The sequence below is a fragment of the Harmonia axyridis genome, chromosome 3 (assembly GCF_914767665.1).
Source record: "Harmonia axyridis chromosome 3, icHarAxyr1.1, whole genome shotgun sequence".
NCBI lineage: Eukaryota > Metazoa > Arthropoda > Insecta > Coleoptera > Coccinellidae > Harmonia > Harmonia axyridis.
Genome location: NC_059503.1, coordinates 23,824,752 through 24,978,184, shown reverse-complemented (window position 1 = coordinate 24,978,184; position 1,153,433 = coordinate 23,824,752). Strand labels below are relative to the sequence as shown.

At 34.4% G+C, this 1,153,433-nt stretch overlaps 32 protein-coding genes, 5 long non-coding RNA genes and 11 other non-coding genes across 88 annotated transcripts; 33 read left to right on the top strand and 15 right to left on the bottom strand.

Moving 5' to 3' along the window:
* The first annotated feature begins 159,041 nt into the window (after positions 1-159,041).
* On the top strand, positions 159,042-159,115 carry Trnan-guu. The gene has a single exon. It is a non-coding gene; the product is annotated as a tRNA-Asn (tRNA).
* Positions 159,116-160,172: 1,057 nt separating this feature from the next.
* Trnaa-agc lies at positions 160,173-160,245 on the top strand. Its single transcript has one exon. It is a non-coding gene; the product is annotated as a tRNA-Ala (tRNA).
* Positions 160,246-192,745: 32,500 nt separating this feature from the next.
* Positions 192,746-194,543, top strand: LOC123676249. The gene is made up of 2 exons (XR_006746887.1): positions 192,746-192,897; positions 194,404-194,543. It is a non-coding gene; the product is annotated as an uncharacterized LOC123676249 (long non-coding RNA).
* Positions 194,544-217,640: 23,097 nt separating this feature from the next.
* Positions 217,641-796,166, bottom strand: LOC123675657 (lysine-specific histone demethylase 1A). The gene is made up of 10 exons (XM_045611100.1): positions 795,905-796,166; positions 795,610-795,847; positions 795,234-795,556; positions 795,026-795,152; positions 794,617-794,963; positions 793,511-793,743; positions 793,180-793,328; positions 229,020-229,172; positions 220,126-220,471; positions 217,641-218,411 (listed from the first exon to the last, which is right to left on the bottom strand). Exons 1-10 carry the CDS (start codon positions 795,926-795,928, stop codon positions 218,063-218,065), a joined length of 2,289 nt encoding a protein of 762 aa, XP_045467056.1. The 5' UTR covers positions 795,929-796,166; the 3' UTR covers positions 217,641-218,062.
* On the top strand, positions 565,986-570,363 carry LOC123675655 (toll-like receptor Tollo). The gene has a single exon (XM_045611099.1). The coding sequence runs from the start codon at positions 566,139-566,141 to the stop codon at positions 569,865-569,867; it is 3,729 nt and encodes a 1,242-aa protein (XP_045467055.1). The 5' UTR covers positions 565,986-566,138; the 3' UTR covers positions 569,868-570,363.
* On the top strand, positions 664,021-676,182 carry LOC123675661 (serine protease 33-like). Its single transcript, XM_045611108.1, has 6 exons — positions 664,021-664,179; positions 664,235-664,341; positions 670,354-670,607; positions 672,448-672,702; positions 672,757-672,955; positions 675,682-676,182. The coding sequence occupies exons 1-6, from the start codon at positions 664,137-664,139 to the stop codon at positions 675,862-675,864; spliced, it is 1,041 nt and encodes a 346-aa protein (XP_045467064.1). The 5' UTR covers positions 664,021-664,136; the 3' UTR covers positions 675,865-676,182.
* On the top strand, positions 680,554-688,973 carry LOC123675660 (trypsin-3-like). 3 transcript variants are annotated; one of them, XM_045611106.1, is made up of 7 exons: positions 680,554-680,700; positions 681,600-681,694; positions 683,977-684,051; positions 684,104-684,342; positions 685,331-685,585; positions 686,713-686,908; positions 688,705-688,973. In XM_045611106.1, exons 1-7 carry the CDS (start codon positions 680,640-680,642, stop codon positions 688,879-688,881), a joined length of 1,098 nt encoding a protein of 365 aa, XP_045467062.1. In that variant the 5' UTR covers positions 680,554-680,639; the 3' UTR covers positions 688,882-688,973. The 3 variants fall into 3 exon arrangements, with proteins under 3 accessions (XP_045467062.1, XP_045467061.1, XP_045467063.1); XM_045611105.1 differs by having other exon boundaries at positions 683,968-684,051; XM_045611107.1 differs by lacking the exon at positions 683,977-684,051.
* On the top strand, positions 690,566-694,893 carry LOC123675662 (trypsin-3-like). Its single transcript, XM_045611109.1, has 6 exons — positions 690,566-690,617; positions 690,701-690,801; positions 692,860-693,110; positions 693,630-693,881; positions 694,314-694,512; positions 694,565-694,893. Exons 1-6 carry the CDS (start codon positions 690,575-690,577, stop codon positions 694,739-694,741), a joined length of 1,023 nt encoding a protein of 340 aa, XP_045467065.1. The 5' UTR covers positions 690,566-690,574; the 3' UTR covers positions 694,742-694,893.
* Positions 723,590-726,723, top strand: LOC123675659. The gene is made up of 2 exons (XM_045611104.1): positions 723,590-724,486; positions 726,055-726,723. The coding sequence occupies exons 1-2, from the start codon at positions 723,710-723,712 to the stop codon at positions 726,493-726,495; spliced, it is 1,218 nt and encodes a 405-aa protein (XP_045467060.1). The 5' UTR covers positions 723,590-723,709; the 3' UTR covers positions 726,496-726,723.
* Positions 796,167-796,299: 133 nt separating the features above from the next.
* Positions 796,300-811,221, top strand: LOC123675658 (major facilitator superfamily domain-containing protein 8). Of its 2 annotated transcripts, none has more exons than XM_045611101.1 (5): positions 796,300-796,616; positions 798,394-798,595; positions 804,215-804,458; positions 806,503-807,503; positions 807,712-811,221. In XM_045611101.1, the coding sequence occupies exons 2-5, from the start codon at positions 798,401-798,403 to the stop codon at positions 807,973-807,975; spliced, it is 1,704 nt and encodes a 567-aa protein (XP_045467057.1). In that variant the 5' UTR covers positions 796,300-796,616; positions 798,394-798,400; the 3' UTR covers positions 807,976-811,221. The 2 variants fall into 2 exon arrangements, with proteins under 2 accessions (XP_045467057.1, XP_045467058.1); XM_045611102.1 differs by lacking the exon at positions 796,300-796,616 and adding an exon at positions 796,981-797,409.
* On the bottom strand, positions 810,294-821,898 carry LOC123674564 (exocyst complex component 1). Its single transcript, XM_045609474.1, is given in 18 exon segments — positions 810,294-810,327; positions 811,223-811,380; positions 811,435-811,616; positions 813,674-814,161; positions 814,686-814,800; positions 814,858-815,012; positions 815,063-815,169; positions 815,220-815,445; positions 817,115-817,343; positions 818,607-818,829; positions 818,878-819,000; positions 819,056-819,201; positions 819,333-819,688; positions 819,742-819,938; positions 819,994-820,166; positions 820,273-820,729; positions 820,854-821,166; positions 821,225-821,898. Coding segments are annotated over 18 exon segments (4,212 nt in total). The 5' UTR covers positions 821,755-821,898.
* Positions 821,899-824,315: 2,417 nt separating this feature from the next.
* On the top strand, positions 824,316-825,978 carry LOC123674784 (eukaryotic translation initiation factor 3 subunit M). The gene is made up of 6 exons (XM_045609866.1): positions 824,316-824,509; positions 824,563-824,742; positions 824,804-824,898; positions 824,954-825,172; positions 825,256-825,665; positions 825,753-825,978. The coding sequence occupies exons 1-6, from the start codon at positions 824,465-824,467 to the stop codon at positions 825,959-825,961; spliced, it is 1,158 nt and encodes a 385-aa protein (XP_045465822.1). The 5' UTR covers positions 824,316-824,464; the 3' UTR covers positions 825,962-825,978.
* Positions 825,979-826,445: 467 nt separating this feature from the next.
* Positions 826,446-829,791, bottom strand: LOC123674785 (ras-like protein 1). The gene is made up of 2 exons (XM_045609867.1): positions 829,068-829,791; positions 826,446-828,994 (listed from the first exon to the last, which is right to left on the bottom strand). Exons 1-2 carry the CDS (start codon positions 829,461-829,463, stop codon positions 828,809-828,811), a joined length of 582 nt encoding a protein of 193 aa, XP_045465823.1. The 5' UTR covers positions 829,464-829,791; the 3' UTR covers positions 826,446-828,808.
* A 6,354-nt stretch (positions 829,792-836,145) lies between these two features.
* LOC123676503 (proto-oncogene tyrosine-protein kinase ROS) lies at positions 836,146-888,613 on the top strand. Of its 5 annotated transcripts, none has more exons than XM_045612408.1 (24): positions 836,146-836,453; positions 851,795-851,854; positions 865,971-866,030; positions 866,293-866,613; positions 870,263-870,499; positions 871,873-872,014; positions 873,042-873,456; positions 874,664-874,873; positions 874,971-875,281; positions 875,759-876,255; positions 876,367-876,556; positions 876,669-876,992; positions 877,055-877,230; positions 877,290-877,673; positions 877,856-879,161; positions 880,002-880,607; positions 880,739-880,975; positions 881,036-881,260; positions 881,650-881,824; positions 881,875-882,172; positions 883,570-884,000; positions 884,347-884,501; positions 886,807-886,866; positions 887,881-888,613. In XM_045612408.1, exons 1-24 carry the CDS (start codon positions 836,334-836,336, stop codon positions 888,129-888,131), a joined length of 7,191 nt encoding a protein of 2,396 aa, XP_045468364.1. In that variant the 5' UTR covers positions 836,146-836,333; the 3' UTR covers positions 888,132-888,613. The 5 variants fall into 5 exon arrangements, with proteins under 5 accessions (XP_045468364.1, XP_045468368.1, XP_045468367.1 ...); XM_045612412.1 differs by having other exon boundaries at positions 836,156-836,453; positions 870,263-870,370; XM_045612411.1 differs by having other exon boundaries at positions 836,156-836,453; positions 870,263-870,385.
* A 4,847-nt stretch (positions 888,614-893,460) lies between these two features.
* LOC123676504 (smad nuclear-interacting protein 1-like) lies at positions 893,461-895,728 on the bottom strand. The gene is made up of 2 exons (XM_045612414.1): positions 894,735-895,728; positions 893,461-893,838 (listed from the first exon to the last, which is right to left on the bottom strand). The coding sequence occupies exons 1-2, from the start codon at positions 895,609-895,611 to the stop codon at positions 893,600-893,602; spliced, it is 1,116 nt and encodes a 371-aa protein (XP_045468370.1). The 5' UTR covers positions 895,612-895,728; the 3' UTR covers positions 893,461-893,599.
* A 740-nt stretch (positions 895,729-896,468) lies between these two features.
* On the top strand, positions 896,469-897,359 carry LOC123676505 (ubiquitin-fold modifier 1). Its single transcript, XM_045612416.1, has 2 exons — positions 896,469-896,798; positions 897,097-897,359. The coding sequence occupies exons 1-2, from the start codon at positions 896,606-896,608 to the stop codon at positions 897,168-897,170; spliced, it is 267 nt and encodes an 88-aa protein (XP_045468372.1). The 5' UTR covers positions 896,469-896,605; the 3' UTR covers positions 897,171-897,359.
* A 30,044-nt stretch (positions 897,360-927,403) lies between these two features.
* LOC123676147 lies at positions 927,404-929,037 on the top strand. The gene is made up of 4 exons (XR_006746854.1): positions 927,404-927,465; positions 927,523-928,106; positions 928,154-928,672; positions 928,736-929,037. It is a non-coding gene; the product is annotated as an uncharacterized LOC123676147 (long non-coding RNA).
* LOC123676149 lies at positions 928,942-929,436 on the bottom strand. The gene is made up of 2 exons (XR_006746855.1): positions 929,319-929,436; positions 928,942-929,225 (listed from the first exon to the last, which is right to left on the bottom strand). It is a non-coding gene; the product is annotated as an uncharacterized LOC123676149 (long non-coding RNA).
* LOC123676146 (calcyclin-binding protein-like) lies at positions 929,426-931,448 on the top strand. Of its 3 annotated transcripts, none has more exons than XM_045611868.1 (6): positions 929,426-929,542; positions 929,620-929,806; positions 929,859-930,063; positions 930,125-930,331; positions 930,934-931,084; positions 931,233-931,448. In XM_045611868.1, the coding sequence occupies exons 2-6, from the start codon at positions 929,786-929,788 to the stop codon at positions 931,315-931,317; spliced, it is 669 nt and encodes a 222-aa protein (XP_045467824.1). In that variant the 5' UTR covers positions 929,426-929,542; positions 929,620-929,785; the 3' UTR covers positions 931,318-931,448. The 3 variants fall into 3 exon arrangements, with proteins under 3 accessions (XP_045467824.1, XP_045467826.1, XP_045467825.1); XM_045611870.1 differs by lacking the exon at positions 929,426-929,542 and adding an exon at positions 929,551-929,566; XM_045611869.1 differs by lacking the exon at positions 929,426-929,542 and having other exon boundaries at positions 929,600-929,806.
* Positions 931,449-933,245: 1,797 nt separating this feature from the next.
* Positions 933,246-948,043, bottom strand: LOC123675236 (1-acyl-sn-glycerol-3-phosphate acyltransferase alpha-like). The gene is made up of 5 exons (XM_045610580.1): positions 947,724-948,043; positions 947,539-947,672; positions 942,774-942,955; positions 934,539-934,704; positions 933,246-933,991 (listed from the first exon to the last, which is right to left on the bottom strand). Exons 1-5 carry the CDS (start codon positions 947,906-947,908, stop codon positions 933,855-933,857), a joined length of 804 nt encoding a protein of 267 aa, XP_045466536.1. The 5' UTR covers positions 947,909-948,043; the 3' UTR covers positions 933,246-933,854.
* Trnal-uaa lies at positions 936,189-936,272 on the top strand. The gene has a single exon. It is a non-coding gene; the product is annotated as a tRNA-Leu (tRNA).
* Positions 948,044-948,646: 603 nt separating the features above from the next.
* LOC123675233 (E3 ubiquitin-protein ligase HERC2) lies at positions 948,647-984,820 on the top strand. The gene is made up of 59 exons (XM_045610570.1): positions 948,647-948,984; positions 949,039-949,213; positions 949,269-949,601; positions 949,664-949,820; positions 949,877-950,047; positions 950,204-950,450; positions 950,506-950,722; positions 950,772-950,888; positions 952,123-952,216; positions 952,277-952,681; positions 952,741-953,046; positions 953,104-953,203; positions 954,510-954,738; positions 954,800-955,007; positions 955,280-955,578; positions 965,055-965,376; positions 965,640-965,967; positions 966,055-966,237; positions 966,553-966,730; positions 967,556-968,355; positions 968,769-969,404; positions 970,175-970,364; positions 970,600-970,916; positions 971,060-971,726; positions 971,825-972,361; positions 972,442-972,608; positions 972,681-972,884; positions 972,935-973,124; positions 973,180-973,425; positions 973,535-973,713; positions 973,771-973,968; positions 974,025-974,208; positions 974,264-974,454; positions 974,530-974,691; positions 974,747-974,977; positions 975,080-975,322; positions 975,551-975,706; positions 975,757-976,188; positions 976,284-976,406; positions 976,878-977,033; positions 977,217-977,373; positions 977,431-977,589; positions 977,954-978,121; positions 978,185-978,433; positions 978,494-978,717; positions 978,789-979,057; positions 979,118-979,329; positions 980,157-980,358; positions 980,439-980,616; positions 981,041-981,164; positions 981,228-981,357; positions 982,235-982,469; positions 982,550-982,827; positions 982,914-983,125; positions 983,184-983,408; positions 983,463-983,736; positions 983,796-983,959; positions 984,242-984,486; positions 984,585-984,820. Exons 1-59 carry the CDS (start codon positions 948,754-948,756, stop codon positions 984,732-984,734), a joined length of 14,364 nt encoding a protein of 4,787 aa, XP_045466526.1. The 5' UTR covers positions 948,647-948,753; the 3' UTR covers positions 984,735-984,820.
* Positions 957,353-961,870, bottom strand: LOC123675238. 2 transcript variants are annotated; one of them, XR_006746771.1, is made up of 2 exons: positions 959,288-959,922; positions 957,353-957,881 (listed from the first exon to the last, which is right to left on the bottom strand). XR_006746771.1 is itself a non-coding variant. In XM_045610582.1 (2 exons), exons 1-2 carry the CDS (start codon positions 961,827-961,829, stop codon positions 957,551-957,553), a joined length of 375 nt encoding a protein of 124 aa, XP_045466538.1. In that variant the 5' UTR covers positions 961,830-961,870; the 3' UTR covers positions 957,353-957,550. The 2 variants fall into 2 exon arrangements, 1 of the variants encoding a protein (XP_045466538.1); XM_045610582.1 differs by lacking the exon at positions 959,288-959,922 and adding an exon at positions 961,786-961,870.
* Positions 984,821-985,321: 501 nt separating the features above from the next.
* On the bottom strand, positions 985,322-1,048,692 carry LOC123675235 (nuclear hormone receptor FTZ-F1 beta). Of its 6 annotated transcripts, XM_045610576.1 has the most exons (11): positions 1,048,430-1,048,692; positions 1,048,289-1,048,376; positions 1,026,152-1,026,191; positions 999,747-1,000,085; positions 998,270-998,704; positions 995,343-995,745; positions 988,730-988,956; positions 988,104-988,361; positions 987,783-988,035; positions 987,574-987,728; positions 985,322-987,030 (listed from the first exon to the last, which is right to left on the bottom strand). In XM_045610576.1, exons 4-11 carry the CDS (start codon positions 1,000,017-1,000,019, stop codon positions 986,941-986,943), a joined length of 2,094 nt encoding a protein of 697 aa, XP_045466532.1. In that variant the 5' UTR covers positions 1,000,020-1,000,085; positions 1,026,152-1,026,191; positions 1,048,289-1,048,376; positions 1,048,430-1,048,692; the 3' UTR covers positions 985,322-986,940. The 6 variants fall into 6 exon arrangements, with proteins under 6 accessions (XP_045466532.1, XP_045466531.1, XP_045466535.1 ...); XM_045610575.1 differs by having other exon boundaries at positions 1,048,289-1,048,692; XM_045610579.1 differs by lacking the exon at positions 1,026,152-1,026,191.
* On the top strand, positions 1,016,388-1,017,632 carry LOC123674560. Its single transcript, XM_045609464.1, has one exon. It carries the CDS (start codon positions 1,016,388-1,016,390, stop codon positions 1,017,630-1,017,632), a length of 1,245 nt encoding a protein of 414 aa, XP_045465420.1.
* On the top strand, positions 1,043,710-1,052,846 carry LOC123675240. The gene is made up of 3 exons (XR_006746772.1): positions 1,043,710-1,044,267; positions 1,044,550-1,044,673; positions 1,052,736-1,052,846. It is a non-coding gene; the product is annotated as an uncharacterized LOC123675240 (long non-coding RNA).
* On the bottom strand, positions 1,049,461-1,054,525 carry LOC123675237 (leukocyte surface antigen CD53-like). The gene is made up of 4 exons (XM_045610581.1): positions 1,054,343-1,054,525; positions 1,053,677-1,053,874; positions 1,052,748-1,052,921; positions 1,049,461-1,051,800 (listed from the first exon to the last, which is right to left on the bottom strand). The coding sequence occupies exons 1-4, from the start codon at positions 1,054,400-1,054,402 to the stop codon at positions 1,051,450-1,051,452; spliced, it is 783 nt and encodes a 260-aa protein (XP_045466537.1). The 5' UTR covers positions 1,054,403-1,054,525; the 3' UTR covers positions 1,049,461-1,051,449.
* A 259-nt stretch (positions 1,054,526-1,054,784) lies between these two features.
* Positions 1,054,785-1,063,796, top strand: LOC123675234. Of its 2 annotated transcripts, XM_045610572.1 has the most exons (6): positions 1,054,785-1,055,213; positions 1,055,267-1,055,451; positions 1,059,845-1,060,526; positions 1,060,650-1,060,991; positions 1,061,853-1,061,976; positions 1,062,086-1,063,796. In XM_045610572.1, the coding sequence occupies exons 1-6, from the start codon at positions 1,055,106-1,055,108 to the stop codon at positions 1,062,781-1,062,783; spliced, it is 2,139 nt and encodes a 712-aa protein (XP_045466528.1). In that variant the 5' UTR covers positions 1,054,785-1,055,105; the 3' UTR covers positions 1,062,784-1,063,796. The 2 variants fall into 2 exon arrangements, with proteins under 2 accessions (XP_045466528.1, XP_045466527.1); XM_045610571.1 differs by having other exon boundaries at positions 1,059,845-1,060,991.
* A 1,166-nt stretch (positions 1,063,797-1,064,962) lies between these two features.
* Positions 1,064,963-1,065,931, top strand: LOC123676273 (sorting nexin-12). Its single transcript, XM_045612076.1, has 3 exons — positions 1,064,963-1,065,343; positions 1,065,400-1,065,620; positions 1,065,701-1,065,931. Exons 1-3 carry the CDS (start codon positions 1,065,167-1,065,169, stop codon positions 1,065,804-1,065,806), a joined length of 504 nt encoding a protein of 167 aa, XP_045468032.1. The 5' UTR covers positions 1,064,963-1,065,166; the 3' UTR covers positions 1,065,807-1,065,931.
* Positions 1,065,932-1,066,330: 399 nt separating this feature from the next.
* LOC123676267 (cAMP and cAMP-inhibited cGMP 3',5'-cyclic phosphodiesterase 10A-like) lies at positions 1,066,331-1,081,304 on the bottom strand. 4 transcript variants are annotated; one of them, XM_045612064.1, is made up of 11 exons: positions 1,080,885-1,081,293; positions 1,080,426-1,080,629; positions 1,078,354-1,078,634; positions 1,074,171-1,074,486; positions 1,073,596-1,073,726; positions 1,073,372-1,073,484; positions 1,071,197-1,071,434; positions 1,070,959-1,071,114; positions 1,067,646-1,067,904; positions 1,066,859-1,067,045; positions 1,066,331-1,066,652 (listed from the first exon to the last, which is right to left on the bottom strand). In XM_045612064.1, exons 1-11 carry the CDS (start codon positions 1,081,141-1,081,143, stop codon positions 1,066,577-1,066,579), a joined length of 2,220 nt encoding a protein of 739 aa, XP_045468020.1. In that variant the 5' UTR covers positions 1,081,144-1,081,293; the 3' UTR covers positions 1,066,331-1,066,576. The 4 variants fall into 4 exon arrangements, 2 of the variants coding, with proteins under 2 accessions (XP_045468020.1, XP_045468021.1); XR_006746888.1 differs by lacking the exons at positions 1,066,331-1,066,652; positions 1,067,646-1,067,904 and adding an exon at positions 1,067,102-1,067,276 and having other exon boundaries at positions 1,066,904-1,067,045; positions 1,080,885-1,081,304; XM_045612065.1 differs by lacking the exons at positions 1,066,331-1,066,652; positions 1,067,646-1,067,904 and adding an exon at positions 1,067,160-1,067,276 and having other exon boundaries at positions 1,066,904-1,067,045; positions 1,080,885-1,081,304.
* Positions 1,081,305-1,081,629: 325 nt separating this feature from the next.
* On the top strand, positions 1,081,630-1,084,603 carry LOC123676274. 11 transcript variants are annotated; one of them, XR_006746890.1, is made up of 9 exons: positions 1,081,630-1,081,747; positions 1,082,001-1,082,094; positions 1,082,944-1,082,987; positions 1,083,171-1,083,219; positions 1,083,402-1,083,445; positions 1,083,628-1,083,671; positions 1,083,851-1,083,894; positions 1,084,078-1,084,121; positions 1,084,304-1,084,603. It is a non-coding gene; the product is annotated as an uncharacterized LOC123676274 (long non-coding RNA). The 11 variants fall into 11 exon arrangements; XR_006746891.1 differs by lacking the exon at positions 1,083,402-1,083,445; XR_006746893.1 differs by lacking the exon at positions 1,083,851-1,083,894.
* Positions 1,082,798-1,082,881, top strand: LOC123677219. The gene has a single exon (XR_006747087.1). It is a non-coding gene; the product is annotated as a small nucleolar RNA snR60/Z15/Z230/Z193/J17 (small nucleolar RNA).
* Positions 1,083,026-1,083,105, top strand: LOC123677217. The gene has a single exon (XR_006747085.1). It is a non-coding gene; the product is annotated as a small nucleolar RNA snR60/Z15/Z230/Z193/J17 (small nucleolar RNA).
* LOC123677218 lies at positions 1,083,254-1,083,339 on the top strand. Its single transcript, XR_006747086.1, has one exon. It is a non-coding gene; the product is annotated as a small nucleolar RNA snR60/Z15/Z230/Z193/J17 (small nucleolar RNA).
* Positions 1,083,481-1,083,565, top strand: LOC123677216. The gene has a single exon (XR_006747084.1). It is a non-coding gene; the product is annotated as a small nucleolar RNA snR60/Z15/Z230/Z193/J17 (small nucleolar RNA).
* Positions 1,083,705-1,083,788, top strand: LOC123677215. Its single transcript, XR_006747083.1, has one exon. It is a non-coding gene; the product is annotated as a small nucleolar RNA snR60/Z15/Z230/Z193/J17 (small nucleolar RNA).
* Positions 1,083,930-1,084,014, top strand: LOC123677214. Its single transcript, XR_006747082.1, has one exon. It is a non-coding gene; the product is annotated as a small nucleolar RNA snR60/Z15/Z230/Z193/J17 (small nucleolar RNA).
* LOC123677221 lies at positions 1,084,160-1,084,241 on the top strand. Its single transcript, XR_006747089.1, has one exon. It is a non-coding gene; the product is annotated as a small nucleolar RNA snR60/Z15/Z230/Z193/J17 (small nucleolar RNA).
* LOC123677220 lies at positions 1,084,390-1,084,468 on the top strand. The gene has a single exon (XR_006747088.1). It is a non-coding gene; the product is annotated as a small nucleolar RNA snR60/Z15/Z230/Z193/J17 (small nucleolar RNA).
* Positions 1,084,604-1,084,654: 51 nt separating the features above from the next.
* Positions 1,084,655-1,087,810, bottom strand: LOC123676271. 3 transcript variants are annotated; one of them, XM_045612071.1, is made up of 6 exons: positions 1,086,905-1,087,810; positions 1,085,854-1,086,029; positions 1,085,655-1,085,768; positions 1,085,471-1,085,579; positions 1,085,036-1,085,332; positions 1,084,655-1,084,982 (listed from the first exon to the last, which is right to left on the bottom strand). In XM_045612071.1, the coding sequence occupies exons 1-6, from the start codon at positions 1,086,990-1,086,992 to the stop codon at positions 1,084,882-1,084,884; spliced, it is 885 nt and encodes a 294-aa protein (XP_045468027.1). In that variant the 5' UTR covers positions 1,086,993-1,087,810; the 3' UTR covers positions 1,084,655-1,084,881. The 3 variants fall into 3 exon arrangements, with proteins under 3 accessions (XP_045468027.1, XP_045468028.1, XP_045468029.1); XM_045612072.1 differs by having other exon boundaries at positions 1,086,882-1,087,806; XM_045612073.1 differs by lacking the exon at positions 1,086,905-1,087,810 and adding an exon at positions 1,086,393-1,086,772.
* A 147-nt stretch (positions 1,087,811-1,087,957) lies between these two features.
* LOC123676272 (ubiquinol-cytochrome-c reductase complex assembly factor 1) lies at positions 1,087,958-1,089,815 on the top strand. Of its 2 annotated transcripts, none has more exons than XM_045612075.1 (5): positions 1,087,958-1,088,156; positions 1,088,210-1,088,383; positions 1,088,435-1,088,677; positions 1,088,732-1,088,929; positions 1,089,692-1,089,815. In XM_045612075.1, exons 1-5 carry the CDS (start codon positions 1,088,112-1,088,114, stop codon positions 1,089,767-1,089,769), a joined length of 738 nt encoding a protein of 245 aa, XP_045468031.1. In that variant the 5' UTR covers positions 1,087,958-1,088,111; the 3' UTR covers positions 1,089,770-1,089,815. The 2 variants fall into 2 exon arrangements, with proteins under 2 accessions (XP_045468031.1, XP_045468030.1); XM_045612074.1 differs by having other exon boundaries at positions 1,087,959-1,088,156; positions 1,088,204-1,088,383.
* Positions 1,089,813-1,093,117, bottom strand: LOC123676270 (arginine-hydroxylase NDUFAF5, mitochondrial). The gene is made up of 5 exons (XM_045612070.1): positions 1,091,994-1,093,117; positions 1,091,541-1,091,698; positions 1,091,150-1,091,489; positions 1,090,128-1,090,270; positions 1,089,813-1,090,063 (listed from the first exon to the last, which is right to left on the bottom strand). Exons 1-5 carry the CDS (start codon positions 1,092,262-1,092,264, stop codon positions 1,089,917-1,089,919), a joined length of 1,059 nt encoding a protein of 352 aa, XP_045468026.1. The 5' UTR covers positions 1,092,265-1,093,117; the 3' UTR covers positions 1,089,813-1,089,916.
* A 1,303-nt stretch (positions 1,093,118-1,094,420) lies between these two features.
* Positions 1,094,421-1,110,600, bottom strand: LOC123676266 (monocarboxylate transporter 3). Of its 3 annotated transcripts, none has more exons than XM_045612060.1 (6): positions 1,110,379-1,110,600; positions 1,096,757-1,098,058; positions 1,096,471-1,096,678; positions 1,095,732-1,095,910; positions 1,095,443-1,095,665; positions 1,094,421-1,095,123 (listed from the first exon to the last, which is right to left on the bottom strand). In XM_045612060.1, exons 1-6 carry the CDS (start codon positions 1,110,451-1,110,453, stop codon positions 1,094,690-1,094,692), a joined length of 2,421 nt encoding a protein of 806 aa, XP_045468016.1. In that variant the 5' UTR covers positions 1,110,454-1,110,600; the 3' UTR covers positions 1,094,421-1,094,689. The 3 variants fall into 3 exon arrangements, with proteins under 3 accessions (XP_045468016.1, XP_045468018.1, XP_045468019.1); XM_045612062.1 differs by lacking the exon at positions 1,110,379-1,110,600 and adding an exon at positions 1,108,721-1,109,180; XM_045612063.1 differs by lacking the exon at positions 1,110,379-1,110,600 and adding an exon at positions 1,100,474-1,100,657.
* A 4,398-nt stretch (positions 1,110,601-1,114,998) lies between these two features.
* Positions 1,114,999-1,120,378, bottom strand: LOC123676268 (fidgetin-like protein 1). The gene is made up of 5 exons (XM_045612066.1): positions 1,119,740-1,120,378; positions 1,118,245-1,118,525; positions 1,117,992-1,118,125; positions 1,116,227-1,116,454; positions 1,114,999-1,115,422 (listed from the first exon to the last, which is right to left on the bottom strand). The coding sequence occupies exons 1-5, from the start codon at positions 1,120,258-1,120,260 to the stop codon at positions 1,115,111-1,115,113; spliced, it is 1,476 nt and encodes a 491-aa protein (XP_045468022.1). The 5' UTR covers positions 1,120,261-1,120,378; the 3' UTR covers positions 1,114,999-1,115,110.
* LOC123676264 lies at positions 1,118,906-1,128,977 on the top strand. Of its 6 annotated transcripts, XM_045612055.1 has the most exons (7): positions 1,122,138-1,122,156; positions 1,122,263-1,122,304; positions 1,122,671-1,122,861; positions 1,123,186-1,123,341; positions 1,123,549-1,123,869; positions 1,125,760-1,126,164; positions 1,126,250-1,128,977. In XM_045612055.1, exons 3-7 carry the CDS (start codon positions 1,122,700-1,122,702, stop codon positions 1,128,551-1,128,553), a joined length of 3,348 nt encoding a protein of 1,115 aa, XP_045468011.1. In that variant the 5' UTR covers positions 1,122,138-1,122,156; positions 1,122,263-1,122,304; positions 1,122,671-1,122,699; the 3' UTR covers positions 1,128,554-1,128,977. The 6 variants fall into 6 exon arrangements, with proteins under 6 accessions (XP_045468014.1, XP_045468010.1, XP_045468011.1 ...); XM_045612058.1 differs by lacking the exons at positions 1,122,138-1,122,156; positions 1,122,263-1,122,304 and adding an exon at positions 1,118,906-1,119,043; XM_045612054.1 differs by having other exon boundaries at positions 1,122,123-1,122,304.
* Positions 1,128,978-1,130,566: 1,589 nt separating this feature from the next.
* LOC123676269 (cyclin-dependent kinase 8) lies at positions 1,130,567-1,134,467 on the bottom strand. Of its 2 annotated transcripts, none has more exons than XM_045612068.1 (6): positions 1,134,043-1,134,467; positions 1,133,547-1,133,988; positions 1,131,567-1,131,780; positions 1,131,229-1,131,410; positions 1,130,807-1,131,018; positions 1,130,567-1,130,734 (listed from the first exon to the last, which is right to left on the bottom strand). In XM_045612068.1, exons 1-6 carry the CDS (start codon positions 1,134,259-1,134,261, stop codon positions 1,130,642-1,130,644), a joined length of 1,362 nt encoding a protein of 453 aa, XP_045468024.1. In that variant the 5' UTR covers positions 1,134,262-1,134,467; the 3' UTR covers positions 1,130,567-1,130,641. The 2 variants fall into 2 exon arrangements, with proteins under 2 accessions (XP_045468024.1, XP_045468023.1); XM_045612067.1 differs by having other exon boundaries at positions 1,130,795-1,131,018; positions 1,134,043-1,134,465.
* Positions 1,134,468-1,136,182: 1,715 nt separating this feature from the next.
* LOC123674913 (clotting factor G beta subunit-like) lies at positions 1,136,183-1,143,233 on the top strand. Its single transcript, XM_045610069.1, has 5 exons — positions 1,136,183-1,136,621; positions 1,137,839-1,138,147; positions 1,139,807-1,139,961; positions 1,140,467-1,140,988; positions 1,142,922-1,143,233. Exons 1-5 carry the CDS (start codon positions 1,136,558-1,136,560, stop codon positions 1,143,084-1,143,086), a joined length of 1,215 nt encoding a protein of 404 aa, XP_045466025.1. The 5' UTR covers positions 1,136,183-1,136,557; the 3' UTR covers positions 1,143,087-1,143,233.
* A 1,407-nt stretch (positions 1,143,234-1,144,640) lies between these two features.
* Positions 1,144,641-1,152,468, top strand: LOC123674914 (clotting factor G beta subunit-like). Its single transcript, XM_045610071.1, has 5 exons — positions 1,144,641-1,144,957; positions 1,147,736-1,148,044; positions 1,149,672-1,149,826; positions 1,150,340-1,150,861; positions 1,152,134-1,152,468. Exons 1-5 carry the CDS (start codon positions 1,144,894-1,144,896, stop codon positions 1,152,296-1,152,298), a joined length of 1,215 nt encoding a protein of 404 aa, XP_045466027.1. The 5' UTR covers positions 1,144,641-1,144,893; the 3' UTR covers positions 1,152,299-1,152,468.
* Positions 1,152,469-1,153,433: the final 965 nt, after the last annotated feature.

Here is a 1,153,433-nt window from a genome sequence, read left to right as displayed (position 1 = left end):
ATGTAAAGTCATTGGTCTATGCGGATAAGCCACAAACCCTTGACCATTTGGAAGACAACATTCGCCGGGTTATTGCCGATATACGGCCACAAATGTTGGTAAAAGTAATCGAAAATTGGACGTCCAGATTGGATTACATCCGAGCCAGCCGTGGCGGTCATATGCCAGAAATCATATTTAAAATATAATGCCATAAGATTATCTTGCGGATAATAAAATTCACGTCAATCGAATAATCCATCGTTGTTTTATTGCAATTTAAAGTTCTATATCTCTAAAAAAAACACCCTTCACTAAACATCTTTCTATCCTCTTTTTGACTTATCCAAGTATTAATTGTGAATAGAAGACAATATGATTCTCAAAGCTCCTGATGAATCAAATATTGTTGATACAAACAAGAAATAACATTCATCCCAAAACTGTTCCCTGCAGTATTCCTGCTTTGACTTTCATTGCCTCAGTGAGATTAATGATTACATGAACTAAATGAAAATATATGGTTTATTCCTTTCTGATTTGCTTTCCAGAAGAGTAAGATTTGGAATCACTTTTCGGATGAACAAAATTAATTCTCTTTGATCATACGCAAATGTGAAATTCCTGGATTTCCAAATCACACCAACTACCAGTCCAATGCAAATGAAATTTCACCTTGTTCCTCAAAACGCATTCACAAGTCATCTCATACATTCATCTGATGCATAATTGAATCCAATTCTTGCACGAAAAATCTCAGATATAGAAAACTACAAGCGTTTCAAACAATTTATGAATAATTCGTGATTTGCCAGCAAACAATCTACGCTTCTGCTCGCTCGAAGTCCCAGCCAACCGCTAATAACTAATAACACAAGAGATGAGGATGAGGCTTGTCTGGGATGCTCTACTATATACCTGCAGATTAATCGCTTCAGTTGGATTACCTCGATTCAGGGGAAATGAAATATCAAATTCGTTTGTGACACATTTGCTGGAATCCTTAGTAGCGTGTTGCCGAAAGGGTGGCGGCAAAGAAAGTGGCAGGTTGGGATTATTCAAGGGTGTGAATGGGTGTCCCATTTCTTCGAAGAATTTCTGATGTCGTAATCTGATTCCAGGAATAGATGGAAATTAATTATCGCATACAGGGAAATATTGGCCTTCGCCTTAATGTCAATAATTTTCTAAATTTAAGATGATTGAGGTCTTAAATGATTTATTCCGAGTTCCTTATGAAAAATCGAAATCAGTTCAGTTCGTCCGGCCGACCACTGTGTACAGTGCATCCCATTTTGGGTGAGACTGCCAGGTTTCTCGCTTGTTATTTAAGATAGAGCCTTGCGGTTTTCACGTTCCTGTCCTACTTTTTTGTGAAACTCAAGTTGGTCTAATCAGATTTTGCATAACTGTTTCCGTTCAAGAGATACAGGGTGATTTTGGAAATTGATACTTTTCGGACCCCTAATTTATCTCCGAAGTTATTGGAAATAATGCTGAGGTAAAAACTACGTCTGAATCAGAATTTTGCGTAGAATCCAGTGGCGTACTCAATTTTTTTTTTCGGGGTATGGTTTTGAAGATTCAACACAAACCTATATTTTTTTCAATGGAACACCCTATATATTATTACTTCGTTGAATTCTTAATTTTTTTCCCTTCAAAATGATATATCATACTATATAGGTAGGATGGTCAAAAATGTCAAAAAAACACTAAAACATCAAATAATGATGATTTTTTGTTAATGAGCAATGGATTTTCCATATGAAAAGAAGGATTAATTGGATAATTTTCATTTGTGATTTTTATTTATAGTAGAGTAAGCAAACAAATATAATACACTCATCACTAATATGAAAAACAAAACGTAGGTACCTACCCAAAGCAACAAATGAATAATAAAAAAATTCATAAACATTGCATAATATCTTACAGATTAAACTGTTCAAAATGCTGTCCATTTTCCCTAAAACATATAATATACTACAATAAAAGACATAACAGTCTCGAAGAACTTCGTGCATCAAGAGAGGCAGTTTTCCAGGATTTACAAAACCGCCTTTTTATAATATTAAATGCACTCAGGCATATTGAAAAGTTTTGTCAATTATGTATTAGAGGAAAATGGACAGTAATTTGAACAGTTGAAGCTGTAAGATATCATGCAATGTTTATGAATTTTTGTATTATTTATTTGTTGCTATTATGTAGGTACCTACGTTTTGTTTTTCATGTTAGTGATGAGTGTATTATCTTTGTTTGCTTACTATACTATAAATAAAAATCACAAATGAAAATTATCCAATTAATCCTTCTTTTCATATGGGAAATCCATTGCTCATTAACAAAAAATCATCGTTATTTGATGTTTTAGTGTTTTTTTAACATTTCTGACCATTCTACCTATATAGTATCATACATCATTTTGAAGGGAAAAAAATAACGAATTCAACGAAGTAATGATATATAGGGTGTTCCATTGAAAAAAATATAGGTTTGTGTTGAATCTTCAGAACCATACCCCGAAAAAAAAAATTGAGTACGCCACTGGATTCTACGCAAAATTCTGATTCAGACGTAGATTTTACCTCAGCATTATTTTTAATAACCTCGGAGATAAAGGAGGGGTCCGAAAAGTATCAATTTCCAAAATCACCCTGTATCTCGGAAACGGAAACAGTTATGCAAAATCTGATTAGACCAACTTGAGTTTCACGAAAAAGTAGGACAGGAACGTGAAAACCGCAAGGCTCTATCTTAAATAACAAGCGAGAAACCTGGCAGTCTCACCCAAAATGGGATGCACTGTACATGATAACTCTCGAAAAGGATGTGCTAAAGCCTTGAAATTTTGACCAGTTGCAGGGTCCGACTATCTCATTTAAGGTCGTTATAGGCATAATCGGCTTGATGATACCAATATAAAATTCTATTTTCGCTCCAATTGAAAGTCTATCCCTTCCAGTCCAATAATTATATTTAGTTTTCAGTTCTTGAACCAGTAAAATATTTTATGAGTAAAATGTGAATCTTTTATGTCACGTTCAATTACCAAAACCGATATCTGACAAATTGTATTACAACTTCAATATCGGTATTCCTCAAGGAAGTGTGGCTGGACAATTTTTTTCATTCGATATATAAATGATATTATGTATGTAGATTTTCTGATCTAGATATTACTGACTGCTGACCTTATTCGTCAACATGATCACCTTGAAGAGCACATGTATTCCAACGCCCTTCTAACTTCTCATTATCTTTTCTGCAGAAGGATTCGTCTCAGATTTCGAAATAGGGTTTCACTTCGACAATTACGTCTTCATTAGAGACCAATTTATTTACCTAGAGCATCTATAGACCATTTTTATCGATAGAGCAGAGTTTAAACGCATCATATCATGCCATTGCTTGCACAATATGCTTCCCCACCAAAAAAAATGATTCATCAACACACCAAAACTTTTTTATCCATTTTTCAAACAACCCAGATGTAGCGTCACTTAACTTTCAATACATATTCCCATCCAGAATTATCCGAAATTTCAATACGCATCTTTTGAAGCTTGTTACTACAAAAACAAAAAGGGTATAGCCGTGGCGGTGTCACCTTTGAGTTATATTCCTATATTCAATTAAATGAAATTTTTTTGTTGTCATTATTATTATTATTATTAAATTGTCGAAGTTTCATCTCATGATTTATTTTTAGATTTTTCCATAGCGTCATCTCACTTTCAAATTTCATGGCTGGAGAAGAGTATTCATAACTTGCACTTAATCTATGTAGCTTTTAATGAACTCTGGATTGTATGATTCATCTGTCATTTATGATTGATCATATATATGATATAGATTGAATACAATTACATAGTTGCGTATAGAAATCGGGAAAATACCACCAACATGAAGAAATAATCATATCAAGCTACTCTTGATTATCGGAAATATACAGTCGCCGCCAAATAAGATGGCAAATCTAAGGCGCAGAGAGAGATAATGCTATCTCCTTCGCACTATTACGGCATTGGTTCTGGGGTGTTGCTTTTCGAGACTGCTTAACTCAGTGGCGTGGTAAATAAATCGAATCGGCAATGAATTATTCGAGATAACGACAAAAAATATCAGAGGATAATATTTGACATTGAGAGTAGAACCATTTATTATAAGAAAAGATAGAAAAAGTTTACATTTATAAGAGGTACTTTTATTCGAGAGAATAAGATATACAGGTAGTACGATAGTATGACATTAAATTCGTTATGCTTTACATGTACGCTACTGAATGGAACGCTTCAGTTCATTAGGTACCCTTAGTCAGTCATTAGCTCCTCCTTCAGTTTTGTGCGCAACCAAGTTCTTGCCAACATATTTGGCGGCGACTGTACCTATTAGTTCTGAATAATAATATCTCTTCACGTATCAATTTTTGAGGAGAAACTGATACTTTATAATGCCCTAAATCATCACAGAAATGTGATTACTCTTACAAGAAGTGGAATAATCATAATGCACCTAACATGACATCTTCTTAGTAATGTAAGCTTTCCAGTTCCATACTGCACATCTCATAGTTGTGGTTAGTTAGTTCTTAGAATCCAGAATCAAAGCACGTCTCGCATGCTGGGCGCGATCGCTTTACTACCTAATTCCCTATGCCCCCTATCGTGTTCAATGAGGGTAATTGAATTTTGGTCAATAATTATCTCAAATTAATTGCACAGGTGCGGTAACCCATACTGTATATTTCAAATCAGTATTTGAATAGGTGGTGCCATAATATGCTCTATTATTTGATTTATTGCTTCTGATTTTATACGATTGTATGTGATTAATCATCGATTATAACTTTCTTTTGTTTTGTGAAATCTGCCATTTTGCCTTTGATTGAATAAAATCGAACTCAAAGGTACGCCTGTGGAAAAAACACACAGTGTTTGTCTTTAAAACGCACTGCTTAAATAAATAATAGTATATTCTAAAATAAGTTGCAGAAATGGCTACTATTCCAACACGAATACAAAATTCGAAAACGAGCGACGAAGGAGCGAGTGTTGGAATTAGACGATATTTTCTCTATTTCAGTCAAATTTTGTGAAATATTGTCGAAAGTCAATGAAAAATTCAGATTATATATCCCAGTGACATTTGTATTGTATCTTGGCAGTTGGTGTGACTGTTAACAAAATTGACAGATTACAGAATTTGGATATGAATCGTACGTATCGAATTTTGAAATAATTTACAATTACGCATTAAATTCGTGAATTATGCCTGACAATATCGATTTAACACCACCAGAATTGAGAGAAATTGAGATTAATGTTGCAAATCATTTCACTATATCCAAATTATTATTATTAAATTGATATAATTATTGTCGGTTGTTGAAATTGTATAGGATTGGAGATCAGTATAGACAACCACAAAAAGAAAATATAACTGAAAACGATGCTGTAATGAGTTCATTACATCACTGTTTTTAGAACTGTAATGAACTCATTACGATACTGAAATAGAGAAAAATTTATACATTATAATTATGCTATATAAGATGAGTTTTTTTACAAATCTTTTTCAACATTAGATACCTTTCATCAAATAAAATACTTTTTTCTCGAATGAAGAGTTAACGGTTGATGAAGTTCTTAAAAAAATTGGTTTTCCTTTGAACTCTCACATGATTATTATTCAGAATGGAATGAATTTTTGTGAAATTTTCTTTAACTTAGAGACATATTATTCTTCAAATACTTTTTCTGTATTATTCCTAATAATTTTCCAGTTATATCGTCCCAATACAAAAACTGTACTCAATTAGCTCAAAGAAATAAGAGATACAGTTTTTTTTAATAGAATTCTCAATCGTTTTTGAAATTCAAATTATTCTTCATAGCTCTTCTGGAAACCAATCATTTTCCAAATATTAAAGGTCCAAATGATTAACATCAGTGAAAAATCCGACAAACCAAAACTCTATCCATCAGGAAAATATTGATCAGCGCTAAGGCAAATTTTCTGTAAAATCAAAGGTATAGATAAGTACTTATATAACACGGATTCAGATTAAACATGTTTAATCTTGAAAGTATGGAACACCCTGTATATATAGTTGTAACTTACTCATTTCCGGAATATCGTAGTTATGTTTCTTTCTGCTACAAATTGAGTGGTAAGCGGTAAATACTACCAATTAAAGAATCACATCCAAATGTTTGTTACCTTTAATGAGACTATGGTAATAAGAAATTCAGTCGAGCATCGAATCACGAATAAAACATGGCCTTTCCTACAATATCGTGTGCTTGGCTTCCGAATCAAAACTTCACTTCAAGAAGTAACGCCTACTTCCTGTAAAAACAACGTGTGATGTTCCTTCATTGCTTTTTAACGAGGTGATTACCATTATAATGCTGCTCTACACTTAATTAACATTCTTTACTTAGTTGGCAGAAGTTAATTGGTTCGAAATCATGTAGGTACAGGTGTCAACTAATGGTTTCACTTAGCTTTATAAAATGAAGGATAAGAGGAGTTTGGCGGAAAATTTTTAAGGAATTATTCGAATTGATTTTGAAATTTTATTTTTTTAAAAAAAACCTTCAACTCAGAATGATGCTATGTGATTCAATATGTTTTACCTACTGATTTTCAATTTGAAATAACTCAGTGGAGTAACATTTTTTTTTATTTGGGAGCAATGAATAAATAGTGGGTTCTCAAGGAAGCTCGGAAAACGAAGCTTTCGCTAACAAAAGTTATATGGCCAATTGTCAGAATCATACCTGTGAAGTTATTCACTCAGACCCTCTATATAGGTACGCGCAAAATATCAGGATCATCGAAATTGTTGTCGAGGAAATATTTGGTATTACCTTTCCAATATTTCTTATGGTTCTGTTTATGTATTAATCTAAAAATTGTCACAAATCTAAGAAATGTAATTTGATATATACATCAGCATTAGAGGTTCACGTCTTGACTTAATATTTAAGCTACTTGGCATGGCTTGACTTGAAGTCAAGTCAAGTAGGAGTTTTTCGATGTCAAGTCTAATCAAGTATTTATTTATCGAATACTTGAAAAATCAAGTACATTCTATTGAGCTACCTGATTTTCAGCAGTTTTATGGAGTAGTGTGCACATCAATAAAAAAATGATAAAATGAGAAGAAACCTCTTGAAACGCATTTTTATTTATGAAACTAATTGCATAAAATAGCCAAAAATCCAAAGTGTCAATTATTTTAAAATGGGAACACAAGTTAATTTACTATGAAACATTAACAAATATGAAAAATAGTTTTTCAATTTTGGGAACTATAAGTACTGTTTGATTACATCATTTTCTATCCAGGATCTGAGACATGTGAGGCATCTCATGAATTTGTCGCCTAATCTATTGCGGGTTTTGTAACAGAGATCGATGTCAGACTCACCGTTTTTATCATTTGAAAGATTTTTCTTTCTATGCGCGTACGAGCTCAGAAAAATACAACAGGGTGATTCAACGCGATGGCCTATTAGACGATTATGGAAAACTAATCATGATTTTGTGCTGAAAATTTGCATGTTGCAGTTTGAGACAATGATATTTCTTCCTTCCTAAAATATTTTCAGATTTCTGCGATTTCCGGTTAATCCGGAAACATACTTCTCCTAGTACCACTTCCTCATTTCAAATAGCACACCCAGTATATTATTGCATCATTAGATAGCTTTTTTGATGTCAATTTCAGCAATATGCCTTACTTTGGGTAAAATCTCAACACTTAATGAGTTAATGAGATCCCTATGAAAAAAATGGTGGCGACCGGGACATTATTTGAATATTTCTGCAGAAATGTTGTTTTTCGAAAAAACCTTTTTCATTTCCGATTCTGCAAATACGTAGTATTATAAGACTGTTTGCTGTTTGAATCGAAAATGTACAGAGTGTTTATAAGAAGATCATGAACTTGGACAACTCAAATTCATCAAAACTCAAGATTTTCAAATTGGAACCTTTATTTTTCATTATTTCAGTAGATTTTACGTATAAAAAGAGGGTGGGTTACTCGAACATACCTCATACCTAAAATGAATACTCTAAGAGTTATCGAGGAATAACTTTAAATGAGAAAAAAACGAGGGAAAACCCGCAATTCTTAACTTTATGGAGTAGTCTGTGACTTCCAGAAAACAAAGAAAGAAACTGAAATTCGATGTAAGGATAACTAAATTTTATATATCATGAATAATAAGTGATTTCACGTTGGGACTGTTGAGAAATCCATAAACCAATAGAATTTTCAATTACGAATAATTCATTACGATTCTTGAATTGTCAAAATAGGTCAGGGGAAACATTGAATTTAGGTTATTTCTGTGTTTTCTGGAAGTCACTGAAGAATAATTCATTACGATTCTTGAAATGTCAAAATTAGTCAGGGGATACATTGAATTTAGGTTATTTCTGTGTTTTCTGGAAGTCACAGACTACTTCAACACAGTTAGAAATTGTGTTTTTTTCTCATTTAAAATTCTTTCTCGATAACTCTCAAAGTATTCATTTTAGGAATAGGGTTTGCTTAAATAACTCCCAGTCTTTTTATACGTAGAATCGACTGAAATAATAAAAAATATAGGTTCTAATTTGAAAATCTTGAGTTTCGATGAATATGATTTGTCCAAGTTCATGATCTTCTTATAAACAGGTCAAGTAGCTGGTTATAATATCAAGCTTCTTGGATTGATGAATCCCCAATCAACGTTCATAATTTCATCCTTTGTGATAACGGAAAATATATAACTTTTTCTGTATTTCTTGAATTTTCCCTTATGGTTACTCGATCAACACGGATCATTTCAGACCCGAACTTACCCTGAAAATTTCAAGTTTATAGGTATTTCCGTTTGATAAAATCCAATTGTAGGACAGATTCGTTATCATCGAGTTGACCTTATCGTTTGAGACCACTCCCGGCTCAAAATTCGAAAATAACAGATATCGTAAATATATATCGCCTTATTCGGGTACGAGCGCTTAAAAAATCACCTCGAATACGCATGGCGAGCTCTTCGAACCGCGACCAGTTCTTAACGGAAGTGGCGTTCCCCTTCTTCCTCCGGGGCTTCATTAAAATCCTACCGAAATTCAAAAGGTGGTCGGATCGTTAGCGACACTGGAGGGGTACGCTCCTTAATGGTCTGGTAATTGGTAGGTGTTACCCAGTAGGCTGTATAAATTATTATATAAAATGTCTGGCCGGCCAATTTTTCCATGACACCTCGTTTCGTTTTCGGATAACTAGTTTTTGTCCGTTGAAAGTCCCGATGCGTTCGGTTGATTCCAATCTGATAAGTGATATTTATATGATGTTTTTGGGGGTTTTGATAAATTGCTTCATAACGTTCGGCTTCACGGTCTTCTGAATGCGGAGCATGAGATTCTCACAAGCTGGCGGTCTGGAACATTGATAACTAATGTCTTACCCCGATTTACCCATAAAATATTGTTGCATTTTCGTGGTTTCGATGCGAATCGGAAAACTGAAAATCCTCCATTGGCTCAGGAGTTGGGAGATAATTCATTCGGTGGAAATATCGGTGGGCTTTATTTTCTGAAAATGTCTGTATCGAAAAAGTGGACAACAAAAATTAAAAAGATTGAAAAATTATTTTCTTTGAATCGTCGTTTATCACTGGAACATTCGCAAAGCCTTTATCGGACGTTGTTTATGCTGTCATTTGAACCTTCACTTGATTGAGATTTCATTAGAGGCAGGGCCGCCGCCGGGACCGGCAAACCGGACATTTTGCCGGGGCGCCAAATTTTTGGGGCGTAGTCAGTTAATCAAACATATTTATACAGACATATTTTTTGGAAGAAAAATGTTTTATTAGTGAAAATACCACTCTTTGTAGTAAAATAATTACCAAGAGCTAATTTTTTTCAAATAGAACAGGCGCTCTCAACTAAAGTTATAAAATAGAAAAAGGTACTAAAATGCACTTTTGAGAACTACGTCGTCTTTTTACTATAGACTTGTAGAGTGTCGTAGTTTTAAACAATGCAGGACGTTTTTAGATGAAATCGACAAACCGTCTTTTGATGAATAAGACAAGGAGATTTCAAGATAAAAATTACGATTTCATAAGGAATTGAAACCATGCCTGGGGGGAATGACAGAGATTCCTTCAAAAAAAATACAGATAATTCAGATAAATTAGGCAAAGAAGGCGGCGAAATATTATTTTGCCGGGGCGCCAAAATATCTGGCGGCGACTCTGAGGGTTTTCAATAATGATTGTAAGTTTTTGACCAGACACATGTAACAAGGATGCGGTGTACCTACTCGGCAGTATATGAGAGAATTCCTTAAACTGGTGCAAAATCTCGAGTTTTTTCCACATATTTTGTATATTTCAAGAAAATCTTTTCTCAAATGCTGCCCTTCCATTCAATAATATTCTTTTTCCATTACTGTCATACTAAGTAGTTTGTTACGACATTGATACGATAGATGTTAGCACTACTTACTGAGATGACTTGGGTCATCTCAGGGCGCATTTGCTCCTTATTGAATTTCATCTTCTTTGGAATTCATTTTAGAGAAATTTATTTTTGCCAATTACCTTGTTTGACAGATGATAACCTTAGTAACCCATGGCAAACCGATATTTTATTGAGAGTAAATAAATCACAAACCAAATTAATCGAGAAAAAAGTAATTACTGATTACCACTGATGTGGTGGAATAAATATTAGGTATACCCAACTCAGGAGATATTTTCTTGGCCAGCCTCGAACTTAGGCGCAAACTACGTCCTTCTTTATTGTCACTTGCGTCCTTTATAGGTAATGTAAAAAAATATTATATAGAGACAGGAATCTTTGAATGTCAGTTCATTTATACGCCAATTGCGCACAAAGTAAAATAATTTAATAATAGTAAGTGACTAATCGAAACTGAAAATTACGTTTCCAACAATAATAAATTGAAAAATAAAATAAATGAATAAATGTAATATAAATTATTACTATCGATTCGGATAACAGTGTAGTAGGGATATTTTAGAAATATCGTTTCAGATCCATTGATGCAATGAAAAACAGGCGAAATGCATTCACAATGCCTTTACAATCATATTTGGAATTTCAAACGATTCATCACGTTTATTCCAGAATAATTCAATACTCAGTGTTTGATATTCTGAAACACACAGTCAAAATTCATTTGGAGGTTTTGTTTTGGCATAATCAAATAGCAGTATTATGCAAACATTAATAATTCTCAGACTAAAAAAAACTGTTGAAAATATTTCCAAAACTGGATCGATGTTATTTTATTCGATTTCATCTCATTCAAATTGACTTCGAGGTACATGATTAATTGACAATGATTTCTACCTGCTCGTTGGGTAGTAACAAAAGAAGGAGCAACAGAATTTTTGCGTCATCTTTCTAATGAGCGAAAAAAATGATAATTACCTACTTCTACTGAATCAATCGAAAACAGGGCATCAGCTCCCTCTTTTGATGAAACGTGAACATCGACAACTACGTTTCCTAACACTAGGAGGGCAGCACATGTTAGAGGAAGAACCTGAGCACGGCCAAGTTGACGGCGGTACCCCAACCCTGGGCTATAGTCTATAGAAAGAATAAAGACATAAACAAAACAACTAAGACCATTCCTCAAATTATCCGGAAAAAAATAGAAACAGAAAAAAACTGAAAAAATTTTTTATTTCGATAAAGAAAATGAGTAAAGCACGGACGTGAATTCAGTACATTCGAGATTTATGTTATTTATGAGCCAATTGTATTTTTGTAGACCACATAACAGTTAATATGCCAGCAATTGGCGAATGAATTGATAAACACTTAATAGTTCTTGATTTTCGATATTATTCGGATGACGCTTGAAATAATATTTTTTTTTACATGGTCCTGCAACAGTGGCACAGTGCTTCATTTGCCTAGTTGGAAAAGAGAAAGAAATAGAAGTCTCCTTATTTCATGAGCACCACATAATAATAATATTTCTGAGTCCCAACTTTGTTTTTCATGGGAATTTTTTTTTCCATTTTCAGGTTCCTACATTAAAAATAAATTATAGGTGCTGGATATTGATCCCCACTTTGAAAATATTGACAGTTTTCAAGATAGTTCATTCGGAATATTTGATATTCCTAATTTATGTTGAGTCACCGTGAGTCTTATTGAGATTTATTTATAGTCAAATATTAAACAGGAAATACTTCCTCTAACAGTATATCTGAACTGCACCAGTGATATTCGTGGTATGAAAAACAGCTAGCCAGGTTTTGTTAATGAAAATTTGTAGGATTTTCCTTATTTTAAACTGTACGGCTCGCATAATTCATTAATGAGCAGAAGAATTAATGAGGGGAATTGTCCATATAATTTTTCTTTGTTTTATTATCAAGGTTTTGTAACCAATCAGTATTTTGCTTTAAAATTTCAGTCAATAGCAATTCATACCTTTCAGGAATAAGGAATAATTATAACAGAAGCTTTCAGGTTTTTAGGGGGAATAATAACAATTCCATTATATTTTAAATTGATATATCTTCTACTGATATGAATCTTATATCATATCTTTCTTATGAAAAATTACTATAGAATATAGATCGACGAAGATTGTAGAATGCTCATAAAAATATGATTGAATATTTCCCTCCTGTCAAAAATTCTATGTATATGGAGAACAATTATCGAAAATAAGTATTGTGTACTATTCCGAGCAAGAAATATTACAATTCTGTTAAAATTCATACAAATAACTCATTCCAGAGTAAGCATTCGAAAATATTTACTGATAATGATATGCAATTATAAAATGATCCAAGTAATAGAGCGATCTGCGATCTTTTCAGAGACAAGCGTTCGAAAAATGAATCAATGTGAAAATTTTTGAGATATTTCTGGGCATTCGCATTGTTTCTTATAGTAGGATCATTGTTCACTTATTTATGACACTGATGAACTATGAAATTCAATACTGAGTGGAACCCAGACCTTCTCAAACACCAATCTTCTTCTTACCCGAGAACCACAAGACTTCTAACAATATATTCATTTTTATTCGGGAACAAAACGCGATGACGAAACGATGTCTAAACTGCATCCCAGATTCATTATTCTAAATCGAACGGTTACAAAGTGAGGCATTCTCCATGTCCGCCAATATAGAAAGATAGTCTGTCAAAGTCTGGAAAACGCTTTTCATTCAGTCTTGAGTGTTGATAGGGATATTTGTTTTGTCACTTCAAAAGATCGATCGACGTGGAGACGGTGATATTAATGATGCCATTCGCGCCCTGGCTTTATTTCTCAGATCTGTATTGATGATCTCGATAAGGATGATGAAGATAGATTCCTTACTGAGGATAATCATGTCTATTTTCAAGTCGCATTACCAGAATGTTCTGATTCGAACGGTGAAGGCACACGATGAGAAATGTTCAGTCAAATTGGTTACATGAGTTCTTCTTGTGCCGAATCTTCTTCGCACATGTTTTCACATTACATCAGTTTTCAATTTGTCGATAAGCTTCGACTCATAACACGTCTCTCTTGCCTGGCACACAGATGGCACAAGTCTGAATGAAGATATTGGATATTTAGTTATGCTACATTAGTTGTTGTTCGAAAAATGGATGAAACGAAAGGATTAAGAAATGATCAACCCAACCCAAATCAGCAAAATGCATAAAATTATGATATTAAAATCCTTGAAGTCATGGTAAGTAACTAAATTTATAAAGAGAATAATAACAGTCTATAAGGAAATATACTAACTGACAACGAAATTCCAACCCCCAAAAGGAGCTTTTCTAATTATTTTTTTTTAGTAAAATAGAGATAGAATAGCAAGAAATAAATGATTGAAATTTTGAGAGAAAAACGAAGGATTTACAATTTTTTGAATGAATTAGTTGATAATGTGTTTGTTTACCGCTATAATCTATATACCCCCCAACACGTCTCGGCATTGATGCAATAAGATCGCCAATTTCTTCTTGAGGGATACTATCCCAAGCTACCTATACTTCATGTCTCAGAGCCGCCAAAATCCGTGCTGGCTTGAGTAAATTTCCAAGCCTCCTTTCCATGATGTCCTATGGGCAAAATATCAGGGGATCTAGGCGGTCATGGGGCCATGACAAAAGATTTCATGGGTCACTTCGAAAAAATTTGAAATAACTCTGGCAACATGAAGTCGGGCATTATCTTGCTGAAATATTGGATTCGCGAGCCGGTTAAGGTAAGGGAGAACATATGTCTCCACTATTTCTTGAAGGTAATGCAGCGCTGTCATGTTACCTAGAATAAAGATTAAAGGTGACCTACTTGCATGTGCTATTGCACATCCAATAGCAACCCATATCATAAACCCTCCTGTCCGGTGTACATGGCGCTCAACATCAAACCGTCTTTCCCTCCGACGTCGTCTAACCCTTATTCGGTCATCATGTGCACCCAAAGAGATTCGAGATTCGTCAGAAAAGACGACCTGATGCCATTCCACATTTCAATGTTGACGTTCTCTGCACCATAAGATGGGGTCGATAATGCTGCAGTCCAAAAGCCATTATATGGTGGTAAACCGTCCGAATAGTTACAGGATGGCCTTGTTCTCCTAACCACACATCAGCCAAAGATGGAGTGGAGATGGCCAAAGATCGGTCTCCAATGTCTATAAGTCTTAGACGTCGATCTTGAACTTCATTGTCTGGTGCCTGCTCTTCTTCGATTTGGGCATTATCAAACCACACTTGACAACATCGCAAAACAGTAGTTGGATTTCTGTTCCTATGGTTAGCGATTTCTCGAAATGACAACCTAGCCTTCCGTAGATCAATGATTCTCTAGAAATTTTAACTGAAATTCAGCACCCAAAAATGTTATCACTTATTTGGTGGCATTGTGTATAACAGATTATCACAACTTCAAAATCATTTAATATCACTTTATGTTGTTTGAGTAGTTCTTGAAAATCCAGGCAGAATGTTGCGACTACAAAAAAAAATTATCCTCGAAACATTCCATTGAATTCCATCAATCTGAATTGAAGTTTCCATGAATCATGATTAGAAAAATTTTGAATTCGAACGATAATTTAAAAAATTTCCCAGTTGCAGATGAATCAATGGAATATTCATGAATTTATTCACTCCGGCTCTGCACTGTTAATTCTTTCAACTTCCTGGTGGAAACATTTCCGAGTCACGAAATCTGTGTATCATTTACGACATAGAATTTCATCTTTATCACGTTCCTTGCTTCAGTTTCTACTTACCAGAAATCTTTTTTGCCCCAATATACTCTGGTAAAATTTATTTCTTCCATTTTCCTTAGCATCCAGTCCGAATGAAAAAATATATTACATGAGTCGACAGGAATGAAATATCGTTATCAAATTGGAAATTCAGCACTGAAATAATGAAAATGAATTTTATAACTAAAATTAAATATATGTTTTTATAGAAGGCAACAAATCATCAAATATATACAACCTAACGGAGTTCTCTGATCAGATCCGATTTTGAGTTTGATAGGGTGAAATAATGAATTAGTTGGCACAACAGCTTTAATTTCTTTTGCTAGATAGGGCAGAATGTGTTGAACATCTTTCCTGAACTACAATACAGGAGAGTCCCCGGGTTAGTCGTCTAGTGTATGAAGTAAAAAAATTTCTGTAGTTTTTTGTATGAGAATTTATGGTGAGTTCATTTTTAATGTTTTGTATTTATATCAAGTGGGGGATTTCTTAGTTACATTTTATACCTGAATTAAAACGTAGAGTACATCTGAATCAGAGAGGGAAAACCATTATTTATGTGTTGGCCAAAGAATACCGAGGCATTTTGGCCATATGGCGAATTTATCCAGAAGCGTGAGATTAATTAATTTCATTAGTTTCTAAAAAACTCAAGTATGTGTAACTATAAATGAAAAATAGAAAGAGGCAAAACACTCAAAATGGTTATGTTGCAAGTACATAAATAACAATAACATCCCAGGAAAACCTCAGCCAGGTATATTGATAAATTCACAGGAAACAATTGTCGAAAAGAAACGTACAGGGAGAAGAAATTATTTATAATATTCTACAGTTAGCCAAAGACACTTTGCCATTAGCGTTAGCCTGAACTCCAAAAAACATTCGATCTACTTTGCTTACAAAATTATAAATTCTAATTTCTATCATGAGAAGATGTGTTCTTGAAAAGTATATGTTGTTTGAATTATTCATTGACTTTATGTCATATTATATTTATTTCGTGAGCCAGCTTACCCTGCTCATCGGGCTAGTTGAGCCAATCAACAAAACAAATAACAAATTATTAACTCGGAACTACGTAATTAAAATTCTTTCCAAAGTACTTCAGAGAAGCTAACTTAGCAATTTCAATTTATATAACTCAAAAAAAGGTTTGAAAAATGGATCAACCCCTTCTTCTGGTCATTACTTTTGTCGACTTCAGAACGACTGCCATGACGACTGAACGTAATTATGGTAGTGGTTCAACATTGAAATCAATGAACTGAAAATTCATGTGCATAGTTCGAGAAGAAATTATTCGTGAAGAATGAGATGAAGTGAAAGGTTTATTTTATACACATGATTCGAAAAACACAAATCTATTTCCTAGGTATTTTCATGCGAGAATTATGGTTTTGTATGTTCGTATACCCACGCTGATGAGCAGAATCGAATTTCAGTTGAAAATTTGCAGTACTGACATTTGGACAAATATCTCCCCGATCACAGCACTAATCACGATCTCATATCTATTAAAATCTAATTAATAATTTCGTCATAATTGATGCCCTAACATCGGGTTATTTCATTTTGTAGATTGATATAATTTTGATGAACATGTGGCGAGCTATGTATGTACAGAAATAGCTAATGAACATTTAATTCAATTTCTATATCAATGGCAATCTGTTTATTAAATAATTGAGCGTTACTGATGATAATTCAATTGAATAATATATTATTTGATATCGAAAACTGATCTTTCGCCCTCAACTGAGATAGGAATCTTCAAAGATTTGTAGATCGTTAATTGTAACTGGAACCTAGATCATTCCGAAAAAAAAAATATTGATGAGTTTGAGATAATCCGCCCTCTTCTGTAACTTCAAATCGAATAGAGATGGTATGATTGGATCGAATGAACTGCTCCGGAATCGTTTCGAATTAATATGCTGTAACTCAAGTCAAAATTACTATGGATAACTATTATGGATTGCATTTGGTTAAAAAAGAACTGGATACAGAATACCAAATTTGGACGCGCTAGAAGTGAAACATTCCGATTGCTTAGATTACGATTCGATTCGTTGATTTCTATTCCAGTTACAGAATAGACCTCATTGTATTGCATTTAGATATGGTTTCAGGAAATGACAACATCGCGGTTGGAACAAGAATATGGGGAATTCATATCTTCAATATGGGCGACGAAAGTGATGACGTATCTGAGACGAGCTCTCAAAAACAAAGTAATATCGATGTTAATATCGAATATAAAAATGAAAAAGGCTTTTCATGCTGCTCAAGAAAGTGCGGTGTAGTCATTTGTGCATTCTGTGAAAAAATTATGCATAAATCCTGTGCTAAAAAGATGGAACACATAAAATTTATTGATGGGTTTCATATAAACTGCTGCAACTCCGAAGAAACTACCGGGATATTGCTTCGAAAATCAGAGGAAGAAACAGTGAGTACTCTGGGATTACTCGAGATTAAATTATTGGAGACTAAAAATCAATTTCTCACTCAACTGTTAGAATCGGCGAATGAAAAAAATGAAATTCTAAAATTGAATAATGCCTTACTCCTTCAACGAATACAGGATATCGAACGGAAAACAAATGTACCGCAGAAAAACGCGAATAAACATCATGAATCTGTTGATAACAATTCCCATCATAAGGTTGTTATACCAGTCATTAAAATCGACAATTTTACAGATTGTTCACCGGCATCTGTAACTGATGATCTCAGAAATATGATGCTAACTGAGAATATTCCTTCAAGCAGCTCCGCAACAGGAAATCCTCCAAACAGAAACAGTAAAAGGAAGATATCCAATTTATCAAACCCAGTGTTATTGCATAAAAATGATCAGGGTATGAAATTGGATCAAACTAAGAATTTGCATACTGAAAAACCAATTGATCGAATTAAAGAACCAGAAAAATTATCCTGGACTCAGGTAGTCAAGAAAAAAACAGCGAAACAAAAACAAAGCACTATGGCTGACCTTCTGAAGGATGAAACAAACTCAAATTCAAACGTTCATCCGTTAGAAACGGCACAACGAGAAAAAATGCAAGAAATTATAAACCTTGATAAATATTCCGAATGGAAGAATGTTTCTTATAAGGCTAGGACACATCTTGTCAGTGAGAATAATCATAATAAGTCAAGCAATAGCACAAATCCTCAAAAGAAACGAAGAACTACGCAGATTGGTACAGCACCAACCGCTGAACCTAGTGGATCTGGTTTTCAAGGAATGGAGAAGAAAGTTTGGATTTTTATAAATCGCATAATGAAACATGTCACAATACAGGATATACATAAGTACATTGCAAGTAAACCTGGTTTTGAGGGCAACCAAATAGAAGTGAGGGAGATACCTGGGAATCCAGAGGGTTTAAAAAGATTTGTAGTGACAGCACCGTTAGTCCATAAAGAAGAGATGTATAAGTCAGAGTTCTGGCCAAATGGAGTCGGTATTAAGAGATTCAACTTCAATAAGTATAGAGAACAAAATTTTTCCGTGATGAGAGGAGAAGCAACAGTAAAATAACGTTCCAAACATGTCAAAGTTTCTCAGGATTTTCAGTCCTCCATCAAAATGTCAGATCTGTTGGTGGGGCGAAGCAAGGGAAATTTGAAAATTTGTTACAACAAGAGAAACCTGATTGTTTTGCATTGACAGAACACTGGAAAGATCCTGATGAACTCGAGCAGCATACCTTTGCTGATTACAAGCTTGTTAGTGCCTTCTGCAGAAGTAAGGGAAAGCATGGTGGCTGTGCTGTGTACTGTCTGAATCATATGGAAATCAAAGAGAGGCTAGATCTCAAAAACCTCAGTGTGTCCACTATAATCGAATGTTCAGCATGTAATGTTTCTGTTTATGGTAGTAAAAAAATTGTTGTAGTGTGCATTTATAGGCCTTCTTCATCTCATGATTTTGAAACGTTTTTTGAAAAATTAACTTTAATTCTAGAAATACTAAATAGTGAGAATGCAACATATGTTATCACAGGCGATTTCAACATAAATTTGTTGGACAGGGAATTGGAGGTTGCACATGACCTTGTTTCTCTCCTGGAGACCTTCGATGTGGAGATTACTGTTTGGGAGCCAACAAGGATTAGTAGTGGTAGATGCCTGGATAACGTATTCACAAATATTGGTCAAGGTAAGACCACTGTCATTGAAGCGCACTTATCTGATCATTCTGCACAGCTTTTTAGGAGCAACATTGAAGTTGTCAAAAAACAGTCACATAAGACAGTGAGCTATAGAAACTATAATGCAGAGGCTTTGAATGCTTTTCTGGAATCTTTGAAGGGCAAGACTTGCGGCCCCATTGGAAATGTTGCAGCCCAGGGTGTAAATGAAACATGGAATGAGTTTTCCGATTTCTTCATAACTACTTTCAATGACCATTTTCCATTGCTAACAAAAAAAGTTCCAATCAATTCTAAACGATACAAAGAATCCCCAGAGTTATTCAAACTAAAGCAACATCTTGACAGCCTTTTTGTGATATCTTGCATCAACACAGACTTCGTTGAAATGTATAAAAGAGCAAAGCGAGACTACGACATAGCCATTTGCAGGGATAAGCGGAACTATTATGGTAACTTGATAGAAAATTCTGCAAATAGACCTAAGACCACCTGGCAAATCATAAATGACTTGAAACCAAGTAAAAAAAGGCCCAAAACAAGTATCTTACCCGATGGTAATCTACAGGAAATTGCTGAAAAATTCAATATCCTTTTCCAAAGCAATGAAGCTGGGTACATCAATTTAGTTCAAGAGAATTCTTTTTCTGGAATTAAGAAGATTGAAAATTCTTTCTATGTATTTCCTGTAACTGAAGGAGAGGTACTCTCATGCATAAAAAGCCTAAAAAATAAGAATTCAACTGGCTATGATGGAATTCCTATGAGAATTATAAAGGACTCTGCTCACATTATAGCTGAGCCTCTTAGCCGAATTATCAACAAATCTTTCATAGAGGGGGTTTTCCCTGATAGATTGAAAATGGCAATTATCAAACCACTATTAAAAAAGGGGGACGCTGAGCACCTTGGTAACTACCGCCCGATCAGTATTCTGAATTCTTTCTCCAAGATCTTTGAGAAAATATTGGCGCAACGTTTGATCAAGTTTTTCGGAAAGTTCCATGCGTTCGACAAGTCACAACATGGTTTCCTTTCTGGTAGAAGCACTGAAACTGCAATTTTTCAATTTATTACCTCCATCATAAATTCAATAGAAGCTGGTGAAGTACCTCTTTGTTTGTTTCTCGACTTATCTAAAGCCTTTGATAATGTTGATCATTCCATACTTATACACAAACTCGAAAGATATGGCATCAGAGACAAACAACTTCATCTCATCCTAAACTATTTGCAGAATAGAACGCAACAGGTTGCTATATGTATGGATGGTAGGGAATACAACTCCACTGTGAAGAAGATAGCGAGAGGCGTACCTCAGGGAAGTATTCTTGGACCGCTTCTTTTCGTCCTTTACATAAATGACTTGCCAGAGGTCCTCAGGGAGCACTCTTGGGAATCAGTATTGTATGCTGACGACACAAACATAATGATTAGATCACATAAAATCAGTAACCTCATTTATGGAGCACAGAACGCTTTAACTCAGACGAAGAAGTGGTGTGAACAGAATAGTTTGCAGCTGAACATGACTAAGACGGAGTGTGTAGCCTTCCGTACAGATAGAAATAATTTACTTTTCCCAAACAGCTTTGAGTGCAGAGGGCAGACTGTAATGTTGGAGAATACCACAAGATTTCTGGGTATACATCTTGATGAGAACCTCAAATGGAAAGAACACAGTCGCATTTTAATTAAGAAGTTGAACTCCTCTATTTACAGCTTGAGGGTTCTGAAATTTCAAATTGATGCCAACATCCTGAGAATAATATACTGCTCCCAAATCGAATCGCTTCTCACGTATGGAATAATTTTCTGGGGAGGCTCATCACTGATCGATAGAATATTCATTGCTCAAAAGCAAGCACTACGGGTACTGCTGGGGCTTGGTTTTCGAGAATCCTGCAGAGGGCACTTTAAGGAGGCAGGGCTAATGACATTGCCTGGAATGTATGTGTACAAGTGCATATGTTTCATTCTGGATCATCCCAAATTCTTTGAGGAGTTTAAAAATCAAAATAACACCCGACGACTCTACCCTTATCATTATCCGCTTCACTCCCTTACATTATCACAAAAGGGTGCGCATTTCATGTGTATCAAGCTATTGAACTCACTTCCTTCAGATATGCTGAAATCCAGAAAACTTGAACGTTTCAAGAGAATATTGAAAAGATTCATTATAAACAGCGAACCCTATAATTTGACTGAATTTTATACATGGTGTAGAAATTATCAACCGGAGCTGTGAGACTCATGCTTTCTTCTTGACTTGTTGTACTTTGCTGTAGTATATATCAACTTGTTATATTTGTAGCATTTTTACAATTAATAAATTTCTATTCTATTCTATTCTATTCTATTAATTGACCCGAGATTACGGACGAGAACTTGGAATACAACGTATTCGTTGATTTTATTTTAATCTTCATTGAAATACCAAGGAACACTGCAAATTTCACACTTTGGTTCATTATTTTCTCCTATCTGATTTCACACTTCAAAGTGGGATTTAATGGGATCATTAATAGGGAATACCATCACGTGACATTCTCGTGATCAGACATTATTTTCTCGGAATCAGTAGAAGTTAGGAATATTACAATAATTCCAACTTTCGTCGAAAGGAAGTAGGTATTTACTTCAAAAGTATTTTTATAAATTTGCAGAAAATTAGAGTTTTGCCCCTTTTGTGATGATTTTTTGTTGGAATTTTTTCCAACGAATATTTCCAAAATACATCAGTACTTTGAAGGGATACCATATCATCAATTTTTTTGCAAAAATGGAAAATGAATAAAATAAAATAATTTTTTTCCATTCGTATATTGAAATACTACAATGCGGAAGTGGAAACTAATAACAAAATTAATTTTCTTGATTTTAAATAGCTCTAAACCATAACTATGATGTTAAATTGATTGATAAGTTGTTGATGAATAAAAACCACAAAACAGCTTAAAAAATGATATATTCACACGAAAATTTCAAATATATTTTCAAAAATTATACCAAAAGTATTTCTGCGAAAATTGGCACATATCTCAAAAATAAATTTAAGTTAAGAACTTCGTTTAGAACAAATTATAATCTCGGTAAATTTAACAAAAATAACAAAGACACTATATCAAAGGACGATATATCAGGAGTGTATAAGTTAACCTGTAATGAGTGCTAAAAAGTATATACAGGGTGTTTCATCATAAACTGGACAAACATATACATTCGTGTAGAGGACATCGAGAGAATCATTTTTGCCTTATACAATATATCCCGTTTTCGACGCATAAGCGAGATACAGGGTGTTAAACGTCAATTTTGAGCAATATTTTTATGGCTGTGGTCAGTTTTGTATAACACTCAAAGAAACGGTTTTTGGTGAAATCTCAGTATTTTTGGGTCCTCTATTCAGAAAAGTTGATGAAATCCGAAAAAAGAATTACAAAATGGCGGAAAACCTGCAACGTTCCAAATTTTTTTTTCCGGTGGTCAAATTGAATTTTAGTTTCTGGATGAACACAATTTTCTAAGAATTTCTGTGCAAAAATTTTTTCAAAAATCGAACACAAATTTTTTTTTACATGTCTACAGCGATAAAAAAATTTCACCCGAAATGGATGGAATTTTGTACAATTGTACTCCTTCAATTATCAATCACGAATATGAAAACAGAATTGTAAAATATTAAACGGTTTCGTTACTACAGCCATTCAAATGTTTCGTTCAAACCTCCAAATAAAATTTAGAATGGCTTCTTAGAGTCAAAATTATTAAATTATTGCTATTTCCAAAAATTCCGGATGCTAAAATGTATTTATACAAAAGAAATTCGGTGAAACTTAGTTGGGAGTCGAACCCTCGATTCCAACGTAAGTATTAATGAAGAAATTAAGACAGTTCTAAGGATATTAATATTCGTTGCTAAGCAACGGAAGTTCGTAGCTCATAGAATTCTACTGGTTATTTGAATTTCACTGAATATAATTTCGCAAGTATCGTGACACGAGTATTGGAAACGAAAATGAAATATTCTCTTTTGGAAAAAAATGATATTGTGAAGGCTTATTATGAAGCGAATTGCTCAGGCAGAAAAGCATGGGAAATTTACTCCCGCAGATTTCCAAGCAGAAATTTGCCAAACTTCAAAACTTTTTATGAAACAGTACGCAAATTACGTGAAGAAGGAAGTTTGCACCGGAAAAAGAAGGAAACAATAAGAACAAACGATGATCGCATCCTTAATTTAGTAGGAGATAACCCAATGATTTCAACAAGAACTCTTTCGAACCACCCTCCAGTGAATAAAAGTAAAACTACTGTTTGGAGAGTACTCAAAAGGAACAGCTTCCATCCGTTCCATTTCCAACTTTGCCAAACTTTAGAAGACGGTGATTTTCATAGAAGAAAAGAATTCTGTCAGTTTATTTGGAGAAGAGTACGTGGAAATAGGGATTTTCTCCATCAAATTTTATTTACGGATGAAGCTATGATACTTTTCATAGGGATGGTTTCTTCAACAGAAAAAAATAATATTTTATGGCATAGAGAAAATCCGCATGCTACGGTATCAAAAAATAGCCAGAAGAGGTTTTCATGTTTGGGCGGGAATAAAAAATAAATTCATTATCGGACCATACATTCTTCCTCAAACATTGACTGGAAACGGCTATTATCACTTCCTGACGGAGATTCTGCCAGATCTTCTTGAAGATTTTCCGCTGAGTCAGATTATATTCAGTGAAATTCAAATAACCAGTAGAATTCTATGAGCTACGAACTTCCGTTGCTTAGCAACGAATATCAGAACTGTCTTAATTTCTTCATTAATACTTACGTTGGAATCGAGGGTTCGACTCCCAACTAAGTTTCACCGAATTTTTTTTGTATAAATACATTTTAGCATCCGGAATTTTTGGAAATAGCAATAATTCAATAATTTTGACTCTAAGAAGCCATTCTAAATTTTTTTTGGAGGTTTGAACGAAACATTTGAATGGCTGTAGTAACGAAACCGTTTAATATTTTACAATTCTGTTTTCATATTCGTGATTGATAATTGAAGGAGTACAATTGTACAAAATTTCATCCATTTCGGGTGAAATTTTTTTATCGCTGTAGACATGTAAAAAAAAATTTGTGTTCGATTTTTGAAAAAATTTTTGCACAGAAATTCTTGGAAAATTGTGTTCATTCAGAAACTAAAATTCAATTTGACCACCGGAAAAAATAATTAGGAACGTTGCAGGTTTTCCGCCATTTTGTAATTCTTTTTTCGGATTTCATCAACTTTTCATAATAGAGGACCCAAAAATACTGAGATTTGACCAAAAACCGTTTCTTTGAGTGTTATACAAAACTGACAACAGCCATAAGAATATTGCTCAAAATTGACGTTTAACACCCTGTATCTCGCTTATGCGTCGAGAACGGGATATATTGTATAAGGCAAAAATGATTCTCCCGATGTCCTCTACACGAATATATATGTTTGTCCAGTTTATGATGAAACACCCTGTATATGACAAACAGGCAAATCTTTTGGAATTAGAATTAATGAACATCTGAAAAATTTCCTTTACAGTAAGAATAATTCTACATATTCCAATCATTTGTTAGAATTAGGACATACGTTTAACCATAATTTACATTTCGACATATTGAGAATAAAAATGATGGTTTGACCTACCTAGAAGCTTTAGAAATAAACCGATACAATAAAGTTGGAATATTGTTGAGTGATCAAGTGGACATTATCAACTCGCTGCTTCTCACTCTAACCATTTATTGCGGGAATACTCAAGATCCATTGTCAATACCTTGTACCTATCTAACTCATCCTATAGTTATCTATATAAGGTAAAAGTTCACTTAAAAATGTTAGTTATTCAAAAATATAGTATATCTGAAGAAGCTACAGTGTAGCGAAACAACTGTTATATTACCTATAAATAAGTAAAAGTGGAAATAGAATAACTGTTATTTAATATCTATTAAAATGAATTACTTTCAGTTGAAAATCGAATCGAACCAATATTTGAAATAAGTCTCTAGCTTATTCAGGGTGTATTCACGAGAGAGACAATCGAAGGCTTCAGATAAGTCCTTCAGTACCTTCAGTAATATTGCCATTCTTGAGGGCTTGGTATATATTTTGAAGAAAACTGTGTAAAACGGTTTTTGTTGAATTAACTTGCATGAAACCATGTTGAAAATCGGAAAATAGTCAGTCTCCTCGCCATCAACATCTCCAGAACCTTAGAAAAACTTGACAGAAATGAGATTGGTCTACAGTTTTCAATTGCAGCTCTGTCAACTTTATTGAAAAAGATTCTTGATGACGTGCATATTCCACAACTATAAAATGCTTTCTATATGATGACAGGTCGTAGGTCAGTCATGAAATTACAAAATATCGAAATTTTTATAACTAGTTAGAAGTTTCAAGTTCGACACTTTTGAATATTTAGTTTTTTTTTCTGTTGTAACTAGTGTTTTTCACTAAATAAAGAGTTATTATTATTATTATTATTCTCCAAGTGACTCAGATGACTTTTTTGTCAACGATCACAATCCAGAATAATCCATCAATTCCTACGTTTTTTCTTTTCCAGGCAAAGCATCCGAACGCCCCCCCTGGAGATACTTAGAACAGGCAAGCACAACCCCCACCTGTTCAACCACATCGCACCCTTCGAACATTCACTACACACCGTGCGAGGTCAAGAATACCTACTGAATTAATTCAAGGGAATAACAAGATGAACACTCGTGGATCCGGCAGATTATCATTCAGAGAGTAAGAGGAACGAATAGAATTCTGATCCGTGCCTAATCCTGTTTGAATACGACATTAGATTACCAAGTGGTGGAAACCATTAATCTGGTCTGCGTAACATTTAACAGGTGGAGGTAATGGCTTGAAATTGAGAAGGTGTCTCAATTATCCCAATTAGGCAGCAGGAGTTTTGTTGGTTAGCGGCCATTTTGTGATGGAGCGTGTCAGAGTGCCGCATGGATTAATGCATGAGGTGTGTGTAAAATTGAGGCGGCTGCGACATCAGATAATATGCTTTATCTGATCGGAAATGTGTGTATGACCTGAAAGGCATTCCTTTGGGGTGAGTTAATTCGTCGTGGAACTTGTAGCTTTTTGTCGAATCATGCAAATGAGCAAAGTGTGGGAGAAAATTCAGAGCAAAAGTCACAAGTAGATTTATTTGTGATATATTCTGAAGAAGATCCTTCTTATATTTTTATTGGTGGTACATTTCATTAATTAGTGTTTATGTTCAATTATGACTGAGTCATCCTGAAGAAAAATAAGATATTTATTTCTACTGCTAATGTTGTAATGCAGTTATAACAACTCTTCTTAGAGATAAGCTATCACTTTAACCGTAAAGGTAGAAAAAGTAAAATTTTAACAGCAAGGGTAGATAAAATGTTTTTCTCTATTTCAGTATTGTAATGAGTTCATTACATTTCTAAAAACAGTGCTGTAATGAACTCATTACAGCATTGTTTTCAGTTATATTTTTCGTTTTGTGGTTGTCTACACAGACGTCAGACTTCCAATCCAATCAAAATTCAAATGATTTGCGATATTATTCGCAATTTCTTTCAATTCTGTTGTTGTTGAATCGATTTCGTCAGACATAATTCACAAATTCAATGCGTAATTTTTTTCAAATTTCGAAACGTACGATTCAAATTGAAATTCCGTAATCTGTCAATTTTCGTAACACTCACTCCAACTGCCAAGATATAATACAAATGTCACTAGGATATATGATCTGAATTTTTCATTGAATTTCGATAATATTTCACGAAAGTTGACTGAAATAAAGGAAATATCGTCGAATACTCGTTGCAGAAGGCAATTCTAACACTCATGCGTTCCAAAACTCGCTCCTTCGTCGCTCGTTTTCGAATTTCGCATTCGTGTTGGAATAGGAGCCCATTCTGCAACTTGTTTTAGAATATACTATTTTTTTATTCCTTCTCATACATCATCCTAGACTTTTGCTTTCAACTCTGCTTTTCCTACTTTTGGAGGCAGGTATCCCTCTTCTTGTGCTAATTCTTTTCCATAAATTTCGTATTCGCTTCGTACACAAACACTCCGCAAAAACCATAATGTATAATTTGTTTTTCATTTGTTGACAGAGTAATTCATCTTCTTTGTACCGGAGCATCACAGTTGCGATTTTGTGCCAAAAATTATATTTTTCTTCGAAATCTTATTTTTCACCTGAGCTTGAAGTCTTGCTTCAGAAAAAAAAGTTGTAATGAACACAATGAAATCGCATTGTCGTCTCGATCATAAAGACACTCTCAAAGATAATGTACAAATTTATTATCTTGTACAATAAACGACTATTTAAATCATTTTTTATTCAATCTATACTCAGAAGACATCATGAAAAGACCACTTTCAGAGCAAGATATAGGTATCAAAATAAATGGCATCACAATAAACAATTTAAGATATGCCGATGACACGGTTGTAATAGCAGAAACTCCCGAAGATCTTCAAATACTAGTTAACAATATAGTAGAATTCAGTGAAGAATACGGATTATCACTTAAAATCAGCGAAACAAAAATAATGGTAGTATCTAAGTCACAACAAAACTTCTCTGGCATGGTCAAAAAACATTAACTAAAATGAAAAAGATATTATGTGGGCGAGTTCTAAGCCTTAAACTTAAAATTCGCCTTGTGAGATGTTACGTGCTGTCAATTCTCTTCTACGGAATGGAAGCGTGGACAATAAAGAAGATTGATATCTGAAGGATAGAAGCATTTGAGATGTGCACCGTAGGATACTAAGAGTATCGTGGACAGAGAGAGTAACGAACGTGGAGATCTTGCGGAGAATGCAGAAAGAGAAAGAATTTGTACTGACTATTAAAAAGCGCAAACTGCAATACCTGGGACATATTATGAGGGGAGATAGATACCAGTTGCTGCAGCTTATTGTCCAGAGAAAGATAATGGGCAAAAGATCAATAGAAAGAAGAAGAAACTCATGGTTGAAGAACTTGAGAGGATGTTACATTTGCAACAACTGCCAATTGTTTAGATCTGCAGTATCGAGAATAGCTTTGATGATAGCCAAACTTTGGAACAAAGACGGCACTTGAAGAAGAAGAATAGGTATAATAATAGATATAAGAAAAGGCTAAGCCCAGATATATGCGAACGTAATATGTTCCATTTAACCTTACCTATCTGATACAAATAAAATCGAAATGAATAAATTACATTTACTATCTTCTACTTACTTCGTTAGTTGTTTTACTTATTACTTTTTATTTACTTATTTAGACTAAAATTACTATGTATATATTTATTTTTTCAGATGAAAGGAATGAATGCAGTTGACAGATGATTCGACGCAAATGATTCAGTTTATACAAATATTAATAATGGAGGGAATTATTTAGTTTTCTGGTTTCTTTGTTGATTATGGGTTAGATTTTCGAAACGATGCCAGATAAAGCTCAAGATAAAACATAAATGATAGAAATGAACCTAATGTTTGACTGATACGCAAAAACACGTGGCGATAATCCCTTTTAAACCTTCTTATTCATGTCAATAACAAGATTTTCATATAAGATTCTACAATAAAGGTGGTATCCATCTTCTTGTTAATTTTATTCAATATGGAAATATAAAATTTACCTTTTTTCATCCTTCAATTTCTAAACCGTTTAGAATTCCTTCAAAATATATGTAAGGCTTTTATTTCATACAATTCAATTTAATATCACTATATACTGCTGTTGAATTGAAGTAACGCTTAAACTAGCGCATTCGTCAATTTGTAACGAGAGCATTCGCCAATTTGTAATATGTATACGCATTCTCCAATTTGTGACGAGAGACATGAACAAGCCCTTCATAAAGTTTTCTTTACTTTTATTCACTTCCAACACAAGAATTAGGTACTTTTGAAATATTAATTTCAACAACCAATCTATCGATACATTTAACTTTACCTCAAAATTAACACAATCACCAAATTTAGAAATGTGTAGCATTCAAAATAATAAATAAGGATATAACAAATATTATTGAAGAAATTATTGTTGACAAGTAAACTCACCTTACATTCTTTCATATGATAATTTCAGAATAAATTATTATTTTTAATTGGATCAATGGATAAAACATTGAGAGAACTTTTAGAGAACAAAACTAATTGCAATAAAGAACAAATAATTACACCGATGGTTCACTTTTTTCTAGCTCAAAGAGATTCTGATATTCCCTCATTAGACCACGAATTTGGGACACCTGATACATCCCCTAAACGAAATCCATATGCTCATAAATTCAGACAACCTTATACACAATATTGGTAGATCCCTCCTGCACACAATTTATACGAAATCCTCGTTTCACAAAATTACCAAAATTTGGAATGCAAGCCGTGAAATTAAGCTCCTGCATGCCACAAAGCGAAACGAGTAAGGCATGGTGCAACGATCCCCCGCCTCATTTCTACATCAGTCTCATCATCTCAGATATTTCTCGTCACAACCTAGACGACGGAATACAAACCCCGAAATTCTTCGAGGATATCTCCTTCCATGGCTTGCGTCAATAGAGAAATAATTGGATGGAACAAATACTTGTTAGTCTGCTCCGACGTTGTGATACGTGAGACTCAGCCGGAGCAATAGGAATAATGAAACGCTGGGTTATCACGGATGAACGTGGAAATCTTCCACATTCTCGCGAATATTGGAAATTCCGATTGGCCCTGCTCCTGATCCTGGGCCATTCACGACAGCAGATATCTGCAGCGGCGATGCACATGTAATCTTCCTGTCGAGATATCTACCTTCCGGGGGCTCCGGGATGCTGAACATCCGTTTTATGTCTTTAATTTAGGTGAAGTATGTCACTTCATTTACTACCTACATCCGGCTCGAGGTAGATCAGGTTCACTTAGTGTCTTCTTATCTTTCCAAATGGCTATAATCTACTTTTTCGCTGACTCTCGGATTCGGATAATTTTACTGGCAGATCTCGTGGATATGTTAGAAGTTGAATGAGTTATTATCATGGAAGATATTCAGTGAATCCTCCTCTTGTCTACATTGAAAGTTTCATACATTTAATTTCCTTTCCTTGAGAACTTTATGAATTGTCATAACTCGAATTTTGAATGTTTCCTATGAAATTAAGAAGATGTCTGATAGATAAGGTGTTATACATCAGATTGTAAAGGGTGGATTCTTCTACTGGAAATATCTTACCCTACCAGTTATAGGTACTTTTCCTCCATTGTTAGAAGAGAAGTACTCTTGAACATGCTTCTGGAGTGGGGTATTCTACATAAACCAAATATGCTGATATAATTGAATATATGCAGAGTAGATTTATTCGATTAGTGGCTTATATGTCACATATTCCTTCTACTGCTCTTGATTGAAAAATAATAAAAAACAGTATTGAAGAAATAGATCGACGCAATAGACAATGAGAACTAGGGGTATCTCGAAGCTCAGTTCTAGGATCTATACTGCTGAACAAATGTTTTATGTCATTAATTCAGGTGAAGTATGTCACTTCATTTACTACCTACATCCGGCTCGGGGTCGATCATGTTCACTTAGTGTCTTCTTATCTTCCCAAATGCCTATAATCTACTTTTTCGCTGACTGTCCGATTCGGATAATTTTACTGGCTGATCTCAAGGATATGTTAGAAGTTGAATGAGTTATCTTCACGGAAGATATTCAGTGAAGCATTTTTGTGGCCACATTGAAAATTTCATACATTCATTATCCCTTTTTTGAGAATTTATGAATTATCATAACGCGAAAACTTTTGCTATAAAATGAAAAAGATGAGTAGATTTCTGATGTTTCATAGGGTGTTAAACTTCAGATCGTCAAGGGTAGATTCTTTTACTGGAAATGTCCTCCCCTACCAAATGTAACTTACTGCTCCATTGTTAGAAGTATTCTTGAACATGCTTCTCTGGTGTGGTGTTCTACATATGCTAGTATGATTGAATATATGCAAAATAGAAAAAAACTGTTAGCCTCATGCAGATACGCAATCAGACATACATTATACAAAAGTATGCAAGAAGATATAGACAAGCGAATGGTTCATCTGATGGAAAATTCAAATCAACCGCAAAAAATGGTTTTCTACCTACAGAAAAAAAACAGATCATTTCAAATTCAATAATTGACGGAGAAAACATGAAATTGAAGTCAATTCTCTAGATGTAACACCAGATAATATTCTGTTATGTTTTTTAGAAGATTTCCATCGGAAGTTCCTAAAAGAAAATTATTATTATTATAATACCTGATCATCAGTCTGGTTTTAGAAAGTCATATAGCTGCGATAACTGCTCTATGGAAAAGGTAGGATGATATTGGACGATCGCTGATTCAAAATTAATCTCAGCCCTGGTATTGCTTGATTTCATGAGAGCTGTTGACAGTTTGGATCATAAATTACTTTGTGCTGAAAAAACACATCGGTTTCAATGAGGGGCCATTGAGATTCTTCAGGAGTTATCTTTTTGATAGAAGCCTTTGGAGGGGAGCTATCGTAATCGTTCGGGCGTACCACAAGGTTCAATTTTAGGACCTCTAGTATATTCAATACTTTCAATCTTTTCAAAGCTTAACTCATTTTCCAGCTTTGGATATGCTTATGATATTCAGCTTTCTACTGTTTTCAGCTCGAATGATATCCATCAAGTGAATAATAATAATAATAAATACTCTTTATTTCAGAATCGTCTCAAGTTTACAACATGAAATGAAATAATGTCAAAAAAAGTAGTACAATTTCTACTTATTTCCTAAATAATCTTGTAAGCAAGAGGGTTCCATATCCATCAACATCGAGAATATTCTCTGCTTAAATATATTGTAGTTTGTGATGTTCTTTGTTTCATTTGGTAGATGATTGTATAATATTAGACAGAATATTCTGCTTGTTGTTGAGTTGTTGATATCAAAAGCATCGAATACAATGCTTACAAACATATTCTTTTTTATAAAACTATAATTTAACTGAAAACAAATTCTCACCGTAGCATTCCTTCATTCAATAGTTTTTTAAAATGGTTATAATCAAAAAGGCCTACGTATATGGTATCGGCATCATAATTACTACATCTATTGTCACATATATCCTAAGCAACATAACAATAATCCATAGCTTCCCCATTCTCAATCTCCAGACTGGCAGCAAATTTATCCAGGTCTCTCCCTTCAAACCATTATTCTAACAAACATTGATATATACGATGGCTTTGTGTCGAATCATTCTGCCATATACTTGGTATGTATATATACAATTGTTTTAGCAGTGGAGGGGCAATAACTGATTTTGATGTGAGCGTGTTACAATGAAAGAGCTCCTTGTGGTGGTAATAAGACGAATTGTATGGAATACGAAACGAACAGTGGGAACTGTCAATTGATTTCAGAAATATTCAACCTTTGCTATTGATTTTTTTCAATAAACATCAACAACTAGAAATCGAATAAAGTTTTGATATAGGTATTGCATCGGTTGAGTTATTACAAAAAAATAATGAATAAAACATGTCGAACACTAAGACATATTTGAATTTTAGAAACTTTCAGTTAGTGATGAAAATGCTGTACGATCATTTTTTCAAATTCGATTTTACTTCGTGAGTATTCATAACTCCCTTCCCCATATGAGTGGTTATTAGACCAGACAGGTCCACGCATTTGCACACAATATGTTCGGCTGTTTCTACCTCTTTTCCACAAAGTCTGCAGATCTCATCTGCTGACTCACCCATGAGGTACAAAAGGTATTTGCACTGACAGTGTCCTGTCAACAGTCCCACCATTACCCGAAGATCAGCTCGTGGCTTCAGGAGCTTTCAGGTATGGGTCGGTGGAAGCACCACAAATTTCTTTGTCTGAGCTAGACCTCAAGAGGGTTTTCCTATTGTCCCTCTCCCATTGTTGGACTGCTGTCTTGTATTGGTATTTTCCAAGCCTACAGAAGTGCCCAGGACTAACAGGTGTTAACCATGATATCTTTTTTGCAAGTTCATCGGCTTTTTCGTTTTCTTCAATACCACAGTGCCCCGGTCCCCATAGCTTTTACGCGAAGCCAATATGACAATTTATAACCTCAGCGTGGCCTGGCTGTCCGTAGTGATATAAATACGCGCCCCTTTGAGATACTCTTGGTTACAAGTGTGAATAGCTAGTGTCTCGGTTTGCAGAAAAGAGGGCTCACTGAATATGTAACTTATTTAAATAGGTATAGATTGAAATATAGACTCCATGATTCATTTCCGTTCCACCTATTTTTCCAAGTAAATCCTAAAAAGGATGAAATGAAGAATAGTAATTTATCATGCAGAAGGCATTGATATTCTTCCAAGAGTTCCAAATTCGAAAAATGAGCCACGAAGTGACCAGTTTTTGAAAGAACGAGTGTTAGAATGTGCTTCTGTACGAGAATTATACTCTATTGACTACAATTCACTGAATTTTCATTGGAATTAATGAGATATTTCCATATATATCGTTTAGTGATATTTACATTGAAAAATATTCGTTGGCAGAACTCTTTTCTGTATCACAAAATTCGCAGATAAATGATCAAGCCGTGACATGAGAGGTATACAGGGTGTCCGGGGAATAACTGTACATACTCTTACCAGAGATAGAGTTGGACTAGCTGATTACTGATTGACTGTAAAAAATTAATTTCTGGATTGCCCTAGAAAGATACAGGGTGATTTTCCAACTTCATGGAAATACTTAGACCATCATAAAATCCAAACTTATTGACGAATAGTATTGAAACTTGGGAGATTATTGGTACATGCTAAGGTCGAGTCAGAACGATATCAATTATTTCATTATTCCAGGGCCGGACTCATTAATCTTCATTTAAAGTGTTCATGGTAAAAAAAACACTTTGTATTTCGAATTACAAATAATTGATTCGCTTTTTAGAAAGAAGCTAAATTAAGCTACAATTTGCGGTATCGCTTAAAGTTGTCACATCAACAATTATTTTTTTATGAATTTTTGAATTTGGATAAAGTTCGAAAAATTGAATTTTTCAACATGAAGAGAACTGAAAATCTCATGTTTGAATATAAAATGCGAAAGTATTAGTAGAAAATTTTCAAAAAAGTTCAGAGCTTTAATAAGCACATTCGATAACGAAACAATAACAAATGAAACAAACTAAAATACATTGAAGAGTACCTAATAAAAACGAAAATAGGAACGAATGAATTGCAGAGTCAACGTTATTTCAGAAGTGGTTCGAAATGAAAACCATTAGCTTGTATACATTTCTCTTGCCGAATGTTCAAATTGGATACAGCCTTGCGAATCATATCGCCATTATTTCTTAAAATATCGCAACAGTTGATAATTCTGTTCATCAGTTGTTCTCTTGACTGGATTTCTTCAGAATATACCATATCCTTCAATTTTCCCCATAAAAAATAATCTAGCGGGTTGAAATCTGGAGATCGAGGAGGCCATGGAATGGGTCCTCCTCGACCTATCCACCTATTTGGATAGGTATTGTCGAGGTAACTTCTCACTTCCAAACCAAAATGAGGTGCAGCTCCATCATGCTGGAAATAAATTCCTCTAATATTTATTCCTTGTAGCATGCCGGGTAAAATATTTTGTAAGAAATCTAGATAAATCGCACTTGTAAGGCGACCGTCAAAAAAATGAGGCCCAATCAAATGTTTGTTTATCACATTGGATAGCAAATCACAGAGTCACTACAGTACAGAACAATATTCAGTGATGAGGCTCAATTCACCAGAGACGGTGTTCAATATTCATAACTCGCATATTTGGGCCGAAAATAATCCACACAGTATAAGACTGAGGAATTCACAACATAAATTTTCAGTAAATGTTTGGTGTGCTGTGATAAACAAACATTTGATTGGGCCTCATTTTTTTGACGGTCGCCTTACAAGTGCGATTTATCTAGATTTCTTACAAAATATTTTACCCGGCATGCTACAAGGAATAAATATTAGAGGAATTTATTTCCAGCATGATGGAGCTGCACCTCATTTTGGTTTGGAAGTGAGAAGTTACCTCGACAATACCTATCCAAATAGGTGGATAGGTCGAGGAGGACCCATTCCATGGCCTCCTCGATCTCCAGATTTCAACCCGCTAGATTATTTTTTATGGGGAAAATTGAAGGATATGGTATATTCTGAAGAAATCCAGTCAAGAGAACAACTGATGAACAGAATTATCAACTGTTGCGATATTTTAAGAAATAATGGCGATATGATTCGCAAGGCTGTATCCAATTTGAACATTCGGCAAGAGAAATGTATACAAGCTAATGGTTTTCATTTCGAACCACTTCTGAAATAACGTTGACTCTGCAATTCATTCGTTCCTATTTTCGTTTTTATTAGGTACTCTTCAATGTATTTTAGTTTGTTTCATTTGTTATTGTTTCGTTATCGAATGTGCTTATTAAAGCTCTGAACTTTTTTGAAAATTTTCTACTAATACTTTCGCATTTTATATTCAAACATGAGATTTTCAGTTCTCTTCATGGTGAAAAATTCAATTTTTCGAACTTTATCCAAATTCAAAAATTCATAAAAAAATAATTGTTGATGTGACAACTTTAAGCGATACCGCAAATTGAAGCTTAATTTAGCTTCTTTCTGAAAAGCGAATCAATTATTTGTAATTCGAAATACAAAGTGTTTTTTTTACCCTGAACAATTTAAATGAAGATTAATGAGTCCGGCCCTGGAATAATGAAATAATTGATATCGTTCTGACTCGACCTTAGCATGTACCAATAATCTCCCAAGTTTCAATGCTATTCGTCAATAAGTTTGGATTTTATGATGGTCTAAGTATTTCCATGAAGTTGGAAAATCACCCTGTATCTTTCTAGGGCAATCCAGAAATTAATTTTTTACAGTCAATCAGTAATCAGCTAGTCCCACTCTATCTCTGGTAAGAGTATGTACAGTTATTCCCCGGACACCCTGTATAATGAAATATAATCATGGAATCTGTGCGAAACTAAGATATCTTCGTACGATTTTGGTGCACAAGTTATGGCAGAATGAACGGATTTGCCACAATGCGAAAGATATTTTTGGAATCGACATATTCTCTTGGCGAAGTTAAACATTCTCATTTTGTACCCAGTCGATTAATTTTGTTGCTTTCATGAATTCTCAAGGACATTCCAGGCACAAGGCCCTTTTGACCTTAAAATTATTACAGTTCATCTACAACAGGCGGTTGGGCAGTACCTCGTACTCCTAAGCGCAAAGTTGGGAAAACTATTTTTTCATCACTGGAACCGACAAACAAAAAATTGGAATTGCTATACCTGTAGTTAGTAGTAACAAAAAAAACAAAGCTCAAATAGAACGAAACTGGTTCTCCCAGCTCATACAAACTCTTAGCTTTAAAGAAGTACAACATAGGGATACTAGAGTCGAGATATATAGATTGATAACTTTGAAATACTCAACGTTAATTATATTCTACAATTTTCTTCGATGCTATTCTCATTCCTAGAAGTTGTTCCTTGTGTTCTGATGACTGTCAACACACAAAGTAATGATTAGTTCAACGTGTGAACAATGATCTACTGAAGGATGCTGAGGTGACACTGGCAGATGCATATTCGAACATAGTATTCAGATATAGACGAAAAATTTGTCTACATTAGCAGTCAACTCCTCGTCGTCCCTCTATGTTCTCTTTGATACTCACACAGTTCATTGACAGTTAGGTAATGTACATTCGTCTTTACCTGCTTACATTTGGACTCTGTCACACTTATCGGAATAACCCGAATATTTGTCTAAGACCACTAATGTATCCCCAGAATGACAAACGCTCCCTGCAAACTCATGAATTATCAAGATAGCATCTCGATTCGCAAGTGACTACGTGACTTTATGCCGCTACTGTTTATAAGACATCCCTCAGAAGGCGCGATTCTCTGGTTGGGTATCCCAACAAAATCGCGACCTTTATTGCTCTAATAAGCATATATATCTGAAATTTCTCGCATCAATCCTCGACAAAGTCGGGGGGATGCATGTGTCAACATGTTATATACATGGTAATTAGCGACGTCTGCGGGTCCATTCCCAATTACAAAGTCCGGATGATCCGGGCCTTTTCAATTTATCACATCCGGTCCGTGGTAATTGCGCCACTTGTTTAATTCGCAGCATCGGTCTACATCGGCGCAGTGGACGTCTACAATTAGGGGGATGAAACCATTTTTTTTTCTGTAAATTTTATGGAGATATGCAGAACAGTTCATCGTAGAGATGAGGTTGATATTTTCTGTGTTCGCGGCACTCCAAAGCCACAATATAATTTGGTGAAATGCGGACATCAAAGGAAGGCAATCATTGAGTGTAATCAAACACTGTTTTCTGAAATAAAAGTATCGCATTGAATTGAAATGAATATTTTTTTGAACAATACGATCGCGGTTTAAAAATATCATGAAAAACGATGAAGTAGGATAGATAAATTTTCAAAAATGAATTTAAAAGAATGAGAAAACCACTGGCATGCAATCAGAAGCTTTTCATTCAATTGCGCCCTTCGAGAGCATACGATTCTCTATAAGTACCTATATATGTAGTCCCCAAGGGTGGAAGTTGCGCATGGGGGGTCATCAAGCCAAGTAGCTTGATATTTCAACCAACTACTTGACTTGAAAATCAAGCTCGTGACAAATCACATACTTGAACTTCACCTGATTTGAGATAATTATTGATTGATTTTGTGGCGGCTTCTCATAAAGCTCCACATAGCAACAATAAACACAGCAATCGGTGGCCTAGAGGTTAAGAGTGTAGACTCACTCACCGAGATGCGACAAGGTGCCGGATTCGAGTCCCGGCGGCTCCCGATAATAATAAATTCCCCAAGCGTCTGTGACACGGCACCCACAAATATACCAAGGTCACACTGATGAGTCCGGTGTGTGTGCCAGGGACGAAACGCATAAGTAGGCATATGTGAAATCCTACATTGGTGACCCCGACGTGATGGGAATGACCGTGTTAACGATGTGTCCTGGAAAGCAGAAGGTTGATGCGTAGCTCCAATATATCTGCAATTTGCAACGAAACTCTAGACGCCCATTCCCATGACGTGCAATACGTGCTCCTTGGTCTGCCGCGGTATAGCGGACCTGAATAGGCGGCATTCACCGTCCGCACGATGCCGCGAGGTGCAGCTCTGATTAGGCGGCAATCACCCGGCTGCACCGATGACCTCGTAACACGCATAAGTTTCGTTCCTCCGTCACTGGGGAGGGAGTCATGTGGCGGCTTCTCATAAAGCTCCACATAGCAACAATAAAGACAGCACTCGGTGGCCTAGAGGTTAAGAGTGTCGACTCACTCACCGAGATGCGACAAGGTGCCGGGTTCGAGTCCCGGCGGCTCCCGATAATAATAAATTCCCCAAGCGTCTGTGACACGGCACACACAAATATACCAAAGTCACACTGATAAGTCCGGTGTGTGTGCCAGGGACGAAACGCATAAGTAGGCATATGTGAAATCCTACAATTTGATATCAAGATGCGTTATATTACTTGACCTTGATTCGGACTAGTCGCATATATTTCTGCAAGTTCGTGTGCGCATAGACTCAATAGTCATCTTCAAAGGAAGAATAGACTTATTTAACATTGATCTAAGTTTATTAAAGGAAATTTTTTTGTATAACGAGCAAATGAAATGGCTTTGCATTATGAAATAGTCAGATTCTTGACTGAAACACGCGCTGACAGTTCTGGATGTACTTTCGAATGATGTGAAGGGCACGAAAACGTTTTTCCAAACTTGACTGAGATAGCCAGGATCTCTGTTGACAGACAGTTTTCTAGAACTGCTCTCACAAAAATCCGCAATAGATTAGGCGAAAAATCCATAAGATGTCTCATATGTCATGATCCTGAATGAAAAATGATGTAATCAAATGGTGCTTGGAGATTTATCAATATTAAGAAACTATCTTATTATATATTTTGTTATGTTTTATATTTATTTTATTTGTGTTTCCATTTCAAAATCATTGATATTTTTTGTTCTTGTATACAATAAGTTTCATAAATAAAAGTGTTTTTTGCAAGATTTATTTACATTTCAAAATTTTTTTTATCGATGCGCACACTACACAATTGAAGAACTGGAAGCAAAGTAGCTTGATAGAATGTACTTGATGAATGGATTCTTGACTTAACTTGACTCGACATTGAAAAACTTCTACTTGAATATCAAGTCAAGCTAGAATCTGTTTTTGTTAAATTTCTTAAGATTCTGATGAGAGATTGAATAATTTGTTGAAATTGGTAGTGAATAAAATTGCATGAATAAAAACTACAATGAATAAATACTCAAATTGAAGATGATTACCATTCAGAATGACATATTCTAGCACTCAAACATACTACCAAGAGGTGTAGAGCCATGATTTGTCAATTTGTCGTGCTTTATATACCTGAAAAATCAGCAATACAATCTACTTCATTCTAGGTTTTGTAACTATTATCATTTACCAAGTGAGAACTTTCTGTTTACACATACGCAACACATAGATATCGTATATTTGTTAAAATTTTCATATTTGCCACTGATTGATCACTTTTAGCGTTGTTCAGTTTGAAAATATTATCAATAAGAGATAAAAATTGTATGGGTTGAAACAATTCATTGATTTCTGTTTGTAGGACTCTTCTATCAATTTTGAAATTCAGGAATTTGGGAATCCAATAAAAAAAATTCAGTCAGTTTTACTGAAGAGGTGCTCCCAAAATATTTTCATTAACAGAAAACTACCCCTAATGGACTAGTTTTCATTTTTCTGTTAAGGATTAATTCTAAAAATTTAAGTAAAATGAAACAAAAATGTGGAAGAATCATTGAAATATCTCTAGAAATGAAAAAGTTATGGAACTTGGAATTTGCGTTTGGAAGAATAATTTCTTAGTACGTGTAAGAGGCGTGACGTCACACACTAGACGACTGGTATTCGCAGAGTGCTTACGAATTCATTGGTGTACAATCACTTGTGCCGTTCGTGTCGTGTTTTGTTCGTTACACGATGGCTGAAACAACTTACTATCATATATACATACATATCAATTACTTTTTCTCTTTTTACTTTTTACTCCTCACTTAAATATGTTTTGCCATTGATAGACTTCAACAACCAGTACTCAACTACAAACTGTTTATGAAACGTTTTTTAAATAAATCATCGTTATAAGTTGAACCATGATGAAGCAAACTCAAAAGTAGATACTTACTTGAAAATTTTAACTCCTTTTATTTCAGCACTGACATAAGATGGATTTGAAGAGAAAAACTCCATCACTATTTTAGGCAAATTGTCACTTTGTCCTTTCACGAAGCCTTCTTCCATTATGGTGACATAAAAACAAAACTCGAGTTAAAACTATACTGTACAACTACAAACGGCGCGAAAGCCTTGACGCGGCTAAGTATTTAAACGTAATTTATGGTGTAGCGATCACAGGCAAGTGCCGTGACGTCACAGACCAAAGACGTTCCGCGCTAAAATACGTAAATTTAAAGAATATATTTCTTAGTCATTTATTGATGGATTTTCAAAATTTTTTCGCTGATTTATCAGTTTTGCTCTATATTTTAATTCTATCGTGTCAAATATAGTATTATAAACATCAATAAAATAGTCCATTATGTCAGTTTCAGATATTTTCAGCTTTGGACTGTTCAGTGATTTTCACATCGAACCATTTTTGGATGTGATTTTTTCTTCAACATCAAGGTGGCCATTAACTAAAGTCAATTTTAGTTTTTGATCACCATGAAGAAGAAAGACGTAATTCTTAAAGACTTAATTCGATGCTATGATGAAATTTCGATACACTATGCTGTTCAATCACGTTAATTGAATTGTGATAATAAACGTCGAGCTATCAATCAAACCGCTATAATCGCTTGAGGAAAATACCTTTCAGGCTGTTCTTATCTCACGACCCGTACGAAGCTTAGCAAAAGTTAACAGGACCAGTGGGAGCTCTCCTGTATCTCCTACAAGTTTGACATCGAAACCTTTCTCGAATGTAAATACGGGTCAAAACAAAGTTATACTAACAAGATATGGGTGATTATCTTGTTTGGGACCATTAATCATGAGGCTGAGGTTTAGATTGTTGGGAAACATGGCCTGGTTTTTCCGGGATAGTAGGCCATACACGAGCAGATTTCCATCATCATTTACTCGAGTAATGGAAAATGTTCTCGGTTCGAACGTTAAATGAACCGAACAGAAATTGGATATATTATATGAATATTCAATATACAGGGTGTCCCATAAGTGGCACGTCACAGTGACACCGAAGGTAGGTCAGCTAAAGAGGGACCTAACCAGCCTAACATGACCCCAGTAAAAGTTGCATGGTTTTCGAGTTATTACCAAATTACGTTTTTTAGTGAATTTTCACCTTTTTTAACATTGTCAGGGTCAGAATTCTGCTGGAAAGCTCTCGAAGCTTATTTTTTTGTTGTAATGGAATCTTAAATAGTTATTTAAGATGACATGAGTATGATTCTGTCAAAAAGTTATGTGGATTTCCGTAAATTAATGAATAAATCTTGATTTCAATTGCTAGCAAAACGAGAACTTCGACTTTGGACACCTGCTGTGAAAAAAAATCCTTGAAACAAAACGAGCAAGTAACATCAAAAAATTGGGCATTTTAGACAGATTTAGAAATGGTACAATACACGAATCTTATGCCCATAAAACTAGGTATTTTCATCATTTTACCGATGCCCTACTTAACTAAGTTGAAACTAGGAACCCCGCTATCAGGTAATTTTGCCGCTTGCTATGACATTACATTTGATACCGGGCTTTGTTATTATTTGTTAAAGTCACAATAGGGGAAAAGATGGATTAGGGGAAGCGAAAAAGGAATATTATTGAAAAAAAAGGTAAATTAATTAAAAACAGACTTAACTTTCGATTATTTATTTAATTCTTAAATTTTATAAAACGGTGTCATTTATGCATTAGAGTCCGAGGGAAACAGTTTGAACATTTACTGTAAGTTAGATTTAAGAATTAAATAAATGATCGAAAGTTAAGTCTGTTTTTAATTAATTTACCTTTTTTTTCAATAATATTCCTTTTTCGCTTCCCCTAATCTATCTTTTTCCCTATTGTGACTTTAACAAATAATAACAAAGCCCGGTATCAAATGTAATGTCATAGCAAGCGGCAAAATTACCTAATAGCGGGGTTCCTAGTTTCAACTTAGTTAAGTAGGGCATCGGTAAAATGATGAAAATACCTAGTTTTATGGGCATAAGATTCGTGTATTGTACCATTTCTAAATCTGTCTAAAATGCCCAATTTTTTGATGTTACTTGCTCGTTATTTTTTTTTCACAGCAGGTGTCCAAACTCGAAGTTCTCGTTTTGCTAGCAATTGAAATCAAGATTTATCCATTAATTTACGGAAATCCACATAACTTTTTGACAGAATCATACTCATGTCATCTTAAATAACTATTTAAGATTCCATTACAACAAAAAAATAAGCTTCGAGAGCTTTCCAGCAGAATTCTGACCCTGACAATGTTAAAAAAGGTGAAAATTCACTAAAAAACGTAATTTGGTAATAACTCGAAAACCATGCAACTTTTACTGGGGTCATGTTAGGCTGGTTAGGTCCCTCTTTAGCTGACCTACCTTCGGTGTCACTGTGACGTGCCACTTATGGGACACCCTGTATTCACTTATAATCTAACGAATTCATAGAATTGATGGGACAATGACTTTTCTTCGAATAAATCACGAGAAACCGATTAAAGTTTGATAAGTACAGGGTGGGCAAATTTCTATGTTTCAGCACTACAACTTTCAAAGTGAAAATAAAGCTTAAAAAACATAGCTTCGTAATCAAAAATCCTGCTAAGGAGACCAGTATGCCACTGGATTCTACTTGAAAAAGTGCCTCTATAATGTTTTAATTTCAGAGCTCTTTCATCAGCATTAGCGGAGATATAATTTTTTTTCGATATCAGCATTTTGCCAATTTCCGCTTATAACTCGAAAACAATAGAAGATGGCCAAAAATGACCATTACTCTTTTTAGAAGAGAACGTGAATGAGATATCAGATTTTGTCTCCTCTGATTCAAAAGTTGTAGTGCTGTAGGTACAGTTTCAATACATTATGTGCATTTTTTCGGTGAATTGGTAGCCTTGAAAAAGGAAAGAGTTAATTGAGGTAGACTATTCCTATCTTTCGAATTTTTCATTGAATTCGTACTTATATGGAATCCAATTCAAATTCAAAGTTCATTTCAGGTTTTCCAAAAAGTGAAAAATATATCATTATAATTAAGGTCAATAAATGAGTATGGATAAATTCAATATTCGATAAAAATAATATTTAGGCACATTTGTCAGGTAGAGAAATTCAAATAAAATATTCACCAAATTGGAGTAGATGAAAAATCCTATCATGAGATCAAACTGGTGACAATGAGATCACTCTTTATTTTTGAACCCGCGAAAGTTGAAATTATTTTGAAGACCACTACGATATTACAATCGTTTATCAAGATCCTATATTAATAGGTAAGTGTATCAAATCTCACAAAAAATGTGAATAAGGCTCTTGTTCCAGAAATAAACTTGATTTTATATTATATTATTCACCCAGTAGGTGGAAATATAACCTTCTCTTCTTCTTCATCAGCTAATATATTCAGTTTAATAATACTCATAATATTAATATGAATGTGTAAAAAATAATTCAATCTTAATTCTCAGAGTATCTCCTATCGTGGGTGGAATACCTTAAGATCAAGAAACCATTGCAGTTTCTTGTGGAGAGCGAAATCTGCCATACACTATCAGCCTAGGCGTATAGATTTATGAGATTTTCACCTTCATCAAAGTCAGTGCTAGAATTTGAACCAGAACGATAGTTTGAATCAAAATATGGTTTTGCTTTGAAATTCAATTAAATGGTTAGAAATCAGCGTAATACTGATTTATTTATTAACGACGATTTATATTAATTTGAATTTGTGTGAGAAGAAAATTCCTGTTTACATATATGAAATAAACTGAATGGTAATTGCGTAGAAGATTCCTCTGATGATATCCATTCGAACAAATATATTTACGAGAAGGGCTGTTGCAAGAAGAATGTAATAAGGAGTCTCCCATTTCATTCATACGAATTTTGAAATTGAAATTTGTGATCCATAATTGTAATGGACCTATTATTATCATTATGTATTAACATCATTACGTTACATTCATTCAATCTTTCGAATCATTATATTTCATATGTTTCGAACAAGAACAGAGTATTATTCCAAGAAGTATTTTGAGAAGAATAAATATAATTTCAATATTAAACGAACTACAGCCAGAGTATAAATCACATACGCAATTAACAAAAATGTAACAAGTACCCTTGAAAATAATAATATAGAACAAATATAACATCGAAGTTTTATAATAATATTACTATTGCTTTCAAACCTACAATGCCAAGAATTGACAAAATACATTACTAGCCCGAAAGAAGCTGCCGCACGCTGTACAATCTTTGGCCTAAAGACACTGTTCGGAATATAACCATTCTACGAGAAAGTCATCACACTTCATCAATAAGGTGGTTTCAAATTTCATCGAAATATACGAGTAGAAGGCTAGGAAGGAGAATTTCAGTAATAACATGTTTGCGAATGTTCTACGCGTATCTTATGTCGCAAAAAAGCTGAAATTCCTATGGAAGAATCTTAATCATAACATACTCAACGAATTTCAACCAAATCAAAAAGGCCGAACGCGATATATAAAATACCGGAACTTACACGCTTGCGCATGCTGAACCCTATCTTCAGAGAAGCAGAAATTTTTTCCATAAACGAATTGTACTGGTTTGGACTGTAGAGGGTCTAATGACAGTTGATGATCATCAGACTATCTTCAGCGGTATTCCCACACCAGAATCTATATAAATCGGATTGGAATCGTAGAAGTTAAAAGTTGCCACACACACAAAACCAAAGTTATTCAGAATAGTTTAAAATGCATTTTGGATGCGGATACCGAAAGCTTTTTCATCCTAAAAATGATTCACAAAGCTAACTTTTTTTTTTGTTGAAAACTAAGAAGTGATGTGAATCACTCACTCTCTATTATCGATTAACCTCTGGATTTGTTCAATGTACAAAACCTCGGATTACTCATGAGAATGAGGCTGTCAGCATTCAGTTAAACCTACATTACTCTGATATTAACCGCCTAAGCCTCTTGGGTAGGAGGGGAGTTGTTGTAATTAAACATATAATTGAAAAATACCACAATGCAGCTGGGACAAGAAAATTCCCATCAATTTATATGCCTCGTTTGATTTGTGATCGATTAGTGATCCAATTGAATACTATGTTGATAATGCATTCATTTATGTTAAGCGATTCCATAATTTAAGCAGCCCTTTCCAAAAGATTATGACTATGAATTTCGATGCTAATGTTAATGAAATTTGTTGTTCCAATCATTCCAAACATTCATTCGACAAGGCTCAACCAAAAATTGTAATGTTTCGAAGATGGATATTGCGCTCGATACAATCTAAAGATATAAAACTTTTCTGCTTTACGGTTATTCTATCTTAATCTCAGGAAATAAGACAGTTTCATTACCAGATAGGGTTCAAACTATGCAACAATGAAATACGAAAGTACGAGAAAGCAATTTTCCGCAAGATTGCTTTCCCAAGAAATAATAGGAATATAAAAAGAATGAATCTGCAAGCTAGCTATCCTAAAATGAAGGGCAATAGTTCGTTACATCCCTTGTCTCTTCGATCTTAGTTCAGCACATGCAGATCAGAGCTGAGATATTCTTGAAATACTATACCTTCGGGTGATATGTGGAGAAGAGATAATTTGAATTGAATCAGAATTATGTTAATTAAGGGTTGGTAACAGGACTTTGGGGCATTGATGCGCAGAACATAAGGAATAGATGTAAATTGAACTGACGTTCCATTGATCCAATTGAAATTTACATTAAATGTGATTTGGAAACCTTCGATTAGAAGAAGATAAATTAGAAAAAATTCCTTGATACAACAACAATTTGGTGAACTGTAAAATTGCACAATGTTTCAAATTGAAAAGACTTAACCATAATATAGATTTCGATAAAAAAAATTTTCTAAAATCATTGTTTGCTTTCAACAATAACAAATTTCAATTATAAATTCATGAAAATTGTTACAAAATTGTATTTGAAAAAAATAACAAATGAATTTCTGTGGAAAGTACCTATATGTATAACTGAATAATATTTCTCTTCATCTTTGATTGCAGATACTTTCAAAATAGAATCGAATGGTGGCAGAAAAGAACTCGTATTCATACCATTTCTATTCATAAGAAATTATTTTCACATACAACGAAAATAATTATGATGGGAACTGAGAATTTTCACAGCCTCTTTAAAACCTTTGGTCTGTTGTATCGAGTTAGGTACTCTGCTACTCTCCACTTTTCAATTCTCAAATAAAATATAAAAAACATCCAGAAGTGGAAAGTGCGAAGTAAAACATTTGACAAATTGCACAGTGAAACGTACAAAGTAGATTGGTACAAAAACAGGTCACGAGTTAAGTCAAAGGACTAGCGTACAAAAGACACCAGTGCCATACCAATTTTTTTTTCTCGTTGGTACCAAGCTTGAAAAGATGCGTGTCAAAATTTCGGAACATATAGATTTTGGAAGTTGATTGACGCTACATCTTGCAACGATTTCGCATAGTTCAATTCGTGATACGCTCCTGGAATTTACAAAGACGCGGTAATTTGACAATTCATCGTATGTGATTGGTCGCCGATGAATCCGCTATTGGTGCGTGTATCAAATTTAAAGTCATAGCAAAAGTGATCACATGTACCTACACACTACTGCTCGGAAGTAAAATTTTACCCATCAACAAATCCTATATAGGTAGTAATAGATAGATAATTGATAGGGGGACGAGAAGATCTGAACCACAATAAATATAAGACGCTTCGGGAATACCGATCTCACAATTGAGATTAGGGTGCAATTTGCACGTTTTGTAAACATTGTAACTTCTTCTGTAGGCTTAAGCATTAATTGTCCCCAGAAAGGAGGAGGTAACAATCTTCAGATTGTTTGATAACATCAAGGTAAAGCGGAAACGGAGGGTGAGTAAGACAAGGGTTGGAATCCACAACGATAAGGGATGACATGGCTGGAGAAAATTCGATTTGAATTCTCCCGGTTTTCGAATCCCCAAAATTGCTATAATGCTTACGTTATCAGAATGTCTATGATTTTATTAGGAGCTCTTCAGTAACATTAGGTAAATTGTTCATTTAATTCATTGTCGACCTGACAGCCTCAAGTATCAGGGGTGCTTTAACTCCTCGAGGGTCGTTTTTATGTAGATTTCGCCATTTGTTTTCCTTCAACTTAGTGCTGAATTTTGAAGATGCTTCACGGAATTTATTTGAATGGCTAGGTCTCAGATGGTTTTATAACTTTCCTGAATCAAGTTAGATGTCTTGAATAATAATGAGGAATGGGCATGAGTCCTTTGGAGACCTGAAAAATTTAAATGCAGAGAGACATGAGAATCGTTGTCAGACTAATTAGATAGCGTTTGAGCGCTCGTTCATTCATGCGCTGATTACGGCCTTTGCGAAATCTCCAGTCGACTTCGAGATCCGAACATATCCTGAAAATTTCAAGGTTCTCGGTAGTTCAATTCAAAAGTTATCATGTATTATCTTGGCGTAGAGCATGTTTTCTATTGAAATTCAAAATGTGATTTTCGAAATACATGGTAAAGATTTCTCAACGGATAACAAATGTGACAATTAAAGTTGTTGGAGTAGCAAAGAGTTCATAATATTATTTTCTCGGTAAGACAAATGAAGTTGTTAGTGTTCTCAGATACAAATTTATGCTGAAAAAGCAAATTATACAGAGGATCAATTTCAATGATTGTCATAAAGATTTAGTGACATTGGTATTTTGACAAAATTTAAACACTTTCTTGTGCCAATAGCCATAGCTGTCGAGACAAGTTAAGTGATACTCCAAATGAATGGAATGATGTTTGCAAGCCATATTTTGAGAAGGGGTTTACATCTTTTATCACTGTATCTATTTGCCAGATGCTAAAGAGAAATGTTTGGCGGATTTCGAACAATTCTTCCCTGAATATAACATTTGTCATTCTCCTTTTTGACGCTACTGTTCGATTCACTAATTAAAAATTTGATAACTATAGTTTCTGAATCTGAAAATGATTGCAATACTATAAGGCATTACTTATGTAGAAACAAATGGTAGCCAAATTTTCCTTTTTTTTTTTAAATCGACCAGTAGTCAAGCAAACAAATAGCTTCGGTAGTGTCAGATTGATTTTTGAACAGGATTCTGTCATGAAGATGGCTGCGTTAACTGCAAAAATCGTTGTAAGTAAATGATTCAGCACATCTCTCCAAGAACAACTTATTTCAGCGGTGGTAGGGTATATTCTTGCCTTTGTGGAACAATGAATAAGCAAAATTTTCGGTACTGAGCTTAGTCAATCCTCGTAATCTTCAAGAAAGACCACTCTACTCACCTAAAGCCACTATTTGGTGTCACATCAGTAATTTTTCAGAGTTACGTTTCGGATGTTGGAAATCTTCCTACCGCCTGAATTGAAAGAACTTGCTGAAGAACACTATCGGGTGACATCTGGTTCCAGCAGGATAGGGCTATAATCCACATAGTTCGAATTTCATTTACTGAGAGGGAGTATGTGCGACTTCTTACTTTGGGATCACCTTAAAAATAAAGTCTTCAAACATCATCCACAGACCCTGCCACAACTCAAGCAGCTCATAACCAAAGAAATCCGGTCCTTTAAAATTCGTCAATTGGCTCTGCCGCACTCTGTATGATAAGGGTTCAAATTATTTTCAACTGAATCAAAATAATATTTTCGAATAAAATGAGGTCAAAAAAATGAAATAATTCATTCAGTATCAGAAACAAAAAAGATATACAGGGTGGGCAAATAAGCGAGGTAAGCGGCTATATCTCAGGGTCCACTCATCGTAGAGACTTGCGGTAAAAAATTTTACCACTAAAATAAACAAGAGAAAACACTGGAAATTGTTTTGAAGCTCATACCTCCACCGCTAGGGGGCGTAATAGCTATCGTCGAGTAGAAAAATGCATTTTACTCGAAAAATTTTCATATTAAGTTGGAAAAAAAATAACATCACTGTAAACCTTGGAAAATTCTCTATCTGTTTGAATTGTCACTTTCGATTTTGCGACATCGAATAAGGGTGGGGGAAAGATAGAAATCTGACTGATTGAAATGTCTGTAACTTCAGTTTGGCTTAACATTTTTGAGCAAATTAGATCTTATTTGAGAGACAACATCTTGTTGATTAAGGAAAAAATATACTCATGATGAATTTGATTCAGCTGCTACCGATAGGGAGCGCTAAGTCAGAAGTTCATTGTTTTGTTCATTTTTCTCTGAATTTTCAAATGTAATGATAGGATTTTCTTAACAGAAACAAAAATTTCATTGAATTTGCATGAAAAACCTGAAGGTCGCAAAGCGATAATTTCAGGCGTTCTGAAGTTATGGCCGAAAGAAGATATTTTTCAACTGATGCACTGCGAAAAACCAAATTGAGTCTTCAAGTTCTAACAGAAACAGAAATCCCATCAAATTTGTATGAAAAAACCAACAGGTCGCAAAGCGATAGCTTCAGGCGTTCTGGAGTTATGGCCGAAAGAAGACACAATTTAGTTTTTCAGTGCATCAGTTGAAGAATATCTTTTTTCGTCCATAACTAGAGAACCCCTGAAGCTATCGCTTTGCGACCTTTTGGGTTTTTCATACAAATTTGATGGGATTTCTGTTTCTGTTAGAACTTGAAGACTCAATTTGGTTTTTCGCAGTGCATCAGTTGAAGAATATCTTCTTTCAGCCATAACTTCAGAACGCCTGAAATTATCGCTTTGCGACCTTCAGGATTTTTCATGCAAATTCAATGAAATTTTTGTTTCTGTTAAGAAAATCCTATCATTACATTTGAAATTTCAGAGAAAAATGAACAAAACAATGAACTTCTGACTTAGCGCCCCCTATCGAGAGCAACTAAAACAAATTCATCATGAATATGTTTTTTCCTTAATCAACAAGATGTTGTCTCTCAAATAAGATCTAATTTGCTCAAAAATGTTGAGCCAAACTGAAGTTACAGACATTTCAATCAGTCAGATTTCTCCCTTTCACCTACCCTTATTCGATGTCGCAAAATCGAAGGTGACAATTCAAACAGATAGAGAATTTTCCAAGGTTTACAGTGATGATATTTTTTTTCCAACTTAATATGAAAATTTTTCGAGTAAAATGCATTTTTCTACTCGACGATAGCTATTACGCCCCCTAGCGGTGGAGGTATGAGCTTCAAAACAATTTCCAGTGTTTTCTCTTGTTTATTTTAGTGGTAAAATTTTTTACCGCAAGTCTCTACGATGAGTGGACCCTGAGATATAGCCGCTTACCTCGCTTATTTGCCCACCCTGTACATATATTCGAAGAGATATTTTTAGGATCGAAGGAAATGAATCCAGAATTCGAGTCATAAAGTTCTATCTGTTCATTTATTAGTATGATCATAGAGACAGCAAATGTCGAATCATAAAACGAAAACATCTAATCATACTCTGAATATGACAACCGAAAAACTCAAAAATACACGACCGAAATATTCCCAAATGCTCAACCTATATACAAATCTCTCGTCGTGATTCTATTCCTACTACCCTCCGACCCAAAACGACTGTTTTACGATTCACATTCGAACGCCTCCGAAGAAATCGAATTCCGGCATCCGAAAAAAATCACATAACTTAGGTGTATTACTCCCACTTCTGATGCGGACAAAAAAAGAGCAAAATAAACCCATAATTCTCCCGAGAAGCCAATTTCAGAAATAATAAAAATTGATATGATATCACGAACATCAAGAATGCGGCATCTCCGACAACAATATCGGCATGTTTACCGAAGCAATGGAATATAAATAACCCAGTCTTCCATTATGTCAGTGTAGATGGTAAATTTAGCGCACAGATCCTTGCGAGCACGCGAAGATATGTCGAGGAAATATTCCGCTGAGTCGGAGGAATCCACTGATTTGCATGTGGTTTAGCCGAGATCCAAGTGAATTTCGTTGAATTCACGGAAGCGGCGCTCTAGCTTCTGCCTAATTCGAGTAATTGTCATTCTCGCTTTATGTACTCACGAAATTCATTATGTGAATTGAATATGTTAATTAACCGACTTGAAGGAAAGAAACAAAGACAGGTGGCATGCTCAGAAAATTCTGATCTATTCACATAAACAATAGGGTTAGTTTAGACAATTATTTAGCATTATAGAGTCCCTGTTGATAAGATTCAAACTTTTCAGTATATTAAGGAAATGTGTAGATATTAGAATGAGTTTATATTGAAATAATAATAGTTCACTGGCACTTTTCGATGAATTGAATTTGTATAAGATACATCAATAAGTGACTATACAGAAAGAAAAAACAATTATTCCCTAACAAAAAATTAAATCAGGCAATAACTGAACTTAAATACTCATTTCTGCTATAAAACCATCTCTTCGTTAGGAGTGATTCCACATTTTTTATACTTCTGTGTTCCAAAACCTTCAGCCATGATTGAAAAGTTTAGCTCCGCTCTATGCTGAAATTTAGTTGTATGATGACTTGGAAAACAAAGAATTTCTTAATATCTGACACGATATTCATGTCAATCAGAACATTTCAACATCTAATCAAAGTTTTTATGTATATGGAGCAGGGATTTATAAGCATGGTACAGTAATAATTCTATAATTGGTGAATACGGGTCTACAGGACTCCCTTGGTTTAAGATTGAAAATGAGACGAATGATTCTTTTTTGTGCCACAAGATTTGCACTAACATCTCGCACCTCATCATGAGCTCCGTTAGATTCAGTGCTGTGATGAGAAAGAGTTCAATCTTGATGGAGATGTAAATTGAAAGGTAATACTTATTCACATGATTGGGTAGATCTTTAACGAATTTAATGAATACTAAGGGTCCTAACACAGATCTCTGCTAGACACCCATCTTCGCGAGATATTTATTGGACATAAAGATATCGATTGGTTAGTATACTCTGTACCCACCCTTGAATCCAAGGCTATAAAATTTGTCAATAATGATTTCGAACTTTGGACAATCGAATGCCCGAGATAGGTCGAATAACAAACCTACAACACAGATTCAATCGTCCAAGCAGCCTTGCACGAAGTTGACCATCTCACAGTTGATCTGCCCATTCGAAATCCTTGCTGTGATTGCCGAAGTTTTACCATTCTATTATGTACGAGCTTTCTATGTTACTCTCTATCTCTCTATCATTTCTGTCAATAATTCTTTTTCACTTAGCTCTGCAGATGCCATCATATCAAAACAAAAATATAGACGAATACAACACGAGGTAAAAACAAGTGCCCAATCTGGATCTAGCTGTGGACTGAGTTACGACATTTGACGTCCCTTTCACGACTCTTCCTCACTAAATCGGTTGAAAATCTCCTCCGATCTCTCTGCCTGGTCGCATGACCAAAACGTGATCAGAAGCACAGGCCTGATTAAGGTTCCCTAAATTGGCCCTTATTAGCCAATTTAGATATTGGAATTAAACATGAATATTCTCATACTGGGTTAACAGACCCTGGTTCATTCCTTGCTCAGTTTCTGACAAGTGACAATATTGATATGGAATGGATGAAAATTCTCCGGAGATGGATGATACAAAATTCAGAGTAGAATCACAATATTTCAGACTTACCTATCTATACATATATCGAGCAATCATTGAAGTGCAAAACATGTAGAAGGATAATCAGAAATATTTGTATTTTATTCGGGTTTTGGAACCTATATCCTCAAACCTCATTGTATGATTTATTATTGAATTTGTTGTATCGCCTTCAAAGTAGGACCCCTCTAAAATAACACACTGACGCCGATGAATAATCCAATCATCAAAATATTCTAAAAGCGTTTTAAGAAATCCGCTCCAGTACTTGCCATAAATTCTCTAGCCCTATCCATTCAAAAAGGTTGCCTTGAAGTGTTAATTTGAGTTATGGGGATAGGGAAGGCTGAAACAGGAACGAGGGGGATATTGTATTGTAATGCCACATAACTCTCAAATAATATTTTTCATGTCTCAACTTCTGGCAAGAAATCCTAGTGAACTAAGTATTGCTACTTTTCGTTTCAATTGGTTTTGACGTACTTTTTTTTTGTTTCGGATCAAGAAGGCCTTATTCTGTTGATTATTGAGCTATTTGAAATGTTCAAAAACACATGTTTCTGTGAAATTTGTGAAATATTTTAAAATTATTGAAACTTTGTAGATTCAGAAGATTTTCGGAAATAGAAGCCAACATCCAAATGACGAGCTGAAAAGGCTGGTTGGCTACGATCCTGTTAAAGATGTGATAAGGATACCTACCTATTACGAAAGACTCATGGATAAACTTACAAAGAGAAACAGAAATTGCGTAAAAAAAAGTTTCAGTATCAGTATGACGTGTGACTTCCCCTAGCTTTAATTCATCAAAACGTATTCGCCTCAAGAAGCTCTTGTGAATTATTGGGCGATGGAACCACATTTCTAACTCGTCTTCCCAGTTGTTCCCATACATTTTCGATGGGATTGCAGTCAGGACTTCATGCTGGCCAACTATTCCTCCACGGAATGGAACTCACTCCGCTATACATGCATCGTCGGATCTTTCTCCTAGACGTCTTTAAACTCGTCTACGACCACCAGCTTTTGGAATGCTGAATCTGAATTCATCAGGAAAAAGGATTTGGGCCCACTGAGTTCCTAACCAGTTTATGATCTCGTGCAAATTGAAGAATCTCGATGCTCTCTGAGAAGTTAGGTACCTGTCGAAGGCCTGTATGGTCGTAAATTCGATTCTGAGAGATGTTCACTTATGTTTACCTGACGGATCTGCATTGATCGATTTCTAACTTCAACAGCAGTAAGATGGCGATTTCAAAGACTTGTAGGAACCACGAATCTGTCACCCCTCAACGATGTGCACCATCTTCTTTCAGATCCAGGTCTTCTGGTCAGCCTGTCTGCCTCCTGATGCCTTGTCCATATTTTATGGACTATAGAAAGACTAACATTAATTCGTCTAGCAACAAATCTCTCTGGCTCAGGTCATTTTCAATAAGTGTCACTATTCTCACACCATCTTCAAATGGTAAACTAATTTTTTGACATTGTGGAAAACAAACTTTACAATGTTAACCTAACTAATGAAAGATGAATTTATCGTGATGAGTTATTGAGAATGGTTTCTTTCATCAACTTTTTTAACACATCTGTCTGCATTTTGCGATTATCCAGTTAAGAGTCTAGTGCAAGATAGATGAAGTACAAAATATTATTGAATCAATTCAAAGAGGTGTATCTATTGAAAAAAATAGTGTAATCTCTTAGTGACCTTTTTTTCGCTCGGCCAGTGTATTTTGCTCAGAATGAAGTGAATTCCAACATTATTTGTCCTCTTATTGTTTCTGAACAGTTGGGAAACATTCATTTCTCGGGGGGTAGCTTGTAATAATAGATTTTGAAACTTACCAATTACAGTTGTCAATGAACTCAAAACAAAGTTTCAAACTCATGCAACCACGGACTCATTGTCTTTCCAGCCAACAACGTATTTTTCAAACATCGGACGTCATCCAACTTCGGAACTCCGGTCTCCTCACGATTCGACGTAAATAAAAATCATTTTAATTGTTGAACTTTGATGCTCGAAAAGTATTAGAGAGATTGCAGAGAAACAAAGTTCTAATATTCCCCGTGAGCCTAGTTTTCCAACAGTGGTTTGAGCTTTGGAACGTGAGCTGTTTCTTTTCGTCGTAATCCGGCCAGTTGGAGGCTTTTTCAAAGTTAGATTAATAGAAGGACGAAAATCCCAGGGTGTAGATCATAAAATGTGCCCTGGAACCTTGATTCGAATACGATCTGTCTTCAATTCTAAAAAGATAAAGTATATTGAATTGAAAGTCATAAATTGATTTGAAAGTATGTAATTTTTTTTATTGTATGAATTTCCATGTTGAATATATTATATTGATTATATACCTATAAATAAAATATACTAACTGAAAGAGAAACTGCAACACCCAAAAGAAGCTGTTTGAATTTTTTCATTTTTTTTTGGTGAATCATAGTAAAGCAAGGAGTGAAGGAACTTGGAACTTTTTTCTCTTTTGCAGTCAGACTATAAGCCTTTTAATCTCAATATCTCATCTCAATATAATTCACCCCTGGTGAGCTCTTTTGATTCTGCTCTAGCAGGTGGCAATATTCCACTCATGAATTTTGTGTAATCATTACACAATCTCTGTGCCAGTAAGAGTTTGGCTTTAACACACACTTCTTAGGGAAGTGCCATCTTCGGTCGTTTGAGTTTTCTAGGAGCTTTTTCGTCGTAGTCGCAAGCCTTCCTTATAAGAGGGTTTGCGTGATTTTCCATTTTAATGAAGGTCTTCACGCTCAGATCTTTTAGATGGTCGTCTAGGAATGTGCTGGAGTAGAGGATAGAATTTGTCTCGGAATTTATTGCCAGCTGAGTGAATTTGAAAGAGGTCGAATTATTTGATTACAAGAGGCGGAGTTGTCATTCCGAGAAATCGCTAACCGTGCGAACAGAAATCCTACTACTGTTATGAGATGTTGTCAAGCGTGATTTGATAATGCCCAAAGTCGAAGAAGAGTAGGCACCGGACGGCGAAGGTGCACAAAGGAAGTTCAATATCGACGTCTAAGTCTTAGGGCCATCAGAAACCGATTTACGACAACTCGATCTTCGACTGATGAGTGGTTAGGAGAACAAGTCCATCTTTTAATTGTCCGAACGGTTTACCGCCGGATAAGGTCTTTTGGACTGTAGCATTATTGACCCCATCTTGTGATACCTCTGACGGTTGAGCATCACCGGCAACGATCACAGTGGTGCAGAGAACGTCAACATTGGAATGTAGATTGGCATCAGTTCTTTTCTGATGAATCTCGATCCTTTTTGGGTGCACATGATGGCTGAAGAAGGGTTAGACGACGTCGGGGAAAAAGACGTGAACCTCAGTTTGATGTTGAGATTATGGTATGGGTTGCTATTTCACATGTAAGTAGGTCACCTTTAGTCTTCATTCAAGATAACATGACAGTGCTGCATCATCTTCAAGGAATAGTGGAGTTATATGTTCTCCCTTACCTTAACCGGCTCAAGAATCCAACATTTCAGCAAGATAATGCCCGACCTCATGTTGCCAGAGTTAGTTTGATCTTTTTCAAACATGTGAATTTTTTTCGATGACCGCCCAGATCCCCCGATCTTTCGCCCATAGAGCATGTTTGACACATAATGAGTAGAAGGCTTGGAAATTTACCCAAGCCACACGGACTTTGACAGCTCTGAGAGAGTACATACAGCTTGGGATAGTATCCCTCAAGAAGAAATAGACCAACTTATTACATCAATGCCGAGAAGTGTTGGGGAGTGTATAAATAATCGCAGTGAGCAAACACATTATTCAAAAATATATTGAAAAAAATTGTAAGCCCTTAGTTTTTTTCCAAAATTTCAATCATTTGCTCCTTGCTATACTATCTATATTTTACCAAAAAAAAATTTAAAATTCAAACAGCTCCTTCTTGGTGTTGCAGTTTCTTTGTCAGTTAGTATAATTCTTCTTGAATTTTCTATGGTTCTGGTTACGCGATCAACATGAAAATCTGCACGAAGCTTGAAAACTTTATTTACAAACGGAATATCTCAAATTAGATCTGCAGTTTCGGAATTCAAACATTTCGAGGGGCCCTTTTTACGGAACCCCTTGTAGGAATATACTCATTAACGAACTTTGCTGCGTCATTTGAGATCCGAACTTTCCCTCATCTAGCTCTTTTCATTAGTGAGTTATCGTATCAAATTCCAAAACGGATTCGTCATCGGTGAGTCAAACCTCATATTTTGAGAACATTTCCGGCAACGAATTCGAAATTTAGAGACATTCTAACGAATAAACAAGTTCTCAAAAACATTGCACATTTCCTTGTGAAGCTTACCTCTGCGCCTTTGCTCTTAATAGAGTAAAAAAGTAGAAAATGATTCATTCAGTATCATCAAAACAATAATTTAATGAATGGTATTTTTGTGCAAGGAGGATCAAGTATGTAGTAGTTAATTGTTGAACCAAATTCCAAGCAAAAAGCCATGAAGGGAGGACGGTGTTTTTTAATTTCATTTTTGAATTTCACACTTTCCAACACGTAAACTGTGAAAATTTCAGGTGAATCATTCGAGTTTTATTTAACGATTCCAAAAGTTTATCATTAAAATAATAAAGCATGGAAAAGCCGAATGAAAATTTGTTACAACTTTTCTCCGTTTTTAACCTCTCAATACTTCAATACTAGTTGCCCCTCCACAAAACTCCGTCTATGACACCCATCATTCCTTCGCTTTTTAGGAGTTTCACCTCATGTTAGTTCAAACAGCACGGAACGGTGACATGCAGCAGACAGATTTCTCTCGCATGCATCCATATTTCCAATATTGATGATGCGTGAAGTTCCGCATATAGTCGACATCGAAGACCCATTTTGGAGCCTATCATCTATCACGATAAGAAATGCGAACGTTGGAACGTCCGTGTCAACTGTCAGTATTATAACGATAGGTGCTCAATATCAAAAATTATTCCATGTGGAGGAAATGATTCCGTGTTGCAGATGATATGTTCTGCGCGAGTTGTTACAAGGCAGTGCATGAACGGTTATCTATTGGAATGTCACTTCAACATGACTTTGTAGTTTACGGTTTGTTGAATCGATTATATGGAGTCGCTATATGAGTTCTTATTGTTTGTGGCTATGTTACCCTTGTGGTAGCTGGCTTTCTCTCATTAATTAACATTTTTATCATTTTACAGGTTTGGTAAATATGCTTGGAAACAGAAGAAAGTCAACGTTATTCTAAAGAATACTCATGGTCCAGTGTGACATTGCAAGAATCAAATCTGCGTGATACGATATCGAATAAACGAGTATTCTCATTCAATAACGGAGTGGGGATGGTCATCGCTGCGACTTGAATATTAGTAAATAAAAGGAGTGAAATAAAAAAATGTTCGAAATTGAGCTTCAAGAAATTTGTTTGAAACAGGTGTCAATGTTATTATGTCTTAAATTAGTGGTTTGGCATTGCTTCTCATAGGAATGATCAGAATTGTTACTACTTCCGTTTTATGATGTTAGTTCTTGATGCTGCTATATGTATTACTATTGGTGAACAATCTGAGAATTTTATTTTGAATTATTTGTAGAGGCTCCAGAAAAGAGGTGGGAAAAAATTGAGGCAGCGTACGTTATGATCGATCCTATCATAGCGATGTATAAGAGTTTTTTGTTTTTATTATTTAGATTTCTGCTTCTTTCCTATGAAAGATATAAAGTATTTAGCGATGCATAGGCTTTGCAGACTGAGTTTTTGATGTGTTCGTGGAAGTTTAGTCTAGTTACTAATTGAACACCAATATATTTAACAGAATTTTTGGGTTGTTTTTAAATGTTTGCCTATTCATTACATGAATTTACGAGTAAACATGATTCGTTCTATTTTGCTTCCGTCCAAGATTATTTTCCATTTCTTCGAAATTTTTGAATTTGCAGTAAGTGGTTTCTTAATAGCGAGTTCGACGTTTACAATTTGAGTTAGTAAATAATGTAATTTGGGTATCAGGGTATTCTGGGAAATCATAAATGAAAATGTTAAAAAGTATGGAGCCAAAGACTGAGCCCTGTGGGACACATGTTTCTTGATTTGGAGAGTGTGTTCTGGACTTCGACCACAAATGTTCTGTTTGTTAAGTGTAATTGTAAAAGGTTGATTAAGGATGGTGAAGTTTCAAGTTTGATCAATTCGAATAAAAGACCCTCTAGCTAGACCTTATCAAATTCTAAGTCTGGAAGCAGCATAACGTGTTTTCCCTCTCTTCCGAATTCAGGCCATCAGCAAGCTGTCATCATCTCACTGTCCGTAATCGTGTGGTCGGTGGCACAGTCGAATTATCCTCTAGACCACACAAGCAAACGCAAATTAAAAATTAAAATTCAAGTTTTTGATAAGCACTCCGAACAGTTGCTATAACTATCGCATCAGGTTTTTCCAATTATAAATGATTACTCTTTTTTTGCTCAAAAAACTCACGGAGGAAAAAGAGAAATGTATTTCAATTTTATCTAAAATTGTTAAAGTTCATCAAGTGAGAATTCTAAAATCTAGCATTAATAGAGAGATATAGAAATTTTATTCAGTTCTACTGTTTATGAGAAATATGAGTGTCCTTATTGAGTGGTATTCAAGACCTATTAGGAAAGCTTCAATATCTATAGCTCAGGCTCATCCAATAAAACTTCAAACAAAGCCCATATACGTCGACTGGCTGAAATATCGCGAACTCCAGCCTTAATCAAGATCGCCATGAACGTCAACTGTCATTGTCAAGAGGTCAATGATGCAATCAATTCGAAATCGACCTCTCCACGCGTTTTCCGCATTCAGGGCGGATCGGAAGACCCCCTTCCGGTTTTTCCTTTTCTTCCAAATTCGGGTCATCAGCATCGCGTCGTCATGTCACCGGCCGTACTCGTGTGGTCGGGGCATAGCCGAATTATCGGCCAAACCGCACGGGCAGCACGGACAACACGTTCCCCAGCAAATCCGAGTGTAGTCGGGCGTTGCATGGCTCGCCTTGATTAATGAGGCCACAATATTGAAGGGTTAACCCTGTCAAAAAAGACGGATGGCGGGGTCCGGGCCAGTGTGCTTTTCGGATTTTTCAACCGGATATTCTATGCACCCTGTGAACGCGTCCAAATATAAATTTCTGCCGTCGGACAGAAATGGATGATGTCGTCGCGAAATTGGCCAAACTGGACGAGTCATCCATATTGACTGGCTGATTTATTCATTCCCACTTGTTCTTCCGAAATTATTTTTCACGTGAGGGCAGATGCTGCTGAATGGTAAACAAGTAGTAGAGGCAGTTGTTCATCTGGCTAACCTATTTTCCACAAAGTTAGCTTGCTTCATTATTAGTCGATTAAGAAAAAGCACTATTCAAGCAGGCATAAGGCATTTATTGCGTCATCAAATTGCTTCATTATTAGTCGATTAAGAAAAAGCACTATTCAAGAAGGCATCAGGCAATGTGCCGAGAGTGGTTTGAAAACGGTGATTTTGATGTCGAAGACCAGCATGGCTGTGAAAGAGAGACGGTTGTTGAAGATGCAGAACTGGATGCATAACTTGATCAAGACTCGTGTCAAAAGCAACAAGAATTGGCAGGATCATTGAGAATGACGCAACAAGCCATTTCAAACGCCTGAAAGTCATGGGAATAAATCAGAAACAAGGAAATTGGATGCCGTACTAGTTAAAGTCGAGAGATGTTGAACGGCGTTTGTTTGCCATTGTTTTTTGTGAACAGCGGCTCACAAGGCAAAGACAGAAGAGATTTCTGCATTGCATTGTAACTGGAGACGAGAATGGGTTCATTACGATAATCCCAAGCGCAGAAAATCATGGGGATATCCCGACCATGCTTACACGTCGACGGCCAAACCAATATTTACGGTACCAAAGTCATGCCTAGTATTTGGTGGGACCAGCTCGGCGTGTGTATTATGAGTTGTTCAAACCGACTGAAACTATCACAGGCGATCTTTATCGAACGCAATTATGGGAAGAAAGTAGTGGCCAGCGATGGACAATATAATCTTAAATGTAGAACCAGTTTTTTACAATTAAGCTTATGTATTGCATTGAAAATAATTAACGCTTTAGAGATTTAGAGCAATGTCTCTTAAATGGGACACCCTTTATTTTTCCACGCAGTTTTTGTCCGGAGATCCCATTATCGGTTTTCCAAAAATGTTACCCATTTCAAAGATATTGAGTTTTTTTATTTCATTGTTTTGATGGTGTGTCTTGAGTAATCATTATGGTTCTAATTTTATGCATAATAAATCATAGAAATTAATTACTGTTTTAGAAATATGTATAGTGGAGAGTTGGTGTTTTTCACACTCTACATAATGTAAGACTGGATAAAAAAAAAATCCTAACTCACCCTCTAAAAACACTTTTTATAACAATATTAGAAATATAGAAGTGTAATAAAAAAGTGTATTTTAACAACATTTATGCACGAAACTTCAATCTGGTGTCATTTACCGTTTAGAAATTATGCGGAGAATTTTTTAATTTTATCAACTTTGAAAGGATATATCTGCAAAATAGGAATTTTGGGCCATAAGTTTATTCATCAAACTATAGTTATTTTTTAACATACTATCCCCGCCAGAAAGCTCGGTACACATTTTTGTCAAAAACTCAATATTTTTAAAACGGATAACATTTTTGTTCATCGTATAACTTGTCCTTTCAAAAATTCGAATATGTTACGCCTCTGCGTCTAACATTTTCCGTCTGGAAAATTGCTAGAGACAGAAAAGCGAATAGTAACTAGGTAAGTGGTTGATGTACTCTGATGAATCCTGCTGAAGGAAGATGCACGCTTAAAGTATCAAGTTGAAACCTCGAAGGAGCGACTTTCTCTTGGAAGAGAGTGCACGCTAGTGCAGCTGTTTTCCCCAAGGGAGCCGCAGATGCAATCTAGATGCATTATGTGTGAGGACTGTAAGGTTATATGAAGGAAATGTCTGTGGCGTTGAAATTCGTTTTGGGGAAAGTCAGTGGAAGCTTGAGAAGTTTATTACTGCAGCACCAGCTTGTTTGAGCCAGCGTTTTCTTCCCCTTACACTACAACTTTATATTCGTTAGATTCGTCCGAATTGCTTGAGGAAATAATTATTCATAAATTTTTGCAGAAAATTCACAATTACTGATGATTCATTTGACTGAGGAATGTCATGAAATTACTTTTAATCAATTCTGATATAATTACACTTCTGTAACTTCAAATCGAATAGAGATGGTATTAATCGAATTGAAATGCACCCGTCGAATCGGAATCGTGTCAATTGGTATTCTGTAAGTAGAATTGATATGGTTTGTATGCATAATAAGGGTACTATATAGAATAATAATAATTCTACTGTCAGTAGAATTATTTTGGATATCAATTGGGAATTACATTTGGCGATAAAAGAAGAATAACAAAATACCATATTTAGACACGATAGAAGTGAAACATTCCGATTTTCTAGCTTACGATCTGATTTGATCGTTTCTATTCGATTTGAAAAATAGTGTTCCTGTTTTGTGCTTTATTTTCTTCTTAGTTCAATTCTCCCCCTAAATGAGAGCTTTTTGAGATGTTTTTTTTTTCAAACGAATTCGAAGTGGTTATGTATGAACATTTATGAATCTATATCTCCGGTTTCCAACTCCACAAAACAAGAATGTGAATACAAGGATCCCCAGTCCGCCAAACCTATATCTTTCATACGATAATTACCGCTTTGTGCTCCGTTATGACATGAAATGTACGTTCGATGTTGATTAAATTTGGTATGGGTAATTGGTTTGATTCATTAATGTTCCCAAGGTAATTCGGGCTTTTTCGGATATACCTGCATGCGTATTTCGAATTCCCGAACGAGAAACTCCTGGGACCTCAGTCATTCGTTCTTTTAATTATCTGACTTTGATCAAATATGGTATGGGGGTTAGGAATATCAGCTCTATTGAATATACAGGGTGAGTCTTTGACTTGCACATATATTTCAACCAAAAATTTCTGATGTCAAAGGAAATACTTTTTTCCTTTGCCATTTCTTCAGATTCAACTCGGTTGAAAAGTTACAGGCTGTTGAAAATCTATAAAAAATGTTATTTTCAGTTATATCTCGCAAATGGAATGGAATCGAGGGAAATGATTTTCCGAATATAGTTTTTTATTCATGTGATGAATCTTTTCCGAACATAAAATTTCATCAAAATCCTCTGAAGCTCCAAGTTTGTTCTGGATGGTTTTCTAATAACTGATTTAATTCTGATTAAAAACAAAACTTGTATTAAGATAAATCAATGTATGTATCACTGTAAAAGCTCATTTTCACGATAGTACTACCCTAACTATCGCAGGAATTATCATCATATAAACTTCTTCTGACTCGGCAGGATAACAACCGATGGACTAAAAGGATTGTACAATGGAGATCAAGAGAATATAAACGAGGTGTAGGAAAACCATCAAAGCTCTGGTTGGATGATGTCAAAGCAAGGGTCGGACGAGGTTGGCACAGGTTGACTCAAGATCGTATCAATTGGAGAATTCAAAGGAAGGCCTATACCCAGGTGGATGCAAACAGGCAGTTGAAGAAGAAAAAGAAACTACTTAGTAGTTACAATCTAATTATCATGACAGCACCTTGGCACTATCGCGATAATACTATCGTATGTAACGATTATCGTGAAAATTAGCCTGCATGAGGGAAGTATGCCTCTCTCTCTCTCTCAATCTAACCCTCGTAAGGGTGTAGTGACATCATGTCGCGACTCTTTGAACGAGCTGCTTCCAGGACTCCCTATCTTGGGCATGATAAACGGCTTCGTGCATGTTCTCCCCAGTTAGAGTTTTAAGTTGGTCTATCCATCGTGATGGTGAGCGTCCCCTAGGTCTTCTTCCCTCGATTTTTCCTTCGATGATTAATTTTTCCATTCCATCCGATCTCCTGGCAATGTGTCCAAAATATCTAAGGTACTGTTGACTAACCTTAGTGGACAATCTTGTTTGTATGCCCAGTTGTCTCAGAATCGACTCATTGGTGCGACGAGCAGTCCATGGTATTCTAAGGAGGCGTCTATAACACCACATTTCCAATGCATCGATTCTTCGTCGATCTGCCATTTTTAATGTCCAAGTCTCTGCTGCATATGTTGCGATAGGAAAAATGAGCGATTTGACTAGCCTAACCTTCTTCTTGCGGTTATTGCGGTTTCCCTCCAGATACGGGCAAATTTCGAATTTCGTGCTCACATTCGCCGGTGTTCGTCACAATAGATCCCAGATACTCGAAGCGGTTGACAACTTCGAGGTCAGCAATCCTTTTGATGTCTGGACTGTTATTGTTAAGGCGACCTACTATCATCACCTTGGTCTTAGATTTGTCGATTTCGAGACCATATACTGCGCTTTCGTTTTCTAATCTTTGCATTAAAATTCGCAGTTCATCCTCGTCTTGGACTATTATCAATGTGTCGTCAGCGTATCGTAGATTGCTAATCTTCTTACCACCAATTGCAATGCATCCATTCCAGTTCTCGAGGATCTATCTCATGATGTACTCGCTGTAAATGTTAAAGAGAAGAGGAGACAGAATGCATCCCTGTCTCACTCCAGAAGCTGTTGAAAACTCGTCTGAGTGGATATCATTGACTCTTACCGTCGCTGTGCCTGAAGAGTATAATTGCCGAATGAGGCGCACCAGATGTGTTGGCGTTCCCATTCCCAGCAGAATCCTCTACAGTTTCGGCCACCTTACCCTATCGAAAGCTTTTTTGAAATCCACAAAACACAATATCATTTTTACGTTGAATTCTCTTGCTTTCTCAATCAGTTGTCGTACATTCAAAATCTGCTCTTTCCCTGGAACAAATCCTGTCTGTTCATTGGGTATTTACGGTAAAAGGAAAGCTTTCAGTCTTTCGTTCAATATTGTGAGCATGACTTTGCTTGCGTGTGTGATGAGTGCGATGGTTCGGTAGTTTTCACATCTAGTGGTGAACCCTTTTTGTACAATGGTATGAATGTGGATTGACACCATTTCTTCGACCAGTATCCCGATTCCCAAATTTTCCGACACATAACGTGAAGAATGTCAACGCCCAGTTCTCCCATGCTTTTCAAAACCTCAGCAGTTATTCTATCGGATCCTGGTGACTTTTGATTTCGTAGCCTTCTCACTGCGCGTTCTACCTCTTCCCTTAGAATCTCAGGTTCAAGGTCTTTTAAATGGTCTTCCGGTACGGTATCTGGAGTATCTTGGAATAATTGGACGCAGTAATCCCTCCATACTTTGGCTATACCTTCCACATCTGTGATAATATTTCCTTGCTTGTCCTTGATGATGTGAGTTTTAGATTTGAATTCTCGAGATAAATATTTCACTCTGTTGTATAGTTCTTTAGAGTGATTCGCAGTCGCATGCATTTCTAGATCTCCGCATATTTTGTTTCTGTGCTCGTTTTTATCTCATCGGCAAGCTTGTTTTATTTCATTGTTTATTTCTTTAAGCATAAGTTTCTGCTCCTCTGCATCTGTAACTGTTTGTCGTATGGTCAGTCTTTTATCAATTAATTCCAAGGTTTTGTCTGACATCCAATGTTGGCGCTTCGTTGTTTTATCAGATTTTTGAACTCTACTTGCTGCTTCAACAAAAGTATGCCTAAAACGATGGAAAAAAATAACAACCATAAGGCAGACTCGGATAGGATTCCAGCACCTAATTTTTTTCATGAAATTTTCCATGACCAATTCGCACAGTTGAAGGTGTAAGTATGTCCTTGATAACTTCACGACTTTCATCTTTAAAGGGAATTTTTCATGCAAAATTGCGACTGTTTCGTTGCTTGTGTGGACTTTTTCTTCTTAAAAATGAACTTCCACATCAATTTATTCCAATTCCAACCATAAAATGTTATCAATCATATCTCGGTACTCGGTAGCGCCATCTCTTCACCGTAACAGTTCAACCAGCCTCATTTCGAATGATTTAGGTCCAATATAACATCATCAACCCAAAAATCACATGAACACAACAATTCGACAAAACTGCCTGCGAGATGAAAATGATGATTTTCCATGAGAATCCGGATCATTTTGATGCATTTCAAGGACCTTATCGGCGAAGAATTCTTATGTCACTTGAACTTTTGAAGCCTTTATTGAAAATACGGAGTATAATGTCGTTTGGGGAATGCCTAATTTCCAAGACAGAAGCCTAGGTTTTCGTCAACACAACAAGCTACTGCAGCAATATTCTCGATTGTTCTTTGATCGACGCACACGGTTCCGATTCTTCACATCTCTAACTTATCCCAACAGCTCAAATTTTTCCACCAGTTTCACTATTGTGGCCGAGAAGATGTTTCACGACGACCAAAATGTGCTTCAGTTGTGAATGCAAAATTTTCACCATTTTTGTAGTGTATTTTAACAATTAAATTGCATTTTTGAAACGTATATCTTCCCGTTCTTAGTAATGGCGTAGTTTTCTTTTGTCAATTGACAAAAGATGACAGCTTCAAAAGTGACAGCTGTCAAAACGAAATTTCCTATCTGCTTTCAGACTCCAGCTTTGCACCTTAGCAGACGTTGAGCCATAGACCAAACTGACATAAAATTATAAAATTGGTGTGGCCTCATATCAGTTAGGTCAAAAATCTTAATTTGAAATGTGAAAAAATTTCAAACTAATTTGGGGGTTTTTTCAAAGTCGACTACACGAATATCATTCATCATATCAATTTTTCTTCTGATAGGTACTTATCTAACAAAGATTGAATACCCACTTTGAATTCGCCAATTCCAGATGGATGCTCTCATGCAAATACGTAGTGATAAGATGTCAACTCCATGATGTTTAACGTTCACATTTCTGTAAAACCAACCCCCTTGTTGAAGAATTCTCCACCCAAATTCTCATCCCTCGCATTATTTATACGAGCTTGTTTGGGGTAATGTCCCATCAAAGCATGTAATATAAAGTCTCATATTGGACTCCTACACATGCTCGCTCATAAAAAAAATTCTGTATAATTCATGATGAGTTATTCCAACAGTCGAATAATAAAGCATCAGGAGGATGTAATCAACTCACTTCGTGGCAACATTTTTCTCGTTGGCGGAGAATTTTATATACAATTTTCGACCTCCTTTGGCTTGTTCTAGATTTAGTTTTCATTGATGAAATTTTGCAGTTGGCCAAGCGAAAGAATATCCCAACACTTCAGGTCATGAAATTTTTATCTGAGTTTTTGAATGTCCATCATTTAATTGTTTTTATCTACTCCTATTGAATTATATATCCATTATTAAACTGATTTTGAGCAATTAATAGTATCTATTAACAAACATCGTGAGTTATAATAACTCACTACTATAACTCACTATAATAAATCGGAAAATATGGATCTGTGCTTCTCTGTTTCTATTCGATTGGCCGAAAGGGAACATTCCATTATTGTTAATGAGGGGAGGAATGTCCGAGGAAATGTCACTTTAATAATTTTGACGTTTTCAAATTAATTTGATATCTAATTACTCTGAATGTTTTGCTGAAAACGATTAAATCAGATAGTGAAGATGAAATATTATATAGGTATACATTTTCAAAAGACAAACAGCTAATGTTACCATACAGAATTACTTGCCCGAAAAAAATATAAAGGAGTTTGTAGCAGTAAGGTCATTAAGTCGTCATTTACAGGGAATGTTTTTTGGTATATTTTAATGCATTTTTATAGGCAACTATTGAGGTTTTTCAATATAGCTCTATGTCTGTACTCTATACTGGATTCGAGCTAGCCGAAGCTAGTTCGATTGTGATTGGTGACACTATGTTTCCATCTCTCTTGTAGTCGGGATCGAGCACATATGTTTATTTCCCATTCCTTCTGTCTATATTCTAAGTCTTTTTTTTTTCTTAATATTTATTGATATAGTCGTAGATAAAGTATAGTCTTCAACTTTCGGTAATGGTCATAACTCACTTAATGAATTACAGCACTCGCCTGCGGCTCGTGCTGCAAACTTCATCTGCGTGAGTTATGACCTACATTACCGCTCGTTGAATAATATACTATTATAACGATAAGAGATATTTGAATGAAATTCGTTATTATTATTATTTTTTAGTATATTTTATAGAATATAGATTTTTCCCAAGGAGTTGATATGTTGATATTCTTATTTTTTTTTTCATGGACTTCCATCTCAACTATCGAACTGTTATAACAGAATACATTTTCTGAATTGACCTGCAAACTAGGTAGCAGCAATGAAACTTTTAGAACATTGTTATTGATGACTTTTCGGAAAAAATTTTCTTAAAGAATATTGAAAGGTCTTATTTTCATATTTTCGATATATGACATCTACAGGGTGTCCTAAGTTCAAGTTCATATTGAATGTTCTGGAGAAATGGCCGCATTTGTATTCTGAAAATTCGGATAGTTATATTATTCGATATTCTCCGCTACGCTAAAATATTTTAGCGACCTAAGTACTTCCGTTTGAAGAAAAGCTCAGCAGAACTGTTTCAAGCTGCTATCAATAAAATTATGATTGCAGATATGATGGCCAACATTCGAATCGGGTAGGTACTTGAGGAAGAAGAAAAAGTACTTCCAGTTATACAGAGGGTACCTATATTCGAGGTACAAAAAATAAGGACAGATTACTCGTTTTTCGGATCATTTTGAAAAAAAAATTCTAGAAGCTTGTACCCGCAAACGAAATACAGGGTGATAGATCAATTTCTTCCCGAGTTTTTTCTAACAGCACCTTCGCTTCACAGGACATAGGATGAAGTATCGAGTGTTTTTTTTCGAGGTATATAACTTTAAGTTCGCATTACTGTTCAAGATGGCGACCAATTTAACAGCTGTCAAGTGATTAATTCTCAGTTTGGTTTGGCAATTCATCTGATATTGACTCACGCCTGCACAACGCTTGCAAATAGTGCAATTTTATTTCGAAAATAATGCTTCTGTTTCTGTGCGTTGCCGTTGTTCCCGATTTTCATAAGCGAATTTTGTTTAGCGATGAAGCGCACTTCTGGTTGAATGGCTACGTCAACAAACAAAACTGGCGCATTCGGAGTGAAGCTAATCCTCAAGTTTATGTCGAAATACCGTTACATCCAGAAAAACTGACTGTTTGGTGCACTTCATGGGCTGGTGGAATCATTGGTCCGTACTTCTTCAAAAACGATGATGGCCAGAACGTTACAGTCAATGGTGATCGGTATAGAGCCATGATTACTAATTTTTTATTCCTGAATTGAACAATCGTGATGTCCAGGAGCTGTGGTTCCAACAAGACGGCGCAACATGTCACACAGCTCGTGCCACAATCGATTTATTGAAAGACACGTTTGATGACCGCCTAATTTCACGTTTTGGACCTGTGAATTGGCCTCCAAGATCTTGTGATTTAACACCGCTTGACTACTTTCTGTGAGGCTATGTAAAGTCATTGATCTATGCGGATAAGCCGAAACCCTTGACCATTTGGAAGACAACATTCGCCGTGTTATTGCCGATATACGGCCACAAATGTTGGAAAAAGTCATCGAAAATTGGACGTCCAGATTGGACTACATCCGAGCCAGCCGTGGCGGTAATATGCCAGAAATCATATTTCAAATGTAATGCCACAAGATTATTTTGCGGATAAATAAAATTCATGACAATCGAATAATCCATCGTTGTTTTGTTGCAATTTAAAGTTCTATAGCTCTAAAAAAACACCCTTTAGTATAATCATCACAAAAAGTAGAACTACTAATAACACCCTCTATTTCGAAATTAAAGCGTTTGCGGGCTCATGTTTATAGGACTTTTTTATACTTTTCATCCTAATGGCAATATTGAGATACATTTGCTTCAGATATCGATGAACTTGAGAATTATGATAATTTGACTATCGGCATTGCTTGTGATATATTTTTGAATTTATACATGAATGTTTAATTGATAGACGATTCAAGTTCCATAAGTTTTCATTGAAATAATGTAGAGTTAAATGAGGAATCTGATTATGAATAAAAAAACTTTCAGGTGGAATTGGACGCAATTTTCTTCCATGAATTCATCGCTTCCAATAAAAATTCAAGAGTTTATTACTATTCTATTTTGAAATATTTTAACCAACTGATGACTTCCGAAATGACCTTGTCTCTCGAGGAAACGTGCCCTTTTTTTTTTCAGTCAAAATGTATAATTAACCTGAAAAAGCCACCAAATAATTTTTGGTAGTATTAAAATTTATGTTTTCTGATTTTGTTTTATTTTATATATTGAATCAACTTTATAACTGAAGAAATTAAATCAACGGAACAGAATATTTTTCTTCAATCTAAGTGAATGGTTAGTTCGCTATGAATCACTACAGCGCTTTGATCTAAAATTCAACACCCAAAACATCCCATTCATGTATACTAACTATGACGTGAATTTCCGCTGACTTACCGGTAATACTGGGAGAAGGGTACCTTTCCGAGAGGGGTCAGAAGCATTACATTAGATGCATTCAAGCAAGAATCAAGGTACGCTAACAAGCCTCCCCGTCTTATCAAATATTATCACCTCTAAATCAATTAGAGCCCAGCTTCACATCAACCCAAGCAAGTGAACTATGGGTCCATTTTGGAGGGGCATTCTACATCACCACATCATTAGAATTCACGCTTGGTATACACCCATATCTTGCTATAATTAATTTACGGTTTAACAAGATAGTAAAGGTGTCTGTGATGGTAATTTCGGATATTCAGGTGTCGTAAACTTGTACGGGATCCAGCATCTTATATGAAGAAAATGAAAAGTTATTATCTGGTTGAACATGATGTTAATCAATTCCTCGCTGGGAAAACTAACTTCGTTGGGAGATTATCTATTTTCATCCTCCTGGTGGGTATTAGCAGTTTTGCAGGGAGTAAATTAATGATATTACTCAGTAGAAACAACGAGAAAAGTACATTTTCGTTTAATATTCTTGAGAATCCGTCTTAGGAATATTTAATCTTCTATGAATTTAAAGACTTTTATATTAGAGGTTTGATTTCATTACTACAAAAAAAATATGAGATAAGGCAGGAGATTTTCAGGGCTCGTTCAGGCATGTGTCAATTGCACCCTTAGAGACCACAGAAATATATTGTTATTATAAATCACTTGGTCGGATCTGCTATCACTTAAATATTTGTTTTTTTTTTTCAATAAATGTTTCGATGGAATTTTTTATGATTCTGATGACGCCATGAAAATGAAATTTCGCTTTAAAGAGTTTTCCAATATTTTTCTTGAACTTTTTATAGCCTTGATGAAGTGATCACCTTGAAATTACTACTTCAAATCAACGATCAAAATTTCAACTTCCTCTCTTCATTATTCAGAAAAATATTGGATCATTTTCTTTCGATATTCTTCTTGAATATGTTATGGTTCTGATTATGCAATAATAATCCATTTTTGCGAGGAGCTTAAAACTGATTTCATATCCAAATTCTCAGCTCGATCGATGTTTCAATTATAAACTTCTATTTGTGATAACATAGCGAACATTCAGTTCTGTGTTTTTGTTTTCAACAGAGTTGGATTCAGCCAAAGTACCCAATTTTAGTATTTCATTAATAATTTTTTTTTACGATCGAATTACTCAAAAACGGCGCATTGTACGAGAAAATATAAATACTTTCACTTCTCAAAATGGTCAAATATCCATCGGAGATCATTCGAATTATTTTTAAGAGTTGGTTTCATTGCATTCCTGGTATTTTTATGGAATATAAGGGTCATAATGAAAAAACTGAAAGATTTGATTGAATTTGGTGTTCGGAGAAGATGCATCATATTAATTGAAAACTATATTCCAAAAGTTGTTTCCTTCGATAGAATCTTTTGAGAGATATAACCGAAAAAATTTCTGTTTGTGGATTGGTTTAATTTCAATAAATATTCATTACTCAATTATGAAGATTGGAGGGTATTGCGGATCATTATGCAGAAATTTCTCAAAGACAAGCTCTCTTGAGCTTTTTGAGTTTCTCTATGTTTGTTTCTCCGGGTTCTCTGTATTGATGAATGTATTGAGATTTTGTATTTTAGAGATGAATAAACATTATTATTATTATTATTATGTAAACGGGCAGTATCTTTCCAACTGAGTCGAGTAGAAAAAAATGGTAAGGAAATCTCAGGATCTCAGGAATCTTCTGTTGAAATACATGTACAAGGCAAAGACTCACCCTAGCTGTATGGGTTCCTGAAATTTAAGCAAATGTAGTAGGAAGTTACTCGAATATTAACGTTTTCAAAAACAATAAAACCATTTTACTTCAATGAAATTGTTATGAAAGTAGAAATATTCGTCCTTTGATTGGATGTTTTTAGTTTTGGATAGAAATGACATCCATCTTTCGCCTTCAAAAGATGGCTGTTAGGGTTATGTTTGGCTTGGGGTACCGCCAATCCTGCCGTGGAGTGTTCAAGGAAAGGAACATGCTTATACTTAGTGGTCTCTACTTTTTTAAATGTCTGCAATTCCTGTTCCGAAATGAAAGTCACCAATTCTTTACGTATCTGCAACATTGTTTTTCTCTGACTGAAAGAAATTGTACATATATGTGCTTGAAACTATATAAAAAACTTGATGCTATGGCTAGAACCATACTCTGTTAACGAATTTCTGAGGAGTAACATTGAATATTGATTTCATACTATATTATACATGTGATTTTATGTTCTTTTGTGTGACTTTTCGCATTTTCATTACTCATACAATTATTATTAGTGAATAAATGTATAATTTATTCTGTATATCCTATTCTAAATATGTATATCGCAGATATTACATACATAAAACTATTCCCTAGAATATATATACTGATGTAAAACTTATTCGTGAATAACTGAAAGTAATTTTTTGGAATAACTGAACTCTCTCCGCTGAGAAGTCACGGAGGTGTACAGGGCAGGAGCCACTAGATACCCTGCTGATAATTCCACCAGCCTTCCCGTGATGAAATACTTCAATTCTCCATTAGCGAGCGTTTCAAATTTTAGTTTACTACGACCCGCCGAAATGAGAAAATCAACGTTGATTTATTATTATGTTAAAATAATAAGAATTTGAAATCCGCTCACTTTCCTTCTCAATAAAGGCTTATTCTTGCGTTATTCTGAAAGTTGTTCGCTTACAATAATTTCACCACCCTTCAAATTATTTCAATAGGGAAGATGGGGTGAGTTGCACTCCATTTAGAAGCTTTTAGAGATAGGCGTTAAGGAAAAAACTTTTTCGCAGTCAATACCGGGCTTGCTAAAAATATAGGGTGTCCAAATGAAAAAATATTTTTTTCGAGTATCGTTCTCGAAATCCAATCTCATTTGTGAGTGAAATTTTCTTACATCATCCTAATATATTCATGCATATTCTAGAAAAGGAAGCTATAAAAGTAAAGTTCACCAGTACAGGTCCTCTATGAAGTCAGTGAACTCAAAATTGCAGAATGGATCCCACCATCAAAAATTTTATGTAACAAACAAACCATATTCAAAATACACGAGGAAATGGTCCTTCTAAAAGAAAAAGTTTATGTATTCCGACCATAGGTGTTCATTTCTGCCTAGGTGCAGAGTTAGTATTCTCAATGCAAATAAAACATTCGACAGTTTCTGACAATCAATATTTTTTACCACCTTCCTTATTTCTGAAGTAGTAGTACTTCTTAGTCGCTATCACTAACCATAATATAAAGATATCCGATATTTTTCCGAAAACTGTACCATATTTCATAGGTTGTCGAACTATAATTATCATGCACATATAACAGGCCAATTGAAAAATCCCCGGATTTTTTATAACACATTTTTTTGGCCAAATTCGATTTTATTATTCAACATAGTTGCCTTCGAGAGCGATACAGCGATTATAGCGATCTTACAACTTTTCGATACCATTTTTGTAGTATAATTTGTCTTTCGCTTCGAAATAGGCTTCAGTTTCGGCGATTACTTCTTCATTGGCGCTAAATTTCTTTCCAGCAAGCATTCTGCCCAATTCATGCAATTTTGCCATTGTTTTCATTGATTTGTGAGACGGTGCATTGTCTTGATGTAACAGCACCTTTTTTTTTCTTCAACCTGGTCGGTTTTTAACTATTTCATCTTTTAAACGATCCAATAATGCTATATAATAATCCTGGTAGAAGAACATCCGTGAGTGGATGGGCATACACTGCGTCGAACAATTGTTTAGAGTGGCTGAAAGCAGAGATCAACTCGCCATCAGGGGGACCTGACAGGACACATTGAAGAAGAAGAATAATCGCTGTTGATGGTCTGGCCCTTTTGGAGGTAATCAATGAATACTATACCTTGCACATCCCAGAATACTGATGCCTCAACCTTGCCAGCAGACTGTTGTGTTTTTCCTCGCTTTGGATTAGGTTCATCGTGTGCAGTCCACTCAGCTGAATGTCGATTGGACTCCGGAGTGAAATAATGGAGCTATGTTTCATCCATTGTCACATATCGACGAAAAAATTCAAGTTTATTGCACTTAAACAGCTTCAAACACTGCTCAGAATCATTAGCACGTTGTTGCTTTTGCTCGATTGTAAGCTCGCGCGGCACCCAATTTGCACACAGCTTTCTCATGTACAAATATTCGTGAATGATATGATGTACACGTTCAGATGATATCTTCACAATGCCTGCTATCTCGATCAACGGTCATTCAAAATTAAAATTTTGGGCATCCACTGCGTTCACCGTCTTTGGTGCTCATTTCACCACGCTTTAACAAAACAAATATGTTTGGTTTTCTTGGCGCAGAACCCGGATTAAGATTCGGCTTCAACTGTTTTTTTTTCCCTTCAAGAAGCAATATTTATCAGAAACCCTTCAAGAAGCAATATTTATCAGAAAATTCTTTTTTCTTCCGTCTTTCTTCAAATAACAAAAGTAACTACACTCACAACGCAATGTCTCACAAACTTTATGGTCGTACTGCTGTCAAATTTTGACACGTATCGTTTGAAGTTTGGTACTAACTAAAAATCATATGGATTTAATACTAGCACGGCCATCAATGCATCAGACCGGAGACTTTTCAATTGGCCTAATATCATGGACATTTCCATAGGAACCAACCATTCCAACAATTGATATTTCTAACAAATTTCGTTCTAATTTATCAATACAGGAAAAATAAAAAAGGGGAATTGGGAATTGTAATAATTTTCAAATAAATACAATATTTAAACCATCCACAAAAAAATTATATGTGCAACTCGGCAACAAAGTATATTTATTTCATACTGATACATTACAAAGGAATAAATGCTTAGTTACCGTAACTATAAACATTGTCATAACTCCCTTGGGAGTTAAACAGGGCAGTTATAGATCTTCAACTCCCTCTAAAGTGTTCACAAAAACAAACCGACATTTGTCGAATTTACCACTAAAGTTGTTACCCGAATTGCAAGGATTTTCTATTAAACGGTTGTCACTGTTAATGACTGTATTCAAACATGAAGTTGTTTCCCTTCTTTCATCTGACATGCCAACTAACAGTCTTGCAGTTTTGTTTTTCAATTCCATGCTGTCGGCCAAATACCCTTCTGCCACCGTTGAACTTCGCCATCCATCATGTCTCTTCAATGTTGTCATATTTGCTCCTGCATTGACCAAGGCAGTCGCAGAAGTCCTTCGCAGACAATGTCCTGTGAATGTTTCTGGATTCGGCAATTCCAAAAAACTAGCAAAGAAATTTGTCATATTCCTTTTTGTACTTAAGTTCCGACTTTGTTGGTAGTAGTACGGAACGAGCTTTTTCAGCCTTTTCCAACAAATCTCTTGAAATCTCAATTCTCTCTGAGTTTGCATTCATTTTCACTAATTTGAATATGATGAGAAACACGATATGACAAATATCTACAATGTTGTCAGTGACATTTCCATGGCAACCATGCCTACTTAATTCTTAATAAAGATAATTCGTTTTGTTCTGAAAACCAAAACAATTTGGTTTTTATATTTCATGCAGTATGAAATAAAATTAATTATCTATCTTGTGAGTTATTGGATTTTAACCACCTCGGGCAACGCAACAATCCCTCGGGACTTACGTCCCTCGGGATTGAAATCTGTTGCCCTCTGTGGTTAAAACCCTCATAACTCCCTTGATACATAAATAACTATTACTTCCTTGGCTGAATTCCTATGAACTATCACAGCAGTCGAGGCAGTCAATCTACTACTTCACTAATAAAACAAATAACTACCATACAAATATCTGCAATTATTGAAAACTGAGAATAGAATAGTAAAAAATGATTGTGTTCGATTCGAAATCAAATTCTGCAGTCAGTCTGACTTCTCTTCAGTGTTTTATCATTTTTCGTACAATTCGGATAGTATCCATTCCTTGGAATCTAACTAAAGTTCAACTTCGATGTTAACTAACATATTTTTATGAATAAAACGAAAAACCAGTAAAAAAACTAATAAAAGTATCGATCATTTGAAAATAGTCAGCAGTAGCCCCAAAACGTCCAGTATCATCCGATACATCTCTAAAGTAGCATAAATTTCTTGTGCAAATTAGTCCTTTCCCCGAAAACGCGAAAATTGCCTTTCTCGTACCGTTACAGAATAATTCATTCCACCCTTCCAAAAATAATCGCGGTTCATTTCATGCCTAATCGTTGAACTTCGCGCTAAAATACGATGATCCAGGAGGATAATCTCTCATACTGATATCTCTCGATGCGGAGATCCTAGATATAGGCCTACCTGACTGTGAAAACCACCCTTGCGTTTTTCATCGCTAACAGTGAAGTGTTCTCTCATTTAGTGCGCCCGAGGGTGTTATATTAGGCTAATTAGTATTGCGCTTCATCTCCGGATGGGGCAGGAAGACTTTCCATTTAATTAGGTACGCAGTGTACGTGCAAATGAATGGGGGTTCGTACAGGTTAGGTTGCCGGATTTCTAGGGGTGACAGTTCAAAATCCAACGTGGATTTGCTGCGCTTTTCGTAAGGGGGTACCGGTTGCGCGGATGTTTAAATACGGGTGCGAAGTGAATTATTGAATTCGAAAAATTTATGTTTCCTTTTGCAGGTATGGGAGAGACTAACGGGCTTATCCTCTGGTTCCTGATTGCCTCAGAGAAATAAAACATATTTTTAGCCTTTACACGGTAGAAAATCATATAACAGGTTTGAGTAATTGTTGGAATGTACTGTATTTGCACTAGTTTTTTGACAATAGGAATAAAAACAGTGAAATCTTACTCAAACTACTCCATAAAAGCGCTTGTACAGATGTTCAATCGATCTAATGCCGCAACCATCTTAAACCATGCGCTCACGGTTTTTGAAGTCTAGAGCTCGGTCTAGAGTTTAAAATAATATTTACACAATTATATTGTGTTGAATTCTGATGTCGATTATTTCAGATAATGAATAGTTTTGTTGCTACATCATTAATGCAACTATGTTTTTCTGATGTTTTATAATTTTATTATCATATAAAACAGTATTATAAAGTGTAAACAGTATTATTATATAGTGTAATACACTAGCAAGAAAAATTATCAATATCAACTATGATGATTCCATAGTTGCATTAAATTATAATGAACTGGGAAAAATTATGTCTAAGATAAAGCAAACTAGTACTGACATCGATAAAATTTGTCAGAAAATGTAGAGAGAATTGCATTGCTTAATCTCACCAGGTCCTTTTCGTATTGCATCAAAAATATTTTCTCAGTAGTATGGCGGTCCTTAGGATTCGTAATCATTTTTTTTTAGAACTTGATTTATCTATACGAACTCTGAAAATAATTGGAGGAGAATATTTGATCACAGAACAATGATCTTCAAATGTTTTAACATGTGCCACAGAATTATGCCAAACGTCATGGTTGAAATAATTTTCAATTTCTCGATAACTGCGGAATCCTTAGTCGGTGTTTGATTAAATTTTTTTTGAACAGCTCAAACTAGTTCTATTAATGAGATATGGAGGGTGAGCATAACACCTACCGATAATAGAGATCAAATTGCCACGCCGCAGCAGGTGCACTATTTCGAGCAATGAAAGTGACCAAATCGATACATACTATTTCCAGACGATTAACTAGCATTCTGGGATTTATTCAAAACGACTGGTAGACAATAAATTGCCTCATCCCTAATAGAATTCGAGGAACTTGAAGAACCCTCGTAATTATAAATATTCTAGCCTACTTAAAGTGATTCTAAATATATTTTATCCAAATAAAAAGAGAAAAATCATTAACAAAACAAACTAAAACCAGTAAAAATGCTCATTTCGTTAATATCCTTACAGACCGTACTGGTATATGCGAATTATAAGAATGATAATTGAAAAGTGATAGATACAGCAATCGGCACCTGTCGGAACGTGAACTATTATAGCCAATGGAAACAACCAAATCAATAATTTCTATTTCCAGAAACAATCCGCTAAATGCCAAAGTTTATTTGAAAGTATGGTAAAAGTATGGTAAGGCAATGCATTCCCTGACCTCAAATCAATTTTATCATGTGTATTATTTTCAAGGCATTCTATTGTCATTGTTCTATATTGGGAAATTCGAAAAATTCATAATACGCAAACTAATTGAAATTGACTACGCAGAATCATGAAATTTTAAATATGTAATATTATCATTATATTAAATACCGTGCGACATATATATCAAGGGGGGACGAAAGAGTATAGAAGTATGCAAAGAACACCAGCTGGTCGATGAAATCTTACCACATAGCATGAATAAAGGTGCTACTGCTGCTGATCAATTTTTTTGAGGAGAGGGTATACTTGCCTCATACCATAAATGATTAGTATTTTGTTTGACTGTTGGAAGCTAGATATATCTAGCTGCCAACAGCTGATCGATGATCATCTTTTTGTATAAAGCTGATATAAAGGTTGACGATCGTCAATCATAAAAGCTAGTATGACTGTTGACTTCCTCGAAACTAAATACACCGTTGTCACTCGTTCATCACATCGAGCATGTAAAGAATATGAACTATACTATAATCACTATACTACTCAGAAGTATAATGTAATTTTGTTGTAGAAATTGTTCGATTATAGACACTTCTACCTCTCTTTATGTTATACTCATCAGAATGCAATGATTTATAATCAAGGTAGATAGGAATGAAATTCCACATACCAAACTATAGTTGGCCTCGATTACTCTGCAGCTAAAATGTTGCATATATCAATTCACCTACATCACACCCCTACGGTAAATAACAATTTTCCAGCATAATTGTCCATAAATTCCATGGCTTGGTTCACCAAAACGACTTTCGGGCTCCATTTAATATTTTCATGAAGTTCATTGCCAGTATATCAAGCAGGCTGCCCGGATAAAATAGACCACCCCTGGACCAGATCCAAATTGCGTCGTGAGAGTCACCAACAATAATTTTCCGTATAAATTTTCGAGTGCCCCTGGAGCCGAGGAAGTAAACATAAATATGATGAACAATCTCTCGTTATACGCCGAAAATACTGTGGCATTTTTTGGCGAATATGCAGAAATTGCATCCATCCTCCCCGCCATGGGCAAAGTTCGAATTGGCCGCTATCAAACAATGTGGGGTGCAGGGCCATTAGGAGAGAGTTATATCTAGTCGGCGTGGAATGGGGTTTGGAGATTCTCTTGGAAACCAATAGACGAATATCATCGAGAAATGAAAGCGACAATAATGGATTAGGAAGTTTTTTCTATGGTTGGCTAGGATAGAATCGATATCTATAGAACTGTGCTCGTTTGTCTACATTCTGTTATATTTTTTCGACATTTTGTAGCTTTAGAACCGAAAATTAATTTTTTTCCAAATGACAGCAGTAAAAGGAATTGATGAACAGTATTTGCAGTAAAATTTTTCGCTTCATGAAATTTGAATCTTTTGGGGTACACATGTTTAACATAAATGATCATAAACTATGAATTGCAGATGTAGCTTCTATCGTTCAGTGCCTGACAAAGTGAAGATGTGGAAACCGAGGTGGAAGCATAATCGATGGTATAGTATATCCAAAGTCACTTGGAGGAAGCCAGAATCTTTCGATTATACAAGGGTTGTCTAAGTTTCCAGAAATTCCTTTGGGGCCAGTGAAATTTACTACCTAACAGTACTTTCAAATGAATCCTGGTATTTAGAGGATCGCGGTAGCCACTTCAAAGGTACATCTGACCAGGCGTTTTTATGGACTAGTTAAAGTGTCTTTGGATATACTATACCATTATCAACATCGTATGCGGATTGGATAGGAACTCGTCATTCTGATAGCATATTTTTTTAACTTAATCACTCCATTATCAAAGAAAACCATAGCAAACTCCACCAGAAGTACAAATTTCTTGAATTAATCCAAAAAATGAAGGTAATAATGAGACGTTCAGCTTTAAAGTAGTTCGAACCACAATAAGTCAGAAGAGTACCGAGAATCGGTCAATGTCAATGAAGGTACCACACAAAATGTATTATTCATTCAAATTTATATTGTGTTCCTTCCAATAAACCAATCTCTCAAAAAAATTTTCCAGCATTTATAGCGATGAACATAAGTAGGCCCCTACTTCAATCGACGATTCTCCAAACCAGCGTTTGGTCACCATCACGTGATTGCTCAAGGATTTAGAATTATTTCTCCTCAGATTAGAGATCAGATTTAATTATGGAGGTTTCGTTTCACTGCAACCTAATGGTCTATTGTGACCCCCCATCAAAGCTATTCTCTCCAAAACGTGATTTACAGCTCGCCTACCAGTTCCAGAGTTCTAATGAACTCCAATATCTGGGATGGCTTCAAGGAGGCTAATTCCTCACTTCTATAAGTTTCGTGTCCAAATCAGGTTTTGCGTTTGCTAACGATGGCGAGGCATTCCGTCACCAGGTGATCCGGAGTTTCTTCCTTCTTCCCACAAATTCTGCTTTCGTCATTTTCTGTTAGACCGATTCTCATGAAGTGTTTTCTAAGGCGACAATGCCCTGTGAGGAATCCAGTGAGGAGGTGTAGCATATTTTTACTAAGATCCAGATACTTCTTGGATCTCGTAGAGTCAAAGTTGCAAAGAAACTTTTTGGAGTGATCCAAACCGGGAAGATTACGTCAGAGTATTTCACTTTCGATTACTTCCTTCTCCTGAAACTCTTTCTTATAGCTACATTTGTCTACATCCTAGCAGATGAAAGGAGTTTGTGCTCCTTTCTTGGAAAATGTGTTGGCCTCTACATTCCCTCTAATTCCCGACTAGTCGGTAACCCAGATTAAAAATACCTTGTTTTTCTTGCCTAATTCTTGCTTATTTCTTCTTACACATCACCGATTTTTGAGGAGCTTCTGGGACAAGTGTCCCAAAAGCTCGAATTTTTTCACCAGTTTCACTATTGCCTGCCGAGTAGGTGCTTCACTACGAACTGAAAGTACTTCAGTGACTACAAAAGTTACACCATTTTCGTAGTGAATAGTGAACAGTTTCAACGTGTTGATGAAGCTTGTATCATTCCACTTTTAGTCTTGACATAGTGTTTACTTGTCAAATATCAAAAGACTACAGATTTTGAATCAACAGCTGCCCAGATAGTGAATTATTCAAAATCAAACCTTTTATTAGAAAATCCTGTGGATTTAGAGATTGAAAATTTCAAAAATAAGGACCAAAATCTCTTAATCTTTATTATAATCGGAAGGAAAGTATAACAACTATGAAAAATCAAATGTCAGTTATTAATTATATTTCTACGTTTCAATTCTTTCAATTAAAATTTTTTCGTTTCACTGTTATTTTTAATAACTGTTATTTATATAACAGTTACTAAAACTGTGAAATCTGTAGGAGCTACTGTTTAGATTTGAATTGTAATTTCCACCGAGTCGATTTAATATTTATAACAACTCTATTATTTAAATGATAATTTCCTCTTGATATATTGTTAATAGGCTATAGAATGAACGTTTTCCGTCAACAAGTCCACCTTAATTCATTAGATCTGAATCTCTGAAACTTTCGACGCGACGTCTCAATGTTACGGAGATGGAACAATTATCATCACTTATTTGCACAGCCGGGTTTGTCAACAACTCGGTCTTGAGTTGGAGTCAGGAATCGTATCTCCGTTTCCTCCCGTACTGCCGAAAATTTAATTCTCAAAATAACAACAATATGCAATCTAATTTCACGGTTTCCTTCGCGCTTCATACTTCCGCCTTGTCTTCGTCTTGATATTGATTTTTATCCCTTACAAACCGCAACTACCGACCTTTCTGAAAACGTTGCCCCACTTTTTTGATCTATATGGGGGATATCCTGAGGAAAATTTTGACGGGTCCGGGAATCAGTGACAATTTTTTTCGTTTCCGGAAGAAATGGTCTAATCTTTTAGATGACGATTCATTTCTCATGCGGGTGAGTCATCTTCCATTAGAAAAGCGAACGCTGGGTAACAGATACTCTTTCGAAATTTCAGAATATATATTGTCAAAGTTCGAATTTGGACTGAGTAAGTTTCGTCTATATATTTGGAGTTTATCAAGTATACATTATATACTTACTGACAAAGAAACTGCAACACCCAAAAAAAGCTGTTTGAATTTTAATTTTTTTTTGGTAAAACATAGATATTATGATTGATGCAATAAGATGGCCTATTTCTTCTTAAGGGATACTATCCTAAGCTACCTGTACTTCATGTCTTAGAGCCGCCAAAGTTCGTGGGAGCTGGGGTAAATTTTCCAGCCTTCTACCCATAAAGACCCAAACACTCTACGGGTAAAAGATCGGGGGATCTGGGCGGCCATGACAAAAGATTCACATGGGACGCTTCGAAAAAGTTTAAACTAACTCTGGCAACGGAGAACATATGGCTCCACTATTTCTTGAAGGTAACGCTGACATGTTACCTCGAATAAAGACTTAAGGTGACCTATTTGCATGTGGAATAGCACCCCATACAATAAAGCCTACTGTCCGGTTCACATGACGCTCAACATTAAACTGAGGTTCACGTCTTTCTTCCTAACGTCGCCTAACCCTTCTTCGGTCATCATGTGCACCCAAGGAGAATCGAGATTCATAAAAAAAGGTGACCTGGTGCCATTCCAAATTCCAATATTGACGTTCTCTGCACCACTGTAATCGTTGCCTGCGATGCTCAACCGTCAAAGGTAACACAAAATGGGGTCTATAATGCTGCAGTCCAAAAGACCTCATCCGATGGTAAACCGTTCGGACAGTTACAGGATGGCCTTTTTCAGCCAAAGATCGAGTTGTCGCAAATCGGTCTTTAATGGCATAAGTCTTAGACGTCGATCTTGAACTTCATTTGTTCCCCTTCGACGAAAAGATAGGATCAGAGACTAAAAAAGTGAAGGTAACAAATCACTTCCAATCTCTCAACAACCAATCAATCAAATCTGGAGTTACTGAATTAGTTAGCAAAAAGCCATGAAAAGTAGCAAATAAGAATTGTAACGTATTAGGTTTAGTTGAGTATAAAAAATTAGATATAGTGAACAAACAAATGTTGAAATAAATTTATTATTATTAAATGTCTTCCACTGATTCTTTCGAATATGACCATTGTCCGATTCATCGCGGGTATCACAACAAATGGTCCAATGATCTCGGTCATATACATGCTCAATGAAATTTGCTGATTTCAAATTTTTCCCATGATTAACAGACTATCAGTCGGAGTCGGGTATCTGTATGGTTCACTATATATGATATTAAAAATCCACTTGTGAACTATCTCATATTTGTGTAGATAGAACCCCTTTACCGCTCCAGGAAGAAAACCATACTCTAGATGATGCTACACTACACCAATACCAAATAAAGGGTACTAAGTAGATTTTGGATCACAGAAACTCCATTTTTTTCATTTCGCAGTTCACCGTGTTGTCTATATTTAGATTCTCATAATGGATCTTAGAGATCGCTCGAAATCACACTCAAATAGTTCTGAGAATCTGTTGCCCACGCAGAATTTTGTGGATACAATTTAAGTGATGTGAACAAGGAAAAAGACATTACAGAATTAGGAAATGGAGCGAACACTCTTTTGCAATAGTTCACTATCAAATTTTCTGAGACGAAAGGAACCAATTTTGTACCCTGAAGCATCTTCAATTTGGAGTATTCGGACACATTGTGTCCAAGTCAAAAAAAACCTCAGCCAATCCATCGCAACGCGAAAAACCACGTCTTGTTCCAGTGTTGTCAACAACTCTTCGTGGTAGACCGAATCGAAAGCCTTGAACAAGACTTAGATTTGTCCAATGATCCATAAATGCAAGATGTCTAACTGAACCTAACCTAATTTAACTCTAAGAGAAAAACCATATTGCCGCGAATTCAATAAACCCTGGGTTTCTTAAAACTCATCAATCCTTGTAAACACTTTTGACAGGCTCGATGTCAATTATAGTGGGCGATAATTCTCAACACTCATTAATGTTGAGAATAAACTTCATCTAATTTTTACTTTCTCAATATTTTCTTCTTCATTTGGCACCACTTGTTCAATTCCTGATTCAGTTTTGTATTCGTGGTAGCAAAGTAGCTATTGGCAATCTCCGCCAACTTCTTTCCACCCTTGACCTCAGCAGAATATTCAGAAATCAAGGTCATCTTCGAGTTATTTCTTTTCTCATTTTGAAAAATCTTCTCATTTTCCTTGTATTGATCGCATTCTCTGTGATTTCTGGTTATAATATTCTTGCCTAAGCTATTCTTATTCATTTTTATAGTTTGTTCTTTTACTGTTTCATTCATTTCCGGGTATAGAGCTTTAGGAGTTTTGAGTTTCATTTATATAATTATTTTTTCGCTCAACTTTCATCAGAATTCCCATAGTAATCTATTCTTGTCTTTTGGTGCTTACTTTGATAATCATTGTGTCGTCCTTTATCAATATTTTCAATCTTTCTGAAGATGTGTTCGGCTATATTGTGGCAAGTTTCTCTCACCAATCACCAATTTAATGCCGAATAATTGACAAATTATTCCTTTCGATGTTCTGCAGCAGCGTGTCGAGCTTCAAGAGGACGACAGACTCAACACCAAAAATGAAATCGCTAGTTGTATCGGTATTGATAACCTCCAACATAGATTTAACTTTTTTGAAATATTAAATTGAATAGATATATTATGAAAGAGGAGATGAGGATAAATTAAATCTACAGCACACGGATATACTCCAAAATGTTGTTTCTATCATGAAAACCAAGAAAACGATACTACCATTGTTACTAACGGCCAACCAAATCGACAATTCTCGCAATAACCTTCGTTGAGCGTGGCACTCATATTCCTTCTACATGGATTTTCCTCCATAAATGAAAGGCAATAACCGTTTCCTCGTAGTGGAATAGATTCAATGAAGCATATGAATTTTAACGTAGTCGATTATGGGACAGAACCAATGGCATGCTTGAATTAATCCTACCAGCCACATCGAATGTTGAGACCTCGTTCCTCTCAATCGTTCAACCTTATTACCATGTGCGCTCTCTGAAGATAGAACCTCATATAAGGGATTCTGAGACGATATTATGCGATATGAAAGAAATTCGTAAGCCTTCAAGCACATGATGTTGAATTGTCAAATGGGAGAATTGCCATTAGTGGAGCTCATAGTCTGCTAGCATTTTCTATTATTACCGGAGTTTTTCCTGAATTCAGTGCCTCTCATGTATCGTAACATATGAATGAATTCAAACGGAGATTTTGTAATGAAATTTCCAAATATGCATAGCTTCGTCTTGTTGAGTGTTTGTTCTCTGAACAGATTGCTCTATCATTTCATCACAATTTTCGATGTTTGAGCCGAAAATGGTTTCAAACGATAAAGAGCGGTTCGTTCGACACAGCTGCATTAGAGCTATACAGTGTGTACCAAAAAAGTTTAAATGACCAAACATATGTTTTGTCTCATAGAACACTCTATTTTTCATTGAATTATTAGATTACTTGGATTAAATGAGGCGATGAAATTTGTTTGAACTTTTTATCCTCAGAAATAACCGTTTTTAAGATATTTCGATATAAATTGAGGGTCTTTGGAAAAACGTTATAACTTCGAACTGAATGGATATATTTGAATGAGATTTTGAAACTGACCACTAGAAGAACATACCGGGTGTTCCTAAATTGAACGTACAAACGAAAAAGGGAGATTCCTTAAGTGAGTTTAAGAAAAAAAAGTCCCATAAACATGGGGTCGCAAACGTTTCGTTTTCGAGATACAGAGTGTTTCTTGTTGTAATACATTTTTTGTGTTGATTATACGAGTTGATCGAATCTTTATGAATCATCGCTACAGATCAGGAAAATTTCCATAAAAACTGACACTGAATTAATTCACCACAGCTTACAAATTGGCCTTCCCATCATAATTTGGATTGTCACGAGGATTTCGACAGAATCGTTCAAAATTTTTTTTCTCGAAATCGTTGGTAGATACGACAAAACTACAAGAGACCGAAAAGTTTAGTGTAAGAACAAAGCTTCTTTTTACATTTTTTCAAATTAACAGTTGCTCACCAAAAAAAAGTTCTGCAGAAGAACAGGTGTCAGTGTTCCAGAAAAAATATCACCCTGTAGATCTTCTATCGAAATTGCCATGTCACGTGGTGAGAACTTTCAAATGTAATATCTATGCCAAATTTCAGTTGAATATCTTGTGAAGTGTAGATACTATGAGAAAAAAACTTGAAAAAAATTCAAACTTCAACACTCTGTATCTCGAAAACGAAACGTTTGCGACCCCATATTTATGGGACTTTTTTTTCTTAAACTCACTTGAGGAATCTCCCCTTTTCGTTTGTACGTTCAATTTAGGAACACCCTGTATGTAAGCATTGACTTTTCGATTATAAGATCCATAAGATCTCTTATGAATGTTCAAACTGAGGTGATTCATTGATAATTCATTCAATTGATATTATCGGGCTGATTCCAAGTGACACAGCCCTCATTTCATTTTTTATTAGTTTGCAAATTTCGAACAATTGGTACCGTCTTATTCCATTACTTCATTGTTCGATTTATTTTTTATTTGGATTAAGCCCAATATTAACGATGGAATGAGTCATCAATGAATCCTCCTATTTAGAACACCCAGTAGAGTTTTTATTGATTATCATAAAGCCAGTACTTACCTCCGTTCTTCTAGTATTCTTTTTCATGATCGCATTAAAATAAATTCGTTAATTTCGAAGAATTACGAAGTATAAAATATCGAGATATCTAAAAAATGGTAAGTTTTGAGCATATGAAACTTCCAACAAACTTTATTCATTCCATGTAATCTGAAAATTCAATAAAAAACAGGGCGTTCCATGAGACAAACATATGTTTGGTCATTTGAACTTTTTTGGTTCGCCCAGTGCATTTCCAAACGATTTTAGAATGTAGATATAATGAAGCCAAGTAATTATGTGTAGATAAAATTATAAAATTTCATCGCTCAACCGTAATAGAGCACCGCATCAATTGTGGAACACCAATAACTTTAGGAAGGAAACATCAAGAAAAACTTGAAACTTTGAAAGTAGGTTGGGATCAAGAATGTCGCGGTTGAGTTCGCTAATGAGCAAAATACAACCGCTATGGATAGTGTGTAGTGACTCTAATTGCCAGAGAGGTGATGTTATGGGTGTCGCGCCACACATCGCCGCGTTGCAGCAGAGTCACCTTTCCACGATGGAGTGAGAGGGTGTCTTGGGCAGAAATCGCTTGACAGCCCAACTAAAAAGTCCGCCAACGATCTCGGTCCAAAACACTGTAATCTTGGGGAGCGCACCTATGACATTTGGCTCGAGGCTCTGCTGCAACGCGGCGATCCTCATAGACCTACCGGGGACGCACTAGAGTGTGACGCGACACCCATAAGGCCACCTCTCGAGCAGACAGAGTTACTACAACATAATTATGGCCGTTCCAATATTGTTTTACTGTCGATTTCAGAAGTGCATTTAATAGAGATAAACATTGCATTTTTAAACCAAATATTTCCGTTATTACAAATCTGATCGGGTTGAGAATTTGCTTTTATTCCGCCCAAATCTCTTTTATTTCGAAATTTTAAACCGTGCCTGAATGAATGAGTTGGTTCAACTCACTTATGAAGAATTCGATGTAAAAATCGAATCTGTTTGTTTGTTCGCTGTGTACACGATAACTTCAGTGAGTTCAAATTTTGAATATTGGTTTAGAAAACGAATATTTCAGTAGTTTCGTTAGTGTGCAAAATCGATTAGTTCCGAATTTATACCAATATCAAATAATGTGGCTCAATAACTGAATATTGGAAATAATATGAATGTTCATGCAAACTGTCATGAGAATCGTTTATTTGGAAGTCGAAATAAATCGTTGTGAAATTTCGATATCCTGATATTCTTTGAGGTTTTTTTTTCATAAACAATATTCAATGATGTTATCATTCGTTTTAATATTGATTCGAGATATGAAATTATTACATTGTTATATTCTTCGTTTTATTATATTGTTGATGAGTGCTAAATTAATTTTAAAAAAAATCAATAAAATATTGCAGCATAGAAAATACAAAATCTAGAAAAAAGGATTGGCCAAGCGTGCTTCTCAGTGCCGAAAGAGGAAACCCCTTGTCAAAATCGGAGGATCGAGGGTTTTCTCCGAATTCGGTCGCTGTACAACGTTTTAGATTCTAGGAAAAAAGTTCTCGGAAATAACTAATTTCAGATTTGATGTACAAAAGCTCGTTCAAAATTCCGGATATATCCTTCGAAGCTTCGCGTTCTGTGGCCCGACCCCGTGCACGAAATCGATCTACGAAAACCCACTTACTGCCTAAACGACGTGAGAATCCTCAATTCTTTATCGTTTATTCAGGATTTGCCTCCAAAAAATTCGAGATCTCAAAGATCTCAATTTCAACTCATCTTTGTAATGAGCATAGAATTTCACCGCTGTGATGAACTTCAGACGTAAATTGAATTTCCATAATTTAAATAGTTAACTGAAATAATTAATGGCTAAGAAAAGTATCTTCCAAATGTTTGAAAGTACGTTTTTCATTATTTCTTTTTCTAATGCTGAAGCTTATCATGACCTGATTGTTGGGTTTTTTATCTGAAAAATGCTGTTGTTGATAAATAACATAATGAAGACCTTGTATTTTGAAATTTCAGTTATCAACTGCTATTATGAATTTTCAATCTTCAAACCAAAAAACCGGTGTGAGTCAAAACTTATCCCACATATTTTTAAAACCGTTGGTAGCGAGTTTTATGTGATGTTTTAGATTTGGTATTCGAAGTGGATAAAAATGAGCAATATTTATCTACAAAATCCCTGTAATATTGAAAATTCGAGGGAAGAACTGAAGTCTGGGACTTTTGAGAGATCTTTCATTCAATGCAAATTGCGCATTTGGATACCTCATATTTACCGTATTCAGTTATGTAGTATTCAATGAGGAAAATGGCTCATGAATGAACGAGTGCCCAAAAGCTCCTGAATTCATACTCTTCCCTTTTTTTATATTCTGCTTAAAATTTCTGTGATTCTGTGATCTGTGTGTTATTTCATATACACTGATCAACAATTGCTGGGGATCACTTATGAACTTCTCTTCATTTGTATTTTTTTCAAGTTATCTCGTGAATATCTGTACATTATATGTTCTTTAAGGAAAAAGTAAGATGTTTTGAGTTGATTATATCAAAGTCTTCCTCACTTCATCGGCTCTTGTTCACAAAATCGATTATTATCTGTAGGCTGTTACAGGTGGAGTGAAAAGCAATGTGGTATTTGTTATTAAATCTGTTTTTTTTCTCTCGTTCCAACACATAAGGTGACAATAATTGAAGAAATAAGAACAATATCAGCTTATCAGTCATGCCGAGAAGACGTTTGGCTTCTGTGCAACTGGACCAAATCATACGGTGGATACAGGAAGGTTTGTCCCAGCGAGAAGTGTCCCGTCGGTTGAATGTTTCGCAAAGTGTCGTGAGTCGGGCTTGGAATAGGTTCATCCAAAACGACTCAGTAGCTTATGTTCATGGGGAAGGTCGGCAGCGCAGTACAACGGCTGCCCAAGATCGTCTTTTGATCCTCAATGCTAGGAGAAATCCCACTTACCCGGCGTCGCGGCTCAATAGATCACTGAGAGTTGCAACAGAAGTTCTAATTTCGAACCAGATTGTAAGACGACGACTACATGTTCGTAGTTTGAGAGCACGTAGGAGGGTACAACATCCCCGTTTGAATAAGGAACACCGGGTTCATCAACGGCAATGAGCTGAGGAGCACCGCAATTGGACACTTGAAGATTGGAGCCGATGTTTATTTACGGATGAGTCTAGATTTCGTTTGGTCAACTCCGATGGACGTATTCTTGCTTGGAGGGAAAGAGTTCGAAGGTATGCAGAACAGTTTATGGTACCCACAACAGCTTTTGGCGGAGGTTTTATATGTGTATGTGGAGGCATTTGTTTGAACCAACGCACAGAGTTGGTTGTTCTGCAGAACACCACCATGACCAGCCAGAGATATCACGATATGATTATTGAACCCATAATTGTTCCGTTTGCGGCTGCCGTGGGCGAGAATTTCATTTTAATTGATGATAATGCCCGTCCACACCGTAGTCGTCTGGTTAATGAAGCGCTAGAAACTCATGCTATTGATAGGATGGACTGGTCAGCTCGCTCTCCAGACATGAATTGCATCGAACATGTCTGGTCTGAGATGTCTAGACAATTGTCAACCTTAAAACAACAGATCAATAACCTGGAGGACCTTTCTAACGCTTTACGAGATATTTGGACGAATTTGCCCCAAAATGTTATAAATAGTTTGATCAAAAGTATGCCTCGTAGGGTAGAATGCTTGAGACGAGCTCGTGGGGAACCAACTAGGTACTAGCTCAACCGAAACTTCAGCCTTCTTGTGGTTTCATCATAAAATTTTTATGTTATTCAAACACAGAATATGGAGTGTTCCTAATAAAGTCTTTTTTTTCTCTCCAACTTTCCATTTTTTCATTCTTTTCTCAAGTGAACCATATTATCAACTGAAAATACTCTGATATCTGACTAAATTTATAATCTTGGAGCGAATATTTCAGAAATAAATTTAGAACAAGTAAATGATCCCTATCAATTGTTGAGCAGTTTACTTGGAAAATCTTAACTCGGTCAGATCTGTTTCAACAGAATTATTGGTCAAGATTCTTTGATCTTTTTATGGTTCTCATGAAGCTGTTAATACGAAATTTAGCACGGTGTCATGGAATGATTATTATTAATATACTGTCGAAATCTCAACCCTAACAGGTCTGTGATCACGGAAATATTGGGTATTTCTTTTCCAATATTCTTCTTGAATTAGTCTTGGTGATGCAACCGTCATGGAATTTAGCAAGAAGCTTGTAGTTGGTATTCTATAATATACACACAAAGTCTCAACAGGAACAGGTTTATTGTCACTGAGATATTGGGATTGGTCTTCCAAATTTTTTTTCAATTCTCTATGGTTTCGATTATGTGATCAGCTTGAAATTTTGCACGAAGCTTGAAATACATACAACTAAAATTTCAATTCCGTCGGTTCTGTGGTCACTGAGTGAGCAATAAAATTCAAAGTCTGCATGAATCTTGGTATTGTTATTTTTCATCAACAAACACCAAAAATCTCACTTTTGTTGGTTTAGTGTTTATAGGAATATCGGGTAAGCTTTACAATAACCCTCTTGAATCTTCCATAGTTGACGTTCTCTGTACCAATGTGATCGTTGCCGGCGATGCTCAACCGTTAGAGGTAACATGGAGTAGATAATGCTGCAGTCCAAAAAAACTTATCCGGCGGTGAACCGTTCAGACAGTTACAGGATGGCCTTGTTCTCCTAACCACTCATCAGCCAAAGATCGAGTTATCGCAAATCGGTCTTTAATGACCATAAGTCTTAGACGTCGATATTGTTCTTTTGTGCACCTTCGATGTCCGGTGCCTACTCTTCTCCGATTTGAGCATTATCAAAGCACGCTTGACAACATCTCATAACAGTAGTTGGATTTCTGTTCGTAGGATTAGCGATTTCTCGAAATGACAACTCCGCCTTCCGTAGACTAATAATTCGACCTCTTTCAAATTCACCTAGCTGGCGAAAAATTCCGCGTACATATGCTCTAGGCATTTTAACAAAAACTAAACATCGACTTTCGACTTCCTCGAATAGCAGGTTTATTTTAAAATTTAAAAAACTTGCAAAAAACGACTACAATATTCAAGTATCATAACTAAAATTGTTTACATGAAAAATCTTTCAAGATTTTTTTCTCCAAATTCAATCATTTACTCCTTGCTATACTATCTAAATTTTATCAAAAAAAAATTAAATTTGAACAGCTCCTTCTAGGTGTTGCAGTTTCTTTGTCAGTATAAGTATATTTCATTTTGCCATCAAAACCACACAATATCCTTTCTGTTCAAGGAATAAGTTCACACCTCACCCAAATTTTTCGCATTATTCTTGATATATTGAAATCGAGCTACATCTCTTCCTATATTTCTGTCATCAGTTTTTCTTAGGCCTATTCATTTCTATTCAGATAGCAGTTTGGCACACAACAGTAAAATGGTTAGGCATCCAATCCATACAGAGTTGCCCTGTTTTTCCGATAAGAACTCCAGTTGTCGCGGTAGCCATATCTATAACGCCTCAATATCATAACAATCACTCTACTCTATATCGGCCAATAAACACTTCGGAAAATGGAGAGAAAGGTTCAACGTACGTGCTACAGTGGCTTTATCCTCAGCATCCTGTTCCAATTCCAACCGAACTCCATGTACGCGCCGCACGCATGAAAAAATATAGGGGTTGATAATGCAAATACTTCAATATATTTGTGCGGGCACGAGTTCCCTTTAATGGGAAAAGTTCTAGCCGACCCTATCAGTATTCTGCTAGAATGAGGGACAGGGATTACGATAATCAGGAAAGACTCTATTTGGCTCGGATTCGTCCTCACAATTATTCATGGCGAAGTCCAATGGAAAGAATGGAGACTGGAAACTTCTAATAGATGAGAATTGGATTTCAAGGATCGGAAATACAAGAAAGTTGTTAGTTGCAGATGCTCATTGGTATTCAATCATTCTTCTAGAAGGAACTCGTCCTGGTTGCCGTATCTATAACGAATGAGATATATACCCAGCATTCTTTTACTGAAGTTCCTACTGAATAGACATCAGAGTTCTTTATAGAGGGTTTTCCAATTGGAGATTTCATTACGAAAAGCCTTCTAGCTGTGCAGCTCTCAATTCGTCATCTTCTGAAATTAGACAAGTTGAAACAACGCCATTACGAAATGTGGGTAAATATACTCTTCTTCAACTCACTTCAATTGATAAAGTTTGCTACAAGCAAAGGTCACAGTTCGCGAAACTAAAGAACTTTTGGATCATCATGAAGGACCTTGCCGACCGACGGTAATGAAACTAATGAATTTGAGCTGTTGGGACAAGTTCTTAATCTTAGTCTCAATGAAGAAGCGAAACCGAATTGAAATCGAGGGTATTACACTGCTGTAGCTCGTGGTGTTGACGAATTGGACTACACTACCGAGTTATGATTAAGTCCGTAGGTACTACTACTGGTTTTCTATTTAATTACGGAGATGCCATTTCGCTGCGACCTTATGGTCTATTGTGCCCCCCATCAAAGCTATTCTCTCCATAACGTGATCTACAGCTCTTCTTCCAGTTCCAGAAATCTAACGAACTCCAGTATCTGGAATGGCTTCGAGGAGGCTTGTTAAAAGCAGATTTTCAATTGGCTAGCATGGCAGCGCATTTCGTCACCAGATGAAGAACCACCTGGTGATCTGGTTTCCTGGAAGAAACCTAGAGTAAACCCCGAAGCGTTTCTTCCTCCTCCCCAAAGAATCTGCACTCGTCATTTTCTGCTAGACCCATTCTCATTAGGTGTTTCCTGAGGCGACAATGTCCTGTCAGGAATCCAGTGAGGAGGTGTAGTGTATTTTCACTAAGATCCAGATACTTTTTAGATTTCGCAGTGACAGAGTTTCTAAGAAACTTTTTGGTATGATCCAATCCAGGAAGATTCCACCAGAGTGTTTCTCTTTCGGTTTTTTCCTTCTCCTGAAATTCTTTCTTGTTGGTACATTTGCCTATACCACAGAAAGGTTTCGGGCCGATAAAAGGAGTTTGTGCTCCTTTTCTGGCAAGTGTGTTCTCGCCTCTTCATTCACTCTAATTCCCAAATAGAATCGATAATATGTGAGCTCAGTGCATCGATTGCAACCAGGCTATCAGGATGTATCGCTATATCTCATCCCTGATAGTTTCTTGCTAGGTTAATTTCTACACATCTTTCTATTGCAAGTATCTCTGCCTGAAAGATACCCAGACAGCGGCCCAACAATATTAAAAATTTGGTAACAGTCCCGAATACTCCTGCGCCAGTCTCCTTAGTGGTTTTGAAACCATCTATATACCATTTGATGGTATTATTTTTGAGAACTGTGGTTATGGACTTCCTTTCCCCTCCTAATTGTATACGACAGGGAGATTCACTGAGCCTTCTGCTCTTCAATATAATAATAAACCAAATAATAGAACGGGTCAAGAATTTTGAAATCGGATACAAACTAATCACCAGAAATATAAAAATGGTCTGCTATGCTGATGATGCAATAATCATCACTGGAAACGAGGATGACCTGCAAAGACTCTTATACGCGTTCTTCTTGGGAGCTACAAATTCAACATAAAAAAAATAATCGACGAAAATGAAATCCCTCGTAACAGCCTAAACGCCTAATGCAAACTTTCTTCCAGACCAACCTTTAGAACAAGTCATGACTTCCAACTATGGATAGATAAGATAGAAAATCTAAATATACGCTGAGAGATAGGTATCTGAATATCAACGTCCACCGAGGATTGAAGCGGGTCTCAAAAGCCTGAGCCTCAAATTAAAATGATGTATCATTATTGTCATGAAATGAATGGTATACATTTCTAAAATTGTCGAACATTCTATTCGTTCCACTCCTAGAATGAATGTTTCAGTACCAACTGGAAATCCTAAATTCTCTTGGTACCTATTCATACAATGATATGATGATTTGTGTGTGTTAATTTCAACGTCATTCTTCATTTAATTAATCTTTTCATTCATTAGTTTTGATTCAATTCTTTCCATGATATCCATATATTCAGGCGAATCTTCCATATGTTTGTTATAATCTTAGTTGTACCTTCAGACCTATGGCTAGGAGAAATAATTGTGTATTGTATAGTGTCTGACGTGGCCGATAATATGGTTTGGCACAATTTCTGCTATGAAATTTCCGGGGAATACCCAATTGACAAAATTGAGATGTAGAAATGTGAAAGAAATTAGTTTTGCTTTGAGAGATGCTTTGAACGTAATTCGCGAATACGTCTGTTCACATAAAAATTAGTGAACCTAACGTAATGACACATTTAATTTGCTCATGGCCAGGCCCAACTATGACATTAAGGAATGCCTTAGCATTAAATCCGTTTCTTTTGATAACTTATTGCAAAGTTCATTTGAAAACAGTATCGAATTGAGAACCCTGGAATTAAAAGGAAAAATTCTGAAAGCCATGATAGCCAGAGAATGGCATAGATGTATATGAAATTATCAAATCTGAATATCTGGATTAATTTTCTTGCGTTGTATATGCTGCTTGAATAGTGTGCTTGATAGAAGCTTATGACATGCATCGGATGTGAAGTTTAACTAACTTGCAGTTGAATATTCATGATAAACTTGCTAATTCATCTGAGTTATGAAACCTCATCAGCTCCGAGAAACAAAGTACTTTCATTAAAATACTTCACACATCTAGTAAGACTAGCACAGGTCTGCGAATTATTCAAAACATGATCCGTTTCAACAATTGATATGAATCATCGATTTATTCTATCTATTCAATAATAGAAATATTTGTTGATTTTCATTTGAATATATTATATGTATCTATGTATATTTGAAAATTGTGTTGAACCCATCTTGCTGAGTAAACTCAACATAGTTATAACATAGAATTAACCTATTTATAACCGCTTTTGTATCATGAATCATCTAAAAGCTTTCAACCACCTTCACTCAAATACTATTTATGACTGATTTATTAGCTGGTCTTTTCAAAACAGATATCGAATTTCAGAATTTGGAAATTGTAATTCAGAATAGTAAGTTGTTATTTAAAAACGGGTTTATCCATTTCAGAATAGCAATATCTAATTCAGAAAACGAAAAATTGATTTCAGAGAATATAAATTGAGATTCTGATTTGATAATTTGAAATAGTGACTTATAATTCAGAATTGGTTACATGAATTTCAGAATGAATTAGTATCTATTATTATTATTATTACAGAATCGGAGTTGTTGCAGCTCTGTTAGCCTTCCGGGGACTACGTCCAAATTGATCTTTTGTTCTTAACCCAAGCTATTCATACAAGGAAGCCGTAGATAATGTTAACGAAGCCGACAACATCCTTAGGAGCCTTCTTGTTACTTCGTGAGCATCCAGGATATATTTTTCCATATGAGTGGTTCTTAGACCAGTCAACCCCGGGCATTTGCATACTACATTTTCGGCTGTTTCTACTTCCTTTCCACAGAGCCTGCAAATCTCATCTGCTAACTCACCAATGCGGTACAAAAGTTATTTGCACAGACAGTGTTCTGTCAGCAGTCAGCATTACTCAAAGCTCAGGTTGTGGTAGCTTCAAGAGTTTCCTGGTATAGATCGGTGAAAAGACCACAAATTCCTTTTCCTCAGCAAGTCAGGAGTGTTCCTCCAGTGAGTTATACTATTGTTGAACTTGTTGGCCGTCGCCTTATATTGGTCTTCTCCAGACCTACAGAATGGCCCAAGACAAAAAGGTGTAAACCTTGATGCTCTTTTCGCAATGTCATTGGCTTTTTCATTTCCTTCAAAACTACAGTACCCCGGTAGCCATATCTATGTGATACCTATCTTGCATATTGTACTGGTACCTCACATTCGCTACGCTACTGTTTTGAATAACAAATTATATGTATATTGTTTGATATTGAATTGATAACAATTTTTCTTTTCTGAATTACACTTTCCTATTCTGGAATACATGTTCCCTCTTTTTTGAAATTATACTGTGATTTCCTGAACTAAATTTGGAAAAGATGTAGTTATGAATTCAAACTAAATCCATGAATCTAATCTGAATGTGATTCTCTAAATAAATCAATAATTCAAATGCAGACATTCTGCAATAATAACGATGTCCTTTCATTACTAACATCGCACTAAAAACATTTCATTCAACGAGATCTCATTGGCAAAAATAGTTTTATCTGCTTGTCGCATGCCATACAAAATGAGGAAGCCACATCGATATCCCTTGGGTGCCACGACGTGGCGAGCTGATAGTATTTATGACACAATAAACCCAGTTATTTCTAAGGGTTTCTCTTTTAATTCGTTTCCTTCGGTTGTTTGGAAGAGTTGTTGTAGAAAGGGATGAACAATAGAGTGAGTAATAAGTTTATCACTGAAGTAAGTAGCATTATGTGATCAGTTTCTTTTCAAAAGTAAGAAAAAGAAAAAAGAAAGTAGAGTCTCGTTTTATTTGGAGCTCATCAGTAGGTGCAGTATACCGTATTCCCCAAACAACGATGAGAACCAAATAAACTAGTGAGTATTTTTGAAGATAAAAATCGCATCAATTAAAAGGTAAACATAGTGATGTCTGATGTGATAGCTGCTCGGATAGCTGACACCAATCACCCATGATTTCTTATGATCACTTTACGAGTAAATATGTGCCTATGATCTCTGTCAGTCGAGTATGTAGTTCCTTCGATTGAATTTCTTTTTTAGTTCATTGTGTTATCTAAGTGTTCCTGTCTCCAATTGGTAGAAACTATTACTTGTAGAAATAAAAGAATTTCAAGGAATTTTTTTATACTTACTCTCTCCACAATAAAACAGAACCATACCAAACTCCACCAAAAGGACAAATTGCTTGAATCAATCCAAAAAATGAAGGTATTAATGAGACGATAGGGTCTTACGCCTGTATTCTCTCAGTTCTCCTGAGATATTGGAAACCACGAATCTTTACATCATTCTAAAAATATGAAAGAAATACTACAAGAAATTATTCGAATTATTGAATTTCTAAAATTTTTTCTATTTTTTACATCACTTACTTGTCCCAACAGCTCAAGTATAACTACACTCTTATCCTCTGGATCTTCTCATTTGTTTCGATGATACCTTCGTTTTAAACGTATGTGAATATTCCGAAAGATAAAAATATAGTTATCTCAAGTGAACTCGTCAAATTCGATATTCAAAATTTCTAACAGAAAAGTTTTAAAATTATTGATGTCGTTATAAATTGGCCCAACCCAATAGCTCAACAACATGCGGAACCTGAAGGGATTTACTGTAGGTGATGTGAATAGTTTCCAGGAAAAACAGCTCGACGAAATCTCTTTCGAAATAGATTTACATCATTTCAGCATAATCCGTCCTTCCGGAAAAAACCATATGAAAAGCGAATTGTGAATAGAATAAATATTTCAATTCGTCGACTACGCCACTGCAGGCGATCACGGATTCCGTTCAGTGCATACACGTGAATAACAAATGGGTATTATGGTGAAACTGGATTGAAATTCTTTCCGAAAAATCCAGAACGTTAGGGAGGCGGATGTGTAGGCAACTGGCATCAACTGGTGTATGTATCTCAAAGACAGCGAAATATAAAGAGAATAATAAATTGGAAATTGTACATCACAGATACAAAACCGACCGTCGTGGAATAACAATCGACCTAGAGCTCTGGGGAGTGCTTGTCCCATTTTGGAAATGAAGAATCTACGGTTCGAGCGTTGAAAAGACTTACTTCATCTAAATAAATCATATTCTGCTATAAGATTCAGAAGTTACATCAGATCAGATCTTAGAATATAGATAGAAGGAATGGAAAGTAAACATTTGTGCTCTATCTCGAATACAAGAGAGATGGAAGTTTAATGTCGCCAATCACAATCGAGCTAGAAGTTTGTGTGTGCGAGCCATAGGCGTGGAGAATCCTGATTTGATTATTGAATGCTTTAACAGGAATCCTTTTTTCATTACTCCGCAATAGATTAATCATCAAAATAAGAAAAATGTTGACTCTTTTGAAACACGAAAGAATTTTTATGAATAAATCACATTGTAAGTCCGGAAAATAGGGTTTTTTTTGGACGAATAGACAAAATTCCAGGACGAGCGTAAGCGAGTCCTGGAAGTCTGTGAGTCCAAAAAAAAACATTTTCGAGCGTGTTGCGTACAATATTTTTTCGGCAACCGTGTAGAATAACACTATCGCTGCTACTTTCCATATTTAATTACGATTGCGATCAAAAAACATTCAAATTGTTGACAACTAATTTCATATGAACTGTCAGCCGTTGTCTCGGTTGCTATGGTAATGATCAACTGCATTTATTAAGAATATACCTACCAAGATTTTCATATTCACAATGACACAAACGACGTGATTCTTTTCCGGCCTAGTCCGGGAAGTACGTACTTTCCGGACTAGGCCGGGAAATGCTACTTTCTCAGAGACGGTTGCCGAAAAACTATTTTTGAGCATCAATTGATAATTCCGAAATTAATCAAATCATGTTACGCTACTACTATAGTGTCACGTCAGACTAGGAGTGACGAATGTTGGCATCAAAACAAATGCATCAGATACAAGGTGTTTTCCGTTCCTTTTATTAATGTTCTAAGAATCAGATACAGACAGGCCCGGTCTGGCCAGGTCGGCAGGTCGACGATCGCCGAGGGCCCCCGGCCAAGTAAGTCTACGCCTTACTTGATGATCGTTTGGCTGAATTTGTTCGTCGAATGGGCCCAAGAGGAGATTGCCATTGTTCCCGATTTTCATAAGCGAATTTTGTTTAGCGATGAAGCGCAATTCTGGTTGAATGGCTACCTCAACAAACAAAACTGCCGCATTTGGAGTGAAGCTAATCCTCAAGTGTATGTCGAAACACCGTTATATCCAGAAAAACTGACTGTTTGGTGCGCTTTATGGGCTGGTGGAATCATTGGTCCGTACTTCTTCAAAAACGATGATGGCCAGAACGTTACAGTCAATGGTGATCGGTATAGAGCCATGATTACTAACCATTATGTCCAGGAGCTGTGGTTCCAACAAGACTGCCCAACATGTCACACAGCTTGTGCCACAATCGATTTATTGAAAGACACGTTTGGTGACCGCCTAATTTCACGTTTTGGACCTGTGAATTGGCCTCCAAGATCTTGTGATTTAACACCGCTAGACTACTTTCTGTGGGGCTATGTAGGGTCATTGGTCTATGCGGATAAGCCACAAACCCTTGACCATTTGGAAGACAACATTCGCCGTGTTATTGCCGATATACGGCCACAAATGTTGGAAAAAGTCATCGAAAATTGGGCGTCCAGATTGGACTACATCCGAGCCAGCCTTGGCGGTCATATGCCAGAAATCATATTTAAAATGTAATGCCACAAGATTATCTTGCGGAAAAATAAAATTCATGTCAATCGAATAATCCATCGTTGTTTTATTGCAATTTAAAGTTCTATAGCTCTAAAAAAAATACCCTTTACAAGCGTGTAGCTTCAGAATTAAAAATTATTCAAGAGCACGTTTTCGCTGCCGGGGGAGGTTCTCGTCTTATTTCTTGAAGGGGGGCCTCAAATCAGCATCTAGGCGAGGGCCTCCAATGGAGCCAGACCGGGCCTGGATACAGATACGAACAAAAGATATTTTACTCAGTCAGATTGCCCTGAATCACAAGATGGAAAATGTGTTTAGAGCTAGCTTATGGATTCAAGTTCAGCTTTTTGTGCGTATGCCGTCAAGCCGAATCTTTTTCTTCCATTCCAGGAGGAATTGTTCTCTCCGAAATGTATCTTATTACTGTAATTGTTTAAGTTCAAGCTATTTTTTCAAATTAATATACGAGTTTTCATGTATAATTTCATTAGGTTTGTAGCACTGAAAAATTTACTGAACAGTTCCTTATTCTGATTAGACTTTCAACAGATCAATAGTTACGCACAAGTAATACTCTGTAACCTATCTAATTTCTCTCTATTTATGCTTTATTATGATTTTTTTTCGGCTTTTTCAGGATGCCATGCAATATTTAGTTCTATATATCGAAAGAGAAACCTTCAATGTTTTGAACGAGCAACTATCTTCTTTTTATTCATCATCAATAATAATTTGGCGATGCGTTCTCAGCCAATTTTGAAGGTGCAGAGGATTGCAGTGTTTGATCCCGGAAACACTGATGAAATCTTCAATATGGTACAGAGTCGTTTCAGATGAGATATAAATCATTATCATTTTTTCCAATAGACAAGTCATAAAAAATTACATGAAGAAGTCAGTATAATCAGTTCTGGTACGCCTATTATAATATTAAGTTAGTGAATAAATAAATGATAAATGTTGCTTTATTGACGTTCAAAAATATATATGTTTTTAATATAAGAGAGATACAATGCAGAATGCAACACAATACACTATTTTGATTGTTAGTTCTTCAATTTATTCAAATTGAAGTTTTTGATGAACCTTGGTAAATGAATATATTGGTAAGAAAGCACATGTTCATACCTAGAAACCCAACAAGTAACGATTAAATAACTCCTAGTATCCGAACTGATCTCAAACTATACCTAATTAGGTGTTGAAACATAAAAGTAGGTCGAAAAAATGATCGATCCGAGAAAAACCTTTGCAGAATAACAATTGCCAAAAGAAATCAGCGAATGGTCACTGCCGTCATAAAAATGATGGAAAACAAAATGTGTCGGGTGCAGGAAATATCTTTATCTCTTTTATTGGACGCGGAGAGGGAATACTGAATATTCTTCATCGATTTTGCCGAACTTGCGAACGACCAAAAGTTTTCTGGGTTGAATTCTTAAAAAACTATTTCCAGAAAGCGATAAAAATATATAAAAAGGTCCTGCCAGAAGAAGAAATTGAATCATGGTGTCCTTATGTTTCCATTCCTACGTCAGGAATTATGTCGAGGCGAATTGGCTCCCTCACAACTTTGGCTTTTCCATCGATTCAACTTCATTTCTCGTTGGGCCTTCCGTTTACTTCTTCCGGAAACTTTCATACCCCCGAATTTCATATTCTACATGGAGAACACGAATGATTCCATTCAATGAATATCTAATTATTACAAATTTTCAATACATCATCGTGCAGGTAAAGTTCAACTTGTTCAAATTCGTATTAAAAAATCTGAATTATGTATATGGATCTAGGCTTTTCTTCAACCTTTCTTGCAAATCACCAAAAAGAATGTATAAACAAATTAGTTCGATTTCCAAATGATATTCTGTGGTTTTAGTAGGGATTCATCAAGCCAAGTAGCTTGACATTTTAACCAACTACTTGACTTGAAAATCAAGCTCGTGAAAAATTACATACTTGAGCTTGATTTCAATATGCAATATTTATTGTTTGACTTGATATCAAGCTTCTTGATATTACTTGAGCTCGATATGCACGCTTCGCACGGCATATATTTCTGCAATCTCGTGAGCACTTAGACTAAATAAGGGGATTCCTCGAACGCCGAGAGACTGAAGTATTCGCCAATGTGACTTTATTAGTAGTGTATCCATCGGAGGCGATCCATAACATACAGTGGAGGTGATGATATTGGGTAAATGAAAAAACTTTCAGTCAAACTCCACCAAATTATTAGTAGTGTTCCCACATCTCTATGAAATTTATTGGTAGATTTTGGTAGTTTCAGAAAGTTCTGGCCAAACTTGGCCCAAATGGCCAAGGATTTTTTTTCAACGCCAGCATCTTCGGCTCCTGATGAAAGACAATTTTCCAGAGCTGCTTTTACAGTTACAAAAACCCCCAATAGGTTAGGCGATAAATCTATAAAATGCCTCATGTTTCTTGGATCCTGGATGGAAAATTATGAAATCAAACAAAGCCTGGAGGTTTTTCAATATTAAGAAACTCTATATTATTATTTTCGTTATAGTGATTCAATTAATTATTCTATTTCAAAAAAGTTAATATTTTCGGTTCTTTTATACAATAAGTTTAATGCATAAAAGTGTTTTTGCAAGGTTTCTTCTCATTTTTTTATTGATGTGACACTACACAATAAAACTGCAAAAATCAAGTGGCTTAATATGATTCAAGTACTCGAAAAATGAATACTTGGCTTGAGATTGAAAAACTACTACTTGACTTGAGCTTGATTCGAAATCAAGTCAAGCTCAAGTCAAGTAGCTTGAAAATCAAGCCAAGCCGTGAATCCCTAGGTTCAAATGAGTATCAGATCGATTATTAAATGAAACCAAGTAATTTCTAAAATCATTTCGCCAACAATGTGGCTTCTTCAGAATACATTTCAATTAATAAAACATAGAACTTGTATATATATATATATATATATATAATGAATTTTCATCAAGTAAGGACTGAATCCAATGAAGATCCATCGTATCATGTGGAAGCTTCATTTAGAAGAAAAAGCTTTCATTCATATTTTAATGAGTTAATCTTCACAAATTTTGTTGAATGTTTGTTTCACTATTATACAAATGATTTCTGCAGCTTTTTGTTTTGGATAGGTATTTTTCGAAATTGATTTGACCGATTAAAAATATTATCGAGTTATTAAGGACCTGGAAATTTCAAGTCTTTAGCACTTTGCGTTTGAGAGTAATCGTGTACACGGCAGACAGACGGACAGAATCGATTTCGGCCTTGAATTATTCAGCCGTGAATTGTTCGATGCCAACCTTGGAACAAAATTGAAAACTTACAGACATCAGGGCTCGCTTTTGGGGTAAAATGGTAACTTGTTTTTGCTCTCGAACAAGCATTTATGATGACAAATAATAGTCAAACCATTTTATCCTATCGAAGGATGCAGAATGAATATTCATACCAGTCCCTGTAAAGATTATATTGATGAAATTCAATCAATAAATGCATCAAAAGAACTGTAAAGAAACAATCAAAACAAATATTTTTTTATTTGATTCCGATGTTACTTTTTGTTGGATATATCAAAAATTACAGATAATTGGTCGAAATGATAGCTGATAGCTCAAAAAGTGACGTCAAAATATAACTTTCTATAGATTGTAGAACATTCATCTACTTCCATCTTATATTTCAAGAGAATCGATATTTCCAATGCAGAAACTACTGTTATTCTGCATTTAGTGTCAATTCAAATAATGCAATACCAATAGACTTCCGAAACTCATTCGAAGAATATACGCCGCAAGTTATGCAAAATTAGTTTTCCGCTAAGAGTTTATTCAAAAAGCAAAACAATATGAGGAAACAACTCGAACAGACTTTAATAGGCCTTCAGCCAACCAATCTCTTATGAAATTCAAAAAAGTTTCATTCGCATTTTTTGTTCTTCCACAATATGACGTTCTATTGTGTTTACCTTCCTGTTCATGTAGGAATGCTTCCAGGCTCAAGACTTACTATGAATTATTTTCAGAGATTTGCATCATAATGCCCGAGATATGAGATGAAACGAAATGGCCCGCAGCCTTGTAATCTGCAAGAGCTATGCATGCGGCACCGGCTTTTTCGTTTTAAAATTCATAACAACCTCATGAATCGACTTATTGCCAGTGAATTATACATCAAGGAAATTCTTTGGAGGAAAAAGGTATGAATGTATGAGTATGTTGTGGCAAAATTCCATCAAATTGAACAGGATGTAATGATTAGAAAGAACTTGAAAATTCGAACCAAGTGGGATATGAGGTAGAAGTATGCACATTATGAAATTGAATGAGATGAAGAAAATAATATAACTTTTTTCCTGTATAACTGAAAATACTGCAGTTTATACTCTGGCACTGAATTAAAAACAAGCAGTTTGATTATTCCCTCCCTACAAACCATCTTGAAATATTAAATGTTCACTTGTTCTACAATGTAACCAATGAATAAGGAATGATGAGTTCCTCTATTATATAATATAAAGATAAGAACATAAAAACAAAGTTGTCTCAATATCGAGTCACACTTAATGAACTGAAACCTTCCTAGTCTCATTCAAATGAGGATCTGTCAGTTCAAATTTCAGCGAAAAAATTGTTCAGAATCAACAAAGTACTTATTCCGGTGAAAAAAATTATCACAAAATTCTAATCCTACATAAGACAAATCAATATAAAAATTCCAACCCCATTGAAAAAGCATTTTAGAAATAAAAACACATAAATACCCATCACAAATCACGTTTGAAACTTCTTTCCGGGTTTTTCGGGAACTAAAACCTGAATAGTTGGTTCTTCAGATATTCAACAATATAAATAAATATACAGGGTGTTCCTGAATTTAATGTAAAAACGAAAATAATATCTTTCTCGGATCATTTGGAAAAAATAGGGAACACCCCCACGTGGCTGCTCAGTTCAAAACGAAATTAGAGATATTATTGCTCCTAACAAATCACCGATTTTTACCAGGTTTTCACATAATTTTTCTTTTTCGTTGGTCGCACTGATATATTTTTGAAATATTCGTGAAAAAAAAAGAAGCGTAGAAGAATATTGTAAGAAAAAGAAATGTCTGAAATAGAAGTCAAATCAATTTGCTGGAATACCGATATAATACCGTGCTTTAAAGAGCATTAACTTCGCAAACAACCAAGTCATCATTATGGTTGATAAAAAAACTTTACTCTGAGTTATTCCCATATTCAAGAAAACGATGGATAGCGGAACTGAAATCCATAATAAAATAATAATAAACTCTCTTATTATTATAATTATCAAGGTAACAGATTGACCCCAATACTCCTCAACATATTAATGAGCAAAATAATATAATACATTCATAGGGAGGGATAGGATATAGAATGGCTTACAAATCATTGAAGATATTGTGGTATGTAGACGAAGCCTCATTGTTAGTTAAAATTAAGGAAGACTTACAACGTCTTTTTTTCTGGTTCAAAATAATGGCTCAAAAATATAACATTTCCCCTGAAAAAACACACTCCCCAGTATTATCAGAGGAGCTCATCTGATAAGGAGCTAGGGATCCACGGCTCGGCTTGATATTATACCTACTTGGCCCAAGATCAAGTAGCTTGAGCAAGTTCAAGTCAAGTAGTAGTTCTTCAATGTCAAGTCAAGAATTTAAAAATTAATTGACCTAACATTGAAAATCTACTACTTGACTTGATCTTGAATTGATTTCAAGTCAAGCTCAAGATACTAGAGCTTGAATTTGAGCCAAGTGGCTTGAATATCAAGCCAAGCCGTGAATCTCTATAAGGAGCAGCCTAAAAGAGAGGAATTACAGGTCGATGATGTGGTCAGATGGAAAAAATCGAAAAAAAAAGAGAATGAAGGGATCACGTAGATAGAATGGAGGAAGTGGGCGAAAGATCAAGCACCACAAAGAAAGAGACCTCCAGCCGGCTGCCCAAGAGGTGGTATGAGAGCTGGACATCAGTTTCAACTGCGACCGATATCAGGAATGAAAAGACTAGTCCTTACTTCATTAGAAGAAGATGGATTTCAGATTGACGATAGCAAAATTGTCCAGACAATTGCAAATTTAGGCAAAAAGCCAAATTTGCTGATGATGTCTTAGTTTAGCTTTATATGGAGCAAAGTAAAGTAAAGTTGTGGATATTCAATGTTACTTTCGCAGCTGCTTAACGAAATTGGTAAACTCAAGTCAAAATGTTTTGACTTTATGCACGTGATAAATTGGTTGAATTCTCACGACATACCTTTTGTGGCGAAAAACGACAACCCTTCAATTTTACCGCAGATTAACCCAAACTGAGATTTATGGGCTATTTTATATGGAAAAGTATGTATTGGTGACAGGCAAGCGAGAACGAGCATCATTTAAATCATTTTAATAAAATTCGGGAGATAAATTTTCGAACGGTCCAAACTCCAAAGGCTTGATGCGAGTGGAACCCATAAAGAAATTTACGTATTGTTCAAGGCCACAGGCCGTCATCTTTGGTTTTGTTGCTTCTCAAACTCTTCATTCAACTTATTCCGAAGAATTTCCACGAAACTAGGTTTTTTTTTCTTTAAATTGTATGAAAACAGTTGTGCCAAAACTTTTGAGACATACCCACGTAAAGTTGCTGTTTACAGCACAGACTAGAAAAATACTAAATGAATCTTCCTATTTGAGATGACTGGAAGAGAATAGAAGGAAATAATCCCCGAGATCCTCGTTTCTGGTACATGATCGCCTCAAGTTGAATTCCTCCATTCCATCTCTGGCATGTGGGGTCCCACTGTCCTCAATGACGTTTACCTATCGTAGGGTAGGACACCAAATGGCAATTACCTGCATCGCGCACCGCCGTAATGGTGGCGTACATTCCGAGGCACGTTCGCAGTCGGTCATACATTATCTCGAATCCGGGAATTCCGGAACAATTTGGGACGTCACGTAATGTCCGAAGTTTGTTTGTATATATGAACCCCCTTGCGCAATACTGATGAACTTAAGCCGTGTGTAATACACAAGTAGGCATCCAGTTTATAAACAACAGTTATTTTGCCGTTAGTAAGCGGAGTTTAGTTGGAACTAGCGAGTTTCGTTCAGGGTTATTATTTTTGAGTTGTTACATTAATTTTCCTATTTGGTTTTGGGTGGGAATATAAGGTTCGAGAGTTTATTGTCGGAAATCGAGGGAACAATGTTAAGTGAAATTATTGGAGCGTAGTTCGACGGAGTAGAGGGAAATGTTGCAGTAAAATGGGGAATATATGAGAAGCTTATAGGAAGGAGTATTTTGAGCGGTGACTGTGCACTAAGTGATCCCCAACTCGATCCAGAAGAATAAACAGAGTTTTTTATGGTTGTCCTGTACTAGTTTTGAGGCATTGGCCTAGATCATTGGGATAATTATGAGCATAATGCAGGATCTTTAAAAATTTTTCACTGTACTTCAATTTGTTGATATTCCTCGTTATTTCTCCACAGTTGAATTTTTCAATACTTTTTATATTTCCCTTATTGGCCTCTACAAACTGTTGTGCTATAAAAAGATGTTTTATTTATCGTAAAAAAAGTACTCCTAGAAATTGTTAGAGAATATATACAGGTTGTCCCGGGAGTAACACTTCATACTCTTCTCAGATTTAGAGTAGAACTAGGGGGGTACAGATTGACTATGAAAAATTAATTTCTGCCTTTCCCCAGAGAGTAACAGGGTGAGTTTCATTAATCATGGAAATAATGAAACCATCATCACCACCAAACTGATCGGCGGAATTTATTTGAACTTGTTATTAACACATGCCGAGGTCGAGTCAGGATATATTGATTATTTCGATATTCCAAGACCAGATTTATTATTCCCCATTAAAAATTCTAAAATGTTCAAAAGATCATTTAGTATTTTGAATAGAAAATCACTGTTCAGATTTTCAAAAAGAGTATAAATTCAGCTTGCATACGCGGTTTCACTCAAAGTTGTCACATCTAACATTCTTGAAATTGGACAAAGTTCGAAGAATTAGATTTATTCAGGATTGAGGAGCTCGTGATAGTCGTGAATGAATATTAAGACTACAAATATTCTTGAAAACACAGTCAGCGTCTAGTAGATGATTTGGATATGCTAATACGTGGAATAATTCATTGGGGAAACAACGATAAAAAGTATAAAATCAAACTGCGGCAGTGTTCATCCCCACTCCACCATACTCATTTATTTTATATCGTATCAGACAAATGTTTTGATTGTTGAGTATTTTCTGGATGAACATTGAATATTCAATCTTCCTACATGCATTTCAACTGAAATAACCATTCAAACTTTCATCAAAATTAGACTTGTATAAGGCAAAATGATTAGATTTAGAGAATATCATGTTTGCAAATTGGCACGATACCTACCTACAGAACCACTTACAATAGTCCAAGTATTTATATACAAACTTTGATCAACTAAATTTTGTATTGCGCCATCTACGCCTCTAACTAAATTCCCAAGTTTGAACTGGATCTAGATAGTAATAATTTTTCATTATTTCCAGGATTCCTTATACGGCATTCTCGCTTTCATGCTGTTAATCATCACTTACATCGACAATGAGATGGTTCAATTTACTTCAAACATGAAATATATAGGTTCATCTACGATTGTGGCAGTATCCTTTATAGAATATTCCGTACTGCGGAGTATTTAACTGCTACCCACTACGAAGATCCAATTTGCCTACACACGCCATGATTTATGCTTATTGCTAAAATTTCGAACCGATGTCGTACAACATGTAGTAAGATAAATCTTTACGTGTGTAGGCTTGATAACTTTTGCTCACGCAATGCATGCACCAGATCTGATTATCTACAAATTTTAGGTTATAGTTGCTATTAACTTCGTGAAAATATACGTTATCATCTTCACTCGATAAAGAAAAGATTATTATCAGTAATACACAAAGGTGATTCTATTATATCTTCTTCCTTCTCTTTCATCTACTATGAGTCCCAAAAGCAATAACCACGAATGAATGCCCGTTTTGTTGATGCCACAATTTGGTCATGAACGGCAAATGTTCTGGAAACATTCCAATCCCCCCATGTTTACGCGTTCTTAGTACCCAATGTTTCAAGAACGAAATTTAACGAATCATCTACCAGCATACCTAATGCAAGGTTCACGTTTGTCCTATGACAGTGATGGATAAATGGTCCGAAGGTCTGGAGCTACCCCGATTAAAAAAGGGGAAATGAAACGAGATCAACAAAGTCGCAAACATTACAACCCAACATAATTTTTTTTTCCAAAACGGCATTCAAACGATTTTTCGAACATTTTCTTTTCATTTCAGAGGAAATAGATTACTGAGTGGTTTTCGTAGATCGATCTAGTGGGAGGTCAGAGGAACTATATCTGCGGCTGAGTTATCCGTAATGATGGATGGACCTCTCATCAAATTATAAATTCGTTATTTTTTTCGAAAATTTTTGCGGGATCTCTGAATCTTTCTTAGAATGCCTGGCGAAGGTTCAAAGTAATCCTCGATCTTCTCACTTTAACGTTGCTGTCTTGCTATGTTCCGGCGGCCTTAGTATGACCGTTGTGCGATGTGCGGACCCTTTTTACTCAATTGTTTCCATGAGTTAGCATAATATTTAATTAATTTATAAAATATAAAGTTCGAATGAGTCTACTTTGTTTTTTGTTGAATCGATCAACTGTAATTCTATCAAATTGGGATAATGAATCACCGGATTTCTTAACTAATATATTGAATTTGGCTGTACAAGTTAGGTAACAGCTACGAGCGTACTGAATATAGTACCCCAATTTCCTGGGGTTAAGCGTCACTTTGGATTTTGAATACCAAAGCGCAATCCAGGTCCCTGATTGGTCCACGTCTTCGTTCCTTGCCCTTAGATGTGACTTCAGGATGACCATATGTAGTGCCAAGGATGTTCTTGTTCTATTTTTAGCCCTCGCTGTAACTGCGGGGGTTGGTTTTTTCGACCTGAATGCATCTCTCTGAATATTCAACTGCTCGTAAAGTTTACGTGAAATTCACTTGACGCAACATACTTGATGAAGGCAATTCAATATCAATATCGAAATAATTACATTCTTCTGCCAAAGCTATTTGATATACCTTTTTGATATATTGTTCTAGCAATACAAATCATCAATATACAAAATATAAAAACCAATAAATAAAATCATTTATTCAAAACTATACGAATTAAGTGAACGGTTAATGAATTCATTAACTACATTTACTTACAGACAGACGAATGTTTTGTATTTTTCAATACAATTTTTCCTCAACTATCTTATGGTTCAAAAAACTCATTGAATTTTCAAACTTATTACTTGTATATTCATTTCAATTACTTGCATTTGAGGACACCGTAGGCTAACTGAAAGAAATTGTTTCTCTGGTACGGTTTACAGAGGTAGGAATTTCAATAAGTATTCTTCAGTGAAACGGGTATACAAATCAACATTCACTGTAAAAATAACACTCTTTATAATTTTTAATTTGATTCAATCATTTATTTTTTAGAGTCAACGTCAACCAAAAGATAAAATTACCTTACCTACCTTCAACTTTCCTTGCCTTTTTTTTCAAATTGTGGGAAATCCACCCAACAAATCTCGACAAGTGTAAAACACCTGTTGGGTAGTATGAGGTGTGTGAGGCTCTCCTGAAGGGCATACTCGCTAAAAACCTCCATTAGCACCTTACTGAACACGTAGAAAAAGGATTCAACGCCAACCTTCACCTGCGTGTTCAGCCTAAGGGTCGCCGGGTCACCAAGGGTTTGGTATTCTAAGGCGGAATGTCCTGATTTGTGGTAGGTTGTTCTGCTCTAATGTGGTATGGGATAGGGCAGAAGCAATCCGTTTCTGTTGGTAGAGCCATTCAGCAGGTAGCCTAAAATGTGTGAGGCAACAACCCATCAATGAGTTCCCTCGTTCCGTGGTTTCCCCTATAGCTTTTATTAGGGTACTCAAGCCTCAGGTAGTTCCTCGCAGTGACTCTGTCCGCAAGCCTCCTCCCCTAGAACTTAATCACAGTGAAAGGAGACGCCTCTTGATCCTGGTCTCGACACAAGGATCTTACTACCTTTGTGTACTAGCACGTCTAAATCAAATCCTAAGTCATCACAGCATAAGATTCACCTCAGTTCGTGCAAGGAAGTAATGAGAGGTGAGTTTTTTTCAAGGAAATTAGTGGTTTTGACCTTGAGCAGTGGCATTCAGCAGAGAGCTAACATTCTTTTTTGTTATCCTCGTTTTCTAAAATTCGAGGGCATAAGAGTAATTTTCCCAAATAGTGTACCCGAGAATTGCAGTTCAGGTCCTAAATTGGCACCCGCGAAAACATAACTAGTCCCTATTCCACCACGTATTAACACATCCATCTTCTTGCTTTCTTATTGATTAGAGTCAACCAGAAAAAAAAATATCCTTATCTTGCCTTGAATTACTTTACCACACTTACCTTACTTTACTCACCAATGAAAAAATTCATAAACAAATACTCAATCTAATCTATCATATTAAAAAGTATTAGCAATAATGAATGAAATATAATATTGCTTCAGTTGCTGCGGGGCTCATCCTGAAATACCAAGATTATTGCAACCACTAACAATTAGTCCCTAGAAAGGTCATTTTATGTCTTTGATTTTCGACTCATCACATGCACTCAACAACAATTTCAGACTTCGCCACAAGGGTATAATGAACCCTCTTACCCTCTCCCAAACCCGTTCGTACTACCCACAGAATCCGGCTGCGTGTTGGGTAAAACTGGATGTCACAGCAATAATCGAATCCTCCACAATAGCATCACCAACTAGGAGAGTGCAACGCGTTCACGGTTTGACACCACCAATGCGACGACATATTGCACGAAGGCCTGCGGAAGCGTTGTCATCTGCATACTTTACGGCGTTGAAGTAATTCAGGGCGTGCTGCGGACCATGCATTCGGTTGGAGATTTTTCGACGCGGGCAACAATGGGCGCCAGCTGCATTGAGTGCAAAAACTAAACGCAATTTCACATGAACTAGTTTCTAGGAAGTTACGTAGTATTGGAAAATAATGACAGGTATGGGGACTGAGAAGATAATAGTTGGGTGAAATATTCGATTAGGATTTGGGAATGAGAAAAAGCCGAAATTTTCGTAATACTGACCTAAATTAAACAAAAATTGATATTGAGAGGCGTAATTCTTATACTTTCAATACACCACAACTTTCTCTGCTGCCTTTTCTCATTTTTTTTCATTCACATTAAAATTAATAATTTCATGACATTCCAGCCCCACGTTGGGTGCCAATTGATATGGTGTCTATCAGTTATTTCGAAAATTTTAAGATTTGGGCTGGGTTCTTGTCACACAATATAAAATTATAGAATTCAAATCTTGAATAATATAATTTTTTATCGATCGACGATTGCGGAGAGACAATTCGAACTCGACGTCAATACAAAAAAAATTGAAAAAAGCAAAAGTAAAAAGTTGCGCTGAATTGAAAGCATAACAATTACGTCAATAAGAATTCTCAAAAAACCGCATAGTAGAAGTTAAAAGGTTGTGTAAAATTGAAGAAAATTGAAGAAGTTGAATAAATAATAATCTAATAAGAATCCGGAAGCAGAAGTATATTACAAGTTTGATTGAAGGGAAAAAAAAAATAAAACTTGGATAATCAATATATTGGAAAAATTCAAAAGGACATTGAATAACAAACAGTTTTAGATAAGTTTGGATAGATACTTAGTTAGGTAAGTTATGTTTATAGTTATTTATTCGAAAAAAAAAAATTATTCTCAATTTGAATTCTCAACATTTATATTGTGTGAATAGAACCCAGACCAAATTTTTAAATTCTCAAAATAACTGATAGAAATCAAATCCGTACCTAAACTTGAACTGTAATGCATTGTCATAATAAAAGAGATCCAATTAGAAGTACTAAGAATAAGAAAGACAAGATGAGTATGAGTAACATATCATTCATATACATATTTTGCTTGAGTTTGCAATGTGTCGAGAATAATTTTCCGATTTCCTTCTATTCGAGCTAGAGTAAGAGAATTTCAAGGAGACAACTGCTGGTCTTACACATCAGCTCCACAATTATTGTTATCCCTAATATCTACGAATCTGCTGAGAGAGCCATGAAAGATTTAATAAAGCGGAAATGCTCAATATGGCGGCCGTAACATATTTCAGGGCGAAAAAGGCGAAATTAAAATGTCAGTAGAATTTTATCCGATCCCAAATGAAATGTGGAAATGTGGTCACGAACCAGCTGCATTGCACTATAATTTTTCAGCATTCAGCACCTTATAGACAAAAAGTGTTCAACGATCTCGGAATTTCTCCCTAGCCGCTAATATTTTGCTAATATAGTAGTGTTTATTGATTTTCAGAATACCAGAAGGAAAAGCCAATGGGTAAAGACCCATTTATTATTAGAAACAAATTCAAGTCCAATTATTTGAGGTTTATATTGTTGATAAAAATCTCACCAATGAATTGTTTCTATGCCAACGAGAAAAAACAGTTATAGTGCTAACAACAGAACTGAATATTCATAAAATAACTCTGCTACAAACCGTTAAGATATGTGCCAGACATCCCTAAACTTTGATAAATTAAAATATTCTCCTGAATTAATGCGCTGTCTATGACAATTGTATATGGAATTCCACATTATCGTGCCATAGTAATACCTACTTCTTATTAATGCATTGAATAGGCACAAATAGGTTGATGTCCGATAACAAGTAGGTAATTATACTTGAATGAAATAGTCTTGTCAAATACCATTTGGGAATTTAATTTTTCCTGTGAAAAAAATCGAAAAAACAAAATCGGGGTAATATTTCCTCTTCTCCGACTCCGATTTTTGTTGCCACTAGTACACATGCTTCTTGTTAAAATTTAGTATCAATACCATAATTTACCTAAGGTAAATTATGGTATTGATACTAAATTTTTTTCGTTAACTTATGTTAATAATATTTCTGAAAAGATTGCTAAATACTTGAAAACAAAATTCAATTACACAATATCCTTCAAAACAAGTAACAACTTAGAGATGTTCATTAAAAACAATAAAGACAAAACAGATAAAGAAACTAAATCCGGTGTCTACAAGTTAACCTGTAATGATTGCCCTATGGTTTATATTGGACAAACAGGAAGATCTTTCAATAAAAGGATAAAGGAACACCAAAAGAGTTATACATCTGATAGTTCGTTTTCAACCTACGCGAATCACTTAAAAGAATGGGACCATACCTTCAATAATAACTTTAAAATTCTTCATTTAGAAAACAAGAGCTTAAGACTAACACTCTTAGAATCCCTAGAAATAAACAGGTATAATACCCAAAATATTCTGTTGAACGAACAAACGGATGTAAACTCATCCCCTTTATTGAATTTCTTCCGATAGTTTGGAAATCCCAGGCGATAAATGGTCCAATATAACTTTGTAATTTATACCCTTTCGAATATTTTTGTGTCAATTTTGTTCCTATATAAGATTCCGAAAACCTTTGTACTCTTATCAGTTCAGAAATGTAGCCTGATGAAGCCACAGTGTGGCGAAACAATTGTTGCTAACAATTAAATAACATAGTGGAAATTACTTACTTTTATTTTATTTCATTCTCATACCTCTATTTTGTACTTTTTGTAATTTATCTATGCTACCTTTATTTAAATTAAACATTACTGACGAGCAATAATCCACATGAGGAAGTACCAATGATCTTAACAACATCAGTGACGTATTCATATCAATTTTACCCCTTATTCTAGATATGAAAGATGCAACTAGATAATCATTGTGTTCTGAAAAACGAGACGAGCCGAGGTAAACACGCTACATACCAATGCCCTCCTGCAATCGACTAATTCCGAAATTGCAAGCCACCTGCTTGCACGCAAGACATTTCCGCAGGAATCGTTTCCTCAGATTTCGGGATTAGGGCGAGGCTATCCAGTTAATGCGATGGGGGCATTTCAGGAGGCTCTTCGGACATTAACTGCTCCAGCTATCCAATAAATTATTATGGGGGAATATTTCAGACGCGTCTATACCCAGTTACAGACCATGAGATTAGCTGCTCCTCCTCTTATGTGAGGGAAGAAGTCTTCTAATATTTATTTAGGAAAGCAATATTTGAACAGTGGTTTGATCGATTCGTTCTGAAAAGCACTATGTCGAATTGGATGGGATATATTCCATTACTGGATAATGGAACGGGAAACATATTTCGTTCGTAAATCTGGATAATTTGCGGAAAGATGGATCCTTATTGAATTGATTAAATGGGTCTCACATTCCTGCTTGTCGATACAATGGATAAATAAATATTCTTATTGCTGTGAATAACGAATCTATTACATTCTCGCAATAATATGTCGCTGCAGAAAACATTATTTTTCTATCTATTAGTTGATTGCAAACTGCCAAAATGCATTAAAACTAAAGGTCGAAATTCTCCATTAATAAAGAAGTACCTGAACGTGGATGACTTGAAATATTCAGAAACAATATGCTTCTTTTTTTCGATTTCCTATCCAAATGTTTTTTCGACTCATTTCAAGATAAATAATAAATAAATGAATATTTTCTACAAATTATGTATCTACAATTTTCTCAGCAAATAAAATAGTTTTGGAGTAGGAGCGCCGCAATGTAGGTATATAGCTACGGCAAAATACAAATCCAAATTTCTTAGAATAATAACCAATAGGGACAGATATACCCGCATTAAGGATCTGCACCACAAAGCCGAAATAGCTACCTAAATACATATTCAACTTCTTCTATGAGAACCAATGTCGAGCCATCAAAAACACAGAACAAATCACTAACCTGAGGTAGGTAGTAAGGATAGAAATATCGACTTAATTATAACTGATCAGAAGGAATTATATATTGGGCAGAAAATGGCTTAAGGATCTTATTTAAGTTCTCTACTAAATTTAATCAATATTTATAAGTGGTTTTAATTTGTTGTCGGTATCAATTGTCATAGTTTCCGAGTGTTTACGATCTTTTTAACATGTGTTTCACAAATATATATTTGGGTACTTTTATTCGGCGTATTGGATTTGATTAGCTTAATTTCGGAAATTTGTAATTTTGACCTGAAATGTTGACTAGATACTTTCAATTTTGAGACCTAGAAGTTTTATTTATAGGTGTGACTCTGGTTAGTATATTTCTGCCTTACTTTGCACTGTTAGGTTCAGATTAATTGAAAGTCCTAATTCAGATAACTAATGAGTTTTTTATAATGGTTTGTTATAAAATTGTTTTTAGTGCCCTAAAGATGGCAATTGAATGGTCGAAAACTTGGCTTGATTTAATAAAAATTTAAATAAGATCTTTAAGCGACTTTCTACTCGATATATACTTCCTTTTTTTTATTTCTTGAGTTGAGGTAGGTACTATGGACTCTGGATTCCAAACATTATCTACCCTACCACCATCTACTAATTTTTCGAAAAACGAAGAAATAGATGAACATACCTGCTAATAACTCTCACCCGAAAATAGTCTGAAATAAATTTTTCTTTCTTTTCTCCTATAGATCTTCCAATCGCAGCAGAACCTTTGAATACACCTCTCGACCTCTCTCTTCAAAAATCATCAAATAGTGAAATCATTGATCATATATTGAAAGGTTCAATCGATCCACATTCAACTGAAGCAACTGTGTAAGAACTCCTGAGGGAACTCTATATCCAACAACTAACAGCAACTGAAAAGGACGTTGTATTTTTGCTATTTTTGGGTTCGAATCTGCCATGAACCAATATTTTTTTTGTTCATTTTGTCATCTGCTCATTTGAATGATTTGAGATATTGCATTGAATAATAATCTATAGTTTGAAGTTGGCATTATTTTTTCATACGATGTTTGGATTTAAAAAATTAAACAGTGAACATTTCGGGAGATATGTATTAATTTCTTTGTCCTCGAATGATTTATAACTGAAAATAATGATCAAGAATACATTCGAAATAGGCAAGTTGACCGTGAAGGTGAACTCGAAATTGACATTTGACTACTAACTCAAAACGAGGTGAATCATATGCAAATTAAAATTTAATTGTAAAGCATTCGAGATTCACCATCCAACCCTTAAAATATTTGATGGAGGGATGTTGACTTCATCGTACGCACGGTATAAAACCTTACAGTGTCTTCATGTTGAAAAAGCACCAGTATAAGAGACCCTCATTTGTCGCCCAAAATCATCTCGAAAAAAAAAATCCTGTAATCCGAATTTCTCGACAAGATATTCCGGGAAATGGGATCCTGTGCCTGGGATGGTTCCGAAACGAGAATGAGAGATGCCAAGAAGTCAGGGTCGTCCCATGTAACATTACCATTCTAATGTGTGAAATATAGCGACAATTTCATCCTCTTCTGATGCACTGTTTTCATCATTTTTGCATGAGGCGGTAAATCAGGTAACCGGGTCTAGAAAAATTCCGAAGTATTCGAATTTCCCCCGGGGAAACGGTGGAAAATGGATTTTTTACAATACGGTTGCCACGCGTTTAGAAATACTTAGATCGCGAGAAACGGGCAGGAATTCGCTTTGATAATTTTCACAGTTGAGGAGATTCGGCTGCCGGATCCGCCGAGAATTCTTCAAGTTTATATTCATTCTGTTGGAACAGTGAGTTGTAGGAGGCAAGACTTTTTCTTTTGGGAAAATGACTTTTTAGTTTCGTCTGATGAAATCTCATTTTGCAAACACATACGCTTGCTTCACTGCCGGATGCTGTCGGTCCAACTCTGACAGCTTGCATTATAACATCAACTGAATTAATTGTAGGATGAACTTTGTTGCTGAGACCGGTCGCATCAATAAGATATGATGCTTGATAGAATATGGATTAGCAATAATATTTTGATAAGTCTTAGTGGATAGTGCATATAATTATTCACTGATGAATTATGTATGTTATATTGCTTGAGCGAATGAAAACATTTGTACAATATTCATAAACAAAAAAACTGATATACAAAATTATATAACTCATGTTCTGATGAACCAATAGAATCCGTAAAATTCCCAGAGTTACGTCGTATTGAAGTAGATATACCCTTGACCACGTGGTACAATAGTTTTAGTGTTGCAATGTCGCCTTTGTTCTCATTGATTTGTGACAAGGCGCATGTCTTGATGAAACATCACCTTTTTTCGTCTTCAATTGTGGCCGTTTTTTAATGATTTCCTCCTTTAAACGATCCAATAACGCTATATAATAATCGCTGTTGATGGTCTGGCCCTATTGGAGGTAGTCAATGAATATTATTCCTTGCGCATCCCAGAATAATGATGCCATAACCTTGCCAGCTGTCTGTTGTGTTATTCCTCGCTTTGGATTCGGTTTATCGTGTGCAGTCCACTCAGCTGACTGTCGATTGGACTCCGGAGTGAAATGATGGAGCCATGTTTCATACATTGTCACATATCGACGCAATCGGGCGTCCACTGCGTTAACCGTCTTTGGTCCTCATTTCACCACGTTCAAACTAAGCATACCAATCAATGGTGGTTGATTTTCTTGGTGCAGACCCCGAAAACTCTTCATCAAGCCAAGATTTTTCTTCAAGTTTATTTTTTCCCTACAAAACGCAATATTTTATCAGCACACGAATTTCTTTTTTTTTTTCAGTCTTTTTAAAAATAACAAAAGTGGCTATACTCACAACGCAATGAAATAATCACCCTGTACGCTTTGACACCATACATACAGATTGAATGCAGACTATCTTCACAAACAAAAAATAATGAAAAAGCTAAAATTCCAGCAAAAAACAAATCAGTATTATCTTATATATTTTCTTCAGAATTTTTCGGTCCAGTTTTCGAATATTATTATCGAAAATTGTCCTAGTTCACACCACTTTACGGTACGCTGAGTTACAATACCCAGGATCTCAATATTTCGTAGTACTTCTTCTCCAAAAATTTTTTTAAATCTTCTACACTGTTGATGCGATTAAAATTCAACACGAGGTTTGAAATGTTTATTCTACATAAAACGCAAATTTTCACCACAAACAAATTTTGAGTTTTTTAATTAACAGGAAAACAGAATTTCGAAAGTCATGTTTACGGAACCCCAAGTCAGATTTTGCTTAGGAATGAACTTTACCTCAGCATTCGAGATTCGAAACTTCCTTGCAATTTGAAATGTCCAAATCTTTCCGTTTGAAAAGAATCAAATTGGTCATCTGACATCTGCCAGTCGAACCTTATCGTTCGAGACCATCGAGGTATCCGAGAAAATGTGGGAAATTTATTGATTCAGATAAAACATCATTTTTTTTTCCTAGCGGCCATCCCTACGAAAATACGGCCTCTAAAATGACGTCACTGGAAATCCATTTTAGTGCAACAAATCTAAAACTACTTAAAATAATTCATAAAAAGTTTGATATGATGAAGAGTAGTAAAGACCTCTTAAAATACTGCCCTTAAATTTCAATTAGCTCTTTTAGTTTACCAGGAGCGGACTAGGTTGTACATTTTGATGCTTACATTTTAAACACCCCGTATAATAAGGAATAGAAAAAAACAAATTTCGATAGTTTGAACATTAAGCTGAAAAAAGGTACTCTTGTTTATCGTCGATAAAAAAGAAAGAAAATAACAAAGGAATTAATTTTTTTATTTCTATTGAACAGAACCCTTAATATCAATTTTCTTCGTCGGCAACAAAGTGTGAATCGAAAGTTTTTCAAAGGAACAAAAAAGTTTCAGTTTATGTAATTGAATCCGACAAAATTATAAAGATTCTTAACTGTGCTGTTTTGGCACAGAAAGGCACGTTAACAACCTAGTCCGCCCCTGGTAAATTAAAAGAGCTAATTCAAATTTAAGGGCAGTTTTTTAAGAAGTTCTTACTACTGTTCATCATATCAATTATTCTTTAAATTTTATTGAGTAGTTTGAAATTTATTCCACTATAATGGATTTCCAGTGACGTCATTTCCGTACAGAACGCCGCGAGGGAAAAAAAAGATGGAAACTTGCAATCTTATTTTTTATGTTTTATCTGAATCCGATAGATTTTCCACATTTTTCCCGGACACCCTGTATACAATATTATGACGAAATGATAGAGCCATCGGTTCGGAGAGGGAGGGAATGAGAAATACCTACTAACGAATAGTTAACGTCTTAAAAGTAGTTTGTCACCTCCAAGGACAAGTTTTATCTGCAGGCATTTAATTGAGCTGTACTCAACAATTCATATTTCCGTCGCCAATTCATACAGTAATTCCCCTAGAGTGCGGTTAAGCGGATATACCACTTTCATTTCTGGGGGGTCGTGAGAGCAATAATGATGACTCACCAAACTCGAACATTTTTCTTTCAAGAAATGTTATCGGTGGCGGTGGTGATATGCGAAACCCTCCAATCTTTTGATTTATTTTTCCCCAGGGAGGTCGACCTATTGCCCTTTTTCTTTCTTTCAGTAATCGAATTTTGTTATTGAACATTTTTATTTCAGATTATAAATTGAACGGTTCAAGTGAATAAAATTTGAATTGCCTCCAAAATTCAATAACGCACAATGTTCTCAATTCTGAAGGTTGGTAAAAGGTATTTTTTCGTTTCAAAATAATGTGTTTTCATTTGATGAAATATTCTATTAAAATTTTTCATGGATTATTCATTTGGGAAAAATATATTAGAAACTTTCTCAGAAATTTTTTTCAATCGAAAAATCGTTGCAAGGGATCAATAGCATTGATTATTGTTTTGTTGATCCAAATGATATACTTTTAATTTCGAATCACAGATATCAAAATAAATCCATCAATATGATACTTATTCAGTGTATCCGTTATTACGAACATGTTATTATTGCTGTATTCTCTTTTATTAATCCAACTAATCCAAGAAATATCTAAAATGATTGTATTCGACCTACTGATGAAAAAAATTGAAAATAAAAATCAATTATGTCCGTTCGTCAACTGACCAAAGTATTGTCGTCCATCGCTGGCCTCTACTTCCTCCCATCTTTCGGTTAGCTTACTAATCCCGCGTTGAAAAAACTTGTCATCTTTTGAAGTGATTCACGAAATGATCCAATTTTTTACTTCTTCATAAGACCCTCAGTGCTGGTCAGCCAGACGGTGTGCCATTGATCGAAACAAATGATAGTTCGAGGGAGCAACGTCTGGAGAATACAGCGGTTGAGGTAGGACTTTCCATCTCAACGTTTCCAAGTATGTCTTGACTACTTTCGCAACATGGAATCGAGTATTGTCATGTTGTAAAAGCACTTTATCATGTCTCTCGTTGTATTACGGCTCTTTGTCTATCAATGCTCGGCTTAAACGCATTAATTGCGTTAGCCTGTGTTTGTTTATACAGGTTTTAACAACTCATAATATACCGCGATGAGTTGGTCCCACCAAATACTGAGCATGACCTAGGACCCGAGAATATTCGGTTTGGCCGTCGACGTGGAAGCATGGCCGGGATATCCTCATGATTTTCTGCGCTTGGGATTATCGTAATGAAATTATTTTTTGTGTTCCGTCACAATGCGATGCAGAAATCCCTTCCGTCTTTGCCTTGCAAGCAGCTTTTCACAAACAAACAAGTGCCGTTGAACATATCTCAGCTTCAACTCGTACGGCACCCAATTTCCTTGTTTCTGAATAATTCCCATGACTTTCAGGCGTTTTTAAATGACTTGCTTTGTCACTCCCTAGGATCCAGCCAATTCTTGTTACGTTTGACACGAGTCTTGATCAAGTAGCCTCCAATTCTGCATCTTCGAAAACCTTCTCCCTTCCACCGCCATGCTGGTCTTTGACGTCAAAATCACCGTTCTTGAAGCATTGAAACCGCTCTCGGCACTTTCTTTCACTAATAGCGGCTTTACCATAATTAAAACCTCCCGCAAATAACGAAAATGTGGCTCGTAAACTGACATGTTTAATCGAGAATAACTTTATGATGCAGATCCAAATCGACTAATATTTCGATATCGTTATGTTTACCAATACTTATTGTATGACATCTACGATCTATTTATTTCGACTTCCACTTATCGCTACAGCCATCTATTGCAAAATGGCGGAAGAAAAGTTGGATACACCTATCTAATATTATCATAAGAAAATGAAAAGAGTTAATCACAAGGTGACACAGTATGTATTTCTTAAAAATTTCCTTGAAAAGATAGATACAGTTAGTCCAGCATAACCACTAGATATGGATTGTATTAAAACCACAAAATCCTTCGTTGACAAAATACATTTTCTCTTTGCCACCTTACAATCCGAATATAGAACTTTTGAACATTTTCGTGTTTCGCAACACTTATTTATCTTCCTGATATCAGGAAACCTCTCAACTCAACATTACACCATGCGTGAGTTACTTCAAAACCAAGTTTTCAATTTATGTATATTTATCCGCCCACAATTTCCTCCGTTGGTTCCTTCGAAGTTCTGTGTTCAGCCGACAGAACTTTCTTCATCTATATTCGCAGTTGAGAACTTCTGCCCGTTTATTGAACAACATAATCAGCTCACTTCACATCTCGACAATCCCCAAATTTTCAATGGAGGAATTTTCATAGTCGACGTATTCGATATGAGGAATGCCATAATTTGAATTATGAAATTCTGCAAGTCTCAAGAAAAACAATTTGGGAATGTTATAAGTCTAAATTACTTATTGGAATGTGGAGATAAGATTGCTCAGAATGTTTCTCATTGGTTTATATTCAGCTTACTTTTCGTAGGGAATTATTAATGAGGGATGTATCAACAAGATTGCAAGATAAAGAAATGCAATAAAATATGGTAGGTATTTGATAACAAGAAATAATATTTATTGGTTCTGTACTATTCACGTCCATGTTTAAAAATTAAGCAATTTATCACAGGAATTTGGACAGAAATAAATAATCAACTATGATTTTGCCAACGTTTCGGAAAGTCTTGTTCCTTTTTCAAGGCTGAAAATAAAGCATTTATTAATCATAAATAAAAACATCATGATCTACATCATTTTTTTGTGATATTTTCAGATTAAATAAAGGTCTATTATTATTATCCGACTTTTGCCTATACGCGTAGGATTTCTCCTCGCCGTCGGCTTCTCACTCCTCGCTAAGAGGAACATTCACTCAATCCCAGATATTTAAAATATCAGAAGGGCAGAGCTCGGTCGTGTCCGGTCGTTGTGGTCCCCCTGGTTCTCGTCGAACTTCTGGTTCTCGTCGAACTTCTGGTCCTCTCACACGTGATCCTTGGACCTGTCCTTCGCTTCCTAGGAATTTTCTCACCGTCCTTGCAGTACCTAAAAGAACAGCTTTTTGCATTATATTACATACATACTCACTAAGACCTAGTTGCTTGATATTTCTCTTGAGATTTTTGGGTACTATTCCTGTTGTTGAGATGATAATTGGAATAGTTCTCGTTGATATCATTCCCCACTGGCGCTTTATCTGAAATTCGAGGTCCCTATATTTTGAAATTTTTTCGACCTCTTTTTGACGCATGTTGTTGTTATTAGGTATTGCTACGTCGATGAGTATTGCTGCCTTTTGTTGTTTATCAACTAGCAATATATCTGGCCTGTTGTGAGGGACTGTTTTATCGGTCAAAACTGTACGATCCCAGTACAGTTTATAGCGTTCGTTTTCCAGGATGGTTTCCGGTCGGTACTTGTAGTATGGCACTTTTTCAGAATTAATAAGTGTTAATTTAGTTGCCATTTCTTGGTGTAGTATCTTTCCTACTGCATCGTGTCTCTCTTTATATTTATTTCCTGCAAACATTTGACATCCTCCCGTGATATGTTGGATTGTCTCGTTCGTTGGACAACCATAACGGCATCGATCGTCAGTAATAGTTCGATCCTTTATGATATGTTTGCAGTAATTTTTTGTTGAGATCACTTGATCTTGGATGGCTAAAAGAAATCCTTCCGTTTCTGGATACATCGCACCTGATGTGAGCCAATAGTTCGACGCTTCAATGTCGACATGATCCTGGTTCACCTCGTTGAAATGTCGTCCATGTAGGGGCTTTTCTCTCCATCTTTGCAGTTTTTCTTGGATTGTCTGGTGGTTGTATGACAATTGCTCCTTGTGCAGTTGCAAAGGTGTTGATTCGTCTGCTTCACACAGTACTTTGTAGATCTCTGACGTGCCTGATTTGTCTTTGAAGTATGTTCGTAGGCATTCAATTTGACCATGGGCAAGTTCCATGATGTCTAGCAGACCTCTGCCTCCTTTATTCCTCGGCAGTGTCGTCCTCTCAATGCTACTTTTCGGATGGTGCTTGTGTGCTTTCGTCAACAAGGTTCTCATTTTGCGTTGCAGGTTTTCCATATCTGTTTTGGTCCATGGAATGATACCGAAAGAGTATGTAAGAATTGAACATGCATATGTATTGATAGCTCTCGTCATGTTCTTGCTGTTGAGGTTTGTTTTCAAAATTTTGTTGATTCTCCTAATGAACTCAGTTGTTAAGTCTTCCTTCATTCTTTGATGGTTTATTCGTCGGTTTTGTTTCATTCCTAGGTATTTATAAAGATCGTCCGATTTCATTGCTTCTATCTCCTGTCCATTGGAGAGAGCTATCGGTTCATCTTGGATTTTTCCACGCACTACGCTAATAGTACGACACTTGTCCAATCCGAATTTCATCCCCACGTCTTCCGAAAAATTTTCCACCAGTTTGACCATAATTTGCAAGTGGTTTTTGTTGCCTGTTATAAGTTTGAGGTCATCCATGTATAGCAAATGATTGAGTGCAATATTATTTCTGTTTCCTTTCACATTGAAACCTTTTTCAGTAGCATTCAGTTGTTTAGAAAGGGGGTTCAGCGCCAAGCAGAACCATAAGGGACTCAACGAATCTCCTTGGAAAATTCCCCTTTTTATTGGAATATCTTTAGTAGTTATGTTCGCTGTAGAGAGTTCGATATTCGTTCTCCAGTTGCACATTGCATACTTCAGAAAGTTTATTGTAATTGGATCGATCTTGTATATTTCCAAAATTTTTGTCAGCCACCCATGTGGAATAGAGTCGAAGGCCTTCTTATAGTCAAAATATGTCATAAAAAGATTTCTGTGTTTTTTGAAGGCTTGGTTGCATATGATGGAATCTATTATCAGCAGTTCCTTCGATCCTAGTGCATTCTTGGAACATCCTTTCTGCTGTGCTGTCATTATATTATTTGTCTCGCAATGTTTGTAGATACGAGATGCTATACATGATGTGACGATTTTATATATTGTTGGTAGACATGTAATTGGTCTGTATTTTGATGGATCCGCTGTGTGTTGCATATCCTTCGGTAAGAGGTAAGTGGTCCCTGTTGTTAAAAATTTGGGCATTTCCGTTGGATTACTTATAACATCATTTATGGTTTCAACTAGCCTGCCGTGTATACACCAAAATTTTTTCAACCAAAAGTTGTGGATTCCATCTGGGCCGGGTGATTTCCAATTGTGTGTGTTTTTCAATATTTCATGGAATTCTTCTATAGAAACTGCGTTATGCGGCATTTGTTCCATTGTCTCACAGGATTTTTCTTCATTTCTTATCCAATCAGCCTGGGAGTTGTAGGGGGTTGGTGTAGCTAGTTGATCTGTCCAAAAATTCTCAATATCCTCGACAGTTGGATAACTTCCTGGTGTTGCTGACATATTATTGTTTAACATTCTATAGAATTTTCTTTCGGAATTTTCAAAAATCATATTATCCTGTTTTCTTCTATAGCTCTCATTGTATCTTCTGAGTCTTTCGGAGTACACACTAAGTTTTTGTTTCAGTGTGTCTAAAATTTGTTGAGCATTTTCATTGTTTGGATCATACGTTGTATGTTGCCGGTGACGATCCATTATTATATTCACCATTTTTTGTAATCTACTAGACGGCGAACCTTTTGCAAATTGGGTGAGCCTCCCAATTTCTTGGCGGATGCTATGAACTTTGTCTTCTAGCCTTTTTTGCCAATGTGGTTTATTTTGTTATTTTTCTCTGGCTGGTTGCTGACTTTTAGGTTTTGGCTTCACACCTAGCACTGTTGCTACTGAAAATGCTGCACAGTATATGATGAGGTGTAATGATTCGAGATCATGGTAGTCAGAAAGATACTTGGGTATAATCTCCTTGTTGGTCATGACCAGAAGATGAGATAGTTTCTTAGATGTCCTCAATCTTGGCAGAATCGGTCGTCTCAATGGATCTGTGCCCTCAAAATCTATAACGCATCTATTCATTGTGGCAAATAATCGCTCCAGTAGTTCTCTTTGGTCTTCTTCTGGATTTACGACGGGTGCAGCATATATATTCCGTCGTTGAGCATCACTTATTGCTAACACATCTGCGTTGTTTTGTTCCTCAGAGTTCATTTGTGCAATGATGTTGTGTTGGTTTTCAGCACAATCGTAGTTTTCTTCAATTGTCGTTTCGTTGTTAGTGAGGTTCCTATTCTGTAGCCTCAGTTGGACTTCATTTTTAATGGTGTTAAGTCTCTCATCGGGTACAAGTTTATTTCTCAATATGACCCGGTATTGGTCGGCTACTCTTTGCTCAGAAACTTGAAGTTCGGGATAGTTTCTGTGGAATTCTGCAAATAATTTTTGACGGTAGCCTATTTTATCCTCTTCCATATTAGTCACTTCATAATATATGCGCATGATCGTTTCATTTATCGAACTTGTCCATTTCATGCGTCTTCTTGGTAGACCTGCTTGGGTGAGTGCTGGTTGGGGATCCTGCGCAGCACCTTCAGCGGTCGGAGAAACTCGTGTTATTCTTCTCCTAGAATGTTGAGATTGTGGAGGCGTAGCATTTTGTTCGACAGACGCCCGTCTCCTTAGCACTCTGTCACCGACGTCCCGCATACTGTCATGTCCAGCGCCGGCTCCAGACACGCCCTGACGAACCTCAGGCAGCGGCTCTATATTCCTATTCCTTAAATTCACCATCATTCATGAGTTCCTCCGTGTCGTGGGGGAGACGGCCTTTGATCGCTTTTTACGATCCGCAGAGCTACGGTGGGAGAATTCTTGAGCTGCTTTCCACACGGCTTCGTCCGTTACCCTGGACAGGGACCCTTCGACAGGTTTCAGCTTCCCGGGTCAGAGAGCTCCTGGAATCTGCGGTGGGCAGGAGTCGATTCAACTCTCCTGATAGGTGAATCGCTAGAGATTCACCTACCGCTACCCTTATATTATTATTATTATTATTATTATTAAACATTGGATTTCATACCTCATCATAGAATTAATAAAATATATATTTGAAATATTATAGTTATTCAAAGTGAAGAATAAACAAACGGTTGGACGTATGTCAGTCAATAGATTAAAAACAAAAATCGGAACTACATATGTTCTGGTGCGATGTATCATTGACACATATTTTCAAATTTAGCCTCGGCTTATTCAACTATACGAACCAGCAAATACACAGCATAAAAATAAAAACAAACACAAACACAAGAGGCGAACATCTATCTGGCGACAAACACGAAATTGCTATCCATTAGGTACCGTTATCCTGGATATCATGTAGTCATAAACAGTACTCAAGTTATTTGTATCCTCTCTATAATTTACACTCTTGTTTCTTCTTATGTATATCATTTCACTTAAAAGACTTCTAAAGTAATGTTGTTCTCTATCTAGGATAGTTACATTTTCGAAGTTAAATCCGTGTCCCCTCTATAAAAGATAGGGTTAGACAACACAAGAAGGATGGAGAACATTTAGAAGCCGAGAACAAAACTGCTCTCACACAGCATACACATAGAGAGGGACACAGATTTAACTTCGAAAATGTAACTATCCTAGATAGAGAACAACATTACTTTAGACGTCTTTTAAGTGAAATGATATACATAAGAAGAAACAAGAGTGTAAATTATAGAGAGAATACAAATAACTTGAGTACTGTTTATGATTACATGATATCCAAGATAACGGTACCTAATGGATAGCAATTTCGTGTTTGTCGCCAGATTGATGTTCGCCTCTTGTGTTTGTGTTTGTTTTTATTTTTGTGCTGTGTATTTGCTGGTTCGAATAGTTGAATAAGCCGAGGCTAAATTTGAAAATATGTGTCAATGATATATCGCACCAGAACATATGTAGTTCCGATTTTTGTTTTTAATCTATTGACTGACATACGTCGAAACCGTTTGTTTATTCTTCACTTTGACTAACTATTTTAAATATATATTTTATTAATTGTATGATGAGGTTTGAAATCCAATGTTTAATGTTTCTATTTATGATTAATAAATTTTCAGCCTTGAAAAAGGAACAAGACGTTCCGAAACGTTGGCAAAATCATAGTTGATTATTTATTTCTGTCCAAATTCCTGTGATAAATTGCTTAATATTTATTGGATGATGGGTTTTATGTAAAGAATAACATATATTCAAATCCTTTACCGCAATACTGGTCATATACGGAAATTTCTTGTTAAGTAAGGAGGAGCTCGAGAACAATATGAGCTAGAAGAAAGCAAACGGCTTATTTCCTAACTTTTTTCTGACTAATCCCAAATCAAAAACAGTACTTGCATGTTGTTTTCACATATTGATTTTAAGTGATGATCAAAATTATGAAATTGTCATTTTTAATTATGCTCAATAACTCGCTGTTATTCAAAATTTATTGATACTTTCTACAAGCACATTTCATAAGTAATTATGAAATATTTCGAAAATAAGACTTATATTTCTGGTTTTTTATGTCAAATAACGATTGTTACGATAATCATAAAAATTCCACTAGGAGCAAGATATTTCACAGATATTTTATTCAAGATTCCATTTTACCGAGTAGAGGAATATTGCGAACATGTTTTTGGATTCATTTACTATTCTAAGCTTTTCAGATTTTTGTATGTTTATTATTCATATAGAATTTATTTTTGTTCCAATTGTGTTTTCATGTTAATGTCTGTTGAATTTTTTTCGCCCAAAGAATCTACTCAGAGAGATCCACCTATTGTTCAATATAATTTCATAGAATCGATCAGGATCTGAAATGCGATTCAGGGGAAATAACTGTCTAACATGTCTGAATATCAAATTCGTATTGCAATTTCCATGAAAAATTTCCATCGTTATAACATTATACAAACATCGACTTCGAATTCGTCAATACGGTGGAAATAAATCATGTTGAAATTGACTCCACTCATAGTGATGGAAATAGTTCAAGCGTTTTGTCTAGACCATTTACATCACAAAAGAAGATTTTTTTCTAAGATGAAGACGTATGAAAATGTATCGTCTTAGGAAAAATATAAATGCAGTATTATTTTCTTGGTAGTATATGGTCATGACAAGTTTAACTATAGAAAAAACGAACTACAATTTATAATGATTAACGATCACACAACGAACATTAGAAAAAAATAATAAACACATCAATTTAGTGTAAAGAGCTTTTGAGTAGTTGTTCATTCATGGCCCTATTGAAGACCTCTGAACTGTTGTACATATAAAATTTAAATTTACATCACATGTCAATGACGATTTCAACTCATGAGCAGATTATGATGGCACAATAACAATAACAATACAGGTTGAATGCGAAACAAGATACACATGTCCAAGTTACTCGAATGACTATGGAATTTGAAATAAGAAAGAATGAAGAAAGAAATATTGGATTGAATAGAGAAGAAAATCATTAGATAAGTGTTCTTCAATTTTTGTACAAATTTCATTCAAACAGTTAAGTTATTAGTTAGGTAATCAGATAGGATTGTTGTTTAAAAAAAAAAATAATAAAATTTTACTTTCACTGAATCAACCTGAGATAAAGAGTCATTTCAAGTAGAGATTTGATTTTTTTTTTGTTTGGATCTAGTATGGAAATTTTCAAAATTCAAATTGAAGAGATCCATAACAGTATATACCTTCTTTTTCCATGTATCTTAACATTTCGGGCGTAATCCAATCATATCCAGCATTTTCAACTACAAATAATGTGAAGCTCACACGAATACAATATTCTACTAAATTATTTTCAATGTAATATTTTCGTTCATGTTGATCCACAACTTTTATTCGATGACAAAAATATGAATTGAAAATATTTGTATTGAATTGGATTCAATTGAATGTCCTTCCTACCGTGAAAAATAACGAATCTGTTGTTTACAAAAAAAGCCCAATTAATTGAATATTCAACTACATCGCGATGCATCCTATGAACGTCAATTGTTGACATTACAAAAAATCTTCTACTTCTTTTGCATGCCCTATGCGTTAGCATTAAACATGGTAGATTTATATTTGATAACGGGTTTTCTGAAAAGTGTGAAAGCTTGGCCAACTCATTTTCTACGATTGTACAACTAGATATGAATGTTTAGCGAGACGTTCTCGAGCCAAGTTTGTGAAGGTGCTCCCTATCCCTAAAGATTATGCGTGTTTCGTCCCGAGATAGCTAGTGGACTAGTGGATAGCTAGGTGCCTATGGCACCTCCTCACACCATCGTGGAGAGGCGACTCTGCTGCAACGCGGCGGCTCCCTCAAAGTGTGACGCGACGCCCATAACGCCACCTCTCGGGCAGATAGAATCACCACAAATGTCTTCCTTCTCCTTCTGATCTACGGAAAGTAAAATTGGCTCGATATTCCTCAATAATTACCGCTACAAACACCAGCCAATTATATCGAAATAAATAATTTAATAGCTGGCATTACGAACCGATCCACCGAGGAATAAAGTGCATCCATTTTTAAATTGACGCCAATTTGAAATATTCAATTTCATCTATATTTTAACAACTTCGCTATTTTAAGCCCATTCGTTAAATAGGGCGTGAAATTGTCAATTAAGGCCTGTCGTTTCGGCCATTTCGGGTTCGTACGTTGCTGAATAACTAGGGGAATTACGTATAACTTTGGATGCATCTGTACAATTTGTATTGGTTCGCATTGTTACATCTGGCGGAGTGGTCATTTTGCGAGCTGAATTGATTATAATGAGATGTGACAATGTGGGTCACATCGTTCGACAGATATATTTTCGATGAGAATTGCGGAAGTGCAGTTGGATTGCTTCACAGATTGAATTTTGATGTTGTATTTCGATTTCAATGTATATTTCAGGAACTATAATTTGTGTTAAATAATTGATTATGGTGAATAAACGTACCTGTGGCAGCTGGTGATTATTTGACATAGGTATACTTTGTTGTACCGGGTTTTTCACCATAATTTGACCCCCCCTTTAACTTTGTTACTGAAAGAGGTACAAAAAGATATTTTCTACAAAAGTTTCACGAAATCGACTAGTGTTTTTTAAAATGATCTCACAAAACGAAATATATACAGATTGGTCAACATATTTATTGCAATTTCATTTTTTCAAATGGAACAGCCTGGAATATTAGTATATTTTGACAAAAATCAATAGATGTTTATTTCATTATATGTGAGGTATGCCATTTATGATGGAAAACGATATTATATGAATGGCCTCCATGGATATGCAGGTATCGCGTCACCATAGTCCATCATGACTAATTGGCACATTTGCGAATGTATGTCCACATTAACTCCACGAATTCCATTTTTGTGGTCTTGAATCCATTTTGGAACATTGTCAGAGACCCCCATCGTCCACGTGACCCCAAAGAAAGAAGTCTAAAGGTGATAAGCTCCAAGATCTCGGTGGCAAATTGTGATCCTCTCTTCGAGAAATAACACGGCTATAAAACTTTTATTGCAAAATTGCAATTGCTTCGTTGCTTGTGTGGCACGTAGTATCATTTTGTTGAAAATATACATACGCCGTCCACACCAATATCTCCAATTCACCTTGTTTAGTTTTTACAGCCTCATTTTCGAAAAAGTAACGTCCAATCACAACACTAGCCCAAACAGTGAGACGTCTAGGATGAAGAGGCTCTGCAACAATTAATCTTGAAGTTTCTGAGCCCCAAATGCGATAATTTTTATTATTAACGGCATTGAAGATGATTTTTGAGGAATATCCAAATCATTTTGAAGAATATCAAGGTCCCAATCAGTGAAAATGCGACGTTGCTTGTTGGCTTGAGCTCTTATGTTAACTGAACTTAACAGCTTTAATATCTAAGTCATTATGCAGAATGCAGTGTAATGTCGTTCGTGGAATATCGAATACCCAAGATCGATGAGGAATCGACAAACCTGAGTCAACATTACGAGCTAGAGCAGCAATATTCCCAGTTGTTCTTAGGCAACGCACACGGTTACATTTTTTCACATCGCTAACTTGCCCCAACAGCTCAAATTTTTCCAGCATTTTAAATACTGCCGACCGAGAATGTGCTCCACGACTACCCAAAAGTGAACTCTGACTGCATTTTTGGAGTCAATTTCAATTCGTTGTTGAGGTGTGTATTGTTTCATTTTTAGTAATGGCGTAGTTTTTACTTACACTGTACTAAAGTGTACAGTGTAAGTAAAAGCTACGCTATTACTGAAGATGGAGATCTCCCACAGTGGGGGTTCATTAAAGTATCAACCTCCCTCTGTGGGAGATCGCCATGGTTATCCTAACGTTAGGTGATTATGTGTTAACTCGATATATACAATAAAGAAATAAATACTCACAAAAATAAGGTAATATTTTGTTATCGCCATGCATTTTCCTCAAGCAATGTCAGCACTCTTCATCAGGAAAATATTTAATAATAATAAAACACCGAATACGAACACACGAATCACTAAGGAAAAATTGATGAGTGAATTCACCTCCCCAAAACTGCGAAGCTTTCTTCCAGGAACAAGGAAGCTATTAAAAATTCCCAAAGTCCCTCAAGGCTACTTGAACGGTATCAACAATGTTGAATATCTCTTGAATATTTCATCTCAAGGATATCCGATACCCTTTGGTAACATTACCCTGATTAAATAAATTATTGAGAGCACTCATAAAATTCAAGATCCTCTAATGGTACTTGTTCTTCGAGTGAGCCTGCGGCAAAGAACAGATAAAGTTTATAATGTTGAATCGATTAAAATCCTCATAAATATCAAGAAGTTTTCAGAACACTCCACTTTTTCCATGCTCCCATTCGAAATTGCCGCAAAACTTATGATGCGAATTTTCAACAGGATTATGAAATATGCGCCCCTTCTTATCGCAAGAGGGTTCTCCTGAAGAATTTCAGCTGGTAGAGAACTTATCAAACGTGATATTAGGACGATGTTTTAGAGTCTATGATGAAAAAATGAAGAATTTAGAGACGACATAGCGACATGGCAAAAATTTATAGTAGCGCAATATTGATTCAGAACTTCAAGACCATTTAGGAAATGAAATAGAAAAAAATCTATGAATATGTGTAAAGGAAAAAGGATCCTTGAATAATTTGAAATTACTGCGCTCAACAATGCACAAAAGCGTCTTAAGTGCCACCTCCAACTATACTTTCATGAATGTGAAACAAGGTTATGAGTGGGGGGTCTCACTGTTGCCTCTGTAATCACCTACCATAGTCCATAGTCCAAAAGCATTATTCATAGATTAAGATTCTATAGATCGAAAGATGTTCTCAACAAACATTGTTTTTCCCGCCACCTGCTAGCTGGGGTGGAATTTGAGTGGGTCTGACGGTAAGAATCTGTTTTTAATATCATGTATAGATAGACTCCCAAAGAATTCCGGCAATGTTTTGAATTTGATTATATACAACATCAATCATAAAATGATTTGTTTCCAGCACTTTCCTCATAAGTCTTCAAGACCACCAGAAACAAAATGATCCTTCCTGGCACTTCATTTTAATTATATATCAGCGAAATGTACCGTTTTAAAAGTATAAGCATCATACAGAGTCATCTATTGCAATACATTGAAAAAACCTCTTTAGTTCACCCCGATCCAGGAGAAGGCGCAGAAATAGTCTTTCAGCTGTGTATGGGACTTTCCTATCTATATGTATAGTATGAGGTGTAGTAAAAAGAAATTTATTATTTCTGCATGAAAAACAAGGCTTTAATCAATTACCACAGTTAAAATGATTCAGGTCGAATATGTGCCGTTTTATTCGAAAACTTGTTGTCATTTTGAAGGTAATATCATTATGCCTTTCTCGTCCCTATTAGTAAAAAATTGAGACAGTTGATTTTCACAAGGATCTGTTGAAGCGACTTTTTCTGGCCGTCAATTCTAGCCTGGCCACTGTTTCCTTCACCTCACAGTGTTTCGACCATGACCGTTTTTGCTAGACGTTGTCGTAAGTGATCCACTTTCCGTCATCCCAACCGCTTCAAAAATGGGTCGATTCTGTTGCGATTCGCAAATGGAAATTTGGTCCAGGAAATTTTTTGCATTAACTCGTATGGTTCCCATACATCGATCTCATTCTTGAGACCAGCCTTATGCAAATGATTTTTGTGCAATCTTTAGTTTTTAGGCAATCGACATAGTGCTTATATGACAATCGGACTCGATAATTTTCGTATACCGTATTTTCTCTTTGCTAACTCCTTGACGAGTGCTCGAACTAAACTGATTCAACTAATCACAGAACTGTCAGAAAAGATTTTGTAGTACGAAATCTCATCTCCTTAACGCCGTCTAGTAGAACCCGATCGGACTCATACAACGCAGGATACAGATAACTGAAGCTATTTATTGAAAAAATAATGGATTTATTTTTACTACACCTAATATTTATCCATGTCCCTATTATAAAGCTGGGTATCGACAGTCTACGGAAGCACTCCTCGAATGCTGCGGGACACATGCGTTTAGTGTCGATACCTGGATTTCTCGCTACGCATAGCTCACCTCAATCTGTTTGAGTCAAACAATGTGGCTGTAGGTAAAATGGTCATTCTCAAATGTGCTGCAGACCCACAGTCCAAACTATTCGCAGCGTATACATTGGTTTTTGTTTTCCCGTAACAAACAACCTCGAGTTTAAACGTCAATTATCAATTTGTGCTCGCCCCTGAAGGTTCACCTGCGTGTATCGAGGATTCGACTGATTCGAGGTGAACACCAATGACGCAATTTGTGCCCCGCAGCCTTCGAGGCGTGCTGCAGCGCACTGTACATATCAAAAGTTCTATAGGTACATGACTCTCATTAAAAAACCCAGTATTATTCCTAAGGGATGATTTTAGAAGCGAAGAATATGGGCAACTTTTTGCATGTAGAATAGGTTGTTTGAAAATCTGACGTGATTTTTTGAAGCGGTCACACTAGAGGTCATTTGCAACAAATTAAGTCCAGCCAACTAGAGGTTCAGTGTGGATGGTTATCTATCGCTCAATTGTTTCGGAAAAGAATTAATTCTGTAAAAACTATATTATTTCCTGAAATTTCAACTTTTGCTTTCTTTAAATTTCAAATATTCTTCAAAAAACAGAATGATCGCCAAAATCTTATTCAATCTCAGAAATAAATGGTGAACGCAGATTTTTTTGAACAGGTGTATATTACTCAATGAAAATTCAGTAAACTTGGCTTGTAAATTACATAGATACATTTATTTTTTGTTTCATCAGCTTCCTGGAAAGGTACAAATGTTATGAATTCTTCAGGGGGTCGAACGATGAAAATATTATGTAATTCAAGCTTTAATATTGAACTTGGAAATAAATAAAAAAAAAACAGAAAACATTCGAAGTTCCTTTCAGCTTGAACTACTTCTTATGCATGAACGATCCTCTTGAGTAGGTACTTCAGTGACTGTTACCCGCGCGATGAAAATCTGTATTTTATATGCTTGGGGACCGTCAATTCATCAGGTGCCTCTTCAGTGACTGGATTATTGTAAATTAAAATTTTCATGTGGCCCCAAATGTAGGCTGGGTCTGGAGATCTGGCCAGCTAGGGGAGGTCCTTCAATAGCATTGGACGCGACGTTTTCCAGAATGAAAACTGTCCCAACAATGCAATTATAAATGGCTCTTATCCACACATTGAATGAGAAAGTTCTCTGAGGTGCAGTATTTTTAGCATTTCGACAATTTTGCGAATTTTTGAGAAATTGGAAGAAATCCATTCTTCTGATCAAAACTGTTTCTTCAATGGCATGTTCTGGTGTATAATGGGGTATCCGTTGTGATTTTCATTGTTAACCATTCTCTACAATGCGTTAAAATGAGACTATCTGCTCTTGTGGAATCTGTAGGATCCGTTTCTTATGCTACTAAAATTTGTTCATCTATCAGCGTCACTTGGACTTCACTTAACCCATCCTGATTTTCGAACACGACTATATGTCATACCAAGCATGCCCAATAAGGCGCCTTCTTCTCGGAGATTGCGGTGTTTCATGCGGGACCACTGATGAAATCTTCAGTATGGCAACTCCGTGGTTCTGTATACACCTAGCATCTCTATAGTGGAGCGTGTTGACTTTGTGGTAGATCGGTTGGTCTTATGTACTAAGCGGTGCCATTATTCTGAAAATTCCACAACCTTGGATGCCATCTCTTCTCGGGTTAGCAAAAGAGCCAGCAAAAGCCATTTGACGCTATGTAGTAGCATAGTATAAGGATCCCTATACTATGGTACAACAGAAATGAAAGATTTACCTGGGGTTAAAAAATAATTTCTGAGCATATTCCTCAGTGCATATGGCCAATAGAGTCCACCTCTACTAACCGTAATAACTCTCACTAAAAGACTGACGGTCGGTTTCTAAAAGGGCAATCAACGTAAAATTCAACTTGACAGTTGTCAATTCTATGGTCAAGCGTCATTTGGGTTGTTGAGAAAGGTTCACTCCTTTTATTTGAACATTATGCCAGTTAACAGAGTGGTCAAATATTACACGTAAATTGAACGTCAAGCGTCATTTTGGGTTTCTGAAACGCATTTTAATTTTTCTCTTCAAGTTAAAAGCTCCAGATTGTAACCTCTTCGTTACAACTCAAAATGCCCGAGAACAGTCGTTTGTTTGAGTCGTGGTTCAGATCTCTGAATCTACCAAATGGAAGGGACAAAAACCCAGGTCGATCAAACACCTCTTATAATTACATAAGTATTTCACAATCCGAATCTTTAAAATATCTGGTACCAGAAAAATTTACATACAATATTTATAAAATGAAAATATATACAAGTGAATCCGAAATTTTTAATTGTATAAAAAAAGAATGAAATTTTCTAAGATCCTAAATTACTTTCCTGAAGAGGTAAAAGTCCTAGCTCTATACTGAGCCAATCTTCCTCCACCGAAGTTGATAAGAACTTAGGTCTGGCAGTTCTTCAATTGTAAGGAGAGTAAATAATTTGACTTGTAAGTTGACAATTGACAATGATGGGCTGTCTTTAGACGAAGAACTCTCAATGTAATTATCCAACTTTCAACGTTTATCAAGAACCAATCAGGAATTCAGCAAAGAAAATATACCAAAAAAAAAAACTGAAAATCAGAGAACAGAAATTAATAAGAAGCCAAATTAAGGTGATGGCTTTTCTGTTTCTGAAACAACCAAAGTTTATTAATACTCATGTACTTATTTTATCGCTTGAACAAAATGACTGCCAAATGAGATAAGAAACTAAAAGGATGATCTCAAGGCAATCATATGTAGATTGTTTCAGAAAAGATCTCTTTCAAAAATGTAACAAACGAAAAATGTAAAAAATAATAGATACGAAAAACATCCTCTACATAAAAGTTTTGTGAAAATACTCATAAACTGAGTTATAACTTATTATGCTTCATTTAAGATAAAAATTCACGATAGTTAAAACGAAGTTACATTTGAACATCAATAATAGGTATTAAAAAATATTTGATTATAATAAATTATATTTAAATAAAGAATAAAAATTTTTATTTCACGTAAAATGATGAAATGTTAAAATGGCGGATGCATTCCTTTATCAAATTAAATCTGAATATCAAAAATTTTCATATATATTACGTATACAACAATCAAATAATGACGATAAGAAAAATATACAACTTACCCCTTTTTTCAGGGTTTTATGAATGAACTAGAGAAAAACAATTATAACTATTTTGCAGCGATAATTATCGATATATGTACGTTCGAAGAAACTAGAAAAGAAAATGATATCATAATTTCGAAGTATCGAGTACATATGCACGAAGATACGCATTGGCGTACGCCCAGATTTCCATCAACTGTCTGACTCAGTTGAATATATAAAATTTGAAATGTAGCACGCTACACACTCCTCATTCCCCCCAAAAAAAAAGGTCTTTGCTCACAATGAGCTTTTTTTTTATCCACAAAGTTAACTGAACGAGAAAATGATGGGCGCCAGTGATCCAGGGATCACAAGGTATATCAAGGAAATTGACTTCATAGAGACATAGAACTGCATCTGAAAAGACACAAAAGACTTAGTTACTTCAAAACAACAAAACAGTTACACCAAAGATTTATGCAATGCACATTAGATACTGTATAACTGCACGTTGATTCGAACAGAGGTAGAAGCATATAATAAAGGCTGAAAAGTAATTATACTAGAGCAGAAAAGATAAAGATAATTGCAATGGCCAAGACTACTTTCCATTACAAGAAGATAATTGCTCGTAGTACCAAGAGAGATAAATAAGAGATAAAGATAAATGAGAGATAGAAATAAAGATAAGTGCCTTAAATGCTTCAATTTATAATTTTTGTCTCAATTCAATCGAATACTGAAAAGGAAAGGATAAGAGGAAAGGAGGAATGAAAAACGGCATTTGTTATTCCAGGCGATACAAACCAATACCTAATACTAACAAAACACAAAACATTCAGGTCATTCGGATTGAACATCTGAGAAATCAGTAGGATCATCTTCTCTACTTAAATCGGGCTTAATGTCCTTGATATGGAAATTTCCGAGGTCTCTACCAGACAAATCAACGAGATTGTAGACAAGCGAAGATATCACCCTATTCACAATACAGGGGACAAACCTTAGAGAATTTGAATTGAACTTAGCGCAAATCTCCTTCAAATCTGTTAAACTTTCTTTATTGCCTTCAACATTTTCTTTGAAAGAAAAAGGATCAGACAAGACAGTGAAACCATGATCCGAGGATTCTTGGGAAAGCAAGCCTCTCAAAATTTTACGTTTGTCATCCACTGATGACGGGATCTCAATACCTCGAATCGCAATCTCATAAGCGAGTTCATTTTGTTTTAGATAATTTGGGTTGAGAGACATTTTCCACGATAGAAAATTCAAAGGAATAAGATAAGGTAGAAGAGAAAAATTGAAAACTTATCAAAAAAAAACAAACAAAAAATAAATCCCGACTGAAAAATCAGATATAATTGCCGAGAGATGATCCCAAAAATAATAACCTGAACTATCCGGAACGAGGATAATGATCAACCCCGAATAAACAGTCACCCCCACCAGGCAAACTGAGAGATCTAGTGATCGAATGGCCAAAAAGACCTTAACGGCCCCACGTTGGGCGCCAAAATTATGTGTAACCTCTTCGTTACAACTCAAAATGCCCGAGAACAGTCGTTTGTTTGAGTCGTGGTTCAGATCTCTGAATCTACCAAATGGAAGGGACAAAAACCCAGGTCGATCAAACACCTCTTATAATTACATAAGTATTTCACAATCCGAATCTTTAAAATATCTGGTACCAGAAAAATTTACATACAATATTTATAAAATGAAAATATATACAAGTGAATCCGAAATTTTTAATTGTATAAAAAAAGAATGAAATTTTCTAAGATCCTAAATTACTTTCCTGAAGAGGTAAAAGTCCTAGCTCTATACTGAGCCAATCTTCCTCCACCGAAGTTGATAAGAACTTAGGTCTGGCAGTTCTTCAATTGTAAGGAGAGTAAATAATTTGACTTGTAAGTTGACAATTGACAATGATGGGCTGTCTTTAGACGAAGAACTCTCAATGTAATTATCCAACTTTCAACGTTTATCAAGAACCAATCAGGAATTCAGCAAAGAAAATATACCAAAAAAAAAAACTGAAAATCAGAGAACAGAAATTAATAAGAAGCCAAATTAAGGTGATGGCTTTTCTGTTTCTGAAACAACCAAAGTTTATTAATACTCATGTACTTATTTTATCGCTTGAACAAAATGACTGCCAAATGAGATAAGAAACTAAAAGGATGATCTCAAGGCAATCATATGTAGATTGTTTCAGAAAAGATCTCTTTCAAAAATGTAACAAACGAAAAATGTAAAAAATAATAGATACGAAAAACATCCTCTACATAAAAGTTTTGTGAAAATACTCATAAACTGAGTTATAACTTATTATGCTTCATTTAAGATAAAAATTCACGATAGTTAAAACGAAGTTACATTTGAACATCAATAATAGGTATTAAAAAATATTTGATTATAATAAATTATATTTAAATAAAGAATAAAAATTTTTATTTCACGTAAAATGATGAAATGTTAAAATGGCGGATGCATTCCTTTATCAAATTAAATCTGAATATCAAAAATTTTCATATATATTACGTATACAACAATCAAATAATGACGATAAGAAAAATATACAACTTACCCCTTTTTTCAGGGTTTTATGAATGAACTAGAGAAAAACAATTATAACTATTTTGCAGCGATAATTATCGATATATGTACGTTCGAAGAAACTAGAAAAGAAAATGATATCATAATTTCGAAGTATCGAGTACATATGCACGAAGATACGCATTGGCGTACGCCCAGATTTCCATCAACTGTCTGACTCAGTTGAATATATAAAATTTGAAATGTAGCACGCTACACACTCCTCATTCCCCCCAAAAAAAAAGGTCTTTGCTCACAATGAGCTTTTTTTTTATCCACAAAGTTAACTGAACGAGAAAATGATGGGCGCCAGTGATCCAGGGATCACAAGGTATATCAAGGAAATTGACTTCATAGAGGCATAGAACTGCATCTGAAAAGACACAAAAGACTTAGTTACTTCAAAACAACAAAACAGTTACACCAAAGATTTATGCAATGCACATTAGATACTGTATAACTGCACGTTGATTCGAACAGAGGTAGAAGCATATAATAAAGGCTGAAAAGTAATTATACTAGAGCAGAAAAGATAAAGATAATTGCAATGGCCAAGACTACTTTCCATTACAAGAAGATAATTGCTCGTAGTACCAAGAGAGATAAATAAGAGATAAAGATAAATGAGAGATAGAAATAAAGATAAGTGCCTTAAATGCTTCAATTTATAATTTTTGTCTCAATTCAATCGAATACTGAAAAGGAAAGGATAAGAGGAAAGGAGGAATGAAAAACGGCATTTGTTATTCCAGGCGATACAAACCAATACCTAATACTAACAAAACACAAAACATTCAGGTCATTCGGATTGAACATCTGAGAAATCAGTAGGATCATCTTCTCTACTTAAATCGGGCTTAATGTCCTTGATATGGAAATTTCCGAGGTCTCTACCAGACAAATCAACGAGATTGTAGACAAGCGAAGATATCACCCTATTCACAATACAGGGGACAAACCTTAGAGAATTTGAATTGAACTTAGCGCAAATCTCCTTCAAATCTGTTAAACTTTCTTTATTGCCTTCAACATTTTCTTTGAAAGAAAAAGGATCAGACAAGACAGTGAAACCATGATCCGAGGATTCTTGGGAAAGCAAGCCTCTCAAAATTTTACGTTTGTCATCCACTGATGACGGGATCTCAATACCTCGAATCGCAATCTCATAAGCGAGTTCATTTTGTTTTAGATAATTTGGGTTGAGAGACATTTTCCACGATAGAAAATTCAAAGGAATAAGATAAGGTAGAAGAGAAAAATTGAAAACTTATCAAAAAAAAACAAACAAAAAATAAATCCCGACTGAAAAATCAGATATAATTGCCGAGAGATGATCCCAAAAATAATAACCTGAACTATCCGGAACGAGGATAATGATCAACCCCGAATAAACAGTCACCCCCACCAGGCAAACTGAGAGATCTAGTGATCGAATGGCCAAAAAGACCTTAACGGCCCCACGTTGGGCGCCAAAATTATGTGTAACCTCTTCGTTACAACTCAAAATGCCCGAGAACAGTCGTTTGTTTGAGTCGTGGTTCAGATCTCTGAATCTACCAAATGGAAGGGACAAAAACCCAGGTCGATCAAACACCTCTTATAATTACATAAGTATTTCACAATCCGAATCTTTAAAATATCTGGTACCAGAAAAATTTACATACAATATTTATAAAATGAAAATATATACAAGTGAATCCGAAATTTTTAATTGTATAAAAAAAGAATGAAATTTTCTAAGATCCTAAATTACTTTCCTGAAGAGGTAAAAGTCCTAGCTCTATACTGAGCCAATCTTCCTCCACCGAAGTTGATAAGAACTTAGGTCTGGCAGTTCTTCAATTGTAAGGAGAGTAAATAATTTGACTTGTAAGTTGACAATTGACAATGATGGGCTGTCTTTAGACGAAGAACTCTCAATGTAATTATCCAACTTTCAACGTTTATCAAGAACCAATCAGGAATTCAGCAAAGAAAATATACCAAAAAAAAAAACTGAAAATCAGAGAACAGAAATTAATAAGAAGCCAAATTAAGGTGATGGCTTTTCTGTTTCTGAAACAACCAAAGTTTATTAATACTCATGTACTTATTTTATCGCTTGAACAAAATGACTGCCAAATGAGATAAGAAACTAAAAGGATGATCTCAAGGCAATCATATGTAGATTGTTTCAGAAAAGATCTCTTTCAAAAATGTAACAAACGAAAAATGTAAAAAATAATAGATACGAAAAACATCCTCTACATAAAAGTTTTGTGAAAATACTCATAAACTGAGTTATAACTTATTATGCTTCATTTAAGATAAAAATTCACGATAGTTAAAACGAAGTTACATTTGAACATCAATAATAGGTATTAAAAAATATTTGATTATAATAAATTATATTTAAATAAAGAATAAAAATTTTTATTTCACGTAAAATGATGAAATGTTAAAATGGCGGATGCATTCCTTTATCAAATTAAATCTGAATATCAAAAATTTTCATATATATTACGTATACAACAATCAAATAATGACGATAAGAAAAATATACAACTTACCCCTTTTTTCAGGGTTTTATGAATGAACTAGAGAAAAACAATTATAACTATTTTGCAGCGATAATTATCGATATATGTACGTTCGAAGAAACTAGAAAAGAAAATGATATCATAATTTCGAAGTATCGAGTACATATGCACGAAGATACGCATTGGCGTACGCCCAGATTTCCATCAACTGTCTGACTCAGTTGAATATATAAAATTTGAAATGTAGCACGCTACAAGATAACATAGATAAGTTAATTTTACACTGTATAACATTTCAGAAAACCAAATGGATTTGACATCGCTGTTAAGTTGAATGTTGTATTAGTTGAACAAAGATTTGACCAGTCCTTTAGAAACCGGGGGTAAGGCATGCTTTTTATTCAATTGTTCGATCCCTTATAGAACAACTGAGGTCAATCACTCCATAACCAGCAACTTCATACTATTCGCCATATCATTTTCCAAACTATAGCAAAACTCACGGCCTACTCTGTAGTTGAACTGTGCCCGACACCAAATCCGAAACTTCGTCGATGTTTACTCTGCCAACTCTGTCGCAGGTCGAGAATCGCTAAATCCTTTATGGGGAAACTTCCGAATGCATAATCAATAATTATAAAGAGCGCTTTACATTCGCGTTACATAAGCGCCAAAATTTATCGTTCATGAATACAGATTTTGTATACGCTAATGCTTCGGGCATGGCTAACACCGTTCGTTACTACCCCATTTATTCATTTATTCGGATGCAATGGCCCATCATTGTTATATAAATAAATTAATATAATTATTTCGAGTAAACATTTCGGTGTTAACTCAGCCCAGCTCAGGGACCCATCGCAATTCAGAGATTACACACACGCTGTTTGGCGTGATTCATGGTTCACTGTTTGTCCTGATCTCTCGCATGTGTATGTTCTTTCTCTATTTGCCGTCACATTTGGAGTTGAAAACATATGATATTGGAATTTCAGCTGCTTAATTTTCCACTGTGAATGTGAAAAGAGCTGAGAGACACAAGGTTTGTCAAAAATACATATGCGTTTTGTTCGAAATCATGGTTGAAAAAGTTCGGAACTGTATATGCTGCGAGGTTTGTTATTTTCTCTTTCAAAAAGACTGATCTGATCTACCTACTGTTTATAAAACGTGAGGCGCCATCTGATGCACGTTCACCGATTTAGACTGCCTCATATGCATCTGTTCCAAATTCAATTATTCGAAATGCCATTCAATCTGAAACAACCTTGTTATAACAATCATAAAATTTAAAATTAAATCTTGAATCAATAGTTTTTCAATTATTGATATTTGATCCGGATTTTGAAACAAACTACCTCGGGTTCAAATCCTGCCGCTACGTTTTAATTCTAATAATTCCATTTTGATATTCATCCACCTTTCCATTTGCGTTGAGATATTATTTGATAAAAGAGAAAATTTAGAGTAAACTTGCAGTGTTTCCATACAGAAAGTCTGAAAATTGTGAATTATAATTTTAGATAGCGGAGAATATTAACATGGAATTGTATTGAAAAACATATCTATAGAATGTGCAAAATGTATTTTTATCATCTCTTTGAATATTTTAGTGATTTGATACTTCATTTTTTGTATTAGAATTTGAAATTATCATAGATCATAGATCTTTTCATCAAATGAATTCAATTTGAATTCGAATAAATTCAAATTTGAAGTTAAAATCAATATTGGTCCAAGATGAACTACAGCTTCCTGTATTGTGCAATCAAATGCTTTTGCTTTTTTTGGATTTGAACGTATATGGACGAACAAAAAATAAAGAATTGTCTGTTTGTGTTCTATATATATTATATATTATCATATCATACCATTATATAATATAATATCAATCATATTATTATACCTAGTAAACTAATTACATATGATACATTTCAACCAGTGCACAATATTAAATCAGTAATAATTCTAAAAATTGATCTATGAGAGACATATTAAATAACTAAGGAAAGAGGAAGAAAAAAACGAAGTAAATCATGAGCGGGAATATGAATAATATGTGTATTATATGATATTATATTTATATCGCCCCAGCAATTTTTCACGTACAGACACAATGATTTCCACTTTTTCGTTATATTTTCTGAGGCCTTCTCGAGTTAATTTCGAAGGTGCGCCCTCTCTCTTAGAATTGCGAGATTTCTTTTCGAGATCGCGATGAAATCGTCAGTTTCACACTCAGTGATCTCTGCTAAATACACTTCACATTTCCGTAGCGGAACATTATGACTCTACGATAGCATTGTTGGGTTCATATCTAGGCGGAGCTGATTTAGCTAGAGATACGCAGCAATAAGGTAAGCAACGAGTCACTACACACTCCCTTGCCAGTACTGACGACGCGCAATGGAAGAGGTACGAGGAAGGTTCGCGCTGTCGCTGTGAAGCCAACGTGGTCGCAGCTTTCCGCTCCACGTTGGGATCCCCACTTAGGTGAGGCATTCTTGAACCAATTTCGAAGATGTCCCCTGTCACTGAGGATTGCAATGTTTCATCTCGAGAACACTGATGGAGTTGTCAGTTTGGCACTCAGTGATCTCTGCCAAATACACCTTCTATCTTGAATATGATGACTTTGCACGGTTACGTTTATATCCCTAGCGGTACTGTTTTAGTGACGAATGCGCAGAGCACTACGCCCTCTCTCAGGCAAGCAACGTGTCACCACAAGGTAACTGAAAAAGCTGCTGATCAGTTGTCATTAAGATATCATATTTTTTCATCAATGATTGGGTTCTATTATAAAGATAAAATAGTTGAACCAGATTGATTAATTGAATTGTAAATATTCCCCTACTTCTTTTCTGAAGTAAATAACATTGTATTTCTGTTGGGAAGCGTAATAAAGAATATAAAAAAAGTTTTATTTCGGTGATTCAATACGAAATAAATAAGTAATATAAGCAGATTTCATTCAACGGTGGAACGTGTGATGTTTTCAATGTATGTATAGTTGCGTGAGAACATGTCTATCTCATGTCACTTAATACACTGATTCAATTTGCATATGTTTTATTCCTGAACTGACAGAAATATCTTACTGCTAGCATGGCTCGCGATGCTTATCTTTCAAACTACGTTCCTGCAGTAAATCCTGATTGATACAGCGATAAAATCGCTATATATTTTGGAATGCCAGTTTTGTTAGCCAAACGGGGTATCCACAAAGTAGTTCGGAAAGCCAATAACGGTTTTATACTCTTGTAGTCCGCCGTACTCAAACTAAAACTTGATAGCGACAGTAGAATTGCATCTCTACGTTGAACTTTTTCTGGGTTTTCATGGAGCAATATATTTAATTGGTACATCCAATAGGATATTTGCAACACAGAAATAGGATTGAAAAATGTGGAAAAGATATAATGAACTCATTTATTATATTCACAAATGGTCGATACTGATGTATACCGAAATGTATTGGAGTTCGAGCAAAATATAATTACAATCTTAATTAACTCTCCCCAATGCCAACAACCATGGACAGACTCCTAGATAAACCATGCATTGACACTTCCATTCCTGGTAGGGATTCATCAATCCAAGTAGCTTGATATTTTAATCAACTACTTGACTTGAAAATCAAGCCCGTTAGAAGTTACATACTTGAGCTTGACTTGACTTGATTTCAAATATTTATTACTTGAACTTGATATGCACGCGTCGCACGGCATATATTTCTGCAATCTCTTACGCGCTTATAGACTAAATATGGGGATTCCTCGAGCGCCGAGAGACTGAAGCATTCGCCAGTGTGATTTATCATTAGCCTCTGCGATTGTTGTTTATGATTCAATAAACTATATTATTATTATTATTATTATTATATTAGTTTTATCACATTTCTATGAAATCTATTGGTAGATTTTGGTAGTTTCAGGAATATCTTTCCAAACTTGGCCAAAATGGCCAAGGATTTTTTATCAACTCCAGCATCTTCAGCTCCTATTGAAAAACAATTTACTAGAGCTGCTCTTACAGTTATAAAAACCCGTAATAGGTTAGGCGACAAATCTATAAGATGCCTCATGTATCTTAGATCCTGGATGGAAAATTATGAAATCAGACAAAGTCTCGAAGTTTCTCAATATTGAGAAACTTTATAATTTTATATTTTGTTATGATTTATAGTGACTTAGTTTATGTTTCTATTTCAAAAAAGTTGATATTTTCGGTTCTTTCACACAATAATTATAATAAATAAAAGTGTTTTATGCAAGGTTTTCTCTCATTTCGTCGTTTTTTTATTGATTATTTATTATTATTGACAAGGTTTTTCTTTATCAACGCCAGCATCTTCAGTTCCTGTTGAAAGACAGTTTTCCAGAGCTGCTCTTACAGTCACAAAAACCCGCAATAGGTCAGGCGATAAATATATAAGATGCTTCATGTGTCTTAGATCCTGGATGGAAGATTATGAAATCATACAAAGCCTGGAGGTTTCTCAATATAAAGAAAGTATATTTTCTTATTATTTTTTATTCTGTTATGATTTAATTCATGGTTCTATTTCGAAAAAGTTGATATTTTCGGTTTTTTATACAATGAGTTCAATAAATACAAATGTTCCTTCTCATTTAATCATTTTTTTAATGATGTGACACTACACAATGAAACTGCTAAAAATCAAGTAGCTTGATATGATTCAAGTACTAAATAAATAAATACTTGACTTGAATTGAGATTAAATAACTACTCCTTGACTTGAAATCAAGTCAAGCTCAAGCCAAGTTGCTTGAAAATGAAGTCAAGCCGTGAATCCCTTATTCCTGGTAAGAGTGGTACAATGGGAAAGTTCAGAAAACCTTTGTACTTTGATTAAATTAATTTCAAGAAGAATACTTTGACGAAAATGTGTCAAGTGACAATCATTCAAAAATTGTCATCTGTATCCTAAAATTTCGCTGATTATTCTTATTATGCCAAGTGAAATTCATCCAAAAAACTGACGGTAATACGATGTGGTTTCAAGCCTCTTGAAAATCCACTTCACTATCCAGAATATGGTTTTGGATTCCATATCGAAACAAGACTGCACCTTTCAGGATTGCATTCTCTCAAAGAATACGGAAGAAATCCTTTGCGGCAGCCGCAATTCCTCCCTCACTTTTTCCTTTTGCTTCACCATTGAATCTTCTGGAACTTTCAATTGGAATTCAAAGTATTGGGATCAACATTTTTTTTGTATAAATCGGATCACAAAGGAATGAAAGTTCTCTGCATACTATTAAGTCCGCCTCAGAACTGGTATACACTTATGTACGTGCTTTCAATATAGAACTGTCTGAATACCTATATCCTTTGGAGGCGCCTTCTTATTCTTCCACTCGACAATTGAATAAAACCTCTGGAAGTCTGTATCTTTTCTGCAAAAATTTGTTCCTTCCTGCCCTAGATCCTAAGTGACATTAATACTCTTTCTGAAAGAAATAAAATTCATTTTTTCACTTATCTTAATTGTAATCATCATCATTATCAGTTTTATGAATACAATCTCATTTTTTTTCAGTATCTACTTCTTACTTTTCTTATTTTTTCGACTACTTTTTACGATGTTGATGTTATGGATTGGCTGACGTGGCAAAGAACAAAGTTGAACTCGTCCAGGAATTAATGAACAATCTGTATTTGCTCTTCATAGTGCTAGAGCAATAAGGTTCCTCTATAGAAGGTTAGTTTTTTATAATTTTTCCGTCAAGACGCAAAATCTCAATTCGATGTGATCTGTTGCTACTGAAATAAAAGGTTTTTTTCGATATTTTGCTTGAGTGTTTTATGGTTATATTGATGTTATCGATATGAAATTTTGTACGAAGATTGATATGATTTGTCTTTATATACTCCCAAAATCTCAATTCGATTGGATTTGTGATCACGGAAATATTGAGTATATGATGAGCCTAAAATTCTACAGGAAACTTGAAATTATTAAGCTGCCTATGCACGCAAAATATCCTTCTCCCAATATTCTTCTTGAATATTGCAGCCGCCCCCCCTAGCGCGACACTGGCTGTATTATGTATTTTTTTTTCAACATTCCGCTTGAATCAAGAAAATATAGGGTATTTGTTCCACAATATTCGTATTTGGATTGTTTATGGTTTTGAAGAAGTGAAATAAAAAACCCAAAATCTCAATTCCGTCGGTGAAAATATTCTCTTGACTTTTATATGGTTCTAGTTGAGCTATGCATTCGGAATTTTGCAGCAAACTTGAGATAGTTGTGCCATATATACACGCAAAATATCATGATCGAATTTGTAATCATAGTATTTAGTATTGTAGGCTTGGTTGATCGATCGTCTAGAGGTTTGATTCGATTACCTGGCCTTTCGTCTTCTTCTTCGTGACTTTGTCGGATTTGTAATGATTAAACTCTTTTCAATTATTTAGATCTACACTTATACAGTACAAACTCAGTATTGAGAAGATCCTAAATACGTCTTAATTACAAGTTTCTCACTACGGTACAGAATTTCGTCTTTAACTCGTTTGTTGATTACTCGAAACGTCTTCGTTTATCTTCAAGTTTTCGGTCGTCTCGTCTTTGATTTGTTCGCGACTCGTCTTAATCTAGTCCGCGAACCGTCTTTACGTCGTACGTCTTAAGTTGACCGATCGAACTTGTTCTATCTCCCGTCTTAGACTTAACTTGAACTGTGTCTCTCTGCCGATTTCATGTGAACTTGCCCTGTCTCGAATATCGACCTCCCTTCTTTCGGCTTGACCACACCCTCAGGGAAAGTACCATCCCCTAGTCCAATAAGAATTTTGCGGTACCGCCCACAAAGGTCTTCGCGGATTCCTGGAAATCGAATATTCTCGAAGGAATAGTACCTGATACACAGATGTAACACATCTGACACAACCGTCTCGTTCTCGAACTTTCCCAACCCCAGTAAATCTCTTCAAGATTTACAACTCCATGACATATCTTCGACACCTCTAAGAATAACACATCCTTTTTACATTATATGTACAATAACAATTCGTTCCCTGTACATTCATTGAAACTGTCATGCCCTCGACAAATCAAAGAAACTAATAGGTCTCCAAGCATCCGGTTGACCATCCCAATTATTTACAGGGAACAATAACTGGATCCTACAGTATTTCTTTTTCAGTAGTCGTCTTGAATTTTCTATGGTTCTGGTGAAATGATCAACATGAAATTTCCCACGTTCATTTATATTATCATTCTTCATACAAATTCAACTTTTCATCTAGTTCGAATATGCAGTTTTAAAATTAATAGAAACAATAAACACCTCTTCTGATGAACGAACCCATTAACGAACTCAACTGTGGCATTCGATATCAAAACCCAACCTGAAAATTTCAATTTTTGAGGAATTCTCGATCAAAAATTATTGTGATTTTCGCGGGACAGACGGACAGAATGAAATTCGAAAATTACAGACATTGTGACGAAAAATAAAACAATCTAGTTGGAGAATGAGTCATCAATTACAAGATATATATGGTTGGATAATATTTAACTGTGATAAGAGGGTTTCAGTGGAAGCAAAATTTTAACAGAATATTTCATTTTATCACTGCTCGACACCTGAAAAACCAAGATTCATTTTATTTATCGCAAAATCATTTTGACATTTCTGAATCAGTAATATCAATATAACCAATTGAAAGGTATCTAAAACAAGAACAAATGTTGATTTGCATATTCATTTCACAGAACAGTAAGATAGAAGATCTAGATTACCTGTTAAGATTGTTAACTCCGTAAATCTAACAAGAGAAACTTTTCTTCTCAATTTTCTTTTGGTTGGTAGCAATATTTTTTCAATTGAAATTGTATTCCTAGACAAGAAAAAGTATATACCTCGAAGGTATACCAGATATACAGGAAAGGTTTTGCCACAATTATGTAATAATTTATATATTTATATTAGAATGCCTTCATCAAGTTGACCCATTTGCATTATTAAAAATCCCCTCTAGTCTGTAATCTTACCTTTCGGTAAGATTATTTTATTATACAATATGAATAATCTGAATTTCCTATATTTTCAACTTTTTTCTATTCTCCTTGGACTTACGATTAAGTTCCTTCTTCGACAGTTGGATTTTCGAATATAGTAGGATATTTCGAGATTGCTAGCTCCAAAGGTGTATCCACACGGTATCTGCAGTCGCGAGTCATGCGACTTAGCCTACGGCTCTGAAAATAGAGAAACCTCAATATCAGATCGACGAAGGGAAGAAAGACTGAAATGAAATGCGGAAGATAAATTCTCCAATAAGTCCAGTTCCACAAGGAGTCTCCTGCGAGCGCTCGTGTGAAAAATGAAAGTGAATTTATTTACCTTATATATTTGAATTGTTTTTCTTCCATCGGGACCAAACAGTTTATTGTATTTTGATATCGGTTCACCCCGAACCCCTTCGTTTGTCGATGATTCTGTGGTGAGGGCCGTACTCAGGAAATATACTGCCTCACATCGGAATAACAGCCAGTAATAATGAAGTTTAAAAATATGATTAATTTATTATTCATATTGATGGTAATTTTTTTTCCTGGTAAACCTTTGGCATCGTTCGAAGAAAAAAAGTATATCCTTCAAATATTCATAGTTTACTTTTTGGAATGTATAGACGATGATTCTTAAATAAACGTTTTTTCTTTGTGGGTGAATTCCTTAGCTGAAAATAAGGATAGTTTGCCATATGAATTTTTCTCGATTCCTCATCTTCTGTTAAGATAGACTGCTTCAAAAGATAGAACATTTGGTCAATTTGATTTTTTTTTCTCATAAATTGATTATAGCATCGAGTCACGAAATTTGATAGAAATGATGAACAGTAGTAACTGAATTTTCCCAACCCTCCAATGTCTTGAAATCTCCTACCTTTTGCTGTATTTGACTCAGAACTTTTCGATGGATATCGAAACAATATCCATCCAGCTCATTATTTTTGATTTTTATTGCTTTCTTCAATTTTTCTCCTAGTTTCTGAGTAAATCAAAGCTGAACAGAAACTCAATTCAAAAGTTATCCCTACCTATGTCATAGTTATTTAAAATAAATATCATTCCTTATTCAAAATTATTATATAAATTGCATTATTAGGTATGAGTTAATATTATAGATTTTCTATTGTTATGAATTATCAGTCCGCAATAACCATGTTCAAGTTGAAGTAAAACGGTTTTCCAATGAGAGGTTTCACTTCAAATTGCCAGGGATCTATAACTTTAGACATGTAAACACTACGTCATAATCAAATATGGAAGATACAATTCACTAAAGAAACGGTGACAATTTTGCAGTCACAATTCGTAAAACTAAAGCACTTCTGGTTCATTGTGAAACACCTTCTCTCCCGAAAAAGTGAAACTGGTGGAAAAATTTGAGTTGTTGGAACAAGTTAGCGATGTGAAAAAATGAAGCCGTGTGCGTCGCTCAAGAACAACTGAGTATTTTGCTGCTGTAGCCCATAGTGTTGACGAAAACTCGAAAATTAAGCTTTCCACAAATGCCATTAAACCTTATTTTTGCGTGAAGTCTAGTTTATTTTCAACAAAACAATGCTACGTGTCACAAAAGCAACGAAAGAGAAATTCTTCAAGAAAAGTTTCCTGATCGTGTTATTCATCAAAGAGGTGATCACAATTGGCCAACGACATCTTGTGATTCAATTCCTTTAGAATTTAGTCTTTGGGGCAAAATAGATAGGTCTATGCTATGCCAAAATTGATTCATTTCATGAAAAAGATATTATGGTGCTGCAACCGTAGCCGTGGCGGCAATTGATTTTCCATCATTGATAGCATACCTTCCTATTATCAATGGAATAAACATTCAAATCTCCTAAAACATACTCATTTTTTTCAGTATCAATATAAAACCTCTTTTTGGAAAATCCTGTACGAACTAATGCATTTTTCCAATGGGGGTTTTTATCACTTAGCTTAGATGTCAGAAAACAAAAAAAAAACACATTAAATAAACCACGTATTAATTTCAACTGAAATGATCAGAAACTCATTCAGTAAATTGGAAAAAAAATTGTGGCAGAAAAATACACAATTCGTTTCTTGTAGAATTCATAGCGAATGTTCGAAGTTGCTTTACTTAAGGTTATTGTTTGAATTTGTATTTGGTCCCTCCAAATAATTGATATCGAATTCCTCAAAAAATAAAAAAATTAGTGTTTTATCAAGGTTAGGTATAATTTCGAAGAAAAATTACCCAAAATCATTAACATTGTTCCCAAAACATATTTTTAATTGTATGACAAAACTCGTATAAGGATTATAGTTAATGATTATATATTTCATTGATGCTTCGACATATGGTTATAAGTTTCATCATATAAAAAATTCATGAATGCATTCAGAATTTTCCTACTTCGTCTCTGTGCCTTCCTGTTGGGAGCGGTGTAATATTGCGCAGAAAATGGTCCCCGACTGTCGATTTGGGTTCTTGCGTTTTCATTCTGTGAAGACAAAATATTACGTTTCGATCTAGGATGAATTGCAGCTCGACTTAAAATGACAATAGAATGCTATCGAATTGAAAAAATATTATGTTACATTACAGTTGGCTTTCTGAATGTATATTGTGCAGATTCAATGCAAATTCGTGAAATGATTGGGCTATCACAATACGTTCGAGTCGACAAAATTCGGGCTCGAATCATTGGGATAATTCAGGCATGTTCCAGCTAAAACAACATCGTCAGCTATTCGTTCAGTATTTCTGCAGTTTGCAATCACTGAAAAGTGGAGTAGGATCTAAATTTTGTGTGTACAAATGCAAGCTACTCTTGATTGAGAATTGTTCAAAAAATATCGGATATTATGATTTCTGGAAACTTGAAATAAATCATTCCATTTTGATGAGTAGGTATATTTCATATCGAATACTTCGAACATTAGAATTTTTTGGGATAATATTCCTTGAGAACTATTCAGTTTAGGTTGGTATTCTGAAAGCATTACATCAAATGCAAATTCAACATTCGTGCAGAACGTGACTTTAGATTTCGAGTGTTTACTGTTCAAATGAAAAAAGTTAAAAAATATCGTCACTGGATTGAATTACATAATAGACTAAAACTTATTATATAGGTACTAAAAATTGCATTCGATAACGATGTGGTCAGGAGAGGATTGTGAATGAGGTTTTAATGAAAATCCCTCTACAGGAAGAGTTTCAACCTAAGCGAAAATGAAGTGTTTTATTTTTTAATCATAATAAATATTCATATATATTTGTTGTGTTGAAACTTTATTGGAATATTCTGAAATATCTTTTGTTATAATTTTTCTGAGAGTGAATAAGGCAAACTCTGAATGTCAAAAAAAATCTTCAAATAATGTAAGTCAATATCAGCCTACTCTAGTACCTACATTGTTATTCTAGACTACAGATTTTACTGATAAATGATAATATAATATTCATCTCAGTTATATCGGTACTTTAGAAATCAACTATTGAGTTGAACGATCTGAAGGTAATCAACATGTAATGTTAAATTCGATATACTCCATAGCTGTATAGGGTATTCAAGAATAATTATTAATTAATTAAGATAATTTTAAGAAAAAACTATGAACATGGAGCCACAAACGCTTTGTTTTCGGAATGCAGGTTGTTTCTTGTAGTTCTCCTTTTTTGTGATGATATCATACCAGTTTATCGAATCTTATGGAGTTGAAAAGGATACCCAACTTCACCACTCCCCCAAATGCTTGGAATTCAAAAGAGTAAAAATTAATGAAAAATGGGTAGGAACTTTAAGAAGATTACAACTGTATAATCATCATGGCTTCTATCAAACGTGGATCAGGGGGAACGTCCCCCCCCCAAATGGCCTAGGCCCCCCCTTGAAATTTGATGGCCCCTCTAGAATTTGACATTGACATACTAAGGCTGACATAACTACAAGATCAGCAAAAATTGTATTTGAATCAATTCTTAAAATAACGATGTCTAAAAGTTCCCCCCTCAAAAAACGGGCCTAGATCCGCGCCTGGCTCTTATACTATTATTATTATTGAATGTTCCCTCGATGAAATACTAATTTCATCAGATTCACAATCTATCATTCCACCTACGCATAGGTTTATCATCAGCTGAAAACTTTTGTGTATTCAAAATTGAAATGGTAAATAAATATTAGTGTTACTTGCCTATAAATTGTGTTTGAACTATTGCGTCAGGTGGGATATATATATAATGAGATTTAGAAAATCATAATCAACTCAATTTTATTTTCATTCATATTAGTTTTATTTTGGATCGATATTTGATTGTGTCAATTTTTTCCAAATATATACTACTATATACTACTTGTAAGTAGTATTTTCGATACAAATAAACTAGATATAAATATTCGAAAGCGATAATATTTTTATCATATGATCAATTTTCCACTTTTGATATGATATGGATATTCTATGAAATGAAGGAGAAAATAACAAACCATAATGTAAAATATACAGTATTTTTCAGTTGAAAATTGGCACCCTTATTTTGTAGCATTGAAAACCGAATCTGAATCTTCAACGCCTAACAAAATAGATTCTGCACGGAGCGATTAGCGCCATCTGGAGGAAGGAGCGCAAATTATTTCCTGCCAAGTCTGACAGAAGCATAGAAAACGGCCCGAGGCATCTCCTTTATCCCCGTATTCTTACGTTATGTCTATGGCTCAAACCCTCTCTACCCTTTATCCCTTTATACGTATGGCGGCCGCGACTTTAAGGGAGAAATTACTTGGGAGAAACGTTTAACCTACGAGCTCGAGTTGATTCAGATGATAGCCTTTGGCCCTGCAGATAGAATTTATTAAGCTTTATTAAGCTTTATTAAGCGGAAGGTCTTTGTGAGTATCAGTGGAGTGGAGAAAGAATGGAAAATTCCTATTTTTCGCGGTGTGATCTCATTTTCCCCTTCCTCATCATTTCAAATCTCTTGTGCTCTGATGGTTGATGTTGGATCTATTCAGAAGCTTCGAATCGGCGCTTGATATAAAGAGTGTTGGTGCGACCATCTTCAGGGGGTGAATCTGCATGAAAAAAAATAATGAATTAAATCATTTTTGTTCGCAAATACTCCGAGATAGAGGATGTGATGATTTTTCTCAAAATCTTATGCTTTTATGCAAAATCCCCCCTCGAAGTTTTTCGCACTTATTCACTTACACCCTGTATATTATTGTTGTGATAGGGGAATAGCATTAGATACCGATTTTTGGGGAGGCGAACCTCAACCAAAACTAATCTTCAGCTTCTGAAACAACTTTTCATTTTTAGGACTGACTTACCTTTATTACGATCATTGCTAATTAGTTCATTCAAGGGCGTAGAAATGGGGGGTAGAGGGAGTAAATACCCCCTCAAGATTTTCGAAATATAAAATTCCACAAATATCGCAAAGACAAAGAACGAAAATTTGTCCATAAATAGAACCAATAATAATCATTTTATTACCCTTTGAGGTCAACACATCAGTAAAAAATCGGAACCCTTTACGGTTCCTTTATCTATTCGCTTTCTCGTTATCGCCTTTTATTTGCCATATGTCACTTTTGCATTCGTCATCGGTATACACTTACCCGTTGTTCTTGGTTTTTTCTATCATTCTCGTCACAAAATTTCAATATGTAGTTATCAAAGAACTGAACTGAGTAATTCGCATCGAAAAATTATCTGGGTTGTGTTGTACAATTTATTGTGTTTCATTCAAATTGCAATTTATTTGTGAAGACATCAGTTTTCAATAATGTATATATACAGTCCGCAAACGCTTTGTTTTTGAGATACAGGTGTTAAAGTTCAAGTTTTTCTCCCAAAGCGTCCTCCCCTCACCATATATTCAACTTGAATAGATCTTTCAATTTAAAGTTTTCAAGTGATATCCTAATTTTGAATGCAAATCTACAGGGGGAATTTTTTCTGGAGGGTTGTCCGCTTCTTTCCTCCAGAATTATTTTTTGTGAACCACTGGTTGTTCAGATAAATTTAAAAAAAAACTCTGGTCTAGTACTTCACTTTTTGGAATGTTGTAGTGTTGTATCTGCAATCGATTTAGAGGAAACAATCTTAGCTTTCTATAGGAAAATCCAAATTATTATAAAGATTAGGTAAAGAAGTTAGGTAGCTGTGATTGATAAATTAATTATAAGTTTTAGTACTCATTTACCAATTCTGTAGTGAAGATTAATAAAGATAAACTGGTTGAGCATCACAAAAAAGTAGGACTACAAGAAACAACCTGTATCTCGAAAACAAAACGTTTGCGTGCTCATGTTTATGGGCCATTTCATTTTTGAAATTATCCAAGGAATCTCTCATTTTCCTTCGTAACTCCAATTCAGGAACATCCATTATAAGAGATAAGAACAATCGAATTGGTAATAAAAAAAATTATTTCGAGTAAGTTGGTTCAAACTTCGTTATCAAACCTCTTTTTCTCACATTATAGATATGAGTATACAATGACCAATGTCGTCAACATTTTTTTTCGATTACTCCTCTCAAGAAAAAAAAGATCTACGCCCTTGAGTTCATTAAGTTTATTTCAATCAGTACCTATTTCTCTCTTCAATAGTTCATTACCTTTTTATCATTTCTTTAAAAATACACAGTTGATTTTATACTATATTTTTAGCGTAAAAGATCCATTCTTTCAATAATTGTACAAAAATTGTAGACCGGAGAATTCTACGGAAATATACCGGGATAAGGAGCTTGAATTTCATATGCCATCATCGAGCCTCCGTGGCGCAATTGGCTAGCGCGTTCGGCTGTTAACCGAAAGGTTGGTGGTTCGAGCCCACCCGGGGGCGATATTTTTTATATATCAATTCATACTTCATCAAATTAGAAATTGTGTTTTTTTCGATTCTATAATGATTTTGATTCAATAAATTTGAAAATAAATTGGTTTCTTTCAAATTATTTAAGATTGAAATAAAACCGATAGAAATCACAATATACCTAGTTCTTCACCAAAACGAACATTCATGAACTCGACCTCTTTAAACTCTTAACCAAACACTTCTAACGAATTTTCACAACGAAACAAAGGTCAAAAATTTTTAGAACACCACATATAAAATTCTAAGTACTTTTAATTTATTTGTCACTACCTCTTTCCCATAGGTACATTATTTATGAAGGGGTTCCAACCTCATGGAGAGGATCGTATACCAACAAATTTTTAATCACAATATATCCCCCTCTAAGCAAAACCCTCGTAAGTACATACTTACGAAAATATCAAGCTGGGTTGTTTCATGTGGACCACCCGATATACAAGGTAATTTTCAAAAAGTGGTCCTGTTGCTAAGATAGCAACGAGGGAGGAATTATTGGGGACATAACCCCTACCCATAATAAAAAAATTGTAATTAAAAATTCGAAATAATTTTTTTTTACAAACAATGGGAAGATTTTGCTTCTTGAAAAATGTGTAACCCCCTCTCCTTGAGTCAACTCTAGTTATTCCAATGGGATACTGCAAAGTGAGTTGAGTAAAAATTTTCGTAAGGGCATCCTTATTCTAGATACCTACCTATGGAACAAGAAAAATAATACCTAATTGATGACAACTTCAGAATGACCTATAAAAATATAATTGTTTTTGGTCAATAATATAAGACAAAAACATTTCATAGGATAGGACCATTCTTTCATAGGACATTCAGTTATTAAATCATTATTTCATATTCTCAAAGACAAGCCCTCTTGAGATTCTCTATGTTTATTTCTCCGGGTCTTCATGAATGTATTGAGATTTTGTATTTCAGAGATGAATAAACGTTGTTATTATTATTATACTCGGCAACTAAGTATTTAATACGGATCTCGACAATAGATTCTTAATACATACGTTACTTATCAGGGGGCGTAGCTCAGATGGTAGAGCGCTCGCTTAGCATGCGAGAGGTACCGGGATCGATGCCCGGCGCCTCCAATCCTTTTTTTTTCATTTATCAATTTTTTTTATCATTCAATCAATTATTCTCAAATTAAATCAATGATATTTTCAAAATTGAATATCTAGTTCTCATGAAATATTGAAAGTAAACAACAATTTTAAACTTTATGTAAAATATCGTGTTGACCGCACCAACAGAATTACATTTAAAAAAAAAATTCTGTGTTCAATTTTTTTCATTAGTCATCTTGAATTTGCTACAGTTCTGAGTGATTAGCTTGAAATTTCGCACTTTGCTTGAAATTGGTATTTCACCCAAAATCTCAACCCTGTCAATAGTTTAATTTCGATATTCTTCTTGTTTTGTGTTATCTGTAAGAAACATTATTGACATCAGCCAATATACAGAATTGATCGCATTCCTAAAACGCCAATCTGTAGGATACAAACCAAAAAAGTCAAAAATTTTCACCAAAAAAAAATCCCTCTGTGAAGCGGCACATGAAATATTTTCAAGGAAAAGGGTGAATAATATTATTCATTACTCCGAGAATAAAACATTTCATGAACAGTTTATATTTATTATGAGATTTTTCGGTGCATGTAGACCAGATGAACTTGTGGAAATGACCATAGTCGACATTGAAGGTAAATATTCGCTGTCAATTGTAAAAAGTCGTGTCTTTATTGTTACTATTACTAATAGTGAAGAACTTGATTCCTATCATTTATAGAAGGTATTTTGATTTGAGACCATCAGATGACGACACCCCAGATGAAGCGGCACAGAAAATCTTGGGTAAAGGTGAATCATCTAAAGTGCAAATTGTTGAATCAGTATCAATTTGCGGAACATAACTTAGAACTGATCTAGACTTCAGCGTCTAGAATTGTCATGAAAAATTGTGAAAACTGTACTTTCAATTTTCATTCATCAAATTCAAAGGACCCCGCACGTTTAGTATGGGAAATGGCTTTCCGTGAATTTGGCTGAATTTTTGTTATGTTGTAGTCCTTGATGAACTGATCAGAGAAGTCCTTAGCCACAAAGCTCAAAAATGGACAGTTTTCGAAATATGGAGCTTTGAAAATGGATTTTTTGCAATTTTCGGGGTTTCTGCTCATCAATCGGGGAGCTCTCATTTCTGGTTGGGATGGAATTTGTTATCCCTGAGGATATATGATCATGATTTTCCCATTTTCCCCCATTACAGCTCGCGATGCCTGGTTATGAACATTTCGGCTAACATATTTGATATTATTGGACATCAGATATATGAGGATTCAGTTATTATGGTACCTCTCTTAACAAAATCTCACAATATGTCGTTTTTCGGTCATGTGAATTATTCTGGCGTCATCTTGTGGCATGAAAAGATGTATGGAAGATCTTGGATTTTGTATCTCAATTCATAGCCAATGTGGAGCAGTGTATAAAAAAATATTGATGGCGGTGCCTAATATAACCAAGGATGATCATTTCTCAATCGGGTTATGGCCGCCGAACATCCAAATTCCATCCCAACCAGAAATGAGAGCTCCCCGATTGATGAGCAAAAACCCCGAAAATTGCAAAAAATTCATTTTCAAAGCTCCATATCTCGAAAACTGTCCATTTTTGAGCTTTGTGGCTAAGGACTTTTCTGATCAGTTCATCAAGAACTACAACATCAAAAATTCAGCCAAATTCACGGAAAGCTATTTTCCATACTAAACGTGCGGGGTCCTTTGTGAAAATATGTGAACTGCTCGAATGTATAAACAATCTTGTGTGTAATTCGAGATCAAATTTATTGTCGATTTACACAGATTGCCGTGCGTCGGAGGAGCCATCTCTTTCAATCGATAATAAATCGTTTTGCGCTCTTAATACACAAATAGCTATTTTCGGTATTTACATAAACATAGGAAAACATTGTATCCAAGTATTAATTGCATTCAGCATGTTCGCAAACCCTTATTTTCAGCAATCATCCTTTCCAAAATTTGATGTTTGATGTTTACAATTTCCAATACCGACAAAGAAGAAAAGGACCTCTTAAGTGTAATTTTATATCTATAGAATCACATTTTCGATTTGACTGAACCATGGCATTCCCCTAGGAATCCGATGGCAGTCGAAATGTCCCCTGCTTTGCTGACATAGATTCTGGTTTCTTTCATACACAAAACTCGCTTTGTTACCTCAGTAATTTAATTCCACTCCATTGAAGGACCAACATACAAAGATCCCAATTCCGTCTCTTCGAAACAAGGAACAAACGATAAACTGCATTTGTTTTTTCAGCGAACGGGTCCCAAGATGTCACCAGAGAGGATGTACCCGCCGTCTGTCGTTTGTCTGTGTGTACCCTCTTAAATAGCAGTGCATTGTTCGTTGCCATTGTTGGGCATAATGCGGAGTGGTGCTGATAATGGCTGCTCAATGATGTATACAACGTTGTGAACAATAATTATTGATTCAGGATGGGACACGGAGGGTACTATGATGTTTCTATGGTAATAGATAAATAACACGGTGACGTAGATTGCTATTTGGGTGATATGGAGGGTCGATGAGGCTTGTCAAAGCGATCTGTCATTGGAGATCTCATGCTTATCGCACACCTGCTGCATCTAGCGGTTGGCTTCTTGATCACAGTCTCGGGTGCAACTGGGATCTGATATCGGTTGGGTAATTATATGGACAATGGGGTCCTGCAGGAATCGATTAGATTTTGGTATCAATGTAACCATTTGCTCTACTGAATACAAATCAAAATGGGTCTTATGTGTTCCAAAACTTTAAAAATTGTTGATCTTAACTGGGGAATAATTATCCAACATTTCACTCATTAAGTTTCGTCTAATCTTTCAATACCTTTTACCCAGAAAGATTCATCTTTGCCTTGATTATAACCTAATTCATTTCTGTGCAGCTTCTTATCAGGTAGGTCTGCAAAAATCCAGATCTGAAGAATAACCTGGGTGGTCTAGCAGATAGCAGTGCAATTCGTTCAATTTGACCTTGGTTTTTATTGATTTGTGACAAAGAGATATGTTCTGTTAAGTTCTTTCGTCATTTGGCATTTGAGAATATTTGTGGCTGATGAAAAGGAATCGCATGATTTTAGATAGTCAAATATTAACTGTTGTAGTATCTACATTTATTTAGATGGCCAAAATGGGTCTAATGTATTGATTCTAGATCTAGAATAAAATTTGTTTTTGTTTCTCATTGTAGAAAACTAAACCGTATCTTATTTGGCCAATCGATTTTATTTGGATATTAAATGTGCTAGGTGATTGATATTGCGAGATAGTTGTAGCTTATATTATGTTGTCTAGCCGTAACGCAAAACGAACATCTATACAGTTTGGATAATACCAGTAATAACAGGTCTTTGGTTTTCATGCAATCTAATTTAATTTTGCTTTCTGAAGCTATTACTTTTTCTTTGATTTGTATGTTTTTCTACTTTATGGACACTGGTATATTTTGAACAAGTTCTTATGTTTTTTGTGATAGAACTTTTTCAAAAATGAATATTTCATAATGAAGCTATAGTTCTCTGAACTTATTAGCCCAAAGAACCAGGCAGCAGCCTAATGAAAAATTGTCACCGGTTAATTTTTCTGTTTTCGTATATTGTAGAACATGACCTTCTGAACAAGAAAGCCTATGGTTCCAACTCAATCATACTACTAGATTTCGAGATACAGGGTGTTGGAATTGGAAAATGCATTTTTCTTCAAAGTAAATGGTTAATATATTGAGATATTATTTGCCCTAAAGTTCTAAACTAGATAGTAAACTTTAATAGGGTTCTCGGTTCTCGGCCATATTATTATTATACGATAAAAATATTAAAAAAAAGTCTTAATTTCCCTCAAACATTGTATTATCGGTTTGGTATCATAAGAGTAGTTGATAACTAATGTCATTTTTTTCAATTAATGTTCAGAACATCAAACTGTCTTCATCAACAAAAAATGAGGAAAGCACTAACATGAAGTCGGGAACTTTTGAGCGCTAGCTTGACCTTTTTATGATTGTGATGGCGAAATCAGGATGAAATTTTACTGAAAGCTTGAAATTAGCATTTTATATAACATACATTCCTGTTGTCACAGAAATATCGTTTTTTCTTCAATATTTTACTCGAATATTCTACAGTGCTGATGATGTTATCAGCTTGATATTTTGAACGGAATATGGTTCTGGTGACGCAGTGAACATGAAATTGTTATTTTACATGTTAATGAACCATTTATAATTCCGTTAAAATTGATAGTTGTGAAATGATATAGAATACAAAATTTCGAACACTCATAATTACAGAACTCCTTGTTTGATTTTATCCATTAACGAAGGCATTCGATATTCGAAGCCTACCCTGAAAATTGCCGTTGGGAGAACTAAATTTAAGGACCGATTCGTGATAACCGAGTCGATTTAAAATTTGAAAATTATAGATATTGCGAGAAAAGGATAAAAGGAACATTAAAAAAAAGAATCAATACTTTCCTTCAATGAATGCAAAAGTTATATTATGTAGAAGTTTTTTCAGAATGGAATTCATATTGATATGGGAGTGTACCAAATTCCTTGACTAGAGAACTAATCAAAACTGGGATCATTTTATTAGAACGTTTTCAGTTCAGGCAGCTGCCAGACTCTATTCCTATTCGTTAAATCTAACTCTGTAATGGCGGAGCACGTTCTTCTTTTCAATGTTTTACCTTTTGTATTCAAGCATAAAGCCCACCACGCTTCTATCCACAATAATTTCAAGGATAAATGTCAGTGAGGTAGGTATGGTTATTATTTGTTATTAGTTGTTTATGAGATTACCCTTCCGTATCCTTTCAACACTATTTCAATGTTTGAAATATATATAAAACATATTTGGGAATAGAAGAGAGCTTGATAATAACGAATTCAAGGTGGCAACATGTATAAAGGGTCGAAGATGGTTGAGAATCCCTCGGCTTGTTTTGCCTCAATCCCTGTTCCATTCGATTCAACCATAGAGTAATAAACATAGATAGATGAAGTATACGAAATTTTTACATGTCCCCAACAGATTACGTTTTCGGATTGTAATATATTTTCAAATCCACAATTTTACTATATCGTTTTGAATGTATATTATATTGAATGTTTATTTGAATGATTCCCGATTAAAAATGCAAATTTGAATATTTAGAATCAGATATTTTCCTGATTGTCGAATTTATAATAAGCAAATATTTATTATTTTCTATACCTACCTGCTGAAATCCAAGGTTTGGCAACTCTTGCTCTCCTAGTGACATCGGTTGTTTCACGTCGTTTGGCGCGCTTGAAGTTTGTTTTCTTAATTTCTGATATATTTAGGTATTTATTCCAATGTATTTTGAGTTATTATGAAACGTTGATTCTCTATGGGTCACACTTGTGCATTTTTTGTGCAGAAACTCGCGAATGGACTTGTTTCCTTTTTTTTTGTTAAGGATTAATTCTAAAAACTCAAGTAAAATGAAACAAAAATGTGGAAGAATCATTGAAATATCTCTAGAAATGAAAAAGTTATGGGACTTTGAAGTTGCGCTTGGAAGAATAATTTCATAGTACGTGTAAGTGTCGTGACGTCACACACTAGACGACTGGTATTCGCAGAGTGCTTACGAATTCATTGGTGTACGATCACTTGTGCCGTTGGTGTCGTGTTTTGTTAGTTACACGATGGCTGAAATAACTTACTATATACATATCTACATATAAATTACTTTTTTCTCTTTTTACTTCTCACTCCTCACATAAATATGTTTTGCCATTGATAAACTTCAACAGCCAGTACTCAACTACAAACTGTTTATGTAATGTTTAAAAAAAAAATCATCGTTATAAGTTGAACCATGATGAAGCAAACTCAAAAGTAGAAACATACTTGAAAAGTTCAACTCCTTTTATTTCTGCTCTGACATAAGATGGATTTGAAAAAAAAAACTCCATCACTGCGAATATATCTATTTAAGGCAAATTGTCACTTTGTCCTTTCACGAAGCCTTCTTCCATTATGGTGACATAAAAACCAAATTCGAGTTAAAACTACACAGTACAACTACAAACGGCGCGAGAGCCTTGGCGCGGCTAAGTATTTAAACGTAATATATGGTGTAGCGATCACAGGCAAGAGCCGTGACGTCACAGACCAAAGACCGCTAAAATACGTAAATTTAAATAATCTATTTCTCAGTCATTTATTGATGGATTTTCAAAATTTTTTCACTGATTTATCAGTTTTGCTATATATTTTGATTCTATCGTGTCAAATATAGTATTATCAACATCACTAAACTAGTCCATTGAGTGAAATATCGTATCACTGATGTTCTTCATTTCCGCTCGCTTCATGTCAAATTTGATAGTTTATGTTAGGAACAAAATTTGCTTACTGAAAATGACATATGCTCCCTCTATCTATGTTTATTACTCTGAGGATTCAACTAATAATCTACCTGTTTTTCGTTACGGAAAACTTACTTCTTCTGAAGAATCTATTGATAAGGTTTGTTCACTGAAAGTTTAGTCACCCCGTATATTTTCGCTTTTTGTGGGGCAATCTTGAATTCAGTCGTTTATAGTATCGTCGAATGTTGTTTGTAAGCTTCAGAATAGGGGAAAAAATAACACTCCCAGGATTTTTCTTGGTAATACTCTTTTTATGAACTACCAGAAGGGTAAATGTGATACAACAAAGTGTCACAAAGTGTGCAGCCTACAACGAAATCGTTTTCTACGCAATCCAGGGTCCTTTTTATGTCCAATAAAAGTTTAATTGTTTTCAGACTCGCACTCAAGCTCAACATCTGTACGTGAAGATGAAACTTCGATTCTGTCACATATATGTGGAATCCCATAGATCTCTTTTAAGTGAAAGAACTTTAGATTCTTGATGAAAAAATTCTTTCTTTACCTCTTCTCGTTTACTATGTACCTTAGTAATTGAGGTATACACTCATATTAAATGGATTCGGTGTAAATTCATTATCGAATAAAATGAAACAGAGTAATTTGCATCAACATTATTTTATTATATTTATATCTGTATTTCGTATTTATATTTATTTTATAGTTACTCAACGATGGCCTTGAATGGGACAATCACATAAAATCAAAAAACATTTTCAATTTTCTCCAAACAATCCCTTTTTCTAATTCGAAAATAGTTTTCTGGGGACAAATAGGCCATAAGAGAAGAAACAATACGTAGTTGGTCCTTAGGAATTACTTGTGAATATTTTTAAACCTTCCTGAGCAAAACTTTTTTCACGATTTTCTGGGGAAATATGTATACTAATTTTTGCTAATGAAAGGATACAACTCAAAAAAAAAAGGAAATTCATGGGAAAATGCTTGGAAGTCCGAATTTTACTTCTGAAAGCAATACATTTTCTTGTATTTTTGAACATCCTTTGTTTTTTTTCTTATAGAGGCCTAATCACCTTCATTTCAAAAAAGGAGATGAGTCGACTTCTAATAGTAGGTATTGAAATAAAAGTTACTCACTTCGACCTCCGAGTTTTCCTGAATTGAAATGGCCTAAATAAGAGAAAGACAATTATATATTTGCATAATATTATGAAATTATATTCATGATTCAGCTCTCTAAAGAAAAATATTCTTTCACTATCCCATTTTATACAATCGTACGGAATTTTGGAAATAAGTCATAGAAAGAAAACTATAGAATTAAGCAATCTATACACCTACTGAATTACAAACGAAAAACATTGCAAACGTCATGTATTTATCTACTCGACAATAGTACAAATTAATAAAAAATATATCTAAATTAAATATAACTAAAAATATATATATGGGAAAAATTCAATTGAGATTTACTTCTGATGGCCTTTGTAGTACAGTAGATATTCACCTGGAAAAAATTCTGAACTCAATGAAACTTCTAGAGGTTGTTTGAAGGTGCTGTGCGATGACTGTCAAGTTATCCAACACGAAGACCCTATGCTAACTTAAGGAGGGGCGAAGAACCCAGCAGACTCCACTTTTTTGCTTTGTCTACTGGACAACTACTTATCGACTGTATCTCAATTGATATTGGGTTTATGAAAGAGTTTGTGACTACTAAATTGTAAAGAATTTACTGCTCCACAACTTTAAAAATGAAGGTTTTGGTGAAAAACTGATTAGGTTAAAAATTATGAGCAAACAACTGAAAAATTTCCGGAAATGTTGAGGTTCTTCGGTCCTCCTCAAGTTAGCACAGGGTCCTCGTGTTGGATAAATTCACAGTGTCATCCCACAACACCCCCGAACAACCTGTAGAAGTTTTATTAAGTTCGACATTTTTTCCAGCAGACCCACCTTTCTTGTATTTGCCTACTGGACTAATGGCAGAATATCAATACACTTTTATACAGAGATAGAATATGCTCCGCTATTCGAAAGCATTTGAATTGGAAAAAAATGAACTAGTGAGATTCCTATTCCGATAATGTTATGTAGTTCGTTCAGAAAGAAATTCTTAAAAAACTAAAAAAACAACACTAAAAGATGAAAGCAATTGAAAGTTCGCGAAATAAACGATTTTCTGTGATGCACTGAAATCAGTTTTAGTACTGATAGATACCACAGTTATTGTATTTTCGATGAGTCTTGGACTTGAAGATTGATGTTAGAATGATCTCGGGGTTCAAATTCAAGATGAGTAAAATTCAACCTCTCACTGAAGAAAGGACCCCGCACGTTTAGTATGGGAAATGGCTTTCCGTGAATTTGGCTGAATTTTTGATATGTTGTAGTTCTTGATGAACTGATCAGAAAAGTCAGATATATGAGGATTCAGTTATTATGGTCTCTCTTAAAAAATCTCACAATATGTCGTTTCTCGTTCATGTGAATTATACTGGCGTCATCTTGTGGCATGAAAAGATGTATGGAAGATCTTGGATTTTGTATCTCATTTCATAGCCAATGTGGAGCAGTGTATAAAAAATTATCGATGGCGGTGCCTAATATAACCAAGGAAGATCATTTCTCAGTCGGGTTCTGGCCGCCGAACATCCAAATTCCATCAAAACCAGAAATGAGAGCTCCCCGATTGATGAGCAAAAACCCCGAAAATTGCAAAAAATCCATTTTCAAAGCTCCATATCTCGAAAACTGTCCATTTTTGAGCTTTGTGGCTAAGGACTTTTCTGATCAGTTCATCAAGAACTACAACATATCAAAAATTCAGCCAAATTCACGAAAAGCCATTTCCCATACTAAACGTGCGGGGTCCTTTATTATTTTTCTTCAATTCAACAGAAATATAGGATGTAGTATCAATAAAGCTATCAGATCAGACTCATTTCCAATATGACTCCATAACATTAGTATAGCATGATTTCATTGCCTCCAATTTGAATAGTAATAACCTTGAATCTATAACACAGCAAACATGCATGAAATTACTGAAAGTTATATTATATGACAAGGAATACGATCAATTTCCCCGTTGAATGTTTTTTCTGGAATTGTCCATCAATCCGGAGCAGAAAATTTGATAATACTCTGCCAGACTGAATTCAACAACTTGATGAATAGAAGACATCACTTTTATCGGCCGAATTTAATTAAAGTCAAGAGAGACGTCACGAAAGCACGAAATTAAAAAGCGGAGATTGTTAATTAAAAAGAAAAACTGAATGAATTGCTGCCACCCTTGGATGGAGTCCTAGGGCGTTTCAGTTCGAGCAATTTCAAGTGAGAGACAAAAAGGGAAATTTATAGGACCGTTTCTTGCAAATTTACTGGACATTTCATATGGTCAGACGCTGTTATCATAATTGTGAGAAAGATAAAGAAATCTTGTCATTCACTGGAACACTAATTCTTGTATATCTTTGATTTGTACATAGGATATCTCATAAAAAATATACAAGGTATTTCTAATTGATATGCAATAATTTAAGGGAGCGATTTTTGGAACCATTTTGAGAGAAAAACTTTATATGAACGTATGTCGTAAGCGTGCTAACTTTTTAGATAGATACAGGGTAGTCCAGAGAAAAATATTTTTTTATTACCATAATGATAGATGTTTTTATGGAATTTGATACACGTTTTTTCTTTTTATTGAACACAATGATACGATACTGTATTTTCTCAAATTAAGAAATATTTTCGAAATTCTCATTAAATTTTGAACAAACTGGAACTCTTGATTTTACTGTCTCCGGTACATGGTTTTCGCTTAAACAAATGAAAATCGTTTTGCTTCAGGGACAAAATGCTAAAAATGCCATATAGGCTGACTTTTACTCGGAAATTGCTTGAGGATCGGCTTGAATGAAATAAAGACCTCAAATTGGTACAAAAACGGATGAGAATTTAAAAAATATATTTTCGTTATCAGATATCTCAATTAAAGGAAAATAAAACTGAATACCTTCCAAGAAACACGATTTTCATACAAAAATCACCCCTCACTATTAGCAATTTGTCTCCGGAATAAACCGATTTTTATTTTTTCAAGCCAAAATCATATGTAAAAGTAAAAGTAAAATCTGAGCGATTTCAAATTGATTCAAAAATGAATGAGAATTTTGAAAATAATTCTCAATTTGAGAAAAAGCAGTATCGTACCATTTTTTTCGCAAAAAAATTCAAAGCAAAACCCATACAGATGCCATACTACCCTGTTTCTCAAAAGTTATGACATTCACGACATACGTCCATAACATTTTTTTTAACATGACTTCAAGAATCGTCCCCTACAATATTATTATCTACAACCTACAACCAAAATTTCGAGAAAAACACTGACTCGATCCAAATGAAATATTATATTATTCTTGAAATTGATATTATACAACAACTTGCGAAATTTCAACTTAGTCCTATCTGTTTTCATTGCAGTATGAGGTTTTGTTCGATATTCTGTCTAATTTTTCTATGGTTCTGATGCAATCAACATGAAATTTCGCAAAAAGCTTCAAATTATTATTTGTTTTTTTGGTGGGATCTTTTGTCAGGAAATATTCATTATTTTCTGATACATATTCTGCATGAATTTTCTTGAGTTTGAGTAAAGTCAACATGAGATTTTATATAGAGTTTTGAATTAGTAGATATTGTACAGCTACAGGCAAAATTCAAATCAATCTGATCGGATGTCACGAGGATATAAGCTTTTTTTTATTGACTATTATGTTTGAAATTTCTATGGTTCTGATTACTCGATCATTGATATTGATATTTTTTTTTAGATGTTCTTTTATTTCTATGGTTTTAGTCATGCACTCGCAGGGCCGCCGTCAGGACCAGCAAACTGGACATTTTGCCGGGGCGCCAAATTTTAGGGACGCAGTCAGTTAATAAAACAAGAAATACATTTTTGAGACAAATATGTTTTCTTAGTGAAATAATAAAATTACCAGGAGTCAATTTTTTTAAATCGAATAGGTGCTCTCAACTTTTCATTTACTCAAAAATATTGTTCAAAGAAGTAATAAATGATACTTATTTTAAAATTATCATGTGATGATGTAATTCTATGACTATATGGAATCCATAGACCAGGAAATTTCGACTTATAATACAAATTCGAACAAGGGCGCAAAATCTCCTGACTTCAAGTGATGGCTTTTCTGAATTTTTTTTCATTCCACTTTCCAGCATGGAATTAGAGGTACATTCCCGACATAATGAAAAGTTTGGACTAAATTGAATGGAAGGTCGAACGACAAGTAACTTTAAAGAATGTTGCCAATGTATATTAAAAGAGCGCCTCTGTTCCTGATTAAAACCATCGAATTGGGGTTCTGATAATTAACTACATTTGCAAAAACGGCATTTCCATGTCTCCTCCCCGCCATTTTAATCCATCTTTCGTCACGATCGCTTTATATTCGGGCTTTTTGGCGCATTTTTTCGTCACCCAAAAGTTTTATGGGCTTCCAGCAATTTACTCTTTGTTCTCTTCTCTTGGGGACAATGTTCATTGCTGCTTTTTCGGATAGCTTTTTCCGACCTAAGAACAATATTTTCCGGAAGTTTCTGGGCGGATCTTCACAAAGGGTGATTGTTTCGCATATACTTATTTAGTACTTTTTCTGACCTTTGACAGAAAATATTTTTTTGTTGATTATTTGAAATTACCACGAATGGTTCTTGTCTAGAGATCTTCACAAGTATGTTCATCAATGAATTATTCAAATATTTATGTGGAATCATTTATAGTTAAGGAATAATGAAGGTTGAATAATATCTAAAAAACTATACCTATAACAGATTATTCTTAGTTTCTTCACGAAAATATTGTTTTAATGGAAGGTATATTAAAAGTTGTGTTCTACGCCCTTTTTTCTATGATGTGCTACTCAACGATACAAATGTGCAACGCTACGATCGAATTAAAAAGCTCTTTATGTTTGGATATGATAGGTACTGCTTCTTTAGGGATTACCTAAGTAAAATGTTTCATCCAGTATTCATCATCATGTTTTCATTGTGATATCCTTTTCTTGTATTTTATTAGAAGTTATTATGTTCTGATTAATTATTCACAAATAATAATTATCACGAATTACCAATAATTATAATCAGTTGGAACGTTTTCTTCAATCCCTCTAGGAACTGAGAGATAAAACAGTCATCAAAAAAGCATAAAAACTATCCACCATATTCACAACAAATTTTGAATTAATTCAATGTTACCTTCTATTTTCATCGTGATTAAATAATATAACCAAATGTTGATAATCATTATTCATGAATCTAGGAACCTTTATTGAGTGACAGAATGTTTTTACGTGTGTACAACAAGCAGTTGAAGATAAAAAAAAATGGAAAACTCATGATTTTATTCTGAATAAAAAAGAGTCTGCAGGACTAGGTTTCTAGTTGAAAATTAGTCGGATTATCTTCTTCTATATAATAGGCAATCAAAACTGAATTTCTGAATGAAGAATTACCACACAGAACTATGTAACAGTTCAGGTAAGTAAACACAAGCGAGTAATACGCGTTTAATATAGAATCTTGAGATAATACCAGCTTTTTGCTCCTCAAAGCAAAAAAACGCACTACTTAGTCTACTACAAACAGAATATCGGCATGATCCTTCTAGCTCAGGGTGGAAACCAGGAAACGTTATACAATTTGAAGTAGTCAAATCATAGGTTTGAAGATTTAAGATCAATTGATGAACTGAATCTCGCATTCGAAATTAGACCAGATATGTTATATTTAATAAAAGGGCATACCTGAAAAACAATAGAAAACGCACTGAACTAGTGATACACAATTTGTTTTAAGTTTGTTAAAACTTCAAGCAGAAATGATGAACAAAGTAACATCTTTATATTCAAAGAGATTAAAATATGGATCTTGCTATTGACAGGTAAGTTATTAATGAAAATAATAAATTGAAGAGGACCCAGGGCTGAGCTATAAGGCACACTAATTTTTACCTTGTACCTAGCTGAGTTATGTTTTCAAACCGATTGACCATAGATTGGTTATGAAACTGTTAGCCTATTCAGGGAAAATTCTCCTGAAATCTAAATTGAACAATTTTTCCACAATTAAAATGAACTTCAGGTAATCAAATGCACGAGATAGATCAAACAACAATTGAGCCACAAAAATTCCATCAAACTAATGTATGAATTGCAGATTACTATTGTAGATAAAATATTTGGAAGTCTGAAAAAAATAAAACTTTTGAGTACTGAGCACGATGAAGAAGAGAGAGGTTCGATATTAATTTTGTAAAATTGCTAACGAGAAATAATAGACTTATCTTGGGTTATGGAACAAGCAATTGGAGAAAAAATTGATGTTGAAAATGAACACATATCAAAAAATTAGCAGTATGCTATTCCTCGATAATTGTTAATCCCACTTACTTTCACCATATTGAGTTTATCATTCTTGCAAAATTCAATTATTACGACTAGGAGAGCAGATCAAGATATTTCACAGCGTTGAACTAGTGACCTCCATTTGAACCAATTATTATAATTGAATTTCACGTATGACTTGATGCAGTACACTGAACTTCATCAATGAATCTATTCGAGAATTATTCAAAGCTAGCAAAGTAGCAATAATTGAATCCAGTCTGGCGTGAGGTAGTTTCATTGCTTTGATTATTCGGTAGATATTCCAATTCTACCTTACTATCCAATATTATGGTGAATCGGAGCAAATATTTAATTTCATGTTCAGTTCATACCATCAGACCTTTCATTATGATGCACCTATACGTGTCTTTCATTTACACATTTGCTCATTTCACAAGAATATATGTAATTTGCGAATTTTGAAATACGGTTTTTTCAGAATAGAAAATGAAAAAGATTTCTCCAAAAATGATTTTTCTGCAGAAATATTCAAAATAATGAGAGTCCCCGTCGCCACCATTTTTTTTAATAAGAATCCTTTTAACTCATGAACCGCTGAGATTATATATGTACATTGCTGAAATTGTCATAAAAAATCTATCTAATGATGAAATAATTAACGGGGTGTGCCATTTGAAATAAGGAAGTAGCAGTTTGTTTCCGGTATAACTGAGAATTGTAGAGATCTGAAAAAAATTTAGGGAGCAATATCATTATCTCAAATAGGGATTCACGGCTCGGCTTGATTTTCGAACTACTTGGCTTCAGTCAAGCTGAAATAAAGTGGTAGTTTTTCAATCTCAAATCAAGTCAAGTATTTATTTCTCAAATACTTGAATCATATCAAGTACTTGCTTTTTAGCAGTTTAATTGTGTAGTGTCACATCATTAAAAAAAATGATTAAATGAGAAGGAACACATTTATTTATTGAACTCATTGTATTAAAAAACCGAAAATATCCACATTTTTGAAATAGAACCATGAATTAAATCACTAAAAATCATAACAGTATGCAAAATAATAAGAAAATATAGTTTCGTAATATTGAGAAACCTCCAGGCTTTGTTTGATTTCATAATTTTCCATCCAGGATCTAAAACACATGAGGCATCTTATAGATTTGTCGCCTAACCTATTGCGGGTTTTTGTGACTGTAAGAGCAGCTCTGGAAAATTGTTTTTCAACAGGAGCTGAAGATGCTGGCATTGATAAAAAAACCTTGGCCATTTTGGCCAAGTTTGGAAAGATATTTCTGAAACGACCAAAATCTACCAATAGATTTCATAGAAATGTGAGAAAACTACTAATAATGTTATACTGGCGAATGCTTCAGTCTCTCGGCGCTCGAGGAATTCCCTTATTTAGTCTAAGCGCACACGAAATTGCAGAAATATAAGCCGTGCGACGCGTGCATATCAAGCTCAAGTAATATCGAGTAGCTTGATATCAAATTAAGCAATAAATATGTAAAATCAAGTCAAGTCAAGCTCAAGTATGTAATTTTTCTCGAGCTTGATTTTCAAATCAATTAGTTCTTTAAAATGTCAAGCTACTTGGCTTGACATTGAATCCCGAATCTCAAACCCTAACATTGAAATTTTTAGCAAAAAAATATGACAACGTCTTATAGGCCATCGCAGTGATCACCATGTATATGTGTTCTCCAAATGTGCAATTGGCGCATGAATGACAAGAGTTCAAAAGCAAGAGTTCACGTCTGTGCGGTTTTTCATATTTTTTCGTGTCTCATTAAATTTTTCTGATGGAGTAATAAAATGTCATTATGGTATGTGAAATTGAGTATTATTTGTGTTCTGACCATGCTAATACAATAATTCAGAATGTATGTTTGTAAATTTGTTTGTTACCTTTTCACGCCTTATTTTTCGAAAAAATTGTTCCAAAAAGTGATAAAAAGATTCAATGGCAGACAGAATGGAATTTAAAGACGGATTAGCCATCAGTGAGTCAAACCTCATCATTAAAGACCATTTGCGGCTCAAAAGACAACAATTACAAACATTGTAACGAAATCATAGAGCGACCTGTTCAGAGCTCAAAAATGTATTTAATGGTTAGATTACATTATCTCCCTCTTCATTACACTCCAAAAATTCATCAATAATCCTCGCAATTCTCAATAAATACCTATTCATATTTAAAATTTTCTCCCCCGGTTTCATCCTTCCAATTCTCGAGGGAAAGAAGAAATGAATGCCATTGGCGTGCTCAATGATCTGAAAGGAACATTGCCGTGTTCTCCATTGGCTAAATGCGATGAAAAGGACCCCGTTTTAAGGTTCTGTATTTTCTATTCACCTATTCATTGGATTGCATAATGGATGAAACAAATGTGCCATCTTGATTTCCCGTCTGGTAGGTACCTACATTGTTTGCTGGTTTGAATGCAGAGTCTCCATGGGATAAAGCAAGGAAGTTGCACGACTATGGTCGATTGTGTCTTATATTAGAAGCTAACGGATACGGAGAAATGAATTCTTCTCACTAATTAATAATTTTTTCTTCATCCTACATAATACTCAAACCGATATTCAATTATTATTTGTTTCGAATTACCGATCGAACATTGAAACTTAATCCTATCACACTTTTTGATTTCATATTCATATTGCATATAAAAACGATGAGGAATGAAATTCTTATCGAAAATTTTTTTTCATTGTCGTGGAGTTCTACACTAGTACACTAGAAATTCTTGTCAAAATGCCAGTGTATTTGTATACAATGCAACATATGGAGTTGCATATAAAGACGATCAGAAATTAACCTCATAGTGACAATTTTTTTTTATTGTTATTACATTAATACGCTAAAAATTCTTGCCAAAATGCCAGTTAGGGAAGAATTTTATTTAAGCACTTGTGCCATTGAGAGAGCAAATTCCTCTAATGAGACCTGATAGGTGGCATTTGAATTTAAGTCTATCATGAATTTATGCAAGAAAAAAAGAAAAAGCATAAAATATACATTTTTCTCCTTCTTAACACAATTATTTCCTTATGAAAATAATGAGGCCGAAGCATTTTAGACTTTCCTTACACTCAACCCCATTGGGTTGTTTGTCCTGAAGTATTCACCTTTTCGATGCACAAGTTTTCAAATGATTGAAAATATTCAATGGATATTTTACCACAGAATACAGAAGTATGTAAATGGAGAACGAATAGGTACATAGTGCAAGATCATTTTTTCTGTCTTCAACAACACCTAAGGGAGTAAGGAAGCAGTCTCCTTGTTGGAAACAAACCCTCAAGTGATATTTAGGTTCAGCTTTTCCGTTAGATTACCGAAGAAGGTTGTCAACAGACGTACCAATCCATTCTGATAAATAGATTTTTTGGGGAGAGCATCTTCCAGGAGAAGCTCAAACTTACTAGGATTATCGAGTGTACAAGAAGGGTAACCAGTAACCAAATGAAAATTATATCTCTATCCTGCCAGATATCTCAGAGTTTTTGGAATCCCTGATTAAGTTTGGATTGCTTTGGATTGCCTGGAAAAAACCCTTTCCTGAGTTATCTTTAGCTTGGATTTAAGAGAAAAAAATCCACAATATCTGTCCTATTGCCCAACGTTGAGTTCATTGTGGAGGCATTAGATGATTCTTTGACCTGCATAGAATTGAATTTTGAGGCATTTGATTGTATCGATCAAGAGAAGCTCTTGTCCAATATGCAAGTATGTAGGCTTATGCCTACATCCACCTTATGATGTATAACGTTGCTGTGGATCATCAAATCGTATTTGCAAATGATATGATAGGCAGGCGTTTGGAATATTGTACTTGAGGAGAAATCACCGGAACAAAAAGGACTCAGTGGAATGATTAAAAGAAATGAAATAAAGGCTGTTATGCCCTCGAAATTTTACAGTACAGTGTGGAGAATATCTCGTTATTCCGAATAACGATTAGTGCTAATCTAACCTGTGAACATCGGATTGGCTAAAAGTGTTTCCACAGCATTGTTCGCAATAAGACAAATAAAAAACTATTACCAAAAATTAAACACTCAATGTACCAACGCATTTACCTAAAGCAAAAAAGCTGTTCGTTGACCGCTGGTACTGACAAAGTAACCTGTTGTCGACCATTGTTCAGAAAATATATACTTACTGCTGTGTCATGTTACATACTCGAGTGTTTTTTGTACCTACTGTTATGAAAACAAGGACAATTCTCATAAACCTTATTCGGGGTAGGTTCAAATTTCGACTGCATTCCGTTGTTTTGAAATACCAAACTACAAATTCGATTGAAATGAGCTTTAATAATAATAATTTAATCATAATGCAAACTGCGAAATTTTAATTACAAAGAAAACAAGCATCATCCGAAAAGCAGCATTGAAAGGACAACACTGCAAGGGAATAAATGAGGCAGAGGTCTGTTAGACATGTTAGCTTCGATTTCTTTTATTTTATATTTTTCACATGGAATGTATTTAGTTTAATAAGGTTTCATTTCTTGTAATTTTGTTGCCCATTCTGTAATTGGCTTAGGCTGTTGAATGGTGTAATAAATAAATGAATAAATTAAGCATTTAACTTGCTCATGGGCCTACGAACATATTTTAGAGACCAAGCAAATATATGTCCGTCAAAGGTTCACCAAACACTGTGGGAAACAAACGATTAAACATCTTTGGAACTGCACAAAGAGCATGTTTCATACAACGACTAGACACTCTTCAATGAAATAGGTCCTTACTTGGCATAAATTCATAATGAATAAAATAAAAGCAAAAAAATGTCTACAGGTTAGGAGCTTCTAGATGGAAAACAGAGGTAAGCCAGGATCATGTATTGAAACGTCGAACTATTGAGTCATATCAGGTGGAATGTTTCCAGAAACGGAAGCTTTTCTTCTAGCCCTTCAAGGTCAAGAGATCTCAAAGAAAAACTACTGCAAACATATATTTCACCAAGAATCGGCAATCACATTAGTAGTGTGAAAAAGTGTTTTACTACAAGTGAATACTATCCCGAAGTATGAACAGTTCCTCAAAACAGACCAAAATATATTATTAGTCGATAAATATCAGTAGACAACAATATTTAACTAAGTAGCAACACGAAATAATAACAACATGCGTCAAAAAGAGGTCGGAAAAATTTTGCCCTAGAAGGCGACAGACAGTCCTAAGGATCGGCAGAATCGCCTAGACGAGGATGAGAGGGTCAACGAAGAGCGGACATGATCGAGCTCTATCCGTCTGATATTCTAAATGTTTGAGGGAAATTTTCCCTCTAGTTTTAACACCTTCGACTACCCCTTTCCCTTTTTTGGAGACAAATATTAGGTATAAAAAAAGGATGAAGTTATAATAATTTATTGATGATATAGATGTTACTTCTACTAATTCCTTACTACATAATAGCCTATTAAATCTCTTCTTTCCTTATATATAATCCATATATTATCCGAATTAGGTGTTTGGAAAAGTTGGTATTTTAATTCAACCGATTAAGTATATTTTAGTAGCATATTTTATGGAAATCACCCAAATCACTTTCAGGGTGAAATTTTATTATTGTAATCTTCTAATGTTCTTCTACTCGTAGAAATTAAGACCAGGTTAAGCACCATCGATGAAAAGAAAAGAACATAAAACAAAAATTCGGGAAATATTTCGTAATTCTCGATCATCCATTAAGCTGGATTTTGTTCAATCATGATGAATGTATTATGATTGAGTTTAATCCTGTTGAAATGATTCTGAAAGGCACTGAAGTTAACTGAATTTGTTCTACAGACAGAAAAATTTAGATGAGAAGTAGTTTTTAATTTTATCGGGTGTATTATGCCCCTTGGTATAGGCAACTTACAAAATCACCATTTCGGTTAATGTGCTGCAGACGGCGCTCGACGACTAAGGAAGAATTCTTCTATATGACATTCTAATTGAGATGGAGCTTTAACGGCTCGGCTGCCAGATGGCGCTGCTATTGAAATCACTTTTAAAGAACCTCGGCCATATCAATAGAAGAAAAATTAAACTAATATAAATCTATGTATTATGTGCTTAATATAATTTCTGTATGCTAAGTATCAGAAACTAAATGCTTTAATTATAGTTACTCAAAATTTGATTATGCGAAGTTTTTTCCAATTTTTGGTCCACATACGAAAACTACATATTTTAATTTTATGGTTCCTCTAACGTGATAAAGTGGAAATTTCTCACACAGCTAGAAATGGTTTCTGACGCAAAATTTTAATTCCATCAGAATTCTAACCCATCAGATTGTTGACTCATCAGGTTTATCAGGTATCATTATGACTATTTCTTGAATAACTCTTTATGAATTTTTTAATGTTCAATGAATCAGTGATCAGTGATCAGCATGAAATTTCGCAAAGAGTTTGAAATTGTAATTCCATATCGACATCCAAAATATTAACTCCGTCGGTTTAGGCTCATAGAAATATCTCGAAGTGTCGAATTGTGTTAATAGCTGCAAGCATAACTAATGATAATGTCTACCTACATAACTATATTTTCAATAGGTATATATTATGTTGATTCATGGGCCAATGATATCAGATGAATTAACACCACAGCTTTCTAGAGTAATTTTACTTCAGCGCTCTTTTCAATTTACTCATTTCAAATTTATAAGTTTACTGCGCATTCCGTAATTCTGAAACGTAAACTATCAGGGTTGGTTGATTTTTTCTCTAATTCTGTGGTTATTCCGTTCATTCTTCCACATCTTGTAGAACAAAACCGTGCGAGAATATATCAGAAACGCACAGTTTTCATGGTTATATTTTATTATTATATGTTGGTACTCCGAACTTTCCGCCACGGCTTTATCTGTCAATTCATCAATTTGCCTTAAAGAAATCAGTTCTGCCAACCAACATTTTTCAATGCAAAAATCACTAAATGATATTTATGGAAATATTTCATTGATTTCAATAAAAATGCAATGAATTAGAGAAAATAATGTATAATACTCGTACAGAAGGCTCATTCTACCACTCGTTCATTTAAAAACTCGCCACTTCGTGGCTCGTTTTTGAATTTTGAACTCGTGGAAAAATATGAATGCCTTCTGCACTTGTATTATAAATAACTATTTCCGTGCAATATTTCAATCCATCCAATGACAACAATAAATATCCAAACAAATGATATGGTAATGAAGAAAATAATATATATTTTACCCTCTCGTTTGAGTCACTTTTCACATTTTAATGCAAATGTATTTTCATAGTCTTAAACGTGCTAAATTACGGTTTCGCAATTTATATTATACTATTACTTCTAGTAAAAAGCCTTTCAAGCTGAGTAAACAAGTCATGACCAACGAGTTGATGGAATGTGGGCGGTAGATTTGCGCCCAGACTGGCCTCAGGGGCACAAATCTCGCCTGAGATCTGAAAGCGGCCTTAAAAATTCATCTCGTGAATGCTGTTGAAATTGGTCTGAATATTTTATGAATATTATGGGAATAGCATAGATACATCTGCTGAAGGAAGCTAATTGAAATTAATGGAAAATGTCTCTACGAAAGACAGATTCAGATCAGTATATGTTCTAAGAAATTTAAGTATTCATTATTTGGAAAACGACCATCAATTTTGGTTATTCATATTCAATGGTTTTTCGAAAATCGAAATTAAAAAATTTCAGAGTCCTCTTTGAATGGTTATAGTTCACATTTTGGAACCCATTTGTGTTTTGAACTCATAGTTTTGGATGTGGCACTATGCCTCCTCATCCTATTCGTCATTTATGTCATTCCCATAGCAAATTAAATGTCTACTAGTCAAATTCAGATATTGTGAACCTGGGATATCACTTAAGCTTGTGCTTAATGTGTACCATACAGGGTGATGCCTAAATACTGTATGAAATTTCAGGAAAAAATTTTGAATCAATATATAAATGCCGTTTTTTCTCACTTCAATGTATCTTGGAAACGAAGGAACTTCGGATATATTTTCGTAAGAGAGATGTTTCGTACCTTAGTTCGAAATCAATGACCATACAGAATTTCATAAACATCGGACCAGTTGAACGCAAAAACTTGGGAGAATTTCAAGTTTGCACTTAAAAAGGGCATTCGGAAGAGTTTAAAATTCTGCGGAATCGTTGTCGACAAAATCCGAAGATATACAGGGCGGCCACTTTTTCAATGGGATTGTATTGGTAACTTTCAAACCATAAGAGTTATAAGGTCGGTCAAATGGAGAAAAAGTTGCATGCATAGAAGCATTATCAAGCAGTTCAAACAAATCGATATTATCAGGGCCGGTTTTCGAGATATCATAAGAAAATTAAATTATGTCATTTTGATTTTTCTTGATAGATCGTTGATAGACTTGTTTTTTTTACATACACACCATTAAATTTGGATGAGGACCAAAATCACCTGAAAATCAAATTTGAATGACATTGTATGATACATCGTTGAATTCGGCGTTAAAAGTTATTTCGAAAAATATCATAAAATATGCAGGTCCGTACTGAAAAAAAAAGAGGTTGAGGGTGGCCCAGAGAGTACGAAACGTTGGATACGAAATCTGATTACGTCAAATTGAGGATAATTTACTATCGAATAAAAAATTCTTGTAACATTTTTTGATAATATTTGAAATAAAGTGGAAAAAAAAGAAAAATCAAAATGACATAATTTAATTTTCTTATGATATCTCGAAAACCGGCCCTGATAATCTCGATTTGTTTGAACTGCTTGATAATGCTTCTATGCATGCAACTTTTTCTCCATTTGACCGACCTTATAACTCTTATGGTTTAAAAGTTACCAATACAGTCCCATCAAAAAAGTGGCCACCCTGTAAAGTGAATTTCATCAAAACACAATGAAATCTGAACATACTAAACGAAATTTTACTAAAAACGGATATTCAGGATGCAAGATATGGAAATATCAGGAATTCCATCCTCTATATCCGGAAAAGCTGAAATCCTTTTGACCCAAAATGAACATATTTCATCGAAAACAGACGCGCAGAAGTCGGGGTATGAAAATACCTAAAATTTCACATTGGCAAATAATCAATAAGTTACCTTCATCTGAAAAAGCTGAAATTCGTATTGATCCATCTACACCTACAGCTTGAACATGATACCCAGACGAAATATCTATGAAAATTGGTAATAATTGAAAAAGTTATGGTAATGATTTGAGGTGAGAAATAAGTTGAGAATAATCTGAAATGCATTTTGCGAATGGAAATTTTGATATACAAATACGTCAGATCTGGTGGCTAGTTCAAATCTTAATGAAAGAAGTACACACTGCCAAATTCAAACTCATATCGAACACATAAAATCAATTACAAATTCGTGATTGTTTTAAAAAATTTTAAAGGTATTTTCTATAGTCGTAAATATATTATGACACGATACATGCTGTATTTACTAGCTTTGGTTTCAACAAAATAATCCAATTGTATTACCTATATCATCAGGAAAATAACATCAAGTCAATGTCCCATGACCTATAAGAGATCGAAATTGGAAATAACTCGGAAGGAAAAGATTATATCAATTTTCAGGTTGTTACGTATGATAGAACAATCAATGGCAAATGCTCAATTTTTCCTATCGATAATATCCACTAGAATTTGTTTCATTGATTGCTATTGAAAATTAACAAAATATTAGGGATCCATTAAAATTTTACAAAAGAGTTGAATTGCCGGATTGGTCAACACAGTTGAGAAGTCCGAGATTTCTGACCGTGGTCAAGTAGGCTTCAGTCAACTTCCTGCTATCAACTGTGGTTGGTATATCTAGAGGATTCTTGGTCATAGATTGTAACACGGCACTGGATTTCCTCGAATGTTTGTTTTCATCCAGATGCGGTATTTGCCTTTTCTACATTAGATGGAGTTATTGACCTCAGTGGCGTACCCAAGGGGGGGGGATAAGGGGGATATTTCCCCCCCCCAGGAGGAATATCCATTATATGTAACAACCTTATATATCACAATCTTATTATGAGTAAGCAAAATTCTTTGAAAAACTTCTTCAAAAGAAGGAAAATTTGAATTTTTTTTTCTGTATTCCCCCCAAGGCTTATGTCTGGGTACGCCACTGATTGGCCTTCATACAAACTGTTTTGGCACTTTGCTTTCTCGGCCTTGACTTGAACCTAACATTCAGCACTGTATAGTACGTGTACACATTTATTTTCCAAGAGGTTCTAATTTACGTATGCTCAGCACACACCAAATTTTCAAAAAAGCTCAAATTTTTATAGAACCTTCCTACAAGTTCAAAATTTAATCAAAATCTAACAACCAGGATACGAAATATAAAGATTCCGGGTATTTTACGTTTGCGCATTAGCAAGACTGCCAAATGAGCTGAAATATTTTGAAACTACTTACTTCCTGATCTAAACTTCCGCACCAATTTTTATCAACATCGAACCATCAGTAGGATGCGTAATAGGGAAATACCAGGAATTTCACACTTGAGCATGTTCAACTCGCTTCCTTCTTCTGAATAAGCTGAATTTTGTATTAGACCATCTACGGCCTAGACAGAATACCGATACCAAATTTCATTAAGGATGTAAGGAAAGGATATAGACTTGACACAAAACTTAAGTTTTCAGATCTGTGTTGCTGTTATTCAAAAAACTTCAAGGTCTGAAATGCATTTTGCATGTAAAAATTTTGAAATCGGAAATCATAAGTTTTTCCAGAACTGTGTATAGGTAGGATAGGTATACATAAAATGTGATGTCATTATTTCATTGTTAACGACTAGTTTTTTAGGATGAAAGGATTTGATGATACTTATACTCGTACCATCCTCCTGCATGAACATTGACAACAATTGAGTTATTATTCTTAAACAAAATGAATTCGAACCTATCGGAAATATTGGGTACATTTTTCGATACTCTGAGAGAATTTTCTTTTTTTTCTATGGTTTTGTTGACACGATCAACATGAAATTTCACATGAAATTTGAAACTACTTGCACAGCAAAATTCTGAATTTCATCTCTATCGAATGAGTTGGTTTGAAATTGTCGGGAAAAATATAATTTCGAACCCATGATCGGATAGTGCCCATTAATGAACTTAACTGCGCCATTCAAGGTCTAAACTTGTAACGTTACAATTGCCCATGAGACTCTAAAGACTGATCTCTAGGGGTGGTTTGGATTATTTGGCAACAAAACTCCTACCCAGGTTTTTACAAATTCAATAAAATTGAAATATACAAAGTTCGATCCTTTTCACTCTAAACAAATAATATTGAAATAAAAACTTAACTTAACAGTCTTCTAAACACCAGATCTTTGCAGGAAGGTATAGTACTCCAATTTCCACTCAGTGAAGTTGATGTAATAACGCCAGAATTTACGCAGGTATTATCTCAGTTTTAGGAACTAAAGTGGTTTAACGTACGTACTATTCCAACTTCTATATCTGACGAAAGTACTTCTTGATATTTTTCAATCCCAAGAGAGACTTCTGTTCCAATCCCACCGGAGGTGCTTTGGGAAAATAAACAACGATTTTAGAATATGTTAACCTGAATTTACAACTCCTGAAGTTGTTGAATTTACATTTTACTGAAATCTCGATAATTGTTGAGAATCTTTCAGAAAATTCTCCCTGTTTCTTTCTCTAGATACGCGCATCCGCATCCCGACCAATCGCATACGATGAATTGACAAATTACCGCGTCTTTAAAAATTCCAGTAGCGTAACATGAATTGTATCTTGCAAAATCGTTGCAAACTAACCATGAAAATTTTAGTTTTCTGGGTCTAAAGGTTTTTTCCTAAGAGGGTTATAAATTCGGAAATTACATAATTTAACGAAACAGTGTCCTGTTCGGGGAACGAGCGTTCAAAAACATCCATTCTTGTATTTCGGGGAGTCTTGTCTCGTTGGTCTCGTGAATATACACACATGAATTTTTGGAAAGTGCAATAAGCTGCCTCCAAACAATAGAGTAGTAATCAGTGTTAATCATCCAAGATCGAAATCGTATACCTGTTGTTGTCTATTGGCGGGGACTGAAGGTTACAAACTGCAAAATCTGATCTTCAGTCGGCGGGTTCATTGACAGCGCATACCACATACCCTGCCTCCAATTATAGCTGCCTCGCACGCAATTTTGACAAGTCTACATTGCGGAGAAAAAAGCGAATTTATATCCGAATTAGCGAATGTTATTTCATCCAGAGATAATAATGTAGGTGACACGAAGCTGAGATTTGTTAATGGCCACCTTTATTAATGATAATTATACCCTGTTATATACGCAACTTCTTCTTATCGTGTTTTATGGACTTTTTAATGGTCCAGAGCGTGTATATTGGATAAATAAAATTAAATTCGTTTTTATAAGGGAATATTATTTTCGTTGATATGCATTCGTAGGATTTTATAACTCGCAAAAGTGAATCTTGTAGGCTGAGCATGCGAAAATTGGAACTGACGATTGTTTTTGAAAAAAAAAAAACAAATTTAATTGTTCAATCATAATCTTGATAACTTTGTGGATCGGCCATTTCTAAGATTCTTCGGCTCAAGTATCACCTTGATTCATTAGGAATGTTCTGCGAAAGATTCTCACGAATGATTAGAGTTGCTTCGGCATGTACAATATACTCTCAATTCCTCGATGAATGAAGGGAATTAAAAAACTGGATATACCAACTGTTTCATACATATCCTCTACAATGCTGGCCAGACGGTTACTTTGGAATAGTTATATCAATGTTGAAGAAAGAAATGCATAAAGAATGCCGCAAAAAACAGTGAAAGTCCTGTAGTGACTCTTTGCTTCTCCCAAAGATGGCCACGTCTGCTGCACATCTCTCACTAAATCAGAACCGTTTGCGATAGAAACTCAAGCGTGCCACGTAAGAGTCACCATGCTCCGCTATGGGGATGGAAGGTTTATTTGGCAGACGTCACTTAGTGCCAAACTGGCGATTTCATCAGTGATCTCCGGATGAAACACCTCAATAGAAAGAGGGAGCACCTTCAAAGTTGACACAAGAACGTCCAATTAGAAACAAGTATAGAGTCTACCCCCTTACTCCTAACTCTGCAATTCTTCAAGAAAACGTGTCAGTCTCATACTCGTAGTTTAATTCAACTCGGCTTTTTCTGAGGGTTTTTGCTGACTATCAATAGTCCTTCTGAAAAAAATGTATTCGCGTGAACAAAAAAGGAATATTACTTATAGGTGTGATCCGAAAGCTGACAGCACGAATGAACTGGTTCGGCGATTTTTTTTATTTATTTCAATCAACAACCTGTTTCGATGATTTTTCATCATTTTGAAACCTCCCAGTTCCATTAACGTATGCAATAAAACTAATGATTCTGTGGTTTTCAGGCTTAAGGCTAATGAAAATTCAAAATTTTCAAACCGATGTTGTTTTGTCGATTTCAACAAAATTCAGCAGTGATTAACATTGTCGAATTACGATCAAGATATTCCATGAAACTATTGCAAAATAAAAACATGAGAATATAATATATCTTTATACTAACTGAACGAAGAAAGTGCAACACCTAGAAGGAGCTCTTTATATTATAATTTTTCTTTTTTGAAAACATAGATAGTATATCAAGGAGTAAATTATTGATATTTGGAAAAAAAACGAAGGGTTTATCATTTTTTCTTTAATAAAATTGTTAATAATGTGTTTGTCCACCGCGATTATCTATATACCTACTCTCCAACACGTCTCAGCATTGATGCAATAAGATGGTCTATTTCTTCTTGAGAGATACTATCCCAAGCTACCTGTACTTCATGCCTCAGAGCCGCCAAAGTCCGTGGGGACTGGGGTAAATTTCCAAGCCTTCTACCCATGATGTCCCAAACATGCTCTATTGGATCGGGGGATCTGAACAGTTATGGTAAAAGATTCACATGGGTCGCTTCGAAAACATTTAAACTAACTCTGGCCACATTAGGTCGAGCATTATCTTGCTGAAATATTGGATTCTCGAGCCGGTTAAAGTGGGGAAGAACATTTGGCTCCACTATTTCTTGGAGGTAACGCAGCGCTCTCATAAAGACTAAAGGTGACGTACTTGCATGTCCAATAGGCCCCCATACCATAACGCCTACTGTCCGGTGTATATGACGCTCAACATTAAACTGAGGTTCACGTCTTTCCCACCGACGTTGTCCAACCCTTATTCGCCCATCATGTGCACCCAAGGAGATTCGAGATTCATCAGAAATTACGACCTGATGCCATTCCACATTCCAATGTTGACGTTCTCTGCACCACTGTAATCGTTGCCGGCGATGCTCAACAGCTCAACCATCAGAGTTAACACAAGATGGGGTCAATAATGCTGCAGTCCAAAAGATCTTACCCGGCTGTAAACCATTCGGATAGTTACAGGATGGCCTTGTTCTCCTAACAACTCATCAACCAAAGATCGAGTTGTCGCAAATCGGCCTCTAATGGCCATAAGTCTTAGACGTCGATCTTCAACTTCATTTGTACCCCTTCGACGTCCGGTGCCTACTCTTCTTCGATTTTGGGCATTATCAAACCACGCTTGACAACATCTCATAACATTAGTTGGATTTCTGTTCGTCTCCCGTAGACCAATAATTCGACCTCTTTCAAATTCACTTAGCTGGCGAAAAATTCCGCGTACACGAGCTCTAGGCATTTTAACAAAAACTAAATACTGACTTCGGATCTCCTCGAACAGCTGGTCCGTTGTAAAATTTAAGAAACTTGCAAAAAACGACTGCAATATTCAAGTGATAAAAAATGTTTACAGGAAAAAAGCTTCACGATTTTTTTGTTAAAATTCAATCATTTAATCCTTCCTTTACCATTATAATAATGTTAAAACCACCTCCTTATACCATCTCCAACTTCCATTTCATATTGTTTTATCGCAGATCCAGCAAATTATGAAGATCAATCGAAGATGACATAACATTTAACCTACTAGGCGATCAAGATGAGCATGACGTTGGCCTCTAAATATAAATCAAAGGCGTGCGTTGAGTAAAAAAAGTTAACATCATAATTTATATTATGGTTTCAGGCTAATTATATATAATACACATGAGCTCGTTTGTTGAAATATAAAATAACTCGAGTTATCTGTTCTCTAGACTGCTCTTTCCCGGTTTTCTTCTTTGTTATTAGCGGATCATGACGTTATTAAACTTTGAGAGGATGGGTCGGATTGGTGAATGCCTCCAGAGTGAATTCCAATCATTAGAGCTGATAGCGAAGAGTCATCCTTATTAATTTGTACGTTACTGAAATGCCAGAGCGAATGTGAAAAGCTGTTGAAGACACGATGGGAATCATCCTTTATTTCGGATGTCGGAATTGGTTTCGGCTCTCATTTGTTGAAAACATCGAATTCTGTCGTCTCGGGTTAATAAAAGTTGATTTCAAAGGATGTGGAATAAAGCAAAGTACGAGAATACCTTCAAGTAATAAAAGTTTTATATGCTAGTAGAAACTCTGCTGCATCCGAAATACATAAGGTGAAACTGTATAAGGTTTCAAAGTTTCAATAAACCACTTTGAAAGTTCGCAAGGGACCGGCCTCTATATATTCCAGGCAAATCATTTTTTCATATTCCTTTGAATATTTAACATATGATATTCATTTTGAAATTCTGTCGGATAGAGACAAATTCACAGGGAACAGTTGTTTTGGTGTCGAATTTTTTGAGCTGTTTCCATATCAATTTGATGTTCTGAATTCCAATAACGTAACCATTTTTACCTAAGAGTTCAAATTTTTTATACATACTATTTTAGAGAAATATAAGTTGCATTATTTTAACTCAAATTCCCGTGAGTGTAGTAAACAAAAGTAGATACGAAAATTTTTTTTTCAGTTATACTAAACACTATATTATGTCGTACTTACAAACAAAAAAAAAATTGAAGAATTCAAATCGTCATTCAACACATCGGAAGCTCCTTTTTCGCGACAATCTTGAATATTTTATAAACAGTTCCTTTTTAAACTCCAGCAGTAATCTGTCATCATGTGCTTGTTCCATCTTCCTTGGTAGCGGTCCTCCATAACTGTAATATCTTGGTAACATATTTTACCTTGTGCCACAGTCATGTATCTCAAATTTTCTGGAAAATGGTCTATGTGTATGTAAATAGTATATTTTTATAGTCATATTGCACCCTTAGGATTTGAAACTATTAAGCATCTTGTTTACCATTTCAACATAGTTTTGAGCTTTATGTTTGCTTAGAAAATTTTCCACAACAAATAATGTCCAAGCTTTTCGTTCACATTGATCCATTTAATTTATGAAGGTAGGATCCTTAATTGATTGTCTTATTTGTGGACCGTCAAATATCCCTGCTTTGAGTTTTTCTGTGCTCAACTGATGCATTTTCACCCCTATATATGCAAAACATGACCTATTCTTGTCAAGAGCTTTCACAAAATGCTTCATTAAGTCGAACTTTTTTTTTCTTTCAACCAAACGTCGTTAATGACATTTGTTCCCCAACGTCCTTGTTTTCTCTCTGAGGCCAATCTTTTCTAACCCAGTAGTGTGTTTTGTCCCTACTATCCCAGAAGCACAAGAAACACGGATATTTTGCTGCCCAAGAAGAAAGTTTACCATTTTTAAGTCTACAGAAATCATCCATTAAAGTTTATACTTTATCTTCTGCAAGACCATGGTATTATATTTTTCTTTCAGTTTCGTTGAATGAGCTAGTGATATTGAACCATATTTATTCACATGTTGTAGAAGGACAGATTTTAAACTTCACTTTGAACTGTCAGTAAATAGGCGCCAATCATCTGGGATCTATTCAGAAAGACCCATTTCTTTCACGAGTCCCCTAAATTCGTGAAAAAATACAAAATTGTCTTCTTGAGAAAAGAATGGTAGAAGATCTTTTCCTCTTGTATGGTAAAAGGTAATTTTGGTTCCTTGTTCCAAAAAATTTTTGTTGTTCCACCTAGAAGCCAGTAGTTCAGTTCAAGTTGATGTATCTAAAAAAGTAGAACTGATAGAGAAAAACGGATTGCATGTAGATAGAGATTTAGTATCCCAAATATAGTTAGCTCTGAAATCCCAGGCACAAAAAATTTTTTTTTGTTTCCCTGTGTTTTAAACATAAAATGATAAGTACTCCGATAATTCAGCAATCTTCGTTAAGACTATAATGTTTGATTAATCTATTTTCGATTCATTTCTATAATAATCGTAGTTACATAGTCATTTGACATCACAGATCACGAAAATGAGAACTTTAATGATTGTGCTCTGAAAATAAACATTGTTTCCTGATGAAAGTCATCTATTTATTGAAATCGGAAGTTATTCCTTTCTCACCAGAATCCAATTAATTCTCCATTTATTTTCAGAAGTATCATCCCATTCGTCCTGGTAAGATTACTAATCATTTAAATTATTGATCTGTGTTTTAGCAATGAACCATTTCATTTTTTTTTGTGTAGATAATTTCTTTTTGACTTAACAGAATTTACATAGTTCATTTAATATATCGTTCAGAGGAGTTGAGAAGGGATTTGTTAACACTTCCTTATTTCTTTTTGTTCATCTCCATCATAATTGATGCCTGAGGCTGGTAGTCCAGCTGCAATCTTCTCTGGACGTAGATACCCAGGAGTCTCTCCATCGTATTAGGGTCGTTTTGAGAAATTTATATCATGAAATTAGAAAGTTGTCATTTGATATAAATGGTTGAATAAATGTAAATGTGAATACGATATTCTTTAACCCAGAAATCTAGTTTCAATAGTTTCAGAGTTATGAATTTGTGTATAATAAAACACCACCGTGCAGAATTTGCAGTCTCTTTCGACCTCGAAATCTCCATGAAAGAGCACTTAAATGAGTAGTATCTAGTAGCTAGACCTTCGAAAAGTCTAGCTTTTCTAACAATATTTTTATTGAAGTATCAATGGAAATTTGATTGGAAGGATACACTTTGTCACTTCTTAATTCTATTCACAAGCCACCTAAAACTTCGAAATATTAGAAGTAAATCATTTTGAGGAAAAAATGGAGTACTATTTAGAAGTTCCTAATTTTATGATTTGGTTTTTTTTTATTTACTCGGCTTGAAAACTAACTGATTGTTTCTTCAAAGAATAGGGATCGATCATAGAAGTACCAAATATGATGTTGGTATCTAGCTAGTACAAATTCTGCTTCTTTATTAAAGAATTTTGCATGGTATATATTCGAAAAATACCTCTTCATATTGAAATGAATCGAGTAAAAATATAAACATATCGAGGAAAAATATTGTGAATTAGGTATTTATGTATAAAGGCATATTTCTGGGAATCCATTCAATTCAATACCCTCATGTAAAATATGGAATGAGTCAATTTTGAACAGAAGAAAAATATGGAAAAATTTAATTCACTTCAGAATTTATGTTAGTATTTTGAAATGTATAGTGTGTAAAGAGAAATATAATCACATTTCTGGCAGGGATATTCGTAAAGTGGTTTTCACGAATGATATCCATAATAATATCACTTATCTTTAGCCACCAGAAATGTTCTAAGAATAAGTTATATCGGAAAAAAATATTTGCCTGCTATAATTTTTTCCATAGAGGAAAACCCTAGGTTAGAATATCGAGGAAAATGTTTTAAAAGGACTAACTATAAAAGATCGATGGAATTAAAAAATCAGTAGAATCGTTAAGGTTGTTTGAAGATTGAACGATATGGATATTTCTAAAATTGCCTTTACTGCAGCAATGGCGTTGCTGGCTTTATTTGGAATGGTCAATGCTGCACCAGCAGTGAGTATTCGATTTCAATTAATTATTCTTCTGGATCTTTACCATTTGGGTAATTGCTATTGTCAATTAATATTCTTATGAAGGATGTTTCCTAATTGATTTTGATTTGGGCCCATTTCAAGACAAAAATTTTATATGAAAATATGTCCTAAACGTCTTAACTTTTGAGATACAGGGTCGTAAAATTTTCAGAAATAAATAATTTATTATCAATATCTACAATACCACTTCAGATATTTTAATGAAATTTGTCAGACATGTACTATGAATTAAGAGGCATTTTTTTAATCTATCACTTTTTTTAAATTTCCACCAGTGGCGTTCGTACGTAATTTGACTTGCCTTTTTTGGCAGACATTGATGGTATACGCCAACAGTTTTTTTTTAATAGGTAAATTATTCAAAGGATAGATAGTCATGCACATCTAAAGTTTTACAGATTTATACGCAGTGAATTGTTATTCTACTTCAATTCCTAATATATAAAATTATACATAGATTATGTAGCCTACAGTTCTCCAAAAGTACTTTTTTCATAATCAATTTGAGATTTTATTATTGAGACAATAAAATTTCCAAAGAATAAATTATTTAATGTTTCTTGTAGATAGTGTTTAAAAGGGAGACCAGTTCATTCATTTTAGAAGTGGAATTTTTAATATCTGTGGCAAATATAGTTATGAGATCCTCACTACCGAAAAAAAAAGACATGGTAAACTGAGAATCAGAAGAAATAACGGTTTTATTGAATTATATTATAGAAATATCATTTTTGGCATAGGGTGCGTTCTTTTTCACTCCAACTCCACTCCAGATGGGTGACAAAAAATCTTTTTCATTATAAATATATCGGTTGTGTTCGTTGGTATACTTTTTTATGATATAGCTATTTTGTTGGATATACCTATAACTAATAAGCTTTGCCATTTAGGATCATTGGGTCTGGCACATAGAAATATTATTGGCTCGCAGAAATCGGTCCCACCATTATTGATTATGGGCTACATAGATGTCATAGATAAATGGGCTTTATAGATCTGGAACAAGAAAGACCTGTTTGCACCTTTTCAGCTAATGACCCTAGTTGTCGATGCTGTATTGTTAAATAAACTAAACTAAGAAAGATGTGTTGGTTTATCAGTAGAAAAAGAATCTCTTCAGAAAGATATTTTTTTCGAAGACTATACAAGGTGCTCAGAAAAACGTCTTGATATTCTGTGATTGCATTTGTTTTTGTTGTTTTCCACTGTGTGTGGGAGTCCCTGAAGTGGCGCATTTTATTTCTTGAGTTGTCAATAAATTCGTTTATTTTAATTATTTTTCAAGAGCTTTCAGTGATGTAGTCCAATATCTAACCGATCTGTATCATTTCGAATATTCATGAGATAGATAAATATCTATTTGTTCGATATGGCCATTTATATATAAAAAATAATATTTTTCTTCGCACCTTCTGCATTCTTCCAACATTGGTTTTCATTCAGCTGATTTATAATTTCATTTCAGGAGGACAAATCATTCTGGGCAGTGCCACCTAAGGGATTGGATCATTGGAAAGAGGTGTTGGGAAGCTAAATGAATCTATTTTGACCAAAGAACGGCTACTATCACAATGTTTTAACAAGTAAATGCATGCAATTCATTCATTGATGTGTCTTAATTTTGTCCCCACAAAATCACCATATTGAAATTCAGATAACTATCTAAACTGAATATTTTAAAACATACAAAATATGAATATTTTCTGAAATTTTTTCACTTAGCATATAAAATATTATTTGTGAATTATTTGAAATCTGGTCTAATTTGGATATTCTGCTTCATGACTAAATACAATTTGTAATGACGCGGAAATCGATTAGTATTTCTTTTTCAATGAATGAAAGTGATATAGCATTAACGTGAAATCCCTTGGAGACCACAAAGCTGTATATAGGTATATATAAGATCACTCGGAATAAAAAGAAATGAAGAGGTCCACACACTTGACAGAAAAGGAGCACAATCTCCTTCATTAACCTAGAAGCATTCTTTGGTATAAATATGCAAAAGAAATACTTCATTCATTCAAATCATTCCAAAATGTTTTTTCGAAACTTTGGCACTGCAAGATCTTTGTAGTATCTGGGTCTCAATAGGTAAATACCAAAACAGCTTGAAACTGAAGAAGATCAATTGAAGGAAATAATACGTCGAATCTCCATGAAGTTCTAAACTTCATTCACGTGTCTGACCTTAGTTCTAAGTAGATATTAATTTAGGTAATATTTCATTTATTCATTCCTCGAAAAGCTCCAGCAGTAGATACTGATGGAATCTTGATTAACCTGGCTCAACTCCCCCTCCTGATGTTGCCAGTAAGTTCAGATGAATTTGAAGACAAAAAACTGCTAGCGAAAAAAGTTTCCGTTAAGATTATCTAGTCAATAAATTCAAATTCTGCCCAAGACATATATGTTTGTTTATAAGGTGGGTATATATAGGTACGAATGATGATTACAGAAGTTTTGGAGTATCTGGTTGAGATATCAGTTATGCCTATCTGAAAATGCCAGCTTATCCAGGTAGCATCTGAGTGTGCTATAGTAAATCATTACTCAAAAGTGTATTTTATTTGCATAACTAATGAACTCATACGTTCGTCCGGTAATTCCAGGACCGGAGTATGGAGGTACAATTTTTGGATATTTGGACACCTGCAGTACTGTGCAGTCAAATATTTATCATTTCAAAATATCCATTGAAATGGTGGATCAACAGTTAAGCTCAGACATAAAAATGACTAGTGTGTATAATATTTTTGTTCCATATTGCACCGTTTTGAATTAATTTGAATCCGCAACTGATTTATCTAGTTCTTACATAACAGAAAATGAAATATTATGCTCAATTTTTTTATAATCTATCTGTTTGGGGGTTAATCATGTACTTTAAAACTAATGTCGAACAACGCTAACCTAATTTCAACTTTTGCTCTCGTAGTCAAACATACAATAGTAAAACAAATGAAATAGTTTATTCATCAGGCAATGATGCAATGACTTGAAAATTTCAATTTTGTCTTGGGAGAAATCAAAATTCATTCTAGGTATATTCAGTTTCGGGGATTCAGATGGGAGACAAAAATGAACATGATAAAAACATTAGAAACCCAAAACTAATAAATAACAAAAATCTGGAACAATTTACAGTCGAAATCAAAACACACCGTTTATTTGCAAAAGTAAACCTAATAGAATAGAATAGATGAAACTGGATTCTTTATTGTATTGGGCCAATTGAAAAGTACCCAGTCTGATGCACAGATGGCGATGCTAGTATAATCCATATGATTGTTAGTTAGTACCAACCTTCAAACGATACGTGTCAAAATTTGACAGCAGTCCGACCATTAGTTTGTGAGATATGGCGTTGTGAGTGTAACTACTTTTGTTATTTGAAAAAAGATGAAAAAAAAGAATTTCGTGTGAAGATAAAAATTGCTCTTTTTGGGAAAAAATACATTTGAAGCAAACTCTTGGCTTGATGAAGAGTTTCTGGTGTCTGCACCAGGAAAATCAACCATCATTGATTGGTATGCTTAGTTTGAACGTGGTGAAATGAGCACCGAATACGGCGAACGCAGTGGACGACCAAAAGAGGCTGTCATTGGCGAAAAAATCAAAAAAGTTCACAAAATAATTTTGAACGACCGTAATGACAATGACAATGGATGAAACATTGCTCCATCATTTCACTCCGGAGTCCAATCGACAGTCAGCTGAGTGGACTGCACACGATGAACCGAATCCAAAGCGAGGAAAAACACAACAGTCAGCTGGCCAGGTTATGGCATCATTATTCTGGGATGCGCAAGGTATAATATTCATTGATTACCTCCGAAAGGACTAGACCATCAACGGCGATTATAATATAGCGTTAATGGACCGTTTAAAGGATACAATCGTTAAAAAACGGCACCCTTTACGAAAAAGAGACGCTGTTTCATCAAGACAATGCGCCGTGTCACAAATCAATGAAAACAATGGCAAAAATGCATAAATTGGGCTTCGAATTGCATCCACTGTATTCACCAGATCTGGCCCCAGCGACTTTTTCCTGTTCTCAGACCTCAAAGTAATGCTCGCTGGAAAGAAATGAATGAAGAAGTAATCGCCGAAACTGAGGCCTATATTGAAGCGAAAGACAAATCGTACCACAAAAATGGTATCGAAAAGTTGGAAGATCGCTATAATCGCTGTATCGCCCACGAAGGCAACTATGTTGAATAATAAAATCGAATTTTGCCAAAAAATTGTGTATGGTAGACCGGGGACTTTGGCCTGTTATATGCACTATATGAAAAAATAAAGCACTGGAGTGAAAGCAGAAGTTTTTGAGTGCCCAATCATTCACACGCCAATTGTAGCCTTAAAAACCATAGAACTGTATAAGAGTGCTGGCGCATGAATGAATGGGCGGAGAAATACTCCTGACTACACCTCAGTGCTTCATTCATTTTTTTTTATATTCCTCTCAAATTTTCTTTTCAAATCTCAAATCCATCAGTTTTGAGGTCACAGGAGTTTTGGGCGATCTTTTTTCAATATTCTTCTTATTGTTTTGGGTACATTTCCGGCTTTAAATTCGAAAATTGCCAAATGTTTGGGCAATGAGTGATCGACAATAAAATGATAGTAACAATTAGAGAGAATTTTTCAATTCCTTTCATTTCTAAGGAAATTTCACAAAGTAAAAAAAAAACATAAAAAATCATAAAAAGTAGAAATACGAAATTTCTTGTTGTATGACTATTCCAGTAGAAAAACTAGAAAACATAAAGCTCCAACTACACAAGTTCTTTTCAAATAAAAATCGAACGGAAATCCTCTCAGTTCTCTCACATAACCGTACCTCGGATTCAGTTCAGTTTCATTATAATTATCGTACCATCAACAATATCATCTTGCCATAAATCATTACACCATACCAATATCACCGAAGACGATGTAATCAAGCTGAATCGATCTGATTCATCAGGTGCGATTGACATGAACCACAGAGCTGGCCAGAGCTCGATTCATTTGGTTATCGATGTTGAAAAATGACAAACAATTACAGATAATTCCCTGACTGCTCCGTAGCTTCTTCGTATTACGAAAACGTAATTATAACAGAGGATGGATGACTTGACATGAAAACCCCTCATCTAATTGCTATTTCTGTTGGTTCGACGTGATGGCGATCCAAAATGTGAACATTCTTGTCGGTACATAGATTAGGATCTGCTATTAATTTAAATGTAATTTATGCATGTCAGGTAACATGCCTTGTTTGAGTCTTGTTAATAAAGTAAAGAGTGAAATTCTGTAGACCGTGATCAGCGATCTGTTTCCTCTATTCCAGAGATAATGCAGTACAAGGTTTTAGAATTAGATGGTCGTGTAAGAAAGTTTCGGAAATCGTGTAGGCCATGTACTTTGACGAAACATGGAGTTTGATATTTACTTTGAACTGTAAAATCTTCAATATATCGATTGGTTTCTAAAATTGTGGATTGTTGTTGAAAATATTCATTTCTAACAGCATAATTCGGCTTTTTGAGCGCTCGTTCCCTGAACAGATCGCTCTATTTCGTCACAATATCCATATTCTCTGTTTCTTGAGAATAGAAGGCTCTCAAACGACAAAGTTCGACTTACTGATGATAAATTGACGATGGTCAAAATCTCATTCAAATAACTGCATTCATTTCGAAGTTATTACGTTTTTGCAAAGACCATCCGATTTATGAAAAATCAAAATATCTCAAAAACGGTAAATTTTCATCACTAGAAACTTGGCACAAACTTGGGTTAATTCATTCCATGGAATCTGAATATTCAATAAAAAACAGACTGTCCCATAAGAAAACATACACTGTGTTCGTTAAGTATGGAACACATTCATTTTTAGCTAAACAGACCATTTTAAGAAATACACGTTAATTTTTGATTCTAATTTATTTTAAAATAATATAATATACAGGGTGAATAAGTTTAGAGTAATGGCGTCACCGTCATTTTTTTAAATGGAACACTTCTCTTTTGTCTCAATTTTCCGATTACTTTAGCTGAGCTGATTCCAAAATGTATCACATGTTGATTCCAATTGGTATAAAGTGGACAAAATACAATAGTTTTGTGTGTGCTCATAAAGTAACGCCCAACATTCTTGATTAGTTAAATAAACAATATTATCAAAAATACTTATTGTCTAGCGGAAATTGGTTTGAATGTAACACCCTGTAGTTTGTTACATTTTTAGATTAATAAAAATGTATAAAAATAAGAAATAATTTCTTTCATATTCTGTCTGCTAAATCACAAGTACCAAACATGTTTGGAACAGTTCATTTTCATTAATCTGAAAATGTAACAATATTTCTTGAAATGGTCTGTTTAGCAAAAAATGAATTTGTTCCATACTTTACGGACACAGTTTATATGTTTGATCGTTTACACGTTTTTGATACACACAATTTGTGAATGTCTAACAGCATAATAATATTGTGTCGAAAAAAAATTCGAAAATTTCAGCGATTACAACCGTAATAGAACGTTGCGTCAATGGTGGGACACCCTGTATATAGACCTATCATTTGAAGCTTTGGGCAAAATTTCTTTTGATAGAGTTATCAGAATCAGAGAAAACTTAATCAGAATAGCGAAAAAATTATATATCTATTAATTTATTTCGCAAACGTAGGTATTTCACGAAACAAATGCCTCTGTAATTTTTTTAAAGACTGATCATTTAGAGCTTTGTGTAAAATTTAGTGTGGATAGCATCATCAGAATCGAAGAAAACTCAATCAGAATAGCGAAAAAAAATTATATATCTACTAATTTACTTCGCCAACGTAGATATTTCGCGAAATAAATGCGTCTGTAATTTTTTTATAGACTCATCATTTGAAGCTTTATGCAAAATTTCGTGTTGATAGCGTCATCAGAATCAAAGAAAACTGAATCAGAATAGTGAAAAAAATTATATATTCACTAATTTATTTCTCAAATTTTTTTTTGAGTTTATTCTGGATGAATATCATTATTATTATTAATTTGGTACTGGTAATATTTGACCGAGTTGAGATTTTACCAGGCAGCATATAAAACAACGTTAGGCATTATATTGTGTTGACCGCAATCATAAAAAAAATTCAAGCATATTATCGGAAACAATTCAAGAGAAAAGCAATCTAATCGTCGATTTGGCGCATGAATGACGATCGCTCAAAAGCTACAGAACTCTGTCAGTGATTTGTTTTTTTTGTATCAAATTTTAAAGACAAAGGATATTTCAAAATATCTTTTAATCCAACGGGATATTATTTTTGAAGAACAAGATATTCCTGAATCCATCTGATAAATTGAAATTTTTTTTTCGGAATAAAGTCTTCCTCAATTCTAATACATTGTAATGCAATTGAGGACGACAATATTCCTTTAGTGAAAAGATATCATTCAGTATCCTGTATTACAATGTATATTATACTCATCATATTGATATGGAGAATTCTGAACTGATACCAACATTTATCAATTTCCTACCTTTTTTCTATATACAGAGTGATACTTTGGCAGTGGACTAATCCTGGAAGAGTCATGCGAAAAAATAATAAACAATAGACATTCGACAAATCGAACGTGTCTGAATATACAGAGTAATAGTTGAGCATATTTTTGACCTATTTAAATTTTTGAGATTTCTATAGCCATTTGAACAATAATATTTGATCAACGAATTCCTCCAGAGTTGGAGATTAAAGAATCCAGTAGGCATTCTACTTATACACATAAGAGAATAATGGAAAAACAGGTCCAATAAAAATTCCAATCTCAACAAATTCAAAATAACCGGATAATGAGATCTGAGGTGTGCAACTAAATCGAGAAAGAACCTTGTTACGTCAGTTGGAGCATTAGTGTCGTTAATCATCCCCGATTAAAAAAGGAATCGCACTGCAGAAAACATCAAGCCCAAATTGAGAAGAACAGTTACAAAACACTTTGCAATGAAAAACAAATAAAGAATTTAGCGTTTCGAAATTGCCGTGTACGTCAAGTTGACGTTACATCGTCGTAATTTTAAATTGGTTTCGGAACATGTTTCCTAAAAATGCAAAACGAGTTCAAGCAAACCAATTCGTCAAAGTGAAATAATGGAATGTCAGCAGTTCAAGCAGTTCGGCTATACTGAATAGGAAATGAGAAAAGGAGTTGGGGAAGACATGTCCAGGACTGGAGTAGGCTCAGGATTGATATTGGTATTATCAATTATCCCAAACACTTTGTAATCATATCCCGTCAATTGAAGGGAATCATTCTGAAAGTAATTTTTCTTGTCTAATTGACTTGACCTAGTATACTCAAAAAATTGTTTTTGCTTTAAGTAGGAATATTGCGCCTGAAAAAAAAATGTAGCACTCTGAATCTGAGTCCATAAGCTATACAGCTGTTTATCTTTTGTGTTATTTCTGATTCGCCAAAATCAACCAATGATGACAGCTCAATAATTCGTCGACTATAATATTTACGTTCACGCAATTTTTCGAAATCTTTACTTACCTAGGTATTACTTCGAAAACTTAGTTTTTCAGTTGCCTCAGCAAGATTTTCTTACCGAACTGATTAGCCTAAATTTATTATCCCCTATTGTTTTTATTGCGTCTCTATTCATGAGAACAAAGTGAATTTCTCATATTAATTCTGTTAAATGTCTGTTTTTCAATTCACATCCTGTCTGCGAGGAAATGTTCGATTATCTATCAATGATAGTCTTTATTGATCTTAGTAAGCAGTGTCGTACCCAGACATAAGCCTTGGGGGGCGGATAAAGAAAAACCAATTGATTAATCATATCCTATGTCCTATGTCGAGATTGATTTTCAATTCCAGTATTTCGGAGCTTTCATTTCAAGATCTTATCAAATTTTAGCCGATTGTCATTAATTTGACATTTATAGCCCGTAGGTAAATTTGAATAATGATTATAACGACGATAGTCAGATCAGATCAGATCAAGCCCTTTGATATAACCGCTGTTGATGAATTCGTTGATCAAATTTTACACAATTAAATATTTGAGCGTTGTGAGTTATAATGACTATGATCCTTCTGGGGGGGATATATCCCCTTGGGTACGCCACTGTTAGTAAGGTATTCACTAGCAACGGCTCTAATTGCGTAATATTCTAACTGATAAAGAATCTGCAACACCCAGAAGGAGCTGTTTGAAATGAAATGATTTAAATTCAAAGAAAAAAATAGGGAAGGTTTTTCATTTTTAACAATTATTTTAGTTAAATATTGTAGTCGTTTTTTGCAAGTTTTTTAAAATTTACAACAAACCAGCTGTTCGAGGAGATCCAAACTCGATGTTCAGTTGTTGTTAAAATGCCTAGAGCACGTGTACGCGCAATTCATCACCAAATGAGTGAATTTAAGTCGAATTGGTCTACGGGAGGCGGGGTTGTCATTTTGAGAAATCGCTAACCGTACGAACAGAAATCCAACTACCTATCTACTGTTATGAGATGATGTCAAGCGTGGTTTGATAATGCCCAAAATCGAAGAAGAGTTGGCACCGGACATCGAAGGAACACAAATGAAGTTCAAGATCGACGTCTAAGACTTATGACCATTAGAGACCGATTTGCGACAACTCGATCTTTGGCTGGATAAGTTATTTTGGACTGCAGCATTATCTACCCCATTTTATGTAACCTCTGACGGTTGAGCATTGCCGGCAATGATTACAGTGGTGCAGAGAACGTCAACATTGGAATGTGGAATGACATCAGATCGTCTTCTCTGATGAATCTCGATTCTCCTTGGGTACAGATGATAGCTTAAGAAGGGTTAGACGACGTCGGGGATAAAGACATGAACCTCAGTTTGATGTTGAGCGTCATGTACACCGGTAAGTAGAAGTTATGGTATGGGGTGCTATTGCTCATGCAAGTAGGTCACCTTTTGTCTTTATTCGAAGTAACATGACAACACTGCGTTACCTTCAAGAAATAGTGGGCCATATATTCTCCCTTACCTTAAACGGCTCGAGAATCCTATATTTCAGCAAGATAATGCCCGACCTCATGTTGCCAGAGTTAGTTTAAACTTGGCAAATATTCATACGAATATTTTGCCATGGCTGCCCAGATCCCCCGATCTTTCGCCCATAGAGCATGTTTGGACATCATGGATAGAAGACTTGGAAATTTACCCAAGCCCCTGCGGACTTTGGCGGCTCTGAGACATGAAGTACAGGTAGCTGAAGATAGTATCCCTATCCCTCAAGAAGAAATAGACCATCTTATTGCATCAATGCCGAGACGTGTTGAGGAGTGTATAGATAATCGCGGTGGACAAACACATTTTTAACAAATTCATTAAAAAATATTTGCAACTCTTAATTTCTTTCTCCAAATTTCAATCATTCACTCCTTGCTATACTATCTATGTTTACCAAAAAAATATTGAAATTATAACAGCTCCTTCTGGAGTTCTGGGTGTTGCAGTTTCTTTATCAGTTAGCATATTTTGTACGTATTGTTCTCTTAATGCCATGGAGTCATAAATTAATTTCTACTGGTTCGAATCTTGTCAAAATAGAAGTCAATTTTTTTGGTAAAAACAGTATTATTGGCTAAAACAGTAACTGTATCTAATCTGATGACACGATACAGGAAGAAGACTACATAGTGCATAGATCACAGACGGTTTCAACTATCACAAGCTCACAGAAGTCTTGGAGATCGAAGTTAAGCAGCATTAAGCTCGTGGGGTTCATGACCTCGTAAATTTTCAACAATTCCTTCGAAGAGAAATATTCCTTGGGTTAACATTGATGAATTGCAGCTGATACTCTATACAAACTTTCAATTTACGCAAAATACCACGACTGTTTATTTAATTGTCAATGAATTATTGGCTGCCTCGATTTCGGTAGATTTATTCACTTGTTCAAGTCCTGATTTTATCGCAACGAGAAACAATACAATATCTCTTCAGAGATTTAATGGTCTTCCGCCAAATCGTCTTCGTGCATTTTCATTATTGGATTTTTTCTGGTGAATCATGACTGCTTAAGTATTTGCAATTCCTGTGAAACGTCTTTCGGAAGGAACGAAAGAACAGTGAAGATGAGCTTGATAAAACAGGGAGGGGCTTTGTGTATTTCTCTCCTTTTTTCGGAACAACTTAAAATTTTAAATAGTTGCAGAACGGGCCCCTATTTGAACACAAATACAACGAATAAGACGATAATTTCTCTATTGCAGTCAAGTTTTGTGGAATATTCTCGAAATTCATTGAAAAATTCCGATTATACATCCTAGTGACTTTTGTATTGTATCTTTGTAGTTGGTGTGACTGTTGCGAAAATTACAGATTACAGATTACGGAATTTGAATTTGAATAGTACGTTTCGAATTCATAAAATAATTTATAATTACACATTAAATTCATGAATTATGTTTGACGAAATCGATTTAACACCATCATAATCAAGAGAAATTGTGAATAATGTTGCAAATCATTCCAATATCTCCAAATTATATTATATTGACAATTGACGTATGTTGAAATTTGACAGGATCGGAAGTCGCAGTATAGACTACCACAAAACGAAAAATATATCTGAAAACAATGCTGTAATGAGTTCATTACAGCACTATTTTTAGTACTGTAATAAACTCGTTACGATACTGAAATAAAAAAATATCAAAAGACTTGAACCATTATTAGTTGGATCTTATTTCATTTTGTATCTTCATACTTAGAGTGCAAATTCAATCATTTTTTATGTGTATCAGCAATTCACTTGAAACCACATCTTTTTTCGAAAATTCAACTTTATTCGTCAACAAAGTCACCTTAGAGCGAGATTTTTGTACACCCAAGTTTTTATAACTTTTCAATACCTTTTCTGTAGAAGGATTCATCTTTCCTTTTGAAATTGGCTTCAACCTCGGCAATCACTTTTTCATTAGAGCCAAATTTCATTCCCTTAAAGATCTGGAAAAAGCCAGTCACTGGCAGCCAAGTCTGGAAAATAAGTTGGATAGTTAAGCAGTTGGAAGTAAAATCTGTTCAATTTCACAAAGTTCTTATCGATTTGTGATAAAGATCATCGTCTTGGTGAAATTTGTTTTCACTTTTTATGGTTTCAACTTTATCAAGATAGCCAATGAACAATATACCAAGCATCTCCCAAATTCTGGATGCCATAACTTTGTCAGCTGATGTTTGAGATTTTGGTTGCTTTGAATGGCTTTCACTGACTGCTTTTCAATCAGCTGACGCTTCCTTCCGCGAAGTGTAGAGATTAATCCATGTATAAGTATCTTCAGAGGTTTCTATATTTCTCCTATATCCTCAACAGTTATTCAGAATGGCCTAAAATATTTTTTGCGAAAATTTTCAAATAAGCGACTAATTTTGTCAAAACACAAAAGTGATCACAATGCTTTTTCTACCTTTTGTCAACTGGAAGGTAAAATCAAATCAGAGTGACAAAAATACAATAAAACAGATATTTTTCGTTGTTGTGGTCTCGGTTATCGTCAAAGCTGAAGCAGTTCTGTTGAATATAGCTAGGAAAATCCTGATGAATCGTTTGTTAAATACATCTCAAGAAAATGAACAAACAGAATACCACTTAAGTGATAAGCAAATGTTTTAACATATTTTATATTGAATTTTTAGCTATTCTGATTCTGACGCGTATGCGATAATATGTGGAAGATATTAATTTCAATGCCTACCCGCCTACTTCGGATGACCGGTACGCTGAAACACAAATCCATTTGTCCCTTTCTAAGCCAGCCTTCTCCCAGGTTCTCTTCTTGGGGTGCTGGTCAACGAACAATTGGCTCGTAGTCTATAATTTGAACCTATTAAGATGTCATGCTGTGTATTAATGATGATACACATTACCTAAACCAATGTTGCTACCGATCTTTCAACAACTTCTCCGAAAATGTTGATTCAAATTTTAATCGAATCGTTTATCTCCAAGGAATTTGAGATTATCGAAGTATTCGGTACCAGTTTTCTTTGGCGTAAAAGTGTATCAACTCAGAAGAATTGATCAGGAACAAAATTTCTTGTTTTCTGAAATAATCGACAATAATTTGCATTAATATATATCAAATTTTTTTTTATACTTGAAAATTTTTTTGTGTCCTCAGTAACAGCATATTCAAATTTGATATATCATGCAATAACCAATTTCGAAAATCACATCATGAGATATGAACCAGTTTGTTTATCAATTGTCTATTTTGGCTTCTTCATTGAACCTGCTTCATTGAACCTGCTTCAGGTCTCTAAAACTAAAATCGATGTTAGTAGGTAAATAATATTGAATAAAAGGAATTAAACAATAATACTTTCCAATTACCGGAAATAAAAAGATATATAGCATGCAGACAAAATCTTACCGACTATAATTCTGGAAAATGCTCAGTTTCTTGAAAATAAGAAAAATGACCTGCTCTTTCACCTTATTAAATTATAATATACAGGGTGTTTCCTAAACATGCGGCAAAAATTCAGGGGGTTGTTCCTTGGACTATTCTAAGAATATTTTGTCCTTTGATGATTTTTGAAAAACCTATTTGTTTCGAAGATATAGGGGAAACAAAATTTCAGATAATAACATTTTATTATGAAAAATTACATGAAAATTCAACTCAACCTACAAAAACTGTTGAAAATGACCACCTCTAGCCAGCATACAAGCATCCAATAAAAAAAAAAAATAAATAAAAAATGTTAATTGCTAATACATCACAAAACGAATTCAAATGAAAACCGTGTTTAATCTGTATTCCTTTACCATCTGCACTTATCAATTTCTAGTCAAAAAACTGGCCGTTTTTAGTAATTGGAATGTTGTTAAACAAATTCAAAAATAAATTGTACCTACTTAGTAAACACAGTGCGGTACGCATTTTTATTTAAACTATTATTAATTTTAAAAATATGAAAAATGTTGTTCGCCCTGTATCTTCGAAACAAAGAGGTTTTTCGATATAAGATATAGAAATTTGCTATCATGTCCTCACTATAGAACATCAACATTTCAGAGAAGTTTCAGATATAACATATGAAGAATGTACAATTTAATCCCTGATGAATTGAAACAACTTAAAATTGATAAATTCAGAAAAAAAACAAGGATTACCTTTTCGGCTGCCTCTGACTGAATATACTGATTATCTCCATTATGTTCGTGCATGGGTTTTATGAAAATTCATACAGGAGTTAAAGAGTTATGGCGATTAAAAGTTTCTTAAAAAATACATAAAACAGGTTGTATCTCTTAGGAGATATTCGACCAGATTCTGAAATCTGTAAAAATCGTAAAAATCAACTTGACAGCTGTCAATTCTACGGTCAAGCGTCATTTGGGTTGCTGAAAGTAAGGTTAACTCCTTTTATTTGATCATTCTGTTATCACAGTGGTCAAATATTACACGTAAAATGTACGTCAAGCGTCTTTTGGCTTCTGGAACGCATTTTACATAACATAGATTAGTTACCTAATTAGTTAACTGTACCGGGTTTTTCACCATAATTTGACCCCCAGTTGCACTTTTTTACTGAATTAGGTACAAAAAAAATTTTTCCTCAAAAGTTCCACGTTTTTTAAAATGATTTCACAAAACGAAATATATACAGGGTGGGCAAAATATTGATAGCAACTTCATTTTTTCAAATGGAACACCCTGTATATTTCTTTATATTTCACTAGCTCTTTTTCCCCTGATTTCGAGTATATAACATATGTGTGGCCTATCTTTCTTATTCTGAGTACCACAGAGTTTCAAATTCTAAGAACCTCCTGGCAAGCTAAGTAATCAGTTTTCAAGTGGAAGGCTGCAATAATGCAAAATGCCCTTTTTTGAGTTATCTCGTGGGCAACGATTTATGACATACGTTTGTCATTGAATGAAACTATTCATCGAATATGCACTACACAGAAGCGGAAAAATTTGAAATATTTTCACTTTGTGTGAAGAGCAATAAAAATAAGAAAGCTACAAGGAGAGAATATATGGAGTTGCATTCAAATCATCCAATTCCAATTTATACTGAAAAATGTATGTCATATCGTTGCCAACGAGATAACTCAAAAAAGGGCATTTTGAGTTATCGCAGCCTACCACTAGAAAACTGATTACTTAGCTGCCAGGTTGGTTCTTAAAATTTGAAACTCTGTGGTACTCAGAATAAGAGAGATTTATCAAACATATGTTATATATTCGAAATCAGGGGGAAAAGAGCTAGTCAAATATAGAGAAATATGCAGGATGTTCCATTTGAAAAAATGAAGTTGCAATCAATATGTTGCCCACCCTGTTTATATTTCGTTTTGTGAAATCATTTTAAAAAATACTGTTTGATTTCGTGATACTTTTGTCAAAATTTTTTTTTTATACCTCTTTCAGTAAAAAAGTTAAACTGGGGGTCAAATTATGGTGAAAAACCCGGTACCTACAACATTTCAAAAAATGGATTTGACATTGCTTTTAAGTCAAATATTGTATAAGTTGAACAAATATAAGTTGAAATATTTGATCAGTCTTTCAGAGGCGGGGGATTATTTCGAACCCTGTTTCAGACTCCCCCAGAAAGTCCTGTATTTGTGAAAACCTGTACCGTGAAAACACTCTGTATACGCCTGCGTTTTACACATTTAAACCGAATTTTTTTTTTCATCAGATTATTTTTATGATCTCAGCCTTCGTTGAAAACCTGTCGTCAAAAACAATTTTCGAGGCGTAAGTCAGAATCTCTTTCGGAACCCGAAAAAGGTAAATATTTCGTTGCACCTCACGTACTGATAATCTAAACGTTCATGGTTCGGAAGCAGTACAAACAACCTCTTAAATATAAATTTGTAGTAACAGATTCGAAGATATTTCCTCAACATCTCACGACCCAAACAATGGCTGAAATATTTCAGGCTCTTCCAGTTCGGCATCTCCGCTCTGATACAAGAAGGATAGGATCGAAGGCTCTCAATATGCTAATGGTGATTCCATTCAACTCCATCAATCACTTAGACATTGACATGACAAATCACCCGATCTTCCGCGACCAAAAAGAGCTCCGAAATGGTGTTGACCGAAGAAAGAGTTGTCTGAATCGGAGGTCCTACGGCGACAATGTGTGAGGAAACAGCCCATTTACTGTTAAGCGGCTTATACAATCAAATGAGGCATGGTTTACGAGGAATAGATTTATGTATAGTGGAAGCTTTGCGATCGCTCATTTCATTCTAGATTTGTATTGACTTTGGAATCGATGGTAGATAGATGGCGCACTAAGCTTCTGTGGTCTACAGTGACTTAATAAAACACAGTGGTGACAATTCTTTCAAATTGAGCCTAAAAATGGCGAATCAAATGACTTCACCATAGAACTTAAGAATACAATTGACTGAACTGAACTCACACTTTGTTAAAATTAAAATTATTGGGCCTGATAGTATTTGATTGTATAACACTTTATTCAACTGAAGAATACTGCAGTTACTTAATAAAATGGGCCTTACATTTCGAATAAATCCCAAAAATCAGGTAAACGGAGAATTTTAACAAAAAGCCACCATATTTAGGCTCAGCCAATCAAAAACGAAATCACCCGTTTCGCCACTGTGGTTTATTAAGTCGCTGTACTGTGGTCTTTCAGTTATTTGTGAAGAAAAATGTTCGAATTAAGAACTTTGTACAGTGATATTAACACAGGCTACACAGACTCCAATCATAAATGTGTCCAAATGAGGCAGTCCATGAGGTTGGAATTCCATTGGTATTCAAACTTACAGAATTGATACACTTTCATGATATTCTTTATAATGCAATAATATTCACTAATATTTATATAAACCAGTCTCCCAACTTCACATCAGTGCTTCTCCACTTTTTTTATGTATCTGACGAATTCTGAAGGAAGTATTTAAAATTAAACACGAAGTTTGTATAATTGACAGAGTAGTCATTTTTTTATTGCTCAAATTCTGTTTTTGAATGAATTTTCATTGTTATATAAATATCAAAAAATTGACAACTATGTGTCTATTCATCCACAATAATATATCTTTATGATATATTTGCTTTATTTTTGTCTTGGAATATATCTACAATTCTAAAAATGACAAAATTAATAATAAACCAAAAAAAAATTCAAAACAACTAAAACTGTACAAATTGAGTAAACGGTTAACAAATTGAATAACTGAATTAACATAAAGGCAGACGTACGTTTCGGAATTCTTGTATTTGATAATACAACTACAATTTTTCCTCATCAGTGCCTAATAGTTCAACAAAATTACTGAATTTACCAACTCAGCACTTGTATATCTACTTTGCAAAAATTGCAATTGAGGAACTTCAAACTAACTAAATTGTTTCTTTAGTGAGGATTCTCATAGTAAGCAATTACTTCAGGTAGTCATAGATTTATTTCTTGTTATTCTCATGAAATTCATATATGCATCAATCGACATTTACAATTGAAAAAACAATTTTAGAAATTTCAAATTTATCGTTTGGTTGGTAATGACTCTTAATCAATAAATTTTATTGCACTATTGTTAACTGAAAAAAGATACAACTTTGGTTATGACCAGTTTCAGCAGTTATCCACCAAATACAATATCACAAAATATTTTTTGAGTGAAATGAAGTATATGGAATTGGATCATTTGATGACGATAACTAATGAAAAGATCATCGAGAGTTGGGAATAACCACCGATTACGAAGTTTCATATCTATAGCTCAAAAAATTATTAAAATAAACATATGATTTTAAAATTTGAATTGATATTTATAAGCCCGAATTTTAATTTTCTCAGATTTTGTACTCAAGTTTCCTCAGAAAATAACTACAATAATTATCAAATATTCAAGGTCAGTCGCAGTATAAACCACTTTAACTTTTTTGGGTGTCAAATAATATTTCCAAATCATCATTCCTATATTCAAGAAATGCACTGGACTTTCTTCCTCGGATCCTCTATCAATTATTTTTCATTTGAATTCTGACCGGACATGCATTCAACTGATAGCTTCAGAGAAATGCCAAATACAGCGATTCTTCTGGACAGTGACTAGACCCATTTCTAACAGCCGAAGATACACCGTCCACTAATTTGGTTTATTGAAAAATAGCAAAGTCATCGTAATGTAACTTGTATGAATTAACTTATCAATTATTGTGTTGAAGTCACTGTTTTATTCAGGTGAGAAAACCGTGAGCGCATGCATGATTAATGTTTGAATTATTTTTTTCATTAATAAAGTATTTAACGTTTTGTTACGCCTGTCAAATGAAATTGATTTTAATTAAAACTGGCTGTCAAATTTTTCAACTATATCCACCTACCTTAAACGAATTGGTTTGCTACAGGACCGGCTAAGGAGAGAAGACATTGATATCAGACACATATTTGATTCTATGAGTAGGCACCCATCAGAATAGAACGGAAAATACAATCTTAGTACCTACCTCTTACCTAATATTCACCTGTACAACCACTGGTTGCACAGGTTCAAATTTGTACCAAATTTCTAGTAAATTTAGTACTTGAAATTTGGACACAAAATAATTTTTTGATGAACATCACACAAATGACATGATAGTACGAGGTGTGGCAGAAAGGTAGTGAGACTGGCAACATTGAAAGTTATATTGCTACGCTGCGCTGTTGTTCTTCATAGACCTCATATATCAGTTCCCTCCAAAAGCTCATTGCAAGTTTCAACTCCTTCTATTACCTACTTAATTTTTGTGACTGCTATTATAGCGAAGTTATGTTTTGGTGACTTTTACTTTTCCTAAAAATGATATAAGGATGTAATTTCGGGATTTCAGAAAACATTCAAAAGAGTGTAACGTACATAATGAAGATCAAACCTGTTGAACTGATCCCCACGAAAACTATAATAGCAACCTCAAAGTAATAAACATAGATAGAGAGAGTATACGTAATTTTTAGTAAGCAAATATTGTCACCAATATGATAGATGAAGCGGAATCAAAATTATATCAGGTATCAAGTTGTGGTACGACTTGGCACACTTCTTACGTTCCATCCTTAATGAAAGATTTGTAATGCTACAAAAAAAATTAAATAAATGATTAAAAATATATAAAAACACTACAAACTCACAAGACAAAACAAGGTATACTTCATCTTCTCCTGATTCGTTCGTTTGTTACTGTTCGTTATTGATGCCTCATGCCTTTTAGTACTTAGATGTCCAGTATATTTACAAGTATGATTTCCGAAAATATATTGGAATAAATACCTGAATATATCAGAAATTCAAAAAACAAACCTTAAGCGCGCCAAATGACGTGAAACCCCCGATGACACTACTTATTATAAAATCGACAATTAGGAATAATATCGGATTCCAAATATTCAAATTTGCATATTTCATTGGGAATCACTCAAAAGAATATATTTTATTCAATATAATATACATTCATATATAATGATATAGTAAAATTGTGGAATTGAAAATATATCACAATCTGACAACGTTATCTAACCATGTTGGGGACATAAAAAAATTGCGTATAGGTACTTCCTCTAACTATGTTTATTACTCTATGATCTGAACCAATTATTTCAAATAGTTTCACTGTCAATATTATCAGAGGAAAAAATTTCGAATTCACTCATCGATGTCCAATTATACTGAAGTTATCCTAACAAAATAAATAAAAAATCTCAGATCAATCTAAAATTTTCCAGAAGAATTTCATCGAATATTTCTTTATCTCGATCAAACAATTATAAAAATAAAACAAATTCATTGGTTTTCATTCAATGAGTGAAATCATTGAAATTGAGATATAGCATCCCCCAAAAGATATAAATGTCCGGACCTGAGACATCAGAGCACAATCTCACATACTCGAGTGTTGAGACATAATGCTCCTTTAATTAATCATTTGTAGAGAGTGATCCGAAAAAACGATTTACCGTTTGACAACAATAATATTTAATCAAGATACGAGGTACAGTTATGCGTTACACAGTCTCTCCTCCAAGGAACACGCATTCCTGAATGAGAGTAATACGAGGTTCCGAACGTGCCGAGGACAGACATACTACGTACTGTCACTTTTTATGAAGGGATCATTACTTCTTTTTCGATGCGTAATATGTACAGGTTTTGGTGAGCATTAACATTGGAGACAAGCTCGGAAAATGCTCTTTAACAAGCAATTTTTTTATTTTCGAGACGGATGAGGGATTTGTAGTTCTAGAAATTCCCCTTGAATTGAGGTTTCGAGTTTTGATGTGATTGTTTACATAACATGTAAATCAGATCCATGAACTCAAACTCTCATTTTTCGAATTAATAAACTAACATAAAATTTTATGGACCAATATCTTGATAACGACTCAGTCTTTATCCAGATGGCAGAAAATACGTTATATTATGAATATTTTATTCCAATTATAATGATTATTTTATTGCATGCCAAATACCTAAACACATTCACCAATGAAAAATATAAAGAATTGAAATTAATAAAGGCCAGTCAATTACAAATAAGTAATAAAAAATACCACAAAATAATATATTTGAACGAACAAAAATTTCAGTGCAGTTACTCCTCCATGCTGAAAATTCTATCTTACGAGTCAAGATTTCACGGTCTTTGAATAATCTTTGATCGTTGAGCTCCTCAAGCTGACTGGCAATTTATTGATGAGCACAGTACAGAAATTATTCGAGTTGGACCTACTAGATTTGAGTCGTGAAAACTTGTCTTTCAGCTCGTTTTTCAGAGTATTTCATGACCCCATCAGGCACAAATAGACAAGGATACGTTGAAATATTTATGCTTTTGAACACCAGACGCACAAGCGAAGAGCAGCGATTAAAATAAATCAACGAATTCACGATCCTTCATAATTATAAAAAAGTGTAGGGTCTAAAACCAAACCCTGCGGAACTCCTCCTCCGTTAACACCTCAAAAAGGCTCCCATCCACCAACCACGGTATACTGTACACCATTTGTCAGAAATGATCTAATAAGGCTGCAATTAAACTGTAACACCCCAGCTTTGATATAAGAATATCCAAGGAGACGGTTTCGAAGCCCTTCATTAAACCATAAAAGCAGAAATCCCCAACCTTTTTCCATTCCGGCAACTATCAACTCGAAGAGCCGATTGTCTACATCACCAGTGAATCTTTATGTCTACACTATAATCCTGAAGACTCTAAAAAATCTGTAATCTGATCTCTCTAACAGCTCTCTTTAATACCTGAAAAAAGGAAGGAGCACAATAGGTCTAAAATTGTTAATGTAATGAGCTAAGTTAGAAAGACAAATTCTTAGCAGTAAATTGATCCCCATAAGAGAAAAATATGTAACTGATTCCATACCCACGAACTCTTTTGAAATTAAATCTACCTGTTGAGGCCCCAAAAAAATACTGTATTAAGAAATTCCTGGAGAAGGTATCTGTACGTAACCTAACCTGTCTGAAGTGAATAACAACCAAATATTTCAGCAGAATGGAGCTATGTCCATTAAGTCTCTATCAGAAATCATGAAATTTTTCCCAGTAAATTGATCCCCATAAGAGAATAATATGTCCTTATATCAACCTGTCGAGCCCTCATGGAGGATACTGGATTGAGAAATTACTAGAAAAAAAATCCCACTCAGGTATCTGTAGGTATTCTCAAATGTAATGCCCAGAAGAAATCAATGTTTTAACTATTTTGAGCTACCTTTACATTTTACAAAAAATCAGCATTAATGTAGTGTCACTTGGATTCATTCGATATTCTATATATTCCAATGTAAATACATAGAATCTTCAACAGGTAAATACATCGTCACCGATCTGTGAACCTCAGCGCAAAAAACCTTAACCAAGATATACTGTGCACTGGCAAACTTGGGGCGCAACAAATTGAGAAATACGGAGTGGAGGCAGAGATTTATAGGTAGAAGGGTATTCGTTATTAATAAAAGACTACCCTTTTGCTTTTTGTTTTTGTAATCGCGATCCCGGCATTTTGCTGGAATCTGAGGTTCATTTGTTTGTGTAAGGAAGAGGATTAAGTTATGTTTTTGTTGTGGATCTAATTTCAGGTGGAATAATTGAAAAGTTTTTGCTGCTTGTTCATCACGCTCTTGCGAGAAAACCCTATTATTTTTCTTTCAAATCTGGCAATGCTATTTCTATGGGATTATTCCAAAGATCAAGGTGAATGAGGATTTCATAGGTGTTAATAGGAAAAAGTTGAAAACTTCCTCAACGTTAATTATTGTCTGATGCATTATTCGTCCTCGATCAGGAAACTGATTTCTTATTCACGCTTATTATCATTTTTACCAGGTTATCAAGGAATTATGGCCTATAAAAGGAAATAGTTTCCTAAGCATGAAAAATTTCAGTTCATAAGCTAATGAATATTTCATCATTATTATTATTATGGAAAATTATTTTCTTGAGTGGCGCTCATGCCCTAATCCAAATAAAACAGAAGTATCCTGTTTCCATTTGAATAATCAACAAAAACACAGAAAATTGAGAGTAACTTTCAATAATTCCGTCTTGAATCATAATTTTGCCCCCAAATATCTTGGAGTTAAACTTGATTCTTCTTTGAATTTCAAGGAGGAATAATATCCTTCAAAAATTAGCAGGTTCTTCATGAGGTGCTGATGCCAACACTCTTGGTACAGCAGCCTTGGCCTTGGTTTTTTCTGCTGCTGAATACTGTTATTCTGTTTGGTTTAATAGTGCTCATGTTCATAAAATTGATGCACAGCTTAACGTTTCTATGAGAATTATTAGTGGGACTATTAGATCTACTCCTTTAGATTGGCTACCGGTGCTATCACATATAGTTCCGCCTCATATTCGTAGACAGGTTGCAGTCAAGAAATCTTGGGATAAATTTCATTTCTACCCGAACTCATTTCCAATTGTATCCTATTTCCCAGATTCTAGAACTGCTAGATTGAAATCACGCAAACCTTTATGGACTAATACCTTCCTTGAATCCAATGAAAGCGACAAGGTAATTTGGCGTTCGGGATGGACTTCTTCTAACGTCTTCAACAAAAGTCTTATCGTTGATCCCTCAGAAAAAGTTCTAGGTTTCAATCTTCCTAGGAAAATTTGGTTTATTTTAAATCGACTTAGAACTGGTCATAGTCGTTGTAATAGTACCCTCTTCAAATGGCATTCTATTGATAGCCCACTATGTGAGTGTGGTGTAGAAGAGACCATTGACCACTTGGTGAATGATTGTCCGATTTATAAATTTCATGATGGTTTCCAAGCTATCCATTCAGTTTCAGATTCTTTTTTAGAATGGGTAGTTAACTTCAAATCGATATAATGAAAAATAATATTTAGTACTCCTTCCTGCTTCTTTGTTTTTTTGTTTTAGGATCCAATTGGAAATTATAGAGTCGTCAACCGAAAAGAGAGGATGAAGAAAATTTTGTTTTAGTTGAAGAGGAAGTCCTTCAATATAAATTATGTCAGCTTATTCTGTAAACGTTTACACAAATCAGTCACTACACCGATACGGGGAGACAGAGTTTTTGCTGAGGTTTTTATCTGTTCTCTTGTATCATACGTTGAAATGTATGATGCCTTGTTACATTTCCTCGGCTAATACTGAGATTCATCGACACATATGCTTGATTGTTTGAAATTAATATTTCGTATTGCTCTTTCTCAAAAGAATATATATATATTTCATCATAAGAACAAAGTGAACTGATAAAAATCAATAAACAGGACCATTCTTGATTATTAGAATGCATTATGAAATTTGTCAGCAATTTGACAGAAAATATCGACTAATAGATTTTCAATCCTTCAATGACTATGTAGGTATGGTTATAATGGCAACAGTGTGATTGATCTTTTGAAAATTCTTATGTTATTTATGTTCAGTAGGTTAGGCCATTTGATTATGGAAAGATAACCGTTCCAATAATATTTTTGAATAGGTACATACTGAAATAAATTTGAAGTCATTGACGATTCAATTCAGTAAATGGAATCGCTATTTGTGATATTGTAGACAAATTTGAAAATGGTTAATGGTATCAGGTACGGCTCAATACTTGATACTTCTGGCACTCTTGTATCGTGTGAAGGAAATTCACTTTCAAATGTGTTAACAATATGAAGAATAGCGATTCGATTAGTTGAATAATGTCGTCCATTAATGCTTTTGAAAATACTCAATATCTCAGTGACTCAAAACTATTTTAAGCTTCGTGCAAAATTTCGTGTTTATTGCTCCATCAGAAAACATTGAAGCAGCATATAAATAAAACATTATATTTGACTGTTAACATATCCGATTTTTTTGAAATTTCTCTTGTAGGAATTATAATTTCAAGTTTTATGCAAAATTTGATGTAAATCCAATATTTCCGTAACAACAGATGGGACTAGGTTGAAATTTTGTTTTTATTATATTATATTATTATATTCATATTGAATTTTAGTAGTATCTTATCATCATTACTCTTCATCTAAATAAATAATCGATATAAGATTGTATTAAGTTATATCTCATATAAATACATAATACCGTGAACGCTCAGAAGTTCCTCACACTGTCAGTGTATTTCAAATTTTCTGCCATGTTCGATATAATTCTTATTGAATTAAACTATTAAAACACTAAATCAGGTCGAATATTTTATTAGAAAGTGCGAAAAGCATGAAACAACATATTTTATTTGATTCTAAGAAACGTTACAAAACTGGACAATCAAAATGATTAAAAACTACAATAATCCTAAGGAATACAAATCAAACAAATACTTAGAGAGAAAAAATCTACTGAGTATGTAAAAAAAAAGAATCTAAAACTAAACTAAGGTCAAATATTTTATTGGAAAGTGTGAAAAAGCATGAAACAACATTTTTATATGATTCCAAGAAACGTTACAAAAGTGGACAATCAAAATGATTAAAAACTACAATAATCCCATGGAATACAATACAAAGAAATACTCAAAATGAAAATAGCTACAAAGTATTTGAAAAAGAAAAGAATCTAATACTAAAGTGAAACGTTTGAGTCAATGCGATTAAAATTGACATCTTATTCAGCTGGTTGTGGGTGACAAGGATTACCAATAATCTGGTCTGCAATCCTGCTTGCTTCCCTGAGACCACTCAAGAAAGCACCATGAACGGTAGCTGGGTAATTTCTTATGGTGTGTTCTCCTGCAAAAAAGACCCTTGCTGGTCCTGAAGTGACTGAAACACCTTGGGCGTTCGGTGGAATAACAGGGGAAGCTAGTAGGTCATAGTCACTGCCAGAACTACCAACAGCAACGAAGCTATAGGAGCCTCTCGACCAAGGATCAGCCCGCCATCTAGTCACAATGGTTTCTTTCGGTTGCGGAACCCCAGACTGGCCAAAAATGCCTCTCAAAACGGCAATACATCTGCAAAGAAGAATAAATTTCATTTTACGATAAGACACCGGTAATGTAACAAATGTTTTATCTACAGCTAATATAAAGACGCTGTTGCCTATGGATGATGAACTAAATAATATCTCAATATTCATCAGTAAAATTGTTTAATGTTTTTTTTTCATTGTAAAACCCTAGTTACCAGAATAGGGCGCCGCTATACCATTTAAAAAATTTTTGGCATTTTTTGACTTCAAGACTATAAACTATTAGATTTGAATTACGTCTCAAACGATCAGATTCGAATCGTTACATTCATATGACCTGGCGCAGAAATGGCAGCGCTAGTGTCATCCCCCTTTTTTTTTCGTAAGTACATACAAGATGCGTGCTTAAGTAAGCGGTGAGTAGTAGTCGAAATAAACAGATCGTAGATGTCATACAACAATCTTAGGTATTTGTAAAAGTAACGTTATCGAAATATTTAGTCGATTTGCATCATAAAGTTATTCTCGATTAAACATGTAAACTTTCGAGCCAAATTCTCGTCATTTGCGGGAGGTTTTAATTTTCTGCTTCAATATGTAGAAATCTGCGGCTGAGGCTCATCGAATACCTATGGTACGGCCGCTATTAGTGAAAGAACGTGCCAGGAGTGGTTTCAACGCTTCAAGAACGGTGATTTTGACGTCGAAGACCAGCATGACGGTGGAAGAGAGAAGGTTTTTCAAAGTTTCAGAATTGGAGCCATTACTTGATCAAGATTCGTGTCAAATGCAACAAGAATTGGCAGGATCTTCGGTAGTGACGCAACAAGCCACTTCAAAACGCCTGAAAGTCATGGGAATTATTTAGAAACTAGGAAATTGGATGCCGTACGAATTGAAGCCGCGAGATGTTTAACGGTGCTTGTTTGCTTGTGAACAGCTGCTTGCAAGGCAAAGACGGAGGGGATTTCTGCATCGCATTGTGACTGGATGAGAAAACGGTTCATTTCGCCATTTCCAGCCATGCTTCCACGTCGATAGCCAAACCGAATATTCACGGTTCCAAGGTCATGCTCAGTATTTGGTGGGACCAGCTTGGCGTAGTGTATCATGAATTGTTGAAACCTACTGTAACAATCACAGGCAATATTATCGAACGCGTTAGAGCCGAGCATTGAAAGGCAAACGGCCGCAATACAACGAGAGACATGATAAAGTGATTTTACAGCATGACAATGCTGGACCCCATATTGTGAAAGTGGTCAAGATATACTTGGAAACATTGAAATGGGAAATCCTATCCCACCCGCCGTATTCTACAGACGTTGCTTCCTAGGACTATCACTTGTTTCGATCAGTGGCACACGGCCTGGCTGACCAGCACATCGGTCTTATGAAGAAGTGAAAAATTGGATCGATTCAAAAGATGACCACTTTTTTCAACGCGGAATTCATACGTTGTCCAAAAAATGGGAGAAAGTAGTGACCACCGATGGACAATTTTTTGAATCATAAATGTGTAACCAGTTTTTCACATTAAAACCTCGAATTCCGGAAAAAAAAACGGAAGAAGAATAGTTGTAACATTTTTAAGAAAAAATGTATTTTTACTGGTTATGCCCGAGATCTATTGAGTGAAGTATTACATTGTAGGTAGGTACCATTGAATTGAATCAATAGATCTCATCAATAATTTAAATATAAAATAAATACATAGGTACATTGAAAAACATAAAAGAATAATCGTGAATCATTACCTTCCAACAATAACATCATCGGTAACATTTTCCATTATGGCGGCTGCTTCACCGGCAACCAAAGCAAGAAGAACAGGAGCTTTGTAGAGGTTCCAGAACAGGAATAGTTCGCCGCGACTAGCAGTTGTGCTTCCAACATGACCGAAGAGATTGGCTTGAGGATTCCAGAAGATCCTTTCGAAGCATAAAACAACTTTGTTCAGGTTGCCAAAACCTAGGCGTTGGATGGCTGAAGTTTTCCAATCGGGCAGTGGGGGACTGAACTGAACGGAGTTCAACTGGCCGCTAGAGGGCGTTGCGCTTAGTTTTAGTACCCCAAGAGGTAAGGTGCACAGGACAACATCAGCTGAAAAAGATATATGAATTGATTGATTTGGAAAATAAATAAACACATTAATACATAGTTGTGTGATATTGAATCAATTAGATTCAAACATTTTGGCGAAACCCTCGGATGTCATGCCAACTATATTCGATTTTGAAGTACCTATTGATAATCGTTTCAGAGCAATGAACTTCATAAATCGCTTGGACAAATCCTCCATATGGTAAACCGATGGATCAAAATCAGAAAGAGGTACAGGTTTTGGGGTATATGTGCCTGAAAAAAGAATCTCCAAATCCCTGAAAAGTGAGCTCTCTATCTTGCAAAACCGAGACACTAGTTGTCTATACTTGTGTCCAAGAATGTTTAAAAAAAAAGCCTCAAAGGAGCGCGTATTTAAATCACTACGGACAGCATGGCGAAGTAACTCTACTATGGGTACCGGGGAATTGTGGTATTGAAGGAAACGAAAAAGCCGATGAACTATCAGAAAGGGCATCAAGGTTAACACCTTGATCTGTAGATCCTGTGCCTTTCTGTGTCTCGGAAAAGACCAATATGAGGCAGCGGTCCAGCAATAAGTGTGAGGCAATAGAAAAATTCTCTGGAGAAAAACTCCGGGTCTTGCTCAGGCAAAAAATTTTAGGTGCTTCCACCGACCTATACCAGGAAGTTGCTGAAGCTACCACAGACTGAGCTTCAGGTAATGGTGGGACTGCTGACAGGACACTGTCGGTGCAAATACCTTTTGTACTACATGGGTAAGTCAGCAGCAGATGGGATCTGCAGGCTCTGTGAAAAGTAGAAAGTAGAAACCGCCGAACCGCCGTCCGGGGATGACTAGCCTAAGAACCACTCACATGGGAAAGTCAGTTCTGAATAATCACGAAGTAATAGCTTAGGCTCCTAGGGTTGTCGTCAGTTTCATTAACCGTATCAACAGCCTTCCTGAGTTTGTATGAATAGGTAGGGTTAAGAACTAATTGATCGAACTGGTCGTAGTTCCCAGAATGCTAACAGTGCCGAACCCGTTATTCAGTGAGTAATAATAATAATAATACATAATTGTGTACCAAAAGGACCAGGTACCTGAATGTATGAAAGTGTTACAGGTTGATTGAAGAAAAAGTATTGTTCTTTGCAGACTTTTAAGCCCATAATAAGAAAAGCTGATCAGAAGACTCTGGTTAACGTTGGGTCCCAAATTATGAGGGGCGCAAAGTAGACATAGCGATCAAAGCTATAAATGTAATACCACCCTGTATTATTGAATAATTATCACTTCAAACTGGGGCAATCAGTTTCAACAGACAATTCTTGAAATTTGGAAACAAATTTGTTGATAAGATATTACAATTATTCAGACTAATATCAATTCATAATAAAACGAGTTGATTTATTAACAATATCACCTGGATGATAAGAAACTTCTGCTATCATTCTAACTGTTATCCTCTTCGTGAATTATTTCTTATCAATTTCCTGTGAAATGAACCAAGGTTCCAATTATCGATTCAAAATGAGGAAAAATTAATATCAAGATTGTATTGAAAAACCAATGCGGATTTCCTAGATAAAGTGTTTTTCATTCTAAATTGGAACAATTGGATCAGTTCGAGCGATCCTACATCTGCAGCAACAAGTGAAAATGAAGGGAATTTTGGCAGCCTTTGTTGTTATTAGTGTCTTGTGCGCAGTGTGCCATGCTGAAAATGAACAAGGACTATTTTCCCCACCCAGGATTTCGTCTAGTAAATCAGTTGAAAGCGATACTAAACCGGTAAATATTTTTCTGCGGTATATGTTGCTGTTGGGATTGAAAAAATTTATATTTCATCGGGGAGTAATTTATGTTTCTGAATATAATTTCTCTTTCAGCCCTCTGTTCTACAAAATTCTCCATCACCTGTAGATGATAAAGTTAATGCAGGAATACCAGAAGTGGTTGGCGGATCGCCTAGACCTAATAGTGCTAATTGGATTGCATTTTCACCAGCAGCAGTTCTTATTCCACTTCTTTTAGTCGGCCGAATTTGAACACTTAGGAATATAATATAGAAGATTCAAGGAATTTTTTTGCTGCCATGTGACGAGAGAGAATCCCAACTATACATACGACATAATAGCAATTTAATATTTACCATAAAACATAAAAATTCAGGAATTATCAGAAAAAACCGAAATTATATTTTATGTACCAGTCTAATGTTCATTACAGAAAGTGAAATAAATGGAACCATGTCAAGAATAAAATGAGAATAAACTTAGATTGTTCTTGTTCTTTTACAACACTGTTGTTTCATCAGGTCATTGTGAATGATTTGAACATAAGATTTTCAATAGGTTTTGAACAAGAGGTTGCATGGGGCGTAGGAAGTTTGCTGTTGAAATCAAAATTACCGACGTAGTTATGATTTCAGCAGCAAACATCATACGCTCCATATACCATCTTTGATACTGATGAAACTTATATTCAGTAATTATAATTTGTTCTCGGTTCGAAAAAATATTGCCATGTTTTATTTCATATTGTAATGCCAAATATCTAGACACGATAAAAAATATGTTATAAGATGAATATTATTCTGAAAAATATTGACGAATATCTAGCGGTGGGATTCGAACAAGGTGAAATCAAAATTTTGAAAATCCATAACTCCAAATTCGCTAGGATTTTGTGGTGAAAATTATATTAAAAATTGTGAAGACATATTTTTCATTATTATGTGATTTCAAATTTATGGAACGTTAATTTTTTTTTATTCAATTGCCCAATTTTGTCCCCTCAAAATTCGATGGATCGTGATCTCAAGCTTAATTACAAGAAAAAAAACCATTTACTTGCGAAAAATGAATTAAATCAATTTGTTAAAAAATAAGCGAAACCTTTTAATTCAGTGTAAAAGGTAATCCATAGAAATCCTAGAATTTGATTAAAACTGGATCAAATGATTATTGATAAAAGTCACCACTTCTTTTGAGTTTGAAGCAAATCCTTCAAAAATGATGCATCTCGTCAGTTATAGATTGATGTGTTGTAGTTTGGACCGCAATATGGCTGATGTAGTGAACGTGAAAGAACTTAGTTTTTATAAAGACCATAAAACGCCACAAACCAGAGACTTATAAATATAAATTTCACTTCGAAAAAAATAATGTCCAATGGTTATCAAACTATTTTTTAGGCCAAGTCGTAGATTCCCCAAGAGGTGCTCTCTCTTTGGTACAACAAATGAAGGTATGCTTGCGATATCCATCTGATGCAGGATATCAAAGAGAAATTGAGGAGGAACTAGGGGTATCGGCAAAGCAGGATATCGATAACCGTTGGCAGTGTACTGTTGCTAAAGAAATTATTGAGAAGGCAATACGAATTGAAGCCGAAATATGTTGAACGGCGTCGGTTTGCTTATCAACAGCTGCTTGCACGTCCAAAACGAAAGGGATTTTTGCATCGCATTGTGACTGGAGACGAAAAGTGGGTTCATTACGATAATCTCAAGAGCAGATATCCCGGCCATGCTTACACGTCGACGGCTATACCGAATAGGGGAGAGTGAGGCAAGTGAGCCATACGGGGCAAGTGCGTCTTTCGCAATATCTTCCTTGACCGGCAATATATCCGGCAAAAATGAATACAGTTCGAGCGTGAATCAATAACCTCGTGGTGTCAATGAAAAACTTCATGGAAAATAGGTTAAGTTGAGTAGATATCGAGATTTATTGAGATACAATATTTTTCTCACGATAAGGGGCAAGTGGGGCATTTGGAGTTTTTTTTTTTCAAGTCAGAAATTCTCACCTAAGAATTATTATTTGGTTAATTTTGTGTGTTTTGTGTATTGGATAATTATCTAAAGTTATATCTCAATCAACGAATATTGTTTTATTCGCATTTTGAGGAAGCTATACCTCGTTAAACCTTAAGGTGTCTCAGTTGCCCCACCCTCCCTATTCACGGTTCCAAAGTCATACTCAGTATTTGGTGGGACCGGCTTGGCGTAGGGTATTATGAGTTATTAAAACCCACTGAAAAAATCACAGGTAATCGATATCGAACCCAATCAATGCGTTTGAGCCGGGCATTGAAAGACAAACAGCCGCAATACAACTACTGATAAAGTGATTTTACAGCTCGACAATGCTCGACCTCATGTTGCGAAAGTGGTCAAGACAAAGTTGGGAACGTTGAAATAGGAAGTTCTACCTCACGCGTCGTATTCTCCAGATGTTGCTCTCTCGGGCTATCACTTGTTTCGATCAATGGCACACGGCCTGACTGACCAGCACTTCCGGTCTTATGAAGAAGTAACAAATTGGATCGCTTTAAAAGGTGACCAGTTGTTTCAGCGCGGGATTCGTACGCTGCCCGAAAGATTGGAGAAAGTAGGGGCCAGCGATGGACAATATTTTAACCAGTTTTTCACAATAAAGCCTCTAATTTCGGAAAAAACGGCGGAAGCAAAGTTGTACGCGTAAGTATCTAATGAGCATAGTCACATTCCGTATAAGACAAACATTTCAACCGTAGGGAAAAGTCAACAATACTATGCCCACGCCATCTTCTCACCTATAAAAAGCCACATTAATCGGACAAAACACTCCCGCGTTCTCCCAATTAGGACCAAACAATAGATAGTACCACCACTCCCGATGGTAGCGGATCCTGCGGGACTCATCAGCGGGGTGGCCCCGACCACCTTTATAAATCCTGTCGCTCTGACGACGTCGAAACGTTGTTCTGGCCCTGACGCGGCCAATTAAAGTCGGTAAACACCGGAATTACAATTCGAGCCATTAAAGATGGCGGTCATTAGTTGCGGAGAGCAGAAGATCAGTCGCTTCCGCCAGACTTACGGGCTATGGGGCCACCATTCGTCTGGACTACATCGGATGTGACAGGTCCTCCTTTCAACGCGCATTGTTCAAGCTCCTACGTACCTAATTGATGAGGAATTTATGCGAATGTTGCTACATTCGTCTTGGAGGGAGCTGAGCGGGATGTTTATGGAGATTTTTACATTACCGCATTGCGGTTTTGTTGTTGCGGTCCGGGAGTATGCCGATCGAATGATCTCTGTTACCTTCTAGTGTATGTCTACTCGAGAAGAGGACTTTTAATGAAATCAGCAAATTTTGACAAAAAAAAAGGAGGAAATATTGAGTTCTATGTAGGGAGTTCTACAAGCTCTATGACAAACTGTGATACATGATAGTTGCATTGATTCTGCACGATTTCTTCCTATGATCGTTTTAGCGCCAACGATTCGTTGGAAAAAAATATTTTCTTAATATAGTGCAGATCATAAATATCCCTAAGCCGAATACAAATAAACAACGAGTAGGAAGCTACAGGCCCATCACTCCAGTATCTGTGATAGGAAAATTATATGAGACAATAATAAAAACACTGTCGACTCCACATATAGAGCAACACATTTCAAGCTTTCAATTTGGTTTTAGCAATGATAGATCAACAGTCCAACCACTCACAATCCTCATATCAAATGCCCAAAATGCAACGCTCAAATCAAATAAAACTTCTACTATAAGCTTAGATATCGAAATGGTCTTTGACAAAATGTGACATAAAGCATTTTTGTATAAATTGTACAAGCTAGGAGTACCCAACAGACTGATCGTGTTGTATAAACAATTCTTAAAAAACATAAAATTAGAAGAAAAAGTCGGCAACAGCTCTTCTGACTAACGATTTTTACATCTTACATTTCGCAGATGACACAAAACTGATATCGCATGCAAAAATTGAAAAAATTGAAAAGTCACAATATTGTTATATTGGATCATGGAATTTCAAATCATCTACTTTACAACTCGATGATTAAACTATCCATCCAGCGTCTTCAATAAAATACTTGTTGATAAATTGAATTTAAATATGCACACTAAAAACATAAAAAAAAGCTATTTCTAAGACAAAGCATTTCAGCAATTTTGCCTACCGGAAGCAAAGAATCAACATTAACACCACAGTAAAATCTACAAGACAATTTGCCTTTGACTACTAAGAGTATGCACACCTAATATACAATAACTGTAAGAGACCAGCATTGAGAAATATAAAATAGCAGAAACAACAGCTCTTAGAACCATTACAAGAATGAGGCACCCGAATAATATATGTATTCCACAATCCACCAAACATCTTACTCTATGCAAGCACCAAGATTGAACCAATAAAATCCAGACTACATAAACCCAGATTTGTTGAAATACTCAAAAAAACAGACGAATTATTAGCCTTGAAAATTGCATTCAACCAAACAGCTACTTGTCTGGCTCTATGTGATATACCATCATCGTGTTGATTGCAGATATACATTGAACCAACAATGTTGAGCTCTATATCATTAATGGAGTCAAAAAGGTGCTCTAATAACTCTTCATACAAATCTGCATCTGAACTATCATTTCAACATCTACTGGCACCAAATCATTGTTGAAAATCTCAGTCGTGGAAGTACTCCAAAGCGACCAAAATCTCAAAAATCAGCAGGCAGGATTATGGCATCCATACTGAGAACGTGCTTGGTAAGTGGCTGATTCACTATATTGACAAAGATAGAATCATCGAAGGAATATTATATAACGTTATTGAATCGATTGAGTGCAGAATTAGAGAAAAAACGTTCACAAAAGCGAAAGGCTTATCCCTAGGATCTTGCCCCCAGTGACTACGGGATTTTTGCAGACATCAGAAAAATGCTCTGAGAAAAGAAATTTAGCTCTAATGATGAAGTGATCGCCGAGATTGAAGCATATTTCGGAACCAAAGACGAATTTTTCTATAAGAAAGGTATTGAAAAATTAGGACAGCATTGGTGTTAATGTATCATTCTTCAAGGTGTTGACAAAAAAGGAAAAATTTGAAAAAAATGAAATGTTTAAGTTCTTTGAGAATAAAATGTGTTGTGTCAAAAATTATTTGGGGATACTAAGTAGTGCTACAAAATCGGAAATACCTTAGAGTGAGGTGCTGGCTTTTCAGGAGCAGAAAACGAGGAAGTATAGTACCCTCGATAGTACCATTTCCACAGGCAGAAAATTTATTTTTGTTTTCTTTGTGTCAGGGAGGTCATACACGATCCTTATCCGGACTCTGCTAGACCTCTGAGAAGAAATTAAATTGGCTCTATCTCCCGTACACGACTGCCTTGGGAAAATTTACGGCCGTAATTGAAAACGAACAAAGTTGTATTTAGAATGTCCCTAATCTATCAGACAAGGAAAATAACGAGCAATATGATCGAAAGCCATCGATACATGAATTTTTCATTATTGAACATTCGTATTCACCTAACAAGGAAACAGATTCTGATGTTGGCTGAATACTGAGTTCAATTCATCAAATGATCGAGCATAAAGTATCCGCGTCGTTAGTTAAACAACATCCAATGAGACTGTTGAATAATGGCTTGGGAATACTCGATCAGGAAAAATTTTAGAATGCTCTTTCAGTGGGAGTTCCCATCCATAATTTTTTTTTGCTACGATGATTTTTTTTTAAATTACCAAGACATCCTAGGTATCTTTAAAGAAATTGATATTATTCAGTATGTTCGGTTCAGCCTCTGCAATTCATGTTTATGTCACAATAAACTATTCTATCTATCTACCCTGCAGATGTAATTCAAATAGAAGTTACATGTGAAAGGTTGACCATAAACACACAAAAGATAGGAAACTTATTTTAAGTGATTAATACATATACGAATATATGAATCTGTATGCTGGCTTTTGAAGCAGAATAACACGATGTTTGACAAAATGAACTATCCGATATGACGTGAGTCAATTAACCTGATATCACACTAGGCCTTTTTCGTGTCTATTTCTGAGTCTGACACTGCATGCTTAATTTGTGCATGCCTTCAGTCCCATTTTTGACGCCTATGCCAAGCATAAAATTCCACTTGTATGTCAAAATGCAGGTCGACCAACCCAAGTTTTATCTGTTTAACATAACATAACTCAAATTAGGAAGGTCAGTATATATATGAGTTATATGTTAAGCCTTTCGTTTTGTACTGTATGATACAGAATGTGATATTATCTGTTAAATATTTGGACAAACCAACCTTATTAAAGCAGAAGAAGAAATATTTATGAAAAAAATATAAACATAATCTCAAAAATAACTCCAAGGTTTGCAGCTCTGTAATAAGCCCTGAAACAAGCGTCTGAAAACCATAGTCTAAACCTGCCAGACATATATCAGAAATAATACAGAAAGAGACAGGAAAATAGGCGTCAAATAAAATACACACGAAAAAAGATTCGGAGGAGAATCTAGATAAAAGAAAATCGTTCACATATTACCGAAAGCATATACTGTAAATTGTGTGACATTTTTCGTTTCAAAACATTCTACCTGGTACCTTAGAATGGATTTCCAAATTTATGGATATCACTTAGTTCAATCTCATTTGAACTTGATATGATTATTAAAAAGACTGAAATATACTAATATACTAACTACGAAATATATCTACTATAACTTTTCATAAATATTACATTATTATCTATGAAGTAAAACAAGGGGACTCACCATGGTATGTATTTGTTATAGATGGATTACCAGGATTGTATACAGTGACTTCCACTCCGTTATTGTTGTACTCAACTTTTCTCACAGCAGCATTGAGCTTTATATCCAGGCCTTCCGCCAGTGCCACTGGTACACATGAATATCCATTACGAACTGGAAGAAAAATTAATATCAGTATAACAATTACCAATTATATTCAGGAGATATTGAATCATTATGAAATAATTAATATTGGAATCAAATATGATATTGGTGAACACCGAATTAAAAGGGAAATTTCACTATCGAGAAAATTAATCAAGTCAAAATGCTATACCTATTTCTATATTCCATCTAACGAATATGCGACTGAGGCGAATAGGCATTAATGAGGAGTTTTTCAGAACTTAACATAATTTACTCAGAATCTTATAATTTGGATGAAACCACAATATGTCATTTCTGATGCTTGTTTTGCTTTATGAGCAAAGTTGTAGGTGTCTTGCACTAGAAAACTTGAAAGTAGGAGAGATACTTTCTGAAGTGAATACCACTGGATTCCATGAACGCTGAAATAGCGGCATTGAGTTCTGGAAAAACGTGTAACAAATTCACCTGTTAATTGAATTCTTCACACTTTTTGAGAATTACTCCGCAATTCCCGTGAGAATGCCACTTAATGAGGTCAGTTTTTGTACTGTGCAAAATAAGATAATTATAATTGAACAATAACATTCAGTACGACGATTACTTCCTGTTGTATGTTACAAAGAGATGACAGTCGGATCTTCTGACAGTGGTAGATACGGTTCCACTTCACGGAGGATCAACGCATTATAGCAACTTATGTTTATATAAAATCTCATTCTTAGCATTCTATATTGCATTTCTTTATTAGATCTCGAGGTTTTATACAGGGTGAGTCTTTGACTTGTACATATATTTTAACCCAAGATTCCTGAGGTCAAAAGAAACACTTTTTTCCTTTACCATTTTTTCCGATTCGGCCCGGTTAAAAAGATACAGGCTGTTGAAAATCGTTAAAAAAATGTGATTTTCGGCTATATCTCGTAAATGGTTGTATCGAAGGAAATGATTTTTGAAATATAGCTTTTTTTTATGTGATACATCTTCTCCGAACACCAGATTCCATACACATTCTTCTGTTCCTTTGTTATGAACATAACATACCATAAAAATACCAGAAATTCGAAGAAACCAACTCTTAATAGTAATTTGAACGTTCATTGAAGAATATTTGGCTAATTTGAAAAATAAAAGTATTCTTCATATTTTCCCGTACAAAGCGCCGTTTTCGAATAACTTGATCTTAAAAAAAAAAATTATCTGTGAAATTCAAAAAATTGGGTACTTTGGCTGAATGCAACTCTGTTCTATTGTGGAAAAAAAACCACAGAAATGAATATTTACTATGAAGTCATGTCTCAGATTTAAGAATTGAAGTACTAGCCAACTTAGTTTGAAAATGAAGTTATTTGAATAAGCTCACCTCAACTCCTCGATTTGATTAAAAATCACTGACCTTTGGCACAGCTCTGATAATAAGAAGATACTTCACTAAAATCAACATTCTTTTTGAAAAGTCCAGATTATTCATAAAACCCATGTTTAAAAAAGTTTTCACAAAATAGTCCCATTATAATGACAACAATCAATATCCCACTAAAGACTGCTGCTATCGAACAATACTGTATTCTTCTTCGGCTCATTCAAACTCACATCGAAACATACCACTAGGACTAGGTACATACTAGACAAATTTTCATGTGATTGAGATTGAATACTTTTATTCTTTTGCTATTCCATAAATTCATCCTAAGAGCTTATGATTGACATACTTCCAAGAGGGCCATAATTGTTTTAATGTGAAAACAAATTAGGTGAGTTGAAAGAAACCAAATATTCTATTGTGGATATTTACATTGAATACTTCTCATTTATTTTCAATGCCAAAATCAAGATGAATTAAGTAGTAAAGTTGGCTATAATGTAGGTACACATTAACAACAAATTTGATTACAAGTGGAGTCTAACATTTTCCATTGATTACAGAGCCAGAATATTTTACATATTTCCATATTTTCATACTGATGGTTTCAAAAATATTGATGCATTTCAATATTTTTATGAGATAGTTGGAACAAATCAAATGCTTCATTTCATAACAAATATCTTATAACAATAACAGTGTAAACTGTAAATGAAAATTTTAGGTTAGAACATAGATTATTCGAACCGAACTGCTGTGTTTATATTTGGCATCACTCGAAATTTGAAATTCAAACTTAAAACCACAGATTACTATAGTCTGTGTTAGATCTTTCATAGATGAATATTATTTATTTGAGATTTTAAGGTTAATTCTTGCACGAAAAATAAACAACGATATCATATAAATGAAATATAATGAATGAATGGATATGAGTATCAGAGCTAATATGGGTGGTAGCGAGCTCAATTCGTTATAATTATCGAAAATGAAATAGAAATCAAGAGAAGAATATTTAATCTTTAGCGTCAACGAAATTGGAATAACTCATTTATTTGATTATAAACACTACTTTGTTCAACAAATGGAATGTTAAACGTGAGTTTATGATGGTTTTTCTAATTTAGTAGCTTATTTCCAAGGTTCAAAAGGTATATCTTATGCTTGAGAAAACTTCAGTGTTCCGGTTTTCAGGGGTGAATTAGCTCATTTTGAAAATTTAGAATGGCTATATCTTTTTAACAGGGCCGAATCGGAAAAAATGGTAAATGAAAAAAGTGTTTCTTTTGACCTCAAGAACCTTCGGTTAAAATATATGTACAAGTCAAAGACTCACCCTGTATATTTCAAAATGTAAATTTTTTCGTTCAATCTTACTTTTTAATTTATGAAATATCTTACCAAAATAGGAAGAGAATACATACAATTCAATATTAGATTTGTTAGGAAGAAAAGGATATTTTTTTCACTCAATAGTTTTTTCTTGTTATATTATCTTCTCGACTCAAAATTTGGGCAAATTGGTAGCCCACGCTATCCCTGGAGGAAGTGCGTAAAAATAGTGTTATACAATACAACATAATAATAATTTGATAGGCAGCAGTGAGGATAAGAATCCAGTATAATCTTTAAGAAACACCTCTTCATCCTTTTGAGATGCGCCCCATAAGATAATGCCTTGGATGATGCTATAGTTCATTCTGCTATGATATGAGCGTGATAAGTAGGTATCGCTTCTTTTTTACTGGGTATACTTTTGATTATTCTGATCTCGAAGATGCTCAATGTATGGGTACCACACGAATTAACACAAAAAACCTTATGGACCAATTTTCCATCTGCGAATCGCTGCTGAAACAAAATCGACCCATTTTTGAAGCTGTTGGTGACTGGTGATGAAAAAAGGATCACCTACGACAACGTCAAGTGAAAACGGTCGTGGTCGAACCGCGGTGAGCTGCCGGAAACGGTGGCCAAGCTAGGATTGACGGCCAGGAAGGTTTTGCTGTGTGTTTGGTAGTATTGGCATATAATTTTCCACTGTGATTTGCTCTCCGGCGGCACTACTATTTTCTTGGAACTGTACTGTCAACAATTGGACCGTTTGAAGGAAGCGATCGTCAAGCTTTGGCCAATATGAGAGGAATTGTGTTCCACCAGAATAACGCCAGGCCACACACATCGATTAGCCGGAAGATCCAAGAGCTTGGTTATGCATCCACCTTCTAGCCTGGACCTGGCACTAAGTTATTACCATCTGTTCCCGTCCATGGTGAACAATTTTTCTGGTGAAAAATTCGCTTCAACAGAGGCTTATGAGAATCGACTGTCTCCATTTTTTGCCAATGGCTTCTGGTGGTGAGAGAGGCATAATACTATTATCTTCATAATGGCAACAAAGTATCAAACAAAACGCGCATATTTGACCTAAATCGGATTATGATGACTATGGTAATTAAAATTTTTCATGCAAAAGTAATGTATTTCTTTTTACTACACCTTATAGTTTGTGGCATAACTCCCCTACGTAATTGATACCCCGAAGTCCTGTGTTTTGTTTAGGTTTAGTTTCATATAATTAGGTAAAACTGCACCATTTTGAAGCATCTTCCTCGATTTTTGAGGAGTGTATTCATGTTTTGGCTCTATTTAAGAATGTTGTATCATCAGTCTCATCATTCGCATCAACGTTACATATCAGGTCATCGATATATATCAAGAATAAATTGGTCCAAGCACTGATCCTTGGGGCACCCCTTTTGTGATTTTCATCGTGGGCGACTACCTTCCAAATCTACTATACACCGGCCAAAAGTGGAACAAATTTATGGTTCCAATCTTCACTAGAAGTGGCATTGAAAGAATAGTGGTAGATGGTAGATTACGGAACGCCAACAATGTACCCTAAGACTATAGGAATAAATTTTCATTTATTTGGCTCTACTGAGACACTCATATTTCCTCTTCCCCGCCAAGAACTCCGCGAAGGAAACATATTTCCTAACGAAAGCGTCTTCATGGTCCGCTTCCCCAACTATATAATCATCGATACCAACCCCGTGGTTCACGACTTTCCAGATGAAATTATCATTTCAAATCGAGGCGGGCAACCATGAGGGAATATAGATACACGAGTTGCGCATTTTTTACGAGTCCGTGGATGTCGGATAATATGCGGCCCTGCCGTATAATCCGGGACGCGGAGTTTTATGGCGTCCCGCTAACTCGTGACCGGCTGCACATGGTAGGATGAGCACCGCATGATGGAGAAGAAGAAGGCCCTACTTGGACGTATTCGATGGTTCGCGCGTTTACGAATGGTCTTCTGTGATTTGGTATACATTTATACCTCGGTTTTAATTGTCTTGGATGCTTTTGGATTTTCTGTTACACCTCAAAATGTATAGGTTCTCACTGCAGTTAGAAAAAGTACTTGAATTTTTCTATGGTAGGTCCAAAATATTAGTTATAGTATAGAAAAATCCATTATTTTTCCAATAGATGTCTTTAGTTATCTGTATCTAGCATTGTATAAGTCCCATTGGGTTCCAGTAGATCGCCTCAGAAAGATGAGATTTCGTACTACAAGAACTTTCATGACAGTTTTGTGACTAGTTGACACAGTTTAGTTTCAGCGCGTGCAAAGATGGTTAAGGGCAAAGAGAAAATACGCTATAACTCACAGTTTTTCTTCGATGAAGGCGAAAATGAAGGCTGAAAATGTAATAAGCATTATGGTCCTGATACTGTTACAGCTAATCGTAGATTCCGTTCCATTAATTTTGATGTCAAAGATAAACCACGCACTGGAAGCCCAATTGTCGAAGATGTCGATGAAATCACGAACATTATCGAGTCCGACCGTCATGTGAGCACTGTTTCGATTGCCCAAAAGCTAAATATTGCACAAAAAACCATTTGAAACTTTTTGCATAAGGTAAGTCTCGAGAAGGAGCTCGATCTATGGGTTTCACAAGAGTTAACACAAAAAACCTCATGGACCGAATTTCCATCTACGAATAATAGCTCAATCGCAACAAAATCGAGCTATTTTCGAAGAGGTTGGTGACTGGTGATAAAAAGGGGATCACTTACGACAACGTCAAGCGAAAACGGTCGTGGTCGAAACGCGGTGAGCCGACGGAAGCGGTGGCCAAGCTAGGATTGACGGCCAGGAAGGTTTAGATATGTGTTTTGTTGGATTTGCAGGGAATTATCTAGTATGAACTGCTTCCCTACGGCGCAACTGTTGACTCGGAACTTTACTGCCAACAATTGGACCATTTGAAGGAAGCAATAGGAGAGGAATTGTGTTCCATCAGGAGAATGACAGGCCACACACATCGATAGTGAATCGCCAGAAGCACCGGAAGCTTGGTTGGTAGGTTTTTTATGCACCCACCTTATAGTCTGTGTTTGGTACTGAGTAATTACCATCTGTTCCTGGCCATGGAAACAATTTTGCCAAATTCGCTTCAAGACAGGCTTGTGAAAATCGACTGTCTCAATTTTTTGCCAATAGGGTCAAGGGCTTCTATGAAATTCTTCAAAATTGCAATTTGAACAAAACGGCGCATATTCAACCTAAATCGGATAATTCTAACTATAGTAATTAAAGTCTCGATTCTCCTGCGAAAATTGTGGATTTCTCTTTAATACACCTTATATATATGATTTAACTCTGATATCAACTAGTGTTCTATGTTTTCTAATTTCACGGATAATTAATTTGTATCTGAGGATTGAGGATATTTTTTCCCTCATATACACTGCTCAACAATTGATAGGGATCACTTACTTGTTCTAAATTTATTTCTGAAATATTCGCTCCAAGATTATAAATTTAGTCAGATATCAGAGTATTTCCAGTTTATAATATGGTTCACTTGAGAAAAGAATGAAAAAATGGAAAGTTGGAGAGAAAAAAAGACTTTATTAGGAACACTCAAAATTCTGTGTTTGAATAACATAAAAATTTTATGATGAAACCACAAGAAGGCTGAAGTTTCGGTTAAGCTAGTACCTAGTTGGTCCCCTTCGAGCTCGTCTCAAGCATTCTACCCTACGAGGCATACTTTCGATCAAACGATTTATAAAATTTTGGGGCAAATTCGTCCAAATATCCCGTAAAGCGTTAGAAAGGTCCTCCAGGTTATTGATCGGTTGTTCTAAGGTTGACAATTGTCTAGACATCTCAGACCAGACATGTTCGATGCAATTCATGTCTGGAGAGCGAGCTGGCCAGTCCATCCTTTCAATAGCATGAGTTTCTAGCGCTTCATTAACCAGACGACTACGGTGTGGACGGGCATTATCGTCAATTAAAATGAAATTCTCGCCCACGGCAGCCGCCAACGGAACAATTATGGGTTCAATAATCATATCTTGATATCTCTGGCTGGTCATGGTGGTGTTCTGCAGAACAACCAACTCTGTGCGTTGGTTCAAACAAATGCCTCCCCATACACATATAGAACCTCCGCCAAAAGCTGTTGTGGGTACCATAAACTGTTCTGCATACCTTCGACCTCTTTCCCTCCAAGCAAGAATACGTCCATCGGAGTTGACCAAACGAAATCTAGACTCATCCGTAAATAAACATCGGCTCCAATCTTCAAGTGTCCAATTGCGGTGCTCCTCAGCCCATTTCCGTCGATGAACCCGGTGTTCCCTATTCAAACGGGGATGTTGTACCCTCCTACGTGCTCCCAAACCACGAACATGTAGTCGTCGTCTTACAGTCTGGTTCGAAATTAGAACTCCTGTTGCAACTCTCAGTGATCTATTGAGCCGCGACGCCAGGTAAGTGGGATTTCTCCTAGCATTGAGGATCAAAAGACGATCTTAGGCAGCTGTTGTACTGCGCTGCCGACCTCCCTGATGAACATAAGCTACTGAGTCGTTTTGGATGAACCTATTCCAAACCCGACTCACGACACTTTGCGAAACATTCAACCGCCGGGACAAACCTTCCTGTATCCACCGTATGATTTGGTCCAGTTGCACAGGAGCCAAACGTCTTCTCGGCATGACTGATAAGCTGATATTGTTCTCATTTCTTCAATTATTGTCACCTTATGTGTTTGAACAAGAGAAAAAAACCGATTTAATAACAAATACCACATTGCTTTTCACTCCACCTGTAACAGCCTACAGATAATAATCGATTTTGTGAACAAGAGCCGATGAAGTGAGGAAGACTTTGATATAATCAACTCAAAACATCTTACTTTGTCCTTAGAGAACATATAATGTACAGATATTCACGAGATAACTTGAAAAAAATACAAATGAAGAGAAGTTCATAAGTGAACCCTAGCAATTGTTGATCAGTGTAATTCGTTTATTACCTTTTATTAAATATAATCTCACTATAACATAACCCATTAACGGACTCAACTGCAACTTTCGAAATTCAATTTCCGTGTAGATTTCATAAATTCTTGTTCAAGAGTTATCGTGTTTACGGTCGGACAGAATGACATTCTTAAATTTGACAAAGAATTGATGGACTCAAACCTTCAAACTAAGGAATAATTTATATTTATATGAATTCCGAAACATCATAAAAACTCATGCATAAACGTAGTGGTCGAATTGTACGCAAGGTACCGATGGAAGTACGAACCGTGCTACTCGTTCTTCGGGTACCTACACGAAAAAATACCGTCATGATCATGACAACAAAGTAACCTGTCTTCCGCGGGTTATTTGCTGTACAAAACTATCTATTATGTCAATTATTGGGTGGTAAGAACATGAAACTACGTGGTGGTACAGCTGTTACGGTGATGTTGTTTCCAAAGCATTAATTACAAGGAACTGTCTCCGTATACTGAAGCGGATGAATTGCAAGAAGTCCAGTTCATATATTTTTGTCATTTCAATCGCGCTATCCACAACGGGATATCAGGTTAATTATACTTCAAAGTTTGCTATCAGCACTACCAGAGAGCATATTTAGAGTTAGTCCAATGATATCAACAGGAGAGAAGAGACTCCCATCGTTCATAGCACCTGGTTACTATCAGCGATACTTAGATCGTACTTGAAACGAATCAGCTTGAAGGCATAAACGAATGGATTAAGTGAAAAAACTACATCTGGGCGAGAAAAATCAACTCGAAGAAATCCTGTGTTATGTTACAATCTAGTGCCGACAAATTTTAGTTCAGTCAATATGTGTTTTTCACAGGAAAGTTTTGGGGTAGTTTTGATTTCTTCGATCAAAAATGTGTTTTGGGTTGCCAAATCTGAATCTGAGATTGACTACCAAAATTTAATGGAACTTTGGCAAAAATGCAGAAATAAAATATATAAAATTTCTTCTGGCTCAAACGATAGTTGAAAATTAGCGTATTTTATCTATCTCGCCAAAAACCCACTCTTTCGGGTAGTTTATTTGATTTTATATCTTTTTTGGGGTGCCGAATTTGAATCTGTGGGTGCTTGAATATGAAATTCGATTTTTCTTCGGTTTTTCGCATATAACTCGGAAAATGCCCTTTTTCATGAATGACATTTCCATACGAAAACAAATTGAATAAAATTTCCTACCAATTTCTTTCAATATGTTTTTTTGTTCGATAAACGGTTCTGGCTGAAACGATAGTTGGAAATTGACGTATTTTATCTGTCTCTCCAAATCTTTAGTTTAGTATTAACGGCATATATTCTATTTTCTTCTTCCAATACTATCCAGATTGGTTTGAACTCTAAAGCCATCATCAGTTTAGAAAAAAACATTTTTAAAATCATTTTTTGAAATTTAGTTTATTTCTTTATATCGATTTCAATGAATATATATTGAGGAAATAATGCCATCGTAGTATCTATAAAATAGATAACTCAAATTCGAATTCTTGTATCAGAAGATTCTGGTAGAGGTGGACTTTCCCCTCAAAACCATCAACCTTTTACTCGAAACATGTTTCCTTTTCGAAATTTTTGACTGATTCGAGTCAAAAAAATCACCCGGTACGAGTGAAATTTAAAAATTGATTCATGAATTCTATGATGCATTGTAGATCAAAATTTTCAACCCTTTCTTTAACTTATCTTCAAGATTTAAGCATATTCAACCCACTCTTCTCAAGAAAAAATACAAATTATACAACTAGCTAACTCCCCTAGAAGGTTGGCTTCAGCAAACATTGGGATGACCTCTTTTTCAAAGGCAACGGTGATGTCTCCGTCCGCTCGAATCTAATGACGGCTCCTATAAATGAACACCCCCAGTGATTTCAGGGCAAGAAAAAACCCGGTCAAAAACAAACTAATTCTGTTGAAACACAAAACGTTTATTGTCACGCATCTCTGAACAAGCTGGTAAATGGACGGTCATTTCTGTAATTGATACAAACATTTCTCATCCAGAACCATCTACATACACATGTCATTTTTTGGACCCTGCACCCATAATGACTATACCTCCTCGAAGACGGGCCTAATTCGACAGAAATGTATTTTTAATAGTTTGGGGGTAATCTTTCAGTTTTGATCGCCGGGCGCCTGGTTCTGGCGTTCTCAGAGTTTCTAGGAATTGCGGGTCATGTGACCGTTTACAAGCGGACTGCCAACGATTAGGTCAGTCTACTGGCGAAAAAAAATCATTGAAATTGAAGGTTGTCCCAAATGATGAATTAAAAACCGATGTGTCAACACGAGCAGATGTGATAGTGGGATCCGAAGGTTGATGGAAAAAATGGCTTATTTTCAGGGACAATAATATAGTATTGTTATCGAAAAAAAAGCAGATATGTTTTTGAACATCATTTTCCAGACAAAAAATTGTTTAATTCGCGTTAGCTCATTTTGAACACACCACTGCTAATTTTTTTCTATAAATCAACTCACAAATATTTAGTCGTCTATTGTGTTTGATTTCTGCGATATAAACATCAGTTCCATTCGTGAGTAACAAAAAGTGGCAAATATTTGTCACTTCTCAGATCAAAGTAACACAAAATACCAGAGTTTTTCATCTCGAAAAGACATTGTATATTTTTAAACCAGTTGTATTTAACTGCGAGTGAAAATACTTCAATGATTGTACATACATACCTATTATTCACTTGTAGAACATGGTGATTGGAGAATCAGGTCAAATTAAATCAAATTCATTTCAAAAATTATTATAAAACATGCGGTAACAATTAATTGTCATAAAAAAAGCTAAAATATCAATAATATTTCAATGAAATTTACTTGAACACATCTGACAAAAACTCGTGAATAGAGTAGTAACCTCGGTAGTAACATTAAGAAATAATTCGTGATTTTTTTTACTTGTGGCTTACTGATGGAATTCGCCACTTTCAATGCATTTGTGCCTGTTTTCATGTATACACGAAACAAACAAGCATAGATGAATTGGCCATAAAAGGTGAGCATATTGTATATTGTACTTTATGAAGTATTCTTAGTATGACACAGTAATGCCAAAGTTTTCTGCTGGAGAAAAACTGAGTTTGCTTCCGGTGCTTCACTCCAATGAGGATGCCGTAGGACATGGAACTGTGAAACAGATCATGGTAGAAATTTAAGAGAGTAGTCACTTTTTTCAGCCTTTCCTAAGACAAATATGATAGATGACAACTTTTTAGTGTGATTTTCCATATGAGTATTGCATTTGAGGTGCCCCTGGATTGGGACACCAAGAAATTTCGCACTCTCGATATAATTTGATCCAGTTTTCGCCTCGGTTTTCGCTGCTATCCTCAGAATATTTTTTTTCTTTGTTCAAAGATCGTTAGAATCGAACCAACTTTTAGCTTCTTCGAATAAACTTCATCAAGTTTGAGCCCGGCTAGAACCTTTTTTTAAATGTGAATAATAAGATTGAGAAAACTGAAAATAAATCATCCTTCAATTCCAAAACGGGGTTCAATAAAAATTGTGTACTCACTACACAATCAAACTGCTGAAAATCAAGTAGCACGATGAAATGTTCTAGATTTTTCGAGTATTTGACAAATAAATATTTACTTCCAATGATAGTAATAACGACCCAAATCAACCTAATACTCCCTACAAATTTCATCAAAATCGAATAGAAAGTTAATGCTATTATGGGGAATCGACAGACAAACAAAAAACTGAAGGTGTTAGTGGAAATTTTGAATTCGGAGACAAAAATTTTTCATCCAAAAAATGATGAAAAAGTTTCTCTTTCCTTAATTCTTATGTAGTGATTCATCAAGCCAGGTAGCTTGACATTTTTATTTTTTATTTTTTCAAATGGAGTACATGACAGGACAAACCCAAAAACAAACAATTTTACATACTACATAAGAGAAATGTTATCAATAAAGAAGAGCTTCAAAATTCCAGAAAAACCCCCAAATGATTGTGATAAAGGATCCACAAGAATGGATATCGAATTAATTGAATATTTTAGCCAACTACTTGACTTGAAAATTAAGCTCTTGAAATATTACATAGTTGAGCTTGACCTGACTTGATTTAAGGTATTTATTGCTTGACTCGATATCAAGCTACTTGATATTGCTTGAGCTTGATATGCAGGCGTCGCACGGCATATGTTTTTGCAATCTAAAGCGCGCTGAGACTAAGAGGATTTCTAGAGCGCCGAGAGACTGAAGCAATCGCCAGTGTCACTTTATTAGCAGTTTTCTCACATTTCTATGAAATATGATGGTAGATTTTGGTAGTTTCAGAAATATCTTTACAAACTTGAGCAAAATGGCCAAAGATTTTTTATTAACGCCAGCAACTTCAGCTTCTATTGAAAGACAATTTCCCAGAGCTGTTCTTATAGTTACAAAAACCCGCAATAGGTTAGGCAACAAATCTATACCAAAGATGCCTCATGTGTCTTAGACCCTGGATGGAAAATTGAGAAATCAAACAAAGCCTGGAGGTTTCTCGATATTGAGCAACTTTATTTTTTTATTATTTTTTATTTTGTCATGATGATTATAGTGATTTCATTTATGTTTCTATTTCAAATAAGTTAACATTTTCGGTTCTTTTATACAATAAGTTTATTAAATAAAAGTTTTTTTTTGCAAGATTCCTCTTCTCATTTCCTCATTTTTTTTAATTTTATTATTACACAATAAAACTGCTAAAAATCAAGAAGGTTCATATGATTGAAGTACTTGATAAATAAATACTTGACTTGACTTGACTTGAGATTAAAAAACTACTACTTGACTTGAGCTTGACTTGAAATCAAGTCAAGCTCAAGCCAAGTGGCTTGAAAATCAAGCCAAGCCGTGAATCCCTTCTCGTATATAATTGTAGATAAAATACCGATACAATAAATGACGGACCAGATGTTGAGATCCTCATTGCAATGGAATGCGAATGACTTATCGAATTAAACAAACAGTGGTCTAAACCAACATCTATACCGAATATTTCTTCCGACATAACAGTTCTCGAGCGCCAAAAGATCAATCATTTCTGGTACGAATTTCAGTCGACATGAAAGCTAGCAATTTTTGGACCCGCTCGGGCAGCTAGTCCGAAATTATTATACATCTTACGATTTATCAGACCTGTTCTGGGACGTTCAAACGAAATTTTAATAGTTCGTGGCATTTGCCCATTACTTTAATTGGATCTTCTCTTATATAATTGTAGCGTCTGAGTCTCGTAATTACGGATTAAACAAACAAATGTATGAGAAAACCATCGAACTGAAATCCGGAGGATCGTAGGGGGCGTTGTTAAGAGACGACTTGCTGTCGAAAAGGGGGTAATTGATAGGGATTCTGGATGAGGAGGAATTGTGTTCAGCAGACGTGACCAGTGGCGTGCAATTCGCGGTGGGGAATTGAATAAAATCATGGGAAAGTCTGAGCATTGCATATTTGCACTACTGCTAATCCCTTGAAATACTCCATACAAATAATTATGAGTTCTCTTATTGTATATACAAATGTTGTTTTTCTGCTTCTATTGTGATATTATCTTTCTGTTATTTATTGTAATATTGGCTACTCTATTGTTTACTTTGGCAAATTATGAGTTGCGTACAGGCTTACGCCCTTACCACTAATGTTTATTACTGTATTTTTTCTCTAAGAATAATGTGAATTTTTATTATCATTTTTGTCATCGATAACTTGGTTTCGAGTTAACCGAAGGTGGAAGAATCACTTATGGGATGAAAAAAATTTCTGGAATATGATTTTATAATATCCACTAGCAATTATGCATTTTACATTACCCCTTAGAATATTAATAAGAAGAACGGAAATCGCCTTGCTACTAATGCATTTGTTCTGATTCCAACATTCGTCACCCCTTGTCTGATGTGACACTATAGCAGTAGCGTAACATAATTTGATTTATTTCGAAATTACCAATTGATGTTTAAAAATAGTATACAATGTGATTTATTCATAAAAATTCTTTCGTGCTTAAAAGGGTCAATGTTTTTCTATGTTTAATGATTTAGATATTGTGAAGTTATGAAAAAAGGATTCCTGATAAAACATCCAACAATAGAATCAGGATTCCCCACGCCTATGGCTCGCACACACAATTGGCTAGCTCGATTTTGATTGACGACACTAAACTTCTATCTCTCTTTTATTCGGGATCGAGCACGAATGTTTACTTTCCGTTCATTCTATCTACATTCTAATGGAAAAATGATGATTCAAGAAGAGTTTTCCAAGAATATGATACAATGTTCGATTTCTTTTAAAACTCAATTTTCAGAGGAGCTCGTTTGTCTAGGAATTCAAAGCAGGCGCGGATCCAGGCCCCACTTTTGGGGGGGGAACTTTTAGATACTCAAAATACTCAAAATACTGAAAATGTGGACCCCAGACACTTTCGCCATTTTGGGACGTCATTTTTTTTGCCGTTCATAGATATGGATCTTCCCAAAATGTATTGAAGGTGAAATTTTTGCTGATATTGTAATTATTTGAGCCTAAGTATGTCAAATTCTAGGAGGGACGGCAAAATTTAAGAGGTGCCTGGGTCATTTGGGGGGGGAACGTTCCCCCAGTTCCCCCCCCGTGGATCCGCGCCTGATTCAAAGCTCAAAAAGCTAAAAACTTTACCAGAAATAAGATCATGTTGAAAATTTTTTGGACCAAAGTGTATTTACAATGGTCAACTGTTAAGATGAAGATAAGCCAGGTTGCAATTTTTTTCCATATATCCTCGAATTAACTTGGCGTGACAATGCGACAGCTAATAATAATAATAATAATGTTCATTCAAAATAAACATGAAAAAATTACAGAGGTATTTATTTCGTAATTGCTGAGTTTATTACTTCCAAAAGAATGTGATCATCATATGATATTCACTGGGCGGGTGGAATATGACCTGATATTTGCCAAAACTTCCCAAGGTGATTCGAAAAATTTATCGAATTGTGAATGGTCAGTGAAATATAAAGAAAGTAAAGATTCATATATCGTTCGTTTTAATTTTAAACTGACGGAAAAAAGATCGACAAATCCAAATGTAACAACTAACAGACTTTTTTCAACTGTACATCCAAATTGGATAAGAAGAATTCGGTATTTGAATAACATTTAAGCCTATTTTAATAATTTTCATGGTAAATATGGACTCTCCGCTGATACAAGTAATAATAGATATTACTTATTTCAAAAATCATCTCTTTGATTCGTTGGCCAATAAAATTTTAATTATAATGGTCTGAGGAATTGATGAATGTCATTCGATATAAATATAAAATTATTGCATTATTGATTTTTGAGTGAAATCATTCACTTCAAGAATATAACTAATTATTTATCTTTGTATTTATTTGCCTATACATATATAAATATGTACAACTTGAACTAACAAAAGATCGTATTAAGAAAAAAAAAAAAATTATCCAGAACTGTACCATTTAATAAAACAGCTTTTTTTACTAAAAAGTATAAAAATACATATACCTACTCATGACCTAGTCAGCAAAAGGCGAAGTTTAGCACTTTGATTTTCCAACTCAAACCACCACAGACTGTCAGTCTGTAATAAACAATAACTCAGCACTTAATTATATCAAAAATATTGAATACACCCAACGAACACCCGAAGCTCACAGCATGAAGCATCCATTATTATTCACATAATAAATATCTTTTGAGCTTATACCAGAGCTCAACAATTTGAATTCATTTCGAAGGTGAAGGTGTAGGAATTCAAAAATCCAATGAAAAACCTCAAACTGAAGGAGTTATGTATATATTCACATGGAATATCTGCTATCACATTGATCTTTTACCCGTTGTCCAAAACTATCAAATAATCAGAAAATTAGAATAATTTCTAATGTTTTTTAATTCAAATTTTCTGTGTGAGTGTGAAAAAACTAGTGATGAATTAAAAAAGTTTTATTATTTATAATTTAAAGTAATCATTCATTAAAATCAAACTCTCTTAAATTGTTATTTCAATTTCAATGTTAATTTGTATACTTATTTCACAGAAGAGTAAGATCTATGCCTTCCTGTTGACATTGCTTCCTGTAAATCCGTACCAAATCCATGTTTGCGAAACAAATATACATAATTCAAGTTGGTAAACATTCAATTTTTCAATTTGGAATTGTATTTCTATTCAAAAAGTATATATCATTTGTATAACAAATAGTGAAGGATTCGGAATAATGATATCAAAATTTAGATATTTACGAAAAGCTAATGAATAATACTGTGCGAAAATTAGAAGTATCTCAGATATTCCATATTGCCAAACGATCAATATGAAAATTTTCAAGGAAGTTTAAAATTTTTTACCGAAAATTTGAAAGGTTCATTATCGAAAAAAATGAACCGGAATTTTTTACGATAGCCATCCTTCCGATCTCCTTAAACTACTTCAACGGACGATCCTATCTACCCTACCTGAGAACATAAAATGATCAACTCCTGGGTCGATGATGAGGAGGAATTTCGAACAAATTATTCCGCCTTTTAAATATCCTATTTACTTCTCTCAAACACGATAACCCTATCAAGATCTTCATGGTGCGTTCACAAGTAATGGGGAGGAGAGGAAGACTGATTTATGGCGTTTTTTGTTTACACTGACGCCAATTAAAAGTAAAAAATCTCCTTAGAAGTGTACATCTTATACATTCATGAATGTTTAATTAGCAGCTCGTAAATCATGTGTCCTGTTAATCATATCACGTTCCTTGAATTTATTCAAATCTCCCAATGGTTAGTAGTACTTCGTTAGCAAACCTATCCGCCAAATGCTTGTTCTATAAAATTATGTTTGTTTTATGGACACCCAATTGTCAGAATGAAAAAAAATCCGAGTTAACACCATTTGTTTGGCTCGGTGGAGCTTGAAAAGTGAAGAAATTTAAATATAAGTTAGAATACTCAATTTTTTTATATTGCTCAATAATTTATAGACTACACTAAAAATTCCAGCAGATATGTCACAACAAAACAAAGATGGTAGAGATATAGAAGAATATAATATATAGAGTTCTTGAGTAGAAACCCTTCACTTGAATAACAGAAATTATATTTCATTATTGGGACCTTGAAATATACAAGGTGAAGCATTCAACTTGGGACAGTCAATTATCTCAAAAACTATGTACTTCAGATAAAATATTTCAATTTTATTAACCTTGACTTTGACAAGGTTATTTGAAGGCCAACTTGATTTTTTAAATGGAAATTTGAATTTTAGTGCAGATTCTCATTCCTCATAAAAAAATATAGTTACTTTTGTTTTGAACTTTTTTTGTTGGATTTTGAAAAATTGAACTGAATTCCATTCAAAAAATATTTTAATAATGATAATTTTTTAAATTTCATATCATATCAGTAACTGTTCAAAATGATTTCAGACTTTAATACATTTATCAATTCTTTTATTGAATAATTCGCGATTATATCGCTTCAAAGTTTCTGCATCGATATTCTTGCAACCGTTTAACGATCTATTAGATAATTAGATGATGCTCTTAAGACCATGACGTCATCAGATAAGCAAAACTCAATTTAGACTCTTTTTTTTTTAAGTTTTTTAAAATTTTTTATTCCATTGATCTTTTTTTTTCGTATTATTCATTTATTACTGACCCCTAAACAACAAGTATTTGCTCGCCTCTTCGTGCCTCGTTTTTGAATTTTGAACTCGTGGAAGAATATCAATGCCTTCTGCACTTGTATTATAAGGAACTATTTCCTCCTGTATATTCAGAAATGTGGAATATTTTCTCAAAGGTTGATGTTTTAAGGGCGCCTTTTCACTAGAATCAGAAGGTATGCATTTCAATGATTTGAATAGTCTTCTCTTCAATTTGGGATATAATTCCTTATATTATGGGAAAAAGAATGAAGAATCCACAAACGAAACAAATTTCACATGACAGTCTGTTATTTCCAAGTGACGCCCTTTCCTCTGTTCACTAAATATCATATTTCATTCAAAAAATGCATTCATTTCCGGTAGGCGTGAGTACGCTATACTCCAATCCTCCACTCCAGCAGGTTGTAACAGTTGAAAGTATTGTCTCATTTTTTAACATTCGGAATGTAATTATATACGGAGAGAAAATTAGAAGTGGGGTTGCGCAGTAAAATAATTCTTGGTTGAGTACTTCCATACCCCAAGTTATATTAATCTCGTCAATCACGAGATGAAATCGGAATTTTCAATCTTTGTGGTTTTCAAATATGTATTCGAAATGTATTTTTGTATGAAGTTGACTCCATACAAGAATTCTTGCGAAGCAACTGTTTTTTCAAATTAAGAATGATAAAAAAAGGTGTGAGACGTAACAATAAATTAATTGATTATTTTTATTGAATTCAAGAATGTCGAAGAACAAATATTTTGACAGAGAAAGTAAAAGTTCCAAAGTTGTGTGTGAAAAACCCAAATCTGCAAGTTTCACATGGACACAGAAGAAATAAAAAAACTGATTTATTCAATTTTCAAATTATATCTATAGTTGTTAGTCATTCGTCTGTTCAATTTTGGTTAATTTCGGCAGTATTCGAGAGTCCAAGATTATGAACCAATAAAACTTCGAAGAACGAAGATTGAAATTTTTGTGTTCGATCGATATATTCTACATCATTTCTTCGAATCAACAATTTAATAAATTTGTACTATATTATATACAGGGTGTTTTCAAATTAGACTTGAAGAGATGTTAATAACACTCATTTCGATTGATCCCTATTTATTTATAACCGAAAATCAACAGTTTCCGTGATATTTGACTTCTTGTGTTTTTTTGAAATATTTCTTACATTAATTACTTTTTCTTATATTTTTCTACGTCGACCAAGTTTGATTCAAATTTTGGATTATTTTCATTAGAAAAAGGGATGATGTGTATGAAAAAAGCAAAACTGTGCTGTATTAGATGTTGATTAAAATTTAGTATGATTCGAAATTTGGTAAATGAAGGAAAGAATAGTACATTTCTAATATAATGATAATAATATATGTATATATATTTTGATTGTACATAGCTGAAGGACCTCGGTCGATGGCCCATTGATTCTTATCAATAAAGAACTTGTTGTTGTGTTGTTGATAATAATAATTCAATACATTTGCCTGCAACTTTCGGATTCCACAATTTATGTATGGCCAAATTATTTTGAAATTTCCAAAAATTCACCAAAAAAAATCATACTTCCTCCTTTACATATAAAGTTGGGCTTAATGAATCAATTTGTGAAGGCTCTTGATAAGAATGGGTCATGTTTTGCATATATAGGGGTAAAAATACATCAGTTGAGCACAGAAAATCTCAAAGCAGGAATATTTGACAGCTTATATTCCTCTAAAATTGTATATCTCAAGAATTTGTGCTTCTAGATGAAAATGAATGCGTTATTTAAATTCAGGGCATCAAATTGATATAGAATCAGCTCAAAAAACCTCTACACCAAAACAGCTGTTCCTTTGTGATAATCATGTAGGTATTCACTAGAACATAGCAGATGAAGTATAGCTATGTCAAATTAAATGCTTAAACTATGTTATATAACCCAACATATGTATAGGAACCAATCATAGACATTTCACATCCAGATGATTTTTTTTCACTCTAATGAATTTCAGTTCACGCTACAAGCTCATTTATCCTGGAAAATTTGTCGTCCTTGCAGACATGGCGCGCCTAAACACCATGACGACATCGACTTCTGTCTGGGCCAGAACCATTGTTGTCAAAATTGAGGAATTGAAAAATAATAATGTCTTTATAATTTCTCGACAATTACCGTCCCTTTTTCAACTGGCCAGGGAACCGTCCAATTGAAAATTGAGTAGAGAATCGACCAATAGGGGCTGCGCAACCTTTCGATCTCACAGAAATATGGTGTAGAATATCCGTTATCTGAATTCGCCGTATGTTGCGTAGTCGCCGGATAATTATTATAATTTCAAGTATATAACGACACACTGCACATGGCTGCCGAGCAGGGCCGTCGTTAGCCAAACTGCAACCCTAGACAGAGAGACCCATTCTGCCGACCTAACAGAAGATAACTCTGCCGAATGCTAAAAGTTAATATTGGATAATCGGGGTCCAGCGCCTGCTCAAGCCTTTCTACCAGACCTGCAAAAATTTCAAATCGGAATCCTTTCAGATTTGGGATTTTGTACTAAGCAAAAGAAGGGGTGGATGTTGGTTTGGTGAATTTGTTTTCAAAGATTTAGTGTGGAAGTGTGAAAAACTCTACACTTTTTTATAAAAAGTATTTCAGGAAAGAAAAAATGTATTTTAAGTGTAATTAATTTTTTATGGACTAAATTTCCATCCAATAGATGATGTAGGATAAATGGCATGTTATAAACAATAAACGTTCTCAACTGAATTCTAATGAATAAATGATAAAATATATGAATTGAATTCAGGTTTCAGATCCTTCTGCTGAGTTATGACAACATATAACGCTCAAAAATTTCGTTTGTTTTTCTTTGATATGATTATATCAAACAACCGGGTGATGCGAATTAACAATTATTTTAAATTCGAATAGATGTTACAGATATTCACGAAGCAAAGATGTTTAAGATTAGTATATTTGATGAAAAAATCATTAGTGAAATTCGTTCAAATAGAAAAAAAATATTTAATTCGTTCCAGTAATCCAGATTCAATATAATAATAATAATAATATAAATAATTTCCCAGAAAAAGTAGATAATGCGCCCCTCCATTATTTGCCACCCTTCTAGAGTGGACCCTACAGTTTCAGGTTCCTAGCTAAGTTTCGATTTTAGATAAAGCTTGAAAATTTATTTTTTTTTTTTGTTGAAGTTTATAGAGTAAAACAATCGTATGCAGTGACGGCTCGTGCCCTCGAGATATGGGTCGGCCACACACACACACATATATATATATATATATTTTTTTTTTTAAATTCACACTAGCGTGGTTATATATATATATATATATATATATATATATATATATATATATATATATATATATATATATATATATATATATATAATTTTCCCACACCCCTCATCATACTTATAACTATATAAATAAATATATATAAACAAATAGATTTCCACGTCACCCAAGAGGACGGGTTGGTTTTTTGTTTTTAATGGGAAACCTCACCTGGAATAGCCCTATTATAACCCAATATAAAAATGTAGTTCTCAAATCAATGAAAACTGAAATAAAATGAAACTCTTGAAAAAACAGAAATAATAAAATATTCAATTATCAACATAAAATATATATTTGAATAAACATAGAGAAAACCTCTCACGAAAACATATAAATAAATGTATAAAATATAAAAAAATATTGTGGAAATGACCGCATGTATTCTGGTCGAAAATGTATGAGCTTGCTTACCCTTTATTCATTTTAATAGATCAAATCAATTCGACGATCTTTCTTTGTCTCGAAGTCATCAATTATTTTCTCGAAAAAAATGTTTCCTCTGGCTAGTTCTTTAACTAAACCTCTTTCGATTGATATCAGTGCCAGGTTATTTAAACGGTCTTGAGACATCATGTTCCTACTGAAAGATTTTATTCTTTTGAGCGCTGAAAAACTTCTTTCTACTGACGCGGATGTTGGTGGCAGGGACAAAATCATACAAAATAACTTATATAATTCAGGAACATCGGAAACAATATTATTTGAGAAAATGAATTCCGTAATACCATTCAGCATATTTGAATTGCCGAAGATAGCATTGTCCCAGTACATGATCAGAAAATCAATACCTAACTACTATCGAACGGCATAAATAAGTTTTTTTCTGATTAAGACGTTATATCCCATAATCAACCATTCATTTGAATATATTTATTATATTTTCATGATCTGAAAATCAATAGCTACTATCGAACGGCATAAATAAGTTCTTTTCTGATTAGGACATAATGTCTCATAATTAACCATTCATTTAATTATCAAATATTTGAAATAAACTGTAAAAAGTTGCTGCTTGACGCTCTGCAATAGGATAACCGGCCAGCCGACCCTGTGTATTGGGAAGCGACCTTACATCGAGTTGTTGTGCCGTTCTACTGAGTGGTCGTATTCTGGGCGTATGTCGTAGTATCTTTTCCTTTACGTAGCGCTCTCGGTAGCGCTGGTTCCGCCATCGGCTCTCGGCCGACCTAACGTGATGAGATGCTTTCAGTGATATTCCAGGAGTTGCAATTGTATAATTGTAACATTTGTGTTACATTTCAGACCTAATGTTACGGTGTTACGTACAATTCTGGAATAACTTGTTTGGGGTGATGTTACGAAAAGTAACCATTTACGATTGTGGTTTGTTACAATTTATGAAAGGGAATAACAACGCTGGATGCTTTGGAAATCGAATATTAGGTGGGTCCGAAAGAAAATATTGGCCGGTATAAGTTATATTTTCCTGTTCTGAGTGGAAATATTCATTACCGAGGGAATTTGGATCTCGAAATCGATAACTCCGATTGAGTTTGAATGAATTGAATATCTAGAACTATTTTCTATTTCCTGATAATTTTTGGGTCGGCCCTGCCGACCCTGACGAGCCGTCACTGATCGTATGATTCGGATGAACCATTATTTAATTCGAATGCGTCCACGCCCAACACTAGTTAAATTGATATAAAAAATGAAGAATATTATAAAATAATGGAATGTGGTATGAAATAACAGAACTTCTTATATTTCTCAAGAAGGCTCAGTTGAAAGTGATGAAATGGAATCTTTTTCTCATATTTTGCACTCCATTCTGAGGAACAACATATTAGGGAATTGAAAAGAAAATAATCCAGGGGTAGGATTCTGTAACTTTCGTTATCATAGCAAACGAAAGCGATAACGTTACGAAGCGAAGCTAAGCGAATCGAATGCGGTATTCTGTAAGCGTCTTTTTCGTTATCGTTTTGTTATCTTTACGCTTTTAGTTTCGTTGTCGGAGCTTACCGACTTTACACGAAGGAACATTGGCAACGTTGCAAATAAGTAGATATTTAAGCTACTGTAGGATTCTGCAGGTTTTGACATACGAGGTACCTGAGATAATCCCTAATAAGTGCAATGAGATAAGAGTCCCTTTTATGGACTCGACCTGTAATGTCCTTTGAATAATACACAGTATTTAACTTGAGTATTGTCAGAAGAGTTTCATACCATTTTAAACTGTTTAGTTTATCATTAAGAATGAATTAGCTAATTGAATACAGCACCTGAATGCAAATATTGAGTATTACAAAAAGTCTTATTTGAGCATTGGAAGAAATTCGAAATGGAACCTCGTTCAGTGGATTATAATTTAAAACCTTCATTCTTATTCCAGTTACAAAACCTACCCATACTACAAAATAAGTTCGGGGAGTCAACTAATAGTGTGTACTTATAGGTATAAAGAAATATGCATCATGTTTTCAATGATTCAGATCATCGACGAGGAAATTTCAAGAAGAGTTCGTCTAACTCTTACAAGAGAGGAGAATAGATTTCTTCGAGATAGAAGTGATCCATTTAACTTAACGGATGAGAGATTCATAGACGTTTTCCGTTTGTCGAAACATTTAGTTCACGTTCTATTCGATGAATTGAAACCATTTATGAATAATTATTGGAGGAACACGAGAACGCCATTTGAACAGCGAATATTGATAACTCTGAGATTTTTTGCCAGTGGAAATTACCAACGCGGTATTGGACAAGAATATTTGCTAGCAGTAAGTCAACCCATGGTCAGTCGTTGTGTTAGTGAAGTGACTAAATTGATTAACCATGTATTCCAAGGAAGAATTAAATTCCCTAATGATTCTGAGAAGACCCAAAATAAAGGGAATTTTTTTGAAAAATGTGGAATACCAGGAATAATTGGAGCAGTCGATTGTACACACATAAAAATCTTGAAGCCATCAGAAGAAGAGCATTCCTTTTTGAACAGAAAAGGATATCACTCAATTAATGTGTAGTTCAGAGCTTGATGCTATTCTTAATGATCACAAAAAACAAATGTTAAGCACTCGAAGAAAATCTGACTGGAACCTCGTTCAACAGAGAAAAGCACTTGAAGATATTTCGAAATTAAAAAGGAACCTTATCTGTCGAATCAATTGGGTACTCCACTTTCACGCATAAAAGTTGTCCTACTCCATCGTTCTTCTTTTTCTTCTTCTCTTCTTGAAGATAACTTTCATAACGCAATTTTTCAATAATTAATAGAATGAATTTCAAACTTAATATTGAGAATTGTGATATTGTGAAGCAAAACATTCAAAATTATAACCTCGAAATCGAAATCATTCAAATGTCATAATAAGACGCTTAAGACTTGGTCTCGTGGTAAAAGTAAACCAATCAAAAACGTCGTCGGACTTTTCGTAATGACAACGAAACCTAAAATGTTTCGTTATCGTCATGAGGTCGTTCTTTGCTTCGGCAAACACGACTATTGCCGAATCCCTTTACAGAATACCGAACCGAGCAAAACTGTCGTTTCGTCACGTTTTCGCTTCGCTTTGCCGTTACAGAATCCCACCACAGAACCCCAAGTGGCAATAAAATTCGGCAACGTTAAGCGAACGCCGACAAACCTGATGAGTGCATGTGTTTTTTTTTAGCGTCAATAACTCGTAAACAGCGCTATAAGGAGATCTCGCCACATCTGGATATTTATGAGTATAATGTATAATGCAGCACCTTTGATGGTTTTTGATGTTAATTAAATTTGTCAGTATTCCTTTCTGTTGTTGCTGACTGAATTAAATCTCATTTGGTACTTAGAATTTATACACATGTGATTTTTGTTGATCAAGCTTGAAATGCCGCCCTAGGCAACCGCCTACCCTGCCTACCCCCTAGCGACGGCCCTGCTACCGAGACAAGTCAAGCAGAATGGCCAAGTGCCGTCGTTCCGCCCTCGACGAAATGAACAAAGGCTTAGTGACAATCGGATTTCGCAAACGGTAGAAATTGCATGTGGGGCTTGGTCATGTCTTGAATCATCGCTTTGTTTGGGTACGGAAGTTGTAATTTGTCGGAATTACAAAACATGACCTGTTGAATATTTCGCTACGCTCACACTGTAGGTATTTCTTTGGAGATGTTCGCAGCTATGGATGTGGTCTATAATTAAGGTGTTACAATCGTTCAGATGCAACTGAATTTAATTTGCAAAAGGAAAAGCAATTGTTATTTTAACTCCTCAGAAATGTCTAAATTTTGAAGTGAAATGGTTTTGAAAGTTTATCTGTAGAAAAATGCAAAAAATTTCGAATAAAGTTTAAATCCTAAGGCTCACGTATAATTGAAACATTTCATCAATGTTTTTCAGGTGCCAATTGTACCCTTGGTGACAACAAAACCATATACAGAGTGTAGGTATCTGAATAACACCGAAAAATGTGAAGGGTGATTCTGTGGTGAAAATTAAGGTGGGTATTTGGTATAACATTTTTTGAAAAACCTCTCCCGGAAAAGTTAGACCCCTCCGAAGATTACCAAAATTTTCCTGAGGATTACTAGAGAGTTGTTTGAGATATGTTTCTCGAAATCCATAGCAGATACGATAAATCTATAACAAACCGAAAAGTGTACCTAGTATTGGACCAGAAATTTTGTTTGCATTTTTCAAACTACCAGCGGTTCACCAAAAAATAGTTCTGAAGGAAAGAATCTGGCACCCTACCAGAAAAAATATCACCCTGTGGATTTATATTCAAAATTAGCATATAACATGATGAAAACTTTGAATTAATATCCATGGTCAATCAAAATTAATTATCTTACGAAGAAAAATTCTATGAGAAAAAACTTAAACTTTAACACCTGTATCCAAAAACCAAGGTGTTTTGAGACTCATGCTATAGGACTTTTTTTATGGAATGAACCCCGATAGATTGTTCATGTGTTCCGCAGATAAACATCACCGAATTGTGCTCCGTAGTATTTCTCAAATTTCATAGTGAAAAGTGGGAATTAAAAATTTAAAAACTGTAGTACTGATTTCCTGTTGTGAAAGTTACTGTTTATCAAAAAGAAAAAGTTTCTTCTAGTCAAGAATTATTAATGAAATCTGAAAATTAGTTGAAAATTAACAAAGGTTAAATAGACAATAAACATAAAAACTGTAAAAACACCTGCAGAATCGAGATTGACCTAAAGAGGAACACACACGTTCGCACTCAATTTGTGATGTCGCTGGATGATACTACTTCAGATTCTACCAAGGACATCACCCTGAAACGGTTGTATGAGGAAATCATTAAGAGCAAGAACGAGGTGAAGAGCTCAATTTCTGCTACAGAAGCTAGGCTTTTGCTGGAAATCCATTCGCTGAAAACTAGAGTAGACCAGTTGGAGAGAGAAAACTCTACCCTAGAGCAGAAGTTTGAATATGCAGATCGAGTGAACAGAAAGAATAACATAATTCTTTTTGGATTTGATAAACTGAGAGACAACGCTACTCCAAAGTTAATTTGCGAGGAATTGAATCACTTATTGGAGGTTGAAATCAGTGAGAGTGACATCAGCGACTGCTACAAGTTGGGAAAAACAAAAAAATCTCCTATCAAGGTAGAACTAATTTCAAACCTGAAGAAAAAAGTTATATTTTCAAAGGTTAAAAAATTGAAGGGCACAAACCAGAGTATAGCTAACGATCTGACTTTGAAGCAGCGAAATGAATCCAAGATACTAAGAACTAATCTTATCCAGGCAAGAGCTAATACATCTTGCAAGTCATTCATTCGAGGTAATCGTCTTGTAATTGGCACCAAACAGTATACAGTGGAGGACTTGGTGAGCATTCAGCCAGAGAGAAAGCCTCACAGTGCACCCTCCACACCTTCAACCTCTTCTTGTCCGACCAAAGTACGAAAAAATCTACAGGACGAGGAAAGTCAAGATAGTAGTGAAGCGGGCTGGGAAACTACAGATGACCATGCTGAAGCGAGTAGGGCACTAATGAAAACACCACTCAACTCCAGCGAGTCACCTGGAATTCCGAGAATCCAGAAACCCTCGAAAAAAAAGTCACCACATAAAAAGGAATCCAAGTTGGGTATGAAGTTAAGAACGGGCTCAGCAAAATCTTAAGGCTCAAGGATGAATCAATTTATTGGGGAGTATCAGGAAGGTAAATATGAAACAGAAATTGTAGAAAATATCAAATCATTTAAACATCTTGAAAGGCAACATGCATTTAAAGTATTTCACATGAATGTTAGAAGCATTAATAAAAACTTCGATGAATTAGTAATATTTCTGGACTGTCTATCATTTAAGTTCGACATTATAGTATTAACGGAAACCTTCCAGATATCTAACCCGGAAGTTTTCAATATTGAAGGATATCAGGCAATTTATAATGAAGGTACCAAAAACAAAAATGATGGTGTCTTAGTTTACCTTAGAAAAAATATACAATTTACACATAAAGTAATAACTATAGGTGAGAGTAAATCTCTAGAAATAAATGTTATCGACAAAAATGGCCTTACCTTAACGGCTATATATAGATCTCCCCAAACCTGTGTGAATACCTTTAATAAAGATCTCTTCAGTTATTTGGAAACAATGCACCAGGCTGAAACACATGTGTTGGTCGGAGATATGAATATCAATTTATTATCAGATAACGATTTTGTTGAAGATTATAAGAATATTATGTATACATTCGGGTTCATGTCAATTATAAACGAATATACGAGACCAGCTGGAAAAAGTTGTATCGATCACATATTTTTGAAGAAATCAAACCTTGAAAATCAATTGGACAACATAAAAGGATACATATTGCATTATCTCATAACTGATCATTTTCCGGTCATACTTACTCTCAATATATTTGATGAATTGAAGGTAGATAAGAATAATGATAGGAAAGTGAAAAAATATATAAACTACACAAATTTAAGAATGGATTTGCGAAATGAATCATGGATGCGTATGTATGAACAGAATGGTGTTGACGCTATGGCCAATTCTTTTACTGAAATATTGACAAATCATATTGAAAATAACACACATTCTATTAAATTCAATAAAAAGGAAACTATTCGCAAAAAATGGATTACACCAGCCCTATTAAAAGCAATCAACAAAAAAAATAATCTCTATAAACAGTTGAGGGAAAATCCAAACAATAATACTCTTCACTCTGAATATACTCAGTTTAAAAATAAACTTCAAATATTAATAAATAATTCAAAAAAAATATATCTACAAAAAATAATAAATTCAAATCAATCTGAATCCAAAGCTATATGGAAATGTATGAAAGAAATATGCGGAAATACCAAAATATCGAAAGCAAAAATAAAACATATTGATTACAACGGCGTTGAAATTCACGATGAAAAGGAAGTAGCCAATATGTTCAATCAACATTATTCCAACATAGGAAAGGTGTTAGCAGACAAAATCGAGTGTCCCGAGGAATACAACGTAGCGGGTAGTAGGCAATCTAGCTCTTTCTTCTTGGCTCCTGTTGACCCCACAGAAATACAGGATATTATAGGACAACTCGAATCAGGCAAAGCTACAGGTCATGATTCAATTAAATCTGAAACGCTTAAAGAAATTAGGACAGAAATATCGACACCCTTGGCTTATGTGATAAACAGTTGTTTCGAAATGGGTTGCTTTCCCGATACCTTCAAACTAGGTATAATTAAACCAGTTTACAAAAGCGGCGATCGTTCACGAGTGAATAACTACAGGCCTATATCTTTAATATCTAATTTGGCAAAAATAATTGAAAAAGCTCTGAAAAAGCGGATGACCAGCTATCTTAAGAAATACGACATTATTGATGAAAAGCAATACGGATTTATGGAGGGCAAATCCACGGAGGATGCAATAAGAGTATTGACAGGGAGATTATACGAAAGTCTAGATGAAAAAATTCCTTCCTTGTGTATATTCATCGATTTGTGTAAAGCATTCGACACTGTCTGTCATACTCGCTTACTTGGAAAGCTAGAAAAATATGGATTTAGGGGACCTATTTGTGAATTACTAAAAAGTTATTTGTCCAACAGGAGACAAGTTGTAGAAATAGAACAGACCAGAAGTTCTTCGGAGACCGTGACATATGGAGTTCCACAAGGGACTGTATTGGGACCTATCCTTTTTCTCATATTCGTGAATGATCTTCTGAAAATGAAGGAGTCTGAGGACGCTATTTGTTTTGCCGACGATGCAGTCGTCCAGTATCGAGCGAATACATGGGAGGAATTGAAGGAAAAGGCACAAACAATGTTTTTAGAAATAAAAAAATGGTTCAGGAATAATAAACTCACCCTCAACGTCGATAAAACGAAATATATGGTCTTCAGTTCTTACACTACAAATCTGCCAGAGATGGGAAATCTAGAAATTGACTGTGACACATCGATTGAAAGGACAAAGAATATCAAATATTTAGGAATCACCATTGATCAACAGCTAAGATGGGATGAGCACATAAAAAACCTTGTCAATAAGATAAGGGGTCTACTCTTCAAGTTTAAGCGATTACGTAAAAACATTAGTGACACGAAGCATTTAAGAGTTTTTTACCAAGCCTTAGTTGAATCCCAAATTTGCTATGGTATAGTTGGATGGGGTGGTGCCTATCAGAACCAGATAAAACCTCTGGAAGTCATTCAAAAATGGATCTTGAAAATCATCTACAAGAAAAAGCGCACATTTCCTAGCCAACAGTTATTTGATATAGCAGGAGTCCAAGATGTAAGACAGCTGTATGCTCTTAAACTTCTTTCTAACATCATCTCAGGAAAGACAACCTTAAATACTTTACAGCATCAATATTCGACAAGAGGAAGAGATCATACTTACCAACCACCCAGATGCAATAAAAGTATAGGCCAGAGAAATCACACCTACCTAGGAACAAAAATTTACAATGTCCTTCCTGATCAACTCAAGAACTTGAAAAATCTAAGAACATTCAAAAAGCGTTTAAAAGCTTGGTTGGATGGTAAGAACACAAAGGTAATCAGTGACTTGATAAATAATAGTTGAGATCCCAAATACAAGACTGAAATATATACGACTGGCCAGAATTTTCGAAACCGAATAAAGAAATACACTCACCAATTTATGACAGATTATGCAACGATGACGACTTCAATAATAACCTGATTGAGACAGTATAATACAATTAATTATAAATATCGGATGTGAAATAACTTTTTACATTGTGCTTATGAATGGTTTTTGTTTTTCTCCTGGTATTGTAATTATTTTTTTTTTTTTTTTTTGAATTATCTCATGGAACATTTATTTCAGAAATCTTAATTAAGTTAATATCACATACAGGTCATACCTCATGTACCTCCGTGATGTAAAGTGTTTATTTATGAAATAAACTTTATTATTATTATTATTATTATTATTATTATCTATCATTTTCATTTGTACCTCCAATTTAGGAACACCGTGTAGATAAAGTTAATTCAAAATGGTTGTCTTCACAAATAAATTGCAATTTGAATGAAACACAAAATGCTACACACAATTTTTCTATGCGAATTACTCAGTTCAGTTCTTTAATAACTACACTTTTGAAATTTTGCGACGAGAATGATACAAAAACCGAAAACTACGGATGAGTGTATACCGATGACGAATGCAAAATCACAGATGACAAATAAGAGGCCGAGAAAGCGGATAGATGAAGGAAAATAAACCTCGAAGATAGACGTGCCCGTACTGCAATAAAAGTACTTATCTTGAAAGCGATAATAAACTCATAAATCGTAAAAGAGTTCGATTTTTTACTGCCGTGTGGATTTTGAAGAAAAGTGAAATGATTATTGATGCATTTTATGGAGAAATTTTCGTTTTTCGTTTTTACGAGAATTCGTGATTTGGTAATTTGGAAATCTTGGGGGGTAACTACCCCCAGTACCCCCCATTTCTACGCCCTTGTCATGAAGCTTCAATCACCCTGTATAATTACAACGTTTCAACGTTAAAATATTTCCCTCCACTTCGAATATCTAGGTAAAATCCACAAAAATAATATCGAACTCTCCAATTTGTCATATGGGAAGAGGAAACCATGATGCAACCAACGTTTTTCGGTATAATAATTAGGACCGGCCATGTCAGATGTGCTCATTAAGACGCGCATCAAGAGCTAAGTACATATGTCGTGACGTCACGTCTTCGGACCAATAGCCTTTTAACTTGCCGCTTCTAAACAATGTTGGTGGGCGGGAACATAATCTGTAGCCTCTGGTTACTCAACCATATCACTTGGTTCGTTTGCGTTTAAGCTGTTTATGTTCCTCGTTCAATGACGGAGTTGTCCACCGTATACATTCGAAGAACAGTAATTAGACTCTAATAAGTTCTTCGTCGTTCATCGATGGAAGTTGAGGTGCTACTGAGGTTGTGCAAATGAAAATGAAGAAAACATTGGCGTGAAGTCGGGAGCTTTTGAGCGCTCGTTAATTCATGCCCGATTGCATCCTTGAATACTGAATGATTGTAAACAGGTTGTTCCTAAATTGGAGATATAAAGGAAAATGGGAAATTCCTTGGATAATTTCAAGAATTAAAAATAGTTTGTTTTCGAGATGCAGGGTGTTTCTTGTAGTCCTACATTTTTGTGATGATTACACCAGTTCATTGAATCTTCATTAATCTTCGCTACAGATTGGGCGAATAAGTACCGAAATTCATTAATCACCGAATAATAATTCGAATTTTCCTATGGATTGCTGGAGAATTGTCCGAATTTCTTTTTTTCTAAATCGGTAGCAGATACGACAACACTACAAGAAATCAAAAAGTGTCGTACTTGACTGAAGTTTTTTTTTACATGTTCCTTGAACTACCAGTAGTCAATCAATTAAAGGACTTGATGCCATATTGCCTTCTTCTTGTCCTTGGATTTAATTGATTGAATAGTGGGTTTGTGGCTTGAGGACAGGAATCCTTATAGAATTGTCGACGTTTCTATTCCTCGTTTGGATCTTTTTCAAGACTGAAACATTTGTTAATTCATTGCAAACATTGGTCTTTTACATAAACATTACAAATAATACAAAACTGCACAAGAATTCAATTGAGTACAACAAACTATATGAGAACGCAAATTTCAGATAAAATAATATGTAATATATGTTAAAATATTTTATAGAAGCAGCCAGATATGTCAAGACAAGAACAATGAGATCTCATTGTTTAAATTCAGTTTGACAGAAGTGAAGATTGTTCTCTAGCTTGATTTATCCTTTATGTAAAGACCTATAGGTTTCATGTTCACATCGTACTACCTCACAAATCTAATTGAAATGGTAAATCTATTTGAAAAACTATATAAATGTATAATAATAGGAAAAAAATTGTTTTTTCGTCTTGACATATCTGGCTGCTTCTATAAAATATTTTAACATATATTACATATTATTTTATATGAAATTTTCGTTCTTACATAGTTCGTGTAACTGTATTGAATTCTTGTGCAATTTTGTATTATTTGTAATGTTTATGTCAAAGACCAATGTTTGCAATAAATTGACAAATGTTTCAGTCTTGAAAAAGATCTAAACGTGTGATCGAAACGTCGACAATTCTATAAGGATTTGGTTTAAATTGCCCTGTCCTCAAGCCACAAACCCACTATTCAATCAAAAAAGGATTTGAGGAAAGAAGTGGGCACTGTTCCAGAAAAAATATCACCCTACAGACTTGCATTCAAACAATGGAAAAGTCAAATTGGAATATCATTCAAAAATTTAAGTTCAATATCATGTTACTAAAACTATAACACCCTGTATTTCGAAAACAAATCGTTTGAGGTCCGATGATTATTAGACTTTTTTTCTTAAAATGATCCCAGGATCATTCGGTTGTACCTCCAAATACCCTGGAATATATATGATCTCCAGAGGTATGATTTGCGCATAAATGAACTCCTTATTTTTTTTCCATTATTCTGCTTTAATTTTCTATGTTCCTGATGACGTTCTAACGGCTTTTGAAAAGGGTACATTTTTTACGGAAAAAATTGGGAAAATCAGGAACTGGCTCTAAATATCCCCTATCCTCATTAAAGAAGAGGTTAAGGGCGACTGAAGACATGATACCCACAAAATAACGTCACTGGGGCGAAACGATGAAAATATTGTAAATTCTCTGAGTAAAAAATTCAAACGCTCATTATCCCAGCTCGTTTAGTATTCATGAAAATAAATGAAAAAATTAAGTTTAATAGCTTGTACCTATCCCTGAAGGAATTTGAGATAGGAAAAAATTTTACTTGAAAAAACTACCAACAAAATCTCAAACCAATCGAATTTGTAATTTCCGAAATATTGGATATTTGTTTTCAATGATTTTAATGAACTTCACATGGTTCTTTCTGATGATGTGATCATTCTGAAATATTGCACAGAACAGAGCTTGAAATTGTCAATCTCTATCTGAATACAACATGTCATTTCTAACTCTGAAATGTTAATCCTATATTATATTCAATATAAGTAGAGCGAAATACAATTTGTGTCATATTTCCATTTTAACATTAAAATTCCTAAAATATTATTTTATATAATTATTTATTTTCTGCAAACTTCATTAAAGGTACTCACTAAAGGAATATACTGAAATCGAAGAATTGAATTGCAATAATATTGATAATTTATGAAATTTTGAAGAAAATGGCAGAAAGCAAAACACACTTACTACGGTCGAAGAATTTTTGGAAACTCATACATCAATAGGTATTGGGAATACTAATAATTGAAATAAATAAACAAATAGAAACGAAAACAGACAAATGATTATTAGAAAAGTTTGGATATTAACATTGAATCAAAAATATATTATTAAGTATAATGCTAGTTTTTCGGACTTCGTACTAAATCTCAGTATCGTTGTTATTTACGAATAACCGTCCATCACCTCTTTATTATGCTTAAAGCGCAGGAATTTTTCCATTAGACCATTTCTCTAATTTCACACCGTTCCCAACCGCAATATAGTCAAATGAGAAAAATAAATAATAATATTTTTATAACTCAATTAAAGTAAATGCCGTGAGAGGGTACATTATAACGTGTCTGCAGTGGAAGAGTATTATTGCATCGGAAGGCAGAAGCAATAAAAATGTCCATTCCTGGTGCAGACGATAAAAATGCCCAGAAACGTTAAACTTAATTGAAAACCGTGTAGAATAGTCCTATCCACAATTTGCGGAATGGAAGTGGCAAATCGAAAAAGCCGATTGTTTTTCTAGCGGTGCTTTTTCCTTCGAACGGTTAATGTACATTGTCACATTTTTACAATCGGTCCGAAGTCGTAAACTGGAACGAATGATTCCAACGTTGTCACATTGATAACAAAATGTATGAAGGATACTTTGTAAACTTTACACAATACTTCACTGTTTCATCAATTATAACATAATATCTTTTTCATAAAATAACGAATAACTTAGCCAGAGGCATTCGAATAAATTTAATCAATATTTTCATATTAAAATACACCCTGGTTTCTTGAACTCTGAATTTATAAGTGGGTTTTTGAAATATTTAGATCAATAAAATATGACAACCGAATTTTTCTTGTAGATTGTCTAGATATCTCTACTCTATCGTAGTAAAACAGAAAGTTTCAAAAACATGATAATATAACTGAGAATAACTTCTATTTCTGATTCAATATGCTGGTCAAAGTTGTGAAAAATCGAATCCATCAAAATTTAGAAAAATACCAAATATTCAACACAAACGTCTAACAGCAATAAATAATAAAATTTCAAATTGATAGTAATGAAATTTATAACATTCTCTCCAATGAAACATATATCACTTATTTAATAGTCTCGAATCTAAACATTTATTGGAAATATTTATCGGTGCATTAAAATACATCATATTCTTTTATCACATCATAAAACAGCGTATCTATTATAAGGGCCCCCTATGAAGGTTTTGCATTACCTACATTTTATTGGATCCATGAAAGCATCGCTACTCAAATCAAGGATTATTGTGACAATGTGGCAATGCCGACATCGAACACAATGCGTTCTATGAAAAGAAAAAACAAATGAAACAATTAATGCCATAAGAATGTCCCAGGTAAAAACAGAACAAGTTGGAGTTCATTAAATTGTTAATTTATATTGACACCAATGATGATCAAATCCGGTTTTCAATTAGTTTTATGGCTCTTCATTCTTTCGAGTCTTTGGCGAAATGAGGAGATGGAATATTATAATCAACAATGACATTTTATTGCTGAAACCTTCGAGTATATAAATCTCTTGTCATATAAAGTTCGAAATCGCAGATATTAGATTATGAGATATTCTCAGAAAAAGAGTGAATATTTCAGATTTCGTACCAACTTTCATAATCAGAAGAGAGAGCATTCTAAAAAATATATTCTCTTATATTGTGGAATAATAATTAAGAATTGAAAAAAACAAATTCCATCAAAATAAAATTTAGAAATAAGCTGTATAATCATGAAATAAATGTTAAAGCGTAATTTCGTTAGAATTGTGTATAACAATCAGCTATGGATAAAAGAAGGATTTATGATTTCCCAAAGAAAATTGTTCTAAAAACTTATAAATTATGACCTTTTGATTGAATAACATATTGTTTTTATTTTTTTAATTACATTTCGCAAACCAGGAAAATTTTACTTCAGATTTGTGTTCAGAAGACTCAATAAAGTGGGTAAGTATAGGTATTAAAGCAAAAATGTGCAAACGTGCAAAAATCCTAGTTTTACGTCAGTGCATTTCTCAATTTTCATTATTATGATACTAACTCATTATAATTTCGATACTTACTCGGGTAACTACCATAAAAAAGTTTTTCGCGAAAAAAGATAAATGTTCTCGAAATTTTTTTACTATTGGCAATAAAGGAAAGACTAAATTGAGAATATTTTTCGAAAAACAAAACAAATTTTCCTACATATACAAGCTTTTACAAGCTTGGTGGAAACAGTCGAAAAGTAAAATTTCTAGAATCTCTCCCACTCGCATGTTGCTTGATATAAATGATGATTTTGGTTGATTGTGGAGAAGAAAGCTACTTTTGATAAGATTTTTTTTAGGATCATGAAAATCATAGAAGGAGCTTTCTTAAACAATATTTTTGGAAGAATATGGGAGGAATAGAATGAATGGTAATTCTCTTCCTAAAATACAAGATTAATAAATAACATAAATAGGAGCAATAAGGTATAGGTACTTCATTCAGAAAAAAATGTTCACGATGTCATTGTTTCATCATTTTTAACATATTAATACCATTAATACCAATCAAGCTTCTGAAGTGTTCAGTTGACAAATAAAATGTTATCTCTTTTCATTGTAGTTATAACGAGAAGATAATCCAGAAGAAAATCGAAGCTCATCTATTTCTGCTACTTTAAATATTCTCTATTATTTTTCTAGAAGAAAGAAGTGACTTACAACTCTGAAGCAATTAATTAAAAGCGCATATTGAAGAAAAATGTTGATATTGCTGAGAAGTCTTATAAGTATTGTTTTAAAAACAAATGGAATGGGTAGAACATTGAAAAAAATATTATTTATATGAAAAAAGAGAAAAGAAGATGTCTTTTCAGGTATTGTTATAAGTTATTTGCAAATTCAATCTGAAAATCTTTTGATACACCTGTCCATCGAGAAATGTTATTGATTATTGGAATTTCTCAAGGTACATATCTATATCTCGTTTGAATTAATTCGAGTTCGTACGACTTATTGGAATTGTTCCCTCCAACTCATATTAGGTACTTATAAAAACAATAAATTCGATGTTTGTAGTGATGGTTGCAGTGATAACAATTACTGATAATTTTCAATCTTGAATGCTTTCCTGAATGGGGTACATTCCACCATCGCTTATTGTAAAAACAGGAATACAACAAAATTGAGATCTCCATTTTTGAAGTAACATAAAAATACCGAGTCCCCTGGAATTTCTTTCAAAGGAATAGGTAATCTGCAATGATTATATTGAATTTACTGCAAAGGACACCGAGAACAGAGGTGCCATAAATAGAGGAAACCTTACATAAAAATACCCACTGATTGCTAATTCATAGCCACTCTTGCAAAAGCGAATTCCCCAAGTTCGAATACCGCCTATAGAATCCAAATGGGCACTAATTCGACAAGAAATTATCTAATCTCGCTTGAATATGGAAACGCTCTCAAATTGATAAGGACACGTGGGTTTAAAATGCGAATTTACGCACCCATTCAGAACGTTCCGGGACAATCAGCCAACTCCTAACCTCAGAGGTGCAGAAATAATAGTCTCATTGTGTTAGATGGCCTTAGCGTTTTGTGTCTAAGCCAGCTTAGTGTTGATCTCGCTTTATCGGATCTTCCTAGACATAAAATAGCCCACTCAGTATCTATTTAGTAAGGCGTGCGGATATACACACCTGATACAATTGTCTCCCATTTGCCCTGATCATCGATGCAGATAGTGAAACAAGTAGCATTATTCAAGATGGCGTTGAGATATCCAAAGCAGCCTATGCTAATGCACCTCGATCTTGTCACTTCTATTAGAAGATGAATTTATAACGAGCTTGGTGCTAATGGGACAACTGTGTTGGAAGCTGACGTGACTGACTTTATACTGAGTGTGATATGAACGTGAATGCCGCTATTTCGATTTGTAGAGTTTTCCTTATTGGTATCTCAATGATGAAAATTTTAGTTTCAATTTTTTCCGTGAAATCTATCTACTATCCATATTCATATATTGAACAGAATAAGATTTTGAAATGTGTTAAACAAACTTATAGTCACCAGTCTATTTAAATGGGTAGGTATAAAATTTCAATATGAATGATCGAGTGGATCACCTTTGAAAAGGTCTGGTCTAAAAATCTATTTTTCAGATATCTACCACATTTGGTGAAGCTATGAGAGTAAATTGGCGATTCAGGATATTTTATTGATCAGAACTCTATAAAAACTCAATAAGAAAGCATTCACTAAAAATTTCACATTCCAAACCACAATATTTGATTGAAGAAACTATTTCACACCGATTTCAGCAAGACCTCTAACTCAACCTTTAATTCATTACGAGTTAACTGAATCCTGTTTGAACTTAATTTAAAATTCAGAAGTTATTATCCGATTTTTTGTTATTGCAGTATCGTTCTGATTTCAAGTAACCTGATATCATAACCGAATCTGTTAGGTCTAAATCTTCATTAGATCCATTTTCCTCCGATGTTGCTCTGCGGAACCCTCTCTTATCGAAAAATACTTTCTCAAACTGAAAATCAAACTGATTACCATATTTTGATTCGACCTAGCACTTTTTATGTTTCAAGAAATTTTATGTGGCAGGAGCAAAGGAGTAAATAATGAAATATTTTGTAAGGCATAAAGGAGTTTTTTCTTCAAATTTAGGTTGACAAGGTGCCTCATAGACTAGGCCTTTAAAAATTGTCGATCTTGGAACAAGGGTCAAGCTGCTGACTTCTTATTCCTGAAGAACCGCAACTTTTATATAAGTAAGGGTTGGTGATTCTATTTCATCATCTAGATTCTGTTTACTCTAGATCCTCAGTGACAAAAGGGGTACTACATAATTCTGTCTTCGCCCCAATTTTATTATACCTTTACATACATCATCTTTATTTTTCTCATATGATAATAAGATTTATAAATTTTCTTCTTGAAAAGAGAAATATCTTACAACAAGATTAGAAAAATTTGTCCCGTTTCAGTTCCTTCTATCTACTTTTACTCAACATCAGTAAATGAACGATTAAAATAACCACAGAAAATAATACTTTCTGAATGGAGTCCAACAACAGCATATGGGTTTCTCGCACGACGAATATGGTCTTATCATATTCAGACTTCTAGTTTCAGATAGAGCGCAAATGGAGCGACACCAATTATCTTGGGCCTTGAAGGTAAAAACACAGTTTTGCTTGAAAATTCGACTTTTATCGTCAACACAGTCATCTTCGAGTTTGATGTATGTACTTCATCGTTCTTTGACTTTTAAACTTTTCTATAGAAAGATTCGTCTTTGCTTTCGAAATAGACTTCAACTTCGACAATCATTTCTTCATTAGAGTCAAGTTTATTTCATTAGAGCATCGTTTTGTAATTTGCCAAAAGCCGGTAGTGAGATGAGCTGTGTGGTCAAGTTGTTAGAACTGCAATTCGTTCAATTCGACTATGGATTTATGACAAGGAGTATTGTTTTGATGAAAAAGAATTTTTTCGTTTGCATTCGAGGATGTTTTTTCTAAATTTATACACTCAACCGATCAATAAAATTATGTCATATCCACTGTAGATGATTTTACCTTAACCAAGATAGTCAATGAACAATACACCATTCACGTGCCAAAATACGGTCGTCATAACCTCGGCAGTTGATGTTTGAGGTTTTGGTCTCTTTGGACGGCTTTCATCAACTGCTTTCCACTCAGCTGATGCTCTCTTTGATTCAGGAATATAGTGATAAAGTGTCATTCACTGTCATATGCAAAAAGGCCATTGTGATCTCATGAGAATTGGTCTAGCAGAAAACGACAAGTGAAGAAACTCTGGATCACCTAGTGACGGAATGCCTTGCCATCACTAGCCAACGCAAAATCTGTTTTGTACTCCTGTAGAAGTGAGGAAGTAGCCTCCTTGAAGCCATCCCAGCTACTGGAGTTCATCAGAACTCTGGAACTGAATGGTGAGCTGTAGATCACGTTATGGCGAGAATAGCTCTGATGGAAGGCATAGAAGACCATTAGATCCCACAGCAATCTAAATCTAATCTCTAAATACATAGCGAACAACTTTATTCCGCCGTTTTTTCTGAAATTCCAGGCATTATTGTAACAAATTGGTTATATATTTATGATTTACAGTATTCTCCATCGCTGGCCACTGCTTTCTCCCATCTTTTGAGCAGAATACGAATCCCGTGTTGGAAAAACTGGTCATATTTTGAAGCGATCCACGAATCACCAATTTTTTACTTCTTCATAAGACCGGAAGTGCTGATCAGCAAGGACGTGAGTCATTGATCGAAACGAGTGATAGTCCGAGAGAATACGGTGGGTGGGGTAGGACTTCCCATTTCAATGTTTCCAAGTATGTTTTGATCACTTTCGCAGCATGTGGTTGAGCATGCTGTAAAATCACTTCATCATGTCTCTCGTTGTATCAGGCAGTTTGTCTTTCAATGCTCGACTCAAACGCATTAATTGATATCGATAACGGTCGCCTGTGATTGTTTCAGTCGGTTTTAACAACTCACAATAAACTATGCCGAGCTGGTCCCACCAAATACTGAGCATTACCTTGGAACCGTGGATATTCGGTTTGACCGTCGACGGCATGGCTGGGATATCCCCATGATTTTCTGCGCTTGGGATTTCCTTTCATTTTTCGTCTTCAGTCACAATGCGATGCAGAAATCCCTTCAGTCTTTGCCTTGCAAGCAGCTGTTAACCAATAAACGAACGCCGTTCAGCATTTCTCGGCTTTTACTCTTACGGCACACAATTTCCTTGTTTCTGAATCATTCCCATGACTTTAAGGAGTTTTGAAATGGCTTGTTGCATCACTCCCAATGATCCTGCCAATTCTTGTTGCGTTTGACACGAGTCTTGATCAAGTAATATCTCCAATTCTGTATCTTCGAAAACCTTCTCTCTCCCACCGCTATGCTGGTTTTCGACGTCAAAATCACCGTTCTTGAAGCGTTGAAACCACTTTTGGCACGTTCTTTCACTATAAGTGGCCTCACCCTAGGTATTTGAAAGCATTCGATGTGCCTCAGCCGCAGATTTCTTCATAATAAAGCAGAAAATTAAAACCTCCCACAAATGACGAGAATTTGGCTCGTATGCTCACATGTTTAAACGAGAATAATTAAAATCAACGTTCTTGAAGCGTTGAAACCACGCAGAGCCACAGCCGCTGATTTCTTCATATTTTTATCATCGTTGAACAAGCGCGGCACCCATGACTATCAAAGCTTTCTGCACGAATGTTCATGCAAAATAATGAATACCCTGCCTCATGAAAGGACTTAGGGGATGATAAGAAAGCCGATTGCCATGTTAGTGTTCTCTCCTACACTGATAGGCGGAATTGGATTTTGACTGAATTCTGAATCAGATACAACATCCTTAAAATCAGTGGCGCTCTTAATTTTAACGACACCTGGCATACTTGTCAAAGATAAAGTTGTCAAACCATAAAGAAGCCACGTCGTGCAGTCGAAAACGTCAGTTCGCCCACAACCCAACGCCTTAGGAAGAGCGTGTGAAACACAGCATCAGAAGCCCCACAGTTTGATACCATAAACCGCTCTCGCATTACGCCAGTTATTTCCCCTCATTTTTCTAACGCCGCCGCCACCGCTCGCGAGTAAGAGAGGCGAACCAGCACATCGGGGGAGGTTCGATTGTCCGGGCAGATATCGTCAGCCGGATTTATGCGTTTCGGGAGCTGGCGTGTCTTCTGTCCGCGTGATTGTGTCAGCAGTTAATTAGAAGAGGGCCCTTATCCCTCGGTGTCCGCCGTCCGTTTCCACACTCGCGCGGTTGCGGGGTTGCCATGTTGCTTCATTAAAGTTTTTTTGCTGTTGTAGAAATTCAACGAAATTCAGTTAATTCGATATCATTAGATTGAACACAACAATCAGAACAACGTGTCTGTCATGCTAATATATATATTTCTTGAAATATTTTCAAATTCATTATTTCAAATTTATCTTTGACTTAATATTGTTTGGTTGTGGCATGTCTCTCGTTGTATTGCGGCCGTTCATCTTTCAATGCTCGGCTCAAAAGCATTAATTGCGTATGATCGCCTGTGATTGTTTCAGTCGTTTTTAACAACTCATAATACACATACCGAGCTGGTCCCACCTAATACTGAGCATGATCTTGGAACCGTAAATATTCGATTTGGCCGTCGACGTGGAAGCATGACCGGGATATCATCATGATTTTCTGCGCTTGAAATTATAATAATGAATCTATTTTTCGTCTCCAGTCAAGTAAAAAATCCAGTCCGTCTTTGCCTTGCAAACAGCTGTTCACAAGCAAACAAACGCCGTTCAACATCTTTCGGCTTCATCTCGTACGGCACCCAATTTCCTTGTTTCTGAATCATTCTCATCACTTTCAGGCGTTTTGAAATGTGTCACTCGAAATGATTCTGCCAATTCTTGTTGCCTTCGACATGAGTCTTGATCAAGTAATGCCTCCAATTCTGCATTTTCGGAAACCTTCTCCCTTCCTCGACCATGCTGGTCTTCGACGTCAAAATCACCGTTCTTGAAGCCTTGAAACCACTCTCGGCGCGTTCTTTCATTAATTTCGGCCTCTCCATAGATATTTGAGAGCATTCGATAAGCCCCAGTCGGAGATTTCTTCATATTAAAGCTGAAAATTAAAACATCCCGTATATGACGAGAAATTGGTTCGTAAGCTGACAGGTTTAATCGAGATTAACTTCATGATACAGACACAAATCGACTAATATTTTAATGGCGTTATGTTTACAAATTCCTTATCTTACTATATCCAAACCATGGCTCTTCTAGAGTGTTTTCATTTTGAGAAATTCCAATCCCATCGATGAAATGAAGAGCCACCCATTCACTTTCAAGGAAATCTCCTTGTGCGTTATGCGTGACCCCAAAAATAACCCCATGGAAAATTGCCCCCCACATATTCCCCATATTATCCGAAAAGCCTTCAAATTTGGGGGAAATACCCCAACATGGCAACCCTGCGCGCTTACCACTTACTCGTGCATGGCGAAGAAGAGAGGCCTCCGCCGATACCGGGACGTGGATATCTACCCGGATCACGCTATTTGTTTTGTTGTATACCACGGCGTAGGAAATATTATTCATGTTGTAGCTCATTATATTTTATCGGATTCCCCTTTTGCACACGGTATTCCCGATTTTTTCAGATTCCCGGATATGCGAGAGGCCGGATTGGAGTGAATATTGAGTTATGGGTATTCGGATAAATACCCGCCGTTCTCATTGGCGTGGCTCGTTTGTTGGGATTATGGTAACGAGCAAAAATGCCATTACGGCGTGTTTCGAAATTATTCGTCAATGAGGAATTTCAGTTTTATCATCAGATTTCAATCTCAAATTCCCTCTATGGTGGAGTAATTAGTCACTCTGTGAAATTTGAATATGTCTGAATAATCAACATGTAGGAAAGAGTGGAAAATTTTTTTTCATTGGAATCAATGAACTTTACATAATTTTGTCGCGATGTTTCAATTTTTCTGAATTTGATAACTCACTGAAAGTTGATATAACCATGACGAATCCATATTGAAACTTAAATCAGACAGTCCGTCCTGTCGTAATAACAGTTGCTCTATGCGCAAACCATGCAATTTATTCTGTTTATATTGCTCCGTCTTATATTTGAATTATATTGACACAGGTGGCGCGGTTGAGTTTCTTAATAGACAAAATCCGAATGAAGGTTTAGAAAGAGGGACTCTATCGAAACGCAATTTTTCATTCAGAAGTAAAAAAAGATTTTCGAAATTGTATACTGACCACGTCACCAGAACCAAAAAAAAAGATTGAAAAATATTGAAATATCTGTTGTTAATTTTGAAACTGCATATTCGATCTGAATGAAAATTTGCATTTTGATGTAGAATGACAATTTTAAGGCCTCGTGCAAAATTTCGTGTTGATCGAATAACTAGAACCATCGAAGACTCAAGAAGAATATAGAAAAAAATTATCCAATATTTTCGTGACCGCAAGTTGAGAGTTGAGATTTTGGTTGTTGATTTGGAATATTAATTGCAAGCTCCGTGCCATATTTCGAGCTTCATGGGAAATTTCATGTTGATCACATGATTAATTAGACCTATTGAAAATCCAGAAGCATATTTGGAGAAAAATAGACTCCCAATATTGCAAGACCTTCACTATGACGATGCAGGAAAGAATCGAATTGAAGTGATTACGTCGACTGAAGACGAATGAATTTCTTGATGATCATATCCTGGAATAATCTCTATTTACTGTACCAGAAAAATAGGTGAAAAGTTATTTGCTGCAGCAAGCTTCTTTGTGTCAAAAAATTCTCATCAAATCCTGCACATGCTTTGACCGACGGACACAATATTTTGTTCTCGAAGACATAAATTGTCTCAAATATTAAGGGTATTGGTATACTACCCAAAAATGGAAGCTTTCGAAATATACAAACAAGCATTCAAATGAAATCAACAGAAGAGACGAGACACCAATTTTTTGATAGTACCTGATTACCAGCAATACAAAAATCTACTGATTGATAGCGAATTGATAAAAATCAAATCAATAAGGTTAGGATTTATAAGTGGCCCAGTTTTTTAACGTTGGTTAGTCCAGGAGGATTTTACAATCCTTCTTCTTCTAACGAAAAAATCCTTTTTTTTAAATCTATTTAACCTCAGTCCTTCACATTGTGCTCGTGTTTTCTATTATTCACTGTTGGTCAGAAAACATGGTGTGAATAAGTATTTCTATTCATTCAAGCTCGAAATTATCAACAGACAAAAACCTCAACTGCTAGAAGGTGCTGGTGTCCAGTTATACCAATACTAGAAAAGCCATCACCTGCTTGGCACTTTAATGTATCCCGAATTAGTGTATCAAATTGTTATCTGTTTAACGGAGTTAAACGACCACCGCTTTCAAAATATCACCTGTGAGGTATAACCACCTTTTAATTTAAGATATACAGACCAATTTTCAGGTTTGATAAATTGAAACAAATATGACTTAATTATGTAGTTAAGTAAAGTTGATAACTAATCCCTTCACACATTTTTTTTATCTTAAATGGCCTCATTTGAATTACCCTGCTTCACAAGTTCTGACGTCTTGACGATTGTTTCCAGCAATAGGGTGAATCATTCTGTCTGAAAGTATGCTATTTTAAAATTTCTGAACGAAAATAATTACAACCCCTTAGGATACCAAAATATAATGTTACTTATTACTGTCGAATATCTAGAGACTTGAAATTCCTGAAATAGCTTATATCTTAATGGTTTTCAAGTTATAAAACATTATTTTTCTGTAATAATTGAAAAACTATTTCCTCCCTGAATAATATGAGACTCACTGATGCATCATAAAATAACTAACTAAGATTTCATGCATAATTTTATGTAGTTTGTATAGATATAAGCAAACTCCTTCTCTTTTTAATTTAATAATATAGTAAGTTTAGTATAGCTGAAATTCCCCGGTGAAAAAATGAAGTCGAAAGCTATTTTATTTTCAATGAAATTCCAGCAGAAAGCATAAAAGCTTTATCTAATATATTTTTCAAGATGAGCTGTCAATATCATCAGATCAGGACAAGAATTTTATTCCCTACGCCTCTACTTTAATTTCTCCGATATCCTACTTTTGCCTAAAAGTAGAGACTTTTTCTCCCTACTGCATGCAGTAGGGAGAAAAAAGTGACATGTCACTTCTTTCTTTTATTTGGTTCTTTGAAAGAGGTATTTCTTTTTAGCTGTGATTCTCATTTCAATTTGTTGTATATTTCTTAATTCCTGATTATCATGCTCTTTGAGAGTCTCTATTGTCTTCTTTCTTTGTCTGTTAACTATTTCCTCAATAGTTTCAATTTTCAATTCTTCTCTGATTTGTTGGTTGGTTATCTTCCATGAGGAGCCAACCGCTGTTCTGATTACTGTATTTAGTGTAGTTCGCAATTTGTCTTTATAATAGTCTTTCGTATTATACCAGGTTACTTCAGCATCTTCATCTTGTTTTCTAAGGAAAGTTTACTTTTTGGATTGAGCAGCGGGGATAGTCTCCCGTGCAATTGTTTTGCCTTTTTTTTCTGTTTTCCTCTATCTGTTTGTTAAAGTTCATTCTTTCATCTAGAATTACTCTAAAATATTTTGGTTCCTTTTTTCATTCTATCGTTTGATTTTCTATTTTGACGTTTCCTGCTTTCACTTTCTTTACTGTTGTTCCTCCGAAGTGGATTGCAACTATTTTTGATGTATTCACTTTGAATCTCAATATCTTGAAGTATATTTAATGGATTCGGTCCTTACTTGGCGGAAATTCATTATAAATAAAATAAAACGAAGTAATTTCCACTATATTATTTAATTGTTAGCAACATCTTGAAGTATTCCACCAGTTTGTCTAGATCTATCTGTAACTGCTTGGTAATTGTTTTCCTCATTCTACTATGATAGTGAATAGCGGTGGCATCTGCAAACTGGGCAATCTTGCATCTATTCAGTTTTGGTATGTCTGCAAAATATAAGTTGAACCAACAGTGGTCTTATCACCGATCCTTGGGGAAATTCGACTTCAATTTCTCTGGATTCAAATGCATCATACACAAAAATGTGAACAAAGAGCGCACACTCAGTGAAACTGTTTGCTTAAGTGTTTTTCAGTACTCCCTTGGAAATCAAAAATTAAGAGTCCGATTGTTGAAGATTCAAACTCACTTGTCATTCATTTTCACACAACATTTTCTTAGGTACTCAGTGAAAGATAAGGGCAACTCAAACCGACTCTTAAAGTGAAATTATACGTTAATATCAAACAAAGCAATACGTCATTGTTTACTTCAGTCTGGTCAGGGCAGAACTTCTAGTTTACCTGTAAATATGCATCAGTGTGATTATTTTCATCAAGAGAAAGTCGTAGTATATTGGGTTACTTATTGTTATTATCATAGAGGAGGGGTTTGTGGACAAAGAATATCAAGAAATCCTCTTCTTCTTTCATAGAATGCGTACAATAACGAATCATCCGAATCTACTATTCCTCCATACTGCGAGCAGATTGTAATCGGAGCGGCTTATTCCAATATCGCATGTGTTATCTGAAAACATCTATTGAGCCGAACAGGGTTGCATATCTACTGTCCACAGATACGTGGCGTTCTCGAGAACGATGTCGTTCTCAGATCGAGATATGATCGGTGAAAGGGCTACCGATAGCAAGTCGGATACCTGTTTCGGCAGATGTTATCCTTTATCGATCAAATGGGTCGAAAGTACAACATGTCTCACGTTCCAATGTAACGTTCAAATGATATGTTCATATAAAATTATTGTTTTATAAGTTGTAGGTTAGCGCAATACTATATCGAAATTGGAAATTAAATAAGATTTTTGGTTGATCTAAAGTGGTTCGGTTTTACAAAGTCTTGTAGAATTTACACTGCTCGATATAGGTACTGGTTTAATATTTTTTTAAGCTCTTCTAACTCGTCAAACGATAACAACTCAAAGATTCTATTTCATTTAATAGTGCCGCTCTCCTTCAAAGCGTCATTATTTTTGTTAAGTTATTGTGTTCATCTGTAGTGTTGAACTCGATATGATTTCTTGCACTTTCATCCTCATAAGGTTCTGTTGACATAAGAACTAAAGGCAGCTGACCATGGAATGGTCAACGTTTGGATAATTTTTCGCATAAAGGAAGCACATTTGACACTCGGTGGCTTATAAAAAAACAACGTTGTAGCATATGGGGCAGTGAAAATTCTTATGTAACTGCTGAGAGTCCATCACACTTATAAAAAGTCAATGTATTGTGTGCAATTTGGTCTGGTGGAGTACGTGTTCAAAAATGAAGAAACCGTCTATTGTCACCGCTATAGCCAAATGATTACCGATTTTTTTTGGCTGAAATTCTTTAATTTCCAATTCCATTTCTTTATATGAAATCGAGAGAGATATGATTCTAGCAAGATGGTCCAAAAAGTCATACAACACGATCCGTTTTGATTTTATTGCAAGGAATTTCCAAGCAGTGTATTTTTTATTTCGGCGATGTGAATTGGTCACCAAGATTTTGGCTTTTTATTTGTAGGGTTATGCGAAGGATCTTGTTTATGTCGATAATCCTCAGACTATAAACGATCTGAAAACCAACAACCATCCGTCAAGTTATTGGTGAGATATTGCTCGAGATGTGCCGTCGAGTCATCGAAAATTACCTCACAATGATCGAGTCCTGTAAAAGATCACGCGGAGTACATTTAAATGATGTTGTATTGCACACATAATGGATAAGTTCAAGAATTATATTGAAATGATTAAACAACTCATGTTTGGATGAACCAATAGAATCCGTGAATTTCCCATAGTTACGGCGTTTTGATAAGTGAATATACTCTTGATGACGTGGTATAATCGTTTTGGTGTTTCGCCACCTGCCATAGTGTGATCATTTCCATAGTAACATTCTTGGACGTTCGCCAAAAAAATAAAAGTCAAGATCAGTGAAATGTCATTGAATTATCAAAATGCAGCGCTTTGGTTATGGTTGTTGAAATTATTCGTGAGATGATCGTAACGAATACCATTCGAGCATAGGTAATATATTTCGATTATACGAACCTCTTCACTCGACGTAGTTCGCGAAACACCACTCGAGCTGTGCTCTCGTGAAGATTCGCGAATTAAGTCTCGTGACTCGGTGTATAATCGAATATTGTCTATGCTTTTGTGATATAACTGAATATTTGATCGATATTCTTAATGAAAGTGTGTTTTATTTACGTCTACCAGAAAATGAACAACTCTTTATTATACACCTCTAGACCAAAATCTGTCCCGAAAACTGCTCACTTATTTACATATTCAATAGTCATTCTTTCGTCTGTCGAAACCGAATCTTAAAACGCTAGCCCGCCATTTTGGCTCATTTCGTCTGCCCCAGGAAACATCTTCGCCACATGACGAATGCGTATCTCCCCCAAAGAACGCCCCCTGAGCCATGCCTCATTAAACAACCGAAACTACATTAAGCCCAATTTGAATTCAAATTATAACCCTTGCCCGGACAGAAAGCCTAACCACACACATTATCCATGCGAATTTGTCGTATACGCATCCAGTCGTCTGGTTGGTCGTCAGGTCTAGCTGTCTCACGTATGTGGGTCAGGTGCATGGCCCCCAGCCTGGTTTTTGTTACCAAAAAATGAATTATACTTCAACGAGAAGAGACGATCGTGGTCCTGGGACTGGGGAGTTATTTTAATGGATATCTTCACTGCCCAAAATGACAGTCAGGCTCTAATGGAAGTCCTCGAAGTAACAAGGACTATAATTTGGTTGTGGAGTCCAATCGCAGGCTCCTTGCAATACCACGTATTTTTTACCTCTGAAGATGATCGGAGACGTGTTTAACGAGGAATGATTATATTCGAATTATCATGCAGATTATTGAGGAGAATTTCGACTAATTAATGAGTTTGATTAATTTCATACTCATTACACTGAATATGTACTTTTCTAGATTTTAATCAGATTTTAATCAGATTTTAATGATAGATTTTTGGATATGTGTCAAAAAATGTGTAAATCTTAAAATAGAACAACAGAATTTATTCAGTTCGCGAATCAGAACTTTTGCGGAATACTATCAGATCTATTTGGAAAAAAGTTGACATCTACAAATATTGGTAAATACTTACACCACATTAATTTGTAGATTGAGAAAATACAGACCCAAATTTACTTTTGTTTTGCTTGGGATTTAGTGTTGAATATCAAAATTTGAATCCTATTATGCCAGTATTCTGGAATTATTCCGAATATTTCCCTCCTGTCAAAAATTCTATGTATATGGAGAACAATTATCGAAAATTACAGCGAATATTTCCCTCCTGTCAAAAATTCTATGTATATGGACAACAATTATCGAAAATTACAGCGAATATTTCTCTCCTGTCAAAAATTCTATGTATATGGAGAACAATTATCGAAAATTACAGCGAATATTTCCCTCCTGTCAAAAATTCTATGGATATGGGGAACAATTATCGAAAATTACAGCGATAATTGCATTGTAGGAAGCGAAACTGCACAGCGATAATTGTTCTGTTCATAGATGCATAGTTTCTATGCAGATGCAAGATGTGTAAGATTACACAGATCGAATCTATGGCAATTCCATTCTACATCAGTTTGACAAGTGATGTAACAGTTTATTCATGAAATATTCCCCCGAATTACACTCGTGCATCAAAATGACCGGATAATTTCGCATTCTAGCGTGTTTTCTTTGAAAAACTGCATGAGTTCATTTTCATTTTTGGAGAAAGAGCCCGACACCGAAGGTTTCTCCAAAAATGAAAATGAACTCATGCAGTTTTTACGACAACACGTCGTCATGCAAAATTATCGGTGATTTTGATGCACTTGTGCAATTACTTATGATAATTGCATTGTAGGAAGCGAAACAGCACCGCGATAATTGTTCTGTTCGAATCTATGGCAATTCCATTCTACATCAGTTTGACAAGTGATGTAACAGTTTATTCATGAAATATTCCCCCGAATTACACTCGTGCATCAAAATGACCGGATAATTTCGCATTCTAGCGTGTTTTCTTTGAAAAACTGCATGAGTTCATTTTCATTTTTGGAGAAAGAGCCCGACACCGAAGGTTTCTCCAAAAATGAAAATGAACTCATGCAGTTTTTACGACAACACGTCGTCATGCAAAATTATCGGTGATTTTGATGCACTTGTGCAATTACTTATGATAATTGCATTGTAGGAAGCGAAACAGCACCGCGATAATTGTTCTTTTCGAATCTATGGCAATTCCATTCTAAATCAGTTTGACAAGTAATGTTACAGTTTATTCGGGAAATATTCCCCCAAATTACACTCGTGCATCAAAATGACCGGATAATTTCGCATTCCAGCGTGTTTTCTATGAAAACTGCATTCGGTCATGAAAATGAACTCATGCAGTTTTTATGACAACACTGATCTCAAGCGCAGAAAATAATAATAATAATAATATTTCTTTATTGAAGTTGACAGAGAAAAGTCTTGGGGATATCCCGGCCATGCTTCCACGTCGACGGCCAAATCGGATATTCACGGTTCCAATGTCATGCTCAATATTTGGTGGGACCAGCTCGGCGTAGTGTATTATGAGTTGTTGAATCCGACTGAAAGAAACACAGGCAACCGTTATCGAACGCAACCAATGCTTTTGAGCCAAGTATTGAAAGACAAACGGCCGCATTACAACGAGAGACACGATAAAGTGATTTCACAGCATGACAATGTTCGACCCCATGTTGCGAAAGTGATCGAGACATACTTGGAAACGTTGAAATCGAAAGTCCTACCCAACCCACCGTATTTTCCAGTAGTTGCTCCCTCGGATTATCACTTGTTTCGATCAATGGCACACGGCCTGGCTGACGAGCACTTTCGGTCTTATGAAGAAGTAAAAAATTGGATCGATTCGTGGATAGCTTCGAAAGATGACCAGTTTTCTCAACGCTGGATTCGTACACTGCCCGAAAGATGGGAGAAAGTAGTGTCAAGCGATCAACAATACTTTGAATCATCAATGTATAACCAGTTTTTTGCAATAAAGCCTCGAATTTCGGAAAAAAACGGCGGAAGCTTTACTCACTTGTCAAATTAATAGAATAATACAAATTTCAACTTAGCTTTATTGATACGAACTGAATGCTTTTACTTCTTTCACTAAAAGCAGATGCTATCACTCTTATCATTTCGTCTTGAGCAAATGATATGGCGATGGATATTGAGAAGGAACACACAAACTGAACTACAACACAGCGATGCTGTTATAGGAGTAGAAGAACAGTGTTATCAACTGCATAGTTGATCGCAAGAACTATATAATCTGTAACAAACGTAATAACAATTCCAGCAACAAGGTGGTCTATTTTCTGAACCGTATGAGCCCGGTCGAGCATGTAAAAACTCATCGGAATTCGCATCTAGCAGTTTCTCCTTCGGACTATCACTTGTTTCGATCGATGTCACATGGTCTGGCTGAGCAGCACTTCTGGTCTTATGAAGAAGTAAACAAATTGGAGGGATTCGTGGATAGCTTCAAAAGATGACCAGTTTTTTTAACGCGGGGTTCGTACACTGTCCGAAATAATTGAGAAAGTAGTGGCCAGCGATGGACAATACTTTGAATCATAAATGTATAACCAGTTGTTCCTCATAATAAAGCCTCGAATTTCTGAAAAAAAAACCACAGAAGCAAAGTTGTACACCTATGTACTCACTCGTCAAATTGAAAGAATAAGTGAAATAATACACTGATCAACAATTGCTAGGGATCACTTATGAACTTCTCTTCATTTGTATTTTTTTCAAGTTATCTCGTGAATATCTGTACATTATATGTTCTCTAAGGAAAAAGTAATATGTTTTGAGTTGATTATATTAAAGTCTTCCTCACTTCATCGGCTCTTGTTCACAAAATCGATTATTATCTGTAGGCTGTTACAGGTGGAGTGAAAAGCAATGTGGTATTTGTTATTAAATCTGTTTTTTTCTCTCGTTCAAACATATAAGGTGACAATAATTGAAGAAATGAGAACAATATCAGCTTATCATTCATGCCGAGAAGAAGTTTGGCTCCTGTGCAACTGGGCCAAATCATACGGTGGATACAGGTACATACAGGTTTGTCCCAGCGAGAAGTGTCCCGGCGGTTGAATGTTTCGGAAAGTGTCGTGAGTCGGGCTTGGAATAGGTTCATCCAAAACGACTCAGTAGCTTATGTTCATGGGGAAGGTCGGCAGCGCAGTACAACAGCTGCCCAAGATCGTCTTTTGATCCTCAATGCTAGGAGAAATCCCACTTACCCGGCGTCGCGGCTCAATAGATCACTGAGAGTTGCAACAGGAGTTCTAATTTCGAACCAGACTGTAAGACGACGACTACATGTTCGTGGTTTGAGAGCACGTAGGAGGGTACAACATCCCCGTTTGAATAGGGAACACCGGGTTCATCGACGGCAATGGTCTGAGGAGCACCGCAATTGGACACTTGAAGATTGGAGCCGTTGTTTATTTACGGATGAGTCTAGATTTCGTTTGGTCAACTCCGATGGACGAATTCTTGCTTGGAGGGAAAGAGGCCGAAGGTATGCAGAACAGTTTATGGTACCCACAACAGCTTTTGGCGGAGGTTCTATATGTGTATGGGGAGGCATTTGTTTGAACCAACGCACAGAGTTGGTGGTTCTGCAGAACACCACCATGACCAGCCAGAGATATCACGATATGATTATTGAACCCATAATTGTTCCGTTTGCGGCTGCTGTGGGCGAGAATTTCATTTTAATTGACGATAATGCCCGCCCACACCGTAGTCGTCTGGTTAATGAAGCGCTAGAAATTCATGCTATTGATAGGATGGACTGGCCAGCTCGCTCTCCAGACATGAATTGCATCGAACATGTCTGGTCTGAGATGTCTAGACAATTGTCAACCTCAGAACAACTGATCAATAACCTGGAGGACCTTTCTAACGCTTTACGGGATATTTGGACGAATTTGCCCCAAAATTTTATAAATCGTTTGATCGAAAGTATGCCTCGTAGGGTAGAATGCTTGAGACGAGCTCGTGGGGGACCAACTAGGTACTAGCTTAACCCAAACTTCAGCCTTCTTGTGATTTTTTTATGTTATTCAAACACCGAATTTTGAGTGTTCCTAATAAAGTCTTTTTTTCTCTCCAACTTTCCATTTTTTCATTCTTTTCTCAAGTGAACCATATTATCAACTGAAAATACTCTGATATCTGACTAAATTTATAATCTTGGAGCGAATATTTCAGAAATAAATTCAGAACAACCAAGTGATCCCTATCAATTGTTGAGCAGTGTATATTATTTCACACAACTGAACTACAACACAGCGATGCTGTTATAGGAGTAGAAGAACAGTGTTATAAACTGCACAGTTAATCGCTAGAACTATATTCTGTAACAAACGTAATAACAATTCCAGCAACAAGGTGGTCTATTTTCTGAACCGTGTGAGCCCGGTCGAGCATGTAAAAACCCATCGGAATCCGCATCTAGAATCCTTCCATACCTCGGAGATACCTCGTACATGCATATTTTCCAATCTAGTTGACACGAAATATTAACCATGACGTCGTAACCAGCGGGGCCACCGCAATTCGAATCAACTGTTATATCGCAGCTTCCCATGCTCGCGCCAAACCGCGTCCTTTCATCGGTTAATTTCATCTGGCCGATCTGCACGAAAACGCATACCCATTTGCGGAATTTATCGCTTTTATTTCTCATTAACTTCCACCGGTGCCGTTTCGGGGAAAACGGAGATCCCGTTGCATTCGCCCAGTGCTCTTTATCAATCCCTCACAACGTGATTATTAAGTGAGGATCACCCTCTGGGCCCGTGGCGTCCCACTGATTCTGGGACTGGAAGTGCATCAATCAAGCGGCTAACGTGCCTTCGACCGTTTTCGTGACTCGAAAAACCATTGGCGGGGATCGTTTTTGGACATTCGTATTTTGTGTGCGTTTGCTATATCTACACTCTACAGATTGATCCTTCAGAGAAAGCTCTAGGTTTCAATCTTCCTGGGAAAACTTGGTGTATTTTAAATCGACTTAGGACTGGTCATGATTGTTGCAATAGTATGCTCTTCAAATGTTATTTTATTGAAAGCTCACTATGTGAGTGTGGTGAAGAAGAAACCATTGATCACTTGGCGAATACTTGTTCAATTTATGAATTTCCTCGTGGTTTCCAAGCTATTCGTTCAGTTTCAGATTCTTTTTTGGAATACGGCTAATGGCCCTGGTAGTCGAAGCCGTAGAACTTAAAAACTTAACTTAACTTAACTTAACTTTTTTGGAATGGGTCGCTATTTTCAAATGATTATGATGGAAACAAACATTTATTTTGCCTTTCTGGTTCCTTTCTTCTTCGTTTTCAGAATTTATTATAAAGTGGACAACCTTTGTTGGAGAGGAAGGATGGAGAAGATTTCGTTTGGATGAAGAGAAAGCCCTTCAATATGAATATAAATATGTCAGCATATTCTGTGAACAAATACACAAACCATTCACTGCACATATAGGGGGAGACAGAGAATTTGCTTAGGTTTTTATCTGTGCGCTTGTATCATAACAAGCCAATTAAAAAGTCCCAGATCTACCATAGTAAAACACTTTTTTTGGCAAAATTCGATTTTATTATTCAACATAGTTGCCTTCGAGTGCGATACAGCGATTGAAGCGATCTTTCCAACTTTTCAATACCATTTTTGTAATTTAAATTGTCTTTCGTTTCAGAATAGGCCTCAGTTTCGGCGATTACTTCTTCATTGGCACTAAATTTCTTTCCAGCGAGCATTCTTTTGAGGACTGAGAACAGAAAAAAGTCGCTGGGGGCAAATCTGGAGAATACGGTGGATGCAGAAGCAATTCGAAGTCAATTCATTGCCATTGTTTTCAATGATTTGTGACACGTCGCATTGTCTTGATGAAACAGCACCTTCTTTTCTTCAAATGGGTCCGATTTAATTCTTTAAACGATCAAATAACGCTATATAATAATCGCTGTTGATGGTCTGGCCCTTTTGGAGGTAATCAATGATTGCGCATACCAGAATATTGAAGCCATAACCTAGCCAGTTGACTGTTGTATTTTTCCTCGCTTTGGATTCGGTTCATCGTGTGCAGTCCACTCAGCTGACTGTCGGTTGGACTCTTGAGTGAAATGATGGAGACATGTTTCATCCATTGTCACAAATCGACGCAAAAATTCAGGTTAATTGCACTTAAACAGCTTCAAACACTCCTCAGAATCATTAATACGTTGTTGCTTTTGACCGATTGTGAGCTCGCACGACACGACTTTCTCGTGTACAAATTTTCATGCACAATATGATGTACACGTTCAGATGATATCTTCACAATGTCTGCTTCAAAATTATTTTGTAAACTTATTTGATTTTTTCGTCGGTGACAGCCTCTTTTGGGCGTCCACTGCGTTCGCCGTCTTCGGAGATCATTTCACCGCGTTTAAACTTATCATACCAATCAATGATGGTTGATTTTCCTAGTGCAGACCCCGGAAACTCTTCATCAAGCCAAGATTTTGCTTCAACTGTATTTTTCCCTTCAAAAAGCAATATTTTATCAGCACCCGAAATTCTTTTTTCCCATCTTTTTTCAAATAACAACAGTAGCTACACTCACAACGCCATATCTCACAAACTAATGGTCGGACTGCTGTCAAATTTTGACACGTATCATTTGAAGGTGGGTACTAACTAAAAATTGGATTTAACACAAGCATGTTTTCATGGAAATAAATGTCAACATAAATGTGAGAACGAATTACTGGTCAAAAAGTAAACAAGAATCATTCAACAATCACCGTATTTCTCTAGTATAGTCAGGTCGACCTTTTCTCTCTTAAAGTTATCTACAGAAAAGAGCATTTGGCGTAGATACTGGATGGATACATCCAAATTTGTTAAATTCATGCGGATTATTCCTAAGCGTGAATGTACTAACAGTACTCAGAGCGAGAATGTATGTTATCAGTTAATGTACATTTCCTACCTGAAACTCTATCCCCAAATGAAATATGGTTGAATAAATATGAGAAAAACATGAACATTCAATCTTCTGTCGATTGAAAATGTTGAACGACTGAATTTTCGAGCCCTGTGTGATGACGCGACCTACCCAAGTTTATTGAGCCGGAAAAACTGAACTCTCATCAGGAAGAAATACTAATAAATCAAGAGGATACCACCGTTCACGCACAGAACTAAAAACTCAACTTTTAACATTTCATGTTTGACAGCCGAACAGGTTTTTTGATTCATGACGCAGGTTCATGAAACGAGATCTTTTTCTCACATAAAACAGAAGTAGTAACGTAATAACATAGATTAGTTAACCGCGGTATTCTTGGACATGAGAAAACGCGAACCAGATGATGAACAAGAGCAGACTCTTGAAACATGACCAGCTTCTTCATCAAGAACAGATGTAATTACTGATATTGGGCGACCCCCTGAGAATTAGAATGTTAATGTACTATCCATTTGGCGTAAGAGGTATAATTGGTGTTTAGTTACGACTCTCAGAGCTCTCCTGATATGGCCAAAATGTGATATTACCATATCAGATGAAAAATTTCTACGTTAAAAAAATACAAGAGTAATGATCACAAAGCTTTTTTCTCGATTCGTATACTTAAATAATCATTCAAGGATCATTTTGAGGAACTTTTCTTTATTGAACTCTGATTTCCAAAGCGATCAGTCTATGATTTTGTCCCAATGTATATATTTTCCAATTTTGAGGAGGTAATGTTCCCAAACGATAAGGGTCGATATTTTTCTATTAATATAACCGAAACTTTAATCAAGAAGGAAGTTTTCATTCGGAAGCACAACGACCTTATATATATACAGGGTGCGGCACGGAGGATGGATGGTTTTAAAAAAATAATAAAAGCGTTAATTTTTACTCAAAAACACATTTATTGACGGAATCAGATTCTCAAGGAAATAGCATTTGAGACAGTCAAGTGTGGAAAATCACATCAGGCATGTGGTGGCCGAAATCGGTGATGCAGTGCTGGAGGCGCTCTTGGAAGTTCGCGTAGACTCTCTCCAACATCGCTCTCTCAACTTGGGCAACTTCCACGCGAATAGCCCTTTTCAATTCGTCCAGAGTTCGGGGCTTGGTCTCGTATACTCTAGCCTTGAGGTGTCCCCATAAGAAAAAATCGCATATGGATAAATCTGGGGACCGGGGAGGCCAACTTTTGGGCTGTGCAGCGGTCTTTCGTGTAAGTGTTGCGGATTTTCATTAGCCCAATAACGGCAATTCTGCCGGTTAACCATGCCGTTGAGGTGAAAGTGGGCTTCGTCACTCATGAACAAAATGAGGTTCTCATTTTGATCGATCAGTGCTTCCATCTCACGTGCGAAGTTCATTCGTTGTGCATAATCTCCGGGGTGTAACTGTTGCACAATGGCCAATTTGTAGGGGTGAAAGCGAAGATCCATATGCAAAATTCGCAACTGGTAAATAAATGCTAGGAACACACGAGTCTAACGGCACCTTCCCCACTTCTCTCGTCCTCAGTGGGGGAAAGTTATGCCCATCTGAAAAACGTCCGCCCTCCGTGCCGCACCTTGTATAAATATAATATGTAAGAATATAGGAAAATAATAGGGAAAGCACTGACGTGAATTCCGGAAAATTTGTGCGCTCGTTCATTCATTCATTTGAACCCTTGGCGATTACATATACACTATTATGTGGTCCCAAAGGCAAATGAATAAATCAGAGTAAAAGTACTCCTGATTTCACTTCAGGACTTCCTTAACCTCTACTTAGTTAATTTTGAATTAGTAACCACAAATTCGAATTCATAAATTGTCGCTTCTCTAATACAAATTTTTATACTCGAGCTAATTAGCATTTCCAACTACTACTGTGAAAATAAGTTGCGTCCGAAACTCAGAGTTTTGAGAATAAATTTCACAACAACTTTTTTTAATTCTGCATTTCCAACTTTCAGTTTTCTTATCCGTTTCCCGAAAAAAGTGCATCCAATCGAAAAAAGACCAGAGTTTTTTTTTCAGTACAAAAAATTGGGTTTTCAGGTTTAAAAAAATATGAGCGACAATAAGGTTGTATTCTGGGAGACCCTGTATATCTACTGAAAATTCTGAATTTATAGATATATGTCAGATTTTTTGAAGAAATTGCACGAACTGGTAAATGTACAAGAGAATTATTTCCCCTGAATGAATATAATATCATGCCTCTAGCAAAACGACTTCAATGAAAGTCGAATAACTTCGAATCGAATTGAATACCAATAGAATCACTGAACTTTTTCCTCGATTAAACTTCAGATTCCTTCCTTCGATAACGAGGATAGGCGCCGGTTCCACCCGTATAACCATCTAGAACTTCTTCACCGTCTGTTACGATCCTCCCAATGAGAATCATCTGACGTCTCCCGAATTAGTATCGTTTATCATTGTACAAACGATCGGAATTATAAATTTCCTCGAGTTCTTCCCCTTTCCGACAGTTACAGCTGGAGGAATACATCACCACCGTTCTTCGACACCAGATAGTGATCTCGATTGTTTTGTTCATGCGGCATATCAAATTAGAACACCTTTTCAGTTGCCTATCGTCTAGGCTGGACGATGGAGAACATCCTGTATCAGTTAGCACAATGGATACAAGATCGGCAGTTAGCGGACCTATCATTATTTGGTGAAGTAATTACACGGCTGTTACCAAAGATGACAAGACCCGTTCTTCGCGTTTGGCCGTCAGTTTAACGAGATGTGTAGGCTTCACAGAATTAGAACCAATACAGCGATCACCTTTTTTTTTCTTATCATTAATGACGAATTTATTGGAGGTGAAGAAGATATGAATTTTAAAATTCATGACTATGGATTTATGTAAATTTCGTGAATACTCAACGTCCGAAATTCATTATTTAAATTTTTAGAGATATTCTTGAAGAAGAAAATTGATACGCATAAGGAAGAAATCAATGAAGATTTTTTCGACAACAGAAAAATATGTTTTTTTATGCTTTGATGGTTTAAACTTACCTACATGTTAATTAGTTCAGAATTTATTGAATCATAAAAATAGTAGACAAATATCATGAAAATTTCAAACAAGTTTATTGATTTTTCCTTTCACATAAAATATATTGAATCATTAAATTTTGTATATTCTCAAGACACGATCAACAGGTAATTTTAAACGAAGCTTAAAATCATTATTCTTCATAAACACGCAAAATCTCAACTCGATCTTATCACTTGCAAAATCTTGATTCAGTAGGATCTCTTGTCATGGAGATAGATATAGACTATTTTTTTCTGGTTCTGGTGGAGCGATCGAAATGAAATTTGATGTGAACCTTGAAATTGTCATTGTTCATTCAAATATGCAGAATTTCAATCCTGTCTGAGTTGTTGATTTCTATATTCTGCTGAATTTTATTAGGTTTTTATAATGCGTTCAACATAACATTTTTTATGAAGCTTGAAATTGTTTTTTGCATCTATACGCGAAATTTCAACTGGGTTACTAGTGGTTACAGGCATACTATTCATTTTATTTTTCTTGAATTTTCTCTGGTTCTGATGAGACGACCGACATGAAATTTTACTTGATATTTTTATATATTTCATTTAAATGCTGAAAACTGCTACGCACCACCAATTGATATATCAGCTACGTCTCAGATTGCGCCCTCTCAAAAATTACGCATATGCCAGTAGAGCATTAACCAGATGTGTTTTTCCGTATATTATATCCAAATGTCAACTTTCTTGTCCAGAAAAATATTTTCTTTTCAATTTCAACAATGCATATTCGATTGAGAAGAAATGTCATATATATAGTATAAACAAACCATAACCATAGAAAACTCAAGATTAATATTAACCCATTATTTACGTGATCACAAAATCGACCTAGTTGAAATTTAGAAAGTTCATATGAAAAACACTTTCAAGCTTTATGCCGAATTTCAAGCTAATCATATCATCGGAACATCAGAAAAAAATACCCAATATTTCCGTGATTACAGATTCGATCAGGCTGAGATTTCGCATGTATCTACAGGGTGTTCTGATTTGTTTCCGACAAACTGAAATGGGTGATAGATCACATCATTTTAAGCAAAAAAGTTCCTATGAACATGGGTCCGGAAATGCTTCGTTTCCGAGATACAGGGTGTTAAAGTTGAAAAAATAATTCGCGTTTTATTTAATATATTTTGACTGCTTCGAAATCCTTCCATGAAATTATTCCTATTCAAATATTAAATTTAAATTCATTTTGAAAATTTCTAAGGCGAAATGCATGCGAATTTTCTATTGCCCACTAATAAGTAGAAGTGGTATGCTATGTAATTGTTGTTTTTAAGTGTTCTGAATATTCTGTTTCCTAAAATATTGCGTTGTTGGGATGCTTTACGAATACTGAGTTTTTATTTTCTTCGAAGGTCTGTAAAATCCTATTTCTCTGTAGATGGTCTCTTCTTTGTATGCTTCGTTCGGGCCTTTGGTAACCAATACCATTTTCCTGTATTTGTTGATAAGCTATTAACTTAGTTAACTATAATTAATGACATCTGAACCTAACACACTTTAAATCTGTCATTGTGTATAGCCATTTTAAATCTATTGCCGCAACAATTGTTGAATGTAAAACAATCAATCATTCGAAGATGTCATTTGTGCATTCAACAGAACGGTGGACATTTCGAACACGTTCTTTAAAAATTATTATGTTATTTTGTTTTGTTCTAAATTGTTACTTCTAAAAAATATTTAATTTAAAATTATTACAAATTTGTTTCTACATGTTTTAGAGATTACAAAAATATGGATTTGGCTTCAAATGCGTTTTTCTCTGAAACGGTTGCCCCTAGCAACTTAAATGAGTTATACCTTTTTTAACTAGAAAAGTCAGGGGAATCGATTTTTTTAGTCCAGAATGACGTACAGGGTAGCACATAAAAGTTGCTACGGTTTAAAGGGGACGAAATGATTGCCAGTGGCGCCCTCTAGAAAATACAACCAAATCGACCACAAATTTGAATTTCTCACCTCAAAAAACCCTATGTACCAACTTTCATGCAATTATTTGGAATCAGTCGAAAGATATTTGAGAAAATGCGAATTATTTTTTCAACTTTAACACCCTGTATCTCGGAAACGAAGCATTTCCGGACCCATGTTCATAGGAACTTTTTTGCTTAAAATGATGTGATCTATCACCCGTTTCAGTTTGTCGGAAACAAATCAGAACACCCTGTATATAAAGAATAATCATTTCATGCACAATTTTGTTAATTTTGTGTTAATCGGTCATAAGAATCATAGAAAATTAAACCAGAATATCGAATGATTAAATTGAAGAAATCACTGACGTGAAGTCACCTATGCTTATTTCATTGTGAAGAGGAAGATATGCCATTAACGATGGAAAAGATGCCAGCTGAATGGCCGCCACGGCTACGGTTGCAGCAACATATCCTTTACATGAAATTTTCCATGACCAATTTGCACATTAATATCCTTGGTAACTTCACAAATTTCTTCTTTTAGGTCTTAAATCGGTTGTGAAGCATTAGCATATAACTTATCTTTCACGTGGCCCCAAAAATAAAAGTCTAAGAGTGTTAAATCACAAGATCTCCGTGATCAGTATATATTACCTCTGTGATGAACTATGTTTATTTGTTGAAGTTCTCGAATAAACTTTATTATTATCAATTGTGATCACCTTCAAAAGTGACATCTGCTCAGATCGCGGGCTATTCAAAATGAAACCTCTTATTGAAAACACCCTATACCAGTGAAATAATGAAGTCAAAATTATAGCTTATTGACTTTTGAGAAAATCAACCAACATCTCAGTGACTTTTCAACGCATGATCAAGCGAAAAAAGTTTCCTTTTTTAAAGCATTTTCACCCTAATTTACCAAGTCTGTTCAAGTTTATGATGTAGGTAATTGTGTTTGAAAACAAGAATATATCCAGGTTAGCTCGCTCAAACGTAGCTAAGTGTTTCTGATTTCCAGAAGAGATATGCATTAAACGCCACGAATAAAAAAAAATATGTGTGTAGTATGTCGGTCACTACAGAAGAATTACTCAGAAAACATATATCGCTTCCTGCTAATTGATTGGTCCGGAGATTGTAGCAAATTATTCATCCATTACCTTCTACTCTCAAACGATTACCAGCCGGTAGTTAGTCCCCTAGTTTATTGATATCCTACGAGATTAAACTTGCAATTATCTTTTCGCTAGATGGTAACTGAGTGCTGATAAACGAAATATTCATAATTGATAATCACATTTTCTCATTATTCAGTCTGTTTTAAATCACTGCCTGTTAGTTACTTGCGACACGTAGTTGCGTGATAGGCAAGGGTAATTAAAATAATTCGCAATATTGGATAGGAAGGGCGCTGTATAGAACGTTTCGAATTGACGTAAAGAATATTCATTTTGCATAAATGTATATCATTAATATGCAGCACAGGCAATACTCAAAACTTCAACAGCACAAACTGATTACACAGGTACAGTGGATATTCAGTTATAAGTGGTGGAGTGGGAAACCAGCAAAGTGCAGAGTTTAAGGATAACGGGCATGGATTAGATACAATTAACGAATTTTTAATTGGACTGGAATCCTATCTCCTTGAAGGTAGTTGATTGCAGTTCAGATAGGATGAAATAATTTCATGGGGTATTAATAATATGAACCATCAACAAGACAACACAAGAAATAGATTGGATGAGGTAGAGATAGATGAAGAAAGTTAATTATATGGAATTGAACAGTGATAGAATTCTCGATTTGAAAGTTTTGATACGTGGTAAAGCAGAGAAATATATCGCGTTAGTTTTCAATTAATTATTGCAATAATGCTGAGCATTTATCACGAACAAATTAAATTTATATTTCCTTATAACAACGATTGGAATATCTTATGATATTCATAATCGATTTATACACAGCAAATATCATTTCTATGAGGAAACCGTAATAGAAACAGTGGAATAGAAATGAATTATAATAATAATGTCCTTCATGTCAGACATTATGCAGTAGCCAACAAAATGTTTTCCGTTTTTAACATTATTATATTGACAAATACAAAAATATGCAGATTTAGAGCCAATGTTATATTATCTGCGGAATACATGAACTCAATAACACCACTCAGTGACTCAGTGAGAAATCTTCCCCGATATAGTGCGTCCACCCTTATCAAAACTGTTACCAATTGGATTGCGAATTTCGATTTGCATCTTATTTCGGGAAAAGGGTATTAGTGTATGATTTTTTTCTCATAACACTTTTCCTTCACAAGATATTCAACTTGAATTTGGCATAGATATTCCAATTTAAAGTTTTCATCACGTGATATGTTAATTTTGAATTCCAATCTACCAGGTGATACTTTTTCTGGAACCAGTGCGTTTTTCTGTTCTCCAGAACTTTTTTTGGTGAACTACTGGTAGTTTGGTCCAGTATTACACTTCTCGTTTTCTTGTAATTTCGTCGTAACTGCTACCGATATCGAGTAAAATATTTTGTAAAATTCACTAGTGAAAACCTTACTCTCCTAGGAAAAATCGATTTATTATGAAGATCTAGTTGAAAGCTGTGGATGAATGAATATATTAATTAAAAGTTTTGATAAATATTTATTAGGTGCACAAATTTGCTTCCGCCGATTTGCAATAGATGGCTGTAACGGTAAGTACCAGTCGAAATGAATAGATCGTTAATGACATACAATAAGCTTAGGTATTTGTAAACATAAAGCCATCGAAATATTAGTCGATTTGTGTTAGCATCATAAAGTTCTTCCCGATTGAAGATGCCAGCTTACGAACCAAATTCTCGTCATTTGCAGGAAGTTTTAAGTTTTTTCAGCTTTGATATGAAAAAATCTATGACTGAGGCTTAATCGATTGTTCTCGAATACCTATGATGAGGCCTCTATTAGTGAAAGAACGTGCCGAGAGTGATTTCAAGGCTTCAAGAACTGTGATTTTGACGTCGAAGACTAGAGAGAAGGTTTTCGAAGATGCAGAATTGGAGGCATTACTTGATTAAGACTCGTGTCGAACGCAACAAGAATTGGGAGTTACGCAACTAGCCATTTCAAAACGCCTAAAAGTCGTGAGAATGATTCAGAAACAAGGAAATTGGGTGCCGAATGAGTTGAAGCCGAGAGGTGTTAAACGCCGTTTGTTTGCTTGTGAGCAGCTGCTTGCATTGTGACTAGAGAGGAAAAATGGGTTCATTACGATAATTGTAATTTTAGAAAATCATGGAGATATCCCGGCAATGCTTTCACTTCGACTGCCAAACCGAAGATTCACAGTTCCAAGGTCATGCTCAGTCTTTGGTGGGACCAGATCGGTGTTGTGTATTATAAGTTGTTAAAATCGACTGAAACAATCACAGGCGATCGTTATCGAACGCAATTAATGCGTTATCCAGAGTTGCTTCCTCGGACTATCACTTCTTTCGATCAACGACACACGACCTAGGTGATCAGCACTTCCGGTCCTATGAAAAAGTAAAAAATTCGATCGATTTGTGGATCGCTTCAAGAGATGGCCAGTTTTTTCAATGCGGAATTCGTACGGTGCTTGAAAGATGGGAGGAAGTAGTGGCCAGCGATGGACAATATCTTGAATAATGAATTTTAACCAGGTTTTTATAATAAAGTCAAAAAAACGGCGAAAGCAAAGTTATACGCCCATGTATTTACCCAATCTGAAGCGTTTGTGGGCCATGTGTATAGACCTTTTCTATTTCTTGAAATTATTCGAGGAATATCTCATTTTCCCCTCCAATTTAGAAACGCCATGATTAACTCTCAACGAGTTATTCGTCATTTCTCAAAAAAAATTATTTGAAACCAATCAGAACCTGTGTATTTCTTGAGAGTGCAATAATCACCGGAATTAACGGTGAACGGCAAGTTTTTGAGTTCAAGAAAGAAACTGGAAACATCAGATCATCTCTATGAAATCGGTTACCAAAACAGAATTTGACGTTTTTTTAGGTTATATGAGGTTCGTATGAACAGAGCGTTTGAATTAGACTTTGCACCATTTGGCTAAACATTGATTGAAAATTTAAACGTTGATTACTCTATGATTTCTCAAGAGAAATCAGAAATAAATCAATGGTTAAATTCCAATCAATGTTTAGTCAAATGGTGCAACTGGTCCTTAAAATTTCATTTCAGAAAATAGGGATAAGTCATTAATTTTAACAGTCTTGTTTGACTTGTAAAATTGACTAATCTATGTTATCTGGAGCTTTCAACTTGAAAAGAAAAATTAAAATGCGTTTCAGAAACCCAAAATGACGCTTGACCTACAATTAACTTCTAATATTTGACCACTGTGCTAGCTGGCAGAATGTTCAAATTGAAGGAGTTAACCTTACTTTCAGCAACCCAAATGACAATAGACCACAGAATTGACAGCTGCTAAGTTGAATTTTACGTTGATTGGCCTCTCAGAAACCGGCCATTTAATTTATAAAAAACACAGGATTTCTTTAAATTTTCAATTTCAACATCTCGACTACTTTCCACTTATGATACCGAGTGGTACCCAACCGAAACAGTGTAAATCACGTCCGACGAATGGGCGTTTACAATGGCAGTGGGCATATTCGCATACGTTGAGTTGGTGGTACGGACATGTTCAATCTACGTCAGGTAACTTACAGCTTCTATATGTTATAAACAAGCCGATTTTTCAACGCCCGTCCCAGTCAACACGCATGTCGAGTATATATTGGTGTAATATAAACAGAACGGAATAAACTGGCAAATTGATTCGAGTGCATAAATTCGTAGAAAGAGATGTTTCTCTAACGCCGCCGCGGAGGAATTTCCAGCGGAATTGCATGATATAAATCTGATGGATTTATGGCCGAGTGGTTCAGCGCGGGACGTTTCCTGGATTATGAGGGAAAGGCTCGCGAGTTATCTTGCGTTAACTATGGCCGGGATGGGAATTGAGTCGTCAAGATTTGCTATGATATGTTTATTCACTTGTAATTAACGGAACTGAAAGAGTTGTGTGAGCATTATATGTATATGCTGTGAAATGTGAGTTATGAAAATTCGACGACAAAGGTTTCTCGCTTGGTCGAACGTTGAAGTCTCCGGCTTTTTGAGCGCTTGTTTACCGAACAGATTGGTCTATCATTGTCTACAATGTCTGTACACTTCGAATTTGGAATTGCTTCAAACTGTTGACTGTCTGATGACGAATCCGTCCTCAAATTCTATTCTTTTCGGTCCGTCCGTAAAGATACACAGATACATTCTTTGAACATTTTTGAATTGCTTTATTCATATCAACATTCGAAAGTGAATTTTCTCTAAACGATATAGGAGTATCAGCAGTAGGTACTGGAACTGAGCCATATTTGGTACCACTTGCAAATTTATCCACAATACAACAAAAAAAGAGTCAAGAACTCTCAATAATATCGTTCATGAAATCTTCTTCAATTTTTCTCACTATTCAAAAATGAGCACTGATATTGATAAAACAATTCAACAGTTTCTAAACTTTGTTGAAACGTGTTTTATTTCATGATTAATTTCAATAACCTACTGAACATCTCATGATATGAAAAATGTAAAAAATGTCCAGTGTTGCCAATTATAATCATTTATATTGGAAAATCCTTTTCATCCATGTATTCACTGCTGAAAGTGACGTCTTTGAAATGAAACTACATAGACGTACAACTTTGCTTCCACCGTTTCTTTTTTCCGAAATTCGAGGCTTTATTGTAAAAAACTGGTTTAACATTTATGATTCAAAATATTGTCCATCGCTGACCACTAATTTCTCCCATCTTTCGGGCAGCGTACAAATCCCGCGTAGAAAAAACTGGTCATCTTTTGGAGCAATCCACGAATCGATCCAGTTAAAATAAAGACGTAAAAACGTACACCAGAGGTACGTTCGAGATTGCTTTACTCAACCTGAAAAGTGGTGAGTTCTCAAAAACGCTGAGGAGACAGGAACTTTAGCAGATCACGAGAAAGTCATGTGGTATAAACCCCACTTAATTGCGTTCGATAACGATCCTCCGTGGTTGTTTCAGTCGGTTCTAACAACTCATAATACACTTCGCCGTCCTGGTCCCACCAAATACTGAGCATGACTTTGGAACCGTGAATATTCGGTTTGACCGTCGACGTGGAAGCCTGACCGGGCTATCCCCATAATTCACTGCGCTTGGGATTATCGTAATAAACCCATTTTTCGTCTCCAGTCTCAATGCGATGCAGAAATTCCTTCCGTCCTTGCCTTGCAAGCAGCTGTTCCCAAGCAAACAAACGCCGTTCAACATCTCTCGGCTGCAACTCGTACGGCACCCAAGTTACTTGTTTCTGACTCATTCCCATGACTTTCAGGCGTTTTGAAATGGCTTGTTGCGTCACTCCCAATGATCTTGCCAATTCTTGTCGCGTTTGACACGAGTCTTGATCAAGTAATGCCTCCAATTCTGCATCTTCGAAAACCTTCTCTCTTCCATCTCCATGTTGGTCTTCGATGTTGAAACCACCGTTCTTAAAGCGTTGAAACTACTCCTGGCACGTTGTTATTTCACTAAAGGCGGCCTCACCTTAAGTATTTGAGAGCATTCGATGAGCCTCATCCGCAGATTTCTTCATATTGAAGCAGAAAATTGAAACCTCCCGAAAATGATGAGAATTTGGCTCGTAAACTAACATGTTTAATCGGCAATAACTTTATGATACAGACATAAATCGACTAATATTTCGATAGTGTTATGTTTACAAATACTTGAGCTTATAGTATGACATCTATGTTTCATTTATTCCGACTTCCACTATAGTGTCTCAATTGAACAACCGACAATTCGTTCAAATTGAGCCTAAAAATGTCGAAAAGAACCATAGAACATAAGAATGCAATTGACTGAACTGACACACGCCAAAATCAAAATTATTGGGCCTGATAGTATATAGAACAAACAAAAAAACTGAAGAATACTACAGTAACTAAATTAAATGGGCCTTACATTTTGAATAAATCCCAAAAATCAAGTAAAATCGTGTAAACTAAAAGCAGCCATATTTAGGCTCAGCCAATCAAAAACGAGACCACGCTTGTCGCCACTGTGGTTTATTAAGTAACTACCACTACCGCTACAGCCATCTATTACAAATCGGCGGAATCAAATGTACACCTAATACAATATTGTAAATCAACGTATTCAACTCTATTCGAAAAAACATCCAACCTTATTACCAAAGGCAATAAACCAAAAGCGAAACTTTTCACCGTTTGGAACCGTTCATCGAATCCAACCGGTGCTCCGCTAACCAGCATAATCAGCATGAATCAGTTCGCACGCAAAAAATCAGCGAATTACATCCTAGCGCAGCCTCTCGTTAATGAGCAGAAGCGTGGGCGCACCAATTTTTTTCCCCCGGGCGAACGGGTAGCTGTCTCTCAAAACGTTGAATGCAAACACTGGACCGTTCCTGTGTCGATAGAGCTACCTGTTTCGCGCTAACGATCCATCAGGCCGAGTGCCCAGACGGCCAATGAAGCAATTTAAAAACAGTCATAATCGTTTCTCGAAAAAATATCCATCGGAAAGGAGCTCCTTAATTGCGAATCCCGAGTATTCATTAACACTGAAGAAACCATAATCACCATAAAAGACTGAACTGAGAATAGAAAACTAAGACATTCCCCGATCTTTTATGGTAACTTAATAACTCCATAAAAATTGATTGGTGCATTGGCATGATTAAAAGAAGTGTATAAGGGAAGAGGAATTGCATATTGGGATGTCTGTGTTATCAGATGCATGAAAATGTAGTTGTTCAGTGAGGAGAATTGCGATGGAACTGTTGCATCAGTATATTTCATTCGGCCAATTGAAGTTACCAATGAGGAATATTTTCAAAGTTTTAAAGTTATTTTTATTCTATGGAATAGGGCAATGTTTTCCATCTAAATATTCAATGAGATGAGTTTGGAGCATTGAATTATTTTATTGTTTTTGTCCAAACACAAATATTTAGTTGTAGATTCATGAGGGATACCGATTAATACATATCAAAAGTATCGAATATTCGAAGATTTTTTTTCTTGTTATGTTTATGAATCCAGGAGATAATTATTAAATATTATTATCATTTCAACCAAAAATTTTGACAACAAGTAAATTCGTTAAAATTTCTTTGTAAGTGAAAATCAAGAATCAAAATCAAAATAAAAAAAAACATAAAGATGAAGATGGCAGATGGCATCAAGTTAATGCATAAAATTGATGTTTCAAGCTGTAAGATTCTATAAATGGATCTACCTATAAATCCAGGAGATAATTAATAAATATCATTGCAACCAAAAATCTCGTCAACAAGTATATTCGTTGAAATTTCTTCTTCTTCTTGAAAATCAAGAATCAAAATCAAAATAAAAGAAAACATAAAGATGAAGATGACAGCAAGTTAACGCATACAATTGACATTTCAAACTATGAGAAATTCAATAAAGCGATCTTCTTATAAATCCAGGAGATAATAAATAAATATTAACATCATTTCAACCAAAAATCTCGACAACAAGTACATTCGTTGATATTCCTTTGTAAGTCAAAATCAAGAATCAAAATCAAAATGAAAGAAAACATAAAGATGAAGATGAAATCAACATAAAATTGATGCTTTAAGCTATAAGAAATTCGATAAACCCATCTACATATCAAGAAATCCCGAGAGAAATCCTTGTACAAAAAATATCAATGTGAAAATGGCTTTTTATTATACTTTTCCATTATATTTCTTACTTTCGTAGATTGAATTATTCATTATTGAATCAGCGAAAAAGAACCTAAGTACTTATTTTCACACAGGGAATTATTTGTGTCAATTATTATCGCGAATAAATTTCCTGCATTCAATGGGTTAAAATTGTCTTCATCCCTCGGTTGGAGAGCGACTAATATCTAGTCATTTTGCTAGAGCAAACCGCAACTGTGACCATCACCACTTCGCCATTGAAAGAATATCGTTTATCACGTAGATGTTTTGATTGTTGCAGTGGGCCATGAGTATTCCGTGAAATATTTTCGAATAACCTATATTTCCGAATGTATTTACCAAACTTGTATATCAAGCACTACATGCCTATACGGTAGGTTTCATAATTAATTGTTCAATTCTCAACTCATCAGATCGCAATTTATTCAAATTCGAGAACTAATCTAAGCTAGCTGGCTTGAGATATCTCACTGATTTCTTATTTTAATAGTATATTTCAATGTCTGAATATAGCTACTATACTATACTAGAGTTATATGAGTCTGTGATGAAATTTGAATGAAAAATTATAAAGAAATTCAATCAATCAAAGAGCAACTATAGACTTATAAGATTATCGGACTGGCTCTTAATCTAGAGGGTAGAGTTAACCACAGGTAAACATGCTGTCATCGAAGTTGCGTGTGGATATGCCGTTTCACTGTTTTTAATGCTAAATGCATCTACTGGTTTTCAATCAAACACCTTCTGCTACAATTTGGTTCTCATCTTCAGCTCACAAAAAACGAAACTAGTGTATCGCTTCTCACCTTCGATGACAGCACGTTTCCTCGGAGTAAACTCTTAACCTAGATTTCTGTCAGCCCGATATCCTTATGAATTGTAGTGTATTTGAAATTCTAGGGAATTAGTTCAAGTAAGGAGAAACATCCAATCTAGAAAACAGGACAAAGCCCAAAAAATGTCCATTTCTTATGTTTTAGAGATCAACCGAATGTTCAAACCTTCAATCACCATTTGACCACTACCACTTTAAGGGAATTATACTGTATATCTAACCGAGAACAATTTTTTTTATTATGTTTTAACGTAGCAACTTAGCCAAAGGGTACACTATCATAATTTTCGAACTCTTAATTGGATATAATCAGTAACAGAACTTCGGACAACAGCCGGAACCAAATCAAAGTTCACCCCTGGGCAAAAAGCGCAAATCATCCAGATTTATAGACATAGATTTTCGCAGTATATGTCACGTTGCTTCCCCATCATTTCTGTCTAATCACAGCAAATTTATGCACGTTATTTACGACGCAAGAAAACCATCACGCCATCTATGATTTACATATCACGCTAGTCGTATTGCTCTTCGGTAGGTGGTGACTGCAAGGTTTTATATCGGTCGTAAGGATGTTTTTACGTAGAATGCGATCTATCTTCAAAACGTTGTACATGCCGTGCAGATGTTAGGGAATTATATAAACCATAAAATTAGATTACAAGCGAAAGTGTCCCCAGATAGCAACGATATAGATAGTGACATTCTACAACATTGTTTGCTGTTCTGTATCTTTTACAACATTGTTAGTGGAGCATCGTTTCGACGTACATGGTGGGAAACAAGAGATGGGTTATTTCAAACTATACGTGACATCGTTAATTCTTGCAGTGGAATTTCGTTCATGGGATTTCCAGGATATTATCAAAGCCTAAAAAACACATAATTTATAAGGAATATGACAAATAAGATTCATTATGAGAAAAAAAATAAGAAATCCTCAATGCAGAACAATTAAAGCCTAAGAAACACATAATTTATAAGAAATATGACAAATAAGATTTATTAAGAGAAAAAAATGAAGAAATTATTAATTTTCTTCTTCTTCATCAGCCACCTGAAATTCTTAATGCTGAGCGAATAACTATGACTAAACTAGAAAATTGTGTTATGGGCAATCAATTATCACGAAATCTTGACTACATCAATTTCATCTTTCTTTATGGAACTAACCTCTTGGACCACCTAAAATTTAATCAACTTCTTTTTTATTGGTTTTCAACGTATCCATTCAATTATGTGTAAATAAAAGAAGGTATAGTTGAATCTTCATTATTTCCAGTTTTCAGCATCAAGAAGTAAAAAGCTGAAACTCTTGTTACCGAAATGTTTTATCAACCTGACCATGTATAAGATATACAGAGTCTACCAAGTTCGAGTTCCCATTAGAAATTTCTAGAGAACTATGATTTATTCGATATTCTCTACAGAGCTAGAATACTTTTGCAACCTAAGAAGTAAGAACTTCCGGTAGGAACTGAAAATAATGTTCTTTTCTGATATGATTAAGTATTCAAATCTGAATGACTTCCCACTATTACGTTGATAGCATTGATTCAACTGGTTTTGAATTAAAGAAAAATCGTCACAGGATGTTTCAAATATTGTGTCTAGAATTGTGAACAAAATTCAACCATAACTTTTGTTTTTAAAATTAAAACGGGTTTCTTCATTGATATCTCGTGAACTTTTTGTACCAACGCAACAGTTAAACAGAAAGTTATTCAGGATTGAATACGTTATCATATCAGAAGTGATAAAAATTTCAAATAAAATAATTTTCAAAAAAAAACATTTTTCATTCGAATACATATAAATAGAAATACTTAGGTTGCACAAAAAAATTCAGCTCAATACGATTCTTGAGGCATATATAACAGCGGCGAAGATGTAGAACTGTCCTGTCTAGACCTAAGCAAAGCTTTTGATGCATCAAGTAACCCACCGAGATGAATTTTAATTGAAACCAATAATACGAATACTCTTTGCCTTCATAAATCGATGAAACAATAGGCAAATTGAGTATATTGCGCTCCAACTGGTTCAATAAACGGCTCATTCTCTAGGTCTGACTCCTTAGTCCAGGAAAAGAAATTTGGCTCTATAAAAAAGTGGTTGCGAGGTGAAGTCTATTTCGAAAGCAAAGACGAATGTTTCTAAAGAAAAGGTATTGAAAAGTTATATGTAGAAGTGTTGGGTACATGTTACAGTCTTGAAGATGACCATGTTGACGAATAAAGTCCAATTTTTAAGAAAAATTACATTTTCACTGGTTAGGCCGCGGACTTTATTGAGTACAGTGTTAGGTTATGAGTGGAGATTTACGGCTTGGTTTGATATTCAAGCTCCTTGGCTCAAGCTCAAGCTCAACTGGCTTAAGCTTGAGCCAAGTAGCTTAAATATCAAGCCCCTAGTTATGAGCCCGAGATGTCAACTGTGATCAATCAATGAAATTCAACTAGCACTCTTGAAGCGTTCGAAATATTCCGTTACACCATCTATTCTTCGTTTTAGCTATCAACAGTAGCGAAAACTACGCCATTCAGTGTCAGAAGTGATAACTCCTGAAACAATACAATTCGAAAATAAATCTCTTCTCATCCAGACAGTCAAACCCTCCAACTCCAACCGGCAACAGACCAGAAAGTAGATTGACCCTATCGGCGTTCCTAAACCAACAATAAAATCACAGACCAGATTCGAATCTTCAGATAAGAACAATCTCTCATTGTAACCTCATAAACTATCCAATTAAAGACTATCATTCATCTAGCATTTTATTTACATTAACCGTTCTTTAACGGCACAGAGATCTGGACGAAAATGATTTATCTCCGAAGCCAGGCGAAAAAAGCTCGGAACCTCAAGTAACCCACCGTGATGAATTTTAATTGAGCCGTTTCCTGATGAGGTGCGGTCTGAATCCCAGTAGGAGCAAACGCCAAATTGCGGGGATGTGCTAACGAATCGAATTTGTCTACGCGTTCTGATTAATTGAGCCATCCGGGATGAGTTGTGGCTAGTTTGCTGGAGAGCAATGCGCTAGGAGTACCCAATGCAGAGAAGGCGTGACGTAATTCTGGTATTAATTAAGTTAGAAGAGCGACTATCTGCCTCTTCGGCGTTTTTCTCCACGTACCGGTGGAAAAAACGCTAAAGACTTGATGGAGATGTACCTACGAGATGATTGAATTCAATAAATTCTGGGTGGTAGTTAGGATGTTATTAAAACGTTTTTGTTTGCTCGGATTCCGCACTGCGATGGAATGTTTGGATTACGTAAGTAAATATGAAGTCGTTTACGATCTATAATTATATTTACTTCCTGCCGTGTATCTTGTGCGGTGATTTAGTTCATCTCGTCCCACGATTAATTGGTTAACATTCAGGAGTATCGTAGAAAATGTTTTCATGATTGTTAGGAAGTATCTTATATTTCATTCTTCAAGAAACAGTTAACAAAAATAATTTTTGTATGAGACAATTGAAGAAGCTGAATTCTTTCCGGATGGTTTATTATGGTCAACGATAAGTTTGTTGATTCTCTCCGGAATTGGTTTGATTAACCAAAGGTGTAAAGAAACACAAAAAAAAATATTTCCTATAACTTCTTATTTGATTATGCATAAAACGTTATCCAAATTCAGGTTATCTGATGAAATATAGATGAGAAATATTGTAACATATGATAAATCATTAAATTTCTGGTATTGAGTTGAGATTTGTGAAAATGCTTGGTAAGTGTGTATGCCGCAAAATTTTTATTGGAATCTCGCCAAGGTAGTAAATTGATTTATAAGTTCATAATTCTTCTCATGTTTTTTAAAACTTTCTTGTTTGAATTATTTGCTTATATGTATTATTGAATATCTCCAACATATTTTCGCAGTTTTATTGTTTTGTTGATGTAGGTCATTCTTCATAAAATGCATGTAGAAACCCAAGAAGGAGTTGTAAATATCATTTCCCTATACATATTTGTTCAGTTCTATAAATCCGATTGGATTCCTTATTGCAAATGAAGGCATCAAACACGTTTGAACGATATAAGATACAAATTGTTATCAGGTGCGCAGGATTGTCCGTATTTTATTATATATTAAACATACTGCTTGAGTGAAAGAGAGAGATGAATGTATAGTCTCGTATCGGTTGTTCAACGGAGCTTATCGATTTGTTGCATGAATATGTTGCTGAAGAACCTGAACTGTCTATTAATCAATATTCCCTACGAGTGAATGTGTAAATTCACAATATGGCATATTTCATGATAATGTGGAGCTCTGAAGGCATGCCTTTCCACAAGATGGCCTCACTACATCAAACGTTCACTTTATAGCGTATCAAATTTCTGGGCGAACTCGATAAACGGTGGATATAAATTTGACGGCAATATCGCGTGATTTGACACCGTGCGACTATTTTATTTCAAATCTATAAAATATTTTTAAAACGAATCGTTCAATGAATGGAATCACGATTCGGCCTCAAAATCTCTGATGTTCATGAAAAAAGTGAAAATGGAAACGTTTCCATTTTCAATTGTGAAGTTTTGAAGTGCTATAAACGATATCATTTTTGAATGTCCGCTTTACTGTCAGTGAAACTGGCAAGTAACCATTCTATTGTGGACAGGATCGAAGGGAAGGTTTTATTAAAAAAAAAAACATTTTTTTAAAAAAGTTACGATTTCATTCAAAAATAATCTTTCTGGCAAATTTTAAAATGGTCTGACTCATATCATGGGAAGATGGAAATACAAGCGCTTTAACATCAAGAGAGAGCGATCGGGAAAAATTGAGTTATTTCCGATCGTTTCCTCTTCTACCAGTTTTTTTTCTCGTCCCTAGCATCAAAAATGAGTGTAAAACTTCTGAACATAGAGTAGGGTCTGAATGGAGATATTGAAGGTTTGGAGTCGCTATATAAGTTGTTGATTGAAAAATTAATGAAAAAAGTTTCGTGTAGTGATGAATACTGAGCAAGTAAATTAATAGCTCGATGAGTATTATTCAGACTCTGATCCATCGACAACAATGGTTAAAAGGTGATATGATGACTTCAAACATGATCGAACAAATGAAGAACCACCGACGATGCTGAACGCTCGACTGAATTCGGTAGATTTTTTTCAGAAAAAAACAGAAGTTGCGGGAGATAGCGGTGAAGTTGAAGATATTAGAAGGCAAAGTGTTTAATATTTTGCTCAAACATTTTTCGTTGAGTAAGCTTTGCTCGGAATGGTTTCCGCGTTTAGTCACCGTTAAATGTAACAACGCATGGTTGATTCTCAATGCTGTTTGGAGCTGTTTACGCGGTATAAACAGGATATTTGTACTTACAACTTCCTAGGTTCTTCTGGACTTCCAGTGATAACTGACTTTTAGTAGACCCCATCAGGGAAAGAAATTTGGCTCTAAAGAAAGTTTTTGCCAAGGTTGAAGCCAATTCCGAAGCTTGGACTAATCTCTATGAAAAAGAGGTAGCGACCAACAGTGTCTCGAAACAAACCTCAAAGGAGCGAGTATTTACATCAATACGGACAGCCAGGCCACGCTGGGTGCCATAATAAAATAAAGAAACTGAAAAAGCCGTCGAACTCGGAAAAAAGGCATCAGGGTTGACACCAGCTCTTGGTTCTAAGCTATTCTGTGAGCTTTGATGATACTAACATAAGGCAGCGGTACAACAAAGAAAATTGGACAATAGAAAAACTCTCTGGAGGAATATTTCGGGTCTTGTTCAGGCACAGAAATTTGTGGTGCTTTCACCGAACTAAACCAGGAAGCTCTTGAAGCTACCTTGAACTGAGCTTCGGTTAATGATGGGACTGCCGAGGGGACTGCTGACAGGAAACTGTCGTTGCAAATACCTGTTGTACGGCATGGGTAATTCACTAGATGAGATCTGCAGGCTCTATGGAAAGGAGGTAAAATAGTGTGCAAAGGCCTGGAGCTGACTGACCTAAGAACAACTCACATGTGAAACTCAGTTCTGGATACTCACGAAGTAATAACCAAGGCTCCTAAGGATGTAGTCGGTTTCGTTAACAGTATTGATGGCCTCCCTGGGTTTGTAGGAATAGGTAGGGTTAAGAACTAAAGATTAATTTGGTCTCAATTCCCGGAAGGCTAACAGAGCCGTTACGAGCCCGATTCAGTAGTAGATAATAATAATAATAATACTGCAGGCTTCAAATCGAATAATCTCTGTCTTTATTTGTTTGTCATCAATGTTGGGTTATGTCCACAACTGATGAGCTCCAAAAATAATTCAACCAGTCTATAGTTACTCACCTTCTATAGCAGTACGTTATCTTGTGGTTAACTTTTAACCTTGATTATGCAACTCCTAATGAAGTACCTTCTCTAAACTCGTCGATTTTCTCCCTCACACGGATTCGAACCTACAACGTTTTTTATCCGTTTCACCTAACCAACGACCATAAAACCACAAATCCCTGCCCGTCCTCCTCTGCAGCAATATCTCATTGCGGGCTAACCGATTACCATAACCGCCAAAGTCCGAGCACCAATCGACGCATCGGGCAATGCGCGTCACCCCGTGAGTAACGACGGCATGCCCGCAATTTACACTTGTCGGACACAAGATGCCCACCGTACCTCGCGATATATGTTTATCATTACATTGTTTCTGTCACATAAATTAATGTCCGGGACCGGTGGAGCATATACGAAGTAGGGTTATGATTTGTGCGCCGCCATTTACATTCGCGGATTGTGCCGCGTCCGGGCAGCCGTCGATATTTCATCGCGCTGCCCAGCGCTAGGTGCGATATTTCAATTCTTTTTCTTCGCCCGGTCGGCGGTCCTGGCGGTGGACGGGGTGATCGATTCGGCGGGTTGAAGGAGGCGAAGGACGGGTTGTAATGGATACGTTCGGTGGGAGAGGATAGCAAAGATTTCGAATCGAAGAACAACACTTAAAGAGGGATCACCACCACGTGACATTCTCGGATCTGTCAATATTTTTGCGGTGTTGCCAGAACGATTGAATGATCCGTAGAAATTAGGAGTATTAAAATAGTTCCAACTTTCGTCGAAAGAAGTACTTTACGAGCCTTTTTATAATTTTTTAAATTGTGTATAGGATTTTTAAAGAATATTTTCGAATACATCAATAATTTATATGGCTACCATATCATCAATTCTTTTGCAAAAAACGAAAAGTTATCGAAATATTTTTTTTTCTTCTGCAAATTAAAAATATTGAAATATCAGATCTTAGACAGTGGTTCTCCTTAACAATAACAGGATTCTTTCGTGCCGATAAAATGAAGATAGCCATGTTGGTCGCCAAAATTCGTCACGAATAGACACTTCAAGAAGATGAAGAAATATTAGATGTACAATTTTGCTTTCGCCGTTTTGTAATAAGCAGTTGTAGAGTTAAGTGGTACCCGAAATAAAAAATCGTAGATGTCATACAATAAGCTTAGGTATTTGTGAACATAACGCCATCAGAATATTATTCGATTTGTGTCTGCATCATAAAGTTATTATTTTTTTGATGTCGAAGACCAGCATGGCGGTGAAACAGAGAAGTTTTGGAAAATGCAGAATTGGAGGCATTACTTGATGAAGACTCCGGTCAAACGCAACAAGAATTGACAGGACCATTGAGAGTGACGCAACAAGCCATTTCAAAATTCCAGAAAGTCATGGGAATTATTCAGAAACAAGGAAATTGGGTGCCATAAGAGTTGAAGCCGAGAGATGTTGAACAGCGTTTGTTCACAACAGCTGCTTGCAGGGCGAAGGCAGAAGAGATTTCTACATCAGTTTGTGACTGGAAACGAAAAATGGGTTCATTACGATAATCATGGAGATATCCCGGCCATGCTTCCACGTCGACGGTCAAACCGAATATTCACGATTCCTAGGTCATGGTTAGTATTCGGAAAGGGTGAATTATGAGTTGTTAAAACCGACTGAAACAATCTCAGGTGATCGTTATCGAACGCGATCAATGCATTTGAGCTGAGCATTGAAAGGCAAACGGCCGCAAAACAACGAGAGACATGATAAAGTGATTTTACAGCCATAGTCCAGACGTTGCTACCTCGGACTATTACTTGTTTCGATCAATGGCACCCGCCCGGGGTGACCAGCCCATACGGTCTCATGAAGAAGTAGAATCTTGGTTCGATTCATGGATCGCTTCAAAAGGTGACCAGTTTTTTCAACGTGGGATTCGAATGCTACCCGATATATGGGAGAAAGAAGTGGCCAGCGTTGACAATACTTTGAATCAAAAATGTATAGCCTCGAATTTCGGAATCTCGAAAAGGAAACATCTTACAGTAAAATGTTTCGCATGAATGGCTTCATTTAATTCCCCCTTGTTGGGTGTAGGGGTTGTCAACTTTGGAATTTAAAATGGGATCGCCTGTTTTTTATTGAATTCTACGACAAAAAAGTCCAAAAGTTTTGTGCGAACAATTTTTCACGACTCGTCAGTAGTCACAGATGTATTCTAGTGTAATCATATAAAATTTCAGTCGTAAATTTTCTAACTATTCGTTGAAGCAAACATTGAAAAACGTTCTTCGCATAAAGACGCCTTGATAAGATTTCTACTAGATTCAAAATAATCTTCTTTCACTTGATACATCCTTATCAATAAACGGGTATTTTGAACCAAAGACTACCACATAAAAAAAACAGGGGTTCCCATTTTCATTCCTAAGTTGAACCTCACACCCTACACAAAGAGGACTCAAATGGTTCTAGCAAAAGTAGACTTCCTACTCAAAACCATCTACATGTTACTCAAAATATTCATCAGTAGGATGTTTGCTTTTCAAGATTTTTGACACATTTGACTTAAAAAATCACCGGGTAGATTTGAATATTATTAGCTTTTATTTTGATTGAGCGTCATGACAGGCGCTTTACCTACCCAAAATTCCAATTGAATATTTATCAGCCATCAAGCCATTCTAGGTAATCTAGACATGTGTGACTCATAATTGACTGGCATACTTAAACATATTCCATTCCCATTTAATTGTTTTATTACAAGCCTGTAAGTACCACTACTAGTTCGAGATTTCTGTCTGTAAATAAACTCTTCCTCATTATTTTATTTTCATCAAACGCCCCCTTGAACTCTGAATATCCCTCTGTGCTAACAGTTTATTTAATACGCTAATTCAATTAACGACTCTCCAAAACAACCACAAGTAACTGTTTCCCTTCCGAAACCATCCCAAGGATTTATTGGCATCGAATATTCTTCTATTCAAATGAACGAGCAATATGTGCATGTCTTTACTGTTTTCACATTCGCCGTTTCATAAAGTCATAAATGTTTATTTAGTAGGAACATGTACAAGTATTCTCTTTGGAGGATATTCAATTCCCACAGATGAACATTCATGCTCTCTCTCATAATTATACAACCAATAAACTTGGTCAATTCCATCCTCCAACATATTTTGCCATAAACACGTATTCATTAAAAACCTCATTTATTACGTCTGGTCGGTCGTTTCTGGAATATTCCACCTGTAATAGCAAAGTCTCATGTAAATGAGTTTAATTAAATGCCATTTTGGCCGCATTCTACACGTATTCGAAAAAAAAAATTTTTTGGTTTCATGGATTAATGATTTTTTTTAGTATCCATAACAAACAATTCTCTCTACTTGGAACATTCTAAATCTACCTATTATCAAAAATTCAGTTCATTGTTTAACACTTTTTTATGGACTTTTGAGGGTGGGCGTTTGGGCTAAATCCAACCGTTCTATGCCAAGCTCCGCTATAGAGATGGCAGGTGTATAATGCAAGGATCACTGAGTTGCTTTGCTGAAGATTTCATCAGTGTTTCAGGGATTAAAGACTGCAATTGTTCGAAAGAGGGCGCACCATAACAATTAGCTCAGAAAGCCTCGATATTTTATTAACATTATCTGGTGCAAAACTGCATCTCAGCAGCCTTTGATAGGCGACTGTCAGAAGATATTTAGATTGTACCTATACTGAGTAAGTTTTGAGCACAACTTACCTATAATAATAATAATTATTATTATTTCTCCTTCAAGACATCATACAAATATATAGGAATAGTCAACGAGAAAAAAATAACACAACACTATGAAAATATAAAGAGAACAATGCTGGTAAAAGTTAGTCGGCTCTCAGCTTGTTTCTTCTGCTCAATGCTTATTTTGTTAAAAAAAAAGTAGGACCGCGATTATCATTCAAGCTTAAGATCCATCCAACCTCTATCGAACAACAATAGGAATTCTCTTTCTTGTCCTGTATTGGCTATAGTTTTTTATGTTTTAAGAAGTGAAAAGAGTCGGCTGTTGTCTTATCAGCTTTGTGTTCGCTGAGATAAGTTGAGTTTCTGGCCAGATATCGTTATCATTGTGGAGAAGTGATGAGTTTTTCATCATAACTTTGGTCGCCTACCATGAAAATTTCAGGTTCCTAGGTATTTTCATTCAGGTGTTATTATGTTCACCCCGTTCGTATAAAAAAAATGGAATTTGAAGATAGATTATCGCTTTTCTTCTTCACAGACCCCACTGAGGCCACTGCCTAGCTCCGGAGAGATCTAAAAGGGCGCCACCGATTCAATAATGAAATCAGCGATTACCTCAGAGATTGAGCTGGGTGGACCGGAAACTGAAATGCTACAAGGGTGGAGAATGTTTTGAAATAAGGGTAAACCACAATCACCCAAACTCTCTCTCGCTGAAACAATAATTATCTAATAAATAAACCAAAAAATATATACAGCGGAATTCAACGAGCTGTGCAGATTAACAATAAATATAGCAGGGAAATATTAAAGTTCTTCACTGTGGTAAGCTCTACGAATAGTGAAATACCTAAATTATTAAAAAATAATAATAAATAACTCCTAAATAATCCGGTCAGATCTGATTGAATTGTAGGTTCGTAACGAAAATGAGTATGGGAAAATTTACAGTTAATACCTATTAGATTGAAAATTACTCACTTTCCGTTAACTTACTTATATTCGTTCTCGTTGTCTTTCTATTTGCGAATGCGATAAGGAAAATATCTACACAGGATTCTTCCAGATGTCGACTTGAAAAGTCTCCACTCAATCCGCCTAGGCGATCTATTATATTGGAATTAATTTTCGTCGATCATAAACACCGTCTTGATTAAGCTGTTTAACCTCTATCCTATACCAATTATCATCTTCTATGCAAACAAGGTCGACTGACAATCGACGCGATCAGAATATATTCCAGGGGTGTGCAAAATATCCATCGTAAACCACAATCACTCAAACTCTCTCTCTCTCTCTCTCGATTACCTTTAACCAATTATAACCGTGACAAGATTCATCAACTTTTCTTACAGACATTGTGACAAAATGATAAAGCGAACTGTTTATACATAGAACAATCAAAAAAGATAATCCAGGAAATTGCATAATGGTTTCTGTTGAATTGAAAATGTCAAATATTCATGATTTTCCATTTCACCGTAGACTCAGTACGTATATAACAGTACTATGTGAAACAATATCTGAGTAGGTATATTATACGGAATCGAAAATAATTTACATCTATCTTCGAGTTAATTCGTAAAGAACTTTCTTGGGATTGTTAAGTGTCAAATACTCCAATGTACAACTCTCGTTCTATAGATCATTATACGATTGCATCGTGTCATACATAAACCAATAAATACAGGTTGAAAATAACCACACATTCACTTGTTTGCTTCTAAGATTACCGGGATGGAATATCGGTATTCATGAACGATTCTTGTTGTAATGATCCACGTTGTAATCTCAGACTTGACGCATGTTCCAATGACGATTTGTGTTTGCAATTTATGATTCCTGACAGTTCTTCATTTCCCACCGATGTTCTTGATCGAGACCTTTTCCTCATGTCGAGAAGGGAATTTCATCTTGAATTCATTTGGTTTTCAAGGAGAAGTTTCCTCGTATGAATAATTTTATTTTAGATTGTTTCACTAATTTCAAAACAGCTGATAAAAAGGACTTTAATTTTTTTTTGTTTTTTTACATTTATCTCCTGAAGTGTTTTTTTTAATGAGATTTATAGGCCATATGGCCTCATCTCAGTATCTCTTTATAATGAATATTAATAATCATAATTGTTTTCACCTGATTTATTGAACACGTTGCTTATATTTCTACCAATATACCCTCTGAAGAAATACTTTGATTCGTTCAACTCACTTTTCATTTCAAATTAATTTGGTTGAAATAACGACAAGTTAATTATAATAAGATTGCCATATGATAATTCACAGGTTGTATCATTATAAACTGGAAACGCATATACAGGGTGCTTCGAAATAAACCGGACAAATATATATAATTGCGAAGATAACACCGGGAGAATCATTTTTGCCCCACGACATATATCTCGTCTTCGACACATAAGCGAGATACAGAGTGTGCGACGTCATTTCTGAACAATATTGAGTGTGGTCAGTTATAACCTTTGAAGTTACGATTTCTGGTTATCAGAGAATTTTTGAGTAATCGAATCAGAAAAGTTGAAAAACCCCGAAAAAAATTTCAAAATGGCGAAAACATTTTTAAACTCCCAGAGAACTTGGACGCCCCAAGTAAGCACATTAAAACTATCCACTAATTTTTTTTCTTGATCTCTGGGTACATGTCTTGTTCTGCTCTACTTCGGTCTGGCAATCTTGACGATGACGTCTAAGACGTCTTCGACTTTCGTTCTTCTCCGTATGTCGTTGAAATGGAGACCTAGAGAACAAAGACGGAATAGAGGTAGACCACAAAGACGTTGGGCGGATGATATAACCGACCAAGTTGGAAAGAAATGGATGAGAAAAGCCTAGGATAAAAAAATGTGGAAAACAGAAGGGGAGGCCTCTATCCAGAGTGTGCGACGTCATTTCTGAATAATATTGAGTGTGGTCAGTTATAACCTTTGAAGTTACGATTCCTGGTCATCAGAGAATTTTTGAGTGATCAAATCAGAAAAGTTGAAAAACCCCGAAAAAAATTTCAAAATGGCGAAAACATTTTTAAACTCCCAGAGAACTTGGACGCCCCTAGGCATTCACGGCTTGGCTTGATATTCAAGCTACTTGGCTCAAGCTCAAGCCAAGTAGCTTGAGCTTGACTTGAATTCAACTCAAGTTCAAATCGAGTAATAGTTTTTCAATGTTATGTTAAGTCAAGTGACATTGAAAAACTACTCCTTGACTTAAACTTTAGTTGATTTCAAACCAAGCTCAAGCGAAGTAGCTTGAATATCAAGCCAAGTAGCTTGAATATCAAGCCAAGTATCTTGAATATTAAGCCAAGCCGTGAATCCCTAGATACCCCACAAACTAATGTACTACAAAAATATGAAGGGTGATCCAACGAAAATTTAATACCTTGATTTTCAAAATGAAAATGTTGAAAATTGCTCTGACCCGTCAATTTCTTATTCAAGCGGGAACAAACTTCTCCGTTTTTTTCATTCCCGTAACTTCAACCCCCTAACAGGGGTGAGCACAACCCTTTGATTTTGAATAGGGATTAGAGTGTTGCGATAACTTATTTGGAAGATTGTATCGAGTACTATCTGACCCTAAAATTTCGCTATAAAATATCCATCGATAATGAAATAGCACCAAAAATAGTGAAAGAGGTCATGTGGAATTCATCTCTAGAATATTATTCGTATCCGACACATTTCAAAGGTATTTAGTAGTAATACTCTTTCACTATTTTACCTGTCATTTCGTCATCGATGGAAATTTTGAAGCGAAATTTCAGGATCAGATACTACTCGATAAGATCTTCAAAATTCATCCCTATTTAAAATCAAGGTATTCTACTCATCCCTGTTAGGGGGTTGCAGTTACGGGGATTCAAAGAGAGAAGAAGCTGTTCTCCCTCGAATCAGAAATTGAAGGGTCCACAATTTCATTTTGAAGCCGGAAAATCGAGGTTTTCGTTGGACCACAATGTATATCTTTTTACAATGTTTGTCTTCACATCATCAATACTCTTCGACATCTTTAAATATTTGTGCAAAATATCTGCTAACCTGATCATGTGAGATCATTTTTGGCTAAAAAAACAAACGGAAATTGTAGACGTTTTGAAACTTCGATATTATATTGTTCCCTTGAAAATGAGATATATTTTGTGACAAGTACAGCCCTGGCAACACCTCAAATTATGCAGTAGGCTTCCACACTTCATGCGGATTCTGTTCCAGTTATTGTGGCCCAAAATTAAAAAGAAATTAGCAACGAATCCGCCTGTATGAGTGAAGTAAAAAGTCATCATGTTCCGAATCAGACGGTTCTGCGATTATCTGCTACCATTATGTGGCATCAACATGATTTTTTCACCTGACATTTGTTCGAGGAATCATGCAATTCAATCGAGGAGCTGAAAACATGATTTCGTTCTCGTATCATCAACAATTCGTGGAAAAATTTCTCACAATGGGTTACGGACTCTACAACAAAGAATACTGATGATTGTTTTGACATCAATATTTGATAATTGGTGTGGGGCCAACAAAACAATAATGTAATTTGTTCCAACTTAGTTACGTCTCGTCGGATAGGTACTCAACTGAAATATCAAATTGGTTGTAACTAGTATTGTTATATGACAATTCATGTTAAGTCTACTATACAGTTTTTGTGGTTTTTTCACTTTGTTTTCCTTTTGAATTGCCTATTACTTTTCAATTGTATGGGGTAGATATTGCAATGAAATATTCCCGGAATATAATATGAACTATGATAACAATGTTACCTCTGCATTCTTTCATTATAATAAAAAACGCTGTTCATTTAGGGTTTGACCCAATCGTTCATCGAAATTTTGTCATATTCCCTAATGAGACGCATATAAAAAAAAGATCTCCAGTCTTAGTGAGAAACTGAAGAATTTCTATAAGGTGAATTTGCAGTTCAATTGAAACATGAACTTATTCAGAAACAAAAGATTATCCAAAACTGTTATTTCGTTCTGTATACAGACACAAAATGTTTTGTGCAGTAGTCCAATAAAGAATTTTTGAGTAAGAACATAAAATCTATCCACTTATTTGAATTTTTTATGTCGGGCTACATGTCCTGCCACCTCCACTTCAGTCTGGCAATTCTGACGGTGACGTATTCGACTTTCGTTCGTCTCCTTATGTCGTTGGAATGGAGACCAAAGAGATCAAAAACGGAATAGAGGTAGACCACAGAGACGTTGAGCAGATGATACAACCTATCAAGTTGGAGAAAAGTGGATGAGAGAAGCCCATGGCAAATGAATGTGGAAAACAAAAGGGAAGGCCTATGTCCAGGAATGAGCCACTGATAATGATGATGACATAAAACTATGACAGTATTGAATTTCTTTATAAGTTCTTTCTTTCGACTTGGGTTTTTTATTTCTGCATCATTATTTTATTGATTTTCATATTTGAGTGATATATTATTCGCATTTATTGTGCTCATATGAAACAGAGATGTTCAATCGTTCAAAACTGAAGAAAATTCTATAAGTTAAATTTCTAGAAGCAATTCAACTGAGACATGTACTTGTCTAGATCAAAAAGGATAACCCAAAACTGTTATTTCATTCTATATACAGATATTTTGGTTTCAATTTCGAAAACTACACCAATAGTAAAAATATACATACTACAGCATTATTATTTTCGTTATTGTTATTATTATTTTTCAGGGATGACGTCAGGTCAGATGCTCTCCGGCATGCAGGATAGTTATTCAAAACCTTTAAAACAAGAAATTCAATTGAATTCATATCATCAGTTATTAATGTTCTCAACATAATAACAGAATAATATCGTTATTAACATCACAACGTCGTTCTATTTTCGTTTCTATAAAGAATTCAGAAACCTTCGAGTTTATGAGCAACCTAATTCCAATTAATCATTTCCAAGGCTGCCACTGTTACTAAACTTATCATTTAATTATATACACCACGGATTTCCAATATATAGATACAGGGATAAGCTATTAACGACAATATATATTCAGTTGTTGTTGCTTTAGAAAACTGCGAAAAATCCTGGTTTATTGTCTTCCGCAGTAAAAGTCATGTAATAGCTGACTCTATGAGAATATCTCACAATCAACAGACTCACATATTATAATAACAGGTAGCTACACACCATGAATAATAACATTTTTACATCGTTCGGCCGCTTGCTGGGCAGAATTGCAGTTAAAAAAATTGCACGAGGTTATAAGGTTGAGCAAAGAAATAATAACCAATAACAAAGGTAGCAATTATTTTTAAAGTGGGGCGTATTTTATTGGAGTACAGATTGACATTTTATGCATCGTGCACTTATCTTGGGGAAGGTGTACCTACTTTTATGTCCCAACTCATGGCAATTCTATGGTTGTTCGTAATGAGGTACTCATAATGAGTTCGAGAAATGAGGATGTCATTTATATATGGTTCTTCAATACAAAAAACTTTTCGAATTTACTTCGATACTTCCTGTATGTTTGAGAAATGGGATAAGGTAAAAAAATGCTTATGTACAGTTGTTTCGGAATTCAGTTCATGAATGAAGAAACTTCCTACACTAAATCTAATGAAAAACTCCATCTTCCTCAATGTGGAATCGAAGGTATAATTATAATTGCTTCCATTTCAATGAAAAACTTATTTCAAAAAATGTTACTTTTGCAGCGGTGACCTGAAACGGTTAAGAAAATTACAGGGTGATTCAAAGTACTTTGACAAACTTCAGGAGGTAATTCTTCACAATATTCCTTTATGAATTGTCCAAATAAATATATGTCTCGAAACGCTTTGTTTCCAAGTAGGGATTCACGGCTTGGTTTGATTTTCAAGCTATTTGGCTCGAGCTTGACTTGATTTCAAGTCAAGATCAAGTCAAGTAGTAGTTTTTCAATCTCAAGTCAAGTCAAGTATTTATTTATCAAGTACTTGAATCATATCAAGCTACTTGATTTTTAGCAGTTTTATTGTGTAGTGTAATATCAATTATAAAATGATGAAATGAGAAGGAACCTTTCAAAAAACACTTATTTATTAAACTTATTGTATGAAAGAAGCGAAAATATCAACTTTTTTGAAATGGAAACATAAATTTAATCACTATAAATCATACAAAAATAATAAAACAATGAAGTTTTTTAGCATTGAGAAACCTCCAGCCTTTGTTCGATTTCAAAATTTGCCATCCAGGATCTAAGACACATGAGACATCCTATAGATTTGTTGCCAAACCTATTGCAGGTTTTTGTAACTGTAACAGCAGTGGAAAATTGTCTTTCAACAGAAACTGAAGATGCTGGCGTTGATAAAAAATCCTTGGTCATTTTGTCTAAGTTCGGAAAGATATTTCTGAAACTACCAAAATTTACCAATAGATTTCATAGAAATATGATAAAACTACTAATTAAGTCACACTGGCGAATGCTTCAGTCTCTCGGCGCTCGAGGAATCCCCTTTTTTAGTCTATGCGAGCACAAGATTGCAGAAATATATGCCTTGCGACGCGTGCATATCAAGCTCAAGTAATATCAAGTAGCTTGATATCAAGTCAAGCAATAAATATCTGAATCGAGTAAAGCCAAGCGCAAGTAGGTAATTTTTCACGAGCTCGATTTTCAAATCAAGTAGTTGGCTAAAATGTCAAACTTCTTGGCTTGATGAATCCCTATTCCAAGATACAAGGTGTTGAAGTTTTATTTTTATTCTCATTTTTTTTAATAATTCAAAAACGAGTAAACAGTAATAGAATAGGTGGCGTCTACTACAAAAACAAAACTACTTACTCAAACGTGAAAAATTCATATTCTAAGTATTCTTGTGAAAAATGCAAAATAATGGTGAAAACTTCAACATGCTTTGATTATCAGACTTGAAATTTTCAAGTCCAAATTTCTAGAAAACGGTTGTTTATAGGGACAAGGGTAGTTTTTTTATGTACATACGATAGCGGAATCGAATATTCTATTGAAAAATGTGCTAGATGCTCGGCTAGATGTACGCTCAAAAAAGTTTTGCATCTCCATAAAAGAAGAAGAGGTGTAGGTGCCGCCACTACGAATGAGAGCAATAATAACATCAGGTTCGAATTCGACACCTCTCAATACCAATTTTTGTTCAGTTGTGGTCAGTATTTCGAAAGTTAAAAAAAAAATTTTAACACCTTGTTTCTTAGAAGCGAAGCGTTTTCTGACATACATTTATTTGGACAATTCATTTTAGAATATTTTGAAGAATCACCTCCTGAAGTATGTCAAAGTACTTTTGAATCACCTTGTATAAGCTTTAATTATTACCTTTCTTTGAAAATTTTCAAAATAAAAGATGCGAAGCTCAAAATCACAATCATGAAAATATTTTTTTTTATCTTGTTGGAGTGGTTGACGTGTGAAAAGAGTCAAATATTCACAAAAAGCTCGAAGATTACCTTGCACGTACATGAATATTCCTACTTGATTGGGAAAACTTGATTATAAAATATCATCGATATCCTAATCCAATCATTTCAACTCCTATAATCTTACATGGAGGTTATTATTTTTCATCATACCATCGTCCCATCATATCCTACAATTTTTATGATTTCATAGTGTGAATTACTATTTCAAAATCAGGTTTTTGATATTTAGTCTTCCAATCTAGAATCTTCTATAAGCAATAGAAATGCCACACTTCGTTTCTTCATTCGGTTTCGTGTGAAATATGGCACCAAAGAAAGTAAGAACCATTTTCACACGCCTCTATAACGAAGCATAAGTACTTCTGACTCATGTGGGGGCACTTTCAACCGTTATGAGATAATTGTTTTCAGAATTAAACAATCCAAAGAACCAAGAAGAGCGGAGGCCACAAATAACATAAAGATAGGGTCTCGCTACTCTCGCTTCTTATGGCACATTCCTAGGGTGAGGGAAAATGTAAACCCGATGGTATACATCCATGTACTCAGTTCGCGTACAATGGGTACCGTGTTTCCATTATTCATGGGGAGGTCGTCCACAGCAGTCGTTGATATTTCTGCTCGAACAGCTTGTTGGATTCGTGTCAGATGAAGTCGTTAACTCTGGTACGGAAAGTGTCGATAGCACACGCAGCGGTGGTCCTGGCCATTTCTGACTAACATAGTTTTCTGCCATGGTGGATATGAATTATGTGCACGCAAGACCTGCGAGGGGGCAGCCTTGGACGAAGGGGAGGAGAGTCCCAAGATGGTGGCGAGGTAATTGAGACTGATCTCTGTCGGATAGTAGTTATTGTAACAGATGAACAAGATTGTTTGTGTGGGATTTCTTATACAATTTGTCATGATAATTTGGGTTATTCTCAGACAACATTTGGTTAGGTTAGTTTGCGCAAGCTTTGGGCTTCTAATGAAACTCAAAAGACTCTTTCTTAACCTGAAGCACCTTTTAACCGCTGTTGTCAATAGAGCAGAGTCTGAATAACACTTACCAAGCCATTGCTTTGGTTGCACAGAATTTTTTTAGGAAAAAACGGAATCTTATCAATTCACGAAACACATTTTTATCCAGTATTTGTTGTCTTTTTTCACTATTACCCAAATAGTTGGTTGTGAGTAGGTGGTTAGGACAGCAACTTTTCTTTAAAATATCATCAAAAAATTTTTAAGACTACTAATATTATGTTTTTCTAAAAACTTACTAAGACAGTATTAACATTAATTTTTTTTTTGACTTGAAGAACTGCTCAAAATTAACTTCAAAAACACAAAAAAATGTTCTCAAATTCAACAAGTTTTTCAAAAATATGTCAAATTTGATGACAATCAAGGAAAGGATAGGATTATGATGCATCCATCATCAATCTTGACATGCTGTCTCCATCATCATCTACATAGATGTTATTTTAAGACCAATTATATGAATAAAAAAAATACGCTCAAGCGTAACGATCGATCCAAACCAAAACCAAACTACTCAGCCTCCTACGCACCAGATTTGAATCCATTAGATTTTTTCATCATTCATTTTTCCTGAGCATACCATAGGCATCTTGGGAAAATCTTGTCATGTTGGGTAGGCTGATCCGATTGTAATTTACTATCGGAAGAAGAATACCAAAATACCAACATTTGTAGCTGAGGCACTCAGAACAAAACAAAGGTGTAGATTTTGACGATTTTCATGGAACTGTCGATATCTCGACAACTAAGACATTTTTACTAAATTCAAATTTGGATATTCTGATCGGGTATGACCTAAGCTATCAGCATACTCCGGGTTGACGTCGGTGAACTGGACACCCTGTATGTAGAATTATTGCATTTCAATGAAAATTCATATGTGCATCAACTTATTTATAAGTTCTATATTGTTTGAGACCAAGCATTGAAGTGTTTTCGAAGTGTCATTACCTTCGTAATTCTATTTTTACTCTTCTTCTTCTTCAGCCCTCTTTCATTCAGCTTCTTCCAGTTTTTACCATGCTTCTCTGTTTTTTGCTGTTCTCATCCATTGCTTGTCGGCTACATCGACTATGTCGTCTATCCATCTTTTTCTCGGTCTTTCTGTCTCTCGAGGTCTCCAATACGTCACTTTGTGTGACCATCTCTCCACACTCTGCCTTGTAACATGTGCCACCCACTGCAACTTAAGTTTCGCTAGTCTACGCATGATGTCAGTTATCCTGATGTTTTTTCGTATTTCGGTGTCCGGAATTCTGTCCCTCCTTTTTTTACTCATTATAATAAAATGATTCGATACTTTTATGACGATGTGTGTGTTGTAAGATGAAATGATAAACCAAAGTGTGAAATTTGCAGTATATCATTTCAGCCTGAGGAATATGCATAACGAAAATCATCATGTGCCTGGATGTTTTCATTGAAATATCTGTAGGTACGTATTTCCGAGAACGAACCTAAAGATACATATTTGACCAAGATATACTCACTACTCAGCACAGTGCCGAGAGATCAGGTCTCATTACCCGGGTAATGTGGCCGGTTCGGGAGCATAACCCGGGGGCCGAAACCGAAAAAAACGGATAATTTACACCCAATTAGAGACGAACGAAATTGAATAACCCGTACCGAATTTTTCCCCGCGCCCCTCGTACCGCAGCCCACTCGGACAGGCCGTTAACTAATCACGTTGGAATTTAATTTACTCGAGATCAATTTGGTCTCGAATTTCCGTATTATTATTGACGTTTAAATATTAGTCGCACAAGTGGCGTAAATGTTCCCCACTGGAACCGTTTAAGGTTAACAGATCGGTTATTTCGTAAAAATGTTATTTCTCGCAGCGAAATGATGGTGATTACGTGCTCGTTTTTCGTATTTTTCTCGACAAAACGGGCTACGGTTTCATTTGGAGTATTCTTCGAAGGAGAGATTCTGTAATTAACAAGCAGATCGAATTAACAATATTCAATTATGTCTCATATTATTTTTTCGTATTTTCCTGTATTATTCTGTGTGGACATAATTTTTTCTTATATCAAATTAAATTGAATATTTCAATTTGGATTCACGTCTTAACTTGAGATTCAAGCTACTTGACTTGATATTTAAGCTACTTGATTCGAGCTTTACTTGAAATCAATTCTAGTTCAAGTCAAGTAGTATTTTTTCAATGGCAAGTACAAATAAATACTTGACTCGATATTGAAAAACTACTACTCGACCATTCAAATTACTTGACTTTTCAAGTTACTCGACTTGAGCTTGACTTGAAATCAACTCAAGTTCAAGTCAAGTAGTAGTTTTTCAATGTCACTTAACATAAAAAAAACTACAACTTGACTTGAACTAGAATTGATTTCAAGTAAAGCTCAAATCAAGTAGCTTAAATATCAAGACAAGTAGCTTGAATCTGAAGTTAAATACTTGACTCGACATTGAAAAACTACTACTCGACCATTCAAATTACTTGACTTTTCAAGTTACTCGACTTGAGCTTCACTTGAAATCAACTCAAGTTCAAGTCAAGTAGTAGTTTTTCAATGTCACTTAACATAAAAAAAACTACTACCTACTTGACTTGAACTAGAGTTGATTTCAAGTCAGGCTCAAGTCAGGTAGCTTGAATATTAAGTCTAGCCGTGAATCCCTAATTTCAATCCAATTGAAGTATTACTTATTCATCGCAATTGATCTGAATATGTTTTCAATTCATCACAAAAATGCAATTCTTCGACAGTCAACATATCTGTAAAAAAATGCCAGAATAATACCGTTCAAAAAAAGAATCATCAAAATACGAAATGAATCGGAAATGCCGAAATTTAATTAATATTTTCTATCTGTCTCTGATTTGTTTTCCTCTACGATTTCGTGCCGAAATTCTGCATTTTATATGCTAATTTAATTGTAATTTTGATAACTGGATGACATAACTCACCATATTCCTATCCATTCATTCGAATTTTGAATATAGGCTCACGGCTCACCTGAAACAGAGAAAAAATAAGTAAGAATGAGATTGAGAAAACTTAGGTTATGGAATTCATTTGAACTCATCAGATATAAAAAGATTCAGTAAATTTTCCATATTAATTAATAAATTATTAAAAACGCTGATACTTCATACTCATAGAATCTATGGTTGTGTTAGAGACAAATGCGACCACCTGTTGTAGAGCTCCGGTTGTGGGGATTATACATATTAACGGGGATATTATGCTTTACTCATATATGTAGTTCGATATTTTGAATTATGGGAACGAGGGGAAGAATAATAATTTATAATCACAACACATACGTCTTTTCTTACTTTTAAAAGACTATCAGCCGATTATTGTGTCGTGTGTGATCCCATTAAGGAAAGGAACTATAAAAAATTGTATGGAGTTGGTCTTTGTTTCTCAGAAATCTGAAAGAAATGTAGATGAAATATTGGAAACAACGATCTCAACAAAAATTCCAGTTATAATGCTATGGTTACGTTGGTGATGTGGCACAGTGTTGACTAATCTTGGAATCAAGATTTTTCCATAGTTGCTTATCATCGACAAATGAAAGAATGGATGATTTTCTTAACATTGTCTCCGTTATGAATTTTTCAGGATACAACGGTATATCAGAGGATACTTTTCGTTTTAAATCTAGGAGAGCCGTTAACTAACACGTCACTCAATAAATCCCTGGCTTGGCCACCAGATGGCAGCGCTAGCGCCATACTATTTGTTTCTCTCAGTACTAAACATCAATAGATGCGTGTTAAAATTTCGAAACACGAGTTATGTCTGGATCAAGATATTGAAGGTTGATAGGCGGTTGTTAGAAAAAATGGATAAAAACGAGTTCAGTTTATTGACAAAGATTCTTGTCACAAATTGATCAAACCCATTATTAAATTGAACGAATTACTTTTCCAACTACTAGAACATCATCCAGCTTATTCTCCAAATCTGACTCCCACTGATTAGTGGCCAGAAAAAGAAATTCTTTCTACATCAAAGGTATTGAAGTGTTGGAAAATCATTGGAGGACATGAATCACTCTTGAAGTTAACTATGTTGACGAATAAAGTCGAATATTGAAAACAAATATTTTTTACTTGTTGGGCATGGAACTTATTGAATGCAGTGTTGTCATAAGTATTATTCTTATAGCCAAATATGACGGTTCTAGCAAATCAATTAAATTTTTTATGTGTAAATCTAGAAAATCCTCCTCCAAAATTTCTAAAGTTGACCTGTATGTTAAAATTAGGTGCTGACAACAAAGTATAAGGCACATTTTGAAGAATCTTATGCACATCTTCAATACTGTGTATTTCTCATACCTATCTCTATTAAAATTTTTGTTTGGATAATGCTACAGTGGTAATTCATTTTCAACTTCTTCGGTACATTAATAATTGTTTCCCCATTTGATGAATAGCATCTTTATAGAGCTTCGGTTCCTGTAGTACACCAACATGGTTGTATTGAATTTTCTATTTGGAACAAGTTGTGCGAATCTGAGAGGCATTTTGATTGTAGAAGTATTAGATAACAGGAAAAAGCCAAGACTAATACCCCAAAATGCAGGAACCAAAAGGCGTAATAGAAATATTGTTGTTTGTTTCGATGGAACAAGGAGAAACCCCATGAAAGAACTACCTTATAAAAGATTGAATAGTGTGGGACTTTGCGTTTGAAGAACATGACCTACCTCACTAAACCTAACCTGCTGTTTTTAAGGTTCCAAGCATCTATTTTTTTATTAACCTTTTGACTATTTTTGTTTGTACCTCTATCACGATTTCTGTATTGTGATTTTGGTGTATACCTATGTTTTTCATACGCGAGTCTCTTTTATTTGATATTTTAAATAGAGTTTTACTCAATTTCTGGCCCTTTACTCGGTCTTTTTCTTCAAGAAATCTGTGACAGTTTTCCATTCGAAATCAATGTGGATTTGTTGGGTTCTCATGAACTATAGCATTGCCATTCCAGCTATTAACACTTCATTTCATGTCACTTGTATTTTGGATATGGCGATTGGCTCTATAGCCCCATACTGCCGATCCATATGTTAGTTGAGCTCTTTCAATTTACTCATTTTTAGTTTCGTATTTTGGTTTATTTGGCTTTCTTCATATAATTGAGTGAATTCTGATCATTGCTGAGCTTGTTTTAACCCCTGCGTATTTCATATGGTTTTTCTATGTAAATCTTGATACTCGACTTCATTACCTATCAAATTTTATCACTTCTCCATATATCCTTTGATTTGAATTGATCTCTTTTCCCTCATTCTGTAGCTGAGTAGCCTGACTCTTTAATTTTTTTCTTTCAGAACAAACTTCTGAAGAAATCTTGTACGGTTGATAATCTCCGTATAATCCATAAGTCCATACAGACAGGTCTCCCTCCCAGTCCTTTGTTCTCTTCATCTCCACCAACGCCATATATGTGTACATAGTCCCGAAGCAGGGACCCCCCCTAGGGCGAGATCGATGTCAAACACGTCCGGACACGCTGTCCGGAATGTCGTGGGTCGTTGTGATCGAAAAGCGGCCTTCTCCACTCGCTGTCCGCTCCAGACGCCTGGCACTAGCCGGCGTTAATTTGTGCGACGTCTAACGACTCGGAAGTCGTTAGACGTCGACGACGGCGGTAACCGGAAGGGACGTCAGGTCGTTAGATCGGCTTCCGCGTTTGTTTCGACTTCCGTTCCGGACACTCGGTTTTTGCGCTGGTTCGGCGGGTCGATTTGGAATTGGAATTTTGATCCAGTTTTTTTGCGAACTTGTTTGAAAAAACAGTGCAAGTTATTTTTTTACTTGCATGTTTGTACATAGGCGTATAACTTTGCTTCCGCCGTTTTTGTTTTCGAAAGTCGAGGCTTTATAGTAAAAAAGTGGTTATACATTTATGGTTCAAAGTATTGTCCATCGCTGGCCACTACTTTCGGGTAACGAACGAATCACGCCTTGAAAAACTGGTCCTCTTTTGAAGCGATCCACGAATCGATCCAATTTTTTACTTCTTCATAAGACCGGAAGTACTAGTCAGCTAGGCCGTGTGCCAGTGATCGAAACAGGGGATACTCCGAGGAAGCAACGTGATGAGAATACGGCGTGTGGAGTAGGACTTTCCATTTCAACATTTCCAAGTTTGTTTTGACTACTTTCGCATCAAGGTGTCTTGCTGTCTCGCCTTGCTGGTCTTCGACGTCAAAATCACCGATCTTGAAGCGTTGAAGCCACTGTCGGCACGTTCTTTCACTAATAGCTGCCTCACCATAGGCATTTGAGAGCTTTCGAAGAGTCTCAGTCGCTGATTTCTTCATATTTAAGCATAAATTTAAAACCTCCTGCAAATGAGAATTCGGCTCGTAAGCTGACATGTTTAATCGAGAATAACTCAACATATGATGCAGACACAAATCGACTAACATTTCGATGGCATTATGTTTACAAATACCTATGCTTATTGTATGACATCTACAGCCATCTATTACAAAATGGCGGAAGCAAAGTTGTACAAGAATACTTTTTGAATTTTGAACCTATTTGTGGTCAGAATGAATCCTGTTCCTCTGTTCGTAAATTCAATGATTCATAAAATCCTTTGAGATTTGAGTCAGGGTTTTTGCTAGATCTATTATAGAGGGGTCCTACAGCCTCTGTCACATTTCCATCACCATTTTCTCTGTCCATTTTCGACATCTATAGCTCTGGTTGTCATGGTGTTTTCTATTGCCTACATCCATGTTATAGCTGTTCTTTCCTCCTTCTTCGGTTCGAGGGTGTATAATTGAAGGTTCTTCTTGGTCATCTAGTTCTTGCCATATTAATTAGATGCCCATACCGGCCATACCATATCAGTTGTCTCGTTTCTACTCAGAAATCGTGTATAATTTTTGTGTCCTTCTTCTAATTTTTTTCATTCGGTATATGTTCTAATGGGAGGTCTACTCATCATCATACTTGCCCAACATGAATCGCAATGATATACAATGTAAACAATAACCAAGAGAATAACCAAGAATGAGAAAGAAAGATGTTTCAGACATGAGCATTGCTGCCAATCCTTTCCAAAGATATAGAATGATCTCCCTGATATAAAATTTACAAAAGAGTAACAAAAACATTGACGTGGACTCGGGAGCTTTTGAGCGCTTATTCGTGCTCCTGATTTCATACCAGGGCGTTCCAAATTTGTTTCAACATTGTTGAATTTTCACTGGTACTGATAATGCCATCAACATCAAATTTACATGAAGCTTGAATTCCTCATTTCACAGCTTCATTTAAATCGAAATGATTTTCGAAATTATCAGGAAAACAAAATTTCGATTTAGAACACTCAAAATCTAACTTTACTCTGAAAATGTTGACTCTCATGTTTACTTACGTTTGAACAAAAATAAATTTGATTAATTATCATTGATTCGAACCTTATCGTTACTGACTCATAATAACAGAATTAAAAAAAAAAAACTGTAATTTCAAAATATCGGTAAAATCCCGAGTGTTCTATACATCAATATGTGCTCAATTGAAATAATTGTGATTTGAAAGAAATTTTCGTTTCCAAAATAATTAGCCCAGGTTGACAAACATCCACCGAATCCAAAACGGGCACCATCAACGTAACGAAGGGGCTAGGGAGCGCGGGGAATAAATCTTAATTAACACCATAAAAACCTCATTACCGAAAGCGACCAGCCATTAAAATTTCATCTTTCAGTGCCGCGATGACGCAGTGTCCGCTCTTCCGATATGATCTTCAGCGCCCCGAATTTCTTGGCGGCCCGAACGCAATTATCGTAAATTGATTTTTGAATGTCCAATTTTAATTTCGAAAGTCGTAGTATAAATTGCATCCAGCTAGATGCGATAAAATCGGGGTCCGCGATTTTGGGGTTTTTTGCGGCCCAAAATGTTCTTCGAGGATGCCGCGCGATGACGGCCACTTAATTATTGTGAGAGCAGAACTGCCGGACATTGCTGGAGGTTCCGTTCGTTAACTTCATTAAAAGAAGCTGGAGAAATGCGAACGAGGGGATGAAATGAGCTGTAGCGAGAGTTGAATTGCGCAGAAAAAGTTAACGAAGGAAATTTGAAACGCAAAAGTTTTTTAAGTTTTGGAGTTATTAGGCCAATTGAAAAGTCACTGGCCTGATACACAGATGGTGGTACTAGTATTAAATCCGTAGGATTTTCAGTTAGTGCCAACCTTCAAACGATACGTGTCAAAATTTGACAGCACATCGACCATTAGTTTGTGAGATATTACGTTGTGAAGATACTTTTGTCATTTGAAAAAAGATAAAACGAAGAATTTCGTGCGCTAATAAAATGATGCTTTTTGAAGGGAACAATACAGTTGAAGCAAAATCTTTGCTTGATAAAGAGTTCCCGGGGTCTGCACCAAGAAAATCAACCATCATTGATTGGTATGCTTTAAACATAGTGAAATGAGCATCGAAGACGGCGGACGCAGAGGACGCCCAAAAGAGAAAATCAAAAAAGTTGACAAAACAATTTTGAATGACCGTTAAGTGAAGTTAATCGAGATAGCAGACATTGTGAAGATATCATCTGAATGTGTACATCAAATCATTTACGAATATTTGTACATGAGAAAGCTATGTGCAAATGGTTACCGCGCGAGCTCACAATCGATCAAAAGCCACAAGGTGTTAATGATTCTGAGCAGTGTTTGGAGCTGTTCAAGTGTAATAAACCTGAATTTTTGCTTCGATATGTGACAATGTATGAAACATGGCTCCATCATTTCACTCCGGAGTCCAATTGACAGTCAGCTGAGTGGACTACACAAGATGAACCGAATCCAAATCGAGGAAAAACACAACAGTCAGCTGGCAAGGTTTTGACATTAGTATTCTGTGATGTGCAAGGTATAATATTCATTGATTACCTCCAAAAGGCCCGAACATCAACAACGATTATTATTATTTAGCGTTATATGATCGTTTAAAGGATGAAATCGTTAAAAACGGCCCCATTTGAAAAAAAAAGATGCTCTTTCATCAAGACAATGCGCCGTGTCACACATCAATGACAACAATGGCAAAATTGCATGAATTGGGCTTCGAATTTCCTCTGTATCCGCCGTATTCACCAGATCTGTCCCCTAGCGACTTTTTCCTGTTCTCAGACCTCAAAAAAATGCTCGCTGGAAAGAAATTGAGCACAAACGAAGAAGTAATCGCCGAAACTGAACTATTTTGATGCGAAAGACAAAACGTACTACAAAAATGGTATCGAAAAGTTGGATGATCGCTATAATCGCTGTATCGCCATCGAAGGCAACTATGTTGAATAATAAAATCGAATTTTACAAAAAAATGTATTTTACTATGGTAGACCGGGGACTTTTCAATTGGCCTGTTACAATTACAAAGTAAATTGATCAAACTATTTTTGATGTCCAATTATTTTTCTATGTTATTCAACTGAAATTTTAATAGAAGTCATTGTAATTTCTGAGTAGAAGTTTCTATTATCTCCTTCGAGTTTCTTCCTGATAGGATAAATGGAAACAACTTAATGCTTTTAATATTTGAGCATCAATATAAAAAATGAAGAGCAGTAGGTTGCCAAATTTTTTCGTTTCTCTAAAAGTGAGGAGAGGACCATATCTCGATAAGCAATGAATTTTAAATACCCTGTAGGTAAGATTTGGTTGTTTTATATTTGTCACAAAAAAATCTGGAAATACATTCAAGATTCATCATAAAAAGTTGTATTGTCATAAAGAACATTATAACGTCCATCGACGAAAAGAACTGTTATATTCAATAAGAAAGGTATAACCGTATTGCGGATAAAACTGCAACAACGATATCATACGGTTGACTCCCAAGAGTCCAAACTTGGTGGATGCGATTTCCGTCCTTAACATCGATCGAGTTTTTTCGACACCATGGATATTTGACGACAAGTTTTTGTTTTAGATGGAGAATCAACGTAACAAGAAGAACGCAGCTTGCGTGTCCGGCCATAACATACCACCGCATTGGCGTGCACTATTAACGTCGAAAAAGTACAAAGAAAAACTGAAGGCATCACATTTCTAAGAATTTCCCTCGCGGGAATGATCATAGAGAAACGAAAATTGATAAAATGAAATGTAAACCTCCAATCCATTCAAACAATTCTCCACTTCAACAGTCATAACCTAGTGACTATTTGAAGTTATCGTGATTTTTAGGTAAGAATTATTCATGTAGTTGAGATGCCAATTAACTTAGTTTTCTTAGAACATTTTTAGAACCTAGTCGGAACCTAGAGATGCCTATATTTTTCTCGGTTTCATTTTGTTATTGTTTAGGATTGCTTTTTGTCATGATATTCTCTAATAATAAAAATATATTTATCTATGGTTGCTATTCGTTGGAGTGTTATTTTTTATTTTTTTTAATATCTTTTAATTATTATAACTTCTCAACAAAATTCAAGTTTCTTTTTAATTGAAGGATTTGCTACCTTCTCACAAATGCTAATTTCATTATTTTCCTTTTCGGTATTTTGAGTTGATTTCGACAGAATTAAGAATAATATTGAAGAAATCCAGCTTTTGATTTGAGAACTGAGTCTGTTGTTCATTACAGACCTCATGATGTTCGTACTATTTTATTATTTCTTCTTTGAAATATTTGATAGCAATGTTCGTTGATTTTTTTTCAATTCTCACCTTCATTGCTTTCATTTTTGTTCAAATATCCTCGAACAATTAAAGTGGAACATAATTACAAGTTGCTGAAGGTTCTCACAAAGATCTAGGAAAGTCAAGATAAAAATTTTTGAAAAGGCTTTGACTAATATCGATAGTGTTTCAATTGGGAATTTTGATGAATATTTATTTTAAGAATGTCATTTGTGTTTTTTCTATAAATATCAAAAATTGACAACTTTGTATTCATTTCCCTCAAAATAATATATCTTTATGATATATTTGGATTTTTATTTAGTTCACGAGAATAACAAGGAAAGGAATGACTATCTGATGTAATTGCATTCTCTGTGAATCCTTAATAGAGAAAAAGTTACGTTTAGTTCGTTTGAAGTTCCTCAATTGCAATTTTTGGGAAGTAGATATACAGGTGGTGAGTTGGTAAATTAAGTAATTTTTAAACTATTAGACACTGATGAGGGAAAATTGTATTATTGAATGAAAAAATTCCGAAACGTGCGCCTGTTTCTATGTTAATTTAGTTATTCAATTTACTCAATCTGTACACTTTTAGTTATTTTGAAATTTCTTTTAGTTTGTTATTAATTTTGTCATTTTTAGAATTTGAATTGAATTCCAAGACAAAAATGAACCGAATATATCACAAGACTTATTATTGTGAAAGGAATTGACACAAAGTTGTCAATTTTTGATATATATATATATTGAATTACCTTCATCAGGTAGACTCAATAAACTTTTATAATTTGTGGTTTTTCATTGATCTGAATTTAATATTCGAACTAGTTCCTGATATTATTGTATTGTATTGCATGAAAATCATTATTAATGAAATATCAACACTGTATTGCCGACGATTAAAATGAAATAAAATAATCTGCCAATGGACTCAAGACTATGTTTCTCCTTCGTTCGCTTCTAAAAACCTAAATATTTTATAGCAGTCACTCATGTGCAACACGCAGTATATAGGTACTCGAAAGAACGAAATTTATTTAAGAGAATTAAGATAGAGATCATTACTAGGACAACATACCTTTCGACGAGAAATGGAACTAATAGGTTGATCTGTAAACTTTTTTTCTCTCAAAAATTTCAAAATTGGACACTGGAATTTTGAATTGAAGATTTGTGAAAAAATTATGTGTATTCCAGAAAATTAAGAACACTCATATAATGATTCAGAATATTTATATGGTGTGAATGCATTTTCTTCATTTCCCCGACTTCTCTCGAACTACCTATATTGATCATTCACTCGAACATTCAAATAAGTTGATTCTTGGGATGACGTATAGGATATTTTCAATGTATCTTCCCTGAAGAGACGCTAATGCCACATAAACAATGCGGTCATATAGCGTCGGCAGCCAGCAGCAACAGACAGCGGTCGTTCTTTCTTCATTCTTTAACGGCGATCGCTATCAGAAAATTGGTTAATTTAAAAAATTGATTCATGATAGAGGCGTTGCTAGTCGTTAGATTTTGGCCCACCTATTATTTGTTGAAGACGTGGGCATTTCCTCGCTTTCGTTAACCAGGGGAGTCGAGGATACTGTTGCAGGTTAAGAAAATAAGACAGGTGTTTTGTGTCAGTTTTAATAATTTGCATGGAAGAAGAGGATACTCAGATTTTTAGGAGTCAGGCTTCTTCTCCTCCTACCCAGCGCAGAAGAGGATTGTATATTATCTTTCATTACTTCATTGTTTCGAATTGAATAAAGTCTTTTTGTGTTATTTAATAATAGCAAATGCTCAAGCTCTTCTTAATATAAATCAACAGATATGTACCATTTAATCTTATGTGCTTTATATTATGTCTAAAAGAGTTCCATATGCAGATCCAAGGAGAATGATATAATATGCGGTATCTATCCGATCAAACCAATGGAAGTTTGTTTACAATTGATATGATATTTCTCACAATTATGCTTTACGTAAATTTATCAAATTGGTATAGACTCTACAACCTGAAAAGTGAAATACATTCGAGGATTGAATAAGCAAAGAAGACCTTCATGAGTATGAAGACATTTTTTACAAATTCAGACCTCAGTCTAACACTCAGAACTCGGATAGTCAGATGTTATGTCTTCTCAATTTTTATCTATGGATGCTAGAGCTGGATAATGGACACACGAACAGTAATGCGAATTTCATGGATGCAGAAGATTAATGATGAATAGTTACTCCAACGTATGAAAAAACAAAAATAAGTACTCAACATCATCAAAGAAAGAAAAATGCTATATTTAGGTCATGTATTGAGAGGTGAGAGGTATGAGTTGCTTCGCCTTATAATAAGGGGTAAAATACAAGGCAAAAGATCTCTGGGATGGCTCCAAAACTCGTGGCTGAGGGACCTCAGAAGATAGTTTGATCACTCATCGACAAAAATCTTTTGCGCTGCCGTTTCCACAGCTACTATTGCAATTTGGATCGCCAACTTTAGGAAGGAGATAGCGCAATAAGAAGAAGAATGGATTTCCATTCTTACTGAAGATAGCAGCACATTGGCGGATCATGAACAAATCTAGTGTCCGTATGTTCCTCGATCAAGCAAACAGATTCCAAATAGAGATAGAGAGATATAATCATTACCAAGTGCCACCAACTTGCTAAAGTGTGGTCGCTACATATTACAAGATGGATGATGATATGGCGACTAATGTTCATTTTTGAGTTGGTGGCATTTGGTGACGATTATAACTCTACTTACCAGGATATATATCAACATGTTATAACAGCAAAAATTTATATTCTTATTGAAGAACCGAGAAGACATTAGTATTAACCACAGTAGAAAATATGTTCGTTGACGTTCGAATATATGATACGTTACATAATGAATAAATAAAGAACCTGAATACCGAATAAAATTTTCTGTTTTCAATTACTTTCTGAATACAAGTTTATCATCAAAGGGAATACCAGGAGTGCTTCAAATTTTATCTATAAGTTCTTCTTTTCCACGAAAACTTCTGCATTTGGGAAATACATATATAAAAAAACCGATTGATAAAATCCCGAGTTTGTTAGGATTCGGATTAGATTGCTAGCTCTGCAAGATAGGTTCTCTAAGATCAGGGCAATTGAAAATTGGAATTGTTTATCATTGAATAAGAAAATTTGATCTGTTTTCATTCCGTCCTCACTTGGTGGTACCATCAACTTGAAAGTATCGAAATAATGGACTTGAGTAAAGTAGGGAAAGACTAGCGTTGTTTCAAAAATGGAACACGGGGGATTTAGCGATGAATCACAATTTAGCTATGCACAATAGTCCGTGATCCACAACTTTATGTTGAGAGGTATGTTAATATTACGATGGGGGAGCCATTGCTTATGGGACTAGATCACATGTAGTGTTCATTTTAGTATTACAGTGTTATAGTGTACCGGGTTTTTCACCATAATTTGACCCCCCCCTTTAACTTTGTTACTAGGAGAGGTACAAAAAAATGTTTTCTACAAAAGTTTCACGAAATCAACTAGTGTTTTTTAAAATGATTTCACAAAACGAAATATATACAGAGTGGGCAACATATTGATAGCAACTTCATTTTTTCAAATGGAACACCCTGTATATTTTTATATATTTGACTAGCTCTTTCTCCCCTGATTTCGAATAACGTTGGACTACTTTGGGCATACAGTAATTAATCGGCTGCCACGGCCACCATAGTCTACGGATTTGTTCCCAATATAGGATTGAGGAGGCCTGGAATGAGATATCCTAGGAGGATATTGATCACCTGAGCAGAAGTATGCCTAGACGCAATGAATGTTCGAGAACTTTGGTTCGAAATTTAATAATTTGCTCAAATTATTACAGAAATGAAATAATTTTTGATGGGTATTTGGGTTTCTATGACGCAGTATATGGAAACCCGCTATCGCGCTATACCTATTCATCAACAAAGTTGCCCCTGAAGCTCACAACGGAATATAATGGAACCCACTTCTCCTGATGAAAGAAATCAGATGACGAGAATTCCTAACCATCTTTGTTTGTGCCATATTTTGTCGTCGTATATTAACATTTCATCGTAATATGGAATCAGAAAATTATACCTCCAAATAAAACCGATAAGAACAGGATCGTGTGTTGCAAGGTTGAGATAAAATAGGTCGACCGTAAGAAGACGTGCCGGTTGTCGAGGTGTGATATGATTAGGGTAATTTCAAGAATCTTCTGGTACACGCCTCGAAAATATCTGATATCTCGATCGACAGCTCATCCAATGATGGATCACTTCTACAATTTGCAAGTCACTATTTGCAGAAGACGAACGGTTCTGTGAGAAGTAAAGAGAATCGAATTCAAATGGTTTGTAATAGTTTAATATGGGTCAAGTTTGAAGTTATGATAGGTAGAAATTTGTTTGATTCATTGTTGGAAATTCAGTGATTATCAATAAAACTATATTTTATTTTTCATAAGAAACACATTACTCTTGGGCCTTGGCCCCCCTCGGTTGCTCAAGAAAAAAACAATCTATGTTCTGGAAATAAATTTTCCTCTATTTAAACTGCAATATATTTGATACAGAATCTTTGTTTGTTACTCTTTGCTCTATATAGGTTGAGACAAAATGGGAAAAATGAGAAAAAATCAAAATTTGTCGATTATTCATTTTGAATTATAGTTATTCCACAACTGAAACCAAATTCAATAGTCCGTATTACCACCTCTAAATCAAGTCATCAATGAAATTGAGTAAGTAAGTAAGTAATATTTATTGATCCTGTGGATTGTAACATGACAATATAGGACAAGTCAATTACAAGGAAAAAAGGCTCAAAAAAATAAACAAAAAAAAATATCATAACAAAAACAGCCATCCTAGCTCTAATGTAACTCATTATCATTGAGAAACTCTTGAACACAATAGTAACACTTTTTTATTAATAAATTCCTTACAGTATGTTCAAAGGCAATTTTATTCTGCAGTTGCTTAATCGAATTAGGTAACTTATTATATAATACAATACCCATATAGGCAGGGTCATGTTCAAATATGCTCAATCTATGTCTAGGTATAGAAAGCTCCCCACTGTGTCTTGTAGAATAATCATGGTAGTCACAATTTTTCCTGAATTTTTCCAAGTTAGACTTCACAAATATCAATATTTCTATGATATATATACAAGGCACCGTGAGCAGCTCGATTTTAACAAAAAATTGCCGACAAGGAGCACATCTCTGTGCACCCAGCATTATTCGGATAGCTCTTTTTTGAACGCGGAATACTCTCAAGCTCAATGATGAACACCCCCAGATAATTATACCATACTTTATTCTGGAATATATATGCGAATAATAGTATGACTTCATTATTTCCAAACTGGTCAATCCTCTCAACCTATACAGGGCATAACAGGCTGACGACAAGCCACCACATACAGATTCAATATGACTTCCCCATCTCAAATCATTTTCTAGACATGAACCCAAAAATTTGGTTGAATGTGGGTTTTGGCGATTGGATATTGCTCTGCCTAAGTAAGCACCTAGTGCTCAATTGGATTATGTCTGGTGACACTGCTGGCCAGTTCATTATCTGAATATTGTTCTTTTGAAGAATGAGCGCTAAATTCGGTGCCAAGAGGAACAATGATCGATTCAATGATGTTTTCTACGTAGATGGCACCAGTCATTGTTCGTTCAACGATAATATACCCGAACATTATACACCTGAGAACATTATTGATCCGCCTTGAAAGGGCACAACTCGTCGTCTGCCTGGACCTCTCCAAACCCTGGCTCGTCGACTATCACTTTGTAAACCTTATCGTGATTCGTCCAAAAAAAGTGCGTTGCTCCATTACGGTGAAAGCCAGACTTGGTGGTGTTCTGCCCATTGCCGACTGGTAGCTCTATGTCAAGGTGATAACCAAGGTTCTCTTAAAGGTCTTCTTGTCCTTAAATTTGAGGAATGCAATCGTCTCCTTATGGTACTGGTTGAGGCTACCTGTCTATAGGTCCTCAAAAAATTACTTTGAAAGGAACCGAACTTCAGGCAACGCTGCCGATTTCCAGGAAATTAGCCACTATCCGCCTTATTGAAGTCCGTGAAATATTCAAATGCTGCGCAATCTGGTGGTTCGACAAAGCGTCTTGATGCAGGACTACTATTCTTGTCCGGTCAAACTGAGAAATTGGAAGTCCCGGCATTTTCCACCGAATATTCTCAATATTACAACTGTCGTTAATCGCTGTATTCTTTCAAATAAGAAACATTTGTTTCTGGTTTATTGTATTCATTTAAGTGAAAAAATTGTGAAGGTGTCACACACAAAAATTATCATGTTACATTCAACAAGTTTAGAGTTGATAGGGAGGACCAAGAGTTTTGACGATGTGTGTATATTATGTAAGTGTGTTGTTTTAGATGGGTTCTTCAGAGTCAAAGAGAGAAGAAGCTACAACCAACCGAGAAGGCATGTATTGAAGAATGATCACCGTGATAGAATATCTTTGGGTTGCTGTGTTCATATCAATGGTCAAGATGAAGCCAACAATTTGTTTGAGTATCAAGAACAATCATGATTTAAATTCAATTATTAATCACTGCAATTGAATTATATGATGTTATAAAGATTAGATCGGATATATTATCTTGCGAACTAATGTAAGACATGATGATTCTAACCTTATAACCAACCAGTATGTACGATGAGATTAGGACTTTGGTAGAACATCATAGGTTTGTCCATTTGCAAGGACAGGATAATTCACACTGTGGTACCTCAGAGGAATGAAGGGAACTAATATTTATATTAGTTCGTCTTTCTTATTTTCATCTTGATATAGGTAGCCATGACATCAGGAAATAAGTACAAACATGGTTCTAAAACATATGTTTTACCTACCACAAACTTCAAATGATAATATTACATCACGAAAAGAGTTTCTCAGCATGACAGCGCTAAATAGCAAATTGATATGACGCCAAGACTACTTTTATATTCCTTAACTGACCTTGAGAAAATGCAAAAATATGAGCTATCCCAAAACACGGACCATAACTCAAGCTGGGGATACAATTACAGTTTAAATTCGTTAGTTATGTTGTTGCTAGAGGTCCAACAAATTTCTTGTACGAAATATTCAACCGACACCAATATTCGAATATTCCAACTAATAAATTATTAAGCACCTAGTCCATTTGAAGGACTGAACATATTTCACTTCTTAAAATCTGAACTGATAGAATATAATATGGTTATTCGTGTTGGAAGCGTTCCATAACAAATATTCAAACATTATTCAACAGCGATGCCTGCATGTGATCGGAAAGAAATTCCGTTGAAGAAAAATAAGGCAAACCTGTACCGATGACGTGCGGTGTGAGATTTCCCTCCATCTGTCATTGTTAAACTTAAATTGTCGCGCATTTTTCACTTGTCGATGCCCAGCATCTCGACACTTATATTGTTGAGTTTGTTACGTGTGAATTATACGATATGGACCAGATAAAATTGAATAATGAATCTAAAACCCTGCTCAAATTAAGAACAGATCCGTCTCAGATCAATGATAAGACTATTATTGGAAATGAATCGAATATTTTCGAGAATACAGACGCAGAACAATAAACAGCAAACTTATGGAATTGAATGAAAAAAAGAGGAATTTGAAGAATTGAAGGAAGACATCAACCATTCGCGAGATAAAATTATTATAAGCAATTATAGTTTGTAGGAAAATTTGAAGAAAAAAATTCCCTATTCAGAAAAGAAGGAATTATTTTTTCCAACGAGCATACGCAAAATAGTATTTGTCACTTATCTACGCAAAGTTTTACTTTTTTGCCTGTTTTTTGGAAAATATACTTAATAATCTTACAGGAAAAGCAAAATATCAATTTCAGTAGCTGTACAAAAAATAGGACTTTACGCACATGTTTATACATCATTTCAAAAGTCAAAATTACAAATGAGTTAACCGGTCTAGCGGAATCAGTTCAGTTACTCTAAAATATATGTCGCAAATAAATGAATTTTTATTTTACAGAACGATATATTGAAGATGTAAGGATAGTTCAGGGTTGTTGTTTTAGACCAATTGAGAAGTCCAACAACGTGTTAATGATTCTGAGCAGTGCAATAAATCTGAATTTTGCATCGATATGTGACAATGGATGTAACATGGCACCATCATTTCACTCCGGAGTCCAATCAACAGTCAGCTGAGTGGACTGCACACGATGAACCGAATCCAAAGCGAGGAAAAACACAACAGTCAGTTGGCAAGGTTATGGCATAAGTATTCTGAATTTCGCAGGGTATAATATACATTGATTACCTCCAAAAGGGCCAGACCGTCAACAGCGATTATTATATAGCGTTATTAGATCGTTTGAAGAATGAAATAGTTAAAAAACGGCCTATTTGAAGAAAAAAGTGCTGTTTCATCAAGGCAATGCGCCGTGTCACAAATCAATGTAAACAATGGCGAAATTGCATGAATTGGGCTTCGAATTGCTTCTGCATCCAAAGTATTCGCCAGATCTGGCACCCAGCGACTTTTTCCTGTTCTCAGAACTCTAAAGAATGCTCGTTGGAAAGGAATTTAGCGCCAATGAAGAAGAAATTGCCTAAACTAATCCCTATTTTGAAGCGAAAGACAAATAGTACTACAAAAATTGGTATCGAAATGTTGGAAGATCGCTATAATCGCTGTATCGCCCTCGAAGGTAACTATGTTGAATAATAAAATCGAATTTTCAATTGGCCTGTTAAATATTGTGTCAAACAACTGAAACGCAAATGCAAACACAACATAATCGAATAGAGCAGTATATGTTTGAAATTTTTGAATCTATCTTCTATCTTCATGTGTTAATTTAGCTCTTTCATTTTGTGATTATGCTAAGAGCGTATGAAGGAAACAAAAAATAGTGTCAACTTATCAATTGAAACCGTCCATTATTTGATGAAATTAAAAAAGATACTGATTGCACAAATGTGAGATCTAGAAAATCGAAATTCAAACGAAAAATGAATAATTCTATTTTCATAAAACAACAGATAATTTCCCTCACTTGCATTATTCTTCGAAGTAAACGAAAAGAACTCAAAAATGCCACAAACTTTTCTGCTATCCAAGCATAAAATAGAGTAAAATGAACTCTGCTTGTAGATCGTCGATACATGTATTTAACACTCGGATTATATTTTAATTACTGATCCGGTCCTGGACTATCCCATCGATGCTTTATATGATAGGACTTACTAGGAACATCAGCCGATTCCTTAACAAATAACTACCCGATGAATTATGGGAAATGAAAATATGACCCATGTACCGTCCAATTTTCAACGTAGGTGGTCGTTAAGTGAAAAGTAGTAGACGTTTCACGAGGATTTGTACAAATTTTCAGTTATGTTTATTAATGGTCGTTCTTTAGGTCAATTTATTATGTTGAATCCGACGTCTAATACTCTTGTACGAATGGTAGCATGTGATGAAGAAATGTTGAAGGAGCGATAATAAAACAATTGTGGTAGCAGTGTTAGCTTAGCTGTTGAGATATGTTTTATTCTTTGGTGAAATTGATGCTTATAAATCTCTGCTCGACAACTTTAATTGGGCTGGATTGATCGATTCGAATGATGAAATGAGATATAGAGTCCGATTGTTATTTCGAAGATTATATTTTTATGCTCACCTAAGTAATAAAGCTAAGTTACTCGAGGGAAATAAGCAAGAAGAAAGGTTCATCCAAACCTAAGATAAATGTGAAAATTTCGAATATAATTATAAATAACACAGGGCAACAAAACATTTTTTTTTGGTTCCTGGGATTTTAGAGCTGCTTTCAACTATATTTGGAACGCTTAATCTGTACATGCAATCTGTTTTTCTCTATCAGCTCTTCTTTTTTAGATACATCATCTTATCCACCAATGTGGGTTTCATTCAGTATATTCATTATGAGAGTTCTAAAATTATTATATATTCATTAATGTAGGTAAAATGGTTTTATTATCCTTGTTTCTTGTGCCTCTGGGACATCATTTTTTGCAGTTGTAGAAAAATTTCTAGGCAAATATAAAGCTAAAAACTATGTTGAAATGGTTAACAAGATGCTTAATAGTTTCAAATCCTTAAGGTGCAATATGAGTATTAAAATACACTATTTACACAGCCACTTTGACCGTTTTCCAGATAATCAAGGAGATATGAGTGAGGAACAAGGTGAAAGATTTCATCAAGATATTAAAGTTATGGACGACCGCTACCAAGGAAAATGGGACATGCACATGATGGCAAATTAATGCTGGAGTTTAAAAAGGGACTTTCGAAAAAACATTCAAGAATGTCGCGGAAAAGAAGCTTTCGGAGTGTTGAGTGACTATTTGATTTCTTCAATGTTGTTTTTTGTTTGTTTGTACGACATAATATTGTATTTTGTATAACTAAAATGAAAATTTCGTATCTATATTTGTTTACTATACTTACGGATTTGAGTTAAAATAATGTAATTCATATTTCTCTAAAATTGTATATCTTAAAAATTTGAACTCCTAGGTAAAAATGAATACGTTATTTGAATTCAGGACATCAGATCGATAAAGATACAGCTCGAAAAACCTCGACGCCAAAACAGCTGTTCCCCAGTGAATCATTGAAAAATTATAGAACAGTATATACAGGGTGTCCCGGGAGTACGGATCAACAATAAAATATTAATTTCTGCCTTTCCTCAGAAAGCTGCAGGGTGAGTTTTCATATTCATGGAAATAATGAAACCATCATCAGCATCAAACTTATCGAAAGAATTAATTGAGACTTGGAATGTTATTGACAAATGCCGAGAGATATTAATTATTTCAATATTCCAGAACCGGACTCATCAGTTCTATTATGGCAAAAATACTAGAAAACGGAGATGAACTCCATTCTCACACTGAACATATTTTACATTTTTTATTAATAAAAAAGAGTTCATTTGTGTGTATTATTTAATCATAAACATTTCGTCTGAGTAAATCCAAAACTTAATCGTGAAATAAGCACATGAGTTCAGAACAATAGATCATTAGAGGTCCATTTCATAGAAACATTAGTTTCAGATGTGTTTTATATTTGACAGAAATTGACGAGGTGTGAGGTAAATGACATATTGTAACAGTGAATGAAACCTTAGTCCAGGAAGTTTAATGACGAATTATTGAAACATTCGTCATCGTTAAGTCCATGCAGCTCAACGCATGTGTAACAATATGTTTTGACCTCATCTATTACACTATTTTCTATCAGTTAGATAGATGGTTATGGTTTCGAAACTAGATTCTCTTCATCAGGAAATAAATCAAATAACCTCCATATTAGTAACAGTACCTCTTTGAATCCATATGTTCCAGAAGTTTTCAACAGCCATGACAAATTATTTAACTGTATCACTGTATTGCCGTTCGAGTCGTTACAAGAGAAAAATAATGGCCGTTTACGATGCGGGGCTTTTCAGGATAGGAAAAACGTTCTTGCTCTTGTCCAGACGTGTGTTATAATTAATTACCGAAGGATGAAAAATCGCCATTAGTAATAAACTTCGCCTACGTTCTGTGCATGCTACGTTTGTTATTTATGGACACAATAAAACCAGTCGAGGAGATAAGACGTTTCGTATTATTGCCGCATTTACATAACAATGAGTGCATATTCTACATATCTGAAATTGATGAAATCAATCGGGTCACATTCTCTAGGAATCTTGTTCGCATTCATGAATTTCTCGAATACTAAGGTGGATTTCGCATTATGTTATAATTCCTTCTTCGATCAATATGTTTATCCTACTCTAATTTCACTTCACTTCAGCAATCTTAATTATTTTTTTTCAGTATTTGAGAAAAACTTTTAAGGCAAACAATCTTGTTTATAATTTCGAAAGTCTGACTTGAAAAGAAATTGGTGTCATATTGTTCTACCATTGAATTATAAAGTTTGTTCATTATAAACCGGATGATTTTTGTGAGTTGAATCACTTGAAAATCTCGAAAAGGAAATGTATTACACAAAAATGTTTCGAATAAAAGGTTAATGATCTCTAGGGGGAAGTCCACTTATGTTACAACCTCGTCCACTTCTTTCGCCTTTGTAGTAGGAGGGGGGTCAATGTTATCCATAACACATCCGTAGTCTACGGCAAAATTCGAAAGCTTTGTTCGAACAATTGTAGAATTTTAATTAAAATTTCTCAATTTTGGTTCATGATGTCCTATGTTCAAATTGTTATTGCTCTAAAAATCCCAGATTGAAAGAGAATCCATTTAATAAAATGAAGAGATAGCAAGTCAAAATTGAATTCAATTAATCAGAAACTCAGAAAGAGAGTAAGGTTGCTTATGATCGATCAGATAACTGAAGATTTCCTCCTTCAATTTCTTTGTACTTGATATTTTTTGACATTCCTTAGTTTTATCGTTTCTTGACAATATAGAAGGCATCTCTTTCTTACATGGTTCCCAAAAATCTATGCTCACTGAAAGCATCTAACTAAAAAGTCTTCAATCTTCAAGAGTCCCCGATTTCTTCTTTTGAAATAATCCCCGATTTCTTCTTTTGAAATAATAAGACATCAGAAAGCAGATCGTAGATATCTTGATCAGGCGAAAAATATTGAGGCGAAGACTTTTTCAGTTGAAAATTTGAAGTTATTCCGGATTACCTAAGAGGATTCAGACTAAGTTTCTGTTTGTTCACGTGGGCTCCATTTCATTTTGTCAAAATGAATGTTTCCAAATATTTTGATGATTTATTTGATTTGGCTTATTTTCAATTGTATACAGAACTAAATACTATTAATATTTGCTGAACGCTTTGTAAAATATACTGTAATCCCCTGTTATCAACGTTCACAAAATGTATATTTTCTGTGTAAGTGTTATATGTAAGTATTGGAAAGTTTGACACATATACCTTACCTTACTACAAACGTGGTATATGATTGAGATATTCTTTGCTTAAAATAATGTTTTTTCATAATTATTTGCTGTCAAAATAATCAAGGATCTGACACGATACCTTAGTTCTAAATGATCCTAACCATCCGGCAAAAGTTGATACAACGAGGATGATGGAGCACAAATTATAAAGTTGGAATTAAAAAAATTTAATTGATATGATTGTGAACTAAGGTATCAACGAGAATATGAATATCGACATGACAGACAATTTTTTATTTTAGAAAAAGTACTTCCTCGAGCGGGACTCGAATCCGCAACCTCCGAATCACTAGTCCGGCATTCTCACCAATGAGGTACCGAGGAAGCTGAAAGTTCCAACCGCATACGATGATCCGCTTCTGCCAGAATCCAATGTTAGAAGAAAGTTGATGTGATCATCGAGATTCTATTCACCTTTCCTCCAAGTCTTGGTTTCGACATATAGCGACATCAGCAGGATTCAGGTATAAAAATCCAGAGGCGACAAAAGTTGCCTACAAACGATAAATCTGCTAATCCACCACTGGACACATATCTACTATTAACCTGATCAATGTAGAACAATGTAACGAACTGGATGCGATCGACATTCGACCTCTAGCTGACAATATTTTCTTCGACGAAACGAGGTCCAGAAGCGAAGCTTCGAGAAGACGTGATGAAGCCTGCACCCCGGCAATAAATTCGCGAGAAAATATGAAATATTAGGTGCAGTCAGTGCATCATCCGAGCCCGTTCTCGGCAATAAATATTGCGATATGGCTGATCGTTTATGGTCGATTTTGTGTCCCACCTTGACCGTGCCTGGAGCCATCTGGAAATGGAGTCGGAATTATTTGTCTAGACGTTTATGACTTGCGATTTTTTTAACGCTGATGGGTAGTACCATCCGATGACCGATCGAATTAGGCTGGGTAACTCCATCATGGTAATTGTATCTGGCAAATGAGATATTTGTTGTGAGATGGTATTACGTTAGTAGAGCTTATTTGTGTTTTATACAGAGAGGGCCATTGAAAACGAAACAGCGGCTCTGTAAGTCGGCAGAAGCGAGTTATATAAAAACGCTCGGACACGTCAACAACATTTTCGAGGGGGACATCGTTCGCGATGAAATTCACCCGAAATACATTCCATCCCTCGGAGCTGTGACCGCCACCCCTAAATTTTTAAATGGCACCATATGGCAAAGTGAAAGGTAGTTGAAAGGTAGTTTCCTTCTCAATATCAAACAACAGAAATAAATTAATTCTATCGATTCGTTTTCGAGATATAGAAACTTGAAGTTGGGAAATAACTTTTTATTCACTCAATCAATAAAAATAAGATCTAACATTGCAACTGTTTAAAGATAATTATCATTGTCAAGGAATTGAATGATCTAACTGTTTACCACCCATTTCCATACAATAGTACAAGTTCTGTTCAAAATGAGACCTCACATTTCGTAGCATTTCCGGCGTTATTCGACGGCATTCTTCAATAATTCTACGTCGTAAATCTTCCAGAGATTCTGGTTCGGTTGCATAGATTTTGTTTTTCAAGTGACCCCACAGGAAAAAGTCGAGTGGGGTTAAATCTGGAGATCTGGCTGGCCACCCTATAGCGCCTCTTCTTCCAATCCAATTTCCAGGAAACATTCTATCTAAAAACTTGTTGAAATTTCAAGTGCTCTTCATGGTAACGATTGAGTGATTAAAAAGTTATTTCCCAACTTCAAGTTCCTATATCTCGAAAACGAATCGATAGAATTAATTTATTTTTGTTGTTTGATATTAAGAAGGAAACTACCTTTCAAATGAGGTATCACTTGCCATATGGTGCCATTTAAAAATTTAGGGGTGGCGGTCACAGCTCAGAGGGATGAAATGTATTTCGGGTGAATTTCATCGCGAACGATGTCCCCCTCGAAAATGTTGTTGACGTGTCCGAGCGTTTTTATATAACTCGGTTCTGCCGACTTACAGAGCCGCTGTTTCGTTTTCAATGGCCCTCTCTGTATAGTTATCCTTTTACCATGGTGATATCCAACCTCCATTGATGGAGAGGCACGTTAAGAAGAAGAAGAAGAATGCTTTTGTACTACATCATTTAATAGCAATGCCTGCCATAACACTTTTATTTTCTCGCTAGTATCAAAATTTTCGAAACATAGTGATAAGTCTGAATCGAGATATTGAGGGTTGAGTAACACTACAATTGTTGTTGTTTGAAAATGGATAAAAACGAGTTTCGTGTATTTAGTGAATACGTTTTTTATAGGAAAAATAATAAAAATGAAATACAACTCATACAAGGATTAAAGCCAAATTACCATCGTTTACATCGCATTTTTGCTAATTGGGCTAATGAGTATTTCTAACGGTGTTATATTAAGTCATTGGTTAATGCCGACAAACGAGCCACTCTTGAAGCATTGGAAGCCAATATTCAAGCCTTCATTTGCGCCATTTTTGGAAAACGTAGGGTAAAATTAGGCTGATCGAATGGACTATGTAATTCGTAGTCGCGGTGGACATGTGCAAGAAACAATCCAAGGAAGCTATATGTTAGGATAAGTTGGATGCTTCACTATTTTCAATGATTGAACTTTCCAAACTCCACATAGACAGCTGATTCGTTAAAAGCATCCCAGACGAATTCAATTGAAAAGCGCCATTCTGAAGTCACCATCTTCTTCAGACGTGCTTCTTTTGCCGAAGGCAACATCGAAACCTAACGTTCTAAATCGAAAAGACCGTCTTAGCATACACCTTCCACGAAAAACAGAAAATCTGAAGAATGGCAACAATTAACTTGAATTTCACGGGATATGTTCGTTAAATACTGAATGTTGGTGCAATCGCAAAAATGTGCCTACATTAGGAAGTAGCCGTGAAGGTGAAAATGTTCATCTTCGGCCAGTTTGAAATCAGCCCAATCAGCAAGAATTCGACGTGAATGTGAACCTACTGAATAGAAAGTATCGGAAGAAGCTATAATATGTCCAGGAATTAATAAAATAAGAGTAGTAGAAAGAAAAAGAGGTGATTTAATGTTGGTGCTTCAGTATTCTCAATGATTGAGCTTTTCAAACACCATCTAGTCAGCTAATTCGTTATATATAAAGGAGAAAGAAAAAATCTCTATGTCGATTCCAAGTTTTTTATCAAAATGGCTACATATGTTTCAATAACTCAAGAGGTCATCTTCAGGTCCTACTAATTCAAAAAAAAAACAAACAGAGAAATGATTCGTTAAAACCGATCCAGAGACGAATTAAATTGAAGTTATCCTCCTCATCAGACGTGCTTTTTTTGCAGAAGGGAACATCGGAACCTATCGTTATAAATCGAAAAGACCGTCCTGGCATGCACCATCCACGAAAAGCAGAAAGTCTGAAGAATGGCAACAATTAACTTGAATTTCACGGGATATGTTCGTTAAATACTGAATGTTGGCGCAATCGCAAAAATGTGTCTACATTAGGAAGTGGCCGTGTCGCGCTATAATTACCGCGCGGACTCGACGCGAGTGTCTTCACGAAGAAGAAGAAGATTTATTCCCAGTCCTCCCGGTGGTTCCATTGTGTGCAAATATGGCCCCGCTTGTTACCTGCCATTGTTAAGCGGTCTCTTCCTTACTCTATGGCGTGTCACTGAAAAAATGTGACTTACTTAACGGTTCATTTCTTCATTTTATGGGGTATACTTTGGTTATAATAACTTCATATATATTTATTGAAGATGGCGACGTTCGTAACGTGCAGAAAATTATTTATAGTGGTATCTGGTCCGGCAACTTGCCGTCTACTTTTGGAAATCTTACATTTACTTCACCAATTACTAACGGACGGTTTCTGAAATGCCAATCAACGTAAAAATCAACTGACCAGCTGTCAAATCAAGTGTCATTTGAGTTGAGATATCATAGTGTCAATAACATCATGTTCTCTAAAAAGCCATTTATTCAAATTTTTATGTATGCCACATCATCACAATTATAGAAAATTCACCAAGAATTTCAGAAGATATAAATAGCGTACTGATATATCCGCGCGCTATTTCGCGGATCAGTTTATTCAACATAACCAAAAAGTAAAAACAACTCCGAAATTGGGTAATTACCAAAATATTCTGGTTATTACGTTGACGTTAAACATCTAATTAGTGACGTCATAGATATATAACCAATTTAATAACCAAAGTCGCTTGAATGCTCTGGTAATTACCAATTACGATTGGTAGATCGCTTGAAATTGGTTATTGTGAAGATATCATCTGAACGTGTACATCATATCATTCACGAATATTTGTACATGAGGAAGCTGTGTGCAAAATGGAAGTCGCGCGAGCTCACAATCGATCAAAAGCAACAACGTGTTGATGATTCTGAGCAGTGTTTGAAGCTGTTTACTACAATAAACCTGAGTTGTTGCGTCGATATGTAACAATGGATGAAACACGGCTCCATCACTTCATTCCGGAGTCCGATCGACGGTCAGATGATTGGACTGCACACGATGAACCGAATTCAAAGCGAGGAAAAACACAACAGTCAGCTGGCAAGGTTATGGCATAGTATTCTGGGATGCGCAAGGTATAATATTCATTGATTACCTCTAAAAGGGCCAGATCATTAATAGTGATTATAATATAGCGATATTGGATCGATTAAAGGATGAAATCGTTGAAAAACGACCCCATTTGAAGAAAAAAGGGATCTGCTTCATCAAGACAATGTGCCGTGTCACAAAACAATGAAAGCAATGGCCAAATTGCATGAATTGGGCTTCGAATTGCTTCTGCATCCACCATTTCCGCCAGATCTGGTCCCCAGCGACTTTTGCCTGTTCTCAGACCTCAAAAGAATGCTCGCTGGAAACAAATTTAGCGCCAATGAAGAAGTAATCGCTGAAACTGAGGCTTATTTTGAAGTGAAAGACAAATCGTACTACAAAAATGGTATCGAAAAGCTGGAAGATCGCTCTAATCGCTGTATCGTCTTCGAAGGCAACTATGTTGATAAATAAAATCGAATTTTGCCAAAAAAAATGTGTTTTACTATGGTAGACCGAGAACGTTTCAATTGGCCTGTTACATAATTATTGTTTATTTCTGAGGAATATCTCGTTTCCGATTGTATGTACTTCTACACCCTATAGATAACGAGATCTGAATAATAATAATATTTATTGATCCTTTAATACGAACAAGTATAGAACAGGTCATGAAAAGCAAAAGAAAGGAAATAAGTTTAAACTGAACAAAATTTGCGATTGACTGTTACTCGTATAGTTTCAAGTCATTGTCCTCTAAATATTCTCTTACAGAGTAGTAACCTTTATTCGGTTACAAATTCTTCACTATTTTTTTTTGAAATAGTATAATAATAATAATAATAATAATAATTTATTGATCCTTCAGGACACTCAACAATGTGTATAGGATAAGTCAAGGAAATATAATTTAATCTACTATTCTATTATTTACAACATATAGGTACTATTCTATTGAGTGATCAACGAATCGGAGAGAAATTCCCTAACAGAATAGAAACATTTTTGCAGCAACAACTCCTTAATTACATTTTTGAATGATTGTTCAAATATTTCAAATGGGAGGGCAAATGGTTGAACAATCTAATACCCTGATAAAGCGGAGAATGTTCGAAACTGTGAGTCCGATGTTTAGGAACCAAAAGCACCTGTGAATTGCGTGTTCCATGATCGTGCGAACTAGCTAATTTTTTCCAATTAGTCTCATTATCTTTAGCGTATATGAGACATTTGAATATTTATAGACATGGGAGTGATAGTAATCTATTGGCAACAAATATAGGCCGACAGGATGCGCGATGGTTCAAACTAAAAATTAGACGTATTACTCTTTTCTGTGCCACAAAAACTCTAGAGAAGGAACTACAGTCTCCCCTGAGCAAAATATTGTAAGATATATGATAGTAAACAAGGCTGTAATAAACATCAATAAGAGAACTAGGAGGTAAAGAAGTTTTGAGTCTACTTATTGCGTAATAAGCATTATTGATTTTTTTGCATAGGACATCAACGTGGGTTGACCAACTAAGACTTCGATCCATGTGGATCCCAAGGAATTTAGTACAGTCTGTTGGAATTATGGTAGTACCCAGACAATCTATTTTCAACAGACCTCTTTCATAGTTTCTTAATCCGACATACAAACAAGCTGTCTTACCTACCTACCTGTTATATATTTCTACTTCTTTCTCTCAATTGAGAATTGTTGAAAAATCTCATTATTTCAATCGTACTTTATCGTAATTATATTTCAGGATATAATCTGAGACCGTTAAGTATAACAATGGAATTTTAGAGGATGAAGTAGCAGTATTGGATATTTCAGCAAATATAACCAGTATTTTCCGCTTTTACCTGATTTTATAGAAACATTACTCAGGTATAACATAAAATTAAGTTGATTAAAATTTTCAACTGATTAAATAATTGAAAGAGGATCATTTTTTCCTCGATAGCGTTATCATTTTCCATCATGATCTGGTGTCCGTGAGGAAAACTCTAGCAAGATCATCAATAATAGTCGCATAGATTCCCGCACCATCAGAATCACAGGAATCTCATTATGCAGTCAGTTTTCGGAATGATAAATTTCCACGCGGAGCCGTGAAAGAGATGCGTGTCGGAAACCGATAAATCTCAAATCGCCATCTGATGCCAGCAGAGAGACATCCATTGATCATCTCTGTTTAAATAATTAGTTTGGAAATTTTATTTCTCCGTTTCGTAAAAATATAATAACTTATGTCCGGGAACATAACAGTCGATAACTGCCTATGCAGATATATTACATGGGCATTCCATACCTCCAGCTAACAATATGTTATTCTCTCACTCGCCCACGTTAGAACGGCAAAAGGAGAGAAATGAGTCGAAAACAATTTCAAGATAACGATAATGGCAGATTTGATTTTTCCACGGAGGAATCATTTTACTGTTTGAAGCCATCCAATATCATTGAAATATATCTCGACAACACAATTATTATCAACGAGTCCTTAGGCCTGTCGTACACTGATGAAGAGGAAACTGGCAGACACGGTCTTGCTAGATGGTGTAGCTGGGATAATGAGAATATCCAATGTGTTAGAGAGATGTTATGGAGGGCAGGATAGGATGAATGTTGAGGTTTATTCATTATCCATTTCGGAAAAATATTGAGAGCTAAGTTTTTGATTATGGGTAGATATTATTATTCATTTCCCGTTGGAATTGTTCAAATTTCTTAGATTTTACACAAAAATGTATCTATTAGTGAAATTTAAAAAAAAAAATTCATTGAGATATCATGAGTACTGATTCAGTTACGACAAAAAATTACATATTGCATATTGCAGGTGCATCTAGCTCCTACTTTCCTTAAGTATACTGACTGACATTACATGTAGTATACCCAAAAGAAATTATTTCTTTTTTGCGAGGCGTTCTCTGCCCCTCTCAGACGAATGCATTGCCTTGTCTTTTTTCTGTTTTCTTCTATCTGTTTGCTAAAGTTCATTCTTTCATCTAGCATTTCTCCCAGATAAGTTGCTTCCTTTTTCCATTCTATCGTCTGATTTTCTATTTTGACGTTTTATGATTTCTGTTTCTTTACTGTTATTCCTTGAAGTAGATTGCAACTGTTTTCGTCGTATTCACTTCGAATCTCGATTTCTTGAAGTATTCCATCAGTTTATCTGGGTCCATCTACAACTGCCTAATAATTGTTTTCCGCATTCTATAGTGTAAGTTAATAGCGGCATCATCTACAAACTGGACTTTCTTGCATTTATACATTATTGGTATGTCTGCCATGTATAAGTTGAACATTCCTATACCCGATCATTGGGGAACTCAATTTCTCAAATCGTCGACCTGGTAATATCGATATTCTCTGAAAATATTCTATTTGACAGTTAACCGAAGACCGGTAAGATTTCTGTATCAAGCGGTGCGCAACCATCAACTCCATCTCTCGGCATCACACTTCAATTGTATTCTCAATGGGTGTGGCACTATGCTTCCTCATTTTTCACATCTAATAAAAGCCCTTTTTGTATTTTAGATCTTGTAACACTATTATCTGCCTAAAACTCGTAATTTACGCATGCGCAATGATAATTTAATATTTGAAGTAGCTGAAATCCTTCTAGGGCAATTTATATCAATCCACGCTTACTAAATTCACTCGAAATCAGACGAGTGAAACGGAAATATTGTGAACCTGGGGTTTTCGAGTGCATTAGGCATACCACATATCGAATTTCTTAAACATCGGACTATAATTTGGTACTTATATCGAATTCATAAAATAATTATAAAACGGCAATATTAACTCACCAAATATTTTTCCTGAGAATCTTAAAATTTATTTCGATACCAACAAGCCGATTACAAAAGCATACCTGATACAAGGAGTCTGACGTAATCAATTCATTGAACAACTGTTGATTTAAAATGTTGTTTCATTGTTGACTAAAGTAATATTTTCCTTATTCGAAGCAATAGAACTTCTTGATATATTCGAAAGATTTCAGCATAATGCCAAGCAGTCACTATTGTAGACGGTTTGACTCGCAAATGTCTTCCCACCTTTAGTGGGTGTATAGGCCATACAAACATCCCTGATAAAAACCGGATTTCAACAAGTAGATACTATCAACCCCATCTCAGAGGATAGGTGAGGTGATTAACGAACAAGCCAGTGAAATGTTTTATAATGAACAGGACGACCATCAGTAAGTAAGTAGGTGATTTACCCGTTTCTATAAAGCAATTGTTTGTACCAACCTTTTCGTTAGCATCACATTCGATCAGAGGCAACTATTCATGAAAGAGCGGGTGATTTATTGGAATATAAACGTTACTGATGCTACTGTATGTGAATTAGCATTTTTGTTTTTGTTATTGCAAATATACGTGGGAAGATGTAACAACGAATAGTGTACGGCTAATGAGTGATTTATATTGAAAAGATCAGTCAGCTGAAATGAGATTAGAAAAATTTGAGAAATCCCAATTGTTCAATGTTTTCTAACCCGATTCTTTTAGGCTTATTTCGAAGACCTCTCACCATCACAGTAGGTTTGGAAGATAATAAGGTTTTGTCCATTCAAACCACCTGAAATGCCAATCAGTTCTCAACATGTTGGATGTAACATGACAATTTTTTGTGTGCAGAATCTTCACTATCTTATCACTCAAATGAAAACAATAGACTCGCAAAAAACGTATCTTGTTCGGGAGAATACAGGTGTGTTCGAAGTTGATCAGTTCAGCGAATAACGAGAGTAGTATTATTGATAATACTCCGTGGAAAATGTCGGGACATCCATTTTCTCAGTTTGATCGGGCGAGAATTGTAGCCCCACATCAAAACAAATTTGTCGAACCACCAGATTGTGCAGCGTTTGAGTATTTCATGGACTTCAGTAAGGCGCATAGTGGTCCTTTTCCTGGACACCGGCAGCGTTGCCCGGAGATCGGTGCCTGGTTGACTCAAAGTAACGGCTGCAAGGGAAGACCATTAAATCACGAATTTTACTCGGAGCAATCGAATGGTATCTGCAACAGCTCTTCGAAGACATTTTTTGAGGACCTATAGACTGGTAGTCTCAACCACTACCTTAAGGAGACGGTTGCATTCCTCAAATTTAAGGGCGAGAAGACCTTTAAGAGTACCTCAGCTATCACCTGGATATAAAGCTACCCGTCGGCCATGGCCAGAAAACCACCAAGATTGGGTTTTATATCAATGGCCCAACGTACAATTTTCGGACGAGCCACGATTCGGTTTACAAAGTGATTATCGATGAGAAAAGGTTCGATGAGGTCCAGGCAGACTAGAGCGACTCAATTTCGCCTGGGAAGTTGTGCTCTTTCAAGGCAGATCAATAATGTGCTTGAGGGGTCATATGTTTAGTCGCCTTACCCCTCTCATTATCGTTGAACGAACAATGACTGGTGCCATGCATCTACGTAGAAAACATCATTGAACCAATAATTGTTCCTCTGCGCAACGAATCTGAGGATAATTTCATTTATCAGAATAACGAACCGTCACACCGCATACGAAGGGTTGAATACTTTCTTCAATAGAACAATATTCAGAGAATGAACTGGCCAGCAAACTCACCAGACATGAATCCAATCGAGCACGTATGAGATGAATAGAGGAGAGCAATATCCAATCGCCAAAACCCACCTTCAACTTTTCAGGAATTTATTTTAGCCCTTCAGGAAGAATTGAACGATATGCCTGAAAATTTAATTGACTACTTGATTCATTGGATTCCTAGGCATACTGGGCAGTTCATTGAAAGAAGGAATACAGACTATTGAATTTGGATTCAGTTGTGGCAAAACTATAATTAATCAAAAATAAATAATCGATAAATTTAGATTTTTTCTCATTTTTCATATTTTATCTCATCCTGCATAAAGCAGAGAGTAACAAACAAAGATTTTCTATCAAATATATTGCAGTTGAAATAGGGGAAAATATTTATCTCATTTCCGGATCATACATTGTTTATTTCTTGAGAAACCTAGAGGGGCAAGACTTATGACGAAGCGTTGAATCCGATGATCCTGTATATCCTTCAAGTTCGAGAATATAAGCTGTAAAAAAATTCCAAGAAAAGCGAAACAAATTTTTTGCCGAACGATTTACACGACGACCCATCATTGAAAATAATGTACCGATAAACAAGCGGAAGTGTAGAAACGGGTGGCGTTTGAAAATCGGTCGTATATTTTCATGTTTTTGCAGTAGTCAGCACCTATTTATTTCACAGACCGCATCGAACGGGGCATTTCGAATTCATGCCACCCATCCTCAGCAACTTGTACGATCGAAACGTCTTGGCGGCTCCTTCACTGTCAATCGCACTTCGTATAAGGCCGCGATCACATGAAAAAGTCGATTTTAGATCCCCTGGGACAGTTATTTCGTCGTTCCAAATGCGCGGTTGCGACCTTATGGCACAAGATGGCGATCCTTAATTAATTCATTAGGCAATGCGTCCGATAAGGTTGTTAGGAGGCTCGTATGTGTCCACACAAAGCGCAAATAACGTGTTTTATATCGGTGTTTAATTGCCGGCCAAAGCTTGCAGAGCAGCAGTTAAAAGCCCATAAAGCAGCGGTGGTCTTCGGGCTATCGTTCGACAGTCTGTGCCCGACCTGCGGTTTGTATATTTTGTGTAGAGAATGTTTGGTTACCGGGATCAGTGTAAATTTTGCCCACATTGGATTCTGCGAATGCCGGTTGCGGTTGTTAAGTGAATTCTGGCTCCCGGTGTTAACCTTAGTGGATATTTTGTTCCGGAATGACCGCAATCGACTTCCTTCTTCGTGAGATATAGCCACATTTGGGGGTTAGGAATTTTATCTCTATTTGAAATGAGGATCATATATTTTGTTTTCTTTTGTGTTTTTTCGGGTAACTGGTGATTCAGCCGAAAAAATATATGATCAAGGAATAATAATAAAAACTAACAGTCCCTATAGGATGAAAGAGCTAAGGCCAATTTGAAAAGGCGAAAATTCCCAGCACCCGACAATATTCTCAATTAAATAATTAAATTTGGAGGAAAAGCACAGGTTAAGAAACTAACAAACCTTTCAATAGAATAATCAACTACCTTCATACAAAAAATGGATATAATTACTGTCTACTGTAGCATATCAAAGGAATAGCAAGTTTTTCGCAAAAATAGATCAACAGTTAATGCCATATTCATCATAGAGAAACAGTCCATTGAAGATGCTGATGATGAACTACACACAATGCAAATAGAAGGTATTTGAAACAACCTAATACATATAGTTGAAGATTTCAATTCCAACACAATTCTCTTAACCGGCAACCTACTAAGCTGTATCGATTTTGTCAAGTGTACGATAAAGACACTCTCTAAGTACCTACATTACTGTTCAATTTAGTTATAGATCAAATAAATGAATGCGTTAAAAGAGCTGCCTCAGGCTATAAAGTGAATATTGGTGAAATCCAAATAATATGTTATGCTGATGATGCCATTATTATATCAAAATATGCATTTCACGCCGTAATTAGGCCATTGAAAATGAGAATATCCACGCAAAAGACCAAACCGATAGTAATTAGCAAAGAGCCTTCAAGATACAAGCTAGTAGTGGTGGACAAACCCACAGATCAGCTTAGCGTCTTCAATTACCTTCTAAATGATGTAATATCACACGGAAATTCATAATTTGTAAATGAGAAGAAGTGCTTACAGATTAGCTTTGACTTTATAACACCACAACAAATAAAGAAAAAATTCTGAATTGACTATAATACCAACCTCCAAAAATTTCAAAATATTTAGTTATGGAATGTATAGAATCTGAAAATGAAATGAAAAAAACAGTTTGCCATTCATCGTACGAATTCATCAAATTTACACATGAGCAACGTACATTCGATAGAGTTGGATTTCCTATGAAATCCTTGCCCCACTCGAATACCCATGACTGAAAAATTTCATCAGAATTTGACAAGTACTTAGAATCTGGAATTCTGTAGTTGCGCTTGCGTCATGTGCATTGTATAACAGGAAGAGCTGGAATACCCATACCGAATTTTTTTAACGTCCGAGATGAAAAACGCGATAAAATTGGGATGTACCAGATTAAAGCGACATCGGATTTTTAGAATACTAGGTTCAGAGATTCTGGGAATTTTGCGTTTGCTCATACTCATAGCAATCCCTAGATATAGAAAGGCTGGAGTTATATGAATCCATGTAAATCCCACAAAGGATAACCATGATAAATTGAATGAGAATTGAAGAAGAGAGGGTTGTAACAAAGCTTTACGGATACACAAATCAGTAGGCAAACACGAAAGTAATTCAAGTTGTTCGGAATCGAATGAAATTTCAGATCAAAGTCTAAAACTTTTTATGCAAATATTACAACAATGAAACAAAATAACATCCTTTGATCAGTGGAAAGCCGCTCTCCTAGTGATCACAAGAGCTTGCTCATTACAAAAGTTCCAGATGGGTAAAGATCTTTAGAATTATCGTCACTAATAGTGAGATATATGGGTGATATTCTTCTTCGTGTGTCTTTAACTCTGCAGAAGTTGGTTGCGATGCACATGACCTTTTGAACTATTCTCGTAGGTTTCAAATCCAGGATTATGTAACCTCTCTTTTACACTGCAGTAGATAATTATGTCTTACCAACTAGTTTTTCTGCTCATTACTTCTTTGAATATTCTGCAATAAAACATTTTTGAATACAATCCAAAATATTGAAATGTATAAAATTAAAAAGAAGTAGCCGCTACTCGACCTCTGTCATAAACCATTTTTCACTTTTGCTACTAGCACAATAAAAATGTCAGTTAAGATACCTAAACGTTTGAGCAGATAGAGCATCTTAAGATCTTATGAATGTTGTTAGGTTTCTGAAAGGTTGTTCGATGCTCATCAGTTATCAAATCAGTTGACAACCATCTACTGAGCATGATTGATACACTTTTTTGCAATTCTCCTCATCTGATAATCCAAAATTTCCCTGAGAAATATCCTAAACCAACTAGTTTTACGACAGTCAGCGTATACAACTAAAACAAAACGTTTCGGAAGAAGATGCTCAGTCACAGGGCAGGGACTAAGTAACGGAACAGAGCTCTGCGTTACATCGGACAGGATTGGCGAATTCATTCTTTGTTACGGGCCTATTTGCCGAAACTTTAATTGTATTCGAATGAAGAAAAGGCTGGATGATGGACAATTCAATACGAGATGAGGCTGTTTTGCGGGAGGTATTGGAATGCGGCGTGGAGAATTGTGCCAGTTTTATGTCAACCGCCTCTAAATCTGGAAGGAACCGATCAGTTGGGCCAAATGATATTTCGAAAAGTCGCTTGAGAAAAATTGTGGAGCATTTCGACTTGAAAGATGTTTGTCAGAAGAGAAGGTAGAGGGTGTAAAAAAAAGTTATTTTTGGAATACAAATAGGAAAGTTCATTTGATGAATGTTTATATTAATTTTTTGTTTATTTTAGAGAATGACAAATCCTGATTCAGCAGTAAGTTTCTTCGAGTTCTCTAAATTTAAAAATGAAAAGATCCTATTAGACATTAGCATACTCTGACTATGTAATTAAGGAAAAGCGTTCATAATCATAAATCTTAGCAATTCATAATTTGATATTAAGCCCATGTAATATTGAGACCATAGAATATTAAGCACTTCATGCTGAGGTAGGCCATAACTGTCCGAATCAACCCCGAGCATGAGCTTCTATGATCGAACCCAATCTACAGAGTAGATACCAAGGTACTGTTGCTCTGACTCTCATCTTTCGATCCGGCCTTCACTGGTATCACTTCGACTTAGATCCTTTATAGTTAGTTAGTTCAACTGTTTTTGTTATAATCAACTATGTATCCTGGGTGATAGTATTATTTCTTACATTTAAATATCTTCAGATAATTCAACATAAATCAAAAAACAAAAACATAAAATTATACTATTCGCAAACTCACTTATATTCAAATTGATAGAATACTAGGAAACTTTTATTACATATGGCAATAGGATTATCATTCACCATACGTAGGAGTATTATTTCCAAAAATGTGTTGAAAAAGGGTTTTTGATAAGAGATTTCATTTTGATATTGAAAAGAAAAAAACGAATATACTTTAGGAGAAATCAATATATGTTAATTGCATTGTGAATAGGCAGGTAAACCATTACAATGGGAAACAATATCAGGCTTTTTATGAATTTTTTCATGACCAATTCGCATATTTGCAGTTGTATGTCATCGATAACTACCCGAATTCCATCTTAGAAGTTTTGAATCGATTGTGTAGCATTGGCATATACCTTATCTTCCAAGTGTCCCTAAAGAAAAATGTCTAAAGGTGTTAAGTTACAAGATCTCAGTGGCCAATTGTGATTAGCTCTTCGATGAATAACAAGTTAAGGAAACTATTTTGGAAAATTGCCATTGTTTCATTGCTTATGTGGTATGTAGCTCCGTATTGTTGAAAATAAACGTCGTCCATATTAATAACTTTCTAAGTCTATATGCAAAAAACGGCGTAATGTCGTTTGAGGAATGCCTTATTCCCAAGATCGATGAGGAGCAAACTTTTCGTTTTTCGTCAACACTACGGGCTACAGCACCAATATTCTCAAAAGTGACGCACACGGTTTCGATTCTTCAAATCGCTTACTTGTCCAGCAGCTCAAATTTTTCATCAGTTTCTGTTCTACCGGTCGAGATGGTACGAATATTTCATGACTCAGAAAAATAAGGAATAATATTTAGTGGTGAGGATCAACAAATTTCATTCAAAATCATCCTTTAATAACACGATTTCAACGTCTTTAATGTTTGTTATAATGTTTCGTATTTTAAGTACTTAATGCAAATTTTTTTTAATATAATTTCTTAATTAAATGTTGTTCCACCGATAAACTATGTCTACTTACTTACTGAGTAATGAGATTTTTTTCATTGCAAATAATAAACGTACAACATTAAATAAAATATTCATGCTTAATTTTGTATGCAAGTCACCAAGTTGTCCAGAACGAGAGGCCTAAACGGCTTACATCTTCGGATGGGAGCTTGATCTTCGACTATATTTCAACCGACCAGTCAATTAAAATTACTCTTATGTCGCCTCAGTTTTTCATCCTTAACAACTTACGGCAATTGCTCGTTTATCGACACCGATAATTAAAGCCTATTTTCATCTCAGAATGGTCACTTCTTTCTCGGTTCTCTGTATCATATTGAATAATGCGATGGAGTCATTCTGCCATGTCTGATGACGTCCTGTTGTTGAGGGAAAAGACCAATTCATTATACTTACGATTGGCAATAAGTCGAGTGGTTGCGTGTCTGATAAAATTGCAGAGAACATGGATTCAGTAAATGCCAAATTTATTTGGTTAGCGTCCTAATTGGAACGCACACCTGGAGAAAAGGGTCACGAAAATTAACGAGAAAATAACACTAGGTGTTCGAAAATTGTTCCACTGATAGTGAACAATCAATTTTTGTCGTATAGGTTATGTTTAAATAGGTTGCATTCGATGTCTAGTTAAAAGTGAGTTCTGTTTGAAAAATATCAATCCTTCAAAAGTTACAATTTTTTTTCAATAGTATCTGACTAGAATTTCCCACCAAAATAAATAATTTACACATTTATCTGTTACTTGGGTTGTAGGTTGAAGGTATGCTGTAGTACAGGGTGATCTCGAGAAAAATAAGACTTAGAAAAAAAATCTCCAAGAATCCCCGATCCCTTTTTTTGAAATAATAAGATCTCAGAAAGCAGATAATAGATATAAAGAAACTTCAACACCCAGAAGGAGCTGTTTAAATATTAATTTTTTTTGGTGGAACATAGATAGTATAGCAAGAAATAAATGATTGAATTTGGAGAAAAAAATCGTGGAGCATTTTTCGTGTACACTTTTGTAACTTAAATATTGTAGTCGTTTTTTGCAATTTTTTAAATTTGACAACTGTTCGAAGAGATCCAAAACCGATGTTCAGTTGTTGTTGAAATGCCTAGAGCACCTGTACGCGAAATTCATCACCAGCTAAGTGAATTTGAAAGAGGTCGAATTATTGGTCTACGGGAGGCGGGATTGTCATTTCGAGAAATCCCTCACCGTAAAAAAAAAATTCACTACTATTATGAGATGTTGTCAAGCGTGGTTTGATAATGCCCAAAATCGAAGAAAAGTAGGCACCGGACGTCGTAGGGGCACAAATGAAGTTCAAAATCGACGTCTAAGGCTTATGGCCATTAGAGACCGATTTGCGACAACTCGATCTTTGGCTGATGAGTGGTTAGGAGAAAAAGGCCATCTTGTAACTGTCCAAATAGTTCAACACCGGAAAAGGTCTTTTGGAATGCAGCATTATTGACTCCATCATATATATTATCTCTGACGGTTGACATCGCCGGCAACGATTACAGTGGTGCAGAGAACGTCAACATTGAAATGGCATCAGGTCATCTTTTCTGATGAATCTCGGTTCTCCTTGAATACACATGATGGACGAAGATGGGTTAGACAACGTCGGGGAGAAAGACGTGAACCTCAGTTTGATGTTGAGCGCCATGTACACCGGACAGTAGGCGTTATGGTATGGGATGCTATTGCACATGCAAGTAGGTCACCTTTGATCTTTATTCCATGACATGACAGCGCTGCGTTACCTTCAAGAAATAGTGGAGCCATATGTTCTCCCTTACCTCAACCGGCTCGAGAATCCAATATTTCAGCAAGATAATGCCCGACCTCATGTTGCCAGAGTTAGTTTTAACTTTTCGAAGCGACCCATGTGAATCTTTTGCCATGACCGTCCAGATCCGATCTTTCGACCATAGAGGATATTTGGGACATCATGGGTAGAAGACTTGAAAATTTACCCCAGCCTCGAAGGACTTTGACGGCTCTGAGACATGTAGTAAAGGTGGCTTGGGATAGTGTCCCTCAAGAAGAAATAGGCCGAAAAAATTAAAAAATCTAATAAATCAACATACTCAAATATCAAACATAAATGGGTCAAACAATCATTATTTTTGTCGCCAATAACTGAAAGAGAGATATTTAATAAAATTCAATCGCTTAGAGCCAATGCCGCCCCAGGCCCAGATGCCATTCAACCAAATACTCTTAAGCAAATAGCCTCTCAAATTTTGAAACCCCTAGAATATGTCTTGAATTTGTCTATGATGAAGGGCGAATTTCCGATAGTATTCAAGCAGAGCATTGTTTCTCCAATTTTTAAAAAGGGATCTAAGGTTGATGTCGGAAATTATCGACCCATATCTGTAATAGGTGTCATAGCTAAGGTTTTTGAAAAATGTCTCAAAACAAGGATTACTGAATTCTTTGATAAACATAAAATACTATCAGATAGACAATTCGGTTTCAGGACTGGAGTTAGTACCAGTGATGCCATCTTCGAAGTCACAAAAACTGTATACGAGTCTATCGATAGAAACAAGAAGGTAATCGCAATGTTTGTAGACTTGGAAAAGGCATTCGATACGGTCTCTCACGACATTTTACTTGAGAAACTTGAGCAGTACGGTGTTAGAGGTATAGCTGCTGACCTAATCAGAACATATTTGAAAGATCGAACTCAGATAGTAAAAGTCAATAATGTGAAGAGTAATGCAAAGATAATCAACTACGGTGTTCCTCAGGGTACAGTCCTGGGACCCTTGTTATTCAATATATATATTAATGAAATACTAACGTTAAAATTTGATTCGGATACCAAAGTTGTGGCCTATGCCGATGATACCTCATATATATTCGTGGATGATACGTGGGAATCAGTCACTAAAAAAGCTGAGGAGGGGTTGGCAGTTATTTGTAGGGAAATGGAAAATATTTTGTTAACTTTAAATATTCAGAAAACGAAATTTATCACTTTTACGTTGACGGAGTCTACTTATCCAAATATAAAAACCATTAAAATACATAAGAAAAAGAACTGTGACCATAATTGCGATTGTCGGAATTTTATCGAAGAAGCCAGTAAGATAAAATACTTGGGCGTGTACATAGACCGATTGCTACGATGGGATGAGCATATTAAACATATAGTAAAATTACTTAGGTGTACATTACCAAAATTCAAACTGTTAGTCAATATATTATCACAACGAACAATATTTACAATTTATTTTGCGTTAGCGCAGTCAATTTTGGAATATGGTATAGTTGGTTGGGGGGCAGCTTATAGAACTCATCTCGAAAGTTTGGAAACCACTCAGAAATTCATTCTGAGGATAATAATGAAAAAAGATCGTTTATACCCCTCTCACTCTCTATTCAATGAAGCTAAAGTGTACACAATTGGACAATTATTCCACAAAAATGCTCTGTTGATGATATATAAACACCGTGTAGATTATGTAAGGTATGAGCATACTTATAGCACAAGAAGTCAATCCCAAAATCAAATAAAAACGCCGAAGATACAGAAAACAATTTCTCAAAAACATGCCTCACACGTAGGTATACGATTATACAACGCCTTACCTCAGGAGATAAAGCGTGTAAGTGACCTCAGACATTTTGTCAGAAAAATAAAAAACACAATTCTTAATTCTTGAGTTGTACTGTGCTGCATTCATCTCTGTCGATAGGGGGAGGAACAAAAATAGGGGGGAATCAATAAAATGGGGAGAAAATAATAAAAAAAGGAAATAATAAATAGGAGAATATGTGTGTATAATTATAAGCTAGTGAAATGAAAATATATATATATATATGTATATTCATGTATATTTGTTGATTTTGAAACTGTTTAGATGTAATGATTGTTACTGTCAGGCACAAACCATTGGTTTAATTGACAGTATTTCTTGAAAATTATTGTACTGAATTTGGTAAAATAAATAACAAATAACATCTTATTGTATCAATGCCGAGACGTATTGGGAAGTGTATAGATAATCGCGGTGAAAAAACACATTTGACAAATTGACAAATTTATTAAAACAAAAATGTCAACTCTTCGTTGACTACCTCGGTAGTATGGTCGACTGGGAGGTTGACTGTGGTGCCGAGGGTGTCGGGTTCGAATCCCGGATAGGTCATGGATGTTGTACATGTCTGGTGGTGGACAATGCATTATCCTATATACTACGCGATATGGGTACATAGCATTACTGTTGAGCCCAAGAAAATATAAAAAAAAACTCTTCGTTTTTTCTCCAAATTTCACTCATTTACTCTTTGCTATATCTATGATCCACCAAAAATTTTTTTAAATATAAACAGCTCCTTCTGGGTGTTGCAGTTTCTTTGTCAGTAAGTATACAATGCATTTGTAATTTTACAGTAGTTCACGAATCTGAAATAAAAAACAGGAGTTTCCATTTGAAATTCCAAAGTTAACTTCCATCCTCCCCACAAGAGTGAACTGAATAGAAGAAATTTTAGCATGAGTGGACTTCCTCCTTGAAACCATCAATTTTTTTTGGTAGGATGTTTTCTTTTGGAGATTTTTAATTTATACAACTTGAAAAAATCACATACAGTATACATAGTAGGGCAAGAAACCTCTTTATTCCTGAACAAATCTACAGAAAGACTAATCGAAAGAACATTAATGAAATTCAAATCAAAGTGTAAAAAATACAATAAAGATTTTGAATGTCATTCCCTCGTTGTTTATCTGTTTCCCATCCTTTAGTTGATCTATAATCTATATTTTTTTAACTATGAATGAGAAATCGTAATATGCGTATCATTAAAAGTTACTAAATGAAAAATTAATAATAAAATAGCTATAACTACACCAAAAAAAAAACTACAATGATAAAATCTTCATTCAATAACAGTTGAAAAAAATGGGATACAACATCATAAAAACAAGAATAAAATATGTCCGGTATCCAGTGAACCGTTTATATTACGTGTTAATGAATCCTTAACACCATCACTTTCATACGTTCTCTCGGGCGTATCAGAAAAAAAATTAAGATTAGAGCTCTCTCTCTCTCTCTCAACCTCGTTGTTCCCAATTAGCGAGGCGATATAAGAAGACACGCGCATACCTAAGAAGACGCCACATGTTGAGCTTGAAGCGTTCGTCCAGAAATAAAATTTTCGTTTTATCGCCCGTACGAATTATGACGCCCGCGGCCGTCAAAGGAAGTGACAGCTGCTATCCTATGGGCGTCAAGCGGCGTCCGACTCGTTTTCCTAGGCGGAGCGCGTCGAAGCGCTTATTGGTACTCAATTTGAATGTTTGACCGTTCGATAAATATCTGGATATTGATTGTGCCGAGTCATGGAAGTGTAAAGGCGACGATCCGGGAGGGTAATTGAATTTTACGATAATGATTATGACTTGATATGTCGAAGTTATGATATACATTAGCTGGCAACGCTTTGAGAAATCGGGAAAGTACCGTCGGCGTGTTGCTGGACCATCGATGGGATCGTTTTCGATAAGGATTTAATGGTGCAAGTCGGAAAAACGATATTCCGATTCGTAAATAATTAAATTTCTTGTTTTTCTAATGATGAAGGGTTTTCTAATGATAGGTATCATTTTCATGAAAAACAAAAACGAGTATGTTCCAAGAGAAAAAGAAGAAGAAAAAAGGATGTTTTGAGGAAGGATGTTTAGAGAAAGGCATAACATTAACGATAAAAAGGAAATCAGCTAAATAGCCACCAAGGGTACGGTTACAACACCATAACAGGCCAATTGAAAAGTCCCCGGTCAACCATAGTAAAACACATTTTTTTAGCGAAATTCGGTTTTATTATTCAACTTACGGTTCCATTTTTTTTGTACGATTTGTCTTTCGCTTTAAAATAGGCGTCAGTTTCGGCGATTACTTCTTCATTGGTGCTAAATTTCTTTCCAGCGAGCATTCTTTTGAGGTCTGAGAACAGGAAAAAGTCGCTGGGGGCCAGATCTGGCGAATACGGTGGATGCAGAAGCAATTCGAAGCCCAATTCATGCAATTTTGCCATTGTTTTCATTGATTTGTGACACGGCGCATTGTCTTGATGAAACAGCACCTTTATTTCTTCAAATGGCGCCGTTTCAAACGATTTCATTCTTCAAACGATCCAATAACGCTATATGATGATCGCTGTTGATGATCTGGCCCTTTTGGAGGTAATCAATGAATAATATACCTTGCGCATCCCAAAATACTGATGTCATAACCTTGCCAGCTGACTATTGAGTTTTTCATAGCTTTGGATTCGGTTCATCGTGTGCAGTCCACTCAGCTGACTGTCGATTGGACTCCGGAGTGAAATGATGAAGCTATGTTTCATCCATTGTCACATATTGACGCAAAAATGTAGTTTTATTGCACTTAAACAGCTTCAAACACTGCTCAGCATCATTAACACGGTACGATTTACACGTTGGCAGCATTATCAGTCCTTGTTTCTTTCAAAATGAGGAAAGACCTGCGGTTACGGTAAATGGCGAACGCTATCGAGCCATTCTGACTCATTTTTTCTTCCCAAAAATTAATCAGCTAATCATTGACGATATTCAGTTCCGACAGGACGGCGCAACTTGCCATACAGCACGCTTAACCACCAATATATTGCAAAAATCAATTTGGTGACAACTTTATTTCCAGAAGTGACTCTGTTAGCTGGCCCCCTAGTTCGTGCGACTTAACGTCTCTTGTCATTGGGTTATGCCAAACCATCAACTCCTGCAGTATTGAAAGTCAATATTCAAGTCACCATTGACGCCATTCGGTCTCATTTACTGGAGAATGTTGGAAAAAATTGGACTGATCAAATGAACTTTGTAACTAGTTAGCTGCGGCGGACATAATATGGCGGAAATCATAATTTAAAAATAAATGCCTTGAAATTATCAGATTGCAATAACGAGAAATTGTATTGTCATTTCAAATCCACAAAAAAAAACACTGATTACAACATATTTGTTTTATGGAATCGGTTACTAAGTAAGTATTTAATGATTTTGTAATATTATCTATCCCACAAGGTACAATTCCATATTGGAAGGATTGCTCTCATGCAACCTCATCAGAGAAATCTCAAAAATTGCTCTTAATATAGGCAACTTTTAGAAAACTATATTCAGAACGTGAGCTGCGAAAAGTTCATGAGGTTACATTTTTTGTCGTACATATTATTGATAATAATGAACAAAAATACACTGTTTATTTTAAAAGTCAATAATAAGGACAATATTCATTTAAATATGAAAAAACCAAATCATTATATAAAATGCTGCATACAAATCAAATTATAAATAAAGCTTTTTATACTTACCGAGGTTTCATAACACGTGTACGACTCGTTAAAAAACTTTATGTACGTGCAAATAGAATTCTATTATAATCTTGTTGTATGAATAACTATTTCACCTTCATCAGGTAGTTATATCGAAATCACTTTCTTTTTCGATCTAAAAATTCCTTATTGTTAACAGATTTTATCAAGAATAAAAAATTAATAATTTTATCATAAGAATAGAAACCTACGGCTATTGCGTGTCAACTAGAATAATCAGATAGATATATCTGAGCGGCGATTGTTTAATGGCACTAAATCGTTGAATGTCCCATATACCCGTTGCTAATAGGATTATGCCCACTGATCATTTGAAGGGGATATATTTTTCTTCGAATTCGATAAGGTGGCAATCAAATGGAATTATGTCACATGCTTATTAAATAGCAGCTATTGATATGTTTATCCAATAACGATAATAGCGTCACATTGAGATAAATGAGTACTGTGATTCACCTAGTGTTGTAAACGCTTAAGTGAAATAGATGTTTAAATGTTTAAGCAGGGTCAATAAAAGGAATTCAGGCCTCAAACTAATGTTATCGATAGATGTCATTCTAGACGTCCTATAGGAGCTCTTAAATGATGTATCACAAGTAGGGTTTGTTATTAGAATTTCTTGCTTTAGGCTGGCTATAGCGCGTTGTTCGGGGTGAATGCCTGAAGTTGCCGTTACTTTTTTCCCTTATAGTATTTCTAACTGTTGTTTCATAACTTTTATAACTTCGGAAATATGCTAATGGCATATTTACTAAAACCCAATCTGAATATTTTTCTTATAATCATTCTAAGTTTACTTTATAGTTCTTGAATTAATGATTTCAACTACACACTTAAATGAAAATATAAACATTTTTTGTAACGTTAACAATGTCAACGTTCTATATTCATTCATCATTTCGTTACGAAAAAAGTTTTTCGCGCGAGATCATCTTTAACTCAAATATCATACCTTTTTGTGGTACCGCGTTTTCGTGGGACTTATTAAAACACTGATGGACGACAGACAAGAAATTTATTGTGGTACAGCACTTGGAAACATCCTTGAACTCTTTACTAACTCAACACTTTTTCTCAGTTTTATACCTGGGTTATAAATATAAAATCATATTGTACACCGTGAATTTCTTCTTCCTTTTCTTATTCTCTAAGTTGTATTCCTGCGCAACGGTATCATTGTGCGTGCACACCAATTAGGGTAGGGGAAAGATATTCTTTATTGTATCTTTTTAAGAACCCTATGAATGAGAAAGTTGTATGCACAAGTATCATGAAAGACCATTGTCACACTAATGTAGGTACAGTTATATGAAGTATTGATACTAAAAATTCAGCTAGACACAGACATTAAGTCTAATTGATTTCTGTCGCCACACCATTAATGCAAAGCAATTAACATTAACAAGTTATATTTTTTTCGATACAAATTCAAAGCAACTATTCTATACCACAAAGAGCAAATCCACCTGATGTGAAGATTAACGATCAGTCAAACAATTAGTGATAAATTCGTTTAATTCATGAATATTGAACAAGTTTTAAACAAGTTAATGTAATGTACAGATTGTAAAAATGGAGAGGTTCTTCCGAATATAGTTATTTCTGAGACAAAATCAAGTCCGTTAGCCTATGAAGAAACTTTTTTATTAACCTTCAATGAGTGAGTACTATGATTACAACAATAAATGATATAAAGATAGAAATTACTCATTATGTAATGTGCGAGCAGTGTCTCCTATTCTATATGCTAATGTATTGTTTTTTAGTCAAATGAATTTTTGATTATTGAATCCCATAAAATCTATCAGCGCGTCTCGGTCTGATAGAAATTTTCCAATAGAGACGAGATATTATCGAGAAAACTGTCCTCATTACGAGCAAACTGAGTGTCCCGCTGAGACTATCTGGTCCATTATAGGTGCAATTCAATTAAAATATGGATATCCGTTCCCTTAAAATGTTTGATCGCTCAATAAATATCTAGGATATCGATTGTTCGACACGGGGAACGTGTGAAATGTCCCATTCGAGCCCATAATTGAATTACATATTTATATTTTACTGTATACTTCTCACGACTTGGGTAATAAAATTGTTTTATTATGATTCGATGTATGGACGATAAAAATTAATCGACTCGTAAAGATGGGAGAATTATTTCTTTATCTCTTGCGCGTCCGCCGTGATCCCACACAAATTCTACTCGATTTCTATTCCTTTGGGCGCTAATTTGAAATTCAGAATCACACAGGTGGAAGAACAATAGAGATAACACGAATCGCTTTTTGATTAAAAGTGTTCCAATCTGGATGAAATATTGTTATTGGTTCCGTTGTCGCGATAATTTTATGTTGTTTTTTTGGTGCTGTGGACGACAAGTTGTCCAAATAAGACACGAGGTTAAACAACGAGGAAATTTATTCATGTTGTATCCAAGATGTTACAACGGAAATATCAGAGTTGATCGATGTTATAGAAATTCAAATTTGAACAGTCAGTTGGAAACAAGAAGATTCCAAGACTGGCTCGGAGAAGAAACCAAATTACTACACTTTATATTTATCTTTATTTATATTTAATCACATAAGTAAGTTTTACACATTTAAATTTGCAAAAATGTGGAATATATCTGAGGAAAAGATCTCATATCATTCAACAACCTCATTTCTCATTGCAAAACAATCTCTGAGAAACAACTTAATTTATCCTGTCCTAAAATTTTATTCATTCATTTTATTTGACTGGGAAAATTATTCAAGATACTGAAGAATGATTTATCCAGTATCGTTGAAATCCTACAAGATATCATTCCTAATTCAATGATATATACTGCTTCACAAAAGTTAAGGAAGTTCAGAAATTTTGTGACTGTTTCAAAAGTTGCCGATTCTTTTCTACCAAATATTCATTTATGAGAAATCAAATGTTTTTTCTCTTATATCTGAATGGTTATTCGTTCGATAAGTTTTTCAGTTTCGGGCAAGTTCTTGTAGTTTGCGTTCAACGTTGAATCAAACTCTGGATAGTTATTTATAATACAAGTGCAGAAGGTATTGATATTCTTCCACGAGTTCAAAATTCAAAAACGAGCCACGTAGTGGCGAGTTTTGGAATGAACGAGTGGTAGAATGAGCCTTCTGTACGAGTATTATACATTATTTTCTCTATTTCATTGCATTTCCATTGAAATTAATGAAATCTTTCCATAAATATATATTAGTGATTTTTGCATTGAAAAATGTTGGTTGGCAGAACTGATTTCTGTAAGGCAAATTGATGAATTGACAGATAAAGCCGTGGCGGAAAGTTCGGAGTACCAACATAGAATAATAAAATATAACCATGAAAACTGTGCGTTTCTGATATATTCTCGCACGGTTTTGTTCTACAAGATGTGGAAGAATGAACGGAATAACCACAGAATTAGAGAAAATTTATTTTGCAATAATGCCTAGACGTTAGTGCAGTTGAAGCTCAATAAGACTATTGGTAGCGGAAATTGTAAAAATTGCGATATCGAAAATCATTTATATCTCCGCTAATACTGATGATAAAGCTCTGAAATTAAAACATTATACAGGCACTTTTTTACGTAGAATACAGTGGCGTGCTCGTCTTTTAAAAAAGGTCTTTAATTACGAAACTTTGACCCAAAGTTATGGTTTTTCAAATGGGAACACTAGATTTCTGTGCCATTTTTTGAAAGCTCAATTTTTGCTGGAGAAAAATTGATCAAGGCTACTTCACGAATCTGATGTATTTATTTATTTATTTATTTATTATTTCTTACAGACAAGGAATACAACAGAATATTTAAAGTCCACTACTGCATGAAAGTATGCCAAGGCGTTGTTAGCCTATGTTTGATATTCTAGGAGGCCATAATCTTTACTGATGATTGTTCAATTTTTTGTGTTTACCCACTAACTTCACTGTACTTCAAATACGAAAAATCAATTTCCACCTGGAATTGTGATACATAGAAGGAAAAGGGCAAAAGAATGAGTTAGATAAGTAAGTAGACATTTCAATTTCTCATATTCGAATAATTGGTGAAAAAATGTTTTAAAACAGTTTCAAAATTTTCATCGATCAGTACATTCGTCCAATAAATAATATTTGAGAAATTAATTTTTTTCAGTTTTTTTTGGTTAATTATTTCCAAGGATAAACCTTTTTTGTTCCTTCGAGGAAAGAGCTGTTGCTTTGACACCTATAATAATTGTCAGTCGACATTTTTCAATATGCAAAGTTCTCAATAAAAAAATAATTAATGCAAAAGTGTTAACAATATCATACGAACAAATTTGCTCACCCCGCATTCTTTTTCAAAAAAAGTTCTGGATAAGATTACTCATCTATCTTATTCTAAAATCCAATTAATTATTCGGGGTCGAATAATTTTACCTTCGAGCATATACAAATACGTGTTTTAACTCTTTATAATCGATAATCACTGTCTTTATCTGTGACACTCTCACCTGTCATCCATAATTTGATTAATAAGCTACAAGATCACCAGTGATACATGTGTGAAATTGATGAAACGATCTAGAATCCGACCCCTCCAAAATAAGGAATCTTTCGTCTGGGGACCGGAATATTCTCGAATTTGAATATCGCGACTACTATCTTCATTTTTTTCGCTGCCAAACATATTTGTCTCGAGGTGTTTAATGTTTCCAGTCAGTGTCAGTTTTGTCGACTGAGATTAAAATAATAATGATCGCATATAATGGAGAAAAACATTGGTATGTTCAGCATTCGGGCCTAGTTGGGTTATTTATCATTTCTTGGTGTTACTTCGACTACGAAATGTGTTAGAAGTCGGAAAGGACTATAAGAATTTGAGTTAAGTTCTAACGCTATGTCCATTAATTTACTGGATAAGTTGGAAGTTGATTCAGTGTCAGGTTGTTTGATGAACTGAACATCTGATAAGACAAATTATTCGAAGGAATACTGTTTTTAGGTATCGTATGGATTGCTTGAATATTTCTGGTGAAAACGTTACAACAAGATGTTGAATACATTTTAATTTGAACGAATAATGAATGAAGATATTTCCCGAACTATTTTCATTGTGAACATTGTTTATTTAAATCAAGTGAAAAAAAGCTTTGATCAAGATTTTAGTAGACTTGATAATAGGACAACGAAGTATTATTAGTCAATAACCCAATCAAGAGCACTGAAGATTATAAAATAGGAAACGAAACAGAGAATTCAAATGAATAGAACTCTTAAGCCGATGGTGAATGAATTGACCACAAAATAGATATAATCAATATAGTTCAATTGAATAAATAGACCCATAGAGCTGATAAATTTTAAGTTGAATTCTTAGAGGTAAGAGATTGGGCAAAGCTTCCCTAATTCTTAGATGACGCTATGCAAAGACATGAAAACGAAATATGACGTGAATCAGTAAATATGTGAAAATCAATTGAATTCTGGTCTATCTCATTTGAATGAGGCGAAATCCAGAAGGATGATTACAACAAAAGTAACCGATAGGTCACTTCAATATCTGATAAGATATTGAACATTGTCAAGGGTCATTTGTGTATGAAATTGAAGTCGAGAATAAAATATTCTTTAGAAATTAGCTAGTTCTTAATGGGGTGCTGATACCAGCACTCTTCGTACGGCAGCTTTGGCCTTGGTTTTGTCTGCTGCTGAATACTGTTGTTCTGCTTGGTTTAATAGTGCTCATGTTCGAAACATTGATGCACAGCTTAATGTTTTTATAAGAATTGTTAGTGGAACTATTAGGTCCACATTTCCACATTGATTACCAGTACTATCACATACACTTCCTCACCACCTCATGTTTGTAGACAGGTTGTAGTCAAGAAATCTTGGGATAAATTTCATTTCTACACAAAATTATTTCATATAGTATCTTATCTCCCAGATACTAGACTGCCAGATCAAAGGCACGAGAACCTTCATAGATTAATACTTTCTTTCAACTTAATGAAAGTGAAATGATAATTTCGCGTTCCCAATGGAATTCTTGTAATGTCTTCAACGAAAATCTAATCTTTGATCCTTCAAAGACAGTTCTAGGTTTCAATCATCCCAGGAAAATTTGGTATAATTCAAATCGACTTAGGATAAGTTATGGACGTTGCAATAGTATACCCTTCAAATGGCATTCTATTGAATACCCACTTTGTGGGTGTGGTGTAGAAAAAACCATTTGCCATTGTTGAATAGTTGTTCAATCTATAAATTTCATTATGGTTTCCAAGCTATCCAATTTGAATCCATTTTATGGAAATTATTTATAACATTTCTTACTCCTTTCTAGTTCTTTTTTTTATTCTCAGATTCAATTATAAAATAAGCGTAGTCAACTTTTGGTGTGAAGAAAGGATGAAAAAAATTTTGTTTGGAATAAACCCTTAAATATATCGATACATATTTGCCATAGTATTGTAAGTTTTTCACGCGAACAACTTTTTTTTGGTATTGCATTTGTGTGAGGTAGTAGGGTTTGGCTTGATATTCAAGCTACTCGGCTTAAGCTTGACTGGAAATCAACTCAAGTTGAAGTCAAGTAGTTGTTTTTCATTATCAAGTCAAGTATTTATTTATTAAGTGCTTGACTTCACATTGAAAAACCACTGATTGACTTGAACTTGAGTTGATTTCAAATCAAGCTCAAGCCAAGTAGCTTGAATATCAAGCCAAGCCGTGAATCCCTATGAGGTAGTCTCAAATATTCTTCATTGTCCATTAGGGGGCATATTAAGCTCCATACAGGGTGAGGTAAAAATGTGTACCGAGCTTTCTGGGGGTGATAGTAAATTGAAAAATAAGTACAGTTTGATGAATTAACTTATAGCCCAAAATGCATTTAAACGGAGATATATCCTTCCAAAGTTAATAAAATTAAAAAATTTCTCCGCATAACTTCTAAAAGGTGAATGACATTAGATTGAAATTTCGTGTATGAATATAAGTTTTATTACACTTTTACATTTCTGATATTGTTATAAAGGCTATTTTTAGAGGGTGAGTCATGATTTTTTTGGAAGACGAGAAAAGATTCAAAAAAATAAATTATCGAAAACGATTAATTCTCACCTTCTATCCGTCTAATTTTCAAGTGTCCTCCCTAAGCGAAATCCTGGCTGCATCCTTATGGAAATCCCGTTAGGCAACTTCTAGACAATGGATCCGTACACTCAACGATCCTCAAACGAAGCTATAACGAAAACCGTAAAACACGTGGGCGAGAGCGAGGCGTAAACTCCAAACGCGCCCAGCACCTTAATATCTCGGATTATAAAGGACTTAATCAACAATCCGTCATATTGATGGACGAGAACAATCAAATCTGCCAAGGTGGGCGTCTCACAACGCGCCAGAGTCCGAATGAAGCCATCACGGCCAATAAGTGGTAAGATATTGCGGGTTCCGAAGTGCCAACAAGAGGATTTGTGCGAGTTCCGTAATCGCATCAATGTTTTCAGAGTTTATCGGCTGCCAACTATTATTCGCCTGACCAGTTTTCAATTATCTCAATTCGAAGATAGGCTCCGAAGCTTGCTTCGAGAGCATTAAGGAATAACGTTGAATAATGTCTTCCTGTTCATATATCAACCGATAGATAGTGAAGTTGATCAATAAAAGTCGGATTTGAGAACAAGAAATTCATATTTTTCTGATCGTGGTTAGTCAGGGATTTTCCCCACTGTTTTTGTTGTTTAGATTGCAAATTTACTTAGTGGTATCTGATAATGAATTATTATCCTGCTTTCTGTATCATGTTATTTTTTTTCCAGAACAGTTATATATTTTTGTGAATTATGTGATCAACTAGCCATAGAATGCAAAATTCGAACCTTTGTCCATTCTACCGCCAGGAAGAGAAGAACAGAAACGTATAGAAAACACTTCAGTCCTTGACAGACCTCTTTTCTCCAGAATAAGATTATTTCCAGGAATATTTACGTTTATTATTTTTATTTAAGTGATAAGATAGTGAAGATCCCACACACAAAAAATTGTTATGTTACATTCAACAAGTTGAGAGTTGATAAGGGGGGCCAAGACTTTTGACAATGTGTGTATTTCATCCAACACACAAGTGGGTATGTCCACTGTTGTAGTGCAATAGAAATAAACCAGACTGCTTCATCAAATGAAATTTTGATGGACCTTAATTGACTCTCTCTACCAGTTAAGAAATTGATAATTCACTATACCAGTACATACTTTATCACAACGAACATTATCTGCTAAAAATGTCAGTTTATTGCACTAGTGCGGTAAAACGATAACTTGCTATATTATTATCTTTATGTTCGCTATCAGATCATCATTATTTATCATTTTGACAGTTATTCTGTTATAGGTAATGCAAAAACGATTACATGGAAAACAATCTGGCACACTTCTACTTCCCCAATAATCTTGACTGTATCAAATCTTCATGGTTGAAGTATACTAATTCGTTATAGGAAAATTTAATGACAAGCAATATGTATAAGATTTCTCAATCGATAATGAATCAATGGAAATTTTGAAATCACCTCTTCGTAAATACGCACATAAAGAAGAAATTTAATTTCCAAGAACAAAACTATTCGTCACACATAACATATATTCATTGACTGCTACCTCAGAAACTAATAATCTAAAAAATGTACAGCGTGAAACAGTCATTTCACAGTTGATAATCACAAGGTTTAGCGCTCCCTTTTATGCGTCATAATTGCAATATACTGCAAAACAAATTCGTTTCACTGTAAGAATGGGCGATGCTAATGAGTTCGGTCAATTTTTTTCAGATACACATATGCGAAGTTAATAATGAGATAATATGTTATGGAAATTCAATCGAGCGAAAATAGTTCCCAAAAGTTTGCCTTAGGTTACGTTTCTATTATTCTCTAACCAATATATGATCATTAGAAAGCATTTTGGAATGTACGCAAACACGAGTTCACGATATCAATCACAAGCTCTAATACCTCAAGTACATTTTGTTGTAGCATATATATGAACTTATATAATGTCCTTCCTCGCTCATTCTATTGTTACTCAATATAACCAATCTTATATTAGCCAATTAACAATGAAATTCAAAATTTGAATGTGTCACGAATTCAATAGTGCATGAAATCTGATAATGACTATACTCTAGTCAACGAAATTGAAAACGTTGTGCAACTCAGTACAGGCAAGTTAGTAATTCGTTTTGGCTGATCTTTTAAAAAAAAAATATGAGTATGAAAAAAACTGTTGTTCACTCAAAATAATTGGGCAACCGAAAATTATTCATATTTCTCCACGGAATTGGCATATCAAATAAAAAAATTTTGAACAATTATCACTTCGGTACTTGGAATTCTAGAAAGCTGAATTGTCGGGTATGGATTACCAATATCTCATGTATAATTTAAGTGTAATAAAATACTTCCCTAATTATATAGGGTTGTACAATATCACAGGCTTCAACGAGACATACAGAAATGATAAAAAGTGCATTTTCTATATGGAATGACCTGCATATAATAAATTATATATTAAAAATAAATGAAAATTTTTTTGGGCGATATTACAATTGAGTAATTACTGCTTTGCATTCGAATTGCCTATCAATTAAATATTCGTTGATAAATTCAACAATACTGTTCAATCGCTGCTTATTGCCAAATTATCATCATTTAAAAGTTCTATGATTTCCCATGAATATCCTCGTGAATATCTAAAACAAATGTATCTTCATATTGTCATTACAGTGAAAATTCTTACAATTTAGGAAAAGCAGCTTGTGATATCAACTGAGGAAATTTCATTCTCTTTCAACACACCTTATGCTATACACGTCAATCCTTTTGAAAAAACCTACTTTTCATCATTTTAGTATGTCTCGTTGAAGCCTGGATTTAACGATCCTGGGTGATTAAGGATGTATGTATTTAATGACACGTACATAATACACAGGATATCAGTCATTCATATGCGAAATTTCAGCTTTCTAGGATTCCAATTACCGAAATGATGAATGTTTAATTGAAGATATATTTCGCACAGAAAAAGAACTGAATCAATCAGTTACTCGAAATACGCTAAGAGATAGTTATATAATATATGTATAAGGAAGTCATTACATAAATAATCAAGAGGCTACGGCAAACCGAAAAAAGTAAAATATACAAAGTGTTTCATTTGAAATATTGAAGTTCTTAGTACTTTTTGATATAAGCGGCTCACCGGAGTGCTGAAAATATTTAAGATCGTTAGAGCAGTGGTTCCTACCCGAAAAACCAATTTTATTATGTCAATATAACAAAAAAATTGCTCATATTTTACCATATAATAGCGAACATCATTCTTTTTTGATGATTATTATTATTGAATTGGCTATCAAAGAAGGGATAAGAGTTCCATGAGAATATTAAAGGAAACCCTAGATCAAAGTTAAAGTAATTCCACATATACGTCATTACATTCTTCTGCTTCCTGTATGTGTCTGTTTGTTCTTCGTGAATTATTTCACCATTAATTCGATCGCCATGGAATTTTAATAAGTTGTTGAGCATACTCCTACAAAGGTTTTTGGTCATTTAAATCCAAAAACAAGAACTAACACCGGCGCCTTCGCCATTTTGTTAAATTCAGTCCTTGAATTAGGTAATTTTGATGAGGTTTTCCAAATAATGAAAATTGAATTAGACATAATGTAAATACATTTTTTCTTTCGATAGGTAACCTCCGAATACAATTAAAAAATACCTGTTTATTAAACCGGTAAATAAGAGTTCCCTAAATGAATTGGAAGTAACAACAAATCCAGAAATAGAAACAGATGTATGTTACAAGACTTGAAATGCGGTTTTTGTTCAAGTAGGAACTTTCTTTCAAGAGGAGCTGAAAATGACTTTTATTCATAGGTATATACGACTAAAAAGGTTAAGAATAACTACTCCAAAACCCATCGTGATAGCTCACATTATTACAAATATATGGCTCAGTTATAACAATAAACCTCTCTATTGTTCGTAGGTTGATATGAACCGCTACCTTGAGCCATATTCTACATCCTCTGGAGTTATATTATTCAGTTGAACAACCAGAGGCCATTTAATAATTGTTTAGGTCTGACAACATAAACATATCCGAAGATTCTTTAACCAAACGGTGTTACATGGGCGTGCCTCGACCGTAACTTCCTGAAACGGCTTTTGTTTCATCTATTCGAAGATTGTTATTGAAATTAATGCTGAATATATCTAATGAAGTGTTATGATTAAATAGATTTATAATTACAGTAGGAGTATATTTGAAATTACATATTCAGCTGAAAGAGGTAAAAAGGAATAGGTAAATTCGTCTCAAGAAGCACCTAAAGAGAATATGGTTATTAGAATCTTTGGAGAAGGGAAAAAACTAAACAGTTAGGATATTACAGTTAATTGTGGTGAAAGGTTACCCTAGCTATATTAATAAAATAGAAAATATCTTGAAATAGAGTGGGACTATAAAAATTAATGATTTCCGGAGTATATCCTATTCCATTATTTGAATGGATCACTTACAATGAACGGTGAAATATTTGACATGTTATATTTTGCACCTGTTGCCAAAATATACATCACTTGTCAAAATAATAAACAGTGAAAATGCAAGAAGTAAATTCAGCTCTACTTTCTGTGGTTACAGAGAAATTAAAAGAAATTAAATAAAAACAAAAATTATTTCTTCTGTTTTTTTTTTAGAGGTACAAGGTATAATTCGTCTTGCCTATCCGCCCACCGTGTACACGATAACTCTCAAACGGAATGTGCTAAAGACTTGGGGTTCGAATATTTTGGTTGAGTTCTTTATTCGACAAAATACGTTCTATGGTTACCCATCTGACATTTTGTTTTCTCAAAAATTTGTGTGAAATTCATAAACTGTATTTATTGTATACCTATTTCACTGAAATTTTAAGATTATGAGAAGTTCATCCATGAATGAGTTATCCCAAAATTCAACTATGTAGCTGTTACATGAGCGAATAGGAACAAGTTTTTCAGATTTGACAACCCTCTGAATCAGAGATAAACAATTCGGTATTTTTCGAATTTTTACAAGCGAGTTCTCGAATTCACTTCAGTGTTTTTAATTTTTTTCCATTATTTAATTAATTCTCATATCAGGAATTGAAAAATATTAAAAAAAAAGAAATTATTGGTAGAAATTCTTAGTGTATCGGTACTTTCAACCTAAGCAGGATTTTCGGTAGAACATACAGAAATGGAAGTTGGTTGGAGTCATCTGCGACCACCTCAGTCTCAAAGATTTGTCTCAGGCCTCAATAGTTTTTTCTGATCTTTGAAATTGTCGTTAACTCTTTTTTATAGTTGAAGCGATAACCTACAACGAACCTCAATTTCAAAAAGACATGCCAACCATCAAGATCTGAATAAAAAAATATTTTACCAAAAAGTTCACTTCACGTCGCAATTGAAAAAAAAATAAACGTTGCCTTCCTAACCCATACAGCTTTGCTGTATTCCCTTTTTCAGATGGAGAGATTCCGTAATGCGTATTTATCTCTTCATTTCGTTTGATCTTTTTCAATTTATTTAAGAAATTATAACGGAAACCGAATTCGTATGCTCAGACGGTACGCCACTGAAATGCAAAAGCAATCTCGGCGAAGAACTGCTTCATCTCCGTAAGCTCAGTTGGGGTCATAAACTACATTGCGAGATTCTTTAGAAGTTTGAGTTGCCTTTTAATAAAATTCCACATAAATTTCGAATTTGTTTGGCATCAAGACAAATAGTTACGAGAAAGTTAATTTCCATCCGAAAGAGCAATTTCAGTACGTTGAGAATTTTATTTAATTCAACGTGTACTTTTCCAGAGTCGTTCATAAATAACCGAAACGTATTTTATGTACGGAGTGCATTTCGGAGTGATTCATTCAGGATGTCTAATCCAATAAATATTTGTAATGACCAACGAAATTCGAATAAAAACGCCGCGATGCATAAGAAAGTCATTTTGAGGCTCTACTACTCCTCTTTTTAGGATCGAAGAACGTGTGGTGACATTATTGTAATTTTCAGAGCGTTGGAGAGGTTGCTGGTTAGTGATTTGCCAAATACACATAGCACACTTACTTAATAACTATATAAGGAATATTTCAGAACAATATAATGTTGAATGTTGCACCAAGGTCTGATATACAAAATGAAGTTGATGAAATTTCCATTCAAACTTACGAGATTAATACAATCGTACCTGGCAAATAGAAAATTTAGAGTGAATATGGATAGTACCTACTAGATCAAAGAAATTGAAGCCGGAGTTCCCCATGGATCGGTGATAGGACCGCTGCTGTTCAATTTATACATGGCAGACATACCAAAAATTAATAGATGGAAGATAGCCCAGTTTGCAGATGACACTGCCACATACTATCACAGTAGAATGTGAAAAACAATTACTAGGCAGTAACAGATAGACCTAGATAGAATGATAGAATACTTCAAGGAATGGAGATTCAAAGTGAATATATCGAAAACAGTTGCAATCTACTCAGGAGGAACAACAGTAAAAAAAAGAGAAAGCAGGAAACGTCAAAAAAGAAAATCAGACGATAGATTGGAAAAAGGAAGCAAAATATCTGGGAGTAACACTAGATGAAAGTACATATAGAGAAAACAGAAAAAAGGCAAGGCAATTGCATGGGAGACGTACCCGCTGTTCAACCCTAAAAGTAAACTTTCCTCAGAAAACAAGCTGAAAATAATTAAAAAAAGTTCAAGCATTACGTATTGTGAACCGCCCTCTTTGATATTTTGGGATATTTCATGTTTGGAGCAGTTTAAAAGATATACTATATGAAAGGGAAAAATACACATGAACTTGTGGAGAGAATAGACGAAGCAGCGAGAAGAAAGAAAGTGAACTTCAGGCAGAAAGTAACTGAAGAAATTAGAAAGAGGGCACGTGCTTGCATAAGGAATGGTGGAGGTCATTTCCAATATAATTTATGAATATATTTTCAATTTTTAGTTTAATTGTAATAAATAGTAATTCACGTAACAAGTCCGGAAAATAAGGTTTTTTTGGACGAATAGACAAAATTCTGTTAGTCCAAAAAACCCATTTTCGGGCGTGTTGCGTAAAATATTTTTTCGGCAACCGTGTAGAATAACAAATCAATGAGACGACACATTTCATTTATATACATTTTAATTCTTATTTCAAAAAAACATGCAAATTGACAACTAATTTCATATGAATTGTCAGCCGTTTTCTCGGTTGCTATGGTTATGATCAACTGCATTTATTAAAAATATACCTACCAAGATTTTCATATTCACAACGACACAAATGACGTGATTCTTTTCAGGCCTAATCCGGGAAGTACGTACTTTCCGGACTAGGCCGGGAAATGCTACTTTCTCACAGAAAAAGCGTCCGGGAAGTAAGCACTTCCCGGACGGTTGCCGAAAAAAAATATTCAGTTCGTTAATTTCCTATCCCCTTGCTAAATAAAATCTTCTGAATGAACTAACATTATAACAAAAACTTTTTTTAGGAAATAAAGAAGGAATTTGAGAAGTTTTTGAAATGAATATGTCATATATAAATTGTGGAATTCGAAAGTTGCAGGCAAATTTATATTCGGAATTTACTATTCTTTTCTTCTTTCAAATCATACTGATTCTTATTCAACATTAAATACAGCATAGTTTTCCTTTTTTCATACATATCATACTTTTTTCTGATGAAAATAATCCAAAATTCAAATCAAACTTGGCCAACGTAGAAAAAATTGACGAAAAATGAAGAGGGGTAGGAAATCTTTTAATAATCACAAGAACTCAAATATATCGGAAACTGTTGATTTTCGGATATCAATAAAAATATCCCAAACGACAGCAAATGAGTTATACTAACAAGGTTCACATCTAATTTGGAAACATCCTGTATATTATTATCTAGTTACCTAACCTATTTATTATGCTAACGGAAAGTCATTGCCAAAATAAGCTAAAAGTAGAAAAAAGAAAACAAATGATTGCAGTTGAAGTTGGTGAAATAACAAATGAAAAAAAAATATTAAGACTCAAAGGAACAAATACAACCAAAATACGAAACAATCCTATATATTGGTGGTAATCTTTCCAGAATGGAAGTGTCCGAACCCCGTATCGAATTGAGAAAAGTATGGATTGAGCAACTCATTATCCTGGATGATTCGCTGATAAGCTCCTTTGCGAAAGCCTGTTGAACTTTTGCCGGAGTTCGGCACTATGAAAGCAAAAATAATCCAAAATAAATATAGCTATATAAGTTCGGCTTAACTTTCGGAAATGCCGCTTTTTCGACTCTAATCTCGATTTGTTACAACCTATGCCCTAAGAAAATAATCAGGAGGGCTTGCCACGTATTATGCAAATTATACATGTATGAGATCATCTCAGGCATGCGAATATTGCAAATGTTATGAGTAATACATACGCCAAGGAGCCCCAATAAAATTCAGTCGGTGTAAGCTCCGGCAAAGAGACTTTGTAGCTTGTTATTGCATCATATCTTGCTTAAATTGAAAACTCTTCCATATTTCAGATCGGAAGGCAGCAATAAATTCTTTCATTACAAATTGAATCTACATCGAATACATTTTTTATAACACAGTTCAATACTTTGAAAATCTCATTATTCAATATTCAATAATTGTTCAATAATTAGAATGAAATTAGTAATAGAGAATGATAATTCGAATAAATGAGATAAATTTATAAAAAACTTGAAGATAAGCAAATTAAGTTTCAGATAAGTTTTATACTTTTCATGTTTTTACTACCAATAAAATTGGACATTAACCTTTGAAGCATTACATTGTGTAACCCCGTAGTTTGAAACTTATTTCAAGCTCATCTACAAATGAAATCGAAATGTAATCATCAAATTGTTAATATCCAATTTTATTGGTAGTAAAAACATTGAAAGTATAAAACTTGTTTTAATCAACTATTAAATAGTAGCTACTGAAACACATCAATATTAGAAAATTAAGTGTATGAAATTGAAGGAATAATACTGAACTGAAAGTTTTGGAAATGGTAAGACAAGAAAAGTGAAAGAGGGATTTTAATGATTACATGATTTCATATTCCCTACTTATTTAGCCAGTACCGAGGAAAGTTAGTACACAAAGCTGCAAAACTTTTCTCGTTGAAAAAATCCACTGAATTCATTACATTTTTATACACTTTATGTTCCCTTCAAAATCAACTGTTTGGAAAAACTTTTATTCGTTGCCTTTATTAATACATTAATGTACCACGTGAGCCACAAACATTTGAAAATCTAAGCGCAGTAGAATTGCAAGAAAATTTATGTCGCTATATTGGCACCACTATCCCCTTTGTTGAAGCATAATTTGGGCGATTTCCATAATATTCCGCCTTTCTCACAATGTTTGTTTTCTGGTTATTTTCTCAAGCAAAGTTTTATCTTCTTTCATGTACAATTGCACAGACTGAATATTCTAAATAATGAAATTGCAGGAGAATCGTTCATTCCCCTCTCATAAGACACTAAGACAGATATGTATTCCGTTAATAGAATTTCTGAAAATGAGCATGGAAAAATTCTAGCTCGAGGGTTAAAGAGTAGGTGTCAAGCCATAAATTTCGATTCATCTGGCACGTCCCTCTCATTTTAACTGCCGATTTATGGCTTAGTTCTTTTGCTCTACAAGAACTACGCCTTTGTCTTCGGGTGATGTTGTGAAGGAACAATTTTTTGCATGTTCAGGATTATTCTTGTCATACTTATGAATCGACATGTTGGATTTCAGAAATTACAGATATAATGGTTTCAACGGGGTCAAGAAAATATCTTCATGCAGAAAATCAAATCAAGCGAAATTCATTTATTTGAAAATACATATAAGTGTTTGTAATTAGGTATATTAACAATTTTTCTTCACTAAGTGTTTGATTAAAGTTTCTCAATGTGAGTTTATTCTTCCTAAATTCTTGACTTAATTTTCACATTTTTTCACTTCTCTCACATAGATTTGTGTTGATCTGTTGTCTCCTTTTCTGTAGGAGAATATACTTTTTTCTTGGAATTTTCAATTAGTGAACCATTAGTCTATATCTTGTAGTGCTTCTTGCAGTCTTTTAAATATGACGTTTGTCGATGTCTAACTGCAATTCTCATGTGCACATAGGAAATTCTTGTTTTTTTTTTGTCGTATATATAGATGCTGTAAAGTATAGGACCTAGACATGCTTCTGCTTCTACTTGTCTATTGGTAGATACTGAGTCAACTATTTTCTGATTTTGACGTGGAGATTCCTGTCTTTCGGGACCTTTCAGGGGCTATAAGAGATTCTTAGATGCTTGAGTGCGTCTGACTAATATTTTTCGATTGGAAATGACCTAAAGAAACATCCTCAGAATTTTAGTGCTATCACTTGAACAAATAGATGAATTCATAGAAGTATTGATAAAATTACAAAATATTGTTCCCAATTTTAAAATGTTGTAACTTCACTTCACCAAGGTTGAGGCAACTGATGCTCATGTTAATAATAGTAACAAGATTGGAAACATATTGTCCTTCACAAACTTCTACGAAAAATGTAGCACCAACGATCCTACTTATAAGCATATAGGTATATATGATCTGCAAAGCATCAACAACTGAATGGAGGAAGGAATTGAGTGACGATTTGAAGATACTCAAAGACACCAGTGGAAAAAATTGATTGTCAATGGAATAAAAATAATACAACTACTCTTGAATTATTGCATAAGCTATGGATATGGTGTACGATTTTGCTTCCGCCGTTTCACAATAGATGGCTGTAGAGATAAGTGGTAGTCGAAATAAATAGATCGAAGATGTCATATTATAAGCTTAGCTTAGGTATTTGTAAACATAAAGCTATCGAAATATTAGTCGATTTGTGTCCTCATCATAAAGTTATTCAGCTTACGAGACAAATTCTCGTCATTTGCGGGGGGTTTTAATTTTCTGCTTTAATATGAAGAAAATTGCGGCTATGGCTCATCGAATGCTTTCAAATAACATTGGTGAAGCCGCTATTTGTGGAAGAACATGCCGAGAGTGGTTTCAACGCTTTTAGAACAGTGGTTTTGACGTCGAAAGCCAGTATGGCTTTAGAAGAAAGAAGGTTTTCGGAGATGCAGAGGCAATGCTTGATCAAGACTAGCGTCAAACGCAACAAGAATTGGCAGAATCATTGGGAGTGACGCAACAAGTCATTTCGAAACGCCTGAAAGTCAAAGGAATGATTCAGAAAAAAGGAAATTGGATGCCATACGAGTTGAAGCCGAGAAATGTTGAACGGCATTTGTTTGCTTGTAAGGCAAAAACGGAAGAGATTTCAGCATTGCACTGAGAATGGAGACGAAAAATGAGTTCATTACGATAATCTCAAGCGCAGAAAATCATGAAGAAGTAAAAAATTAGATAGATTCATTGATCGCTTCAAAAGATGATCAGTTTTTTCGTGTGCTGTCCGAATGATGGGAGGAAGTAGTGGCCAGCGATGAACAATACTTTGAATCATAAATGTTCAACCAGTTTCTTACAATAAAGCCTAGAATTACGGAAAAAAACGGCGGAAGCAAAGTTGTACGCCTGTGTAGGTTTGGATCTATAAATAAATATGTATAGGTAGGCCTACCTGTAAAGCAGAAGAATGAAAAGTGAGGATGGTACTAATTTTTCAAGAATGGGTAAAACCAGAAATAATTTAGTTTCCATTTAGCAGTTGTACGGAGATCAGGACAAATAACCTAGATATAGAAGCTCACCGCAAAATATAAATTATTTTTTTTTGAAAAAGTAGAACAATGGTCTATAGGTAGAGATTTCATAATTCTCAATAAACGGCCGGATGATCATCAATATTTCTCCTCGTCCATTCAATCCTTCGCCCATGTTGGGGCGGGGGTGGAGTGGAACAATTAACTTTGCGAATCTGCTCTTGGTGATCTCGGCAGCGCGTGAGCCGCTGGCATTGTTAATTTATTTTTGCCAGAGAGAGAGCCAGGGTGTTAATTGATGTGGCGCGCAGAAGAGCCACTATCGCGATATGCTAATGCACCTCCCGGATCCCAGTGCGCTTTGCATAGTAACCGACAATTAGAACCGTATATTTACTTTTGTATCTTTAATTGTATAATTGATAAATTGGTGGAGAATGTATCGTTCGGCCTGTTCGACCCTCCGCTGTTAATTTGAATTGAAATTGTTTCGGAGCTCCATACCGGTTAGGATTTATCGGCGGATTTGTATGTGGATCCTTCGCAAACATTTAGCAGTGAAGCATCGACCATTTGATGATGAGACCTATGTATATATATATATATATTTAGTGAATTCTCACAAGTTTCTAGGTCAAGGATTTTTCTCACAAAACCAGCTTTTGGAAAAAAGCCCAACTAGTTTCAACTTTATTTTAAATCTTCATCAGGACTCTGAAATGTTCAACATGAACTACAATAATAACTTAGATGTTTAAAAATTTCAGCATTACAGAATTGTTTTAAATTATTAAAAACTTTTTTAGATATCATAGATAAAACAATATACAAGAACCACAATAAAAATTCATACGTTTGAAACTTGAACATAACAACACTGTTTTGAAAATTATTAAAATTTTCATTTATTGATTTATTCATTTAATGAATTATTTTTACAAAAATCATCAGTTGGCCTTTTTTCCAGAAGCTGGTTTTGTGAGAAAAATCCGTGAACTAGAAACCTGTGAAAATTCACTCAACATTTGCTTATATGTAGTTCAGTCTTGTACACAGAATTGGACTATTCAATTAAATGTGTATGAGTAGATTGCTTCGCTACAGATACCATTCCAATCAAGATGGAAATAACGGTAGCAACTTACTGCTACCGACAAATGAAAACCACTACAGTGGCATTCTATATACGAGTACCTATCATAAATATATTTCTACTGGTACGAAAAAATCATTAATGAATGGGTTATTTATTGGAAATAACTTAGATTTTCCATTATTTTATTGTGAAATTATAAAGGATTTTGTAGTGGATATAAGTTTTCTGCAAGGATCGACTTTATTAATGTCAGACCATAATGTTGAGGTTTTATTGAGCGGGTAAAAAGAAAGTACGCTGACGGCCGAAAGTGAAAGTCTTTTTAACAAAGATAAAGTAAGAATTAGTTGAAATTTCGAACTTTATGAAAAGTAATTGTAAATGATGAAATTATATTAATTTAAGTTCCGGGGAATAAAAAGGATATCCATTTTGAGGGGCGTTTCTTTTTTCAGCTTAATTTTGGATCGGAAAATACGATAGTCTAGTATGTATACAGGGTGAATCTTTAGTTGAAATATATGTACAATGGATGTTTAAATGTGGAAGTTTGCCATGACCAATGTCCATTTCACACATTTGCGGCATTGTAACTTCACAAAATATAACTTCAAGGTCTTGAATCGATTGTGGGTCATTGGCATAGACTTATCTTTCATATGGCGCCAAAGAAAAAAGTCTGAAGGTGTTAGATTGCAAGATCGTGGCGGCCAATTCTGATTACCTCTTCGAGAAATAACAAGGCCAGGAAATTTTTCTTCCAAAATTCGATAGTTTATTATAAATCATCGGCAATCCATTCTCTGTAACAGTTGCCCCAGCCTCATTTTGGGATAAGTAAGGTCCAATCACACCTCCAGACCAAAAATCAGTTTTTCTTTAACGATTATTCACATCACTTACAAAAGCTCAAATATTTCCAACAGTTTCACTTTGGCCGACCGAGAAGGTGCTTTACGACAACTCAAAAATGCTTCAGTTTGGCGAAGTGTACAAAATTTTCAACATTGATTTAAACGATTTCAATGCGTTTTTGAAGCGTGTATCGCTTTCATTTTCAGTAATGGCGTAGTTTTTAATTGTCAAATGTCAAATGAGCTTCAGAAGTAAAAACTACCCAGATACCAGATACCAGTTTATATTCAAAATGAAACCTCTTTTTGGTAAACCCTATACATATTTTATGCAGAATTTATTAGAGCAAAATACAAGCAAAATGTTTTTTGAATTTATGGATTGTCGAAAATTATTATGTTATTCCATTCGAGCTTCCATCCTACATATAGATACATAACAGGATTCACAGGATATGATAATCCAAATTATAGTATTTTTCCATCCATTATTATAATCTCTAAATCAAAGACAAAAACTGTTGAACAATCCTTATGAGTTCGAAACAATTTTTCTTTTGATGGAACGGCCACGCAGTCAAATCGTAACGTTCGATTTTGAATATAAAACTCGCAAATAATCGAAATTTAGTCCCGAGTAACAACAATGAAATCCTTAATCTCAGTTCATTACTATAATTGATGCTGTTTTTGATTCTAGAAGTAAATACTGATAGGGAATTTTTCTGAACCACAAGTGAGACATTGGATTATATTCATTTCACGAAAAGATAAGCGGGGTGTTGACATGTGATCACCACGTTTAGATTAATTGGGATTCAAAAGAATAGTTAGGTAATCGAAATACTTGATTTCAAAATGCAATCTCTCAAAACTATAATATTCCAATTCTACGGAAAAGATTTTTGAAACAGAAGCACCAGTATGATTTCACACAAACACATTATCACCCAGGTTTTTTCACCCTTCCATCCGAGAGTCCAGGTTAGCTCCATTGGTTCCATTCATCAGTTGTGCCCTTCCATGAATTTGCTAAGTAGCTATAAGCTTTCAGTTGATACTGCATATATTTTTATCTTTTGTGCACTATATTACAAAGAAAGATTCAGAACTATTTGCATCATCTTTCCAATCTTGAAAGTTAAGAAAAAGAAGATGTTATTAATTAGGATCTTTTATTGTTTCTATAATTGTACGTTAAAATGAAAAAAATTGTGCTAGTCACAATATCTCATTTTGGATTCGAAGTCTTGAAAATTCTCCTCGTTATTTTACATTCGGAGCGACCCATAAGATGGCATTGCAAATTATGATGTTAGAATACAACATGGACCTTTAATAACGAGGCAAACGAAAAAACCCTCAGCTGGTTTGAACCGACCAAACAGACTGGATTCATCTCTCTATGTGTGGTCCCCATGGCCAGGACGTATTTCATTCATTTCTCTCTATAATTCCAACTGATTTACAGAAGCAGTTTGATAAATGAACTTTCTCAATGAAAACGTCCTAAGTACGTTGAGATAGGAAAAATCTTCGACATTATCTTCCACGCATTCGCCTATGAAAAATTTGGTCAGTTGACCAGCTAATGAAAATTGAACTAGAGCATTAATTAAGCGCATGATAACATCTTCGGAAGCGCGTCCAGTATATCAAATAATGGAGAAAACGCTACTCGTTTGTGTGTGGTCTCCACAAAACCACACTCTTTTATGTTAATCATTTTAAATTCGGTCATGTTGTTGTTAATCACAGAGCGTTGTGACAATCTTCCGTCACCCCTTGGCTCAGAGCGCTACCGAAATAAGAATCTCGGCCATTGTCCCCTTAAATGCCTCATTTGAACATTATATGGATTTTCGTGGATGCGATACGGGTCACAATGAGTGAAATATGGGTTACTATAGGACGAAATACCGTGCGTTTCTGATTTATGAGACCATGACTCTGATCTGGCCGTTGAGATGAGATAAACACTATGTGTAGTTTATCTGGACAACCACTGTGTTACGCTCTTTGATCTTGGAGAAAAATCGTCTGAGAGTCAGTTAAAGGACCAGATGAAATTAATTCTGATAAATGGAAATTATGAATGACTGCGATTCCTTTCATTCAAGGATACCATGGATAGAATGGTTGGGAAGTTATCTCGGTTCGTATTTTCAGTGTTGAAAAGTCATGAATTAGAATGAAATGGAGGAACATGAATTGAATTCCTAATACAGTAACCACCATATCAGTTACTTTCATATACGAGGTGTTTGCTAATTGTGGGTGAAACTTCAGGAGTTTTACTCATCAAAATGAACAATTCACTATTGAATCATTTAATTGGTAACAAAATATACATAAATAAAATATAATTTACACTTAAAAATAAGAAAGAAGTTCCTAGAAACATGATCGAAAATGCTTCCTCTTCGAATTAGAGCAATCCGAAATCTTCATCACAATTATACATTTTCTGAGATAAAGTTTGAAAGCTATTATTGATTTTGATCGAAATTTGTCATAGGCGCAACAATTCACGGCAAATCTTATGCTCTTCAGTATGCACATTTCTTTATTTTGTTGATGGATTTGAATGAAAAAAAAGTAAAATTAGTGCAAAACGATCAATAACTGAACGAAATGCTTGCTCAATAGGCCGATTAAATTGACCGTAAAATGGACAAAGTTCTGTATGAACTTCGCGAACAAATCAATTTTTTCAAATTATATTGCCGCAATTGGGCAGAGATGTTCTGGCGTTAAACGATTTATAGCCAAATCTTAATGAGCAGAAATGCCAATATAAGGTATATAACTTTAAATTGGCATTACTGTTCAAGATGGCGACCGATTTAACAGCTGTCAAGTGATTTATTCTCAGTTTGGTTTGGCAATTCATCGTGAATAGACTCACGCCTGAACAACGCTTGCAAATAGTGCAATTTTATTTCGAAAATAATGGTTCTGTGCGGAATACGTATCGCGCACTACTTCCATTTTATTTTGTTTAGCGATGAAGCGCACTTCTGGTTGAATGACTACGTCAACAAACAAAACTGCCGCATTTGGAGTGAAGCTAATCCTCAAGTGTATGTCGAAACATCGTTACATCCAGAAAAACTGACTATTTGGTGCGCTTTATGGGCTGGTGGAATCATTGGTCCGTACTTCTTCAAAAACGCTGATGGCCAGAACGTTACAGTCAATGGTGATCGGTATAGAGCCATGATTACTAACTTTTTCATTCCTGAATTGAACAACTATGATGTCCAGGAGCTGTGGTTCCAACAACACGGCGCAACATGTCACACAGCTCGTGCCACAATCGATTTATTGAAAGACACGTTTGGTGACCGCCTAATTTCACGTTTTGGACCTGTGAATTGGCTTGCAAGATCTTGTGATTTAACACCGCCAGACTACTTTCTGTGGGGCTATGTAAAGTCATTAGTCAATGCGGATAAGCCACAAACCCTTGACCATTTGGAAGACAACATTCGCCGTGTTATTGCCGATATACGGCCACAAATGTTGGAAAAAGTCATCGAAAATTAGACGACCAGATTGAACTACATCCGAGCCAGCCGTGGCGTTCATATGCCAGAAATCATATTTAAAATGTAATGCCACAAGATTATCTTGCAAATAAATAAAATTCATGTCAATCGAATAATCCATCGTTGTTTTATTGCAATTTAAAGTTCTATAGCTCTGAAAAAAACACCCTTTAGTTTGACATTCTCAACTGTTAAACCATAGACAACAATCATCGAAACTCATGGACCCTAGAATACCTTTTATAAGACCTAGTTTGAAACTTTAGAAGTCAATATACATACAACTTCTCTGAAGTTTCAACTTTCTTAGACCTTTCATTCAGCAGTTTTCATATAAAAGCAGACAAGCTGAGCCGATGTTGATCTGAAATTAATAATAATAATATTCATTTCGCCTAAAAATTATACAGGCATGCCAATAAAAAAATTCAACATTAACAATTCAAAAGGAACATCTTCAAAAATATCGATATAAATCTAAATTACACATATTTAATCGACTTGACAACATGGCTGAAGAACCTACATAAAGATTTCAAAGAATTCTTCGGTTGAATAACATATATTCTAGAGTAAAATGGACTTCAACTTCTTCTTGAAGATCTCTTTATTCCATTTCTTCATTTCTGTAGGTAGGACATTGTGCATTTATACTCCCAACTAGTTGTAGTTGTTTTGTGTCTTGCTGATTCTATGTTTAGGTGGAACTAGCTGATCGTTTCCACGTGTTGAGTACATATGTACAGTTGCGTGTTGCACAAACTTTGGTTTGCAAAAATTTTCTGTAACTTTCTCTTTGATTCACCCTGGATATCGATCTTAATGACTTCTTCTGTTATACAAGCACACAGTTTGCCCCCGAACAGAAACTCCACAGAAGAACTCCATACGTAGGTATGCTATGGAAGTGAGTAAGCTGCGTCCTCATTAACTATGTATTTTATTCTTCTGATTCAATAAACCTTTGCCGATAATCTCCTGCGCACATACTATCGATGTGCGATCCCCAACTTGACAGGGAAATACCAACTGTGAAACCAAGAAGCAACAGATCTTTCGAACATTCATTTGGATTTTTCGTCTTTTTTGTGGAGAGTAATGATGTTTGTGTTTTATCAACATTCAGCAACAGCTTATTCGATTTGAACCACTGCGGGGCCTCCCTTAGAGACACCGATGTCGATGTCGATGTCACCCAATCTTCCCAGAGGTGACACTTGTTTTCAGGTCATTTATGTAAAGCAAAAACGAAAGTGGACCCAGAATGGATACCTGTACACCTGCTCTATTTTGCTCCTGGTCGGACAGTGTGTCCATCCATGCCACCTTTTGAAATTTGTCGCTGAGATAGGACTTAATAATATCATGTGTGTTTCCTCGAATACCATAATATTCCAATTTGTTCAGCAACATTTGTCTGTCAACTTAATCGAACTCCTTGCTCAGATCACAGCAAGAAACTTCAGCCTTCTCTTGGTTGTCCAATGCCTAGCAAAAACACTATCACAGTAGATCGATTCTTTCCAAACTGAATTATTTATCCTTGGTAAAATGATAACCCACTGTGCCATGGAAAACCTCGAAATAAAAGAGAAATTGACAAACGTTGGGAAGGCATTTATCCAACTAAATCGAATAGTCATAACATCGAGTGTGGATGTGTCAGTATCCCGCAATATATTCCCAAGTCTGTCGACTCCGCAATCTAGCACACCATCTTGGAACTGCCATCTCGTCCCCAAAGCCACGGAAAGAACAAAGATCGCATAAGCGGGGCTTTATTTGCCGGCGATGCCAATTAGCAACGGCATATTTTCCCGATCGGCTCTCTCGAGCAAACTGGCCAGTTATAAATTATGCTAAGTGTTTTATCAGTCAGTCGCATGTTCGAGGCGAAAAGCGAGAAAACCGAGCCCGATCTACATGGGTTTCAACACGGATTCGCCGCTTAATCCATATACGATCATATCTGTTCATCCCGGCAGATTTTTAGCCGAATTAAAAAAAAAGAAGAGTGGAAATCGTGCGAAGCGGTCACGAACTGCTCTTGCCAGAGCGGGGAGCATATTAGAATATGCCATTAAATTGATCAGATATAATGAAAATGTGAACGGGTGCATTGTCGAAGGGTTTATTTTATGAAGGAATTATATCTTTCGTCGTTTCATCCTCGTTCTGCTCACGATGGAATTTCAATTATAAAATGAAAAGATTCCGTTTTCAAGGCATTTGCTCTTGTTTTACGAATTTTTAGTGCCCATATCGGTAATGTTAATGATAGCGCTGTCAAATGGAAATTACGCGATTGAACTTTGAACGATACAGCAGCTGAGACGGCACTCAGAATTTCCATAAAGAGGTGGAATAAGCAGGGAGGTTGTGTTTTAGACGTGGACGTGATCAATGCGAGAGGCATTTTACTATTTTTAATAGAGAGATCAAAAACGAAATGGTAACTAAACAAACAATCAATGAGAAGGGCACTGATGTTAAGTCAGGATAAGCATCCTGACATAACTGTTGGAGTATCAAAACTGTATATATATAGGTATGTTGAGGACCACATATACACTTTGCGTAAACGCCACATGAATGTACAAGCGTACATCGTATATGTGATCTTCAACATATATATTAACTGACAAAGAAAATGAAGGAGCTGTTTGAATTTCGAATTTTTTCGATAAAGCGTAGATAATATAGCAAGGAGTAAATGATTGAATTTGGAGAGTCGTGAAGGTTTTTTCATGTGAACAATTCTTGGGACTTAAATATTGTAGACGTTTTTTTGAATTTTTTTTTAAATTTTACAACAAACCAGCTGTTCGAAGAGATCCGAAGTCGATGTTAAGTTGTTGTTGAAATGCCTAGAGCACGAGTACGCGGAATTTATCGCCAGCCAAAAAAGAGGTCGAATTATTGGTCTACGGGAGGCGGGGTTGTCATGCATTTTGAGAAATCGCTCACCGTACAAACAGAAATCCAACTACTGTTTCGAAATGTTGTCAAGCGTGGTTTGATAATGCTCAAAAAGAAGAAAAGTAGACACCGGACGTCGAACAGGCACAAATGAATTTCAAGGTCGACGTCTAAGACTCATGGCTATTAGAGGACGATTTGCGACCACTCGATCTTTGGCTGATGAGTGGTAGGCGTTATTGTATGAGGTGCTATTGCACCCCATACTTGCAAGTAGATCACCTTCAGTCTTTATTCGAGGTAAAAGGACAGCACTGCTTTACCTTCAAGAAAAAGTGGAACCTCATGTTGCCAGAGTTAGTTCAAACTCTTTCGAAGCGACTATGTGAATCTTTTGCCATGGCCGCCCAGATCCCCCGATCTTATGCCCATAGAGCATGTTTGGGACATTGTGGGTAGAAGGCTTGGAAATTTACCCCAGCCCCCACGAACTTTGGCGACTCTGCGACACGAAGTAAAGGTAGCTTGGGAAAGTATCCCTCAAAAAGAAACAGACCATCTTATTGCATCAATGCCGAGACGTGTTGGGAAGTGTATAGATAAACGCGGTGGACAAACACTCATTTACTCCTTGCTATACTATATTTTACCAAAAACAAAATTTAAATTTAAAAAGCTCCTTCTGGGTGTTGCAGTTTCTTTGTCAGTTAGTATATGTACAGTCCTGAGACTCCAACAAGGTCATAATTGGAGTACGGCATACGATGCTGAGAATCGTTATTCTAGAGTCTAGTTTCTTTCCATTTCAGACTATTCTTGACTTAAAAGTCGAAAATTATAGACATATAATATATATAGAATATGTATTTTGTTGCAGAATAAAAGCCTTTATTATTATTATATTTGTTCAGGAAACTTAAAAGAATCTTAAGACTGAAGGAGTTCGGTCGATGGCCTTTGACAGTAGTCAATAACAAACGGTTAATTTATTATTTACATTTGTTCGAGTTGAATGAGAAACTGCTTTAATGGGTGCAATTATGAATAGTGCCAAGTTCTACCGTATCTTCTTATTCTACACAGTATGACAGCTGCGTTTTCTGTTGATTGTGCTACAAATCGCTTCACTGCCTTATTTAGATAGCCTTCACCCAATCACCCGTCATTTTCTATTTTCTTTATTCAAGAAGTAGGCATTAATGTTTAGTCGTGGTCACCTCGTTCTCCAGATTCAAATCCAATTGAATATGTGAAATATAATGGGGAGGGAACTATTCACTTTACCCACCTTCCGCTCTCCCAGAGTTCATTCAGGAAATTCGAGATGATTTCAACAAAGATCCACAAACACGCATCTAGTCCCATTTTTTTGTGATGTGAACAGCTGAGGATATCACCAAACTATAGCATTTTTGTCCAAAAATCAAGTTGACGAAATTATTCAGATAGTTACTTTACTCTTCTCATGTTGCTCAGTACCTATATCAATTATAATAGAAAAAATACCAAAAACCACGATAACTACATGAATGATGAAAATTCAATTGATCTTTTATTCTGTTATCGTAAATATCTTAATTCGAAACAACAAAACCTAAAAATCATCTGGTTCTCTGGTATTTTAATGCAATTAAGAAGTTCAGAATATCAAGATAATTGCATGAAGATTGATGAAAGGTTTTCTACTTTTACTCGTCCTAATGAGTTATAAAAATTCAATTATTTACACGATTGATGTAAGTTACTGAGCGATCTGTAAAATATGCTACGTCCTCTGTCTCGAGACATAGACAAAACCACTGAAATTGCACCTGTTCGTCAAGAACATCCGCTACATCCGTCCAGAAGTTCCTCCAATAAATTTTCATTAAAATTTGCTGTTCATCTGATTGGGCCGGATTCCCAAAATGCATCAGAGACATGTTCGCATTGGGACCGTCAGTATTTCAAGAATGCCTCACTAACCTTCCACCAGTCGAGTAGGTAATATATTCATATCGGAAGGTGAACTGACAATCTAATAAATAAGTTTGATATTAATCCTCGATATTCTTTTGTTCACATGCCTCTGAAATTTTAAACGGGGAAAAATAGTAGATTGTTATGTTTGAACCGAAATCGATTTTTGATTATGTCTTACTTATTGAATTACGTAGGAAAGGAAATGAGGATTGAATCTTTGAACAGACACTGTGTCATTTCGGAATAGAGATCTTCACAGTTAAAAAAATTAAGTTTTTTAGGAGTGCAACATTGAATCTGCCGTTTTGCAATAGATGGCCGTAGCGGTAAGTAGTAGTCGAAATAAATAGATAGTAGATGTCATACAATAATCTTAGGTTTTTGTAAACACAACGCCATCGAAATATTAGTCGATTTGTGTTTGCATCATAAAGTTATACTTGATTAAACATGTCAGCTTACGAGCCAAATTCTCGTCATTTTCGTTCTAATTTTCTGATTTAATATAAATAAATCTTCGGCTTAGGTTCATCGAATGCTCTCAAAAACGTATGGTGGTGCCGCTATTCGTGAAAGAACGTGCCTAGAGTGATTTCAACGCTTCTAGAACAGTGATTTTGACGTGGACGAGAGAAGGTTTATGAAAATGCAGAATTGAAGGCATTACTAGATCAAGACAACAAGAATTGGCAGGATTCTTGTTAGTGACGCAACAAGCCATTTCAAAAAGCCTGAAAGTCATGGAAATGATTCAGAAACATGGAAATTGGATGCCATACGAGTTGAAGCGGGGAGATGTTGAACGGCGTTTGTTTGTTTGTGAACAGCTGCTTGCAAGGCAGAGACGGAAGGGATTTCTGCAGCGCATTGGGACTGCCAAGCACAGAAAATCATGGGGATATCCCGGCAATGCTTCCACGTCGACGGCCAAACCGAATATTCACGGTTCTAAGACCAGCTCAGTAATTGGTAGGACCAGCTCGGCGTAGTGTATAATGAGTTGTTAAAACGGACTGAAACAATCACAGGCGGTCGTTATCGAACGCAATTAATGCATTTGAACCGAGCATTGAACAGCAAACGGCCGCAAACAACGAAAGACATGGTGAAGTGATTTTACAGCATGACAATGCTCGACCCCATGTTGCGAAAGTGGTCAAGACATACTTGGAAACGTTGAAATGGGAAGTGCTACCCCCCCTGCAGTATTCTCCAGACGTTGCTCCCTCGGACTATCACTTGTTTCTATCGATATCACACGGCTTGGCTGACCATCACTTCTGGTCTTAGGAAAAAGTAAAAGTTTCGCTTCAAAAGATGACCAGTTTTTTCAACGCGGGGTTCTTACGCTGCCCGAAAGATGGGAGAAAGTAGTGGCCAGCGATGGACAATAGTCTGAATCATAAATGTATAACCAGCTTTTTACAATAAAGCCTCGAATTTCGGAAAAAAAAACGGCTGAAGCAAAGTTGTACGCCTATGTATTTTCCACAGATAATTGCGTAATGTAACCTTTCAAATAAGAAAAAATGTATCTCACACTATATTTTTTCTTATTTGAAAGGTTACATAACGCAATTATCTGTGGAAAATACATAGGCGTACAAATTTTTCTCTTTGAAAGTAGCATTTCCTGGCCTAGTCCGGAAAGTACGTACTTGCCGGACTAGGCCGGAAAAGAATCACGTCGTTCGTGTCATTGTGAATATGAAAATCTTGGTAGGTATATTTTTAATAAATGCAGTTGATCATTACTATAGCAACCGAGATAACGGCTGACAGTTCAAATGAAATTAGTTGTCAAAAAACATGTTTTTTGATCGCAATCGCAATAAAATATGGAAAGCAGCGGCGTTAGTGTTATTCTACACGGTTGCTGAAAAAGCATTATAAGCAACACGCCTGAAAATGGTTTTTTTGGACTCACAGACTTCCATTTTTGTCTATTCGTCCAAAAAACCCTATTTTCCGGACTTGTTACGTAAATTATGATACTATTTACTTATCGCTATTGGAAAAAGTATACAAACATTCACAAAGAACATTGAATCAGTTCGTGAAATATTGATGAAAAACCAACAAAATCAAGTGGTTTGAAATCTCCCACCGAAGAATCTATATTACTTTAGTGTTGAATCGAAATTCCCATCCGCTAACAGATATTCGAATAACAATCTCGGAAAAATCATATAAATCGGAGAGAGCGACATACCCTCCGTACGATCAGGAATATTTGAGAGGTTTCAACTCCGTTTTGGATCTCCAGATCTTATCTGGCCTCGTCCAAAAGGACCCGCTGCATTCCTAGAAAGGGATAGACGAATGTTGGACGCTCCACAACGGATGCCGGGCATATCTTGGCAATCGAGGACGGTTCAGATGCTTATCCACCTGCCAGAGTGGCGATCGAAAGACGGAATGGCTCGTAAAAATTAAGGTTTTTTATTTTTGTTTAGACGAGGCACTAGTGGTGTCTAGATGGCCTTGATGACGTTGCGCGGTCGGAATTTATTAATATTCCGAGGGGGCTAGTGTTGACTATTCGGCTCAAAAAGTTGCGACTATTTGAGAAGAACGTTTGAGGAATGCGCTGATCTGAACATCGGTGATGCTTTAATGTATGGTTGAATCGTTTGAACTATTAAGTTCGATGTGGATAACATAATAACTTTGGTAACTTTTTACAGGCTTGATCAGATTTTTTTTGCAAAACCAAATTTTCTGAAAAAGAAATTGTATGTTGAAAATGATTGGTAACGTTTTGACAATCTCTCTTGCCAGTAGTTCTTATTTTTTCTAAAATTCGAATTCCCAACTACGAAATCAAACGAACTTCGAAGACTTCAAAATAAAATTGAAACACAAAATCATCTTCTTTGAAAGAAGACCAATTATTTCAAAGAAGATGATTTTGTGGAAAAAAACCTGACCCAGAAATCTGTGTTTTTAAATTTCCACACATACATCGTCATTCATACCTCTGAAATTTTTGCGAATTATTTTCAGATTTCTTTTTTATATCAGCACACATTTCAGTTTCAGCACCAAAGTGAAAATGTAAAAAAAAATTCTTCCTATTGCCTCCAACTTTTCAATATCTTTTCCGTATGAAGATTTGTCTTTGCTTTCGAAATAGGCAATGATTTCTTCATCAGAGTTATTTTTTTTTGTTGGAGCACCTTTCAACCATTGTTATCGATGAAGCATACTCTGTATAACATAAAACGTCTTAGAAATCAAAAGACAATTGATGTTGCAGTAAAAAAAAATTGAAAAAAGATATATTTCATATTCCTGCATACTCACAATTTGCATTTATGCCTTCGTCCGTCTGCACTTTGCAATTTACTGTAACTCTGAACATCTAGTTAGCTTCAACTGATTCCATTAGAACGGTTATCTTAACTCATTTGTAGAACGCAATGAATGTTGTTTCCAACATTAATATTCGTATTAATTAGTACATTTTGTGTTTAATACTTATATGATTTAGATTTGCATATGTTCCCAACTTATACGTGATAGATTGTTTGTCGATAGTCAGGCATGAAATTCAAACAAATTTTTCCCTTCAAATGTTGAAATGCTGTTCAACTAACACACTTTTCATCTGTTTGACTTGACAAAATTTAAATTCGGAAGGTCAGAGTCTATAACAGTTAAAAAGTGTTTTCCAATAAGTTGTTTCATTTTGAATAGCTCGCTATCTGGGCAGCTGTTGCTTTCAAAGCTGTTATCTTTCGATATTTGACAAGCAAAAACTACACGAATACCAAAAATGAACGATACATGCTGCAACCACGCACTGAAATTGAATAATTTCTTGCTAGGTCAATTTCTAAATATCTTTCTATTGCAAGTATCTCTTCTAGAAAGACACTTGGACAGAGGCCTAGCGATATTGAGCATTTGGTACCAGTCCCGAATACTCCAGCGCCAATCCTTTCATGGTTTTGGAACCATCTGTGTACCATTTGATGGTATTCTTTTCAAGAACTAGGATTGTGGACTCCTTCTCCCAATCTTCTTTTCTACTCAATACCGTAATGAAGATGTTTTGAATGCTAATTTTCTTTATCATCCCGACACTGGGAAGGTTCGCTGATAGAATGTAATTAGTAAAGGAGTACCAGGCTCTCTTATTCTTAATTCCCCTAGATAGTCTTAGAGTGGCCTCATAGGCCACTCTCTCTATCACTAGATGAAGAGGTGTGAGATCTGTAATGATCTCCAATGCTCTAATTGGGCACGTTCTCATAGCTTCAGTGATACAAACACAGGCTATCCTTTGTATTGTATCAATGGCTTGCCTCGTGTTGATCTGACTTGTTCTAGCATGCCAGACTATTGTCCCATAGGTTATTGTTATTGGGATGTGAAGAATCAAAACCGTGTGCGTGGCTCAAGAACAACTGAGAATTTTGCTGATGTAGCCCGTAGTATTGATGAAAACCTAGGTTTGTCGATCTTGGAAATTGCTAATGATTTTATGGCTAGAATTGGAAGATATTGAGGTGGACGAGGTTGAGAGGTGATCACAACCGATACCTTGTGATTTAACACCTTTACACTTTTTTGGGACCACGTAAAAGATAAAGGCTATGACAATGTTCCATAGTCGATTAAATGCATACAATTGCGAATGTCCGAATTGGTCATGGAAAATTTCATGAAAAGGTTATTGTGCTGCAACCGTAGCCGTGGCTGATCTCATTTTCCATAATTAATAATCGCCGATCTCCAACCCAAAAACAGCCTTGGCCGAACATTGCCTGAACGAAAGTCACAACTTCAATTTTGAGGACGTCAAAATATTAAATAGGGAGCCATACTTGAGCAATCGGCTAATTTTTGAGATGTTACAAATAAGTATCCATGACTCAGTAAATTCTAGAGCTGACATCCAACAACGATTTTATTATTCCTTATTAAAAACAAATATCCAACTACGGAATAATAATAAAATAAAATAAAGATTTCTAGCCCCTATCGACCTCATTACTTCAGCGCATCACATACATACGTCTAAGTTTTTTACCCTAATTTGTTTCCGCTGTTCCTTTGATTTCACCTCCGTCTGTCGGCGTACTATCTATGCATCGGTCGCATTGTTTGACCCCGCTTTTTTATATATTATGATTTCTTTATACGTGAAATATTGGAGAATTGATTCGAATTTTAATGAGATGATTTTGGGAGATACATTTGTCTAGCTTGTAAGTACTTTGTTTGTACCTATATGTGTGTATATTACTTTTTATCTTTACTCTTATTTTAAACTAAAAATGTTTTGAATTTTATAATGTTTCTTTGTATCTCTAAATTATACCAGACCATCTTTTCTGTGATATTTTCTAGTCAATAACTTTTAGTAATGCTCATCTTTCCTTTATTTTGTAAACACCTTCATCAATGTTGCAAATGATGTTTTCCGTAAATTTTGTAGAGCCCTGAGGATGGAAATAAATTTTTCCGAAACGTCGGCGAACTAACAGAGTATCATTTTCCTGTTTCTCTGATCCTACATCACCAATCTATAGTGAAATCCATTGATTCCTCCTGAGATATACTCGTTTCTTCAATATAAAAATTGAAAAACCCTTCATTTAAAAGTCCTAAGGCTTTTTGTAATTTCTGTTAATGTTATGTTGCTTATGTAAGGGTATTGAAACGCTATAATTTTAATTTAAGAAATTCAATGGTTCATATTTCTTGTTCGAAACTATGAATTATACTTTGCGTAAATTTTCGATGAGTATTGTACTAGCTGGATACTTTTCAGCGCATCATATGCAATAACATTTTTCTGTTCATGTCGAATTAAAAATAAGAAACATTATTAACTTATACTGTGGAAAATCACCTACATCTTGTACAACACAAAACATATGTTCACCGAAAAACTGATAGGTTTAAAGGGTAACGTTCTGGTATACCCGCTCCTTGAAAATACCACCCACTACAGCCCTGGCAATAAACATTATCAAATGTCCTCTCTTTCGTTCGTATCGCGCCATTATGAACCCCACGTCCCGGTCAGAATGAAATTCATGCTTCCCGGAACGATACTACATAAATATCGGCTACTTGATTCCATCCCTCCATTTCCATTCGAGTTTTATACGGCAATATGTAGGTTTCCCCTCATGTGAAATATAATATCCAATATTGTAACTCATTTTATATTGTTCGCGTGACACTTCAAATAATTCCACGGCCTATAAAAAATGAGTTATTCTCGCTTAAACTCACCTTCTTGGATGTAATGCGACTTCTGCCATAAAATTCGACTCACCTGGAACATAAAAGAATTAATTAATTCAACCGTAACGTAGAGAAAAAGTTTTGGAGATAAGTCAACCTCAAAGATATCCACCCACGCGGTTTCTTGTGAATTATTGATGATTTGAGTTGTGGTAGATTCTGTTCGTGCATAATTGAATATAATTAATCGGTGATAACTGTTGCCATCAATTGTTCAACATTAATTCGATATAGCAGTCAATTTTTTTTTTGCATTCTACGCCAAGCACATTCTACGATAAAGGGAAATGTATTCGTCAAATGATTACCGTAGTGATGGTTCTATCCGGTGCCAAAAACTGTTGATAGATTTTTGTGTTCGATGTACATTGAACTAACTTATGAACGTGTATGCATTTATTGAAAAAAAATCATTTCAAGTAAAAGATCGAATATGTTAAGGTAAATAACTCGAAAAATTTTTCAACGAGCGTATGCAAAAGAGTACTTTCCAGCAAACCTTGCGTATACTTCGCTTACTGAATTTCGAAATTATGTATTGCTCATACTGTGAGAAATATTATTCCTCACGACACTTTGTCCACACCTCGTTTGATAAACCAATGAAATTAGGCTTTTGAAAAGTTGTTTCTAGGAAAATGCATCGAAGGCCATTTTGAATTGAATGTACATTATACATTATTTATTATTAAATATTATTTAAATTTGTACAGTTGTAAAAAAAGTATAGTGTGCAACATGCAATAAATGAGGAAAGTCCAACTTTCTCACGAGTGGATAATTAACACACGAGTGAGAAACTTTATCCACACTATACTTTTCCTACAACTGCTATGGAAAGTAGAGTATTCGTCATAGCTTACTCAATTTCAAAACAATGTATTGCTCATACTTGAGAAATATTACTCCCCACGGCACTTTGCCCACACCTAGCTTGGTAAACCAATGGAATTGGGTTTTTGAGAACTCGTTTCTATGAAAACGCAATAAATGAACAGATACTGCCAACGGAGGCCATTTTGAATTGAATTAGGTACATTACTTGAATTATTTAAATTTGTGCAGTCGTAGGAAAAATATTTCCCCACTTCTTGCACAATATACTATTTCCTACACTTGTTGCACAATACATATACTATTTCCTACAACTGCACAAACTTAAATGATTCAAGTAATACACCTAATTCAATTCAAAATGGCCTTCGTTGACAGTATCTGTTCATTTCTTTCGTTTCCATAGAAACGGCTTCTCAAAAGTTCAATTTCATTGGTCTACCAAGCGAGGTGCGGGCAAAGTACTGTGAGGAATGATATTTCTCACAGTACGAGCAATACATAGGAAAAGTCATTTTCTCACTCGTTTTTTTGAAGCACTCGACTTTTAGGCTCGTGCCACAAACTTCCACACTCGTGAGAAAAGTTGGATTTTCTCCACTTGTTGCACAATATACTATTTCCTACAACTACACAAACTTAAATAATTCAACTAATTCAATTCAAAATGGCCTTCGTTGACAGTATCTGTTCATTACTTTCGTTTCCAAAGAAACGGCTTCTCAAAAGCTCAATTTCATTGGTCTACCAATGGAGGTGTGGGCAAAGTGCCGTGAGGAATGATATTTCTCACAGTACGAGCAATACATAGGAATATCTAGAGTAGAATATGATTAAATAAAGGTCAATGACTCATTCTGTTTACTTGATGCATATAAACCCCAGAGAAGATAGAGGGATCATATGTCATTTTCAGTACCCAAATTTTGACCCCAACATGAACTATCAAATTTGACATGAACCACGCGGAAATAGAGGGAGCATATGTCATTTTCAGTACCCAAATTTTGACCCCAAACATGAACTATCAAATTTGACATGAACCACGCGGAAATGAAAAGATATCATTGATAAGATATTTCCTTCAATTCGCTAGTTTCTCCAGAAAAAAGCACTTCTCATATCCATAGTGAATCAACTTAAAATATATTGATATAAATACCTAAATATCACAGAAATTCAGAAAACAAACTTCAAGCGCGCCAAACGACGGGAAACAACGGATGAGACTAGGTCCTAGGAGAGCAAGATATAATATACATTCATAACGATATAGAAAATTGTGTATTTGAAAATATATCACAATCCGACAACGTAACCTAACCATGTTGGGGAAAAATTGCGTATACTTCCATGTTCATTTCTCTATGATATGAACATATGGGCGTTATTCCTAAACGAAACTGCATAAAGTCGAAATTCCAGCTGCTCAAAAACTTCTGACGAATAAATCGAATAATCTCAACGTTTCTGAAAAAAAAATCTGAATAACTTATCCACATTAACATTTCCAAGATGCATCTGGACATGTGGAGTGTTGAAATGAAGTTGAACTTTCGTAACCATTATCGGCAATACGTTATTTTTACGATACAGCGGTTCTGACATAATCTCTCGGAAAATGTAGATTTTGACGGGGCCAACAACTGTCCGGCCACAATTAAAACATCAAACGCGTTTAAGTTGGACTGACAGGCTGACAGCCGAATTTCACTTTTTTCGTCTACGACGTCATTAGCATATTCATAGTCCGTCATATTTGAGCGGTAAGAATTTCGATTCGGTTTTAATCCAGCTTTGTTCGAAAAAAAAACCGACACACTCGAACCAAGACGGTGGTAAAGTGGGATTATCGCTCGAAACGGTTCCGCTGGACTTGAATTGAAGCCGTGTTTTTGTGGGATCTAGGAAATGGGTCACTGCTGACGACTAACAGATCGAACATGAAGATATCAATTTCTCGCCTCTGTTGAATATTAAAACGTGAGGACGTTAGTTCTTCTCCGCTGTTAGGGAAATTTTTCGGTGTTCTACACGCTTCGATTGTGTCTTGGCGAATTTATTACTGGAAGTAAGTTTTTGTTTGTGCTTTGGTCTAAGAACCTAACCAAGATGTCCATCAATTTCGACGGTTGTTGTCTATCGATATTCTATTATTTATGTAGTACTTATTTGACCGAAACAAATTTGGGCTTTGATAGGAACCAAGAAATTGTTCTGAATTCAACGTTTCAATTCGAGATCTGACGCCTTCTTCGATGGAGCAAATTCGGTCAAAGTTATCAATTAAGTTTTACACAGGACGATTGGAACAATTTATTTCGAACTGATGAGTTCTGAACCTATTTGTTCAAAAGGCTACCACATCCGTTCTATTCGGACTAATCTACTGTCTACAGAGTCTACTTAGAAACTTCTGAAGATGCCTGATGTACTTGTAGGCGTAACGTCAGGTGAAAATCCATCTAGACCGTGGACACAAAACCAAGCCCTCAGCATTATAATCCTAATTGTATTCTTGATAATAATCAATATTTTATATATTAAAGGTGTGTGGGTGTATTTAGAAGTTTCAATTTTCAATCGGTGACATTGTTTCTAAAGATTGCTAATTGAACAGCTTAGAGTGCATTTGTGCTCACTATGTGTACACTATGTTTTGCTATTTCACCATGAATAGACTGAGGCCCATACAACACTTGCAAATACAAATGAAAATTTATTCAATTCGATCGGATAATGTTGCCACTGAAATATTTTCAAGGTTCTGATGACTCCATAAAACGAATATGAAGTTCGAAATACTTATTTACATGCAAAATCCAAGCCCGACTATGGTTATAATGATGTGATCAGCTTGAAAATATCTTTTCAACTGTTCAGTAAATGAGCACTTAAAAAACATCTTACATGTCGAGGATAAACGGTAAAAAAAGTTACATTTCATTCCATTCTACTCGAAAAATGTAAGATTTCCTTTTCAACCTGAAATAATATAACATCCTATATGTTCAATAACTATACACAAAACAATAATCAATGTATCGGATGTCTCAAAATTCGTTTTCTAGTGAGAGGATCTCAGAATTCCTTTGAGCTAAAAAAAAAAGACATTTTCGGGCTCGAATTTTAATAGAATTAATTTCGTGAAAACCGCAACCTTATAAATACAACTGTTATAAGAGAAAATTTAAAAAATGGCGTGAAATGAAACATTCTCATATCTTCTTTTTTACTTGGGCTATAAACATGAAACAAAAATATTCTACAGGCACTTTTTCACGAGAATCCTTTGGTGCAATAATTTGTTTTTTATAACAATCAGTTACGAAGTTGAAATACAAAGAATACATCAAAAGTTTCAGTTTCACAAGGCAAATCAACCAAGTGGCTATCTATGATAATTTGTGAACTTCAGATAATCAAAATATTCTGTAGCCACCAAGGTCTCCAAATTCAACACCGTTGGATTTTTTCAACATTTTCAATGTTACCAAAGGAAAAAATCTAATGGCGTTGAATCCGGAGACCGTGGTGCCCACCGAATATTTTAATTATCATATATCTAATATACATTTGAATTGCACAGTGACGGAACTTCTGCCCAGTTGGCAATCAGGAAATCTAACAGAGTTCAAGATCTCGACTCTAAATCAATCTTTTCCTCAAATTATTGGCATTTGAGTTGCCCTATTCGTGAGCAATTTTTTCTAATAAGTTTACCTAGGAGTATTCTTGTTCTATATCGTTATTTATTTCTATAGCTTGTGCCTCTATCTGGTCCGTATGTGAATCAGTTTTTTCCGCATTTCCTCTAAAAATGACTTCGAAGAGTCCAATAAATGGCATCTTGCAAATCCAAATGAGAATATCAAAACGTTCTAGAATTGTTTCCCAAATAACTGTAAGCCCAGAGTAGGTATTGTAACTTGATTAGATTTTTGATATATATTTTTGGCTTCATTTCTACAATCTGTCTTTTCTGTTTCATCCAATTGAATATGCTTCAAAGCCTTCAAAATATGATTATACCAAAACTCAATGCTTATTTAGCTATATGATAAGCACATCATCTGGTTATTCTCAAAGATTTCAACATCCCTTCCTCCACACAATATCGACGGTGGATGTTGCCAGATTTCAAAGGGATGACGACAACTATGTTGCCACTGTTGCAGGAATTTATTGCAGTCAGATAAAAATAATTGGAGAGATCAGAGAACATGCACATGATTTGATATAATTTTTTTACTGGCAGCTGAATTTTTGCTCTGGGCGTTTCGTGTGATTGTGGCAAAATACACGTTATTCTTCCTTCTTTCATTATTTTTCATTTTCCATTGCAGGACAAATTTTCATGCTGAAGAAAAGTTGATTCTGTCGCGGGTCCCAATGGACCTACGTTCCAGCGTACTAAGCGTACCGGTTGATCCGCCACTGCCTGGCCTTAACCTAGCCGGAGTTATGAAGACGTCTTAAGAAATGAAAATTGGGCGTTCCACAAAAATTAAAAAAAAGACATATATGAATTTTTCAGCGTTCTTATCGATCCCTCATCCTCTTAACTTTTAACAGACAAATTCCCCTAGTTTGGTACCTACTACGAATCCATTGAGTTGAGGTGGACCCTCCAAAAATTTGCATAGCATCCAATCGGTCGAAAACCGAAACCCATAATCTGGTTTCGCTTTTTCGCGGAATAAACCTGGGCAATAAATCTCGACGGCCATATTTCTCCCATCCTCCGTTTGATCGCATTGTCAACGATGAATAAATTTAGATAAGTGAATAGATCGAGAAATTAATTGCCGCTGTAAGGGAGCCGGTCACGGTCGATTTCATATTGTCCGGAATTTGTATTCATCGGACCGGATAGACTGACTACCATTTACGGAATTTTATATGACGTATATAAAGTACGCAATTTATGAATAGCAACCGCGATAGCTGCGGAGAGGTGGCGATTGTTAGTTTATTATTCACAATAAGGAACTAGGATAACGTTAGAGAAGTTCAAGTGACCATATGGATTATTGGAATAAAAAAACAAGTGTTTCCTGGGAGGTAATAATAATAATAATGCCTTCATTGAAGAGAAAAAATATTACAATTGCAAAAAAAAATCAGAAAAAATCACAGGGCGGAGTTCAGATGGTGATGAAGCCATACACCCCTGCTCTTCCACTCAAACCCTAATCGGAATTATTCTTAATATGTATGAAGAATAACGAGGGGATTATTCAAAATACAAAGAAAATGATAACTGACATCCCTCAAGGAAAAGTGCTAACCGTAGACACATGTTTCGGGCATTCGTCCTCATCACTACGGTGCAAAAGTATAAGGATGAACAACAACAGGAAAACAAAAAAACAAACGGAGCCAACAACAGGAACCAGCCGCCCATTTGTGTTTACGTAGGCAATGGGTTTTCGGGCAACAACCACCTTCAACACGTAGACAGGTATAGCTATAAATAACAGGTCAATTGAAAAGTCCCCGATCTACCGTAGTAAACACATTTTGTTGGCAAAATTCGATTCTATTATTCAACATAGTTCCTTCTAGAGTAATACAGCGATTATAGCGATTTTCCAACTTTTCGATACTATTTTTGTAGTACGATTTTTCTTTCGCTTCAAAATAGGTCTCAGTTTCGGCGATTACTTCTTCATTGGCGTTAAATTTCTTTCGAGCGAGCATTCTTTTGAGGTCTCAGAACAGAAAAAAGTCGCTAGGGACCAGATCTGGCGAATACGGTGGATGCAGAAGCAATTCGAAGCCCAATTCATGCAATTTTGCCATTGTTTACATTGATTTGTGACACGACGCATTGTCTTGATGAAATAACACCTTTTTCTTCTTCAAATTTCATCCTTCAAACGATCTAATAACGCTGTTGATGGTCTCGCCCTTTCGGAGGTAATCAATGAATATTATACCTTGCGCATCCCAGAATACTGATGCCATAACCTTGCCACTTGACTGTTGTGTTTTTCCTCGCTTTGGATTAGGTTCATCGGGTGCAGTGCACTCAGCTGACTGTCGATTGGACTTCGGAGTGAAATGATGGAGCCATGTTTCATCCATTGTCACATATCGACGCAAAAATTCAGGTTTATTAAACTTAAACAGCTTCAAACACTGCTCCGAATCATTAACACGTTGTTGCTTTTGATCGACTGTGAGCTCGCGCGACACCTATTGTGCACACAGCTTTCTCATGTACAAATATTCGTGAATGATATGATGTATACATTCAGATGTTATCTTCACAATGTCTCGATCTATCTATGCTATCTCGATCAACTTCACTCAACGGTCATTCAAAATTATTTCGAACTTTTTTGATTTTTTCGTCGGTGACAGCCTCTTTAGAGCGTACACTGCGTTCGCCGTTTTCGGTATTCATTTCACCACGTTTAAATATAGCATACCAATCAATGATGGTTAATTTTCCTAGTGCAGACCCCGAAAACTCTTCATCAAGCCAAAATTTTGCTTCAACTGTATTTTTTTCCTTCAAAAAGCAATATTTTCTCAGCACACGAAATTCTTTTTTTTTATCTTTTTTCAAATAACAAAAGTAGCTACACTCACAACGCAACATCCCACAAACTAATAGTCGAACTGCTGTCAAATTTTGATACGTATCGTTTGAAGGTTGTTACTAACTAAAAATCATATGGATTTAATATTAACACCGCCATCAGTGCATCAGACCGGGGACTTCAATTTGCCGAATACAATAAATTGTGATAGAAAAGAAAGAACAAGTGACATCAATAATCAACTGAAATATATCTACGGCAATCTGTACAAGTAAAAACAGCACAGACTCCATTGCGTCTCATTTGGAACATACATCGACCAGAATTTGGAAGTATCAATTCAAAAACCTCATTTCACACCTGGCCGACATCTTCTCTCAGAACATAAGAAAAATATGGAGATGTACAAAATGCATCCAGTGCTGTACATGACATGTAGACGAGGTAGAGCGACAGCGGACAGCGCCGATACCATCGCCCGTCATTACAATAACAAATAAGAACACATAGTGCCATGTTCGGGTCTGTTGACGGCGACAGCAAAACATAAATATACCCCTTTGGGTGTTCACGATGAACAGCGTTGCCAATCGACGATAAGACGAAAAAGGAACGTTTAAAAAACGGAGTGAAGTGGATATTTTTTCGGATATGATAATTCGAAATCACGCCTCTTGTCAGATCTGTCTGCTATAAATGGATAAATGGGGTTCAGGTACTGGAATATTTTCATAGTGATGCTGATTGGAGATTGACTCTTCCGAGAAGCAAGTGCTTTTCAAACGCCCCAATAAACTTTTTGATTGTTCATTTTGTGGCGCTTATTTGATGAGAGCTCGATCTGCTACCTCTCATGAGGTAGCATGATATTGGATTTCGTACTAAGGATCCTACAGGCATACAAAACAATAGTGTCGAGTAATCTCCAATTTATCCATTTGGTAATTATGTAAGTATTACCAATTATGGAAGTCCAGCGAGAATAGCACAACAAAAACACTGCTGAATTATCTAAAGATACAGTGAGATATTAGAAAACTGAAGACACGAAAACCTTATGGACCTGATGGCATATATAATAAGTTTTTCAAGTATGGTGGAGAGTGTATGATTGAGCGCATCCATGACTTATTTTCCAGGGTGTTAGATACAAAAAACGAATACAGAACGAAAAGGGAGAAAAGAAAACACTTGAAAATTATCCAGGAATTCCTCTTCTGAATACTGTTCTTAAGCTTTCCACATCTACAATCAGAAGTCACACCATGTTCAACACAATCTAATCGAACTCATCTACAATACATATTCTAATACAACAACTAAAATTAAAACAAGGAAAAGAAGGGATACTGCTTGGGAAGTCACAATATAAACATTGTATGCCTTGCGAACGATGTGATTCTTTTGGCAGATTGTGAGGGTGATCTGCAGTGGCTTTCACACCTGTTTAATATTGTCAGCAAATAACACAACATAAATATATCAAGTGACAAAACTAAATGCATGGTGATAAGTAAAGAACTGGTTGGATTCAAACTAGAACTAGAAGACACCGTCATTCACCAGAGCTTCAAATATCTCAGAGTGGAAATCACCAGAAACAAGCTAGTAAGGCAGCACAAATAACTGGATATCTGAACACACTGATTTGGCAAAACAAATACATGCTCTAAGTAAGTAAGGTGAGAATTTATGAAGCGATGGTTTGCCCAATTTTGAACTACGCCATAGAAACCCGTGCGGAAACAGAGATAATGAAACAGAAACTTAGGAAGGTGGAAATGAAGATCTTGAAGAGAATTTCAGAGGTAACATTGAGAGATATACAGATCAGCAAGTCATTAAGAGAAAGGTTTGGTATACATAATGTTGTCAAGTGGAGTTGGCAGAGAAGGAAGGAGTGCAGAGACCGCGTTGATAGGATGGCGTCAGATAGAATTGCATATATCTGCAAACATGAACGACCCAATGGAAAAAGAAAACCTGGACGCCCACCGAAGAAATAGGGACAAAGTTGGTGTTCCTCTTCTACTGAATAGAAGCCAAGGCAGAGCAAACAGTGAGAACTCCCTAGCTAAAGGAAGAAGCAGAAGTACAAATTATAGAGCTCCAGAAATGTAGTACAGCTTTCCTTATATTGACATGTTGTCAACCTGGAGCATTAAGGTTTCGTTCGAACTTCATTATGTGCTGTGCCTACTTGTTCCACATCAATAGAATATAAAGGAAAAACTCTTTGGTGGACAAGAAACTCATAACATAATAGAGCTGACGATCAGACACAACATTTCCATAATATAGCATTGACTCTTACCAATGGGTAGTAATTCAGATCAGTAGTGTCATCTGCTGTTTGTAACATTATCAACGTGAAAACCAGGTCATAATACAGATGACCGTCAAAGGATGAGACAGTCTGATGATGAGAACGATATATCCTCATGGGACTCATTCTCAAGACCTTCAGATGTTTGCATAGCCTAAACACTCCTTTTGAGCCAGTAATTTCTATTTAGGTCATCGAAAATGAGTCATGAGGAAGTATTTGAAATTTCAATCCTCCAAATTATGTTCTGCAAGTCATTTTTTCGATTGATTTGACCACGAAAATCTTCAATCTCGAGCTGGACGAATATGCCTACGTAGCTACAGGACTATAATATTCTATTACACTCTCTCTTCAGAATATCAAGATAAAGATTTCTCCACATGAGCCATACCAACTGCCCTCAATCTTCCATACGCCTTGTGTCACATTGGGTGATTGGCAATGACGATGGTTTTTGCACGTCGTTGCGCAGATATAAAGTGATCCGATACGGCAACGAATATATCGCGACATGCGGAGGACAATGTAGCGTTCTCAGCGAGGCCTATTAGCGATACATTCAAATGCTATTCAATTGATGGAAATCTTCCCTCTTGATGTTGCCAGCACGGCGGAACGTGTTTGCATTATATCTCCGAATGATCGATATCGGTCCTTCTGCTGCGCGTGTCACTCACGATTCCGATACAATTCGAATGTGACTGGCAGTTTTTCATTATATGGCCTACTTTCTAGAAGGACGATCTTCTATGGCTCTTACTCGAAGACTGCTTCGGGTATTTTCTTGAATTTTCTTCCGAAGCTTGGTCGAGGAGGATAATCGATTTCAATGAAGAATCAGGTGGAATCCAAACCATTTCATAAGTTTCAAATCACAACAAGCTCTCAAGAATCGATCGAAATGAACATGTCATTCAAAAACTTTTTTCTTTAAATTTCGACCTAATTCATCAACATAGTCACCTTCAAGAGTGAAACATGTACTCCAACTCTCCTCTAACTTTTCAATACCATTTCTGTGGAAAGATTCGTATTTGCTTTTGAAGTAGATCTCAACATCAGCAATCATTTCTTCGTTAGAAATAGAACCAAATTTCTTTCCCTTGATGCAGAAATGTAGGTATGAATCCATGTATCACCCAGTGTTACATATCGACTCAAAAGAATCCTGTTTATTACATTTAAGAAGGAAACCAACTCGTGAGATTCTCGTGATCTGTCAATAAAAGGAGTTGTTGAAAGAAATTCATTATTTAGGTCAAACATGACCCGATTTGTTCGATAGCTCGTTGCCAATTTGAAGATATCATTATGCCCCTCTCATAGAAGGCTCGTCCCTATTGGTCAAAAATCGATTTTCACAAGCCTCTATTCAAGCCAATTTTTCACCAGCAAAATTGATCGCCATGAACAGGAACAGATATAATCACTTGGTGCCAGGTCCAGACTATAAGGTAGATGCATAGGAACCTCCCAACCAAGTTTTCGGAGCTTCTGGCTAGTCACTATCGATGTGTGTTGCTTGGCGTTGTCCTGATGGAACACAATTCCTATCCTAGTGGCTAAAGCTCGCCGCTTCTGGGCGATTGCCTCCTTCATATGGTCCAATTTTTGAGAGTACAGTTCAGAGTTAATAGTTGTGCCGTAGGGGAGCAGCTCATAGTAGACAATTCCCTGCCAATCCCACCAAACACACCAGCAAAACCTTCCTGGCCGTCAATCCTAGATTGGTCAACGTTTCCACATACTTTCGAACACGACCATTTTGCTTGACATTGTTGTAAGTGATCCACTTTCCATCACCAGTCACCAAGCTCTTAAAAAATGAGTCAATTTTGTTGCGATTCAGCAGCGGTTCGCAGATGGATATTCGGTCATTGGGTTTTTTTGCGTTAATTTGTCTGGTACCCATACATCGAGCTTCATCTTGAAACCAGCTTTATGAAAATGGTTCCAAAGTGCTTTTTGTGTAAATTTAGTTCTTGAGCAATCGAAACAGACACTTGTCGGTCGGATTCAACAATGTCCAAGATTTTATAGTTATTTTCGACAATTGGCCTTCCAGTTTGATATCGGAATTACCGGAACGGAATCGACGAAACCAAAATTGCGCGTGATTGGCTGTTACAGTATCAGGGCCATAAACACTATTTTCCTTTTCAGCTACTATTAGCATTTACGCCTTCATCGAAGAAATGTGGGATATAGCGTACTTTCTATTTGCTAGTTTCCATCTTTGACGCCCGCTCTAATTCAACTCAGTCAACTAATCACAAAATTGTCATAAAAGTTTTTGTAGTATGAAATACTCTTAAAATAGTATCGAGAATAATTCTCTGACGTTATTCTGTACGCATTCAAAATCTCAACTAAGTCGGATCTGTTGTCAGTTCAGTTGCGTGCAAAAAAATCCTAATTTTTCAATATAATGATTTTCGACTTTTCGGTTTGAGTTTGAAGTATTGTGTTTATTCCTCACATATATTTCGAATCTAAATATCTGAATATCTTCTATCATATATAAATGAGACGAGACAATACAAAATAGGGCAAACACTGTAAAATAAAATAGAAAATTCTATAAAACATAAGTCATGCCTCAAAATGTCGGTTCTATTGTACCAACAAAATTGATCGATGTGATATGTTCACGTGCATATTCTTCTGGCATCATCCGAAAAAGCGTCAATCTCGATGTTCTCATAAGTGCTAGATAGAGAGATACGGGTCAGACATGACAGGCATGTGTATATCCTAGTTACCCGGGTTTATTGGTATACAGGTCACTTACGTAATGGCAGAATGCTGTGTGGGTATCTAGAGGTAACAACTAACAAGAGTTCATGATACTTATAATTCGTATGAATTATTGTCTCAAATTTACGAGATACGAAACAGTCATGTACAGAATGATGGTGAAAATTGAAAGATAACATATAAATTGAGTTTTTATGTCACGGCTTGTTTTGTGAAATTATAGTCTTTGTTCAGATGTTGATAGGGAGCCAAGGTAAGGCTTAACTTTACGTCAATGTAGAATGCAATTATCAGCATAGCCCCCATGGGGAATGGATACTTGCAACACGACTTGAGAGTCATCAAACATAAGTTTTGTGGTTTAATAATTAGTTCTAGATTCAACTCCTTTTGATTATTGTGAACACTTTTAGGATGAAAAATATGTTTGGTCTGTTTGATAAACATCATCTGCGTATGCACACTTATGATGTCTTAGTTTACTCTATCAAATAAATTCATCTACCGACATATTCAAATTTCAATCTCAAAGCTCCTCCACTTGAATACAGGTGAAGAATATTATTTCCAACAGTTGTTGCACGCCAATCACTCTCGTGAATTTTATACCTCCCATTATTTACAAGCTTTTGTGGCCAGCTGGATACTGGTTGAAATTCTTCTGATTGAAATGCTGTAACTTTGTGTCAGAAAATATGATCGATCACATGAGGTGCTTCAATACTGCCGAGATATTTTTGCAGATATTTTTTCAACATTTTCTTTTGACATTCATCTCAAACTGTACGGACTTCCTGGTAATTCATTTTTGATGACGATTAAGCCATCATGGAAATTATTTCAACTGACAGCTTAAAATATTTTCATTTGAAAATTAATCAGTTTCAATTAATTTGTTAGAGTTTGTCATTTCTTATTTGGAAATAAGAGTAAATATAGTGGCGTAACAATTTAACTTATAAGTACACAGAATAGTGAAAAATGAATACTATTTGATTGAATCGTCATTCATACTTAAAATTGAAAAAAAATTATTCATTTTTCGGATATTTAGATCTACTACATTCTTATGTATGTACCAGGTTTTTCACTATAATTTGCCCCCCCCCCCTTAACTCTGTTACTAGAAGAGGTACAACAAAATATTTTCTACAAAATTTTCACGAAATTTACTACTGTTTTCTAAAATGATTTCACAAAACGAAATATATACAGAGTGGGCAACATATTGATTGCAACTTCATTTTTTCAAGAGGAACACCCTGTATATTTTTCTATATTTGACTAGATCTTTTTCCCCTGACTTCGAATATATAACATATGTTTGGTCTATCTCTCTTATTCTGAGTACCACAGGGTTTCAAATTTCAAGAACCACCTAGCATGCTCAGTAATCAGTTTTCAAGTGGTAGGCTGCGATAAGTCAAAATGCCCTTTTTTGAGTTATCACGTTGGCAACGATATGACATAAGTTTCTTACTAAAAATTGGAATTGGATGATTTGGATGCAACTCTATATATTCTCTCCTTGTAGCTTTCTTATTTTTATTGTTCTTCACATAAAGTGAAAATAATTCAAATTTTTCCACTTTTGTGTAGTGCATATTCGATGAATAGTTTCATCCAATGACTAACGTATGTCATATATGCCAACTCAAAAAAAGGGTATTTTGAATTATCGCAGCCCTCCACATAAAAACTGATTACTTAGCTTGCCAGGTGGTTCTTAAAATTTGAAACTCTGTGGTACTCAGAATGAGAGAGATGGCCCAAACATATGTTCTATATTCGAAGTCAGAGGAAAAAGAGCTAGTCAAATATAGAAAAATATACAGGGTGTTCCATTTGAAAAAATGAAGTTGCAATCAATATGTTGCCCATCCTGTATATATTTCATTCTGTGAAATCATTTTAAAAAACACTAGTCGATTCGGTGAAACTTTCGTAGGAAACATTTTTTTGTACCTCCTTTAGTACCAACGTTAAAGGGGGGGGGTCAAATTATGGTGAAAAACCCGGTACAAATGGTAGGATAACTGAATCCTAAATATTTTAAGCATTCAGTTTGACAATCCATTGGAGAATTCCTTTCAGAATGATTTCACTCAGAAGCGAACCGGATCACTAGGCATCAACAGCAATGGTTGCATTCATCCATCCATCCACAAAATATCATATAAAATACAATAATTCTTTAGAATGTCGATGAACCACGGCATCCTTATACATTTCATTGAATGAATAGGAGGTCCTCTACAGCCAACTAAGAATGAAATGGAATTGTATGAAAGTAATAATAAATTCGAAAGATTTATAATCCAAGACACTTGTCATTCCTGCTGGAGTCGAAAGACATTTAATGCTCATTGACTACCTAATAATATGTACGTTCACAATTGCTCTGTTATTATGTTAATACTAAGTACAATACAGTCCAGTCGACGCTTCTACAATAAGATGAATTTAATTATTATCGACTTAGCTTCGGGACAGGCGTTTTGAATAGATCGCTGTTGGTTGCGTACAGAGTGGTATTTCAATATCCGTTTATGAATTATTTAATAATTGTTTGTTTCCCAGATTGTTGTGGAGATAGGTTGGTGTATGGAAAATAACACCCACAGATACATGTCGTATTGCAATTTCTATTTGTAATGCATGCATTTGTAATTGTGACTAATCACGATACAGAAGCTAATGAAGGAACTATTTGCTAGATATGTTTTGTTTAGCTACAGTTAGAGAATGGAACCCTTGAGTACTTACAATCACGATCATCCATACCAATAAAAGTAGTTCGTAGAATGAAAATAAAAAATTAAATTTCAGTTATTGTTCGAAATCAATTTGGGTTTAATTGTGGTGATTCTCGACATAAGTTTTGAGCATATCAAAATTCGCTTTGGTTTTGTTTGTTTTTTTGTTTTTTATGCATTGCTCGAGAAATTATTGGCTTCGTTTTATATTGTTCAAGAAACTGTAGTTCCTTGTCCAGTTGTCCACGAAAAGCTCATAACTAGATTTTCGAAAATAGGACAGTTTTTAAAGAATATAATTACACGAAAATTCATTCACAAATAATTGTAACAATAGCATTATAAAATAATAGTAGGAGGAATCCTACTACGAACAGAATAGAAATACAAGATGAACAGGAAGGACCTTCCTCACAAAACCTAACCAACTGCTTTCAAGGTTCGGGGCATTTATTTGCCTATTAACCTTTTTACTTTTTTCAGTTTCCAACTCTTTCAATATTTCTGATGTCATATGGTTTTTGTGTATAACTATGTCTTTCATAGAAGAGTCTCTTCTTTTTGATATTTGAAATTGTATTTCACTCAATCTCTGTCCTTTCCTAGTCGATCCCTGGATCTTTTATGAAAGGTTGCCACCCTAATCACATCTTAGACAGAGTTGTGATCAACTAGTCATTTAACCTCATCATTTGGATCATTTGAATGTTCTTATAGGAAATCTGTGACAGATTACCATTGTAAGTGACTGTGGATTTGTAGATGTATTTTCTATTTTTTTTTCGTATCTTGTATCTTCTCGATATGGCTTTTGGCAGCTTAGCCTCATGATTCCTTACCATTTGTTAGTTGAGGTCTTGCAATTGACTTGATCAATCTCAATTTAGTATTTTGGTTAATTTGGTTATTTCTACTTATAAGTGGGTACTGGGTAAGGTCTGCTCATTGCTGAATTTGTTTTATCCGTTATGTGTTTGATGGTTTTTCCATGCAAGTCTCTCATATAGGGCTTCACCTAGATTTTTCACTTCATTTACCCCTTTCATCTCTCCTCCATATATTTTTAGATTTGAATTGAGTTCTAGTCCCCTTCTCTGTGGGTTAATAGCATAGCTCATTTTGTTATTTATTTGAATTTGCCATCTATTGAATCATTCATTCGTATCTCCTAGTGCTTCTTCTAGTCTTCTGCATATGACGACTGTTCATCTGATTGCTATTTCCATATTATCTGAATATAGGTGATAGTACTAACGATAGTGGTAACAGAGCTCCTCAGCCGAAGATACCGGATCTGAAAATAAATGTTATTGTTTTGGAGGACCGTCCAACATGGTGAAGAATTAACATTGTTGTACCCAAACTGGCGATGGGAAACAGTAACCAAGCCTTTTCTGAACATAACTGATTGTCTCAACTCGTAAAAGCTCTAATCATTCATGAGGTCTCACACAGGCCTACTAGAGTTAGAATAGAAAACATTGAACATAGAAAACTGTGCCTCATAAAGTACATCGAGGGAAGTATGAGGATAATGAAAAGATTATTTGTGCCATTATCCTGAGATAAGGGTGGTTATGTCTACTGAGTCAGTTTTAATGAAGAGACATTGTGGTCAGACATTTCTTCAGAAAGATCCAAATGTAGAGTCCAGAATGAAGCACTAGGTGGTCTAGTTTACACTTCACCACACCAAACCAACTGCTTGGAGTATATTTATCATCACAGAAAATTGGAATTAACATCTTCTCACGCTTGATCTACTATCATCCGAAAAATAATATCTAGATTCGTCGTTAAATAATTATTACTTTTGTACCTTGTCGGACGGACAATATTGGTGTTGAGAAAAAAGAAAAAATATGAAATGAGGATGTATAATAAATATTTTTTGAAGAATTATTGCTATGGTTCCTGTGGAAGTGTTGCGTTCCTTAAGAGCCCAATTTTAAGGCATCAATCTTCGAGTTTTTCGATTCTGCTGCGGTGTATTATGCATCTTGCCTTTATGTGCAAGCACCTGCCACAATACTCAGTTCTTATTATTCCATTAATAATTTCTCTGAAAAACAAACTGGTTTCACATAAATCATTTTCCAGCTCAATCATATTTCTTCAGTTGATGCATCTAGTCACTCAAGACATTATAAAGAATTTAATCATATACTTTACCAAAAAGTGGGTGAGATATAAGCCGATCTTTTATAGATATATGTAAGTTTCACTTACTGTGATCATTTATCTAATAGAGAGATACCAAGATAACCTTTTCCAGTTATCATTTGACACATATTAATCAAAAATAATAAAAATACCACACGGAATGTTCATTTCAATGTCGCTTAATACAACGAAAGACAATAACCAATACAAAAAAACCTTCTTCATTCAAATTTCATGATGCAGGTGAAAAACTCAAAACAATCTGATAATGATTTTCTCTTTAGTTGGTAACATAAAATGTACTCTCATCTAGCTGAGAACTTTTTCGAAATTTTTTTTTTCAAAACCGGTGAGGTCTCCTTTCTCTTTTTGCAACATCCGGAATTTTTGATCTTGAATTGGATTACAATTGCCATCTGTATAGTGCTCTCCTCAATGAATCAGAGTTTTCGTAACTTTCATGGTGTTTCACGCCGAAAGATAAATGCAAATGGAAACATTTATGGGAAGGTTAATAAATTATTTCCCGACATAATGTCACATGAATGCATCGGCTTTTGAGAACAAACATGATTCATGACTATTGCACGATATTGACATTATAAGGCGTGAACTGGAAGGAAAAGGCTATTTGTAGGATATTGCATTATGTATTTATGAATTCGAACATAACTGTGAAGCCATTCAGAGTTGATTGTGTTCCATACAACGATGGTCATGTAGAGCGTTTGTATTAACATGAAACTAATCGATTTTTTTGAGTTCTGTTATCGCTATAATTCGCACATTTTACGGCAAGTTACCTGATACTTGAGTCGACAGTTTATTGACTTTTCCGAGTGGATAATACAACAATAAGTCATTCCCAGTTGAAAAATATTTTCAAACAATAATAAGCTTAAGCTGATCATAGAGTGCATATAGTTTATTGAACATAATAGACATATAAGAATTCATAATTATTTTATTCCATTTAATATCTACAAAAGAAATTTTTTAAGTGTGACTTAATGATGCTTCCATTACATTAATTAGTGAATCAAGGAGAACCCTGATCAACAAATAATGCTGAATAAAAAATTAGTATAAGAAATAGCCTTAGAATAAGATTTTTGTTGACTATAGTTGGATTTTCCTCTTATATTTATAATGAGAATTAAATTTTACGTACGTAAAGCTTTATGTTAATTTTTGTGTTCGTTTCATTAGACGTTTTATCGAATTGTATATTTTCACTGAATTTTTTTCTGGTTGATATAATCTTTTGTCAGTTGAAATTGTATTATTGGGCAAATTTTGATGAAAACGAGAAGAATTTCAGAATGGAAGACAAAATATTTAAAAGAAATTAATCAAATTCGATTGAATATTATACCCATAGCACATTTAGAGGAGACCTGGTACTTGTACTCAGTGGAAACGTAAAAAAAACAAGAATTCACAAATAAATAATAATCGGAGTATGCAGCCTACGTAAAAATTACTGAATATGGTTGTGGGCGGACCAATTATTTTGGGATAGTTTTAAGACAGGCTCAATCAACTTATTAAAACGACAATGCTGTAAAAGGTCGTAACTACGGTATATCTTCGGGAAATCTATACCTATATCAAATGGATATACATATTCGAAAGTAAAGGTTCCACACAATGCTGTAATAGTTTGATATTTATATTGAATAACCTTTATCGAGTAGGTTGGACTTTTAAGAATAAAACGAAATCAAAAAACGTATAAAACCTCATGTACCCCAGCTGAAGGAATCGTATAAGACGATTGTAGAACATATATATAATAACGGCATGTCCACATCAAATCAGTATTACCAACAATTCGAATGTATACCTTATCGACGTCTTTCACAATGATATTTATATGCAAAACGAGAGTACGACCTGACATGTAACATCCTTATTTGGTGTTATTAGAGGTGAATAACTCTGACATTTCTTCGGAAATGCCATTGACTTAATGAGAACAGAAAGAATCAGTCGAGTAACGAGTTGTCTCCAAGCTGTAGGCACTTGTTAGAGCAGTTCTGGAGAAGACTAAACCAATAACAAACGATTAAAATTAACATTTCTACTCAAGAAGAACACCATATATCAAATTCATTTCTTATGTTTTTCAGCTTTACTGGAAACAACTCAATTGAATATGAAGGACATTTATAATAGATAAATTATTATTGTCATCATTATTATTAAGCGGGATTGATACTTTCCTGAAAGATTTCAGCAATGGTATTGTTGAACAACTTCTTGATCAAATTCCTCCGAATAATTGGGATAGCATTTATGTTCAGTAGATTATGCCAGTTAATCGTGAAAAGATCAAGCTTAGAAATGGTTAGATTATTTATCGAAATCAGTGCTTATTATCATACTGTTCTCCAGAAATTTCTTCTCCTGAAAATATTCCAGATTATACCCGATTCAATTTATATGTAAATCAAAACTGGAAAACAAGTACCATTCTTGGGTTTCCATTGAAGTCGTCCAATGGTCCACTTGAATTAAAAAGTTTAGTCATAAGCATTCAATTCGTTCAATGAACTATTTTCCAAAGTGTCGTGAACTTTTAGTAATTCCTATTAACTTCGCCGAGATTCAAGAGATCAAAATAAGTGATATGATGTTCGGTAGTCATGAAAACCTGTTCACAAAGAACACTCATAACTGAGGTTTATTATACCGCATTGTTGGTTTCATTGTCCTTGTTGTTCCATGTCTATTCATAATCTTGGTGTGTAAATTACGGGTTATCTTAATCTTCGTTGACAAACATACAAATGGAGTTGGATAAGAAGAAAAATATTTAACGACTTCCTCCGGGGATGATGCTGTATCAAAACACCATAGAGTCTTCTATGAAATTTATTTTCCGGATATTTATGGACCCAATTTCATAGCTTGAAGTTATTGTATGGTGCCTACAGTGATTAAAAAAGAGTTAAAACTCTCATACGATGATTCATTACTTTCGTACCACCTATTTTAATTTCTTGGGAGTGCATATATTTTTGATATTCTCGATTTTTTCGGTCTCTACTTGACGGAAATTGATCTTAATACGAATTAAAAGTAAACACTTCATTTCCGCGTATATAAGCAGAAATATAGTATATTGTGCAACAAGTGGGAAAGTCCAACTTTTCTCGCGGGTGTGGAAGTTTGTGGCACGAGCCTGAAAGACGAGTGCCGCAAACACACGAGCGAGAAAAGGACTTTTCCTACAACTGCTATGAAAAGTAGCGTATTCTTCATAGCTTACCCAATTTCAAAACTATGTATTGCTCATACTGTGGGAAATATTATTTCTCACGGCACTTTGCCCACACCTCGCTTGGTATATCAATGAAATTGAGTTTTTGAGTCGTTTCTATGGACACGCAATAAAGTAGCACATACTGTCAACGAAGCCCCTTTGGATTTGAATCAAGTCCTCTACTTGAAATATTGAAATTTGTACAGTTGTAGGGAAAGTATAGTGTGCAACATGTGGAGAAAGTCCTTTTCTCGCTCGTGTGTTTGCGGCCCTCCCCTTTCCGGCTCGTGCCACAATCTTCCACACTCGTGAGAAAAGTTGGACTTTCCCCACTTGTTGCACAATATACTAATACTCCACATGTTGCACACTATACTTTTCCTTACAACTGCATAAATTATAATAATTCAAGTAATGGACTTAATTCAAATCAAAATGGTCTTCGTTGACAGTATGTGCTAATTTATTGCGTTTCCATAGAAACGATTCAAAAGCCCAATTTCATTGGTCTACCAAGCGAGGTGTGGGCAAAGTGCCGTGTGGAATAATATTTCTCACAGTGTGAGCAATACATAGTTTTGAAGTTGAGTATACTATGAAGAATGAGCTACTTTCCATAGCAGTTGTAGGAAAAATTGTTTTTCTATTTAATCATATATTTTTCATATTTTTTTGTCGCAACTAACCGATCGAACTTTTGAGTTGAGCCAAAAAACCACATTTTTAGATTGAGAATTTGAAATCGAGGAGTCTATTTGAGAAAATTATTCATTGAAATCTATGTTATTTCACAATCGATTTGGATGAGATTTCCAGAAATGATCCTTCTCCCCCCTAAAATTTTCCAGCCAGATTTTGGGAGTTGTCACTGTTTGACTTATTTCCTGACTTATGATTGTTATTATTGAATCAAAATCACTACGAGTCTGTCATCCTTCCCGGAACTGGAACCTAATTGATTTTTTCTGAACCCTACCTATTCATACAAACATTACAAACCCAAGGAGGCAGTTGATAATCCTACTGTTAACGAAACCGACGACAACCAGTCCTGGATACTCACGAAGTAACAGCCAAGACTCCTAAGTCTTGGCTGTTACTTCGTGAGTATCCAGGACTGACTTTCCCATGAGTCGTTCTTAGGCTAGTCAACCCCGGACATCTGCGGTTTCTACCTCTTTTCCACAGAGCATGCAAATCTCATCTGCTGATTTACCTATGCCGTCAAAAGATATTTGCACCGACAGAGTCCTGTAAGCAGTCTCAACATTACCCGAAGCTCAGCTCGTTGCAGCTTCAAGAGATTCCTGATGTAGGTCTTTGAAAGCACTCCCATTATGGGACGCTGCCATTTCTTTTTCAAGCTTACAAAAAGGCCCAGGACCAACAGGTGTTAACCTTGATGCTATTTTTCCAAGTTCATCGGCTTTTTCGTTTTTTTCAATACCACAATGCCCCGGTATCCATAGTATAGTTACTTTATTGCATCTGGCCGGTTGCTTTATATTACGGTGACTTCGGTGGAAGCAAAGACTCCTGGCTATATGATTCCAAGAATCGCAACATGGCCTGGCTGTCCATAGTGATGAAAATATGCGGCCCATTGACGTTTCTTTCGAGATACTCTCATCTCAGAGTCAACTCATAATTTTCTCTAATTCACTGAAATTTTATTGAAATTGATGGACTATTTCCATAAATATCATTTATTGATTTTTGCATTGAAAAATGTCCACACGATTGTGGTCTACAAGGTATGCCAAAATGAACGGTTTTGCCACAGAATTGAAGAACACCATTTAACTGTGCAGCAATGCTTGTGATTCATTTCCACTTGAAATTATAAAGCTTTAATAAAATATCCTTTTATTAGCATGTTGTAAGGAAATGATGAAAGTGTCATTTTGAGTATGTGTGGGCAGAAACCTCCATCAGGGTACTTGAAACGTCTAGTATGAGAAAGAGCCATTACAAGCGGGAACGCAACATAGTATCATGCGACAATGCGAAAAAAACTTTTATTGACGATAACACGAAAGATTGTAAGTGATAGGTTAAAATGAAATACCGACCAGAATTATCATAAGAACAAGTTTCATGAAACGTCAACAAAAACCGCGAACGATACTTCCTGACAAATGCTGAAACCCGCATGTCCATATGTAATAGAGACACACTCATTAAATCTTAGGGAACACACACGTGTGGTCACGTCATCTCAACATGAACACTACATCATAGAAATCCTCCTTACAAGGAGTATAATTTTCGTCCATAAATCCATCCCGCGACGGGGGGAAAAAGTCCGGCCGTATTGATGGCCGCGCGTCTTTCAGCTCGTTTTTAATCGGCAATTATCCGTCAATCCGATCCGGTCCCTCGTGGCCCGTCGGAACAAGGAAACGGCGAAAACGATCGTTTAATGGGAACACTTCATCATTGTGTGTTTTGCATTCACGGCATAATAAATAACTTGTTTTACTATATTAAGTCGAGAGATACGCCGCATTTAATGGCAGTCATAACCATAAATATCGACGCTGAGCGCCAAGATTCCGATATCTTTATTGGAAATATGACACGTTTCATTGCGAATCGGTTCCATAAAAATGTGGAAACTAGTTTGATGAGTGCGTGTAAAGAACGGTAGGAGATGATGATAGGGGGATTTCATGTCTTTTCGAAGACCATACTTAGTCATTTTGGAGATTTAAACTTGTGGACAGTAACGCTGTAAATTTCTAACAAAAAATTTTTGCCACTGGCAAAAATAATTTTTTTGCTTACTAGGAAAATCTTGTCTATAGAAATATTTCAGGAAAAGCACATCATCTTAATGGCGTAAAGCTACTTTCACATTTGGCCAGTACACTAGTGACGAGTACTTGGCGCTACTACACTTGTCATGTCATATCAAGAAAATGCTCTAAAGGTCTTGTGGCAAAAACCAAGTATCATTTTACAGGTCGCTCAATGACTTCTTCCCAACATCGCCAATTTTAGAATTTCGAGCCGGGAATTCGAATTCTGCCTCATATTCAAAAAGCGGAAAGATCTTGAACCTTTAATTGTTTACTGTAGGTTAGGATCTCAGATGCCGTGGATAAGTTCGTTAACGGGTAAAATTCGACAAAAGATGGCGGTTCGAATTATGTTTTCCGGATAATTACAAAACGATAGATCTAGATCGAATTGAAATATTATATTTGAATTTGGAATAACAATTTCAAACTCCCTTCAAATTTTTATTTTGATTGTGTCACCAAAACCATAAAAAAATCAAGAAGAATATCGAAAAAACTTATCCAATTTCCGTTACCACAAAACCGATGACAATTAAGCTTATTATCACAAGAACATAGACCATATTCGATGATACGCCGAGTCACGAGACGTAGTTCACGAAACATCAGAGTGCAGCTCGAGTGTAGAGTAGTATAGAGTAGTAGTAGTAGAGTAGTTGTAGTAGGAGTAGAGTAGTAAAGGGTGTTTTTTTAGAGCTATAGAACTTTAAATTGCAATAAAACAACGATGGATTATTCGATTGACATGAATTTTATTTATCCGCAAGATAATCTTGTGGCATTTCATTTTGAATATGATTTCTGGTATATGACCGCTATGGCTGGCTCGGATGTAGTCCAATTTTCGATGACCTTTTCCAACATTTGTGGCCGTCATTTGTGGTTAAGGGTTTGGGGCTTATCCGCATAGACCAATGACTCTACATAGCCCCACAGGAAGTTGTCTAGTGGTGTTAAATCACAAGATCTTGGAAGGCAATTCACAGGTCCAAAACGTGAAATTAGGCGGTCACCAAAAGTGTCTTTCAATAAATCGATTGTGGCACGAGCTGTGTGACATGTTGCGCCGTCTTGTTGGAACCACAGCTCCTGGACATCATGGTTGTTCAATTCAGGAATGAAAAAGTTAGTAATCATGGCTCTATACCGATCACCATTGACTGTAACGTTCTGGCCATAATCGTTTTTGAAGAAGTAACGACCAATGATTCCACCAGCCCATAAAGCGCACCAAACAGTCAGTTTTTCTGGATGTAACGGTGTTTCGACATACACTCGAGGATTAGTTTCACTCCAAATGCGGCATTTTGTTTGTTGACGTAGCCATTCAACCAGAAGTGCTCTTCATCGCTACAAAATAAAATGGTCGTAGTGCGCGATACGTATTCCACACAAAACCATTATTTTCGAAACAAAATTGCACTATTTGCGAGCGTTGTTCAGGCGTGAGTCTATTCATGATGAATTGCCAAACTAAACTGAGAATAAATCACTTGACAACTGCTAAATCGGTTGCCATCTTGAACAGTAATGTCAACTTAAAGTTATATACCTCGAAAAAAAAACCCCGGTCATTTTCAAAATTTGAGGAAATGGGGTACAAGTAGGCGTGTTCGCATTGATTCGATCTAGATCATCTAAATTCTGAGTTAGTATTTTGTAGGAAACGATAATAATGTATTTCCATATTTTCAAACATACGTTAATGCAACCGGATTTTTATAGACAATGAAAAATATTCCAAACATCAGAGAAGGAGATTTGCAGAGGTAGGGAATGTGTTTCTAATTGGACTTACAGTGTTAATGAAAGGGAAGAGAGGAAAATGTTATCACTCTATGTTTGATTCCCTTCATTCCTTATGCATTTCTTTTTAACGCATTTAAATAACATCCTGACATACCAACTTGGCTGCATATAAAACGAGGGAGTTAGACAAAAACAGTTAATATCCAAAAATATAAATCAGTTTTTTTAGAGGAAGCTCTGTATCTGCGAGTTCCACAAATTTTCCATCGCTATCAATATAATTCAGAATTCATATGGCAGGCACAGTAAACTTGTCCCTCTCGAGTTGATAACAACTTCCATCCGAGCAAATCGATTGCCCATTCTTGCTTCTCCCACATTTCCAATGATAAACAAGGGACGTTGGCATACGAAAACAGTGAATTTCCGATTACTAATCCAACTGTCGCTGGCAACTTTATAGTCCCACCGTCGTTATAACTAGAGTACTTCAGCTCGCAATCCACGTGAATCTACGACAACTTCCAGGTAAGTTATAATGATTACTGTCGAAGTAGGTAGTATGTATCTCTCTATTCGTGAAGTTTGATTTCACTCCAGCCATTGCCATATCTGGACCGATTTATTTCTTGGATTAGGCCGTGAAATTCAATACTGTCGAAACTGTATCGTAAATTGCGCCGTTTATCAATCCGAGTGGCATGTTGATAATTTCGCTACTATTTGAGCAAATTCGTTCCAGCTGCTGATCAATTTTCTCGAACGGTATGAACGATATTGAATATGATTATCGATGGTTGTTGGTAAAGTAGAGCGCGCTTTTTATTCCATTTTGGAGGATAAGCCTGTGAATGAGGTAATTGTTTGATTCATTACAACCGAGAACGGGTTGCCTGCAACTACCTTGGCCTATCGCTATAACTGCTTTTGAACGTACCTCGGCAGGTCAAATTTGCCCAAATATTTGAACATTGACTTTCCGAATAATTTTCTTCCAGTTTTTCTGTCATTCCTTTTTTAGATCTTTTAAAAAAATATGACCGACCAATACAACTATTTTCGTTCTGCAGTTGCTACCAAATTTCTTTTTTAAACTCTTTTAATTTTTTTTTCTCATTACTTTTTTTAACAATTTTTCACTATTTTCAGGACCCAGAATATCTTTGATGATCGTCGAATGATAAGAATGCCACTGTGAAAAGCGACTTAGTGTTTGCTGCCACCAACCACATTTACCACCTTATCTAGATGGCCGTCTAATAATCTTTTTTCGCACATTACCATAATACTCGTTAAATTATGGACTTCGACCAAGAAGAAAGTGTTGATATTATTTTACATGGTGATTTATTTGCGTAAATACACTTGTCAATTCATTGTCAGTAGGTATTCTGTCAAAGCATACTTTGTTGTTATTGTTGAATCAGATCAATAGACACTTATGAAACTTTTGAAGCCATTTATTTTCTTAAATAATTGACACCAGACATATATTCCAATAATGTTTTTTTCCTGAAATGACGTGACCTTTCAAAAGGCAAAGATTGTCGCTGAGCTAATAAATCCCCTGTATAGTGGCCACCTCATTCACTGGATTTGAATGCCATCGGTTATGACTAGGGATTCACGGTTTGGCTTGATATTCAAGTTACTTGGCTCAAACTCAAGCTCAAGTAGCTTGAATATTAAACCAAGGCGTGAATCCCTAGTTATAACTCTTCAGCAACCATCAGCATCAACAACCTTGATGTTCAAGTTGCTTGGAATATGATTCCAAATGCGGACAACGACATTTAATTTTGTCAGTTTACAGGAGTATAGGGGATCGCTAAGCACATTATTGTTTTTTTTCGATTTAGATTTATGTATGTTGATGAAATATCTTACGAATAAAATCGTTACCAAAAAATTTATTTGAAGAAATCATTCCTTCTGGTGTAGCTTTATAAAACTTTATATATTACAGGAAAATACAACGAGAATTATAAATATTCAATGATTATTCATTCTTCTTTCACTATAAGTGCATTTCAAATGATATGACGCTTCTTCATTTTATTATGAATACTAAAGTAGGATCATCAATTCCAACAACTCATTTTGTATTCCGATATTGGGATCAGTGACCTTCATAATGCGGTAGCGTTTTTAGATTACCAGATTCTGTTGTGATTGAATTGAATATTTTGGTTATTTTATTTTGGTTATCTTTGAGCGCTTGTTCTCTGATATTTCTCCGATATTTTTAGCACAATATTTGAATTTTTAAAATTTTTAGAGGGCAATAACGAAAAGGTTTTGCAAATTGTTGAGGAATCCATCCTCAAATGCGATTCTGTTCGTCTGTCCATTCGTATACACGATGAACAGAAAACCTAAAGACTTGAAATTTCTAGGATTCAGTTCGTTAATGGGCAAAATTTTACAAGGAGTTTCTTAAATGAGGCCGTTCGAAATTTTCTGCTCCTGTTAATATAAATACTGCAGATTTGATCGAGATAAAAATTTACCTTTGGATGTAGTACGGCAGTTTCAAGCCTTTTTCAGAATTTTCTGTTGATTGCGTAATCAAAACCAGAAACAATTAGATATTCAATATCTCATACCGGGTGATTCACCGCGATGGCCTAATGGACGTTTGTGAAAAAGTAATCATAATTTTGTGCAGAAAATTCGCAGGTTGGGTTGTGAGACAACGATCTTTCTCCCTAAAATATTTTCAGATCTCAACAACTTCCGGTTATGCCGGAAACATATTACTTCTTCCTCAATTCAAATGGCACACTCAGTATATTGGATCATTAGATAGCTTTTTTGATGACAATTGCTGCAATACCCTGAGTGAAAACTCAACGGTTCATGAGTTAATGGGATACATATGAAAAAAATGGTGCCGAAGTAGATACATTTTTTGAACATTTCTGCAGAAACATTTTTTTTCGAAAAAATCCTTTATTATTTATATGAGTAGTATTATACTGTTTTCAGTTTGGATCAGAAATGTAGAGGGTGTTTATAAGAATATCATGAACTTGGACAACTCAAATTCGTCAAAACTCAAGATTTTCAAGTAAGAACCTATATTTTTTATCATTTCAGTCGATTTTACATATAAAAAACTTACCTGGTAACTTTCATAAACAAGAACGTCCGCCATTCAATGTTCAGCACAATGAATTGTTGGAAAGTTAATGATATAAAATCATGGAATTGAAAGTGTGAATTGCTATAAAATCTTATTGAAAATAATATACATATTACAATTCAACGAGCTTCATTTCGAGTCCTGCTGAAAGACATTCATTTTAACTTTGTCAGAGGAAATAATTAACTGAATAACAATAATACACCAAAACACTTCGACTCTAGTTCGATAGATTATACGAATAAACTAGATGTTCGTTTGAGACCTGATAAATTGTGTTTCATACTTTCGATTATCTATTTGTTTCTAGATAGCCAAGCGCTTAAAAAAAATAACCAATAGTTCAATCTGAAGTGTTTTTGAATAATATTCAGTCCTAATCGCAACTCTCAACTGCTAAAAAAACATACATCAGAAATGATGATGCAATATTGAAGAGATGAAAAAATTGCGTGAGCATGCAGGTATAAAACTGACCACCGCTTTTTGCAAGCATGATTTCTCGAAATTCATCAGAAATGGAAACATTCGTGAATACAAATCATTCCTTTCCTTCGGGGAACTTTGCCAAGGTCAAGCTACCAGCATATTTTACATCATCGGCCCCGTATGGAAGAATGTCCAATTTCATTTTGAAAAATCGCCGTCGTTAATCACCAGTAATGAAATGGGACAGAGAATGAATGTCTCGTAAATAACAACATACGATATATTGGATATACAAAGTATCCCATCGGTTTTATTAAGTGCGTGTCCAGCAGTTGGAAACAGTATGCCTGCCTGCTACGTTGGTCATCCCGCATACACTTTTGTATGTATGGATAAGAAGAAGAAAAGGAATATAGATGTTAATAACGAAATGAACAACTTGGAAGTATAAATGATGCATGGGCTTTTGTTGACAGGACGTAAATGAGGAGGGTGGATTTCGATATTGCTTGGTCATTTATTTATTGAAACTAAGGACTGGACAAATGGCAGAACTCCTAAAAAAAACATAATATTCCGTATGAAGGACCAGAACATCGAAATTTCAATTCGGCTTTAAGGTTCAAATCAAATAAAAAACTTATTGTAACCACGAACATTTCTTGGTTTCCTAACTCAACAGTATATTCTTACTCCATTCAAATGAAAAAAGTTTTTTTATTGCAATTATGAAGGTAGACTAGTTACGAATTAAATACTAATTGAGAATGGTCTGATTTATCCTTTCTTTTCGAATATATTTATGATATAAGGGGTATTACACAATAATATATTCATTTTGTGGAGTCAGATCTGTATATTACATATTACAGTTAATGTAATATTAACAATTTATTCTGAGAAAACAAGCAACAACCATTAATCGCAGAGGTGTAGTAAACCTGCATACGAGATTGATAATTTGAAGTAGACTACTACAACAAATAAAACTTAATCAGACATTTCTTCCCAAAGATAAAGAATGAAAAAGAAAACAATATTCGATAAATAAATCTACTTATCATTTCTTTGAAGTATAGGTACTATTATAAGTTATCACCTGGAGTGTCCTAATAAAACAAAACTATTTCAAAAATTCGCTGTGAAAAATAAAAGAGGTCTATTTGGATTCAATCTCATGATATAATTCTCCTTTGAGGTGAAGTTGTGGTAATTTTTATTCATCAAAACAAATTTATATAACTCTTTCATTAAACTTTCCCATCAAATGCTTTTTGCATTAAAAGTCATCGTCGAGTGTCAGATATACCATCTGAATAAAATAAATAATTGAAAGAATTAATAAGTGACTCATCGAGCAATTAAAACGAAGTACTTTTCCATTGAGAAAATACCTACAGTAAAACTTTCAATGAAATCACTTCTATGAAAACATTAATCGACGATTCGAATAACTGTGTAGGTTTCTGACTTAACCGCGAATTGGAATCACCAAGGAATAATCACAAATTTTCATTTCATCTGGGTAGATAATGGGTAATTTCAGAAAGCCCAACCAAATTGAAACCAATATAAGTTTTTCCCCAGCTAATTAACGTTCTACCCGATTATATTCCGATATTACTCGTTATGTACGACATCCAGTGATGTTGCATTAAGATACAAACATGTGTCGACGTTCTCCTTAATTATTGTCTTCTTGGCATCCAAGACTCTCTCAGAGCAAATTGATCCATCCGTTATTTTTCAATATCATCGTAAAACCCTCAGAAATTGTATGCATAATTGGATAGAGGTGTTCTCTTATTAAAACTGAATTAATTTTAAATTTCGTCCTTTTTGACTGCGTCCCGTGAAAGGTAGAAAAGTGCTATCTTCTCCGAAATAACTTCGAGAATCTGCGGACGATCAGATAAGAAACGATAATTTAATTGTCGCTGAGCACATAAAGAACCAGTCGCGTCTCGAAAAGGAGTAGCCAAATTCGAGGTCTCATATCGACGAATACAATGTTGCGAGATCATTGAAAGCGATATAGGTGTGAGGAGTTTGACACTGCATGCAGTTCATTAAAAAAAAATTTTTTTATGTAATTAGCATCTACCACAGAGTCTATAAAATCTGTAACACGATCGAAATCATCTTTTTGGGTGCTTTGAATTCTAACCCTATACCAGTAGATGTCTCCTCGCTCTACGTCATACCCAATAAAGGTTAACTTCGACACGTTTAGCGATAACATGTCTTCTATTCGTGCCAAGGTTTAATAATTATTTTTTGATTCGGCTTGCCGATGAGTTCATGTGATCAGGAAATAAAGCAATTCTCAAGAGCGTCCCAAAATGGTCACAATTCAAGCTATCTCTACTGATACCAGCATGCATTAGACTATTAGAGGAATAATGATTGGTTGCATGAGGAATTTGGTAAATATTAGATGTGCAAAATAATACATACGACTATAGTAGTATTAGGTATGTAACAATCAAAACCAAAATAAATGGAAATATATAAATGTAATGGGTTTTTTAAGTGCTTGAGAACTATAAATAATAATACGAGAGAGAAATATTGAAATAGTTTCTTTATTATTACACCCCGGTAGATCGTTTCTTGGCATTTATTTTTTAAATACCATTAACGCCATATGTTTACCGCAGCTAAGAGGTTGATGGTAAGCTGCGCTGTATGGCAAGTTGCACCATCTTGTTGGAACCAAATATCTTCGATGTTTAGGTGATTCATTTTTGAAAACAAAAAATCTGTCAACAAGGCTCGATAACGCTAGCCATTGACCGTAACCGCAACTGCTTCCTAATTTGGAAAGGAATAAGGACCTATGATGCCGCCAGCGTTTGAACCGCAACAAACAGTCAATTTTCATGGATGTAATGAGAATTCATTGATGGCTTGAGGATAGTCTTCGCACCATATACGGCAATTTTGCTTTGATGAAGCCATTCAACCAGAAATGAGCTTCATCACCAAAACAATTCTTTGGAAAAAATGATAATCTTGGGCCAGTTGCAAAATAGCCCAATCAGCAAAAAGTTGACGTAAAATATAGTTATATCCTTCAACTCTTGCTTAAACTGTTTTTTATAGGCACGTCAGCTATGATCATCACGTAAAATTTTCCACGTAGTCGAAGGGCAAAGGTCAACAAGTCGAGAACGGCGACGTATCAACATTCGGGCGTCTTTTCCAACACAACTCTTCGGTACGTACATTTATTTGTCTTGTTGATGGTTTTGAATCGCGATGAGTAAAATTCCTGCGAAAACGATCAATAACTGCACGAATTGTTCGCTTATTAGACCGATTATATGTTGGCCATAAAATGTACGAAGTGCTCTATGAACTTCGCAAACAGATTATTATTTTAAAATTGATCATGATGAATTGTCAGACCTTACTGTCTGTACATCAGAAATGTCAACACAGTTCTTAACTGTCAAACCATAGACAAGAACCATCGCAACTGCTCATGCAGCTAAAAAACACTCCTTCAATATCGGCACAGAAAAACCTGCACAGTTTGAGAAGTTGCCAACAATTCAAAAAGGTTATTCTTCTTCTTCTTCTTCATACGTTAGGACAAAGTCCTGTGTTTTCTACAATATTCCTCATTCCTGGGATGCAGAGGTCCAACTTTCATACCAGCGCTTTGGTGGTCTCCCTGGAAGTCTTGCGGTGTTAGGCCTTTCCGTTTTTGCTATTTTGGGCAGTCGGTTATCAGGCATCCTATCCACATGGTCTCTCCAATTTCTGCGCCTTATCCTTGCCCTCTTCATTTCTCTTATAGTCGAGTAATGAATAGCCTGCTATATGTCTCAACACTCTCATCTCAGTTGTTCTTAGTTGTCTCTTGGTTTCGGCATTTTCGGCTCTTGTTTCAATACCATACGTCATGATTGGCCTAACACAAGTCTTGTATATTCTGACCTTTCTAGATAGGCTCATATATTTCTTCCTCCATATTATGTCGCGCAAGTATCCCGATATCAACGAGGCTTTTGTAATTTGGCTGTTCACCTCCTCTTTCAGATTTCTTCTACTTGTTATATTGGAACCAAGGTATGTGTATGACATAACCTGCTCTATGCTTTTGTTATATACCGCTAGCTTGCATCTTCTTGGTTCCCTGGATGTGAAATTGATGTGAAAAACTAAGAAAAGCTATGACAAAAATTTAATATACGCTATGATAAGACTGAATTCAAGAAATGATGGCATTAAAACATACCCAATATTAAATGCTCGATCAATCCTCAAACTTGCTGAAATTCATACATATATGTGGCAACACTGTCCGTGCAACTCGGCAATCTTAGCTTGATCTCTCATATCGTCGAATAACGCTAACATAAATCGCGTTCGGACTAAATCCGAAAAACAAGAGAGTGCGAAGGCCAGTTTTTTCGAGATGAGAAACAGACGGCATTCGAACGAGAACCGTGTCGAAAAATAATTGGACCCCAAAAAATGTGCGAAGTTCGAAAACTCGCTAGGATTCTGTATAGCCGGTGAAGTTCGAGAGTTTTTTTTTGACAAGAAGAAATTCCTCAGGAGGGATGTGTAGTTTTGAGAAGTTGAATGGTTTGGCTTTGGTATCGAAAGATGTTGTGGAGCATTCAAAACTAATTGTTGGAGGACAATTTCATGATGATAATTATAATGAGTTAGCTAATTTAAGTTTTTGAATTTGTTTGATTATTACTTCTTAATATTTCTCCAAACTTTATTTCTAATTTGGCGTTTCTGTTTCATTGAAACTTAAATAGTACATGTATATTTAGGTGATAGCTATATCCTAGTGATAGGTACACCATTTACTATTTGTTGTCATGTTGTTCCAGCTTTAATTTTTCATATTACTTTTTGTCATCCTATGTATTTAAGCCAGAATTCTTCCTCTAAAAATGTGAAGTAATAATTGAATGATAATAAATCACGGCATAGCAGACAAATTTTTGATTCCGGAAAAAGTACCTCCTCGAGCGGGACTCGAACCCACAACTTCCGAATCACTAGTCCAGTGCTCTACCAACTGAGCTATCAGAGGTTGTGGGTTCGAGTCTCACTCGTGGAGGTACTTTTTCCGGAATTATAGTTATTTATTATACAAGGGAAAAAAGTATTAGATTTTAGCTGGAGGTTATGTTGTCTCCCGACGCGAAGCGGAGGGAGACAAAAAACCGAGAGCTAAAATCTAATATTTTTCCCGTGTATAATACACTATTTTTTTCTGTGACAGGAAAAACCACAATTTAATCATGAAAGAACATATTATTAGATACGATATATTAAAGTCAGAATATTATCGATATGAATTTTAATTTTTAAACTAGTAAGCTGCAAATAGACCTGCGTTGCTAAGGGAAACTTCAAAGTAATCAAATATCTGTCAATTTAATTTTGTGATTTGTTTCAAAAATTGCGAACTCAGTAATAATTGTTCAGTAGTTATTTTGTTGAATAATATAAAGTTAAAAAATGTCTGATTCCGAGTATTCTCTGACTCCACTGGAGTTGATAGAAGCAGCGCAAGTAGCGTCACGAAAATTATTGCCAGCTAAATCGCGGAAAATTTACGAAACCGCGTATTCAAGATTTATGAAATGGAAAATGAAAAAGACATGCAGTTCTGTCTCGGAGATAGTGTTATTGGCTTATTTTTCGGAATTGGCACAACAACAAAAGCCATCAATAGTGTGGTAAAATTATTATTATTCCTTTATCTATATTTAGATAAATATATATCCGGGAAAAAAGTACTCACTTTTTTCCCGGGGAAAAAAGTAATTTCGTGAAAAGTCATATTTTGTTACCTGTCAACAGAGATAAAATGTCGAATCTTTTTCCCGTCACAGAAAAAAAAAATGTTTCTGCTATGCCGTAAGTAAGTAAGATTAATTATTATTCATGACATAGTGTACCAAATTTTCCTAACCGCAATTTATTTTATTTGCATCTTATTTTGACTGTGTTGTATTGTTTCAGACACAATACTTATTTGCATAAGAAGAGTTGCGGTGAACTTCCACTAAATAGTATATCTTTGGTACTTTCAAATGCCTAAACGCATGCATCTCGAAAAAGAGCACTTTTAATATCGAAAATTCAACTGAAAACCTATAAACTTCGATAAAATACCTGACCGATGAGTTCATCCAATTTCGATTTATGAGAAACTAGCTCGGCATGCATAAGGTGGGCAATTTTCTAATTAAAAATGAATTCATTGCTCGCAGACAATGAGGATAACTCGGATAACTGCTTCTCATTGTCTATCTCGACTAGGTAAACATTATGAAAGGAATGGCCACAAGCAATCGAGCGTACTCGGAACCGACAGTTTTAATCACTCTTGTTCGAGAGTGATGAATGCGACAGCGATGCCAGATTAACGTGGAATTACTGTCTTAAAAGGATTTTCAGTTTTGTGGTTGAATTTTTTGTTGGAAAGATATAATTGACGCAGTGCATCAATTGAACTCTTGTTCAGCATGATTTCATGAAATTTCAGCAAAAACAACAAAGCTAACCAAGTTAATAATTGATTCTTGAAAATGCCTCTCTCACCATGGTTTTTGCTTTTCAGTAAGTACAAGAGTTTGTCATACATACTAGCTCCAGCTCTTGGGATGTGTGTGGTCCTTAGATCTTTTTTTGAACTGCCTTCCAACAATCAACTCGACGTAGGAATTCACTTTGTTTGGTTTGGCTTGATATTCAAGCTACTTGACTCAAGCTCAAACTCAAGTAGCTTGAGCTTGACTTGAAATGAACTTGAAGTTCAAGTGAATTAGTAATTTTTTAATGTCAAGTCAAGTATTAATTCATTAAGTACTTTAGCAGATTGAATATCAAGCTAAGCCGTGAATCCCTATCCCTAACGACAGTTTAGGACTGACCTGCCTTTGTGATGCACTCGTCTAGGATATGGTGACAATGAATATGTAGAGTGTAGTCCAATGGACTTGCAAATCATCAACGAGAGTTTGACCTGTCATCTCCCGTGTGAAAAATGCAGTTTTCAATCCTTCGCTAGACGGACGAACCATCAAGTATGATTAAAATACAGGCCAAGTCATGAAGATTTCTGAAGATGCCTCCTAACAAAACACATTGTAAGACCTTTAAGTTGATGGCAATAATAAATGATCAAAAATGAACAAAGTTACCCATTTGTAGCTGACGATACTGGCCGGATCCCGCTTCAGAGCAGAGAGATTTGTTAAATAGTATATGCCATTCAAAAATGTTGTTATATTCTTTTGCCTTCAATATTCCAATGAAAATAACGAAAAAAAATCCTAGGCTCTCTTACTCTCACCGTTAAGCTAGCAAATCCCAACTATGAAGAAAATCTTTAGGATAAATTCACTCACATAGTGATTTTAGGTTCTATTATTGCCCTATCACGAAATTTTTTGCTCCTCACTTTAACAAGATATCATCGGTCCTACAAGATTAACTCAGAGCCGAAAATACTAAATATAAATTGGCTTCATAGGAAAAAACCCATTGCACCATAACCCTTGGCTAACTTTAGGACTTACGTTTTAACGTTAAAAAAAATCGAAATTTTTAAAATGATTCTGCTAGCATGGAGGAATTTGAGAACAATAGGTAAGTCATGACAAACTGAGAAATTCTGAAGTAACTCATCTCTTAATAATCTTCTCTTCTTCTTCAACAACAACCTGTCTGCATGCACTCCTGGACAATTTCCTCTATCTTTAGCCAACTGATGCCTCTTAATAATAATACAATAAAATTATTTTAACAGACATAAACTTGTAGTATGAACTAGGAACAATCTGTAATCTTAACAGACTTGTAAATCTGTGAGAGGAAATATGAATTTCAATGCCAGATATAAACAAAAAAATCCTCAAACGGAACATTTTAACACCTTTGTTCTCCTGCAAAATCACAGATGAGCGGTCGAGATATGCAAACATCCAGTACAACAGCATAATTCAAGGGAACATTCATCACCTTTCACCCACTATCTGCATACGAAACTCTTGTTCGTACCTAGTCATCTCGACAAGCCTGTAAAAATTAGACCGAACCAGAGTTTTTTCCTACTGAATCACGGCAACGGTCGTAAAAATACATCACGGAGATCTTATCGTCCGGCAACGCCGCAAACAAAGAAGAACCAAGATCGTTCTGGTTTCTTCCGCCCTTGCATCCGCGCCTCTTTACACGGTCATCTCGAGAATTACAGAGGTCAAGGGGGCCAGAGGTAACTGGGGAGCGCGAGAGTTGAGACACGAACAAGACGCTGTAGCCTAGTGTCAAAGTTGCCACCAACGCTTTCGTTCGCGTCTGACGAAGACGCGTTAGAAGCAAGGAGAAGAGAAGACATGATTTTGTATGACTGACTCTCTTTGTGCTGAGGGCATTCAAATGAGTATATCCATGGCTTTAGTTATAACTTAGAGTAATATTTTTCAAAATATATAAAAATCAGAATTTGAAAATAAGTACTCTTCATATTTGCCGAACTAATATTGTTTTTAGATTTCATTTCAGTAAATTTGATTGTTGAATTCGATCCACTTAGTTCAAACACATTTAGTTTTCTTCGTTGTTTTCATATGTTTGGGGTTTGGGATAATAATAATAATAATAATAATAAATATTTATTCCATAAATTATAAACAATATTACATAAACATATTACAAAATCATGTTCAATCATCGGAACAAACAAAATACCTACCACAGAAGCTCTAGTTAGACTATTACTTGTACGTGGTGTATGAATGCCTAATCACAAGTATGAAAACATATCAAATGCAAAATGCAAACGCAAAAAAAGAAATAGAAATCTTCTTCTAACTTTTTTTTTTCTTCTTTTCAAATTTTCTAAAATATCCACATTTACATCTCTCCCCTCTCCAGATCTTTGATTTCCTTTTCTCCGAAATTTTATTCCCATCAAGCAACAGATTAACTTTCATACCCTCTATATTCCTAAATTCTCTTCACCCGCTTGAATCCTACCATTGACAACTCTGATTAATGAGGCCATGGAAGAGTTTTCTTTCTGAACTCAAAATCCAATGCTTTGTTTTCTTTTTGAACAGTCTTATACTATTTATCGCTCTGATCTCAAGGGGCAACAAACCATACAACCTCGGAGACAGATATTCACATTGACGTTGGCCTATGGTCTTCTCGCAGCGAGGAACACTTAAAAATGTTTCCTTATTTCGTGTGCTATAGCTATGCGAAATCGGCTCGGTGGTGATCTTTCTCTCTTTTATTCTCATTAGCATACACATGCAAAAAAGTTGTCTCAGATCAAAAAAACCAGATTCTGTATAAAGAATATCATTCGAGTATCTCAGAGGCTTCCTGAACATTATCCTCAAAATCCACCTATGGACAACATTCAGGTTTTCTAGGTGTTTATCACATACACCACCCCAGCCAACTATCCCATATGCCAATTGTGATTGAACAAGTGCATAATATAGTATTCTCAGATGTTTTTGGTCGATAAAGTCTCTGAGGCGTTTGAACCTAAACAGCATACTTCTCAGTTTTTTCACGATATTCCCAACTTGAAGATCCCATTTTAGATGTCGGTCAATAACAATGCCAAGGTACCTCACCGAGTCGGCTTCAGGAATATATGAATTCTCGCCCAAAATAAGCGATCCCATATCTGGTAATCCACTAGCATATGACGAGAATGGCAGGTATTTAGTTTTCCCCAAGTTGAGTGTGAGTTTATTGTGCCTGAGCCATTGTTCTATAGCTTTGAATTCGTTTTCTGCTTCACACTTCAGCGATTGCCACGTTTCCCCCTCGTAAAATATTGCAGTGTCGTCTGCAAAGCTAATAATTTTTCCCTTGGTTTTGAGAGCTAACAAACTATTAATATATAGAGTGAACAGAATGGGGCCCAACACTGTTCCCTGTGGTACTCCGTATGTGGCATACATCGGATCGCTCAATTCTCCATTAACACAAACTCTCTGTTCTCGTTCCGTCAGGTAACTCTCCAAAAGTTTATAAATACTTCCTCTCAACCCGTAATCATATAATTTTTCCATCAGTTTTTTATGGCATACCGTATCAAAAGCCTTCGAGAGATCAACAAATATACAAAGAGATGGTTTACTTTTATCCAGCGATTCATAAATATATTTTGTCAACAGATGAATTGCATCATCTGTAGATCTTCCTTCTATAAATCCATACTGATGCTCTGATATTATGTTATATTTTCTGCAAAATCTCAGAATTCTTCGCTTAATGATCTTCTCAAAAACCTTGGAAACATTGGAGATCAGTGAAATCGGCCTATAACTTACCATCTCCAACTTATCCCCCGATTTGAAGATCGGCCTGATGACTCCAATCCTCAGGTATCTGGGAAAATATCCCCTTTCAAAACACTGATTGACCAAATGAGTCAGAGGAGTTTTAATTTCATCAGAGATGCTTTTCAACGTTTCCGCTCTAATGTCATCACAGCCAGTGGACTTTCTCGATTTCAGTTCCCCGATCATCTGTTCTACCTCATCAATGCTAGTTGGGTAGAGGTACATCGACTTATCTATGGTCTGTTTTTCCTCTGAGTATTCGGTTTCAACTATCCTGTCCGCATATCTCTGGCCCAATGTACTATAGTATTGGTTAAAACTGTTTGCCTTATCTCTGTCAGATTCCAAAAGTTCACCAGTCATAGAGTTGATTTTTTCTATTTTGACTTCAGTTTTGGTGTGGTTGCAGATTTCATCCACACATTTCCACAAGGCCTTAGACTGGTTGACACTGTTTTTTATCTGCTTTTGAGCGTAAATTTTTTTCGAGTTGCTTATTAATTTACTCAACTTATTTTTATAAGAATTATATTCCCTTCTGAGGTTTACATCATCAGGTGCCTCGAGTACACGCCTATACATAAGTTCTTTTTTATTTACTGATACTAAGACCGCCGGAGTCATCCATCTCTTTCGAGGTCTTTTATTCTTTCTTATTTTAACTTTTCTTGTATTTCCCTCTACGAATGTTTTGATTTTTTCAATGAAATACTCGGTCTTTACATCTATATCATCCAGACAATAGAACTCATTCCAGTTTTCTCTTCTTAGATCGGTTTTTAGGGCTGAGTAATCAATGAATCGTTTGTATCTATTATCATCTAACCTTAGCATATCTCTAGTATCTTGGTCCCAGTTCAATGTAATCGCCGTAGGGTAATGGTCCGTGATGTCAGTCTGAAATATGAAAGATTCAATATCAAAATATGAAGAGGCTTTAACCAAAAAGTGATCGATGCATGTCTTGCTTTCCAGTCGTGTGTACTTGTTTATGTATGATTCGAAACCATTACTACTAAAAATGTTTTTATATTCCTCAGAAAAATCGGAAGTAGAGAGTAGGTCTATATTCATATCACCAACGACTATTTGGATATCACCTTTTTTGATTCTTCGAATATAACTCTCAAAATTAACATTGAACTGTCTCGGACAGGTACTGGGTGACCTATAGATAGCAGCTATTGTTATACTATAATTTTGCATTACGGCGCTTACTTCCAGTATCCTGATATTTCCGATGAGCTGTATCTCACATGAGCAGCTGATTGTTTCTCTGATGTATACTATAACACCATCATTTCTGTTCAGTTCGCCTCCACTGTATAGAGTTCTATAACCTTCAATCTTCAAAATATCCAAATCATGTACTATAAAGGTTTCCGAGAGAACCACAACCTCAAACTCATCCGGAAATCTACTCAGAAACAGAATCAGTTCATCGAAATTTTTCATAATACTTCGTATGTTGAGATGCAGAACTTTTAATGGTAATCGAACAGATGTAATAAACTCATCAATCCCAGAAATCAGTCGTGTATTCCTTGTTTCACTCGTATATTCTCGAATGAAGGGATCCATGCTTGTATGGAAATCAACACCAAATGGGGAAAAATTGCCACGGAACTTCAATTATGAGATATAAACAAACAAATATTTATGAAATATGAACAGATATAGAATATGAACAATCATAAATAAATATAAACAAATATATAATATGAGTAAAAAATATAAATAAAATGAATATAGATAATCAATAAATATAAATAGATAATAAGAGTAAAAATAGAATCAATGAAAATATGAAATGTTAATAAATAGATATAAAGATAAAATACATACTAGACTGTTGGGATTCTGGGAAAGGCTACCAATGTATTTATTTATATGATAGTACTCTCTTTAGTTCACATATAAGCACTTAATTTTAGTTGGTTACGCACAGGTGATCAAACTCTTGAATTTGGTTACCTCTGTAACATATTTTTTCTGTTTGTTGACTGTATGAGAAATAGTTCAATAAACATTATTATTATTATTATTTCAATAGAGCTTTAAAGCGTCTGACTGAAGTTTTGGTTCATGAAAAGCGTCTGACGCTTTCAATATAATTTCAGAGTAATATTCTTCAAAACATATATGTATTCGGCCTTTTGAAAATAAGTAAAGTGCATGTTTTCTTCCGTACAGCTTTAAAGAGTCTGACTAAAGTTTCGGTAAATGGAAAGCGTCTGACTTCATAGTTATATTATACAATAAAAAAAATATATATATAAATCAGCCATTCAAAAATAAAGTAGCTGTTTTGTTCAGTTACCTCTCTCACCTGCTATCTGCCCAGGTGTCACTGAGCGAACTTCATCAACTCGCAGATACTACAAGTACATTGGCGTACAACTTTGCTTCAGCCGTTTTTTTTTTCCGAAATTCGAGGCTTTATTGGAGAAAACTGGTTATACATTCATGATTCAAAGTATTCTCAATCGCTGTCCACTTATTCTCCAATCTTTCGGGCATCGTACGAATCCCGCGTTGAAAAAACTAATGATCTTTTGAAGCGATCCACGAATCGATCCAATTTTTTACTTCTTCATATGACTGGAATTCCCAGTCAGTCAGGCTGCGTGCCATTGATCGAAACAATTGATAGTCCGAAGGAGAAACGTCTGGAGAATACGGCGGGTGGGGTAGGACTTCCCATTCGAACGTTTCCAAGTATGTCTTGACCACTTTCGCAACATGGGGTCGACATTGTCATGCTGTAAAATCACTTTAATATGTCTCTCGTTGTATTGCGGCCGTTTGTCTGTCAATGCTCGGTTCAAACGCAGTAATTGCGTTCGATTACGATCGCCTGAGATTGTTTCAGTTAATTTTAACAGCTCATAATACACTACACCGAGCTGGTCCCACCAAATACTAAGCATGACCTTACAACCTTGTATATTCGGTTTGGTCGTCGACGTGGAAGCATGGCCGAGATATCCGAATGATTCTCTGCGCTTGGGATTATCGTAATGAAGCCATTTTTCGTCTCCAGTCACAATGCGATGCAGAAATTCTTCAGTCTTTGCCTTGCAAGCAGCTGTTCACAAGCAAACAAACGCCTTTCAACATCTCTCGGCTTCAATTCGTACGGCACCCAATTTGCTTGTTTCTGGATCATTCCCATGACGTTCATGCGTTTTAAAATGGCTTGTTGAGTCACTCCCAATGCTCCTGCTAATTGTTGTTGCGTTTGACACGAGTCTTGATCAAGTAATGCCTCCACTTCTGCATCTTCGAAAATCTTCTCTTTTCCACCGCCATGCTGGTCTTAAACATCAAAATCACCGTTCTTGAAGCGTTTAAACCACTCTCGGAACGTTCTTTCACTAATAGCGGCCTCACCATAGGTATTTCAGAGCATTCGATGAGCCTCAGCCGCAGATTTCTTAGCTGACATGTTTAATCGAAAATAACTTCATTATGTAGACACAAATCGACTAATATTTCGATGGCGTTATATTTAGAAATACCTAAGCTATCGTATGACATCTACGAAAGCGGAAGAGAAGTTGTACTCCTAATACGTAAGACTCTATACAGAGTCTAAGGTTTTATATTTCAGAAGATAAGTTATGTCGTACTGCTCTGAGATTTCGGACTTTTAAAAGATCCGTTAAAATTGCTATGTTCCAATAATGATTGCTTTATTTTATCTGTTAATTTACTGACAACAGATACCAATGAGATTTGGCGAGCAAATATAAAATAACAATTTCCAGCTTTATGCAAAATTCCGTATGGCATTGATAGAATCAGAAAATGCAAATAAAATACACTCGATGTTTTTCGCGAAACAACACTCGACCTGCGTTCTCGTGATGTTTCGCGAACTAGGTCTCGTGAATCGGTGAATAATCGAATATTGTTGCCTATGCTCTCGTGATATTATAATTGGTTATACAACTCATATCTGATGAACCAATAGAATCCGTAAATCTCCCATAGTTACGGCGTATTGATAAGTGAATATACTACTTGACGTTTGATCAATTCACTGCCCTAATACTCAGCCAAACAGGATATACTTACATCTTGAATGAACGAGCCCTTATAAGAACATAATTGGACGTCAATGCTTTGCTCATATTAATACGATGATTTCATGAATAATAAGTAATTATATATGTATTTTATTTCATTTTTGAAAAATCTAATTTTATCCCAGACTATTTACATCACAATACGATTCCTTTACTGACTGACTTTACTGACAACTCACGCACAGGCAATCTGCCTTAGTGAGTTTTTTGCGGTTTATTGAAACAATATTTCAAATGTTATTTCTAGATATCATTCTGAAAATAAATATAAGATGATCACTTCGGATTTTCCTTTTCTACGAAAAAGGACAACAAAATACATAAATATCGGCTCCAAATAGGGGACCGGTTGACCCCCGCAGAACAATTTAGATTCAAATAAGCATTTTTGGGTGCCAGATTTACGAAGCACCATATCCCGTTCACAAGAATAGAACTTCGATAATTTCCATTGATACAACTGTTGTTATTTATCCGCATTTCATTGAATATTTCCGTCCATGTCGCCTTAATTGGTTAATTTGCGTTGATAATAAGTGAGAAAACACGACAGCTTCGATAATTTGAATACTCACGGCGCTTATTTTGAATGAAAGTCGAATAAACTAGGATTAGAGTCAGATCGGTATGATATCCCAGTAGGATTAGCTTTCGATTATGTTGACAGTAAATTAATATTGGTAATGGGGTTTTTTCAGATGATATTGAAATTATGTTCGTGAGACGGGTACAAAAAAACCGCTATTGAAATATGTTTATACGAATGATGTTCGTTGAGAACTGAGGAAAAAGATCTGCCTAGAAATTATAAGGAAAACAAGGAGATACCTTCTCACAAGCTCGAACGATAGCAATAATGAAAGCTAAGGGATGTAATTTTACTTGATGAGTTTTGGATTGTTGATTTCATTGAAATTCTAAGTTCAAGAGGAATGGGGACAATTTCATAAAAGAAAAAATTAAAGTAATCATCTCCATCAGCAGATGATGGTTTTTTTCAGGGATATTTCCATATTTAGTGCTTCTGCTATATGTTGAAACTTATACACAAGCCTTTGCAAGTTATCTTCGTCTTCTGAGATGATTACTGCGTCATCGGCATAGCATATTATTTTCATCTCTTTATCTTTCATTCGGTAGCCTCTTTCAGTTTACTTTAATTATTCACACTAACTGTAGCTAGAGAACCACGCAGATGTAAACTCGCTATTTACGACCAGAGTGTAGAACAAGTGATGTCATTCAAATATCTAGGGGCAAATATTACAAGCAACAGGAATCTGAAAGAGGAAGTCAAAACCCAAACAACAAAGGCATCATTAATATCAGGCTACCTAAGAGATATAGTTTGGCGTAATAAATACATAAGTACAAGGAGCAAAGTCAGCATTTATAAGACGTGCGTGAGACCGATTATGACTTATGCAATAGAAACCAGAGCCGAGAACACAGTAACTAAGCAACTTTTAAGGACAACTGAAATGCGAACACTAAGGAAAGCGAGAAAATAAGATAAATGTAAGAAATTCAGGACGTGGAAATATGGTCGAGAAGCCGAAGTAGAGAATGGAGAGACCATGTAGATAGAATGCCAGATGACAGGTTGGCTAAAATAGCAGAGAAAAAAAGGCCCAATACTAATATACCACCTGGTTGACCACCTATAAGATGGTATGAAAGCTGGTCTTCATCATCCCAACTGCGCCTGGAAAACCATTGATGCAAACACAGGACCTTAAAGGAAAGAAGAAGAAGAGCATATGATGGTGATTTGCTTGCTAGTTACATTATCAGTTTGTTATCATTTCTCCAAAGTTTGTTATTAGTTTGAGAAATGCATGATGTTACAGACCGAAACAAAGAAATATCAGAAAAATGTATATTTGTTCATGAGCTGGGAGAATTGCATATTGCATCTATTTTAAATTAGACCATTTCAGATTGAATAATTGTTGTCAATTAGGTACAAAGACTCTGGTCTTTACCTTGCTGAACAATTACCCAGGAGATTGGCAAATCGTGCAAGAGAGACTTAGGTATCACTTCATGAGGATTTGAAACATGTTTGTATTACCATGATACCTGCTTCTCAGAATGGTCAGTTGGAGAAATTCCTAAAGAATATGTTTAGCAGTTTCCGGGACCTATTTGCAGAGTATGCAAATTTTAATTGTGTCCATGCTGTACACAATAACAAGAAGCTGGTTGCTGCTGCATGAGCTAATTGCTGTAGGACGACGAAATTTTTGCTTGCGCAATTCTGAGTATAGGTATTTCTCCAGAGAGATCTCTTGTTTTTGTCCTTCCATTACCAAATAGCTTTAGCCCTTTAGTGTTCTTTTCTAAGTCCACAGAAGGGTTAAGGCCTTGTAGTTGTTCTTCTTGATATCTTTGTTATAATATTTAATTTGTTATTTGCCTTTGATACCACTGTGCTAGGCACATATAGCATAATCTTTTTGTTACCTTTTTCCAGATGTTTTATGGAATTACGACACTTACAAGTTATTGAATAGCTTTGGATATGTGATTTCTAGTTCCACAGCTTGCCCTGACTGTTGTAATATATACGTCTGTTCGAACTAGAATATGTCCAGTTTGATCAGATAGCTTCTCCAACATTCGATTTATGGATGAAGAAGGTGAGTCTGCCTCATGAACTGCAGCAGAATATTACAATAGCGCCCATATAAACTTTAGAAGCTTTCTTAGCTTCGTCACTAAATTATTGAGATTGCCATGGCTTTTGATTCCCATCATTCCGACAGCAGAATAATATATCGGCATCTACTTGACGGTCTGCCATATTTTAAGTTGACGACAAATAGTTACCTCGTCAGATGCGATGTTCGCATTTTCAATGGTAATTTATACCATGTGAATACTCTCCGTATGTCTGATGAATCGCGTCTCTGATAATCGATAAACCGATCGTTCAAAATAAAAAAACGACCTAAGCAACATATGAAATTAGCAACATCCGGATGGGGCAATCACGATATCGGAGCAGCAACCATAGAGTAATAAACATAGATAGAGAGAGTATAGGCAATTTTTACATGTCCCCAACATGGTAAAAGGACGTTGACGGATTGTGATATATTTTCAAATCCACAATTTTACTATATCATTATGAATGTATATTATATTGAATGAGATATATTTATTTGGGTGGTTCCCGATTCGACATTTTCCCATATTGTCGAATTTATAGTGAGCAGAATATTTATTATTTTTTGTATCTACCTTCTGAAATCCAAGGTTTCACGTCGTTCGGCGAGCTTGGAGTTTGTTTTCTGAATTTCTGATATATTTGAGTATTTATCTCGATATATTTTGAGTTAATATGGAACGTTGATTCAGTATGAGCAATAAGAAGTGTTTTCTTTTTAGAGAAACCCGCGAAATGAGTGACATATCGTATCACTGATTTGTTTTCATTTCCGCAGTCATTATGTCAAATTTGATAGTTCATGTTTATTCTACTCATTGGCTTCTTTTAAGTCTATATAATGTATATTGTGCAAGCAGGGTGTCCCAGAGGTGAAATAAACTAAAATAAATAAAAAGTGGTCATTTTGGAATTTTGTGTAGATTTTTTCTCTGTTTAACTCCCTTAATTTCTCGATAAGATTCTCGTTAATTTTCAAGTATTCATTGGTTGTGGAAAATCCAATTTTTAAATATATGAGTCCGATTTTCTCAAAAACAGTAACATTCAAAGTATTCAACCCAGTGTACCAATTTTACAGTTTTATCAAAAATTTGCGAGAATGTCAGTGGCGTTCGAGTTGAGAAATTTCGGTTTTCCAATACCTAATTGAAAAATACCCATCCGATCAAAACGAAATTTGGAATTTTTTATTTTGCATATTAGTAAAACGAATTGTCATGTGAAATTTCGTGAAATACAGAAAAGAAGCAACATTATTTTCAATAAAATTCATAAAATCAAATTTGACCTCTGAATATTTTTCTTCAATAAATTGGTACCGATATACAAGGTGAGTCTTTGACTTGTATATATATTTTAGATTCCTGAGGACAAAGGAAATACTTTTTGTTCTCATCATTTTTTACGATTCGGCTGGGTTGAAAACTTACAGATTGTTGCAGATCCATAAAAAAATGTTATTTTTAGTTATATCTCCGGATTGGAATGAACTCGAAGAAAATGATTTCCGGAATATAATTTTTAATTGACGTGATGAATCTTTTCCGAACACAAAATTCCATCAAAGTCCTGTCAATTCCAGAATGCCGCTATACTAAGTGAGAAAAAAATCAAATCGAAAAAAAAAGCAAACAGTTTCAGCGATCAGTTAAAAAATTAGTACGCTTTATTTTAGGCTCGAGACCATCTATTTATATGAGGTCTATTATTCATTTTAAAAAGTTTCCCATGGCGAAATTCCTAATTCATAAAATTTTTTGAATTGGATGAATTTTTTATTGAAGAATAAATATATTGCATGATATAATTTTCCGTACAAACAATTATTTTTTTATGAATTTTCACATAAAAATACCATACAAAAAATTTGAAAAAACGGTTATTCCAAAATTGAAAATAAGAACTTATAAAATTATTTTGGAATACTGCATATGGGTAGAAAAGGCAAATCAAAGCAACGTTTGAGATTGCTTCACGCATCCTGAAAAGTGGTGAGATCTTAAAAACGCTGAGAGGAGACAAGTAGTTGAAGTTTGACAGATTACGAGAATGCCACGTGGTATAAACCCCTCTAAAAAACTAGATTCCGTGCGATTCTCACTAAACCAGGTTGGAACCACTCCCCCTAAGTTTCACAACTCATACCTAGTACAGTGCATCCCATTTTGGGTGAGACTGCCAGGTTTCTCGCTTGTTATTTAAGATAGAGCCTTGCGGTTTTCACGTTCCTATCTTACTTTTTCGTGAAACTCAAGTTGGTCTAATCAGATTTTGCATAACTGTTTCCGTTCAAGAGATACAGGGCGATTTTGGAAATTGATACTTTTCGGACCCCTCTATCTCCGAAGTTATTAGAAATAAGGCTGAGGTAAAAACTGCGTCTGAATCAGAATTCTGCGTGAAATCCAGTGGCGTACTCAAATTTCTTTTTTCGGGCTATGGTTTTGAAGATTCAACACAAACCTATATTTTTTTTAATAAAACACCCTAAATATCATAACTTCATTGAATTCGTTATTTTTTCCCTTCAAAATGATATATGATACTATATAGGTAGGATGGTCAGAAATGTTAAGAAAACACTAAAACATCAAATAATTATGATTTTTTGTTAATGACCAATGGATTTTCCATATGAAAAAAAGGATCAATTGGATAATTTCCATTTGTGATTTTTTTTTTCTCTGTCAACTGCAATAAAGACATATTATTATTATTATTATTATTTATAATAGAGTAAGCAAACAAATATAATACACTCATCACTAACATGAAAAACAAAACGTATGTACCTACCTAATAGCAACAAATGAATAATACAAAAATTCATAAACATTGTTTATTACATATTTTACAAATATGCTTCTGGGATTGCATAACATCTCACAGATTGAACTGTTCAAATTGCTGTCCATTTTCCCTAATACATATAATATACTACAGTAAGAGACATAACAGTCCCGAAGAACCTTTTATAATATTAAATGCACTCAGGCGTATTGAAAAGTTTTGTCAATTATGTATTAGAGGAAAATGGACAGTAATTTGAACAGTTCAATCTGTAAGATATCATGCAATGTTTATGAATTTTTGTATTATTTATTTGTTGCTATTAGGTAGGTACCTACGTTCTGTTTTTCATGTTAGTGATGAGTGTATTATATTTGTTTGCTTACTCTGCTATAAATAAAAATCACAAATGAAAATTATCCAATTGATCCTTTTTTTCATATGGGAAATCCATTGCTCATTAACAAAAAATCATCATTATTTGATGTTTTAGTGTTTTTTCAACATTTCTGACCATTTTACCTATATAGTATCAAACATCATATTGAAGGGAAAAAAATAACGAATTTAATGAAGTAATGATATATAGGGTGTTCCATTAAAAAAAATATAGGTTTGCGTTGAATCTTCAAAACCATATCCCCAAAAAAAAATTGAGTACGCCAATGGATTCTTCGCAAAATTCTGATTCAGACGTTGTTTTTCCCTCAGCATTATTTCTAATAACTTCGGAGATAAAGGAGGGGTCCCAAAACTATCAATTTCCAAAATCACCCTGTATCTCTTGAACGAAAACAGTTATGCAAAATTTGATTAGACCATTTTGAGTTTCACGAAAAAGTAGGACAGAAACGTGAAAACCTCTATCTTAAATAACTAGCGAGAAACCTGGCAGTCTCACCCAAAATGGGATGCACTGTACACGGAAGCGAAAAGCATCCTTATACGACCCTGGCTGTTCTGTGTGGTTGCGCCACGAAATTATGATGGATACTCTTACGGAATTTATCCCATAAATCTGCCACCTATTCATTATCGCCCGTATAAAAATCGAGGCCGGTTCTCGAAACCGAACGCGCGGCTATCGAGTCGGCGTAAATTATCGCGAAGCGCAACGAATGCCGAACAAACCTCATCAGCAGAAGTGACAAATGCACGGGAACGGCGATTCGTACAAATAAGGCGAAAGAATAATGCAATTTGCCTCGTGGTGCGCTCTCCGGACCGTCTGAAGAGCGACCGCCGAAGCGGACCGCGAGGAGAGATCGTTCTCCCACGCGATCAGGCCATTGCTAAGTAAACAACCGCGAAGGGGCAGTGCTGTAAACTAGAACTGGCCGATCGTAATTTTGTGGCGAGAATAAATAAGCTGCACGTCCTTTGGCGATAACTCAGTCTTTTAGGCCAGCGGCGGCACTTGGACCTGTTCGCTGTCTCGATTCCGTCGATTTATACCGTCCGAAAACTATTATCAGGCCGGTCTTCCAATGGAGGGAGATATTTGGTAAATTTAGTAGGATTTTATTTGAAACTGAAAGGCGGATAACTCAAAACAGTGAGACTTAGGAATAGGTTCAAATGGCACGGGTTTAAGGTTATTTTTTCATATGCAATGGACTAGTTTTCATTTTTTTGTTAAGGATTAATTCTAAAAATTTAGGTAAAATGAAACAAAAATGTGGAAAAATCATTGAAATATCTCTAGAAATTAAAAAGTTATGGGACTTTGAAGTTGCGCTTGGAAGAATAATTTCATAGTACGTGTAAGTGTCGTGACGTCACACACTAAACGATTGGTATTCGCAGAGTGCTTACGAATTCATTGGTGTACAATCACTTGTGCGGTTCGTGTCGTGATTTGTTCGTTACACGATGGCTGAAATAACTTACTATATACATACATATAAATTACTTTTTTCTCTTTTTACTTTTTACTCCTCACATAAATATGTTTTGCCATTGATAGACTTCAACAACCAGTACTCAACTACAAACTGTTTATGAAACGTTTTTTAAATAAATCATCGTTATAAGTTGAACCATAAAGAAGCAAACTCAAAAGTAGATACTTACTTGAAAAGTTCAACTCCTTTTATTTCTGCGCTGACATAAGATGGATTTGAAGAAAAACACTCCATCTCTGCGAATATATCTATTTTAGACAAATTGTCACTTTGTCCTTTCACGAAGCCTTCTTCGATTATGGTGACATAAAAACAAAACTCGAGTTAAAACTACACTGTACAACTACGAACGGCGCGAGAGCCTTGGCGCGGCTAAGTATTCAAACGTTATTCATGGTGTAGCGATCACAGGCAAGAGCAGTGACGTCACAGACCAAAGACGTTCCGCGCTAAAATACGTAAATTTAAATAATCTATTTCTCAGTCATTTATTGATGGATTTTCAAAATTTTTTCACTGATTTATCAGTTTTACTCTATATTTTAATTCTATCGTGTCAAATATAGTATTATCAACATCACTAAACTAGTTCATTGGTGGTTTTGCAAACATGTTATTCATTACTACCATTAAATATAAAAGGAATTCAGTATTTGGGGTTAAATGGAAATGAATATCTAATTATGCTCTTTGCTAGTTGTTATATTAGGTGTACAATTTTGCTCCTGCCGTTGTAGATGTCTGTAGCGGTGAGTGATAGTCGAAATAAATAGATCGTAGATGTCATACAATAACCTAAGGTATTCGTAATCATAACGCCCTCAAAATATCAGTCGATTTCTATCTGCATCATAAAGTTATTCTCGATGTGAGCCGAATTCTCGTTATTTGCGGGAGGTTTAGTTTTCTGCTCTGATATGAAGAAATCTGCTGCTGAGACTCGTCGAATGCTCTAATATACATATCAGTGAAAGAATATGCCGAGAGTGGTTTCAACGCTTCAAAAACGGTGATTTTGACATCGAAGACCAGCAAAGTGTGAAAGAGAGAAGATTTTCGAAGATGTAGAATTGGAGACATTACTTGAGCAAGACTCGTGTCAAACGCAACAAGAATTAGCAGGATCATTGGAAATGACGCAACAAGCTATTTCAAAGCACCTGAAATTCATGGGAATGATTCAGAAACAAAGAAATTGGGTGCCGTACGAGTTGAAGCCGAGAGATGTTGAACAGCGTTTATTTGCTTGTGAACAGCTACTTGCAAGGCAAATACCGAAGGGATTTTTGCATCGCATTATTACAGGAGACGACAAATGGGTTCATCATGATAATCCCAATTGCATAAAATCATGGGGATATTTCGGCCATGCTTCCACGTCGACGGCCAAACCGAATATTCACGGTTACAATGTCATGCTCAGTATTTGGTGGGAACAGCTCGTCGTATTGTATTATGAGTTGTTAAAACCGACTGAAACAAATAGAGGCGATATAAATCGAACGCAATTGATGCGTTTGGGCCGAGCATTGAAAGACTAACGGCAGCAATACAACGAAAGACATGATGAAATGATTTTACAACATGACAATGCTCGACCCCATCTTGCGAAAGTGGTCAAGACATACTTGGAAACGTTGAAACCTCACCCGCCGTATTCTCCAGTCGTTACTCCCTCGGACTGTCACTTGTTTCGATCAATGTCACACGGCCTGACTGACCAGCACTTCCGGTCTTATAAAGAAATAAAAAATTGGATCGATTCGTGTATTGCTTCAATTTTTCTCAACGCTGGATTCAAACGCTGCCTGAAAGATGGTAGAAAGTAATGGCTAGCGATGAACAGTACTTTAAATCATAAATGTATAACTAGTTTTTTTTTAATGAAGCCTCGAGTTTCGGAAAAAACAGCGGAAGCAAAGTTGTACGCTTATGTTTACTCTTTTATTATTTTAAAATGAAACCTCTTATCGAAAAACCCTATATATAAAACGTTTCGAAGTTTCGAATACTTCAAATAGTGCAACGGGAAATGATAAAAAGAAATATTAATCTCATAAAATAAAATATTTCGTCACAATGCAGGTTACTCAGATGACTACGAATAGCCCAATGTGGTTCAAATACTTAGCATGTCGTAGAAATCCACCTCATTGTTGTTTTTCCTGGATTAGTCTAGGTGTCTCACGACTCAATAATTGATATTTCCATCTTTATGAACTTAAGGGAGAACACCACCACGTGGTTGCTCAGTTCTCAAACAATAATCTACATAAAAGAAAGTGAATGATTATAATTTTCGAATGGAAAAACAAAACAAAAATTTGGTAACTTTTGGTTTTTCGCTAAAAAAAAATAGATCATATGCAATTTGTATAAATCACAGATATATTTTTTTAAAAATTCGTGAAAAAACTCACTGAAAATCATTACAAAAAAGGTTAACATCGTCGTACAGTGCTGCCCTCTACTTATATATTTCAAAAAAAGAAAGAAGATGAAGTGAATGAAAAACTTCATACCCCATACAAAGTTTGGTCATCGTAGGAGCGCTAGAGGGGAAATGACCAAAGTTTGACTGATACGAAAAAACCACGTGGTTGTAATCCCTCTCAATAATATAAAAATTGAAAATATCAACTACCTAAGAGCATTAATATATATTCATAAAACCCCTTCAACTAAATTACTTTTATATTCAATGGTAGAAATGAAAAACATGTTTGCAAAACCACCAATTGCACATGAAGAAATAACCTCAAACATGTGCGACTGTTGCGCCATTTGTGGGCGTAATCTATGTTGTTGAATTTAACTCGGCAATGTTTCCTTTCCATTCCGAAGTTTTCTGCTCGAATGCCATAAGAACGATAGCACCTTGAAAAAATCCTATAAATCTAGCTATTTGTATGCTTGGTGCCGAAGATCGGGGCCTCCACAGACGACACGTATTTCACGTCCTCCCCGTTTTCACCATCTAGGGAGAGCCGTTACATCCTCCGATCTTGTACGTACTCCATGACTCGCCGTTCATTTTGGTTATTATTTTTATCCTCTTCTGTGACACTATGAATGTTATGCAGATGAAATTCGATTCATGCAAATTCATTCATTATGTGACAATGAACTATTCTAGATTGGATTGCGTGTAAAAAATACCTCTTCGAATAAAATAATAATAAACCTACTGCAGAATTTCGTGTTGATAGCTTCGTTGGAACATAAGATATATTGAGAGATTCTGAGCGCTAACTCTTTTATGCGACAATCGCTCCCTTGAAGACCACATAAACCAGTGTACAGATTTGTGGTTTTCAAGTGCGTAATTAACTGTTCTAAGGGCCAGTTTCATAAACGAAAGTAAAGTCTCCAATGAAGCATTCTTCATTAACCAATTTTGATGTTAGAAAAAGGTTTGATGAGTCCTTCCTCATGCAGCACAGATATTGGCCCCCTTTATGGCAAGAAAGGGATCCTTTTCTTCACGCATTCTCTATGACTATTAAACATAACCTCATTCTGTTGTGTCATTTCCATCACACGTTTTTCTCTACCTCACGAACTTTCTTGTGAAAATTATCATATTTGAAATTAAGAACCTTCATTTACTTTCACTTTTTACACAAAATTTCAATTTTAATTCAACAAAATTTCAATTTCTATAAAATATTAGCAAATGCAGACAAAAAACCACTAGTTCTCAGAGTAGTCAATCTTAAGAAATTCAACACTTACGTACAAAAGAAAACTTTTTCTGAAAGACGATCGGAATATGTTCATGAAACCAGAGCCATATGAAGGCGACCTTTAATGAAACGGTCTTTACCAAAAGGAGCCTTTTCGCATTAATTATGAAACTGGCCATAAGTACCTTGACTTCACGTCAGAACTCACCTCATTTTTATTATCTCACTCGCAGTATTTTTAACATTTCTGCGCTTTTTTTAGTCGCCTAGAGTACGAGACTCGACAACAAGCCTCCTCACCGATGGGATTCGACCATTCCATCCAATAAATCTGGACTTATAGAACAATAGGAGAAGCGTCGATTCCAGTTTGCACTACACCATCATTTAATTAATCGCGACCTTTTTCGTCCTAACATTTCAATGCTTCTCGTCGGGTTTTTATCGTCTAATTTACACACAATCCTTCGAGTTCCGCCGAGAATCTCACTGCACGTCCGTCCGGTGCACAGATCCCGTGCAGTGGAATGCGGTCCAGTCGGTAATTTGGCTCACCACTTTCCCGGCCACGCTGTTCGAAGGGCTCCCATTCAACTCTCGATTTTTTCGAGAAAATGAGGCTGGATTGGAGGAAATTATTTAGAATTTAAAAGTTCAAGGTCCTGTGCGAAAGGCAACGTTCCCACAATTGCGAGACGATTATGGATGTGCCTGATCTAATTCATCCTGACAGAAACTACAATATTTACCTTTTTTCGAATGCGGAGCAACCTTTTTGTTCCCGTTGTAACCTCAATTGCTCAGTGCTCTACTCACAGTAATGAACATAGATAGAGGGAGCATATATCATTTTCAGTAAGCAAATGTTGTCCGCAACATGAACTATCAAATTTGATATGATGCGCGCGGAAATGAAAACATATCAGTGACATGATATTTCACTCAATTCGCGAGTTTCTTCACAAGGAACGCACTTCTTATGTCCCATAGTGAATCAACTTTTCATATGAACTCAAAATATATTGAAATAAAAACTTAAATATATCAGAAATTCAGGAAACAAACTTCAAGCGCGCCAAACGACGTGAAAAAACCGATGACACTAGGAGAGCAAAAGTTGACAAACCTTGGATTTCAGCAGGTAGATACAGAAAATAATAAATATTCTGCTTATTCCAAATTCGACAATTAGGAAAAATATCGGATTCTAAATATTCAAATTCGAATATTTAATAGGGAATCACTCAAATAAATATATTTCATTCAATATAATATACATTCATAACGATATAGTAAAATTGTGGATTTGAAAATATATCATAATCCGACAACGTAACCTGACCATGTTGTGAACATGTGAAAATTGCGTATACTTGCTCTATCTATGTTTATTACTCTATGGTCTGATCTAATTTATAGGAATTGTTGACTGACAGAGGTTGTCCTGACAGAAATTATAATATTTACTTTTTTTCGAATGCGAAGCAACCTTTGTGTTTCCGTTGTAACCTCAATTGCTCAGTGCTCTTCGATCGTTTGCCAAAGTAACATCTGTTAAACTGAGGTCAACCTAAATATTATTTGGTAACTTGGCTTCTATTGTCGACGTCCCATAACATCTGTCAACAATATCTCCTGGCGTCTATTGTTTGTAAGATCATATGACCGAGGGCTTTGTTGGTGATAAATTGTATGGTTTCTAAAATTTTCGAAATATCTTTCATTATATTAATAAATTTTTTTTCCGAGAATAATGAAAATTGAAAGTTATTATTTCGATACCAATGATGAAGTTGCAACAATTTTCCACGATTCAGTTCATGTTAGGCTACTGGAATTTTTAAAAACGTGGTAATTTGTCGATTCGTCGTGTGTGATTGGTCACCTATGAAGTGCCAAGGGATGCGCGTATCTAGAGAAAGAACAGAGATAATTTTCTGAAAGGTTTTCAAGAATTTTAATTTATCGTCGAGAATTGTATCGGGATTCTCGCACCTCCTGTGGGATTGGAACAACAGAAACATCCCTTGGGATTAAACAATTGAAATCTCCACTGACTTAGGAATTAGAATATATTGAAGGGGACGACATTTATTTTCGAAAACACGGTGATACGTGACATATAAGCAACTAATCAATCGCAATTTTGCAAAAAAGGATTTGGCCGTGTCATTTATCGAAGAGAACATAAAAATAACTAAAGACCTATGCCATTGTGTAAAATTTTTTTGGGAGATACCTCAAATAAATTTTTGAAAGGCACTAAACGATTTCTGGGTATTATTCTATTTTGTCTTTCATTACCTAATTTGAGTTTTGTGAAAAAATCTGTACTGATTTTTCGAAGGCGTATACTGTATGAATATGCTCTTCGTTAAAGTGTTAGTTCTTCAGAATTAGAAAAGAATATCATTATTACTTAATGTTTTATACATTTAATCGTTTTTTTTTTCGGAATTGGTTTAAAAATTTTGACGAATCAAAGTATCCACTACAATAAAACAACAAAGATATGAAGATTTTCAATTTCTACGAATTCTAACAGAAGAATTTGAATATAATAAAAAGATAAACGTGGATCTAGATTAACCCAAATGAATGAATAGGTAAAGAATAAAGGAATAGAATATTTTGCTACAGATCAGATATTTCTGTTATCATTATTATCCTGTATTAGCTGTATTCATATCAAGCACATGATAATTTATAAAAGATACCAATTTGGCGAAATGTTCGAAGCAATAATAAATTTGAAGATTTAAATATACATATGTTCGTGAGGCGTTAACCGTCACCTGAACCGCAACTGTCATGTAATTCCTACGAAGAAATTCACCTTCTCTCAACAATTCATCAAGAACCTCGAAACCCAGACAGCCAGACCTGTAAGTGTTGAAACGCAGGAACAGTTTTCCCGTACACGATTTTCGTCCAATCTGTGCCTATTATCGCTAATGGGGAAATAAAACAGTTTGGTAATTACAAACTAAACGCTGATGAGTTAACAACTCGCGTACATGTCAAAACGAGGAATGAATACACCTCCGCGACCTTCGTAAGTTCAAACTGTGCCGCGATAGTTTTTTTCCTCTTATTAATAGGCGGTAATTTTTTAGTGTACACGTTCTCGAGCCGAAAGTAGGAGCGTTCGGTTAGATAAATTGGTTCCGAATGATTGATGAGCATTTGTTAAAGGTATGAATAGCAAACACAAAACAAGTATTCTCTCTGCATAGGGCCAACATTATTTCCAGACGTCAGGAGAGCCCTCTCGAGAGAACAGACGTCAAGAGGACCGCCGAGCCTCTCGAGCTGATACGGATGAATTGGTCCTTCAGATAGGGATTGGGCCAATCACATATGTTAAAACTGAGGAACCGTTGTATCTCGTGTGTTCTTGTATCATTACAATCTCTTCAATTAGATATTCGTTTAATCTTTTAAGTCATATCGGTTTTTTTATTTTGATTTTATTGCTTTGCTACCAATGGCGTCATTGAGTACATTATGCCCTTAGGAATATATTTAGATGATTCCCAAGAGCCCTATGGGTTTAATCAACATAATAATGAAATTATGAATCAAATTATGAACAACAAATTATGAAACCTATCAATATATTTCATTCTAAATAATATGAAATTGTCAATTCTGAAAGTATCCTGGGAATGTTATAATGCTCGCAGAATATATCGATTCATGCTTCATTTTCTGTTTGTCATATTTCTGTTGAGAAACACCAGACTACGAAGAATTGCTCGCGATCATTTTCAAAACCTAATTTTTTGAAGATATACTATCCTCTATATTTCTTTCATCGACAGATGTACTCTTCCAACCGCTTTAACGTTTCAGCTTCTGCTAGAATATCTTCTGATGTTCGACGCTGAAGATTGATATGGTTACTTTTCATGTGCACGCAAAATCTCAGCAGGATCGGACCTGTAATCAAGGAAATATGAAGTTTTTTCCAATATTTTTCTTGAATTTTCTATAGTTCTGATGATGTGATAGGAGAATATTTTGTACCTACGGAGCTCAGGTGCGGATCCAGGCCCCACTTTTGGGGGGGGGGGACTTTCAGATACTCAAAATACTGAAAATGTGGACCCCAGACACTTCCACCATTTTGGGACGTCAGTTTTTTTTGCCGTTCATTAATATGGGTTTTTACAAAATATATTGAAGGTGAAATTTTTGCTGATCTTGTAATTAGTTGAGCCTTAGTATGTCAAATTCTAGGAAGGCCGGCAAAATTCAAGAGGTGCCTGGGCCATTGGGGGGGAAACGTTCCCCCAGTTCCGCCCTCCCCTGGATCCGCGCACCATATCAACTCTGTTGGTATTTTTGGAATTCTTGGATGTGGTAGAAAAGGACGCTCAATCAGAGAAACGTTTCAATTTGCTTCATTCATCCTGAAAAGTGTTGGAATATCAAAAACGCTGGGGAGGGAGGAGTAGTGAAACTTTGGCGGATCACGAGAAAGTCACGTGGTATAAACTCCGCTTCTATTCTATGAATACAATCCTAACCTCTTCTATTTTCAGTCGTTAGTTTCAAGTAGGAAGTTGTAACGTTTACTCCAGAATTTTGAAATACTTTTTCAAAGAATGGATAATACTGAAAACGCTGGATATTCGAGCAAAGTTTTAATGATTTCATTTCTCCATTTTTTAAGCTTTCTGATTGGAAATATCTAGGATTGTCGAATTGAGCTATCCGAATATACAAAATATCCGAACAAATATTCCATCATTTTCTCATGGCGGACAGGCATATAATTACGTATATGAATTCTGGTACAGTATGTAATTTCACCATCTAACAATCAGTTACCGGGGTACCGATGATATTTAGCGTGCTTTTTGTCTGCAGCTTAACGAGGCACGAAGACTTGCGAGACTTTTACCCTACGTTGAAATAAAGATGGTTATCGAACCAGCTAACAGATCTCTCCTATGGAGAATCAGATGCAGATTGGTTCATTACCGATACAGGTGTTTATTTTGCTGTAAACAATTTATGCATATTGTCGGGTAATGCATATAATCATAAGCTGATTGGAGCCCTGAAGAATGCCGTGCAAGTACCTCCTATGAAACGTTAAACCTGTAATGATAATTACAGATCAATACCACTTGAAATGTCAGATACAATTCTTCATAACTACTCTCAATGTAAATAGTCCGTCATCACCGTACTCTATTTGCCTTCAGCCTCATGCATTCAAGACTTGTTAAGCTCTGTTTGAGCTTCATACTTCAGAGAAAATCCAGGAATTGAAAGTAAATCATTTTCATATTTGCTCTCTATAAAAATAGATCATATTGAAGGAATTACACATCCTACTCATTCAAAATAATCAAAATATGAAATTGATCATTTGGAAAAAGTCTGAATATGTTCAATATTAGCTAAGAAATTATCCATACCGCCTGTTATTTCAACCCCTGGTTCTTTAACTAGTTCACTGACAGCCTGAACTTAGCTCTTAGTTGCCTTCGAAGTTTCATATGCTAAAAACTTACCATTTTTTATGTATTTCGGTACTTCTCTGATAAAGCGTAATAACTTCGGAATGAATGAATTTATTTGAAAGATATTTCGAAAGAGAATTCTAGAAGAACGAAGGTAAGTACCTACTTAATTTTTGATAATTATTGATAACGCTACTGGGTGTTCGAAATGAGACAATTCATATAGATGACTCATTCAAACATTGATATCAGAAAAATTTCAAATGGCACAACCTGTACCTATTCAATTTTTTTCAGGAATACAACCGAATGGAAAAAAACGAATGGGTCCTTGGAAATTTCTTCATTCTGAACATTGAATGTCATGTAGCTCTCACGAGCTTATGTGAGCAATGAGCCTGTCGAAAGATGAAATTTGCAGACTCTGCGAAGTTCTCCAAAACTGTCTTTTCAGATTTGACATATGTTGAACAGGAAACTTCGAAGTTCTCCAAAAGTGAACACCATAAGAAGCAAGGCATAGTTAACAAAAAATTTCGAAGTTAGGTTCAGTAAATCAACCGTTCTACCATACCCTCTGTTTTGGGGTAAAACTCTAGCAGTCTGTAGGCCTTCAAGAGTACCCATAAAGCAAATATATACATGGAAACGGGCCGGATAACACACAGAACATACCCAAATATTTGACTATAAGCAACAAAGTGGCTTTGTCATGGCACAGTGGAATTAAGGCAATGAACTAGCTGAGAAACTTACAGAGAGATTACTACCCCCGAACGCTTGGGTGGACTCAGAGGAAAACGTCGCATGGCTTCAGTTCGGCAATGGAAGCTCATGAAAAATATCCCTCTGGTGAAATAAAACCAAACTCTCGCAACGAAAAGATCCTTGAAATTGTCTTCGTTCTAAATATAAAACCTCATGATGCTTCCACTAGCTGAGGCTCAAATTATTGCAACTGCTAAGAAGCATATTGTCGGTATAAGTAGTCTCTGTAAGGCATTGACTTGCGAAAGATGAATTTTTGCAGACTCTGCGAAGTTCTCCAAAAGTGACTTTTCATATTTGATAATATGTTGAATAGTGAAAAGTAAAAAAAATACAGAAATAGTAATAAAGTCAACCGTTCCACAAACATTTTCCAAACGAAAAAAAAAGTAACTTAAACATTTAGATCCTTTCACTTTTCCCTATTTCTTCAAATTGAACTTACAGCGGGTTTCACGAAACCGATTGTTACGAAAACGTTAAACCTATATTTCAAAACTCATATCTGACAAATCCCAAATCTATTTTGACTTTTTAAAAACTCTATTCGCCCTCTTCAAACCCATTTTAGAACAATGTAAGATCGCCCAAGTATTTCAACATCAACTGAATCGCAACTCATACACTTTAGGAATGAATTATTCTTCAAGGCTATACAGTCTATACTCTAAATCATCGACTAGTATTGCTTGAAACCTTTTTTTATCAATTACACCTTTTTCCTAAACGATCAGGAGCATCAATGCGATTTGTACCAAAAACATCACGTCCTAAAGAGCAGACCATGTACGTAACGGAATTTTTAATTAGAAACATTGAGCAGCACAGGACAGATTGATTCATTATTCTCACTGACAGTGGTCTTTGTTTTTGGACCTGGGTGTCCGAACGCTCCTGACGTTTACTAATTAGAAATGGAAAAAATGGGTAGGACCGTGTAATGTTCTTTTCGTCGATACTCGCGACGATGCCACAATATATTAATCAAATTGTCGGTTCCCCTGACAGGCTCCTGCATGAATTTTCATATTGGCGATTCTGGTTCTCGCAGTTACTCCTGTTTTTGTCTAGATGTTGGAGTGGCAGTCAAACGTAAGTGTTAAGGTTTCTGTGAATTGCATTATCAGTGCAATATTTTTAATCATTGTTTGAACACACTAGCGTCGCTGGAGGGAGGACTTTGAGGCTGCAGCCTCCCAACAATTTAGAGAAAGTTTATAAATGAAAAGAACATCCTCTAATGGATTTTCGTTTATTAATTATAACCCATCTTTATTCATTGCTTCGATCTGTAACTTCAATATTGGAGGTTGTTTGTCAAAGATAACTATAAAATTCGAATTTATTGCCACCAGGTTGTAGTCCAGTGGTTAAAGACCATGATACAAAGAAATATTATTATTTCTTCGCATCGAGTATCATGGTTCAACACGTCCTACAAAAATACCAACGAAATTGCCGACTGGTGCTGGATTGATAGGTCATAAGAAGTATGCAGTTATGCTACTCGGCAAAGGTTCCAAAGCTATATAAACATATGGGTTCCAAATTTCTGATTGGGTCAAAAAGCACTCCAAAAAAAAAACCTGGCTGCGCCATTGATTGAACTTCCCTGCTGCACTTCGTGCAGTCGGAAAAATTTTCAATAATTTTGCAAGCACTAGTGGCATATGATTTTTAGTTAGTACCAACCTTCAAACGATACGTGTCCAAATCTGACTGCTGTCCGATCATTAGTTTATGAGATATTGCTTTGTGAGTGTAGCTACTTTTGTTTTTTGAAAAAAGATGGAAAAAAGAATTTCGTGTGCTGATAAAATATTGCTTTTTGAAGGGAAAAATACAGTTGAAGCAGAATCTTGGCTTGATGAAGAGTTTCCGGGGTCTGCACCAGAAAAATCAACCATCATTGATTGATATGCTAAGTTAAAACGCGGTGAAATGAGCACCGAAGACGGCTAAAGTAGTGGACGCCCAAAAGAGTCAGTCACCGACGAAAACAATCAACAAGTTCACAAAATAATTTTGAATGACCGTAAAGTGAAGTTGATCGAGATAGCGGACATTGTGAAGATATCATCTGAACGTGTACATCTTATCATTCACGAATATTTGTTCATGAGGAAGCTGTGTGCAAAATGGGTGCCGCGCGAGCTCACAATCGATCAAAAGCAACAACGTGTTAAAAATTCTGAGCAGTGTTTGATGTTGTTTAAGTGCAATGAACATTAATTTTTGCGTCGATATGTGACAATGTATGAAACATGGCTCCATCATTTCATTCAAGAGTCCAATCAACAGTCAAAGATGAAATCGATAAAAAAAACGGCCCCATTTGAAGAAAAAAAAAGGTGTTGTTTCATCAAGATAATGCGCCGTGTTAGAAATCAATGAAAACAATGCCAAAATTGCATGAATTGGGCTTCGAATTGCTTATGCATCCACCGTATTCGCCAGATCTGGCCCCCAGCGACTTTTTTCTGTTCTCAGACTTCAAAAGAATGCTCGCTGGAAAGAAATTTAGCGCCAATGAAGAGATAATCACCGAATCTGAGGCCTATTTTGAAGCGAAAGACAAATCGTTCTACAAAAATGGTATCGAAAACTTGGTAGATCGCTATAATCGCTGTATCGCCCTCGAAGGCAACTATGTTGAATAATGAAATCGAATTTCGGCAAAAAAATGTGTTTCCCTATGTTTTACATCCAACGATCCAGAAAATTTCTGAAATACGCAAGCGCAAAGCACCCAAATTTTCATGCAATATTTAATCAGAAACGGAGGAACAGAACGAGAAATACTCAAATCCTGGGAATTTCATACTTGCAAACACATTCCTCAGGATATATATCCAGAGGAGCTGAAATTCCTTCAAAATGAACCCAAACCTGAAAACCTACATCTTCAATCCGAGCAAGATACACGTAACAAATTTGATCAAAATAAGATAATTGTGATGATTATTCTATTTGCGGAAACATACCGATAGAGAATCCCAAAAGTTAACATAAAGTATTCTCTAATTTCGGCAGATTCGGAAGCAATATCTACGACAAGTTGTGGGAAAAGAACTGCAGGAACTATGTTGGTTAACATCACCAATTCTCACATTCGGTAGTGATGCCTGTTCATTATTATTAATTCCTCGACATCAAAACACATTAAACGATAATTTGTATCGGGTTCAGGTGCTTTATCAATCTCCTTCAAACTGATGAGAAAGCACAGTTGTTGAAAGCTGTCTCTCGAGAATTATTTTCTTCGGACAGTGGTATCAGTGGTTGAATAAACAGAACAAGGCTTTTATCTGAAACGTTTCAGCGCGAGTCCAGCTCACTTAAAAGATGTATAAATTTTAAGCATGAATCCCTCATTCATCTGCGCTGACGCTGGTGTGTGGATAGGGCCAGTGGCGGAACAACAACCAAATATGTTCCATGTATGAATTAGGTATTCTTCAAAGTGTCCTGATTGTCAAGGGCATGAAAACTTGTATGGAGCAAAATATTATGTTTTAGTTTCCTTTTTCTACTCAAGTTATAAGTATAGGAATGACTGATGAGGTATGGTATGTATGGACTCCATACTTAGGACATAGATGGAAGTCCAATTGTTATTGTTATTGTTATTGTAGTACGATTTGTCTTTCGCTTCAGAATAGGCTACAGTTTCGGCGATTACTTCTTCATAGGCACTAAATTTCTTTCCAGCGAGCATTCTCTTGAGGTCTGAGAACAGGAAAAAGTCGCTGGGGGCCAGATCTGGTGAATACGGTGGATGCAGAAGCAATTCGAAGCCCTATTCATGCAATTTTGCCATTGTTTTCATCGATTTGTGACACGGCGCGTTGTTTTGATGAAACAGCAACTTTTTTTCTTCAAATGCGTTTTTTAACGATTTCATCCTAAACTTCCCAATAACGCTATATAATGATCGCTATTGATGGTCTGGCCCTTTTTGGAGGTAATCAATGAATATTAAACCTTGCGCATCCCAGAATACTGATGCCATAACCTTGACAGCTGACTGTTGTGTTTTTCATCGCTTTGGATTCGGTTCATCGTGTGCAGTCCACTCAGCTGACTTTCGATTGGACTCCTGAGTGAAATGATGGAGCTATCCATTGTCACATATCGACGCAAAAATTCAGGTTTATTGCACTCAAACAGCTTCAAACACTGCTCAGATTCATGAACACGTTGTTGCTTTTGATCGATTTTGAGCTCGGGTGGCACCCATTTTGCACACACTTTTCCCATGTACAACTATTCGGGAATGCTATGATGTAAACGTTCAGATGATCTTCAAAATGTCTGCTATCTCGATCAACTTCACTTTACGGTCGTTCAAAATTATTTTGTGAACTTTTTTGATATTTTCGTCGGTGACAGCCTCTTTTGGGCGTCGACTGAGTTCGCCGTCTTCGGTGCGCATTTCACCACTTTTAAATTCAGCATACCAATCAATGATGGTTGATTTTCTTGGTTCAGACTCCGGAAACTTTTCATCAAAACAAAATTTTGATTCAACTGTATTTTTTATTTTTTCCCTTCAAAAAGCAATATTTTATCAGCACACGAAATTCTCTTTTTTCAATCTTTTTTCAAATAACAAAAGTAGCTACACTCACAACACAATATCTCGCAAAATAATGGTCGGAATGATGTCAAATTTTGACACGTATCGTTTGAAGGTTGGTACTAACTAAAAATCATATGGATTTAATACTAGCACCGCCATCTGTGCATCAGACCGGGGACTTTTAAATAGGCCTCATACTTCTACATTTCCTCAGTATTTTTCTTTTCAGTTTCGGGTTTGCAAAAGAAAGCATCTTTATCATGGTGAAACGGATCTATGGTAGAGATATTTTAAAAAGGTGAAGTTGGCAACCGAATGTTTTCGAAATCACAATAATAATATATATATAATCCACATCAATTTTACCTTTCGGTGTTTGGAGATAATAATAATAATTCGAAATGATATGTGTAAATTTCTATTTTTTTAACTTTTCTTTCTATAAAAACGACGCGTGGCATGAGTACAAGCCACAAAATACAGTAAGAGTGGTATTTTCATAAGCAGGTGGTTGAGAAGAGAGATTCCCAAGAGACACAATCGCCTTTTTTCCAATTATAAATTTCTTATCATTAGCTATGCAGTTTGTTATTTGAATAGTGAAATGAAGAATATATATTTTTCGAATAGAGAAACAAAGAAAATATTTCACTATACTGCAGAGTTCACCAATAAGAGGTTTAATTTTGATGAAAAAAATAATAATATTTCAATGGAAAACGATATCAGTTGAATATCCGCCACGGCTACGTTTACAGAATCATATCCTCAACATAAAATTTTACATTACCAGTTCGCACATTTAAGACTGTATGTTCTCGATAACTCTTTCACGTGGGCCCAAAAAAAAAAGGAATTTCTATGTCATTTCTCTTATTATTTGAATTTTCGTCACTTGTTCGTGTATTTTTGTGAAAAAAAATTTAATAATTTTCAAAATAAGGTTGTAATGTTATAGTTTCGATCATCTTAATTATTATTGTAGTTCTCGTTGATCATTCCAGAGCCCCGATGAAGAGTTTGAGGAAATGTTGGAACTAGTAGTTGGCCTTTTTGCGAAAAGCTGATTGTATGAATAAAATCCTCTCAACATCATTTATCGTAGAGATGAATATTGTCCTTACCAAAGAGAAAAAAAAAAGAAGTGCAATTTCAAGTATGTAATAATATCACGATCAAATGACATAACCATTGTCAAACAGAAGACTTCCACGATATTACGTAGGAATCATAATCGAAAGTAACCCAAGAAGAATGCATGTCATCAAAGGAGAGTAGCGATATAGTAGCAGTATGATTACTGCGATGCGCCACCCAACGGACAAAAACCTAACTATTTCCTCCACGGGTACTGCGAAAAAGTAGATTTCTACTAATATCGTAGAAGTCTTCTGTTTGACAATGGATATGTTGATGGCATTTCTGCTGATACATTAACCAGATAGATAATTAGTATCGTATGATATTATTACATACTTGAAATTGTACTTCTTTTTCTTTTTGTATTTTCTTCATTCATTACCAAGTATCAGTCATTTTATTTATTCATTATTTTCCTTACCGTTCGTTATTTTCTTTATGCTCCAGAGCTTTCGAGGCCTCCCGACTTCCAGCGACCCCGTCCGCCTATGAAGTCCTACTTTTCCAACGAGATATCATAGCCGGCGGGGTAGCCAGTAGCCGCGATAAGTGGCATCTCATGTTCCTACGGACACGTAGCTTCGTTAATACCGGGATCGGCGAAAAAAACCACCAGACCTCTCGAATTATGTTCCCGTTCCTTTATTCTTCGAGTTAGCGAGAAATTTAAGGCCGTTTTTTCGCTGCGGACTCCCCGACGCGAGAAACGGCGACGCGAAAGATGCCCGCTAATCGTTTTCGCATACTGGGAAAGTCCCAGTATGGTGGCAAAAACGGGGAGAGGATTCCGTCGTAATTGGTTCGATGTCGACGGAAAAACCATCGCGAGCTCGCCACGCCGACGATAAATCCGGAGCGGGCAAAAAGCCGTGTATATATGTTGTGTTATTCCAGTACCGGAAAAAAGGTAATTTCTGTTGTGTCAACTAATATTCGCGACGATCCGCTTCTGGACGAGAATTCCAAGAATATGGTTTTTCTTGTGCAAACAAATACGTTCAGATCTCCGCCGCAGATTGAAGACATTTCAATCGTTCGCTTGATGATCATGATGATATATCTAAATGCGTGACGGTTTTAACAGTAGGATGGTTGCGTCGGTGATGCTCAGTAACAAAGAAACCATCAGGTTACCGTTTCGAAGTGTTTAGACTGAAAGTTCACACGAAACCACTAGCAAAGATTTTCAAACCTAAAAAGTTTTGTTTTCATTTTCGAAACGATTGCACAAAAAATTCACAACAATATTCTACGATCAAATATATTAGTGGAAGTTCGAATAGTATTCTTCCGAAGATGCAACCCTTGATATAGATTTCATTTATTTTCTCCGAAACTAACGCATCAAATATGATTGAAATTGGTATTACCCTTATAACTTAGGAGCGCTTCATTGCACCACAACCTAATGGTCTATTGTGCGCCTATAAGAGCTGTTCTCGACATTGGTCGTTACCCTTCAGTCCCAGAGTTCTAATGATCTCCAATATCTGGGATAACTTCAAGGAGGTTAGTTCCTTATTTCTAAAAGTTTCTTGTCCAAAGCATTTTTTGCGATAAGTGAAGACGAGTCATTCCGTCACCAGGTTATCCGTTTCTTCCTCCTCCTAGCAGAATCTTTACTCGTCGTTTTATGCTAGGTAATTCACAACAGCCGGTGGAACTCCAACTGTTGGGTAAAAATGAACAACACTGTTCCTGAAGTGACGAAGGGACACAGTGACACACTCTGAACCTAACACAACTCGTAGAAGTTCTAATGTTATGTCTCACAAATACCCAGCAGAAATTCTGGTAGGAGCACATTCGAAACTATACATTTGAAAACATTTTCAATAATCACGTATAAAGGATAACGAGGAAATTCTTCAAAAAACAAAGAAAAGAATAACGGACATTCCTCAAGGAAAAGTGCTAACCCTATAGAGACCTATTTCGGGCTATCGGTTCTCATCATTACGGCGAAAGGGTGATAAATGAGTTACACTCAGAGGAAAAAGAAGATTGGGAAAGGTAGTCCACAATCCTAGTTTTCAAAAAGAATACCATCAAATGGTACACAGATGTTTCCAAAACCACGACGGGGACTGGCGTTGGAGTATTCGGGACTGGTAGCAAATGCTCAATATCGTTAGGCCGCTGTCTAAGTGGCTTTCAGACAGAGATACTTGCAATAGAAAGAACCTAGCAAAAACTATCAGAAATGTAATAAAGCGTTACATTCTGATATTCAGGCTGCAATCAAAGAACTGAGCTCACATATCATGGAATCTAAGATGGTATTGGAGTGCCGAAGAAAACTCAATGAAAACGGCAAGAATAACAAGGTCTTTTCAGTCTGGGTTTCCGGATACTCGGGAATTAGAGGGAATGAAGAGGCCACACACTTGCCAGAACCTACCTATAAGAGAATAGAAGGAAAAAACTGAAAGAGAAACACTCTGGCGAAATCTTCCTGAGTTGGATCATTCCAAAAAGTTTCTTCGAAACTTTTTCACTGCGAGATCAAAGAAGTATCTGGATCTTAGCAAGAATATACTACAACTCCTCACTGCATTCTTCACAGGGCAATGTTACCTTAGGAAACACCTCATGAGAATGGGTCAAGCAGAAAATGCCAAGTGAAGATTCTGCGGAGAGGAGGAAGAAACTCCAGATCACCTGGTGAGGAAATGCCTCGCCATCACTAGCCTAGTAAGGAATTAGCCTCCTTAAAGCCATGCCAGATATGGAGGTCATCTCTGGCATTGGAAGGCGAGCTGTAAGTCACGTTATGGAGAAAATAGCTTTGAATGGAGCACAATAGATCATTTATTCGCAGTGAAACGGAACGTCCTCCGTTAAATCTAAACCTAATCTACACTCGGAGGAAAACAACAAACAAACGGAGTCAACAATAGGAGGAGTTCAACTCGTAGATAGCTATAGCTACCTGCGTGACATCCGAGTCCAAGAACAACAAACATGTGAAAAGAATAATCCTTCACTTTGAAACTCTTGGTCCAAAAATTCCCTAGAAGGCTACAATTTTAATTTTCAATTCTTCGAAGAAAAATGATAGGATTATATATTTTCAGGAACTACAGAATCCATAATCGAAAATATCGAAACAATAATAGGCAAACTGAAAATTTCAAAAATCAAGAAAATTTGTCCTCATTCATGTGAAATCATTACATAGAAATTTATAAATTGGAAAATTTTCTTGACTCACTTTCATGTTAGACTCACTTTCATGTTAGACTCATTTCCTTCTATAGGTGTTCAAATAATAATATAAGATCAATATCAGTGGAAATAGTAAAGTAGGAATGTGTAAGTTATAAAAATTCCCAGCTGAGTATGGCAACTTTTTATTCATCCTCGTGGATATCCATTAGGGATATCAACATAAACCTGGTGGAATATCTCATCCTCTCTCTCCATCACGACTTGCTGCAAACAGTTAAATTATACGTGTAAGCTCACAAAATTACAAGATTAGTGGAAGTTTCTACTTAGACATCAGCATACCAGCAGCACTGGACCACCTTCCATATATCCCGAATGACACGTAACAAATCAACTGAAATTTGTTTTGAGAGAGAGAAAGACCGATGTATTAGGATATTCGAATACCTCAGAAGTATGTAAGTTGTAAGTGTACGCGTAATATTTCAAATGGAGGCCTAGGAAAGACAGTAAATGGACGATAAATTATTAAATCCAGTATACACATATTAATCATGTAATTTAAGATTAATAAATACGAAAGTGTCGTCGATAAATTTTTCGGTATAACAGGTGTAAATTACATGATTACGTTTGTCGCGCAGTTAACCGGTATTATGATTTAACGTGGCGATTTTCAACTTGCCACTCTTCCCAAGTCGTGGGCGACCTACTGGTTCGATGGTACTTCTATCGGTCCTGGAAAACCCACGGAGTTCTAATCTGACCACCGCTGCAATTCGTTACGTGGAATGGTCCTAATAAAATCAGAGCGAGTATCAGAAGCTATAACTCTTCTATCGTCCAAACAAATCGAAAAGCTCGCGTCGTATGATTCCAGTTTGCCAAGTCAATTAAGAATATTAATAAAGAAAGGGTGCTTTTTTTTAGAGCTATGGAACTTTAAATTGCAATAAAACAACGATGGATTATTCGATTGACATGAATTTCATTTATCCGCAAGATAATCTTGTGGCATTACATTTTAAATATGATTTATGGCATATGACCGCCACGGCTGGCTCGGATGTAGTCCAATCTGGACGTCCAATTTTCGATGACTTTTTCCAACATTTGTGGCCGTATATCGGCAATAACACGGCGAATGTTGTCTTCCCAATGGTCAAGAGTTTGTAGCTTATCCGCATAGACCAATGACTTTACATAGCCCCACAAAAAGTAGCCTAGCGGTGTTAAATCACAAGATCTTGGAGGCCAATTCACAGGTCCAAAACGTGAAATTAGGCGGTCACCAAACGTCTCATTCAATAAATCGATTGTGGCACGAGCTGTGTGACATGTTGCGCCGTCTTGTTGGAACCACAGCACCTGGACATCATGGTTGTTAAATTAAGGACTGAAAAAGTTAGTAATCATGACTCTATACCGATCATCATTGACTGTAACGTTCTGGCCATCATCGTTTTTGAAGAAGTACTGACCAATGATTCCACCAGCACATAAAGCGCACCAAACAGTCAGTTTTTCTGGATGTAACGGTGTTTCGACATACACTTGAGGATTAGCTTCACTCCAAATGTGGCAGTTTTGTTTGTTAACGTAGTCATTCAACCAGAAGTGCGCTTCATCGCTTAACAAAATAAAATGGACGTAGTGCGCGATACGTATTCCACACAGAACCATTATTTTCGAAATGAAATTGCACTATTGCAAGTGTTGTTCAGGCGTGAGTCTATTCATGATGAATTTGCAAACCAAACTGAGAATAAATCACTTGACAGCTGTTAAATCGGTCGCCATCTTGAACAGTAATGTCAACTTAAAGCTTAACTTAAACCTCGAAAAAAAAAACCCCTTTAGAAAGTTATTGCAACGCACAAATAAACGATCTTTTATTAAAGGATCCTATAAAATGGACGTTAAGAGTGAACTATTGCAAGACGATGTTAACAATATCAGTACAGTGACAGATTTGTATTTTGTGTTCTGATAGTCATTAATCCAATAATTTCTTTGGTAAAAGTTCAAAATGAACATTGAACGAACAAATAACGTTAGTAATTTTAGATGGTGCCAGTAATGAGGATATTGAGGAATTGATTTTTCAAAAAAGATAAAGTTGGTGTAGAAAATATATCTAAACCATTTGAACCAAATCGACTAGATGACTTGTAAGACTGTTTTTTCAACTACAAATCTCAATCATTATCGTAGTTTATTGTTAGGTATAACTCACAACTTAAACTCAAGAAAAGCTCCAATTTCTGAGTGGAGTAGTCTGAAGTAGTCGCAAACAAAGAATGAAACTGAAAATTTCGATAACTAAATTTGACATTTTATGAATTGTTTTTTGCATTATTGAGAATCCAAAAGCCAATGAAATTTTCAGTTACGACTAACCTCAGAGTAATAAACATAGATAGAGGAAGCATATGTCATTTTCAGTAAGCGAATTTTGTCCCCAATATGAACTATCAAATTTGACATGAAGCACGCGGAAATGAAAACATCAGTGATACGGTATTTCACTCAATTCGCGAGTTCCTCCACAAAGAACGCACTTCTTATGTCCCATAGTGAATCAACGTTTCATATTAACTCAAAATATATTGAAATAAATACCTAAATATATCACAAATTCAGAAAACAAATTTCAAGCGCGCCAAACGACGTGAAACAACCGATGACGTTTGGAGAGCAAAAGTTGCCAAACCTTGGATTTCAAAAGGTAGATAGAGAAAATAATAAATATTCTACTTATTATGAATACGACAATTAAGGAAATATCGGATTCCAAATATTCAAATTTGAATATTTAATCGGGAATTACTCAAATAAATATATTCGATTCAATATAATATACAATTATAACGATATATTAAAATTGTGGATTTGAAAATATATCACAATCCGACAACGTAACCATGTTGGGGGACATGTAAAAATTGCGTATACTCCCTCTATCTCTATCTATGTACTAATTACAATTCATGAAATATCAAATTTAGTTATCGAAACCCCGACTTTCAGTTTCCTTCTATGTTTTCCGGAAGTATTCGAAATCCGAATCTACCCTGAAATTTTCAAGTTTCTAAGTCCCTTCTTCCAGTAGTAATCGTATAAATTTGTAGGTTTCTCAAAGATCACATTGTTGTGGCAACAGTATAAACCATAAATAATGATCCTTGGACAAAAGAACGGTTGCTTCAATCCTAGCGCAATACTGAATCATATATGTGATTCGAAATATTTCTTAGTTGAAAGTTGCATACGTATGCCTACTACCATTGGAGTAAGACAAGTCGTGAATACCATTCCTTACTAGTATCTCTCACTGATAGTCGCCTTTTGCGAACAGCGTGAAAGGGTTACATATTCAGCAATTACAGAAATGCCAAATACGTCCACATTCATCTCGGTGAAATATCCTTCGTTTAGCTGAATCCATCTTCTGGTCAAATAAACGACTGCATCTCGAGTTCATCTTTATTTTATGCAGTGGCTCAGAATGCCGGACGGCGACTTCTAGAAGCATACGGTATATTTAAGGTAAGTGGCCATCTCATTGAATTGATGTTTGGCATGAGAGCTACTTCATTTGATCCCCTTCGGTAAAGGTACAATATGATTTTCAGATACAGCATGCATGTCACCTGAGTTGGTCGATTGTTCCCGTTAACTGACTAGCGAAAAGTTCACAACTGAGATCTTCCTTAATGAGGTATATCTAAAACTTACTGGTTTACAATTCAGAAGATTTTTACTCCACGACTGCTATACCTACACTTGATATAGAATAAGCATTTTGTAACACATTGTTTCGCACGCATTTCGATTGTGTATTTCACTTGTTATGAAAGGAATATTCTAAAATATGTCCAGCAACATATAAAATCAGTAAATATATTTGATTCTGGATGTCTTGTCCAAATTTCAAGTTTCAAGAAACGTCCTTGTTATCTTCAAATTAAGCATTGATGCTATTTACTTTCAACGAAAATATTTTAATCTAGGACCTACGTATACAAAAATTTTTTTTTTTCAGTGGTACAACAAAGCACATTGCGGAACATCTCAATCCAGAAGATTACACTAGCGACGATCCGAGACGATCTGCAGCATTTGTGTTAGTCAAGGGCGAAGGATATTTGCTCATTCAAAAAAAAATGGAGGTTGGTGTATGTTGAATAGGGCTACATCAAAGAATCGGTATGCAGAAATATCAAAGTTTGTAGTAAATTGTTCAGCCATGCAAAAACAACTTCAACATCAGAACACAATGTCACATTGTATTAGGGGAAAATCAAAAACTGAATATTTCTACTAATAGGTATAATAGCACCTTCTACTACATCAACTACAGTTTTTGAAACTCAAGTAGCTGCTAAAGCATTAGCTACATATTCACAACAAAATACTAACCGAAAAAGAAACTGCAACACCCAGAAGGAGCTGTTAAAATTTCAATTTTTTTTTTGTGCAACGAGATAGTAGAGCAAGGAGTCATGTTACCTCGAATAAAGACTAAAGGTGACCTACTTGCATGTACAATAACACCCCATACCATAACGTCTACTGTCCGGTGTACATGACGCGCAACATCAAACTGAGGTTCACGTCTTTCTCCCCGACGTCGTCTAACCCTTCTTCGGCCATCATGTGCACCCAAGGAGAATCGAGATTCATCAGAAAAGACGACCTGATGTCATTCCACATTCCAATGTTGACGTTTTCTGCATCACTGTAATCGTTGCCAGCGATGCTCAACTGTTGGAGGTAAAACAAGATGAAGTCGATAATGCTGCAGTCCAAAAGACCTCATCCAGCGGTAAACCGTTTGGACAGTTACAGAATGGCCTTGTTCTCCTAACCACTCTTCAGCCAAAGATCGAGTTGTCGCAATTCGGTCTCTAATGGCCATAAGTTTTAGATGTTGAACTTGAATTGGAATCAGAATAAATTTGAACTTCATTTGTGCCCCCTGAAAACATCTCATAACAGTAGTTGGATTTCTGTTGTACGGTTAGCGATTTCTCGAAATGACAACCCCGCCTTTCGTAGACCAATAATTCGACATCTTTCAAATTCACTTAGCTGGCGAAAAATTACGCGTAGACGTGCTCTAAGCATTTTAACGACAACTAATCCTCGACTTTGATTCTCCCCGAAGAGCTGGTTTGTTGGTAAAATTTGAAAAACTTGCAGAAAACGACTAGAATATTTAAGTTACAAAAATTGTGCTCATGAAAAAACCTTCGTGATTTTTTTCTCCAAATTCAATCATTTACTACTTACCATACTATCTATATTTCAACAAAAAAAATTTAAAATTTAAATAGCTCCTTCTGGGTGTTGCAGTTTTTTCGTCAGTTAGTATATTTTCATCATGAAAAATTAAAAATACATGTTTCTGTTCTGTTCAAAAATAAATGTGGTTACTAAGGTAGATACAATGAAAAATATCGTTCATTACACGTCCATAAATGCTTTTTCAGTGCTCGAACGTTTTTTGGAAAGCGCAGCCTAGGAAAAACTTAGCCAATCAATCAATGATATAACTGACTCCTTCACACCTACTAAATAATTCGCATATTCCAAAATATTATTCTACGTTGGCAACTCGTCATTATGCTAACATAAGTATTACAGTGTATTACAGACAAGAATGGTCCGATCCCTCAATGCGTTAACCGAAAAAACTGATCCAAACTTTCGAAGTTAATCGATCATCAAATTCATAAAGGCTCACACCTGTTGCCACGAAACATCATCAATATTCCGCAACAATAGGGTACTCAACAAAATAGCTGCGCCCACTTGTGTTATTTTTCAGTTAGGTCACTAAATGACATTATGTCACTATAGAATCCTCTCTTGATCGTTGAGTTTCACTTGAACGCACCTGCGGACGGCCGAAGCCGAAAGAGCAAAGAGGAGAGCTGGTATTCGACGAATTCTTGTTGAACAAGGTATTGTACCAGCTTATTTGTGTTTGTTATTTGGTGAAGACCACATTTATCACGACTTGTCGATTGGGTACTTATCTCTAGCGCACGAACTTCAAGTTTCGGATGGTAATTTTTGGGTAACGAGATGAAGCGATCAAGACAGATTATTGACCCGTCAGGCTCTTTCCATGGTGTGCCCTTGCTTTTCCCCCGCTGTTGAAGATTGATTGGGAACCCCAGACGAAATTCTTATGATCGTCGGCATAAGTGGAAATTTTTGGTTGGTAGGTTCGTACATTCGTTCTCATAATCGGTTCTCATTACAGAAAGCTATACCTATATCGTTTCGTCACGATGTTTGTATTTTCGGATTTTGAACTGGAGATGGTCTCAAAAAGGAAGGTTCGACTTACTGATTATGAATTGGTGGTAAAATTCAAGTATTTCTTTTAATCTCTTCTCAAAGACATAACACTCGAAAGTAAAAACATAGAACCTAATAGAGGTTCTGATCTGTGATTGAGTCTGTTAATGGACAAACTCCGACTAGGGGTTCCGTGAATATGACTCTTTTTCCTTATAATTACAAAACTATGATTTCGGTGCAAATTAAATTTTACTTTTGAATGTGAAATTTCAAGGTTTATGCAGTTCAATCTCGAGTCAAGTATTTATTTATCAAGTACTTGAATCATATCAAGCTATATACTTGCTTTTTAGCAGTTTTATTGTGTAGTGTCAATCTTGCAAACACTTCTAATTATCAAAGTCATTGTATGAAAGAACGAAAATATCAACTTTTATGAAAAATAAACATGAATCAAATCACTTTAAATCATAACAAAATGAAAAATAATAAGTTTCTCTATATGAGAAACCTCCTGGCTTTGTTTGATTTCATAATTTTCCATCTAGGGTCTGAGACACATGAGGCAGGCATCTTATAGATTTATCGCCTAACCTATTGCGGGTTTTTTTAACTGTGAAACAGCTCTGGAAAATTGTCTTTCAATAGAAGTTGAAGTTGCTGGCGTTGATAAAAAAATATTTGGCCTTATTAGTCAAGTTCGGAAAAATATTTCTGAAACTACCAAAATCTACCAATAGATTTCATAGATATATGAGAAAACTACTAATAAAGTCACACTGGCGAATGCTTCAGTCTATCAGCGCTCGAGGAATCCCCTTATTTAGTCTAAGCGCGCACAGGATTGGCTCTAATGAAGATAAAGACGAATCTATCTATCGAAAACATATTCAAAAGTGAGAGGGGCGTACATACTCTTGAAGGTATCTATGTTAACGGATAAAGTCGAATTAAAAAAAAAGTGTTTTTACTGTTTAGGACCGAGACTCAAACACATTGAGTTGAAAAAAAACAATTTTCATTTAATTTTTAGGCCTAAGGCTAATTACTATTCAAAATATCCTAATATCTGTTGCATCGTATCCTCGAATACAACAGTGATGAACACGGTCAAATCATTATCATGATCATCATGAAAAATTGCAAAATAAAAAATCTCTATATAACTAACGTGTTGATTGATTTTTCAGAACCTAAGTTCTGTGCAAAATTTCAAGCTGATCAGAACCATAAAAAATTCATATTCTATGTTTCATACAACTCACTTACCAATTTTCAGAAATGAGAAGTCGACAGAAGCACAATTACTGACCTGAAAAATCAAAAAAATATTAGAACCTACTTTTTTTGCATACGAGGCTGAACAAATACTTGTATTCAATATTGATCGTTGCTTTTTCAGGCAAAAGTACGGATTGTATCAGGTTTCAGACATTGCAATTTATTAATTTCTCCCCATTGAGAAGAAAAATCCTTTTCAATATGAATAGACCATTAGGACTAAATGATTTTGAAATGATGTAAATAATGTATTCTATTTCTGGAAGTCACTTTGACTTGTTATAATGTTATTTGATCATCTCACATATACAACAACGGTCCTTACATGTATACAAGATATTTCGTATTTTTCTGCTATCAATGTTAACCCCAGAAACACTCATTGGGTAGAATGAAATCCTCATCTAATAATTTGAGATGAGCCACAACCAACGCAGAAATAGCCAGAGATATATTATATGCAGGTATATGCCCATTCAGAATATAGGTTATCATAGTATAAAATAGAATGAAACAGATCCCATAGCCGAGCCCTGTGGAACACCGAGGCTATTGGGATAGTCCCGAAAATTGGAAGAAAACTTTCATCATAATGGAAAAAAAAATTGTGAGAAAACTGTATAGCTAGTCTAGAAAACTACCTCGGGACCTAATACATATTATCTTGTCTATGAAGAATTCTTGCTGCAGGCAATCGAACGCACGCGTGAGGTAAAAAATATACCCACGACATTATTCCCTGCATCCAAATAGCCGGCAATACTGGATTCATATTACCTAGTCTACTTTGTTTTACTCAGAACACTCGATGTGAGTCTTATTTTCATAATATAAAAACATTCTGAATAAAATTCGTTCAATGAAAAATATTTTTAATGAATTTTTCGATGTAAATATCAAAACATTGACAACTTTGTGTTTATTCCTTCACAATAATATATCGTTATGATATATTTGGTTGATTTTTGTCTTGGAATATAATTCCAATTCTGAAAATGTAAAAATTAATAATCAACCAAACACCAAATTCAAAATAACTAAAACTGTACAAATAAATAAACGGTTAACAAATTTAATTTTCTACAGAAAATGTATCTTCTCTGTTGACACTTTCTATCATGTACTGGGTTCAATTTCAATAAATTTATTTATTTAACTCTTATTTCGTTAGCAGTCACTTGTTGGTCATCCCTTTTCAAGGTGTAATTGGCAGATGAATGAATGAGCGCTCAAAAATTCCTGATTTCACGTCAGTGCTTTCCCATTCTTCGTATTCTCACAGAATGAACTTATGATTGTTCAAAAAATTACATAATTTTCTAATAGATAATATTAACCTTGTGTCTCTGCGTCTTGGGAAAACCCAGCTTTATCACATTCGCGTATCATCATCGATCTCTACGCCTCTGACCTGTCATCCCAATTTAATAATAGACCATGGACAAAAAATATATGATCGCGACCAAAAGACTATAACTATACGTAAACATGGCGTCCTCACATATTGAAATGGGTCTACCTGGTGCGCACTCCCAACCATCACAAGAGAGAAAGCTGCAGGTAACGGCATCGCGAGACTACTTTAATGCCAGGGTAGTGCGCTCGGTTATAAATCACCCTCGATGGTACATACAAGAATGCAGGACTTCCTTGGACATGTAGGCAAACTTTGAAATATGAGCTTCGGTCCTGCAGTATAATTTTCCGACTAATACTTGAAATATATGGCAATAATTAATACGTGCGCAATTTGGTGAGATATCGGAGGATAAGCATGATTTGTGAATACGATGAGTAATTACGCAAAATATGCCAAAGAACTCTCAGCTCCAACTGAAAATTTTTTAATTCAATCCCACCATATACATAGCTAAGAGTATATTAATAGTACCCAAATAACTTGATTCTTCTTCTATGAATTTCGTCTACTTGGAGAATTGGAGTATGAATTTGAAGTCTTCAAAAATTAGATGGTTCTTTATAGGGTGCTGAAACCAGCACTCTTCGTACGGCAGCTTTGGGTTTTCTTCTACTGAATACTGTTGTTCGGTTTGGTTCAATAGTGCTGATGTTCATCTTGAAGGATCTATGAGTATTATCAGTAGAACTATTAGAACTTCACATTGGTTACCAGAGGTATCACATATACTTAATCCTCATATTAATAGATATATGAGAGAACAAGAAATCTTCGGATAAATTTCATTTCAAACCCGAACTTATTTCCAATTGAATCTTGCCTCCCGGATACTAGAACTGCCAGATCAAAGTCACGTGAATCTTTATGGGTTAATACTTTTCTTCAATCTAATGAAAGTGACAAGGAAATTCAGAATGGAGTTCCTGTAATTTTATTGTATTGTCAACATAAGTCTAATCGTTGATCATTCAGAGAAAGTTCTTGGTTTTTATCTTCCTAGAAAAATTTGGTCTACTTTTAATAGACTTAGGACTGGTCATGGTCTTTGCAATAGTATGCTCTTCAAATGCTATTATATTAAAAGCCCACTATGTGAGTGTAGCGTAGAATAAACCATTGACCACTTGGTGAATACTTGTCCAATTTATAAATTTTATGGTGGTTTCCAAGCTACCCATTCAGTTCCAGATTCTTTTTTAGGATGGGTCGCTAACTTTAAATCAAGCTATTGGAAACTATAACATTTATGACTACTTTCTGATTCTTTCTTTTATGCCTTCAGATTTAATTGGTATACATGCGTTTTCAACTTTTGGTATTACCATGCAGAATCATTTTGCACAGTCTTAATTGTGAAAGATAATTTCTCATAGATTCTAACTGTCCGGTTCAATACTACAAGATTTTTGAGCATATCATGCAGACTATTTTGTTTTTAATGCGGGTAAATAATAATATTAGGCAATATCCCATAGTAGTGCTAGAAAAACATTTGTAGCACTAGCCGTGAATTCACTCATGAGGCTTTCTGACTGAAATAGTCAATTTGATTAAATAATTAGCTGAAACTACATCAAAGGTGAACAATAAGATTACTTCAATATCGTGAACTCAGGTATTTCCAGCAAATAAATGTGTTTTATGAATGTTGGAACGGGACTGATTCATTTTAGTATGTCTCCAGCGAATTTCACTCGCTTGACTTTTTGCAGAAATTCTTTCGGTACTAATCGAATGGTAGGGCGATTTTTTTCTAAACAATATTCATTCGTGAGATAAAGATTTTCGAGTAGTGTTTTTATACTTCAACCATGATTTTCATACTTCATGTTCTTCACTCCAAAACTCTGAACTCCAAAGATGTTTAGTTCGGAATAAGAGATTTTCAAATATTCAACATGAAAAATTTCATTTGCAATGCAAAATACCCTATTTGATCCATTGTATACATCATAGAATTCATATGAACTGATATGGAGCTCTATAATCAAAGCAAATACCAAATGACCCTTCACAATGGCGAAACTGTAAAATTAGCAATAAAAGAATCCCCAAAAACCTTCCAGTGTCGATATTAACGTCTATCGACACTGGAAGGTTTTTGGGGATTCTTTTATTGCTAATTTTACAGTTTCGCCATTGTGAAGGGTCATTTGGTATTTGCTTTGATTATAGAGCTCCATATCAGTTCATATGAATTCGACTTCAGCAGTTTCTTCTGCCTAAGCAGCTCAAGGCCAACGCTCAGTATGAATCTTCTGAGGCAACTCGTCACAACGCCCAACAAGAGAACAAAGCAATGCGACGAACCTCAACTACCAATATAGCTCCGTAGAACTGGTTTTAGCTGCAAAGACCGAAATATTTTCATTTTATGTGTTGGCAGAATCATCTCAAGTTAGCCGTCGACTTTCCGCTCTCCAGATTCATATTCATCATCCATACATTGAATCCACAATAAAGAAACTGAGCAAAATTAGCATTAAAAGAATCCCCAAAAACCCTCCAGTGTCGATAGATGTTAATTCGAATCCAACAGTTTCTTCTTCCTATGCAGCTCAAGACCAACGCTCAGTACGAATCTTCTGAGGCAACGCATCACAACGCCCAACAAGAGAACAAAGCATCGCGACGAACCTCAACAACCGATATAGCTCCGTAGAACCGGTTTTAGCTGCAAAGACCGAAATATTTTCATTTTATGTGTTGGCAGAATCACCTCAAGTTAGCCGTCGACTTTCCGCTCTCCAGATTCATATTCATCATCCATGAATTGAATCAACAATAAAGAAACTGTGCAAAATTAGCATCAAAAGAATCCCAAAAACCCTCCAGTGTCGATAGATGTTAATTCGAATCCAACAGTTTCTTCTGCCTATGCAGCTCAAGACCAACGCTCAGTACGAATCTTTTGAGGCAACGCATCACAACGCCCAACAAGAGAACAAAGCATAGAGACAAACCTCAACTACCAATATAGCTCCGTAGAACTGGTTCTAGCTGCGCAGCCACAAATATTTTCATTTTATGTGTTGGCAGAATCACCTCAAGTTAGCCGTCGACTTTCCGCTCTCCAGATTCATATTCATCATCCATAAATTGAATCCACAATAAAGAAACTGTGCAAAATTATCATTAAAAGAATCCCTGAAAACCCTCCGTGACGATAGATGTTAATTCGAATCCAACAGTTTCTTCTGCCTATGCAGCTTAATACCAACGCTGAGTACGAATCTTCTGAGGCAACGCATCACAACGCCCAACAAGAGAACAAAGCATAGCGACAAACCTCAACAACCAATATAGCTCCGTAGAACTGGTTTTAGCTGCAAAGACCGAAATATTTTCATTTTATGTGTTGACAGAATCACCTCGAAGTTAGCCGTCGACATTCCTCTCTCCAGATTCATATTCATCATCCGTAAATTGAATCCGAGTGAAAGATAGATCCGAAGATATCGGACGGGGCACCATTACAAAAACATGATCGTCGAGCAATATCCCTGACGTTATTTATACGAATCCCATATAATTTCGCCATTCTCATGCCCGTGCAGCATTTCCATTTAAACAGTACAGAAATTATCCAATAAACTCAGAAATGAACGGTGGTTTGCTGAAGTTTATGAACAACTATACCATCATCGGTGACGTGGTCCGAGAGCTCGTGGGCAGCTCCTCGGAGGGGCCCAGGGGGGGAGTAGACAGACCGGTCGGCTGGCCCGATCTCAGATACTGCTTTTACAGTCCAGGTCTTCGAGTACATCATCGATCCATTGATTAGATATCCGTTCATATGCTCCTCAAATATGTGCGAGAGTACTTAACGTTAATTCCATGTGTTGAGGTTCTCATTAGTTTGGTCTTATTAGTCTTCAATATTTGCGAATTCTCTTAATTTTTTTTTAAGAATAGTAATAAAGTATTGGAAGTTTCTACGAATTTGAATATTGTATAGGTGTGAAGTAGTTGGGTGGAAGCAATACACGTTTCAAATATGTATATGAACTTGTATAATGTAACAAATACCTGTATGCAGCCTGATGATTTGACCTTGAATTATAGTTTTCTTACTAGGCTGGAGAAGCCTCAAACTCTTATAAGTAGACTATAAAGTTCAGGGTGACGTGATCTGAGTGTTGTACTGAAAATGTACCGGGTTTTTCACCATAATTTGAGCCCCCCCTTTAACTTGGTTACAAAAAGGGATCACCCAAAAAAAGGCATTTTGAATTATCGCAGCCTTCCACTTGAAAACTGATTACTGAGCATGCTAGGTGGTTCTTAAAATTTGAAACTCTGTGGTACTCAGAATAAAGGAGATGGACCAAATATATTATATATTCGAAGTCAGGGGAAAAAGAGCTAGTCAAATATAGAAAAATATACAGGGTGTTTCATTCGAAAAAATGAAGTTGCAATCAATATGTTGCCCACGCTGTATATAATTCGTTTTGTGAAATCATTTTAAAAAACACTAGTCGATTTCGTTAAACTTTTGTAGAAAACATTTTTTTGTACCACTTTCAGTAACAAAGTTAAAGGGGGTCAAATTATGGTGAAAAACCCAGTACATATATCGGGTGTCCCAAGGTCAGTGGCCTATTAGATTATTATGGAAACTATTGATGGTAAAGATTTCAAATTTTGTGGATAGATATTTGGCCATGTAAGGTACATTTTTAAAATAATTTCACATTTCCAGTGTTGCCGGATGTACGACAATTTGGCAACAACTTTGTTATTTTAAATGGGACATCCGGTATTTCTATTTTTTTAATGATACTCCATAATATATTAAATCTATTCACTATCACTTTTGCATCCCTATCTTAAACGGTTTTTGAGTTATTAATTATTTTTCGAAATTTCGGATCAAATTGGCGTATTACGAAAATGACTCTAGTTCGCTCAATATTTGAGATTTAAGTCTGAAATTTTACAAGTCGTTAGATATTGATCTGATCTGTGTCACTGCTTTTGAATTATGGTTGTCAATAATACAGGACGGACCAAAAAAATCATCATTTGCCAAGTTACAAAATTGTAAAAAAGTCTATTTTTTCAAATTAGACACCTAGTATATTTTTCAATTTTTGGAATCAGTACAACATACTCTATAATTTTTCTATTCACGTCCCTATACCTATCTCAACTGGATTCCGAGTTATATGCGTTATATGTGTATATCTTTCTTGAGCCATTATTTATAGAAAAACCTCGCAACAAAACACCTGTTAGGCAATAATTGTTTATTTTGACATTTATGGATTGAACTGATTCATTGATATATCGATCTATAAACGAAATAGAGAAAATAACAAAACAAAAGAAATTAACGCTTATTGAATCAATGTGAAATCTAATAAACGCATATAACTCGGAATTCAGTTGAGATAGGTATAGGGACGTGAATAGAAAAATTGTAGAGTATGTTGTACTGATTCCAAAAATTGAAAAATATACTAGGTGTCTAATTTGAAAAAATAGACTTTTTTACAATTTTGTAACTTGGCAAATGATGATTTTTTTTGGTCCGTCCTGTATTATTGACAACCATAATTCAAAAACAGTGACTCAGATCAATATCTAACGACTTGCAAAATTTCTGACTTAAATCTCAAATATTGAGCGAACTAGAGTCATTTTCGTAATACGCCAATTTGATCTAAAATTTCGAAAAATAATTAATAACTCAAAAACCGTTAAAGATAGGGATGGAAAAAATAGAGTGAATAGATTTAATATTTTATGGAGTATCATAAAAAAAATAGAAATACCGGATGTCCCATTTAAAATAACAAAGTTGTTGCCAAATTGTCGTACATCCGGCAACACTGGAAATGTGAAATTATTTTAAAAATGTACCTTACATGGCCAAATATCTATCCACAAAATTTGAAATCTCTACCATCAATAGTTTCCATAATAATCTAATAGGCCACTCACCTTGGGACACCCGATATACTTTTCAAATTAATGAACGGTTTCAACCTTTATGATTTGGTAGTTGATAATCATTAGACACAAAAATTATTTCTCAGTACAAATGTTTTTTCGTGAGTATCGTGCTTGCAATTTTTCATCGACAGAGGATGAAAACTTTTTTGTAAATTGAACAATTCAAAGTAGAAGCTCTCAGAATTGCACCAAAAATGGTTTCCAATGTACTAATCATTCCGTGGAAATTTCAAGGTCAAATGAATATATTCTGTTTTGTTTTAAAAGAAGAAAAACTTATTGAAAATATGGCTATATTGGAAAAATAATAAACATGATCAACTCATTATAAAAATCCAAACTTTGTAATTCTAGTGTGTATACTGTATAGAAGGATAAATCTCCACAGTTATTTATAAATAAATTTTTTCTGGTTTATCAACTGAGCAAATTGATTAGCGTGACAATACAGGACAATAAAAATGAGGAAAGCACTGTCATCAAGTCAGGAGCTTTGGGAATTTAGCGCTCGACAATTAATGCGTTAATTGCGTCCTTGGAGATCACATAACTTCAAATTGGCATATGTGTGATCTCTAAGAGTGCAATTGGCGTATGAATGAACGAGTGTCGATTTGTCGTGTGTTGTTGGTCGCTGATGAAGCGCAACAGATGCGCGTATCTAGAGAAAGAAACAGAGAGAATTTTCTGAAAGATTTGCAATAATTATCGAGATTCGGGAAAGATAAGTAGTTTGTTTCAGATTTCAGCCATTACTAGTTTGATTTGGGATTTAAAATGTAATTTACCGGCGAGAATTGTGTCGGGATTCTCGGTGAGTGTTGACATGAATATTTGCATTCAATAAGTAATAATCTCACCCGAACCAATTTAATGATTTTGAAACAGTAGTTTTTTTTGGGCACCCATGTTGTAGCCACGTATTTCAGGTTTGGTAGAATTCTTTTTGTGTCATATAATTTCAACAAAAATCCTTCTCGGGTTTATCCGTCCATCCACCGTACATCGTGCAGATCTTTTCTCTAAAGAAACTTATGGATGAAATTTGGTGAAAATATCGGTCGTTACACGATGTTAATCTTCCCAAATCGAGAAAAAAAAATTCAAGGATTAGACTCATATCAGCATATTGGGAAAACATAAACAGGAAATTGCGAACATTAAATTTCTATAATGGTGATAGATAACATTAGCGAATCTCAGCTTGACTCAGGCTCGAATTTACGAAGGTCCAAGAAGTTCCTTGTTTACTTTCTTCTTTTCTGTGGTCAGAAGAAGAATATCTCATACATTTTTTGAGATATTCTCTAATAAACCATAGTGTAAAATTTTTAGTGGTTACCGTCATTCTTTGTTTGTATTTTAATGAACCCGAATGTTGTATTCCAAAGTAATTTACATAATATGTCGAACCGATAACTCAAGAGGAAAAATTGGAACAGCTTTAGAGTGATTTAATGCAGTAAACCTTCATTAAATACTTCAGATGTTTTGAGTATTGCCCCAGAATTCCAAGTACACCTTGACCAGCTTAATGAGGGACGAACAATGGTTGTTTTTTTCCGAAGTATATCAATAGTTGCGTGGTATAGCCACAAAGAGTTCTGAGAAATCGAGATATCATAAATTCAGATCGTAAGTATGGGCAACGTTAGACTCAAAATTACAGGTTGTCAAAGGCATCCGGCGGAGTTCAATCTGCCCATTTTCTTTTGACGAAGTCGTGTAGGTCAACCTCGAGACTATCTGACTAGACTCCTCCAGCTGCCGAAATTATTTAGAAATATTCAACATGAAATCAAGGTTGTTTATCATGTGTTCATTGAAGAAAAAAACTGCATCCTTCGATTTTACTTTCAGGTATTCATGAGAGTATTTTGAAGATGTTACTATATGGAAACAATGCTAAATTTCATTGACTAATATTTTAATTTACATAAACATTTGAATCACGTACGTAGCGTACACCTTTACACGAAGATTGTGTGGAATATAAATAAAGTAATGAATAACGAAGAATTTCACTTCGAAATATGTTATATTTGAGTGGCTACAGAATTTTGGAGATTGTTGTGATGGACGTTGAATATTTCGTTTTGAAAAATTGTTATTACAAATTACAACGAACTCCCAAGCTATTGACTGGATGAGAGTTTGATAGATCTTTTTCCATTTTGGAGATATCTATCTGTAGATGTCTACTTTCGAGAAATTCGAAATCATCCGATAATAAGATTTGAACAGCACTACTTCTTTCAAACTCTTTAGTCTGTTAACTAATACTCCAAGTTGGCAAAATATTGTACTAATTATGTCAACATATGCTTTATACAACATATGCTTTAGTCTTACAATTTTCTGATGATATCATTCAAGAGTTTTTTTTTATTGATTAAGTCTATATAACTTAGTTTGGATTATGCTCACCTCATTCAGATTGAATAATATAAAATGTAAAAATACTGAAATATGGCCTCTGACTAATTCAACGACAAAAATAATCTAATTCTGCAAGCAGCCTTTTTGAATAATCGATTCTCAAATCAAATTTAAATTTACTATCATTCTTTTTGTAGCAGTAGTCGAAAAAATCTTGCTTGCATGTCCCTCGTCAGGAAGTAAATTATATTGACTTTGATTAAACAAAAAAAAAGCAGCATCAGTGCCTTAGCTGTATTCAAGGCATTTCCTTAATTATGGGTGTAATTTGTTGAATTTTTACTGATTTTATATCCTACCAACTATGAATATCTAATAATAAACAGTAATTACAACGAAATTTTGCAAGAAAGTTGGAATTGCTATTTTTTTATTACGCCCGTGGAGGTCACATATAACTAATAGTTCTGCGTTCCCAAGTTCACAATTGGCGCAATAATAAACAAGTGCTAAAAAGCTCCGAATTCACGTTAATGCTTACCTCATTTTTTCTATATTCTACTTGAATTTTCTGAAATTCTGACGCACGAGTTTGGAATTGTTATTTTATCAATACACGCAAAAATTCTTTGTTATCAATGAAATATTAGGTTTTTTTCACGATAATCGACCTGAATTTTAGATGATTCTGATGACGCTTACAAATGGAAATTTTGCACCGAGCTTCAAATGATCATTTTTCGAAAATAAAAAAAAATTCAATCAACCAATTGTAATCACGAAAATATTGGGTATCTACTTCTCTTCCAATATTCTTCGTGTATTCTCTATGTTTTTGATATGATCTGCTTGAAATTTTGAACGAAGCTTCAAAGTATTATTTCATATCAACACCCAAAATCTCAACACCGCTGATAGTGGTCATTGGGTTGGGTATTTTTTACACAATATTCTTCTTGAATTTTCTATGGTTCTGGCTTAGCAATCGAGATGATATCTAGCACAGAGGAAATCATTTCACATCAAATTACATATTTACATCTAAATCAAATATGTAGATGTAAAAATGAACATAAAATTAAAATTTTGTACGGCCAAATTTACAGAACCCCTAGTCAGATTTCGCTCCTTAACAAACTCAACCGCGGAATTCGACAAACCCTATAGATTACAGAAACTGTGACGAAATGATAGAGTGATCGATTCAGAGAACTATTAAAAACTATATAAGATGTTTGAATAATTTTTGTTATATTTTTTCTTTCAAGAAGTGTTAAAATTGTTTTTCTATCAGCGATATCTCGCAATATATCACCACGACCAGTTCATTTAACGCCTAGAAATGTTAATAGGTAGTGAATATAGGACACGTAGTACCGACATAAGTAATTTCAGAATTAATATTGACAAAGATGAAATAGAGAGGGTTACTAAAATGAAATACTTAGGATTGATTTTAGACGAGAATTTAAAGTTTCAGTTTCACGCGGATTATATCGCAAATAAAATGTCCAAAAAGGTTGGTTTCATATCTAGAATAAGGGGTAAAATTGATATGAATACGTCACTGATGTTGTTTAGATCATTGGTACTTCCTCATGTGGATTATTGCTCGTCAGTTATGTTTAATTTAAATAAAGGTAGCATAGATAGGTTACAAAAAGTGCAAAATAGAGGTATGAGAATTATTTTGAAATGTAATAAAAGAACTCCCATAAGAAATATGTTAAATTGTTTGAAATTGATGAGTGTCAATCAAAGGATTATTTATAGAACATTAGATTTAATATTCAAAGCAAGGAATAAAATGTTACCTGAATATTTGAGTGAAAACCTAAAATTTGCTAATGATAATACACGACGTCGAGATGATTTTTACATAGAAAAAGTTAATACTACATTAATGAATAAATCCACCTTTAGCAGGGGATTAGTTATCTTCAATAATCTACCTGAAAAGATCAAATATTGTAATAATTATAGAGAATTCAAAAAATGTTTAATGAGTTATATTTATGAAGAATTTAATTGAGTTAGTGGATTATATTTGTATTGTTTTCAATAGCCGAGTGCTAAATAAAGTTCATTAATATTATTATTATTATTATTATATTCTTTCAAGAAGTGTTAAAATTGTTTTTCTATCAGCGATATCTCGCAATATATCACCACGACCAGTTCATTTAACGCCTAGAAACACAAAGCACCACGAAATGAAGCAAGTGTTCACTATGTGACCACCTAGAATAGCGTAAGTACAGCCATAAATCTCAATTTTTCCGGTATCACAGGGTAGGCCTCGTTGTTCAACCTAATAGACTGAAACAAAGAACTTAACCAGTCATAACACTACCAGACCCATATTTACGGTTCATTAAGCGCTAGCATTGTCGTCAATAAGTACCCACACACCCAGTGACAACGAATTTGCACCGTCTTGATTCAACCACCGCAAACACCACCTCCGCCCATATCCTACTATAAATAGGGATTAATAATTCAGAGGGGAACAGTTGTTTTGGTGTCGAGGTTTTTTGAGATGATTCCATATCAATTTGATGTCCTGAATTCAAATAAATTATTCATTTTTACCTAGGAGCTCAAATTTTTAAGATATACAATTTTAGAAAAATATAAGTTACATTATTTCAACTCAAATCCGTAAATGTAGTAAACAAGAGTACATACGAAATTTTTTCTTAGTTATATGAAATGCAATATTATGGCGTACTTAAAAACAGAAAAAAAAACATTGAAGAAATCAAATAGTCAATCAACACTTCGAAAGCTTGTTTTCCGCGACAATCTTGAATGTTTTTTCAAACAGTCCCTTTTTAAACTCCAGCAGTAATCTGCCATCATGTGCATGTCCCATCTTCCTTGGTAGCGATCCTCCACAACTTCAATATCTTGGTGAATTTTTTCACCTTGTTCCTCACTCATGTCTCCTAAATTTTCTGGAAAACGGTCCAAGTGGCTGTGTAAAGAGTGTATTTCAATACTCCTCATATTGCACTATAAGGATTTGAAACATCTTATTAACCATTTCAACATAGTTTGAAGCTTTATGTTTGCCTAGAAAATTTTTTACAACTGTAACAAATGTAGTCCAAGCTTATCCTTCAACTTGATTCATTGTATTTATGTAGGCAGGATCCTTGATTAATTGTCTTATTTGTGGGCCGTCAAATATCCCTCTTTTGAGTTTTTTGTGCTCAACTGATGCATTTCGACCCCTATATATGCAAAAGATGATCTATTCTTATCATGAGCCTTTACAAATTGCTTCATTAAGCCCAACTTTATATGTAACGGAGGAAGGATGATTTTTTCTCTTTCAATCAAAGCGTCGTTAAGTACCTTTTTTTCCAGGTTTTCTCTTCGAGGACAATCTTTTCTAACCCGGTGGTGTGTTTTGTCCCTACTAAACACTTTGCTGCCCAAGAAGAAAGTTAACCATTTTTAAATCTACACGAATCATCCATGGATGTTCGTGTTACTTTATCTTCTGCAAGACCAAAGCTATGGTATCAGTTTCGTTGTGTGAGCTAGTGGTATTGAACCCTATTTATTCCCATTATGTAGAAGGACACATTTTGAACTTCGCTTTGAACTGTCATTAAATAGGCGCCAATCATCTGGAATATTTTCAGAAAGTCCCATTATTTTCATGAGTCCTCTAATTTCGTGAAAAATACAAAATTGTCTTCGTGAGATTTACCTGGAATTTACTCAATTACAGACTGACAATAAAACCATTGTACCTACATAACTAACACTAGGGCTACTATTTATGTATTGAGAATTGGCGATACTGATATTGTTAGGTTAAATCGGATATTGACATCGTAAAATTTGATTTTTTTTGTGTTATAAGTACTTCTAACGTTTTGACGTACGAGCACAATTTTTGTTGTTAACAGTAAATTGAAAATTTCATCTCTGTCATAATATGGATTTAACTCGTGAAAATTTTCGAGCTATGAAAATTATGACTTTTCTAACTTAAGAAAAATGCATCTATCGACTAAATTCCACATTTTTCGATGAAGAACTATTTAAAGCCACTGTATATTGCTGGTTCACTGAATTCAAACGAGAACGTAGTTCGCTCACGGACGAAGTTGAAGAAGGTCGTCGAAAATCAGTCGTTGTGCCGGAAAATATTGAAGCTGTACGAAAACTAATTGGAGAAGATCATCATGTGACATATCAGGAAGTCGAGAGATGTTTACCTAAGCATTAGTATGACTAGCATACATAAGATTTTGCACGAACATTTGTGTATTCGGTAGCTCTGTATAAGTTGGAATCCACATTTGTTAAATGGTGCTCATAAAATTGCTAGTATCTATTGTAGTCGTAAAATGATTTCGAAATACAGATGTGGTGCATCCAAAGCGGTATACAACATCGTCACAGGTGACGAGTCGTGGATTTATGCATATGAGCCAGAAAGAAAAGGCCAGTCGGTAGTTTGGATGTTTCAATGTGAAGCAAAGCCAACAAAAATTGCTCGTTCTCGAAGGGTAAGGAAGCAAATGGTGGTGTTTTTCGACACGAAAACTTGTCTTATGGCAATTGTGGCTTTTGAAAATCAAAACACCCTTAATTCACAGTGATGAAACCATTCGTTTGCCTGAAGTTTTCGGTAAATTAAGAGAAACAAACCCAAAACGACGAATTATCTTACATCATGACAATGCGAGCTCACACACATCAAATGCAACGAATGAGTATTTGAACACACAAAAAATCAAATTAATGGGTCATTTGCCTTACAGCCCCGACTACACTCCAAATGACTTCTTCTTCTTCTCAGAAATAAAAACCAAACTTCGTGGACAACGATTGTCACGAAGATGCTGTTTTAGAACTACAAAACGCATGTTTTAGAACTACCATCTTCAGAGTGGAAAAAATGTTTCGAGTGATTGTTCAATCGCATGCAAAAGTTTATAGACCATAAAGGCGATTATTTTGAAAAGCAGTAAAAATTTTTTTCCTCATAATCACTTGTTTATTTTTTGTATTCTCAATACATTAACATTCTCATACAGTAACCCTTGTAAATAATAATGGATATTCTGAATGAAACCCACATCGATAGATAAGTTGATGTATCTAAAAAAGTAGAGCTGATAGTGAAAAACGGATTGCATGTACAGATTCAGCGTCGCAAATATAGTTAAAATCAGCTTTAAAATCCCAGGCCCAGTGTAATGATTTTATCTCCGTCGTCGCACCGGAGGAAGTTCACTGGACTCGGATGATTTCTGGTCATCCGAAATCGATATTAACATTCAGCCAACACACACACGGCCGAAGAACACGGGCCCGACGGAGACGATCCATCATAGTCCTGTTGGTGATGCTTGTTATAGAAGCGGCGCTGGTACGTGTTGCCGGCTGAAAATAACGAGTCGAGGAGGCGGCCGAGGCTCCCTGAAACAATGGTCCACTATTTCATCTTTATTGGACGGTGCCTTATGATGCACGGTCTTTTCATCAAATCGGTTAATGGTGTCACGTCATTTATTCAGGCTGCTTAGAATTCGAATGAATGGGACTTGGAGAACGCCCTCGCGTTCCCTAATCAGCTGGATGGATGTGTCCACCTTTGACGCTTTCTTCCTATTGTTTGTAGACGCATGATCTACGAAAAACCTTTAATTACGAGGTACGTGGGTTGGAGACATAATCCAGTTACTTGGAGACACCTATGCTATACAAGACCCTAAATTGTTAAGGTGAATAAGGAGGATGAACATTAGTTTTTATCGTGTCACAAGATAAACCATGAGGTCTTTAAAGATGCAAGATTAGTACTTGGTTGAGTCGTTTCTTGAATAATGCTGTTCTGGATTCAGGTACTGTTATTTAAAATATGAAAAATATAATACCGTTTTTTCCTTTTCCTGCAAAATAATTTATACTTTCTATAATTATTACCGCCCTCGCGTTCCCTAATCAGCTGGATGGATGTGTCCACCTTTGACGCTTTCTTCCTATTGTTTGTAGACGCATGATCTAGGAAAAACCTTTAATTACGAGGTACGTGGGTTTTAGACATAAGCCGGTAACTTGGAGACACCTATGCTATACAAGACCCTAAATTGTTAAGGTGAATAAGGAGGATGAACATTAGTTTTTATCGTGTCACAAGATAAACCATGAGGTCTTTAAAGATGCAAGATTAGTACTTGGTTGAGTCGTTTCTTGTATAATGGTGTTCTGGATTATAAGGTTCAGGTATTTTAATTTAAACGCGCATACAACCGATGTGTACTAGATACTAGATGTATGGTTGCTCTTCTAAAATAAATATCAAGATGGACAAACACAAGCATCAACCAATCAAAGTAGATATTATGTTCCACATTCATAAAATCTTCCACGAATAGCTGTTTTATCTTTATCGATTGATCTCAATTATTATGAATTTACAAACATATCATTCAATATTGTAAAAATATTTGAAAAAATTATATAGAATCGAGAATACTAAATATAAATTATAGTGATGATATAAAATATAATAGTTTTCATTATATCACATTCATATTTTTTATGAAGACCAAATAGTCCGCTCCACAGATCTACCTAATCTGCCTTACCTCAATCTACATACATATATTGTCTACACATCTACTTTTTCTACAAATATACCTTAGCCATCTACTTCTACCTTGCTAACTGATCAATCTGACTAATTGGTCTATGATGTCTACAGATCAATGAGAAGTTTATTGATTATTGGTTTGTTGAGGTTCATTTGTTTTTCTACATTATATTATTCTATTGAAGATTAACGTTTCATTATGGCATTTTAATTTTTTTCAAATATTATTGTTTTTTTCGAAAAAATTATGTGATTTGTGACTATTACTTGACACAACAACTTTCAAAACAAGATTTACTATAAAATATATACACCAAGAACTAATTTGCTTTTGCAGTCACCACTGAGATTTGCTTGTTCCGTTGTTAATTCTATAGCAGATAGATGTGATCTGCATTCTCAATCTCTGAATTATATCTGTGATTTGTATTTGAATGGGAACATCTGAAGTTAAGATGAACACGCATGACGTTATATTGTATTTGATTTCCATTTCTTTCTTGTATTTTGTTTTTCTTTTCCGGGGCCTGAAAACTTTCTGTTTGGGGTGTATATGGGCTGTTTATCTCTTAATTTTCATGGTTTTATTGGATTACGTTCATGATATAGCATTGATTTTTTTTTCTTTTATAAATTAGTATTGATTTTATATTGATTGTTATTTTTGATTTCCTTTAATTGAGTACCATTACCTGTTGGAAATAAAGGCTTTTTATTATTATATCAGAATATGTAAATGATCATACAAGGATTTCCAATAAGATGTAATATTTTGAAAAGTCTGCTTTATGAACATGCTGTCACTTTTGGAGCTGTCATCTTTTGACATTGGATGAATAAAAACTGAGCCATTACTAAAAATGGAAAGTTACAATTTCAACAACGCTTAGAAATATTTAAAACTTATTATAAAAATGTTGAAAATTTTGTAGTCACAGTTCGCAAAACTAAAGCACTTTTGGGTCGTCGTGAAGCTACTTCTCGGATGGCAATAGTGAGACTGGTGGAAAAATTATAGCTGTTGGGACAAGTTAGAGATGTTAAGGATCGAAGAATATAGCTGCTGTAGCCCGTAGAGTCTGCGAAAAACCAGGTTTGTCGATTCCTCGTCGATCAAGCTACTTGGCTAGAGCTTGAGCTTGAATATGAAGCCAAGTCGTGAATCCCTACATTCGATTTAAAGTAATATAATTTCCATTACATAACTTTTTTATACACATTGGAATATTTCATTACAAAAGATTGTGTCAAATGCAGTATTTTGGTAGTAAAATCAACTGAAAGGATTCATTATTTCAATGAAAGATTCCACCACAATAAAATTAAATGGTGTTTCATCACTGAAGCTTTTATTTTCAAGCCCCATTGTGAGAACCGACAATGATTCATTCGGTGAAACGCTCATGGACAAAACCATAAACATCGCGTCCTTCTCGAAATATTTCCAATTGGCAAAAAAAAAAATTTGAGAAAAAAGGACTCCATCCAGCCTCGGGGCTGCATACGATTGCCAACGTTCTCTGATCGGCAATAAATAACATTTCAGTTTATAAGATTCGGGCCTGGTGACAATGTAAATAAATACATATAAATAATCAAGGAGTCCGTTAACACAATGGAGTTGAAATTAGTATTTGCCTACCTGGCCATTATCGAGTTATTTATTACAGGAGACGCCCGCCTGGTTGCTATTGAAAAGTAAAGGTAGGCACCACGTATGGGAGGACCCAGACAAGTAGATCCGTGCAGTATGGAGACTCCCCCAAAATGTTTTCTATTTCTTTAAAAGCACCAGCATGATTTACACGAGAAATTAATTGAGTTCACCCGAAAAAGTATTCTCAGGAGATTCATTGGAAAAAGGTACTTTTGGGCGATTCGTATTCATGGTAGGTTGGCAAAACTGACGCCAGTCACCGCTTGGATTAATATGAACGTCACGAGATCGATATATCGCCAAGACGCGACCACCGCCATTGTTATCTTACCGTGTTGTATGTGAAAACACCCATATAGTGTCGTAGTTGATTAACCTTCGACTTGAGGATATGTGAATCATGGTAATTCCACCAAATTATCCATCATACCATGAAGTGTGACAATAAATAGGTAGTGAAACACACTGCAAATTTTATACTAGGGTCTATTATTTGCCCCTATCTCATGAGAATAATAATATTGAAGATTATTGAATACCATGAATAATTGAAAAAAGCATATTTTAAAAAGATATTAATTCGAATCTTTTTTTTTCTCTACTAGGTAGGTACCAATCAAACGCCTTGACAAATAAAACATTGCAAAGTGTAACATAGATAAAAAATATGCAGTTATGATGCTTCAACACAGAAGGGTTATTTGAAACATTTATAGTTTCGCAATTATTGAGTCCAGTAAGAATTGTATTTATAACACTTATGGAAACACGTAATTTTTGATAACATGATTTTTTGCATTCAATTCATGGATCGTGTTCTCGAGAGCAATATGGTAAAACGACGGATTTTTGTACCAAATTCAAGCAAAGAGCTCTGATAATTTCTGAGAAAAAGCACTGGACGAATGACAGCATACATACCTACGGAGACAAGGGATTTTTTACACAATTTTGGATTCAACAGTTGAAGCTTTCAAAATTGAATTTACATAATACAGAATTCACTACTTCCTTCTATGTTACAGATTTTCATTTTCAAAACTCCTTTGGAAAATATTTAAAAATTCATATCATGATGGCAGGGCTTTCAACTGCTCGTCTTTGTTTCGAAATACGATTAAATTTCCAAATATTCTTCGAATTTCTCAATTAATTAATTGATTTCTAGAATATTTTACCTTCTCATTTAATTCCTATTCATGGTTTGAAATTTATGAAACCATTGATTAAAATCAATTAATTCAAAAAAATGTACAGAGAATTGGCCAATGAAACATAACATATGTAATGGTATGAGATTTATTTTATATTTTAAACTTCAGAAAAAGGAAATGTTGTCCCAAAAACGTTGGAATCGTTGTCATTATTATTGAAATGAAGTCCATATTGAAGGTTCTAATAAATATGTATCTGGGATACATCTAATCTTGTAGTCCTCAAATATAGCTCTTCAGAAATTATTAATTTACAAAGACGCGGTAATTTGTCATTTCATCGTATGCGATTGGTCGGGATGCGGATGCACGTATCTAGAGAAAGAAAATGAGAGAATTATCTGAAAGATTTCCAATAATTATCGAGACTTCAGGAAACTTTTTCTGGGGAATGTATAGATAATGGCGGTGGACAAACACATTATTAACAAATTTATTAAAAAAAATTATACATCCTTCGTTTTTTTCTTCAAATTTCAATTATTCATTCCTTTACATACTATCTATGTTTCGCCGAAAAAAATTTTAAATTTAAACAGTTCCTTCAGGGTGTTGCAGTTTCTTTCTCAGTTAGTATAAATTTCTGATTTTTGGAATGCAAGGCTTGCGTGAATCGAAACTTCTAAGGAGATGATAACGTTGACTTTTAAGAAGCGCTGGACTAGGAAGAGTTGTGTCATACCCATTGGCAGAGGTTTTCTTATGTATAAGGCATTAAAACCCTTCAGGTGCACTGAATACGACTTGTTCGAAAGCCTTGTACACGGCAGAAAAATATTAATAATATTTTCTAGCGTATCTTCAAACATAATATCTTCCACAGAGCGGAATTCTTCCGAAGTATACTATTATTACCATTCGATCAATGTTCATACCCTCATTATTCTTATAAACAACGTAATGATGCCCAACGTGAATAAGAGAAAAACTGATAAAGGCGATATTGCCCATCCATCCACAAACAAGACAAAATTGCAGCTTCATACAATTTTCACGTAATTACAATTACATCTATTCATCATGCCTGGCACCAATTGAGCTGCGTCATGAAAGATTAAGTACGCAACGTAAAACTGAGATTTCGCTTGTCATACGTATCTGCATTATGGTGTCGCTTACTGAAATTTCCTGCTTATTATTTAAGCGAGTAGATGATGTCATAATATGTCTGTTTTGCTACCAAAAAATTTTCACTGAAGATCATACACAGAAATAAACTGTGAAGTTATGCTCTAAGTTTATTACCAACTACGACTATTATTATGGTTTGATACTCATACGGTAGTATCACTATGTGAAGTAAGCAGAATCTTTGTCGGTGTGTCGAAAATAGTGATCTGAAAAAGATCTTAGTTCAATAGAAATTGTATCAATAAAAGTGTCACATTCAAAAGTTCACTAAACCATAATCTTGTGTAGGCAAGTTGGTATTTATTGGGATATAATGATCTGGATATTATAATGGAACAATACATAATTTAGAAAAACCAAAATTTCTGTGAAAATATTAAATAAGATGCATGTATGATTTAATATACCCAAAAAATAACCTCCACCTCGTTGTTGGCACTTTGGCCTTTGTCGAGATATTCATTGGTAGTGCTACTAATATCAGGTCGGCCTTCAATATGTCAGTAGTCGTTGGACTAAACCCGTAACTTATAATAATCTCATAATCGACAAGTGATTTATCTTTATAATGTTTCGGCCATTTCTTGTCACTATAAGCGTCGCCAGGAGATGACACAATCATAAAGAAACTTAAGCTAAACCACCGTTGTTTTATAGGCTGTAGGGCGCCACACGGTCCTGCTGAAGCCAATTGTCGTCGAGAAAAAATCAACAACTGATGCACAAGAAACAGGACACTTGTAGCACCATAACGCTATTCGTCATTCGATCTGATAGCATATCCTTCAAAGAAAAAATATATTCCAGCAGACCAACCTGCACACCAAATCCTTACATGTCACGGAAGCAATACTTCTTCTATGTGTCTTTGCTTTTGAAATGAGCTTCAACCTCGGCAATCATTTCTTCATTAGAGCCAATTTTTTTCTCCTAGAACCTTTCGACTGTTGCTCTCGAAAAATTACACGTCCTGGAAATTTTTCTTGCAATAAAGCATCTAAAACGGGTCGTGTTGTGTGACTTGTTGGATCCACGTCTCTATCATTTCCATATCATTAATTTGATGTCAAAAAAAATCCATAATTATTTGGATATAACGATGAGAATTGGCGGTTTGAGAGACAGCTTTTTCATTTTCAAAAAAGTTTCAGACCAACATAGTGGCATTTTGTGGATGTAATGGTCTCTCCACTGTTACATGAAGATTTTCACTGCCCCATATGCAACTATTCAGCTTGTTTACATAAGCACCGAATGAGAAATTTGCTCCGTGGCTGAAGAAAATTCGATGCAAAAAATCATCATCCAAACTTTGTTGTTGAAGCTCCCATTTGGCATATGTTCTACGCATTTCATGATTAGCTGGTTTTAGTTCTTGTGTCAACTGAACTTTATAAGGTTGGAGATTCCAATTCAGATGCAAAATAAGCCAGAGCGTGGCATACTCACTAGAAAATCTTTATTTTTATAGTTAGTTTTCACAATTTTCTCCCGTTCAGCAGTAGATAAACAATCCATATTGTTAAAAAACTAACCTTGAACTAAGATGCATAGAAACCCTAGTGTGTCTACTTATACCTGAAAAACTTTCAGTCATGCAAATCGGGAGATTTTTCAGATTTATATCTACTTGATTTTGAGAGAACATGACTATTTCAGATGGCGCAACAGCGTTTATATTTGACATTTCTCGCGATTCTCGACTCTGGTGTCCTTTGAGTATAGAATGATAATATTTCATATTCGATGCTCGTGACAATCTTCTACACTCTGAATAGGCCAATAGCTGTCTGTCATTATACTCCATTCAATTCATTGAAAATTCGATATAAACTGCATTGTAATTTATTGCGGAAGTTTGCATAGTCCCAAATCATTATTTCATTTATAAACAGCGCTAGACAGATAGCAGGAATTCGAACAATTCGGAAGAGCTTCACCATACACAACTATAGTAACCAAAACATGAAAGGAACAGGTGAACTATCTCAAAAAGTCTGAAACAAAATCGAATCAGTACACACACCACGGTTTCTATGCATCATACCTCGAATTAAACATATGAAGTTTCGGATGACAGTTCTGTTTGTCATATGTCATTGGAACACGTCAATGAAAGCCGGACCAGTATTATAGCTCACCTAAGAATACCAGAGTGCGCCACTGGATCAGGATAACCTTAATGTGCCATTAATTTTCCTCTATATCTATTTTGCCCACCCTTTACACATATCTAATTATAACAGCTGCGCCATTAGAGATGATGTTGGCAGCAGGAAAGCATCGCTTCGGATATGTCATTCCTGAAGATATCGTATCTGCAGTCCGGCGTTGTTTACTGAAATTTCCCGCTTATTACATTGACCGAGCATACGATGTGATAATGTGTCTGTTTTACTATCATAATTATGCACGCCGCGCCGCTACGTGGCCATTTATCGAATTACCCTGAATAACAGTAATGACGCGTTGCAGCCGCTTTGAACGACGGCGCCCGCACATTGTTCTATGGCGGTTCAGTGGTCCGCCGGTGTTGTTGGTTCTTCTGTGCGCTGCCCCCGCGCACTGAATAATAATCGTTCGTCCGTCCTCGCTCTATGAACACTATTATCGTTCACACGGTTAACTGAATAATTTTCTACTAGTTATTGACGGTGGGAGCGCGTGATAGGAATCGATCATCCTTGACGATGTCCTGATGCATCTCCATAGAATGTCTCTTCTTCTTTTTTGAACGCTCGTTGTCTCAACAGATCCCCCTATTATTTCGTCACAATGTCTGTAATTTTCGAGTTTTGTGCCGGGAATGGTATCAAACCATAAGGTTCAACTCACTTATGAGGAATCAGTCCGTCCGGCAGTCTGCAAACACAATAACCCTCAAACGAGAAGACCTAGAAATATAAATGACAAAATCCTACTAGATATTGGGTAGATTTGGCAGTTTGAATATTTTTGCTGTTGATTTCAAAACTACTTTATTCCATCGAGATGAAAATTAGAATTCAGATGGTCAGATGTAAAATGACAATTTTAAGTCTAGTGCGAAATTTCATGTTTACTGCTCAACCAGAAATAGAAAATTCAAGAAGAAAATTAAAACAAAGATAACGTGACCACAAACAGGCTGGGTTGAGATTTTTAATTTTGATATAAAATAACAATAACAAGCTCTGTGGAAAAATTTTCAAGCTGATCACATAATTAGAACCATAGAAAATTCAAGAAAAATATTGGAAAAGCAATTCCGTCCTTTCCATGACAGCAGATCCGATACCTATGACATTTTGTTAGAATCATGAAAAATTGACCAGTTCTGTGGCTTTCAAGGGCGCAATTGGAACATGAATGAATTAGCGCTCAAAAAGAACTTCTGATTTGACATCACCGCTTCCTCATTTTTTTGATACTATTGTCATTTCTCTTCCATTCGTTAATTGAACGAGTTTCTTAACGACTTAAAAAGGTAAAAAAAAATAAATCAGATATTATGAAATTCGAATCTAAAGATTGATGATATATGCAAGTAAGCTTAAATTCAGATGGCTATTCCAAATTCTGAATCGATAATTTAAAATTTCATAACCGATGTATCCAAATCTGTGGATAGAACAGATAGTACAAATACAGCAGTTAGTCAAGAAAAATCCCAGATTGTTGTGTTACTACACACTTCAAAGTATAAAGTTTATCCGACAATAAAAATTAAAAGCATTATCCAGCCAAATTGCCTTCAACTTTGCTTTAAACTCAATCCCAAAATATTTTCAACCTATTACAAAGAGAAGCTGAGCAGTAGTCTGGACTCTGCTGTGATCTCCACAATTTGGGGTAGTCTTCTCTTATACACGAATTGTTTCGTGTGTTGTTATTATGAATATCAGATTGTAGGCGATATCTTTCAATATTGTTATGAACATATAATAACTTTTCAAGAATGAAAATAGAAGGATAAGTCAATATACTCAATTTCTTAAACTATTGCTCGCAACATCCGCTGTATCTAAGACCATCCACTGAACTGATGTTCCATCTCTGCAATCCTTCCAAATCGGGCACAATTTTTCCATACTAACACACAATAATTCGACCTGGACTCAATTAATGCATGATAAACCGTCATTGAAACTGCAGAAAGAATGCGATAAGTCCCTCAAAGCAAAAATATTCCTGCTAAGGGTGAAAATCAGTTCCTTCACAGGACTCCAAGACTCACACCAAAAAATCTAACCGAATTGATACATTGCTATCCTGGCTTCGGTTTCTCAAGCTCAAAATCAGTGGCTGCCTTTTTTCATCATTCATACCGAGTCTATTCGCAGTAAATCACTCCAAGGCCGCCGATCTACCCCTGAAGTAAAAAATAATATTGGAAAAGGGAGTCCACAATGCTCAAAAAGAATACACAGATGGTTCTAAAACCACGTCTGGGACTGGCACTAGGCCGTTGTCCAACTGTCTTTCATTCAGATATACAGAGATTTTAACAGTCAGGCTGCAATCAAAGCAATAAGCTCACATATCAACGATTTTGAGATGGTACTGGAATGCCGAAGAAAACTCAACAGAATAGGCAAGAATTACATGGTCTTTTTAGTCTAGTTTCCCGGCCATTCTGGAATTAAAGAGAATGAAGGGACCAACACACTTACCAGAAAAGGAGCACAAACTTATTTAATGGCCTCAGAATCTTCCTGTGGTATAAGTAGAATAAGTGCAGAGCTTACCAGCTGTTTTATGTAACCAGGGAGCAGATAAATTGGCGGCAAGATACATATTTTGATGATAAGAATGAGATGTTGGAAAAAGTTACTAAAAATTCATTTTTCGGAAATATTGCAGATATTCATTTGGGTAATACTTAGAGGGAAGGATTGAAATAACCATTTCTGTAAAATATTCATTGCTTGTTCCCATTTTACTCTCACGTAATTCCATAAGTCTACCGCAACTGAAACAATGAAACAGCCCATAACGCAAATTAAAGAGGGAAATGCTAAGCGTTTAGAGAACAAGAACGTTAAACAAGCCCATTTATTAAGCGAGGCAAGGGTTAGAACTTGCCACCGCTAGCATCACCACCGTCTTTCCGCGAAGCTAACCCGTTTAGTAAATTAAAATTCGTATAAATGAGCGAAATTTCATTTCAGAACCGAACCATATATTACAGGAAATTACAGCATTCACTTAAACAAATTAAATTTTATGCCCGAGATCGTCAAAAGCGACATATTTATGGTAATTGAATGAATAAAATGTAATACGAGTTGACTTCTCCTTTTTTTCTTCTCCTCTCGATGGCCAGAACGCGAGGTCGTTTCACATATTTACGATTTCTGAAATAATTTGAGCGCGGGCTGAGGCTCTTTCTTCTTTTCACCTTTATTGGCTCGGGCAGGTTTGGGCGACAGTGAACGAATGGGGCCAACTTGTCACCCGGCTTGAATTTAAAGGACTATTTTAATAAACTGGAAACGTATAAACAAACATTCCTCGACACTAATTCTTCTTTAGTATTTTTATGGGTCCTCTAACATTCAAACAGAAATAACCGGCTCTATAGACAATTCTCGAGACTTGGCATCCCATATTCTTCTTACGAATGATGGAATGCTTCTTGGATCATTTGCATATAAAGTATGCCAACGATACAATGAGATAATAGAGAAGATCTCGAAATGTTGATTGTGAACGATTCTTTTAGGAACCGTCTATGTCTGATTATTGTCCTTCAAAAATAAGGTATGGATGAGTCATATAACTTCAAGAAAATGGATTCCTATAATAACAGAAGTTTTTTTTAATATTAACACGCTCATCTTAATAGGATACAATTTCTCTCAGACTTTAGGGTACTGGTAATGACAGTTGAATAACAGTATTTCATAGCAAACTACAATTAATATATCATATGTACATATTGTTTATATTTCATAGTCTATACTTGGCAGATTCAATAAATTCCTTCGAGCTAGGAATAATTGAACTATTATATTGTTTTTTTATTTTTTAACTTGTTTAAACCAATTCCTCTTCTATTGGCCGTAGCTGGTTGCTTCGGGGCGATTGCTTCCTTCTGACCAATTGTCCAATTGTTTACAGTACAGTTGCGGGTCAACAGTTTTGCCGTATGGAAGCAGATCTTCTTCTTCTTCCAGTCCCATATACAACTTGTACGTTGGGGTCAATGTCCCATCTCTTCAATTAATGGCTGCCAAAGTTAGCATGTTGTTCTCCACCATTCGGAATAACGTCTCTGCATCATGCACTCCACACCAATCTCTAATATTTCGCAGCCAAGAGTGTTGTTTTCTTCCGGGGCCTCTCCTTCCCTCTATTTTACCCTGGATAATAAGTTTAGGGATAGAGTAACGGTCTCCTCGTAGGATATGTCCCAAGTGAAACACCTTTTTCTGCCTTACGATGTTCAGCAGTTGTCTTTCCACTCCGGCTCGTCTCAATACCTCCTGATTTGTCAAATGGTCAGTCCAAGGTATTCGTAACAATCTGCGCAACATCCACATCTCAAATGCTTCTATGCGGTTAAGGGATTTGACTTTCAGAGACCATGTTTCTGACCCATATAGGAGTACTGGCCACACGTAGCAATGAACAACTCGCAGACGTAGTTCAAGTGGTAGCGCCCTCTGAAGCAGGAGGTTCTTAAGTCTTGAAAAAGTTTTCTTTGCCATTCCAATTTTTAATGTGACCTCCTCACCGCAGTCCCATTTTTCGTTAACCACGGCGCCCAAATATTTAAATCGAACTACTCGTTGGAAGCAGATCATAGAAGATAGTCTTCTGCCAATCCCACAATACACACAGCAAAACCTTTCTAGAAATCAATCCTAACTTGGCCACCCTTTTCGCTGGCTCACCACGTTTCGACCACGACCGTTTTTGCTTGACGTTGTCGTAAGGGATCCACTCTTCATCACCAGTCACCAACCCCTTTAAAAATTGGTCGATTTTGGTAAGATTCAGCTGCGATTCGCAGATGGAAATGCCATGAGGTTTTTAAAGCATTGAGAGCCTTCATTCATCTCAGTTTTTATACTTTGTGTAACCTGAAGTTATGTAAGTTTACATACCACCTGAATATCCGATGATATATTCATTCGATAATATCATGTTGATGATTTTTACGTGAAATTTCATAGTTTTATAAATAACACAAATATTTTGAATATTTCCAACAGAAAATTCTCATGATTTGTGATCCGTATCAATAGTGATGAAATATTGTTACATTTCCCAAATTTTCATAGGATACATCGACTTTATTGCCGTTATAACTTGAATAGTAATAAATTTTATTCAATGATACTTCGTCGAGGACACTCACTGAGTTGATGTCGACATTCCACCACACTGGAAATTACTACACTACGATAGTTATGTTACCTAATTTTCGTAGAAAAAATTCGTCAAATTCATTCTATTAAAAAAAATATTATAATTAAGACATGAAAAAACACATTTATGGGAATTTTTACGATACGCATTTTGGAACGTTACCAGTTTATAATATGAAACATCATCAAAATTAATAATTTCAAGAAATGGTACTGTTAATTCGGTGTAAAGAAGAAATGATGCCTGGATAATTTGAGAAGAATTCAAAACGGTCTACTCTGAATAATAAAACAAATTATGGTAAAATACGGACCGTATAATAATAATCCTATCCTTCAGCTGGTCTATATGAGAATTATGAAATGAGTAATATAGGGTTTTTCAATTAAAGGTTTCATTTTGATATTGAGAAAAAGGAGTATATCATGAGAGAAATCAGTGGCTGTTTCTTTCAATGTGAAGAAGAAAGTTTGCCATTAACGATGGAATATGTTATCCGCCAAATTTCTGTCACGGCTACAGTTGTAGCACCATATACTTTCCATGAAATTTTGCACATTTGCAGCCCTATGTCCTCGATAACTTCAAGAATTCGATCTGCAAGGTTTTTAATCGATTTCGGAGCATTGTAACCTTGTCTTTCACGTGGCCACAAACAAAAAAGTCTAAAGGTGTTAAATCATAGCATCTCGATGGCCAATCGTGATCACCTTCTCGAGAAAAAACACGCCAAGAAACTTTCCCTGCAAAATAGAGATTCTTTCATTGCCTGTGTAGCATGTAACGTCGTCCACATCAGTATCTTTGTTTCATATTTGATGCCGTAGTTTTTACTAGTCAAATGTCAAAAGATGACATCTGCCCAGATAAGAAAATAAACCTCTTATTGGAAACCCTTCAAATTCAAATACATCAACCACTCAAGTCTAAGAAAACTCAATAGAAATGTGTAGCTAATTATTTCGAATTGTTATCATTTTATCTCTGAAATTCACGGAAATTCATCTTGTTGATATTGAGAATTATTTTACATCTAATATTTCAAAATTGTATCGACTAAAATGTAGAATGAATGTATCACTTCAAAGAGTTTTGAGATTGTTTTGAAATATACCTCTAGCTATTCACTGTTCCTTACATTATTACAGTTATAAATAAAGGTATTTACTCGTCTAGAATTTTTCCTGATATTCATTTCCATTCTTTACTCTATTTTTTTGTTTCATTGCCTTGATGCCTATTTTGTGGCTGTATTGTAGGAACATCTGAAGAAGCTAAAATGTCTGAAACGAATTGTACATATTTCAATTTATAATCTGATAGAAATAAACATACATGTCGAAATATATTATTCAATTATAATTGCCATAATTCACAGCTACAGATGACAATGAATACCTACTTTATGTTTATACATGGTTGAAAATTAAGTAAATAAACAAAAACCAGTTATAAAGATAGTGGTTCCCTTTCACTCCTAAAATAAATCCAACACGACTGTTCCAAGCTTGTCCTTCAGATCCTGAAAATTATACCCCTGTCCATACATATCTCAAGTTGTCAACACAAATATTATAACTAATTTGACTGGATGACTGAAGACCTGCGTCCGAAAAGAGTCTGCGAACAATATCAGACTCCTTGCGCCATGAAAAACGAGAATTTAACAAGAGACCGTATAGTAAATTAGGGGTATTTCTTTAATGTATTTAGAGGTTGTATCCAAGTTCGTCCAGTGTCATTACACGGAATAAAAATGCAATCTGTGCTGTCGCTATATAATTTAACGAATTATATTAAAAAGTTGAATCACTTTTTATGAGAACAGATTCCTTGATCTTGATGACTTTCAGTATTTGAATCTTGGATTGTTATTATGGTCGATTTGGATGATCTTTAGAATACTCGAAGAATATACCTATATAGGTGTTGGTTCAGGTAAAAGTTTACCAGGAAAATATCATTCACAACTTCAATACTACGGAATTATTGTTATTATTATGAGAACTGAATCGATTTTGAAGCAATAAATAGCTTACATCCAAGAGATCATTTAGATAATTGAGGTGAACGCATTGAATAACATAATTTTAATCCTATCATACTTTGAATGACAAATTGCCTTTTATTTCCTAAATCAAGTCGAAGTAAGATTGGTATTAGATTATCAGAAATTAAACCGATTATGTTTTGTTAGTGTGTTTTATTGCTATTTCAGTGTTCACTCATTTATTGACAATTGTTATGTCTCTTTTATCGCTTGAGATATTGTTATCTAACTTTTTTCTTTTCTTTGATACCCCTACTCCATATTGATCCATTTCTGCCACTTTAGTGTCACTTTCCTCGTCTTCACAATCAACTTCCATGTATATTTTTCCTTCTTGCCTGTGTTATGCACTGAATTCAAATGAAAAATACAAAAACGAAGCTGTTTACCCTAATGCCATAAAAACAGGACACTAACGTAAAATCCAAACACTGTCTCCTGCTAGTACTTACATAATGTAGGTAACTTCTAGAATTAATCAGATCCTTGACATTCTGTAAATAGAAGGTTTGATTCTTCCTTCAAAGATGTTCTTGATGAAGATGTCGTTGTCGTATAAGACTATCGATGGAGTTGAAGTTCATTCTTTGATGATGTTCGAACATGCCATTGTTTCCCCTGATATATTTTACGATATTATACTTTTTTCTGTCTATGCGTAGTTTAACACACACCGATTTTTGAAGTAAAATCGGCCGATATTTCATCGGTAGCAGTTGCTTTCAGTTGTCGTGACACGAGGTTAATGAATAATAATAATCAAATTGAATAATGAATCCTATATGATAGGTAGAACATTTAGGAACGATGAGTAGGGAAATATTTCATTTAAAAAATTTCTGATCAAATTCGTGCTCTGAATTACTTCTGGAAATCGGTAGAGGACTTTTACCAAACTACTGTTTCCTGAACATTTTGCAGATTTCTCTGAAAAAGATATGTACCGTTCAAAAAATATCTCCAATATTTTGCGTCATGATAGAGATATTTAAGTCCATTAAAGTCATCATATTTTGATGTCCAAAATCTACAATTCAGAGATTTCCGGAATTTTTTTTTATACATATAGAGGGTGATTTTTTGAATGGATCACCACGTGATGAGGTGTATTTTCATATGAAAATATACCTCATCATATTTTGATGTCTGAAATCTACAATTCAGAAATTTCTGGAAATTGTTTTCTGATATAGAGGGTAATTTTTTAAATGGATCACCCTCTTTATTAGAAAACAATTTCCGGAAATCTCTGAATTTTAAATTTTAGACATCATGATTCTACCCATCATGCCTCATACAAATATTTACACGAATTACTAAGGGATATAGCTCACGCCTCAAAACAAAACGGGGCACCACCACATTTTTCTCCACAAGTTCATCAACACTTAAACGAATAGTTTTTGCTTAGCTACGGAGTAGTTCTGATTTCAATCTTCAGGATTTTTCGTTTTAATCGCCGATTAAGGCATTAGGTTAAAAAAAAAAATAATTGTCTTCAAGAATTGTGTCGGAAAAAAATCTGCGACAGTGATTGACAATAATAGACAAGCTCTATTCAATATTTAAAGTGTATTGAAGTAAATGGAAGGAATTTCGAACATTTACTTCGAAGTTTTTTAGTTTGTTATTATTACACATTTGAAAAATAAATTTTTTTATAAAATTCAATTTTCAACTAAGTAAATAACAAGAGTAGGGGAGACCGGGGCTAGTTGTCACAGAGGCATAGTGATTCAACAAGATCTTATGTTGGAAGATAACACCTATAGTTTTTCTTATACAGAAAATCTTTTTTTGACTAGGGTACACGTAAATGTGTTCGAAAAAGTTTTACAAAATCAAGGTGAGTTAAATTGCACAGGAATATCAGTTGGGAGATGATATATGTAATTGACTTTAATGAAAACTACAAATTTATTTCAGCTAAGCTGTTGTTGAAAATATTGTAGAAGAAAAGAATTGAGTCCCTTCTTTCTCCAGATATCGTAAATTAGGCACCAGAAAGAGTTAGACGTACTCGACGGAGAAAAAGGAAACCATCAATATTAACAGTGAAGAACGAAATTCACCGTGTTCCTCTTTTTTTGAGTAGAAATATATAGTTATAGGTTATTATTTTTATTTAATTGATATTTAACAATTTACTCCAGTGAATATGACAACATGCCCCAACCTGGGGCATGCTGTCACAAGAATTATACCCATGTTTGAATTCAGTTATACTCTAATTAATAAAAGCTTGTGTTTTAAATTGATTTTAGTGTCAAGCTTGGAACCTAACTTGAGCTTTGAATCTTAAACAAGTACATTATATATTAACTCTTAAGAATTAAAGTGATTGAATTGAAAATTGTGACAACTAGCACTGGTCTCCCTCAACTTTTTTGTAGAATTCAACGCTTTTTGATATTTTTATTATTTCACCTTCAGTTGAGCCGAAAAAACATTAGCTTTGATTTCCTAAATACAACCAAGTGTAACTATCGCCCCCTATTAGCGTGCTATATTAGAATCCAAATAGGTAGTACTCATCTCGAAAAAATCTAAAATTGCTAATTTTTTATATATAAATGATACAAACATGAAAAATTATTGAGATAATCAAAATTTATATTGAACTTCATACAATAGTTATCTCTGAAACCAGCAATATTTGTATAGAGCATGATGGGTCAAATAATCATCATATTTGGAGTTCTTAGATTGAACATCTTACATATTCACTTGTACAGGGTGGGCAAATTTCGACGTTTTTGTACTACAACTTTTAAACCATAGGAGATAGACAAAATCTGATACCCCATTCTCGGTCTCTATTTCTGAGAAACTAACAAGGGTAGTATTCATTTTTGGCCACCTTCTTTTGTTTTCGAGTTATAAGCGAAAATTGGAAAAATGGCGATATCGAAAAACATTTATATCTACGCTAATATTGATGATAGAGCTCTGAAATTAAAACATTATACAGGCACTTTTTTACGTAGAATCCAGTGGCGTGCTCGTATTTTCGAAAGGGTTTTTAATTACGAAGCTATGACCCAAAGTTACGTTTTTTCAAATGGGAACACTAGATTTCTGTGCCATTTTCTGAAAGATTAATTTTTCCTGATTTCAAAAATATATAACATGGTACGGTTTGTATCGAAATAAATAACAGAAAATGGTCAAATACATTTTTTTTCCTAAGAGTCTCAAAATTTCTGTGGTTTCAACTATTGATGAGCACAAAAAAATTGAACTTTCTATAACAAGAACAATGTTCTTCCGTCAATTTGATCATTTCTATGCTTTTTATTAATTTCAACATAATTCTAGATTTATTTTATAAAAATAGTTTCGAAAAATATAAATGATCTCGGAAAAAATTTCCTAGGTAGCTTGAACAGTTTCAAATATTCATCTATTGAATTCGGTGCGAAATATCGAGAAAAAATGTCGACTGTGCATTGTGCAATTGTTGTCATTATTAGGTTGAATATTATTTCTTGTTTGTTCTCTTCGTAATTAAATTGTTGAGTTCAATCATATATGCGTTGTTTCATATATACTATTCAGAATGGATTGGTACTTGTGCGTATTCATTCTGGAGACCTATGTAAATAATCTTCTGATTCATCGATCCCAATACAACTCTTCCGATCGAAACATTCGATCTTGTGGATCTTTTCGTTATTTCCAAATACATTTTTAGATAAAAATTTATAAAACATATCTAGATTCGAATTTTGTAAAAAATAGTAAAAAGCATAGAAATAATCAGATTGACTGCTCTTGTTATAGAAAGCACAGTTTTTCTGTGTTCATCAATAGTTGAAACCATAGAAATATTGGGACTCTTAGGTAAAAAAAAGGTTTTTGACCATTTTTATTATTTATTTTATTACAAACCATACCATGTTATATATTTTTGAAATCAGGAAAAATTAAGCTTTCAGAAAATGGCACAGAAACCTAGTGTTCCTATTTGAAAAAACATAACTTTTGGTCATAGCTTCGTAATTAAAAAATCCTTTTGAAAATACGAGCACGCCACTGGATTTAACGGATTTAAGTGCCTGTATAATGTTTTAATTTCAGAGCTCTATCATCAATAGTAGCGGAGATATAAATGTTTTTCGATATCGCCATTTTTCCAATTTTCGCTTATAACTCGAAAACAAAAGAAGGTGGTAAAAAATTAATACTACCCTTGCTAGTTTTTCAGAAAAAGAGACCAAGAATGGGGTATCAGATTTTGTCTATCTCCTCTGGTTTAAAAGTTGTAGTACTAAAACATCGAAATTTGCCCACCCTGTACATCTTGAGTTCAGAGATTGTTCATTTTTAATGAATCCCCATATATCATTGACCAATTGTAGAATATAATATTAACTTAATTCAAAATATGAATAATCAGTTAAATTAATTTTCCTATTAAGCTGTAGGGCATCACACCATTCCTCTCTCTCCTAAAATCCCAACAGTTCTACCCTGCACCAACCGAAAAAACACGAAAATAAACATGAATAGTGGTACAAAAAAAAAAAAAGATTGGAATATAATTGCCGGGACATGGGCGGCGGTGGTGAGTTATTGGGGCCCAGCGGGGCGCCTAAAACCCTACCCCCTGCCAGTAGAATTTACAGCGCCAGACGAGGCAACTTCGTCACCCGGAATATTATCAACTGGCACTCTCTCGGACATTAGCAATTTCGGTAATGATGTTTTTATTTGTGCCGCGCAGTGGTCTCACGGTTTGACACGCATTATTATACGGTGCATATTTCTTCCTTTGTACCACCCTGATAAATCGTATTCGCTTGTAATGGAATTATTGTCTCCGCTACCGCTGCTTCGGATATCGCGAATATTTTTCGAACGTTTTTCGTTTTACATTTTGTAAACATCGGTCCGGTAAATAACTCATCGGAATTTATGACTTCGGATGAGTATTCAAATGGACAACGATGTCCTTAAATGAGTTGTTGGAGTCTTTATTATGTAAAAAGTGTTTGACGGAAGTCGCATACCAAAATCAAGGAGAGTTTGATGAACTGAAATGAATCTGGCAAAATACTATCAGATTACGGATTTTGATGGAATGAAAGATAGTATCAAATTTCATTTAATCGCTATGGAAATAAATGGATAGTATTCAAATGAAGCGTTAATGAGAAATTGATAATTTCTTCATCAGATTCCAAATGATGCGATCCGCGCAACATTTTGTGGGAGCCAAATCAAATCTATTTTCAGATTTTTTCCTGGACTAAATAAAATATAGGAATGCTATTTGAGTGTTCGACTCACAAAACAATGATAACCAAATCATACTACAATCTGTAAATCAAAGAACTTCTTTCCAAATAATGGAGATCCCATAGCTTCACAAGATGGAACAAAGCATAACAACGATTAGGTTGCTGACAGATCAAAAATTTGTTATTACAGTCAAATCAATACTTTTCAGGCTTCAGAGATAGATTCACTTGATTATTTGTCTCAATTAAAAGAAAAAGAACAATACCATAACCTTTTCTCAATGAGTCCCATGCCTAACCAGTAAGATCTCATTTTTTTTGAAAATTCGACTTATTTGTCAACATAGTCGAGGGATACATGAACTTGAAAGCTCCTTTAACTTTTCAAATTTTTTTCTATAGAAATATTCATCTTCATCATCATTAGAGACAAAATTTTTCCCCAAGACCATTTTTTGATATCTCAAAAAAGCCAGTAATCCCTGAGGGTCAGACTTGAGGAATAAGATGAGTGTTCGAACAATTGGAAACGCAATTTGTTCAATTTTTATCATGATTTTCAATGATTTGTGGACAAGAAGCTCTGCGAATACACGAAACTCGTTTTTATCAATTTTTCGAACAACAACTAATTTAGCGGCACTTAACCTTCAAAATTCCGATCGGGATTTAACGCTTTGTTCCGACATTTTGACAAGATTCGGAGCTTGAAACTTACCAGAAAAAAGTGGTATAGCTCTGGCGGTGCCACCTGTGCGCCAGGCCCAGAACTTATTTTTGGGGCGTATCAATATAATATTTACAGGGTGTTTCATAATATATGCGCAGGACTTCAGTACGTGATAGCACGTCCAAAAATATGAAAAAGTTTCTTTTAACTTACCCTCTACAATGCACCATTTTCGGGATACGGAGTGTTGAAATAAAAAGAAATGGTTTTTTGTTAATATTTCCGGAATCTTTTATCGTACAGAAAACAGTTTTCGTAAACATAGTATAGTTGTTCAGAAAAAAAAATTAAATTGTTAACCTGTAGTTTTTGACATTGAAAAAAAAAGTTAACAGCAAAGACCATGTTTTTCAACATATGACCAAGAGTCCTTTTTTTTTGAAAACATTGGCGGTTCAAATGGGTATCTCAAAAACCGTAGTTTTACATTAGCGTAGAAGTTGGGTGGAAAAACGCCAACTTTTCCTTCATAACCTTCACCAATTAAGATTCTCAGAGGGTAACTTGATAAAAACTTGTTTTCATATTTTTAGTCGTGCTCTCATGTCCTGAAGTCCTGTTCATATATTATGAAACACCTATATCTTGACGACAACATGAGTTTTTCAAAGATACACTCACCGGCAAAAAAACAGGGCCACCTAAAATATTGCTAAAGTTTGTTGTCCAAGAACTTTCGTAATTTTGCATCGATTTCAGTTATTTTTACGCCAATTTGAAGATAAATTCTTAGGTTTACAATTCATCTAGGTGGACGAGTTCTTTGCCAGTGAGTGTTCAATAAAATGCTATTCCTCATTAAAAGGAAATAAACTTTGTATCTTCAAGGAATCAGTTTTACAAGGTAGTCAGTGTTTTGGATGGATAACCGCTCGGTGAAAGCTTCATTTGTTTTAGTGTTGGATAAGCAACTATTCAAAAACTATTGACTTCATATCCATGCTTTTTCAATATTTTGTTTGGTTTTTCGTTAATAGAAAAAAGTTTTAATTTTGTATAAAAAGGATTTTTTAGTTATCATCACTTCAGATGAAACATAATCATTTCAGATTGAATCTACTCCTTATTAATATTGGATCTAGCTGTGAATGTTGAATAGAATCAGATAGCCTATTATGAAAACATTTTTCACGTCACTGCTTTCAAGGAGCAAGCCACGTGTCTTCTTATAGTAGATACTTGATTATTTTATACAATGTAAATTGGCCTCCTACTTTCAGAATGCGAAGTATACAAATTAATCTCACAACTGAAGTCTATACATATCGGTGCCTGTTAATATGCAAGTGCAGTGAGAAAATCACGTTCTACAGTTGCAATATTACAGAATTCAATAGAACAATGCCACGGTGTATGTACATTTCTACAATCAAATCTTATCTTCAATCTTCAATTATTATAAATTCATAATAGTTGGTATATCATGACCATCTAACCTCAATTTTATTATGAGTTCAAGAAACAACAAAGTAAAATGGGACAGTTTCAAATGAAAAATAATAATGAGTTCAGGTTTTTTCCGAAGACACAGATATGCCGGCACAAAAAAAAAAGATCCATCGTCAGCTTCCAATCCTCCGCGTACTAATCCAAAGTGAAAAAAATTCGCATAAAAAACAATTCCATCAAGACCATTCATTATTGATTCATTACATTAATATGCCTGTTTATAATTCAGAATTACAAATTTGACTTTCAATTTCGTCTAACCGCTGGAATTAGCGGAGTACAAGATGCCGGAGATATCCATTTCGAAGTAGGTGTGCATTTAAATTAACCGAAACCCCCAGTCGAAAATACAATTTTAATTATTGGTTTATAAAAATAAACAGAATGTTTGGGAAGTCGCGAACAATAGAAACCTCAATTAAGGCATGATTTCATCCAGGTCGTTTTCGCTAAAAGGGGCTAGATTTATTTAGCAAAACACAGTGGTGAGACCACAAATTGCAGGTTTAGTAAACCATTTTCGGAGAGTTACTGAGCAGACCGAATTAAAAAAGAATTAATTTGATGGGAAATGACTATTTAACATATAATTGGCGAATATAAGATATGGGGCTACTTATTGACGTATTCGTAGCTACAAGATTTATTAGTTCGAAATATCGGAGAAAAAATATCCTTGAAAATGGTTGGAAAGATACGTGGAGATCCGAGAATCCAAGCAAAGAAATACACCGAAGAAATATACCTGAAGAAAGAACATAGAAGATACGGATGAGTTCCACTATCAGTTCCAAGCAATACGCTCTATTAGTGTGACGTCATACGCCGCCTGTCAGTGTTCGGAATCTAAACAAATAAATTGTCATTCAAATTAGTACGGTTTCGTTGAAGGAATTGGCTTATTTTCATAAATAAAAGTATTTGAGGAACGATTTCAGTATTAATTGATGACAGAAGGAACGAGGTTTATACCAGTAAGTTTGAATCCTGTATCATTTCCCAGATTTTGTATAAAACCGTGTTTATTAGTTGAACTTCAAGTTCGAACTTAGTGGCATTATTCTCGTCCCTTCTGTCTATCAATTAATATTGAATCGTTCCTTAAATAATCTTATTTATCAAAATAAGTCAATTTCTTCAACGACAACGTACTAATTTGAATGACAATTTGTTTGTTTGGATTCCGAACACTGACAGGAGAACTAAAATGGCGGTGTGTGACGTCATAACTAATACAGCGTATTCAAATCAATATTTCAATGTATTAACCTTCAAGAGTACTAGCCAGATTACACCAGAAATGTTTGTCCCATTGAAATGAAACCAAATGCCTCGTCCTAGGTTTTTTTTTGTGCCCTGTATATCTGAATAAAAGTAATGTTTCATTGTCTTTGTTTTTCATTATACGACAATTATAAATACTTATCTAAGAGTGGATAAAATAAAACACAAGAAATATGACTTCGAAGATTAATGTTCTACATCGTTTGAATTAATTTTTTTTTACTGTATTTATTTTTGAGTTTCCTTATTCTTCCTTATCCTGCTTATCTGTTCAACAAATAAATAAAAACAATTATCACGTATTTAACGATGAACTGAAAATGTTTTATCATAACGTTCAATCAATTATTTGTTGATTGAATGTTATAAATGCTTTCGTTCATATCGAAGTTAAAGCATCCTTCGTAATAAATTCTGAGATCAATTTTGAAAATCTATATTACCAAAATGCTTTCAGAGCGTTTTGGACAACTTTGAGTTTGTGTTTATATATCGTTCCAAATGTACCTACAGCCTTGAGACAACCATAACCTCTACATTTCTCGTCCGACTTTAATGGAATTTGGAATTGTTGGTAACTACGAATTTCAATTTTTCTAGATAAAACGAAGAGACCAAACATCAAACTCCCGAGTTCTCCACGTCTAACCTTCTTATGATCCTAATGTTATGAGTTTCATTTTGACTAGCCCATTATCACTTTTGAAACTGTCATCTTCTGACATTTGACAATAAAAATTACACCTTTACTGAAAATGGAACGATACACGTTACAATGAATTTGTTAAAATTCACTACAAGAAGTGAGAAAATAGTCATAGTTGCCGAAACTAAATCACTTTTGGGTCATCGTAAAACACTTTCTCAACCGGTTATAGTGCAATTGGTGAAAATATTTGAGCTGTTGATAGAACTTAGCGATGTGAAGAATCTAAAACGAGTGCGAAGTTCAAAAACAACTGATTTTTGGGCTTAAGGTGTGACTGGACTTTCTCGACTGACAAAAGTGAATATGTGATAAATTTAAAGCTGTGAATTGCCGGTCGATCGTGAAAATTAGTGTATGATTAATGATTTTTTCCTACATTCATGCAAGAAGCAAAACTTTATTGAACTATATTTAGTGAAAAAAGAAGTTCTTTATTGCAATAAAGTTTTTATTGCACCCATCTGTCATTCTACTTCAACGTGCTGTCATCATGACAAACAAATATTTCAGCCTGAAGGAAATAACGATGTACAGTTACCAAGTACTAGTACGTTAACAGCAGTAACAAATCAAGAAGTGGATTTAAAAAGTACCTCACTACGAAATATTTATATTGAAAATTGCACCAATTGTTCATTCAATTTCAACATTGAGGGTAAAAATAAAGTTTGAGTTAAATTGTTCGTAACGTATTAGTTCCTGTTTCAATGCAAATCGATATTGATAATAAAGTATTCAAGTTGCGCTTTTCATTTTCCTACACCTAGTGCCGCACCTCAATAAATCATTTTTTGCTTTTTGCATGAACGTAGAAAAAATGTTCTATGCAACTCGTGCACGTCGAGTGCAATAAACATTCACTTTTTGCACTTGTTGCATAAATAACTATTTTATGGCCAGGATTGGAAGACTTAATGTGAACGACGTTTATTTTCAACAAGACGGCGCTACGTGTTACAAAAGCAACGAAACAATCGCAATTTTGCAGAAAAGTTTTCTGACAGTGTTATTTCTCGAGGAGGTGATTGGCCACCGAGATATTATGATGTAATCTCTTCTTGAAAAACCTTCGATATAGGCCTGTTTTTTGTTCTTGGAATACTAGTATTAGTGCCTGCTTGTATTGAATCCGTTACATTGAAACATAATTTGAAAATGTCAATTACTTCCAATTTATCGTATCAACATTTCAATGTTGATAATCGTTTTATTATCTCCTATCGAAGAGTATCGATTAGCCATTTCTCCTCAGTTGATTAAACATACCTTTTACAAAATAGCATGAATCGTAATTTGTTGGTCGATAATTCTTCGTTTCGACTATGTAATTCCACGCTTTCATGTTCAACAATCAAGGCTATCTTCTGCTCATTAATATCTTTCTACTTTCTTGTCTAGCCACCCATATGTGCCCTAATGACGGCTCGTTAACCATTCCTGAAAATAATCTATGGATGGAATAATTAAGAGAAGGCGTCACCATCCGGTAGCCAGAGAAAATCATAGTCTGGAAGAATTTCCAGGGGAAGATCAGAGGAAGCGTTGGCAGAATTGTATTGATGTTATGATCGGGAGTAGTAAGAGTGCAATGTAAAAAGAACCCGCATGCATTTAAATTGGCGTAATTTTGCCGGTAGTATTCATCTCTACGAGATAGTTGCTTTAGAAATTCCTTGTGATAAGTGTACTGGTTTCATAATTTATTCACATTCATTTATAGCAATTTTCAAAAACTATTCAGAAAATCAAAAACTGGTATACCTACATAAAGGCAACCAAAAATATATGATAATGAAAAGCTTTTTGTATTGATATTTCTCCTGAAACAATGTAAAAAACGTTTAATACTATAAGTCTTTTAGAGTTGTCACTGAATATTGTATTAAGCCCGAATTACACTAGGCCTTCTCATTCGAATCTATTTTGACGCCCATATTCATATCTATTTCTGGGTAGTTATCTGACAGATATCTGGTTTTTTTTTTTTTTTGAGGTGATGTTTATGTTCTTTTTCCATGAATATTTGAGAGATATTAAATTTTTGTATCACTGCAATAATACAGACAACAAAACATGAAGTGAAATTAAGAAAAACGGTATTTATAACCGTCATGGACACTTTCCTTGGTAATTTAAGTTACGCCAATTTGGCATTTTAGGGGGAAATGTCCGGTTGAATTATAGGCTAGTATCAAGCGCGGCAAGATCAGAAATAGACACGACGACATAGTGTGATATGGACTTGATAAGTTCTTGAATTTTTGAATGTGGTAAAAAGAGCGGTAAGAGTCCTGAAAAGGGGTGGGATCTCAAAAATGCTGAGCGAAAAGGAGTAGTTAAACTTTGGCAGATCAAACAAATGCCACGTGGTATTGATCCCTCCTAAATGTATCAGTAATCATGAGGTAGATGAAGGTTTTTGAAGAGAAATGAAAGAAATATTTATATGCGATTTTGTAACTCAGGGTATAACGAAAAGCGAACAAGGTTTGCGAAATTATTAAAATTTACCATCACAAACGAAGCTCCATGAAGGGTAGAATAAATTATCGAAGAATTTAAGAACAAGTGTTTCAGATAATCCAGATTTTGCTTCTTTTCTGATATAAAAATACAACAGTTATTCCATATTTCCCTCGTATTCAAGAATGATGATCATTTGTATTCGAACGAATGTTTATGTGCAAAAACACAGGATTTCGAGCTAAGAGAATACTTAATCATTCAAAGAAACATCATTGCATTCGGAAATGGCAATATTTTCCTGGAGTTAACTAACAATAACAATATCTAATGAAACAACAGATTTATTGCAGAAGCTCTTTAGAGAGTATAATATTATAATCATTGTCCAATGACTCCAATGGTCCTATGGATTATACCGCAAGATATTAATATTTGACGACTTAAGGCTTCTTTTTGTGGTATTATCTGAGTGTAAGATTTATAGTACAAAAACAATTATGTATTTAAAAAACAATATTGGAGATGTTAGTCATGAGATGTTATGCTTACGCATAATGATGAACACATCAGATTTAACCAACAAAGTTATGGGGTACAAATTAACGTTTTTAATTCTCGGAATATAATGTTCAGTTTTTGATGTTCGAATGCAATAAACTGAATGAAACTACTTTGAAATATTAGACCACCAAATGGAATAGTTTTCATTTTTTTGTTAAGGATTAATTCTAAAAATTTAAGTCAAATGAAACAAAAATGTAGAAGAATCATTGAAATATCTCTAGAAATGAAAAAGTTATGGGAGTTTGAAGTTGCGCTTGGAAAAATAATTTCATAGTACGTATAAGTGTCGTGACGTCACACACTAGACGACTGGTATTCGCAGAGTGCTTACGAATTCATTGGTGTACAATCACTTGTGCCGATCGTGTCGGGTTTGTTCGTTACACGATGGCTGAAATAACTTACTATATACATACATATAAATTACTTTTTTCTCTTTTTACTTTTTACTGCTCACATAAATATGTTTTGCCATTGATAGACTTCAACAACCAGTACTCAACTACAAACTGTTTATGTTTTTTAAATAAATCATCGTTATAAGTTGAACCATGATGAAGCAAACTCAAAAGTAGATAATTACTTGAAAAGTTTAACTCCTTTTATTTCTCCACTGACATAAGATGGATTTGAAGAAAAAAACTCCATTACTGCGAATATATCTAATTTAGGCAAATTGTCACTTTGTCCTTTCACGAAGCCTTCCTCCATTATGGTGACATAAAAACAAAACTCGAGTTAAAACTACACTGTACAACTACAAACGGTGCGAGAGCCTTGGCGCGGCTAAGTATTTAAACGTAATTTATGGTGTAGCGATCACAGGCAAGAGCCGTGACGTCACAGACCAAAGACGTTCCGCGCTAAAATACGTAAATTAAATAATCTATTTCTCAGTCATTTATTGATGGATTTTCAAAATTTTTTCACTGATTTATCAGTTTTGCTCTATATTTTAATTCTAACGTGTCAAATATAGTATTATCAACATCACTAAACTAGTTCGAGCCACCTTTCACATTAGATGAACGAACGAATAAATGACAATTTATTCACAAAGTATCCATTGTCATTCGAAAAATTCTCTAACTCGAATCCTCAGATCATCTCGCATAAAGGCGTATATGAGTGTATTGACCAGTTGGCCACGTATCCATTTCGCACCTCGTTACTTATTCAGAGAAAGAGAGAACAACCAAGAGCCATCGCCTCAGCCGTGGTATCGAACATCAGTCTTGATCTTGACCAAGTGCCAGGCATGCAACAATATCCAAGAGAATTGGCTAAATTAGCCAAGACAAACTGCCAGCGATAAATATCCGCATGCATGTATGCATTTCATCAGTCACACTCTCGTTTCGCAAACACCGCAGGTGGTCGATGATTACCGTATACCAATCATATTTTTCGCGTTTTAGGGTGTTGTCCTTAACCAGCCACGAAGATAACCTCCTGTTGCTGCGGCTTGAGAAATCTGATCCGCAGGACAATATGTTTTTCGGAGAGTGCATTGTTTGCGTGCATCGAATTAAGACCTGATCGAATTCACGTACAGGTGGGGTGTTAGCATTCCTTCTTAAATCTCCATTACGCTGATCTGGTGAAAATAACCCCTTTTGAAAATTGTTTAGAACAACGAGCCTAAAAATTTATTCAATTCCACTTCAGACCTGAACTGGATATTTTCTATAAAATAAGATACCCTCAGAGCCCTGCTTTGTGGATACGAATTAGGGATTCACGGCTTGGCTTGATTTTCAAGCTACTTGGCTTGAGCTTGACTTGATAACAAGTTAAGTTCAAGTCAAGAAGTGGTTTTTCAATCTCAAGTCAAGTCAAGTATTTTTTTTGTCAAGTACTTAAATATTTATCAAGCTTCTTGATTTTTAGCAGTTTTATTGTATAGTGTCACATGAATGAAAAAATGATGAAAATAGAAGAAACCTTGCAAAAATTTATTAATGCATTAAACTCATAAAAGAACCGAAAATATCAACTTTTTTGAAATAGAAACACGAATTAAATCACTATAAATCATATATGTGAAACGTATATCCATTTTTTTAATCAATTCTTCTAGGAATACCGATTTCTTGGAAAAAGTAGAAAATGCCATCCTCCAATATTTGACCCCTCTTGAGCGGGACCTGCGGATTTAAGTTCTTCTGCTGAGCTTCGATTTTATAAAACGCTAGAACATTTTGTTTTTTTTTTCTTTAAGATGATTGAGTAAAACAGTCGGATGATGTGAATGAACTATTATTTTAAATCCGAATACGCCCTCGACCAACCCTAGTAACTTTGATAAAAAATTCATCTGTGAAATTATTCAATACATAGGTACCGGGTTTTTCACCATAATTTGACCACCCTTTTAACTTTGTTACTAGAAAAGGTACAAAAAAATGTTTTCTACAAAAGTTTCACGAAATTGACTTATTTTGTTGACAACGACATATGACATACGTTTGTCATTGAATTAAACTATTCATCGAATATGCACTACACAGAAGCTGAAAAATTTGAAATATTTTCGCTTTATGTGGAGAACAATAAAAATAAGAAAGCTACAAGAAGAGAAAAACATATGTCATGTCGTTGCCAACGAGATAACTCAAAAGGGCATTTCGAGTTATCGCAGCCTTCCACTTGAAAACTGATTATTTAGCTTGCCAGGTGATTCTTAAAATTTGAAATTTTGTGGTACTCAGAATAAGAGAGATAGGCCAAACATATGTTATATATTTGAAATCAGGGGAAAAGAGATAGTTAAATATAAAAAAATATACAGGGTGTTCCATTTGAAAAAATGAAGTTGCTATCAATATGTTGCTCACTCTATATATTTTTCGTTTTCTGTGTTTTTAAAAAACACTAGTCGATTTCGTGAAACTTTTGTAGAAAAAATTTTTTGTACCTCTTTTATTAACAAAGTTAAAGGGGGGGTCAAATTATAGTGAAAAACTCGGATTTCTCGGAAAAAGTAGAAAATGACGTCCTCCATTATTTGCCGATTTTGAGAAATTCGTTTTGTTTTTTCCTAAGAAAAAATTCCATTCTTTTTAGTTTTTTATATAAGTACATATATGTAACATATATGTAATTTTTTACGAGCTTGATTTTCAAGTCAAATTGTTGGTTGAAATTTCAAGCTACTTGGCCTGATGAATCCCTAAAAGTTACAGACCTTCAAACTATGAAGAGAGATTAAACAAAATTTCAAAGATCAAAAACAGATAAAATAATTCTTGGTGCCTAGGTCAAATCTTTGGGGCTGAGTAAGTGGCAGACGATCCCAACTACCTCCCATTTCCGTTTACTCAACGTTCTGCCGAACACTCTGAATATTCCATTGGCATGAACAAACTCATTGGTATTTTCAATGGAATAAAATAAATCGGGAATATCAACGAGAACCACTTCCATCTGGGAGATTGAAACATGAAAAATAACCGATTAGTTTTTTAATGAGAATTCCGAGTTTGTGCATTCATTTGCATACGATGAAAACACCTCTTGGAGTTTCCTCGATATACAACGTATATAAATCAAAAAATAATTTGGACACTCCCAGAAACCGAATGGCGATTATTATACCTGAAGGTATGGAAAAATTTATGACAAAAAGAATATAACTGTCCGCATCCATCACGAGGTGCAGCGGGAGTGTGCAGCTTCATGCCCAAAAATAAACAATACGCTGCAGCGCGATCCTCTATGCATATCTTAAGCATAAAGATTAAATATGTAATGAGATGTTGAACCGAAAAACGAGCAAATAATAAATTTCAATTCGCAGTCTTGCCAGTATAGTTCAGGGCAAACGAAGGAGAGACCTGTTCAAAGGCTTTTTTTCTCTTGATTCCGGCGATGGTAGCCATCTAGTAGTTATACAAGGTGTCTCAAAATGAATTTTATATATGACAAACGATTAAAAAAAGCCTTTTTCGATCAAAAATTTATTAATATCAATAATATCGATAACCTTTTCACATATTGATATTAATCATCAATACACACTATTTGGTCATTTATTTTTGATTTTGGAAAAAGAATGTGGTCCAAAAGTCATCTCTCTTGGAGATTGATTTGCGTCTGAATTGGCAGCTTCGAATCTTCGTGCAAAATGCGGGGATCTATGCACTTTCAAAGTACTTGCACGATTTCAAATGGATAGTTGGGGATCATCACGAACGGTCCGATCAACCCGTTCCATGTACTTTTTCGTTCGCAATAACCTTGGACACCCGGGTTTTGTTTTATCTAGTATTTAACAAATTTCTTGGCGCTAGAATTATCATTTTTGTAAAATTCGCGTACGCACGATACGCGATCTGCTGCCGAGAATGATGTATAGCGGCTAAATTCAGAAAAGCCAGACTTCCGATTGAAATGTCCACCACGCCAGCTGAACAAACATATTGTTTGAATATAACGAGTGAAAATCTTTATAAAATTCTTGAAATTATTTTGATTAAAATGGATATAGTTTTAACGAATGTAGCACTAAACGTAGGTTGCTTGCAGTAGACGCCTACTTCATCATCTTGTTCCGGAATAATCTATCAACATCATCAGATATAAAAACAGGTCTCTTTTATATCTCTGATCCACATTTGAATATTTGTTGTTCTGAGATCTTAGAGTCTTAGACGTTCAAAAATTTCGCTAGCGAAGAACTGAATCCTTAGTTTACAATTGTCTTAAAATGATATATTGTTTCGAAAGAGATATAAATCTTTTTTTTTAAGTTGCCTTATTTCTCGAGGACCCCGAAATGAAATTATTTTCGGTCAAACAGATTATTAATTTTCTCCTTGGCGAATCCCCTTTTTTTGTAATGAGAAACAGCTCCTTTTTTTCGGTTTCTACATGAGAAATGAAAATATTGATGGTTTTCGAGATATAAGATGGCAGGTGTGTGTACAAAAATATTTCATTACGTAATGCTGAAACAATAAGGTAATTATTCCAATATTCCCAATATTTTCTCATTTATACAATAAGGTAACTTCATAAAAAATTAGACTCGTAGATCTTCCTCAATTAGAGATAGCACAGCACAGCACCACTATCGCTGGACCCAAAGAAACAATTTTAAAAGTATTATATCACAAGATATCCGAGACCAATTGTGATCACCTTTTCGAGAAATAACACGGCTAGGAAAATGTTCTTGCAAAATTGCTATTGTTTTGTTGTTTGTGTGAAACATAGAGGTGTCTTATTGAAACTTAACGTCGTCCACGTAAAAATCTTCCGATTCCGGCCATAAAAAAACCATTAATCCCAAGATCGAGAAGGAATCGACAAACCAGGTTTTTCGTCAATACTATGGGCTATAGCAACAATTTACTCCATTGTTCTTGAACGATGCACGCGGTTTCTATTTTTTACATCACGAACCTGTCCCAACAGCTCCAATTTTTTCAACACGACGACCCAAACAGAATTTCGTTTTACGAACTTCAATGCATTGAAGCGTGTATCGTTCCTTTATTAGTGATGGCGTAATTTTTAATTGTCAAATGTCAAAAAATGATAGCTGCCCAGATAGCGGGCCGTTCAAAATGAAACCTCCTATTGGAAAACCATTTAATATACAAATCTCTGATTATATTCATTAGGGTTCACTATTCTCATCATGTGTTTTTTTCGATTTCAGTCCACTTCAATAGTGCTCTCCATTTTCTTACACATGCTTGAAAACCACCATAGACGTCAGACCTAGGGATTCATCAAGCCAAGTAACTTGACATTTCAACCAACTACTTGACTTGAAAATCAAGCTCGTGAAAACCTACATATTTGAGTTTGACTTGACTTGATTTTAGAAATTGATTGCTTTGATTGATATCAAGCTACTTGGTATTACTTGAGCTTGATATGTACGCGTCGTAAGGCATATATTTCTGCAATCTCGTGCGCGCTTACACTAAATAAGGAGATTCCTCGAGCGCCGAGAGACTGCAGCATTCGCCAGTGTGACTTTATTAGTAGTTTTCCCACATTTCTTTGAAATATATTAGTAGATTTTGGTAGTTCCAGAAATATCTTTCCAAATATGGCTTAAATGGCTAAGGATTTTTTACGAACGCCAGCATCTTCTGTTGAAAGACAATTTTCCAGAGCTGCTCTTCCAGTTACAAGAACCCGCAATAGGTTAGGCGACAAATCTATAAGATGACTCTTGTGTCTCAGATCCTGGATGGAAAATTATGAAATTAGAGCCTGTAGGTTTCTCAATATTGAGAAACTTTATTTTTGAATTATTTTGTTTTGATTTATGGTGATTTAATTAATGTTTCTTTTTCAAAAAATCTATTTCATACAATAAGTTTAAATAATAAAAGTGTTTTTGCAAGATTCCTTCTCATTTCATCATTTTTTTGTTGAGTGATACTACACAATAAAACTGCTTAAAATCAAGTAGCTTGATATGATTCAAGTACTTCATAAATAAATACTTGACTTGAGATTGAAAAACTACTACCTGACTTGAGCTTGACTTGAAAAATCAAGTCAAGCTCAAGCCAAGTAGCTTGAAAATCAAGCCAAGCCGTGAATCCCTATAGTCAGACCATCACACCGAACAATGATATTCCCGCACGCAACGTCCGGTAGAGAAACCAGAATCGAACATCGAACGATTTTTCCATAATTAGGTACGTTTCACGGTAGACTCGCTTTCCTTCCTTTTACGCAGTTTAATCTACTTATCGGTTCGCCTATGAATTTCGATCGGAAAGAGGATAATACGTTACGCATCGTCAGTCAACATAAAGAGGGTTCATCTAGATTGCGACGGGGGATAATTAACGTCCTTATTAAGTATTAAGTGCCGCACCGACGAAGTGTACGTCGAAACCGGCGACACCTGGCGGCGAACCATAGGAAATTGTCCCGTCAATCTACGGGGCACAATGGTGACGACTGACGATCTATCCGTATTGACACCCCGCCGAGGATAGGATATACATTTTTGGATAAGTAAAGGGTATTGTGTGGGCGAATATAATGGCTGGTAGCCGCAGCAAAAGGCTACTTGATGGCTTCTTTTATGCCCTCAACGCTGGCGTGGAATACAATCGTTTACAGGGAAGAGCACAAAAGGTGTTGACGTGACAAATAGACGTCAAGGTTGACCAGATGTGGTCGAAGGGTTTACACCATCGAAATTACAATTCGAAATATTGGTATTGAGTTCGAAGGAAGTTTATTAACCCTAGTAAATTATAGAAACTTCAAAGTTGTGGTTTCTAGCTATTCGAAATTTAGTTGTTACTTTTAGCTTTAAAGGTTTTGAACTCATAATAAGATGTGGTAGAAGGGTTTACACCCTGAATTTTTACATTTATATATATTGTTATTGGTGACAATGAGTTCAAAGGAAATTTACTGACCACAGATAATGGAAACTTCAACTGGTTTCTAGCTATTCGAAATTTTAATAACTTCAACGGTTATCAATGCATATTCATAATGCTGGTGGAAATTTTAATGTCTAAGGGTATCGAAAGTATATCTCCTTGGTTACTTTAGTTAGTAAGTAAGCGATCCATATATCTCGAATTCCCCAAAAAGAGGTAACTATTTCCTCCAACTCCATTATTCTGATTGCGTTCGGCAACCACTCCCACTCGTCTTGTCATTTTCAGATTATTGTTTATGATGAACATTTATGGAGAGAAGAGAAAAGTATCAACCATTAAAATGCCTTTAGATGCACTAGAGGTAATTACTTTCTCTTGAAAGAAAAATTGAAAAAGATAAACCATTAATAACCTGCAAAATTTTATTGACCAATGACAAGCGCTCCATATATAGGAAACAAGTTACCTGAAATATTGGAAACCGCTCTGAAATTCTCGGCGGAACGGACCATACCCTAAATAGATAATAATAGATGTCAAAGCTGACCAGATGTGGTGAAAGGGATTACACCACAGAAACTACAATCAGAAATATTGGTATTGGTGGTCATAGTAGATAGATAGATTGGTGGTCATAGTAGATATGATGTCGCGGAGCGAATAACACGTCCGATATTGAGCTCCCGTTGAAAACGCATATAAATTGAATCAAGAGTGAGAAATTGCAATTTTAGTGAACCAAAGTACTGTGCACCTATACGAAATGGCTCCAAACAAGTCAGCTGACATGAAAAATATCGTGAAGGAGGCATTGAAGGAATTACTTTGTGACGATGAATTCCTTAACAAACTTTTATCAAAGATGGAAAATAAGATAACTCAGTTAGAAGAAGAAGCAGCAAAAAATGCGGATAAAATGAAACAGCTGGAAGGTCGAATCGAGAGCATGCAACAAGCAGCGAAAATAAACAATATCTGTGTTTACAATTTAAAGGAGGAAACGAATGAAAATTTGTCGGGAAAGATTCTTGATTTATTGAATTGTAAAATGAAAACACAAATCACTAGAGACGACGTGGTGCGATGTTACCGAATTGGTGAGTCTGGTCAAAAACCGCGACCAGTGATAATTAAATTCGATAAGTTTCAAAACAAACTGAATGTACTTAAAAACACATCGACATTGAAAGGAACTAAGATTGGCATTACGGAAGATCTAAGTAAACACAGATTAAATTTATACAGAGAAGCAACTAAAAAATATGATAGAAAACAAATGTTTACACGCTTTGGCAACATTTTCATCAGATTAGATGAAAATACAATTAAGAGAATTTCTTCTAGCGAAGATATTTGATCACTCTAACCACGTATTTTAATATTACAAATTTTGATGCAGCACAGGGGAGCTAAATGGTTTACATGAATACAGTTGATTTTTGGTGATATTCTACGGGGCATTTGTTATTTCTAAATTTTTTCTTCGAATTATGGTGGAGTTGGACTATATGGAGATGGTGGATGAGCTTGCAGAGCTTGATGCTAAAATCGTAGAGGATCCTGTGGAGGTAGGCGCTATCTTTACTGGGAAAAATAAACTTAACATTCTACATATGAACATTCGTAGTCTTCAGAAAAACTTCGATGAACTTGTTATCTATTTAAATATGATAAACTTAAATAATATAGATGTTATGATTTTTTCGGAGACTTTCATTTTGGAAAATGTGAATAACTTTCAACTGCAGGGCTTTAAAATTTTATATAATGAATCTCTATTAAACAAAAACGATGGTCTAGTGATTTATCTCAGAGAAAATTTTACTGTGAAACATTCATTATTTCAACTAAATGAAACCAATATTTTACGATGTGAAATTGAACTAGATGACAATACTTCTTTTGGTATAACCGCATGTTATAGATCACCATCCGGCAAGTTGGATACATTCTTAGGCGAACTGGAAGACTTACTTTCTGAGATTAAACCTACTGGAGTGGATATATTTGTTGGAGATGTGAATATAAATCTGTTAGATATAAACGATAAACAAGTGAACAAATACTTGAATATAATGTCACAAAACGCTTATTTCTCGTGTATCAATAAACCAACGAGGGAAACAGAACTGTCTGCTACCCTCATAGATCATCTATTTATTAAAGTTAAGGATTTTCACGAACAAAATAATACAATTACACCGTTTGTTCTACACTCGGCACTAACGGATCATTATACTATAGGGTTATCCATTCAAAAAGAAAAAAATTTAAAACATGATAACGATAATTTCAGACAGAGACTTGACTTAAATCAACTCAAAAAGATTCTCAGCAAGGAGGACTGGTCGGGGGTCTATCAGAGTGAGTGTGTTGGACGGGCTTATGGGTTTTTTATTGAAAGGTTGAAGAGTTACATATTGCAATCGACTCAAACAATTAGGCTGAATAATAAAAATAGAAAGAGAAAATTGTGGATTACGGAGGGCATTATGGCATCTATAAAGAAGAGGGATCAACTTAAGAAATCACTAAACGTAAATTATTCTGTCGAATTACTAAATGAATATAAACATTTTCGAAATACCCTCAATAAGATAATTAAGTTGGCCAAAAACAATTATCTTAGGAATAAAATCGTCGAATCAAAAAACAACTACAAAAAGATATGGGAGACAATAAATGAAACGACCAGAACACGAAAACGAAACAAGCAGCAAATTAAAAAAATTATACATAATAATGAAGTAATACATGATGAACAAAAAATGACTAATACTTTCAATGAGTTCTTCATTAGTATCGGTTCCGATCTCCAAAACAATATTGTACAACATAACAATCAGAGACACACGGCATATATAAATCCGCACTCTATTTTTTTACGTCCGGTTAACGAAAATGAGCTGATTCAACATATAAACACTCTTAAAGATAATTCAAGCCCGGGTGATGACGGAATAAGAGCCGAGGTTATCAAAAATATTCATATATATATATTAAAACCTTTAGAGTACATGATAAATCTTTGTTTAATAACATCTAAAATACCTCAGGAATGGAAGACTTCTATTGTGACACCTATCTTTAAGGATGGGGACCCAACACTACTCACGAACTATCGGCCAATTTCAATAATAAACAACTTCAATAAAATATTCGAAAAATGTCTTAAAGATAGAATCGTGGAATATTTGGAAAAAGATAATCACTTTTATGAAAACCAATTCGGATTCAGAAAGAATAGAAGCACTGAGGATGCAGTATTTACCTTAATAAGAAACATCAATGAGAATTTACAGAGAAAACAAAAAAGTCTAGCAATATTTCTTGATTTAAAGAAGGCATTTGACACCGTTCCTCATAACATTCTTCTCGATAGATTGGAGAGGATGGGAATTAGAGATGGACCATTGGAATTAATAAGAGACTACCTAACTAACAGAACACAAAAAACTAAAATAAATAACTCCTTCAGTACACATAAGACGATTACGACAGGTATACCCCAGGGCACTGTTCTCGGCCCTATTCTTTTTTTGATCTACATCAACAATATTGGAAGCTTAATAAGGAATTGTAAAGTTATATCCTATGCGGATGATACGGTATTATTGTTTGATGGAAGGTCTTGGGAGGAAGTATACGGAAGAGCTGAAGTCGGAATCGGTGTCATGCAAGAATGGCTGAGTGGAAGTCTTCTGAGTCTTAATATATCGAAATCCTACTTTATGACTTTCTCTGCGACATCCTCAGATCAACCGGATATTTTTGAAATTTGTATTCATGAAGAAAACTGCACCAAACCAGATTGTTGTTGTTCAACTTTCATAAAAAAATGTGCAATGATAAAATATCTTGGCGTGATAATAGATCAAAACTTGAAATGGAATTGTCACACTGCTTATTTATGTACTAGGATGAGGAAAGTTTTCTATAAGTTATATCAGTTAAGAGACGTTTTAAACAAGAGATTAATCATAATTGTGTATAAATCGCTGATAGAATCAATATTGAAATATTGTATAACTATGTGGGGAAGTGCTTATGACAATGCTTTATACAACTTACAAGTCTGCCAAAATTCAGCTTTAAAGATCATATTCAGGAAACCACGCATGTTCCCAACAATAGAATTATATTCCGGTAGTGGTTTGTTCAGCCTGAGGAACTTATATGTGAATTCTAGTCTCTCATACTTTCTGAAAATAATGCAGCTATTTCCTGTCATATCACATGGACATTCAACAAGATCGAACCTCAATGAAAACTTACAATTGCCTTTGTTTCACTCTAACGTTTGCCAGCGGTTTCTGACTTTTTTGATTCCGAAAATATTTAACATTTTGCCATTAAATATAAGAAGATTAATCCATCGCCAACGAAGATTTAAAACCGAAGTTAAAAATTTTATTGCAGAAAATCCACAATACTTTGCCCAGTTATTTACATGATGTTGCGCATCTTACATTTTACAAAAAAACAACAAAAAAAAATGCCTCTCTATTGGTCCACTCTGTCACTATAAAATAGTTTGTATTAGAAGTAATAGTTATTTTGTTGGGTTGAAAAGAGTAGCACACAAGTTGTTATGCAACTTAGGCGAAATTTTCTACCCTTGATACATGCTCAATTTGATGTACATTAATTAGGTTTGTTATAATTAAGTTATGCATACACTGTATGAATCTATTGTACTAACTTGTCGATGAATAAATTTGAATTTGAATTTGAATTTGGTGACAATGAATTTGAAGGTAGTTTATTGACTGTAGCAAATCATAGAAACTTCAAACTTCTGCTTTCCAGCTATTCGAAATAAAGTTGTTACTTAGCACTTACTGTCATCAACTCGTATTCCTAATGCTGGTGAAAATGTGTAGTTTCTTCACACTTATCGAGATAGCATGTGATTTTATCATCAGATACCTGTCAATTTTACCTATATATATAAAGTCATCGAGTTTCAAAATTGTTGATTTTTTTGAAAATATAGATTTTAGCCCAAACATTAGGTACTCCAGAATGATTCTTAACAAAAAGCAGGAAATAAAAATTTGAAAATATAATATAATATACAACCTATTATAATTATCTCAATGTTATAATAAATCGGTCTTCATAAAATTCTACATCTATTTATAAATTCGAAATTTAATCATGAGGGTATAAATAAATTTTTACATCAAATTCCTTGTCTAATTAAATATCAACATTCCTCATTTCTTATTCTTGGAGTAAGTCTTTTGCTCCATGAAATGTTCAATGCGATTCAATTTTTATTACACAAATTCCACTCTATAGTCTTAAGGAGATTAATTCAATTGTATGTACATTCCATCCCATTTTGGGTGAGACTGCCAGGTTTCTCGCTTGTTATTTAAGATAGAGCCTTGCGGTTTTCACGTTCCTGTCCTACTTTTTCGTGAAACTCAAGTTGGTCTAATCAGATTTTTCATAACTGTTTCCGTTCAAGAGATACAGGGTGATTTTGGAAATTGATACTTTTCGGACACCTCCTTTATCTCCGAAGTTATTAACAATAATTCTGAGGTAAAAACTACGCCTGAATCAGAATTTTGCGTAGAATCCAGTGGCGTACTCAATATTTTTTTTCGGGTTATGGTTTTGAAGATTCAACACAAACCTATATTTTTTTAATAGAACACCCTATATATCATTACTTCGTTGAATTCGTTATTTTTTTCCCTTCAAAATGATGTATGATACTATGTAGTTAGGATGTTCAGAAATGTTAAAAAAACACTAAAACATCAAATAATGATGTTTTTTTTGTTAATGGCAAAGGATTTCCAATATAAAAAGAAAATCAATTGGATAATTTTCATTTGTAATTTTTATTTATAGTAGAGTAAGCAAATAAAGATAATACACTCATCACTAACGTGAAAAACAAAACGTAGGTACCTACCTAATAGCAACAAATAGATAATACAAAAATTCATAAACATTGTATAATATCTTACAGATTAAACTCTTCAAATTGCTGTCCATTTTCCCTAATACATATATTATACTACAGTAAAAGACACAACAGTCCCGAAGAACTTCGTGCATCAACAGAGGCAGTTTTCCAGGATTTACAATATTTTATAATATTAAATGCACTCAGGCGTATTGAAAATTTTTGTCGATTATGTCTTAGACAAAGTGGACAGCAATTTGAATAGTTTAATCTGTAAGATATTATGCAATGTTTATGAATTTTTGTATTATTTATTTGTTGCTATTAGGTAGGTACCTACGTTTTGTTTTTCATGTTAGTGATGAGTGTATTATCTTTGTTTGCTTACTCTACTATGAATAAAAATCAAAAATGAAAATAATACAATTGATTGTTTTTTTTATAGGGGAAATCCATTGCCAATTAATGAAAAAATCATCATTATTTGATGTTTTAGTGTTTTTTTAACATTTCTGAACATCCTACCTACATAGTATCATACATCATTTTGAAGGGAAAAAAATAACGAATTCAACGAAGTAATGATATATAGGGTATTCCATTAAAAAAAACATAGGTTTGTGTTGAATCTTCAAAACCATAACCCGAAAAAAAAAATTGAGTACGCCACTGGATTCTACGCAAAATTCTGATTCAGACGTAGTTTTCACCTCAGCATAATTTTCAATAACTTCGGAGATAAAGGAGGGGTCCGAAAAGTATCAATTTCCAAAATCACCCTGTATCTCTTGAACGGAAACAGTTATCCAAAATCTGATTAGACCAACTTGAGTTTCACGAAAAAGTAGGACAGGAACGTGAAAGCATGGCTCTATCTTAAATAACAAGCGAGAAACCTGGCTGTCTCACCCAAAATGGGATGCACTGTACTTTAAACTGAGATTTAATAATAATAATAATAATAATATTTCTTTATTAAGTAAAAATTACTAGTTATAACTTCATAATAAAATTAACATAGATTTCTCAAAAATACTGCTCCATAAGATATCAACAATTTCCTGAAGGTTACATATTTGTTGCATTTCCTTAACATATTAGGCAATTTATTATAACATATCAAACCTCTAATCAGAGTGGAACCCATTGTCAACTCAGTGCTGAATGTATCAACAAAAAAAACTATTTTGATTTTTGGTATGATACTGGTGAACCTCAGATACATATCTAATTTTCTCAGATAAATAATCTGGTAACATTTTATGTTCAATTTTGTATATGAAATCTAACGTTTTGAAATAGATTCTTTGTCTGATGGTCATCAAATTTAGTGTCTCTAACATTGACCTAATTGGTGTTCTTCTACCACATCTGAGAACCATTCTCATGCCTCTATTCAGGACTATTTGTAGTCTAGTGATGATATTCGATTTCAATTAAAATAATAGAGACGTACAAAAATCTAAATGTGGCAGTACGATTGACCTAAACAAAAGATATCTTGTTTTCATGTCAACTTTATTACTTATCCTTGAGATGTATTGGATTTTTTGTGCGATTTTTTTTGTCAAATGATCGGCATAAAGTTTGAAATTCAGATTTTCATCGAGTATAATTCCTAGATACTTGACTGAGTTAAGTTTCTGTAATACTTGGTTATCAACTTTGATTATTACTCTCTCATAATTTTAAGATCTTAATGTATACTCCCTTCCAAAAATCATGTAACTTGATTTATTGATATTAATTTCCAATTGATTATCGTTAAGCCAATCATCTAGTAAATCAAAATCTTCATTCAGTAACGAACACATAGCATCGATTTCGTTGCCAACAATGTCAAGCATAGTATCATCAGCAAATAGACTCAATTTACAATTTTTAAGATTTTTTGTTATATCATTCAAATAAATTAAAAACAATATCGGTTAAATTCAATTAGCCACTGCGTTTGGGGATAAGTCAAGGATATAATAAATAAGGTAATACGTCACTAAATAAGTTCCAGGTCTGGCGTACAAATGTCACCACTAGCGCTAAGTCATTTTTTTTTGTCGTTAGTACCAAGCATTAAAAGATACTTGTCAATAAAATTTCGGAAAATAGAGTTGAGTCTGGATCGAGATAATGAAGGTTGAAGGACACAATATTTGTTGTTGTGTGAAAAATGAATAAAAACCAGTTTTGTGAATTGTTTTTGATAGTAAAAAATACAGTGCAAAGCAATGGGATGATGAGTGACTTTTCTCTATCGACAACAATGGTTAAAATTTAAATTTGACTCTAACGAATAAGTGGAGCTGAGGTTGTTATCAATTTGGAAAGAAAGACTAACCTTTTAAGAGAAAATATTAGAGGAAGTTAAAGAAGCGTTGTACTTTTATGACTTCTAGAGATGACTATGTTGACGAATAAAATCAAATTTTCAAGAAATAATGTCATTTAACTGGTTATTTCCGGGATTCATTGAGTGAAGTGTTATATTTCCTTGATGAATTGACAATGCTGAAATATTTTCTGAGATAATAAATTATAAATCATTGTACCAAAATTTGTAGCGTTTATTCCAAACATCCCTCATTCAGGACCTCCAATGACACATTCAACGATTAAATAGATTAGGAACAAACAAATCCGAATACAGAAAACCGATCAATTGATCCCAATGAAGAGACCCTTTGTTGAAACGGAAATCAAAATAAGATTCACCCTCTCGACGCACCCCAGAAAGGATCCTCAAAATCCCATATAATACCTTAAGTACCCTTACGAAAAACGGGCATTGATCGCACCTCTATCTGGCAATATATATTTCATCCGAAACCGTACGATCTGTCAAAACAAAATCCATCTTGTCCAGATGTTCGAACCCCTCAACCCCTCGACGACGTACGTGTCCTATGGGGCTGCAAAAAGCCACCCGACCAACCCCATAAAAAGAGCCGAAAACGACGGCCCACCCCGTTTTATTAGGAACCCCGAAAAAAGACAGTTTGTAATGCCATTATTCATGTATTTGTTAAACCCCGCATTTTCGTGGTGGCTGTTTGTTGTAGTCATTCTCCACGGATTGTGGACTTAGCAGTTCTGGGAACCACCCAGGGAGCAAGCAGGGTGTCTATCGGTTTCGGTTTTGTCAACTTTTATGATGCATTACGAGGTTTGGTGAGAGCAAGAATGCGGAGGACTGCAGGGGAAAGGAGAAGTCAGGTAGCTAATTGTCGTGTAGGTTAATATTTAAACACCGGCGTTAATTCCAAGGACTTAAAGTTTGTGTTCTTTGGAGCTGCGTTGTCGGCCGTTGTTCAAACAGCCCATAAGAAAATTATGTTACATTAGAGCTCGGAGATGTTGTGTTTGGAAATAATCAATTTTCTGCTTTCGAATACTAATGAAGTCGGGCTGTTAATTCGAGGATGACTTGGAGAAGTGACTATGTTATAGTCACTTCCAGAATTCTTTTATATGATTTCTTTATTTATATTATCACGTTCAAACCGTTTATTTTTTAATTTTAATACAGTTCTCACAAGATCCTGCAAACCAGTTTCGACTACTTCTTTTGAATTACCTTATTTCATCGCTAACCCACGACTATAAGACTAGAGGAAATTAATTATAAAATCTAGATATACCACTCTTCAATAAAAACGTGAATCAGAGGTTTTTGCTTTAATTGTTGCCGAGATCCCTTCAGATTAATAACATAATAACCATAACATTGAAATTATAACGAAAAGTTGAATGAATTCATACTTATTAATCCATCCACCTTTCAAAAACTTGTCCGTTTGAACATATTTTTCAATAAAACTGCTAAGCACTCATCGCTTCACCTTATTTTTCCCTTGCTTGATCACCTATATATTGATGATTTATTTAAATGATTTTTCGATGTAGGTAGAAGAGCATAATATTTTTAATGTGTCTAATATTGTATCAGACACAAGTTTCTTATTATTATTCATTTTAGCTATTTATTACTATTCACACAATTATTTATTTTTATTCACACAAACCATAGTTTAGGACAAGTTTTCTGTTATATGAATTACATGTAAATGTTCGAACATGAATAAAGCAACCTTCATGTATCATTATTTGATGAAAGTTCATTGCTGCAGAAAAAATCATATTCACATGACAGAAAAAAAAAACTGTAATCCCAACGCGCGTATATAGGTGAAATAAAATATGCAGCATATTCCTGAACAAAAATCGAATCTTATACTATGGTCATTCAATTGTTGTGCATAGAGTAAGAGCCTGTGAACGCCAGACTTATGTTATAGTATGAAAGGTAAAAGTTTTCGAAAAAAAATTGAAATTCACTTCAACTCATTTTGAAAACTATTCATGGACAACATAAAACAAAACGTGTTGAATGCAATTTTGAAAAATAACGGTGAAATACCAAAATATTTTGATGAAATTTGGTGCAGTTATTCGAAGTCATGAGCCACTGATTTAGGTCTAGTAGCGTTTCAATGGATACCACCGTCAACAACATTGAAAAAAATGTGTATTGACTTTTTTGTATTCTTTCGATTGAGCAACCAGAAATTCCATTTATTGGTCTCTCGTGTTTTCTTCGTGTCAAGCTTCGTTTTCGAGGAAAAAAATTACTTTTACCCATTCCAAAAATTATTCATGACCTATATAAAATAAAAACTGAAAGTAGAAAACAGAATTTCAACCTTAAAATAAATTCTATAATGAGGCGGGCATTTTGCTCATTTACTTCAAGATCGAAACCTCTTTTTATGTTGCCCATGAATAGTTTTTTGAATGAGTTGAAGTGAATTCATTTTTTTTTCGCGAAAACGAAGTTTGATATGGGAAAACACTGGATGCTAAAAAATTTTCAGTTGCTTGACCTAAAAAAATTATGAACTACAAATAAAAGTCAGTGGCGTAATTTTCTCTCGATATTATTAGCTGTGCGGCCACTGAGACGACACTGCACCTAATAAGTACAATCTAGTTAGCGCTAAATAAGCGCCTTATTAGTTCGAATAACTGTATCAAATCCATTTGAGAATATTGATGATATTTTATAAATACCGTTTATTTCTTTGAACTGCATCTCAGAAACGAAGCAACTCCAAGAATATAGTCACCCTATGAACTTTCGTCCCGTAGCTGGGAAACACCCTGTATACAAAACTGGAAAAATTTGTCTACAACATAATGAAAAAACTCCAATACAAAAAAAAAAGATTTTTTTCAATGTGAAAATATTGATATAATAAGTTGTCTATACTACGTGACTTTCTAGGTTTTGTGAAATTACCATAAATACAGTGATCACAGGCAAGAGGCGGATCAGGCCATATTTCATTCTGGTCTTACCTACTAGGAACTAGAAAACCATATCTCTTTTATACCTTTCATCGAAGTACATGATCAACCGTTAATCTAGAAATTAGATGCGGTAAACAAGAACTTCCTTTGAAATCAAGGGAGACGATTTCCGACAAATTGTGGCAAGCAGTCTAACAGAAAAGTGATTCTAGTATATGAAAATCAAGTTTGTCAAGTGAAAAAGTCAAAATTATACTCATAGACAAAACTTAATAAATATAGATTACCTACACTCAATAACATTTCTATGCAATATGGTTATCCAAGAACTAGCAGTAGTAGTAGTGCTTGAATTTTTTCGATAAGTTTGTCCATAACGAAACTAAGTTGCTTGTTTTCTTCAAGCAACTCTAATGAAATAAATCACAAGTGGAATTTTATTAAACTAGGAACTGATTGGTTAATTCAATAAAAACGTGAAATGGTTTGTGATATACACATCTGCGTTTTCTATATGTATCCATTTTATTAGATTATTATTATACTAGAGCTCTTGATTAGTTAATTTAATAGTCCAAGACAATACTCCTTGTCACCAACCGATTGAAACCATGGTCCAATTGAACGAATTACGATTCTAACTGCTTGACCCCCCTAACTGATTCTCCACATCTGGCTTTATGTAGATATAAAAAAATGCTCCTAGAAAACACAAACGACAGAAGATGGCACTTCCCTAGGAAGTGTGTGTTAAAGTCAAAACCTTACTGGCACAGAGATTGAGTAATGATTACACAAACTTTCTGGCATATTGCCACCTGCTAGAGCAGAATCAAAATAACTCACCAGAGGTGAATTATATTGAGATGGAGCAGTGAAAGGCTAATAGCCTGACTGCAAAAGAGAAAGAAGTTCTAAGTTCTAAGATTGACTTTGACATGTGTTTTTACTGTTTCGGTCCGGGTTTTATTGGGTAAAGATGTTTTCATATATTATAGAGTAGAGAATTCCCCATGAGCTATATATTCCAAAGAATCGTTGAAAATTAAAGTTTGAAGGAATGTTAAATATGGGTGGTTGATTATTTGGAAATCTTGACTTTCGGTGACTTTCGAGTTGTCCAAGTTCATGATCTCATTAACACCCTGTACCTTTCTCATCCTAACCGCAAACAGTTTTATAATACTAAGTATTGGCAGGATCGAAAATTAGAAAATATTTTTCGAAAAAATTTTTTCCAAAAATATTCGAAAAAGGAATCCCATTAACTCATGAACCGTTGTGTTTTTACCCCAATTATGATATTTCTGAAATTGTCATCACATAAGCTATATAATGATGCAATAATATAGTATGCGTGCCATTTGAAATAAGAAAGTAGTAGTCTGTTTCTGATACAACCGGAAGTTGTAAAGATCTGAAAATATTTAAGAGGGAAAGATCATTGTCACAAACCCAAACATGCTAATTTTCAGCACAAAACTAAGATTATAGTCTTTCATGAATGTCCAATTGGCCATCGCGGTTAATCACCCTATATAGAGCTTAACAAAAAGAATCAGAACTATGTTCTTCAATCTGCAATAACGAAGAATCAGGGGATTGGAATAGTTCTTTCTGAAAAGAAAGCAAACCACAAACTCCTATTCTATCTGACAGAAAACCTCTGATATGAGTTCCAAGTAGACTGAAATCTTCGGTATAAATATTTTTCTAAGAAACAATATCATTCCGGAACACATTCGAATTTTAAAGCGAAGCATTCACCACAAACAAAAATCAATTTAATCGAGCAAGATTTTGAATCGGATGAATACCTGCCCAGTTTCTGAGAATATCTGAATGAATCAAAAATCCAGCTCATTCTCAATCAGATCGGTAAATGTTAATGACAAGTCATCAAGATGAAAAGGTTAACTGTCATAACATATAGTACTTATCTCTATTCTTCCTTAGAATTATAATTCTTTGTTGCTTCAGTGAACCCATACCTTTGAGAGGAGGAGGAGATAATTTATTTTCACTTAAAGTTCATTCTTTGTGAATTAGAATGATGATAAATGCATTAGGCAAACGTGAATATTCTATTACTCAATATTGAATTCCTTGTTTTGGTAAGGTACAACTCAATCTTTTCATGGCGAAATAGACACAGATTAGCGATTCAATAATTGTAACTCTCAACTGAAGTATAATTTGATTTCAATCAAATTAACTCGACCTAAAAAACTTTGCTTTTGTATCTAGTTTTCAAAGTCAATGTCAGAAGTACTATGAATTAATTTGCAGTAATGTCGAAATACATAAAATGAGATACTTCCTGTATAGATGTTAATTTTCGATTCTTCAACAATAATGAAAATATTTATTGACTATTATACTGAAGCAACTAAGACAATCGTAATGAATCGATATCAATAAAATTATTTCCAATCTCTAGAAATCCTGAGAAACCTTTGGCGAATATTCTTCCAGTAATTGTCAATCAGAATATCCTATTAATATAAGCAAGCGTTCAACAACCTGTAAATTACTGAAGGGGCTGAAAGAGAGTTATGGGAATTGTGAACAAAAAAATATACCCAGGTAGTTTCGAGAATGGACAGAGATCAAGATGAGAAGATAAAAAACACTAAATACCTTCACCATCTTCAACTTAATAGATTGGAGCATCCACCCTTGAAATTGCTCTTTCTATAAGAGGGTTAAAAATAACAAATTTCGAGATAGCAATTTGCACGTTGAAAGAGCACCCATCAGATTTGAAAAATATCAGCTTGAAACATGGAACGAGCTACTCCACCCCCCTATTAGCAAAAGATAAAAGATATACCTTACCCCATAATACTACCCTCTAGAGTTTAGATGGTCCGTTATGTTAATAAGATGGTTAAATAACATAGGATGCGGTAATTTTAAAATACAATGTTAAGCCGAAAGATTATCGAACACACTCTAGGTGAAACTTGAGTATAATAAAAGGGGTAAGTATATAAATTAAGGTCTAAAAAATAAAAGGGTGAAGATGAATATCAAAGTTGCCGCTTTCTGAAGGGCATTCGAAAAGCTTTTAACATGAAGAACAAAATTGATTGGCGAACCGAAATTTGTTATGAATAATTTTTTCGGAGCTCTCGATGTTCAGTGACGAACCATTAGTAGGAGTAGTTTATTTCCTTCAAAAATCTACAAGGTGTGTCATAATGGTAATCATAATATATTCGTATATGATGTCAGAATACTAAAAAGTGCTTCATGAATCATAAAATATATGAAATTACTATTAATTCATACAAAAATATAGAAATATTTCGAAACAAACTTTTTTGAGTTTTTTATTTTCAACGCTTCGGCACAACAACTTTCATTTGCTACACAAAATTCGAAATAGATTCTTTGTTAGTATTTTTATCCATTGAAAAACACACTACTGATAAAATGAACTATATCAATAAACAATGATACTTCCTCAAGGAAATATATTTAATTGAAAAAAAATTAACTTAGAAATTTGCCAAGTTGTCATTTTTACATATACATGCAAGAATAAAATTTGCATGAGCACATTACTCTCAAAAGAATTTTGTATCAAATATGGCTTAGAAACATTCCTTTGAATGAAAGAATTAAAAAAATTCTTTGGAAGGAAAATGAAAAAAAAAATGAATGAAAAAACCTCGCCCTTGTCTTTTTCCATTATAATCATTGTTTCAGTGACAATTATACCAGAATCAATATTGAGCTAAACGTTTTCAATATATGATAGAGAGTGTTTCAAATTTTAATAAGTATCAAGATTTCAGGACAGTATTCAGGACAAAATAAGATTTTTTTCTATAGATATGTTTTCGATTCGTTGTCAATGTACAAAACTTTTATTTTTATTTATTTCTCCATATTTACATTTTAGGGTTGACATAATCTAGTATGTCGAGTAATTGACATAATCTACTGAAAGATATTTTTTTCTAGCTCTTTTTCATCAAAAAGTGTTTTGTTGGCACTGCTGGTGAATTCTAACAAAAGTAATAAATTCTTCGTTTCTTTTAAGAAGTGTTTATCGTTTGTGATTTTCATGCATTTTCAACCGTTATCAAGAAAAAAGTAAATTCTTTTTTTTTGCAATTCGCTTGACTCAATTCAATTTTTCAATGAAATAGAGAGTTAGTTGGCTTTGAGTGTATTTGTTTGATATTGAAATTTGATATGGACAATGAAACATTAGAGCATCCGACTGACAACCATTTTGTTTATGATCTGGTTAATGGTAACGCACTCAACTCAGAACTTGTACGCGCTAAGATGTCCTGATTGCTGGGTTTCTCACTGTGAAAAAAAGCTAAGCTCTGTAGATTGGTAACAAAGCATTTGCAGACATATGTTCATATTTTAATTTTGGGACACCCTGTGTCAATACATCTACACGGTCATCAAGATTTCGAATTCCATAAGATTTATATTTAATTCCATTGCACTGCGACCTGATCGTCTATTGTGTCCCTTATATGAGCTATTTGCGCCATTATGTGATCTACAGCTCGCCTTAAAGTTCTAGACTCCTAATGAACTACAGTATCTATAGGATATCTTCAAGGAGGCTACTTCCTCAATTCAAGTTTCTTCTCCAAAGTAGATTTTACGTTGGCTAGTGAGTCATTCCGTCACCAGGTGACGGAGTTTTTTCCTCCTCCCCACAAAATATGCACTCATAATTTTCTGCTCATACAAATGAGGTGCTTCCTTTGGTGAAAATACCCTGTGAGGTTACGAATTCCATGAGAAACTTCAGACTGCAAGTGAAACGAAGGAATTTACCATACTTAAAGCACATTTCATTGTTATTCCCATAAAAAAAACAACAGTGATGGACCAATATGAGAACCTTGCGGAATTTCATAATTCTTGGGAGAATTCCTGTGTTCAATCTACAAATACAAACTTTCATAGAAATAACGAAATTAACTTCAAATTCCTACAAATCTCTACTTGAACAGAGCTTGTGAAAGGTTTTTTAATATGTATAGATATGGTTTCAGTTGATCTTGAACCATTAAACCCTCCAAAATAGTTCATAGTAAAAGGGCGCAATACACGTTCAGGTCTTGAAGCACCAGACACCCTTATATACTCTCATAATAATAACAAGTGGTAGTACCCTTGTACTGATAACAATATCTGATCATTTCCCACCAGTCAATCACCACTCTGCATTGTTAGGTAATTCAATTCTCCATCGGAGCGATAGACACTGATTACTACCTTGCATCAACGAGAAATCTCAACATATTATCACTTTCATCACGACCAATCTGGCCGGGCCGATTTCAAAACAACACTTTCATTACTTGTGCCAGTTCTCTCGCCCTGCCTAATTCCAGCTAATTGAATTGATGGTATTAATCAAAACTCCGATATATCGGAACGGTCTGGGACCCGAACGTTCCTCTGTGTAAACACGTTGTTACGTTACCCCCGAGGCCTGTACTTTTGTTTCGCAGCGTGACCTTTCATACTTGTCAATTAACATCAAAATACCACAAGCCGCTGAGCGTCGATCAGTTAAGGACCGATTGGGCAATATTTATTGGTTCTATTAGAATATTAAGCAACCGGTCGGTTCCAGAAAAAGGCTAATGAATAAATTGACAGCCGCGTTAATAAGGTAATGGCTTTGCTCTTATCTTCTCACCACTTCTTGCGCTATGGTTCAATTAAATGCATTGTTGTTGATTGTGCGAGTGTGTTGTGAATTTCCAATGAGACCAATTAAAGACGAGGAGGGAAATCAGGGAAAAAGTTGGGTTTTTTGATCGACATTATCGCGACTATCGATCTTAACGAGTTATGCTCTTACGTGCATACTTTTTAAGGAATTATCGACACTTTCTCCTGATTAAGATGTTTGAATCTTGTTATGATTCCGTTTCCATCACGTATACGAATAAATGTCGTCACGCTGTAACATGAACAGAGATCTTATCGTATAAAGAAAAAGTATTATAGGTTTCGAAAAATAACATAAGCCAATTCAGTATTTGAATACTCGAATGTTCAACATTCGAAGGAAATAACTCTTGCCTATCGAAAACGAGAATTTTTTTTTCACTTATCCATTTGAGTCCATCTTTGGTGCCTAGAGACTACTAAAACTAAAAAAAGTCACAATTCACATCCCAAATTTGAGAATACGAGGAAGATCATTATTTCAGGGTAATAATCATAGATAGAAGGAGCATATGTCATTTTCAGAAAGTAAATATTGTCCCCAACATGAACTATTAAATGCGACATGAAGCGCGCGGAAATGAAAATATATCAATTATACGATATTTCATTCAATTTGCGAGTTTCTCCACAAAGAACGCAATTCTTACGTTCCATACCTAAATATATTGAAAATTCAGAAAAAAATTCAAGCGTGCCTAACAACTTGAAAAGACGGATGACACTAGGAGAGCAAAAGTTGCCACCTTGGATTTCAGCAGGTAGATCCAGAAAATAATAAATGTTCTGCTTATTATAAATTCTACAATTAGGAAAAATATCGGATTCCAAATATTCAAATTTGCATATTTAATGGGGAATCACTCAAATAAATATATTTCATTCAATATACTATACATTCATAACGTCATAGTAAAATTGTGGATTTGAAAATATATGACAATCCGACAACATAATGTAACCATGTTAGGGACATGTGAAAATTGCGTATACTCCATCTATCTATATTTATTACCTACTATATGGTGTTGATTTTACGATAGGTTGATAAATACATCTGTTTTGAATTTTGAAAAAGCTCTTGTTGGTAATGTCCGGATTTGTGGAGAGTAAATTCATGCATTTTGCACTATTTCTGGCTAAAACCATCTAACAAACCCCGAATTCAGCTGATGTTGCTTCTGCCTATTTTTATCTTTACAAAACTCAAATTACCACTTCGATGCACCTGCTTTCTAACGATAAAGGAGGTAAAAGACAGTTGGCGGAAAATACTGAGGCATGAATATGCGGTTTGATGGTTAGATTATTCCATAGCGACTTACTTTTAGGGCGATACGATGAATTTGATTGAAAAATACATGTTTTGTGATCTAGTGACTAATTTTCGAAGCTTATTTGACTCTGTATTACTATTTATTATATTTGTTATACCTAGCAGTTAGAGAGACTAGCTTCCTGCTCAAAATTCGAAATTTAAAAGAAACATGGATTGATGTAGCGCTCAAAGACAGCTCATACCTTCTTCAATTTTGTTGCGCATATTTTGAAGGTTCATTAATAGTACACATGCATCATTATTTATGTACCATTTTCTGTTTTACGTCCAATTTGAAATATTGATTGTTCTATCCGAAATTAGCCTATAAAAACTTTATAGCCTTTAGATCGAAAGCGGTAATAGGATATTTATGCATTCTTTGTTTGATTACTGAATAAACTTTCCATAAATTGCGCAATGTTTTACTACTCGTACAGAGGAGACATTCTTCACAATCCAAATCCAGATTTCGAATCCTCCGAGAAAAAAAATTGTGAAAAAACAACATTTTGTCAGGAGCTTTTGAGCACTCGTCATATTATGCGCTTATTGCCTTTAGAAAACCGTGTGATATTTTACTATATAAGATGTAAATTTCAAAATGGTGACGCGATCATTTATATCAATACTCATTTATATCAATACTCGAAATTTCAACTCAATCAAATATTTGTATTTTTTTTTATTTGGTATAATCTTTGGTTCTGGAAGAGTGATCAAAATGAAATTTTCCACAAAAGTTAATATTGTTATGTGAATTCGTTGTTTTCGAAATCATCAGGAAAAGCAACATTTCAAAAGGCCTTATTTGAAGAACAACTTATTTTCGAACTCGACCGAGATAATAATGATAATAAATAAGTTTATTCACTCAATTTGAAAATACAAATTACAAGTTTATAGGTTTGTCCGCACGAGGGTATCGTATACGGTGGCCGGACAATATAGAACTATTACCTCGATGAAAATGATCAAGGAAAGATATTTCTTAAAAAACAATGCAAATCCTACACAATGGTTCTTGTTCCTTCCAATTTCATTTCATCTCTAAAATATTCTAAATCGAAAGAGTTTTGAATAAAAATGAAAAGTCATAACACAGTCATAATTTCACAATTTTGATGTGTAGTCAATATCTCTAAATATGAATTTTTCGAAATGCAATTCCTTAATGTTTTGCCTAAAAATTCATAGATCAAAATCTTGAGTTGGGATGATCAATACAATATGGCAATAGATTTTTTTACATAATTTAATGCAAATAGCTCTCATATAGGTTCTGAGAGAATTTTCGGACAGTATTCGCCAGATTTTTATTTATTTGAAATTTGTATTCTGCAGGGTGTCCCTATATTCGAGGTATTAAAAAAACGATAGATTCATTGGATAATTTTGAGAAAAGAAGTCCTATAATATACATTCCAAAACGTAAACAGTAAAAATTTTAGGCAAGGTTAATTTTTTTTTCTTCGAATGATTTCAAAGGTTCATCATTGAAAATAATAAACCAAAACAACATCCGCAGGGACAAAACTATAGAGCCATTCATAGACGCATCACTTCCTCCATTTCCACACCGACCCGTTCTGTTTCACTTATTCCAATATAACGTCTAACCGTAAACACGGTGGCTGAAAAAAACCCACCATCACAATAGAACCCGAAGATCGGTTTCGATCCACCATTCGGCACCGAACTAAGCAGCCAGCTGCGACACGCCTGAGACAAATCGGAAATTACGAAATTAAAAAAAAAATGCAGAGGTACCGACCAACGGCGGGCGTTTTGTTCGATTGATTGAGCGGCTTTTTCTCCTGCTTCTGTTCCCGTCGAACGAAAACCATTATATTAATTATTTTCGTGAACTTCTCCATCCGATCATGACGATTGATATCGATTCGACTTCCGTTGTAATTGCCTTCTTTTACTTCGCTGCAAACGGTCAGAATTGACGATGAGTCGACAGACCATTTTTTTATTGACGAAAAACTCGAATCCTCTCGAACAATTGTAATAGGCTTCGTTTCATTCTTCTATTGGATTAATTCTAACAGTTGTTATTTTGAAGAAGAAAGGAGCTCCTGTAATATACAACGGAAATGGGATGATATCAAGGAAATGTTTTGTCATTTAGGTAATTGTTACCACAGCTGAGCTTTACGAACATCTAACGCAGTGTAATTTAATTTTTAATCTCCGTAATACAAAGGACTATTGTTACACAAATGAAGGATTTTATATGACAATAAAAGGAATGTTTTGAGTTAATTCAAAACGCTGATCTCGTATTCTTTTAGTCAACCGAATTTATCATTTAAATAGTAAAGAAAAACTAATTCTGGTAATAAAAATTATGCTTGATCATTTACTAAACTCACCGCATGATGGTATGTTTGCATGATAAAAAACGCTGTAAAAACTAATGTTTCATTATTTTATGGTTTCCCAGAAGTTATTTTTTCTGTCTGACAAACTCAATGCAGTAAAGTAAACAACTTCTCTTGTAAATAGGTATTAGTGTAGTAGTAAGAAGTGTAAGTACTAACTCTACTAACAAAGCGTGACCATTTCAGGTCAGAGCAAAAAAACCTTTATTTCTTGAAAGATTTGAAAAGTTTTATTGGAAATAATATACCAACAGAAAACGTTCAACATTCTTCTTTCAATTGGATCCAATGCATCTTCGAATTGACTGCTCACTCCTTATGAAAATCGTCCACACAATTTTCATAATGGATGACCGTCAATCCAGCTAATATTTTTTACTCAAGATGAAGTCAGTCGTCCATGTTCTATGACTTTTTGAACATTTTGAAAATTTGACTTATTACTTAGGGATAAATTTTGGGCACAAATGCATGTAACACATAGCTGTAGAATAGTGAAGGTCTTCTTCAGAGATCGGTTGAGTTTTACAGCCTCAAGTTCTTCAAATCTCAATTCATATCATTTTTGCATTTCGAGATTAAACAAATGTATAGTTTTCACTTCAGTACAATTCGAGGAAGAATCGGTTTTAATAATTTGAAATTCCACTTACATAAGTACTATGATTCCTTAATAAGATTGAATCCAATGGTTAACACTTTGAACAGATATTAAGGATAAACATATCAAGTTACATTATTGATGTTTCAAAGTGCCTATCTCTTTGTTTTGATTTATTTATTCTAAAAATAAACCTTTTGAAAAGTTCGAGATATATTTCTTTTAATCCTCCATGTAATTTTAAGTTTACGTTTGGGAATGTGTATAATCCAGAAATCGAAAATTTATCCGTCCGCCGCCGCCGTCCAGAGCTCCTCTCGGGAACAATAAAAGCTATATTTGCACGAAATTTGGTATAGCAATAAACTGCTATACCGCATTGTTCCCCATAGCTCGAAAATACGATCTATGATTTTTTTAGAGCTATACATAGTATTCCTAAATTGGAAGTACAAAAATAACACATTCTTCAGATCATTTTAAGGAAAAAAGTCCTATACATATGTGCCCGCAAATATTTCGTTTTCGGGATACGGGGTGCAAATGTTTTATATTTTTCAAGTTCCCTTCATAGGAAATTCATCCTAAATTTGGCAAAGATATTTCAAGTTTTCATCATATGATATGCTAATTCGAAATACAAATCTACAGAGTGATATTTTTACTGGAACACTACCCGCTTCTTTCCTCCAAAAATTTTTTTGGGCCACTGGTAGTTTGGAAAAATGTAAAAAAAAATTGACCCAGTACGTAGGTATCAACTGAACTTTTTTGTTTTTTATAGTTTTGTCGTATCTGCTACCGAATTCGAAAGAAAATTTTCAAACAATTCTCTAGTAATCCTACGAAAAATCCAAATGAAAAAATGAAGATCCAGTAAGTAATCTGTGATAAATAAATTGAGTTTTGGTACTTATTCACCCAATCTGTAGCAGAGATTAATAAAGATTCGATATCTACAAGAAACAACCTGTATCTTGAGAATAAAGCGTTCGCTGGACGATGTTTATAGGACTTTTGTTCTTAAAATTATCTTCTTAATTTTCATCTTCACCTTCAATTTAGAAATATCCTGTATATCAAGAATTTAACAATACATAAGAAAAATATATTTTGATGATACTGAATACAATAAAAATTTTCAATTCGATCACCATAACAACACATTTACCTCCAAAGATCCACGTCTCAGTAATTAGTGTTCACACTTTGATGAAGTCTTGAGTTCCAGTCCACCGATATTTTTTCATTTTGTCAACAGTTGTTATCAATAATTTTAGATATTCTATCATAAAATTTGTTGCAGTGTTTCTCATTAGGACTTGATCACCATCTCCCTTATAGATCAAAATATGAAATATTTTTCTTCGAATTTCATATAATATTCATCCATGAAATTTCCACTAAAAGTTGAATCATTCTATTGAGAACTCATTTCAGTCCATTACAAAGCAATACGGATAAATAAATAACAGCTGATACTGATTTTCCACCACAAAATCTAGCACTTTCTCAGAATTACTTCACCAGCCAACGTTTTATCTATCGATTCACAATTCCTCGGCCTGCTTTCCGTTGGCGAAATGACAGAATAGGATGATGAGAATGCGGTTGATTAGCAAACCGGGACCAGCCAAAGACCCTGACCGTGTCAAATAATATCGTTATTTTATTAGACCGTTAGAGAGTCCGCTGTCACACGGAAATTTTTATCGGCGATAATTTCGAGCGACAATGACTACCCAGAAGGAATTATGGTGAATAATTCAACGTGAACATGCTTTGGCTTATTCGTCAGAGTTTGAGTAATTCCTTGAAATGTGTAAAGTAATGCGGTTTGCTCGGTATCTGTGGGAGTATAGGAACAGGAAACAAGAATGTTAATTCTTTACGCGAAACGCGGTTAAAATTTCAGACCTTCTATTCCCATGAACAAAGCGGGGAATACAAGTATTCTTCAGATTACATATAGGTATATTCTAGTATCGCACACCTATGAACCGAATTGCCTTCTATTGCTCGTTTCTTGGCCGATCATTTTCGATTGATCCTTGACAAGGCTTGAACACAAACAAAATAATAGTAATTTTCTGAGGTCATAACCTTAAATTGTCAAAATTATCAAAATTCAACTATGAGATTAATACTTTCTCTTATAATTTGTTCTAAAGTTTCTGAAGTTCCAAAGGATTTGATAAGGGGTGCTAAGAAAAGCTTTTAAAGTAAATCTGCGTATACGTAGACTTAGCGAACAAGCAAGATTAAAGCTCCTGGTGAACAATATATCGCTAATTACAGAAATAATGCATCCGGCAGTTGAAAGTAGCTAGAGGCGACCACAAAGTCTGCGTGCACGTAGAGTTAACAAAGGTGAATTTACGAATATTTTTCAAAAACGCTTTTCTTGATACCCATTGGCAAAACACTGCAAGAGCAAATAATGACATTAAGAATAAGAACAATATTTCACTACCGCTATTTTGTCATAGCATAATTTCTTCAGGTGAGTAGCACTCACCTGAAGAAGTTGTGGTATGCCGAAGCAAATATAGAATTAAAAATAGCGGAAGAAAATATAGGTTTTAATTCATAATTTTTTTAAAAATACATATTTTTTTGTTGAATATGGATTATTTTGACAACTCATGGTTATGCCCACAAAGTATCACTATTATTTTAAAATATATGGTTACACTTCCGTTAGGGAATTAATAGTAATGTACACTAACTTTCCGCATCTTTAGACGCGATTAATTCTGAACATTGATAAATGAAGTCCAACGCAAAAACCCAAAAATATTATTCACATCAGAATTACATCTTTCAAAATTATTTGGTGTGTAATTCAATACTACCCTCACGTTCCTTTTTTTCATATTCGAAGATAATTTGAGAAAAATATGTATGTAGTTATTACATCAAAGAAGAAAAGGTTATCAAAAGCATATATTCCTATTAATACTTTTTCACGTGTTGTTGGCAAGTTAGACGAATATCAGCTGAATGCTTTCGGTAATAAACATATGTCATTTTTGGTAAGATAATTTTGTCCACAACATGAAATATGAAATTCGACGTGAAGCGAGCGGAAATGAAAACATATCAGTGATAGGATATTTCACTCAATTCGCGAGTTTCTCCACAAAGAACGCACTTCTCATGTATAGTATATCCAAAGTCACTTGAACTAGTCGCTAAAAACGCTTGGCCATAGATTTCCTTTTGAAGTGGATAACGCGATCCGCTAAATACCGGAGTTTATTAGAAATTATTGTTAGGCAATAAATTCACTGGTCCCAAAGGAATTTCTGGAAACTTGGACAACCCCTGTATAATCGAAATATTCAGCTTCCTCCTATGTTTATTACTCTATGATCGTAACAAATATACCCTGCGGTTCACTAGGTAACTGTTATTCGATTTGACTTATTTTTCTTTCTTTTGTTACCATAAGTTTGATCAGATTTTACCAGACTTCCACGTGACGATTTACGAAATGACTGCCACTTCGATTTCCATACCACTGACCTGAAAACAAACAAAAAATCTATAAATGAAAGAATAAATCATCAAAAATTTTATTGACCACTATTTCAATGGACAACATTTTTCATTTCACATCATTCACAAGTCAAAATTTCTTCGAAATACGTCATGAAACCCAGACTTAACACAGGGTTTTTATTATTTTCGAAGTAAAACAATTTATTTTGTTACAGTTTTATTTCAACGGAAACAGGGTAAAAGCACACAGGAAAACTTTAATTATCGGATATTAAACCAGAAATCTTCAATGTTTATATCTTTTCGACGGGTGGTTTGGAGACATAAAATGGCTTTATTTATTTTCAACATGGAACTTGAGATATAAAGTGAGAGATAAAAATTTTAATGATTCTCTCGTTCGTTTTGCATCCAGAGATTCTTCAATGCAGGGTTTCCAACAATATGTTATACATACTAATATACTTGTAAAACGGTACTGAAGGGAACAACAAAAATATGTATTAGACACATTCCAGTTTATTGTATTGCCTTCAAAATAGACTTCTTCCAAAATGAACTACAAATGCCAACGAAAGAGATAATCACCAAGAATTTTTTCCAAGAATTGACATTAATGTCTTCTAATGACTAAAGTTTGGAGTATTTATTCGATTTAAGGAAAAAAACATCCGCTGGAGTCTTTTCAGGGGGGAAGGTGATTTCGATAGATTCTGTATTTAGCCTGAAATTCACTCAAGATGATAGCCTTATGCGATGGCTAGTTATCGTGGTGTAGAATCTATGGGTACTATCAAGAATATTAAAAATTGCACATCTTTCGGATGAACGATATCTTTAATACGCTCGCATTTTTTATAAGAGCAAAAGTCCAATATAATATTTTTGGTCAATCCAGTTTTCTGAATTGCTTTGTGTCTGTTGACAAGACATAAATCTTATTTAGTGGTTACTAGACCAAAGACAACGTTAAGTGTTCTAAATGATATTACATATGATTTGACAAACATTTAAAACCGAAATGGGACAATTTGATATATTAATCAACGAAATAATTCAGACACACTGTTAGTACAATTGCTTATGGTAATGCCTCGTATGTTATTGAATTTGACATTCACACAAACTGATGTAGCAAAAATATTACTTATTAATTATCAGTTTATTGGTGGAAACCTACTAAAATCAAGGAGAATACAAAGGAAAATGAGAGATTTCTTGAATAATTTCAAGAAAAAAGTCCCATGAAGATGGGCCCACAAAAGCTTTGTTTTCGAGATACAGGTTGATTCTTTTAGTTCAACTTTTTTGTGCTGATTATACCAGTTCATCGAATCTTTATTAATCTTCGCTACATATTGGGTCTATAAGTACTAAAACTCAAAAATTTAATCATCACAGATTACTAACTGGATCTTTATGATATTTCGGATATTTCTTAGGATTACTAGAGAATTGTTTGAAATTGTTTTTTCGAAATCGCTAGCAGACACGAAATAAATACAAGAAATCAAAAAATGTACTACTGGACCAAAGTTTTTTTTCACATTTTTCCAAACTACCAAAAAAAAAAATTGCAGGAAAGAAGCGGGTAGGGTACTAGAAAAAAAATATCGCCCTGTAGATTTATTGCATTCAAAATTAGCATATCACATGATGAAAACTTCAAACTGTATACCAAATTTGGGTAAAATATATTGCTTATGAATAAGGAAAGGTACCTATATCTCGAAAACAAAGCAATTTTTGCCCCATGTTCATAGGGTTTTTTCCTTAAAATCATCTGAGGAATTTCACATTTTTAATGGTTCAACTTCAATTTAGTAACACCCTGTAGAATGGGATTGTTTAAAAATGCTCTAAACGTTACGAACGTAGAAAACTTCCGATAATAGTTGTGTTAGATTGTGTTCGATCGATATTTATTCATTTCTTGTACTTCCTTGAATAATCTTGATATGAATTTTTTTGTGATTCAGTCACTTAAAAATCCATTAAAAATTTACACCCTGCAAAGATAAGAGAATAACTGACTCAACTTAAACTATTTTCCATTATTAACAATTTATTCAATTTTCACCGTTTGAAATATTACCAAATATCTCAAATTTAGACAACGTTCAAGAAAAATCCAAATATAGCTTCATTTATAAGAAGCGCCAAAGCAGACTTGAATTAAAATAGTAATAGTTTCACATAAAGTCTTTTTTATGAGAAGCCATATTATCTTAATGGAAACATAAAATAAAAATAACAAAGAAGCTGCATAGTACTCTCCGTGCGTTCGTATAGATCCCAAAGAAAGCCCATAAATTTCGCTCAATACGTTGGTAGAAGTAGATCTGACAAAGGAGCATTCATATCCAACTTTATGGGATTATAACAAAGTTATCCACTTATAACCGAGTCAGTGGCGCTCCGTGAGAATCGATCAAATTTTCAGGCCGATTTCAAGCGTCATTTCTCCATTGTTAACGCGGTCCAACCGTGAAAAATGCAGAAGCCTCAACGCCTCCTCGATATTTACGTACGAATCTATTCCAAACAGGTCGGGACAGTGTTTGGCCTCTTGAGGTCCGGTCAGGCGTCAGAAGAACAGGACGGTGGATGGAAGCACTGACCTCTAGCAAGCAGAGAAAATGCCGAACAAAAGCTCTCACACAACAACGGTTATGAATGGATGTTCGCCACGATTAGACGCTTTCAATTTGTGCTCGCTTTCTATGGCTTCACTTCACCTGTTCGGCCATTTGTCTTTCTATTGCATTACCGTGTTTCTACGATCTTTTCTTTATTTACACAGTCGGAGATTGTTTTCTATTCGAAACTCCTGTACGGCCTATTTCTGTTGAGTCGAGAGATATTGTTGGGACTTCATTTTTGTCCTATTTTCGTTGTTATTTATTGCTGAGGAAATAAGTTTCCGACAGTGTTGAGGCAGTTGATTTTATTTCATTTTACGACTATGTGGTGTGTCGAAGAATGGCTCTATCAGTAGAAATTTTCTGGTTTATTCTGTGCAGCTTTGTGAAAGAATTAAATAACAAGAAAGAAAATTTTCTGGTTTATTCTGTACAAAAAAGAAATCGCAATACAAGGACACATTATATTTTGGAGTTGAAGAGAAAATAAACTCTCGAGTGTAGAATCTGTTATGTTGTATTCTGATGTTTTCAAAATTGTTTTATGAAAGACAATATATCTCTGCTTACACCTTTTTATGTGAAACCAACAATAAATATATAATCAATATCCCCATTTTATTTATTTCTCACTCAATTATTTCCCAAGAATCTTTGAAAAAGTAAGCTACGATGATGTTCAGATTTTCAGATCATCAGCGTTTGCAAACGCTGCTGAAAATTTTATCTAGAATTTATTGCCGAATAAATCCAAGAAAAATTTAAATACGCTCACAAATATTCAATGGATTATTGCCAAGAAAAAAAAGATAGTATGGATTGTATTTCTCTTCAAAAAACGGCAACTTCCCACATTTGAAACTAATAAAATACTGGCCTATTTTGTATGTGGTTAATTATAAGAAAGAGAAAATTAATTCCACAGATCAAATATAAATCATTTCATTGAAATCATTAAATAATATTTCTACAACATATTCGTTCGTTTTCATTTATTATTGAAACTCTTAATATTTAAACTATTCTTCATTACAAGAAGAGTCAATAAAATGTTCTATAATCACATATTATGTAAAACATTAACAGTTTACCTATGTTTAAGTTGTAAATACCGACTATATTCTGCTGAAATTAATAGCAACACAATATGGAATGTAATAATTCTTGAACTCTAAAATATCATGGGATATGTCTTGTCATAATATTGACAATTTCAAGGCTCTAACAGGAGGTCATGTGAACTTAATAGTTAACTTGACGAGATGAACTGCATTAACTGTGACAAGTACGAAGAGAATCATAATTGTCTGTTACTAATTTATTTTTATTGCTTTAAATTATAAATTTTTCATAGCTCGTAAAGCATCCAGTACCTATGTAAGATAACTCACAATAGATAAGTGTCTTTAAAGGTTCTTAAAATCTTTTGTAAATTTATTTAGAAAGAAGTGGATTTTCCCATAAAACTATTGAGATTAGAAAAAGGGTCGAGATGTGGTAAATGAAAAATATAAATAGCTACGAAGAGTTCCGCACATGGGTTCAATTCATCAAATCATGAAACTGATGAATGATAAGGTATTTTGAATCCATAAATCTGCTCATAGGTAATACACAATTGATTCAAGATATATTTGTGAATCAGCGCATAATCAGGAAATTTGATAACATTCACAAAAACTAACAAAACTCATTGATAAACTGTTCCAGGGAAGAATATTATATTATTAGAAAGACTCAATCACAGACATAATTACCTAAATGTTTGTTAATTTTCCCTGATTCTGGCATCCAATGGTAAGTATAGATAATATCTGGATGGATAATATGGAATGACAAAGAAAAAAGTAGATATCAAAAGGGAAATTTTACATTCATAAAATTTAATAATCTTTGATTTTCAGGGGAACATTTCCTTTATTTGTCATTATATGGATATCAATACATAAAAAATTCCACACAACTATAGCTACAGTTCAAACGCCAAATTGGTGCAATTTCCCACCGATGACACTAATGAATGTGGGTACTCGACGTGAAATACCTCAAAACCTTCGAGCCTATTCCCACCATCGTTCCTCCAAAAAATAATTGCACCTCGTCCAATTCAGCAACATGCCTCCCTATTCCGAGCCCTGGATGCTGACTGCGTTATTGACCAATTAATATCGCCCGTCGGAATCCCACAACACGAAAAAGCCATCTTTGGGTGAATATTAAAACATCCCCGAGCTGGAACGGCCATGCCGAAGAGGTCAGTTAAGATAGCCGTAATGGGCAATCATATTTCAGAGAGGTAGTTCGAGATGCTGAAAGGCCGAACTTCGACTTCCACTTGCGGGTAATGAAGCTACGGGAGACGAAGCGAGACTGCTAGATGTGTGTTTGTGAGTGTGTGTCATTTATGAGAGAAAACTTTTTTTTTGGTTCATCGTTTCTATGAAATAATTCAGTAGTCATGGTATCACATATTCTGTGCTCCCATATATTTCAACTCTTCTTTGCTCCAGTTTCGTTCGTGTTGTATAGCTGAATAAGATATACACAGATTGTCAAAAGTCATGCCCCCATCCCCTATCAACTCTAAACTTGTTGAATGTAACATAATTTTTTGTGTGGAATCTTCACTATCTTATCACTTGAATGAAAAAAATTAACCAGCAAAAAATGTTTCTTGTTCGGGAGAATGCAGGTGTTTTCGAAGTTAATGTGTTTTCAGCAAATAACGAGAGTTGTAATATTGAGAATATTCCATGGAAAATACCGAGACATCCAATTTCTCAGTTTGACCGGGCAAGAATAGTAGCCCTTCATCAAAAAGCTTTGTCGAATCACCAGATTGGGCAACGTTTGAATATTCCACGGACTTCAGTAAGGCGCATTGTGGTCCTTTTCCTGGAAACTGGCAGCGTTGCCCAGAGACCGTTGCCTGGTCGACTCAGATTAACATCTGCAAGGGAAAACCATTATATCGCAAATTTTACTCGAAGGTATAGAACGGTATCTGTAACAGCCCTTCGAAGTCATGTTTTTGAGGACCTATAGACAGGTAGTCTCAACCAGTACCATAAGGAGACAGTTGCATTCTCCAAATCTATAAGGGCAAGAAGACCTCGGCTATAACCTGGACATAGACTTTTTTTATCACAATGGCGCAACGTACATTTTTCGGAACGGGAATTGAATCTATTTTGAGCCATCGGTTGAGACCTAGGAAAAAGAAGATCAGAACCAAGAAGAAGCCAAAAATTGAATGAGAAATTATTTGCCAATGAGTGTGTTTCTATTGTCCCCCGTCCTAAGCTCCAATAAAATAACAAGGCCCTCAAAGTAAATTTTTTTGTCTCATAAAACTATCACCTTTCAAAAAGGTCAAAATGAAGCATCTGAACCTTCAATCTGCAATATGAATACCTACACCAAGTTTAATTAAAATCAGGATAGTAGAAAACGAATATTGCTTTGCCAGAAATTTCACGTTAGCGCATGACAAAGGGGATCGGTACACCCGTAGTCCAGGATAGTCAGAAATTTTGATATCGAAGACCAAATGCTTCTTTATTTTTTTTACTATTTTGAAATCATTATAAATTATGAAAATATCATCGATTTTGAATAGAAGATTAGAACCAAGTAGGAAGCAAAAATTGAATAAGAAATTATTTGCTTTTGGGTTGTAAAGGATAGTCAGAAATCTTGAGAGTGAAAGACCAAATGATTTTTTCATTCCAAAAGTGATCACAATACTTCAACTACCTTCGGTATACTCATAAGCAAAATTCGTATGTCACCAAAAGTTTCTCTTAAAAACCTTAAGAGTTTTTTACTTGGAATTTCATTGAAAAGCGCTCGTTACAATTCATTGATTATTTCACCTGGAGAATATTCAATGGCAAAAATATTAGGCAATCAATTTTTCAACTCCAAAATTCGACTACACAGAAATTGAATTTGAAATTTTGTGTTACCACGATGGTTGTGAAAATATTAGGTATATTTCACCTCATAGCTCTAATAGTTTTAGAGTTATGAATTTTTTAATGTACTCGTCTGTATATGAGCACCGTACCTTTACTACATTCATTTTTATACGGTATGAAGACGGATTTTCAGTATGACATTGTTGTCAATAAGTAAAAGTTCAGGATCCTGAGGGAAAGTAATTATAAAAATTGAATTGTCAAATATAAAGTAGTAGACGACTACAGGAATTAACAAGAGCATATAATTCTAAAAAGTCACATCAAATACCGAAGTTCATTGAAATTGAAACTATATAAAAATAAGAATACCTTAGCATATATCTACTTTATTTGAATTAATACATAACAATTTTTCAAGTTCGGAAACGGAAAATTCCCTTGTACCGAATACAAGATTACATAAGATGGAGACTTGCTGAGAAATAATTAATCTTAAAGACTCCCGTGGGTGTAAAATATATACTGGGTATGTAGAAACAAATGCCTACTGCTCTAACACCGTATGGAAAAACTGACTCATAAAGTTTTTGTTCTTCATCTTGTCATGTACACTAATTATTTCCGACGTCCAGTAACTCAGTTGTCATGTTCAAGAATTGCTAGGTGGGCTTAGAAACAGAATAAATTTAACGGTTTAATTCAGTCCATTGTTTTGAGTTTTAAATATAATTTTTTTTTCGGAGTTGGATATGAGGTATGTTAAATATTATGCAATATTTTTGATCATTATTCCCAATAATAAATTGTGAGGTCGGTGTATTGAGAGAACCACTGAACCAAAATTGCAGATAATTTCACAGGATTCATAGTTAATATTATTTTTATGCTCCAAAATTAAATCTGATGCAGATCTAAATAATTATATTATTAGTAATAAATATCTATATGAAATAAAATCAGAGAGATACGCGATATCGATTTCATTTCACTTCACCAATTCTTATAATCCGAAATTTTCGAATTCGAGCTGTAGAAACTAAAGTAGACGCAGTGTTGGCGAAACAATTGTTGTAAACATTAATAAATCTGTGAAAATTTCTTTGTTTTATTTTATTTCAAGTTTTGGGGAAAATAGCAATTTCAATTATTTTACCATTATTATTAAAAGAAAATAATATCAAACTGTATACATATAGGATTATACGAGATGAGATTCACTATAATTTCATTGTTGTCGGTTATTTTATTGAGACTGAAATTTGTCATGCATATTGGAATTATTTGACATATAAAAACTAGAGTACATTCTGCATTTCAAATTTGTCCCATCTGTTGTTAGTGTTACGGATATATTGGGCATTTTTTTATATTATTCTTGAATCTTCTATGATTCTGGTTGCGCGATTAATATAAAATATTGCGAATAGCTTGATATTATTGTTATTCTAATAAATACGCAAAATCACAAATTTCTCTACCCGATCGAATTTGTGTATTATTGTTTCAATTTTGTTTTTGAATTTTATATCATTGTTAATGTGATGACGCAATCAACATGATATTTTGCATGAAGCTTAAATTTTTATTTTAAATATACTTGTGAATATCTACAACTACGGAATTATCAATGGTAATACCACGAGTGCTTCAAATTCATCGATAATATTTTCTTTTTCACGAAAACTTGTTTACTTGGCAAAAAAAAATTATGTGATAAAATTTGAAGAACGAGTTGTATTTGGGAAAATTATTTTTTTCAACAATTTATTTAGTTAATATTCTCTTGGGTGATGGTGAATTGGTTTGTGTTCATTTTTAATAAACCTCAAAGCACTTTAAGCTGTCAATAATGACAAATTAGATGTAAAATTTTGACGTTTCAATGTAAAAAAGATATTATCGATTAGGAAGTTGTTCTATCAGTATAACCCCGAATGATTTGCTAGAATAGTGCATTGCTATTAGTTGATCACAAAAATGTCAGATTTCGACATGTGAAAAAAATAATCAGATCAATTTTTTCACTATTGTGGTCGAGTTTTCTATGGTTCGGGTGAGGTTATCAATAAGAAATTTTGTATGTAGCTTTAAATAGATATTCCATATAAACACATAAAATCTGAATTCGATCCGTTCACCGAAATATTGAGTAGGTACTTTTTTCAATATTCTTGAATTTTTATGGTTCTGATGAAGGGATCAGAATGAAATTTCTACGGTTCTGATTATGATAGGAACCAAATTTCGCTCGAGGCTTTCAATCTACATTCAAATGCAATTTTGATCTTGAGCGAACTTGACGTTTTGGAATAAAAAAAGTCGATCTGAAATATGTACGGATTTTATCTAATAACGGACCCAAACTATTGTTTTTTCAGCTAGAATGTTCATTATTGAAAATAAACCAAAATCAATAAGAAATGAACTAATGAAAGCGAGTCTTCCAGAAACGTCACCATTTGAAAATCGTTTTGTCCTAAAGTTAACGAATCACCTTGTATAATCTAAATATTAAGGTGAGAGAACCTCCCGTACGCTCTTTTGAATTAAACTGCCTGATTTTTCTCTTCTTCCACTCGCGCGCATTCTTCGTGCCAATGCAGCTGGTGTTATTTGTTATGAGGTTTTCCTCACTCGGCCAGAATGCAAATTTTACATGGTTGGTCGCTTTTGTGCACCTTGTTCGCATATAGAGAATACGACGAATTAAGGGGGCCTGCGGAGAGGACCCAGACGGTAACCAGTCGGTTAATCAGGGTCCATCTTAGTTCCGAATGAGATTTCGGAGACCTAATCGTCTGAAACACAGGGCCCTCCGACTGTGATCCCATTGATTCGACACCAGTAACTGCTAAGGTGAAGTGAGGAAATCGGTTGGACTTCAAACCTGAACTATGTCATTAGTAAGTTTGGATTCGTGTAACAACCACCTTTGGATTGTCCGGAGACTTCGATAGGCGGTTAGAACAGAAACTTTATTAGAAATCCGTTCTCTAGGTATCTAATGCCAACCAACGTTTTTCTCGTTGAAACTGATTATTGTCCTCACTGTACCCAAAACGAACCAATCAGTGATCACCAATCTTCAAACGAATATTATTTATATTATAACATATAGAATATTTTTTAGAACATAATTGTTTTTCGATAACCAGGTCATTTTTTTTAATCGCGAAAACATTTTTATTTGCCTTTCATTTTAAATGTGATTTGATTGTTTATCAATTATTCTCATGACTTTTGACAACATTTTATGGAAAACATCCAAATTTATTGATCGTCGAGTGACTTACTGATGATAGGTACTTTTATCCATAATAAAGAATATTTATAAAATAAAGGGTGTTGAAGATATAGTATTACACAAAATAATATGTATTATTTATACTTATATATATTATATCTTAAGACCTATGAGTTCACATACCTAAAATATCAAAATATTTTTTCATGCATTTCCTTTTTGGAAAATTATGCTTCAAATATTTCAACAGGTACTTAAATGAAATGAATTCAAAGATCTTTTGATATAATCTGCAAATAATATAAAATCGGTGTTATATCCACCTATTTCTGGAACTTTTTTTATATGATACTTACTATACATGAATCGCATAATGTAATAATTCACTGGCTTTTATTTTTTACTCTGAAATATTCTAATTGATTGTAAATGTTTCTGTGAATAAAAATATAATAGATCTTCGTAGAATAGAATTCATTAGATAAATTAAATTATACTCATAGGTAGGAACTATGACGAAATATTTCATATTTTTTCTGCATAATTTTGACTTGCCTAATAATCTCTGTCGAAATTAAAACTATGATCCCTATAAACCATGAAATATAATGAATCTGAATTCGAAGTAATTTTTTAGACTGCAGTCGAAACCGAAAACTTGAAGCTGATAAAGTCAAATATTTCGATATTATTTTGTTTATTAACAATGATCAAAATTTAATAATGATATTATTTTCGTATAAAAAAAATTCTAATCAATTAATTATTGATCGAATTAATTGAATATTTTTTTAAAAATAGATGCACCAAAACAGAAAAAAATCATTTTAAATCGAAATGAAAAAAATTTAAAATTAAAAAAAATATGAAGTCGACATCTAGATTATTCCATAATAAAAAAACTATTATTCAGATATAATTCATTATTAATTTCAGTCAGAATATACCTTCTTATGTCTCAAAATTAATAATAATAAAAAGAGAGTTTATTCTAGTGAAAATACATCAAACAAACTCTGCCAATAATTTTTTGTTGTACCGAATCCAAATATTCAATATTCATCAATTTTCTTCTGAATCAGTTTGTTCGAATGAAGAAAAAAAATAAGAATCCATAATTCGATATATATTTCATTGATATAAATATGGAAATTACTATAATAATGGGAACACGATGAATAAAAGAATTTTTTTTTCGATAAAAGTTCAACAGTACCTAGTTAAAATTTTATCTCCTCCGCATATCAGCAAATGTAAATACTTAACACACAACATAAATTTTTCCTTTACAGGACGAATCGGAGTAACTCTGAAAACAAATTTCGCCTGAAATAACACTTTTTCAATCCAAAAATAGCAGAAATATATATACACATCAAACAAGCGCTTATAGACTTCTCTTTCGACTTGCAGTATCATTGTGTCTTGAAATGGTGAATTCTTATAATTTTCAAAAAATCAGTTGAAAGCGAGAACCTGATTGAACCGAATATTTTGAAAATATTTTCCAGGGAACTGAAAATGTTGAGAATTGATTTATGATTTTATTTTCCAATAAGATCAAATTCAGTTCGAAAAGTAGCTTTTGTGTAAAATTCTATATAAAAACTGAATTAAAAAAACTAAGCTGGAATCGGAAGTGAATATATCAAAATTCAGAATTTTCAAAGAAGAAAACACTATAATCCTAATATTGATTATGATTAATTTTTGTTATTGTATCTGCTATCAAGCGTGTAAAATTTTGAAATTAATTCCAATAATTTTTCGTGGTAATAAAATACTTCACGTTCATTAATTTTCTTCTGAATCATTTCGAATAGAAAAACGGAAAAATTATGAGATTCCATAAATAAAAATATATTTCTATCGAGCCGAATACGAAAACCAGCACGATACTCCGAATACGATGAATAACAGAATATTTTCAATTGAATATATTATGTACTACAAAAAATAACACCAGTTGGAATTTAATCCGTTCATCTGATAGCATATCACCAAAAATCTAATTACTTAACACACAATATCGATTTTCCCTTCAGCACAATAGATAAGAACGGATCGGAACCACTCTGAGAACCAATTTCGCCAGAATTAACACTCTTCAGATCCAACAATATCGCATGAAAATACAAATACGTTAAAAATCGTTACAATCCCGATCGACACAATGGTCGCGCGCTTACGCTACTCTTTCAGACCTGAAATTTCTACGAAATACAGTCGAGGGCACAAAGTACTCATTTTCCACCAAGAATGGGAGTCCATAAAAAGGAAATGAGGAGCTTTCGCGAAGCTCAGCGACTCGGAGTACTAAGTACCGGAGTCGAGGAACAAGAATACCGGACAAGAAGGAACGCAGGTCGTCCAAGAGCGCGCGGAGGGTGGAGGGGGCGCCGAAGGCTCGCAAAGGCATTATAGCGGGCGACAGTGCTGCCAACCCTACCTAAATTTAGGTAGATCTACCTAAATTCGAACTAATCTACCTATCTACCTTTTTTGAGCTCGATCTACCTTAATTCAGCTCCGCGCGAACTTTACGGTTTTAGATCAACGACAAACCGTTTTACCAGTAACAGTAACGTGACTATGAAAAAAACTATTCCTTATTGAAGCTCTCACATCGTAATTTTTACGCACGCCATTGGATACAAAGATCTGCGGAGATCAGCGGCAGAGTTTCAGAAACATACAGATGCAAAGAAAGGACCGAAATGGGTAATAAACTAATAAATAACGATGGCTGCGCCTCAATACGCACTTGCTTGATAGAAAAATAGCGATGGTAAATATGGTTGCATGTACGTAGGAATAATAGATAGGTTCGTATTGCTCGCAGATTAATTGAATCGATCCTTATGCTTAAAAAAAACAGAATAAAGTAAGATCGTCGAAAGGAATGAGATGAGACCGTCTGAATGCATCGAAGGCTGCCGTCGGGAAACAATAAAAGACCCTTTTGGGTGTTAAAATAATAAAAGTTTTTGGACAACAAGCGTTTTCTTGCAAATTACCCACATCTGTTGAAATGAAATATTTGAAAGACTATTTATTCTTTCGTGTTCAACTAGTTCAAGTAGTAAAGTAATTTTAAATTATTACATAAATATATTTCTTACTTTAAATTTTATTGTTTTTAAATTTTTTTTATTATGTAAATTCTTATATTTTTTTATTGATTCATAAATATTTATCATTAATAAAGTATAATACTATGGACTCAGTTCTTTCAAAACTCCTAAAAATAAAGGAAAAAATAATCTACCTAAATTTGGCAACATCTACCTAAATTTCGAACCTCTATCTACCTTTATTTGAGCTCAGTGGGTTGGCAGCACTGGCGGGCGAGGACAGAGAAGAGGGAGTCGAGCCGAGAAGTTCGTGGCCTTGTGAGCTGGTGAGCGCAGTCAAGCACCGGCTGCGATCGAGACGGTAACGGCATGCTACAAGACATCGTACGTGCCACGGCTTACAATGGTGTAGCTATCAGTGCGTCGGTACCTAGACATGGGCACCACCGTCGTTTGTGCGGTACTGTTCGGGGCCGTTTTCGGTGTGCTATCCGCGTCTCTAAGTAAGGCGCTCCGCTATCAGGCGCCAGACGAGTGCAAGTGGGTTGTCGTCGACTCGGACGTCGAAGACGACGTGGCTTTAGTGTGTAAACTTCGCACCATCAACAGTGAACTCGAGAACACCAACTTCAGTGTGATACAACCGCAGCATACGGTTCGATTACGGTTAGAATGCAGCGATGGACTTTTCTTTCAGAGTTCTCTGAGTGCGGGCAGTTTCAAACCCCTGGTGGAATTACGCGAACTCTCGATCGAGTACTGCAAGATCGGGAATTTGTCCGACGGCGCGTTCAAGGGGCTCAAGGAACTAAGGAATCTGACCGTTCGTACGCACAACACGGACTGGTCGGCGATGGCGTTAGAAGTTTCGCCGGACGCCTTCACCGACGAGCTCAGGAACTTGGAACGTTTGGATCTTGGCGAAAACAACATGTGGAGCCTGCCGCCGGGAGTTCTATGTCCTTTGTACAATCTGCAGGTGTTGAACTTGACGCGAAACAGGTTGCGCGATGTGTCCGATTTCAGATTTTCGAGTGTTTCGCCCGATAAGTGTAACACGAATCTCAGACTCTTGGACTTATCCCGGAACAAGATAGATAAATTAATGAGTGGACAATTTTCCGGATTGACGCGATTGCAGAAGTTGTATCTGCAAGGAAATGGCCTGACCAACATGGCCGATCGCGCATTAGAGGGACTTGTCGCTCTGAACATACTCAAAGTGTCCGATAACAATCTAGTCAGTTTACCCCCTGAACTCTTCTCTGATACCAGAGATATTCGCGAGTTATATCTGCAAAACAACACTATCAACGTTTTAGCGCCCGGACTTTTGAATGAACTGACTCAGCTCCTCGTTTTAGATCTATCGCATAATGAATTAACAACAGACTGGATAAACGTAGGCACTTTTACTGGCCTTGTGCGACTAGTGGTACTTGACATTTCGTACAATAAAATATCGAAACTAGAACAATCGTTATTCAGAGATCTATACAGCTTGCAAATCCTCAGACTGAACGACAATCAGATCGAAAACATACCAGAGAATACTTTCTCCGCTCTCTACAACCTTCACACTCTTATAATCTCGAACAATAAGATCGCGAGAATCGACGGGGATACCTTCAACGGATTATACGTATTATCTCTGCTGTCTTTGGATAACAATAAAATAGCGTGGATCCATCCGGAAGCTCTCAAGAATTGTTCCAGCCTTCAAGATTTGCATTTGAACGGCAACAAGCTCCTCAACGTACCCGAGGTTCTCAATAACGTTCCCAATCTGAAAACATTAGATCTCGGTGAGAATCACATAGACACGATAACGAACGACACCTTTCCGGAGATGAAATCTATGTACGGTCTCAGGCTGACGGAAAATAACATCGGGAACATCTCCAAGGGAGTGTTCGAGAAGATGCCGTCTCTGAAGATTCTGAATCTGTCGAAGAACAAGATCCAGAAGATCGCATCGGGCGCGTTCGATGTCAATATCAATCTGCAGGCGATAAGACTGGACGGCAACTATCTGACAGATATAGAAGAATTATTCGCCAAGTTGCCGCATTTGGTATGGCTCAACATATCCGACAATCACTTGAAATGGTTCGATTATGCGCTGATACCGACCGGTCTGCAATGGCTCGACATACATGCTAACCAAATAGAAGAACTGGGTAATTATTTCGAAATAGAATCCAGTCTGTCGTTGAGCACATTCGACGCCAGTTCCAACAAACTGACGGAAATTACTGGGAGCTCCATACCGAACAGTGTGGAAGTGTTGTTCCTCAACGACAACCTAATATCAAAAGTACAATCCTACAGTTTTTTCAAGAAGCCAAATTTGACCAGGGTCGATCTGTTCGGAAATAAAATTACCAGTTTGGATCCAAATTCTTTGAGAATATCCACCGTTCCTTTGGACAAGAATCTACCCGAATTTTACATCGGCGGTAACCCATATAGATGTGATTGTACGATGGAATGGTTGCAGAAAGTAAACGTTGGAAATCGTGTGAGAACGCAACCTAAACTGGTGGATCTGGAGAGTATCTATTGTTCGTTGTTGTATAACAGAGGAAGGACCTACGTGCCCTTAGTGGAAGCTGCGCCTTATCAATTCTTGTGCACATACGAGACCCATTGTTTCGCATTGTGCCACTGTTGTGATTTTGATGCCTGTGACTGCGAGATGACTTGTCCGACCAATTGTACTTGTTATCACGACCAATCTTGGTCAGCCAACGTTGTGGATTGCTCCTCCGGCGGCTACGTGGCTAAATTACCCGAGCAGATACCGATGGACGCAACTCAACTCTACCTGGATGGTAACGACCTGCGCTCGTTAAGTAGTCACGCTTTTATCGGCCGCAAACGATTGAAGATCCTCTTCCTAAACAACTCCAACGTCGAAGTCATACAGAATCGAACTTTCAACGGGCTACTGGAACTAGAAGTGCTACATTTGGATCAGAACAGGATCGTCGAACTTTACGGCTACGAATTCGAGGGACTGACCGGCCTACGAGAGATTTTCCTGCAACAAAACCGGATTTCCCACATCAACAACCAAACTTTCAACGCTTTACGCCAACTGAGGGTGCTCAGACTCGACCACAACAGATTGATCACGTACAACGTCTGGAACCTGCCGACGACCCTTATCGAAGTGACCCTGGCGTTCAATCCGTGGTCTTGCGATTGTGAATTTTCCGAACGCCTCAGGGAATGGATGGTCCGCAGTGCTGGAGTCACGGACATCTCGTCCGTACGTTGCATTCATAACGTTACAGACATCGATTTTTACGACGAGAGCATATACTCGGAGAATTCCGACAACGGCTTCAATATAAGCATGGAAAACGGTACTTTATGCACGGGAATAGCGATTGATAACTCCGTGAACGGCAACTTGACCGGTACGAAAACCATAATCAAGATACAGGTGATTCAGGACTATCTGCCGCTTTTAGTGGGTACCCTCACAGTGTTCGCCGTTATCATTCTGTTGACCTTGATCATTTTCATATTCAGACAGGAGATGCGGGTGTTTTGTCATTCCAAGTTCGGTATAAGGCCCTTCCACAGATCGAACGATCTGGATCGCGACGACCGCGAAAAGCTTTTCGACGCTTTCGTTAGTTACAGTTCGAAAGATGAAGCTTGGGTGGCAGAAGTGTTGGCGCCGGCTTTAGAGCCACACTACAAGTTGTGCCTTCACTATAGAGACTTTCCGGTGGGTGCTTTCCTCGCCGATACGATCGTGCAAGCGGTAGAATCGTCGAAAAGGACTATAATGATACTATCCGAGAACTTCATCAAATCGGAATGGTGCCGTTTCGAGTTCAAGTCGGCGCATCATCAAGTGTTACGCGACCGGCGAAAAAGGCTAATCGTTGTGCTGCTCGGTGAAGTTCCTCATAAAGACTTGGATCCCGACATTCGTTTGTACCTAAAAACGAACGTCTACTTGCAGTGGGGCGACAAGCTCTTCTGGGAAAAACTTAAGTACTGCTTGCCTGACGTGCCCAACAACCAGCGCCTGAGGGGCTCTATCCGGGGCCCTCATGTTCACCATCACGTCCACAGGCATAGCGCGAGGGGGCAGCCTCCCAACCCCCCCGGAAACTCCGCCCGGACAGTTGCGATACACATCTGAACCCCAGGAAGACTGTTTAGTGCGACTTAATTATCAATGTCAACCAATTGTGATATTTCGAGAAGCAGACTGTGAGTGCAATTAGTGTGAAGAATGTGATAGTCAAATATGGCGACGGAGGTAGCTGTACGAATGAAAGAGTTTTCGAGTGATTGTGAACGGTGCGAATGTGGAAAAAACAGAACCTCCTGACCCCATCTCGTGCTCCGGACTTGCACAAATCCAGAGCGTCTAACAATTGCTGTAAATACGGACTTGTATAGCTAATAATAGGTAAACTGTATATCTGAAATTTTGTAAATAATTTATATATATATTTTATATTACTTTTGGCCACTATTTATTGTAAAGTTTTTCGCCTTTTCATATCCTGTACGTACTATTCTGATGAAAACACAAGGTGCATTTTACTTTGATAAAGTATCGATTGAACATTATATCTACTGAAATACGCTAACGCCTTCAAATATGAAAATCTAATAAAACGTCATTTTAATTTTACTCGTTTCATTGTAACCTTATATCCTCTCTTCATTTCACATAAGAAAAATACCAATATCAAAAAAATTAATTCAACACAATGAATGCATTCAATTTATTATTGATTGGCTTGAAGTTTCGATTAGATAACTTTCAATGTTTAAGTGCTATATTTAGAATTGCAACCACAATCTTAATTTTACACAATTATGTTGGACTGAAAAGAATTTAAATTATGTTATTTTCAAATTTTATGCAGGGCAATAAAGTGGAAATAGGAACTAGTTCATGAATCAGAATAATCTTGAAAATTTATGATACTATAACGAATTAAGATTATAAAGTTGAGGTTATCATAAAAGAATTCGAAATATTCTAAGAAACCTATTGAGTTGATTTCTATGGAAATTGTAGCTTGAATCCAAATTGTCTTCGAATTGATCTAAAAATTTTTTTGAGCAGATGAACAAAATATGAATAGTTGATAAAGAAAATCCTCTAAAGAATTGAAATTTTCATACATTTCAAGGAAAGAGACTTCTTCGAAGACATTGTAATTAAAATTTTGTTTTTCATTCTATTTATTCTGAATTAAGGTTGGTTTTCAAAACGCCATTCGTTATGAACTCTGAGAAGCACCAGATAAAATTCTAAAGTGGAAACGACATTGAAATTCCTGTAATAAAATTACTGGAAATGTAAGCTTTCATTCACCAAGAAAATTTATAATCAGAGCTGGAAGGAATTTGAGTAATCATATTATTCATTAAGAATGTGGGGCATTCTTTATGAAAGACTAGTCTTAACTTGTCTTTTACCTAGTCCGCTATAGCAGAGGCTATAGCTTACTCATAATTTTTTAATTTCACAACCAAAATTTGCCTGATCACTTGTTCAGTTTCTCAATGTTATTATGACGATGTGATATAAATAAAAGTATTTGATATGAATAATGCGAATTTTTATATTATAACTATGCATCAAAATGCTCGAAATTTTAAAATTTCAGCTTAAAGCTTGATGGTCACTTATCTTTTTTATTACCATGGATTTGTTGATCACTGGATTTTCTTCCAAAAGTTATTTTTTTTTTAAATATGTGTATTTTCTAAGTCGCTTCAGTACAACTCGAATGAATAATCCGATTACTTTCTAGAGGTAGTGTTTATAAAATACTCATGAGTAATAAGCACGACATTCCATCCAGGTCTAGATTTTAACAACCCTATTATCATGTGATCCTCCAGTAATGAGCAATATCCAGTTAAATAGCTTCAAAATGAGGGGCTTATAGAAGTCAAATGATACAGGTAAATATAACCAAAGGGACAGATCCCAACAAAAAGCTTCACAGTTTTGAGGTATTCTGGTCGCATTACGTTATTACCTGCACCTTTAAAAATTAAAAAAAAATGGTTTTTACGACACCTCCCTGATTTGCTTAACAAAGAAAAACGTGGTAGTTTAAGAAAGTTTCACCTCGAAAAACATCTGGAATTTGAATTCTACAATAAATGTTTCTCATCTTGAAAATGAACTGGTTGAACATGTCATCAAGAAATGAAATTTTTGAGTAAACACTGTGAATATTATAAGATAATGATAACTCAGAAAAGTACTGAAGCCAGGTCAGAAGACTAAGCCGCTGTCTTTCAGTATTAGTTCAATTTCACAGATTAAGTTAAAGAACACGATGATCACCATCTTATACGGTTTCCACAAGATGGTTACACGGTTTAAATTTTAAATAACAAACTGATTCAAACAATGAATATTCTTATAGTTGAGTTGAATTTTCAGAAAAATATTTTCCATTCTGATAGAGAAGATATAACACTGTATACCCTATAATGAAACACAAAATTTCAGCAGAATGTGGTGAATAATTTCTCAGATATTTTTTTCAATCTTCTAGTGGATTATACATCAGCTCTGTGATCGCAATGATGATAATTCGAGTTTTTGAGAACACAAAATGCCATATTACTGTAAATCTGAAACAATTTTGGTCTATTAAAAAACATACTCTGAACATTCCTGATCCCTAGATATTTTCTGTTGGAGTTATGGTATTAACAGACAGACATAAAACACCAGAAGAAATTAAGGCATATAGGTCTAGCACGCAAAAACCAATGAACTTTAGTAATAAATGAATGTTTAAAAAAAATGTTCTGGTTGATTGAAATCCATGAAACTTTTATCAGATTAACTTTTCCACTACAAAGCCATAAAAATATGTCAGGATTCAGGAACTGTATAGTTATGGTTTAACGTTCTTCATAGAAATCGTAAATATAATGAAAATTGAACTGCATAATTGAGGAGAAACTGGAATTCATCAAGAAAGGGATTATGGCGATTTCACTTCGATCCGTGAAATATTTTAAGATTGAAATTCCATACTTAAAATTCAGAATTTCACGTCCAAACCATAGAAATATCCTAAGCAAACTATTTCTCTAGGAATGAAGCAAAAAATCAAGACTTCCTGCAATGTAGTAATTTATATTTTACAGCATCTCATCATTGTTTTATTGTTTCGACTTCCTGATTCTGATAGTTGTTAATGTTTTTATGAGGTAGTTTGTTTTGTTGCTTCTTGTTTCAACTTCTGAGGAAATTTATGTGTTTATCTTTTCAGGCAGTAGATCCATGAGAATTTATCCTTTCTCCATTTTGCTATTAATTCAACAGGAACTTGTTATGGTTTTTTTTTTCAATGTTATCATTATACCATAAAACATTTTCATAAATAAATGAACAATAAAATATATTAGTATGAAGGCAGACTTCTGTTATTCGGACCATTTTCGAGTGACTATTGAAATCGTTTCATAGAAATAATACACCAAAAGATTACTTCTACTGTGACAAATACTTGGAATTAGTCCGTGAAACATAATATTTATTTTTATATTGGAAATTCATTTTATCGTTATCAAAGTGGGCACCTTTCGAAATAATACACTTACGCCAATTAACACCTAATTTGATTTGTCTTTTGTCTAATGCTCCTAATGATGGTTTTATGTTCAGTATGTATAAGATTAGGTGTTAATTAGATTGAGTTATTTTTTAATTGAAATATTGGTTACCATAATATGTGATGTGAATCATTCGATTACAGGTGACGTCTACAAAAAACGTAATAGTATACAATATCATAAAAGATGCAAGGTATTCCTAAAATCTATGATGTGAATTTTACAATAGTTTACCATCTCACGCATATTGTATGCATTTGTCCGATGAAGAGAACAAAGAACCTCTCTCGGAACCTCTACTCTTCTAGCTGTTAATTTCTTGAGACTTATCAGTTTTTTATACTTAAATGGCAATAGCGGGATGCAAAAAGCCTACAATTAACTGCACTTTAACTATTTAAAAAAATTTAAGAAGACTACTTTTGTTCACGTCCTTTTTTGGAGCTCCATAGTTTGAAAGAGACTTTTTGAAAATAATATTGAAGCGTTTGGTGAAGTTGAAATTGTAAAAATAGTTTGTGATTGTTGAGATTTTTAGTGATTTTGGAGTCTGTGTAGCAGATTGTTTATGTGTCGATGGCGACCAGCCAAGCACATTGTTAGAAGATTGATCAATCGATCAATATAAACTATAAAAAGTTCTGAAATTTTTTTTTTAAATATATCGAAAAAAAGAGTCAATTTTCAGAAACGCCCTGTATATCGAGAATATCTATGACCTGCCTTCTGATAAATTCTTATTTCGAGAAAAGAACTCGGGGGTTCTTGGAGATTTTTTCTCTAAGTCTTATAGTTTTCGAAATGCTTTCAGTGAGCATCGAATTTGGGACACCCTGTACACAATGAAAGCTTATGACAAGGTTTACTCAACCATAAAGTCATAAGCGGAACCCATGAGACATAATATGAGCGTTTTAATGCTAGATTCAAATTAGGTAGCAAAAATCCATCACTTGTCTTAAAGCTCGAGGTTGCAGAAGAAGATTTCAACTTCTATCATCTAGCATATTCTATCACTGGATAAAGAAATCAATAGTAAGTAAGGTAAAATCAAGAACTATTACAAATTTTCCAGAAATACAGCACGTTGTATACCTCTAAATGAGAATTAAAATCTTTTCAGTCCATTCGAATGAATGAAACAATAAAATAAAGCCGTGCATTCTGAACTAGTGATCATTAACCTGAAATAATCGGATGCGTTATAAATTTCACCTTTCCGACCAGCAATTCTGACCATTTCGAAAAACCGGACCCTACGAAACAACTGGAATAATTAAAGTTATTTACTCTCTGTCTGTCGGTACCAGAACCATCACCGTCTCTGTAATTTTCGGGGCACTTAAAATGCAATACTTTGTTTTTCGTTAAACGAAAGAATGTGATGAGACAGGAGATGGTAGTTTGCGGCATTGGTCACTCTGCAACAATTGCAAATGATTGTAGTGATTGGCTGAATTTCATGGAGGAACTCGAGTGCAGTATTTTCGTAATGTTGTGAATGAAAGAATTATAACAAAAAAAAAATAATATTTACTGAGTACTTTCATGTGTACTGTCACATTGAGGATGAAATAATCATCAGGATTCAAAGATTTATCAAACATTCAAGTACTGCATATTGTTATTCAATTAGAAATATCAAAGTTGAGAAAACATAATTATGTAAAATTAGTGAAAAATTGAAATCCGAAAGGATTTTTTTTTGCTCCAGCATGCGGCGTTGCTCATTGCAATCCACGCATTCTTGACGAATCATAAGCATGCCCAGGTCAACTTCCTGTCATGTAATCAAGCGTTATTGTTTCCAAATTTAAAATTCTAGATGACGAAACATTTCCCTCACTTAGATGAATTGATTTTGTACTTATCAGGTTTTAATTTTTGTTGATGATAACACATATAATGAAATTCGTGGAACCTTATTGTAAAGCTATTGTAACTGTGTTGTTCATTTCAGAGACGCTAGAACACAATAGAAAATAGTTGGCGATTTTTTAACACTTGTTTTTATTGAATAAAACTGTGACGTATCATCTGTTCAATATTTCTGTTCCTTCAATTGAATATGAGGGCCCTAAATAAAATGAAAACAACATGATATAGACACGAAAAATTAGACATTTTCAACACAATATTTATTACAAAATTATTTTGAGTTAAGAACATAATTCAACTCACATGACTTTTAGGAATATTAAAGCTGATTTGAATTTTTAATGAAAGTTCAATTAATTGAGAAGTTAATCCATACTGCTCTGCTTTATTGTCTGCGCAATTAGCCTCTTGTTTTTTTTACCTATCTTCTGGAATTATCAGTTTCATAAGATTGAATGCTAAATTCCAGAAACGAACTTGAAGGAGTTTCATACGCTTGTTATTTAGTCCGTTTACATATAAATTTTCAACTTGAAAATCTCAAGTAAATGAGAAATTCCTCAATACTGCTACATATTATGTATAGCAGAGTAGTCTCTTATTCAGAGTCTGATACATTAGCATTCAAGAAAATATAATGAAATTATATGTATAACAAAAAGGGCTCTAGCTTTCCCTAATGCAGTAACTTTCAGTTTCTGAATGTGACAGGATTGTTTTTAGAGGCTTATAAATATTTTGTGTAATTAATTTGGATGACTATTAAATATTTCGGGTGAAGTAACATAACTTACTCTTGTAATAATTGCATTTTATTCTATTAAGTATAACAGCTAAATGAAGAAACAACCAGAAATGTTATTTATAGAGAAAGTCTTTTATCGTTTTATCATTACAGTGCATTAGAACTGAAAAATTCAAACCATTTCCTCATTTCATGTTTAGAATACGATTGGACACGAAGGTTCACCCATCAACAATACTTATTGGCGATTTGTCTCGGATTATTCAAATTCCCCACGTGAAGAACTATCGCTCACTCATACGGAAATAAATTTTTTTGAAGCCGACGGTGGAACAATCGACTTCAAACACGAGATAGTTCGCGTGACAATAGGTATGTTCCAACACGCAGTTCAAAGTTTTAACACAGTTCTTACATTTTCCCGATCTCATGCGCATGTGTCTTTGCTAGTTCGTATAATTTTTAAATTTTGAATTGGTATGTTATTTCGTTTATGCTTATGGTGGAAGATTTATTTTTGCACAATAGTGAATGCCCATACCCTAATATTTTTGTGACTTTCATAGATTCGTAGTAAGGGAGTTAATGACCACGTGGCACTTCCTTCGAAAAAAAAGTTTGTAAGTGATTGTCAGGTTGGGTCCAGTGTTTTCCCAAAATCATTGCGCATACTCAAACTAAATCAGACCACACAAACTGCTGTCGGTGTCTGAGGGCAAATTTTCATGAGAAAATCATTGACGAAAACCGCAACTCCATAGCTATAATCCGTTACCGGGTGTTTTTAGAAAATGTTTATTCAAGAAATATTGCTATCCTATTGAAATCGCATGTTAACCAACTGAGATAGCAGTGCTCAATAAGTTTCGTGAACAGGGCTTATATTTTCAAAGAAAATGTTAATTATTTACTAGCGTTGCTCTGGTGCCCCTCTCAAGTTTTTATGAGATGGAAAACCAAACTATTAGCTTTCAAATAGTTTGTCCCCAACAGAACTAAGCATGACAGTTATTTACAGATTGTTTCCACTGTTTGCAATATTCACAATATTTTGGTTTCTGTTCGGGGTAATAAATCAGCAAAGGAAATTGGGGTAGTCATTTGAAAAACACGATGACGTATCTTTGTGAATATGAATGATGTCTCAAGAGAGAACTCAACGAAATTAGAGATATTTCTACTTACAAATCAACGATTTTTATGGGATTTTCAACATGATTTTGTTTTGGATATTGATTACTCATGAAATAAATATTATTATTATTACTCGTGAAATAAACAATAACCTTCATTGTAAAAAATGAATATTTTTGATTTGCGAATGAAAAAATATTTTTGGTAACTTTTCGTTTTTCGCATAACAATTGATGATATCTAGAATGAATCGGGTGACCCTAATTCGTTGTCCAGTGAGGGGATCTCAAAGAGCTAGAAAAAAATGAATGACACATTTTCGGGCTCGATTTCTGATAGAATTGATTTGGTGAAAATTTTCAAGCTATAAGTGAAACTGAAAGATGGCGTGAAATGAAAAGTTCTCATAACGAATTTGAGACACATGATACAAAGCACTAATATATTTTTAAAATATTAGTGAAAAAACCTACCAAAAATCATCATAAAAGAGATAAAACTAAAATTCGTAAAAAAAATTACCGTCATACAGTGCTGCCCTCTACTTATTTGCTTCGAAACAACTTCGTACACCGTACACATTTGGTCATCACAGGAACGCCAGAGGGGAAATGAATGGGTACCAAAGTTTGACTTATTCGCGGAATGCCACGTGGTGGTAATCCCTCTTGAGTTAAACGTTTATGCCAAAAGGTGGTTAATTAAAAACAGAAAATGGCAAGTCCGAGCGTTTTGCTTGACAACATTCAATAAAGGAATTATGAATTTTGTTTCTTACTTTATCCAAACACTGTATATTTATGCGACTTCCCCAAAGGCCAAAGTTGCATGCTTCACGTAAGTGTTTTACAAATTTTTGCAAATCAGAGAATACGTAGCATCTAACAACAGTAGATTGAGACTGGGGAGGATTGATACACGTTCAAATTTCCCGCCTCGGTTCTTCAAAGAAGTCGTAATCGCGTGCAGTGCCTCTTTGAGAGTGAAAATAGTGTCAGTTGAAATCTAGCAAAGATCGCGTCACGAACAAGAGTTTTTATGCTCAAAGTTCATTCTTGAAAAAAGGGACTAATCGCCAGAATCGCCTTGGCAAATGAGTGGAATTTATTGGAAATGTAGGGGAAATGAGAGGGCAATTATGGGCAATGAGGTAATGAAGGGAAATGAAGGGGCAATGTGGGGAAATAAAGGGGCAATGTGGGAAAATAAAGGGGCAATGTGGGGAAATAAAGACAATTTTAGGGAAATGAGAAGAAATTTATGGGGAAATAAGGTAATTTTTTCTTGAAGGGGCAATTTTGTGTACGGATTTCAGTCAGTGAAAGACGTTCGTGCTTTCCCCATTTTTGCAAATCAGAGAATAAGTAACGTCTAACAGCAGTACCATCGAGGTTCGCATTGGATCAAGCCTAATGTCAAATGAAAACCGATCGGTAGAAAGGAGCTCAGGTGACCGCGGAAACAATGCCCTTCTTGGGATCTCGGATTCCCCGAAACGATGTCAAGATCAACGAACCCGATAGAGACTCCCGCACGTCCGAAAACTCGAACGAAGTGACATTTCTCGCGACGAGGAGAAACGACATTTATAACTCTATAAAATGCGTGATCCCGCGTCGAGTATTTGAGGAATACAACACAAACTGTGAGCGTTCGAAATATGAAATATAACGGTACGGCGATATTTTATGGCTAGATTATTCACGGTTATTATATGACACACGAGGGACCTCGATAACTCTTATATAATGAGCTGAGCGCGTATTTCCGTCTCTGCGAATGTGATCCTCTGTAATGTACGAGCATTCGATAGGTAAGGATGGTTCTTGATGCGGGAAATTGCAATTATCGTAAATGATAATATCGTAAATGATCAAAATTTCGGAAACTTCGGAACTATTAAGACTAGGAGTAAGTAGTAGAGCTTTGTCCAAAAATAAAGAGAGAAGCACTAGGCCATAGGAATATTTGGACGCTCGGTCATTCATGCTTCTCTTGAACACTACAGAACGTAAGTAGGATATTCATTATTGTAATTTATCTGAATGAAGAGTTCTGATGACACAATTCTCCTAAAAATCGGCATGAACATTATGATGATGATTATTTTGCATAACACACAATACCTCCATTGCTTAAATAGTAAAAACATTTCTTCTTAAAAATTAGACTTTATTCGTCAACATAGTCACCTTCAAAAGTGACACACGTACTCCATCTATCCTCCAACTATCAATACCTTTTCAGTGGAAGATTCTTATTTGCTTTAGAAATAGGCTATTTCTTTTTTAAATAAAAGCTCTTTTGCTCAAACGAAAGTGCCAGAATAATTTCACATTTCACAATCTCCATAGCACTTCCAGTTGAGTAGGTAAGGTGAAAAAGTGTTGGGATGAGCATCACTTGGTGGCAGGCGCGGATCCACGGGGGGGGAACGTTCCCCCCCCAAATGGCCCGGGCACCTCTTAAATTTTGCCGGCCCTCTTTGAATTTGACATACTATGGCTCGAATAATTACAAGATCATCAAGAATTTCACCTTCAATACATTTTGTGAAAACCCATATTAATGAACGCCAAAAAATGACGTCCCAAAATGGCGGAAGTCTCTGGGATCCACATTTTCAGTATTTTGAGTATCTAAAAGTTCCCCCCTCAAAAGTGGGGCCTGGATCCGCTCCTGCTTGGTGGAGAACAACAAGTAAAATGGAACAACAATAAAAAGCAGTGACACATTTGTGATTTCGGTTGTCATAACCTAGGGACTATAGGGCAACAACCAACGTCACCACATAGGTAGCTACAGCTACCTGCGTGACATCCGAGTCCAGAAATGAACATGAAAAGAAAATAATGAGGGGAATTGAAATTAATGGAATAGTTAAAGGACCCTCAGTATTCCCTTTTCATATTTATTCTTGGACTCGAAGACCAACATGTCGGTAGAAGAGTGTAGGTTTTCGAAGATACAGATTTGGAGCCATTACTTGATCAAGACTAGTGTCAAATACAACAAGAATTGGCAGGATCATTGGGAGTGACGCAACAATCCATTTCAAAATGCCTGAAAGTCATGGAAATGATTCAGAAACAAGGAAATTGGGTGCCGTACAAGTTGAAGCCGAGAATGTTGAATGACGTTTGTTTGATGGTGAACTGTTTCTTGCATTGTGACTGGAAACGAAAAATGGGTTCATTACGATAATCCTTAGCGCAGAAAATCATGGGGATATGGGGCCATGCTATCATGGCGACAGCCAAACCGAATATTCACGGTTCCAAGGTCATACTCAGTATTTCGTGGGACAGCGCGGCGTAGTTTATTATGAGTTATTATTGGACGCAAATAATGCGTTTGAATCGAACATTGAAAAACAAACGGCCGCAATACAACGAGAGACATGATAAAGTGATTTCATAGCATGACTTTGCTCGACCCCATGTTGCGAAAGTGTTCAAGACATACTTGAAAACGTTGAAAAGTCCTTCCCCACCCGCCGTATTCTCTTGGCTGACCAGCATTTCCGGTCTTATGGAGAAATAAAAAATTGGATCTATTCGTGGATCGCTTTAAAAGATGACCAGTTTATCAACGTGGGATTCGTACGGTGCCCGAAAGATGGGAGGAAGCAGTGGTCAGCAATGGACAATACATTGAATCATAAATGTATAACCAGTTTTTTACAATAAAGCCTCGAATTTCGGAGAAAAAACGACGGAAGTAAAGTTGTACGCCTATATAAGAAAATCGTCTTTAAAGGCAAAAGAAAAAATTCTCTTTCAACAAAACAATGCTCCGTGCCACAAAGTGATGGAAGTCATGGTCAAATTGAACGAATTGCGCTTTCGGCTGTTTGATAACCCAACTAATTCTCCAGATCTGGCCCCCAATGGTTACCGGCTTTTTGTAGACCTCAATGGATGCTACAGAGAAAAAATAATGAAGAAGTGATTCCTGAGATAGAAGCCTATTTCGAAAGCATTGACGAATCTTTATACAGAAAAGGTATTGAAAAGTTAGATAAGCGTCGAAGTATAAGTTTCACCCTTGAAAGTGACTCTGTTAACGATTAAAGACGAATTGTGAAGAACAAATATGCTTCCACTTGCTAGGCCTGGGACCGAGTAAAGTGTTAGGCCATTTGAAAATATTTCAAATTTTCCTCTTTACGGCATTACTTTGTGTACCGTTCAGAATAACGAAAACCCACTAACGGGAAATAACGAATTTTCTCATACTGAACGAACTTAACAGTTTGATTCGAGCACGTGCAAATGATAATTGCACGGAAGTATCGAGAACGGCTGCGGTATCTGTAAACAATGACGAAATGACAAATATCAACTCCATCAATGATATTATCCCAAAGTTTATAGACCGTGTCAGTTCGTTCCTCGAAGGGAAATTGTAACATTGTCTTGCGGTTTCTTGGGGAACGGACAAAAGAAACGATAACGCCTTCCTGTCCTATTCAAGAACCTATTATTGTGATATTGTTATTTGTAATTATTATGACAACTTGCCGTTCGTGGTTTTCGAGGGAGTTTTTCCATACTAATCCATTCGTTTAGGATTAATGTGGTGCAAGGAAATAATTTCTGTAGTCAATGTTACGACAGTCCACGAAATCTAAAATTGAGATTAGCTCCTACCTTATCTCAGAAATTCATCTATGCTGATGATATTGCTCTTTTGTTTCGTCATACTAATTTCGGAATTATTAAAAATATTTCAAATGAAGATCTGAAAATTTAGAAAAATATTTTCTTGAGTGGTGCTTATGCCCTCATTCAAGTATCCTGTTCTCATTTGAATAATCAACAAAAATATAGAAAATTTAAAATAAACTTCAATAATCGTGTTTCTAATCATATTTATACTCCTAAATATCTTGGAGTTAGACTTGATTGAATTTCGAGGTTCACTTGGAAAAATTGCGTTTGAAATTGAAGTCAAGGAATAATATCCTTCAAAAATTAACAGGTTCTTTATAAGGTGCTGATGCCAGCCCTCTTCGTACGGTAGCCTTAGCCTTGGTTTTTTCTGCTGCCGAATAATGTTATTCTGTTTGGTTCAATAGTGCTAATGTTCATAAAATTGATGCTTAACGTTTCTATGAGAATTATCAGTGGAACTTTTAGATCTATACCTTTACATTGGCTACTAGAACTAGAGCTATCACATATACTTCCGCCTCATATTCGTAGACAGGTCTCAGTCAAGAAATTTGTCTTTAGAAAATTTCATTTCCAATTGTATCTTACCTCCCAGATACTAGAACTGCCACATTAAAGTCACGCAAACCTTTATGGGTTAACCTTCCTTCAATCATATAAAAGTGACAAGGAAATTTGGCGTTCGGAATGAAGTTCTTGTGATGTCTTGAACAAAAGTCTAATCGTTGATCCTTCAGATAAAGTTCTAGGTTTCAGTCATCCTAGGAAAATTTGGTGTATTTTAAATCGACTTAGGACTGGTCATGGTTGTTATAGTATGATCTTCAAATGGCATTCTATTGATAGCCCACTATGTGAGTGTGGTGTAGAAGATACCATTGACCACTTGGTGAATACTTATCCAATTTATTGAATATATTGAAGCAAAAATCTACATGCTTAATTTCGAAAATAATATTACATGTGTACGGCAGTTCTGCGTTGTTTGCATGTTATACCAAAGTATAACATAACAATTCACTATATTTCTAACTACCTTCGATTGAATCATGCCAATGAAATAATAAACTACGTTTGTCTTGATAAGAGTCCGTGGACGCCAGACTTACGTCATAGTATGAATGCTGAAAGTTTCTCTACGCAATGTTCACAATACGGTCAAGTAAGAATAACCACTAAAAAAATGTTGATCATCGTGGCTTTAGCAGATAGCGAGTGTTAAAGTTGGAATAAAGTTATAAATACGAAAGCTGATTTTTGCATTTTTCTTCTTTGTTGTGCCGTACAAATAGACTTCAGTAAAAAATTCAGATGAATCATCTATAATTAACAAAGCTATGTAGATATAAAAATTTCAGAAAACACTATGCATACCGGAAACTGGGTGCTTTAGATACAAATATGGGGAATCAGCTCAATGTCCTCCAATCACAGCTTCCATTTATCTATATTTTACTCATATTACATAGTCCATTTACTCGTGAATCACCCTGTATATAAATGAACGAATATAAAAAGCTCCTGACGCCAAGTCAGCACTTTCCTCAGATTCATCATTTTTATGCTGATTGACAGGTGTGACTTTACATGCCAAGCATAGAAACCCTCACGAGTGAGCGAGAGAAAAACCCTGTATAACGTGTACAACCCACATCACCTCAATAAAAATAGGAATTTATTGTCGACCTTCCACCCTCATGACCTCTGGTTCCACACTCACCGAATCATAAAACTCAGCCAGCAACAATGTTCCTCGTACCATTTCCTTGTAGGTTATTCGCTAGATGATGTTCCATGATTACGTTCCTTTGTATACTTGTCAGAGAGAATAAGTAAGCTTCATTCGGATTCGTGCTTTTACCGTTCTTTAACTTTCTGGTTATACGGATCGTTATCAAAGTGGAACGGTCCCAGAAGAAAAGCTTGGAGAAAATCAAACAAAATTATTCTTAGCCTCAATGTTGAGACTTTGTTTGGTAAATACGAGGACTGTCTCTTGAAAACGTTCAATAACTTACTGGCGATTTTTGTAATGATCGGACAAAGTTCTGTTGATTACCACATCCTATGTGGCGCTTTCATCGAATTTTGCTCACGTTGCACAAGAGAAGAGATCATTTCAATATATACAACGACACCTACGGAGGAAAATGGTTCTAAAGGTTCATTTTCACGATGATTATACTCACATGATAGTTATCGTGATGGCAGTTTAAAAACACATTTTTTTGGATTTCATTATTCCCGAGTTGTCCTCGAGAGCGATACAGCGATTATAACGATCTTATAACTTTCCTATACCATTTTTGTAGTACGATTTGTCTTTCGCTTCAAAATAGGCCTGAGTTTCGGCGATTACTTCTTCATTGTCGGTAAATTTCTTTCCAGCCAGCTTTCTTTTTTGGTTCTGAGAACACGAAAAAGTCGCTGGGGGCCAGATCTGGCGAATACGGTGGATGCAGGAGCAATTCGAAGCCTAATTCATCAAATTGTTTTCATTGATTTGTAACACGGCGCATTGTCTTGATCAAACAGCACCTTTTTTTCTTCAAATGGAGCCGTTTTTTAACGATTTCATCCTTTAAACAAACCAATAACGCTATATAATAATCGCTGTTGATGATTGTTGATTATGGAGCCATGTTTCTTCCATTGTCACATATCCAGGCAAAAATTCAGGTTTATTGCACTTAAACAGCTTCAAACACTGCTCAGAATCAGTAACAAGATGATATCTTCCTCTGTCCTCTATCTTCATCTACTTCATTTAACGGTCATTCAAAATTATTTTGTGAATCTTTTTGATTTTTTCGTCGGTGACAGTATCTTTTGGAAATCCACTGCGTTCACCGTCTTCGGTGCTCATTTCACCACGTTCAAACTTAGCATACCAATCAATGATGGTTGATTTTTCTGGTGCAGACCCTGAGAACGCTTCATCGAGCCAAGATTTTGCTTCGACAGTATTTTTCCCTTCAAAAAACAATACTTTGTCAGATCACGAAATTCTTTTTTTTTCATCTTTTTTCAAATAACAATGCAATATCTCACTAACTAATGGTCGGACTGCTGTCAAATTTTGACACGTATCGTTTGAAGGTTGGTACTAACTGAAAATCTTATAAATTTAATACTAGCACCGCCATCTGTTCATCAGATCGGGGACTTTCAATTGGCCTAATATACTTCAATCAGTACAGCTATATGTATATTACAGGTATTGACTTCCGACATTGGTTCCATCAAACATGAAAAGAAGAAGGAGAAGAATAATAATTTAATTTAGCAGATGCTGAGGTTATTCCAAAGGGCAACGAGTAAAGCAAGGCCATCTGCACCGATTCTTCGGCACTTTCAACCTGCCTGGCAATTTCCCTTCTCTGTAATCAGGACACGGCAATGTTTTCAGATTATCGGCCCAACTTCAAATTCCACCGTGCTTCCAGTTCACTTTTTGCGCCTCAACAAGATCCATTAGGCATTCAACAATTACTTCCGCTTCAGTTAGCAGAGGCTTCTTCATTTACTTTCGATGGTTCGTCTCATCGTTATTATGCAGATTTTAATTAAATATTTACATATGTGTTTCAAAGCGTCGAAATGGATTTTTGCCACTCTAAAACTATCTACGTAATACGGCGTTGTTTGAGTTTCAGACGAATTTAACTTCTTTGAGGTTGCGATGTCAGCTTTTTGAGTTTGGAAGATTACTGCCCAAGAAAAATCTATGCAATTCAATTATCTGGAATCCAAGTATAGAAATGTGGAACTAAGGTATCTAGAAAAATTGGTGTGTTCGTTCCTTGAGGCTCATTTCCACAATGATAGGTACTCTCACGATAGTACTATAGTGATCAAGTTTCCAGGGTCTGCACCAGGAAAATCAACCATCATTGATTGGTATGCTAAGTTTAAACGAAAAAATCAAAAAAGTTCACAAAATGAATATGAATGACCGTAAAGTGAAGTTGATCGAGATAGCAGACATTGTGAAGATATACTCTGAACGTGTAGTATACATTTTATCATTCAGGAATATTTGTACATGAGAAAAGTGTGTGCAAAATGGGTGACGCGCGACCTCACAATCGGTCAAAGGCAACAACGTGTTAATGATTCTGAGCAATTTTTGAAGCTGTTTAAGTGCAATAAACCTAAATTTTTGCATCGATATGTGACAATGGATAAAACATGACTCCATCATTTCACTCCGGAGTCCAATCGACAGTCAGATGGGTGGACTGCCACTCGATGAACCGAATACAAAACGAGGAAAAACACAACAGTCAGCTGGCAAGGTTATGGCATCAGTATTCTGGGATGCGCAAGGTATAATATCCATTGATTACCTCCAAAAGGGCCAGACATTCAACAGCGATTATTATATAGCGTTATTGGATCGTTTAAAGGATGAAATCTATAAAAACGGCCCCTTTTGAAGAACAAAAAGGTGCTGGTTCATCAAGACAATGCGCCGTGTCACAAATCAATGAAAACTATGGCAAAATTGCATGAATTGGGATTCGAATTGTTTCTGCATCCACCATATTCGCCAGATCTGGCCCCCTGCGACTCTTTCCTGTTCTCAGACCTCGAAAAAATGCTCGCTGGAAAGAAATTTACCGCCAATGAAGAAGTAATCGCCGAAACTGAGGCCTTTTTTGAAGCGAAGGGAAAATCGTACTACAGAAATGGTATCGAAAAGTTGGAAGATCGCTATAATCGCTGTATCGCCCTCGAAGGCAACTATGTTGAATAATAAAATCGAATTTTGGAAAAAAAATGAGTTTTACTATAGTAGGCCGGGGACTTTTCAATTGGCCTGTTATGATTGGTCTATTCCACAATGAAAGAAAATAATCAGTCAGACGTCTCCAACTCCATCCAACATTTTTGCGTCGCGTAACGCGACATAATAGGAACAGGAACGCTCGAACCCCGAGATGTGCACGTAGTTAGAGGGCGCTCCGCAACGCGTCCTGCCGACTCCGCCGATGCAAATTACACCGCATTGTGCCTCGCTATTGCCGTTCCTACTTGTAAATTTCATCCGTCGTTGCGGCTTTTAACGACCGGCACATCGTTCATCTGAAACTACGATCGGAACACGAGAAAGCTTTTCGGTCCGGCTGTGTATTGCGGCCACCTGATCGTGTTCGGTCGTTCGGGTTGTCGTCGATAAGTGGAGGGTCCTTTTGGTAGGGATGGACAAAAAATATCGATGTTCTCTTCAGAAAATGGTCGATATTTTTAATTCCGACATACTCGATATTCGATATTATCAATTCCGATATTATGGAGATCTGTTGAAACTGTTGGTAATTGTTAAATTGAGAGGTGTATATTGTACAGGGTGGGCAAATTTCGATGTTTTAGCACTACAACTTTTAAACCAGAGGAGATAGACAAAATCTGATACCCCATTCTCGGTCTCTTTTTCTGAGAAACTAACGAGGGTAGTATTCGTTTTTGGCCATCTTCTTTTGTTTTCGAATTATAAGCGAAAATTGGAAAAATGGCGATATTGAAAAACATTTATATCTCCGCTAATACTGATGATAGAGCTCTGAAATTAAAACATTATACAGGCACTTTTTTACGTAGAATCCAGTGGCAAGCTTGTCTATTTAAAAGGGTTTTTAATTACGAAGCTATGACCCAAAGTTATGTTTTTTCAAATGGGAATACTAGTTTTATGTGCCATTTTTTGAAAGCTTAATTTTTCCTGATTTCAAAAATATATAACATCGTATGGTTTGTATCAAAATAAATAACAGACAATGGTCAAAAACCTTTTTTCACCTAAGAGTCTCAATATTTCTATGGTTTCAATTGTTGATGAGCACAGAAAAATTGAGCTTTCTATAACAAGAGCAGTGTCCTTCCGTCAATCTGATTATTTCTATGCTTTTTACTAATTTCTACAAAATTCGAATCTAGATATATTTTATAAAAATAGTTTCGAAAATATAAATGAACTCGGAGAAAATTTCCTTGGTTGCTTGAAGTTCCAAATATTCATCTATTGAATTCGGTGCGAAATATCGAGAAGATGTTTCGACTGTGCATTGTGCAATTGTTGTCATTATTAGACATAACTTTGGTTTATAGCTCCTCAATTAAAAACCCTTTTGAAAAGACGAACACGCCACTGGATTCTACGTGAAAAAGTGCCTGTATAATGTTTTCATTTCAGTGCTCTATCATCAGAATTAGCGGAGATATCAATGTTTTTCGATATCGCAATTTTTCCAATTTTCGCTTATAACTCGAAAACAAAAAAAGGTTGCCAAAAATGAATACTACCCCTGTTAGTTTCCCAGAAAAAAAGACCGAGGGTAGGGTATCAGATTTTGTGTATCTCCTTTGGTTTAAAAGTTGTAGTGCTACAACATCGAAATTTGCCCACCCTGTACAGATGAAAATAAGATAGAAATTTAAACTGAATTTGATGCAGGAAAACATACGTGAAAATCCCCGTATTTCTCATTTTGAGGGGCCTTAACTCCGAAACTAATCGAGACCGCCGAAAATTTCATTGGATTTTTTTGTTCAAGAGGCCTAAGTAGATAGATAGATATCTTTATTTCAAATAATCCCTGAGAATACTAAAAGAAGAAATGAAATAGTGTCAATAATACATAACTTAACTATACTCAACAAAACTCAACCTATAACTAAATATTTTACAATCGCCATTCAAAATAATCATTTAAGCCATACACCTCAAGATCTATCAAGAACTTCTTAGTTTTTGATTTGGATTGTCTATAATTCTGTAAGTAAGCTCCAAACAGAATTTTTCTACAGGATGCGATAACTATACAGGGTCTTTCCAAATTAGTTATTAAACTTGAAGAAGGTGCTAGTTTGATAACCGATAATCAACAGTTTCCGAGATATTTGAGTTCTTGTGTTTCTTTTAAATTAATCACCTTAGTTCATTTTTCATCAATTTTTTCTACGTTGAGCAAGTTTGATTTGAATTTTGGATTATTTTCATTAGAAAAGGAGATGATGTGTATGAAAAAAGCAAACCTATGCTGTATTTTATATTGAATGAGAATTAATATGATTTGAAAGTTGATATATGAAGAAAAGAATAGTAAATATCTGTTATAAATTTGCCTGCAACTTTCGAATTCCCTAATTTATGTATTACAAAATTATTTTGAGAACCTACCGAATAACTTCTTTATTTCCTTTTTTTTACTAATTTTTCGTTAGAATGTAGGTACTAGTTTTGTTGCATATTTCGATTTGAAAGGGGAAAGGCGCAAAGAAAAAAAAGTAATGAATTAAATATTTTTTATTGCAATTAAACTCAAAATTTCAATAGAAAACGTATTAATGTTTCAAATGATTTCCTCCATTCCTTATACAAGTATGTGCCCTCTTTCTTATTTCTTCAGTTGTTACTTTCCGCCTAAAAATTACTCTCAATTTGATCTCTCCTTCGTCTATTGTAACGATGTTAGATCCGGACTTCTCGCTGGCCACGAAAATAATGCAAAATTATAATCAAATTTGGTTAGCGTAGAAAAAATTGACGAAAAATGAAGTAAGGTGAGAAATATTTTAAAAATCACTAGAACTCAAATATCTCGTAAGCTGTTGATTTCTGGTTATCACTTGATATGGCTCAAACAACAGCAAATGAGTCATACCAACACGTCCTCCAAGGTTCACATCTAATTTGGAAACACCTTGTATATTGACTAAACTGCCCCATTAGCGAAGAATACTTTCCTCTCTGTAGCTACTATTTTGGATCCTCGGTTCTAAATAATCCATTTCACTTATCCAATAGCATCGCCAAATGCCAAATTGTTTTAGAACAAAAACAAAGCGGCCAATGTGCTCCAAATAAATCCAATGAAGTTGTCATAGAAGAAGTTAATAAGTCTTCTACTTGAAGCAGATCTGAAATACATCGGATCAGTAGTTCTGTGTTTTGCTACCCAAGAAATTCCAAGTTCTAGCTCCATCCCAAGTGAGGTCCAACAAGATCTTTCAGAAATAGCTCTGAAATATTTGATGTGCCAAGCTTCCTCAGTCTCGCTAGAAAGAGTTGCCTCAACTGTGAATTTTGCAGTACCAGATGATAGGAGGAGATCGACAGGGAATCACATCAAGAAAGTGCTTCTGATGTGCCGGAAGAATACTAGTGTCAGTGAAATATTAATATTCATTTTTTGTTTTATATTTATCTTAACAATTATATGTTATTCTATTATATTATATTGCACAATGTGTACTTCTTTCTGAATATTTTGATAAGGCCCATGGCCATAAGATAAAACGATTTATTTTCATCGATACATCGTAATATCCATACTTTTACTTTTACATATATCGATACATTTCGATAGTTTCCTTTCCTTGCCCATCCCTACCTTCTGACCGTCGAATTCTGGATATCGGGTTGTAGATCTGTTGGTTTTATGTAACCGATGCCCGGGATACCGTTAATTTGTTGGGCAAAGATGGACATTTCGAGCCTTTTGTGATTCCGTGGATAGAGAAATGAATCTTTATTGTCACAGTGAGGAAGCGGAGGCATCAATCTTTTATTTTATCTTTGGGAAGTTGTAACACCTTCATGTTTTCTGGTGGCATGTTGAAAGAGCAGGGTTGCTTCAAAATCGGGTTAAACGGGTTTTGAAGAATTCGGAAAAGGTATGCCACAAGGAACTATGCACCCTACTCATTTTAAATATCTATAAAACCTCGGCAAAATGGAATATAGATGATAACTGGATTTCAAGTACATTATTCAAACATAAAGGAGCTCAATAATCAAAAAATATATTGATCAGCTGCAATTTTTTTTAATGAATTTCGTATGTTTCAATTCACCTTATTCAGCCTTCTGAATAGAAATTCGAAGCCTGATCTGTGACAAGTCATGAAAACATAAAATTAGTGACACTTCCAAGAGAATGTCAGTTATCATTTTTTTTTTTGCAACAATTTTTTTGAGGAAAGGTATAAGCATAGAAAATAATAAAGTCAAGCTTTTAAAATTCGATTCTATTCGGCTTTCAAATTTATCTCCATTTTATCGGTAAACTTCTTATACACACATTCAAGTTGAATCTGTCGTATAGATTCTAACATATTCAAAATTTTCTACATATTACAATGACCGTAACTGTAACTAGTGGCGGAGAACGTTCTTTTTCAGAATTAAAAATTATAAAAAATTATTTGCGCTGTGCGATGCACCAGGAGAGACTTCCTGGGGTGGCAAATAATCTCTATTGAACACATAATTAGTAGCAAAATTAATTTTGTTAGAATTAAATACAGAAAGGTGCAATTATTGTGATTTCAAAATAATTCAAAAATAAAAATTACTGAAATGAAGGAGGTCATGTTAATGAAACTTTTACAGCAGGGGCGCCAGTAGCATAATAATTCAAGAATAACTAATATTTTAATGAGGTTTTGACCTATGAAGTACGCAAATTCTGCGATATTTGTATACCCTCATTTCATCGAAAGGAGAACTAGTTTCTATCAACGCCACGTTGCAAACTGTTTATCTTTGATAAATATTCATAAATATCTGACATTACTGGATATTCCAAGAAAAGGAAGGGCACCTTCTGATCTTCTACATTGCATTTTTGTTCTAGTCTCTCAAACGCGTTCTACACCATAGATACCTAAACAGAAAAGCTGGAGAAATAAAGCCAACACTTATTCTGTGACATGATGTTAGAAAACGTATAAAAAGCGGTATGTCAAGCCTCAATGGAGCACTAACAATCTTCCAACCGTGAAGTACCGACTGGATACTTCCGTGATACGACCGTTATCAACACCACAAGATCCAACCAGGCATCAAACTTGGAAAGATATATGGGCCAAAAGGCCGAACGGCGTTTGTGTGTGAGCGAGAAGGTGATAGGACCTGGCGCCCAAATTGTGTCGAGATGGTTACACATGTCTATGAAGATATGTAAGAGAAGAAAGAAATCTGAAATTCTCGGCCGCAAGAGAAACTTTATTTTATCAAGGAAAAAAAAGTTGATGAAGCATGCTAGATCTGTGATGATTGAATTAGGATGTCTCATTATAAGATCACATTACCTGTTATTTTAGACGAAGTTCTGGTCTTTATCTGGGTCTGTTCCTCTGAACCGTGCATATTCAATCATTTTAAGTAGACATATTTGTTATTGTTGTCATTTGACTGGATATTATATAGCTAAAGTTGACTATATTTCATTTTCAATACGAATGATTGAAACTTGAAATTCGAATTTTCCTTTAATAGAAGGTAGGTAGAGATAATGCCATTAATATTCATATATAATAATATCTTTCAATATCTAGCATTATAGACTATTCACTGTAGCTTAATTTTTATTTTACATCAAGCATGGTCTGATTGATATCACGAGCATCCTTATCAATTTTCGGCCAGGAAATTACTACAAGATGATAAATGACAGTTGGTTTATAAACAATGCCTTATAAGTGAAATTTTCGGCTAGTATTTGATGTGTTAGGTCAGAACGAGTGTTTCAAAAAGACTTCCATCCTTCGTAAAAGCACCAGTGCTGGTATTGGTTACATAAAAGTTGTTTTAGTTTCTGAATTCTTCTTCGAATTTGATTTGTGTAATGAGTTTGATTACGTAACGCAAATGGGCCAAATTCAATGGTCAAATAGCTTCAAATTAAAGCAGTCGCAGATGAAAATAATCACTAACTGAATACATTTCAAATCTTTCGGAACAATTTTGATTTCATCGTGTCAGTTTCTGAGCGCACTTCCATTCATGCGCCAATTACTCCCTCGAAAACAACAAAACACTATACCTAGGTTGCAATTGACCCATGATTAACGAGAGCTCCAAAGCTTTTAACTTCACGTCAGTGTTGTCTTCATTTTGATGAAATTATCAAATGTGCAAATATATGCACATTCATTATTATGAAGGTAAGCAGAATTCAATTGGTCACAGTTGTCGATCAACAAAAAACCTCTCACAAATCGTGTAATACTAATCAAGAACACACTTACGTAAACCACACCTGCGTTGAAAAGGAAAAGTGTTTTCTCGCTTTATTCACCATTCTGAACAAAGAGAATCTCACGCATCATTATTCCAGTACCTAATATATGGTCAATTGAGTGGAAATCGACTGTAATTGCTAGGTACATACGTTCAGGAACAATTCCCATTCGTTCCAAGTTTAAATTTCGTTCACCAACTTCCATCTCATTATTTTTATTACTTAAGAGCTGACACCCAGGTCATTTTCGTCATTAAATGTTCATTTCCCAATGAACCGATTTCCTAAAAGTGATTCCTTTGTTTGTTATCGGAAATTTCAATGGACCATTGGTCCTTATCTACCTATCAATCGTGGGAGTTTGAAATTTTAATGTCTTCATTGTGACAACGAGGTGATATTAACTGTGTCGTAAAAAAAATAATTTGATCATAACGTATAATTGCAGGTTTTATATCCAGAATGAGTGTATCAAATGTAAAAAATCTGACCTTAATGAGTGTTGAAATGGCTAGGTGACAGGATATTGTGATGATAGGATAAGGAAAAATTGTTCACGCACATTTCAATTAGGTTGTTTGTTGGGGGAAAAATCAAAAAAAGTTGTTTGTTCAAAGTAATCAAACTATTTTAAATTTTAACAATCGTTATCAACTTAGTTCCAGCCTATCAAATATCCGAGGTATTTCCCAAGAAATATTATATCTATAAATCTAAAAAAAGGTCATCCATACAGTTAGTGGCCAAGCTTTTTGCTGGCCACTTGAATACTTGTGAGGTATACAACTTTGCTTCCGCTGTTTTGCAATAGATGGCAGTAGTGGTAAGTGGTAGTCGGAATAAATAGATCGCAGATGTCATACAATCAGCTTAGGTACTTGTAAACATAACGCCATCGAAATATTTGTTGATTTGTGTCTGTATCATTGTGTTATTTTTCGATTGAACATGTCAACTTATACGCCAAATCTCGTCATTCCCGAGAGGTTTTAATTTTCTGCTTTAATATGAAGAAATCTGCAACTGAGACTCATTGAATGCTCTCAAATTCCTATGGTGTGGCCGCTATTAGTGAAAGAACGTGACGAGAATGGTTTCAACGCTTCAAGAACAGTTATTTTGATGTCGAAGACCAGCATGGAAGAGAGATGGTTTTCGAAGATGTAGAATTGGACGATCAAGACTCGTGTCAAACGCAACAAGAATGGGCAGAATCATTGAGAGTGACGCAACAAGCCATTTCAAAACGCCACGGGAAAAATTGGGTGCCGTAGAAGTTGAGGCCGAGAGGTGTTGAATGACGTTTGTAATCATAAATGTGTAATCAGTTTTTTACAAAAAAGCCTCGAATTTCGGAGAAAAAACGGCGGAAGCAAAGTTGTCTATGTACTTGAGGTTTTACTTTTATTTCTCCATACCTAAAAATACAATGCATTTTTAAAGTATATGGGCTATTAAAATGAACAATCAGGGTGTGAATTGATAAGAGTGGAAAAAATTAAAATATTATTCTTTGTTAAACAAATTGGGCGGGTCTTTTATATTTAAAAAAAAATTATTGATCATACACTGTTAAGATATAAATTCCTGATAAGAAAAAAAAGGCAGCTTTTTCAATTTGCTTCTAGAAACTAAAAATAGAATTATTCAGCGAATAAGGGAGCATTTAACAAGAATTTTGCGCTGAAGTTCCACCAACGATAGAAAAAGCCTCTCCTAAAACTTGTTTTCTACGAAATTCTTCTCCCCCTTCAAAGCTTACCAGTTAAAAATCTATTTATGACTTTTTTTCAATTTTTTGAGAAATTAACGATTAATAGGCGGTGATTTTTTAGCTTTTATAATCAGAATGGAACAAACCATAAGATTTATTGAGTTACTTCTTAATCACAGAAATTATCTGCTCAATTAAATTTTTGTAACTATTTCATTTCTAGTAGGAGGATGTGTATCTAGTTTTTCCCGCTAAATTTGATTTTTGTAAATTTTGGCTTAAGAAATTGTTATATAACTGCATTTTTGGTGCCCTCTTCTTATATTTACTACACCTACTCCTGCAAATTCTCCATAAATCATTTCTTCTATTCTGCACAGGACATTTTTCAAGCTGAAGAACAGCAAAAGAAGAAACCTTGGGAGTCTTCTTTTCGAGCGGAAATTTTGAATAGAGCTTAAAATATTGCTATATGCCAATTTTACAATTGGTCGGATATGGCATCACTGAAATATTGCTATTTTTTTCTCGATATTCAACTTGAATCTTCTACAACGACGCTATAAACTTGAAATTTTGCAGGAAGCTCACCGTGAAACATACAGTAGAATAGCAACTCTTTCGGATCTGTTGTTACCGAGGTAAGTATAATTTTATCGATATTAGGTGGTTCTGACGAAATCTGCGAAATAGTATTGCCATGATGGCTACTGTAAGTATGTTTAAAATATGTACAGGGTGTTCAGATTTGTTTCCGACAAACTGAAACGGGTGATAGATCACATCATTTTAAGCAAAAAAGTTCCTATGAACATGGGTCCGGAAATGCTTCGTTTCTGAGATACAGGGTGTTAAAGTTGAAAAAATAATTCGCGTTTTCTTAAATATCTTTCGACTGATTCCAAATAATTGCATGAAAGTTGGTACATAGGGTTTTTTTGAGGTGAGAAATTCAAATTTGTGGTTGATTTGGTTGTATTTTCTAGGGGGCGCCACTTGCAATCATTTCGTCCCCTTTAAACCGTAGCAACTTTTCTGTGCTACCCTGTACGTTATTCTGGACTGAAAAAATCGATTCTCCTGACTTTTCTTGTTAAAAAAGGTATAACTCATTTAAGTTGCTAGGGGCAACCGTTTCAGAGAAAAACGCATTTAAAGCCAAATCCATATTTTTGTAATCTCTAAAACATGTAGAAACAAATTTGTAATAATTTTAAATTAAATATTTTTTAGAAGTAACAATTCAGAAAAAAACAAAATAACATAATAATTTTTAAAGAACGTGTTCGAAATGTCCACCGTTCTGTTGAATGCACAAATGACATCTTCGAATGATTGATTGTTTTACATTTAACAATTGTTGCGGCAATAGATTTAAAATGGCTATACACAATGACAGATTTAAAGTGTGTTAGGTTCAGATGTCATTAATTATAATTATAGTTAACAAAGTAAATAGCTTATCAACAAATACAGGAAAATGATATTGGTTACCAAAGGCCCGAACGGAGCATACAAAGAAGAAATCATCTACAGAGAAATAGGATTTCAAAGACCTTGGAAGAAGATAAAAACTCAGTATTCGTAAAGCATCCCAACAACGCAATATTTCAGGAAACAGAATATTCAGAACACTTAAAAACAACAATTACATAGCATACCACTTCTACTTATTACTGGGCAATAGAAAATCCGCATGCATTTCGCCTTATAAATTTTCAAAATGAATTTAAATTTAATATTTGAATAGGAATAATTTCATGAAAGGATTTCGAAGCAGTCAAAACATATTAAAGAAAACGCGAATTATTTTTTCAATTTACCACCCTGTATCTCGGAAACGAAGCATTTCCGGACCCATGTTCATAGGAACTTTATTGCTTAAAATGATGTGATCTATCACCCATTTCAGATTGTCGGAAACAAATCAGAACACCCTGTATATATGCATTGAAAAAAACCTTAAGCGATTTTCTGTGGGAGACGGTATATTTTGCAATTTTCACTACTTCACCATACCTAATAACTCCTTGTTACATATAATAGGAATTGAAATTGAAAAAAAAGTGTACTTTTCTATTGTTACCCGAACTAAACGCATTCATAAGACATAAAATTTAAATACATCCTGTGCCCTCTTTCAGTTCTTGTTGCGACTCTCAAACACAAAATTGTTCTGTACGAATACCTGTGAAAATGGCTTCCGGTAACTATTTCCTTTAAATGCCGTATAAATAATAGACCTTTTTCGAATTGAGCGCAGTCATCAACGGAATTCAAAATATAATTAATGTGTAAAAACATGCAATTATTAAAATTTGATGATAAGCCCACTCACGTCGTATAGTTTCACGGAGATTGAGGTCAGGATATCCATTTCTGTGAATATTGAGTTAATGGCGGGTCACGCATGGAACAGAATCAATTATTATACACATGTGAAAGAAGCTTCGACCGATATTAATACATGGTTAATACCTTCCATGAGAAAAAGGAATGATGGCTGATAAGTGGTATTGATTGAGCTTTCTTTTAGGTATTTCAAGGAGAACCAACTTTTATGAAATTGTGAGAGCAACGTGAGTGGAAAGGAGCGAAATAAAACGTTTGAACACGTTTCTATAATTGCATTTAACTACTAATTATTTTGTTATAACATAATGAGTAGATACAGGGTGGGCAAATAAGCGAGGTAAGCGGCTATATCTCAGGATCTACTCATCGTAGAGACTTGCAATGAAAAATTTTACCACAAAAGTTTACAAAAGGAAACACTGGAAATTGTTTTGAAGTTCATACCTCTACCGCTTGGGGGCGTAATAGCTACCGTCAAGTAGAAAAATGAATTTTACTCGAAAATGTTTCATATGAAGATGAAGAAAAAATATCATCACTGTTATCCTTGGAAAATTCTCTATCTTTTTGAATTGTTTCTTTCGATTTTACGACATCAAATAAGGGTAGGTGAAAGGGAGAAATCTGACTGATTGAAACGCCTGTAACTTCAGTTTGGCTCAACATTTTTGGGCAAATTAGATCTCGTCTGAAAGATAATATCTTGTTGATTGAGGACAAAATATAGTCATGATAAATTTGTTTTTGCTGCTTTCGATAGGGAGCGCTAAGTCAGAAGTTCATTGTTTTGTTCATTTTACTCCGAAATTTCAAATGTAATGATAGGATTTTCTTAACAGAAACAGAAATTCCATAAAATTTGCATGAAAACACCTGCAGATCACAAAGCGATAATTTCATGCGTTCTGAAGTTATGGCCGAAAGAAGATATTCTTCAACTGATGCACTGCGAAAAATCAAATTGTGTTTTAAGTTCTGACAGAAACAGAAATCCCATCAAATTTGTATGCAAAAACCAAAAGGTCGTAAAGCGATAGCTTCAGGCGTTCTGGAGATATGGACAAAAAAAGATATTCTTCAACTGATGCACTGAAAAACTAAATTGTGTCTTCTTTCGGCCATAACTCCAGAACGCCTGAAGCAATCGCTTCGCGACCTTTTGGTTTTTTCATGCAGATTTGATGGGCTTTCTGTTTCTGTTAGAACTTGAAGACACAGTTTGGTTTTCCGCAGTGCATCAGTTGAAGAAAATCTTCTTTCGGCCATAACTTCAGAATGCCTGAAATTAACGCTTTGCGACATTCAGGTTTTTTCATGCAAATTTGATGGAATTTCTGTTTCTGTTGAGAAAATCCTATCATTACATTTGAAATTTCGGAGTAAAATGAACAAAACAATGAACTTCTGACTTAGCGCCCCCTATCGAAAGCAGCAAAAACAAATTTATCATGACTATATTTTGTCCTCAATCAACAAGATATTATTTTTCAGACGAGATCTAATTTGCTCAAAAATGTTGAGCCAAACTGCAATTACAGGCGTTTCAATCAGTCAGATTTCTCCCATTCACCTACCCTTATTTGATGTCGTAAAATCGAAAGTGACAATTCAGAAAGATAGAGAATTTTCCAAGGATTACAGTGATGATATTTTTTCTTCAACTTCATATGAAACATTTTCGAGTAAAATTCATTTTTCTACTCGACGGTAGCTATTACGCCCCCTAGCGGTAGAGGTATGAACTTCAAAACAATTTCCAGTGTTTCCTTTTGTACACTTTAGTAGTAAAATTTTTTACCGCAAGTCTCTACGATGAGTGGATCCTGAGATATAGCCGCTTACCTCGCTTATTTGCCCACCCTGTACATATTAGTTAATTCATTGGAAAAAGTTTTGGAGAAACCTTAGAGTTTATATTGAAAATTTTCATTTTTGAAAGAAGTTCTATACACAAGGTGTTGTTTACACGAAAATAAAAATGATATGTTAAAAATTGGAATATTCGCAAAAAAATTCACAAAAGAAAGTCCTATCAAAATGGTCCCGCGAACGCTTTGTTTTCGAGATACAAAAATCAATGATTTTTTTCAAGTTTTTTCCTCGCAGCACCTTCATTTTCCAAGATATTGGATTCACATTTGGTATAGATATTCCAATTTGAAGTTTCCGTCATATGATATGCTAATTTTGAATGCAAATCTACAGGGCGATATTTTTTCTGGAACAGTGCCCGATTTTTCCCTATAGAACAATTTTGTCGGTGGATCACTGGTAGTTTAGAAAAATGTAAGAAATAACTTTGGTCCAATACTACATTTTCAAATTTCTTGTATGATAGTTTCGTCGTATTCGCTACCGATTTCGAGCAAAATCTTTCAAATGATTCTCTAGTAATCCTCGGGATAATACAAATTGTTATAAAAATCCACTTAGTAATCTGTGATGAATAAATTAATTTTAAGTTTTGGTAATCATTTGCCCAATCTGTAGCGAAGATTCGATAAACTGGTAAAATAAATAAACAAGTGGGACTACAAGTGCCAACCTGTATCTCGAAAACTATTTTTCTTAGAATTATCCAAGGAATCGCCTTTCTACCTCTCTGTAAAGTGGCAAAAAATCAACATTTTCAACCCGATCTGGTCTTCTATACCGGAAATAATGTGAATTTTTTCCAATATTCTTCTTGAGTATCTATCTTTTACATTTACACCCAAATCTGAACTATGTCGATTTATTATGAAAAGGAAGGAACAAGTATTTTTTTTATTCTTCTTGAATTTTCTCTTAGTTTAGTGAACCGATCAGCATGAAATATTCTGAGAAATTGTCTCAATATAAATATCTCCATGGAATTCGTAGTTTCTGAAGTATAAGAAAAACAATTGGAATCGATGCTACACGACCTGAATGAAGTCAAAGGAAATAGGACTAAAGATGAATCTTGACAAAACGAGATAATGAGCCATAGTCAGGAAGATATCACTATAGATAACATGAGCATAGAGAAGGTGGCGCAATATGTATATTTGGGGCATATGATTAAAAATGGAAAAAAATATCAAATATTGGAAATTCGGAGAAGAATATGCTTGACAAGGGCAGCCTCCGGCAAACTGAGTTTCATCTTTGAGGACAAAAATATTCCTCTACACTTAAAACGCAAAACCTACGACAGCTGTATATTATCAGTGGCAACTTATGGTCTAGAAACTATGGCAATAACGAAAAAAGTGGCAGAACAACTGAGAGTAACTCAAAGGGCCATGGAAAGGAATATGCTGGGAATAAGCTTGAGGACAGAATTCCGGAATTCCGAACACCGAAATACGAAAAAAGACCACAGTAACTGACATCATGAGTAGAATAGAGAAACTCAAGTGGTAGTGAGTGGCACATGTTACAAGGCAGAGTGTGGAGAGATGGTCACAAAAAGTGACGTTTTGGAGACCTTGAGAGACAAAAAGAAGCATAGGAAGACCGAGAAAAAGATGGATACCCGGCAAGCAATGGATGAGAACAGCAAAAGACAGAGAAGCATGGAAAAAACTGGAACAGGCCTATGTCCGACACTGGATGAAAGAGGGCTGAAGAAGAAGAAGAAAAACAAAATTTGGAATGGCCATACGAATCACATTGTTCAATTTTGCTCATTATCGAATTTCACTCCAGCATTCTAGTACCTGAAACAATCTAACCTGAAAATTTCGAGTTTTATCATTGAAAACCTTGTTCTTCCTAGTACGCTGTCTCCTAACGAAGCTTGGCAACCAAAATTCTAGATGTAACAGCCCTAAAAATGTCGGTGGAGGTGCAACCGAACCATCTTCTTAAATCCTTCAGCCAAGAATTTTGTCTTCTACCCACCGATTTTCTGCCCTGTATCCTACTTTCTATTTTCTATTATGAGCCTCAGAAGCTCTTATTTGGCACCCCTCATCAAATGCCCTATGTATCTGGTCTTCTTTGATGCTAAAGGGGTGCTCAAGTGTAAGAACTTCCTCATTGGTCATTTTTTGCACCCAAGATATCCGCAACATGCGTCTATAAAAGTACATCTCAAATGCCTGTAGTTTCTTATCTGTAGTTGGATCGAGAGCCCACCCTTCACACCCATTTAACAAAATGGAAAACACAAAGCATCTTACCATTCGCATTCTGTGTTCCAGTCCTATCTCAGGTTTCGTAAAGAACTGTTTCATTCTCATAGAGGCCTTTCTGGCTTGCTCAATACGTGATCTTATTTCTATTTCAGGGTCGCTGAAGACCACCCTATGCCATTTCACTTCCTAATCCAGAAGCAATGTACTTCAAACAATGTTGTCGATGATGAGCTTACAGCGGAAGCACAAGATGTATTCGAAAGAACTGCAAGCCAAAAAGCTCTAATTCGATGCTAAACTATACGAAGGGTTCGAAGCCATTGATTGACAATCATGAATTTTGTGTTCGAGAATCGGTCTCTTTATGTTATTAATCGAAGATGGCGGTTCTGAACCACATTTCTCTATCTTGGCCATCCACTTCCTCGTATATGACGTTCTTGACCTTCTCTAAACCACTCGTACTACAGAGATTGGATTATTCATCTGAATTGAAAACCACCTTCACTTAGCCAACAATGCGACCTTTGTCGCAGCATCAAAAAGCCAAGAAGAAGAGATAACAAGAAAAGTGCAACCAAAAACAATACCGAAATTGACTTTCAAGAACTATACCCGATAATTTCATTTTCAATTTAATTATATCAATAAGTAAAACTAATTTATTTATATTTTAATGACCACTAGATTGTTTTGAATGAAATTTTGATCAATTACAATCTTCAACTACTCAAAGAAACGAAGTTTTATTAAAAACTTTCAATGCCATCTTGGTGTTGCATGTTTATGCATGTCACAAAGTATATTAAATTGTACTGTGTGTGTAATCAGCGTTATGTAAAGGGTTGTTTCGGTTAAGTAATGAACAATATTCGCAACTCAAATGGTCCACGATGTAGAAGTTATTACGCTCTTCAGAAGAATAATAAAACCTTTGTCAAGATAGCAATTTGCCAGTTTCTGCTCCGGGAAAAGAGTGCTGTTTATCCATGGAGTTCATTGAATTAATAACCATCTGAGCTAACAACGTAATGATCATACAACCGTCTAACTGTAATAAATTATAACATAAGGCACCATATCATTATTTACTTCAGACCGGAATAATTTGTTTCAGAATGTCTCTTCGATTGAGGTTTAGCGAGACCAGATAGCTGTGGATATTACCGATTGAATATTTTTATTACAACGATAACTCAAACGAAATTGAATACTTCATGGTATCACTGCCTGAAAAACAAGATTAATCAGCTATTCCCACAGTTCCGTCTAGATTTATTGAGATATCTTCGAAGATTCTAATCGGGTATTCATAAAATATTGAAATAGTCTGTAAATATAATCTGATGAGTACATACTTGTACTCCTCAGAGCGACAGTTTGATTGAACTCTGGAAATCGCAAAGCAATGAAGAGGTACGGTAATTCGAACTGTATTGCTGAAATGTTCAGCTCTCTGGTTATTATTTTTACTGATAGTCGCGAATGGATATATTTAAATATTTTACAATTCAAATATCTCAAACAAGCAATTATTATTTTTTATATTGAGCGATTATTGCCATAACATATTATTTCGTAATAATATGTTAAATATTCAAATTTTGAACGGGGCACGATCTCGAAAGATGATGACCTCAAACTCGAATCTGTCCGTCCGTAAACAAGATAAAGTCTAGAAGTCGCGGTTGAGTTCATTGCTGGGCAAAATCATATTAGGTGTTCCGTAAATATGGCCGATCGAAATTTGGTGTTCCTGATGAATTTTCAATAACAGATTTGATCTGAATGAAATATTGCATTTAGTTATGAAAAACCTTTCGAATTTGTTGTCTGGAGTATATGCCATTCAGCCATTCAAACAGATGAATCAAAGCAACCGTTTCTTGAGTAGCAATATTTCCTTTTAATGGCCTTGGGAAATCAACCAACTATTATTAAGAAGGTTTCACACCAGGTGACATTCTAGTCACCTGGAGGAGAAGACCACTTCTCCTCTCTTCTCAGAGTTTTTGAGATCCCACCACTTTTCAGGATCAGTGAAGCAATCTCAAACTTTCCTCTACCCTCTACCAGATGCAAGAATTAAAAATACGTTTTTACGTCTTTATTTTTAATTTTAGAAGTACCGCATTTTAAACATTTGACAAGACTTTTTGTGCAATATTTCTCTGTGAAAATTCATTTTGAACTGATCACTGCAATGGTGTAGACCCCTCTCAATTAAATGTAATGTGACAAAATAAATATCCAATCCTACACTGGCAAACTTACCAAATCAGGAATTGGCAAATCCGAAGCAATTATGTGGTAGATATTCACTCAGAGAGACTCAGAGAGTACAATACAAGCAATCAAAGCAAGACTTTCTGTTATCAAACCGAAATATTTTTTCATTTTCGACACTTGACTCGATAAATCGCTGGCTTAACTAAAAACACATTTTTTCTTATGAATTCTACTTTATTCGTCAACATAGCCATCTTAAAGTGTAATTCATGTACTCCAAATTTTCTGAAAAGATACCTATGTCTTCATTAGAGCCAAATTACTTTATCTGGAGCTTACTTTTGAGATCTGGAAACTTCACTTATCACTGGGGACCAAATCTGGAGAATAAAGAAGGTCAAGCAATTGGAAGCGCAATTCGTTCAATTTGACTATGATTTACTTGCATAGATTTGGAACAAAGAGCATTGTCCTGATGCAAGAGAATATTTCTTTGTGCTTTTGAGAAAGTTTTTTCTTAATTTCTGAATTCAATAGATAATATAACCTCATGCAATATTCACTGATGATGATTTTACCTTTGTGCAAGATAGCACGTCCAAATACGAATGCCAAAACCTTTGGATGGCTTTAACCGACTGCTCAGCTAACGCTCTATTTGGCCCAGGAGTGTAGTGATGAATCCATGTCACATATCGATGCAAAAAATCTTGTTTCTTCCGCTTGAACAGTTCCAAACAGCGTTTGAAATCGATGCTTTTGTTCAGCTGTGAGGCACCCATTTCGAGCAGAGCTGTCTCATGGACAAATATTTAATCAAAATAGTCAATACACCACGTCTGATATCATCAACTACACTGCTATCCCACTCAACTTCAATTTACGATAGCTCAAATCCTTTTCGTGGACTTTTTCGATGTTTCCTGAAATTTCCCAAATTCCGGCGATCAGAACCTTCAGCATCATCCGTAGTTTTTCGACCACGTTTGAAGTCATCATACCACATTTCAACGAAAGTCATTGCTCTGCTTACACAGTATTTTATCCCATCAAAAAACGTATTTTTTCAATTCACGAAACTCGTTTTCATACAATTTTCAAACAACAACAAATAATAATTAAGCTCGACTAAACCTTATTTGATCCAGATTCAACTCATATTTTGAACATTTTACACGCATCTTTTGATACATGGCAATATAACTAGACAAAAAAGTGGTGTGTCGCTAGCAGTGCCATCTGTGCGCCAGGGCCTGGGTTTATTGAGTGACTTAGTCTCGGACTTAGTATGTTTCTGGTTGAGTTTGGTAATAAAATATCAAACAAACTCACAACAGAAACTCGACAGTCATATAAGCTGAAGAGTACATTCTGGCGAAGAACTGAGAACAATTACTTGTACAGCCAGACTCGAGTAGAGGGAACAAGCAGAATGCAGACTGCCAAATGCGTACGTGTTCTATCAGTGCGAGTTCACAACGGATCCGAACGAGTTTAGCTTCCCCCTGCTATTTTAATTGTTACCTGTACGTCAGCTGACAGCGATATTGTTAGTCCATCACTGGATGCAGTCGATGCTATGGCGATTGACGAGGTGCCCTTGCTTCATATGAACTTGCCGTGACTTCGGCTATGAGCAAAATTTCAATGACTATTTCAATATGATCACGGAAAATATAATGCAGTATTAGGTAATCAAAGGAATTAATAACACTCACCAAATATTTCTTAGGTAGTTTTTTTTAACGATTTCATCCTTTAAACGATCCAATAACGCTATATAATAATCGCTGTTGATGGTCTAGCCGTTTTGGAGATAATCAATGAATATTATACCTTGCGCATACCAGAATACTGATGCCATAACCGTGCCAGCTGACTGTTGTGTTTTTCCTCGCTTTGGATTCGGTTCATCGTGTGCAGTCCACTCAGCTGACTATAGATTGTACTCCGGAGTGAAATTATGGAGCCATGTTCCATCCATTGTCACATATCGACGCTTAAATTCAGGTGTACTGCATTCAAACCGCTCCAAACACTTCTCAAAATCATTACCACGTTGTTGCTTTTCATCGATTGTGAGCTCGCGCAGCAACCATTTTGCACACAGCTTTCTCATGTACAAATATTCGTGAATGATATGATGTACACATTCAGATGACATATTCACAATGTCTGCTATCTCGATCAACTTCATTTTACGGTCATTCAAAATTATTTTCTGAACTTTTCCGATTTTTTCGTCGGTGACGCCTCTTTTAGGCGTCCCCTACGTTCGTCGTATTCGGTGTTCATTTCACCACGTTCAAACTTAGCATACCAGTCAATGAAGGTTGATTTTCCTGGTACAGAACCCGTAAACTCTTCATCAAGCCAAGATTCTGCTTCAACTGTATTTTTTCCCTTCAAAAAGCAATATTTTATCAGCACACGAAATTTTTTTTTCCATCTTTTTTCAAATAACAAAAGTAGCTACACTCACAACGCAATATCTCACAAACTAATGGTCGGACTGCTGTCAAATTCTGACACGTATCGTTTGAAGGTTGGTACTAACTAAATATCATATGGATTTAATACTAGCACCGCCATCAGTGCATCAGACACGGGATTTTTTAATTGGCCTAATATATGTAGAATGTTGTATTTGCAAATTATTACAATTCCCACAATCTTCTTTTTTTCCTGAAGTGATAGATTAAAACGAAATTCAAGAGAGATCGCAATTGTTGGAAAGGTTGGTGCTATGGAAATGTATTTGTCCATTATAATTATAGGTTGACAACTTATTAATTTTTTTATTCCCATTGAGAATAATCATTTTGGTGCCTAGGCAGGAAAAGTGATACCTTTCTCTCATTTCAACAATATTTATATATTTTTTGAAGCCGTAAATTAAGAAAATTATGAATAAAATTTGTAATTACAAAGAAACATTCTTTATAATTCAGGAATCATAAATTCCAGGAGAAAATAGACCGCCAGTTCAAACCAAACAGCGTAATTCTTCAGAATGGGTTGAGGAAAAGAAGGATGAATTATAATAAGTGATAATAAGTAGACAGTGTTATTTCGTATTGCAGTCCAGCAGTCATTCGTGAGTTCAACTGTTTTTAACAATACATTATCTCGAAAAGTATATGTCAATAGAATAGCTTCACAAAAATTCTCGTTCTTATTTTCCCATATAAAAAATTTTTTTTTGAATCTGCAAAAGATATGTTTTTGGGTGAAAAGCCCATATTGAAACGGTATCGATAAAAAGGAAAATAGAGCCTTTTATCTTTAGAAGTAAGAATACTCTATTTTATTCAGATATCTTCCTTACTTGCCTGTGTTTCAGATGTTTCTCATTAAAATTTGTTCAAAAATTACAAAAACTCAGATTATGAATAGAACGGGGCCATTCCTCAGCAGGACCGTACATCCAACATCATGATTGTTTCCAGAAACGGTAAATTTTTCTGAATAGGCGGCAATATACCATGCTTACAATAAATTCAGGATTTTATCTATGACCACAACTGACGCTTTCACAACGTGTTTACATTTCCAGAGTTGGTATCATAAAAGTAAATGAATAACAATTAAGATAAACAATACCTTAAGAACACCCCAACGTATTCATTTATCTTTACGATACCACAGTTTCGGCACCTTGTTGTTTAGGCTTGCGTAACACTTCCTTTCACGGTTTCTTGCCCGGAGGAAAGTTGAATCCGAAGTGTGAATTTATTAATTTACTCGACCATAGATTGACTACCATGTATCTTAGAGTCCGTAAAATGTGTGATCCTAGTATAATTTTCAGGAAGTGGCATTGAAAGTGCACTAACAAGAAATAATTTCTTGTTTTTTTTGTGAATAGTAGGGCTAAATTCAAATTCAAATTCAAATTTATTCGTCACCCTCAAAATTTTACAGGGAATGTCAACAATCAAGAAATATTAATACATATTTCAAGAAAAATCATCCATAAATGTGGAATACTAAATAATGTCAATTCTAAAATATACAAATTAATAAAAAACAATACTTCAACATATTGGACAAACTAAATGGTACTACATGGTATTACATACCTACATTGAAAAGGAAACAGAAACCTTTTCAGTAAGAAAAATTAAATTATTTCAAAATCACTCGGACCTGCCAATTTTGATCTTGATGGGAACATTTTTATTCACATGAAAACCATAATCTCTCTGCTCCTTTTGAATGTGACATCGTGTAGAAAGTCATTCTTTCTCAGCATGACCAAAATTATATCGAGAAGATATATTATCATTTTTATTGAGGATCCGAGGTGATGAGAAAATCTAAAGCGATATCATGTTTTTGTCACTACGGTTATAGCGGAATCACATTTCAAAGTAATGCCGAATCATTTCACACATCACTGAAATATAAATTATAGTTTCGATAGAATATATCTTGACCGAACTTGCAATCATTGATCTATTTAATGAGATAATATTATAAACTAATATTTTCCGGCACTTTACATATTTTTCATCGAAAATCATAAATCAGAATGAGGGTGTTGGAAAACAATATCATTCATATATATATATGAATATAAAAGCTGGTTTTTTTCGAGGTATATATCTTCAAGTTGGCATTACTGTTCAAGATGGCGACCGATTTAACAGCTGTTAAGTGATTTATTCTCAGTTTGGTTTGGCAATTCATCGTGAATAGACTCACGCCTGAACAACGCTTGCAAATAGTGCAATTTTATTTCGAAAATAATGGTTCTGTGCGGAATAAGTATGGCGCTCTACGTCCATTTTATCGTCGACAAAATCGTCCATCAGAGCAGTTAATTCTATTAACTTGGAACGTTTTCGCACCACGTTTACTCTTATTGATAACTCGCATCCCCAGAGACGATGTACAGAAGAAGCTATTGCTGCTGTAGAGCGTAGCATTGAGGAAAACCCGAATGAGTCTATCCGCCATCGAGCACAGGAGTTGGATCTGTGTCCATCCACTTTATGGAAGATTTTGCGGAAGGATCTTGGTTTGCGTGCCTACAAAATCCAACTCGTGCAAGAATTGAAGCCAAACGATCATCAAGTAAGGCGTAGATTCGTCGAATGGGCCCAAATTGAGATTGCCGTTGTTCCCGATTTTCATAAGCGCATTTTGTTTAGCGATGAAGCGCACTTCTGGTTGAATGGCTACGTCAACAAACAAAACTGCCGCATTTGGAGTGAAGCCAATCCTCAAGTGTATGTCGAAACACCGTTATATCCAGAAAAACTGACTGTTTGGTGCGCTTTGTGGGCTGGTGGAATCATTGGTGCGTACTTCTTCAAAAACGATTATGGCCAGAACGTTACAGTCAATGGTGATCGGTATGATCACCATGATCACATGATTGATTACTAACTTTTTCATTCCTGAATTGAACAACCATGATGTACAGGAGCTGTGGTTCCAACAAGACGGCGCAACATGTAACACAGCTCGTGCCACAATCGATTTATTGGAAGACACATTTGGTTACCGCCTAATTTCACGTTTTGGACCTGTGAATTGGCCACCAAGATCTTGTGATTTAGCACCGCTAGACTACTTTCTGTGGGGCTATGTAAAGTCATTGGTCTATGCGGATAAGCCAAAAACCCTTGACCATTTGGAAGACAAAAAAAAATTGGACGTCCAGATTGGACGACATCCGAGCCAGCCGTGGAGGTCATATGCCAGAGATCATATTTAAAATGTAATGCCACAATATTATCTTGCGGATAAATGAAATTCATTTCAATCGAATAATTCATCGTTGTTTTATTGCAATTTGAAGTTCTATAGCTCTAAAAAAACACCCTTCACCAGGTTTTCACAAAGACTCATTCATAACGTATTTCAAAATGATAATCTAATATACAGGGTGAATTACTCCCGAGTAATGACGTCACCGTCATTTCTTCAAATGGAAATGGGTAGACAAAAATACAATGTTTATGGGCACACACAAAACTATTGTATTTTTGTCCAGCCTGAACTAATTGGAATCAGCATGTGATACATTTTTGGAATCAGCTCAGCTAGACTTATCGGAAAATTGAGACAAAATGGAGGTGTTCCATTTGGAAAAAATGACGGTGACGTCATTACTCGGGAGTAATTCACACTGTATATTAGATTATTATTTTAAAATACGGTAAATTAAAATCCAAAATCGATATGTTTCAGGATTATTTCTTAAAATGGTCTGTTTAGCTAAAAATGAATTTTTTCCATACTTTACGGACACAGTGTATAATGAAGAGTTGTCCTTACTAAACCTAAAAATGACTAAATCAACCTCGATTTATAATACCGATAGCTAGGTATATAAGATCAACACTTACTCTGGTCGTTCATTCAGAAAGAGCGTGCACAATTCTTGTTCGTTTTCTGTTGCAATAGAGCGAAAAATTCAACCATTTCAGTGTCAGCTGAATGTGGAACAGAGTCATATTCTCTTGAATGAACTGTTTTGATTTCATTCACGTTCGTCTACTAAAACCACAACAGTTACTTCCGAATTCGATTTTTCAATGGCGGGATCTATTCGTCACCATAAAATAAATTCAACAATCTACAATATGTAGATTTCACACGAACGTTTATTACTGTTTCCACATGAAAATAATTCCATCAATCCAAAACTATAAGTGGAATGAATTCGTTTGAAATATGATTTACACCAATAGTGAAATTGGTGTGAAATATGTATGCTTTTTGAAAGAATTCATATAACAAATAGCAGTAGATTTGGTTTAATTTTTATCGTTATGCCGACACAACTTTTCGTACATGCAGAGTTTCTGCGATCTTGTAATAAACAAAATTACAGTACGATGGAACTGTAGTTATTCCAAGGTATTACAGAGATTGTGATGAAATGATAGAGTGATCTCCTCAGTGAACGAGTACTCTAAAATGAATGTATATCCGCTATTATAACATTAAAAATATACAGGGTGTCTCGGGAAGAATGCGACAAACGAATACCATAAATTAAGGTCATCATGGAGGACCCGTATCAAGATGTTTCAATCGCCCTGTATATCCCAAACGAAGGCACTCAGGCGATTGAAACCTCTTGATACGGGTCATCCATGATGACCTTAATTTATGGTATTCGTTTGTCGCATTCTTCCCGGGACACTCTGTATATTTTTAATGTAGAAGAATCCCAACGATTTTAGACTTCGGGTTATATAAAATCAATATTTTCAATCAATTCTTGGTTATTATTTATTGATTTTACCCAATTGATCTGATTAATAAGATTCAAAATAATTACGGGATTATAGGAATTTACAGTAAGGTGATAACATGCCACGATAACATTGAAATATCTACTCTTCACATAAGCATGGGCTTTCAGTCAAAGTTACCTCCCCCTCCACCTCCTTATGTTCAATATGTCGATATTGATGAGTAAGTACTATAATTATCATAAAACATCTAGTATTTGTTAGTTAGAGGGTCAAAACCTTTGTCTTTTGCCAATTTTTGACATTTTGAGAAAATTCCTCTGATTTTGATTGGGTGTATCTCGGTCGATATAACGTTTAGAAAAACGTTTTGGGAAACAAAATTATAAAAAATTCAATTATCTACAACTTTGAAAAGTTACTTTTTGGTTGAAAACTAATCAAGTTGAAAGTTATAAGCAAAAAACGAAAAAAGTCCGAAAATCTTGAGATCCTTCAGCCCTCCTCAAGTAAGCACAGGGTCCTCGTGTTGGATAACTTGACAGAGTCATGCCACACCACTCCCGAACAACCTGTAGAAGTTTCATTAGGTTCAGAATTAATTCCAGGTAAAATGTATGTATCCACTGGACTATATTTCCCCTTTAGAATTCATTTTTTTCATTAGCATAGTTCATATTTTTGTCACCTTCAAAGTGTGTGCTCTGTTTTGTATCAGTAGCAACATTGTTGGTGAAAAAATTGTTGCAAACATCAAAAGATCAGTAGAATAGAATAATTATTTCATAAGGAGGAGAAGTGTCACTTTTCATGGCGAGCTTATGTTTGCCATGAAAAGTCACTTCAACTCCGAATAAAATAGGCTATTTTTTTTCAAACGTTTTGTAATTCAAACAATCAAATTCTGAATAAAATCGTATGAGAATATATCTGATTTGCACAGCTTTCATGGTTATATTTTATTATCTTATGTTAGTACTTCAATTGCAATTGTGCTAATATGTGATTTTATGAAAATAAATGAGATTTGTTTTGATATATTCTATTCATTCTATAATAATTTGAAGATTGAATGAACTCTCAGTCCATATTTTTGAAAGTACAATTATTGAAAACTTTGATTGTTACACTAGAATGCATAATACATCCCTGCATTGAATGATAATCCAGGTATGAAGTGGTTACGTTTGTAGTACCTTTGTCAATTGTATTTATAATGGGAACATTCAAAATTTGACTACTCGATGCAGGAATATAGCTAGCCAAAATTTTAGCAATATCCAGTTTTTTCTGTGCTGCAGTTCTACATAACTTTCAGCAACAGAAGAGCCCTTCCATCCTCCATGTCCATTTTAAGGATATTATATTTTCTCCTTTATTTAGAAGGTGAGAGGTAGATAATTATTTTTTGTAATTCTGCTCAACTCGATTCATCTGAATGCACCAGAATATCTGTTAATTAAAATTACCTGCAATTTTGTCACAAAATTCAGATAAGATAAAAAGATAAGATGTGATAATATTGGGGATGATATACATATCTTGACATCGAGGAATTCAAAAACTTTTCAATGTCTTCCAATTCTAAAACCTCTGATTTTTTTGGAATATATTTTCTTGACAAAGATTTTAATGAAGGTTGTCATTTCGAATAATTCAATTTCGAAAATCAATATTATGTTATCGGTTGAGTACCTATACAACAATACATCGAATAGGTTTTCTCTTCCACAAATTTGACCACATTGAGCCATCAACTTTTGAACATAATTCTAACCGTCCATTACTATATGGTTTCAATTTTCATAATGCAACATTAATCAATTGTACAATATAACTTTGTTCAATAAAATTGACGTTTGAATTAGAATTATTCATTCTTGTCCTTAGTAACTAATTAATCGTTTCCGTAGCAACCACTTTTCCCTCCGCCGTAGGGAAAAGTATTTTTTCTAATTCTGTGGTTATTCCGTTCATTCTTCCACATCTTGTAGAACAAAATCGTGCGAGAATATATCAGAAACGCACAGTTTTCATGGTTATATTTCATTATTATATGTTGGTATTCCGAACTTTCCGCCACGGCTTTATCTGTCAATTCATCAATTTGCCTTAAAGAAATCAGTTCTGCCAACCCACATTTTTCAATGCAAAAATCACTAAATGATATTTATGGAAATATTTCATTAATTTCACTTAAAATGCAATGAATTAGAGAAAATAATGTATAATACTCGTACAGAAAGCTCATTCTACCACTCGTTCATTCCAAAACTCGCCACTTCGTGGCTCGTTTTTGAATTTTGAACTCGTGGAAGAATATCAATGACTTCTGCACTCGTTTTATAAATAACTATTCCCTCCGGCGGAGGAAAAGTAGAACTTTTCGATGATCCTGTCACTCGAGAAAAGACGTTGTTATTGTACGTTTGAAAAAAAATTTGTTTGTTTCGTTTGATTAAAAATATTATAAAGATTTCAAAAATTTCGTCTGTATCTAGCAGTAAAGAGACAACTCTCAAACGCTGAATGAGTATTATCATAGTAGCAGGATTCGAAACTGTTGTAATGTGCGACGCTAAAAATTGCTAAAAACTAGTTCCAAATGAATATATTTTCCTATTTTATCGGCAGGTTGTCTCTTCTTTTTGGTAGTCGAGCCCATCTTCCTCTCGAATCGAACATATTAAACAACGGTTTTTTACCCACGAGCTCCTCCAGAAACGCATAAAATTTGGTTATAAATACCATTCGTGTTATTGTAACAATAATACCATTGTCGTTAAATGTCCCGATCGAGGCATCATTTCGAGACATTCCAGTTCCCTTCGTTCATGTGTAAATGGAGTTTGACTCGGAGAGTGGAGCAATTCAAACGACACAAAAACCTCGTAAAATGGTGTCTCACGGGACAATCGTCGTAAAGAACGTTTCTTATAGGCAATCCTACCACCATACAAACTCCCTTATTAATTCCGCTCGAGGTTATTATTTTTTAGTGCAAATATATCCTCTCGATCGGACGGAGGAACCGGAATGTTTTCCGAATGTATAATTTCGCGCGTTGAGGTTAACGGACCAATAGATGTTAGAAGGATATTTTCGTTCGATTTCAAGGATTCCAATCGATGCCGATGTGCTGACAAACGTCATTGGATGGAAATATGGTGGTTATGTGAGGTACCATCATCTAGGGTAAATGCACTGGTTAGCCGACCGACACTGGTTCTCGAACATTCCGTGATTTGAGATAAAATAATAATAAAAATATATCATGTAGTGCAAAATATTTTCGCGGTATGTGTTCTTTGCCATTCTACCCTTCCAAGATAGTTTGCATAGTAGTGGTATAGGTCAAAGTTTTCGCGCTAAAATTAGTTTATAATCGTCTATCATAGAAAAGGGTTCTTTCTCGTCCTCTCTTAGAAAAGTGCTTTGTGATATATGACCAGAAAATAGTAATTATTTCTTATTTTAAATGAATTATGTGTGTATATTTTGTTCCATATCAACTATAAGATATATTTTCGAGTGTATTTCAATCAAAAAGCAAATAAATGTATATTTTTTTGTTGAATATTCGGCGGTCGCGAACTGGTATTGGAAAATTTTTATCTTTTATTTCTCGACCAAAGTGGTCGAGAACCAATATGTTACTTCAATAATTGTTTATTTCAACCGATATATTTCATTTTCGTTTTTTTTTCGATACCCTGATTCATTTATATATCTACTTTCTGAATATTAGTTTGCGACCACCGAATTAACGTTGAAACACTTATTTCTACCCTTTATTTATTCGCGGTCGAGAACCAATTTGATTGTACTTAATTCTCGACCACTGATGGTCGGTGTTTTATATTTTATTTACTCATTAGTTTCTAAATAGATATAAAGAGCAAAATAACCAAATAATGTTGTGTGAGTTGCTATTTTGAAATATTTATAGAAAGTGGAAACTTTTGCAAAATCATTTTTTTTACGTTTCGAGTGTTTCTTATACTTGATTACCTCATCTGAAACCCATCTGAGTGATAGGTAGTGATGTCGATGGTACGGTACGAAAGTAAGAACTAATCACTCATCTCGCTCTAAAGTTTTTTATAAAATTTTTAAGTGGAGCGGCCACTATTATTAGTGGTCGAAAACTAACACAAAAATGGTCGAGAACTCTGCGGCGTGGTCGAAAACCGAAGGTTATTGAGATTTTCTATAAGTTTTCACATTTCAAAGGTTAAATGCGGAAAGAACGCTTAAAAGTATATGACAAATCATTTAAAACTCGCCAAAGAATCGATGAACACCAACACCATTAAAATTTGATAATTATATGTGTGAAAAAATCGTGCTCGAAATCGATGTTTCTGTTAACTGGTCGAGAACCAGTGCATTTACCCTATGGTGGTTATGTGAGGTACCATCATACAAGTATTGATTTCTGCACTGAGAGAAGTGTTTATTTGATATTATCGAAAATGCATTATAGTTAATAAATCTTCTATTGGATATATGGACAAACAAATATTAGTTTCATGGAAATAAATAATTTATTTGAAACCCACCAATAATCATCATTTATTATTACACTTCATTTATTTAGGCATAACTTATATTACAAATGCTGAAGAAATATCCATTTGAAGGAAATAAATATAGTTGAGATCAATATATCATTGAGTAATAATTAATAAACCTTATTTATATGTAATATATATCCATGCTGAATAAAAATTATATTGCAATTCAGTAATGGTTAACGTATTTCCCAGATAATGATTTTGGTTGTTTCTTTCATCCGATTGTTAGGGTCTGAGAAGAACCGTTTGCCAAACTAGGTAATTTTCTAGAGTTCTTATTGAGGGTATCCGGGTTTGAACCCTAGCCATTTTGATTGCATCTGTTCACTCTAACCACTGTTCTGCCTACATTACTAAGCAGGTACAAACGATCTAAACCCAAAATTCAGTACAGATGTGCTTAGCGGCGTTCAATAAGCCCATAGTAACATAGATTTTATGTTTAAAAAGTAAATTCAAATCGAAGGAAAAATTCAAGGACAGATCCTTCAAGGAGATGCGCTTCTCTTTGAGGGATGTGTCCTTAAACTTTTCCACAGATTGGATCGCTAGAATTATGTTAGTTTGTTGATTATTAATAAATGCTAGATTCTGAGTGAATCAATTATTGAATTCTTGTAAGAGTTTATTGATAAATAGCAAATGTTCGTTAACTACCAGTTGAAAATTTGTTGACACTGAATTTATGATATTTGTGGAGATAACGTAAGTTCATATAAATTATTTATCACCGAAATGTCCGAAATATATTAAATATTATCAAATACCTTGTAAACAAATATTTTATTCTCTATTAATGAACTTTTTTGAATGCATAATTTAACTATTAATGAATATATCAAATATAAATCTGCTGTAATAGGTGTGAATAAATAACCTCCGAATAAGTGCCCTATTAATAAAAAAATATGGATTTCTCTCAGTGTGCATCTATAAGTCAAACTTCTTCAAACAGTTTGAAGTTTGAATATCATATTGAGCAACGTGTATGTACTCTGCTACTCCACAAATTAGCAATAGTTCATATTTAGAAGGATACGCTTGGCTTGTATCGTTTTTTTTCAATGTGTGTGTTGGTCGTTGTGGCTGAACCTGAACTTTTTTCATGTAGCTCGGAATACGTACCAGAACAATTTGAGTCTGATTTTGAAGATCCCCCCACTCAAAACAACTCAAACTAGTTTGAAAAACAGTTGTTATTTTCAACCCTGTAACCATTGTCCAGTTTCATTTGACTTGAATCATTCATCAGAAAAATTGATTTGAGTAACTGTGCATACTCTTATGAAAGGTAGAGTAGAACTAAGGATTGACTATAAAAAATAATTTCGGCCTTTCCTCAGAAAACAACAGGGTGAGTTTTCATATTAATGGATATATTAGAGCCATCATAAAAACCAAACTTAGTATGTTATTGACACATGCTGGGATCGAGTTAGAGAGACAATAATTATTCCAATATTCCAGGACCGAATTAATTTTTCTTCATTGAAAATGTTGAGAATATAAATATCACATTATATTTCGAATTTAAAATCATTGTTTCCATTTCCAAAAATTAGATTATTCGGCTCCAATACGCGGTATCACTCAAAGTTGTCACATCTAACAATCTTTTCTTATTAATTTTTGAAATTGAACAAATTTTCGAAAAAAATTAATTCATTCATACGAATAGGACTGAGATATTTCGTAATTGAACATTAAACGTGAAAATCTTCCTGAAAAATCATCTAGAAAATCAGGAGATTCAATAAAATTATTTGATAATGAACCAACGACAAAACATTGAATAATGAGTAATAAGTCATAAAAATAGAAAAGGAAATGAATTCTTGGAAAATATGACATTTTTTTCGATCATTTAAGTCATGCAGTTGCTAACATGAATTTACTATACTCTTTCTACCAAAATATATTATTATATGTCCACTTCCAGACATAATAAAATTCTGATTTGAGGTAAATTATACTCACTGTTTCGAGTTATTTAATTCAATTCCATTACAACTTTAGAAGTTGTAATATCCGAACTAGTATCCGAATTATCTGTTTAAAAATCTTTATTTTCCCAGCTTAGATATCAACTGGATATACATACATACTAAATACAAATTACACTTGCATTCATTGTATAGTTTATGAAAACGTGAATCTAATTTTATTCGATTTTTTCTATCCATTCCAAAACGTAAACTATGAAGATTTCAGGGGGGGAAGGGTTAAATTTGTTTGCCTCGAACGATTCTAAAAATTTATAATTGAAAATAATAAACCAAAATACCACCCAAACCGAGCCCCAAACATCTTGATACTAAATTTTGAAACACCCCGTATAGTTTCAAAATCATGAAATTCTTGATATTCTGATCTGGATACAGATGCAAGCTCTACAGTGCTCTGCTCAGGTTAAAAGCAAGCAACATAATAATAATAATGGCAATAATAACATAGAAGCTATTTTGGACGATTTGACTATTTTTTTGAATGAAAGATAAAAATTTAATGTTGTTAGCAGAGGAAAATAAATCATTGTGTAAAATCTGCAGCGTTTTACTTTCATCCTAGATTTCGGTCGATTCCTCAAGCTCGCAATGTTCTCCATTATTGACTATATACAGCATTGGCATTACCTCGTGACATTTGTGTTTGCGAAATTTCTCGTGATTTATATCGCTATGTTCATAGGTTCTATTGGCATTAAGTACCATTTGTGACTGGCTGCACGTTTATAAAATATTTTCTCGCATGCCTTTCAATAAAAACGGTCACCTTATATCGTCAACGAAGTTACCGGTAACTGAATAATCAACAGTGCAGATTGAGTGAGTAAACTTTCGCATTATTTTGCTCGACAACATTTTTTTTGTGTTCCATTTTAGTCGAATATTATCAGTTGACACAGAAAATGCAATCAATATTCTAGCAAAAACAAAAACGGCCAAAGGATTTGTTATTTCATCTTATATTGAAGAAAATATGATATATAACGGGTGTTTTTTTTTCGAGGTATATAACTTTAAGTTGGCATTACTGTTCAAGATGGCGACCGATTCAACAGCTGTCAAGTGATTTATTCTCAGTTTGGTTTGGCAATTCATCATGAATAGACTCATTCCTGAATAACGCTTGCAAATGGTGCAATTTTATTTCGAAAATAATGGTTCTGTGCGGAATACGTATCGCGCACTTTTGTTTAGCGATGAAGCGCACTTCTGGTTGAATGGCTACGTCAACAAACAAAACTGCCGCATTTGGAGTGAAGATAATCCTCAAGTGTATGTCGAAACACCGTTACATCCAGAAAAACTGACTGTTTGGTGCGCTTTATTGGCTGGTGGAATCATTGGTCCGTACTTCTTCAAAAACTATGATGGCCAGAACGTTACAGTCAATGGTGATCGGAATAAATCCATGATTACTAACTTTTTCATTCCTGAATTGAACAACCATGATGTCCAGGAGCTGTGGGTCCAACAAGACGGCGCAATATATCACACAGCTCGTGCCACAATCGATTTATTGAAAGACACGTTTGGTGACCGCCTAATTTCACGTTTTGGACCTGTGAATTGGCCTTCAAGATCTTGTGATTTTACACCGCTAGACTACTTTCTGTGGGGCTATGTGAAGTCATTGCGGATAAGCCACAAACCCTTGACCATTTGGAAGACAACATTCGCCGTGTTATTGCCGATATACGGCCACAAATGTTGGAAAAAGTCATCGAAAATTGGACGTCCAGATTGGACTACATCCGAGCCAGCCGTGACGGTCATATGCCAGAAATCATATTTAAAATGTAATGCCACAAGATTATCTTGCGGATAAATAAAATTCATGTCAATCGAATACTCCATCGTTGTTTTATTGCAAGTTAAAGTTCTATAGCTCTAAAAAAACACCCTTTAGTATAAAGAGCAATAGGTTTAAACGTTTAATGAAATGGATACTTTAAGGTTGGAAAATTTAAATTCGATTGCAGAGCCATCTGCGAAATATTTTTCCTACAAAACTTTTGTATTTTTTGCCGTTGAGTATCTACGAATTTGAAATAAAAAACAAGGATTCCTATTTGAAATTTCAAAGCTGAGCTCCGTACCCTACACGAAGGCGAAGTTTTGTTTTATCATAAGTAGAATTCCCTCCCAAAACCATCAATGATTTATTCGAATCATAAGCATAGTATATTTAATTCAGCAATTGTATGACGTCACGGATGACGAATCCGAGAAGCCAATTTATTTTTTAGTTTTTGTTGTCAACCCTTTGCTATATTGACAAGTGACTCATTCTAATAGTGATGGTATTTCATTTATAATAAGAGAAAATTTCAGTTGTTCTCTATTTGATTACTATCAGTTCAATATTCAATAAGAATTTGAATTAATCATAAATGATCACGTTCGGAATAAAATCTCGAAATTTGTTTTGTAAACAGTAAAAGTATTGTTTTTACGGTCTGGCAAAGACATTTTCGTTCGATCGTTAACGTCATATTATTGCTGAAATAAATACATGGACTGGCCATTCTTAAGAGAGCAATATATTGGACATTGCCTGTTTCCAAATATGTGAACAAAATTTCGACTAATCCAACAAACTACCTTTTTGATGTTTAACAAGAAAGCTTCCCTGAGTCCGTTCTCTCAACTCAAAGATAATGAGAATTAACTCACGAAATGAACATTAAAAACATTTTTTCTTCTTGGGCAGCCTTATTCGTCGCACTCGTCTGAAACTTCAATATGCTCTCTTTACGAATACGCAAGTATCATCCACCATTCAAACTGCAAATAAACGAGTTTGAATCTCCAAGATGGCAACACTAGCGGTTACATAACTACAACATTGCAATTATCAGTATATATACGACCGAAGCTTAAACGTTCGAGAAGAAAATGGCTTTGAACTTCTGAAAGTTTATCTGTGCAGGAAACACACTGTTTATCATTCTGCGGAGTAGTTTTATTACAACTATATACAAATGCTGGTGAGCAGGCCTTACAAGGTACCGACTAACAGTACTCCCATATTTTCTAGGGAACATTGTTCACTGAGCAAACGACGATGAACGAGGAACCGCTGAAAATAATGTTCTCACAGGTTCAGAGGTTGCCGATGATGCTGGAGAGCATCGGTGCAAAGCTAAATAGCTCAAGGTTGTTTCAGTAGGAAGAACGAGGACCATAAACCGCAACATTGGTACAAGTGAGAATTAACGTGTTGGTGTTTCTATGGTTTGAACCAAACTACCTTTTATACTAGGTACTTTTTTTCTGAATTGATGTTCATTGAGAAGAAACTAATACAAATCACTAGAACTACTGAGCAGCAATATTCTTGTTGCGTGAATAATTATGAATTTGTCATGAATTCATTCAAGTTTCAATTACATAATGACGCCAGAAAAAAAAATTGTTATAAATCAGTCATATTTAAGATCTTTGTTTTTCATTAGGTGGTGCTTGCATAACACTGAATATCACAAGTAATACTTTGAGAAAAAACATTTGAGAAACCTGTTGGAGCATTATGTTTTTGTTCATTGACAATTAGCAACTTTGCTGAAAGTTTCTGGTGGAAGACGAAAGACACAAATTTGAAATTTGTTCCGAATTGATTGATTTAAAATTATTTCCAAAAAATGTCCGATTTTGCAATCTTGAAATTAGAAAGATTTCAAGAAATAAGTACCTATAATACTTTAAACTTATGGATGTTTGTCCTTGGTAATCTGTCATCATTGAAAGTATTACTTATCGTTCATTTTGACAAAACCAGATTTACTATACTTGAAGACTAAGAGAGGTCGTACTCTACAGACTATCGGCCTATAGTTTGATTGGGCTTCTAAAACTAATTGAAATTCGAAATCTACTGATTCCCCATAGTATTTAGAAGACCGACCAAACTATTAGCCGATTGGTTGGCTGCGATAACTCAAAATGCCCATTTTTGAGTTATCTCGTTGGCAATTTGACTATAGGTTATATCGTTTCCCTTTTTTGAGTTATCTCGTTGGCAACGATGTTGCCTATAGTCAAATTGCCAACGAGATAACTCAAAAAAGGGCATTTTGAGTTATCGCAGCCTATCACTTGAAAATTGATTACTCAGCTTGCCAGGTGGCTCTTAAAATTTGAAACTCTGTGGTACTCAGAATAAGAGAGATAAGCCAAACATATGCTTTATATTCGAAATCAGGAGGAAAAAAGCTAGTCAAATATAGCAAAATATACAGGGTGTTCCATTTGAAAAAAATGAAGTTGCAATCAATATGTTGCCCACTCTGTATATATTTCGTTTTGTGAAATAATTTTAAAAAACACTAGTCGATTTCGTAGAACTTTTGTAGAAAACATTTTTCTGTACTTCTTAAGTAACAAAGTTAAAGATGGGAGGTCAAATTATGGTGAAAAACCCGGTACATATCTACTGAACTACTAGAGTAGAATGCATATTTAACATAGTGATTTACTATTCTCCCTAACGCGCAGAATATATCTGCTATTTTTTTCAATTTACCAGTGGCGTATACTCTAAAACTGTCGAAATAACAAGAAGGGATAAATTCGTTTCAACCAAATGATTCCAAAGTTTTTTTTTAAGGACTAATGAAACGAAATCGCGCAAGTTCTGGTAACGACCTTTTTCAATTGTCGATAAAAAGCGTAAGACCGTTTCTGAACCAATTCTTATGGTCCGTCACTGACTTACGTGGAACTATAAACCCAGCAGCCTATTCTTCCAGTTTTCGGTCACCGTTGCGGCAACTTTTTTACCGCATACTCGGAAGCCATCAGTCCAAGTGCAGGCGACCATTCGGATTCGCCAAAACGACCGTCCCAAAAAAGATGGAGAAGCCTAATTGCCGTATGTGTCGATCGTTCTTCCCTCCAAGTATCCCTTCAATTCCGAAATTGAATTGTCTCTTTTTGTTCTGCACGGACAGTACGCTCTATAAAATGTTACCATAAATCTGTCCTTAGAATTCTATGAGACAATGCTGAGAATTGGCCACATGATATCAAGTCAGTTGAAAATCATACACAAAATCTTCACATGATCTTATTCAATGCATCACTTCATTGAATGAAAACCCGAAAGTGCAGATATTTCAACCAAAAAAGAAATGGACCAATGTTTATCGACAGGGCCGTCGCTAGGGGGTAGGCAGTCGCCTAGGTCGGCAAAATTCAAGGATGGCATTTCAAGCTTGATCATCAAAAATCACATGTGTAGAAATTCAAAGTACCAAATGAGATTCAATTCAGTCAGCAACAACAGGAAGAAATACCGACAAATTCAATTAACATCAAAAACCATCAGAGGTGTCGCATTATGCATTATACTCATAAATATCCAAATGTGGCGTGATCCCCTCATAGTGCTGTTTACGAGTTATTGACCCAAAAAAAACACATGCACTCTTTAGGCTTGTCGGCATTCGCTTTACGTTGTCGAATACTATTGCCACTTGGGGTTCTGGATTATTTTCTTTTAAATTCCCTAATCAGGATGTTTATTCCTCAGAATGGAATGCAAAATATATGAAAACGATTCCATTTCATCACTTCCAACTGATCCTTCTCAAGAAATATAAGAAGTTTCATTATTTCATACCTCATTTCATTACTTTATAATACTCTTCATTTTTTATATCAAATTAATTAGTGTTGAGCATTATCCGATTGTTCCACTCAATTATCTCAAACAAAAAAAAAATAATTTATAGCTTTTTCTAACATCGAAACTGAACTAGGAACCTGAAACTGCCAACTGTAGTGTGGCGGCAAATAATAGAGGGCGGCATTATCTACTTTTTCTGGGAAATCTGGATTACTGGAAGAACGAATTAAATATTTTTTTTGGTTTAAACGAATTTCACTAATGATTTTTTTTTATCAAATTTACTAATCTTAAACATCTCTGCATCGTGAAGATCTGTAAGATCTTCTAATTTATAATAATTGTTCATTCGCATCATCCGGTTGTTTAATTTTATCATATCAAAGAATGAAGAACGAAATGTTCGAGCGTTATATGTAGTCAAAAATCGGCAGAAGGATCTGAAACCTGAATTCAATTCATATATTTCATTATTCATTCATTAGAATTCAGTTGATCACGTTTATTGTTTATTACATTCCACTTATACTGAATCATCTATTGGATTAAAATTTGAATCCATAAAAAATAATTAGACTTAAAACACATTTTTTCTTTCCTAAAAACTTTTTATAAATGAGTGTGGAGTTTTTCACACTTCCACACAAAATCTTTGAAAACAAATTCACCAAAGCAACATCCAACCCAAACCTGAAAAGGTTCCGATTTTTATTTTTGCCGGGGCGGTAGAAACGCTTGAGCAGGCGCTGGACCCCGATTATCCAATATTAATTTTCAGCATTCTGCTGCATTAGCTTCTGTTATGGCGGCAAAATGGGTCTCTGCTTAGGGCGGCAGTGTGGCTAGCGACGGCCCTGTTTATTGATTTTCCAGAAATAGGGTTTTCCAATTATACAATTTAAAATTTTTACAATGACAACACTGTGTATTGTTTTTTAGGTTTATCATTTAATCATGGAAAGATACACGTTTCAAAAACCTTAAACCTCGAATTGTGGACAAATATGAAAGTGGTAGTGGTAAGTACGGCTCAGTTTTTGGTACTGTGGTACTTCAAAATTTCAAAGGACCGTCACCTCACCTGAATGTATGAAAAATGGTTACCGGTTAATTTTGAATGTTTTTAATTTTTTTTCAGACCTATATGCTCTTAATAAGAAAAGCTGATCAAAAGACTCTGGTCAACGCTGATCCCCAAGTTATAGGGTGTTCAAAGTATACATAGCGTTAAAAGCTACAAAGGTTATATTATAACTTTTGCACCGGAGGGTATACACATATCGTCAAAAGTCTAGGCCTCATAGGTTACTCAAGAAATAGACAATATATGTTCAGGAAATGAGATGAATATTTTCCTCTATTTTAACTGCCAATATATTTGATAGAAAATCTTGTTCGTTACTCTTTCTTTATGCAGGATGAGAAATAAAATAGAAAAAATGAGAAAAAAAATTAAATTTATCGATTATTTATTTTTGATTAATTATAGTAATTCCACAACTGAATCCAAATTCAATTGTCCGTATTACCACCTCTTCTTTCAATCAACTGCCCAATACACCTAGGCATCTCACGAATCAAATTCATTTATGAAATTTTCAGGTAAATCCTTCTATTCTTCATGAAGGGCTGAGCTCAATTCCTGAAAACTTGAAGGTGGGTTTTGGCGATTGGATATAGCTCTCCCTAAGTAATCCCATATGTGTTCAATTGGATTCGTGTCTGGTGAGTTTTCTGGCCAGTTCATTCTTTGGGTATTGTTCTCTTGGAGAATGTTCTGGACCCTTCGTGTGCGTTGTGGTGGGGCGTTATCAACCTGATGAATTAAATAAGCCCTAAATTCGTTGCGCAAAGGAACAATGATTCGTTCAATGATGTTTTCTACTTAGATGACACCAGTCATTGTTCGTTCAACGATAATAAGAGGTGTACAGCAACCGAAAATTATACCCCCAGCACATCATTGATCCGCCTTAAAAGGCCACAACTTCCCAGGCGAATTTGAGTCGCTCTAGTCTGCCTGGACCTCTCCAAATCCTTTTTCGTCGACTTATCACTTTGTAAACCGAAATGTGACCAAGAAAAGTACATTGCGCCATTGTGGTAAAAGCCAGTCTTGGTGGTGTTCTGTCCTATGTCCAGATGATAGGCGAGGTACTCTTCAAAGTCTTCTTGTCCTTAAATTTGAGAAATGTAACCGTCTTCTTCTGGTACTGGTTGAGACTACCCATCTATAGGTCTCCCAAAAATGACTCCAAAGGGCTATTACGGATACCGATCGATTCCTTCGAGTTAAATTTCCCTTTCAGGTGTTACTCTGGGTCAACCAGGCAGCGGTCTCCGGGCAACGCTGCCTGTTTCAAGGAAAAGGGCCACTACGCGCCTTACTAAAATCCGTGGAATATTCAAACGCTGGTGGTTCGACAAATCTTCTTGATGAAGGGCTACTATTGTTGCCCGATAAAACTGAGAAATTGGATGTCCCGGCATCTTCCACGGAATATTCTCAATATTCCAACAACTCTCGTTATTCGCTGGAAACTGAGTAACAGCCTAGGCGGAAAAAGAATCTTCTCAGCTGTTTTGTTCATGCTATATTTTATTTTTCTTTTATTATTTCATGGAGGGTACACAGCAAGTCTCTCTGCTCTGAAGCGAACACAGCCAGTATCGTTGGGTACAAAATTGATAAGGAAAACTTTGTTCTTTATATCATTCTTCAGGGAAGTGCCTTTAAATAAGAAGGGACTGTTCAAACATCCAATTATGTCAATTATGTCATTTATATCATAGAGATTCCAGCAGCTCGAACATTTTGGGAGGATTGATAATTCTTTTTCTCGGACGATTCCTTCGGTTTTTCCATATGAAAAAACTATAACATTTTCTGCCGAATACATCAACTTCCCAAATATATTCTGGAGATGGCACAACTCGCGAGAAGCATGATCAGGAGAGTGAGACGTCATAATTAGTCCATATAGGTGCGCGTGCTTTTTTGGGCACTGAAGAATCGACTTGTGGATTTAATGAGACATTCGTCGTATCTCGGATCCACATAACAATATTAATCAGTTCATTGAAAATGTTAATGTAATAATTAATGACGCTATTGCCGGTTTATTAGCCGATCGTATCTTTTATGCAGCATATTAACACATAATTGTGTTCGTGTCACTTGAACGAGGTCTGATAAACGCTGATTTATAGGATTCATTTATGCGGGCTGCCCTGCTCGGCTGTATTCGTTCTTCGCATCACCTTGCCCAATCTCGAAGCATCGAAAAGATATCAATATCTTCTCTCGTAATGAATTTTTTTAATGTTATTTTTAATAAAATAATAATAATAAACTTTATTTAGCACTCGGCTATTGAAAACAATACAAATGTAATCCACTAACTTAATTAAATTCTTCATAAATATAACTCATTAAACATTTTTTGAATTCTCTATAATTATTACAATATTTGATCTTTTCAGGTAGTTTATTGAAGATAACTAATCCCCTGCTAAATGTGGATTTATTCATTAATGTAGTACTAACTTTTTCTATGTAAAAATCATCTCGACGTCGTGTTTCATAATTATGTATCTCCTTAGCAAATTTTAGGTTTTCACTCAAATATTCAGGTAACATTTTATTCCTTGGTTTGAATATTAAATCTAATGTTCTATAAATAATCCTTTGATTGACACTCATCAATTTCAAACAATTCAACATTTTGCACTTTTTGTAACCTATCTATGCTACCTTTATTCAAATTAAACATAACTGACGAGCAATAATCCACATGAGGAAGTACCAATGATCTAAACAACATCAGTGACGTATTCATATCAATTTTACCCCTTATTCTAGATATGATACCAACCTTTTTGGACGAATATTTTTTCGAATATATTTCACTCCCGTTTTGGTTTCCCATATGGCTTTCATATTAAAATTGGAGAAATAAACGTAACAGGCCAATTTAAAAGTCTCCGGTCTACCTTAGTAAAACTCATTTTTTTTTGGCAAAATTCGATTTCATTATTCAACATAGTTTCCTTTCGAGGGCGATACAGCGGTTATAGCGATCTTCCAACTTTTCGATACCATTTTTTTAGTACGATTTGTCTTTCGCTTCAAAAAATGGCTCAGTTTCGGCGATTACTCCTTCATTGGCGCTGAATTTCTTTCCAGCAAGCATTCTTTCGAGGTCTGAGAACAGGAAAAAGTCGCTGGAAGCCAGATCTGGCGAATACGGTGGATGCAGAAGCAATTCGAAGCCCAATTCATGTAATTTTGCCATTGTTTTCATTGATTTATAACACGGCGCATTGTCTTGATGAAACGGCACCTTTTTTATCTTTAAGTGGGGCCGTTTTTTCAACGATTTAATCATTTAAACGATACAATAACGCTATATAATAATCGCTGTTGATGGTCTGGCCCTTTTGGAGGTAAACAATGAATATTATACCTTGCGCATACCAGAATACTGAAGCCATAACCTTGCCAGCTGACTGTTGTGTTTTTCCTTGCTTTGGATTTGGTTCATCGTGTGCATAGTCCACTCGGCTGACTGTCGATTGGACTCCGGAGTGAAATGATGGAGCCATGTTTCATCCATTGTCACATATCGACGCAAAAATTCAGGTTTATTGCACTTAAACAGCTCCAAACACTGCTCAGAATCATCAACACGTTGTTGTTTTTGATCTATTGTGAGTTCGCGCGGCACCAATTCTGCACACTCATGTACAAATATTCGAGAATGATATGATGTACACGTTCAGATGATATCTTCGCAATGTCTGCTATCTCGATCAACTTCACTTTACGGTCATTCAAAATTATTTTGTGAACTTTTTTGATTTTTTCATCCGTGAGCAGTCTTCGGTGCTCTTTTCACCATGTTTATACTTAGCATACCAATCAATGATATTTGATTTTTCGAGTGTAGCCAAGATTTTGCTTCAACTATATTTTTCCCTTCAAAAAGAAATATTTTATCAGCACAAGAAATTCTTTTTTTTTTCCATCTTTTTTCAAATAACAAAAGTAGCTACACTCACAACGCAATATCTCACAAACGTAAGGTAGGACAGCTTTCAAATTTTGACACGTATCGTTTGAAGGCTGGTACTAACTAAAAATCATTTGTTTTTTATACCACCACCGCCATCTGTGCATCAGACCAGGGACTTTTCAATTGGCCTTATATTACCTCCTATTGTGACAATGCCATTTTTATAAACATATGCCAGTGTGGACATAAATATTCGAATTGTTATTATACACCTTCAGACAAAATTTCCATTAGGTCGAATCTTGTCACTGAAATATAATTTTTTTTTTCATATTCTTCTTGAATTTTCTATGGATTCAAGGAAGAAATCCACAAAAAATTCTGCAAGAAAGTTAAGTTATTATTTCACATCAATAAAATTGACAGTTAATCCCTATTTGCAGTTATCAAAAATATATTGTGGTGATCAATATTGAATATACAGATTGTCTCCAAAAATCCTCGTCAATATTTAGGGAGGTCTCCCATGAAAACTTGAGCTTCGAGGCCTTTTCCTGAAAAGTTACACGATTCCAAAAATGGGAAGTTTTTTTCAATTCTTGCCCTTGAATTCGTTGAAAACTTGAACGAATAGCATTTTGTTTGACATGTTTAACCAACAAAAAGGCTACCTATGAATAGTTCTTGGATTTTGTTGGGATCTTTTAAAGTGCTTACAGAATGTTATTTCCTCAACTCATTAGTAATTTCAAGAAAAAATGAAACTAAATTCACTTCTCATTTGTGGAAGTATGTAACTTCTCCAAGACAGACTTGAGAGCATTTGCTACCTAAAAGACCCCCTTCAATTTTCGACAAGGATTCACCACTTTCGCACTTATTAGGCAACACTTTGTAATCTTTGTATACAATTCGTTACATTTTTTTTTTGTAGACTACAACACTTGATTTATAAAAAATCTTGTCCTTCAATGTGTGATGAATTCATCCTTTGGTATTTTGATATGTTTTTGAATATAGCATGCACATAATATGAGAATCAAAACTAATCCAATTCAATCAATCTTCGGATACCTCTTGTGCCACACAGTCTCCAGAGGAGTTAATAAGTCAATTATCTCCACAGATAATTTTCAATCCTGACCTTGCAGTAAATTAATAAGCAATCGAAATCTCATGGAAAGATTGATAGAGCACCCACTGAAATTTATTCTGTTCGATAATTTATCAGGGTAGATTTTGCATTGATCGACAAGAAAGTGAATGGATGCATTGTATTAATTCGAAACGAAACTACAACTAGCGGTACCTTGTAAGGATGGGAGCATTCTGATATGACTAATTCCATCTAAACATACGAAGGCTGAATCTCGGAGCAGAATGAAGAGCACTAACTATCCAATAATGAATTCGATCTAGAGAGGACAGCAAAGAAACCGATCTCGTACGTGATATAAATAATGAACAATCAACTCAATTAATATCGAATCTGAATCTAATTGAATCACTCGAATGGAATCGGCATATGGAGACGGTTAGCAGAAGAGGTTTCCAAGGACGCTTGGGCATCGCATTTCATCTGGTCAAAAGATTTTTCCAAAGCGGAGTGCCACATCGTTTCTTACGACCATCTGGCTTACGGGTCTTTGATAGATATAGGATAAATGCACTGGTTAGCCGACCGGCACTGCTTCTCGACCATTCCGTGATTTGAGATAAAATAATAATAAAAATATACCATGTAGTGCAAAATATTTTCGTGGTACGTGTTCTCGACCATTCTACCCTTCCAAGATAGTTTGCATAGTAGTAGTATAGGTCAAAGTTTTCGCGCTAAAAATTAGTTTATAATCGTCTATCATAGAAAAGGGTTCTTTCTCGTCCTCTCTTAGAAAAGTGCTTTGTGATATATGACCAGAAAATAGTAATTATTTCTTATTTTAAATGAATTATGTGTGTATATTTCGTTCCATATCAACTATAAGATATATTTTCGAGTGTATTTAAATCAAAAAGCAGATAAATGTATATTTTTTTGTTCAATATTCGGCGGTCGCGAACTGGTATTGGAAAATTTTTATCTTTTATTTCTCGACCAAAGTGGTCGAGAACCAATATGTTACTTCAATAATTGTTTATTTCAACCGATATATTTCTGTTGGATCATTTTCGTTTTTTTTTCGATACCCTGATTCATTTATATATCTACTTTCTGAATATTAGTTTGCGACCACCGAATTAACGTTGAAACACTTATTTCTACCCTTTATTTATTCGCGGTCGAGAACCAATTTGATTGTACTTAATTCTCGACCACTGGTGGTCGGTGTTTTATATTTTATTTACTCATTAGTTTCTGAATAGATATTAAGAGCAAAATAACCAAATAATGTTGTTTGAGTTGCTATTTTGAAATATTTATAGAAAGTGGAAACTTTTGCAAAATATTTTTTTTACGTTCCGAGTGTTTCTTACTTGATAACCTCATCTGAAACCCATCTGAGTGATAGGTAGTGATGTCGATGGTACGGTACGAAAGTAAGTACTAATCACTCATCTCGCTAAAATTTTTAAGTGGAGCGGCCACTATTATTAGTGGTCGAAAACTAACACAAAAATGGTCGAGAACTCTGCGGCGTGGTCGAGAACCGAAGGTTATTGAGATTTTCTATATGTTTTCACATTTCAAAGGTTAAATGCGGAAAGAACGCTATTATATGACAAATCATTTAAAACTCGCCAAAGAATCGATAAACACCAACACCATTAAAATTTGATAAGTTTATGTGTGAAAAAATCGTGCTCGAAATCGATGATTCTGTTAACTGGTCGAGAAGCAGTGCATTTACCCTACAGGGTCCTGCAATAATGAGTTGCGCTTCCGTAGCATCATACCAATTTCGTTAGAAAGCAGGCTCCTTGTACTTTGTACCTTGTGCATCTTAGGAAATTATTTTCTAATATACAGGGTGTTCCCAAAATATTTATTCAACAAATGGGTGATTTTTTAAATGTATTCTTCTTCTTGGCGTGCCTTATCCGTTCCGGACGTTGGCAATCAACATGGAAAGCTTTATTTTATTGGCAGCATTCCTGAAAAGCTGTTCCAAAGTCTGTCCAAACCATTTCTGGAGATTGTGCAACCACGAATGTCTCCTTCTGCCTGGTCCCCTTCTACCCTCCACTTTGCCTTGCAAAATTAGCTATATCATATTTGCTATTTCTCATTATGTGCCCGAAACGTAACAACGTAGCATACGGATCTTCAGTTATATGATTTACCTCATATATATTCAATGGCCTTGAATATCTATTTCATGAAACAAAATATTAAAAATATTTTTCTCTACTTCTGTGGCTAATCCGTTCATTCTGCCACATCTTGTGAAACAAAATCCTGCAAGAATATCGCAGATTCGCACAGATTTAATTCATATTCATATTTCACTATAGTATATATTGGTACTCGGAACTCTCCTATTTATTATATGTCAAAATTGTGATACAGAAAACTGTTCTGCCAACCAACATTTTTCAATGCAAAAACCACTAAACGATATTTATGGAAATATTCTATTAATTTCAATAAATATTCAGTTAATTAGGAAAAATAATGCATAATTTTGAACTCCTGAAAGAATATCAATACCTTCTGCATTTGTATTATAAATAACTATTTCAACGGTACAGATTTTATTGAAAGAAAACTGCAAAAAGTTGAGGAAACAGTCGTTCAATGAAAGTCATCGACTAATTTCCAGAAGGAATAATAACATAATTTGAACAGAAAAAATTTCCAGGTCTGATGCATAGAAAATCTGGTGTGTCTGCTTATACCTGTGAAACTTTCAAACAAAACGGAAGATTTTTCAGATTTATACCTTTCGAGGGATCACGTCTGTTTCAGATGGCGTTTATATTCGGCATTTTACTCGATTCTCGGCTCTCGTGACCTTCGAGTATAGAACAATAATATTTTAATTGTAAGATTAAATTTAATTTCAGGGTTGATACTGAATAAATATTTTTTTTTTCAGTAAATCAGTAAATAATATTTTATATTCCATGCTTGTAACAATCTTCTATACTCTGTCATTATATTTCATTCATTTCATTAAAAATTCGATAGGAAGTTAATTGTAATTCATTGTGAAAGCTTGTAAATTCTAAAATCAGTATTTCATTTTAAACAGCGCCAGGCAGATAGCGGGAATTCGAAAATTCCTAAAGAGCGCCACCTTACAGAACTCTGGTGAAGCAGAACACCAACAGGGGGATATTTAAGAAAATCTGAAACAAAATGGAATCAGTACACACCAGGGATTCAATGCACCTTAGCCTAGCCATAGCTCCTAAATGATCAATCTGTCATATCAACTGTCATTATATATTATGAGGTGTGTTCCTTATTGCTTGGCCAAATATTAAGAAGTTCAAATTGTCATTTCCTGATATTTTTTTGCAGATCCCCCCTTTAATTTTTTTGCAGATCAGTATAAACAAATGAATACCTCCAATTCACTCAAAAGTTCACTAAGGGCTATTTTCACTGCTGCGAAAAATGATATCACACCTAAAAATTTTATTTAAATAATTATAAATTATCGTGAAAAAAAAAATGGGCGGAAAAGCGGAGGACCAATCATTGTCACCTCTCATGGAGATCAATTTGCCTGAAAAAATTTCACGAATTCGTGGCAGGGGTACATTGGATGTGTGTGAAGTTGCTCCATCCTACTGGAAACATGTTCTTTGATTATAGCTAGGAAAGTCTGCAGTTAACGCAACAAAAACTCATCTAACATTCCATTTCAGCTCATACAGTCATCTTTGGCGAATGAAGGGGTTTCTGATGCTTGTGTTTCGAATTGGTTTTAATCCAGTAGTGGCAGTTCTGCTTATTTACGTAGCCATTGAAGTGCAGATGAGCTTCATCCGAAAAAAAAAAGTTGGTAAACGTTTGTGAGCGCCCAATTGTCTATTTTACTAATAAATCTAACCGTTGAATGGTACCTCGGGATTTCAAATCTTGCACCAATTGGGTTTTATAAAGGTGCAGGTTCAGATCTTTGAAGAAAATGCGATGTAGGGATAATCTATCTACATTCAAAACACATGCTACCGAATGGGGAGGTTGGGATCATAACGAACGGACGTCGGTCGGGATCATCATGACAAAATTTTTTACCCATTTTCGATTAAGTGGAATGCTTGGCGCATCATTTTGAGTGACGGAAACCTCGAATATTGTAAGTATTTATTCGGGTAAGCACAACGCGCAATTCTCTCCCGAGAAACGCTCCATAGCAACTAAAATTTTCCATAGTCAGGTTACAGTCAGATTGACATAATCGCCGTGTCTCTCTGAATTGGTGCGTTCAAGCAGTAAGCTAAAATTTTTTGGAGAAGTAGGTAGCCAGTTTAGACGAAGTCAGCTAGTTGCACCATTACAAAATGAAAAGAAGCTGAGTGAATTTGAGCGAAACGATGACAGCCTTATGGAAATATTCGACTGTTCGTTCAGAAAGATTGGAAATAGCTTGAATGTCGGTATAATTCGTCAGAAACCTCAAATAACCTGACATAACCTTTCCAGGTAGGTAATAAGAAGCAATCTGATGATCTCGATAAAATGGGTGCATATCCATACGAGAGCGCAGTCGAAATATTCTTGACGAGCGTGAATTTCGTATCCGACGAAAATCTACGTCCAGCCTCTCCGTTTCGAAAAAATGGCCAAACTGTCCGGTAATTAAGTCAGTAAATCGTGAGGAGTTCATGTACGTTAACGGTACGTTATCTGAGCAGGCTGATAAGTTTATGTAGACGGAAATTCGAGGTATCGTCGGCCCTCAGACGAAAGGGGTCAGCCATGGGCCGTGACAGGAATTTTCAGCGAAAGCAATCAATTTTATCGGACTACACATCGGGAGAGCCGTCAGTTATTTGCTGTGTATTTTTTTTTCATTTTCAAGACACTTGAAAAACATTATACAGGGTGTTTCATCATAAACTTGACAAACACAAATGTATAGTCGTGTAGATGACATTGAAAGCATTATTTTTGCCTTTTAACATATATAGTCCAGTAGACAAATACAAAAAAGTTCTTTTTCTTTGTTTTGTCACTGGACTATTATTTTGATTGACTGTATTTCAATTAATATTAGCTTTACGAAAAAGTATGTAGATACAAAATTGTAGAGAATTTAATGGTCTACAACTTTGAAAATGGACGCTCTGGTCGAAAACTTCTTATTTTAGAAGTTATGAGCAAAAAACTTAAAAAAGTCGGAAAATGTTGAGGTTCTTCGGCCCTCCTCAAGTTAGCACAGGGTCCTCGTGTTGGATAACTTGACAGAGTCATGCCACAGCACCCCCGAACAACCTGTAGAAGTTTCATCAAGTTCTGAATTTTTTCCAGGTTAAATGTATTTATCTACTGGACTAATACCTCGTTTTCAAAGCATAAACGAGATACAGGATGTTCAAAGTCATTTATGAGAAACATTCTGTTGAGTTGAGTGTAATCTTTGAAGTTACGATTTCTGATAACATAAAAGTATTTTTAGAACTTTTTTTTCTACAGGTCTACAGCAAAAAAAAATTGACCCGAAATTGTTGAAATGTTACAAAATTGAATTTTTTTATACATACCACGTATATGAAAACATAATCGAAAAATAACAAACGATTCATAGGTAAATAAATAAATGGTCTACTCCACAATAATTTTAATTTATGAACTATGCAAACAAATGTATCAAATAAATGAAATGATCACAAATTAAATATACTTTAAACTACCGAGACAGTTGTCAAGACGTCAACGATGTAACATTAGCAAGACGAAATAAAAACAAATACAATCACCAAGAAAATCAATAACTCCACCGATGGACTATTACCAGAACAAACGATTCCTTGATTAAAGCCATCCAAATGTCTCCTTCGGTCCTGTAACATGATTGAAAAAAAACTGGTTGGGCTACGAGGACCAAAATTTTGCAATTGGGCTGTCGAAATATTGCAGATCGTAATATAAAGTAATCACAAAAAAAAATCTTTGTAATTTGAATGAATCCCAATTGAGAGTGGAATGTGAAATTGAACTAATCCAACGATAACGATGTTTTCATAATTATGTAAGGTATAAGAGAACGTGCAATGGTGAAACATTACAACAATGTCAGCTGAAGTGTGGATGGCTAAACATGTCCTGTTTTTATTGAATCATCAGATTGCATGGAATGAATGAAATTCATTTGTTCAAAACTGACCGTTTTTAAGATATATCGATTTTTATAAAATAGGGGGTCTTTGGAAAAACCTAATAACTTCCAGAGTAATGAATTTATTTTTTCGAAAGAATATATATTTTGAAAGTGAACACTAGAAGAATGGAGGTAAGTACTAATTTATCGATAATTATTGAGAACACTACTAGGTGTTCAAAATGAGACGATTCATTCATTACTTATTCAAACGTTGATATCAGGCTTATTGCAAATGACGCACCTTATATTTTATTTTGTATTCTGGTAGAGGAATCGACGATAATAATATTTCTCAACTATAAAAAAAGTCACTACTTACCCTCCATTCTTCTAGCATTCTCTTTCAAAATCTAATTCAAATTGCGTCATTCATTTCGAAGTTATTAGGTTCTTCTCAAGATCAATTCATAAAAAATCGAAAAATATCAAAATTGGTAAGCTTTAAGCTTATGATACTTCAAATAAACTTGGATTCATTTATCCCATGTAATTTTAATATTAAATAATAAACAAATAACCGAGGTAATGTTCTTCAAGAAGAAGCATATTCAAACAATTTGAGAATGTAGCTCTAATCGAGCAAAATGATATTGTTTCTAAAGAAAATTCGGAGATTTCTGCATCTAACCGTAATAGAGCGTCTCGTCAATCGTTGGAACACCCTATATACACAAAAACTGAGAAATACCTGGATAAATTAACATAAATTGTAATTCGAATAATTTCGCAAATGCTCATACCCAGTGCTTTTCTCAATAGTTATCCTTTTTTTTAAAAAAAGTCTTCTTATTTATGTATTCTTTGTTTTCATTTGAAAAACATAGAAACGAGAAACTCGTAGGATTTAGTCAATAGTATCGTTTCTATAACATCCAAATAAACTAATAAAAAATAGTTTTTCTATTTACTGCTAACATTTTCACAAAATGTCGAATAAAATAACAATATCTAATAACTTATAATATCAATAAAATATATAAAAATAAGAGACAATGAAAGATTCAAATTGTTGGTTTTCTAGTTCTGATCTGGCTCACATATTATTCTACCTATAAGCAGTTCAGATAGCCAATATTGGTCCAAGTTTTTCCAATGTTTCAGAAAATAAATGTCTTATATCCTTTGCAAAAAACCTCAATATGATGTTTTTCAACCCAATATATACAGCTTCAATATAATCTTTCCTTAACTTTTCTTCGTTTATAAAGGTGCTGCAGAATGTTGGAAGAAGACCCATTTCAAAGTCTTCGTAAGAACCAATGTCTGCTATTTTATCTTCAGCAGTGCTATTGAAAGTTTCATCGCTTGAAGTTGAATATACATCTGATGAAAACTCGGAAGAAAATTCTGAATTTTTGGTGGAATTCCACTCATTCCTGATCAAGTTCTCGTTCTTAGATTTCGTTGAATGTTCCAAATATAAATCATCTTTATCTTGAATTGTGCGCTGCAAAATGAAATGTATAATCAGTTATTGTTTTTTGAGATTTTTTAGATTGTTTTTTGAATCATTCGTGAACATAAGAATACCACTTTTTTACGACGCGTCGATTCAATATATTATTTGCCTTCCCACAAAAACTCTTCTAAATCGAATTTGATCGAACCATTTCATAAAATGAATGAATTGTACTCACCTTAAATAAATTTTTCTTGCTGTCCATTATGATGCTTACAAACACTGTGGAATTGGCAAAATATCTGCTACTAAACAACGGAAGGTGTTATTGGGGTATACACAATTGTACGAAAATTTTTTTCTTGCACAAGGTGCTCTTTGCCTGGCTTCGGCACTACTAGGCATAAAGTGGTATCTAAGCCATTTTGTGACTCTGTCACCGTGTCTATAAGAATGTCCATTAAAACATAATAAACTAGTAATTACCCTATTTGAAGTCATTTTCATTCTAATTCTATATATTGGTTTAAGATGTCTAGTCAGATAGCTACAATATTTCTTCAACTTTTATAATAGTTTTGTCTTTAATTCAGAATAATCTTTCTTACTCAGTCAAAAGTCTATTACTCGAAATTTTTTTATTCGATGAATATTTGTTTGCAATGTTATTTTCAATTTCAGTTTCATTGGAATACAGGCGAAAATTGCCAAATACATAATGAGTGACATATTTGTTAGGTGAGATACTTTTCGCTCTGAAATCCACATTAATTATTATCAATCGACAATAATTAGTGGGATTCAGCTGTGTTTTGAGAACTAGGCGCCAGGAAAAGTATCATACTTAACATGTCACTCGAAGATGATTATGAATAATCTGGTACAAAATATGATATTTGGCAATTTCCGTCTTATTTGAATGAAACTGAATATTAAAATTGAAATTTTAAACAAATAGTCAACGACCTGAAAATCCGACTTGTAATTTGGCCGAGTAAGAATGAATATTGAAAATTGAAAACTATTATGAATGTTCAAAAGACATACTAACCTTTTATCTGACTATAGACATATTAGGCCAATATGCACAATTAGTGACAATGATTTCAAATTCATTATGTTTTAATGGGCGTTCTGATAAAATAGTGAACGAATACTTTATGCTATTCCCCTTCCCCCGAAGACAGACAAAGAGTACTTTTCGCAAGAAAAATTATTTGAAAAAGCATATATACCCTAATAATAACTTCAGTTGTTTAGTAGCAGATCTTATACCAACGCCAAAGTGTCAGTTTCAAAACAGCATAATGGACAGAAAGGTAAATCCAATCAACGTGAGTACATTTATTAATTTTGACATTCAGTTTTATTCAATTCGATTGAGAAAATAACTAGGTATCCATTTTCCGAGCGGACGTTCGCCAAACAGAATGCTTTATCTTTTCAGTCGGTGATATATATATTTTTTTTTATTGAAACCGTTACCTTTCCAGAATTATAATAATTCTATATTATTTGGCATAAGGCGTATAATATTGCAATTATCTACTTGATTTCAAAAGTACTAATTCAAATCCATGATGAAAATATTTTACCATTTCAATTTTGATGGAAATGAGATATTTTCGCAGAAATTTAATATTCTATTATACTTTTTTTCTGTATATTCGTAAACAATCTGATAATTTGGTTTCCTTCAATTGAAACTATTTTATTTCATAGTTTCATGATGACTCATTGTTAGGAGTAGAGCAATGATAAAATTATTTGTTCATTTCTAATCGTTCTTCAAATTCTCCTCATATTTGAAAACGCTTACTAAAAGATCTAATACCTTTTCATTAGTTTTTATATTTCTATTGAAACTCTCCCTGAGATTTACACGTTTGAAAAAATAATCAATAGGAACGGTTTTTGTGGAAACACAAATAGATAGTACCAAATCCAATTGGACCAACGTGAAAAATATAGTATTTTGCTGTTGAAAAAGTGGTATTCTTATGTTTCCGAATGATTCGAAAAACAATCTGAAACATCTCAACAAAAAATAACTTATTACACATTTCATTTTGCAGAGCACAATCAAAAATAAAGATGTTTTATCTTGGGAAAATTCAAGGGAACCTAAGAAAGAGAGCTTGGGCATGAATGGGGGGAATTCCAGCAAAACCTCAGGATATTCTTCTCAATGTTTATCTACAAGCGATGGAACTTTGAATAGCACTGCAGAGAATAAAATTGCAGACATCGGTTCTTACGAGGATTTCGAAATAGGTCTTCTCCCAAAATTCAACAGTACTTCAAAAAACGAAGAAAATTTCGGGAAACATATAGAAAATATATGTCATAGGTTGAAAAAATTATAATGAGACTTTTTTCAAAGTATATGAAATAATCCATTCGGTTTCTGAAATATCGGAAACACTTGGAGCAGTATTGGCCATGTGAACTGCTCTTTCAATGTTTCTTATTGTGATATATTGTATTGATGTTATAAGTTTTTATTGTTGTTTACTTCTACATTTTCTAAAAATGTTGTCAATAAATATAAAAATTACTTTCTATTTTTTATTTATAATGAATACACGCCAGAAGGGTTCAATGTTTCTTATTTCAACGAATGGATGTGCCTTGTTGAATTTGACACCTCATGGAAATTCCGTCATTTTTGTATAATTTACCATTTGGCATTTATCAGTTATCGTGTAGGTATCAACAGATGGCCACTTTTACTTCGAATTATTAATTAATGAGCCAAATTCAAACACTTTCTTCTCAAAATTCAAAAATTATAAGCCCGTTACAATGTGCTGCTGCGCTGAAACAATCGGAAAAAAACCATTCAGCTTAGCTGTCATTATTCTTTATTCTGAACGAATATCTAAGCAATCTAGTTTTCGTTAAAATAAAATTTTATCCGATGGTAAAATCTAGTTCTATTACGTATGATTGAAAATCAACAAATACTCCGTTTCTTCAAATAATTTATAGAACTGAAACCGAGACTGAAACTCAAGTTGATACATAATTTGTCGACAAGAAAAAAATCGAGAACTCTTCGATTAATTCCTGGATTAGAACTGATCCAGATACGTGTAAATTTTTGCTTTAGCATATGAAAAGAAAAATTATTTTGACTTCATGAAATTTTTCGAGTTCAAAGTAGACATAATATTCCATTCATGTTGTAGCAACCACAATTCAAAAACCTTTATAATCTTCTGATTGACGTTTCGACAACGATGTTGGCATCCAGCCTAATTTAAAATAACCTATTCAAAAGATATTCAGAAAATTCTACTATAAAATTTTTATAGATGATTATTACTCACATAGTATGAATCAAATCACCCATCATCATCACCAGCATAGTAGAAGTTGGTCTTACCTAAAAAAAGAAATTTTAACTTAAAATCATCCTGATTTTCAAATCTCTATTACTACTTAACTACACATTTCAATCAAATCCAATCAAAATTCTGCTAATTTTATATCGATCGAGCTCATATATACAAAATTAGAAGTTTATGGATAGAATTATTATTTACAATATCATACCATCAAACAATGTTTCCTTGACTTGATCAATTTCAGAGGGAAGTGAATCTTTTTTCCTGGAAACATTCCAACGGTTTCATATGAGAAATAATTAACTGAAAATTGGTGGAACGACCAATGTAAATCAACATTTCACACAAGAATATGCAGCCTCTATTAGCACATACTAACATAACCGTCTATGAAATCTAAATTCAACGAAATCTGAATTTCTAATGAAGTTTTAGCGAGTAACATTCGAGACGTATAATTAATATGCCTCAAAAACAAATAAAACCACAACGAAATTATGTGATAATTTGGATCTCTCCCAGCATTAGAATATGTAATGTTCTGTTTTACATAATTCAGAGCGTCAGGATCTATCTACAAGGCACGACAAAAACCGGATGCGATATTTCAATATCGGATATGCAATAGATGTACATGGCGACATCTGTAGTAGAACTGTTTTACTAATTCTATCTGATCGAAGCTCCTCTTATCTTTGAATGAGGTACTCAATGTAGATATATTTAATTTGCTAGGTACTCATTTTATTGATGTCATCGATTTCAGTTGGTAATGATAATTCCATTGTTTTTCTAATAATTAAATTAAAGTTTTACAGGTGACCTTTACAGGATGCAGCAATATCAAAGTGGGTGATTGCCCAGGTTATTTTATACAAAAAAGTTCTCATAAATATAGGTCCGCAAACGCTTCGTTACCTATCTACAGCGTGTTTAAGTTTAATTAAAAAAGTTCGCCAGTCAATGAGGAGATTAGATTCTTGCATCCGAGCTTGAGGTGGTTACTTTGAACAGTTCTTTGTAATTTTTGGTTGGTAAAATTGTTGGTTTGGTTGCCACATATTTTTAAACACCCTGTATATTGCTAGATATCTCAGCTAAATCTGATTCGCAATATACTATTGCAAAAGAACTTGAGTTCGAAACGAAACTTTTTTTTTTTTCGGATATACGAAATAGAGAAAAATATTTTTCAATACCGGGTGATTCCGGAGGAAATCTCAGATTTTAGGAGAAATTTAAACCAGTCAAGACAGTTTCGAAACAATATTTGGTATATGAGGGGGCCTCAATTGAGACTCTACAGGGTGATTTATTTTATTCGGGAGATTCTATGTTAATCAATAATTTCAGTATGACTCATTCAATTTCGATGAAATTTTCAGTGTGGTACAATATGAATTAGTACATTCAATAATTCCAACACTTTTTTTTAAATACACGATTGCTATTGCGATAATTTTGCAGGTTGCAGAGAGACCCTGTACATCGCGTTTCCAGAACTTCTCTATCCGTTTCAGACTCTACCATAATGAGTCATTATTCAGGCGTTTTTAATTTTGTTGGCACATCTCCGGTTTTCGAGGGGAAAAGTTTTTTACATCTACTCTGGAATACCCTGTATAAATAACAATTTCTTCTAGAAAGAAAACTTCATGTGTTTGAGTTTATTCTTTTGACATTCCTCTGATTGATGTTCTATTTAATCACACAATTCCATTAAGACTCACTTTAGGCATTGTTTAAACTGCAATTGCTTGGAGAAAAAGTTCGTTGTCGGTAAAGGTATAAATGGATCTACTCAAGAAACCACCTAACAATTGTTGTAATTAGAGTTTGTAGATATAATACTATCAATAGATTCGTTAGATTGGTGGATTGTTATCTGGTGAAACGTTCATATTTCAGGTGAGTTCCTACAATTGTTTATCGAAAAAACTACCGGGAGTTGAACAATAATAACCGTCTTTATTGTTTTTGAATGAATGAAATAATAATATTCATATTCAAGTCTCAAAGATTTTTTTGAGTTTGAGTTTTCGGAGAAGAATTCAGACACTCAAAAATATTATATTGAACCAACAGTTACTAATTTCGACCAAACAAATAAAATACCAGCCAAAAATTTCACAAGGCATTCTCGACAAACAAACTGGATAGACGTCAAGTGGTTGTCAATGTAATAAACATTTTTGTTCTTAAGCAATCTTAAAGCAATAGATTTCAACCTCTGTCCAACGTTGTGTTCATTTTTTGTCCGTTATAGGCTGTCGTAGATAAAATGTTGTACTATACATGTATGATAATGCATCATTAATATATTCGTGTGCTTACGTAACCCGTGCTACGCACTCGTTTGCCACTTACACTTATGTAATGATGGCTTTATCTCACTCGTATAGTAAATAACTATTATTTCAACGTCAAGAGCGCTCAAAACATCCTCACTCTCTACTTGTTCAACTGAACCTCATTATCTACATCTTTTTTGAGACTCTTTCGGCTTTTTTGGTGTTTTCATCTCTTTACTCGTATGATTTTTTTAATTTGAAAAATGTGGATCGATTTGTTATATGTATGTATATGGAATGGGTTTTCATGATAGTTGATGAATATTTTAGTCTTCAGGTTATTTTATCATTCCAAAATGAAAAATAAATCTTTATATTATTTATTTCAGATAACGAAAGATGTTAGCGTTGGCCAATATCAATAGCTTCATCTTAATTTGCTTGGATGCTATCCTCAATACCCATATATCACCTAAAGATCACATAGCTACACTTAACATCGAACTGAAATTAAATTATCCCCAAGTAAAGATCAACTCTGAGACAGACATGAAAACGGAACCTCTACTAAGAAAACCTGATATATACATAGCCGATTTGGAACAGCTGACATTGAACGAAACTATTGCTAATTTCCAAGAAAAAACAAAGTTCAATCCGAAAGCGAAATTCATTTTTTTCATCGAAAAGGTACTTGACGATCAAATCGACATACTGGTCAGATCCTTAATTAGCAACGTTATTTTCATAAATCCAATGTCAGGAGAAATTAGTACCTTCTATCCGTATAAGAATGAAGCTATCCATGATATGGACAAGACAGTATCCATAATAGGTAACTGTACCGATTTCACAGAAAATAAAGAAAGGACTTACATCTTATTCGAAAATCGAATACCGAAAACGTGGAATAATTCTATGGTATTTTTTTGTTATTTTTTCGAACCACCATACTCCATAGGTCCAGACGAAGATAAGAAAGGGCTGAATCTCGATATTTTCGACTTTATTGCTGGTTTAATTGGCTTGAATCCAATATGGAATTTACTGGTTTTCCCTGACGACGCAGACCTGAAGGGCTTCTCTTTAAATAGCGTGAAGAACAACGAAATATGCGATCTTAATACCGAGTTGTTACCGGTGGAGGGTGCTGATTTCACACACCCCCACGTCTTTGATGAATTGCCTTTCTTTGTGCCATCACCCTTGCAAATTCCAAGATGGCAGTACTTGTTGAAGTGTTTAAGTGTAGAAATCTGGATGTTCTGGCTATTCGTATCTCTTACACTTTCCTTATCGTGGTCTGTTGTTTTCGTCATTCTGGAAAAACGATGGAATTTCTCGGAAATGTTAGAGATACTGTGGTTGAATTTAGAGTACTTCATTGAAAAGTCGCATGACGTTTCCAAGAAGTACCGCCCTTTGAAGATCCTTTCCTTCTTAGTCCTACTGCAATCTTTTCTTTTGAACATGATTTTCAAATGCAATTTCAACTTTGTTTTAAGTGGCATGATGTTCGAAAAATCAATAGAATCTCTGCAGGACATAGTGGACAGAAAATTGGTCTTTGGCTTATTCAAATTGGAAGAATTGGAAAACATTTTGATGATTATTGGGGATAATGGAGGGGACGTGAAATATGAACCATGTGATCCAAGTGACCTCTGCTTCAACAGAACAGCCTTCGATAGAGATATGGCTGTACATCAAAGTCTCAGAAATGTCAACTATCTTCCAGAAAATTTTCTGGATAAGAATGGTTCACCTCTCTTGGTGAAAGTTGAACCACCTTACATGGAAGTTGGACTTTGTTCTATACTTCCTTTAGGACATCCATTGACACCTACTTTGGATAATTATATACTTCTTTCTCACGCCTATGGATTCAACGAGTTTTTCGTGAATGCATATGGTAACGGTCAACAAAAGCAATTACCTCTTAAACTGAATTTATCAAAATTAACGCTGGAACATATAATTACCCCATCTGCTCTACTGATTGGTGGTTACATTGCTGCCTTAATAATGTTCTTGTTGGAAATCAGAAAATATCATAAGAAAAAGCAGTTTCTGCCGCATATAAAAAATAAACTGACTATATAAACAATAGAAAAATGAAATATTAATGATTTTCCATAGAAATAATAATGGAAAAATTTTTCATCTCACAAATTGATGTAGATGAGGCTTCTTTGTATTATGAATTATAATTATTATAAGTAGTTGTTTCATTCTCAAATTTCCATTGTAAAAATATGGGTTTTTATTCTTATGTTGCATGATAATAGTTAACACGTTTAATAAACATATTTTGGAGTACCACAATCAACAGATTTCTGAATTCTTTATTATTTTGATTTAACAATCGTACCACTTATATCTACAGGAAATTACCATGTAAATATTATATTTCATCATAGAACTTTTGAGCTAACCTCAAATCTCAATCCATACCTTCGACTGATTTATTTAATCATTCCAACACATCACAAAATTCTTCATCATATTAACCACTTATGCTTTGTTCAGTTATGTTCAACAAGGACTACTAGAGATTTTCAAAAAATTTCATTTTTGAAATGCTCGTACGTAACAATTGTGCACGTTGTTGTTGAGATAAAAGGTGCATTTGAACTCTAAGACCGACCTGCTCCAAGCTCATGAAGTTGGTTATGGTTCAGTGAAGATGTGTCGAGGATTAAAATTGAGGAATGCATAGTGTCGAGACTCCTGTTCCTACAGATAGATACGAAGGTTAGTTTCAATACGAGTCATGAACTCGATTTGAAAGATAACTTAAGTAGAAGAATTCCCATAATTTAAATGCTGTTTGAATATCGCGTTTTCAAAATCTTTGAAATGGATCTTGAGATAAATAAGCAGAAATTATTTTGTAGAAAAATTTTTACCGTATAATTTCCCATTCTACATTTACAAGTAAAATTAATTCCATCCCTTAACTCTCGATAAAAAAATTATAATACATATTCAAAAAAAATATTTGCTGCAGCCTCTACAACAAAACTGTCCCCTTTACACTAAGCCGGATCTGTTGAAACTGCCATATAAGGATTTTTCGACATTCTGAATTTTCTATGGTTTTGATGACGCTATCAACATGTCATTTCGCATGCAGATTGAACTTGTTATTCTCGAAGTGATCAGATCTTCTATTACGGAAGTATTGGGTATTTCTTATTAATTCACCACCAGAAGGAACGTACTGTCATCGGAAGTGTGGAGCGATATTGATGAGCTCTAAAGAGATCGAAACCGGCCTATAGCTATTTACTTTCAATGTCATGACGTTCCGTTAAGAAAATGATCGACCTTGATTTCTGCTATGCAAAACGCAACATTTCTCTCTTTCAAATTTTATTAGCACCGAAAAGAGTCGATCAGCTTAACGAAACAACTTATCACAGTATATCTCACCAAAGGCCGCCAGGAGCGGCATACCAAACATGTTTTCTTAAGGTTGTAGACTACTTTGCGCTGAAACTGCAATTCCGCTAGATGGAGCTATCCGAAAATTTTTGGTAGATTTGTACCTGACACACCCATTCAACTTGAAGAACTGCCTGTTTGGTATTTATTCCCCTAATAAAATCTCAACTCTCGATGAAGCCCAGCAAAGAGTAAATTTGTGTTTCTTTAAACTTTAGAAATTCAGTTCAGTTTAGATACAGTGGCGTAACCTAGGGGGGGATAAGGGGGATATATACCCCCAGGAGTATATATATGTAACAACCTTATATATCACAATCTTATTATGAGTAAGCAAAATTCTTTGGAAAACTTCTTCAAAAGAAGGAAAATTTGATTTTTTTTTCCTTTATCCCCCCTCCAAGGCTTATGTCTGGGTACGCCACTGTTTAGGTATATAATACTAAATAAGAAAATCGCTGAAAATATTGTGAAGATAGAAATGACAATGAACCACTGTCATGAACTTATTTTGAGTATGGATAATAGAAATAGCAATTTATTCGAATAGAGAAAAGATATATGATCATCTCTGGTTGTATGATTTCACAGAGAAAATCAGAAAAATTTGCATATTGAGATTTCTAGAATGTTAAATTCGAAAAGCTTTTGAGTTCTCATTTTATGCGCCTTTGGAGGCCACAACACTGTGTATAGGAATATAAGATATGCGATTTATTAGGTTATTGTTGTCGGTCTCTTTATCTAGATGAGAATTTTTGATATTCTCCTGAAATTCAGAATGATTATTCAAATGATTATTTGACATTTGATACGTATTATAAGTCGTGAAAAAAAATTAGTGAGGGCAATAAGAAAAGAGTAACAGAATAGGAATGAAAAGTTGTATTTTGTTCTGTCTATCGGGTGTCACTTTGGGTTTTTACAGATATATTCAGCTCATCTAAGTTCAATATTCAAGCTTTGTTTCATCGAAATCGGATGAAAAGGGTTATTGCCAAATAAAATTCACACAATAATTTGTTTTACTAGGCGACAAAGTAGTGATTGACTACCTTAGCTGAATTCCCAGCCACGCTACGCTCAGCCATGTACAGTATAACTTCAGTAGTCCGGGCAGATTTCGTTCCGGTACCTGCCCGAAATATGAAAGCGTCCGGATTACTGAAGTGATTTTAATTTATGAAATGAAGCAACTTATAAATTATCAAAATAAGGTTTATTAATCAAGTCACAAAAAAAAATATTATTTTCTGAAAATAATACTTTTTCTATCATAAGAAAATTGCAAGGGGCCAATTTTATTGAGATCAAATAGGCGCTATCTACTAGTTCTAAAAATACAAGTAGGTACTAAAATGCACCTTTGAAAACCACTATTTTGGCTCCCCGGCAAACTAAAATTTCACCGCCCTTTTAACAGGCAAATTGAAAAGTCCACGGTCTACCATAGTAAAACATATTTTTTTGGCGCAATTCGATTTTAATATTCAATATAGTTGCCTTCAAGGGCTATACAACGATTATAACGATCTTCCAACTTTTCCTCAGGCCTCACTTTCAGCGGTTATTTCTTAATTAGCGCTAAACTTTTTTATAGCGAGCATTTTTTCGAGATATGAGAAAGAAAAAAGTCGCTGGGGGCCAGATCCGGCGAATACGGTGTATACAGAAGCAATTCGAAGCACAATTCATGTAATTTTGCCATTGTTTCCATTGATTTGTGACACGGCGCACTGTCTTGATGAAACAGCACTTTTTTCTTCAAATGGGGCCGTTTTTTAACGAATTCATCCTTCAAACGATCCAATAATGCTATATAATAATCGCTGTTGATGGTTTGGCCCTTTTGGAGTTAATCAATGAATATTATACCTCGCGCATCCCAGAATACTGATGCCTCAAACTTGCCAGCTGACTGTTGTGTTTTTCCTCGCTTTGGATTCGGTTCATCGTGTGCAGTCCACTTAGCTGACTGTTGATTGGACTCCGGAGTGAAATTATGCATCCATGTTTCATCCATTGTCACACATGGACTCCGGTGCTCATTTCACCACATTTAAACTTAGCATACCAATCAATGATGGTTGATTTTCCTTGTGCAGACCCCGAAAACTCTTCATTAAGCCAAGATTTTGCTTCAACTGTATTTTTTCCCTTTAAAAAGCAATATTTTATCAGCACACGAAATTTTTTTGCCATCTTTTTTCGAATGACGAAAGTAGCTACACTCGCCAAGCAATATCTCACAAACTAATGGTCGGACTGCTCTCAAATTTTGACACGTATCGTTTGAATGTTGGTACTAACTAAAAATCATATGGATTCAATACTAGCCCCGCCATCTGAGCATCAGATCGGGGACTTTTCAATTGGCCTAATATAGCCTAAAATATCTGAATTTTTTTTTTAAGGAGACAGAAGAAGACTAGAAGAGAGGAATAACAGTGTCTCCTTGAAATTTCACACACATTATACAAAGTAAAGCGGCGAAATTTTATTTGCCGGGGCGCCAAAATATATGCCACCAACCAGAAGGTTAAATAGCAAAAAGAGTAGGTATAATTCATCCGAAGTATAAGGTGTGTGAATAAGTCTTTCCCGTTTTTTTTTCAAATTTTGAGCCTTTATTGTGAAAAAATGGTTACAAATGAATTATTGAAAGTATTGGCCATCGCTAGCTACAACTTTTTCCCATCTTTCTGGCAACATACGAATCCCGTTGCGAAAAAATTTGACCGGTTTGGCCTCTATCCAGTCATCCACCCATTTTTTGGCTTCCTCGTAGGAATGGAAGTGCTGGTCAGCCAGGCCATGCGTCATCGATCTGAAGAGATGGTAATCAGACGGAGCAATGTCTGGACTATACGGCGGGTGGGGTAGGACTTCCCATTTGAGCGTTTCTAAGTATGTTTTCACCGGCTGTGCAACATGTGGGCGAGCATTGTCATGTTGCAAAATAACTTTGTCGTGCCTGTCGGAGGATTGTGGCCGTTTTTCTCGCAGTGCGCGGCTCAAACGCATCAATTGTCGTCGATAGACCTCGCCTGTGATCCTTTCATTCGGTTTCAGAAGCTCATAGTAAACCACACCTAGCTGGTCCCACCATATACAGAGCATGAGCTTGGCGCCATGAATATTTGGCTTGGCCGTCGATGATGATGCATGGCCGGGTAGTCCCCATGATTTTCTTCGCTTCTGATTATCGTAACGGATCCACTTTTCATCGCCAGTCACGATACGATGCAGAAAACCCTTTCTTTTATGTCGCTGAAGCAGCTGTTCGCAAGTGAAAGAACGTCGTTCGACGTCTCTCAGCTTCAGTTCGTACGGCACCCAATTTCCTTGCTTTTGGATCTTTCCCATGGCTTTCAAACGCTTGGAAATGGTTGTTCGGTCAACTCCCAATGCTTCAGCAAGTTCTTCTTGCGTTTGACACGAATCTTCATCAAGCAAAGTCGCCAATTCTTGATCTTCAAAGATTTGCGGCCGCCCGGAACGCTCCTTGTCTTCCACGTCGAAATCGCCACTTTTGAAGCGTCGAAACCATCCGCGAACACTTGAATCATCGACACAACCTTCTCCATAAGCTTCCTGAAGCAACCGATGCGCCTCGGCAGCAGATTTCTTCAAATTGAACCAATAAAGTGAAACTTCCCGCAAATGACGTCGACTCGGCTCAAATTTCGACATTTTCACGATTTCAAAAATTTATGATGCGAAAAAATTTCAACTAATGTGTTAGTGTGGAATTGTTGACAGATGAATAAGCTTTGATTATGACATATGTAACCATTAAATACTCGCACAGTATTGGTGGCGCCATCTCTTACAAAAAACGGGAAAGACTTATTCACACACCTTTATAAAGCTCTCTCATCAAAATGCAACTGGGGAAGTTTCCCATTGAACATGGCGCACTTGACGTCGTAGTCTGGCGGCCTTCGCAAACCGATCAGAATCCAGCAATAATTCCGGCCGTATATGCGGCTCAATTTGCATTCGAAGAGTACCAGGCCAGAACGGAGACAGTTCACGATCTCTCGCTCCCCTTTTCCCGTGATTTACTGTCGAATATATTATTTGAAATGATTTCGAAAGACCAGGTCGATGAATATTATCAGCGCAATATTCTAGCGAGCCTTATTCGAATGCATCTGTTCCGTTTGCATTATTCAGGAACGCGCTGCTTATTTTTTCGCAATTATAATAGAAAGCTATATTAGATTACGATATGAATGGTACGGTTGGCCTTTAAACCATTGTTTCCGTAGGAGACTGGTTGTATGCTGCTGCAATGCCGGCGGGTTCGCAGCAAAATTTTTCTCACAAATTCACCGCCGGATTGCATTGGTGCTCCTGTCGTATTCCGCAATAGCAGAGGAAGTCGTCGTTCGTGGTGGAGATGGGAACTACCCATAGAGCAATGATCCCATGGCTTTCTCGGGATTGAGATGTAAATTGAATTTTTTCAAAATCAATCGCTAAATTGATGTTGTTTTTGACCCTGTGCAACGATTTTGCTCGCTTCATTCCATGTTACGCTACTGGAATTTTTGAAGACGCGGTAATTTGTCAATTAATCGTATCCTACCGTGTACTATCGGTCGGAACGCAGATGCGCGTTTCTGGAGAGAATTTTCTGAAAGATTTTCAATGATTATTGACACTTCAGCAAGAATAAGTACCTCAGATTTAGATTTCAGTCATTATTAATTTAATTTGAGACTCGGAATCTTATTTATCGGCGAGAATTGTGTCGGGATTCTCGGTAAGTGTTGACATGAACATTTGTATTCAACAAGTAATAATCTCACCAGAATGAATCAATTTAATTTGAAACAGTAGTTTTTTTTTAGAGTCATCCATCTTGTCGAAACGTATTTCAGGTTTGGTAGAATTCTTTTTGTGTCAAATAATGTCAGCAAGACTCCTTCTCAGGTTTATTTGATAATAAATGTAATGATTTCTTTGTAATTTCTTGGTTAGAAATCCGAGAAGGAGTTGTAAATTCAGTTAACATATTCTGATATCATTTTTGTTCATTTTCTCAAAGCACCTCCCGTGGGATTAGAACGAAGAAACCTCCCGTGGGATTAGAACAAAGAAAACCTTTCTTGGGATTGATAGATATCAAGAACTACTTCCTTGAGATACAGAATTTGGAATAGTACGTATGTTAGACCACTTTAGTTCCCGAATCTGAGAGAATACCTGCGAAATACCTGGCATTATCACATCAACTTCGTTGAATGGGGATTGGAGTACTATAGCTTCCTGATAAGAATTGGTGTTCAGAAGGCTGAACATAGTTTGCAGAAGAGGTTCCATCCTGGTAGCGGAGTGACTCATTTGAAATCGTTTTAAGTTAAGTTTCTATTTTATTAATTGTTTGGAGTGAAAAGGATCGATCATTGTATATTTTAATTTTATTAAATTTGTAAAAACCTGGGTAGGAGTTTTGTTGCCAAATAAGCCAAACCACCCCTAGAAATTAGTCCTTAGAGTCTCATGGGCAATTGTAACGTTACACCCTTCCTTGATGCGTTCGATTCAGGGCATATACAGACTGTTCAGAATCGTTGTTGTCGGTTGGTGCTGAATTGGAGGAGAACTGTTCCAACCTCTGGCTTCAACCGTAGACTTCATCTATCATGCTTCATTCATAAAATCATTCAGCTGAGACAACTCCTCTACTTGCATCAAAAAATCGTATATAGACTAAATGTGCACAGTATCAATGTCCGCAGTTCGTCAGGTATCAGTGTCCCACGCCACATAATATATAAATTTAAGAGTTCCTTCTCATATCATGCCCCTTTTATTTACAATGATATCGATCATGATATGAAAGAAACATCATTGAATGGTTTTAAATCAAAAATTAAAAAATTAGTTCTTCTCAGCCAGGGATCTACTGCTTTATGAATGCTAGTTTATAATTGTTTAATTTTCTTTTCTTCTTTTTTTGTGTTAATAATAAATGTTGATTTTTGTTTGTTTAGGATTAAGGGATATATTAATATATTGTGGGTTAAAGTGTAGGAGTAGCGTGAGCTAAACTCTCGCCCAATAAGGACGATTATTATTATTAATTACTGTAGGTGATGAAAACTATTTGCTATAGATTCACTATTTACTCCGGTAAAGCTAGCAAAACCTCTCTTGGAATTCTCGATTTTTTTTTACATGAGTTTAGGCTAATTTATTACCTTATTGAAAATTTTTTTGCTCTTCAATTGTTGGAGAAATGTGGGTTCTGCTAGCTTAACCAACAAGCTGATCGATTTTTATGGACAATCTGATCACACCATCATATAAGGCTCACGTTTGCACCCTTTGCCAAATTTATGGGATCTGGTAGCTTTACCGTTAAGCTAGCAAAACCCAACCATAAAAAAACTCATCAGAATAAATTCACTTACATAATTATTTTGGGCTCTATTCAGGCTAATTTATTACCCTATCATGAAATTGTTTGCTCTCCAGTTCAACTAGATATTGTGAGTACTACTTGATTCACCATATACTGGCAGTACCAAATACATCTTTATGGTTGGGTTCTGTTCGTTTAACGATAAAGTTAGCAAAACCCAGGTTTTTTTTGCAAAACCTCAATTTAGAAATTTGGCAGTGGGTTCAAACATGAGCCTAAAATTTTGGTGTAATCAGTTCGTCCACGAAAAATCGATAAACTTGTTAGTCCTGCCACGTTAACGGTCACAATTTGTCCCACAATTGAAAATCAAATAAATGTTCAATAGATAAATCAATTATCGTCACGAAAAATTCGAAAATTCCAAAATGGTTCTGCTAGCATTTCTAGTGTTTACTTTCTACATCAAGAGAGAAAATAAATCTTCTTCTTCATTAGGCTTGAAGCCTAAATGAAATAAGCAATAAATCTAGATCTATAGTTTAAACTAAGTTGTGAGGATTGTCATAGAGCAAACACTTACACCAGTATAGTCTAAAAGACCGCAGGTCATAAAATTGGGATACAACTTGAACAATAACAACGAAATTCACACCACAAAAGTGGAAGATACAAATCATTTGTTATGGACCTCCTGTAGTCTTGAGGCTTATTTTACACAACTTCAGATAGTTTAAAATATCATCATTTTTTTATGTCTTTTTTTGTCCATGTGTGGCAATACCAAACTAAATCCTGATATATAGCTAATTCAAAATAAGTTAGCTATGACAAGCACAGGAAGCCACAGTTTGGCGGAACAACTATTTTTTGTAGACTCGGATTTGTGTGAATTGAATTTAAATAAATTAAATCTGAAAGGATGAAATGAATTTCCAGTTTGTTATGATATAGTGCTTAACGGAAGTATTAAATAGATAAAACACCAATGGTCCAAAAGAAAACCTTTCAAACATCTCATAGTGCTTGAGCTGCTTCATAGCAGCTGAATACAATTTCATAACTGTAGTCATCGATGAACGTTGAATGACCATAGACTTGGCAGGAAGATTTGAATTTACATTTTTCTAAGTGCAGGAGAATGAGTCGGTGCCTATACAAAATCATCGAGAAATATCGAAGACTGGATAGAGGAAAAATGAAAATAAAATAAAAACAACGAGTAAAAAGAAATAGAAAGTCAGAAATAGGCTGATAGAAGATCAAAGGGTCGTTCTAGGAAAAGATGGTGAGAAGGATTTCGAGTGAGATCCAATAAAAAAAGTCTATTTTGTCTATAACATGACCATATTAAAAAATAAGTTCAGAAATAATGAAATGTCTCATGCAGTCTAATATTGTTTCAGTTCACTTCATTGCTTCATTTGGAGTCATTGAGGCATTCAGAAGATCCGAATTCATAAGTATTTTTGATATAGCAAGGCAAATAATGTTAGGGTTTTGAGATCGACACAATTTAGAATATTTGCCAAGTAGCCAGAGCGTCTCAAGTGACGAAATCCATTTAGGAAAAGTGAGATTTATCAGCCAATGAGTCAAATAGAATCCCCACAAGCAAATCAGATTACTGGCAGCCAATCGAAGTGAAACAATAAATAACACTGTCGGTCAATAACCGTTTACTGTAATGATAGCATAGAACAAAGCATAAATCACCCGTAGTTTTGACCTTTACTAATATAATTTATATCAATTTCGATATGACATTCTCCAAAGTAGTTATCTCGCAGCTGTTTGCATTACAACTTGGCCGTGCAATTAAACACGGCACGCTGATCCAAGATTGGCGAATTGCAGAGAAAGTACATCTTCGAAATGTTCTGCTTCTAATCTCTATTGTGATCAGCTGACTGCAGTTCCTTCACCACTCGCTCCGGCGATATAAATTGCGTTCGCCGCCATTTTTTTCAGTTGTACTTCATGCAAGAATTTCGAAAGCACAAACCGTAGGAGTATTCGTATACGTTAACAACTCATCGACTCGTGAGAAGTGACTATTTCGTGTATTATATCTTATCTATGTTCTTTCCTAGAAAGAAGAAAATCCTTTACGAAGAAGACACATGATTCTTCTAGTGAGGAGCGAACTGCTTGAAGATGAACTGGAGCTCAGATTGAGCAATGAATTCCTTGAGATCGGTATCTCGTTATTAAGGAGCTCGTCTGTAGATATTCTGGAACATTTGTATTGATATCTCAGACAAACAAAATGAATGAATTTGGCTCCAGAAATCCAACAACTTATTTTGAATGTTTGTAATGTGCGGATTTATCAGTGGTAAATGGTAGTCGAAATAAAAAGATCGTAGATGTCATACAATTAGCTTAGGTACGTCAACTTACGAGCCAAATTCTCTTCATTTGCGGGAGGTTTCAATTTTCTGTTTCAATATGAAGAAATCGGCGGCTGAGGCTCATCGAATGCTCTCAAATACCTATGGTGAAGCCGCTATTAGTTGAAGAACGTGTTGAGAGTGGTTTTAACGCTTCAAGAACGGTGATTTTGACGTCGAAGACCAGCATGGCGATGGAAGAGAGAAGATTTTCAGAGATGCATAATTGGAGGCATTACATGATCAAGACTCGTGTGAAATGCCTGAATGTCATGAGAATTATTCAAAAATAAGGAAATTGGTGCTGTACGAGTTGAAGCCAAGGGATGTTGAACGTCATTTGTTTGCTTTTGAACAACTGATTGCAAGGCAAAGACGGAAGGGAAAATCTACCAGCATATTTCTGCCTAATGAAAATTTCATAGAAATGCGAGAAAACTACTAAAAAAGTCACACTGGCAATCATAGGTGTAACGAAATGGGTTATTGGTAGAAGAAATAAAAAAAAAATGTATATGTCAAGTCTAATTTCGTCCATGTTGGCGATCGCTTCAGTCATCTTGGAGCTCGGGGAACCCCCTTATTCTGTCTAAGCGCGCATGAGCTTGCAGTAGTAATATCAATTAGCTTGATATCAAGTCAAGCAATAAATATCTCAAATCAAGTCAAGTTCAAGTATGAAATTTATCACGAGCTTGATTTTGAAGTCAATTAGTTGGTTAAAATATCAAGCTACTTGGCTTTATGATTTATGTCTTAAGCATAAAGATATAGATAGTGATTTTCAAATGTTTCCGTATAATTCGCGTAAGATGATGTCACCGTATCCAAGACATAAAAACAATGAGCCAATAAAAACTTAGTTCGAGAATCATTCCTGGGGGTTCAAGAGTTTTGACGTTGGCTGTATCTTCCGTTCACCACCGCCTTTGACCAGTATATCTGACTTGGCACGAATATCGTGCACATTGTACCAGGCAAGTTCTCACACGAGATGTAATAGAACAGCCATCCATTCGATTTCTTGGCATAACTGATCACCATTTCTACGTTCAAACAATCTGGTCCACCTCGTATAGAAACGCAGAAAGCACCATAGAAATGTTTCAGTTTTTCTGCATTTGCGACCGACGTCTTTTGAAATCCGACAGTGCCTGTTGCAACCAAATATTTATTCTGTGATTGATTGCAGATGATGAGATTCTCGAGGTTTTGAAGATATTCTATGGCAACAATCGGTTCACCTAACTTGTTAGATTTCTAAGCGTCCTAAAGGTCTCAAAGGTCTAAGAGAGTAGGAATAGAAAACATTGAACACACAATATTTTTTCTTGAAAATTTTGGGCTTCTGATTTTGTAATTCACGAAAATTAGTTTCGTTTGTATTTTTGCAATTCATTAATTTCATAGGTTTATTGAAGGAGCTGTTATGATTAAAACAACTGGTCTTAAATGGTAACTTTTTTATGCAATTTATCAAAGAGTACATTTTAAGGGGTTCAGAGTTCATTATCATTAATTTGTTTCTGGGGGTATTCTGAAAAAAGCAGGATTATGAGTGTAGAATTGCTTTAATTTCATTTTGGATCATTTTTAAAAATTTGTATATAAACAACTCGCCACTGCTAAATATTTTCTCTAACTGCTTTGTTGGTAACATGATCCCGATCTATCCCTGTATATACAGACCTCTCCACTATTGACACGACACTGTATAACGGTAAAGCCGGGGGTAAAGCACTGAAATTTTTGAATTCATTATTGACATCATTAGGCTCCATTAGAGCAACATTCAAAAATAGTTTTGAAACACATATGGTGTATTGAAAAAGTGTTATCGACCAATCAAATGTTGTTTCTCATGGAACATCCTGTTTTTATTACATTTTCAGACTGCATAGAATTAATGAACCCAAGTTTGTTCGAAGTTTCATATGATTAAAACTCACCGTTTTTTGAGAAATTTCGAATTTTCAGAAATTGAAAGGTGGAAAAACCTAATAATTTCACAATTAATCATTCATTTGAATGAGATTTTGAAAATAAATACAAGAAGAACAGAGGTAAGTGATGACATTATCATTTATTATGTGTACAACTTTGCTTCCGCGTTTTACAATAGATGGCTGTAGCGGTAAGTGGTAGTCGAAATAAATAGATCGTATATGTTATACAATAAGCTAAGGTATTTATAAACAATAACGCCATCGAAAAATTAGTCGATTTGTGTCTGCATTATAAAGTTATTCTCGATTGAACATGTCATTTGGGGGAAGTTTTAATTTTCTGCTTCTATATGAAGAAATCTGCGGCTGAGGCTCATCAAATGCTCTCGAATACCTGTGGTGAGGCCACTATCAGTGAACTTACAAAGAGTGGTTTCAATGCTTCAAGGACGGTGATTTTGTCGTCGAAGACCAGCTTGGCGATGGAAGAGAGAAGGTTTTCGAAGATGCAGAATTGGAGGCATGCAGAATTGGAGGCATTGACTCGTGTCAAACGGAACAAGAATTGGCAGGATCATTGGAAGTGACGCAACAAGCTATTTCAAAACGCCCTAAAGTCATGGAAATGATTCAGAAACAAGGAAATTGGGTGCTGTACGAGTTGAAGCCGGGAGATGTTGAACGGCGTTTGTTTGCTTGTAAACAGCTGCTTGCAAGGCAAAGACGGAAGAGATTTCTGCATCGCATTGTGACTGGAGGCGAAAATTGTGTTCATTACGATAATCCTAAGCGCGGAAAATCATGGGGATATCCTGGCAATGCTTCCACGTCGACGGCCAAACGGAATATTCACGGTTCCAAGGTAATGCTCAGTTTTTGGAGGGACCAGCTCGGCGTAATGCGGCGTAAAAAGGACATATACCTAGTCTAGCGGATAAATACATTTTACCTGGAAAAAATTCGGAACTTGCTACAGATTGTTCTGGGGTGCTGTGGGATGACTCTGTCGAGTTATCCAACACGAGGACCCTGTGCCAACTTGAGGAGGGCCGAAGAACCTCAACATTTCTGCCTTTTTTCAGTTTTTCGCTCATTACTTCTAATCCAAGTAGTTTTCGACCAGAAGGTTCATTTTCAAAGTTGTACACCATCAAATTCTCTACAATTTTGTATTCACTTTTTCGTAAACCCAATGACAATTGAGATAGTCGATCAAAATAATAGTCCAGTGACAAAGCACTCACTGTCACTGGAAAAAATTCCGAACTTAATGAAACTTCTATAGAATGTTTGGGGGTGCTGTGGGATGATTCTGTCAAGTTATCCAACAAGAGAACACTGCTATCTTGAGGAGGGGCTGGAGAACCTCAACATTTTCGGTTTTTTCCTTTTAACTTTCAACTTAATTAGTTTTCGGCCAAAACGTTCATTTTCAAAGTTGTAGATAATTGAATTCCTTATGATTTTGTTTCCCGAAACTTTTTTCTAGACCTTATATCAACCGAGATACAGCCAATCAAAATTAGAGGAATTTTCTCGAGATGTTAAAAATTGGCAAAAATTGAAGTGAAAAATCTAACTAACAATTACCAGCTGTTCTATGGTAATTATAGTAATAACTCATCTATATCGACATATTGAACATAGGGAGGTGGAGGGGGGAAGTAGCTTTGACTAAAAGCCTATGTTTATGTGAAAGGTAGATATTTCAATGTTATCGTGGCATGTTATCACCTTACTGTAAATTCCTACCAACCCATAGTTATTTTGAACCTTAATCAGATCAACTGGCTAAAATCAATAAATAATAACCAAGAATTAATCGAAAATAATGATTGTATAAAACCCGAAAAAAGTCCAAAAATGTAGGGGTTCTTCGGCTTTCCTCAAGTTAGCACAGGATCCTCGTGTTGGATAACTCGACAGAGTCATCCCACAACAGCCCCGAACAATAATAATAATAATAAAGTTCTTTATTCAGAAAAAATTAGAAAGCACATTGAACCACACAATTGGGGACGAGATTTAGCTCGCATAAATAAGGTAGAGAATATTATCTAGTACCGTACAATCTACCTTAAACCTTATCCATGCGTCTATTCTTCCATCTAACCCTCCTAAACCTAGCTTACAAAACAAAACAAAACTCTTTACCATGAGCTCTAAAACAATAAAATAATCCAAACTCCGCCGTATAATCGAAATAAAATTTGAAATATCCCATCTCAGACAGCACATAGATCAAAATTCAACAAGCAGATGAAAGGAAAACGCCAAAATAAACAGTCACAAGCATTTCCGGAAAGCCATTCGGTCTTTAACCTAGGCATAAAGCGGGTCGTTCCGAAAATTATTCATAATGTGTAATTTAAACTTATCAAGTGTAATGTTTCATATTCAAAGTCTAGGCTATTCATGCAATTGGGTACTTGATAGGAGTACGATCTAGTGAATATGTCGGTTCGGTGTTTTGGTATTGAGATGGTGCGTTTGGAGCGAATATTGATGGAGTGCACAGCAGAACGGAAAGTAATCCTATTGTAAAGGTTTATTGGTAATTTTTCAGTGATGATTCCATAAAATAAAACATATGAATGGAAACGTCTTCTGAGCTTCATACTGAGCCAGCCGGTAGTTTTAAGGGTGTAACTCACAGAATCATATTTCCGTAGACCGTGTATCAATCTCAGACAAGAATTCTGTAGTACCTGAATCATATTCTTATCGAAAGCAGTCAAGCAAGGACCGTAGACAGCATCACAATAGTTCATATATGACAGTACAATAGACTCACACAGCAGAATTTTACTGGATTTACTCAGAATACTTCTAATCTGTAGAAGTTTCATCAAGTTCGGAATTTTTTTCCAGCAGACCCACTTTGTTTGTATTTGTCTACTGGACTATACTCAAAATGTAACAATTCACATAATGAAATAATGTAAATATAATAACAACTGAATGGATTTCCAGCAAATAACGACCAAATCAATAAAATATTCCCTATTTTCGAGAGCAATTGGTTTCCCAATTTTCCCGATAGTACAAGTCGCATTCTTGAGAACCCATAGCATCCACTACTTCTCCCAAAGACCATTGACTCCTCCGCATCGAGAATACCCCGAAGTCAGAATCGGGTATGATCGCGACTTGAGCGAAACTTCCAACACTTAGCATACGAACATGTTGAGTGCACTGGGCGGAATAGCTCGTGATCATTCACGTATAATTATCGAAAGAACCTAAAACAAACAAGTACTGGTTGACTCTCTGACCCTCCAGCCGCAGAGCGATGTGAGAAACCACGAGGGCAGGAACACAGGTGCCAAGAAATGCGTTTTCCAGGATGCTCCGGACCCGCCGGATGCTATACACGAAAAAATTTTCCCGAAAAATATAAAGCCAATTACCTACCTAACCCACAGTCAGTTCAAGAATATTGTTATAACTTCTAAGGAATATTTTAAGTATATAGGGGTCCCGGGAGTAATAGTACATAATCCTACCAGAAGTAGAGTAGGACTAGGTGATTACGGATTGACTGCAAAAATTTAAATTCTTCCTTTCCTGAAAAAGCTACAGGTTAAGTTTGCATATTCATGGAAATAATGAAACCATCATCAGAACCAAACTTATCGGCGAAATTTATTGAAACTTATTATTATATTATTGATATATATATTGTCACATGATGCCGAGGTCGACTCAGAGAAATATTATTTTCCAGGACCGTACTCATTATTACTCATTTGAAGTATTCAGGTTAAAAATATCACTTTGTATTTTGAATTTGAAATCATTGTTAATATTTTCAAAAAGTACATGAATTCAGCTTCAATACGCGGTATCACTCAAAGTTGTCACATCTAACATTCTTTTTTTATGATTTTTTGAAATTGGACAAAATTCGAAAAATCGGATTTATTAACATAAACAGGACTGAGATATCTCTTGATTGAATATGAAACGTAAAATGTTTCCTGAAAAATCATTCAGAAGTTCAGGAGATTCAATAATCTCATTTAATAACGAAACAACAACGAAATGAAAAACATAAAATTTCAGTAATTAGTCTTAAAAATACAAAAGGAAACGAATGAATTCTTTATATTGGAATTGGTTAAAAGTTATTTCCAGAGTTATTCGAATCGAAAACCATTTGCTTATTTCTTAATATATCGCAACAGTTGATAATTTCATTCAACAAGTCTCTTGACTGGATGTGTCCAGCATTAGGCATATCCTTCAATTCTCCCTATAGGAAATAATCAAGTTGAATGAAATCTGGAGATTGAAAAGACCAAGAAACGAGTCCTCTCGACATATTGGGGGTTAGATTGAAAAATACGCTCAATGCAGTGTGCTGGGTCTCGCCCTTTCAATTATTAATTAATAACAGGCTAATTGAAAAGTCCCCGATCTATCATAGTAAAATACATTTTTTTGGCAAAATTCGATTTTATTATTCAATATAGTTGCCTTCGATGGCGAAACAGCGATTATAGCGATCTTCCAACTTTTCCATTCCATTTTTGTAGTAGGATTTGTCTCCTCAGTTTATACAATTACTTCTTTATTGTCGCTCAATTTCTTTCCAGCGAGCATTCTTTTGAGGTCTGAGAACAGGGAAGGTCCAGATCTGGCGAAAACAGTGGATGCAGAAGCAATTCGAAGCCCAATTCATGTAATTTTGTCATTGTTTTCATTGATTTGTGACATGGCGCATTATCTTGATGAAATAGGGCCGTTTTTAACGGTTTCATTCTTTAAACTATCCAATAACGATATACAGGGTGTTTCAAATTAAGTGTTCACCATTGCTAACTCCGTCATTATTGATGCTACGATGTCGGTTAAATGGGCAAACTAGTAGCATTTTTAGTGGACTTTCGATGCTGAAAAAAAAATTGACGGTCGCGTTGTCAAAATATTTCATAAAATGATATTTTTTTCAATGGAACATCCTGCATTTCGATTCGTTATAACATTCTCAACAATAAAGCTCATATCACCTTTCTTCTTAAAATGGAAAATGAGCGACTTATTTTGAAATATTTATATTTTTCACTAGTACGAAAAATTTATTTGTTTTGGCGAATAAACCTCATGATTGTCCAAACAACCATTTTTTGTACTTATACGAATGACAATATTTTGTTAATAATAGCAAAATAAGACAGTAAAAAGAAAAAAGTGCTCGTGAAACCCGTGATCATCATGTCATCAATCGACACCACTAAGCTATTTGATATTAATAGACGAAATGATAATTTCCATCTTAAAGCCATTCCGCTAGCTGCATTCATTTTGTGAATCAATAGTGTCAATAGAAGGGCTCAAATATGTGTTCAATAAGAAGGCGGTATTTTTGACCATTTACTCGATGTTTTATAGCGCTTTATCAAATCCGTTTGTTATAAATGTTTCCTATTAATACAACTGTCTTATTTTCACCTTTACGAAAAAAAGTCAAATGAGCTTTGTTGTTGAGAATGTTATTACGAATCGAAATGCGTGAAAAAATATAAGGTGTTCCATTGAAAAAAAATATGATCATTTTATGAAATATTTTGACAACGCGACTGTCAATTTTTTGTTTGTTTTCAGCATCGAGAAGACCACTAAAAATGCTACTTGTTTGCCCACTTAACCGACATCGTAGCAGTTGGCAATGGTGCCGTCTCAATTTGAAATACCCTGTATAATAATCGCTGTTGAGGGTCTGGCCCTTTTGGAAGTAATCAATTAATATTATTCCCTGGGCATCCCAGAATACTGATGCCATAAAGATTATGGCAGCCGGCTGACTGTTGCATCTTTTCACGCTTTGGAGTTGTGTGATCGTATGCAGTCCCCTCAGCTGACTGTCGATTGGACTCCGGAGTGAAATGATGGAGTCATGTTCCATCCATTGTCACATATCGAAGGAAAAATTCAGGTATATTGCACTTAAACAGCTTCAAACACTGCTCAGAATCATTTACACGTTGTTGCTTCTAATCGATTGTGAGCTCGCACGGCACCCATTTTGCATACAGCTTTCTCATGTACAAATATTCTTAAATGATATGATGTACACGTTCAGATGATATCTTCACAATGTCTGCTCGATCAACTTCACATCACGGTCATTGAAAATTATTTTGTGGACTTTTTTTATTTTTTCGTCGGTGACAGCCTCCTTTGGGCTTCCACTGCGTTCGCCATCTTCGGTGCTCATTTCACCACGTTTAAACTTAGCATACCATTCAATGATGGTTGATTTTCCTATTTACCCGGAAACTCTTGATCAAGCCAAGATTTTGCTTCAACTGTATTTTCTCCCTTCAGAAAGCAATATTTTATCAGCACACGAAATTCTTTTTTTAATTTTTCTTTTAAATAACAAAAGTAGCTACAGTCACAACGCAATATCTCACAAACTAATGGTAGGACTGATGTCAAATTTTGACACGTATCGTTTGAAAGTTGGTACTAACTGAAAATCATATGGATTTAATACTAGCACCGCCATCTGTGCATCAGACCGGGGACTCTTCAATTGGCCTAATATAAGTTATCATGCAGTGACTTCCGAAAGGTATATATAGGACAAACAGGTAGATTTTTCAAAAAGAATTAACGAACATCTAAAGGGTTCAATACTACGAAAAAAATTCATCATAACAATTTTGAAATTTTACACATCGAAAATAAAATTTCATCAGATATGCCTATATAAGTATACCCTATGTAGGTATGTATATGAAATTTGTCCATCACTAAGTATAGTTATTCGAAATGTAAGAAATCTGAAGAAGCTACTGTGTAGCATAACAATTGGTATTCACACAATAATATCGTGGAAATTACAATAACTCGAATTTAGTATCCGTTCTCGTCACTTTTTTGGAAAGTATTATAGTTATTTCCAATGAAAGTAGCCCTCCCGGCCGACCACCAAACAGATGGTATGAGAGTTGGACGTCCACATCGCAGGAGGCTGGATGAACAGAAGATGACAAGACATGGTCTTAAGAATAAGGAAGAAGAAGAAGAAAGTCGGTTCAAAGATCGTTTGATACTGCGTAATGATATTCCTTGGTCAAGGATATCAGCCATTATACATTTCAAAGGGAAAAATCAAGAAATCAAATTTGCACACTTGTCTTATACATCTAGGTAGCCTATATTTTAATAGAGCTGATCTATGTGGATATTTAGCTGGCAGAGCAATAGAACTGATAGATTCACAGAACCCTCTACTCTACTATGATTATTTCTAAAAATAGAAAGACAGTAAAATATATCGTTTTCACATATATTTTGTAGAAAAGGCCAAGTTCATATCACGACATTTCAATGTCAAAACAGTAATTACTCCAAATATCTATACAGCGTGAAATCATTGACGGAATACGCTGGAAATATTTAAATACGATAAATGTTTCCTGCTATTAGCGTTAATTTTTAGTATTCAAATGACGTTTATCAATGTTATGGGAAACTCCACAAATTATAAAAGGATAGAAACTTTACAGTAGCGTCTTCATATATAAGGTTATCTCCCAGATATAAATTCTTAAATTTGGTATTCATCCAGAAATGTTTAAGAGACAATATCATAAAAGTCTTCCACGAAAGTCTGATAATCAAAGCTGCATAACCAATATTCTTTCAGCACCAAGGACATTTTTGTTGATTTCAAATCTATAGGTTACCTATGTAGTTTCAGTTGGAGCGTTATTGTTTTCTTCACAAGGAGTTCATGATATAATATAAAACTAAATATTACTGAAATTGATTCTGCAATCCAATAGTTTTATAAGTAACTTCGGTTCTGACTGTATACAAGTGAAAAACCTATTTTGCTCTGCATCTACGCCACTGCATGCTCCGACGGATGTATTCAATTAGTGATATATTTTTATCATTTGAATGATGTCTATTGTTCCACCTGTTGTTTTGACATCCTTAAATATGGAGTAAAAAAATGTTCGATCATATTTTGTGTCCACTATTGGTAATAGTTTTGAAGAAATATGTTATATTCAGTTGTGGTACTAGCGCTCCTAGTGCATTCAGGTATGTTCGAAGTTCTTAGTGATTATTTGATTGACAATAAATTATTCTGGTCCAGGTGAAAGCCAAGGAATAATAAATGGGGATCCCTATTTCTGTGTTCCATCAGGAATATGTCCAATGACAAATGGAGGAGGTGGTATTGATCCAAGAATTATAACACCGGTGAGTCAATCAAAGAGTGATTTCGAAATAATTATGGAGGTACAAAGGAAAATAAGAGATTCCTTAGATTATTTAAATACGTAAAGGATGTTTCTTGTCATTCTACTTTTTTGTGGTGATTATACCAGTTTATCCAATTTTTAATAATCTTCGCTACAGATTAAGTAAATAAGTACCAAAACTTATAATTAATTTATGCATCACAACTTACTACAGGATTTCCCTGAGGATTTTCTTCTCAAAATCGGTAGCAGATACGACAAAACTACAATAAACCAAAAAGTATATTACTGGATAGGTATTTCTTCATTTTTCTATTATACCAGTGGTCGGCCAAAAGAAGTTCTTTTCCCGAAAAAATATCACCCTGTAGATTTGTAATCAAATTCACATGATGAAAACTTTAAATTGGAATATCTTTGCCAAATTCAAGTTTAATATCTTGTGGAAGGAAGGTGTTATGAGAGAAAAATCAAGCTTCAACACCCTGTATGTCTAAAAAAAAAGCGTTTGCGGACCTATGTTCATAGGACTTTTTGATCTGAAGAATCTGATATAATTTTCATTTGTACCACTAAGTTAGGAAGACTCTGTATATCACTAATGCAATTCATGTTCATTTGAGAACAACTTAATATACCAGTATAATATTGAGGATTTTCACTGGCGGATTCTTCCTCAGCCTTGGCAAATTCCGGAGTTTTTAGCAATGTTTAGCCGGTTTTCGTACTACAACGTTTCGCGTACTACTGCAGTAAGCATATTCAGAGGTTTCTAGGTCGTAGATTGTAACTCAACACTGAATTTCTGCGAGAATCTACAAATCGTACAAATCAAGCTTCGAGTTACAATCTACGAGCTATAAACCTCTGAAGATGCTTACCGTAGTAGTACGCTAAACGTCAGATGAAAAACCGACCATGCTACGGCTAAAAAGCCAATTCTGTTGATATTCCAGTGCCCGATGATGACCTAACTTGGAGCATTTATTTTTGGCGGCAGAATATAAGTAATAGAATGGAAAATCATTTCATTCTTCAAAGTATTTTTGTTGTATGAATTGTTGACGCAAATTCCCTTAAAAAAATTGCATAAGAATTCATACACAGAAAGGGTTACGAAACAGACACATTCCGCCTTAATATGGTCAATGCAATGCAAATTTTTAAATTTTATATGAAAGCGCCAACTTCTGCATCTTTACAGACATAAGAAAAAACATATGTTTGATCATTTACACTTTTTTGGTATACCTTGTGTATTTCCAAATAATTCTAGCTCTAATGAAGCCTTATAACATTGTCGAAAGATAATTCTAAGATTTCAGCGTTTAAGAGTCCGTTCACGCGGCGCAAATTCAGGCGTTTTCTTAACTAATTCGGTCTTGATTTTCTCAGGAACGGTAAACGCTATCGAGATGATTCAAAACAATATTGGAAGGTCTTAATCCCTTGTATGTTCGTTAGGTAATAATTTCACTTTAAGTTGCAAATTAATTGTTTTATTGAAGTAGAAAGTACGATTTTCAATACCAATTTTGAATGATTTATTGTCGCTTCAGTTGACCTAAATTCGAAAATCTAATACAAATTGGTCATAGCCTATTTCTTCTTCTTTCCAATGATACCAATTAGAAATATATTACATCATAGTTACTCAAAATTCTCTGAGACGTTGTAAATCTGTTTCGAGTGCCAGAATTGTGAACTAAAAATCGTTGCTCCTCCCTGAGGGGCGTGGCTTGTAGCTATCAGGACCGTCTCTTAGGAAATATATTCTTGAAAACCTGAATTATTTGTCGCGAACAAAAAAAAATATTTTGTCGTTTAAAAAAAGCCATACGACCGATTTTCATGTTACTTTTTCGAATGAAAAAATTTATTCCTCGTGGAAGATTTTAGATCCAATAGTCAACTTATTACTTCGGACCGAAGGTTTCGTAAGTTTGAGAAAAAGGAAATGTTTGTTATTGAAGGAAAGCGATTTGGATTTAATGATGTCAGGCAAATAATCTTGTGTTTACCATATTTCATATAATACAGAATTGAGGTAGTTTTGAACCTCTCTCAGATTAGGTATTGTACTTTGAAAGTAAACAAGAAGTGATTTCGTGTAAATTTATTTGATTTATATCAAGATTTTATTGACCCATTAGATAAACATCAGTTGTAAATAAGGGTTATTCGGTACTCTTTTGTGTACGTATTGTTTCAATGCTAGACAATTTGACAGTTTCTAGGTCGGTTCAGCATTGCATAGGTACCTGAAAGAATTCAATTTCGAAGTAAATAAACATCAGTTGTAAATAAAGGTTATTCGGTACTCGGTATTATTTCATTGCTGGACAATTTGACAATTTCTAGGTAGGTTCAGCATTGCATAGGTACCTGAAAGAAGGCCATTTCGGAGTAAAGATTTAAAATGGTCTATTTTTGTACCGATACATATATTTCTACTTACTCAATGATTTTATGTAGAAATGAAGAATATCAACTATACCTGACATTAAAATAACGCATTTTCAAACTGAAATTTCGAGAATGGTACCTATTTTCAATTTGGGGTTGAGCTATTACTAGAAGTTTTCATATCTATTTGGCCTGTGCAGTTCTTCTTATAATTTTGTTAATGTGTATTGAATCGAACCTTTTTCGCTGGGAAATATCTTTGGATGAATTCCGAATTGTTTATATTCTGCAATTCATAGATTATCTGAAAAAACTTTCTAATCACTCCGTTTTTTTTTTAATCAAATTTATCTAATATGCGTTTGGTGAAGGAAATGAAAATTGGGTTTCAGTCGAAATTAGTTTTTATACGTGATATGTGTAGAATTTCGAAAACAATATTTACTTGTCCAGAACATCCAGAAATACTTGATATAAGCACATCCGCCGTCAGTAGTGTCATGAATCCTGGTGATGGTTATGCACAGCTGAAGAAAATAGAAATGATATGAATTTCCCTTGTTTTTCATTTTCACTGTAATAAAGAAAGAAGAAGAAAGAAAGTTCATTCAGAAGTAGGTAACAGAAAATCATTCAAAATTTTTTACAATGATCATAACTATAATAATTTCAAAATAAAAGTGTACACAATGAAGTATGTAATGCCTGGGAACAGATAGCGTTGAAATCCATGGAAGAAGCCGTAGCAGAAAAAGTGAAATAAGCGATCGAATGTGGAAGTATCGACATAAATGGTACACCTTCAATAACGGTATTTTGTGATGGTAGTTGGGCTAAACGATCTTATCGAAACTGGGGAAATTATAATTAACTCCCGGAGTTCCTACAATTGTTGGGATGCAAACTGGAAAAATTTTATACTTGGGTGTGAAAATAGTAATTTACGTAACAAGTCCGGAAAATAGGGTTTTTTTGGACGAATAGACAAAATTCCAGGACGAGCGTAAGCGAGTCCTGGAAGTCTGTGAGTCCAAAAAAACCATTTTCGGGCGTGTTGCGTACAATATTTTTTCGGCAACCATGTAAAATAACACTATCGCTGCTGCTTTCCATATTTTATTGCGATTGCGATAAAAAAACATGCAAATTTTTGACAACTAATTTCATATGAACTGTCAGCCGTTATCTCGGTTGCTATGGATTCTATGATTCTTTTCCGGCCTAGTCCGGGAAGTACGTACTTTCCGGACTAGGCCGGGAAATGCTACTTTCTCAGAGAAAAAGCGTCCGGGAAGTGAGCACTTCTCGGACGGTTGCCGAAAAAAAGTATTGCATAATATGTCAAAGAGTTCAAACTAACAATGACACACCAACAGAGCATACATGCTACAAAAATTGGAATTCATCTTCGACCGCCATGGCAGCTGAAGGATTTTGTTTTTTGTTTGTGTAAAATGCCTCCTATGTCAAGTTATTGCTCAACAGTTGAAAGCATTTTATATAAACATTTTTCTGCAAAAGCTATAGATTGGGGAAAAATAATGAAGATCGAGCGAAGCGTCTATTAGAGAATGAATTGTGCTCGAAGATCACAAACAGTGGCCTTTTTATTAATAAAAAAAAGTCTAGGTCCTTCTCCAGATGGCATTTTTGAAAAAAGTAATCATTCAATTAAAATCGAATGCCCTTTTTCAGCAAGAAAAAATATGATAAAAGATGCTATTAAAAGGAAACAAATCACATATTTGGAAAAAATGATGATCAGGAATATCGATTGAAACAAAGTCAGAATTATTATTTTCAAGTTCAGGGATAATTAAATATAGCTGAAAGAGAAAAATGCTTTTGTCGTGTAAACTTTGAAGGACACTTTATTCATCGAAGTCAACATCGATGAAGAGTTTTTCGAAGGAAAATTTCATTAGAACTGTGTTTTACCTGTAATAATTGACCTAAGACATAGAGGCTTAAAAATATGGATCCTCAATACAAACTAGATCTTCAGGATGAGAAAAATTGAAGAAAACAGAAGGCAATTAGAAATATATCATTATGAACCAAGCTGATTTTTTTTTAATTATAACAAAGTACTATTCCTTAAAACTGTAGATATTTATGGAATGAGTTCATCAAAATTCTCAATGAAACTTTTTTATTTCGGATTAGATATTCAAAATTCATTCCATTTAATTCATAAGGGTTTTTAACAATTCAAAAAATGAGGATAATGGTATATCAAAGCGTATTTGAATTCGCAATTCGATATCAAGTAATTATGGAAAGTAGAGTCTTTTTCAAAACCTAAAAGACAGTTCTTGTTTCTAAACTCTGTTCTTATTATAAAGAAACCGTCTTTACAACCATAATCGTAGGTGACCATTTGACAATCATTTCATTTCATCAAAATGTCGAAAATGCGGCTGCATATTCCGACACGCACTAGTAGAACTCGAGAAAGAAACGAGATCATCCCAATGCGTTACAAATTCATTCAAATTGGGCTGAGGGCCTAATACGTTCTCTATATTTTTACTACGATAGACCACGCCCACCCGCTCTTGCCCCTTCACGTTGCGACCCCTGTGCTTCCCAAGCAGTGTGGTGTAAACAGACTCTTAACTGTAAGAGAACATCGCGTCAGTGGTGGAACCAGTATATAAATAGTATATTGTGCAACAAGTGGGGAAAGTCCAACTTTTCTCGCGAGTGTGGAAAACACACGAGCGAGAAAAGGACTTTCTCCACATGTTGCACACTATACTTTTCCTACAACTGCAAAAATTTCAATAATTCAAGTAATGGAGACTTGATTCAAGTCAAAATTGCCTTCGTTGGCAGTATGTGCCATTCCATTGCGATTCCATAGAAACGACTCAAAAGCCCAATTTCATTGGTGTACCAAGCGAGGTGTGGGCAAAGTGCCGTGAGAAATAATATTTCTCACAGTATGAGCAATACATAGTTTTGAAATTGATTAAACTATGAAGAATACGCTACTTTTCATAGCAGTTGTAGGAAAATTATATTATTTTACAATTATTGATCGCAAACTCCGGAATATTTTTCTAGAGCTCAAGACAACGCGAACTTAATCTCGCCTTCAAATCTGTTGCAAATAAAGGCCTTCATTATTATTATTAAATTGAATTTGACCACGGATTCGGCAACAGTGGTTCGAATCACATAGTTTGAGACCATTGCCTGCTCAAAATTAAAAAAAAAAGAGAAATGTTACTAGACGAGCTCTCGAAATGATGGAATTGCAGAATAACTGACAAAAGTTAGTTGAATATGATAGAAAAATACGTAAGTGAAAAGTTTGTAAAAGGAATATTCTGCATCTTGAATTGGCATTAAGAATACTAGGAAAGTGCGAATAATATGAATAGTTTCCACTCTCTTCTAGAAAATTGATAATTTAAAACACTCCAATAAATCTGCAGCTGTTGACCTATGATTAATTCCCAAGAACATTCCACAATTATACATTATTTAAGAAAGAGTTTAATAAATTACGATGAAGTCAAAAGCTAGTAACGGTCTTGGAGTGTTACATAATTACGGTTTTCTTTCCGATAAATGGTTTTTAATAATTTTACTACAGGATGGCGGAGCTGTCAATCCAACATCTGCACCAGGTGCCGTGTGTCCATCGGGAAGATATGTATGCTACGCCCAAGGAAGTAACAGCAATTGTGGTCTAAGAAATGCCACGAATACAGCAGACGGTGAAGCTCCAATCGGCGCCCATCCTTGGCAAGCTTTCTTGGTTGGTTCTTCAGGAACCTATATCGGTTGTGGTTCCCTTTTGAGTCCATATCATGTACTTACAGCGGCCCATAAGGTTCTAGCATACGTGTGAGTACCTATACTGGGTGATTCCAGAGGAGACCGTCAGATTTTAGGAGAAGTTTACACTAGTCAAAGCAGTTTCTAAACAATGTTTGGTTTATGGTTGGGGGCCCTTATTGAGAGTCTACAGGGTGATTTGTCCGATTCGATCGATTTTTCTTTTATTCATAACTTTGGTATGGCTCGATCAATATTGATGAAATTTTCAGTGTAGAACAATATGATTGTCTACTTTCAACAATTCCAACACTTTTTCAAAAATATAGTGTGGGAATTATGATAAGTTAAGATTAAATTTGAAGGTTGAAAAAACACCCTGCACATTCCGTTTTCAAAAATTAGCTCTCTGCTTCAGGTTCTACCATAAGTTTACACTACTGGAGCTTTTTTATTTTTTTGGCACACGTCCAGTTATTCATTTAATATTCTCATTCTTTGGTTCACTGTGATGGTAACCATCGATCTTAACGAACTTGATTTAAATTGAGATTTAAGTTTCATGGGAAATTTTCAATTTGATAAAAACTATTTTTCATCATTCGGAAGAGTTTTGTGTCTTTGGACGATACAGCTAGTTCGGAATATTCTCACTGCCTTGGAGCGAAATAACGATATTGTTCATCTTTAAATTTTTCCTAGGAAAACTGGACGTGTGCCAAAAAAAAATTAAAAGGCTCCAGTCATGTAAACTTATGGTAGAACCTGAGGCAGAGAGCGAATTTTTGAAAACGAAATGTGCAGGGTGTTCTTTCAACCTTCGAATTCAATCTGAACTTATCATAATTCCCACCCTGTATTTTTGAGAAAGTGTTGGAATTATTGAAAGTAGACAATCATATCGTTATACACTGAAAATTTCAACAATATTGATGAAGCCTTACCAAAGTTATGAATAAAAGAAAAATCGGTAGAATCGGACAAATCACTCTCGATAAAGGCCCCCAACCATGAACCAAACATTGATTCTAAACTTCCTTGACTAGTGTAAACTTCTCCTATAATCTGACGGTCTCCTCGGGAATCACCCTACATATTATTTTGTGATATAGATTGAAAAATCATTTTCAGTCATCTCATCTTAGAACTAAATATATATAAAAGAATTTGAGATTTTTCTCATTATGATCTAAAGCAAGAAGTTGAAGATATGAAAGAGTGGAATTTGGAAACGGAGTTGTTAACAATGAGTCGAACTGATCTTCGTAGACCATTATCGACTCGAAATCCCAGACATTGAGCCAAAATCCCTTTTATACCACTATTATCCTACCATTTTGTTCAGATAAAATTTTACCTAATCTTTTTTTGAGTTTAACCTTTATGGATTGCTACCTTCATTTTATCTTATGGCAGTGAGAAGGAAATTAGGCGTTCGGAATGGAGTTCTTGTAATGTTTTCAACAAAAGTCTTATCGTTGATCTTTCAGAGAAAGTTCTACATAGGTTTCAATCTCCTAGGAGAATTTGGTATATTTTAAATCGACTTAGGACTGGTCATGGTCGTTGTAATAGTATGCTCTTCAAATAGCATTCTATTGATAGCCTACCATGTGAGTGTGGTGTAGAAAAAACTATTGACCACTTGGTAAATACTTAACCAATTTATAAATTTCATGGTGGTTTCCAAGCTATCCATTCAGTTTCAGCTCGGACATTAGTTTTCAATTTTATGACAGTCCTTCCTATTTCTTCACCTGTAGTAGATTTTTTTTTTTTGTCAAATGAAAGAACTCAACTACCTAAGGGTGCATTTTAGTAGGTACATTGAAGACTTTTTATATAGAAAAATCAATCTTGCAGCGTAATCAAATCTACACCTATCGAAATTTACAATATGTTCTTTCAGTTCAAATCCAAACCAACTGACAATAATCATGGGAGTCAACGATCCAGATAATATCAATAATATTCCAGCAACGCAAAGATCGACAGCAGCGCAAATAAGCATATACGACCCATACAATAATGATACACTAAAGAACGACCTAGCGATCGTCAGGCTTACCAATCCCATAAGTCTGCTAAATCTACAATCAATTAACACCATATGTCTACCAGCTTCGACCACGAATGCCAACACTTATGTAAATCCTTCGCAGAGGTAACTGAAATCGATAAACTAAATATTTCGCAGAATAATTTCTTATGCTTATAGGTGCGTGGTGGCTGGATGGGGCCAGGCACAACCAACAAATTCTCCTGTTCCGACCAAACTGAAGCAGGTAACGGTGAACATAACTGATATCAACACCTGCGAAAATGGATTTTTGGGAAAAGTGGATACAAACAAATATTTGGATAAAACTGGCGGCCAAATGTGCGCAGGTGGTGGTGCTCAGAGAGATGCCTGTTTTGTGAGTTCTTCTTCTTCTTCCTTATGCTTAAGCAAATTGCTTGTTTTTCTTCGTTTCTTTGGCTGTTGTCATTCAATATGGGGGTTGATCATACAATGGACTAGTTTTCATTTTTTGTTAAGGATTATTTCTAAAAATATCGTGTCAAATATAGTATTATCAACATTACTAAACTAGTCCATTGAATGTTTCGAACTAGGTCCTTACGCCTCTGTCTTGTTTCTTAATATGACAAAGGATTTTGACTGCGTGCTTCATTCTACTCTCCTTGAAAAACTCGAACGTTATGAATTTGACAGCATCAGCGTCAAACTCATTTTTTCTTGAATTATAGGCTTCAGGCTGTGTGTTGACGATTAGTGGTATAGAGAAAAAAATATAACCACTGGGGTGTCACAGGCTCACTCATGGTCCATATCCTTTTTTGATTTTTGTGAACGATTTTCCGGATTTTCTTGATCACTGTTTGACGATTCTTTATGCTGGTAATACAACCATTAATTTCAGTAAGGGGATTGAGTTGTGTGGGGATGCTGTCCGGAGTTTGAGATGTTGTAGAGCTGTCAGAATTTCAGATAAATATCGTGAGGATTGTAGGAAATCTTTCACTAATCTGAGAATTCTCACTTTGTCTGGCGTCTTCCTTCTGGAGTGTCTGCTATATTCTCACTCAAAGTTTGAGATTTTGAAGAGCTGTCAGAAGTCAGATAAATATCGTGAGGATCGAAGGAAATCTTTCACTAGTCTGAGGATTCTCACTTTGCCTGGCGTCTTCCTTCTGGAGTTTCTGCTATATTCTCACTCAAAGTTTGAGATTTTGTAGAGCTGTCAGAAGTTCATATAAATATCGTGAGGATCGAAGGAAATCTTTCACTAGTCTGAGGATTCTCACTTTGCCTGGCGTCTTCCTTCTAGAGTGTCTGCTATATTCTCACTCAAAGTTTGAGATTTTGTAGAGCTGTCAGAAGTCAGATAAATATCGTGAGGATCGAAGGAAATCTTTCACTAGTCTGAGGATTCTCATTTTGCCTGGCGTCTTCCTTCTGGAGTGTCTGCTATATTCTCACTCAAAGTTTGAGATTTTGTAGAGCTGTGAGAAGTTCATATAAATATCGTGAGGATCGAAGGAAATCTTTCACTAGTCTGAGGATTCTCACTTTGCCTGGCGTCTTCCTTCTGGAGTGTCTGCTATATTCTCACTCAAACCTTGGGAAGAGACAATTGGGTGGAGATGTTCACGATCACGACTTTAGAACCAAGCATAATATACGCGTTCAATATTACAGACTGAGGAGATCGCAGAATGGACCCAAATTTCTGGCCTTTAAGTTATATAATACTCTGCCTGTGGGTTGGAGATCGTTGCTACTTGACCATTTTAAAAATATAAATTACATATTACATTACATTACATAAATTGTTACAAAATGAGGCTCCTTATACTTTTAATGAGTTAGTTCAATTTGAATTTTGATTAATCGCTTTGTAGACTTAAGTGGATTTTGTGTAATTTATAATTCTATTTTGGATGTCTTGCATTTTTATGATATATTCGTTAGTGCGTTTGACCAACAAAGAAGATTATGATTATGTACGTTTGCGGATCTTTCAGTGCTCCTGCGTATAATTGGATATTTGTCTCTCGTTATTTTCAGCCTATTCTAATTCTTGCGGTTGATATGGTAGATTTATGAAATGATATAGATGTATATATTTTTTTTCTTCAATTTGTATATCTACAGATGAGATTTCATTTGTTTTTTTTTTATAGTTGGTTTTTTTGTTGTTGTTTTGGGTGGATTTTGCATCGGCAATGCTGTGGATCAAAGGTTGGATTGAACAGGGCACTTCTTGAGTGAACTGAATCTCGCCTTTTCCTAGCTTGTTTTTTTTTTCTGTAATATCATATTTGTAAACTGTAACTGAAGGAATAAAGACCTTTATTATTATTATTATTATTATTATATGTTCATTCCATTCCTTATTCCTCTTTAGCAACCAATCGTTGATGTTATCGACTCCGCATGTTCTTTCGATGTTCTGGCTCATTTCATGATCCATCAATGATTTCCCCGCTATCTCGCGCAGCACTCTCATTTCGGTTATTTCCAGTATTTGAACCGTTTTAGAGCTTTCTAGTCTGGTTTCCACATTGTTAGTAAGAATGGGTCTAATTGGTCGACTTGTATATCCTAGATTTCACTTCTGTACCTAACGTTTATTACTCCAAATGATATCGTTGAGACATCCAGCTGTTCGAGGTGCCCTCGTGGCTTGTCCTCTTCCATTTGCTTCAACCAAGATATCTAAACACATCTCTTGCTGTATTTTTGACAGGCAATTTCCAACTTTCATCTCAGTGGTGTTTTTAGTATGGTCATGCATTATGTCCTAGATGTTAATATAACCATCTGAAATTTCTTGGCTATTTGGTTGAACTGATGCAATACTCTCTGAAGATCATCTTCGCATTCCGCTATCATACTACATCATCAACGAAGCATAGTATTCGAGTTTTTCTATTTCCAAATTTATAACAATAGTAGAGTTACTTTATTGACTCTGGTCAATTGCTTTATGGCATCACGACACGCCTATGACAGTAGAGACTCCTGGCTATATAATTCCAGGGACTTCACCGTGGCGTAGCAGCGCATCTTTGATGTTTCTTTTAAATAAGTCTCAAGCGGATGTTTGTTTCTAATAACATTTTATTTTCCTTTCAGCAAGACGGAGGAGCACCGCTATCTTGTGGAACTGGCACTTCTACATCAAGATTCACAGTAGCTGGTATCGTTATTTGGGGCAAGAGCTGTGGACTACCAGATTCATATGGGGTTTACACTAACGTTCCTTATCCTAATTACAGGGATTGGATCATCAGAAGAATCACCCAACCCATACCATAAATTTGTTGGAGCTATTATATACATATCATTAATAATTAGGGTATATATCAATAGGTTTTATGATTTTTGTACATAGTTAGATTTGTAAAAAAGAGGATTTAAAAAATACGAAGAAAAATCTCAGCTTATTCAAGAACAGCAAAGAAATTAGGAAATATGTGATTCAAAATATTTTATGCTACTGATTGTGGCAACATAACTTTCTTCCTTTTTTTCAATCAAACAAAACAACACAAACCTAGCTTAGGTGGCTCCTTCAAATATTGAACTTTGTTTGTATATTACTCTCCTGAATAAATTGATTCGAATTAAAAAATGTATTTGAATTTTTTTCCATCAAACGTTAATAAAACCCTTTGTATGAATTAAAACATTTTTCCTGTTTTTTTTTTTTTTGAAGTAGGCATTTTTATAAAGTCTTGTTTTTTCAATTGAATACTGAAAAACTGGTGAATGAAGTCTCCCATTTTGTACACTCGGATTAAAGAGATTCCTTGAGCTCATAATGACTGTGGCAAGCAAATCAGGCTTTATGTTGGCAATCTTCCTAGAAAAAACAATAGCGCCCTCAGTGACGACTTCCAGTGAGTCACATCCAGAAAGTTCTTACACGATCACCATCTTGTACAGATAAAAATGAAAATCATCATGAATTCTCCAAAAGAGGTCGGAAAGTCCAAAGGCTGATGTGTATATTTGAGTGGAGATCGCAACATTGAATCGCTCAGTGCCTGAATGTTCTCAGGTGAAATACTTGGCAGAGGTGTTCCTGTCTTTTGTCTTTTTGTCGCAATTTTGTAGTGATCGATGCAACCAAAAAAAATCACAAGATCTATATTGAAGAAAAGAGAATATCTACTCGAAAAATAGTCCTCAAAGTCAAAAGCACGCTTCAAACTTTTACAACGCATGATGGCGTCTGAACTATGTCGGGACAAAACTATAGCCGCCTCTAACACGAGATCTTTAGCGCTCCGATACGTCATCAACCGACTCAATAGCAAGCATTTTGAAAAAGGAAGTTATAAGTAACAAGGAAAAAATAGTGGCAGGTGGGAATTTTTCCCTACACCTCACAGTCATAATGAAAAAAAGTTTGTTGAAAATTGAAAGCCAGAACCGAGGAATGCGGTTTCTCCGAACATATTATGTGAACTAAAGAATAATGAATACTTCTGTTATTATAAAGCTCGTTAGACCATTCTGTATTCAGTGACGAAAATGTAGTGAAGAGATATTCACAGAAAATTAATAAGGCATTTCCCGCGATTACGTGCAATTTATGACTGTGTGTTGGAATTTTTATGTAAAAATTCCCCATTTATTACGATTTAAGGTATTCTAGGGTAATTAGATCAAGGTCTGTGTTCCATTTGTTGCGTGTTGCAACTAATCGTAATTGATGTGAGGAATATACTTTCAAGCCGAGTTACAATTATTCACTAGAATTGATGGATTACTAACAAACCAATGTTTATTATACAGGATGCGATAAAAATTTGTAGAAAATCAAATAACAGCTCTTAGGCCTCCTTTCGAAAAGTTACGTTTTCAAAAATGAGATGAACATTTTTTTCCTTCATGAAATTCTACCCCATCGAAACTCTACAAGTAACACACTGATCCCGTAAAGAAACAGATCTGAATTATTTAGAATCAATAAGAGTTCTCAAATCAGTACATCACAATGAATTAATTATAATGAACGAGCAGACTGGCTTGTGGATTCCAGAAATGTTTAGCATTTTTAAATTTTATTCAACTGCTCATTAAGCAAATCAGAACTAATCCAGAATAAATCGTAGAATTCCTTTGGTACCTATTTGCTGTCATCTAATAAACCTAATATGTTTTTATGACATATGTTTGCTGCATTATAACTCTATCAGAAAACTTTCTTTAAACTGTTATTTGCTCCACAATACTTTTGTAGCTAAAAGATTAAAAACTGCAATTATGCACCATAAAATATTAGTGGTTGACTCAATTATGATCAACTACCAAGTGTATGGCTGAAGCATTCAATTCGTTTGGGTTATCTTTATTGTTCGAAAATTCAATATTCACTTACAATAACTTGTCGATAACGCAGATCCGGACTGAGAATAGTTATTTATAATACTAGTGCAGAAGGCATTGATATTCTTCCACGAGTTCAAAATTCAAAAACGAGCCACGAAGTGGCGAGTTTTGGAATGAACGAGTGGTAGAATGAGCCTTCTGTACGAGTATTATACATTATTTTCTCTAATTCATTGCATTTTCATTGAACTTAATGAAATATTTCCATAAATATAATTTAGTGATTTTTGCATTGAAAAATGTTGGTTGGCAGAACTGATTTCTTTGAGGCAGATTGATGAATTGACAGATAAAGCCGTGGCGGAAAGTTCAGAGTGCCAACATAGAATAATAAAATATAACCATGAAAACTGTGCGTTTCTGATATATTCTCGCACGATTTTGTTCTACAAGATGTGGAAGAATGAACGGAATAACCACAGAATTAGAGAAAATAATATTTTTCATGTAATATGCTGTGAAACACTTGAAATTTCTGAAAAGCGTATTTATCATTAAGAACTACTTTGCAAATCCTATCAAGAGAGCATATTTTCATACTGACACATTTCATATCAGTATTTAAGGTTGAATATCGGGTATATTTCAATTCACAATAAATACGGACCTGTGAATCTTCAAAAAAATGCGTTGATGCATTGAACGTAAGTTTTATTGTAATGAAACAGTTCAGAATATGAATCAATCATTCTCTACATATCCCTTTCTTTTCAATTTTAACTCCGAAATGTTCAATTGCATAAAAGTTGTAGTGAATCTATAATCAGAGAATTATATTTTATACTTTCATCACTTAACAAGAGTTCCACCTTGAAATACCTCTCGCAAACAAAACAACATAGAATAGTTATTTATAATACAAGTGCAGAAGGCATTGATATTCTTCCACGAGTTCAAAATTCAAAAACGAGCCACGAAGTGGCGAGTTTTGGAATCAACGAGTGGTAGAATGAGCCTTCTGTACGAGTATTATACATTATTTTCTCTAATTCATTGCATTTTCATTGAAATTAATGAAATATTTCCATAAATATATTTTAGTGATTTTTGCATTGAAAAATGTTGGTTGGCAGAACTGATTTCTTTAAGGCAAATTGATGAATTGACAGATAAAGCCGTGGCGGAAAGTTCGGAGTGCCAACATAGAATAATGAAATATAACCATGAAAACTGTACGTTTCTGATATATTCTCGCACGATTTTGTTCTACAAGATGTGGAAGAATGAACGGAATAACCATAGAATTAGAGAAAAATATTTTTTACTTTCATCATTCAACAAGCATACCACCTTGTAACACCTATCGAAAAGAAAACAACACAGAATCATTAAATTGAAAACTGTGCTAACTAACTATTGGTTTAAAAAATACTTTCGTAATGTATAGCTTTGTGTATCATAAAATTTCAAATATTCACATCAGACAAGGGTAGCTCACTTTAGTTCTGATCATGGGACTTTTGACAGATGGCACCTCAAGGGGTCAAGTGACTTAATAAAACACAGTGGCGACAATTCCTTCAAATTGAGTCTAAAAATGGCGAATGAGGACATAAAACTTAAGAATAAAATTGACTGAACTGAACTGACAAAATTAAAAGTGTTGGGCCTGATAGATTGATTGCATATAGAACAAATTTATTCAACTGCAGAATATAACAGTGACTTGAAAAAAGAGCCATTACATTTTGAATAAATCCCAAAAATCAGGTAAAAAAACAAAATGTAAACAAAAAGCCGCCATATTTAGCCTTGTCGCCACTGTAGTTTATTGAGTTACTGTATCAAGCTCTACAGTGACTTCATAAAACAGAGTGGCGACAATTCGTTCAAATAGAACAAATTTATTCAACTGCAGAATATAACAGTGACTTAAAAAAAGAGCCATTACATTTTGAATAAATCCCAAAAATCAGGTAAAAAACAAAATGTAAACAAAAAGCCGCCATATTTAGGCTTGTCGCCACTGTAGTTAATTAAGTTACTGTATCAAGCTCTACAGTGTCTTCATAAAACAGAGTGGAGACAATTCGTTCAAATTGATCCTAAAAATGGGTAATGGGACGGGGCTTAACCATAGAACTTGAGAATACGTTTGACTGAACTGACTCTTCGTCAAAATTGAAATTATTGGGACTGATAGGTTTTTATATAGAACAAATTTATTCAACTGAAGAATACCTTCTACAGTAACTTAATAAAATGGGCCTCTCATTTTGAATAAATCCCAAAAATCAGGTAAACGGCGAATGTAAACAAAAAGTCGCCATATTCAGGCTCAGCAACCTGCTGCCAATTAAAAACGAGACCACTCGTGTCGCCACTGTTCCAAGCTCCATACTGGGTTATTATACAGTAATTACAAATTTTATTAAGAGAATGACATTTTTGAATGGATAAAAAAATTCCCCAATAAAATTTCTTCAGAAAGGGAAAAATCCCAAACATTCTGAGTAATATATATAATTTGTTCGAATCAGACATTGCTATTGTATTTTCGATGATAAATTATGTACATCCCCGGTCAGGAAATGGAATAATATGTTGTTTATTTTTATAATCACTGTAGGTTCAATGTCATGCTCATAATAATCCATACATTTGTCATAGAAATATATATAAAATGGTGACAGTTCAGAGCGTTCCACATTTCCGAATACATATTTGTCTGCTGGTTTTTTATTAGGTGTAAAATGGAAAAAATACATGAAGTGATTGTTGTGAATTTAATTGTTATACTTGTAAATAGTTATGGTATGTAAAGGTTCAGCTCAAACAATTAATTGAGAATAGAATATATATATTGAAAATTTTTTTTTGGTTAGATTAGCATAAATGCTCAACAATTAACTATTCGATAACGATACAAAAATTAGATGAAAAACTAGGGATCTAGCCTTTGCAACTAAGTGAAGAAACCACGGAAATCTTTGTGTTGACTTCAATTGACAATGATGTCGTCATCTTGAAAAATTAAATATTACTGTGTGAAAGTTGAAACTTCAATTCATCACTTGATTTTCTGTATTATCAAATTTGAATGATGAATTTTCTTCGAATTCTAAGCAATATATCAAAACAAAGTGAACATGCAATTATTTATCATGTCCAGTTTTCAATTGAATCCATGATATTTTATTAGAATTGTATTTTGGAACATTAATAAGAGGAATAGAAATCGCCTTGTAACTGATGCATTTGTTTTGATTCCAACATTCGTCACTCCTTGTCTGACGGGACGCGTTAGCAGTAGCGTATATAATTTGATTTATTTCGAAATTGTCAATTGATGCTCAAAAATAGTTTACAATGTGATGTATTTATGAAAATTCTTTCGTACTTCAAAAAGGTCAATGTTTTTCGCAGTTTAATGATGGAGCAATTGTGAAGTTATGAAAAAGGTATTCCTGATAAAGCATTCAACAATCAAATCAAGATTCTCCACGCCTATGGCTAGCACTCACAATCGGCTAGCTCGATTGTGATTGGCGACACTAAACTTCCATCTCTCTTGTATTCGGGATCGAGCACAAATGTTTACTTTCCGTTCCTTCTATCTATATTCTAACTTTTGTAAGATAATTTATTATTCTTAATTCTGTGTTTTTTCAAAAAATCTCACATTTATGCTTATGATATTTCAATTTTTGCAGTTGCTGGTCAAAATCTCCTACCAGATGGAAGTCCATACTTCTGCGTTCCTCCTGGAATATGTCTAGGAGGAATTGATCCAAGAATTTTAACGCCAGTAAGATATCATGAAAGACTTTTCAGCAAATATTAAAATAATTTAATCCCAATATATAGGGTTTTCTAATAAGAATGATACGATTTGAAGTGGTTATAATGACAACACTAGGTATTTCTGAATTATCATATGTCATTTGTGTTGAGTAGGTTATGTCATTTTTTCATGAAAAATTATCAAAATCAGTGCTCAATTCATCGACTCACTTTCGTCGTACTGTAGACAAATTTTGTATGAATTTTTTCATACTATACAAAAGTACCAGTAACAAATACTGAGCCCTACTTGATCCCACTTTCAAATTTGTCTACAAGAAGACGAATTGTGAGTCGGTTAACTGAATAATGTCGTTCATGAATTTCTTCCAGTATTTACATATTAGCACTGATTATGATAAAAAAAAACAATTTATGAACGTTGTTGAAGCGTGTATTTTTCCGTGACTGAATGGAATTACCTACTGAACACAAATGTCATTAGAAATGTAAAAAATAATACAGTACTGCCATTATAACTATCATTTCTATGTCTGGTCTAGGTACAAAAACATTATAATTCATTATTGTATAATGATACTGCCCTTTTGCCAGAATTCTAAAAACCGACCATGAACAAAATGAAAATAGATATAATAATATGAACGAAGGCTATATTTTCAAGCTTCTTGAACTGAATCCAACTATTCCATGTTAACATCGAATCGTCTTTTAGTTTATTATTTTCAATAATAATAAACCTTCCGAACCCTTCACAAGAAACAAAATTTTCACTATTTTCATTTTGGAATGTAGAATGTTATCTAGACAGATAGATAAGAGAATTTAAAAAAAAATAAAAGTTCATTGATGGGAATTTTGTTTCATTCTATTGATTGATTCGAGTATGTAGATCACGAAAATGCTAGCAGTTGGGCGATCAGTACATTATTTTAGAAATTATAGGTAAAAATCTGAAATTTACGAGAAAAAAATTGACAATATTCCCGAGGCTGCACTTCTCCTGGACGCGAGCTACGCCCTTGAAACCTCAGTATGTTGTAGATCGGAACTTGATGATTGAAAAAGTTTTTATTTGAGCGGTCTGTGATGGATAATTCGGGAGATATAACGATTTTTATGGGGTAATTCAATTTTTTCCAAAATTTCGATTTCAAATTTCCTCAAAACCGAGAGCTCCACAAGAAATCGGGGAAAGGAGCCATAATTAACGATCTCTGATTAGTCGAAAAATTTTTGTGAAATTTTCCATACCTAACCCTCAAAAAATTGAAAAAAAAATTGAAGTTCATTGATGGGAATTTTGTTTCATTCTATTGATTGATTCGAGTATGTATATCATGAAAATGTTAGCAGTTGGCCGATCATCAAATCATTTCAGAAATTATAGGTAAAAATCTGAAATTTTCGAGAAAAAAATTGCCAATATTCCTGAGGCTGCAACTTCTCCTGGACCCTTGACCCCTCAGTATGTTTTAGATCGGAATTTGATGATTGAAAACGTTTTTATTTGAGCCGTCTGTGATGAATAATTCTGGAGATAATATAACGATTTTTAGGGGAAAATTCAATTTTTTACCAAATTTCGAGTTCAAATTTCCTCAAAACCGTGAGCTCCACAAAGAATCGGTGAGCGGAGCCATAATTAACGATCTCTGATTAGCCGAATTCCGATCTAACCTAAAAAATTTCTTGTCGAAAAATGTTTGTGAAATATAGGTACAAACGATCTAAACCCAAAATTCAGTACAGATGTGCTAAGCGGCGTTCAACAAGCCCATAGTAAGACAGATTTTATGTTTTAAAAGGAAATCCAAATCAAAGGAAAAGTTCGAGGACAGATCTCTTTGAGGGATATGTCCTTAAACTTTAAGACAGATTGGATCGCTAGAATAATGTTAGTTTGTTAATTATTACTAAATCCTATATTCTGAGTGAATAAAATATTGAATTCTTGTAAGAGTTTAATCATAAATAGCAAATGTTCGTTAACTACCAGTTGAAAATTTGTTGACAATGAATTTATGTTATCAGTGGAGATAACGTAAGTTCATATAAATTATTTATCACCGAAATATATTAAATATTATCAAGTACCTTGTAAACAAATATTTTATTCTCTATTAATAAACTTTTTTGAATGCATAATTTAACTATTAATGAATATACCAAATATAAATCTGCTGTAATAGTTGTGAATAAATAACATTCAAATAAGTGCTTTATTAATAAAAAAATATGGATTTCTCTCAGTGCATCCTGTATGTTTGAATTCAGAGAATTCAGGAGGACAGTGAAGCGACTGTAGGCGAAGACCTTCCAACATTAATCGACAAAGTTTTCAATGAAAAAATATTAACCGTACGTCTTTTTTGCGAACTGATATTTCTCGAATACAAGAATTTTTCCGTAGGATGGAACGCCAACGCCAGGAATAGCCACGTGTCCAGCAGGAAAACTTCCCTGCTACGCCCAAGGAAGTATGAGCAGTTGCGGTCAAAGTGCCAATAAGAACGTAAAGGATGGCTTGGCTGATCCGGACGCTTATCCTTGGTTAGGGTATCTGGCAGGACCCAGCGGGTATTTGGGAGTTGGTTCACTTCTGAGTCCGTATCATGTTTTGACCGCTGCGCACAAGGTCCTAGCTTTCAAGTGAGTTTTTGCTTTCTCATTTCATGAATATATTCATCAGGAATACACCAATTCTTTAGATCGTTTCAAGAAAAATGATCCTAAGAACATATAAGTATGTCCAGAATTGCTTCCTTTCGGAGTAAACGGGTATTTATTAAATATAGTAAATATTTTTGAACCGATTTGGTTTGAATTTTAAAGTTATTTGAAGTAATGAAGCGCCCATTTAGCCATAACTAGACTCAAATTATTAGGTCCAGAAGCGTCTCAGTAGGTACAACGGCAACAATATTGAGCAAAAAGAATTGGGGCACTTCTTTGTGGCTTTTTGAATTTTTCAAGATAGAGAAACTAAAAATACCACTTTTTTGTCTCCCTTGTTCTCTTCATAAATAGCTCTGCTTTCGAGAAAAAAATTGAAGGCACTCTATGCATACTGTTTTGCAGACCACCTGAGAGTGAGAGTATTTTTTTACCATAATTTTTGAAATATACATGGGAATAAAGATATGGCTCACATTCCTAGAAGCTCAAAAAATAAACAGACTAAATGAAATTGGAATATCATTGAACGACCAAGTGGAATTCGTCAACTTGTCGCTTTTAAATGTCTTTCTGTGAACAATTTATTGCTACAATCCCTAGAATCCCTTATTGATGAAATGTACCTATCCCCATATTTATCTATATAAGTGAGAGTTTTATTTTGAATTAAAATGTTGAAATAGAATATTAGTCATTTGATTTAGGTTAAAAAGGAATTCCCATTGAGTGAAGACCGAGTCAATACAATGCCAGTAGGTTATGCCATTCATACAAAGATCCACGTTTGAACAAAGTTTAGAAATTGTTTTATCAAAATGTGCTCGTTTGTGGATAATAGGAGAAACTTGAAAAAAATTAGTGACGGTATTATTCAGTTAATCGACTCACTATTAATCGTATTGTAGTCAATTTTTTTTTATAAATTTTAATACATACTTATATTAACCAATATGATTTCCAGTGCGACACCACAACAGTTGACCATATATTTCGGAGTTAACAACCCTGCAACTCTAAATGAACCACCTCTCAAACCTAATTCGACAGCATCAAAGATCTACATACATCCCGCCCATAACAATAGTACCCTGAAAAACGACATTGCAGTTGTAAGGCTGCTCAATCCTATAGGTCTATTGGATACGAACAGAGTGAATACTGTTTGCATTCCATCAGCAACTGCCACAAACACAACATTCACTGCAAAACCACAACCGTGAGTCTCTAAAGGGTTATCCATTTTGTGGTTCCGAAAATAAATGTACATAAAACACTTTCATTTAGAGTATCGATCAAATTTTTGAATCAATAATGCTTGGACCTTGCCATTATGTGTAATTATCGGCATAAACACGATCCTTCGCATAATCCAAGAAAAAAACCACAGACGTTAAATCACAACATCTTGGTGGCCAATTCTCATCTCCGAAACAAGAAATAACGCGTGCTGGGAATCTTTCTGGCAATAAAGCTAAAAACGGATGGTGTTGTGTGGCTTGCTGCGCCATCAGGTCAAAAAAATCGGTAATCACTTGGCTATAACGATGAGTATTGGACACCTTCATTTTCAAAAAAAAAGGACGGGCCAATCACTCCGCCAGACCAAATTGCATACCATTCAGTGACTTTTTGTGGGTGTAATGGTCTTTCAGGAGTTACACTGCCCCATATGCCACAATTTTGCTGGTTTAGTAACCGAGTGAAAAATGTGCTTCATCGCTGCAGAAAATTCGATGCACCCAATCGGCTTATGTTCTACGCATTTCGTGGTCAGCTGGCCTTAGTTCTTGTGAGAACTGAACCTTATAAGTATGGAGATGCTAATGATGCAAAATACGGCATAGCGTGCCCTAAGGGAGGCCCAAATATTGTGCGCGCCAAGGAATAGATTAATTTGGTATACACCAGCAATATTTTCGGTCGAGCCTGCATTTTGATCATGTATGGGCCTTAAGACAGTAACAGATCTAGTATTTTAGAATTTTCCATTGTCCTACCAATTGCATGCTCAGATGGACGATTATGTCGACCATAATCTGCCCGTTATGCATGAAACGTAGAATCATTATTTACATAGTAAGTATTCTCAATTTTCACACGTTCAGCGGTAGATAAACGATCCATATTGTTAAATGGCTAAACTCTTAACAGTTCTTTTTAACATGTGTCATTGGAACAGAGCTGTGAATGAAATCTGGACCACGACATGGATAACCCACTATAAGATACAAATGAACTGAAATGAGATTTTTACCAAAATGTGAGCACTCCTTAAATATTCATTGTTATTATCGGTAGAAGCCCTGCATATCTGAATTATTCTTCAGTTGGTCTCACTTTCAGATGTTTAGTTTCTGGTTGGGGTCAAATACAACCGAATAATACAGCTGTACCTACACAGCTCAAACAAGTTAATGTAAACACTACAGATATAGATACATGTGAAAAAGGATTTAGTGGTAAGGTAGATACCAGTATTTACCTGGATAAAGTTGGAGAAATTTGTGCAGGAGGCGAAGCACAAAAAGATGCATGTTTCGTAAGTATATATTTTTGTATATGCAATGAAATCAATGAAGTCGTTTAAAACTTATAATCAAGAAGTTCGACTTATGGAGAAAAAATAAGAATATCTTTCAAAACTTCATTATATGTCGTGTAACATTTTTTCAGACGTAAAGCTTCAAAAATGAAGAATGAACAGGTATCACCGATAAAAAATTACGATTCAATAGAGAGTTTAAAAAAAAGTGACCCCGTCTCTAGGATAGGTAGAAAACTGAAAAATAATTAGGGTTGAACAATAAAAATGAAAATGACATTTTACACTTTTTTCACGATTCTGAATTTAGTCTTTATTCTAATTCTCTTCTTGTGATTTCTTGTTCAATTAATAACTTCATCATTAGCTTATACCAGCAAGGGTTATTATTTTTCAATTGTCAAATGCAAATATTCCGATATCGAGTTGTATCGAGTTTCACAAAGGGTTCCTTTTTGGTGTAAAATAGAATGATGTTTAAGTTCACTTGAAATTTCGATAAAAAATCTAACCCTAAAAAAGTTATGTTCAATACTACTTGGTATGAACCGTGTAACTAGAGTCTTCTATGGAAGTCAGATATAAAATGAAACTCATGGGATGTATGAGCTTCCAAAATAAATTCGTATAAAATTTCATTACAATGTTGCCAGTAGTTTCCACAAAATAATTAAAAATGTGTAATTTTTGTCCTTCAACGCGTTATGAAACTTTTTTAAGCAAACTCCAATTATTTTTTAGTTTTCTATCTATCCTAGAGACAGGCTCACCTTTTTTTTTGAAAAATAACCAAGCGTCGAAGGTTACAGACCTAAACATTGACCTAGCTTGAAACTGGTGATCCTCACAAAATTCTTCGAATTCTTCTTATGTAAAAAAGTTTGACTTGACTCGATTTCTGTATCTTCAAGTTTGGTTTGAAATCAAACTTCTTCAAACAGTTTGAAGTTTGAATATGAACTTGTACTCTGTTACTCTGCAAATTAATTATAGTTCATATTTAGAAGGATACGCTTGGCTTGTTTCGTTTTTTTTTTAGTGTGTGTGTGTTGTGTCTGAACTCGAAATGTCTGAACCTGATTTTTTTTATGTAGCTGTAGCTCATACAGCTCGGAATACGTACCAGAACAAATTGAGTCTGATTTTGAAGATCCCCCCTCCAAAAACCATGAGAAAAAAATCTGTAGAAGAGGCAAAATTGATCAACAAAAAAATATACAGTTTTTTTATGTTGCGGCAGACGATTCCAAAACAATAAAAATTGCAAAGTGCTTATTTTGTAAAAATAAAGAACAACGGTATGGAATGCCTATAGTGGAAATAGTTCTTTAACGACATTTGATGAAAATTGTATGAATGAGAATTTTCGTAGGAAGCAACACCTTTTGGAATTTGGATCAAGTAGTATTTGTGGTAGTAACAGCATAAAACGTTGGATCCAAAATTGTCAAAAAAGTTCTTGGAAGGCAGTTCCTTTGTTCTTAAAGTTGAAAATATGCGATTTATTTTATAGTACTTGTAATCTTTATTAGCAGGAGGCTCTAGTGCCAGATTTCTAGTTCACAGCATTCACTCAATTTGTAAGAAGTACTAAAGTAAGAACTTTACTTTTCACGAAGAATTTTGAGGATACAAGTGGGATTTGATTGAAGAAGAATTTAAAATTATTGAAATTGAAACAAATATTTCTGAAATGTTCTCCATTTCCTTTGATATAGTTTTATAGTTGTAGAAGTGATACTTGCAATCCATTAATTTATAATGAAATTTTTAAAATGTATGATTCCTTACAGCAAGATGGTGGCGCGCCTCTCAACTGTAGAACAGCAGAAAATCCAGCTGCCTTCACTGTTGCTGGTATTGTGATATGGGGTAAAAGCTGTGGCCAACCAGGCGTTTACGGAGTATACACGAATGTTCCTACTTACAGAAGTTGGATAGTTGGTGTATTAACAGAACCAATTCCTTAATGAAACAATATTATGTGATATGTAAATGAATAATTCAGAAATAGAAATTGTACAGTTCAAAATTAGAGTAATAAATGAATTTTGATATATCATTTGAAAAATTTCATTTTATAATTGAGAATACTAGGCGAATAATGATATCGGCATTCATTCAATATGAGAGATATGCTTCAGTCGTTTATAGATTAATTCGATGAAAATTATCCGGATATCATTCACAAATCATTCTCAAAAGAACATGTAGAAATATTGAAACGTTCACCAGTGGTGTAGGACACCAGAATGAATGTAACCACAATACATTTTACAGAATGTGCCAGTATTCCAGTTGTTAAATATTTTAACATTATCTTTTTATATATCTTTTTCTATAACTCAATACAGAGAAAAAATATATACAATGAAGTGACCATGATTTGTTGGAAAATTTCCACGTAATAAAATAATTTTGTTCAATAAACGAAAGAACGCAATCCACAAATGGTTCATCCTGGAAACATCTTGATAGGAATATCAAAATGTTATAACTACTTCAATATAAAACACCTGCCTAAGAGTAATTCTTTTTTTTTTTGCTATTGATTTATTCGATTTGATATTTTATTATCTGTTTTGAACCGGTTATCCTTTGATATAGTCAATCAAAGGAAGAACTGTAGGTATGTATTATGTTTCTATGAATACAAGGGATATCTTCGTATTTAAGAAAAGGTAACTATACCGTTTCAGCGATTAGTTCAAAAATTAGTACGCTTTATTTTAGGCTAGAGACCATCGATTTATATGATATTTTCACTATTATTCATTTTAAAGAGTTCGTCATTGCGGAAAGTCCTTATTTATTAGTTTTTTTTGGAATAGACAAAAAGAATTAGATGAATTTGTTATTGAAGCATCAATATATGCATGATATGAGTTTCCGAACAATCATTTATTTTTCATGGATTTCCACATAAAAGTGTTATAAAAAAAAATTTGTCAAAGGCTGAAAATATGTTGTTACTGAATTCAAATGTAAAGACGTAAAAACGTATTTTGAATTTTTGCATGTTGTTGAAAAAAAGGTAAATCAGAGGAATGTTCAAATTTGCTTCACTCATCCTGAAAAGTGGTGGAATTTCAAAAACGCTGAGGAGAGAGGAGTAGATAAACTTTGACAGATCACGAGAATGACACGTGGTATAAATCCCTCTTAACAGTTGGTATCTAAATCTGGATATTGAATCATTCGTCTCTGAAAACACCTAATCTTTATACGATGGCTAATAAAGATGGAATTTCTCTCGTAAACTATTCAGTCCTTATACTAGAGTAAGGTCTTTTTGAGAAGGTTAAAAAAATAGAAACATAATTCAATAAAACATTTCAGTAATAATTTTCATTTGACATTTCTTCGAGGGTGGATAATATTGATAATTAACCTACTTATTTCAACGTTTTGGAAATCATTAAATATGTTTCTCCGAAATCTTATTTTCTGAGGTGCAAATATTCAAAACTACATATTTTTCAATCAAACGTGAAATGTATGGATACTTCCCCATGAAACGCTACTGAACTAAAATGATTATTCAAATAACAATCAATAATTGAATATGTTCCGAGTTTTTTCACAGTTAAATAGTTTATAAAATGGTGTACCTAGCGATGCGTTATTTCAAAGGTTATCCCAATGGTATACCAAATAAAGAACATGTCACATTTGTTTGCAATAGTTTTAAGTCTATTTTCACTGGGTGAGTTGAGTATTGCTGTAGAAATATAATTATTTTTTTATTGGAATGATTTTATATGAGTGAGCATAATATACTATTTGCAGTGAGAGGACAAGGAGTTCTACCCAATGGAGACCCTTTTTTTTGCGTACCTCCTGGGATATGTCCTTATTCTGGAGGAATCGATCCAAGAATCATGACTCCAGTAAGTACTGCATTGGGCAATAAAATATTTGATGTCATGCCAGTTTGATATTGATTTTATTGCTTATTGGGCATAATTTGAATACGAGTACTTTCTAGCCGTCAGGCATATCCTAAAAAGATAAATAATTTTTATATGTATTCAATAAGTCCTGCTATCAAAATTGAAACAAATTATTAACACTATCAACATTGTTTCATTCGAAACAATATAGAATTCCGTGAATGTTTGCCTGCAGCAAATGCAGGGATTCATGTGTCATTCTGTGAAGAAAAACCTGCCTAAAATGTATACCTGCAAGCATTCTTGAAACTTCAGTTTTTCAAGATTTCCAACCTTCATGATGTTCAAATGGCCAGAACAGTTGCTGATGTTCGACGTAGGCAGTGACATTTATATTTTTTAGGATAGCAAAAACTTAGATATTTCGCATTGATACATAGGATTTTGCCAAATGTCCAGAAAAAGCTTTTTTCGGCAACCATCCGGGAAGTGCTCACTTCCCGGACGCTTTTTCTCTGAGAAAGTAGCATTTCCCGGCCTAGTCCGGAAAGTACGTACTTCCCGGACTAGGCCGGAAAAGAATCATAGAATCCATAGCAACCGAGATAACGGCTGACAGTTCATATGAAATTAGTTGTCAAAAATTTGCTTGTTTTTTGATCGCAATTGCAATGAAATATGGAAAGCAGCAGCGATAGTGTTATTTTACATGGTTGCCGAAAAAATATTGTACGCAACACGCCCGAAAATGGTTTTTTTGGACTCACAGACTTCCTTTTGTCTATTCGTCCAAAAAAACCCTATTTTCCGGACTTGTTACGTAAATTACTATTTTAGGACAATCCCGTAAGCGGAATTCATTTATTTTTTATCAGCTATTCTTCTTCAAAAAATTGTGGATACGCGCTTTTTATCGGTTTTGGTCTCTTGAACAGTCACTAAAATGAAACTTTTTATCTTCTACGTGAGTGACTATCATATTCACAAGATCCTGCCATCGGCTTCCACCAAACAGACGGAATATTAATGCAATTTAATGAATCAAAAAATTCATCATCTTCCTAGCCAGAACTTTGTACTTGTGGCTGATATCGTTTCGATCTTCACTTCAAATTATTAAACAACTTGGTGATGGTGATTCCCGATGTTGATATTCTTTATTAAGCATCTTAGTTCTCATTATTATTGAATATTTAAACCATAAGTCACTTGAACAAAATGTTTCAGAAAGATTGGTAAAGTAGCCTAGTAGCACAGTTTCATTGACAATTAGTTTTCTTCTGCTTTTACTGATTTGAAAAATGTTTCTGACCATTTCCTAATATTTATATTGATACAAACCAAGCGATGTTGTATATTCTTTAAAAATAAGTAGAAATTAAGCTTTCAAAAAATGACAAAGAAATCTAGTATTACCATTCAAAAAACCAAACTTTGGGTCATAGATTCGTAATTAAAAATCCTGCTAAAAACAGTAGCACGCCACTGGATTCTACGTAAAAAAAGTATCTGTATAATAACTTCTCTGCGAGGGACTGTCTTTATCCTTTCATACTTTGTATCTGTATAATGTTTTAATTTCACTATTAACGGAGACATAAATTTTATTCGATATCGCCATTTTTCACTCGAAACCAATAGAAGGTGGCTTAAAATAAATACTACATCGAAATTCGCCCACCTTGTACATAAGTTTTAAACAACCGACTGCTAACTTCAGTCAACATTCCTATCTGTTAATGATTTCTACTCACGGGAAATTATTAACTCCAGGTGAATAGCGAGATCAGAGAATGTTCAACGAATACTGAAAAGCTGATTCAACAGGTTTTCTTTCCGAGATCCTTGACGGTAGGTCTAGAATTCTGAATTACTTTTTATTATTGAACAATCTACCATGTTGAATTTTCTCACTTTCTGGAGTGTTCAATTCTACGTGGAATGATATTGGCAAGAACATGTCTTCTTAATTCAATCAAAACAGAATATCCAAGAATGCGATGGAGACAGAACGGTAGGCTTCCTTCCTCTCAACTATTACCACATTTTTTACAGACTGGAACCAATATTCCTGGTGTAGTCACTTGTCCAGCAGGATTGGTACCTTGCTATGCACAAGGAAGCATGAGCAATTGTGGTTTGCGATTGGTCAGGACCCCAGTAGTAACCGACGGTGATGCACCTTTCGGAGCATTTCCTTGGCAAGCTTTTCTGGTTGGAGGTGATGGAAACTACATTGGAAGCGGATCTTTGATAAGCCCTTACCATATTTTGACAGCCTCTCACAAAGTTTTGTTATACAATCTGTAAGTCTATCAAAGAAAACTCTTATTTAATATCGATATGATTTATTATCATTTTTTGCGTCGAAATTTCTACATTTCGTCATTTTTTGGTTCTTTCTTCTGGACATAACACTGCTTTATGGCGGTCTGGAGACTTATCAACAATGAACTCGTTAAAGAGAATGACAGTAAGAAACCTATATCACTGATTATGAAGGAATAATTCATTTTTTGACCATGTCTTTTAGCCCATTCGGAAAATATTTCAAGGAAGATAATGAACAGCCTTTGCGCAATTTCTTTGGTGCCTCTATTTCGTTAATTGTCACCTTCACTATGACACAGCTTGTGGGATGTGTCATTTGGAAGTGATGATGGTTTTATTGCATCAGGAGTCCGGTAAAGCCACATGCAGGAACTTCAAAATTTTGCCACGAACTTGTATATACATCTGGAAATGTCTTTGCGTTTGAGAATTGAACTTCATAAATTGATTAAATGCTCTGACTTTCATCACTACCAGACTCGATTATATTTCAGAACAAATCCATCACAGTTGACAGTGATAATGGGAGTGAACGATCCAGCAAGGATTAACGCAAGCAATCCAACATCTAGAGCAGCTCAGATATTCATATTCAATGAAACAACGTACAACAATTCTACGTTGAAGAATGACATCGCCATTGTGAGACTAGCAAGACCGATTAGTTTGATAGGGCAAACATCAGTCAACACCATTTGCCTACCACAAGCTTCATCGAATGCAACAACCTATATGAGACCCCAAAGGTAAGAAATTTGTACCTACATCATAATGAAATTCAACATTCGATATTTGTATTTCAGTAATATATTTTCATTTGAAAATGTTAGTGATTAATACCATAAGAACTACTGATCAGGGTGTTATTCTCGACCTATTGGCAATCCTGCTTCTCTACTCTGTAAAGGTCATTTAGTGATTTTTTTTTAAATTTTAGTGACTATATCCGGCCGTACCGCTATTATAATTGAAAATTAGATTTGAGTTGTTCAATACTAGAAGTCTTCAAAATATAAAGACTGCTTCAGATTTTTGTTACTGATTTTTTATACTGTTATATTTTTGTTTTTTTTTTCTTGCTCTTTTTTATGTAGTTCTAACATTACATGTAATTACTGTCTAGAAGTTTTTATGAATAAATCAAAATAAAATGAAATCTAAGAAATGGATAATTGCAGATGTTTGGTCTCTGGATGGGGTCAAATTCAGCCAAACAACATGGCCGTTCCAACTAAACTGAAGCAAGTAACGCTCTCAACGACAGATATCAACACTTGTGCAAGAGGCTTCGCAGGTACAGTAAACACGGCAGTATACTTGGATCAAACAGGTGGACAGTTGTGCGCTGGTGGTGAAGCACAAAAAGATGCGTGTTTTGTAAGTACAAAGTCTTTATCACGTCCTCAAATAATCGCAGGAAATTTTTCAGCAAGACGGTGGGGCGCCCCTTACTTGTGGAGCTGGAACGACTGCATCAAGGTATACGGTAGCAGGAATAGTAATCTGGGGAAAGAGCTGCGGTCAACCTGGAATGTTTGGAGTTTATACTAATGTGCCAGTTTATAGAAGGTGGATACTACGAGTGATCACGCAGAGAATAGCATGAATCCGAATTATCAAGACTTAAAAAAAGTTAAATGTTTATTTTTGTTATTTTTTGTGATTGACTTGATGGTAAAAATGATAATAAAATTTCATTTCAAAAATTAAACTGATGCAACAGAGACAGAAAAACGATAACATCACATGGAAAATTAAATATTTTTTCATTGAAAATATTCAACATAAGAATATTACATTCTTTCCAAAAAGCATTGAATTTTTTTTTTTTCGCATTCTTGAATTTCTGATATTCTGAATGTCCAAATGTGTAAATCGATTCATGGAAAGCTGCTTATAAAATTATATGCTTTCAATGAATCGATATAGGTATAGTATATCCAAAGTCACTTGGAGGAAGCCAGAATATTTCGATTATACAAGGGTTGTCCAAGTTTCCAGGAATTCCTTTGGAGCCAGTGAATTTGTCGCCTAACAATATCAATCGAATAAACCCCAGTATTTCGCGGATCGCGGTATCCAATTCGTTTTTATGGTCTAGTTCGAGTGACTTTGGATATACTATACACATCTGGCACTGTCAATCCTTATTTGACTTATGTCATGTTAAACAGATACAAATTGTGTTACCCGACCTGCATTTTGACATTTCAGAGTTGAAAGATTTATTAAATTCCAAGATTCAGAAAAGGCCTGAAGGCATGCGCATTTCAAGCACTGATAGAGATGCACAGCTTGACTAGATATTCAAGCTACTTGACCTGGCTAGACTTGAAATCAAGTCAAGTTCATGTAAAGTAGTAGTTTTTCAATGTCAATTCAATTCAAGTATTTATTTCTCAAGTACTTGAAAAATCAAGTACATTCTATCAAGCTACTTGATTTTTAGCAGTTTCATTGTGTAGTGTGCATATCAATAAAAAATGATGTTATGAGAAGGAACCTTGCAAAAAACACTTTTATTCATGAAATTTATTATATACAACAACCGAAATATCAAGTATTTTAAAATGTACGAATAAAATCACTATAAAACATTACAAAATATGAAATATAAAAAAAAACGTAGTTTCTTAATTATGAGAAACCGTCAAACAGTATTCAATTACATCATTTTCCATTTAGTATCTAGACAAATGAGGCATCTTATGGATGTTTCACCTAATTTATTGCGGATTTTTGTAATAGTTAGAGCAGCTCTAGAAAACTGTCTTTCAACAGGAGCTGATGATACTGGCGTTGATAAGAATCTTAGGCCATTTTAGCCAAGTTTGTAAAAACTTTTTCGTGTTTCTTTCACCATTCTAGAATATATCCAGAACATAACATAAATAGAAGGAGCATAATATGTCCCTTTCAGTTAGCAAATTTTGTTCACAATGTGAATTTTCAATTTTGACATAAAGCGCGTGGAAATGAAAACATATCAGTGATACGATATTCCACTCAATTCGCGAGTTTCTCCACAAAGAACGCACTTCTTATGTCCCATAATGAATCAACGTTTCATATCAACTCAAAATATATTGAGATGAATACCTTAATAAATCGAAAATTCAGAAAACAAACTTCAAGCGCGCCTAACAACTTGAAAATACGAATGACACTAGGAGCGCAATAGTTGCCAAACCTTGGATTTCAGCAGGTAGATACAGAAAATTATAAATATTCTGCATACAATAAATTCGTCAATCAGGAAAAATATCGGATTCCAAATATTCAAATTTGCATATTTAATTTAGAATCACTCAAATAAATATATTTCATTCAATATAATATACATTTATAACGATATAGTAAAATTGTGGATTTGAAAATATATCACAATCCGACAACGTAATCTGTTGGGGATGTTGGGGACATGTAGAAAATGAGTATACTCCCTCTATCTATATTTATTACAGTATGGATAAAGGTAAGGATGAATCATTGTGTAACGCTTGTTGAGGTTTTAAACACGAAAAGGGCGATCGGGAGAGGATGACGTGTACCATCGGCAAAACATACGGTCTTCTCCTTCGTAAAGTCAACGCGATTTTTTGCGCGAAGTTCTCGAGAAATTGGACAACGTGAACTGTATTTTCCGGCCATAATAAACTCCGGTCATTCCGTGTAACACAGTACTTGTTCCAAATTGAAATTTATGGCATACGGTAAGTTTTTTGCCGTCGATACACTGGTACGACCACCACATGTTTGGGAAGTTTTATCTTGCGAATTCGTATCTTCGCCCATAACGGTCTGCAGATGTAAGTATTTAACATTTTGCATCAAGCTCCTAACTCAATACGTAGCGGTATCGTCTCCTTGTTTTTGACGGGGTGATTGGACCCAACCTCAGAGGGTTGGCGTTCTTTTAAATTGAAAATGGAAATCTGGGCTATCGCTTTTGAAGTAGGTATAACTTTTTTCTCATTACTAAACAAGTACAGGGTGGGCAAATTTGTATGTTTCAGCACTACAACTTTTAAACCAGAGGAGATAGACAAAATCTGATACCCCATTCTCGTTCTCCTTTTCTGAAAAACTAACAAGGGTAGTAATCATTTTTGGTTACCTTCTTTTGTTTTCGAGTTATAAGCGAAAATTGGAAAAATGGCGATATCGAAAAACATTTATATCTCCGCTAATATTGATGATAGAGATCTGAAATTAAAACATTATACAGGCACTTTTTTACGTTGAATCCTGTGGCGTGTTCGTATTTTCAAAAGGGTTTTTAATTACGACACTATGACCCAAAATTATGTTTTTTCGAATAGGAACACTAGATTTCTGTGCCATTTTCCGAAAGCTTAATTTTCCCTGATTTCAAAAATATATAACATGGTATGGTTTGTATTGAAATAAATAATAGAAAATGGTCATAAACCTTTTTTTACCTAAGAGTCCCAATATTTCTATGGTTTCAACTGTTGATGAGCACAGAAAAACTGAGCTTTCTATAACAAGAACAGTGTGCTCCCGTCAATCTGATTGTTTCTATGCTTTTCACTAATTTCTACAAAATTCGAATCTAGATATGTTTTATAAATTTTTCATCTAAAAATTGATTTGGAAATAACGAAAAGATCCACAAGGTCGAATGTTCCGATCGAAAGAGTTGTATTGGGATCGATGTATCAGAAGTTATTTACATAGGTCTCCAGAATGAATAAGTACCAATCCATTCTGAATAGCATATGAAACAACGCATATATGATTGAACTCAACCATTTAATTACGAAAGGAACAAACAAGAAATAATATTCAACCTAATAATGACAACAATTGCACAATGCACAGTCGACACCTTTTCTCGATATTTCGCACCGAATTCAATAGATGAATATTTGAACTGTGTTCAAGCTACCTAGGAAATTTTTTCCGAGATTTATATTTTTCGAAACTATTTTTATAAAACAAATCTAGATTCGAATTTTGTAGAAATTAGTAGAAAGCATAGAAATAATCAAATTGACGGAAGGACACCATAGAAATATTGAGACTCCTAGGTGAAAAAAGGGTTTTTGACCATTTTCTGTTATTTATTTTAATACAAACCATACCATGTTATATATTTTTGAAATCAGGAAAAATTAAGCTTTCAGAAAATGGCACAGAAATCTAGTGTTTCCATTTGAATAAACATAACATACGAGCACGCCACTGGATTCTACGTAAAAAAGTGCCTGTATAATGTTTTAATTTCAGATCTCTATCATCAATATTAGCGGAGATATAAATGTTTTTCGATATCACCATTTTTACAATTTTCGCTTATAACTCGAAAACAAAAGAAGGTGGCCAAAAATGAATACTCCCCTTGTTAGTTTCCCAGAAAAAGAGACCGAGAATGGGGTATACGATTTTGTCTATCTCTAGTGCTAAAACACCAAAATTTGCCCACCCTGTACATTCTATCAAGATACTTTTTTAGCAGAGAGAGATATTCTTGAGAGAATAAACTATTAAAACATTATCTGTGTCTTAGTGAATCCTCTGCTAAACCTATAAATCCAACACTAATCTATTGAGGGTTTTTGTAACTATAAGAGCAGTTCTGGAAAATTGTCTTTCAACAGAATTCGAAGATGCTGGAGTTGATAAAAAATTTTTGGTTTGGAAAAAAGTTTTCGTGTCGCTTCCACCGATCTAAAAAATCTTCAGAGCAAGTCTATTTCATAACGCCAAGCCATTTCATTTGCTCAATTTTCAAGGGATTTCTTTAATAAACTTAGGAGATCTATGACAAACTCACTGTATGTATCCTTTGAGGATTGGCCTGTTAGGATTTTATATACTTGTATAATAAATACTGACAACAAGAGTATTTCGTGAGGTTTCTGTAGGTGTCACATAGAAAATCATAATTCATAATAAGATGTTCAATTTCTATCGATTCCTCCCTCCTTTTTGAGCGATGAGTATTGAGTATTCTCGAACTATTAGACCTGATACTTGATATTTAAACTGATTTCTAGATATATTTAAAGCAACTGAATTGAAGCTTCAGACCGCAGATACTTTATATAATCACGTCCTGCGCACGTAAATACAGAGGGATACCTATAAAAATATTCGAATGAACAATTTCAACCAACTTCTTAAGATGTTTCCTGGTTGTTCAGGTACATATCTATAATTAAACATCATTAAGATATCATTATTTCGTGTCGAGTGATAGAAATGAGAAAAGGAACAACTGCTCGAATGACCACCAGGTATGTAATTTCGTTTTAGACAACTGGATAACAAGATTGTTTCGAACTGAGCGTTAGTTGTATGACGCCTTATTAATTAGGAGGTTTTTATTTTCCGTTTGTTCTCAAGCACATATTTCACTCGGTAATTACGATATAATTACTTTAATGACCGGCCTATACTTTGCCACTGTGTGGTGTATATTTATCGTTTGGGCGTTCGCGGCTGTTCTACGAGAAATACAATAATAACAAGGTTAAGTCAAAAAGTGAAAGACTTTTTCCCCATTAATCCTTTCAATATCGTTCTAACTATCGAGTTATATACTGAATATTCAGGTTCCAATGCTAGCAGCATGATAAGCATGCTGAAGTAGACAAATCCGCAATCCATTCATAGCAAAATTGTCGAACCTTTGTGTTATTTTATACTTGGATAATCCTTATTTATTTAATTTACGGCCTGGCTTGATATTCAAGCTACTTGATTCAAGCTCAAGTAGCTTGAGCTTGACTTGATGTCAAATCAAGTTCAAGTCAGTTATTAATAAATAAATCCGTGACTTGATATTGAAAACTACTATTTGTCTTGAACTTCAGTTGATTTCAAGTCAAGCTCAAGCTACTTGATCTTGAACTTGAGCCAAGTAGATTGAATATCAAGCCAAGCAGTGAATCCCTAATTTAATTGCTCTTTGAAAATTATCACCTCAACCCCTAACAATACGATATAATACTAAAATATCAAAATCAATAGATTTGAGTGAAACATCAACAAGGTTTGGATTAGTAATCAAAACATCCCAACAACCCAATCCAACCCAGTTTCCAACCTGGAAACTGGGTTGGACCTATGAGGATACTGTATCAACTAGATTAAAACCTCTTGGCAAAACCATCGGATGTTATGCCAACCACTTTCGATTTTGAAACGCCCGTTGAAACGGTTATAAATGACCGTCCTAGTGCAACAAGTTTCGTAAATCGTTTGGACAAAAAGTCATCCATATGGTTCACCGATGGATCAAAATCAGAGAGAGGTACTGACATTGGGATATATGGACCTAAACTGAGGATCTCTAAAGCCCTGGGAAGTGATCCCTCGATTTCACAGACCAAGATACTATCTGTGTATGTATACGCTTAGGAGTGTCTTAAAATGAACCTCAAGGTGACGCATATCTACATCACCACGGACAGCCAAGCCAAGCAGAGATCCCTGGAATCGTACTGCCAGGGTTCTGTTGACTTGAGGTACCGAAACACCATAAAGCAACTGGCCAGAGGCAATAAAGTGACTTTACTATGGATACCAGGGCACTGTGGGGTTGAAGAAAATGGAAAAGTTGATGAACTTGCAAAAAGTGCATCAAGGTTAACACCTGCTGGACCTGAGCCTTTCTGTGAGCTAGGAAAAGACTAATATAAAGCTGTGGTCCAGCTATGGGAATTGAATAACAGGATAATCCACTGGACTAACACTCCTGCACTTGCTTAGGCAAAGAAACTCGTGACGATTTCACCTACCTACGCCATAAAGCTTTTGCTTAGGCAATGAAATTCGTGACGATTTCACCTACCTACGCCAAAAAGCTCTTGAAGCTGACACGAGCTGAGCTTCGAGTGATGGTGGGACTGCTGACGGGGCACTGTCTATACAAACATCATTTGTACCGCATGGGAAAGTCAGCAGATGAGATTTGCAGGCTCTGTGGATCGGAAGCAGAAACAGCCGAACACATGGTATGCAAGTGTCCAGAGCTGGCTGGCTTAAGAACCATTCACATGGGTAAGCCGGTCCTGGATACCAGAGAGTTAATGGCAAAGGCACCCAAGGAGGTTGTCAGTTTTATTAACGTCATTGACGACCTCCTTGGGTTTCCATGAAGGAGTAGGGTAGAGAACAAAAGATCTACATGGTCGCAGTTACTGGAAGGCTAACCGAACCACAACGACCCCAGTTTAAATAATAATAACATAACCCAAAAGATAAGACATTGAATCTTAGCCCAGAGAGAGTGAAGAGCAATATAGAAAACAAATCGTAATAGTCAAAACAATACATATTATATGGAAAAACAAACATATAAGGAGAAACGCTCTTCCTCTTCCTTTAGCTAGGGAATTATCTCTATTTACTAGGCCTTGGCTTCTATTCAGTAGAAGAGGAAAACCAATTTTGTCCCCATCATGTTTGCAGTTTGCACTTTGTCTTTCATGTTTGCAGATGTATGTAATTCTATCCAACGCCAATCCTATAATCATGGTCTCTCCATAACCTCCTTCTTTGCCTACTCCATTTGACAATATCCTAAATACCTAATCTTTCTGTTATTGACTTGCTGGTCAGCTGGTCTCTCTATCTCTCAATGTTGCCCTCGAATGTCACCTCAAGATCTTCATTTTTACCAGTCTGAGCTTCTGTTTGGTTCCCTCTATTTCCTTTTTTTGGCGTAGGTCATAATTGGGCGCACCATTATGCTTTATAAAGTCTCATCTTACTTTCTTTGAGCATGTATATGTTTCGCCAAACCATTGTGTTCATATACACAATTATTTGTGCCACCTCAGTAGCTTGCTCTTGGACTTATTCATAGATATATCTGTGGACGGTGATTTCAACTCCGAGAAATTAGAAGCTAATTGTCTGTTTCATGATGGCGCCTGCCTGTTCTAGTTTACATCGAACCGGTTCTTTAACTTTTGAATTTAGTTTAGCCACTACATATCTTCATGTTGTGTTTTTCGCTGATAATATTGAACAGGTATTGAGGCCTCTGCAGATCATCCTCACAATACGCCAAAAGAAGCACATCGTCGGCAAAGTAAACAATGTTTATATTGTAGCTAGAAAGAGTAAAACAGTAATACTGTACAATAAAACTAAATAAGCAAAGGTAAAACCGAACCAATATCAATAGGTACTATCTAAAAACTAATGAGTATCAAGTATTTATACTTACCACAATACAGAATGAAAATTCAAATATAAAGGAGTAGGTGTTACGATCGGATCCAGGGAGGATGGAATACAGAAAATGAACAAGATGAGTTACCATTCGATAGAGAAACAATATAAGATAATAAATTGATGGTAAAGGAATGTATAAATTGGGTTGAAGGAAGAAGCTGTGAAGCAAAAGATGCTCATGAGTCCACTACACTCATGATATGTCTTTTGGATTACTTTTTCACTATATTGGCTAGAGAATATTACTTTTGGATTGAATTAAAAAACGGATACTATAAATCTTAGAATTTCCATTTGAATAAGAAAAATGAAATATAAAATCTGAATTATTTGTCTTCAAATAGTACAGATTAAAGGTAATAAGCGTATTATTCTCATATTTATGTTCGAAACCTCGCCAAAGTTGCCTCAGAGTAAAGTTGACCCAATCAATTCCATGCCAATTATTGCGAGTATTTTTCTTACAATGGCACAAAAGTGCTAAAGAATATAGTAAAGTTCAAGGATATAAAAAGATCGTAATTTCGATATTATCATCCCAATGACTAGAAGGAAATTTTTCGAATACAGAAAATGAAAAAACTCTACATCTCTTATGAGCTGCAGCAGCCCTAAAAGGCAAGTGAATTAAATTTCTTCAGCACGAAACGCCTTAGATAACTTACGCAATCATTATTCCGTATAGTCGACGATCTATCATTGCGAATGCCACCGGTTCTTTAAAGAAACGTCGAAAAATGTCACTCGAAACATGACAAGATTAAATGAATTATAATGGGTACATACGCGGTATGGAATAAACTCCCTGACAAACATGAGTTGTTCAACAAGCACTCGAAAAGTTTCCCGGTGAACAGAAATGTTTTCTAGATTATATTATTTACGACTCTCTTTTACAGTAGGTAGGTACACAAAATTGCCGGGTACTGTGTTTACGAAGACTGTTCTACAATCAGTAATCCCATACCCTTCAATATTCGTACGAAAGGAAGATCTTAAAAAAAAGGATTCTTCAATTTTCATGTCATGAATATTTCTCATTTACTTTTGGAGTTGTGGTTTCCAAAAACAGATGGCGATATGTGCTACACAGTGCTGCAGTGACTCAATTCAACATAGTGGCGACAATTGGTTCAAATTGAGCCTAAAAATGGCGAATGGGAACCATATAACTTAAAAATACAATTGACTTAACTGAACTGACACAGGTCAAAATCAAAATTATTGGGCCTGATAGTATTCGATTGTATATAGAAAAAATTTATTCAACTGAAGAATTCTACAGTGACTCAATAAAATGGGCCTTACATTTCGAATAAATCCCAAAAATCAGGTAAACGGATAATGTTAACATGAAGCCGCCATATTTAGGCTCAGCTGATCAAAAACGAATCACCATAAGTTTGTGTTCCAGTTTCAATATTTGAACGCAGAGAGGGTAACAAACAGCGTACAAAATATCCCAAAAAAATAATGTGAGCTATAAGTGTAAATTTGAAAAAAAATCAGAGAAAATGCCATTTACTTGACGTAAACATTTGAGCATTTCACAATAAGTAACGAATGTTCTCAATAATATGAATTAGACGCGTAAATAATAACATTTTTATTCAATTGAAGCTTACATCTACAATTAACTAAATTCTTGGAATGGTGGATGGTGAATAAATGAGCATACTTCCGAAGCAGAGTACGTCTGCTTGTGTGTAAGAATATATTCAACTCAGCATATAGTGAGATGAAAGATATAAAAAACCAAATAAGATATATGAAAATGAACGAAAATTTCAAAAGTAAACGCACAAAACTCAAGACTAAAAACGAACATATAAAATTACAAAATATAGAAATATAAAAAGCATTAAAATACATCGGAGCATACAACTGTCACATGATAAAAATCAAATATGCCGAAGCAGATAAAAGACGACAAAATACAAAATGACTCAAACAAGCACCCGATGAATGAGTGTGATTTAGGATGGAATATGTCATGAGCTGCTTGATAACTGTTTCAATTTATAAGTGAGGACAAAGTCTTCCACTTTAAGTTCTCTATCATCTCGTGTATTTCAGAACGGGAAGCATGTCGAACATAAAGTTCAATTTTAGTTTTAAATTTTCTAGGGTTAAACTCACATTTCAGTGCTTCTGGTAGATTGCTAAAAAGTTTGGGACCCAAATAATTAAAGTTCCTTTGGCCGACCGACTTGTGCATGAATGGTATTACAATACTTTCTTTGTGGCGGGTCTTATAGTTGTGACTGTGGGTGATTAAATCATTTTTGTACTTATATTGAACTGTAGCAATACTTATGAAGAATAGTTGTCTTGGGTAAAATATTTCAGTCTTCGAGTATAGCAGGTTCCTAGGATAGTCGTATCTCCTCTACAGAATTAGCAAACAAATGTAAATCAACATACAAATTGTCAATTTGATCGAGTTATATAAGCAAGATAATTTCCGCTATTCTCAGTAAATGAAGTACTAGATTGTCTTCCAAAAAAACTGTCCAATGGTTCATCCAGACAACAATGCACACTAGTGGCATGTTTTAGATGCAAGATGCATTGCATTTCTTCAATTCATTTTTATGCGCAAAATGGGTCTCTCATCAAAACCATCCGGGAGAAAATTGAACTCAATACGAAATCCACAGACACTTGTTAAGCTTGGTTTACATTGGTTTAATTAGTGGTAGAGAGTGACAGTTCAGTACTACAGCTAGTGCAGAGGAAAGTGGATAGCACGTACACACTCGATTATCCTACCCCCACTTCCACAGTCTTAATCTACACTACTGGTTTGTTTTTTGATTTCACAATATAAACACAAGTTTGGTTTCAGTAGAGATTAATTAAATTCAGCACCTATGAAGTGTCATTCTCAAGCACATTTTATATTCTTCTGGGTCTTCCAAAACCAATTTTCTTGAAAGATTATCAGATGCTCCTAATGTATCTTAATCCAATTCCTTACCCAAATATGTTTTTCCTACTAGTATCTTCCTCTATAACTTTCTCAACTTATTCAATGAAGGAACTGCAGCTAGCACTGAACCTTTTTTAAAACGGCTCGATATTTTTGCCTAACCTGCTTGTTCATTATTATGCACGTTAAATCAAACTATCTTTTCAAATTATGTACTAGCAAACGTGAATACAGTCACTCTACCAAAATGAGCATAGTAGAGTATTCCAAAAAAAAATATGCTAATGAACTCTATACTAATTCTACCAATGTAAACCAGGCTTTATTCAATTATCCAACTGGTGGCGTTGTGCTATCGTTCAACACATCATGTTCCCATATGTCACTTTTCGAACTTACAATTAGGCAGAAATTAAAAAAATGGTACAGCGGGGAGTTCAGAAAGAAAGTTCAACGATACAAACGTAGCTGGCCGATATTTGAAAGTAGTGCAACGTTTTCACATTGTCGAAGCACATACGTCCAGATTAATTCATAAATTATTTATCAAGAACTGCTCTCTGTTCGTATCGGCTACTGTAATCATAATTTAAAATACAAAACATTCGAGAAATAATTTATGTGAACGTATTGTTAGCGGTGCCCGCAATTTTCTTTTGCTTTATTTTTCGATCGCAATTATGAGACCGAAATTCATACTATTGACCGGTGGGTAGGCCGAATATCGTTACGAAATCGAGGAGAAAACAATCGATCGCAATTCACGATGATGTAATGTTATATTATGCCGAACACAGGGTGGCACACAGAGATCTCGCTGTTCTTTATTCATTGCCAGGCGATAGTGAGGTGATTTCAATTCAGCAGTGATCCGAGGTGGGCAAGGTAAAAACGAATTTTTCCTACAACTGCTATGAAAAGAAACGCATTCTTCATAGCTTACTCAATTTCAAAACTATGTATTGCTCACACTGTGAGAAATATTATTCCACACAGCCCTTTGCTCACACCTCGCTTGGTAGACCAATGAAATTTGGCTTTTGAGTCGTTTCTATGGAAACGCAATAAATTAGCACATACTGTCAACGAAGGCCTTTCAGGCTCGTGCCACAAACTTCCACACTCGCGAGAAAAGTTGGACTTTCCTCACTTGTGGCACAATATATTATTGTTATTCCTCGCAGAATCGTTCTTTCCTCCCCCCCCATATCATCATCAGATTCTTCAGGTTCTTCTTCCTTCTTTTTCTCTTCTTTAGCTGGAGCTGCTTCAGCGGCAGCAGCAGGAGCTGCAGCAGCTGCTCCACCAGCAGGGGCAGTACCTACACCAGATCCCAATCTTGTTACCAAATCTTTGATGTATACACCTCCCAAAGCCTTAGCGAAAAGACCAGGCCAGTAAGGTTCTACCTCAACATTGGCAGCCTTAAGGATGGTTTGGATCTTCTCCCCAGTAATGGCGATATCATCATCAGCCAAGATGAGGGAAGCGTAGACACAGACTAATTCAGTAATTCAGCTTGGTTCGACATTTTGGTATTATAGATATAAAAATACTAATATTAGGGCAAGTTGTCTTAAGACGTTAGCTACAGATGTAGAACAAGCACTAAAATGGAATTAGGAGGAAAAGGTAACTAAAGCATAGAATAGTTTTTCTTGTGCCTGCGTTCAAATATTGATGACGAAACTGCAGTTCCCAATTGTTCAGTCAAAGAAACTAATATGGAAAGATACATATTGACCTACTAAAACCACAGGCCGTCACGAAAATTCTACGAGCTATTCGATCATTGTTCCATCTCTGGGATTTTTCCATTTTCGCGTTATTAAATCTTCTTCTTGTACCTACCAACAAAGATCCCGAAAAGGAGAAGGGGATCTTAAACTAGATCTCACCACCGAGAAGTACATGTCGATATCATCACCTATCGCTTCTGGAACTCATAATGTGCAGTTCCTAATTATTCACTAAGTATAAATTGTACTGGAATTGACTTTCTCTTATTCTGTGACAAATCCGTTCATTCTGCCATACCTTTCAAAATAAAAACGTACTGGATTTGAAGACATGGATTTGAGCTACCTCGGGTTCATGCAAAATGACGCACCATGCGACAGAGCCCATGTCACAATCTAGTCTTTGCGCACCAAATTCCAAAATCGTGTTGTCAGCCCTCTTGGCGATGTCATTTGGCTGCCTCGTAGCTACGAATTCAGCCCTTTGGACTTTTTTCTGGGAACCTATATAATGCCAATAATCCAAAATCGATTCAATCACCATTATCATCCAAGCAATCCGTGGGCTGCAGCACGAACCATCAACAAGATCTTGGAAAATTGGAGTGACAGAATGTATCACTGCGAAGCCAGCATAGGCAGAATGTTTGTTTATACTAATAAAGCCATAAACATGGTAAAATATTTCTAATTCTAAGTCTATGTTTTCACATAACAACTGAACATCTTATTCGACAATTTTGGCAACAACTTACTATTCAAACAAAAAAATTAAAAGGAAGTTCAAAGAATCTCTATATTGGACAATGGCTACAAACCGAATTTCGTAAGTACTTTTCAGAAACAAATGAGTTATACAGAAAAAAAACTCGAATTTTAGTTTCCTCAAGATATCTCGAGAACCATTGGAGTTATTTTGGATCTGTTAACACCAACACACTAAGTCCTAAATAAAGCAACTTTTTTATAATTTAAGCCACCATGTATCTCTAACGGTTTTCGATATCCCTGTAATGACCCTCTAAATAGTTCTTTCCTTTATAATAGACAAATTTCAAAAACAAATGACGGATACAGTAGTCAGCAATATATTTTATTCAGTAGGGGAGTGCATTTCGTTTAGGAAAACATAGGTCTTATCTGTCTCTTTTGTATGTCCATTTTATTTTTACACTGTGTGTTCATATTGTTATTTATTAGTAGTGTAGTGTAGTATCCCTGCAATGTGACCACATTTGTGGATACTGTCCTTTTATTGTTTATTCATTTCAACTTGTATATACTATTTAATCCTTTTACACTTTTACATGTATTGTTTTATCCATACACTTAATTTATTATTTTATATATACTCTTGATTCATTATTTAATCTCATTCATACACCTAATTTATAATTTTATCTGTACTCAGATCTATTACATTCCACTTACTCAAACTAATTCTGAAACAATACTCCCTATCTATACTGTTTTAGTGTTGTTTTGAGTTTTGTGACATTTTGTACCTATGTATCTTTTTCATTATAGTTATGACCTGTGTAAGCAATAGGGATGTTGCTTATATTTTGCAATTGCTTTTAATTTGTAGATAAGCCCTATATAAACACGAAAAATATATTTTCATGGAAAAATATAGAAAGAACCAATGAAAAATACGTAAATAAAAAGTTTTCAAAATTCCCGCTGAAACGCTCCACTCTGTCAGGGTATTATGATGACGTCACTGCATAAAAGAGTCACCATCATATCTAACTAATATCAGCTGATATTGACAGTCAAGTCGATTTGATTATATCATCTGACGATATAAACCATAGATAAACTAGTTCTAGGTAAGATCAGTTTGTCTATGTTCCAAACGTCACGGAGTCACGTGATAGTCGATAAGAATTGACACAATTTAGATCAATTTTATCAAATTGACTTCGAGAAATAATATAATAAAAATACTATTTTGGTATTTTAAAAACGGCTTTTAATGTGGAAAACCTAAATTCATTTGATTTCATTATATGACGCAACATCCCTATTCTTGAAACTCTCTCTTCCTTTCTCTCTTTATGGAAATTTTGCTGGGTGTGCTAACCTGAGACCATTAAAGAAAAATCTATTACAAATTAAATGTCTCAATTGTTAATATTTCAAAAAATTTTCATTCAACAATATATTCATTCCATCAATAATAGGAAATAACCAACTTGTTTTGATATCCCACATATTGAATGCACTGAAAGGTGTTTGAAAATTATCCTTCGTCGCATTCATAAGCCAACGATTACGTATAAACATCATCCATAAAGCGGTGACACTGGTAAACCGCTTCGACGATTTATGACTGCCGAGCACTCGCGGAGAAAAAAAAAGGAATCTGTACGACGCCAATGCAAGCAATATGCATACCCCATTCAGGGAATAATAAAGCGGCGATCAACAGCCCCGATTCTTCTGTTGTTTAAAAGGCACGCGCTGCTATCGCCCATCTAATATGGTTTAGCCAGCGTCCGGTATGACCATTACTTTTACATTAATCGGGCAAAAATATCGGCATGATTAACGGCACTCGCATGGTCCGCTGACCGCCGTATCGGCCATTCAGATGCACGGCCGTAATGTGACAAGGCGAAAACAGCGCCCCAGGTCGGTTCCATCGGCTCTCTTGTGCCCCTTCCATCATACGACTTCGTGACGGAGGTATCGAAAACTCAAACTATGTTGCCTTATTTACACCCAGATAATCGACAGATTTGCCTCAACAATTCAGATAATTACGTGTTTATACCGAGGCTCGAAAACGACGAGGAGAACAGAGAAAGGGGGTCTCGATTAATGACATTCATGTTGTGATATGGAGCAAAAATATTGCTACGAAGACATAAAATTATCGTTTCATTTCAGAAAACAAATATTTTTATAATCTGATCGTTCGAATATACTTTGTTGACACTTTGTCCGTAGGATGGCGCCACATGCTGTGCAGTACTGGGGGAAACGGTCCCGTTCAGTTTGAATACCAAACTGTTAAGAAACCACGCACCGCTTGGAATGTGTGAAGGAATATAAGGTGGATATACCTGAATTATGAAATAGAAACCAAGACCACCGGATCACAGCCCAGTGATCTTGACACTAGAAATTGGAACAGACAGACAACCCACGGATCGAAAAATCAATCAATTGGGTAAAATTCAGAGAAATCTATCAAATAAAAAGTGTGATAGAAAACAGTGAACAGTTAGACCAAGAAATCGAGGATCTTGAAAAAAGAATAATCGAAGCTAAAGCACAGTCCACTAAGATCAAAAGAATACCGAAGAAGAGTCCACTACCTTTAGACGTGAGAATATTGTAAGATGAAAAGAAAAAGGCGAAGAAACAGTATAGACGCACATTGAACCTCGGTGACAAAACTACACTGAATAAATTGACCAACGAAGTAAAAAACAGAGTCAGAAAAACATTCAACGAAGACTGGGACAAGACGCTAAAAGAACTAAAGAAGAGAAATCAAGTAGTTGTTAAAATTGAAGAAAAGGCAGAAATGTTTGCAGAATCACTGGAACGTCAATTTAAGTCGAATCCAAAAATTAACGACGACCAATTTAACCAATCAGTTCAAATACATGGAACAGAACAGAAAATACACAATGAAATGGAAGAAGATCCAAAAGAAGTGACTAAAGAAGAAATTGAAGAAATTATCACAACATGAAGAATAGAAAAGCACCCGGAATAGACGGAATACAAACTATGCTTTCTCGTACTTTACATTTTCAAAAAACTGAAATTCTCATGGAACAATTAAAACCAATCTGAATATTCATGCCAAATTCCATCAACATCAATAGAGCACGAAATGCTGATGTTCCAAGAATTTCCAGTTTGCACAGACTGCAATTTCAAGAAACCCACTTATCACCCAATCGCTTTCATAGGCCTGAAACCTTTCTGTGGTATAGTCAAACCATCCTAAAAACATATTTTCAGGAGAAGGAAAATACGGAAAAGAAACTCTCTGGAGGAATCTTGCGGGGTTGGATCATTCCAAAAAGTTTCTTCGAAACTTTGACACTGCAAGATCTAAGAATCGTCTGGAGCAATAATATACCTCGTCACTGAATTCCTTACAAGGTATTGTCGCACCTGATGAAAAAGAATCTAGCAGAAAACGACAAGTGCAGCTTCTGTAGGTATAAGGAAGAAACTCCGGATCACCTGGTGACGGAATGCCTCGCCATCACTAGCCAATGCAAAATCTGTTTTGGACAGGAAACTTGTAGAAGTAGCCTCCTACAAGCCATCTGATACTGAACACATCAGAACTCTGGAACTGGAAGGCAAGAGATACAAGACCAAAGTTGTTCATATATTTTGGAAGGGTGAATTTTGAATTCGAAAAACCAATTTTGTTTCATCGCAAAAATGATTACTCAGTATCTCTCTGTACTCAAAAATAGTATACAGAAATTCTATAGCCTTTACATTTATATCCTCAGATATAAAGGGGTGGATCTCAGTTAACATAAGGTTCATTGAATATTTCGAGTTCAGATCGGAATATTATACTTTAAGTTTTGCCCACGGAATTTTTATTTACATATATCGTTGTCTAAATGGCATTAACCATAAATAAAGCTTTCCTGGATAAAAGCATCAGTCCTAAACGGTTTGTAATTGTACGACGTAAGTTTAGTCCAATATTAACATTCAAACGTTAATTAACTCGAGTACATATCAGACTAGTAGACCGCTGTTCGAGCAACTTGTAAGTTCGTAGACTGGTTCCAGACAGTCGAACTAGTACAATGGATTCTGTGGAGACTGCGAAACCAGTTGAAATAACGTTTTAGGATAAACTTGCGCACTTGAGAAGTCAAAATACTCAATTATAAAATAAACACATAACACATTAATTACGTCAATGCAGTTCCATAGGTGACCAATGAGAGTTAATGAACTGTTACACAATATAACATTGCCAGTCGTTTGGCCTTGACATCGTGCCACATCATTTCGAGTAATGAATCACATTTTCACCTCGATGATTCTGTTAACAAGCAATTCAGCTGCATTTGAGGCTCAGGAAAACCCGAAAGTGATAGATGTGAAAGCAAAACGTATCAGTGCTCGATGTGCATTGTGGTCTGAGGAAGTCATTGATTCAGTTTGCTTCGAAGGCAAGCCTGACAATGCAGTAATAGTTGATAACGAAGGTTATCGAGCTATGACAAATCAGTTTATTCTTACTTAGTTCAAAGATATATTTGTACCTTTAAACATATCTAGTAACGATATTCCACTGAAAATTAGTTTCATCAGGAAGACGTCGCATGTCAAACCTTGCATGAGTTTGGTAACAAGAATGTCTAGGATTAGAATGCTCCGAGTTCCAAAAATTCCAGCGTCTAGTTACAATCCTCGACTTAGAAACCTCTGAAGATGCCTAAAAAATTTGTAGATGAAACGTCAGGTGGAAAACAGACTGAAGTAAGTCTAAAAAAACTGTATTTTTTTTACACTTCGGACTTCAAATATTCTGTTTTACTTTCAATCATTCTTGAACTATTCAATTGATACTGTTATTTTTTTTTATAAGAAGTATTCGAAAGAAGAATTCATTCCTTTATGCTATAGTTGATTAAAATCTACTATTCAAGAAAGATTTTGACATCGCTTTCTCCTCCTTCATGTCTTCAGATGAAGAGGACCGCTGATCGGTCTAAAAAATCCTATTTATCCGTGATGTTTATTCAATTATATACTTGGTCCGTCGGCAGTCAATTAAAGCGATTGACTCCTCTAACAATGGCCAAGATGGTATACCAAATGACACGTTAGTATAATCCGTGACGCTCTTCGAGATCCTCTGAACACAGTAGCGGAGCTTGAGGGTTATATATTGTTTCTCGCTTAGAAAATGAATTTATAATTCGTTTCTGATGTATATAATGAATACGGTAGGTAGATAACAGTATTTGAATACTCGTTTTTCATTTCGACTATCTTCCTTCAAGCCTTCAAACTTCTGGGATCCGATATATGAGCTAGAGCATCGTAAACAGCTGAATGCCTAATGGGCAAGAGGCCAGCCTCAAAAGAAGCACATTTCTTGACAGATTAGTTCGAAATTCTCACGAAGATATAACCAATACACCTTGTCAAGTTTTCCAACATGGTAGAAGATCTTGTGGGGGATTGTTAAGACGAATGGTATCTCCAATTGACTTGTGAACTTGTGAAAGATAAACAGCCCTAGCGCATCACACAGAAGTTTCAAAAGAGATAGTTCCACTTCACGCACATTATAAACCATCATCTATTATCTTACACCAATGTCGAAACTCCTCTCCAACATATACACACATCGTCAAAAGTATTCCCCCCCCCCAGGTTGAGATGAATATTTCTCACTCTTCCAACTGCAATATATTTGATAGAAAATCTTTGTTTGTTACTCTTTGGTTCATGCAGTATGAGACAAAATAGGAAGAATCTAAATTTACCGTTTGTTTATTTTTGATTAATTATAGTTACTCCAGAACTGAATCTAAATTCAAGATTCCGTATTACCACCTCTTCTTTCAATCAACTGCCCAATACGCCTAGCCATCCCACTAATCAAATCTTTAATGGAATTTTCAGGCATATCGTTCTACCCTGAGGGGCCAAAATCACTGCTCTCCCTAAGGAATCGCATATGTGCTCAATTGGATTCAAATATGGTGAGTTTGCTGGCCAGTTCATTCTCTGGATATTGATCTCTTGAAGAATGTTTTGGACCCTCCGTGTGCGGTGTGGTGGGTCGTTATCATCCTGATAAATGAAATTATTCCCAAATGCGCAGAAGAACAATGATTGATTCAATTATATTTTCTACGTAGATCTCACCAGTAATTGTTCGTTCAACTGGCGACTGAATATTATACCCCCCTTCAGCACATTATTGATCCGTCTTGAAAAGGCACAACTTCCAGGTCGAAATTGGGTCGCTCTAGTATGCCTGAACCTCTTAAAACCCTTTTTCAAGATTTTTGAAGATGTCTTCATTTCGAAGAAATGATAGAGCGATCCGTTCGAAGAATTCCTGAAAAAATTGTGAAAACTATCATATTTTCAATAGGGATGTTGCGTCATATAATAAAATCAAAAGTATTTGGGATTTCCACATTAAAGGCCGTTTTTAAAATAATAAAATAGCATTCTCATCATCTAATTTCTCTAATTCAGTTTATAATAATAGTATATTGTGCAACAACTGGGGAAAGTCCAACTTTTCTCGCTGGTGTGGAAGTTTGTGGCACGAGCCTGAAAGGCGAAAACACACGAAGCTAGAAAAGGACTTTTCCTACAACTGTATAGCGTATCCTGCATAACTTACTCAATTGCAAAACTATGTATTGCTCATACTGTGGGAAATATTATTCCCCACGGCACTTTGCCCACACCTCGCTTGGTAGACCAATGACATTGGGCTTTTGAGTCGTTTCTATGGAAACGCAATAAATTAGCACATACTGTCAACGAAGGCCATTTTGATTTGAATCAAGTCCATTACTTGAATTATTGAAATTTGTGCAGTTATAGGAAAAGTATAGTGTGCAACATGTGGAGAAAGTCCTTTTCGTGTGTTTGCACGAAAGTCCTTTTCGTGTGCTTCCACACTCGCGAGAAAAGTTGGACTTTCCCCACTTGTTGCACAATATACTATTCTCCACATGTTGCACACTATACTTTTCCCACAACTGCACAAATTTCAACAATTCAAGTAATGGACTTGATTCAAATCAAAATGGCCTTCGTTGAAAGTATGTGCTAATTTATTGCGTTTCTATAGAAACGACTCAAAAGCCCAATTTCATTGGTCTAACAAGCGAGGTGTGGGCAAGGTGCCGTGAGAATAGTTATTTATAATACAAGTGCAGAAGGCAATGATATTCTTTCACGAGTTCAAAATTCAAAAACGAGCCACGAAGTGGCGAGTTTTTGAATGAACGAGTAGTAGAATGAGCCTTCTGTACGAGTATTATACATTATTTTCTCTAATTCATTACATTTTTATTGAAATTAATGAAATATTTGTATAAATATCATTTAGTGATTTTTGCATTGAAAAATGTTGATTGGCAGAACTGATTTCTTTAAGGCAAATTGATGAATTGACAGATAAAGCCGTGGCGGAAAGTTCGGAGTACCAACATGTAATAATAAAATATAACCATGAAAACTGTGCGTTTCTGAAATATTCTCGCACGATTTTGTTCTACAAGATGTGGAAGAATGAACGGAATAACCACAGAATCAAAGAAATAATATTTCCCACAGTATGAGCAATACATAGTTTTGAAATTAAGTAAGCTATGAAGAATACGCTAGTTTTCATAGCAGTTGTAGTAAACATTGATTTAAATTGTGTTAGTTCTTATCGACTGGCACGTGACTGCGAATGCCAATCAGGGCAATTTGACGTCATAGCACTGAAACGTTTATAACATAGACAAACTAATCTTATCTAGAACTAGTTTATCTATGGTTTAGAACATCAGATGATATAATCAAACCGACTTGACTGTCAATATCAGCTGCTATTAGTTCAGTTTGACAGACCGTTAGCACGTGGTGACCATAGATAAACTAGTTAGTTTGTCTAGTGGTGACTCTTTTCTGCAGTGACGTCACCATAATAGCGTGACAGAATGGAGCGTTTCAGCGGGAATTTTGAGAACATTTTTTATTGGTACTTTCTATATTTTTCCATGAAAATATTTTTTTTCGTGTTTATATAGGGATTTTCTACAAATTAAAAGCAATATCAAAAAAAAGGCAACATCTCTATCGAAGCCATTGTTTGACGCCGTGAAAACAACACATATTCCTTATCCCGGTCCGTTCGTAATGACATCGGCGCCGCTGGTGTGGGTGGAAAAGTCTGTAAATCAACCGCGGGACGATTGCTGATCATTAATCACCTCTTCCCAAATAAACAAGCGCGTTTCTGATTATAGCAATCGAACGTTTGTAAATATCTCAACGGGCCGCCCAATCCGTGTACCTGCCCGACCGCTCTGACTTGGCACTTTTCGCCGCGAAAAAACTAATATTGTTAACACGAATTCTTGCGACGATACTCCATAACGGAAAATACGGAGCTTCTTCCTCTTACAAGATACCCGTATATCAGGCCAATTGAAAAGTCCCCGGTCTGATGCACAGATGGCGGTGCTAGTATTAAACCTATATGATTTTTAGTTAGTACCGACCATAGACCTATAATAACATGGACCGAGCGTTAGAGGGAGACCATTGATATCGGTGTATTGTGACAAGGATGAAAGTTTAAAGGCATAACATTGGGTTTCTGAATTGATTGTATGTGTTTTCTTGTGGTGATTACTAATTTTTAAACAATTTACTGAGTGTTTGATGGTGTTCTGGTGCTTATTTTAGTACTTATGAACAATTTTAAGTATCTCTGCTTCGTGTGTAGCTTATAATTGTGTTGTTATATCCAAAAAAGGGTTGGACGTGACATTTCATAGGTAGGAAAACAAGAAGGGATTTATCGTTTATTTTATTGAACATTTTCACAGGTTTCCGAGAAATTAAATTGAATGGGTGATGGAAATATGGAGTAGAGACAGAAAACCTGCCACAACCGTAATATGTAGTAATCACTTCAAAACAGAGGACTATTATGTCAATCTCTATATGGAACCAAAGTTTTGAATGAAGGAGCCATACAATTTTGATATTGAGAACATGTGTTACTATAATAAAAATGAATACTATACAGCAAATTCCTGCCCTTCATAGATACGGAGTTATGAATTTTTGACCATGTTATTCCAGTTTCGAAGCCCTGATTCGAATCTCTTCGTCGAATGTTAATCACAATTTTTTTTATATTGATATTTATTATATTTTTTTTTCCATATGTGCTTGCATATTTGATGATAAAAGGTAATATAATAAACCCATGTATAAAATTTGCAGTACTTTTTTAAACCGTTAGAGTCTCTACTCTAACGGTTTAAAACATGTATACTTTTGGAACATGAGGCTGAATTTGTCTTTTGATAGGAAAAATATGGCACTTTCATTCCCAATAACACTCACTATTTAATTTCCTCATTCTATTTCTAAAAATATTTGGGCTATTTTTTCAGAAGATAAAATATATAAAATTTTAAAAATTTCATAAATTTTCTGTTGTGTTTTTACTTATCACAAATTTTGAATTTCCTAAAGCTCAGTTACACTTGTAGCTATATTATATCGAATATAAATTTAATTGTCTATAATATTATTGATATACTATCTAAAAACTATCTAACTATCTAAAAACTCTGGAATAGAAATTAAAAAATATTTTCTTTCAGGTAGCACTCAATGAAATTCACCTTTTTCTGAAAGAAATTTTAGATAACATGAAAATTTGTACCATACAATTCTTAAATGTGTTTCATTTACCTATTTCAATAATCAACTCATGCGAAAAATTCAATATTTCTCCAAGAAAAAATTAAAAACGCGCTATTCCAATAGCCATATCAAGCTCTTTCAATTCTAATTCCATCCGAATAACTCAATATTTCTCATTGAAAAAATTAAAAACGCTTTATTCCCAAGCCATTTAGCTATTTTAATAATCAACTAATGCGAAAAACTCAATATTTCTCCAAAAAAAAAATTAAAAACGCGCTATTCCCTCAGTAAATTCGCGTTTTCTGCCTTTCTACTTCCTTCCATCACAACACCTCTCTCTCTTCGATAGTCCGCAGAGCGCAGTGAGTAGAAGCCACGTGAGGGTTAGTCCATGTTATTATAGGTCTATGGTACCAACCTTCAAACGATACGTGTCAAAATTTGACAGCAGTCCTACCATTACTTTGTGAGATATTGCGTTGTGAGTGTAGCTACTTTTGATTTTTGAAAAGAGATTTCATGTGCTGATAAAATATTGCTTTTTGAAGGGAAAAAAAAATTGAAGCCAAATCTCAGCTTGATGAAGAGTTTCCGGCGTCTGCATCAGGCAAATCAACAATCATTGATTGGTATGCTAAGTTTGAACGTGGTGAAATGAGCAACGAAGACGGCTAACGCAGTGGACGCCCAAAAGAAGCTGACACCGACGAAAATATCAAAAAATAATTTTGAATGACCGTAAAGTGATGTTGATCGAGATAGCAGACATTGTGAAAATATCATCTGAACTTGTACATCATATCATTCACGAATATTTGTACATTACAAAGCTGTGTGCAAAATGAGTGCCGCGCGAGCTCTTAATCGATCAAAAGCAACAACGTGTTAATGATTCTGAACAGTGTTTGAAGCTGTTTAAGTGCAATAAACCAGAATTTTTGAGTCGATATGTGACAATGGATGAAACATAGCTCAAACATTTCACTCTGGAGTGCAATCGACAGTCAGCTGAGTGGACTGCGCACGATGAACCGAATCCAAAGCGAGGAAAAGCACAACAGTCAGCTGGCAAGGTTATGGCATCAATATTCGGGGATGCGCATGGTATAATATTCATTTATAACCTCGAAAAGGGTCAGATTTTCAATAGCGATTATTACATAGCGTTGTTGGATCGTTTGAAGGATGAAATCGTTAAAAAACGGCTCCATTTGAAGAAAAAAGGGCTTGTTCATCAAGACAATGCGCTGTGTCACAAATCAATGAAAACAATGACAAAATTGCATGAATTGGGCTTCGAATTGCTTCTGCATACACCGTATTCGCCAGATCTGGCCCCTAGCGACTTTTTCTCTTCTGAGACCTCCTGGAAAGAAATTTAACGCAAATGAAGGAGTAATCGCCGAAACTGAGACCTACTTTGAAGCGAAAGACAAATTGTACTACAAAAATGGTATCGAAAAGTTGGAAGATCGCTGTATCTCCTTCGAAGGCAACTATGTTGAATAATAAAATAGAACTTTGCCAAAAAATGTGTTTTACAATGGTAGACCGGGAACTTTTCAATTGGCCTGTTACTCCTGGCGCGATCTAGAACGCCTAGTGGAGTACATAACGGCCAGTACAAATATAAGCTTGAAGCTCTACCTAGGCTAGAAGAAGGAAACTTTGTAATCACTATTCAAAATTTCTACTAGCAAACTGCATTGCAGAACATTTTGACCTATTTCCTCTGCTTATCTTGTTTTTCCTACATCCGTCTAGTCAAAACTTCTACAATTCCAATACAATTTTCGGGGTATTCTGTATCATCTATCTTTCGTCAGAAAAGCATCTAAATATGCGCAAAATTTAGACGTATGGACTAAAAAACTTGATAAAAAAAGAACCCATCTCCAAAAAATTCATTGCATTAAACATTGGTCATTGAAAAGTTTGTTTTCCACTCTCTGATCAACAGTCCAAAGAATATTGACAAGGCCTCAGGAGGAAGGCAGACTGACCAGAAGATGGTGCACATCGTTGAGGGATGACAGATTCATGGTTTCCACAAGTTTTCGAAATCGCCATCTTACAGCTGTTGAAGTTCGAAATCTACTGATGGAGGTACTTCAGATGAACGTAAGTGAATTTCTCAGAGAGCATCGAATTGTTCATCTTCAATTTGCAAGCAATCACATAAACTTGTTCTTAGCTCAGTAAGCCCAAATACTTTTTTCTGATGACTCCAGATCTATTATGGTCTAGAGAAGTGTGTCTTTAGGATGTTGCTTTTGTCAATGGATCTTTAACAATAGTAAGAGAAATACAGGAAATTCTTATGTACCATGTTGCACCTTTCATACCATTTCAAGTTGAGCAGGGAATTTTTATGTACTCAGAACTACGGGAAGTCATAAGTCATACTGATATTGAAATTTTCAGTTAAGATAATTCTTTAACGTCTTCAAGTTTTTGGTCGAATAAAAGCTCCATTTTTCCTCATGCAATTCTCTTTTTCCTACCATTCCAGAAATTTCATGATTCTCCTAAAAATTTCAAGCAAGAAATGTATTTGAACAGTAATGATCAAGTGACCCGTTTTTCTGCTAGCCAGTGTATCATCTCGTGTTCGATTTTGATAAAAATTAATGTGATTATCCAAATTACGTAGAGTTGTTCAATTGCTCTTCCGGATGTATGGTACATATTGCGCAATCTCAATAACTAGCTCAAAGTCTCTAGTTTAAAGAGTCTGTTGGTATGTTTAACGCCGTTGTTTCTATAACAATGTCGTCATTTTCAAGAACTGAATGATAGTAACATTAATCCGAAATTTCTGACAATGGTAACATCATTGTCCAAACCGGCACAAATCACGAATAAAGATAATGGATACAACTTTGATATTGCGGATTGCAGTTGTGGTGATAAGAATTTGAAAAACCAAAATGTTAGAGTGCTCAATCAGATGAAAACTATCATTTTCACATGGAAACTATAAAACTTATTTTGAGGAGTCATTTTGTCAGGATTCTTGTAATTTTCGAATTTTGAGTAGATAATGGTCTCAAACTCAAAGGTTCGACTCATTGTCCCCAAATACAAGAATATCCGTTCAGCCGGCCTCAAACTAGGTAACTGTCAAACGTTGAGTCCTACAAAGAAATTAGTGAAAACTACAAAAATCAAAACAATACGGTTTGAACTTATGTCAACGTGAATCTAAAACCTTACGCCCAGTGACAGAACATTGATACACGACAATCCAATGTCGTGCAAAATCATTGCAGTATACCTACTCGAGTTCATGTGAATCTGAGAGAATTTGGCTCGGTTGATAAACTAAAAAGCAGGATGTTACCGTTGAAGAACCGAAAATAAATGGCCATTGGAATGAGAATAGAAATGAAACAAAATAAAAGAGATAGTACCGGAAATGATATGACAATGTAGAACCAATAAATGCAGGGGATAGACACCTTTCTACCCAACGGCCTGTGACACACGAAAAACCATTTGCATGATGTGTTTTCGTTCGCACAAACGATTTCCTTAATGATCTCGATCCGATCTGAACTGAGGACCCAAAATATAATCATTCCGTGGCGGAATGAAATAATTTGGAGAGTTTAAAAACGCATTAAGAGTTATACAAACAACGTACGAAAATGACAAGTTTGAGAACGAGACGAAATTGCTGGAAACGGTTCAACCGACAGCTATAATAAACAAAGGATAGAAACAAAAATAAATGAATAATCGATTGGTCTTCTCAGAAATCGCATTCAACATAATTTTGCAGACTGCATGTTCCTAACGATCAGAATTCTGTAACATCTCATTAAGTATGAATACTAAGAGGTAATGATACACCACCAGGCTTCGAATTAGATTGACTGATATGGGAGTCGTTAGAGTCGCCTGTTTGATTTTTAATTTTTCGACACTCTAGATGAAATGATACCCACTGGTCGAGATGGACAAAGGAGATAATAGAAGCCCTATATTAACGAAACTACTTTACCTTATCTAAGCGCTAGATACAAAACACTGCTACCACATTTGCTTGGCAAAATGTGAAGAAGGAGCTGTGGTAAGATGTGACCTCAGCTTTTTCCGTTACAAGTCAAATGTTAATTAAATATTGAACTATAACTCATTTTATTTATTATGTTAAAAAATTATCCTTCAATATACAAGGTGTAGTGATAAGAAATCCAATATTTTCACATGAAAAACAAGTCTTCAATCACCATAGTATGAATAATCCGATTTATGTCAAATATGCGCCATTTTGTTCGATAATTTGTTGACACTTTGAGGTAATATCATTATGCCTCAATCATAGAAGCACCCGTCCCTATTGGAATAGTTATTTATAATACAAGTGCAGAAGGCATTGATATTCTTCCACGAGTTCAAAATTCAAAAACGAGCCACGAAGTGGCGAGTTTTGGAATGAACGAGTGGTAGAATGAGCCTTCTGTACGAGTATTATACATTATTTTCTCTAATTCATTGCATTTTCATTGAAATTAATGAAATATTTCCATAAATATATTTTAGTGATTTTTGCATTGAAAAATTTTGGTTGGCAGAACTGATTTCTTTAAGGCAAATTGATGAATTGACAGATAAAGCCGTGGCGGAAAGTTCGGAGTACCAACATAGAATAATAAAATATAACCATGAAAACTGTGCGTTTCTGATATATTCTCGCACGATTTTGTTCTACAAGATGTGGAAGAATGAACGGAATAACCACAGAATTAGAGAAACAAATTTAAATAGTCGATTTTTACAAGCGTCTGTTGAAGCGAATTTTTCACCAGCAAAATTGTTCACCATGGAAAAAAACATATGGTTATCACTTGGTGCAAGGTCCGGACTATAAAGTGGATGCATAAGAACCTCCCAACCAAGCTCCCGTATCTTCTGGCGAGTCACTATCGATGTGTGTGGCAGGGCATTGTCTTGATGGAAGTTACAAATCCTCCGATTGCTTTCTTGAGACGGCACAGTTCCGAGTTTACAATTGTGCCGTGGGAGAGCACCTCATAGTAGATAGTTTCCTTCCAATCCCACCAAACACATAGCAGAATCTTCCTGACCGTCAATCCTAGCTCGGCCACCGTTTCCGCCGGCTCACCGCCTTTCGACCACGACCGTTTTCGCTTGACGTTGCCGTGAGTGAGCCCCTCTTCATAACTAGTCACCAATCGCCTCAAAAATGTGTCGATTTTGTTGCGATTCAGCAGCAATTCGTAGATGGTAATTTCGTTCATGAAGTTTTTTTGCTTTAACTCGTGTGGTACCCATACCTTGAGCATCTTCTTTGGACCAGCATTATGCAAATGGTTCCAAACGTTTTTTGTGCAATCTTTAGCTCTTGGGCAATCGTAAAAGTGTTTACATGACGGTCGGATTCGACAATGTCCATGATTTTATTAACATTTTCGACAATTGGCCTTTCAGTGCGTGGTACATCTCCAACATCGAAGTAACCGGAACGGAATCGACGAAACCAAAATTGCGAGTGATTGGCTGTTGGAGCATCATAATCACTATTCTACATTGTCAGCCGCCTGACCTTCATTTTCGCCTATATCGAAGAAAAACTGTAAAATATATGGTATTTTCTATTTGCTAGATTTCATATTTGACGCACGCTCCAACTGAGTCAAATAATAACAATACTGTCGCAAAAGTTTCTGTACTACGAAATCTCATCTTTCTGATGAACAAAAAATGCAGTAAAATTTTTAGAATTTTCGTCCACAAGTTATTGATCTAATGGGCAAGGGGACAGACAGGATTGAATTCGACCACGAATATAAATAATGAAATTTGGAAATAACGAAAACAGAAAAAGTAAAATGTTCCAAAACATTGATCATGAATAAATATCTTGCACCATGATATTACATGATAATGAGATACCGAAATCGAAAATTGAGGAATGAATTGAGGAAACATAAAGATAGTAAATTGCACACGTGGCCATAACAATTCAAATGATACGGTTCAATCTCAGTAATCATCGACAATTAAAAAAAACTATTGCAATTGAAATAATCTCTTATTTCACGAGAAAAGTTTTCCTGTCATTACTTCAGCAAGGTCTAGGATTAATTGTCTTTCATTATGAATGATAGAACTGCTCATTTCGAGAATGTGTTATTCTAAACAACACGCAACCTGAATTCATCTCCAGCAAGAGATAACCGCTAGACTAGACTAAACGAATAAAACACCATCTCCCTAAAACACCAACGGTAGATCCATTGCAATGTCAACCGCAACAACAATCGCAGATCTGAATTCCTTCGTTCGGGAAATCATGAGAGAAGAAGGAGTTGTTAACTATGATGTCCAAATTGATGGTCAATCTGGAAGGGGCGAAAACTATCTCGGTGATGTGACGTTCTTTGCCGTTACAACGGAGAATGGAAAGAGGTACGATTTGGTGATGAAGACGGCCAAAAGGTCCGAAACGTTGAGGGAGAAGACGCCCGTCGAAAGTGCCTACATGAGGGAATCCATGATGTACGGTGAGGTGATTCCCGAGATCGAGAAATTCTTAAGAGACACTAATAGCGCAATAAAGGTCGATTTCGTGCCGAAAATTTATTGGATATGCAACGAGCGAGGTCGTGAAACGTTGATTATGGAGAATCTGCAAACCAAAGGATTTAGGCATTGGGACAGGAGACAACCGATGGATATGAACCATGCTCTTTTCATCGTGAAATATCTGGGTAAATACCATGGTACCACCATGGCCATGAAGATGTTGGAATCTGCTAAATTTGAGAAATTGGCGCGACCTTTGAACGGAGTTTGGGAAGAATTCATGAAATCCATGGATGGAAATGCGTTGTTCGGAAAAAGTTTTAAAATTGCTCTACGGAGTTTAGAAGAGAACAACAAAAAAGATTTGGTGCGGAAATTCAAAACCGTAGAAGAGAAGCTGGATCAAATTATTTTAGGCGAGACTTTGATGGAGGATAAGCTTGTGATAACTCATGGCGATTCCTGGATAAATAACTTCTTGCTAGGATATGAGGTATGTTCACTTGATTTGATTCGTTATAAGGGTAAAATAAAAAGAACTTCAAATTTTATTCAATGAACAAAACTTCATATTAACTTTACAAACGTTGTCTCACCAGAAATTCAGCATTAGTTTCGATGACACAATTGGTTTGGAGAATACGAATTGTTTATAATAATCACGAATTTAGTCCCAATCAACTACCATAATGACATTTTAATTTTTGAACGGATTGCTTGTTCTTTCCAGTGAAAATTTCAAACTAAATTTTCACTCTATTACTGTCTGAATGTTCAAGTCATCGAATTTTATTTTCATTTTATAGTTTTTACGTTTTTTTCGAGTACATATAGCAACATTAGTGGTCCTATAATTGTAATCCATCCAGATCTAGGATCAGCAGCCAACATTTCATTTGTGAAACTGACGTAACATATTATTTGTTTCACAACTTGTCACCGATTGTCAAAACGGCCTTTGGTAATACTTTCTTTTTTCTATGAATTTCCGAAGATTTTTATGAGTTTATATTATCGGTTTTCGAGAAATCACTATGTATTCAAGTATGCATTCATTTAAGAAATCATATGTTTTCCTTCAATTACAGCCATCAACATGCTCAGATCAATTTCTCGGTCAAGGATAAGATACGGGACAAAGTTTTTTATTGAATATCATTGGAAATAGTTGTTGTAATTTTTTAAGGAAAGCTGCTTATAGAAAACGTAAGGAAGAAAAACGAATTTATTTATTCGATTTTTGCGTTCTAAACATTTCAAAACAATTCAAAAATTTAAAAATATTTCCTGAACTTCTCCAAAAGTTTCTTTCAGATATAATACAAAATCGCAATAAATATGTTCGAAAAAACCATCACTGGGTACGTTCTCAAATGTTCAAAAAGTTAAATATTTCAACCATTACGTTTGACCAGAGAAATTGTGGCCGTCAAGGTTACGGTTGCAACCCATATCCATTTTATGAAATTTTCTATGACCTTCTTATTCGCACATTTGCGGCTGTAAGTCCTCGATAACTTCTCGAATTCCATCTTTGAGTATTGAACCGGAACATTGCGGAACATTGATATAGATGGCGCCGAAGAAAAAAGTCTTAAGGTGTTAAATCAGAAGATCTCGATGGCCAATTGTGACCTATACGAGAAATAACACAGCCAGGAGACTTTATTTGCGAAATTGCGATGGCTATGTGACACGTAGCATCGTCTTGTTGAATATAAACGTATCAATCAATATATCCAAATTCGGGACATAAAAAATCATGAATCACAACTCAATAGCGCAATCAGTTGCATAAACCTCATTTTCGAATGGGTAAAGTCGGATTAAATCTTAATTGTTTTTGAGCGATAAACACGGCTTTGATTCTTCACATCACTTACCTTTCCTCAAATTTTTCCATCAGTTTTACTATTTCCGGCTGAGAAGGTGCTTCACGACAACCTTTGTAATGAATTTCAACAATTTCAATGCGTTATTCAAGCGTGTATTAGTAGCATTTTTATTGATGATGTAGTTTTTACTTGTAAAAAGTTCTCAAACAAACATTATCATTTTCAGGAAGAAAAGCCTTCAACACCATCGCAAATGTATTTTGTTGACTTCCAGTTATCATCGTTCGATTCACCAGTCAGAGATCTGAGCTATTTCATCTACACGGCTTGCGATAAAACTGTTTTAGATGATTTCGATCTGCTCCTTAGAAAATACCACTCATCTTTATCCGAAAGTCTAGATTCTTTAGGATGCAACGTCGACGATATTTTTTCCTACGGACAGTTGAAAGAACACTGGAAGAAATATGCTAATTTTGGGTTGATCCTATCAACGATGATAGTGAGAATGGAGTTATTGGAATCTGATGAGGCTCCAGATCTGACTGAGATCACGGAATGTGGAGATAACTTTGCAGAGATTTTCAATCGTCCGATGAGAAATGAGGAAGTTTACAACAGAAGAATGTTGGACGTTCTGACACATTTCGGCGAAAACTTTTTATAATCGAGAAATATTCGTGAAGTAGTAGAGTTGAATGAAGAATACTTCTTCGGTTCGAAGAAGCAGGTTTCAGTTAAGGTCATCATTTCAAGGCAAATCGCGACCTTTTTCTTAAAAAAAAGGTCTTCTAAAACAACCTTTTTTATGGACTTCGAATGATAAATTCTCATAATATTCTCAGTTATTGTAAATGTATAAGAAATAATAAATAATAGAAAGTACTAAATAAAATTCTTGATTAATTTCCCTCTATCCCTTAAAGTGGGCATAATTAATTGATGAAAATATCAAATATGCAGGAGAGCAATTGATAGCCTGAAGAAACTACGCTAGGATTTCTGTTCAATACATCAAAACAGTGATCGCAAGAACAACAATGCGAATAAACCTTTATTTTCAATTTACAGTTGTTTATATTTCTTCTTCAAGAGAATAAGTTTCAAATTTATGAAATTGTCCCAAAAGTAAACCGCCATACGTTAAACATGGATTTAGAATCGAAAAATAAACCAAATTTTCCTGAAAACTTTAGGTCAAAAAGGCCTCGTTTCGTATTCACAGGTTGAAGAACCCCATATGGACGAAAAAGCCGAAATGGCCACATCGCTCACTAGATCTGTTGTGTCTGTATTTTTTGGGGTAAAGTCATGAAATAAATAACGGAGAAATTTTAATGCTCTCCATGAAGGTTGTCTCAAAAATCGAGCCCAAAAATATGCCATTCTTTTTTTTTTAGCTCAAACGGATTCTGAGATTAACTCACTAGACAACGAATTTGGGACATCCGATAATTTTCAATAATTCGAATTGTTTGTGGTACCATCCTTTAAAGAATAAGTTATCACACTTTTATCCACAGGATCTTCGAATTAACGTTTGGCGAACGTTCCGACAATAAAGCTTTCATTATAAGAAAATACAAGTTCCTGTAACTACTACAGTACACACTACAGACTACAGTAATTTGTAGTTTCAGATATTAAGAACAGAGTTCAAGCATTTAAAAAAAATGACGCATTCGCTTTTTTTGTTGAATTTCAGAGTCCTACTGGGTTCTAATAAATTTTTATGTTTTTTCGCACGAATTTTCCTAATCAAACTGACTGCAACAAATATTTTCATTAGGCCAATTGAAAAGTCCCCTGACTGATGCACAGATGACGGTACCAGTATTAAATCCATATGATTTTCATTTACTAACAACCTTAAAACGATACGTGTCAAAATTTGACAGCACTCCGACCTCTGAGACTCCGACCATTAGTTTGACAGATATTTTATTGTGAGTGTAGCTATTTTTCTTATTTGAAAAAAGATGGAAAAAATTAATTCCGTATACTGATAAAATATTGCTTTTTGAAGGGAAAAATACAGTTGAAGCAAAATCTTGGCTTGAAGAAGAGTTTCCGGGGTCTGCATCATTTAAAGGATGAAATCATTAAAAAACGGCCCCATTTGAAGAAAAAAAGGTGCTGTTTCATCAAGACAATGCGCTGTGTCACAAATCAATGAAAACAGTGGCAAAATTGCATGATGGGCTTCGAATTGGTTCTGCATCCACAGTATTCGCCAGATCTGGCCCCTAGCGACTTTTTCCTGTTCTAAGACCTCAAAAGAATGCTCCCTGGAAAGAAATTTAGCGCCAATGAAGAATTCGTCGCCGAAACTGAGGCCTATTTTGAGGCGAAAGACAAATCGTACTACAAAAATGGTATCGAAAAGTTGGAAGATCGCTATAATCCCTGTATCGCCCTCGAAGGCAACTAGGTTAAAAATAAAATCTAATTTTTCCAAAAAAAAATGTGTTTTACTATGGTAGACCTGGGACTTTTCAATTGGCCTATTATGTGATAGATTTCATTACTAATACCCTTTCCAAATTTCAAAAGTTTCCCATGAACATATTACGACTTTATAAATTACCTGAAGACTAAAGAGGAAAAATCGATTTGGGCTGAAGTTTAAAGAGTTGAAAAAAAATTGATAACGGTAAATCAATCGCTCCGTGACCACTTCTCAGCCAGTTCGATGCTCATCCATGTCACGCCACTTACGCCAAATTGACATTCAAATCGCTCCAACCAATTTGCGAACTTCAGCAATCAGCAGTAATAAGTGCACGCATTAATATGTTATTGAGCAATTTCATTAATTGAGGTGTATATTTTATGGGCGGTTCAATAATTTACACCTCTAATTGCAGATAAATATTGCAGCTTGTGAGCAATCGTAAATTCTGTCGTAGCCTGCAGTGACTTTGAAATGATAATTCCAAAACTGAAGCGTGTTGAAATTGTGAGGAACCATTAACATTTCCATTTCGGTTCGTTCGAATAACAGGCCCACACCACAGAAAAAATTTGCAAATTTTTACAATATGTTTCTCACCTGCATGTTTCAGAGGAAAAAAAATTAACAATTTGACCAAATATTGGATTGACTCGGTCTTGACGAAAATCCATTTCAATCAAAATTAATAATTTTATTTCCATTTCTTAATTGTGCCAAATGTTTATAGTTAGTGAATGTTGGTGTTTAGTTCAATATACTCAATTCCTCCTTAATACAAAAATGAAGTAAAAATACTGCAGCCCTTGTTGATTGGAAAGTTGAGCTCTCATAGTTTTCATATCACTCCTCCCACTAGAAACAAACATCCTTATGGATATTTAGTAATTTCATCTACGAACCTTTTCGAGATTAGCAGCCATTAGAGAAATCTACATAATATGGAGAGTCCCACAGGATATTTCTACAGGGTGTTTCATTGGGAAACGGAAATACTGAAATGGTATACAGCTATAAAAAGGAAAACCAATGTAAAAATGAATTACAAAGTAATCTTGAAATAATCATGGATTCAATATTATTGATAATTCATTGTTAAAAGTCACTTCAAACCACATTCAGGTATCCAAGTTCTTAAAAACTTCACTTTTCGGTTGAAAATTTGTGCAGTAAAACTGACTGCGCGAAAATTTGAAGTATAGGTCTCAGCTTAGTTTTTAGTGGTGTTTCCGAATATTAAAACAGATTTTCAAAATTCCGATGTACAGTGCATCCCATTTTGGGATTGAATCTTCAAAACCATACCCCGAAAAAAAATATTGAGTACGCCACTGGATTCTACGCAGAATTCTGATTCAGACGTAGTTTTTACCTCAGCATTATTTCTAATAACTTCGGAGATAAAGGAGAGGTCCGAAAAGTATCAATTTCCAAAATCACCCTGTATCTCTTGAGCGGAAACAGTTATGCAAAATCTGATTAGACCAACTTGAGTTTCACGAAAAAGTAGGACAGAAACGTGAAAACCGCAAGGCTCGATCTTAAATAACAAGCGAGAAACCTGGCTGTCTCACTCAAAATGGGATGCACTGTACAGGGTGTTGTTACTAGGATTCAAACGATTCATAATTTTTTGTTAACCTGGGCCTGAATTTTCAAGGTGGTTATTGCATGATACGTTTAGGCTCTCAATTAGGAACATATTTGCCAAATATGAAGAAAATATACCGGGTGGTTCATTTGATATGGCGTCAGAAAGAAACGGGCAACATTCATAAAACACCCTGTATCTCGGCTACGAAGAGAGTAAGACCCAATAAATGGGGTATCTCCAGAACCGCCTTGGTGCCACCTATGCACATGTGAAGTATTTCCGTTTCCCAATGAAACAACCTGTATAAGTATAATTTTCCGGAAAATGCCATCAATTTCTATTTGGAAGGAGACATCCTGCGGTGTGGCAACACCCTCAAAATTTTTAAATGTTGCCAATAGACATCTTATGATATTGAAGGTTTCGAAGGAACGGATGACCGCTATCTGTCATATTATAAGGGATGGAATTCATGGCATTCATTCAGTTGGAAAACAATGAAGGTTCCGTCTATTAGTAGTTTAGTTCGTTAGTTGCTCATCAAAAGTGAGGTGAAAATTATTTATTTTTAGTTTTTCGAGGTTCATACCTCGAAGACCCCGCCAGAACATTTTGTTTTGAGTTTCGTTTTACATTGAAGACCAAAGTGAGTGTATTGTATTCTTGAAAAAATTACTCAAAATCATTAAGATTCTCAAAAATGTAAACCGTGAAATATCTAGGTATGTAATTGACAAAAAAACAACTATTGAAAACGATTATCAAACCAAATAGAAATGACAAAATCAGAATAAGAGTTTCAAATAGCTTTCCCAGAAAATCCAGTTTAACCAAATATGGCTGTAGATTTGATGTCAAACATTCCATTGATGCAATTGAGGTCTTTGGGTGAATCAAGCAATATATTAAGGGAAAAAAATCCGCGAAAAGTACAAAATGAGAGCTGACCTTCATATAGGACATAAGACAGAAAAGCTCTCTCTCCGATGTTTTGTATGGTATATACCAAATCATTCAGAAGAACTCCATAAGAATGAATGGCTTATAGTCATACCCATAAAATGTATCCTCAGAAAATTCTCCTGACATTTCGTTTTGAGCAAATAGGGAAGTGGCATTACTTGGGAAAATTGGTCATTTTGATTTAAATTATGCAATATGTTGATTAGAGAAGAGTTATATCGACTCAGTCTAGCTTTGCTATTCTATTTTCCTTAATTTATTGATAAATATTGAAAATGTTCTGCTTTTGCCTGATATGGACGTCTAATGTTAAATCGATATTATGTTTGTGACTAAGATACAGGTAAAGTATTCGTAGAGAACTTATCATCTTCGTAAGATTATATAGGTCGAAACATATTCCGGTAACATCATTTTATTTCACACATTATTTTAGTATTTTTAAAAATCTTGCTTTAACATAGAAGAGTTTTTTGAGTGAAAACCCTCTACAAAGAATTTGCATTAACAGATAACCTATATTCCTAATGTTCTAAATGTTGTGCACCTTAAAAAAGACGAAGATATATAGTCCGAAAATTTCCATACCTGGTGAAGCAGAACAACTATAAAGCTTTCATACGAATTCGCCAACTTCAAATAAATGACATTAGCCTACAAATCAAGATAAACGCTGTCGCTAAATGACGCTACGTTTTACTGAAGAAATTAGTAACGTTTTCAATCGCATAAACGGCATAACGTGTACAAGTTGAGACTTGTTAGCAGTGCACTATATTTAGTACAATAGGCATCTCTGGGTTTCAAACAGCCTATCGGCATGACGAGAATCGTCTACAATGAGAACGTTAAAAATTGCTGAAAAACTTCGCATGCAGTTGGGCAGAAATCGAACCCGCCAATGAATGTGCCAGATACAATTATCAGTTCTCAGCGCCAGAGTCGATGCAAATGCTGCGCTTGCTAACTAAATTATTCATCCCGTATACCTAAAATAATTATAGAGCAGCATCGGGCAGGGAAACTCCTATTACCCAGCCTGGCAATACTATTTCACAGTAATTGCACCTTATTACAAGCTCCCTCTTGTGTTTGTCTTTATAATTAATATAGCCTTGTTAATTGCGCGGTATCGTCTCATTATCATACAGCATTACATTTGATTGAGGGGATAGCGCAATCGTTTATAACGAGAACGATAGCCTCTTGGGCTTTGAAATCCGATCTCATTGAATACCGCCTCGCACCCTCTGGTATCTATCTATGAGATACCTTCAACTTCAAGATAAGGAAAGACTTTATATGATTGAAAGATGAGAGCAAGTTAGACGATTATGGAAAATCGAACATATAATTTTTTATTAATGCGTTGAGATTCTTAACGGTTTTAAATATCGACCTTGAAAGATTTCTAAGATGCAAAGTTCCGGCGGCGTCTTCGATGCATTGTAGTCCTCCACGATATTTTGAATGAAACACCCTGTAAATTTTTTCATTTTTAATATTTTATATTAATTTTATATTTTATTTTTTTATGGTCGCTCTCTATCAATTTCATCATTTATTTATTTCTTCTACATTCATGCAAAAAGCAAAACTTTATTGAACTATAATTAGTGGAAAAATAAGTTCTTTATTGCACTCATCTGTCATTCTACTTCAACGTGCTGTCATCATGACAAACATAAACGTTCAAACCCACTACACATGCAAACAAACTCAGTGTTGCAAAACAAATATTTCAGCCTGAAGGAAATAACGATGTACAGTTACCAAGTACTAGTACGTTTACAGCAGTAAAAAATCAAGAAGTGGATTTAAAAAGTACTTCACTACGAAATATTCATATTGAAAATTGCACCAATTGTTCATTCACTTTCAACATTGAGGGTAAAAATAAAGTTTGATTTAAATTGTTCGTAACATATCAGTTCCTGTTTCAATGCAAATCGATATTAATAATGAAGTATTCAAGTTGCGCTTTTCATTTTCCTTGACCTAGTGCCGCACCTCAATAAATCATTTTTTGCTTTTTGCATGAACGTGGAAAAATTGTTGTATGCAACTCGTGCAAAAATTGTTGTCCAACTCGGCCTAACGGCCTCGTAGGACAATTTCACGTCGAGTGCAATAAACATTCACTTTTTGCACTTATTGCATAAATAACTATTGTACTGTTGCTTGCGTTACCTTCAACGTATAATTTGGGCGTTACCATGAAGGGGATAAAAAGTAACTCTCAACCTAGATCCGATATTTTGTTTTGTACATTATTATATATTTCATTATCGGTTTTATTACGGGTTATTTTATTTTATTTTTTCATCAAAATGAAGCTCTTCTATCAGATTTCTATTGTTATGCAATGGATATTTATAGAGAATTAAAATTTTAAGCATAAAACATTTAGGTCGTATATCCTGAGTCCTTGGACTGGGACGTTCTTCTGTCAATTGTAAAAAAACGAAAAATATTTAATTTATTTCAGCAATGGCATGACGTCAGAGATGTCAATTCTATGCTCCTTGAAAAATAACACAAAACCAGGCATTTCCAAAGTTCATGTAGTCAACCTTTTGCTTTGTTTGCCCATTCTGATTGTGCATGTGCATATTTATTTAATTCATGATGAGAATAGGTTTTGGTTGTCGATTTAATTCAATCATCTGATATACTTCTATTTTTCACAATGAGAATTTGAATAATTGATCTTCATGTATACAATGAAATGTTCGAAATAGAATCTCAAAATTTGTTTCGTAAGCAGTAAATGGATTATTTTGACGAAATTTTCTTTCTATCGCTGACGTCAATCCTTAGCTAAAATGAATGATCTGATTATTCGAGTAAACAGTGGAACTGTCTTTCAGTTTATGTATAATGTGACTATGCCAGACCGACAAGATTCATAACAAAATTTTGAAATGATTGTAACATCCTAACTTTCTATTGAAATTAAGGATGAACATCGTGGCTTCTTTCATCTCATTGGAATCTTTTTCTACTCTATACCTATATTCATATTCATACACTTTTTCAGGTTTCTTCGGGTGATCTCCTAGATTAATCTTACAGTCTCAAATGTCCAATCCGATAATCATCTAACTTTTTATTGGCCAAATAGATTCCAGTGACATAAAAGAGCGCTCCATAGGTATATTCATGGAACTTTCATTATTCCCCATTTCATCAATGATTTTTCTTGACATAAATCTGATGAAGATCGTGTATTCGATGCTTGAAATTTCTTCATCAATGAAGTGGCTTGATGACTATTAAAATTCAATCCATTGGTCTAAAATCCCAAAATTTATAACATGCTTGAAAAAGTTTATTGTATATTTTTGAAGGCAACAGGTACGAATTTGTATTTCAAGACTGATTTGACCCAATTGGAACTTTTTGCTATTAAAAGCTTTTCTTTTCTTGATTTGGTCAACCTTTACTCTTTCGAATGTATAATTTGTCTCCGCTGACTATACCCAAAAGAAATTATTAACCATCAATGCGCAAACTTGAAAAACGAAAATAATTTATTTCTGTAGGCAGCACGATGTTTGAACTGTTGCGAATTCCATCTGCGCATAATTCCATACTGCAGATTCCAGCTGCTGCTGGTCTGGTCCGAATGACAAATATGACATTTCCGACTATTGCAACCACTCCCATTACCCAATCTTGTTGCATGCGCAACATGAGGTTATGATTTGTTATACGTACAACCCGTAATCATAAATAAAACAAACATTCCACTACAGAGTAATTATCTATTAGCCTTCCTATAGTACGGACAAGTTCTTTGGTAATTAATCTGAACTCGTTAATGAGCGGGTCGTAGTAAGAAGGTAAATAATTATGTAGATAAAAAGTGCGAATTTTTAGAACGGTGCTTTTAGTTTATCGAGGTGTTGAATGTACAATTAGTTATTGTCGTTGAAACTCATTTTCAACTGAGAAACCGCCTTCTAAGTTACAATGAATCATGTGCAATTGGGTGCAATAATGCACCCAAGCGAGAAAATAACTCAACTCCTTCTGAAATTTCTGAAGTCAATAAATTATTAATTGAGTAGTTAAGAGTTTGTTTCACTACCAAATAATTCAGGCCAATTGAAAAGTCCCCGGTCTGATGCACAGATGGCGGTGCTAGTATTAAATCCATATGATTTTTAGTTAGTACCAACCTTCAAACGATACGTGTCAAAATTTGACAGCAGTCCGACCATTACTTTGTGAGGTATTGCGTTGTGAGTGTAGCTATTTTTGTTATTTGAAAAAAGATAGAAAAATAATAATTTCGTGTGCTGACATAATATTGTTTTTTGAAAGAAAAAAATACAGTCGAAGCAAAATCTTGTCTTGACGAAGAGTTTTCGAGGTCTGCACCAGGAAAATCAACCAATATTGATTCGTATGCTAAGTTTAAACGTGGTGTAATGAGCACCGAAGATGGCGAACGCAGTGGATTCCCAAAAGAGGCTGTCACCGACGAAAAAATCAATAGAGTTCACAAAATAATTTTGAATGACCGTAAAGTGAAGTTGATCGAGATAGGAGACATTGTGAAGATATCATCTGAACGTGTACATCATTCACGAATATTTGTACATGAAAAGCTGTGTGCAAAATGGGTGCCTCGCGAGCTCAGAATCGAATCAAGAACAACTACGTATTAATGGATCTGAGCAGTGTTTGAAGCTGTTACAAAAAATTGTATCGAAAAGTTAGAAGATCGCTATAATCGCTGTATCGCCCTCGAAGGCAACTATGTTGAACAATAAAATCGAATTTTTCCAAAAAAAATGTGTTTTACTATGATAGACCGGGAACTTTTCAATTGGCCTGATACAATTGAAAAATGGTAAATCTGCATCCAAAAATCAACCAGGAACAGATGAGAAATCGTGGCTACCAAAATATCTGTTGGCATGCCGAATCAACCTTCGTAAAACATTTCAATCTTGATTCGTGACAGACCATGATATTCGTAAATTCAAAAATTATCAGGTAGATACCAATAATGTAATTTGTCTTTTCGATCTGTGGGAACAATAAACAAACACACGCACCTTCACCTGCCTCTGGTCGATTTTCATAAGACCAACTCATTTATTCGCCATGAGGACAACATATGGTTTATTCACGTTTTACATGGCACGCCCCCTAAGATTGCCGAATCATTCATCATAATCCAACGGCGCAAAAAAAACACTGTCATCCCATGAAGAAGATGTTCATTCATTATATCCTACCTTCGAGAGTATCTGTTACTAACTTGGCAATGTCGCTAGAAATATCGAATTCAGAAACGTTATAATGGACACCTTGTAGCTCGGTTACAATCAGAGCGAGGGATTCAATTATAAATACATTAAACACGAAAAGGAAACTTTTTGTTCGATATCAAGGCTAGCCCGTATCTGATAACCTTGAAATATACGTATAGGAACAAGATGATTTACTTGATTTGAAAGAAAGAGGAAAATCTATTATTTGGACTTGAAAATTCTGTGAGAAATGAACAATGTAAATTCTACAACAATAATTAGTGAACGAAAGCTTTTGTATAATGTTAATTCGGTTAATTCGCTGAATTATACAAAATTACTTCTTTCTTATTGATTTCTGAATTATTTTGAAAACCATACTAATTTGTTCAGCTACCTGATACATTCACATGCAGAAAAACGCAACAAGTTGATATTCTGCAAAATTTAATGTCTCATAGTTTTTTATTTTTAATTCAATTTTTTTTCTGTACACTTTAGATATTATTAGTTTCAACTTTCATATTCACTCTTTTTCAATGATGGCTTATTAGTCACTATACAGGTTTATTAGAATGATGCGATGTTGTAACTATTTGAGAGATATAGATTTGTTTTAATCTAAGCCAAATTCAATCAAGCAAAGGCTCAAGAGGATGTAATTGTGTCAATGAGATTTTTATTTGGATGATCATTTTCATTGCTATTTCACTATATCTCATTGTTCCTTTATATTTATTGTCTCACTATATTTTAGTTTCTGTTTTTTTCGTATTGTTTCACTATATATATATATATTTTTTGTTTTTTCAATTGAGTTAATTTTTTTAACATTTGATTGTTCATTTTAGCACACTTTCACTTCTCAAATGGTGGATTCTGTGTAGGGTGAACATCACCGGTTTGTATCTCTGTTTATACTAATAAATAAATCTGTGGAATAATTTCGTGTTTTTTTTTTCTTTTTCAAATTAACAATTTTTGTTGAGAACTATTCCTTTTCTACTTTTTGTTTTTTGATTTATGGCTTTAAGAGGACTAGTTCATTTTCAAAGGAGAAATGAACGATTTACTTCAAGAAATTAAATTTTCCTCAAGTAGCCTAATAGATACGAGTATTATGAACCGATGTATGCAAGCAGAAAGGAGAACTTGAGGAGGTAATACAAAATATTAATCTCAATGAAATGCAGAGATTACGTTTCTTAAAGTTTTTTTTCGGCAACCGTCCCGGAAGTGCTCACTTCCCGGACGCTTTTTCTCTGAGAAAGTAGCATTTCCCGGCCTAGTCCGGAAAGTACGTACTTCCCGGACTAGGCCGGAAAAGAATCATAGAATCCATAGCAACCGAGATAACGGCTGACAGTTCATATGAAATTAGTTGTCAAAAATTTGCATGTTTTTTGATCGTAATCGCAATAAAATATGGAAAGCAGCAGCGATAGTGTTATTTTACATGGTTGCCGAAAAAATATTGTACGCAACACGCCCGAAAATGGTTTTTTTGGACTCACAGAATTTTGTCTATTCGTCCAAAAAAAACCTATTTTCCGGACTTGTTACGTAAATCACTATTGAGTTACAATAGAATTGTTTGTTTCGAAGTTTGATTATTGAATTGAATTCAATTCAATTCAAGTTTGCGCAAATAAAGGTAGCAACAATATTTATAAGTGAACAATATATTGTTGCTAGGCTCTTGAACTAAGCTATCGTACTGACAATATGGCATAATCAGCAAATCAATCTTGTCAAAAAATAACATCTCTTAAAATTGGGTAAACTATAGATTGTAGTTTATTTGTTTCTTAAAAATGAATTTGGGCATTTAAACTCTTCTAAAGAAACCTGTATAATAACTAATAAGCCAGCATTCTTCGAAGAGTGAATATGCAAGTTGAAATTGATAATTTTATTCACAGTTTACACACAAAATTTCCAAAATTAAACTGAAAATAAAAAATTATGACACCTTAAAACTTTAGCGAATATCGATTCGTTGCGTTTTTTTGCACGTGAGTGTAAAAACGATAGTTTAAGCAACGCCATACTGCACCATCCAAACGGCCTAAAGAGTTGAACAGCCCCCAATACAGTTTTTACCAATGGTAACAATAAAACTGGCATATTTATTAGTTAACGTGGGCCGTATTATTTTATATAAACTAGGCATTTTAGCTCAACGGCATCGGAATAAATTGCAATAACAAGGAACAATTGTTTATATGCGCGAGAATAACCCACGTGACTGGTCCTTATTATCCCATAAACACTGCGGTCGCCATTGTGCGTACACCTTGAGCGTAGTCTGATTATGGACTGGGGCTAAGGCCCGTTCGCGGGCCTCTCTCGATTTGTTGTGGCTCGTTACGCCCGTTCCCTGTCAAGAACTATCTCGGATGACATTTTATATTAGAGGAATTACCATATTCTAAGGTCCGACGGCATCATGCAAAAACGCATAAGGGAAACCTGCTAACGGCGAGGTTCGGCCGTTACCGTATCTCGTCAAATCTAGTTTTCGCATTGTTTTGTCTTCCTGGAGAGCAAATAATGGAAGTTTCTCCCTTTCACTAGATTCTAATGAGGCGCACTACTCATGGTCAACATCCATATCGATCGCAAACTCAGTTTTTGTTGGAAAATGAAGTAATTATAGTAGAGACTCGATAATCCGCATAGCGATAGTCCGGATAGATACCAAGCTTAAATGATGTACCTTATAATCTTAATCCCAAGATTCGATCATAAAAATATTCGAATCCATTAGTCATCACATTTTATTTTGTCTTAACGAAGGATTTTGTACCACGGCAACTCATTTGAGTCATGTATATTCGTGTGTTTAGACGGATAGACATACCATACTTTGTCCATTTGTTCTCAAAAAGAATACAATTAAATGATACTCAGATGGTCCTAAAACCACGACGGGGACTGGCACTACAGTATTCGGGACTGGCACCAAATGCTCACAATCGTTAAGTCTCTATCTTAGGGTCACACTTGCCAGAAAAGGAGCACAACCTTATATTAGAGGAATTACCATATTCTAAGGTCCGACGGCATCATGCAAAAACGCATAAGGGAAACCTGCTAACGGCGAGGTTCGGCCGTTACCGTATCTCGTCAAATCTAGTTTTCGCATGGTTTTGTCTTCCTGGAGAGTAAATAATGGAAGTTTCTCCCTTTCACTAGATTCTAATGAGGCGCACTACTCATGGTCAACATCCATATCGATCGCAAACTTAGTTTTTGTTGGCAAAGTGAAGTAATTACATTAGACTCGATAATCCGCAGAGCGATAGTCCTAATAGATGACAAGCTATACCTTATGATCCGGATCTCAAGATTAAATTATAAAATATTCGAATCCAATAGTCATCAGATTTTATTTTGTCTGAACGAATTATTTCTTAGCGCGGCAACTAATTGGAGTCATGTATCTTCGTCTGTTCAGACTGATGGTCAAATTTCACTTTATCCATTTGTTCCCAATACCATTAAATCATACAAACATGGTTTTAAAATCATGACGGAGACTGGCACATCAGCATTCGGGACTGACACCTAATGCTCACAATCGTTAAGCCTCTGTCTTAGGGTCACACTTGCCAGAAAAGGAGCACAACCTTATATTAGAGGAATTACCATATTCTAAGGTCCGACGGCATCATGCAAAAACGCATAAGGGAAACCTGCTAACGGCGAGGTTCGGTCATTACCGTATCTCGTCAAATCTAGTTTTCGCATTGTTTTGTTTTTCTGGAGAGTAAATAATGGAAGTTTCTCCCTTTCACTAGATTCTAATGAGGCGCACTACTCATGGTCAACATCCATATCGATCGCAAACTTAGTTTTTGTTGGCAAAGTGAAGTAATTATAGTAGATAGCGCAGAGCGATAGTCCGAATAGAAGCCAATCTGTATCTCATGATCCGGATCTCAAGATTCAATCATAAAAATATTCAAATCCAATAGTCATCAGATTTTATTTTGGCTAAACGAAGGATTTTGTACCACGGCAACTCATTTGAGTCATGTATATTCGTGTGTTAAGACGGCTGTACATATAATAATAATAATAATCGTTTATTGATCTCATAAGACATAAAACTTCATAACTTCGTCCATTTGTTCTCAAAAAGAATATCATTGAATGATACACAGATGGTTCTAAAACCACGACGAGAACTGGCACTAGGATAAGATTCGGGTTTGGCACCAAATGCTCACTATCGTTAAGGCGTTGTCTAAGAGCCAAATTTGGCAAAATAGCACAAATTTATATTAGAAGAATTACCATATTTCTATACCAGGGTTTCGTGTAACCTTATGCCAAGCTGAATAATCGAAGATAGAGAAAGAATTACACTGTTATAGGCAATTTCCTTTTTAATTTCAGTTAAACCACTCCAAATGCATAAAAATGGTGTTTACCGCCCTCCATTTCAACATCTTCAAGGGATAACATCGGTTGAATTTCTGGTTTGACTTGAGCTAGGCCTGAAAGTGCAATAAGCGATATTCTAAATCAACTAATTGCACACAGGAGGTTTTATGTAAATCCAAATTAAGACGTAATTATTTCATCATGATTTGAATATCAAGTTGAAATTATATTTCAAACATCAACGGCTTGTTTGCGAGCGCTTGGAAATTATCCTACAAATAACAAATGCATAGTTAATAAAAATATTCAAGTAAATCTTAAAATTACTTGAGTAATTCTCTGTTGGTCATTATAGACAAACAGGAAAAATCCTATATTATAATTGGATTTCCTCTAATATTCATATTCTGCTCAAAAACCTCATGAATGATTCAAGATATCTAAGGGCATTCCAGAATGCTAATCTTGAATAAATTCATTATTTAATAATTTGAATTGAACTGAATAATTGTTGCTTAGTGAGAATCAGAATGTACATACACTCAATCAAATGAAAACTTTGAACGAAAACATTGAACACAACAGACAATTTTTTAAAATATTTCGCTATCATAATTAATTTCAGACATCAACCAACTTTTCTAATTGAACATGAAGTTTGTTCATTCCCATCTAGGATATCTCCACAAATCTAGATGAATTAGTAAAATTTTCGAGAGTTTGCAAGTTGAATATCTTGAAAGGTTTGAGAAAATTCCTGAGAAGCAAAATAGATTTCAAAAATTACCTATATATTTCTATCCTTGCACCATATAATAATATTTGTGGCATATAATCTCAAAATGTAGAAAACTGCCGATATTGATCTAACTAAATCGTATACTGTAGATATTCTCAAGTTACAATCAGACCGATAGGAATTGGTTATCATAAAAGTGCATCATCTTATATCATCATTGCAAATGAATAAGGTACTTGAAGATATTTCAAGGATACCAAGAATTTGCAGTCGATTTGCAAATATAATTGAAAAACTAACAAACTAACATCCGTTTCCGTTCTCTCCAACCTTCTTGGTCAAGGAGTTAAGATATTCCCACAAGAAGAATGACAAATAAAAGAAATGAATGTATATAAAAGACGACATTTCACAAAGACGTATCATCTAAACTGTCCAACACACAAAATGAACTCAATCTTCGAATCATCCCATAATTTATAAAAAAAAACGCATTTACAAAATCAGAGTTTTATTGGTACCAAATAATGATTAATGGTGTCCTGCATTTTGTAGGACAAGTCTCAAATACAAATTTTGTAAAAAGGGACCCAACGACTTGAAACAAATGTTTTTGAAAAGAGGGAATACTGTGAAGCGTTGAGCAAGATAAATTTAAGAGATAATTATCGTTCGTTATTCAAAATTTTTCATATAACTTTTTTTGTATTACTTATGCAAAATCTGAGGGGATTCTCTTACTGAAACAGAAGAGCATCCCCTCAGATTTTGAATAAGTAATACAAAAAAGTTATATGAAAAATTGAAAAAAAACGTTGCTAAAGAATATTTTAACAAGAAGCATGAGTGCTGATGGCCACAAAAATCCGAGTCAAAGACGAGGATTTTTACACTTGCAGGAATGCTTCTTGTTGAAAAAATATTACGTCGATTTTTTTCACAAGATAAATTGAATGTCCGAATAATATAGGTATTTAAGGAAACTATCTCATGGGACAATAGTTACTTGTTTTCAAAGGTATTGTAATTTTTGATAAAAACAAATTTTGCGCGGTAAACTCGAAAAAACCGCTGACAGGTGCTGTCTAAAGTTTTTTCCATCTGGAAACTATTTGTAATTCAAAATTGAGCGTTTTTGGAATTTAAGACGAGGAAAATAGTCCATATAAAGCAACTCAGGTATTGAAAATGAATTCTTTTCACATTTCTTCTCCAGAAAAATACTTAAACGTAAACACCTATCTATATCACAGAAGATATTATGCGATAGATCTTTTTCATTCGATTTCCAAATTTCACGAGTTCAAGAAGAATTTCCCATGGCAATAACCAAAATATCACCTATGGGAACAAACTTGTTCAGTAATTTTCACCGAATAAACTTCAGGCGTTTATTCTCATGCGATTCCTGCAAATTAGCGCTAAAATGATGAAAACTTGACGTCCAAAAAAAAAAAAAAAGAATAATAACAATCGGCGAAAATATCGATTCAACATAACGCGCCCTCGAAGGCCTTCTTCAGTTGTGATAATGACATAGACGTCGACTGCTCGCCATTCCCCATGCAATGAATCACAAGTTATAATGTAGAACGCATAAAGTTTGAACAATCGATTTACCGGTTCTCGTGTTCGTAATTACTCGAGGCAGCGTATGTGTTCGGAAATCAGCAGGTCCGTTCATCTCGATAATTTGTATTCGAGAGATGTTCCCATAAACCCGGCCAGGGCCGTAACTCATATCTCCTAAAAATTTCCATGGTCGTCGCATAGGGAAGGTAGGAAGGCAACAAATAGAAAGGATCACGTAAAGAGAAATTACTGATTCTTGAATTTTCGATGGTTCTGGCGCCGAAATCAACATCTTGCAAAACGCTTGGAATTGTTATTCTAAAGAGTGTTTTCTAGAGCTATAGAACTTGCAATAAAACAACGATGGATTATTCGATTGACACTCCAAATGCGTCAGTTTTGTTTGTTGACGTAGCCATTCAAACAGAACTGCGCTTCATCGCTAAACAAAATAAAATGGACGTAGTGCGCGATACGTATTCCGCACAGAACCATTATTGTCGAAATAAAATTGCACTATTTGCAAACGTTGTTCAGGCGTGAGTCTATTCATGATGAATTGCCAAACCAAACTGAAAATAAATCACTTGACAGCTGTTAAATCGGTCGCCATCTTGAACAGTAATGCCAAATTAAAGTTATATACCTCGAAAAAAAACACCCGTTATATAAAAAAGCAAAATTTTAAGTCCGTCGAAAATTAAATTGAAATATTTGGTCATTTTTTTGGGGTTTTTCCGCTTGAATGTTCTATGGTTCTGATGCACGAAGCTTGAAATGGTTATTATAAATATATTTTTTTCTGATCGAACCAATATTGAGCTATATCGCCTTAGTTACCATGTGTCATAACACACTCATATTTCCCAAGGGAAATATGAAACGTCAGTTCATATTTCCCTAGGGAAATATGAAACTATTTCTTTATTTAGTAACAAAATGGAAACTGCAATTGTTGAAATTTCCACTAAAAGTATTTCCACCAGATACAAAGGAAGAAGAAATATCTTGTTCATAATTATTCGACGACGAGACTACAGTTTTCTTGAGAACATTCCTTGCAGCAGCAGTCTCGGACGATTCTCCCAAAACGGTCTTCAAAGATTGTGATGCTGCAGATGGCTCACCCTCCACACCTGCTATCATCTTCGCTACCTTATTTTTGTGCAGCATACTGTCCGCCAGATAGCCTTCTGCAACAGACGAACTTTTCCAACCACCATGTCTCTTGAGTGTTGTCATTGAGGCTCCCGCATCGGCAACCAATGTCGCGGATGTTCGTCTTCCACAATGACCTGTATAGGTTTTCGGATTATCTAAACCCAACCATTCAGCAACCTTACTCGGAATTTTTCCGAAGGTATTTTTGCCGACAGGCTGAAGAGTACACTTCTTATTCCTATAAGCTACGAAGAACCTAAGAACGCCTTGCGGGCGCAACGCTGAATACTCCCTCACCAAACGAGCAGCACCCAGATCTTCTTCATCAATTATAGTGAATATTCTGTTTATATCATTCTTAGTCTTTGAGACTTTGATTATGATTACCGAACCACGATCTTCGATATCTGAAGATAGCATATTCACCAACTCTCGTGTTCTGCAGGCGCCAAAGATTTCCATTATTAAAACAACCTTCAAAATTATGAATGTAAAAATCTTATCAACAGAGGAAATCAAAATGAAACTTTTACCTTATACATCAAAAAAACGTCATTAGGAGCTTCACTCAAGAATGTCTTGAGCTGCTCCCGGGACAACACTGATGATTTTTTAGGAACGTATCCTTTATTTTTGTTCTTAACAAATGCTTCGACTTCATCGAATAATTTGACATCAGTTTTTTCCTTCAAATGTAGCATTGATCTTAACATCGATAGTTTCGGCCATAACGTGTTTGGAGAATATTTCTGGGACTGGGGATCGAATGAATTAATCATACATCAAGAATAACAAGAATCAGAGCAACATACCAAATCTTGGAAATATGCTAACAAAATACTATCGCTCACACCGTCCACCAATTTTTTTCTTTTCCACTCCTGAAAGCATTCGTACTCTTTACTGTAGGCAGCTTGAGATTTGGCTGGAACCAAAGATTCACGGGCCTTTGCCGCTTGAGTTTCGACGTAGTTCGACATTTTTTCATTAATTTTATTTTTGACAAGACGTCAAAATGAAACCAGTCAACCAAGATTCTCAGAAACATGGCCCATAGCAACGTTAAAAATTTAATTATTACAAAAATATACAATCTAATAATAATTTTTCCTTATCAGATTGTTTCAATCAGAAAAAAACTATTGATTACACCACGGGAAATATGAATACATTTCCCTCGGTTGTCTATACATCCCTCGGGCTCCGCCCTCGGGATGTAACTTTGACAACCTCGGGAAATATACTATTCATATTTCCCTAGTTGTAATAATAGCTATATCTACATAAGCAGAATCTCAACCCCATCGGATCTCTAATCACGGAAATATTCAATATTTCTTTTCCGAAATTTTTCTTGAATTCTCTATGTTTCTTATTATGTGACCAACTTGAAATTTCGCACGATACTTGAAATTATTGTTTCATATAAACGCCGAGATAAACGTCCAAACTGTCAATTGCGTCGGTTTTGTGGTCACGGAAATATTGGGTAATAATTTTCAATATTCTTCCTGAATGTTTTATGATTTTAGTTAAGCTATCAGCACGAAATTTTGCACGAAACTTGAATAGGCATTTCCTTATAGACAAAATATAACTCAATTTTTTTTCAATATTTTTTTTAAATTTTTTATGGTTCTGGTCATCTGACTTGAAATTTGCATATAAACACCCAAAATCTCAACTGCATCGGTTTTGTGGTCACGGAAATATTGGGTAATTTTTTTCGGTATTCTTCTCGAGTTTTTTATGTTTCTGGTTGAACCATCAACATAAAAGTTTACATAACGCTTTAAATTGTCATTCTACATTTATCATAAATGCAAATTTTCTAGGATCAGCAGTTTAGAATTTAACAGAAGCACAAAATTTCAGAGGGCCATATTTAGTATACACGGATCATCTAGTTTGTGGCAGTATTTTTCTAATAAACGAACTTAACTGTGGCATTTGAGATCCAAACCTACCCTGAAAATCTCAATTATCTAGGTCCTTCCGTCAAAGCAGTATACAGACGGACGGATATAATTGATTTTGAGGACGCAATAGCCTTCAGTGAGTCGAACTTATATTACACACTGTAACGAAATAATATAGCGATTTTTTCGGAAAATTAGCGCTCAAATTGAAGGAATAAAAAGAAGTTTCCAACAAGAACAAATAATATCATCAGAATAACACAGCAGTAAAGTCTCGGATTGACGAACAAAAAGTATACATATATTTGATCCTTTCGGTATCTACTTGACGAAATTTTATTTGGAAAATTTGATGAATTAAAACAAAATTTCACTTTCACTATTTTGTTTCCACTTTATTCCCACGACTGGATTTACCGATTAATGCTCATTTGGAAATTCATTTGTGGAATCCTTAATTACAACATGTCTCATCAGCGATATGGGATCGAAAAATACTTTTTTCGGCAACCGTCCGGGAAGTGCTCACTTCCCGGACGCTTTTTCTCTGAGAAAGTAGCATTTCCCGGCATAGTCCGGAAAGTACAAACTTCCCGGACTAGGCCGGAAAAGAATCACGTCGTTTGTGTCATTGTGAATATGAAAATCTCGCTTACGCTCGTCCTGGAATTTTGTCTATTCGCCAAAAAAAAACATATTTCCGGACTTGTTACGTAATAGTAATTTACGTAACAAGTCCGGAAAATAGGGTTTTTTTGGAAGAATAGACAAAATTCCAGGACGAGCGTAAGCGAGATTTTCATATTCACAATGACACAAACGACGTGATTCTTTTCCGGCCTAGTCCGGGAAGTACGTACATACTCGCTTACGCTCGTCCTGGAAGTCTGTGAGTCCAAAAAAACCATTTTCGGGCGTGTTGCGTACAATATTTTTTCGGCAACCATGTAAAATAATACTATCGCTGCTGCTTTCCATATTTTATTGCGATTGTGATCAAAAAACATGCAAATTTTTGACAACTAATTTCATATGAACTGTCAGCCGTTATCTCGGTTGCTATGGATTCTATGATTCTTATCCGCCCTAGTCCGGGAAGTACGTACTTTCCGGACTAGGCCGGGAAATGCTACTGTCTCAGAAAAAAAGCGTCCGGGAAGTGAGCACTTCCCGGAACGTTGCCGAAAAATTACTATTTTCACTAATTTCTTAATCAATGCAGCATTCAGGCAGATTTTTTGTCCAAAATATACTTGGGGTGAACAAAATGGAGTACTATAAACACTGTGTAAACAACGGCGATAATTTGTGAGTAATGAGGAGCACATACATAGAATTTCGGCAATCCTTTCAAGAGTGATTTTCAATTGATCTGTACCTTGGAGTTGTACACGAAACACGTTATTAAATCATAAATAATATTTTTCAATCTAGTTCAATGTATTATCCAAAGAAAGCGCTATTTGGGATACATATTATGCCCGCCACTCACGAAGCGTTTCTTCCAGCGTTTGGTAGCTAGCGTCGAAGAGATTCCAGTCGGGCAGTCAAGTTCATACTCTGATTTACACTCGTACGGCCGTGTCCCGAGCTGTCTGACTGGAATCTCTTCGACGCTAGCTACCAAACGCTGGAAGAAACGCTTCGTGAGTGGCGGGCATTACAGAATAATGACACCTCAAAGGGTTTTTCGTTCAATTTCAGGATTTTTACACAACAGAAGGCCCATTTTCAAAAACATATTCCAACAATGAAAACATGTTGGCCCCAGGTACCAGTTAAACGGTTCGAGGTATCCTCGTGAGAAAACAACTCACGTGATACGCAGAAGTGGTTTGCAGCAACAAAGATTCAATTCGTAATTTTCGATCAATTTAACACTTCATCAAGTGAACATATTTTCTATGTTCTGTAATCTTTACAACTTACTGTAACCGGTAATTCCAGATTGAATAGATAGAAAACATTAAACTTAAAACATTTTTTTGGCATAAACCTATTAACTCTTGTGTTTGGTCAACTTGTTTACCCTCCTACATTACATTGTTGCCCAGGATTAATGGTAATCGCCAGGTTTTAAAAAAAGTACGAATGCGAATGGAACATCAAAAACCTGTGGAGTTGATACCAAATCGATTGATCGTTAAACTATGGCTGATCAGGTATATATTCAAATTCTATATTCGAGTCTTCAAATTATATTCTGTTAGTTTCATCATCAAGAATTCCAAAATTCAATCGTTCTACTTCTACAATAAGTCTATACAGGGTGGCCCTCATAAAGCAGTCCAGCCGGATAGGTATGAGATTATCCGAAAAGCACCAAGGCAGGGCATTTTTATTCGTAGTGAGTCATCTTGTGATTGAAAAAAGGTGAGTGTACAATCATCATATTAATTAACTTATCCGCACATTATGTGAACATTGTAGAAAGATGGGATAAAAAAAGTATTTTTTCCTGATCTCTTGATTAGACTTGTTTAAAGGATCATTTGTGGGAGGCAATAGACAATACCTACTGCTCTAGAAGATTTTCGCCAGAAAATAATGCTAACATATAATATAGAAATTATAGAAATTGTTCAACATACTCATAAGCAAAAATGCAAAACCTTCAAATTATGTTTCACTCTCACCCCATTTCCATTCTTGAGTGGGTTACCTCCCTGCTTAATGGGATGATCCTACACCTATGAATTTACAATTACAAGGTGTCACCATTAAAATAGTCTTGGTATTTGCTGGAAAAATTTGTACTTACATGAATATGTCGCTGAACTGTTTTGTGTGCCACCCTGTATAAAAATTTCTAAATTCTCTATCGAAATATAGATGTTACTTACAAAGAGGACAAGCTCTCCATGTGTACTACCTACGGCACTGACCTGCAAAAGACAATTAGCTTTCAGTAATTCTGGTATGCAGAGACCTCGTTACTTCCTTCTGATGGCAATCTCTTCCGATAACACGGATTCCCCCAAAAATTATGAAAAAGTCGTGAATCCGAATGAGATTGCTATCTGAATGAACCGTTCATCATTTCAGAAAAATCTACGTGATCCACGCTAAAGGTACCAGTTATTCTTCACGTACCGAAAACTAGTTGGTAGTGATCATCTTCACAACTTTAGCTCAAAAATGTACATTAAGAAATATTCAGAAAAACAATTAGAGATCAAATATTTTTTTGGAATTGGAAAAATATCACGTTTTACAAATTGAAAATCGAATATCGCTCAGGTATAGACATGAAACCTTCTTTGTTCCATGAAGTGCTATTTATTTAACAGTTGGATTATGATCTATCCAAAATGTGAGCAGTTCCTATATTACAGGAAGGACTTCGCTATATTTAATGTTTAATGAGTTATATTTATGAAAAATTTAATTAAGTTAGTGGATTACATTTATATTGTTTTAAATAGCCGAGGGCTAAATAAAGTTTATTTCTCTATTTCAGTATCGTAATAAGTTCATTACAGTTCTAAAAACAGTGCTGTAATGAACTCATTACAGCATCGTTTTTAGTTATATTTTTCGTTTTGTGGTTGTCTACACAGACTTCCAATCCTATCAAAATTCAATACTCATCAATTGTCAATATAATGTAATTTGGATTAAGTGAAATGATTTGCGACATTATTCGCAATTTCTCTCATTTCTGTTGGTGTTAAATCGATGTCGGCAGACATAATTCAAGAATTTAATGCGTAGGTAATTATAAATTATTTCAAAATTCGAAACGTACCATTCAAATTCATATTTCGTAATCTGTCAATTTTGGATACAGTCACACCAACTGCCAAGATACAATACAAATATCACTAGGATGTATAATCTGAATTTTTCATTGAATTTCGACAATATTTCACAAAACTTGACTGAAATAGAGAAAATATCCTCTAATACTCGTTGCAGAAGGCAATTCCATCACTTATGCTTTCGAAAACTCGAAAATAGAAGCCCATTCTGCAACTTGTTTTAGAATATACTATTATTTATTTATATTTATTTTTATTTTCATTACTGATTTCAACTTGTATATTGGAATGGTATTAAAGAAATGATTTTTTGGAAATTAGACTTTTCGATCTATGCGCCATTAAATTTTTGAAAAAAAATTAAGTTCCTCACAAAATAAGATATAGGTAATAATAAGTTCAAATAATGAATATTATGTCAAGATTATTAAGATTTCAAAGAGCCAAAAATCCTCAGGTACTGTTGAAAGCTTTCTAGTCGGTTTTTCACCTGATATTTCGCTTACTACTGCGTTCAGCATCTTCATAGGTTCATAAGATAAGGCGATTCAAATAAATGTTATATGAAAAATTCAGAGTGTTTTTTTTTTCAAAAGCTAAATCCGAATTCTGAATTAAGTTCCTATGTGTAATAAAACTCTCAAAAAAGCTCGAAAGCTCCCTAGGCCGAGCTCGATTGATTTAATTTTTTCGAAAGAAACCTTTATATGAACTTCGTCTAATTCAAACGCATAATTAAACAGTTTTATGAGTGTACCGGCATTATCGACAATTTTTTTTAAGTAGAACCCATTTTGTTTTTTGCTCTCGCGGCTTCGGAGCCATTGAAAAGAGACCTCGTTGCTCGTTTGAACCAGACAAGGCGTCGTGAAGGTAACGGTTGTTGCAAGAAAAAAAGAGTGTCGCGACCATAAAAACGGAACTGCCTCTTCCGAACGCGCGACACCGCTTTTTGTCGGCTAGTTTATCGACGCCAAGGCCGACAAATCCGTTTCTAGTGTTTGTTCCGACTAATGTATTATGTAATACATGAGATGAACTGTTCAGGTCAATATTTATTAGCCGTTCCAATTGCCGTTCTCGGTATTAACGCCACAGCGGGCGAAAAACAATTAAAAGTTCCACTAGTTGGTGCAACGACGTCTGCTGAGATGTGCCAGCTCAAAAAAAAAATGACTCGGGTCAATTCGCGTTTAAATTCAGGTAATTCGGATTTCGAGTTAGACAACTCAATGAAACAGTTGATGCAGTTTGTACAAATGCTGAGAAAGACCTCTGGACCCAACGGGATCACAACGGGAATCTTTAGGGATGCTTTTGAAGTGGTGGGAAATCGGTTACTTGACGTGGTGAACACATCTTTTGAGTATGGAGAATTTCCTGAAATGTGGAAGGTATCTACTGTCGCACCGGTTGAGAAGGTGGCTATCACGAAGAATCGTGAGGAATTTAGGGGTGTACACACTCTTCCGAAATGTGAAAAAGTTTTGGAACTAGCAGTTAAAGGTCAACTTCTTGAATACTTATATAGGAACAATATTCTTGTAGGTAGTCATTCGAGTTTTCGTAAGAATCATTCCTGTGAATGCTTACTGTTGAATGTCTGTCATGGATGGCTGAAGGAACTTGATAGGAATAAGATCGTTCTTGCTGTTTTCTTGGATTTCAAAAGAGCATTCGAAACAACGAAAGTTGAAATCAATTGGAATATCGGAAGTGGCTATAAATTGGTTTGAATCTTATTTGACGGATAAGAGGCTAAAAGTCAAATTCAAAGGAATCGAGTCGAATACTGAGTATGGAGTGCTCCAAGAAACATTGGGACCTTTATTGTTCCTGATTTGTATGAATGATATTGTCGAGAATATAAAGCATAGTAAGCTGTCAGCATTTGCAGATGATACAATGTTGTTTATCACCGGTGAGAATATATTTCAAATGGAATTGTAAATGAACTGTAAATGATCTGAATGTATTATGTAATTAGTTGAGAAATACTCCATTGCAGATTGATTTTAAGTGAAGCAATTTTCGGTAAAGAGAAATTCCTCAAAATGATTAATGGAAGAGATGTATCAATAGAAAATAATGCGTTGAAAAGGGTGGAGTAGATAAAATACCTAAGTGTAAATAAGAAGAGCTATAGTAGCAGTCGTGGGTAAAAAGAATTGAAATTACGGCATCATCTTCATTCAGCTATTGGAAATTCATTTCTGTTGCTAGCAAAAGACATCAATTCGTATCCAACGTATTCCTGCCACTTCTGTATACTTCAAAATAAAATATAAAAACTAGTAGCAACAATTGTTACATAGTCGATAACACCTGCCACGCCCAAAAACCGATCAAAAGTACTCTGCGAATGTCGAAATTCCCATACAAGAATGAACCATAAAAATTCCCCATCCCGTCGCAAAAATCCCTCGAAAATCGCAACCCAAAAAAACCCTTCGTTGCATCGGCGACGAACTTCATAAATGTATCAAATTTCCGATGGGACAGAGAGCCAGCGCGGGCAATGGGAACCAGGCGCACATCCCGAGCACAAAACATATTCATGAGGCACTGTGACGGCCTAAGTGGGTGTTTGGTGACATTTCAATCGAATCAAAAGCGCTGCCGCTCCGAGGCGTGGCCGAGCGATAAGCGCTGGAAAGAAACGTTTCTTTCTCTCCCGTTTCCCGGGGTCTCTAGCTGGAAGACGGGGTCGGTCAAAGGGGGCCGCGAACCTCAGACTCTTCCGCCGGCAAGGTACGTGCCCCGATTAATGAAGAGATAATCCGAGGAATCTGAATAGCATACGCCCGTTGTAAACGTCTGGATGGAGGAGTTGATGGAACTGTTCGGCGGATTGGCGATGCTGCCATAACCTGGGTTCATTCATATTCAACAAAATGTATTACACTCTATTAGTGTGACTACGCCATTTTAGTTGTACTTTTATAATGTTTTCCTACAACTGTTATGGAAGGTAGCGTATCCTTCTTAGCATACTCAATTTCAAAACTCTGTATTGCTCACACTGTGAGAAATATTATTCCATGCGGCACTTTGCCCACACCTCGCTAAGTAGACAAATGAAATTGGGCTTTTGACTAATTTCTATGGAAACGCAATAAATTAGTACATACTGTCAACGAAGGCCATTTTGATTTGAATCAAGTCCATTACTTGAATTATTGAAATTTGTGCAGTTGTAGGAATAGTATAGTGTGCAACATGTGGAGAAAGTCTTTTTCTCGCTCGTGTGTTTGCGGCATTCGCCTTTCAGGCTCGTGCCACAGTATTCCACACTCGCAAGAAAAGTTAGACTTTCCTCACTTGTTGCACAATATACTATTCTCCACATGTTGCACACTATACTTTTCCTACAACTGCACAAATATCAATAATTCAAGTAATGGACTTGATTCAAATCAAAATGGCCTTCGTTGACAGTATGTGCTAATTTATTGCGTTTCCATAGAAACAACTCAAAAGCCCAATTTCATTGGTCTACCAAGCGAGATCTGGGCAAAGTGGCGTGAGAAATTATATTTCCCACAGTATGAGCAGTACATAGTTTTGAAATTGAATAAGCTATGGAGAATACAATCCTTTTCATAGCAGTTGTAGGAAAAGTTCTTTTCTCGCTCGTGTGTTTGCGGCACTTGCCTTTCAGGCTCGTGCCACAAACTTCCACACTCGCGAAAAAAGTTGGACTTTCCCCACTTGTTGCACAATATACTATTTCCTACTAGCGTTTCGAAAGTATTACTTTCCACACGCATTGACGTTTGGAAAGTAGTATTTTCACAAATTCGTCCGAAGAAAAGCCCTGCTATTCACTTTCCGCACGCATATGAATGCGGAAACTGAATAGCAAGTGTTTTTTCCGCACGCAAATACTAAAGAATCGCATCAATCATAAAGTTTGGGCATGTCTCTATGCGCCAATCATAAAATTCAAACGTATCTATATGCGGTTGATCGAACAAAAATTTAATTTCTAAAACGTCAGTCGGTATCAAGACGAAAATTCACCGTGAAGGTATTTCATTTGAGCTAGTAGGAGAATAGTTATTTATAATACAAGTGCAGAAGGCATTGATATTCTTCCACGAGTTCAAAATTCAAAAACGAGCCACGAAGTGGCGAGTTTTGGAATGAACTAGTGGTAGAATGAGCCTTCTGTACGAGTATTATACATTATTTTCTCTAATTCATTGCATTTTCATTGAAATTAATGAAATATTTCCATAAATATAATTTAGTGGTTTTTGTATTGAAAAATGTTGGTTGGCAGAACTGATTTCTTTAAGGCAAATTGATGAATTGACAGATAAAGCCGTGGCGGAAAGTTCAGAGAACCAACATAGAATAATAAAATATAACCATGAAAACTGTGCGTTTCTGATATATTCTCGCACGATTTTGTTCTACAAGATGTGGAAGAATGAACGGAATAACCACAGAATTAGAGAAATATTGTTCCTAACTCATGTGGAAAGTGCCTTTTCCGCACTCGACTGCTTGACCTGCAACCTCTTGCAGCCTCTTGCAGGAAAGTATCACTTTCCACACTCGTTAACTGTTTTAATCTGCTGGACTGGTGCGAATCATACGTTTCCGAGAGAATGCAGTATGTTTCGCTTTGTTTGCACTTCCGGTGTACCGAAGGGTTCCCACCTTAGAGCTCTGTTTTTTTACATTAATGATGATTACATAGGCGTACACCTTTGCTTCCACCTTTTTTTACGATATTCGTGGCTTTATTCTAAAAAACTGGTTATACTTTTATGATTCAAAGTATTTTCCATCACTGGCCACTATTTTATCCCATTTTTCGAACAGCGTACGAATCCCGCGTTGAAAAAACTGGTCATCTTTTGAAGCGATCCACGAGCCGATCCAATTTTTTACTTCTTCATAAGATCGGAAATACTGGTCAGCCAGGTCGTGTGCCATTGATCTAAGCAAGTGATGGTCCGAGAAAGCAACGTCTGGAGAATACGGCGGGTGGGGTAGGACTTTCCATTTCAACGTTTCCAAGTAAGTCTTGACCACTTTCGCAACTTGGGTCGAGCATTGTCATGCTGTTGAATCCCTTTATCTTGTCTCTTGTTGTATTGCGACCGGTTGTCTTTCAAAGATAGCCTCAAACGCATTTATTGCGTTCGATAACGATCGCCTGTGATTGTTTCAGTCGGTTTTTACAACTCATACACTACGCCGAGCTGATTTCACCAAATACTGAGCATAATAAGACACCAAATTTTCTTGTTTCTGAATCATTCCCTTGCCCTGAGTTTCAGGTGTTTTGAAATAGACTTGTTGCGTTATTCCCAATGATCCTGCCAATTCTTGTTGCATTTAACAGGATTCTTGATCAAGTAATGACTCCAATTTTGCATCAATACACTAGTTATTGTCCTAAAGTAATGATTAATCACACAGAAATAAGAAATACGCCCTTAAATTACAAACGTTTTAAGATTCATCAATTATGGAGCAAAATTTAAATTAGGCGCTATTTTGGCTGGTGTATTGACACATTGAATATGTCATGGCATATCGATGATAATATTTAACAGAGTAATATTGGCAATACTGCCAATTGATTCCTTGACCAACAAGAATTACATGCCTCTTCAAGCACGAAATCATTTTCTGTCGTGAGTTTCATTGCTTATCTCTGATAACAGATAAAAATGTCACATTTGAAAGTGAAAAAAGTCACACCCAAAACTCGAAAACTCAGTAAATTTCTATACTGGAATTAGGTCATCATATTCGAAAATAAAATAATCCACATACAAAACTCAGTAAATTTATATTCTGGAATTAGGTCAGTACAAAATAATAAAGATGAATGATAATGATTCAGCATCAATTTCGAAGCATCCATTTGAAAAAAGGTCCTTAATAAAAAACCCCTCAAAACCAGGTAGAACTTTCATGATATCCGAAGGATAAAAAAGTTTGGTAGTGTTAATTGTTTATAAATCTGGCAACATTTCAAGAATGTCCTACGTTCATGTCCAATAAATATTTCGTAAGTGCTACTGTGAAAATTTTCAAAATAAAAATAATTAAAATGACTGAGACTGGATTTGTCAAGGCAAACTCCAATAATAGTCCTAAAATTGATGTTTTTATAATGACAAGTTTTTTTTTCTCTAATCATCCTGATTTCACGTCTGTTGAGATGGGCGGCGTTGAAGCTGCGAGGTAAGTTAATAGTTATTTATTAGTGACGTCAACGTCCGTTTCTCGGGAGCTCAGCATTCCCATGATGATGCAACGTGGGTACCATCACCATAAACATTTCAATTTTTTTTATTTGATGATGAATTGCAAGGGGGTACTCGACCAATGTGTGTTCGTTTGATTCCGTGGTCAACTCAGAATCACTGGCAAATCTGAAGGAGGTTGACCACAGAGATCATGACCCCCTAAAGTTCTATGATAAATATACGATATAGATTCATTGAACAAAAAGTCTGGATATGCAACCTAAATCAGAAAAATTATTCTCATGTGGAGAAATTCCGAAGTATGTATTGAATTAAAATGCAATTAAATTTTAAACATGAAGAATACAGAAAAATTCAACCATTGTCGAAAACCATAAAAAAAATGGCCTAATGATAGCAGTTGACCTGCAATTCCGCAAGGGTATTTGACAATTCCCTTTTTCATAAGTTGTTCACGTTCAATTTATGAAACTTGCCTGAAATCTTTTTGATGTATTAGAACATCGAAAACAACTTTAAGATGTAAAGTACTAGTTAATGGAAACATCCAACAGTAGATGAAATTTGATTGCTTGGGAATAGAGATCTCAAATTATGAAGACATATAACATAATGGACTAGTTTAGTGATAATACTATATTTGACACGATAGAATTAAAATATAGAGCAAAACTGATAAATCAGTGAAAAAATTTTGAAAATCCATCAATAAATGACTGAAAAATAGATTATTTAAATTTACGTATTTTAGCGCGGAACGTCTTTGGTCTGTGACGTCACGGCTCTTGCCTGTGATCGCTACACCATAAATTACGTTAAAATACTTAGCCGCGCCAAGGCTCTCGCGCCGTTTGTAGTTGTACAGTGTAGTTTTAACTCGAGTTTTGTTTTTATGTCACTATAATGGAAGTAGGCTTCGTGAAAGGACAAAGTGACAATTTGTCTAAAATAGATATATTCGCAGTGATGGAGTTTTTTTCTTCAAATCCATCTTATGTCAGTGCAGTAATAAAAGGAGTTAAACTTTTCAAGTAAGTATCTAATTTTGAGTTTGCTTCATCATGGTTCAACTTATAACGATGATTTATTTAAAAAACGTTTCATAAACAGCTTGTAGTTGAGTACTGGTTGTTGAAATCTATCAATGGCAAAACATATTTATGTGAGGAGTAAAAAGTAAAAAGAGAAAAAAGGAATTTATATGTATGTATATAGTAAGTTATTTCAGCCATCGTGTAACGAACAAAACACGACACGAACGGCACAAGTGATTGTACACCAATGAATTCGTAAGCACTCTGCGAATACCAGTCGTCTAGTGTGTGACGTCACGACACTTACACGTACTATGAAATTATTCTTCCAAGCGCAACCACATTTTTGATTCATTTTACTTAAATTTTTAGAATTAATCCTCAACAAGAAAATGAAAACTAGTCCATTAAAAATTTGAAAGGAACAACCACACGCGAATGACGGAGACCGAGTCGTGAAGCTAGCCATAGATAGATCACCATCACCAGCAGAATCATGGCGAGTTACAATGAGGAATATTAACCAGCCTATCTCAAAGTTGAAATTTCTTCGCCTTTTTTACTGTGCATCCTTCAAATGAATTACATTTCACTGAAAACGTTTCAAAATAAAAAATGACACCATGAATGTAACAGATAAAAAGTGGTTCGGTGGTCTTCTGTAGCTACCCAAGGATATTCACGCCATGAATGTAGGCAACGCAAGATACATCTCGGGACAGGGAACAAGTCGATAATGGGGGAATAGTCGGGACTTCCACACTTCCATCACTTACCCTTAGATGTGACAGATAAGAATTAGTACTGTGGTATTTTATCGCCTAATGTAGAAAAGACCGTACCCCTCCAGAATTGGAGAGACAGTATTAGATGGAAAAAGTTTGATGGAGAAAGTACTTGCCAAAAAGAGAAAATGAAGATAAATGATGACACTGGCCGAAAAGACTGTAATACTTAAAAAACAAACTATATAAAACTAATCCCAAACGCAAAATCAAAACTATACCTACAACTAAAAGTTACTGCTCATATAAAATATTTAATCAAAAAAATTTAATGAAATAACAAAAATTCGAATATCTGAACTGTATCATCTCAAAGAAATAATCGCAAGAGAATAACTTCCTAGAAGCAATGGATGGGTCGAGAGAGTTCTTTATAAAGGGGTTCCCAATAAGAAAGATGTTTCATTTAGATGTTAAAAAATAAAACGAGTATATTGCAGGAGAAATCAATGGATGTTTATCTCATTGTTAAGAGGAAGGTATGCCATTAACAAATGGAAAATCATATCAGCCGAATGGCCGCCACGGCTACGGTTGCAGAACCATATCCTTTCCATGAAATTTTCCATGACCAATTCGCACACTAATTTCATCTTTAAAGTCTTAAATTTCATCTTATAGGTGAAAAAAAAAAAGTTCTACTGGTGTTAAGTGACAAGATCTTGGTGGCCAATTGTGGTCAACTCTTCGAGAAATAACACGGCCATGATAGTTTTCTGGCAAAATTCCGAATGTTTCATTGCTTGTGTCTCAGTTTCGGAAGGTGCTTCACGACGACCCAAAAGTGCTTTACTTTTGCTAACTGTGATTGCAAAATATTCACCATTTTTGCAGTGAATTTTAAAAATAAATTTAATGGATTATTGAAGGATGTTTCGCGTGTTGGCATCAAATGTCAAAAAATGACAGATTCAAAAGTGATAGCTAACCAGATAGCGAGTTATTCAAAAGTAAATCTCTTATTGGAAAACCTTTTATAACCATGCAGGATTGAGAGATGATGATGGAAGAAATTGGCGTATTTGTGCCCTTTGTCACAAAAAACAAGTTTCTAGTCACCTTCGACTAAGTTTAAATATGAAATATTTTGTATCTGTGACAAAACCTGAGTCTACAGTTAACGTCTTTTTTTTTATTCTGGATGTATCTTAGTTGACATTAGATTTAGGAAAAAGTTTATTTATACAAAAGTTCAGGGAATTTAACGCTCCACAACTTTGAAAATGAACGTTTTGGTCAAAAACTACTTAGTTTACAAGTTCTTCTTCTATCTCTTTTCTTAAAACGTAGTCTTGTTTCTTTTACTATTCAGCCTCTTGGGAAGCAGATGTCCAGCTTTCGTGCCATCTTTTGGGAGGTCGGCCGGAAGGTCTCTTTGGATTCGGTCTTTCATCTTTTGCCCATCTTGCCCATCGATCTTCCATCATTCTGTCGACGTGGTCTCTCCAATATCGTCGTCTAGCTCTCGTGAATCTTACTAAATCTTGAATTTTCAGATCTTCTCTTATAGCTTCGTTTCTTATTTGATCTCTTAAGCTTACCCCTTTAATAGTTCTCAATATTTTCATCTCTGCTGCCCTTATCGTATTCTTCGTTTTTGTTGTGTCCGCTCGAGATTCTACTGTATATGTATACAGATTCTACTGTATATGTATACTTATCTATCGGCGGACATGTATTTGTTTTTCCATATAAGGTCCCTCAGATAGCCAGAGATTTTTGAGGCTTTATTCACTTGGGTACGTACTTCTTGTTGTAAGTTTTTGGAGCTTGTGATCTCGACTCCTAATTATGTACATCGCATACCCTACTGAATGTAATTGTCTTTTACAGCTAATTTACATCTTGTAGGCTCTTTTGGTATGACCATGGATTCTGTCCTCCTTATCTGCCATCAGGATAGCATCATCAGCATAGCATAATATCCTTATTGATCTTTGTCCCATCCTGTATCCTCCGGAGACTTTTTTCACATTACTAATTATTTTATCCATAATTAAATTGAACAAGATTGAGTTCAGACAATCACCTTGGCGAATTCCTGATAGTATTGAAGCTTGTTTGGTAAACCCCTGTGCAGTTTTGATTTTTGTTTTATTGTCTTTATTGAGCTCCTTTATTGCGTTGATACAGACAATCGTAAATATATAATTTACGAGTGTCTGTTTAGAAGTTATGAGCAGAAAACTGAACTGAGTCCGAAAGTGTTGAGGTTCTTTGGATAACTCTACAGAATGATCCCACAGCACCCCCGAACACCCTGTAGAAGATTCATTAAGTTTGAAATTTTTTCCAGCAGACCCCACCTTTTTAAGCTCTCTCTTCTAGATCATTACTCTTTGAAAACGGAGTTATTCATTCATCAATTAAATTCACAAATGAGCAAAAATGCTCATTCCAAATTAATCGAAGTTTTTATAATGTCCAAAATAACAGCATCAGAAACTATTAGAACCTTACGCTATATTTTCGCTCGTTTTGGATTACCAAAAATATTAGTGTGTGACAATGGTCCACAATTCGATTGTCATGAGTTTAAACAATTTTTATACAAAAATCGTATAAATTTAATATTTACACCTCCATACCATCCGCAATCCAACGGAGAAGCAGAGTCATCAGTTAAAATTATAAAGAAAGCTTTATTGAAAAATTTGCATGAAAATGTTGGTAAAGATTTGGATTTAGTTAGTGTAATTTCTTATTTGACTATAGAAATTCTGCACACAGTACTACTGGCGTCAACCCTTCTGAACTACTTTTTAGGCATAAGGTCAATGACCGGTTCAGTTTGTTGATTCCTCCCATTTCGAATAATTTGAAAGAAAATGTCTCAAATTCTCAGTACAAACAAAAAATGTATTTTTCTGGGAAAAATTTTACAAAATTTACTGAGGAGGATGAAGTACTGGTATTGAATTATAAAAACAATAAGAGATACTGGATAGAAGGTATTGTTAAGGATAAAATTGGTAAAAATATGTATATAGTTTTCATACCTAAGTTAAATTTGTATTGGAGGAGACATGTAAATCAAATAAAACATTTTAACTGGAAAAAGTCCATGCCAGAAAATTTAGGTAATATTGTAAATAGTAAAAATTCAGTTTTGAATGGAAATGTAAATATTGAAAATTCAGAAGTTGAGAGAAATGTAAATAGAAATTGGCTAGGACAAACTGAAAATTTAGAATTAAGTGAACATGTAAATAATTATTCAGAGAATTATGTAGATTTAGACTTAAGAAGTAATAATGTAAATAGTAATTCAGGAAATAGTTCAGCAAGTGTAAATAAAACTCCTGAACAAAGACCCAAACGGAATGTTAAACCCATTGAACGTTTTGGCTATTGACTATTTTTGATTTTGTATTGAAAATTCCTTAGGGGGAGAAATGTTATGGTATTGAGATTGCTATTTTTTGTAACATATGTTGTGATAATATTCACATGTAGCAGGAACATTCAGTTTCAAATTAAACGCTGAGTTGAAAAGTTATCATTTGATTTCCCTCTGCAATTTATACGAAATAAATTATTAAATATTACTTTGTTCTACAAGTTGAAGTAGTAACACGATGAAGATTTCCTCAAAACGAAGCACGATGTTTCCAAGAAAAATCAAACTTGACTAAAAACGCTTTTCGCCAACTACTCTAGATGCAGACGGCACCGCCGGATAGCTTTTTGCAGCGACCAGGACGAATTCCGCGATACAGAGGGATTATTTCTCACGTCAAATCGACATGACGATCTCCCCCCCTCCCGCGGAACCTTACCCCGCCGCGTCCGCCTCTTCGCTCTAACAAGTATTTCAGCATTTTTCACCCATCTTCGTCCTATGTCCGAGCCGAGATTATTCCTCGGATTATTCCATCAGATCGCGGACAAACGCAGGACACGTAGTCCGCGTAATTCTATCAAAGTAAGCGGCGTCCGTCCCATGAAAATTAATATTTCGAATGACGTCTCGTACGTTGCTGCATGACTCCCATTAAACTTGCATGAACATATCGTGTATTAGAAATGTGCCCGACATTTTTCTCGGCGTAGAGGTATTCCCGGACGATGTAGTTGGAAATGCAATGAGCGTGGATGTGGATATCGTATAGGTTATGGAACGTATGGTGGAGATTGCCGAGATCATTTCGATTTCGACCAAATACTGCTGTTGGAGAATTTAATAAAGTGGGAAAGTTAGTTCGAATGCAATATTCCTGTAGACAGTAAGACGAACTGCCATTCTTGCTTTTCAGATCTCGTCATTTATGCACCAAAATACTGGTGCCATACCATTCTTTTACCCGTTAGATGCGAGGCAAAATTTCGGAACATGATGTTAACTCTTGATCAAGACGGCAGAAAAGAGACGAAGTAGAAAACCTATAAAAGACTAGCATATTGGGCCAATTGAGAATTCCCCGGTCTGATGCACAGATGGCGGTGCTAGTATTAAATCCATATGATTTTTAGTAAGTACCAACCTTCAAACGATACGTGTCAAAATTTGAAAACAGTCCGACCATTAGTTTGTGAGAAATTGTTTTGTGAGTGTAACTACTTTTATTACTTGAAAAAGGATGGAAAGAAAGGATTTCGTATACTGATAAAATATTGCTTTTTGAACGGAAAAATACAGTTGAACAAAATCCTGGCTAGATGAAGAGTTTCCGGGGTCTGCACCAGAAAAATCAACCATAATTGATTGGAATGCTATGTTTAAACGTGGTGAAATGAGCACCGAAGAAGGTAAACGCAGTGGACGCCCAAAAGAAGCTGTCACCGACGAAAAAATCAAAAAAGTTAACAAAATAATTTTGAATGACCGTAAAATGAAGTTGGTCGAGATAGCAGACATTGTGAAGATATTATCTGAACGTGTACATCATATCTTTCACGAATGTTTGTACATGAGAAAGCTGTGTGCAAAATGAGTGCCGCGCGAGCTCACAATTGATCAAAAGCAACAACACATCAATGATTCGGAGCAATGTTTGAAGCTATTTGAGTGCAATAAACCTGAATCTTTGCGACGCCTTCGAAGGCAACTATGTTGAATAATAAAATCGAATTTTGCCAAAAAAAATGTCTTTTACTATGATAGATCGGGGACTTTTCAATTGGCCTGTTATAGTATTAAAAAAAATAAACACAAAATTCTCAATAATCAACCGAAACGTGAAAAACAGCAAAACCATCGATAATATATCACTTAACTAAATCTATCGTCATATAGTCCAAGAAGATCTAACCGATTCTCAAACACATTGACACTGGGTGAATTCCGAGGTGAATTCCCTACTTCATTTGGCAAGGCATTCCAACCTTGGAAAATTCGGTTGGTATGAAAATGCTGTCTTGGTGTTGTCAGGAAATGTTCCTCACAGAGCTTTAAATTATGTCCTTTCAGGTTGTTATGATTGAGTGTATATAGCTCGGATAAATCACCAAAACCCCTGTGCAAAACCCTGTAGGTACGTGAAAATTAGATCACCTCTATTCCTGCAGTCGGTTAATCTCGGTGAACTCATGATCTTTAAGCGGTCATCATAGGTAAGTCTTATACATCCATATGGTATACGGGTGGCCCAGCGTTAGACCGACTCCAACAACTCAACATCACACTTGAGATTAGGACACCAGACCGGACCGGCAAGCTTACCAAGAATAGATCTTGTATATTTTGCTGCTTACTCTGGGGTCGTAATAGCGAAATTATCTCGAGGTATTGTCTATCTTTCGATATTAAAGCTGATATTCAAGTAGCGCTACATTTGATGTTGTTCTCGAGTCAAAGAGAGCGTCAACATCCGGTGAAAGTCGTCCAAAGCAACCAACATCAGGTGACAAGATCATGGCGTCCTATTTTGGGGCGTGCATGGTATATTGTTCATTGACTATCATGACAAAGGTAAAACCATCGACACTGAATATCATATAACGTACTTAAATGCAAAAGAAAAATATTCTAATTCACCAAGACAATGCTCCTTTTCACAGATCGATAAAAGCCATAGTCAAATTGAAGAAATTGCGCTTCTAACTGCTAATATCTAATTATTCCCAAATAAAAGATCGGGGATCTTTGAAGATTTTTTTTCTGAGTCTTATAGGTCTTGTGATGCTCTCAGTTAGCATCGAATTTAGGGCACCTTGTACAAAGTCTTTCATTGTATAATGACAAAACATCAATAACTAAACGCCAACGTGTCCCTTACTGTTACTCTGTATGAAAGTGGTCATATCAAAACCAATACTATTTGACAATTTAGAGCTGGAGAATTCCACTGACGACTTTCTCAATTACAGGGTGAATTATGAAAAAAATGGATTTCATTTTGAATAATGTTCGACTCACCCCGTATCTAACAATAATTTTCATTGAAAATCAGTCTAAAATTCCTAATGAGGTAGCAATTCGAATTTGTCGCGCAGAATGTTTCATTCAAGATGTTTTCCTACGAGAAATTTTACTTCAAAGAAATTCCAATTTTCCAACTTCGACACCCTGTATATCAAAAATTAGTCAAAGGATTGAGTTGGACCCATAACCTTCTCATTCAGAAGGTAATATTCTATAACATACAAAAATTTCAGAAAAATTGATGGGTGACAATATTTCCATTAGGCTACTCCCTGGTCCTTCGAGGTCGGATTCGTCATCAGAGTTTCAACTTATCGTTCGAGACCTGGCTCAAAAGTCACAAATGTAGACATCGCGATGAAATTATAAACCCAACTATTAAGGGAATGAGCACTCAAAAGCTCAACAAGCGCGAAGAGTATAAGGTATTTTCTTTCCTGAAAAATTTCCCAGGTTAACTCGACGCAATAATTCAATTATTATTTCTATAATTGAATCCTATGCAAGTGACGCACGTGTCCACTGACATATTCAGAATTCCAAACATGAAAACATTACATGATCGATGCAACGAAGTATTTTCAGGACCAAAAACTTTCGAAACCTATAAATCACCATGAAAAGAACCTGAATGAACTGGGCCACGTATGTACCTAACGTAACATGACAAATTGAAGTTATTTATCTCTGTTTTCATGACAATCACTTAACATTTCGTATTATAGAACAGTTAAGCGAGAAAGTTTATCAAAGCAAAGGTCTTTGAAGATTGAATTGTTTCAATTTGGGGCGTGCCAAATAATAATGAGATTGGAGTCAAGTACCCAAATAAAACATACCATAGTCGATGCCGATTGAAGTTTAAATTTGAATATAAAAAACTACAAAAGGTTTCGATGGTTGAATAGACAATTAACTGTAATTTTCAAAGGTCGTTCAATTTCATTGCTGAGAGAAAATGAGTTAGATCTCTTCAGTCTTAAAAGGGGGTATGATGAAATGAATATTTCCGTTATATTGCAATTCTTACGATTGGAGAATGAGTTTCAAATCGATTGTAATATGACCCAACTGACTATAAATCTTTTTCGATTATAGTTGGATTACATCATTATCAAGTTTGTTTCAACTTGTGTGAATTGTGTGAATGATATCCATCGATTCCTGAATTATCTGAAACAAGCATCAAATATAATACAATATTTGCGAATGACTGAGAAAAATCAAATCAAAAAATGCAAACCATAACATGCTTTTGAAAATAAAATTGACTGGTGCGAGAGTATCCTTAATAATTTTTTAAACAAGATTTATGAGCTTGTTGCGTTATTTTTTCGGCAACCTGAAACTTACTGTTTCAAATATCCGAAAAATTCTTAAATGTTTTTTCAGTTATTTCTATGGTTTATATGAAATGATTTATTAAATCAGATTACAGAAATTAATTACCGTTTTAGAGATATAGAGAACACTTGGTGTTTTTTAGATCAGACAGCATTTGATTACAAACTAAACAATGGACACAAAATGAAATTGTGAAATTAATGGAAATATATTTATGTCCCATTGAAAAACCGAGGCGTACAACTTTGCTTTTGCCGTTTGTTTTTTTTTTCAAAATTCAAGGCTTCATTGTAAAAAACTGGTAGGCCATTTGTGATTCAAAGTATTGTCCATCACTGGCCACTACTTCCTCCCATCTCTCGGGCAGCGTACGAACTCCACGTTGAAATAACTGGTCATCTTTTGAAGCGATCCACAAATCATTACAATGTTTTACTTCTAACTTAATGCTGGTTAGCTAGGCCGAGTGCCATTCATCGAAACAAGTGATAGTCCGAGGGAGCAACGTCTAGAGAATACGGCGAGTAGGATAGGGCTTCTCATTCAACGTTTCCATGTATGTCTTGACCACTTTCGCAACATGGGGTCGATCATTGTCATGCTGTAAAATCACTTGATCATATCTCTCGTTGTATTGCAGCCATTTGTCTTTCAATACTCAGCTCAAACGCATTAATTGCGTTCGATAACAATCGCCTGTGTTTGTTTCAGTCGGTTTTAACAAGTCATAATATACTACGCTGAGCTGGTCCCACTAATTAGTTAGCATGACGTTGTCACCGTGAATATCCGGTTTGGCCGTCGACGTAGAAGTAGGCCGGGGATATACGGGCCCTGATTTTCTGCGCTTAGGATAATGGTAATGAAACCATTTTTCGTTTCCAGTCACAATACGATGCAGAAATTCGCTCCGTCTTTGCCTTGCAATCAGCTGTTCACAAGCAAACGAACACCGTTCCTTGTATTTGAATCATTCCCATGACTTTTTGAAATGTCTTATTGCGTCACTCCCAATGATCGTGCCAATTCTCGTTGGTTTTGACACGATCCTTGATCAAGTAATGCCTCCAATTCAGCATTTTCGAAAACTTTCTCTCTTCCACCGCCATGCTGGTCTTCGACGACAAAATCACCGTTCTTGAAGCGTTGAAACCACTCTCGGCACGTTTTTTCACTAAATGCGGCATCACCATAGGTATTTGAGAGCATTCGATTAGCCTCAGCAACAGATTTCTTCATATTGAAGCAGAAAATTAAAACCTCCCGCAAATGACGAGAATTTGGCTTGTGAGCTGTCATGTTCAATCGAGAATAATTTTATGATGCAGACAAAAATCGAATAAACTTTCGATGGCGTTATGTTTACAAATACCTAAGATTATTGGATGACATCTTTGATCTATTTATTTCGACTACTTCTTACCGTTACATCCATCTATTGCAAAACTGCGAAAGCAAAGTCTTACACCAATAAAAATTTATTAATTCAAATAAGGAAATACAATTATTTTCGACTGTTTACGCGTCAATAAGACAGAACAAAGTAGTTTCCACAAATAATTGTGGAAATTATTTCCACATTCTCATTATTTATAATAAATTGTCATCAAGTGAAGACTATATCTATCAAATCTTTCTAGGTCAACATAGAAACTTCAAGCAAACATGTAGGAACTGTACCTACATCTTTTCTTTAAGAACTTTTTTGCAGTCCGCGAGATTATACAGGGGCAGAAACCTAGAAAGAACTTATATTAAACGAGATAATTGTCGATCTTGGGTTAATCGATTCGTCGTTGAACCATTTGTATCACCTCAAAACAATGAATAGAACCAGAAAATCGGCTACAAACGGTTCAACGACAAATCGATTTACCCAAGATCGACAATTATCTCGTATAATATACGTTTCTCACTAAGAAAAACCCCCGTATAATCTCGCTGACTGCAAAAAAGCGCGATTACGATTTAATTACAGCATACATTTCGACCGAAACGTTAAAAACAACAGATTACGGGCCCCGCAGGATATCTAGGTGACCGCATCTCATTTTCCCGGACGGTCCACGTCCGTCCGGACAATTAACGGGCGCACAATGGGATCCCGCAAAACGCAAAAACGGCCCCCGCCAGCCCCACCTTAGCACACCTCGGCGAGACCGTTCGAGCGTTAAATAATCGAAAACGACTACCTGAAGTGAGTCGTCGCTCCAGATCTGGAATGATCGGAGTGGATGAAATGATACGAGAGATTACGAATCGAAAAACGCCGTCGTCCGACGGCGATGAGTGCCGAGATTAAGATCCGAATCTGAAGCATAGGATGGTCACTTGTAATTAGCAACCGGTGGAAATTGTTCATGTGAAAACGGAAGAATAACCTTGGTGTTGGTACGCCTGAAAAGCGGGGCTGTCGATAGAAGTATTATATTGCACGAAATCCTGACATTGGCATTATTAATTTTGGAGATTTGAGGTGCCCCAAGGATTAGTTAGAGGGTCTCTAGTATTCATTATTTTCAATTCTCTTTCGTTAAAGTTTACATTTATGATAATTTTATTATTGGCTATTTCGTCCTAGTCCCTGAAAATTTATATCACCGAAACTTTCATATTTGTGATTCAAACTTGCCATATGATATTTGTACCAATATCGCAAGCATTTGGATTTTTCTACAACTATGTTTCGCCACTGAGAATTTAGATTGATATTGACATCAGTAATAGTAAATATGAGCCTTAGAAAATTTTATGTTTCTACTGATTTCAATACTGCAGGTTCGATCAAGATGAAAGTTTGCAGTTGATCGCCAAGAACTAAAGAAGATCCAAGAAAGCTAGAAAAAAACAAAACCAAAGTAATTGAGATTTTGGATCTTCGGATGAAATAACAATTTCGAGCTCCGTGCAATATTCCAAGGTGATCAGAACATCATAACCACAAAATTCAACAATATCAGATAAGAAATACTCAATATTTCTGTAACAACAGATAAGATCAGGTTTAAATTTTGTGTTTATATATAGAATAACCATTGACCAGCATGGTGGTGGAAGAGAAAAGGTTTTCAAAGATGAAGAATTGGAGGCATTACTTGACCAAAAATCGTGTCAAACGCAACAAAGAATTGTCAGGATCGTTGGAGTGACGCAACAAGCCATTTCAAAACTCCTATAAGTCATGGAAATGATTCAGAAACAAGGAAATTGGGTGCCGTACGAGTTGAAGACGAGAGATTTTGAACGGCGCTTGTTTGCTTGTGAACAGCTGCTTGCAAGGCAAAGACGGAAGAGATTTATGTATCGCATTGTGACTGGAGATGAAAAATGGGTTCATTACAATAATCACAGGCGCAGAATATCCTTGCCATGCTTCCACGTCGACTACCAAACCGAAAATTCACGGTTCCAAAGTCATGCTCAGTATTTGGTGGGTCCACCTCGGCGTAGTGTATCATGAGTTGTTGAAAACCGACTGAAACAATCACAGGCGATCGTTATCGAACGCAATTAATGTGTTTCAGCCAGGCATTGAAAGACAAACGGCAGCAATTCAACGAGTTACATGATAAAGTGATTGTACAGCATACTAATGCACGACCCCATGTTGCGAAAGTGGACAAGACATACTTGGAAACGTTGAAATGGAAAGTCCTACCTCACCCGCCGTATTCTCTAGACGTTGCTCCCTAGGACTATCACTTGTTTCGATCAATGGCACACGGCCTGGCATTGTTACAAAATATTTGATTATAATTTTACTTTATGAGTGCAATTTTTTAAATTTTTTGGTCAGACATGCGAAAGTTCCCGACTCGGATGCAATGCTTTCCAGGAATTTTTCTCTTTCAGATATTTATCAGAGACAATTATTCAATTCCGAAAAAAGTACCTCCTCGAGCGGGACTCGAACCCGCAACCTCCGTATGCAGACAATTTTTCAATTCCTGAAAGAGTACCTCCTCGAGCGGCACTCGACCCAGCAACCTCCGCATGCAGACAAGTTTGTTAATTCCTGAAAAAGTACCTGCTTGAGCAGACTCGGAGGTTGCAGGTTCGAATCCCGATCAAGGAGGTACTTTTTCCGGAATTAACAAACTTGTCTGCATGCCGTGATCTTATTTTCTTGTAATTAATTCATAGACGTTAAAAACCCCCTTTTTTCGAATTTATCCGAGACTATCACCCGTACGTAACCACCAGCTCGTTCGAACGTTGGCTCCACAATTTCCCGACCGACCTGTATGGGACAGGGAACAATCCCTAATCGATGGGACCAGCGATAAACGGGCGAGATAACGCAAAACGAGCGAGCAACCGGTTCGGAATTGAGAACTATGAGCGCGACATCATTAATAAATTTATAAAACTCATAAGCAACTGTCGGCGGCTTTCACCTGCCGCCTCGCGGTCCGGATCACTTGCGTGCCTCCGCGAGAGGAGGGGGGGCGGGCGTGGGGGGCAAAAACTGACGCGTCGAGGACCTTTTCGAAATGTCCAGCGGCAGCGCCGCTCCACGTTCCTGTTGCTTTTTTGCGGACGGTCTGAGAATTTCAAGCCTAGTACCCGTGTGACACGAAATAAGTCAGAGATGGCGCGGGTAGAGTGATCGATTTATCTGAAACGATCAACGGCGATAGGTCGATATCATCTCGGTTCGGGGAAAAAACGAGAGCGTTTTACACAATGGGTGTTGTTTCTAGGTCGTAATTTCCATCTCTCTCTTCTCCAAGTTGGCCGAGGAGCTAGCGGTTCATTTGACTAATCCATTCCCCCTCACAAAATTTAGTGATGTTGATAATACTATATTTGACACGATAGAATTAAAATATAGAGCAAATCTGATAAATCAGTGAAAAAATTTTGAAAATCCATCAATAAATGACTGAGAAATAGATTATTTAAATTTACGTATTTTAGCGCGAAACGTCTTTGGTCTGTGACGTCACGGCACTTGCCTGTGATCGCTACACCATAAATTTAATATTTTAAATATTTAGCCGCGCCAAGGCTCTCGCGCCGTTTGTAGTTGTACAGTGTAGTTTCAACTCGAGTTTTGTTTTTATGTCACCATAATGGAAGAAGGCTTCGTGAAAGGACAAAGTGACAATTTGCCTAAAATAGATATTCGCAGTGATGTAGTTTTTTTCTTCAAATCCATCTTATGTCAGTGCTGAAATAAAAGGAGTTAAACTTTTCAAGTAAGTATCTACTTTTGAGTTTGCTTCATGGTTCAACTTATAACGATGATTTATTTAAAAAACGTTTCATAAACAGTTTGTAGTTGAGTACTGGTGTTGGAGTCTATCAATGGCAAAACATATTTATGTGAGGAGTAAAAAGTAAAAAGAGAAAGAAGTAATTTATATGTATGTATATAGTAAGTTATTTCAGCCATCGTGTAACGAACAAAACATGACACGAACGGCACAAGTGATTGTACACCAATGAATTCGTGAGCACTCTGCGAATACCAGTCGTCTAGTGTGTGACGTCCCATAACTTTCTCATTTCTAGAGATATTTCAATGATTCTTCCACATTTTTGTTTCATTTACTTAAATTTTTAGAATTAATCCTTAACAAAAAAATGGAAACTAGTCCATTATTACAGGAGATATAATTTTTGATGTCACTTAGGTTGAGGCCACTTCTTTGCTATCTAATTATCTGGTTCTTGTCAATCTTGTGGTATTGATTTTCATTTGAATATTCACATTCAAAAAAATATATCGATTAATTGTAAATTAAATTCATTCTTTAATTGGAATACGTCATAAATTAGTATATTTTATTTTTCTCTTGTCGCAGTTCATAATCGTTTTCATCTTTTTTATGATGAAAATTGTTAATCAATTTTTCTCGTTTTAAGCCGTACAATAAGGTTAAGTGTAAGAATAGCCATAGGTTATAACTTCGCGTGTTCATTTAGAGTTAAAATAATAAAGACGATTTATTATTATTATTATTATTTGTCCCTGGGTGCAACAACACATCGTCAATTCGGAATGCTGAGTGGATGATGGATTCATCACTACAATTCTGAGTCCAAGAGAGCAGCAGCTGAGTAGAAAGAGAGTGAGAAATCTCAAACATCGGCCGTTTTTTTGGACGAGCTTTGTATATTGTTCGTTGGCTCTCTTCATAAAAATAAAACCATCAACACTGAATATTACAAAACGTTATTGAAACTATTGTGTGCAGAAATTAAGAAAAAACGTTCCCAAATGCAAAACATGAAAATTCTTGTTTACCAAGACACATATCGATGAAAACCAAGGTAAAATTGAACGAATTGCGCTTCCATCTGCTTGACCACCCAGCTCATTCGCCAGATCTGGCCCTCAGTGATTACTGGCCCTTTGCAGATCTAAAAAGAATGCTCCAGGGGAGATATTTTGCTACAATGAAGGAAGGATTGCCGAAATTGAAGCCTACTTCAAAAGCAAAGACGAATCCTTCTACAGAAAGGCATTGCAAAGTTAGAGAAGCTTTGGCAAACATTTGTCACGAATGAATTGAATAAAATTTACTGATTTGACTTCCAATTTTGGTTTATCATTTCAGATAATAAACCTTTGGAATCGTTCTAGAAAAAAAATGTCTCCTTTGGAGACCACACCTATATAAAGTGATGTGGTCTCCAAGGACGTGAGTAGTGCATGAATGACAAGGGATCAAAAGCTCCTAACTTCACATCGGTGCTTCCTCATGTTTTCCTTGTCAATGAACATATGTATGTTCATTTTGCCTATGAGCTCCCGCCACGAGAATCAATCAATCGAAGAAGTCCCCCTTCCCCTTTCCACGCTTTCCTTTATTATCCCTGTCATATCGGTCCAACATCGAGAAGCGGTGGTCCTTTCTTCAATTCAATCGACGTTTTTAATGATACCGCGACGTACGCCTGAATCGAGGGCTGATTGAAACCCAATCAGCAGCGCTGAGGAGATGCGTTGTTCTCTCCTCAAACATACACGCTGACCAGGCGCCTACCCAGCGTCGTCTGCCGGCGGCAGAGCACCTTCAACGTCCGTCTTGGACAATGGCCGCGAATCAATTGTCTGGCCTAAGGCCCGCTTCACTCCTGCGAGGTTTCACGCGGTGAGATTTCGGCAAATGCCTCCAAACTTAAAGCAATAAAATACATGGAGCATAGAGACCCCCTGCCTTTATAATAAGAAGTAGCGTGCCCTATTCGTTCCGGATGTTGGCAATCAACATGGTGAGTTTTAGTGTGTTTGCAGTGTTTCTTAAAAGTTGTAACGAAGTTCGACCAAATATTACATAGGCCTACAACTTTGCTTTCGACGTTTCTTTCCGAATTTCAAGACTCTATTGTAAAAAACTGGTTATACATTTAAGATTCAAAGTATTTTTCATTGCTGGCCACATCTTTCTCCCATCTTTCGTGCAGCGTACGAATCCCGCGTTGAAAGAAACTGGTCATCTTTTGAAGCGATCCACGAATCCATCCGATTTTTCACTTCTTCATAAGACCGGAACTGCTGGTTTGCCAGGCCATGTGCCATTGATCGAAACAAGTGATAGGTCGAGAGAGCAATGTCTAGAGAATACGGCGGGTGGGGTAGGGCTTCCCATTTCCACGTTTCCAAGTGTGTCTTGACCACTGTCGCAACATGGGGTCGAGCATTGTCATGCTATAAAATCACTTCATCATGTCTCTCGTTGTATTAATTGCGTTCTATAACGATCGCCTGTGATTGTTTTAGTCGGTTTTAAGAGCTCATAATACACTACGCCGAGCGGTTCCACCAAATACTGAGAATAATCTTGGAACCATGAATATTCGGTTTGGACGTCGACGTGGAAGCATGACCGGGATATCCCCATGATTTCCCCATTTTTCGTCTCCAATCACAATGCGATGCAGAAATCCCTTCACGGTGGTGAACTCTTGGCTCACCTGATTAATCCAATTAATAAGAAATTCAAGTTTGTGTTAACTAGTTGCTGACACCACCACGTCATCAACAAATTTAAAATTATTAATTATTAGGTGTACGACTTCGCTTCCGGCGTTGTGTCTGCATCATAAAGTTATTCTCGATTAAACATGTCAGCTTACGAGCAAAATTCTCGTCATTTGTTGAAGGTTTCAATTTTCTGCTTCAATATGAAGAAATCTGCGGCTGAGGCTCATCAAATGCTCTCGAATACCTGTGGTGAGGCCACTATAGGTGAACGTACAGAGAGTGGTTTCAACGCTTTGAGAACGGTGATTTTGACGTCGAAGACCAGCATGGCAGAGGAAGAGAGAAAGTTTTCGAAGATGCAGAATTGGAGGCATTATTTGATCAAAACTCGTGTCAAATGCAACTAAATTGGCTGGATCATAGGGTGTGACGCAACAAGTCATTTCAATACGCCTGAAAGTTATGGGAATGGTTCAGAAACAAGGAAATTGGGTGCCGTACGAGTTGAAGCCGAGAGATGTTAAACGGCATGTGTTAGTTAGTGAACAGCTGCTTGCAAGGCAAAGACAGAAGGGATTTCTGCATCGCATTGTCACGAGAGACGAAAAATAGTTCATTACGATAATGTAGATTATTGTTATTATGTGAAAACCTCATAAAAATCGGTGGTTGTAAGAGGAAAATTATATAATTTCGTTTTGAACTGAGTAGTCACCTGACGGTATTTCCTCTTAAGCCGGTATTTTTAACTGTTGATTTTAGTTGTGAAGTTAGGGTACGGTTTAATACTGTTAAGTCTGTAATCATATTATTTCAGTTAATATAACACAAAAACTGTGCTATTTTCACCGGACCGATTATAAGGTTGGAAACTCGATGCAATTTTTTATCTTTTGATCTAATCTCAACATTTTTCGACAAATTTTGAGGATATTAGGCCAATTGAAAAGTCCCCGGTCTGACGCACAGATAGCGCTGCTAGTATTAAATCCATATGATTTTAGTTAATACCAACCTGTCAAAATTTGACAGCAGTGAGATATTGCGTTGTGAGTGTAGCTATATTTGTTATTCGAAAAAAGATGGGAAAAAATACAGTTGAAGCAAAATCTTGGCTTGATGAAAAGTTTCCGAGGTCTTCACCAGAAAAATCAACGATCATTGATTGGTTTGCTCAGTTGAAACGTGGTGAAATGAGCACCGAAGACGGCGAATGCAGTGGACCCCCAAAAGAGGCTGTCACCGACGAAAAAATCGAAAAGTTCACAAAATAATTTTGAATGACCGTAATGTGAAGATATCATCTAAACGTGTATATCATATCATTCACGAACATTTGTACATGAGAAAGCTGTGTGCAAAATGGGTGCCGCGCGAGCTCACAATCGATCAAAAGCAACAACGTGTTAATGATTCTGAGCAGTGTTTCAAGCTGTTTAAGTGCAATAAAACTGAATTTTTGCGTCGATATGTGACAATGGCGCCATTATTTCACTCCGCAGTCCAAGCGACAGTCGGCTGAGTGGATTGCACACGATGAGCCAGGAAAAACAAAACAGTCAGCTGGCACGGTTATAGCATCAGTTTTCTGGGATGCGCAAGGTATAATATTCATTGATTATCTCCAAAAGGGCCAGACTATCAACTGTGATTATTATATACCGTTCCTGGATCGTTTAAAGGATGAAATCGTTCAAACGGCCCCATTTGAAGAAAGAAAGGAGCTGTTTCATCAAGACAATGCGCTGTGTCACAAGTCGATGAAAGCAATGGCAAAATTGCATGAATTGGGCTTCGAATTGATTCTGCATCCACCGTGGGAGCCAGATCTGGCCCTCAGCGACTTTTTCCTGTTCTCAGACCTCAAAAGAATGCGCTCACTGGAAATAAATTTAGCGCCAAAATTTAGTAATCATCGAGACTGAGGCCTGAGGAAAAGTTGGAAGATAGTTTTGATCGCTGTATCGTCCTCGAAGGCTACTATGTTGAATAATAAAATCGAATTTTGCCAAAAAATGTGTATGGTAGACCGGCGACTTTTCATTTGTCCTGTTATGGAAGAAATTTAACAGTCGGAGATCAACCGAAACCAATACAATTTCGAGAACCACTACTTCACACCCAAAAACCGGCAAAATTCGAACCGCACCGCGTGGTACCTTCCGAGAGTGTGAAACGGGCCTAATAATGGAACCGGGGCATCGATTGGAGCGGATATTAATTGCCAGAAGCTCGACGGGGGGGTTTGGACGGAAAGGCCGCGCGAAACAATACGAATAATTATCATTATTATTGGGCCCAAAATGAGAGAATGGCAATCGTCGGATCCGAGGCAGATGAACCGATAACTTCTCGCGCGAATGTATCATTACGGGGGCATCGCGGGGAGCGGCCGGATACGAATCGGCCGGTAATTTTGTGCAAATCGCGGGGCGGATCACGAGAGAGGGCTATCGACAGTTGTATCTCGCCGATATACGAAAGAATTCGGCGCGGAGATGTTCTAGATGTTTTGTCCTAGATGCGGAATGAAATGAGCATACTCGTATGTCTTTCGAGTCTGGTCGTTTCGTTTCTGGAGTATTCAGAAAGTATTGGAGATTAACTTCAGCGTTCATTCATTCATAGATCTATTCCAATAACATATGTCAAACATTCATTCATTCATTCATTCACAGATCTATTCCAATGACATATGTCAAACAAAACTGTCATCCGAAACGTCATATGTTTATTTTTAGGTTAGCCATTTAACAGTATGGATCGTTTATCCACGTGTAAAACTTACCTACTACAAAATAATGAATACTTATGTAGTAAGTACGTTTCGTGCATTTTTATCACCATAATGGTCCATCTGAGCTGGTAAGACGGTGAAAAAAGATTTTCAAGTTACAACCTATATTTTTCATTCTACGTAAAAATTGGGGAAGGTTGCTTAATTGAACCCTGCAGCTAAAATATAAACTTTAGGAGTCATCGAAGGAAGAACTTGAAATGAGGGTAAACCGCAATTTTTTACTGGGGGGAAGTAGTCTGTGACTTCCGAAAAACAAAAAAAAAGACTAAAATTCAGCGTTAAGATAACTGAACTAGACATTTCATGAAATATTTTTCATATTAATTTGAAAAATTCTACTGGTCTATCGGCTCTCAACAATCTCAACGAACAATTAAGAATATAAAACGAACAATTATTAATATCAAACGAACGTATTATATTTCTCTTTATTTTCTGAGTTCAGGGGTTCAACCTAAACTCTTATTTGTATAAATAATAATAATAATAATTATTCCCTATAAGGGATAATAATTAATTACAATTCATGAAATGTCCAATTTAGTAATGGAAACAGCGAATTTAATTCTCTTCCTGTGTTTTTCGGAAGTCACAAACTACTTCCACTAGGTTAGAAATTGCGGTTTATTATCATTTCAAATTCATCCTCGATACTCTTAAAGTTTTCAATTTAGGTATGGATTTACTTGAGTAACCCTCCCTATTCCAATTCTTTACCTACAATTTACTAAAATAAATAAAAATATAGGTTATAATTTGAAAATCTCGAGTTTTGATGAATTTCAGTTGGCCAAGTTCATGATCTTCTCATGAACACCCTGTACATTTTTGGTCCAAACCGCAAACAGTACAACGTATTGACAGGATCGAAAATTGAAAAGTTTCTCTCAAAAAAGAAATTTTTCTGCAGAAATTTTCAAAAAAATATGAGTCCTAGGCGCCACCATTTTTTTCATAAGAATCCCATCAACCCATGAAACGTTGATACCAAAGTTATTGAGATTCCTGAAATTGTTGTCAAATAAGCTATCTAATGATGCAATAATACTCGTATACTGTATGTTGTACCATTTGCAATAAACAAGGAGTAGCCTGTTTCCAGTATAATTATGGAAATTCGATATATGGCCAAGGTGACGAACCTATTTTTCCTATACAGGACACAAAACTTATTTCCAATTCATCTCCAGAAAGTCTGAAGATGGACTTGAAATAAGTTAAAAATGCGCGGTTACATAATGTAATCACTAAATAGTTAATATCTATTTTTTGGTAGTAACAACATAGAAAATTTAAACTTATTTAATAATGGAGCCTTTTGGCGAATTTCATATAATATGTCCCAAACTTATCAATGTCATTTCGATGTTTCGAATATCATTTTCCAAAGTATTGGGTTTTTGAAAGAATAACAGAATTGACTATAAATTTTTCATCAATCTCGACTAATCGTTGAAGTCTAATTTCAGCTTGATATAATCGAATTGCAGATATTTCTTGATGAAATAAAAATTGTGTGAATACATACCACAAAAATTAGTGTATATTTATCCTCAAGTCGAATAAAGTAAAACCTCTTGCTCCTAACTCAAAATTTGAGAAACTACTAGCAATAGAGCTGCAGATAAGAAATAATATATTGTGAATTATTATACCATCAGGTACATTTTAATATCATGTTTTCGTTTTTGGCGATAGTATATAAGATACTTTCTCTAATTCTGTGGTTATTCCGTTCATTCTTCCACATCTTGTAGAACAAAATCGTGCGAGAATATATCAGAAACGCACAGTTTTCATGGTTATATTTTATTATTCTATGTTGGTACTCCGAACTTTCCGCCACGGCTTTATCTGTCAATTCATCAATTTGCCTTAAAGAAATCAGTTCTGCCAACCAACATTTTTCAATGCAAAAATCACTAAAATATATTTATGGAAATATTTTATTAATTTCAATGAAAATGCAATGAATTAGAGAAAATAATGTATAATACTCGTACAGAAGGCTCATTCTACCACTCGTTCATTCAAAAACTCGACACTTCGTGGCTCGTTTTTGAATTTTGAACTCGTGGAAGAATATCAATGCCTTCTGCACTTGTATTATAAATAACTATAATGAAATAAACAGAAAAAAATTCGCAAATATCACACACATAATTTTTACCATCAATTCAACGAAAGGTAAAATATTTTGCACCTATATTCAGAATTCAAGAAACTACTAAAGGTAAGGCTGAGAATTATTATACCATTAGATAATATTTTAATTTCATGTTTTCGTTTTTGGCGAAACTATATAAGATACTTACTGGAACGCTAAAAACGAGTGCCTTTTATTCTCTATCTCATTTCATTGATCACAAACCTAGAAGCAAAAATTATCCTGCAACCTCACAGCTTATTCATAATGACATACTTGGACATTAAAACTTCAAAACTATCAATTTACACCAGAACTTTGCGATGAGAAATATTGTATTCAGTATCATCGCATTATCTGAAAAAATATTGAGATTCAATAATCTAAATAGAATTGAATCAACAACGTCCAGCAATGAATGAAGAATGCTCATAAAATAACGTCGAAACAATTCGTCATCGAAAAAAAAAATACCCATTCGCAAATGCTGATTTCTGTCTTATACAACTCATTTTCGTCCCATTATAAGGTGCCCAAACAAAGGGACCACGTTGACAGGAAAGCATCTTGTGGAAAATTTATAATAAGGTACCCACCTAACGATCTTGTTAGTGTCCAAACATGGGGCAGAAGGATTTAGGTACAGCTTAATAGAGTCCGCGATATTCCTGAAGAGTTCGGGAGAAGTCCGAGATCGCATGAGGTGAAGAAGTCGTAGGTACCGGGTTTTTCACCATAATTTGACCCCCCCCCCCTTTAACTTTGTTACTGAAAGAGGTACAAAAAAATGTTTTCTACAAAATTTTCACGAAATCGACTAGTGTTTTTTAAAATGATTTCACAAAATGAAATATATACAGAGTGGGCAACATATTGATTGCAACTTCATTTGTTCAAATGGAACACCCTGTATATTTTTCTATATTTGACTAGCTCTTTTTCCCCTGACTTCGAATATATAACATATGTTTGGTCTATCTCTCTTATACTGAGTACCACAGAGTTTCAAATTTTAAGAACCACCAAGCATCCTCAGTAATGCGATAACTCAAAATGCCCTTTTTTGAGTTATCTCGTTGTCAACGATATGACATACGTTTTTCACTATTTATTGGAATTCGATGATTTGGATGCAACTCCATATATTCTCTCCTTGTAGCTTTCTTATTTTTATTGTTCTTCATATAGAGTGAAAATATTTCATGTGTCATATCGTTGCCAACGAGATAACTCAAAAAAATGCATTTTGAGTTATCGCAGCCTATCACTTGAAAACTGATTACTGAGCATGCTAGGTGGTTCTTGAAATTTGAAACTCTGTGGTACTCAGAATAAGAGAGATAGACCAAACACATGTTATATATTCGAAGTCAGGGGAAAAAGGGCTAGTCAAATATAGAAAAATATACAGGGTGTTCCATTTGAAAAAATGAAGTTGCAATCAATATGTTGCCCACTCTGTATATATTTCATTTTGTGAAATCATTTTAAAAAACACTAGTCGATTTCGTGAAACTTTTGTAGAAAACATTTTTTTGTACCTCTTTCAGTAACAAAGTTAAAGGGGGGGTCAAATTATGGTGAAAAATCCTGTACATTGCATTGTCGTTAAAACATTGATTTAATCGTAATTTTGGAAAATAGTCAGATGACATCATAACCAGATGAACGTTTATACTGAGAACATGAAAAAATTCGTTGAATCATCTGAAGTTAGTTATTTCAGTGCGCTCGTTTTAAACTTGAAATCGATGAGCAATCTTTGAGGCACCCATTCAGAAACTGACTTAACCTAGCCTTATAATAGACAGAAAACAAAGATTCGAATATACTAAAATCATTATTTTTCGACAATTCCTCTGAGGAAAACACCTAAAAAATAATACAACATACTCATGCTCTACCCTTTCAATACATAGGGGCAAATTGTGATTTCCTAACTCGAGAAGATGATCCATAAATTTTGAGAGTAAAAAATCAGAGTTCAGTATATCCAAAGTCACTTGAACTAGTCCATGAAAACGCTTGGCCATAGATGTCCCTTTGAAGTTGACACCGCGATCCGCTAAATACCGGGGTTTACAATACATTCATTGTAAGGCAATAAATTCACTGCCCCCAAAAAAATTTCTGAAAAACTTGAAAAGCCCTTGTATAATTGAAATATTTTGGCTTCCTCCAAGTGATTTTGGATATACTATACACTATTATTGTCATTGTTGCTTTATGGCCCTATATCATGTATTGTTTTCCTTGCAAAGCAAATAAAGGCATTATTATTACTAAGTCAGAGTTGAGCGCTCATCCATTCATGCAACAATTAAGCCCTTGGAGACGACAGAACGGCATATAACTATATCCGAGATTGCAATTGGCGCATGAATTGACGCCATTTTTTTTTCGATATTCTGCTTGAATTTTCTAATACCTACTGAAAAAATCACGATTCTTTGGGATATGTTAGATATTAGACTTGAATTTTTCATGGTTCTGAAAACGCTATCAACACGAAATTTTGTACCAGGATTGAAATGGTTATTTTTAATCCACGAGCAAAATTTCATACTGATCTAATTTGTTGTAACGGAAATATTAGGAATTTCTTTTCAAATAGAGTTTTTAAATTTTCTATGGTTTTGATGATGTGTGATCAGCTTGAAATTTAGCATGAATCTTGAAATCTCATATCAACTCCCAAAATCTCAACTTCGTCGGTTAGAGGTCATGGAAATACTGGTTAATTTTTTTTCAGTGTTATCGAATTTTCCATAGTTTTGATTTTGGCGATCAAAATAAAAATTCACACGTGGCTTGAAAATGTCATTTCACATCTAAATTCAAATTTTCATCTCAATCGAATATGCAGTTTTTATATTAACACAATATTTCGAACAGCTATATTTACACAGCCCTCAGTAGGATTATACCATTTAACTTACTCAAACGTAGCTATCGATCCAACCCTTTCCTGCAAGTGTCAAGCTTTTTGATCTTTTCGTTCAAGAGTTATCATGTCTACGTCCGGACGGATGGTCAGAATGGAATTTGACCCCAAATACGTTATCAGTGAGTAGAAACTTATTCTTTGATACCATTCAAGGCCCAAATTTTCGATAATTGTGACGAAATGATAGAGGGATCATTTCAGGAAATGAGCGCTCAAAAAGTGGATTTTCAATTGCTCTATTTTATTTGATTGCCACCTTATCGAATTTGAACAAAAATATATCTGGCGCATATGATCAGTGGATATAATCCTAATTCTATTAGCAATGGATATATACAACGATTTAATGTCATTAAACAATCGCCGCTCAGATATATCTATCTTCTCAATCTAGTTGACACATAATAGCCGTAGGTTTCTATTCTTATGATGAGAATATTTGTGTATGCTTGATATAATCTCTTTACTTAAAAGCTGATTAGCTGAACTAACCATACTCTTATCCACGAGATTTTTTATTTGGCGTTTGACACTCGTTTGGACAAAAAACACGTAATTCTCAAAACGGAACAGGTTCAGATGATATGCAGGTCATTTTATTTGAAGAAAAAAACACTTTTTGTCATTTCAATATGTCCCCTCGAAGTGATTTTGAACAACCTTATAAGATAAGGAAAGTAATTCATTACACTTAAATGATACAAGGGATACTGGCAATCCATACCCGAAATTTCAGCCTTCCATGATTCTAAGTAAGTGAACCTTGAAGGAGGTGTTAGAAGTTAGTATCACTCATTTGCTGTCGATTGAGCCATATTTATTGATAACCAAAAATCAACAGTTTCCGAGATATTTGAGTTCTTGTGTTTTTTAACAAAATTTCTCACCTTACATCATTTTTCGTCAATTTTTCCTACGTTGACCAAGTTTGATTTAAATTTTTGATTATTTTCATCATACATAATATGTATGAAAAAAGCAAAACTTTGCTGTATTAGAAGTTGAATCAGAATTAGTATCATTTAAAAGTTGGTATATGATGAAAATAATAGTAACTTTTCAATATAAATTTGTCTACGGCTTTCGAATCCCACAATTTATGTATGACAAAATTATGTCAAAAATTTGTCAAATTCCTTCTTCATTTCCTCAAAAAGTTTTCGTTAGAATGCAGGCACTAGTTTTGTTTCGACAGATTTTTATTTGAAAGGGAAAAGAAGCAAAAAAAGGAAAGTATTGAATTAATATTTTTTGTTGCAATTAAACTCGAAATTTTAGAAGAAAATGTATTCACAAATTATGTTTGAAATGACCTCCACAATTCCTTTTACAATCACATGCCCAACTTCTTCAGTTGTTACTGTCCGCCTAAAATTTATTTCAATATTCTCGCCTCTTCGTTTATTCTAATGGTGTTAGATCCGGAATTCTCGCAGGCCACGAAAATAATCCAAAATTGCGATCAAATTTACCCAACGTACAAAAAATTGACAAGATTGAGACTTCTTTCAAAAATCATAAGAGTTCAAATATCTCGTGAACTGTTGATTTTTGGTTATCACTAAATAAGGCTCAAACGACATCAAATGAGTCAAATTAACACGTCCTCCAAGGTTCAGGTCTAATTTGGAAAACCCTGTATAGTACTACGATGATAATGTATGTATATTCCTAGCATTCAAAGTTCCGGAGATATGACTTTTTGAAAATTTTCATTCGAATTTTGAAATTAATGGTCCTGGGTTCGAATACCATTGAAAATTTTCACTTTTTTTCGTAACGTGTCGAGATGTTTTGCGTTGAAAGGTGAAATAATAAACCATAGTGCAATTTTTGTAGTGTTTTTGAATTATTATTAAAAAAAAATGTTCGTACTTTCTTTTTCATCTTCTCGATAGGGAACCACCCAGCGTGAGAGTGAATTTGCGGCTTCTCCCGGACCATAACCAGGCATTTAATCGGGGAGGCATCGCGCTCTCGCCCGCGCCATATCGGTCGGGCATCGCGCCAAAAAAGCAGAGGTCGCAGTCTTGCAGGGGAAAATAAAGAAAAAAAACGAAATCGTGAGACGGCTTCGGTTATCGAGTCAATTATCGTTTTCGATCTTCAAGTGGGTCTCTCTGTACAACATGGTACATTTCGAGAAAAAAAAGGTTAGAAAAATTCGAAGAAAAATTATACGGGTCTAAGAAGCAACGCTTATTTTCTGATGTATTCTTATTTTCAGGAATAAACCTGCATCATCAATGGGTAAATCCCTTCAAATTAGTAGTTAGTATCAACATTTTCATCATGTATTATTAAGGAAATTTCTAATAAGAGGTTTGATTTCGAATTGTCTGAGCAGCATTTTAAAATTCACTACAAAAATTGTGAAAATTTTGCAGTCACAGTTCGAAAAACTGATATTTATTTATTTTCCTAACAAGTGCGCAAAGTGGTACTTCCTCTCACGAAACTGCCGTTGAGTGCGGGAAAGATACCTCCCGCAAGAGTTAGGGACAATATTTTTTCTACAAGCGCTTGAAATAAATTGCAACTGAAAAGATTTGATTAATAATTATTCACACACATGGATGACAGACGTAATTCTGTATGTCATTACTAAGATGTCTAAAAACCTGGTGTATGGACTGATTAGCTTTTGTTTTGCCAATTTTGAGAATATTAGTTTAAGCTTCTGATTCGCTAGGATCGGGTTTTAATTGATATATCCTGTCAAAATCAAAGGAAAATAGATCGAAATTAAGATGCATAGAAAACCTGGTGTGTCTACTTATACCTGTAAAACTTTCAAACAAAACGGGAGATTTTTCAGATTTATACCTACTTGATTTCAAGGGATCGCGGTCTGTTTCAGATGGCGCATACATCGTTTACATTTGACATTTCTCTCAATTCTCGACTCTCATGAATCAAGGGCGTAGATCTTTTTTTTCTTGGGGGGGATAATCGAAAAAAAATTCTGACGACAACTTTTACTCATATCTGTAATGTCAGAAAAAGAAGTTTGATAACGAAGTTTGAACCAAATTACTCGAAATAATTGTTTTCATAACTGATTCGGTTTGTTCTTACCTTATACTGGGTATTCTCAAATTAAAGTTACGAAGGAAAATGAGAAATTACTTGGAAAATTTTGAGAAAAAAAAGTTTCATGAATATGAGTTTACAAACGCTTTGCTTTCAATATACAGGTTGTTTCTAGTGTGTCGTACTTTTTTGTGATGCTTATATCAGTTTATCAAATATTTATTAATCTTCGCTACAGATTGGGTAAATAAATACCAAAACTTATAATAAATTCATTAATTAGAGCTTACTAGCTGGATCTTTATATTAATTTGGATTTTCCTGGGGATTACTAGAAATTTTTTTTCGAAATCGATAGCTTACACGACAAAACTATAACAAACCAAAAAGTGTAGTACTGGACCAGAGTTTTTTTCTACATTTTTCTAAACTAACACCCATTCACCAAAATATAGTTTTGGAGGAAGGAAGTAGGCATCCTTCCAGAAAAAATATCACCCTGTAGATTTGCATTCAAAATTAGCATATCACATGGTGAAAACTTTAAACTGGAAATACTGGAATATCTATGGCCAATTCAAATTAAATATCTTGTGAAGGGAAGGTTATACGAGAAAAAACTTAAACTTTAACACATGTATCTCCAAACACAATGTTTGGGGACTCATGATATAGGACTTTTTTCCTAAAATGATACGGAAATCTGTCATTTCCATTTGTATCTCCAATTTAGGAACACCGTGTAATTACCCCCAGTATCCCCCCATTTCTGCGCTCATGTCGTGAACTTTGAGTATAGAACAATAATATTTTATATTCTATGGTCTGTCATTATATTCCATTCATTTGATTAAATATTCGATATGAACTGAATTGTAATTTATTGTGAATGTTTGCAGAGTCTAAAATCAGTATTTCCTTTTTAAACGGCACCAGGCAGATAGCGGGAATTGGAAAAATTCCCACTCTGGTGAAGCAGCACACCAAAGCAACAGGTGGGTCTCTCAAAAAGCCTGAAACAAAATCTAATCAGTAAACACACCAGGGATTGTATGCATCTTAAACGAAACGAAAGGTATGACATTGCGGCGCCGCCACGAAATAAAACTAATATTTTCAATGTGGTCGAATGTCATTCTATCCAAAATTGACGAGTGCATTCACCATGTTTTCAGACATCTTAGTCATTACTAAGATGCATAGAATACCTGGTGTGTTTACTGATTCGATTTTGTTTCAGACTTTTTGAGAGACCCACCTGTTGCTTTGGTGGTCTGCTCCACCAGAGTGCTGTAAGGTGGCGCTCTTTAAAATTTTTCGAATTCCCGCATCTGCCTAGTGCCGTTTAAAAAGAAAATACTGATTTTAGACACTGCAAACATTCACAATGAATTACAATTCAGTTCATATCGAATTTTTACTCAAATGAATGGAATATAATGACAGACCATAGAATATAATATATTATTGTTCTATACTCAAAGTTCACGACAAGAGCGTAGAAATAGGGGGATACTGGGGGTAATTACACGGTGCTCCTAAATTGGAGATACAAATGAAAATGACAGATTTTCGGATCATTTTAAGAAAAAAAGTCCTATAACATGAGTCCTCAAAAATTTTGTTTTGAGATACATGTGTTGAAGTTCAAGTTATTTTCTCGTATAACCTTCCCTTCACAAGATATTTAATATGAATTGGACATAGATATTCCAGTTTAAAGTTTTCACTATGTGATATGCTAATTTTGAATGCAAATCTACAGGGTGATATATTTTCTGGAAGGATGCCTGCTTCCTTCCTCCAAAACTATATTTTGGTGAATGGCTATTAGTTTAGAAAAATGTAGAAAAAAAACTCTGGTCCAGTACTACACTTTTTGGTTTGTTATAGTTTTGTCGTATCTGCTATCGATTTCGAGAAAAATCTCTAGTAATCCTCAGGAAAATCCAAATTATTATAAAGATCCAGCTAGTAAGCTCTAATGAATGCATTAATTATAAGTTTTGATATTTATTTACCTAATCTGTAGCGAAGATTAATCATTATTTGATAAACTGTACGACACACTAGAAACAACCTGTATATTGAAAGCAAAGCGTCTGTGGGCTCATATTCATAAAACTTTTTTTTCTCAAAATTATCCAAGTAATTTCTAATATTCCTTCGTAACTCTAATTTGAGAACACCCAGTATAAGGTAAGAACAACCGAATTAGTAACAAAATAAATTATTTCGAGTAATTTGGTTCAAACTTCATTATCAAACTTCTTTTTCTAACATTACAGATATGAATAAAAGTTGCGTCAAAAATTTTTTTTTCGATAATCCCCCACCAAGAAAAAAAAACTACGCCCTTGGTTCACAAGAGTCGAGAATTGAGAGAAATGTCAAATGTAAACGATGTATGCGCCATCTGAAACAGACCGCGATCCCTCGAAATCAAGTAGGTATAAATCTGAAAAATCTCCCGTTTTGTTTGAAAGTTTTACAGGTATAAGTAGACGACACACCAGGTATTCTATGCATCTTAGTCATTACCATAGTTATGTCATCCTTGACGTTAATTGGGCGTTCGGTGCAAAGAGACATGACAAAATTTAATTTATTCTTCAATATTTGCGTGCGGGAAAACCAACCGCACGCATATGCGTGCGGCAAAGAAGCAGAGGTTTTTCCCGCACTGTGTGGAAAAGTGAATCTTTGCGTCTTAAAATGCGTGTGGAAAAAGAGTTGTGAGCGCACGCTTGTAGAAAAAGTATTTTTGGGTCGTCGTGAACCACCTTCTCGGCCGGCAAAAGTGAATCTGCTGGAAAAATTCGAGCTGTTGCGAAGGTTTGATGACGTGAATAATCGAAACCATGTGCACCCACTCAAAAACAACTGATAATTGTAGCCCGTAGTGTTGACGAAAACCCAGGTTTGTCGATTCCTTGACGATCTTGGGAATCAGGAATTCCACAAACAACATTATTTATTTTGCAAAAAGAATGTGGTCTTGAGGCTTTTAAAGTTCAGTTAACATAAGAACTCAAGCAGGTCGATCACCAGCGTATTATCGCTGATTGGGTCCTTGGAAATGCATCAAAATGATCCAGATTATCATCGAAAAATCATGTTCAGTGATGAGACCCAGTTTCACCACGGGAGGCTAAGTTCATGAGTAGAATCCTTTCTGTTTCAAATTCATGAGTAGAATTGTCGCATTTGGAGCTCGGAAAATCCAATATTGATTGTTGAAGAGCTTAGCAATCCTCAACGTATCACTGTTTGGTGCCGTTTTTGGGTTGGTGGTGTAATTGTACCGGGTTTTTCACCATAATTTGACCCCCCCTTTAACTTTGTTACTATAGGAGGTACAAAAAAATGTTTTCAACAAAAGTTTAATGAAATCGACTAGCGTTTTCTAAAATGATTTCAAAAAATTAAATTTATACAGGGTGGGCAACATATTGCAGGCAACTTCATTTTTTCAAATGGAACACCCTGTATATTTTTCTATATTTGACTAGCCCTTTTTCCTCTGATTTCGAATATATAACATATGTTTGGTCTTTCTCTCTTATTCTGAGTACTACAGAGTTTCACATTTTAAGAATCACCTAGCATGCTCAGTAATCAGTTTTTAAGTGGTAGGCTGCGATAACTCAAAATGCCCTTTTTAGAGTTCCAATTTATAATGAAAAACGTATGTCATATATCGTTAACAACGAGATAACTCACAAAAGGGCATTTTGAGTTATCGCAGCCTACCACGTGAAAATTGATTACTGGAGCATGCTAGGTGATTCTTAAAATGTGAAACTCTGTAGTACTCAGAATAAGAGAGAAAGACCAAACATATGTTATATATTCGAAATCAGGGGAAAAAGAGCTAGTCAAATATAGAAAAATATACAGGGTGTTCCATTTGAAAAAATGAAGTTGCCTGCAATATGTTGCCCACCCTGTATATATTTAATTTTTTGAAAGCAGTTTAGAAAACACTAGTCGATTTCGTGAAACTTTTGTTGAAAACATTTTTTTGTACCTCTTTTAGTAACAAAGTTAAAGGGGGGGTCAAATTATGGTGAAAACCCCGGTACCTTACTTATTCGAAATTAAGGCTGGTGCAACTGTTACGGCGAATAGATTACGCTACCGAGCTATGATTTATGATTTTTTTATGGTCGGAATTGGAAGATATTGATGCGGACGACATTTATTTCCAACAAGACTGTGCTTCGTGCCATACAAGCAACAAAACAATCGCAATTTTGCAATAGTAGTTTATTGGCCGTGTTATTTTCAATTGAGCACCGAGATCTTGTTATTCAACACATTTACACCTTTTTATTTGAGCCACGTGAAAGGAATTGTTATGCCAAAGCAATTCAAGACCTCAAACATGAATTCGTAAAGTTATACAGCCACAACTGTGCGATATAGAAAATCTCATGAAAAGGGTTAGTGCTGCAACCGTAGCCTTGGAGGTCATTTGGCTGATATGTTTTTTCATCCTTGATGACATACTTTCCTGTTCACAATGAAATAAATATCCATTGATGTCTCTAAAGATATACTCGTTCGTTTTTAGTATCGAAATGGAACCCCTTATTGAAAAAGCCGTTATATTCTGAAAAAGGTAGAAAATAAAATAAACAAAATGAAGGACAGAAAAACAAAACAAGGAGTGAAAGAAAAACGCAAATGAAGGTTACCAGATAAAGTCCAAGAAAAGGTAGAGTAAAAATAAAAAGCTACTATACAAACTATAAAAACAAATAAAAAGAACGGTAAAAAGTATAACAAATTGTGGAAATTTCATTACAATTATTAATTATCATTTACTCGAAGCCGAGTTGGTGTAAAAGCAACAGCTTCTTGCAGCTGAAGGGATATGTATATTTCAATTTGAGATATTTCAAAATCTCGGTGAAATTGAGACTTTACAAGTCCACCGAAGTGAAGGAGAAGTTTTCTGATCACTTTAACGATGAAAAAATTTCTTTTTTATCGAGAAATTGATTTCAGAACATATTGACAAATTTGGCCTGGTGTCTATCTATCGTTATGTGTGTCCGAAAATCGCGTTTACAGCTTACAGATTTTGATGAAATTTGTTGTAGGTATACGGTTTGGATCATAGACCATGTGAATTTTAGCTATTTTGAATATACAACGCTCGCTTTCCCTTGATCATCTTTTAACCGCTGTTGCGATAGAGTAGAGTCTGCGTAACATTCATTAAGACATTGCTTTCACAGTATATTTTCTCATAAAAAAAAACAGTGTTTTAACAATGCACGAAATTCGTTTTCATTCATTTTTCAAACAACTTATGTAGCGTCACATCTCGATCCAAACTAAACTCTATATTTTGACTTATTTAGAAGCTTGGTACCTCGAGACTTATTAAGTGACGTGTTGTAATATATAATAGGAAAATCTAAATTTTACTAGTTCTGATGATTTGAATAACCGTAAGATAATATTGTTCAGAGATCTCACGAAATTGGGACAACTTCATTGGGCCGCTCAGATATCGGCATTTTTGATATTTGCACCAATCAAAAGTGCTTTCTCTCATAAAAATCACTCTTCAAATCGAAGTTGTTACAATACAATAAGAATTGATGTGAATATTGGGTTATCCTCAACTTCGAGAAACTCAATTATCACGTCTTTCCATAACATCCGTTGATAATTGATTCGATCTGCTGAATATCATATTACGGCGATTCGAATTAGTCTATTCGGTTTTGAAGAACGATTGGTTTTTTCAAGTGCAGTACTGCGAAGTGATCTCTGAGAATGACTTTCATGAAATGAATGAATAAGCATTACGTTCGTCACTTCTTCAGATATTTTCGAGACGATCTCTATGTTCTTGAAAGCTCTTATTGCAATCCGTTAACTTTTCGTTTCAATGATTATAATTTTCAAATTTTATTATTTGTTGTATAATAGGAATAACTATTATTGAAGGTTCGTACCATCATGATAGTAACTATCTCAGCATACAGGGTGGCCACTTTTTCAATGGGATTGTATTGGTAACTTTTAAACCATAAGAGTTAGAAGGTCGGTCAAATGAAGAAAAAGTTGCATGCATAGAAGCATTATCAATCAGTTCAAACAAATCGACATTATCAGGGCCGGTTATTGAGATATCATAAGAAAAGTAAATTCTGTCATTTTGATTTTTCTTTTTTTCCCACTTTATTTCAAATATTATGAAAAAATGGTACAGGAATTTTTTATTCGACAGTAAATTGTTCTCAATTTGACGTAATCAGATTTCGTATCCAACATTTCGTGCTCTCTGGGCCACCCTCAACCTCATTTTTTTCAATACGCTGAATTCAACGATATATCATACAATGTCATCCAAAGTTGATTTTCAGGTGATTTTGACCCTTATCCAATTTTCTTTGGGTCGGATCTGTAGTGAATGCAATTTATCAAGAACTGCTGTTAATAAAATAGTCGAGAGACGCGAATACAATGATTTTAAATTTGAATACCAAACCTTGCAAAACTTTTATCGTAATGATATCAAAATAAAGTTCGATTCTGTAATTTGTTTCAACGGAACAAATAAGAAGTATGGGTTCCAGAACCGTTAAGTGCATTTTACAAAATGGTGGAGATTTCGAACACTTACTCCATTCATTTTCATTTACTTTCGAATAATCATTCGATTTTTCTTTCATTAAATGATAATTCGTTTAATTATTAGGAATTGAAATATGTAAATAATTATTACTTGTTTCCTGATTTAATTCTGATATGTTCCATTTAGTTCAAGATGAGTAAGTTGATTTTCTCATCGAAATGTATTGCATGTTGTTAATTAAACTAAAGGTACCTGAATGTAATACAGATCGGAACCAAAGAAATTTGGATAAGGGTCATAAAATATACAGGTCCGTATTGAAGAAAATGAGGTTGAAGGTGGCCCAGAGAGCACGAAACGTTGGATACGAAATCTGATTACGTCAAATTGAGAACAATTTACTGTCGAATAAAAAATTCCTGTAAAATTTTTTGATAATATTCGAAATAAAGTGGGAAAAAAAGAAAAATCATAATGACAGAATTTACTTTTCTTATGATATCTCAATAACCGGCCCTGATAATTTCTATTTGTTTGAACTGCTTGATAATGCTTCTATGCATGCAACTTTTTCTCCATTTGACCGACCTTCTAACTCTTATGGTTTAAAAGTTACCAATACAATCCCATTGAAAAAGTGGCCACCCTGTATATACACAGTTGGGATAAATTATGGAACCAAGTAAATCTTTTGAACTAAAAGGACAATATTAATGAAATTTTGCAGGTAAGTGCAATGGCTCAAAATGCATCAATTGTCCAATTTTTTGTTGATAATATACATCCGGTTAAACCTAAAATACCCACAACTTTATTATGGGACCTCCTGTATATCTTTGCAGATGTTGAAAGAGCTTGGGATTTCGAATGCGCACATACTGGGTTTAGTGCAAAAATCTATAAAAACGAGGAATAACTTACTGTTCCTTCTAGAATAGCTTAATTTATTTGCTGCAGACTAATGAGGATAATGCTTTAAAAAAAATTAATCAAATTTTCAAAATGCCCGCCGTTCAACTCCTGACAATATGCCATCCTATTAACAAAATCTAGAGTCACTCTTTCCAAGAACGTATCAGTTCACATTCATCAATAATATCCCATATAAATTAAAAAAGTTGAGGGTAGTTACGATTCAACCGGAAGTATATCATCACCAAAAAAATTGTACATAAGATGCATTTTGTGCCATTACACTTACCTGCAAAATTTCATAAATAATGTTCTTTTCGTCCAAAAGATATTTACTTGTTTCCATACTTTATCCCAACCCTGTATAAACTGCTTGATAGTTACTATCATACCGTCGCGACATCACTCTCCACTATCACGATAGTACTATCGTAAAAATTACTATCATCGTGAAAATGATCATTAACCGCAGGAAAGGATTATATCAGATGAAGTGAAGCATCAACTTAGAATTTCGTAATTTGCGTTTGGTTAATAAAGCTATTCTATTCTTTTTTCGAATGTGGATTTTCCAAAGCAATTCATCGAAATAATGAATTTTCTGGAGTGACCATACAATATTATTCATTCCTATTTTAAAATCATAAAATTACTACTTGAATAACGGTAAAATAATTATTTCTGCAAAATTCATGTACGTCTAATTTTATAAATTTTGCTGAAATTAAGTTATTTTACATCCAATAAATATCGGGATGAATTTCCATCAAATAAAGACCAAAACAATTGAACATACATAATTATTAGATACTAGTTCATAAATATCATTAGCAGTTCAAATTGAGTCCCTCATAGGTAACTGAAAGGGATACTTCTTATGAAGTTGACCACACTTTCTTTAAAACAGAAAACTTATCACACTTATCAACCTTTAATTCATTTAAAAGAAAAATATTGCAAATTCAATCATCTCAAACCTTTTTATGTTAATCCTACTTGTATATAATGATATTTCCAAATTTATCTGTTATCTGTGTGAAACTCACTACATGACTTCAATAAGATGATGCAAGACCTCTTATGGCCAGAATTATATAAATTCTTTGAGAAACAGCAATACAAATTGTTAATTTCAAACAATAAATACTGAGATTCATCGACACATGGCCAGAATCAATGGATCTACAAGCCCACCAAGGTGGCTGGGGCTAGATAAATGATTATTTTTTGTCAAATTATGAATATTCAATTTTTTCTAGATTTCCATCTGATTGATTTACATTGAATACTCATAACTCTTTTTTCTATTTCAATTATTATGTTTCCATACCATTTATTTCATGTTTTATCAGTTCCAGTAAAATATATTCAATTTTGGAAATTTTGGAAAGTTCACCTGTTAAATGATTTCCGGTGAATTCAAAGTCGTCATCTTGATCCCAGTGCTTCAATGATAAGTTTGAGAGAGGAGTTGCATTTGCAAATTCTAAATTTGCAAAATGCCAATCCAAAATTTGCCGATCCTTTGATGAAAGATATACATCACTGAAATTCAATAACATAAAATGAGAGTTGATAAATGTCAATCTAAAAAATAATATACATATATTTCATAGGTCGGAATTGTCAGAAAGCAACATAACTGCAAGCAAATATGTGCTTTCGATGATAACAGATGTAATCCAAGCAACCATTCAACATAATATAGCTCAACATTTTCTAATCACCTTGGTGGAGAAGCTTCCAACTCCTTCAACTTCTGTTCTATTTCCTTGGCTTGTTCTTGAAGTTGGTCCCATTGTTTTATATAATCATTCAGGTCTTTCATTGCACTGCGATAAGCAAATTCCAATTCTATATTTTTTCTATCCATTGCAGCATATTCTTTAACTTTAGCATTCGATTCTTTTATTTGACTTTTAATATCTACCAAAGACTTTTGATTTATAGTCAGTTTTTCCTGGAAAACAAATTGATATTCATTTAATCTGTTCTGATGGAATTATTGCATTGTTAATAGACTTAATGATAACTAAATTAAACTGCTATAAAAAGTAATAAGAACTAAAGAGTCAGTAGAATAGAATAATGTACTCAAATCTGACATGAGATTTGAGTCATCCCATCTTCTGAGAGAATATTACTCATATAGTTTGAATTATAAATAAAAAAAAAAACTGAAACAGTACTCATGAGTAATAGGTAGAATGTTGAAACCTTAGACTATATCATTAGTATTATGTATGTGAAGAAATATGGAATATTGGAATTCTCAATTTGAAAAGCAATTGAGGGAAGTAGGTAGAACTTTTAGATAAAGGGTGAATATTAATTAATAATGGTAGCCAAAAATAAATTTAATTTAGATCAAATCAAGTCAAAAACATGATCCGCTATATGCAAGAACCACTTTCTCACTTTTTTTTCAAAATTCATTGGATACAGAATGGGAGTTGCTGTTGGAAGCACATTATCATACTTTTTATTACAATGAGTTGAACAAATTGAACTCAAGTAAGTCACCCAGAACAAAACTACTATATTCACCAAGTGATCAATAAGTCCACTTGACTACTTTACTATTATTCTTTATCCTTCAGCTACCTAGAACACAATGATCAACATAGTAATCTAGTGGGGTAATTTATTATATCTATTGCATGTTGTACTTAATTCAGCAAATATCTAATAGACGTCTGTTAAAAGAAAGCATAGAAACCAATAATAAAAAATGTGATTAGATATTTCCTTTTCAAGTATTAAACAATTTCAAACTTCATATGAAATTGTAATGGGACCATCAAAAATTAAAAATATAAAAATTATTTTTCACCTGAAGTGCTATCATTGTTTTTAAGTGCTGAATCTGCTTTTCTTTGACATGTTTCTCTTGGAGTTTAATAACCCATTCCAGAGCTTGTCCGAGACTGACAGGTTTATTGCCTGCATAATTGAAATCTAATTGATGAGACAAGTATGATGTAGCCTCCAAGAGACGATTAAATTCTCTCTCCACCATTTCATCCTTGTCCTTGTCTACTGTTACACCAGTAGATTGATATAAAGGACATTTTTGTCTAATACGATGCAGCTCCATATCAATTTGCTTGCTCAATGTGGTAACTGGGTTTCCCCCAAGACCTGTTACTACCATTGCCCCAAGATCAGCTATATAGTTTCCTGAATAAATAAAACAAAGAATTTGTCAAATGCAAAACAGATTTTGTAATGAATGGCATTACCTTTTCTGAATGTTGCGATCCTTCCACCTACTCTATCTCTTGCCTCCAAAACAATTACTTCTAAGCCAAATTGTTGCATTTGCTGAGCAGCAGCCAAGCCAGCTATACCAGCTCCAATAACAATAACCTGTAATGTTCAGTGTTAAAAATATAATCAAACAAAAACGTGATTACCTTAAATAAAATGAAATGATAAACTTTAAATTACCTTTCCATATTTCTTTTGCTCAATTGGTTTTATGCGTTTAAATATACCAAAGTTAATGAAACCATTTCTTTCCAAAAAAGCATGGATTCTCTTGACCAGAACCAAGTCACTATTATAAGGAGGTTCCAGTTTTTCTATAGCAGTTTCTAATATTAGTTGTTGCTTGGGATTTTCTAACCACATTTGTAAAATTCTATTTCGGATATTAAGATAGACTTTCACTGTTTGCAAAGCTGCTTGTGCTACATCGGGAAAACATGCTGCTTCTGTAGATGTCAGCTTGTCAAAAGGCATTCGACTCTGAAATGCCGCTCCTTCAAGACCTAACAAATAGTTTATTAGTAAGTTCCATTCGAAACAGTTTCTAGTAAATCACCTGAAAATAAATCCTTGATTACAGGGTCATCTGGTTCAGACTCTAGATCTGGATCCTTTTTCTTTTCATCTTCTTTTTTATCTTCTTTCTTCCACTCTTTTTTAGATACTTTTGAGCTGTTTGCACTGGTTGATATTTTTTTGTCAGGTGTTATATTTTTCTTATCGGCTGCATTAGCATCGCCAATAATGTTTTCCTCAGATATTGCAGATTTATCATCGCTTTCCTTCAAGTCAATCTGTAATGAATGAAATAACTTAGTTTCGATTCGGATAAGTTACAAATTAAGACTCACCTTTTGTTTCTTTCTTCGGCTCATTTTGGGTTAATCTTATGATATATTGTAGCGAATCAATCAAATTGAAATGATTTATGTGGATTTGTTTTGATCCTTCAATTACGATCTTTGAATTACTTTTTTAGGTTATTATAAACATAAACATAAACATAGATTACTGATTTATATACACTGTTTTTTCTTCTTTTTTTTATATCAAATTATAGAATGATGAGAAAATGATTTCATAAAGTTTTCTCCTGTTACAATTACATACGCAGAAAGAACGCTGAGATCGATAATTAGAGTTACGATAATGGAACATAGAGGGCAGTGTGGACAATAGGTTGAAGGAAATGCGTAAAGGTCATCTTACCTTTTCTATTTCACGATTAAATCTGGACAAATAGAGTGGAGAATATTTTTGGTGTCGCGGGAGGGACAGAGAACTGACGAGAAAATATGAATAACCTCCAGTTGAGTGATATCAGCTAAGATTAGACTTACTGTGATCAGTCAAAAAGAGATGTTCTGATCAGCTGTATTGTGGGGAATTCTTTGTTGAATAAACAAAGGAAGCAGTAGTGTTAATACCAAAAATGACTCGCATTCTTGGAAAGTTCGTCAAACTGAGTGTTTGCTTGTGATTTTTCTCGTAAAAATTTTCATTAAGGGTCCTTATCATGACCTAGTGCTATTGCGTGAATTTTATTTATTTTTAGTGAATACGGTGAGAATGCGAATATATTTTTTTTGTGAACTTAAATCGAGAACGCATAAACATTCAATTTCTTATATGAAATAAATTTTCCTTTCTTCAAATTAATTTTTTTTTGTTTCTATTAAATTTTCTGAGATAACCTGAAATTCGTTAGATGATATATAAAAATACCAAATTATTCTGTTTTCAATCCGAATTCAATCCCATGTTCATTTCCGTATATGAATTGAAAATGCTTTCAACTGTAAAAGCATAAAGCATGTATTATTTATTCATAGTTTCCATTTCTTCAGAATTTATTTTTGTCCGTACCTACCTATATTTTAAAACATTCAAAATTATATTATATTTATTTCCATTTAGTTTAAATTGATTTCCTATTACTTGATCATATAGGTATATCAGAAAACAACTAATAGGCGAACTTTTGAGCGTATACTTGAGAATTGCTCGATATTTTAAATTCGTGATCAATTGATAACAAGCAATCCGACCTCAACAGGTTTTTGACCTATTTGTTATGTTATCCTATCCATAATATTTCAATATAGAAAGATCAAACTACTCAGTTTTAATTAAAATGAGTGTAGAACGCTTCCGATACCACTTGAGGTTTCATTATTTTTACATCGAAAATATGCACGAAATATATAAAATAGAGCTCTCAATGTAAGAGCTAGGAAATAGCAAAGTCGACATTTTTTTTGCCGAAAAATTTTCAGACCCATAATTTACGGACTGCAAACATTGATTGGTTACTTCCGCATCAATTTGTTCATTTTATTTGAATTTCATTAAATAGGTATGTACGTATACTAATTTCAAAAAATCTAACCCTTCCAAATTGTGAGATTTTATGATATCTACAGGGTTATGTAGAATCCAAATTCGCTGTTAATATTAATTGAGTATTCTTCATTTCAACTTAACTAATAACTACCATTTCCTCAGTAGTAAAACTCCTTGATAATTATATTGTGGATTCTAATAAAATTTTTATTATGGAGATTTAACATCAATCAATTTATCATGAGTCTAATTATGTTCAATTCATTTTCGAATACACATAGGTATATTCAAAACTAAAATCAAAAAGTTGATGGGCCGATCAAAGTTTTTTTAACTTAAATCATTGAAATTATTTGAATAAATCTCTTCATTTTGAGGCTTCACGTATCAGGTTATCAATATAGATGGATTGAAGACCTGACAGCAAAGCGTTTTTGTACCAGATATCTTAACAAGCTGTTATGTTTTTTTTTTTTTTTAAATTTTATAATATTAATCAGGAATATTTTCAATTTAATTCATCTCAATGTGAAATTCAAAATTTGCCTTTATCCCACAATTTGAAGTGAAACTAGTAATATATGTATTTGATATTGCATCAGAATAAGAATAGGTGATATAGCCAAAGCCTTGGAAAATTGATCGATAATCATTAATATGTTAATCATCATGTTATTCATTCATAAGTTCCATTTAGCATGAAATAAACAATATCAATATATTGCCGGGTTCACGATTGAACAATTTCAAAGAAAACGTAGGAGAAGATATAGTTGATGCATGGTTTTTCAGAATTAATTAATTTTCTTGTATCTCTCTATAGTTGAATGAAAATTTCGATGAATGAGACGTCAATAATCTCATTCAATGAGTAATAAGGTTTTGTTAACACGATTTGCCAATCATGTTTGAACACGGAAAAAGCACAATTCTTCACTTCGTTGATATTCAATTTAATTTTTTTATCGATTTCCTGAATTCGATCTCTTTTACTCAGTTTGAACATGGAGCGAGTAAGGAACACTGCTAAACTGATTCGAGAGAAATGGAAAACACAGTTCGATCCGCCAGATGATCTGGAAAATGAAAAACAATACAAGGAACGATGGAGGTCTATCTACATCATTTACTTCACTATGTTCTCCATGTCGCTTGGATTCAGTATAATCGTGACAGGAGTATGGCCTTATCTAGACAGAGTAAGTTAAATTTTAAATTCAAATAAAAACAAATTCATTACTGCTGATTGTATTGAAACTGAAAGTAGTAGCAGTGACAATGTATACCTACCTAATATATGAACTTGAACGAAGTATAAAGGCCAAGGGGCAAGGAGATTTTTTCAGCTCGTCCAAATAAAACACACTGCAAATTTAACACTTTGCGTTATTTTCTGCTAGTAGAATATAATATCAAAAATGCGGTTGACTATATGAAAAAATTATCGATACAGGATGGACTCGAACCCAGATCATCCGCATCAAAGGTTGGACCGCCAACCCCTAAAGTTTTCGAAGGTAGGTAATTGATGATCATTTTGAAAATAAAAAATTAAAAATTCATATAACTCCGAACTCTAAAAATAAAATATATTTCATTCAGTATCGTTATAGCAATACCTATGTTACCAGCAATGTGTACATTCCGGCATACTATACGATGTCTATAGTCATTGCATAGAATCAGAATGCCTGAAAATGTCAGGCATTTTATGAAATATTATTAATTTCATACATTGTCAAGGCATTCTATGAAATACCTTACGCCTAGCAGGCAATATGTGTAAGGTAAGATCATATTAAAACTTTGGTAATTAACCCAGAAAGATTTTTATTCAATCATAAATACTTAACTTGTTGTTAATTGAATATTGTTTCTACGACCCAAATTTCTAATTTCAATGATGTTATTAATTTTTGTTCAAAATGCATTTTCAAATATCTTTCTATCTCTTCGCTCCTCCATCAAAGAAGGAAATGAAAAAAACGTTTCAATCATAAAATATTTTCAATTACATATTACAGAAGATAATAGTAATAGGTCATACCTATTCAGATAGAATAATGAATTCTCAGAAAAATATTTCATTTTAAACATTTCCGGCAGACCATCAGGCATTCTATACAGAGCCTAGGTAAAGCGTATTATTTTATACATTGCCTAGAAGACCCATGGGTCTTCTAGCATAGTATAAGGATTTCCTTATACTATGCTTCTAGTATGCCTGGGTATAGAATGCCTGATGGTCTGCCGGAAATGTCTAAAATGAAACATTTTTGGTGAGAATTCATTATTCTATCTGAATAGGAGGCCTGCAGGCATCCTATATATTGCCCAGGCATTGTATAGAATGCCTGAATTATACACATTTCCGGTAATACCTATATGCTTTTAATTTCATAATTATGAGGTTTCGATAATGAATTTATTCAATTTTGTTTTCCTGGATTTTTCTTTAGAAATTCTTAGGTCTTATTCTCGATCTAGGAGGGTAAACGGTTTAAAGCAATTGATTATTTTACAAAATTTCATGCGAAAATCTCCTATTATTATCAATAATAGCTCAGGACGGTGGACTTTTTTATTCGATATTCCAAGACGTGAACTGAAAATTCTAGAAAGTTCCTATTATTATTTTTTCTCGAAGAATTTCAACATTTATTCGGAACATTTAATGTTTAAACTCTTTTTGCACGTTTGTCTCACGGAAACAATGTGCTGTGCTGTCATTTTGCCAAATGTCTGTATCTTTGAAACAAAACCGAGACTGGTTCCAACGACTAATCAATAAAAAATAACGATCATACACCATAACCCTTGAACAAAATGTGTTAGAAAGTAGATACTTTTTCAGGGTCCAAATATCTGAGTGGATTTCGTTCGATGTTATATTCAAGAAATTGCATAAAATCTGCGAAAATTCTTTTCTCATTTTTTTTTACATTTAACCGTACTCACGAAAAAATTGTTGATATTGAATCAAGCCAACGGAATTCGTTGATAAGTACCTATCTAGATCCAATTAAGTTTGTATTTGAAGAGAACCATGGGATTATTACTTATACTTAGCACTCAATATTCTTCATTTTTTCTACAGTTTTACATAGATAAAATTTTCAAATTCCTATCGGCTATGTTCTCGATTAACCCATTTAGTAGAGTATTCATTTAAATTTCGATATTCGGTTAGGAATGTGGGAGTAAAAGAACGCTTCACTTCAAACAGAAACAAAGTTCGACAACATAAATATGTACTTCCGGCAGATTGTACTGAATTACATTGTTCATCTTGTAACGTACGTAGTAAATTTATTTAGGTAGGTACTAGATAGTATAGATGTCGTTGAAAAACATGTGCAAAAATACAGAACGAACATAAAATAATGAGAACTGAAATCACCTGTTGAATGACTTTACAATGTATAAATTTGGAAAGGTACCTCCCTTAAATTCTCGGTTCCTATGCAAAATCAGAAAAAATTGAAAAAGAGGTAAACTTTGGTACCTACGTAGGAGGACATTTTATCCGGTTGGTTCCAATGAATTTGTATCAACCCTGTAAGCGTGATGACAGCAACCCCTAAAATCTTAAATGGGATTGGATGTATTAAAGTAATTTTGATTGCCTTTTCAAAAATGCCATACACCTTTTTTGTTAAAAAAAAATGTAGAATAGGTACAATAGCAAGAATTACAATAAAATATGAAAATAATGAAAAATTGTTACCTATTATAGAATTTTTTTGAAATGTTGTCCATTATTTCGTAGACAGAAATATAAGCTATTTTCTATTTCGGCCAGTATGTTTGAGGATCCTTCAACGTGAATTTCTCGGCTTGTATAGTTATTTGATTGCATTATGAGTAAATGAACATATTCATCTTATCAGGTGCAAATAAAAAAACTTTATGAAAGAATTAAAAATGCAGTTGCATTGTAAAATTTTCATTTAAGAATCGAAAACCGTTGAGAACTTGAAAATAACCAGTACCTCAAAAAAAAATTGAGCTGTGATAGTATTCATATTTTTTGACATGTTCAAACTTCGAATCTGTCAATTCCATAATCCGAATTACCTTAGTTATCTAATTCTTCAGTAGTATTCAAACGCTGGCCACTCAGTCCAAAAGACAAGATCTCTTTCCCAATAATAAAAATATAAGAATAACTGTTTGTTCTTATACCTTTTAGATACGTGAGCATTCACTCTTGAGGTATTTCTATGATTAGAGTTTCAGATTCTTAATATTTTTGAATGATTTTCTTCAAGTAACATAATGATTTCAAATATTTCCAAAACCCCTGAAAATTTTTTCATGAAAACCTTATAATAATTAATTATTTAATTTTCGAGTCAATCAAATGAACATTGTGATTTATGCGATAAAGGTCCCATATGAATGTCATGTGTAGATAAGGAAAAAATAAATTGTTACGCCATTAAAATTATGGATCACTTGAAAAATTCCGTGATGATAAGCTTTGGTAAAGATTACAGTTCTCAAATTCTTTAGAATAAATCCAGTAGAAAATAGTAATTTACGTAACAAGTCCGGAAAATAGGGTTCTTTTGGACGAATAGACAAAATTCCAGGACGAGCGTAAGCGAGTCCTGGAAGTCTATGAGTCCAAAAAAACCATTTTCGGGCGTGTTGCGTACAATATTTTTCGGCAACCATGTAAAATAACACTATCGCTGCTACTTTCCATATTTTATTGCGATTGCGATCAAAAAACATGCAAATTATTGACAACTAATTTCATATGAACTGTCAGCCGTTATCTCGGTTACTATGGATTCTATGATTCTTTTCCGGCCTAGTCCGGGAAGTACGTACTTTCCGGACTAGGCCGGGAAATGCTACTTTCTCAGAGAAAAAGCGTCCGGGAAGTGAGCACTTCCCGGACGGTTGCCGAAAAATGAGATTTTCGGTTCTCCTTTCCATTGGAGAAATGCATTCAAATCAGATATTATATCAAATTCAATATTATAGGCATATCGGATCCTATATGGAATAATTTCGATTCGTTATTTGGAATTGCATATATTGTATTTCCAATTCTTGTTTTTATTCTATCTATTCGTTTTTTACAGATTACCTATGAGGCATTAACATAATGTGAAAAAATAACGTTGAAAACTGTGATAATATACGATTATATTATCACAGTTTTGAACGTTATTTCCGATAAAATGATTCGTAAAAAATCCCTACTGATTTACAATATCATCTCAAAGTCCATTATTGGAAACGATTAGTTATGATGGCAAATTAACGTGAAAATAATGATAAGTTGTTGAATCTCATGTTAGATTAAACCTGATTGTTAATTTTTCTTCTTATACAAATGATAAGTATTTCGATATTTTGCGATACAATTCTTGTTTGGCCTTTCCTTTTCTGTTCTATTTTTTCCATTGTTACTTTCACCTCCAAATTTATATATAATCTATCGAATAGGATAGAAGTCAAGTTAATTTTTGGTTTAGATATCATTTGCAGTTATAAACCTTTGGAATCTTTTGAGAAAAAAATTTATTTTTTTCTGAAATTTCAACTTTCTATATTTTATAATGTGTAGAATTCAATAACACTGCAAATTTCACACTATGATTTATTATTTCCATTTTCAAGGCAAAATACTCTTGAAGAAAAAATGCTATAATATCTAGGAAATAATGTTTGACTAATATGCAGCTGCAGGATTCGAACTCAAGGTCATGCATTTCAAAATCTGAATAAAAATCTAAAAAACTCGAAACTATGAAAGCTACACCAGTTTCGGTATTTGGGCAAAATGAATAGAGCAATTCAATTCTGCTACAATTTTGTAACTTATTTTGTTCCTTCCTCAAGCTTAAAAAGCACAAAATATCAATACCCATTACTCAATGCTTTTTTGATTTTGGTTTCTTTTGTTGATAAGTGATAAAAAAATCGAGTACACAAAAATTCATATGAAATTGATGCAAACTCTATGTAAACATTTCTTTGTTGGTTTGCAAAAGTCGATACAATTGAATAAGGTTCTATTTCATGTATTTCATAACATTTCAATCGCCTTAACCTACTCAAATATTCGTGAGAGTATCTATTACTAATCATATCTGGTTAGAAAGTTATATAAATAGATACAATGAATATGTGACATATTTTCCAAATTCAAATAGCTATAAATACTTGAGTAACTTGAGTTTATAAATCATCATCCTTATTCGATAAAAATTAGATATTTCAGATATAAGAATGAAGGAAAGAAATCTTCTGAACGTTCCACTGGAATCAAGATTCAAATGATTTTCATTTTATTCGCACAAGAAACTCTAGTAAATAAGATATACCGTGCTCTTTTTCATCTCTTCTACTTTTTTTCAATTAACTCAATACCATAGAAAAATCAGATAATGCTTGATACGATATCAAACTTCTTAAAATAAATTCACTCAATTTAGGGATTTCTCTGTTTCCTGTGGTGCTTTTTTACTTATAAGAATTGGAAAAGAGTAATGTTCAGAAACTAATTAATAGAAGAAAACATCGAAGGAAAACTCAATGAATACGAAACAAAATGATTTGTTAAAAAATGAAATAAGAATCAACTAGAAATACAACAAGAGAATACAATTCAAAACAAAAGTAGGTACTTTTCACAATACCTCGGCACTTTTATACTAAAAAGTAAAGAAGGTATAAGTTTTTGTCTTAATGTCAGGATCATCTGAACTGAATTATTGCAGAACGATATGTACCTAATCTATAATTGAATATTATTACTTTTTCGTTGAATGTATAAAAAAATCCAAATTTTTTTGCAGTTAGATCCACTTGCTGGCAAGGAATTTATGGGATATATTGTTGCTGCAAATCCATTCGCTCAAATGCTATTTTCTCCATTGGTTGGATGGTGGAGCAATAAGTTGGGAAATATAAGAATACCAGTTGTAATTTCACTGATGATATTCGCAGTTTCAAGTGCAATGTACTCATCTATCGAAATGTTAGATGATAACAGGAAATACTATATGTTAGCTTCAAGATTTTTGGTTGGTGTTAGTTCAGGTAAGACTATATTCATCGAATTAAATTAGTAAATCGGCGGAAACTGACTGGAAAATTCTCGATAATTCCAAAACTACAAATTGGGTCGAGGTGAAATTTTGCATTTAGATGTAAAGTAACAATACCCAGCCTTATGATTAAGGATAAAAAAAACCAGAAAAAATTGTAGATGAATATCGAGAAAAACTCAATAGTAATAATTTTAAAATGAATTAAGTATTTATTCAAATCTTATATTGAGTCATGATTTTGCGAACAGATGAAAAATAATAGTACCAAGCTCGGAGCAAAATTTCTCATTGATCGTATTTAGCGAAGAATATAAAATTCAATCAGAATACAGAAAAAAAAAATTTCATTGACAACAGATCCAACCATATTAAAATTTCGCATTTGAATTTATAACAATAACGGTTCCGGTCAATGTAGAAAATATCATGTTGATTGCGTCATTAAAATCATCTACAATTCAAGCAAAACATTTGGAAAATATTTTCATAACAATGTATCTGACTAGGTTGAAATTTAGTTTGTACCTACATGTCGAATATTAAGATTGTAGTATCATCAGAACTCTTCGTTCAGATTAACTAACCGTCAGCAATGACATCATGGCGAATCATATGTCATATACAGGGTGTTTCGTCATAAACTAGACAATCTCATATAGTCGTGTAGATGACACCGGAAGAAGAATTTTTGCCTCATGACATATACACTTCGAAGCATAAGCGAGATACAGGGTGTTCAACGTCATTTTGGGGTTTGAGTGGAAGAGCAGGAATTGGCTTTATCACCATCTGAACTCCGCCCTGTGATTGATTTTTTCTGATGTTTTTTCTTTGGAATTGTAATATTTTTATTATCTTCAATAAAGGCATTATTATTATTATTATTTCTTATATAAATAAATAAAGCAATATTCTTTTGAGTGTGGTCAGTGTTGTATAACTTACAATTTCTGGTCACATCAGAGTCTTTCTTCATGAACAATTCAGAAAAAGTGAAAAACACCAAAAAAAAATTCAAAATGGCGAAAAACCTTCAATGTTCGTTTTTTTTTTCAAATTAGATTTCATTTTCTGAATGAACTCAATTTTCTAAGAATTTCTGTAAAAAAATGTTTTTATAAATCAAACAAAAAAATTACGAACATTGGTGGTTTTCCACCATTTTGAATTATTTTTCAGAGTTCTTCACGTTTCTAATTTATCATTCAAAAATACTCTGATGTGACCAGATGTGTTCGTCCATGCAGTTTATGATGATACACCCAGTATACCTACATACAGTTGTGTAACCTCCAACGCGCTCAAAAGCTCCTAATGCTAAGCTAATTCAGTGCTTTTCTGGATTTTTTTCAATCTACTTCATTCTAGGATTTTTTCAATCTATGATACTGAGAAAAAATTTCAACCATGGTGTGAGGTACATATACAGGCTGTTTGGATATTCGCCGCGATCCTTTGAAAGGATCATACTATAGAGGTCATTTGCTACAAATTAGGTCCAGTCAACTAGGGGTCAAAAACGTATGATTACCGAGCTAAAACGGTCATCCAATTCTTCAGAGTTCTTTCTGAAACGAATTGATTATCTATAATATTAGACTGCAAAAATTCAATCGATCCTTTCTTAAAAAATGAGGGGTTCACCATAAAAAGAAAATGGTGTCCTAAACACATATAATCTCCAAATTAAATGGCGGTTTTTTGTGTGGCAAATTTCTTCAAATCAGGTATGTATTTCTCGAAATAACTGCAGGGAACTTGACGCACAAATTACGCAAATTTATTTTTTGTTTCATTAGCTTTCTGAAAAGTTATAAATATTAGCAACTCGCACAAAATCACGTCGAATTTCCAAACACCCGTATATATTGAAATAATTGAATACCTTGAATTCCAGGAGGTGATCAATAATGTATTTTGCAGAGATTATTATTTAAATGTACACATAATAACCGAGTGGAATTTAATAATAAGTTTTTCGCTATATGATATCGTGATGCATTTTCTCTTCATAATATTTAATTCCTTTTCAGCGAACATTGCTATATGCCGCTCCTACCTTGCTGCTGCTACTCGATACTCTGAAAGAACAGGTGCTGTCAGTATGATTTCCCTTGCTCAAGTAATCGGTTTCATAATGGGGCCAGCAATTCAAGCTGCAGTGGTACCAATTGGTGACGATGGATTCTTCCTCATAAAGGATAAACTAAAAATAGACATGTACACTGCATGTGGTTGGATTAGCGTTCTCATTGCCATCATTAACATGTATATGTTCCTTCCAAACATCTTCAGAGAGCACAAAATAGCGGGAAGAGAAGCCATGTTGAAACAGAAAAAGGACAACATTAAGGACACTTACAAACTGCACAAGCCTAACTATTTCGCTACTTGGACTCTCATAGTATCGTTTTTCATTATAGTTTTCAACTTTATGTTGCTAGAAACTCTAGCAACTCCTTTGACGATGGATCAGTTTGCGTGGTCTAAATCAGAATCATTAAAATATACGGGAATATTGATTTCTGTAGGTGCAGTGATTTCAATAATTACTTCTCTAGCTATCCCTCACCTTAGCAAACATTTCTCTGAAGTGAAGATAATGGTTTGGGGAGGTTTCTTCTTCATGGTATTGGGAAGAGGTATCTATATCCCATTCAATAATGAACCTCCCCCAATCTACGACAATGGACTCAAATTGAATCTAACCTTTTTCTGTGATAGAACAATCAGAAATTCTTCTTTCGATGAGAACAATTTCAACATAAGTGAATTAAATGTGTTCAACTTCAACTCAACGGCTTACGAAGAATTATTGGAGAATAACAGAACTACAGAATTGATTAAAATAGCTACTCTAAACTGCGGAGATGACTTGTTGGGATGTCCTTCCACTCAAGAATGGTGCTCTGAGATTCCAGCTCTAACTATCACAAATTTTGTGATTGGTCTTCTTCTGACTACCTTTGGATATCCAATGGGAATTACGCTTATTCAGACTTTAGTATCGAAACATCTTGGAACTAGACCTCAGGTACGAACAGCTTTTTCTAGAACATAATGATTTTTGAACACTGCTTTTGAAAGAGTGCTATATCATTTCATCCGCATGAATTCAAATTCTGAACGGAATATTATCCCTAACGGTGATTTCCCTTTTCTCATTTTTTCATGAAAAAAATTATTCATTGCCGAATTTGAATCGTTCGTTTCATTACTGATAATCTCTGTTTTTCTTACAGGGTGTTTGGATGGGCCTACTGACTGGTGCTGGTTGCTTGTCCAGAGTTTTAGGTCCTGTATGTGTAACACACATATACGAAGAATATGGTACTATCTGGACATTTGGTATAACAACAGCCATGATGGTTGCCACACTTCTTTGGTTATTTTATTTCGAGGAAGAAATTACGCCGAAAGAAATTGTTTCTATGGAAGAAGAAGGAGAAGAATTGAACAATATGGCTTCCAATAAAGAAAGGAAAGATCAAGAAAATCACATGTGAACAGGGAGAAATTTTACTAATGGTAGTAAAATTGATTTATTTTTTGAATTGGTGTAACCTATCGTGCAATAATGTGTAAACACAGATTGAAAACTATCTACGCATAGAGAATGCAATTTTGATACAAGTCAGGTATATATCTTTCGAATAGTGAGTAAATTTTCATTGCAATAATTATGAAGGGATATCTGACAAAATAGTGTAGAAATATTTATATAAACCACTCACTCCATGTTGATAGTGATAGAGAATTCTTTTATGAGCTTTGGCCAATTTTCAAAATTCAAAATGTAGTACTGTTTGAAGCTGAGAAACAAATTAGAAAGAGTGTATTCAGAGATTGGGTCTGGAGGAGGGAAATTTTGAAAGTTAATATGAAGTAAATAAAGTATGGTGACTGATTTGAATTGAAGCTGGATCACTTAGGTATTCCATTTTAAAAAGTTGTCAGCAAAGAAATTCACTTGACATTTTTTTCTCCAAATATAATATTTCATGAATTTTTGGTGCGATATTTTGGTGTTGAATTTTTTTCTTTTTTTCTGGAGGGATAATTACCCTCAAAACCTACCCATTTTGGGTACTTCTATGGTGCCAACCAGGTGCCTGTTGCACCAAACAACTTTGAAACTTTTCAACTTGTATACCTACTTATCAAATAAATTACAGAATTGAAAATTTACAAATCTTTGTGCGATATAATATCCAGCATTGCTCATTGCATGTTGTTGTGTAATAGTATTATTTTTCATCTTGGAAACTCGACAAGATGCAAAAAAGTGAAAAGTTGCAAAGGCCAATGATCCCATATCTAGGGAGGTATTTCAGGAAAGACAATAATAGTCCAAAAAATCGATATATGAATTGTTTAACTTCTTACACCATCTACAGATATCGTATTATCGACACAAACCTTCGCCTTAAGGATTCTCTATAAAAAATAATCATCAATTAGGTATGAGGTCGGGAAAACTAATCGATACGAGAAATTATCGAAGCCAAAATAAACTACGCTCAAGGTTCTCTGACATCCTAGAACTGAATTCAGTGGCAAATCTAAAACCAAACATTTGTTATTATTTCATCTTGTGAACAAATCTGAAAAAAAAAATATTTCACTCAAAAAAGCTGCGGACAATTTCTCTAACATTTTCTGAAAATACTATCCAACTGCAAATTATATTTATGCTTGATATGATCATTGTAACCATTGTAACTAACAGCTTGCAAATTAGTCTAGTATGGAATGCTTTTTTTTCGAAGAAGAAATGAAGCTTCATTCAAATGAGGAACCCTTCAATTGAAGGCAGATATTTCTACTTCAAGCAAACAATTTTTTGGAAATATTTCATTAATATATAGGTTCGGTTCTGGGTGATATTACGCTCTGGCGTAATATTAAATAAGAAGAATACTCGCTATTTTATAGATTTTAGTAGAATTATTCATTAATATTGAAAAATATATCTATTTCACTTTATTTTACTACCATTTAATTCATTTCTCTTTTTAAATGGAGAATCATGTGAAAACTTTCATCAAATCTCATTTGCATACTAAAATTTTTATTTAGGACTGATAATGCATAAGTACTTTTCATATGGGTTGATAGTATAATATATTTACATTTTACTGGTTAAAGGTTCATTAGTGAATTGAATTTTAAACTATACTATAGTATTTCTTGCGTACCTATCTATACAGGGTGAGTCTTCGACTTGTACATATATTTCAACCGAAGATTTCTGAGGTCAAAAGAAAAATCTTTTTCAATTCGACTCCATTAAAATGATTGAGGCTTTTGAAAATCGATAAAAAACGTTATTTTCGGCTATATCTCGTAATTGGTTCTATCGATGGAAATGATTTTCAGAAGAAAGCTTTTCTTTGATGTTATGAATCTTCTCCAAACACAAAATTCCATCCACATCTTCCAATTTCTTTATTATGACCATTGTATTCCATAAAAATAGCAGAAATTCAAAGAAAATGTAAGTTGAACCCTCATTATGAATATTTGACCATTTGGAAAAATATAAGAATTCCACATATTTTCTCTTAAAATACGCCATTTTCGAGTAATTCGATCTCAAAAAAATATATATATCTATGAAATTCAAAAAATTGGATACTTTGGCTAAATGTTACTCTGTTCTCTTCGTATAACTCTTTTATTGCATTATAAATACTACTTCGTTGAACAAATGGAATATCAAAAGTGAGTTTATAATGGTTTTTCTATAAAGTAGCTTATTTCCAATGTTAAAATGGTATATCTTATTCCGGTTTCCAGAGGTGGCATAGCTCATTATGCAAATTTAAATTGGCTGTATCTCTTCATCTAGGCCGCATCTGAAAAAATGGTAAAGGATAAAAGTGTTCATTTTGACCTCAAGATCTACTGTTAGAATAAATGAACAAGTAAAAGACTCACCCCGTATATAATATATAATACATTTTTATTCCCTTCTATTTTCAAAGAACTGAATTTTGTTATTTATACCAATTATGAATTCAATCCTTTTTGGTTGCGGACTTTTTTGCAAATTGAAAAATTGACTATCTGCATTTTTCTGGCAGATTTATTTGATTCAAACTTAATAGGAGTTGACGGAAACACTGGTTATACTTAGTTCATCGACTATCAGTTATTTTTGAGTCACGAAAAAATGTTATTTAATAGTTTTATTTCTGCATTTATCAACCGAAATTTCACTAAAGAAACCCTGAAGAAGTATTGAATGAACCGATCGGTGTTTCCGTTATTATTGTAAATATAAAAATGAATTTGCTTTGTAAGTATGAATCATTCAAACAGTTTTAATTTTAAACAATTTTTCTGTTTAGTAAATATATAGTTTATTGGTTTATTTCCACTAAAAGTCTGTCGTCATCAACAACTCAATCATTATAAGCAACTGGCTCATTTTTAATGACTGAGATTCCCACTATTGGAAATCGTAGATTATGTAATAAGTGATATGAAATAGCAACTTATCTGTGATGAAATCGTCTTCAAATCCCCAAACGAAGTTTTTGTATATCTTTACCTATACTTTGCTGTTATAAATAGCATCACATGCCAAATTTAGTCACTCAAAACTGCGCTAGTTATATTTTGTTAGAATTTGTTGAGAGATTGTATATTTTTAAAGTCCCTTGTAATCATTCATCTTGTATTACTTAGATACGTATATATTTTGTGATATGAGAAAATTTTATTGTAAGTAAACATGATAAATGATACATTGTTTTGTATTTTTTTCCTCATGAAATATTCTCTGCTTCTTCTGTGGTATCTGGGAGTTTAATGCCATTAGTTTCTGGTAAAAACAGTGAAAGTACTCCTGCTAATCCTGACATTATTGCAAACATAATCATCGGGAGAGGTCCCCAAATCTGAGCCTAAAAAATAATCTCTCGTGAGCTCAAAATTGTATACAATATAATAGTACTTACCAATAAAGGTATTTGCGGACTTGTCATTGAGCCTAATCGGCCTACTGTTGAGCATAGCCCCATTATAGAATGTCTTGAAGGCGTAGGAAAAGATTCGCTAGTTATAATGTATATAACAGTGAAGGCTGCAGTTGCTCCAAATTTTCCCATACAATAAACGAATAAATACAGTCCTGCAGAAGCTAAAATCAAAAGCACATCCGTAATATCTCAACCAGTGTGAAGCGAGAATAGAATATCAAATAGATGTGTATTTAAAAAACTTATGATAAATATCTAATGGCGAGGTTTGAACCCGAGGTTATTCGGCTCTATATGCGCAAAATTTGTAAAAATTCATTAGCGCGAAACTTTTGCGTATATTAGGAATTCACAATACAATATATTCTGTTCGGTAACAGACATGTTTTTAATCCCAATATCAATTTGTCGAATTTCGAAGGAAACTTTTTCGAATTTCTCTGAATTTGGATATAAATGGTTCCTTCGATTATTATCATTTGAAAAGAGTCCAGTTATATAACTTGAAGAAGGATGAATACGGTAGAGCTAAAGATTTTTAAGCAATCGTTCCCTGAACATATCGTTACATTTCTTCAAAAATTTTCGAATTTTGAGCCGGGAATGGCCTTAAACAATAAGGTAGGCTGATGACGAATCGGCCTCGAATTAAATAACAAATAAAAACCTAGAAAGTTGAAATTTTTTGGGGTGAATTCGGATCTCAAATTATGCAGTTGTTAATGGGCAATATCCGACTGAGGGTTATGTAAATATAACCGTTCGAAATTTCGTTTTATTGTTAATATCAAAACTGCAGATTCGAAAGAGATGAAAATTGGCATTTGGATGTACCTAGAATGACAATTTCAAGCGTCATGCAGAATTTCATGTTGATCGCTTATCTAGAAAAAAATTCTCAATATGTATATCCGGCCAACGTTACGGCTACTGTTTATCGGACTCTAGAGCCAATGGCACGCTGAGCCTTGCATTTCCGCCTTCACAGCTCGCATGCGCTCTCTCCCCCCTAAGTACACCTGCGTACCTCCTCCTTTGGTAGGTCGTCGGCTCTGTTGGGGAGTATATAGTAACTCTGTCTGCTCACAGATGGCACTATAGGTTTTCGCGATACACTAATTCGACCCCGGCAGATTTAAAGGGATCGTTGAGTTGCAACTGGGTCTCCTCTCACGAGGGTGTGTCCTGGACAGAAATCGCTGGAAAGTCCACCAGCGATCTCGGGACGAAACACCAAACTCCCGGGAGAAGGTGCACCTCTTAACTTGGCTGGAGAAAGATTAGAAAAAAGTTGAATTGTAGAACGAATTTTTCATATTTAATTCTTTCATTCAACCGACAATCTACGGACAACACCCAGTGAATTCAAGGTCCTTTTTCTTTCAGATTTTTTCATCCATTATGAACATCTCGAAAGCCACTTGAAATGAACTGTCAGAACGCGCAAGTACCTACTATAACCCTTTGTGTCCTAGTGTGTCCACTGTGGGGACACAAGTTAATAAATTTTTTCCCAGACGCCTAATGCGCTCATCGTATAGCCACATATTTCTTAGTTCGCGTAAATACCGTATCTACACATAGGAGCGCGAACTACATCGCTGATCCATACGGAAACGCATTGGATGTAAACTAATATCCACGATTGTGTACTAGCTATATATGAAGCAGCTATTTTATCGTGTTTCGAAGTGAAAAAAAACATGGAAGGTAGGTTTTTTCTGAAGAAATATATAAAAACTTATTGTAAATTGTCATGTTCGTGAGCTAATGTGAATATCATCTAATAATAATTACATACATACATAATAATGGACAACTAAAAACTCGTACTGCCCACAAAATAAAAAAGAATTCAACGAATCTTATGGATTGTTAAAAATTGTTTTTCAAAATTTCATACGAAGTAGATTTTTGTATTAGGTTTCATTAAAAATAATAATATGATTTACATTGTGTAAAATTTCTTCATTGCCTAGTGTCCCCACAATGAGGACACGTCCTAAAGCAAAAATCCTTTGTCCGAAAACTCAAAAACATGTTTATTCACTTTATCCAATCATATTTGAATACTATTATTTGATTTTCAACAGAAAAATATGGATAAAATTAATTCCGGTCACAAAGGGATAAACAGGTAATGTGTAGATTTGAATCTACACGAATTAGGTACTCATTCTATAACCTAATATCGAATTTTCTTAAATGAATTACTTACCTTGAGTGGTGAATATGAAAGAAACGCATGCTGCAAATGTGATGAAATACGACGCACAAATAGAAGTACGTCGTCCAAACTTGTTTACAAAATAGTTGCAACTCCAATAAGCTGGTAGCTCCGTCAGGGATATCAATATAAAATCTAAGTACTTGTTACCATGCAAACTGACTGAATTGAGTGTTATCCCATAGAACAAAAATGCACATGTAATCCACCCGAAACAGCAATTGGTAAACCTCCAGAACAGACGAGAAGACTTGAATATGTCTGAAAAACGAACGGAAGGTAGAAGGGTAGCTGTGTGCTCCAATTTATTAAGAGCGTCTTGGGATAAGTGCTTAGCGTTTGTTATTGCCATTGAGCGAAGGACTTTCTTCGCTTCTTCTATTTTTCCTCTACTCAGCAACCATCTGAGAGATTCTGGGAGAACCCAATATAAGCATAAAAGCAGAGACATTGGTCCATACGAAAGGAAAATCAGCGACCTAGAAAAAAAAATAAAAAAGAAATAATAAATAAAAAAAAAATAAAAGGCTAGATGACAGATTCCGAAATTTGCTCCTGAGTATCCAAAAAACTTATTTCTTGATGTGACTATAGTTTTCAGGTTATTATTGGAGACATAGCCCCCATCGATAAGGAGAATTTACAAAAATGATAAGTACAATTGAAAAAAAAATATATTTTTTGAACACTATACTATAACTATATCTAATAACTCCACCCGATGGCTCTATTTTATACTTTTGTTCTGTTGAAAATCTTATTAATCTCAATATCTGAATTATAACAGAGACATATATTGGAATCCATTAATTTATCTAAAGACCGTTAGTTATTATATTATCTAATACTGTCATCGTCATCTATCCTAGAAAATAAATCAATAAAATGCCTTCAATGTTTACCATACAGTGACAATTAAAATGAATTTAATTTATCAAGAATATGTGTTTTTAATGGTATATAATCAAACTCAAAGTGTAAAATAGGAAATATTTCCACGAACCTCCAAGATTTAAGCTTCCAAGCAAGTAAAGCTATCGCTACTTCTCCCATAGTGTAACAGCTATTCAGAATGGTACCTATTAATGCCCTCTTCTCTGGTACGACTAGTTCAACACCTGAAATTAACAGATCACTTGAAAGTTGATTATTTTTCTATTGGGCTTTCTATTTACCTAAGATGAATATGCATCCACAGGTCCCAGCACTGAAAATTGCTTCTATTAATTCGAAGAATAAAAACCATTGAAATGTTGGGGATAGTGTCTTTATCATTCCAACAACTCCACAAGCGCTTATTCCAATCAAAAGCAAACGTTTCCTTCCATAACTGAAAAGAACAAATATATATATTTCTTCAATCTCCATTTCTAAACTTACTTATCCGAAATGAATCCAGTCACAAGTAATCCTAAGAACATTCCTATTGTATTTGTGGTGCCAACTAGACTCAAGGCCCATCTATCTTCCTCACACAGAAGTTTAAACTAAAAAAAACTGAATTAGACGCCATTTCAAAAAACATGTACTGTATTACTTCTCTTGCGATATAAAATTCATCTTCATAAAATTTGAAAGTGGAACATTTCACAGTAGAAGACTTATCGAAAGTAGAAGACGAACAATTACCTCCTAAGGAATCATCCATAATTTTACTGTAGATCAAGCACTTCTTCGGTTGATTGAGATTATTGAAAGGAACATAATTCTGTAGTAAAGATGTGTTGTCTAATATTTCAGTCTCACAGTCTGGGATAGAACACCTATAAAACAATGGTTATTCTTAGGGAATTATGTATTAAAAAAAAAATAATAACATGTCACTCAACAAATCCCGGGCACCTTGGTGACGCCAGCCCTCAAGAATAGAGAAGGTCAAGGAGGAGTCAGGATTTCTTAAGCAGGGTCAAGATTTCTTCGTCCATCTAGTTTATGTTGTATTAATGTTCTATTTTTTTGCTCAGCTAGAGACTGCCGGAATAAGCAGTCATCCTCTTGTTGGCCTCCAACTGGTGGAGGAGCTATTAAGAGGAAAGGGCACTCTCTTGTCCTTAGATCGAGAAATAGGTCCTAAAGGTGGATTAACTAACAAAGAGTCAACGGCATGGGAATGTAGAATGCAAAGGGAAATCACTGCATTAAAGACCCGCATTGGGTGTCCCTAGTAGAATCAGCATGAATATGTTCAGAGCTAAATCAGGATCCGGAGTTTCAAGTTCTCTGATCGGATCTCCGGGGGAACACTTTCGAATAGTGATGTTACTAAGAAAACCATTGTCAGACCTAAATTAAGATAGGCACTTGGAATGTTCGAACTTTGGCCAGGCTGGTAAAGTGCCATCAAAGAAATGAAAAGAAGGAAAACCCAGGAATAGGTAAAATGCGATGGCTTGGTACCAGTTTCTGTAACATTGATGAAATGACCCTCAAATAGTCAGGAAGCGCGAAATGGAGAGTATCAGCATGGAGTGGGCATTCCAGTGGATAAATCAATTGCTAGATCTGTCAAAAACTTTGTTAAAAGATCTCAACGAATTATGTTGTTGCAGCTCAAATCAACACCAACCAACATGAATTTAATTCAAGTATATGCACCAACACAACCCTGTGATGAGGAAGTATCAGAATTTTATTCCCAAGTCAGGTACAAATTGACGGAATTGACCAAGCAAGAACTAATATAACAATAATTATGGGAGATTTTGCGGTTAATGGAACAACGAAAAAAAAAAGAAATAATAGCGTATACAAATAAAATCATTGAAAGAAAGGTCCGACAAGCCAAGGAAAGAGAGAAAAAGTGTACTGGAATAGAGATAGGTAGGTACTGCACAAGACACGATACTTTCAACCTACACCGTAAGGTTAAAGAGTTGATTGGGACGTCTAAACTTAAACATGTGAGCACCCTAACCAACAACGAGGAAAAAACTATAACTAATGTTGCTGACTTGAAAGACATATGGAAATAAAGCAATAAAATCTATGAAGGAAGGTAAGTCGCCGGGACCTGATAATATAAATATTAAGTTCTTGAAACTTTTTGATGAAGACAGCATGAGGTGGTTGACACATATGTGTTCTATAAGATATACAGTTCTGTTAAGATTCCGCACGGCTCACATCGGATTTCATCACCTTGCCTTAGAAGCCAGGAGCTAGAAAGTGCAAAGACTTCAGCCGCGACAGTCAATCGACTACTTTGCTGCCCAGTAAAACAAATAAATATAGGCTCAACACTGATGTGTTCTTTACTAATGGGAGTTTAAATTGTCATTTTTTATTTAGTTAGTTTGTATAACGATTACAAAATATTTGAAGATAATGACCAAAATTAGATAAGTTCAATCTAACTTTATCTGAGCAGCCTGTATATGTAGCACTCTTGGCTTTTGTAAACCGATTCCAAATTTATACAACAATTTTGCTTACCGATGATTTGATTCCATTGATGTAAAAACATAGGCGATGTGTGTGGCAGAATGAAGAATAGTTACTGAAGCTAAACAAAATAAAATTATCACTTGTTGTTTTCCTATGCCTCCCATTTGTAGTAGTATATCATCCAGTACATCATCATTCGCTGTCATTATGTTGTTTTGTGTTACTTTTTCAACAAAAAAAAATATTAAACCGAAACCGACTTGCCCACACTGAAGAACTGTAATCTTATTAAATCAAAATGGAAGTAACGGACATTCTGTTAATCCATATCATTTATTCTATTAGGAATATTAAGTCTGTACAGGAAGCAGCATCTGGATAATCGATTCTACTTTACTGAAGCTGGCTGGACATTTTATTTTATATAACAAACAACGGTATTCACATCTCGAACCACGATCTTTTCCGTTATTTCAAAATTTCAGGCAGATTTCATCACACAGACAAACGGTATAGGTTTAAAGATTAACTTTAATTATTGCTTTCGAGTCTATCGAAGACACATGTTTGGTGTCTGTCTGTATACCCGCAAACCCTTACAACAACTAATCTCTTCTTCTACAATTCTAATCCGTGAGGGCCGTCGCGAGTAATTTAGGCACCTGAACAAAAAATTTTTCGACGCCTCTGCTGAAAAAGCATCAATAACAACATGTGTTCCGCCAAAAACATTTGGAATTTATCAGTAAGTTACAGTTGCATAGTTCTGTATGCAAAACTGTAGGAATTCTTATTGCGGGGAATGTTGACAAACGCAGTGCAGTGGAACAACCTCATGTTGTTTTTAAGAATCAACGATGAAATATGAAAAAAGGCGACCAGTAAACTGGGCCGAATTACCGCCCCTCAAATAGAGGCGTCTGAAACGGCCGCTTCACTGTTTCACCCCAAAACGCCGGACCTTATTTTAATGTGATTGCCGATTTTGGGTTGTAGATGGTTTCATATGAATTTCATTTCCTGATAAAAGATACTCTTAGAGCATGCGCAAATGTGAAATTCTACTATTTTCACATCTCACGTTGTTTCTCCGATTTCGATTAAATTTGTTGTTTCCATATTGAGCATGCGCAAACGTGAAATTCCCGGATCCAAATACATATTTCGCATTCTATTAGCTCGATTTGTACGTTGCGCATGAAATAGTTCTAAGTTCAGAGAGTTGACTTCATAATTGAAAATATCGAGGAAGGTTAGTGACCCAGCCATTGACAGATCATATTTTATAAAAATTATGAAAATTGAAAAAAAATTATTCGCCGTTAACAACGTCGTCTGAACCTCACAATAGATACACATTTTCTCTTGAATCCAACAAAAATGATTTCGAAGATTGGGGCCAAATAGTCACATTTTAGTAATAATTGGTGAGTAAAATTGGAAAGAGGAAATATTGAACTAGGAAAACTAATCAACTTTCAATATTGTAATTAGCAAATTTTTTACATATATTAATTCTATGTATAAGTAATAATGATTTAGTGAGACCTTGCAATATCAGAGAAAAATCTCAAAATATCTTCTATGGTAAATTCTAAATTTATTAAAGAACCAGGATAACATTGTTGAATGAGGTCTTCCAACATTTTGTACTGTCTGATAAACTCTTCTTGCATTGCTCTCCAAACAACTTGTAGCAAATTTTCCTCTTCAGAGAGATGTTTTTCTACTTTTCGGTATAGAGCTTCCAATCCTTTTTTCACCTGAAAAAGATTTTTCAGGGATATTCCTTCAAATACACTTGAACTTACCGTGCTGCCAGGATATTGTTGAATAACTTTTCTCAATTCTTGTTTGTTGAATGCTAATTGATAACTAACTTCGGACATTTTAACACCACTTGCTACCCTTGCTTGAACACCTTCGAAAAAATTCTGAAAAATAGATATAATATAATAAATGCATTGGAGTTATATTTTACTTAATTACATTTAGTTTCTCTAGAGGCCTTCCAAAATATAAAGTAACATAAGCTTGCAAGGCATCATTGTATTTTTGTTTAGCTTCTTTTCTCTGTGCGTCAAGTACTGATATTTTCAACTGGGACAACAAAGAATATAAATGGTGGAAATTTTCTGAAATATATTCAATTAAGCAGGTACTCATTGTTTCAAATGTTCCTAATGAAATAATCGCTCAGAAATAAAAAGAGTAACATCTTTTCATATCTGATAATAAATGCATCTGAATAGATGCCTCTCCTTACCCATTTTTATAACTTGGGGTGGAGTCTTATTATGTTCATTAGCATGTTTTGTTATGTATTCAATCATTGTATCCACCAATCTTGTATACCATTTTTCCAAATCTGCTCTTCTACCACTTTTTAACAAACAGTCTGCATGTGTAGCAAACTCCTCCAAATTTGAAACATAAGCTAATATGCCACACTTAGCTCTTCTTGGTGGTTTATATTGAGTAATTGATTCTTTTTGATTTTGCATGAATTGATCAAGAGACCTTTTGATCTCTATGAGAAGAGAACCAATAGTGTTACTTAAGAAGGTGCTTTTAGCTGTCATGACATGATCATTTAACTTCACAAGAACATACATGCAGTAACTGTAATTAGAGAAGAATAGAAACTATGTTTTATATAGAAAATTTTTACTCACAAACTATCTTGCCTCTTTATATGATCAATTAAGTTATCTAATTCATTTTTTAAACATGAAAACAAATTTGTCATCATGTTCCTTACATCTTCATTTACTTGCTTATCTACTTTTCTCTGAGGCATTGTTTCTGTCTGAATTTCAGTTTCATCTAAAGTTGTAAGTGTATTTTTGGAACTAGGACTGAGCACGTCTAACTGAAAATTTCAGTAAAAAATTATGATTTGAAGAGAAATCAAAAGAACTATATACCTGAAAAAAGTTAACACAAAACATTTGCTCTTGAAGACATACTGGCTCCAACTGTGTTAACACTTGATCTAATATGTCATCATATTTTTTCCTATCACTAGTTGATATTTCCAATGTCCATGTATCTCTATCATGACCTAATAATGATGTAGGGGAAGTCAATGTTGGTAAAACTAAAATAAATTGGCTCTGGTTATGTATCCATATAAACACATCATAAGAATAAATAGGTATGTATTATTCAGCCTAATTGATATTTTTAAATAGATATCCATATACCTCCGATTTTATCCCGGGCACTTTCGAATAAACTCTTCAAATTCAATTCATATAATTTCCCAAATGAATCTGTATAAACATTTTTTAACTGCCTATATGATTTCTGATCCATTACTTTCAACCAATGCATTAATTCTATATAAGAACTCAAATCACTGTGGATGTTACTATGTAGAGGCATCGATATACCATCAAGTTTTCCTTTATAATTTCCATAATGAATGAAGAGGTTATTTAGTTGTCTTGATATACTCCTTGCAAACATTTCTTTGTATTTCTCAAAACGTCTTCTCTGTTCTTGGATTGCACTCATCTGTAGTAATGCTTTATCTATATCAGAATTCATTGCATCTTTTAAAGCATTTCCAGCTTCGATGGCATTCTTCATTCCTTCAGGCGTTGTCAAATCAGATTCTTCTAATATTTTCTGATGTTTTTGGGAGAGATTAAGTTTAGACTAAAAGCAATTTTTTTAGTAAACAATGATTATGACAACAAGCTGTAAAAATTTATGAAAAATATAATTCAGAAAAACAATATTTCTAAATACATAAGTAGACCAAGTAACCAAGTATTCTTACCACAATTTTCTCTAATTCATCCAAAAGTAACTGATTATTCTTATTTGCTATAGAAATCATAGAATTCTTTTTTTCCATTTTTTCCATTGTTTCTTTAACATGACAAAGTATTTCATCATAAGAATCCAAAAGGTGTTCTAATCTTTCAGCTTCTTCAATAGCCTCATCCAAGTTCTTCATCAATTCTTCAACCTGCTTTTCTGAAGCAAGTACACATTGTACATTTTTCTCATCTAGCATTGATAATTCCTTTTTTAAAACTTCCATAAAAGCCTCTGCATTTCCAATGGTAAACTTACACTCCTGCATCAAGCTAAAATAATTTGTTATTGATTGATATTTCAATTATTGATTATGTTCCTGAGTCTCACTTCATCAAATCCTCCTGTTCTTTTTCTGTTATTGCCTGAAAATCATCATCATTATCGTTATCCATTTCCATTAAATCAGAATTTTCAAATTTATTTTCAGGTGTCATTGCATATTCTGCAATCCAAGCTACAGGCACATTTTTAAACGTTGGCATTTCTTTCAGGATATGTTTTTTAGCTTGCCTCCATAAATTATATATAAAAGATTGTCTTTCCTTAGTGTTTGATGCAGTCCATCTATATACTTTATCAAAATGCATATCAAACTCCAGAGTTTCAGGTGACTCATTATGACCATCGATGGATTTCAGTTCAGCCAAATTCCATGTTCTTTTACGTTTGTAAATATGCTTATCAGTTTGTTTTATCTGAACTATGGATATATTTATAGGGGCGCTAGTACTGCTCACAATGCAAAGAAAAGACGATTTCTTTTTTTTCAAATATTTTCCAACATTACAGCAAGTAATAAGTCTCTCCTCACTTGATTGAAATATTTCATTTTGAAGAGTTCTACTAATAGAAGTCATATCAAATAATAAAGCAAAAAGAAAATAGAGTGGAAGTTTTCACATTACTTAATACTACCCCGAAACGCCCAAAAAATTGTTTATCAAAGTTGAAATACAGCACCCAATTTGACATATAGAGAGATGTTAGGTTAGGATGTTTATGTTTTCTGTTTCATCATAAATCAGCCAGGGGCGTATTCAAAGAAATATCACCCGAGTGCATAATAATTATTGTAAGCTGAATATTTATTTCCAAAAGTAACAAAAATCCACCAATTGCTATATAGTTTTGATATGAATAAACTGGTTCATTATTATTCCTCTCTGTCTTTCTTTCAGAATATCCCAAATTATTTTTACAGGTTCCGCTCCTAAGGAGATCGAAAATCATACTGGCATTTTTTAAATTTATACGCAGTCATGGGCGCCCGCAGGGGGGGGCCAGGGGGGGCCATGGCCCCCCCTGAGATTTTGATTTCCTCATTTTTCAGCACAACACCCTCAATATAACTTTATCAATCCAAAGAGCAAAGAAAAAAGGAAAGTAATGGATTCACAACAATTTTCCGGTTTTCAATGACAATCAAGGACACCTTATCGTTTTTCAATAATTTTCATTTTGCCCCCCCTGAGAAAAATTTCTGCGGGCGCCCATGTACGCAGTTATTTTAAATAATTCGCTGGAACTGCAGCGGAAACTAATAATTTTTATAGAATGAAAAAACTTATGGAGCATCATAGATTTGAACCCAAATTATCTGGGCACTCCACCATTGAATCACACTTCCAACAAGTACCAATTGTGGTGATTAAATTGGAAAAAAATATCCGAATATTCATAATTTCAACAATTTGAGGCTTGCAGGTACTCTGGTATAAAAAATACTGTATGGAGTACAATCATGGCAACATAGGTGCGTTTTGAATTTTGTGATTGAAGAATCACAGATTTCGTGCAGGTAATATTTCTCTTTACAGAGATGTGAATATTTCAAAATTCGATTTCATAATTTTTGATTCCATCGATATGCTTCTTGAATTTTCTCTAGTTCTGGTTTCGTGTCATTATGAAATTTCATATGAAGCTTGAAATTATATTATCAGAATCGGCAGTTTCGGAAATATCAGCAAAACAAAATTTCGAAAGGCCATATGTCTCCGGAACTCCTAATTGGATTTTGACGATTAACGAACTAAACCTCGGCATTCGTAATCTGAACCATATTATAAGGAATTCTTTATGAATTTATGTATATGTATAAGGAAGTATAAGGAATTCTTTATACTATGTCTGAACCTACCCTGGCGATTTCCAGTTTCTAAGTCTTTCTGTTCAAGAGTTATCATGTTTAGGCAGGACGGAATGTTACTTGGATGACTGCAAATTCCAATAGAAACGTATTTCAAATAAAATTCTTTTATATCCTCACAGCTTACAATCAATGTCGCGTATCGGTCTGCACTTTGCATTAGATCTAATTATATACGGAGTGTCAGTTACCACTAACTAATTCCGTCTGACCATCCATTCTAACTTAAATGTAGAATGGAACAATAGAATGCAATATTAGGATATCATGATATTAGACTTTCATTCAAAAATATGTGGGTTTTATTAAGATTTTATATAAATTTTTGATATGCATTTTAAATTTGAGTTCATACAATATTATTACACAGTGCGCGTCAAAATTATGGAACAAATTCATTTTCTCAGAAGAAAAATTGTTGTTTCACTTTTACCAAATTTTATGCATTTTTGTTGCACCCTGTGCCATCCCCATCAACCCTCTAAATTTTTTGAATAGGGAAAGTGGGTCATGTGGTACTTTTTTTGGCAAGGTCTTTGTATCTTCTTTAAAGGCGTGCAGGAATTTTCAAGAAAAACTTTTCTTTTTTGAAGAATTAGTTAGTTCAAAGAGGTTTTCACTGTTTTCAGTAAGTGCACTTTGTCATGGCTCATTTACTTTGAGACGATGGTACCTGATGAAATTTGTCACCGAATGAAAGTCGACCATTACAGTTTTGTTCATGCACAACTTTTTAGGAAAATCATTTTTTCGGCTAGCATGTTTCACTTTCACGTCATCCTGGTGTTGGGCGACTGCAGTCGGGAAAGAGTCCCGTACTAGTTAGTGGAACTTTACAAACTCGCAATTGGTTAAAGAATGAACCATATGGAATCAGAAGCGGAGTTTTTATATAAATAGTCTATTCAGAATAACTAATGCAAAAACAAGATAATATAATACAAATTTATTTATGGCCAGTTACCTACAGCATTTGCCTGAACATTGATTAAAATTTAAACATTCATAACTTTCTGGTTTCTCTTAAGAAATCAGAAAGTAATCAATGTTTGAATTTTTAATCAATGTTTAGGCAAATGGTGCAACTGGCCATAAATAAATTTGTATTATAGTATCTTGTTCTTGTATTAGTTATTTTGCATATAACATTCTTGTTATAATTTGATATAACTATCTATTTCAAATTAGTAGCGACAAATAATGTTTAATGCTAATGACCAATATCATGCCACATATTTCTAGTTAGTCTGTGATCATGCTGTCATTTTTATGTAAACAACATGTCACAAAATCTATGACTCATTGACTAACCTCATTCCTTGTGTCGTTTCACGCTTGTAAATTACAAGGTGCTGCTAGTAAAATCTCTTCCATATTCTTCACAACTAAATTTGAAAAAATCATTTTTGAAGGCAATCATGCAAATTCCACCAGTTTTTATAGACGTTACCCTGGAGGATCAGGTAACTGTATTAATAATTATCTAGTTATATGTCTGAACTCCTCATTTCTACAGGCCTTAGAACTTAGATCCTACTTCAAGGGATTGGGTGCAGAAATATCCGAAGAGAAGTCAGCAAAAGGTATTGAAGATGATCTTCATAAAATTATAGGAGTATGTGAAGCTTGTTTCAAAGAGGGAAATGAAAATGAAGTGGAAATGATACTCAATGATATTGTTTCCATTATGGTTTTGGTGAGTGTTGATGAAATAGAAAGCTGAACATTACCGAGTCTCATTTTGTAAATTTTGATAGATACCTTTAGATAGATGTGAAAGTATTATCATGGCTTTCTGCGAGAAATTGAGCAAAGCTCCAGGGCAAAAACTTGGCATGAGTTGTTTGAGAGTGTGAGTTTATTAATTATCATACATTATACCGAGAATAATGTCATGTTTTTTTTAGGCTATGGCTCCTCTTTCAATCTTTAGATGAAAATTCTCCAATTCGTTATAATGTCTATTATCATATTCTCCTGATTGCTAAAGAGACTGACCAGGTTAAGTCTGTTTTTGAAGACATTGTTCACTTAAAACAGCTATTCAGTCAATGTCCTCCTTCCAATGAACAATTGCAAAAGCTCTACAGACTTTTGCATGAAGTTCTTTTGAAAAGTAATGAGAGGTAATAAATTAAGTTTGAATTCATAAATTATGTTCTTATTCAATTTTTGTAATTTGATCTTATCTATATTGTGACTTTTCCAGTGAACAAGCTGCCAAAGTAATGATTGAACTTTTGAAAACGTACACTGATAAAAATGCCTCACATGCCAGAGAGGATGCTATCCAGTGTATTGTTTCTGCTTTAGCAGATCCAAAAACATTCCTTTTAGATCCTTTGCTGTCCTTACAGCCTGTCAAGTTTCTGGAAGGAGAATTGATTCATGATCTTCTGAACATATTTGTTGGTGAAAATTTAGCTGCTTATCTAAAGTTTTACAACGAACACAAAGAATTTGTCACCTCTCAAGGATTAAATCATGAGCAAAATCTACAAAAAATGCGCCTATTGTCTTTTATGCAGTTGGCAGAAAGTACACCTGAATTAAGCTTTGATCTAATTGAAAAGGAACTTCAATTGAAACCTGAAGAAGTAGAAGGATTTATTATTGAAGGTAGGTTCATCGCATCAATCAATTGAATTTTAGATTATTTTCCTTGTAATAGTACACATTCAATATAATACTGAATTTTTTTTTCAGTCTTAAAAACAAAACTTGTAAGGGCACGAATGAACCAAGCTGCTCGTTCCGTATATGTTACAAGTACTATGCATAGAACCTTTGGAAGAGCCCAATGGCAACAATTGAGGGATTTACTTTATTCTTGGAAGTCCAATCTTGGTGCTGTTCAAGATGGTATGAAACATGTTACACAAACACAACTTGAATTGATAAGTCAAACCCAATAAAGGACATTTTTGAAATATATCATTGTTTTTATTATCAAAAAGAAAAAGATAATGAAAGAATAAAGAATCACACTGCAATCATGAAATGGAAGTAATTATAAATAAGAAAGAGATTAGCAGAATCTAGGGAAACTGGGATAAACTTTTGTGCTTGGATGCCAGGTTTCTTATTAGATTCAGCTAGTCAAATTTTCTTATTGATCAAAACATCATTTGCAAAAATAATCATCTTGATCAATTTTAATATGAAATGATTGTGTTCAAATATTATCTTACTTTGTTGGAACTACTTTCGCTTCATTTTTACCAGTTTTAAATTAATAATAAAATTCCATATTTTAATCAAAACATGTTTAATGCTTTGAAAAATGGTAGGAATTAGGAGGCTGCTGTGTAGGCTTTTATTTATCACTTTTAACCTCACTTCATTTGTTCTTAAATAATCGGATCCGTACAGTACTAAATATGAAGAAAAATAAAAACCTTATAAAGATGTGATTTTTATTAATGAATAATTTTCAAGTTGAAAAGTGATACATTTTTTCTCATTAAATTTTTATTTTATATACAATATGGATTTACATTAACTATCAGTTATAATGATTGGCCATGAATCAAAATAGGTTTTTATAAAACTAAAAATTATTAATTTAATCAATCAATTCTCACAGTAAAATAAGGCTATTTATCTAGAAGTATAAAGGAATTCTTGTAAAAAATACTCCACGAATTAATTTCCGAAACATGTACTAATAAAACTTTAATCATCTTGAAACCAATTGAATAAAAATATTTAAGAAAGAGGTTGTAAATACTATTGTTCCTTTGCCCTTCAATAGAGATAGTCCATTGAATAGCTGCAAACCCTGTATTATATAATTTTCAAGTATTATCCAGAAATTCAATACTTCCACAATGAAATACTATAACAAATCAAATTAATTGGGAAATAATTATGGCCTCATTTTAGCACCACTAAAATTTTTATCAATAGGGAATTTATCGAAATTGTTATAAACTTTCAGATATTTTATGTAGTATTAAAAACTTAGAATTCTAAGATTCATAGATTGTCAATACTAATTAAATTCTTTACTCGGCTAAAATTTGTGCAAATCAATGAATTTTTTGGAAATATACAAATCATAAATAATATTTTGAACATTAAAACAAAGTCACAAGTATGAACATTTTTCTCGTATCAACTGACTTAATTTATTGCATTGATTTTTTTAGAATTAATCCCTCATATTCCATAACAATTTGGGTGATATAAGCGTCTCCGAAAACACCCCAGGCAGTTCATTGGAATAGAGAATATAAAAATAATCACGAGTCCTTTGATATTAATGAAATCATTCAACATTTCACTTAATCCCTTTAAAATTTCGTTACCTACTGCAAAAAGCAAAAATTTTTCTTCACTTTCGATAATTCATTTTGAAGAAAACCTTAGTCAGATTTGAAACTGTTGCAGTTTTTGTATTCTATAATTGACTCAAGCTCTGGACATTATAATTAATTTCAATAAAGGTATGAGCAATTAACCCTCTTCTTTTGTTGATGCTAATTGGTTTTTATCGATTCAATATTAATAAATATGTGTTATTATGTAAATTAAAAGTTCTGATAGATCTAAAACCATTTTGGCCTGAAGAATTCAGATCATTTATCAATTTCCTGGCTAAAGTTTTCTCTAAAAAATAACACGCACTCCAAAGTTTCATACCATATAACAAGTGACAACAGTTAACAATGCAAATATGTTGTGTTTTTGAATTACACTATCACATTACACACAAGAGAATAATGCGAAAGCAATATGTGCTTGACGCCTTTTTAAGTGATTATGACCACTTCCATATTCCACAAAGCTTACCCATTATTTCGATTTTCAAGTAAATCTAAAAGATATGTCAAATCCAAGAAAGAATATAAATATCATTGACTTTCAACTAATGCTGCTTTTGAATTAATTGTTATGTTTTAGACATTTACTTGTAAAAAACTGATTTTTTGATTTAAATGGTTATGTATGATGTGTAGTTTTCTTCAGCAGTTTTACAAAAAAAAATTCTTAATATATTTCAATACAAGACTTATTAAAATGAAAACATGCAAACAATATCTTATTCCTATATGCATCTGTATCTGTCATGCTTTTATGATCTAATAATCAGTTACAAAATGTAGAGAGGGAGAGAAGTAAAAAATTTTCAGATTTTTAATGACAAGCACCACTTAATATAAAGGTTTATTAAAAAATTTGTTTTCTAAGGTTAATCAGAATCGATGATTTTTCAATATATTAAGTATATTGTTGACGTTAAATTAATTACAAATTTGTTTAAAAACATAAATATATTAGAATATGTCTCAATATCTGTACACCTAATAATTCATCTTTAAGTAGAATATTTTGCGGGGAAAAAATTATTCATTGAAAACATAAGATATATAAATGAGCTTATAAGAATTATCATTCATTAAAATTCTAATTATCCAAGAATTGCACTGAAATATTCAATTATACAAAGATTGTTTAATTTTGTTTGAATATATAGAAAAATTTTAACTTAATTTGATGTTCGAATCAATAATGATGTTTGACAAATGAAAAATTGTAAAATTTTTCAATCTGTAACTTGGACTCACCATTGTAGAAAAAATTTATCAACACCACCACACAATATCAAGACCATCGAAATGACCAATGTAGTTCTTTTCACAACATTAACAAAATGACCTATATCCTCTCCTCTCAACATTTTAAATCACCTAAAATTGCGTCAAATGATTGATCTATGAATATATAGATTCAATCAAACTGTCCAAATCTGAAGATGCTTATAAGACAGAACACCTGAGCTTAAAGGGTCCTCGTCCGTGTCCCACAATATATTTATGAGGACGTTTACTTCTGCTATGTTTGTCCTTTCTTATTTCTCTGACTAAGGTATAGAAGGCATCATCTACTCCCATTCGTGTTTTAGCTGATGTTTCCACAAAGGGAATACCATACTGTTTAGCAACCTAAAATGATGGTGAACTCATAGTCAATCAAATAACCCAGCTTCTTATAAGAAATTTTGTATCTGATACTTACCTCTTTAGCCTGATTCATATCAACTGCCCATGAAGTTAAATCACATTTATTTCCAACCAATACCATAGGTACCTCTTCAGCATCTTTTACCCTTTTAATTTGTTCCCTATACGTTCCTATGTCTTCAAAACTTTTAGCTGAGTTAACAGCAAACACCAAGAGAAATCCTTCCCCAGTTCTCATGTATTGGTCACGCATAGCACTATATTCTTCCTGACCGGCTGTATCCAAAATATCTAAGAGGCATGTTTCACCATCTATAACAACTTGTTTTCGATATGAATCTTCTATTGTGGGGTCGTATTCGTCAACAAAATGGTTTTGAATCAGCTGAATTGTCAGGGCTGATTTTCCAACACCACCAGCACCTACTACTACCAGTTTGAATTCAGTCATCTTTATAATTGTTTTTCTAATAATAACAAAAACTATCAACACAATTTAAGATTATAAACAATCCAATTCCTTCCTGTCCTATGGCTGCATAATCATAGGTCACTCCATCAAGTAACAAACTCTTGTTCCACCACCATATATTCGTTGGAATATTCTCAATTAAAAGTAATTAAGAATAAAGTTGTATCACTAATACGCAACAAAATTCATTAATTAAACAGATTAATTTTCTTAACTACGACTACTTCAATCAGACAGAAATGGTGATTGGTAAAATAGGAATAGCAAAAGATACGAAGGAATCCAAGATCACGGTAAACAATTCATTGGTGCGTCATGGTGGTTGATTCACGGTTGCAGGAAAACCAGAGAATGTTCTTCTTTTTTTCGCGATTCATAAAAAATATAATCTAGAAATCCAACTTTTTCAAAAACTATTGAGGGGAATTTATAAATAAATTGTATATATATCTCACCCATGGTTCTGCGTAAATATTTTTGATAATTGCAGGACCGTATTGAATATTTTTCAGGTTAAGTATGAGTAATTTAGGATATAAATTATCAAATGTAAATTTGTATCGTTACCCGCTTTCAGTTCTTTTTAGTTCAATATTTAAATTTTTATTCAACTACATATATATAAAAACAAAATGAGTAAATATTCAGCCGCGGGATATGAATTCGTTCAACTATTTATTCATATCTCCGAAGCTAATTCAAACTGTGAAGAATTTTTTCATTCAGTTTTATTGTATCTACCTCAAAGTAATAAACATAGATAGAGGGAGCATATGTCATTTTCAGTAAGCAAATTTTAAGATGCATCTTAGCAAATTTGATGAACTATCAAATTTGACATGGAGCGCGCGGAAATAAAAACAAATCAGTGATATATTTCACTCAATTCTATAAACATATACAGCAGTCATATTTTCAGTTTTTCTTGAACGAGGCACACAGTTTCGATTCTTCACATCACTAACTTGTCCCAATAGCACAAAATTTTCCATCAGTTTCATTTTTGCGGATCGAGAAGATACTTCAATCCCAACGAAACAAGAGTGCTTTAATTTTGCGAGCTATGACTGCAAAATTTTCACCATTTTTGTAGTGAGTTTAACAATTTCAATGCTTTGTTGAAGCGTGTTTCGTTTCATTTTTAGTAGGGAGTGGTTCAGTTTTTACCAGCAAAATGTCGAAGGATACTAGTATAGCTGTCCAGACGGCATTTAAAATGAAACTTGTTTTTGAAAAACCTTTTATTATGTAACACTACATCCAGACAGGCAATCAAATATTTTTCGAACCATAGTCAACCTGGATATTTTTCTGAATGTTGATTTTGAATTTCGTCAGGGTGATTTCTAATAGAAATAATCAGGTCCAAATGGAAATGGTCAGAAATTGTCTAAATTCCGTTTAATTTTGAAAACCTGACGAATTTGCACAATTGTTAATACGATTTTTCGTATAACTTTCCATGCCTATGTTCGAGGTACTTATTGAGATACATTGTAAGTATATACACAATATAATCTCAGGTACCTACTATTGAAAACAGTTATCGCATTATTTAAAGATAATCTTTCACGAGGACAAGTCGCAGGCAAAAACTTATCATACTGAGAAGTTTAACACTTTTGAAATTTCATAGGTATTTTCCTCAGACAATCCTTTTTGTTATGTATTGAAAATTTTAAAGCCAAGCCAAAACTCCTTCAGGTTCAAACAAGGTTGAAGAAAAAAAGCTAGAGAAAATGTTCCGTGGGTCCGTTGACTTGAGCTCTAGAAAAATAGTGCGGAGTTTGTAATCAATAAAATTTAAAAAAAATGAAAAAGTTGTGACTTTTTTTTGTGAAATTAGAATCCTGTATTTCTGAGTAAATTTTGGGGGGGGTTGGTGTATCCGGACTCCATCGGTCCTCTTGGTACGGCCTTGGAAACAGGTGTCCTGGTTTTACGAATAAGGACATCAAATATAACAGCCGCTGAAATTATATTTCCCTTGAAAAAATCATAGACAGCTTCGAATTAATGTTTGGGGGAGGTCAGTTTCCATCAGAGCCCCCTCCTGACTCCGCGCATGGTTCCCCAAGACTATCTTAACAATTCAATTGCCGCATGGAGTTCGTTTTTCTAATTAGAATAAGTTTTACCACCATGGCGCCCCCAAGCTTGATAACAAGTACAATATGACCGCACCACTTGTAATTTTGAAGATCGGTTGCTTAATAAGTTTCAATCACTGTAGTGAAACCAAGAAAATACGAGAACAATTAGAAGAACAGGAAACGAAGTTTGTACTTATTAACATTTTAACCAGGGCGGTATATTAGACCAGTAGGAATGATGTGACTTAATTGTAAAGCAGCGGAAACGGTTAAGCTTTGTTTGAGCATGTAATTATTTTTCATTCATTCACTTGTCCCGATTATTGAGAGGGGGCGTCCGAACACGGTGTCCAACATGAAAATGGTACAATATGAAATATAGCAAGAGCGTCGTGAAAGGCGTGCTGCAAATGGAAATCATTCGAAATGGCGCTCATTGATATTGAAGGACGGAGATAATATGTGTGCTGATTAATACCTATGTAGTTTCGCAATAGAGAAACTAACAATTTGGTATACTGAATGTTAAAGTTTCTATGGACGAAATTCTTTTTCATCCAATGTATAAGTCCCGCGACTGACCAGTAAAAACAATTTTTTCTTGAAAGTTCTATTTTATTCGTTAACATAGTCCTCTTCAAAAGTGAAACATGTACTCCAACGTTCCTCTAACTTTTTAATATGAATATCTTCTTTTCTGTTGTTGTATTATTGAGTTGATTTTTTTTCCCTAATTATGACCTGTTTTTATTTTGTTATTCATAGCAATTTTAAGAATAAATATCTACCTATCTACCTAATACCTTTTTTGTAGAAAGATTCGTCTTTGCTTTAAAAATAGGTTTCAACTTTATTTTAGAAACATAAATTTCATTATCTGGTGCTTTTTCTTGAGGTCTGGATAAAGCCAGTAATCATGGGGCCAAATCTGGATCAAGCAGTTGGAAGCGCAATTTTACAATAGTTTTCATCGATTTGTGACAAAGAGTATTATAGTCTTGGTAAAAGATAACTTCTTTTTGCATTTGTGGACGTTTTTCTTAATTTCTGCATTCAATAGACCCAATAACGTTCACTATTGATGGTTTCACCCTCATCAAGATACCCAATGGATAATACCATGCCCGTCCTAAAATACGGAAGCAATAACTTTGCCAGCTGATGTTTGAGATTTTTGTCGCAATGGAAGGCTTCAATCTGACTACTTTCCCCAGCTGACGCTGTCTTTGACTGAGGAGTGTAGTGATGGATCCATGTTTTCAAAAATTCGCTTAACCAGCTCCCAACAGTGTTGCTTTTGAACAAGCGCGGCACCTATTTCGAGCAAAGCTTTCTCGTGGACAAATGCTCACGCAAAATATCAGCCTGAACTTTTGTTCTTTTCACTATTGTTAGTGTAATGATATTATACAGTAATATGAGCCATTAAATCTTTTTTATGGTATCGAAAGCATAAAAAAATATTCAATACTCAATCTCAATATTTCACATTCATTCAAAATCATCTAAAAGGCAGGACGGACCCGGGCAAAATGGACCATTTGGTCCATTTTACCCTCATAATATTTTAACATTGGCTAAGTTTTGTGTGTTTATTTTTTCAGATGGTTAACTATTATACAGGGTGTTTCCTAAACATGCGGCAAAAATTCAGGGGGTTGTTCCTTAGACTATTTTAAGCATGTTTTGTCCTTGGATGATTTTTGAAAAAACCTCTTTGTTTCGAAGATACAGGGCGAACAACATTTTTCATATTTTTAAAATTAATAATAGTTTAAATAAAAACCGCACTGTGTTTACTAAGTAGGTACAATTTATTTTTAAATTTGTTTAACAACATTCCAATTACTAAAAACGGCCAGTTTTTTGACTAAAAATTGCTAATACATCACAAAACGAATTCAAATGAAAACCGTGTTTAATCTGTATTCCTTTACCATCTGCACTTATCAATTTTTAGTCAAAAAACTGGCCGTTTTTAGTAATTGGAATGTTGTTAAACAAATTTAAAAATAAATTGTACCTACTTAGTAAACACAGTGCGGTTTTTATTTAAACTATTATTAATTTTAAAAATATGAAAAATGTTGTTCGCCCTGTATCTTCGAAACAAAGAGGTTTTTCAAAAATCATCCAAGGACAAAACATGCTTAAAATAGTCCAAGGAACAACCCCCTGAATTTTTGCCGCATGTTTAGGAAACACCCTGTATAAGAAAAAAGGGATGTTCCTTCTTCTCCGTCATTACTTGCAATTGAGAATAATAATTCACACGAATTTCCATCAAGAGAACTATATAATGCATTTTCCAAAAACATCTGTCAGCAGAAGAAAAAATATAAGACGTGGCAAAACAGCTATAATTTCTTCTTCGTCATATCGGAAGGAATTGGAAATAATACGTTATGCAAACGAAGGGAAGAGAGTGAAAAAGAACATTTTAACCTGGAAACTGAAAAGAAGAAAAAAGAAGAAAAAACACCACTACAAAATGAAAGAAAAAGAAACATAAGATATTACACTTCTGATGAAGAAAAAGACTTCTACTGCTCCGATTCAAATGAAGGTTGTGTACAAAGATCGATTTGTCTTCTCTGGACACATTGTAGTTGTGCCGGCGTTGATGACGATGATGAAAACACAATATTTGTATGTGAAAAGTGTTCACCATATTAGAATGATTGAGTCCATTTTGCCTTTTGGCGTTTTCCATTTTACCTTCACTTGCAGGCAAAATCGACCCAAAATGGAATTTTGGAAATCATAGGATAGTTTCGATTTCTATGAATGATTTTTCTGTGACTGATAAGAATAATACATCGTTAAGCTACCAATATGAATTCTGTAAAAAAGTTTCTGGAATAAAGTATTATTTCTTTTATTATAAATATTTATTCCTTGATTACACCATTTTGCCTTCAGATCCCCTACACTTCCTCTTGCTATCTTCAACTTTATCACAATCTCACGCACCTTCAATTTACGATCACTCAAAACCATTTCCAATACTTTTCCGATAGACAACCAGAGTTGTTGTCGATGAAGCAGAGTTCTGAAATAGTAATTTACGTAACAAGTCCGGAAAATAGGGTTTTTTTGGACGAATAGACAAAATTCCAGGACGAGCGTAAGCGAGTCCTGGAAATCTGTGAGTCCAAAAAAACCATTTTCGGGCGTGTTGCGTACAATATTTTTTCGGCAACTATGTGAAATAACACTATCGCTGCTGCTTTCCATATTTTATTGCGATTGCGATCAAAAAAATGCAAATTTTTGACAACTAATTTCATATGAATTGTCAGCCGTTATCTCGGTTGCTATGGATTCTATGATTCTTTTCCGGCCTAGTCCGGGAAGTACGTACTTTCCGGACTAGGCCGGGAAATGCTACTTTCTCAGAGAAAAAGCGTCCAGGAAGTGAGCACTTCCCGGACGGTTGCCTAAAAAATATTTATCAGACGAAATTTTATCTGAAAATGAGCCATACATGGATACGTGTTCAAATTGTCTATTCTCCCTGTTTTTGTTGTTAAAGTGAGTTGTTTGTAAAAATGTTCTATTTATTTTTATGAAGAAATTAACTATCTATTTCTATATAATGATGTACTTGCCTTGTTTCTACTTATCTGTTCAATAAACTATTCATTCAAGATTGTTCACTCAAAAGTGAACGCTGCAAATAAAGCAATTACACTAATCTTCTTCTTCTGCAGCTCTACAAGACTGGGTGGGTTTTGGCTGGCCGGACTACTACCTTCCATGATTGACGGTTGTTCATTAAATTATTTATCATAAGATATTCCCATTGTTGCTATAAATCCTCAATCCTAGGGCCAAACACTATTTTATAATATCTATACTTTTGTTGCAAGAGAAAGTGAAATGAACATTATACGAGTATGTTGTAGAAATGTTCAAATGGTCTAATAAAATTACTTATTTAAAGCAAATTCAAATACTTATTAGTTTATAGAGACTACATACAGATAATTACAGCATGGAGATAAAAAAAAAATTCCTTTTGGAAATTTGTCGATTCGATAGTACCAATTGAGAAGATCGATCAAACTCTCGGCCGATTGAAAGTTTGTTATGTAGCGTGATCTTCAGTTTGCTGTTGGCAGACACTTATAGGAATTTTTCCAAGAATTCACAAAAACAACTAATTCCAAACTTCTTTTCGGACGATAAAGTTAGGTTTACATTTGTCTCTTGCTCCTTATATTCAAGCGATTTAGTTTTAGTGCTGTTTCTGGTGCATTGCAAATGAGAAGTCAAGTATAGGTACTTTGCAACAGTAAAATTACAAAAAAAAAATATAAACGCAACTTTAACGTCAAATTTTTCGTTCGAGAAAAACTGTAAGAAAATTTTATATTAACATTTGTAAATTTCAGGAATATTTTTCCGACTTAAGTTACGGGAAATTAATCGAATTCATGCATACAGAGGTAGAAGCTCCCAAATTAAGTCCAGTACATCAACCAATCGCTAAGCCATATTTCAACCGCATGAGCAACAGTTGCAGCAGACCAAGAAGAAATTTAAAATTTCAAACTATGTATTCCACCAGCCAGTGATCACGTTCAAACCGAGTACTCTGCGCAATGCGGATCGCTCTTGAATTTTGTGCGCCAAAGCAGCGAAATTTTGAATAGTTCGATGTAAACAATTACGCGCAACGAATAAATATATTTTTATGTTTTAAAATATTGGTGCAGTCTTGAGGTTTGCGTGAAAAAATGATTATGAGTTTATGATGACAATGAAATCGACTTTGATTATTTTGTGTTTTGTGCTAAGGACCATTCACGCTGACTTGGATCTCTTAGATTCAGATGTTGAAAATGAATGTACAAAACATTGCCCAGTCCAGGTAATTTTCTTTATCTTCGACATTTTTTGAATTATTGCTCTCCCATAAATGGGTACTTAACACTATCTTGCATATTCATTGTGAATGTATCAAAATAATATTCAAAACGTCAATTTCATTAACCAGATTAAAAATTTTTTGCTCATTAGTATTATTTGACAGACACATTTTAATCTCGAAAAGAATCAAATTTTGTTATGTTGCATAAACCAATTAAGTATTGATATTGTTGTTAAGGTTGTTGCTACCGAATAGGAATAGATAAATATAAAATTATTTATTTTCAAAAATTCATAGTTTAATCGAGGCTTATCCGCAGATCTTCAATTTTAATTACTCTTTAATTGGATTAAAATGTTACTGTTAGAATTGAACTCGTGTGTGTCTATTGATATGACTTTCGGTTTCCCCGATAACCAAATTCATACATCAGCAAAATTCTTTCGATCAAATTAATTCATAAACTGTTTCAAAAATTCTTTTAATTTCTTATCAAATATTTTCAATATCATCAAGTTACTATGCACTTTTCCTTCTTAAAAATTAAAAACATATTAATTTTTCATATACCTAGGGAACTTTCTTGAAGTTATAGCTTATTGTTTGATGAATTAAAATTAATAGATATGAACCAATGAACCGCAACAATAACCGGGGAACACATAATTAAAAAGCCTGGAGCATATTATAATTTGGAAAAATAATTAGGTGTAATAGACAAAGAACTCCAACTAATTTTCACCGAATAAATTTATTGCATTGAAAAAGTGAGAGGAATTCAAAATATAAATATACAATATCAACATGCGAAATTTGTATAGTTTTCTAAATGTATTAATATTTTTAAAACTTATTTTATTCATTTTCTTCTATATATCTATTTAGACCTAGATAGTATGAATATATTCAAGATTAATATAATATGTAGAGTGCGAATTTTGGAATTTGTTTTACATTGATGTCGTGTGATTTGTTATCAGGATACCTCAGACTGTTTATATATTTTACAAAATATTTCTAATGAACCTCATATATTTATCGGTGTGATGTGTATGACATTTGACCAATGACCGTTGATTCCCAAATTGTTTTCAATAACATCTCGCTTAGTATAATAATTTATCTTGACTTTGAATTGAATTAACATTGTTCAGCGTGATACCCCAATTTGCGGATAAAGCTGAGGTCTTTACACTCGACTTAATAATTTTTCACTCTTGTTCACGAGTATATAAAATGAGCCTCTTGATTTCTTTCTATTCTTCTGTACCTGAATTGAATACTTGGTTGATTTGGAATACAGATTTTTGTCTTCATGAAATTTGGTTTTGAGAGGGTTATTTGATAGATCTTATGAACTTAGAAATTGAATTAAAATTAGTAGTTTGAATCCCTAATTTCAGGGATTGAAATGGTTTTTTTAATCCCTAGGAATTTAAAGTGATTTACATCCAGTAACAATACTAGAACAATAGTACCTATAAGCACACTACTCCTACAAGATTTCTTATCTAACACTTTTGTGACTAATTAATTATTTGTTATTGTAGGCTTTTTTTTAACTGGTCATAGATATATAATGTCTTTTAAATATTTTCCAAAATGCATAAAATAGTGTATAATAATTTGGTTTGTAGCCATTATCAAATATGGAGATTCTAATGGTAGTGATAGATCTCCAGAAACAAATGAGTTATACAGAAAAAAAGAAAATCTCGATTTTTAGTTTTTTCGAGATATCTCGGGAACCATTGGAGATATTTTAGATCTGTTCACACTAACACACTCATCCCTAAATAACGTACCTTTTTTTGCAGTTCAAACCAGTTTTTAACGGTTTTCGATGTCCCTGTAATGGCCGCTTAATAGTACTAAAAATAATTTCAACAAATATACAGGGATAGTGTATATTGGTTGAAATTATTCTTAAATTTTATTTAGTTTATTTTTTTTCAAAAATACTGAAGTACATATTTCGTTTAGGAAAAACTTATTCTAGATCACTTTGGAATTCTCACTGTTCAAATTGTTTTTTGAATTAAACATATTGGAACCATAATACAATATACATGATTTCTAATTATTATTTTGTTAAATTTTATATCGAAGCGGATATTTTTCACAATGCGAAATTTATTGGAAAATATATTTCTTATTAGATTATTCTTTACTAGCATTCAAAACAAAAAATTCCGCATGATATGCGCAAAACCGTGTAGTATTATACTGAGAGGTTAAAACCTGTGTAGTATTATACTGAAAGGTTAAAACCTGTGTAGTCATTTCCCACAGTTCAGACTATGAAGAATGATTCCGCATGTTGATAGATAAACGAAATCAGACCTTTAAAAAAGTTGTTGCTAGAGAAATGTAGGAAAGTCATTCAGTTAACGAAGGCCATTTTGAAATAAAATCAGCTCTACTTCAGCGTTTTAATTTGTATTTTGTGAAAATTTAATGGCTAGTCACAATCGTAGGAGAAGTGTGTGAAAACCACATTTTTTACTAGTTGGTTGCGTAAAATTTCAACACCTTTTTCGTTTTTCTCCTACCTACTGAATACACAATATACTATTAAATCTGGATACTAATCCTTTAATTGTTATTGACAGGATGACAGTCTCATTTCAGAGTTCATATGAAAGATAATTTCAAAATGGTTATAGAATCAAAAGGAGAACCCTGATCCAAATTATCAAGTTAGTTGAGGATACTGAATTCAAATTAATACCAGAAAAATTTAGATAAATATACGTATTATAGAGAAAATCGAAGACAAAATAGAAACACTCAAAATAAGAAGTTATTTTGTTTTTGTAACCAAGCAAATCTTTAGATTTCGTGATGCAGGTATGATATAAAATGCCTTCTTCGAGATCACTTACCATCATGTAATTCAAAAAATTTATTACTACGAAGATATACCTAAAATGCAATATTTTTCACGGAAAATTAGTTTTGAAGTTATGAATTCTCAATTAGTATACAAATCAGAATAAATAAACCGGACTCCAAACTTCTAAGCATATTATTGATTTGGTAGATTTTTCATACGAGTTGGGATTTTCTGTCAGACAGGAAAAAAAAAATTCGAAATGTTTTCCAGTGAAAATTGTTATAGTAACGCTCATTCCAACCCGTACTATAATATAATAATATGTATTATAAATTTATACCGATTAATTTATTTCGCGCATAGAAGGAAAATCGGAACTCTGATGAGGTCTTTAGTAATTTCACCCGAGGAATCGATGGGCCCATTAGATTTTGGGCCCAGAAGGGCCTTATAAGAGATATGAGGCCCAACTTTGAAATTTCAAATGCAAACCCATCTTTTTTATTGCAAATTCGGATTCAGCGGCAGATTTTACATCTGACTTGGTTGAAAATTTTTTCCTCCATTTTTGGGTTATATGCACCGTTTTTTGTTAAAAAATCCGGGGTCGTTCATTCAGATTAGGATGCAAAAATTCATATTCTGATACTAAGGTCCTTGATAGTATTTCTCGTTGAATCGATTGAGCCCATCAGATTTTGGGTGTAAAAGGGCCCTATACGATATGAGAGGCCCAACTTCGAAATTTCAAATGCAAACCAATCTTTTTTATAGCATATTTCAAAATTCGGTCTCTTATCTCGTATAAGGCCTTTTTGCAACCAAAATCTAATTTGGCATTATGATCTGAATGAACGACCCTGCATTTTGAACAAAAAACGCTGTATATGGCCCAAAAATGGACGAAAAAAATGTGGTTTCAATAATTCGTATGTAAAATTTCCCACTGAATCCAAAATCTGATGGGCCAATTCGATTCCTCTGGCGAAATTACTAAAGACCCCATTATCAGAATTCCGATTTTCTACCTGTGGGCAGTGCCGCCGTCAGATATTTTGGCGCCCCGGTAAAATAAAATTTCGCCGCCCTGCTTTCCTAATTCATCTGGATTTGCTTTGAAGGAGCACATGTTATTCCTCTCAGGCATCTTTTCAATTTCATATGAAAACGTATTTTTTAAATTAAACTCACCTTGTCAAATTTTCAAAGAACGTTTTGTTGATTTCATCCAAAAACGTCCTGAATGTTTAAAAGTACGACGCTCTATAAGTCTTCAGTAAAAAGACAACGTAGTTCCTAAAAGTGCATTTAAGAACCTATAAATATTTTCATAACTAATATAGTAGAGAGCTCCTATTCAATTTAAAAAAAAATTGGCTCTTGGCAATTTTAATATTTTAATTCAAACAGTGGTATTTTCACTAAGAAAACTTTATGTCAAAAAGTACGTCTTGTTTTATTAACTGACTTTTGAATCACCCGGTATAATAGCTTGAACGTATCGCAGGAATACGAAATTAATTATCAGATTAATTTCAAAGAATTCGCCATTGTGTTCTCCTTCAATAAACCATTAAAATAGTCTTCGTGCTCATTTTCCGCGTCATCAGTGGTATTCCAGACTGACCAATGCGATAGCACCAGTTGAAAATTAGCAACAATTTAATCGATTTAGATTAGAGCAATTTCTGAAATGGCACCAAGAAATGATTCGCTCAAGGATTCTAGGATATTGCACTTGAGAAAATAATAAACAGTTACCACATGTATAATGCCATGTGATACGAATAGCAGAGATTAATTAAAACAATGCAATGCTCTTGTCCAGATCCGGCACTGCTGGATACAAGTGAATATTTCGGAAATGAACTGGATTACGGAGTTAAGAGTTTTTGGCGATTACTACTATAATAAGTGTTCTTTGAATTTATATTATTTATTAATTTTTCTTACAAATTCATGAGCAATTTATTCAAGAAGAATTTAAAGTGATAAGGTGAACTGATCTTATAGATTCCAAAAAAAAAAACAAATTAAACTATACGCAATATGTTTTTGCTCGAACTTATTCTCGTATATAATATTGAAAGAGGGAGAAGTTTTTGATTGTAATGAAAGTTTGTTGCTTCTGTCGTTTTGTAAGTGGTGACGCTAGGGGAGGGGGCGCCCCTCCCCCCTTAAAATTTTGCTGCCCTCCCCCCAAAATTTGACATACTAAGACTAAAATAATTACAAGATCAGCAGAACTATAATTTTCGTGTTTTACTTCGATTTACTTTGCCCCCCCCCCAAAATCCGGCTCCGACTTGGGCCCCCCTGTTTTTGAAAGGATATTTCTCAAGAAAGTTTTTTCAAAACAAATGTCATGAGCAAAATTGCTAATTAGCAATAAACTTTGGAATTAAACTATGAGAAAATTTTGCGAAATCAATTTTCAACGACACGATTTCGCGAGGTTACATAAAAACCAATGACTAATTTAACAACAAAGAAAGTTATCTAATTAGAATTGTATTTGTTATCACTTGTCAAAATTTTAGTGCTGAATAAACATCGAATTGATTTTGACGACATGAGAAATATATAAAAGATTTGGCTCTGGAAATGAGAATGGTATATTGCCAGTTTTTGATGGTTGTTGATATCAATTTTTAATTTAACTAACACTTATAATTCTTTTTAGATTACCCAATTGTTAATACTCGAGAACCTAATAGTTCACCAACTATATAAACTCTAAAATATTCAATTGAAAATACCTATTTTCCTAAAAAATATAATATAATAAATAAATATCAATATAAGTATAGCAAAACTAGATAAACCTTAAAAAGTTTAGGGTAGTTAACTCCTGAAATATTTCCATTTCCAGGAAATATTGAAGAGATAGGATGTGTAAAAAAATATTACACGAAATATTTTTCTGGAACAATTCTTTTCGAACGACTAGTCGCTTTCTGATCGTTTTTTTTTACTGTCTGAGGTATATTTTTTCCAATTTTGCATGATATGACTATAAAAACCTCACAAAAACTGACCTTCCAGTTCTAAAACTAAATTATTTGAAAACAGAATCTCAATTCAACCATTATTTCAATACCTACAAAACAACCGCAACAAAACTACGGTCTTATTGAACTGAATTTCTCTCATGATGAGGGATTCTTATTGGTTTAATGAGTCAAGTGGACGATGTTAGTTCCGTGCAGGGAATGCACTTGAAATTTTCAGCTGCAAAGATTATAATCACTTAAAATGTAATCTTGCCATATCTTCATTGAGCTTTCTGCTCCAAACTTCGAAATCATTTGAACTTCATCTGATGGATGACGAAGTACATGACCTCTTTTAAAGTTTCTGAGAGGAGACTTCACTTATTAATAATTTCTCGTACCTACCTATAACGAAGGAATATGTTGACTCTTGACATTGTTTTCATTTCAATTGTTCTCCTATAATAATTTTTATTGACTTAATTATTGATTCATAGATTCTGAGAAAGAACACAACATTAGAAAAATTAAACTTAAAAATGATACAATACTTTTTGATTCATTATAATCAATAGAAAAGTTTAACCCTCGGTGATATTCTCACAGTATAAGTATAAATATCTGTGAAGACGAGAATTCGAATGGAAAAATGCACTAAAGAAGCTATTTGCATAAAATTGGTAGTTTCTATATACCTACCGTATGTTTTTTCTTTGAATTCATGAATTTCAAAGGCTGAAAACATTTATTTCCTATAATAAATCTGTGATAAATATTCGATTCAGTCCTTACTCTATGGAAATTCATTATCAAATTATATAAGACAAAATATTATATTTATGGAAATGATTTTGTTTCATTTTATATGATATATCTCTAATTTTTATTTTGTGTAGAATGTAAAGAATTTAAAATCCAATTGAATGAAGTCCGTTTGTCCAAAGATTTTCACAGGAATTATAAGATGATTAAAAAGTAAAATAACTTATTTCCGCTATTTATTATAAAGCGGAAATAAGTTATTTTACTTTTTAATCATCAAGATGAATTTCCGACAAGTAAAGACTGAGACAATCAAACACAGGAATTATAAGAGATATTTGTATGAAATTTAGTACACTGATTGCTAAAACGCATTGTTCATCTTGCTGCAGAACCTGATTATTGAATTTCAAAAGCTTAAAATCAATAAATCAAATTAAACAAATTCATACCTTGGAAACTTATCGTTCCTTACAGTCATCCAATAACATAATACGTACATATATCATAATGTTGTAAATGTAAATGGAAATAAGTAACTGAATATTCCAAAAAGTTTGTTGATTTGAGGGTATACCAAATGCCACATGCCAGTTTATCATTCCTAGCATTAGATGCATTCTCGCCTTTTGTGTTCATTAAAATTTATTTCATCCTCTATCGCGTTTTGAATCATTAAAAGGTCTTCTAGTTCATCGAATGATTCATCATTCGAACATTAATTGTCCAAAAATAATTTTTCTTCATTTTATTCCAGTGAAATGATTTCACATAAGAGTATTCATAAATCTGAAGAATTGCAATGATCTCATTGATCTCAAGCATACCTACACGAACTGTGGATATTACAGGCACATTGGAAACATTTTTGAGCTCTAATTTTACGAACAGGCACATGAACAAGCGTTCAAAAGCTCTTTACATCAAGTCAGTGATTTTCTTATTAGTCCTATTTAAAAGGTTCGTTATTATTACATACCAACAAAAATTATTTAATTGCGATCCTTATTGTTATGATACCAACAGTGGAATAAGAAATTTTAAGGACTCCTAGAGAACTAAACGTAAACTAAACTAAATGTAAATAAAACGAGTGGTCTTCAGTATTTTTCTCGATCACATAAAAACAAATAACTTTAGATAACCATAACAACTATTACATATTTTCAACTGACAAGTTATCAGTCACAGTTTAAGACCATGAAATGTCATGATATAAACGTTGAGGTTAATCCTGATACGCCTGAGATAAATGCTTTGAGAAGGTAATTAATTTTCAATCTTTTGTGAGATACTCGTTCGATAAAAAATATTTATGCAATATAGTTTTTAATTCGTTCCATTTTCATCGAGTTTCCATACAATTTATACTATTCAGTTATAATGGTATTGATCTTAACTTTCATAGAGATTCAATAATTACTATGCCAATTAAAAAACAACATAAAACGAAATTATTCCATGCTGGACAAATTTTGATAGACTCACTATTTCTTCTATTGTAGACAAATTTCAAAACAAATTTTCTTTACAAAAGTATCTACCAGCAGCAAGTACTGAGCTGTACATAGTAACACTTACAAATAGGTACACTACGACTAATTCATATCAAATTTTTCTCAGTACTCACAAATAAGCACTAATTTTGATAAAATAATTCAACAATCTATAAGCGTTGTTGAAGCGTGTATTTTCCATGATTAAATATCATAATCTACTGAACACAAATGACATAAGAAATGTCAAAAATAATACACAGTGTTGCTATTATAACTATTTCAAATTGAATCATTCCTATTGCGAAACCATAGTACAATCATAATAACAATAATGACGGTACAGGATCAAATAATTTGTTTTTATTCTTCAAAAAAATTTTCTGAAAAAACAATGAAAAAAATCGATGGGAATAATAGTAGTTTCTTCTGCCTGGTTTGTAATCTCAAGTAATGAAAAACACAATATGAAATAATCAATCAAGTTGTAAAAATGCAATAATTTTCAGTTATATACAAAAATTCGCAACATAAGTTTCGTTTTATTAGTTCCAACAATCGAATGAAAGATATATTGAAAAAAGGCAGCAATTATATTCTACTCTTATTCAAAATTGATTTGAATTGCAAATGAATATCTCTAATCAGATGGATATGCACCCAAACATTCATGGTCTAATTCAATTTTGTCATTCATATTCATTATGTGCTGGAAATAGTGAGACAAATTTGGGGGAGATATTAACGTAAAGTTCACACATAAATTAATCTTTATGTGACTTTTCATCAGTTGATTCCACCATACCTTCGTACATTTGTAGATATGGATCTCCATGTATGAACGAAAATTTGAGGAGAATTCATTAAATACTTGTAATTTTCGAATAACATAAAACCTTGAATAATCAATTTAACGATCGGTTTAAATGTCAAAAATCATCAATAAAATTTTTTTCAATAATATCATTTTCATGTGAGATTTTTCTATTGCTGAAGTATTTATTTTGGGTACTTCATATTTTATTTAAATGTATATACATAGGTAATACATTATTGATTATAGGTAAAGCTATGAAAAATTCCTAAAATTTATATTTTATGTTTTAATTTTATGAATATGTACCTACTCTATTCCTGTTATATGCATATTATAAAGAACATTGCTCGTCATTTGGTTCTTCAATTGATATTATTAATTTAGTTTCGAATATTTCATCATAAGATCCGTCATTATTCTTTGAAATTAAAAAATCATATCAAATTGCAAAGAAAAAAGAGCTTGATTAATATTTTCGGAAATGCTTGAGATATTCTGATTATATTGAATACATATTGACAGCTTATATGAAGATGCGACCTGATTAGAAAATATTTTTTTTGAGCTGAAATTATTCCAGTTTTATAATGTTCAAATAGAAAATATCTTCAGCGGCAAGTTTTTTCGAAAAAATCCTACAATTGTCAAAAAAATGACCTTATATAAGTGAATATTCAAAATCCCGAAAGATAAACAATCGGAAGTATTTAGAATATTGATTAAGAAGTTATTTTGAATTTTCTGATTAATTTAAGAACTACTATCTTTCAGTATCAATTGCTCAATATCTAGTTTTTTGAAATATTCAATATGGCATCCCCAAATGTTTTTCCTTGTTTCCTTTGTAATTTTAATTGCGAAATCATTCGAAAAATAATCTCTTAATATTCGTCTAATTGCTTAATTAACACCCTGTATAATTATATTGTATAACCTATCCCCAATGTTGTTAGATAGGTGTCGCATGCAACAAGTGATGTGATAAGTGAAATGTAGCATCTTTCACACTAAATTTTATCGTTTTATCTGAGATAAATTCTGAGAATCTATGTATATTACAACAGTACATTATAATATTCAAAGATTAATTATGATTTATTTGAATAAGAATTCATATGAATCATTAATACATGATAAATGAATTGTTTTTGGATGTTTTCGATTTAATTTTAATTTTCTATAGCTACGTGATATAAATAAATACACAAGAGATGGATACAGGTGACATCTCGAAATTTCAATCACAATATTTTCATAGGTTCTGGTCTCAATAATTAACTAATATTATTCCGGAAATTTTCAAAATTGAGTTTAAACTGTGGACGAGTTACTTCGAGTTCAAACCCTATAGCGTGATATTTATTATATGATTTTTCACACTAGCTGACAGACGGATATACTAAACCATAATGTGAATATCATTTCGAAAAAAGTTCATATAATTTTTTTTTAATTTCCAACGAGGCTTTCAAATCAAATTTCATCTAGATAGGGATCCTGCTGGACATTCGAATCATTCACTTATTACAGAGGTAAATTGAGTAAACCGGTAATCCTTTCCCACGTAACTCTTTCATTTTTTCAAACATCAAATTGAAGTCAAATTTCCTTTTCCTATATCGGAATATCTAAATCAGCCTTTATTGTCCATTTCACGCTTGTGATTTTTCGGCAAACGGAAGGGGCGTGTAGAGGAAGTACAGCTAGGTGCCCATGATGGGTAAAGACACGTTGGTGTCAGGTGGTGTACCTGTTAGGTGTAGACGATCAAGACATGAGATTTTTTTAATTTAGCTCTGGTCAAATATTTAACCCCTTTTCTCGTTTGTTTGTCCACGTTTGAAGCAAATATTTGGTATTGGAATATCTTAATACTTGTCGGATTTCGGACGATATTAGTTCGTTTAGGTTTAGAAAATGGTGGATGTTTATAGACATTCTTCGAATATTAATAATTTTCAACGATGACTCATTGATTTGAAATTTTAGTAATAAATATTTTAGACATATTTATTAATACCTACCTAAATATAATAAAATAGAAGAAATCATTTTATATAGGTACAATGAATGTGGAAACCACTAATGTAAAGTCAGGAAATTTTAAGCACTCATTCAACCATGGGAAAAATCAAGCCCTTGTAAACGACATAACTGTATATAAGTATGTAAATGAACAAGCGCTCCAAATCTCCTGCCTTCACATCACTGCTTTCCTATTTTTCCATTATAATTCTTGAATTTGATCAGGTTCTGGTAGCGTGATAAACATGAAATATTGCATCGAACTTAATATTGTTGTTTTTCCGATATTCTGCTAGAATTTTCTATGGTTCTGATGACGCTATATTATTCTGCCTATACATGCAGAACCTCAACCTGATCGGACCTGTAATCACGGAAATATTGGGTATTTCTTTACAAATATTTTTTTTGAATCTATAGTTTTCAGTTTCGATGAAATGATCAGCTCCAAAATCCCAACTACGCGAGTTTTGTGGTCATGGAAATATTGGGTAATTTTTTTTTCGAGATTCTTCTTGAATTTTCTATGGTTCTGGTTACCGAATCAAAATAAAATTTTGCTACAGGTGGATTGAGATTTTGCTTATACAAACTATTGAATATTAAAGAATGACCATTTCATGTTTGGTGCAAAATTTTGTGTGGAATCAGAACCTCAGAAAATTCAAGCAGAATATTGAAAAAAACTCATAAGTATCAGGGACAACATATCCGAACGATTGAAATTTTGCGTGTATGTAGAATAACAATTCCAAGAATCGTTGTGTTAGTACCGGAAGATCCAAAGAAAATTCGGGCAGAATATCGAAAAAAATGAGGAAGTCACTGAGTGATCTTTAGACGATTTCTTATGATTCTGATGACGCTATCAACATGGAATTTTGCACATTTTGTAATTGTAATTTTGTTGGAATTTCACGAAAATTTCCAACCCGATATTATCGGTTGTGACGGAGATATAAGGAATTTCCTTTCCGATATTTTGTTTGAATCTTCCATGGTTCTGATAAAATGAACAGCTCAAAATTTTGGTCTTGAAATACTCATTTTTCACGTATACCCAAAATTGACACCATTCGTTATTGTGGCCACAAAAATAATGGTAAAATTTTTTCTACATTCTTCTTGGATATTCTCAGGTTCTGGATTGCAATTAACATGAAGTATTGTACGATGCTTTAAATGGTTAAATAGAATAATCTTTTTGAAGAATCGTTCATAAAAGCAGATTTTATCTTATTTTAAACAGTAGTTTTGAAATTATCTGGAAAACAAAATTTTGAACGTCCATAATTACAGAACCTCTAGTAGGATTTTGACCTTTAAGAAACCCAACTGTGGCATCCGATTCGAGGTCCGATTATACTTACCAAATTCCAACTGAATCAAGTTTATTGAAGCAAAAATGTACATGAGAAATTTTGTGAGAAAATAACATAGAAAAGAATTCGAACGAGTGCGTATACATTAATGAAATTATATCATATTCATTTTCTGTTAATGTCATTGAATCGATGCAATAGAACTGGGATGTTCAAAGGTTTTTGGTTCTTTGGATACCAATACTTGTATTTATTTCATTTCAATAATGGGAGTTTGAAAAAAAAATAATATTAATTTGGTGAATCACTCCCTCTAGTCAGCTGGATGACTTCTAGAAATGGAAATTATCACACATTAACAATAACGAAGCTGTAAGTTGTTATTTAAGTTGATTTTGCCGTATATAATTTTCTTCCCTTTCCATCTATGAAAAATAATAAGGGTGACTTTATATTGTTCCGGATCCTTAATTTCTTGACCGTTAATTATAAAAACTAACACCAAAAGGATATTCTAGTTAAGAAAGATTGCTCTAATAAAGTACGACGGCTTCCAAATGATGGTCAATCTGAAACACTTACTGCTCTCCCTCTGTAAATAACCACAGTGCAAATGGGGTGTTAATTGACGTCCGACATGACACGTTATTTTGATTAAATAATAAGCTGCTACCCCTATTTGTTACACCCTAACCGACAAAAATATTAATATTAAATATCTTATTTTCTCATACAATATAATTTTTTCCTAGACTAATTACACCGACGTTCTTTCTTTGAAAGAGATTGACACTGATAAGAATAGAAACTATGGACATTTCAATAAGGCATAACACAAGATAATTTCAAAGCGCAAGTATATACCTACAGTATTCAGAAATCTTTTATGGCATATCAGGATCTCATTTCTGTTATTTCTATTATTGGAATTCCAAATTTCTAATTTGTATTTATTTAGATATTTTTGATCAAACCAACTTCTGATATCATTTTTTTGAGAGGTCGTTCCCCGAACATATCGCTCTGACGCTCTATCATTTCGTCACGATGAAAATCAGCTCGAACTTTTCCAGATTATTTAAGAACTACGATTTCAATCAAAATTGAAACCTAGATGTATATAAACATAAACCATTTCCAGCCTCGTAAGAAATTTCATGTTGATTGCATTACCAGAACCCGAAATATTTTCTAAGAGAATATCCGGAAAAATAATCAATATTTTAGTGACAACAGATTCGATCGAGTTGAGATTTTGCTGATAGATGAAGAAAAAAAAGTTTCAAGCTTGGTGCAAAGTTTTGTTAATCACATCATCAGAACCATATGAAATTCAGTCAGAATATTGAAAAAAAACTAATATTTAAAATTTTGCACGTATAAGAGATATCCAATGGTACATGAATCAATGAGCTCCTGATTTAGAATAAAGCCGCCTGCAGAATTTCATGTTTATAGTGTAACCAGAACAGTATAAAATTCAAGAAGAGCTGACACGGCCGGTTTCTGAAAGGCCAATCAACGTAAAATTCAACTTAACAGCTGTCAATTCTATAGTCAAGCGTTATTTGAGTTTCTGAAAATAAGATTTATTTGAACATTCTGCCAGTTAACACAGTGCTCAAATATTACACGTAAATTGTACGTGAAGCGTAATTTTGGGTCTGAAAAAAACACTATACACTGTGTCCGTAAAGTATGGAACAAATCATTTTGACCTAACAGACCATTTTAAGAAATAATCCTGAAACACGTCAATTTTTCATTTTAATTTACCGTAATTTAAAATAATAAATATACAGGGTGAATTACTTTCGAGTAATGAAGTCACCGTAATTTTTTTTAAATGGAACACCCCCATTTTGTCCCAATTTTCTGATTACTCCAGCTGAGCTGATTCCAAAAATGTATCACATGTTGATTCCAATTGGTACAGGGTGGACAAAAATACAATAGTTATAAAGTGTGTGCTCATAAAGTGACGCGTAATATTCTTTATTAGTTAAATTAACAATATTATCAGAAATATACTTATTGTCTAGCGGCAATTGGTTTGAATGTAACACCCTGTAGTTTGTTACATTTTTAGATTAATAAAAATGAGCTGTTTCCAAACATGTTTGTTACTTATGGTCTAGCAGACAGAATATGAAAGATATTATTTCTTATCAATTTAAAAAAACATAGTCCTCTAGTTTTTTGTGAAATGTCATTATTTGTTTAGTAATTTATTGGTGTTCAATGGCAGTTTAGTACTACAATATTTTTGGTTTTCGTGAATGTTTTAATTATTGCTTAGATTTAATTTATTATTTTTGTCCATCCTGTACCAATTGGAATCAACATGTGATACATTTTTGGAATCAGCTCAGCTAGAGTAATCGGAAATTGAGACAAAATGGGGGTCTTCCATCTGAAAAAAAATTACGGTGACGTCATTACTCGAAAGTGATTCGAGAACTAATGCATAAAATGAAACAACAATTACTGTGCTGAAATCAGTATAAAAATACCTTTAAATTGAGGTATCACTTACCCCATCTTCCCTATTCAAAAATTGGGGGTGGGGGTTGAAGCAGCAAGGGTTGAAGCGCTATGCGTCCGTAACCTACATCTTAAGTTGTCCCCCTCGAAACAGAAATCGATCTGTCCGAGCATTTCTATCGAAAAACTTTATTTCGTCTGTAATCTCGTCTGTTTCGTTTTCAAATGGCCACCCTGTATATACCCATCTAAACTTATAGTATAGTGTTCCGCTGTGGTCCGCAAAGGTGTTATTGGCGCACACCTATTTGAATTAACGCTCAAACGATCCTGACTTCCCTCATTTTTTTTTTACTAATATTACAACCATTTGCTATCTTACCAATTTCATAAGAACACTTTCGAAAATTAAGTGATAGACATAAATTAATAATATACGTAATTCAAGGAAATTATCATAGATAACAGTTAATGCACTGATAATATATGTAAGGTATGAAAGGTCAGTTCTCGTTTAGCAGTTTGTTACCATTATCCTCGCCATTATCATATATAGCATAGAACTTTTTCACCGAGAAATTTTCTGATCCTGTCATTTTGTTTCAGAATTCAACGGATTTGGAACATTACGACTACACCTGCGATGTCAAGTGTAACGAGGAACAGGTAGGTTAAATAAGGAAATTGGGAGTCTACCATGCGTTGTAATTACTTCCTTCCCTGTTCCGTCTTCTTGTCCATTTTGACCGTTGCATTAAATTGTGAAACGATCATTTCAAGGGCTGAGGGGATGACTTCTATTATTTTACAATTTTAATTACGGACATACGGACATGGAATTCCTTTAGAAAACGTGGGAAACTTAAAGAAAGTGGTCAATATTATGAAGGCTTCTTCTGACAAAGTCTTGCCCAAGAAAACACGAATTCAATTTTTGACATGAAATGTTGCAACAGAATGAATTATGAGGGAATTAATTAATTGCTTCATCAATATAAAAATAAAATCGTTACGAGCAAGACTCTGATCTTTGCATCCCATTTAATTTAACATTTTCGAGCTCATGATGCAAAGAGTCTAAAAAAATTAGAACTGGTCGATTTTTGAAAAATATACTTCCAACAAAGGATAGAACGACAAACTACAGAGAATACAATTTATTATATGTATATTTAATTTCTCTTTTTCAGTATCGTAATGAGTTCATTACAGTACTAAAAACAGTGCTGTAATGAACTCATTACAACATTGTTTTCAGTTATGCTTTTCGTTTTGTGGTTGACTTCGGATCCTATCAAATTTCAAGATACTTCAATTGTCAGTATAATATAATTTGGATCTAGTGAAATGATTTGCTACAATATTCGCAATATCTCTGGTGGTGTTAAATCGATTTCATCAGACATAATTCACGAATATAATGCGTAAATGTAAATTATTTCGAAATTCGAAATATACGATTCAAATTGAAATTCCGTTATCTGTCAATTTTCGTAACTGTCACACCAACTGCCAAGATGGAATACAAAAGTAACTAAGATATTATATAATCTGAATTTTCATTGAATTTCGACAATGTTCCACAAAAATTGACTGAAATAGAGAAAATATCGTCTAATACTCGTTGCAGAAGGTAATTCCAACTTCATGTTTTCGAACGCATGGAATAGGAATTGGAATAGGAGCCATTCTACAATTTGTTTTAGAATATACTTTTGTCAACTCAACTATGAATTTCTATCCAAAATATCGTGTTTTAGATTAACTAAGGCAGGCGAATTTCATTTGATATATTGATTCTACATTTTGCAAAATACATCGTGAAAATTTCAGAGGAATTGAAAACATTTTTCCTTGAATAATTCCAATGGTTTCTGAAACCAAGATTTGATCGCAGGTAGTTTGTCATTCTAAGATAAGTATAATTTATCTTCGAAACGATAGAAAAAAATCAAATTGAATTTAATAAAGCAAAAATCAGTTGTAATATCCTCTTTATAAAGGATTAGGATTATTTGAATAAAATCAAGTTTTTCGGTTGTAGAAACAATTATTGAATCATAATATGTATTACTTAATCGATTTTACAATTACTCACAATTTAATCATCTTATTTTGTTTTCAAAATTGCTGGTATACCGAAGTTGTATATTAAACTCGTAAAATGCAGTTTTCATGTGTTTTTGAAACATAAGGAATCATTCGCAACAACAGTTAGCTATGTTTATTTTGCAGAAAATCATTATTGATTTTAATTTCGAATATCTCCCAAGGTTATAAAAAACATTTTGATATACTCCTCCTAATATCCGTACTATTGAAATAACGAGAAAAATTTGTTGATTTTCGTTATTTCACATCTATCTACCTAAGTACCTTGAAAATGATAAATCCAAATATTCTACTCATATTTCCAATCGTATTATTTGGGATAAACGGATCTTTGCTAATCTTGCGCAAAAAGCGTTTGTTTTTGAAAATATAATTTCGTTATAAAATGCATTCAGAATCTTCACCGACCACAGATCCGCTTCCGCTGTCCCATACGAAGCGGTGTGTCACTTGATTTTATATGAAACCATTCAAGTACTTCCCATCACATTAACATGCTCACTTCTCGATCAAGTTTCTAGCAGCGTGAGAAAAATTGTGCACCATTCTCCCAAAATATCTCGCGTGAATTGAGTGGGAATTCAATTCAATAATATCAAAGGTTTCTTTATCAGAAAATGGTGAACAAATAAAATGGACGTCTGAAAAGGGTGCACTAAGAAAAACTTGACATAAAAGTTTGGAATAATAATACCATAAACATACCATATTATGTCGACAAAGTGCCGGAAATTGGTCAATAGAACACAGAGATGACTGAGAAAGACAGGGTGTTTAGTGACCAGTGGGACAACGCTCCGGTGAAGACAGAGAATATATGTGTGAGTTGGACAAATATATTCAAGGTGTTTTCGGAAATTTGGAGGAATTTCAAATGGGACTTTAGCAGCAGTCTACAGAACTTGTATGAATGTTAAATTGAGAGAGTCGTTATTTTCTGACAATGAAAGTCAAAAAATAATTTTTTTGCGCATTTTGTGCCATTCGATATCTGCATTCGAACAATAATACAGAGAGTTGTTTTTCATAATGAAAAAATGAAAATTTTGATTACGGACCTGGAATTTCGGAAAAAAAATTGTCACAAATTTGGCTTTGTTATGTCATCAATCTTACGGAAATTCACTAAAGCTGGCATAGACTGTTTCGAATGTCAGAGCCGTTTGAAATTTCTCCAAATTTTCTAAAACACCTTGAATCTCGAAAACGAGAGTTCTGAGGTGACTTCAAATATAATTTCCCAACTCATACAGCTCCACTTGAGCGTTGACCAACTGGTCAGCAGAGGCCTTGTTCATTCAATCGATTAAAAAAAAATTTCTTAAGATAGCAAAGAGTTTTGCATAGAAGAAATGTCGATTGAGGTCATTTCAAGGCAATATGTGTTATTGGGCACACGAGATTCCATTGTAGAGTGTCAAGACTCACTTAACTGATAAAATAGAGCAGAAGCACCTTTTAAAAGAAATGAGGAAATCACTGTAGTTAAAACAGAAGCTTTAACGCGCTCTTTCATTTATACGCCAATTGCATCCTTGCAGATGAACTGTATATAGGTGTATCTCCAAGGATGCAATTGACTCATGAATGACCGCTCAAAAGCTACTGGCTTCAAGTGAATGCTTCACAACTTTTTTTTCGATATTCTGCTTGATTTTTTTTTAACGTTCTGACAAGATATCAACACGAAATTATATGCATGAATTTCCAAATTGTTTTTCCATAGCTACACGAAAATTTCAACCCAAAGGAAACTGATATCACAGAAATATATTCCATATTCTTCTTGGATATTCTATGGTTCTGCTTAAGTGATTTTATACTAACTCAAAATCTCAACTCCGCCAGTTTTGTGATAACAAGAAGCTTAGGTAATTTTTTTCGATCTTTTTCTTGAATTTTTCTGGTTCCGATGAAGACGTGATCACCATGAAATCTGCGATGAAATTGAAATTTCAAATCGAAATGGAACCACATTCGGATTCAGCGCATTAGCAGACTGAAAATTTAAATTTTCTATAGGTCTTTCGGTTCGGAGTTATCGTTTTTACGGACCTGTCTGACGAACTGAATTGAATTTGAGCTCGAACTCATCAACAGTGAGTAGCACCTTATCTTTTTGGACCAATCAGAGCTCTTCTTCTTCTTGGAGTGCCTATTCGCGACGAATGTTGGCGACCAACTTGTCGACAGAATAGGAGTTATGAATTCTTAGTAGGTACTTTCTTTACCGAATTTCTGTCAATTTGTCACTTCCATAACTCCAAGTAAAGTCCTTAACGATAGGTAAAGTATCAGAATCTGGATTTAGAAACCAAGCATCGTGGTGGTGCATAAGATTATCGTTTCACAATAAATAATTCTCATTGAGTTGAACCGATGAGAATGAGTATAAGTGTATGCATAAACAAGATATTGAGGTGAGTTTTGTTGCTCACTTCATATAATTTTCCAATTATGGCAACATAAATCGTTATTATTTCGTAGCAGACTGACATTTAATTTTTCAGGTCATCTAAGTAACAGCATTTGTGACCCTTGGCGCCTCCTAGATAATGATTTATCCAGAAGACTATATACAGTTTGATTTGTTTATACGTTTTCAATTTTTACGACAATCACTTGACACTCGTCCTTATTGGAATATGGTAAAAGTGTTTTTATCGAAATTGAAAAAAAAAGATAATTCATTTTTATCTATCTGTATTCAATTTATCGGTGAGAAGCAATAATTGCATCGGTATTATCAAGTCATTAACAATAATTTTTTTGGAACTTTCCAGTTTATTTCTCATGAAGGTTATCCGAAAGACGAATGTTCATCTCAATTATGATGATTTATTTTGATGGAATTTATTACAATGCTCAATTCTCGTGACTTGTCAATATATAAAAAGATTTACCAAAATTTCAGCTATATTGAACATTTTAGAAATGAAAAAGGCACAGACGTCAAGGGATTTTAGCGCTCATTCTTCATTCATTCATTCGCCATTTGTGCCACAAAACTGTATATACTTTTAGTCATACATGGAAATCTGATTCTAATAACTACTAAGTAATCATAAAAAAATATTCTTTCACAAATGTTTCCCCAGAGAGATTATGAGTGAAATTGAGAAATTGAAAATATTTCAATCTTACTACACTCATTGTTATATTGCAATTCTGAAAGAAGTTGCAGAATGGGCTCCTGAAGGGTGTTTTTTTAGAGCTATAGAACTTTAAATTGCAATAAAACAACGATGGATTATTCGATTGACATGAATTTTATTTATCCGCAAGATAATTTTGTGGCATTACATTTTAAATATGATTTCTGGCATATGACCACTACTGCTGGCTCGGATGTAGTCCAATATGGCCGTATATCGGCAATAACACGGCGAATGTTGTCTTCCAAATGGTCAAGGGTTTGTGGCTTATCCGCATAGACCAATGACTTTACAAAGCCCCACAGAAACTAGTCTAGCGGTGTTGAATCACAAGATCTTGGAGGCCAATTCACAGGTCCAAAACATGAAATTAGGCGGTCACCAAACGTGTCTTTCAATAAATCGATTGTGGCACGAGCTGTGTGACATGTTGCGCCGTCTTGTTGGAACCACAGCTCCTGGACATCATGGTTGTTCTATTCAGGAATGAAAAAGTTAGTAATCATGGCTCTATACCGATCACCATTGACTGTAACGTTCTGGCCATCATCGTTTTTGAAGAAGTACGGACCAATGATTCCACCAGCCCATAAAGGGCACCAAACAGTCAGTTTTTCTGGATGTAACGGTGTTTCGACATACACTTGAGGATTAGCTTCACTCCATATGCGGCAGTTTTGTTTGTTGACGTAGCCATTCAACCAGAAGTGCGCTTCATCGCTAAACGAAATAAAATGGACGTAGTGCGCGATACGTATTTCGCACAGAACCATTATTTTCGAAATAAAATTGCACTATTTGCAAGCGTTGTTCAGGCGTGAGTCTATTCATGATAACTTGCCAAACCAAACTGAGAATAAATCACTTGACAGCTGTTAAATCGGTCGCCATCTTGAACAGTAATGCCAACTTAAAGTTATATGTATACCTCGAAAAAAAACACCCGTTATTTCAACGAGTGTTGGAATTGCCTTCTGCAACGAGTATTAAACGATATTTTCTTTATTTCAGTCAAGTTTTGTGAAATATTGTCGAAATTTTATGAAAAATTCAAATTTTTTCATCCTAATGACTTTTGCATTGTATCTTGACAGTTAGTGTGACTGTTACGAAAATTGACAGATTACAGAATTTGAATCGTACATTTCGAATTCTGAAATAATTTATAATTACGCATTCAATTCTTGAATTGCGAATAGAGTTGCAAATCATTTCTCTATATCCAAATTATATTATGTTGACAGTTAACCTGTGTTGATAGAATCAGAAGTGTTGACAACCACAAAACAAAAATATAACTGAAAACAATGCTGTAATGAGTTCATTAACGCACTGTTCTTAGTACGGTAATGAACTCATTACGATACTGAAATAGAGAAAATATAATAATGTTCTCAATATAAGATAGGTTTTCATTAGATATCCCTTATATCAACTTATATCAATCTATCCAAAAAAAGATGACATAAGAACTTCATGCTGTTGAGGAATGTAAATTGTTGTAGGCGTAAAGCGTGTCTTGCCACTTCAACTAGATTAAATTATGGATAACTAGAATGGCACAAAATGTCCTCGGCCATAGTGTTTATGATCGTTCAAGTCGCATCATAATTAACTATTATTGACCTCTCCACTACTTCACTTGGAGTCCAGAGAAGTGTCCCGACGTTAATCATTTCAAGTACAAGATAGATGAAGCACTTCGAAAGTAGACGAGAGAATATGATTCCTACGATTACATTAAATGGATACTTTTGCACAATGAAATTGTTGTATTCCGTTCAGAAAATTAATACGTATAGTAAACAGGCCAATTGAAAAGTCCCCGGACTACCATAGTAAAACACATTTTTTTAGCAAAATTCGATTTTAATTATCAACATAGTTGCCTTCGACGGCGATACAGCGATTATAGCGATCTTCCAACTTTTCGATACCATTTTTTTAGTACGATTTCGATTTGTCTTTCGCTTCAAAATGGGCCTCAGTTTTTGCGATTACTTCTTCATTGGCGCTAAATTTCGTTTCAGCGAGCATTCTTTTGAGGTCTGAGAACAGGAAAAAGTCGCTGGGGGCAAGTTCTGGCGAATACGGTGGATGCAGAAGCAATTCGAAGCCCAATTCATGCGATTTTGCCATTGTTTTCATTGATTTGTGACACGGCGCATTGTCTTGGTGAAACAGCACCTTTTTTTCTTCAAATGCGCATTTCAGAATACTGATTCCATCATCTTGCCAGCTGACTGTTGTGTTTTCCTCGCTTTGGATTCGGTTCATCGTGTACAGTCCACTCAGCTAACTGTCGATTGGACTCCGGAGTGAAATGATGGAGCCATGTTTCATCCATTGTCAAATATCGACGCAAAAACTCAGGTTTATTGCACTTAAACAGCTTCAAACTTGCTCAGAATCATTAACACGTTGTTGCTTTTATTCGATTTTGAGCTCGCGCGGCATCCATTTTGCACACAGCTTTCTCATGTACAAATATTCGTGAATGATATGATGTACACGTTCAGATAATATCTTCACAATGTCTATCTCGATCAACTTCACTTTACAGTCATTCAAAATTATTTTGTGATCTTTTTTAATTTTTTCGTCGGCGACAGCCTCTTTTGGGCCTCCACTGCGTTCGCCGTCTTCGGTGCTCATTTCATCACGTTTAAACTCAGCATACTAATCAATGATGGTTGATTTTCCTGGTGCAGACCCCGGAAACTCTTTATCAAGCCAGGATTTTGCTTCAACTGTATTTTTTCCCTTCAAAGAGCAATATTTCATCAGCACCCGAAATTATTTTTTCCCCCATCTTTTTTCAAATAACAAAAGTAGCTACACTCACAACCCAATATCTCACAAACTAACTGTCGGACTGCTGTCAAATTTTGAAACGTATCGTTTGAAAGTTGGTACTAACTAAAAATCATATGGATTTAATACTAGCACCGCCATCTGTGCATCAGACCGGGGACTTTTCAATTGGCCTAATGATTACTGAATTTTTACTCCATTCAACAAAACATCAAAATACAAAAATTTAAGGCATGTTTCGCAAACTTTGTTTGACCCTACTTGTTGATTCTAATTTGTAATTGAAAAGCTATGGTAAATCCAAAAATAAGGAAAGCACTGACTCGAAGTCATTTATAGCGGGATTGAAAAAATTCAACAATATCCTACAGAATTGACGATATTAGCTACTAATACTAAAAAATGGTATAAGCAACAGTTAATAACTCATTATTGAATACGTTCTCATAACTGTTTCATCATTTTTAAAAAAGAAATTCACTATAGATTATCACAATCATCAACGTTGATATAATTGTAACTAGGAAACTCCATGTCAGTTGTCAGTTATAGACAAAATAGAGACGGCAAAATTTCTCAAATTAGATGATAAATTAATTCGCCGATCTCTTAATTGATTTTAATTGATGCGCATTACAACAACAAATGTAAAATGTATATTTATAGTCTGCATTTGATAAATAGATACTGAATTTGCTTTATACACTTCTCAATAACATGACACTAATTCTCTACTCAAATGTTCACAATTTTCGAATTTTGAACGAAAATTAAAAGAGACACTGATAGACAAGGATAAAGATTATAGAAATAATGAAACATAATCGGTCAAGGAGAGAATTTTTTCAACCACCTGAAATTTTCGCCCTTTTCGATTTTTGGATATGTAGAATACAAAATTTGAATGAAATTGAATCGGTCAATATTCTTGAAATCCAGAAGCCAAAAATTAAATTTTTTTTTCTCGAAAACTGCTAATAAAATTCGAAATATTTTTCCAATGATAGTGGATAACATATTCTATCTATCATTGTCCCGATGTTATTAGTTTTTGAAGATTTCATTTTTAATAACCACCGGTCCTAAAGCCGTCGGTGAATATTCATTATAATTAAAAAAAATACAAATAAGTTTGATAAATGGTATGCAATATCTTCGTACTGAAAAAACAGAAATACAATTTTTTTTTGGATGTTCTTTTATATGTTCATTCAACTTTTTCATTTACTTTTAATTTTTTCGTAAAATATTATTATCGAAAAACAGGACAGAGGCGATTCAGAATTCGCGATCAATAAGAAATCATTGTGGAAGAGGAAACTTTGAACTTGTATACATATACACACATACATCGGTTTCATATTAGAATGAACAGAATATATTTTTTCGAATTCAATCATCAAAATTGAAATAAATTGTAATTTTTGTAGCAAATTTCGAAACATTCGTGATATAAAAGCAAAAAGCAAATAAAATGAGTAAAACTATTGAAATTCAAACCGTGAAGTGTGATTGTTGGAACAATAGACAAACCGCTTATGTAACTTGTATGGAGAACCTTATCGAGTTTCGTGGAAACATAATATGGTTTCGCCCATCGAACCAGCTTCAGGCACCATGGTATTGTTATTCTGATGCCGACTTTTCAGTACACACAATGTATTTCAATTATTTGAAACTGGAGTTATTGAATCAGGAGCATGCCTTTGTTAATGGAAATAAAAAACTAGTAGCTTTGTGATAGTCAATACATGGAAAGTATTCAATTTTAGTGCATAGCATACCTACCTAAATAAAATTTTGAAGTCATATTTGCCATTTTTCTTGTTATTCAATAGAAAAAACAAACATAACAGCTTTCATGGAAAAAATCATATAATAACTATCACGTTATTTTGTTTAAACTCGAGATAAGATGAAGTATAATCGTAAAAACACATTTTTTCTAAAAAAATCAACTGTATTCATCAAAATAGTCATCTTCAAGAGTGATATAAATGCTCGTCCAACTTTTTAATATATTCACTTTAGACAGATTCGTCTTTGCTTTCGAAATGAGCTTGAACCTCGGCAATCACTTCTTTATTAGAAACAAATTTCTTTCTCCACCTTTTCACCTTTCTGGTCGATAGAGCAAAATCTAAATAACTCTTATCAAGCCATTTCTTCACTTGCACATTATTTTTTCCTATCAAAAGACAGAGTTTTACCAATACACGAAACTCGTTATCATCCATTTTTCAAACAACAACAAATTTTCAATAACTCGATCCAAACTTAACTCTATGATCCGAAATTCATTCACACATTTTTTTGAAGCTTGGTACTAACGAAAAAACAAGTGATATGGCACTGGTGGTGTCATATCACTTTTTTTTCTGTGCGCTAGGCTCCGAACTTCTTGAGTGGCGTGTTGAATACTTGAATTATGGTTGTTTTTGAAATTTGACAGACGTAAACTTTGAAAATTTTTGTGAGACTTAGAAATATTTCCAAAGGTTTATCATCACAAATTAGAAACCGAAATGGAAATCCTGCAAAATTATGTACAACAAAATATGACGTAATTAAAAACCTATATTGGTGAAACAACATTCAATAATTATATTTTTCAAACCTTACAGGTTAATTTCTTTAGATTTATAAAAAAAATTGTACAAATTTGCACACCATAATTGCTTAGAATTCGGTACATGCCTAACATATATATTCGATAATGAGTATTTCGCAGAATATTCATGAGCAAACTTAATTGATTATCTTTATTGTATACTGTACTGTATGTACCGGAAATTTGATTTTATCTTCATGAAATTCGGAACATTCCACAATATTAAATATCCATCGTTCAAATTTAGAATTTATCCCAATAAAAAACTTCCATCTATATAAACTGAGGGAATGAAGCGATGAAAGACAAGAAAATCGATATAATAAAATCTGTTACTGGGAAAATTAAGATCTCAATTTAGGAGATCTTGGAAGTTCCGACTTCTATCAAGAAAACCACACTGTTTTGAACTTTTGTCCATAATCATCTTTAGATTATTCAGATCCCCAACTCATGCATTTCCTAGGAAGAAATTAAACATTCATTTAACACTATTTGGGGATGTCGAATGAAGTGAGCAGCTAATTCTCGGTTTCCTCATTAAGTCACAGCCATAAACATAATATACGTGCAGTTAGTATCGTTATGTACCCTCCTCAATTAAAGCTGGCAGCTTTTTTCTCGTTGAGAGCCAAATTTTTCAACAGTTCTTTTGAATCTCCATGGAAAAACTTCCAAGGTATTACTTATGTCATAATTGAATTTATCAATTGGAATTTCTATTAACTTGAACTCTCGTTTTCGTTTTTATATTATTTCGTCACAATTTAATTTTAGAATTTCAAGTCGGGAATGGTCTGAAACGATAAGTTTTGACTAATGACAAATCCTTCTTTAAATTCGATTATGTCCTGCCGGTCGGACTGCCGTTAACACGGTAAATCTCTAACTGAAAGACCTAGAAACTTGAAAGTTTGATCCGGGAATGATCTCAAACGGTGAGTTTCAGATCACTGATGACTCCAACACTACTGAACTAAAAGAGCTAAAAATCTAATATTTTCAGGCTAAGTTCGAATCTCGACTATGTTTGTTAATGGGCAAAAAGCTACTAGAAGTTCCGTAAATATGGCCGTACGAAATTATATTTTCTTGTAAATTTAAAAACTGCAGATTCGATCAATTTGCATTTCATCACAAAAACCGATGGAGATGAACTTTTGCGTGTTTGATATCAATTAAATAATAATTTTCATTCAAAATTCCCAGTGAATCACATCGTCTGAATCATAGAAAATTAAAGAAAAACATTAGAATGACAAATCCAAGCTTCGGTTAGAATTTCGTATAGAACCATAGAAATTTTAAGCGGAATTACTAAATCTAATATTTCAATGTCGACAAATCCAAAATAAAACAAAACTAAAATAACGATTTCAATCCTCTTGCAACATTTTGGTTGATGGAGGCCACATATATACATTTATGTTGCCTCCAAGGGTGCATTTGGCACTGTCAGTATTTTCCTAATTTGTTTATTTTTTTGATATTGTGCATGCATTTTCTATGATTCTGTTCACGATATCAAGACGAAATTCAACAAAAAGCTTGAAATTTTTGTTATTATCAAAATCAATACAAATAAATATTAAAACACTAAAAATATATTATTAAAAAAATTTGTTCTGCTTTGATCTCGAATACTATAAATTGTATATATATATGGTAAGGTGCCTATCTACTTTATTTCAAGAAATTCTCTTGAAAGTTTCCGTCTACTATTAGAATAAAAAATAAACAAAACCTCTGCTACTGAATATTCATTTTACAACAGTGTGTGGCTGTGTGCTCTTAATCTGTTTGGTATGCTTCCTCCTTTCAAAATCCATATGGCCTAAGTGTAGATAGATAAACTTCTGAAAAATCAAGTATCAATCCTCGGAAGGGGTTCTTCATTCCAGAACTACCGAAAATACCTAAAATTATCTTCGTAAATGATTTTGGTTATCATCTCTTCAAGAGCAACTCTGTTTACTTGTTAAGAAACTAATAACCAGCAGGCTGCCCTTAACATGTCTGGCGTCTATATTTTGACAAGGGTGGTTTGCCTTCTTTAAGTGGGTAATAAATTGATACCAAGGGGAGTCAGTCCAGAACTCATCGTTTACAATGAAGGGGTACTACTGTTCTGTTCATTTTCTTATCACAATCGTTAGTATACTTGTGTTTTATGTTAATTGATGTTATACTGCTAAAATATTCATGATACACCTTATATTTCAGTGACAACAGTTTTGTCTGAGTTAAAATTTTCCATGTATATTCTAAGCTTTTCAAGATAACGATTCGAGCAGAATATCGAAAAAAAATTACGTGAAGTCGAAAGCTTTTGACGTTCGTTCATGCACTCTTCGAAGGGTTTAATACCTAAAGGTTGAGATAATCATTAACTATTTGAAAGTGCACTAAAATAAACTTTTGTATGTTAATTGAAAAATGTGCTATCAAAATTATGCTACAAAAAAATTCTTTCATTCAATTTATTGAGTTTCGATGAAATTTTTCCTTAACAATAAAAATTAAATATTCAAAATGAAGAAGAAAACTCGCAAATATTTTGCAAGAATTTATTCTCAATGAATATTGTTTTCAAACTGAACAATCGAATATTGGATGAAACAATAAATCGACCCATTGAAACAATGAACCACATTTTAACTATATGGAGTATTTAAATATCAACTGCCTCTTCCTCTCGTTTGTTGGATGAACTTTTTACAATAAGAGAAATTGAGAGGAAATTGGGCGTATAGACGTGAGACTGTCAGTTGTCACTTGGTCCAGAACGGATGCTGTAATTAGAATGCGTATGTCGCAAAATGAACCACTGTCCACTTTCCCACGATAAAGGTTAGGACAGGCAATAAATTTATCTACCGAACTGCATTTTGATTATTATGAACTCATTTAGATTGGCTGAAATAAAATCAACAGAGTTCAACAGACAGGTCAATTAAAAAGTCGATTGTACAGTCTGGACACTTAATTCGAAATTATTGATGAAAGTTGCTGAGAATAAGAATAGAAGATGAATCGCTAATAATCTGAAGATGCTAGAAAGTTTTCTGGGGTTTTATGATACTTCTTAATATAAATTTTAAAGATATTGGTTGATAAAAAACACTTGGAACTACTCATGGAAATAAAGGTCTAAATAATAAGACGCTTAAATTCTTCATTCATTGTAAGTTAATTAATCTAGTTTTCAATCGATGCAAAATCCTAGATTGGTTCGAAAATGATTAGAAAGGTGAGGTGGCAATATCTTATAGACATTCGTATTTTTTTTTCAATACAAAGCCTAATAAAACTCAAAAAGTGACGAACGAAAACGCTAAATGACGAGTATTCTAAAAAGATTTGGAGTGAATTCATAAATGAAAAATAGAACATGCCTAATAATTTGCGAATATTATGAAGAAATCTTAATCTACTCCTTGAATCGATAATCGATCACAGGATAATCAGTCACTTTAATTATGTAGCTATATATTTTGCGAACCTTAACGGTTCTATTGTTTATATCTATTAAGTTATTTTGTTGCATAAGAGTATTAGTGCATAATTATTTTCTGAGGCGCCAGTTAGACCCTTCATTAGTAAGTAAAATGTTGAATTAAATCGAAGATTTCCAAGGACTCATTATGCATAAGTTTAACTGAAATATTCATTTCAAAATTAAAAAGAATTCAAAGAAATATAATTATACATGTATATTTCATGGAAATATTCTAAGATTCTGAATCTAACCATTAATTTTTAAAAATAAGGATATAATTATATATAATATAATTATATATAATAATAATAATTAATATAATGTAATATTGTATAATATAAAATTCTTAGTATGTATATAATATTTTCACATTTTCGATATTGGATATATAATTTTAATCACTATATCTATCCCCCTCAAGCCCTAAGAGATAATATACATAAATTATTTTCTCGATAAATTGGTATATGGTACATGGAACGGAGAAGAAAGTCAATCTTTAAATAAAATTTGAGGTATATTACCCATATTTCAAACATTTTTATCAGTCATACTGTATGCCAAAATATATTTCCTAATTCTTTTTTCTAGTGTATTAAGGGATGCCGATTGTGGAAAGATGCTTTGGGTTCGACGTGTCCTAAAGTTTGTGTAAGTATTGTACTTTTTGCCGTTTTTTCATCATGCTATCCAAAAGAAAAACTGTAGTCATTTTTTTGATTCTAATTCAAATGAAAAACAACAACTGTATCTACATCATTTTTTTGCCAGATTTGTAAATAATTAGGAACCTATATATTCATCATTTTTAATTTTTTCTTATGAATAGGTATAAAGAAAATCATCATTGAAACAGTTAACTAAATACCGTACCATAAAGCATTCTCCTTAAAATATTCTTCATTGATTCCAGAACGGCTTCACCAACAGGATAAAAACAAAGGACTATTATTGCGTAACTGGTTGCAACTCCGCCATATCAACTTATTTCACCCTTCTATCTAAGCATTTAGGACCTCCACCACCTCCAGCTCTGGTAGCTGACTCCCTGAATTCAACCTCCCTGAAATTACAATGGATATTCCCTGCTGGAAGGAGGAAAGGCTTAACTTGCTATATCCAGTGGCAATACGAAGAGAGATCGGAAAATTGGCAGAACTGCCCGAATGTAACCTGGAATGAAGAGGGTACTATTGCGTTTGTCGACAACTTAAGACCATATACAAAATATAAGGTGAGTAATTGAAAAATTTTCGGGTATTTGAAAATGACAAATTTTTCAACAGAAATATTTTCCTGTTTAATGAACGTTTATGTCCGATAATGGTTGATGATTTATTTATTAGTAATGCTCATTCGTCCTTGGGAAGAAGATATACATATTTTATTTTTTTTTTGGTTATCATTTACAATAATTACAATTCTATCTGAATGTACAACGAAGCTATTCAGCTGCACTTTCAACAAATAGGAATAAATTGAGCAAATGGATGCCATATGAATCATTGTATGATAATAATGATCGAATTGAACATCTCCGCATAAGGCTCCAACTGAACTCTAGTGTTGGGCAAGGGTACATAGACTCAAAATTCAAGTTAAGGATTGGCAGAAACATTTAGCCGTGCTTAAGATTTAGTCCTGATGACGAGATAAAACAAAACCTGCACAACATTAAGGATTAATAGTTTATTCAGGCAATCTATTGAAGAAGTGATCTATTATGTCAGAAAACCGCTGCATATCATTTTTATAGCAATAAGATGCGCAACATAGTCAGGGTTGACACAATGTGCATGATATCTTTGAGAAATAGATCACATTTAATGGAATTTCTAAAATTAAGGACACCTCCTTTTTTCTGACTATTCAGATTATGTATGAAGGGCAATTATTATATTATATATTTATATATTATAAATTAACAGCCCAAACCATTCTTTTTGGATGCACATAAGTTTTTATCAGCGGAGTCACAATTTATTCGTAGAAGACCTCATCGATTTAGTAGTTTTAATTACCTAATGAAACAATGACTGCCGTAATAGATCGTGACGAAGTTATGCAGCCTATAATTTTACAAATTCCTTTTTATTGACAATAATACCTGTCCCGACTGAGCCAGAACTGATCATGATAATCGAATAATATGACATAGAATAATAGATCATGAATGAATGAGGAGAAATGCATAGACTATCACTAACACCAACAGCCTTCCCAAATTTTGCAATAATACCAACGAATGTGTTACTAGTAATTTTTGGAGAACGTCTGAACAGTTCATGAGTTGTTCAAAAGTGACTCTTTCAAACACAATTAAAAGAATCTAAACGAAACAAAGAAAATAACAATATTTCACTTCAATTGTTAAGTAATATAATCGGTGAATAAACAGAGGCATTATTTAGAATAATTATATGTTATTATATCGATGTAAAATTGTGGAAAGTAATACCTTCCCAGACAAGATGTTTTGATGAGGGGTTCAGGCAAGCAGTCAAGTGCATGCACATTATACAGGTGACCTAATTGTAGGGCAAAACTTCCGGAGGTAATAGCACTCATCATAGTAAGAAAAACGTTCCAATAAATATTTGTACGAAAATGCCTCCTCTTGAAATTACCAGCCATGTGAAGACAGCACATACGCTCAAGGAGAAGTGCTAAATGTAGACACGTGTTTCGGGCTTTCGGCCTCATCAATACGGTGGAAAAGTGTTAGAATTACTTAACTTGAAGGAAACAACAAACATACGAAGTCAACATCAGAAGCCAGTCCAGTTGTGGTTTCAGTAGGAAGACCCAATGGGTTTTCAGGAAACAACCAACATCACCACGTGGGAAGCTATAGCTATCTGCGTGACATACGAGTCCAGGAACAATAATAATGTGGAAAGGCTAACGATGAGATTGTTCATAAAACAAGGAAAAAGAATACGGACTTACCTTCAAGGTGAAGTGCTGACCGCAGACACGTATTTCGCGCTTTCGGCCCTCATCAGAACAGTGAAAAAGTGCTAGGATGAATATCACTTGAAGGAAACAACAAACGAACGGAGTCAACAACAGAAGCCAGCCGTTCATTTGTGGTTTCAACAAGAAGACCCATTGGGTTTTCTGGCAACAGCCAACATCACCACGTGGGAAGCTATAGCTATCTGCGTGACATACGAGTCCAGGAACAATAATAATGTGGAAAGGTTAACGATGAGATTGTTCATAAAACGAGCCAACAACAGAAGCCAGCCGTCCATTTGTGGTTTCAGTACAATTTTTCTCTAATTCTGTGGTTATTCCGTTCATTCTTCCACATCTTGTAGAACAAAATCGTGCGAGAATATATCAGAAACGCACAGTTTTCATGGTTATATTTTATTATTCTATGTTGGCACTCCGAACTTCCCGCTACGGCTTTATCTGTCAATTCATCAAATTGCCTTAAAGAAATCAGTTCTGCCAAGCAACATTTTTCAATGCAAAAATCACTAAATTATATTTATGGAAATATTTCATTAATTTCAATGAAAATGCAATGAATTAGAGAAAATAATGTATAATACTCGTACAGAAAGCTCATTCTACCACTCGTTCATTCCAAAACTCGCCACTTCGTGACTCGTTTTTGAATTTTGAACTCGTGGAAGAATATCAATGCCTTCTGCACTTGTATTATAAATAACTATTCCTGATGATGCAACACGTTCGGACCAAGAGGATGATGTCATATACTTTCGGGTACAAAATTTGAAGCCGAAAAGTCTCTATAGATTCAGACTCAGCTTAATCTATGAGAAATATAAAACAGAGTTCTTATGGCCCTTAGATTCTAAATACACATTCGAAACACTTGGTGAGTAAATCGAAAAATTATTCTTATATTTTTTAATTAGAACTCTTTCATGTAATTTAAAAATGTTACTTTAGAGAGAATTAATTAATTGCTTCATCGATATGAAAATGAAATCGTTACGAGCAAGACGCTGATCTTTGCATTCCATTTAATTTTAATTTTCAAGCTCATGATGCAAAGAGTCTAAAAAAATTAGAACTGGTCGATTCGATTTTTGAAAAATATACTTCTAATGAAGGATAAAACGACAAACTACAGAGAACACAATTTACTATATGTATATTTAATTTCTCTAATTCTGTGGTTATTCAGTTCATTCTTCCACATCTTGTAGAACAAAATCGTGCGAGAATATATCAGAAACGCACAGTTTTCATGGTTATATTTTATTATTCTATGTTGGTACTCCGAACTTTCCGCCACGGCTTTATCTGTCAATTCATCAATTTGCCTTGAAGAAATCAGTTCTGTCAACCAACATTTTTCAATGCAAAAATCACTGAATTATATTTATGGAAATATTTCATTAATTTCAATGAAAATGCAATGAATTAGAGAAAATAATGTATAATACTCGTACAGAAAGCTCATTCTACCACTCGTTCATTCCAAAACTCGCCACTTCGTGACTCGTTTTTGAATTTTGAACTCGTGGAAGAATATCAATGCCTTCTGCACTTGTATTATAAATAACTATTCCTGGACTCGGATGTCACGCAGGTAGCTATAGCTTCCCACTTGGAGATGTTGGTTGTTGCCCGAAAACCCATTGGGTCTTCTTGCTGAAACCACAAATGGACGGCTGGCTTCTGTTGTTGACTCCGTTTGTTTGTCGTTTCCTTCAAGTGTTGCTCATCCCTACAATTTTTCGCCATATTGATGATGGCCGAAAGCCCGAAACACGTGTCTACAGTTAGCACTTCTCCTTGAGGGTATGTCCTCAATCTTTTTCCTTATTGCTATTGGTATTTATTGAAACTTTCGTTAGTTTAAAATTCCCTGTTGTTCTTAAAATTGTTTTTTTTTTCAGTTTCGGGTAGCTCTGATTCCCATATTCCACGGCCAGCCGATCCTCTCTTCGTCCAGCGTGCACATCAGCACCCTTCCGTCAGGTTTACCAGAGTCCAGACCGATTATTGTACGACATTCAGCGGTAGATTACACTAGGATAAGCGTTCGCTGGGAACCTGGCCCTTTCCCGCATGGACCCATCCTCTCATACGTTTTACAGATCACCGATAACAATCAGGTTCATTCAGAAGTCAAGGTGTGCCCCCAATTTGAAACTCACTCTAGCTTCCTTACAATTTTCTGTGTGACAATGGCTTCCGTTTGAATGCTTCTTTTTTGTATTTTTAACAATGTGTATGTAGAGTACTTTGGAAACGATTAGAAATCGAAACTAATGCATTTTAAGTAGGTTTGCCACTTTTCTCATGTATATTTCTACTTCTAGATGAGCTGATAAGCACATGATGCATACTTATTATTATAACCCGTTTAGTACATAGGTAACAAACTTCTTTCTTCTCAATTTAATTTTTTTCCTTCAATTCGAGAGATTCTAACATATAAGGTCAGGCTTAGAGAACAGATGATTTTCATGAAATATGTTAACGAATACTCCCTGATAAATTCAATGAATAATTTCGCAGAATGCTAGGACATAAAGTATGAAGACTCTGCCAAACGCAGATCTTGTAAAAATAAAAAAAACAGACCTTATTCTATGACGAATTCGACTTAATATTCGAAAATTTTTAATGTTTCGCTGATGGTAATCGACAAGTGGTATATCTTCTAGTCGAGAAAAATATTTTCAAACTGAGGCACTTAACACTGATTTAGAATGGCACAACACATTAACTTGCTCGTCTTCAAAGAAAAATGCTTCGACTAGACCACCAGACCACATTTCACACCAAATAGTAGGTGCAGCATCGATTACGGTCTGTCGAACGGAATACTAAATTTGATTCTGCAGCGAATTCAACCTAGGCAATCATGATAAAAAAACTCCCAAATCAATTATTTGAATGAGTTATAAATAAAAACGCTAAATGTACCTATTACATAACAGATTCTTAATTTTTGCTTAATTTGCTTTCTTTAGGCTGTTTTCTTTGTTAATCTCGATGTTGCAAACTTGCACTAGCACTTGTTTCCTATTTTCTGTAGATAAAATCGGCACACAAAACTATCAATTCTTGAGCATCAAATGACACTTGTCTATTTTTCTTGCCTTCCATTTTCTTGAAGGACTTGGTGAGTAAAATCATATTTCCGCTTTCTCATTTGCATGTTCTTCCTGCACGATCTCTTGGTGCTTGTTTTCTCCATCAAACTGCATTTTTGTAATTTCATATCAATTGGTACCTAATAATATGTAGTTAAAATAATTTGTAAATACTTCATTGAATGCCTATATGAATGAATACTTGATGATTATACCTACTTGATTAACATAACATAATTGTAGAAAAAGTCGAAAAGTATTCACATATGAAACTTTGCTTTGTCTTTTTCTTCATAATTCTCTTAATAATTTTAAATGTAATCATTAATGATGCTTTCAAACTATAACTCATTTCGAACAAAATTTTTGCCTAGATTATCTAATTTATTTTCTTTTTTATATAGGACTTACCACCGTATACAAATTATTTCGTCTTTAGAAATCTATCGCCAAATACCAATTACAATGTTTCAATAAGTATGAGAAACAATGTTGGCAAAGGACCTTCTGCTCAAGTGACTATTTCAACGCCACCTGAGCCTTCTGGTGAGTAAATGTCATTATTTCAAGGATATTTAATTCATAATCATTCATTTTTATGACCTCTTGAACCCTTCTTAAATAACCCAGTCTTTATCAAATCTGAATTCGATCTTTACAACTACCAGCGTCCAGCTCAATGCTCTGGAAACCACAAATCCTCAATAATGAAAACTGAGCAAGTATCAAATATACCTATCTTAGGACAAAAATGCATGATGCTTTGAATCATTGAGATTACCAGTTATGCTTTCATAGATTTTAAGATCTTGCTCCCCGAAGAGAGCGCTATGTATATAATTTCGTCGCGATGCCTTGTAATTTTGGAATTTTGAGCCGGGAATGGTCCCAAATGATAAGGTTTGGCTCACTGATGGCGAATCTGTGTTCAAATTGAATAATGTCCGTAAATACATTCGTTAATACGATGACTCTTGAAGGAAAAAAACAGAAATTTGAAAGGAGGTTTGAGAATCTCGTTCGTTGATAGGCAAAATCCAACAAGGGATTCCGTAAATGTGGACATTGGAAATTTTGTTTTCCTGATAATTTAAAAACTATGGATTCAATCATTCTAAAATTTTACATTTACAAAAGAATTATAACTTCAAGCTTCATGCAAAATTTCTTTCCAATCGCGTCATCATAATTGAAGAAAATTCTATGATAATAATGAAAAAAAATAGGCGTTATTTCAGTGACAACAGATCTAGTCGATCTACAAAACTACAAAATATTATTATTTGCGATTAAGACGTGGCAATTTCAAGCCTCGTTGTCAGAACCATATTAGAGAAAAATTCAAGTAGAAAAAACCTAATATTTCAGTAACAACAGCTCCGACGGAGTTGAAGCTTAGTATGTTGATATATGATAACAATTTCAATATTCATGCAAAATTGCAAATTGATCGGTTCTTCATGCAGTTCTGTGATCTCCAAGATCTCAAGAAGGCATGAATAAAGTTGCGTTAAAAAGCTCCTGACCCAAAGTCAATGTTCTTCTAGAATTCTTATTTATAATATTTTTTCAGCAAGGCTATCGAAGAAGCCCATTCTCATATTAGGTGCTGAACATAGTGTGATCAAACAAGGAGCTCACATTCTCGACGAACCTGTCATTCTATATGAAACAGAGAAAGAGATTAAAGGTTTGGCTGTTCACACCACCAAAAAATTGCTCTTTGTGTCAGAGTCGGATGGACATGTGGCTAAAATGTCAATGGAAACAAATGTTACAACGTACATTCTCACCCCAGACCAAATTAATTTTATTCCTTTGGATCTATCTGTTGACTGGCTCAATGATCAGATCTACCTACTGGGTGAAGTCAAACATAAAAAAATGTATCAAATAGCTCGTTGTAATCTTGATGGAAGTGGTTTGACTGTGGCAATTGCTGGTCTTCTATTCAAGCCCCATTGCATGGAGGTGGATTCCTATAATGGGTAAGCAATTTTGACAACATTAAAAAGAAAATTATATTATTGGTGTACAACTTTGCTTCCGCCGTTTTGCAATAGATGAATGTAGCGGTAAGTGGTAATCGAAATAAATAGATCGAAGATGTCATACAATGAGCTTAGGTATTTGTAAACATAACGCCATCGAAATATTAGTCGATTAGTGTCTGCATCATAAAGTTATTCTCGATTAAACATGTCGGCTTACGAACCAAATTCTCGTCATTTGCGGAATGTTTTAATTTTCTGCTTTAATATGGAGAAATCTGCGGTTGAGGCTCATCTAAAGCTCCCACATACCTAAGGTGAGACCGCTATTTTCGAAGATGCAGAATTGGAGACGTTACTTGATCAAACTCTTGTCAAACTCAACAAAAGTTTGGCAGGATCATTGGGTGTGGCGCAATAAGCCATTTCAAAACGCCTGAAAGTCATGGGAATGATTCAGAAACAAGGAAATTGGATGCCGTACGAGTTGAAGCCGAGATATGTTGAACGGCGTTTGTTCGCTTGTGAGTAGCTGCTTGTAAAGCGAAGACGGAAGGGATTTCTGCATCGCATTGTGACTGGAGACGAAAAATGGGTTCATTACGATAATCTCAAGCGCTGAAAATCATGGGGATATCCCGGCCATGTTTCCACGTTGACGGTCAAACCAAATAATCACGGTTCCAAGGTCATTCTCAGTATTTAGTGAGACCAGCTGGACGTAGTGTATTATGAGTTGTTAAAACCGACTGAAACAATCACAGGTGATCGTTATAGAACACAATTAATGCATTGGGAGACGAACGGCCGCAACACAACGAGAGACATGTTAAAGTGATTTTACAGCATGTCAATGCTCGAAAGTGGTCAAGACATACTTAGAAACGTTGAAATGGGAAATCCTACCCTACCCGTCGTATTGTGCAGACGTTACTCCCTCGGACTATCACTTGTTTCGATCAATAGCACACGGCATGGCTGACCAGCACAAAAAGATGACCAGTTTTTTCAACGCAGGATTCGTACGCTGCCCGAAAGATGGGAGAAAGTAGTGGCCAGCGATGGACAATACTTTGAATCATAAATGTAATACCAGTTTTTTACAATTAAACCTCGAATTTCGGAAAAAAACGGTGGAAGCAAAGTTGTATGCCTATGTTTATTGGTTGAAAACAGAGAAGGTTCACAATTATTTATGTTTCAGATACTTATTTTGGGCTATAAAAGGTAGCTTGAAAGGAGGAATTTACAGACTAGATCTTGCTGACATTAGCAACGGTATTAGGCACGATGTCAAGCCAGAAGTAATACTCAAAGACGATAACTTGGGAGCTTTCACCTTAGATCACACAAATTTCAGTATTCTGGTAGCGAGGCAAAAGGATAATACAATTCATTCAATATCACTCGATGGGTAAGAATATACAAGATATTTCTATCAAAGTGATACTGCACTGACAGTACGATAATGTACTTAAGACAAGATATATTGTTAATTTGCACAATTTCAGAAAAGAAGTGTTTGATATGAGACCCAATGTAATCAACTCGAAAATGCTGAAGGTAGTATCTTTGGCTACAGCCAACAAAATATTTTACTGGACGGATGGTGAATATATATTCTATGAAGAATACAGGAATGTCTACTACCATAATTCGTATCCAGATTTATCGCCAAGAAAATACCATAAGGTCATTGTTAATTTGGACAGTTCGCAGCCTATACCAATTCCTGTAAATCCTCCAAGAAACTTGCAGGCGATGTTTGGGAACCACTTCGCCAAAATTGATTGGGATGCTCCTCATTTGTTGGATGGCCAGGGTAAGCCTCAAGAAACTTTTAATTTTATCATTGTATAAATAGATGTTATAGTAGTACAACGGTAGTTTCGCGAAATGATTCTCAAACCATATATATAAAGAGTGCAACAACATAGAGAACAACAACATAGTTTTGAATGGTTCAACATGTTGAACCAATATATACTATTCTATCATTGGTTGAAATTCCAATTCCTTATCCTCTCCAGAATTTATCCTGTGGCAAGAAGTGTTATTCCCCCCATAAACCTTTTTTCTTTAATGTTTGCGTCAATGTTCAGCAAATCGCCATTGCCCAATTCGTCATCTTTGTATTCTTTCATCCTAAGCAGTTAAGAATTATGTAGCTCTCTTCACTTGAAATTTTTAGGGTAAACTTCAAATGCTTATGGGTAGATAAACAAGAGTGCAATATATCTCTGCTTCACTTCCCGTCTACGCTTTTTCAATAATTTTGTATTTTATAACTAACTTTCAGGTCGTGGTGCTTGGCAAAATTGGTCATACGAAATATCATTAAAAAATACATTAACGAATGAAATGACCATCATCAAAGAAATCAATGGAAGCTCATGCACTGTGCAAAGTCTGGCTGAAAACTCGAAATATATGATAAGAACGGCAGCTTATACCACGTATGGACGAGGTCCATGGTCTAGAGAGTTTACCGGTGCTACATTATTGAATAAAAAAGAAGAACCTTTTATACTATGGGCTGCTAACGAAGGGTTGCTAGTATCAGATCCAATTGGCCAGAATGTTAAAACGCTTATACATGCCAACGAAATGAAACATTTTTTTATAGCAGACATAGCTTGGTATAAACAGAACATATACCTTGTAACGAACAATTCACAAGTATACTGGTACAATACGAGTTCGAATGAACTGAAGAAACTCATTGATTCAGTTGGCAGTATTGGTATTGACTGGATAGGAAAAAAATTATATTGGTCCAATCCCAAACAGCAAATGGTAAGCATGAAGAAAAACTTTGGATCAAAAAATGTCAATAAAAACTTAAATAATGTATTCACTACATCAAATCCTTTTCTTGGTTTCTTGATATTTTCCTATGTTTCATAGATGATCAGAGGAAATCTGAATGGTACCCAACAAGAGCCACTGAGTATCTCAGCTGTGGCTAAAGAACTTGAAATTGATTCAGTAAAAGCTTACATTTATTGGTCAACTGGTTACGCTGTTGAATGCGCTCATCTCAACGGGGTGGATAAAATAGATTATAGGAAAGCCAAATTCTTCTCTGGCAAACAAGGTATGCATCCAGATTCAAATATCATTCCAATGTATGTATTTGAAGATTACTACTTAAAAATAAGATCTGCTAGAATGTTCAAAATTATCATATTCCCACGTATTACTTTCAGTTATGGGTTTAACACTCGACATGGACCACAAAAACCTGTATTGGATTGTAAGGGGTTCTGAAGGATCCAACTTATTCAAAGCACCAATGGCTGGATATATCGATACAAAACATATTACGGTTGAAAAAGTTGCCAACTTACGGAATCCTCTCGAAGGGCCCTTATCCTACTTTCACAATAGGCTTCTTTGGCTACAAGATGATAAAACTGCCGTTGTTAGTGACCTCTTGGGCCAAAACATTGCCACACTTAGAGAGTCAGCAATTACAGATTTAACAACAGTTTATGTTGTAGACCCAACATTGCACAACCTGCCAGAATCAGGTATATCACATCTCAAATGTTGTATGCTGCAGATTTTGAAATGTAATATATTTGTTTTCTAGATTCGATAAAAATAGAAGATATTGTAGTTATCCCAAACATCGTGCAAAGAAATTCTATCAAAGTATTTGGAAATTCTGATTCATTCAATGTTTCTTGGTATCCAGTGACCAATGTTAATTACGGAACAGTTTTTTATGAAGTACAAATAGATAACTTATCTCGCAACAACTCCACTGTAAGTTTCAAAATTCAAAAATGTATTTTGTGCCCTATTGACTGTTAATTGATCTCTAGATAATCACCACGCATCCATCTATCAAATACTGGCAGAAGGTGACTCCTTACACAAAACTAAACATGTCCATAAGAGCCTTCACTTATTGGGGAACATCACCAGAAATGAAAGCTAACATATTTTCACCTCCCTCAACACCGTCTGAACCTATAAATGTAAGAAGTTTCGTTCAAAACATGATCGACAACGAGAACAACGTCACAATAAGGTTCAGATGGGATGTGCCATTATATCCAAATGGAATAATACAAGGGTATAGAGTTTTCTGCTGGTACTACCATCAAGATTCAAAATTCGATTTATGCAAGAGAGTCATCAAGCGACCTGACGAGATGGAGCACATTGTCCACAATCTGAACAAAAAGGAAATTTATTACTTCGAGGTAAAATTAGATATTATCATTCTACTATATTATAATGATTTGTTTTCATTTCATTAGTTCTTATAAGTTATGAATGGTTTCATTTTCTATTCATCACTACTCCCCAACATCAAACTATCTACTTGCATTATACAGATTGATAAGTTTGATAAGTCAAATGAAAATAACTGACTTTTTCGCAGGTCAGAGCTTTCACGAATATTGGCGATGGTAAAATGTCCGAAACCCTTCTGGTGGACTCCAAGGAGGAATTTCCCTTACCAACCTTACTAATAGCATCACCAGATTCTATTTTCGTTCAAGATATCGATGCTAATCAAAATTATTCCCTTCTACATGGGCTTAGTTCTCCTTCAGAAATGGGTTATTTGATGAAGGAGAACAAAATATTCTGGATTAACGAGATGAAAGAGCTGTATATGTACACTACGACAACCTTCAACAAGACGAAAGTTCTTGATATTAGAGGAAACGCAACAGGATTAACTGTTGATTGGCTAGAAAGGAGTGTTTATTTTGTTGTGAGCTTAGGGGAATACTCTCTGATTAATAAAATAGATTTGAATCTTTACGAGAAAGGATTGCTCCAGCCAGTAGAGCCTGTAGAGGTGATGAGAAGACCTTTCAATATATCAAAGTTGGAGATCTCTCCGTTCACAAGAAAACTTTACTGGATAGAGGTGGAAGATAAAACTTATTACAGATTAATGGAGAGCGACATCGATGGCAATAACATTATTCAATTTTTCTCAAGGTTTGAGAGAACTAAAAGATTCATCAACGATGATTCGAAAGAAGACTGCAATTGTCCTTTGAATCCTTCAATTGAGAGTTCGTTCTCTATTGACCATTCGAACATTACTCAAAAACCTTTATTCACTTTCATTGACCACAATTCAAAGAACATTTTATCAGCAGATAAAGATGGTTGCCGATGTGATATAATCGCAAATCATTCGACTGTAGGTAATTATCTACCTGTACAAAAAATAAAATCTGATTTTGGATCTTTGTACTGGACAAACCAAGAACGAGGAAACCTATATGTCTTGAGGCGTCAGAAAGAACCATCTGTCGTGTCCAGAGAAGTGAGAGCTTTAGATATATCGATTTTTGGTCATCATATCCAACCACACCCGATCAGAGATTGCCTAGCACCTAAACAGAATAAGGAATCCATTGTTATTCTTAGAAGAAGAAAATCTTCATCATTACAATTAATACTTCCAGATCATCAAATTCATGCAAATTGTTCGTCTTTTTCACTAGCCACAGTTCAGTACACATTATGCTACAGTGAGGACACCAAAAATTGCGATGCTTGCGTTGGAGAGTGTCAGAAAATCAACACTTTTGACAAAGAGCTAGAAATAAAGAACTTGGAGCCTTATACTAAATATAAAATATGGGTATCGTATGGAAATCATTTCACCAAGCTGGAAGACAGAGTTGTGGGGCCGAAGATAGTCCTCCAAACAGCTCCAGGAGGTAAGGTTTAGTATAGTTATTTATAATACAAGTGCAGAAGGCATTGATATTCTTCCACGAGTTCAAAATTCAAAAACGAGCCACGAAGTGGCGAGTTTTGGAATGAACGAGTGGTAGAATGAGCCTTCTGTACGAGTTTTATACATTATTTTCTCTAATTCATTGCATTTTCATTGAAATTAATGAAATATTTCCATAAATATATTTTAGTGATTTTTGCATTGAAAAATGTTGGTTGGCAGAACTGATTTTTTTTAAGGCGAATTGATGAACTGACAGATAAAGCCGTGGCGGAAAGTTCGGAGTACCAACATAGAATAATAAAATATAACCATGAAAACTGTGCGTTTCTGATATATTCTCGCACGATTTTGTTCTACAAGATGTGGAAGAATGAACGGAATAACCACAGAATTAGAGAAATAATATTTAATATCTCTTTTCAAGAGTCTTTTCAGAGTCTTTTCAGAGTCCTGAAATAGTGGTCAGTGCTTCATATCTCTAGTTGGGAAAGACTTACTTACTTTATTGCTTGAACACTATGTAACAAAAATATTTTTGGTATATGGAGTATTCAGTTTTTGCTGGACGGGTCCCACATTGTTTTTTCAATGGAAAACTTGTTTTTTTTTCACTTTCTCGGTTTCTAAATGAGAAACTAAAGATACTTTATAGATCACAGATGACAGGTTCTCCATAGTAATTACAAATTTAGAACTCACTCAGAGAAACAATATGTGTCTTTCCCAACTAGAGATAGTTGCTTATTGTTCTGTTAGGTAATTTTAGGAAAACATATTACAGTTCAAATCAAGAAACTAACCAAACTATTTGTTACAGCTCCATCCAAACCTCTCAACGTGACTGCAACAGTTTTGAATCCAACATTGGCCGAAGTTACATGGATGCCCCCACTCAAACTGAATGGCGAAACAGTATTCTATGAGATCCATTGGCAAACAGAAGGCACAAGATCAGGTGTAAGGAAAAAGGAAGAGCAACCCGTTCAAGAACATCAAACCTTAGAGAACACGAAAAAAACATTCAAATCCTTCTTACACAAACTATCTCCCAATGAAACCTACACGGTATGGGTCAGAGCCTACTGTGAAACCAACGCAACATCCAATGATAGTGAAAAAGTGAAGATAGTGACCTATCCCGAGCCATCTGGGATACACTTATTGAACAAAACCTCGCAAACAATGTTTTTGTCGTGGAACATTTCACCACATATCGAGAGTGCCAAAATTCAGTATTCGTCGCCAATATCCGACCTTTGGCTTGATGCAACACGTTCGGACCAAGAGGATGATGTCATATACTTTCGGGTACAAAATTTGAAGCCGAAAAGTCTCTATAGATTCAGACTCAGCTTAATCTATGAGAAATATAAAACAGAGTTCTTATGGCCCTTAGATTCTAAATACACATTCGAAACACTTGGTGAGTAAATCGAAAAATTATTCTTATATTTTTTAATTAGAACTCTTTCATGTAATTAAAAATGTTACTTTATGTCTAAATGACGCCAAATCATGGCTTTCCTTGATTTTTGTAATATACACTCTTAATAGGTGATAGACCATCCCCACCTGGGATACCAATCATACAATACTTGAACCCAAATGAATACAAAGTGTGGTGGGAAGCAGCAAAAGAAAACGGGGCCCCTATTGAACTATATCGTCTTGAAGGGTTGCTGCTAAAACATTATCGCACTAGAAGAAGCACCAACAGAACTGCTTTCTTCTACACCGCTCCTTCGATTGAGGAAGAAGAACCACAATGGAAAACTTTTTATAATAGCACAAGTAAGTACATTTGCAGCTGCATAGTAACGAGATGTCACTGAAAGTGCTTCGATTTTGTAGACACTTCGTGGATAATAGATGGCCTAAGTGAAGACTACAAATACGTGTTCAGAGTTTTTGCCCTGAATTCATTTGGATGGAGTGATCCAAGCAAAGAAAGTATCGAATTCGACTTGAACGAAACGGCTAGGCTTGCTGACAAGCAGTCTGCTATGACGGTTGTCATTATAGCAACTGGAATAACCATAAGTTTCATTTTTGTGGTTATTATTGTGCTGGTCTCACGTAAGTTGATAAGCATTAATAATTTATCATCCTTGCAAAATTTGCTCAATAATCAGACCAGTAGACATAAGACAAAAACGCATTTAGGGTCATGGCGTCCGCTTATGTCGTAACGGTTAACTAAACCTTCTCATAATCTTTCATTGTGTGTTTTGTGTTCATGCTTAGCGAAGAAAGTCAGTAAAATATACGGAATGCCGATTCACTATCACTAAATCACAAATACGCAACAATTAAATAAAGCAAAAAGGAATCTAAACGCTAGCAGTAACAACAATAAAACAAAATGTTCTACTTCGTAAATAATTTAGAGTGATTGCTGGATTGTATACTTTATTCAAATGAAAATCTTATTAAGAGAAAGTGCATTTGAATTATTTTCTTTGTAGTGTTGTGTAGCAGCAAGAAAAAAGAACCTCAAGTCATTCATATCCCAAGAGCTCCAGATGTAGAACTAGCCACACTTCGAGAATTACCAAGGCGAGGTGTGCACAACACCAATGTACTATATGTATCGACTCAGCCTACTCCGGAAGAGATAAAATTACTGCCGCATATCAAAAGGTAACATTTGTGACCTCTCATCAATGACATATTAAATTCTTTTTTTTTAGGGAGCAAATAACCCTTACCAAATTTCTTGGTAGTGGAGCATTCGGTGAAGTGTTTGAAGGTAAAGCAAAGGATATTCCAGGACATACGAAAGTTGCTATCAAGACTTTACGCAAAGGAGCATCCGATCAAGAAAAAACAGAGTTCCTACAAGAAGCACAATTGATGAGTCATTTCAAACATGAACATATTTTGGAACTATTGGGTGTATGTTTAGATAATGACCCGCATTTTATCATCATGGAACTGATGCAAGGGGGAGATTTGCTCACTTATTTGAGATCTTCAAGAAATCCAGTGGTAATTTTCTTTATAATTCTTGTAATTTGTATTGTTTTTGTCTCAGAAGAAATATTACGTAAACGCAACAATTCAGAGGAGGACATATAAATCGGTAGCCAGGCTCTTGGGAATTAATTCACTAGGGTGCGTTTCTCGGGAGCGGATCAGGCGTTGTGCGTACACGAATTTCACTAAAATGGTAATTCTGCGACTATAACGCGCATAAATTTCTCTAATATTCGTCATTTAAATGATACACCAAGCATTCCTTTCATTTTGAAATGGGTGAAAATATTTGATGATAAAAGAGTACGAGTACCAAGTACAAATTTGTCTACAATACGACAAATAGTGAGTCAATTAACTGAATTATGTCGTCCATGAATTCTTCTTGAATTTATCTACGTATTCACCAAAGATGAAACAATTCAATAACTTCGAAACGTTGTTGAAGCGTACATCTTTCCATGTAATGGCATAACCTATTGAAAATGGTCAACGACTTTGATTTAACAATCGCTTGGTTGAGCTTTAATTCCTTTTCATTTATGTGGAAATCATAGAGTAATGAATATAGATAGAGGGAGTACACGCAATTTTTACATGTCCCCACCGTGGTTAAATTACGTTCTCTGATTATATATATTTTCAAATCCAAAATTTTACTATATCGTTATGAATATATATGTTATTGAATGAAATATATTCTTTTGATTGATTACCGATTAACTATGCAAATTTTAATGATTGGAATCCGATATTTTTCCTGATCGTCTAATTTATGATAAGCAGAATCTTTATTATTTTCTGTATCTACCTGCTAAAATCCAAGGTTTGACAACTTTTGCTATCCTAGTGTCATCGGTCGTTTCACGTCGTTTGGCGCGCTTGAAGTTTATTTTCTGAATTTCTGATATGTTTAGGTATTCATTTCAATATATTTCGAGTTAATATGAAACGTTGATTCACTATGGGTCATAAGAACTGCATTCTTCGTGGAGAAACTCGCGAATTGAGTGAAATATCGTATCACTGATATGTTTTCATTTCCGCGCGCTTCATGTCAAATTTGATAGTTCAAGTTGGGGACAAAATTTGCTTACTGAAAATGACATATGCTCCCTCTATCCATGTTTATTACTCTGAGGTGGAAATCCTCTGAATAAATATGAAAATTCTGATGAATGAATAGTTGTGATTCTCAACAAAAAAAAAGATTCTTTCATGCCAAATTCAATTAAACGAAAGAACTTATTTTTACGATGTAGCTACTATAGTATAGATCCATGAGAATATCAAAAGTTGTTAGCATTTCTTATCTTATCTGATAAGCTTTCAGTGCAAGTATTCAATCTGATCAAAATATGTTTACACCAGCAAAATACCAAAATGATCTTTTTTTTCTCATTCTACAGGCGAATACTCCAATGCTCACATTGATAGAACTTTTGAAGATGTGTGTAGATGTCGCCAGAGGGTGCAAATACCTAGAGGAGATGCATTTTGTGCATAGAGATTTAGCTTGCCGAAACTGCTTGGTATCATCGACTGATCCAGAAGTAAGAATTGTTAAAATAGGTGATTTCGGTCTTGCCAGAGATATATACAAGAACGATTACTATCGTAAAGAAGGAGAGGGCCTTCTTCCAGTGAGGTGGATGGCCCCAGAGTCATTGATGGATGGTGTCTTCACATCACAGTCCGATGTATGGGCATTTGGAGTTTTATTATGGGAAATAATGACGTTAGGTCAACAGCCATATCCCGCAAGAAACAACCTAGAAGTATTACATTACGTTAAGAGTGGTGGAAGACTGGGAAAACCAATCGACTGTCCTATTGAATTGTAAGCAAAAATACATAACTATTCAATTATTTTTGAGGGGTCGTTGTCCGAAAAGATTGCTCATTTCGGCACGATGACAGTTTTTGTTCTGTGGTTCCGTCCATCCTTAAACACGCTAACTCTCGAACTGCACAACCTAAAGAATCTTGAAATGAGCAATTCATAGCTTTGAAATTCATTAGGCTATGGAGAATTCGCTACTTTTTATAGCAGTTGTAGGAAAAAATATTCCCCAATAATAAATAAATATCGTCAGAACCTCTCATCTAGATAAACAAACCGACAACAATAACATCAAGATAAAGTGCTTTCTTCATTTTCCATTATATTTGTGTTTTTAATATAGGCATTCTCTGATGCTCCAATGTTGGCTGTTCACTCCTGATTCGAGACCAACTTTCAAATATTGTTTGGAAGTATTAGAGAATCTTCATCAACAAAACCTAAGGAATCCAACGACGGGAGCTCACGAAGGCCAATATATAAGTACTGTACCTGAACGTAAGTTAAACAATGTTTTTGCATGTGTAAATGAATATAATTCGACTAAAAATACCAACCAAAGCAAAATATACGATGGTATATTAATTTTAGCAATGATATGACGTTATGGCGAATCAAAGATGCCAAGCCAACTGTATCTACCTTGAAAACGCAAACAAAACAGTAAAATTTCTAAATATTTCGATATGTTAACGATAATGAGAATTGATTTTGGTTGTTTTAAATTCAATTTCCATCTTATATACCTACTCTTAGTTTTTAAATAAGAATTTGAATGAGTTATAATTTCAGTGAGCATTGAAACGTTCGTAATAGAATCTCATATTTTTGCTTCTATCGCTGACCTGACATCATACCATTGTTAAAATAAATAGACTATAGTCTTGAATGAAATACGCTTTATCTGATATGCTGCCAAATTTTCTGCTTAGCCATTTGTATAAAGATCATATTAGTCTAAGGATCATCACAGCAGAACAACAGAAGTTTTTCGAAAATGAATCTTCAAATAGTTGTAGATTGATTTCGCGATATTATGTCTAAATAATATTACTGCGCCTCAAGTTAGGGAATTTAGTTTCAACTGCAGAATATTCTGATCACTGTAACTTGTACCATAGTATAAGGAAAGGACTTATACTATGCTTGTACCTACGTCATAGCATAGTAACGGGTGTTTTTGGTCGAGGTATATAACTTTAAGTTGGCATTACTGTTCAAGATGGCAACCGATTTAACAGCTGTGAAGTAATTTATTCTCAGTTTGGTTTGGCAATTCACCATGAATAAACTCACGCCTGAACAACGCTTGCAAATAGTGCAATTTCATTTCGAAAATAATGGTTCTGTGCGTAATACGTATCGCGCACTACGTCCATTTTATTTTGTTTAGCCATGAAGCGCACTTCTGGTTGAATGGCTACGTCAACAAACAAAACTGCCGCATTTGGAGTGAAGCTAATCCTCAAGTGTATGTCGAAACACCGTTACATCCAGAAAAATTGATTGTTTGGTGCGCTTTATGGGCTGGTGGAATCATTGGTCCGTACTTCTTCAAAAACGATGATGGCCAGAACGTTACAGTCAATGGTGATCGGTATAGAGCCATGATTACTAACTTTTTCATTCCTGAATTGAACAACCATGATGTCCAGGACCTGTGGTTCCAACAAGACGGCGCAACATGTCACACAGCTCGTGCCACAATCGATTTATTGAAAGACACGTTTGGTGACCGCCTAATTTCATGTTTTGGACCTGTGAATTGGCCTCCAAGATCTTGTGATTTAACACCGCAAGACCACTTTCTGTGGGGCTATGTAATGTCATTGGTCTATGCGGATAAGCCACAAATGTTGGAAAAAGTCATCAAAAATTGAACGTCCAGATTGGACTACATCCGAGCCAGCCATGGCGGTCATATGCCAGAAATCATATTTAAAATGTAATGCCACAAGATTATCTTGCGGATAAATAAAATTCATGTCAATCGAATAATCCATCGTTGTTGTATTGCAATTTAAAGTTCTATAGCTCTAAAAAAACACCCTTTATAAGGATTATTAATACTATGGTCATAGATAAGAGGTTGAAATGAAATACCGAATCTTTCTTATATCAGAAGAGGTCTTAGCATATGGATACATATTAATGTTTCTTCATTTGGTCAGGAGTTCAAACCTCGGGCCAGGAAAGTAATTTTCTGGTTAGGGGAGTACGTCCTACCTTTTGGCTAAAAAATTAACATTGCTATGCCTGAAGCGACAATGAGACGCTGTAACAAAGCCTTACCATTGTATAAAATAGATTCTATTATTTATACTATGACCGAACACAGTTCATATAACCAGTCACTACACCGATACGGGGAGACAGAGTTTTTGCTGAGGTTTTTATCTGTTCTCTTGTATCATACGTTGAAATGTATGATGCCCCGTTACATTTCCTCTGCTAATACTGAGATTCATCGACACATATGCTTGATTGTTTGAAATTAATATTTTGTATTTGCTCTTTCTCAAAAGAATATATATATATATATATATATATATATATATATATATATATATATATATATATAACTCCTATGTCTCACAGAGACCTAGGAGAATCGGCATACAAAAACATAAAACATTCCCATTCTAATCATACCATAAACTGAAAATGTTTTCCTTGAACTATCAGAAATAAGAAAGCGAAATGTAAATTTAGAAATGCATCGTTTGGCTTATCATGATGAATTGCTTTATTATTTTCATTGCATGTGTTTAACTCATCCTCAGAATGCTACTATTGCTTTCAGACATGATGTATGGAGTAACCAACGCAGTGTATTTTCAAGACATAAATCATAATACATCAGGTAATATTTCTTGTTTGAAAAAACACAACACTAACATTTTTAGGTGCACAACAATGTAGAATTAAACGACAGCATGAATCTTTAAAATTATTAATTTCGGTGAAATTCGTCACATGATGAAAATTATTACTTCAATAGGTCAGATAAGAGGGTTTTCCAATGAGAGGTTTCATTTTGAATGGGTGGGCTGCTGTAACTTTTGAAGCCGTCATTTTTTTGTTGTTATTTGACAAGTAAAAACTACGCCACTAATAAATATGGAACGATACACGCTACAACAAAGCATTGAAAATTTTGAAATTCACTGCAAAAATTCAATTCGTAAAAATAAAGCACTTTTGGGTCATCTTGAAGCACTTTCTGGGCCGGCAATAGTAAAACTGGTGACATTAGTAATCTGTTAATTACTGTTAATAATGTGAGGGATCGAAACCGTGTGCATCCCTCGAGGGCCTCAAGAATATTGCTGCTGTAGCCCGTAGTGTTGACGAAAACCCAAGATTGTCGATTCCTCATCAATCTTGGGAATTAGGTTTTCCACAAACAAAATTGGAGGTTATTGATATGGATAACGTTTATTTTTAACAAGACGAGCCACATAAGCAACAAAACAATCGCAATGTTGCAAGAAAAGTTTACGGGTCGTGTTATTTCTAGAAGAGAGGATCACAATTCGCCACCGAGATCTTGTGATTTGAAGCCTTTAGACTTGTTTCTTTGGGACCACGTGAAAGATAAGATCTATGTCAATGCTTCATAATGGATCCAAGACTTTAAATATGGAATTCGTGAAGTTATCAAGGACATACAGCCGCAAATGTGCCAATTGGTCATGGAAAATCATAATAAGAATATAGAGCTGCAACCGTAGCCGTGACGGTCATTTGTCTAATATTGTTTTCCATCATTAATGGAATAATTATTCCTGCATGCACATAGTACCTACTAATACACCATTATTAATAATAACAAGAAAAATAATACAACTAATATTAACAAAAATTTTTAATACAGATGCGTCTTGGAAGAGCGATCATGAAGAAGACAAGGAGAAAACTCCATTTCTAACATCTGCAGATGAAAAATCGGTATTGAAATCTGCAGAAAGTGTACCAAAATATTTGGAACTTTTATGTGAACCAGTAAGTGTCTTAGAGAATGAAGGTTACGAAATACCAAATCAAATGATAAATACATTGGAGAAGAAGGATTCCAAAAAGATCCTCAAAAAAACTTCATCAATTAATAGTAATAAGAAAATTTGATGAAGCCAAAGATCACACCAAATGTGAATATTTAAAATATTTAAAATTTTCTATTGTCTGCAATGGATATGCGAGGTATATTAAAAAATAATGATTATCAACATTATCTAGAATTAAATATTCTAGCTTTCGGTAGATTTCAATTTTTGCAATCCCAAACCAAATTATAATCAAATAATAGAAAAATTTCAACAATAGGTATACAAACTAGAATGTGAGAGGGAATGTAATTATTATATGTTTCAAAAGAAATTCAGTTCCTTTTCAAAGTAATTTGCGCACCTCAAATTCTCGTTATTTTTTAATGATAGTTAAGAAAGATATACGTATATAGTTTTCTTAACTCACCCATTTACAAAATTTATAAAAGCAGACAACATGTATAAAAATGTAAATAGTTATAAATCATCGACTGTGTTATCTATAATTCAAGTTTGAATGTGAATTGTTTTAGTTATGAATAAAGATTCGTTGTTTTTTAATCTGTTATTGAATCTGTCAAAAAAATATAGTACAGGCATAAGATATGTATAGAAAAAAATTGAACACATTAATTAACATAACAATGAAATTGTTCGAGAAGACTTATCCCAGCAAACACAAATACGTATCATAGACATAACATATATATTACAACGATCTATGTTACATAACAATGTAACATACACGCGCCTTTCTAGTACCGCTCAACGACCGCTCTATGTCCGCCTTCCGTTACATAACATGTAACAAAATTGCCATGTATCATGTACAGATCATGTAACATACATGATACATCGCTGGTATATTACATCTGTAATATTTATGGTACATCCTTTATGTATCATATACGTAGCTGTTACATTTCATGTAACATACATGATACATCGCTGGTATATTACATCTGTAATATTTATGGTACATCCTTTTTATGTAATATAAATATATACAGGCTGGCTCAGTTTTTTGTAGAATAACAGTTGTGAGAGTTTTCAGTTTTTAAGATGAAAACATAATATGAATATGGGTCGTAATAATTTCATAATAAGGAAGTTATATCGAGGTTGTTCAAGTTACCAGATTTATCAATAAAATCTTTAATTTTGAACAACCTGATGTCAATAACCTCCTTATGTTTTTGTGAATTTATTGACATATAAAGTGACTATGACGCTTTCATCCTAAAAGTGAATACACCAAGTTACTCTACAAGAACTGGGCCAACCTATATATGGTTATATTACATAATATATACTCAGTAAACAGTTCACCATGCAATATAAAAAAATTTATCCGTTCTATGTGATATAACCAAAAGAAATATATCTGCTACAAACAAGAGACATAAGAAAAATGTAATAGTTATCTGAATGTTTATATTACATATAGGTACTCAGAAGTAAATTCTCTATGCAATTCAAAAACAATACATACCTGTACAATTCTTTCTGGAGGAAAAACTAATCAAACTACATATAAAAAATCTAAATATGCCGACACCACACAAATTATGTTTTAGTGAATTTGTTGGAATTTTTTTCAATACCTTCCAAACAAAAATATAACAAATGATACACAATACCAATTGAAACTAAAACTGCTGGTATCTAGCCAACATCAATTAATAAGAGATATATCACTTATAAATTACATGAAAAGAGATACTTATGAATTAAGGTGCATTCCAAAAATATATATTTAAACTCCATCTTTCATTTTTTGCTAGAAAGATATTTTTTAGTCAACAATATTATTATTTTGAACCTAGAAAATTCAACAAAAACCAGATTCCTACGTTTGGTATGCACCACATTTGAAATATTACAAATAATTTATGAATAGTAAAACAGGATTTAATAATTTAACAATTGGGTGTTTGTTAAATGAAAGATCATAGAATTATTGAAAATTTTTAATGTAATCAAAGTACCTACATCAACCAAAACTTATTTTTGTCTCTTGATCCTCAATGTGGCCAGCCTTATCCACTCGGCTGATATCTATCTTCTCAAAATCTGCACATTGGATAAAAGATTGAGATGCAAAACCTAAACATATTGGAATGTTATTAAAAAATGGTATTTACAATTAAAATTCTCAGTAACGAGGTTTCCTGATTGGATAAATAACAAATTTCTTACATAATATAAAGTTATGAAAGTTTTGAATACATGAGTAAACTTCAGGAGGTGATTCCTCACTCTGAAACAGCAAAATTATTTATATCATACTAAAACATTTGATTAAACTTATCAGAATCTATTTCTCAAAAAGCATCCTTATGTGATCTGACATTGGTCATTAATAATGATGGAAGAAAAGTGTATTGTGCATATATGAAATCTAGATGTTTTAATTTCACGAATAGCAGAGAATAACATAGGTATATACATCACAAACATAAATAAAGTATAGCAGAAAAATAGTCTAAGTAGTAAAAACTAGCGCACTATTCAGATACTTCTTATTTAGATGATAAAACAATTGTGGTATTACTTCAGAACTATATACACCCAAATGCAAATTACCATAAAAAGGAAAAATATCAAAATGCATATAATTTGAATGAAGAAGACAGAAACCATGCAAAATGAAAGACACCTACAACAGCATTTATATATCTTAATGTAGTTACGTTGTCGAAGTATACTTATATTCACTTACCTCACATATTTTCACTATGAAACTAATCTGGAATTGGTGAAAAATCATCGAATGTTGAATATTATTATTACAGTTTTTCACTTCTTATCTCATATTTCCACGATGAAAGTAATCCGAAATTGATGAAAAATCAAAGAATATTGAATATTATTATTATTATAGTTCATCACTTCTAACTAACAATCAAAAGTTAGAAAATGCATATCACTTTTCACTGCACTAGTCCTGGCAAAAATCTCTAAACAGTTCAACTTTAATAAAGGTTATGTATTATAAGAGTACTTGTATAGATCTGAGTAATATATCATGAATATGCTATATTTACATAGCTTTTACATAATATTAGCAATGTAAAATATATATTGCGAATGTTACATATATGATATGTAACTATATTACACACTAGTAGATATCAGAGTTATATTGTTTTTAGGGATGCTGGAAGATGTATCATATACGTAACTTCAGTAATATAACAATGTTACATATATGATATATGAATAAGTCAAATAATTTCATGGATATATGAAATGTTATGTATCAGATACATTAGTTTTGAGATGTATCAGGTATATACCTCATTTCTTAGGGATGTTATGTAACGGGAAGGCGCATATAACAACATGGTTTGCTGGGATTCAGCATATATTTAGGTAGGTACACAATTACCTAATATTTAAAATAAAAAATAATTACCACAGAGTGTTTTAGTTCCAGCAATTTCTTGTTTATTGGCATATTTCCGTTTAAAATTTGTTTTTCTTATTTTTAATAAAATGTTTATTAGTTTTATATGATGAATGATAATTTATTATTTTGAGTGGAAGTATGAATTGTGATAATGATTTATGGAAGGTTTTAACTTGCCAAAATATTGGAGCAGCTCATCATTAATTTTCTAGAGTAACTCAATTCATTTGGAAGTAGAGATGATGAAATTGTACATACCTAGGTATTAAGTATTGTTTTATTTCTGTGAAAATGAAAGAATTGTAGCTATAAATAAATATATATTTCACATTGATGATGTTGATGTTCATTATCCAAACTATGTATAATGAGATGAACCATCCTATAGTCAAAATATCATTTCCTTTATCATTTCCTCAAAAGAATAATCTGAAAATAAAGGTGTGAATACGAACATACGATATATTTGTTTCATTCAAATTACAATTTATTCATGAAGACATCAGTTTTGAATTCACTATATCTACACGGTGTTCCTAAATAAAATTGACAGATTTTTCGGATCATTTTTGAGAAAAGAAGTCCTATAACATGGGTGGGTGAAAGGGAGAAATCTGACTGATTGAAACACCTGTAACTTCAGTTTGGTTCTACATTTTTGAACAAATTAGATCTCGTCTGGAAGATAATATCTTGTTGATTGAGGACAAAACATAGTCATGATAAATTTGTTTTTCCTGCTTTCGATAGGGGATGCTAAGTCAGAAGTTCATTGTTTTGTTCATTGTACTGCGAAATTTCAAATGTAATGATAGGATTTTCTTAACAGAAACAGAAGTTCCATCAAATTTTCATGAAAAAACCTGAAGGTCACAAAGAGATAGCTTCAGGCGTTCTGGAGTTATGGCCGAAAGAAGACACAATTTAGTTTTTCAGTGCATCAGTTGAAGAATATCTTTTTTCGTCCATAACTCAAGAAATTTGATGGAATTTCTGTTTCTGTCCGAACTTAAAACACAATTTGATTTTTCGCAGTGCATCAGTTGAAGAATATCTTCTTTCGGCCATAACTTCAGAACGCCTGAAGCTATCGCTTTGTGACCTTCAGGTTTTTTCATGAAAATTGGATGGAACTTCTGTTTCTGTTAAGAAAATCCTATCATTACATTTGAAATTTCGCAGTAAAATGAACAAAACAATGAACTTCTGACTTAGCGCCCCCTATCGAAAGCAGAAAAAACAAATTTATCATGACTATATTTTGTCCTCAATGAAAAAGATATTATCTCTCAGACGAGATCTAATTTGCTCAAAAATGTTGAGCCAAACTGAAGTTACAGGTGTTTCAATCAGTCAGATTTCTCCCTTTCACCTACCCTTATTTGATGTCGTAAAATCGAAAGTGACAATTCAAAAAGATAGAGAATTTTCCAAGGATTACAGTGATGATATTTTTTCTTCAACTTCATATGAAACATTTTCGAGTAATATTCATTTTTCTACTCGACGGTAGCTATTACACCCCCTAGCGGTAGAGGTATGGACTTCAAAATAATTTCCGGTGTGTTCTCTTGTACACTTTAGTGGTAAAATTTTTTACCGCAAGTCTCTACGATGAGTGTATCCTGAGATATAGCCGCTTACCTCGCTTATTTGCCCATCCTGTACTTTGTTTTTGAGATACAGGTGTTAAAGTTTTTTTCTCATAGAACCTTCCCTTCACAAGATATTCAGTTTGAATTGGCCACAGATATTCCAATTCAAAGTTTTCATCATGTAATATTTTTTCCGGAAGGGTGCCTACTTCTTTCCTCCAGAACTATTTTTTTGGAGAACCGTTGATGGTTTAGGAAAATGTAAAAGTAATTATTGGAATTTTTTTTTGATATTCACATATTTCATGAAGGTATGCACAGAAAGAAAAATAAAGCTTGAATCATGCCTAATTTGGATTTCATTTATCCAAAATTTGTTTGATGACAAAGAAACAATTAACTATTTTTATTACAATTTATTGGAATTTTTTTTAATATTCATATATTACATAAAGTTATGTACAGAAAATACAAATTAAGCTTGAATAGTAGATAATATTGATTCATAAGAGTATAATCAGCAATCAGTACAATTGTTTTTCAAGAACTATGTTCTTCTTTTTTGATTTTAACTTCTTCCTCTTCTAATTTTACATCATCATCTTGTGCTTCATCTTTGCTATTTTCATGAAGCAACACATATTCCCTTGAACTGAAGCCAAATTTGATAACATCTTTTTCTAATAACTCAACATACTTCTTAGGTTCAATCTTCTTGCCATTTATAAACGTTCCATTAGCAGATTCGAGATCTATCAAATAAGGTCTCACTCTTTTGCCTAAAATAAAGAATACAATTTTAATATTAAAAGAATCTAATCACATAAATATAAAATGAAAATAGAAAAATTTCGCTGAGCTGTTTCACAATATGTACCGAATGATAGATACAATTACTTTATCAATATGTATTATTCAACTTATTGATGAAGGTGTTCACAGCTATATCACAATCTTTGACTAAGATAGTTCAATAGATGCCTACCGCAATTGTGGACATAAATTCATATTAAATGCTTTATAATACCATGAAAATGCGGAAACCTTCAATATTTCTAATACAATTTCCACCTTTAAGTACTAACAGGATTTTAACTATTAATAAACAAACATGGAATGAGATTTCTAGCAATTTTTGAATAATTTGAGAAAAGATTGAAGTACAATGAAAAAAAAATTTATGACATGGGAAGCATTGAAACAGGAATATCAAGTTCTTGGCGTCTAGAATAATGTATTTTAGATATTTTTAATCCTAATACCAAATCCTACTGTGAAAGCCTTCATGAAAAAACAAAAATAGTATTTATAAATTAACTGCCGCATAGGATTTTTAGACATTTTCAATATTGACATCCAGTACAGCCGGCGGCCAAATGGTAAAATATGAATACGAAATTCTCTTGTACGCCACCTGCACAGCCGGCTACCAATACAAAATACTTTCCATATATAAATGGAAATTTGAAATTTTGATATGCGCTTTTCTTTCACAATGAATTGTCAATATTTAGTGAAGAAAAGCACATAGGTATTTTCGGGATACGCCACAGTTTCGTTTGGCGCTTCAAGTATCAAGTTACTTGGCCGCCGGCTGTACAGGTGGCAGTTAACGTGTTAAACATACATCTCTAGCAAAAAAATTGAACAAAAATTTTATTTGAAATTGTCTTACCAGCACTACCATCATCTCGTGTAAAAGGAACCAATCGATATTGTAAAGCAGCATGCTGTTTAGAACAAGAAGGATGATCAACTGGCAAATCAACAACCTTTCTCTCTCGTCCAATCAAATATGCACTCTCCCTATGAATATATAAAGTTTGAAGAGCTTTTTCTCCCTTGAAAGGGTAGAGCCTCCACCTACGTTTTGGTTTTCGTGCTTCTGGAGGTTCGCTATACTTAATAACCACTCCTTTATAAGTATTTGTTTCTTCAGTCAATTTTCCTGATAGACCGAAATTTGGTTTCAGCTTTTCACCACCAGGTTTCCCCTCGGAGTTATCTACTTTCTCTTTACCCCATTTTGCATTTGCATGATCAAAAGATTTACTTCTACTCCTATTATTCCTACTACCTCTGAATCTCCCAGGGCTTCTTCTATTACCTCCTGAGCCATTTCGTTCTCTATACCTTTCGTTCCTTCCTGATCTCTCTCTTCTAAATTCAGTGTTTCTTCTATCATCACTTCTGTTGTCACTCTTATATCTTTCACCATCTTCAGTGTTTCTTCTACTTGCACTATTATAATTTCTTCTGTTATGTTTACTGTCATGTTCACGATGATTTTTTTTATAATCAACTTCTTTGGAATCCCTATGATCTCTTTTATACTTTTCAGGTCGTTCAGACTTATATTCATGCTTAGCTGATGAACTTTTCTTGTGTTCTTTTTTTACTTTCGAATTTCTTTCGTTCTCTGAATCACTTGAATCTGAATGTTTTCTCTTTTTGTAATGATTATTGGATGCACTGCTATCAGAATCAGATGAGCTACTACTTGAACTAGTTGAATCTGATCGAGGTTTTTTACTTTTGGAAGAAGACATCATAGAAATTTCACTAATTCAATCAGGTAATCAAATAATTAACTGCGAACGCGAATTACACTAGTTGAATACAGACTATTCAGGACTACTAGTTATGTTATGGTCATAGACTCATATATTAAGGTTAATTATCTATGGTTATAGATAAACAACAGTGAACCATAGAATAATGTTATGTGTTTTCTTCTTCTTCCTTTATTGTGCTTGGCAAATGTTATGTCTATGCAGTGAATATATTTGTGTTCTGTGGTGAACATAGAGTTTATTGAGTTAACCTTTTTAGAACATAGAATATAGTTATTATGCACTGGATTGCGCAATAACATTTGTATATAAATAACATTTGTATAAAAAAAAATTTCTTTATAGAACAGTTATGTTAGATTCTGACAATTTTCAGTATCAATATAAATATCGACTAATAAGACTTATATTTATCTTGCTGTCCATTACAACCATAGAAATATAATATAATATATATATATATATATATATATATATATATATATATATATATATATATATATATATATATATATATATATATATTTCTATGATTATAACTATCAAGTAACAAAATAGATCATCCTGAAGAAGAAGCAAATTGTAACCATAGAACAAGTATATACTTACTCTATGATTGTAACCATCGAAATATATACATTTCAATGATTGTTTGAGTTAAATGGCCCAAATTAAATCTTATTAGTTTGGAATTTACGGTAATGAGCCTTGTAGATGTTAATTAAGTATGGATATTAAGAACATTTATTTTAATTATTATTAATATTTATTAGCGGTAATAATTTGGGACCACAGAATCCAAAATATTGTAACTACAGATCACAAATAGATACTGTAACTGGTGACATGTCAATAACTGTCTGGTTCGGTTTAGAAATTAGAATCACAGAACAATAAACTAATTATTGTTGAAATATCCATATGTTTGGATTTTTCAATCACCTTAATAAATTTCTTCCTTAAAAATATAAAAATGACTTCAAAAGTAACATTCAAAATAACGTTGACTTCTGATCCAAAATTACCATTCAAAGTTCTAAGTGTTCCAGAAAATACCCCATTTACAGCTGTCCTAAAATTCGCAGCTGAGGAATTTAAAGTACCTCCAGCAACTTCTGCAATTATAACAGACGATGGTGTAGGAATCAATCCCCAACAAACAGCTGGTAAATATTCAGATACATTATTTGTGATTTCATTTCTTATTATCAGTCAGGAAAACAATCTATAGCAATATAATAAAATATGTATTTTAATTTAAACAATAAAGTCTGTGCATTCGACAAATCTAATTGATTAATAAAAGTCGAGTGGTATTTAGGACTTTACATATTCATTCTGAAAGGTAATGTATTTACGTTAACAAAATTTTATATTGGTAAACTTTATATTTATTTCTTGATATATAGATATAAACTTCCTTTTCAATAGAACAATTTCTAAGTTTCCTTATTTTTATTTCAGGTAATATATTTCTCAAGCATGGTTCAGAATTACGATTAATACCTAGGGATAGAGTAGGATGTTTATCGAGTTAGTTAATAAATAGAATATTTTCGACTTGTGATTGTAATAATCAATATATTACTATTTTTCCATCTACAATTCATTTTTATTATATATTTTATTCAAATGTTTATGAACATGTCAAATACTAACTAGTTTTATTATTCTATTGTATATTAAAATTGTTTTCAATTTTTATATAAATCTGGGTGGCTATGTTATATATTATTTCTTTAGATTTGCTGTTTCTATGAACAGAAGACAAAAATGTTGTTCCCAATGTTGCTGAGATTTAAAATTGATGAATTCGTATGCTTGACTTCCAAGAAAATGACTGATGATCTGATAGAACTGTAATAATTAAAAACAATATTAGAGTACATATCAAGAAAGTCAACTTTATTGAATTCTTTCCATTATTAATTATGCATAAAAGGGTTTTATTATCATGGGGAGAGTCAACGATGTATACTAATTAGTTAAAATGTGAGTAAACTATGAAGTATACAATTCCAATAAAAAATATTAGTCTTCATGAATTTCACTTTTGAACTGAGAGTTTAATTGATCTTCAGTTGAAAACTGAAATTATTTATACATTCAGGGACATGATTACTATCAAATGACAAAAAATTTTTGCCAATTTTTATAAATATAACAATAATATTTTCTTAAAGTCAACAGGGAATTTAAAACACTTGACTATGTTTACAATTCTCAACATAAAATAAGAGATTTAACTGTAAATGAATACACAATGCAGTGCAAATATATTCATTCTCTTATAGTCCGGATTAAATTAACAAAAAAAATTCGTTTTCCAAAAGAAATCCGCAACTTGCTCCTGCTCTAATTTTTTTTAATATAAAATCATTTTACAATTTTAACATCTGTCATTTAATGTATATTTATACGTCTTGCAAATTTAATTTTAGTTTTGATAATGGGTTGGTACCCGAAATGTGAATGTAAAATAGATATTCTCATTATATTAAAAACTGTTAACATAGTCAAGGGTTTTAATTTCCGTGTTAATAACAGAGTCCGAGGAATCAATTTCAACTGTCTTGAATTATTCATTATTTTTCTTTTTTTAATAATTTGAAAAAAATTATTTTAAACCTACTGTAAAACGATTGAATTTCAAGTTTACTTTACCGGTTGTCTCAAGTATGAGTGCCTAATTGAAATTGATATGTTTGCAACCTAAGCCATTCTATTATAATTTTTTCTTTTCTGATATGTAATATACTCATCTCCGAATGACTTTTTCTTAACCAAATAGTTTTCAAAATATCCGTAACAAAAAATACTGAAAAATGAAAATGAGCATCCCATTATACAGGTTGAGTGTTTGACTTGTACATATATTTCAACCGAAGATTCCTGAGGTCAATAGAAACCCTTTTTTCATTTACCATTTTTTCCAATTCGGCCCGGTTAAAAAGATACAGGCTGTTGAAAATCGATAAAAAAATGTCATTTTCCGTTATATCCCGGAAATGGTTGTATAGAAAAAAATTAATTTCGGGATATAGTTTTTCATGTATGTGATGAATCTTCTCCGTACACAAAATTTTATCGACATCTCCCCGTTTCTTCATTATGAACACTTCATCCCATAAAAATACCAGAAATTCAAAGAACCGAACTCTTAAAAGTAACTAGGACGTTCATTGAAGGATATTTAGCTAATTTGAAAAATAAAAGTATTCTTCATATTTTCTCGTATATTAAGCCGTTTTCGAGTAATGTGTTAAAAAAAAAATCTGTGAAATTCAAAAAATTGGGTACTTTGGCTAATTACAACTCTGTTAGAAAAGACTCACAGAAATGAATATTTGCTACGTTGTCAGGTCAAAAATCATGGATTGAAACACTGAATTTGCATTGACAAGTGAGGGAACCAGCCGACTTAGTTTGAAAATAAAGTGATTTGAATAAGCTCACCTTTTACAATTTATGAATCCTCATCTATTGAAGCAAATTTCCACACCACTTTCGAAGTATTGCTTTAGGCGCGTTACATTTTTTTCCTAGTGGGTTGTTCGCCAGGAGCCCTACCATCCCACACATCACAGTAGGTGCTCGAATTGTCCGCCGTTCGCATCCAAACAGGCGCGAGCTCTCCTCAGAAGGGAATGTCTCACATTCTCAAGGAGATTGGGATTGTCCTTGATCTGTTGTCCCGCACTTGCCACACGCGATCTCAGTTCGTCCACATCATTTACTGCACTGCTGTAAACATGCTGCTTCATGGAACCCCAAAGGAAAAAGTCGCATGGATTCAAGTCTGGTGATCTTGGAGGCCATAGCACTAGGCCGCATCGCCCTATCCATCTTCCATTGAAATTGTCGTTGAGCCAATCTGTTACTGCTCGGGAACTATGAGGAGGAGCTCCATCTTGCTGTTCCACAAATTTTGCAGAACAAGAAGTGGTACGTCCTCTAATGAGTCGTCCAAATCATTCTGTAAAAAATGTAGATAATCAGCTAAGGTCAGTCTCCTGGACAATTCCCGTGGTCCAATCAGTTGGTTGTTCACGATGCCTGCCCACATATTCAATCCGAAACGGTGTTGGTTGTTGACTTCTCTGGTTGCATGGGGGTTTTTGACAGCCCAGAAATGGGTGTTATGGCTGTTAAAAATGCCTTCTCTTGTGAATCCTGCTTCATCTGTGAACAGAATATACCGCAAGAAATCATTATTCTCAAAATGGTTTCTTAAAACCCATTGAGAAAATTCAATTCTTTTTGGTAAATCCGTCGGCAATAAAGCTTGTACCTTTTGAATATGGTATGGGTACAATCCTTGATCTCTCAAGCTGCGATCCACCGTAGATTGCGATATGTTATATCGCAATGCAAGACGTCTCGTACTTGTTTCGGGGTGCTGTTGCACGTCATCTAGAACATCATCCATTGCTCTTGATCGCATTCGGCCATTACCAACTGTTACAGTTTTATATAGTTTAATAGTTAGTTGGCTTTTCAATCCTTCAAATATGTTATATTGAAGTTTCCATAGTGACAGTAAAAATTGTTATTCTAAGTTAAACAGTTTTTGTATAAGTCAGAGCAGTAAAAAGTTATTATTAGCCAAAAACTAGTTATTATTAGCCAGCGTACAATAACATTTGGTCCTTCGAGCGAAAAACTGTCTAGTCCTTGGAAAAATAGTCAACAAAGTATTCGGGAAATAATCATGTCTGTCAGAAGAAGCAGTAGGAAGAATTTGGGAGTACCTCCAGTAAGATATGGGGATGATAGCCAACCCAAAGGAATATCCGAACCACAAATTATTCATCGACGTGAACCCGAAGAAATTCCAAAAGATCAAGAGGTTTTGAGTGAGAAAAAATCAGTATCATCGAAAGCCTTATCGAAGATGACGAGATCCAGCACAATCCGAAGACGAAAACTAGAGATAGAACTTGAAGCCCAACGTCGGATCGTGCAATTGGAATGTGGAGATCAAGAAACCGATATATGTTACGCCTCTAAATGCAGAGAAGGTTGAGAAGGTCGTTGACGAAGTATCATCACTATATAAAATATCAGTCTACTTTATGTACCTGTTTGAATGGAAGTCAATCAAGTATTTCTTTTTATGTGAAACCACCAGTATTGGAAGATTATTTTGTTTAACAGAATTATGTTATGTATTTTTGTACTTTTTCCTACAATAATTTTGAAAAAAGTGTACTTAACGTATAATTTTATAATAACATCACTGATAATTAATTTGGTTCTGCATTGTGATTTGCTTTTTTTATGCTATGTTGATCCAATATATAAAAAAGTACTTAGGTAACAAGTTTATTATTTTTCTTTCAAAACAGTCCCATTGGTGTGTCCATATTACAGAATGAATTATTTATATTCAATATAAAAAATAATAGTCAGTATGCAGTAGTATTCTATAACAATTCTACATTATACATATAGGTAAATTCTTATTTCTAATAAAATTAAGGATTTATCAGTATTATTTTCAATTCTTTTAGTAGGTTCAAATTAAATATGATGTTTCGTTGAGAATCGTATAAGTTCTTGAAAAATTCGTTATTGAGAGCACATTTTTTTCTCAAATGAAATGGTTTCCACAGATGCCCAAAATCAAGAAATGAAATGCAAATTTCTCAAAAAGTTTACTTCATTACTTTGTTTACCTAAATAGCTACAAATATTTATAGGTTAGTTCTTGCTGAATAACGACGGCAAATATTCGGCATGAACAGATATCTGTCAAAATAAAAGATCCTTAAATAAAAGTTGGTCGCCTGTATTTAAATAAAGCTTAGAATATAGATAGATATTATTAATGTTCTAAGAAATATTGTAAGGGAGGCCTGTATTTTAGATTTAGACAATCCTTAATATCTGACTCAATGCGCATGCGTACATGTCAAAATAAGAGATCCTGTAAGGGGTTGTCCATTAATCATGTGATCTTTTTTTAGCATTTTTTAAACCCCCCTCCCCCATTGGGGATACGTAGTGAGGTTTAAGACCAACCCCCCTCCCCCTTCTCAACATCACGTGTATTTTTAGTACCTACAACGAATCTTAAAATTTTCTGAATATTATCTTAATTTAAATACAGGTATAAACTATAATCTTTCTTCTGAAATTAAGGACCGTAATAAAAATGTCTACACCAGGTTGCAAGTTTTTTTTGATTGCCATAACAATAATAATAAACGAAAAGTGTAATCATAGGAAAAACATGTATTGTACTAATACATCTTCTTCTTGGCGTGCCCTATCCGTTCCGGACGTTGGCAATCAACATGGCAAGTTTTATCTTGTTCGCTGCGTTTCTAAAAAGTTGTATGGATGTCTGGCCAAACCACTTCCTGAGATTGTGCAACCATGAATGTCTTCTTCTACCCGGTCCCCTTCTGCCTTCCACTTTTCCCTGTATTATCAACTGCAGTACTTGGTATTTGCTGTTCCTCATGACGTGTCCGAAGTATTGAAGCTTTCGTTGTTTGATGGTGAACACAACTTCCTTGTTCTTTTTCATTCTTCTCAATACTTCTTCATTAGTGATGTGATCTATCCATGATATTCGAAGAATTCTGCGATAAGTCCACATTTCGAATGCTTCCAGTCTTTTAAGCAGTGCGTCAGTGAGGGTCCAAGCTTCAACCCCGTAGAACAGTACCGAGAAAACGTAACACTGCAATATACGGACCTTCAAGGAAATGCTAAGTTCCCTGTTAATAAACAAGCTTCTCAGATTCAGGAATGCTGATCGTGCTTTTTCTATGCGGCTGCGGATTTCGGTGATTTGTTTGTGTACTAATACATGAATATATTTAATGTAGTCAAGGTCACTACACGCCGCGCCGTGCCGCTTAATATTTGTTTAAAAATCGCGCGTTTGTCGAAAAAATAAATACACGTGATATCTTACTACACCCCCCCTCCCCCTTGTGATATTTTCGTGATTTTTATCAAACCCCCCCCCCCCCCTTTCAAGCCTCACGTGATTAATGGACAACCCCTAATAAAAGATCACTTATTTGTGTGTTGCAATAACTCTCTATTATCTATAAGATTCTATCAAATTCATTTAACCACCACCAGACATATACAACATTCATGACCTAGCCGGGTTTCGAACCCGGTACCTTCGGCAAGATACTTATTTATAAGTTCTGTGGTTCTATGTCCCAATTCGCCATTTTAAGATAGGTTTGTCTATGGTTTTAGAGTTGTTATTTATTCGTGGAGAGCGTTGTGGGTATATCATTTTTTTTTTTTTTTATTTTATTTATTTATACATATAGAGAAATTAAGGATTTACTTGTCTATGGGGTATATTATCTTTTTAGTTGGGGAAAACAGACAAGCTTTATGCTATCGTGCACAGTATAATACAGATAATACAAAACAAACACAAACAAATTGAGAATTTACGAAGTGTTGAAGTCAGAAATGGAAACATACTCTAAAATTTTCCCTGATGAAAATAATCAGCTCAGAGTAAAGATGGAAATGGGAGAAGCTGATGATAGCCATGAAAAAGGAAACTCATTTGACTTGGAGTAAGCATTCATTATTTTTTCTTGTTACTGTAGACCCAATTTTAACTTTTTTCATAGTGAAAGTTATTTCTAGAAAGAACATGGCTTATTGTCTCTTCAGTTAAGTAGATGTGTTTTTGCGATTTTGAAAGTTTTAATTATTTCTAAACTGATCTCATGGCTGGTTTATGCACCATTCCTAAGAACTAAACCTAAGAATTCAGTGGCGTTTATGAACTCTCTTGTTAGTTCTTTGTTAAGGAAAGCACACGTCCTCGAACTACATTCTATTTGTTCTATACTTTGATGTTTGACATTGATATTGATTGTGAAAAAATTTAATTTATTTTTTTTCAGACACCGAATACTTTTCATTGATAAACACAAATATCAGAACATAAAACAATAGTAACTGGTACTCGTTAATATTGAAATTCTATGCGGTGCATGCGAACTTCTTTATTTCAACTAAGAGCTTAGTTTTTAGTTGAAAGTTGATCAACTTTCTACAGCTAGTGTTAGTTCTTAGTCCTTAGGTAAAATGCATAAACGCCCTCATTGATTTGTTAGCGTTCAATTCTTAGGTTTAGTCTTAGTCCTTAGTTCTTAGGAATGGTGCATGAACCAACCATTAATTTCTTGATTTTAATGAAAAATGTCGGAATATGTTGACCATCTCTTTTGTTCCGAATAATGTAAAATATTTATATACAATTTAATAATAGAGAAAGAATGAGATAAATTTATTGATGGCCATCGACCTGAGGTCCTTCAGCCTAATAATAATAATAATAAATGTATTTGTGGCCATCGACCTGAGTCCTTCAGCCAATAATAAGTTTGATTACATTATGAAATTACAAAAAAAAAAAAAGAGTTATATAATATAAACTTAAGTAACATTCAAGGCGTTCAGTTCTTGCCATAGGGTGCATGTGGGAAATTTTCTTTGTGGATGTGGGGGCGATCATATTGCACCATATCAAGTACATCTTTCAAGTCTTGTAGTCTCTTCATGAATTTCTTATTTAGTTTTTCCATACGTTGTTTGATCGGTTGTACTTTGGTTAATTCATATAAGAGATCATTAGGAGGGTTGTGTAGTGTGTGGGTGTATATATACTAAGATGTGCAGATTTTCCTCTTTGAAAGGAATAGTGAAGTGTAGTGCTTCATTGAGGTTGTTGTTTATAACAGGACAGTTGTTCTTACCCATTTTCAGGCTGGGGTGGCACTGAACTAGACTACCTCCTGTTGTGCTATTTATTTTGTGGCCTATGCGATGAATGGTATCCCAGTCCCTGTATCCTGTGCTATGTTCTTCTTTTATTTTTGCTTCCACAAACATCGTACACTTTATATAATTTGTTTCTATGAAATTATTGACCAGGTACTTTTTGGGCATATAACTGTTGATGTTATTGTATAGAATTTTAATTTCAGATTTGAATTTGCCGATTAACATTAGTGTCGACAAGTTCAGTTGGTGACGGTTTGTTGGGATCTTCCATATCGAACATGAGAATATATAGTCTATTGCCTGAAAAAACAGCTGTTGTACCTATTTTATATTCTGTGATGAATCTTTTCTTGAGTTTGTACAAAAGTTCTTCCCTATTGATGTTTTTGGGTTTATTCAGTTTTCTTATGTAAGTATTTATAATATCGTCATGAATAGTCATTGGAGCATGTATTCTGCTGTTTTTTTTTTTGTGGAGATCTTCTATTTCTCTTGTTTTCTGGTTGAGCGGTTTGATGGTTACATTCGGTATACCTTCAATGGGCTTCTTGGGGTGTTTTGGGCATTTGGCCGACCATGGAAGGTGATCTTCCGATCCGCATGCACTACATTTTGGAGGAAGATTTGTTCTGCAATTAGCAGTCTTGTGAGTACCTTGGCATTTGCTACACTTCATTTGTTGTTGACAATTTTCAGTGATATGGTCGAATTGATGGCATTTGCTTCATTATCGGTTTTTTTTCTTTGTATCTATGGCGTTTTTGGTTGACTTTTTCTTTCGTTTTTTACGCTTTGAATCTTGCTGGTTTTTAGGTACTTTCCCCCTGAAGAGGTATAGTAGAAGTGCCGCTGACCTGGGACATTTCTGATTTGTAGAGAAGTTCGAAGACTGCGGCGCTAGCAGTAATCCGCTTAGAAATTTTATTCAATCGAATTTGTTTACTCATAATAATCACTTTCTTGAAGAAATTCTCAAGGGACGTTGAAATTATTCACATGTGCTCACCATGAAGGTTCAACACAAAGTGTTTAATATTATTTTCTCTATTTCGCAATCATTCAAATACACTAGGATACACACATACAAGATACTAATTTTCAAAATATATTTATTTTGAAATTGTGTAGATTAGATCTTGAAGATTTCAATAGTTCCTATGAAATAAAGTCTAATCGATTATATTATGTGATATTGAAATTTCTATTTCAAATTCTCTAACAAGGAAAATCAATGTAGTCAAGCAACAATACTTTTTACAAAGATGTCACACTTTGTGAAATATATATATATATATATATATATATATATATATAAATGTAGGGTTTTTATATCGTTGTCTAGGGGTTTATATAAAAAAGGCCGCCGGAACTTAACTATTGTTTATTTACACAATGTACAATTCAACTTCAATCGAATGTACAGCCACTGAACTTTCGTCTATAGAAATATCGAAGTTATTTTATTTCGTATAATTCTTAATCGTCTAATTGTCTGATTATTCGCGTTGAGCCGTCTATATCTAACGTCGAATTATCTTAACTATGTCCGTCTACTATCTTACGTCGAATTCCACCCTCGTTGGTCTGTATGGTACTTCAGTCCTTAAGTCTCAAGTACCTATTCCCCTTACGTCTCCCATCTATCGATAAATCTGCATGGTGCAACCTTTTAGGGTCGATCGTGTAGTTCTCGTTTCGTAAAGTCAGTAGCGTATCATTCAGTCGGGTGTTAAGAATTTGGATCCCACATATATATATATATATATATATATATATATATATATATATATATATATATAATCGGGATCATAACGTCGTTCGACGTTGTCCGATGCCTTTTCGCCACCCCTTTCTGTCATTCCATTGTCCTTGTCGCAAATCCCTGGAACTCATGGCTTTGATGACACCCTCATTCAAGGTTTCTTTGGTCGTCCTCTTTTTCGGCGTTGTGCTGGGATCCACTCGAACACCTTTTTTGGAAGCCTCTGTTCGTCCATTCTTTGTAGGTGACCATACCAGATAAGTTGTTTCGCTTCTATATCTTCGTACAGCGTTCCGTCCACTCCCATTAGTCTTCGTATCTCCTCGTTTCTGATCTTTTGTAGGCGTGATACTCCCAGTGATCTTCGGAGTACGTCCATTTCAACGGTTTCCAGTCTTTTCTTGTTTTCTTCAGTTATTCTCCAAGTTTCCGCTCCATACAGTAGGTTACTTTTTATCATGGTGTTGTATATGCTGTATTTTCTCTTTTTTCCAATGAAGGTATTCCAAAATATGCTGTTCAAACATCCTATGATCTTTTTCACTTGATTTATTCTGTGTCTGATCTCTCTGTTGTCGCTTCCACTTGAGTCAAACTTAACACCTAAGTATGTATACTCCGATACCACTTCTACTTCCTGATTATTTTCCAGCATGATTTTCGTGGCATTTTGGGTTTCTACCGGGAGGTACTCAGTCTTCTTGGTATTCATCTCTAGTCCCCAAATTTCATATTCCTCCTGGAGTTTTCTGGCCATATACTCCAGGTCGTCTTTATCATTGGCCATTATAACTTGGTCATCCGCGAGGGAGTAGAGGTAGCTATTATCATCCAATTCTATTCCCATTGGCCCACATTTCTTCTTCCACTTTCGAAGAGCTCTAGATACATACACTTTGAACAAAGTAGGTGAAACGCAGCATCCCTGTCGCAAGCCCTTATTCACGGTGAATTCTTGTGAGAGATTCTTTTCCGATTTGATCCGCGATGTAGAATCCGTGTACACATTTTTGAGTGTCGTTATTAATGTTTGGTTGATGTTCGTTTCTTGTAGAATTTCCCAAAGTTTCTTCAGAGGTACACTGTCATATGCTTTCTTTAGGTCGACATGCATTAGGTGGACTTCTTGGTTAGTATTTAGTTTTTTCTCTATTATCTGCTTCAGACAAAAAACATTGTTTGTACAAGATCTGCCCGCTCTAAATCCTGATTGCTCTTCTTCTTCTTCCGCGCTGTATTCAATTTCAATGAGGTCTCGTAGAATTCTTCCATATATTCTGCTAAATGTGCTAGTCACTGATATACCTCTATAATTTGCGCATTGATTTTTTGTGAAATATTCCATTGAAATATCATTTTGAAAATTCGATTTTTTATTAGAACCCTTTTGAATGTAAATTTCCAGTGTTTGTTGAAATTGTTTTATCTTCAAATCTCTTATAATTGAAAATGTTACAATTATTTTTTTGGTTCTAGTTTTCAGTACACAATTGAGGATAAAAAGAATGAAATCATGGATATTGTTCAGCATTACACTGATGAGAATGGAATGAGATCGTCTCTTGAATATGAAAGAGGACAGTTTGCTTTCAACCAGAAAAGCAATGGCGATGGGCATATAGATGCTGTCCATTTGAATAAAAGTGAACATAAATGTCACTTATGTGAGTTTGCAGCCAATCAGAAATTTCAACTCAAACATCATTTGGATTCTGTCCATTTGAATAAAAGAGAACATAAATGCCACTTATGTGATTATGCATCCAACCGGAAAGTTAACCTCAAAATTCATTTTGATTCTATCCATTTGAATAAAAAAGAACATAAATGTCACTTATGTGAGTATGCCGCAAGCAGGAAACAAATCCTTCAAAGGCATATAGATTCTGTCCATTTGAATAAAAAAGAACATAAATGTCTCTTATGTGAGTTTGCAGCCAATCAGAAACAAGACCTCAAAAAGCATATAGATTCTGTCCATTTGAATAAAAAAGAACATAAATGTCACTTATGTGAGTATGCTGCAAGCTGGAAACAAATCCTTCAAAGGCATATAGATTCTGTCCATTTGAATAAAAAAGAACATAAATGTCTCTTATGTGAGTTTGCAGCCAATCAGAAACAAGACCTCAAAAAGCATATAGATTCTGTCCATTTGAATAAAAAAGAACATAAATGTCACTTATGTGAGTATGCTGCAAGCTGGAAACATGACCTCAAAAAGCATATAGATTCTGTCCATTTGAATAAAAAAGAACATAAATGTCACTTATGTGAGTATGCTGCAAGCTGGAAACATGACCTCAAAAAGCATATAGATTCTGTCCATTTGAATAAAAAAGAACATAAATGTCACTTATGTGAGTTTGCAGCCAATCGGAAACATGTCCTCAAAAAGCATATAGATTCTGTCCATTTGAATAAAAAAGAACATAAATGTCACTTATGTGATTATGCAGCCAATCAGAAACAAGACCTCAAAAAGCATATAGATTCTGTCCATTTGAATAAAAAAGAACAAAAATGTCATTTATGTGAGTTTGCAGCCAATCATAAACATGTCCTCAAAAGGCATATAGATTCTGTCCATTTGAATAAAAAAGATCATAAATGTCACTTATGTGAATTTGCAGCCAATCAGAAACATGACCTCAAAAAGCATATAGATTCTGTCCATTTGAATAAAAAAGAACATAAATGTCACTGATGTGAGTTTGCAGCTAATCGGAAACATGTCCTCAAAAGGCATATAGATTCTGTCCATTTGAATAAAAAAGAACATAAATGTCACTTATGTTAGTTTGCAGCCAATCAGAAACATGACCTCAAAAAGCATATAGATTCTGTCCATTTGGAAAAAAAAGAACATGAATGTCACTTATGTGATTATGCAGCCAGCCAGAAAGTTTATCTCAAAATTCATATGGATTCTGTTCATTTGAATAAAAGAGAACATAAATGTCACTTATGTGATTATGCAGCCAAGCATAAGTTTCACCTCAGAAGGCATATAGATTCTGTCCATTTGAATAAGAAAAAATATAAATGCCACTTATGTGAGTTTCAGCCAATCAGAAATCAGAAAAAAACAGTCAAAAAGCATATAGATTCTGTCCATTTGAATTAAAAAGAACATAAATGTGACTTACATAAGTATGCAGCCAATCAGAAAAATAACCTCAAAAAGCATATAGAATCAGGAAATGACCTCGAAAAGCATATAGATTCTGTCTATTTGAACATTAAAGAATTACTTATGTGATTATGGAAAGTTTACCTCAAAATTAATATGGATTCTGTCCATTTGAATAAAAAAGAATATAAATGTCACTGAGAGTATGTTTAAAGCGTGTAAGAAACTCTTAAAAGACATATAAGTTCCATCAGTAAGATGATAAAGTGAGGTAGGAAAACAACAAATCGTAAAATTGACAAATAGAGGTGCAGTAAACATTCCAGTGGCGTGGTTAATTGTTTCTTAGTGAGGATTAATATTACAAAATCAATATTCAACTTGAATATAGAATATAAAAGAATCTAAGTATATATAAAACCGCTTGCACATATACGTCAAACTTTAAACGTAAAATCACAGCCCAAACGGGACCATCTAGAGCAAAAATGACAAGAATAAGACCCCCCTCAAAATCGTCTGGAGATCCCGGGAAAAATCCCAAACCTTCGATTCTCCCCGCGGTTTTCGAGTATACGGGGTGTTTCGGATCATTTTGACATTTCGAGTCCCATATTTCTGTGGTATCTGTGGACAATTTGGCTGTCAGTGTCATGTTAATAATAAATATTCCATTTCGATATATGAAAGTTCTTGAAAAAGTTTGCAGTTTCCAAAATTGTTATTCAATATTTAAATAAATGCCGACAGATAAAATGCAAAGTCTTCGGCGAATCGAAAATTCGATAGATATTTGTCAAAATTTGGAAATGAATATTGATATCATCGAATGCATTTTCAGTTCAGGTTCGTTTGAAGGGTTTGTATAATTATTGATTCAATTGGATGAATGTTACTTTATTTCAGGAATTTTTCGTTTATTTTCCACAAACTATAAAACTACATTCTCTTTCGTGAGAATTTGAATCTATTGCGACAGAAGATGGAACTACAAAAGAGAACAGAAGTTTCATCTGATCATGTATTAAACAGATAGAAAAACTCCTTATAGATAATTCACAATTGGCTTTATTACTGGAAAAAGAGCCAAGTTAGTCAGATGACATTCAAAAATTTCCATGTGTTTTTTGAATATCTGAAATATACACTTTTACGACAGGAGAGTGCAAAAATATAAATGACCCATCCGTTTTTGAAGAATTTGAGTGCAGTGCTGTTGAATTTATAATGAATAAGTCAAGTCGTTGTGAAATCTTCCATACGAATAATTTCTACTATATATTATCTATTATATTATTTGCTGCTCAACTGAAACATGTATTAATAAACCTTGGAAATTAGAGACTCAAACTTTTTACCTGATTTCTCAAAAAGGTTCCACCAAGATAAGAAATTAAAATTTCTTATGAGGTAACATAAGCCATGGGTATTTGAAAGGCAAGTCTATTCATTCTGTCTCTTTTTAGTTTGTTTATTAAAGCTATACTAGGATATACATATAAAAAATCAGTTGAATTACTAGTCAAAATGTTACGACAGAAATAAAATTTAAAGGATCATTCAGTATATGAAGAATTTCAACATGGCAGTTACTTTTGAAATTGGTATCAATTTTCGAGCAATTCAATGTAGGTATAAAATACTTTAAAAAGTAACTATTCATCAAAACTTTCCATTTCATGAATGAATGATTAAACATGTAGATACCTATTTCACTAAAGTTTTCAATGGTTATAGGAATAGTTGCTCTATGGCCAGTTCGAAAATGCTATCCTACTGATTTATTCATTGCTTTTGGTAAAAATTAAATTATTAATTGATTCAGATCCAAAGTTAACATTTGAAAAAAATCAACCCACTAACATGGGTCAATAGTATTGGCTGATACAATTTTAGTACCGAGGCAGTCATTTCAAATACTGAACACATCTTCTGACTGAAGTAAAACTTGAACAATGACCTTTTTTTACTTGCAACTTGAAATGAATTTTGCACTTTTTCAGTGTTCAATAATGAGATAATTATTAAATTGACTCAAGAAATTAACATTATCAGGATTAGTTAATACTGCTAAAGACGTTAATAAACCTATTAATTTCTTATATGGTTCATCATTACAACTCTCTTTTGTTGAATCAAATTTCAATTGAGTTTTCAAAGGAGTGATATTCAGCCCTAAACATTTTTTAGCTTTCCATAAATTCTTTATGATAAAATTATCATTTGAATTTTCTATCAGATATTATATTCATTCAGAATTAACATTAGTTAAAACGAAAAAGTCATCCACGTACAATGCAACAACAGTTAGCAAGTTATTTTTTGATTTTATGTAGATACAATGCTCAATTGTTGATCTTTTTTAACTAATATCTATCAAAATTTTATTTACTATATATATTGCCCTGTTCAATTTACTTCTGAGTAAAACCCAGAGCTACAAGCTTACTCTATAACGTAGCGAACCATCATTCAGATGTCCTCCACTAAATCAGAATTATCTAGTGAAATTTCTATATCATACCTTATCTATGATAACTACATCTCGACTGGTATTAATGAAATTGTTACCTGTATCCCTTTGATCATTCACCAGAACCCATAAAAATCATTTTTGTCCCTATACCTTCAAGAAATATACAACAGAAAAGTATGCAAAATTCATCGATACAATAATCAGATTCTAAAAACGCCTTAGTTCTTCAGGAATGTCCAATTGGTCTTTCGATATTATAAATTATTGAAAATAACCTACTATTAACCAAATTTTTAGATTTCAAAAAGTGTCCTTCCTTATATTCTAAATATATACACCCTATATAATTGTTGATCATATATTGTATTCCTTAATAAATTATGGAATAGAAGAATAATTTGTTGCTCAACTGAAAAAGTATTGATGAACTTGGAAATGAGGGACTTCTTATAACCTGATTTCTCAAAGATGTTACACCTAAATAATATGATTGCTTGTAAGGCAACATAAGCCATGGGTTTTTGAAAGGTAGATCTATTCATTCTGCCTCTTTTCAGTTCATTATAGCTATACTGAATATTCCTAAAACAAAATTTCACTGTAGGTCTTTTCATAGATCTTATCGAATGATTATGTAAATTCAATATTTGTCAAAACTGAAAATAAACATTGAATGCAGTTTCTTTATTTCAGGTGGTATTTCTATTGACTGATAATAACTCTCACACTTTGATTATGCATTTTTCCCAAATTTTTTAAAGAAGAAAGAAATTGCCATTTCTAGAGAAATGAGAATTTCAGATTTCAAAATGTCTAATTACTACTTCAAATATATATACACCTTATATAATTGTTGATCAAATATTGTGTATTTCTTTACAAATTAGTTAATAATTTGAAGTTTTAATCTCAATTTTCAGACTTGAATTGGTCCAACATCTCTAGATACTTCTAAATGATATTCGACAAATAAGTATCCTGTATAATTAGCCATACAAACGAAAATAATCCATCTTCTGAAAAGAAAAACAATGTTTACTATATAGAATTAATTTTAATAATGATTCAAAAGTGATGAAATTTTGCAGACTTACTTATTTTGGGTCTTAGATCACGAATCCGCTGTCATAAATTCCTTAATCCAGCTAGTTTTTTTTTTTTTATTGTGATTTTTTTTTTTTAATTGTGAAATTGGCCTAATGAAGGTGAGGTTATCCACATTAATAGCTAGTTTTCTTGTATTTTATCAACTGATTCTCGTTAGAAATGATTAATTAATCACATTTCAAGCTTTCCCTGACATAAAAATGCCTTTTTTTCGTCAAAATCGATGGTTTTATCGATTGTTTATATATGGCGGCGGCCATCATGTTTAATACGTAACGTTTGTCAGATGCAATGATGCATAGACCTAATATCCTAATACGGATATTAGGTCTATGGTCAGATGCGAAATAATCTGCGACGTTGCCTGTATGCCAGATCTTCTTGATGGGATCGGTTTTTTACTTGGTGGAAATTCATATTAATAGATTGTTTGAGATTATGACGTATTATAAAACTGTATGGAAACTCATAATTTTCGCACAGCTATTCGAGCAGAAAATTCGGCAAATTTATTTTCGAAATGAATAAATGGTAGTTCATATGGTGTTATTCTGTTTTTTTCGATATTGGCATCGGATTCAGTTTAGTCCTCCTGAACATATACAGGGACATTGATGTTGACGAGGACGCTGTGATTACAAGGTTTTCAAAGGGTTCACAGACCAAATTAGATTTTGTGTTATACTTGCCAATTGTCTTCTTTTTTTTTTCATATGAAACAATAGATTTACTATTTTTTTTTTAATTTCTACCTGAATGGCTAAAACCGTGATAAGTAAATAAATATATTATAATATAACAAATACATAAGCGTACAAATTTTTTTACCGAAATTTGAGGCTTTATTGTAAAACACTGGTTATACATTTATGATTCGAAATACTGCCCATCGCTGGTCACTATACTTTCTCACATCTTTCGGGCAGCGTACGAATTGAAAAAACTGGTCATCTTTTGAAGCGATCCACGAATCGATCCAAGTTTTTAATTCTTCATAAGATAGGAAGTGCTGGTCAGCCAGGCTGTGTGCTATTGATCGAAACAAGTGATAGTCCGAGGGAGCAACGTCTGGAGAATACGTCGGGTGGGGTGTAGGAATTCCCATTTCAACTTTTTCAAGTATATCTTGACTTTCGCAACATGGAGTCGAGCATTGTCATGCAGTAAAATCCATTCATCTACTCTCTCGTCGTATTGCGGCGGTTTGTCTCTCAATGCTCGACACAAACGCATTGATTGCGTTCGATAACGATCGCCTGTGATCGTTTCAGTTAACAACTCATAATACACTACGCCGAGCTGTTCCCACCAAATACTGAGCATGACCTTAGAACCGAGAATATTCGGTTTAGCAGTCGAGGTGGAAGCAAGGCCGGGATATCCACATGATTTTATGTGCTTGGGATTATCGTAATGAACCCGTTTTTCGTCTCCAGTCCCAATCCGATGCAGAAATTCCTTCCGTCTTTGCCTCGAAAGCAGCTGTTCACAAACAAACAAATTCCGTTCAAACACCTCCCGGCTTCAACTCGTACGGCACCCACTTTTCTTGTTTCTGAATCATTCCTATGACTTTCAGGCGTTTCGAAATGGCTTGTAGTCCTAATGATCCTGTCAATTATTTGAATTTGAGAGCATAATTATGTTTGAACACTACCCTTATTTTTACCGTAGAATTCAACGAAATCACAAAAAAAATAGGGTTCTGATTTGAAAATCGAAAGTTATGATCAAATTTTGTTCACAATTTTTGGCACAATATTTGAAACACCCTGTGATGATATTTTTCAAATTCAAGATATGCACGATATTCCAACATCATTCTAGTTTGTGAAAGTGAATTGAGTATACGAATAGGATATTCACAGTGAAAATAATTCACGTGATAGTGACTATGGAAATTCTCTCTTTTTTACGGTTTTTTCTTAATATTTTGAAAACTATGAGAACTAACGCAATAATTTTAGCAGAGAGTAATTGAGAATGGAAATCTTTCTTGTATAACCGGAAGTGCCAGAACTTCTAAAATATTTTAGCTGAATAGGGCATCATGAACAATGTCATATTCTGAATTTTCAGATTTCAAATCGGCCCCGTTCTCCAGAAACGTCTAATAGGCCTTCGAACTTGAAACACCCTGTATAAATATTCATATAAATATCTAAATATAAATATTTTTGAGAGGTTAAGCTCGATATCGGTGTAATCTGGGATTTGGTACCATAGAAAAACTCGAAACCCTTAACGGCGAACCCCCTCAAACTTAAGGCTAGGACCGCCCTTGATTTGTCGTCATGGAAAGTTATTTGCATCAAATATTTTCATGTGAGCAAGGGCGAAATGGTATGTTCTAGGAAAGAAGTCATATAGAATTCTACCCTAGAATCAGCATAGGATACCGAGTGAATCGTCTAAAATCTGCTAACGATACAAGGTTTCCGAAAAAAATATTTTATTTTCTAGAGGGATACCCAGTGAAGGATCTACCGGCATAGTGACGGGGTCCAAGGGGCGGAGCCCCTTCGGCGAGCAGAGCGAGTCTAAGTATATATAAAACCGCTTGCACATATACGTCAAACTTTAAACGTAAAATCACAGCCCAAACGGGACCATCTAGAGCAAAAATGACAAGAATAAGACCCCCCTCAAAATCGTCTGGAGATCCCGGGAAAAATCCCAAACCTTCGATTCTCCCCGCGGTTTTCGAGTATACGGGGTGTTTCGGATCATTTTGACATTTCAAGTCCCATATTTCTGTGGTATCTGTGGACAATTTGGCTGTCAGTGTCATGTTAATAATAAATATTCCATTTCGATATATGAAAGTTCTTGAAAAAGTTTGCAGTTTCCAAAATTGTTATTCAATATTTAAATAAATGCCGACAGATAAAATGCAAAGTCTTCGGCGAATCGAAAATTCGATAGATATTTGTCAAAATTTAGAAATGAACATTTATATCATCGAATGCATTTTCCTCAATTCAGGTTTGTTTTAAGTATTTGTATCATTCAGTTGGATATGAATGTTACTTTATTTCAGGAATTTTTCGTTTATTTTCCACAAACTATAAAACTACATTCTCTTTCGTTAGAATTTGAATCTATTGCGACAGAAGATGGAACTACAAAAGAGAACAGAAGCTTCATCTGATCATGTATCAAACAGATAGAAAAACTCCTTATAGATAATTCACAATTGGCTTTATTACTGGAAAAAGAGCCAAGTTAGTCAGATGACATTCAAAAATTTCCATGTGTTTTTTGAATATCTAAAATATACACTTTTACGACAGAAGAGTGCAAAAATATAAATGACCAATCCGTTTTTGAAGAATTTGAGTGCAGTGCTGTTGAATTTATAATGAATAAGTAAAATCGTTGTGAAATCTTCCATAGGAATAATTTCAACTATATATTATCTATTATATTATTTGCTGCTCAACTGAAACATGTATTAATAAACCTTGGAAATTAGAGACTCAAACTTTTTACCTGATTTCTCAAAAAGATTACACCAAGATATTAAAATTTCTTATGAGGTAACATAAGCCATGGGTATTTGAAAGGCAAGTCTATTCATTGTGTCTCTTTTTAGTTTGTTTATTATAGCTATACTAGGATATACATATAAAAAATCAGTTGAAATACTAGTCAAAATGTAACGACAGAAATAAAATTTAAAGGAACATTCACTACATGAAGAATTTCAACATGGCAATTACTTTTGAAATTGGTATCAATTTTCCAGCAATTCAATGTAGGTATAAAATACTTCAAAAAGTAACTATTCATTAAAACTTTCCCTTTCATGACTGAATGATTGAACTCTTATAAACATGTAGATACCTATTTCACTAAAGTTTTCAATCGTTATAGGAATAATTGCTCTATGGCCAGTTCGAAAATGCTATCCTACTGATTTATTCATTGCTTTTAATTTTGGTAAAAATTAAATTATTAATTAATTGAGATCCAAAGTTAACATTTGAAAAAAATCAAGTCAGTGTACCACTAAATGGGTCAATAGTATTGGCTGATACAATTTTAGTACCGAGGCAGTCATTTCAAATACTGAACACATCTTCTGACTGAAGTAAAAATTGAACAATGATCTTTTTTTACTTGCATCTTGAAATGAATTTTGCACTTTTTCAGTGTTCAATAATGAGATAATTATTAAATTGACTCAAGAGATTAACAGAGTATGCTTTATCAGGATTAGTTAATACTGCTTAAGACGTTAATAAACCTATTAATTTCTTATATGGTTCATCATTACAACTGTCTTTTGTTGAATCAAATTTCAATTAAGTTTTCAAAGGAGTTTTCCTGTTTACAATTAGACATGTTGAATTATTGCAATACATATTTGAAGAATATAAACAATTACTATACTACCTTTTTCATAATTTCTAGTGATATTCATCCCTAAACATTTTGAGCTTTCCCTAAATTCTTTATGATAAAATTATCACTTAAATTTTCTATCAGATATATTGATTCAGAATTAACATTTGTTAAAACAAAAAAGTCATCCACGTACAATGTAACAACAGTTAGCAGATTGATTTTATGTAAATACAATGCTCAATTGTTGATCTTTTTTAACTAATATCTGTCAAAATTTCATTTACTATATATATTGCCCTGTTTAATTTACTTCTGAGTAAAACCCAGAGCTACAAGCTTGCTCTATAACATAACGAACCATCACGATTAAGCTTTAATTCAGCTGTCCTCCACTGAATCAGAATTATCTAGTGAAATTTCTATATCATCCCTTATCTATGATAACTACATCGCGACTGGTATTAATGAAATTGTTACCTGTATCCCTTTGATCATTCACCAGAACCCAAAAAAAAAATTTTTGTCCATATACCTTCAAGAAATATGCAACAGAAAAGTATGCGAAATTCATCGATACAATTTTCAGATTCTAAAAACGCCTTAGTTCTTCAGGAATGTCCAATTGGTCTTTCAATATTATAAATTATGGAAAATAACCTACTATTAACCAAATTTTTAGATTTCAAAAGGTGTCCTTCCTTGTATTCTAAATATATACACCCTATATAATTGTTGATCGAATATTGTATTTCTTAATAAATTATGAAATAGAAGAATAATTTGTTGCTCAACTGAAAAAAGTATTGATGAACCTCGGAAATGAGGGACTTCTTATAACCTGATTTTTCAAAGATGTTACACCAATATATGATATTATTAGGATTGCTTGTAAGGCAACATTAGACATGAGTTTTTGAAAGGTAGATCTATTCATTCTGCCTCTTTTCAGTTTATTATAGCTATACTGAATATTCCTAAAACAAAATTTCACTGTAGGTCTTTTCATAGATCTTATCAAATGATTATGTAAATTCAAAATTTGTCAAAACTGAAAATAAACATTGAATGCAGTTTCTTTATTTCAGGTAGTATTTCTATTGACTGATAATAACTCTCACATTTTGATTATGCATTTTTCCCAAATTTTTTTAAGAAGAAAGAAATTGCCATTTCTAGAGAAATGAGAATTTCAGATTTTAAAATGTCTAATTACTACTTCAAATATATACACCCTATATAATTGTTGATCAAATATTGTGTATTTCTTTACAAATTAGTCAATAATTTGAAGCTTTAATCTCAATTTTCAGACTTGAATTGGTCCAACATCTCTAGATACTTCTAATTGATATTCGACAAATAAATATCCTGTATAATTATCCATCCAAACGAAAATAATCCATCTTCTGAAAAGAAACACAATGTTTACTATATAGAATTAATTTTAATAATGATTCAAAAGTGATGAAATTTTGCAGACTTACTTATTTTGGGTCTTAGATCACGAATCCGGTGTCATAAATTCCTTAATCGAGCTAGTTTTTTTTTTTAATTGTGAAATTGGCCTAATGAAGGTGAGGTTATCCACATTAATAGCTAGTTTTCTTGTATTTTATTAACTGATTCTCGTTAGAAATGATTAATTAATCACATTTCAAGCTTTCCCTGAAATAAAAATGACTTTTTTTCGTCAAAATCGATGGTTTTATCGATTGTTTATATATGGCGGCGGCCATCATGTTTAATACGTATTACGTAACGTCTGTCAGATGTCAGATGCGAAATAATCTGCGACGTTGCCTGAATGCCAGATCTTCTTGATGGGATCGGTTTTTTACTTGGTGGAAATTCATATTAATAGATTGTTTGAGATTATGACGTATTATAAAACTGTATGGAAACTCATAATTTTCGCACAGCTATTCGAGCAGAAAATTCGGCAAGTTTATTTCCGTAATGAATAAATGGTAGTTCATATGGTGTTATTCTGTTTTTTTCGATATTGGCATCGGATTCAGTTTAGTCCTCCTGAACATATACAGGGACATGACATTGATGTTGACGAGGACGCTGTGATTACAAGGTTTTCAAAGGGTTCACAGACCAAATTAGATTTTGTGTTATACTTGCCAATTGTCTTCTTGTTTTTTCATATGAAACAATAGATTTACTATTTTTTTTTTTAATTTCTACCTGAATGGCTAAAACCGTGATAAGTAAATAAATATATTATAATATAACAAATACATAAGCGCACAAATTTTTTTACCGAAATTTGAGGCTTTATTGTAAAACACTGGTTATACATTTATGATTCGAAATATTGCCCATCGCTGGTCACTATACTTTCTCACATCTTTCGGGCAGCGTACGAATTGAAAAAACTGGTCATCTTTTGAAGCGATCCACGAATCGATCCAAGTTTTTAATTCTTCATAAGATAGGTCAGCTGGTCAGCCAGACTGTGTGCTATTGATCGAAACAAGTGATAGTCCGAGGGAGCAACGTCTGGAGAATACGTCGGGTGGGGTAGGAATTCCCATTTCAACTTTTTCAAGTATATCTTGACTTTCGCAACATGGAGTCGAGCATTGTCATGCAGTAAAATCAATTCATCTACTCTCTCGTCGTATTGCGGCAGTTTTTCTCTCAATTGATTGCTTTCGATAACGATCGCCTGTGATCGATTCAGTCGGTTTTAACAACTCATAACACCTCCCGGCTTCAACTCGTACGGCACCCACTTTTCTTGTTTCTGAATCATTCCTATGACTTTCAGGCGTTTTGAAATGGCTTGTAGTCCTAATGATCCTGTCAATTATTGTTGCGTTTGAAATGAGTCTTGATCAAGTATTGCCTCCAATTCTGCATCTTCAAAAACCTTCTCTCTTCCACCGCGATGCTGGTCTTCGACATCAAAATCACCATTCTTGAAGCGTTGAAACCACTCTCGGCACGTTCTTTCACTAATAGCGGCCTCACCATAGGTATTTGAGAGCATTCGATGAGCCTCAGCCGCAGATTTATTCATATTTCAGTAGAAAATTAAAACCTCCCTCAAATGACGAGAATTTGGCTCGTAAGCTGACATGGTTAATCGTGAATAACTTTATGATGCAGACACAAATCGACTAACATGTCGATGGCGTTATGTTCACAAATAACTAAACGTATTGTATGACATCTACGATATATTTATTTCGACTACCACTTACCGTTACAGCCAGCTATTGCAAAACGGCAGGAGCAAAGTTGTACGCCTAAATCTAAAATTTCGGAATATGACATTGTTCAGCTGAAATATTTTTGAATTTGAGAGCATAATCATGTTTGAACACTACCCTTATTTTTTTACCGTAGAATTCAACGAAATCACAAATATATAGGGTTCTGATTTGTAAATCGAAAGTTATGATCAAATTTTGTTCACAATTTTTGGCACAATATTTGAAACACCCTGTGATGATATTTTTCAAATTCAAGATATGCACGATATTCCGACATCATTCTAGTTTGTGAAAGTGAATTGAGTATACGCATAGGATATTCACAGTGAAAATAATTCACGTGATAGTGTCTATGGAAATTCTCTCTTTTTTACGGTTTTTTCTTAATATTTTGAAAACTATGAGAACTAACGCAATAATTTTAGCAGAGAGTAATCGAGAATGGAAATCTTGATAATATCTGAGACTTAAAATGGAAAAAAATGTTTTTTTCGAAGAATTTTTTTTTATTCTTGTATAACCGGAATTGCCAGAACTTCTAAAATATTTTAGCTGAATAGGGCATCATGAACAATGTCATATTCTGAATTTTCAGATTTCAAATCGGCCCCGTTCTCCAGAAACGTCTAATAGGCCTTCGAACATGAAACACCCTGTATAAATATTCATATAAATATCTAAATATAAATATTTTTGAGAGGTTAAGCTCGATATCGGTGTAATCTGGGATTTGGTACCATAGAAAAACTCGAAACCCTTAACGGCGAACCCCCTCAAAATTTAAGGCTAGGACCGCCCTTGATTTGTCGTCATGGAAAGTTATTTGCATCAAATATTTTCATGTGAGCAAGGGCGAAATGGTATGTTCTAGGAAAGAAGTCATATAGAATTCTACCCTAGAATCAGCATAGGATACCGAGTGAATCGTCTAAAATCAGCTAACGATACAAGGTTTCCGAAAAAAATCTTTTATTTTCTAGAGGGATACCCAGTGAAGGATCTACCGGCATAGTGACGGGGTCCAAGGGGCGGAGCCCCTTCGGCGAGCAGAGCGAGTGATTATATTTCAACATGAAAACTATCAATGGAGCTGAGACCATAGCCGAAATGTCTACAACAAAGAGGGTATTGGGAACAACTGAAATGAAGATCCTAAGAACAATAACGGGATACAAACTGGCAGACAGACAGAAAAATTCTATTATAAGAGAGAAGTGCCAAGTGGACGATGTGGTCAGATGGAACTAGCATGTGGACAGAATGGCAAAGATAACCAGGGACAACAAACCCCTCGGAAGAAGACCAATTAGATGACCACCAAAGCAATGGTGAGATAGCTGGCAATCCACGTCACAGGAAACATAGACCAGAGAAAGCAGGCCAACCAAAGTTTTGAAGAAAGGAGCCATACAATTATGGTATGGGGAAATGTGTTACTAAAATAATAACAATAATAATGAATACTATACAGCAAATTCCTACCCTTTATAGATCCGGAGTTATGAATTTTTGACTATGTTATTCGAGTTTTGAAGCCCTGATTCAATTCTCTCTGTCAGATATTAATCATAATTTTTTTATGTTCATATTTATTATATGTTTTTTTTCCATATCGTCGGCTAAGAGTGTAAATCTGCTATGTCCATAATGAACAATTTTACAGGAGACCAAAAAAACCGTACAGTACAGTGTTATAATATTAATAATAAGAGAGTTTATTGATGAAAATACATTCAATAAACTATATTGAATGTATTTTCATGAATAAACTCTCTTATTATTATTATTATAACACTGTACTGTACGGTTTTTTTGGTCTACTGTGAAATTGTTCATTATGGACATAGCAGATTTACACTCTTAGCCGACGATATGTGCTTACATATTTGATGATTGAAGGTAATATAATAAACCCTTGTATAAAATTTACAGTACTTTTTTAAAACCGTCATAGTAAGGAAGATGTATACTTTTGGAACGTAAGGCTGAATTGTCCTTTGATATAAAATTTAAAAAATTTCATAAATTTTCTTTTGTGTTTTTATTTATCACAAATTTTGAATTGCCTGAAGTTCAGTTACACTTGTAGCTACATTATATCGAATATAAATTTAATTATCTATAATATTATTCCTATACTGGACTATCTAAAAACTCTGGAATAGAAATTAAAAAATATTTTCTTTCAGAAAGCACATGTTTATTAGTTGAACTTCAAGTTTGAACTTACTGGCATTAATCTCGTGCCTTCTGTCTATCAATTAATAATAAAATCGTTCCTTAAATAATCTTATTTATCAAAATAAGTCAATTTCTTAAACGACAACGAACTAATTTGAATGACAATTTGTTTATTTGTTTGGATTCCGAACACTGACAGGAGAACTGGAATGGCGGTGTGTGACGTCATCACTAATAGAGCGTATTGAGACCATTCACAAGGAAACTGACTGCAGATTTATATGCGGTTCAGTAAAATGCTCTTTCTTTCAGTCTAATTTTTTTTCTCGAATTTTACCTTGGCATTTTATGAGTTGCCTGAAAATAAATACTATTCTCATATTTGGTTCAAATTTCTAGGAACGAATCAAATATGTCTTGAATAAAAAAAATGAACTAGAAAGAATTTAGGTCATTATGAAATGAAAGATTTTTTAAAATAGGAGTTTAATATTTTATTACATTAAATTTAAATTACATGGCCACAAAACATCAATGCTACGACTATATTCTAATAAGAATCAACATCTTCTGTATAATATACTAGAAAATTCACAAAAAGTAATTCTAGTATCTAGACCAAGTCAATGATTATTGTTTTTAGATTCGCAAAAATCATTCAATAGATCGCTTGAAATTTACAAAGCAGTTCCAGATACTTGAAAAATAAGACAATGATAGAAAATCGGAAATGAAGGAATGGAGAAGTAATGAGAAAATAAATTATCAAAATATACATTAGAATGATTGGGATCTCACAAATATATCACATCAATTAAATTTGAGCATACCTAAAATTATTAAATGGTCAGTTTATTCATTTTGCTGTGATAAACTTCCACATTTCTGAGTTCTTCCGAATTGTATTGAAAGTTCAAATTTGATTGATGCAATGAAATCATTAAAACGACTAGAGATCGAAAATGTAGGTGAGAATGTTGAAATTCTACAAGGCAATCGAACCTTAGTTTGATATTTAGATCCCTGATGATTCTTGTCGATCTAAAGCAGTAGTTAAATAGGTTCCAACCATATTCATTACTTTATTATCACTGTCATCTTGCACTTCAAAGCAAATAATTTCTTATTCAGAACTCAATAGCAAAATGCTCCTCTTTAGAGTAAAATGTATCGTTCACAAAATACAAGCCTACTTTTTTCTATTTAGTGAAAATACTGGCTATATCATATGTCGCTTTCACATTTCTTGACGATGGTTTCAAATAAATGTTAACAAAGGCTAATGACCATAGCAGTCGATGCCTTCATTCAAAGTAAAAAAAAAAAAACAAAGGAACTGCCTTATACGATATCTACAATACTTATAAACAGGTATGTAGTCATGAGGATTTTGAAATATGCCTTTTGTTTACCCTTCTATTTTACGATTTACCGATTTTACACGAATCAACGATTATTCTTGTATTGGTTATCTTCTACCAGAACAGGTTTATGCAATTATCTCTTTTGAATAATTCATTAGTGGAAAAATATTTATATTTCTCAGGAAATTCATCGATCTAATTCAAGGGTACCGAAACTCTTAGAAATTCATCATTTAGAGTTATCGTTTCCGTTTTAAGTTGGTTAGTTTTTTTCAAAAATCTTTCGAAAGAAATTCTGCCAGCTTTCTAAGCAAGGGCGTAGATCTTTTTTTTTCTTGGGTGGGAGGTTATCAAATAAATTTTTTGACGACATTGTTTACTCATATCTATAATGTGAGAAAAATAGGTTTGATAACAAGGTTTGAACCAATTTACTCGAAATAATTTTTTTTTTAATACCAATTCGATTGTTCTTATCTTATACTGGGTGTTCCTGAATTGCAGTTACGAAGGAAAATGGGAGCTCCCATGGATAATTTTTAAAATAAAATGGCCCATAAACATGAGCCCGCAAACGCTTTATTTTCGAGATACAGGTTGTTTCTTGTAGTCCTACGTTTTTTGTGGTGCTTAACCAGTTTATCGAATCTTTATTAATCTTCGATACAGAGTTGGCAAATCAGTATCAATTATAGTATAATTTATTTATCACAGCTATCTAACTGGATCTTTATAATAATTTGGATTTTCCTGAGAATTACTATAGAGATCTGTTTGAAAACTGGTGCAACTGGCCCTTAGAATTTCCTTCAGATGAAAACTCTGTTTTTTTTGTCCATTTCCAGACATTCTCCGTTCGTAGAGAAGTGTACCATCAACATGCCAAAAGTATAGCTTTCACTCTGGTATTTGTTGGAACAGCTCTGTTCCAGACTCCTGAGAATGAAATTTCATTTGATCTGTGTACACCAGAAGCCTCTGGCCATTTCCTCAAGATGTTTATGACTATACGTTGTCTTTGGGGTGTTCGGTTCGAAAATCAAAATAAAATAAAAAAAGTGAATACAAAAAATCAAAAACTCAGAAATCTATGCAATGAATAATGATTCACATTTAAGATTACTTAATAATACTTATTCTTCTGTACATTTTATTATGTTTATTCAATTGAATTAAAAATTTCACTAATTTGACAAAGCATTTTTATTTAAATAATCTCGTAATATGTAAATTTTATAATATATATACAAATATATATATATATATATATATATATATATATATATATATATATATATATATATATATATATATATATTGTCTCCAGATAACAGTCGTACTATTATATATATATATATATATATATATATATATATATATATATATATATATATATATTCTTTTGAGAAAGAGCAATAAAAATTATTAATTTCAAACAATCAAGCATATGTGTCGATGAATCTCAGTACTAGCAGAGGAAATGTAACGGGGCATCATACATTTCAACGTATGATACAAGAGAACAGATAAAAACCTCAGCAAAAACTCTGTCTCCCCGTATAAAAAAATATATTATAATATGGTATAAAAAATAGAAGCTACTAGTGAATGTGGAATACTGTGAAGATTTGAAATTCGCGCCAGATATAGATTTCTTTTTCGTTAGATGATTTCAGCGCCACCTGTTCTTTCAGTAGTAAACTGCGAGCCTAAAAGTGGGTCGCCATTTAGCACTAGGGTTAGTACGGCGTTTCCTATCTTTCTCTCCTTAATCTTTGGTCCCAGCTAAAATTGCTAACGCTATTTGTTCTTTCATTTTCGATTATGAACTTTTACCAAATGAATCATTCAATAATTTGATTTATCAGAATACAAAATAAAGGTGAATAAATATAAATATATCAAATTTAAAGATCTGTCACTTTACTGACTTAAAAGTAAGATGCATAGAATACCTGGTGTGTCTACTTATACCTGTAAAACTTTCAGACAAAACGGGAGATTTTTCGGATTTATACCTACTTGATTTCGAGGGATCGCGGGCTTTTCAGATGGCGCATACATCGTTTACATTTGACATTTCTCTCAATTCTCAACTCTTGTGAACCAAGGGCGTAGATCTTTTTTTTCTTGGGGAGGGATAATCGAAAAAAAAATTTTTGATGACAACTTTTATTCATATCTGTAATGTTAGAAAAATAAGTTTGAACCAAATTACTCGAAATAATTTTTTTTATTACTAATTCGGTTGTTCTTACTTTGTTCTCAAATAAGAGTTACGAAGGAAAATGAGAAATTACTTGGATAATTTTGAGAAAAAAAAGTTTCATGAATATGAGCCCACAAAGGCTTTGCTTTCAATATACAGGTTGTTTCTAGTGTGTCGTACAGTTTATCAAATATTCATTAATCTTCGCTACAGATTAGGTAAATAAATACCAGAACTTATAATTAATGCATTCATTAGAGCTTACTAGCTGGATCTTTATAATAATTTGGATTTTCCTGAGGATTACTAGAGATTTTTCTCGAAATCGATAGCAGATACGACAAAACTATAACAAACCAAAAAGTGTAGTACTGGACCAGACTTTTTTTTCTACATTTTTCTAAACTAACAGCCAAAATATAGTTTTGGAGGAAGGAAGCAGGCATCCTTCCAGAAAATATATCACCCTGTAGATTTGCATTCAAAATCACCATATCACATAGTGAAAACTTCAAACTGGAATATTTATGGCCAATTCATATTGAATATCTTGTGAAGGGAAGGTTATACGAGAAAATAACTTGAACTTCAACACATGTATCTCAAAACTTAATGTTTGGGGACTCATGTTATAGGACTTTTTTCTTAAAATGATCCGAAAATCTGTCATTTTCATTTGTATCTCCAATTTAGGAGCACCGTGTAATTACCCCCAGTATCCCCCTATTTCTACGCTCTTGTCGTGAACTTTGAGTATAGAACAATAATATTTTATATTCTATGGTCTGTCATTATATTCCATTCATTTGAGTGAAAATTCGATATGAACTGAATTGTAATTAATTGTGAATGTTTGCAGTGTCTAAAATCAGTATTTCCTTTATAAACGGCACCAGGCAGATGCGGGAATTCGAAAAATTTTAAAGAGCGCCACCTTACAGCACTCTGGTGAAGCAGACCACCAAAGCAACAGGTGGATCTCTCAAAAAGTCTGAAACAAAATCGAATCAGTAAACACACCAGGTATTCTATGCATCTTACTTAAAAGCATCTCGTTAAAAGCATCTTGCGATCTTGCAATTCCCGATTCAAGGGTAGGCAGCGCCCTCTTCAGCATGCTTTTTCAGCTAAAGGTAAGATATTGTAAACAAAAATATTTTGAGTGTTATTTGTGTATTCCTCAGTTTAACTGAATATTTCCGGTATTTGAAAGCAACTCCAAATAATAGGAATGTGATAGAAGGTGAATTCATTCTAATTTAAGAATAATCGTCCATTATCTAAAAAACAAACATTTTAGGAGAAGCGGTCTTGAATGCATATAATTATGTGTGGGAATATAGGTAAAAGTATTAGTATTATGCTTAGAATTGTTCGGCTTATGCTTGCAGACTTCAGCCCTTTCAGCAGATCCTCATGAAATCAGAGGAAAAATAATAACAACTAAAGAAACTGCAACAATATCAGCTTTCAGCTGTTCTTGTAAGGCTGGATTAGGAGGCAGATGTAAACATATATCAGCTCTACTCTTACATTTTACCAGGTTGTATAATTTTTATTTATTTTATGTCTGAATCAGGACTTCCAATTGAACAATAATATAGACACAATATAATTGTTGGTTTTTTGCTTTTCCTTTGGTTTTTATCATTTCAGAACTGACCTCAAATTGGAAAATATTTCAAGCACTGATATCAAATGCTGGTGGAAAAAAGAAAAAAAAAGAGACTGGAAATAAATATAAAGCACTACCTCTTCTAAAAATACCCTGCCTTAAGGACAAAGTCCCAAAAAGACCCTTGATAACATCTCAAGATGAAGAAGAGAAGATATTAGAAATATTTTAATTGCCAGATTGCCTTCATCGAGCATTGCAATTCATAAGTAGGTAATAACTTTCATGTCGTAATACTGTAATGAGCGATTTTCAGGACTAGGTTATGTAAGGTTCCGAATGTGGAAGGATCTTGCATGAAAATATATGGAACCATTATCAGAAATGCAGAAAATTCCATTTTCATGCAGAATTTTTACAATTTTGGGTCTGAAATTAATTTTAGATGCACTCAATGTATCAGAAAATACAATAAGTTAACTATGTTTGACAGTATTGATATATGTGTATCGACAATGCAAGATAGAGGTCAATGGGAAGAAGAAAGGAAGTATAGAGTTACTGGCTCACGATGCTACGACTTATGTACTTTTTCGAAAAATGATTGGGAAGAGAAATGTAGTAAATATTTTTTTCCCAAGCATTTTTCGAATATCTATACAAAACATAGCATTAAATGCGAGCCAATGGCCCGAAAAGGTTTCAGGGTTTTCTATACAAAAAATAGGTCTTGTGATATGTAGAAGTGAACCATGGCTGGCATATTCTGCTGACGGAATTTTGTTAAAGAATGGCAAGCCCTATGGTCTTTTAGAAATAAAGTGTCCATTCAAAGGTAACAAATTCTTCATCAACATCTTGAAAATAATATTAAAAAAAATATATCTTTATATTTCAGCAAAGCAAGCCTCTGACTTGGGGAATTGTAAATATATTATAAAAGAGAATAATAATTATGAACTGAAAAAAAACATAAATACTTTGCACAGGTGCAGGTGGGAATTGCAATCCTAAATTTAGACATTTGCTACTTTATTATTTATTTTTCAAGCAATAATTCATTCATTGAAATTAAGGTGCCCTTTGATAAAGAATACACATATAATATGTTAACTTCTTTGAAAAAAAACTATATTGAGAAAATGTTACACCATATTTGTAATGAATAATTGAAAAATTAATATATTTTTTGAAATAAAATTCCAGTTATTCTATTTCCACTTATTAAATGAAACGGGTTCTCTGTTTGCTCTACTGTTGCATCCATAAACACAACAAAACACCTTTGATTTCGTTATTTTAGGGCAGTAATCACTATCCATAATGTTGAAATAAATATTAGATAAATGATGAAACTCTAGAACACAACTCTTATAACTCCTCGAACACTAAAATATAAAAATTTAAAATGCAGAAATGCACGCCGTCAAAGCTTTCACTCATAGAGAAAGGATTTGTCTATGCTTTCACTCCTACCGTACCTTAAGCCGATATTACAGTTTCTTCCGATAGGTGGCTTGGAGATGAACTTGAATCGCTAATAGTTCACTTTTAACGTCCACGATAGAGGATCCTTCATTACAGGATCCTTTAATAAAAGATCGCTTATTTGTGCGTTGCAATCATAGACCTATAATAACATATAGGTCTATGGGTTGCAATAACTCTCTAATAACCGAACGCGCTTACTGTGCTGATATTTCAGGTGAATATTCTTCTGTGAATTTAGGTATTCTTATCTTATTCTTATATATTTAGTATTCTGTGATTCTCATTCTGCAGATTTTGCTAGAAAATTCTTGAGAGATTAGTGGTTTATAAGACTTCGTTAATCTATGGTGATTTATTACTAATTACACTATAATGCTTTCTGTAAAAGTGTTTCTGTCATTATAGTAATAATAAAATATAGTATATTGTTCCTTTATTCGCTAAAGTTTGAATTATAATGGAGCAAGAAGCAGAAGAGGTTTGTTTTAATTAAATATTTAGAGGAAAGAAAACAACATTTGTGTTTTCAGTTGAAAAAAGATATTTCTGAATTGGAAATACTCATCAAACAAGCTGAAAGGCAAAAAGTGAAAGACATATTAAGCATTGAATTGAGAAGATTGGGATCTAAACATGCTAATCTTCTAGAATCATTGAAAAAAGAAGAGTCTACCTCTTCAAGCACACCTATCATACAAACAAATAGAAAATATCGAGTTAAACTTAATAATTACGGTACGTCAAGTATTTATCATGTTTAATATGTTGGAAATTTTGATCATTCATTGTGTTACAGCTTGGGACCAATCCCAGAAATATGTAAAATTTTTTTTTACTGTCGAAGGAGTTCATAACATTCCATCAGAAAATATTACATGCAGTTTTACATCTAAATCTCTTGAATTAGATATAAAGGATTTGAATGAGAAGGATTACTTTTTCACTATAAATAAGCTTCTATATACTATTGATCCAGAAAGTAGTACCTGGAAAGTGAAAACAGGTAATGACCTTTTTACTTTATTCCAAATAGATATGGTTCTGATTTAATTTTTTATGTCAAATTGAGGTAACAGTAAATTACCTTTGATGGAGCAATGGCATAAGCAAATGTATTAACCCATGTGAAAATAGCAATAGTTTCTAGCAATGATGTTATAAAGAATAAACTGTTCATTGAGCTTAAAAAATGTACATGTTTTTCAGGCGGAAAGCCTGCATTTGTTCACTCCAATTTAGGGGTATTCAGGGTCACAACACATTTGGTTATATGGATCTAGTTCAGGAGATGCCAAATAAAAGATTTCAATTAAAAAATTGGCAACAGCAGACATAATTTTTTTCTGGACTTTTCAATTCTACTCCAATTTAAGGAGGTTGTTTTGGGGTAATTATAGGAACAGAAATTTTTTATTTCTGGATTGTATAGATTATGTATTTATTCAGTGATTACAATAAAAAATTGCCAGCAGCATACATTTTTTCTACTCAAAGAACTATTTATTTCTAATATCATAGATCTAAAATCATTGCTGTTTTCACACAGGTAATGTAGGTATTACAGAAATTAAAAATGATCAAAAAAATGTTCTTTATAATTTGCAGATATGGTGGTAATAAGTGCGGTCAAGGTGGATTCTCTAACTTGGTCACATGTTACTGAAATTGAAAAGAAAAATAGTGATGCTAAAGCTAAAAAATATGACTTTGATGAATCTGATCCAAATGATTCCCTAAAGACTTTAATGAGAAGATTGTAAGTGGAATAATCTCATTTTATCATCATATCATATTCATAAAGTAAAATTTGTTGTGTTTCTGCAAGATGGAATTATTAGTTTGAAATGTGCCTAAATTATTGAAAATGAATTTAAATTATAAAAAAATTTTGTTGAATGTTTTAGGTATGATGAAGGGGATGATGAAATGAAAAGAAGCATTGTTAAAGCATGTACTGGTCAGAATAAGGAGAAGTCCTTAGATTTGTAAGGTCATACATAAATTTTGAATTGATGGATTTTTGTCTCTCATAGATGTTGGGTAATGAATTTATTTTAAATTTTCTTGAAATAAATAATTTTTAATTTATTAATTGAATTGCAATATAAAATATGATTTTTTTTCTTTGTCTTTCTTCCCTGAGCCTCAATAGATACACTCTATATCATACATCTTCAATGAATATTATGCTAATTTGGTTTTGCTACTATATATAGAAAGAAGTAGTAGTATAAAAAAGGTCTTCAGATACCAAAGAGAAAATGTAAAATATTCAACTCTTCTTGTATGAATGGGTATACTGGTAATTTGTATGTAATTTTAGCCATTTATCAATATTAAATTTGTAGTTGAAAAATGAATTATTTTATGACTCTTAATATGTGGAAAAGTGGAGATTCTGATCACTGGCACACAGTAGGGACCCCAGCTTTAAAAAACACGGGTGGCCAAGTGGGGTCCCGATATTTCTGGGGGGGCGAAAGTGAATCAAAATTACAGTTCTGCCAATCCTGTGATTATTTTAACCTTAGTATGTCAAATTTCAGGGGGGGGCAGACCCAAGGTCTATAGATTTAGACAGGTTTTCTCGTAACTTTCAACCAATCAGCGTCAACCATTCGTGACGTCACTCGGTTTACACATTCAAATAAATAACATTTGATTGTAATTAAATCGTGGGTTTTCACGGATTTTCTCATTAGTTTGATCGCGTATATCGTTTGTAGCCTATCTTAAATAGTCTTTAATATCTTCAATCATAAAATAGCTACGATAAAATGTCTGTCAATGATGGCCAATGGCGATACCATAGACCTAATATCAATGTGATATAAGGTCTATGGGCGATACAGACACTCTATAGACCTTGACAGACACCGGATGACGCGTTACCCCACTCTTCAACCCAAGTTACGACTGTTACGAGACAACCTGTGTAATCTACAGACCTCGGCCCAGACCATAGACCTAATATCAAGATTTCACGGAATACTTACCGCTAATTCCTTTTATTAGAATGTTCAACACCGTTACAAATCGAATCAATCAGATTAACTATGTGTTCAATTCAGAATTAGAGAAAAATTAGCGATTTTCTGAATGTGAGTTCAATGTTTTGATCATATGATTTTGACGTTGACCCATCTAGCTCCATCTCTCTCTTTCATATGCGGCATGCCAGAATTTCTCTCTAAGGGCCTGTCCTAATCTTTGGGCCTGTCCATTTGATATTAGGTCTATGGCCCAGACCACAGATTACGGATAACGGATGTTATCCGTAATATGTGGCCCAGGCCCCAGACCCAAGGTCTATAGATTACACCATCTATCTACTCTGTTATCTGTGGATTACACAGGTTGTCTCATAACTTAGGTTGAAGAGTGGAGTAACACGTCATCCAGTTTCTGTATCGCTATTGGCCGTCATTGACAGACATCGCCCAAGGTCTATAGATTTAGACAGGTTGTCTAGTAACTTTCAACCAATCAGCGTCAACCATTCGTGACGTCACCCAGTTTCGAGACAACCTGTCTAAATCTATAGACCTTGGCGTTGGCCCAGACCTACTCTGTTATCTGTGGACCCACCCTAGCATCGCCACTGCTGGCACATACGCGAGGAAGGGGGGAGGTTCGGAACTACAGCCCCTCTCAAAGATATGTACAATTTTAGTTGTTCCAATATATGCTTTTATATTTTTGAATATGAAGATATCATTTATTTTTTCATTGATTTTTTTTTCAATTTTTCTTTCCCCATCAATTTGTTGATCTATATCACTTTGAATTGTTTATTTCAACCTCCCAAACTAAAATGCTGGCTGCACCACTGATTCTAGGTAGTTTTTAAAAATGTTCTGTTATTCAGTCATTCACCTAACATGATGGAACATTATTTCTTTTAAATGAAAATCAAATTATGTCTCATAAAATATTTATTATATTCAATAAGTGAGTATTAGTATCAAAATATATATTACAGAGAACTCCATAGATAACCTGTTCAAAATTCATTTAAAAACTTATAATTTATGATCAGTGATGAAAAACTTTTCCAAAAATACAAACATTGATTCCAAAACTTCATTCAAGCAATACTTAATTAGACCTAACAAAATTATCTTTGTATCTAGTTTGATTGCTACCTTTCATGTCTTATGTTTCTTGAAGATTTGATATATTTTTTTCATTAACTATAAGTGGAGTTGAGACAACAAAAGAATTAGACAATAAATGACATGAAAACAGTAACAAAGTGTGAACCGCAGATGACTAATAAGTTGACATTAATTTCATGTCCTATTGCAACAAATTCGGAAAAAAATAAAAATTTATTTATATTGTATTTGGATTAAGTAACAAAAAACTATAATACTGATATTAGTATTTTGAAATTGTAAAACGAAAATATTCCAACTTCTCCATATAAATGTACATATATGGAATACTTACACATGATGAAAGATAACAAATATTTAAATTAAAAAGAATTGAATTCATGTAATTGGTCAGTGACTAGAATTTTTTCAACTTCTGTATTCTTTATTAACCTCATAAAAAGTGGTACTCATTTTCTTATGTGTATCTTCAAGAACATCTTCTAAATCATCCAATGTCTTTCCAGCAGTTGATATGGGTGGCAGTATGGTCACAATGACAGTACCTTGAATAGAAAATGCGAACATTATTAAGCAACTATTAAATCTGAAATATGGCTATAATTACATCACATAGACTTACTTACAATCGAATTTCTTGGGGTTTTTCTGTGCAGTTTAATTTTATTTCATACTAGATTGTGAATTTTCGCAATGCTTGTTTAATAAAACAAGGAGGTAAAAAAAGAGCTACTATTCTTGACACATAATATATCTCATTCTAAAATCTAAATGAATATGAAAAAAAAAAGAAATTTTCACAAATTATATTTTGGAATATGTAGAATCAGAATATCAAATAAGAAAAGCAATCCGAATTCAACTAATGTCATCACGCAGAATTTAAACATTCAAATCATTGAAAAAAATATCCATGAGATATGTTTATTTGTGTTGCATTCAGAATATAATTTTTATAACTGAAAAATTATTAAAGGTGAGGCTGTATTTTATGAATATTTTATATCAATTCTTTGATTTGAAGCTTTATAAAAATTCAATGATTGGATTCTTAAACTAAAGGAATGAATTAAGATAAAAAGTCAAACTTACCTGGATCAAAAGTTTTCTTTTTGTGGTCCAAAAAAGAGTATTGATTAAACACGACAGGTAATATAGGTAATTCAGAGCTTATTGCTAAGTGAAAGGCACCTTTTTTGAAAGGATGTATTTTTCCATCTGAAAATCTTTTACCTTCTGGAAAAATCCAAAGCTTGGTCTGTAAGGAAACATTGCTTTATAATCGAATTCTTCATAAAAGATATTTTGGATTGAGATAAATATTTGTTTATGTTTAATAGTAAGTTAAGATTTCATAATTAATTCATTTCATTATATACCTATTCAGTAGGTTAAAACTTAATTTGTGAACAGCTGCTTGCAAGGCAAAGACGGAAGGGATTTTGGCATCGCATTGTGACTGGAGGCGAAAAATAGGTTCATTACGATAAATCCCAAGCGCAGAAAATCATGGGAATATCCCGTCCATGCTTCCACATCGACGGCCAAACCGAATATTCACGGTTCCAAGGTCATACACAGTATTCGGTGGGACCAGCTCGGCGTAGTGTATTATGAGTTGTTAAAACCGACTGAAACAATAACAGGCTATCGTTATCTAACGCAAATAATGCGTTTGAGCCGAGTTTTGAAAGACAAACGGCAGCAATTTAATGACAATGCTCAACTTCATGTTGCGAAAGTGGCCAAGAGATACTTGGAAACGTTGAAATGGGGAGTCCTACCCCACCTGCCGTATTCTTCAGACTATCATTTATTTCGATCAATGGCACTTGGCCTGGCTGATCAGCACTTCCGGTCTTATGAAAAAGTAAAAAATTAGATCGATTCGTGGATCACTTCAAAATATGACCAGTTATTTCAACGCCGGATTCGTACGCTGCCCGAAAGATGAGAGAAAGTAGTGGCCAGCGTTGGACAATACCTTTTGCGATTCAAAAGGATGTAATTCCTACCAAAATTAAGATATCGCAATAAATGAAAAGATACAATGTTCGAAAAAAATGAGACAACATCTGAGTGTTGGTTAAAATTTTCGTCTATTAACGAATCACTCCACTCGGTGTTCTGAATAAAACCTTCTTTCAAATTTTTTCGTTCATCCCTAGCTGTATATAACGGAAAAGCATTTGAGGACGGCATCTAGTTATATTCCCAAAGAATCAAGCTACAATTAAAAAAATAAATGCTAAAATCGACCAATAAAGGGTTCAAGATATTTTAGATAATTGCGTGATTGCATTTTAGGTATCCATAATGTGTGTACCTATTATAGTTACTATGCAGTAAATAGTGTTATCTTGTTCATTACTTTTTAGAATACCAGAAGCATTATATATGCCTACATATCCCCATAAATGACCACAATTTTATGATAACATTCAAACATTCATGTTTGGCATCTATAGCTAAGTGATACCTATTACCTACTATTCAATATAAAAAACAATATATGTTCGTACAATAAGCGCTTTATCATGCTGGATATCGTCATGAATTTACGGAAATGTCGGAATATTATTATTTCTTTGACACTTACATTTTAAAAGCCTTCGGTGAAATGTAGCAGAGTTATATTTTTCTTTTTGTTAACACTGGGTTTCTACGGTATGGTAACCATGAATTTCAATGGAGTGCAAATGAATGAGCTTTAGTGTGAAATATTTCAACCATGGTTTCACAGTCAGGTTGGCCGAGCGGTCTAAGGCGCCAGATTTAAGCTCTGGTTCCCGAGAGGGAGCGTGGGTTCGAACCCCACACCTGACACAAATTTTTTTCTACACGGAAAATCTGAAGCTTTCATTTTTATTTGCTTCGAATGAGCTACTCTTTTAATTTTGTTTCGCACTCAATTATTCATATATTTAAATTTAATTAATTCAACTTTAAAAGAATGTATAGCTGCAATTATGATTACTCACTTGAATATTTTTTTGTTCATTTCAATAGATCGAATCTTGGAATTTTAATTAAGATAATAACAATGCACAATATTTTAACTATTGAATTAAGGACAACAGAGGTGTTGTTTTTCACTAAATGAAGAGTTATTATGGTATATATGTATATTATATTATATTAAAATGTCTTCAAGACATAAAAGTAACAATAGAGGCCTATTTTGAATTCCCTCCCAACAAATATCTCGGTTGAGCATTATTCTCAGACTTCTATTTCTATTTTTTTTTTGGATAATTGTTTAAAAAAACTTCAAGAATAATAATAATGACTTGGCGTCAGAACTTCTGAACGCTTGTTCATTAATGCTCCCAAGGAGACCACGTAACTGTACACATAGGCAAATTGAGGGGGACGGACAAAATGTTAACGACGTTTGTAGTTCATTTTCCCTTGAACTCTGGATTATAGGTAAAATTGGGTATTTCTTCTCCAACATTTTGTTTTAATTTCCTATGATTTTGATAGATGATGTGATCAGCTTGATATTTTGGATGGAGCTTGAAATTTGTAAATCATATGTATCGGGTGTCCCAAATTCATTGTCTAGTGATGGGATCTCAGACCCCCTTTGATCCAGGAAAAAATGAACGGCACATTTTCGGGCTCGATTTTTGAGAGAATTAATTTGATGGTGAATACTGCATACCTAATAAATTCAACTGTTTTCAAGCTATAAGGGAAATTGGAAAATAAAATCGCTTAATTTTTCCCTTTTCAAAAATATATAACATGCTATATAAATTTCCCATAAAAATCATCAAAAAGTTCAGTTTCCCACGGCAAATCAACCGAGTGCCTATCTATAATAATTTGTGAACTTCAGATAATTAACATATTCGGTGGCCACCAAGGATATGCGATTTTATTTGTTATAGAAATTGTTATGGTTTACATTTAAAAAACACAAGTTCCCATTATAACTTCAAAACTAATGGCAATAAAAAATAAATGATTACATTAATGGATTCCACTGAAAAAAGTGTCTGTAGGAAGTTTTTGTTTCATGTTAATATATCACCAATAATAAAGAAGTTATGAAAACCTTTTTATTTCACGCCATTTTATAATTTCCCTGTCTATGAATGTGCCGTTCATTTTTTTTCTAGATCAAAGGTGTTCAACAACAACAACGAATTTGAGACACCCGTTACATCCTATAGGTTTCGTGGTTTTGGAATATTTTTCTAAATTGTCCCTGGTTACGCGATCAACATGATCAACATTTTGCACGAGCCTGAAATTCTCATTCTGAATCTAAATGAAAATTTTCATCTCGATGGAATCTGTATAGTTTTTAAAGTAGAAGGAAAAAAAATTGCTGCCCATATCCACGAAAACCCTGGTTGGATTTCGCTCATTATTAACATAATCGGGGCATTCTGCAAATTTCAAGATTCTAGAATCTAGATCGTTTCGTTCGATGACGGATTGGTCATCAGCGGGTCGAGCCTTATTGTTTGAGACCATTCTCGACTCCTAAAATTACAGACATTGTGACGAAATGATAGAGCAACTAACGCTCAAAAAAGTTACGAATGGGTTTATCACAGATACCATTCTTGAGCACGGAGTTGTTCCAATTTCTGAATAGAAATTTTGAAAATTGAATTTATTCTAAACTTGACTCGTATTGGTACAACGTCCTTATTTCGGTGAATTATATCTTCTTTCGTCGATAAATAATCATAATGAATATTTGATTTTTCTTGAATTTCATATTATATTTTTTATCCACATTTTTAGATGTTTTTTAGCTACAGAATACCAAAATTGAGTAACCTGAATTTTTATTCCAGTTTTTGTGCGCTTGTTTTTTCCAAGAAACGAACTTACGACATTAATCAGGTAAATTCAAGATACATTCTATGGTAATTATCATATCATCATTTCAAAGATGATAAGATTTTATGATCTTGGCCTTCTTCAATCTCATTAAAAATGGTGATCAAGTGTATACAGATAAAATAAAGAAAATAAATACCTAATTGGGTTTTTACCGAGACCAAAAATTTGGAAAAACCCCAAAAATTTTCTGGGCTCCCTATTTTTTCAGTAACGTTACTTTGAAATAAAATTACAACGTTGAACTGAAGTGTAATTCAACTTTTGTAAAAAACATTGCAAAACAGTCACTACTTATTATATCATATCAGCTAAATAGCCGTCACGGCTACGGTTGCAGTACCATATCCTTTTAATGAAATTTTCCAAGGCCAATTCGCACATGTATGTTCTCGATAACTTCACGAATTCCATCTTTAAAGTCTTGAATCGATTATGGAGCAATGGCAGACCTCATCTTTCACATGGCGCCAAAGAAAAAGTCTAAAGGTGTTAAATCACAAGATCTTGATGGCTAATTGATCACCTCTTCGAGAAATAACAAATAACAAGGCCAGGAAACTTCTTTTGCAAAATTTCGTTTTTTTTTCGTTGCTTGACAGGCACATAGCGCCGTCTTGTCCAAAATAAACATCAAGATCTAAGTTTCTATGCCATGTACAGTGTGATGTTGTTTGTGGAATGCCTAATTCCCAAGATCAACGAGGAATCGACAAACCTGGGTTTTCGTCAGCACTATAGGCTAAAGCACAAATATTTTCTGTTGGTCTTGAGCGATGCACACGGTTTCGATTCTTCACATCATTAACTTGTCCCCAAAAGCTCCGAGAATGTGCTTCACGACGCGACGACCCAAAAGTGCTTTAGTTTTGCGAACTTTTAATGCACATTTTCACCATTTTTGAATTGTATATTGACAATTGCAATGTGTTGTTGAAGAGTGTATCGTTGTATTTTTAGTAATGGTGTAGTTTTTACTTGTCGAATGTAAAAAGAACAGCGAACAGTTCGAACTGAGATTTAGGAAACAGATACAAAATAGTGAAACGAACGTCAGATGATTTCATTGAAATTTATTGTGTATTGAAAGTTTATTGGTAAAATGAGTAATCCAAAAATTCAGCCAACGTAGCTTTTCCACGAGAAAAAAAACAATCAATTCGTTCTAATCTTTCAACCACAGATTATCTCTCGGAAAACGGGTAAGGGTGAAAATATATGGTATATTATATGCTGTTTCACTTCGAATACAGTGAAGGATTTTTAAATCGCCCTCTTTCTTCGCCGAGTGCCCTACCCCATCGCTCCTCATATATTTTTACTCTTAGATTCGGAGGACGAAATTCCTTCCAAAAATGTGTTTATTATTTTTATTTTTCCCTATTTCCACTAAAAAAAGGAGTGTTGATGGTATCACGTCACTGACAGATTTGTATTCAGAAGCCTGAATTAGAATTGGGTATATGTATTTTCTGGTGATAATATAATATTTAAACAGATATTAGTACGCAATTCGGCGAGAAGTTAAGTGAAAGGAAGCCAAGAGAAATAAAACGTAAAATCATCAAAGATTCATATCACATCTAAAGTTTATTCCTCTTTTAATGAAAGTTTTCTTGAATCCGTGTATGTGAATGACATAATTATCTGTTCTATACTGAAATAAGTTTAAATTCCGAATTATATTTTCACTTGATATTAATGAAATGATGGAACAAAAAATTTATTTTTTTCTTGGAACACTTTAGTCAACTTTTTGAAAAAGATAATATGTGATCTTTAGATAATTAAAATACACTCAGGTGGAAAAAAACGCAACAAGTTGATATTTAATAAAAGGACCCCGCACGTTTTATATGGGAAATGTCTTTCCGTGAATTTGGCTGAATTTTTGATATGTTGTAGTTCTTGATAAACTTATCAGAAGTGTCCATATCCACAAAGCTCAAAAATGGACAGTTTTCGAGATATGGAGCTTTGAAAATGGATTTTTTGCAATTTTCGGGGTTTTTGCTTATCAATCGGGGAGCTCTCATTTCTGGTTGGGATGGAATTTGGATGTTTGGCGGCCAGAACCCGACTGAGAAATGATCTTCCTTGGTTATATTAGGCACCGCCATCGATAATTTTCTATACACTGCTCCACATAGGCTATGAAAAGAGATACAAAATCCAAGATCTTCCATACATCTTTTCATGCCACAAGATGACGCCAGAATAATTCACATGACCGAGAAACGACATATTGTGAGATTTTTTTAAGAGAGACCATAATAACTGAATCCTCATATATCTGATGTCCAATAATATCAAATATGTTAGCCAAAATGTTCATAACCAGGCACCGCGAGCTGTAATGGGGGAAAATGGGAAAATCATAATCATATATCCTCAGGGATAACAATTGTGATCACTATTGATGTCATATACATATGATATGTGATTTGTTTCTCACAAATCTCGATAATCTGACAATGGGGTGCCAAGACATTTTCCTTAGAATGTCTCGAAATAGATGATAGCATCTCACAGAAAAAAACGAATCCGTGAAAATGTCTGCAGTTTTGATACAATATAGTACTATCCGGGTAGAATATAGAAGTCCAAGTGTTGGAAGCTAACTATCAATGGAACTTCCGATATTAACCCACGAATTCTTGAAAATACAATTTTTTTTTATTATCTCATTTCATAGCCAATGTGGAGCAGTGTATAAAAAATTATCGATGGCGGTGCCTAATATAACAAAGGAAGATCATTTCTCAGTCGGGTTCTGGCCACCGAACATCCAAATTCCATCCCAACCAGAAATGAGAGCTCCCCGATTGATGAGCAAAAAAAAAAATTGCAAAAAATCCATTTTCAAAGCTTCATATCTCGAAAACTGTCCATTTTTGAGCTTTGTGGCTATGGACACTTCCGATCAGTTTATCAAGAACTACAACATATCGAAAATTCAGCCAAATTCACGGAAAGCCATTTCCCATATAAAACGTGCGGGGTCCTTTGAAGACTGATACTTTGCTTATTTTCTGTTCAATTTTTAAATTTTGTCAGTAAACTGTAAATAAAATTATTAATTTTAACTTGCATATCCAATCCTTTGGTTGCTTATAAGTCACTCTACAGGGAATAATTTCGTGGTAAAATATTTTCAAATTACCAATTTTCATCAAGAACCATTTCTTTTCAATATTTCGTAGTTTGGTTCATGGCTTTAAGTGAACTAGTTCATTTTTAAGAGAGAAATGAACCTGTCATCAATGGTTTACTTTAACAAATGAAATTTTCCTCAAGATGCTTTTCGAAACCTAATCGACACTAGGTATGAACACACGTATGCAGACAGTAAATGAAAAAAATTTCAATCAGAATAAAAAAAAAAAAAAAAAACGTTTTTTTAGGTTATTCACGTTACAGTTGAAGTGATTTGTTTTGATACTTGAATTCGATAAGTTTGTAAAAATAAATTTGGAACTGATTGATTATTATCATAATATCTGAACAACATATAATATTGTTGCCTTCTCATTGGTAGACACTAAACTGAGCTGACATTATGGCACAATGAGCAAAGTCATATCGTAAAAATTTCTTCATTTCTTAAAATTGGGTGAACTGTTTATTTGTCCCTTAAAAATGAACTAGGGCACTTAAAGCCATATTTACTAATCTGTAGTACAACGCTAGAGCGTTGTACAACAGATATGTGCAACCCCTATTTGGAAATATTCAATAGAGTGATTTTTTCGAAATAGGTTGCATATTCGACTATTGACTAGATATTGTATAAATTCGAAGTTCGGAAGAATTTCATTTTCAGAGATCAAAGAATGTTGAAAATATGTTTCCGACGGATAATGAATAAGTGTAGAAGAATGAAATTAACTTCATTTTTAATTCTCACACTTGTACAATGAGAAGCGAATCCAAACAATAGTGCACCAAAAAAAATTCAGAAGAAGGTCACCGTACCATGAAATATTTTAATGTAAGTAAGTAAGTAAGTACATATATTATTTCCTTCAAAGTAGGCTCCCTCCGGAATAATTAATAAAATAATTAACTCAAATCAACGGTATAATCTTATCAAAATATTTTCAGGATTCGACCAACTTCGATCTATGTAAAGATACTACGGTGTTTGATGATTTGTTGATATTCCATTACTAGCAATGCAAAATTTAATATAGGATACTTTTATCAATTTCAAGGCCGTAGCCGGAGGGGACAGGGGAGGTTTGGATTCGAGACCTCTTCGGACCCCTCAACTTTTTTGAATTTGATCTGCTAATCCTATGACGAGCGCTCAAAAACCCCCGACTATACAGTGCTTTCCTAATTTTTAATATTTACGAGGAAATATTAAAGCTAAAGCATAGTGTTAAACTTACTTTGAGTTTATTTTTATCTTAAATATTTTCACTGGCACTACTGGTAATAATAATAATTTTTGGTACATACCTTTTCTTTCTTGATTTTTTCACAAGTCTCCGTCATGATTTGTTTGGATTTCTCAACATTGTCTCTAGGAATGAAAATTAGCCCACATAGCCATGCACCCAATCCAAGAGGCCATGCGTAGAATACTTCATTTTTGGATATAGCATTGCATTTTTTCATAATAGGCCACAAATGAAACATTCCTGCACAAGTGAAAAGTATTAGTTCATAAACTCTTTATGACTCGAACTTATAATCTGATCAATAAATATAGAAGGCTTGAGTTTGTCGATTCTTATGTGACTTCAATTCATTTTCCTTATAGAGGTCCTAGGTCCTCATTTGTCCAATGTTGTAGGTTCAACACAGACTCAAGTTATATTTTTCCACCCAACAGATTATTAAATAATGAAATATTTCGAATTGAAAATATTACTAATATTTGGTGATTTAGTTGAATACCTCTTGAATTGATCAAAAAGTCAAAGGACTTTTCATTCCAAAAAGTAGAGAAGAAAAAATTGAAATTTAATGGATGAATAAATCTATGAAAAATCTAGAGATCATATTATTTCCACGTCTGTATAAATTCGATTAAAAATTATAAATAACGAATACGATAATACGATGTTTTGTTAATATAAGCATAGTTATACTATGATATAAGGCCAACTGAAAAGTCCCCGGTCTGATGCACAGATGGAGGTGCTAGTAGTAAATCCATATGATTTTTAGTTAGTACCAACCTTCAAACAAAAATTTGACAGCAGTTCGACCATTAATTTGTGAGAAATTGCGTTGTGAGTGTAGCTACTTTTGTTATTTGAAAAAAGAAGGAAAAAAAGGATTTCGTATTCTGATAAAATATTGCTTTTTGAGGGGAAAAAAATACAGATGGAGCAAAATCTTGGCTTGATGAAGAGTCTGCACCAGGTAAATCAACCATCATTGATTGGTATGCTAAATTTAAACGTGGTTAAATGAGCACCGAAGACAGCGAACGCAGTGGAAGCCCAAAAAAAGATGTCACCGACGAAAAAATCAAAAAAGTCCACAAATTGATTTTTAATGACCGTAAAGTGAAGTTGATCGTGTACATCATATCATTCACGAATATTTGTACATGAGAAAGCTGTGTGCAAAATGGGTGCTGCGCGAGCTCACAATCGATCAAAAGTAACAACGTGTTAATGATTCTGAGCAGTGTTTGAAGCTGTTCAAGTGCAATAAACCTGAATTATTGCGTGGATATGTGATAATGGATGAAACATGGCTCCATCATTTCACTACGGAGTCCAATCGACAGCTGAGTGGACTGCACACGATGAACCGAGACCAAAGCGAGGAAAAACACAACAGTCTGCTGGCGAGGTTATGGCTTCAGTATTCTGGGATGCGCAAGGTATAATATTCATTGATTACCTCCAAAAGGGCCAGACTATCAACAGCGATTATTATATAACGTTATTGGATCGTTTAAAAGATGAGATCGTTAAAAAACGGCCCCATTTGATGAAAAAAAAAGGTGCTGTTTCATCAAGACAATGCGCCGTGTCACAAATCAATGAAAACAATGGCAAAATTGCATGAATTGGGCTTCATATTGAATCTGCATCCATCGTATTCGCAAGATCTGGCTCCCAGCGACTTTTTCCTGTTCTCAGACCTCAAAAGAATGCTCGCTGGAAAGAAATTCAGCGCCAATGAAGAAATAATCGCCGAAAATGAGGCCTATTTCGAAGTGAAAGACAAATCGTACTACAAAAATGGTATCGAAAAGTTGGAAGATCGCTATAATCGCTGTATCGCCCCGAAGACAACTATGTTGAATAATAAAATCGAATTTTACCAAAAAAATGTGTTTTACTAAGGTAGACCAGGGACTTTTCAATTAGCCTGTTATATGTAGGTACATAAAGCATATCGTAGAAGAGTCGTTTTCAAAAAACACTGGAAATTTTCACTTTTTGGATACCAAATATATCGACTTGTCAAGAAGAAATATTTAAATAATTATCTAGTAGCGGGATTCGAACTCGAGGTTATCCGGTACGAATATACAAATAACAATTTTTTAAAGCCACAATACTTTTTTTGGCTTAAAAAAACTTGTTTGTTGTTGGCTGGTTTTCGAGCTAGGAGAATCAATGCGGTAAGAAAACAGATTTTTGTATGAAATTTCATGGAAATAGCACTTGCGAAAAAACTTCTGGACATTTTGGTTTATTATTTCGTGGAAAAATTTTTTCATTCAAGTAAATTTTGGTACGTGTATAAAATATAAAAATCGGATAAAACTTTCACGCCGTCCAGAGATTTTTTCGGAAACTATTGGAGCTACTTGGAACAAAAATCGGTTTTCCTAGCGGAACAACAAAAACGATCAATTGTTAATGCAATCAAGAATTCAAACTGAAGAAAAATCATCTATCAGAATCTAGGAAACACATAATCAGGAAATTGATAACATTGCTATTATTGTAATACTAAAATTCAAACATTTTTTACCACAAAGTTCTAGTTTGGCAGTTATGAATTACTCATATTTCTAGATGCAATATAATCATTTCTATTATTATTATTTCATAAAAAAACGTGTGACCTATGATACAGAAATGAGGGAGTAGCAACCATATATTTTTGTATTATGTAAATCGCTCTTCTCAATGAATTAAGATAGAAGCGAATATTGAACCAGCGCGTAAAATTTTAAGTGATTTTCAATTATATCAGTCAGTAAAATACTAGAGGTCTTTTTGCCATGTAATCTGATTAACTCATATCATATTAAGATATATTATTCACTATCAGAATACTTATACATGATATGCACAATATTGCACTTATTAAAACTTATTGCCGAGTAAAAAAGCAATTTTTGAAATTCTATCGGTAAATGGCATCATCAATAATAATAATTTATCATTCATTGGATAGGCCATTTTTCTAAAGAAACTATGTTGAATAATTTTCCAAAACATGTACCTACATTTATTTTTATTATGGAGTACAAACAGTAGGTTATGAATGGAAAATCACTTTGCTGGCCTAAAAATAATCCTTCAATCACATTTCGAGTGTGTACAGCTGTAAATTGTTATTGCTTATGCGAAATGAATATGTCAACATTAGAAATGTGCATTATTATATATGTATATGTATAGTTTAAAAAAAATTCCGAAAAATCACTTTTATATTTCTTATATTCTTCCTTTGAATTTATTTGTTAGGTATTACTGGGTAATATCTTCTCGGTGAATTATAATTATAAGTACGCGAAAAATGTTCAATACTATTTCATCTGGTGAAAAACAATAATTTTTCGAATAATATTATTGAAAATAATAGTTATGATAATGAAATCAATTTTTTTGGTGGTTTTTTTGCATATTACTCGAAAAATATCAATTTTTCGCGAATGACCTCACTTTACGAACACAAAGTAGGTATATAAAATTTTCTACAAAATTCTTTCATTAAGTTTTTGTCGGATGAACCGTTCTAGCTCAAACGGAAAAGTTTTGGGCTAATTTTGAATTCTTCAATTTTATCTGTTTTTTGGTATTCTGAATCCGAATCTGACGGAAGATTGAAATAAATGCAAAAAATAGAGTAAATTTCATTTTTTCGCGTTTTACTCGAAAAATATACATTTTTCATGGATGACCTTCATATACAAATATATGAATTTGATAACTTTGTTCTTTTAATACTACGACGGTATAATTCATTGAAATCAATATAAAGATATAAACTAAATTTCAAAAAGTGATTTTGAAAACTGGATGATGGCTTTATAATTTAAACCTATCTGGATTGTATTCAAAGAAGAAATTATTGAATAGAAGACATGCTATTAATGATAAATTGAAGTTTTAGAGTGAAAAACTGGGTTTTTGTAAAGACCGAGGAAAAGACAGATAAAATACGCCAGTTTTCAACTATCGTTTGAGCCAGAACGGTTTGTCGGACAAAAAACCTTAATGAAGGAAATTTTTAGGGAATTTTCTTTACTTCGTATTCGTATAGGAAGGTCCTTCTCGAAAAATTGATATTTTCCGAGTTATATGCAAAAAAAACCACCAAAAAATGTTTTTTTTGCATTTTTCCCAATGTTCTGCACGAAATTTTGATGGCAAACCGCAAATTCAGCAGCACAAAAAGCATATAAATCGAAAAGTAAAGGTATACTGTAGAATACCGAGTCCACTCTGTGAACTCGAAATATTTCATATAACCTATAACAAGTACTTATTTTCGAAAATATCCAAAATAAAAAAAAATCTACATAAATAAATAAACCAATGATTCATTCTGTAATTCTCAACTGTATTTTTCCTATTAATAGAAATAACTATTTTGAATTTAATATCCTGTGGTAAGCAGGTACATCATTTCCAAGATAACTAATTTTTTATGATTCAGAAAATAAAAAAAACATCCGTTTTACAAATTAAACATATTAAGAAAATATATGGATATGCAAAATTGTCTACGTACGTGAGTAGAAAATTGATGTGGGAAAATTCAACTTTTAAGGAGATTGAAAAAAAGTGTATTCATAATTCATAAAAAGACAGTACCTAGATACCAAAATTTTACAATGAATTGAACCAACAATCTCACCTTGACGCTAATATTTTTATGACATTATTTGAGTATTTCTAAGATTTCCTTTATTTTGCGACTTCCACATTGACTGAATTTTTAAATGGAAAAGTATTTATGTATTAATGACTTTTTATAAGTATTATATGAAAGCTATCACATACATGATCATACTTACCTAAAATATCTAACATGCTTTGATGATTTGATACGATAATGTATGATTTATCCTCTGCAATGTATTGTGTATTTCTCAGTTCGTATTTAAGTGATATTAATGTAGATGCAAAACTGCAAATGCGACCTGATATTCTGAAATAACAAACATAAGCATATGTTATGGAATTCTGTTGAAAAACTTACTCTAGATTTTTAATATTTCGTGGTCTTAAGCAGAAAAACGGAATAAGAATAAGAGCAACAAACATGCAATATGAAATGTAAATAGTATACTTCAAGTAATATCTCGAGACATCACTGGTTTTATACAACAATGGTAAAATTAATAAACACACGGCTAAAAATATTTCTTTATAAGATTCGATCATAATGATACGCTAAGTATTATGTGACATTCGCGTTTCCCGTTCAAAATAATACTACATAATCATAGGATACTCAATTCAATTTAAATTGAATGAAATAGGTTAGGCAACAACAAATCGATAACGATAGATTTACTTATGTTGTGAGTGGTGGTTGAATTGTCCAATAAGAACACTTCAAGATGACAGATGTCGAAAAGTTTCTGTTGCAGAAAGCTAACCAGGGGACGTCCCTATTCAAACATATTCAAATTTCGTAATGCAAATAGTGTTTTTGAACATATTTTTCGATATTGATAAACATTCTATTTGATTATAGTTATGCAGATAGTTTCTGTGAAATAACTAATATTCTTTGATGTCAAGTTTTATTTCCTCAAAATTTAAATTAGAGTTTAATAAAAATAATACTTATGAATTTCAATATTATATCCAATCCGGTTATTTATCTGAGAAACAAATTGAAAAAATATGTCCAATGTGTTGAATTGTCATTAATTTATAATTTGAATGTTATTTATACATACACATACACATACATTTGTATATACCTATTAAATATTTTTTGGAATATATACTAATAATATATCATAATATTAGTAATAATCAAAAGGTTTATTGTTGAAATATTCATAAATGTTTCAATCAATGGCAAAAATCCTGAAGAAATTCATTTTGTCTTTATTTTCCTGATTCTGCACATAGATTAACGAAGTATAATTCTGCCGAAACGTCAAAATTTCTGAAGACTGTCAGAGCGAAATTTGTTTATTGGAAGGAATGAAAAAAGAGAAACATGAAAGCACCAGATTCTGATAATTGGCAAATGAAGTAAAGAGTTAAACTGTATGAAAATGTTTCATAAAGAAACGTTTCTGAAACCACAACAACGATTAGATTTGAAATGGTTAAAACTCGATATTCCATCGTTATTTAACTGTCAAGAGGATTTAATAAATAACTGGAATGAATTGGTCTTAGATGGGGAATTAATTGGACCTTTTTCTGATGAACTAGTTAATTGTGTAGGCGTAGTAGCCAAAAAGGGAGAATTTGGAAAGTTCTATTGTGGGCAAAAAGTATATTTTCTGTAAATAATATTATAGATCTATTTGAAAAACAGTTCTTTAAAGGTTCTTACTTGCACTTGCTGTGATGGTATTTGTGGACCATGCAATGGGTGTAATTGTCAGTCTTGTCAAAAACTGGATGTGGAAGAAGCTGAAAGGAAAAACCAGTTGAAAGAAAGGAACCCTTTACCTTCAGTAGATGCGTTTTTGAATAGATGGTCTTGGGGACCACAACCAAGTAACCTTTCTGAATAATTTAAAGAAAAAATTATTATTAATTCTATATTTTACAGACTTAAAACAATTGGATGAATGTATGCAAAGTCTCAGCCATGAAGTAAAAAATGTTTGCTGTGAAGCCTTTAGTTCTACTTTATCTATCAGGAGATTACAATGTCGTTTGATAATCTTCAAGAGATTCTTCATTTCTTTGAATCGAACACCTCCACAAACAAGTTTCACAGAAACATCTATGGATAAGCCAGATATCATTGAATCCCCATCAATTAAAAGTAAAAGAAAAGATTCAGCATCATCTCAAAATCCAGTAATAAGTCTAGCAAGAGTAGGGTCAAGAGCTGCTCTTAATTTTTCTTTTGCATTTCTAAGGAGAGCTTGGAGATTAGGTAAATCAATTTATCAATAAAAATTCAGAATATGGAAGTACCAAGCATAATTTTCTTTATAGGAGAGGATGTCGATCTCTGTAGTGAACTATTGACAGAATCTCTTGAAGCTTTACAGTTATTGCCAGCAGCTACTTTATTTGATGAGGATAATGTTTCACCAGTATGGTTGGAAGTTGTAGAAAGATCTACAAAATTTCTCAAACAAGTTATATCTGGGTAAAAATATTCGAATAAGAAATTTTTGAGAAATAATATTGTTTAATTTATTTTAGAGAATTAAATAGTTCTAGACAAACCTGTAATATACCCAAGGAAGATCAACATGTTTCATTGCTTTTGCTTCTTGAATTGGCCTTTCAAAGAGGAAAATTGAGTAGTTTTCTGGATGTTATTTTGCTTTTGTTGAATTTATGGAATAAAAGAGCCAATTTGAGTGATAACAGGCAAGGATTGAAATTTTTTGAATATTGCTTAACTGAGTATGAAAAAAATGCAACTTTTTTAAGATGTTTAGTTTTATATATGACACTTGTTTTTTCTGAATAATGTTTTTACATTTATTGTATATTCTATAAATCATAATTCATTTCATTCTTCAGAGCAACATCTGAAGTAGCTAGTGCGCCATTGCTTCCATTCTTGAAGAAATTTGTGGACATTCAACATTCCAATATCTATACAAATGAGTCAGAAGAATTTTCAAGTTGTACTAGAGTATACTTAGAACTTCTGTCACTACCAGATGATGATTCTATAGAAATTGATTTAAAACAAGCTGCAGTATATCTTTTGGCATATTTGGACAGACTCGCCTCTCCACATATCTCTCCATTATCATTTAATAAGGTAAGGTATCTAATTTATGTGAAAATGATCAGATATTTTTATATCATCTTTGCAGTCATCTTCTCATAATGGTCAAAAATTTTGGGGTTGGGGAAGGTGTGATATGAGTAGCTGGTTGAATGGAAACGATCCTGTGATTTTTGATTGGATTTCAGAATTGAAAATCAAACAGTTGAGCTGCTCTGAAAATTTCATTTTGATTTTGACTTCCACAGGCAACCTGTACAGAATATTTTACATATATGAGACAGTGTGTCCTCTTTTGTATGATGGTGAGAACTTCAATTATGGTGATCCTAGTTTTAATCAATCAATTTTCAGCTTTTAAAGACAAAGAAGTGATAAAAATTTCTTCCCATCCAGAAGGAAATCATTTTATGGCACTGACTAAAGACGGAGGCGTTTATTCCTGGGGTTATGGAGAAGGCGGTAGACTAGGTACATTCATCAAAATGGTTTCAATTGGCCAAACCTCCAAATTTCAGCATTTAATAATCCATATAAATTTTATTCTTATTATATTGAACTTATTTTTTTTTGATTCATTTTGAGCCATTTCAGTCAATTATTCAAAATATATGTTCCTATGAATAATAGATAGATTTAAGATGACCGATAGAGTTAAGAGTTGATATGAAATAAAAATTTCAAGCTTTGTAAGAACCAAAGAAACTTCAAACAGGATATCGAAAAAACATTTAAGTATCAACAGATCAAACCGAGTTGAGATTTCATGTCGATACTGGGTTATTCATTCAATCTGGAATAGTTATTTATAATACAAGTGCAGAAGGCATTGATATTCTTCCACGAGTTCGAAATTCAAATTCAATTCATTGGAATGAACGAGTGGTAGAATGAGCCTTTTGTACGAGTATTATACATTATTTTCTCTAATTCATTGCATTTTCATTGAAATCAATGAAATATTTCCATAAATATAATTTGGTGATTTTTGCATTGAAAAATGTTGGTTGGCAGAACTGATTTCTTTAAGGCAATTTGATGAATTGACAGATAAAGCCGTAGCGAAAAGTTCGGAGTGCCAACATAGAATAATAAAATATAACCATGAAAACTGTGCGTTTCTGATATATTCTTGCACGATTTTGTTCTACAAGATGTGGAAGAATGAACGGAATAACCACAGAATTAGAGAAATTTGTTTCCAGCCTCATCTGGTAGAACTGAATTCCGTCCACACTTCCCTCACCTCTTATTGGCGAGGATGGAATAACTTTGAAATCTTAAATGGCAACCCATATTTTTTAAGACAAAATCAAATTTTATGTCATAAAATACATATGACATGTCCGTATGATCTAATAACATAAACATAATAAATCAAACATATGACATGTCCATATGATCTGATAACACATAAGTGTGTCATTGAGCGATCATGCAGTGTAGAGCATAAGGTCCAACATTATAAAGAAAAAGGTTGGGCTTTTGTGTGATCATGAGAAAAAAGGAAATCTTCCAAAATTTAATTTTAATATCATTACAATTATACAATTCTTTATGAATTTATTGTTGGAGAAACTCACTGAGTGTAGCTATTATAATAATATAGAAAGTAATTATTTATTTGAAAATTTTTCTTCTAAAAATATTCTGTACCATTTTGTAATTATGACGCTGGTTGTAACATGTTGGTTTCTTTGATAAGGTCATGGTGACAACATCTCAAAAGAACAACCTACTCTTATTCAATCTCTCATCAATCTAGATGTGGTTGATATCTCATGTGGAAGTTCCTATAGGTGAGTTAAAAGTTGAATTTTCATTAAATCATTCGCAATAAATATGCTATTTCATTATAGTGCTGCAATAACTTCAAGTGGTGCACTATATACATGGGGAAGAGGAAATTATGGTTGCTTAGGGCATGGTTCTTCAGACCATGTCTTGGTACCCACAATTGTATCTGCTCTGAATGGACAGCATGTTGTGAAGGTTGCATGTGGCGCTGGCGATTCTCACACATTGTGTGTAACTAACCAAGGGAAGGTTTATAGCTGGGGTGATGGAGATTTTGGGAAACTAGGAAGGGGTGGATTTGATGGATCCAAAATACCAAAACTAGTTGATAAATTCCAAAATATTGAAATTGTTGATGTGTACTGTGGAGATCAATTCAGCCTTGCCCTTTCCAAGGATGGAAAATTATACAGTTGGGGTAAGGGAGAGGGATGGAGGATTGGCCATAATACAGAAGAACATGTTAGGTAAAAATTTCTTCAAACTTTCGAGTTTTTCAAATGTGCTCATTTTGTTCTAATTATAGGTTTCCTGAATTGATAGAAGCTTTACAAGATGAACACATCATCTCTGTTAGCTTGGGTCTAGGTCATGTAATGGCATTAACAGACAAAGGGGAAGTTTACAGTTGGGGAAAAAATGATAACAAACAGATAAGTAGTAGTCCTGACGCTTTCATTCAACGCCCTACTATAATAGAATCTCTCAAAGGGGAAAAACTGACAGGAATCTGTTGCGGTCCCAATCAAAGCTTTGCTTGGGCAGATGCTAATTATGACAGCACCAAGTTATCAGTTCCTTTTGTGATCGACCTTGATGATAGTACCTTCAAGTGAGTAAAGAAATGCTTCAGTTTTGGAGTAGATGCATTGAAAAACTTTGTTTTCAGGTTGATAGACCAATTAATGGAATATGTAGTTATGAGTTGTCATGCCATACAAGAAAAAGAGTGTATTGCAGTTTCAGTATTAAATTTACTTCATCTTCAGGTGAATATATATATATAATGTTTAAACCCTTTATGGCACTATGCCTGTTTTGACACCTATTTTCATGTCTATTTCTGAACTGAATTCCTCACAGTCTTTCTGTACTTTGCTCTTTTATCAAAATTTTGTTTGGATAGCATAACCAGAACTATAAAAAATTCAGACAATATAAAAAAAACTAATATTTCAGTGACAACAGGTCACACTAAGTTGAGATTTAACAATAAATAAAAAATAACAATTTAAAGCTTTATGCAAAACGTTGTGTTGTTTGCTTTATCAGAAAAATAGAAAATTCAAGCAGAATAAAGAAAAAATAAGCAAGAATGATGAGCACTCAAAAGTTTCCAACTTCTCGTCAGTAATTTTTGGATGCTTGCTTTGGGGCTGATTTCAGAGCTGCAAATCATTACAAATTATTTTTGAGGTCAATTTTTGGTGAATTAATATCATATTTTCTGTATTGATTCAATTATACAAGCAAAAAAAGATGACAACAACTTATAAAAATGAGGAAAGCAGTGATGTGAAGTCAGGAGTTAGGAGCGATCGTTCATTCATACGCCAATTGCGCCCTTAGAGACGACAGAACTGCAACAAGTATTAGGCAATATTTTCTCTATTTCAGTTAAGTTTTGTGAAATATTGTTGAAATTCAATGAATTATACATCCTAGTGACTTTTGTATTGTATCTTGGCAGTTGGTGTGACTGTTACAATCATTGACAGATTGCGGATTTCGAATTTGAATCATACGCTTTGAAATCAATACAATTACGCATTGAATTAGTGAATTATGTCTAACAAAATCGATTTAACACCACCAGAATTAAGAGAAATTGCAAATAATATTGAAAATCATTTCACTTTATCCATATTATTATTATATTATTATTATTATTATATTATATTGACATTGGGGTGTGCTGAAATTTGATAGGATTAGAAGTCAGTGCAGACAGCCACAAAACGAAAAATATAACTGAAAACAATGTTGTAATGAGTTCATTACAGCACTGTTTTTAGAAGTCAGTGCAGACAACCACAAAACGAAAAATATAACTGAAAAAAATGCTGTAATGAGTTCATTACAGCACTGTTTTTAGAACGTAATGATCTCATTACCATACTGAAATAGAGAAATTATTTTATGGGTCTGATGATGCGATCATCTTGAAATTCAGCACAGATCTTGAAATTTTTATGTCTCCCCTCATGAAATATTTTTTGTGTTCAATTTTCAAATTGAATCCGCATTGTATATGATCTCATCTGATTTTTTTAGTTATCATAAATATTCTTTCAGTTGCACAGTATTATTAGCCACAATGTAAGCGCAAGAAGTGTAGGTCTTGGTGCTGGCAGTAAGTTGTTATCTAACATAAAATCACAAGTTGTTTACCTAGCCAGTGGTGCCAACATACCGTCAATGATTCAAAAAGCTGCACAAGATGCTCTTCAAGCTGGATGGAGCATCTTGTTGCCCACTGCAAATGGTAGAGCAAGGACTTTGAGTTCACTTCTCTTACACACAGGTATAAATAAAGCACTCACATAATTTCCGGTTTATTTGGTTCAATAAATAATTTTTTCAAGATGTTGAACCAAAAATGTGCAAGACTGGCCATCGTTTCATGACTAATTTATTGGTTTGGAGCTTAATGGCAGATGGAGGCTTAGAGACGGCACTGCAGGAAGCCCTCAATACTGAACTATTAGATCTACCAGAGGTAGATGAAAACTCGGATCAATCTTCAGCTCATGTCTCAATACCATTGTTGTATTTGGTTCGACAGTTGATAAGGTAAAAATTTAGATAATTTATTAAAAAATTGATGTCAAAAATGTATTGTTTTCTAACAAAATGGTACTTATATAACCTTCCGATATAAGTAGTCACTAGATTCTAATATAATTCTTCATTATACCACTAACAATTTTAGATTTTTGTTTTGATATATTAAATGTTTGTTGCTCAATTATTTGTTATTATTAGGAAAAAACAGATTATCCTTATAAACAAATTGTGTTAATTTGATGAATTCTAAAATAATTTAAATTTGTCATTCATTTCAGAAATACCAGTACTTTAACACAAGGTTCCCTGAAGGAGTTTGGGTCTTCCAATAAGTTTTCCAAAACATCTTCACATTCTCCCAGCCTCAACTTATTGTTGAGATTTCAAAGGCTTCTAATTGGAAAAATCCATTCACAGAATCAAGTATGCCAGGAAGCAGCACAAAACCTGTTGATGAAGTATTTGGAATGTTTTACTTTTCATATTACAACCACCCTGAACCAAGCCTATGATATTAGTGTTCTTAGCAGTAAAAACTTCATGTGCGTGTTGCAGATCCTTAAGACCGATATTGTGGGTAAGAGCTCTTTGTATTTTAAATTTTGTTAGCAAATTTTTGTGAGAGAAAATTTTTTCTTTTACAATTGAGATCTTTAGTAAACTCTTCTCGGTAAGGCATTTCCGATATCTCTGCTATAGGCACTAAGTTCAACCCTTAGAATATAGAATATATAAATAGAAGGAATGGAAAGTAAACATTTGTGCTTGATCGATATCTTACAAGAAATAAAACATGAAATGAAATTTCAAAAACAGTTATAGTTATGTTATACACACTATCCATCCTAATTTGAGTTATGTCATGTTAAAAAGATAAAAATTGTGTTGTCCAACCTGCATTTCGACATTTCAGGGGTAAACATTAAGTTGAATCAAGTGTCAAAAATAGGACTGAAGGCTTATAGTTGGCTGTAAAAAACAAGTTTCTAGTCATTACTCATGGGCAAGAGCCTAATATGCAATTGTATATATATTAATTAGTCTACAGGGTGTTCCGGAATAACGTTTCAGGCATTATTTTTGACATCCTTAGTGTAAGCATCAGTAAAATGACGCTTCGCTTCTAAATTTTTTTTTCTACTTTTCGCCTAATTAAGGGTAAACTTGTACTTCACGAAACTGTACCAAAAGAGTAGATTTTTTAGGATTTAATATGCATATTTTTTCATGGATGTCGTCTCAGAGGAAAGAAAATTTTCTTTCCTCTGAGGATGTCATCATGTTTTTTTTTTGAGATTTGTTTCAAGATTTTTGGTATTATTTTCTTTGATTTCCAAAGTAGTTGCATTTACTTCATCTATTTCTTGTGTTACAATTTTTCCATTTTGAATAATGCTCTGTTTTATGCTGCGAGTACAACGCCTGTCTTGTATGAATGCCATTTTTATATCCTTTGATTGTTCAACTTTTTTAAGCCTTTCTTTGAGGTTACCTGACATTAGTCTCAGATCATTCATATACCTACAGATTGTTTTAAGGTGATAATACTCTTGTTGCCCTTTATGTTGTAACCCTATCCTGTAGGATAAATTTCAGGATTCAGTGTGAAGTAGAAACATAACAAAGAATACTCTTTGATTATCTGTCAATTGGCTCTATCAAGAGCAGTTGTATTTGACTAAGGACCTTTGTTCTGGTTTATTATTTCCAATGATTTATCGGCATTACTCAATTTTTTGATCATTAATCCGTATATAAAAATTACGATTTGCCTTTGTATCTCAAAAATATAATTTGCAACCATATTAAAAATTTTAATTCAAAGAAATTAATTCTGGAAAACTTCAACCGTTATATTGAATATGTAAACGAATGATATTCAATAGGAAAAAAAATTCATAGATCAGTACTATTGTAATGGTCCGTATGAGGTGTGAAATTTCTAATATCAACCTGGAATAAAGGAGCAAAATTAATCTTTTGGGATTAATATGTTACATTTACTTTATTAAAGATTGATAATTATATGGTGTCGAATTCGAAACCTAAACTATTATGTGAAAGGAATACAATATTTAATTTGATTAGCATACAATTTAAAATAAGTTCTCTAACTTATTTTGAATTGTTTAGTCAATTTGGATTTCCATGAATAGCATATAGTATTGTCAGGTATACTCAACAAGAAATTTCACAAGAAGTATGTTTTTTTCAAATCGATTAATATATATATATATATATATATCGCTAATCTCATTTCGAAATATTTTATTTTCGATCGAAATTTTTTTATAATTAGATCCAATGGGTACTATGGAAAAATCTCTTGGTACAAAGAATAGAATGGGATCTTCATATTTTCACATTTTTAATTAATTGACAAGGCCTGGAACATTCATCTTACTGATCTAATTACGGAGTCCTAGGAAAATAGGGATTAAAAGCATTTTGCTCATTCATTTATGGATAAGGAAGAAACGGAAAACTTTATTCATTTACTTGAACGGCATATCAATCCTGAAAACTTCCCTTGTTAATAATACATTTCATCAGAATATAATTTCGAGAACCGTTCTTGGCAAGAAAGTTATGATTTTGAAAATTAATACAATAAATTTGAAAGGCAAGGACAACACGAATTTAATCAGTCGAAATGGAGTTGCAATGATGTTTTTAGGTACACTGAGTACCCCTGAAAAAATTCTGCCGGGTATGGATAGACCAGTTTTTGCAACAGTTATTGGGATTTTGGCTATATTCTGAAGGGCACGGGATGGTAGACGAATGAGGTTGAGCATAACCGCCATCCAAAACCTGTTTCCCATAAGTGATATCGGCAGGAGTACCAATCCCATCCTGTTTGCCGCTTCCATGATGAACCTGCGAAAATAAAATTTGATTGAGATAATACAGTTGTTTTAGGATCGTTTTTCGGCCGCCCGAATCCAAATTTTGAATAAATGAGTTGCGCAGGCAGGTTAGCGCTCAAACGTGGCAGTAAAGTCGTTTGGTTTTTGTTTGGACGGTCGTTTGCTTGAACACATCTCATCTACGATAGTCATCAAGTTTGACATTTGTTTGAATTTGAGAACGTTTCTAGTGTTCTTGAAGTTGATTTTGAGCAGTTTTTTATAAGACAATTATGCTACATAGCCGTTCAACTTTGCTTCCGCCGTTTTTTTTTCTGGAATTCGTGGCTTTATTGTAAAAAATTGTGTATACATTTATGATTCAAAGTATTGTCCATCGCTGGCCACTACTTTCTTTCATCTTTCGGGTAGCGTACGAATCTTGCGAATCTTTTGAAGCAATCCATGAATCGATTCAATTTTTTACTTCTTCATTAGACTGGAAGTGCTGGTCAACCAGGCCGTGTACATTGATCGAAAGAAGTGATAGTTCGAGAGATACGAGAATACGGCAGTTGTCATGTTGGTATATGTCCGGAAATCTTTGTAATATTGAATGAAATTTGATATAATTTTACTGTTCGAGTCGTAGAATTTCAGATTTTCCAGTATACGATATGCGTTGAGCCTACGCTAGCTTGAAATTCTTTGTAATAATGAACGCCCGAGAAATATTTCAGAATTTAATATTATTTACTTCTGATTAAAATCTTATAAAACGTCATACAATCTAATATTTTTACTCTGCATGTAGTTTTCCTTTTAAAATTTTGGCTCTGCATTTAATGAAAATCATTATCGACCTGCCAGAGGAAACAGAGGCGTCAACAATAATTATTTTCTACAATAAAACCTTGAATTCGGCCAAAGAAAAAAATTCTTATCTCTAGTTCAAAACATTTCTTTTTGTTCATGAAAAAACTACGAAATATTCTTTCAAGTGGCATTGAGTTAAAAAAGTAAGTATGTTAGTAACAATTCAATTTTATGTCTACCATCATCAATAATAGCGAATGTTTAAATTTTGATGGCGGGGATATGAACGTTTATGTTTTGTCATGATCACAAAACGCTGTAGTAGTAGACAGTTGAGTCCAATAAATAATAATACTATATTTCACTATTTGTTTGCTTTTTGCAAAAACGTAGAAAGAAATTAATGTTATGCAATATTCTATAAGTTTTAAAGACAACCCAATATTAATTGAAGAATAGATAAAACATTTTCATTTTTATATTTTTTCAATTTATTGTATATGATGTTCTGCTCCCTGATTCTATTTTGCTTTCAGTTTTCAAACTAGTATTCAGTTTTATCCTTTTCTATTTCGTATCGCATATTCACGTTGTCAGTATGATATAATCTTGAATTGTTACCTGAAATGAAGGTTTTTAAAGCTGAAATATTCTCGAAACTATATTACTTTATGCGATTTCGGTACAATTAAAAACTACCAAAGAAATATAAAATTCTGAACACAAACTCAACGAATTCTACTAAGGAATGGGCCTCACTAATGTGATGATAAAGAATAATGTACTTTATGTCTTATCATTCTGTTAGTTATTGAACCAATTATGTAATTTTTTATAATTATTACGTTTTTGGAGGGGTTTTGCAGAGAAAATGAGGAGTATTTTACTGAATTCGTTCGAAAAATATTTCAGAACTAAATATTACTCATTTCTGTCTCGATTATTGAAATCTTATAAAAGTCATTCAATCTAATATTTTTACTTTGCATATAGTTTTTCCATCAAAATTTTGATTCTGTACCTAATAAACAATTCTCAGTTTATTCTGGTTGACTTTTGCTTTGTTTATTGTTAACTCAATAAAGTTTCCAAGACAAAAAATTATTGGGTTTTCTCTTCATAATTTATTACAATGCAGGGCGTCCCAGAATTAGTGGTCAATAGTTTACTCGATACTTTACTACCGTACTCTACGACATAAAATATCGTGGTAAATATTTTTTTTTTCAAGAAACGTACTATTTTAATAGATTCCATTTTTTTCTTCTTCATAACTAACTTAGCAAAAATTAGTAAATTTCATATGGCTCTTGTAACTTGGGAGCTGTAACATACTATGGAAGTCAGTTGCTTCTCAAACTGCTGGATTTAAGGGTAAATTTCTCAACCCTTTCGTATCTATCAAATTTTGAGATAACATTTCGAAAACATAATGTTTTGTATTGAAAAACATACTGTTTCGGCCGTGTACATCTTTTTTTCGAGAAAAAAAAATTGAAAACTATATGAAAAATATTTTTGTTTGAAGAATTATAAGGTAAATTATTGACCAGTAATCCTGACACACCATGTATATGGGAATGGTGCATAATCTTATATCAAAGCGATTTTTCAGAATTATCTTTCTAAATAATGAAATTATATATTCGAATAAAAATGAATTCATCGAAGTGAATTCTCTGAACCTTTGTTAAATCCTCCATAACGACAAAACAATTAATTGAGCGCTCATTCACGGAACAGATCCCCCTATTATTTCGTAACAATGTCTGTAATTTTCGAATTTTGAGATGAGAATGATTTTAAACTATAAGGATCGTCTTACTAACTTACGAACCCGTACTCAAATTTGATTCTGTCCGTCCGTGCGGAAACACGATAATTCCCGAACGAAAAGAGCTAGAAACTTGAAATTTCAAGATAGACTCGGATCTCGAATGCCTCGATTAAGTTAGGTAATGGAAAAAATTGAAGTTTCATATATAAAGCCGTTCGGAATTCTCTTCTTATGTTTATGTCATAACTGTCATGAGACTCGGTTGAAATAAAAATTTGCTTTTGTATGTAGAATGATAATTTCAAGCTTAATTTCATGTTGATCGCTTAACCAGAACCTTGATTTTGAAATCTTTTGAGCGCTCGTTCATTAATGTGCCAATTGTGCAATTTTCGTGACCACAAAATCAACGGAGTTGCGGTTATAGATTTTCATGCTTGTATACAGGGTGTTTCCTAAACATGCGGCAAAAATTCAGGGGGTTGTTCCTTGGACTATTTTAAGCATGTTTTGTCCTTGGATGATTTTTGAAAAACCTCTTTGTTTCGAAGATACAGGGCGAACAACATTTTTCATATTTTTAAAATTAATAATAGTTTAAATAAAAATGCGTACCGCACTGTGTTTACTAAGTAGGTACAATTTATTTTCAAATTTGTTTAACAACATTCCAATCACTAAAAACGGCCAGTTTTTTGACTAAAAATTGATAAGTGCAGATGGTAAAGGAATACAGATTAAACACGGTTTTCATTTGAATTCGTTTTGTGATGTATTAGCAATTAACATTTTTTATTTATTTTTTTTTTTTATTGGATGCTTGTATGCTGGCTAGAGGTGGTCATTTTCAACAGTTTTTGTAGGTTGAGTTGAATTTTCATGTAATTTTTCATAATAAAATGTTATTATCTGAAATTTTGTTTCCCCTATATCTTCGAAACAAATAGGTTTTTCAAAAATCATCAAAGGACAAAATATTCTTAGAATAGTCCAAGGAACAACCCCCTGAATTTTTGCCGCATGTTTAGGAAATACCCTGTATATTGAATAACAACCATTTCAAGCTTAGTGCGAAATTTCATGTGGATTGCAGCATCAGAACTCAATTGCATAAGCTCGGAGCTGCTGCAAGTTTTAAAGGAAGTCTGGAATAAAAATGAAATCTCATTTCAAAGAGAAATTCAAATTTTGATGTTTTTAGTGTAAATTTTCGATATAAATAGACTCTTTTTCATTTCTGGAATTACTAAAAACGACAAAAGTTTGGGAAATGATATTGGATTTGCGGAATTGTTTGGACGATTTCGATATTCCTTAGGTACCACATATTAAATGTTTTTACCGAATCATCCATAATATGTCACTAGTCACATCAGATGTATCCATTTTTGGTTTTACTCTGCTGTTGAATCGCGCGGTGTTCAATACAAACTAATTTTATTCTACTTGATTAACTCGGAAGTTTTTGTGTGTAATTGGCATCTTGTCCGGGAGCCTAGGCTTCAAATTACCCATTTACTTATTTTTCAGATGAACCTTGCGCTATTTCTATTGAAGAAACTGAATCGCTTCGCCGAATCGTTTATTGTTGTTGAAGTCGTCAACTACGTTAACTGTCTAACCAACAAAAAATATAATAGTTCAACAGAAAACGCTCTATTAGTGTGACGTCACACACCGGCATTTTTGGTTCTCCTGTCAGTGTTCGGAATCCAAACAAACAAATTGTCATTTAAATTAGTACGTTGTCGTTGAAGGAAATGGCTTATTTTCATAAATAAGAGTATTTGAGGAACGATTTCAATATTAATTGATAGACAGAAGGAACGAGGTTATTACCAGTAAGTTTGAATCCTGTATCATTCCCCAGATTTCGTAAAAAGCCGTGTTTATTAGTTGAACTTCAAGTTCGAACTTACTGGCATTAATCTCGTGCCTTCTGTCTATCAATTAATAGTAAAATCGTTCCTTAAATAACCTTATTTAACAAAATAAGCCAATTTCTTCAATGACAACTTACTTATTTGAATGACAATTTGTTTGTTTGGATTCCGAATACTGACAGGAGAACTAAAATGGCGGTGTGTGACGTCATCACTAATAGAGCGTATTAGCCCCGAGCCCCGCCTACAGGTCACTTTTTTTCTAGCACGATAACAGCTCATAGCGTCTCCTCTCTATTCTATCTCGATGGCCCCAGCGAATACTCTTGTAACTTTCAAAAATACCTTTTCCAGGTCGCTGCTAAAAAAAAAACCAAACAACTATAATGAAAATTTCAATATTTCATATTTACGAAACAGCCGAAGTTTGGTGATCCCGTACTTTCCGTTCGTTATCGAGTCGAAATTTATTGGTTATTAAAAATTCAACTTTTTATTGATTACATATTGATATGTGGTCATTCCCGATATTTGAAATTTTCTGGTGATTATGGAATTATGTTTGTGAAAAATACCGCTTTACTTTCTGTAGAAGGTGTTGGAAATATATCGTTGTTATGTTCACGGTTAACATTAAGATTCTAATAGATATCATTTTAATTTTATATGAACTTAATAAAAACATGTGTTCTAGTTTCAGAAACTTTTGAACTCTTCGTAATTTCTTTTCTAGTATAGTTCTTCAGTTATTATTTTCTGTTTTAATTTTCCATTCAACACGATACATAAATACATATTTGGGCTCATGTCAGAGGTGATATGAAAAGACATATAATGTCACCAAGAAGGCTGTCGGCTTCCTACAGAAAGAACATTCCTGACCTACATTCCTTCGGTGAACGACAATAACAGTATACCCTTCAAATTGGCACAAACATCGAAACAGTTTACAAAAAGAAAACTGAGATCGGGGAAGCGCAAACCGATTTTTGGAGGTAAAGATGTTTACAGGGATTTTCCAGAAGCTTGAATAAGGTCACAATAGCCAGAATGATTTCCAATATCCGATGATGGATTGGCACTATCAAGAAGAAGAATCTACAGAACACCTTGTGACTGAGAAAAAGGTTTATATTGGGATTGCGAAAAGAAATATCCAGACGTGGATTAATGACCACAAACGTTGTATTCATGATCTCAAAAACAAAATATTTTTCCAACATAAAAAGTTATTATCCTCGGATAAACATGGAGAACACCTAGATTTACAAATAAAACAATATTTAGAGAAAATGGAAGACAACCACCAGAGCAGGTTTTGGTATAGTAAATTTAGTATATAAGCTCAAAGTGGAAGGAACGACTCCATAACTACAAACCATATCGATACACTACTTGAAGGCTAGTTATTCCCAGTTATTACCCAGTTATTTATTTTTTTTTTAGTAACTAAACGTGTTTCACAAATTTATTCCGGTTGATGCCCTATCTCTAAACCTCATCAGTTCGGAACAATCTCACGTCGAGATATAATATTCTACTGAGATACCTTTATATTGGTATACAGTGATACCAACTAGGATGTAACTAGAGGTTAGAAAGAGAGGCATAAAGAATGTCCAGAGTCAAATGGATAGCGACAACGTTTTCCCCTCCCACTAATTGTGAAAATCCAATCAGAAAGAAGAGGAAACACCCCCAAGCTATGCGAATCTTCAGAGTAAATTGCAGAGTAAATCCTTACTCTGCAAAAGTTTAAAAAAAAAAATGTAGTCGCCTGAACAAAAAATTAATATTATTAAGTGCTGTTTATGTTTCAAAGCTGACAGGGACCGTATTATCGACAAGTGATCTTTCAAAACGTATACGTTCATTCAGTGTAATTAGCACTGAAAGAACGTATACGTTTTGAAAGATCACTTGTCGAGAATACGGTCCCAGATCAGATTAATTGGTTGGGCGATTCATGCTCATCTTGGAATTATTGTTTTTTTGTTTTTTGATGATGTGTGATTTTCAAAATAATAATTTTCAGTTTGCTTTAAGGCCTAAGGCTTAATAATAATACCCAAATCGATGTTGTATCAAATCCTCAAATACAACAGTTATTAACTTGGTCGAATATCGCTAATTATTAATTATAATAATTATGTCACCGTGAAAACATCTCGAAATGAAAGTACATCACTCTCGTTTCCTACAAAATACTAAATCAGAATTTCGATAATGTAGATTCTACGCCTACGTGTAACTCCCTTATCTCACAGCGATCTGCTTGAATTCAAATCATCGCATAATTCTTTATTTAACTACATAATTGGATTTCATCACTATTCCTACCATTGGATTTCTTCCATATGAAGACGTATCGTTGCCAAAACTGTATAGTGTTATAACTTTCTCCATAAAGTCTCAAGGATAATCTAAAAATCAAAGATCCGGAGATCGGAATAGCCATTACATAATCTATAACGTATAGATTCGTAGAACATTTCAAATTATCTTGCTGAAAGGCCTCCTCAAGTTATATCACCTCAAACTTTAAACCACACTCCCACTCCTTGATGTAAATGCTTCACAAGTTAACAAGGATGCTCCACACATCTTCTTTAGACTCCTGAAAGTAATTCGATTGGAAATTTAATATAGTTCTTTCTATTAACTACTTTAATAAAAAAATAAACATAAAATTTATGATATTTTTAGTTCAAATGAAAATTTATTTTAGGTTTTCTTCTGCCTGAGCTGATTGTTAGCCTCATTCTTCTTGAACAAGAGGTGGAGATGTTTCTGTGCTCCTTGAACTGGCTCAATGTTTTTGAAGAGTTATTGAAATCATTGGACAAATTATGTAGGCTCATTCAAGACATTGAAACTTTTGATAATGATGATATCGCTTGGCTTGGTGTAACCCAGAACAGACCTGTCTTGCTTCAGAAAACATTGGACGAACTACCTTTGATTCGAAAGGCTGATTTGGAAAACCATAATAGGGATGGAGGATTATGGGTTGTAATGAATAATAAAGTTTATGATATACAAGATTTCAGGTGAGCTAATAACAAATGAGGATATTATTATCATTATTTATTCATTTTATAACAGGTATTTTTTTTAAGAGCTTGAGAACTTTGAAAACTAACTTTATCATAATCTGATAGATAATTTAATGACATTCCTTTTTTAAATATAATTTTTTAATTATTGTTCAATGCCTGTTTCTAAAACTTAGTTGTCATCTACATCTATAACTCGTAGTTAATTTGACAACCATTATTTGTGAACTAAAAACAAGCTTTATTTGATTTTACAGATGTGAAAATACAGTACTTTTTGAACAATTGCAAAGAAACGCTGGGAACGATGTAACTCATATATTGAATTCTTTTCCACAAAAGCACTGTTTGATGCAACTCATGGAAAGCTATATAGTGGGTACTTATTGCCAACCCGAACCTGAAATTTCTTGTAATGATCTGGACTCCTTACAAATGTGTTCCACTCTATTAGACACTGAAAGGTATCTGGGTTATTTATTAGGTTTACATTCTCATAACCTGCGTCAGAGTATCCCTTTACAACAAGATGAAATTTTATCAAAAGAGTGGTTGAATGCAGATTTCCTCACAGGAGGATTACAGGTAAATGTATTAAGATTGAAACTATCTCTGACACTTTTTCTGTTCTTTGATAAATTCATATCTAAAGATTTGGATTTCAATACATAGGTTGACCAACCTCCAAGTCCATTTGAAGAGGAGAAGGGGGATTCAAGAAGTACAAACTCAACTACTGACAACACACCAACAGAGCCTAAAGTCAATATGAGTCAAAAGTTTTTGAAACAGTTTCCAACTCCATACGATAGAATTAGTACTTTCATAAATTCATTAGCTGAGAGCAGATTATCTGTGAGCATACTTTAATAATTGTTTTATTTCTGTTGAACATTTAATAATTCCTTAGTTGAAATTCAATTTTAATAATGATTTACCAATTCAATTCTATGAATAGTTATTCTGCTTTTAGTTCAGTTTACTTAGTCTGAACCAAAATTTCAATCAGCATGTAATAAAGTAGCAATCTTATGTAATTTGATATTGATTATTACTTAACTGTGTAATACTTTCCTATTTTTGAATAATCAAGGCTTTGTCTCTTCATCTTGCATGAGAAATACTTTCAAATGCTTTGTTATTTATTCATTTAATATTTTTTTTCATTAGGACCCATATGTGATAGCATACTTAGCCATTGTAGAACAACATTCCAAGCAGAATAATTTCTTGACAAGAATGGATTTTTCATTCGAACATCCAATAGAAGAAATAGCTAGGGTGTTATTCGCAGTTTTAATAAAACATTTGGGATTGGGATATGTACTGCTACCAATCTTAGATGCATGTAAGTGGATCAGAACTTCGATTCATTCTAGTAGAACTTAAATATCAAAAATTCAATTAATTTCAGTAGAACTTAATTATGATGTCAAAAGCCTTCTAGTAATCACTTATGTAAATAGTGAGAATGAATTTTGAATCGACTGCCTTTCAAAAAAAATTTAGGTAATTCAAATCACCTTCTACGTAGATCTCTTCCCAATCAATACACATACGCCAATGGATATTCCAATCATCAAAAATTGGAACAAGGCGATTTAGTCAAAGAAAAGAAATCAGAAAACGAAATTGCATTACAAAGCATAATAAATAAATTGACTGAGAAACAGATGATTGGAATATCCAATCATCAAAACATTTTTAGGAATCGACTATTCCACGCCGAAAATTTTTTATTTTTCCATTGACAAAGTGTGGTAGTTTGAGTTTGGAAAAGAGAGACAACTTGATCCGACCAATTTCAGAGGAATATGGTCCATAAGTTTGTTATTTTTTTGCCAGATATATATTTCTTATCGCGTGTTTTAATGGCGCAAAATGCATGAATTTTGTTCACACAAATCAGTTCTTTTCCGACGAATCATATAACTTTATCAGCGTTTCAGTAACAGAAATTTCGATTGCAATTTAAAATTTAGGACATTTATATTCGATATTTCTCTTCCTCATAAAAATCTAAAAGAACGCTTGCTGATAGATAATACTCCACGTTAAATTATGGAACTTAGTGACAAAAAGAATTTTGACAACCTATTAATAGGCTTTTCAAATGATCAATTTCAAGAACATTCTGAATATTGTATCTAATTTGCTGAAAAAAACCTTTCAGATATCTCACAATCCAATGTTACAACTAGAATGCCTAAAGCTCTTGGAGAAATGATAAAAGCGGTACATAACCTCAAATGGACTTTAATTAAAGCTAGACAAGAACATAATAAAAGCTACAAAGAAATTTGTATACCATTGTTAGAAAAGTGTAGGTATTTATTCTATGAAGTAAAACCTACCGTAAGTGTGGAAACTGAAGCATTTAAAAAAGTTAATATTTTATATAAAGAGCCTCGAGTCAGAACATTAGTGAAAAAAGTAATTAAAGATTTGAAATGTGGCAGTCACACATCAGACATTCAAAAACCTGAAGATATTGTAAATGCGACAATACAATCACAAAGCATAGATAGGCATAAATCAAGTGAAGATATCAGTAAATCCTCAATGAAGAGAACATGTTCTGAGGGGAAAATCAATGAATCCAAAAGTGAAACTGATGATGTCAACAACGAAATCAAAAAAGCTTCGGCTGAGAGCCGTGCTTTGCAGGATTCTCTGAATTCAAATTCGTCGAATAGTAAATGTGATCAAAACCAGACTAAAAATTCAGACCATAAGATTGAAATAGAAGAGAAATGGAATGTTGAAAATATGGAACCAAAATTGGAACAAGGCGATTTAGTCAAAGAAAAGAAATCAGAAAACGAAATTGCGTTACAAAGCATAATAAATAAATTGACTGAGAAACAGATGAAGAAAATTTCAAATGAGAATATTGGACTGATTTATCACATAATTGAGTTTGTTCAAACAAACTGTGATGTTGAGAGCTTGCGTAAAGCTATGTATTGTCAGGTAAGTCAAGATCGTTTCACAAGCATAGAATCAGGCAAGTAGAATAGCTGTTAAAAAAATGTACTTTTCCAATGCTGTTTCAAATGATTAGTTTATTTTGGATTATAATTTTGAAGAAACAATGAATTATTTACTAAATTTTCTTCACGACTTCAAATGAGGATAACTTTTTCCACTCTAATCCAATTTCTATTGGATAAAATCTAAATGTTGCTTGAAGCCGAGCTACGTGTCACAACCACATCCAAATCCGTTGGATAGTTTTGAAGATTAGCATGTGCGTACAGACAGACAAGTGCAGTTGCTATTTCAGTCTACGATAGTTCAATATACATTCCCTAATTTGTCATGTTTTTATAATCATCATCATGAATTAAGTTTTCATTTAAATTTTCAAACAAATTGATTTGCAGGTACGAAGATACAAAATTCGTAAGGAAGGATTAGACCTAATGAAACACCTGCTGAATAAAACCGATCTATTGACTTCAGTGAAATACAGCATAATCAATGGTTATCTAGGTCTGGAAAAGAAAACTAGTATTATGTGTCACTGTTTGGACAATACACAACTCGTGACACCTTATTTGAAGACTGAACTGTTGTTAGCTCAGCTAGCCATTACTGAATGGTGCATTGAAAATCTTAGGATGTATGTGTTGCGGGACAACATAACGAAAACAACTAAAATGAAAGGACTCAGCGCTAAAGTAACTTTGAATCTGGGAACCTATTCTTTATTGCGCGATATACCTAGGGCTAGAATGCTACTGGCTATCATAGGAATATTAGCCTCTAGTAGATACATTTCACTTGAATTGAGTCCTTTAATTAACAGTGGGGTAATCAGCTCTGTGTTATCTCTACTGAAACAGACTGGAAGCGATCAAAGTATAGTGAGGAAAGTATCTGAATTTTATGTGCTTTATGCTGATATGATTGAGAGCAATAAGCCTAAAAATAGTGCTTTGAGTGGTCCTGAACTTGCTAGCTTGATCAAATTGGGTACCAAGGTCGTCAGAGGTGCTGATTGGAAGTGGGGGGATCAGGTAAAAAATATATATTATTATTAAACATGTCATGTTGATGTCCCATTTGATGTTTCTGGAGAACTGGGTCTATTTGAATTTTGAACTATGATATTGTTCCATATTCTCTACTAAGCTGATATATTTTTTCCATCTTAGTAGTCCCGGTTATAGGCAATGAATTTAATTTTCATAAAAAAAATGTTGTCTTTTCTAATATGAATAATATGATCAAGTATTAAATTCTGAACAACTTTCTGTTTCAACTGTTGCATGATTCTAAATAATTTTTAAAATATAAATGAAACAAACTGAAAAATGGAAATATGCGTTGTCAATATCATTACAGGGTCTTTGATATTGTGTCAAAAATTGTCAAAAAATTCTACCATATCTTTTGTTTTTCGAATTATAACTCTATTTTTTAATGATTGTGTTGGATTCTGCTATGAAAAATAATTAAAGTGTTCTAAAATGATTATGCTCCTGAATTAATTAATTGTTGAGTTATTCTTGATTTATTATTAATTTAAAAAAAATTTTTCTAAGAAAATTTAATTTCATTTCCTGTATAACCGGAATTACTTAGGTCGCAAAAATATTCTAGCTTAATAAAGAACATATATAAATAAACAATATTGAATTATATTAAATATTAATTTTCAGATTTGAAATAGGCCCAGTAGTTGAGAAATAAACTAGAAAAATAGGCACTCGAACTTGGGACGATCTGAAAATTTACTTATTTTCTTATATGTAAAATAATAAATCCCTTTTTTCATTTTTATTAGGATGGAAATCCTCCTGGAGAAGGTAGAGTAGTTGGAGAGCTTGGAGATGATGGTTGGGTTAGAGTAGAATGGGCTAATGGAACAAGAAATAGTTATAGAATGGGAATCGAAGGAAAATATGATCTGACTTTGGCATGTCCACCGTCCCCAGTAACATCTGAATCTGAAACAGAGGAACAAAATGAAAAAGGTATACATATTATGAACCACCAAATCATAATGACTTTTTAGAATATAGAAGATTGAGAAATTATAATTTTTCAATTGGTTGTTAATGAAACGGAAAGATAATCATAAATAAATAATTTCTATATTTAGTTTTAATTATCCAAGTTCTAAAAGTTATATAACTTTTACTTTCAAATTTGTGTTCTGGTGAAAATTGATTAAAATCAATATGATTTTTAATGAATTTATATTTATAGGTTCCCAACTTATCAAAGATAATCAACTTATTAAACTCATAAGAACTACAAGCATGAATTTTTTACGTAATATTGCTCTAAGCTCTGGTTTGTCTGGTACTAATCTACATCCAAGCACAATGCATGGACTAAGCAGTCTCTTCTGTTCCACCTTGAATTCATACAGTCAAGAGTGGTGCAGCTTGATCTTAATAAGAAGCATTGCACAGACTCAACAACTTTGCCGAGCATTCAGTACAAAACCTTGGATCAATATGCTATTAGATCTTTTTTCAGCTGAGTCTAGAGGCGGAAATGAGCACAATCTGCCAAATCAGGTGAATTGATTTAGTAGAATTATAGAAAGTAATTTATACAGATAAATAAAGTGTCTATTTGCTATTAAACTTTGGTATTGTCCTTGGAGAAAATATCTCAAATTTCCAAAAAAAAAATAAATAATTCTATGTTATTTTTTCAGATATTGGCAGTAAGGCTACTTCAAACATTACTTGTACAGTGGGATATGGATAATACTGAAATCACTCCTTTATTGGAAAGGTTACTTAATATACTTGGTAAAATCATACTAACTTGCCTGTATGATACAGGCAACAAACCAAATTCATCAACGAAATCTCTTGTCCTTCTCACTCAGTCACACAGTAGTACCCTTGCCCAAGAAATAATCAATTTACTAAGACTTCTACATACTTTTAATGGATGGAATCAAGTGTTGAATTCTATGCTGATGCATAAGCTGAACCTTGCTGCATACTTCCTAAGTGGCAATTATTTTCAACCTGTAATCAATGATGGCATCTCCAGTGATCAGCAGCATTATTCTGTCATTGCGTCTTTGAACATTATTGGAGCATGGGACATAAGACCAAGGATTGGCGCTGTAGTAGAAGTGGATAACGTACAGGGCACTGTATTTAAGGTATCCCCTACAGGAAAACTATGTTTGCAGGTTCACAACAGTGGAGAGATCAAGAAAGTACCAGTTGATAACCTTAAGGGGTTACCTGTTTTGGAGTTCAATTTTGATAAAATGCCAATTAGTGAAAATTTTGTAAAAACCTGGGCTTCTTTAATCATGTATCAATCAGGTTCATGGAATTCTCAAGAAAAGAAAATCTCACATGGTAAGTGAAATAAAGTGCGAGAGTGATAAGCATTAAAATAAAGTTTTGAATTTGTTTGAAAATTTAATATCCATTATATATCTTCTTGTATCTGTTAGGCCTGATCAATGTAAGCTATTTACGAAACCAACAGTATACTCTCAGTGCTCTGAATGCCACAAGAATACTTCAAACTAATCAGCACAAATTGAGAAAAGTCTTAAAATTTATCGTCAATGGTATGGATCAATCTCAAGAGCAGCAGTCTATTGAAGAAGAGCTCAACCAACAACCTGTACTTCTTATCCAAAAAATGCTAGTCAAAGCCACACAACCAAGCCCACTCAAACCTGGTTTCACCATAGAAGAAATGCAATTGGCTGCTTTAAACCTCAGCCAGTACTTAGCTGCAGAAGGGGTATTTGAAGCCCCTTCATCGAGTGTGGTAAATGAGAAAAATTCATTTAAGAACGGGAACAAGTGCAATAGTGAATTGGCTACTCCTAATAGTGAGGGTTCTGTTAGAAGTGTGGTCAGTGAGAAGACCAATAAACGAAGGGAGATGGAGGAAGATCTCCCCTCTCATCCTTTAATCTCCCCTATCGTTGAGATGGGATTCACAAAAAAAGCTGTTGAAAATGCAATTAAAATTTTATGTAAGTATATTATATTGCTTGTTATAATTCGAATTTTGAGTTGAGTTTTCCCCTATATAAGCTTGTGTTCAATATTTCAGCAATTGAAGGAGATAACATCACAAATCTTGAATCAGTTGTAGCATGGCTTCTAGAACACCCCAAGGTTGCAACCTCAGAGAGTGAATCCACTAGTTCTGTTTATGAATCAGACACAGAGTCTGTATCATATGCAGATGGAACTGGAACTCAGTCATTAGCTCAATATGTGAGACATTTTATTCATGAGAAACCTGTTTATTGAATCCAGCAAATATTATAGAAATATTGTTCTTTTTAGAATGAAGATGGTTCTTCTAAAACTCAATCCTTCTGTAGGAGATCACAATTTCTATCAAATGATGAATATGCCATGTATGTAAGAGATAATGTGGAAGTGGGCATGTTGGTTAGGTGTTGTAAAAGTTATGAGGAAGTTGAATTGGGTGATATTGGAAAAGTAGTGAAGATAGACCGGGAAGGATTACATGATCTTAATCTTCAGGTGATGAAACCGAAGGGGTCAAATAATTCTTTACAACTGAACATTTTTAGGTTAACTGGCAACACAGATTGGGAACATATTGGGTTAGATTTATACACGTAGAGTTGTTAGGTTTTCCTCCTTCCCTACCAACACCATCTTCTGTCAAGGTTGGAGATAAAGTAAGAGTGAAACCTACAGTCACAACTCCCAGGTACAAATGGGGATGTGTGACACATGAAAGTGTAGGCGTTGTAACTGGTAAATGAATATTTCTTCTACTTAGATGACAAGTAAAGCACTTAACTTTTTGCAGCAATTTCTCCAAATGGCCATGACTTGACTGTAGATTTTCCAAAACAACCAAATTGGACAGGATTAATTTCTGAAATGGAAATTGTTCCATCTTGTCACGATGGAGTGTTTTGCAACAGTTGCTGCATGAAACCTATAAGAGGACCTAGGTTCAAATGTAAAGTTTGTGAATCATTTGATTATTGTGAAAACTGCTTTTACACTAAAAGAAATCACAGACACTCATTCAACAGGATAAATGAGCCAGGTAAATCAAAATTCGAACACCAAATTCAATCTGATTATTCAATTGATTTACATGTCTTTCTATTATTTATTGGCGGTTTCAGTTTTGTTTTATAATTGATATTTTTCAGGGTCTCCTGAAATTCAAGCTGGCAAACCAGGAAAATATTATCGACATGACATTGAAGGTGATGGTGTTGTTTTGACAGAATGGTACAGGTGTGTGAGAACTACCACTGTATCATCAAAGTGTGGTTTGGTACTAGATATACCTGGTTCTGTATGGCAAAGTTGTGGTACTCAAGGAAAGGTAAATTCAATAGAATTCAGTAAATAATTTATATATTCCATATTGTTTTTTAATTAGCATTGGATTCGATTAGAATTATACCCAGACATCATAATAAAATCATTGAAAATGGGGGTCGATCCCGCTGATAACACTTATATGCCATCATGTGTTGTTATAAAGGGTGGAACCAGCATAAGTTCTCTTGTTGAGTTAAATGTTGTTAATATAAAGAACCATGATACAAGCGTTGTTTTGTTATCTAACTTGGAAAAGGTATATTTCATCATTTCTTGTTAAGTAAATATCGAAAAAATTATAATTTTTTTTAGCATTATCCATTGATAGAGATCAATATTGTCAAATGTAGAAATAAAGGAATAGACTGTAAAGTACATGGAATGTCTATCGTTGGAACAAAAAAACAAGCATTTGGAGAGTTGAGAACATCAGTGTCTTTCTTAGCCAATGATTGGGATCTTGCTCAGGAACCCTCTCCTATTGCTGCCCATGGAGGTAAATTAACCTAATTAATTTCTAACATCGGAATTGTCTTCCTGTAAATTTTTAGGAAGTGATAATAGTGGAGAGCCCTCAAATTGTAAAGTCTATGTATGGGGTTTGAATGATAAAGACCAACTTGGCGGTATGAAAGGATCCAAAGTAAAGCTACCAGTGTATAGCGACTTTTTGAGTGAATTGAAGCCATTACATATAGCTGGTGGTTCAAAATCTCTATTTGTAGTATCGCAGGAAGGAAAAGTAAGTTATAACGGATGATTGGATGTTAAGTTTAGTAAAAAAAAAGAGTTCATTAAATGGTTGTCGATTTTACAGTTATATGCTTGTGGGGAAGGTACCAATGGACGTCTAGGTCTTGGTCATAATAACAATGTTCCATTTCCAAGACCTATTCCTTTCTTAAGTCAATATGTAATCAAAAAAGTAGCCGTACATTCAGGTGGAAAACATGCCATGGCTTTAACATTAGATGGAAAGGTCTGTTGAGTTACTTTTATTGTAAAATATTAGTAATTTACTTTTTTCTTTGAAGGTGTTTTCTTGGGGTGAAGGTGAAGATGGCAAACTAGGTCATGGCAACAGACTGAATTTAGATAAACCTAAAATGATTGATGCTTTAAAAAGTAAGAAGATCAGAGAAATAGCCTGTGGCAGCTCTCACTCAGCAGCCATAACAAGTAATGGGGAACTATACACATGGGGACTTGGGGAGTATGGTCGTCTTGGGCATGGCGACAATGTTACTCAATTGAAACCCAAAATGGTGAGTACAGGTTTTCTTAATAGCTGAAAACATTTCAGGTAATAAGTATGAATGGATATTCATTATAAATAAAATAAAAAACCTTATACCATCCCTTTATAGGTCAAAGCATTGGTAGGTCATCGTGTAGTACAAGTAGCATGTGGTTCTAGAGATGCCCAAACCTTGGCTCTAACAGATGAAGGTTTAGTATTTTCTTGGGGTGATGGCGATTTTGGAAAATTGGGTCGTGGTGGTTCTGAAGGATGTAATATACCACATAATATTGAAAGGCTCAACTCTCTAGAAGTAATTCAAATTGAATGTGGGGCTCAATTTTCATTAGCCCTCACCAAAAAAGGAGAGGTAGGACTGAACATAAAAAAAAATTCAATTGTAATTTATTTCAGTAAATACTTTTTTTCTCTTGTGATTTCCTCAACATATATATTTGTTATTGAGCAGAGGAAACATTTTTTATTAGCCTTTTCAATTATTTCAATTTCCACATATATCTGAAAATCAGAGTAATCTTAATATCAGTTTCAACGGATTTTCTTTGAATAAAAAACAGATTCAAGTATATATTTTCAGATATGGACTTGGGGAAAAGGAGATTATTTCCGATTAGGTCATGGAAATGACCAGCATGTCCGAAAACCCACTATTATTGATACTTTGAAAGACAAGCAAATAATCCATGTTGCTGTGGGTGCTCTCCATTGTTTGGCAGTTACAGAAAATGGCCAGGTTTGTTAATTATTTATTTTCGAGATAAAAATTCTAGGGTTTATTTATAGGTATATGCTTGGGGAGATAATGATCATGGTCAGCAAGGAAATGGATCAACAATGGTGAATAGAAAACCTGCACTAGTTCATGGATTTGAAGACGTTCATATAAATAGAGTAGCTTGTGGCAGTTCACATTCTATTGCTTGGACTCTACAAGATACTAAGAACAACTCTAAAATAGAACCAGTCATCTTCCCTGTTGCAAAAGATCCATTGGGATCGTCTATATTAGGCTTGTATGATGGTGAAAAAACTAATTCCAGAAATAATACAAAGAATGCTCCAACTTTATCTTCGATTGTAATGTCTCTTGAAAGCAATACGGCTAAGCAGCAGGCTTTGCAACATATTTTAAATGCTATGCATATACACCAGCTAAGACAGGCAATTATCAAGGCATTGCGGAGCCACACTAATATGAAGAATAATGAAACTAAGGTAGGCTAATATTAAGTATAGTATTCTCAAATTATTATTATAACATTTCATATTATTTGTTTATGCTTGTTTATATATTGAATTTTCTTTAATAGATTCAAACCCCTGATGTTATCCTTGAAAAATCTTGCACAAATTCAATAATTATCAATAATACCGAAATAGCATTTGGAGGAGGGGAAGCTCCAGTATCTTTCGCAGAAATGGCTGCTATTAATGTAAGTTTGGAGATTATGAAAGTAAGTTTGCTATTATTATCTTCAATGTAATCGAAGCCAAGCCTTGAAGGCGAAGAAATTCTCTGGTTTCTGAGACCGCCCAACTAATCACTCATGGGTGAATAATTAATAAAGATGTGCCTGAAGTGGCGATGTGACACAGTAAAAAATTAAACAGAACACAACCCGTTCTTCTAATTCACACAAGTTCTATGCTTCTGAAAATATCTTAAAATATTTGAGAGCGCCTTTCTACAGTTTGGTCATACACAATTTGGAGTTAGGTTAATATAAGTCTATTGAAGGCAACAGTGATTATTTTACAGAATTATACTTATTTATATATTGCATTCATATTTTTTGATTATTTAATACTAATAAGGTCACAATAGCCAGAATGGTCTCCAATATCTGATAACGGATTGGCACTATCAAGAAGAAGAATACTAATATTTGAATGAAATTTCCTAGAGTCACCCTGCCACTCCGGAAACTGAAGACAATCAACTAGCTTTGATGCAGTCGATGACAGCAAGTAGTTGTTCTGCTAGTCTTTCTTCTAAACATTCTAGGATGTCAACAAGTGCAATGTCAGTTATAGCAGCAACATTGACTTCGCATGCTGAAGTAAGTAGCTATTTTGTATATAGTTAATAAATTCAGAGGGAATGCAAATTGGCAACACAGTTGATTTGCAATATTAAAATGATAATCTTTTCTTATCAGTTAAGTTCACTCTCATAATCAGATTTGGCATTTTTTATCGACAGAATTGGAATATCCCGGGCTTTTTCATGGTTTTTTTTCTAGGTTATTGGTGATGATGGTGGAATGGCTGGCCTAGACGATTTCACATCTTTGCTTAATGAAAGTGATGCACGATTACTGGTTGATTTACTGAAATTAGCAGTTGCTGATAGAGTAGAAAATGACCAATCAGAAGAAATATTATCATCAATCCTTATAAGTAAGTCTGTTTGGTTTTCATTATTTGCAACATATTTTCTTTATTGGCAATTTACAGCTATGGGAAGTAATAATCCCTCAATTGGTGCTATGTTACTTGAAATATGTATAACCGAATTAGAAGATACATCAAATAGTACCCAATCACTTACAAGTGCTCCTCGTCCTGTGGTTCAAGAATCTAGTCATCCGTATGTGGATGATGTCACATTGAAAGGTTAGTTACATCACAAATCTTTATTTTCACTTATTCAGAAATTGAATCTCAGTTCCAAAATGATAGTTGAGGAGAGACGACCAAATTTCTTTGGGTCCCATTTTGGGGCTCAAAAGTTGAAAATATTGGAATTAGAAAAATAAGTCGTGTATTAATGTTCAAACATTGAAAATCATTAAGAAAGTTGGAGATTTTTGTGATTAACTGTTTTTTATGATTTTTATTTTTCGTTATTTTACTTGATTTTGGATACAGAGCATTACTGCTGATCCCAACTGATACTTTGATCCACAGTAAGGGGCTCAGAGTGTAGTGTCTAGAATTGATTAATGAATGAAAACTTAATCTATGATCTCAACTTCAGGGCATGTTAGACTTCCTGGTGCAGATGCTCTTAGGGTAGAGTTCGATTGTCGATGTTCCACTGAAAGACGACATGATCCATTAACAATTACTGATGGAACAGGAAGAATTGTGGCTACAAGGTCAGGAAGAGAACGTGCTGAATGGTCTTCTGAATTAAGAATTCCTGGTGAGTTCAAGTATAAGATTACATTATTGAATGTTTTCCTATAAAATTGTATATTTTCATTAGGTGATGAATTACGTTGGACTTTTACTAGTGACAGTTCTGTTAATGGTTGGGGATGGAAATTTACTGTTTATCCAGTAACTTCAAATCATGGTACTAAAGAATTAGGATCAGATAGAGCTGTTTTGAGTCAACCATCTATGGATATGGTGATGAAGCTACTTGATTCTAAACTTTATCAGGCTGCAAATTCACTTCTGATGTCTAGATTAGCTGCAGCTTTAGCTTCTTGTTCTCAACTGAGTTCCTTATGTGAGTTTTGAAGTACATATTTTGAATTTCTATTCAAACATTTTGCGTTTTTTCATTCAGCTGCAAACCAAAGGATGTGGTCTATAAAGAAATTGCATAAACTATTGATGGGAACAGAAGACAACTTAAGTACACCGAATCTTCAAATACAAATTCTTAAAGCACCAGATAATGCTTTAGGAGTCTTGTTCAAAGAGCTTCCGAAAGCTATCCTGAGGCAATATGAATATGAAGATATATCAGTTAGAGCTGGTTTGCATTTGATGCATTCTGATTTCTTCAAAGTGAGTTGATTTACATTGAAGCAACGTATTTACAGGTATCTTGATATTTCTATTGGTGTGTTATATTTTAGGCATTAATAGCCTTAGCTTGCGATCTTGAAATGGACAAATGGGATGAAATCCTTGATAATCACAAATGGTCCTGGTTCCGACGTTACTGTTCAGTTGCAAGAATAGCGAAATCTCTGATTCATAGAAAACCCTTACCCTTATCATTTTGTGAAGATGTTAGAAAAAAATTATCTGATAAGGATTACGACAGAGGGGATTATTCAGATCATGAAAAACATTCGATATTCAAAAAAGAACATGATGAGCAACTTCTTATTTGGTTAAATAGGTAAGTAAAGAAGTTTTCAAAATGGAAAGCTTTCAACTCATTGTACAAAAATTCATAAAGGAAACCAGAAGATTGGACTTTGTCTTGGGGTGGTTCTGGTACAATTTTTGGATGGGGTCATAACCACAGAGGTCAATTGGGCGGAATTGATGGCGCCAAAGTGAAAGTACCAACTGCTTGTGAGGCACTATCGTCTTTGAGACCAATACAACTTCTTGGTGGCGAACAAACATTATTTGCTGTTACAACTGATGGAAAAATCTATTCTACAGGTAATGTTATTTCAGTAAATTTGCAGGTTGACTTCATTATACAGGGTGGCCATTTGAAAACGAAACAGACGAGATTACAGACGAAATACAGTTTTTCGATAGAAATGCTCAGACAGGTCGATTTCTGTTTCGAGGGGGAAAACTTAAGATGTAGGTTACGGACGCATAGCGCTTCAACCCTTGCTACTACAACCCTCACCCCCAAATTTTGAATAGGGAAGATGGGGTGAGTGATACCTCATTTGAAAGGTATTTTTATACTGATTTCAGCACAGTAATTGTTTTTTCATTTTATGCATTAGTTCTCGAAATATTCTTAACTAAGTATTTGAAAATGAAGTGGTGTTTTCATGGCACTTGTAGTGTTTTGTGAAAAATCGACATTTTGAGCTTCAAAACAACCATGACTGTGGCTTCCTTCCTAACTAACTAACGCATGAATATTTCGAGAACTAATCCATAAAATGAAAAAACAATTACTGTGCTGAAATCAGTATAAAAATACCTTTAAATTGAGGTATCACTCACCCCATCTTCCCTATTCAAAAATTGGGGGTGGGGGTTGTAGCAGTAAGGGTTGAAGCGCTATGCGTCCGTAACCTACATCTTAAGTTGTCCCCCTCGAAACAGAAATCGACCTGTCCGAGCATTTCTATCGAAAAACTTTATTTCGTCTGTAATCTCGTCTGTTTCGTTTTCAAATGGCCACCCTGTTAGTATAAACTGATTCGACATTGATATTATACAATTTTCTATAGGTTTGGTTAGGTTGAAACCATTACTTAGTATAAACTGATTTAACATTAATATTATATAATTTTGTATAGGTTATGGAGCGGGGGGCAGATTAGGAGTAGGTGGTACAGATTCTGTTTTAGTGCCCACTTTGATAGAATCAATTCAGCACATATACATTAAAAAAATAACAGTCAATTCTGGAGGAAAACATTGCCTTGCGCTTTCTTCAGACAATGATGTCTATTCTTGGGGCGAAGGAGATGATGGAAAGCTTGGACATGGAACTAGAACGTAAGCATTGAATAAGTTTGTCATTGATGAATATCCCAGTTGACAAGTTCGAAAATTAAGGAAAGAATTTCAACTTATAGCTCATGTGAAACTCCTAAAATAATTGAAGCCCTTCAGGGGTATGAAGTAGTTGATATAGCTTGTGGAGGGGCTCATTCTGCCGCAATCACAAGTTCAGGACAACTTTTCACTTGGGGTAAAGGTAGATATGGTCGATTAGGTCATGGAGATAGTGAGGACCAATTAAAACCAAAACTTGTAAGTATGAACTCTTGATCATCATTATCATTTATTCTACTACATGAACATTCATTTTAAATGAACATACATAACATGATGAGTTATCCAAGGATAATACAGGATGCCACCGGCTGCAGTCCCAAATTTGAAGAGTGAAGTGAAAACAAATTTTAAGTGACATCTTCTAGATAGCTGTATTCTTACAGCTGTAAGAACCAACCTCTAATAGCACCAACTCCTCCCCTCTACTTGGTCTGAGGGCCTGCATTCTGCTTTACCTTGTATTCCACATTTTGACCTGATTGCTCATGTTACAAATCAATTAACATTATTATTGATAAAATTAATATTTTTAATTATAAAATGAATATTACCACCAGTGAACAGTATTATCCTATTTATAAATGTTTGTCGAATTTAACAATGAACCAATTGGTTTTAGGTGGAAGCTCTTTTGGGATATAGAGTAATTGATGTAGCTTGTGGATCAGGTGATGCGCAAACATTATGTATTACTGATGATGACAATGTGTGGTCTTGGGGCGATGGAGATTATGGCAAATTAGGTACAAATTATTAGTCATTAGTAATGAATTTATTGTTTTTCATTTAAATTTCATTTATCTCAGGTCGAGGAGGTTCAGATGGTTGTAAAATTCCAATGAAAATCGAAAGTTTAGCTGGTTTGGGAGTTGTAAAAGTAGAATGTGGTTCCCAATTTTCAGTTGCTCTTACCAGATCGGGTAGTGTTTATACTTGGTGAGTTCCAAAATTTACAAGGTATATTTTGAGAAAATCTAATTTTTTAAGAGGGTTCCCTACATTTTATTATATAATATCAACTTGCCAAATCTCAACTTGGTTGTAACCGAATTATTAGATAATTTGAAATATGCATTTGGATGTAGATTTATAATTCTGATGGCGATATCAACACGAAACTCCGCAAGAGGCTTCAAAATATTATACATACTTCATATAACATGCAAAATTTAAAATCGGTCTTATCTTTTAAAATATTGTTTGTACTTTTGATATTCTACTTGAGTTTTCTCGAGTACTGATGACGCTATCAGCACGAAATTCTACATGAAGCTTCAAATGGTTATTATATAGTTATATACATACTATCTTTCATGGATGATTTTCCATAGCTGTATTTATTACACAAAGCTACAATATTTAAATAGATGAGACATTAAATAAAATATCAATTTGCACAAAGAAAGAAGAAATATAGAAATTATTAATATTTCACCAAAAAATTCAATTATCTCACAATAATTAAAATTATACTGTTAAATTTTTTTAATAAAAATTATCTCTTTACTTACTTTGCTTCAATTTTTGTTCAAAAAATCGATAATCAGTATGATAAAGAATAATTAAAAATATTTGATTGAGATTATTCATTTGATATAAAAATAAGTTATGGCAAAACAATTGTTTTTATGATAAAAATTGAAATCCTTATTTAAGTTGTATTTTGAGATATCAAACCATGAAAACATCTTTTATGTAAATAGTAGTCAGAACATAATGAAAAAAAGAAGATTTGGGATATTAAAATTTTTTGAAGAAATGAAATTTTCAGTAACCGTTGATCCACACTTAATTTTGAATAAATGTTGTGCAGGGGTAAGGGAGACTATCATAGACTAGGACATGGATCAAGCGATCATGTAAGGCGTCCCAAGAAAGTTTCAGCTCTCCAAGGAAAAAAAATAATTTCTATTGCTACTGGTTCTCTTCATTGCGTTGCTTGTTCAGATGAAGGAGAGGTATTTACTTGGGGTGATAATGATGAAGGTCAATTAGGTGATGGTACTACAAATGCTATACAGAGACCAAGACTTGTGTCTGCCCTGCAGGTAAAATAACTATTCAAATTCAAAGGATATTTTTAGGTACTCAGTTGAAATTTTATTTGTACAATTAAATTGTTTTGTAGGGTAAAAAAATTACTAACGTGGCTTGTGGTTCAGCTCATACCTTGGCTTGGTCAACAATAAGTTCCGGTTCATCCTGTGCTGTACCAGTGATAACACCTCTAGAATATGACCTGCTTCAGGACATTCCAACCTCAGTTTTACACAAAAGACTAATATTGTTGCATTATTTTTCTGAACTGATTTGTCCATGTATCACCATGTTTCCAATTACCGGACCTGAGTCACTACATGAGCTGCGCAGCATTCTGATCTACTCCATAAAAGAGGCTACATTCCGGTTAGAACTTTTATTGAAAAACTTCTACATGAAATTTATAAATTATAATGTGGTTTTCAATAATAAAGAGATATTTTTTTCAACAGAAAAGTTGTCCAATCTACTATGGTCAGAGAGAAACATCATGGTCCTATCATAGAATTGAATCGAATACAAGTTAAAAGATCTAGATCTAAAGGAGGACTTGCTGGTATTGATGGAATGAAATCTGTATTTGGACAGATGGTTCAGAAATTACCTTTATTAACTTCAGAAACCTTAGCACTACCACATCGTGTGTGGAAAGTAGAATTTGTAGGTAAGATTGAATCGAAAATTAACTTTTATCATTATGCTAAAACCGATTCTTTTCATAGGTGAAAGTGTCGATGATTGTGGAGGGGGTTACAATGAAAGCATAACTGAGATGTGCGATGAATTACAAAATGGTTCTTTGCCTCTTCTTATACCTACTCCTAATGGTAGAGAAGAGGCTGGTGCTAATCGGGACTGTTTCATACTCAATCCAACTGCGAAATCATGTCTTCATCTAAATATGTTTCGGTTCCTTGGTGTACTGATGGGTATAGCAATCAGAACTGGTAAATAAATAGTAAAATATAGAAATGAACATTTACTTAAAGAAGTGATTTCAGGTTCTCCATTAAGCTTGAACCTTGCTGAACCTGTATGGAAGCAATTAGCTGGAATGGAATTGACGCCAGCTGATTTAACAGAAATCGACAGAGATTATGTACCAGGCCTTCTTTGTATCAGAGATATGGGACCTGATGAACCTCTATTCCAAAATTTAGAAATGCCTTTTAGTACACCTTCTTCCTGCAGTATTGACATTCCCCTAAGTACAAAATATAAAAAGATTACTTATGAAAATAGATTAGAATATGTACGCCTTGCCCTAAACTTCAGGTAAACTCACTTGCTCAATTTAGATTTTTAACATTCTTAATTTATTTATTTTTTTTCAGACTCCATGAATTTGATGAACAAATCAAAGCTGTTCAGGATGGTATGTCCAGAGTTGTGCCAGTTCCTTTATTATCTTTGTTTAGTGGGTATGAGCTTGAAACTATGATTTGTGGTTCCCCAGATATTCCATTATCTCTGCTGAAATCAGTAGCTTCATACAAAGGTAATGTATTAAAAATGCGCACTTATTCTGATTAGTGTTCATACAATTTTTTTCAAACCATTATTATAACTAAAGTCCATATTCTGAACACAAGTCTATAACCAAGTATCTAGTAGATTTCAGCTTGATTATATCTATAATTTTGGAGATTTGTATCGGGAAAATAAAATATGAATATCATTGAGTCCAACTCTATCTAATATTCTTTATTCTTCAATCTCAATATCAGAGTTTTATATATCTTATTGATTTAGCTTAATAGATTATATTTGTTGTTCTCAGGAATTGACAGTTCAGCACCACTGATTCAATGGTTCTGGGAAGTAATGGAAGAATTCACAAATCAGGAAAGATCTTTATTTTTGAGATTTGTTTGGGGCCGGACTAGACTGCCCCGAACAATTGCAGATTTCAGAGGACGAGACTTTGTCATTCAAATACTAGATAAATATACGCCGCCAGATCATTTCCTTCCAGAAAGTTATACTTGCTTCTTCTTGCTTAAAATGCCTCGATATTCTTGCAAGGTAAGAATAGTAAGATTATTACTGATTGCTGCTAATCAGTTTTCAATATTTATATGTGGTATTATTATTATTATTCTATTCAACTATTATTTTTTCAGCATGTGCTCCAACAGAAGCTAAAATATGCTATTCATTTCTGTAAATCCATAGACAAAGATGAATATGCTAGAGTGGCAATGGCAGGAGATCTAGCTGTAAGTTCGAGTTCAGATATAGAAAGTGATCAAGAGATGGATAGCAGCAATTAATTCTGCGTATAACGCCTCTCGTCCAAACTTTTAAACTATATTCTTGTATCTTTTTCATTTTAATATAACTCGAATTTTCCGAATTATAATGTTAATGTTTGACAAATCTTGAAATTACTTGTTGGTTTTTTATAGTTTCGAAAGGAAAATGTAGTTGAATATTTTAATGTTAATTCTTCATTTTTTAAATGAAAGTGATTTTTTTTATTTGCTTTAATAAAATAATGTATATCATTGATATAATGAAAGTAGAATCAAAATATGCAAGTGAGTAGGTTATAATATATTAGTCATCGAATCTATTTATTGAAATTATATTAGTTTTCAGTATTGTTTTTTTTTCATATTGGTATTTCAGCCGAAATATTTCTAGTCAAATAAATTTTTAAACGTAATTGTATAATTGCTTCTAGTTTACAAATTTTCTTTATGAATTATATTATGCACAAGCTTAATGTCAGGTGGTTTTCTTCACTTCTATATGAAGAAAAATTTTTTTTTGATGATTTATGTAATTTTGAAGCAATATACTTTATAACATGAATAGGGTTTCTTTTACACCAACATAATGGAATGAATACAAGAGATTCATCAATATAATTTATTACATTTCGTATAAATCACTAACAAAATTAAATACAAAAGTAAAAAGGGCTAATACTGCATTTGATGCAGCCATTGAAGGCCTCCCTTAAAGTCTTATAATTTATTAAATATTGACACTGGATTTAACAACAAATTATTTGCATAACATTCAAACAAAACAGATCCAAGATTTTAACTTGCAAACTCTTTAAAAAGTAGCAGAATCTAAACTCAAATAAAAATTCAACGATTTTTTAAGACGAAAACTGTAACTGTAAACATTCTGTGAATGTAATAATTAATTTTTCGAATTGTTCTATAAAAAAAATTTATGACTAATTTACATAGTACGAATAATATCAACATGAAAATTTTAACATCCTTAAGTACAAGTGATACAATCACTGGGCACATAAATTTGGACACCCTGTATTGTGATAGGATGAATATGGATAACAAGGTACATTTTTATTCAATTCATTGAAGAATTTCAAGACGTATCTCTACAAAAATCATCCTCTCTAACTCTTCATGACAAAGCGCTCAATGAAGTAATTCATTTAGTTTGGAAGAAATGGAAAAATTTTATCTACAAATCAATAATATCTTATAGATATTCAATTTCTAGAATTCTTGCAAAAATTGACAATTGACGACAACATTGAACAGCATTTCGTTTATAAAAGTATAAAACACATTGACTATAATACTGATGCAACGATTTATCCCCAATTTTTGTGATTGATACCGTACAAGTATAGGATAAACTTGTTCCCAGTTTCATATATATATAAGTGTAGTAAACTATAAAAATAAGGATTTTCATTCTACTTAAATGTAAATAAATTAAGAAAATTGTCAGTGTAGAACTATTTACAACAATAGTTCAATGAGATATTTTCTATATCTATATATAATTGAAAAAACAATTTTCATTTGATAGAAATATTTGCAGTTTGAAAACATTCTCCTTGTCATGCTATTGGAATGATTTTCGTACATTTTATTGCATCAAGGTTCTCATTAAACCAAGGTAAAACCATGTAACTGAAATGATCAGATTTTCCAAAAATGTTGAAATACTTCTTCATTATTTTGACTTTATTCCAAGATATATTGAATCCGAATATAATCTCATTTCAGAAACAAATTATTTGAGAAAACGAATCAAGTAAATTAATCAATACTAATGAGCTCCAATATGGCAACTTTCAATATTAATGAGCATATAATGATCATTCAAAAACAACAAAAAGCTAATTATTCAAATTGAGATCTAATATTAAAGTATCCGAAACATTTTTTATAATAATGATTGTTTATATTTTCACATCTGATGATTAAATATAATGTTCAACAACTTGATACGAGTTTTAAAATTGGAGTTGTTCATAAGTAATTATCAACATTCAGTCTGTGGCAATTTTATAAATACATAATAAATATGCACCGTTTCGATGTTCTTGGTGTTTATAAATTCATCCCCTTTCATAGATCATAGGGAAAGGCAAGTGTCCAGCACTATCCTAACTAAGTACGAAATAGTTTCACTTAAAGCAACTAGTAATAAGCAATACTGTCTGTAAATATGACCCCACCACCTAAGCTTATAAGGCACTGTTTAGTGGTCCCCACGTAGAAGCTCCATCAATAAGTTGAAGCTAGGTCCTTCTCCATCTTTTGATTTTATAGTTAGCATTTCTTTCCCAACCTGAGAAAACAAATTTAAAAAATAATTAACAGTAAAAATTTCTGATTGACAATAAGGAGCAGAGCTTTACAAGAAAGTCTTTTTGAAGATATCGATACCATTATATAAAGATAATCTACATACAATGCCCTTATACTTATTATTATTTAATAGTATTTCATTGTGAAGAATAATTTGTTTGATTACATTCCCACTATATCAATCTGTTTGAGGTTAGAATTCAATTTTAGCAAAACACCTAAAGCAAAGGAACAAAAATGTAACATTGAATTGACCTCATTTTAAGTTTGCCTAACCCAGTTTGTTTCTTTTCTTGATAATATGTGTTAATCATTCGAGTTTATAGAGCTATTCTACAATAACGGAATCATTTTTTTGCTGCAATTAATATTAGATTTATGTCCAATTTATGAAGATCTCAATTAATAGGAGAATCATTTTTATACTATTGAATAACCTAACTTAATAAAGCAGCAAGGCAATTTTTTTTACCGATTTATTGATTATCCTGACCACAAAGAAAATTAGCTTTCCAAATCTTACCTGACAGGTTCGTTGTAGTTCAGGTATTCGAAGTAATAACTCCCCAAATTTAGAAGGACTTTCTGGATAATGAATTAGGGTATAATCTTGTAAAGCTTTCAATGCTTTCTCTTGAGATATTCTAACCTTTTCAGCTTCTTTCAATTCAGAAGTATCTGTAAATTATTAAAGTTAACTTGTGATTTTATTTTTCTCTGTATTTGTCTTACCAGAAGTTAAAAGTAGAATAACTTTCATTGCAATATACTCATATTGGTCTACCCTTAGCCTCCTAAGTTGTTCAGTAAAATTCAGCATTCTTTCTATACACGGTTGCATACCCATTTCCCTAGCTTGGTTTAAAGTGATACTTTTTCCAAGTGACACTCTTATTTCTCCTGGAGTTGACATTGATCGAAAACAGCAAGAGAATAAGAGTAACTCACACCATGAATTTATGAGAAGACAAATTTGATCATCAATCTATAAAAAAATACCAATTTAAAAAAAAAAAGGAAACAGTGAACAATGATTCTTCGGATGAAACTTACCGAAATATTTTTAAATAATGGCAAACTTTTGCACCATTTGACTATTTTGTACAGTCTATGATCAGCTATATGGCAAAGATTAGCAACAAAGTCAGGACTGGTTTCAGATGAAGCTATAGCTGTACCAGCTAGAAGAGGATGATTGGCCAAATTATGTACTGCGCCACTTCCGCTCTCCTTGCCCAAGTGTCCTTCAGTGTTGAGTTTTTGAAGTTCAGTTTCATTATAATGCCAAAGGTGCTCCACATCCATTATTTCCTATTATTATTAAAATCATGTTAGTTTTGAAATTCATAATTCACAATATTTCAATTGGAACTATCAAATACGTAGAGAATCTTTTTTTTTTTTTGAAAATCTCCATACTTTCACTTTACTTTTTTATTGTACCTTTTAATTATCTTTTAAATAAAATAAAGCAAATCTATCAGAAGGCGGTCACAGATTTGTATATGAGAAATAAGAACAGATTACTGTTGGTTTGATACAGATCAGAAATTCTAGTAAGAAAACTTTTTAACCAATATTAGAAATATCACATACAATTCGATTTACTTTCAAACTCAACTAAATACAAATTTTCACTCAACAGAAAGGTGTGGCCTGAAGAAATTTGCCAAATTTACCTGCAATAATGGTGGGACTCCTTTTGAGCCTGGGATTGCACTTCGCCGATGGTGAGAATGACTAAATTCTGAAGGTTCTAATTTAACAGTTAAAGAATGGTCATTCATAGTATGTCTCATATCCGAGGAACTATTCCTGAAGTCGGAGTGATTTGTTAACGACGGTGGAAGAGAATATGAACACTGGTATGTTGAGCGACCACCCCTGGTCCTGTCTTCTCTGATGGCTGCAAAGAACAGTTAATATTAAAATTATTTGAAAAATATAATTTTCTTGAATTTCACAGATTAATTCAACTCACTAATGAAATCTAATAATTATTCTTATACGGTGGAATAAAATCTTGCCTTTATGCATAAACCACTTGAACTCTTCATTGGCATCAAAGAACGAAAGAGTAGATATATTGGGCATGTAATGAGGGGAGCCAAATATGAGCAACTGACGTTGATAATTGAGGATAAGATACAGAGCAGAAGATCGGTTGGTAGTAGACAAAATTCTTGGCTGAAGGATTTAAGAAGATGGTTCAGCTGTAGTTTCACCAACATTTTTAGAGTAGTGACTTCTAGAATTATGATTGCCAGATTGATTGCCAATCTTTATTAGGATATTTCAACTATATTCAGGGGTATTTGTATGAAATTTGATAAAAACATCGGTAATTATATCGCAGTATACTTCAACCTCAAGAATATGATCTATAAATTTTCAAGGCTTGAAATATAAGAATGAAACTAAAAATTCATTTCTCTTAAGTTTAAGCATACAACCATGATATCGAAAATATATATATTATAACGATGATACTGAATAGGTACAACAAAAACTTTGGTTTTCATAAAAGTTGAGATATTCTTTTAAAATGGCAGAAAACAATATAAATAAACCATTTGGTAAAGTATACAATGCTCTCGCATAAAATTTCTTATGATTTTGGAAAAAATTCTCCGATTTTCTTATTCTGCATTATACAGGGTTAGAACTATTTAGAGGGGCACTACAAGGATATCGAAAACCGTTAGAAATACAGGGTGGCTTGAATTACAAAAAAGTTGCGGTATTTAGGGATTAGTGTGTTGGTGTTAACAGATCCAAAATATCTCCAATGGTTCCCGAGATATCTCGAAAAAACTAAAAATCGAGATTTTCTTTCTTTCTGTATAACTCATTTGCTTCTGGATATAACTTTACAGAATTCGGTTTTAAGCATAATCCAATATAGAGATTTTAATGGCGTCAGATTTTTTTCTGTTTTTCATTGTATCAGAGATGCCATAGCAATTTTTTTTTATGGATGTCATATTGGATTTCCTTATGAGGTGATAAAGGAAAAAATTGCGAATTCAACAATATATCACACTCTACAAAAATATCGAGTCTAGCTACGCAAATTTGAATTTCCTTTTTATTTTTTTGGTTAAGTATAAGGCTAGTGCCAGAATTGTCAAATAACTTGTTACTTCGTTCAGTTGTTATGTGTAACCATCACATAATTTTTGTAAAAACTTAAATCCTGTTTGATAAGTAACGTCCTATTAATTACATAATCATGTTGATACCAACAGTACATAGCGTACAACTGGCAATATCTGTAGAAATTGTTCTACATAATTGAAAATAACTCAAGTGATGGTTTCACATAACAACTGTCAACAAACTCATTTGACAATTCTGGCTCCAGCCTACTCTACTACTAAAAAAAAAATAAAAAGTTCAATTTTGCTTAGCTAGACTAGATATTTTGGTAGAATGTGATACATTCCTATTTTTTTTCTTTATTACATCATAAGGAGATCCAATATGGCGTCCATAAGAAAAAAATTGGCTATCGCGTCTCTGAAACAATGGAAAACAGAAAAAATCTTTATATTGGATTATGCTTCAAACCGAATTTCGTGAAGTTATCTTCAGAAACAAATGAGTTATAAGGAAAAAAAATCTTGATTTTTAGTTTTTTCGAGATATCTCGGGAACCATTGGAGATATTTTGGATCTGTTAACACCTACACAACAATCCTTAAATAACACAATTTTTTTGTTATTTAAGCCACCCTGTATTTCTAACGGTTTTCAATATCTCTGAAGTACGCCTCTAAATAGTTCTAACCCTGTATAAAACTTCAACCCATTCAACGATTCAACTTAATGTTTGACTTTGCAGAAATGAAAACGACACCTTCTATCGTATACTCTACCATAGAAATGATGTCATCAATCTCATTATCCCATTAGGATCATTTCATTCTCGAGTCCAGTTCCAGTTCTTCATCCTTCGCAACCTTGACTTTCTCCGCGTTATCTCATCAATTATCGATGATGCAAGAGAAGGAAAGAATTTCGGACCTCCCAAACAGAATATATGGAACCCCCCAGGACAGAAAAAAATAATAACACCCGGTTCCCAAGACGAGATTTCGATGTAATAAATTCAGATATAAATTCATTTACGATCCGGGACCGAGAAAGAAACCTTGTCAAAAAAGAACATAGTTGATAATTTGAAATGGACGCCGAATGTGATCCGATCCTTATTTTATGCCAAGAGCTGCTCAAAGCTAACACTATATAATTATGTATCAGGTGTTCGAAGGAGTGTCTTGGAAAAAAATAATTAATAAAACTAGTTATTTATCGAATTGATGGCAAACTGGAAGAATTAATTAATGGTTCAGGATTAATGGAGAAATATGAGCCTTTGTTTTCGCTACTTTATAGTAGCGGCATACTGAACAACCATTGTTAGTAAGCGTTAATTTATTTATCTAGTAGAAATGAACACTAAATTTAAACATTAGTTTATTATTCTTCCAAAATTAATTGTAGATTTGAATTTTTATAGTATGGAACGACACTTCAGACGGCGATTCGATTTAAAAAGTTCCTATGAACTTTCTGTGGCTGCTTTGGTGTGATTTACAATAAAAAAGCGTATTTATAAAAATGCCATCAATATTTTTTCACCGATTGACAGCACATATCAATCAGCAAAGTATTATTTTTCCTGCCTAGGCAGCAAAGTAACGACTTTCCAGCCTAGGCAGCTGAATGATTATTCTCAATGGCAATAAAACATTCGACATTTTTTGCTACCTTCCTTATTTCTGGTGAAGAAAGTACTTCTAAGTAGCTATTATTGTCCATAATATAAATATATCCGATATTTTTCCAAAAAACAGTCAGATATTTCATAAGTAGTCAAACTATAATTATCATGGACACATACATTTCCATATCAACCAACCATTCTAACAATTGCGATTTCTATAAAATTTCGTTTTAATTTATTCATACAGAAAAAAAAAAAAGATTGTGAAATGTAATTATTTGAAAATACAATATCCTACATATATCATTATGAACAATCGAAGAAAAAATTATATGTTCAACTCGGCAGCAAACTAGATTGAATGTCTTTGTTGAATTCCTAGCCTCGCTACGCTCGGCTATCAGCCGCGTCAGTCAATCTACTACTTTGCTGCCTAGTAAAACAAATAACTATTAACTGCCTACTGAGACGTCATTGGATCTTATAATTTAAATCTAGTGAGGGCTAAATTACATCTGAATTTTTTTTTGAAGGGCCCAATGAATCAGTTTCGTACCGCAATTAGGACACACCCTGTAAAATCCATCATACCGCTTAGTCGATTAATTAAAATGACAAAATATTTCTTGTGGATCAGGCTATGAGCGACACTGGCATAATTAAGTATAAATAATATTTTGCGGGCTTCCTTTTCTTCTATTCAGCATCTTTGGCAATTTAAGTAAAATCAAGTTGAGATTCCTTCAACCAAGAATGCTTAATGCATAAGGCACACTAAGGATTTAATGTTATTTCAATTCCTTCAACTTGAGAATATCTAAACTTGGCTAGAGTTATCAGTCATTGTATTTAAATTGGATAAAGAGAAATAAAGAGAAACATGCTCAATGGGGTTGATAATAGAAAATTTTAAATTTCATTGTGTAATACTGCCGAAGACTAAGTCATTGGGCATGAAAGGAAAAGCTTTTTAGAAAAGTTTTTTCAAAAGCGCCAAAGGATTTATCCTTTGAATAATAATATTTCAAACGGCTTATAAGAACTGTCGCTTTGAACAAAAAAAAAAAAGTTTTATCAAAAGCTAAGAATCGAATAAAAAAAATTCTTGACACCTTACGGACGTATGGCTATGCAATTGACAAGATGCATAGCTACAATACTTGAAAGCTGAAACAACCACACTCTTGTTCACGGAATTTTTTAATAATTGTTCGACGTACATTTCAACAACTATGTTGTCATTATCATATACGAAAAGTTTCCTTCTTGAAGGTATCTGAGATGCTAGTTAATTTTTACCAAAAACGAAGGGGCCAAAGTCCCTTCGAAGTCACTATAAATAAAAAATGGAGCAATTACAGCAATCTTCAATTCCTGATATGACAATTTGGTTGTCTAAACGTACCTCAAACGACGCTTATTAAAAAACCATTCGACAAGAGTGAGGTTGATTCAGCTTTTAAGTTTGGTACCACAATAATAGTAAATACAATTTTTTATTTACCGCAAAGCCTTAGGCATATAATCGAATATGAATTTCTGAAAATTTATTCACATTTTCAAACACGACTTAAATTATTCCATAAAATAAGACAATTATACACGACACCGTAAAATTTAGTGTTTTTCAACCTTTTGCAACGAGTTCCTGAACACCACGGTTCACAAAAGCCATCTTGAAATGCAAATTTCAAAAAGATCACAACATATAAATCCAGTTTTCAAAAAAACACCATCAATTTCATTCTTCGAAATAAATGTTCTGTGCTAATATGCATAATCAATACACTGTATAATCACTTTCCCGCTGATCATTCAGTTATTTCTTAATTATCTTACAATGGCTATTAATATTTACTCGAGTGATTTAGCTCTAGGACGATTTGATTATTGCCTGAAGAAACAACGGATTGGTCGACTCATTCACGAAATGCCACAAGGACAACTAAGCTCATTCAATGAAATGAAATAGCACATTGAAACGACGACGTTTCGATAAGTTGTAATATATTACATATTATTTTCAAAAGTTCTCGTAAATTATGCCAGTAAGATACAATGAGTTAAATTTTCATGCGTGGTTAATATTAATTATTATTAGCATTTCACTTTGAATGTTAACGGGAGTGACAGAGGAACTAACTTCCGGGAAGAAGGCATCGACGCTGTTTGAATTTCATCAGATTGCATTTGAACTAATGAACGATTTTTTTAACCTTGACAATGACCTCGATTCGTCAAAACCAAAAGACGAATTAGAAGCTGATATAAAGAGGAAATTGGCAATGTATTCAAATAAGATTTTCCTTAATCGAAAAAGAGATGAAGAGAAAGTAGGTATGGTTAATTGTGATGCAAAAATAGCTCTTCAATAGCGTTAGCCAATTAACTATTTTTTATTTCATTCCAATACCAGAAGAGGCAAGGTTGATTTGCAACAAAAACCGAAAACACATGAAGTATATGAGAAGTTCTCACTTGCATAGTTCAAGGCTCAGTCGTTTTTCTCTATTTGGAAGATTTAAGTTTAATTTTACTAAAATCTTTGTAATATATGTATTCATATTTATTACGCACAGATAGATTATCTATCTTTGTATTTATTTGTAACAGAGCGTTCTCAAATAAACATTATTATTATTATTATATATTGTCTCGAAACTATACCGACTTTTTGCCGTTAAAAAGCCCAAAAGACCATTTCTAATGGAGATTTTTGTGTAATTTTATCGGAATAGTCTCTTTGACTAGTATTCAGTAAATCGATACAGAAATATATGTAATTTTGTGATTCTCCCATAAATTAATGTAGGTATTAATTGCACTTATGTTATTTTATGTATTATAGTTAGTAAGAATAATGCTATTCTTTTAAAAATAATACTAATAATAAAAGAGAGCTGTCAGATGTGTCCTTGTGACTGTTATTACTTCAATAAAAAATTTCCTATGTTTGGTTTTGGCTTTCAAAATATAAATCAGCGGAGCCCTTAGTTCGATATCATGTAAGAATTCATCAGAATCAAGTAATTTACCGCAATTTACCAAAAGTTCATAGAAACTTTAAATTCTATTGCGCTGTCTATTCCTCCCTCGAAATATCACTTGTTTCGATCAATGGCACACGGCCTGACTGGCCAGTACTTCTAGTTTTATGAAGAAGTAAAAAATTGGGTCGACTTGTGGATTGCTTCAAAAGATGACCAGTTTTTTTAACGCGGGATTCGTACGCTGCCCGAAAGATGGGAGAAGATAGTGGCCAGCAATAGACAACACTTTGAATCATAAATAACCTGTTTTTCACAATAAAGCCTCGAATTTTGGAGAAAAAAACGACGGAAGCAAATTTGTAAGCCTATGTATTATCAATTAGGTTCAATTTAAAATTAGGTTCCTTCAACTTTTTCCCAATTAACTTCTTTCTTTATATTTTAAATTGAAGCTTTTGTTCAAATTTCCATGCCAGATGGAATGAATGATTAGTAAGGAATTTAAAACTAAATGTTTAATCTTTTTCAAACAATGTGTCACCACGCGAGAGGTGCAATAAAAATATTCCTCACCTTCCAGTTTCATGCCACATTGCAAGCACTTCTCGAACCTGCACGCTGGACATTTTTTTCTGGTAGCCACTGTAACTGGACAAGAAGCGCCTCTCAGACAAACGTAGTTCTTTCGGTTTTGCACTGTTCTCTTGAAGAAACCTTTACACGATTCACAGCTGAAAATACCGTAGTGAAAACCAGATATCTTGTCGCCGCATATGGGACAGGGGCTGTTGATGAGTTGCTGTCTTGAGATGCCTGGTTGAGCGGGCAGTGAGGTGTGGATTAGGCCAGTCTTTTCTTCTACTTCATCCAGGCCATCGTTATCGTTCGAATAAGGCGAGGGTGAATCTTCTTGAAGACTTCGATAAAGTACGTTGTGATGGAGTGGGCTACCATGGATGTTGTGCATATGACGACCCTGTATTGAAAAATTGCGTTAAACTTATATTCAAACTATACAAACGATTTAACAAACATAAATAATGTTGATGTATCGGATGTATTGGAATATTATATGATATAAATTAATCATAATATTAGGTGTGGTGAAAGAAATCCTTTATTAGGTTCTATGGTTTAGCCCCGCCCCATTCGCCATTTTTAGGCTCAACTTGAACGTATTGTCGCTTTGTGTTTTATCTCTGTATAATATTTCGCGTTGTTTAAATCAGATCGTGTTTCACTTGAAGGTGTTACAAAGATGAGATTTCGTACTACAAATACTTTTTTGACAGTTTTGTGATTAGTGACTAGTTGCCGTTGACATCGTCCGACAACATTTTCTTGCCTTGGCAGATCAGGATCAAGTCCAAGAAGAGTACCTACGGGCTTGTTCATCGCAATTGTTTATTTTTGCAGTTTTTCTTCACTTAGTTTCTTTATCTTTTTCTATATAAAAGCACCTTTCATTATGATAACCTTCATATTGTAAAAAAAAACTTTCACTTTCATCTTCTTGTTCGACTTCTTCTGAATTCGAGTCATGATTTTTTCCACCAAGTTTTTATTCTCGTCCACTTTTTTTTATTTTCTTCAATTTCATCGCAATTTGAAAATTCATCTCAAAACATTTTAGCCAAACCCCCGGATCTTTCAAAAAATACTCTTTCGGTATAGTTCTTGGAGCAAAAACAGATAAGAAAACATGCAACATAAAATAAAAACTTTGTTGACAAAATCAACATTGAAAGGACTGCCGATAATAAAGGAGGCAGTTTTCTGCTGGACATCATGGAACTTGGGCAAATAGAAAGCCTACGAACATACTTCAGAGACCAAGTAAGTATGTCAGAGTTTTACAAAACATCATGTGAAGCAGACGAATAAACATCTTCACAACTACACTAGGAGCATGTTTCATACAACCAACAGATAATTTCAGAAAAACTGTAAAGATGGAGAAGTCTCTAGACATATAGGGGGTGAACCAGAATCAGCTTCGAACTATTGGCTCACATCATGTGGAATGTATCCAGAAATCGAAGGTTTTCTTCTAGCCATTGCTGATTATGTTTAATGTACATATATTATGGTCCTCAGTTAAGTGAAAAAGCTACTAGCTTGATTCCGCTGAGGATGAAATAAAGACGTTAATTATTATTATTATATCGTGGATCGATGTCAAATGTTTGCGGTAACGAATATGAAGAAAAAGACGCCGCAGAAGGGAAGATAATTCACCAAGAATTGGCAACTATATTAGGAGTGTCATACTACAAGTACGAACACATAGTCGGAGTAACAAATATTTACAGCATCAATACATCATCATTAGCACTCAGCTCTCTGCGTCCACTGCTGGACATAAGCCTCCCCAATTTCTACCCATTCCTTCCTGTCTTGAGCTCTTTGTATCCAGGGCATCAATACATTAAATGCCAAACAACAAGAAATTAGGAGGTCAACTTTGTATGAATTCATCTATTGAATATATTGTATTAGAAAGTGAATATTCCAGTACATATTGAATTTTTCCTATCAGCTGACAAAAAAAATCTAGAAAAGTTTGGGAGTACTAGTACTCTCATCCGCAACCGATACAGAAGATGTTGCTGTGTGTTTGGTGGAATTGGCATGGCATATTCTACTATTGTCAAATGTTCATTTCCGCCCTCTACTGTGAACAATTCGAGCATTTGAAGCTACGCTTTCCTCGGACAGTCACCGTCGACCGCCGCGTCTCGACTTTATCTAACCAATAGCAATCTCTGGGCGGAGCTACATTTTTGTTAGAATTGTGATTGGTTAGATAAAAGTCGTCGAAACGCGACGGTCAACGGAGATTTCATTTTGTCTGACGGCCACCCTGCCCACACAGACAGGCAATCTGGCAAAAAGATGAAATTTATTTTTAGAGTGAAGAAGCTCAAACTGTCTTTAATTTGGCAAGACTTTTGTTGGCTCAGTTCAAAAGACTTCGAGATGGAGGGAGCCATTTACAGAGAGAATCATTCAGGTTTGGAGCATTTCAAACAATCATTAAGAACTTTCAACTAGCAATCAGAAGAACAGATATTCTAGTTCTCATATTTTACTATATATCGAAAAGTTTTTTAAGCGTACACTCTATCACTAACCAGTAACTAGTTGAACTAGTACTTATAAAGTTGTATGAGGTATAAAGTCAACAAAAATCCTGTTCATTGAATCAACCAAACTCAAACAAGAAGTACAATCAGCCAATTAGAACTCTGAAATGGGATATGAAGTTATTAGTTATATATTAGTAATATATTAGTTAGAGATGAATCTCAAAATGATTGAGTTAAGAAAAAGCACAATGAATCATTTAATCGAAATCACTAGACCTATAAGAGCATATTAAGTGAATCAAATAATATTCAAGTACACATAACAGTACTTTTTAGAAGTCCAGACTTCTGTGGTTATATACACATTTCAATACCGATGTTAATCTATTATTTCTATGACATATCACAAACCTGTATCGGACTATGAGTTGGTGAAAACTGTTGCGTGGGCGACACTGATACCGAAACACTAGAATAGCTGCAACAACTGGAATGCGATGCATCACTATTGTTCCGACTCAAGTTTGGGGTTAAGTTTATGTGTCTTTGAGTAAGGGGACTCTGATTTGGCGAACTGAACACACTGTAGGCGGAATGAATAGCAGAGTCGGGACTCGGGGTAGGTGGAACGTTGAGAGCTTTGTGCATCATGTCTTTATGGCTTATCATCGGAACACCGGTGATGGGGTGACGTTGTCCTAGGAGGGGCGAATGACTGGGGGTGCTATGAAGTGAATAGTTGCCCATAGGAGGTTGCTTCATCCTTAGTATAGGGCTGTCCTTAGAATCTAAGATGATCGTTGATGTTTGTTTTGTTTGCTGGGGTATGGAAAGGTTTTCTGGTATCTGAAACAAACAACATACAATATAAGTAATATTTTCTCAGATATTGGAACCAACAAGGGTAAAAAAAAATATTGAATATAGTCCTGACAAAATTATAAGAAATATTCACATTATTATGGAACAATTTGTTTTACCCTTTTACAATATTGACTTCTTCCAATACAAAACAGACATATTCCAAATACTTGATTTAATACTTGTGCAAAAACAATGAAATCAAGTTTCTTATAAATTTGCTTTGGACTATATTACTTGTAGCTTCATCCATCAACTTTGATATAAAGAAAAATATTCTGATTGCATCGATACCAGGTGTGTGTACAAGTCCCCCTAGACCCTAGACCAATATTTCGGTTGTTGTCTATCAAAACCATAATAATTTTTTTTTGGGGTATACGGTATTTGATTGGTTGGTGACAACCAAATAATGAGATCCTTCAAAACTGGAGTGGGCATAGGATCCTTTTTGAATCCCAAATAGACAGCTAATCAAGAAAAGTTTCATTGTTATAACGTGAGAAACTTGCATGATAAATTGTAAATCATTTAATTCAGTGTATAGCAGTGTGTATATTAGTTAACTATAATTTTTCTCCTTGTTGAAGTTAAAACCGAATTGATAGTTAAAATACTCATATTAAATATTTCCACAAACTTTAAGAGCGTTGTTGCGGGAACATAGGTGAAACATGTTCAGATCCATTTCACACTATCTTCCATAGTATCTGGTAAAATTTCTTACCAAGGCAAATGTAATTAACTTCCAAAAAATTTTGTTAAAGAAATGATTCCTTTTGGATACATAACCCGCCACTCACCAGGTTTTCGAGCATTCGGAGCAGTTTCCAGTCGAGCAGTCAAGTTCAGTCTTTCATTTACAGTCTGGCAGCCGAGTCCTTAGCTGTCCGACTGTAAATTGACTGGAAGATGCTCCGAATGCTCGAAATCGGGAACCCGGTGAGTGGTGGGTCTAACACTCTGATTCCACTAGGCAGAATATATTTCATTGTATTTAACAATCCTTAAAAATAGAAAATTTTACCTGATCTATAGACTCTTCATCCACGCACATATCTCTTTCGTTGTCCGACAACTCCCCCTCCCAAGACATCGGCCGCGGTGGACGATCCCCATCGTCTTCTTTATTTTTACTGCGCATGTTCACGGAGGCACTATGGAACTCGATACGGGCAACTTCCGCATCTGCGACATCCGGTGGTGGTTCCCCTGAAGACGAGGAGGGGACATGCTGGTGATAAACCTCCATATTGATTGGAGTGACTGATATATTGGGGGACCTCATCTCGGCGGCCATGTTGTTTCCACTGTCTCAACTAATCCCACTCTGGGGCATCGTGCTACCTGGTCCGTACCACATCCACTGGAAGGAAAAAAATTGGTTTAGTTTCGTAAGAAAATTATTCAAATATACAATATTAATTAGAGTTTTTTTCATTTTCTGTTCTAAACTATAAACTTTTTGCTTTTCTTCTGGAACGGAGAATATTTATTTAATTATGGACGAAAACCAGAACAAAAATTGAGAAAGACAGGATGTGAACTCAAAAACCTTCTACTCGGATAATGAATCAAACTAACATGTATAGATAGACTGATGTGATTAGATTTTTATCAAGACAAGTCAGCGGTATTGGTTAAACTTCCCTATATAGGATATAAGAACTATTTAGAGGGGCACTACAGGGATATCGAAAACCGTTAGAGATACAGGGTGGCTCAATATACAAAAAAGTTGCGTTATTTAGGGATTAATGTGTTAGTGTTAACAGATCCGAAATATCTCCAATGGTTCCCGAGATATCTCGAAAAAACTAAAAATCGAGATTTTTTTTTTCCGTATAACTCATTTGTTTCTGGAGATAACTTCACGAAATTCGGTTTGTAGCCATCATCCAATATAAAGGTTTCAATGATGTCGTCAGATTTTTTCTGTTTCTCATTGTTTCAGAAACGCGATAGTCTTTTTTTTTTTCTTATAGACTACATCTTAGATCTCCTTATGAGGTGATAAAGAAAAGAATTACGAATTCAACAATGTATCACAGTCTAAATATCGAGTCTAGCTACGCAAATTTGAACTTCCTTTTTATTTTTTTCTTCAAGTAGTTTCAGATGGCGCATAAAGCGTTTATATTTGACATTTATCTCGGTTCTCGGCTCTCGCTCGGGCTCTCGTTACCTTTGAGTATAGAATAATAATATTTTATATTGTATGCTTGTGACAATCTTCTATACTCTGAATAGACCAATAGCCGTTTGTCCTTATATTCCATTCATAATTTCATCAAAAATTCTTTAGGAACTGAATTGTAATTTATTGTGAAAGTTTACAGTGTCTAAAATCACTATTTCATTTTTAAACGGCGCCAGACAGATAGCGAGTATTCGCACAATTCTGAAGAGCGGCATCTCACAGAACTGTGGTAAGGAAAACACCAAAGCAACAGATGGATTATCTTAAAAAGTCTGAAACAAAATCGAATCGGTGCACACACCAGGTTTTCTATGCATCTTAGTTAGGATTAGCCAATGTTTCTTCTATATACACATTAGACCTCAATGAGGCAAGTTTATTTATTCGAATGAAGATGATTTGTCTGGTACAAAGAATATTGGAATTAAATAATAAAATTTTGTTTAATGTCTAATAACTAAGGAAGAATGACACTAAAAAAACTAAAAAGTCTAAAGGCAATTTTATGATAAACTTTTTAGGGTTTATGTCTTTTTTTCTTAGTTTTTATACATTTATCTACTCTTATTGAATTATATATTCATTATTCAACTGCTTTTGAGAGATTAATAGTATCTATTAACAAACAGCGTGAGTTACAATAACTCACTACTATAACTCACTATAATAAATCGGAAAATAGAATCTGTGCTTCTAGACTTCTCTGCTTCTATTCGATTGGCCGAAAGGGAACATTCCATTATTGTTATTGAGGGGAGGAATGTCCGAGTGAATGTCACTTTGATAATTTTGACGTGTTCAAATTAAGTTGATATCTAATTATTGTGAATGTTTTGCTGAAAACGATTAAGTCAGATAGTGAAGATGAAATATTATATAGGTATACATTTCCAAAAGACAAACAGCTAATGTTACCATACAGAATTACTCGACCGAAAAAAATATAAAGGAGTTTGAAAAAATTTTCAAGATTGGTGTAGCAGTAAGATCATTAAGTCATCGTTTACAGGGAATGTTTTTTTGGTATATTTCAATGGATTTTTATAGGCAACTATTAAGGGTTTTCAATAAAGTATGTCTGTACTCTGTACTGGATTCGAGCTAGCCGAAGCTAGTTCGATTGTGATTGGTGACACTAAGTTTCCATCTCTCTTGTACTCGGGATCGAGAACATATGTTTATTTCCCGTTCCTTCTGTCTTTATTCTAAGTCTGTATTTTTTTTCTTAGTATTTATTGATATAGTCGTAGATAAAGTATAGTATTCAATTTGCGGTAATGGTCATAACTCACTTGATAAATTACAGCACTCGCCTGCGGCTCGTGCTGCAAACTTCATCTGCGTGAGTTATGACCTACATTACCGCTCGTTGAATAATATACTATTAACAAAGTGTTACTATTTATTTTCAATATTCTCTATACCAGCCTTATCATCGTAAGAAATTCGTTGTCTGATGTCAATAGTCCTTACCCTGAATTGAACAACAAAATGTTCATTCAACGACTAGAAAACACCGAAACTAATGCTATCAATAAAAATAAACCGATTTCTGATAATCTCTAGATACAATGTTCCTTCTGCTACAGTTGGGCAACAAGTTGCAGGAATGCGCCCTCCTTACGAGCCAGTGACTCATATCAGCAGGAATCGAACCGACGACAAGTTACAGGCCCCACATCACCTCTGCCTGTGCGATCAAGCAGGGGAGCGGAGGAACAGGAACTCCACCCTGCATTCCATCCATATCGAAGTTGCAAATACCTCCGGTGGCCTGAGACCCGTTCCTACGTCGCAACCTCACATTCACATGCATATCTGCATGTAGTGATTAAGTGATTACATTAATAACCGTCTTGCATCTCTCGGAGAGTCGCTAGTTGCCAACCTCGCGTCGTAAGCGCAAACGTTCACTCTGACTGATTCATAAAGAATACCGTTTTACATTCTATTTTTTTTCCCAGTCGCGATTCCATTCAAATGATTCAGAAACTGGTTGAATTTTACGTTGTATTATCCACTTTTCGTGACAATTTACCGTAGGTTGAAATCATTGCGATAATTTCGATAATGGGCGTTTCCGGTATCTGCTGACGCTGATTGTCCGAAGATCTTCTTGGATTTTCTGATGGTCGGATGTTGAGGATTGCTTCGTGATTCGCCAGGACAACAGATCGGAACGATTTGAAATTTTGCATTTGAATATTTCAACACCGGTGCAAAATTTCATTGTGATCGTCCCATCAGAAACAAAAAAATTAAAGCAGAATTTCAAAAAAAAAAAGTCTTATATGTCCGTAACAACAGAGCAGACTAACAGGCTCATTGAAAAGTCCCCGGTCTTCCATAGTAAAACACATTTTTTTTGGCAAAATTCGATTCAATTATTCAACATAGTTTTCTTCGAGGGCGATACGGCGATTATAGCGATCTTCCAACTTTTCGATACCATTTTTGTAGTACGATTTATCTTTCGCTTCAAAATTGGGCTAAGATTCGGCGATTACTTCTTCATTGGAGCTAAATTTCTCTCCAGCGAGCATTCTTTTGAGGTCTGAGAACAGGAAACAGTCGCTGGGGGGCAGATCTGGCGAATACGGTGGATACAGAAGCAATTCGAAGCCCAATTCATTTAATTTTGCCAGTGTTTTCATTGATTTGTGACACGGCGCATTGTCTTGATGAAACAGCACCTTTTTTTAAATGAGGCCGTTTTTTAACGATTTCACCCTTTAAACGATCCAATAACGATAAATAATAATCGCTGTTGATGGTCTGGCCCTTTTGGAGGTAATCAATGAATATTATACCTTGCGCATCCCAGAATACTGATGCCATAACCTTGTCAGCAGACTGTTGTGTTTTTCCCCGCTTTGGATTCGGTTTATCGTGTGCAGTCCACTCAGCTGACTGTCAATTGGACTCCGGAGTGAAATGAAAGAGCCATGTTGCATCCATTGTCACATATCGACGCAAAGTTCAGGTTTATTGGACTTACACAGCTTCAAACACTGCTCAGAATCATTAACACGTTGTTGCTTTTGATCGATTGTGAATTCGCGCGGCACCCATTTTGCACACAGCTTTCTCACGTACAAATCTTCCTGAATGATATGTTGTTCACGTTTAGATGATATCTTCACAATGTCTGATATCTCGATCTTCTTCACTTTACAGCCATTCAAAATTATTTTGTGAACTTTTTTGATTTTTTTGTCGGTGACAGCCTCTTTTGGGCTTCCACTGTGTTCCCCGTTTTCGGTGTTCATTTCACCACGTTTAAACTTAGCATACCAATCAATGCTGGTTGATTCTTCACCAAGCCAAGATTTTGCTTCAACTGATTTTTTTTTCAAATTTTCATAATTTTATCAGCACACGAAATCCTTTTTTTCCATCTTTTTTTCAAATAACTACACTCACTACGCAATATCTCACAAACTAATGGTTGGACTGCTTTCAAATTTTGACACGTATCGTTTGAAGGTTGGTACTAACTAAAAATCAGATGGATTTAATAGTAGCACCACCATCTGTGCATCAGACCGGGGACTTTTCAATTGGCCGAATGTGTATATACAGTTATGGTCTCCATGGGCGCATTTGACGCATGAATTTTTAAGTATAGGTTGTATCTAGTCAAGTTAATCAATAACTATTTTTATCAATATACTTTTTTTGGCCCAAAGTTAACAAATGGCAAAATGACATCAATAACACGCATGCAAAAAGGTTGAATTCCAAATACCCTTTTCTCATTAACAATGATACTTATGCTGATGGATACAATTCATTGTTCACAAATATTGATAGGCAGCAAATAAAACATTTAAGGTCAACTGAAAAAAACATGAAAATTCACAAATGCAATGCATTGTGGTAGGTAGGTCGATACATAAAAGTAATGTTTACATCCGGTGACCGAGTCAAAACAAATGTACCGGCCGCAGTCTTGAAATCTGATTTACGTCCTGACCCTAACCTTTTACAGTCTGGAATGGCACCAATCGGTTTGTCGAACATTAGTGAGAATTCATTTTATTTTGATGGCCTGTTCTGCTGATTGGATTTCATAAAAATTTCATAGGTGGTCGCTTTGAGGGTCTTATTGCCGAAAAGGGTAATGAACCAGAATATAATACGGAATGATAATTGAAAATAGGCTGGCGTGAAAGAACCTCAACAAATTTTTATATTGTATTTTACAGAATCTTTAAGACTATTCGATCATATAATCTAGATATAGATGGTAGCATCAGACCAGTGATGCTGTAAAAACTAAATAAAATAAAATTTCTTATATCCTTTTTCAAAGCAATTCAGAAATGAATTAAAATTAAACACACAAATTATTTGATCATAACAATCTCAAAAAAAATAAATAAGGAGCTTTGAGCGCTCGATCATTAATTAAAAATTGCACCCTTCAATTCCTCCACAGAAATGCCTTCCATCTTTCACCTTTTTCTGTAGTAAGTTACTTGTGCCATATTCGGAACAATTTGAAATGAAGGCTAAGCTATCTCATTTCTTGTTTATATGGATCCAAGACGATTTTAAGGTGTTTAGATTCAAAATGTATGCAATTGTTGGATATTGTGGAGGAGAAAAACATTAGCCAAAAATTCTAATGACTATTTACCACTGACTGAATGCAAACTTGGTCAAGAAGAAATTGTAACAAGATTCTTCAAAAGAAACCAAAAGGTCGCAATGCGATAGCTTCAGGCGTTTTGGAGTTATGGACGAAAAAAGATATTCTTTAACTGATGCACTGAAAAACTAAATTGTGTCTTCTTTCGGCCATAACTCCAGAACGCCTGAAGCTATCGCTTTGCGACCTGTTGGTTTTTTCATACAAATTTGATGGGATTTCTGTTTCTGTTAGAACTTCAAGACACAATTTGGTTTTTCGGAGTGCATTAGTTGAAGAATATCTTCTTTCGGCCATAACTTCAGAATGCCTGAAATTATCGCTTTGCGACCTTCATGTTTTTTCATGCAAATTTGATGGAACTTCTGTTTCTGTTAAGAAAATTCTATCATTATATTTGAAATTTCGGAGTAAAATGAACAAAACAATGTACTTTTGACTTAGCGCCCCCTATCGAAAGCAGCAAAAACAAATTTATCATGACTATATTTTTCCTCAATCAACAAGATATTATCTTTCGGACGAGATCTAATTTGCTCAAAAATGTTGAGCCAAACTGAAGTTACAGGCGTTTCAATCAGTCAGATTTCTCCCTTTCACCTACCCTTATTTGATGTCGTAAAATCGAAAGTGACAATTCAAAAAGATAGAGAATTTTCCAAGGATTACAGTGATGATATTTTTTCTTCAACTTCATATGAAACATTTTCGAGTAAAAATCATTTTTCTACTCGATCTATTACTGCGGTACATGTATGAACAATTTCCAGTGTGTTCTCTTATACACTTTAGTGCTAAAATTTTTTACCGCAAGTCTCTACGATGAGTGGATCCTGAGATATAGCCGCTTACCTCGCTTATTTGGCCACCCTGTACACAACATAAAAATTATTTCGCGACAAAAAATTGAAAAGAAATACCTATATTTACTAGGTAAAAAATACACTTTTTTCTTCTTCTTCTTCGTAACAATTTGGATTTCGAGTAAAAATCCACGTACATTCAAAATCGTATGGTTCATTAGGTCCAATTATACCAATGCGGAAACATTTTTCACTTCCAATTTCCAATAATCAATCTTACAGAGACTATTAAGTTACCTATCAGCAAAACCAGCCTCTAATTTGCGTGCAAGCCGAATTAAAATATGGGATAAATCATTCCGTTGTAGAACGATATGGAGCGTTCTAGTTTTCTTGAACACGTACATAAAGTTGTACCATAAATAAAGGCACTTAATCGCGCGCCGTTTTATTTATAGATTCAGATGGGCGCGAAAATTGCGCTTTAGATATAGCAAGTAGCAGATTTATAGATTCTGCAATGGGTTTATTATCAGATTATGCGACCGAAAAATAGAACACTGTATCGCAGAAGGAAGTGAGTTTGAAGGAAAGGTGAAATTACGGTATACGGGGGCCACCATGATGATTGCGAGTGGAACTGAAGTACTTAAGGGTGTTCAATACCTTGTTCATACCACTGCTATTTCAGTGCTAATTTCAGTGCATTCCAATTCCAAAGTACAGGTCGGATTCATTTCATTTTTTGAATGAACAATGACGTGATATAGTGAACTTGAAGATCCCGTCTCGATTTCCAAAAAAAAATCGATAGTATTCCGCAAATCGAACTTTGAAATTGAACTCTTTCTTTAAATGACTATTCAGCTTCAGAGAGACTTCTCATTTCAAGTAACTCATCCACAAATGTTCAGTGATATTATGTGTTTTGAATTGGTGCAAAAATTTTTTTTAAAATTGCTTGATTTGCTCTAATTGTAGATGTTTTTCATATGGAATTATGCTTTTTGGAACGCCTCCCAAAGGTTTACGCCTTTTTGCAACATGAACGCCAATAGAATCTTGGACTGTATTTTATGGCTCGAGATGAATGACACTTTTATGATTTACGAGGGTAGGGTTTCTCTGATTGGCTAAAATTGTGTACATTACTAGTTTATGACAAATAAGAATAGGGATAGGTAGAAAACTTGTTATGAAATCATTGTTAGAATTACAAACGATACTGTTCCTAAAATATATATGCTAGCTGATTTTATTCGTAATGATGTCTGGAGAAGTACATTTTGAGCGCTTAGTATCATAAAGAAAATTTCAAAAGTCATAAGAAAGGTATCTGGATTTTTGTCGAAATATGGAAAATTATTAATATTTGAATCTGAAAAAAAATTCTCAGAAAAAATTAAATTCTTTTGAAAAACTCCCTATTCCCGAAACTCTATCTACAATATTTATCATTTAATTTAACCCTAAAAATAGGCAATTCTTGATTAAGAAAATTTTCTCGTACTTCCTTCATTAATATTAACTTGAAAAAATTTATAGTAAACATTTTTCGCTTCGTGAAGCCATTCTTGTATACATACCTCCTTGAAAATTTCATGTCATAAAAGTTTAAGAAATTGCAAAATTTTTTTATAAATAATTTTTTTCGTTAACAAAAAATGAAAAAATTATGTAATGCAATGTAAAGTGATGTGCGTTTTTTCTTTTTCATCATCTTATACCGTTTCTCCATCAGCAAATGACATCTTTCAATCCAAAAAAAATCCGCCATTTGTGTAATTGAATTTCAATAATATGAAATTCTAACAGTATTGAAATATTCCATTTTTTTCTCGAGTTAATAGATGCCTTCGTTGATGAAGGAAGGATCATAACATATTGAATTGAAAAAAATTCACACATTACATTTTTCGTTTCTTTAGATTTCTTAAATGTTGATAGTTTCCGAGATATCACTTCGCCACAATGGCCGTACTTTTCGAATTTTGTGACGGGAATGGTCTTCAACGATAGTGTTTGACTCACCGATGATGAATCCGTCCTCAAATTCGATTCTGGTCAGTCCGTCAGGCCGTCCTATACGTGACAAATATATGATATGCAGCCCTTTCTCACTATGTATATATTCAATTTCAATGAATTTATAAATCAAACTAGAACTTTATGAATCGTTATTTCTTAGAATATATAAGAAAAGATATTTGTAGATAATTCAATTTTGAAGGCATAACTTATTCCATTTATGAAAAGGAACTGTGTAATTAGTAAATTTTCTATATGATGAGTACCTATATATTCGAATGGATGATACAAAAAATATTAGTTTAAGCTATTCGGAAAATGTGTGAATAACAGTGCATTTATTTGTGGTATTTTTTATATTATTATTGACAAAAAATATTAATTTTGCAGACACATATCAATCAGTAAAGTATTACTTTTCCTGCCTAGGCAGCAAAGTAAGTAGTTTCATGAATAGGCATCATCAGAAATGATTAATGGAAATAAAACATTCCAAAAAGTTGTCAAACTATAATTATTATGGACATATACATTTCCATAGCAACCAACCATACCAACATTTGCAATTTGTATCAAATTTTATTTTAATTTATCACTACAAAATAAATGAAGCTTCGTTTCATAGAAATCGGATGAAAATAATTATTGTCAAATAAAAAATACTTTCAATAGTTATTTATTTTACTATAGGTAGCAAAGTAGTAGATAGATTGCCGCGGCTGATAGTTCAAAGCCGAGTCATATTATAAAAAATACTAATACAGTACAACTTCGATAGTTCGGATAGTCGCTAGCCCGGACACTCCAGTATTCCGGACACTGCTGGGATTCGGGCATTTTGAAATTTTTGCCTCTGAAATCCGGGCGCGAAAATATTCATTATGCAAAATAATAGCATTTTCCTGTGTATACATGTAAAAAACGGTAACATGTCGGTTGGAAACAGCGTGGCGGCAGCATCTTTCATTCTGCACTTTGTTTTTGAGCGTGCCGGACGCAATGGTTTGCAGTCAAACGATCACATAAGACACTTACACTCACAGAAAAGTCTAGCTATCAGGTGGACAAAGGAGAATAACCTTCCCCTTGAACATTTATAGCTTTTGAAAAGACAACGCGATTGATATAGATGCATCCAAAAAGGTCCAAACTAAAATTGATATGTATTTTTCAAAAAAGTAGAAGATATTTCATTTTGCATACATACATAATATGTATGTATACAATATTATAAATACCTACATGTACATATTTACATAACGTGTTACATGTACTTGAGTGTTTTGTTCAGTTTTGCTTTATTTTATGAGAAAATAATATTTTTTTTGTGACTTGATTAATAAACCTTATTTTGATAATTTATAAGTTGCTTCATTTCATAAATTAAAATCACTCCAGTAATCCGGACGCCTTCATAATTCGGGCAGGTACCGGAACGAAATCTGCCCGGACTACTGAAGTTATACTGTACATGGCTGAGCGTAGCGTGGCTGGGAATTCAGCTAAGGTAGTCAATCACTACTTTGTCTTCTAGTAAAACAAATTATTGTGTGAATTTTATTTGGCAATAACCCTTTTCATCCGATTTCGATGAAACAAATCTTAAATATTGAACTTAGATGAGCTGAATATATCTGTAAAAACCCAAAGTGACACCCGATAGACAGAACAAAATACAACTTTTCATTCCTATTCTGTTACTCTTTTCTCATACAACCAGAGATGATCATATATTTTTTCTCAATTCGAATAAATTGCTATTTCTATTATCCATACTCAAAATAAGACCATGACAGTGGTTCATTGTCATTTTTAACTTCACAATATTTTCAGCGATTTTCTTATTTAGTATTATATACCTAAACAGTGGCGTACCCAGACATAAGCCTTGGAGGGGCTTCTTTCTTTTGAAGAAGTTTTCCAAAGAATTTTGCTAACTCATAATAAGATTGTGATATATAAGGTTGTTACATATAATGGATATTCCTCCTGGGGTTATATATCCCCCTTATCCCCCCCTAGGATACGCCACTGTATCTAAACTGAACTGAATTTCTAAAGTTTACAGAAACACAAATTTACTCTTTGCTGGGCTTCATCGAGAGTTGAGATTTTATTAGGGGCAATAAATACCAAACAGGCGGTTCTTCAAATTGAATGGGTGTGTCAGGTACAAATCTACCAAAAATTTTCGGGTAGCTCCATCTAGCGGAATTGCAGTTTCAGCGCAAGGTAGTCTACAACCTTAAGAGGGAATACCACCACGAGGTTTTTTGATACCCATTCATTTTAGGGCTTTATCAAGTCAAGTAGCTGGCATTTTAACCACCTACATGACTTGAAAATCAAGCTCGTGAAGAATTACATACTTGACTCGATTTTAGATATTTATTGCTTGACTTGATATCAAGCTACTTGATATTACTTGAGCTTGATATGTACGCGTCACACGGCATATATTCCTGGAATCTTGTGCGCGCTTAGACTAAATAAGGAGATTCCCAGAGCGCCGAGAAACTGAAGCATTCGCCAGTGTGACTTAATTTGTAGTTTTCTCACATTTCTATGAAATCTATTGGTAGATTTTGGTAGTTTCAGAAATATCTTTCAAAACTTGGCCAAAATGGCCAAGGATTGTTTATCAACGCCAGCATCTTCAGCTCCTGTTGAAAGACAATTTTCCAGAACTGCTCTTACAGTTGCAAAAACCCGCAATAGGTTAGGCGACAAATCTATAAGATGCCTCATGTGTCTTAGACCCTGGATGGAAAATTATGAAATGAAACAAAGCCTGGAGGTTTCTCAATATTAAGAAAATTTATTGTTCTATTATTTTTTATTTTGTTATGATTTATAGTGATTTAATTTATGTTTCTATTTCAAAAAAGTTGATATTTTCGGTACTTTTATACGATAAGTTTAATAAATATAAAAGTGTTTTCTGCAAGTTTCCTCCTCATTTCATCATTTTTTTATTGATGTGACACTACACAATAAAACTGCTAAATATCAGATAGCTTGATATGATTCATGTAATTGATAAAAAAAAACACTTGAGATTGCAAAATTACTATTTGACTTGGGCTTACTTGAATTCAAGTCAAGCTCAAGCCAAGTAGCTTTAAAATCAAGCCAAGCCGTGAATCCCTAATTCATTTTCCCTCTGGCTCTCCTGAGATGACCAAATTTTGTACGATGTACGAAGTTGTATCGGATTTCCCAAATTTGTTGTCTAGTGAGAGGATCTCAGAGTCATAGAAAAAATGAATAGCACATTTTCGAGCTCGATTTTTGAGGAAATTAATTAGGTGAAAACCGCAACTTCATAAGTTCAACTGTTTTCAAGTTATATGAGATAAACGGAAACTGGCGTGAAATGAAAAGTTCTCATAACTTCTTTATTATTGGTGCTATTAACATGAAACAAAAACATCCTACAGGCACTCTTTCAGTAGAATCCATTGGAGTTTTGATTTATTTTTTATTGCTTTCAGTTTTGAAGTTATAATTCAAACTTGTGTTTCTTTAAATGTAAACCAAAACAATTTATATAACAAATAGAATCGCTTTATTTTTCCTTTCTTGAAAATATTTAAAATGACATATAAATTTCTGATCAAACTATAAAAATCATCAAAAGTTTCAGTTTCACCAACCAAATGTCTACCTATTATAATCTGTAAACTTCAGATAATTAATATATTCGAGGGCCACCATGCCACCAGTAATGAAGAAGTTCTCTAATGTCATTTGCCAATTTTCTGTCATAACTTAAAAACAGTTGAAGTTATAAAGTTGCGGTTTTCACCAAATTAATTTTCTCAAAAATCGATCCCGAAAATGTGGCATTCATTTTTTTCTAGGGATTCTGAGATCCTCTCACTAGACAACGAATTTGGGACACCCGATATATTCACTTCATAAGTTTCGCTTCAAAATTTCAATCGATAATGAAATAACAGCGAAAATAGTGAAAGAGGCAATGTGGAATTTATTTCGAGAATATTATTCGTATCCGAAATTATTCAAAGATATTTAGTATTCCACTAATTTAAAATGAGATATCGCAACACTCCTCATCCCTATCCAAAATCAAGGGGTTGTACTCACTCCCATTAGGGGGTTGCAGTTACAGGGATGCGAGTTGTTCCCCCTCGAATTTCACTTCAGTGAATGAAAATTTGATGTATGAATTTGTTTCAAAAGATAATCTCTGAAAAAAAAAATTCCTAATCGAATCAAAACATTGGAAATCATTACGCTTTTTCATATCATATTTTTTCCACCGCCTCCTACAATTTCATTAACTGGCGGTGTTTCATAATGTTTTATGTTGTAATAACGGTGTCCCAAGAGATAAAATGTCATAAATTTCGTGGGGCTATTGAGAGACCGACAGAACGCCTGTGGGGTCAGTCGGCCTTGTCAAAACGAAACCCGTTGAAGGCAAATAATGGTTTGGCGGGACTATAATATGAAGTAACACATTTAAATTTGGAACGATCATGACGAACTTCTTGAAAGGACTGTCGTTCTTTTCACACAAAAGAATTCGAGAACGTTTTCTAGATTGTGAATGATACAGCTGGAAGTTGATAGAAGAAATAATAAATACCAATACCGTTCAGGAATTTTTAAAAATTGGTCCTTCAATGTTTCATTTGAAATGCTTCAGGTAAAGTTCACAAAATAGCAAAAAAAAACGTTATATCGCATAAAAGATTTCGTTTTCTCTTCATCATGAAATAAACTTCTCCAAGGAATAGGTAGTATACGAATTTCTATACCTATATTTTAAGATTTCGTATACACTTGTATAATAATATGCTATTTTTCTAACTAGGTTGCGCCAAACTGCTTTGTAACTTTTCATGTAAATTACGATACAAGAAACATTCAAAATTGAAATGTACAATATGGAAAATTACAGAAAAATATACAAAGTTTTTTGGTGAAACAGGTCCTAGAATCGCTTAATGCATATTGTTGGGCAACAGCATTATTTTCCACTTTGAAAATTTGACGAAATGCAAAATGAAAAGTAGGAAAAAAGTTTTAAGGAATAGGCCCCATCATTTAACCATTGGCGGATCCAGGGGGGGGTAAAGAGGGGTTATTAACCCCCCCCCCCCCAAGTCACGTCGAAATATTTATAGTTTAGAGCCAAATCAACTTTAAACCAAGAGTGAATACTTTCAGTATAATGCAGAACGTTGCTTGTTTCATTTATTATTAATATGATAATTGGAAAAAATTTAAAATTGTTTTAATTTTTCCATGTTGAGCAGATAATGTTGACTGGAAATATATTGTCATCTCATTTTGGTACATACCCAACTAAATTTTAGGCGAAGTAAAGAGAAATCAATTATTTTTACAAAAGATAGCTTTAGTCTCGCGTTGTATTAGATCCGAATAGAAAGCGTTAGAAAGTTGAGATTTCGTAAGTACAACAAAAACTTTTCTGGCACTTTTGTGATTACTTGACTCAGTTTAGTTCGGGCGCGCGTCAAATATTGACACTAGCAAAGAGAAAATACGCTATATTCTCAAAAAGAAACTCGATGTATGGATCACTTACGACAACGTCAAGCGAAAACGGTCGTATTCGAAACGCGGTGAGCCAGAGGATAAGGTGGCCATGCTAGGATTGACGGCAAGGATGTTTTTTTTGTGTGTTTGGTGGAATTGGCAAGAAATTATCTACAATGAACTTCTCCCCTACGGCCCAAACTGTTAACTCGGAAATGTACTGTCAACAATTTGTCCGCTTGAAGAAAGCAATCGCCCAGAAACGGCCAGCTTTGGCCAATAGGAAAGAAATTATGTTCCAACAGGACAACCCAAGGCCACACACATTGATAGTGAATCACCAAAAGCTCCGGGAGCTTGGTTGGGAGGTTCTTATGGACCTAACTTATAGTCCGGATCTGGCACCAAATGAGTACCATCTGTTTCTGTCCATGGCGAAAAATTTTGCTGGTGAAAAGTTCGCCTCATCAGAGGCTTGTTGAAATCGACTTTCTCAATTTTTTTCCAATAGCGACGAGGTCTTCTACGAGAGAGGAATAATGGTATTACCTTCAAAATGGCAACCAGTTATCGAACAAAACTGCGTCTATTTGACCTAAATCGGATCATTCTAACTTTAGTAATTAGATCCTAGTTTTTCGTGCAAAAATAATGGATTTCTTTTCATTATAACTTATATTTTTTTTATTATTTCGTATGTCTATTGGAAATACAAATGATATTTTTCTTTTGTCATATGAAAAATTTCAAATCTACTAGACAGAACGATTGCCTTTTCTGAGTTGGTTATACTATACAAAACACATTTGGCAAAATTCCATGTATCATTGTGAAATATCTGGGTTAGTGCGATCCTGGAAAATATATAGGTCATTGTCTGCGTCGAACACAAGCAAACAATCTGGCAGAAGCTGGATCCAGTATGAAAACGCTGGCAGGTCTTGGCAGTTGCTGAATGATATATGGACGACCATACATCTCCAAAAAATGAGGTTTCAAGAATGCTTTCAAGCATACCTTCCGAGTCTGGTTTTTCTCTACAGAAAGTTGATAACGAAACATGAATCCTTATGTTTGCTGCAGGCAATCTGACATTCACGGAAACCTTACAGAATTGCTCATTGCATATTAATTCGAATAAAGAATGTTGATAGCGTTGTTATAATCTAATTAATAAAACTTATTAAATAGATATAAAATGATTTCTCTTTTTGCATTATGTCCAATAACCATAAAGTATGTATTTAGATTATGCCTAAAGGCATAATGTACTTGATAATGACATTGGTAACTAAGCAATAAAATCAAATATCAAATTGGTATGACATAAAATTTTATTATCGCATGTGCAAAAATAATAGCGAGGTACTTTTTGTTACATAGTAACTACAACATAATTGACCGACTCAATCATTTCATTGAAAAATATGACTCTTACAAAAATATGGGGCCTTTCAGTATACATTTCTTAAAAAAAATTGTATCGATATATCAAAAGTGTGTTAGGGAAAAATACAGAAACAAAAAACAAGTGAAATATTGCTGCGGAAAAAAGAAGTTGCGCATATTTTGACTTTCTCTATAGCATAAAAAATTCTCCTAGAAAAAAATAATAGAATATGAAATTTTAAAAATCAATTTCTTTGTCACATTCATAAGTTATATTAGGTGTATAATAAAGTAGTTTGCCAAATTGACGAAATTATTAATAGCTCACGCCAATGTTAAGAGTTTTATTGATACTATGCTCTAACCTCAACAAATTGATTCCCACTTGACCATCTAATTCGCCTCGTAATGAAACATGGTGTTTGCCTCATCAAACATTAGGTTATTGATATTATCAGTCACTTTCGGAATTGAAAACATCCGTTATGGAAGACCCTCATAAATTAAACCAAATAAAACACTATGACATGAATTATAATGAAAAATCAACATATACTTCAATTACCTGTTTTCTATTAACGTTTCAAGTTCAACATGAGGCTATATACGGTAGGTTGTTTCCTGAACATTATGACCTGCGCCGGTTTACGCATACCACTTCTTGAAGCAAACTCAACTACTGAAAACACCGTTGAATTTTTCTACAACAAACTCTCCAACATTCTAAGCACAGACCAAATGTGGGCTATAATGCACGATGATACTCTTAAAACCAAAGACATAACCACAAAACTTTTGGTACGACTAAAATTGCCTGTATGTGTACTGAACGATGATCTGACATTCGACCAACCCTTCTTGAAAAAGAAGGCTTCTGCTATGATAGTATTTATTAACGATACAGACATCGCTCAACTTAAACTAATGCTAGAGGGTATGCTTCAACTACACTTGTACGATCCCGATATACAAACTGTCTTCACCTTGTATGCCAACAACAAGCCGTTTCAATTTTTGTCGAAGATTATGGATACCATATGGAACTATGGGGTGATTTGATCCATGGTGATTTTGCTTGATGATACACCAAAGATGTTCAGCTATAACCCTTTCAAGAAAAAGATAAGAGAGTTGTTCAACGATGAATTATTTCCTCACTATTTGAACAATATGGAAGAGTTCAACCTGAGAGTGTCCATGTTTGAGCAATGGCCTAGAGTGAGCAAGAAGAGTGGTCAGTGGAGAGGTGAAGACGTAACACTTCTTCAGATCCTTGGTAAACTGCTCAATGCGAATATAACAATTGTAGAAACACCAGCCAAGGATGGTTATGAAGGAGCATATGAAAGTATCATGAACAACGAAAGCGACTTCTGCTTCGTTAAGTTTTTTCAGGTCGATGAATTTGACGACATTGAATTCTCAGCACCGTTAGAATTGAATTCCATTGAATTGATGGTACCAAACCCTAAACCTATACCAACATATCTAACAATATTCATGGTGTTCAGTGTTGGAAGCTGGGCCTTCATAGCAGTTATGTTTATTCTTGTTATTGTCTGTTTTAAAGTGTTCAGTATGTGTTTGAATACCCCTAAGAAATGGAAACTTGGTGATATAATAATGATGATGATTTTGATAGCACTGAACTGGAGCGTGAAGAACTTGGAGAAAGTCCAGAAACTTCTGAGGATAGTCCTTTTTCCTTACATAATTATAAGTCTCATTGTATCTGTTGCTTTCCAGAGTCATCTGTTGACCAGACTTCAATTTATGTTTTACTACGACGAGATTAGAAATCTGAAAGACGTGGCTTTATCGGGATTTCCAATATATACTTTTGTCCATTTGCCATACCCGCCTCCAGAAATAATAAAGGACCAGGTCATCGCACTGTCTCACCTAAATTACTCAAGATTGACAGAGGGCAGAAAACTAGTAGTACTTGGCCTGCCATTTCTCCAAAGAAAATCCCCTCCAAGAAAACCAGGAACGCCTAATAGATTCAAATTCTATCCCATTGATCAAGTTTTAGCTCGTGGTTACGGAGTGTATATGTTTCGTAAGCATTCACCATTTGTATCCAAAATCAGCAGGGTTATGTCGAGTATAAAACAATACGCGCTGACAGAGTCCAAGGTGGTCGATAAGTCTAGTAGAATTGTTGAAGATATCAAAATGGAGGACTTCGATAAAGACTACCTTACGCTGTTTGAAATGGCCAGTGTATTTTGTATATTGATTTTTGGTCTAGCTCTCAGTATTTTGATTTTTTTAGCAGAGTTATATTATGTGAAATTTCAATAAAATTGAGGTGATAAAATATTAATAATACTTAGAGGAATAGAACATTATACCATGTGTCAATGGCCTAGTTGCTGAGACACGTTGATTTAAATGAAAAAAATAAAAGAATTCTTCTGAAAAATATAATCCGCCTTTCAGCAATATCTGATTTTTTTTTAAGTTTCTTCCTGGTGAATTCCTTTCCTTAGTTCAATAGGTAACTTGTTGAACATCTTTACAGCTTGAGATATTCTGTTTTATTATATAGGGTGAGGTGATATCCCTTGGGTGTTTAATATGTGGTAAGTACCATTTCTAGATATATAATTTTATTTCGATATACTTATTTCAAACATTCTCTTGCGAATAGGGATGAAAAGATCAAAACTGCGGTGAGAATCTTAACAAGATTTCTTGTAGATCTTGTAATATGGATATAACTCAAAAAAAAATTTACTAAAACTGTGTAACTCATTTGTTTCTAGAGATAACTCCACGAAATTCGGTTTGTACGCATTATCCAATATAGAAATTCTAATGGTATCATCAGATTCTTTCTGTTTAACATTGTTTCAGAGACGCGATAGTCAATTTTTTTATTATTGGGTAATTAAGAAAAGAACGAATTCAAAATTGTATCACACTCTACAAAAATATTGAGTCTAGCAAAGCAAATCTGAACTTCCTTTTTATTTTTTTGTTCAAGTAGAAGGCTGGAGCTATAATTGTCAAATAACATTGTTGGCAGTTGTTATGTGAAACCATCACTTGAGTTTTTCAAATTATGTAGAACAATTGATGCAGACATTGCCAGTTGTACGCTATGTAGAGTGTTGGTATCAGCATGATTATGTAATTAATAGGACGTAACTTATCAAACAGTATTCAGGTTTTTACAAAAATCAAGTGATGGTTCCACATAAGAACTAAACGAAGTAACAAGTTATTTGACAAATCTGTCACCAGCCTACTACTCAAAAAAAAATAAATAAAAAGAAATTCAAATTTGCGTAGCTAGACTCGATATTTTTGTAATGTGTGATACATTGTTGAGTTCCTAATTTTTCTTCATCCCCCATAAAGAGAACCAATATAATCTATAAGAAAAAAATTGACTATCGCGTCTCTGAAACAATGGAAAACAGAAAAATTTTATGACACCATTAGAATCTCTATAATGGATAATGGCTACAAACCGAATTTCGTGAAGTTATCTCCAGAAACAAATGAGTTATACGGAATAAAAGGAAATCTAGATTTTCAGATCCAAAATAGGTACCTCGGGAACCATTGGAGATATTTTGGATCTGTTAATACCAACACACTCATCCCTTAATAACGCAACTTTTTTTAAATTAAAGCCACACTGTATTTCTAACGGTTTTCGATATCTCTGTGATATGCCCCTCTATATAGTTCTAACCCTACATATTTTCAAAAAGGGAAAAATTATTTGCTATATAAATGTTTATGGTTTAAATTAAAAAGAAAACAAGTTTTTATTATAAATTTGAAACTAAATGCAATAAAAACAATTAATTACACCAATGGATACTAAAGAAAGTGCCTGTAGAATGTTTTGTATCATGTTTATATTGAATTGAAAAGTCCCCGGTCTGATGCACAGATGGCGGTACCAGTATTAAATCCATATGATTTTTAGTCATTACCAACCTTCAGTCCGGAGTCCAATCGACAGTCAGCTTAATGGACTGCACACGAGGAACCTAATCCAAAGCGAGGAAAAACTCAACAGTTAGCTGGCAAGGTTATGGCATCAGTATTCTGGGATGTGCAATGTATAATATTCATTAATTACCTCCAAAAACGCCAAACCATCAACAGCGATTATTATATAGAGTTATTGGATCGTTTAAAGGTTGAAATCGTTAAAAAACGGCCCTATTTGAGGGAAATAAGGTGCTGTTTCATCAAGACAATGCACCGTGTCACAAATCAATGAAAACAATGGCAAAATTGCATGAATTGGATTTCAAAAGAATGATCGCTGGAAAGAAATTTAGCGCCAATGAAGATTTAATCGCCGAAACTGAGGCTTATTTTGAAGCGACAGACAAATCGTACTACAAAAATGGTATCGAAAAGTTGGAAGATCGCTAGAATCGCTGTATCGCCCTCGAAGGCAACTATGTTGAATAATAAAAAAGAATTTTGCCAAAAAAAATGTGTTTCACTACGGTAGACCGGGGACTTTTCAATTGGCCTGTTAGCACCAGAAATGAAAAAGTTTTCACTTCAAGCCATTTTCCAATTTTCTCTCATAGCTTGAGAACTGTTGGACTTATAAAGTTGAGTTCTTCGCCAAATTGATTCTCTAAATGTACCGATCATTTTTTTGTAGCACAAAATTATTCGGGACATCCTATACTGCTAGCAATGTTTCAATTTTCTTCACTCACGACTCGGGGAAAACAAAAAGATTAAAACTGTACAACGAAAACACCGAACGCCAAGAAGCGATGATCAGCCAACCAAGCACATTCGGTGTGTGCACCGGGGCGAGAGACAAAAGACATGGAAAAGAGAAGGAAGAACCGCTCAGATGTCCTCGTAAGGTCGAACGCTGGCATTAAAATAATGATAATCGCGTCTAGAGATGGGTCGCGAGGGGGTGGGCGCGGCCCGGGGGGAACGCGGACCGCATTCAGGAAAAGATTGGACGAGGCCGGGCCGAGCCCGCGTGTTGCGTTTGTGTGTGTATGTACACTCGCCGAACCGCCGCATTCCATCGCAATTTAACCGACGAGATATCCGCCAAGACTTGTCCCAGAGAGCCGAGCGCTCGACTGTGGCATTACATAAAAATTTGTATTTCGTATGGTGGATCTGCTTTTTCTTTGTCGCGGGGGCCTTTTGGTTCGTTTTCGTTCGGAATAGTGCGGGTTGAAAGCTTTGGCCTTTGTTCAATTTATGTTTTATTAAAAGAAAAAGAAGTACAATTTCCAATAGTGTAATATCATCCGCTGAGTGGCGCATCGCAGCAATTCATACTGAGTAGCGTCTGCCAGCGTTCAATAAGGTGCCTGCTATTTCGTTTGTCTGTCATCTTGGGTGGAGTTATGCGGTACTGATGATCCCTCGAATAAGGGTGAAACCGGTATATCGCTATTCTCCCTCGATGACATGCATTCTCCTTGGGTTACTTTCGATTATGATTCCTACGTAATGGCGTGGAGATCTTCTGTCTGACAATGGTTATGTTGATGGCATTTTGCTGATACATTAACCAAATAGATAATTAATATCGTATGATATTATTACACTATTGGAAATTGTACTTCTTTCTCTTTTCATCATTCATTTCCAAATATCAGCCGTTTTATTACTTTTATATTATTTTTTTTAGGTTATTAGGTATTACTTAAGTTGGCTCACTTCTTGATATGAAAATCCGAGAAAATCACTCCGTGAATTTCTCGTGATATGTCAATATTTTTCCAGAAGAGGAGGGGCGGTCTTGCCAGGACGATTGAATGATCGATAGAAGTTAGGAATATTATAATAGTTCCAACTTTCATCGAAAGGAAGTTCTTTACGAGTATTTTGTAATCATTTTTTGTACATGGGCGTACAACTTTGCCTCCGCCGTTTTTTTCCGAAATTCGAGGCTTTATCGTAAAAAACTGGTTAGACATTTATGAATCAAAGTATTGCCCATCGTTGGCCACTACCTTCTCCCACCTAATGGGCAGCGTACAAATCCCGTCTTGAAGCGATCCACGAATCGAATCAAAATTTTACTTCTTCATAAGACCGGAAGTGCTGGTCAGCCAGGCCGTGTGCCATTCATAGAAACAATTGATAGTCCGAGGGAGCAACGTCATACGGCGGGTGGGATAGGACTTCCCATTTCAACGTTTCCAAGTATGTCTTAACCACTTTCGCAACATGGGGTCGAACATTGTCATGCTGTGAAATCATTTTATCAGGTCTCGGTGTATTGCGGCCCTTAGTCTTTCAATGCTCGGCTTAAACGCATTAATTGCGTTCGATAATGTTCGCCTGTGATTGTTTCTGTCGGTTTTAACAACTCATAAAACACTACGCCGAGCTGATCCCACCAAATACTGAGAATGACCTAGGATGTGAATATTCAGTTTGGCTGTCGACGTGGAAGCATAGCCGGGATAAACCCATGATTTTTTGCGCTTGGGATTATCATAATGAATCCATTTTTCGTCTCCAGTCACAATGCGATGAAGAAATCCTTTCTGTTTTTGCGTTGCAAGCAGCTGTTCACCAACAAACAAACGCCGTTCAACATCTCTCGACTTCAACTCGTACGGCATCCAATTTCCTTGTGTCTGAACCATTATCATGACTTTCAGGCGTTTTGAAATTATTTGTTGCGTCACTCCCAATGATCCTGCCAATTCTTGTTGCGTTTGACAGGAGTCTTGATCAAGTAATGCCTCCAATTCTGCTTCTTCGAAAACCTTCTTTCTTTCTCCGCCATGCTGGCCTTCGATGTCGAAATCACCGTTATTGAAGCATTAGAACCACCCTCGGCACGTCTTTTACTAATAGCGGCCTCACCATAGGTATTTGAGAGCATTCGACGAGCCTCAGCCGCAGATATCTTCATATTAAAGCAGAACATTTAAAACCTCCCGCAAATGACGAGAATTTGGCTCGTTAGCTGACATGTTTAATCGAGAATAACTTTATGATGCAGACACAAATCGACTAATATTTCGATGGCATTATGTTTACAAATACGTAAGCTTATTGTACGACATCTTCGATCTATTTATTTCGACTACCACTTACCGCTAGATCCATAGCATAGCAAAACGGCGGAAACAAAGGTGTACACCTAATAAGATTTTTTTTTACGAATATTTTTAAAATACATGAGTGCTTTGTAGGAATACCATTTCATTGATTATTGTGCGAAAAACAAGACACCTAAAAGATGAAAATGAATCGAATATCGTATTTGGTTGCGCTAATAGTTCATTTGAAAATCAAATGTCGCTTATATCGCCTAAACGGCTCATTTGCAGATCCATGTTCATATAGAATTCTTTACTTATTTTGAGGTCTATAATCAGCTACCAATATATTGAAACTTTGTTAGCATTGCCTACCGACGTAAATGGAAGTTTTTCGTAGTCGTTTCCATGAAAATATAGTCATTTCATTATAAAGCGCCACCTACAGAAGGACAGGGACGTATTGGTAATCCTGAATCCACGTATTTGCTCGACATACCTACAAAACTAATAGTTATATCTGTATGTTGTTAAGGATCAAATAAAGGATGAAGGATACCAGTATTTCTAGACATTGTAGATTTTGTTTGCGGTAACTCGGGATTGACGATAGTTCCTTTTTCTTCCGATAGGTAGCGCTTTAGTCTGAAATGGTTATAATTTCATGGAAACGACAGCGAAATGCTTGTTTTTTTCCATAGGTACCTATCGATATGAAATAAAATAGATTTACGTTCATTTAGGTGTAAGCTTTATTTAACTCGAATCAATCTGAATACATCAATTTCAATCACAATGTTGGTCTTTATTGTCCTTCAATTCAAATCAAGAACAAAATATTACGATCTATTTCAATAAATTACTTACAAAATACTAAACAATTCGACAGCAAGGCAAAAAATATTCAACTAAATTCAATCGTCGCAAAAAAAAGATAGGTACGAAAGCGAAATAAGTACTTCATCGTCTTACATATAAAAACCAAATCAATTCAAAAGATTCAACAAAGATGTGAAAAACTATGCAACCTCAAGATTGAGGAACATGGAGGTAGAGGAAGAATTACCATTGGTTATTCCAATACGATTGGAGCATCTCCTCAATAGGGTGCATAATCTACCAAATAGGCTTTCATCATAAATATGGAAAGATACTTTTTTATCCTTGTTTATTATATAATAATAGGTAGCCAAACAAGTCAACATGGTGATTTTTAAAGTGTTTGAAAGGGCAAAAGAGGTATTATTGCATAAAAATCAATTCAATAACACTTGCAAAAACATTTTTCTATGGTCAAACCACTTTGGCATCGAAAAATTAATTGACGCCACATAATTTGAGTCGAGCTATTATTACAACACATAACATAAACTAAGATGGTGTTCGAGAAAAAAAACAAGAGATGAAGGCAATGAAATGAGTACAGCGTGCGTTGCTACATACCTGCATGAATATTCACAGGTATCTCTATGTATGGCATATGATCGCAGTGAAAAAAACAAGAGCCTTGAAACTTGTAAAAGTTATTCTATAATTTCTGTGTAGACAAGAAAAGCGGTATCGTGCAAGATTAATTTACACTTCCAACCTTTGCAATAGCCATATTGATTTCTCTACGACATTTGTCGGATATGACGAACTATCATGTTTTAAGTTATTATTAACCAGCCTTAATACACCCTCGGCCTACCCGTGTACGCGCCTTGAACTTTAATACAGAAATGTGGTAAATAGGAAAATGACCCATGTTGCCACGTGGCAATAGGTAGAGGTCGAGAGTACCTATAAGTAGTTTTTTTAATCAACTGAAAGATAACCTTAGTATAATTGATGGGGCATTTTTCAGTAACATGAACAAAATATTCAAAGATAAAAAAACAGAGCAATTATGTTGATTATAACAGGACAATTGAAAAGTCCCCGGTCTACCAAAGTAAAAAACATTTCTTTGGCAAAATTCGATGGCAACATTGTTGCCATCGAGGGCGATACAGCAATTATAGCGATCTTCCAACTTTTCGATACTATTTTTGTAGTACAATTTGTATTTCGCTTCAAAATAGGCCTCAGCGAGCATTCTTTTGAGGTCTGAGAACAGAAAAAGTCGCTGGGGGCTAGATCTGGCGAATACGGTGGATGCAGAAGCAATTCGAAGCCCAATTCATGCAATTTTGCCATTGTTTTCATTGATTTCTGCACGGAACATTATCTTGATGAAACAGCATCTTTTTTTTCTTCAAATGGGGTCGTTTTTAACGATTTCATCTTTTAAACAATCCAATAACGCTATATAATAATCGCTGTTGATGGTCTAGCCCTTTTGGAGGTAATCAATAAATATTATACCTTGCGCATCCCAGAATACTGATGCCATAAGCTTGCCAGCTGACTGTCGATTGGACTCCGGTGTGAAATGATTGAGCCATGTTTCATCCATTGTCACATATCGACGCAAAAATTCAGGTTTATTGCACTTAAACAGCTTCAAACACTTAAACAGCTTCAAACACTTCTTAGAATCATCAACACGTTGTTTCTTTTGATCGATTGTGAGCTCGCGCGGCACCAATTTTGCACACAGCTTTCTCAAGTAAGTGAATATTTAACTTCGTGAATGATATGATGTACACGTTCAGATGATATCTTCACAATGTCTGCTATCTCGATCAACTTCACTTTACGATCATTCAAAATTATTTTGCGTCCACTGCGTTCGCCGTCTTCGGTGCTAATTTCACCACGTTCAAACTCAGCACACCAATTAATGATGGTTGATTTTCCTGGTGCAGACCCCGGAAATTCTTCACCAAGCCAAGATTTTGCTTCAACTGTATTTTTTCTCTACAAAAAGCAATATTTTATTACACGAAATTCTTTTGTTTCCATCTCTTTTCAAATAACAAAAGTAGCTACACTCACAACGCAATATCTCACAAACTAATGGTCGAACTGCTGTCAAATTTTGACACGCATCGTTTGAAGGTTTGTACTGACTAAATATCATATGGATTTAATACTAACACCGCCATCTGTACATCAGACCGGGGACTTTTCAATTGGCCTAATATAAGTACCCGCACCTCCGAATCATTAAGACAAGTAGATGTTATCAAGACAAAAAAACTTGTCTTGTTGAACCCTAATTTTCCATACATAATATAACCTTTCAAATAAAAAAAAATGTGTCTCACTGAATACATAATTTGTTTTTTTTATTTTCAAATTATATCATCGCTATTTGAAAAAAACCATTACTATGTAGTTGTTACAACGTGACAAGAGACACCCACGAAAAATGGATTGTTACATGGTAACATCGAGGTCAGTACTAATTATAAAATCTACCAATCCATCTAATCAAGAAGTGATTATTTTATAGTTTCGATTGAAGTATCCTATTGCAATGTATGCTTCCATCTTGATACACACTTGATAATTAAAGTCGATGGGATGGTAGATATTGGCCTGTCAGGGTACTCGCCAGTCTAGATCGACTGGAATGATTTCATAGTTAGTCATTTCCGATGTGTTAACTGGCTGCCAGATTTCACCTGGGTAACCTTTGTTATTTTTACACAATTATTGGTTTTCTCTTCGCAATGCCAATGAGTAATCGCCCTGTACGTTTCTTATGCGATTTTAAATTGCATGAAAGTTGAAGATATCCATGTGGGGATTTGAATTAAGGAACATTGCGAATTTTACAGACAATGAACATTTCCTCACTCAAGCAAAATTTGGACAATTGAAAATAGGATCTACGAATAATTTAGCCGCAAGAAAAATAACGAATATAGTACATACCTAGACTAGTAACATTCACTAGAATATTCGGAAGGGAGAACTGGAAACAACAAAAAAAAAAAATTAAAAGTCTTTTCGGTACAAAAATACCTCAACATCCAGTTGGAGTTGCATACAAATTTTAATCCTCCATTAAACAGTGCAGGTAGATATAGTATATAGGAAGAGCCTATGGAGGATTAAAATTAATGACGGCATTAAATTTTAATGAACGTTCCTGCAAATGGTTGTAAGATGCTTAAATTCAGCAAAAAAAAATATCTGCCGATTGTTGTGGCATTATGCTTTCTTGTCTTTGGTAGTAAAAGCACTCCACAGTACGTTATTTTCGGTCTATTTTATCATCTCCCGAAAAGTTCTAATTTACGCATGAGCAACATACACTGTATATCAAAAAACATTAAATTTCTATGGAACTTTAATTGTAGAAGTCGTTTTTGGAAATTGAATATTGGAAAAATTGGATTGTATTCCAAATTAAAGTTTCAATAATTTGAAACTCGAAAACTTTATTGATTCCGTAAGTTCATAAGTGATAAGTGATTTTATATTGGTATAACTAAAATCAATTTTAAAAATTTGATTCCTCGATTTTAGTCTTAAGAGGGTTTTTATACCACGTGGATTTCTCGTGTCTGTCAAAGTTCAATTATTCCTCTCTCCTCAGCGTTTTTGTGATCCCACCGCTCTTCATGATGAGTGAAACAATCTCAAACATTCCTCTGATTAAGAGTTCTTTTCAACCACATGCAAGAATACAAAATACGATTTTACGTCTTCTTTTTAAATAAAAAAAAATACATTTTCATCTTTTCACAAGACTTTTTGTAAAATATTTATTATGTGAAAATTCACTAAAAAAATTTTGTTTGAAAAGTTATGTCATACATATATTTATTCTTCAATAAAAAATTCACCTAATTATTTTTTTTCTCATTTCAAAAAAATTAATAAATAAGGACTTTCCGCAATAACGAACTTTTCAATATGAATAACAGTAAAAACATCATATAAATCGATGGTTTTTAGTGTTAAATAAAGCGTACTTATTTTTGAACTGATCGCTGAACCGGTATGGACCCCTCTTAAAGTTTTCTTTGTGTATAAATAATATATAATATAATAAAATATTCTCAATACAGCGTGGGTGAATACACCTCCGACAATAACAATATTATACTTCCGTTTGGTCTAATCATTAGCAAAGATATAATCTCTTTCCATGAATCATGAAACAAAGCTATAGGGCCACGTGAATGTGGCCAGGATTGCCAATTTCAAAATTCTGCATTTATGCATCGACTCGAATATAAGAAATTAGGGAGACTAAAAAAAATAATCGGAGTACCGCTTGGTATTTTAATTCTTTTATTGGAGTCGAAACCTATATTTCGCGAATTACATCAACTTCGTGTATATTATATTCCGTTCGGGTCTCAATTCTTATTATGGTGGCACCAACGCGATCTTGTTAGAGGAGTGAATCATAAACCGCATAGCGGAAATAGCTGGACAGCCTTCATCTTACTCATTAAATTTCTCAGATGCCATTTGAATAGATAATTAATGAAATTTTGGTCGTTAAGGATTATTTATGGTATAATCTGTGAATCATGTAGAAGCCGAATATTTCAGTAAACAAAATGTGGAGAAGTGTCTCCATTTTGGACTTTTTATTCATTATTTAAGTAAAAAATAGCTATGGGGAACAATTCTAAACTTAGATAAACCTGTGTCTTGTTATGCAAGTAGACTGGGATGTTCAACGCTAGGAAAAAACCTGTCACCTCTTTAGAGGTATGCTCAATGAGCAAACATGAGCTGCAGCACCAGTTCTGAGATGAGAAAGAAGGCAGATTTTCCAATTTAGTCCCTTCCTCTACGTGTAATATTCATTTGTCTTCACCTGATACGCCTCTGTACGAACCTATTACGTCAGCAATCTGAAACAGCTCCATCTTACAGAAGGGTTTAACCTTGGTCCGTCCAATAGCAATTGCAAATTATTTCCAAAGACTGAGAGCTTCTTGCGTCCTCTTTTTGGCCTCTTAAAAAGGTTCATGAGCCGCCACTGTAATGCATGCAAGAAAGAGCGCTGAAAAACTCCTTAAGTCACGTCATAGCTATCTTCATTTTTTTCGATATTCTGCTTGAATTTTCTGATTCTGATAACGATTCACGATATTTTGCATGAAGCTTAAATTCGTTATTTTATATTAACTTGGAAAATCTCAACTGAGTGGTATCTGTTGTCACCGAAATATTTTTGTTTCAATATCCTGCATGAATTTAATTTAATTAACAAAGTATTACAAACAGAAGACAATAGTAATTATATAAAAAAAGTAATAACAGTATTTCGAAAAAAAAAAATTGATGTACACAACAAAACAATAAAAGAAACATATCATAATAGAGATAAAACAAACACCATGATAACATTGAGTAGACTGGATCAATCCGTGACGTTCATAGGAATAATTCATCGAAACCATAATAGACTCCTTGGATTGAATATTCTCGAAGAATCCTCTTGAAAATTTGTCATTTTTTAAACTACCTGGGAAGTGGTTATAAAACAGCACCCCACAATAATTAAAACTTCTTTTCCAAAAACTATAATTTTATGGCATTAGAGGTTTGACGCTCAGGTTGTTTATTTCATATCTGAATAACAGATTTCAGTACGTGGATTCAGGTGGAAAACAATCATCTCTCCAAAGGGTACTCAAAGGAGTTCCACAAGGATCCATTTTAGGTCCAATATTGTTCCTCATTTTTTAATGATCTGCCTGCTAATGTGGTATGCGACTTGAATTGTAACTACGCTGACTTCAATGAAATTTTCGACGAAAGTATCAACTAGATATTTTCCACGAAGCGTGAAATTATTATTCTAAATACACTCAAAATCACATCCCGATAGGATCTGTTGTCACAAAAATATTTGGTAATTCTTTATTAATAGGTAGTTATTCTCTATCGTTGATGTAATCGCCTTGAAATTTTGCTAAGGCTTGACATTGTTATTTCGGATTTTAACACTCAAAATTCCAACTCCGTCGTTTCTGTGATCACGGAAATATTGGGTATTTTTTCGACATTGTCATCATTGTATTTTCTATGGTTCTGATGTTATGATCAGCAAGAAATTTTGCAAGGAGCTTGAAGTTGTTATTTTACATCAGAATCCATCTTTTTATCACTATCGCATCACCAGTTTTGGAATTAATAGGAAAACAACATGTTCAAGAGTTGTGTTTACGAACAGACATACATATACTTGAATTTCACCTAAAATTCGTCATCCGTCAGTCTGAAACCTTTCCAGGCTCAAAATTCGAAAATTACAGACATTTTGAAGAATTTATAGAGTTCAGGGAATGATCGCTCAAAAAGTAAAACCATCAAATTCCATCAATCAAGATTCACATTCATTTGAATATATTCTAATGAATTATATAAGTGGAATGAAAGTAAAAATGACCGAGGATTCTTATTCGAGAGAAGCTCATTAAAAATTTCGAAACACGTGATTAGCTCCTCGACTCAACATTTGATCCCTGAGATCGCTTTTGCTCTGAAGATATGCAGCAGTAGAATGGAACATGTTCGCCACTTTTTTTCTCAAAGCGCCAGACTAGATTGATATAATTGACTCTGAAATGTTACTATGTCATTCGTCGCAATCTTAGAAATGTCTCAAACTGGAATTTTCAACTCTAATGAGCCTCGTTGCCTAAGAGCACAGTTTTTACAAGAATGCCTAACAAACGAAACTGCAATCGTTAAAAATTATCCAGTAAAACACGATTAACGAATGCAAAATTGAATTAGGAACGATCTGCAAACGGGTACTAATTCATATAGTTCATGATAGTCAGAATCTAATGGCGAATTAAGAAGATACATATTAGCAAATCGGTTTGTCCGTGAAGTTAATTTGTTCGAACATTCGAAAATCCATTCTAAAGGTTTTTCCAACAATAGGTTTCATTTTAAATAGGCCCCTATCTAGGCAGCTGTTACTTTTCAAACTATCATCTTTTGACATTTGACAAGTAAAAACTACGCAATTAGAAAAAATGGAACGATACACGCTTCGAAATTGTTAGTTTCCTACGAAAATGATATAAATTTTCCTGTTCGCAGAACTTGAGCACTTTTAGTTCGTCGTGAAGCACCTACGAGGCCGGCAATAGTAAAACTGGTGGAAAAATTTGAGCTGTTCTTAGTATTGTGAAGTTGCTCGAGAGCAACTGAGAATATTGATGATGTAGCCCTGTAAGCCGTAGTGTTGACGAAAATCCAGGTTTGTCGATTCCTCGTCAATATTGGGAATTATGCATTCCACAAAGACATTACCTAGTATTTTGTATAAAAATTTGGATCTCAAGGCTTTTAAAGTTCAGTTAACACTATAACTCAAGCCGGTCGATCACCACCATGGTTGTATCTTTGCTGATTGGGTCCTTGAAATGCATCAAAATAATCTGGGTTCTAACCGAAATCATCATCAGTGATGAAAAAATGGGAAAATCGAAAAATGATTGCCGAAAAGACAACATCCTTACTAGTTATTTGGTGCAGTTTTTGGGCTGGTGGTGTGATTGGACCTTATTTGTTTACTGTTACTAGGGATTCACGGCTTGGCTTGATTTTCAAGTTACATGACTTGAGCTCGACTTGATTTCAAGTCAAGCTCAAGTAAAGTAGTAGTTTTTCAATCTCAAGTCGAGTATGTATCAAACTACTTAATTTTCAGCAGTTTTATTGTGTAGTGTCACATCAATAAAAAAAAATGATGAAATGAGAATGAACCTTGCAAAAAACACTTTTATTTATTAAATTTATTGTATAAAAGAACCGAAAATATCACCTTTTTTGAAATAGAAACATAAATTAAATCACTATAATTCATAACATAATAAAAAATAAAGTTTCTCAATATTGAGAAACTTTGTTTGGTTTCATAATTTTCCATCCAGAATCTAAGACACATGAGGCATCTTACAGATTTGTCGCCTAACCTATTGCGGGTTTTTGTAACTGTAAGAGCAGCTCTGCAAAATTGTCTTTCAACAAGAGCTGAAGATGCTGGCGTTGATAAGAAATTCTTGGCCATTATGGCCAAATTGGGAAAGATATTTCTCAAACTACCAAAATTTACCTATAGATTTCATAGAAATGTGGAAAAAATACTAATAAAGTCACACTGGCGAATGCTTCAGTCTCTCGGCGCTCGAGGAATCCCCTTATTTAGTCCAAGAGCTCGCGAGATTGCAGAAATATATGCCGTGAGACGCGTACATATCAAGCTCAAGTAATATCAAGTAGCTTGATATCAAGTCAAGCAATTAATATCTAAAATCAAGCTCAAGTATGTAATTTTTCGCAAGCTTTATTATCAAGTCAGTTAGTTGGTTGAAATATCAAGCTGCTTGGCTTGATGAATCCCTAACTGTTACGGACTACGGTGAATGGATTATGCTACCGAACTAAGAATAATAATTTCAAATGGCCGAGCACAATCGATTCAAGACCTTAAAAATGCAATTCGTGCGAAGTTATCTTATCAAGGATATACAGCCACAAATGTGCGAATTGGTCATGGAAAATTTCATGAAAAGGATATTATGGTGCTGCAACCGTAGCTGTGACGGTCATTTAGCTCGAATCGTTTTCGATCGTTGATGACATATCTTCCTCTTTACAAAAAAATATCTTACAAGAGAATCCTAAAGCTACATGATAAATTTTACTAACGGTCATATTAGCTTCTTTAAAAGTTGTTCAAAATTCATATCTCGAAATGAAGAAAGACACCCATCAAGCCGAACAATGGGAAAGCAAGCCCATCGCTTGCTTTGACCTCGTTTTCATTTGAACGGTAGTTATCAGTCGCGTTTGGAGTTTTATAAAATAAAGTTCACAAAGAGGGTATAGAGTATTTGAAAGTGAGTTGAACCGAAAATTTACATTATTTAAATCCGACTTGGAACCTCTTATTGAAAGACTTTGGTGCAGCGGAATACAACGTGATACGATATGTAGATACGTGTTCCTAGGTTGAAAACATTGGAAACTGTTGATGTTGAGGATAAAATCTCTAATGATTTTCTTCTCTACCGAACAAAAAAAAAATAACTAGAATAGAATTATCCATTATTACTATGTCTTTAACTTCTTCTTTTTGAATAAATCAGACATTTTTCAAATAATTAATTAATTCACCAAGTTGGAATAATATTCACAATTTATTTCTACATGATCAGCATATTATAATGAATTTTATTTGCGATTGTTTTTCATTTCTGTTTCTTTTTTCTTGTCTGGAATATCCTTGCCGTATCTTATTTTTTGCTTTTATTAATACAATCTTCATAATATTTTATTGAATTTTCCACTAATTCATTCATTTTATGTGAAATTTAAAAAAATTTCTCATTAATGATTTGGAGATTGAGCAATATCCTAAGGATCGTCATCTTAAATCATTGATGAGAAAAATCTTAAAATTTAACATGAAACGAAAATTCAATAAAGTATTATAAAGATGGTATTAATTGAATAAACAATATTAAAAGCATACAAGCGAGATGTCTCGAAACAAGGAACAAAAAGCAAAACTTAAAAGCCTTCTATCCGTTATTTTAAAACTAACTATAGTAGGATATTCAAATTGGATCAAATCTTTTTTTTCCAATAAACTGAAGAACAAAAATACTTGCAGATGTTATCCATTTACGAACCAAACCGGCATAATATATTCAGAAAATTTCAGGGTCTTATTTTTAACATTTATGCAGTCAATGAACCACAGAATGAAAAAAAAAGTTTTAAGACCTATTCTAAGTTATAATATTTCGTACCTAACAAATGATAAAAGTTCAAGTTCATAATTATTTTACATAGACAAAATCCAAAAATTCGACCAAGTAAGGGTATCTCTAAACGAATGAAAAACCAAAACTGATTATTCTCCAATTTCATGCTAAATTAAATTAACAACAACCATAGATAACACTTCTTTAACATTATTAACATTTTTTATTCATCTTTTTCTTCAAAATGTCGGTTGACATTGACTGGAAATAAAATCTTACGATTATGGAGAATGTCGAATTCGGCAAACTATTTAAAAAAACAGAAATTGCGACATATCTGCGTTGCCTTTCCTATTTCATTCCATGAATAAAACATATCGAGTCTATGAATTAATACATTTAAATTATTCAATTTTTTTTTGTGAATAATTCTTCATTTTTCATGAAAGGTGAATAAATATCTCGACGTAGTATTTACGAATGGAAATTGTTGATCTGATTACATTTATGACATAAATTTCATTTGATTCATTGTATTGTGGAACATTTATGTTTTGTTTTTGAAAGGTTTGTCATAGAGTAACTGTAAGCCTTGAATTAATGAATACCTTCTCGATAGGACACTGTAGAACTCTCACATTCCGTTATTTTCGAATTTTGAGCCGGGAATGGTCCCGAACGATAAGATTCAACTCACTGATGACGAATTTGTGGTCAAACTCAAGAATATTTGTCTTTCCTGCAGATCAAAAAACGCAAAAACTTAAAATTTTCAGGATAGGTAAATTAGCATAATTCGACTAGGGCTTTCGTAAATATGGCTATGCGAAATTTTGTTTTCTATTCATTTCAATACTAAAGATGAAAATTGGCATTTCGATGTAAGAGGACAATTTCCTTAAATGCGGTCCTAGAGAGTGCAATTGGCGAATATAGGAACAAGCTACTTGACTCGATATTCAAACTACTTGACTTGATATTCAAGCTACTTGACTTGATGTTCAAGCTACTCGACTTGATATTCAAAGTACTTGACTTGAAATCAACACAAGTTCAAGTCAAGTAGTAGTAACTTGACATTGAAAAACTACTGCTTGATATCAAGTCAAGCCGTGAATCCATAGATGACACTATCAAAAAAAATTGAATCTTAACATGGTTATTCTACTGAAATATGTAAAATCTTAACCCACGATTCTTAAAATTGTTATTTCAAATCAAAACAAAACCGATTTTGTGATCACGAAAATGTTGGGTAAATTTTTAACATAACAAAACCAGAGAAAATTCTATCAGAATATAAAAAAAATTGCCAATATTTCTGCAACCACACACTAAAGGTGATTGTATAGTTGTTGATAATATGAAGAAACAATGTCAAGCTTTATGCGAAATTTCAAGATGATTAGACTACAGAAAATTCAAGCAGAATATAAAAAAAATTTCCTCATCGCCTCATCGAGCTTTAAAAATAAATTTTACTCCAAATGCAAATTTTCATCTTGATCGAAACTGCAGTTTTGAAGTTAACAAAAAAAACAAAATATCGAACGACCATATTCACGGAGCCCCTAATTACCCCTCTTTCTACGCCCTTGCAAATTTCGAATTCCTGGAACAGAATCGAATTTAAGGGCTTCGTCATCAATCAGTCAAACCTAATTACTTGAGATAATTCTCTGTTCAAAATTATACAATAAAAAACATTGTGACGCAATGATATAAAGCTATTAGTTCGAAGAACCAGCACTCAAAATAAAATCTTGATTCTTAAGCACTAGGCACCAATTCAACTCGAAATTCTACATCTCCCAATGTTTCACAAGACTCTGCTAGCTGATAAGGTAAAGCGCTTGTCGCTCAAACGATTGTCTATGTGTGGGTTAACAACAAGCATGAATATTCAAGGTTCCTTTACAACACCTTGGTTACAGTTCGAAATTCTTGGAGCATACAACACAAGCTCTTGAGTTCATAATATGGATCACCTTGAAAATTGAGTCAGTTGCATGTTTTGTTACAATTTAGGTATAGCACTTTTTCTGTCCTATTATTCCAACAAAACAGCGACATATCAACGTGAATGTTTCTGCTTATTCAAAATGGAACCTGATCTCAAGGATGTTTTGGAAATTCTATGTTCGTGTATGGAATAAGAAATTGTGACTTGTTGAATTGGAGGATAATCAACAGAGAGATTCCAGCGTTGAAGTGAACGATTCTTCTAACCTTGAGCGGAGATATCTAACAAGAAAACAGAATGAAATCCTATGATAAACAATAATACAAAAACGGCGCTAGCAGCATTAAGAGGGACCACCACCACGTGGCTGGTCAGTTCAAAAGGAAATCAGAGATATTCCTTTTTACAAATTACTGATTTTTAGGGGATTTTCACATAATTTTCTTAAACAATAATCTCTATTGTAGAAAGTAAATGTTTTTAATTTGCGAATGAAAAAAAAATTGTTGGTAACTTTTCGTTTTTCGCAAGAGAATTGATAATATATACGATGTATAAAGCACTGGTATATTTTTGAAATATTCATGAAAAAACCTACCAAAAAAAACTGTAATTTTGTGAAGAGAAAAATCGACCGTCGTACAGTTCCGCCCTCTACTTATTTGCTTCGAAAAGAGAAAGAAGTAAGGTGAATGTACAAATTCGTAGACCGTACAGAGTTTGGTCATCGGAGGGCCGCCAGAGAGGAAATAAATAGGTACCTAATTTTTGACTGATACGCGGAAAGCCATGTTGTGGTAATCCCTCTTAAGCCCAACAATAATGTCCCTAATTTTCGAATTTTGAACCGAGAACAATCTCAATTGATTGGATTCGACTTTTTTGTGACGATAAACCGTATTGACAAAAGTAAACTTCTATCCATAGTGCAGCGTTGATATCCGATAAACGAAAATCAACAAATGAAGATTAAATCGGTACGAATCGCGAACCTGACGATATTTTTTCGATTATTGCAGACTGAGATTCTAGCGAATGTAAAACGAAAGCATGTCTGACCTTTTGGTGTAGGAAATCAACAACAACTTTAGTTATGCAGATAATACTCAGGTGAATTCCACATATGAAAATATTAACTATGTTTATTCATAATGAAATTTAACTTTAAATTAATATCATTTCATTCTATTTCAATTCTCAAAGTGATATTGAACAAAAACTAGAAATTCGTTTGTGAAAAAAATCCGTGAGTTTATTCCAAAAATTGAAATGATCAATCTAACAATTTCCGCATAGAATAAAAATGAATTTGCACTGAAGAACTGACTTTGAGTAACTAGCATTCGAAAGCTCCGCTGCGCAGGAATCTGTAATATTTCTGAATAAAAAAGAAATGATTCTGGAACAAAACCCAGTTCTCCTGAGAATACGCAAATAATAACTATTTTACCTCTGATATGGCATTGTTTCAAATGATCTACCCTGCCGTTGTATTTTATTATTTCATCAGTATCGAACCAGGTTTCAAGCAAATATGTTATATTCCTTTTTGCCCTTCGAAGCTCTTTAATTTTACGCAAATATTATTGCAGAAGTGCAACAATACAATGGGACTCCATAATCAGTATTCTGTTGTTGATTTTTTTTGTATTTATACATGGGAATAGTAAATTTGTGTACGAATTCTGAATTCCCTGAATACACATTTGTTGTGAGTTCAATAAGGGAAAATTGAAAACTATTTACACAATAGAAACTTGCAATCACCTACAGGATTAATTGAAACTTGGACAAACATTGTATATCTTATATATTTCAGTTCAAAGTGACTTTATAAGAACTAAGTATACCGGAAATGATAAAATACTATTATTGAATGTTCTTATTTTAATGTCACTTAGGAATTCATATACATAGTTCCTATATGGGTTATCATAAACGCAACAACAATTCCAACCAGCAATAATTTACGAGTATTACTCTGTATGGCCAAAAAATAGATACCTCTATATAACAACATTTTTATATAACCCAGTTGAGAATAGCAAAGGAGAAATGATTTAATCACATATAAAAGTCAATTTTTTTGCAAAATCATTTACCGTTTCTTAATTCACAAACAAGTCGTTTTCAAACAATGAATCGATGAATTTTCGAACCTGGTAATGAGAAATATAATATATGTGCGATTACATAAAGTTGTCTATGAACACAGAATGCCAAATTACTTAAAAAGGCGGATGTGGATAACGAATTTTTTAACAAAGGATAAGTTACAGCTCTTTGAACCTGAAAATTGAACTGTTATGAACGAATTCTCGCTAGAACATTGACAATTTTGTCACTTTGAGGTTGATGAAATTGTCAACTTGATGTTACAGAATCCACGTTATTCATTTATCAAAACAAACTCAAAATAAACATCCTATGTCTAGACAAATTATTTGAAATATTCTTCATTTATATTCCCCAAATAAATAATGTATATGTTAAATATTCATCTACAATTTTTTAAGATTTTCCTCTTGGCAAAAGGATTATTGTAATGTACAGGAATTTCTAAGATTAATAATAAGACAAAATGAACAATTCTTAACCATTTCATGTTTATCGGAAATATTATGATGTTTGTCTAACTTTTTAAATTCTATTAATTCTTCGCTTTCGTAAAATTTTCTCTGAAACTAGCACAAGAGGATGTTGAAGCGATTTTTTCAAACATAAAGAAGGAAAAATGCAATTCATTTAGGACAAACTATAATATGATTACCAAAATTGTTTGGTACAACATATTTTCAGTTGACTCAGTTGAAGATCAAAAATTGATTGGAAATATATCCGTTCGAAATTGAAAGATTTTCTGGAAAAATACTACTATTTTTTTCAAATTCTTCAATGTTTAAAACTGAGGTAAACACTTCCCAAGATGTGTGAATTTTTTCATCGAAAATTCGTTCATGAAATCCAACCTACGCCTAAATGAAGAAAGAGAAGCTTGAATATCACAATGACCCATAAGTTCTACGTAGTGAAAAAGTATACCTTTCAGTGCTTCTGACGAAATGTGATTGAACTAACAGAAGTTTGAAGTTCAACTTTCAGTTTTGTCGAACTGACCTATCAGTTTTGACCTCATTAGCTCGAACAGAAATTGCTGTCTGTAAATTCTCATAAGAATCTGAGCTCTGACATGAAGTCCTGAGATTTTGAGTGCATGTTCATCATGCCACATATATGTATACCACATAAACCTGTACACAGTTCTTTGGTCTCCAAGGATATAATCGGCGCATGAATTAACCTGCACTCAAAAGCGTCAGTGCTCTCCTTATTTTTTCTCGATATTTTGCTTGAATTTTCTATGGTTCATTTTACACGAAGCTTAAAATTGTTATTTTATATGTACATAAAACAAAATTTCTACTTGGTAGGATCTGTTGTCACTGAAATATTAAATTTTTTTTTCGATAATCTGTTTGAATTTTCTGTGATTTTATAATAACGCTACGCACATAAAATTTTGCACGAAGCTTAAAGCTTATAGATACAAGTAAAATCTCAACCCGATCGGATGAGTAATCACGGAAATATTTTTAGTTATCAGTATTTCTTCCAATATTCTTCTTGGATTTTCTATGGTTCTAATGATGGGATCAACTCAAAATTCCGCACGGACCACGAAATTATCATTTCTTATCCACACCCAAAATTCCTCAATTTGCACAAGGCATAAAAATGCATTGAAAAACAAAGAAGCAAGAACTTTTCTGAATAGGAAAAAATAAAGTGTGGGGCATTATTGCATTTGACTTGTGCATATATGTCAACTGAAGATTCTTGAGATCAAAGGAAACGTTTTTTTTTAGCAGTTTTTCCGATACGGCTCGGTTGAGAAGATACAGGCTTTTAAAAATCCATAAAAAAATGTAATTTTTATTTATATCGTGCCAATGGAATGGAATCGAAGGAAATGATTTTCGGAAAATACTTTTTTATTAATGTGATGAGTCTTATCCGAACATAGAATTCCATCAAAGTCCGATCAACTTCAGAATGTCCGCTATACTGAATGAGAAAATAAATTGAATCGGAAAAAATAGTAAAGGAAAAAAGTGTTTCTTTTGACCTTAGGAACGTTCGGTTGGAATATACATGTACAAGTCAAAGATCCACCCTGTACGATAATCTACATACAAGTTATTATCCTATTCCAGTTCATGTTCAATCAATTGCAGCAAATACCTACAGAACAGTATACTTCGTGAACCGAAAATGTCTAAAGAATGTCAAGTTGTCCATCTGGTTGAATTGTTGTTTCCTTTTGTACACATTTCCTGGAACCCCGAATTTAATAGTTTCAATAATGTTAAGGTCATCATCAAATGAGAATTCATCATCTGAATCCATATTTCAATTTTGAATTTTCTCTTAGGTCTATAAACAGATGAATAAATATCTTTGAATACGTTTTGAGTTGCGCAGACCCCTGTTTGAAACTAATCGGTAAGTTAAACGACCAATTTTGCCTGTTAAGTATATTATAAACGATGATTGAGCTGCATAAAACTCCGTTTAAGTTGCAAGAGAAATCAGAAATAACTCAAAATTTAGGTAAACGATACAACTGGCATGAATCTTTATTTTCTAAAGTTCTCTTGTTTACGGACAGAATCCAATTTGAAGATGGATTCGTCATCAGCGCGTCGTTTAAAACCATTTCCGCTTCAAAATTCGAAAATTACAAACATTACGACGCGATCAATTCGGAGAACCAAAAGTCCCTATACAAACAACGATTATGGTAAAACATGTACAATTCTTTAACGGAAACACTAACGACATCGATACAGCCGAACCTTATTACCTAACAAAGGCAATACAATAACCAATACACCGTTAGTTACATAGTATCAATACAGAATAACTCTATTATCTTACAGTAGATGCTAATTGTGAAGAAATCGTAGCTGATAAACTCCGGCAAGTTCAAGGCTCCCTCAGGTCACGTGTCCAAACGCAAGGTCATTCGTCGTACTGGAATGGAACCACCAATAACTGGCAGGCGGTGCCACCGCGGGTGGTTCCGTTCAACCAAAAGTGTTCACACCCGACGCACGGGGAGATCGTCTGGCAAGGGTTGAAGCCGGGATCGAGCAAAATCGCGACAGGTGGCCGAGCTGCTGTTTATAGGGGCTGGTCGTACCGCGTGTCGACCGATCTTCGGTACCGGCGCCCAAGACACCTGGTTCAACACTACCAGCAGTCGGTTAGATGGAGAACGAACGGAAAACAGAAGACAAAAACAGAAACACGCTCACCTTAGTTTATTTACCGCAAGACAGGTTACGGCTGCTCGGAAACAGTCGGCTGCCCGAACGAGTTAGAAAGATTTCAATACCAACGTACTTGCATCTCCTGCCTGCTTGGTGGTACTAGAGCCAGACGAGACGAGACGGTTCCAAAGTTGTCACTCATGAAGCTTTTGTTTTTCGCTCGATATTAATAATTTTTTCCGAAAACGTCCGAAATGTCGACTTTGTTAAGGGTGACCGAAATTCGTTGTCTAATAAATAATATTCCTCTATCTACTCCTATTGAATTATATATTCATTATTCAACTGCTTTTGAGCGATTAATAGTATCTATTAACAAACAGCGTGAGTTATAATAACTCACTACTATAACTCACTACTATAACTCACTACTATAACTCACTATAATAAATCGGAAAATAGAATATGTGCTTCAACACTTCTCTTCTTCTATTCGATTGGCCAAAAGGGAACATTCCATTATTGTTATTGAGGGGAGGAATGTCCGAGTGAATGTCACTTTAATAATTTTGACGTTTTCAAATTAAGTTTATATCTAATAATTGTGAATGTTTCGCTGAAAACGATTAATTCAGATAGTGAAGATGAAATATTATATAGGTATACATTTCCAAAAGACAAACAGCTAATGTAACCATACAGAATTACTTGCCGAAAAAAATATAAAGGAGTTTGAAAAAATTTCAAGATTGGTGTAGCAGTAAGATCATTAAGTCATCGTTTACAGGGAATGTTTTTTGGTATATTTCAATGGATTTTTATAGGCAACTATTAAGGTTTTTCAATATAGTTCTATGTCTGTACTCTGTACTGGATTCGAGCTAGCCGAAGCTAGTTCGATTATGATTGGTGACACTAAGTTTCCATCTCTCTTGTACTCAGGATCGAGATCATATGTTTATTTCCCGTTCTTTCTGTCTTTATTCTAAGTCTGTATTTTTTTTCTTAGTATTTATTGATATAGTCGTAGATAAAGTATAGTATTCAATTGGCGGTAATGGTCATAACTCACTTGATGAATTACAGCACTCGCCTGCGGCTCGTGCTGCAAACTTCATCTGCGTGAGTTATGAACTACATTACCGCTTGTTGAGTAATATACTATTATTTTCGAATAAATCACAGTTCTAATAAATTCAAATTTTTAAAAAAAATTACGTCCTCAATTATGAGCTTCTTAACTCTCGAAATATTCCCTTACGACTATAAGGTTTGACTTTGAATCTGAAAATTTTATTGTTTGCAATACATTTTTGTCCCTTGGTAGCTTATTAAACGCTCTCATACTCATATATGAGTCCTATGAGACAGATGTTGCAGTGCCTCACCAAATAAATTCTGGAATTTAACGTATCAATCGAATTAATCGAACATTATAATAATTATTCCATCTCATCCTCAATCATACGGTACGGCACTCAATCTCACGATTCTTGCATATTCATCTCACTTCCTCTTTAAGAAGTAAACGGTTTGAGGCATGCCTCACGCGCTTCCTTGTCTAGCGCGTTTTATAGGGTGATTCACCACGATGGCCTATTAGACGTTTATGGAAAAATCATAATTTTGTGCTGAAAATTTCCATATTTGTGTTTCAGATAATGATCTTCCTCCCTAAAATATTTGCAAATCTCTATAACTTCCGATTATACCGGAAACAGACTACTACTTATTCATCTAAAATGGCACACCCAGTATATCATTACATCATTTGATAGTTTTTTTATGACCATTTCAGCAATATGCCATACCTTGAGTATAAACTCACGGTTCATGAGTTAATGGGATTCTTATGAAAAAAATGATGACGACGATGTCTTACAATTTTTTCTAATATTTCTACAGGAAAAGTTTTTTTTAGAAAAGCCTTTTTCATTTTTAATTCTGCAAATACGTAGTATTATAAGACTGTTTGCGGTTTGAACCCAAAAAGTACAGGTAGTTTATGAGAAGACCGTCAACTTGGACAACTTAAATTCATCACTCAATTCTACGTATAAAAATAGGAGGGGTCACTCAAACAAACCCTTCACTCAAAATTAATACTTCAAATGTTATCGAGGAAGAACTGTAAATGAGGAAAAACTGCAAATTCTGTTTGGAATAGTCTGTGACTTCCGGAAAACACAGAAAAAAACTAAAATTCAAAGTTTCGAACTAAATTTGACATTTCTTGAATTGTAATCAATTATTCGTAATTAAAATTTTATTGGTTTATGGATTTTTCAACAATCCCAACGAACAATTATTTATAATTCTTTTCTTCCTATAGTCGTGCACTCTTGGCAGAGTGGTCGTGGTCATGTGCCGGTCATTATAATTCATGAAATGTAAAATTTTGTTATCGAAACATCGAATTTTAGTTTCTTTCTGTGTTTTCCGGAAGTCACAAACTACTTCACACACTTAGAAATTGCGGTTTTTTCTCATTTAAAGTTCTTCCTCGATCACTCTTTGAGTATTCATTTTTGGTAGAGGGGTTTGCTTAAGTAACACCTCTTCTTATACGTAGAATTGACTGAAATAATGGAAAATATAGGTTCTAATTTCTAAACATGTATTAAGTTTTGATGAATTTCGGTTGTCCAAGTTCATGATCTCCTGATAAACACCCTCTACATGTTTGGTCGACGTATTTGCAGAATCGAAAATGAAAAAGGCTTTTCCGAAGAAAACTTATTCTGCAGAAATATTGAAAAAATCTCGTCGCCACCATTTTTTTCATATGAATCCTCATTATTTTTTACTCATGAACCGTTGCGATTTTACCCCAGGTATGGCATATTGCTGAAATTGTAATAAAAAGCTATCTAATGATGCAATAATATACTGGGTGTGCCATTTGAAATAAGGAAGTAGTAGTAGTAGTAGTTGTGGGGTTTGAAAATATTTTAGGAAGAAAGATCATTGTCTGAAACCCCAACAAGGAAATTTTCATTTATCGCTTTCCTATTTAGTAATATATCTATTTATTGATATTCTGAATTTTCCGAAATATTTCAGTGATTACAGAATGCATCGGGTTGAGATTTTTCGAAGAAAAAAGCCTCGTTTAAGTAATTTGAGTTTTGAAAAGAAAATAATATTAGCAGGGGCCATAACAGGGAAATACGCTGCTTGTTCCATAAGATTTGTTGGGTTCTTGGCCGTAAGGTAAGTTCGTTGACAATGATAGCCTGAAGCGTTATCTCAAAGGAAAATCTTTCTTTCCACAAATCTGGTCTTCATACCGACAATGCTCTCTCAAATGACGCATAATGCTCAGACAATAAATTTTATTCACCGTCTCACGTTCTAGTAAGAATTCCGAGTAAACATTGCTGCGATAATAAAAAAAAAAACGAGAAAAGCACTGGCCTGGCGTCAGGAGTTTTTGAGCGTTCGTTCATTCAAATTGCTATTGCGCCCTTAGCAACTATGATGAAAAATGAAAAACAATTCAAATCTCAGTTGGTTTAATAGATAATATTTGGAAATAAATTGTAGTCGATTAAATGTTTGTATAATTAAGTTATTTTAAAAAGAAACAGATTCGATTGATGAGAAAGTTCAAAATTGGCAGTGACATTGACAGTGGTGCCATAGATGGTTCACTGACAAAAATAGAATCATTGATGACAGAAATGAAAATCGAAATCGAGGATAGCGAGAAAAAAATGTTTGGACGTCAAGTAGATATTGAAGAAAGAGGAATTGAGTTAAGATCGAAATTCGAAGATTTGGAAACAGATGATTAAACGATGACTTTACACTAAAGTGATAAATGACTTGAATCAGTCCAAGTATTCAATAATAATTGAAAACTGCTGATACTGGTATTCTTTTGGAAGCTGAAAGCAAAGACGATAGACTACAAGAAAATCTATAAGTGTTGTGGATGATCTTGCTGGAGCAGTTTGATGATATAAAAACAAATAATAGACTTATGGTTATCCTGGTACTAAATTAATAAGGAAAGACTCAACGATAGAAAAAGAACTGTGAACAAGAATTGTAAGTGTTAGTAATTAGAAAGGTCCTTCAAATGTTGCCAGGTCCTTGGTTTAGCATTGTAAACAATGGATTTGAGATATCCATATCCATAAAAAGAAGTCACAGGGAGCCAAATCGGGGGAGCGCGCCGGCCAGGGTACGTCTCCCCTCAAGAAGATTACGCTCTCGTGAAAGTGTTGCCCCAAGAGCTTCATCGAGGTTCCATTGTTTGCAATGCAAAACCACGGACCTTGCAACATTTGACGGACAACATAATCCAAGCTATTGCCAACATTTCCTTAGATAGAAAAAGAAAAGAGTGGAGCAAAACTACAGCGGGTGAGTCAGAGTATCGCTAATGAGGACCGTCATTGGTCGGAGGTCATTTTTAAAACCAGTTGAAACAAAAATTCAGGATATGTACAGGGTGGGCAAATTTCGATGTTTTAGCACTTCAATTTTTAAATCAGAGGAGGTATACAAAATCTGATACCCCATTCTCGTTCTCTTTTTCTGAAAATTGGAAAAATGGCGATTTTCGCCAATGAGTTTCTGATGAAAAATGCTCCTCAGACACCGACATTAGTTTTCGTCTATCTAGTATGGCAATAGGACTTCCCATTCAAAAGTGTCCAATTTGGCCCACCCTGTACAATAAGACGAAATAAAATAATTAAAACAATTTTTGACGTGCTTGTTCTCTTATTGACCTTTCAAATCAGTAAATTTCCTTGTCGCACCCTGCAGAAAGCGAGATATGGAAATTCCGGGAATTTCACGTTGGCGCATGCTCAACGAACTCCCTTCAAAATTGAACTTACTATGGGTCCATCAAACAGAATAAAAATTGTGAAAGTTAAGGCTATTACAAGGATATGCAGACAAACTTACCATTTGACAGACAGACAAGAAACCAAAGATATGCTTGTTGCGAGTGATCGCAGAGCAAGAAATTTTTTCATCCCAAAAGTGATCACAATGCTTCCACTACCTTCAGCAGACTCAAGCAGCAATTTCAATAGTGTGTAAGTGAAATTGTGAAATTATGATTAATTTTTAAATATCGAAAAGATGTTCTCAAGAATATCTTGTTATAAAAGAGCGTACCCAAAGAGTGTCCCTAGCGACTAACAGTCGAGCTCAGCGAGATGTTATATTTGCAACCATAATTCCTCAAGGTCATACGAAGAAGATGGTAAGAACTGTCAAGGTGAATGGCCAATTCATAAAATGTATACTCCTCATTTATGTACCCAGTCCATGTTGAACGTGAAAACGGTACTACCAATTTTCAGAGGAGAACACAGAATCCCGAGAGCACGAATATCGGTTTCATTAGTAGGTTATGGGAAAGAAGCGCAATGCTAAATTACCAAAACCACTATATGGAAAATGACGCTGACAGTTCCACACAAAACTTTATTATTTAGACTTCCAACTAAATAGCTAATAGTAATAAGTATTCATTTCCAGAACGTAACAAAATGAAAAAAAGTCAAAAATTAATAACAATGAGTTGATGAAACATCACAATAATCTCATACTGCATCAGACAAAACAGTCTATGGTTCAGATTGAATTTACATCGCGAATAATTCCCTTTTGGAGAGTCAAATTTCCTTCATATATCTTATTTTTCTACGTAAATAATTAAAGAGTTTCATATTTGTAAAAAAATTCATACGCTTACTACTCAATAGTTTGTAAATAGGTATGTGAAGGCTCATTTTCACGATGATAATACTATCGCGATAGTGCTAGCGTGATGGCAGCTATAGTATCGCAGGAACTGTCACCATACAAACTAAAAGATAGTTACTATCATCGTGAAAATAAGCCTTAATAGGTACTCATTCTCATGGTGGCACTCATATCACTATATTTCTGAAGATAGGAATTGTTCTTCAATAAAAATAACATTTTATACATATATAGACCAGGCACAGTTAGTATATTAGGTCTTATGAATAATTTATATACCTCTACATGTATTTCATATATTCTTATAGCCAGTTTTTGAATACTGAACATACGTTAAGCTTGGGGACTTCCGCCACAGAAAATGATTCCATGTAAAAAAATCGATTGAAAATTTGCAAATCATTCAATCTTCGAAGTGTCTATATCTACCCTATTTCTAATAGCTTCAAGTGTATATATGATTGGTGTATTTTAGTCACTGATTCAAAAGTTAAAAGTTCCTAGAAATGTTATAGATTTGAAATGAAACCTTAGTTTCATTCCCATTGAGAACCAAACTATTCACAATGCTCATTTCTCAATAATTGTCATTGTTATTTGCATAGTGTACATGACATTTTCAATATTCAATGTTTCTATATCTGATAGCGTATTCGACTGGCTGCACCAGTGCGATATAATTCGAGCTGATTATGTCATTTAGCACTACAAAAATTCGAATTAATTCGCATTGGTGCAGCCAGTCGAATACGCTATAATAATTTCTGTCTGAGTTATCGAAATTCTTGCACTGATTGTGGTTTTGTTGTCACGGAAATATTGCGTATTTTTTCGATACTTTTCTCGAATTTTCTTTGGTTCCAGTTAAGCGATCAACATAGGCCTAGGATTTTCCAATAAGAGGTTTCATTTTTATATAAAAAAGAGTATATTTTAAGAGAAATCGATGGATGTTTAGTTCATTGTAAAGAGGAAGGTATGACATCAACGATGAAAAACGATATCAGGCAAATGGCTGCCACAGCTACGGTTGCAGCACCATATACTTATGACATTTTTCAGGGGCAATTCGTACATTTGCTGCTGTATTTGCTCAATAACTTCACAAATTGCATCTTTAAGATCTTGAATCTATTGTGGAACATTAGATTAGACCTTATCCTTCACGTGGCCCCAAATAAAAAAGTCTAAAGGTGTAATATCACAAGATCTGTGTTCGTCTCTTCAAAAAGTAACCCGTTCAGGAAACTTGTCCTGCAAAATTACGATTGTTTCCTTGCTTGTGTGGTACGTAGCGCCGAGTTGTTGAAAATAAACGTCGTCATACAGTAGAAATTAAAAAGCTCAAGTCGAATTAATTCATTTCAAAATGACCTCTGCATTTTCATAGTAACAATTTTTCAAAGGCCTGATTTCATTAGTCCTATCACTATGCAGAATCATTCTGCACAGTTTGAAACGTCGAGAGAAATGATTCTGCACGGCTTTTAACCGTTCAGTATAATAGATATTGCCATAGCATGGAGAATTCATTATATTGATTACGAGTAAATATAGTAGAACATAACCGCACAGTTTGAAACGTGTGAGGGAAATGATTTTATTCTGCACGGCTATTAACCGTTCAGTATCGTTGTCACGAAATCGTGGAGAAAAGCCAACTCTTATCAATTAAACTTCGAATTAATTCAAATGAGATATGATTACTTCAAACATAGGTCGGTTCAGTATAATAAATATTGTCCATAACATGCAATTTGAAGTTCTTCAAATTTGAATGATTTTTTTGAATTTCTCTGTCTCAAATGTTCAGTGCAACAACCGATTTATGTAGTTGAGTATTGAATATTTCATCTACTAATACGAATTTTTCAATCTTGTTTTCAATATGAACAGCTAATACTCCACAATGAGAGCATAAATAGTATGGTGCAGAAAGGAAACTCGAATTTTCATAATCAATTAAAATTTTGAACTATAATTCAGGCTCTTACATTTGGAAATCATCAGAGACATCCAGGTTTTGATCATGAACTCTTCCAAAAATTTATTGAAAATAGAAAAACACATACAAGAATATGAAAAACCGCAATCAAAATAGGACAGACGTCCTTGAGCCGGTCCTGGCGATCACGTGAGTGACCCTTCTCTCGACCTTCAACGTACGTTGTCCAACTTTGAAACTGGCTGTGTTATTTTTTCGAATTCTAATTGTAATTCTGAATTGAGGTAACAGACTTGTCACATCAATGCCCCATATCATCGAAAACTACAAATCTATTTGAAATAACCGTAGTTTATTCCAAGAAATATGAAGGTTTATAAAAAATAGTACACTTACCTTTATATGGTTAAGGAAATTTGCACATATTTACTTGGTTTCAATCGAATTGTTAGCTTTTTCCATTCACTGATTGAAATGCGAACAACTGTTAAGTAATACTCCTATTAATTTTCGCTTTCACAAATATAATTTACGTACTTATGGCACACCTCAGTAGAGTTTATTGACACCGTTCTCACTAAAGAATTCAGGTAGTATTATTTCATTAGGAGCTCGAACTAGACTTGCATTTATCCATTAAAAACGAATAATGAAAACTGGCAGATTACTTTGACCCTTACAATTCGAATAATGTAATTCATCATTCTGTAAAAGAACCTCAAAGTTCGTCATCTTTTCTATTGAAAATAAACAAATTTATACAGCTTATACACAATTTCAATGAACCATGATAAAAACAATGGGAATTAAATTTCTATGCGCTTGCGTCTTCCGAATGAAGTCAATTTGACAGTTAACATGTTGGCGGGAAAATATGAATATTTTCCCAGAGCCTACTAACATTGTATAACATTTTCTTTATACAATGCTATCAACCATTATATTCTGAAAGTAAATATAACATTGTTTTTTTTATAAGAGTTGAATTTATTCGGTTTCTAGAAGTCGTAGAGAAAATTAATATATATTATCTGCTTTCGTGAGAAAGGTATATCTCACAATGCAATTGCAATAAAATTGTATGGAGTATGAATGTATGATACCAGAAGATGTTGTAAGATTTAATATATTTTTTCACTATTCTAGTAATGGGCACATAAGACATTTTAAGAATATTTTTCTAAATGGATCATTAACATAATAATGTACCTCAACAATATTGACTCATTGATTCATTACCATTGACTTATCTCATACATAATTTGCTATGTCCTAAGAGATTCAATAAATAATTTATTATTATTATTTATTAATAAAATCTTCATAGTAGTCAGATAACACAGTGAGTGAAAAAGAGAATAAGTTTGTATTGGTTTGTTCAAAGATGAAGAATTCCGAAATCTGCAAAACAAGATTTTGCAAAGCCTGATTCCACTTGAAAGAAAAAAGCTTGAATAAACGCTCCAAAATTTTTTTTCCTTAATTATAAAATTCGATGATTATGTCTGTGTGAATTACCTAATTCCATATTCAATTCAAATAGTTGTTATAAAATAAAAAAAACACAATTTGTCAGATCTATTTTATTTGTTACCACAAGAAGAATGCATTTGACACTAATGATATATTTGTGCAAAGTATACAAAAGTAGGTTAATTTGTGCAACAAATAACATTTTCTAATACTTTGATATCAAATTAAAGTGCACTACAATAAGTATAACAACCATAAAGTTTGTACTTCTCAAGACATGAACAGCATGTGTTTCAGTTTTTATCGAACATCATTTAAAAAACAGAATCTGTATCATTATATTTTTCCAAAAAAACAAAGCAAATAGCAAATTAAAATCAAAATTTTATATATTTTGTATTCGATACTAATTTCCCAACAGAGGTAAAAATGAAATATGACTCAATTAAAAATATTAAAGTACCTCGAATAATTAACTCTTCAATAAAGAATATCTGAAACATCCACAGTTCATGCAAAATTAAAACCCTATTATTCTAAATATATAATAAAGTGATATTCTTACAGTGAATATAATGAAAAACATTATTCCCAAGAAAAAACTTAGTAAAATGTATGTGCTTGAAAATTTTTTATTCAGTCTTGTTGAATGTCTGAATTTGTACAGGAGATATTTACATAATTTTTTCCAGTAATAAAATGTACTATTGCAGTAAATTATGACTAGCAACTGGTAAGTTATGGATATAGAAAATGGAAAATTCTGGTTCAAATCTCAACAGAATGAAAGAGCATATTTAATTTTCTCTTATTCATAATAAATTAACTTTAAAAGATATTTAACACTTATAATTGTCATGATAATCTCAAGTTCAAACACGAATTATTTTCTTTTTAAATATGAGCACAAATAATCTCTAAAATTTAACATCAGATATTCTAAATGAAATAATTTGTAATTTGTTGTATACATATTCCTTGTTGCAAATTTGAAGAGATGAATAATATTCACTAAATGATTGATGCAACAAGTTGAATCTTTTCATAATATTAAGTACAAAAAATATATTTCCAATAAAGTATGTACTGAATAATAATATACTTTCAGGTCAACAGGTAAGGCTGATTTTACATACAAAGAAATGAAAATATAAGGCTAGTTCATAAATATATCGGCAATATCTACAATTAAATATCTTTAATTTAAAATAGAAAGGAATTTTAGCACAGAAAAATATTTTTTTGAACAAATAGAGAGCATTTTATTTCATAGAATATAACTCACAATTGGTCGAAGTCACCTCCTACAGTATTGGATGCAACTCTTAGGGTAATCACATATGGCAAAATTCCTTCTGAAAAGTTTGTAAATATGGCACACCAATATAATACATAAAATTCTCTTAACAGATCTATATAGAGATAAATTTTTGTATATACTTATACATAGGGTTTTTTGGTATAGTTTCAGAAAATAATTTTTTACATAATAAATTTCTCAAGATATACATGGATTATTACTGAGACTAAGCTCAGGGAATTTGGTAATTTGAGAGACTATAACCACATAAACATGAAATACTATGTAGGTACAATAGTGAAGTAGAAAATTTCAAAGAATAATGAAATAAGCAACTTATAATAATACTTATTATTACATGATTATTTCAAGTTCTAAGTTTATCTTTACAAGATTGGATGATCACCAAATGTTTGATGGGTTTTTGTGAATATATTACAAAAATGTATTTACCAATTTTTGAAAAAAATTTTTATCTTGAATACATAAATACTCACTGGGTTTTCAAAAAGAGGAATAATTGTCAAAAAGAATTAGGTAATTTATGATACAGAACTGCATTCAAAATTTGATTAGAAAAATCACAAAAGGTTGAAGATATAAATTAAGTATGCTTTAATATTTCAACATTCTTTCTGAAGAAGTGTCAAAATTACCTACTAACTTTATCTTATTAAAACCTGATTTTATATATTGTTCATTATTATAACAGAAAAAACTTCTCATCAAATTTCAAAACAATCTCCAAATTACCAAAGTTATAATAGAAATTGGATAAATACGTTTAAGCTTTGTATCTGTTTGCTTTACTTGACATATATGCCAGTACAAGAGAAAAGACCAAAGCTAACAACTGAGTAAATAGAATACTTGCCAATATACCAAGTATTATATAAGCATTTTCATTGATTGTTGAAATCACACAGTCGTAACAACCTCGATCATAAATGACATTATAATCAACAGATCCTCTGGTTCTGAGAACAACTGTAGCTTTTTGACAATCTGAGAATGAAACTTCAGGACGACAGCAACTTTCCGGAATTTTGTAATAATCTGTACGTGATGTTATGGTATAACTTAGTTGTTTGTTGCCAGCCCAGTCAGTAGGTTTATCTGCTCCACAACATTGCATCTGTTGGAAATAGAATTATCAAACAAATACTTTCAAGAAAAATTTCAAATACTTTTTCATTTCAAAATTTATACAAGATAGATGCTTTCCAGGGACCTCTTGCACCAAACCACTTTCATCAAATATTCAATGTGAAAAAAAATTACTACTTTGCGACTTTTTCTTGACTTTTCACTTTGCAATTTTTTTTAATGTTATTTTTGGTGTAGTTTGATTATAACCGGCCCCAGAATTAAATTTTAATTATGAATTCACCAATCTGCATAAGTCATTGATTTTTCAACATATTCAAATTGATAATCATATTCTTGTACCTGTAGTCCAAATATATATCAAATAATCCGAAGTACCCTATAATCCGAATAGCCCATTTGGTAAAATGATATGTATAATCCAAACATAATCTGAACTCTGCAATACGAACAGAAGAATGGAATCCAGAAGATTGGATTCCTTCAAGTGAATTAGGAGAAGGATTAGATCAAGTACTTGATTTAGTTAGATGATACAAGTACAAAAAGTTCAGAGTGAAAAAAGTTCAGAAATAGGCACAAGATGATGATGAAGAAAATTGGGACGCAGAGTTTTTGGAAGATGATGAGACAATTGCTGATGTCACTGAGTAAAATCAAAGCTCTGACGACGAAGATGAACCTGTTTAGAAAGTAAAGAGGCAATCAAATCATTCAATTCATGTCTTCGATGAGCAGAAGAAAATGAATTGCCACTGCATGAAGTGATTCTTCTAAGAAGAATTCGATTATAGATATCATTCAATTTGATTTCCGATTGATTTGATAAACCGAATGTGTCTTGCCAATTTTCTGTTTGGATTATCCATAGATTACTGTAATCAATATTCTCAATGCATTCAAGGTTTCAATTATTTAACTAGTAATTTTCATTCCACTATATTTTGATAAATAATATTTCAGATGATAACTCACCTTCTTTTGGATTGTATCAAAAATCAAGGTTCTATTTGTGTTATCACCATATTCTTGTTCCACTGTCATCTTAATGGATGTATGGATCTGATTTTCAAGAGAATCTGCATTTGCATATGCCCAAATAGCTGCAGACCATTCAACTACACATACCATCAACAGTAGAGAGAAGAACTATAAAAAAAAATAAGAAAGTAAAAACGTTAAAAATTAATTAATTCAGTAAAATAATGTTTAATATAAAATAATATATAGTATTTATATATTTATAAAATATGAAGCGATATATAATTGAAAAGCATTACTAAAAACAAATGGAATGTATCAAATTATACCCATGAAACTTAACATAATTTCTTCTTATAATCATTAATTCTCTGAAAAGAAGGAAACAGTAGAAATTGATATGAGTATTAAGGTCTAAAGAACTTTAAATCTACTCATACCTAACTCGCACAGAATATATTACACCATAAAATTGACTAATAAACAATTGAGGTATCTTGTTTTTATGTTGTTTCCATATCTAAAAGATATTTGAGTGCCACTCTCAAAATGCCATAAGATAGCAGCAACTTCAGCTAAAGTAAAAACTTCAGCCAAAATAAATCTTAAACTCAATCTGTGATATCTTCACTTAAAAATAGAATTTCTGTTACCTTGATCATCCCATCTAATATGCCAATCAAAGATTACTTGAATTTATGTACCTATTTTATTAATATTATGTTTTTCTGATTAATAAAGGTAAATAATTATATTGAATTTGTGAAGAGGATCCGCGTAATTTGCTAAGAAAAGAAATTTGATATTAGTAACAATGTCTAAGCCATTCAAATATATGATTTACTTTTCATTTTCAAATATGTGTCGGATTGTATGCTATACAAAATGAGAAAAAAAGCTCTGAATAACTTCGAAATACTTACAGTGAGTAACAGACATTGGCTACTATTTATTGTTCCATATATTCCAATGAAAGCCACTAAGACCAATACAACTGAAGCAACTAAAATTATTGCCACAGAAACAATGAAATTTGTACGATCTTGTGGTAAAACAAATTCGGAATCAGCAAGAAGCCAAAGACAAAATACAGAAAATGCGCATCCTAGAAATCCCCAAATCTAGAACAGAAATCAGTTTCAATTAATATCATAATATCATGTACAACTACAAATAAAATTAAAGTATTTAATTTTTCTATTTATTTTTATTATGGTAGCTTATTGTACATAAAAATAGAAATACAGCAATTGAAGTAATATGCAAAAAAATTATATCATGTTGAAGAAATCATAATATAATAGCAAATAACAGCAACGATAAGAATGCGGAATTATTTGCACCAACACTAAACTTCGTGATTATTTTTAGGTATTACCTATTATCTCATTCATGTTTTAACTCAACAATGATGTTAGAATACTAAATAGGCATAATGGTCTAGCGTCAAATCAAATAATTGTCAAAACAAATTATTATCATCATAATAAACAATCAATTATAGAAATATTTCCAACTATTATTTATTATATTGCAACTGGATATTGATATCTCAGTTTATATTCCTGAAAATGTTAAATAGTACTCACTCCGAATAAAATATTGAATATAATTAATAAACATTTAATTAAAGCATTGCAAAAACCCATAATTGAATCAAGGGTAGCTTTTATTAACCGCAAATACTTTTCAATTAAATATTAAAAATTTATAACTGTTATTGAATCAAGTATCAAGTGTACGTAAATAAAACATACACAAATATAAAATTCTTGCTGTCAAATTCATGACATACCAACTGGTACATAACAATATTATATTTTAATATAACATCATCTGAGTCATTATTGATCTAAAAATTTTGAATAATTTGAAATGAAAATGGAAATGAACGAATTTAAAGTGTAATTTCAAAATACAATTTGAAAATATTTCACTTTCCTGTCTGTAAAACTGTAAAGTGAGCTTAATGTCAACCATAGATATAAATAATTTTTTTATCCATGACCTCAACTCATTGAACACAGATGAGATTGATGAATGTCAAAGAAATATTGTCAAATGGTACAATCTCAATCAAAATGAAAAATAAACAACGATGCTTGATGCTATGAGACGGAAATGAGTGGTCGTAGCTATGTTATCGAAAATGGTGAACATTAAACCAAGCGTCTACGGTTTTTTGTACAATAAAACATTTTTGAGAAAATTACCATTTGTAATATATAAGACTCGATTACTATAAATATGAATAATAATTACCGTTTGGGGATTATTTATTGAGACAAAACAGGAGAATTAAGCTAGTACATACTTGTTTTCTTCATTGTGATTTGTGGTAGTTGATAAATCATGGAACAAGAAGAGGAATATATAGACAAATCGTCTAAAGTAGGAAAATTGATTCTAAGACTTAATCAGTTAGAGAAAAGACCCGCTTTGGATAACTCCCTTGGAGAGGTATAATTTTTAAAAACGTTCATCTACAAGGTTGCCTATTCATATTTTTTTAGATATTGGATTTATTTCTTCAATCTCTCATTGAATCAGAAGATTTTTTCAAACATGGATTATTCAAAATCAATTTTGCAGAAGCTGCTCTCCTCTTACAGAGTTCGTCATTAATATATAGCAAAAAAGTGGATCTTCTATGGGATGTGATAAATGAGTTCCAAAAGCGTTTGATATCCTTCAAATCGTAAGTTTTAAGAGGGCAGCTTATATCACTATACAGGGTGTTCCAAATTTGACTGCCTATTAGACGTTTCTGGAGAACGAGGCCTATTTGAAATCTGAAAATTTGGAATATGACATTATTCATTATGCCCTATTTAGCAAAATTATTTTCAAAGCTCCAGCACTTCCAGTTATTCAAGAAATGAAAAAAAAAATTTCAAACAAAACCTATTTTTACATTTTATGTCTTAGATATCATCAAGATTTCTATTCTCAATTACTCCTTCATAAAATTATTGCGTTAGTCCTTATAGTTTTCAAAATATTAAGAAAAAACCGAAAAAAATAAAGAAATTCCTTAGTTTAAATTACGTGAATTATTTTTACTGTGAATATCCTATGCGTATACTAGATTCACTTTCTCGAACTAAAATGATGTAGGAATATCGTGCATATCTTGGACTTGAGAAATATCATCACAGGGTGTTTCAAATATTGTGCCAAAAATAGTGAACAAAATTTGATCATAACTTTCGATTTTAAAATTAGAACCCTATATTTTTATGATTGCGTTGGATTCTACAGAGAAAAATAAGGGTAGTGTCCAAACATGATTATGCTCCCAAATTCAATAATTCAAGAGTTATTCGAGATTTTATGAATTTATGTATATGTAGGGTCAATTTCATTTAATCTGTTTCTAGAGTGCGTTTCAAAGCAGTATTCTATGATCATAGAAATTAAAATATGCAATTATTCCAAAGTGACAGGTGTATTCATTATTGAAGCTAGTAGATTATAATTCCACGAAATGAATCCCCGTTATTCAAATAATGAAATTCTGGATCTATTCCATATCCACGGTGAATGCAACAGAATTGATTTGAGGACTTGTCGAGCATTCAATCAGGAATATCCACATTTACCACCAATTACCGAGAAGATATTTTGGAAGTATAAAATGTATTCTACCTTCTACCGTATGTATAGAATATGCATCAATTTTGGCACACAGGAGTGCTACATGATTTTATCTCGTATGGTACAGATTTTTTTTTAAGAAGGAACTCAAGTAAAATGGATATTGACAAAGTATGAAACATCCTTTCAAGATATGTATCTTCTCATTTAAATGATGAAGATGAGGAAATTTTTGATTTTATAATCGATGAGTTCTACCAATAATAATAATAAGTTATTTATAATACAAGTGCACAAGGTATTGATATTCTTCCACAAGTTCAAAATGAATAAGTGATAGAAGGAACCTTCTGTACGAGTATTATACATTATTTTCTCTAATTCACTGAATTTTATTTGAAATTATAGAATTAGTAGTAGTAGTAGTAACAGTACTTTATTGTTCATAAACAAACAAATGGCCATCGACCTAAGGTCCTTCAGCCTTTTGATTTATACATATCCATATATACATACATATATAAGTTTTTTTTAATTTTTTTTATTATAGAATTATTTCCATAAATATCGTTTAGTGGTTTTTGCATTGAAAAATGTTGGTTGGCAGAACAGTTTTCTGTATCACAATTTTGACAGATAATAGATAAATCCGTTCTATTCTATTTTGTTCCACAAGATGTGCCAAAATGAACGGATTTGCTATAGAATTAGAGAAGAGTATATCCAGAATTTTGTCATTTGAATAGCGGAAATAGTGCAATCAAATTAGTTTAGCTTTGATAATGAAAGCACCTGTCACACGTAAAGTAATAAGTAAGATGCATAGAATACCTGGTGTGTCTACTTATACCTGTAAAACTTTCAGACAAACCGGGAGATTTTTCGGATTTATACCTATTTGATTTCGAGGGATCGCGGGCTTTTCAGATGGCGCATACATCGTTTACATTTGACATTTCTCTCAATTCTCGACTCTTGTGAACCAAGGGCGTAGATCTTTTTTTTCTTGGGGAGGGATAATCGAAAAAAAAATTTTTGACGACAACTTTTATTCATATCTGTAATGTTAGAAAAAGAAGTTTGATAATGAAATTTGAACCAAATTACTCGAAATAATTTTTGTTGTTACTAATTCGGTTGTTCTTACCTTGGTCTCAAATAAGAGTTACGAAGGAAAATGAGAAATTACTTGGATAATTTTGAGAAAAAAAAGTTTCGTGAATATGAGCCCACAAAGGCTTTGCTTTCAATATACTGGTTGTTTCTAGTGTGTCGTACAGTTTATCAAATATTTATTAATCTTCGCTACAGATTAGGTAAATAAATACCAAAACTTATAATTATAGAATTTTCCTGAGGATTACTAGAGATTTTTCTCGAAATCGATAGCAGATACGACAAAACTATAACAAACCAAAAAGTGTAGTACTGGACCAGAGTTTTTTTTCTACATTTTTCTAAACTAACAGCCATTCACCAAAATATAGTTTTGGAGGAAGGAAGCAGGCATCCTTCCAGAAAATATATCACCCTGTAGATTTGCATTCAAAATTAGCATATCACAAAGTGAAAACTTTAAACTGGAATATCTATGGCCAATTCAAATTAAATATCTTGTGAAGGGAAGGTTATACGAGAAAATAACTTGAACTTCAACACATGTATCTCAAAACAAAATGTTTGGGGACTCATGTTATAGGACTTTTTTTCTTAAAATGATCCGGAAATCTGTCATTTTCATTTGTCTCTCCAATTTAGGAGCACCGTGTAATTACCCCATAGACCTAATATCACATATTGATATTAGGTCTATGAATTACCCCCAGTGGCAGTATCCCCCTATTTCTACGCTCTTGTCGTGAACTTTGAGTAGAGAACAATAATATTTTATATTCTATGGTCTGTCATTATATTCCTTTCATTTGAGTAAAAATTCGATATGAACTGAATTCTAATTTATTGTGAATGTTTGCAGTGTCTAAAATCAGTATTTCCTTCTTAAACGGCACCAGGCAGATGCGGGAATTCGAAAAATTTTAAAGAGCGCCACCTTACAGCACTCTGGTGAAGCAGACCACCAAAGCAACAGGTGGGTCTCTCAAAAAGTCTGAAATAAAATCGAATCAGTAAACACACCAGGTATTCTATGCATCTTAGTAATAAGACATTCAAATTTCTATGATCATAGAGTATTGCTCTATAAGTCTGTCTGAAAACAGATGGAATGAAATTTACTCTACGTATAACATAAAATCATAAAATCTCGAATAAAACACCCTGTGATGATATTTCTCGAATTCAAGATATGCACGATATTCCTACATTATTCTAATTCGAGAATGTGAATTGAGTACTCGCATAGGATATTCACAGTAAAAATAATTCACGTAATTGTGACTAAGGAAATTCTATATTTTTTTCGGTTTTTTCTTAATATTTTGAAAACTGTAAGGACTAACGCAATAATTTTAGAAAGGAATTATTGAGAATGGAAATTTTGATAATATCTAAGACATGAAATGAAAAAAATTTCTTTGAAATTTGTTTTCATTTCTTGTATAACCGGAAGTGCTGGAGCTTCGAAAATATTTTAGCTGAATAGAGCATCATGAACAATGTCATATTCCGAATTTTCAGATTTCAATAGGCAGTCGAACTTGAATTACCCTGTATTCGGCAATAGCTAAATCTTGGGTTGATCAAAACCTTCAATTTTTTCAGCATTTCCATAATTCCTTAAAATAATAAAATGAATTTTGAATCAGTACTAATAACATCCAGGTCAATAAATATGAATTTTGTCATCAAAACACTATCCATTGAAACAAACAATTCAAAAGCATATATATACTTATATTAATAATAATCAGACGAACAAAACCTTTAAACACGTTCACTGCGAATATAGATTTTGCCCATTTCAATCTATGTGCGGCACATGCTCCCCGGGATACGCGTGTAAATTTTTTTTTTCAAGCTCCATCTAACGAACAGGTGATCAAATATTCAATGTACCAACTGTTGGAAATCATTTCGGAAGTAATAATCTACCTAAGGACTCAGATGCACTTGATTCCGGTAGCCTGTGCCATGCAGGGACTAAAGGAAATTCAGTTGACTTATTTATTTGGTATTCGACTTCTAGGCAGGATGAAACAAACATTGAGTCATTTCGTTCTTTTTTCAAGTAGTTTTTCATAATAAACGTTCCTCTTTTGTGTGATTTGTCTCAGTCTCAGTTGAAACAAGAATCGATATGTTTAGCATGTGCCGCATCAAACTAATGAAACATTAGTTGAAATCAATTGCTATTTGCATTTTTCAAATCGGTGAAAAAACAACTTATTTATGGTTTTCGCACTGGAATAATCCACTCATGTTTTTGGTGCCGCACTAACTTTAAGGTACAACACAAGCCCCCAGGGATACGTGCCGCAGTGAACGCGTTTATAACAATGTGCTCATTCTATAATTAAATTATTCATTTTCTCCAGGGAAGAAAATGAAATTGAACTTAAAAGAATAGAAGAAAGAGAAAGGAAATATAAAAGGAGGAGGAGACAAATAGATACATCTCGTAATGAAGATAAAGGCAAATCAAAATGTTTTCCTATAGATTGGAAGGAAATTGATGATTTTCAACACATTAATTATCAGAAAGATTCCAAATTATACTCAGGCTGGTATAAAAAAATGGTTTTTAAATGGGACATACAACCTACTCCAAGGAGTAATAGAACCTTATCTGATAAACAAATTCAATTTCGAAGTATTGAAGATGCAATCTTCGATCAAGACCAAGAAAATGAATTTGTTGTGCACACGTCTAAAATGGAATCAGTCATTAGATTAGAGGAGTTACTTCTAGTTAATAAACCAAGATTTTCTGATTTTCCATTCAAATTATATAGTGAACTTTACTTGATTCCAAATTTTCTCAAAGAAAATCATTTGAGTTTTGAAGATTTAGAAAAACATTCTGTAGAAGTAGAAAAATACATTGAAAAATATAAAGATCAATATTTTGTAAACAGAAATATGTATGTTAAAAATTTTGATAATTCGTCCTTCAATAAGCAAAGTCCACAAAAATTAAGAAGAGTAAGCATATCTTCTACTTATGTATCTAGACTGGATATGTCAGACTTGGATAATATTTATGTGAAAAAATGCCAGGTAAATTTATTAAGATTGTCGGTTGATGATTTGAGTAGATTGTCTAGATTATCTATAGATGAACTGAAAAAGTCATTCTACCACTGCTGTGAAGGAGAAGATTCTAAATCGGAAAATTTTCAGGAGAACTTCTCCACTGAGAGAAAAGTTGATATTGATTGCCATATCATTGATTCTTCACTTCAAATTATAGGAGATAAAGACGCAGATATTAATATATCTTCTACAGGTAAATTATCGAATTGTTCAAATTGTGGTGTTAAAGCCCAAGATGAAGATGAGATGTGCACTATCCATGAAGATACATTTTATGATGTGGAAAACTCAAATAGAAATGAGTCATCAGAAAATAAGTCTCTGAACGATAACTGTTCACTATTGAATAAAACTAAACAAATGGGTTATAAAAGGAAATCATCTAGAATCAAAATAAAAACAATGGAAATAATTGAAGATGATGATATAGTAAGTACCTCCAGTTGAAAACTACTCTAACGCCTTTTGAATGTTACCCTTTTTCTATATTGATCTCTTATGTCAACAAGTTTCTGATTCTTCACAGTCATTAATTTGATTGAAATGAAATGTTACATTTAGATATAAAATAACAATTTCAATCTCCAGAAATTGCAGAATTTCATGTTGATCACCCTACCAAAACCAAAGAAAATTCAAAAAAATGAAAAATCAACTAATATTATCGTAACCTTAAAACTGACCCTGTATTTGAGTGTTTATTTATTTACCCAACTTAAACATAAAAATTACAAAAATCATTATATCATTATAATACATTCCTATAACAGAACAACAAGCATGCACCTAATTGATTAAACACTTGTTTTGTGCAGAGTATTCCCCAAAATATTAGGAGAAATATATAGGGTTTAGAATAGTAGTTTGATGCTTCATGCAAAATTTGAAGGTGAACACACCATCAGAACAAAAAATATTCAAGAATGGAAATGAAAAATTAAATATTTCCGTGACAACAGATCCAACTAGGTTGAAATTTTTATAAAACCGTAATCTGTGATCTCTTTGGAGTTATAATAAGTATAAAGAAAGAAAAAATCTCTATGTAGACTCCAAATATTTTATTAAAATTTTGTTTGCATATGTAGAAAAGCAACTGGTTTCTTTTAATTTTTATTGGTATATGCAGATTACGATTATTTTTCCATTTTTTTTCATTACTCTACAATTAAAAAAAATCTTAAATGACAAATATACTTTAGAGGAAATGTGAAATAATCTCATTTGGTAGTATGTAGGAATCTGTTACTTGATATAGATTAGATGATTTATCAACTTCTAATATTTCAGATTCCAGAAAAGAGAAGAAAATTATCCAAAGCAGCCCTTAAAAAATTAGTAACGGGCATTACCGTAGATTTAGAAAAATTTAATACATTTTTTGCAACTCATTATCAACCTGAAGAAGGAGAAGGTCAGTATTGATTGGTTAAATTCGGTACAAATGATTATAATCATCAAAAAATTTAGAAATTATTGCTCACAATTTAAATGGAAGTAATAAAGAAATTTCTTGATTTCAGGGATGGTGGAATTACCAGAGTTGAAATTTGATGATCCTATAGATTCTAGCAGTAGAATAGGAATAGAAGATGCATCACAACTATCTGACCATCCTATACTATGTACACAAGATAGTGGTTATGAGTCTCACTTTCAAGATAATGAAGATACTACATATGTTTCTGATATTAATTCACCTGTTCTCGAATTGAATGATCAAACACCACAGGAATCATTGCATCATGAGCTTAATGTATCAGAAAATCATGAAGAGGAAGAAGGAAAACCTTTGTATCAACGAGTTTATGACTGGAAGCAATATATGTCTGAAAAATTCAAAGATATGAAATCAACAGATTTTGATATTCACGAATATGGTTCGAATATAATGGAGAATTTCCAAGAGGGGCATCCCCAAAAATTCAAGAATATAGTTAAAGGCAAATCAGCTGCTGAAGTTACACGATATTTCATTTCTGCATTACAGTTGGCAAACACTTGTAATATAGAAATTCAGGGTGTGCAAAGTGGTAAATTATCAAATGAAACATTTCAGTTGAAATTGATTACTAAAGAACGGTACTATGATCGTCTGAAAGACTACATGGCTCCATCCGAACAAGATTATCATAGACATTTAGATAATATGCGCAAGATGAAAAAACGTTCATTTCCAAGTAGTTCTGGTGAATTCAGTGGTAGTAAGCGTAACAAATAAGAACAGAGTATATTTAAGAGTTTATAGATTATTTTTATTACTGTTGTTGTTTTCAAATAATACATTTTATTTATTCATTTCCAGTAAAATATATACGATTGAATAATTGAAAAGTGGCATCAAATGCAAGTTTAAGAAATCTATTATTTGCTATAAAATTTCAGGATGAAATCTCGTTCCGATAAATCGAAGAATGAGTCTCAACTCTTGCAATCATTCAATTGGAATATGAACGAAGCTTAATTTAACTGAAAATTTATTAACAAATTTTTCGATAAGCTGAGGAAAAAGTATTTCCTAATAAAGCTTTAATGTTTTTATGATGATGTGTTGAAACAGTGTAAATAATATTAAAAAAGAAATTAATATAACTTACAAGTACTTGAAAATGAAATATTCTCATCTTATTAGATGACATTTTTAAATCTTGTAATACTAGTGATTTGTTTCATATTTTCAAAAATTCATATTCAAGGATGGTTTATATAATTTTTTCTTCAAAAAATTTTATTCGAGACTATCAAATAGTAGTCAATATTATTTTATGCAAGATGCACTGTGATAAATGAGTACTATGTAAAAAATTCCCAAAGTACAAAATTAAATGGCGACCGAATGTCCTTTAATATTATGAAATTTAAGGTTACTGATATATATCAGTATTTCTGTTATTATTTTTTAATAATTCACATATTTTATCATAGTTTGGTGGAGTATTAATTTTCTTCATCAAACTTCTGAATTTGAAAGAACAATTATGTATTTTAAACTCTGTTCATTTTAGTTGAGTATTTTTTCTGAGTTAAAATAAAATGATGATTTTTTTCTTCACTTACTAGGCCATGAATTTTCATCATTAAATGTTTCATTACATAACATAAGTGTACATATACCAGTGTTGTATTATATTCGTTTTAGAATAATAGTACTATAACCTCCAGAGGAGATTCACGAATTCTGTCTTGGAGTTAATTTTTGTAAACAGAATTTTTCTATTAAAATTTAAGTGGTGATATATTTTTTTAATTACATGACCGTTGATATCAACTTATTTTGCTGAATTCTTCTTAGTTCTTAAAGTAAAAACGGCAAGCTTATATGAGAGTATATCAATATGAATGAATAATGAAATAAAATTAAAAAGTAGAATATCATATTTTTTGAGCGCTCTTTACCGTTCAAAAGCGCTATATAATTTCACCACAATGTCTGTATTTTTCAATATTGGTTTCAAATGATAAGGTTCAACTCGTTGATGACGAATATATTAAAATATTTCTGCAAACACGATAACTCTTGAATAGAAAGACCTAAGGAGGATAAAGATTTTTCACAAAAGTCTAGCATTGAAATAAGACGCTTAAACAGTACCTCTCTCGGTAGTGCAATAACTGATGTTTGCTGACATGCTTCGTGATATTATCAGAGATGTTGTATTGTCTACATTTGGGCGTCTGCTTAACCCTGGCAAAAATCAACAGTCATTTTTTTCTTTCACCTTTATAAATTATTTTCGAATAATAATCTGAATTATGTAACAATTCAAAGTATTGGGATTTTTTATGAAATATTTGAGTCGGTAGTTACTATCCAAAAGGTTACAAATTTAAAAAATACTAAACATTATAAATTTCTCCAACATCAAACTTTTACAGGACTAATTATTATTGCTCAGAGCGTAAAAGATTGGAATCCCGGATTTTGCACGTGAGCAATAGTCGTTCTGTCCAACCGAAAGAGCTGAAATTTTCACGAAAATGCTTTCTTAGTTATTACCAGAACCTAAACATCATTACCAATTTTCTTACAATTCAGACTAACAGAACTTGAAATATAGAAATACCGACCAATCTTCATCTGAAAAAACTGTATTTTATGTGGAATTATCTAAGACCCAAGCTCAAAGCCCATTCCAAACTTCATTGAAATCGAATAAGAATAGTAAAAGATGAAACTGTAATAAGGATGTGCGGACACACATACCGACAGACAGAAAACCAAACTTGTTAAAGATCGTCTGAAATATATTTTTTTGAAAAGCGATTGCAATGCTTTCACTACCTTCGGTAGACTAGAAAGCAATAATTAAGTTCATATTGGAATTAGGACTATGGAAACCTTTCGTAATTTAATCTAAACATGGGAACTACAATAACATATGTCATAGAAGTCTATTGTCATATGTCAAATGGTTATTGCTGTCTCCCTGTCGTTTGTGTTTTGTCGAAGTGAAAACCGAATTTTTCAGACTGATGAGTTAACAATTTGGAATGCTTTTTTTCTCTTGGAAAGTGTTCAGTTAGAAGTGCGGTAATTGAAAGAACTTTGCGCACTGAGTTCCACTTTCATTCTTGCCCCTAACGTACTTTGCTTCAAAAAAATCATGATGGCTGAGTCAGATGCAACTGTAGATGCTACTAGAAGATTGAATGTAAAGAAACAAACATTAGACGATGCGTATGCAGCACCTGCAAATTTTCTAGAAATTGATGTGGTCGATCCTGTTACTACAATTGGAGTTGGCAAAAAAAGGTTCACAGATTATGAAGTAAAAATGAGAGTAAGTTTATCCACCCCCTTCGTAATTGAATTATATAAAAATTTTTTCGTTTCTAGACCAATTTACCTGTATTTAAAATAAAAGAATCTAGTGTGAGACGAAGATATAGTGATTTTGAATGGCTTAGGAATGAATTAGAGCGGGATAGTAAAATTGTAGTGCCTCCATTACCTGGTAAAGCATGGAAAAGACAGTTACCGTTCAGAGGGGATGATGGTATCTTTGAGGAAGATTTTATTGAGGAACGCAGAAAAGGATTAGAAGTATTCATCAATAAGTGAGTTTTTTAGTTTGTGTATTTACTTTTGTACTTTACTATATTCATGACTTGAAGGACTATATTTCTTTTTTCTCCAGGATTGCTGGACACCCACTTGCCCAAAATGAACGTTGTTTACATATGTTCTTACAAGAACAACAAATTGACAAAAATTATGTTCCTGGTAAAATTCGCAATACGTAAAAACAAGACACATAATGATTCAAATCATTTTGTTTGCTGATTTCACTATAAAATCTTGGTTTGAAAGTAATAGGTTACTGAATTAGTGTAATATCGTCTGTTGGCAATTATAAGTAATAATTGAATGAATTGTCTATTTTTCATGTTTTGTGAAAAAAGTTTGTTTATACTTACTGTATTTACACAAAGAGGTTATTGGAATTTGGACATATAGTGTATAAAACATCTATTAAAGCAATCATCAGCACTACAATTATTAATTTTAATTACAATTCATTTGCTCATGAAATCAATTTGCTTCAATATTTATTCTCGTTTTCAATTTACTGTTATAAAAACTCAGTCTGAATTTGTTGAAAAGTTATTTCAGGCACGATATTCTATATTTATACACATTGCCTTTGAAAATATTGAATCTCAATAGAGAATATTTGAAGGAAATTAATATTTTATTTCAAACAACGTTATATAATTATTTGGATAAAATCAATAATAAAATATTCTAGTATAGTATGAAAAAATCATTATTTTTGGGATATATTCTATTCCTTGCTTTATTATAATAATTGTAAAATATATTTAAGGTATAGATCCAGATTTCATGTTGTATTACTCTAATAAATTTATTTATATCACTTTTCACCTCTTTTCATTGTTCCATTTTGTATATGAAAACTTGAAATAAGAGTTGTGTTAAAGAATTATATTCCTCTGAACCATAAGGAATATTTGAATATATGGACATAAAAATATATTTATCCCTTATTAATTCAATCAGAAAGCTTTTTTTTCCTAGATTTTCTGTCCCTAGAATCTAGTATATCTTGCCAAGAAGACTGGAGATTCCTGAAAGTCCAAAAAATTAATTATGTAAGCCTATATGATTAACAGTTTTGAACCACTATCAGCTAATTTCACATTTTATGATTAATTCTTCAAATATAGGAAAAGTTCTCTCTTTTCAATGAAGTATTAGCCATTAAAAATTATTTTAAAGTTTACTTTGTAAAAAGGAAAATCAAGTAAACCACTAAAAGCTATATGTATATTACCTGCACTCTTTATTCAGATCAACAGTGTTAGGCATAAGAGACCTGAGTAGCTCTGTTGCTGGTGATACAATTACAGAAATGAAATGAATCTGATCTTCTGGTATTAGATTTTCTTTTTCTCTATCCATCATTGATAATGGTACAATACCCATATTCTTTTCACGATCTCCTTGATCATAAAACTCTCCTGCAAAAGTCACAATACTAAGAGAAATAGTTAATAATAAATTGTCAAGAAAGTACCGGGAATTAATCAAAAATTAAATAATTTCGTCGCTAAGCTACTGGCGTCTATACTCACGCGGAAGTCATCTGTCATTTAGTTTACAGTGCATCCATCATTTTTACATTGGATAAAAACAACAGAAAACGTTTCTGTAATTTTGCAGTGCAAATGGAAAATCCTCGTGCCAGAATGCTGAAAGGAAGAAGATTTGTGGAAAGAAAACTCATGATCTTTGCACCACTTCTGCACAAAATTTCAATAAATCTTATCGAAAAGAACCATATTCCCCTAATATGGCTTGACCGACCTTTTGCTCTTTTTGAAAGTGCAGAAGGCGATTTCTCAAAAGGAGATTGAAAATCGATTTGATTGGATTATTCTTTGTCGTAGGTAAGTATTGTTTCGAAAAGAGACTACCTACTTGAAGGCGATTAATGGAATTAGGATAAATAATAGATACATATATTTTGCGTTTAATTTACTAATTCCTGGTACTTTATTGTATTAAAATATGTAGTGATGCAGTTCACGCTTTCAATACCATTCAGATCAGAGACTTACGATAAACGTTCTCGGTGATCCTTCTCGCGATATGAAAAGGTTTACATTGCGCTGATAAATCGCAAACGGTCATCATCAAGCCTTTCATCAAACTCCGATGTATAGTATTCGAAAAGTCAAATAATTGGTCGTTTACTACGGTGAAAAGCGTTTTCCTGTTTCTGAAGTGCTGTTGAAGGTCAGTGGAAAGAATGGCTTCCTTTACTTCATTCAGAAATATTTTCTGATTTCGACTATTATATTTGAATAGATCATATATCTGGAAAAAAAAACTATATCGAATAAATTGCCGTTATTACAATATTGATAAATTCTTGGAGTTGAGATAATTCATCAAAAGAAACGATTCTGTCCATCATTAAAAGTTGAACTGATCCATAGCCGACCGCACTTAATCAAACGTAATCTGTTGAGTGTTGACCTATAGCATCTTCAGTTAATGAATAGAGATCATTGTGTAGCACATCTTTGTTGTTTTCATACACTTTGATAATATAGTTTCGTCTTTATCGATTCTTTAACTGATTATACTTAAAAAAAAATTAATTATAGTTCGTCAGTTTCGAAGGTTGAATACTGATAAAACTAATTACCTATATCTTTCTCAAAGCAAAGGGCGTATCTATGGGGGAGTGAAGGGAGGAGGTGAATGTCCGCTCCCATATAGGAGAAAAACAATTAATGAAACTCTTTTCGTCAAAACTATATCTCACAATACCTACAGAGATATTTTTAAATAACTAGGTATATCTGAAAAATAGTTGCAGTCATTTTACTCTATTTTTTCTATTTGCCAATATCATATGTTGACGAATAGAGTAACCTAATTTTATTCAAACTCTGATCAGAGTTCGATTATTAATATAAGATATAGTAGTTAATTCACTACTATCTGTTTATTTTGAAATATAAGGAATAAGGATTTGACTTATACGTTTAAATTTATATTTTATGGAAGTTTACTGGCTATATTCACAATCGTAAGGAAAAGATGTGGAGAAGATAAGAGGTCCAACTTTGAAACTGCTATAAAAAAGATGGGTTTGCATTTGAAATTTAAAAGTTGAGGCTCTTATCTCGTATAAGGCTCTTATATGCAGGGCCCCCGCAACCGCGCGGGCGCCACTCTAAAAGGGCGCTAAAACCTCTTATAGACCGCATGAAGAACCGATGGACCAAAGGTTTTCGAAAAAGATTCCTTCAAATTTTTTTAACAATTTTTTTTTCTAAACTTCTTTCTTGTAATTTATAAAAGTTTCCGAACGTCGCAATCGGTATGAAATAGCCAGATATTGCTTTACAAAAACTCATACTCGATGCTAATCTTAGGGCATTTTTTGTGCCAAGTGCTGCACACAGCTTAAATTTAACTGAAAATGCTGCTAAGGTTTCAAATGAAACAGTGGACTCTTTTGATATTGAACAAGAACTTTATATCTATTTCTCTTCATTCACAAAAAGATTGGAATGTTATAAAAAAGTAAAATGATGCAAAGTGTAGCGATTGACATTAAAGTGTGCCAAAACTATGAAGAATTTAGTTGATCATTTCAAAAATTATAGGGATGATAATGTTCTCGAGGAAAAACTTGCGAAAGCTGGAAAACTAGCGGCTGCTCTTGAGATAGATCAAGGTTTTTCTCTATTATATACTGTAAGACGAAAGTATAAACCAAAATTGTTCGATTATAAACAGACGGATGAGGCACCTCAAGATCCAAAAATCGCTTTTAAAATAAATTTCTTTTTGAAAATAATTGATCAAACACTAAGTTCCTTAAATAGTAGATTTGATATGATATCTGATTACGATAACGTTTTTTGTTTTATTTGTGATATTCTTGAATTAAATGATAAATATCTATTAAAATGCTGTCATGCTCTTCAACAAGAGCTAACTGATCAGGAAAAAAAAGAGGCTGACGTAAAACAAAATGATTTATTCAACGAGATAAAAGCCCTAAGATTGTTTTCATTATCTGAAGCGAAAATCCTCTTGAAATTCTACAATATATTTTTGAAAATTATCTCACTTCTTCTCTACCGAATCTTAGTATTGCCTCAAGAATCCTTCTCACATTACCTGTGTCGGTTGCTTCTGGTGAGAGATCATTCACTAAATTAAAAATGATTGAAAACTATTTGAAGTCTACCATGTCATAAGAAAGATTTTCTGGATTGGCAATCTTAGATATAGAGCAAGAGATACTCGATAAAATTGTTTGATTGATTTTATAAAAAAATTTGAACAGCCAAATCTAGAAAAACATCCATTCAATTTCTGTATTGATCCTTATTAAATGTTTATGCCTTTATGAATAATTTATAGAAGAATACAGCTTAAGTTTTGAAACACATTTAAGATGTATTATGTTACAACTAACACCATAAAGTTCTTAAGGCAATGAAGGTTGCTGATAGATTTTCAACCATTCTACACTAAATTCTTAACAAAACAAAACAAAATCCGATTATCCAGCAGTGCTTTTCTCCACCTCCCCCCTTTAAGGGGCGCAAAAATATGTTCCGCACGCGGGCGTTGATGTCCCTTGCGGGGGCCCTGCTTATATGTACCCAAAATCTGATGGGCTCAATCGATTCAATGAGAAAAATAACTAAGGACCTCAGTATCAGAATATATATGAATTTTTGCATCCTGATCTGAATGAACGCCCCAGGATTTTTGAACAAAAAACGCTACCTAGGGCCCAAAAAAGGACGAAAAAAATTTGTTTTCAACCAATTCGGATGTAAAATTTCCCGTTAAATTCGAATCTGCTATAAAAAAAGATGGGTGTTCGCATTTGAAATTTCAAAGTTGGGCTTCATATCTCGTATAAGGCCCTTTTGGGTTCAAAATCTGATGGGCTCATCGATTCCTCGAGAGAAATTACTAAAGACCCCAGTATCAATATTTCGATTTGCCACCTGTGCGCGAAATAAATTCACCGTTTCCAGACTTTTAAACCACCCGGTATAGGGATTTATTTAACTAAATGTTATATATCTGTCCCTCATCGCATTTGATATCTAGGTATTCTATCGAGACAAATATTTGCTGATACCTACTGCCATGTTTGCCAATATTCGCCAAATGGAAATGCAATAATATATAGATATTCTATTACATTTTTAGGATCCTGCGGGCCCTGCAGCATTATATTGTTCTGTTATATTTTTCTGCGTTTTAATTGAAGTTTTTCCGAATACTCAGAGATTTTCACCTTGATTATTAGACAAATTTACAAAGACAAAATTAGCTGCAATTGCAGAAAGTACTTGTATGGAATTTTTGAATATTTAATGAAGGTACCTGAATTATCCTAGCAGAAACAATATAATGATAATTTTCCCAAGGCGCATCGTGATACAGCTGATATATAACATCGTTGGTGAGAATCAAATAGTTATTTGTACATCCACCATGGTCTATATCATGACAAATTGCAGCAATGAGGAGAGCTTTGATCTGAAAAGAAAAAATAGAAGTTTGTGTTTCTATGGTTGAGGTACCTCCTCAAAAAAGTGAAGTAGATATTGAAAGTATATACCTCCATCGGGGAGAATATATGAGCATTCCTCTTCAAAATGTTGTACATGCTGTGCATGAAGTTGAATGCATGCTCGAAGTTATGATAAGGATTATTTCTATACAACTTCCTCACCACCAACATGAAGTTCGTCATATTATTATAGTCGATGTCGCTAGTACCTATAAGATCTCGGATCATATGTGTGGCCAAATAAGGTGCATGATTGAAAATTCCCTCAGGTATGTACCACCTGAAACTAAATCAAAAATACTGTTAATGAAGCAACATTTCGGAACAATTTAAGAAATGCAGGTGTATTTTCATTATTTCAAATAATCTACCTTGGAATCGTCCAAAAAAGTATTATATAATATGCTTGCGTGTAGAATCCATAAATATAATATAAAAAAAATTTACAACCGACGTGTCCATAGCTTTTCTCAAAAACTATAAGGGAGCTATTACCATGAAATTTAAACACCTGTGAGTCCCCTCCTAAAGATGCATTTTTTAGAAATATTTCAAGTGATAATGACTGAATCAATTGTATTCTAACCTCATGTTCAAACCTTTGAATATAATGACGACAATATGATTTTGAAAAATTATTTTAACGATCATTTGTGACCGTCATAGTATTTCGTGAATCAACTGGTCATCCATATGGTTCGCAGATGGATCAAATTCAAAGGGGTCAGTGGTATAGGAGTGTCATCATAATAAGCAGCTGGCTCTCATAGTCCACCCCGGGACATAGGCCTCCCCTTTTAAGTTCCACATTCTTTCTGTCCTGAACTCCACTCATAAGCTTCGTGGCTTGTATATAGGCTCAAATGGCGGTTATTCATGAAGCTGGGTCAGAAAACCTCTCGTTTATAAAAATAAACTGACCTTAGAGCACCGCAATTACATAAAAAGTCTGGCTAGGGCCAGTAAATTGACTGGTGAGATTGAAGGAGATGAACTTGCAAAAAGGATTTCAAGGGTATTATAATTAGAGCTGGGGATGATTATTTCGGGGTACAGCTTTTCAGAATTCCGCCTAAGTTGATCTATTATCAATCATTCATTTTCCTAGATCATTAATCATAGTTACAAATTTAAAAATTTCCTTGGAGCTTTCCTAGTCACATCGAGAGGTTCAAAAGCTTGCTTACCCAAGTGTACTACTGATGCAGATAATTGTACACTATATATGTTCGGTGGGTTCTTTCCTTTCACTTTATACAGAAGGTATTTGTAGGAAATTGTACGATCGACCCTCCTACAATACACCAAAATATCAAGAGTAACACCCTCTGGATATTTAAGTGTATTGTAAGACTGTCGATGGTACAATTTCCTGCAAATACCACCCACTGGATCAGGCTGCAATCAAAGCACTGAGCTCACATATCATCGATTCTAAGATGGTATTGGAGTGCCGAAGAAAACTCAATGAAATAGGCAAGGTCTTTTTAATCTGGGTTCCCAGCCACTCAGGAATTAGAGGGAATGAAGAGGCCAACACACTTGTCAGAAAAGGAGAACCTTTCTGTGGCGTAGACAAATATGTACCTACAAGAAAGAGTTTCAGGAGAAGGAAGAAACCGAAAGAGAAATACTCTGGCGGAATCTTCCTGGTTTGGATCACTCCAAAAAGTTTCTTCGAAACTTTGACTCTACGAGATCCAAGAAGTATCTGGATTTTAGTGAAAATATGCTACATCTCCTCACTGGATTCCTCACAGGGCATTGTCGCCTTAGGAAACACCCCATGAGAATGGATCTAACAGAAAATGACGAGTGCAGATTCTGTGGGGAGGAGGAAGAAACTCCGGATCACCTGGTGACGGAATGCCTCGCCATCGCTAGCCAACGCAAAACCTGCTTTGGACACGAAATTTGTAGAAGTGAGGAATTATATATTGGGGTTCATTAGAACTCTGGAACTGGAAGGCGAGCTGTCAATAACGTTATGATGATGATGGATGACACAAAAGACCATTAGGTCGCATGAGAAAGGAAACCTCCTTAATTAAATCTTAATTTTAACACCCACTGGAGGTTTGGTACTGTTGATGTTTGTTCTAGCACATCCTAGACTTAGTTATGGGTGCATTGTCATATGCTTTTGTAAGGTCATTTAGTTGAGTCAAAGTATAAAACTTGTCCATTTTTTACCAAGTTATATGTATTGATAAGATTACTCACTCTAAGAAACCAGAAGGTGCAACAACATTCACTCGTTTAGCATGATATTGTTCATGCCTACATGGAATCAACAGCAAATTCAATATCCTGTCATGAATTATGTTGATCAGATCCTAAAAATGAAGAAACTTTCAGAGAACTTTTCTTAAAATTTCATTTTCTAGAGATAATTTTTATATTTTTGAAAGTTCAGGGTTATAATAAGAAATATGAATGGAACTCACCAACTTTTTTGCACGCTGCTTCAGAGTATTATATTGTAAGCAGCAGGAAGCGTAAATTCCGAAAATTTTCATAATAGCTTCATCATTTTTCGTGAAGTATCCATACCTTTTGTTAAGTAGTTTAACTATTCCTAAAAATTATACTCATTAATTCTTTCCGCAAAATGATGAAAGCAAAGATATGGTAGATCTCAGCAGTTGAGAAGCGTTGGGAGCTCGGTTGGGAGTATAGTATAGGTATTCTTGAAAATACCCAATAAATTCAGCCAAAAAAGTACCTACCGGAAACTGTGCAAAGTCTGTTTACGGGCGCTGAGTTCTTTTTTAGTTTGTTTACATGGTTATTGATTTCTTCTCAAATATTTTTTAGCAATTTTTACAATGGATAAAATATCTATGAAATAATGATTTTAATTTTACAGTGCAAATAGAATAGCGTGTGGCTTAATTATTCTAGGGAAACCAGATTTGTGAAAAAATATGGATTTTGCAACACCACGACGAGAATATTTTGGTATAGGCCAATATAGGGTTCATCAACAAAACAATTTCGTTAAGGCTAAATCTGAACCTACCAACAAGACCTCCATGACCAGTTATGGGCATGCACAGCAGAGACCTAATAGGTATGCCACTTTTCAATTCAGGTTCTTTGCTTATCCTGGGATCTCTGGCAGGATCTTTCACTTTGATCGTTAAACCAGATTTTGCAACTATTGTCACAACACCCCTATCTCTTCGCAAGGGCTTGATCGGAAGGTTTTTCTTAATAAGTTGATAGTTGTACTCGTCCAAACCTTCTTCATAGACATCAGCTGTTAATTCATCCTTGGATTTGTCGATAACGTAAAAGGAGCCTCTATGAACGTCTACAGTTTCTTTCGCTAGAGCCTCATCAGAAAATCATTAAATGAGATGTTTTTCGAATTAATTTCCGTATAAATGAACGAATTTTTGATATACACTGTGTCCGTAAAGTATGGAACAAATTCATTATTATAGCTAAACCAAATGAACTCCTTAAGTATGGAGGGCCCGTACTTGGCAACGAATTAAGATCTTTCTTCAACAAAATACTCAACACAGGAAAGGTTCCAGAGGAATGGAAGAAGAGTGTAACAATACCCATTTTCAAGAAGGGGGACAAAAAGAAACCCGAAAACTAGAGGGGAATCACCTTGCTGGATTCTACTATGAAGCTGTTTACCAGGATTCTGACGGATATGATACAGCGGCACATGGACATCTCTGAAGAGCAGCAGGGGTTTAGTAAAAACCGATCAACGCTGGACGCCATATATATATAATCCGACAGCTAATAGAAAAGTCCATAGAGTACAACAATCCCATGTACATGTGTTTCATAGACCTGACGAAGGCTTTTGATCGCGTCCAACTGAGAGATGTCACTCGTATCATGAAGAAGAAACATGTTCCCAGTGATATTTTAAGGATTGTGGGGGAACTAAATCATGAAACATCCACTAGGATTATGACAAACAACGGTCTCACAAAAGAAATACCAACACCAACAGGAATAAGGCAAGGAGATTCCTTGAGTCCCCAATTATTCAACATAATAATGGACGATATAATAGAAGATTTGAAGAATACAGCAAGAGGATACAAGCTAACAACCGGTGTTCAATTTTAAAAAAATGACGGTGACGTCATTACTTGAAAGTAATTAATTCACCCTGTATATTAGAGTATTATTTCAAATTACGGTAAATTAAAATCAAAAACCGACGTGTTTCAGGATTATTTCTTAAAATGGTCTGTTCAGCTAAAAATGAATTTGTTCCATAGGTACTTTACGGACACAGTGTATGGATAATTCATTTTTTTTACATTTATGCAAAAAGCAAAACTTTATTGAACTATATTTAGTGGAAAAAGAAGTTCTTTATTGCACTAGTGCAATAAAGTTTTTATTGCACTCATCTGTCATTCTACTTCAACGTGTTGATGGAAATCGTCGACAGTAGTGGAGGGATACGTAGAGGAATCACATGCAAACAAACTCAGTGTTGCAAAACAAATATTTCAGCCTGAAGGAAATAAAGATGTACAGTTACCAAGTACTAGTACGTTACAGCAGTAACAAATCAAGAAGTGGATATAAAAGTACTTCACTACGAAATATTCATATTGAAAATTGCACCAATTGTTCATTCACTTTCAACATTGAGGGTAAAAATAAAGTTTGAGTTAAATTGTTCGTAACGTATTAGTTCCTGTTTCAATGCAAATCGATATTAATAATAAAGTATTCAAGTTGCGCTTTTCATTTTCCTACACCTAGTGCCGCACCTCAATAAATCATTTTTTGCTTTTTGCATGAACGTAGAAAAAATGTTGTATGCAACTCGTGCAAAAATTGTTTATTGCACTCGACGTGTTGTCCAACTCAGCCTAACGGCCTCGTCGAGTGCAATAAACATTCACTTTTTGCACTTGTTGCATAAATAACTATTATACGATATAATACAAAATGTAACATGATAATCATTTATAAAAGTAATTATATAGGTCATAAAGCCTTTTTTACATGGTGTGACATAAAAATAGCCTCTGAGCGAAGGTTTTTAAACACTAAGGCGTAGTTTATGATCAATATTCATACGTAGCACCCCATTTTTAGACGAAAATCATTTCATGAATATGTAGATTGTATGTTTCCCCTTGTCTTGTTAGCAAGTACGGGCTCAAATGCAGTCCCTGATTTCAAGAGTGAATCAAAAAAAAACCTTGTAAAATACATAAAGAAGGTTTTTAATGCTTAGATTGAAACAGTGCGCGTTTCGCATGTACAAACGTGAAATTCCCGAAATCTTCATGTCTTGCTTTGTAATGGGTGTTTTAATAATACAAGTCAGAAATATAGTTGGAATGAATATTTCACATTCTAATCTGATAGATAATTTCATGGCATTTATTTTTCAAATATGATTTCCGGCATATTATGCCCGCCGCGGCTACGATTCACATAGTTCATTCGAGCAGTCCTTAGAACATTAATTCAATACATAAGAGGAACGGAAATCGCCTTATAACTGATGCATTTGTTTTGATTCTAACATTCGTCGCTCCTTGACTGAAGGGACACTATAGCAGTAGCATGACATAATTTGATTTATTTCGAAATTATCATTTGATGCTCAAAAATAGTTTACAATGTGATTTATTTATGAAAATTCTTTCGTGCTTCAAAAATGTCATTTTTTTTTTAGTTTAATGATTCAGCTATTGTGGAATTATGAATAAAGGTTTCCTGATAAAACATTCAACAATAAATCAGGATTCTGCACGCCTATGGGTTCCGCTAGCGCGATTGTGATTGGCGACACAAAACTTCCATCTCTCTTGTATTCGGGATCGAGCACAAATGTTTACTTTGCGTTCTATCTAAATAGTAAAATGCAATCTAATTTTTCACTACTTTTTCCAGTCAATCTGGCTGTGTTTCAAGAGTTCCTGGTTTGTCGGCACCAATGACTTAACAAAGCCCCATAAAAAGTTATCGAGAGTAGTTAAGTCGCACGAACTAGGTGGTCAGTTAACAGGACCACTTCTAGAAATAAAGTTGTCACCAAATTTATTTTTCAATAAATTGATTAAGCGCGCTGTATGACAAGTCTTGTTGGGACCAAATGTCTTCGGTGTTTTGCTGATTAATTTTTGGAAACTAGTCAACATGGCTCGATAGCGCTCTCCATTCTACGGAACCGCTGCTCGTTCCTCATTTCGAAATAAATAAGGACAGATGATGCCACCAACAGGTGAACCGCACCAAACAGTCAATTTTAATCGATGTAATGGCTCGGAGATTGCTTTTAAGTAATTTAACCAGAAATGAACTCCATCACACAATTCCTCGGTAAAAATTCTCATCTTCGTCCAGTTACAAATTCGCCCAATTAGCAAAAATGCTACTTAAACGAAGGTCATTTGGCTTTAATTCATTCAAGAACTGTATTTTATAGGCACGTTAAGACGAGATCCTTATGTAAAATATTCCATGTAGTCGAAGGACAAAAGCAACAAGTTGAGAACGGCGACGTATCAACATTTCGGCATCTTCTTCAACACTCCACGCTACAGTAGCAACATTCTTTTCGATATGCACACTTCTTTGTCTTGTTGATGATTTTAAATCCAGATTATTGAAATCAGTAATTGTACGAAATGCTTGCATACTAGGCCGATTAGGTTGAAGACTATAAGATGTTTAAAACACAGGTGAGCTCACTTACTCTTGAAGTGGCGACTTTTGAAGGGATGAGCCTTCTTGGATTTCAATGGCATTGTTCTCTTTTCCATTGATTTCCGCATTTTTTGTTATGGCGCTCAAGTTAAGTTTTGAAGTTAAATCAACAATATTTTTGATATGGCAGATCGCTGTTGCCCAGTTTCTTTACGAGAAGGAACACTTTCACAATACTACTCTTCTTTTAAAGATCTTTTTCAAAAAATGCCCTGCAATCCACTTGACTACGAGATGGAAATAATGGCAACCTGTCCGCTGGTATCCAGGTTAAGCCCTTTACCAATTTGTTTTTAATTGGAGACTGCATTCTTGACTCCCCCCCTTCATGAAAAAAATACGACGAAAATATCACAATTACGATGTTAGTAAAAAGAAAACGCTTAAAGAAGTAGTGGAGGCTTCCACATCTTGACTTAATTGCAATACAAATAGATATAGGCTTACACTCTTAGTTATTACATTAATCGATTCTTGGAGATGAAACTCACAACTAACTCAGTTATCATCTTGGTGGTAGTAATACTGCCAGTGTAGTAAGACTTAGTTATATGCAATAACTGGTCGTGCAAAATTTCCTGCTTAGTCATGGCAACTCTCTGCAAATTTTGATGTATTGCCGCTCCCATCCATCCAGTAAGTACAATAACAATTTTGAGATCCTCCTTTGAGAAGGGTTCATCGTATTCAGACCTAACCAACTCGAAGACAGCGAAACAATCGCCGTCTGGAGTCACAACTGGCACACACAAGATAGACTCGGCAATATCGTCTGAAAAAACAAGATTTAATTCTATATACATCAATGGAACGCACGAGCGCAGCTCTGGTGCTGCAGTAATATTATTATTTCTTTGTATCAAGTGTCATTGTGGAACAAAAATCATCATGGTCCTACAAAATACAATTCCTGAAGCAGACCAAGTAGCCGACGGATGCTGGGATTGCTCGGTCATAAGAAATATACAATTACCTATGCTACTCGGAAAAGGTTTCGAAGCAATAGAAACATCTGGCTTCAAAATTTCCGGTTGAGTAACAGATTGGTTAAACATCAAACTGTGTTATCATCATTTATGTGTTCGAGTGATTGGAGTAATGACTCTTCGACTGATTTAAAAAAAATTAACAAAATGATATGAAGGAGTTTCACGCTTGTCTAGGTTTGTTGGGTGTCCATAAGGTGGATTTCCCTCCATTACGCAAAAAAAAAGTTTAGGTAGATATTGTTCTTAGGATTTCATCTCTATTGTTCGGAGTTGTTTATCCTCTCTAATTTATGGGGCGTAGGTATATCTGTTTTGTATGTACGCACTTCGCTTGAGATTTTGACATGAATTTGTTGCGCCATATAACATCACGCAAGCTTGCGAAGATTCTGGCGACCCTCCTAGCTTCTTTATGCGTGTTTCCTCGTTCCTATTACTTGATGATTTAATTCCTAAATGGTTGAAGTTAATAGCTTGTTCTATTATTCGATAGTTTCTTGCTAGTTTGCAGGGCCGTCGCTAGCCAAAATGCCTCCCTTACAGAAGCTAACTCTACAGAATGCTGAAAAATAATGCTCTAGCGTTTCTGCCGCCCCGGCAAAAATACAAGTCTGCACCCTTGCAGGTTTGGGTTTTTTATAAACAAACGAGCGGAGGGGATTTTGATTTAATTGATGAATTTGTATCCATAGATTTAGTTGCTTAGTTTTGACTTTCTAAAAAGTTTGAATATTTTTTTTAAGGTTATTGAATAAAACAATCGGATTATGCGGATGAATCATTATTTTGAATTCAAATGCGCGCACGCCCACCACTAGTTAATTTGATATAAAAATGAGAAACTTGAATATAATGGAATGTGGTATGAAATAATGAAACTTCTTATATTTTTTGAGAAGGATAAGTTAGAAATGGTTAGATAGAATCATTTCTCGTGTATTTTGTATTCCATCCTGGAAAATGAACATTCTGATCGGAGAATTGAAAAGAAAAATAATCTAGAAGCCGCCCCAAGTGGCAATAAAATTCGGCAACGTTTAGCAAAGCGAACGCCGACCCGCCTGATGCGTGCATGTGTTTTTCAGCGTGAATAACTCGTAAACACCACTATGAGGGGATTACGTGATATCTGGATATTTATTATTTATGAGTATAATGCATAATGCGACACCTTTAATGGTTTTTGATTTTGATGTTAATTAAATTTTTCGGTATTCCTTCCTGTTGTTGCTGACCGAATTGAATTTCATTCGGTACATTGAATTTCTACACATGTGGTTTTTGTTGATCAAGCTTGAAATGCCGCCCTTGAATTTTGCCGCCCTAGGCGACCGCTTACCCTGCCTCCCCCCTAGCGACGGCCCTGCTAGTTTGCTGCATATTGGTCTTTACTTATTGTCATAGACTTTTTAGACATCTTCATATTGAACTCTCCCTTTCTTTCTAACCAATAGCTTCACATTTCAGAGTCCACTGTGAAAACCACCGTAAATCAGAGGATGTGCCCATATGTGCAACAAAAATAAACGAAATATAAAATTAATTTCTGAAGATACTGTGTGAATGCAACTCACTGTGGAATCCACTTCCTCTAGAGAACCTTCTATCATCCTTAATATCCTCCACCAAAACATATTCTCTGTTGAATGCCACATGAGCAGCAATGGTTTTACCTTCTTCTATTTGAAAACGATAATGGGAAGGTACTATTATCAACTGTTGCCCTGTCAGGAGATACATCCAACCAGATCCTACTTCGACAATGTACACTGATAAACCTGAATTCAAATGATCATTTTTTTCTCAACTAATTCTAAACTCATATGCTAACTGGAATGAGTATGATATTGCTTGTTTGTAAATTCAAGAAGATTCAACTAAATAACTTACTTATAATGAATAATTTATTTCACTTAGCAAGACTTTATGAGAAACATGCTATCTTTTAAAGCTATAGTGATGATAATATTATTATACTTTTTCCAACTTTGAACACGAATGTAATTATATTCTTCAATTACAAGGAAATTTACCTATTGCACGTGTGGTCATTTTCAAAGTTTGCCCAGCATCTAGTAATAATACGTGTAAATCAGGATTATTGCATGAAAAATCGTTCAAATCATTCAAACTTATACTGCTTTCACTAGTGTATCTTCTGATGTAATCTGTCCTATTCTCTTCTTGAGTTGACGCTCTCTGTTTCTTTATAATTTTGCTATTGTATGGTGCAATAACTTTCTTTCTAGAAAATGTTTGTGGAAACAATCTTGCGTATTTCTTTCTCAACATATCCTATTAGGAATATCTAAATGACATGTGACAATTTTTTTGAAATCACATCGGAATTTTATCCGAAATACAAATTTCGTCTTAAAATCAAGAATATGCAATGAAATTATCTATTAAATATTACTTAACTAATTAATTGTAAATTTAAACGAATTTCGTTCAAATCCAATATTGCAATACATCACACAGTCCTCAGAATAACCTAAATATCGAAAATTTTAATTTATCGAATACAAATATCTAAACGCCCCCTAGAGACTAAATTAAGTAATATGATAAGATTCGAGTAATTTTAGCCTCTTATTTTTATTATATATTGAGGTATTCGACACGTTCGTTTAGAAGACTATTGGTTTGTGAGTAAATTAATTGGTATTAAAAAATAAATAAAAAAGAGAAGGAATATCCATGTGAGCCAATTAAAAAAGATTTACGCTTAGGCCATTTTGTACAGAGGTATAAATTCGGTCACTTCGAAAATCTATGCATAATTTTTTCTGTGACTGTAGGTGATATGCACGTGCATGTTTTAGAAATTTACCATTTTATTTCCAAAATCCTAACCAAAGACTAACCTTGTCGTTCATATTTTGGTATTGAAGAGGTATGTTTAAATTTTTGTCTTTAATTATCTAGTTAATGTCCGATCATCTTCGAAAATTAAACAAATATCACAGTACATTATATATTGGATTTCCTGAATCCTGAATTTTTTTTGTTACCCATGATGAATTTTGTTATTGATGACATTTAATGATTCATTAATTCGCATGTATTATCTGACTATATCTCATTCTATAATTATTGATCACTCTAACTTTGTAAAAAAATTGCATTATAATTAATTTCATTTTCAGTTTTACCACTCTTCAATTCCGTGTGAACCTAGAAGCAGAATGTCAGCGTTCGTGAAGAATATGATGAACTTTCCTCCTTGAAGAGATGATTTAGGTAATGTTCAAGTTTTTTGTTGAAGAGAGGTTAGTTAGATTTGGTAGTCGAAAATAAATCTAAGGTTACCAAACTAGTCATACCCGTATTACACTATGCCTAATTGAGTCTCTTCTTATGTTCATTGTTTATTAATATTTGGCGTGGCTCCTCTTTTTACGCTCTTTTCAATCTAAAGAAAGAGCTAAAAATTTCGAAATTATTTTTGAACCCTATTTAGTTCTAAAATTGGTCAGTTCAGACTCTGATCGTTTCTGTTGGTACAACATAAAATATCTCACATATTATATTCTGTTTGCATGTAAACTTGTCATCACTGTAGCTGGATTTTAAATTTTTCTCTTGGTAATCTACTTTTTGAAACATAAAAATGAACATTGGTGAGTCTAGCATTTACTCTGCCATAAAGCCACACATTACTAAAACTCCTCAAAAATGAACATGTATTTCAGAAAATTTATTTGAATATTTTAATCACTTTGTTCGTAGAGCTTACAAAGAAAAGAACTAAGCAAAGAAAACCTTCACTTCTGATAATAAGTACTAATTCACAAAAACTCTATAATTACATTTGGCTTGGTAGATTGTATATATTAATCAATTATCATGTTGATATAACAATGATTTTTTTAACCACTCTATTTGAAGTTCTGTCAATGGCCAATGCATTTCCATATACATCTTGGTTGCAGGATTAATTCACATAAATTCAAAATGATGAATTCATAGTTCAGATGACATAAATGATTACACTTTTTTTGTCTTTCGCTCCTAACTGAATATTTATTAATACAATTCTCTTTCAGTTCAAAATGTTCATTGAAATTCATAATAATATTTCATTTTCAGGGTACTCTGATAAAAATTTTATTGGAAAAATGATATCAAATTTGGTAAGTGATATAATTTCAATCATTTTAGTGATTATTCACATTCTTAAATGATGAATTCATAGTTCAGATGACATAAATGATTACACTTTTTTTGTCTTTCGCTCCTAACTGAATATTTTTGAAATATATTCATCTTTCATAAGTTAATTGTTAATGAATTTCATGATATCATTTCATTTTCAGACCACTTCACTTCGATGGAGCATGTATCGAGAAGTTAGTATCATATTTGGTGAGTGGTTTAGTTTTCGTTATTTTTGAAATTATCCAACTTCTTAATGATGAATTCATAGTTCAGATGACATAAATGATTACACTATTTTTCGTCTTTCGCTCCTAACTGAATATTTTTGAATATATTTTTCTTTGAGTACACCATTGTTATTGGTTTTGACGAGATTATTTTATTTTCAGAGTACTTGAATAGCGAATGTATTGAGAAAATTATATAATATTTGGTAAGTGGTATAATTCAAGTTATTTTTGAAATTAACCAAATTCTTGAATGATGAATTCATAGTTCAGATGACATAAATGATTACACTATTTTTGTCTTTCGCTCCTAACTGATATTTTTTAATATATGTTTCTTTCAGTACACAATTGTTATTGGAATTAACAAGATAATTTTTATTTTCAGAGCACATAGTTAGTGACTGTATGAAGAAAATGGTATCATATTTGGTGAGTAGTATATTAAGTTATTTTTGAAATTATCCAAATTCTTAATGATGAATTCATAGTTCAGATGACATAAATGATTACACTATTTTTGTCTTTCGCTCCTAACTGATATTTTTTTATATATGTTTCTTTCAGTACACAATTGTTATTGGAATTAACAAGATTATTTTTATTTTCAGAGCATATAGTTAGTGAATGTATGAAGAAAATGGTATCATATTTGGTGAGTAGTATAATTTAAGTTATTTTTGAAATTATTCAAATTCTTAATGATGAATTCATAGTTCAGATGACTTAAATGATTACACTACTTTTTGTCTTTCGCTCCTAACTGAATATTTTTGAATATATTTTTCTTTGAGTACACAATTGTTATTGGAATTAACAAGATTATTTTTATTTTCAGAGCACATAGTTAGCGCATGTATGAAGAAAATGGTATCATATTTGGTGAGTAGTATAATTTAAGTTATTTTTGAAATTATCCAAATTCTTAAATGATGAATTCATAGTTCAGATGACATACATGATTACACTATTCTTGTCTTTCGCTCCTAACTGAATATATTTGAATATACTTTTCTTTCAGTTCACAATTGTTATTCGAATTAACGAGATTATTTTAATTTCAGAGCACTTAAATAAAGAATATCTAGTAAAAATGACATCATGTTTGGTAAGTGGTATAATTTTCAGTTATTTTTAAAATTATTAAGATCTTGAATGATGAATTCATAGTTCAAATGATCAAAGTGATTTCAACCTTTTTTGTCTTTCGCTCCTAACTGATTTTCTAAATTTACAATAAACTATAATTTAATTTTCATTAGGATAGCTAAGATTTAAAATATGTTTCAGGTGGTTTATGATGTTAAATAATCTAAAATAAATTTAATTGTATTGAATTATTAATAAATGGTTATTAAATCATAGATTTTTTTTATCTCTGTTGAACCTATTTTGGGAAAGCATATTTTAGCAAATATGTACATATCCTTTATTTTAAGAAAATATCGGTCCCATTTCGAATGAACTGCATATATTTCTTATAGTAAAATGGTGATCTGGTTAATTTCTATAAACCTGTACATTACTTTTGTTTATATTGGCACAATTGGACACTGAGCAACCTCATTTAATAAGTTGCCACCTTATTATAGTAACTTGATAAGCATAATCTTCCTTCTCTGAATCAAGATCAGTGTTACTACTAATAGAGAAAATTGAACAAATTATAAATATATATTGATAGAATCATTTCTCTAAAGACTGAGATTTTTCTTCCTATTGATGTTGCTTTCTTAATTTCACCTGCAAAAGTTTGTATAAGAATCATTTTAGTGTGCGAAAATAATTGAAAGTACCATGTACGTCGACTACAATACTAGCTTGTCTAGCATTCGATGGAACACATGAATAGTTTCCTTGGTGTCTTGCTTCTGTTTTTGGAAATATGAGTTCGCTCCCTTGACGTCCATGACGTACAGATGCGTTATCTTCTAAATCATAATTTATCATGGTGTCGTAGTGATACCAAAATATATATAATGGTGGACTTATAGAATTATACAGAACACAGCTCAATCGTAATGGTGAAAACAATTTTACTCTTATTATTCCGGTCTCTTTTTCATCTGTGTCCAGTATACGAGCAATAGCTTCTGAAAAACAAAAAAATTTCTTTGAAGGCAAATATATTACTAGCTTTGCCGTATTGAAATCAAACTTCTCAAATTCTAGGGGTGTTGCATCTCTATAATTTAATGATCGAGAAAATGGTGAATCCTTTGCTTACTTACCAATCAATATGAGTTCATAATACATTTTGGTAACAGGATTCGATGTTGATTTGCAAAGGTAGAGTCCCTCATCAGTTTTTTGTGTAAATTTTATTGAAAGCTGCCAATTCTGGAAGAAGTATTTTGATAGAGATGAATATTTAACTGTATCGCCCAAAAAGGTAATTGCCATATTTATATTTACCTTTGATCCATTTTGTTTCATTTGTTTGAAGCGTTTATCCAAATGGACTGTCGTATAATTCACTGTAATATTGAGCTCATTGTTCGTATTCTTATCCACTTTAACCCATAATACCTACCAATTATAATTCGATATGAGTCCATACCTTATTAACAAAAAAAAAACGAAATCTTTTTTTTTAATTATTATCAGGACTCACTGTTGTGTTTTCTTTTTCAATATAACATGGAAAATGGGCCTCGTCTCCCATTTGTACTACTTTTTCGGTGTAGTTTTCATAATTTGCTCTTTTGAATCTATTGTTAGATTTATATTCATACGATGTTTTCGTTTCATTTATTTTCAAATTATTTCTCGCAGTAGTAAATTGACTATCTGAAACAAATTGCAGAATTAAATGGACAGGTGGTTTTGATTGTAGATAATAAATGGTTCATTTAGCAATTAAAGTACTGGTGTTCTTCTTTTACTAAAAAAATAGATGTTCCTCGTCAGTTGCTCCTAAAAATTCAGCGTGAAAGTCCTAGTCTAAGTAAACGTCATATGTGTATTTTTTGTAGAAAGAAGTAAGTTGTTCTAAATATTTCCTAGCAAGAGATTTTGTATTTTTCCCTCGTAAGTGAAAAAAAATAATGAATAACGCGATAGGTAGCTCAGTGTAGAATCAAGTGCTACGTCGGTCGTATAAAAATGTAAGCATATGTAGTTTAATTTGGAAAGATTAATTAATAATGATACCTTCGAATTGTGCGTACTCCAGAGACCACCATAATATTCAAAGCAAATTATCTGCATGAAATGGTAGAAAGCGCGATAAAAATTGAAGTTGTAACCCAAGAAAAAGTAGATTTTAGACGCAATGTCTACAAAAATCGATCAGTAAAAAATTAATGACTCAAAAGAAAAACCTCATACAAAATGTGCAAAATAAAAAAATAATACTTACACACATTGAATTCAACTATATAGGTTCCTTTCATCAAACAAAACACTCTTTTTCTTCGCCATTGCATAAATAAATGATCATGCAAGCGCTCAATCTCGCGATAACATTGTGATTTTTTACATATTATAATATGTGATTTGGGAAAAATTGAACTTATTATGCTTACATTTTTAAAATGTAATAAGAATATCATGATTTTTAAGCCCAGTAAAAGTTCAAACTTAATATATTACATTTCATTCAAAATTGTTAGTATATAATAATTCAATGATACTGCTTACCTACTTATATTCCATGTACTCACCATCAATTGTTGTTCTCCTATCACTATTGCAATTGATTGGATTTAAAAAGTTACTAATATAAAAAAGTAGAAACAGCAATTGCATCATTTGAAAATTTCAGAATAAAAGAAGCTTTCACAAAATCGAATAGTTCCACAAAAATAAATATAATGGAAAGGAGTCGGATAGTCTGGCGCCAATAAATAATCTTGCGCAAAACTATCTACCCTCATGCAGGCTGAATTGATAGATTTTAGTTTTTACCAGAGCCGGCCCGACTCCAAGGGTTGTGTGGCTTAGCGGATCTGAAAGTTCTGAAGGAACCAATTATGATTATTTTTGTTCACAAAAATGAGTATTATAATCAATAAAAGTCGTGCAAAGTCATCAACTGAAATGTAAAATGAAATCCATTTTGGTCATAATGGGTGTTTCCAGATAAGACAAGTTTTTTACTTTTTGTTAACTTTTCTATGTCGTGTGTAGGATGACAGACAAAAAACATTCTAGAAAATCTTTTCAAACTGTAGATAACGAGGAACACTATTCGTTGTTGAAAAAGTCCGACAAGTATGGAGAAATACATTGTCGAAATAAAATTTACGACCTAAAAACCCCTAAACATGCCTGGGATCGGCCCTGACTCGGACCTCAAATTATATTCATGTAATAGATGAATAACTGTAAAGCCTGTCTGAATCCTATTCGATATTCTGTTTCATGTCATCTCATATCTTTATCATAGATATAGTATCTTTGATCTCTATAGACTTATTATATTGATTTTTAATGAAGTAATATGTGTTGCCTATAATCTATTATCATCTAGAATGGTATTTTTTTATACCTTGAATATACTTAATATTACTTGAAGATAAAACCAATGACAAAATGATTCTAAATATAAGAGTAACTTGCTTTAACCCATTTTATTAGTAGATGATTTATTTATGAGATAAATAACTATCGTTTGTTGTATGGAAAATGATACAGCAGTAGTTCAGAAAATTGATAGTTTGCTACTCAACCATAGAATATAAAATAAACTATAGATAGTTATTCTATACTGAAACTTCAAAACTGAAGGATAACTAACCTCATATATTCATGATCATAGATTCTTGTGTTGATTTTAAACAATATTTTTAACAAAATCTAATAGGAATATCTTGTATAATAAATGTTTAAATCACGTTAATTGTCTGTTTTCAAATAATTATTTCAAAGATGATTAATATACAGAAGTTATTACGTATTCCTCAACGAATTCCTGTAAGAATGATGACATAATATTATGATTCTTTTAGAACACTAATTAGTTTCAGAAGGAAATATCAACGGCTATTCATTCACAATCACTCTATCCCAATAAACATAATGTGTTATCAATTCACAACAAAAAAATACCTCAGTTTTCTACAAGATCGATGGCATTAATGGATGTAGGATTTCTTAAAAAATTTCTAACAAGGATACCCTCTTTAGAATTTAACAAAACAGTATGAAATCTATAATGCAGCAAATATAATTTTAAACTCCTACTTTTGTAGAAATTGAAAGCTATAACTTATAATCATTTCGAATCATTAGTCGATAATTTTGATTATATAGAATTCTTTGAAGAATTAGATATGCCAGACACTTTTTACTCATGGTTTGTAGTAACAGAACTCCATTTGTGGATGTTGTCAGCACGAGCAATGGCTGAAGGTAAAGATGGTAGAGTGATAAGAAATACTCTTGTAGAAGCATTATGGGCTGATGTACTTGAAAGAGTAAAGAAACTTGGGTCTGTGAGTATCTAATCTGAAATCAGTATTCATTGTTTTGATTGACATTTTTTCTAGAAAGGCAACCCTATTGATATAAGATCAAAAATTGTAGAATTATCAGAACAACTTCAGGCTTCTTACATTGCATATGATGAAGGTCATCTAGCAGATGATATTGTTTTGGCAGGTGCATTATGGAGAAGATTTTATCAACAATCTGATATGGTTGATATGGTACACATTGAAAAACTTGTAAAGTATGTTAGGAAAAATGTGAGTATTATATTTAATATTTTTTGCATATTTCCATCTTTAAGTTATCAAGATAAATTCCTTTTATGAAAGATTTTAAATTTTGCTCCCAGTTTCCAATAAACTTCTCAAACAGAAAGAAACATTTATTTCAGAAAATTTATTTGAATGATAACTTACTTGCTTAGTTCACAGAGCTTCTGAAGGAAAGAACTGAGCAAAGAAAACCATAACTTCTGCTAACACTTACAAGCACACCATATTATTCACAAAAAAGATCCATAATTAAATTTAATTTAGAAAATTACATACGAAAATCAATTATCATTTTGATATAAAATGTGTTTTTCCATTTGAAGTTCTGTCAGTGCATTTCCGTAAACATCTTGGCTTCTAGAATGAATTTTGTTGTAGCATTAATAGTCGCATTCCTAATCAGAATATTCAATTATTTAGGTAACCTATCATTATAAATGTCCCGACCACTGGGGGGAATTGGTGGAATTTTTCTTATTATACCATTTGCATTATTTTAAATCCTGATTCATTTTTCGATCTGGCAATGTGGCTGCCATTTTGACGTAGCAGATTCGAGGGTTTCAAGGTCATGCACCTATTCTACATATTTAGCTGAATTTTTGTTGAATATAGTGAGAAAAATATATTTAAGGAGCCAAACTCATGAACATTTTTTTCCTTATAGGCTAAGCATGATAAATAATATTAATGTTGTTGATAATAACATTTTTTGATAATTTTGCATTACTATTTGTTGATTTTCAGATGCGAGTATTGGAAAAACTAAGTGATGAGGAACTGTATGATCCTAAGAATATAAAGTGGTGTTCAATCAATACTTAAAATTCACCATTTCAAAATGATATAAATGAAAGTAATTGAAATGTGACTTTCAGAGTTTTATTTGAATAACCTGAAGACCAAAATAATTCTGATAATTTTAAAACATAATTGAATTAGAAAACAAGTATTTGATAACAATTAATATATTTATTTCTTATCATCATGGTCAACTGTTTTCACCTCTTTGATGATTTCATCTAATTTATACAAATCTTTGAGAGATGTATTAGCTGTACCTCTTTGCATTGGTTTAGGTTGTGAAGAGTGAGGTTTCCAACCAAGCATATTAATCACCTGAAGAAAAACTATCAATGTGGAAAAGATTTCAAGATGGGACATTTCTAATCTCTGTTATTACCTGAAAAGTTGCAGGGACAATTACATCTCCCGATTCCTTATCAACTTTACGGTACAGTTCTTTATAAATAGCAGCAGCTGCAAACTGCACATCACGATTCAAACGTATAGATCGATTGAAAGCAGCGTTGCTTTCGGCCATGCCTATAAAGAGAGAAAATATGTAACAGCTTAGTATCAAATATTATGAGATTGCTAAAATGAGCATAATATAATTTATTGTTGGATGAAAAATGAGTGGTGTGTCTAAGAAGGAATTTTCAGTGTTTATTTATTAACTTTGTCTTATCAACTACTAAGATCATTAGTTAAAACCTCAACAAATAATCAAACATTAAATATATTGTATACAACCCCATACAAATTCATACTGTCAATTTATAACAGTATGAGATTACGAGTGAATATAAGCTCGCATCTGAAATGTTCAAATAAAACAAAAGATATTTCAGGATACCACCTATTGGTTATGAATTAACTCACATAAGAACTGTAAATTCTAAAACTGATATTCACTATAATATTTAACACTTTTTGGATAAGATATTCAATAAATGGAAACTGAATCTTCAAACATATTTATCAGCATATAACAGCATTCAATTAAATTCGTGGTCAAGAGTGCTGTGGAGAAATTAGAGATGATTTTCTGTGATTGCAAGTAGCGCTTAGCTTGTTCAAAGTATGTAAACAAATATTAGTATTTATAGTACAAGCTAAGCGCTACTTGTAATCACAGAAAATCCACTCTAATTTCTCCACAGCAGAAGTTGATTTTCTGTGATTACAAGTAGTGCCTAGCTTGTACCATATGTTGTTCCCAGATTCGAAGTATGTGAACAAATGCTAGTGATATGGTACTAGCTAAGCTACTTGTAATCACTGAAAATCCACACTAATTTTTCCACAGCACTATTGACTACGAATTTTAATGAACGCTTGTTATATATATAACTGAAGTATTATATACTTATACTTGATATATGAATATTTCAACGCTTTTATATTAAAAATATATCATACCTTTCAAATCCCACATCAGCTCAAACATAGATGGATAATTAACAATTATCTCGTCTGTGTCAATGGTTAGCATAGAAAAACCAGCATTTGTTAAAAGAGATCCTATATCTCTCACTTCTGTGAAGGGTGAAATATGAGGTGAAATTCCCCCTTGCCTTTCTTGTTCTGCTAACTGAAGAGATGACCGGAGTTCATAAAGGGTATCACCTCCAAAAACAGAAGCCAAAAATACTCCATCTTCTCTTAGAGCATTCAGAATTTGCTTAAACGCCTTGGGTAGATCGTTCACCCAATGTAGTGCTAAACTGGAGACCACTAGGTCTAATGAATTTGGTTCAAACTATAAACATAATGAAAATAATCTATTCTATTTCGTTGATTTCAATTGTACCTCAATATTTTCTTCATCCAAAATTTTTGTTTCAACTCTTATGTCCTTTTCAACCATTGCTGAGGATGCTTCCAAGTTTGATTTGCTAACATCACAAAGTATTAATTGATCTATCGAGTCTTTTGACAAATGTTTAGATACATATCCTCTACCACATCCTGAAAATGTTCATTCAATTTTAGATTATGATTACTAATTCTTCTTTTAACCAGAAATCGAAGTTTTTTCTTAGACAAACCGAGAGTAGATGATTATAGGTAAGAAATAATTATCAAATACATTATTTGAAATGAACAATCTTGGATTTTTTGTTAGAAGTGTTGATGATCTATTTTTAATAAATTCTCTCTATTTTGTTTACACTTCCATTGAATTGTCCAGCAAGGAGAATTTGCATACACAAAAGAATATGTTTTTCATTGTAATTAATAATATATACCAGTGTTAGAATACCTATATCGGCTGCCAATGTGAATTTTCTCTTGATATCAAAAACTCTATCTGCAATCCGGTAACCTACTTCATCTTTCAAATAGTCATACAGGTTCACATCTTGAGCTGCTGACGCTCTTTCTCGTTGAAGAGACTTAGTATATCGATCAAAAATATATACAGCATTTGAATCATTAGCAATTCGATAATTTGTAGTACTTAAAGATATTGATCTTACTATAGAACGATACTTTATAATTGGCCTTGATGGTATGATTATTTTAGAAAACATAATGAAAAATATAATACTATAATATCTTAAATAATGATCATTTTTATTATTATATCATTGATTTACGTCATTTTAGTCTGAGAGGTTATGACAAACAATTTCCCATCGTAAACAATTTGATTTCAGAATTCAGTGCACGGATTATAGAGTTGTATATCTATATGTTTATATTCATATTAAAAATTATGGTACAATGCATTATATCCAAAAAAGGATGAAATATTTCATTATTTTCATGTTCTACCATAGTGATGCAATTTGATTATTGTCCAAAGCGAATATTTTTATAGGTTTGTTTAGAGTACAAATACAAACTTCAATTTGAGAAGTTTGTGTGCGTTTTCAAGGTGGATAGAGTTGGCATCTCTGATTCGCTATCCATGACGTCATGCCATTGCTAAATTTAATATCCTTTAGCTTGAATGAAAACTAATTGAAATTAACTATGGCAATGAAAATAATATTTCCATTTTTTTGTGAAGTTATGTGAACGAATGAAAAATATTACCATCTTTAGAGAGAGATGGAAAATTCTAATAATTCAATGTTGTAGTCGATTGAGATGATTTGATCTGGATCTTATTGTCGATACTTTTCTGAGACAGTAGGTATAGATTGATGAAATATAGTTTTTCTACGACCGCAATCATTTCCATAAAAACTGGTGGCAAATCGCGATACAATTACGAAACGTCAAAAGCTTAAAATAGGCTGTTACATAGTTGGCGAGATGTAGGAATTCCGGTACTTTCTTTAGAGGGAGTAGAAAAAAAGTAACGATGTCACAGTTAGCCACTCAACAAGTGATTAAGAAATTTAATGAAAGCACTCAAACACGTATTGAATGACAGTTTGTTTGCCCCACAGCCGCCATTAATTAACAATCAGCTGATCGTGTCAAATCATTGGAATTCTGTGGGCTCCAAACAGGACCGTCTTTAGCTGAAAGGGTTTGTTAACCTCGCATATTTCTGGTAAAGCTTGAATATTTATTCTTACTTGTTATAACCCTTCAGCTATAACGTCATATGTAGATTAGCTTTTATTGATATCAATTATGTGATTAAATGTTTAATAATGTATATTGATAAAAAAACAAATATAAATCTTGGCGCATTTTATTTAATTTTTTCATTAACATTATATAAGTACCTCTTCAAATAATGCAAAAAGTAAAGGTAACATTTACTTAACATACATAAAATTATTATCACACCATTTTAAGCACTATAAACATAGATATGGGTCTATTGTAGAAATTTCTATTTGGATTAAAATATCAATGAATAGGTTTATATAATTTGATTTTGAATATGTTGAGATGTCAATATTCTTCAATTATATCAAATTTTCAAATAAAAAAAAATAATTTAAAATTAATTCTTTTTTGCTTGAGAGTTCAAATTTTTTTTTCTTTAAAATGTTTACTCACTGATCTTGAAGGAAAAGATAATGTTTTCAGAGTGAATATTGGCGGAGTTCTTCTGAAACAATTTGTTTTCTAATTGAAATTCAATACCGATTGAAAAAATGTACTGTTGAATATACACAGAAGAATTTTACAGAACTATTAATTAAAATTTTCCATTCAATTATACATTCATATAAAATATGAAAATGTATAGTTGCAGAAATAACAGATTCATTTCCTGCAGGTGCATTTGAAATATAATTCTTGTAAAATAATTTTCAGTTCTAATGAATTTTGTTTTTTTATTTAACAGTAATTTTTATATAATTGAAGAAGTATTGCCCTTGAATTGAAAATTCGACAAATATCTACAAAAAGCAACTTTCGAATTTTATTCATATCTACATTAAACTCCTCAAATTTGTTGATAATAATAATCATCTTCCTTTTTTATAAGCAACAATTTAATTCTTTGATATGAATTAACAGAAAAAAATATGATTCTCAGAACATCATGTTACTATTATAATAATACAGATATATTTTGTATCGTTTGAATTTTGTAATAAACTCCATATATATCATTTAGTGTTATATCTCTTCATACAAAAAAATTACTTAAAATTACTCTTTCTACTTCAACAACTTCATTTTTTTCGATAAAACCAGTCTCAAATCATTGAACAACAATGATGAAATTATTTCAGGAAGTTAAGAATTAAAATTATAATTCGTTTGCCACTCATGATGTTTAAATACTGTATTAATCACATAAAACAGAATATATTAGTTCATACAATAAAAATCACGTAAAATTAATTGTAAGTAACTACATGTTTACACAGAGTATGACGAAAAATGTCATTAAAGAATAGAAAAATTGAAAAATCATTTTCTAAAGACTCACACTGACTAATGAAATTTATGTACAGAGGCAAATGAGTAAATCTCAATATTCAATGCTGAAAGCATAAGTTGGAAAATTACACTTTGAACTCAAATTGATAAGTAGGCCTACAAAACAGATTCGATTTGTTTTATTTCTTTTTCATTAGGACTTATTGGACTGGAAGCTGTTTCTATGATTTTCGGCATAGGAACACTGTTTTCTCTACCCGTTCTTGCCATTGTTATTGGCTCATCTTCTTCATCATCCTCATCAATTGGGGTCAGCGCATCCCCTTCGTCCACTTGTTGTGAATTTTCTGGAACAAAGCGTTTCAAACACGGTGCTATGAAACTAGTTACAGCTGATATTGCGAAAAGTCCACCAGCAACATAAAATGGCACTTCGTAACCTTTGGTTGCATCTAATAAGGCACCAGCCAATGGAGAACCGACAATGGCGGCTGCACCACGGAAAAGTATCAGCAAACCAAATGCGTTAGTCAATTTATCAAGCCCTAGTAAGTCAACCAATATGATTGATGTTAAAGAGATATAACCAGCTGCAAAAGAAAAAAAAATTAATAAACATGTTACGTTCTAGAAGAAATGTAAATAAGTTCAATAGAAAATATGATAATTTTTTTTAATTGATATTTCGTTTATAACTGGGACTCTTTTTCAAACTATCTTCATATCAAGATTTTCTTATTATTTTCTTCTTTCTGAGTTTATTTATTAGTAAAAGTGCAATGAGTCTTATCAATATCAGATGAATGAATTTGGCTGCATAATTATTGGCAATCAAATAGTACATCTGATATTATATTTATCAACAAAGGTTCTAAAAATTATGATTTGAAAGTAGTAAGTTATACTAACAAACTGCTATTCCAAAGAAAACTGCGACGGCCACATAGGAATAGTATGTTGCACAAAGAGGTACCATAGCAACAGAAATTGTGGAAATTATCAGGCATATATTATTTACAAATAGAGCATCAACTTGTGGGAAATCAGCAAAATATCCACATGCAACACGACCAATGGTGTTGGTTATACCAATAATTGATATCAAAAATGAAGCTTGGCCTGGATCAATACCCTGAAAAAATGGAATGTTTTGAACACTTATTGCTGAATTAAAAAATAAATATGCAATCAAAATTACCTTTTCTTTTGCACAGTCAACCAGATATACAAATGGAACGTACAATCCTGCCATACCAAAGAAATTAGATATTCCTATAAAGGTGAACACTGGATCTTTGAGCAAACTGACATCCATCATTTGGGACAGAGCAGACTTGAAACTTTCTGGTAAAGCTAAGCATGGACAAAGGTCAGCAGCTGTAAGTTGAAGGAAAATATTTTATGGAAAAACAGCACTTTCACAAAAAAATTAATAATACTGAAATAACACTAAAATTCTAATGTTTAAATCAATATCGGAATAGTAATTTGTATCAGGAAGTGAAGGACCTTCCTACATATATGAATTCCAGAGTAATAAACATTTGTTTATTATTTTGAGATATGAACTAATACATCAGAACATACAACAAGACGATAAAAAATATATTATGTGATTTCATTTAGCCACACTCGTACTATACAGGTTGAGGCATGCAGTATGTGTGAGTTTTTGCAAAGTACATTTATTCAACAGAACACTGTACAATGCGCAAATTCACGCAAGTCATGAAACAGGTTTCAATTTACTATTGTTGAATAAATTGTTTTTATTGAATTGCTCTAATGCCCACGTTTTCTGACCGCTGAAAATTAAATGGTTCGAGTTAAGGAACATTTTGTAATATGTTATTGCCAAATCTGAGTCCCTTTTTCTCACCCTGTGTATAATTTTCATTGAACTAATATATTACTGCTCATCTTATTTGAATACTTACGATCTCCTTCTGACATTTCAGTTCTAGCTCTTGGAATGCTCAATATACTCTGCCTATAGTTTGTGAGAGATTTTTGAGTTTGAAATTCAGGAAGATTGACTACTGATCTAGAATAAAAGATGTCTTTTCTCGAAAGAGGTCGGACCATATTGCTTTTTTCTCTTGACAAGGATAACCTAGAATTATGTACTAGACTCTCTACGTCTACCTGTAAATAAAAAATAAATTTTATGTATTGTGAATCACAGTTGATACAATCATGCTTTTCATTGCATTGAATACTTACTTCGCTATTATTGTTTCTGCTCAGAAAAGAGGCGGCTGAGCTGTTCCTGAGTCTCCTCATGTCCCCATTGGAGTTCATGCTACTTCTAGAATTCGACTTTATAGGAGCAAGGTTTGGTTTGAATCTCTCCCCAACTGAAGTCTTCCTCATTCTATCAAAAGTTGGGACAGATCCATTTTTGGGTAAAGAAACGTGAGTTGTAAAAGCTGGCTGACTAGCGTTCCTAGGCAATTTTGATGAATTTATTTCTGTATCACTAGAATCCCGTCTTTTTTCCTGGCTTCTAATCTCTTCAATTCTAGAGTTTTTCTTTACTCTTATTTCATTGCTACTTTCTTTTGGGCTCGGACTATTTGAACTCTCACTGTGATCAGTGACTTTGACCTCCGCTATTGTAGGTAACGTTGGAACAGTAGGAATTGGTGTAATTGGAGTTCCAGGAGCCAACTGATCTAGATTCAAGCTCGAGTGCACACCAGGATCGATATTTATAGGTTGTTTCATTCTTTTCTCCATGGTTCCATCTGGTAATTGTACCATGAAATATGATCCACCTATACTCCCCCTTTCCATCTGAATTCGTCTCTCTTCTGCCATTCTTTGGAGAAGTGGTTTGTCGTAGGTTTCTTTAGGATATTCTAGGGGTCTCATCAAAGCACCAAAAATAACGCAATTTAGAATGAGACCCGCGAGAATTAGATTAGCACCTTTCCATCCATATGATTCTAACAACATAGTGGCCAATGGGGCGAAAGCAAAAGTACCCACACCCGAACCGCATACAGCAATACCAGTAGCTAAAGATCTCTTCGTCTCAAAATAATAACCTACACATACTACAGCCGGTAAGTATATCAAGCCGAAACCTATGCCACCGAAGACTCCATATGTTAACATCAACCAGTTCACGGTTGGACTAAATATGCAGAGTGCAAAAGAAGCTGTCGAAATCAAACTGCCAGCAATGCAAACCGCTCGACAGCCGAATTTATTCGTTAGAGCACTCACTATAGGGCCACATGCTAGATACATCCCAGATAGCAGAGATCCCACCCATGCTGTTTTACCTTTCGTTTCACCATAATACGAAACCATGTCTGATAGGAATATACCGAAAGTGTATGCGATACCATCTACAATCATGTTACACATGAATGATGCAAAGACAATAACCCAACCGTAGCCTCCGTCTGGGGGCTGGGGTAGGTCGTGGTAATCGCAGTAGGATACTGCATCGTAGTCGCCCTCTTCTTGTTCAGCTGTAAGTCTTGCTACTTCTTCACATGCTACTTCACTTTCCGTCTGAAAAATAAAGAAACTTTTTTTAATATTCTGTGAGAAAATGTTAGAGAGTTAGATGTAAGGTTTTATGATGAAGACATTTGTATGTAATATCATCGTTCAATACAATTACTTTTTATTCAATGACAGAAATAAATTGAGAAATTAATTTCTTGATTTTGTACTGAATGTTACTTCCAATAAATAACATTGATAGTTTCAATCAATTCTTGAAAATAAATACTAAACTCCCAGAAGAACTGTGAACGATTATAATAAAGTGAATGTGAGCCTTTATATAAAATTTCCAGTATTTTTCTGTCACGTGGATCATTTGAATCGTAACCTATTCTGATCATTTTAATTGTACACTTCACGGTATTTTATGTTGGTTTTTTCTTGAAAACAGTTCCTAATTCAGATTGAAGATATTTAATGGATTCGGCCTTACTAAGCGCAAATTAATTACAAATAAAATAAAAACAAAGATTCAAGCATGAAGAGCGTTTTTATATTAGATATTTCAATTTTCACAATTTCAAATACATATTTCTTATATTAAATTATTATTATTAAATATATTGTGCATGGAGGGGGAGTATCCCTTTTGAAGGGATTGAACGATTTCGCATGCTGGTAATTTATGATGAGCTAATGGAATTTTTAAAATGCGATTAGAATATTGAACAGCAAGAAACCTTCCTTAGAACATCAAACTACCCTTGTTCCTGAAATACAACCCCGTTGTAGTTAAGAATATATGTTCATATATATGAATGAAAACTGTAGTACTATAGTTTCTTGCTGAGATCAGGCATCGTGATAGTCCAATGAAGCAGCTAGTGAAACCCGATTTATTCAAGATAAGTTGTCTAATTTTTGTGTAGAGTGAACAGGTCGACCATTAAAAATTTTAATTTCATTCAACTTGTGAAAGCCTGTGTAGCAGTTTCGTTACCAAATAAACCAAACCACCCCTAGAAATTTATCAAAGAGTCTCAACTCGACCATTTTTTCCCAAGAGGGCAATAATTGTAACGTTACAAGCGCGAGCTCACAATCGATCAAAAGCAACAACGTGTTAATGATTTTGAGCAGTGTTTGAAGCTGTTTAAGTGCAGTGGATGAAACACGGCTCCATCATTTCACTCCGGAGTCCAATCGACAGTCATTCGAGTTGATTGCACACGATGAACCGAATCCAAAGCGAGAAAAAACACAACAGTCTGCTGGCAAGGTTATGGCATCAGTATTCTGGGATGCGCAAAGTATAATATGCATTGATTTGCTCCAAAAGGGCCAGACCATCAACAGAGATTATTATATAGCGTTATTGGATCGTTTAAAGTATGAAATCGTTAAAAAAACGCCCCATTTGAAGAGAAAAAAGAAGCTGTTTTATCAAGACAATGCGCCGTGTCACAAATCAATGAAAACATTGGCAATATTGCATGAATTGAGCTTCGAATTGCTTCTGCATCCACCGTGTTCGCCAGATATGGCCCCCAGCGACTTTTTCCTGTTCTTGGACCTCAAAAGAATGCTCGCTGGAAAGAAATTTAGCGCCAATCAAGAAGTAATCGCCGAAACTGAGGCCTATTTTGAAGCGAAAGAGAAACACTGCGAAGTTACGCAAAAGACAAATATGTGTTAACAATTCAATTTTCACATTCAACATCTAGTGCCTTAGTTTGTAACTGGATAAAAAAAAATTCCTTCAGTTTAAAACAGCTGATTGTCAACATTGAGAACACTACTAAACTTAAAACAAGTATAAGAAAAGCACATCAAAAACGTTGACTCCAATTTTCTATGGAGGCTTTTTACTTTTTACAAGATGCAATACCAAATGCTACATGTTCTAAAGTGGCAAGACATGATCTACCAGTCGTGTTAACTCTTTGCAATCAACATAATGATTCCACGTATACTTTGGCCTACTGAGTTAATTTATTGCCACGGCCACTTGGATCTCCAGATCTTTTACCCCTTGATAACGCCTAGGACATAATGGGTAAGAGCTAATCTCCGAAGCTCTAAAACATTTTTAATTATTTTCGGATATAAAAAAGAAATAAAAAAATTCGATCTGTGCTATTACAAATTTTATAAACTAGAGTAAATTAAAATTATGCAAATAAGACAATGTGTGTCTTCTATTATACAAAGTAGTCTCTCAAGAGAACTGAAACGTAAGCAACATGGTAAAACGAATACATATCATATCACATGACATGTACATCCTACACATCTGCATTGAACAGAAACGTCTAGAAAATAAATTTCCCTGGATACTGACACGATCCTCAATACCTACAAAAAGAAACGTTACTGCGATCTTTTAAAGTGATTTCAAATCTTATTTCGAAATAAAAAAAAAACACTTAACAACTCTACTGGTACAAATCGGGTTACATTGAATAGTTTAAAACATACCATGGTGTGATGCAACCTTTATTGGTCGATAAAACGAAAGGTAAACTTCTCACTAAACAATAATTTACTCGAATTTATCCATCGCGTATAATTTTTTTTCGAAACGAGTATTACTTTCAATAACTGAGTGGGCAATGAGTTGGCCCTAGAAATTATTATCTCTACCCCTGATATCTTCAGTGAGTATTTGTTTAAAATATCTAGAAATAATTCGTTTTCAATCAGTATCTATCTGATCTGATATGGGATAACGAACCTTCATACCTAATAAGTAATGAGTCGATGAATATATCAGTTTTAAAATTCCGCTTATTCAATTTTGATCGACGTCCCTGATTTTATTATGCATCTGTTCAATTAAAATTTGCCAAAAAATTGCTATAACCTGACGATAAGATAAATTCGACGTAATTTAGATTATATTGCGAGAATTCCAATTCCAATGATATTAACTCGGATATTAAGTTGGAAATATTTGAAAGGAATTACTTCAATTGATACAGGATTATTTCAATTTTCGATGCTCTCGGGCAAAACATTCTGTGAATGTTAGGAAATTATTTAATTTTTATAATGCATAAGAAAATTTTTTTATTGAATATCATGTTGCGGGAGTTTTTTACCAAAAATCTAAAAAAATTTGAAATATTCATAACTCTGAAACTATTGAAATTATGTCTTTGAGGATCTACTGTGAAAAATGGAAGTATATTACTGATAGTTTTACAAAAAAAAAAACAGAGGTTTTTGAACATTCGTTCATCAATGCATCAATCACAGTATAGGAACTAGTATAAGCCACAGTATAGTTCCTATACTGAGGCTTACAGGTATATCTAAGATGCATAGACCCTGGTATGTCCACTTATACCCGTGAAACTTTCAGACAAAACGAGTGATTTTTCAGATTTAAGCCTACTTGATTGTGAGAGATCATGGCAGTTTCAGATGGCGCATATAGCTTTTATATTTGACATTTTTCGCGATTCTCTACTCTCGTGCCTTTAAGCATAGAATAATAATATTTTATATTCCATGCTCGTGACAATCTTCTATACACTGAAGAGACCTATAGCCGTCAGTTATTATATTTCATTCAATTCATTAAAAAATCGATATGAACTGAATTGTAATTTCTTGTAAAAGTTTGCAGTGTCTCAAATCAATATTTCGTTTTGAACAATTCTGAAGAGCGCCACCTTACAGAAATCTGGTAAGTTTTCACCAAAGCAACAGGTGGACAGAGTCTGAAACAAAATGGAATCAGTGCACACACTGATGAGCGCTCACAAGTTCCAAATTCCAAAAACTCCAATTCGGTACTTTTCTTATTTTTGATTGTTCTTCAAACCGATTCGTTACAATGTTTACGGACTGACATTATTGAATTTAACCATGAATTCATCAACAGCGAGTCGAACCTCATCCGTTCAACCATTCTACGCTCAAAATTCAAAATTTGCAGACATTGTGTCGAAATTATAGTCATGTCAATATAGGATATTGATCATAAAACACAGAACTTGACGTATTAATCATCTAAGTTCATTTTATCTCCTTTAAAGTAAACTCTTATTCAGAGTAATACACTATAATGTCAACAAATAATAAAAATATCAAAACACTTTGCAAACGTGTCATCCTAAATAAAATTTTTATTGACTGAAAACGGATGCCTCAAAATAGTGAATTGAGTTTTAAAAAGTGAAAAAAGTCTGCCGCAGCCTACAATCTGACAAGAAATCCGATTGCACAACACCTCGATAATAATAAAATAACTTTTAACATCACCTTCAGTTTTGATTAACTTTATTGATTTGCTTTTTTTTAATGCTCTGTAGTCTGTACTACTCATACGCACGTGTTTCTGATAAATTCGATTCACCGTAAACCTTATGCAACATTTTCATCGGCTTCGGCTCATGGAATTCCATTTGCAATACGAATTCTGTATTTTTTATCCTGAATAAAAACGCTAAAAGTACTCAAGGTGAACAAAATGGAACATTGTAAACAAAATAAATAATAAATGACTCCGTCAGAATATTGAATATTTCCCTCCTGTCAAAAATGCTATGTATCTGAAGAACAATTATCGAAAATTACAGCGAATATTTCCCTCCTGTCAAAAATTCTATGTATCTGGAGAACAATTATCGAAAATTACAGCGATAATTGCATTGTAGGAAGCGAAACTGCACTGCGATAATTGTTCTGTTCATAGATGCATAGTTTCTATGCATCTTACACAGTTCGAATCTATGGCATTTCCATTATACATCAGTTTGACAAGTGATGTAACAGTTTATTCGGGAAATATTCCCCCGAATTACACTCGTGCATCAAAATGACCGGATAATTTCGCATTCCAGCGTGTTTTCCTTGAAAAACTGCATTCGGTCATTTTCATTTTTGGAGAAAGAGCCCTCCACCTTCGGTGTCGGGCTCTTTCTCCAAAAATGAAAATGAACTCATGCAGTTTTTATGAATATTTCCCTCCTGTCAAAAATTCTATGTATCTGGAGAACAATTATCGAAAATTACAGCGATAATTGTATTGCATTGTAGGAAGCGAAACTGCACTGCGATAATTGTTCTGTTCATAGATGCATAGTTTCTATGCAACTTACACAGTTCGAATCTATGGCAATTCCATTCTAAATCAATTTGACAAGTAATGTAACAGTTTATTCGGGAAATATTCCCCCGAATTACACTCGTGCATCAAAATGACCGGATAATTTCGCATTCCAGCGTGTTTTCTTTGAACCCGTAAATTTCCCATAGTTACGGTGTATTGATAAATGAATATACACCCTGACGACGCGGTATAATCGTTTTGGTGTTTCGCCTCCTGCCATATTGGGATCATTTACAAAGTAACATTCTTGGACGTTCGCTAAAAAAAAAAGTCAAGTTCAGTGAAATGACATTGAATCTCGCATTGAATTATCAAAATGCAGTGCTTTGGTGATGGTTATTGAAATTATTCGTTAAATAATGTCATAATTTCAGAGTTTTTACTAGATATAAGATTGAATATATTTTCACTCCGGGCTTGCGATTCTGATTATTAACTGAAAATGAATATTGGTAGTTTTCCGAGACTTAATCCTTTAAATTTACATGAAAATCAATTGAAGCATATTCAAGGGTTGAAAGTTTTTGATAAAATTCATAAACATAAACGAATAAACCATTATAAACACTGATTCAGGCTACCCAAATTGTAATTAACTAAATTCCCTGTATAAAATACAAGGAAAAAATTCTAATAGCTGACCCAACTACTTCGGCAGATAAGATAATTCAGGAAGGTAACATTTATTTCAATTATTTGTTCCTCTAACTCTAACAGAAATGTTTCAACATAAACCAGCAGAAGATCGAAAGATCATTCATAAGTGACTCAAGTGTTCTTTCATATCAAAATCTGATCATTTTAATATAATCTGAATAATTTTTTATAGGTTATGGAATTTTATTGTAGCGGAAGATTATTGTTTCATCTCGATGACACATATTGTTTTCCTGTGGACTATTGGACCCACTCGTTATTATTTGAAATCAATATCGAATAAGATTTTTCCAAACAACTACCATTAATATTTAACTACTATTAATATGATCATTCGATTCCCAAGTGAAACTTTATCACAGGCATTTTATGTTAGTATCATAATACCTACTACCCACAACATTGGCGCCTGCCTTGATATAGCAAGTAGGCTATTCCTTAAGATTATACACAAATTACTATATTGTACGTTGTGTGTTATCAATTATCATCATTGTTAGGTTCAAGTCGGACTGAATAGAAATTGTTATTCGCATTATTATGACAATATATATGATTTTTTGACGAATAAATATTCTTATTTCTAATAAATAATATTAAATGTTATTATCGATACGAATCAAGAAGAAAAACACTCCTCCAATAGAATACCCCGATGTAATATTCACATCGGGGTATGCTAGAATAGCATTTTCTTAATAAAAATGTTCAAGATCAAATGTTTTCACCCCAAAAATTTTCAGTTTACGTTTTGGAATTCGAAGACTTCAAATGACTGCGAATTTTGTATAATGATTCATTATTACCTTGTATCGAGCAGAATATTTCAGTTCTTAAGATAATTCGATGGAAACCGACTTCACAAGTCGGTTTCCATCGAATTATCTTAAGAATTGAAATCTCGAGTGAAATATTCTGAAAAAAAAAATGCATTCTCTTCGTAATCGAACCGGTGGACTGTGTGTCTACTTCAAAAAGTCCAAAACTTCAAAGCGAGATTCTACATGTGATTTTCAACAAAAAATGTCATATAACACATAGTCGAATATTGACGGTAATTCTTCAATTCAACATTTGTATTTTTAAGAAATATTTCAATTTTTTTTTTATAAAATCAATCACACTCCAGTTATCCTTGTAGTCTCATCAAATTTGATTACATATCTCGAAATTGGCTATAACAAAAGAATTTGATTGGTAAGCAGATAAACATAATTATTCTTATTTTAAGTTTATTTGTAGTTTTCGAACGAATAAACTTATTATTTATATTTATTTATTAGGTGAACAATAATATTCTTCAGCAAAAACTATCCCATTTAGTGATCTTTCGAATGACATTACACTTTTGTACTAGCTGCTTGTTTTCGGCCTCAATATCATGGCTAACATGATAACAACGAAAAATAAGAAATTATTCAAATCTGATTATATTCTATTTTGAAGCTCTTAATGATTGAATCAGTTGTTTTCTCTGATGGAATATTGAAGTTACTCTCATTAGATGTATTAATTTATCTGTCGAGTCAAACGAATCGACTAAATTTTGTTAATACATATTTTATTAAAGAAGTAAAGACAAAATGCTGGAGAAACTCGCTATAAGGAATTAAAAAATTAACTCATAGCAAATGTTCAAAAATCCATAGGAGTAAGATCCGGGCTCCTTGGCGGACATCTTATTGGACCGTACCTTTCAACCAAAATATTCATTTCGTTGGCCCCTTACATTGCGGCTATTATGAGCCACCAAGGAGACCTGATCTTAATATTTTGGATTTTTATGTCTGGATTATTATTATTAAATAATCTTAATATTTCAGCGATAACCTATTCGACCAATTTGTAATTTCAAGCTCGCTTTGAGATATTCGTTATAATTTTTTATATCGATATTTAGTATGTATATGATTTTTTCCATACTTGTTCAGATATTTTGCTATAAAACAAATAATAAATCAAAGAGTGAAATTACATATAGACTGGTCCAATCTTTTGTAATTGTTTTTCGTAATCGTTAGGAATTTCAATAAACATCAATAAACATGATAAAAATATACAATTTAAACCGTCCGAAATATCAGAATACGCAATAGATGAAATGTTATCAAAATATTTTTGTCTTAAACTTAATTTTCAAGTTCCGTATAAAAATGTGTCAATCATCATGTTTGTTTGAAATTATCGATGTACACCCACCTAAATCTTCAGTATTAATTTCAACATGATATATCGGGTGTCCCAAGGTGAGTGGCCTATTAGATTATTATGGAAACTATTGATGGTAAAGATTTAAAATTTTGTGGATAGATATTTGGCCATGTAAGGTACAATTTTAAAATAATTTCACATTTCCAGTGTTGCCGGATGTACGAAAATTTGGCAACAACTTTGTTATTTTAAATGGGACATCCGGTATTTCTATTTTTTTTATGATACTCCATAAAATATTGAATCTATTCACTCTTACTTTTCCATCCCTATCTTTAACGGTTTATGAGTTATTAATTATTTTTCGAAATTTTAAATCAAATTGGCGTATTACGAAAATGACTCTAGTTCGCTCAATATTTGAGATTTAAGTCTGAAATTTTGCAAGTCGTTAGATATTGATCTGATCTGTGTAAATGCTTTTGAATTATGGTTGTCAATAATACAGGACGGAACAAAAAAAATCATCATTTGCCAAGTTCCAAAATTGTGAAAAAGTATATTTTTTCAAATTAGACACCTAGTTTATTTTTCAATTTTTGGAATCAGGACAACACACTCTACAATTTTTCTATTCACGTCCCTATACCTATCTCAACTGGATTCCGAGTTATATGCGTTTATTAGATTTCACATTGATTCAATAAGTGTTAATTTCTTTTGTATTGTTATTTTGTCTATGTCGTTCATAGATCGATATATCAATGAATCAGTTCAATCCATAAATGTCAAAATAAACAATTATTGCCTAACAGGTGTTTTGTTCCGAGGTTTTTCTATAAATAATGGCTCAAGAAAGATATACACATACAACGCATATAACTCGGAATCCAGTTGAGATAGGTATAGGGACGTGAATAGAAAAATTGTAGAGTGTGTTGTCCTGATTCCAAAAATTGAAAAATAAACTAGGTGTCTAATTTGAAAAAATATACTTTTTCACAATTTTGGAACTTGGCAAATGATGATTTTTTTTGGTCCGTCCTGTATTATTGACAACCATAATTCAAAAGCAGTGACACAGATCAGATCAATATCTAACGACTTGCAAAATTTCTGACTTGAATCTCAAATATTGAGCGAACTAGAGTCATTTTCGTAATACGCCAATTTGATCTAAAATTTCTAAAAATAATTAATAACTCAAAAACCGTTAAAGATAGGGAAGAAAAGTAAGAGTGAATAGATTTAATATTTTATGGAGTATCATAAAAAAAATAGAAATACCGGATGTCCCATTTAAAATAACAAAGTTGTTGCCAAATTGTCATACATCCGGCAACACTGGAAATGTGAAATTATTTTAAAAATGTACCTTACATGGCCAAATATCTATCCACAAAATTTGAAATCTTTACCATCAATAGTTTCCATAATAATCTAATAGGCCACTCACCTTGGGACACCCGATATTCGTTATTCAATAGGTATTGAAAAGCAGTCTTATTATTTTTATATATTTTTTTCGTTTATCATTTCTAATTATGAAACTTTGAAATCGGAACACAGATCTCCTGTAAAACTACGATCAAAAGAGAAACACTGCAAATTTTACAATACATCTCAACACGTGACAAAAAAATATAAAATTAATTTTTTCTTAAAAAATTGATAACTCGTGTTCTCGAGCTAGGAAGATGAATGCGATACAGCAACCAATTTTTGTACAAAATTTCATGCCAATAGCTTTAATATCTACAGGAAAGCTTTGGACGGCGGACGGACGAATTTTTTTTATTCGATTTTTCGATTCTATACATTATAGAAATGAATTCAGCTAGGAAAAGGTTTTGTAGAGGCCCAAGAGAATCGATATGATTGAAACTTTTTGAAATTTGGTGTACCTATTCCAATCAAAATCTGGTAAATATCCAATATTGGACATCTCTTTTCGATATCGATATCAGATCACGTCTTTTTTATTTATCAAGTAAATATTTGGAAATCATCATAATAGTAGCTAACACATATACCTCATTCAAAAAAAATATATATATCTAGATAGGTAATCGAAAACGAAAATCAGTAGTGCCCGAGGTAGTGCCTTAGAATTTCGTGTATTTCGGGTGGCCTAACCTGAAAGATTCTATTAAAATCGTGTGAAACAATTACAGTACTTCTAATTCAATAATTGTCTTCCGCCCTATCGTTTAAAAATAATTTATAGTCCAAACAAAAGAGTTAAAGCTTCAGACGGTGGGAATAGAATTAAAAACGATATGAATGTTATCTTGGTATGAATCACAAATGTGATTGTTTGAACTGAACGGAATTGTCACTTTTGACAACTGTATTTCATTTGACAGAAGCGTATCAGTGGAAGCTCCAAAACATTTCATTTACAAAGGAAAGAGAAACAATGAACAAAAAAGACGAAGAATTAATTAATCATGCAGTTAAAAGTCCAATTTAATCGGTCAGCTTCGTAATCCAAGAAGCATCCTTGGCATTCCACACAATTTGCAACGAATGATTTTATAAAGTTAATATCAAATATGCTTACTCAATCGAATATAGGAATAACAAGATATCAAGAAGGTTTCAGATTGTAATATATATTCTATTACACATTAACATATTTCTCCTAATTTTTGAATGAAGAGATTTGATAAACAAAAACAATGAGAATAGAGAACTAAGGAAAATTACAGGTCATTCCCATTGACATTTAAACCGCTTATTTTAAATGCTCATTTAAAGTATGGTTATTATGAAAGAATAGAAAAAGTATGTCCTACCCTGCTTATAGTACTTATTTTCCTAATTCTAGGCTGCGATCTCACAGGTTTCAGAACTTCTGATGACATTTTAACAGGTATCTAGCTACAAGAGCGCACAATTCCTCGTTAGCACCAGTTTTAAGTATCACAACACGGATGACACTTATTTTAAACACTGTTCAACAATCCTTAACCCTTTCCGAGGGTTCAAATACTTTAAAATATGAATGAATTCGTCGTGGACTGAACATATTCGACTGCTGTTACACTCACGTGCTGTGAATTTCTGGAAACTGTAGTCATGAATAGCTTTAACCCGCGGAAACTGGTTGAGAGTAGGAGTATTGAATTGTCGACTTTGTGCAGTGCGAAGTTGTGATAGCTTTAACTGTGTGATAATAAAGTAAATATAAATAATTGAAATTAACCTTGACTAAATTTTACTTGTACCAGATGATATCCGTGACGTCATCCAAATGGCGCTTTGTAGTCCTACCGTACAATTAGCTCGTGATAAGATTTCGATACAGAGTTGGATCTAGCCATAAAAATCACGTAGAATCGAAGACGTTCAAACTGGAAAGTGATCAAAGGACAGTTTACTTTTCCAAATTAATTAAATATAAAGCTGCTTTTATTTGCAATCCTCAAATTCTGCGCGGATTCTATACATTTTCACTAAATTAGAAGATAATACTTTAGTTAATCCAGTCCTGACTTGAAGCATAATATTCTACCTGGTACGTTATCTACAAACTATTTCGCAGCTTCTCTACTGGTCCAAATTAATCTATCTGCGATTTCTGATTATTTAAGACGATTATCTGATTTGGATTGGATTCTAAAAACTCTCTAAATTTTTATCGTTCACCTGGTGGAATCCGTTTAATTTTTTTAATAGGTATTGAAAATTATTATATTTATACTATATAGGTAATAGTTTCAATATCATCCAAGAGTTTTTTTTATGAATATATAATAATTAATATTCTTGTGAACCGTAAATTCATATATCAATTTATCTTTAGCACTTTATATACATAAAACTATACCAAATTTGTATAGGTGTACCTATGACCATTATTGTGTTCCCGAAGGATTGTCAACTTTAGGATAAAGCATGCTAATAAAATTGAATGGTAGAAATGAACCAGTGAACTTGGGTTTGTTTGATTCGACCTGATTACTTTCTAGATCGATTTGTATATCTTTCATTCAGAACAGATATTTTACAGAATAAGATAGTTTGAGCTAGCTGAAAAAATATTTTGTCAGTACACATATAATTACCCATAATTAATTTGAAATGGACCTGCAATATACTCTGAATTTTTCTGTAGAAATGTTAGGTTATATTTAATATTTTTACTTGAACAATTACAATTAACTATTCGCCATTTTTCACAATGTAATGCAGATTTGTAAGAATTTATTTCATTTTATCTATGAATCATATAGTCATTAGTTGAATGGGCTTTCATAATAAGTAGCTATTCAATATTATTCAAAGAGACTTGTCGCTATGAAAGGCAAAGAGTTAGCACAAACACCAAAGTTTGTGATAACACTAACACCAGGAGAGTGATGTTGAATATCTATAACATTCCGACTTAATTTTCTAGAGGTTGCAAATTATCTACTAATCTAATAATAAAATTAGAAAAACTCACTCTTACCAAAATTCCCGAATCTCTCCTAGAATCGGGATCTTTCTCTGGATCGTCATCATCTCTACTCTCAACTTGACCCATCGCCCCAACAGGGGCTCATCAACAACAATCTGAGATATTAATTATTTTCCAGTCTTCTATTGCATTTTTCTGAAGAACAAGCAGCTTAACACTGACCCTCGAACATTACAAAACGAGAATAATCTTATTATATTCAGCAATACAGTAGGTATTTGTCTTTGACGGAAACAACCCCAAACCTCAGTTGCCTGGCAGTGACTGCGTCCTTGTGAATTCAACCCCTGCTATAACAGTGGCGGCACCTGTAGAGGGTAAGAATAAATATCTAACATGTTTCCAAAATTTCGTAAGGATGAAAAATTTACACTGAATTAGGAAAAAATAAGCGGTTTACCGAATAAAATTGTTAACTACATGTATTGAAATCTAATAAACATGTTTTTTTGATATCAAATGTATCAAGGCTAAATTTTATATAGGAATTTATATATAATTGGAAATTATTATTGTAACTAAGTTACTCACGGAGGAGTTCTAGCGTCTTTTATTATTTATTTTTTTTCACAATTCTTTATTTGGTTAATTAATCTCAATTTATTTAAACGATTTTACAAAATGTATAAACATATATGCAAAAATAAAAAACAGTTTAAATTTTCCATTTAAAATGTTATATAATATACCCAAAAACAACTAGAGATACGGAGTCGTTAAAAGACGGTGACTTTGAGTACAGGAGAGTCCACCCACTCCTTCAATTAAAACTATAAAAAAGTGCTTAATTTCCGAAAATTCGTTCCATAGTTAATATTTTTTTTTTCAAATAAATAATTTTCGTGAACCCCTTCCTCCTTGAGTCGTCTGCCTCCGGACTCTTGAGCATGTGCCTCACTTGCCCCTCTGTAACCGGCACTGGAAAAAAAACTCATGTATTTCGCATCACGGTAAAGCTCTACGAAATATTTTTTGTTAAATATTCAATGTTTCCAAACTCTCCAAGCCCCCTTTGAGACTTCTCAGAAACTTATATCTATATCGAAACGTGTTTTATTAATCTTGGACTCAGAAACGAGGCTGAATAAATATGAATCTGATAAATATAGACAAATTGGAACCCTCAAGCTCTCTCATCAAAAATAAATTGTATACTGTCACAATCAATTGAATGTGTTGATCCCTAGTCTAGAATAGATATAAAAAAGCAGTAATGGAAATCATAAGGGAAAAAAAATACTTGGAAATTATACTTGAAGGTTTATTATTTCCGTATCAATAATGCGCGGGGCTTATATTCAAAATTATACTTTACAGCCCGAATAATTCATTCACACCTTTAGAGCTTTTAGCTCGATTGCTATACACTGCAAATATACTCATGTGTAATTCGAACAATTGAAGGGTTTATACGAATAATATGTAGAATCATACTGTTCCGCCTATGATTATTTCGATAGGGTTAAAATGGTTGTGCGGAAAAAACGTCATGAGCTGAGTTTGCGCATGTAAAAATACCACTTTTACTTTCTTGATTTTCTAGTACCGAATAACACTTGAATGAATTGTATCATGTTCACTGGTTGTAGTCAAAACAAAATTGCTTCTTATCGTCATTTTTTCGATATAGATACTGTTCCTAGCACTTCAATCATTGTTCATCGAGTACTAAGTAAAGTATACAGAAAAAGAGTAGATATAACTAATCACTTAAAATACAAGTCCTAAGGAAAGTTAAGGAATTCAGTTCATACCTACATTTTATTGAAATAAATTTTAAAATGTTAGGTTTGGATGGTATTGCACCTTTAATAACATTCAGATCTCATGTTACCTTATGTTAATGTTTTAACTTGATAGTTATTCTTTCTCACACGAGTTTACCCAAATCGAGTTAGGAAAAAATACTGTTTTTTTCAACAGAGTATAGAATTGAGGAAAAGTTCCAATTTTTCCATTTAAGCTCCCATTTCATGATCACTTTATATTAGAAGTTTTAATATAGCTTATTAAAATCAGAAATTTTCTTGAATTAAAAAAGTTTGTATTTATTTAATTATAGGTACTCGTATATGTTAAATAAACGACTAACAAAAACTGTAAAAATGTACTTCGACTAAGATGTCTAGAAATACTGGTGTGCCCATTATATCTCTTGAAAAAGTTAGGTGATTTTTATAGCGATCAGCTAACCTAACCTCTTACCTACTGTGCTAAATTTGGAACATGCCCCTTTCAACATTTTTTCTAACAGATGAATAGTTCCACACTCATTTTTCGGTGTTCAGAAACTTTGGCCGCTATCTCATACGCTTATTTTGTGAGTTAGGCCAATTCTAGTATGCCGCCGGCCTTCACCTGTTACAACGTATTATTATCAAAGTTTTGGAGGACGTGAAACATTGAAAAGTTGGGTTTTAGTGAAACAAAAAATTTTCAGTATATGGTAGATGTTCTCTATTTAGATTTCCAACTAACCTAACCATAGATAACTAACCTAACCTCTTACCTTCTGTGCCAAATTTGGAACATGCCGTTTTCAAAATTTTTTCTAACGGATGAATGGTTCCAAAGAATAAACGCACACTCATTTCTCGGTGTTCAGAAACTTTTGCCGCCATCTCTGACGCTTATTTTGTGAGTTAGACGTGTGTCGGCGGCCTTCACCTGTTACAACGTATTATTCTCAAAGTTTTGGAGGTCGTGAAACATTGAAAAGTTGGATTTTAGTGAAACAAAAAAGTCTCAGTATATGGTAGATGTTCTTTATTTAGATTTCTAACTAACCTAACCATAGATAAGTAGATAACTAATTAGATAGATAATTACCTTCTGTGCCAAATTTGGAACATGATGTTTTCAAAATTTATTCCAACGGATGAATGGTTCCAAAGAATAAACGCGGCCTGTTCCACACCATTTCTCGGTGTTCAGAAACTTTTGCCGCCATCTCTGACGCTTATTTTATGAGTTAGGCCAATTCTAGTGTGCCGCCGGCCTTCACCTGTTACAACGTATTATTCTCAAAGTTTTGCAGGCCGTGAAACATTGAAAAGTTGGATTTTAGTGAAACAAAAAATATTCATTATATGGTAGATGTTCTTTTTTTAGATTCCTGTGACGAAATACCTCCATCTTTCTCCTTTTTTTTGCCTTGAGAGTCATTTGTTTACTTGTACCATATTCCGAACAGTTTGCAATAAAAGCAAAGATATCTGTTAAATCAGCAATTCGCGAGAAATCTACAGAGAGATAGAGGAAAAAAATCTTGTGGCTATTTACCACTGGCTGAATTCAAACTTGGTCTACCAGAAATTTTTACAAGATTTACATAATGTTGTCTTGTTATTATATTTTGTGTGAATAAACGATGATCTCGTGCGATGCCTAGCCACGCACGAAGTGCAGCCGACCATTGACCAAGTTTCTCACTGTAGCCCCAGTTGGATTTGAGAAAAAAGAATTATCCTTGCTTATTGATACCTACCCCAGAAATACTTTGCTACAATATAATACGTTGCTACAATATAAGACATTTTCCTAAATCGCACGAAGACCCACAGAGATATATCCCAATTGCAACGCAAAGTGTTACATTATGCTTAATATCAAGTCTTAACAAGCCTAACAACCTATTTTTAATAAATTGATTTGAATAAGTAAAATGTTTGAAGTTTCTGTTGTTGTCACATCGAATTCAGCTCTTGTTTCCATACTAGGATATAAATGGTCATTTCAGTTCCCTTCATCTATGGAGGGAAATTCACGCAATCTTGAGTTCGCACTGCCTAATTTAACAAAACAAATGGGTACACCAGTATTTCTAGATATCTCAACTTAACTCATCGATAAACTATGATGTTGCCATAGAAATGTCTAATTCATCATTCTGCAGTTCTGAAACGGAAAAAACATTAATCTAGGCAAATAGTGATGATTATGGTTCAAAGCAATGATTTGATAATACATAGATGCGCTTTTGAGTGGCCGTGCAATTGACCATATTCATCGTCGCCATATTGTTGCGCGACAATATCAACTACCCAGTGTTCCCAACAGAGAAATATTGAGTTTACTAGAAAAATACCGCTAATATCAAAAATACTATCAGCCATAGAGATTATTCTTCCACTGACTATTTCCAACAATGGAGCGAAGCCTTCAATTATACACTCGGCCACAGTTAATTTGTTCATAAAACCGTCTTTCACTAATGTTTTTATTTCCAAAAGGTGAAATTTTTGCGTAATATTGTCCCAAACAGCCTATCTGGCGTAGCAGCCAGAAAAGGTACACCTAAACTTCACTTATAAACTTTATATTGTGGAATTTTTCTAGTAAACTCAATATTTCTTCGTTGGGAACACTGGGTAGTTGGTATAGTCGCACAACAATATGGCGACGGTGAATATGGTCAATGAAGAACATCGACTCCAACATTAGAGAGAGAAAGATTGAGTTTCACGTCAAGTGACCAAGTGGGGAGGATAAAAATCTTTTCAACTAATGATAAGGGAATTTATCAATGATTGTTTCTTTCAATAAGTCCAACCAAACAAAACTTCGGTTTTTGGTTTTGGCATCAGGTTAATTTCACAATTTAAGTGAAAATCACATTATATAGCAAATTTATTTTGAGTTCAAACCATTTGTGAGTTCTGAATACTAATAATTTCTTCTTAAAAATATAATACTGATATATAATAAATAATATAATATAAATTCACAACCCTGAACCAAATATCCTATTCCAATCCATTAATTGATCCAAATCCTTTGTGGAAACACTAGACTTGACTCTTAGAAATGCTTTTTCGAAATCTTCCATCACTAAAGGACGCACCTCTTCTGGTTGTATTTTTTCGATTAAATTCATGTTAATTGATCTTATTGGACCTAAAGAGGCCTCTGAACATAAACTTCTGATATCAGCACCTGAGTAGCCTTCGGACAATTTAGCAACCTCTTCAAAGTTTTTTTCACTCAATTGGTGATTTTCTCCAGAGATCAATTTCTTGAAAAGTTCCAATCTCGCCTAAAAGGATTATCGTTATTAGTTTTATTGCATTCAATATAGAGAAAATATATACAAATTAATCAAATAAACGTACATGTAATAATCATGGACAATTTCACATTGCTATTTTCTTCTGTAGAATAAAGGTAACAAAAAGCAAAAAAAAAATAGTGATGCTTGATTCCATAAAACAATTTTTTTTAGAAAAAATCTGAATCGGACCTGCATTTTGTAACTCCATGAAGAGCGCAAGAGTATCGGAGTTATTTACGACAGTTCCATTCAACAATACCAGAGTTGCCGATTGGTACATACTAGATAAATATAAGATTTTAACATAGTTTTAATAATTTTCAATATATTTTTCAATTTCTAAAATAACTGATAATTTTCACCAATGAAATATTTTCAACCTTAGGCAATGAAAAAAAAAAATAACCGCCGTTTTTAAGCAAAAAAATTAAACATCTCAACAAGTATTTTTCATTTCTTGATAAATTGTCTATTATAAAATAGTTCTTCATAATGTATCGAAGTTAAGGTGCATAATTTTTTTGCTCAAAAAGAAACGATACGAAAAAAAGGCAGGAGAGATTTTATGTCTCAAATTGAACGAGTGATTTTTAATTTGAGATATCTCAATTGTTATTTCTTTTTTAAGAAAATTGAGACCAATAAAAAAACTTTAAAATCACGTATCTTGGCATATGAAGGATTTGCCAATAAAAATTATATAGCAAACTGTCATTTTTTTATGCAGAAACACCCTCTGAAGTTTGTCACACTGTATACAACGGCTTTAGCTTCAACTCAACAACACACCTCATATTCTGGAAGAGGTATGTACAGCCTCTTAACAAATCTTCTTCTAGCTGCTTCATCGAGTTCTTGAGGTCTATTGGTAGCGCCTACTAGAAGTAGTCTTTCTTCATTATCAGTTGTGGCACCATCTAATTGAATGAGAAATTCTGTCTTTATTCTACGTGAACTTTCATGTTCAGTGTCACTTCTTTGAGAGAGAAGTGAATCAATTTCATCTATAAATATTACCTGTAATCAATACATAAAACAATATAAAATCCTATATTTATTTAGGGGATATTCAATTTCATTTTGGATGGGGGTTGAACAGGGTTCTATATATTTATTTAATTGCTTCTTATGACTGATTATGATTGCAATAAGACTGAAAAAGGTATAGATTTTGTGTGACCCAACAAACTTAAATTTGAGATATCATAATGCTATTTTATAAGCTGAAAAAATAAATGTTATAAGGTGTGTGAATAAGTCTTTCCCGTTTTTTTCAAATTTTGAGCCTTTATTGTGAAAAAATGGTTACAAATGAATTATTGAAAGTATTGGCCATCGCTAGCTACAACTTTTCCCCATCTTTCTGGCAACATACGAATCCCGTTGCGAAAAAATTCGACCGGTTTGGCCTCTATCCAGTCATCCACCCGTTTTTTGGCTTCCTCGTAGGAATGGAAGTGCTGGTCAGCCAGGCCATGCGTCATCGATCTGAAGAGATGGTAATCAGACGGAGCAATGTCTGGACTATACGGCGGGTGGGGTGGGACTTCCCATTTGAGCGTTTCTAAGTATGTTTTCACCGGCTGTGCAACATGTGGGCGAGCATTGTCATGTTGCAAAATAACTTTGTCGTGCCTGTCGGAGTATTGTGGCCGTTTTTCTCGCAGTGCGCGGCTCAAACGCATCAATTGTCGTCGATAGACCTCGCCTGTGATCCTTTCATTCGGTTTCAGAAGCTCATAGTAAACCACACCTAGCTGGTCCCAACATATACAGAGCATGAGCTTGGCGCCATGAATATTTGGCTTGGCCGTCGATGATGATGCATGGCCGGGTAGTCCCCATGATTTTCTTCGCTTCTGATTATCGTAACGGATCCACTTTTCATCGCCAGTCACGATACGATGCAGAAAACCCTTTCTTTTATGTCGCTGAAGCAGCTGTTCGCAAGTGAAAAAACGCCGTTCGACGTTTCTCAGCTTCAGTTCGTACGGCACCCAATTTCCTTGCTTTTGGATCATTCTCATGGCTTTCAAACGCTTGGAAATGGTTGTTCGGTCAACTCCCAATGCTTCAGCAAGTTCTTCTTGCGTTTGACACGAATCTTCATCAAGCAAAGTCGCCAATTCTTGATCTTCAAAGATTTGCGGCCGCCCGGAACGCTCCTTGTCTTCCACGTCGAAATCGCCACTTTTGAAGCGTCGAAACCATCCGCGAACACTTGAATCATCGACACAACCTTCTCCATAAGCTTCCTGAAGCAACCGATGCGCCTCGGCAGCAGATTTCTTCAAATTGAACCAATAAAGTGAAACTTCCCGCAAATGACGTCGACTCGGCTCAAATTTCGACATTTTCACGATTTCAAAAATTTATGATGCGAAAAAATTTCAACTAATGTGTTAGTGTGGAATTGTTGACAGATGAATAAGCTTTGATTATGACATATGTAACCATTAAATACTCGCACAGTATTGGTGGCGCCATCTCTTACAAAAAACGGGAAAGACTTATTCACACACCTGATACTATTTTTCAAATTTTAAATACCTACAGATGGTTGATGACATCTAGCTACAGCAAACAAGGCTCTAACCATTTTTTCTCCATCACCAATCCATTTTGAAGTTAATGAAGAGGCACTTATACTAAAGAATGTGGATTGACTTTGAGATGCTATACATTTCCCTAAAAAAATAGATGCATCTTATAATGAACAATAAATGAAATACAAAATTGTAATATTTATTTAATATGAATGATATTAATTTGAATCCGATTTCATTCAAAATCAATATCAAGCCTACCAATTAGAGTTTTTCCAGTTCCTGGAGGGCCAAAAAGCAGTATTCCTTTAGGTGGTCTCCTTAAACCGGTGAAAATATCAGGTCGTAACATTGGCCAGATTACAGCTTCTTGTATTGCAGATTTGGCAAACTGCAAACCTGCTATATCTTCCCAATGTATTGGGGACCCATTATCCATGATCTCAGATTTGATTAATTCTATCATTTTTGGATCTATATTCTTCATTTTTTCGTCTGGGTAAACAGTTGAACATTCTCTCTTCGTTTGATCAATGTCATCACTGTAACAGGTATTTCTTATGTTGAAAGAATAATAATAATGAAGTTCTTACAATAAGTATACATACATAATTAATTCACTCTTGCTATATGGATTGAAAGAAGTGATCAAAAATTTTTTCGAGAAAATATTGTATTTTATTTTTTTTATTTTCCTTGACTACAAATTGGATTTAAAACAATTTTCAATTTGAAGTACAAAGCAATGAAATTTACTTCATCATTAAATTGAGTTAAAAATTAATTTTATAATGCATCATTCACAAAAAAAAGAATAGCTAATTTATTATCAGTAAGAACAAGATAAGAAATAGAGTAAGTCATAATAAGTTTTCCATTTCAAATTTTATTGTGGTTCTTGTTAGTGCATGTGAAAATGAATGTTGAATTAGAGGAAGATATTTATTTTTAATTTGAAGTTTATAATTATTTAATTTTGGTAATTTATAAAAATATGTGTTTCAAAGAGTGAATTAGCCAACTGTAGAGAGAGCATTTATTCTATTATACAATAACACAGGTAAGATTTTTCTTGAATATATCTAGTGTAACAATTTTTAATGAAAAAAATGTGCTAGAACATCTTACAAATGTCTCAATAATTCCTATCATGGATAACACATGTATAATACACTAAATATCTCATTATATGTTATTACTCCCTAAATAGTAGTAATTTAATAATATATAATAATAATATGAGCCTTTAATATTATAATACTTATTATAGAAACTTAACTTTTTTGGACTATTGAAACGGATAGTACTAAATTCAATCCTGAACAAAATGTTATTCTACATTGATAAATGTATTAACATTTCTGTTGACAAATCCAATCTATATGTATATTCATTTTTTGTTTTATTCCTTGTTTCTCTCAGATTTCTGATGATGGCCAATGGTAACTTGTTTTATATTAAAATTCCAAATTATTTAGTTTTTAGGTCAAGGGAATAACGTTTCCTAACTTTTCCTAACGTTTCCTAACTCTCACCTATCTGATGAATGCGACTTGAATATTTGTTTAATTTTGTCCATTCTTAGATTTTGGTTCATGGTTTGTTATGAGTATTGTTTGTGCATTTCAGATCCACTTTTAAGTGAATCTTTCATTTATTAGCAATCATAACAAATTATGAACAAAAATCTGAAATGTTCTTTCATATGCAATCCAGCAACTCAATTAAAATGCTTAAAATTCAAAATATATCTTACCCATTTTTCATAAGAGGTGGTACGAACTTCCTACTAATACCTCGAGTTCCTAACTTTTTTCTTTGCACATTGATAGAGGAGGAACTAGTAGAACATGATATATTTTTTTGTGAGCCGTATTTTTTAATGTTTTGAGCATTCAATTCCTCTGAGGCTGTTATAAAACCAGAGCAAGATTTATTATTTGCAACATGACTTTCCCCATAGTTTATCACTCTCTCTATTTTTGTTGGAATTTTCTTCATGGAAGAAACTCCATGACATTTTTGTCCCTGAACACACTTAGCAAATTCATGATAATCATTGTATATTGCTTTCTTACTTTGAGCACAACTGATTTCATTGTTCATACATGTCTCTTTCAAATAATTCTTGAAATCAATAGACTTAATATTAGTTTTCAAGTTCAATTTTTTCTCCTGTTTTTGCTGTAAAGAAAACTTTTCGGTGATATCATCTAAAGACTTTAATTTATTCTCTACTAAAAGGAAACACAGATTTTCGTCTTCATTACTCATCATTTGATGTAATAATTTTTTGGTTACAAATGTATCTCTTTTCAAATTCAAAATACTTATTATTTTCTTTCATAGACAAACTTATCTTAGTTTAGTTGTCTATGTTTTCTTTCTATTCTGTGGAGAGGTAAATAGGAACATAGAACAAGTATGTATAAATGAATAGGAATTTCAATGGTGCCAATGGAAGGATGTCGAATTTTTTGATAAATTAGATTAATGAATGAACATTTCCGGTTCTAGGGAAATTTTGCCGTATTTCCATGCTTGCATGACGGAACAGAATACAAAATTTCAAAAATGTAAAAAAATAAAAATTAAATATACCAATTCACTCCAGTGAGAATATTAATTCTACTAGCAAATTTTATTTCGAACATTTCTATTTTCCTGCAAAACTACAGGAATGATTTTTTCTCTGGAAATAAAATTAGCTTCTGAAATAAATTAATATTTTCACTGGTGTATTAACCTATAACTAAATTTGAATTATGCAAAATTCATTATTCCAAGTTAGGCTTTGAGTGTAATTTTATTAATTTTGTTGTGTAGAAATTTTTATCAATGAAACCATGATTGATATGGATAGTAGGGACTGCATTGTTATCCTTGATTTTTATTCAATTTCGTCGCAATAAATGTATGTATAATTTTAGAATTTTGAGTAGGGAATTATTTTAAACGATAAAGTTCGACTGATGTTGAATCCGCCTTAAATTTCTAATAAAGACTGAAACCATTAAATAATTATACTATATATTGAATCGCATTAAGTGATTAATTAATAAACCGTTCACAACTTTATCTTAAAACAATATGTTTTTTCTATTTTCCCAAAACTATAGGGATATCACACTATGTTTTATTATCCGCCCTTGGCATATATCTCTGTATAAAGTTATGTGGTCACCAAGGGTGCAATTGACGAATTAAATAATGTGTGCTCGAAGCTGAGGACTTCGCGTCAGGGTCTTTCTATTTTTTGTACTAATATAATGCGTCTAATGAATTAATAAGCTCTGCTCTACTTGGACTTTTGCGATTTAGTTTCGTCCACTCCGGAGAAGTCATACTATATATTGCGATCTATGATAAATAGTTTAAACTTATGTATAATTCAAGTTTGATTTCTCTTTAAAAGCCGTCAAAATATTTAATGGAAGATTAATTCTGGAATAATTTTTGTTGGTCTTCTTCTTCCCTTCTTTCGTATTCATCCACTCTTGGACATAGCTAGGTCCAGAGATATCTCTGGCTAGGTCTCTCTAAAACATTTCTACTTGTCCCCTCCCTATCTTGTGCCTCGATTCCCCCATTTTTGTTGGTACCATATTAATTCAAAACTATTTCCCGTTGAACACTGCACATTATTAATCATGTGCAATGTGCACATAAAGTATAGACATGGCAGAAGGACACAGTAACAAAGCCTACATAGAAATACAATCAATTCCCACTTACCACTGGAGAGCTATCTTCAAGCTATAAGAATTAATTCTAAAAGAGTGTTGGAAAAACATTCAAAATATCTAATAAACAAAGTGAATCTTCAATTTAGATAAAATAAAACAAAATAATTCCCACAAATATACTTTTGCTTTATTTTATTTATAATAAATTTTCATCAAGGAAGGACTGAATTCTTTGAATAAAAATTTTTAATTTGTTTAAGTAATATTTGGGAATTAGATACGGTTGATCTAATCCTAATGTATTTTTTTTAATTTTTATCAATTCAGTTGTTTAAATTCTTCAAAAAAATATTAATCGATATTATATTAACTTCAAAAAAATATATTGAACATTTTTAGTACAGCAGACGCGCCATCTGTTGGATGAACCTAACATTTCTCTATGACAACACCGTATATAAAAATTGGGGAGATTTCATTATTCAAGGTATCTTGAAGAAGAGAAAAACTTCAGAATTAAATAATACAAAGTATTTCTTTACATCTTTAGTGTGAACTAGTAGTAGGGACTCCTTCTCATAATTTCATTTCAGGTTCTATAATGAGTTAAAGCAAGAGAAATCAGGAAGTGTGAGGTATTTTGATCATTACAATTCGTAAAATTCTGAAGAGCTGACCAATTTAGATTAGTAATTAAAATAGGTATAAATTTATGTAGACCCTGATTTATTTTTCTATTTCTGTATCAACACATCTTGATTCTAGGGGTACATTGTATTTCACCTTAAACTGACATATATTGAATTTGTCTGTAAAAAAATCAGTAAAAATCTCCTTATTTTCTGAGAAATTCATATTGAGGAGTCACTATTTCTTATCGATAAACTTTTTCGTATGAAGTGTTAGTACAAATTTAATAGTATACTAGTCACATGAGGAGGTACCTCCAATTATTATCTCTTCTCGTTATTTAACATATGTAATATTGAAACTATTTTCAGTGGATGGTTGACCTAATTTTTCCTACAACATGTCTAAATCAGCTAAGAAATTGAAGAAGCCATTGGACCTACCTCTTGGAAAAGCCACTTCGCACAAGGATGTTGACTTATCACATGTTAGATTACCTATTGATACAAGTGTATTTGGATTGAAACACGTATTAACATTGTTTGAAACGGCAACAAATGAAGTAAGAATTTACATTTAAAGAAGCATTAATGGTTATCATCTATTACAATTGAAAATGTTTAATTCATTTTATCCTAAATATACTGAGATTTCAGTTTTGTTTCTTCATAGTTTGTTATGATTGCTGTAGTTTTTTACTTCTGTTTTATTTCTAGAAGATTCGGTTTTATTACATTATAGTATTTCTCTTTCAATGAAGATCCTACACCAAAAAACCTTGTATCTAAAGCATGTAAAAATGCAAATTACATTTTCAAAAATTGTTGTTGAAGAAGTTTCATAACAATAATCATAATAATTTATTATATGATTATTTTATTTTCAGGTCAAGAGTTACCTAGCTTATGAATGCGACTTGATGTATGAATGTAGAATTTGCAGAACCATTTTCAGGAGTATAGCAAATTTTATATTACATAAAAGAAAATTTTGCCGTGATAAATATAACACTCCTCGTGATCCAAGACAAAGTTGCCAAGAGGTGAGTCGATAAATTTTGAAAATACATGATTTCTAATTGATACAATTTTATTTTTCATTTACTTTTTTGTTTTTACATTTTTAAATTTGAAATATACATACATGTACCATAACTTATGGAGAAGGGGTTAAATTCGTTTATTAAATTAATGGATGTGTTCTTATTTTATCAATTACATATTTTCATTCATCATTCAAATATTTTCAGACTGATGGAGTTACTATAATACAGAGAGATATTGAAAATGCAAATCAAATTATAACAGAAACTGAAGTTCCTGGCATAGAAAAGACTTCAGGAAGTTGCTTGAATCCAATAATAGAAAAACTATTAAGAAGGCAAGAGCAAAAAAAATTTGTTGATGAAATCAAACACGACAATTCAGTAAATTTACCTAAAACTGAGGAATTGAGAGTAGAAGACTTGAGAAGTATTTCACTGGAGAGAATAGAGACTTCGGATGTAGCCATGTTTCAGACTTTGGACTTCGGACCAAAAGTAGGAGAAACCGAGATGATGAAATCTGAAGTGAGTAAACAAAGATGCTATTGTATCTGACTGAGTATTTACTATTTAGTGCGCTACCTTTAGATAGTTATTATTATTATTATTATTTGAACTGGGGTCGTTTTGCTTTGGTAAGCCTTCCGGGAACTGCGACCATGCAGATCTTTTGTTCACTACCCTTTTCATTCATAGAAACCCAGGGAGGTCGTCAACGACGTTAATAAAATTTACAACCTCCTTAGGGGCCTTGGCCATTACCTCTCTGGTATCCAGGACCGGCTTGCCCATGAGAATGGTTCTTAGGCCAGCCAGCTCTGGACACTTGCATATCAGGTGTTCAGTCGTTTCTACTTCCGATCCACAGAGCCTGCAAATCTCGTCTGCTGACTTACCCATACGGTACAAATGATGTTTGTACCGACAGTTCCCGTCAGCAGTCCCACCATCACCCGAAGCTCTGCTCGTGACAGCTTCAGGAGCTTTCTGGTGTAGGTAGGAGAAATCTTTACGAATTTCTTTGCCTGAGCAAGTCTAGGAGTGTTAGTCCAGTGGATTGTCCTACTGTTCAACTCCCATAGCTGGACCGCAGCTTTGTATTGGTCTTTTCCTATCCCACAGAAAGACTCAAGTCCAGCAGGTGTTAACCTTGATGCACTTTTTGCAAGCTCATCCGCTCTCTCATTTCCTTCAACCCCACAGTGCCCTGGTACCCATAGTAGAGTCACCTTATTTCCTCTGGCCAGTTGCTTTATGGTGTTACGGCACTCCCAAGTCAGCAGAGACCCCTGACAGCACACCTTTAGATAGTTACATAGATGGTCCACTGAGAGTGGACTATGGTGTTGTGCACAACATAAATTCTTATGAGTCCATATACAATCTGCAACCTAAATACTTAAGATTTTATGATGCTTATCATAATTGTTGAAAGTTTTCTTCAAGAAATTACGGAAGTTCTCCGAAATCATCTTTAGTAAACACAATTTATATAAAATTTATCATTTAGAAAAATTCCTGACACTCTTATAAATGGGGTATAGTCTTTGGTTTTGTTCACAATTGACATAATCACATGTCAATAATAAATGAGATTTGAGAACTTGATGGATTAAATGTTGGAATGTTGAAGAGGAGTTTTCCACAGATAATCAAATACCTTCACAACAGTTGCAATCTCCATATTTTAGATTGAAAGGACTTTTGCTTGGTATCTATTATGTTGCTCTGCTAAAACATTTGGGTGAATTTTGACTGTTAAAATTATATCACATTTAAAGAGCTGAAACATTTCACTATTTCGTAAGTCTGAATTTCAAGCAAATTAAAATTGCTGTATCTATCTTTTAGATCTGTTAGTCTTTATCATTTCCGCCATGGCTGTGAGTAAAAGTTGTATCTTGTTCCTTCTGGATTACTCGAGGTTCAATATTGGCCACAAAGGCCTGCCTCTGTTAGCCTTGAGGCTGATTAATAGTTACTTTTATGGTAGAGTCCAGTTTATGGAAATCTGAACCTGGTAGATTGTACAAGGGATTCGTCCAAAGTTGATTGTATTCATTCTGCAACTCTTGGTATCTCAGACAGAGGGTATCAAAATTGCCGCTTCATTTTCGAAACAAATGATTCTGTTTTCATTTTCATATATTAGTGAAGTTAGCATTTTATATGTGAGTGTTTTCTTATGATGGTTAACATTATTTCTATTCACTATTTTGTATTATTTATAGACTCTAATTATGTATTTATATTTATTCTTTCTTCGATTGTTTAACATTTTGTTATTAATAATTAAGGCCTACACTAATAACCGTTTAAGTAGTTAGTGCAGGTTCCTTTTGCATTGTATTGGTTTTGCATAAATATATATTATTATTTTAATTTTTAAACATATTTATTGGTTGTACTTTGTAGGTTATGGAAATACATAGTATATTTGATCAAAATGAGGCAGTTCTTGGTTCAAATGGAGAGATCTTATCTTTGAACAATAAAGAAAAATATAATAAGCAGACACTCAAGAATGATTTTGTCTGTACAGAGTGCAATACAAAATTTTCTACTAAAAAAACCTTAGCCTATCATATAAAGTGTAAACACAGTCACTGTAGATTGGTTTATCCATGTCCATTATGTAAGGATAATCTTTCGAATCCATGGTCTGTCTACCGGCATTTGTTGAAAGTTCATAGGATGACTTCAAACCAAGTAAGAAAATACAGAATTCAAGTTCATAATAGTGCAATATTCAAAAAACTACAAGAAAATAAAGATAGAAAAAGTAGAGAACCAAAGGGAGGGAATGATCAAGAAAATGAGGTAAGTTTTAAAACCTAAAAATTATATTCAAATTTTCCAAATGGATGATTTTGAAGAAAAATTTAGATATTTTTAATTTTTGCAGTGGTTGGATAATATTGAAGGAGACAGTGATTTGCAGATGTGTGGTGGCTGCGGCAAACATTTTGAAAGAAAAGCTGCTTTGATCTCTCATTCTGTCATGTGTACAAAAAGGATAGCTGTGTGTAATTCTATCAAGGAAAACAATACAAAGAAGAAAGAATTAGATATCAAAGCAAATGAAGAGAGATTATGTAAATCTCAACTAAAAGGTTCAGCAAAGAGGAAATCTAGTAATATAATCTTGTACAAGCCAAAGACTGAAAATTCTTCAAATGAAGAGGTTGATCCAAATTGCAATATACCTCTCAAAATAAAAGATGAACCTGAAAATGAAGAAGATGATGACGTAATACCATCATTTATTATAGAAGATAATGATAGTGATATGGAAAATAGTGCTGAAAGGATAAGAAAAGATATACAGATGTATGATAAGGACAAACTTATGTCTATCATAGGTGTGGATACATCTGCTGATAAAGAAACTACACCTTCTGAAATATATGATAAACAGTCGGATAGGAGTGATTCTCCTTGTAGAGGATTTGAAACTCAATCTTCTGAGTATACAGAGCATGTAATTATAAAAAATCTAGAAAACTCCACAGGATTATGTGATAAACATTCTAAAGATGTTCCTGATAGTACTTCCGATTCTGAAGTTGTTTCAATTAATTCAGAAAATTCAGATGATAAAGCAACTAAAGAAATAAATAACGATGTGGATAACCATTTGGACATTAGAGTAGTGTCAAAAGTTCCAAATAATTTGGAATGTAAAATAACTTATGCAGATATTTCCGAGCAATCCTCGAACTCATCTAAATGTTCAAAAGAAATGGATATTTCTTCAGATATAAGTTTGGATAATAAGATATCCAGTGATTTTAAACTGGATCTTGGTGAGGACCCTAATTTTCAAGATGTCAGTATTAAATCGCTTATCAAAGAAATAATAGAAGAAGATGTAAAAAATTCAGATATGAATGATCCTCAACAAAAGGAAAGGGCAAATAGAAGTTCTGATGTTAATATCATACCTAATGGCCTTGTTGATCAAAAAATTCCCGAAAAAAATTCGGTTGGAGAAATACATTTTATTAATGAAGAAAAATTGAATAATAATAATAATGCAGTAATCACTGCAATAGAAAGTTCATGCTCTTCGAAGATAAAAAAGAGAAAAAGGTCCTCTTCGCCAATTCAAGGAGAAGTTAAAAAGAAATTGATACCAAACATAAGCGAAGAAAGTGTTAATGAAACTGAAAAAGAAAATGAAACATTTATTTCAAAAATTTCACCTTTTGTTGATAGGATAACTTTAACTTGTTCTTTATGTGCATGTAAATTTATGTCTTTATCACAGTTATTGTTGCATATGTCAAATCATTTTTCCTGGTATCGGTTCCAATGTGGTAAATGCTCATTTATGTCATTTAATAAATGTGACTGTGAAAAACATGTTCTTACGGAACATAAAATGCCCTTGTTATGTTCTCGAAGTGTAGTTCTACCAATTCCTACTTGGAAAGCTTCATTGATTTCTGATACCTTCATGCAATTGGAGTCACGTTCAAATGATGAAGAAAATCAAACATGCATTCTGTTAGATTCAAATGTAGTAGAACAGTTCAATACATCGGTCAATTTGGAAATTGAATCGGTTAACTTTGAAATGAAACAAGTAGATGTGATTGATAATTCTAATGATTATGATGTAAAGGTTTTGCCAGAGAACCTCGTGAAAGTAGAAGTAAATGAAGTTGATGATTTAATTGATTTAGAGCCTGAATCGATGAACTCCAAAACAGATAATGATGAAGTATGCACATCAGTCAATGTAGGGACTCAGTTGTTAAATTTTGAAAAAACAAAGGCAGTAGTTAATACATCCAACGACTTGATTATAAAATTAGAAAATCATACAACAGAAGAAAAATCTAATTTGAATGAAAAAAATATCGTTGATTATGTAGATCTAACAATTGAAGAGAATTCAGTTGATAACAATGAAATTACTGAAAACTTATCAAACGAAGAAACTGAAGTCATCCAAGATTTATCGAAGCAAGCAATAATGGAAGTTATATTAGGAAATGAACATAAGAAAGAAAAAAATTTGAACAAAAGTCTCCCAAGTCAGTCATGCGAATATGTGAGGCCATTAAGAAATCGAACAAAAAGTATTAAAACCTCACAGAAAGATTTCATTTATGATTTTGATACCCCAAGGAGCACATTTCAAAAAGGTTGTAACTCTAAGAGCAATATTGAACAAATTAAAGAATATGAAGTACAAGAATAATTCATGTTTTTGGAGTTTGTAAATTTCTTATTTATTTTTTCAAATTGAAGTTATGTTTTCCGATAAATTGTTTGGTTATTTTGTAAAATAATATATATTTATTAATAGATTTTATATAATTTATATGTGCATGTTATTTGAATCTCTATAGTTCAATTCATTTGTGAAATTGGAAAGAACGTCGGGCATTACAAATAAACTGGCGATCAAGTCAAAACTATTCATTTAGATAGCTTGTAAAAAATGAGAGCTTTATTTCAAAGAATTTCTGTCCATAAGAAATATTTGTGAATGAGAATCATCTTGCAAATAATCACTTGCATAATTATATATCTCTTTCTGAGTTTGGTAAATTAAGAATATGTGATTTTTATTTCGATATTGTCATTTTTTAGCGGCAAAAAAAATAAATGAAAATTTTGTCGATTTATTTCTTCATTATGTGGCATTTACTTTCCTATTAGTCCTAATGTTCATTCATGAGACATTGTATTTCTCAGTGCATTTTCATAAAGACTCAAATTTTCCATTTTCAGCTTTTTGAAGATTTTTAAGTTTGGGTCAATTTTGATACTTTATGAAATCTTGTTAGTATCTTATGCAGATATACTGTATACTACTTTTTTCTGTGTCTAGGAAATTTCAGATCAGTTCATACCTCATAGCTAGTGGTAGTCTTAATTTGAAACAGATATTCATTTTTAAACACAAAGAGCAGAATTCTTGGATGTGAACTTGAAATTTGTTCTTATATGATTGTCCAATCTTCGAAACCTGCTTGATATATTGTTTTAATAATGTGTAGCCAAGATATCTCCGCATAATGCTGAAGAAATAGCAGGTTGAACTCCGGATTTTTTCCTCAGTTCAAAATTTCATTGAATAACATACCGAGGAACTTTGTTCATTTTTCCAGATTGGTTGAATAATTTTTAAAACTTATGTGTGATGGTGTATCAGGGCCTGTATGTGCTACTTTAAACAGAATGGCTTTGATTTTCTCTTTGACCATAACAAATTTGCCACTTCTGGAAATGTATCTGCGGTAACAAGAAAGTTGCCACCATCCATATAGTTTACCATGAATACTCTACTCAGGTCCTTTTTCACTGTATGAAAAATGGACCTAGAATACTACCCTGAGGTACACCGCAATGTATATTTAAAAGCTAAATTAGCTCGTCTTATTCCCTTCTTTACACTTACTCTTCACAAGATATGACTTGAACCGTTTCAATACATTATCTGTAATTCCTGATCGACCCATCTTAACAAGTATGTACTCATGGCTCGAACAGTTTTGACAAATCGAAAAAAGGACCCACAATCACTTCTGAGTCTTCCAGTTCAGTATGAAACTGTATATTGCAGTTTAGGTTGATATTCCCTTTGAATCTTGGGAATTACTTGTAAAATAATTCAATCAAATGTTAGGGGAAGTCTGAATTTTTGGTATACAAGAGATACTTTGATTTCTAGATGAAATGCCAGTAGACTATCTGCTACAATTTCAGAGTCTCCAGGTATTTGCGTTGTCCCTTTATTTCATTGACTATATTCCATAAGGTTTTGTTGCCTGATTTTGTAAAAGTAATTAATTTTTCTTTGATAATACAGTAATTTCACCTGCTTCATTGAAATTGGGGTTTTCATTTTATATCTTCAAAAACTCATCCCAGTCAACTGTCTTTAATTTTTGGATTTTAATATACGTTTTGTGAATATTCAGAATGTTTTGTAAGGGTAAATTATAACTTTTTGGGAGATAATAGTGTTACTAGATCGAGAAGTGAAGTGTTGACTTTTTAGGAATAAAGGATATCTCATTAGTTGATTTGATGCAATAAATAAATAAATAAGAAATCTTTCTTACACAAGATTGGCAGAGTTGACATTTATTTACGTAGGCCATGAATGCCACTAGAAATCGGTAGAATCAAATAAAAATTTTAGTTTTGTAATATATTGTCATCCGTGAATTTCTAAAGGATTAAAAGATATAGAAAGACAATAAAAACGTATATCATTTAATTTAAAACTTTTTTCAAGTAAATAAATACATTTTTCATGAAAAAAATTACTAAAAACTCAAAACCTTTGAGAAAAATTTTGTTGCTGTTGATTGTTATTAAAGATAACGTGTTGTTGGTGAAAATCTTGTTGTTGAGACATGGGTATATTCTGAAATGAAAAAGAAAATATGATTTTAGTGGAAACAGATAAAAAATAGATATTCCATACTTGATTGTTCACCTGTCCAGGATGAGATGGATTTAATCTAACCCTCTTTGCAGGATTGTTATGGCTATCATTATTATTAGAAGACTGCAATTGCTGCGATTGTGATTGTTGCTGAGATTGTTGTTGAGTCTGTTGTTGTTGCTGCTGATTCTGTCTTTTTTCTGATTTTTCTTCTTGGTCATCGTCAGTCAAAAACTCTCTCTTTGGATAAGGAATAGGACATCCTTAAAGTGCAATTGATTAATCTGAATATTTTAGTAATTGTAAAAATTAAAACATAGGTCTTATTATGAATTTTCTTTTGGAGTGAAGTGATTCTTCTTTAATTTAAATATTAAATACCCTAAAATTTTTAATTGAAAAGGTACTTGCATTTTCATTTTTTACAGAGAATTCTGAAATCTGATCAATATATAGCTTATAGAAAAAAGTACCTGCAAAAACATCATGAGTGGGTAAAGGATCTTCTGAAAAATAAGCATCCTGCATGGCTTGTTCAGAAGTTATCCTCTTATTAGGATCCATTAACAATAATTTTTGTAATAGGTGAAATGCTTTACTGTCTGGTTTGATTTTATGCCTCTCCATGTACTTGATGAGGGAGCAATTAACATAGCTACAAAAAAACACTTGACTTGATAAAATATAAGAAGAAATATTGAAGATTATATTGGAGACTATATCTGCACGATCAATAAATTGTAAGCTTGATGATTATTTTTTATTTTAATCTTTGAATTTTCTTTATTGTTTATTTTACTGCTTGACATACTTAGATTTCTTGAAATCCTTCAATAAAGTTGGATGTTCAGGCATTTTTTTTATATCTTCCCAATCCTTTTCATGTGGGAAACCCATAACATTGAAAATCCTATCCAATTGATCATGGTGATAGGGATTACTAGTTTTAATGTCTTCTTGTCTACAATGAAAAATAGGTTCAGATGTCAAAAGTTCTGCAAATATGCATCCAATTGCCCAGATATCTGAAAATGTTCAAATATGAAATCATATACAACTAACAATCATCCCCAATGAATTACTTGCATCTAACCAACAACATGACAAGTTGGATGTGACCAAAATATAATTATACAATGTAATCGCATAAAGATAAGTCTAACTCTCTCGTAGTATATGAACTAAATAATCTATATTTAGTTCATTTCTATGAGAGCTTTCTGATCTGCTCCGTAAACACTGTAATGAGGAGGGATCACACAAAGAGCTTACCGATCCTGTATTGACAACGTAGCCTAAGACATCACATGTATAATAAATTCAAAGGCTTTTCTAAGCAATTCCCAAGAGCTATTAGAATATGAAAGTCTACGTCCAAATTAAAATTGTTTTTATTATTATATTTAATGCTATAAGCCAATTTTTTTTTCATAGACTGATTAGAAATAATATTCAAATTTCATTCTATTTCAATGTCTAGAATGAGCTGCTTACGATTCCCTAGGATGAAACAATTTTGATATTCAGTGGAGCAAATAATAACTCATAAAGCTTTGATAAATCAATAGGTTCAAATTCATAAGTAGAAATTTAAAATGCTATATAATCTCTCTGGCAATTTGAAACATTGGTAACTTATGAAGTATTGAGATGAGATCAAATTTTGGTTGGTAGTAGTTTGAGGATACATCTTCAGCTGAAGTACGTATAGGAAAACACAACTCTTATCAATTAATCTTTATATTAATTCAAATGAGATATGGATACGTTGAACTTCATTCATTACCGATAAAACATAATTTTTTATAGTATTTACAAGATATCAATTGATTGTTGAATATCAGACTTTAGGATAGGATATTAAAAATAGAACATATACAGGGTGGCCATTTGAAAACGTAACAGACGAGATTACAGACGAAATAAAGTTTTTCGATAGAAATGCTCGGACAGGTCGATTTCTGTTTCGAGGGGGACAACTTAAGATGTAGGTTACGGACGCATAGCGCTTCAACCCTTGCTACTACAACCCTCACCCCCAAATTTTGAATAGGGAAGATGGGGTGAGTGATACCTCATTTGAAAGGTATTTTTATACTGATTTCAGCACAGTAATTGTTTTTTCATTTTAAGCATTAGTTCTCGAAATATTCTTAACTAAGTATTTGAAAATGAAGTGGTGTTTTCATGGCACTTGTAGTGTTTTGTGAAAAATCGACATTTTGAGCTTCAAAACAACCATGACTGTGGCTTCCTTCCCAACTAACTAACGCATGAATATTTCGAGAACTAATGCATAAAATGAAAAAACAATTACTGTGCTGAAATCAGTATAAAAATACCTTTAAATTGAGGTATCACTCACCCCATCTTCCCTATTCAAAAATTGGGGGTGGGGGTTGTAGCAGCAAGGGTTAAAGCGCTATGCGTCCGTAACCTACATCTTAAGTTGTCCCCCTCGAAACAGAAATCGACCTGTCCGAGCATTTCTATCGAAAAACTTTATTTCGTCTGTAATCTCGTCTGTTTCGTTTTCAAATGGCCACCCTGTATTTAAACCAACAACAAAATTTGCAAATGTTGATCATTATTTATTAACATATTGAGCACATTATTATGTTCAAAGAAGCAAGTAACACAAAAACTTTTTTTTACAAATATCACATTGATATTTTGAATAACATTTATTCTGACCTTTCCTTCTCTCAGATTGTTCCTTCTGTATATAGAAAACCAAAATTTTTTATTTTAGATATTCACTATGTAAGCAAATTGGAGAAACATTTCTTACCTATAGCTTTTGTGTAATGTCTAGCCCCCAATAATAATTCTGGTGCTCGATACCAAAACGTAACAACCACAGGATCTAAGTCTGCTAAGGGTTTTAAAGGGGCATTGAACAGTCTAGCAAACCCCATATCTGCTATTTTAACTCTCCCCCTTTCAGGCCCTTCACCCATTACTAATATATTAGCAGGTTTTAGATCTCTATGCAAAACCCAATTTGAATGTAAGTAATGTATTCCATCTAATATCTGATATAGCAAAGATTTCACCATTCCTCTAGGAGACATAAATGGTTTTTTGTTAGCTTTAGCTGCTCTATGAAATTTAATTATATGCCACAAATCATGTTCTGCAAAATCGAAGAGTAACCATACTTTTCTATCATTATGAGAAAGGAACACCCTGATTAAATTAATTACATTTGAATGTTTGAGTTCACGTAAGAGCTGAAAAAAAGATGTATTAAGGGTATATTTAAAAGATCAAACACCACTGCTCACCGCTATTTCTCTACAGGCAGACATTGATAAGCCAGTTCCTTCAATTTGCTTGAGTGCATAATCTCTATTATCTGAGTTGTCTTTACGACGACCTTTGTAAACATGTCCATAAGTTCCTCTACCCACTTTGCAACCCTCATAGTCAAACAAATCTTCCACTTTAACTCTCTCATTTTGAGTTTTCATTTTAAATTCATAATCCATCATGAGATTTGTCATATTAATAATATCTACTAAATATAATATATAATACCACCTCCTCACTGTTTGAGAAAATTCAAATATTCAAGGATTAACTTTTATAAAGCATAACAATTTTATATTATAGCGGAAGAAACACTTCACTTTTTGAGCTAATATGACAGTTTTATTTGTTTTGATTACGAATTGAATCTAACCTAACCGTACGTTTGTCGTTTGGTAGAGAAACATCTTTGGTTTTTAAAACTTAAAGATAAAATCTATGGTTACGATTCGACCTTCAGAGGTGCCAATTTGTGAAAAAAATATATCTCTAAAATAAACTCTAATTTCTCCACAGCACTCTTGACCACGAACGCTCGTTATAATACCCTCCTCAAGTCCTCACTATACTCCTCACTATTTGAGAAATTTCAAACATAACAATTATATCCACAGAGTGTTAAAAAGAATGTCGAATATTTGAAAAAATGATAATGAACCAAAATAAACAAAAAAGTTATAATAAACCAATGATGATGGTTTCGGAGATTTGAAAGTTTTTTATGGAATAAGTTCCGTTTTCTGTTTATTTTATCAGTTAACTCGGGTAAGAAAATGCAACTTCTGCATAATCAACAAAGTTTGAGGAAAAGAAATAACATTTCACATCTCCGAAAAGGCTGCTTTGCGGACCTATGTTTATTAAAACTTTTTGTGTTTATTTGAGTCATAATGTCATGTCCTTAAATTGTTTAGACAATTTTTTTACACCTCGTATATATGTAGGTACATATATGATATTCATTTCAGCTTACGAACAGCTGCTTGCATCGCATTGTGACTGGAGACGAAAAACGAAGATCCCAAACGCAGAAAATCATGGGGATATCTCGGCCATGCTTCCACGTCGACTGCCGCCAAATCGAATATTCACGGTTCCAAAGTCATGCTTAGTATTTGGTGGGACCAGCTCGGCGTAGTATATTATGGGTTGTTAAAACTGACTGAAAAAATCACAGGCCATCGTTATCGAACGCAATTAATGTGTTAGAGCTGAGCATTGAAAGACAAACGGCCGCGAAATAATGAGTGTCATGATAAAGTGATTTAATAGCATGACAATGCTCGACCCTATGTTGCGAAAGTGGTCAAGACATACTTGGAAACGTTGAAATGGGAAGTCCTACTTCACCCGCCGTATTCTCCAGATGTTGCTCCCTAGGACTATCACTTGTTTTGATCAATGGCACACGGCCTGGCTGATCAGCACTTCCAGACTTATGAGGAAGTAAAAAATTGTATCGATTCGTGGATTGCTTCAAAAGATGACCAGTTTTTTCAACGCTTGATTCGTACGCTGTCCGAAAGATGGGAGAAAGTAGTGGCCAGCCAGATGGACAATACTTGGAATCATAAATGTATAACCAGTTTTTACAATAAAGCCTCAAATTTCGGAAAAAAACGGCGAAAGCAAAGTTGTACCTACGCCTTTGTAGTCTCGAAAATTCGAATTCGATCGAATTAAATATTGCTTTTGGATGTGTAATAACAATTTCAAGCTTTATTAGAATCTTATTTTCATCGCATCTCAAGATCAATATAGGAAAAAAACGGAATATTTCAGTGAGAACAGAATCGAGTTGAAATTGTAGATGAACAATAACAATTTGAAGCTTCATGTAAAATTTTGAGAATGATTGCATTATACTGTTATCGAACAATAGAAAATTCAAGCAGAGTATAAAAAAATCCTATTATTTCATGAAGAGCTCGTAGGAGTTGGGAGAATCGGTCGTTCTGTATATAGGCATTCTTGTAGTGTGCGATTTCAGTTATTTTAGGCACGATCCGTTAATTTGTTCACTATACAGCGAATGATAATTCGTCAGACTGATAACTATTCAATTCATATATGAATTGAAAAATTCATTCGGCATATAATAATCATTTCTAGTGTTTTTCAAGTAGAAGAAGAGTAGGTATACACTTATTATAGCTTTGTGCGAAATCGAACTCGTTTTCATTACAATTTTTCGCACATCCACGATTTGAGTATACAATTCCATAAGTTAATAATAACGGAATGCGGTGCTGGTTTCTGACTAATAGAATATCTGCATATTGTGCAAACCTGTTTGGAGGAGGAGAACCTGAAGATTTATAATGCGACTTTCAGTAGTTAAGAATGGGGATTTCAATCCACAGAAAAATGTTATCTTTGTGGATTCCCAAGTTCAACCATGCCTTCTATAAAACTTCATTAGTATCAATGTTGTTGAGTAATTCTCATGTTTGTCAATAACAAGTGCTAATTTCAATCAGGATACCTAATATGTTTTTCCGTATTCTTCTATCAGCGATTTTCGCTATTTGTTTTGTTAACGGTTTGGAAGAAGGTGAGTAATAGTAACCTGCATAATTCACTCAGATCAGATGAACTTCTCAATTACGATTAACATTGTAAAGCATTTCGTTTAAACATGTAATGAAAGACCATGATAATAACAACAGAACAATTATCAGTATGTTTTACTTGCATATTAGTTGTTGGATAGAGTTGGAGAGATATATAATTATTTATTGACTGTCTGCTTGATTTATCGCTTAGTGAGTATTTTCAAATTTGCTGATTGACGTCGGGGAAACTTAATAAGAAATAACAAAATATATATAATAAATAGGAATTCATTCAGAGAAATAAATATCAGAAAAATTAATAAGAAAAATAATTGCTTGCTTATCTGGCGTTTTCGGTTTCGTTAGAAATGAGTCTACGTTATATTTATTTTGAATTCTAAGGATTCTCAAAAATCTAAAAAGCACAGTTTTGGCATTGGAAGGTTTTAAGCGCTCGTCATTTATGGAGACCACAGAACTGAATAGGTATATATGAGATGTGATTTTATTAAAGTTGAATTCATTCAGAATAAAGAACTATATCAGTAATCTATTCATTATCTTCAACTATACTTCGTCTGTTATCGGTTGTTGTTCCAGATTTCGATTATCTTTTTCAATTGACACTGCATTCAATTAAATTAAATTGATAAATTATCAATTTTTCTCTTTTTTAATCAACTCTTTATTTTGTTCAGAAACATTATTTGATGAATCAATTCATTTTTCACCTCTTTTAAATAATATATAATATATCAAATATTTTGAATTTGAATATTTTGACTTTTAATGTGTTCAGTATTGGCGATTGGTAGTTAGTTACACATTAATAAAAATGACGTTCCTTGATCTTATACAAGTCTCTTGGTCTATAGACCACATTCGATAATTATCATCATTTTCATTACCTTTAGAAGCCATTTCTTCCGAAGCTGCTTAGGAACATAACATATGATTCTTATATGGCTTAATTATCGGCAATCCTGAGTTCGCCTTGACCGAATTGTCTCGAACAAAATCTAATCAGTGGACACATAATTCCTATACCTCTTATTCATAACAAATGAAGGATAATTTTGGCTGGAGGATAGAATCTGACAGTTTCAACTCAACTCAATATATAAGCTCAGCCATACGTTAGAAAGTCCATGGCCCTCCGCGAATACTTTTTATTTGTGTTACCTGTGTATGTAAGTTTCATTAATCATTGTTTCAGGTGAGGAATGCACCTTAACAAGTACTGGCCAACAAGGGATCTGCAAAACAATACTGAGTTGTAAAGCAGCTTTAGATGAAATTAAGCATCAAAAATTCCCGCAGACATGTGGATTCGCTGGATCTGTTCCAAGAGTATGTTGCGCTGAAGGTGGTCCTCCAAGAGATATATCTACGACAACAACAACAAAAAGGACTACCACCACCAGAAAAGTGACACTACCAACAAGAGGGGTTACCAAGAAGCCTTCGAATGTGAGCCTTGTGAATCCTTATAAAGTAAACGAAGCGGGATATAAAGCCTTTGAGAGTAAGTTGTAATAGATATTACAAACATTACGGTATACGAAATTTGATAAGAAATGCAAAATTTAAGATAAGATTAGAGGGGGTCGATAAAGTCATGTTGACCTCGCAAACACTGAACTAAAGATCTATTGTGTTACCCTGCACTTCACTTCAATAAACTTCACTATATTCCTAGATGCTACTTGTTCTTTTTTTAATGAATATGAGCTAATATAAGGTATTGGAGCCGTTTCTAGCTTCACAATAGCAAAACAAGTATTGAGATGTCTCAGTAGCTGCTTGAGAGAAGCGACAGATATAGTTTGGAACCTTTCACATGTTGATCAAACTCTTAAATTTTCTTAGTGAGTTTTAGTTTACTGAGCGAGAGAATCTCGCGGATAATTAAGCCTGCTTTTGTCCATTGAACATTCGCCAAAACGCAACCCTCCTCTTTTGTTCCCAGTCTTAAGTTGTCACCAAGTGATGGCTAGTTGGGAAACAGCAGAAAGACTCTGTTCCAGTGAAAAATGTTTTCCCCACCAGCTGTCATTTCATTACCATGTATCCAGAGTGACCAGCACCCAAAGTAGTCATCTTCTCTGAATGCGTGGAGTTACATATTGCACTACTAGACTAGCCCTGCCTGAACTAATGAAGTGACCAACGCTAGTAGGGCTGCTCTGCTATCACATGCAATGTATATACTCCTTAAATTGGAGAGAGATTCCTTGTTCGATATTTTTATAAATTGAAAACATTGCACACTTGAGATTAACTGACACAATGGAGGGGAGATTGCATCTTCCCTTAGTTCCCTTTGCTTTTATTTTCGATTCTGGATCACTTACGATAACGTCAAGCGAAAACGGTCGTGGTCCGAAACGCGGTGAACATAGAATTGACGGCCAGGAAGGTTTTGCTTTGTGTTTGGTGGGATTGGCAGGGAATTATCTACTATGAGCTGCTCCCCTACTGTACAACTGTTAGCTCGGAACTGTACCGTCAATTGCCAGAAGGGGCCAGCTTTGGCCAATAGGAGAGGGATTGTGTTTCATCAGAACACATATTTCGATAGTGACTCGCCAGAAACTCCTGGAGCTATGTTAGGAGGTTCTTATGCATCCACCTTATAGTCCAGACTTGTCAACAAGTGAATACCATCTGTTTTTGTCCATAGCGAACAATTTTGTTGGAGAAAAATTCGCTTTAATAGAGGCTCGTGTAAATCGACTATCACAATTTTTTGCTAACAGGGACGAGGGTTTTTATGAGAGAGACATAATGATATTACCTTCAAAATGGTAACAAGTTATCGAACAATACGGCGCATATTTGTCCTCAATCGCTCAATAGGATCATTTTAACTATGGCAATTAAAGCGTTGTTTTTGATGCAAAAATAATGGATATCTTTTTCTTTTTACTACATCTTATAATATAAAAATATTTGCATATTGGTCAAATTTTTTTCCTTTTCTTCTTGTACATCAGTGTAAAATTTTCTGTTGCAATATCTATTGCTCTGAACTGTGAATAATCAAATAGTTTCAATACTCCCATTTTATATTTATGATCTAAAATATAACCGTAAAGTTGAAATAATCTTTTTTCGATCGAAATGTGTGTATCAGAAAAAAAAATGATCATAAAATTTATTTGTTTCTCCTTTTCAATTCCAGAATGTGTAGAGTATTCGAAATTAGTAGTCACTTATAAAAAACCCCCAATTTTGATCATCGATAAACAGGAGATAAAGGAGAACACATGCGGGTTCAGAGTGGTTCCTTTGATTGTGGGAGGAGAGCTTGCCAATCGGAGAGAATTTCCACATATGGTGAGTGTTACTCCAAGAATCAATTTCTTTAAAAATGGGGTATAGTGTATTCATCTTAGCAGTGAAATAACGTCTGGTACCGTTGCCAATCTATTGACTTTTTCCAAGTTTGGACATTTTGAATTTAGAGACAAAAATTTTTTTCTAACCCAATGTTCTGAAAAATACTTTTAATAGTCTCAACTTTGACCGGAAATTTTGAATTCAAAGACCAATAATTTTTTTCAACCAAAACCAACATTAGAATGGTCAAATTTAATAGTTCCAAAAATACTTTTAATTCAGTCTTGACTTCTTCAATTCTGTGTATAATACATAGTGTTGCCATTATAATTCAAATTGTATAATTGCTATTGGAAAATCCTTTAATTATTTTCTGTTCGGAATTGCCAACTAGGGTTATAGGAGTCAACCAAATTACTCCATTACCACATATAACTCGGTTATGAAATTATTCATTATAGAAGTAAGGACTGAAAATTATTAACTATTTTTCTCTATTCAGGCTCTCGTAGGATACGACTCTGGAGATAGCGTGGAGTGGCTTTGTGGAGGGAGTTTAATAAGTGAAAATTTTGTCCTCACAGCGGGACACTGCTTGATATCCAAAGAATATGGAAATGCCAGTCAAGTTAGGCTGGGAGTCACTGAAATCAACAATCCTAGTAACAGACAAGACAGAAGAGTCATAGAAATAATCAAGCATCCGGGTTATTCACCGCCATCTCTCTACTACGATATGGGCCTTTTGAGGCTGGAGAAAAGTGTTAAATTTGACATATATGTAAGACCTGCTTGTTTACACCACTCTAAGAATCCACTGGGCGAGAAGGCCATAGCTACAGGTTGGGGAAAAACTGACTTCGTGGGCTATTCTAGTGATAAATTGTTGAAAGTCACCCTAGGCTTGTCGAATCCTGTAACATGTTCAGAAGCGTTCATCAGAGTTTCACAGCAGAAGTTGGAGAGAGGAATCGACGATGAAATTATGGTTTGTGCTGGATATACTGGTAAAGATACCTGTCAGGTGAGTCTACACAATATTTTTATTTGCCAATGGAGGTATGAGAAAGTGGTTTGAGCGGTATAAGTATGCCAACTCAGCAACTGCTGAGATGTCATGGTATAGGTACATCTTATATACAGTGACTTAATAAAACACAGTGGCAACAATACGTTCAAATTGAGTAAGATGCATAGAATTCCTGGTGTGTGTACCGATTCGATTTTATTTCAGACTTTTTGAGATACCCACCTATTGCTTTGGTGTTCTTCTTCACCAGAGTTCTGTAAGGTGGCACTATTCAGAAATTTTCGAATTCCTGCTATCTGCCTGACGCCGTTTAAGAATGAAATACTGATTTTAGACTTTACAAACGTTCACAATAATTTCAATTCAGTTTCTATCAAATTTTTAATGAAATGAATGGAATATAATGACAGAGTATAGAGATTGTTACGAGCATATAATATAAAATATTATTGCCTATGAAAGCTGGTGTACTATATGTTTCTTATTTGTATAATTTTCAATTTGGCAAATAAATGATTATTATTGTTCTATACTCAAAGGTCACGAGAGCCAAGGTACGAGAGAAATGTCAAATATAAACGATGTGTGCGCTATCTGAAAAAGATGTGATCCCTCGAAATCGAGTATGTATAAATCTGAAAAATCTCCCGCTTTGTCTGAAAGTTTTACAGGGATAAGTAGACACACCGGGTTTTCAATGCATCTAAAAGCTAGCGCAGTGGACGCCCAAAAGAGGCTGCTACCGACGAAAAAATCAAAAAAGTTCACAAAATAATTTTGAATGACCGTAACGTGAAGTTGATCGAGATAGCAGACTGAAAATATCATCTGAACGTGTACATCATATCATTCACGCATATTTGTACATGAGAAAGCTGTGTGCAAAATGGGTGCCGCTCCAGCTCATAATCGATCGAAAGCAACAACGTGTTAATGATTCTGAGCAGTGTTTAAAGCTATTTAAGTGCAATAAACCAGAATTTTTGCAACACGATGCACACGATGAATCGAATCCAAAGCGAGGAAAAACAGATCAGTCTGCTGGCAAGGTTATGGCATCAGTATTCTGAGATGCGCAAAGTATAATATTCATTGATTACCTCCAAAAGAGCCAGATCATCAATAGCTATTATTATATAGCATTATTGGAGCGTTTGAATGATGAAATCGATAAAAAAACGGCCTAATTAGAAGAAAAAAAGGTACAGTTTCATCAAGACAATGCGCCGTGTCACAAATTAATGAAAAAATGGCAAAATTGTATGAATTGGGCTTAGAATTGCTTCTGCATCCACCAGATCTGGCCACCAGCGACTTTTTCCTGTTTTCAGACCTCAAAAGAATGCTCGCTGGAAAGAAATTTAGAGCCAATGAAGAAGTGATTGCCGAAACTGAAGCCTATTTTGAAGCGAAAGACAAATCGTACTACAAAAATGGTATCGATCGCTAAAATCGCTGTATCACCCTCGAAGGCAACTATGTTGAATATTAAAATCGAATTTTGCTAAAAAAATGTGTTTTACTATGGTAGACCGCGGACTTCTTAATTAATCATTTCATCACTGAGCGCGGCAATTTCAACCCTATAAATTTGAGTAGGAAAAATGAGTCGAGCGATATGTTGATGAAAAGGTCTCTTCTTTCTGAATATGACAGTGATATTTTTTTCAATATAAATTAGGGCAGCGCTGACTTGAAAACAGGAGCTTTCGAGCGCCAGTTGATTCATACACCAATTGTACCTTTGGAGACCACATATATGCCTTTATGGAGTTCTGTAACTCTTAAAACAAATGACGAGTGCTCAAATACTCCCGACTTCACGTTAATGCTTTCCTCATTTTTTACGATCTAATTTCCAATTTTCCTTAATTATGCATTTTTTTTTTCAATTTCATGTCCTAATGAATATATGACTTATTTCCAGGGCGATTCTGGCGGTCCTCTGCAAATATACAGTCCAATTGACTGCATGTACGAAGTCATAGGCGTAACTTCATTTGGAAAAGCTTGTGGCATAGGCAAGAGTCCAGGAGTTTACACAAGAGTATCCCATTTCATCGATTGGCTGGAAAAAATAGTTTTCACATAATAATCCTTATGAAAACTGAATATACATGTTACTAACATGAATTGATCTATTTGGAAAAATACTAAATACTAAATTATTTACTTTTTACAACATATAGGAAATAAATAAATAATAATATGATATAATAAATACCAACGTAGCTAATTAGACGAAATTATTATTAGCTCGCAACTAGGTTGCGTATTAGGTTAGGTATTTGTAAACATAAAATTGGATGCCGTAGGAGTTGAATCCGAGAGATGTTAAACGGAGTTTGTTTGCATCGCATTGTGACTGGAGACGAAAAACGATGATCCCAAGCGCAGGAAATCATGGGGATATCCCGGCCATGCTTCCACGTCGACGGCCGCCAAATCGAATATTCACGGTTTCAAGGTCATGCTTAGTATTTGGTGGGACCAGCTTGGCGTAGTATATTATGGGTTGTTAAAACTGACTGAAAAAAGTCACAGGCGATCGTTATCGAACGCAATTAATGCGTTAGAGCTGAGCATTGAAAGACAAACTGTCTCAAAACAACGAGTGTCATGAAAAAGTGATTTTATAGCATGACAATGCTCGACCCTATGTTGCGAAAGTGGTCAAGACATACTTGGAAACGTTGAAATGGGAAGTCCTACCTCACCCGCCGTATTCTCCAAATGTTGCTCCCTCGGACTATCACTTGTTTCGATCAATGGCACACGGCCTGGCTGATCAGCACTTTCGGACTTATGAAGAAGTAAAAAATTGTATCGATTCGTGGATCGCTTCAAAAGATGACCAGATTTTCCAACGCATGATTCGTACGCTGTCCGAAAGATGGGAGAAAGTAGAGACCAGCGATGGACAATACTTTGAATCATAAATGTATAACCAGTTTTTTACAATAAAGCCTCAAATTTCGGAAAAAAAACGGCTAAAACAAAGTTGTACCTACGCCTTTGTAGTCTCGAAAATTCGCATTCGATCGAATTAAATATTGCTTTTGGATGTGTAATAACAATTTCAAGCTTTATTCAGAATCTTATGTTGATCGCGTCTCAAGAACCAGGGAATATTCAAGATCAATAAAGGAAAAAATTGAATATTTCAGTGAGAACAGAATCGATCCAGTTGAAATTGTAGATGAACAATAACAATTTGAAGCTTCATATAAAATTTCGAGAATGATTGCATTATACTGTTATCGAACAATAGAAAATTCAAGCAGAGTATAAAAAAATCCTATTATTTCATGAAGAGCTCGTAGGAGTTGGGAGAATCGGTTGTTCTGTATATAGGCATTCTTGTTATGTGCGATTTCAGTTATTTTAGGCACGATCCGTTAATTTGTTCACTATACAGCGAATGATAATAATTCGTCAGTCTGATATAGTTTTAAATTTATAGATTTGAAACTATTCAATTCATATATGAATTGAAAAATTCTTTCGGCATATAATAATCATTTCTAGTTTTTTTCAAGTAGAAGAGTATACACTTATTATAGCTTTGTGCGAAATCGATATCGTTTTCATTACAATTTTTCGCACATCCACGATTTAAGTATACAATTCCATAAGTTAATAATAACGGAATGCGGTGCTGGTTTCTGACTAACAGAATATCTGCATATTGTGCAAACTTGTTTGGAGGAGGAGAACCTGAAGATTTATAATGCGACTTTCAGTAGTTAAGAATGGGGATTTCAATCCACAGAAAAATGTTATCTTTGTGGATTCCCAAGTTCAACCATGCCTTCTATAAAACTTCATTAGTATCAATGTTGTTGAGGAATTCTCATGTTCGTCAATAACAAGTGCTAATTTCAATCAGAATACCTAATATGTTTTTCCGTATTATTCTATCAGCGATTTTGGCTATTTGTTTTGTTAACGGTTTGGAAGAAGGTGAGTAATAGTCTCGGTAATAGTAACCTGCATAATTCACTCAGATCAGATGAACATCTTAATTACGATTAACATTCTAAAGTATTTCGTTTAACCATGTAATGAAAGACCATGATAATAACAACAGAACAATTATCAGTATGTTTTACTTGCATATTAGTTGTTGGATAGAGTTGGAGAGATATATAATTATTTATTGACTGTCTGTTTGATTTATCGCTTAGTGAGTATTTTCAAATTTGCTGATTGACGTCGGGGAAACTTAATAAGAAATAACAAAATATATATAATAAATAGGAATTTATTCAGAGAAATAAATATCAGAAAAATTAATGAGAAAAATAATTGCTCGCTTATCTGATGTTTTCGGTTTCGTTAGAGATGAATCTACGTTATATTTACATATTTTGAATTCTAAGGATTCAAAAAATCTAAAAAGCACAGATTTGGCATTAGAAGATTTTAAGCGCTCGTCATTTATGGAGACCACAGAACTGAATAGGCATATATGAGATGTGATTTTATTAAAGTTGATTTTATTCAGAATGAAGAACTATATCAGAACTCTATTCATTATCTTCAACTATACTTTGCCTAGTATCGGTTGTTGTTCCAGATTTTGATTATCGTTTTCAATTGACACTCCATTCAATTGAATTAAATTGATAAATTATCACTTTTACTCTTTTCTAATCAACTCTTTATTTTGTTCAGAAACATTATTTGATTAATTAATTCATTTTTCACCTTTTCTCAATCTTTTAAATAATGGAAAATATTTTGAATTTGAATATTTTGACTTTTAATGTGTTCAGTATTTGCGATTGGTAGTTACACATTAATAAAAATGACGTTCCTTGATCTTACAAGTCTCTTGGTCTATAGACCACATTCGATAAATAATTATCATCATTTTCATTACCTTTAAGCCATTTCTTCCGATGCTGCTTAGGAACATAGCATATGATTCTTATATGGCTTAATTATCGGCAACCCTGAGTTCGCATTGACCGCATTGTCTCGAACAAAATCTAATCAGTGGACACATAATCGTATTCATAACAAATGAAGGATAATTTTGGCTGGAGGTTAGAACCTGACAGTTTCAACTCAACTCAATATACAGGGTGGCCACTTTTTCAATGGGATTGTATTGCTAACTTTTAAACCATAAAAGTTAGAAGGTCGGTCAAATGGAGAAAAAGTTGCATGCATAGAAGCATTATCAAGCAGTTCAAACAAATCGAGATAATCAGGGCCGGTTTTCGAGATATCATAAGAAAAGTAAATTATGTCATTTTGATTTTTCTTTTTTTCCCACTTTATTTCAAATATCATCAAAAAATGTTACAGGAATTTTGTATTCGACAGTAAATTATCCTCAATTTGACGTAATCAGATTTCGTATCCAACGTTTCGTACTCTCTGGGCCACCCTCAACCTCATTTTTTTCAATACGGACCTGCATATTTTATGACATTTTTCGAAATAACTTTTAACGCTGAATTCAACGATATATCATACAATGTCATTCAAAGTAGATTTTCAGGTGATTTTGACCCTTATCCAATTTTCTTTGGGTCCGATCTGTATTAACTTCATTTAGCTTAATTTACAACATGCAATATGCAATAAATTTCGATGAGAAAATCAACTTACCCATCTTGAACTAAATGGAACATATTAGAATCAAAGCAAGAAACCAGTATACTGGTTTCTTGGTTCGTCTTTTATAATAATCATTTAAATATTTCAATTCATAATAATTAAACGAAAGTATCATTTAATGAAAGAAAAATCAAATGATTATTCGAAAGTAAATGAAAATTAATGAGGTAAGTATTCTAAATGTCCACCATTTTGTAAAATGCACTTTACGGTTCTGGACCCCATACTTCTTATACATTTGCTTGTTTGGTCTCCTTGAATACCTTCCAAAACATTCTCAATTTTCTCGCGAGGTATCACTATTGTCGTATTTGTCATTTGTTCCGTTGAAACAAATTACATAATCGAACATTATTTTGTGATCATTACGATATAATTTTTGCATTTGGTATTCAAATTTTAAATCATTGTATTCGCGTCTCTTGACTATTTTATTAAAAGCAGTTTTTGAAAAATTCCATTCACTTGCCACAGTTCTCGATTTTTTTTCTGGGTTCGATTGAATTTGGGTTAGAACATTGATATCGTTAATAGACTTGTTTTTTTCTTACATACACACCATTAAATTTGGATGAGGGTCGACATCACCTGAAAATCAACTTTGAATGACATTGTATGATATATGGTTGAATTCAGCGTTAAAAGTTATTTCGAAAAATGTCATAAAATATGCAGGTCCGTATTGAAAAAACTGAGGTTGAGGGTGGCCCAGAGAGTACGAAACGTTGGATACGAAATCTGATTGCGTCAAATTGAGGATAATTTACTGTCGAATAAAAAATTCCTACAACATTTTTTGATAATATTTGAAATAAAGTGGAAAAAAAAGAAAAATCAAAATGACACAATTTACTTTTCGTATGATATCTCGAAAACCGGCCCTGATTATCTCGATTTGTTTGAACTGCTTGATAATGCTTCTATGCATGCAACTTTTTCTCCATTTGACCGACCTTCTAACTCTTATGGTTTAAAAGTTAGCAATACAATCCCATTGAAAAAGTGGCCACCCTGTATAAGCTCACCCATACGTTAGAAAGTCCATGGCCCGCGCGAATACTTTTTATTTGTGTTACTTGTGTAGGTAAGTTTCATTAATCATTGTTTCAGGTGAGGAATGCACCTTAAGAAGTACTGGCCAACAAGGGATCTGCAAAACAATACTAAGTTGTAAAGCAGCTTTAGATGAAATTAAGCATCAAAAATTCCCGCAGACATGTGGATTCGCTGGATCTGTACCAAGAGTATGTTGCGCTGAAGGTGGTCCTCCAAGAGATATAACTACGACAACAACAACAGAAAGGACTACCACCACCAGAAAGGTGACACTACCAACAAGAGGGGTTACCAAGAAGCCTTCGAATGTTAGCCTTGTAAATCCTTATAAAGTAAACGAAGCGGGATATAAAACCTTTGAGAGTAAGTTGAAATAGATATTACAAATATTTTGGTATACGAAATTTGATAAAAAATGCAAAATTAAGGATTAGATTATAGGCGGGTCGATAAGGTCATGTTAACTTCGCAAACACTGAACTAAAGATCTTATGTGTTACCCTGCACTTCACTTCTGATGCTACTTGTTCTTTTTTTAATGAATATGAGCTAATATAAGGTAATGGAGCCGTTTCTAGCTTCACAATAGCAAAACAAGTATTGAGATGTCTCAGTAGCTGCTTGAGAGAAGCGACAGATATCGTTTGGAACCTTTCACATGTTGATCAAACTCTTAAATTTTCTCAGTGAGTTTTAGTTTACTGAGCGAGAGAATCTCGCGGATAATTTAGCCTGCTTTTGTCCATTGAACATTCGTCGAAACGCAACCCTCCTCTTTTGTTCCCAGTCTTTAGTTGTCACTAAGTGATGGCTAGCTGGGAAACAGCAGAAAGACTCTGTTCCAGTGAAAAATGTTTTCCCCACCAGCTGTCATTTCATTACCATGTATCCAGAGTGACCAGCACCCAAAGTAGTCATCTTCTCTGAATGCGTGGAGTAACATATTGCACTACTAGACTAGCCCTGCCTGAACTAATGAAGTGACCGACTAGTAGGGCTGCTCTGCTATCAGATGCTATGTATATACTCCTTAAATTGAAGAGAGATTCCTTTTTCAATATGAATTGTAAACATTGCATACTTGGGATTAACTGACACAATGGAGGGGAGATTGCATCTTCCCTTAGTTCCCTTTGCTTTTATTTTTGACTGTGGATCACTTACGACAACGTCAAGCGAAAACGGTCGTGGTCGAAACGTGGTGAACATAGACTTGACGGCCAGGAAGGTTTTGCTTTGTGTTTGTTGGGATTGGCAGAGAAATATCTACTATATGAGCTGCTCCCCTACGGTACAACTGTTAGCTCGGAACTGTACCGTCAAAAATTGTCTGAAAGAAGCGATTGCCCAGAAGGGGCCAGCTTTGGCCAATAGGAGAGGAATTGTGTTTCATCAGATCAATGCCAGGCCATATATATATATCGATAGTGACTCGCCAGAAACTCCTGGAGCTATGTTAGGAGGTTCTTATGCATCCACCTCATAGTCCAGACTTGTCAACAAGTGAATACCATCTGTTTTTGTCCATAGCGAACAATTTTGTTGGAGAAAAATTCACTTTAATAGAGGCTCGTGAAAATCGACTATCACAATTTTTTGCTAACAGGGACGAGGGTTTTTATGAGAGAGATATAATGATATTACCTTCAAAATGGTAACAAGTTATCGAACAATACGGCGCATATTTGTCCTCAATCGCACAATCGGATCATTTTAACTATGGCAATTGAAGCGTTATTTTAGATGCAAAAATAATGGATATCTTTTTCTTTTTACTACATCTTATAATATAAAAATATTTGCATATTGGTCAATTTTTTTGCAATATCTATTGCTCCGAACTGTGAATAATCAAATAGTTTCAATACTTCCATTTTATATTTATGTTCTAAAATAAATAAAAGTTGAAATAATCTTTTTTCGATCGAAATGTGTGTATCAGAAAAAAAAATGATCATAAAATTTATTTGTTTCTCCTTTTCAATTCCAGAATGTGTAGAGTATTCGAAATTAGTAGTCACTTATAAAAAACCCCCAATTTTGATCATCGATAAACAGGAGATAAAGGAGAACACATGCGGGTTCAGAGTGGTTCCTTTGATTGTGGGAGGAGAGCTTGCCAATCGGAGAGAATTTCCACATATGGTGAGTGTTACTCCAAGAATCAATTACTTTAAAAATGGGGTAGGTATAGTGTATTCATCTTAACAGTGAAATGACGTCTGGCATCGTTGCCAAACTATCGACTTTTTTCAAGTTTGGACATTTTGAATTTAGAGACATAAATTTTTTTCTAACCCAATGTTCTGAAAAATACTTTTAATAGTCTCAACTTTGACCGGAAATTTTGAATTCAAAGACCAACAATTTTTTTCAACCAAAACCAACATTAGAATGGTCTAATTTAAATGTTCCAAAAATACTTTTAATTCAGTCTCGACTTCTTCAATTCTGTGTGTAATACACAGTGTTGCCATTATAATTTAAATTCTATAATTGCTATTGAAAAATCCTTTGATTATTTTCTGTTCGGAATTGCCAACTAGGGTTATAGGAGTCAACCAAAATACTCCATTACCACATACTACTCGGTTATAAAATTATTCATTATCTATAGAAGTAAGGACTGAAAATTATTAACTATTTTTCTCTATTCAGGCTCTTGTAGGATACGACTCTGGAGATAGCGTGGAGTGGCTTTGTGGAGGGAGTTTAATAAGTGAAAATTTTGTCCTCACAGCGGGACACTGTTTGATATCCAAAGAACATGGAAATGCCAGTCAAGTTAGGCTGGGAGTCACTGAAATCAACAATCCCAGTAATAGACAAGACAGAAGAGTCATAGAAATAATCAAGCATCCGGGTTATTCACCGCCATCTCTCTACTACGATATGGGCCTTTTGAGGCTGGAGAAAAGTGTTAAATTTGACATATATGTAAGACCTGCTTGTTTACACCACTCTAAGAATCCACTGGGTGAGAGGGCCATAGCTACAGGTTGGGGAAACATTGAATTCGAGGGTATTCCTAGCGATAAATTGTTGAAAGTCACTCTGGGCTTGTCGGATCCTGTAACATGTTCAGAAGCGTTCATCAGAGTTTCACAGCAGAAGTTGGAGAGAGGAATCGACGATGAAATTATGGTTTGTGCTGGATATACTGGTAAAGATACCTGTCAGGTGAGTCTACACAATATTTTTTATTTGCCAATGGAGGTAGGAGAAAGTGGTTTGAGCGGTATAAGTATGCCAACTCAGCAACTGCTGAGATGTCATAGTAGGTACATCTTATAAACAGTGACTTAATAAAACACAGTGGCAACAATACCTGCCAGGTAAGTCTACACAATATTTTTTATTTGACAATAGAGGTGGAGAAAGTGGTTCAAGTCGGCATAACTATGCCGGCTCAGCAAGCTGAGATGATATAGTAGGTACATCTTATATACAGTGACTTAATAAAACACAGTGGCGACAATACGTTCAAATTGAGCCTAAAAATGGCGAATGGTCGGGGTTTAACCATAGAACTCAAAAATGCGATTGACTGAACTGAACTGAACTGACACTTTGTCAAAATTAAAATTATTGAGCCTGATAGATTTTGTTAGAGAACGAGTTTATTCAACTGAAGAATAGTACTATTACCTACTACAGTGACTCAATAAAATGGGCCTTACGTTTTGAATAAATCCCAAAAATCAGGCACACGCAGAATGTAAACAAAAAGTCGCCATATTTAGGCTCAGAAACCGGCAGCCAATCAAAAACAAGACCACTCGTATCGCCACTGTGTTTTATTAGTCACTGTGATCTTATAGATGTCTGAAGAGACTGGGGTGTCCACTCTGATTAGATTTTGTTCGAGAAAATTCTCGGTACTCCCTCTTTTCGTAATAAAATGGCCATATGTCCATGGAAATGACAGCAAACAAACTTCTATTTCTTTCCAAAGGGAACACCTTATAGATGCACAATGAAAATGAAACAGAGGTCTTTCCGGGTAGAAAAATTAAGATTCTGGAAAATCGCTCGGACAGTTAATTTCGTTTTTGAGGGGGACATTTTTTTCACAAAAACCACCGTTATATCATTTCATCCCTGAGCGTGGCAACTTTGAGAACCTGGGGAAAATGAGTCATGCGATATGTTGATGAAAAGGTCTCTTCCTTCTGAATAAGAAAGTATTATTTTTTCCAATATAAATTAGGACAGTGCTGACTCGAAGTCAGGAGCTTTCGGCGCCAGTTTATTCTTACGCCAATTGCACCTTTGGAGACCACATATACATATGCTTGTATAGAGTTCTGTAGCTTTTAAATGACTTGCGTTCAAAAACTCCTGACTTCACGTTAATGCTTTCCTCATTATCTACGATCTTATTTGCAATTTTCCTGAATATTGCAGTTTTTTTTAATTTAGTTTCCTAATAAATATATGAATTATTTCCAGGGTGATTCTGGTGGTCCTCTGCAAATATACAGTCCAATTGACTGCATGTACGAAGTCATAGGAATAACTTCATTTGGAAAAGCTTGTGGCAAAGGCAAGAGTCCAGGAGTTTACACAAGAGTATCCCATTTCATCGACTGGCTGGAAAAAATAGTTTTCACATAATAATCCTTATGAAACTGAAAATAGGTATATCAACATGAATTGATCTGTTTGGAAAATACTGATTACATATTTACTTTTTACAAAATATGGGAAATAAATAGATATTAATATAATATAATAAATTACAGCATACCTAATGACACGAATATAATTATAATCCATTTGTTAAATTAGTTGCAAGTAATATTGACCTACCTACCAATAATTATTGTACGAAGAATTATTTAGGAAAATCACCGCACCCGTCGATTTTTAACTTCAAAAGCAATTTATCATATTCTTTTTTGAATTTGATATTTTTCACCCCCTACTCCTCTATTTATTTTTTTCAAATGGGAATATATGGATTGTGATTTGTGATCACATGAATGGTTGTTTGATTACCTACTCAAAGGTGTGAATATTCCTTTAAAGTAGAAATTTTCCAAAATAATACACATTCATTTCATATATTTTGTCTCTGTCTGCTGTTTCAGCGTTCACCAAAAAAGTGTGTTTTTTTTTTAAATGCGAAGTGAGGAAGTGGAGAGAGGAAAGAGGAAAGGAACCAAACTTCCTTGAAACCTAATTTAAAATGAGCTGATGAAATTACAATAATTGTAACTGATGATAGAATAATCTGTGCGGAGATATCTGCCATTTCTGCCAAATGGGTGTGGCAATATATACTTCCTCGTCTTCCTCTCCTAAAAAGTCAGTCATTCACGATGAGTTACTTCCCAAAAAGATATAATTTACGCATGTGCAATGCTGCAATGCAATAGTCACCATATAATCAAATTATCTAAAATTTCTATGGAAAATTTGATGTACGAACCCGAATACACGTATATCCAAATTTCATCAAAATCAGTCGCGTAAAACGAGAAATATTGAGGGAGTATCAAGTTTATAAATAAGCAAAAAGTACAGTACCGTACATTCGAAATTCATCAGACCTACTATCATGATTACTTTTGAAAGGTCGAAAAACAAGAGCCATACTATTGCGCTTGCTCAACTCACATCATTTATCCGAAAAGCTGGTTTTTGTACGGGGACATCAAAAAGCCAAAAGGGAACCCACTTTGGTTAGGTATTCTCAGCCAATTTCGAAGGAACACTGATGGAATTATCAGTAAGGCATTCAGTGTTC

Coding starts and splice junctions, on each gene's coding strand:
- LOC123675655 (XM_045611099.1), top strand. CDS start 566,139: ATGGGCACCACCGTCGTTTGTGCGGTACTGTTCGGGGCCGTTTTCGGT.
- LOC123675661 (XM_045611108.1), top strand. CDS start 664,137: ATGTTATATTCAGTTGTGGTACTAGCGCTCCTAGTGCATTCAG. Junction 672,703..672,756: donor TATGTAAATCCTTCGCAGAG/GTAACTGAAATC, acceptor TTATGCTTATAG/GTGCGTGGTGGCTGGATGGG. Junction 672,956..675,681: donor CTCAGAGAGATGCCTGTTTT/GTGAGTTCTTCT, acceptor TTTTCCTTTCAG/CAAGACGGAGGAGCACCGCT.
- LOC123675660 (XM_045611105.1), top strand. CDS start 680,640: ATGGAAAAAATACATGAAGTGATTGTTGTGAATTTAATTGTTATACTT. Junction 684,343..685,330: donor CACAAGGTCCTAGCTTTCAA/GTGAGTTTTTGC, acceptor TATGATTTCCAG/TGCGACACCACAACAGTTGA. Junction 686,909..688,704: donor CACAAAAAGATGCATGTTTC/GTAAGTATATAT, acceptor GATTCCTTACAG/CAAGATGGTGGCGCGCCTCT.
- LOC123675662 (XM_045611109.1), top strand. CDS start 690,575: ATGTCACATTTGTTTGCAATAGTTTTAAGTCTATTTTCACTGG. Junction 690,618..690,700: donor TTTAAGTCTATTTTCACTGG/GTGAGTTGAGTA, acceptor TACTATTTGCAG/TGAGAGGACAAGGAGTTCTA. Junction 694,513..694,564: donor CACAAAAAGATGCGTGTTTT/GTAAGTACAAAG, acceptor GAAATTTTTCAG/CAAGACGGTGGGGCGCCCCT.
- LOC123675659 (XM_045611104.1), top strand. CDS start 723,710: ATGTCAACCGCAACAACAATCGCAGATCTGAATTCCTTCGTTCGGGAA. Junction 724,487..726,054: donor ACTTCTTGCTAGGATATGAG/GTATGTTCACTT, acceptor TATCATTTTCAG/GAAGAAAAGCCTTCAACACC.
- LOC123675657 (XM_045611100.1), bottom strand. CDS start 795,928: ATGAGCCGAAGAAAGAAACAAAAG. Junction 795,848..795,904: donor GCCGAAGAAAGAAACAAAAG/GTGAGTCTTAAT, acceptor CATTCATTACAG/ATTGACTTGAAGGAAAGCGA. Junction 794,964..795,025: donor GATCGCAACATTCAGAAAAG/GTAATGCCATTC, acceptor TTATTTATTCAG/GAAACTATATAGCTGATCTT.
- LOC123675658 (XM_045611101.1), top strand. CDS start 798,401: ATGGAGCGAGTAAGGAACACTGCTAAACTGATTCGAGAGAAATGGAAA. Junction 798,596..804,214: donor TATGGCCTTATCTAGACAGA/GTAAGTTAAATT, acceptor ATTTTTTTGCAG/TTAGATCCACTTGCTGGCAA. Junction 804,459..806,502: donor TTTGGTTGGTGTTAGTTCAG/GTAAGACTATAT, acceptor ATTCCTTTTCAG/CGAACATTGCTATATGCCGC.
- LOC123674784 (XM_045609866.1), top strand. CDS start 824,465: ATGCAAATTCCACCAGTTTTTATAGACGTTACCCTGGAGGATCAG. Junction 824,510..824,562: donor ACGTTACCCTGGAGGATCAG/GTAACTGTATTA, acceptor TCATTTCTACAG/GCCTTAGAACTTAGATCCTA. Junction 824,743..824,803: donor TTGTTTCCATTATGGTTTTG/GTGAGTGTTGAT, acceptor AAATTTTGATAG/ATACCTTTAGATAGATGTGA.
- LOC123674785 (XM_045609867.1), bottom strand. CDS start 829,463: ATGACTGAATTCAAACTGGTAGTAGTAGGTGCTGGTGGTGTTGGAAAA. Junction 828,995..829,067: donor ATATGAATCAGGCTAAAGAG/GTAAGTATCAGA, acceptor CCATCATTTTAG/GTTGCTAAACAGTATGGTAT.
- LOC123676503 (XM_045612408.1), top strand. CDS start 836,334: ATGATGACAATGAAATCGACTTTGATTATTTTGTGTTTTGTGCTAAGG. Junction 877,231..877,289: donor TATCTCGCAACAACTCCACT/GTAAGTTTCAAA, acceptor ATTGATCTCTAG/ATAATCACCACGCATCCATC. Junction 881,261..881,649: donor TATTATTGTGCTGGTCTCAC/GTAAGTTGATAA, acceptor TTTTCTTTGTAG/TGTTGTGTAGCAGCAAGAAA.
- LOC123676504 (XM_045612414.1), bottom strand. CDS start 895,611: ATGATGTCTTCTTCCAAAAGTAAAAAACCTCGATCAGATTCAACTAGT. Junction 893,839..894,734: donor ACGAGATGATGGTAGTGCTG/GTAAGACAATTT, acceptor TCTTTATTTTAG/GCAAAAGAGTGAGACCTTAT.
- LOC123676505 (XM_045612416.1), top strand. CDS start 896,606: ATGACTTCAAAAGTAACATTCAAAATAACGTTGACTTCTGATCCAAAA. Junction 896,799..897,096: donor CAATCCCCAACAAACAGCTG/GTAAATATTCAG, acceptor TTTTTATTTCAG/GTAATATATTTCTCAAGCAT.
- LOC123676146 (XM_045611868.1), top strand. CDS start 929,786: ATGGAGCAAGAAGCAGAAGAG. Junction 929,807..929,858: donor TGGAGCAAGAAGCAGAAGAG/GTTTGTTTTAAT, acceptor TTGTGTTTTCAG/TTGAAAAAAGATATTTCTGA. Junction 930,064..930,124: donor AGTTAAACTTAATAATTACG/GTACGTCAAGTA, acceptor ATTGTGTTACAG/CTTGGGACCAATCCCAGAAA.
- LOC123675236 (XM_045610580.1), bottom strand. CDS start 947,908: ATGATCGAATCTTATAAAGAAATATTTTTAGCCGTGTGTTTATTAATT. Junction 934,705..942,773: donor AAAAAATCAAGAAAGAAAAG/GTATGTACCAAA, acceptor GTTTCCTTACAG/ACCAAGCTTTGGATTTTTCC. Junction 933,992..934,538: donor AAAGAAAACTTTTGATCCAG/GTAAGTTTGACT, acceptor TTTCTATTCAAG/GTACTGTCATTGTGACCATA.
- LOC123675233 (XM_045610570.1), top strand. CDS start 948,754: ATGAAAATGTTTCATAAAGAAACGTTTCTGAAACCACAACAACGATTA. Junction 950,048..950,203: donor GCCAATTTGAGTGATAACAG/GCAAGGATTGAA, acceptor TTCATTCTTCAG/AGCAACATCTGAAGTAGCTA. Junction 973,426..973,534: donor CAACAGGATAAATGAGCCAG/GTAAATCAAAAT, acceptor GATATTTTTCAG/GGTCTCCTGAAATTCAAGCT.
- LOC123675238 (XM_045610582.1), bottom strand. CDS start 961,829: ATGGATACATCTGATGTGACTAGTGACATATTATGGATGATTCG. Junction 957,882..961,785: donor GACATATTATGGATGATTCG/GTAAAAACATTT, acceptor TTATTTTCGCAG/GTTCATCATGGAAGCGGCAA.
- LOC123675235 (XM_045610575.1), bottom strand. CDS start 1,000,019: ATGGCCGCCGAGATGAGGTCCCCCAATATATCAGTCACTCCAATCAAT. Junction 998,705..999,746: donor ATGAAGAGTCTATAGATCAG/GTAAAATTTTCT, acceptor TGTTTGTTTCAG/ATACCAGAAAACCTTTCCAT. Junction 987,031..987,573: donor AACTACAACGAACCTGTCAG/GTAAGATTTGGA, acceptor TTGTTTTCTCAG/GTTGGGAAAGAAATGCTAAC.
- LOC123674560 (XM_045609464.1), top strand. CDS start 1,016,388: ATGGTGATTTTGCTTGATGATACACCAAAGATGTTCAGCTATAACCCT.
- LOC123675237 (XM_045610581.1), bottom strand. CDS start 1,054,402: ATGGGTTTTTGCAATGCTTTAATTAAATGTTTATTAATTATATTCAAT. Junction 1,053,875..1,054,342: donor TATTCAATATTTTATTCGGA/GTGAGTACTATT, acceptor TTTCTGTTCTAG/ATTTGGGGATTTCTAGGATG. Junction 1,051,801..1,052,747: donor TTGATACAATCCAAAAGAAG/GTGAGTTATCAT, acceptor TATTTCCAACAG/ATGCAATGTTGTGGAGCAGA.
- LOC123675234 (XM_045610571.1), top strand. CDS start 1,055,106: ATGGAACAAGAAGAGGAATATATAGACAAATCGTCTAAAGTAGGAAAA. Junction 1,055,452..1,059,844: donor CGTTTGATATCCTTCAAATC/GTAAGTTTTAAG, acceptor CATTTTCTCCAG/GGAAGAAAATGAAATTGAAC. Junction 1,061,977..1,062,085: donor TCAACCTGAAGAAGGAGAAG/GTCAGTATTGAT, acceptor TCTTGATTTCAG/GGATGGTGGAATTACCAGAG.
- LOC123676273 (XM_045612076.1), top strand. CDS start 1,065,167: ATGATGGCTGAGTCAGATGCAACTGTAGATGCTACTAGAAGATTGAAT. Junction 1,065,344..1,065,399: donor ATTATGAAGTAAAAATGAGA/GTAAGTTTATCC, acceptor TTTCGTTTCTAG/ACCAATTTACCTGTATTTAA. Junction 1,065,621..1,065,700: donor TTAGAAGTATTCATCAATAA/GTGAGTTTTTTA, acceptor TTTTTTCTCCAG/GATTGCTGGACACCCACTTG.
- LOC123676267 (XM_045612064.1), bottom strand. CDS start 1,081,143: ATGTTGAGAAAGAAATACGCAAGATTGTTTCCACAAACATTTTCTAGA. Junction 1,073,485..1,073,595: donor AGCAGCGTGCAAAAAAGTTG/GTGAGTTCCATT, acceptor CTTCATTTTTAG/GATCTGATCAACATAATTCA. Junction 1,067,905..1,070,958: donor TTTCTGCTAGGATAATTCAG/GTACCTTCATTA, acceptor TTTTTTTTCCAG/ATATATGATCTATTCAAATA.
- LOC123676271 (XM_045612071.1), bottom strand. CDS start 1,086,992: ATGATGCAATTGCTGTTTCTACTTTTTTATATTAGTAACTTTTTAAAT. Junction 1,086,030..1,086,904: donor TAGGAGAACAACAATTGATG/GTGAGTACATGG, acceptor AATTTGTTTCAG/ATAGTCAATTTACTACTGCG. Junction 1,084,983..1,085,035: donor TATTGTAGTCGACGTACATG/GTACTTTCAATT, acceptor AAACTTTTGCAG/GTGAAATTAAGAAAGCAACA.
- LOC123676272 (XM_045612074.1), top strand. CDS start 1,088,112: ATGATTAATATACAGAAGTTATTACGTATTCCTCAACGAATTCCT. Junction 1,088,384..1,088,434: donor CTTTAGAATTTAACAAAACA/GTATGAAATCTA, acceptor CTACTTTTGTAG/AAATTGAAAGCTATAACTTA. Junction 1,088,678..1,088,731: donor GAGTAAAGAAACTTGGGTCT/GTGAGTATCTAA, acceptor CATTTTTTCTAG/AAAGGCAACCCTATTGATAT.
- LOC123676270 (XM_045612070.1), bottom strand. CDS start 1,092,264: ATGTTTTCTAAAATAATCATACCATCAAGGCCAATTATAAAGTATCGT. Junction 1,091,699..1,091,993: donor CACATTGGCAGCCGATATAG/GTATTCTAACAC, acceptor GAACATTTTCAG/GATGTGGTAGAGGATATGTA. Junction 1,090,064..1,090,127: donor TTGTCCCTGCAACTTTTCAG/GTAATAACAGAG, acceptor GTTTTTCTTCAG/GTGATTAATATGCTTGGTTG.
- LOC123676266 (XM_045612060.1), bottom strand. CDS start 1,110,453: ATGGGTCAAGTTGAGAGTAGAGATGATGACGATCCAGAGAAAGATCCC. Junction 1,095,911..1,096,470: donor TGAAATGTCAGAAGGAGATC/GTAAGTATTCAA, acceptor TTCAACTTACAG/CTGCTGACCTTTGTCCATGC. Junction 1,095,124..1,095,442: donor TTTCTTTGGAATAGCAGTTT/GTTAGTATAACT, acceptor TTTCTTTTGCAG/CTGGTTATATCTCTTTAACA.
- LOC123676268 (XM_045612066.1), bottom strand. CDS start 1,120,260: ATGATGAGTAATGAAGACGAAAATCTGTGTTTCCTTTTAGTAGAGAAT. Junction 1,118,526..1,119,739: donor CCACCTCTTATGAAAAATGG/GTAAGATATATT, acceptor TACCTGTTACAG/TGATGACATTGATCAAACGA. Junction 1,116,455..1,117,991: donor CTAGATGTCATCAACCATCT/GTAGGTATTTAA, acceptor TATTGATTACAG/GTAATATTTATAGATGAAAT.
- LOC123676264 (XM_045612058.1), top strand. CDS start 1,122,700: ATGTCTAAATCAGCTAAGAAATTGAAGAAGCCATTGGACCTACCTCTT. Junction 1,122,862..1,123,185: donor TTGAAACGGCAACAAATGAA/GTAAGAATTTAC, acceptor TTTTATTTTCAG/GTCAAGAGTTACCTAGCTTA. Junction 1,126,165..1,126,249: donor GGAATGATCAAGAAAATGAG/GTAAGTTTTAAA, acceptor TAATTTTTGCAG/TGGTTGGATAATATTGAAGG.
- LOC123676269 (XM_045612067.1), bottom strand. CDS start 1,134,261: ATGACAAATCTCATGATGGATTATGAATTTAAAATGAAAACTCAAAAT. Junction 1,133,989..1,134,042: donor CTGCCTGTAGAGAAATAGCG/GTGAGCAGTGGT, acceptor TCTTTTTTTCAG/CTCTTACGTGAACTCAAACA. Junction 1,131,411..1,131,566: donor AAGGATTTCAAGAAATCTAA/GTATGTCAAGCA, acceptor GTTTTTTTGTAG/CTATGTTAATTGCTCCCTCA.
- LOC123674913 (XM_045610069.1), top strand. CDS start 1,136,558: ATGTTTTTCCGTATTCTTCTATCAGCGATTTTCGCTATTTGTTTTGTT. Junction 1,136,622..1,137,838: donor TGTTAACGGTTTGGAAGAAG/GTGAGTAATAGT, acceptor TCATTGTTTCAG/GTGAGGAATGCACCTTAACA. Junction 1,139,962..1,140,466: donor GGAGAGAATTTCCACATATG/GTGAGTGTTACT, acceptor TTCTCTATTCAG/GCTCTCGTAGGATACGACTC.
- LOC123674914 (XM_045610071.1), top strand. CDS start 1,144,894: ATGTTTTTCCGTATTATTCTATCAGCGATTTTGGCTATTTGTTTTGTT. Junction 1,144,958..1,147,735: donor TGTTAACGGTTTGGAAGAAG/GTGAGTAATAGT, acceptor TCATTGTTTCAG/GTGAGGAATGCACCTTAAGA. Junction 1,150,862..1,152,133: donor CTGGTAAAGATACCTGTCAG/GTGAGTCTACAC, acceptor AATTATTTCCAG/GGTGATTCTGGTGGTCCTCT.